Source organism: Lepidochelys kempii, chromosome 9 (genome assembly GCF_965140285.1).
Source record: "Lepidochelys kempii isolate rLepKem1 chromosome 9, rLepKem1.hap1, whole genome shotgun sequence".
In the NCBI taxonomy this organism is placed as follows: Eukaryota; Metazoa; Chordata; order Testudines; family Cheloniidae; genus Lepidochelys; species Lepidochelys kempii.
The window spans coordinates 48,826,360-49,880,289 of NC_136388.1; the positions used below are offsets into that span (position 1 = coordinate 48,826,360).

At 44.5% G+C, this 1,053,930-nt stretch overlaps 12 protein-coding genes across 61 annotated transcripts; 7 read left to right on the top strand and 5 right to left on the bottom strand.

The window, feature by feature from the left end:
• Positions 1-390: 390 nt before the first annotated feature.
• PPP2R3A (protein phosphatase 2 regulatory subunit B''alpha) lies at positions 391-148,551 on the bottom strand. Of its 4 annotated transcripts, none has more exons than XM_073360239.1 (14): positions 148,417-148,551; positions 107,296-109,905; positions 79,120-79,380; positions 74,646-74,749; positions 65,761-65,863; positions 63,425-63,499; positions 45,779-45,865; positions 32,781-32,937; positions 28,948-28,996; positions 28,196-28,285; positions 25,594-25,769; positions 17,721-17,839; positions 13,563-13,669; positions 391-822 (listed from the first exon to the last, which is right to left on the bottom strand). In XM_073360239.1, exons 2-14 carry the CDS (start codon positions 109,306-109,308, stop codon positions 726-728), a joined length of 3,438 nt encoding a protein of 1,145 aa, XP_073216340.1. In that variant the 5' UTR covers positions 109,309-109,905; positions 148,417-148,551; the 3' UTR covers positions 391-725. The 4 variants fall into 4 exon arrangements, with proteins under 4 accessions (XP_073216340.1, XP_073216338.1, XP_073216339.1 ...); XM_073360237.1 differs by lacking the exon at positions 148,417-148,551 and adding an exon at positions 148,116-148,397; XM_073360238.1 differs by lacking the exon at positions 148,417-148,551 and adding an exon at positions 147,825-147,954.
• A 24,653-nt stretch (positions 148,552-173,204) lies between these two features.
• Positions 173,205-202,464, top strand: DBR1 (debranching RNA lariats 1). Its single transcript, XM_073360241.2, has 8 exons — positions 173,205-173,488; positions 174,288-174,412; positions 180,940-181,020; positions 181,554-181,639; positions 183,653-183,877; positions 189,998-190,078; positions 192,874-193,019; positions 199,374-202,464. Exons 1-8 carry the CDS (start codon positions 173,292-173,294, stop codon positions 200,041-200,043), a joined length of 1,611 nt encoding a protein of 536 aa, XP_073216342.1. The 5' UTR covers positions 173,205-173,291; the 3' UTR covers positions 200,044-202,464.
• A 2,111-nt stretch (positions 202,465-204,575) lies between these two features.
• On the top strand, positions 204,576-386,414 carry ARMC8 (armadillo repeat containing 8). Of its 13 annotated transcripts, XM_073360245.2 has the most exons (24): positions 204,874-204,998; positions 208,832-208,908; positions 215,838-215,909; positions 248,823-248,891; positions 270,849-270,991; positions 271,093-271,190; positions 285,748-285,840; positions 289,575-289,634; positions 291,646-291,726; positions 322,706-322,781; positions 322,876-322,966; positions 333,565-333,625; positions 338,765-338,965; positions 341,100-341,195; positions 349,776-349,858; positions 350,116-350,197; positions 357,134-357,220; positions 360,959-361,051; positions 369,488-369,637; positions 372,105-372,200; positions 372,876-372,971; positions 379,625-379,697; positions 382,066-382,159; positions 383,340-386,413. In XM_073360245.2, exons 1-24 carry the CDS (start codon positions 204,891-204,893, stop codon positions 383,371-383,373), a joined length of 2,214 nt encoding a protein of 737 aa, XP_073216346.1. In that variant the 5' UTR covers positions 204,874-204,890; the 3' UTR covers positions 383,374-386,413. The 13 variants fall into 13 exon arrangements, with proteins under 13 accessions (XP_073216348.1, XP_073216351.1, XP_073216353.1 ...); XM_073360252.2 differs by lacking the exons at positions 204,874-204,998; positions 248,823-248,891 and adding an exon at positions 204,579-204,824; XM_073360256.1 differs by lacking the exons at positions 204,874-204,998; positions 208,832-208,908; positions 379,625-379,697; positions 382,066-382,159; positions 383,340-386,413 and adding exons at positions 247,372-248,082; positions 248,206-248,409; positions 375,009-375,243; positions 375,528-376,745 and having other exon boundaries at positions 215,835-215,909.
• Positions 386,415-388,825: 2,411 nt separating this feature from the next.
• On the top strand, positions 388,826-426,788 carry NME9 (NME/NM23 family member 9). The gene is made up of 7 exons (XM_078854336.1): positions 388,826-388,963; positions 412,354-412,411; positions 415,743-415,846; positions 417,309-417,380; positions 421,055-421,171; positions 422,966-423,038; positions 424,754-426,788. The coding sequence occupies exons 1-6, from the start codon at positions 388,826-388,828 to the stop codon at positions 423,023-423,025; spliced, it is 549 nt and encodes a 182-aa protein (XP_078710462.1). The 3' UTR covers positions 423,026-423,038; positions 424,754-426,788.
• A 1,617-nt stretch (positions 426,789-428,405) lies between these two features.
• Positions 428,406-653,401, top strand: VPS8 (VPS8 subunit of CORVET complex). 6 transcript variants are annotated; one of them, XM_073360260.2, is made up of 45 exons: positions 428,406-428,893; positions 433,185-433,253; positions 434,682-434,812; positions 437,010-437,103; positions 444,453-444,485; positions 445,629-445,683; positions 468,397-468,521; positions 471,457-471,543; positions 474,948-475,015; positions 475,999-476,152; positions 476,263-476,322; positions 477,149-477,256; positions 485,054-485,134; positions 492,082-492,252; positions 495,430-495,504; positions 496,220-496,255; positions 496,972-497,062; positions 498,797-498,843; positions 502,488-502,577; positions 504,357-504,403; positions 506,697-506,919; positions 513,185-513,274; positions 527,699-527,750; positions 528,174-528,216; positions 530,148-530,220; positions 534,224-534,343; positions 535,295-535,366; positions 547,183-547,302; positions 548,544-548,600; positions 549,749-549,831; positions 552,621-552,705; positions 555,032-555,130; positions 556,920-557,009; positions 566,480-566,526; positions 569,555-569,696; positions 571,178-571,267; positions 572,941-572,983; positions 574,560-574,663; positions 586,130-586,211; positions 589,825-589,946; positions 621,837-621,917; positions 629,061-629,230; positions 631,545-631,713; positions 649,657-649,737; positions 652,449-653,401. In XM_073360260.2, exons 1-45 carry the CDS (start codon positions 428,759-428,761, stop codon positions 652,596-652,598), a joined length of 4,245 nt encoding a protein of 1,414 aa, XP_073216361.2. In that variant the 5' UTR covers positions 428,406-428,758; the 3' UTR covers positions 652,599-653,401. The 6 variants fall into 6 exon arrangements, with proteins under 6 accessions (XP_073216361.2, XP_073216362.2, XP_073216363.2 ...); XM_073360261.2 differs by having other exon boundaries at positions 589,825-589,934; XM_073360262.2 differs by having other exon boundaries at positions 589,825-589,907.
• Positions 514,914-517,718, top strand: LOC140917429 (uncharacterized). Its single transcript, XM_073360267.2, has 2 exons — positions 514,914-515,118; positions 515,403-517,718. The coding sequence occupies exons 1-2, from the start codon at positions 514,974-514,976 to the stop codon at positions 516,020-516,022; spliced, it is 765 nt and encodes a 254-aa protein (XP_073216368.1). The 5' UTR covers positions 514,914-514,973; the 3' UTR covers positions 516,023-517,718.
• C9H3orf70 (chromosome 9 C3orf70 homolog) lies at positions 649,075-710,266 on the bottom strand. Of its 2 annotated transcripts, none has more exons than XM_078854192.1 (2): positions 709,981-710,062; positions 649,075-651,480 (listed from the first exon to the last, which is right to left on the bottom strand). In XM_078854192.1, exon 2 carries the CDS (start codon positions 651,370-651,372, stop codon positions 650,338-650,340), a length of 1,035 nt encoding a protein of 344 aa, XP_078710318.1. In that variant the 5' UTR covers positions 651,373-651,480; positions 709,981-710,062; the 3' UTR covers positions 649,075-650,337. The 2 variants fall into 2 exon arrangements, with proteins under 2 accessions (XP_078710318.1, XP_073216369.2); XM_073360268.2 differs by lacking the exon at positions 649,075-651,480 and adding an exon at positions 675,715-679,292 and having other exon boundaries at positions 709,981-710,266.
• A 7,657-nt stretch (positions 710,267-717,923) lies between these two features.
• On the bottom strand, positions 717,924-786,039 carry EHHADH (enoyl-CoA hydratase and 3-hydroxyacyl CoA dehydrogenase). 2 transcript variants are annotated; one of them, XM_073360289.2, is made up of 8 exons: positions 775,564-776,504; positions 767,664-769,028; positions 757,215-757,318; positions 755,547-755,722; positions 750,166-750,277; positions 744,788-744,892; positions 735,281-735,622; positions 717,924-721,363 (listed from the first exon to the last, which is right to left on the bottom strand). In XM_073360289.2, exons 2-8 carry the CDS (start codon positions 767,738-767,740, stop codon positions 720,093-720,095), a joined length of 2,187 nt encoding a protein of 728 aa, XP_073216390.1. In that variant the 5' UTR covers positions 767,741-769,028; positions 775,564-776,504; the 3' UTR covers positions 717,924-720,092. The 2 variants fall into 2 exon arrangements, with proteins under 2 accessions (XP_073216390.1, XP_073216391.1); XM_073360290.2 differs by lacking the exons at positions 767,664-769,028; positions 775,564-776,504 and adding an exon at positions 785,560-786,039.
• A 93-nt stretch (positions 786,040-786,132) lies between these two features.
• Positions 786,133-927,292, top strand: MAP3K13 (mitogen-activated protein kinase kinase kinase 13). Of its 20 annotated transcripts, none has more exons than XM_078854194.1 (19): positions 786,144-786,280; positions 794,787-794,916; positions 813,648-813,738; positions 828,973-829,127; positions 862,013-862,331; positions 863,190-863,318; positions 874,113-874,684; positions 884,525-884,708; positions 887,754-887,945; positions 889,547-889,705; positions 892,018-892,176; positions 895,090-895,198; positions 897,922-898,031; positions 898,450-898,566; positions 899,569-899,706; positions 901,696-902,449; positions 907,793-907,863; positions 912,949-913,246; positions 915,899-918,093. In XM_078854194.1, the coding sequence occupies exons 7-19, from the start codon at positions 874,186-874,188 to the stop codon at positions 915,998-916,000; spliced, it is 2,892 nt and encodes a 963-aa protein (XP_078710320.1). In that variant the 5' UTR covers positions 786,144-786,280; positions 794,787-794,916; positions 813,648-813,738; positions 828,973-829,127; positions 862,013-862,331; positions 863,190-863,318; positions 874,113-874,185; the 3' UTR covers positions 916,001-918,093. The 20 variants fall into 20 exon arrangements, with proteins under 20 accessions (XP_078710323.1, XP_078710320.1, XP_078710328.1 ...); XM_078854201.1 differs by lacking the exons at positions 786,144-786,280; positions 794,787-794,916; positions 813,648-813,738 and adding exons at positions 813,748-816,181; positions 816,859-817,110; positions 822,726-822,865; XM_078854197.1 differs by lacking the exon at positions 813,648-813,738 and having other exon boundaries at positions 786,133-786,215.
• Positions 927,293-933,543: 6,251 nt separating this feature from the next.
• TMEM41A (transmembrane protein 41A) lies at positions 933,544-947,305 on the bottom strand. 6 transcript variants are annotated; one of them, XM_073360293.1, is made up of 6 exons: positions 946,691-946,778; positions 942,047-942,131; positions 940,318-940,471; positions 938,615-938,776; positions 936,412-936,550; positions 933,544-935,518 (listed from the first exon to the last, which is right to left on the bottom strand). In XM_073360293.1, the coding sequence occupies exons 2-6, from the start codon at positions 942,106-942,108 to the stop codon at positions 935,295-935,297; spliced, it is 741 nt and encodes a 246-aa protein (XP_073216394.1). In that variant the 5' UTR covers positions 942,109-942,131; positions 946,691-946,778; the 3' UTR covers positions 933,544-935,294. The 6 variants fall into 6 exon arrangements, with proteins under 6 accessions (XP_073216394.1, XP_073216395.1, XP_073216392.2 ...); XM_073360294.1 differs by lacking the exon at positions 946,691-946,778 and adding an exon at positions 943,598-944,022; XM_073360291.2 differs by lacking the exon at positions 942,047-942,131 and having other exon boundaries at positions 946,691-947,285.
• Positions 947,306-952,200: 4,895 nt separating this feature from the next.
• Positions 952,201-980,230, bottom strand: LIPH (lipase H). Its single transcript, XM_073358905.2, has 10 exons — positions 980,197-980,230; positions 970,612-970,979; positions 968,965-969,073; positions 968,275-968,376; positions 966,519-966,608; positions 964,285-964,452; positions 963,186-963,281; positions 956,600-956,711; positions 953,440-953,613; positions 952,201-952,288 (listed from the first exon to the last, which is right to left on the bottom strand). The coding sequence occupies exons 1-10, from the start codon at positions 980,213-980,215 to the stop codon at positions 952,201-952,203; spliced, it is 1,326 nt and encodes a 441-aa protein (XP_073215006.2). The 5' UTR covers positions 980,216-980,230.
• Positions 980,231-996,793: 16,563 nt separating this feature from the next.
• On the top strand, positions 996,794-1,047,676 carry SENP2 (SUMO specific peptidase 2). 4 transcript variants are annotated; one of them, XM_073360299.2, is made up of 17 exons: positions 996,794-996,975; positions 1,013,798-1,013,853; positions 1,015,763-1,015,896; positions 1,018,200-1,018,275; positions 1,018,900-1,018,981; positions 1,021,293-1,021,449; positions 1,022,955-1,023,058; positions 1,025,291-1,025,385; positions 1,027,855-1,027,912; positions 1,038,016-1,038,079; positions 1,040,700-1,040,855; positions 1,042,244-1,042,375; positions 1,042,839-1,043,042; positions 1,043,167-1,043,246; positions 1,044,212-1,044,296; positions 1,046,223-1,046,318; positions 1,046,949-1,047,676. In XM_073360299.2, the coding sequence occupies exons 1-17, from the start codon at positions 996,875-996,877 to the stop codon at positions 1,047,009-1,047,011; spliced, it is 1,743 nt and encodes a 580-aa protein (XP_073216400.1). In that variant the 5' UTR covers positions 996,794-996,874; the 3' UTR covers positions 1,047,012-1,047,676. The 4 variants fall into 4 exon arrangements, with proteins under 4 accessions (XP_073216400.1, XP_073216401.1, XP_073216402.1 ...); XM_073360300.2 differs by lacking the exon at positions 996,794-996,975 and adding an exon at positions 1,006,713-1,006,787; XM_073360298.2 differs by lacking the exon at positions 996,794-996,975 and adding an exon at positions 1,009,489-1,011,453.
• Positions 1,047,677-1,053,930: the final 6,254 nt, after the last annotated feature.

Here is a 1,053,930-nt window from a genome sequence, read left to right on the forward strand (position 1 = left end):
TTTCAAGGAGGACAGTAAGGTAGCATTGTCGGTTTTTGCAGGGAGTTCCTCCTATCCATGAGAGAAAGTGCAAAGGTAGGTGCTAAACCTGAATTCTGTCTTAATGTGGGTTTTTTTGGTCTGAGGACATTGCCCTGTACAGTGAGTAAAATATGCTTAACAAAGAGGGCACCTTAATTTGTGTGTTGTGTTTGGGGATATTTTCTGTTTCCAGAATGAACAGGACATTTGGACGCTTTAAAAAAGAGAGAACTTAGTAGATGAGGCTTGATGGAACTCTTTAGATGTTCGTTTCAACTGAGTTAATTTGTCAGCTTGGTAAAGTTAAGGGGTACAGAATAACTAACACAGAAATGACTGCCTTGAATTAATTTGGTAATGACTACTGTGCAAGTTGCATGCAGTTTTATTACGTTTAAGCATTAGATGTTGGAGCATTATTGCAAATGGAGACTTCACAGAATTTGTATGGCAAGGCAAGAAGGAAACAAAGTGCAGTCACCATATTTAATGACCATGCACAATAACAATTTGCAAAAAGCCTTTTTATAGAAATCACCTTCTTGCAGTTACACATATGAAGAAAAAAAGGATCTTGAATTACAGTGTATAAAATAAAGCACTTTGCTTCAAGGAAGGACTTTTAAAAAAATCCCTAAGTGTGTAAGAACCGAACACTCGCCACTTAAATATTGACAGATACTAGTTACATGTCTTCCATTTTTCTATGATGAAAGGTCTGAGATAACCAGTTTGTCCAACTTGTCTCCAGTTTCAGGGGGAGTTAAAAGTTCGTCTGTTTCATAGTCCTCTTCAAATGATCTGCAATGAGAGAACAATGATACTGTCAAAAAATGTTTCTACATGTTTACTTTGGTTGTAAAAATCTAATGTTTTCAGATACAAAAGTATCTGAACTTTTATGCTGCATTTTAATTGCTATCTGCAGTTCTATTACTTAAACTTTTACAGTTGATACTGTTGATTTTTGCAATCCCACCCACCAAGAGATCAAAATTTTAAAATAAAGATGCAATAGCACAGAGGGATGTTTGGGGAAGATTTAAATATGAACCCATTTTTCTTGTTAAAATCAAGTGATGTCCTTTAAATTGCAGCACAGGAAAATTGTGACTATGGTTCTCCTGTGTGTGTCTCTACACAGAGCACTGCTGTCAGTTATGTGCCTGTGGTCAGAGAATCTTATTTTTTAGTGGTAATAGTTGGGGACATGTGCCTGACATTCCACTCCTTTTCACCCTAGAGCCAAGTTTAGGGATAATCTCACCCTCTCTAGCAGTCCCCAGCTCCTCTCTCTGCTGAAGCAGTGAGGAACCCCTCCTCCGTGTGAAGATTTCTATTTTGTGAAATAGTTTAGTTTTAGGATTTTTATTCAATTAAAAACACTTCTGTTCTAATGTAGTTACTTTTTCAGTGCTCCCATTCTGGTTTCAACAGGTGTGTTCCTCTTGGCGCTGATGGTGATAGGGTTCACCTGCCTTCAGGATATAGGGAAATTTATCTGGCCATGTAAGACTATCTGGCCAGGCTGCGGACCCTTCTTATGGAGGAGGTCTTGGCTTTGACTTGCTCAGAAACTCCCCCGAGCCTCAGGAGAGTCTTGGCTTAAGTGATGCTTTGAGGCCCACTAAAATGCTGAGATCTGAGACAATTCTCTCAACCAATCACACCATCATGTCCCATTCTCAAACAGTTGGAAGCCTCAGCATCCAGCTCCTAGTATTAGAGCTCAGTGGCTCTGAAAAGTCCCTTAGTTCTAAAAGGAGGCACTATGGTAGACCTGCTTTATGGTCCAGCTGGTCAATATCACGGTTAGCAGGGGGAGCGCCATCAGACCTTCCTAGTCCTACCCATAAGGAGACTCCTTTGGGTCCTTGGAGGTTCTGCCTGAAGTTTCTGCATCCTCTTTAAAACAGCCCAGGATGCCATGCAGTGTAAATTCTCCCCATGATCGTGGATCTCTTCAGTGACAGAAGCAATCCCTGACACCGAGGAAATTTTAGAACAGAGATCTTTTGGCAGCAACCACATGGCTGCCTGCGTGTTGTTCCACACTGTGTATAGCAGCACCAGATAGTGCCTTCGTGTCAAGCTTGATGGCATGGAACTAAGAGGATGGCATTCAGCACTTCCTATGCTGATCACTCCATTAGTAACTCAGCCAGCACAGGAACCCCATGGGAGTCACATGCGCCTGTCAGCCTCTCACAGCTACCAACCCTGCCCCGTGTGCCTTCACTGGGGTTACTGGTCCTATTTCACACTTGGCTGAATTGTCTGCAAAGGATAGGAAAAAGAGTAAGATCTCCAAAGGGAACATCCAAATCTTCTAAAACACAACAAGGGAAAGCGCCTGCTAAGTACTTTGGCCTTCCTTTCTGGATTCCCCAATTTCCCCTGCACTTGCTGGGAGAGGGATGAAGGGGATGGAAAACTTCAGTCCCTGCCCTTCTCCGAGCTGACAAAAGCCTAGCCTCTTTTCCTTCCCTTGCATGTTTTGGGAGATAATCATCAGGAGGGCGACATACTAGGCTGCCCTCCCAAAAATGTCTCATAAGCTGTGCTGTCTGAGAAATTCAAAAGATCAGAGCTGTCCTTCCAGTATGTGAGGGCTCACTGGAGCCTGTCTTGGTTGTGTCTTTCCCCCAGGAGCCAGATGCTTTGTATCAGGGACCTAGGGAGGGACTCAATCTCTTCTGCCAGCTCCCCTTCTGAGTTCCAAGGTAGGTAGCGTCCACTTCCTCTTCATCTGCCTGGCAGAATCAAGAAACCTTGATGCCATAGGGCTATCTGCTCTGGATGAAAGTCCTATCATTCACAGTTAATTTCAGAAGCTAAAATGTTTAAGGAAGGGCTAGCAACACTCACTCAAGGCATTCTTTGAAATCTGGCACGCTGAGGTGAGAGCTCTCGCCTCTGCTGCTTCCCTGGGTGGACTGGGCTGGCTATGCCATTCTGGAATTTCTGCTGAAGCCCAGGCCAAGGCTGTGGCTGGCCCCTGTAAGGGGTCTGACCTTTTTAATTCACAAGCAGATGAGGTATTCGAGGAGCTGATTGTGGCACACACAAAAGCTTAGGCTGCTTGCTCTAGGCCCATCATCTACTTAGAAACAGCCCCACTTCATGTTGGCCCTCAGCCATCTTCTGAGTGAGATGTGGATTGAGACAGGAAGTCGAGGTCATCCGGGAAATAACGTAGATCTCAGCAGAGTTCTTCCTCCAGTTTAGCTGCTTTGATCTCTGGAGGAAAGCCTCAAAGAGCAACACTGGAAGCTACGCTGTCTCAAACTGTGTGTGCCGCCGTTTCCAAGCATGGCAGGTTCTCTTCTTGGTCCAGTGGATTATAGTGATTTCCAAACTGTTCTATGCTCTGCAGTTCGGGGCCAAGACAAAACCCAATCTCCCTTGTACCTCCCCTTTTTCAGGGATCTTTCTTAGGGAGATTGGTGAAAGGGGAGGTTTTGACTTTACCAGAACTACCTGTGCAGCTGTCTAAACCCCAAGAAAAAGGCTGGCCCACACCCCGCTCTGGATCTCTACAAATGAAACATAATCACAAAAGTGTAAAATTGTGCATGGAGTCCCTAAGGGATGTATTTTTCACTCTAAACCATTGGGCCTGGTTCACAGCACTTACCCTGTGAGATACACACTGCCACATCTTGACCAGGCAGAAGCACAGGAAGTACCTCAAGTTCATACTGGACAGCAACCATCCCTGTATAAGATGCTGTCTCCAGGGGTTCAAGTTATTATTATTATTTAGCATTTAGGAGCCCCAGTCATGGACCAGGAGCCCCAGTGTGCGAGGCTCTGTAAAAACACAGAGCACAAAGACAGTCCCTGCCCTAAAGAGCTTACAAGCTAACAACGTGGCAGTGGTTATAGCTCACTTGCTATATCCCTGCCTACACATCTCACTGCTCCTCATCTTCAGAGGAGGCAATGCACACCCTCAAGCAGACATCTGACCTCTTCCAAACTCTGGTTGAGGATCAGCAAAGAGAAATCTACTCTCTAGTCTATAAGAAAAGGAGTACTTGTGGCACCTTAGAGACTAACCAATTTATTAGAGCATAAGCTTTCGTGAGCTACAGCTCACTTCCTCAGATGCATATCGTGGAAACTGCAGCAGGCTTTATATATACACAGAGAATATGAAACAATACCTCCTCCCACCCCACTGTCCTGCTGGTAATAGCTTATCTAAAGTGATCATCAGGTGGGCCATTTCCAGCACAAATCCAGGTTTTCTCACCCTCCACCCCCCCCCCACAAATTCACTCTCCTGCTGGTGATAGCCCATCCAAAGTGACAACTCTTTACACAATGTGCATGACAATGAAGTTGGGCTATTTCCTGCACAAATCCAGGTTTTCTCACATCCCCCCACCCCCATACACACACAAACTCACTCTCCTGCTGGTAATAGCTCATCCAAACTGACCACTCTTCAAGTTTAAATCCAAGTTAAACCAGAACATCTGGGGGGGGTAGGGAAAAACAAGAGGAAACAGGCTACCTTGCATAATGACTTAGCCACTCCCAGTCTCTATTTAAGCCTAAATTAATAGTATCCAATTTGCAAATGAATTCCAATTCAGCAGTTTCTCGCTGGAGTCTGGATTTGAAGTTTTTTTGTTTTAAGATAGCGACCTTCATGTCTGTGATTGCGTGACCAGAGAGATTGAAGTGTTCTCCGACTGGTTTATGAATGTTATAATTCTTGACATCTGATTGGTGTCCATTTATTCTTTTACGTAGAGACTGTCCAGTTTGACCAATGTACATGGCAGAGGGGCATTGCTGGCACATGATGGCATATATCACATTGGTGGATGTGCAGGTGAACGAGCCTCTGATAGTGTGGCTGATGTTATTAGGCCCTGTGATGGTGTCCCCTGAATAGATATGTGGGCACAATTGGCAACGGGCTTTGTTGCAAGGATAAGTTCCTGGGTTAGTGGTTCTGTTGTGTGGTATGTGGTTGTTGGTGAGTATTTGCTTCAGGTTGCAGGGCTGTCTGTAGGCAAGGACTGGCCTGTCTCCCAAGATTTGTGAGAGTGTTGGGTCATCCTTTAGGATAGGTTGTAGATCCTTAATAATGCGTTGGAGGGGTTTTAGTTGGGGGCTGAAGGTGACGGCTAGTGGCGTTCTGTTATTTTCTTTGTTAGGCCTGTCCTGTAGTAGGTAACTTCTGGGAACTCTTCTGGCTCTATCAATCTGTTTCTTTACTTCTGCAGGTGGGTATTGTAGTTGTAAGAAAGCTTGACAGAGATCTTGTAGGTGTTTGTCTCTGTCTGAGGGGTTGGAGCAAATGCGGTTGTATCGCAGAGCTTGGCTGTAGACGATGGATCGTGTGGTGTGGTCAGGGTGAAAGCTGGAGGCATGCAGGTAGGAATAGCTGTCAGTAGGTTTCCGGTATAGGGTGGTGTTTATGTGACCATTGTTTATTAGCACTGTAGTGTCCAGGAAGTGGATCTCTTGTGTGGACTGGACCAGGCTGAGGTTGGTGGTGGGATGGAAATTGTTGAAATCATGGTGGAATTCCTCAAGGGGTTCTTTTCCATGGGTCCAGATGATGAAGATGTCATCAATATAGCGCAAGTAGAGTAGGGGCTTTAGGGGACGAGAGCTGAGGAAGCGTTGTTCTAAATCAGCCATAAAAATGTTGGCATACTGTGGGGCCATGCGGGTACCCATAGCAGTGCCGCTGATCTGAAGGTATACATTGTCCCCAAATGTGAAGTAGTTATGGGTAAGGACAAAGTCACAAAGTTCAGCTACCAGGTTAGCCGTGACATTATCGGGGATAGTGTTCTTGACGGCTTGTAGTCCATCTTTGTGTGGAATGTTGGCGTAGAGGGCTTCTACATCCATAGTGGCCAGGATGGTGTTATCAGGAAGATCACCGATGGATTGAAGTTTCCTCAGGAAGTCAGTGGTGTCTCGAAGGTAGCTGGGAGTGCTGGTAGCGTAGGGCCTGAGGAGGGAGTCTACATAGCCAGACAATCCTGCTGTCAGGGTGCCAATGCCTGAGATGATGGGGCGCCCAGGATACCTACCTACCTAGCTACCTTCGAGACACCACTGACTTCCTGAGGAAACTTCAATCCATCGGTGATCTTCCTGATAACACCATCCTGGCCACTATGGATGTAGAAGCCCTCTACGCCAACATTCCACACAAAGATGGACTACAAGCCGTCAAGAACACTATCCCCGATAATGTCACGGCTAACCTGGTAGCTGAACTTTGTGACTTTGTCCTTACCCATAACTACCTCACATTTGGGGACAATGTATACCTTCAGATCAGCGGCACTGCTATGGGTACCCGCATGGCCCCACAGTATGCCAACATTTTTATGGCTGATTTAGAACAACGCTTCCTCAGCTCTCGTCCCCTAAAGCCCCTACTCTACTTGCGCTATATTGATGACATCTTCATCATCTGGACCCATGGAAAAGAACCCCTTGAGGAATTCCACCATGATTTCAACAATTTCCATCCCACCACCAACCTCAGCCTGGTCCAGTCCACACAAGAGATCCACTTCCTGGACACTACAGTGCTAATAAACAATGGTCACATAAACACCACCCTATACCGGAAACCTACTGACCGCTATTCCTACCTGCATGCCTCCAGCTTTCACCCTGACCACACCACACGATCCATCGTCTACAGCCAAGCTCTGCGATACAACCGCATTTGCTCCAACCCCTCAGACAGAGACAAACACCTACAAGATCTCTGTCAAGCTTTCTTACAACTACAATACCCACCTGCAGAAGTAAAGAAACAGATTGATAGAGCCAGAAGAGTTCCCAGAAGTTACCTACTACAGGACAGGCCTAACAAAGAAAATAACAGAACGCCACTAGCCGTCACCTTCAGCCCCCAACTAAAACCCCTCCAACGCATTATTAAGGATCTACAACCTATCCTAAAGGATGACCCAACACTCTCACAAATCTTGGGAGACAGGCCAGTCCTTGCCTACAGACAGCCCTGCAACCTGAAGCAAATACTCACCAACAACCACATACCACACAACAGAACCACTAACCCAGGAACTTATCCTTGCAACAAAGCCCGTTGCCAATTGTGCCCACATATCTATTCAGGGGACACCATCACAGGGCCTAATAACATCAGCCACACTATCAGAGGCTCGTTCACCTGCACATCCACCAATGTGATATATGCCATCATGTGCCAGCAATGCCCCTCTGCCATGTACATTGGTCAAACTGGACAGTCTCTACGTAAAAGAATAAATGGACACCAATCAGATGTCAAGAATTATAACATTCATAAACCAGTCGGAGAACACTTCAATCTCTCTGGTCACGCAATCACAGACATGAAGGTCGCTATCTTAAAACAAAAAAACTTCAAATCCAGACTCCAGCGAGAAACTGCTGAATTGGAATTCATTTGCAAATTGGATACTATTAATTTAGGCTTAAATAGAGACTGGGAGTGGCTAAGTCATTATGCAAGGTAGCCTGTTTCCTCTTGTTTTTCCCTACCCCCCCCAGATGTTCTGGTTTAACTTGGATTTAAACTTGAAGAGTGGTCAGTTTGGATGAGCTATTACCAGCAGGAGAGTGAGTTTGTGTGTGTATGGGGGTGGGGGGATGTGAGAAAACCTGGATTTGTGCAGGAAATAGCCCAACTTCATTGTCATGCACATTGTGTAAAGAGTTGTCACTTTGGATGGGCTATCACCAGCAGGAGAGTGAATTTGTGTGGGGGGGTGGAGGGTGAGAAAACCTGGATTTGTGCTGGAAATGGCCCACCTGATGATCACTTTAGATAAGCTATTACCAGCAGGACAGTGGGGTGGGAGGAGGTATTGTTTCATATTCTCTGTGTATATATAAAGACTGCTGCAGTTTCCACGATATGCATCTGAGGAAGTGAGCTGTAGCTCACGAAAGCTTATGCTCTAATAAATTGGTTAGTCTCTAAGGTGCCGCAAGTACTCCTTTTCTTTTTGCGAATACAGACTAACACGGCTGTTACTCTGAAACCTCTCTAGTCTATGTATGTCTTAACCCTGATAGAATGGCTGGCACCTTTTGGGAGCTGGTTTCTGTCTCTCAAAAGACAGGAGGATAGTCCTTAGTCCAGGGATGGGCAAACTACGGCTTGCAGGCCACATCTGGCCCACACAGCCGTTTTAATCCGGCCCTCAAGCTCCAGCTGGGGAGCGGGGTCTGGGGCTTGCCCTGCTCTGGCGCTCCAGCCAGGGAGCTGGGTTGGGGGCTACTCTGTGCGGCTTCCAGAAGCAGTAGCATGGTCCCCCCCTCTGGCTCCACTCTGCATGCTGCCCCCGCCCCAAGTACTGCCCTTGCAGCTCCCATTGGCCAGGACCGTGGCCAATGGGAGCTGAAGGGGCAGCACCTGTGGCCAGGGCAGTGTGCAGAGATGCCTGGCCGCACCTCTGCGTAGGAGCTGGAGCAGGGACATGCTGCTGCTTCCAGGAGCTGCTTGAGGTAAGCACTGCCCAGAGCCTGCACCCCAAACCTTTCATCCCCAGCCCCCTCCTGCACCCTGAACTCCTCATTTGTGGCCCCACCTGGAGCCTGCACCCCGTGCCAGATCCCTCTCCCACACCCCAACCCCAATTTCGTGAGCATTCATGGTCTGCCATACAATTTCTATACCCAGATGTGGCCCTCAGGCCAAAAAGTTTGCCCACCCCTGCCTTAGTCATGCTATGTAGAAGGAACTGGCCAAGGAATGCCCTTTCTCAGGGGTCTGGGGTTAATAGCAACATGTTCCTTTGTCACACCTTAAACAAAGCTCAGGAGGAGACCCTGTCAGAGTTAATGGGATCATGTGTATAACCAGTCTGAGATTCTCTGGGCATGCTAGTATGACCTCCACTAGACATCTGTGGAGTGTGACTTTACTTGAGGTCTGCAGGGCAACTACATGGAGCTAGGTCCCTACTTTTAGTCACTACTTTCTAGAGCAGTAGTTCCCAAACTAGGGATGCTGCTTGTTCAGGGAAAGCCCCTGGCGGGCCAGGCTGGTTTGTTTACCTGCCGTGTCTACAGGTTCAGCTGATAGCAGCTCCCCCTGGCTGTGGTTCGCTGCCCTCAGCCAATGGGAGCAGCACGGGACATGCTGGCCGCCGCTTCCCACAGCCCTGGAGTGGTGAACTGAAGCCACTGGGAGCTGCGATTGGCCAAACCTACAGATGCAGCAGGTAAACAAACTGGCCCGGCCCGCCAGGGGCTTTCCCTGAACAAGTGGTGCCCCTAGTTTGGGAACCACTGTTCTAGAGTGAACTGAGTTTGGGCAATTTGATGTTCTAAACATTTATATAACACAGTTCCTCACCCATCCTGCTTTTGGGAAGCATTACCAGCTAGTCTGCTACAGTGGGGCTCCATGGAGGCATTCTCATGAAGGAGAAAAAGGGGGCAGGTTACTTTTTACCACTTCTGTTCTCCAAATGTTGGGCAGCTATATCTTCTATCTACAGCAGAGGTGGGTAAACTACGGCCCGCGGGCCACATCCAGCCTGGCCCAGGAGGTCGGCCCCAGGCCCCTCCCCCTCAGCGCACTGCGCTGCCAGTGCAATGCTCCGGGCAGCCGGGCAGCGCAGCTGTAGCGCCGAGGTAAGGGGGCGGGGGGGGGTTGGATAGAGGGCAAGGGAGTTTGAGGGTGGGGGCGGGAGTGCGAATAGGGGTCAGGGCAGTCAGAGGGCAGGAGGGTTGGATGGGGCAGGGGTCCCAGGGGGCAGTCAGGGGACAGGGAGAAGGGGTGGTTGGATGGGGCAGTCAGGAATGAGGGGGGGGGTTGGCTGGGACAGCAGGGGCCAGTCAGGCATGGGGGGTCTGGGGGTGGTCAGGGACAGGGAGCAGGGGATGGTGGATGGGGCAGGAGTCCTGGGGGAGCCATCAGAGGGCGAGAAGCGGGGGTTGTATGGGGGCTGGACTATGCCTGGCTGTTTGCGGGGAGACAGCCTCCCCTAATCGGCACTCCATACAATTTTGGAAACCCGATATGGCCCTCTGACCAAGAAGTTTGTCTGCCCCTGATCTACAGCATTGATTTGAGCTGAGATCACATTAGTAAGGATGACCTTTCAGAGCCTAGAAATAATGGAGTAGGTGATATATGGTAGTGTGCTTCACCCTGCCAATGACTACATGAGTTGGTCTGTGTCCTGATGATGCAGTGACAGATAGCAATATTTCACCTCAAGGGTACTAGTTCCAGTTGCAGGAGCTGTTAAGACAGACGGCTGGATCTAGGAGTAACCCCTCTGCTAGAGAATTCAGTCTTAGACATCTATGAGTCTAAGCAGAATTTCCCTCCAGTTGACGAACTTGACCTGGCTTGACTCTGGAATCAATCCCTTTGTTCTGGTATTGAGGGGATGAGAAAGCAGCCATAAAACAAACAAAAAATCACCTCACAACCACCTTACACACACAACAAATGAAAAGCTGATAGCGGTGAATGTAAATCAGAAAGTAGGAATTGTAGAAAATTGATAAGGGAAGCAAAAGGACACTATGGAGAGCAGAGTTCAGGACAAAAAGTATTTCAAGTATATAAGGAACAAAACTGGTCCATTACTAGATGAAAATGGTAGAATTGTCACTGATAATGTAGAAAAGACTGAAGTGTTCAATAAATATTTCTGTTCTATATTTGGGAAAAAACTGATGATGAAATACTTACCAAGTCCAAAAGTAACTCAATGGGATGTTAAACAGCGGTTATTAAAGATAGCTATTTTTAAATTAGCAGGTCCATATAACTTGCATAAAGAGTTTTAAAGAGCTGTCCAATCCACACTCAGCACTATTATATTGCTTTTCAATACATCCTGGAACACTGGAGAAGTTCCAGAGGACTGGAAGAAAGCTAATGTTCCATAATTTAAAAAGGGTAGATGGGATGATCCAGATAATGATAGGCCTGTCAGCATGATCTGTACCTGGGCAAGATGCTGACTTGGTATCACGTGACAATTTGATTAAAAAATTAGATGGATATAAAATGAATAGGGCACACATTAAATGGATTAAAAACTGGCTAACTGACAGGTCTCAAAATGTAATCGTAAAAGAGGAATCATCATCGAGCCTGTGTGTTTCTAGTGGAGTCCCACAGGGATTGGTTCTTGGCCCTATACTATTTAATATTTTTTATCAATGACCTGGAAGAAAACACAATCATCACTGATAAAGTCGGCAAATGAGAGACGGATGGTGGCAGTGGTAAATAATGAAAAGGACAGGTCACTGATACAGAACGAGCTGGATTATTTGGAAAACTTCTGGTCTATAAGGTTCCATTGTTGAAGGTGATCACAGTATCCAGGAAGTTGATGCTAGTGTGGGAGTGCTCCAGAGAGTTTAACGGATGGCTGGTGGTTGCTGAAGTTGTGGTAGAAATCTGAGGGAGTTTAAGTCATGTGTCAAGAGGATGAAAATATCGACGTATCACAGGTATATCATTGATTTTGTGGTGCATTTGTCCAGAAATTCTTCCTCAAGGTGGCCAAGGAAGAGTTAGGCATAATTGGGAAGCCATCCTAGTACCCATGGCTATTCCCATGGTTTGGACAAAGTATTTGTTGTTGAGTGTTAAATTGTTATGGGTGAGGATGAAATGGATGAGTATACAATGTACTTGAGATGGATATCTGAGTGCTGTCCATTGTCTTGTCGATATTTGAGGCAAGCAGCTATGCCATCGTGGTGAAGGATGTTGGTGTACAGGGAAGTGACATCCATGGTGGGAAGGATAATGATCTGAAAGAGTTATTAATGTTGCAGAGTTTCTGGATAAAGTCCGTTGTCCTAGAGGAAGCTGGCCCTGTGTGTGGTGAGTGATTTGAGGATGATTTCTCTAAGACCTGATATTCTTTCAGTAAGTGTGCCATGGCCAGATATAAGTCTGCCTAGGTTTCCTTGTTTGTATATCTTGGGAAGCATGTAGCAGGTCCCTGGGGTGGGTTCTTTGGGGATGGGGTTGTAGTGTTTCCCTTGAAGTTGTTTGCGGAAGGATTTGATGATATCCTTACATTTCTGGGTGTGAGGTCTTCTTTGAATTCTTTACAGTAAGCGGTGTCGGCGAGTTTTCAGTTGGCCTCGGTAATGTAGTTGTCACAGCTAAGCACTATGATGGCACCCACTTTGTTTGTTTGATCACTATCTGGTGGTTAGGTATCAGGAACTGTATAGCTGTCCTCTCGGCAGTGGAGCGCTTGTGGTGGGTGTGGTGATTAAGGATTTCACAGTCAATATTTTCCCCCAAAGCAATCAATGCAATGATCAAGTGTGTGATTTCATCCACTGTGGGGTCTCCAGTCATATGGTTCTTTTTTCTTATGACAGACAGTGATAGTTGTGGGGGGGTGATGTTATTATTGTGAAAGAATTCTTTGTTCTCGTCCTTAAAGGAAAACTGCACAACACCTTCAAAAGATGAGCCTGGGAGCTTAAATTCATAACTTTGCTAGACACTAAAAATCATGGTCTTAATAAAGACACTGGATGTATGGTTTATTATAACAGTCTGTAACCCACTAACGCCCCTTTTTGTCCTATGACTACAGAGGTGTTAATTGGCTACTTCACCTTGAATGGGTCTCTTACAACAGTGGTTCTCAACCAGCGGCATATGGAGGTCTTCTGTGGGGGTGGGTACATCAACTAATCCAGATATTTGCCTAGTTTTACAACAGGCTACATAAAAAGTGAAGTCAGTACAAACTAAAATTTCATACAGTGACTTGTTTATATACTATATGCTGAAATGTAGTACACTATTTATATTCCAATTGATCTTTTTTATAATTATATATTAAAAGGAGAGAGTAAGCAATTTTTCAGTAAGTGTGCTGTGACACTTTCGTATTCTTATGTCTGATTTTGCAAGCAAGTAGTTTGTAGGTGAGCTAAAACTTGGGGGTACACAAGACAAATCAGACTCCTGAAAGAGATACAGTAGCCTGGAAAGGTTGAGAGCCCATGTCTTATAATATATGTTAGCTATGTATGCTAAACAATCTGTTCCACCTTGTATTTAGCTGTGACACTTGAGAGTACATTTCCCAGGCCTGAAGAAGAGCTCTTTGGAAGCTCAAACGCTTGTTTCTTTCACCTACAGAAGTTGGTCCAATAAAATATATTCCCTCACCCACCCTGTCACTCATCTAGACTGACATTCCACTTTTGACAATCATCCTGCTGGTTTTGATTATGCCCTTTAGATCACAACTGCCATCTTCTAGTAATACTCCAAGGTCCCATTTTCTATCTGCCTTGCATTTCTATACTAGCACTGTAATACATATATAAACTTATTCTAAAACAAACAATGAAGATTATCTACATTTTTTTACCTTCTAGCATTTGCTGTAAGTATCTGCCTGTTGATCTGAAGTAGGCAAATGCTCCCCTTCTCTCCCTCTGTGGCCTAGTTTAAGGCAGTTTTTTATATACAAAATGTGTGGGATTACTGCATGTAAGATAGCTGCACCAATGTCAACACCTACCCTTCTTGTAACTGCTCATTTCCAGATTCTTCAGCAACAAGAAGCTCGTACTCCTCTGCAGCGTATCTGTCCCAGTCAGAGGGCTCCGGTCCATCATTTTCAACATCCTAAACATATCAGAAAAGCAAATTAAAGAGAGAATGTCCTTACTGATCTACAAACTTGTTTTGCAAAAGCTTCTCACCTATCTACAACCATGTGCATTTCTGCAACACTTACTGTTGGGGTTTGAAAATGCCTTAAGGAAAACAACTCAATCCAAGATTAGTCTCTTAAAGAAAAAACGTTTAAATTACAGACTGGTCAAGTTCTTTAAACAAAGGCCCGAGTAAACAAATATGTTTTCCATTAGGCTTTAAAACTCGGACACAGGTGGAATACTTTGCCAACCATCTTGAATAATGACATTCCAAAAATGTCAAGCAAGAATAACTGCAAATCTGAACTGCTCTGGCAGGACATACTGTAAGAACAAGGGAACTCTGCCTAGTGACTGGTTCTCAGATAATTGCAGGACACCCCTTTGAATTGCACCCACAACCAAGCATGCAGGTTTTGCAGAGCTTGGAGCACAGGGGCAATATGCTCAGAGAACTCCTTTCCATGTATGAGTTGGGCCATGCCTTTCATCCCAGCTGAGCTTTTCAAGAAACATACAATGCTAGCCCCAAGTAGCAATGCAGCAGTGGGCCCTGGAAATAACAAAGTCCTGGGTCACTATGGCACAATTCCTCTCCCTCCTGAGTATGCACTGCCTTCAGATGTTGTGCGAGCTGCTGTGCAAACACACAATAAGAGACAATACAGATGGGAAAGAATTCAGACAGTCTTATGGGTAAGGACGTGCCCAAAACAGACACTTGCATTAGATAGAGGAAGGATCAGCTCTATCATAGTTAAGGTTAGAAAGCCCTTTCTGTTTATAGGACAACTCTAAGTGACCTAAACTCTGTACAGCTACTTGGCTTGCCTTGACAGTTGGAGTGCACCTAGGGTGTATGTGATGGGGTTATTACTAAGACTGTCAAACAATTAAAAAAAAATTGCAATTAATTGGAAGATTAAAAAAATTAGTTGCAAATAATCACAGTTTTTTAATCGCACTGTTACACAATATTAGAATACCAATTTAAATGTATTTATAAATATTTTGGATGTTTTGTTTTGATTATAACAATACAATGTGTACAGTGCTCACTTTATATTTTTATTACAAATATTTGCATTGTAAAAGAGTAAACAAAAGAAATAGTATTTTTCAGTTCACCACATACAAGTACTGTAGTGCAATCTCTTTATGGTGAAAGTGCAACTTACAAATGTAGAATTAATATTTTTGTTACATAACTACACAAAAAGAAAACAAAGTAAAACTTTAGAGCCTACAAGTCCGCTCAGTCCTATTTTTTGTTCAGTCAATCGCTAAGACAAACAAGTTTGTTTATATTTATGGGAGGGAATCCTGCCTGCTTCTTATTTACAATGTCACCTGAAAGTGAGAGGAGGTGTTCACATGGCACTGTTGTACTAAGTGTACAGGACTCACTTTATAGTATTCTGTTGTTGTAATTGAAATCAATATATTTGAAAAAGTAGAAAAACAACCAAAAACATTTATAATTTAAAGTGCTATTCTATTATTATTTAAGACTGATTAATCATGCCTATTTTTAAAATCTAGTTCATTAGTTTTCCGTTAATCGCTTGAGTTAATGGCGATTAATTGACAAACCTAGTTTTTATGGATCCAAATTTAGGGTTATTTGACCAATGGGTTACTGAGATACAAGACTCCCTCCTATCTCCCCTCCAAAAACATTTTTTCTTAAGGTTGACAATTTCTACCAATGATCTACACCAAGACAGTGTAAATCGAAACCCAACCTGGGGCAGAAATCTGAAAATGAACTGTGTAGGCATGTTGCTACAATCTGCCTGTCAAAGGGTTGGGTTTTTTTTAGTTTGGGGAAATGTAAGCTGAGTATAGCAGAATTCAGAAGGTGCTGATATGAGCATTCTTAAAAGACAAGTGGACAGCGGAGACAATGAATGCAGGGAGGGGCAGGGCTACCTGCTCCCCTGTCAGCCCAGCAAACCAATTCTCTCCCAGCAATGGGCAGGTCAAAAGCTTGGAACCTGGCCCTTATACCCAAACCCTGTACATCAGTGGTCTCCAAACTTTTTATGCCCAAGATCACTTTTTGAATTTAAGGGCAACCCAGGATCTACCCTGCCCTTTGAGGCCCTGCCCCACTCACTCCATTCTCCCCTCTCTCTCTTGCTCACTCCCCCCAACCCTCAGTCACTTTCACCACGCTTGGGCAGGGGGTTGGGAGGTGGTAAGGGATGCAAGCTCTGGGAGGGTGTTTGGGTGCAGGAGGGGGCTTGGCTGCAGCACAAGAGGGGGTCCTGGCTCTGGGAACAGGGGCAGGGTGTTGGGGTGCAGGGAGGGAGCTTGGCTAGAGTGCATCAGGGGGTATGGAGTGCTGGTTCTGGGGGGACAGGGGGTTGTGGTGCAGGGTGCTGACTCTGGGAGGGAAGGTCAGGGCTGGGGCAGGGGCTTGGGGTGCTGGCTCTGGAAGGGTGCTCAGGGCTAAGGGTGTGGCCTCTGGCTGGGCAGTACTTACCTCAGGCAGCGCAGTGAGGTTAAGGCAGGAACTTAACCTTACATGCTGCTCCCTGCCTGCCTTGGCCCCATGCTGCTCCTGGAAGAGGCCAGTGCACCTCTGCAGCCCCTGAAAGAGGGGCATGTGGCTCTGCGTACTACCCCTTTCTCAGGCATCACCCACAATGTTCCCATTAGCCACCGTTCTCCACCAATGGGCGCTGTGGGGGGCAGTACTTGCAGGCAGGAGCAGCATGCGGAGACCCCTGCCCCTCCCTCCCCCCGGGGGCATGCTGGCTGCTTTCAGGAGCAGCGTGGGGCCGCAGCAGGGAGCCTGCCTTAGCAGCAGCCCCGCTACACCACCGGTGATTGCAATTGACTGGGAGAGGCCAAGGATCAACCAGCTGATCGCGATTGACAGTTGGTGACCACTGCTGTAAATGAATGAGCTACATTTTGTCTCTGTTGCCAGAGAATGGGTGTGGTGGATGAAGCTGCATCGAACAGGTCTGTCTTCAAGGCCCTAGAGCAGCAGTTCCCAGCCTACTGCTGAGGTCAGGGGTGGGCAAACTTTTTGGGCCTAGGGCCACATCGGGTACAGAAATTGTATGGAGGGCCAGGTAGGGAAGGCTGGGGGAGGCTATGCCTCCCCAAACAGCAAGGCGTGGCCTGGCCCCTGCCCCCATCCAGCCCGCTGGACCCCCCCACCATCCAACAACCCCCCCCACTCTCTGTCCCCTGACCATCCCCCCAGGTCGCCTGTCCCTGATCCAATGCCCCCTACCCTCCACCCCCTGACCACCCTGAGGACCCCTGCCCCTATCCAATCTCCCCTGCTCCCCACCCCCTTGGGCCCCCCCGCCCTGCTCTCCCTGCCCCACATTACCTGTGGGGTGGGGGAAAGTGGGGGCTCAGTCCTTTCTCCATGTGTTTCTCCAGCTCGTTTGGCTGCTCTCCCTGGCAGTCGGGTAGGGCTCACTCCCTGTCAGGGCTTGGCTGCTGGGGCCAGGGGCCAAGCATGCTGGGGGTAGAGGGGGGCCTTGACTTGCTCTGCCTCGACCCCTCCTGCCTGCCCGGAACCGCCCCTGACTGCACCGCCATGGAGCACCAGGTCTGGCAGCGCTATCACCGTGCCACCCAGCCAGAGCTGCAACCACGCTGCCCAGGCACTGGGGGAACTGGGACTGGGAGGGAGGGGAGGGGCCAGGGGCTAGCCTCCGCCCCGCTCACTACGCTGCAGGGCTGGCTCCTCTGCAAGCCTGTCCTGACTCCGCTCCCTGGCAGGAGCTCGGGGGCCAGAAGGAAGGGTCCTGCGGGCTGAATGTGGTCCGTAGTTTGCCCTCCTCTGGCTTAGGGGATACACTGCCAGATGGGAATGTGAATTGGGCCTGTGAGCCAGACCCAGCCCATGGCTGGATGCTATTGTGCTTATTCATGCCCACACAGCACTTTTTTCAGTTCTCCACCCCACTGCTTTTCTCTACAACAAGCCAAAGTTCACTGTCCCTAAAAATAGTTTTGGGGCAGCAACATTTGGAGACCCTGCTTTATACCTTCTGAATTGCAAAGGGATCCCGTTGTTCATTGTCCAGGTACTTTTCTAAGTTAAAGAAGGTGTTGTAGAATACGTGAGCCATTCTGCATCTCTTCAAGTCTCGCAGCGTCACCCTTCCTGCAGAAAGAGCACGCGTTATTTTAGTAGCGCATTCTTAATTAGTGAGTGGTAGGACCCATTTAGCACAGGTCTTTTCTAATTTAGGATAATACCACTAGGGTGTGTGTTTTTTCATGCTGCCAATGCCCATTTATTAGCCAAGCAAATAGATCTGTGTCTAGCTTGGACCAAGGATGAGGAGGCATCTCATCTGGCTTCTGTGGTTGTTTTGCATTCTGCTTCCTATATGCAGATTTCACACAGCATTCATGCCTGTCTAAAAGAGCACATCTTGGACTGTGTTCATACGTTACTCAATAGCCAGACAGGTGCTATGTAATAAACGGTTAGTACTACAGTCCTCATACCGCATGACACACTGGCTAGTGTAGAGCATGCCAGCATGTGCAGCAACTTAATTTCATTGGTCCTAATATGGTTTTATGATTAGAGGTAGCTGGGTTCTTCCAGTAGAATTATTGCCTCAGGCAGTTGTAAGATTGGGCTATTTTTGTGTTTCCTATGGGCGCTTATCAGATAGTGTTAGTAATGGGTAGTACTTGAATCATATTTATTGGCAAGCTATTGCTGTAAACAGCTCCTTACCAGGCCTATATTTTCCATTTACTGACTTTTGCAATTCCAGGATAATTTGCTGAAGTTCAGAGGGTGCTTTGTAGTCTGGCTTTTGTGCTATGGCTTCCTACAGGTTCTACCTTCACCAATTTTTGCTCATACAGATACTCATGAAACTCATCCCAACCAAAAACAATGGCCAGCATTGCTTTTTCAATCTAAGCACAGTTCTGCTGTGTTTCAGTCAGTGCTTTAGAAACATGTGTTGCTGGGCAATCATCTTGCAGAAGGACATTATCCAGTCCCCTTAATGTATGTGGCTTCTGCACTGCTGTTTGGTGTAAGGTTCTTTTCTTTGGCATGGTCCAAAATGTTACACATTGTTCCTCTCATTGTGTTGATTAAAATCAGGAGATCATCATGGTTACCTCATCCAGATCCCTCCATTGCAGGACAAGCTGCTGCGGGAAACCTGAACAGAAGCTACTTCAACTGTAAAGGTGATTTGAAGGTGTAGTTTTGCAGTGAACCTCCCAATACAGGCTATACTTTGATCTCCATCTTAACCTACAACAGAGCTTTTTAATTCACCCTCCATCCCGCCGTTAAGCAAGACTGAATCTAAATAATATTTGAAATATATATTACAACCACCAGATAATCCATTATTTAATTGGATGTGGGGGGAGAGGGGAAGGAATTCTCCATTACTTGAAATCTTTAAATGAAGATTAAATGCCTCTTTCTAAAAGAGAGAACATCCAGCTGAGCTAGAGTCCAGGAGCCTGGTGACATGCCATGGCCCATGCAATGCAGGAAGTCAGATTTGATGATCATAATGTTCCCTTCAGGCCATAAAACCTATGAACTCAAGAATTTACACCAGGTCTTGGATTGTAGTGCTGTACCTAAACTTTCTCTTGGGGTGTGTTTTTGCTCATCACCCAGGCCTACAGTAGCACAAGTCATCCATGAGGTCAGCAAGTTAACCCATTTGCTAATGGGTTAATGGAGATTGGTAGGGAGCTAGTGAAGGCCAGTTCACCACCTACAGCGCTTAGCAAATGGGTTAAACTGCTTCTGTTGAACTCATGGCTGACTTTTCCGTGCCTCCCAGGAGAGAGGTTTTGCACACAGGCAAATTGTGAGACTTTTTAGCTAGGCTAAGGAAAAGGACAGATTACTCACCTCATACAGTAACTGGAATTGTTTGAGATGTTTTGTCTCTATGGGTGCTCCATGTTTGGTGGCTGCAGACCAGTTTGCCTTTTATTGGAAACTTTTCTTCAGCTGTGTCTGCAGGTCTAGACCAAGGGTCTAAAGCGGGGGGCAGACCTGCTGCCGGTCAAGTTCCTTCTCAACAATGATGTACAAAGTACTCTGAGGTGGAGGGGAAAAAAGGCGGGTAGTGGAGCACACAGAGAAGGATGTATCTTGAAGAACTCCAGTTACTGTACAAAGTTAGTTACCTCCCCTTCTTTGTGTTTTTGCCCCTATGGGTGCTCCACGTTAGGTGACTCCGAAGCACTATCTTGATTACGGAGAAGAGTGCTGAGGAGATGAGTTCAGAGAACAGCCTCACCTAAGACTGTATTTGAGCTGGAGATATGAATGACATGGAAAAGTGTGCACAGAAGACCAAGTGGCAGCTTTACAAATGTCTGTAATGGGTATGTTTTTTAAGCAGTACTACTGAAATGGATTTAGCTCTGGTGGTATGGGCCAGTGCCCAAGGATGAGGGTGCATACCAGAAGCCTTGTAACATGCTAGGATGCATCCTGAGACCCATTTTAGATAGTGTGTATGGAGAGAGAAAATCCCTTCATTCTTTTGTCTGTCTCTCAGAGATGGGGGCTTGAAATTGGTCCTTCTGGTCCTGTGACAGATGGTCAATAAATTATGCAAATTTGGTGTAATAGTACTTTGTCAACAAAGCGCAATAGTGGGTGACACTGAACTGTACTGCAGCCAAGAAGTAGCTCTTGCTGCCAAGAAGATCAACGCACTTGAGCTCTTTATCATGAGAAGCTGATCTTGCCTGGTGGTGTCCGCTCCTTTCATTGACCAGACGTCAACCACAAGAAATGGGTGGTGGGGTAAGAAGAAAGGATATTCAGAGCCATTGGCCGGAACATAGTATTTTTTGTGAGCCCTGTTGCACCTGGGTGGGATAGTGACAGGTGTCACCAGGCCATAACATCTGGCAGACAAGAGGGTGTCATGAATAGACAGCATTAGTTTGCCTCGAAATGTGGTGTGGAGAGTATCCACCAGAGAGTGTTAGAGCTCTTGTATCTCTTCCAGGGTAATCTATAGTCTTGGCCACCCGCTTCATCACGTCCTGGAACAATCTAAAATAATCCACATAGGATGGTGGAGGGGGCATAACTGCTTCATACAGAAATGATGAGGATTATTTGTTGGAAGGAGGTACTTCCTCCTCTGCTCTTAACTCCTGGTCCTCCTCGAAGTCTCTCTGAGGATGTTTGGGATGCTTCATAGCGAAGGGGCTCCCTAGGTACTGAAGGCTGCTCCTGCTCATGGGTTCTTGTATCTTAGGGCATGCTGTCGAACTGGAGAAGGCCCTAGGATTCCAGAAAGCCCATTGTGGTTGGGGTATGGAAAGGGAGTGGGACTCCAAGCATGCTCCTGCAAAGGCTGGCGGGGCTAGTTTCCAGAACATCATCACCAGGGTATACTGCCAGGTAGGGAGGCTGGAAAGAGAAGGTGGCTGAATCTTGGATGGAGATGTCCTATTCTGAAGATGTACCAACCCCCCCCCGTCCAATAGACAGGCTAGGGATGTCGGTACCGGCATCTGAGTAGGTGCTGGTATCCGAGTCAGTACCAGTGGCCAAGCTTTTGTGGGAGGATGCACCGATACTAACTGGTAGGTTGTACAGGCGGATAGATTAATACTGACAGAGACATCCTCCCCATACCTCTTAGCCCTGGTCTACACTATGAGTTTAGGTCGAATTTAGCAGCGTTAGATCGATTTAACCGTGCACCTGTCCACACAACGAAGCCATTTTTGTTGACTTAAAGAGCTCTTAAAATCTATTTCCGTGCTCCTCCCCGAGGGGACTGGCACTGAAATCAACATAGTTGGGTCGAATTTGGGGTAGTGTGGACGCAATTCGACGGTATTGGCCTCCGGGAACTATCCCAGAGTGCTCCATTGTGACTGCTCTGGACAGCACTTTGAACTCAGATGCACTAGCCAGGTACACAGGAAAAGCATCAGGAACTTTTTAATTTCATTTCCTGTTTGGCCAGCATGGCGAACACAGCAGCACAGGTGACCATGCAGTCCCCCCAGAATCATAGAGCGTAGAATGTTTCTACGCTCCCCCTATCATCTCTGTCCCTGAGGTTATCACAGATTAGAAGGTGAAAAAACGCACTCGCGATGACATGTTTTCTGAGCTCATGCAGTCTTCCTGCACTGATAGGGCACAGCTTAATGCATGGAGGCATTCAGTGGCAGAGGCCAGGAAAGAATTGCTGTGTTTGCTTAACAGCAAAAGTATCATAGATTCATAGTTACTAAGGTCAGAAGGGACCATTATGATCATCTAGTCTGACCTCCTGCACAACGCAGGCCACAGAATCTCACCTACCCACTCCTGCGAAAAACCTCTCACCTATGTCTGAGCTATTGAAGTCCTCAAATCATGGTTTAAAGACTTCAAGGAGCAGAGAATCCTCCAGCAAGTGACCTGTGCCCCATGCTACAGAGGAAGGCGAAAAACCTCCAGGGCCTCTTCCAATCTGCCCTGGAGGAAAATTCCTTCCCGATCCCAAATATGGCGATCAGCTAAACCCTGAGCATATGGGCAAGATTCACCAGCTAGATATCCAGGAAAGAATTTTCTATAGTAACTCAGATCCTACCCCATCTAACATCCCATCACAGGCCATTTGGCCTATTTACCATGAATATTTAAAGATCAATTAATTACCAAAATCACGTTATCCCATCATACCATCTCCTCCATAAATTTATCGAGTTTAATCTTAAAGCCAGATAGGTCTTTTGCCCCCACTGCTTCCCTTGGAAGGCTATTCCAAAACTGATGGTTAGAAACCTTCGTCTCATTTCATGCCTTGCTAGTGATCCTGCCTGAGCCAGGTCACTGTGTCACATGCACTCCACGCTGTGGCAGCCTTGGGCGGGGGCATGATTACCTTGTGAACAGGAAGGCCGTAGTGTAGTGGTTGTCACATTCACCTAACACGCGAAAGGTCCCTGGTTCGAAACAGGTCACTGTTCCTTTTTCTGACTCCCCTCTTGCATTTTTAGTCTTAGAACAGACCACACTGTGAAATTTTACTTTGAATTATATCAATTATGAGTTAAATAATATGGAAGCTCTCTCTAAGTTATAGTCCCGGGTTCCTTACTCTTTCAGCTGCTCTGATAAATTCACATTTTTGTTAGGGGCGGGAGAAAATTTTCATGAAGCCTTTTATAGGGACTAAATGCTATCTAGGACTCTGAAATAATCTTAACGTGGCCCATAGAGTGCAATTCTTCGTTCTGGATTTGTCATTCCACAAGTTGAACGGCTCCTTACTATTGCCCAGGCTTCAAGAGCCATGGGAGCAAGGGGTAGGCTGGGGTAGGTGCAATCGCGTGGTGCTGCCACCTGGGAGAGCAGCCTGAGGCAGAAGCCTCCAGCTCGCATGATATTCCAGGCAGGACTGAATCTCCATGAGATGAAACTTAAAGAAGAGAATGACCTGGAGTCACTCCCATTCGGTGCTCTAAGAGGAGAATAGCCATGTCTGCCCAGGCACCCCGATCAACCTCACCAAGGTCTGCCAGGAGCACCCAGAGACGTTCAACAGCTATCAGTCCTACTGCACTGTCTGCTGCGAAAGCAAGGAGCTGCTGCTGTGTAGCAATGCAGTACCGCATCTGCCAGCAGCACCCAGGAGACGTATGGTGACAGTGAGCTGAGCGGCCTCCATGCTTGCTGTGGTATGGCAAGCATGGCAGCGGGCTGAGCGGGGCCAGCGGCCAGGACCCCGGCTGGCAGGAGCCGGCAGCTGGAGCCCCAGACCGGCAGTGGCCTGAGCTGCTCAGCCCGCTGCTGGTCTGGGGCTCCGTCTGCCAGCCCCACTCAGTCCGCTGCCTGTCTGGGGTTCTGATCATCCAGGCAGGCAGCGGGCTGAGCGGGGCTGGAGGACAGGACCCCGGAAAAAAGGCGCGAAATGATTGTCTGCCGTTGCTTTCACGGAAGGAGGGAGGGGGGCCTGACGACACGTACCCAAAACCACCCGCAACAAAGTTTTTGCCCTAACAGGCATTGGGAGCTTAACCCAGAATTCCAATGGGCAGCGGAGACTGCAGGAACTGTGGGATAGCTACCCACAGAGCACCGCTCTGTATGTCAACGCTAGCCATGGTAGTGAGGACGCACTCCTCACCTTGGTACCACTTGACTCACCAGGGTACTCCGCTGACTTAATGCGCTTAGTGTGGACATACACAATCAACTGTATAAAATCAAATTCTAGAAATCGACATCTATAAAATCAACCTAATTTCATAGAGTAGATATACCCAATTAGTAGAGGGGATTCATGCCCCTCTGTCACACAGAGGTCTTTGTGAGACGAAAGAGGATAGAACCGGTGATCCAGGGCAGTAGTCCTTGAGTCAAGTGGTACCAGAGACCACATGGATGTCTGGTCCACATGCTCCTTATGGCTATTTCCCACAGAGGATGCCAAAGTTGGGGCCGGTGCTTTGAGGAGTCCCTGTGTTCGGAGGGCTCTAAAGCTACAGAGGCCAGTGCTGAGTGGGGTTGCTTGCCAAGAGACTTCTCGGTATGTGAGGTGCTTGGTAGACCTTTCTGATGGAGCCAGAAGAAGCAGAAGTCTCAGCAGTACCCAGAGGGGGATGTGAGATCTTCTTAGTACTTGGTCTCTGGGGTGAATTTCCCTGGGCTTAGACTGGTTATCAGGAGACTGAGATCTCTTCTGCTTAGAAAGTCTGGAGAATTCAGAAGTTGTCCCTTGGTCTTTGATCGCTGGAACTGAAGTTGTCACCGGAGCACTGAGAGGCTGAGGCCTATGTATGTGGGGAATCAGACCCCATGGTCTTAGGGAACACTCCATAAGGAACAGTTTAAGTCTGTCCTCCTTCAGCTTCTTTGATCTGCTCTTTAATCTGAAGCAAACCTTACAGTTTGACGGGACATGGAACTCGCCGAGGCAGTAGGAATGCCCTTTACTGAGGGGGAAAGACCTGTGAAAGGTCTGGAAGGGTTTGAAGCCCAGGGTTTTGGGCACAACCTGCAGAAGGGAGGCTATGGGCAAAAAGGCCGAGGGTAGCATAGGCCCTACCATTGCCAATGAAGAAAAGGAAGGGGTGGAGCCCAAGGCAGTTCCAGGCAGTGCCATGTCTGAGTGGTGACAGAGTGAGACTGTGCAGGCAGTGTGCACCACATGCAGAGCTCATAGTTCAGCTCTGCACAGGCCCTTTGTGTGGGTGAGGATAGTGCCAGAAGAGCCTGTGGGTGGGGGATGGCACTCGTGCTGCATAGTAGCCCAGAATGGCTCCACAGGTGCCCTCCAGCCTGGCTGGGGCGATCCCCTCTCTGTAGTGCCAGGTGCACAGGTCCTGCCCAGAACCTGGCCTTTGGCAGGAGCTGTAGACACTCAACCACCAGGCCTGACTCATTTAGTAAAAAGCTTATGAAATGTCAGCATTGCCCTTCTACCTCTCCTACCTAATGGACTATTTCATTGCAGGGTTAATGGGCTGCCATACTACTCTCAGCAGTGTCAGAGGAGAATTTCTGTTGGGCGAAGTGGTTTTTTTGCTCTCTCTATTATGTGTTTGCCCTAATCTATGATACATGGAATGGTATGACATGAGCAGGCTGTAGCCTATCTCCTCCTTGTTATAAATCAGAAATTAAAATAGTGGCGGCATTAATCTAGCAAGAATTAGCCACCATAAACCCCTTACTCCTTGGGGCTTGATTGTTACTACTTGTGCAGGGATGTGCAAGCAACCTCCTCCTCCCCCACGTCCAACCACTTAGCACGGACATGGGCCACGTAGGCGTAGTGGAGAGAGAACCCAAATGAGCTCTTAAAATAAAAACAGAGTGAGCATAGGTGGGAACTTGGCCTCACTAAACACCTCCAACAGGCTGGGGTTTACAGCAGCTCTTACCATCCCCATCTGGCTTCACCAGGTCGAGCATTTGGCACAGTAAGTCATGGAATGGCAATGGCTCAATGCCCATCGCTTCCATCCTCTCACACTGTTCCTCGTAAAAATACTCCAGTTCATACATAGACAGCACACCATCTCCATCAGAATCCAGGCAGCGGAACCAGTATTCGATACTAAGGAAGAAGAAGAGAATTAGTATTTTCATGTTGGCAGCAGTGCAGAAACCAGGAATATTATCTTATCCACCAGAGATCGGAGCAGTGCAAGGTCCTCTGGTCCTGTACCACATCCACCATGACTGACAGCTAGAATTGCAGAGTAAAAGCAGAGTCTGACAATACCCTCAATTACTCAAGGGTAGGAATTTCCCTATTCTACAACTGGCCTTCAGTGTTGATGATGGGAGGGGACTGGAGCAGCTTCTAGGGGTTTGGGCAGCACTAACCAAGCACCAGTTAAAGTAACCTCTCTGTATAAGTCAGCTAGAGGCAGATCCTGCTGCTTCTGCCCTGAGCACTACAGGGGTCAGTTTACTCAGTAGCTTTGCTGTCTGCACAATGGAGGGGAAGCACAGTAACTGATATTAATGAATGTACTTGGGCCTATGTTTCCCAGCAAAGGCCCAGTATTCTGTGTTTGCTGTGTCCTGGGGTATGGGAACTGCGCCCTCGTCAAAGGTGGGGTTGCCCAAACAGGCTAATTGCCTGCAGTTATCCCTATACTTAGGTTATTGAGTATCTCTGGGAAACCCCTGGCAGGAGCTAATGCAGGCCTGGGATGTCCAAAATAGTTCCCTGTGCTCTTTTATGCAAAAGGCAAAGGTCTCAAATAACTGCTGTGGCTTTAGCTACGGCCAGGCCAGGGGCAGGACTGATGGGACTCCAGTTTTCATTCTCCCTCGCCAGTCACTGTCCTAAACAACTCAAGTGATTCTATGTGAGTGGCAGGCCACTGGAGAGGGGAATGCAAGGAGAGGCTGTGTAGTATTCTCCCACACCCACTAGTTCACACATCTGCTAAGTAAATGGAATCAATGGACCACTGGATTGCAATTTTTGTCATGCTCCCCCCAGCCATTCACCATAGTACGTAATCCCAGTTCTGAAAGGCATGTCCCATACCCTCATTGATTCTATAACTGAGTCAGTACTAGGCAAGTATCTGGCAGGAGAGCAGTGGAGTGACAGCAGTCAGGGGAACTGTTCTGTTCTAGCAGCATCCTACTGAGTCTCCCTCTTTGTTACCACCTCCTTCCCAGTCACCCAAGTCACTGATCTATACTAACAGTGCACAGATCACTGCAGGAAACACCTCTCTGATAAGCAGCATCCCTAAAAAATCAACATACTTCAGAACCCCAAAAGTCAGGGTCCTCTGCTCAGGGGAAAATCACTGAGACAGCAACAATGTTCCTTAGATTAGAGCAGGTCTTTAACTCCACGTTGACAATGTTCGCATAACAATCTGGGATGGAGCTATGCCCCATTCTCAGCCTGTGCTTTCCTGCCACCACCTCTTCCCTGTGGCAAGAACAGGAGCAGCACTCAATCCCGCGAAAGAGGCAGATGCATTATTGGACGAGGGTGTCCGGAACACACTGGTTGCCAAAGCCCTCAAGCTCATTCACTTCACAGCCAGAGGGATGGATTGTGGTTGGCAGCCCCCTGGGAGGGCAAAGTGGCCTCCTGCCAGGCACTGCTGCCACCAGCTGGATGCTGACCTGGCAGCAGAAGGCTGGCATCCAGAGCAAGCTGTGATCCTTATACGACATCAGGAGGGGGCTCTAGTGAGAGGGGCTTTCCTGGGGTGATACAGGCATGTAGGGGCTTGACAGTCATGTGGGGGAGCAAAATGGTTTGCTGGTGCCCAGGTCCTGCGCAGCGGCCTCCATGCCAGAGAGAGCTCTACCTGCCTCCCGGCAACTTGGGGGCTCCCTGATGGCTGGAGGCCCCATGCCTGCTGGCAGCGTTTGCACATAGTCCTCCATGCAAGCAAGGTGAGGAAGGGCCCTGGTGACGAAGGTGAAACAGGAGGCACTGAATGGGGCAGCTGGGGGTGAAACCCATAGCCACTTGGGCCTAAACCTTGCCAGGGGTGGGGCGGGCCCTTTGATAGGCAGTTGGGAGCATCCACTGCTGTTATGGCTCAGGTAGTGGCCTTCCCTTACCCTTGGAGGGGTGCTAGGACATAAGTCATGCTGAGGCCAGCAGCAGGGCCTGCCTGCTCGTGGTGGTGATGGCATGGAGCAAACAAATGAAAGCTTCTCCCACCTCCTCAGCTCTGCTCCCTGCATGTATCCTTAGGCAAACATGGGACAAGGGACAGAGTGGGGTGTGATGGGAAGTTTCGTGACCACCGATAAAATCCAGGGTCTAGAGAAAAGGTTACTTTAAAAGCAAAGTTTGTTTTTTATCTGGTTTTCCACTGGCAAAGGCAAGTTATCTGTGCAGGGTGATCCAGTAAGTCAATGCCTCACCTCCCACTGCAAGCCAGGCTCATCCTGGTTCACAGGCCTTTGCACTAACTAGCAGGTCCCAGTCTCCTGTAATCCCATGAGCTTTCTGCATGTGTCTCTCCACACCCTTCCTAGAAGTCCTACCTTGTAGGGCTCCTTTTGTCTTCCTCAGCAATGAGGAGCCACACGAAATCTGCATAGCTCAGCCGTCCCTCCTTCTGTGCTTCGTTGCCCCTGAAAGACCCAAAGCACCTTCTAAATTATAACATGAACACACAGCCAAAAGCACACTCAAAACACCTTCTGGGGAGCGAGTTGGGAATTTTCATACACCTAGAAAACACTCATGCTTGTTCTTTTAGGCCAGAAGGAGTCTGTTAGTATTGGTCGGCCCCTCCCATACTGAACTTGCTCAGGGAGGAGAAGTGCTCCTGAAAGCAGATACCGCATTCGCAGCCCTACTGTCACTGCAAAGATGAAGTTGCTTTTGAAGTACTCCCCACCCCTACAAACAGTTAGGAGCTTTTATTTTAAAGGAGCTTTTGTGATTGTGCCCTCCAGCTGCCTGACACTGTCACTGCTGTAGGACTAGGACACACATACATACATGAAGTGTAAGCACCTGTCCCCTCTCCTGTGGCCCACAGCGATGCGTTTGGGAACTGTGCTAATTTGACAGGGTTTTATTTATTTTTAAAATCACCCACCGGTCCCTCTCTTCCTTTTCAGACTGGCCCTAGCCTGTGACGGAAACGCTAGCACCTTGCCCTCTCAGTGGGATGGGGAATGTATGAGAATACCTTGCATTTCTACTTAAGGCTGATAGGATTCCTGTTCTAGTTTTTGCTTCCTTCCAGTTCTCCATTTAATTCTCCAGCCAGGGTGCTATACCTTACCTCACCACTGCTCCACTGAATATCCTCTCAATAATCCTGGTTGATAAAGCTGGAAATGAAGAAAATGAAGCATCAATACATAGGCACAGTTAGCCTCATGGTCTATCAGAGCTGTGTGTGTGCGTGGTCAATCTGTATGAAGTCATTATCCCACAGCTAAAAGGACAGGCAACGAACACGGCCTGCATGGCCATTTTAGTACAGCCCAAACTTTAATAGCTTTGCAAACAGTAGCAATTAACCTTCCAAGTCTCTCTCACTCTCTGTCACTTCCTGTGCCTAGCCTGGCAACAAAACTATTGTCCCCCTAGAATGTGGCAGCTCCAGATTATCCAGCTATAAGACCTTGGAAACTAATAGCGCCACTGGGACTTGTCCCATGATCAAGGGCTGCCAGAGTGGGGTGAGCACTTGTGGCATGAGGGCACGAAGGATAGCTCAGCATGTTTAGCTCAACAAAAGAAACTCAGCGTCTTTACCACTATGGTGGAACATTGAAACCCTGCACTCCCATAACGAGAGCTGGGTGAATACTGGTGTTTTTGGTTTGCTGGCAATGCTGAATAACTGGAAAAATATTTCACTTTGGGTGGAAATTTTCAGTGAATCGAAAAGTCTGAGCTGGGTCAAAACACACTATGCAGTTGAGCCATTTCTAAAACATGTCAATTTTTGTCAGTTCAATGAAACACTTCAGTGAACTCGACATAAATTTGCAAATAGGGTTGGGTCACCTGAAACTACATTCTTCCCCCAGCAAATTCATTATTTGCTGAAAAAAAGATCACCGAGCTCCAGGCACATCCATGCCAGGGACTGGCTGTCTCTCCCCACTGTCCTGCCACAATTTAACAGTAGCGGCTGTCAGGATTTACCAGGTTACTGTGATTATTTTTACACTTACTGAGGAACACTTTCTAGCACATAGTGAAGTACTTGCCTAAATAACTGGCCCTCACCTACAGCTCTCACAGTATGCCAGCACAGTCCATTAGGGGCAGTAGTATCCTATATTCACGTGGGGTGGCTTCAGCCCATGCAGAAGACTGCTGAAGGTCTAGCACCACTTAGATAGCCCAACTGTCTCTTGGCTACTGCCATAAGGTGGCAGGGCCTGAAAAGCAGGCTGGTTGCAGAGAGGAGTGCAGGCTGCAGCCTATGGGTAGCTGGTATAAGCGCTTTGGGGAGGCTAAGAAATGTTGGAGTTGGCAAACCTCCCTTTGGAGGCATGCTGGCCCACTGTCAGAAGCTCCCGAGAAGTGTGTGTGGGACTTAGATTTTCAGAAAACCTTTGACAAGGTCCCTCACTAAAGGCTCTTAAGCAAAGTATGCTATCATGGGCTAAGAGGGAAGTTCCTTTCATGGATCAGTAACTGGTTAAAAGATAGGAAACAAAGGGTAGAAATAAATGGTCAGTTTTCAGAATGGAGAGAGGTAAATAGTGGTGTCCCCCAGAGGTCTGTACTGGGACAATTCCTATTCAACATATTCATATATGATCTCGAAAAAGGGATAAACAGTGAGGTGGCAAATTTTTCAGATGATACAAAACTACTCAAGATAGTTAACTCCCAAGCAGACTGTGAAGACCTACAAAAGAATCTCACAAAACTGGATGACTGGGCAACAGAATGGCAGATGAAATTCAATGTTGATAAATTCAAAATAATGCCCACTGGAAAACATAATCCCAATTATACATATAAAAATGATGAGGTCTAAATCAGCTGTTACCACTCAAGAAAGAGATCTTGGAATCATAGTGGATAGTTCTCTGAAAACATCCACTCAACATGCAGCTAGAGTCAAAAAAGCAAACAGAATGCTGGGAATGATTAAGAAAGGGATAGATAATGAACAGAAAATATCATATTGCCTCTATATAACTCCATCTTGCATACTGCATGCAGATGTGGTCGCCCCAGCTCAAAAAAGATATATTGGAATTGGAAAGGGTTCTGAAAAGGGCAACAAAAATGATTAGGTAGGACTGGGACTTTTCAGCTTGGAAAAGAGATGACTAAGGTGAGATATGATAGAGGTCAATAAAATAATGACTGGTGTGGAGAAAGTAAATAAGGAAGAACTAGGGGCCACCAAATGAAATTAATAGGCAGCAGGTTTAAAACAAACAAAAGGAAGTATTTTTTCACACAACGCACAGTCAACTTGTGGAACTCTTGCCAGAGGATGTTGTGAAGGCCAAGACCATAACAGAGTTAAAAAAAGAACTAGATAAGTTCATGGAGGATAAGGCCAACAATGGCTATTAGCCAGGATGGGCAGGGATGGTGTGCCTAGCCACTTGATGATTACTGTTCATTCCCTCTGGGGAACCTGGCATTGGCCATTGTTGGAAGACAGGATATTAGGCAAGATGGATATCTGGTCTGACCCAGTATGGCCGTTCTTATGTTCTTAGTGAGTCGGGGAGGCAGGGAGTGCTCCCACCAGTCCTGGTTAAATTACAGGCTTCACAGCCTTACACACTGAGAAGCTGTAGTAGTGGAGAAGGGGAAGTGCAGGCCGGACAAGGCCCCTCGGTCACAAAACCAGATGGGATTCCTCCTCTGGAGCCACAAGGCCCATAACAGTCTTTCCCCTCTTCCAGCCAAGAGAGAACGTGCCTCAGTGCACCTTCCCTGAATAGGCCTGGACCCCAGGCAGGCACCTGGGCTAGCATTGGAGACAGCTCAGAGAAAGGAGCCAAGAAGTGAGGCTAGAGGTCACTGGCTGAATGAATAAGGGAGGTGGGCGACTAGTGCACTACTGGAAGGGGCAAAAGCTGAGGATTAAATGCATTTAAAATGTGAATGTGCAGCAAGGTAAAGAAAGGGTTGGGCAGGATTTGGAGGGGATGGGTTATGTACACAGATATTTAAACTGGCTCCTTCTGCTGGGGCCATAGGCTACACAGCCTCCCATTGGGAGATGCCTTAGGCATGGGAACTAAGGCCCACTCCTGGCTCCACATGGCTGGGGGAGAAGGCTCCTCCCACCCCTAGACTGAGTGCTTGGCTCCTGAATCTTGTGTTCAGCCTGAGCTTTCTTACGGGCGCCTTTCCTTTGGGTCTACTTGTAAGCCGCTGTTGTTTCCACAAGCGGAGAGGCAAGACGGGACACCTGTTGCTTTGTCCAGAACACTGCCCCCACACTTTAGTGCTCCCACTGGGTATATGGAAGATGCGTGGGTTGCAGCTGGTGCTGTTGTTGGGTTTAGGGAGGACCACCAAGGAGACTGGGATCCTGAGCTTGCATAAGAAAATGTAGCAGCTCCCACACCAACTGCCCCCACCCCTGCAGCTGGGACATGGCTGAGTTGCCCTCACCCTAGGGACCTCCATAAGCTCTTAGGAACCTTTTTCCAGGTACAAAGCTTCTTCAGGGCCTTTTCCAACTCCCCACTCTCAACCATCACTTGAGTCTCTCACCTCACATTCCACAGCAAAGTACAGAACCAGCTTCTTGTCCCCCTTGCTATTTTCTAAGCTGTACCTCCTCTGCTGAACTGCATTGTCCACCTGTGGCCAGAGGGCAGCTGAGCTGGAGGCAGCCAGTCGATGACTGCAAGGGGATTTAGCATCATTACAGACCCCACTGTGTAGAAGCCCTTATCGTCTATTGCAGCTCCCCTTCTCCCCGCCCTAAAAATGGCTCTGTCAATTAGCACTAAGTGAAGTCCAGCACTGCCCCCAGTTACATTGCTGTGGCACCAAATTTTCCATTTAAAATATAACTTCCCAGCAAGGCAAGGCCTACCTTTTCCCGCAACTTTTACAGGTTTCTGTTACCACCATCCTCAGCACATGTCCCAGCCTGGGGGATCAACTCACCTTGATCATTGTATCTAGCCAGATCCTTCTGGCTGATGTAGAGGTCATGGTCAGTGTCCAGCTCCCAGAATTTACAGTAGATGACATAGAAGTGCTCATAGGAGAAGTAGTCTGTGATTTGGTTTATGTCATCCTCTTCCTCCAAGAGGGCAAGAGTCTGAAATGGCACAAGTTGGAAGGAAAGTTAATTCTAGACTAGATAGGGAGATGCTTCAGCAATTGTCTGGGTACCAAGGCTCTGGCACGGAGGCAAATTACACATTGTGAACTAATCCGCCTCTGAAATGTAACCCTTTTCCATTTGCCAGCTGTCATATGCAAATACATTCATCATTTATCAAGGGAATGAGCAAGGAGGCACAGCGAATGACAGATACCCTTGTTCAGAAATGGATCTCCTGGCATGTGAGTACGGATGTCTGCATAAACAATGCTTATCCCCAGAGCGTCCTATAAACACCACCACTTTCATGTGAGAATTCAGGAATAATGAACAGAAGCAAGGCGGGGCAGAGGGGACACCAAACAGCCATCTAGAATTGGCCCCAATGTCTGCATAGGCTGCCTTCGATCAGCCTGTGACACTCAGTGACATTCACCACCATAAGGCCTCAAATCTCAGTAGGAAATGGGGCACATCCCGTGTCAAAAAACAATGCACTCTGGAGCAACGTCATCCTGGTACAGTACACTTTTGTACCCCATCCCTTTCCTGTCTCTCTTCCTTCCCTTCTCACCAATCACCTTTCTCGCTCTCCTCTCAAGGCGTTGTGGTCTCAGCACCTCCCAACATTTGCATGTTGGGATCATAGGATCATAGAATATCAGGGTTGGAAGGGACCTCAGGAGGTCATCTAGTCCAACCCCCTGCTCAAAAGCAGGACCCATACCCAATTAAATCATCCCAGCCAGGGCTTTGTCAAGCCTGACCTTAAAAACTTCTAAGGAAGGAGATTCCACCACCTCCCTAGGCAACGCATTCCAGTGTTTCACCACCCTCCTAGTGAAAAAGTTTTTCCTAATATCCAACCTGAACCTCCCCCACTGCAACTTGAGACCATTACTCCTTGTCCTGTCCTCTTCCACCATTGAGAATAGTCTAGAACCATCCTCTCTAGAACTACCTCTCAGGTAGTTGAAAGCAGCTATCAAATCCCCCATCATTCTTCTCTTCTGCAGACTAAACAATCCCAGTTCCCTCAGCCTCTCCTCATAAGTCATGTGTTCCAGACCCCTAATCATTTTTGTTGCCCTTCGCTGGACTCTCTCCAATTTATCCACATCCTTCTTGTAGTGTGGGGCCCAAAACTGGACACAGTACTCCAGATGAGGCCTCACCAATGTCGAATAGAGGGGAACGATCACGTCCCTCGATCTGCTCGCTATGCCCCTACTTATACATCCCAAAATGCCATTGGCCTTCTTGGCAACAAGGGCACACTGCTGGCTCATATCCAGCCTCTCGTCCACTGTCACCCCTAGGTCCTTTTCCGCAGAACTGCTGCCTAGCCATTCGGTCCCTAGTCTGTAGCTGTGCATTGGGTTCTTCCGTCCTAAGTGCAGGACCCTGCACTTATCCTTATTGAACCTCATCAGATTTCTTTTGGCCCAATCCTCCAATTTGTCTAGGTCCCTCTGTATCCTATCCCTGCCCTCCAGCGTATCTACCACTCCTCCCAGTTTAGTGTCATCCGCAAATTTGCTGAGAGTGCAATCCACACCATCCTCCAGATCATTTATGAAGATATTGAACAAAACCGGCCCCAGGACCGACTCCTGGGGCACTCCACTTGACACCAGCTGCCAACTAGACATGGAGCCATTGATCACTACCCGTTGAGCCCGACAATCTAGCCAACTTTCTACCCACCTTATAGTGCATTCATCCAGCCCATATTTCCTTAACTTGCTGACAAGAATACTGTGGGAGACCGTGTCAAAAGCTTTGCTAAAGTCAAGATACAATACATCTACTGCTTTCCCTTCATCCACAGAACCAGTAATCTCATCATAGAAGGCGATTAGATTAGTCAGGCATGACCTTCCCTTGGTGAATCCATGCTGACTGTTCCTGATCACTTTCCTCTCATGTAAGTGCTTCAGGATTGATTCTTTGAGGACCTGCTCCATGATTTTTCCGGGGACTGAGGTGAGGCTTACTGGCCTGTAGTTCCCAGGATCCTCCTTCTTCCCTTTTTTAAAGATTGGCACTACATTAGCCTTTTTCCAGTCATCCGGGACTTCCCCCGTTCGCCACGAGTTTTCGAAGATAATGGCCAATGGCTCTGCAATCACAGCTGCCAGTTCCTTTAGCACTCTCGGATGCAACTCATCCGGCCCCTTGGACTTGTGCACGTCCAGTTTTTCTAAATAGTCCCTAACCACCTCTTTCTCCACAGAGGGCTGGCCATCTATTCCCCATGTTGTGATGCCCAGCACAGCAGTCTGGGAGCTGACCTTGTTCGTGAAGACAGAGGCAAAAAAAGCATTGAGTACATTAGCTTTTTCCACATCCTCCGTCACTAGGTTGCCTCCCTCATTCATTAAGGGGCCCACACTTTCCTTGGCTTTCTTCTTGTTGCCAACATACCTGAAGAAACCCTTCTTGTTACTCTTAACACCTCTCGCTAGCTGCAGCTCCAGGTGCGATTTGGCCCTCCTAATTTCATTCCTACATGCCCGAGCAATATTTTTATACTCTTCCCTGGTCATATGTCCAACCTTCCACTTCTTGTAAGCTTCTTTTTTATGCTTAAGATCTGCTAGGATTTCACCGTTAAGCCAAGCTGGTCGCCTGCCATACTTATTATTCTTTCGACACATCGGGATGGTTTGTCCCTGTAACCTCAACAGGGATTCCTTGAAATACAGCCAGCTCTCCTGGACTCCTTTCCCCTTCATGTTAGTCCCCCAGGGGATCCTACCCATCCGTTCCCTGAGGGAGTCGAAGTCTGCTTTCCTGAAGTCCAGGGTCCGTATCCTGCTGCTTACCTTTCTTCCCTGTGTCAGGATCCTGAACTCAAGAAACTCATGGTCACTGCCTCCCAGATTCCCATCCACTTTTGCTTCCCCTACTAGTTCTTCCCGGTTTGTGAGCAGCAGGTCAAGAAAAGCTCCCCCCCTAGTTGGCTCCTCTAGCACTTGCACCAGGAAATTGTCCTCTACGCTTTCCAAAAACTTCCTGGATTGTCTATGCACCACTGTACTGCTCTCCCAGCAGATATCAGGAAAATTAAAGTCACCCATGAGAACCAGGGCATGCGATCTAGTAGCTTCCGCGAGCTGCCGGAAGAAAGCCTCATCCACCTCATCCCCCTAGTCCGGTGGTCTACAGCAGACTCCCACCACTACATCGCTCCTGTTGCTCACACTTCTAAACTTAATCCAGAGACACTCAGGTTTTTCTGCAGTATCGTACCGGAGCTCTGAGCAGTCATACTGCTCCCTTACATACAGTGCTACTCCCCCACCTTTTCTGCCCTGCCTGTCCTTCCTGAACAGTTTATAACCATCCATGACAGTACTCCAGTCATGTGAGTTATCCCACCAAGTCTCTGTTATTCCAATCACGTCATAATTCCTTGACGTCACCAGGACCTCCAGTTCTCCCTGCTTGTTTCCAAGGCTTTGTGTATTCGTATATAAGCACTTGAGATAACCTGCTTATCGCCCCTCATTCTCAGTATGAGGCAGGAGCCCTCCCCTCACAGACATTCCTGCCTGTGCTTCCTCCCGGTATCCCGCTTTCCCACTTACCTCAGGGCTTTGGTCTCCTTCCCCCGGTGAACCTAGTTCACCGGGGCTTTATCACACCAGGGCTTTATCAATTTAGCTTCCTAGCTTCCCATCCCTGGTTTCAGTGCCAGTAAGAGGCAAGATGGCCACTTCAGTCTGATAAAGTATGGCCTTAAAGAAAATGAAAAGGCCAGGGGATCTAGGGACTGCTTTTCTCTTTCTTTCTTGCCACCCCTATACCCCTTGGAGCTTAAGAGTTTTAGATTTTCTAAAATGGAGTCTGAGAATCTGGGGGAGTCAGGGGTTTGTGTTTCTAGACAGTTTCTTGACACAGTAGACAGGTTGGCCTGGGAGGCCTCCTCAGCTTCAGAGTCAAATGCAAGTTACTCCCAAGCTCAGCACACAGGCCATTTCAGAAATCCAGAGTTATTCCCTTTATTCAGAGGAACCCAACTGAGTTGCACGTTACTTAGACAAAGAACTCTAAAAGCTGGGAGCAGTCTCTCTCCTGCCACGGCCTCCCTAGTCCGTGCATTTCCACCATCCCTCTCCCTCAGTCATTCGATGCCTCCCAGACTTCTGAGGAGTCTTTTGAACAGTTAAACTTTTGATTGTGCCCCACCTAAGAGTAATTCATCCTGCCCCTTCCCTGCTGCCCAGGACCATGGACACCATGTGCATGGAAGGAAAAGTTACTTACCTTGTACAGGTTTCAGAGTGTTAGTCTGTATCAGCAAAAAGAACAAGGAGTACTTGTTTGTTAGTCTCTAAGTGTCACAAGTACTCCTCGTTCTTTTTACCTTGTACAGTCACTGGAGCTCCTCAGGATGTTTCTCCCTATGGGGCTCCACTTCAGGTGCACATGTGCCCCATGTCTCTTCAACCAGACGTTTGGAAGCAGTGCCTGTTTAGTTCACACATGTGTCCTAGCAAACCTGGTGCCTAAAACTGACGGTACATAGGCCATGTCAGACAAACCGCCTTCAGTTCCTTCTCTGCCACAAAGGCAAAGGCTCCAAGGCAGAGAAGAAGGAGGGTGGTTAATGGAGGAACTATACCATTATATACCCCTATACCCTGTACTGTATAGGGAAAGTAACCTCTCCTTCCTCTTCGAGTAGTGATCCTCTGGGTGCACCATTTCAGGTGACTTCCTGCTACAGGAAGTGGGTACTTCGGACCCCGGTCTCAGACTGTAGGAAGAATAGCAGTACCAAAAGCAGTGTTTGCTCTATCGGTGTTCGCTAGTGTGCAATGTTTCAGAAAGGTGTGAACTGAAACACACAAAGCAACTTTGAAGATTTTTGCATTGGGAACTTTCTTCAACAGAGCTATATTCGTAGATTGGGCTATAACACAAGGAGGAGGCTGAATATTAGCGGCCTCAAGGAAGAGGGCATGCAACCAGAAAGCCACTTGGTGAGTCTTTGGGTTGGGACAGGGGCCCCTTTAACTTTGTGTGCAAAAGAGACAAACAATTTGGGGGAGGCCCTAGGGGGTTTAGTTCTGTCCAAGTAGAAAACCAACACTCCCCTGACAACCAAGGTGAGAGGGGAGGCTTCTTCTCAAGTCTGGTGAGGTTTAGAGTAAAAAAATGGAAATTGAATGTCCTGATTGATTTGAAAGTCTGAGGTTACCTTGGGCAAAAACCAAAGGTGTGATCAGAGAGATACTTTCTTCCTCTAAAAATGGTATGGGGGGTTCAGCTATTAGAACCCCTAATTTGCCAATCCCTCTAGCTGAGGTGACAGCAACTAAAATGCAGTCTGCATGGACAAGAGAAGCAGGAAACATTTAGCCAGTAGCTCAAAGGGAGATGGCTTCATCAGCAAATTGAGGATGAGATTCAGGTCCCATCCTGGGGCAGATTGCCTGATATGTGGGAAGAGATTCAATAAACGTTTAATGAATCAATATGTGGTGGGGTGAGCAAACACCGAAAACCCCTCAACAGGGAAATGGATGCTGTGATAGCTGCTAAATTGACTTTAACAGAACTCAGAGGCAGTTCTTCAGGACTAAAAGGTAAACCAGAATGTGAGCTGGGGAAAATCAATATGGGACAGACCCTGTTGGGTACACCACTGGTAGAATCTCTCCCATTTCTGTTGACATGTTTTCCTCATGGATGCTTTTCTACATGCAGTAACACCTCTTGCACCTCTTTCAAACAGTCCATCTGGGGAGACAGCTAGCAGTCAAGCCTTGAGATGCAGTTCTCCAAGGTTGGGGTGAAGAACCTTCCTTGAGTCCTGGATCAGTAGGTCTGGTACACAGCACCTGGTAACCATAGAGCAGGACAAGAGGAGGGGCGAATCAAGTATGAGAATCATATTTGTCATGGCCAAGCCTGTGCAATTAGAATGACTCTGGCTTTGGCCTGATTGATTTTGTTCAGGCCTCTGAGAAGCAATAGCATCAGGGGATAGACATAGAGGATGGATTTCTTCTCCAACAAAAAATGAGGAAGGCATGTTCCAGAGAATGACAATCCAGACCTCCTCTTAAGCAGAATGTCCAGCATTTTCTGTTGGTGACAGTAGCAAAGACATCTACTTCCAGAGCCCTCCAGGGAAGGAAAATCTCCTTGAGAATCGCTGAGCTCCCACTCAAGATCCTGGCAGAAGTGCCTGCTAAGGTTGCCGGCTAAGGTGTTCTAGGGACCTGGTAAGTATGTGGCTGAGATGAAGATCTGATGGAACAGGCAACAGTTCCACAGCTTCAGTGCTTCTGCACAAAGGGAGGGAGACCTCACTCCTCCCTGGTTACATATATAGAACATGCTGGCCTGGCTGTACATCCTGACTCTGATGGATTGGTCTTTGATCATAGTCATTCGGACCACTCTGAGCTCCAGCAGGCTGGTATGGAGAATCGATTCTTGAGCAGCCCATTTGCCTCAAATGGTTTGACTTTGAAGATAAGCTCCCCACCCTACTAGAGATATGTCTGTTTCTATTGTTGCAGAGTGAAGGGGATTCCTGTACACATTTGTCAAGGTCTTTCCACCAATTGAGTTAGTTCAGAACCTCTCAAGAAGCTGACACTAACTTGTCCAAACTGTGTTTGTTGGGAGTGTAAATGGTTTTTAAGCTAACTTGGTAGCAGCAAAGATATGACCTGGCATGTAATGTCAGAAAGGTGCAGGCAGCCATAACCCAAGCCTTGTAAACAAATCCTGGTAATTGTCTCTGGGTTCATTTGAGCCTGAGAAATTAGGCTTGTCAGTGTGATAAATCTGTCTACAGGTAGGTAATCTCTGGACATTATGGTGTCCAATGTGGCTCCTATATTTGCTGTTCAATGAATTGGTGTCAAAGTGGACATTTCTCTGTTGAGCTGAAGTCCCAGCACATCAAATGGGCTTATGGTCTTTGTGACTGCAGAGTGAACTTGACTGTAAGAGTGGCCCTTGAGGAGCCACCTGCTGAGCTGGGGGAAGACGACCATTATGACTGTGCTGCCCCCACTGTCTGAACCTTCATAAAGACCCCGGGGGCAGCAGAGAGTCCGAAGGGGAGCACTCAGTATTGAAAGTGATGCTGACCGATCATGAATGGCAGGAATTGCTTGTGAGCCAGGCGTATCACAATAAGAAAGTACACATCCTAGAAGTTGAGGGCTGCAAATCAGTCCTCCAGATCTATAGATGGTTTTATTGCTGCGAGTGTCACCATCCTGAGTTTCTGTCCCCAGATGAAGTTCTTCAACACTCTTGAGACCAAAGATTGGTCTCTACCTGCCCTTCTTTTTGGGAACTAGAGAGTACTTGAAGTAGAACTCCTTTCCTCTGCTGGCTCGAATGGCTCCTATGTGAAGAAGGGATTGAACTTCTTGTCTCAGAAGACATTTATGAGATGGGTCCCTGAAAAGGGATGGGGAAAGGGAGAAGGAATGGAGATGAAATTGATGGGAGTAGCCCGAGGTTACAAACTCCAACACCATCTGTTCCCAAGATCTTTGAAAATGGAAGACACGATTCCCAAAGGGTTGGGCAGGGGGAGGTTAGAACATTACAGCCATAGATCTGAGGGATAGGGTGGTTCCCAACCCATGACCAAGGCATTGAAATGGATGCTTGCCTGCTAAGCAGGGCTATGGTGTTATCACAGCAGAGGTTAAGCTCTTCTCTTTTGAAACCTAGTTTTTTTCTCAGGTGGTTCTGATGGTCAACGGTACACCAGGAACTGAACGGGATGAGATCTCTGTACTCAGATTCATAGACTTTAAGATCAGAAAGAACCATCATGATCATCTGGTCTGACTTCCTGCAAATTGCAGGCCACAGAACCTCACCCCCACTCCTGTGATAGACCCCCGAATCTCTGAGTGAGTTATTGAAGTTCTCAAATCATGATTTAAAGACTTCAAGTTACAGAGAATCCACCATTTACACTAGTTTAAACCTGCAAGTGGCCCATTCCCCATGCTGCAGAGGGAGGTGAACCCTCCTCCAACCCCCGATCTCTGCCAATCTGACCCAGGGGAAAATTCCTTCCTGATCCCAAATATTGCAATCAGTTAGACCCTGAGCATGTGGGCAAGACCCACCAGCCAGACACCTGGGAAAGAATTCACACTAGTAACTCAGAGTCCTCCCCATCTAGTGTCCGATCTTTGGCCACTGGTGATATTTGCTGCTAGCAATTGCAGATCAGCTACATGCCATTATAGGCAGTCTTATCATACCATTCCCTGCATAAACTTATCAAGTTCAGTTTTGAAGCCAGTTAGATTTTTTCCCCCCACTGCTCCCCTTGGAAGGCTGTTCCAGAACTTCACTCCTTTGATGGTTAGAAACGTTTACCTAATTTCAAGCCTAAATTGTTGATGGTCAGTTTATATCCATTTGTTCTTCTGTCCACATTAATGCTTAACCTAAATAACTCCTCTCCCTCCCTGATATTTATCCCTCTGCTGTATCATATCTCCCCTCCGCCTTCTTTTGGTTAGACTCCACTGGTAAGGTAAGTTTTTCATTCCTCGGATCATCCTAGTAACCCTTCTCTGCACCTGTTCCAGTTTGAATTCATCTTTCTTGAGCATGGGAGACCAGAACTGCACACAACAGCATTACAGATAAGGTCTCACCAGTGCCTTGCATAATGGTACTAACATTTCCCTGCCTCTACTAGAAATACCTCACCTTATGTATCCTAGGACTGCATTGGCTTTTTTCACAGGTAGATCATATTGGTGGCTCATAGTCATCATGTGATCAATCAATACACTCAGGTCTTTCTCCTCCTCTGTCACTTCCAACTGATACGTCCCCAGATTATAGCAAAAATTCTTGTTGTTAGTCCCTAAATGTATGACCTTGCACTTTGCACTATTAAATTTCATCCCATTTCTATTACTCCAATTTACAAGGTTGTCCAGATCTTCTTGTATGATATTCCAGTCCTGCTCCGTCTTGGTAATACTTCCCAACTTTGTGTCATCCACAAATTTTATTAGCACACTCCCATTTTTTGTGCCAAGATCAGTTAAAAAAAAAAAAGTTAAATAAGATTGGTCCCAAGACCAATCTCTGAGGAACTCAACTAGTAACCTCCCTCCAACCTGACAGTTCACCTTTCAGTATGACCCATTGTAGTCTCCCCTTTAACCAGTTCCTTATCCCCTTTCAGATCTCATATTAATCCCCATCTTCTCCAATTTAACTAACAATTTCCCATGTAGAACTGTATCAAATGCCTTACTGAAAGCCAGGTAGATTAGATCTAGTGCATTTCCTTTGTCTAAAAAATCTCAAAGAAGGAGATTAGTTGGTCTGGCACGATCTACCTTTTGTAAAACCATGTTGTATTTTATCCCAATTATCATTAACCTTTATGTCCTTAACTACTTTCTCTTTCAAAATTTGTTCTAAGACCTTGCATACAACTGAGGTCAAACTAACAGGCCTGTAGTTTCTTGGTTCACTTTTTTTCCTTTTCTTAAAAATAGGAACTTTATTAGCAATTCTCCTGTCATAGGATACGACCCCCAAGTTTACAGATTCATTAAAAATCCTTGCTATTGGACTTGCAATTTCATGTGCCAGTTCCTTTAATATTCTTGGATGGAAATTATCTGGGCCCACTTATTTCGTCCCATTAGGCTGTTTGAGTTTGACTTCCACCTCAGATGTGGTAATTTCTACCTCCATATCCTCATTCCCATTAACCACCCTGCCAGTACCCCTAAGCTCTTCATTAGCCTTATTATTAAGAATTTAGGCAAAGTATTTGTTTAGGTGTTGGGCCATGCCTAGATTATCTTTAATTTCCACTCTTCAGTGATTAGCGGTCCCACTTCTTTCCTTGTTTTCTTTTTATTTATATGGCTATAGAACCTTTTACTATTGGTCTTAATTCCCTTTGCAAGGTCCAATTCTGCATGGCTTTTGGAAGTTCTCACTTTATCCTTATACTTTCTGACCTCCAAGAGGTAATTTTATTTGCTGATCCCTCTCATCTTCCATTCTTTGTAGGCTTTCTGCTTTCTCTTAATCACCTGAGATATTTGCTCATCCATCTTGGTCTGCAACCCCACCCTATGATTTATCCCCTTGCTTGGGATGCAGGCTTCAGATTGTTTCTGCAACTTTAACTTAAAGTAATTCCAAGCCTCCTCCACATTCACAGCCTTAAGTTCTTCAGTCCAGTCCACTTCCCTAACTAATTCCCTTCATTTTTTTAAGTTAGCCCTTTTGAAATCAAGGACCCTTTTTGCAGATCTAGTTTTGTTTAGCCTGCCATTTAGTTTAAACTGAATTAGCTCACGATCACTTGAACCATGGTTGTCCCTTACAATCAGTTCTTCTATGAGGTCCTCAGTACTCACCAATACCAAATCTAAAATGACATCACTACTTGTTGGTTCAGTGACTATTTGATGAAGTACTCTGTTACCTACCACATGCAGGAAAATGTAGGCTCTACTATTATTTAGCAGCACTTGTCCTCCAATCTATATCTGGGAAGTTAAAGTCTTCTGTAATCACACAATCTCCAGTAGTATTTATTTCATTAAAAACATTAAAGAGGTTTCTATCCATATCCAAATCGGATCCTGAGGGTCTGTAGCACACCCCAAGCACTAGCTTTCTTCCCTAAAGTGATTTTGGCCCAAACAGACTCTGTCTCATCCATTCCATAACTTCTAATTTCTTTACAGTCTACCTCATCATTAAAGCTGTGACCTGCTGAATTTTTTTTTATTTGCATGATGTATATACTGACAGAGCAGAGGGTAGCTCTTGAATCCTTCAAAGAATGTAAGGACTTGTCAGCTGACTTGGTGAACAGGTTCAAATGATATAATGGGAGATCCTCAGTGGTGCTCTGGACCTCTCTCAGGATCCCTGATGATTACAATCAAAATGCATGGTGCATAACAATCGCTGTAGATATAGAGTGAGCCATCGTGTCAGCTGCACCAGGAAGGCTTGCAATGATGTCCTAGCTAGCAATTGTACCTCTGTGATTGCTCTCACTGTTCTTAAGGTAGCTGGTCAACGAAGGCATTTCTCCTCCCAAAATTGGTGTAATTGTGTTTCATGAATTGGTAACTCTAAATTGTAACAAATAGATGTAGATAAATAACTTTTGCCGCTGAACAAGTGTAATTGTCATTGATCATTGTCATGTGAAGTGGATCTAAAGTGGTGTTGCCTGTTCCCCTTGTTCACAGCACCACTAGTGAGTTCAGGGCTGGGAGCATGAACATGAACTCAGAACCCTTAGCAGGAACATAATACTTCTTATCTGCCCTGGTGGGGATATAGTAGCAAATTGTTTTAGGCAATGGAGGAGGCAGCATGGAGAATGTCTCTTAGTGTCCGTTAGGTCTCATGGATCTCTTCCAAAGGGATTTAGAAGGAATATCAGCAATTCTTTTAATGAGTTCCTGGAATTGCTTGAAGTCATCCGCATACACAGAGAAAGAGGCATGACAGCCTCCTCAGGTGAGGAGAAAGAGCTGTTGATCTGAGACCTAAGCTTCTTAATCAACCTTCTTCTCCTCAGAGGATTCTTCCTGAGGAGAGGACTGCAGTGGAGGGTCTGAAGGAATGGAAAGTTTTCTTCTCTGATTCTCCTTGAGAGCGTAACTGGAGGCCCTAGAGAACTGCTCCCTAGTGGCTGCTTACAGATCAACACCATCACTGAGGAGGGGACTCAGTGTTCCTCTTTTTCAAAGGTTTAGAGGTACCTTGTGAGAAGACCTTCTGGACGAGCGAATGGCAGTGGCTGAAGTCGACGGCACACTCTGCATATCAGAGCACCAGTGCACAGGGGGATGTCATAGCCTGGCTCTGATGAAGCCTGCAAGGAGCACTCCATAAGGAGTAGTCGGAGTTCAATCTCCCTGTTCTTTCTTGACCTACTCTCAAAGTCAATGCAGACTGTATACCTGGAAAGGATGTGGGTGTCCTGAAGGCAGCAAAGGCAGCTAGGATGCCATCACTAATGGGGATAGCACTGGCAAGTTAGGCAGGGATTAAACCCAAGAGATCTTGGCATATCCTGAGAAAATAAACAAACAGAACTTCTACAGAGAGAAGTCCCCTCAGAATCGGGGTGGGGAATGAGGCAGTCTCACAATAAAGAACTGCCAACTATGTATCAGTTACAAAATACTATAACTAACTGCTAAACTAACTATTAAACTGTAACAACACTAAATATTTATAGAAGACCTAAAATTAAACTAAGGCATTGCAAGTCATGCTCGGTCTCAGGCCAAGGGCAGTTCAGAAGGAACTGAAAGCAGTTCATCCGACACTGCCTTATACACCCTTGGTAAAGGACAGGAGTTTAACTGGGACATACATGTGAACTGAACAGGCACTGCTCCCAAAGGTGCATGGAGGCTCAAAGGGACCTTACTCAACAAATGAATAAATGGGTTCCCAGGAACAATTTATAATCCCTAAATATAGCCTCCCTCACTGAAGAAGGTGAAGGCAGAGTGGGGTTAGCATGGTTGTGTTGGTGATAGGTGCACCTGAGCAGCCTTAACTAGTTTTCAACCTAGTACTTTGCTGTGTTGAATATAGAAGGAAGTAGGCTTATCCTTTCAGAAAGAAGCAAGATCTAAATCTTTGTCCTCAATACAGTACTAGTGAAGATGTGTTACAGGGATCCTACCCTGGGCTAGGCCCTCACTAACCTCCTGCAGTCTCTCTCCAGAACTGGAGTCTCTGGAGGGGCTATAGGCACACATCTATTTTAGAATATATACTCTTTTTATATAAAGCCAAGAAAATGACATACTTGCAAAAAGTTGCTTTTTCTCATCTCCATTAGGGTGATTTTCCCAGACCAGGATCTATTGACCATGTAGAATATTCTCTGTATAACCTACAAAAAGCAAACAAATGAATAATTATCTTAAAGACATGCACTGCCTAAATTATACCAGTTTGTAAATCTGAAGTGAACTTATTCATTTGGTTTAGTCAATGATTAAAAGAAAATTTTAATTTACAATTTTGATTTACAAGACAATGGACAACCCTCAGATATCCACCCCAAATGCATCGCCAAACTCATCCACTTCATCCTCACCCATAACAACAACAACAAAAACTTTGTCCAAACCATGGGAACAGCCTTGGATACTAGGATGGCTCCCCAAAATGCCATCTTCTTCATGGGCCACCTTGAAAAAAGAATTTTTGGACAAATGCACCAAAAAAGACAATGATATACCTGAGATACATTGATGATATTTTCGTCTTCTGGACAGACAACTTAAACTTCCTCATAGATCTCCACCACAACTTCGACATTCTACTCTCTCTGGAACACTCTGACACTAGCATCGATTTTATGGACACCACAATCAGCTTCAACAATGAAACCCTACAGATCATTACACCTACCTTCATAGATCTAGTAACCACCTCAAATAGACCAAGAAATCTGTTATCTACAGCCAGGCACTCAGATACTACAGAATATGCTCCAAGGAGAAAGTCCAGGATGTACACCTTAATACACTCAAAGCAACCTTCAAACAAGGACACTTACTCAGAGAACCTGCTTTAATACAGAAATAAGCCCCCCTCTGACCATGCACCCCTATTTGTCACCTTTCACCCCACACCAGAACTCATAGGGGGTTATCACCAAACAACTACAACTCATACTGGATGGGGACCACATAGTGAAATAATTTTTTCCTGAATCCCCTCTTCTGGCCTTCTAACAACCACCCAACCTCTCCAAGTTCATCAACAGAAGCAAGCTCCCGACAGACCTTTTGATAATAAACTGCTGATTCACAGCAAGCAGGGGTGCCCAAGTGAAAAGCATTATTCTGGGTACACCATATCATATGTTAACAATGGACATAACAGAGACAGATTATCTGGCTGGATTTGGCATAGGCCATTGGTCATCTGTATATGTCATTCAGTCCCCACTCTGACCTCTGGTAATCTGGACGATGAATGACATGGAGGAGGACAGAAATACCTGTTAAGTGAGTGCAAACAAGAGGTAGTACTTAGATAGTATGGTGCTGAGGTCATGTAAACACCCATCCTGTTCTCACTCCCTTCAGCATGAAATAGCCATTTTACTAAAACTTCACAGGGTGATGAGCATTATTGCCAAAATGTGATTAACGGGACACAAGGCCAAGCTTAATAACAGTAGAAACAAGAGCAGAGAGAGACAATTAATAAGTCTGTTCCTAGAAGTTATAGTAGATTACTATTGTGTACAAACCTATTGAACAGGGTGGATGAGCTGTTCCAAATATTCTCTGGTCCTACCAAGACAAACAGCTCAAACCAATAGTAGACTGGGGGCTCTCTAACCCAGCCAAACACTGGGTCTTTACAGAACAAGAAAATAACGGCAGTGTCAATGGTGCTGGCGTAATAAAAAATCATGCCCTCCAGAAACATATACACATCCTTCAGCAAAGGCTACTGTATGGGTTTGGGATAGAACCAGAAATAAAATAAAATGTTTTACTTTGCAAATAATCCAGATTTTAACCCAAATCACAAACCGAAGAGATTTAAAGATTGGGGGAGCCATGGAATACATATGGTTGGCCAGCTCCTCAGTAAAAAAACTTTTTTTAACTTATTTGGAAATAAAAAACTAGTTTTAGTTGGACCACTCTCCTATGTACCAATACCTTCAAGTTAGGTACTATGTTTCTTAACTTTTTGGAAAAGCTGTTTTAAGCTAACTTTAGGAGGAGTGATGGAGTCTGGGCAATCAGGAAACAAACAAAAAAAGTTAATTTATATCAATCTTTGCAGACAACTTTCCTAAAAAGAAAAAAAAAAAAGGTCCATATATGACACACTGGGAAAGGAGTTGCATACACAAATGGTTTTAGAGAAATGGGATTTAATCTGGAAAAGAGGACCAGCAACCTCAATCTGTAGCATGATAAAAAAAAGTTTATTTAAGATATTGCTTCAATGGTATTTCACACCAGTGAGGTTGAGAGAGAGAAAGAGAGATTAAATAGGGAGAAAGATGGAGAAATTGTAGTGAAAGAGGAGTGTGATGGGGTAAAACCCCATTCTGGGCAGGAAAGGGCTAAAGTCCACATAGGCACATTCACTCCACCTAAATGGTAATTATATAATTACTTGTCAGCTAGAGAGGGTGAGACTAAAGAAGGATTAGGTGATAATACAGCAGACATTTGACCTTATAAATAGGCTGAGAGAGAAGTCATTCTGGGGCAAGAAGCTATAAGGACCAGACAGGCCCTATATCCTGTCTTCTGAGAGTAGCCAGTGCCAGATGCTTCTGAGGGAATGAACAAAATAGGGTAATTTTGAGTGATCCATCACCTGCCATCCAGTTCCCTCTTCTGGCAGTTGAAGGTTTAGGGACTCCCTGGCGCATTCAGTTGCAAACCTGAACATCTAATTGCCGTTGATGGACCTATCCTTCAAGAACTTATCTAATTATTTTTTGAACCCATTTGTACTTTTGGCCTTCATATTATCCCCCAGCAATGAGTTCCATAGGTTGACTGCACTGTGTGAAGAAATACTTCCTTATATTTATTTTAAACCTGCTGCCTTCTAATTTCAGCAGGTGACCCCTAGTATTTGTGTTACATAAATGATTAACACCACTTCCTCATTCACATTCTCCACACCATTCATGATTTTATAGACCTCTATCATATTGCCCCTTAGTTGTCTCTTTTCTAAGCAGAATGGTCCCACTCATTTACATTTTTCCTTGTTTGGATGCTGTTCCATATCCCTAAACATTTTTGTTGCCTGTCGCTGTAGCTTTTCCTATTCTAATATATCTTTTTTGAGATGGGGCAACCAGAACTGCACACAGTATTCAGGGTAGGGTGTTCCATGGATCTATATAGTGGTATTATGGTATTTTCTCTCTTATTATCTATCCCTTTCCTAATGGTTCCTAACATTCTGCTAGCTTTTTTGACAGCTGCTGCACATTGAACAGATGTTTTCAGAGTCATTCACAATGACTTCAAGGTCTGTTTCTTGAGTGGTAACAGATCATTTAGATCTCATCATTTTTGTGTGTGGTTGGAATTATTTTTTCCAATGTGCATTACTTTGCACTTATTTCATTGAACTTTATCTGCCACTTTGTTGCCAAATCACCCTGTCTGGTGAGATTCCTTTCTATCTGTTAACAGTCAGCTTTGGCCTTTGCTATTTTGGGTAATTTTGTATCATTTGCAATTTTTCTGTTAAAACTGTTGGTGAAGCATGATTTATTTCTCTTTACAAAAGCATTGTTGACTCTTCCCCAACATGCTGGGTTTATCTGTGTGGCCGTGCCTATGCATCTATGTATTTATCTATGTTATCCAGATCCTGTGCTCCACTTAGGACTAAATCAAGACTTGGCTCTCCCTTTGTAGGTTCCAGGACTAGCTGCTCCAAGCCACAGTCACGTATGATGTCTAGAAATTTTCTCTCTTCATCCCTCCCTGAGGGGACGTATTCCCAGTCAATATGAAGTCAGTAGAAATCCCTCACTATTATTGTGTTTTGCGCCTTAATCTCTCTGTGTGTTTCACAATCACCATCTTGGTCAGGAGGTTGGTAATATATTCCTACTGCTATACTTTATTATTCAAGCATGGAATTTCTATCCATAGAGATCTAGTGTACACCTTGATTCATTTAAGATTTTGACTTCATTTGACTCTGTGCTTTTTTTCAGATAGAGTGCCACCCCTATCAGCCTGACCTACTCTGTCATTCCTTTAAGTTTTGTATCCTGTGGAACGGAATATACCCCTGTATTCACACCCTACAAACTACTGTAAAAATCTTTGTCCAAAGTACACCTTGTAAGATATCATTTGGAAACTGATAATTTACTTGTCAATATTGTCCCAATAAAATGTGTGGCAACATTGTAAGTAAAGTTATAAGATTGCCCTGTATCATGTTATTAACACATGTTGCAAACCTCACAGCCCTGCCTAGGCAGAAGTCTGCAAACAGGTCTGTTGTAAACAAAGGAATGTGTGCTTGCCTTAATTTGCATTTAAGCATAAATAGAGTCATCAGCCAGGAAGGGAAAACAAAGGAAGCTCAAACAGGTGAAAAAACCCCAGCAGAGAACATCCTTCTACATAGACACTTTGTCTCTCCGCTGGAAATATTTTTCAAGGAGGGGCGGAGGAAAAGACTGAAACTATAAAAAGGATGGACAAACACCCCACAGCACACACAACCCTCTCTCTCCCTGCCCATTGCATTCACTGCACCTGAAAAAACAAAGGAAACAGCCATTGGACTCTGGGAGAGGGGTCCTGACCTGAAGAGTCTGGTCAATAATCTTGCTAGAAGCACGTGTTAAGAAACTTTGCTTGAATCTAATATAGTCTAAGTTAAGCACTAGAAAGCATTTTATCTTTTATCTTTTTTTATCTTTATTTTTCTTGTAACCATTTGTGACTTTTATACCTCATTACTTGTTCTTACTTAAAGTCTCTCTCTCTTTGTAGTTAATAAACTTATTTTATTCTTTTATCTAATCCAGTGTTTTCAAGCTGAAGTATCTGGGTAACTCCATTTAAGGTAATAAAATGGTATATTATTCCCTTAAAGGAATAACGGATTTAATATTTTTGGACTGTCCAGGGGAAGGCTGGGAAGTACAAGACATACATTTCTGGGGGGAAATCTGGGACTGGGAATTCATTGGGGTCACCATGCAGTGTAACCAAGGCTGGTTACAGCCAGGGTGTGATTAGCAGGCTGCAGTTACACAAACACGCCTGGGAATGACCTGCATACTGGTGGCTAGTTGTGAGCAGTCCAGGTTGGAGGCTACAGCAGCAAGGCATTGCAAGGTACCCCAGGTAACAGGGCAGGGGTGATACAGCCTCCGGCTGGTCTGGATTGTATGGTCGGTATGTCACAGCCTGCTATTACCATGTCCCATTGATTATCCTCATTCCACTAAGTTTCTGCAATGCCTATCATATCAATATCCTCATTTATTGCCAGGCACTCTAGTTCACCCATCTTAGTATTTAGACTTCTAATATTTATATATAAGCACTTGTACATTTTGTTAATATTCAGTTTCTTGCCTTCATGAGTTATATTAATTGGGGCTCTTTTACATTTGACTGTTTCTCACTAGTGCAGAGCTGTACTTTACCAACTTCTTTCCTTTCCTCTTTACTAGGATATAGAGTTCCCCCTTTAATAAATTAATCCCTAAGGAATGTGTCCACCCAAACCATGTGCTCCGCCACACCTGTCGGCTTTCTCCTAGCCCTTAATTTAAGGCATTCTCTACCTTTCTAATTTTCACATGCCAGCAATCTGATTTCGTTTTGGTTTAGATGGAGCCCATCCTTCTTGTATAGGCTTTTCCTTTTCCAAAATTTTCCCCAGTTCCTAATAAACCTAAACCCCTCCTCCCTATGCTATCATCTCATCCACGCACTTAGCCCCTGCAGGTCTGCCTGTCCTTCTGGCCCTGGGCTTTCTACTCCTGGCTCTGCTACATGTCTGCTGGATGACTTTGGGCACGAGGTACTAGGCCAAAGAGCGTGGGAATGACTCTGTGGTCCAGTGGTTAGGGCAGCATATGGGAGACCGAGAGTCCAGGTCCCTTGCTCCAGTCACTCTAAGTATGTACATAAAGTGGAACAGCTTCAACTGGACAGACTGAGACAGGCACCTGCCCCCACATTAGAATATCACATAGCTCAGTGGTTAGAGGACTTCACTGAGAGGTGAGAGACCCCTGATCAAATCCTTTCACCCCTGTGACAGAGACAGGGAAACTAAACCCATCTGACTGCTCTAACTGCTGGGCTAAAAGTTCACCCCATCCACTCTTGCTGTGTAGAGTGACGCACAGTACAATCAGTGGCTGGAAGTTAAAGCTAGACAAATTCAAAATGGAAATAACGTGCACATTTTAAAGACTGATGGTGATCAGCCATTGGCCCAGCACAGTAAGAGATGCAATGGACTCTCCATCACTTGAAATATTTAAATCAAGAAGGGATGTCTTTGTAAAGTTACGTTTTAGCTCAGATACAAGATGCTGTGTTTGATGCAGGAATTATTGGGTGCTCCTGACAGACAGTGTCATCCTGGTCTACATTTTCGCTAGTAATAGTGACATTGACCCTCGCTTCCAGTTTGCAAAGCACCTCTAAACTTAAGGTTTTATTTACTACCAAAGGGTTTCCCAGTCTGTCTCGCATGCTTGGATTGAACTAGTTCACCTTACAGAAAGGGCCATTATCAAACTTGCCAACTCTACAGGGTTTCAGACTATAGGTCTCAGTCCCTCCAGCAATCTACAGGAAAAAAACCTTTTGACTGGCTGCCTTCTCCATTCCCTGATCTCCTGGGCAGCCAATCAAAGCCACTGAAACATGTCACCAATCAGCATATGTAGCAGCCAGCACTGCATTCCTCCCCGTCCCCACCCCTGCTAAAGAGGAACATCTTCTCCATGCTCCCTCTCTTCCCCTGCTGTAAAACTGAGGGATATGGAAGGAAAGCATGAAAGGCTGGGATTTCTCTCCATTTCCATTCTCTCTCCCTCCCTCAGTCACTCTAGATCTATTCAAATTTATGCGACTCTGCAGTTTACCCAATTCTGCTTTGAAGGATAGTTGCCCAGGTGCTTTACCCTGCAAACTTCCTCTCCTTCCTTTGTTCCAGGTTATAAAACCAATCAGAAGCAGGGGGTGCACGAGTGGTGCCTGAGCTGTAGTGCAGCTCAAAGCATTTGGGCCCTGGCCCCACTCCCCGTTCTTACTGTGCAGTCACTCCCAGTAGCATCCCTGCCATCACGTCCCTCAGAGAGGGCTTCAGTAGCAAAACTGCACTTGCACTTCAGTTTAGGAATGCTGTGAACTGTTGCCAGGACTAATCGTGCTGTAAACACCTCTAAGGAGCTTTTGGTTTCTGTCTCTTGCTGATCCTGATAGCCACACCTCTTCCTATTGTCTCCTTGGCTCAGTTTTCTGCAGCACTGTGGATTATCAGCTGTGAACTTTGTATGCAAATTCTGTAATGAGAGGCCACTGCTGGGGTCCCTTCCCATGCCTCATGCCTCTCTATAAGGCCCAGCTCTAGCTCTAGGACACTGGCAGGGCAGTTCCAGGCCCTCTCCCCACCCTTTCCTTGGAACAACTCACACAACTTCACTTCTGGAAAAACAAAGTTTTATTAAGGCAATTGGGCTTCCCTCCCTGCATTCTCCCCTTCACATCACAGAACTGCTCAGTTTTTTCCATCCACACCTGGCAGCACCTCATAACCCAACGTACTTTTCAACAGACAGTATATTTTGCCAGCAGGGTCTTTTACTGGTGCTTCCTTGGCTTAGATTTTTGCTATCACTGCAGAGCACTAGCTCTGGGAGGATAAGCCACACTGTGGAATGGTTTTACTGGTAAGTGATTCCCCATGTGATGTGCTACACCATCATTTCTGGACATAGGGCTGGGGACCTGTTGAAAGAAATATAAAGAGTTTAGTATACCAACATCATACAATGGGTCAGAGATACTGATAGGTCAAATGCAGTCTACAGAGTCCTATTGTATCTCTAAGGGAGACAGAGGGAGACAGGGGGCATTAAAAATGTGCATACACAGCTTAGTTATCCTAGACCATTAACTTACTCTATGGACATCTTCTCCCCACTGGTACCACATTCAGCAATGAACACAGCAGCTGCTGTCAACTTAGAGTCAACATCTGCAATGCAAAAATAATATGTGGGTTCATGCACATGCAGTATGTACAGCACATTGTGGTTTTGAAGTGTATGTAGGACACTCTACCTTGGAGGGATTGATGGGATCCAGGTTCTCAACAGCCAAGGACGGACATGGCCATCTCCTTTGTTATTATCTCCTGATGGAAATAACGTGCTTCGTAATACTAAAGGAAAAAAACCCAACTCAACAGCACATAAAAGGAGATGTAAAAACTACATCAGTCCATGCAAAGTTAAAACCAGCCTTACGCTACTGAGTGAGGAAACCAGAATGTCCACTGCCTGCCTGCAATTGCAAGGCGATCACAGCCCCTGAGCTGACCCTCCACACAGCTGGCCCTGCACAAGAGTCATCTGCACTGCTGGAATCACTGATTAATGGGAGTCTTGGCTCTGTCCCACCCAGCACTCCAGCCATGCCAACCAGTCCTGAGAGTGGGGAGCAACACAGCCTGCTGCAGGCTCAGCCGGCAATCAGAAGTGCACTGCCCCACAAAGCTCTGCAGGGCTGGGGCAGCTGCAGAATCAACCTCCACAACCTGCCTTATGCAACATGAGGAGGATGGGGAAGATAGAGCTGACTAGGAGTCTCAGCTTCACCCCATTCAGCTTAGCCACCAATAAAACCAGTGACCGGCCTTCTGGGGCAGCAGCAGCCTAAAGTGGACTCTACTTCCTGCAGAACTGTGAGCAAAGTGAGGCAAGTGGCTCGAGATGAAGTACAATAGAAGACAGAGGGGATATAGTGAAGGGGAGCAAAGAGCAGCATCCAGCACACATTAACTCAGTGTCCTCACTAGCTAGAATCACAGACAGTGAGTTGCAAAAGGAAAAGGGCCCCCTCTTTGCAGTAACATCTAGAAGAACTGAAGTTACCCTTTCTCCTCCTTTGAGTGACTGTCCCTATGTGCAGTGCACTTCAGATGATTCACAAGCCATGCTTATTTAAAGGAGGTGGGTGCCTGGAGTCCTATGACACAAAGAGACTGCAGAGCTGCCCTGCCTAGACAGGTATCAGAAGCAGCTGTTTGCACCAGTGCTTTTGTGTCTAATGCAGGTGTGAATGGAACTCCAAGTTGCTGCCTTGCAGGTGTCAGTAACAGGGATGTGACTCAGGGAAGTTATTGAAGTGGCTTCAGCTCTAGTTGACTGTACTCTCATGCTGCCTTCAAGAGAGACGTTCATCTTGTAGCAAAGTAGGACGTACCAAAAGATCCACTTTGGCAGTCTCTGGGAGGAGATGGCCTCTCCTTTCATAAGTTTTGTGAATGGTACAAAAAGTCTAGGAGACCTTCAAAACGGTTTTGCCTCTGCAGGTAAAAGACAAGAACCCAACACACATCCAGTGAGTGCCACAACACCTCTGCCCTGCTAGAGTGAGGGTTAGGGTAAAACACAGGTAATGTGAAAATCTGACACCACCTTAGGAATGAAATCTTTGTCCTTATGGAAAACTGGGGGTGGGAGGCGGCTCAGCCATAAGAGCCCCGAGCTTCCTGACTCTTCTGGATGACATAATAGCAACCAAAAATGCTACCTTCACAGAGAGATGTAGTAGAGAGCAGGATGCCAGGGGCCTGAACAATAACTTACTAAGGGTTGATAAAACAAGGTCTGAATCCCAGGATGATACAGATTTTGCCATTGGATGGAAGACTTAAATCACACTCCTCATGAAACGATTCACTCTAATACATTGATGTGAAGCAGAGACTCTTGAGAGGACCATCTTCCTTGAGCAACCTGTCCCTTCATGTATGCTCCCCAACCTAAAAGAGATTAATGTATTGTTATAGTCTTTGTTGGAAGTGGAGAGTTGAACGGCATCCCCACACATATCTTTCCTCTGTCTCCACATCAAGTAACAGAGACTAAGACCCTTTGAGGAACCATGACTAGCATGTTGAGACTGTGCTTGCCCAGTATGTACACAGTCTACAACCAGACTTGTAGACACTGGAGATGAAGCCTTGGGAATGGAGTCATATAAAGTACTTGTGGATGAGTGGAAAAAGGCTAATGTAGTGCCCATCTTTAAAAAAAGGGAAGAAAGAGGATCTGGGTAACTACAGGCCAGTCAGCCTCACTTCAGTCCCTAGAAAAATCATGGAGCAGGTCCTCAAGGAATCAATTCTGAAGCACTGAGAGGATAGGAAAGTGATCAGGAACAGTCAGCATGGATTCACCAAGGGCAAGTCATGCCTGAATAAGCTAACTGCCTTCTATGACAAGATAACTGGCTCTGTGGATGAAGGGAAAGCAGTAGACGTGTTATTCCTCAACTTTAGCAAAGCTTTTGATATGGTCTCCCACAGTATTCTTGCCAGAAAATTAAAGAAGTATGGGCTGGATGAATTGACTATAAGGTGGAGAGAAAGCTGGCTAGAATATTGGGCTCAACAGGTAGTGATCAATGGCTCCATGTCTAGCTGGCAGCCGGTATCAAGCGGAGTGCCCCAAGGGTTGGTCCTGAGGCCGGTTTTGTTCAATATCTTCATTAATGATCTGAAGGATGGCGTGGATTACACCCTCAGCAAGTTTGCAGATGACACTAAACTGGGAGGAGTGGTAGATACGTTGGAGGGTAGGGATAGGATACAGAGGGACCTAGACAAATTAGAGGATTGAGTCAAAAGAAATCTGATGAGGCTCAACAAGGACAAGTGCAGAGTCCTGCACTTAGGACAGAAGAATCCCATGCACGGCTACAGACTAGGGACCGAGTGGCTAAGCAGCAGTTCTGCACAAAAGGACCTACGGGTTACAGTGGACGAGAAGCTGGATATGAGTCAACAGTGTGCCCTTGTTGCCAAGAAGGCTAACGACATTTTGGGCTGTATAAGTAGGAGCTTTGCCAGCAGATCGAGGGACGTGATCCTTCCCCTCTATTCGACATTGGTGAGGCCTCATCTGGAGTTCTGTGTCCAGTTTTGGGCCCCATGCTACAAGAAGGATGTGGAAAAATTGGAAAGAGTCCAGCAGAGGGCAACAAAAATGATTAGGGGACTGGAGCACATGATTTATGAGGAGAGGCTGAGGGAACTGGGATTATTTAGTCTGCAGAAGAGAAGAATGAGGGGGGATTTGACAGCTGCTTTCAACTACCTGAAAGGGGGTTCCAAAGAGGATGGATCTAGACTGTTCTCACTGGTAGGAGATGACAGAACAAGGAGTAATGGTCTCAAGTTGCAGTGGGAGAGGTTTAGGTTGGATATTAGGAAAAACTTTTTCCTAGGAGGGTGGTAAAGCACTGGAATGGGTTACCTAGGGAGGTGGTGGAATCTCCATCCTTAGAGGTTTTTAAGGTCAGGCTTGACAAAGCCCTGGCTGGGATGATTTAGTTGGGGATTGGTCCTGCTTTGAGCAGGGGGTTGGACTAGATGACCTCCTGAGGTCCCTTCCAACCCTGAGATTCTGTGATACCTGCTCATCACCATGGGCCACCACAGCACTGCCACCAGCCTGGCCCTGGGCTGGATGAGATCAACTCACGAAGGACAACAGCTGGCTGAAGCTGAACCCGAGCAAGGCAGAGTGAATGCCGCTGGGCAGAGGAAAGTACTTGGAGGACTTTGCAACTGTAGGGCAGTTTCCTTTGGCTGAAGGGTCACACCCACAACTGGTCAATACAGTCCATGATCTAGGAGTGCTCCTGGTTCCCTTGCTGATGCTGAGCTCTCACATGGCAGCACGCATGAGTAACGCTTTCTACTAGCTCCGGTTGGCTAGGAGATTCCATCCCATCCTGGCGGACAAAGAGCTGGCCTCAGTTACTCATGCCTTCATCACTTCCCGTCTGGCATATGGCAATGGGATATACCTGGGCATGAGGCCTTCAGCACTTAGGAAATTCCAACTAGTATGGCCCGTTACAGTGTGTCTCCTCAACAACACAGGCTACTAAGAGCACATCAAACCTGTTCTCTGCTCCCCACAACGGCTTCCCAAAGAATAGAGTCAATTTCCAGGTCTCAGTCCTTATCTTCAAGGGACTCCATAGCTTGGGCCCAGGGTACCTAAAAGTGTCTAGTGATCTGGGATGTAAACTAATCAACAACTCCACTCCTTACCCTTTTGTGTCATATGGGTAGAGCTCATCTCTGCCAAAGACAGACTTTCCCAGGGGCCAGTCCCATACTGTGGGATGAACTCTCCCACGGGAGTAAGGACCATCCCAAACTTCCCCACTTGCCCCTCCAAGGGCAAGGAGCACTCCTTTGTCCTGCCTTCTCTAATACAAACCCAGCAGCATGGACATAACAAAAAACAAACAAACACCCTACCAAACCAAAACCCTCCTCTGCACAACAGATCTCCCTGAGGGGAGGGTGAGAGAGAGAAAACAAACTACACATGACAGATGTTAAGACACTTTGCTTAATGCTCATATACTATGGTGAGGAGTGTGGTATAAGAACCCATATAGAACAGGCCCCCAGCCTCCCTTCAGCACTAGTGCCCCCCTACCTTCCAGCACTCACGCCTCTGCCTACCCCAGACACCCTAGTACCCCCCTCAACACCCAGACATCTACACACCATAGACACCTACCAGCACCCCGACACTCATGCACCCTAGCAGTTCCCCAGACTCTCTCCCACCTAACCCCAGTCACAGCTACCATGTTTCATGCAGTTCCACATCCTGCTGCCCATGGTATAGTGTGTTGCCCACAAGCTGGAGTTTATGGTCACATGCAAATGATTTGCAAATATGCAAATTCATTTGCATATAATATCAACTGTGGAACTTAAAACTTGGCAGCTACGTAACTTGGGAACTTAACTTAGGCAGAAGCCCACAGCAGCCTGGAAAAATTTCTGTTCAACCTAGACAAAGATTTCTCCTGACAATGGGAGTTGCATTGTTAAGAAGTTGCAGTAACTTACATTTATTTCATTTTACAAGGCTTAAAAGAATGTCTCTTTTCCCTATATTTTTAATGCTCCTGAGTTGTTTCTGTCTCATTCCCCTTACAGTACCCGAGTCTATGACCCAAAGTTCACAAGTGTTGGCTAAGTGTGTGACAACATCCCACCATGAGCATAATACAGCAGTGCTGTGTTCTCTGCACCAGCTCCCAAGTTGGCTTGTGAATGGAGTTGAAGGTGTTGGTTTTGAGCTAAGAAGCCCTAAATGATGTGAGGCCAACCTACCTGGGTCACTCTGCTCTCCTCATGCCACACTGCCACAGCTGCAGTCAGCAGAAATGCCTGAACTGGAGCCCCTATGTAGAGTCTCCAAGGAGAGAGGATGCAGCTGGCAAGGGCATTCTCTGTGAAGGCTCCTAGACTTTGGTTTTTGCTCCCCTAACCTTGGTCTGAAATTACCCAAACTGACTGCAAAGCTCATCTACTTTCCCTGAATTTTGGGGGAAGAGCAGAGAGGGTGGTGTGGTTTAATGTTAGTCTTTTTTTCTCTTGCTTGTGGGAGTTGTTAATTATAATAACTGAATATTTAAAAGTTGTCAAGGGCATTCTTTCACATATTGTTATGATTTTGTAGTGAGATATTAAGGTTGTATCGCAAGTTTCTGTTTTACAGGGTCTGTACCTTAGTGTCTCACCTTTCTTCTGAACCCTTTTTGGCAAACATGCCATGGGAAATTGGAACCAAATTTCAGCTACTAATTAATGTGTGTGTGGAATGATCTCCAATGTGTATTTTGCATTTATATGTTTGGGGTTTTTTTTTGGAAAGTTGGGTAACCGGAACAGCGGAAGAGTTTGAATTTTCCACACAACATGCATTTGCTGCTCCTGGCTGCTGCCTGAGCAGTAACACTATGTTATCAGAGATAATCAGACACTCAGCACACATGCCCTCTAGTTCATTAGCATATGTGTGGCAGTGACTAGTGCCTTGGTTGTCATGGCAACAGATGCCTTTGATAATTCATTGACCTCAGACAACCGTAACTTTATTCCAGAGCAGGGTCCCAGGAGGAACGGCAAAGACAGCAGACTGGGTTTGGACAAGTTCCTGCAGTAGTCCTTTGGGTTTCAGGTAAGTTACACTGTTTCTTTTCACAGGGGAATTGTTTGTTCTTTCCTGAGAAAGGGTTACATGAAAATAAGACACAAAATTACTGTAACGATGTCGGAATTAGAACACGGGTCAGCAGAGCCTGGGGCAGCTGACATTCCCACGGTGACACCAGCAACATGCCGGAGAATAGGTGCCACAGGAAGTACCACTCAAGAGATCCAGAATGACAGTACCCTGCATCCCTCTGACTGGCAAGCCACCCTATTTAACCCTGGACGGCACCCCAGGAAGTTGTCTGGGCAGCCACACAGACTTCAGGTGTGCTGCAATTCTGGACCTTGATCTCCGGTCCCCAATCCCAGCCCGAGTTTGACCCTGACTCTTGTCCTCCTGCCTTCAGCCTGGTCATACCTCTGATCTCTGGCCTCTGACCCCAACTCTTGCTTATTGAACCTGGCTGTAGCACAGGGGTCTCAAGTCCTGGCCTGTGGGCCATCTGCGACCTGAGAACCTCCCCACTGCGGCCCGCGAAGGAGAGACGCATGCAGCCACGCTGCCGGCAATGTCTGCTGCAGGCGCCACCCCCAGCAGTTCCCATTGGCTGGAGGAGAGGGACAGAGATATCATCACTAGTCTCCAGGCAGAGTCAGCCACAGAGGCAGCATCATTAGCTGCCGGGCAGAGTCAGCCATGGAGGCAGCATCACTTTTTTCCACAATGAATATAAACAAGTCAAAATACCAAACACAACTATCTGATGCACACCTTGCTACAATACTGAAGGTTTCAACTGCTCAGTCACTGAGGCCAAACATCAACAAACTGACAGAACTGAAGCATTGCCAGGTGTCTGGCAAACACTAAACCACCTTGATTGCACTTGCCTCATTAGCACTACAAAAGTGATTTTTCCCTCCCTTGGTATTCACCCCTTCTTGTCAACTGTTGAGAATACGCCACTTCCACCTTAACTGAATTGGCTCATTAGCACTGACCCCCACTTGGTAAGGCAACTCCCATCTTTTCATGTGCTGTGTATTTAGACCTGTATTTTCCACTCCATGCATCTGATGAAGTGGGTTTTAGCCCACAAAAGCTTATGCCCAAATAAATGTGTTAGTCTCTAAGGTGCCACAAGGACTCCTTGTTGTTTTTGCTGATACAGACTAACACACCTACCGCTCTGAAATTAAAAACTCTCTGGCAGGCAAAGAATTGTATAAAGTTGTATGACAGTTTTATTATTTCTAAGAAATTCGAAATAAAAAATACAATATAAATGTTTTCTTTTCTGAACACCAGCTTCAGTGACATTATTGGCCCGCTGGGAGGATTTGAGGACTGGCACTGGCCCTAAGGTAAACTGAGTTTGAGACCCTTGCTTTAGCGATTCCTTCAATCCATGCTCACAAATATCAATCCTGATGTGTGGACCCCAGCTCCGCTGTAACCAGCAGGCCAGAATGCCTATGCACCTGTCCCTTATAATTACAGATCCTCTCCTGTAGATTCTCTGCTTCTTACAAATTGGAGGCTAGGAGTTCAAAAGGCAAATATTCACAAAGAAAGTGGGAAATTATAAATGTGTGAGTCCCAGGTCAGTTTTCTGTTACACAATTTTAAAAATATGTCATGTAGAATCATAAGTTGAAGTAAAATTGAAGTTACATTAAAATAGAAACATGTTTTGTTTGCCTACAGTTTAATTACTTTCAGTATATCGGTCAACATGGCACTGAGTGGTGAAATATGGAGCTTCACAAAGATAACAATGGCCATAAACTATACATTGAACACAACAAATGCTTTATGTATTAAGCATGTTATTATTTAAATAGAAAATCATTAAAAACTAAGGAAATTCGCACACACAAAAACCTTTTGTTTAATGTTAGTTAAGATTGCTTACATCAGTAAACTAAACCACAAAAAAATAGGAAATGCAAAGCTAAGGATTAAAAAGTAGCAATATTCAAACACTCTCAAATTAGGACATTCCAGAATGAACGTTGCCTATTCAGCACCTCTTCCGCCTATGCATTATGATATAGTCTTTAAGTAGATGCAGAAGTGACCGCCTGCAAAAAATTTGGAGTAAGTGCTTGTGCAGCATCACATAGGGACCTTGGATTCTATCCCTGCCTCAGCCACCGAGTTTTTAAGCGATGCTGGCCAAGTCATTTACACCAAACTTTTCAGAGGCAGTTACTTGTGCGTGCAATTAAAGACTGTATCATAACGCATATCCACCAGAGGAGTGAAAAGAGACTGTATGGCTATTCTGGCATTTCTTAACTTGAGAGCGCTTGACTTTGCTACCTTTTAAGCCTTAATTTTGTATTTCCTGTTTGTTATGGTTAAGTTTATTGATGAGAGCAATCTTAACTCATGTTAAATGATATTTTTTTGTTTGTGAATATAAATCAATAGTACAGCCGCCGCACAGGTTTGGAAGCCACACAATGCAATGGGCTGGAACGGGTATGGAATGCGGACATGCTGAACAGGGTTATATTAACAAGGACGGATATGATGTCAGATATTATAGGCATTTGTCTGTGTTATTCATTTACCACTGAAATAGTGCAGCCTCTAGCTCATGAGCCTTAAGACCAGGGGTGGGCAAACTTTTTGGCCTGAGGGCCACATCGGGGTTGCGAAACTCTATGGAGGGTCGGGAAGGGAAGGCTGTGCCTCCCCATACAGCCTGGCCCCCCGCCCCATCCGCCCCCTCACTGCCCCTCTCAGAACTCCCGACCCATCCAACCCCCACTGCTCCTTGTCCCCTGACCGCCCCCTCCCGGGAGCCCCGCCCCAATTGCCCCCCCAGGGGACCCCACCACCATCCAATCCCCCCTGCTCCTTGTCCCCTGACCGCCCCGTCCTGGGATTCCCCGCCCCTAATCACCACCCTGGTGCCCCATCCCCTATCCCACCCCCTTGTAGTCCCTCCCCTATCCAACCCTCCCTGCTCCCTGTCCCCTGACTGCCCCGACCTATCCACACCCCCACCCCCTGACAGGTCCCCAGGACTCTCATGCGTATCCAACGTCCTGTTCCACATCCCCTGACCACCCTCCCCCCAGAACCTCTGCCCCGTCCAATTGCTCCCTGCTCCCTGTCCCCTAACTGCCCCCTGGACCCCCCTCCTGCCCCTTATCCAACCTCCCTACCCCACTTACCATGCCACTCAAGAGTGGCAGGACTGGAAGCCACGCTGCCTGGTCGGAGCCAGCTGCACTGCCGGTGTGGCCGCAGGGGCAGGGGGACAGCAGGGGAGGGGCCGGGGGCTAGCCTCCCCAGCTGAGAACTCAAGGGCTGGACAGGATGGGCCCGCGGGCCACAGTTTGCCCACATCTGCTTAAGAGAGATCAACAGGAGTCTTTCCCAAGATCATCCCTGCTGTATGTCAGCTGCCCATCTGTATTATGGGAAATCTAGTGGCTATGGGAAATCCACGGCTACCATGATGCCTATTGTCAGGAGAGACGCCAAAAAAATCCAACTTGCAGCACAATTAAATGTCAAAATGGTACAATAAAATAGCTCACCATTATTAGCCTGGGTAAAACACACACTTTTCCAAATAACTCAAAACACTTGCTCACGTGAATAGTGACAAATTGTGTAACAAGAGGGACTTAGAATGTCAGGATTATGTGGAGACTCCTGGAGTCAGCCTACCGTAGTAATGTAGCGGGAATGGAATTCTGGAGCATCCTTCAAGAATGTCAGGCCAGGATGCGTTTCAACCACATCCTGAAAGACAAAACCAAGTGAAACTGGAACAAGAGTTTTTTTCCCTTTCAATTAGAGTTTAAAAATGACTGAGTTTACAAAGTGATGCTCTGTGGCACTTTCCAAACTGCAAATGCAGCATTTAAAAAGCTAAATTACAATATTTTAAAATGAACCTTGTAAAAAGAACAGGCATTTTCTGGGCAATACGCACCTGCTGGGCCATTTTGATTTACTTAAAGACAGAAAAACAAAGGAAGAATTAGTGAGCAGATGAAAACTCATTTTTACTGATAGAGAAATAAATGTTAGCTACGTGGACCATATGACTCTTTTCTCCCCAAATCCCCTTTTAATTCCTTGCAGATATTAATATTTGTCATACTGATACATCAGAAATAAGTGTTCTTCTGAAAGACTTTAAAAACAGCCCTTTGTGTCTTTCCAGAGCAATATACAACAACAGGAGAAAAGCTGCTTTTTTAAAATCTTCTTTCACAAAGATACACATAGCTGCAGTCCATACCTTTTCCATACTAACTTGACTATTTTGGAATTTCTCTTTCTCTCAGAATAGTTATTTTTTAGTGCCAAATCCTGGCCTAGTGGTATGGAATTCAGCCAGAGCTGCATGGCTGTGACATGTTCCCGGCTGTGGAAGACCTGCTCATATTGTGAATGTAAGAAGCCTCCATCAGGATGGCTGCATAAGCACTACATGCCTGCACTACAAGCATCTCCAGTGGCAAGGGGGAAGCATCATGGCTGTGCTCCATCTATAAGAAGATTCTGGGGAGGCCCTGAGCATATACATGGTCTCCTTGAGGGCCAGTGGTGGTGAATAGCCACTGACTGACGGACAGGCAGCCAAGGAAACATTAAAATGTTTAATTATTTTGGGGATATTCTCTAGCCTATGCTACACAGGAGGTCAAACTAGATGATCACAGGGGTCCAATTCTGGCCTTGGAATCTGTGAATCCACAAAAAAGATTATACAGCTCTTAGATTGCACTAGCAGCTGCAAAATGGAGCTGTTGTCAATCAGGAGAGGCAACATGCCCTGGGGGGGAAATATGAAAAGTGCCACCAAGGAGTGTGAGAAAAATCCATCCCAAAACTCTTATCCACAACCCCATAATGGTACCAGGTTTTTTTGTGGGAAGGCAACCACCACCACCGAGATCCAATCTTGACCCTCAAGGCATCTCCATGGTTGTGTACAGTGGGCACCACAATATCAGAAATGTATTAACACTGGAAGGAGCTCAGAGAAGGGCAGGAGCCAATGATCAGAAGAGCTGGAGGGACTAATTTATGAAAGGAAGATTAAAAGAGCTATGTACATATAGAGCTTAGCAAGCAAAGACTAAGGAGGGACATGAATAAATTGCTTAGGGAGGTTGTGGAATCTCCATCATTGGAGATTTTTAAGAGCAGGTTAGACAAACTCCTGCCAGTGATGGTCTAGATAATACTTAGTCCTGCCATGAGAGCAGGGGACTGGACTAGATGACCTCTCAAGGTCCCTTCCAGGCCTATGATTCTATGATACGCGGCCACAAATATCTGAAGGAACTAGACACCAAGAATGGAGAGGGATGTTTGTTTTTTATAGTGCATAAGGGTAAAAGAAAAAGCAAAGGGATGAAATTAAAACAAGGATAACTTAGGCTGAATACAAAGAAAAACTTTTTGTAGAGTGGAATATAAATATGTAATAGGCGAGGTGACATATACAATGCTTTAGTTTAATAATTCTTTGCAAATATTTCAATGGTAGATTGCATTTGAGTCTGGAAGAAGTGTTATTAGGTAAATTAAATAATTGTTAACTGCACTCTTAACGCGCAAACGTTTTATACGTTAGTCTAATATCTATCTAGCGATCTCACAGTGCTTTGTATGTTCTCCTGTCCTGAGGTTTGAGATTTGCAGATACAACCACATGGAGAAGCTGGGAGGATTCAGTTTAGTTACCTGTTAATTCCAAATGGTTACCCCAACTGGAGACTGTGGGTCAAGTTAAAGTTTTGCAATAAATGGGCACAATTTTCAATTACTTCAGCAGGAGCTGCCGCTGCTCAACTCCTTCAAAAATAAGCACCTCCCTTACATTATTCTTTAAATTTAAGTCTAAAAAGCTCCACCCCAACTAGAGCTCATTCAAAGCTCTGTATGCCCTTTACATACACTGAAGAAGTTACAAACAAATATCCCAAATTAGCAACACCCTTCCCCCTGCTCACCCAACCAGGTACTGCTGAGCAAGGTTTATGTACCTGAAGTAGTGGGATGAAATCCTCCTGCTCTAGGTAGTTGCAGTTGGGTTTTGCTAGAAGGTAAAGAAATTTGGCTGCATCATCATGGCAGCTCTGTAGTAATCTATGAGAGAGAGAAATAAGGTTATAAATTACTCAAACTAATTCATACTCTCAGAGGACACAGCAATCAGAAGCCACAGTTTGACTGTTAGGCTCCTTATTTAAAGTGCCAAATTTCAGCCAGAAGTTATGCAAAGTTATGCAATTTATGCAAAGTTGTGACCATGTAAGTTATGCACACCTGACATCAGAAGGGTAACACCTTATTCTCTTCCTTGATACCTTGAAACAACGGCCAAGTGTTTCTTGGAGGAGGTGAATATTGCTTCTCCCTAATATTACTGTGAGAAATACGGGTGTGCTCTTTGGTGACAGCTAATATGGTGTCTGGATCTATCAACACCAAGGTGTCACTGTCTCATAAAAGGGGATGGATATTTTACCCTAAGGGTCTGTCTGGGTAGCCGCGCCAGCTTGCCCACCTAGGGAAAGAGAGAGTAGGTGACCTTTCCAATAGTCACCTATCAACATAAATGGGAGTCACTAAGAGACATTCCAAGAGCCAGTAAACTTAATAGGACTAGCCCATGCTCTGGGGAAGTGTCCAAGCCAGTTTGAATAGGTTGGGTCAGAGAGAGTCACATAGATACATAGCAGGATCTGGGCTGGCTAGCAGAACGTATGTTGGCTGTGTTCTGTGTCTGCAGCTGAAGAGGAAAGTGCATCTAACTGGGCTTGTAGGGCAGCGTAACATTAGATAAGACAACGTAAGTAGGCTGTTATTTTTTAAATCCTTTTTTTGTTTTATGGTTTGTTCCAACTGCTAAATAAAACACCTTTGTTTGAAGGAGGCTGTTGGTCAAAATCACAGGACCCCAAAGGGAGAAAACGAAGGCGTCTGAACCCAGTCGGCCCTGCAGGGTTACAAGTAATTGGTACATGAGGCCGTGTGCTCAGGGTCTGGCCAAAGAGTGGAAGAATCACAAGATTCCACCTTGAGACAGCTAAGGGGAAAGAGGTCACGCGCCTGAGGGGGGCACTGGCATAGCTAGCTCCATAACTGTGACAACTGTCAAATAGCAACGACTGCCTTGAAGAAGAAGAAAAAGCCCTCTGAAGGCAATGGTTATGGTACTTCTTATCACTGTGTTCTGCTGTTCATGGTAGGGAATCATCATTACAGTTACTTGCCGACCTACGCAGTGCAGTGTGTCAAATGTTTACATCAAATGTTTATTTAAATTCTGAGACTTGAAGAAAATAATCTCTGTGCTTATTTGCTAAAAATGTAGAGTTTTGTTCTCTTTACTCTTCCCACACGAAGGTATCTTAGACCAGCGTTCCCATTTTATTGAGCCACAGGTGTTAAGGCCAGATGGTATCATTAGGATCATAGCATCTGACCTCTTGCGTAACAGACCAGAGAATTTCACCCAGCGATTCCTGCATCAAGCCTAGAACTTCTGGTTGAGCTAGAGCAGATTTCCTAGAAAGGGACATCCAGGCTTGCCTTAAAACACTTAAAGAGGTGGAAAACTATAGGTCAGTTGTTCCAGTGGTTAATTAATTATTATTATTTCTAATTTGAATTTGCCTGGCTTCAGCTACCAGCCACTGGATCTTATTATGCTTTTGTCTGCTAGGTTAGAGAACTCTATACTATCAGGAATCTTTTCTCTGTGTAGGTACTTACAGACCATGATCAAGTCAATTCTTAATCTTCTCTAGGATAAACTAATCTAGAATTGAGTTTCCCTCATCTCTTTCTATACAAGGCATGTTTTCCAGACTGCATACCATTCTTGCAGCTCTTTCCTAAACCTTCCAGTTTTTTGAAGTGTTGATATCAGACCTGGTCACAGTATTCAGTAATAGCCTCACTAATGCCATTTACAGTGGTAATATCACCTCTTTACTGCCACTTGATAATCTCCTGCTTGGCTAATGCTTTTAAAACTCTTGGTTGCAAGTTATTTGGTCCTGCAGTTTTAAAAAAAATGTTTGGCTTTAGCAGTTTTCTGTTTAACATTCTGCCTAGTTACTGCTGGAACAGAAAGTATTTAATTAACTGTGTAAGACAAAACTAAGTCATCCAGCTGCTTTTCAAATGCAGAACAGAAATATTTATTGAAGAACCTTCTCTGCACCATGATTGATAATTTTGCTATACCCATCTAATACTGGACCTATACCATTGTTAGGATGATTGCATTTGTTTCTGATTTAATTTTAAAAATTCATTCTTATTGTCCTTAACTCCACTGGCCACAAATTTTTTTCATTGATACTTTTAGCTTTCCTTATCAATTGGAAAGATTCAGGTCTTCTCATTTTCTGAAAACTACATTTTTAGTACATGACTCTGCCTCTCTTACTCTGAATGGGTGAAATGCACCTTTCTGCAAAGAAAAAGCGCAAGGCCTATATATCACCTGAATCCCATTTAGGCCCTACCTTGAGGGTTTAAGGAAGTACGTGGCACAATAGGATTTTTGCTAGTTGTCTGCAAAAGGGAGAATTTCACCCTGTGTGTGTAAGAGGGGCAGAACTGGCCCTTAGAAATCAATATTCATAGAATCGTTGAAAGGTAGGGCTGGAAGGGACCTCGAGAAGTCACCAAATTCAGTCCCCTGCGCTGAGTAAAGTAAACCTAAACCACCCCTGTTTTTAAAAACCTCCAATGATGGGGATTTCACAACCTCCCTTGGAAGCCTATTCCAGAGCTTAACTACCCTTATGATTAGTATCATGTGCAAATTTTAGAAGCATACTCTCCACTCCATTATCTAAGTCATTAATGAAAATATTGAATGGCATCAGACCCAGGACTGACCCCTGCGGGACCCCATTAGATACACCTCTCACTTTGACAGTGAACAGTTGATAACTACTCTGAGAGTATGGTCTTTCAACCAGCTGTGAACTCACCTTATAGTAATTTCATCTAGACCACATTTCCCTGCTTATGAGAATGTCATGTGGGACTGTCAAAAGTCTTACTAAAATTAAGTCATATATTGCTAATATCCATTTCTTATGTAGTTCTGATCTAACTTTTAACATAGAAAAAAAATTTAACATTTAGCATCTATTAAAGATGGATCCAGTGAGATGCCATAATAGAATTTCTCCCCGATAGTTTAATCTTTTTCCAAGACTGACGTATTTGAAGATGCTGCCAAACTCTACTGACAAAATTCCCTAGCATACAAATCACCCCAAAGAGGCAAACAATGGCTTCTTTTGTCAAGTGTGTGTGTGGGAAGTGGAGAAGGTTGGGGAGGGAGGCTGTAGAGGGGAATCTGCTTCAACTATAAAAATTGCTAGCAGGGTGTGGTACTTTACTGAATGGAAATATCCTCTATAGGATGATATCTTCTGTCTGTGACCCAGAAGAGTGAGTACTTCGGAAGAGTGGAACGTTATTCCAATCTTCGCTATTTCCTACTGCATAATTTTGTCAGTCAAGATTAACACATTTATCCAAATAACTGGTGTCTATTGAACTGAAACACACACACAAAAATGAGGCCTTCCCAGGCTTTCACCAAGCCCTTACTGAAAAATAATCGTAACGGACTGAGAAACAATGTAGAAAGTATCAGGCTCCAGAGCTTTCACCAGTTATTGTGATGGAAACAGTAAGTTACTCAAAGAAAAATTACTCAGTAATTTTCAAGAACTGCAAAAATTAAAACACATTATTTATTTGTTATTTACTAGTGATTACTCATCATGAATAAGAATTAGTTATTAGACACTTGCACTCAGTCTTATGGGCATTTTCACCTGTGAGTAGCTTCATGCATGTGCATAGTCTCATTCAACTCACTGGGACTCCCCACATGTTATGGACACGTTTAAGTACTTGCTGGACTGAGGCATTAGAGGCTTGAAAACATGAAATTGTAGGAAATGGTTAGATAAACAAATGCACAGCATTTAGCCATAATGCTGCACTGGGAGTTCACGTTCAGTGGGTTTCCAGAAGGTCCCACTCCTCAGCCAGTTCTGCTATAAGTCTGGGGTGCACCTAATCTGGTCTGATTTAGATGTTTAACTTTAGTAGATGCTGGAATATAAAGCATTTCCTCACGAATACATCACCCATTACCAAATACAGAATATGCAACATACTTAAAGTGCCATGTCTGAAAATAGGGGTTAATATAATGGCCCCCCTAGAGGAATGTGTTAGCACTGGCTATGTAAAGTTTACTAGCAGAGAGTTCTTAGGGTGTCTCTGAAGCGAGAGCAGTGGGCCCGGCATGCAAGCCCCGTGGACAAGGCACCGGAGGCCCAGCCCGCTAAGGGACAGGTTACAAAGTATGCTCAGGCACCATATTTTTCCTCCATCAGCTTAACGGACAGAGCATCATGCCCAGTTTTTAACAACTCTCTACATTTTTGGTTATTTCTGCCCTTTAAGTTGCCTTTTCCATAGACCAGTGTGAAAATCTAATGTGAAGATCATTTTTAGGAGTAGTAACGAAACACTGAAGCAAAAGTTCGGGCAAACTTTCAATAACCTTAAAACAGAGTGGGTTTTAATCACTGTTTGCAGAAACATGCTGCTGCGCTGCAGAGTAAATCTGACAATTTTCGGGCTAAACCAACTTTCGAACCCAAAGCTACAGGGAAACTAACATAGGGCTTTGCCATGAGAGTTGCAAGTTTAACACTGGAGAGGCTGTTGTGACAGTGAACGGCAAATTAGACATGAATGAGCAGTTTGATTGCTGCAGAAAGAGAGGGAGGCTTTGGGCTGCATATGCAAACGCATCTGTCACCAAAAAGAGAGGCACTGGAGAGTGAGTTTTTGTGTGTGTGTTTTTTTGAAAAAAGGGGGTGGGTGGGGGGAGAAAACCTGTATTTGTGCTGGAAATGGCCCACCTTGATTTTCATACACATTGTGAGGAGAGTGGTCACTTTGGATAAGCTATTACCAGCAGGAGAGTGAGTTTGTGTGTGTGGTTTTTGGAGGGAGGTGGGGGGGGTGAGAAAACCTGGATTTGTGCTGGAAATGGCCCACCTTGATTATCATACACATTTTAAAGAAAGTGGTCACTTTGGATGGGCTATTACCAGCAGGAGAAAAGGAGTACTTGTGGCACCTTAGAGACTAACCAATTTATTTGAGCATGAGCTTTCGTGAGCTACAGCTCACTTCATCGGATGCATGCCGTGGAAACTGCAGCAGACTTTATTTATACACAGAGAATATGAAAAAATACCTCCTCCCACCCCACTGTCCTGCTGGTAATAGCTTATCTAAAGTGATCATCAGGTGGGCCATTTCCAGCACAAATCCAGGTTTTCTCACCCTCCACCCCCCCACACAAATTCACTCTCCTGCTGGTGATAGCCCATCCAAAGTGACAACTCTTTACACAATGTGCATGATAATAAAGTTGGGCCATTTCCTGCACAAATCCAGGTTCTCTCACCCCCCTCCCAAAAACCACACACACAAACTCACTATCCTGCTGGTAATAGCTCATCCAAAGTGACCATTCTCCCTACAATGTGCATAATTAAGGTGGGCCATTTCCAGCACAAATCCAGGTTTTCTCACATCCCCCCCACCCCCATACACACACAAACTCACTCTCCTGCTGGTAATAGCTCATCCAAACTGACTACTCTCCAAGTTTAAATCCAAGTTAAACCAGAACATCTGGGGGGGGGGGGTAGGAAAAAACAAGAGGAAATAGGCTACCTTGCATAATGACTTAGCCACTCCCAGTCTCTATTGAAGCCTAAATTAACAGTATCCAATTTGCAAATGAATTCCAATTCAGCAGTTTCTCGCTGGAGTCTGGATTTGAAGTTTTTTTGTTTTAAGATAGCGACCTTCATGTCTGTGATTGCGTGACCAGAGAGATTGAAGTGTTCTCCGACTGGTTTATGAATGTTATAATTCTTGACATCTGATTTGTGTCCATTTATTCTTTTACGTAGAGACTGTCCAGTTTGACCAATGTACATGGCAGAGGGGCATTGCTGGCACATGATGGCATATATCACATTGGTGGATGTGCAGGTATACGAGCCTCTGATAGTGTGGCTGATGTTATTAGGCCCTGTGATGGTGTCCCCTGAATAGATATGTGGGCACAATTGGCAACGGGCTTAACGGGAGAGTGGGGTGGGAGGAGGTATTGTTTCATGGTCTCTGTGTATATAATGTCTTCTGCAGTTTCCACAGTATGCATCCAATGAAGTGAGCTGTAGCTCACGAAAGCTCATGCTCAAATAAATTGGTTAGTCTCTAAGGTGCCACAAGTACTCCTTTTCTTTTTGCGAATACAGACTAACACGGCTGTTACTCTGAAACTAGACTCTGGCTGAGCTATTTTAAAATGGGAGCCAAAAGTTGGGCTCCCAAGACCATATTAAAATAAGTGGACTGATTTTCAAAACTTCTACAAATGAAGTAGCTCCCCCTGACCTCAAATGAGATTTGTGGGTGCTTAGCGCTTTTGAAAAATAAGGCCACTTATTTAGGTGCTAAAATGGACTTGGGTGTTTAAAGTTAGGCATCCATGTTTTAAAATTAAGGCCTGTTTCCATATGGCTATGGTTAAGGGGTGACTCGATGACAGTCTGTAAGTACCTAATATTTGGGGAAACAAATATTTAATAATGGCCTCTTAGCAGAGAAAGATCTAACATGATCCAATAACTGGAAGTTGAAGCTAGACAAATCCAGACTGGAAATAAGGTGTACATTTTTAATGGTGAGAGTAATTAACCATTAGAACAATTTACCAAGGATCACGGTGAATTCTCCACCACTGACAATGTTTAAATCAAGATTGGGTGTTTTTCTACAAGATCTGCTCTAGGAATTATTGTGGGGAAGTTCTAGGAGATTCTGGGTTCTACAGGGGGTCAGACTCGAGAATCACAATGGTCCCTTCTGGCCTTGGAATCTATGAAAACTGAAAGGTCTTCATAGAAGAACAATAAAAATTATCAGAGGCCTGGAGAAACTGACCCGAGGAAAGATTAAAACAGCAAAAAATAGTTTGGCAAGGAAAAGACCAAGTAGGGGCATGATACCAGTCAACAGATATTTGAAGGCTGTGACAATGAAGAAGGGATAAGAACTATTTCGTTTGATGCAAGAGAGATTGATTAGGACTAAGTGGAGGAACCTATGATACAACGTATATATCAACAAAAACAATCTGACTGTGACTATCCTTATACATTTTACAGTTTTACTTTGGTAACTAGATGCTGTTATTCCAACAGTTTTTATATTTAGCTCAGGAAATACCTAGGGAGCACAGCTCCAAAGGCAGTTTGAAGGATTTGAAGGGTGCCCACTGAACTGGGCTATGGAAGAGATGGAAATAACTCTGCTTGGGACTTTAAAAATTAAACTAAGTGATATTGCAGACATGTCCTATGGGCACAAAGAATGGGTAAGATAACAGGGCTGTTTCATCTCACACCATCTGTGATTCCAAGCCTCCTAGCCAGAGCTCTCAATAGCCACAGGAGAGAATTCAGAAAGGAGCCTTGACAATGGCATGCTCCAGAGACAGTGAAACTCCTCTTACAGAGCCAAGTCCTTACTCAGGCATTTGGTAACAAATAAAAAACAAGTAAAGCCCTCAGGATCTGACCCACTGTGTCACGTCACCCCGCACCCATATCTCAGCAACCTCCAGTTTACCTTCTACTTTACCCCACACTTCCACGATGACAGCAGAGCCCCAGTCCTGCTTCTCTCACAACAACATAACACCCTCTTTGCCCCCTGCACTTGGGATGCCCATCTACTTCTCCTCCATCACGCCCTTCAATCTCCTCATTTAAATACTTCCTTCGACTACTCTCCTGACTGAGCTTCCATTCTGCGAGCGGGACTAATCCCAGCAACAAAGTGACTGGTCACTGTAAGCCTCCTCCTCTCTTTCCCCATTTCCCTACTGCTTGTCACACACACACACAGAGGCTGCATCATCACTCGTGAGAGACTGTCAGCTCTCCAGAGACCATGTCTTTCTACTTGTGAGGTACGTGTGAGGTATAGAGCTAACCTCAGGGGATGTAAAATAATGAGCAGTAATAAATACTCATGGCTGACAGGGCCATGATTCAGGAAAGCATATAATCATGAAGTCAGCAGGACTTAAGCACTTTCCTGAATCAGTGCCAGGGAGAAGAATGGTTCACTGGAGTGAGGGAACAGGATGCAGAGAGCCAGAGCCAAGGGTGCACTTCCACTGCATGCTGCAGAGCTGTGCTCCACTTTGGCAGGGAGGGGTCTTTGGAGACAGGCCAGGGAGGTGCAAGGGTAGGTACACTTAAAGTGCCCAAGCATGAAGTGTGCCAAAGAGAGGATCTGCAGCTGGAAGAAGGCTGCATGGCGCTCCCTCCCTCCACTCCTCCCAAATGGGCCAGATTCAAAAGCAATCCTGTGGAATTGTGCCTCCAACAGGGGTTGTCAAACAATCTACAGTATTAAAAGACTCTACTCTCCATCCCAGAGTAGGACCACTGTTCTAGGGAACAATATTATCTTCTGACTGACACAGTGTCCATGTCACTGTACCTCATACATACATTTGCAGATATGGGCTATTCCTAGTCAATGGATGCAGACCCTATTAAAGCAGTGGGGGAAACAAACATTCAGTAAATTATGGGGAAGATAACTGAAACCAGTGTCAATTTTAAAATACGGATTTATTTGGACAGAAGGAGGAGGGGTTTGAAGAATCTGGTGGGCAAGTAGGAAAGAAGGACTGAAGAAGTGTTAGGGCTGCCGGTTGGGTGACTGGCCTTTTCCTTTTCCGAGGAAGAATGTTCTTATATGCTGTACTCACTGTCTCCACATAGCTACGAACGAATGTACAGATACAAATCCCGTCCTTTCTCCCCCTGCTGCATTGAACATGGGGGCTTTCCAGTACAGAGGGCAGCCACATACCTGCAAATGAAACACACAGATACATGGTAGATGAGAAGGCTGGGATGTTAATACAGTCACAGAAAGGGCTTATTCATTTATGAACTCTATATTCTGTCAACAAACAACTTAATTAGGCTCTCACATCACAATACAAAACCCGTTGGGCCTTACACCTCATCAGGCCAACACAAGAAGTCAACAGGGTCAAGCAGCCTCCACCAAGAATACCCTGCTCCCTGGTCCTCCCTATGTTGTTACATATAGGCAAGAGCATCCCATTTGTCCTGATGGTGCATATAGAGAGAGGCAGTCTCCACCACCTAGGACTCATATCCCATATGAAATTTAGATCAGCATCTGCATTGGCTTTTACTTCTGGATGCAATTCCAAGTGCTGGCCTAGGAAAACCGGTGCATTATGATCTCCATGGTGCTTCAGAGAAGCAAACCTGCCAAATTCCTTGAAAAATGCAGCAGTCAATCCAATCATCAAGAAGCCAATGCTTGACCCTGCAGCTCTCCCCAGCCACCATCGTGACTCCAACCTCCTACTCCTGGACAATTTAACTGAGGAAGCAGTCACATACTGGAGCCTGCTGGTTACATCAGCCAACCTCCTAGACACCTTGCAATCTGTGTACAGACCAGAGTACAGCACAGAGACTGCCCTACTGGAACTAAAAAGATGAGCTCCTCATGGCCATAGATACAGAAAAGATCCCCCTGCTCCAGTGTTTAATTTGTAATGAAAGAGGTGCTGGAGCTCAAGCAATTTTTTCACATTAATAACTGATGCAGCAAGCCCAGAGGTGCCGGAGCTGTGACCTGCCAGACCTAGAGGTGCAGGGGCTGTGACCTGCCAGGCCCATGACCTGCCAGGCCCAGAGGTGCTGGGGCTCTGAACTGCCAAGCCCAGAGGTGCCAGGGTTCTGACTAGGGTTGCCAACCCTCACAGATTGGGCAGGAGTCTACCAGAATCGGATTCAATCTCCTGGTGGCTATTGAAAGCAATCCTGGAGATTTTAATAGGCTGCTAAAAGTCCAGTCGGCAGTGCATTGGGGCGAAGGCAGGCTCCCTACCTGTCCTGGCTCTGCATGGCTCCCAGAAGCCAGCATGTCCATCTCCTAGGCGCAGGGGCAGGTAGTGGGTCTCCGTATGCTGCCCCCATGCCTGAGCACCAACTCCACAGCTCCCATCGGCCAGAAACCGTGGCCAATGGGAGCAGTGAGGGCAGTGCCTTCAGGCAGGAGCAGCGCACAGAGCTGCATGGCTGCCCCTGAGCCTAGGAGCTGGACATGCCGGCTGCTTTCAGGAGCCGCCAGGGCAAGCATCGCCTGGTTGGAGCCCACACCCCAAAGCTGCTCCCACACCCCAATGCCTGAGCCCCCTCCTCCACCCAAACTCCCTCTCAGGGGCCGCACCCCAAATCTCGTCCCGCATCCCATCCCCGCCCCAGCCCTGAGCCCCCTCCCGCATCCTGAATCCCTCTGCGTCAGCCCAGAGCCCCCTCCTGAACCCCAAACTCCTTACCCCCAGCCGGAGTCCTCACTCCGTTCCACACCCTAGCCCCTGCCCCAGTCCGGAGCCCCCTCCTGTACCCCAAACCCCTCAGCCCCAGCCGGAGCCCTCACCATCTCTTGCACCCCAACCCTCTGCCCCAGCCCGGTGAAAGTGAGTGAGGGTGGGGGAGAACGAGCGACGGAGAGAAGGGGGATGGAGTGAGTGGGGGCAGGGCCCCAGAGAAGGGGCGGGGCAAGGATGTTCAGGTTTGTGCGATTAGCAAGTTGGCAACCCTGCTCTGACCTGCCAGGCCCAGAGGTGCCGGGGCTCTGACCTGCCAGGCCCAGAGGTGCCGGGGGCTCTGACCTGGCACAAATTAAGCATTACCCTACTCATAGTTCTGGCCCTCCCTGCAGCCTTTGACAAGTGCACCACAAGGCCCTGTGACATAGCAGGAGCAGATAGCCCAGCTCTGTTGTAGCTCCAGCCCCTATCATTCCTGTCCAGAGAGTGAGATGGGTAACTGCTCCTCCTCTCTGAAGGCCCTTGTGGAGTCACACTATCCCCGCTTCTCCTCAAAATCTCCATGAGACCACTGGGGGACCACAGGCTCCGCTGGCAACAGCATGCCAATAACACTCAACTCTCTCTCTCATTCTCAATTGATGCAACCACCACCAAGAGGTCAGAATACCTACAAGAGATCGGCTCTTGGATTAAGGAGCAGCTGGCTCAAGCTGAATCCAGGCACGACCAAAGTGATTCTGGTTGGAAAGGGGAAACGCTAGGAAACACTAATTGAGATACAAGCCCCACCTTCCACTGAAAGCCTCTCTCACAGCCTCTCTTTTTTTATGTTGAACAAAGTTCTCTCCTTGGCACCCTCCCCTAACTTCTTCCTGTGGTTGTCCCTCTTCCTACCAGAACACCAGCCAGCTGAATAACTACTTTTGGATCTGACCATCCTGATTTCAGTCCACTGTACATGAGCCAGGACTAGGTATGCAGTGAGAAAGGACGGAGACTCATGTTGTGCTGTTTTATTTATAAAGGCGGCAGGTTCTATTGCACTTGCTTCAGAACTCTGAATCTAGAGTCGAATCAGTTCTACTGTATTGCAGCAGTGGACCTTGACACAGCTTGATGTCATCAGATAATGTGCTGACCCAGCAATGTCTCAGCGTATCAGTGATTGAAGCACTTGTCTCCTCTGCACAGCCGTGCTGCTTTTTCTGCTTTGAGTCTGGCAAGGGCCCAGACAGACACCTTTGCTGCCCTTGCATGACACATAATATGAGTCATTGAACTTTTTTGTCCCACACTTGATGGTTTCCTGGGCATCTCCTCAGAGGGTGTGTTCTGACAGCTGCTGTCATATTTATTACAAAGCCAGTCTCTACCTTCACAAAATTTTTGCTCATGAAACTAGAATGCCCCTCCTGGATGGAGCGTCACTGTTCCAGCATCAATGAACAATATACTCTGAATAAATGAGAATTTATGTTATGGTTGCTAGTGCATTAACAGCCTGAGGAGAGTACATGCTTGAAACATGGAAAAATAGGGTAACGTGGCAAATTGTTCCTGAACCAGGGGTTCTGTTCCCCAGATCTAGGCTCTCATTTGCAGAGCGTTAGGACTCTAAAGCTGCTGAACTCCTATGTCTGCATTATACAAACTGAGCATCCAAGGATCAGTGCAACATGGGGTTTAGCTGGTCACATCCTTCTTCTGCTAATCATGCGCTAAAAGAGACTGGTTTCAGTGTAGCAGCCGTGTTAGTCTGTATTCGCAAAAAGAAAAGGAGGACTTGTGGCACCTTAGAGACTAAGCTTTCGTGAGCTACAGCTGTTGTGCTAGAGGTGGTGTTACCAGTGTCCCCTACTACAAACCTGCCTGTACCCCTTGGGTATGTACTTGGCATGACGAGCCTATGCCGCTGCTCACCATTGTCCATGCTACCCTGGGTACACTACTATTTTTAGCATACCAGCTCGATGACAGCTGGTGAAAGTACCTCTACACACGCTGGGAATCACAGCCCTAGCATCAAGTGTAATCATAGCCATAGACTAGGCCTGCTTTGTGCCATCTCAGGATCACAGTGGAAGAGAACTGATCTCAAATAAGGCAACTGGTAACATCTGCAGTTGAAGTACACCAGCACTCCTGCCTAGTGGCACAGACTAGCACCAATGCATCTGCGGACCTGGGTCTGTGATAGGTTTCCAATCAAAACTAACCAACAGCATGAATTCCTAGTTTCAGATCCTGAATGCTCATAATGAAGCACTCATTAAAAATATAAAGGCTAAAAATTATAGAAGTTTGGTGAATAATTTCAAATTACAAATAAAGTTGAGAAAATCTGAACCTGTTTATGGACAATTAGTGAACAGAAAAACAGGCAAAGGATCAGTTCCTGATCTCACACCAGTCTAATCCTGGTATAAACCCATTTATTCCAACAGTTAGTCCGGATTTGCACCAGCATGTGAGGTCAGAATTTAGCTCTATATGCCCTGGACAAATTATTTGCAACCGTGCTGTATGTAACAGTTGTGACTGTGTTCTCTGTTAAACTCCTTTGCATTTCTAAGGGGTCTGCCTGTTGGCCAGGGAAGCTGCCATTTTGTGAGTCAGATTTGACTCAGCGTATATCAGAGGTGACACACTTCGTCCTTCTTCCATGGAGACTTTAATTGTGTTCATTCTTGTTTTGTTGTTTCCTTAATCTAACAAAAGTGATTCAAACTGTAAGTACATTTGCTCATTGTGAACAGAAAAATATAAAACTGCAACTAGAATTGAGCAAATAGTTGAGAAATTTAATTAATGTTTCACTGTTTCCCAAACTGTGAGTGACCCAGTGAATGGTTACATTTACCTTGGCAATTTTCCCCATTTCATAAATGTTTGCTTTCTCATCTTCAAACTCTGTAAAGGATGCTTCGATCCTGGCAATGGTCTCCTCATGATTGTTGCAGACACTTGGAAGCCCTTTGGGGAAGTAGAAACGTGGAATGTTTATGGAGACAGGGGCATTGATAATGACTTTATTCACAGTCACAAGAGGTCGTGGGCTGATTGCTGATTTCAAAGGGGTTGGGGATGGAGTCCCAGGCTTCTTCTCTTGTTTATTTTGAACCTGAAAAGATAATGCAAGGAATAAATACTTTTCCTACCATATAAATTTTTTTAAAAAAAAGAGGGGGTGTGTGGACCCTCCTGTTCCAAATGCACAAGACATTGACGAGCATCAAAAATACTTAGTAATTCAGGTGTGTGTATTACATGATACAAAAGTCCCATGTTAAAATTATTATTAAGGTTGCAAAGTCAAACATCCAAAAGCTAGGAAATGCAAGATTAAAGCTGTCTGTACAACCTTAGCTCCGTCCATCAGTATATGTGCATTATGATACAAATTTCAATCACATATTACTTTTTCCACAGGACCTCTGCCTCATTCAGTGCACACGATGGTTGGTGTTCAGGGAGTGAAGCCCCCTGTTCAATATTTCTTTTCATCCTCATCATTCAGTGTGTGGCCTCCATGCCTTGTTAACTGCACAGCAGCCAACTCTTGCACTGAACGAGTTGTTGCACTTTTTTTTTAATTTCTTCATGGAAATAGAAGCTTATTTCTATGGGGTTCATCACTACAGTTCCTGAGGGCCTGAATTCACCCTCACAACAGCCACAACAGCAAGGCAGTATTATTATCCCCTTTTCCAGATAGAAGAACTGAGGCCCAAAGAGATTAAAGCCAAGATTTGCAAGAGTGTCTCAAAATTCTGGGAGCCTTAGTGACTGGGTGCCTAAAACTGAGATGCCCAAGACCTGATTTTTCAGAGATGATGAGCACTGGCAGCTGCCATGGACTTCAATTGGAATTGTGAGCCGTTAGCACTTTCGAAAATTGTTCTCAAGGAGAGCACCCAGGAGAGAAGGAGCACAAAATTAGTAGTCACATCTGAAAAGTCTGGCTTAAGGTCCCAGTTCAGAAAAGTATTTCTTTGTAGGAAAGGCATTTAAGCAGATAGCTAAGGACAAGACTTGAGCAGGTGCTTAAGTGCTTTCCTGAATCTGGGCCTAGGTTATTTGCGTAACACCAAACAGGAAATCTGTGGCAGAACCAGAGATAGAAGCTGGTAGTCCTGTGTCCCAGTCCACAAGAGCATCCTTTCTCCCCCTGTAGACCCCTGCCTCATTCACTATGCAATCTCATTCCATTCACCATTCTGCCTATAATGGATGTACAGTTGCTAGGGAGGCACACTAGGCCATCCCTTTAATGAACCTCTGTAGTCTTTTAGTTCTGTTCACTTTAATATTTTTTGGAGAAAAGTAATGAAAATTATAAGCCTGAGCATATTCTAATTTTAAGTACTTTTGAAATAACTAAATTATGAGGTTGTAAATTTAGAATTTTTTTAAAAACTTTTTTTTTAAAAGACATTACATGGGGATCTTTGTTCTGGGGCTTTTTTGAACACTTTAAATGTGAAATAGAAAATAGTCATCAAAACTACACACTGATAAATAATACCTTATTTTTGTTGGAAAAAAACAAAGTTATTAACAATTAACTAGCTTACTCAACTAGTTTACAGTAACACAGCAGAAAAAGAGGGCTGATGAGCCCACCTGTGATGTCAACATTCCCCTGGCACCGAACACTTTCTTGTCCAGTCTCCTAACTACAGAACCAAAGGGTGGCCATTTTTCCTGGGAGACACCTGGCTTCAGTTCCATTGTGAACAATGGAAAATAGCAAGACAACTTTATTAGGGACAGTGTCATTGCCACATGCAACATCAGAGAAAGTTTCATGGAGGCTAATTGGATAACCATATGTTATTTTTTAAAAATAAACTTTAAGCTTCCTGTCTATGTTTTTTCAATGTCTTTATTTGAAACATTTGTAAAAGACAAGGAACTTCAAACAAAAAACACTTTGTGTAAATCAGTTAAGGTTGCCAAGAGACAACAATGCCAAAGTCAAAACCACAAAACCCAAGAAATATAGAATAAAGCTGTGTGCACACATCCATTACCTTCTTCCACATTCCCACCCAAAAATATGCTCATAGTCAAATCCTCTAGCAAATCAGCCCTACTGAACAATAGTCACCAAGCTGACACCAAAACAACCTTAACTTTGCCCTCTGAGGAATGCATAAAAAACACAGTGCAAGTCTGTCTCATGGGTAGGATACATAGTAGCCCACAAATCAAAGATCACACATCCATACTGCTAAAAATATGTAGCCAAAAGAACCCATGTCATAACCATAGGGGTAGCCTAAATTCCTCCTTACCTGTAAGGGGTTAAGAAGCTCAAGTAACCTGGTTGGCACCTGACCAAAGGAACCAATGGGGACAGAAGATACTTTCAAATCTTGTAGGGGGAGGTTTTGTTTTGGGTTCTTTGTTTCTGTGGTCATTCGCTCTTGGGACTAAGAGGGACCGGACATCAATTCATGTTCTCCAAATATTCCTGAACAAGTCTCTCATATTTCAAACTTGTAAGTAACAGGCAGGCAAGGCATAGTAGTTTACCTTTGTTTTCTCAACTTGTGAATTTTCCCTTTGCTAGAGGGAGGTTTGTCCCTGTTTTGTTGCAACTTTGAAACTAAGGCTAGAGGGGGTTCCTCTGTGCTCTTTGAATTTTCTGCTACTCTGTAAGGTTAACTACCAGCCTAAATTTACAGAGGTGATTCTTTTACCTTTTTCTCTTTGAATAAAATCCTGATTTTTCCATTGTTCCAAGACCCAGGGGTTTGGGTCTTTGATCATTTTGTAACCAATTGGTTAGGATATTATTCTCAAGCCTCCCTAGGAAAGGGGGTGTATAGGCTTGGGGGAATATTTTGGGGGAATAGGACTCCAAGTGGCCCTTTCCCTGATTGTTTGTTAAATCACTTGGTGATGGTAGCGATCCCAAGGCAAGAAGGGAGTCTGTGCCTTGGGGAAGTTTTAACCTAACCTTGTAAGAATAAGCTTAGGGGGTCTTTCATGCGGGTCCCCACATCTGTACCCCAGAGTTCAGAGTGGGGAAGGAACCCTGACAACCCATGATGGGAAAAAAATACTAGCATCATTATACTATTGTTCACAATTCTAGTATTACACAGACATTTGTTGTAAGAGGTGTCAATGTTCCTAAGAAGAAACACCACCAGGCTCAGCTCTCCTTGACATAGGGCCTGTGGGCTCAATCCTTTCCCGACAGCAGGGTTCTAGAATAGGGCAGGTGGCCCTGGGAAGATCGAACTCAATGAGAGGAGGAAGCAGAAGGCCTTTTTTGTATGGCGGAGGGAGATGAAGACAATACCCTTCCAGGCAGGAACCTTCTGTGCTAATATACCTCCTTGCCCTCCGGCAACTACTGCTGCCCAAGGGCAGTCACCTCACTTAGAGTTTGGGAACCTCTTCCTTCTGGAAGCCATCCCAGTACCCTGAAGTGATGTACGCAGGCTCTCTTCCTGTCCTGTCCATCTGCTGCCCTTCTATGGCTCTTCCTCCTCCTCTGCACCCAGGTATCAGGAGGTATGATGGGAGTAAGTCATATTTATTTACTCTTCCGTGGTTTCACTTAAGGTATTTTTTTTAAAGGAGCTGGTAAGTAAATGTTCAAATAGTTTTGGTTACTGTTTGCTAAAATTATTCCAAATATTTAAAAAAAAATTTTATGAAGAAGGAACCTTGTTTAATCTAATTAAATAGAAGCAGAATTTATGGGTGGCTAATGAGGTAGTCATTCGTCTTTGCTGCTTTTGGTATTTTCTAGGAACATGGAGCCTTTTTCCTAACACATTTTAAACACTTTAACTTGCCAGGAAATTATTTTTAAAAAGTGAAAGCAATGCAATTGCTGGAGCCTCTCTGATTGCAATTTTCCATTCAGTTTGCTGGCACACTGTTCTGTCTGTCCCACAGGGTCCTGTAAAGCTAGCCTCTCAGAGATGGTAGGGGGCAGGGGAGGATTTCTTATCTGCTAACTCTCTCTTCACTTTTCCCCCTGTAAGCAGAGAGGACTTCTTCCCTCCACAGGATTCCCTCTCATCACAGAGTGGGAATGTGTGCGTACATGTATGCTTGCTAACCACAGCATAGTAACACACAAGCTCTATATGGGACTGGATTAGACCCAAGAGCTCAAAGGCCAGGTTCCTGAGCCTCTCCAATTCTCTTCTCCGCCCTCACAACACAGACGCAGCAGGAGACCTGCGCCAGCTTTCAGTAACTTCCAATTCACTCAGTACCAGTTTTCAAAGGTGAGGCAGCATGGTTAGTGAATCAGGCCTTAGATCTGGACCCAGGACACCTGGAAAGGGGTTCTGGAACAATTTGTACAGTGGGGGTGCTGAGAGCCGTTTAAACAAACTGTAAACCCTGTATATAATGGAAACCACTTCAAGCCAGGGGGTGTGGCAGCAGCCCTACTTCTAGTACTCATCCACCTGGATTCTACTCCCAGCTCTGCACTGACCTGCTGGGTGACCTCAGGCAAGCCATTCCCCTCCCTGAGTCTCTGGTTCCCCTGATCTGTCTTTCCTATCTGGGGAGAGTTTTTCTGGAAGCACCAGTCTCCTCCTATATGTCGGTACAGTGCTCAGTGCAATGGGAAATCTCAGCAGGGGCCTCTAACATGCTACATTAGTGCAAATAATCATAACTGAAACAGAGGCTATGACAATCCCAACATTGCCAACTCTTGTGATTTTATTGTGAGCCTCGCAATAACTGATATTTTACGTAAAACATTTAAGTAAGTAGGAAAATAAGTAGGTATTTTACTTATTTATTTTAACATGACTCCAGCTCCTGGAGTCATGTTACTATATGCAAATTTCAGCTTCCACTGAAAAAAAGAAGTGACATTTCTAGCCCTCATGGCTGTGGAGAAATATAGAAAAACACGATCCATGTGCCCACAATGGCCCAGAAACCAGAAAGGTAAGAAAAAGAACCCAAAGCAAATTACTTGTTTTAAAGGGGTCTGACTCTTCTTTTTAACATTTGGGGTTTGTGATACTGCTTTCTATCCAGCCCCAGCCCCCATAACCACAGGACCAAAGATATCACTTCCATCAGGAACAAGATTTCTCTAGGGAGCCGAAACATTCCTGACTCAACCCAGAACGCTCTGGTCCTGGACCATCACAACACAGGGTTGCCCCCTTCTCTTCTCTCCCCTACTCTCCATTATAGGCATAGACTCACATCATCCACAAAATTCCTTTACACAGCATGGTGGCACAAGACTTCATCAACTCTGCCCTCCCACACAAACAGCCCTGGCCTCTGGGCAATCTACTCACTCCCCAGCTATCTGGTGCATCACAACCTCACTGGCACAGAGAGCAAGGCCTTCTACAACCTCCATATTGCCAGCTCCAAGTATTCAAAAGTGGTGAATAAGAAAATTGGCTTAAAAGTAGGGCTGTCAATTAATCAGAGTTAACTCATGTGATTAACTCAAAAAATTAATCATGATTAAAAAATTATTCACAATTAAATACAAAGTGATATTTATTAAATATTTTGGATGTTCAACATTTTCAAATATATTAATTTCAATTACAACACAGAATACACAGTAGAGTGCTCACTTTATAGCATTTTCATTACAAATATTTGCACTGTAAAAATGGCAAACAAGAAATATTATTTTTCAATTCACCTCATACAAGAACTGTACGCAATCTCTTTATCATGAAAGTGCAACTTACAAATGTAGATTTTTTGTTAAATAACTGCACTCAAAAATAAAACAATGTTAAACTTTAGAGCCTACAAGTCCACTCAGTCCTACTTCTTGTTCAGCCAGTCACTAAGACTAACATGTTTGTTTACATTTATGGGAGATAATGCTGCCTGCTTCTTATTTACAACGTCACCAGAAAATGAGAACAGGCATTCGCATGGCACTTTTGTAGCCGGCATTGCAAGGTATTTACATGCCAGACATGCTAAACATTAGTACGCCCCTTCACATTTCGGCCACCATTCCAGAGGACATGCTTCCATGCTGATGATGCTCTTTAAAAAAATAATGCATTAATTAAATTTGTGGCTGAACTCTGTGGGGGAGAACTATATATCTCCTGCTCTGTTTTACCCACATTCTGCCATATATTTCATGTTACAGCAGTCTTGGATGATGACCCAACGCGTGTTGTTCATTTTAAGAACGCTTTCACTGCAGATTTGACAAAACACAAAGAAGGTACCAATGTGAGATTTCTAAAGATAGCTACATCACTCGACCCCAGGTTTAAGAATCTGAAGTTCCTTCCAAAATCTCAGGGGGATGCGGTGTGGAGCATGCTTTCAGAAGTCTTAAAAGAGCAACACTCAGATGCGGAAACTACAGAACCTGAACCATCAAAAAAGAAAATCAACCTGCAGGTGGCATCTCACTCAGATGATGAAAATGAACATGTGTCGGTCCGCACTGCTTTGAATCGTTATCGAGCAGAAGCTGTTATCATCCTTTGGAATGATGGCTGAAGCGTGAAGGGACATATGAATCTTAAGTGCATCTGGCACATAAATATCTTGCAATGCCAGCTACAACAATGCCATGCGAATGCCTGTTCTCACTTTCAGGTGATATTGTAAACAAGAAGTGGGTAGCATTATCTCCTGCAAATGTAAACAAACTTGTTTATCTGAGTGATTAGCTGGACAAGAAGTAGGACTGAGTGGACTTGTAGACTAACGTTTTACATTGTTTTATTTTTTAATTCAGTAAATTTTTGTACTTCTATATTTGTAAGTTCAACTTTCATGATAAAGAGATTGCACTACAGTACTTGTATTAGATTAACTGAAAAATACTATTTCTTTTGTTTTTTATGGTGCAAAGATTTGTAATAAATAAATATAAAGTGAGCACTGTACACTTTGTATTCTGTGTTGTAACTGAAATCAATATATTTGAAAATATAGAAAATTTCAAAAACTATTTAAATAAATGGTATTCTATTATTGTTTCACAGCAATAAATTTTTTAATTGCTTGACAGCCTACTTAGAAGTAATGAGATTTAAAAATTATACATGTTGGGTTCTCTTCTTTGCCTTCTGTCTTCTCAGCTTTCGTACACAATCACTTCACCTTTTCAAGCTTCTTCCAAAACCATGAGGGCTAGAAACTGAACCTTTTTTTTAAAATGAAAGCTGAGATTTTCGTGTAATCTATTGTAGTGAGCAGCTGAGACATGTCTCTCGGTGGTGCCTTAGAAATGGCTGAGAGACTCTGGACTTTGGAGTTTGATCAGTCCTGCAGTTTGAAGTCTCAGAGTGGTTAATGGTTCCCTGGTAGTGAGGGGTGGGGCTGAGCTGATCTAAGCAGGGAGACTTGATGTAAAAAGTCACTTGCCAGGCAAGCTTGAGAGCCATGAACAGAGGCAGCTAACAGGGAAGTTTCAGAGGGGGTCTGGAGCGGGAGCAAGAGAGGCTTTCCTTTCAGGTTCAGGTCTATGTGCAATTTCAAGGTGACCAGCAACGGAACAGTGGGGGTGACCTGTGATGGATGCGCCATGTTTTCTTTTCTGCCTGAAGCCAGAAGGGACTTCTGTGCATAAAGTACAAGTTTAGTGGCTGTGCTGGAGGGAAAGATTCTTGGATTGGAGAGTCAAGAAGAGACGCTCCTGAGAATCAGAGACACTGAGGTGTTCCTAGACAGCCAGGCTCAGGAAATATTGGCCCCCACAGGTTTAAGAAAGAATGGAGCTGACCACCAAAATGTCACAGAGAGAAGAAGTCAGAGAGGAGACCTGGCAGTTTATAACCAGGGGAAAGAGGTCATGGCAACATTCTACAAAGCTGGAAACAGAGGAGGATGGACAGGGTGTGGCTGTCAGAGAGAAGTAGTCCAGGAGGAATTTCACACAGCTAGAATTTTCCAATCGATACCAAGTCTTCAACATGGAAATTGTGGAAGACACCTCTCAAGATCCAGCTGGTCCAAGGGAACAGAGAGATGTATGGGACATATATGTAGATCGCAGCTCGGCCCAACCTATATGAAAAACAGGCTTGCCCGTACAGAATTCTCCAACAGTCTAAGGAAGACAAACAATCCTTGTTTGGGATTCAGGACTCAGAAGAATCTAAAACATTCTGCAAAGGACAAGCGGACAACAGGACAGTGTGCTGCCATCCCAATGCCAAGACAAAAGCCGTCACTCCAAGATTGGATAGGCTTTGGAAATTAAGAGGTAAGGATCAACTGGTGATGGTTCATATTGGCACTAATGACACTGCCTTTCAGGCTATCTCACAGAGAATAGGGAATTTAGAAGCGTGCTAAAGAAGAATGTCCAACGAATCTTCTCTAGGATTCTTCCTGTTATGCAAGCAAAGGAAGACAGAAGGCAGAAGATTCTGGAAGTGAACCTCTGGCTAGGTAACTGGTTTAGGGTGGAAGGTTTTGGTTTTGTGGAACATTGCTCCACCTTCTAAGCAGTACAGTTTTGATGCTTTCCATGTGAGCAGAATCTCCTTGGGAACTAGCTAGCTAGGGTAGTCAGAAGGGCATTAAACCAATAACAAAGGGGGAAGAATAAAGACAGAATATGTGAGCACTAATTTAGCCCAGAATAAAGATTCTGAAAGCAAAAATTAATCAAGGAACCAAAGGACATGAGGAGAAGAAATTCTTTAATTGCCTGTATACCAATGTTAGGTTCCTGGGTAACAAACAAGGAATTGGAATTGCTCATTCATGAGCATAAATTTGACTTCACTGGTATTATTGAAACCTGGTGGGATGATTTGCACAATTGGAATGTTAAAATCTATTGTCATAATCTAGGAAAGATCAAGAAGGCAAAGAGGGAGCGGCTCTCTACATCAAAACTGACATTACCTGTTTCCAAGTGTCTGATAACTCAGAAGAAAATGACCCTGAATGCTTATGGATCAATGTCCTAACAGATAAAGCATAACATGGGGCATTAGTTGGTGTCTGCTACATACCACCGAACCACACTATGAAACAGGATGAGAGGTTCCTACACACCTATCTACAATGTGTAGGGGAAAAAAGCTGTTTGATCTTACAGGACTTCAATCTGAGTGACACGTGCTGAAGGTCTCCTGCTGCTAGTACTAAAACATCCTTGGAATTTCAAAAATTATAGATAATAATTTCCTAACTCAAAACCAGGGGGGATTCCAATATTAGACCTAGTCTTAACAGATAAAGAGGAACTGATCATAGAACTAAAAATGATTGGTAGCTTCGGTAAAAGTGATCATGACTTGATTACATTTATAATGTGCAAACAGAACTAAGTCCAGATCAGTAATACACACACACACACTTGTAGTCTGGGAGCCACCTCCTGAGCACGCCCTTGGGGCCGGAGGTCACTCTGCACTGGCCTACCTCGGTTTCCCTCTCTGTGAGGTAACAATGAGTTCACTTTAAAAGCCCACAAAGAGAAGCCAAACACTCTATTCTACATCAATATCTCCCTCTCTAGTGGAGACTTCTAGAAAAGTGTTTGAACAACAGTTTACATGCTCTTACTTCAGAGCCCAGGCAAAACTTTAAAAGTCCCAAAACAAAAAGTCTCCAGCAGCAGCTCCTTCTGTAAGGCCTCAGGCTTGCTCAGTCTCTCCCAGATGGAGAGCTTTGTAATTCCTTCTTTCTATTTCTTCAAAGTCTCTCTTAGACCTTCCTGCCTAGAAAGCTCTGTAGTCCCCTCTTTCTCCAGTTGGAACTCCCAGCTGCTCTTTAATAGGGGAATCACCTGATCCCTCTCAGGTGTGTCTACTTAGTAACCAGGGTTAGCTGACTCCAGACCTCTAGGCCATAAAGGTGGAAGCCACATGGTCACGGTGCTTTGAAAAGGGCCAGTTTCAAAAAGCTGAAAACAACTATGAGCCAAATCAGCTAGCAGGAAGTATATAATCAGAAAAATATGAATGATAATTGGGAATTGTTTAAGAATACCTTACACTAAATACCCAAAAAGCCACAATCCCACAATGGAGGAAGAAAGCCAAACCGGCAGCTATAAAAAAAATTAAAAATTAAATATAAAAAATGGAAGAAAGGGCAAGTTGATAGCAATGAATATAATTCAGAAGCTAGGAATTGTAGAAAATTGATAAGGGAAGCCAAGGGACACAAGGAGAACTCTATGGCGAGCAGAGTTAAGGTCAATAAGGAGTTATTTAAGGATATTAGAAACAAAATGAATCCTGACAACGATACTGGTCCAATAAATGGTAGAATTATTAATAACAATGCAGGAAAGGCAGAAGTGTTCAATAAATATTTCTGTTCTATAGTGTGTGTGTACGGAGGAGAATGATATAGTTATATCATATAATAACAAGCTTTCCATTCCACTAGTATCTTAAGAGGTTGTTAAACTGCAGTTACTAAAGTTAGATATTTTTTAAGTTAGCAAGTCTGGATAATTTGCATCCAAGAGTTTTAAAAGAGCTGGCTAAGGAGCTTTCTGGACTATTAATGTTGTTTTTTAATAGATCTTGGAACTCTGGGAAAGTTCCAGAAGACTGCAAGAAAGCTAGTGTTGTGCCAATATTTGAAAAGCGTAAATGGGATGACATACATAGTTACAGACCTGTCAGTATTGCACAGTCCCCTGGCAAGATAATGGAGAAACTGATACGGAACTCTATTAATACAGAATTAAAGAAGGGTAATATAATTAATATCAATCAGCACGGGTTTATGGAAAATATATCCTGTCAAGCTAACTTGATTTCTTTTTTTGATGAGATTTCAAGTTTGGTTGATAAAAGTAACAGTGTAGATGTAATATACTTAAGTCTTCTGTAAGGCATTTGAATTGGTACTGCACAACATTTTGATTAAAAAACCAAAGCAATATTAAATTAACACGGCACATATTAAAAGCTGTCTAACTGATAGGTTTTAAAAGGTAATTGTAAATGAGGAATCATTATCAAGTGGATATGTTTCTAGTGTGATCCCTCATGGATTTGTTCTTGGCACTACACTACACTACTTACCATTTTTATCTATGACCTGGAAGAAAACAAAATCATCACTGAGAACGACACAACAATGGGGGAGCGGTAAATAATGAAAAGGATAGGTCATTTACACAGAGCGATCTGGATCACTTGGTAAGCTGAGCACAAGCAAACAATACGCATTTTAATACAGCTAAATGTGTACATCTAAGAACAAGGAATATAGGCCATACTTACATGATGGAGAACTTTATCCTGGAAAGCAGTAATGCTGAGAGAGATTTGGAGGTCATAGTGGATAATCAGCTGAACATAAACTCCCCGATCAATGTTGTACCCAAAAGGGTTAATGCGATCCTTGGATGTATAAACAGGGGAATCTCGAGTAGCAGTAGAGGGGATAATTTTACGTCTGCATTTGGAACTGATGCGACCACTGCTGTAATAGTGTGTCCACAATTTAAGAAGGAGGATAAAAATTGGAGAGGGTTCAGAAAAGAGTCAAGAGAATGACTAAAAGATTAGAAAACATGCCTTTTGGTGATAGACTCAAGGAGCTCAATCTATTTATCTTAACAAAGAGATGGGGTTCAGTCTATATAAGATTACAGTCTACAAGTACATACATGGGGAACAAATATTTGATAATCGGCTCTTCAATCTAGCAGAGAAAGGAATAACATGATCCAATGGCTGGAGGTTGAAGCTAGACATATTCACACTGGAAATAAGATGTAAACTTTAAATAGTGAAAGTAATTAACCATTAGAACAATTTACAAAGGACAATTTTTAAATCAAGATTGAATGTTTTTCTAAAAGATATGCCATAGGAATTATTTCAGGGAAGTTCTCTGTCCTGTGTTATACAGGAGATCAGAATAGATGATCACAGTGGTCCCTTCTGGCCTTGGGATATATGAGTCTCAATCTTCCTTTATCCCACTGCTGCTGTGGTAGCACAGCATCCTGACTCACTGGTGAAGCCATAGACCAATTCCCCAGGCCACAGCCCTAGTAACCAGATAACTCATGAAACAAGAGACACCAAGCTAGGTTACTTCACCTCTCACAGGTATCACGACACATAAAAATGCCACATTTTGCATTTGCAACACAAAATTAAATGTGTAATTTGCTAATCAGCCCTCCAAAAATCATTCTTTTTCCTGAAGTCAGAAAGGATCTTAGGACAGAAACGAATTACATATAGATCCTTAGATTTTGAGGCCAGAAGGGGTCTCCTGCATAGCACAGGCCACACAACTTCACTGAGGTTTCTCTGCATCAAACCCATACATTCCAGTTGAGCAAGAGCATGGTCCTTAGAAAGAGACATATAATCTCAATTTAAATATTTCCCGTGACAGAGAATCCACCACATCCTAGGAAAGTTATTCCCAGTGGTCAATTACCCTATTAAAAATATCAACCTTATTTCGAGGCTGAATTTGTCTAGCTTCAGCTTCCAGCCTTTGGAATCTTGGATTTTGTTCTGGCCTTGTCTGCAAAATTAAAGAGCTTTCTGCTATCAGAATTCTTCTTCCATGTAGGGACTTGTAGACCATGACCTAGTTGCCTCTTAGCCATCTCTTGAATAAACTAAGTAGATTGAGTGTCTTTAGTCTCTCACTGTCAGGCTGGTTTTCCAGACCTTGAATCATTTGTAGCTCTTCTCCAAACCCTCTACAATTTTTCAACATCTTTGAAGTGAGGACACCTCAACATCTTTTTTGAAGTGAGGACACCTGGAGTGGACACAGTACCCCAGGAATGATCTCACTAAGGCCATATGCAATGGTAAACACCTCCCTGCTTCAACTTGATATTCTCCTGCTCATACATCCAAGGATTGCATTTACTCACTTAACCACCACATTAGACTGGGAGCTGATGTCCAGTTAGTTACCCACCATGACTGCTAAGTCCATTTCAGAGTCATTGTTTTCCAAAATCCAATCTCACTCTATATAAGCATGACCTAAATTCTGGGTTTCTAGATCTATAACCCTGCATTTAGCTGTTTGAAAATGAATGTCATTCAAGGCTTACCATGCAATCTGGATTGCTCTGTAGAACTGACTTGTCCTTATCATTTACCACTCCACCAATTTGGGTATCATCTGAAAACTTTACCAGCAATGATTTGGTATTCTTACAGATCACTGATAAAGATATTGAATAGCACTGGGCCTAGAGCAGACCCCTGTGCAGGCCCCCCCACCAAAAAACATCCCCATTAGAGGATGATTCCCCAGTTACATATCAGGCTACGCCCACACTGCTCAGTAATTGACAGAAGGAGCACTACCATTTATAACAAATTATAAATGCAAATTCAAGTGTCATACACACTTGTCACAGCTTAGTGACAAATGGATCTACAAACATGCCAAATGTGAGGAAGATTTTGACACAAAGTGATAACGAAATAAATCTATAATTTGTTACATATAGCTGGAGTGGTCACTTGATGCACCTTTTAGCTAAAGACAGATACTCCAGGAATAAAGGAAAATATAGTTGAAACTGTAAAATACTTCCATAATAACCACTTTTCGTAAGCTGTGCTTAAAATAGCAAACCAGATCATAGCTTATTCTACCTCAAGATGCCTAATGGCATTCAGAAGCTAATTGTTTTGAGTAGTTTGTTAAGAACTAGCATAACTGGATGATAATTTGTGCAGATAACTGTGACAAAACAGATGGTGTTGTCACTGCCTATGTAGTAAACATAGGGATGAAGAGAAATTTAGAAGAACAGACTGAATATTTCCATTGGCTTGGACAAAGTGCAAATGGATGGCTGTAACATTATTAATGCTGTCGAGACATTTGGAAGGTACTTCAGGAAACACCACAGAGAAATATTTAAGGACAAACTTACATTACAGGCAGTAAAGAAACAGATGAAGCAAGCACTTGCTCCACTTCATTTTATTATCTATGTTCTCAACCCAAAGCTCCAGGGTAGATGTCTAAGTACAAATAAGGTGCATGCTGCTATGACATGGTCATTGGTTAATCAACCAACAAAACAGATTTCAGGGACGAAGAAGAATCAGTCCAAACACGTTTGCTGCTGACCCTACCAATAAAGTTGAATCACTGAAGTCCCTGGTGATCCATATAGATGTAGAGTTTATAAAAGTCACAAGACAGCTTTGGAGGTGGCGCAGAGGAGCACCCTCTGCTGGTGTGATCCTCCCAAGACCAGCTATGCAGGCTTCAGGGCAGATTTGTGTCAACAGAGCAGCACAAAGCCTCCACAACAGAGCAGTGGTTTGGATCACTGAGCATGGCATGTAAAGCAAAATACTAACCATCCAGGCACTCAGAGCAGCCCGATGGGACACCCACCCACCAATGGTGCTTCTCTTAAAAACAGTGCAACAAAGTTTTCATCCTCTTTATCTATTTCTCCCTATACCTTGTGGTCCTCATCCTCATCCCCTTGTTTACGAATAAGACATTTTAACTCTAAGCCTGGATGGTCTATTTATAAACCTGTTAGTATCTGGCTGCAAATAACTTTCTGCAAATAGAGAAGCCTAGAGGGAACGCAGTCGCATTCCCTGATCCAATAAAAAGACACAAAGTAATACAAAAATAAAAAGAAACCCAAGACTTCAAACCTGGGCCTGTTGGAATGACTTCTGCCTCTTTTTGATCCGAGATGGAAGAACAAAATCACAGCCCCTTGCAAGGAAAGCAAGCTCTCCTCTTAAGTCTGGGTCTCTTCGCAGAGAGGTTTCCTTGATCATCATCTTGCTAAGTTCCTGAGCAATCTTTTTGCTTTCCAGCTGTGGTACAGAGTCTTTGTAGGAGATCACGTCAGCCCCAATGGATCACTTTCTTATTTTTGCTTTTCACAGGCAAGGAGTTGCAACTGATTTCATGTAGAAACATACTAACTCTTCTCTTTCCTCACAGGGAAAGTGTCCTAGCATAGTATCTGAATCCTGAAGCCAAAGCCCCCTGGCACACACTTTTTTTTTCTGACATTTAAACTATCCCTCAGCACTACCAGTATCTCCTGATGCCTTCTTGCAATACTTTATCGAGAAACATGATCTACAACAGAATCTATTCCCCTGCTGGCTACATGACAGAAAATCTGTCCTTGGCTTGTAATAGGCCAGGGGTATTGTGGGAAAGGAGGTACCCACCACCACTACCAAGAGTGCTAAAGTTAGACACACTGCAAAAGTAGCTAAATATATCACCTTCCCCAATAGTTCTTATTTTAAGAGCTTCAAAGCTGAAATGTGATGTGTAAACCTGCATCAGTCAGCCCCTGCTGGGCTAAAAACATATGCTCTAAGCACAGGCCAATGTGGAAATGGTGTTAAGAGGTTTATGATGCCTCTGCCTTGTGAGCTGATGAAGCAGTGGAGCAAGACTAATTCTAATTCAAATTGTGGACTATTATTTTTAGAAAAGCTTAACTTTTATTCCTTATTTGGAAAAAGTAAATCACCTTGTTTCTCGCCATCTAAAAGAAGTATGGTAGGGTGACCTTAGGTAATAAACTCAGGCATTTTGGAGCAGCTATTACAAAAATGGTTTTATAAAGAGACCTTAATGAGTCATCCTTTTTATTTACTTTTTCCACAGCTCTCACTTTGTTGTCTCTGGCGTGAGGAGCAGCCAGTGTCTAACTATGTTACTTTGAAGAGACTCACACAGATGATTCTGGTTTATGACATCGGGGTGCTGGCTTGATTCTCTGAACAGTATAATTTATAATAGTACTGATCATGTGCCTGGCAATGGGGACCTACGTCCAATTCCTGCTCCACAGGATGAGCAAACATCAGTTCTCTGGTTTTTCTTTCCTAGCTAATCCACTTCCACAGTCTACCATCCCCATTGGGTTTAGATGGTCCCAGCTAGTTTGCCAGGAGCTTACTTTCTGTGTTTGGTAACACACAACAGCTGATACATCTATTTTTATTATAATCCTGCTTTTGAGAATAATTTTACAAATATCCCTACAATGTCCAGTCATCCACCAAATTAAGGACATATTGGACCACATTCTCTGTATTGGTCCCTTGCTCTCACTGGGACCCCTGTAGGGGCTCCAGAAGCTCACAGGCTTTTATCCCGTACAATAATTTAAAAGGAAAATTCTGTAGATGGTTGTGGGATCTCTTGGACTGCAAACAACAAATCTGGGAGTAACTTGTCCCACTTACAGGCTTTGGTGGTCACGAATTTGTACAGCATTCTCTTAAGAGTCTTATTCAAACAAATGGCTTAAATGAGCATTCGAGGATGACAGACTTATGTTGTATCAGATCCTTGGCTGGTGCACATTGGTGTTACTTCAATGATTTTACCGTAGCCTATGGAAATATGGGAACATACCCCAGCTGAGGATCTGGACCTTAAAATTCTGGAGGGAGCACATTGCTTGTTGCTGTTGGGACATAAAGCTAGTGCCATTATCTGTTAACATTATCTTGGGTATCCACTTAATAGAACAACTGGTGACAAATTGTGCTGCAAAGGAGTACAAAGAAATGGCCTCTGCATATTATGTGGCAGAGTCAACTCTGACCAACATATAACCACGCCTGTTGGTGCTCCAGATACATCTACACTGCAATTAAAAACCTACAGCTGACCCATGCCAGCTAACTCAGGATCGTGGGGCTCAGATTAAAGGGCTGTTTAACTGCAATGTAGACATTCGGGCTCAGGCTGGAACCTGGGCTCCGGGACCTTGCGTGGCGGGAGGGTCCCAGAGCTCAGGCTGCAGCCCAAGCCCGAACGTCAACACTGCAATTAAACAGCCCCATAGCTCAACCCCCGTGAGCCCAAGTCAGCTAGCATAGGTGCGTGTCTAATTGCAGTATATTTCTAAAGGTCCTATCACATCAAGCCCAATCCAACTGAATTGAATATCCACTGAATGAAGAGGGAGAAGAGTATGTTTGGGAGCCACCAGCTGGCATACATGGCAGAAACTACAGTATTCTTTGATTTCTTTACAGATCTGTGGCCAGAAAATCCAAGACAATTTTCTCTCCTGGGTCTCCTATACTCCCAAGCAGTCAGATCAGGGTAGAGCATGGGCTATGTGTCATATTTCTCTACAAAAGGACTTTAGAATGAGAAAGTTGTATAAGTCCAATCCTTTAGTGTTCATTTAAACTCCTTTACTTCTGCTTATAATTGTAAGGATACGTGCATTGTTTCTGTAAGTCCGTAGCAGAAATGGGGCTGGGGAAAGTTCTAGGAAGGCACTCTCCAGAGAAGCACAAAGACAGACAAGAATTTAGGAAGAATTCTAATTTCTTTATTTTAATGAATTATAAATATTGTGGTAGCACCTAGATGCCCAGCCAGGACTCAGGCTCCACATTGCTGTGATTCGTTACCACAGTCACATGGCAGGGTACCAGATGTTGATTTATTTTGAACCAGCAGTGACAGGGTGTATGTTCCTCATCTTTCACTGAAATGTACTGAATGTCCAGAAAGATACCAAAAGACCTCTTGTACCCACAGGTTTAGCAATAGTCTTTAAAAGAAATTCCCCAGACCTGTGTGAAAAACGGGACATAGCTATCCGGAAGCCACTGACTATTTTTTAGAATGGCAGACATTTACTTTTCATGCCCAGGTGAACAGGTCACAAAAGATCTAAGACGTTTCTTTTCTTGCTTTGACGTTCCAGAAAAATGTAGTTGACAATGGGACCCAGTTTGACAAATCTGAATTCCCAGCTTTGGAGGTATAGTAGATGTCAAGCACATTACTTCCAGTACCCAGAAAGGAACTAATAGAACTATGCAGCAGAGAGACCCCTTATTAGCTCTGCTGAGCTACAGGACAAAGCCCACATCAGTCACCAGAATAAACCCTGCTCATCAAATTTTCTGAGTGAACAGATCAGAATACATTTCCATCCTTTGAGACAACTCTTCACTGTAAGTGGTCCTGCTTAAAGGATGAGTTGAGAGATGCCAAATGTAACAGATCTCTTATTTACCCATCAGAATGCAGACAAACTTTCACTCACACCTAAACCTGGAGGCCCAATCCTGATGGAGGTAGATGAATGAAGCTGTTGTCACTGGATACAGCTGCAACCCAATTCCTACGTGGAAAGCATTCCATACAGATGAAATGGGCAGCAGCTTAGTTACGCTGGTTCCAAACTCAAGTGAACTGCCACAACACCTTAACAGCACTGGTATTCCCATTAGCAGTCGCAGCCTTAGAGGTTTCAGGTGCCAGGTGTTTCGTCCCATTGAGTGTGAGTGTTGTGGGCTATTTCTCTACAATGTATTACATTCTAATTTTCTGAAACTAATTGCATTTTATTTTTTTTCCCCATCACCTATGGATTGCTGGGGAGATTTATATATTATTGTAATTACTTGACAAGAGGCTGTTAAAGAGTGGGAGGGTGTCACCCTGGGAGTGGTGACCGAGGTCTCCCCTTTAGCAGTATGTCATGCATTCGCTGATCATCTTTGAAGTGAACAGGTCTCTGATCGGGGTCCCTCATTGGGTGAAGATGTCATGTACTACCAAATTGTGAAATTCCCATTCATGGTCTATCGCAAAATGTCTGCTGAGCGAGTCCATGATGACATTATGTGTCCTGGGACGATAGGCTGCAGACAAGAGGATCTAGTGATTGATGCACCAATTCCAGAGATTAACCACCTCTGCGCACAGCGCGGCCCATTTTGTTCCTCCCATTTGTTGACATAGAAGACATGTTCGCCAGATGGAGGACCCCGACCAGAGACCTATTTGCTTCACAGGTGTCTGACTTGATGAGAACATGAGGGGACCGTGCAAAGAGAAGAAAGGATTGGCAAACCTCTCTCACAACTCAGAGTTCCAGGGTGTTTATGTGCATCCTGAATTCTCAGGGAGTCCATATTCCTTGAGTCATGAGGTTATTCAGGTGGGCTCCCCAGCCCACCAGGGATGCATCAGTGATGATTGTCTTGTCTGGGAGGAGGGAAGAAAGGGAACCCACACACATACACAATGTGGGTCTGTCCAGCACTGGAGGGATGACAGTACTTTGGTGGAGACTGTCAGCATGAAGTCTGTGAAGTGGCAGTTTGGCAAGTAAATGGACCGGAGCCACGTCGGGAGGCAGCAAAGGCATGGGGTCACGTAGGTACATGAAGCTATGTGGCCAAGGCGGGACAGGCAAGTTGTTCACTATTATGTTATGATGCCGCTCATTGTGTGGAATCTGTCTATGGGCAAGTAAGCTCATGCTGTCACCAAACTGGTTGAAGCCCTGCAGAAGTCCTGAGACTGTGTGGGGTCAAGGATTGATTATCTGACATTGACACTGATTCTGAGAGAGAAAAGGAGGTTGAGTAACATTGAGGTTGACGTGGGGGCTTCTTGTCTGGATCCCATGGCTAGGAGCCAATCGTTGAGATATGGAAATACAAGGATGCTGTAACTCCTGACACAGGCTGCTACGACAGAAAATACTTTGGTGAAGACTCTGGGAGCAGCAGCTAACCCAAAAGGGAGGACTCTATCGGAAACGTTGGGAACCCACTGTAAATCTCAGGAAATGTCTGTGGGCAGAATGAATATCGGTGTGAAAGTAAGTGCCCTTCATACTGAGAGGCATAAACTACATGCCTTTCTCTAAGGATGGAATTATGGCTGCCAGCGTGACCGTAAAAAACTTGAGTTTGTGGATAAATGATTGAGGTGCCAGAGATTGAGCACTGATATCCACCAACCTTTCTTCTTGGGATGAGGGTGTTGGTTGAGTAGAATCCTGTTCCCTGATATTCCAGAGGAACACGTTCTATTGCTCCCTGTTATAACAAGAAGTTCACCTCTTGGGTGAGAATACTGTCATGAGAGTGGTCCCTGAAGGGGGGCATGGAGGGGGTTTTGGAGGGGGTACTGTCACAAATTTGATCGTATAGTTATGGTGAATGATGTTTGACACCCATCTGTCCATTGTTATTGCACTCAAAGTGTAGGAAAAGAGTGCTAAATGACCCCCAAAGGGAGTAGGAATCGTGAGGTGGTAGGCATAGTAGTTGGCAACTCTCGGGCTTGCATCAGGAATACCTCATGGCTGGAGGCTGTATCTGTGATGTTGAAGCCTGCAAGGGGGGCACCGGAAAGCGAGACCTCTGTGCCTTTTGACATTTCCTTGGATGCTCAAAAGGTCTCTGTGAATATACTTGATAAGACCTGTAGTGTCAGGGGGATGACCGGAACTGGAATGTTCATTACAGGGCAGGAGTGTAGATGCCCAATGAGCGAAGAGTAGCCCTGGAATCCTTTAGCATATGCAGTGATTCATCTGTCCTCTGGTTAAAAAGATGGAATTTGTCGAAAGGGAGGTCTTCAATAGTGTTCTGTATCTTCCTAGGAAAACCAGAAGAATGGTGCCAAGACTCCCTGTGCATGACTATGGCTGTAGCCCTGACTATGGCCCTGAAGGAGGTATCGCTGCATCTACTGCAGATTGGAGGGCCGTTCTGACCACAAACTTCCCTTCTTCAATAAGTGCCTGAAAATGAAAATGAAAACCAGCAGGACAGTGGGGTGGGAGGAGGTATTGTTTCATATTCTCTGTGTATATATAAAGTCTGCTGCAGTTTCCACGGTATGCATCCAATGAAGTGAGCTGTAGCTCACGAAAGCTTATGCTCAAATAAATTGGTTAGTCTCTAAGGTGCCACAAGTACTCCTTTTCTTTTTGCCTGAAAATGAGCACTATTGTGTTGTGGATGGCTATCCGTAAATTCCTCTAATTTACTGTAATTCAGGAAGTCATATTTGTCTGAAATGCCGGATAATTCACAATCATGAATTGCAGGCTAGATGATGAAAATACTTTACGTGGTAGAAGGTGACTCCAGACCTTCCCCACTTTATCAAACAGTGTAGATTGGGGGTGTTGCTGTTTGACCCATTCTGTCACAGCCTGGACGATTAGGGAATTTGGAGGTGGATGAAAAAAAGAAACTCAAAACCTTTGGCAGGAACATTTCTGCTCCCTTGGGGATAGCTATGTATGTAGCAGGGTGTGCCACAGTATCCTGGCAGGCTCCAGAATGGCTTTATTAATTAGTAACACAATTCTCGCTGACCCCAAAGTGTGGAGGAATATCCAGCAGCTTATGCTAGCAGTCTTGGATTTCTTCTGAAGAAATTTGGGGTTTCCCACAAAACTTACCATAACAGCTCCTGAAATTGTCTGAAATCATCCCGTGTGGGAGGGGATGCTGTAGTCACCTCCTCAACTGGAGATGAGGAAGGGAATATTGCCAGTTCTAGTGGAACTGCTGGGACCAGGCTAAAAAGTTCTTCCTCCACCACTGGATCTGCTTGCCTACCGGTGGGTACCCTCAAGGGGGAGGCAGGTGATGGTTCCCTCATGGCCCGGGTAGATTCCAAGGGATAATATTGTGTCCAGGGTCCCAAATATGGCCAATAAGCTGGATCCGATGGAGGTTGTGGGAGTCCCCACAGAATGGGGTACCAATGGATCTGTGGTGACTGAGGGGTAGATGTCACCAGGGATGTGATGGTCTCCGTGATGGTGCATACGAATGGTATGATAAAGGTGGCTCTTCCAGTTCCAATTCATTGGAAGAGGAGAAGGTGAATTCTGGTTCCAATGGCGGTACCGTCGGAGCTGGTGGAAGAGTGTAGCTTATCCGTGTATGGGGTGAGGGATCCCATATCAGAGGCCTTGGAGATATGATCTCTCTAGAAGTGGAGGGACCCTATGGAGGGGGTGACTCTGGATCTGGAAGGCAAATACATCCTGAGGCTCAGTCACTGTTCTGGATCACCCTGGTGTGAGAGGCACTCTCTCTTTCCCAGGTACTGGTACCAGCGCTGGGGTCTTTCCTAATATGGGAGGGTCGCATGTTTTGTGGGCTCCAACAGATGGTGGTACCAATGTATCAGTGCCTGGAATCACTGGATCCCATTGCTTATGGGTCTTTTTCTCGTGCCTATCAGACTTAGAGCATACGCCGTCCCCTTGGGCCAAGCAGGTGGAAGGAGCATCCATCTTCTTTGATTTGGAGGAAGGCTTAGTCCTGGTGCTTAATTTGTGCCAGGGTTGAGCCTGGCACCTCTAGGCTTGGCAGTTCATAGCCCTGGCACCTCTGGGCCTGCCAACGCAGTTATGAAAGTAAAAAAAATTGCTTGAGCCCTGGCACCTAATTGCTTGACCTCTGGCATCTCTTTCATTACAAATTAAACACTGCTTAGTCCCTGCTTATGGGTGTGCTTCCTTACCTCTTGACTAGGCCCCACCATGGGGTCTGTGGGGATGGTATTGCTGGCACCGGAGTCAGATGTGGTAGTGGGAGGTGCGCTCTTCACTGAATCAGGACGATGTATGGGGGAGTTCCCCGGCCTGGGTCCAAGTGAGGTCTCATGGCGAGCTCCAAAAGATGCTTCCAGAGGTGAAGTGCCCGGTCTTCTAGGGTGCGGTGGTGGAAGGACTGGCAAATACTAGACATGGCCACAATGTGGGCTTCCCCCAGGCAGCAGAGGCAGTATTATTGGTTGTTGCTAACCAAGAAGAATCGCAAGCAAAAGGCTCAGACTTTGAAGCCTGGAGTCCTTCGCATAGTCCAGTACCCGCAAGTAGGTATGGGGGAGGAGGAGTGAAAACCCTAAAGTCTATCTAAAAACAAGCACTAAAACTATTAACTATCAGAACTAAAATAATAATAAAACTGGTAAATCTACTATAAAACTCATAAGACTATGTACAACTAATTTTTTTAGAAGTGCATCAGAAATGAGGACATTGAAAGTTCTGACCCGGACCATGTGGAGGTGAGGAGAAACTGGAGACGCAGTCAGTCCGCTCTGTCCTTTCTCACCTCAGACATGAACATGAGATGAGGCAGGGCACAACAGACACTACTGTGTGGGCCAACAGACACTACTTTCAAATTCTCCAACTCTGGGAGCATGGTGCAAATGCATAACCCTCACTGAAATACAATAGTGACCATCATTTGAAGAAAAAGCTGGTATAACCTAATTGTGAGTGCTTGACTTTGCAACCTTAATGATCTTTTAACATTCTGCAATTGTGTAGGTTTTAAAAAAAGCAAACTGAAAAAACAGAAATTCCATCATGTGACATCATATTAACACCCACGTGGGACATCAGCAGAGTTGCAACCATTAGATTCCCCCCCGCCACCCCGAACTAATGGAGTAACTGGTAGCAGTAGTAGGTTGTTACCTTCTATGTGGACCAGCATTAGAGAGGCCAAGGACACTTTGCCAATGGGCTTCACAGATATTTGTAACAGCAGACTCAGGAACCTTGGGTTCCATTTCATGCTCTGGAGGGGAGCATTCTCTAGTGGGCAGACACTCTTCTGCCCTATCATCTACAACCTCTTCCTCTCCCTGTCCCAGTCCTGTCTCTTCCCCACTTCTAGCTCCTCATCCCAGTCCTATTCTCCTCACCAAGCCAGTTCCACTCTCTACTTCTTGAGTTTCTCATCCCAGTCCCAGTTTCCTTGCCCAGCCATTCCCACCACACCACAATCTCTATCTCCTGCCCCATTCTCCAGTCAACCCCTGCCTCGACATTCCTCATTTCCACTGGCTCCCAGTTTCAATCTCCCTCTCCAGGCTTCTTATCCAATCTCAGTGCACCCCACATCTGCCATTGGCACTCTGTCCCAGTCTCTTTACCCAGACAATCCCAGTTCTCGTCCCCAACTCCAGCTCCTTGTCTGATATCTCCTTTCCCCCTCCCCACCTCCTTACCCTCACTTCACTGGTTCTGTCATCTTGCCTAGCTAGCTAGACCTGTCTCCCTCACAGCTCCTCATCCAATTTCAGTATTCCCCACATCCACACCTGATTTCCCTCCCTGGCTCCCTGTTCCAGTCTCCTTGCCTATCCAGTTCCAGGATCCCCATGAATTTCTAGTCCCAGTGTCCCTCTCTCCCCCTCCACCAGCCTTCAATCTCAGTGATCCCCACCCAGGCTCCTTGTCCCAATCTATTTCATGCACCCTTCCATTCAGCCCCCCTAGGTCTGGTTCCTGGCCTCTCTCCATTCAATTCAGGCAGCTGCTCCTCCACACTACCTGAGCCCAGCAGGGATGTCACTGAGAGCACAGGAGAAACAGCCTCCCTGCTCTAAGACCCAGTTCTGGTGTTGGACCCATCCTGGCCTGGAGCAGCAATTACAGGGAAAGTCCTACTTTGCCCCTGTAGCCTGGGGTTGGAGCATATTCTGTGGCAATGGCACATGCACACTCTGGTCACACGTAGAAGCTGTGCTCCGTGAGGATGGAATTTTCAGAGATTTAACTCTTAAAATCAAACAAGTCTCTGCTGAGCGTGTGCAAACTGATATTTTTCAAAGTTGTATAACTTATCCTAGTGAAAATTCACCAAAATGTGGCTAGCAAAAGGCACATCCCTAACTCAAAGGCCATCCCTTGCCAACTTTCAGGGGCCTACTCCGGAGCATAGGGGCAGGGCCAGCTCTAGGATTTTTAGCCGCCCCCACTTTTTTTCATGCCCCCCCTTGCCCCCGGCTCTGCCCCAACTCTGCCCCTTCCCAACCCCTTCCCCAAATCCCCGGCCCCGCCTCCTCCCCCAGGCATGCCGCATTTCTCCCCCGCATTGCTTCCTGCAGCTCCCCCACCGCAATCCCCTGCCCTAGCTCACCTCCGCTCCGCCTGCTCCCCTGAACACGCCGCTGCTCAGGCGAGGGAGAGGCAGCACGTTCAGGGGAGGAGGCGGCGGAGTGGAGGGGAGCGCAGGAAGTAACGGGGGAGGGGGGTAGAGGAACCGCTTCCCGCCCCAGCTCACCTCCGCTCCACCACTGCCACCTCCCCCCAGCGTGCTGTTGCTCAGCGTCTCCTCCCTCCCAGGCTTGCCGCGCGAAAAAGCCTGGGAGGGAGGGAGGGGGGAGAAGCGGAGCGGTGGCGGTGCACTCAGGGGAGCAGGTGGAGGCGGAGCGGAGGCGAGCTGGGGGCACATTTCTGGTGCGGCATGGTCAGTGCCAGAATGCTGCCCCTAGAAATGTGCCGCCCTAAGCACCTGCTTGTTTTGCTGGTGCCTAGAGCCGGCCCTGCATAGGGGCACAAGAACTTTGCAAAGAAAATGTCAGAACTTTTTTAACATTGTAAAATATGTATTTGTCCCTAACCTCATTCTCTGAAACAGATGAACCATTTGAGCTGAAATTTTCCTTAAACATTCAAGCTAAGGCAGACATCCCGCACAGAACATTTCAGCCAAAACAGTTAACATTTGGCAAAATTATAAGTCAAATTGAAAACAGGATTTTATAATGGGAAGTGTTGTGCAGACTTAATAAGACTGAGTGATACCAGCCCTGCCTATAATAAGTATAATGTGCGTTTGTTACATACGCAGAGTAAGACTGATGAAGCCCTTAACTGTTCATTTCCTTGTTTTTAAATACTGTAACCTTAACTGTTTTCTTAAACAAGTGGCCAGCTCTTCAGCTGGCATTAACCAACATAGAATTCAATGAAGCTACACTAGTTCATGCCAGCAGAGGGTCTGGTACAAAGTGATTGGAGTTTTTGGAATTTCTCAGCACTTGAGGGGTTTTGTTCATTGTTTACATCTTTCAGTTCTGAATTTGTGTAAGTAAGTGAAGGCAGTTTTTAAAGTCTTACAGAAGTGGGGTAGATTGGTTTCCAGACTATTCAGTAAAAGGAGGGAGTAGTGCTAAGCAAGTGAATAAGGGTTCCTATGGAGTCCAAGCTTTGTTCAATGGATATCTGAAAAGATACATATGTTCTGGAGATACTGTTACTAAACTGGCCAGCTGCAAGTGGGCACACCCTGTTTTAACTCAGATTATGGGTAAAAAGCGCTTGGCTCCATAGCCACAACCTAATAAGGTGCTTGGCTCCATAGCCACAACCTAATAAAGTGCTTGGCTCCATAGCCACAGTGCCTCCCAGCCAATTCACTAAACCTTGCGGTGCCAGTCACCCCATCGGAAAGATGTGGTGCTTAGCTTTGCAGTTACCTAGCGCTTTTTCATCTGAAGATCTCAAAGCACTTTAGAGAAGTGAGTAAACATGGTTATCCACATTTTACAGTTGCCTCACTTAGTACAACAAGGGCTTCCCTGAAACAGTCTCCTTTGTCTTCAGATGAAACCTGGCAATTGTCAGCTAAACAAAATGTTCCAAACCAAAGTCATGCGGGGGAGGGGCTAAAATAGAGCTCTATTACGGAAACTGGGGTTGCAACATTTACTGCCTCCCCATAGTTAGTTAAAATATCACCATGTATGACAGGACAACTCCAAAGCAACAACCACAAAATTGTGTTGTTTACTGCTCTCGTCATGATGTAGAAACACAGCATCCATGTTTTAGCACTGCGCTTTCTGTTTCTGCAATACCAAGTCCTGACATCCTTTTTTTTCCTGGAGGACTTCAGAAGTCTTTGGAAAATAGGCAGGTGACATCCTTGAAGGGTGAAACTAATTCTTCAGCTCTCCCAGGCTCAAATGAGGAGGTGGCATGTTCACCCTGACTGGGAGCGGAGAGAGCAGTGGCTCAGGTTTTAGACTCTGGCAACAGCCGCGTTCCAGCTTTCCAAAGACTGCCACAGTCCCCCATGAAAAGAGGGAAGTCCAGGACACACATTCCTCAGGCTGGAAAAAACAAAACAAAACACACCAGAAAATTTTCCTTCAAACAAACAAACAAAAAAGTTGTTGCCATCTCTGTACACATCAGCAAGGAGCAATAAAGATTTTGTTTGAAATTCATAATTGAAGAGCAACTAGACTCTTTCCACTGCCCTTGCATTGTAAATAAACAAACAAGGGTAAGACCAACATTTATTTCAGAGAGTTTGGGCCCTGACTGATTCTTCTCTCTCTTGCAGGAAGGAGTCTCTCTCCCTTGCTAGTGATACCAGACAAGGTTCTGCTTGTAGCCCGCTATTAGCGGAGCTGCCTGAAAAAATATTAAAAAAAAAAAAAAAAAAAAAAAACTGACGGCGGGTCTGAGGTCTAAAAAAGATTTCAGCACTCACAGCCAGAGCCAGAAGAGCTCCCTGCCCCTGTCAGCACACCCGCAGATAGCTACATGCTATAAAAAAAAAAAAAAAAAGGTGCAGAGCTTTTCTTTAAAAAAAAAAAGCTGTTCATAAGCTCCCATTGGCACTACTGGGCACTGCTGGAAACCTGGCCCTTACTTGGGTGCCTAAATGGGAGCCGGACTCTGGAAAGTCTGGCCCTGCCTGTGTATCCTGGGCGCTTTTGAAAATTCAACCCTAATGCAAAGGTAAGGCCACAAAGCTTGTTCAAGCAACTGAGGCCCCTCCTCTCCCAACAGGTTCCAAGCCATCACCATCTCCTGGGCAGATCCACACTTGGCTTCACAGCACAGCACAGCACAGCGAAACTGGCTACCAGTGTGTTGGATTCCCTGCTCCCGAACCCCCACTGCAAAAAATGCCAGACTCCACGCTGGCTCCTCGTGCTTGGAAGAGAGAGTAAAAGAAACTGCCTCTCGCCAGCTTCTGCCCCCTTTTCCAGGGGTGGTGGTGGTGCTGGCTCTCCTGCTCCGGGGGAATGGAGAAAAGCAGGGTAAGGCAGGCCTGTGGGCTTTGAATTGAGGCAAGGGACACACCAGCACTCAGAACTAGTAAGGGAGGCTACTCTGGCTCATCCAGGCCCAGGGCAAGGTTTTGTAGGTGCTCATTTCTTGTTTCCATGGGTAACCTGTTGAGCAATGAAGTTTCCTTTCCTTAGCCCCCGGGTATAAAGGGCCCACTTACAGGACACTGCAAGCAGAACCAACCCCAGAACAACCATCAAGGAGAAAGGCTCTTCCTGCAGCAAGGAAGAGATGATCTCAGATTAAAACTGCGATACATTTATTTTTTTTAAAAGCCACTGTTCAATCCATGTCCACATCGTATTCAGTAAATCAGATCTGTCCTTTCACGTTAGTACACACATTCATTCAACACTCACATGTTGTTCATAATTTCCAGTGTCCCTTTCACTCATTATTCAACCATAGGCTTTGATGTCTTACCTTGATCACCTCTGGGGCCTGCTGAATCAATGTGGGGACAGTGTCTTTGGTAGTAGCACCCATACTTCTCTGTACAGCTGGGAAGGACTGTGACGGAGTGGTTAAGGTTTCCTGAAGAATTTGCATCATTTCCTTCTCTTTGGATAAACTTCCTTTGCCCATGTGGCATTCCACCAGTTCCTGGGCAAAATCCTCGATACTTTCCAGGATACGTAGTAGAAGGGCTTTGTCGTCTTCCTCCATTTTGTGGCCATTGGTTTCCACGGTCTTTGACAAAGGGGAAGTAGAGTTTTTGTCAGGAAATAAACAGACTTTATTTTTGGTTTCAAGAGCTAGTGGTAGGACCTTCCCACCCTCTTGGCCAAAGTCCTTCAGGCATCCAGGGTCGTTCTCCTTCACGGTGGGCTCCTTCAGCGCGCTCTCCATTTTCTGTGAAAAGTGCTCCAAGTCCAACAGCAGCTTATCTATCTCATCCTGGTTGTTTTCCCTTGATTCTCTTTGTTCTCCTGAAGAAGTGCTAGCCCTGGAATCACTCATAAGAGAATCTGAGACTGGTTCTATAAAGGTGATTTTCTCAGAGGTCTGGGCAACAGCTTCAGCATGAACTCTGGCAGGTGCCTCTTTAAGGACTACAGTAAGATCTGGGCTTCCAGTTTTCTGTTGACTGCTCTCTAAACTCTCCCAGCTACCTTTATGTTCTGCCCTCTTTTCCTTGCCTAGTACTATCTCCCCATCTGACTCCTCTTCAATGTATAGCATTTCTATGGAAGACACACAATTGGAAGGGCTTACAGTTAGTAACTGAGGTACAGTAGAAGCATTTTTTACAGTTCTTGAGTTGTTCTGCTGGGTGCCACTGTGCAAGGAGTCTGAGGTAAAGCCCCCACTGTTAGTTTGGATAGGTTTTGGCGGGCTAGTTGTGCCAATCTCATGCTGGCCATCTTGCAGTTCTACAGTAAGAGAGGGTCTTTTTATGGCGGATGGCAAATGCACAATATCCTCATACCTAGGAGGTTGCTCATTGCCAAATATTGGGGAAAAGGGAGCCTGCTGCAACCCATGCAAACTAGTAACCAGTTCTGCCAAGTCACTGAGTTCCACGTGACTGGGCTGCTTTAGTTCAATGGGGAGCTTTTTCAGGTAGGAAGAAAACCTAGTCATCAAATTCCTATAGATCATCTCAGAACTGGCCAGGGCGTCATTATCATTTCCCCCACTGATATCACCTGAAGATTTCTTTTTGATGCAGTGCTTGATGATATCTGTACATTTTTTCAGGTCCTCAGAGCATTTGAGCAGAATGTCCAAACACACTTTAATATCTCCACCAGAAGAGCTGTCCAGCTTGTGCTTTTCCAAAATCTGGGTGATAAAGCTCTCTTCAGAGAAGGCCTGGGTGGAGAGGGAAGTGGCAGTATTCACATTTCCCTCTGAAGCATTGCAGCTCTCCTGCCATTTCTCCCCAGCTGAGGGAGTCTGCAACAAGCCAAAGGGAGGGCAGTTCTCATCATTGCTGAAGTGTCCATAAATCAAATCAAAATCAAGTGACCGTCTGCTGAATGATTCTGACCTCACTTTCCTTCCTTTTCTGTAGGTCACATGGCTGGAAGAGTTTTTGAGCCTTTCAAAGGAGAATTCCTTTATTTTACCACTGGCAAGATTTATAGCTTCCCCAGTGATATCTTTTAGACTGCAGGTGGCTTGCACTGAAGATCCCTTTTTGAGCCTTGGATTACTTGGGAGGATCTGCTGATAGTCTTCATTCCCAGCCAAAGTTAGCCCATTTTCAGGAGTTGGAAGTCTCTGGTCTAGATCTGCACCTCTGACATTAGATGCAGGGACTCGAAGTAGCTCTGCACAAATACTGTGGTGGGCCACTATGCACGCAACTCCTTGCTTGAACACCTGACAGGTTCCAGTGCAGTAATGCACAGTGTGCTGAAAGTGACAGTCTATCACGACACTGCTGTAACAGTTCACAGTAGTGACTACAAGCTGATAGGTTGCTGCCATAGCATGAATTCCCCTTAGCAGCGAGGCTCTGAAATTCACCACAAACTCAGAAGGTCCAACCGCCTCTTCAAACCCAGGCTGGGTTTAATGAAAACATTCCTATTTCAGTCTCATCCCATTAATTAAGAAAATAATTTTTAACTACAGAGAAAACTCTGAACTGTAAAGTCTATAATCCTGGCGAGGTCTGGGGCAGTATCTGCAGTAAAGGTGCAACTGCCACTGCAGCACATATAAGGTTTGACTTATATGTTTGATTAGCAGCACATACAAGGTTTGATTATATAACATTGCTTAAAATTGTACTCCAAGCAGAGATTACTTTGTTGACCACAAAAACAGCATCCATTGCTTCCCTTCTCATAGTCCAGGGCAGGTTCAGTAAGAGACATTATAGAACACATACTAACTCCCAGACTAAAGAAATGACAAAACAACTGTTCTTTCCCTTATATTTGTTCTCCTTCTTCAGGCTTGGGGTGTTAGAGAGGGATGCTCTGTGCTGAAAAAGGCAGATACTAATCAGCTGCAACATAACAATGAGGAATCCACAGCAAGCTGGAATAATCTGTTTCTGCCAACTGGTAAGAGAGACACCTGCAATAAAAACAAATACAAGAGTCAATATCATTACTAGAGAGATTATGTAACCTTAACTAATACTGTACCAAACGTAAGACACCAGATCTAATTCCCAGTACATGACCTTGTATTGGGCAATGGCACCATGAGAATCAGTGGGCCAAACATGGTAATGCAGTTGAAATGCCTGCCTATGTTTAAAATAAGGCTGCCCATGCATTTCCATTCTAGAGACTCTTTCTCAGCTCCTTGTAACATTCCAAAATTACTTCCTCTGGGCTGCTCAAGGAGATTGTTTTTTCTTAAAATTTAGCATAACTGTTTTGACCATTTCTGAGAATGAGGATGGGTGTTAGGGTGGGAGAGGAAGACCAACACTGCACGCTGCCTAGATTGCACACTGTGATCACATAAGTAAAGTCAAATATATTCTGAAGACCAGCAGGGGGCTGCAGTAACATGGCTGCCTGAGCTCTGAGGCAAAGTAATCTGCCTCCATTGACCCCTAAACATACTAAACTCCCCCCAGCCCCCAAAATCAGAGCTGCAAAGAATGGATTCTTAAAAAAAAAAAAGAGAGTTACTTCTTACTAAGAAGAGTGTTTGTGGTTCACAATCTGGAGACCCCTTTCAGACTCTAACTGGGGTGCTGGGTCGGGGGCTGCACCACGCAGTTTGGCCCCGCTCCAGCTCCTAAGCGCTCCAGTGGGAGCTGCAGGGGTGGTGCCTGTGGGTGGGGCAGTGTGCAGAGCCGCCTGGACACACCTCCGCGTAGGAGCTGGAGAAGGGACATTCCACTGCTTCCGGGAGCCACTTGAGGTAAGTGCCACTCGGAGCCAGCACCTCCAACCCCCTGCCCCAGCCCTGATCCCCCTCCCACTCTCCAAACCCCTTGATCCCAACCCGGAGCACCCTCCTGTACTCCAAACCTCTCATCCCCAGCCCCACCCCAGAGCCCACACCCCTAACCGGAAGCTGCACCCCTTTCCACACCCCTGCCCCAGACCTGATCTCCCTCCCACCGTCCGAAGCCCCCAGTCCCAGCCCAAAGCACTCTCCTACACCTCAAACTCCTGATCCCCAACCCCACCCCAGAGCCCACACCCCCAGCCAGAGACCTCACTTCCTCCTGCACCGCAACCCCAATTTTGTGAGCATTCATGGCCTGCCATACAATTTCTATTCCCTGATGTAGCCCTCAGGCCAAAAAGTTTGCCCACCCCTGGACTAGAGAGTGAGAGATGAAGCTTAAATTGGATGAAAAAAAAAAACAGAGCAAGACAGAACAATCTCAGAATTAATGTGCTGCCTGAAAGTGCTGAAGGAGGAAAAACTTTAGTTGTGGAGTTGTTAAATCTGAGCTCTCTGGGAGAGGTAAATGTAGAGAGAGCACACAGGGCAGTGTTCCTCCGCCTGGGCATTGAGATGGACCCAGAGATCTCATTCTGAAATTCCATGATTATCAGCAGAAAAATATCACTATGAAAAAAAACCATAGAACATTCAGAGCTCACACTCAAAGGCCACTAACTGCAATTTTTCCACGAACTCTCTGCCCTAACCTTAATAAAGAGAAGAGAGTTGTGAGAAATTACAGCAGCCCTCAGGGGGGGGCAGATATCTGCTCCAGATGGGGATTGCCATTTAAACTCTAATTCAGCTTCCAAAATCAGTATTATGTAGTAAGAGACTTAAACTGAGGAAAAAATACACTCTTGTCAGAAATCCAAAGCTCAGCCATACCAGAGGATATTACTCCAGAGGTAGTAACCAAAAATAAGCTTCTGAAAAAGTCTTGGCAGACAGTGAAGGAAAAGAAAAAACAAATGACACTAGAGACCGCACTAGCAATGACAGAATTGAAGCTGAAAAAGAGAACTCTGATACCTGAGGAATAACCTAAAGATTAACCAGAAGGGACTTCTTGCAGGTCACCAAGAATTAACAGCTGAATAGTAGCTATGTTATATAGGATGGGGAGGAGCCATTAGGGATTGTGTGTAAATCCTCCCCATGTAACTCAAGTGATCAGACGATAATCTGTCCCGAAGGATGAGGGTTAAAATCCCATAGGCAGACAATGCACCACCTCTGGATTGCAAGAGAAGCCATGAAAGTGTTCACAGGAAGAGTATGGGGGGTTGGGATTCAGCAAATCATATTAATCGTTTTTGGACCAAAGGCTCTTAAGGAAACTAAGCAGTCATGTACTAACACCGAAGGTCCTCTCATGGATCAGTAACTGGTTAAAAGATAGGAAACAAAGGGTAGGAATAAATGGTCAATTTGCCCAATGGTGAAAAGTAAACAAAGTATGCAGATGATGCAAAATTACTCAAGATAGTCAAGTCCAAAGGTGACTGCAAAGAGTTACAGGGGGACCTCAAGAAACTACATGACTGGATGACAAAATGGCAGATGAAATTCAACACTGAGGAGCGCAAAGTGATGCACATTGGAAAAAATAGTCCCAACTACACATATCTAATGATGGGTTCTAAATTAACTGTTACCACACAAGAACAATCTTGGAGTCATTGTGGATAATTCTCTGAAAACTTCAACTCAATGCACAGCAGAGGTCAAAAAAGCTAACAAAATGTTACATAAGCGTAGCCATGCTGAAACAGACCAATAGCCTGTTATCCTGTCTTCCAACAGTGGCCAGTGCCAGCTTTTTCAGAAGAAATTAATAGAACAGGGCAATTAATGAGTGATCCATCCCCTGTCATACAGGCCCAGCTTCAGGCAGGCTGACTGCGTTGTGTGAAGAAGTACTTCCTTATGTTCATTTACAATCTGCTGCTTATTAATTTCATTGGGTGACCCCTGGTTCTTATATAATTGGAAAGGGTAAAAACACTTCCTTATTCACTTTCTCCACACCATTCTTGATTTTATAGATCTCTATCATATCCCTCCTTAGTCATCTCTTTTATAAATTGAAAAGTCCCACTCTTTTTACTCTCTCCTCATATGAAAGCTGTCCATATTCCTAATAATTTTTGTTGCCTTTCTCTGTACCTTTTCCAATTCTAATGTACCTTTTCAGAGCTGGCATGACCAGAACTATACGCAGTATTCAAGGTGTGGGTGTACCATGGATTTATATTGTGGCATTATGATATTCTCTGTCATTAGCTATCCCTTTCCTATTAGTTCCCTAACATTGTTTGTTTTTTGACTGGTGCTGTAGGTTGAGTGGATGTTTTCAGAGAACTATCCACAATGACTCCAAGATCTCTTTCTTGAGTGGAAAAAGCTAATTTCATAGAATCATAGAATATCAGGGTTAGAAGGGACCTCAGGAGGTCATCTAGTCCAACCCCCTGCTCAAAGCAGGACCAATCACCAATTTTTAGGCCAGATCCCTAAATGGCCCCCTCAAGGATTGAGCTCACAACCCTAGGTTTAGCAGGATAATGCTCAAACCACTGAGCTATCCTTCCCCTGCCTAATTATACTTTTACACTTGACTTGCCAGAGTTTATGCTCCTTTCTATTTTTCCCTGCAGGATTTGACTACCATTTTTTAAACGATGCCTTTTTGCTGCTAGCCTCCTCTTTTATTCTGATGTTTAGCCATGGTGGCACTTTTTTGGTGCTCTTAATGTTTGTTTCTTTTAATTTGTGGTATACGTTTAGTTTGAGCCTCTATTATGGTGGATTTTTAATAATTTCCATGCAGCTTACAGACTTTTCACCCTTGTAACTGTTCTTTTTAATTTCCATTTAACCAGCTTCTTCATTTTTGTCTAGTTTTTCTTTTTGAAGTTAAATGCTACTGGGGTGGGTTTCTTTGAACATCCTTGAGAAGGGAAAATGCCAATTTAATTACATTAGGGTTGCTGTTACCAAGCGGTTCAGCTATATTCACCATTTATAACACATCCGGTGCGCCACTTAGGACTAAATCAAGAATTGCCTCTCCCTTTGTGGGTTCCAGGACTGGCTGCTCCAAGAAACAGTCATTAATGGTGTCTAGAAATTTCATCTCTGCCTCCTGTCCTGAGATGACCCAGTCAATAAGGGGATAGTTGAAATCCCCATTATTACTGCATTTTCTCTTTTTGTAACCTCTCTAATCTCCCTGAGCATTTCACAGTTACTGTCACCATCCTAGTCAGGTAGAGGCATTATATGCCTGCAACTATACTCTTATTATTGAAGCATGGAATTTCTATCCATAGAGATTCTATGGTACAGTCTGATTCATTTAAGATTTTTACTACATTTCACTCTATGCTTTCTTTCACATACAGTGCCACTCCCTCACCAGTGCAATCTACTTTGTCATTCCTATTGCAGACAGGATACTGAGTTAGATGGACCATTGCTCTGACCCACTATGGCAATTCTTATACTGTTATAACTGGTTTATATGCTATGTTGGTGTTTTAGTTTTTTTATTTAAACTAAGGGGAGTTCAGGGGAAGGGAGGGAACAGGGTAGGCAAAGGAGGAATTATTACAAGAAATAGGTAGGGAAGTTCACAAATGGAAACCAAGCCATATTCAGGCACACAACTGTGAATATAACACAATTAGAAACAAGAGAGACATTGGCCACACAAGAGTTCATGCCATCAAACAGCTAAAGAATCACAATAATTTCAAGTTTTTCAATAAGCTAAATAGTTATTCTGAATGGTTTTTCCTTTTAAAGTAATATATTTGAACATCAAAGGACTAAATAATGTCATTATAAGGAACAAAGCTGTGACAGAACTTTAAAACCCTCACTCTCAGATTATTTATTTCAAGAAACTCATTTTCAGGAGAGGCAAATTATGGACATGAAAGGTAATTGGTTTCAGCAGACATTTTTTGCTTCAGCCAAAGAAAAGAAAAGAGGAGTGGTCATAATATTTGCTTAACACATACCTTTTCAGATTAAAGATCAATTTAAGGATAAGGAGGAATGGTTTATTTTACTGAAGGGCACAATTGCTGGGTTATAACAACAATGGACTCAATGTATCATCCAACCAAAAGCAAAAAACTTTAAGGGCTTCTTTAAAATACAGCAACGCTTTGAGGAAAGGACAATTATACTCGGAGAAGACTTTAGTTGTATACCAAGTCCTTACTGGGACAGATCAGAATTAAAAACCCAAGGTGGACAGGGAAGCAGGTACAGTATTGACTTCTCTGTGACAACAATTCACTTTCTCAGATTGCTGGACAGAAATGCACCCAGGGGAATCGGATTACACATTTTATTCACACCCCCCCCCCATCAGTTAACACTACAATAGATCTAATATTTGGTAGTAATATTTGATAGCTGAGATGGGTCCAAAAGATCACTTGTTTGGAAAATGAACTGGCTGCTTGTTCAAGACAAAGCAATTAAAGAGGACATTGTGAAACACTGGAATGCGTTACCTAGGGAGGTGGTGGAATCTCCTTCCTTAGAAGTTTTTAAGGTCAGGCTTGACAAAGCCCTAGCTGGGATGATTTAATTGGGGATTGGTCCTGCTTTGAGCAGGGGGTTGGACTAGATGACCTCCTGAGGTCCCTTCCAACCCTGATATTCTATGATTCTATGATTCAGTACTTTCAAATAAATTATACAGACAATAAACAAAGAGGCAGGTAAAGTGGTATTGAGGGGCCAGCTGATAAGTAGAGGCTCTCAGAAAAAAGAGAGTGCTAAAGAAGACAAAACAGAACTAGAACAGGAGATAAAAAGATTACAAGACATTCATAAAAACTCAGGTTCAAAAGAAGTATATAAACAATTAACTAATATTAGGGGAAAACTGAATATATTGATGACATATCCCAGTGGTTCTCAACCTTTCCAGACTACTGTACTCCATTCAGGAGTCTGATTTATCTTGCGTACCCCAAGTTTCACCTCACTTAAAAACTACTTGCTTACAAAATCAGACATAAAAACACAAAAGTATCAAGCACACTGTTACTGAAAAACTGCTTACTTTCTCATTTTGTCTGTATAAAATTTTAGTTTCATAATTTGACTTCACTAGTGCTTTTTATGTAGCCTGTTGTAAAACTACACAAATATCTAGATGACTTGATATACCCCCGGAAGACCTCTGTGTATCCTTGGTTGAGTATCACTGACATATGCCCTAGAAAAGGCCCTTAGGTATTCAAAGCAGATATTTTATGAAAAAGGAAATCAGTGTGATAAGATGGTGGCTGAAAAGTTCAAGGAGATTCAAGAGCAATGTATTATTCCACCAATTAAAAACAATCAGGAAAGGACAGTTATATACTTTTGCTCCTTTGTCCTTATTATAAAAACCTCTATACCTCAGCTACTCCAAGCTCTGAAATTATTCAAAAATATCTGGCAGTAACAGGCTTGTCAAATATAAGCAAAACTGAAAAAGAAACTTTAGATAAAGAAACAAGAGAAGAAGAAATCCTAGGGGCAATAGCAAACATGAAAAGTAGTAGAACTCCAGGACCCCGATGGCTTTCCAGCTACTGTGGCTGTTCTCCCTAAAACTGGAAAAGATCTTACCATACGCAGCTCTTATAGACCCATATCACTGCAGACTCGTGACAAAGATTTTAACAAAAATACTAGTATGGATTGCAGTCCATATATTCAGTTTATATAAACTCAGATCAAACTGCATTCCTTAAGACTAGACAAATGTCAGCCAATATTTGGAGAGTACTTGAAATCATCCATAATTCCATATTAAAAAAAAAAAGATCAATTTTTTTTATCACTTGATGCAGAGAAAGCTTTTGATAGAATAGAGTGGAACTTTTTGTTTCAAGTCCTGTTCCATACAGACATTGACCCCAAGTTCCTTAAATGGACAACTGATCTCTATACCAGTCCAAAAGCAGCTGTGTCACTGAATGGGGTTACATCTCCTCTGTTTGAATTACACAGCGGGACTAGGCAGGGATGTCCATTGGCTCCTTTACTGTTTGCACTGGCCCTGGAGCTTTTTGCACAGAGGATGAGGAACAATTAATCCAAAACAGGAATAAGACTTGCAGGAATACATCAGAAAATAGCTTTATATGCAGGTAATGTAACACTCTTTTTATCTAAACCAAATATTTCCCTAAAATTAGTATCTGAAAATATCCATGGCTTTGGGAAAGCATCTGGATTTAAAGTAAATTAAGCCAAATTCAAATGCTAGCTATAAATTTGCCAGCCTTTGAGAAGTCATTCCTTCAGAAAACATTTGGGTACAAATGGGTAACAAATCCTACAGCATACCTAGGAATTCCAAACTCAAACAACATAGAAAAGCTGTGTTATTTAAATGCCAAACCATTATTTCAGAAACATCAAGAGATCTAGAGCGCCAGGGGAAGTATGCAATTTCTTGGTTGGGAAGAATAGCCACAGTCATAATGAACATTTTGCCAAGGATATCTTTCTTGTTTCAAAATCTTCCTGTAATTTTCCCAGATAAAGCCCTAGCAGGAATACAGAGGACGATGTTAGAATTTACGATATATGGAATAAGAGAAGACCCAAGAGTGAGTGCACATACTTTGTTAAGACCCACTAAACAGGGTGGACTAGCTGTTCCAAATATTTTATGGTTCTATCAAGCTGGCCAGCTCAAAGCCGTAGTGGATTGGGAGTGCTCTAACCCAGCCCAACACTGGGTCTTTACCAGAGAGGTAGCCGTGTTAGTCTGGATCTGTGAAAGTGGCAAAGTGTCAAGAAGTGGATATTCACCCACAAAAGCTTATGCTCCAATACATCTGTTAGTCTATAAGGTGCCACAAGATTCTGCCGCTTTCACTGGGTCTTTAGTGAACCGAAAATTGTGGCAGTGTAAACACTGCTAGGCTACCATGGATTAATAAAAAACAATTACACCCTCCAGAAATTTATATATATTCTTTAGCAAAGGCTACTCTATGTCTTTGGGATAGTACTAAAAATAAAATAAGTTACTTTCCCCACCAATGACAACTTTTGCAAACAATCCAGACCTCAACCTAAATCATGAACCAGAGAGTTTAAAGAGTGGAAAGCCATGGAATGCACATGGCTAGCCAGCTATTCATCAAAGAAACTTTTCTAACTTATTTAGAGATCAAAACTGACTTTAACTGGCCTACTCTTCCTGGTACCAATACTTTCAAATCAGAGATTATGTTTTTCAACTGTCTAGAAAAGCTAACTTTAACAGAAGCAACGGTGTCTGGTTAATTAAGAAACAAAAAAATAACTAGATTTATATCAATCTTTTCAGACAACTTTCCTTGGGAAAAAAAGGGCCTATTTGACACTCGAAAAAAGAACCTGGATAGACAAGTTACCCCAACACAGGGTTTGATCTGGACCAAGACCAGCAATTTCAGTCTGTGTACAATAATATAAAGTTTCTTTACACTACACCTTCAGTGGTACCTCACACCAGTCAGGTTAAAGTATATATCTATATTGAATGGTGATTAATGTTGGAGAAATTGCGGTGAAAGAGCAAATTTTATGCATATATGAACATATCCAGTCATTAAAGAATACTGGGGTGCAATTTGTAGCCAAATATCACAAAATATTGGAATAATTATTACCAAATGATCCTTTGGTAATAGTCCTAGGGCTTCCTAGTGGAAAAGGTCACTCAATAGGAAATGTATCATTAATCTCTTGTCTGCTAGTAGCTGCAAGACTCCCAATAGCCTCTCACTAGAAAAAGTAAAATAGTCCAGCTCTAGAAGGATGGTTCAAAAATATGGAAAGTGGTTGTTATGGAAAAATGAAAGCCCCAATCAGCCAAACAGAGGACAAATTGATATTTAGATATTGTTACCATTTATTCAATACTTAGACAAAGTACATTCACCTACCCCCAAAAAACACCCCAACCCAGCATATCTATCCAATTATTTTGAATATTAATATTTGATAGGCATGCCCGGGTTGTTAAATATGTGCAATCAGCAAATTCACACCATTTAATAAAATTACTAGAAACAACATTGTTGTTTCATAGAATCATAGAATATCAGGGTTGGAAGGGACCTCAGGAGGTCATCTAGTCCAACCCCCTGCTCAAAGCAGGACCAATCCCCAATTTTTGCCCCAGATCCCAAATGGCCCCCTCAAGGATTGAACTCACAATCCTGGGTTTAGCAGGCCAATGCTCAAACCACTGAGCTATCCGTTCCCCCCGCACCCACCCCATGGAAGTTTGCCATGGAAGTTTTCAAGGACAGTTCAGACAAACAGCTGTCAGGGATGGTCTATGTATATTCTGTCCTGTTCAGTGTAGGGGGGTGAACCAGATGACCTCTTCAGGTCCCTTCCAGCCCTACACTTCTATGAATGTGTGGTTGGGACACTGTTGATATTCATTCTCAGGACTGTGTAAAACATCACAATGATTACACACTTGAAATCCACATCTCCAAACCACCCACCTTGTAATGTCAGTGTCTGTAACATGTAGGCACCTGTCTGCTGAACATTCCATCCTGTACCTACTAACTGCCAGGCACAGCTGGGCAGGGCTGCAAAGGAGTCAGATGCAGCTCCCCTGTTCTGGTGCCAATTCTATACCCGTCCTCGGCTGCTATAATCTATGCCATCTGGCAATGGCCCCCAAGTACCCAGGGGCTTGGGAGGGGCACTTAGGGGGATGCTCACAGGTATGGGGTGTATCATCAGTCACAGCAATGATTTAGGATGCCCTGGGATAAAGATTAGTCATTTTTGAAACCTCAGGGTGCTTTCCACACCAACAGAAACACTCCAAATTACACAGAATGCAATTCCCCAATTCAGCAAAGCTCTGAATGTTAAGCATGGGACTCAGTGCCATTGATGCATATGTTTCAGTGCTTTGCTGAAGCTGGGCCACAGTGAGCAAAGTCTCCAAAGTCATCTTTTTAAGAATTACGACTTTTTTTCCAAAGGAAAACACATACTTGTATGTCTCCACCAGGTCTAAGTATCTCTGGTCCTTGGGGTTGCATGTCGTCTCCAGCACTGACAGAGGTGGGACTGGCTATGCTATATAGGGCCCAAAACTCTTTCCGTTCCCAGCACGTGCTGCAAAAAGGAAGTTAGTAGCCAGTTCTCCTCTCCCTCTGTCTCTCTGTGGGACAGACATGTTCCACGCCTGGGATTCTCTCTTGAATAGGGCATTGCAACACCTAACTTTTAGGCAGCTAGAAAATTCCAGGAACAACACTATGATCCACAAAGCCGGGGTTAGGTCCCTGGGCTCCCTATGCAATGAAAGGGGAAACATAGGAGCCTTAGAATGCAATCCACATTCAAAAAGCCAGCACAATAGGCAGAGAGTCACCTAAGCTAATGAGGTAGGCTCCTAAGTCTGGGCCCTGGAGGGAGGTGCTTCTCTCTGCTTGCAACTCACAACCGGGAACCCTCTCCTGGAGTCGGCTGACTTGGACGCCCAACACGTTTCTTGAAGGAACGAGTTAGGTGCCTGCCTCACATCATGCAAAACTGCTAGCGGAGGAGGAAGTGGCAGCACCCACTTCATACCTTTTAGCCCTGTGGTTAGCACACCGGCCTGGGACATGGGGGACTCAGGTTCAATTCCTCAGGCAGAAGCGAGGGGAGAATTTTAACAGGGGTCTCCTGCACCTCTCGGAAGAGTGCTCTAACCACACAGCTATGGGATAGCTTGATTTGGGGGAGGGGGGGCTCCCTTAGTCTTTCCTGCTGCTTTTGTTCCACTGTGAATAATACTTAGCTATTGGGCCAGAACAGAGCGAGAGAGAATGGCTCGGCAGTCCAGTGTTTAGGGGACACACCTGGGATGTGGGAGACCCTGGGTCCAGTCCCCTTCCCAAGCAATTATTTAATTATTTCTCCACAGCAGAACAGCTTCAACAGGAGAAACTGAGGGAGCCCCACCTAAGAATATCCCATAGCTCAGTGGTTAGAGCCTTGTCTGAGAGGTGGGAAACTCCTGTTCAAATCCTTCCTACCCCTCAGACAAGGAGGGGGGATTGAACCAGGGTCTCCCACATCCCAGGCGAGTACTCTAATCACTGGCTAAATGTTATAAGGTTGGCACGGGCACCACCACCAGCTCCTCTAGCCGCTAGATTCTGAAGGGGATCCGAGCCAGTAGGTGGCTTCTGGGCTCCCAACCAGCTTGGTCCCCACCCACGAGTTAGGCAGACGAATGCCTATCTCCCCCAGCTTTGTGAATCGCCCTGGGGCTTAGGCAGAGACAGACACCTAGAGAAACACGTGCATGCCCCAAAGCAAAAACAAAGGCACCGAGGGAACTGCTACCCTGACAATCCCGGTGCTGAGTCAGTTCCGGTGCCTATATGGTTTGGGGGAATTCTGTGGATTGCAGGGGAGCCAAAACTAGCACTTAGGAGCACATCCTAGGATAGTGACTATTCTTCTTTTTTGATCTGGCTTCTGAGAGTTAACTCTCCTCGTGTGTGTTCCCCCACTGGTAACACATTCGGTCCCCTTCCAATCTAATTTTAAATGTCCCAAGCAATGGAGCTTCCACCACTGCCCTAGAAATACTAGTCCACATTCTAAGGCAGCTTAGTGTCAACACATTTTTCCTAATATTCAGCCTAAATTTTATCTTTTCAATTTTACCCCTCTTGTCCCAAATTATGGCCTGGTACCAACCTAAATAGCTGTTCCGCATCCTCACTGTTTACAGCCATCCAATTTAAAAAATTTATTAAAGCTAATGTTAAAATTATATAATACACAGGTTGAGAAAAGAATGTCTGTACATCTGGGTATAGTGCTTGGATTATCATCAAATACAAAGTTTGTTTTTAAAAGTCATATGGTACATAATCAGCAATAACCCAAATTTAGGTGAATAAATTTAAGAATATAGTTTAGATATTAGCATCCAAGTATTTGGGTACTTCACTCATGAAAAGTTGTACAGAGTGTTGGTTGTGGAAAGCAAAATAGATCAATGATTGAAGACTCAGTAATTGAGAATTAGGGTAGGTTGTCCATTTAGAAAATACAATCCATCAGGGAAGTATTTCAGTTACTTTCCTTACTCTAATAAATTGGTTAGTCTCTAAGGTGCCACAAGTACTCCTTTTCTTTTTCCTTACTGCGCTTCTCATCAGTACTAAAGGATGATTACGTCCATCCTGAGGGCTTGTCTACATTTACAACTCTGCAGCAAAGACACTACCTATGCCCACGGGAGAGCTTCTCCCATCAGAGTAGATACTCCACCGCCCCGAGAGGAATTTTCCACACCCCTGCGCGACGTACTTATTCCAACGCTCTTTTTGTTTCAATATAAGCCAGTTCCCCCTAGCCCTGTTTGTTGCTTTTCTCTGAACTCTTTCCAAATTGTCAATATCTTTCTGGTACTAACATGTTCAGGAATCAACACAGTCCAGATACAGATTCATTAGAGCTGATAAGAGGAAGATTATTGCCTCCTGATTCCATGATAGGACGTCTCTGCTCAGGAAGCCCAAAAGCACATTGCCTCCTTTGCCGCCATATCAAAGAATTCCTGACATCTTTTTAATTGTACTAACATGCTGCACCTTGCCAGTTACTAATTCTTACTATTTACTTATTTTACTGCATCTGAAAATGTGCTAGACTCTTCAAGAATTGTCAAGTAAAGGAGTACTTGGGGCTTGCCACCAATGACAAAAATAAGTAACTTTTAAAGTTACTGCAGAAAGTCCTTTCCTCACTGCTGCCACTGCCCACCTCCCCATGCCCCTTGGCTTTAACTTGGCTACTTAGTATATGCTACACCAGTGGCTCTCAACTTCTCCAGACTACTGTACCTCTTTCAGGAGTCTGATTTGTCTTGTGTACCCCCAAGTTTCACCTCACTTAAAAACTACTTGCTTACAAAAATCAGACATAAAAGTGCAAAAGTGTCACAGCACACTGTTACTGAAAAATTGCTTACTTTCTCATTTTTACTATGTAATTATAAAATACATCAATTGGAATAGAAATATTGTACTTACATTTCAGTGTATAATTTATACTGCTCTATATACATGTCATTGTTCGTATGAAACTTTAGTTTGTACTGACTTTGCTAGTGCTTTTTCTGTAGCCTGTTGTAAAACTAGACAAATATCTAGATGAGTTGATGTACCCCATGGAAGACCTCTGCGTACCCCCAGGGGTATGTGTCCCCCTAGTTGAGAACCACTGTGCTACACTACAGCTTGCCTTGTCATGACTACAGTTTTAGAATGTGTTAGACTCAGCTAGCGAACATGATCGAACATCACACTTTAAATCCTAATCAATATGAGGCCTAAAAGGGGAGTCTTTCTATTATCAGATCTGGGAATCTGGTCTCCAACTTAGCTTGAACAGGCTCTTCTTGTGATTAGAGGCTGGTGACTAACACCCACTATATATGAATATTAACACTGGAAAGATTGAGCACTCCCAGAAGAAACATATTTATTTCACTCTTTCAAGCCTGAAGTTTTGTTCTAATTGTGCCCCTATCACAACCCACAGTTCAGACATACTAAGACAGACTTTGGATAATGGCTGCCATGAAATCAACTCCGACCCAGAAGATAAAGGGTTAGTTTCGCAGCATAAAATGTGAATGAATAGGGCTTCTTGTGTGATTACAGAATAAAGCTTTATATCTTTTCTATCTGCAACAAGGCATGAATCACTTTTGAAGGGAAAAAATAGTTGTGGATATTAACGATATAAAAGGTTATTCTATAAAACACACTGGCAGCTCTATTCACATAAAGATTATCCTGGAGGGAAATAACTGAACAATAGCAATCTGTTAGTGTAATGGCTGTCAGTTGAATATTCAATTTACTTGCATCCTGTGCTCCTAAGAAGTGTAGGACAGAAGTCTCCTCTAAGGACTTGTCTACACTAAAAAAAATTCTGCTCATACTTCCAGCAAAGAGGCAACTGCACCAATGCTAGCCGTGGTGTATTTGCTACAAAGGCAAAGGGAACTTTAAATCACTTGTGTCACACAGTGGTAAAAACACCTGAGCCCTGACTATGCTACAGTATTTTACACATTTCTATTGTAGCTGTGACTTACAAAACAGCACTAAGTGTTAGGCGAGTATCAGATTTTGAAATACTAATAGCTGTATAAAACAATAGGTTTTACAGCAGCCTTGAGCTATCTACAAGGCAGCTGTCTGCAAGGCAATTCCTTCTAAACAAACTGCAGTCAAGAGAGGAGAGAATAATACATTTTTACGTGAGCATTCTTGCCTGAACGTGTCTGTCTTCAAGACTGAGGAAACGGAGTTTAATGGATGTCAGGGAAGTTCAGAGTTTCTGTAATGTACATACAGAGGGTTGTCCATGTTGATGCTGGGAATAGCTCTAGGGAAGAGCAAAGAATATGAGAGAGCCTGATGGGTGAGTGGTGACATCTTCAGCAATTTGTGATTCTCTCAGGATATGTCGCAGGATAGAGTCATTCTCCCAGCCCTAGTAAACAGATTCACACGAGCGGGTCTTCAGCTGGCACACTAGAAATAGCAATATGGATGCTCCAGCTCATGTTTTCAAGCCCACCTGACCTCCTAGGCTACAGAGGTCAAGCTCCAGCCCAAGCCTGAATGACCATGCTGCTATTTTTCGAACAGTAGTTCAAGCTCCACAAACGTGAACATGTCTTCACAGGCTGGGAGGCTTGCTCCCAACTACAGTGTAGAAATACTCTAGGCTTTGGCACCCGGAACCTGGTTGGCTCACAGGATAATCTGTTCGAAATTTCATTTTGAATTAGTCTTTGAGTGAGCTATATAGTATGTTTTTTCATGGTGACATCTTTGCAGTAATGTGCCAAACTCTTCATTCCACTTAGACAAGGAAGGACAGAGGGGAGAGTCATATCTAGCATCCAGCTATTTGTAACACTGACCAACAAAGTTCCGCCTTTCAGAAGAAATAGACTGAATGGAGAAGAGGAGCCCAACCTTCAGCATCTCCTGGGTAATTATATAAAGAACTATTCCAATATTGATTTTTTTTTTTGGAAGTGGAGGGGGGAAGGGGAGTTTCTGTGTATAATGCTGGCATGCTGATACGAGACTGTACTTAACTGAGTACTCTACTATATCACATGACATGGGGCCAAGGTTACAGGGTGCCACTACATTACAGAATTGTTTCCATTAATTCCAGGCCCTTTCTTTTTGGAAAATGACTACATATAAAACATATCAATTAACAGTCAGGACACCATGTACCCTCCAGCAAGCCTGATCCACATCTGCAGCAGGACCCACTGTTTTGGTGTGTTCTGGTGCAGCACATAAGAAACTCTACACCCGAATCCAGTTCATTAAACCCTAGTATTTTTTAATGAAGAACATATGAAAATATATAACACAGTAAGCTACTATATTCCTTCTGCTATTAATTTTGATAGTAAATGCATTGTATTTATATCACCCCTACATTTTCACAGTGATACAGAATTTTGTACTCAGAAATGCATAGTGTAGAAGTTGTCAGAAAGAAGTTGAAGATTTTGGCATCTGACTAGGGAACAGCTGAGGTTTATGGCACCAGGAAAGTCATGAGAGGTATTTGAAATGTAGAATAGGCTCATTAGTTTGATATTTCTGCAAAAATAATCAGCAATGAAATCATGTTGACTGTCACCACGAGGTTTCAGAGTTAATGAACAGAGGGCAATTCACATCTCAGAGCTATTACTTAAAGTTGGCTGCAGACTCAGGAAAACAATACAGCCTCTTTTTACACTCTCTCCTTCTTTGGAAATACTTGATTTTATGGCGAGGGTGGATTCAGAAACAAATTCTATGGTCACAGAATATACAGGGTCCTATCAACAGTGTCCATCTATAAATGATAACACACAAAACTGTTTCCTACATAAAAAAAGATCTAGCCACTCTAAAACACAAAACTGCTCTCACACTTTCTAACATTACCCCAAATTCTAGAAGGGCCCACGTTGGTTAACAATAACATCTCATGTTTCAGCAGAATAGGAGATTCTTAGAATGGAAAAGCTCATGTATGGTCTTAAGGAGAGAGGGTTTCTTATAGATCTCACTACATTTTCTAGAATATAAAAAAAGACAAGACCTAGGAAAATGTTGTCCTGTAAAACTTTCACCGTCTTCAATCTCTGGTGTAATAATTTGTGGAATTAATGAAAATGATGGATATTCATCTTCTACTTTTATATCAGCTGTAGCTCCAAAAATCACCACAGTGCTGTACTACAGTTTGAAATGTAAGAAGGACTTTCCCTTTTATCTAGCTGAAGCCTGCAAAATATGAAGAAACAAACAGGTAACGAAACCATGCACAACTGGAGACACTGAGGATGGAACTCAGGGTACGCTACCTGAGCCACCCAGTGAGATGAGAGGATTGTTAGCATCTTCTAGAATAGATGCCAATAACCACTCTCCGTGTACCACCTCAAGGGGTTTCCAATCACATGGCCACTTCTTCTCAAAGCAGTCACTTCCTTAGGGGCCTGTTTAGTCAATTAGTAGGTAAGTCACCTGGTACCTGTGTTTTCTGCTCTGGGTGCTTTTTGCCATCAGTTACTGGTGGGTGGGTTACTTTTATTCAAACAAGAGCACTGACAGGAGCAATCTGAATATCCTCAAACACACAGCCTCTGGAATGTCCTCCTTGGTTTTGCTTAGATGTCCTCTATTCCTCCTGTAGCACTGATCTTTGGCGTGGTTACACTGTATGGCATTTTGTGATGGTTATAGCTGTTACCTTGGCAGTTTGCCAACCATTATTTGGACTCTAACATTTGCTCCAACTTGCAAAGGTAGTAACTGTTAACGTTTATCTTCTGTTCTGAGTTAGAAATGTTTTGTGGCTACTTCACGATTGTCTTTACCACAAGAAGCTTTTCAGCTGTGGGCAGAAAAGTTTTTCTCTTCTGCTCAAAAAATCTCTGAACAGGTGATCTTAATAAAGCCGTGTGAAGTGTATTCCTATATTTTAAGAATGCAGAATATAACTCCCTTAAATCCTACAGCGCTCCTTCCCAGTGCTTTGCTATCTGTGCTGAATTTCATGCTAGCCCCTTTGACTGTGCATAATAGTGAGAACGTGACATGGTGTGCTTGGCCTTCTGCAGATAGAAAACTACATCACACAACTAATCTCAGTCAGTGCTTTAAAAGCCTTTCTGCTAAGCATTTGTTCCTCTTCAGTCCCATTCAAAGCACATATTTCTCTGTACTTTAGCCTCTGCATCAGCCATTGCCACCATTAGAGGCTCTGCAAGACAATGTATGAAGTCCAACCGAGTCACACCGTTTGCAGTAGTATAATCAGTATTTGTTTCCGTTGCTTTTACCTTTTTAATGCAATACATTACATGAATTCTTGTTGTAGCACTCTATGTACTATTCAACATTGTATGCATGGGCATCTCTTGGGTCAATGCACTCACTTTATTTTCCATGCAACAGTCTCACTAACAGTGACTGATTCCTACAGTTTCTCACCTGTCTCACATGTGGAAACTGTGCTTAATGGATACCTTCAGGCTTACCTCAAAAGAAGTGTGTGCTCTCGAAATACATGCCATGGTCCTAGCATAATGTGAATCTCAACCACTGTTGGCACTTGTCCCAGCATCTTTTTTTCATGGTGCTCAATGTACTTCCTCTCCCTCTGCCAAATTCAATTTATGGGTACACTTCTGATAGCATGTAAGGTGCCACCAAATGTTGTGTTTAACCAGGTCCTCTGCAGTGGTATTCTCCAAAGATTCAGCTACTAGTTCAGGTATGGGCAAACTACGGCCAGGGGCCGCAAGTGGCCCTCCAGACGTTTTAATCCAGCCTTCAAGCTCTCGCCGGGGAGTGGGGTCAGGGGTTTGCCCTGCTCCGGTGCTCCAGCCAGGGAACGGGGTCAGGGGCTTGCCCCACTCCACGTGACTCCCAGAAGCAGTGGCATGTCCCCCCTCCAGCTCCTACACGTAGGGGCAGCCAGGGGGCTCAGCATACTGCCTCTTCCCCAAGTGCTACCCCCGCTACTCCCAGTTGCCAGGAACCGTGGCCAATGGGAGCTACGGGGCAATGCCTGCAGACAGGGCAGCGCACAGAGTCGCCTGGCCACGCCTCCGCATAGGAGCCAGAGTGGGAACATGCCACTGCTTCTGGGAGCTGCTTGAGATAAGCGCTGCACAGAGCCTGCACCCCTGACTCCCCACTGCACCCCAACCTCCTGCCCCAGCCCTGATTCCCTTCCCACCCTCCAAACCCCTCAGTCCCAGCCTGAAGCACCCTCCTGCACCCCCAACCCCTCATCCCCAGCCCCCACCCCAGAGCTCGCAGCCAGAGCCCTCACCCCCCGGTTGGCACCCCAATCCCCTGCCCCAATCCAGAGCCCCCTCCTGCACCCTGAACTCCTCATTTCTGGCCCCACCCTAGAGCCTTCACCTCCAGCCAGAGCCCCCACTTCCTCCCGCACCCCAAGTCTCAATTTTTTGAGCATTCATGGCCCATCATACAATTTCCATACCCAGATGTAGCCCTCAGGCCAAAAAGTTTTCCCAACCTCTGTACTAGTTGGTACTTTTTGTCTCCACACTGATGCCTAAAAATGATCAAAACCAACGTAAAAAAAAAAAGATTTTGTAATAAATTACTTCGGGATTGTAATTAATTATATTATGTAACGAATGTTGTATAACAATGTGTATAATATTTGCAGATCAATTCCAGTAATTTCTGTCTGGATGCGGATGTCTTAGCAAGTGCCTCATTACAACTTTTTTGGCATAATAAACAAAGCTGATAATCAATACCACTGAACTGCTTCTTTTTCTGCCACTGGCAGATCAGCTTGAAACACTCCTTACATTTACAGGTTTCAGAGTAACAGCCGTGTTAGTCTGTATTCGCAAAAAGAAAAGGAGGACTTGTGGCACCTTAGACTTAGTCTCTAAGGTGCCACAAGTCCTCCTTTTCTTCTTACATTTACAGTAATCTGTAACACTAAAAAAAAAAAAAAAGTATCATGTAGATACTTACAGACTGTGATCAAGTCACCACTTAACCTTCTCTTTGATAAGCTAAATAGATTGAGCTCTTTGAGTCTACCCTATAAGGCAGGTTTGCTAAATCTTTAATCATTCTTGTGGCTGAACCCTCTTCCATTTATCAACATCCTTCTTGAATCAGAAGCACCACAACTGGACACACTATTCCAACAGTGCCAAATACAGAGGTAAAATAACCTCTCTATTCCTCCTTGAGATTCTCCTGTTTATGCATCCCAGTATTGCATTAGTGATGGGGTGTCCTTGCCACACTTGCCCTGAAGAGGTTAAGGTAGGGCAGAGGGGCCAATTAACCTACTAGGCAGCAAACTGGGGGGAATCAAGGCTGAGAAAAGAGCCTTAATTAGAAGAAGCTCACCTGTGAAGGAACAGGCAGGGCTTCCATAAAGCCAGGGAGCAGACAGCAGAAGGAGGCTGCAGGGAAGTAGGTTGCAGTCCCTTCCTCAGGGAAGGGTGGTGTGTTGGGGCTACAGAGGCAAGTGGCATACAGTTACTCCCTGGGAGGAGGGAGTTTTGAGGATGGCAAACCGAGAGGAGGAGGGGAGAGCCAGAAGTTTAGGAAAGGGTTCAGGGATACACAGCAAGGTCTGGAATGGAACAGACCTTGATTGCTGACTTGGGTCCCTGAGCCAGAACCTAGAATAGAGGGCGGGCCTGGGTTTCCCAACCATAACACTGCAAAAGGGCATTGGCGGGACCGTGAATAGGAACTGCCTGAGCCTTTTGAAGGGAAGCGACTTTCCAACCCCAGAAAGGGAAACCACCCACTCGGTGACCTGGCCAGCGGGCCAAGTCATGAAGAGGACACTGAGGTTTCTGGAGTGAGAGAGGGGCTGCAGGCTGAGAGTGGTGGAGGGTAACCACTGGAAGTGGCATCGGCCTGGCAGAGCTAATCCCCCGAATGGGCAGGAGGAAGTGCCAACCTGCATGGAGTAGAGGCCCCTGTCACAGCATCACACTGGGCGCTCACATTCAGCCGATTCACCACCATTACCCCCACATCTTTTTTCAGTGTCACTGTTTTCCAAGATTGAGTCCCCCATCTTGTAATTATGGCCTGCGTTCTTTATTCTTGTGTATATGTTTTCATTTAGCCATATTAAAAACACATATTGTTTGCCTGTGCTCTGTTTTCCAAGTGGTCCAGATCCCTCTGAGTCAGTGACCTGACCTCTTCATAATTTACCACTCCCTCAATTATTGTGTCATCTGCAAACTTCATCAGTGATTATTTTATCTTTTCTTCTAGGTCACTGATAAAAATGTCATATAGTGTAGGAAGAACCACCAATCACTGCAGAACCCCACTGTAAATAGACTCGCTTGATGATTACTCCCCATTTACAATTACATTTTGATACCTCTGTTAGCTAGTTTTTAATCCATTTAACATGTGCCACATTAATGTTGTATCATTCTCATTTTTTAATCAAAATGTCATGCAGTACCAAGTCAAATGCCTTACAGAAGTCTAAGTACATTATGTTAACACTATTACCTTTATCAATCAAACTTGTAATCTCATCAAAAACAGAGATCAAGTTACTTTGACAGGATCAACTTTCAATAAACCCATGTTGATTTGCATTACTTATATTATGCTCCTTTAATTCTTTATTTATCAAGTCCTGTATCAATTGCTCCATCATCTTGCCATTAGGACTGATGTCAGGCTGACAGGCTTATAATTTACCCTTTTTAAAAAAACTGACACAACAGTAGCTTTCTTACAGTCTTCTATAACGTGCCCTGTGCTCTAAGACTTATTCAGAATCAAAGGTCATGGCCCAGCTAGCTACGCAGCCAGGTCTTTTAAAACAAACTCTTGGATGCAAGTTATCTGGACCTGCTGATTTTAAAATGTATAACTTTAGTAGCTTCTGTTAAACATCCTCCAGAAACTATATCATGTTTTTTCCCCAAATACAGAACAGAATGCTGCATTGATGTTGATAATTCTATCATTTCCGTCTAGTAATGGACCACAGCCCTCCTCCTCATTGTCCTGAACTCTGTTGGACATAGATGTGTCCTTGTGGCCCTTTGCTTCCCTTATCACTTTTCAATAATTCTTAACTTCTGAATTCTATTCATTATTATTAACTTCTTCTTTCTTCCATTTGTTTTATATATATTATTTTTATAGCTGCTTTCACTTCCCTGCTAAACCATGTCAGTTTTTTAACCAGTCTGGCCTTCTTCCTCAATTGTGACTTTTTGGCCAGCTAGTAAAGTGTTCTTGAATGATTCCCAATTATCATTCACATGTATTTGATTAAATTTTTTCTCCCAGCTGATCCTAGCTTTGTGAAACTGGCCCTATCAAAGCTCTGTCAAGAATTCTCCCGGGGTTGGCTGCATCACCTTTTAGTTAGGAAAATATTGTCTATAATATTTAAAAATTCCAAGGATGCTTTTAGTACTGGCAGCAGGAGACCTCCAGACCTTCACTCAGATTGAAATCCCACATGATCATGCAGCTTTTTCCTATACATTATGGATTGGTGTATAAGGAGGCAGTCATTCTGTTCCCTAGTGATTGGGTAGTTTGTAGTGGACACTAACTAACACTTGTTCTTGTGTTTTATCTGATAGAACATTGATCCATAAACATTCAAGATAATTTTCTTTGTGTTATCAATGACCTGGAAACAAATAATACCATTTTTGACATAGAGAGCCACCCCTTCCATTTTTGCCTACTCAATCCTTTCTAAATAGGTCAGAACCATTGATTTTAACATTTCAATTGTGTGAATCAACCCAGCAAGTTTCAGTAATACCAAATAGATCAAAATTATGCTCATAAATGAGTAATTCCAATTCCTCTTGTTTGTGACCCAGGCTCCTAGCATGGGTGTACAGGCAATTAAAGAATTTATCTTCATGTCCTTTGGTTCTTTTGTTCTCAATGTCTCAATTTTGTGCTGAGTGCTCATAACTTCCAAGCTATACAGCCCCAGTCCCTATAGAAAATGGACCAATGTTCCACAAAACCAACGCCCTCTACCCTGCACCACTTACCTATCCAGTGGCTCACTTCCAGAATCTTCTGCCTTTCTTTGCTCATAGGACAGGAAGGATCTCAGAGAAGATCACTTGTATTGAGTTCAACTTGCCAAAACATTTGGCTTGCATCAAAGATGGGAAATATTCTTTCTACAGCTGGTCAAAGCCTACAAATGGGTTTTTCACTCCATGGAAAAATTCAACTTTTTGGCAAAAAAATCTAAAACCAATTTTTTTTTTTGCTAAAACGCAAAAGTTTCTATTGGAAATGCTGGTACATTGCCTTATGAAAGTTCTGGTTCAGGCACCTCATGCTCCATTCTCCTCTAAAGACTGGGATCCCTGGCTGAACTACATCTCCCAGGTGGCACCAGAGTTTCCTCAGTTCCTGAGCTCTTGCTGTGCATAATTGGAGACATTGTCAGGCTGGGGAGTCCAGCCAATGGAGCAGATTGGGGGCACAAGGCACCTGAACTGCAACTCCCACGAGGTAGTGTGATGGCACTTCCAAAATCAAAATTTTCAAATTTCATCCAAAAGACTTTCAGTAGTTAGACAAAAATGTTCAGTTTTTGTGTATGTGTGTGGGGTGTCTTTGTTCTCTTATTTCACAAAATGTTGACATTTTCCATAGAAAGCAGTCTTTTTTCATGAAAAATTAATATTTGTCTAAACCAGTCTTCCATAAAAAATAGTTAATAGAAAATCTCCAGTGTCCTCATTCTTTCATTTCAAAGTCTAGATATGACCTCCTCAACTGTTTTCAGTGACTAGTGCTTGCATTTGATTATCTTCTTCAAATCTTTTGGACCTATGTAAATCCTTAATTTACTAGTTTTATTACAGTGACCCAAGTGGTTGGTGTCTGTATTTGCTTACTACAACTATTTCACTCTAAAGCCAAGTGCAACTTTGACATCTTTTCTTAGTGCAAACAAGACCGTGTGGGGAATGTACATTTGGTGGCACACTGAGATCAATATAATGTGATTTTATTATGCATCCCACTCCATTAAACTCTCAACATTTTTAAATCTTGTGTATCTTGTTCTGTAGACAAATTACGTACCCATTTGCTCCTCTGCACTTGCAGAATGCTCTACAGGGCTCATTTCTCCTGGCAGTCCATCCCAGCCCCTCTGGCTGTTGTACTCACTGTGGGGTGCTGTGGCTCCAACCAATGAGTTCCACAGGTTAACTATACATGGTATGAAGAAGTACTTCCTGTTATTCGTTTTAAACCTGCTGCCTATTAATTGCTTTAGGTGACCCCAGTTTGTGTGTTATGTGAAGGAATAAACAACACTTCTCCCTTCACTTTTTCCACCCCATTCATGACTTTATAGACCTCTATCATATTCCCCCTCAGTCAACTCTTTTCCAAACAGAAAAATCCCAGTCTTCTTAATCTCTCCTCCTACAGAAGCTGTTCCATAGCCCTAATCATTTTTGTTGCCCTTCTCTGTACCTTTTCCAATTCTAATATATCTTTTTATAGATGGGGTGACCAGAACTGCATGCACTATTCACGATATGGGCATACCATGGATTTATATAATGGCATGATATTTTCTGCCTCATTATCTATCCCTTTCCTAATGGTTCCTAACATTCTGTTTGCTTTTTTGACTGCTGGTGCATGCTAATCAGATGTTTCCAGAGAACTATCCACACTCCAAGATCTCTTTCTTGAGTGTTAAGAGCTAATTTAGATCCCATTATTTTGTATGTATAGTTGGGATTATGTTTTCCAGTGTGCATTACTTTGTATTTATCAACATTGAATTTCACCTGCCATTTTGTTGCCCAGCCACCCAGTTTTGTGAGATCATTTGTAACTCTTCAGAGTCTCCTTTAGACTTAACTATCTTGAGTAATTTTGTATTGTCTGCAAATTTTCCCACCTGTTTACCCCTGTTTCCAGATCATTTATGAATAAGGCTAAGATTTTGTCACACATCTTTTTAGTAAAAATCACAGACAAGTCATGGGCAATAAAGAAAAATTCATGAAAGCCCACAACTTTTACTAAATATATGCATGACAAAATGGGGAGCTGCAGGGTCCCCACACCACGTCTGGTGGCCTGCCTGGGAGCTGCAGGGCACCTCCACAGGGTCTGGGAGCTCTGGGGCACCCCGGCTGCCCGCGGTGGCTCAAAGCTCCCAGGGGCCCCACTGCCTGTTGCAGCCAGGGATTGCGGGGCCCCACAGCGGCTCGAAGCTCCCAGGGGGGCCCTGGCCAGGAGCTCCTGGGGCCCTCCCTTCCCCACCCGCAGCGGGTAGGAGCTCAGAGCCCCGCAGCTCCCAGCCATCACAGGCGATAGCGGGACCCTGCAGTTCCCGCACATGGTGAGCTCAAGTCACAGAGGTCTCTGGATTCCGTAACTTCCGTGACCTCTGTGACAAAATTTTAGCCCTATTTATGAATATGTTGAATAACACTGGTCACAGAACAGGACACCACTACTTACCTCTCTCCACTGTGAAAGCTGACCATTCATTCTTACCCTTTGTTTCCTGTCTTTTAACCAGTTACTCAGCTAAGGACCCTCCCTCTTATCCCATGACTGCTTACTTTACTTAAGAGCCTTTGGAAAGGCACCTTGTCAAAGGCTTTTTGAAAGTCCAAGTACACTATACACCAAGTACACTTTTCTTGACCTGCTGCTCACAAACCGGGTAGAATTAGTGGGGGAAGCAAAAGTGGATGGGAATCTGGGAGGCAGTGACCATGAGTTGGTTGAGTTCAGGATCCTGACGCAGGGAAGAAAGGTAAGCAGCAGGATACGGACCCTGGACTTCAGGAAAGCAGACTTCGACTCCCTCAGGGAACGGATGGCCAGGATCCCCTGAGGGACTAACTTGAAGGGGAAAGGAGTCCAGGAGAGCTGGTTGTATTTCAAGGAATCCCTGTTGAGGTTACAGGGACAAACCATCCCAATGAGTCGAAAGAATAGTAAATATGGCAGGCGACCAGCTTGGCTTAATGGTGAAATCCTAGCGGATCTTAAACATAAAAAAGAAGCTTACAAGAAGTGGAAGGTTGGACATATGACCAGGGAAGAGTATAAAAATATTGCTCGGGCATGTAGGAATGATATCAGGAGGACCAAATCGCACCTGGAGCTGCAGCTAGTGAGAGATGTTAAGAGTAACAAGAAGGGTTTCTTCAGGTATGTTGGCAACAAGAAGAAAGCCAAGGAAAGTGTGGGCCCCTTACTGAATGAGGGAGGCAACCTAGTGACGGAGGATGTGGAAAAAGCTAATGTGCTCAATGCTTTTTTTGCCTCTGTTTTCACTAACAAGGTCAGCTCCCAGACTGCTGCGCTGGGCATCACAAAATGGGGAAGAGATGGCCAGCCCTCTGTGGAGATAGAGGTGGTTAGGGACTATTTAGAAAAGCTGGATGTGCACAAGTCCATGGGGCCGGACGAGTTGCATCCGAGAGTGCTGAAGGAATTGGCGGCTGTGATTGCAGAGCCATTGGCCATTATCTTCGAAAACTTGTGGCGAACCGGGGAAGTCCCGGATGACTGGAAAAAGGCTAATGTAGTGCCAATCTTTAAAAAAGGGAAGGAGGAGGATCCTGGGAACTACAGGCCAGTCAGCCTCACCTCAGTCCCTGGAAAAATCATGGAGCAGGTCCTCAAAGAATCAATCCTGAAGCACTTGCATGAGAGGAAAGTGAACAGGAACAGCCAGCATGGATTCACCAAGGGAAGGTCATGCCTGACCAATCTAATTGCCTTTTCTGATGAGATTACTGGTTCTGTGGATGAAGGGAAAGCAGTGGATGTATTGTTTCTTGACTTTAGCAAAGCTTTTGACACAGTCTCCCACAGTATTCTTGTCAGCAAGTTAAGGAAGTATGGGCTGGATGAATGCACTATAAGGTGGGTAGAAAGCTGGCTAGATTGTCGGGCTCAACGGGTAGTGATCAATGGCTCCATGTCTAGTTGGCAGCCGGTATCAAGTGGAGTGCCCCAAGGGTCGGTCCTGGGGCCGGTTTTGTTCAATATCTTCATAAATGATCTGGAGGATGGTGTGGATTGCACTCTCAGCAAATTTGCGGATGATACTAAACTGGGAGGAGTGGTAGATACGCTGGAGGGGAGGGATAGGATACAGAAGGACCTAGACAAATTGGAGGATTGGGCCAAAAGAAATCTGATGAGGTTCAATAAGGATAAGTGCAGGGTCCTGCACTTAGGACGGAAGAACCCAATGCACAGCTACAGACTAGGGACCGAATGGCTAGGCAGCAGTTCTGCGGAAAAGGACCTAGGGGTGACAGTGGACGAGAAGCTGGATATGAGTCAGCAGTGTGCCCTTGTTGCCAAGAAGGCCAATGGCATTTTGGGATGTATAAGTAGGGGCATAGCGAGCAGATCGAGGGACGTGATCGTTCCCCTCTATTCGACATTGGTGAGGCCTCATCTGGAGTACTGTGTCCAGTTTTGGGCCCCACACTACAAGAAGGATGTGGATAAATTGGAGAGAGTCCAGCGAAGGGCAAGAAAAATGATTAGGGGTCTGGAACACATGACTTATGAGGAGAGGCTGAGGGAGCTGGGATTGTTTACCCTGCAGAAGAGAAGAATGAGGGGGGATTTGATAGCTGCTTTCAACTACCTGAAAGGGGGTTCCAAAGAGGATGGCTCTAGACTGTTCTCAATGGTAGCAGATGACAGAACGAGGAGTAATGGTCTCAAGTTGCAGTGGGGGAGGTTTAGATTGGATATTAGGAAAAACTTTTTCACTAAGAGGGTCGTGAAACACTGGAATGCCTTACCTAGGGAGGTGGTAGAATCTCCTTCCTTAGAGGTTTTTAAGGTCAGGCTTGACAAAGCCCTGGCTGGGATGATTTAACTGGGAATTGGTCCTGATTCGAGCAGGGAGTTGGACTAGATGACCTTCTGGGGTCCCTTCCAACCCTGATATTCTATGATTCTATAGCCACCGGACCACCCTTCTCCATGTTTGTTGACCCCCCTCAAAGGATTCTAATAGATTGGTGAGGAATGATTACCCTTTACAAAAACCATGTTGACGCTTCTCCAACAAATCACGTTCATCTGTGTCTGATAATTCTGTTCTTTACTATAGTTTCAACCAATTTGCCTGGTACTGAAGTTAGGCTTAGCTGCCTGTGATTGCCGGGATCACCTCTGGAGCCTTTTTTAAAAATTGGTGTCACATTAGCTATCCTGTCTGCCCCTGCTCTCCAACTCCCAGATGCTCTGAATCTTAATTCCTGCTCCCAACCCCTATTTTGCCTCCCTCCTGACTTTAAATCTGCAGAATATGCTAAATAACTCAGTGCCTGCGGTAGGCTGCTGGTTAATGCTGACCACGTGGACTTCAGAATGTCTGCTAGGAGGCAAAGGAGAAGGGTGGAGCCTGGGCAAATAAAAAAGAGCTGGCATGCAGAGATTAGGTAGGTAGGAACTATGCTGAGTTTGTAAGCTCCAGAAAGTTCCCTGCTCCCTACAACCCAGTGTGATCTAGAACTCCCTGTTCCCTAGCTTCCCCAGCCCTTGAGAGTTTAAGACTGCCATAGGGTATCTCTCACTCTGTCTCCCAACACATACCAAAGATTTCAATTACATTAAAAAAAAAACTAATGAAATTACCAAGCAAAAATAAACTTTTTTATCCTGAGTTAAGGCTGCACGCATAGAACAGTAGGAGGTGAAAAAATGTACAAGAACTTTTTAAACAGAGAAACCATCATTAGAAACTCAGGAATTTCAGTAATAAGATAAGAATTGTTTTAAAATGTTAATAGTTTAATACATTTTGTTTGTGAATATGTTTATTATAAGATATTTAAAATAGTTTCTTTAAATCTTAAGTTAAGTTGATTTGTGCAACTGGGAACTTTACCTTCATCTTTTCCTGGGAATATATAAAATCATTAAGATTAGTCATTTACAATTGCACAAAAGCAACAAATTTAGAGTACCCGGGGTGCCTTATAAAAACATGCAACAAACAAAGCTACAAACAACTGAAAAGTGGACTGCTCCAAGTAAAATACACCTTCACTGGATACTCCTTTTCCTTTATTTAGTGTTAACTTAAACAAAACATAAAGCTCAATCTCAAGCAAAGAAAAGCTTTTTTGGGGTTTTTTTTTTTAGCTTGTTCCTAGATCCCCCTACCTCAGAGAGAGGCTCCAATGCCCTTATTTCTTCAGCTAAATCCAACAAAATAATAGCTCTTATGCAGGGTTATGGCACCTGGCAATAGAGTGACTCAGAAGAAAATAACCCACCACCCTATTGCAAAGGGTTATAATGATACGGCTTCGGTGATCTCAGCTACAGCTATCTCAACAAGTATAATAAAACTAAACACTCATTCTTAGAGATGATGATTTGAGGCACATTGGAAAGCTTGTATTGCCACTAGGTCTGCTCTATCTGTTGTATGGCTAAATAGAAGGGGACAAATTCATTGTTGCACTATGCCCCCGTGTGCTAATGAGGCTGACACAAAGGAGTCATAGGCCCAGAGTAAACTCTCCCTCAGGGAATATCCCCAAGCACAAAGGGTCCTTGCATAGCCTCTGCAAGACCCGAAGTGCTCACAGTGACCCATAGGAGGCCATTGTAGCAGAAGCACAAGTTAGCGCAGGTCTCAGGTTAGGCATAACCTGGAGGAGTCATGTTAAACAACATGGTGTTAAAACATGACTTTACAGCCAGTGTAGATTGGGACAAGTACTGTTTAATAGCATGTCAGCTGATCATGGGTAAACCTTGGTTATAGTAGGTTTACCCACAATTAGCTGACACAATGTTAAACACAACCAGTCTATGTCTACACTTACTGCAAAGACACATTTAGCACCATATCAGTTAATACAGCTCCTCAAGGTCATGTCCTAACACTTCCTAATTTTCTATTGAAGGCAAGCACCATGTGAACTCCAATACATAAGGTCTGTTAGTACCAGAATACCTGAAATGTGCTCTGTAGAGCCAGCCTTTGAGCCTCACTGATGTGGGACACTTAGCATGATAAAGGAGAATCTTAACCTTATGGGTCTTTTTAAAAGTAGGTTTCTAGCTGATTGCCTTGTGGCACTAGCCTTGAAAATATAAACCAATTAAAAGTAACTGTAGGAATGTATGGAAGAAGCAGCTGGACTCCACTTCTGCAGTAGGAGGCTGAAGAGAACCCAAAAAATCACACAAACTTTTTATGGAAAATGAAGATGTTAAGTTTAGAGAGTATCCCAAAGAACTTTCTCACTAACCCTCCCCCAGTAGTTTTGCTCTTCCATATGCATAGTGACAGGACAGTAGTGGAAATATTAAGTGAAGGCAGGTAGGAAACGATCTGTAGGTCCACCCAAAGCTAGATGTGATGCTCCATACTTGAGGAGTCATCTTCTCTGATACATAATTAACAAGTGACATGAGGATGAGAATTCATTCTTACTAGTCATGCCTTCCATGAGTTCATTCATCTTTTTTGCTAGTTGTATCTTGTCCTCTGCAGAGTTGCAGCTGTTGAAATGTAATAAATTATTCCAAAAGGTGCAGCATGTTCTAGTGCTCAGAAAAGTCTGGCATTTTTACAACTTGTGATTTTGGCTGTACCACACTGGAATCTCACTGGGCAAATATGATCCATGCAAAAGATTTTTCCAGTTCTCCTTTAAAAAGCCCCATGTATTTATCTTAAGCTTTTTTTCTACTGAACATACTTACTTGATCATAAACTACTGAGAACTAGAAATGATGAGGACCTGAGAGAGAAAAAATGGACCTGAAAAACTGAGGTGATCCTAACGTTTCATTGAACAGTGCTCACTGAATTAGCAGCTATTCAATATTTTGTTTTAGCCTCATTGTTAAAACTGGCTCCAGGCCTTACTTCCATTATTCAAACCCTGCCCTGAAGACATAATTAATAATTTCCTCATGGGCCTTTCTACTGCACTCATCACTTGAGTATCTGAGAGCTTCACAAACATTAATGAATTTGTTTTCACAACACTGCTGTGAGGTGAGAAGGTATTATTATCACCATTGAGCAGATGGGGAACTGAGCCACAGAGAGATTAAGGTCAAAAGTATCCACTGATTTTGGTTGCCCAATCTGAGACACCTAGGACTTGATTTTTCAGAGTACTCGACATTGTGTAGTACTTTATATGTCCAGAGCACAGCTCCCATTGACTTCAGTTGCAGTGTGAGTGCTCAGCACTTCTGCAAATCAGACCTCAAGGCCTGTGAATCTGTGTAGCTCGAAAGCATGTCTCCCTCCCACACAGAGGTTGGTCTAATAAAAGATTTTACCTCACCCACCTTCTGTCTTTAAGCAGCTGAGGAACACACAGTTAGTGACCGCCTATGAAAAGTCTGGTTAAAGTGACTTGACTAGCATCTCATAGGAACTCTGTGGCAGAGGCAGGGATAGAATCTAGTTCTACAGAGCAGCATTCAACTGTTTTAACAGTGAGACCACCCCTTCTCTTCTGGCAATTCCCTGCCTCCACACCTTCCAACTTCTACAACAAATGAGATGTGGAGCATACAGACAAAAGCCTCATTCATTACACAACCACAATTCATCCCCAGAGCAAGTCCATCCTGTGCACTAAATCAGGGGTTCTGTAGAAAAAGTAGTATATGATCATGTAATTAAATACTGTATCATAATCCATACACACAAGAGGGCTGAATTAAAGGTTCCACAAATAATCTTAATTCTGGCATTTCCTAACGTTGAGTGCTTGATTTGTAACCTTAATGTTCTTTTAATGCAGTTTTGTGTGTAATTTCCTAGGTATTTTTTAAAGCAAGTTAAATAAACGAAAATTTCACCGTGTGAAACCATACTGACATCCACTTTATTCATCAGCAAGGTTGGAACATTTAGATCCACCACATAGACTTCTGCCGCTGGAGCTAACAGAGTAACTGAAAGCAGTAGTAAAGTTGTCCTCTAGGTCAGGGGTTCTCAACCTTTTTCTTTCTGAGGACTCCCCACTGTCCCCAACGTGCTATAAAAACTCCACAGCCCAGCTGTGACAACAACTGTTTTTCTGCATATAAAAGCAAGCACCAGCTTTAGGGGGTAGCAAGGAGGGCAATTGCCTGGAGCCCCACACCACAGGGGGCACCACGAAGCTAAGTTGCTCAGGCTTCGGCTTCAACCCCAGGTAGTGGGGCTCAGGGCCCCAGGCTGCAGTCCCATGCGGCAGGACTTTGGCTTTCTGCCTGGGGCCTAGCAAGTCTAATGCCAGCCATGCTTGGTGGACCCCCCACTCCCCGATACCTGCTTGTGGCCCTCAAAACAGCCCCAGACTCCTGGTTGAGAACCACTGCTCTAAATGGACAAAAAGAAAAAGGAGATGAGACACCCACTTTGCAAATCGGTTTCATAGGTATTTGCCAACAGCAGAGAAATGTTGAAACTCAAGAATCTTGGATTCCAGTTAGGCTCTGGAGGGGAGTGTTCTCCAGTGGGCAGACTCTTCTGCCTCAGTTTTCTTCAGCTTCTCCCAGTCCTGTCTCTTACTACCACTTCCTGTGTTCCTCATCCCAGTCATCTCTCCAACCTAATGGCTCTTTGTCTCTGTCTCAGGGCATTTCTACTCTGCACATTTACTTATAGCAGCATCATACATACATAAGAACATCAGAATGGCCATACTGGGTCAAACCAATTATCTATCTAGCCCAGTATCTTGTCTTGCAACAGTGGCCAGTGCCAGGTGCTTCAAAGGGAATGAACAGAACAGGGCAATTATTGAGTGATCCATCCAGTCATCTAGTTCCAGCTTCGGGAAGTCAAAAGTTTAGGGACACCAAGAGCACGGACTAGCATCCTTGACCACCTTGGTTAATAGCCATTGATGGACCTATCCTCCATTAACTTATCTAGTTCTTTTTTGAACTGAGTTATACTTTTGGCCTTCACAACATCCCCTGGCAAAAAGTTCCACAGGTTGACTATGCGTCACGTGAAAAAATACTTCCTTATGTTTGTTTAAAACCATTAATTTCATCAGGTGACCCCTAGTTCTTGTGTTATGTGAAGGTGTAAATAATACTTCCCTACTCACTTTCTTCACATCATTCATGATTTTATAGACCTCCATCTTGTCATCTCTTCTCTAAACTGAACAGACACCGTCTTTTTACTCTCTCCTCATATGGAAGCTGTTCCATATGCCTAATCATTTTTGTTGTCCTTTGCTCTTCCTTTTTCCAACTCTAATATATATATTTTGTGATGGGGTGGGGTGGCCAGAACTGCATACACTGTTCAACGTATGGGTGTACCATGGATTAATATAGTGGCATTATGATCTTTTCTGTCTTATATATCCCATTCCTAACATTGTTAGCTTTTTTTCAAAGCTGCTGTACATTGAACAGATGTTTTCAAAGAACTATCCACAATTATTCCAAGATCTCTTTCTTGAATGGTAACAGCTAACTTAGACCCCATTCGTTTTTATGTATAGTTGGGATGTTTTCCCGTGTGCATTACACTGCACTTATCAACATTGAGTTTCATCTGCCATTTTGTTGCCATGCATCCAATTTAGTGAGATCTCTTTGTAACTCTTCGCAGACAGCTTTGGACTTACCTACCTTGAGTAATTTTGTATCATCTGCAAATTTTGCTACCTCATTGTTTACCCCTTTTTCCAGATCATTTATGAACAACACAGGTCTCAGTACAGGTCCGGGGGGGGGTGTGTGTGGGGGGGAGTTGAGCTCTCTATTTACCTCTCTCCATTTTGAAAACTGACTATTTATTCCTACCCTTTGTTTCCTATTTTTTAATCAGTCACTGATCCATGAGAGGACCTTCCCTCTTATCCCAGGACTGCTTATTTTACTTAAGAGCCTTTGGTGGGGTCTAGGTGAAAGGCTTTCTGAAAGCCCACATCCACTGGATCACCCTTGTCCACATGTTTGTTGACTCCCTCAAAGAATTCTAATAGATTGGTGAGGCATGATTTCGCTTTACAAAAAACATGTTGACTCTTCCTCAAGATATCATGTTTATCTGTGTCTGATAATTCTGTTGTTTACTATTGTTTCAACCAATTTGCCTGGTACTAAAGTTAGGCTTACCAACCTGTAATTGCAGGATCACCTCTAGAGCCTTTTTCTTTTTAAAATCAGTATTACATTAGCTACCCTCCAGTCATCTGGTATAGAGGCTGATATAACTGATAGGTTACATTACTAACCACCACAGTTAGTAATTCCGCAATTTCATATTTGAGTTCTTTTAGAACTCGAGTGAATATTATCTGGTCCTGGTGACTTACTGCTGTTATGTTCACAATTTGTTCCCAAACCTTTTCTGCTGATGCCTCAGTTCCTCAGATTTGTCACCTAAAAGGAATGGCTTATGTGTAGGGATCTCCCTCACATCCTCTGCAGTGAAGACCGATGCAAAGAATTCATGCTTCTCTGCAATGGCCTTGTCTTCCTCAAGTGGTCCTTTAGCACCTTGATGGTCCACTGGCCCCACTGACTGTTTAACACAGGGGTGGGCAAACTTTTTGGCCATGGGCCACATCTGGGTATGGAAATTGTATGGTGAGCCATGAATGCTCAGAAAATTGAGGTTGGGGAGCAGGAGGGGGGTGAGGGCTCTGGCTGAGGATGCAGGCGCCAGGGTGGGGCCAGAAATGAGGAGTTCAGGGTGCGGGAGGGGGCTGGGGTGGGGGAGTGGGGGGGTGAGGGCTCCAACTTGGGATGTGGGCTCTGGGGTGGGGCTGGGGGTGAGGAGTTTGGGGTGTAGGAGGGTGCTCCAGGCTGGAATCAAGGGGTTCAGAGGGCAGGAGGGGGGATCAGAGCTGGGGCAGGGGGCTGGGGTGTGAACAGTGGAGTAGCCAGGTGGAAAAAACGGGGAGTGGAGATAAAGAAAGGCGCCACCCACTAGTACTCACCTGGTGGCGCTCCAGGTCTTCAGCAACACTCCGGCGTCGGGTCCTTCACTCACTCCGGTCTTCAGCACTGAAGGAGCACCCCGCACCCCGCAATGCCGCCGAAGACTGGAGCAAGTGAAGGACCCGACACTGAAGTGCTGCTGAAGGCCCGGAGCACCACCTGACCCACCGCCGAAGACCTGGAGCGCCGCCAGGTGAGTAAACATTTAAAAGGCGCCAAAAAATTAAAAAGGCGCCACTTCTGCTTGGTGGGGGAGCAGCCGCTGCCCCACTCCCCCCCAGCCACGCTACTGAGTGTGAAGAGAAGCTCAGGTGTGCAGACTCCGGGAGGCACTTACCTCAAGCAGCTCCCAGAAGCAGCGGCATGTCCCTTCTCAGGCTCCTATGTGGAGGCAGGGCCAGGGGGTCTGCACGCTGCCCTGTCCGCAGGAACTGCCTCTGCAGCTCCCATTGGAGTGCTGGAGGGGGGCCAGGCCACAGCTTCCAGGAGCCATGTGGAGCAGCCCTCAACCTTGCTCCCTGGCTCTAGCGCTGGAGGGGGGCATGCCACAGCTTCCAGGAGCCATGTGGAGCAGACCCCAACCCTGCGTCCTGATTGGAGCGCTGGAGCAGGGCCACGTGGCTGCTTCTGGGAGGTGCGTGGAGCGGTCCCCGACCCTGCTCCCCGGCTGGAGTGGGGCAAGCCCCAGACCGTGTTCCCCAGTGGGACCTTGAGGGCCAGCTTAAAACGACTTGCAGGCCAGATCCGTCCTTTAGTTTGCCCACCCTTGGTTTAATAGGTTTCCTACTTCTGATGTACTTAAAGGCTTTTTTCTGTTAAGTTTTGAGTCTTTAAAGAGCTGCTCATCGAAGTCTTTTGTGGCTCATTGTATTATATTTTACACTTGACTTTATGCTCCTTTCTATTTTCCTCACTAGGATTTTACTTCCCATTTTTAAAGGATGTCTTTTTGCTTCTAACTGCCTCATTTACTCTGCTGGTTTAGCCATGATGGCATTATTTTTGTTCCTCTTACTGTCTATAATTCTTTTCTTCTTCTTCTTCGGGATATTCATTTAGTTTGAGCCTCTGTTATGGTGTTTTCAAATAATCTCCATGCAGCTTGCAAGCATTTCACTCTTGTCACTGTTCCTTTTAATTTTCCGGTAATTAGCTTCCTCATTTTTGTGTAGATCCCCCTTTTTTAAGTTAAATACTACTGTGGTGGGTTTCCTTGGTATTTTCCCTCCTATAATTATATTAAATTTAATTACATTGTAGTATCTATTATTGAGCAGTTCACTATATTCACCTCTTGGACCAGATCCTGTGCTCCACTTATGACTAAAACAAGAATTGCCTCTCCCTTTGTGGGTTCTAGGACTACCTGCTCCAAGAGGCTGTCATTCATGGTGTCTAGAAATTTCATCTCTGCATCCCTTCCTGATGTGACAGGTACCCAGTCAATATGGGGATAGTTGAAATCCCCCATTATTATTGCATTTTTCACCTTTGTAGCCTCTCCAATTTCTCTGAACAATTCACAATCAACATGACCATCCTGTTTAGGTGGTCAATAGTATATTCCTGGTGCTATACTCCTATTTTTCAAGGATGAAGTTTCTCTCCAAAGAGATTCTAGGGTGCACTTTGATTCATTTAAGATTTTCTCTTTATTTGACTGTGCTTTCTTTTACATATAGTGCCACTCCCCGCCCCACACACAACCTACTCTGTAATCCTGTACATTTTGTATCCTGGTAATACTGTGTCTCATTGATTACCCTCATTCCACCATATTTCTGCGATGCCTTTTATATGAATATCCTCATTTAATGCCATGCACTCTAGTTCACCCATCTTACTATTTAGACTTCTAGCATTTAAAAAAAATACACAAGACAAAACCAAACTAAAATGACCTGGAAAATTTAGAGTAGGCAACAGAGGAGATTCTGTAACACATGTAGAATCCCACAGGCACAGAAAGCAAATAAAGAGCACAGATTTAAAAACAAAAACAAAACAAGAGTACAGAAACAAACAGCTGCACCTATTGCATTAAGCCATTTTTTTCCTTTGTATGTCTTATAGTTGCAATAGAGAAGCTGTGGAACACGGAGCGGGAGGCTGGAAGAGGAGATGCCCATAAACAGGGTTTGAGCTAAAGCATTAGCCTATAACATGGCCTCAGCTACACTTCCAAAATTTAGAAAAATATTCTCACCAGTTCAGCTGGATCAGTGGTAGCACTGGGGGAGGCCATAGATAGATAAGACTCTTGTGATTGACCTGTTTTAACCAACGTTTTGAGTAAACTTGCTTCCAGATAGAGCTCCCGCTCATGCGACCATTGATTCAGCTGAAAGACACAATTCCTCGGGACAGAGACTATCATTGGCAGGAGTCTGGACAGTCATTCTTAGAGACATGAGGCAATATATGTATAAGTGTCCACATAAGTTATATCAGGATATTCAATTGGGCGGGGACAAAACACAACTTAGAAATATTGTGTATTGACCAAGCATGTTTCGAGACACAAAACAACTTGGAGAAGAATACTGACAGTGTCAGGAATGAGTAAAAGCAATTAGAAAGAACCAAGCTCACCAAAATGCTGATCTACCTTGGTACAAGATAGCTGTAGATGTTTATATTTGTTCCTAGAAGATTATTTATCAGTGTATCCAAAAGTCCTATGTATGCCAGAGGCATATGGTTACTGCACTGATTTCCAAACTAAGAACTGTGTTTGCAAGATACAGGATCCCTAAAGAACTAGCAAACGACAATATTCCATTTGTAAGACAAATGTGCAACTGCAGCATTGTAGGAACTGCAATTCATTCCAGTCTGACATCTACAATCTAACAAAATGGATGAAAGAACCAATCACACAACCAAGTAACTTTCACAAAATTTCTGCCTCCGTCAAAATCCCACCTCTAACTTTGCCGGACCAGCCCAGTGTAGCCTGCAGCCCAGGAATGGGCATGGTGGCCAGAACAGTTCTAATCCATGGCGATGCCACAACCCAGCAAACAGTAATACCCACAGCTGAGAGGGACACAAGCAACAGAAGACACCTCTTACCTGTTCATCTAGTGACCTAACGCAGACACACCAGCCAGCTGTCAAGAATAGGTGACACTATCAGAAGATATACTGTTATCAGAATCAGAACTTGTCAATTTTGAAACACCGGTGAAATCCTAGTCTTACTGAAATAGGAATTTTGCTCCCCAAGGGCATGTTAGGCACATCATATCCCACACTGGGCAAATTTTTAGCTGGGCACGTTTTAACATCAGACATGCATGCCATTCAAAGCAGAGAATCCTTTGAAAACTAAACACTAAATCAGTAGTACATGCTGATCTCTAATTAAGTCAGTGCTAGGAACCTGTGACTCATAAGAACATAATGCAGAAAGCAGTCATCACCACTCATAAGAGATTTTCATGTTTTAAGTCTGGTGAAAAGACATCATTTGCTATTATGTTAATTGCATGTGGGATCTTAAAGTGCAGAAAGGTGAAATCTATTGTAAACTGACACTTTAACATGCAAATGTGACCAGCACAGGAGCACTTCCCCCTCCTTCCACACTCCAGTTGCAGAGCCTGCACACAAAGAGCTATGTTCCAGTTGAGCTGCAGAGCAGATGTATTGCTCCAGCTCTAGCCAATAAAGTGTTTACAGTTTAATTTTCTCATCTGGGTGCTCAGGACACGAGTGCAGGGCAGGAGAGGCCCATGGCCAGGTTCTCCTTACAACTGCTGAGCAAGAGCAAAGCTGACCACTTGCAAAATGTTGTCATTAACTCAATACCCCCACACACTGGGTATTCATGTGGGCAGGCAGATTCAGCTACAGAGGTGCACTAGGTGGGCATTTACTTCTATTTTAAAAGACATAAATGTGCACCCTGGGTTTAGCCCTCAGACTCCTGGGAACGGTGCCTTCAGTCAGCAAGGCTGGAAACCAATGACTTACTCAAACCCCAGCGCCTGGGCGGGCTCCAGGGAGCCTGTAGCGAGGCTGTCTCCAGCCAAAGCAAGCAGCGCCCGGCCGGGCCGTGTCACATCGCGCGGTTCGGGGTCAGGCAACCCTGCGCCCTCCGTTCAGCCCGCCCGCAGCCGCGGGGCTGCACACACCGGCCAGGAGTGGGGCCCCATGCCCAGCCGGGCAGTGGCTCCCTCCTCCCCCGCCAGCAGCCCGAGCCGCGTTCCGCCCCGGGTGAGAGGAAGCGCCGCTGGGCCCGGGGCGGCGCAGTGCGACACCTACCCGCCGGGCAGCGCCCTGCCCAGTGCAGCGCTAGGGTGCAGCGCCGCGGCTCCTGCTCGGCCCCTTCCCCGTCTCTTCCGTACGGCCGGGGGGCGCCGCCCGCAGCCTGCGAGCCGAGTCCGGCAGAGGCGCGGCTCTGGGGAGCGGGCAGCGCCTGCGGGCCGTGGCGCCAGGCGAAGCGGAGCAGCGGGAGGCCAGGGGGCCGCACGCCAAGGCAGAGCCGGGGGGCCAACGCGGCTGCCGCGAGCGGCCGGGACAGGCACAGCCCTGCGCTGGCCGCCCCTCCCCGCGTGTCACTTACCTCCGTGCGCCGCAGGGGTCCGCCTCTGCCCCAGCCCTACCCCCGGCCGCGGCCCCCCAGCGGGGGGAGGAGGAGTCCGATGCTGCAGCTGGGCCTGACGTCGGCCCAGACAGCTCAGCCGCGCTGCTGGCCGTGTCGGGTCCCCTCGCCTCCCTCCGCCGTTTCCCCTCTCCTTCGCCCCGTCCGGCTCGCGCCTCCCAGAACCGCTTGGGTTGCACCGGCCTCCCCGCCTTCTCCGCCGGGCACTCCCGCTGGCGCACACGCCTTGCCAGCTGTAGGGATTTGTCCCCCAGCCGCAGAGAGTCTCCTCCGAACGTGTAAGAAGCGCCTAGCGGCCCCAAGGCTGCCGCTCTCCCAGAGCCCTCGGGGGACACCTCAAGCGGGTGGGCGATAGCCTTGCCACAAGCTCTGCACTTGCCCCCAGCCCCCGGGGCCAGAAGGGAGTGAGGACGGAGGCAGGCTCAGCCCTTCTGGCCTTCAGGAGACCAAACGCTTTGGGGCAACACCTGACTGGCCGCCAGGCAGGAAAGGATTTGGGAGAAAGGGAGCCCATAGGAGGAAAGGGGGGAGTGAGAGAGGCGAAGGGCGGGGGGGCCTCCAAGCCCTGGGAAGGGCCTGTGGAGGTTGGGGAGCAGGGCAAGGCTGAGGGCTGCCCCGGCATTTCACCGAGATTTTCCACTGTACAAATATTTTAAAACTCCCAAAGGCAGGACAAAGTGTTACAACAAGGAAGGGGTTAGCATGAAAAGGAACAGCTACAGAAGGGGCAGTGAGTGATGCTACACAAAACTCTAGTTCTCACCAAATCGCCCATCTTCTGGAATTGAAGCACTGGTCCCTGACTCCCCCACAACCTCTGTTTCCCCTCTGTGCTTCGAGACTCCCACCCAACTCCCCCACCCACTCTGCTCCCCTGTGTCTCGACACCCCCACCCCTCCTACCTTGCTCCCTGACTCCCCCACCACCTCTGCTCCCCCCTATGTCTTGAGACTCCCACCCAACTCCCTCACCCCTGCCCACTCTACTCCCCTGTGCCTCAACACCCCCACCTCTCCTACTTTGCTCCCTGACTCCCCCACCTCCCCTGCACCTTGACACCCCCACCCCCTTTGCTCCCTGACTCCCCACCCCCTCTGCTGCCCTGTGCCTTGACATCCCCGCACCCTGCTCCTCCACTCCCGCACCCCTCAATGAGATGGGGTGTACAAGCCCCACACTGGTGAGGTGAGGGTTAAGGAGCAGCTCTGGGCCCAGAAGGCACTGCCCAGCCACCTGTGCTGGGCATGCTCCTAGTGGAGGCTGAGCACAAAAGGGAGCAGCTCAGCTCAGTCTGGGTGGATGGAGCAGAAGAGCAGTTGTGTGGTGCAGGCTCCTGCTGGGAAAGTGCCAAGGCCCTACACTGTTGGGCTCAGGACCTGCTCCTAAAACACCACAGGCCCATAACCTGTGGATGATGGCTTCATTGAGCTATGACAGTGAGAGGAAAATCCTCCGGAACGCAGCCTAGGAAGACCCCAGGACTTGGAAGCAAACCAGTGGCACCAACGGACGAACTGAAGCTGGGGTAGTGAGTAGTCCAGGGAGCAGGTGTAGGGGCCACCCACCCCGTAGGCTGCACATTTTGAACTACTACTTATTGGGCTCTGGGTCAGGGGCTTGGTAGAGCAGGGAGGGTCTGACTTCCCCTACCCCTGGCCAGGGGCTCTCACTGCTGGGCAATGCAGCTAACCACAGACACCAAACCCCCCAAGCCATAATGGAGAATCTGGGCAATGCCCATGTCCTGTTAAGAAGATCACTGGCATATTGGTTGAACTGACCCAAAAGAGGCTATAGAAATTGAAAAGCTGCTGAAATGGATGCTGGGTAACCTGCAACTACAGGTAGCCCAGCACCAACAGATAGGGCTGGCCTTAGGGGAAATGGAACCCTGAGTGAACTTGTATTTTGGCCTCCCACTCACCCCCACATGATCCCCGGGCCCCTTTGGGCTCCCCCCAGTGCTTAATTTGTATTGAAAGAGCCTGGTACCAGACCTTAGCCCCAGCACATATTAAGTACTGTCAGGGTGGCCGCAGCTCTGAAGGTAACACCACCGTCAGCAGCAGAACAGAAGTAAGCATGGTATATGGTGTATTGGCACCCTCACTTCTGCGCTGCTGCTGCGGCTCGTGGTACCTAGTGCTTGGCCTGCAGCTCAAGACAGGCTTCATGCTGTCACCCAGGAGCTGCATTTTCCTAGAGTTCACTGCCCTCCTGTAGCCCTTTGGCCATTGCTCGTTCACCACGGGCGCCATTTCAGATTTTGGGGTGAGGGAGAACTTTAACTATGATTCCAAGGGCTACTGAAAACTCTAGGGTTTTTTTTGCAGCTAATAACTTGGAATTAGCTGATGCAGTGTTCCTATCGAATTCCTATATAAAGGAAAATTATAATTATATATATATCCATCCACACCCCCACCAATTAAAGCCATATTTTAAGGTTATATGTAAATTTAGAACAATCAGGAGATAATACAGCAAGATAATCCCAAACATTTAGGTTTCAGTTCTGGAGCTTTAATACAGATATCAGAAACACAAGTTTGATACTTTGTACACTATCTTTAGTAGATAAAAATAAATGAAATTTGTTTACTTTCTATAACAGACACTCTATGTTAATGCCATTATCTACTCTAGTGAACTGTTTTTTCACTCCACTAAAAATGTATTTACTTCATTTAAAAAATGGTTACTCACCTTCTCAAAAGTGTTGTTCTTTGAGATGTGTTGCTCATATCCATTCTAATTAGGTGTGCATGTGCCATGTGCATAGTCGTCGGAAAGTTTTTCCACTAACAGCATCCGTCGGGTCGGTTGTAGAGCCCCCTGAAGTGGTGCCTTCATGGTGCTCAATATATGACCCTGCTGACCAGACACCGCCTCGGTTCCTTCTTGCCAATTACCCTGACAGAGGGGAAGGTGGGCGGGTTTGGAATTGATATGAGCAACACATCTCAAAGAGCAACAGTTATGAGAAGATGAGTAACTTTTTTTCTTCTTTGAGTGATTGCTCATATCGATTCCAATTAGATGACTCCCAAGCCTTACCTAAGCAGTGGGGTCGAAGTTACAGAATCGCTGATTGGAGCACCGCTCTGCTGAAAGCCGCATCATCTCTGGCATGCCGGATGATGGTGTAGTGAGAGGTGAACGTATGTACTGAGGACCAAGTTGCTGCCCTGCAGATTTTCTGTATTGGGACCTGGGCCAGGAATGCTGCTGACAAGGCCTGGGCCCTTGTGGAGTGTGCCGTAAGAGCCGGGGCTGGTATTTTGGCCAGCTCATAGCACGTGCAGATGCAGGACGTGATCCAGGAGGATATTCTCTGAGATGAGACCGGGAGTCCTTTCATCTCATCTGCCACCGCTCTGAACAACTGGTTTCACTTTTTGTATGGCTTATTGCTTTCAGTGTAGAAGGCTAGTGCTCGCCAAACATCAAGGGAGTGCAGCCTCTGCTCACGGCTACTGGCATGATGCTTAGGGTAAAAAACCGTCAGGAAAATTTCCTGACTAGTGTGGAAGTGTGACACCGCCTTGGGGAAAAAAGGCCAGGTGAGGCCTGAGTTGCACCTTATCCCTGTGGAAAACTGTATTAGGTGGGTCGGAGGTAAGGGCTTTTAACTCAGATACCCTCCTTGCAGATGTAATGGTGACCAGAAAGGCTACCTTCCACAACAGGTATAGAAGGGAGCAAGTCACCAGCAGTTCAAATGGGGGCCCCATTAACCTGGAGAGGACCAGATTAAGGTCCCCCATGGGGACAGGCTGTCTGATCTGTGGATGTAGGCAGTCCAGACCCTTGAGGAAGTGACCAACCATAGGGTTGGTGAAAATGGAGTGACCAGACGTTCTTGGGAGGAAGGCCGAGATAGCAGTGAGGTGTTCCCTTATGGAGGACGCTGCCAGGCCTTGCTGCTTCAGGTGCAGAAGGTACTCTAGGGTGAGAGGTACAGGTGCCCGGAGAGGGGTATACAACGTTGGTCACACCAACAGGTAAATCTCTTCCACTTCGCCAGATATGTGGCTCTAGTGGAGGGCTTCCTGCTGCCGAGGAGGACCTCCCTTACTTGTTCTGAGCACAGAAGCTCCATGGGGTTCAGCCATGAAGCTTCCAAGCCATGAGGTTGGGGGACTGCAAGTCGGGGTGATGAAGGAAACCATGGTCCTGAGTGATCAAGTCGGGGAGGAGAGGCAATGTGACAGGGGCGTCCACTGACAGTTCCAGGAGCGTGATGTACCAATGTTGTCAAGGCCACGCTGGAGCCATCAGAATTATCTCCGCCCCATCCTTGCAGGCCTTGAGTATGACCTGGTGCATGAGAGGAAATGGGGGGAGGGGGGAAAAGTGTAGAGCAGGTGACCTCTACAGGGTAGCAAGAATACATCCGTGATTGATCCTGGGCTGTGTCCCTGGAAGGACCAGAACATTGGGCACTTCCTGTTGCTGTGTGTGGCAAAAAGGTCGACCTGGGGAAACCCCCACCTTTGGAAGATGAGGTGTATAACATCCGGCCGGATGGACCACTTGTGTGTGCGGAAGGACCTGCAGAGGCAGTCTGCCAGCACATTCTGAACTCCTGGTAGAAAGGATGCTTCCAGGTGAATGGAGCAGGCTATGTAGAACTCCCACAGCTGGAGGGCTTCCTGATATAGGGGAGATGACCAGGCTCCACCCTGCTTGTTGATATAAAACATGGCCGTGGTGTTGTCCGTTACAACTGCCACGCACTGGCCTTGTAGTTGGGCCTGAAAGGTGTGGCATGCTAGGCACACCACCCTCAGCTCCTTGATGTTGATATGGAGAGAGAGCTCATCCTGTGATCAAAGGCCCTGTGTTTGGAGGTCTTCCAAATGCACACCGCACCCCAGAGCTGACACGTTCGTTACCAGCGACAAGGAAGGCTGATGGCTGTTGAAGGGGACTCCTTCACACACTGCCCAAGGGTTGAGCCACCATTGAAGGGACTTGAGCACCTGCCTCAGCACTGTGACCACTGAATTAAAGCTGTTGCATCCCAGGCAGTAGGCTGAAGTAAGCCATGCATATAGAGTCCTGAGCCTCAGTCTGGTGTGCCGGGTCACGTAAGGCCGAGGAAACTCAAGCACCCCCTTGCTGTAGTAGTCAGGTATTGCCAGAGGCCTTGAATGATGCCTGTGATGGCTTGGAATCGGGTCTCTGGCAAAAGTGCTCTTGCCTTGAAATGAGTCTAGTTCTATTCTTTGGGTCGGCTCCAAGTGAAGTGATATGAGAGTCCTGGTGCAATATTGTGACCCTTCTTTTATTATGTAATCGTGAAAGTGTACTTGTTTTCTAAGATTTGGAGTGTAAACAGCAACTAATAAAGGACATATTTAATGAGATGCCAGAGATATCTATCAATCCCCTATCTATGCAACAATATAAAATAAATACTGCTACTTCTTTTGTCATGCTTAACATATAATATAAAATGAGCAGCTATAACTGCAATAAAAAATAAGGTATTCAAAAGTTTAACAAATTGTGGGGAGGGGGATGTGCAGAGGCGCCAAAGACAGTTCTCCCTGGGATGCCATTTGGTCTAGGGTCAGCCTTGCCAAAGACCAAAGAGTAATCCAGTCTCACCGTTGTAAACTTAAAAATGCAGTAGAGTATGGTCACAATTCTTAATATTGAAAGAGAAACTTTTATGTAATATTTGCAACTACAGTGGAATAAAGTGCTCAGCTCAGTGATTATAGGGTGAGTAGTAACAAATTCGGTTTAACAATGTTGTTGCAGTTTTCCCCAACTCAAAAAACCCACCACAGTTATATAATAAAAAAGTGGAAAGAGCTCAAAAGGTTTTATGAAGTGACATGCAAACCACATTCTGTGCAATCCACTTCATAAGCATAGTTACTCTATGCACATTGTCCAAAATTGAAGCTTGACATTAAATAAAACACACAGAGAATAAATGAGCTCCCATCCAGTGTAAAAACAGTCAAACATGCTGTGGAGTTTTGAGTACAGCAACCTTGGCCTGCTTAGTCCCATGCAACAAGCATTAGATTTTTTTTTAACCTTTTTGAAGATACAGAAAAAGAATTAAAAACAAAGCATCTGAAATATAAAGTATAGGTTGGTCTTTCATTTTAATATTCTTTATTCCCTTTAGCTGTAAAGTGTTTTCTACAGGGAAAGCCCCCATCTGACAGTCTTTTAGATGGTATTAAAAATGGTAATAGTTGTCCATTTTTAGGGGGGGAAAAAGTTAGTGGACTGTGTGACGCTCTGTACCTCGGGGGAACACCCTGCACCCCCATGTTCATCCTTATAATATGATTGGGTGGTTTCCAATGCAAAGTTGGACAGGAGTCTTTGGAAGGCTCATGATGCACTGAGCATTGCTATAGTACTGTTATAGGTTTCATCTATATATTTATGAGGCTGAAAATGTGTCCTCATGGCTTAAAACAAGCCCAGGCAAAACACTCAAGGAGTAGAGGGGCAATTTATACCTCATCAGGGCATGTATGGGACAAGCCCAGCCCAGCCTCACAGGAACAAGACACTGGCCTAGGCAGCAACAGAGGATCTGTTGGACTCTTGAGTGAGTCACCTTCATTCCCAGAGTCAGTTTTGGACTATGATGAGGCAATACTCATGTCATAAAAATAAAGGGAAGGGTAAAGCCCTTTAAAAATCCCTCCTGGCCAGAGGAAAAATCCTCTCACCTGTAAAGGGTTAAGAAGCTAAAGGTAATCTTGCTGGCACCTGACCAAAATGACCAATGAGGAGACAAGATACTTTCAAAAGCTGGGAGGAGGGAGAGAAACAAAGGGTCTGTGTCTGTCAGTACGCTGCTTTTGCCGGGGATAGAACAGGAATGGAGTCTTAGAACTTTTAGTAAGTAATCTAGCTAGGTATGTGTTAGATTATGATTTCTTTAAATGGCTGAGAAAAGAACTGTGCTGAATAGAATGACTATCCCTGTCTGTGTGTCTTTTTTGTAACTTAAGGTTTTGCCTAGAGGGATTCTCTATGTTTTGAATCTAATTACCCTGTAAGGTATCTACCATCCTGATTTTACAGAGGTGATTCCTTTACTTCTATTTACTTCTATTTCTATTAAAAGTCTTCTTGTAAGAAAACTGAATGCTTTTTCATTGTTCTCAGATCCAAGGGTTTGGGTCTGTGGTCACCTATGCAAATTGGTGAGGATTTTTACCAAACCTTTCCCAGGAAGTGGGGTGCAAGGGTTGGGAGGATTTTGGGGGGAAAGACCTGTCCAAACTACGTTTCCCAGTAAACCCAGTTAGAGTTTGGTGGTGGCAGTGGATATTCAAAGGATAAAATTAATTTGTACCTTGGGGAGGTTTTAACCTAAGCTGGTAAAAGTAAGCTTAGGAGGTTTTCATGCAGGTCCCCACATCTGTACCCTAGAGTTCAGAGTGGGGGAGGAACCTTGACAGCTCACCTGACTCTGAAAGGGTGGGGGCAAAGCCAAGAAGGAAGAAAGAACATGATAAAAGGGAGAGACGTTTGCCAGGCGCTCTCTCTTCCACTTCCATCTACAGACACCACCACCAAGCAACTGAAGCGCTGATCAAAGGGGAGAGCCTGGCTGAAGGGCAACCAGCCAGTCTATAGTGAGAAGCGTCTAAGTTTGTAAGGGCACTGAAAATGTTAAGATCAGCTTAGAATGCATTTTGCTTTTATTTCATTTGAACAAATCTGACTTGTTGTGTTTTGACTTATAAACACTTCAAATCTCTATCTTTTGCAGTTAATAAATTTGTTTGCTCTACCTGAAGCAGAGTGTTTGGTTTGAAGCATGTCAGAGACTCCCCTTGGGATAACAAGCCTGGTACATATCAATTTCTTTGTTAAATTGACGAACTCATATAAGCTTGCAGCGTCCAGCGGGCATAATTGGACACTGCAAGATGGAGGTTCCTAGGGTTGTGTCTGGGATCGGAGATATTGGCTAGTGTCCTACTTCCTTGGTAAATAATTATGATGACAGGTCACTACTACAGAGTGATCTCGATAACTTGGTAAGCTAGGCACGAGCAACCAATATGCATTTTAATATGGGTAAATATATACATCTAGGAACAAAGAATGCAGACCACACTTACAAGATGAACTCTGTTCTGGGAAGCAGTGACTGAAAAAAAATCTGGAGGTCATGGCAGATAATCTACTAAACATGAGCTCCCTTTGTGATGCTGTGACCAAAAAAGTCTAGTGCAATCCTTGAATACATAAACAAGGGAATCTGAAGTAGGAGTAGGGAGGTTATTTTACCTGTATTCTTGGCACTGGTATGACCGCTGCTAGAATACTGCGTCCTGTTGTGATGTCAACAATTCAAGAAGTAGAGGGTCCAGAGAAGAGCCACAGGAATGACTGAAACATTAGAAAACCTGCTTTATTGTGATAGACTAAAAAAGCTGAATCTAGGTAGGCTAATAAAGAGATAATTAAGGTGTGATGAAGTGGGAATTTGAGGCACATATAGGCTTCATACAAATATTACAGCAGTTTCCCTCATGCTACATTGTTACCTAGTGGATGCAAAGGTACAGTTTGCTATCAGAGCAGGCTAAAACACAGGTGTGAATGGTGCCTAGCTGTCTGGGGCCTTAGGTCCCGTATCAGTGGAGCTCTTGAGAATATAATGGCAGATCCAATTGTCTGGACATGGACACCTAGCAACCAATGAGATATGAGAGATATGAACTTCCCTGCCTCTTGGCATGTGGGGGGCAGAGTTGTATCTCCCCAGCTCAGGGAACAAAGGACTGGGGGAAGTTGACTGGGCAGCAGGAATTGGTCAGGGGCACATGTGGGAGTTTGACAAAGGAGATCAGATGATCAGGGAGACAGAGACTGACCAACGGATTCACTACAGCTTGGTTGGGGACTGGCCACCTGGAATGGACTATGCTTTAACCTTCATTTCTCAGTGTTAACCAATGATCTCCTATGCTATGTTCCAGTCAACTAATAAACCCTACTGTTTGACCACACTGGCAGAGTGTCACTGCAGATGCTTGTGGAGGAGCGTTTCTCCTTAAAATCGTACAAGTCTCCCTCAGGGGTCTGTCTCAGTGGGATTAACTGACCAGAGCTCATGGTGTGAAGCAGGGGTGCTGAAAGCCCAGAGGTCCAGTCTAAGGAGGGGGTAAAGCTGTGTGGCTTACCCTGAAGGAAGAGAGCGACCCTTTGAGGGGTCTGGCACACTGAAAGGATTCCTCCTGGAGACTGGTCCAAAGCTGGGGTCACAGCACAGGTCCTGTACATCCATGACATAAGGGTTGACTTGATGACAGTCTGTAAGTACCTACTTGAAGAACAAATATTTAATAATGGGCTCTTCTGTCTAGCAGAGAAACATCTAACATGATCCAATGGCTGGAAATTGAAGCTAGACAAATTCAGACAGGAACTAAGGCATTAATTTGTAATGGTGAGAGCATAGGCACCAACTTCCCCACTTTCCCCGGGGTTCTTGACCTGCCGCCTCTGCCCCCGGCCCTGCCCCCACTCCAGCTCTTCCATGCGGTCCCACCCCTGCCCCGCCTCTTCCTACCCCCTCTCTGCCACTATTCCCACCCCTTCCCCAAATCCCCAGCCCTGCCTCTTCCCCGCTTCCTCCCCTGGGAGCACCACGTTCCCGCTCCTCCCCCTCCTTCCCAACACACCGCCAAACAGCTGCTTGGCAGCAGCCGGGGGGAAGCACTGGGAGGCAGGTGGAGGAGCGGGAATGCAGCACGCTCGGGTATGGGGGAGGAGGAGGTGGGACAGGGGATGAGGGGAGCTTGGCTGCCAGTGGGTGCAGAGCACCCACTAATTTTTCCCTGTGGGTGCTCCAGTCCCGGAGCACCCACAGAGTCAGTGCCTATGGGTGAGAGTGCTTAACCATTGGAACAATTTGCCAAGGTAGGTGGTGGATTCTCCATCACTGACCATTTTTATATCAAGATTGGATGTTTTTCCGAAAATACATGCTCTAGGAATTATTTTGGTGAAGTTCTATGGCCTGTGCTACACGGGGATTAGACTAGATGATCACAATGGTCCTTTCTGGCCTTGGAATCTAGCACTATGAAATTCAGAAGAATCGTGCATCCTGTATTTGCAATACTCATGAGAATTGTGCTGACCTTTGTAAGCTTCATGCTTCTATCAGAGAGATGACAGAGACTGGAAAGTGTCACATGAGACTATGGGAACTTTAAACAATGGCGCAAAAATGATGGGAAGTGGAACATAGGAGACAGAGAAAGTGGCATGTTGGGAACTTAACCCCTATCTCTCAGAAGTACATAGATGAATTGTTACTATCCCACACAGCACTGCAAAAATGTCCGAAAAGGCAGTGTGTTGTATGGCATCATAGAGCCTACTGGGGATACTTATCTGTAGTGTACTGCACTTCATGTCAACACAAGCATTCCTGGTGAGTACACACAGCACCAACACAAGCAGCCAAGTGTGCATGTACCTCAGCAATATACAACCTTTGGTGCCTGTAGGCTAACGTAACTTGTGCAGACATGGCCAAAATCTGGGCTTAGTGTATGGGGAAGGGGCTCTGCATGCCAATCAGCAGTATAGAAGGTTCACAGAGGTGTGAAGTAACCCTTTTATCTCAGTAGGATGCTCTCAACTGAAGGAGAATATCCCATGGCAATGAAGCCTGAAACAATAGCTCAGAGATGTGAACTGCTCTACTCATCTCACTGGATGTTCTTTTCCCTCTTCCTGCAGCTTCAGCACTATTTATCTGTACCATGCATCAAGCATGCCTGTTCTCAAATCCCCCCCATCTCGGTACTGTGTATTTACTGCATGCACCAAGCACAGTTTGTTCCTAGTTCCTGGCCTAGAAATGGTCTATCCTGCTCAGTAGGAGTTCAGCAAGCCTCTCCTGGCTAGGAATCTTGCACGGGCCTCTCTAGTGGAATTTTCAACATGGCAACTAGTGCAGTAACTTGAAATATTTCTAAACTGGTCCTTTGCACAGTTCCTTAGCTGAATTTAGGGGCAGTTCACAGATAAAGATCTTGAGGTTCAGAGATTTATATTTTTCCCTAGCTCTCCATCAAATCAATTTGAAAGTTTTCACAGGCTTACCACCATTCGTTTTGGGGTGGGGGTGGGGCTGTACTTCAGGACACCTCCATTTGCATCATAAACTGTATGCCTGGTGCAGCATGCCAGTTTTTAAGAACTTCTTCCTATGCATGTAGATGTTAGAGCACTTAGAAAATTAAAAGCAGCTCATCTTTGGGGGGCTGAACACCAGGAACCCCTTGACCAATTGACAAAATCTGCATCTCTAGTTCTACCCTCACCCCTGTTTTGGCAGTATTTTTTGAATCTCTCCCTATGCACATGGGTTTTACAGCCCTTTAAACATTAAAATCAGCTACTTATTAGGGGAACTGTATCCGAGGAAACCAATGATCAAGGGACCGAAAACTCACATCACTAACTCTACCCTTGGGCCTGATGAGGCACAGCAATTTTCAAAACTATCTGAGTCTGTGTGTGGATTTGGAGCAATCTGAAATTACCAGCTTTTAGCAGGGTCCAGACCCAGATCCACCTTTGCGATGAGGTGTGGCACTACAGTCACTCTGCTTCAGTTTCCCCACACCTGCAATAGTTCTCTCAGCCTTTTGGTTGCTGTGGTAACTCATCCCTCCAGCTAAGTCACAAAAGTCCTCACTTTCACAGCAACCAAAGTCTAAAGTCTAATGACAGAACGAGGAGTAATGGTCTCAAGTTGCAGTGGGGGAGGTTTAGATTGGATATTAGGAAAAACTTTTTCACTAAGAGGGTGGTGAAACACTGGAATGCGTTACCTAGGGAGGTGGTAGAATCTCCTTCCTTAGAGGTTTTTAAGGTCAGGCTTGACAGGGCCCTGGCTGGGATGATTTAACTGGGAATTGGTCCTGCTTCGAGCAGGGGGTTGGACTAGATGACCTTCAGGGGTCCCTTCCAACCCTGATATTCTATGAAAGGAAAACACCACCAACAATCTTCTGCCCCAGACCTGTGCCAAGCACAGTCCTTCCTCCAAAGAGCTGTTCTGTTTCACACAACAGCTTTCAGCCCTTCATTTCCTGGGCTCAAGTTCCTGCCCTCCAGTCAGTCCCTTTCCCTTCCCTTTAGTAGCAGAGGTTGCCTCCCTCAGAGGTTGGCCACATAGGGGCTTCCCATGCCCACTTTTGTACAATAGATTCCCTCAGACCCATAAACTACTGGTCCGTTTGCTCCATAACTCAAACTCATTCTATCCCCACCTTCCAAGGTCTGGCCTCGCTAGAGACTCTGAGCCCGAAGTGGGCTACAAAGATCTGAGAGCAAACACTTCTTTCCCCTTGGGACAGGATCTCCATCTCCCTCCTCCCATGGGGCTATCCTGTAATTCTTGCAGGCTTCCCCAGACCAACAGGATTGAGGTTCAACCCCAGGGAGCCTCCCTGCAGGTCTCTTCTGATTCTAGGCTCCCTTGACTGACCCAGAGCAGGCCTTTCTAAGGTTCAGGAGGTAGTCACCTTCCCTCATTCCCAACCTACTCCTCTGATCTTTCCTGGAATGCCTATTTTTAAAAGGGGCCCTCCCATGGAACAAGGTTGTCTGATCCTAGGCCCACTACCCTTAAAGGGAACAAACCACCCCATTTCATACGGAAACAGTCAGCAATTCTATCTGCCATAGCTCCAGTTCTCTTTCCAGCTGGAGAACCTCTGAGAGCAGCTAATCTGTTTCCCAGAGCGTTCCCTACATGCTCTGTACCGTTAGGCAAAATCCCTCTGTCAGTGTCTCTCTAGAATTCTAATCCTCTATTTTCCTCAGCTAGTTCATTCCTTTCTCTCAGGGTCTGCTGCCTAGCTTCTTGCAGAAATTCTTGCCAATTTCTCCTGGTACTTCTTAGCCAAGAAGACAAGGGATTTTATGCAGGTTTGGCAATTTCCCAGGAAAAGCTAGTTTCTTTTTAGGACAGGACTCTGGTAAATACAGATTTAAACTGGGAGAAATAAAATTATTATTAGAATTTACTAATTAAAATGGCTGAGAAATACTTAACAATTGGATAATACTTTTGCCATAATATGGACTGTTTAATTTTAATTAAAGGAAATAAAATAAAACAAAAAAGACCCTCAATCTGAAGCTGTACCTCCTGAATACTTTACCTAGGGACAATCTGGCAAGGTGTTTCATCTCATGAAAAAAGGATCAGAGCCGTACTTGGCTGAAAAACATTGAAAGGACTTTGGTGTGAGCTTTGCTCTACAAGACAGGAGAGTATATAGTCAAGTCTAGATTCTAGAATGTGTGTGATAATTTTATATGTAACCATTTGTTTCCAATATGTCTGCTTGCTATCATTTGAATCTTGTATCTTTGTTAAGCAAACTTTTGCATGTTTTCTCCATAAATATATCTAAATAAGTGTGTTAAATTGAGTGGCGATCTGAGGTGTAACTGGTAAGCTGCACTGCATTGCTTCTTTGGGAGCAGTGAATCTGTGAATACTGTGAGTGTCCAGTGGAACAGGAGCTGGACACTCCGGGGAGATGCTCGGGGATTGGAATGTGCCTAACGCTAACCTGCAGAGGGACGGCGCGGAGCCTGCATAAACTGGGAAAGGAGTGCTTGTGTTGGCTGTGGCCAGTGGAGTCATAGAGATGACCACAAAGCTTCATCATAGGAAGGTGCTATCGAGGTGTCTCATGGCCCTGGTTACTCCCAAGAAGCATCATACTGGGCTATCTCCCGTTACTCTAACTCAAGCTCACTTTCTCTTCCCTCTCCCCTTTCAGGGCCTCTTCCTACGTACCAGCCTGGCCTCTTTGGAGAGTCTTGCCCTCAGGTCTTTCTAGCCCCAATCCTGGGCTCTAACTTTTTCCCCTTACACAGAGCTCTTCTTCAGATCTGTGTAATATCAACAGCTGGTCTCTCTCACTAACAGAAGTTGGTCCAATAAAAGATATTGCTTCACCCATCTTGTGTCTCTAATATCCTGGGACTGACACAGATACTGCACTGCATACGATAGGCAAATATGCCTTTATCACGTTTACCTCCTTCTCCATCCACTAAGCCCCCTCACAGTTTTGGGGTAGCACTCAGGCTGGTGTCAGAGCACTGAGATGCACATAAACAGACCTCTTTACAGACCCCTGGGGGCAGCTGACTGATCACATGCACTGAGGCTCCACCATCTAACCCAGCTATACTGATTTCAGCCTTGTTTAGTGGCTGAGTAGTAAAGGCCTTACCAGAGTTCATTCAGCTCTGCTGCTTACTTCTGCAGCTTCAGTGAAGAACACTCTCAGTATTCCACTCTCTGGAGGCACAAAGTACTCCCTGTCACAAAGCAGGAACACTTGTCTCCTCTCTCAGTTCAGTTCCATTACCCGACCAATTCTGAGTTTGTATACAGTTAAAGTATATTACCACAGGAAGTCTTGGTAGAAAGCTCATACAATTCCCCCTGTTTACTAACAAATGGGAAAAGAGCACTCCTTATCTTCAAGAGTGCCAGGCCATAAGGCTTACAAGTACAATGGTCTGAGTTCCATGTGTGTGGAACTTTGCCCCTTTTGTTATTATTTGTGCTCTGCCATCTCATGGTAGCCATCAATTTGCTTTTGCAAGTGATTTAACTCCTGGACAGACAAGGACATAACTCGGGGAGCCTGCCAGGGCGGATCTCTGCAAAGCCTTAGCAAAGAGGGAATACATTGTGTACAGCAGCAGCAAAATATAAGCCCAACAATTACAAACACAGCATAACCGAAAAGTTGTCGCAGCCACCCTAGAGAGGGCAGCCATCCTGTAAGCCAATTCCAAAAGCCCTCAAACCCCAGATCTTGGTGTATGTGTGCTGTAAGATTGGCCAATTCGGCCAGTCTAGTTTCTATGGAGCGACTATTATCAGTTAAATTAAAGCAACACATATGCTGAAACGTGGAGCAGCCTAAATGGTGTTTCAGGAGCAGAAAATCAATGGCTGCTCTGTTATCCAAAATTGCATCCCTTAATTCATGTTGCTCTGTGTTAAGTAGGGCAATTGCCTGGGATGTTGTATTAATTGCCTTTGCTGCAAAGCATGCCAGGTTATTTAAAGTTCTGGCTGTATAAGTGGCAAGCCTGGGAACTCCAACAATAGAGGCCGCTAAAGCGGTATACTCAGCGTGGCTAAGAAGATCAACATCTGCAACATAGTCTTCTGAAAGGGGTACACCTCTTTTACTGCGCTTTTGGCCAGCAAAAGGCAGAATGAGTGTCATTCTGCTGAGGCAGCAAAGGGTGCCATCGCTTAAATTTGCGGGAATATAGCTAAAGGTGCGTGAGCCGCAGGTAAAAAACCACCCTGATGGTAGGATGATATGGCCATAATTGTACGAAACATTCACGGCGTGGGAACAATTTAAAAAGGGTTGAGAAATTTGCCGACAGCCCAAGGGTACCTTTGTACTAGTGCAGTTAACCACACACGCACAGGTGACATTGTTGGCCCCGGCTGGGTACGGTGTGTGGAGGGATATGGCCGTGTGAGGCAAAGTATAATTGGCCGGGCCCCAATTAGCCATGCCAGAGTACTGGGAAGAGAGATTCGCGTAAGCAGCGAGCATCGTCTCATTCCCTATTTCCTCAGGGTGATGACATACTGGGATAAGGCATGTACCTAACAATTCTCCGGCTGCTACAGAATTAGATAAACAAAAGTGGGTAACATTTGCTATTGAAGCCAATCTTTCCCATAGGTTATATGTCATTCGGGCTCGTAACGGAGAAAGCGCTCCCAAGCCAACCCCTACAGGAAATAGCAGGCACAAAAGGCATACAATCAATACAGAATTAGCAGTAATTTGGGCAAGAATTGCCACAGACAAAGTCTCAGGAGTCTCTTGCTGTTGGTTTGCTGCCAGCCGTCGTTGAGCCGCAGCGACCAATGCTTTTACTGCTCCCCATGTCACGGGCTGGCTTGGGACACTACGCCTCTTCCGTTTCCATCCCTTCGTTGTTGACCCGGGAGGCACCGCGCTCTCCTCCAGGGTCAGCTGAAACTCCGGTATGGGGTTCGATAGTCCCTGGTGCCACGCCATGCTGTTTCAGTGCCGGTCGCACACACTGGGCCGGAACCCACAACGGTCCTGCAGGGAGAGACACAGCAGCATATCCCCGACCCCAAGTGATTAGAGGTACTGGGCCCAGCCATTGTGGATCAGGCAGCTGGCGGTAATAGACACTTGGTCTTTCCAGCACCTCGGATTTATGAAAATGCCGATCCGCGGGGGTCTGCTGATCTGCATTCAGTGTTAAATTATTTAGAGTAAACAAAAGGATATACAATTGTTGCTGAATGTCTCCTAAGGTTCGGAGACGCAGCTCCCCTTGTTTTAATTGTTTGTCAAGCAAGGTTTTTAGCGTGCGATTTGCACGTTCAACAATGGCTTGGCCCGTGGAGTTATAAGGGATCCCGTGTGTGAGACGGATGTCCCATTGGACACAAAAGGCGGAAAGGGCTGTGGAGCAGTAGGCTGGGGCATAACAGCAAAACAGGCTAGAAAATGGTGAATAACTTTAGGAGTGGCTTCCCCACGCTGTGGGGTTGCCCAGAGGAATCCCGAATAGGTATCAAAGGAAAAATGTAAAAACGAATAGGGGCGGAATTGTGGCACGTGAGTGACATCCATTTGCCACAGCTGATTCGCTGCAGTACCTCTGGGGTTAACGGCATAAGAAAAGGTAGGGGCAGCAGCGGCACAGTGGGGACAGGAATGAACAATAGAACGTGCATGATCAGCAGGAATGTGAAACTGGCGGGCCAAAACAGAGGCAGACTGATGAAAAAAGGCATGGCTTTCAATGGGGTCAGAAAAAAGGGAATTTACCTCACCACGTAACGCGCGGTCGGCGTGCGCATTGCCCTCAGTAAGTAGCCCAGGCAGAGGGGTATGACTGCGAATATGAGCAACAAAATAAGGGAAATTACGAGTGGTGATGAGATACTGTAAAGACAAAAACAGGCGAAGGAGGTCTACATCGACCTGAGGGGTAATGAGGGCAAGGGGTAAATGATCAATTACTTGATAAACATAATGGGTGTCCACAATCAAATTAAAGGGACAATCAACAAAAAGTTGAAAGGCCAAAACAACAGCAGCCAAGTCTGAGCGCTGCGCAGAACGCTGAGGCAGCGTAAAACGAGAATGTCAATGAGGGGGGTCACCTAATTGATAGGTGACAACACCTCGACATGGAGAGCCATCAGTAAAAAGAGTGACGGCTGAAACAATGGGTTGAGAGCGGCTAAGACAATGGACAACTAGGGGCACCTGTTGGGTAATTACCAATCGGGGATCTTTTGGGGGATTATAAGAGATCTCTCCCACATAATCACAAAGAGCAACCTGCCAGGCCAAGGAGGTATGGTACAAGGAATCAAAGTCACTGCGGGACAAGGGGAATACAATGGCAACTACATCAGTACCCGTGAGTTGCACTGCACGGTGGCGGGCTTTACGAACAAGATCGGACAAGGCATCTAAATAAGGCTAAATGTTTCGAGGAGGAGTGGATGACAAATATATCCACTCTATGATAGAGACGGCTGTGTCCGTACGAGGGACAAACAGAGCCGCAGTAGGCTTATGAGGGGTGGCAAGGAGAACCAACCGTAGGGGACGGATCTCAGTGAGTCTATCCACAAACTGCTGACTCAACACTGCATTGATCTGCCGAATGCAGGCAAGGTGCTCTTCAGTGACGGCAATAACTGCGCCTGGTGCCCGAGCTCCACGTAGGAGCTTGAACAATGGCTGCAGCATTGATGTGGGGAGACGGAAGTAGGGTCGAATCCAATTTAAACGACCCCAAACCTGTTGTAATTTAACAAGGGTTAGGGGTTGAGATAGAACCAATTCGGGGCGAACAGGGGCGGCATAGGTTTGTAAAACCTTATGCCCGAGGTAGTGGTAGGGATAAGAGCATTGGATTTTTTCTGGTGCCACTAATAGGCCATTTTGGCCAAGAATCTGGGACAGAGATTCAAGCTGTTCTGCCGTAACCTGGGGACCACTAAGCAAAATGTCATCCATATAATGGTAGACCTTTAGTGTGGGGTATCGGGCACGAAAAGGGGCAAGGGCCCGATCCACAAAAAGCTGACACAAGGTCAGACTATTTTGCATTCCCTGGGGCAAGACCTTCCACTGGTACCTATGAGAGGGTTGCTGATTATTATATTGTGGCACCGTAAACGCGAATTTTTCGCGGTCTTGTGGGCAAAGGGGAATGGTGAAAAAACAATCCTTTAAATCTAACACACAAAGCTGATCGGTTTGAGGAATTAAATTCGGGTTTGGTAAGCCAAATTGTAAGGGGCCCATGGGTTGGATGCGTTTATTTATTTCCCTTGGATCATGTAACAGCCGCCATGCACCAGATTTTTTCTTAATAACGAGCACCGGGGTGTTCCAGGGACTAGTGGAGCGTTCCAAGCGCTGTGCATGCAAATGTTGCTGCACCAGCGACTGAAGTGCTCTTAGCTTCTCTAGAGGGAGGGGCCACGGGTCAATCCACACGGGCTCTAAGGATTGCCACACCAAGGGTAATGCTGAAGGCATGGCGGGTGCGGGAGGGTTTTGGGCCATTAGATATTAATATCGAGGGTGGTGTCCAGCTTTGTAAGCAAGTCACAGCCCCAAATATTAAGGTGGACAGGGAGCACAAAAGGACGGATTGTAGCAAGGACACGGCCTCCCGGTTTAGAGACCGTGACCCAAGACAAACTTTGGCGCCCGGGCTTACTACCCCCAATCCCCCACAACTCTTTAGAAGGAACTGTTGGCCAACTGACCGGCCACTCCGGATCACGAATCACCGTAACGTCAGCTCCAGTGTCCACCAGCCCTGTAAAAGGAACATTGTTTCAGAGAAGTGTTAACTGAGGTTTCGAGGGGTGGACCGACATTGTTAGAGCAACAAGTGGAGAGGACGTGTTGTGAGATGGCGACTGAGCCAGCGTCAATCCAAAGCCGCCTCCGTCCCAGGCTCGATCCTCCGCAGCTGGCACCTGATAGGGGACTAAAATCAATTGCGCAATTGACCGTCCACGCGGGAGCGACTGTGGAAGATGGGTCCATACCTGAACCTTAATAATGCCGGTGTAGTCGGCATCAATGACCCCTGGAATGACAAAAAAACCCTGTTTCCCAGTGTGTGAGCGAGGGAGAACCAGACCCACAAATCCGGCAGGGAGAGGTCCCGTCACCTGGGTAGGTATGGCGCAAACCTCCCCCGGCAACCGAAAGTCAGCATCCTCCTGCATAATCAAATCAAGCCCTGCACTTCCAGCAGTCGCCGCCTTCATGGAGTCTATGGGTTTTGAAGCAGAGGAACAGTTGTCTGAGTGGGAAACACCCCCGTTTGGCCCTGGGTTCGGGGGGGTCCCGTTGTGCGGTTTCCCGACCCGCTACGACACTGATTAGCCCAGTGATAGCCCTTCCTACACTTGGGGCACTTCTTTGAGGGGCGAGCGGGCGCCGCCGAGGAGCGGCACTCCCGCTGAAAGTGACCCTACTTACCGCAGCGGTAACAACGCTTCCCCTCCTTCCTGCTTTTCCGCAGGGCGGCAGCCAGAACTCCAGCCTTATGGGCTTGGGTGCTGATGTTTTGGCACGCCCGCAGCATGTCTGACAGCTCTAGAATCCCAAAGGCTTGTGCCGCCTGGAGAGCATGGCGGCAATCCTCGTTCGCATTTTCAACTGCCATTTTTAACAGGATCTCCTGAGCTGCTGCAGGGCTATCCACCTGCCGGAGGATAGCCTCCTGCAATCTGTTGGTAAAATCCATAAAGGACTCTGATGCACCCTGACGGCTACTGGCAAAGCTTTTGGTAGGCTTGCCTGAATCTGGGACCTTCCGGAAAGCATGCTGGGCGCAGGTGGAAGTAATGGGGAAGACGGCCTGAGGGAGTTGAGACTGCAGCTGGACAGTAGCAAACTGGCCCTCCCCTGCCAAGTGCTCATACATGATACCTTGTTCTCTATACACCTGGGCCTGGCGTTCCGCCATCTGCCGAAATTCACTAAGCCAAATAACATACTGACTAGGTGTCAGCATCATGCGCAACAGCGCCTTCCAGTCCTCAGGGACCAGGGAATACCCAGAACCTAGCCCTTCAATGAGACCACGCACACACGTGCTAGTCAGGCCGAACTCGCGAATCGCTTTCTTTACCTCTCTGATCACCGAGTAAGGCAAACTGACCCAGTTTGCAACCAGGTTGCCCTGGCCATCATCCTGCCAGGTCACCGGACAGACTGAGACCAGCTCAGCCAGCTCCTCTGCTGTAAGATCTGAGCGAGTCTTCGCTGCATGGACCATTTGTTACACCAGCGAAAGCCCCTGAGCAGACGCGGATGACCCTCCGGGCCCCATGGTGGGGGGGTGATCACACACCGGCTCCGGTGGGGAAGGCCAGGGAGGCGGTGGTAATAGAGGCCCTGGGGGCGAAGCAGGGGGAGGGATGGTTGCAGGAGCGGACGGGGGTGGCGAGATCGGCAGCCCCTCTATTGGTGCGGGGAGAGGGGGGGCTGTCCGAAGCGACACGCTGTATCGTGTCGCGGCAGAGGTGCCAGGTGTGTAAAGCCTGCACGGGCGCCCAAGGCTCCTTGTGCAATGTCTGGCCCAACCGCTCCCAGTCCGCTAGCTTAAGGGTTCCAGCTTCAGGGTACCACGGGCTCTGGGCACTCACCTCCTGTAGCAGGAGAGTGAGCTCTCGAGTGGGACAGTCATGCTGAGCCTTACGCAGCAAATACTGTAGCTCACACCGGTGTTGCACTTGCAAAGCAGAGAGGGAGCTTCCCATACTTACCACAATGAAAAATACTCACCGGGATCCACGAAGCGGATGAGTGACGCGTCTGAAACCCTTGCTGGGCGAGGTGAGTGCTGAGGGCCCCACGTTTGGGCGCCAGTTGTGGCGGTTCAATACAAGACAGGACACGGCTTTAGGCAAGCAAGCAGGCTGGTCTGCTGACGGGATTGCCCCTGTCAGCTTTTCCACCTCTCTTTTATTTCTCTCCCCGCTGCGCATTACATACCCCAACCGACCGCAAAAGGCATCAACAAAGGAAATAATATGACTTTGATTAATATTCCTATTTACTAGCCTCTATCAACTACAATCTTTGTTCTCAGGCCTTGAGCTTAGGCCGAGGAAGCTTCGCACGGTTGATGTCCTTATTTTGACTTCCCAGATGGTCCATGTTTCCATGGTCCATGTCCTTGGACAGAGCAGAGCAATGTGTGCATTGCTCCTACACATCAGTCAGGGTGTGCCCTGACTGTTTCCAGGTGCATGAACGCTACATGAACCCTTCACATGTGTGCATCATAAAAAGTTATAAGAACTGGAAAAAAATTCTCTCTGGTTCTTTTTTTTCAAGGCACTTTATTGTGGGAAACCCTTGTTCAAATAACTCCAAAATTGCACCATTATATCTAGCTCAGATGCTCAGGAGACCCACCAATATTCAATGCAATCTGAGTATATTGTAGATTTTAGAGCACTTATAAAGGTTGACTGTTATACAGTAAGCTCATCCCAATGTTAATTATAATGGTGCTACCACTACTCCTGGGGGAATTCTGCGCCACTGCACAATCCATAATTTGCATAGAATTAATATTCTGTGCAGAATTTCCTTTTTTCTCTGCAAAATTGGCACTGCCAGGGGAAGTGGGAGGAGAACCTGGAGGATTCTCAGCAGCTGCAGTTCCTGGCATGCCCTGAGGGGAGAAGGCAGAGTACAGGAAACTCCATACAAGCCCAGGACCCAAGTGAGCATTAGGCTGTTTCTCCCTCTGAATCCCTGGGCTCTGGGGTGGATGAGGTATGGGGGCCTGGCCTCGAGGGGATGGGGCAGAGAAACAGGAACTGGGTTGCTGTAGGGGTTTCTTTAACTCTACTCCTGTGGAAATTTTTGTTGTTTTCTGTATTGTTACAGATATAGTTGCTGACAGGGTATTTTGAAATAAATTACCAAAATAATTGAAACTGGCATGATTATATAGTGTTATGTTGACAAATAAAATATGCAGAATTTTAACATATTGTGTGCAGAATATTTTAATTTTTTGGCACAGAATTTTTATTTTTTGGCGCAGAATTCCCAGGAGTATACTACCCTGGATAACAAAGCAAGTTACGCTTTGAAATACTGAGAAATATTTAAGCTATGTCTATGCTGCACTTTTGTCATTAAAACTTTTGTTGGTCAAGGGTGTGAAAAAACCACACCCCTGGCTGACAAAAGTTGTAATGACAAAAAATGCAGGTGTGGACAGCGCTTTGTCAATGGGAGACACTCTCCTGCCGACAAAGCTACCGCACCTTATTGGGGGTAATTTTATTTTGCTGGCAGGAGAGCTCTCTTCTGCCAGCAAAGAGTGGCTACGCTGTGTACCTTACAGCAGCATGGCTGTAGTGGCACAGCTGTGCCACTGTAAGATACACAGTGTAAACATAGCCCCAGATGGCACATCACTGACTTCTCTTCTAACAGGAAGATGACCTGCAATGCCCCAGAATTTTGCTATTGCTCAGCAAATGGGCAACACTGGTGTCAGAAGAAGGGACAATAGTATCAATATTTTGGGCAGCTTTGACAATACAGGGTGTCACAGTTCAGGGCAATTGCACCTGTATTTCCCCCTCATGGTCCAGCAAGGACTCCCAGCTCCTCAGCCCTCACCTCTCTTGGCTGGAAATCTGACTGGAGTTTTTCCAGGCTGCACAGTTCCCTGCCTGCACTGTGATATCTCCAGTAGGCCAGATTTCCAAAACAGTCCAGCATCTGCATTTTGATTTCTCCTCAGAGGCTATGAACAGTTGTACTTGCCCACAGTTATAAGTTACTTATAAGTTGCCTTTTCTAAGCAAGCACATTTATTATTAAGGTAAAAGCATTACACAGAAAACATATTAAAAACAATAAAGAATGTACAGTCATGCTAATAAGCTTATCAGAGATCACCACCAACTCCAGCAAGGCTCTAGTAGGAGTCAGTTCTTCAAACCACAAAGGGGTTTTTCTGTGCTTATAAGTTCATAGCTGCCTGGGCTTAGAACAAACACACCCTTGAATCTGTGAGTCTTTCCCTTTGATAGCTTGGTCCTTTGATCTTGGTACTCCAGGAACAGATAATCAGCAGACAATTGTCCTCTTCTCAGGGTGTAGATTCAAAAGGTTGGGGTTTTGCATAGCCAGAGGTGGGATGGGGAAAAGAAATGTATTCACCTCCCGCTAAATATTTCTCAGGAAATCCACTTCACACATATTGCCCCCAAAAGTCCATTCTGTCTGGCATATTGTTCACTATAGACCTTTGATCATCCAGGCCCACAATAATACATAAATCATTCATTTAATACAAAGGACCCCAAAGATATGTAAACTTATTCAATAAGGTCTCTCTTGCCCTTTCCTGTGTCCAGCTGGTACATGCACAGCTCACAGCCCCACCACCTTCCTACTTTCCCATGACCCCCCTAAATTTACCACTCCAGGGACACAGAGTGGCAAGGAGGAGGAAGGAGTGGGCACAGAGGGGAAGGCACAGAGCAGAGTATTTGTGTGCATGAGCTCAGAACAGCAGGAGATACACTTGTGGTCAGAGCAATGGGTGTGATGGAGGGAATGTTGGAAGAGCTGGAGTGGTATCGGAGCAGTGTGTGAGGTCTACGAGCAGCTGGAAGGAATATGCAGGTTGGAGCAGCGAGGGGAAGTGCGGGGGGGTGTTAGAAGAGTGGAGAGGAAAGGAGGGGATCAGAGCTCTGCAGTGAGGTATGTGTAGGGACTTCATCTCTGTCCCAACCCCTCCTACATATTCATGTTCTCTCACTTCCATTGGGATAGCATGTCCCTTAACTTTGCGTTTCTTGGTTTTCAAAGGTTTAAATTGAGCTTGTCCAGTGCGCCATAGCAGCAGCCAGCCACATTCTGGAAGGGCACAAGGTGTCAGCCACAGGACAACTTTAACTCTGTGTTAATAAAACGTTCTGAGCATTTAATAGAGGATAAGTTACTTCTGCTAACAGCTTGCGGAGTTTCTCTTTTAGCTCAACTGATGGAGGTCTCTGCAGGAGAACCTTAATCTGGTATTTCCTGAATTTAGAGTGTTTGACCTTGCAACCATAACAGTCTTTTAATGTAATATTTTATATGGAATATATTGTTTGCAAACGACATGGAAAATGTAATGGATGAAAGATGCTATGTACATGTCGCTCTTCTGGAAAAAGGAGATATTGCTAATGGTTTTTCAGAACTCGCTGAGTCCTCTGCTAACTTGAAGAAAAAGGCTGACTGTTCGGTGAACTGCCCACATGGAGCTGGACGGATACTGGTAGCTGCTGCCGACAGCTCCCACAGAGCGGGCAGCTACTGTAAGACTCACAGCATAACGCCCTTGTGGGGCGCCATTACGCACATGTTCACGCAACGGATACATAGTGGCCACTCAAGTGAACGCACACTCCCAAACCCAAGAGCATGCAACTCGCGCGCACAGCATGCACGTGACCAGGCACGCACACAGCCCGGATTTTGCGCCAAGCCCACGGCGGCAAGTGCGCGCACAGACGCGCGTGCACGCTCCGATTGTGGCCCGGGAGCGCGCGGGCCGGGCGCTAGCGCGGGCCGCAGCCCGCCCACAGCCGGGCGTGGGGGAGAGAGCTGATGCGCAGGCGCACTCGGACGGGATCTGGCGAGCGCTCGGGGGATGGTGACGCATTAAGCAGGCGCCGTGCGGCGGGATGAAGGTGGCGGTGGCCGGCTGCTGCCATGGCGAGCTGGACAAGCTCTACGAGACGTTGGAGCTGCTGCAGCGGCGGCACAACGTGCGTATCGACCTGCTGCTGTGCTGCGGCGACTTCCAGGCCGTGCGCAACGAGGCGGATCTACGCTGCATGGCCGTGTCGGCCAAGTACCGCCACATGCAGACCTTCTACCGGTGAGCGTCGGGCCTGGCCGCTCGCCCTGCAGACCCCCAGCGCCCGCTTTGGGCGCCTCCGTTGCCGTGGGGAGCAGAGCGCTGACAGATGCGGCACCGGGAACTTCTCCTCCCCGTCCGCCGTCGCGTCAGATCCCTGCGCCGCCGTGTGTGACAGCGGGGGGAGGCTGCGCCCTCTCCCCAGACTCGCTGGGTACCTGGAGCTCGAATCGCCCCACCCCCCACGAACGCGAACGGCCGCTGCCTCCAGGCCCGGGCCTCCCCTTTCTCCTCAGGGTCTCGACCCCCTCCTCGTCCCTACGGGATTCTGCAGCGATCTGGAGAAGGCGGGGTCCCCCTGAACTGAAACGCAGCCCGAAACTGAGCACTGTCGTTTTTATATACAAATACTACCAGTAGCTTTGTTTTCAGTTTTCAGAGTAACAGCCGTGTTAGTCTGTATCGCAAAAAGAAAAGGAGGACTTGTGGCACCTTAGAGACTAACCAATTTATTTGAGCATAAGCTTTTGTGAGCTACAGCTCACTTCATCGGATGTTTTCAGTGTTTCTGTGGACACCTGGTGGCCTGTTAAACAGAATAAATTGGGCCTATCTTTGAACAAAATAGGTTGTGTGTCTGATACTAGCATTGTCTGCTAGTTTGGGGCTGTAAAAATCTATCCTTTCAAAAACTTAAAAGTCCCAACATTTTTGCATGTAGATTTGTATAGGCCCAATCTTTTCTGCTGCTTATGCATGTAAACATCTTGAAATATCACTTGTGTATTGTTAAGATGTTGTTTTTCTGTTTCTGGAATAGGTATTATTCAGGAGAGAAGAAGGCTCCTGTTCTCACGATCTTTATCGGGGGTAATCATGAAGCCTCAAATCACTTGCAGGAATTGCCATATGGAGGATGGGTGGCACCAAACATATATTACCTTGGTATGGAATGTCATTTAATTCTTTGATTTTTACAGATTTAATTATAAATATGGGCTTGAACTTCCAGGGGTTAAATATTGAGGTAATTTCTATAAACTCTTAGATTTCTGACTAGGTTGAGATGCATATTACTGTTTTGGATTTTGGTTTTGGAGTACTGGCTATATAGCATTGGGAAAAGCTCAGGAGGATTCAGTTTTGCTTCAGATGCTCAGTTGAAGATTAGCAGAATATAGTAAAATGACTTTGGCTGGGTGATCTCGTGAGCCTGAGTCTTTGCTTTTAGTGACTTCAGTACTTCTGGGTTCTGTTTTTGGTTTCTTTCTGTATTCTCCAAGGGCCAATGTTTTAAATTATGCTGAGGATTTGCCAGTTTTTCTCTTTACCCTCCATCTCACCCTTTCTATCCAATCTTTGATTTCAAATTGGCTCTGAAATTTCCTGTTGCATGACCTGCAAATGGATGGATTGCATCAAAGAAGATGGTAAGCAGGTGGACTTCAGTGCTGTCTTGTACAATTGAAGATGGCTATGCTTGCATGATGATCTAACAAATTGATGGGATAAGGGGTAGATGACCAGCCATCATAACAAACTCTCTCTGCAACTGAATTTAATCTTTCTTCTTAATCTCTTTACTCATGCTACATTCTTTTATCTCTGCTTATCTTTTCTATTTCCCAGGACCACAACCTGAGTATTATCTCTGATCTTTTTTCTTATTTTGTTTCTTGTTGGTGGTTTCTCTCTAATATTGCCCAAACTAGCTTCTTTATTATCCCTACTACTCCTAACACCCTTCCCTGTGCCTTGGTAACTTTTTACAATTAATGGAACCCACTGCTGGTCCCCTTACTGCTGTCCTGTTTTTGTTCCAGTCCATTTCCATTCCAGTCAATTGGACATGCCACTGCTAATGACCTTTCTCTCCTGCTCCTGTCACTAAATTGGCCTTACTGTTTTCTGGATTAAGTTTAGGTTCTTTGCTTTTATCTACAAGACCTTATTTTGCATTAAAAAAGAGAGATGGCTAAGGGAGATGATTTGATAAAGGTCTATAAAATCATGAATGGTGTGGCAAAAGTATATAAGGAAGTATTATTTACACCTTTGCGTAACAGAAGACTCAGTGGTCACCCAATGAAATTAATAGGAAGCAGACTTAAAACAAACATAAGGTAGTACTTCTTCACACAATGCAGAGTCAACCTGGGGCAGCCCTCACTGGAAATGCTAAGGTCAGGGCAGGCTGCAAAAGGAAGAGCAGATACTCCCAAGTCTAGCGTGTAACACTAAAGTTAAACTCTCCAACCAGTCACAAACTGCTGCTGATCCACCACACTAGTTATCAAGGAGCAAAAAAGAAATCACACAGCCCCCTTTATTGCATTCCAGTCCTTGGGTTCCCAGTCAGCACATAGGTCCAGTACAGTGAGAAGTTATTTAAAAAACTGCTCAGTATACTAAATATTCTTCTGACCCCAAAGGGTCAGCTACGTCACCAGATCAGTATAGGTTTGGATCTTACCCAAAATACCACTCTGCCAGCCAACCCTTTAGTGTCTAAAGGTTTATTATAAAGAAAAAGAGACCAAGAAGAGAGATGTTAAATGGTAAAGCAGTCACATACACACAAAGACTTCAAAGTCCATCAGATTCCTAGCAGTATTGGTGAGTTTGCTGGTTTGAAAGTCCCTCTGGAATACATCCACAGCTTGGATGGGTCATTCAGTCCTTTGTTCAGAGCTTTAGTTTGTAGCAAAGTTCCTCCAGAGGTAAGAAGCAGGATTGAAGGTAAAATGGAGAAGATGCAGCCGCCTTTTATAGTCTTTTGCCATTCGGCTTGTGCTTCCTCTGTTTCAAACACAAGCTGCCTAGCATATGGCTTGGAAGCCTTTTCTGTCCCTAAGCATGCCCCTAATGCCTTATGATGAGTCATAAGGTGTATCCCTTGCCTTCTCTCAATGGGTCAGTTGTATGGTCCTTAATGGGCCATCAAACAGACTAGGCTGTGCTGATGCCAAACTGTCTGGGGGTGTCACGCAGAAGCATAGCACAAGTTTTCTAAGACACACACACATACATATCTATAACCCATAATACAAAGGTGATATTAGGCAAATTGTAACATTTTTGCAGAGATCTTACCTGGCATATCTGGCACAACTCATTTCAATTTTGCAATATTAATATTTATAATATCTTCAAGTGTCCCCCAGATTCCATACAGAGTCACACCCCCCCATGCAAAATTGATGCAGAAAGGGGTGTCCCTAGACACTGCTGAATGCATCATAAGAGTTTTTCATTCTTGGTTATATGTCACTACAGCTTCTAACCCAATCTCAGAAGTATCACTGTATAACAGAAATAGTTTATCAAAATTAGGTTTGATTAGATCAGGCTTTTTTGCTATAAAGCTTCTTTCATTCTCTGAAAGACTTTCTCATCTGATAATACTCTAATATAGACCTTACTGCTTTCAAGGGTGTAATCACCTTGCTGTCATGGCTAAATACCAATGTGGTGGCGTGCCTCAGTTTCCCTTTCTATACAGCAGACTAAATTTGTAAAGATTTCAGAGTAATAGCCATGTTAGTCTGTATTCGCAAAAAGAAAAGGAGTACTTCTGGCACCTTAGAGACTAACCAATTTATTTGAGCATAAGCTTTCGTGAGCTACAGCTCACTTAATCGGATGCATCGTATGCATCTGATGAAGTGAGCTGTAGCTCACGAAAGCTTATGCTCAAATAAATTGGTTAGTCTCTAAGGTGCCAGAAGTACTCCTTTTCTTTTTGTAAATTTGTAAAGGTTTCTCTGCTGTGCCAAGTTTCACAATTGCTTACAAGTATCCCTTGTAATTAAACAAAGACTGTGAATGGCTAGCCAACTACAAAAGCAGGTTCTCCTCCCTTGGTGTTCACACCTCAACTGCTAGAAGAGGGCCTCATCCTCCCTGATTGAACTAACCTCGTTATCTCTAGCCTGATTCTTGCTTGCATATTTATACCTGCCTCTGAAAATTTCCTTGATATGCATCCGACGAAATGGGTATTCAGCCATGAAAGCTTATGCTCCAATATGTCTGTTAGTCTATAAGGTGCCACAGGACTCTTTGCTACTTTCTCTATGCAGTGATTCACCCTGAGGTAACTCAATCAAATCACTTCCACACCCATCAGTTGCAGCAAATAGCTTGCAAAAACTACCATGAAGATTTTTCTCTTCAGGAATCTTTTTTTTTTTCTTTTTCCCCCTTTTTCTCCACAAAAGCATTGCTCTGTGGAGCCACAACAAACTCCCTTTGAGTTTCACTTATTCCAGAGGTGATTCTGGGTGTATTAAGAGGACTTTCACATAACCTCCTTTTAGGCAAGCTGCTAAACTCCATGGTTAAAGGCACTTTTTCCCTAAGCAGCTTTCCTCACTGGCAAAATGCAGTTTACCACACACAAGCTTAGGAACACTTCCTTCTTGGGTTTTAGTCAAGTCCCGAATCACTCTGGGTTAAATGAAATATCCTCAACCATCATAGGCTGACGGGCACCTTCTGTCTGCTCCACAGTTCTCCTTTGTTAGGCACACTGCTATTTGCAACAGACAAACAGTTGGAAACAGTTTTTCCTTCAACAGATAAACTGTTGCTTTCTACAAACAGTGGTTCATCATACTGAGCTACTCTAAGCAAATCATTTTTACTTTGTTCAGTCTCACTTTTACAAACTTCAGTTGCCAGTAATCCATCACCCACCAGAAATCTACCCTTTCCTCCCTCAGTTAGGGCTTCAAACTGACATCAACTCTAACTTTCTCTAAAGAAATATTTTCCTGAGCTTCTTTCTGTGCTTCATTTAACTCTAGATTCACTTCTGAGATATTACACATTCAGAAATTTCTTCACCGGATAAACTGCTTTTCTGTCTAGACAAACAGCTGTTTTCCAGTCCCAAGGCTAGAGAGACTCTCTTCCTTGCTACAGCATACCTTGTTAAACACATGCAACTGCTTCGAGTCAAACCCCTCCTTACAAATCTCCCTGTTACAGACAACATACAGAGAATTCACATTCATACTTTATCTGGGACTATGTTAATCAGGGTAATGTCATAACCCAGTTCCACATCATTATTAAACAACATATCAACATTCTTATAAACTGAACAGACTCTATCTCCATCATTGCTGTAGAGAGGAGCTGAGCTTCCAGGATAACACAGTACCTGCTGTTCTTCATTATTTTGATTTGGAGTTTAAGTCTGGCAACATTGGTATCAGCTTGCAGCAGATCCATTTGCCTCCTGTGAGATTTTTCTCTCTCTCTCCAGCTTGCTTGGTTCTTTCCTCAGCTCACCTGGCTCGTTTCTCAGCTTCTTTTTCCAGCTGGGCCAAGGCTTGCTTCTCTTGCATTTGAAGTTCTGCCATTTCTCTCTCATGCTGAAGACAGTGGCTCTCTCTCAGGGCTTGCAGTTTTGACTGTGAATCGCTCATTGTGACTAACTTTAACCTTTGGCACGCTCAGTTTTAAATTTCAAACTTGAAATAGCTTGGGGTTCTGATCCAAAACCCAAATGATCTGGTTCATAGAATATCAGGGTTGGAAGGGACCTTAGGAGGTCATCTAGTCTAACCCCCTGCTCAAAGAAGGACCAATCCCCAATTTTTGCCCCAGATCCCTAAATGGCCCCCTCAAGGATTGAACTCTCAACCCTGGGTTTAGCAGGCCAATGTGCAAACCACTGAGCTATACCTCCTCCATTGTTTAACTACAACAATGTGATCTGTGGTGCCTGGGGCAACCCTCACTGGAAATGCTAAGGTCAGGGCAGGCTGCAAAAGCGAGAGCAGATACTCCCAGACTGGTGGGTAACACTGAAGTTAAAACAACGAGGAGTACTTGTGGCACCTTAGACACAAACAAATTTATTTTGGCATAAGCTTTCGTAGGCTAAAACTCACTTCATCAGATGCATGGAGTGGAAAATATCGTTGGCAGGTATATATACACTGCACATGAAAAGATGGGAGTTGCCTTACCAAGTGCGGGGGTCAGTGCTAATGAGACAATTCAGTTAAAGTGTAAGTGGGCTATTCTCAACAGTAGAATTCGAAGGGAGGAAAAAATCACTTTTTTAGTGGTAATGAGGCCAATGTAATCAGGGTGGCTCATTTCAAACAATGGACAAGAAGGTGTGCGTAACAGTAGGGGGAAATTAATATGGGGAAATTAGTTTTTTGTAGTGACCCATCCACTCCCAGTCTTTATTCAAGCCTAATTTGATGGTGTCCATTTTGCAAATTAATTCCAGTTCGGCAGTTTCTCGTTGGAGTCTGTTTGAATTTTTGTTGTTGAAGAATTGCCACTTTTAAGTCTGTTATTGAGAGTCCAGGGAGAGCAAAGTGTTCTCCGATTTGTTTTTGGATGTTATAGTTCTTGATGTCTGATTTGTGTCCATTTATTTGTTAAACTGTGCTTCTGATTTCCTCCACTGGTTATCAAGAAGCAAAAAAGAAATCACGCTGCCCCCTTTATTGCATTTCTATTTTCTGGCTCCCAGTCAGCACTTAGGTCCAGTACTCTGAAAAGTTATTTAGGGGAAAAAAAAATAAATCAAAACTGCTCACATGTACAAAATGTTTTTCTGACCCCAAAGGGTCAGCCACATTACCAGATCAGTATAGGTGTGGATCTTACCCAAAATACTATGCTGCCAGTCAATCCTTTATTATAAGCCTTTAGTTTTAGGCACTAAAGGGGGGGGGGGGAGAACACTTGTTGCCAGGGGATGTTGTGAAGCCAAAACTATAATGGGGTTCAAAAGAGAATTAGATAACACCATGGAGGATAGGTCCACCAATGGCTATTAGCCAAGATGGTCATGGAAAGCAACCCCACTGTTGGAAGACAGGATGCTGGGCTTGATGGTCTAAGTATGGCCGTTCTTATAATTCTCCCCCTCCTAAATCTCATCTCACTTCTGAAATATTTCTCTTTACTGCTCCCTTCTTTTCATCTTATTTTTTTGGTCATCTTTCATGACTGAAAGTCTCCATGTTTGCTTCTGCCAAATACTTCTTATCCTTCGAATTTCTCTTTAAAATTCACATCTTCAATCAATCCTTGCTTTTCATTTTCAGTTATCCCCAGATGACTGACTTTTCTTGTGCTTTTATTCTTGTCAGTCTTAAATTGTAAGACTTAGTTTTATTTTATTTGTAAAGAATCATGAAAATGTGTGGTGCTGCAATGTGAATGACTTCATTTGTTTTGGGCAGGTTAGAAATACAAAAATTGCTTTCTACAATAATAGGTTTTGTCCGGGATTGGAAGTAGTGCAGAGGCAAGTGAACATTTTCTAAAATGCAACTAATTTGAACTATAGTTCTGGATGAGTTATTTTATCTGAATCAATTCTTTTGTACCTAATGCACATTATGTTAAAGTTGAACAGACTAGATTACAATTCCTAAAAGCTCCCTGTTTTGCTGATATGCAGAGAATTTTATTTTAATCTCTTGTCATTCTAGGTTATGCAGGAGTAGTAAAATATCGTGGTGTAAGAATTGGTGGAATTTCTGGCATTTTCAAATCTCATGATTATAAAAAAGGTAATATTTTTTGTAACTTTGACTTTTTATTAACATATACATTCAGAAACATCTTGCAATTAAGATTCCATACTCTTTTTTTATTAGGTGTTTTATTTATAGTGTGTGTGTTGGAGAATTTACAGGTTCTCCAAAGTTGCCTGTGAACAGATTTCAACTGTTGAGTCCATATGTCTATGCGCAGACATGGCACCAACTCTTCAAGCTGAAAACAGTCATTGACACCAGAAAAAGAGCTCCCCGTGGATGTACAAGTCTTTGTAGCAATCATCCTAACGTTTCTTTGGCAGCATTCTTTAGTTAATAGTGTCAGTCTGTTTCTTTTACCTATAAAATTGATTATGTAAGTTGGCATTTATATAGAAATATCAAAAGACTCAACTTGAATTTCAGAGCTGCAAAGTCTCAAGGCTTTATTCCCCCACTTATGCTCTGAACACCACAAGCGAGGCTCACCTCTTGCAATTTGATTCCCCTTTCTCCCTCTAAGAACCCAGTCTCTTGTGTGACCTGTTTTTCTTGGTATGTTTCAGGTCATTTTGAGTGTCCTCCATACAATCAGCAGACCGTAAGAAGTGCGTACCATGTGAGGAATATTGAAGTCTTCAAACTCAAACAGGTGGGGAGTAAAGCTTTTTTTTGAAGAGGGTAGATAATTTTGCATGAGATTAGACTAATCTAGAGATGAGCATGTTGATCTGAATTTACATTATCTGTTTCTATTGACACAATCAAAGTTTGCTTCTGCTATTCACAATAGAAGGTAATTCTACAGGCCTTGTCACTAATCTTTGCATTGTCGCAAGACTGCCTTCTTCAGTTGATAAAGAAACACGTCACGCAGGTGTCCCTCACAGGGTGATGCAAATCCTTAATTACATTCTCTGCAATATCAGCAAATATTCAAGGGGACTTATGTGCATGGGTTAAGAGTGCAGTGTGTTGTGTATTGGGAAAGCTGGAGGCTGTAGCTAACGTTTTGTTTTAGTGTCTGAGAGAGACCAGTGGGTTTCAGTTGGAAGCCGAGGAAGTGCTATATCTGTAGTGGTGCAGAGCCTGGCACTGTTAGCAGAGATGTACTGTGTTGGGATTGAGTAAGGTACTCAATTGAGTAAGGTACTGTCGTTCTCAATTCCTACTGCCATCCCTTCAGAGACAGTTAAGGTGGTCTGGGAAATGTCACTATAACTTTGCATTTCATGATTTTCCAGCAGTGGGAGAGGTCCCCGTCACTCCCCAAAAGACCTATCTCTGACTCCTGGAAGATAAAAGGAATACTTTTCCTTTGTTCCCATTCAGAGACTGCTGGTGGCTCTGATGGGTGAGAATGGTCCCGCCTAACCTAGGAATCTGGTAGCACCTTAAAGACTAACAGAATTATTTGGGCATAAGTTTTGTGGGTAAAAAACCCCACTTCTTCAGATGCATGCCTTCATGCATCTGAAGAAGTGGGGTTTTTTACCCATGAAACTTATGCCCAAATAATTCTGTTAGTCTTTAAGGTGCCACTGGACTCCTCCTTGTTTTTGTGGGTACAGACTAACACGGCTTCCCCTCTGATACTTGGCCTTCTAACCTAATCCTCCTAGAGCCACTCAAAGGCCTGGTCTACATTTAAAACTTACACCAGCATGGCTATGTTGATCAGAGCTGTTTTTTAAAAAAAAGCAAAATGAAAACACAACCTTAGCTATATAGCTATGCTGACAAAAGCTCCAGTGTAGACAGTTATGCAGACAGAAGAGGGCTTCTGTTGGCATAGTTAATGTCCTAGGAGGTCATGTTACTATACTGACAGAACTCTTCCTTTCAGCACTAGGGGACTATACCAACGTAGTTGTGCCAACATAGGGTCTGTAGCGTAGATGTAGCCAGAGTGAATGAGTGACTGCTTCTGCTGCAGCTCAGAACTTTCCCAAGTTGCAGAAGAATGAAACTGACCTACTTCAGTTTCACTGTTGCACTATGAAAATCTCTGAACATGGTGCTAGAAAAATCACAAGCTTGGAGATGGAAAAATTATTATGTAGTTTTAAAAGAGCTATTGAAGTGCCTGTAGGTAGGGGGTGCCTGTAGGCAGGGGATAGCTAAAATACTTCAAGAAAATAGCGCAAATGGTGATTGAGAGTAACACAGGGAATCTCACCCATGCTTAAGTAGCTTGCCAGCTCAGAGAAGATAATGTATGCCAATAGAATACAACTAACTTATAGTTGTAATAACTATAATTCAAGCATAGTGATACTTTCTTCCAACGTTTTCTATTGTGTGAATTTGCTTTGTAAATAGCACTTATTATATGGCTATAATTTTAGAAATTCTTATGTCCATATAACTGCTTGACATTTGCCTCTGAGGGGAGATATCAAAACGATACTGTGCACTAAATGCTGGCTTACCTGTCCCAAGGAAAGCAAGAAAGTGGCACACAAACCATAGAGTTTAGAGAATGCAAGATCAAACTCAGTGGCACTCTGGAAGATTGCATCCAGTGGTATAACCTCAGTGTTTAGAAAGTCAGACTGTCAGTCAAAATCTGCTCTGGTCAGACAAAAAGAATCAAGTATGCTCCCCCTTCATTAGTATTCATTTAAGTGCTGTTCTTTTCCTATGTTTACTTTTTGCTTTATAGCTAAAGCATCCTATGGATATATTTATGTCACATGATTGGCCAAGAAGTATATATCACTATGGAAACAAGAAACAGCTTCTTAAAATGAAATCTTTCTTCCGCCAAGAAGTGGAAAACAATACATTGGGAAGCCCTGCTGCTTCAGAGCTTCTGCAGCACTTTCAACCCACATATTGGTTCTCAGCACATCTTCATGTAAAATTTGCAGCTTTAATGCAACACCAGGTAACAAATAAATAAAAGCATGTTGTGTCTATCTCAGGTTTCTAATGCCAGTAGCCAGATCCACACAAGCATTTTTCTCTTGTAAAAACTTATTTGCTTTTCCTTTTATAAATGTATTTTCATATAGTTCATGGAAAGTACTCCTACCTATATTAAGTAACTATTAATTCACCCTAATAATCAAAGGCATAGCCTAAGCTAAAGAGTCTTAACTCATGAAGACAGTGAATGTTATAACTTATTCTGTTTATAAGGGTATGTCTACACTATGGAATAAGGTTGAATTTATAGAAGTCGTTTTTTTAGAAATCGGTTTTATATATTCGAGTGTGTGTCTGTCCCCACAGAAAATGCTCTAAGTGCATTAAGTGCATTAACTCGGCAGAGTGCTTCCACAGTACCGAGGCTAGAGTCAACTTCTGGAGCGTTGCACTGTGGATAGCTATCCCACAGTTCCCGCAGTCTCCGCTGCCTATTGGAATTCTGGGTTGAGATCCCAATGCCTGATGGGGCTAAAACATTGTCGTGGGTGGTTCTGGGTACGTATCGTCAGGCCCCCCTTTCCTCCCTCCCTCCGTGAAAGCAAGGGCAGACAATCGTTTCGCGCCTTTTTTCCTGAGTTACCTGTGCAGACGCCATACCACGGCAAGCATGGAGCCCGCTCAGGTAACCGTCACCGTATGTCTCCTGGGCGCTGGCAGATGCGGTACGGCATTGCTACACAGTAGCAGCAACCCATTGCCTTCTGGCAGCAGACGGTGCAGTACGACTGGTAGCCGTCCTCGTCGTGTCTGAGGTGCTCCTGGCCACGTCGGCTGGGAGCGCCTGGGCAGACATGGGCGCAGGGACTAAATTTGGAGTGACTTGACCAGGTCATTCTCTTTAGTCCTGCAGTCAGTCCTATTGAACCATCTTATGGTGAGCAGGCAGGCGATACGGATTGCTAGCAGTCGTACTGTACAGTCTTCTGCCAGGCTGGCAAGAGATGAGGATGGCTAGCAGTCGTACTGTATCATCTTCTGCCAAGCAGCCATGAGATGTGGATGGCATGCAGTCCTTCTGCACCGTCTGCTGCCAGCCAAAGATGTAAAAGATAGATGGAGTGGATCAAAACAAGAAATAGACCAGATTTGTTTTGTACTCATTTGCTTCCCCCCCACCCGTCTAGGGGACTCATTCCTCTAGGTCACGCTGCAGTCACTCACAGAGAAGGTGCAGCGAGGTAAATCTAGCCATGTATCAATCAGAGGCCAGGCTAACCTCCTTATTCCAATAAGAACAATAACTTAGGTGCACCATTTCTTATTGGAACCCTCCGTGAAGTCCTGCCTGAAATACTCCTTGATGTAAAGCCACCCCCTTTGTTGATTTTTAGCTCCCTGAAGCCAACCCTGTAAGCCATGTCATCAGTCGCCCCTCCCTCTGTCAGAGCAACGGCAGACAATCGTTCCGCGCCTTTTTTCTGTGCGGACGCCATACCAAGGCAAGCATGGAGGCCGCTCAGCTCACTTTGGCAATTAGGAGCACATTAAACACCACACGCATTATCCAGCAGTATATGCAGCACCAGAACCGGCAAAGCGATACTGGGCGAGGAGGTGACGTCAGCGCGGTCACGTGAGTGATCAGGACATGGACACAGATTTCTCTGAAAGCATGGGCCCTGCCAATGCATGCATCATGGTGCTAATGGGGCAGGTTCATGCTGTGGAACGCTGATTCTGGGCTCGGGAAACAAGCACGGACTGGTGGGACCGCATAGTGTTGCAGGTCTGGGACGATTCCCAGTGGCTGCGAAACTTTCGCATGCGTAAGGGCACTTTCATGGAACTTTGTGACTTGCTTTCCCCTGCCCTGAGGCGCATGAATATCAAGATGAGAGCAGCCCTCACAGTTGAGAAGCGAGTGGCAATAGCCCTGTGGAAGCTTGCAACGCCAGATAGCTACCGGTCAGTTGGGAATCAATTAGAAGTGGGCAAATCTACTGTGGGGGCTGCTGTGATGCAAGTAGCCCACGCGATCAAAGATCTGCTGATATCAAGGGTAGTGACCCTGGGAAATGTGCAGGTCATAGTGGATGGCTTTGCTGCAATGGGATTCCCTAACTGTGGTGGGGCCATAGACGGAACCCATATCCCTATCTTGGCACTGGAGCACCAAGCCGCCGAGTACATAAACCGCAAGGGGTACTTTTCAATAGTGCTGCAAGCTCTGGTGGATCACAAGGGACGTTTCACCAACATCAACGTGGGATGGTCGGGAAACGTACATGACGCTCGCATCTTCAGGAACTCCGGTCTGTTTCAAAAGCTGCAGGAAGGGACTTTATTCCCAAACCAGAAAATAACTGTTGGGGATGTTGAAATGCCTATATGTATCCTTGGGGACCCAGCCTACCCCTTAATGCCATGGCTCATGAAGCCGTACACCGGCAGCCTGGACAGTAATCAGGAGCTGTTGAACTACAGGCTGAGCAAGTGCAGAATGGTGGTAGAATGTGCATTTGGACGTTTAAAGGCACGCTGGCGCAGTTTACTGACTCGCTTAGACCTCAGCGAAACCAATATTCCCACTGTTATTACTGCTTGCTGTGTGCTCCACAATATCTGTGAGAGTAAGGGGGAGACGTTTATGGCGGGATGGGAGGTTGAGGCAAATCGCCTGGCTGCTGGTTACGCGCAGCCAGACACCAGGGCGGTTAGAAGAGCACAGGAGGGCGCGGTACACATCAGAGAAGCTTTGAAAACCAGTTTCATGACTGGCCAGGCTACGGTGTGAAAGTTCTCTTCGTTTCTCCTTGATGAAACCCCCCGCCCCTTGGTTCACTCTACTTCCCTGTAAGCTAACCACCCTCCCCTCCTCCCTTCGATCACCACTTGCAGAGGCAATAAAGTCATTGTTGCTTCACATTCATGCATTCTTTATTCATTCATCACACAAATAGGGGGATGACTACCAAGGTAGCCTAGGAGGGGTGGTGGAGGAGGGAAGGAAAATGCCACACAGCACTTTAAAAGTTTACAACTTTAAAATTTATTGAATGCCAGCCTTCTTTTTTTTTGGGCAGTCCTCTGTGGTGGAGTGGCTGGTTGGCCGGAAGCCCCCCCACCGCGTTCTTGGGCGTCTGGGTGTGGAGGCTATGGAACTTGGGGAGGAGGGTGGTTGGTTACACAGGGGCTGTAGTGGCAGTCTGTGCTCCCGCTGCCTTTGCTGCAGCTCTACCATACACTGGAGCATACTGGTTTGGTCCTCCAGCAGCCTCAGCATTGAATCCTGCCTCCTCTCATCACGCTGCCACCACATTTGAGCTTCAGCCCGCCACTTACTCTCTTCAGCCCGCTACCTCTCCTCCCGGTCATTTTGTGCTTTCCTGCACTCTGACATTATTTGCCTCCACGCATTTGTCTGTGCTCTGTCAGTGTGGGAGGACAGCATGAGCTCTGAGAACATTTCATCTCGAATGCGTTTTTTTTTCTTTCTAAGCTTCACTAGCCTCTGGGAAGGAGAAGATCCTGTGATCATTGAAACACATGCAGCTGGTGGAGGAAAAAAAAGGGACAGCGGTATTTAAAAAGACACATTTTATAAAACAGTGGCTACACTCTTTCAGGGTAAACCTTGCTGTTAACATTACATACATAGCACATGTGCTTTCGTTACAAGGTCGCATTTTGCCTCCCCCCACTGCATGGCTACCCCCTCAACCCTCCCTGTGGCTAACAGCGGGGAACATTTCTGTTTAGCCACAGGCAAACAGCCCAGCAGGAATGGGCTCCTCTGAGTGTCCCCTGAAGAAAAGCACTCTATTTCAACCAGGTGACCATGAATTATATCTCACTCTCCTGAGGATAACACAGAGAGATAAAGAACGGATGTTGTTTGAACGCCAGCAAACATACACTGCAATGCTTTGTTGTACAATGATTCCCGAGTATGTGTTACTGGCCTGAAGTGGTAAAGTGTTCTACCATGAAGGATGCAATAAGGCTGCCCTCCCCAGAAACCTTTTGCAAAGGCTTTGGGAGTACATCCAGGAGAGCTGCGAATGCCAGGGCAAAGTAATCCTTTCACATGCTTGCTTTTAAACCATGTATAGTGTATTAAAAGGTACACTCACCGGAGGTCCCTTCTCCGCCTGCTGGGTCCAGGAGGCAGCCTTGGGTGAGTTCGGGGGGTACTGGCTCCAGGTCCAGGGTGAGAAACAGTTCCTGGCTGTCGGGAAAAGCGGTTTCTCCGCTTGCTTGCTGTGAGCTATCTACAACCTCATCATCATCTTCTTCGTCCCCAAAACCTGCTTCCGTATTGCCTCCATCTCCATTGAAGCAGTCAAACATGGCTGGGGTAGTGGTGGCTGAACCCCCTAAAATGGCATGCAGCTCATCACAGAAGCGGCATGTTTGGGGCTCTGACCCAGAGCGGCCGTTCGCCTCTCTGGTTTTCTGGTAGACTTGCCTCAGCTCCTTCAGTTTCACGTGGCACTGCTTTGGGTCCCTGTTATGGCCTCTGTCCTTCATGCCCTGGGAGATTTTGACAAAGGTTTTGGCATTTCAAAAACTGGAACGGAGTTCTGATAGCATGGATTCCTCTCCCCGTACAGCGATCAGATCCCGTACCTCCCGTTTGGTCCATGCTGGAGCTCTTTTGCGATTCTGGGACTCCATCATGGTCACATCTGCTGATGAGCTCTGCATGGTCACCTGCAGCTTGCCACGCTGGCCAAACAGGAAATGAGATTCAAAAGTTTGCGGTTCTTTTCCTGTCTACCTGGCCAGTGCATCTGAGTTGAGAGTGCTGTCCAGAGCGGTCACAATGGAGCACTCTGGGATAGCTCCCGGAGGCCAATACCGTCCAATTGTGTCCACAGTACCCCAAATTTGAGCCGGCAAGGTCGATTTAAGCGCTAATCCACTTGTCAGGGTGGAGTAAGGAAATCGATTGTAAGAGCCCTTTAAGTCGAAATAAAGGGCTTCATCGTGTGGATGGGTGCAGGTTTACATCGATTTAATGCTGCTAAATTCGACCTAAAGTCCTCGTGTAGACCAGGGCTAAGATACTTTTGAAGCTATTTGTAGAACTATTACTTTGTTTTGTAGTTTTAAGCCAATCTTTTTCAAATTACTCTGCCCTGATGGTCACTAAACAAGTTAAGTAGCTGAGGTTGCCGAACTAGAAAATTTATATTTCATGTTAAAAATAGCTGGGTTTTTCACTTTGTGAAGGAGGAGAGAAGAGCAATTCAGGGAAGATACCCATCTCAAACAACCAGGTATCCTTTTGGGTGCCTGAGGTATGGCAAGGGTCAGAGCAGACAGGGAGAGTTCATGAGTAGCCCAGACAAAGCCAGAAAATCTGCAATGTTTAAACCTGTTGGTTTATTTGCTAGTTTCTTGTCAACCAGAATAATGCAAACTAGGAAAGTAATTGGCTTCATTCTCTTTGTGCTCCTTAACAGTTGGTAAACTCCAAACAGTATAAAAATCAGATAGCTCTTGTGTCTCTAGAGCTTCCTGTCTTGGCAAATCTTTCTCTCCCTTATGAGAATAGCCCCTTCTGAGGTTCTGAGTCTGTGGCCTAGTCTACACTAGCAATATAAGTCAATCTAAGTTACATAACTAAGTTGACATAATTTACGTTGACTTAACGCTATGTTGACAGGAGATGCTTTCCTGTTGACATAGCTTCTGTCTCTGATTAAAGTGGATTAATTAAGTGGACAGGAGACTGCTCTCCTGTCGACTTATTGCGTCTTCACTAGATCTGTTAAATTGATGACTGCTGCTGCGATGGTTGCAGCGGGTAGTTTAGTCCGTAGTGTAGACAAGGCATGTGTGCTTGATTACACCAGACTGCTTCAGCTGAACAAGACCCGTGTGTGTCGTGTCTTTCCCCCCTGTGTTGCCGCTGTTATCTACTCCAGTTTCCTCTGACTTCAGCTCAAGCTCGCTCTCTTTGTACCGCAGTCCTCCCTTTTTATCTCTAGGAACTTTAGAATATTCTGTTTAATAGAAACTGTTAAAACTTTAAATTCTGCCCTGGAGTCTCCATGCATAATTTGGTTATTAGGTCATATTTCAGGGAATCTTTAGCATTGCCAGTAATAGTTTCATTCCTGTTTCCTAGACAAACATTGAAGGACAGCTGCCAAAAGCAACAAAATTTTTGGCTCTGGATAAATGTCTGCCACACAGAGACTTCTTGCAGGTAAGACCACTGTAAGTGGTCATCTACTACCATTTAGTACTTTATATATCTGGGCTAGGGAGTGCACAGTTCAGCAGGAGGCTGAAGAATGATTCTTCCATCCCCGGAGAATTAAATCTCTCAGTTGCTGCTCATGTATGGGATGAGGACTTAATGGGTGATGGAAAATTACGAGGATCCTTTCTTGGGCTGCACAGAGGTATAGGGGGTCATAAGAATCCCTCCATATGCCCCTATACAAACTGCCAGGACTTCGTAGCAGGATACAGGAATGAGGGGCACTTTGTATTTGCTTATTACTACTATAGAGCATGAGGGTGGGGAATATGTGGAGCTTTTGCTCTGCCCCCTCAACGTGCTGACCGGTGGAGCGTGTGTAGTGGTAACTTGCTGCTGGTATAGATCAGAATTAAATTACTTCTCTCTCCCCACCCCTCTTTTTGAAGCACGTGCGGGTTGTGGAGGGAATTGTGATGTGTTAAGTCACGATACCTCTTTCCTTGGAAGGTGCAACAATGCACCACACCTCACTATGGGCTGTGTCCTGGTGCCACTGTCTAGCCACATGTATTCTTCTGTCTTTGGAGGCTGTAACTAAGTAACTGAAGGCCCCTGTGAAATGCCTGAAACGTAAGCCTAAGGAAAATAAAAACAAAAAAAGATAAGATCCTCTCCCCCCCCCCCCCATTTGAGGAAAGAGAACTTACTGAGTCTGTCCTGGTGAGGAAGACCCCCTAGACTGGCTTTTTTTCTTCCTTATTTCATGATACTGTGATCAAGAGATTGTGGGATGAGAATCTGACCAGGGTGGGGTGGAAAAGTAGCTGGTGATCCAATGCACAACCCCTTAAGGACAATTATTTGGTATGAAACTCCAGAGAAATCCTAAAAGACAATCCAATCCAGACAGCTTGTTGAATTCAATATCTCACAGTACCCAAAAGAGGACTTTTTCCTAATATGTACAGTAGACTTTTTTAGAATTTATATTGCTCTAGGGCCTAAAGGCCCTACCTGGCATTGGGGCTTCATTGCGCTGGGCACTGTATACACGGAAAAGAAAATGGTTCCTGCCCCAAAATACAAGACAAACTAATACAGACAATCAACAAAATTAAGCTCGCCAGAAGTACAGTACAATTTCTTCCCAGTTTCTCTTTCACATAAGAACCGCCTCTTCACTGCCAGTCAAACTTCCTCAGTCCCTGCTCAGCCAGAGTATTCTCCTCCATCTCATGCTGCCCCATTGGAAAACTTAGCCCCATTCTGGGAAAGACACACAAACTAAAAACCGACCCAAGCTGCCAAATTTCTGAAAGTGGTGGATCTCAGCCACTTCCTGAACTTACAGTGGGGGCTGAATCCCATGCTTGTTTTTAGCGGCGGTGGAAAGTGGCTTACCTGACCCAGGCCTGCTGCACCCACGGCCCTGAATCTGCCACTGGTTCTTGGACTTGTCCCCTTCCTTCAGCGGGGTGAGATGCTTTAATCAAGAGGATACAGTTATTCCATCTTTGGCAGAAGCTTCAGCAGTTGCTATGCAAACGCTGTTACATCAACCTGTTTTACTGGGTAATAGCAGCAAGAACTGGGCTAATGATTGAGGTATGTCAGGGACAGGAGAATTAAGTTGGTACTGAAGGAAGTGTTCCCTGGTAGATGCATCACCAGACACTCTGCATTAGAAGTAATAGATTAATTCTTTTCACCGGACTGACCACTTAAAGACTTGGCTTCGTACAAACAGGGCCAAGTGGGTTTTCAGCTGTCTGCAAGAGTGGCTTTTTGTAGTTTGGAGTTTTGGACTTGACTAAAACCAGAGACATAGTCTGGTTCAGAGATGGGAGGTAGAACACTGGGGTTCCTGGCTATTAGTCCACTAGATCATTCCGTCTCTCCAGCTAGTGAGCTTTACCTTTTGTGGCAAGAGGCCATACAGAGACTGCTCAGTACAGTAGCTGACTCAAATCAGGCCACGTACTAGGAGGAAACTTATGGTGGCCTTATTCCCATCAATGTCAATTAGGGTGGCACTGCTTTACAACCAAAAATCAAGACCATTGCCCACAGTCAATCCTATAGGTAACTGTAAGGAAGACTATTAATGACTAGTACTAGTATAGAGAAAAATCAGTGACTAATACAACACTAGTGATCAGTTCTGTGTTTTCAAGGCTATCTTCAAAAGACCCAGGATCTCTTTCAGAATCCTATAAAACAGGGGATGTTCCTTACCCTAAGATCCTCTTCTTGGGCTGAAAGAGAAAAGCAGGTCTGATCATATTTTGCCAAACATTATAGGTTGGATGGTTCTATAAATGCAGTTCTTGGGAAATGCAGCAGCTGTTCCTTCCTTGCTGCCTTCCTTTTTTTGAGGGAAGGGTTAAACAAACCAGTTTGGGATTGGTGGAAATGAATGGACCAAAAAGTAACTTCTGCTTGTTAGTCTGTATCTCAGATGCACCCACCTGGGCAGATTCTTGAATATTTTGCCCACAAACTGTTTTCAGCTTTTAACTTTAAAAATAAAGTCAAGCACTCAAAAGCTAGGAAATGCTAGAATTCATGTTGCCTATGCAGCCTTAATTCAGCCTCCTTGTGCATATGCATTATGATAGTCTCTAATTACATGATCACATACTACTTTTTTCACAGAACCCCTGCCTTATTCAGTGGGCAGGTATACTGAACTTTTAATTAAGAACTGATTGCTTGAAGATAATGCTTAAATATAGAATGATGTCCTCCTGTCAGGTTGAATGAAATGCCTCATTTGTCAATATTGTTTTTCTAAGGTAATAGATATAGACCATGACCCCAACGCATCTGATTCTCTGGAATATGACATTGAATGGCTTGCTGTTCTCAAGGCTACCAACAATCTTATTAATGTGACTTCAAACGCATGGAACATGCCTGAAAACAATGGCCTCCATGCAAAGTAAGTAAAATTAGTATTGGGTTTAAACTTTCTTTGTGTTGAAAGTATGAGTATACTTTTGAAAAGAGAGATTTGTGATATTAGAGATAGGATGGGTGAGGTAATATCTTTTAACTGGGGGGGCTGGTCAGGGTGTACAGCTGCAGTGCATACCCATAGTGTAGCATTCTCATCCTGCAGCCAGGCCCCCATCTCTTGTACCATCTAGTTATCTGTGGCATGCTAAGCCAGATGGGCCCACAGAGCCACATTTTCATCATGGAGCTGGGTCGATTGCATGTGCAGAACTTGGTTCTCTGTTGCGAGCTATGATGCTTGGGCTCGAAGCATGGGGTAGTTTTCCTGGGAATGGTCAACCCATTCAGCCATCTCAAATACCCTCTAGGGCATGCCAGGCAGGGACTGGCCCGCTGCCTTCATGTTCCCCTAGGGTAGGCCTCCACCATGGGGGAGGGTGGTCCAGACAGACTGTCAAGATCCCAACAAGGGCAGTTGGGACCATAGGTCCAAGAAGAGGCAAACCTGAGGTTGGGGATCATGGAGGAGTTGATAGGTTCCAGGCCAGGGTCAATACCAAGGGTCAGGTCCTGAGTTAGGAGGCAAAGTCCAAATCAAGCCAAAGATGAAGCCTGGATTTCAGGAGCAGAAATGATCATGGCAGCTACAAGAGATCTATGCTGTTGTACCTGGATAACTGGCTGTGTCTGAGGAGGTCTGTGTGTGCTTGTAGAGGCGTAGGTTGGTGATTAAACAAGAGACGTTGATCCTAAAGAGCAAATGTACTTGGAAAGTGGAGTTGATTACATCAGATGTTCAGTAATCCTGCAAGATGTCTAAGTCTCACTGAGAGCAAAATCTTTTCTTGACATTTTCTTAGCTGGATTTATTCTGGACTTGCCAGCATGGGAGGCTTTGACAATGGATGCTGGCATATACATAATCCTTCAGTTACATATCTGGCACATTTAGCAGGTTTATGCTACCTCCCCACTGAGCCAATTTTAGAAGAGCCTACAAATGAAAAATAGCTGTACCTTGTACTCAAACAAAGCCAGCTTACTTGTACTCAAGCTTTCAGAAAAAATCTGGTCTTGGGCAAAGACCAAGCATGGATAATTTCAGCCCCAAAAAGTAGAAGTTGGATCAGTTTTAAGCAACTGAAAAGAGACCTTAAGGTTGCAGAAGCATATCCATTCTAAATGTCATGTCATTATGTATTCAATTTTGTCTACAACATTTTGATATGAATACAGGTTTAATAAGATACATTAAATTGCTTTATAAAGTTACGAAATGTGCATTGCCTAATGAATATAGTTTATGCAGATACAGACTTCAAGGACGAAACCATGTTTGCAACCCGTGGAAGACCCTTTTAAATTACTATAAAAGAGAAGATGGCTAATGCACTCTGGGTCAAGTTCATCCCTATACCGAGAGGCCCAGCACAAAGTTATTCCATCTAAACCCTACTTAAGTTTTAAATGATTCTTGCCTTGTGCTGACTTTATTCCCAAGAGTAAGTTTCATCCAGAGCTTTAGCTCCTTGTTCCTATATGTTACAGTAGATGAGTAAATCAGAATCATACCCATCTGAACTGCTCAACTGTAGGAAATATTTCATATTCCCTCTGGGGAAGGTGTTGTTGAAGTGTGTTTTCTGCTTGTCATTTGTTTTGCTGTTCTGATAGCAAGATTTGAGTGATTGAGGAACTTCTGCAATCAAGCAACTTCATACAGTAGAACCTCTCTATAACATGCTTCACAATAGCAAACCTTGGGCTATAGCAGTGTATCTCAAACTGGGGTCCATGAGGGAACACCAGGGGGTCTGTGGGTCCTGCTGATCGACTCCTTCCCCTCCCTCCCGGTGCCTTCTGCACGCTGTTTGTGCAGGAGGTGCTGGGAGGGAGGGGAAGGAGCAGGGATGGGGCACTCTTGAGGGAGGGAGTGGAAAGAGGTGGGGCCTTGGGGGAGGGAGTGGAATGGGGCCTGGGGCTGAGTGGGGGGCTTGGGGTCTGAGGCAAAAATTTAAATCAAAATGGGGGTTCTCGGATTACTAAAGTTTGAGAACCGCTGGGCTATAGTGAACATGGTCTCTGAATCCTTCCCCTGGCCCCTGGGCCACAAAGGAGGAGGGCTGAATGTGTTCCCCCGATCCCGGAGCTGGAGGAGCTATTCCCCTTTCCTGATATAAAGAACCCCTGGCTACACCTAACAAATGGCTTGGATCCCCAGATGTTCATTATAGCGAGGGTGTACTGTATATGCAAGTATGGTCTCATTTCATGAAAATAGATGACATCTTTTATATATTTAGTCCTTTCTCCCCTCTTTCAGACACCTCTTTAAAACCCACCTCTTCAACCACTTCTTACCCTCTTACTGGACATCTTAGTCCTTCCTTTCTTGATCTGTTTAAATATCTTTGTATGTGTCTTGTTTTAGATTGTAAGCTTCCTGTAGCTGGAAATGTGTTTAATCAGTTTGCAAAGCACCATGTAAATTTTGATATGGAGAAATTTTGCTTACTTGTAATCGCCTCGTCTTTCTTCACCAGGTCAGATGTTTGGGTTATAATTCCCCCCAAGGAGCAGATTGAGCCAGAACATTAAGGCTTTGGATTTCATATCACAGAAGGCACTAGGTGTTTCTTAGTTTTCAGTTGAATACAGTTAAAGCAGTACCAAGCAAAGACCGTCAACTGACAGTATTCAACAGCTGTTACCTGATACATTTAGCAGTAGCAATTTGAACATACTGCAAAAAGCTTCAACTGAGTTGCTGGTGCAATGTGCATCCAAATCTTCAGGGAGCCTTAAAATGAAAAATGTTAAAAAATTGAAACTTTCTTTACTAAGTCCAGATGTTGAGACCACCCAAAGCAGTTATTTAGTATGGGAGGGATCATCACTTGACTACTGCCTCCACCACCCTTCTCTAGAGCCTGCAAACCCTGAACCTGTTCTATAATCTTTTGCAAAAGTGCAAGCAGAAGACAGCCATTCAAATATCCATTAAAAAGGATTCACTACCCTGCCTGCCTGCCACACACGCGTGTCCCTCCCTCCCTCCCCCCACTGTAGAGGGAGAGTAAACGTGAACTTTCCTGCTGCAATAGTAAGTCTCTGATCAGTGTCCTAATCCAGCTATAGACTGTAGCTCTGGAGGCCACTTTATCTTTAAACCTTCCTAAACAATAGATCTTATTGTACTGTGGACATCTAGGTGATGTAACCTTCCCTCTTTAGGAATTTTGGGGTCAAATGAGGCAAGGGTGATTTTCCTGGTGGAAGATGGATTTGTTGGGCCTATATTCTGGCAAGAGATCCAAGCATGACCTTTACCTTGCAATGTCATACATTAGCTTGAAACTTTCCTACTCTTACACAGCACGCTACTATTAGAAACTGGACTCAAAAATAGAAGTTGCAGGATCACAAATTGAGTAAGTCAGTAATGCAATGCAGGTGCAAAAAAGGCAAAGATCACCCTGGGATATAGTAACAGGAGTTTCATGTGTAAGACTTGGGAAGTAATTGTTCTGCTCTCCTCTGCACTGCTGAGCCCTCAGCTGGAGTACTGTGTCCAGCTTTGGGCACCACACTTTAGGAAAAATGTGGACAAATTGGAGAGAGTCCAGAGGAGAGAAACAAAAATGATAAGTTTTAGAAAATATGATCTAAGGAAAGGTTTTTTAAAAAAATCGGGACATATTTAGTCTTGAAAGAACACTATTGATAGGGGAACCTGGTAAGTCATGAAATGTGTTAAGTGCTGCTATAAAGAGCATGATGAACCGTTCTCCATGTTTGCTGAAGGTAGAAGAAGTAATTGGCTAATGCTGGATCAAGAGAGATTTAGGTTAGGTATTGGGAAAAACTTTGAGGATAGTTAAGCCCTGAAATAGGGAGGTTGTGGAATCCCCATTCTTGGAGGTTTTTAAGAATAGGTCGGACAAACACCTGTCAGGGAGGGTCAGGATCAAATATACTCAATCTCAGTATGGGTGGCTGAACTAGATGATCTCTCAAGGTCCCTTCTGTGACGGGATCCCTGGGGTGCAGCCTGGGACTGTGGAACCGCTGTGCCCCCTTAACTCTGTCCAGCCTGGGCTGTCTTTCACAATGCCTTGCTAATGACAAGCAGCAAGCCTTTCCAGGCGTTATCATCACTCGGCACTACATCATGTGGAGCTCCACACCCAGCTAGATTGCATGAATGCTCCCAGAGACGCTCATGAATCATACAGAGAAAGGCACTAGCCAAATCCTCCCAGCCTTGTACCTCAGGAATATACTGTCTTGCACTGCTCAAGATGAACACTGCAAATTTATTAATTGGTTTACCACTTCATCAATGGAAAGTTGATATACACCAGCCTGAGCAAACACCCTTACCAAATGCTTCTGGCAAACTCACTGGTAAAGATAAAAAGTTAAATTTATTGACTACAAAACATAGATTTTAAGTGATAGGCAAAAAGTCAGTTAGTTACCAAAATAAAATATAAGCACGCAGTCTAAATTCTCAACCCTATTAGACTGGGCAACATCTAGATTAAGCAGTTTTTCTCACCCCATTGGATATTGCAGTCCTTAATATACAGGGTTGTCCCTTATACCTGGGCCAGTCCCCTCTGTTGGCGTCTTTGGTCTTCTGAGTGTTGTTTGTAGCAGAGGTGGGGGAAAGGCCCAGCATGTGGCCACTGTGTTCTGTTTTATACCCTCAGTCCATGTGCTTGGAGAACACAAGTCCAGGCATGTCTGGTGGACATTGCTGAGTCTCCAGGCAACGTTGAGCAATTCCTCTGGCATGGCCTTGTGCAAGTGAGTCATTGAATTGTAATGCCTCTGCTGGACAATGGCTGGTGATGGGAACCACCCACCAGGCATTGGTTACCTCCCTTGTCATTGTCTCTGGGGAGCTAGTATCTGAGTGCTTCCCAAACCCACAGCATATTTAAGTGACAACCATACAACATATTCTCATAACTTCATATGCATTAATGATGTACACATTTAGATAGAAAAATGACTTTCTGCAGGTCATAACCTTTCCTGTGATACCTCACATGGCCTTCTTTATATGAAAGATCACAATTGTATATAAATGAGGGATGGAGGGTTACAGGGTGCTCCACCAAGGTATAGAATGTCGCACCTTCCAGCCGTACGTTTGTGATTCTGTAAGATCTTTCCTAGAAATTTCCTAATAGGTCATAAAACCATTCCCAGTACCAGGTTCAAGTCCCATGTAAGAAGATGAGACTGAATCTCAGATTGTCTACGGCTTTCAAGAACCAGGCTGCATATTAGGATTCTACCTAATGAGCTGCTAAACACTACAGTATTGCTGCCTGAACTCCCATGAGACTGGTATTCAGGCCCAAGATTTGATCAGCTTGCAGGAGCTCTAGGATGACTGCCACTGTGGTTTGATTAATCTGTTTTCATTTGCTAGAGTGAGGAGTTAAGAACCATATTCTTAATGAGTGTGCCCTGTTTTGTCATAAAACTGTTCACTGATGTGCCCACATTTCACTGGCACTGCATGTGTGTATACATATGTTGAGTGGAAACTTCCATTCCTTGGACAGACCATCAGTATTTGTGTTCATTTTGCATATGCCTGCATAAGAAAGCTGAGCTTTTGGTTTAAAGAATAAATCCTCCATTCAGAATAACTGAAGAACGGGAGTCCTGTTTAAAACATCCTATTTGGGTTAGTTTACCATAAATTAATCGATCCACAGTAGTAATTATATTTTAGTCAGCCATAATATTTGGATGGGCATTCTGGCTTTTCCAGTATAAAGCAATTGTGCCTCATTGTTAACAGGTTAGAAATAATTTATCTTCCTATAATGGCATCTCATATCAACTGGGGCTTGCAGTTAAAAAGACAGCAGGGTTTCAGGGAAGCTGAATCTGTAGTCCTTATGTGGCTATTTCTAGCCTAAAATGTAGATAATAGTTCAGTCAAATGTAAAAGTTCCAATATTCACATCAGTTTGAATGACCGTTCCAAATATTTTAGGTAATCTTAAATTCTTATGCACATCAAGGAAGACTTTGCTTCTGTATATGGTATTTGTGAGATCAGTACTGGACTCCATAATCTTAAAAGGATGATGATGATGAAGAATTAGAGAGGATGCAGAGAAGAGACACAAAAATAGTTTGAGGGATGGAGAAAATGCCTTACAGTGATACTCAAAGAGCTCAATCTGTTCAGTTTATCAAAAAGAAGATATAATGTCTATAAAGAGAACCTCTTCAAATAGGAACAGGAAGAGAGATATCTTGGCTAATTGAGCTCAATAGAATCTGACCTTGTTTTTTATTCCTGTAGGTGGGATTACAGTGCAACAGAAGGAGCCCTCAAAGAGATATTGGAAGAGCTGAGCCATAACCTCAAAATTCCTTGCAACTTCAGTGTGACAGCTGCTTGCTATGACCCCAACAAACCGCAGAAAAATATGGAACCAGTTCATATAATCAGTCCGCAGACCACTGAGTTTTGTGCCCAGTTTGGTCTCACCGATATTAATGACAGGATTCAGCAAGTGAAAGAAGAGCGCTCAGTTCGGGGAGAATATGAGGAGGAGGAGGAAATGGACAGTACTGAGTCAGCGGAGGAGCCCAGTGAATATTATACAGATAATTCTGGGCTGTCTTTTTCTATTAACCCAGATGAAATAATGCTGGATGAAGAGGGTGGTGATGAAGATCAAAGTACTTGTTCTGTGGATCCTTCACCTGATCATCCTCCTGACTTTTCAGCAAGTTTTTCTGACACCAGGATCATGCCAGATTCCATGATGGTATCCTCTGATGATGCTATGGACTCCACCAATGAAGACGTGGAGAAATCTGGTGTGAGTGAGCAGACTGAAGAGAAGAGCTTAAATGAAAGAGCTTTAAAGCGGATTGGTAAAAATGAGAACGGAAACAGTGCCATGAAGAAAATTAAAAGACGGAATCAGGCTATCTATGCCACAGAGGATGAAGATAAAGTATAATGAAAATGCATTAATATCCCAGAGGTTTTATTAACTGCTGTAACTAGCTACCTTTTTTGGTGTGTTGGGGCAATGGTGAGAGCTTTTAAAATTCAGCATTTGAAGTGATAAGTACCACTTTATGCTACATACTACAGTATGCAACAAAACTTCTAATGGAGCAGAATACCTGTTTAGTAGTAGTCTTCTTGCTCAGTCCTTTTCAACTAAGTGTGTTGTAGAAAGATTTCAAGTTTGTGTATAATCAGTTGGATTTGCTTCAGCTTTTGATAATTCATTTTATTTACATTCTGCTTTGCCTCCATACAATATCTGTAATTCTTAGTTAACCAAAGGAGAATTTCTTTAAATTGTAGTTAGTTTTGGAGGGAGAGGATCTTTGCATTGCCTTTAATGCTTTCTTGCAGCTAAAGATAAAACTTAGTACAGAATAGTTAATGCAATAATTCTATGCAGTGTGGTTAAAAGCAGTACTCCCAAGATAAAAAGAGCAGTAAGAGAAGATGATCATGATTTTTATTTCTCTGGAGTTAACTGTTTCTGCAGTGGAAAATCTTGGCAGTTGGTGTCTTTAAAAATATGAATATGTATTATATGCATTGTCTAATACTGGTTTTTAAATTTTTAGTTCTGATATATACAGAAAAATCTCACATTGTAAACATAAATTATGACTGAGGTGGTTACACTAAACTGTTGAAGGCGAGTGCATTTGTTTTCAATATCAATTATCATGAACTCCCAAAAGTTCAGAACAGTATTTCAAAATTAAAATACTAATGGAAGCTAAAATTATCTAGCAATAACCTCATAGATGTTTGTATCTGAATTACTTCCTCAAATAACTCTGAATTTGAATCTCCTGACTTTGTGGGTAAGCTGTTGTGTTTGGTGCTTTCAGGGGAGAGGGCTGAAAGTTTATACACTTACAATAGGTAGTGATGCATGTAGTAAATGTTACCTAACATGTTCCATTAAGATCCTGTTTGCAGTTGCTTATAACTTTGTCAAACTCTAACTATTTGGGCTAAAATTTTTCATGCCAGCTCTCTTACTTGGAAACTTTAAGCAAAAAAACTATTTCCTAATCTCAGAATGAGATAGATGAAAGAACTAGCATGTTTCTTCTAGAGAAGAGAAGGCTGAGGGACACAGTCTTCAGATACGTAAGAGGTTGTCGAAGAGGATAGTGATCTTTTGTTCTCTCATGTCTACTCAGGGTGGGACAAGAAATAATTGGCTTAGTTTGCAACAAGGGAGTTTCAGGTTAGTTAGAACTTCTTTTTCTAATATCTAAGGATAGTTAAGTACAGGAACAGGTTACTTAAGGAGGCTGTGGAATTGCTGTCACCGGAGGCTTTTAAGAACAGTTCAGACAAACACCTGTCAGGGATGACCTACGTTTTACTTGGTCATGCCTCAGTGCAAAGGGGTGGGCTAGATGTCTCAATATCTCTTCTAGCCCTATATTTGTGGGTGTTTTTTTGCACATTAAATTTAATTGTTTTGTTGAAGCTCTCGTGCCTCCATCATTCGGTGCTAAAATTTGAGGGGGTTACCTTTACTGTTAGTGATATGCCTTTCACTGAAAATTTGTCAGAGTTATGAACCTGTCAAAACTGTTGCTTGCACATACTCAAACTTCTTAGTTTGGCAGCTAAGCTCTCCAAGGATTCAGTTTACACTGAGCTCCATCCCAGTGCAGCAGGGGTGAGAAGGACTTCCCCTGCCACTGCTGTCACTGCAGGGGTTGCTCCGCTGCCAGGTAGTAGATCTGAGAGCAGGGAGAATGTCTCTTTTGTGTGCAGTGCTCTGCCTTCTAGGGCCCAGACTCTATTGGAGGAGAAGTAGTCTGGTTAGAATGCAGACAGATGAGGAAGTGGGCCTGAGCAGAGTAGTAAGCAGGGAGACTGGGATGTGGAGCCAGGGGAGGGCGTAGGACTGGGATGTGGTGTGGAGGAGACTAGGAGTAGGACAAAGAGAGGTTCACGGGACATCCTGTAAAAGAGTCTTAATTACTGTACACGCCTGCTTCAGAATCTGAATGTTAAGGTTGCAAAATCAAGGATTCTCAAAAGCTGGACCTGAAACCTAAGCTAGGCCCCTTTGTTCATATGCATTATCATAATCTTGCATGTTGGTTTTTTTTCCATAAGACCCATCCCTCTTTCAGGGCACAGAATGGATGATGCTTTGTGAGCAGACATATACACACTCATCATTCAATGTGTGTGGCCCTATTGCCTTATTTACTGCACACCATTCAACCTTTACTCTCAGTACAGTATTTCTTATGAGCACTCATTGCTGTAGCATACAAGTGCTTCACAAGTGAAGGTAGTCTGTCTCATGGATCTGCATCTGATGAAGTGAGCTGTAGCTCACGAAAGCTTATGCTCTAATAAATTGGTTAGTCTCTAAGGTGCCACAAGTACTCCTTTTCTTTTTGTCTCATGGATGGTGGTGCAATCTCTGCAAAGCAGTAAAATGACTAGGTAGTAGTCAGTTTCAAGGTTGCTGTGCTGATTTTATAGGATCAAATTCACTATCAATTTTGTGTGCATGGCTCCAATGTGACTTTACTGGTGCACAGTACCCACAGGTACAAGTGTGCATCATCCACCTAAAACATGGTCAGGTCAAGCAAAAACTCCAGATATCATGGAATGGTCCAAGCCTTGAGCACTAGGTACATCCAGTGTACCTTTGGGTCACATAGACCAACTGTTGATATTCAGAGAACACCTCAAGAAGCTGAAAAAGGAAGTGAAGTCCTGGAATTCTGACCAAAAAATGGCCAACATACAATGGGGAGCTGACCCCAAAACACTGAGCAACCAGTATTGCTCTGTGCTAATCAACTGTGGAGTATAATGTTATGTCTTAGAGTGTTTCTCCTTTTAATATATGCTCTGTGGACTCTAGTGTTTCTACATAGTTTTTCTGGAACTCTGTATCAGAGGTTTGCTAAAGTTCTTAGCTTATGTCCAACACAAGGAATGTTTAAACCAATAAGCCACTACCCTTTTAAGTCCTTTGTCATGTGCTAATATTACCTCCATTCCTAAGTGCTAGCATGCATATCTAATATAAAGGGGTTGTGAATTGCAGGTAGGTTGAGAGTAAATGGGTCACAAGTGTCATTTACCCTGAAAGCCAAATCACTACAAAAGGTCGGCCCTTCCCCCAGCTCTCCTGCTGGTAATAGCTCACCTTAAGTGATCACTCTCGTTACAGTGTGTATGAGTAACACCAATTGTTCCATGTTCTCTATGTATATAAATCTCCCCACTGTATTTTCCACTGAATGCATCCGATGAAGTGAGCTGTAGCTCACAAAAGCTTATGCTCAAATAAATTTGTTAGTCTCTAAGGTGCCACAAGTACTCCTTCACTATGGTGATGGTTTCACTTTTCACCTAAGCTATGCAATGGTTTTAAGTTCTATTGCCAAACCCATTAATGAACCTGTACTATGAGCAGAGCCTTACCAAACTCTGCACACCTGCAAGTGTCTGGGGCATCAGACTAATTTTCTTATTGTCCGTGGAAATGCCCGATGTGTTCCCCAAGACAGGCTGCTATTTTTTGAATCTGCTTGTATTTCTTTGGTTTCAGTTTCAGATTGGCACACAAACTTATCACAGACCATTTGTAACTGCATCATTTCCTGCTCAAAAGTGTTAGAACTCACCAAGATATCTTCTGGCTATTACAGATAGGCTGAGAGTGCCGTTCCATGGAATGCTCTTTACATAAGACTCCCAAAGCTAGTAAGGGAATTACACAAGCCAAAAGCCATTAATTTGCCACAGCCGTTATCCTGCAGTAAAAGTGGTCTTTTCCCTGTCATTTGAATCTCTTTCTCTTGCCAAGATCCAGTGTAGAAAACCAGAATGAACGTGTTCTAGTGTCAAGGATATTTTCTAATTGTGTTAATGGATAAGAATCCTTTAAATTAACTTAATGTAGTTTTCTATAGTACACAGCATCTAATACTATATTTTTATTTTTTGCTCAAACTATGCATCTATCCCCCCACTCACCTCCTTGTGCTCCCTCTCCTTCCATCCCCACCCCACCTCCCTGCCCTCCATCCTTACCCAACTGTGCTCACTCACCTCCCTGCACTCCCTTTCCTTCCAGTCCACCCCATCTCCCTGTACCCCTTCCCTCCTCCCACTCCTCTCCCTGCGCTCCCTCCCCCTCCATCCTCACCACACTGCTCACTCCCCTCTGTAGGTTCCCTTTCTCCTCCTACTCACCTCCCTGCGCTCCCTCCTCCCCACCGAGCTCCCCTCCCAACACACCTGCGCTCCCTCCTCCCTAGTGCTCCCATTTCCCCTCCCTGCGCTCCCCCGCCCTGCCAGATATCCGAGGGGTAGTCCTGTTAGTCTGTATCCACAAAAACAAGGAGTCGGGTGGTACCTCAAAGACCTCTGCGGTGCTGCCGGCACATGCACACTGTAACCCCCCCCACCCCCCGCAGGAGGAAATATTCCGGCCGGCCCCCCCGCGGGCGGCCTCAGTGGGCGCATGCGCACCCGTTTGGGCCACAGGCGGAGAGTTTGGATTTGGCCGATCTGTTAGAGCGGCTCCTGTGGCCGGGCCAGGCGCTAGCGCCGCCCCCGCCCCCTCCCCCTCCCCCTCCCCCGGCGATGGGCCGGGCTCGGCGGCGGTAGCGCTGGCCGCCTCGCGCGGGGTTGGGTGCCGTCGTTGCCGCGCGCGCCCCCAAGATGGCGTGTGTGCTGGAGACGCCGCTCCGCATGAGCGTCCTCTCGGTGAGTGCCCGGCCCTTCCCCAGCGGGGCCCTGGAGCCCGCTCGGCGGCTTGTCCTGTGCGGTGTTATGCAGGAGGGGGAAACCCGACGGAGCCCTGGCGCGGGCGGCCGGGGGCTCTGGCTCCCCCCTGCCCTTCCTCTCCGGGCGGCCGGGGGCCCTGGCTTCTTTACCGAGGTCAGCGTGGATCTGTCCCAGGCGAGCAGCGTTAGGTGCTGTCAGTTGGGGACGCTCCCCCAGGCGTGCCCTGTTGGGCCCGCGGGCAGGGGCCTGGCTGTGCCAGCCATCATGGCCTGGGCCTGTCAGTGCAGAGATAGGAAGCTGCCCACTGGTGTGAGTGTGACCCCCCAGTGCCCGGCGCCTGTGCATCCCGGCGGCGGGGGAGAGAGACTCAGGAGAAACCACAGGGCCCAGGGGGGGGAGAGCGAGCCGCCTCAGTTCGCCTTCTCGTCCCTCCTCGCTCTGCCTCTACTACCGAGGAGGGCGGGCCCCAGGCAAGATAAGGCACCCCCTTGTGGAGCTGGGGAGGATCCAGGAGGGACGCACTGAAGGGAAAAGAGATGGGGAAGCACATATGAGACATGCGGAAGAGGTGAGAAAGGATAGAGGAAATAGATAAACTAGACAAATTGGAAAATAGCATGAAAAAGGGAGAGAATGTGTCTGTTGGGGAAAAAAGGAATAAAGAAATGAAAATGGTGCCTAAATGAAGACAGAAAATTATAGCTTAGTGTATGTATGCCTTTTGCGTATGTGTCTGTATTTTATTAGGTTTCAGAGCAGCAGCCGTGTTAGTCTGTATTCGCAAAAAGAAAAGGAGTACTTGTGGCACCTTAGAGACTAACCAGTTTATTTGAGCATAAGCTTTCGTGAACTTACAGCTCACTTCATCAGATACATAAAGTGGAAAATGCAGTGAGGATGTTTTATACACACAGACCATGAAAAAATGGGTGTTTATCACTTCAAAAGGTTTTCTCTCCCCCCACACCCCACTCTCCTGCTGATAATAGCTTATCTAAAGTGATCACTCTCCTTACAATGTGCATGATAATCAAGGTGGGCCATTTCCAGCACAAATCCAGGGTTTAACAAAACCTTTTGAAGTGATAAACACCCATTTTTTCATGGTCTGTGTGTATAAATCATCCTCACTGCATTTTCCACTTTATGCATCCTATGAAGTGAGCTGTAGCTCACGAAAGCTTATGCTCAAATAAATTGGTTAGTCGCTAAGGTGCTACAAGTACTCCTTTTCTTTTTGTATTTTATTATGTAGCTAATAGATGCCTTATAGCTAGATGTGGGGAAAGATGTAAGAGCCAAAACAGTATTGTGTACTAACACTTTTTGTGTTGGATACTCTAATTTAAAAAAAATCAGTGTTTTGGATGTTAAATATTCAGGATTCTCTGGTTCTTTTTGTTGCAATATATATAATTTTCAGTGTTGTTGTCCACCCCACCCCACCCCCGATGCAGATATGGTACTTTTTTCAGAAAGTATTCATTTTACCTTCCTCTACCCGTATTGGTGTTGAATCTACACAGTTTCACTATAAACTTTGCACCATATATAGGGATGCAGGTTCCTTTCTTATGAAAACTGCTGTCAGTTCAGGGCTTTTGAAGCTCCCTTGCCCACTCATCACTGGCAAATAATAATTTTGTCTTGGTCACTGAAGACTGCTCTTTGTAGCACTTTTGAGTGCTCTTCTGATGGCCATGTTGCTGCTGTCTTGTGAAGAGGCTCATCCGCTGCTGCTATGCTGACATGTTGGTGTAGATGTCCTTCCTCTACAGCACTGGAGTTTTAGAATGGAAAAACCCAGGAGTCGTAGCATGAAAGCATTTCCTTTTCCTGTTGGTCTGAAGGGAGGAGGTAACAGACAGAATACCCATGGTGGTTGCACTCTAGTGCACCCACCATTGCGCTGAGAAAAAGTGGAAGGTTGTGATTAGAGAAAAAGGAAAGACTGTTGTGGCGTTTCTTTGATTTTTTGTTATAATTGGCAGTGGTTTTTATTTAAATGGCAAAATAAAGGAATACATTGCCCCTTCACCTCTGGGTAACAGTGTTTATTACTAAATGCAACTGTCCCACATCTTAAAATGAAAACACTGTGAACCAAAATCCTACTTGCCAGTCTGAAATGGGTACCTTAAAAGCTGAAGTATCTGTGTCTTTAATTTTGATTTTTAAGCAGTGTGAAGGCAAGTGTTACTTGTGTTTGAATAGAATAGTGCCAAGGTTATATTATACCCCAGTTGCTATTTGTTTTTTATATTACCGTTTCTGTTCGCTACTCCTTACAAGACTGAAGGATATATATTTTGAAACTATGAGCAAATAAAATCTGGTAACAATAGATATGAAAAATCTGGGGAGGTTTGAGAGACTCATTCTTATGGATATTGGTGATGAGATGTTCCTCCCAGCAGTGAGTGAACAAGTTAACCTTTGTGTGGCAAGGTTAGTACTAGTCAATAAGCTAAAGGACCGTCTAGATTAGAATCAGCACTTATTGGGAGGTCTTCATTTTGCATTTATACACAGGGTTTGCTCTGGATATATTTCTGGTGGTGGTGGAAGTCTACTACTGAGCCCGTTCTACTCTCAAAAGCTTCATCCTTGGGACAGATAGGCAAGCATTCCTGTAGAATGTAGGTGGCATAATGAAGCAGGGGGCCTTTAGGTTCTTTTCGCTTCTCCCAGATAGTCATGAGATGGTAGGGAGGAAGATAATGGACATCCTTGAAATTCAGCTGGATAAAGAGGAGTAAATTAAATCCAAGGGCACATATTTCCCCACTCAAAAAGCATGACTGAACTTAGTTCCCTTTCATTCCTCAAGAAAGTCATTGGGGAGGAATATGAGAAGCCTAATAAAGGGAAAAGGCTCAGCTGGCAAACAATACCACTTTTCCAGGTTGGCATCCATTCTTCCAAACTGGATGCCTGTAGTTAACTCTACATGTTAGTTTAGGAAAGCCTAAATAAGTCATCAGACTTTCAGGAGTGCTGAGTACCAGCAAATTCCATTAAAGTCAATGGAATCTCTGCGTGCTCTCCACCTTTGAAAATTAGGCCACCTTTTATTGTGGCCTGATGAATTTTCTGGGAAGTTGAGAACAGTTTGCTGAGATGAAAGAAAAACACTTTGTTGTATGTATGTCATCGTGAACTTGGAGTGGAAGCTTTCCCTCCCTTCTTCCCTTCTAGGAAGGGAAGATTTGGGATGCTAGTCACTTGAATGCACTTCCAACCTTGGACATCTTAAGGGAAAATAAATGGTGCATAAATATTTAGCGGATACATATGTAGTTTCTGGGATCAGAGTTTTAAATTAGTCTTGTGAGGAATGCAGTATGTATTGTTACTGTATGCGTTGGAGTGTGTTGGACTTATTTATAGAAAGGCAGACTCTGTCAATGAAACTGGCGAATGTGATGTGTGAGGGTAAGGTGTGTTGAAGAAGGATACCTTAACTGAGCACTCCCTTGTTTTTAGGGTTTATGTAGGTGGGTATTCCTCTTGAGCAACCTTAACTGTTTTATGAACTTTTTTCCTGTGTGGGGTTATAATACATCTCCACAAAAAAAAGTTAACGAACTGGTAATGTTCCGCAAGTATTGCCTTTCCGTTCAACCACAAAAAAGTGGTTAAATTACAAATTAAGGCAACCCTGACATCTAGACCAAACATGACTCATTTGTCTCAAACACAAACATTAGAATGCCCACACAATGCCTATACAATTCCTTTCATTCCCAATGTATGAATACCAAAATAAGCACATCCCATTCAAAATTGCACTCTCACACACAGTGTTAACGCCTAACTTAAAAGTTGTTTGGTTGTAAATATTATGCATTTGAATGTGATCGTGCAGTTCTATCACTATCTTGTCTGGTAGGTTTTGTAGTTTTGTGTGTCATTGGGCATTGCTGTTAATTTGGAATTTGCCACTGCATGAATTGACAAAGTATAAATTCTCCTTTTCTCCGTAGGAAGTAACTGCTAGCAGTCGCCATTATGTTGACAGATTATTTGATCCTGATCCCCAGAAAGTCCTGCAAGGTGTCATGTAAGTAATATGAACTTGAGTTTGAAGTTCTATCATTAGTAGTCTAGGTTTGCTTGAAACCCGGCAGCTTTGCACTTGAAGGGAAAGAAAGGGATACTCTGCAAATTTCTACATGAATTTATTTTGGAAAGTATTACATGGATCAGATACAAAAACACAATCATATTTTAGTATATTATCGCTTTGTAGTGCATACTGTTGGTAGCGCAGCCTCACAATCACCAGAAGAGCAGCAGGTGCCCTTCTTTCAGGTCTGATTGGAATTCTGTCCTTATTCCATCACCACAGCAGATGTGTCCACCCCCTGCTTCAACAGTCTTCCCTTGCTAGTATGTATAGAACATTGTATTGACCTTCTGACTCAGCCTCAGCACAGGGAAGCCTCTCTCAACTTGCTCAGGCAGAATCTATTTTTTCTCTTCCTCTAGCCTAGCATCAGTAGTAGTAGGGAGAAGGTGTTGATAGAAAGATTTTGAAGGAAAACTTTCAGGGTTTGTTGACTGATGCTATAAGGTTGTTTCCTGTCTCCACTTGGGTCCACAAATTCTTCATCCCTCCACCTTTACACAGCAACACTGCAAAAAAGGCCTTGAGCTGCCCAGGACTGACTTCCTGGGACAGGCTGTCTCCTTGCCTTTCAACTCTCTCTCATGTGTCCCAGAATGTGTCTTGGCACTAATGCCTGGCCCCTCTGTTGATTACTACCTTGAAAGTCCACAAACACACTACAACACTGCCTCTTGGGTCAGTCTGCTCTTATAGAACTGGAAACACCTCAGGCTCCCATCTGGCTCTTAAGCCTCAAGTTGTTCTCTGTTTAAACAGCAACTCTGACTTGGATCAAGACACACTTCCCTACCCCAAATCATGCAGTGTAAATGTTACAGATTCTTTGTCTTCACTCAGTGTAGAAGAATCAGACTCCATCTGCACTCTCCTTTCCCCCACGCTTGCTTTTTGAGAAGACCAAGGTCCAGTCTCACTTATGGTTCCTTCCCAAGCCCATCTCATTCTCTAGCCAAGTTTTGCCATAAGTCTCTAAGGAAAAAATTGTCAAAAAAGAAGCAAAAATTGCAGTCAACCTCTTCGGATAACTCAACTAATCATCGAAAGCATTTCCCTAGATCAGAGGCATCAGACTCATTCTGTGGTGAGGACTTGATTACCTTTTCACTCAGGCTGTGGGCTAGGAGTAAAATTCACGGGCAAGAAGTGAATCTTGCAATCTAGTCTGACTACAGAATGTGCTTTTCAGTTAGTGAAGTTAAATATTGCATTAAAGACAATTTAAATAAATGCATTTTGTTTCCTTCCTTTTTGTCAAATTAGATCTTTGTTCCCACTGTAGGCAGTCCTCCCCACACCCCCACCCCTTTTATAAACTTTTCTTGTCTCAATCCTGTATTCTGGACACTGCATCCTGCCTCTTTGTCACCACACTCTTCCCCATGGTACTTATATGCACTCCTTTCTCACCCACCCATCCCCTTTGGGGATCTGGGATCTCACCTCTTGCTTTCCCCACCTTTTGGGCACTAGTGCTGTGGGGGGCAGCAGGGGACACTTCTCCCCTGAACTTGTTGCTCCAAACAGCCAGTTCTTCTGAGCCTGTTGCTGTGAGCCTTGGCAGCAACGTGTGAGGGAAAAGCTTCAAGGAAGAGACTGCCTTGAAATTAGAGCAGTAGCCTCCACATGGTGGAGGCAGCCAATACTTTTAAAATTTTTAAATCAGTAGGTCCAAGTAACTTGTATCCAAGAGGTTTTTAAAAAAGAGATGGGTGAAGATCTTGCTTGAGCATTGGTGTCCATTTTCAAAAGGTCTTGGAACCCTCGAAAAGTTCCAGAAGACTGGAAGAAAGCTAATATGCCAATTTTTTAAGAGTAATTGGGATGACCTGTGTAATTATAGGCCTGTCAGTCTGAGATCAACACCAAATAAGATAATGGAGCAGTTGACGTGGGACTCGATGAATATAGACTTAAAGGAGGGTAATATAGTTAATGCCAATCAACATGGGTTTTTGGACAATAGATCTTGTTAAACTAACTTGATATCTCCTTTTGATGAGATTATAAGTTTGACTGAGAAGGGTAACATGTTGATGTAATATACTTAGGGCTGGTCTACGCTCCAGAGGTAAGTTGATGTAAGACAGCTTATGTTGACCTAACTCTGTAGGTGTCTACACTACAGTGGTGCTCCCGCTGATGAGAGTCGCCCACTACAGCGACCTAATAACTCCACCTCCATGAGAGGTGTAATGCTTTGTTCCATGTAGTTAGGGTGTAATTACATTGCCTGTTGGATGTCAGCCTGACCCCCCGCATCTCTCACCAGGAGGCTGTCGGTCTTGGGTTCTTCTCTGCCCCTCTCCCCCAGTCCCTCACTGGGAGGCTGTGGGGCTGTCCTTCCCCTCCCTCCCTCAAATCCCTCACTGGGAGGCGACAGCAGGGATCCAGACTGGCAGCCCCAGAAGCGGGTCTGGTGCTCTGGGCTGTGAGCACCACATGGGGCTGTCAGTGCTCTACAATGCCTCACTTCAGTTGGTGGAAGAGCTCCTGGTGAGGACCTGCACTGCCAACAGAAGGGGCCACTATGGACATGAAAGGCTGCTGTAATTACTGTGGGGGCTATATGTTGACTTGACTTAATTTTGTAGTGTAGACAAGGCCTTAGACTTTCGTGAGGCATTTGACTTAGTACCGCACAATATGTTAATTAAAAAAAAGTAGAACGATATCGAATTAACATGGCGCATGTTAAATTAATTAAAAACTGGCTAACTGATATGTCTCTAAATATAATTGTAAACAGGGAATCCTCGTGGAGTGGGTGTGTTTTTACTGGGTTCCCACAGGAATTGGTTTTTGACCCTATACTATTTAACATTTTTATTAATGACCTGGAAGAAAACATAAAATTATCACTGTTAGTTTGCAGGTGACACAACAAATGGGGGAGTGGTTAATAATAAAGAGGATAGGTCATTGATACAGGTGATCTGGATTGCTTGGTAAGCAGGTGCAAGCAAACAATATGCTTTTTAATATGGTTAAATGTAAACATATACATCTAGGAACAAAGAATGTAGTCTACACTTACAGAATGGAGGACTCTATCCTGGGAAACAGACTCTGAAAAGGATTGAGGATATTGATGGATAATCAAGCTGAACATGAGGAGCTCCCAGTAGCACACGGTGCCAAATGAGCCAATGCAATCCTTGGATGCATAAATGTGGGAATCTCGAGTAGGAGTAGAGAGGTTATATTACCTCTGTATTTGGCACTGGTGTGACCGCTGCTGCAATACTGTGTCCATTTCTGGTTTCCACAGTTCTGGAAGGATGCTGATAAATCAGAGAGGTTCAGAGAAGAGCCTCAAAAATGATGAAAGGATTAGAAAACATGCCTTTTAGTGACAGACTGAAGGAGCTCAATCTATTTAGCTGAACAAAGAGCATAAGGGGTGACTTGATTAGTCTATAATTGTCTAGATGGGTAACAAATATTTGATAATAGGCTCTTCAGTATAGCAGAGAAATGTATAATATGACCCAATGGCTGAAAGTTGAAGCTAGACAAATTCAGGCTTGAAATAAGATGTAAAATAACAGTGAGTAGTTAATCAGTGGAGCAGTTTATCAAGGGTTATGGTGGATTCTCCATAACTGGTAATTCTTAAATCAAGATCGGATGTTTTTCTAAAATATATGCTCTAAGAATTATTTTGGGGAAGTTCTATGGTCTGTGTTACACAGAAGATCAGACTACATGATCACAGTGGTCCCTTTTTGGCTTCATAATTTATGAAGAAGATATGCTGAGCACTTGCAGCAGCCACAGACTTCAGTGAAACTTGTTTGTCCACTAGGGACATAGGAACTGTGTGTGGGTGCGGCATAGGAGCTGTGTGTGGGTGCGGCATAGGGTGAACAGATTTTATAGGGACAGTCTCAATATTTGGGGCTTTGTCTTATATAAAGTGCCTATTATCTCTCTCCTCCCCTCCCCCAAGACCTTGTCCCAGTTTTTCAGACTTGCTGTCTGGTCACCCTAGTGGAGCATGCTCATTGCAGGCAGATTTTTTGGAGAACAGAGCTGCCAGTCTCTAACGAAGCACTGCGCATCTGCATATAACTTGGTCAAATTTGGGTGGATTTTTCATAGGGAAAGGAAAAGCCAGGCACATCTGACACTAATGCAAACCCCACCAAATTTGAAGTCCATGTTCCAAAGCCTGTAGGTGCTAATGCTTCTAAACACACACACATACGTATGTATGTACGTTATGGAAAGTTTTTACCTGAACAGCTTGGCAAAGTTATAAACAATTGAAAAACCGGTTTTTGTAATGGAAAAGTGTTAGACAACAGTAGCTACCAGTTCTGCCTAGAATTTCCTTCTTTTTCCCTGGCTTTTAGGGGGAAAAAATCAGGAAGAGACGAAAACGCTTAATCTTTCTGTTGACCTTGCTTAAATAGTGGTACAGAGAAAAGCAAACACAAACTGACAAGCAAATCCAATTAAAATTGTGTCTGTAAATGTAAAATTCCATGGATTGCACTGCAACTGTAAGATTGGTGGAAATTTTTTAGTGCACCTGGTGCAAATATTGTTTTCTTAACACCTAACTCCTCCTTAGTTGGCATGGTGACTAGCCTTCAGTTAGGAACACACACACGCAAACTTAGTCTTCTAAAGTTTATTTTAATGTGTTTTTTTTTTTAAAAAAAGGCATTTCAGTTGTTTTGCCCTTATCTCAGAGATGGGCAAACTACAGCCCGCGGGCCACATCCGTCCCGTGGGACTGTCTTGCCCGGCTCCTGAGCTTTTGTCCGGGGAGGCCAGCCCCTGGCCCCTCCCCTGCTGTCCCCCCTCCCCCGCAGCATCGCTGCTCTGCCAGCGCTCTGGCCCGCCGCTCCTGCTGGGCAGCGTGGCTGCGAGCTCCTGCCGCTCTGAGCGGCATGGTAAGGGAGCGGGGGTAGGGGGGTCGCATAAAGGGCGGGCAGTCAGGGGACAGGGAGTAGGGGGTGGAGGTTCTGGGGGGGGCAGTCAGAGGACAGGAAACGGGGCGGGGGGGGTTGAAAAGGTGTGGGAGTCCTGAGGGGCCTGTCAGGGATGGGGGTGTGGATGGGGTCGGGACAGGGAGCAGGGGGTGTTGGATAGGGGTCAGGGAAGACAGGGAACGGGGGGAGTTGGATAGGCATGGGAGTCCCAGGGGCCTGTCATGGCACGGGGGGGTCCCGGGCAGGGGCAGTCAGGGGACAAGGAGCGGGGAGGGTTGGATGTGTTGAGGGCTCTAAGGGGGGCAGTCAAGGGGTGGAAAGTGGGAGGGGGCAGATAGGGGGCAGGGGCCAGGCTGTTTGTGGAGGCACAGCCTTCCCTACCCAGCCCTCCATACAGTTTTGCAACCCCAATGTGGCCCTCGGACCAAAAAGTTTGCCAACCCCTGCCTTATCTAAATCCCCCAAAAGGTCCAACATGGAAACACTTTGGCTGTAAAGTGAGACTTTGTTGAAAAAACTGTGAGTGAAAATAGAGGGCCTTAATGGCAGTCTGAACATTGCTTTGGATAGAGAACTTTCTAATAGCGAACACTGAAGATGAGAAACCATTTGAAAAAAATTGGGGTACAGTTTTACTTAATCCGACTCTGAAAGCTTAGAGTTGTGAAATGCATGAACTGAACTTAGAAGTCTTGTGTATCTTGCCTTTCTGCTAGTTCGGAGGGTTTTGAATAGTCAAAAATGAATTTTTTTATGCTTTCTGCATTTGCAAAGTCTAAGATCAATTACATCTTGATACAGTTTGAGAGAAGTTAAGAAATTTGTTCTATTGAGTTGTCTGGAAGCTGGTAATGTAACAGACTGCTGGTCTTCCCTGAAACTCATTGAGAATCATGTGTATAATAAAAGCAACTAATGTAAAAAATCCAAGTGAGTGCTTTGTGGTTTTTAGTATACAACAGTAACTTTCTGCACCATATTAGATTGCAAACTAAGCATTTCAACAGGAGCTTGCCTGGGATGTAGAACTGTTATATTAGACAGCTGCCTCTTGTTTGGAGTAGTCCTGCCTTCTTATCCTAGGTACTATCTAACCTCCACTACCATACGATCTGAACACCTTACAGTCCCTTAATGTATTTATTCTCATAATATTCCTGTGAGGTAGGAAAGTGCTGTTATTTCCACTCTACAGCTGGGGAACCAGAGGCATAGAGGCTGTTGTTTGCAGTGTTGTTGTAGCCGTGTTGATCTCGGGATATGAGAGACACAAGGTGGGTGAGATAATATCTTTTATTGGATCACCTTCTGATGCTGGAAAACCTGGGGTCTTCAAGCTTATCTTTTCCACCAACAGAAGGTGGTCTCACATACAGGTTGTAACCTTCACTAAGGTTAAACGGGAAGCCTGTGGTGGAGCAGGGAGTTAAACCCTTGTCTCCAGCGTCCCAGGCTTGCACCCTAATCACTGGACTATCCTTCCTTCCTCTCCCCTTTGGTAAGAAGTGACTTTTCCCTGCTCCCATCAGAACCGTGCTTCTGATTTCACATTACCAAGGTTTAATGTTTTCCCCACAGCTGACTTATTTTAGATGCTGGATGAAGTAGGTGGGCATGATCAAGTGGTCCATCTGACTTCATCAGTAATGACTTGCTTCCACGTGTGATTCTAACGTAAAGTGGCATGGGTTTTTGCTCATTTGAATGAGCTGGGGCAGAGTGGAAACCTGGAGATCTGGGTTTTGTGGCCAAAGATGTTGGAAAGGTACTGTGTCCTGAAGCAGTGTTCAGCTCTGTAGGTGCAGAATGGAGATCTGAAAGAGTTTGATAGAATCTGTGGAAACAGGGCTCAATTTTATAAAATTTACTTAGTACCTCAGCGTAATTTACCAGGGTTTGTTTTTCTTTCTGGATTTACAGAGATATGAAAAATGCTGTAATTGGAAACAACAAACAAAAAGCGAACTTGATTGTTTTGGGAGCAGTTCCAAGGTATGTCCTCTGCTACTCTTTTTTTCACTAATTCACAATAGGTTGGGAATAAATATCTCTCCATCACAGGCACTGCTTTTGACCTGATTTTGAAAGCTGTAGTTGGCTGATTACTTTCCCTAATGTAATTTTTAGAGACTTGGAATATTTAAGTTCATGTATTACAGAACAGGTGATTGAGTAAATATGCTTATCATTGGAATGTTAAGGAATTAATTAAAGCAACCTTGGCATATTGGTATGAAAACCTACCGGCCTAAGTACAAAATCTAATTTCCAACTTTTATAACATTGATGATAGATAAGTGATTATATTTTACTCCCATGCTGTAGTAAATCAATCTGTGAGAGGGCTAGCAGAATTTTGCAATTTTACATTAAAGGTACCATTCTAAAGCAATAACGTAATAAACACAAAGATAACCTTAGTTTCTGTCCCTTACCCAGTTCACAGAATAACAAAAATAAAGAAATAATTTCCCAGTATCACCAACTTATTGCTTCAGCAAGTGTTAATACTTCCTGGTTCCACTGGTGCAAATTAATGGGATGCTTCTTTTGTGCTTCTCTGGTACCCAATGAGAAATTGTCATTTTGTGACTCTTCCCTTCCCCTCCACAAGGCTTGGCTGTCATTCAGCCTTTAGCTGCAGCAAGGTGACAGGAGGGGGAATATGTGGAAGAACAGAGTGCACCAATTGTGCTTCATTGTGCAGCCCACTCTTGGTCCCAACTCGGGTCCCGGTCCCGCCTCGTGAGGCAGGTTCTGGTGGCTCATGAAAGAGTGGCTTGCGTTAACAGGTCCTATCTGCTCTTCCCTGGCAGGACAGTAAGCTTGCAGGGTGATGCTAGTCTTCCAGATTCCCCAGGAGTTTACACTGATGAAAAGGCTCTCCAAAATCTGGTGAACTTTCCCTCTTCCTTCCCTCCTTACCAAATGCAAATAGCTTAAAGGAAGACGCTAGCTTCAGGGTTGGTAAAAACCAGGTATTTGCTAGAGTACAGGCATAGTTCAGGGCAGATTCCACCCCCCAAAAAGATGCCCCTGGGGTTCTCTCTGTGGCAGAGCACTCTTCCTCTTGAACCTTCTAACAGGTGTGTATATTCTCCAGTTCTTGAATCTGGCTTTCCTTCAAATTGAGCAGACCTTCCAAGCCTTTGTGTGCCTCTTATCGTCCCATCCTCTGCTGTTGCTGTGCATACAGAGGGTGGGGAGATTCCCCCTTCTTTTGAGCCTGATACTGAAATTCCAGAGTCTGTATCCCAAATTCCAGAGTCTGCCAAGATCTTCAATGTCATGAAAATATGTTGTGAGGATCCTAAAGAGTCAGCCTGTAACTAGAAAAAGATTCTCCATTTATCCTGATAAAACCTATAGGGAAAAGACCTTGCCTGTCTTCATTTTGTACTCCTGGGGGCATTTTGCGCTAAAAAATTAAAAATTCTGCACACTATATTTTAAAATTCTGCAAATTTTATTTGTCAAAATAACACTACATAATCATGCCAGTTCCAAGTATTTGGTAATTTATTTCAAAATACCTGTCAGCAAGTATGTCTGTAACAATACACACACACACACTCTCGCTCCCCGCCCCCCCCGGAGTACAGAGTTAAAGAAACCCCTATGACAACCTAGTTCCTCTTTCTCTGTCCCTTTCCACGCCACCAGAGCCCAATCGGGGGGCCAGACACCCACAGCTACTCCCCCTAAGAGCCCAGCCACGGAGCTCCTCACCCAGACAATACACCCAACCCACCTCCCCTACAGAGCCCAGTCGTGGGGGCCCCCCCTTTGCCCAGACACCTGCCCCCTCTCCTCCCCAGAGCCCAGCCGTGGCCCCCCAAGCCCAGACACCTACCCCCATGCACCCCAGAGCTCAGGGATCCAGAGGGAGAAACAGCCTGATGCTTGGTCCCTGGCTTGCATGGAGTTTCCTGCGTGTCTCTATCTCCTTCCCTCAGGGGAAGCTGGGAACTGCAGCTGCCAGGAACCCTCTAGTTCCCTCCCCCGCTCCCCAGGAGTGTCTTCTATGTGTGAGCTGGGCTCTGCCGGGTCCAGAGCCCCTAGTGGCAGCCAGCAGCACTGCAGCCAATTTCTGTGGGGGAAACCAAATTCTGCATGCACAACATTCATTTCTGCGAAATTTTGCATTGCGCTGTGGTGCAGAATTCCTCAAGAGTAATTTTGGTAAAGATCATGCTGGGAAGTATCCTATATTAAGGATTTTAGGACCATGTTTATTAATAAATATAAGTTGGACTGGAAGACCCAGGAAGATTTTTCTCCCTGGCTGGATTGTTCAATGACAGCGTCTCCCAAATAATCCTCTGTCCCTTTAGAGGCTGATATAATCACCCCAGGGCCTCTTTGACAGAGATAAATCAGATCACAGAATAGTACTTGAAAGACTCCTTTTGCTTCCTATAATGTGGTAGTGAAATTTAAGTTTAAAAAAAAAAAAGGAATGAATGAATTCCAAATCAAAGTCCCCAGTGAACCTTTACAGTCCAGTTCCTTTTGGAAATCCAGCAAGCACGCCAGACCTTCCCAGACTAGGGTTCAGAATAAGCATCCCCTTGATGTCAGTTCACTCTGTTCAGTAGGATAAATTAAGGAGTTGATTTCAACACCACCTCTTTCCCGCCCCCCCCCCAAAAAAAAAGAAAGAAAAGAAAAATTGGACTGCATTTACTCAGGGTAAATTGATTCTCTCCATAGTGACATGGGGGGTATATTACAGAATTCTTCTCTCCCTCCCCAAGTGGATAGCCAGATCGAAGAATTCTGTAACGCCCCCGCCATGTCACTAAGGAGAGAATCAGTTTGCCCTGAGTATATATAAATAAAATCTCCCCAGCCTCTTCTTTCCTCAATGTAATTATTTTCTGTCCCTTTCTCTGTGCTTCCCTCAGCATTCTTTTGGCAAGTTTTCATTTTGTCTTCTTGACAAAGGAGCCACTTACTAATTTTCCCATCCTGATTATTTCTTAGGAGCATCCTTAACTTTTTTCCATTTCTCAAAAAACAAGGGGGACACTCATCTAAAACTACAAAACTAGTTAGTTCATTAGTCCGTTGTCAAAAATTAAAATGGAATCCCATGTCCTCCCTGTCAGCCCTCAGACCAAGGGTTTTTCTGGTGAATATAGATGTGCAAAGTACTTTTCTTCACATCTGTATACCATCAAAAGTTCCAGCATTTTTCAATAGGATGACCTAATTTCCAATAAGTTTTTACCTTTCAGCTTTGCAGCCATCACAAAAACTTTCATAAAAATGATGTGGTTGCACTTTTCTCAAGAGAGGGAATCTTAATGTAATCCCATATTTCAGCTACCTAGTAACAGATCCTTTCTAAGAAACACTATGGGAGGTGACCAGATACAAACAACTTTTTAAAAAGGAGTACTTGTGGCACCTTAGAGACTAACAGATTTATTTGAGCATAAGCTTTCGTGAGCTACAGCTCACTTCATCGGATGCTCATCCGATGAAGTGAGCTGTAGCTCACGAAAGCTTATGCTCAAATAAATTTGTTAGTCTCTAAGGTGCTACAAGTACTCCTTTTCTTTTTGCGAATACAGACTAACAGGGCTGTTACTCTGGAACAACTTTTAGTCTCTGGGTTTGATCAATGCAACAAAGATTTTTGATGCCTCAACATCTGTCTTGCTTTGAAGCACTTGCAGAAATTTTAAAAACTGTTACTCCCATTGCTTGACAGGGTGGAGTAGCTGGAATAGCTCAGTAATTTTGTGCATGTCTAGGAAATGGTCAAGGTGAGATCACTTGCCTCTCTACTGGGCCTTGTTATATCTTGTCAAGGTTCCCCCACTCCTCTCCTTCCCCAGTCCAGTTACACCTCAAATCCTTAGAGCAGTTTTTACTCTGTGTTTACTATGTGTTTTGGGATACAGTTGGAGATGCTGGTGCATTCGTAGTCTCAGTGAGGAGATGCTCCAAACAGTGGGTTGGCCAGATATGAATGGGATGCCCCTACAAAATCTTCTTGGGATGTATCTGACCATAGATGATAGTTTTATATGATGTGGGGAAAGGGCTTAGTTTGAAAACTACACAAGGTGTCTGGTACCTAATGAAAAGAAATTTATATGTTACTATTGTGGAACAGACCCATGTTGGCTTTCAGAAACAAATCTTAGTTACCATCTTCTGCTACTGCTGTGCGGTCTGTTTTCAGCCTGTGTGAACTGCCCTTGCCTAAACAAAGCAGAAAAACCATGCTTCTTGGTGGAAAGAAACCTTAAAGTTCAAGTGGTTGCTCATGTGCATTCTAATAGGTGTGTGCGCAGGCCGTGTGCATGATCGTTGGAAGGTTTTTCCCCTAGCGGTACCCGTTAGGTCGCCTGTGGAGACCGCTGGAGTGGCACCTTTATGGCAGTGTATATAGATCCCTGCCGACCTGCTGGCTGCTCAGTTCCTTCTTGCTGCCAGTGACGGTCTTTGGAACAGCTCACTCTCTTGCATTCGCAAGTGCCTACCTAGTGGTTCCCTTTTCTTCGTTGTACATAGTTGTTAGTTCGTTATATAGTAGTTTGTAGTTAGTTGGACTTACTTTGGGGGGCTTCTCCCTACCCTAGTTTCCCCAGGCACTGGGGCATACCTCGGTCACAGGGGTTTAAGGTGTGTGAGAGGCATGTGAAACCTATGCCCACAGGCGATCCGCACACTGCCTGTCTCAAGTGTATAGGAGAGGGCCATCAGACAGATAAGTGCCCAATTTGCAGGCGCTTTAGACCCAGGACTAAGAGAGAATGGGACTATTGTTTGAAGCTATTCCTGATGGAGTCAGCCCTCCACCCACAGCTGGCACCGGAAGCAGCACCGGCATCATTGGTGCACAGCACCCCGGCCTCAGTGTGGGATGTCCCGGCACCAAAGAAGGACTCTTCTAAGGAGCACCAGCTCCGCTCCCCAACTCGTAAGGCCAGTGCTACCAGGCGGCACCGATCAGAGTCCCCAGTGTCACATAAGAAAAAGAAGGCAGACGGGTCGTTCCCCTGTCAAGAAGGTGCAAGGGGACTCCAGCGGGGTGCGTCCTCTGGTGGGACACCCACGGTCTGGGCCTCAAGACCCTGCACCATTGATTCCGGCCCCAACTTCAGGCCTGTCAAGTCTGGTACTGGTGAACTTCTCGACTCGGGAGGATTTGGAGGAAGAACTCGACCTTCCCTCCATGCCGGATACCTACGAGGCAGCACGGGACCTCATTGCCACAGCAGTGGAGTCCCCAGCACTGCAAGTCCAGGCATCAGCGGCGGTGGCGGCATCAGCTGCAGCGTCTATCCAGGCTGGCATTGGTGGCATCTGCAGCCTGCACCCTCCCCTCCCCCCCAGCAATGTCGCTGGCTCGCCGGACCCCGCATGTGACAGGTCATGGGAGGCTCCGAGGTACCTGACCCAGCCTCCAGAGAGCCAGAAAAACAGGAAGACCCTATGCCACGGGCTGCTGCTCTTCCTAGCCAGATGAGGTGGTGGAGGGCATCACCACCACCCTACCAGCGAGGAACACCAGGACCTTCTTAGGAGGGTGGCCCTAAACCTCAGCCTCCAGGCAGAGGAGGTCATGGAGGAGTCTGACATGATGCTGGATATCCTTGCCCTGGAGGGTCCTTCTAGGGTGGCTTTGCTCCTAATAAGAACAATCCAAAACACCACTAAGGTGCTCCGGCAGACTCTGGCCTCTATACCACCCACTGCTAAAGAGGTGGAAAGACGCTATTTTGTGCTGCAGAAAGGATACACACACCTTTTCACAAAGAGAAGCAAGGACAGCCAGGTCCCGCGCCTAAGTCCTGGGATGCTAAGAAGCTGGACCTTTTTGGCCGAAAGATCTTCTCGACTGGGGGCTCCAGCTTTGAGTGGCCAAACAGCAAGCAGTACTCAGCCACTATGCTTTCAACTCCTGGAGCTCATTGGCAAAGTTCCAGGAGTTGCTTCCGGCTGACTTGTGCAAGGAGTTTAGCACGCTCCTTGAGGAGGGCAGGGTGGTCTCCAGAACCTCCCTCCAGGCCGTGTTAGTTGCGGCGGACTTGGCGGCTCGGACCATGGCCACCACTATTACAATGAGACGCAGTGTGTGGCTCCAGGTGTCGGAGATACCACCTGAGGTCCAGAACACAATTCAGGACTTTCCCTTTGACTGTGCAGGCCTGTTTGCCCAAAATACGGACTCTTGCGTGCACAGCCTTAAGGACTTGTGGGATCTTGAAGTCTTTCGGGATCCACACCCCTGCACCTCAAAGAAAGCCTTTTAAGCTTCAGCCCCCATTCCACTTCTGCTCTGGGCTTCCTAGGCAAGACTCGTCAAGGAGACGGGGCAGAAATAATAGGAGGTGCCTGCCACAGTCCTCCTCAGGCCAAGGCCAGGGTTTGGCCAAACAGCCCCTTGGCCCGAAGCCAAACTTTTGAAGATGCGCCCGAGGACGGAGCATCAGTTTCAGTCTTGGATCCTTAGCGCCCCCCCCCTTGTGAATCGACTCTCTGACTTCTACTGGGCTTGGTCCCAGATCATGTCAGATCGCTGGGTCCTCAGCCTGATAGGGGTGGGATATTCTATCCAATTCTGTTCCCTCCCACTCCCCTTCCCCATCCCTCTTCAGGGACTCTTCTCACAAACAACTCCTCTTGCAGGAGGTGCAATCGCTCCTCGCTCTGGGGCAATAGAGGAGGTTCCTCAGGAGTTCTGGGGCAAGGGGTTCTTCTACTGCTATTTCCTCATCCCCAAGGCCAAGGGTGGGCTCCAGCCTATCCTGGATCTGCGAGACCTCAACACATTAATAAGGAAAGTGAAGTTTTGCACGATCTCTCTGGCCGCCATCATTCCTTCCCTGGATCCAGGGGAATGGTAAGCCAACCTCAATTTGAAAGATGCATACTTCCATATATCCCTCATCCCAGCCAACAGAGAATTCCTGAGATTCGTGGTCAGTGGCCAGCACTACCCATTCAGGGTGTTCCTGTTTGGGCTCTCAGCAGCCTTCCGAGTATTCACCAAGTGTATGGTGGTTGTGGCAGCCTTCCTCCCCAAACGTCAGGTGCAAGTGTTCCCATACCTGGGTGACTGGCTCATCAAGGTCGAGTCGCAAGTATGGGCCGGAGAGCATGTGTCTCTGGCCTGGGCCACGTTCCGCAGGCTGGGCCTCGTACTGAATGTGCCCAAATCTACACTGGCTCCGACAAGGAGAATAGAATTCATAGGAGCTCTGTTGGACTCCATGCAGGCCAGGGTGTTCCTGCCCAAGCTGCCGCTTCCAAGCACTCTTGGTCATTATCACTGATTTTCCAGAACCACGGCCAGAAATTGCATGAAACTATTGGAGCATATGGCAGCCTGCACATACGTGGTTCAGCATGCCAGGTTATGCCTTCAGCCCCTCCAGGTGTGGTTGGCATGGGTGCACAGGCCGGGCAGGGACTGACTGGATGTGATAGTTACCCTCCCCCGTTGCATCCTCGAGTCTCTTCTCTGGTGGCTGCAACCACAAGTTGTCTGTGCGGGAGTACCCTTTACCAAACCCCAACCTACCCTATCCCTAGTTACAAACGCCTCGGCACTCTGTTGGGGAGTGCACCTGGGCAATATCAGAACCCAAGGCCTATGGTCCCACACGGAACTATCGCTGCATATCAACGTAAGGGAGCTGAGGGTGGTTTGTCTGGCATGCCAAGCGTTCCAGGCCCACCTGCAGGGCACAGGTAGGTCGGTGCAGACGGACGACACCACAGCGATGTTCTATATAAACAAACAAGGTGGTGCTTGCTCCTCTCCCCTGTGCCAGGAAGCCCTCGGGCTGTGGGATTTTTGAATTGCCCACTTGATACACCTTCCGGGAACGCAAAACGAGCTAGCCAATCGCCTTGGCTGCTCATTTCATGGTCACGAAGGGTCCCTCAGGCCAGACATTGTACATTCGATTTTCCAGAGGTGGGGCTCTCCCGACATAGATCTGTTTGCGCAGCAACAGGAAGTGCCAGCGGTTCTGCTCTTTCCTGAACCACAGTCCAGGATTCATCGCGGATGCCTTTCATCTTTCATGGACGAGTCACCTGCTGTACGTGTTTCCGCCCTTCCCTCTCATGTACAAAAGCCTCTTCAAGACTCACCGGGATGGGGCTTCCTTGATCCTCATAGCGTCAGCATGGCCCGGCAGCACTGGTTCACAGTGTTGTTGAACCTCTCAGTGGACAGACCACTAGCCCTTCCCGTGTGCCTGACCCTTATCACACAGGACCATGGCCATCTGCAACACCTCAGTCTGGAGTCCCTCCACCTCATGGCATGGATACTCCATGGCTGAACCCTCTTGAGCTTCAGTGTTTGGACCCAGTGAGAGAGGTCCTGCTGGGAAGTAGGGAACCCTCCACTCATGCCACGTACCTGAAAAATGCTTCCACTTTGCCCATCTGGTCTCTGCAGAGGGGAACCAAACCACGGCTAGCCCCAATTGCCCTTATTTTGGACTACCTGTTATACCTCAAGCAGCAGGGGTTGGCATATCATCTCTCAGGGTACACCTGGCTGCCATTTCGGCCATTCACCTGGGGGCAGCAGGTAGGTCAGTTTTTGGTAATCCCATGGTGGGCCGGTTTCTCAAGGGCTTGGGCAGACTTTATCCCTAGGTACAATGGCCCGTTCCCCAGTGGGACCTCAACCTGGTCCTGTCTGCACTCATGGGGCCCCCTTTCGAGCCCATGGCAACCTGCCCTCTGTCCTACCTTTCCTAGAAGGTAGCCTTTCTGGTGGCCATAACCTCGGCCAGAAGGGTATCTGAGCTCAGAGTGCTGACTTCTGAGCCCCCCATATGGTCTTTTTCAAGACAAGGTGAAGCTATGCCCTCACCCTGCATTTCTGCCAAAGGTAGTCTCACAGTTTCATGTGAAAAAATACATATTTTTACCTGTGTTCTTCCCTAAGCCCCATGCCAGTATCAGAGAATGCATGTTCCATTCCCTGGACGTTAGGCGTGCCCTAGCATTCTGCATTGAGCGCACAAAGCCATTTCGTAAGTCGCTACAGCTCCTTATTGCAATCGCAGAAAGGATGAGGGCTCCAGATCTCGTCCCAGCGCATTTCATCATGGATCAAGTCCTGCATCATGACTTGCTACAACCTGGCTAAAATTCCAGCCCCTCCGCTTATGGCACACTCCACAAGAGCGCAGGCATCGTCCATAGCATTCCTGGCACAGGTCCCTGTCCAGGACATATGGAAGGCAGCAACATGGTCTTCCATCCACACCTTCACGTCACACTACGTTATTACCCACAGGCAAGGGATGATGCAGCCTTTGGCAGGGCAGTCCTGCACTCAGCAACCAGGTGATCTCCGACCCCTCCCCCAGGGAAACTGCTTGGAAGTCACCTATTGGAATGCACAAGAGCAATCACTCGAAGAAGAAAAAACGATTACCTACCTCTCATAACTGTTCTTCGAGATGCGTTGCTCATGTCCATTCCAAATCCCGCCTGCCTCCCCTCTGTTGGAGTATTCCAGCAAGAAGGAACTGAGCAGGCGGTGAGTCGGCAGGGACCTATATACACCGCCATAAAGGCGCCACTCCAGGGGTCTCCACAGCTGACCTGACGGGTACTGCTAGGGGAAAAACCTTCCAACGATCGTACATGTGGTGCACACACACCGCTATTGGATTGAACATGAGCAACACATTTAGAAGAACAACAGTTATGAGAAGGTAGGTAACCGTTTTTCCCTCCAGCTCCCCTTGTAGTAATAAAGGAAAACACTGAGGAAACTAGCTGAGATAAATCCATCTAGGTGAATGGGCTCTTAAGAGGAACACCTTTCAGCTGTTCACCACAAGAAACAACAGAAAGATGGATAAGTTTAATAACGTATATGGAGACCATGAAATGATCATGGAAGGTGCTGGCTTGATTCCTGGAAGTTAGGTTGCCATTTGTGTTCACTTCTTGACATTTAATCTGTGGAGAATGCTAAGAAAAATAAGATCAGTCATCTTAGTAGTAATTGGAAAACCTTATCCATGAGCTGGGCCCCATTGCACTAAGCACTGTACAATCACTGTGCCCCAAGACGTACAAGAGGAGAAAAAATCCTACAGGTGTGTGGATTTTGCCCACCACAAAACCAGGGGGTCACGATTTCCTTTCCTCTGCTGAAGGATATGTTGACCTAAGCCCCTTCCCCATATACTGAGAAGGCTTCTTTTTCTATTGGACCTGATTTGTGAGAGAAACATGTTGAGACTTGATTTAGGAAAGTTATTAAAACGTTCTTGTTGCCTAGAAAGAGGGGTACTTCAATAATATGAACAGGGTTTGGATCATTTTCTCCCAATGGCATGCTTATAGAAAAGCTTTGCCTAAAGGAGTTGTACTTTCCTACTGTCATTAGGTTTTCCTTTTTAAAATTTCTTTTTGCACCCAGATTAAATGTCTAAAGAGATTAAGGAAGGATATAGAGAGTTCTGGTGTGCTCTTGCACCTAGTGTTCCATCTTTGAGGAAATATGTGTACCTCTAGGTTCCATGTACCTCCCTGGAGCCTTATTGTAGTACTTATAGTTCTTTGTCACTCTCCTCTCTTCCCACTCACCCTACTTTCTTGGAAGATAGCATTTTTGTGGTTGAGACCTTGGCCAAGAAGTAGAGGCAGCTGACCATGCATTCTTGTGTATCTTCTCGTGATTTTTTATTTGGTTAAAGTAGTGATGACCATATGCTACAACTTCCTTTCCAAAGTCTTCTCTCCCTTTCACCATAGTTGTAATCAGAACCATCTGCCCTATGAGGTACATTAGAGTGAAATCATGTGGCAGAGTCCACAGATTGAGGTGATGCTGCCTCTGAACCCACCACTATTTTAAACCACTTTAAGATTGGCAGGCTATGAAGGGACCAAAGAGTCCCTTAAGAAGTGAGCCAGAGGGATTGAGGGTAGCAGGATGATCATGGCTGTCGGAGTTCTTGGGTCATTCAGTTTCATTGCCCACCTCTGTTCTGACCCTTTAACCGAACTTACAATTAAGATGTGAAGGAGCATATTATTTCTCATTGGTCCCTCCATATCCCCTAGTCTGCTGCCCTGCAAGCTACCTACCAGCCACATGTCATGCCCCCAAATTTGTTGCCTCAGAACAGGAGACCCATATTGGAAGCACTTTGAATGCAGTGGCAAGCTGGGTGTGAGTTCTTTGGCAAGGACCCTAAGTTCTGTGGTACATTGATAACTGCATTGTAGAAGTTTTTGCGAGAGTGTGTAGGGGGAAGCTTTTTTGACAGCTGGGTAGTGGACAAGTGGTACTCTTGGTACCCAGGAAAATGTGGGAGTTGGACTTGTTTTTTGGAATCCAGGAGGCAGATGAGGCTTTCAGTGCTAGTGATGCATATCTCTTTACCTTCTTCTGTTGGGCAGGGATGGAGGGGACATTACATTATGGGGTCCAGGTTATCTGAATGCATTTTCCCCATTCCAGCAGTTTAGCAGCATCTAAATGCCCTTCCCTATGCCACTATCTCCAAGAATAGGTAAGCACAATAACTTGATTCTGCTAGTGTAATCAGCAGGGAAAGTTGTTTTTTAAAATAAATAAATAAATATATAAAATATTTAAAAAGTCACCAACCTTCCGAGCTAATGCCTCATTGAATAGTTCACACTCTAATCTGAGCTACTGCACACTCAGACAACTATCACTACATCATCCCAAACCTAAGACAGAGAAGTTAGTTACAATCTCAAATTTATTCAGCCAGAAGCTTTAACCAAACACTAAATATCAATTTTTATTCATTTGATGGCCTTTTAGCCTTCAGCTGATTGATTTTTAGGTGTTAGATGGATTTGCTCTTATAGAGAAACTCATATCATGGTGATGTGTGGAGTAAAGGGAAATCCTACAAAATGCAGATGTAGCCCAGTCAAAAGTCACTAGAAAATAATATTGAGAGTCTAATGTCTTTTTTTAAACTTGGCTATCAACGCAATTTTCAGACTTCATGGAAGATACTCTGCTGCTCATGTGAGATGCGTGACAGTGGAAAATGTCTATGTCCATAAAGAATTCCTATTGCTAGATTGCTCTGTAAAATGCAACGTGAGGAGATACAAAACTTTGCTCCTTTATCTAACAAGGAATGCTGATATTAAAGATGACTTGTTTTGAATTACTTCTCAGCTTGCAGGTAACTGACCTGAATCTTGGCTGAAGTTATATTAACATCCCTGGAGTGAAATACTTCAGAGAGGCAATTGGAACATCTCTTTGGGAAATATCTTAGAAATACATAAAGAGAGCTAGTTTTATTACTCACCTGCTGGCAGAGCTATAGTTGATCAAGAGCTTCTGTATATCAGACCTTGATCATGGGAGCCCTTGTATTCTTTGACCGATAGACTTGAAATCTGGGATAGCTGATGACATCAGGCAGGAAATAAAGACTGCTTTCGAAGTTTTGGGAACCAAGACAGCTCAAATAAGTGAGGAACCTCAGTTTAGTGATCAGCAGTGAATATAGGCTGCTCAAATGGCATGCAAGCTATTCTGGATCTCAGATGATCCTGCTCTCTAGTATTTGTAGACATTTTCAAATTTTACTGTTTAAGTCCCAAAAGTTGATGGCAACATCAAGCTCTTGCCGATGACTTTGTGGCAATTTTGAACTATTTTTAGAGGTGTATAGATATCTTGTATGCTGGATTGCTAGTGAGACCAAAGCACTTAAGACAATTACATTTGCCTGTCACTCATTTAAAGTATATTGCAGTATACCTTCAGGATGGCCACTTTGAAGAAGTAAATGTTTCTGGATCTTCAGAGACAAAGCTACAGGAAAAGCAGAACTAATTTTTGAAGCTGACATAGTCACTATTATAATATTCACTAAGGTTCACTAACCAACATTCATTTAATTTCAATGCCTTTTACTCCACACAGTCACCTAGTAACTTTTGTTTAATGCACATTTTGGAAGTGTACAAGTTGTCAATTAGTTAGACATCTTTGCATAGGTACTGAATGAGGAGGAAAAATTGTGTACCCTGCACCATTCATTGCCTCTGAAATTACAAAATCCACAACAGATGCCAAGGTACAAGTATGCTCAACATAGCTTTTAACCATCAGGCCACCTACTTTTCAGGATATATAGCTCATGGTAGAAAGCTATTCTCATTCCTTTATAGGCCTGTAGTGGTAGAATGTGTATTTCACAACGAACTTAATAAAAAAAACCCCTTGTGTAGCAAATCATACTTCGGCTTGATGAAGAAACAAGTAATTGGTTCAAGTGTAGCTTCTTTCCAACCCCATTGGGCTGTTTTCTGTTGGCTTGCAATGAAACCAGGAACAAAAATTTTTTTTGTGAATGTAATCAAAGTGAACACTCAACAATTGGAAGTGCTTAGTGGATGGCTAGATTAGTGATATAAAAATATCAAGTGGAAAAGTTGATAACAATATATATAAATAGAAGTTAAATTCAGACAAATAAGGGAATCTGAAAGTAACCATGAAAAATCCCTGGCCAGTAGAATTAAGGACAATAAAAAGGAATTTTTTAAATTTATCAGGAATCCAAACAGTGACTTAGATCAGTTGTTAGGTGAATATGGTAAAATTGTCATCAATAATGTAGCCAAGGCAGAAATGTTGAACTGATACCTCTGTTTTGTATGTGGAAAGAAGCTAGATGATGTTTTAGTGTATAATGATGGTGAAGTACTTTAAATTTAAACAGTGACTGAGGAGGAAGTAAAACTGCATCTGCTAAACTTAAACATTTTTAAAATAAGCAGGTATGGATGACTTGCACCCAAGAGTTTTTAAAAGAACTGGTCAAATAGCTCTGTGACCCACTGATAACTTTTAATAAATCTTGAAACACTAGGGAAGTTGTGCTAATATTTTTAAAAAGGGTAATTGGGATGACCTGGGTAATTAGATCTGTTTGCAAGACATTGTTCCTGGGCCATATAACTGAATGGCTGGTATAGGACTGAATAAAGAATAGTACAATAATAATGACAATCAACTTGAAGTTATGGAAAATAGGTCTTGTCAAAAGAACTTGATATTGTTTTAGATTATAAGTTTGACTGATAATGAAAACTGACTTGGACTTCTGAAGTGCATTTGACTTAGTGCTGCATGGTACTCAGCTTAAAAATTAGCACTGTATAAAATCAGTGTGAACATTAAATGGATTAAAAGTGCACTGATTTAAAAATATAGTTAATATAGAAGTACCATATAATTGAGATGTTTTTCTAGTGGGGTGTCCACAGGTATTGGTTCTTGGCACACTGTTATTGACTTTTATCCATGATTTGGAAGAAAAATATAATTGCTGATTGTCTGTAGAAGAATGAGATTGCTAGGGTGGTATCAGTGAGGACAGGTCATTGATACCAAGTGATGGAAATCACTTTAAACGGGGCACAGTCAAACATGCATGTTAATACCACCAAATGTAAGGTCATGCATCTAGGAAAAAAGTTACTCCTGGGGGAATTCTGCGCTAGTGCACAATGTAGAATTTTTCAGAAATTAGTGTGTGCAGAATTTACTTCCCCAACAGAAATGGGCTGCAGTGCTGCTAGCCACTACTTGGGGCCATTGGACTTGGCAGAGCCCAGCTTTCACAGAGAAGACACTACTTGGAGAAGGAAGAGGGAGCTAGAGGGTTCCTGGCAGCTGGAGATCCCAGCATGCCCTGAGGGAAGGAGAGGATGGCATGCAGGAAACTCCATGTAAGCATGGGACCGAGCATCAGACTGTTTCTCCCTCTGGGTCCCTGGGCTCGGGGTGGGGGAGGGGGATGGGTGTCTGGGCAAAGGGGGGCCCATAGCTGGCCTGGGAGGTGGGTATCTGGGCTGGAGGGGGCATGGTTGGGCTCTGGGGAGGAGGGAGTTCGGGTGTATTGGCTGGGGGGAGCAACTGAAGGGGGGCTTTGGCGGGGGGAAAGCGTTGTGGGTGTCTGGCCCCCTGCCTGGGCTCTGTGGGGAGGGGAAGTGGGCAGAAAAACAAAAACTGGGTTGTCATAGGGGTTTGTTTAATCCCTATTCCCTGGGGAATTTTTTGTGTGTGTATTGTTACAGGCATACTTGCTGACAGATATTTTGAAATAAATTACCAAAATAATTGAAACTGGCTTGATTATGTAGAATTATGTAGATTTGCAGAATTTTAAAATATTGTGTGCAAAACTTTTAATTTTTTGGTGCAGAATTCCCCCAGGAGTAAAAAGTTTAGTTCATACTTTCAGTATCCTGAACATGATCTTCCAGTATGATGCTATGGCTAAAAAGGCTGATATGGTACTTGAGTATATAAGCAGAAGAAGATCAAATTAGAGTAGGAAGGTGATATTCCCTTTGTAATATGGCTTTGATGAGAGCATTAGAGGAATACTGTGTTCCATTGTAGCGGTCATATTTCAGAAAGAATGAAGGAAAATTGGAGCAGGTTCAGAGAAGAACTGTAAGAATAACTTTACATCTGGAAAAGATTCTATAATCAAATTAAGGGAGCTCAATTCATTTAGTTTATTAAAGAGATAAGAGGTGACTTGAACAGAGACCATATTTTGCTGTCACAGAAGATATTTTAATTGTTTACTAGCTGCTAATTGAATAACAAGGGCTAATGATTGGAGGTTAAAATCAGCTAAAATCAAACTGGAAATAAGATACACTTCTAAAAGTGATGGTAATTAACCACTGAACAGCTTACTGAGGAATGTGGTGAATTCTCCATCAACGGAAGTCCTTAAATCAAGACTGGATGTGTTTCTAAAGATATGCTTTATGCCCAACTAGCTTCCTATTGGCTACAGTATGCAGTTCAGGATGCTGATTATGATCTGTGTTGTCTGGGTCCTGGCTGCCAAAGGGACTATCTTTTTCCCTGTTTACTATCCTGATGACTAACATCAGCTAAGGTGCTTCATTTATCATCTAGATTTGAATTAAAATAGTCAGGATGTTCTCAGTCGAATCTTAGATGCTGGAATTTGCCAGAGCTGAGCTTGCGGAAGGAGTTGCTTGGGGACGATATGTTAAAGGATGGTTTGGAATGTTAGTATTTGTCCTTATTGGTGAATTATTGCTTATTTTAGACTTGGTTGTGGAATTTGTGTTGATGTAAATGTTTGAGATATAGACATGTGTTTTTCCTAATGAAATGGAATTTAGCTTTGGGATAAATGCTACAAATTATATATGCTGATACTTGGTTTTTGCTACAGACGTAACTGATAAATCTAATTTCTCCTGACAAAAATATTTTAGATGCCCTGTGCAATGTAGATCTTAAATGTGGCAGCAGAATTAATGCAACATTTTAGAATATTCAGAAATTAAAGGGATAAACTAAACAAAGCTTCTGTATACCAATAATATTAGGTCTTTTGTTAACTATTTCTTCAGAGAAGTGGGCATATTCTCTGATCCTTTTTGCATTAGTTGATTTCTAGATAATTGATCGTAATATGGTATGTTTATGTACTGTGTAAAAGGTTCAAGAAATTCTGATTTTGTTACATATTTGATAATCTAAAACGTTTTATAAAGAGAGGCCATATTGTAAGGCATCTGCATAGGGATGCAGTGTTGAGATTAGGTGTGCAACCTTCATGTTTCTAGACTTTGAATGCTTGATTTCTCAACTGATTAGCATTAGTATTGTATGAAATTCCATTTTTTGGAAAAAATGAGCTGTACACTTTTCTGAAACTTTATGCCAACTTTGATCTCATTTTTCAACTTGAGGGCACTGATTCTCCCTGCAACTGTTTCTAACTCCAAGCCATCTTGCATCTTCCCAAATGCAGCTAACAACCTTCCACTTCAAGGTGCTTTTGAATTTAAATATCCATAACCTAAACCTTATTGACTATTTTCTTTGGAGTTTTTAGAGCTGGTAAGACATGCAGACAATGGTAGAACCACCATTTATATTTAAATTTGGCGAATGTGTCCTAAACTGGGGGAGGACCTTGAGAAGGACCAAGGCCTCTTGGGCTTTGCAGTAACCTGGTCCTAAATGTTGCTGTAAGGTTTCTGGATTCTGTGGCATCTTCATTTAAACAAAATACCAAAATAAATAAATAAAAATGCAGCTAGTTATGTAAAAATAAATATAATAATCTTCCTGTACCTTTGTTATATTAATTTCAGTTTATTTTACGCTCTCCTTATTTGTTTAACTTGGTTTGTCAAAGATGTTTCTACTGGCAAGGTGGACGTCTTGGCAGCTGAACAGAGAAGAGCAATTGGGGGTTTTAGTCCCTAGGAAGAAGTGGGAAATTGTTTGCTTGCTATGATAAGCATCGGTGAATCTTATAATAATATAATATTACTTAATAAACCTCTAGGAGAGTACAGAGAATATCTGTTTCTCACTAGCCCCTGCTCTAAACTTCCAGCTCTAAGGGGAGTAGGTGGGGGAGAACACAATGTCTTTACTATTCCAAATTGTGGCTGGGGATAGGAGGCTGCAGAAAGGGGAGTGGATGAGAATGTTATAAGGATTGGGCAGCAATACTCAATAGACTTCCTCCTGTAACTGTGCTATTGTTGATCAGTTGTGTCACTGACTGGTGCTATAGGAAGCCACAGCTGGAACCTCCTGTCTCTAGAGGCTGTGCTGTCCTCTTCTCAGGCAAGAGGCTGCAGTTATGGTGTTTGCCCTCCAGCTGGCTCAGTTCCATCCCTGTCAGGCCCCTTCAACCTGCCTGGACAGCTCTGAGAGTTTGCAGAATTGGAGAAACATGGGCCAGAGTAGTAGACTCTTTCCCTTTCCCCCACTTAGAGGAGAGGTACTGGAGGGAGGAATGGGAGGAACAGTTGAGGGTGGGTGAGATAGGATGGAGGGGGTTAGCAGTGTGTGTATGTGTTAAATGCAGTTAGTTGGGATCCCTTTAGCTGGGTACTGAGCAAACTGCACATTTTAAAGGGACACCATGAACTTGAAATCTTATCAGTTTCAAAATGCATTTAAAAGTAGCTTCAGATACTGCGCCTGCTCTTGAGCTTCCCACCAGTTCTTGTAGTTTTGTTTTTAATGAAAACAATAAATTGTAAATCTGTTACTGTGTGAAAGACTTCTGGAAACTGACCATATAAGGGAAATATTGAATTTCACTATATATGAAGGGCAGTTGTCATAAACGACTCCGTATTATTAAACGTGGAAAGAATTCAGCAAGAGACACAAGGATAGCTGTACAGTGTCCCTTCACTCCAGAAAGAGAGTATTCTGAAATTGGCTGGCAAGTCTCCACTGGTAATATCTACTGGGACCAATGATATGGTATCATGCAACTACACAGATTACTGAAAACTTCAAAAATCTGAGGAGGAAGCTGAAGAAGAGGCAAATCCAAATGATATTCTCAGAGATTCTTCTTGTCCCATGAGTGAGAAAAGGCAGAAAATCTTGTAGGTGTATCATTGGCTATGCAGTTGATCTGACAAATAGGGGCATAATCTTGGTGAGAGACTAGTTGGAGCAGCCAGGTGGATGTTAAACGATCACAAGGGGAAGGTGCTGCGGGCAGATGTGATACACATACATACAAACATATAAATAAAGACATTGTGAACATATAGAACGAAAGTGGCAAACAAGGTGGAAAGAATTTTTAATTGTTTACCAATGCAAGTATTCTGGGTAATAAAAAAGAGGTATTGGAAAATCTCATTGATGCAACATGCATTTTCCAAATATAAGACTCATTTTTGACCATACCTTCTTGAATATAAATACACAGCAACATGTATATTAACACAAAAACACTCCTTCCCTTTAAAACCTACCAAAGCAAGACACTCTACTGTACACACTTCTGTCCCTGGTGGGGAATGAGAGAACAAAGAACACATGACAGATGTTAGTCATGTTGCTTAATGCTTTACTGATAAACACACTGATAAGTGCGGTAAAAGAACCTATGGGGAACAGAATGAGAAGAAACTTGGTATAAATGGCATTACTGAAAGCTGGGGGTTTGATTTGCCTAATTAGAATGTTAGAGTAGCTGTTTAGGAAGGATAGAGTGGATAAAAGAGAGTGGTGCTCTACATTAAAGATATCATTGTGTGTTTTAGCATTATCGATAACTCAGAACAGCAGAAACTAGGAGAGTATACTTGGAGGACCAGGGGTGTTACTGACCACTGAATGACATTACAGAACAGGATGAGTTGCTCCTTGAGTGTCTATCTGTAATATGTGGAAAGAAAAGCTATCATTGGGCACTTCAGTCTAGGGGAGACCTGTTGGAGGTACCTCATGCAGCCAGTAGTAAAACATCATTATCTTCTAAAAATTTATGATTTTCTCATACAAAAGGTCAACACAAGATAGAATTGATTACTGGACTGGAAGCTGGTGATTGCCTAGGGACCGGTGATCATGACCTGATTAAATTCACTGTGGGCAAACTGGACAGTCTCAACCAGTGTTTAAAAAAAAAAAGGGGGGGGGGAAGTGATCCTAATTGCCCCTTTATGCCAACTGCAAAAGGCACGCTCCGCACAATCACAATATTTAGTGAATCACTGTCTTGTAAGGTATCCCGTAAAAGCTGGTGCTGTCTGGTCACCCTATTCATGACCAGCATGACAAGTGTGAAAAATTGGGATGGGGATGGTGTGTAATAGGCGCCTATATAAGGCAAAACAAGGCAAATAGGGACTGGCAAGGTTAAGACCGACAGGGTCTTGTGGAGTTTGCTGGTGAGGCGGACAGACTGCTGTGGCAGGGAGCTGACACACCGTTTAAGCTCCAGCAACACTCTCCCTTGTTGAGGCAGAGCGATATCATGGTGGCTTATGGTTCCGTGTGCCCTGTGGAGAGCATCACATACACACACACCACACAAAGCTGAGGAAAATAGAGTGAAATTTATTGGGAGTTAATTTAGACAGAAAAATGTAGATGAAAAGTGGAAGTTGTTTAAGAAGAATTTATTGGATTGTGGCTTTTTGACAATCGTTAAAGACGACTCCTTTGGTTAAAAGTCAGTCATGCTTAAGAGAAGTGAAGAGAGCAATTAGAAAATTATATAAAAACAAAAGTTTAAAAAAAGGGGGGAGGTAGATAGGAATAAGTAGAAATTAGAAGTTATGAAGTACAGAAAATTGACCAGGGAAGCTGCTGAAGACACAGGGGGAAAATCCATGGCTGGTATGGTTAAGGACAAGGATTTTAAGTATATCTGGAAAAGAAATCCTGGCGATAATATAGGCTGGGGTGGGCAAACTACAGCCCAGGGGCCGTGTCCAGCCCTCCAGATGTTTTAGTCCGGCCCTCGAGCTCTCTCTGGGGCTTGCCCTGCTCTAGCCAGGGAGCAGGGTCAGGGGCTTGCCCAACTCCGCGTGGCTCCCGGAAGCAGCAGCATGTTCCCCCTCTGGCTCCTACGCGTAGGAGCAGCCAGGGGGCTCCACACACTGTCCCTGCCCCAAGCGCTGCCCCCGCAGCTCCCATTGGCCAGGAACCACGGCCAATGGGAGCTGCGGGGAAGCGCCTGCAGATAGGGCAGCGCACAGAGTCGCTTGGCTGCGCCTCTGCTTAGGAGCCGGAGCAGGGACATACTGTTGCTTCTGGGAGCTGCTTGAGGTAAGCGCTGCCTGGAGCCTGCACCCCTGACACCCCTCCCACATCCCAACCCCCTGCCCCAGCCCTGATCCCCCTCCCGCCCTCCAAACCCTTCAGTCCCAGCCTGGAGCACCCTCCTGAACCCCCAACCTCTCATCCCTAGCCCCACCCCAGAGCCTGCAGCTGGACCCTTCCCCCCCATCACCCCAACCCCTGCCCCAGTCCGGAGCCCCCTCTCGCACCCTGAACTCCTTATTTCTGGCCCCACCCTAGAGCCCGCACCCCCAGCCGGAGCCCTCACCCCCTCCTATACCCCAACCCCCAGTTTTGTGAGCATTCATGGCCCACCATACAATTTCCATACCCAGATGTGGCCTTCAGGCCAAAAAGTTTGCCAACCCCTGATAGAGGCCCATTACTAAGTGGAGATAGTAAAATTGTTGTTTGTTGATGCAGAAAAGGTAAGTTCAAGAGAAGTTTTTTGTTGTTGTTCTAATTTTGGAAAGTAGTAGTATGATAAACTCCTGTCACGTGAGGTTATCAAGTGCTTTCCAGGCCATCAGTAATTGAGGATGTTAAACTGTGTTGACTGGCATGAACTTATTTAATCAGCAGATCTGGATAGCTTGTACCCCAGAGTCCTGAGAGTTAATTTTTGATAAATATTGGAATACTGGGGAAATTCCAGAAGAGTGCTAATGTTGTGCCAGTATTCAAAAAGGACAATTGGGATGACCTGAATAATTATAATACAGTTAGCCTAACATCAATCCCTTGCAAAATAATGGAAAAATGAATCCCAGATCAGTAAAGAATTGAAAAATGGGAATATAATTAATGCTAATCTGCATAGTTTTATGGAAAATGGGTTTTATGAGGAAAAAAGTCATGTTTTTGTTTGACATTTAAAAATTTGGTTGATAAAGATAACTGCATAGATAGAATATGCTTAAACTTTTGTAATACATTTGACATTCTGATATAAATAAAGACATTACGTGGATTAAGGAATGGCTAAATGACCTCTCAAAAAGTAGTTATCATTAAAGAATCATCATAATCATCAAATGGAGGTCTCTGCACGGGTTTGGTTCTAGGCTATTCAACATTCTAATCAATGATCTCATCAGATTTGCAAATGACACAACTTTGGCAGAGTGGTAAAGAAAGATGAAGACAGCTGTCGTACAGAACTATTTAGATCACTGAGTAAGGTGGGCCCATTTAAATAAAATAGAGCCAAATGCAAGATAAGGAATGTAGGCCATTCCTACACAATGGGGGACTATTCTAGAAAGCAGTGACTCAAAAGGATATAGGGGTCATAGTGGTCAATGTGAGCTCTCAGTGGGATGGTGTGGCAAAAAGGAATAATGCTATCCTTGGATGTACAAAGAATGGAGTGGAGAATAGTAGAAAGGTGATTTTTACCTCTGTACATGGCACTGAGACCAGTACTAGAATACTAAGTCTAGTTCTGATGTCCACATTTCAAAAAGGGTATTGATAAATTGGAGAGAGTTCAGAAAAGAGCTACAAACTTAGTTGAGTGTTGGAAAAAAATGTGTTTTAGTGAAAGCCTTAGAGATCTTTTATTTGTTTAGTTTATTGAAAAGAAGATTGAGAAGTGGCTTGATTACAGTTTGTAATTATATTCACAGCGAGAAAATACCAGGTAATAAAGGGCATTTTAACCTAGTGGAGAAAGGCATAACAAGAACAAATAGCTGGATGTTAAAACTAGACGTTCAAATGAGAAATGAAGCACACATTTTTAAGTGAGGGTGATTTATCCATCAGAACAAACTCCCTAGGGAAGTGGTGAATTCTCCATCCCTGGAGATATCCAGATCAAGACTGGATGCCTTTCAGGAAAATACGTTTTACTCAAACACAAGTTATTTGACTTCCTACAGGAGTAACTGGGTATTCTTCTTTGAGTGGCTCTGCATATTCCCACTTCTGGGTACTGCGACACGTTGTGGTGGCTTACGTCAGAATCTTCTTCTAACAGTGTAAACTAGAGCATTCGTGCTCTCCCGTCCCCACCCCCGTCCTTCCCCCTAGTGACCCTAACTTTGTGAGGGAGAGGCTATGTAGGGGGCAGAGCACTCTCACTACCTCAGTTCTTTCCAGCTGTATGCCTGTGCAGATGTAGTTTGCTCTGGTGTCTTCAGAGTCAGTTTTTTTTTCTTTCTTAGAAATAGTCACTGTTAGCTCTTTCAATATACTTAGTGTTTTCCTGGTACTGGGTTATGTAGGAACTGAAGAAACGGAGGAAGCTACGCTTCAAGAAGTGTACTTCCTGCCCAGCTGTCGTCCTGGCATCTAGTGACTATGTGCAGTGCATCAAGAGGGGGAAGTGCCTACTGGATGTTCAGTTTGCTGGACTTTTACTCCCAGAGTCCACAAGGGTAGGATGTCTATTTTTCAGCTCTTCCTTCTGAAGGAAACTCTCGAGGCTATACCCTCTGGATCCAGTCAGGCCTTGCATTTTAGGTCTAAGAGGCAAGTCTCTGCCCCGTAGCTACCAGCACCATGTTACTGAAGGATTTCAAGAAGCTGAAAGGTCAGAGTCTGTTCCTGAGGCTCCCTCAGTCAAGCAACTGAAGCTATAGGTGTCTGAACTGAGGGCCAGGTGGCTGGATCTGACTGCCCTGAAGCCAGAAGAGAGGTTCAGAGTCAGTTTGGCCACGCACACCGGTGCTGTATCTACGAGCTGCAGGACCAGATTCAGGAAGATGGAATTGATCAGTGTGTCAGAATCTGGGCCCTCAGCACCTTAAGTTCCATCTGTTGCAGCTCTAAAGAAAGAGGCAAAGATAGAGACAAAACAGCTGCTGTTAGTGCTGCTGGTTCCCATGCATCAGAACTATTGGATACATCTGATTCTGACAAGGCTGGTACGTTTCTGAAGTGGAGATCCTTTCCACCCCTATCTCCAGTAACAAGAAATGATTCGTGTATAACATTGGATCCAATGTTGTCTACCTCTTTGGAGCTGTTGGTGGTCCTGGCAACATCCTGCGTTCCTGAAAGCTCTGTCACTGTGGCTGCCCAAGTTCTCCTTGCAGCTCCGGTTCATTCATCAGATCCAGGTGTGAACCACAGGGTTTCAAGGAGGCATATTTCCACGGTTCCAAGACCATCTTTTTCATCCTGTTTAGAAGAGGCCAGAAGCCTCTGTTTTTTCACAGGACTACCCCATCCATCCTTCCTTCTAGGACCCCTACAGGCTCCCCTCAAAGAGCTGGATCTCCGTACTTACCTCTGGATCCACTATTATTCCTGGTGACAGGTTTCAGAAGGGTAGCCGTGTTTGTCTGTATCAGTAAAATAAATGGACACAGATCAGACATCAAGAATTGTAACATTCAAAAACCAGTAAGAGAACACTTCAATCTCCCTGGACACTCAATAACAGGCTTCAGAGTAACAGCCGTGTTAGTCTGTATTCGCTCACGAAAGCTTATGCTCAAATAAATTGGTTAGTCTCTAAGGTGCCACAAGTACTCCTTTTCTTTTTGCGAATAACAGGCTTAAAAGTCGCCATTCTTCAACAAAAGCAGACTTCAACGAGAAACTGTAGAACTGGAATTAATTTACAAACTTGACACCATCAGATTAGGCTTGAATAAAGACTGGGAGTGGCTGGGTCACTACAAAAACTAATTTTCCCTCTGATACTCGCACCTTCTTGTCAACTGTTGGGAATGGACCACATCTACCCTAATTGAACTGGCCTCGTTAGCACTGACCCCCGACTTGGTAAGGCAACTCCTGTCTTTTCATGTGCTGTATTTTTATACCTGCTACTGTATTTACCTCTCCATGTATCTGATGAAGTGGGTTATGTCCCATGAAAGCTTATGCCCAAATAAATTTGTTAGTCTTTAAGGTGCCACAAGGACTCATTGTTGTTATTATTCCTGGTGCATTCTGTCTCATCCAGACCCAGATTCTTACTAGGAGAAAGATAGAGGAAGAATGCAGAGACCTGTTGCTCTGTTCGTACCAGCCTATGCTCTGCATCCTGTAGGCATGTTCTTAAACTACAGTTACTGGGGAGACTGGCAATCCCCTGGAGCCTGTGGCCTTACTGGAGGCCACCTTAGGAATTTTTCAGTTATCCTCTGTGTGGCTGGAGAGGTAATGTCAGATCCTTTATACAGGAAACAATCCAGCGATCCCACAGACACAACTCCTATGGATCTGTCAGCAATACAGATAACTGTGCCTGAAATGCTGTCTGAGGAAGAAGTTATCTCCTGCTCAAAAAGAGGAGCTGTTTGGAAATAGACTATGAATCCGATTTATCAGTGGATGAATAAGTGGGGCTGTCTCCAGCCTCCTCTCCTTCTGTGGACGCTACTAAGTTCCACTGTTTGGTGGATCATATTGTTGATATATTGTATAGTCAATTACTTGACCACACTTTGGTTTAATATAGTCAAGGGACCAAAAAATCCATGTCAGTCAGATTTATTGCTATAATCCAATAATAATACTGGAAAAAGGTTCTGTATGATACCAGTCTCTGGGAAGCCATCTCGTGCAGCATTGTTACATTACCTTACACAGAAGTTGTGCTCCCAAAATTACATCCCTAATACCATCTTTTATCCCCTATCTGTTTACCACTAAACGGTGGTATGTATATCATCTGAAACTAGATTTAACCAATCAGCTTTCTACCTTGTTTTTCAGGTACCATGATGCATGTGCTCAAAACAAAGAGAGACATTCCAGGTACCAAAGGGCATGACAGCATCTCTGAGGTCTGTACTAGGGTCGAACAATCGTGTCATGGCCTCTTTCTTTGGGACACTTCAGTACTGGCCTCAGAGAGTAACTCCCTTCCTGTTATGATAAAGCACTCATCTGTCTTGCTGGTCTTGACTTAAGCCAAAACTTTCTTCAGTGAATGTAAGGGGATACTTAGCATAAGTGGGCAGGGTTATATAAAAAGCATAGGCCAATTTAAGCTATATTACTGCTATTATGTTACTATTATGTGCTTAATCCATACTGACGTGTGGTGTGGATAATATGTTTATCTAATGTAATATATATCTATATCTAAATATGCTAGCCTAGTGTATATTAGTCAACAGTATGGTGTCCACTTTTAATCTTCTTTCAGTGCCTGTGAAAGATACTTTTCACATGGTGTTTGATATCCTTGGTGCTACTTACAGTAGAATATCCTAACTACTTTTCGATAATTTTGCTACAGACAGCTGAATTTGTGTGAGTGATGTCTGCCTCTTCTGAGAAAGACGACAAGTTGCATCAGATGCCCTCTGAGGGTTTTCCTTCTTTCATATCCACCCTATTCCTAATTCAATTGTGGAGGCTACTGCCAGTAACAGGGAAATATCTGAACAATCATACTCCATCCTAACTGATAAAAATGAAAAGAGGCCTGATTCGTTGGAGAGGAAGGTGTTCTCTTCATTGTCCCTCAGTGTTGTATGGCAAATTATCAGGCAGTTATGGCCTGCTACCAATTCCATTTATGGGAAAAGATGACATTATTTTTACAGGATTTACTTGACCAAAGGAGATTGGTGAATCCCATATTAATGGAAGGCCAAAATGTAGCCTAGTGTTCCCTTAGGGCCTTTTTTGAGACTTCGGACTCTGCTGTCAGAATGTTGGTATCTGCTCTGAGCATCAGGAGGCATGCCTGGTTTGTTCTTCCTCCCTAGCTCTAGACACAAAAATTAAGTTAAAGGACCTTCCCTTTGAAGGGGAGGGTCTTTTCAGTGTGAAGACAGACAAGTTACTGGAAATATTAAAGGAAGTGAAATGGATAGCCACTGTTTGGGTTTGATTTCCTCTGCTAGGAGACCCTCTATTTTTCTGGTATCAGAGACAGCCCTACCTCCCAGTCTTGGTCTTACTTTTAATCAGGTTAGAGACTTCAACAATACCAGCAGCCTACATCCTTCTAGAGTCGTCATAGTAAGAGGCTTTTCAGACTGAGATCTAAGTCTAAAGAACCTGCATCCTTAGCAGCATCTTAGCCATGGAAAACAAGCCTCAGTTTTGATAAGGTAATTGGCTCATTCCCAGCTCTCAATGAGCTCCAGCCTGCCCTTCTTTGCAGAGGGGCTAGCTCACTTTATCAACACATGAAGATTAATTATGTCACATCAGTGGGTTCTAAAGATTGTAGAAAGGGGCTATGCCATACAATTTGAAAGATTATCTCCCACACAATCTCCTCTATCCTTCTCTCTCCAGCAGTCCCTCTCATGATGGTATTCTTCTTGCAGAAGTAGAAAAATTGCTTCTAATAGGAGTGGTTGTGAGGATCCTCGAATACCCAAGAATCATAGCTTTTATTCTCATTGCTTTCTGGTGCAGGAGGAGGACAGGGGACTTTGTCTGATTCTAGACTTATCGGAATTGAACAAGTACATTTGGAAGTTCCATTTCCACATGTTGACTTTGACCTCCATAATCCCTTAGTTGTTGCTCATGGATTAGTTCGTGACTCTCTATTTAAGTGATGCATTTTTCATGTATTGATTCATCACATCCATCACAAGTACCTCTGTTTTTAGTGGCCAGATGGCATTTCCGGTACAAGATGCTTCCATTTGGTCTCTCCATTGTGCCCAGAGTTTTCACAAAATGCCTCTTTGTGGAAGCCTCTCATTTGAGAAATCAGAGTATTTTTGTTTACCTTTATTTGGATGATTGGTTACTAATGCCTGCTGTCTTTGAGGAATTGTTAAGCCATATTGTTTTTACAGCCAGATCTCTGGCACCTTCTGAACTGCCCAAAGTCAATTCTCTGTCCTACTCAGAGGATTTCCTTTATAGGCTCCATACTGTACTCTGTGAAAGGGAGAACTTTTCTATCAGAGGACTAATTTCTCAAAATGAGCTAGTTTCTATTTAAAATTCAACATTGTTGCTGCTCAGAGTAAAACCCTTTTTGGGTCTTATGGCAGCCACTACTTAACATGACTCCATTTGCTCGACTAAGAATGAGAAATATGCAGCACTGGATATGTCGGGTCTATGCACCAAGTCAGGACAGCCTCCATACGTTGATCACCATACCTCAGATCATCGTAGCCTCCCTAAAACGGTGGTCAGTCAGAACGAATTTGTTTAGAGGTATGTGCAGTTCAGTCCCCCAGACCTATCACCAATGGTGATGTCAGATGCATCAAGCAAGGGCTGGGGAGCCCTTCTGAATCAGTTGACAGTTCAAAGGCAGTAGTCTTAGCAGGAGACAGCCCTGCATATCAGTGTGTTGGAATGAGAGCAGTTTGGTTAGCACTCGAATCATTTCTTCCTCTCCTACAAGGGAGAGTGGTGCAAGTGGTGACACACTACCAATATATTGTCTATTACATCAACAAGCAGGGTAGAGGGTGATTACTCCACTTTCCTGTGTGCACAGGCTATCAGTCTATGGGATTGGTGTATCCTTCATGATGATTATCCTGTGGCCCTGCATCTGACAGGGAAAACAATGTAGTTGGAGGCTGTCTCAGCAGAGACTGCTCTCAGATGCACGAATGGTCCCTAAAGGATTAATTGATTCAGACCATAGCCTCCAGCTGGGTTGACCAGAGGTGGACATGTTTGCAGCAAGGTCCAACAAAAATTGTTCTCTTCTGTTCCAGTGTTGGGAGGGACTGTCTGTCTCTATCAGATACTTTCCTTCTACACTGGGGAAAGGGCTGGATGTATGCCTTTTCTCCCTTTCCATTCATCCAGGAGCTACACCAGGACAAGATGATTCTCGTTGTCCCGGATTGGCCATGTCAACAGCAGTTTACCGGTCTTCTGCAACTATCTGGCAGAATCTTTATGCATCTTCCTCTGTCTCCAGACTTCTTGTCTCAGCAGGAGGGCAAAATCTGGACCCAAGGTCTCTTCACTTGATGGAGTGGGTGATAGGACGTTAGGTTTGTCTGGTCTTGAGTAGTCATGTTCTTCCCCTGTGCGGGGTGTACTAGTTATCTCCAGAAAACAGTCCACTAGAAGCTGTTACCATTTAAAGTGGACCAGATTTCAATCAATGGATGAAGGGAAAACCTGATTCTCCTATATCTGCTTCCATTCCTTGTGCTCTGGGATACTTAACTCTTGAGACTTTAAGTATATTTTCCAACTCATCATTAAAAGTTCATTTGGCAGCTCTCTCAGTATATTATACTTTAACTGATGGAAGATCGCTGTTTTGTTCATTGTTCAGTCAAATGTTTATCAAATGTATATTCCCCTTTTAGAGATCCTGTCCCTTCCTGGATCTCAATTTGGTGTTGGCCAGGTGGGTAAAATTGCTTGTTGAACTGGCTGAGTGTTTTACCGTTCATCAAGATGGATTTCATTTTCAGCATTATGTCAATCAGGAGAGTGAATGAATGGAATGTTTTTGTGGTTGATTTGTCTTTCACTTCTTTTTGTAAAGACAAGGTAGTTCTCAGGTTCTGATCCCAGGTTCTTACCTATGGCGGTGACTGATTTTCACATGGAGCAGACAGTGAATTTGCCAGTTTTCTTCCCTCACTTTAATAAGGGGGAATCTGGTCTGGATGGCAGAAGGACACCCGTTTACTATTTAGATAGAACTTGGGAACTTTTGTAAATTGTCGACACTGTTTGTGTGTCTCACTAAAAATTGAGTGGATTATATGGTTTCTTCCCAGACTGCAATTTGATGGATTAAACAATATATTGCTGAATGTTACATGCTAGCAAAAGTTCCTGTACCTGCTTTGGTTCAACCATATTCCAGTTGAGCTTGTGGCTACTTCCTTTGATTGTCTTAGGCATGTACCAATTGCTGAAATTTGCAGAGCTGCAACTTGGACTTCAGTGCACATTTTCACTAAAGCACAGTGGTTTGGACCTGGCCTCTCAGACAGATGATGGTTTTGGTAAAGTGGTGCTGCATCCCCTATTCAATTAGGACTCTGTTCCTGCCTTCAGGTCAGTTTTCAGCACTGCTTAGCAGGCTATCCTGTAAGTGGAACTATGCAGAGCCATTCGAAGAAGTGAAGGTATCTTTCTTGTAACTAACAAATTTATTTGAGCATAAGCTTTCGTGAGCTACAGCTCACTACAGTGCCACAAGTACTCCTTTTCTTTTTGAGAATACAGACTAACACAGCTGCTACTCTGAAACCTTTCTTGTAACTGCGTTTCTTCAAGATGGCTCTGCATACATACACTTTCCACCTGCCTTCCTCTGTCCGGGTCTTTTTTCGGTGTATCTGGCTTTGCAGTGGAAGGAACTGAGGTGGGAAGGGTCCTCTCTATAGTCTTAGTGAAATTTAGGGGAGGGGTGGGGGATGCGAGAGTGAGTTAGCTAACATTGCTATAAGACTGTTCTGCAGCAAGGCACCACAAAGTGGCTCATTAGCCAGAGGTGTGACTAAGAGCCAACTTGAAGAACTTCAATTTAAACCTCATAAATTCTTTGGCCTATGTTGGGAGGTCAGTCTAGGTGATTTAATGGTCCCTTCTGGCCTTAAATATTTTTTTAACTTGACAATTTGCAGAATTATAGCCTCCCCTACTATACAGTTATGGGACTGCAGTGATGGGAAGCTCTGCTAGATAACATGGAATTTGCTATTGAATTAGTCACGTTATGTGCAGCTTTTCTTCTGTGTAACAGATTTTGAATTTATATTTATTGCTTTAACAACTAGAAGACAAAACCAGAAAAAAGTCTAATCTACCTCACTGTTGAGAAAAGCAAGAGGGAAATTTAACAAACCCGTATATAAATGGGAGAAAGCTATGATTTAGGAAATTTCTTTTTACTCTTAATATAAGAGGTGGATTTTTAGGGTCCCCAGAACCCAGGAAATTAGTGTCAGTACCTATAAAGAAGATTAGCATATGTCTGGCTATGTTCTGTTGGCTGCTCCCGGCCTTTCAACCATCGTGGGAACTTTCTGAAGATGATCTGTGTATTGCATGTCCTTGCAGGAAGGGTTTTTCTCTAAAAATACTTGATCACACTAGAAATCCCTTTTTCTTCACAGGCTTTTCTTTTGTGTGTCAAAGATTCAGTTGGTGTCCCTCAATTAATTCCCTGTGATTCAGTGAATTCTCTGACTTCGTTATGCTTTTGGGTAATTGTCTGCAAAAACCCAGTAGAACATGTAATTGGATTTGTTTGTATAACTCTTATGCAGAAATATTGCTCCATGACCTTTTACGATTGAGAGAGAGAATATTTTTCCTCACCTTGGAAAAATCTGTGACTGCTGAAAGTTTTTTATGTCACCCTACATTCCTTATTTTGCTGTTTTAAAAAGTAGTGCTGATTAGTGATACCTAAATATAGTAGAGGATGAGTTAAGTGCACAGGTTCCAACTCTTAACAGGGCTTATATGGCATCAAGAAGTTCATATAATACTTTCAAAACTAACTGCTTGGCCTTTCTCGCTCTTAAAATTGCATCCAGATGTGGCTCTCTAAACATGGCAGTGGCTTCACATGCTGATGTCTGAGGAGTGAAGAGGATGTGTTAAATCAGATGATGGTAGTGATTTTGGCTGTTGTCCCATCCGTGAAGATCATGTCGTTGAACTTCATGTTGCTTTCAAGCCATTGTAGGGCTTTGTTTGTTGCAACTGTTAGTACTTACTGACCACCTGAAACAAAGCGCAATGCGTATTAAAAGAATATTCATTCTGTTACAGTTTTTACATTATTATATTGTACATCATACTTTTTCATACATTTAATTTTAGTACGTGTGCTTTATTTTATTACATTCAACGTCACTGTGTCTTTCTGTAGCGCCAGTTCACATTTCTGGGGGTTATGCCCACCTCAAACTTCCTCTGTATGTTCATTGATCTTAGGTGAAGCTCACAATCCTCTTTGAAATCACTTCTCTTTTTGAATATCACTTCAAGATAAAGAAAAAGGACAAAACTAGATGCAAACTGCCTTGATATAATACCATTTCTCTGTATTCACCATATGCATTTCCTTGGAGATCTCCTCTTATCCGTTGCACGAAGGTCCAGTGACAAATATCTCAAAGGACTGGAACAAGAAATTTGGATGCCTATCCCAGCAAGTAGTGTGTTCCTCTGTGTAGCATCTCCTAGAGAATAATGCTAAACTTTCAACTAATCTTGACCAAGTTACAACTGATAAAATTCCTCATCTTTCCATGAAATTTGGTATACAGCTCTATTTAAGTAATCTTTTAAACAGCTTGTGAGCCAAGAGCCACCAATTAGTGGTCAAGCCTTGCTACTCCCAATCGTTCCAACAGTGTTATAAGGCTGCTTGACTCACAGGTGGGGGACAAAGTCAGTTTCTTGGCAGTACCAGCTGGTATTCCATCGTGAACTAACTGCAGCATGTCAAGATGGAGCAGTGACAGATCATCCGATGAGACATGAAGGCTCTTCAGTTCCTTAGCAAAGACAGCATAATCATGAAATTTATGGAAACAAGACATCGGAAGGGTGATGTTGAGGAAGGTGCCAAAGTAATACTTCACCAGAAATGTCCCAGAGATGACAGGCAGTGATTTGAAGTAAAAGTTCTCAAGATAGGAGGTACTGTAATTTGAACCACTATTCTCTGTGTTGTGTTCCGCATGCTTGCTTCTGGAGCATGATGGAATACTACAAATGTTCCACCATTTATTAACAACTAAGTTTCACCATTTCTCTTCCTAGATTTCCTCTTCTTTCAAGAGCATTGGAGATGTTGTGATGACTTTGAGATGGGACAAAAAAGTCAAAAGAAAGCAAAGTAAAATGAAAATATAGCTGAGAGAATAGAACAAAATCAGGGCCATTGTTGGAAACCCAGTCCAGGAAATCTTGGAGTGCTGGAAGAGGAGAAAATGTATCATGAACACAGGGGATGGAAGTCTGAGGGTAAGACCTGGATATTGGCCTTAGTACAGTTACAATGTATATTTCCTCATGTAGTCTCATTGCTTTAGCTAATTTCTTGATGTTGATCTATTTTGAGACCAGAACATTGTTGCAGTTTTAGTTGTATACAGATTAAAATTGCCTCATTCAAGTCTGTGTTTGTTGGGTGGGTTTAATCAGGTCCAAGAACGCTCCTCACAAGTTGTAAAAGTGAAGGAAAATGTGAGCTATTCGTCTGCCTTGCTGAGTTGCCCTGTCCATCAACTAACCTGTACTTTGTACAGCAATTGTGTTGTCTTGTATTTTTGTGTCCTCATTCTGTAGCATACTGCAGAATTCTCCTTGCTGAATCTCTGTCAGCTCTCTAGAAACTACTGTGTGTCAATAATTGTCCTTATTCACATGTTTTTCAGGCATGGAAGTTCCTGGAATACATCAAGAACGCCATCCTCGACCTTGAAAGGCTTAAGCTACCATCCTATGTAGGTGTGTTTGATTTCCTGAACACCATCACTGGTGCTCATCAGTATACTGCCCATGGAGGTGCAGAGATAAACCTGAGAAAATCAGATTCTACCTGCCCATTTGGGGAAAGAGCTCAAGAAACTAAGTAGGAAATTGAAACAATTGAGTTCAAAGCGCAGGCATGGACTCAGGAATGGTAGCCAGGGGAGATTACATTGCAAGAATTTACTGTTAGGCTTCCTGCCTTTCTTATTTTGCAGTGATGGACTTGCCAGGGATATTGCAGACTGAAGATTGAGTGAACAAGGACATCAGCATCTTCAGTGGATTCTCCTAGATGTCTGCTCTATTAGTGCCTGCGCACAGCATTCTTCTTCTGTGGCTGCTGAAACTTTTCTGCCCTACATGTATTCTCATCCCCAGTTTTTGATGATTAGCTGGAGTTCACTAGTGTAGGGCTGAATGTTATTGTTTTGGAAGTCACAAAAAAACACACAAGATCTTCAGAAACAGCACTGCTGAAGCCTACTGCAAATGGCCAAGGAAAGCCAGCGTGCAATCGGTCAATGGAAAATCTCTACTATTTGAGAACTTTGTGGGTTGAAGTGGAGCAGAAGGAAAATTATTTTCAGGCTTAAACAATTACTAGTATTTTTAGTTACAGTTAAAATCAGTGAGGGTGGAACATTTTCAGCATTCCATCATCAAATCTTAAAAAATACCCCAAAAACCAAAAAAGCCCACTGCAGCACATAGTAATTGCTTTCCTTTTGAATTGAAAAAAAGTTATTTTTGTTGATTGTGTTACTTTAATAGAACTTTAAGATCTTATAATCTTTAAAGGGGTCTTTGCAAAGACAGGTTGGAGATAAACTTGAGTTTTAACTCTTTGATTCCACCTCAACTGGTTACTTTTCAGTGAGATGGTAGAATGTTTGTTTAGTATCCTGTTGGTTCTTAAGGGAAAGGTGGAAGTTCTTGGAATAGAGAGAAGGAAAGGTGCTATATGATCTCAAAAGCATGAGATTCTGAAGCTGTTCACTGAGAGGAAGTGCTCAGCACCTGATAATTTTTTAGAGGAGATATGGAAAAGCTTGCCATCCTCTTGCTGCCACCCACAGTTCTAGTGATCATAGTGCTACTTGGGTCAACTATTGTTCGTGAACCCTTGTGATGTCAGTCAGACCTTGGCACAGATAAGATTGTATTCTTGAAATCCCTCTAAAGTTAAAGAAATACATAGCTACGTAAGTGAATGAATCAAATGCTTTTACTGAATGTAACCTTTTCTAGCAGTATTGTAACAGGTAAACTCCAATAGCTACAATCCGCTTCTGAGGAGAGTGGAGTTTCACATTGTTTGAATTGGATCTCTTTATTGCCTTCATTCATTTCTGTAAACCTGTTCCCCAAAACCATGTTCACCTTTGCTCTAACATTCTTAGACAGTCCCATGTTTATGTCTCTTGACCCATCACAGTTCACTTTGCTAACCCAAGATTTGTACCGTTGGTCTCCACTAAAACAAATTCTGCTAGTCTTATGGAGAAACTGAGGGAGAGTTTGACAATTTCATTCTCTTTACTGGTCTGATAGATAAGAGCATTAAGACTATCTGTGGCCCATCAGCAGTAGGTCTCCTGCATACAAGGCCTACCCTCTGAATATTAATATTCCTGTGGTCTGATCCTTCTCCACCTGTGTGTATTAATTGTTCTTCTCTGAAAAATGATTATTTAAAAATGGCATTATAGGATACTATATTCATTATTTTTTTTTCATTTATTCCTTCTCTACCATCTCGAAAAATCTAAATCTTACCTGAACAGCAAACCCACCCTGGACTTCTGCATTACAACTGAAGACTAATGGGATTGTACTAGTGTAAATGAGGGCATAATCTAGCCACTGAAATATTTATTACTGATGATACATGAGAGAGAGAGCGAACCCAGCTCCTCTTTCAGATGCCAGGTTGAATTTGCTGTGTTAGCTGTTTGAGAAGGAGAGGGGGAATCTCTTATTTGTAAGCTGAGCAAACTTGGAATGGAAATCATTGAGAAATGTGGAACCCCACATTAACCCTTTAAGTCACTTTTTGAGTGGAACTGCAGTTTAAACCTTTCAGAACACTAGGTAATTTTTTGTATGATATAAGGGAGAGTATATTCCATCTGTCCACTGGAAGAGTAGAAACAAATATATCTCTTCGAATATCAGGTCTTCTCAGTGCATTAGTGTGTGTTACTCCTGAGGGAATTCTGCTGACCCCTAGCCTTTCTCATTGTCAGGCACATCTTCCCCTGTCCCCATATGTTCCTGCACCCCCATGTGTCCTTGCACCCCTGGTCCACATGTCCCTCTCAGACACCCACTCCCCTCCTCTCTATGTGGCCCTGCACCCCCTTCCCTTGTCCCTGTGTGGATCTGTACCTGCTCGCCACCCTATGTCCCTGTACCCCCTCCCCTTTTCCCCACGTGTCTGTGCCCCCACTCAGACAACCTCGGTCCCTATGTAGCTCTGCACCCCCTCCCCCATCACCAAGTGGCCCTGCCCCTCCACTCCCATTCAGCCCTTGGCCCAGTCTGTCCTCCCACACTAGCCCTTATGAGCCCCTGTCTGATCCCCCAGCACCCCATGCTGGCTGTCTCCCTATAGCCTCTCTCTCCTGAACTGGCTTGACAGGCACTTCCCTAGCTGGCTGGGAGCTGTTGCTTTGTTCTATTGCCACAGTGCCCTCTGGTGGGCAAACAGCGGAACTGCACCAACATTTCAGCAGAAGCTTTTTTTTGCGCAAAAAAATTAAAAATACGTATGGCTCATTAATTATGCACGCACACAGTAGTGCAGAATTCCCACAGGAGTAGATTTTACTACTGAAAGGGAGAAATAGATAAAACTAGAGTCACAGGGTATTCAGTGGAATAATATTGTTGTTAGTATTTGGCATTGTGATTCCCGTCTTCCCCAACTTCTTCTGAGAATTAAAAATGCTGCATAGCATTTCTGATTAGTGAGACATATGTCAAATGATACAGTAGGTGACTTTGGGAAATGTATGTGAAGTGTAGGGAAATTTGCTATAGAACACAGCACCCAGCCTCACTAGATAATTGAACTATAAGAATGTCTTGAGCTTAGAATTTAGTTTTAATCTTCGTGCCAGTGAGTGAGCTGCCTGGGATGATAGCATATGTACGTATGTGTTCGTTCTAAATTCAGAACATCTCAGTGTCTAAAACAAGGAAGTTGGGGCATCTTGAGGACCATGTGGTGGAATCTGCAGAGATTTTAACTGTCCCCACTTTACAGCAGAGTATTAAATAATTAACCAATAAAGAAGATAACTACTTGGACCAAACTTTAAGTAAACTAATTGAATAGTTGTCATGCCTTGGAGGTTTATTAGATAGAGGAGGTATGTGCCTTATTTTTGTGTGATATGGTGTTTTAAGAGTTCCCATCTCTATTCAGACTGGAAGAAAGGCCCAAATTCTCAAGGAATTGGGCTATGAGTGGTTGGGAATCATATTTTAAAAAATGTTTCAGTTTATAGGCAGTCTAGGACCCTGCTCCTGCAGATGTGCACTGTACTTTAAGCACATGCATAGTCCCATTGAAGTCACGAGACAATACAGTAGTCAATGGTTAAATGTATTGTTCTATATAGTAAAGAGGGGCTTAAAAATGGAAAGAAAATAATAGATATCTAGAAAATTGAGTTAAACTGAAAATAAGAAGTAGGCAGATGTAAAATTGACAAAGCAGGGGAACAATAACAGCCTCTTTAGAAGAGATCTCTGTGGGTAGTTGTCTGATTGCACGTCTTCCTGAATATCTGAAGTGTGGGGTGCTGCAGGGTGCCATTTGGTTACTCTTTTGTTCAATTTGTATATGGGGCTGTTGGGAGGACTAGTAAAGAGCCATGAGGTGTGCTGTTTTCAACATCCTGATCATACCCAACTTAGTTGATACAGTTCAGCTCCTCAGCCAATGTCTAGCTGAGATTAGGACATGCATGAGAGTGAACTGGCAGAGGCTCAACCCAAATAAGAGGGGAGCAGTGGGGGAAGTAGCTGTGGGAGATGGTAGAAGTAATATCAGTCCCTTTGACTGAGGGAGTGCATCTGCCATTAGTCACTACGGTTTTGGAATTTAGGAGTGATTTTTAGACCCCCTACTACTTTCTGACCATCATATTACAGCAGAAGCCCAGTCAGCTTCGTACCAGCTGCATCCAGAGAGGAGGCAGTGACCTTTCTTTTTGTATGTGGGCATTGCCACTATTATCCATATCTTTGTCACCTCAAGATTAGACTGTTGCAATGTGCTGTACATGGAGCTATTCTTTAAAACCATTCAGAAACTGAAGCTGGTGCAGATAGAGGTGGCTCACTTACTGAATGGGGCTTCTCATAGGGAACGTATGACCCCAGCACCCTGGGTTTGACACTGGCTGCCAGTTGATCTCTGAGTAGAGTTTAAGATGTTCACTAAGATCTGTAAAGTTCTAACTGGCCTGGGATCACCTCTCTCCCTGTGCCAAGCTGCCACAGCTGTGGTCAGCAGAGGCGCTTGAGCTGAATCTCCCTTGTTATAAAAGAGAAGGGGCAGCTGGTAGGCTGTTCTCTGTGAGGGATCTGAGATATTGGAATTTGTTTGCTGCCTTGTTCAAAAATAGCCTGAATTTGGTGACCTGGCATGCTGAAAGAGACATCTGTTCGAAAGGGTTTTGGGTAAAGGCTCAGAGTATGCTTTCCACAATGATAAAGTGATGGAAAGGAGTTACTGTAGGTGGCTGGCTGAACGGATCATTTGATGCTGCTGAGATGTAACTGAAGATTAATGGTGTGTTAGTGCAGGGGTTCTCACAACACATTTTTTGGTGGCCTCAGAGTGCAGCCACCAACTTTTGATGGTGGCTGTGCTGACAATTTTTCCTAAAATACTTAATTAACTTTAGGAGAAACAAATATGCACATATACATGTCCAAATCATTGTAATTTATTTATGTAGGGGTTTTTTTAGACTCAGTAATAAAAGTAATGTACAGTATGTCTATTCTTTACTGGACCTAAACAGAATAGAAACACAAATAAGGTGCTTTGTATGTTCTTCTGTTTTTTGTTGTTTGTTTTGCTTTTTTGATTTTTTTTTTAAATTGCTAGCTAGTAAGTCTGCTGCTGTGAAAAGTGATATTTGTGTGTTTAATATCACTTTTCACAGAAGACTTACTCAGCCTCAGCAAGCCCTGGGGCAAATTAAGCCCTGGATAGGGAGGTGGACAGGGAGGCCGCAGGGCTCAGGGATAATGGCATGAATGGTGAGCCTGGACCCAGAGCCCAAAGACCTGTGGCTGAAGCGCGCCCCCCCCACCTTCCCCTCCCAAAGAAAGGTGGGGAATTCACTAGCTGTCTGTACCTCCAGTGTTTGTGTCTCCACAGGGGGACAGGGCCCAACCCCTGCTGGTGGCCCTGGGGGAGGGGCCACTGCTCCCCCCCTCACCCCCCCAATCACAGCCCAGGAGGCTGTGGCTGCAAGAAAAGCCCCTGCTGACAGCATTTGAGAAACACTGTGTTAGCGTGCCTAGAGCCCTGGATAGGTATCTTTTTAGTTATTATGTAAATGAAAATAAATAAGAAGATCTTGCTTGGTGCAGTGGTGTGGCCAAATAAAAGAAAATGACTAGGACTACCTTGTGACCTGGTGGTGATCCCAGGCTGCTGTTGGCAGTATATGCAAATTAGAGCAGCCTAATGGCTGCTGTAACTCAAGCTAGAAGACTGGAATGGCACAGAGTGGCTCCAAGGCTTTTTCAGAGATTTGGGTGTGAGTCTGTCAGTATTTCAGAGTAGTATTTCAATTGGATCTCATAATGCACGGGGGGAAATCCCTCGTTGAAAACTGAGGTGTGCCAGTTGTATACACACAATGCTAAAATTGTTTATTTTCCATCTTATATTGAAGATTTGTGCAGTCTTGAGAGTTTGATATTTTGTTGGTGTTTTATATCTAAGCTCAAATTCCTGGAAGCTAAAGTGTCATCATTATTTATTATGTATTATCTCATATGGGGAAAACCCAGGAGAAGTGGTGAATGGGGAGAGTGGTTTTCATTTTTAACATAGATTTTAAGAGGTTATTTGCCTTTTTTGTATTCTTTTCTGTAGCCATCAATGGACGTTTATAAAGTAAGCCCATTAAAATTTTAGATTTTGAATGATATAAAAAAGCAGATGCCAAATGGGAAGCTGTGGAAAAAGTTTGGTGTATTGTATTTTTGTAGCTCACCAATACAGTTTAAATTCTAAGAGAATGTGCCATCCTCTGTGTAATGAGGGAACCAGAATTTCTCCCCTTTTTTTCTTCTATTGACTGTGCTGCTATAGAAATGAAGTACTAATTTCGTCTTTTTAAAGGAAAAAAGGCATGAATTGAACATGGGGCCATCTGAATAGGAACGGGAATTAGAATAACATGTTAATCTTAAGGTATGTCTACATTTGGAGCCAGAGGTGTGATTCCCAATTTAAATAGACATATTTGCACTAGAGATCATTGAGCTAGTGGGCTAAAAATAGTAGTGCAGTGTGGTAGCATGGGCTAGCTACCTCAAATATATACCTGCCCAGACTCTGTGGGCATGTGCTTGGGATGGCTAGCCAGTGCCACTGCTTGCCACTGTCTATGCTACACTGGGTATACTAGCACTTTTAGCGCATTAACTCGAAAGCAAGCATGGGTATGTCTGCAGGAGCTAGGAATCACACCCCCAGCTCCAAGCATAGACATAGACTTATGGAATGGCTGGTGAACTAGAGCACCTCCCAGGCTGATCTAATTTATGTAGAAAAGCATACTGGCACCGAGATGGCTCCATCTTTGGGTACTCTAAACTACCTTTGCATAAACTGCACCCTACACAAGTTTCATTGAGCTTTGTCCAAAGTCATGTTCTGATTGGCTAGTTCTGTCTGTTGACTATACTTTAGCTGTGCACAGCAGTGGCATGATCACTGAAACAAACACTCAGTCCCTGCCCTTGTATTACATAGGTGGGATGAAATATTAATGGGAGGCAAAATTAATAAGCAGTCTGTATGTGATGGTGGGGGGAGGAGTTAAGAGTAATTATGGGGAGAATAGAGGAGCTGAAGGAGTTAAGTGTCAGTTATTTACTGTCCACTCTCTGGAAAGTGACAGACTCCTCTTTCATCAGCAGTTGGCAGCTATACTATAATACTACATTTGGACTATTTATTTACATTGAGGCAACACCTAGAGACCTCATTTGAGGATCAGGAGTCCATTGTGCTAAGCACTGCACATAACAAAAGAACAGTCCATGCCCGAAAGAGCTTGGGGTCAGAGTACAACATAAAATCATAGAACTGGAAGGAACCTCGAGAGGTCATCTAGTCCAGTCCCCTGCACTCAAGGCATGACTAAATATTCTCTTCTAGACCATCCTTGACAGGTGTTTGTCCAACCTGCTTTTAAAAATCCCCAATGATGGAGATTCCACAACCTCCCTAGGCAATTTATTCCAGTGCTTAACCACTCTGATAGTTAGGAAGTTTTTCCTAATGTCCAACCTAAACCATTCTTGCTGCAATTTAAGCCCATTGCTTCTTGTCCTATCCTCAGAAGTTAACAACAATTTTTCTCCCTTCTCCTTGTAACAATCTTTTATGTAGTTGAAAACTGTTATCATGTCCCGTCTGTCGTCTCTTCTCCAGACTAAACAACCCCATTTTTTCAATCTTCCCTCACAGGTCATGTTTTCTAGACCTTTAATCTTTTTTTTTGCTCTTCTCTGACCTTTCTCCAATTTGTCCATATCTTTCCTGAAATGTGACGCCCAGAAATGGACACTATACTCCATTTGAGGCCTCATCAGTGTGGAGTAGAGCAGAAGAATTACTTTTCATGTCTTGCTTACAATGTTCCTGCTAATACATCCCAGAACGATATTTGCTTTTTTTGCAACAGTGTTATACTGTTGACTCTCATTTAGCTTGTGATCCACTGTGACCCCCAGATCCCTTTCCGCAGTACTCCTTCCTAGGCAGTCATTTCCCATTTTGTATGCGTGCAACTGATTGTTCCTTTCTAAGTGGAGTACTTTGCATTTGTCTTTATTGAATTTCAGCCTATTTACTTCAGACCATTTCTCTAGTTTGTCCAGATCATTTTGAATTGTAATCCTCTCCTCCAAAGCACTTGCAATCCCTCCCAGCTTGGTATCATCTGCAAACTTTATAAGTGTACTCTATATGCCATTATCTAAATCACTGATGAAGATATTGAACAGAACTGGATCCAGAACCGATCCCTGCGGGACCCCACTCGTTATGCTCTTCCAGCCCAGCATGACTGTGAAGCTGTAGTTGCATATCTGGTGTTCTTTATATATATATGAGTCCAAATAGTATGCAGCTGAAAGTGCAGTTTGCTTTCTGGGGGCAATGAGAAGAGTCCAAATACATCTGGGAATTGTTTGTTTGTTTTTTTTAAAGTGGGGTTGAAAATAAACACTTTTTTCTTCAATGTTATGAATATATTTCTTAACTTTCCTCCTCCTCTTTTCTCTACTGTATACCCTTTTAACTGGAACTACTTTTTATACCGGAAGGATACATTGCATAAATGGCCACAAACTCATAAAATGTATAATGAGTTACACTGACAGCAATAAGCCAAGGAAGGGTATGCATTAAATGCTATAGGTGTACTTCCCTGGGGTGAAAACGTTTGGCCTTTGACTCTGCTACAATAGATTGCTAATGCACTCACTAATGCCTTATTGGCATTCTGTGAAAAGTTGGAGACTGCTCATCTCATTAAGTTTCTTTTTGTGTGAAGATATAAAGAACGCTGATAAAACTGGGATCAGTCAATTTTAAGTTTTACTTCTAAATAATGAATTGATATTAATGAAACTTAGGGGAAAATAGTGTGAAGAGGGTGTGATGGAATTCACTAGGTGCAGCCTGGATTGTGGGACCGCTGACGCCTCTGTCCCACCAACTGGTGTTCCCTCTCACACCGTGTTGCTGTTGGCACGCTACAAACCTCTGGCAGGTAGTGCACTTACACAGATATCCACAGGCAGGGACACAAGCAACTGAATTACATGAATGCTTCTCCCAGCCACTCATGAACCACCAGTATAGAAGCTTCAGCCAATTGCCCCCAGCCTTGCACCCCAGAACTGTATCAGGTTGCCCTGGTCAGAAGCCTGAACAGTCTAAGTTCATTACCCAGTCCGTGCCCCCTCAATGTGGAAAGGACACAAACTAGGCTTCATAAACTGATCTGAGATTTCCCAAACACTTCAACCAAAACACACTGTTTTAAGTAAATTATAAAGCAGATTTATTAACTACAGAAAGATTTTTAAGTGATTATAATTAGTAAGCAGAGAAATCAGAGTTGTTTAACTACGAAAAGTAAATTCACAGTCTGAGTTTTATAAACTAAACAGGATTTGAATCAAGCAATGTCTCACTCTGATAGATGGAACAAACAGGTCACAGATCTTTAGTACACAGGATGGGACTCTTTTCCAGCCAGGGACCACCCTCTCTATTTCAGTCTTTGTTCTGTAGCAGGGCTGCTTCTCTGCCTCAGTGGGTCCTGTGCTTCCTTCTAGTGGTGGGTCAGGATAGCGTCTCATCTCTCAGAATTCCCCCCCTCTGTTTATAGTGAGTGGGGAAATTCTGTCCCCAAGTGGTCTTCCCGTTTCTGGACCTACTAGGCCCTCACTGCTTCACTGGGGCTTCTGGCCTCCTAGGTGGACGTCCAGTGAGAGGAAAAAGGGGTGTGGGGGGCCCAGTCCAACCCTCTACTCCGGGCCCCAACCCAGGGACCCTACAAGTAGCAGCCTCACAGTGCCAGTTCCCAGGAAAACTGCTAGCTTCCCTGGGTTACTTCCCCACGCCACTTGGCTTATTGTCCCCACTTTGCTTGGGCGGGGTTCCTCTTGACCCTCCTGCCAGGGGAGGGAGAGCCCCTACTCTCTGGTAGCCCTTTTGGGCATGGCAGCACCACATGAAACGCATGGCTTAGTCTCTCTCCTCTGGTGGGGTCCTTTCTTCAGGTCTTTAGAGGTAGGGTTTCTCCCCAATCTCTATACCTGTGGGGTTCTCCCCTTGTCCTTGTCAGCTTCCACACCGCTCAGCTCTCCAACACCTCGCCTTCACTCTCACAATGCCTATCACACCCCTGACTGGGGACAAGACTTTTAACCCATTCTGGCAGGTTCTTAATTGGCTCCAGGTTTCCTAATTAACCTGGAGTAACCCCTGCTCAGTTACCAGGGAAAGGGGACCTGCTTATCCTGAGGCTAATACCTTCCTTCCTGCACTCTCCTGTAGCAGTCTGGCCTGACGCTGTCACAGTCCTCTATATGTTTCTTCTAGGTGTTGAGTTGGAGTGAGATCAAGTCATGATGTCACTTACCCTCTTTTATAGTTTCTTCCAGCTTGCTGGAAAGATCTATACTTGTGATATGGGCGTACACCCCCATTGGTCAGGTATTCTCCACTGTCTACGTGCTGTCTCTGAGATGGTCGTTGGGGAGAGTGGATTCCATTCAAAGGGCCATCAGCCTATCTGGCTACTCTATTGTTGTACCTGAAAAGCTGGCTGTGGGTGTTCCCAACCTCACAACATATTTCAGTAACGCACATATAACAAAACTTCATAACCTCACATACAATGTTAACACATACACTCCAACAGGATATTAATGTTCAACAGACCAAGACGTTTAAAATGATACCTCACAAGGCATACTTTGTATGAAACATATAATAATTATATGACGTTGAATAGAGGGGTTCCAGGATGCTGCTTTGAGGTACAGTGTGTCACAGACTATTATTTTGGTCTGTGAGATCAGATCTTTGAGAATTGAAGGATTACTATCAAGTTAAATCGTAATATAGGTTTTTTATAATGTCCTTGCCTGTGTTGAAATAATAAGTGCAGAATTAAAATAAGTTTGGATGTTTTTCTAAAAACCATGCTGTAGGAATTAGTGCGGGGAAGTTCTCTGGCTTGTGCTATATGGGAGGTCAGTCTAGATTATCACAACGGTTTCTTTTGGTGTTAGAATTGATGAATCTGTGGAAATTTAAAATTGCATTCTAGGATTTTTCATGTGTATATATGGGCTTCCCCTGGATAGGATACAGGGGCCAAGAAAAATTAGCTTTTTGTGTTAACAAAATACAGATGGAGAAAGGGACAGAACTCCTTCCTCCACCCCTCCAAAAAATCTTGGTTATGTTCATAGAAGATTAGGGTTGGACGAGATCTCCGGAGGTCATCTAGTCCAACCCTCTGCTCAAAGCAGGACCAACACCAACTAAATCATCCCAGCCAGGGCTTTGTCAGGCTGGGCCTTAAAAACCTCTAACGATGGAGATTCCATCACCTCCCTAGGTAACCCATTCCAGTGCTTCACCACCCTCCTAATGAAATAGTTTTTCCTAATATCCAACCTAGACCTTCCCCACAGCATCTTGAGACCATTGGTCCTTGTTCTGTCATCTGCCACCACTGGGAACAGCCGAGCTCCATCCTCTTTGGAACCCCCCTTCAGGTAGTTGAAGGCTGCTATCAAATCCCCCCTCACTCTTCTCTTCTGCAGACTAAACAAGCCCAGTTCCTTCAGCCTCTCCTCGTAAGTCATGTGCCCCAGCCCCCTGGTCATTTTTGTTGCCCTCTGCTGAACTCTCTCCAATTTGTCCGCATCCTTTCTGTAGTGGGTGGCCCAAAACTGGATGCAATACGCCACATGTGGCCTCACCAGTTCTGAATAGAGGGGAATAATCACTTCCCTCAATCTGCTGGCAATGCTCCTACTAATGCAGCCCAATATGCCGTCAGCCTTCTTGGCAACAAGGGCTCACTGCTGACTCATATCCAGCTTCTCATCCACTGTAATCCCCAGGTCCTTTTCTGCAGAACTGCTGCTTTGCCAGTCGGTCCCCAGCCTGTAGCGGTGCATGGGATTCTTCCATCCTAAGTGAAGGACTCTGCACTTGTCCTTGTTGAACCTCATCAGATTTCTTTTGGCTCAATTCTCCAATTTGTGTAGGTCACTTTGGACCCTATTCCTACCCTCCAGTATATCTACCTCTCCCCTCAGCTTAGTGTCATCTGTGAACTAGCTGAGGGTGCAATCCACCCCATCATCCAGATCATTAATGAAGATGTTGAACAAAACCGGCCCTAGGACCAAACCCTGGGGCACTCTGCTTGATATCGGCTGCCAACTAGACATTGAGCCGTTGATCACTACCCATTGAGCCCGACAATCTAGCCAGCTTTCTGCCCACCTTATAGTCTGTTCATGCAACCCATACTTTTTTAACTTGTTGGCAAGAATACTGTGGGAGACCATATCAAAAACTTTGCTAAAGTCAAGATATATCATGTCCACTGCTTTCCCCATATCCACAGAGCCAGGTATCTCACATAGAAGGCAATCAGATTGGTCAGGCATGACTTGCTCTTGGTGAATCCATGTTGACTGTTCCTGATCACCTTCCTCTCCTCCAAATGCTTCAAAATGGTTTCCTTGAGGATCTATCTGTTCCATGATTTTTCCAGGGACTGAAGTGAGGCTGACCGATCTGTAGTTCCCTGGGTTCTCCTTCTTCCCTTTTTTAAAGATGGGCACTATATTTGCCTTTTTCCAATCGTCTGGGACCTCTACCGATTGCCACGAGTTTTCAAAGATAATGGCCAGTGGCTCTGCAGTCACATCTGCCAATTCCCTCAGCACCCTCGGATGCATTAGATCTGGACTCATGGACTTGTGCAAGTCCAGCTTTCCTAAATAGTCCTTAACCTGTTCTTTCACCATTGAGGTCTGCTCACCTCCTCCCCATACTGTGTTGCCCAGGACAGCAGTGTGGGAGCTGACCTTGTCTGTGAAGACCTAGGCAAAAAAAGCATTGAGTACTTCAGCTTTTTCCACATCATCTGTCACTAGGTTGTATTGCTTCACGAAACAAAATTGTAATGCTTCATGAAATAAAACAATAAAACATAAGTTAGCAGAACTTACAGCATAGAGCATGACTGGTTTTTCGAGTTATGTCCCTGTAGGTTCACCACTTCAGGTGTACCTGCGTCTCTGATCGGAGATTTCTGGTATCAGTGCCCACTTGACCCACACATGTACCCTACTCATCCTCATGGCCTGCAGCAAGGCTATGGGGGGTTGCTCAGGCATTCTTTTGTGGATATTCTTCATGTCACCCCTCAAAGTAAAATTGTGCTGCCTATTAATGAAGCACTTTTGTCTCCAGCCCATAATTTGTGGCAGACCCCTGCCACTCTTGTGCCTACTTGTAAACGGACAGACAGAATATATGTATCAGCCTAAAGGTTGGAATATTTCGTCTTACCCCACCTCCAGCTCTCTTGTAGTGGTTGCAGTCAACAAGAGAAGCAGTGAGACATGCTCAAGATCCATGCTTTTGGATGGGGAGGCAAAACACTTAGACCTCCTTGGCAGGAAGAGCTATTCCTATGCTGTTCTTCAGTTTCAAGCAACAAATTATTATGCCCTGATGACAAAACATGATTTCAATAACTGCAAAATTTACTCATATTGTTGATGATTTTCCACAGTACCAATCCCTCTTTTCTGAAGGCTAACTAATCACCAGAGCTTCCTTACAGGCTGTCCTCAATGGTGCTGTGGCTGTGCAATGAGCATCTTGGCTCCAGTCTTTTGGCCTCATTAGTGAAGTACAAACAACAGTAGAAGACCTCCCCTACGAAAGGCTTTATCTGTTCATTGGTGACGCTGACAGCTCATTGTTCACCCAGAAGGACAACCCTTAGGTTGCTCAGGATTTATGGACCTGGAACAAAGTAGTTTCTTAGTAAATTCCAGACAGCACAAAGATCCTGGCCATTCCAATACCATCTGGATCATACCTATTCCAGCCCTGCAGAACCTCCCAAAAAGAGATCCAGGTCTCAAAAGATAGGTCATGCCCAACGGAGACCCCCAGTTGGGCTCCAAACAACCATTTTGACAGCCTACTTGAGGGCCTCAGAAAATTCCCTCTCATGAGTCTGCTGCAAGTACCCCTCTTTCTGGGATCGCCTATCTTGATTTCTACCTGTTCGTTAGCTTATTGCCACAGACAAGTAGATTTTAGAGGTGGTCACTACTGGATACTCTGTACACTTTCAATCTATCACTCATCCCCCCTTCCCTCCTCAGGGATCCCTTTCACAGGGATCTCTTAAAGTAAATGGTTCAATCCCTTCTGCGGATGATAGAGCCAGTTCCCTCAGAATTTGCAGAAAGAGGGTTTGATTTCATATATTTTTTTGGTTCCCAAAAGAAACAGTGGTTGGCAGCTGATTCTAAACCTCTGGAACCTGAACACCATTCACAGCACTTGAGGATGGTGACACTGGCTACCATAATCCCATCCCTAAATGGGGGAATTGGTTCAGCCTCTCAGATGCGTATTTTCATATCACCATACTTCCTTCCTACAAATAATTTCTGCTCTTTGTCGTCTGCTCAGAACACAGACAATACTGTATCCTCCCCTTTGGGCTTTCCACAGCCCCATGAGTTTTTACGAAGGTCCTCTCAGTAGTTGCAGCTTACTTGCATGGAGACAGTATTGCAGTCTTCCCGACTGAATGACTAGCTTCTCAAGGGACGTTCTATAACAGTGGTCCAATCGGCAACCATCCAGGCCCTAACCTTGTTCCAATCTTTGGGCCTTCATATGAACCTGAAAAAGTCCACTTTAACACCCATTCAGAGGATTGATTTCACTGAAGTTATGCTGGACTCCTGGACTGCCAGATCCTACCTACCAGAGCACAGGTTTTCTGCCATATCTAGGCTTATTACCGCCCTACAGCTGAATCCTCTGACATCAGTAATAACTTGCTTCCAAATTGTAGGTCATTTGTCAGCTTTGGCATTTGTGACACCACACGTGAGAGTATGTCTCCAATGTCTTCTGGCTTGGCTCAAAATCCTATGTACACTGAACAAACATAGTCTGGCCTAATGAGTTTCCATATCTCCATGGGTACTGGAGTACCTCAGGTGGTGGGAGGGCCCTTGAAGGTCTGTGTGGGAGCACCATTCTCATGCCTCCCACCAGTATGAGTCATTACAATGGATGCCTCCCACTTAGGCTGGGAAGCTCACTTACAAAGTTCCACAGCACATAGCAAATGGTCTCCACAGGAAACGGTGCTTCATGTCAACATTTTAAATCTAAGAGCAGTTTATGCATGCCATTATTTTTTTCCATGACATTCATGGCCATCATGTCAGAATTAATGATAGAAGGGTAGCAATGTACTATATAAATCGACAAGGGGAAGCAAGATCCTAGTCCTTATCTATAGAATTGCTAAAACTATAGAATTGGTGCTTGGCCCACCACATAGATTTCTGCGATTTACCTATCAGGCTTCCAGAACATGACGACAGATGTTCTGAGCAGAAACTTACAGCAGGATTATGAGTGGGAGCGCAATAACCTGATCTTCCACAGGATCCTGAAAGCATGGGGCGTCCCCTTAATGGACCTCTCTGCAACCCTGACCAATAACAAATCTCCTACTCCAAAGGGGGATGTGGCCACAACTTTTTATAAGATAGCCTTCTAGTTTCCTGGCCCTATATTCTTTTCTGTGCCTATCCACCAACTCCTATAATCCTCAGGACATTAATCAGACAGAAGCAGGAGTAAGCAAGGGTCATCTTAATAGACCCATCTTGGCACAGACAAATGTGGTACTCGGATCTATCCCACTTTTCTGTATTGATACCTTGACACCTCCTGCTCAGATCAGACCCCCTGACACACAACTCGAGCACCATGAGCCGCCCCAACCATATGTCTGGACCTCATGGCAGCCTGGCTCCTCAATTCCCTAATTTAGAATCACACAGCTCTGTTGAGATCCAGTCCATACTTTTGAATAGTCGGACGCCTTTCACACGTAAGACTTACCTGCAGAAGTGGAAACACTTCCTTTTCTGGTGTTCTCATCATTCCTTATTCACTTCTGAAACTCCTCTCTCAACGATCCTTTATTACCTGTCGGAATTAAAAATATAGCGTCTGTCTATGAGTTCTTTCAAGGTGCACCTGGCAGCTATCATGGCTTTCCATTTGCCTGTCAAGGGTTTCTCAATTTTTGCTCACCCTATCATGACTAGATTCTTTAAGGGTCTATCTAACTTGTTTCCTCATGTCTGGAATCCCACAATCCATTGGGACCTTGACTTAGTCCTGAATGCCTTAAAAAACTTTCCTTTCAAACCTATGGCCCCTTGCTCGTTCCTTTATTCCTCCCTCAAGATCTCATTCCTGATAGCCATCACCGTGGCCAGAAGGGTAGAAAAATTGGACTGCGCATGGCTGACCCACCTTACACTACCTTCTGCAGTGACAAGGTCACATTACATACCCATCCTCTCTTCCTGCCAAAGGTCTTGGTAGATTGTCATATCCATCAGAATGTCCACCTATTGTAATAAGCCATAAATCCAGTGTCTGTATTAGGACCATGATTTTTAGTGTCTAGCAATTTAAGCTCCCAGGCTCATCTGTTGAAAGGGTTTTGCATGAACCCACCCCAAGGACCTTCTACAGGCTTCCCAAGATACACAAACAAGGGAACCCAGGCAGATCCATCATATCTGGCCATGGCACTCTTACTGAACCACTCACCACACAAAGGGCTGGCTTCCTCCAGGACACAACTAACTTCCTCCACAAACTCCACAATATTAACAACCTCCCTCTAAACATCATCCTCGCCATCATGGATGTCACTTCCCTATATACCACAATGACTGCATAGCTGCCCGCCTCAAATATATTTACAAGACAATGGACAACCCTCAGATATCAACCCCAAACACATTGCCAAACTCATCCACTTCATCCTCACCCATAACAGTTTTACATCCAATGACAAACACTTTGTCCAAACCATGGGACCAGCCATGGTTAGTAATGTGGCTTACCAATATGCCAACAACTTCTTCGGCCACCTGGAAGAAGAATTTCTGGACAAATGCACCACAAAATAAATGAAATGCCTGAGATATATCAAGGATATTTTAATCCTCTGGATATATGGCTTAAACTTCCTTGTAGATTTCAACAGCCACCACCTGTCCATTAAACTCTCTCTGGAACACTCCCACATGAGCATCAACTTCCTGGATACCACACTCAGCTTCAGCAATGTAACCCTACAGACAATCATATACAAGAAACCCATGGACCTCCACCTCTACCTTCATAGATTTTAGTAACCATGAAATCTGTTATCTACATCCAGGCACTCAAATACGACAGAATATGCTCTGAAGAAAAGTCCAGGATATACACCATAACTCATTTAAAACCACCTTCACCAAACAAGGACACACCACCAGAGAAGGAGATCATATCATGGAACAGGCAACCCAGATACCTTAAGAGAACCTCCTTCAATACTGAAATAAAACCCATGCTGACTGCACACCCTTAGTTGTCACTTACCAGCCCACGCTAGTTCCCATACAGGGTATCCTCAAACTACAACCCAAACTCAATGGGGGCCCCATCATGAAAGAAATCTTTCCTGAACACCTCCTGTTCTGACCTTCAAACAACTCCCACAACCTCTCTAAACTCATCAGTAAACAAGCTCCCCACAGACCAGGATGCACCATCTTAAAGTGGCACCAGACCCTGCCAGAACAGATGCAAAATCTGCAGACATATCTTCAGTGATAGAATAATCAACACCTCCCACAACACACCTTTCAAGAGCTGTGGATCCTGCACATGCTTATTACATGTGGTATACCTCATCCAGTGCACTAAATACACCAATAACTATGTGGTGAAAGCAGACAATCTCGCGAATGAACTCTCATAGGCAAATGATAAAAGATAAAAACACTGTACCAGCTATGCATAAACACATTTCACAAAGTGATCACTCTGTATCTGACCTATCATTCCTCATCCTCAAAGGAAACCTGCATAACACTTTGAAAAGATGAGCCTCGGAGTCTAAATTCATTACGTTGCTAGGCACCAAAAATCGTGGACTGAAACAGAGACACTGTATTTATGGCTTACTACAACAATCTGTAAACCACTAACCCCCCTTTCCTTTTTTTTGTCCTATGACTGCAGAGCTGTTAATGAGCCACTCTACTTTGTATAGTTCCTTACAACATGTGTGAACTATTTTTTAAACAATCTTTTCCACCTTGCATTTTGCTGTGATGCTGGGAGTTCCTTTCCCAGACCTGAAGAAGAGCTCTCTGTAAGCTTGAAAGCTTGTCTCTGTCACCAACAAATTGGTCCACCCACATGGTCTCTCAAGACAAAAAAACAAAAAGTTAAGCTAGAGTTAAGGTTGAGAGTACATATTCGAGCTCTAGCAGTAAAATTATTAAGGAATGGTGTAATTATCCCCAAAATAAGCATTACAAATCCAGGAATTTAGAGTTTAACCTTAACTTAGAAATCCAAACACACTGAGGTATCCAAACACACAGATAAGGCACCCAAACACTGCTAACTGTGCCCTGTAGTGACCACATGCATAAACAAATGTGTATTAAGGCCTTTATTAGAGTATATTAATCATCTGAAAGGTTTAAAAGTGCTCTTTGAGAGCCTCCCTCCAAAACCTATTGGCTCTGATCTTAATTTACATTGGTATAAATCAAGAGTAACTCCATTGGTTTCTGCATGAAGTTCTGTGCAGTGAAGATGAGAATGTGTTACTACATTCTTGTACACTGGAACAAATTAAAGGGTTAGGTGCCCCACAGGAACTCATGGAGGCAGTTCATTGGTTAGAAGTTTTGGGATCTCACTGCTCCCCTTATATAAGCTGTGAGTTGTGTCACAAGCCCAATGTGCTGTCTCTGGGGGAGCAGGCTGTGCTCTCAGTCTGTTTCAGCAGGCTTGACAGCTAGTCTTTTCCACTGTACTCTCTCCTCCCAGATTCCTCACCGAGTAGACTCTTGACCCCCAACTCATTAGCTGAGGCGTTGACTCAGAGCAGGAAATGCAGCTCGTTCTTTGTAATAGTGCCTACTCCCCTGACTGCAAGGGATTGGGCTTCCCCCTGCCTTGGACAAGCCTGGACCCTGGGTCTATACGGACTCCTCGTAAAGGGTGACAGTGGGCACTGCTATAGGCTGGAGATGAGGCCTGAGCTGCCCTCTGTCTGAAGCATAATCCCTGCAGGATTCAGGATGTCCGAACACTGTTGTGTGGGGTTGGGTTTAGGGATGTTCTCTGTATTTGTGAGTTTTCTGAGGGAAGACCATTGCTAGTCGCTAAAATACTTGCTATTTACCCTCCCAGCCTCCATAGTCTGATGTAGCACAGTAAATGATTTGGAAGGAGGAAGCTAGGCCTGGTCAGTGTGCGATCTCGTAAAAAGGCTCAAGTCCTGACCCACCTGGCAGTTGATACCTTCAGATATCATTCCTCCCATTTCTCTTTCCCTCTTCCTGCCTCAGGTCCCCACACCAGGAAAAGAGATTAAGCTAAAAGTCAGAATCCTCCAAGAAGGGTGTTTGTTATACTGGAGGAGAAGGAAAGTGTTGTTCTTTTTAGACTCCTCACAACAATTTACATCTGATTCATGACGCGTATGTTACTGAATAGAGCACGTCATCTTAATCCAAGAGATCTAGAAAAAGGACTACAGTAGAATCTCAAAGATACAAACACCAGAGTTATGGACTGACCAGTCAACCGGACACCAAGTGAAACTGGAAGTAACCAATCAGGCAGCAGCAGAGAACCCCCCGCCCCCCCCAAGGGGGGGGGGAAGCAAATATTGTACTGTGCCTGTATTGCATCTTGGAGATGGACACATCTGGGCTGCCTGTCCCTACCCCTGCACACGGGGTAGCCACTTACAGCAAGACCCTGGAGCTGCTAGCTCAAGGCAGCAGGAGCCAACAGAGCAGGAGCAGCGCTGGGGTCTGCACTGCTTTCACCTCTCCCCTCCCACCATGGGAGGGGGACGGGCTGTTAGCACCCCTGCCCCACCCCATAAGGGGGACATGCTGTTTATACACACACACCCCCGTAAGGACGGGGACAAACTTGCAAACTCATACCGGTGCTGAGTAGGGAGCTCAGCTACTGTTGAAACCTGGCCTGGAGAGTCAGTTGCTGGATCTGGAGCCCAAATTGCACTTTGTTCAGAGTTACAAATATCTGAGAGTTATGGACAAACTCCATTCCCAATGTGTCCGTAATGCTGAGGTTCTACTGTATGTATGCTCCATAGACCTCAGAGAGCCATTTTTCTGTGTCCCCAGTTCATCCTTCCTACTTTAGACACTTGAGGTTTGTAGTGAGGGAGGCTTAAGTTCAGTAAGTGAACCTTCTCCTTCAATCCCATGAGATGTCTCCAAAATATTAGCAGGTGCTGATTTTTCTTCTGCTGAGGAGAGAGTATCCACATATTTCTCCAGGCAGTGGGTCTCTTCATTTGATAGCAGTGCAGATAAAAGGGGGTTCAGGTCTCTCTCTCTCTCTCTGGTCCATCAGCATAGATTTGTGATTATCTGGAAAAACAGCTGCTTATTTCCATCACAAGAATCCATCTCGACAAAGTTATCCTGCTCGTGGACTACAGAGAAACAAAGGTTTGGTATAGACCCAGTACTTCATCTAGCAAGCCCTTCTTTTCTCAGGCTTGATAGTATCCTGGTGAGTTGCAATCTTGAGGCCTTTCCTCTCAGATCTTTTCTTTTATAGTGTGGGTTCTCCTCCCGGTATCTCTGCTCAATTAGGTCACTCCCACCATTGCAAATTTGTCTCTGAGATGGTGGAACGTTCCAGAAACCTGGTCTAGGGAAACCTCTCCTCAAGATCCCAATTCATCTGGATCACAGCAGACACCTGTCTGACCAGCTAGGGATGTGTGCATGGATTATTTTTTTGACTCAGTTCCTATGCTTATATGAGAGGAGCAGTTGGGCCCCAAACGTCTCACTATTGACCTGCTTTAATGAGAGCTGATGGGGGTGGGTTACTCAATATTCTATTCCAGATTGATAGATTGTCTCTTAACAGGGAATCTATTTACAGGCATGGTCAAGATTGTCTGTTTGTCAGTGATCGTGTCTGTTCATGTAAAGATGGGGCATCAGGACACTGATTTAAACTAAATAAAATTTTCAAAATTCTCTCTCTCTCAAATTTTGGATTGTACCAGTATCTAGTAGGAAGTTTTCTAGGATGTCAATCATTACTGTGCTCTTATCTTTCTAGAAGGTTCAGAATATGGTATCTTTCTGTAATAATGAGAAGTCTAACATATACAGTAATACTTATTGTAAAAATACCTGTGTGACTGTTGTAGGATGTTTGTTGTATCCTCTTTCAATTCCGTCATTCCCTCCAGTAGGAACAGTATCCTTTTTACATGGCAGGCTGCACTTGAACTCGATGCTGTGATGCTATGGTTTTCTTCAGTCTGAATATTTCTCTGTAAATACAGTACACTTTCTTATTTATTCAGATGGCCTGGGGACATCTAGAAGTTTCAGATAACTAGGCATTTGGATGAACAGAGTGCTGTTTTGAGCTGCAGTCTCACTAATATAGAAATATGGGGAATGAAGGGAGTAATGTTGATATTTGCTTAATATTTTGCACTTTAAGTTTATTAAAACACCCAAATTGTATTAAAACCACTGTGTACATAATTCTGAATTTTTCTGAGCTGCTATACAAATACTAAGCCATTAATTAGTGCCAGCAGGCACTAACAGGTTGACTGAGAATTTATTAGCAGGTGATTGGTTAACATAGGGCTACATATGGGGCACACTGGGATTTGGATAACTAGGATTTTTGGGTAAAGGGCATTTGGATAACTGGAATTATTCTGTAATTCCATTTACAGGTTGCTGTATTTGCTTCAGCAAGAAACCTCCAGCACGGAACTGAGAACTGAATGTGCAGTAGTGCTAGGAAGCCTTGCGATGGGTACAGAAAACAATGTCAAATCTCTACTAGACTGCCATATTATCCCAGCCTTATTGCAAGGTATCTTGGCTTTCATTTAATGCAATATACTTTGGTAACTATTTCTACAACACTTGTGTTTTAAATAAGCAAAAAGAATGAAACTATATGTATATTCACAGGATTGCTGTCACCAGAACTGAAGTTTATTGAAGCTTGCCTCCGATGTCTTCGTACTATTTTCACCAGCCCAGTAACTCCAGAGGAACTATTGTACACAGTAAGTTTTAGGCAATGTATCTTTGCTCTTGTATATAATTTCTGTTCCTGCAATGCAGCCGTATTATGTGTGTGTGCTGATGATGTCATCTGTTTGTGATAATATTTAGGTATGGTGCTACTAACACTATTAATATTTCACTCATTGGCATCAGGAGTCCAGATATCCTGACCCTGCGAACATTAATTTTTTGGCAATGGGAGATCCTGACTACTGATGCCACTTGTACACCAAATAACTGAAAATTCTAGCGCTGTGGCCTATTGTATATAGAAGATGTGAGAATACAGATGGTTTGGTTTAATTCAAGTATCATTTAAGAGGGGAAAAAAATCCCATGGTATCACAGAATTATAATAGTTAGAACTGGAAAAGACCTACTAAGGTCTAATAAATCATGCAGGCAATACAGCATTTTCTTCTAACCTAAATTTTTAGTGCATTATTCAGTTTTAAATATTTCAGGTAGCTTCCATCATTTAGCTTGGAAGATCCTCACTGTCAAGATATTTTCATCTTATAGTTAACCTGTATTGTCACTTCCTTAGTTTGTTAAAAAGGGCAAAATTTGTCTGGCATAATCTTTCTTTCTGGCTCATGCATCATCACCAGCAATAATCTATCTTGAGTCTCATGTGCCAGGCTAAATTAGCAGGGCTTTCAGTTAAAGAGGGAAAAAAACCCTCTTGTTTGTACACTGAGTGAATTCAATATGGCATTTGAGAGAAAATGAACATGGACCCCGTACAGTGTCATTTTTACAGACACTTTTCAGTGCTGACCCACACCGTAAGCTCACGGTATACATGCAACACTCTGCATCTAAGCAGTCAGGAACCAGACTTGGACTAAAAAGCATTCAGGCCAAAATTTTTAAATGCTTGCACTGCTAACATTGCAGGATGGGTGGCTAAAATATGGTGTTTAGATACCCTGAGATCCATTGCATTGTCATTGTGTGCTGGGCTTCTGCAAGAGTGCTTGGAGTCTTCAGGTGGGAGCTGGGAATAAAAGGGTGATGAAAGGCATGGTCCTTAATTGAATTTTCAGAAGCACTGAGACCGCCTCCTATACATCCAAACAAGTATTGCTGCTCTATCTTGCCAGAAGCATTGAGATGCATCCATATGGAAGTGCTGTTTGGTTTAACATCAATGACGATGAGACTTAGGGCATGTCTACACTTACCTCCAGAGCGATCGGTCCAGCAGGGTCTAGTGAAGACGTGATAAATAGACTGCCGAGCGCTCTCCCGTCTACTCCAGTACTCCACTGGAGCGAGAGGCGCAGCCAGAGTCGACGGGGGAGTGTCAGCAGTCGACTTACTGAAGTGAAGACACCGCGATGAGTAGATCTAAGTACGTCGACTTCAGCTACGTTATTCAGGTAGCTGAAGTTGCGTAACTTAGATTGATTACACCCCCCCCCCCCCCCCCCCCCAGTGTAGACCAGGCCGTACAGATTTTCTCAGTTCATGCAGCACATTTTTATTTTTATTGCAGGCACATTCCAAACATTGTAGGAAATCATCACCGGATAGTTTTCTTGTTCCTTAAGTGTGATGGGTTTTCTATACAGTGTACATACATTTCATGATGGTTTCGATAAATTTTACTCCCCATATGTGATGCCATGAAACACCTCCTGAAAGTAACAGCCAGGCATAGCCAGTTACTGACATCGGTGAAATCCTCGTCCCATCATTTAGAGGCCCAGTCCATCTCTCATTAAGGTCAGTAGCAAGACTCCAATGGGAGGTGGATAGGTACTAGGTACACCACACAAAAGCATCCATCACTGCTTTTCATTGCAAATTTATCTTTAGCAGGCCAACACCTTGTCAATTCAATCAGCAACTGACTAAAAATGTTGCCTACAGCGGCAGAACACTCTGCCCACTGTAGAGCCTTATGGCCCTGCAAAGAGTGCTGGAGATTCCACATGTGTGGATATCAGGCTTCTTAGTGGCAGTAATTTGGTATCTTTTATTAATGAGATTAGAAGTTTGGCTGATGAAGGTAATAGTGTTGATGTAATAGACTTCTGTAAGGCCTTTCAGTTGGTACAGCATGATATTGTGAGTAAAAAACTAGGGCTGTCAAACGATTAAAACAATTAATTGTGATTAATCATGAGATAAAAGAAGTGATCAATTGCCATTTTAATTTCACTGTTAAGCAATAATAGAATACCATTTATTTAAATATTTTTGAATGTTTTTTACATTTTCAAATATATTGATTTCAATTACAACACAGAATACAAAGTGTACAGTGCTCACTTTATATTTTTTTACAAATATTTTTACTGTAAAAAAGATAAACAAAAGAAATAGTATTTTTCAGTTCACCTTATACAAGTTCTGTAGTGCAGTCTCTTTACCATGAAAGCGCAATTTTCAAATGTAGAATTATTTGTTTTAGATAACTGCATTCAAAAACAAAACAATGTAAAACTTTAGCACCTACAAGTCCACTCAGTCCTCCTTCTTGTTCAGCCAATTGCTAAGATAAACAAATTTGTTTATATTTACGGGAGATAATGCTGCCTCCTTCTTTACGTCACCTGAAAGTGATGATAGGCATTCGATGGCACTGTTGTAGCTGGTATTGCAAGATATTTATATGCCAAATATGCTAAACGCCATCAGTAAAAACCAGTCACAACACGGGCTTGCCTACTGAGGGACAGGTTCCAGGCAATTAGAGAAAGCATAACTCACATCATCAACAATCCTTATGTATTGGTGAGGACTTACCTATCCCTCCTTGGCCACATGGTTTTGCATACATATGTGACCACTTTCACTTTCGACTCCATCTTTGCTGCCTCCAGATGTGACTCCAAACAGTTTACTCGCCCAAACATCACGCCATAGACCTCATGCTGAGAGTCCCTGCTCTCATCCCTTCAGATAGACCCACATCACGTATTCATAGGGATTCCCTTCCTCTCCTCCCCGGAAAAGGCGATCATCGTCGACACATGTCAGACAATATGACCACTGTTTTCTACAGCAACAAACTGGGATAGGGGGGTCACAAGATCGACCGCTCTATACACAGAAACAGTCAGTCTCTGGAATTGATGCATCACTCATCAGACCCTCTTGTGCTTGCGGACTTGCTCTATTTTATGATCGACCATGAGTGGGAACTTCATGGTTTGGTAGTGATATCTTCACCCAATGTGGGATTCCAATCAGAGACCTCTTTGCCTCGCATATAAATAGGAAATGCACCATGTACTGCTCCAAGGGAGGTCTCGGCCATCACTTTCAGGGCAATGATCTCCTATTCTCCTGGTCAGACCAAATCAGCTATGCTTTCCCTCCTTTACTGTTCTTCGGGTACTGCACAAGATCCAATGAGATGGAGCAACGGTCATTCTGATCGCCCCCAGCTGGTCCAGACAGTTCTGGTTTCCAATCTCCATTTCATGTAAACCTGTCCACCAATTCCTATCCACACATTCCCTGATTTGCTGACACAGTGCAACAGCGAGATCAGGCATCCCAATCCACAGGCGCTGCTGCACCTGAGAGCATGGTATTTGAATGGGTATCTGCATTAGAACGGATCTGTTCTTCAACTGTGCAAGACATCCTCTCCAGCAGCAGGGAGGAATCCACCAGGTGCTGTTACTGGAGCAAGTGGAAGCGCTTTGCCTCCTTGACCCAACAAAATCGGAGTTTCACCGGAATCAGCAGGGATCCCCCTCTTCCTAGACTGTGTGCTATTCCTGAAGGCATCGGGTCTCTCCATCAACTCTCTGAAAGTCCATTTGGCGGTAATTAGCACATTCCCGTGGGGTCACTCTGTCTTTACACACCTGCTAACTGCTAGCTTTTGGAAGGGTCTCATCAGAACCTTCCCACCCCAGCCCATCACACCCCAATGGGACCTGAAACTAGTTCTAGCTATGCTAATGAAAAAAAATAACCATTTGAACTGTTAACATTGTGCTCTATGTCCCTTCTTTCTATGAAAGTCTCCTTCCTTGTTGGTATTACTTTCGTGAGAAGGGTTGGCAAACTTGGAGCTATGATAGCAGATCTGCCTTTCACAATTTTCCACAAAAGATAGTCTCACTGAGCCTGCATCCCAAATTCTTACCAAAGGTAATCTCCCAGTTTCACATCAATCAATCCATTCACTTAACTGTTTTCTTCCTGAAGCCCCACACACCTACAGAGGAACACAAATTCCATTCTCCGCATGACCATTTCATCCTCATCCTCACACCCTTTTCCAGCTTAGGTACTGCTTGTTAATCATCCTCAGTGGAATACAGTAGGGCCCATTACTTGAAGAAGAAGAAGAGGTTGTTCCCCATTATGTAGCTGTGCATTTGATTTTTTTTTTCCCTTCCTTAATGTAGTACTTTCCACCTGTCTATTGAATTTCATCTTGCTGATTTCTGACCAATTCTCTAGTTTATTAAGGTAATTTTAAATTCTAATTCTATCTTCCAAAATGTTTGCAACCCCTCCCAGCATGATGTAATCTGCATATTTTATAAGCATACTCTCAGTTCCATTCTCTGTCATTACTTAAAATATTGAACAGTATCGGACCAGAGACAAATCCCTCCAGGACTCCAGTTGATACGTCTTCCCACTTTGACAGCGAGCCATCGATAACTACCCTTTAAGTATAGTTTTTCAACAAGCTGTGCCCTTATCTTATAACAATTCCATCTAGACCACATTTCCCTAGTTTCATTTTGACAGTTTCATGTGGAACTGGATCAAAAGCTATATTAAAATCAACATACATCATGTCTACTGCTTCCCCTTGTCTACCAAGCCACTAACCTTGTCAAAGAAGGAAATTAGATTGGCTGGCATGATTTTTTCTTCACAAATCAATGTTGGCTATTACCTATCAACCTGATAATCCTCTAGGTGCTTACAAGTTGATTGTTTAATCATTTGTTCCGGTATCTTTCCACGTATCAAAGTGAGGTTGACTAGTCTACAATTCTTCAGGTCCTGTTTGTTCCCCCTTTTAAAGATAGGTACTATGTTTCCCTTCTCCAGACCTTTGGGACCTCACCCATCCTGCAGAAGCTTTCAAAGATAATCGCTAATGGTTCTGAAATTGCTTTCAGGTAGCCCTTTTAGTACCATAGGGTAAACCTTGTTAGGACCCGCTGACTTGAATTCATCAAACTTACTTAAATATTCTTTAACCTGTGTTTTTCCCTATTTTGTCCTGCATTCCTCTCCCCTGTTAATATTAATTGTGTTAAGCATCTGGTTGCCATTAACTTTTGTAGTGAAGACTGAAGCAAAATAGGCACTAGCTACATCAGCCAATATCCTTCATGCCTCATAATCAGGGTTGGGACCAGGGAGGAGCACAGAGATTGTACTAGAAGACAAGCTCCCTTTGGTCGTGGATACAGGCAGAATCTGCACACTCACGCTTCTGGACCTCTTTGCAGCCTTGTGACACAGTGCACCACAAAGTATTGGTATTGCTAACACATTACATAGCAGGAGTAGATGGCCCCGCACTACAATCATTCCTCTCCAGCATAACTCAAGTGATGATGAGTAACTGCTCCTCCTCTCTGAAGGCCCTCACTTGCAGGGATCCATACCATCCCTGCTTCTCTACAATATTTGCATGAGACCAGTGTCAGAGATAGTGAGATACTGTGATTTTGGCTGCAAACGGGATGCCAATGGCAGTCAGTTCTATATCTCATTCTCAACTGGTACAGCCACCGCTACTGCTAATGAATCTGAATACCTACAGGACATCAGCTCTTGGATGAAGACCAGTTGGCTCAGCTGAACCCAGGCAAGATCTAAGTGGTACTGGTTGCGAAGGGGGAACTCTGAAGAACTGGCCAAGACATTGTCCCTGCCTTCCATCGAATGCATACATCCTAAATTCAAGGTGGTATGATGCCTCAGTGCCCTTTCTGACTCCTTGCTAAGCTTGGATGACCAAGTAGCATTAGTCTCCAAAAATGCCTTCTTTCACCCCAACTGGTAAGGGAAACTCCTTTGCTTCTTCTTCGAGGAGTACCCGCTCATAATGATCCATGCATTTGTCATCTCTAGGTGGGGTTGCTGTAACTTGTTGTATCTAAAGCTAAATGTGAAGATGATGCACCAGCTCCAGCTGGTATAGAATTCAACTGCCCACTTTCTCAATGGCTCAGGCTGTTACAAGCACATCAGGTTTCTGTTTGTGTCCCTCCACTGGTTCCCAGTCATATTTGATCCTAATTTTCAAAGCAGTTAATGGATCAGTTCCCAGCTACATCAAAGACTGAATTTTGATCTATGAAACACTGCGACATCTTGTGTCTTGTGGCACAACTCAGGAAAGAGATCTTGGAGTCATTGTGGATAGTTCTCTGAAAATATCCACTCAATGTGCAGCGGCAGTCAAAAAAGCGAACAGAAAGCTGGGAATAATTCAGAAAGGGATAGATAATAGGACAGAAAATACCATGTTGCCTCTATATATAAATCCATGGTACGCCCACATCTTGAATACTGTGTGAAGATGTGGTCACCTCATCTCAGAAAAGATGTATTGGAATTGGAAAAGGTTCAGAAAAGGGCAACAAAAATGATTAGGGGTATAGAACAGCTTCCTTATGAGGAGAGATTAATAAGACTTGGATTTTTCAGCTTGGAAAAGAGACGGCTAAGGGGAGATATGATTGAGGTCTATAAAATCATGACTGGTGTAGAGAAAGTAGATAAGGAAGCGTTTACTACTTCTCGTAACACAAGAACTAGGGGTCACCAAATGAAATTAATAGGCAGCAGGTTTAAAACAAGCAAAAGAAAGTATTTCTTCACACAACGCAGTCAACCTGTGGAACTCCTTGCCAGAGGATGCTGTGAAGGCCAAGACCATACCAAGGTTAAAAAAAGAACTAGATAAATTCATGGAGCATAGGTCCATCAATGGCTATTAGCCAGGATAGGCAGGAATGGTGTCCCTAGCCTCTGTTTGCCAGAAGCTGGGAATGAGCGACAGGGGATGGATCACTTGATGATTACCTGTTGTGTTCATTCCCTCTGGGGCACCTGGCACTGTCCACTGTCGGAAGACAGGATACTGGGCTAGATGGACCATTGGTCTGATTCAGTATGGCCATTCTTATGTTCTTATCCTGGGACGAACGCAGCTACAACAATACTGTATACATATAATGAACAGAAACAATCAGTTCAAGTCCCAGACTACAGATATCTCCTTTTGTTTAATTAAATCAGTTTTAAATGCAAAAACATTTTGATAAACTTATTTCTTTTCTTGTGTATCCAGCACATTTAAGATATTCTTATTTAACTATTTTTTAAATGCTCTTTTTGTGCATTTTTAATTGAATTCCAATTTCCATCCAGATACAACTTGACACAAATATGAGTTAAAAATTAATCATCTAGTAAATAGGAAATACATCATTCATCATTTTCTAGAACAATAAAAATGTAAATTAAACACTGTAATTGCTTAAATGTGTTTATAGATAACAGTGTATCCTCCTGGCTAGCAAAAAAAAAAAGTAGCAGACTTAATGTAAAGGCTGTATTTAGTTGCAGATCAACCAATGAAAATCAGTATTCTGTTGGGAGAATAACTAAAAAGTACATATACAAAACAAGTTTGAAATCAGTGATTGAAATCAAAGTTTCCTGCTTGCAGATTGATTAAAATCTGATTTTAAATCAGAGCACTCTATTGTACTGTAGCATATAGCTACAAGAACCTGTATATTACTGACATAGTGGAATAGTATATATATTATTTGATTTTTTTTTTAAAATTTAATTTAATAGGAAATTGTATTTTTTAAAAGAAATTAACAAAATTAACCAATTTGATTTGTGATGCTGAATTTCATAGCAAAAGTTTTTAGTCTTGGTTGATTTTAGTATGTGGCCCATTTTTGGCAGGGCTATATTAGTATCCTATCATTGAATCCTATACATTCAGTGGTACTCAACCTGTTTACCATTGTGGGGCGCATATGCAGCTCCCTGTGTTATGTGGGTCTCATCCACACAATATATATATATTACCTGTATGGCCCTGAGGATGTCACATGGGCTGCAGCTGTGTGCTGATTGGGCCATAGGTTGAGAACTGCTGAACTACCTGTTCCCACAAGGTGGGTGAGGTAATATCTTTTATTGGAACAACTTCAGTTGGTGAGAGAGACAAGCTTTTGAGCTTACGCACAATTTTTCAGATCTGGGAAACTTACTGAGAGCTAGTTTACACTAGAAGCTCTACAGTGGCACGGTTGCACCGATGCAGCTGCACCACTGTAGCACATCTGGTGAAGATGCCTTATGCCGACCGAAGAGAGTTCTCCTGTCAGCATAATAAAACTACTTCTGCGGGAGGCGGTAACTATATCAGCAGGAGAAGCTTATTCACACCCCTGAGCGACATAAATTATACTGACCTAAGTAGTAGTGTGTACAAGTCCTCAGTGTCACAGCTAAATACAAGATGGAACAGATTGTTTAGCATAAGTAGTTAACACATATTTCAAGGGACCGTTCAAGGTGAAGTGGCCCATTAACATCCCTCCAGTCATAGGGAGGAAAGAAAGAGTAGAGGGAAGCAGCTGATGGGGATTGTTAGTGGGTTACAGATTGTTGTAATAAACCATAAATCCAGTCTCTCTGTTCAGTCCATTATTTTTAAGTGTCTAGCAAAGTTATGAATTTAAGCTCCCAGGCTCAACTTTTGAAAGTGTTTCTTTTGGGGATGAGGAATGATAGGTCAGATATTGATCGCTTTGTGAGAAGTGTTCACCCACAGGTGATGTGTTATTTTTGTATTTTATCATTTTCCTGTGTGAGTTAATTTGAGAGCTCAGAGATTGTCTGGTTTCACCCATACAATTGCTTTTGGGGCATTCAGTGCACTGAATGAGGTACACCACATGTTGTGATAGGCATGTGTAGGGCCCAGGAATCTTGCAAGGTGTTGGGGGGTGTTTAACTTTGCAGTAGTAGAGCTATGTCTGCAGGTTTTGTGTCTGTTGTCTGACAGGGTCTGGTGCCACTTGGAGTTAGTGACTGGTCTGTGGAGAGTTTGCTTCTGATGATGAGATTGGAAAGGTTGGGGGTTGTTTGAAGGTTAGAAGGGAGGATTCAGGAAAGATTTATTTCACCTTGAATAGTCTCTGGGAATATGTGTTAACTACTTATGCTAGACAATCTGTTTAATTTTGTATTTAGCTGTGACACTCTGAGTAAGGCCATATCTACCTACGTAGATTATGTCGATCTAACTTACATCATCGTACAGCCACTGAAATTATTAAATAGCTTGTGTGTGTGCATGCTTGGCTCTTTATGTCGGCGGTGCATATCCTCATCAGGAGCACCTGTGTCGACTGTATTGTAAGTGTGGGACATTGTGGGACACCTCCTGAAAGCGAGTAACAGTCAATGTAAGCAGTGCAGTGTATATAGACGCTGCATCGAACTAATTACATCGACAGTGACTCTATGCTACTTGGGGAGGTGGTGCTCAGTCACCGTAGAGAGGCACTTACATTGTTGGGAGCCAAATTTAAGTGAAGACACTTCCACGGCTAGGTCGACGCAAGGCAGCTTATGTCCACCTTATCGTGCAGTGTAGACCAGGGCTAAGTTTTGCAGACCTGAAGGAAGCTCTGCATAAACTCAGGTTTCAGAGTAACAGCCGTGTTAGTCTGTATTCGCAAAAAGAAAAGGAGTACTTGTGGCACCTTAGAGACTAACCAATTTATTAGAGCATAAGCTTTCGTGAGCTACAGCTCACTTCATCGGATGCATCTGAGGAAGTGAGCTGTAGCTCACGAAAGCTTATGCTCTAATAAATTGGTTAGTCTCTAAGGTGCCACAAGTACTCCTTTTCTTTCTGCATAAACTCGAAATCTCTCTCTCTCTCTCCATCAGAAGTTTGTCTAATAAAAGATATTTCCTCACCCACCTTGTTTCCATAATATCCTAGGACCAACACAGTTACAACAATTCTGCATACAAATTCCCAAAACTCATTTCAGCACTTATGGGTTTATAATATGAGGATTTGTTTTTCCCTTTGAGAACCCTGCCAAGGTAGCTGTCTATATTTATTGGTATTTTTTCCTGCGGTGGGTCTATCAAGACAGTGGGTATTGATATCCCACTTTTCAGCTGATGGAGTGAGAACATCAAAAAAAATTGAAGATATAAGGGCTGGTTCTGGCTGAGCAACCCAGTTTACTTCCTGTCTCCCGCAGAAACATCAGCCTTTTCTAGTTAGGCTTTTAACTTAATTTGTTTTTCACTTCTGTCACTTTTTAAAATGAGCCAGTTGCATCCCTACATGGGATGTCAAGGGTTTGAGTTAATTTCTTCTTGTCTCCGCTTTGGAGCTCTGTGTGAAGAACATCCAACCCATGATGAATCTTCTGTTGCTCCTTCTTATAGCTTAATAGATTCCAAGGCCATAAGGGACCATTGTGATGATCTAGTCTGATCTCCTGAATAACACAGGTCATAGAACTTCCCCAAAATAATTCCTGGAGCAGATCTTTTAGAAAAACATCCAGTCTTGATCTAAAATTTGCCAGTGATTGAGAATCCACCACAATCCTTGGTAAATTCTTCCAGTAATTAATTGCTCTCACTGTTAAAAATGCACGCCTTATTTCCAATTTTTGTAGCTTCAGGTTCCAGGCATTGGATTGTATTATTCCTGCCTCTGCTAGATGGAAGAGCCCATTATTAAATATTTGTTCCCCATATAGGGAGGTGTAGATTGTACTCAAGTCACTCCTTAACCTTCACTTGGATAAACTAAATAGAGTGAGATCCTTCAGTCTGTCCTATAAGTCATGTTTTCTAATCCTTTTGTCATTCTCTTGAGTCCTCTCCAATTTATCAACAGCCTTCTTGAATTGTGGGCACCAGAACTGGACACAGTATTCCAGCAAATGTTGCACCAGTGCCAAATGCAGAGGTGAAATAACTTATCTATTCCAGCTCAAGACTCCCCTGTTTATGCATACAAAGATCACGTTAGCCCTTTTGGCCACAGCATCTTAGGGGAGCTCATGTTCAGCTGATTATCCATCACAACCCCCAAACCTTTTTCAGTCGTTGCTTCCAATGATAGAGCCCCTATCCTCTAAATACAGCTTACATTCTTTGTTGCTAAACATATACATTTACATTTAGCTATATTAAAACATATACTGTTTGCTTGCACCCAGCTTACCAAGTGATCCAAGATTGCTCTGTGTGAGTGACCTGTCCTCTTCATTATTTACCACTCCACCAATGTTTGTGTTATCTACAAACTTTTATCAGTGATTTTATTTTCTTCCAGGTCATTGATAAAAATGTTAAAAGGCATAGGGCCAAAAACCAATCCCTGTGGGACCCCACTAGAAACACACCCACTTGCATTTTGAGAGCTCTCAATTAGACAGCTCTTAACCCATTGAATGTGTGCCATATTAATTTTATATCTTTCTAGTTTTTTAGCCAAAAAGTCACGAGTTACTTTTACAGAAGTCTATTACCTTTTTCCTGACACAACTGCAAGAACCTCAGCTGATGGTGGTTTCGTAGGGTACCAGAAAAGTCAATTAATATGTGGTTCTGTTGTGTTGAGCCTTAATGTGGCTTGAAATCTTAAATTGCCAAAGGTGGGTGAAAGGTGGCAGGATATGATTTTAACCGATATACATGTTATGTAAAGCTGTTGAAAGAAAACACAGTGACGACTAAGGAATGATGTAAATTGAGTTTTTTGAACAAAAAGTCTTTCAGGCCTCATGGTGAATTTGCAGAATTGTAGCCACAGGCAAAAGTGTTCTTAAGATAAGAGCAAGAATGTAGGTATGGACCATACGGCACTTGTTTCGGTTGCTACTCCTTTTGGATGTTGCTTTTCTGGACAGCACTTGTCGGTTTGCTTATGCATGACAGCAAGCTAATGTCTGGTAGGGAGAACTGTACTGCATCTCACTCTTGGCTGAGACTTTCAGCACTGTTGCAAACCTGCTGGGACTGAGGGATTTATAGTCATACAGTTGGGCCTTTTTTTTCCTGGTGCTGAAAGATGTTCTGACTAAACAAGATGTTCCTGGGGAAACAGGCAATAGTACCATCTACACAGTTGTGTTCTGAGCAACTTCTGAGAAGGGAAACTAAAGTTCCTACTATTACTCCTGTCATAGTTAAATGGTGAACTGTACTTCAGACCCCTCCTGGTCTCTTCGAGGGCACCCCTCTCAGGCCTCTAGCTGTTGCCTTTCTTTGGGTAGAATTACAGGATTCTCCCACTCTCAGACAAGGCTCTGGGTTGCAGTCCCCTGTGATGAATTGTGAGTACCTCAGCAGGCCTGACTTACCTTCAGTGCCAGTAGCTTTGCTCCCTCTGGGAGCAGTGGTAGTGGTGAGCAGTGACCAAACAGCCTTTGCTTAAATACTTTTTCTTAAAGCAAAGCATTTACTTAGAACCAAAGCATTTAAGAGAAAACCTGTGTCTCCTATGGCTTACATTGTCTGGGTCTGGGGGAAGGCTCAACTTCTTCAGATTCCCTCTGCAGTTTTACTCTGTCAACCTGTCACTCTGGACAGCTCCTGATTGACTCTCCTTTCCTTTCATGAGCGGGGCATTTAACTATTTATAGCCCTTTGATTTGTTAGTTCTTAGCATTGGCAGAAGAGTTTTCACTTCGGCTTTGAGCCTGGAAGTATGCCATTGGCCTGTAGTTGCCCCCCAATGTTTGCTGGGGGGTTGCTTATCTATAGCTATTGTGTTGTTTTCCACAGCCCCCTATTAAGTTATATCAATGGATTAATACAGAAAAGTTTTATAACTTAGTAAACAATAACTTCACCTCACTGACCAAGTCACATGGGGCACATCTACACTGCAGTCAAAAATACATTTCTGGCCTGTGCCAGCTGACTCGGGCTCGCAGGGCTGAGGCTAAGGGGCTGCTTAATTGCTGTGTAAATGCTCTATCTGGAGCCTGAGCTTTGGGATCCTCCCTTCTTGCAGGGACCCAGAGCCTGGGCTCCAGCCCAAGCCTGAACATCCACACTGCATTTAAACCGCCCCTTAGCTCAAGCCCCACAAGTCTGAGTCAGCTGGCATGGGCCAGCCATGGGTGTTTAATTGCAATATAGACATATCTATAAGGTACATCTAAGCTACAAGAAACAAAACAAAACTTCCGCAGCAGCGAGTCGCAGAGCCTGGATCAACTGACTTGGTCTCATGCTGCAGGGCTAAAAATAGCAGTGTAGAAGTTCCTGCTCTGGCTGGAGCCCAGGATCCAAAATCTGGCAAAGGGGGTGGGTCTCAGATCCTGGGCTCCAGTCTGAGCAGGAGCATCTACACTGCTGTTTTTAGCCTAGCAGCACGAGCCTCAGTCAATTGACTAGACAATGAGACTTGCTGCTGCAGGAAGATTTTTGCATTGTAGGCAGACCTGTCTGATCATCACAACAATTCTTACTGACTCCAGCTCTCCCCAGGTGAAGGGCTCAGTTTATCTGTCATAGTCAACATAGAAGCAACCTCTTAAAGGGGATTTCTGATATTTAGTCTCCTCTGCTTAAACAACCAAACCCTTTGTTTCAGAGATGATTCAGTTGAGGCTGGCTTCCGGAGTTCACAAAAACTGCTAATCTTCTACTGCTTCTCCTGGCATCCCCACTTGTAGCTGGCTTCTGCTAAAATATATCTGTTAGATATCTTAAATCTTTCATTGATTTATAACAATATTTAGGTATTTCTCACTTACTATAGTGATCTTAAGAAACAGGATTGGATTCATAACAGAACCAAACAATGAGAAACAGGTAGCGAGATGATCTCCCTTCTCTCTCTGATTTCTCTTCTGATTACTCTTTGTTTAGTTTTTCCCACTATGAGTGTGCATGCTTGTGCTATGTCAGTACTAAAGAAAACTCTTGAATTGGATTGTCAGATGGAAGGCCAATATCACTAAATTCTTTTGATGTCTTGTCTCCAACTGCTGGTGGGAGGATGAAAAAATCCATTGTCTATACTTGCACCTCACTTCCTACACTCCCTCCGTTCCCACCCTCTCAGAATTAAGAGATAACCAAATAAAAGGTAAGTAAATTACTGTTCTGGGAGAAGAATGCCACTGGGGAATTTTTGTCTCAAAAATACACAGAGCTTTTTATTCAGTGATTGTTGTCAGTGACAGTTTGTAGTGAGCGGAATTCCTCTTTTCCTTTGTCCGAAGACTTCTTACTAAGTAGGTTACTTAATGGAGAGATTTTTCAGTGACACATAGCTGGGAGTTAGGAACATTGGATTTTGATGGGAATTGAGCACCAAGCTGTTATTTTCTTTGAAAATCACCCCCATAGTACTTTTATGGCCTAGGCTTTGTTCCTTGTGTGTCTCAGCACCTCCCCCATTTTAGGCTTGGGTACTGACTATTGAAAAGCTTAGGATGCAGCTTGTTAGTTACAGATTGCTGACTAATGGTGCTGAAATTTCTAGTTTTAATACTGTTTTCTTTTCTGACTTGTTTCTAGGATGCTACAGTTATCCCCCACCTCATGGCATTGCTTAGTAGGTCTCGATATACTCAAGAATACATATGTCAGATCTTCTCACATTGCTGCAAAGTAAGGAAAGAGAATAAATATTCTCCATGAGGGTTCTTGTGTTTCTGCCATTTAGAAACTGTATAAGATAATATTGACTTCTATGGCTGGAACAGTAGCACAATAAAGACTGAATCCCCCCTCCCCGGACCCCCCCAATTTGCTGATAGTGTTTCTGGGATTATAGGTGGATACTGCTCTTGGATAAAGTAAAGTTTGCAGATAATAAGAACTTTGGGTTTATTGGGAATTAGAGTGTATTAACTAAAAAAATAAAAACAAAAATTGAATGAAACATAAAACTTCATTGTCAGCATGATTATATTTGAGGATTTCAGTTTTTCTTTTTGCTCTGCTTTGGGAATTTATTGAATAAACCTTAGCTCAGACTGCCTCTGTCCTCTCAAGGCAGCCATTTTGTACCCGTGATAGTTTGTATTTTGAGAGATTATAGACCAATGAAAAGTGTTCTTGTATTAAAATTGTACTCTTCCTCATTAGTTCTTATGCAGTGAGTATGCATGTGTATCTACTCATAGAATTGCAATTTTGTATTAAACTGAGAACTGAAACTAAAGTGACTGATCTAATTCAAATCTTAGATCTTAAAAGAGGCTTTCTTTTAGCAAAAGTATCAGATATGTAGAGGAAAACTGTTACAACACAGAGAACACTAGAGCGAAATATACAAATTAATCTAAAGTTTGTGATTAACATGGTGAAAGAAAGACACTCCAGTTCCTATTATTTCTGCCCATTTATCTTTTATGTGGAATTTTATTCCAACATTACCTTAAATCCTGATAATCTTGCATTAGTTTGATGAAATCAAGGATTATCCAGTTTAGTCAGTTACTCTGGGGTCACTTATAAGATGAAAATTAGAACCTTTAAAATATTAAATAGATTGCTCAAATATGTGTTTTTTAACAAGAAAAAAATTCCAATTGAAAACTGAGTAAGAAGATATAGTTTGGAAACGTTTGCTTTAGAATGAACGCTGTGTTACAACAATTGTTAGCACATTATTGTAGAAGTGTTAGCACAGGATTGATTGTATAAAACACAAGCTTGCATATAAACGAAAGTAGTAGCTCAGCAGCACTACACAACCAAATCAGGTATATGAAAACTGGATCTCTTACCCTTGAGTATCCAGCTCTACTGTGAAAAGGATGAATTCTGCCTTGCTCTCCCTGACAAAATGAACACCTTGCCCTGTTTTGTAAAACTTGCCAACTTTTCTGTATCATAAATATTTAATTAACTAAACCAAACCCCATTCACTAATTAAGAAAAAAATAAAAAAAGTCTTCTATAGCCAGTATGCTATTTTCACTGAACTGAAAAAATTGGGACATTTAGTTTACCATGAATATTTTGAAAATGTCACATTTTACAGCAAAAACTATGAGCATGTAGGGCACACTGAATACATGAGTGTGAATGATTGAAAATGTAAATGAGTAATGGCAAATGAAATAGTTGACATAAAATAAATCCCAGAATCGTAACAAGAAAACACTACTGTTTTAGAATCGGTAAGAGGATCAGATAATACAAAGAGAAAGAGAGACGCACATTTTTGATGCTTTGAGGTCTTCTGAAGCTGTTTCTTAAATTGGACAAGAACTTGATCTTTGTTTTTCTAGGTAAATAGAATCTTTCAAGGGAAACTTGAAAATACCTTTTTTTTCTTTTTAGCTGCTTTATTCCATGGGTACAAGATCTAGCGACCAAAACAAATGCCCTACTACTGTGCCTTCAGATATAATACCAGCCAGCTGATATGTCAGAGTCTAACATACTTGCAAGGGTTAAAGAAACCTGTTTTTCTGTCTTGTACAGATAGGCAAGATATCAAACACCCATGAAAGTTTCAATATGCCTGTGGCCGTAGATAGTTCTGAGCTTGTTTAATGAAAGCTACTATCTTCCCTTGAACAGATTGTGTGCTGGAGAGAATCTTTCTGATTGATTTCTCTGGGGAAAACACTTCACTATGAATACTGGTTTTAGGTAAGCTTCAACATGTATTTTAAAGGGTTATTTGTGCTTCAATGTATTTTTTTTCTTTTGTTTACTTTCTAGGCAGGTGGTCTAGCATTTGTGAAGATAACTGACACCACACTCCTCTTAAGAACCAGTGTTCCTGTGAAGGGTTCCCCACTGCCTCCCTCTTCCTGGGCAGAAGGTCAGCTCAGGTCGCGGGAGGCTTCTTTGCCTATCAGCTTTTTTCTCTTTTCCACCTCAAATTTCACTGACGACAGCAGACATTTTCCTTAGATAGAAAATCCTTACTCAATGTTGTTAGTATGGTTGCATACTTCCTTTTGTTTGCGGCATATCTTTTACTATTTACACTGAGAGTTTTGAGCTAAAAAAAAAAAATTGAGTGGCAATGACTGACAGAATGACGACTCTGGAGAGATTTTGGATGGACATGAAGGGGAATGCTGGTTCTTGGGACAAGTGGGTGGCCTGTTCTTTACATACAAATCTTGGACACCATCTGCCTATAAAATAAACAAAATCAATTTAATTGAAAACTAAGCTACAATAATGCACAAAGCATTGTAAAATGCATGTTGAAACTTACGTTGGAAGGGCATTCGGGGTTCAGGTTCTCTCTGTCACAGTTAATCTGTTTTCAGGGAAGGTGGCATAAATGAAGAAGCTTTATTACTACTTTTAATTGTCAAAGTGAGCTTTTTATTTTTAAAAGGCCTATTTTTTTGATGCATGATTGTATGGTACCAAAATTTTGAAAATTAGCACTGGAAATTTCATTTGAATGTAATTGCTATTACTGTTTAAATAACACCTTGATCAGCTATGCAGGATAAATGAAATTCACCCCCTGCAGCAGTACAGCACAACGCTTATGAACTAGCTAAATCCCTCTTAAGCCTCATTCTAAGGATGTAAGTGGGCTGTAGCTAGTTTGTAGGCCTTGTGTTGAACTTCTGCATAAGAGTCTGTAGCATCCAAAGATATTTTCGAGTCTTTTTGATGTTTGTCATCATAAATTGTTTGTTACATGGTTCTTTTGAACATCATCTGTAATAGGCCATGCTATTTTGTTGAAAGTCAACTTTTTATGATGATCTGTAAGTAGTGAATGATGTGTAATCAAGAACTGTTGTTTCTGTTCCCCAAATGCTACATCCAAGGAAGATTTAAAACTGAAATACCTTGAATCTTTGGAGGACAGGCACAGTATCATTAAAATAGGTCCTAGAACTCCACCATTGTACTCAGAGTAACAAAAGCAATTATCCCTCATTATTGACACAGTTTCTGAGATATCTGAAATTAAAAATGAGTTATATAGTGTATAATCAAGTCTTCACATGTCTAGATTTAAAACAACTTACTATTTATTGTTGAATAAGCCTGACAGTAGAGTTCTTAAATTTGGGCTATTAATACAAAGTCAGATTTTCAAAGATATGTATACATATATTAAGCATACCTGATTTGTTCAAGGAAACACTTTAAGTGCATGTCCAAACTGAATATTTTTTGCATGCATGTCTAGTTGTGCAGCTAACTAGCCATGAGTGCACACAAATAACTCATTTGTGTATTCATGGTGGTATTTACACACAACAAATTAGATGATTCTCTTTGAAAATCTGGCACATGGGAACTAGATAAGTGATATATTTATCAGGTTACAAAAACAAGTTAAAGCAATTCTTGATTTCAATTTCATTCATTTCTCCCCCCGTCTTTTAATATCTCTTCTTCAGCTTCGACACTGGCATAGCTGCGGCTTTAAATCATCGCCTCAGCCACTTCTGTGTGCCAATGTAAGTGTTTTTCTACAGCAAAAAAAGGTATTTTAATTGCATTTTTTGATAGGAAGTTGTCAGTGGTAGCAGCTGAAGCATCTTAAAGCATCAGATATGTTATACGTAAAAATAATTTTCATGGTTTTTCTGGAAAGGGATAATTATAAATGAAGTACTAAAAATATTTTTCATAATACCTTTTAAAAAAAACAAACTGTTTTTAATGACTCTTCAGAAGCTTGGAAGTGAAATGTCTCTACCATTGTCAGATGCACAGAGGTCTGTAGTTCATGTGTGCCAAGTTGGTATAAGTATGAAACAGAATACTGAAATCTTCATTCTGGCAGGAAGACCATTAGCATTTAGGTTGCAAATCAATCAAGAAAATCAGGCAGTGTTTTGCAGGTCAAATTTGGTGTTTCCCACCTTTCTCTCTTTCAGCCAATCAGATGGCTACAGAGGCTGTGCACAGAGTAGACATCATACCAATGTGGGAGCGCCAGAGCAGATACTGGAGATACATATTTTATTCTAGGGTGTTTATACTGAAGTTTATTGTTAGGAATTATGTAGTTTGTGGTGACACATGCTGTCACGGCTGTTGACTCTATTTAGAAATTTAACTCTATGAGCCAAAACCTGACTCTTACACATTTGTAAAGACAGTACTAGTCCCTTTACTCCCCCATATAGGGATTGTACACTGGCCTGACCAGTATAGAGGATGATCAGATTGGTGTGCAAGGGGCCATAGAGTTGTTCCACAGGAATGGATACAAGGAGCTATTAAAAGCGGCGGTGTGTGGTGACTGGGGGTCCTGCCCTTCTCTTCCCATGCAAAAGCTAAGCAGAGACCACTATAGCCTTGAGGGCATAGCAGCTCCTGTCAAGCAGCCATGGGGTATAGTGTAAACCAGGAATGGGGAACAAAGGTATCCCCTGGAATGGGAGCAGGGAGGAGTCTGTCAGGGTTGTGCCTTTTTCCTCCAGACATCCTCTGTCTTGATGAGGCCCATCATCCCCATCTGATGTCTCTGTTTTGAAGTTGCCAGCCAGTTCTGCAGGTTGGGGCAGTCCTGCCCTCAAAGGTGGGTTGTCATGGGAAGAGGCAGTGGGAGTAGAGTCATGCACTCAACTTCCAGGGGAGGAAGAGCTCACTGATCACCTAGGATTCACTGAGACTGCTGAGGGTGGGATGTCCCCTGAGAGTTCCATTCCTCCTCTGCCTCCATACAGCCTGGCCAGACCACAGAGATCTTGAGACTTTTGTACTGTAGAGGAGACATGGGATCAGTATTTGGACTTGAATTGATTTCAAACTGAGTTTTTGAAAACTGAAAAATGTTTAACACCTCAGACGCTTATTTTTACTTGCTCTTTAAGTACTTAAGGTTGGTGAGCTGTCTTTACAGTTGATGTATTTGAAATAGTATTATAAAAAACTTTTTAAATCTAGATTACATGTGTAGGAGTTACTAGTGTAGGAGTGAGACACTACTCTCGCCACACTGTCAGTTGATGCACATTCTGATATATGGGAACAGTTTTAGAATTGGTTACTTGCTATCTTTTCTGGGGTTGTTATTGCTGAAAATGCATGGGATTAGCAATGGAAGAGGTGTTGTAGATTATTGAGAATCTTATATAATATTGCAAAGATTGAAACAGTATATTGCTAGCAGCCCTATATCAGCTATGAAAAATAAAATCCCCATTGTCAATTATTGTAGAACTCATCCTTCATTAATTAAAATGTTATAACTTCACTCACTCTACTCCTAATCTCTCTAGTTTTGGTATTTCCTTTCAAGAATGAGAATGAAAATGGCTATAAATAAGTAGGTCAAGCTCAACAGATGTAACAGAAAGTTAGCTTCTGACGGTAAAGAAACTAGCACATTTCCAATGTACAAAGCAAAGAATGGCAGGAAAACCTGCATTTTAGTACTTACTGAAGTTACAGTTAACAGGAAGCCTCTTCCACATTTGTTTTTTAAAAGAATAAATACTCCTTTTTTTCCCTTTATAGGGTCCAGATCATCAGACAATCTTGTTTAACCATGGAGCAGTTCAGAATATTGCTCACCTATTAAGTTCCACGTCCTACAAAGTAAGGCATTAAAACTGCTTGAGATTTTGATTTCACATCAGTTATAAAAGCAATCAGTATTAATTTTATTATAGAAATTATATGTATTCATATATAGATAGATACACACACACACACACACACACAAAAGTATGCAATACACGTTTTTTGGGTGCCTATTGTTGTTTTTGTGTGGTATATAGAGATATATAGAAAACTGCCACAACATATCTGGGTGCTCTATAAAGTTAAAATCCAGTAATTGAAATAGAGCTTGACTTAGAGGCAAGCAGCCATTTTGCCAAACAAAAGAAAATGAAGACATCTTAAAAGAAAGAGCTGGTGAAAAGGGGAGCATAGATGAGCTGACCTGGATAGAAGTAAGTCAAGTATGTGCTGAAAACTTGATTATGTAGCTGAAAGGGCCTGTGAGTGGTTTTTATTCCACCGAATCCTTTGGAGTCTGGGCTCTACCATATGCTTTTGTTTTTGAAATCCATCCTGGATGGGTCAAGTACCAATGAAGAATGGTGATTTGATTGCACAATGTTGTCGTGAAGTGGTATTTCTGGGACAACATCATACTGTATGAATTTGGATTTGGTGGCAGTGGTACCTCTAATGGCTATTTGCTGGCAGTCTGAAACTAAATTTTCAAAGCCTGATTCAAAGAGAGAGGCTGAGCAAAATTCCACAGTTTTACTCAAAACTGCATGTCTGAGTGCACACACAGATGCATACATGTTCTGTCTAAGGCTTTGAGAATTTGGTCCCTCGGGGCTAACATGTAAGTAAATACATAGTTTAAACTATATCTGTTGGTATATGCTTGTGGAAAACATGACTGTGGATTAAAGTCAGTGCTGTGACCTTGTGGAGGCTAAGCCATTATGAAAGGTTTTTAGACAAGGAGCATCTTACACAAATAATTAACTTTGAACAATGTCACCCTATATAAACTTTCAGAATGAAATCTTTGAAAGTAAATAGTTACCTCCCTGATTTTTTCAGGTACTACATTTAAATATATCTAAGGCTATATTTGTTATCTTTTAAGACTGTATCTTACAGTTCACAGATCCATAGGTATAAAGGCCAGAAGAGATCTTTGTAATCATCCAGTTTGATCTGTATAACGGGCCATACAGCTTCACCCAGTGACTTCCTGCATCTATCACAATAATTTGTGGCTGATCTAGCCTCTTAGAGAGAGATCCAGTCTTGATTTAAAGATTTCTAGTAATGTAGAATTTGCCACATCTCTTGGTAATCTGTTCCAATGATTAGTTACCTGAGTGTTTAAAAATTAACATCTTATTTCCAGTCTTCAGTTTCCAGCCACTGGATCTTTTTATACCTTTACTTTTAGCAGTCAGAGACCTCTATCAAGTATCTTCTTCCTGCGTAGGCAATTATGGACCATAGTCAAGTAGCCTCTTAATCTTCAATAAGCTAAGTAGTTGAGCTACTTTCATTTTTTATTGTAAGGCAGGCTTTCTAGATCATGAATCATTCTTTAGTTTTACTCTGAGCCCTTTAAAATTTTTCAACATCCTTTTTGAAGTGTGGACACCAGAACTGGACAAAGTATTCCAGTGGTGGTCTCACCAGTACTGTGTACTCTAAGTAATATCACCTATCTCTACGTATTCAGTATTCTCCCCTATTTGTACGTGCAAGAATCACATCAGCCCTTTTGCCCACAGCATTGAGAAGCTCACATTCAGTTGGTAGTCAGCAATAATCCCTGACTCCTTTTCATTGTCACTGAGGCCTCCATCCCTTTGTAATAGTAATGGGAGATTTGATGATTAGGTAATAGTAATGGGGGATTCGATCATTAGAAATATAAATAACCGGGTTTGTGATGACTGAAAGAATGGCATGGTGAATTTCCTGCCGGGCGAAGGTTGCAGATGTCTTTAGACATCTAGACAGGCTTATGTATAGTGCTCGGGAGGAACCAGTGGTTGTAATACATATAGGTACCAATGACATAGGGTAAGTAGGGGAGAGGTCCTGGAGGCCAAATTTAGGCTGCTAGGTAAGAGATTGAAATCCAGGATTTCCATGATAGCGTTCTCTGAAATGCTTCCATTTCCACACACAGGTCCAGTTAGATGGGCAGAACTACAGGGTCTAAATGCATGGATGAGATAATGGTGAAGGGAGGAGGGATTTAGATTTTATTAGGAACTGGGGAACCTTTTGGAAAAGGAGGAGCATATGTAGGAAGCATGGCTCCACATAAACCAAAACAGAAGCAGATTGCTGGCATGTAAAATTAAAAAGGTGATAAAGTTTTTAAACTTAGGGCTGGGGGAAAGCCGACAGTTGTGAAGGAGTACATGGTTCAGACAGAGATGTTCCTTAGGGGAGAAACAGTCAAATGAAAGAGTCCCATTCGTTTACATCACATAATGGCAGACAGCTGAAAAAGTGACAAATTTTATAAGTCTGTAAACTAAAATTGATGAATTTGAGTGCCTTGTATTAAATGATGATATTGATATAATAGGCATCACAGAAACTTGGTGAAATGATAATCAATGGGACACAGTAATACCCCGGTAGACTATATATAGGAATGACAGAATAGGTCATGCTGGTGGGGGAGTAGCACTATATATGTGAAAGAAAGCAGAGAATCAAATATAGTAAAGATCTTAAATGAACCAAACAGTCCAATAGAATCTCTCTGGATAGAAATTCCATGCTTGAATAATAAGATTATAGCACTAGGGACATACTACCAACCACCTGACCAGAATGGTGAGGATGACTGTGGAATGCTCAGGGAGATTGGCGAGGCTATAAAAAACTCAGTAATAATGGGGGATTTCAACTATCCCCATATTGAGTGGGTGGGATGCAGAGATAAAGTTTCTTGATACCTTAAATGACTGCTTCTTGGAGCAACTAGTCCTGGAACCCATAAAGGGAGAGGTAATTCTTGATTTAGTCCTAAGTGGAGTACAGGTTCTGGTCCAAGAGGTGACTATAGCTGAAATGCTTGGTAATAGTGATGATGATGTAATTAAAGTTAACATCCCTGTGGGGCATAAAACACCAAAGAAGCCCACCACAGTAGCATTTAATTTCAGACAGGGGTATTACACAAAAATGAGGAAACTGGTTCAGCAGAAATTAAAAGGTACAGTCCCCAAAGTGAAATATCTGAAAGCTGCACGGAAACTTTTTAAAAACACCATAATGGAGGTTCTCATTAATCGTATACAAATTGATTGTGACTGGGTAAGAAAATGGAAGATGAAATTCAGTGTTGATAAATGCAAAGTAATGCACATTGGAAAACATAATCCCAGCTATACATACATAATGATGGGGTTTAAATTAGCTGTTGTCACTCAGAGATCTTGGAATAATTGTGGATAGTTCTCTGAAAACATTCACTCAATCTACAGCGACAGTCAAAAAAGCTAACCAAATGTTAGGAACCATTAGGAAAGGGATAGATAATAAGACAGAAAATATCATAATCCCTCTGTATTAATCCATGGTATGCCTACATCTTGAATACTGCTTGCAGTTCTGGTCGCCCCCTCTCAAAAAGATGTTTTGGAATTGGAAAAGATACACAGAAGGGCAACAAAAATTATTAGGGTTATGGAACAGCTTCTTCATGAGGAGAGATTAATAAGACTGGGACTTTTCAACTTGGTGAAGAGATGACTAAGGGGGAATCTGATAGAGGTCTGTAAAATCATGACTGGTATGGAGAAAGTAAATGAGGAAGTGTTATTCGCTCCTTCTCATAACACAAGAACTAGGGGTCACCAAATGAAATTAATAGGCAGCAGATTTAAAACAAAAGGAAATACTTCTTCACACAACACATAGTCAACGTGTGGAACTCGTTGCTAGGGAATGTTGTGAAGGCCAAAACTATAACAGGGTTCAAAAAAGAACTAGATAAGTTCATGGATAAGTCCATCAATGGCTATTAGCCAGGAGCGGCAGGGATACAACAGCATGCTCCAAGTGTCCTTAGTCTCTGTTTGCCAGAAGCTCGGAGTGGATGATGGGATGGATCACTTGATTGCCTGTTCTATTCATTCCCTCTGAAGCACCTGGTATTGGCTACTGTCGGAAGACAGAATACTGGGCTAGATGGACCATTGGTCTGATCCATTATAGAGTCATAGAATTGTGGGACTGCAGTAGACCTAGAGACGTCTTCTAATGCAGTCCCCTGCAGTCATGACAGAACTAAGTATTCTTCTTTGAGTGTTGGTCATGTTCATTCTATATTAGGTGTGTGTGCTCGCCACATACACCGGTGCCGGAAATTTTTCCCTTAGCAGTATCCGTAGGGGACTGTCCCTGGTGCCCTCTGGAGTGACACCAGCATGGCGCGGTATAAGGGGCACTGCCAGCTCCCCCCACCCTCAGTTCCTTCTTGCCACCAGTGATGGTGCTGGAACTGCTGCTGCTTCATCTAGCTTTCGCTTAGTTCAGTGTGTCTCACGAAGGTTTCTTTGTAAAGTAGTTGTATATAATTTAGTATTTACCCTTAGTATTAGTTCTCGTTACAGTAACTCCTCACTTAACGTCGTCCCAGTTAATGTCGTTTCGTTGTTATATTGCTGGTCAATTAGAGAACATGCTCTCTTAAAGTTGCGCAATGCTCCATTTTAACATTGTTTGGCAGCCGCCTGCTTTGCTCACTGCTTGCAGAAAGAGCAGCCCATTGGAGCTAGTGGTGGGGGCTTGGAACCAAGGTGGACTGGCAGCCCCCCATCAGCTCCCCGCTCCCTAAGTTCCCCATGCAGCAACTGCATAGCAGGCTATCAGTTGCCAGCAGTTCAGCTGTCCCTTCCCTCACTGCCATGTGCTGCTCCTGCTCTCTGCTTGGAGCTGCTCCCGGGAGCCTCCTGCTTGCTGTGCGCGGGGGGGAGGGCAGGAAGAGGGGTGCTAATGTCAGGGTGTCCCCCTTCCCCTGCTCCTGCCCCCCACCTACACAGAGCGGAGTGGATGGGACATGACAGGGCTCAGGACAGAGGGAGCTTGCTGGCAGCAGCTGCTTTCTCAACTTGCTGATCTACTTAAAAAGGCAATGTATTCTGAGTGGGTTCAGCATACAAAGGGGCAATGCGCATCTGTCTCTCTCACTCACACACACACGGTATACGTTTTAAACAATTTAATACTGTACACAACAGTGATGATTGTGAAGCTTGGCTGAGGTGGTGGAGTCAGAGGGTGGGATATTTCCCAGGGCATGCCTTACTGCTAAATGATGAACTAGCACTCGGCCGAGCCCTCAAGGGTTAACACATAGTTGTTAATGTAGCCTCACACTCTACAAGGCAGCATGAATATATATATACACACATACAATAGTCTTTTTTCTGGCAAAAAAAAAAAAAATTCCCTTGAACCTCATCCCCCCATTTACATTAATTCTTATGGGGAAATTGGATTCTCTTAACATCGTCTCACTTAAAGTAGCATTTTTCAGGAACATAACTACAACGTTAAGCGAGGAGTTACTGTTGTTGGTCCAGGACGGGACTCAGTCTAGGGATGGCATGCCCCCATCCCCAGGCTTTAAACCATGCCATCGTTGTAAGCGGCCCGTGTCCATCAGAGACCTGCACATTAGCTGTTTAAGATGTCTATAAAAAGGACACATAAGCAACAAGTGTCGCATCTGTAAGTCATTCAACCCAGAACGAAAAAGGAGAGAGACAGCCGTCTCAGGGCACTCCTGATGGAATCGACGTGGACCCCGGCACTGGAGCAGAGATCCAACTCAGCCCCAAGCACCACAGCGTCAGTACGGAGCGCCCCACTGGTGCTGTCTACTAGCTGGCACCAATCTCCCTCCCCAGCCAAGAAGCCCAAGATGTCCGCGAAGGGGAGATCTCCCAATTCCAAGAAGGAATTCCGGGTGATCCTTGAAGAGGGCACAGCTGTAGCAAAAGCGGCCCTCCAAGCAGCCTTGGACACAGCAGACTCCGTAGCTCGCACCATGGCCTCAGCCATCTTCATGCAAAGGGCATCCTGGGTGCTCCTCTCGGGTCTGTCAGTGGAGGCTCAGCAATCATTGTAGGACTGCCCCTTTGACGGCCAGGTCCTGTTTGCCGAATAGACAGACAGTAAACTGCATGGTCTTAAGGACTCCTGCACTACCCTGAAAACTCAGGCTATATGTTCCAGGTCCAGCCTGTAAGTGGTTCAAACGGGAGCAATCTCAGGGCCAAGCGAGTCAACCCCTCTGGGAGCCCCCCCTCCCTGTCCCCCATAAGAAGAGTAGGGTCTACAAGTGCTGCCTGGGCCACCAACCTCCTCCTTCTGCCCAGTCAGGCTCAACCCGCAATAAGCAGGAGGGCAAGCGAGCATTTTGAGGGTGCGCTCGAGGGCGACCTACCATACTTTACCCCAGATCCGTCTATCCCACTGTTCTCCAATCACCTTTCTTTTTCCTCCCTGCATAGACAGCTATAACTTCAGACTGCTGGGTCCTCAATACTGTGGTGGAGGGTTATACCCTACAGTTTACTTCTACCACCCCAGCTTCCCCATCCCTCTTTAGGGGCCCTTCTCATGAGAGTCTCCTCACACAGGAGGTAAAGAGGTTGCTGCAATTGGGTGCAGTGGAAGAGGTTCCTCTTGAGTACAGGAACAAGGAGTTCTGTTCCCAGTACTTCTTAATCCCAAAGGCCAAGGGGAGTCTGCGGCCTATCATGGACCTGAGGGACCTCAACAAGTGTCTAAAGAAGCTAAGGTTCCTCGTCATCTCCTTGGCTTCTGTCATCCCTACCCTGGATTCGTGAGACTGGTATGCTGCCCTCGACTTGAAGGACGCATACTTTCACATAGCGATCTTTCATGGTCACAGACGCTTCCTCCAGTTTATGATGGGCCCCCACCACTACTAGTTTGCGGTCCTCCAGTTTGGCCTGGTGACAGCACCCAGAGTGTATACCAAGTGCTTGGTGGTGGTGGTTGCTTACCTCAGGTGTCGGGGTATCCAGTTCTACTTGTACCTTGATGACTGGCTAGTCAAGGGCAACTCCAGGTCTCAGATCCAAAAGGATCATAGAATCATAGAATATCAGGGTTGGAAGGGACCTCAGGAGGTCATCTAGTCCAACGCCCTGCTCAAAGCAGGACCAATCCCCAACTAAATCATCCCAGCCAGGGCTTTGTCAAGCCGGACCTTAAAAACTTCCAAGGAAGGAGATTCCATCACCTCCCTAGGTAATGCATTCCAGTGCTTCACCACCCTCCTAGTGAAAAAGTTTTTCCTAATATCCAACCTAAACCTGTCCCACTGCAACTTGAGACCATTACTCCTTGTTCTGTCATCTTCTACCACTGAGAACAGTCTAGATCCATCCTCTTTGGAACCCCCTTTCAGGTAGTTGAAAGCAGCTATCAAATCCCCCCTCATTCTTCTCTTCCGCAGACTAAACAATCCCAGTTCCCTCAGCCTCTCCTCATAAGTCATGTGTTCCAGTCCCCTAATCATTTTTGTTGCCCTCCGTTGGACTCTTTCCAATTTTTCCACATCCTTCTTGTAGTGTGGGGCCCAAAACTGGACACAGTACTCCAGAGGAGGCCTCACCAATGTGGAATAGAGGGGAACAATCACGTCCCTCGATCTGCTGGCAGTGCCCCTACATATACATCCCAAAATGCCATTGGCCTTCTTGGCAACAAGGGCACACTGTTGACTCATATCCAGCTTCTCGTCCACTGTAACCCTTAGGTCCTTGTCTGCCGAACTGCTGCCGAGCCATTCGGTCAGTAGTCTGTAGCGGTGCATGGGATTCTTCCATCCTAAGTGCAGGACTCTGCACTTGTCCTTGTTGAACCTCATCAGATTTCTTTTGGCCCAATCCTCTAATTTGTCTAGGTCCCTCTGTATCCTATCCCTGCCCTCCAGCATATCTACCTCTCTTCCCAGTTTAGTGTCATCTGCAAACTTGCTGAGGGTGCAATCCACATCCTCCTCCAGATCATTTATGAAGATATTGAACAAAACCGGCCTGAGGACCGACCCTTGGGACACTCCAGTTGATACCAGCTGCCAACTAGACATGGAGCCATTGATCACTATCCGTTAAGCCCGACAATCTAGCCAACTTTCTATCCACCTTATAGTCCATTCATCCAGCCCATACTACTTTAACTTGCTGGCAAGAATACTGTAGGAGACCGTGTCAAGAGCTTTGCTAAAGTCAAGGAACAACACGTCCACCGCTTTCCCCTCATCCACAGAGCCAGTTATCTCATCATAGAAGGCAATTCAATTAGTCAGGCATGACTTGCCCTTGGTGAATCCGTGCTGACTGTTCCTGATCACTTTCCTCTCCTCTCAGTGCTTCAGAATTGATTCCTTAAGGACCTACCTGCTCCATGATTTTTCCAGGGACTGAGGTGAGGCTGACTGGCCTGTAGTTCCCAGGATCCTCCTCCTTTCCTTTTTTAAAGATGGGCACTACATTAGCCTTTTTCCAGTTGTCCGGGACTTCCCCCGATCGCCATGAGTTTTCAAAGATAATGGCCAATGGCTCTGCAATCACATCCGCCAACTCCTTTAGCACTCTCGGATGCAGCGCATCCAGCCCCATGGACTTGTGATTGTCCAGCTTTTCTAAATAGTCCCGAACCACTTTTTTCTTCACAGAGGGCTGGTCACCTCCTCCGCGTGCTGTGCTGCCTAGTGCAGTAGGATGTTGCGGTGCTGCAAGCCATGTGCCACTCCCTGGACCTACTGGTGAATGACAAAAAGTCTACGTTAGTTTCGGTTCAAAGGATAGAGTTCATCGGAGTGGTGCGCGACTCGACCTGTGCCAGAGCATTCCTGCCACTCGAAATGTTCCAGACGTTGACGGACCTAATTGTGGAGGTCTCAGTGTTCCCCCCCGATTACAGCCAGGGTTTGCCTGTGCCTGCTGGGTTACATGGCAGCGTGCACATACATTGTCCGCCATGCCAGGCTCCGGATGCAGCCCCTGCAGCAATGGCTGGCGATGGTCTGTGCCCACTCCAGAGATCACCTGGACAAGGTCGTTACCATTCTCCCGACAGTGCTCACCTCACTGCGATGGTGGACCGATCGCATGACCGCCCTAGAGGGGGTTCCATTTGACACCCCCCATCACTCCATCAAGTTTGTATCAGACGCTTCGGACTTCGGTTGGGTCATGCACCTCAGCGACCTCCAGACTCAGGGTATGTGGTCCCCGGAGGAGATGATGTTACACATAAACGTCAAAGAACTCAGGGCAGTGCCCTTGGTATGTGGAGTCTTCCTACTTCACCTCTCGGGCAAGGTGGTGAGAGTCCTGACAGACAACACAGCCTCCGTGTTCTCATCAACAGGCAAGGGGCACTCTGTCTATGGGACTTCTGCATCAGCCACGAAATCCATCTGGAAGCTTGTCACCTCCCTGGCATCAAGAATACGTTAACGGATCACCTTAGCAGGGACCTCTCCTCTCACCACGAGTGGTTGCTCCACCCAGAGGTAGCCTACATGATCTTCCAGAGGTGGGGAACTCCTCAAGTGGACCTGTTCACCACCAGGCTAAACAGGAAATGCCACCTGTTTTGTTCGTGGCAAGGCCTGGGCAAGGACTCCTTCCCCAGTGCTTTCCTCCTGTTGTGGTCAGGGAACCTGATGTACATGTTCCCTCCAATTCCTCTCTTCCGCAGGGTCCTGGCAAAGATCAAGAGTGACAGGCACAGGTTATCTTTTTCATCCCTCCCTGGCACTTGCCCAACTGACCGGATCTGATGTCACAGGACCAAGATTGGCTCCTGCACCCCAACCTCATGTCCTTCCACCTCTTGGCATGGATGCTGCATGCTGAACCCAGAGGAGCCGACCTGTTCGGAAGGAGTCCAACAGGTCCTTCTGCGAAGCAGGAAGCCCTCAACCAGACTGTCTTAGCTGGCCAAGTGGACAAGGTTTTCCCGCTTGTCTCCTCACACTCTTCTGTACAGTCTGTCTTAGACTACCTGCTTCATCTGAGGAACCAGGACCTGGCACACTCTTCCATTAGAGTGCATCTCGTGGCCATCTCCTCTTTTCACCCACTGATCCAGGGCCTGGCAGTGTTTTCTCATGACATGGCAGTCAGATTCTTCGAGAGGCCTCGAGAGACTCTTCCCGCAGGTGCGGATCCCTGTCCCACAGTGGGATCTTGACTTGGTCCTCTCCAGGCTCACGATCCCGCCCTTCGAGCTGCTAGGTTCTGCTCCCTTTCCCACCGGTCATGGAAGGTCACATTCCTGGTGGCGTTGACGTTGGGAAGGTGGTCTCTAAAATTAAAGCCTTGACCTCAGGACCTCCGTACGCAGTCTTCTACAAAGATACGGTTCTGTTGTGGCCCCACCCGGCCTTCCTGCCAAAGGTGGTCTCCACCTTCCATATGAACTGGGACATTTTCCTTCCAGTGTTCTGTCCCAAATGGCACAAGACCAGTGCCCTGGACGTCCAGAGCGCCTTGACTTTCTACGTAGAATGTACCAAGCTTTTCTGAAAATAGATTCAACTCTCCATCACTACAGCGGATAGGATGAAGGGTCACCTGGTGTCCTCGCAGAGGATTTCCAATTGAATTATCTCATGCATATGGATCTGTTACTACCTGGCGGGGGTTCTGCCACCGCTGATTGTCAGAGTCCACTCAACGAGAGTGCAGGGGTCTTTGGTGGCCTTCCTGGTGCACATCCCTATCCAGGACATCTGTAGAGCTGCAATATGGTCCTCTGTTTGCACGTTAACCTCTCATTAAGCCATCACTCAGCAGGCCAGAGGCGATGCTGGGTTCGGCAGAGCTGTGTTGCAATCTACACATCCGTGAACTCCTACCCACCTCCAGAGGTACTGCTTTGGAGTCACCTAATATGGAATGGACATGAGCAAGCACTTGAAGAAGAAAAGACAGTTACCTTTTCCATAACTGGTGTTCTTCGAGATGTGTTGCTCATGTCCATTCCACAACCCACCCTCCTTCCCCACTGTTGGAGTTTCCAGCAAGAAGGAACTGAGGGTGGGAGGAGTCAGCAGCGCCCCTTATACCATGCCATGCTGGTGTCACTCCAGAGGACACCAGAGCCAGTTCCCCTACGGATACTGCTAAGGGAAAAAACTTCTGGCAATGGTGCATGTGGCGAGCACACACGCCTAATATGGAATGGACATGAGCAACACATCTCAAAGTACACCAGTTACGGAAAAGGTAACTGTCTTTTATCTAGACCATTCCTGACAGGTATTTGTCTAACCTGCTCTTAAAAACCACCAATGATTGAGATGCCATAACCTATGTAGGGAATTTATTCCAGTGCTTAACCACCCTGACAGAAAGGAAGTTTCTCCTATTGTCCAACCTAAACCTCCTTTGCTACAATTTAAGCCCATTGCTTCTCGTCCTATCCTCAGAGGTTAATGAGAACAATTTTTCTTTCTTCTCCTTCTAACAATGTTTCATGTACTTGAAAACTATTATGTTCCCCATCAGACTTCTCTTTTCTAGAGTAAACAAACCCAATTTTTAAAATCTTCCCTCGTAGTTCATGTTTTCTAGATCTTTAATGATTTTTGTTACTCTCCTTTGGATTTTCTCCAGTTTCTCCACATCTTTCCTGAAATGTGGTACCCAGAACTAGACACAATACTCCAGCTGAGGCCTTATTAGCACGGAGTAGAGCAGAAGAATTACTTGTGTCTTGCTTACAGCACTCCTGCTAAAACATTCCAGAATTATGTTTGCGCTTTTTTTTTTTTTTTTGCAACAGTTCATGACAAGTCAAGGCCATGTGACTTCTCTGGAAGTTCAAGTTTAGAGCTTTATTTGTGGTGGGACATTTCATACCCCTTGTACGTTTTGAATGCTCTTCAAGACTTGCAAGGGCCTCCATTCAGTACCCTACGGGCCAGTCTCCTGGGATCCTGTTGCTTTGATTAACTGATAGGCGCACTAGCTATGATCATATAGCCATCAGCAGGGCTGGATTAACCTTTTGTGAGCCTGGCACCAAACATATTTGTGGGCCCCCATTGAGGCAATGGAGCATGGTACAGGGATGTCAGTCCCCAGACCGAGGGGCCAGGCAGGGGCATGGCGTGGCAGGGACGGCCCCGCTCTGCCCAGCCCAGTGCGAGGGCACTATTTACAAACTGCCAGTTGCCAGACGCACAGTGGCCCTGTGATGCCAGCATGCCCCTTCCCCTCGGGGGCAGGCGTATGCCATGCCACACAGCCTTCCATCTAACACCCCCCCAACTCCCTATGACCAGAGCCCCCCAAGAACCACTATGCCCAGCACCCCCCCCAAAATGCACAATGCCCTGCACAACACCACCCCTGCCCAGCACTCCACTGCCCAGCACCCCCCACAGAACCCCCACTCCCTATTGCCCCAACACACACATCTTCCTTGCCCCCTCACAGCCCTGAACCCCCCCCCCCCCCCCCCGGCCCCGATTCCCCAGAGACCCACTCCCCCATGCCCTGCCTCCTGGCTGCACTCACCGGCCCTGCAGGGAGCTGACTGTGTCTGCTGAGCTGAGCCGGCAGCGCAGCCAGGGCTGGTCCCGGAGCCAGGAATTGCTCCGTCCCCTCAGGAGTGGTGTGAGAAGCCAGACCAAGGCCTGCCCCGACTGGGCTCCCTCAAGACGCACTTGCCTTGAGGGGCTCAGCCAACCCCCCACACTGTTCGTCCCCCGAGGCTCAGACTGGCCAGGCTTCTGCACCAGTCCCAAGCGGCTCAGCTCTGAGGAGACAGGCAGGGCCACACAGGCCTGGAGCCAGAGGTGCACTGGGGTCCTGCCAGGGGGCAGAGAGGAGCAGGGGGGTGGGGCCAGGGGGCGTAGAGGGGGCCTTGACCGGCTGGCAGGCAGGCCGAGAGGAGCAAGTGGTGGGTGTGGGGAGGAGCGGGGTCTCGGGGTGCAGAGCAAGTGGAGTAGGCCGGGACCCCTTCTGAGCATGGGCCCAGTTCCATGGAGCCACTGGCGCCATTGTAAACCTGGCACTGGCCATCAGGCACTGTTTCCAAGAGCCGTGTTGATTTCCAGGTGCTGAACCTGCTTGCAGCTCTGGGTGCCATGAATGTGTCAATACCATTGATGTTTGTGCCTTAAACAGTGGTGGTCATGATGCATTTGATGCTGGTGAATGCACCAATGAAGTCGGCATTCTTTGTGCTAGTTCTCCCAACTCAGTCTCAGTCAAGGCAGGCTCCTTGTGTGTCAAGGCATTCCTCTCGCATCCTTTCCCAAAGGTATGATTTGGGCTGCATTTTTAAGAGAACTGTGAGGATGACTTGCCAGATTCTCTTCTTGACTGACAGACATAAAGGAAGATTTCCATAGTTTCTACTCAACTCATCAAAGGAAGGTTTAGAGAAATACCCTCCTCTGAAGAATAAGGCATCCTTTTGTGAAGAGGATGTCTGTGGTTGTCCTCTTTACTCTAGAAATGACAAGTGACTCCAGGGCTTTTTAGGCCCTTTTAGATTTGGGAGCTGTTCCCTCCACCCTGACCTGGAATGGGTGGTGAAATAGCTATGGAAACATCTTATTTTGTCCTGGTTACTTCCTGTATGGTGGGCCGATGTGTTTAATGCAACTAAGTTCTGCTGCTCACTATTCCTCCCAGCCTGCCTTATAGATCGTCTGTAGTAGTGGAAGCTGCTGTGGTCAAGGATAATTTTGTTGCTCCAAGATGCTTACTTTAGGCATTGAGACCTGACTGGCATTGCAAACAATTCAGCAGAATATGATTTGCACTGTGGAAGAAGAATAAGATTTTCATTCTCCCTTCCTCAGAACAATTTCAAGTCCCTTGATGATTACGGGCTGGAGCTAGTATCAGGGAAGGGTGGCCTTTAGTGCCTGTGAAGTGACCATGAGTGAGTGGCTATTTCACTGTGGGTCTTGTGGGCGCACTTAGTGGAATTTCTCAGGATTTCACTGTAAGTGGGAAATCTCAGACCTGAGTTATCAAAGTGGTAACTTTCTTGGGAGAATGTGGTAGGCATTTTATTTTAGTACTGCCATCCAGGCTTCTTCTTCATCAGCAAAATTAATGAGAGGAAGGGGAAAAACAACATGTAGAAAACTGACCACTTCTTTTCTCTACTTCCAACAGCCAGCTGTTAGACCTCTCAGAATTAGAGGTATCTGGGTCTTAGGTCCCCAACAGTAAGTACAAAAAAACTCATAGTGAGTTTTTTATTTGTTTCTGGTTCCAGTACAAACAGCCAATCTGCCTGTATCCACTCTAGGGGCTCACACGGAATCTGTGATTAGCCTAAATCCTTTCGAAGGTGGTGGTGAGATTATCCTTAACTAGTTAATTGATTTGCCAATATTTTCCCCATATCCTATGTAGCAGTAAGTATTTCAGCGTACAAGGTGACAGTCTTCCTCACTGTTGCTACAGTGCCTAGTATAGTTGGGGCGGTGGGCTCCAGAAATTACTGCAATACTCTACAAATCATCATCATCATGTTATGTGGGTGCATTTACACCAGCGGTCCCCAAACTTTTAAGGGTCTTGCCCCCCCTCCCCTTTTCCCCTGTTTGTGCCCAGAGCTGGGGCCGGGAGTGGGGCCACAGCTCGGTGTAGGGGACGGATGTGGAGAGACGTAAGGGGGCTGAGGCTGGGGGCAGGAGCGGAGCCACAGCTGGTTTAGGGGTGGGGGCTGACAGCCAGGCCCGCAGCCTGGTGTGGCTCTGCTCCAGGCTTTGCCCCCAGCCTTGGCCCTGGGCCAGGAACAGAGCCACAGCTGGGGATGGGGCCAGGGCCAGGCGCGGGGACGTAGCTGGGGCGGGACTGGAAGCCAGGGATGCGGCTGTGGGCGGGACTGGAGCAGAGCTGGGGTGGGGCTGGGTGGCACTCCCTTCCCGCCCCACACTTTGGGGACCTCTGATTTATACAGACATGTTTTTCCAAAAATAGGGAGTTCTTTGAGTGGTATCCCCATTGTTGCTTCATTCTAGGTGTACTAGCACCCCCTGCGCCTTTGATGAGAGATTTCTCATAGCAGTGTCCGTTCAGCCCCTGCATGCATGTCAGTCAGTGCCCCGTGCCATTGTTATATAACACTGTACAACCGTGAACCACCCTCAGTTGCTTCTCAATTGCCTCAGCCTGAGATGGAGCTCTGGCAGTTGTCCCATTGAGATTTCCTCAGCTTTCTGCTTCTTTCATTAATAGTCACTAATAGTATTAGTGTTAGTTTCTGTAGTTAGTAGTAATATAGCTTATCTTTTCTTTAAAAAATATTTTCTTTATATTTAGGTAGATATTAGCTGGTTGGTAATTTTTCTTTTACTGGGAGGTTATGCCCGGTTGTCGCAGCTTCAACTGTTGTCTGTCATGTTGGGAGGTGATCCCGATCAGCTACGGGCACTCCTGCTGCATCCGTTGCCTTGGGGAATCGCATGTTGCCCAGAAGTGCAACTTTTTCTCTGGCACTGAAATCAAGAGCCAGAAAAAACAGATAAAGCTTCGTCTCCTCATGATGGAGAGCTCTCTACGCCTGGCTTGCTACACCTCCAGGTCATCTAAGAGGAAGACACAGGACTCCTCCCATAAGCCCTCATGGGAACATGCCCCTGGCTCAACAGTTAAAGAAACTACCTCTAAAAAGATGAGATCATTGGTACTGTCAGCTACCCTGGCACCCCCTGGCTCACCAATCAGGTACCCATGAGGCTGCTAGCTCCTCAAGTGCTCAGGGCACAGCTAGATTGAAAGTTGGTAAGGCTTCGGGCCTGGAGAGGCCATCAGTACTGTTAACAGACCGAGGCAGCCAGAAAGCCTCTTCCTCCTTCCTATACTTCCTGGGTACCGAAGAAGCCCACTCAGGTTCCGACCGCACTTGGTTTTGAGCGCTCAAGACCTTCAGTAACATCAGTGACCATGCTTTGCACTGAGTGTCCAAGACCTACAGTACTGTCACCACCCTTAGCTATGATCACCTCGGCGCAGTCTACAGGTTCGGTATCCATAACACTCTTGGTACCGCATGAGTTCTGTTTCCTCTGAGATACCCATTCTCTGCTGCTTGGCTCTGATGTGCTGTTCAGAGTGAGAACATCTGAGAGATCGCCTGAACTTGGGGGAGATCGCCTGAACTTCCCCCAATACTGACCTTTTCAGCTCCGATCTCTCCAGGCACTCCACCATTCGAGAGTGAGCTTGGGAAGAGGATTCTGATGAAGACCTTTCCTCGGTGTCTCAAGTGTCAATCCAAGGTTCTACCCCTCACTCCTATAGCAGCCCCTTTCCAGAAGTCTTCGCTGCAGCTGTAACTACTCGTGGCCCACAATTACCACCAATACCTTGCTGGTGTGAGCACCCTTGGGGTGCCTCCTCCTATGCCTTATGCACCACCTCCTTGGCCATATTGCGACCTTTGGGTGGCTTATTGCCAACAATTTTCCAGATCATCCAGTACCATAGAGAGGGGCAGACTGCATCACCTGATCCCTGCAGGAGACCTGACCCTCAAGAGGAATCTTTCCAGGAGCAGGAAGCTAGAGCTGTTGAAGAGGTTTCTCCTATGGCCAACATCTCCTCTTCCTCTCCTGATGAAACAATCATGCCTCCTCCTCCTTCATTCCTGGCTGATTTTAAACATTTCCAGCATCTGATCAAGAGAGTTGCAGTCTCTTTGCAGGTTCCTCTCAAGGAGGTGAAAGAGCCTCATCCATAAACTGCTCTATATCCTCCATTCACCCTCATTGGCTCACATAGCTTTGCCTGTTAATGCTCTTCTGGACCCAGTGAAGATCATCTAGTACAGTCCAACTTCTATTCCCCCTAGATGCATTAGAGTACGTCCCAGCAAAGGACTCAGAGTTTTTATTTTGCTGTCCCTCACCTAACTCCTTGGTAGTTGATGCAGTTAATGAACATGGAAGGCAGCACCACACTAAAACCACGCCTCATGAAAAAGACCCTAAGTGTCTAGAGTTACTGGGGGGGAAGTCTCTATTCCTTGGCCTCCTTACAATTTAGAATCAGCAATTATTAGGTGTTAATGGCAAAGTACAACCACTTCAGTTACATCAAACGGAACTCTTTCATGGACCACCTACTGACAGAGCACAGGGAGCAGTTCCAGGCAATTATTGCAGAGGGCCAAGTACTTGCCTAGACAGCCCTGCAAGCCTCCCTTGATGCTGCTGATACTGTCTCGCTTTCAATCGCTACAGAGGTAGAGATGAGAAGAGCTTCCTGGCTGCAGCTTTCTGGATTCCCAAAAGTAATCCACAATCCAGTAGAGGACCTTCCTTTTGATGGGTTGAAATTCACAGATAGCATGGATGAGTATGTGCGAACATTAAAGGACTCTAGAGCTACTTACATTCTGTTGGCATTTACACACCCACCTACAAGAGGAAGCTCAGCAAGGCCCAGACAGCCCAGAGATCCCACCCTTCTCAATTCCTTACTTCTCAGAAATAGTATGAAACTCACCAAAAGAGACAGAGGTTCTATAGAAAGAAGCTGTCCACATCCAAGCAGCAATTTTGACGGGTTGGTCATGGGCTCGAATTGCCATCCTCGTCCTCTTCAGCTGCACCGATTTACCACCCTTATTTCCTTCACCACTTCAGGTGCTCCTGGGATTTGATCACTATGGAGAAGTAGGTTTTGGATGTCATCTCCAAAGGATACACCATCTGTTTTACTACACTTCCACCAACAAACCCCCCCTTCCCCATCCCTCTTCAGGGTCCTCCTCATGAGAGCTTGCTTTGTCAAGAAATAGACACTCTCTTACATTTGGGAGCCATAGAACCAGTCCTCATGCAGCACAAAGGGAAGGGATTTTATTCAAGGTACCTTCTGGTACCAAAAAAGAGTGGCAGTTAGAGACCATACTCAGTACCTATGTGAAGACGCTGAAATTGAAAATGGTGACACTTGGAGAAATAACTCTGTTAATAGAGCAAGGGGATTGGTTATCAGTCCTCAGCCTTCAAGATGCGTGTTTCCATATTGCTGTCTACCCATACCACAAATGATTCCTATGTTCCATTGTCTGCCACGATCACTTTCAATACTGAGTGCTCCCCTTTAGTCTGCTCCACAGGAAAGGTATCTTAGTATTCCCTTACATGTTTGATTGTCTGCTGAAGGGCCACTTCCTGGAACTGACATCTTGAGCAACCTCCACCGCCATAGGTCCCTTCCTTGAATTGGACCTGCAATTGGACATTCAAAAATCCACTTTGTCCTCTGTCTAAGGCTTAGAATTCATGGGGGCAAACCTTGATTCAGGAATAGCAAGAGCCTACCTTCTGCAAAGGTTAGTGGCCCTTTCCAACATAACCAGCACAATTCAGCTCCACCCCCAAACTATGGTCAAGAACTGTCTTTAGTTGCTGGGGCACATGGCAGCCACCACTTTTGTTACAGAATATGCCAGGTTTCGAATGTGCTGCCTTCAGGAGTGGCTCAGAACGGTTTAGTCACCAAGCAGACACAGTTTAAATATGCTGCTTTCCATTCTTACCTCCGTACAACAATACCTCAACTGGTGGAAAGATTACCTTAGCTGTGCACAGGAGTTCCATTTGTGTGTCCCTCCCCAACGGTCGTCATAATGATAGATGCCTCTCTGCTAGGGCGGGGAGTACATCTAGACAATAAACAGGACTCTGTGTTTTGTTACCAATTGATGTTTAATTGCTTTCTTCCAAATTTTGAAGAGTATTATAGGTCCTTTAAAAACAAATAAATAAGTAGCTTTTTCAGGAACTATTAATATTCACCCACAGATTTCTTAGCCCCAATAAACCAGATGTTCAGATCAGACTTAGCAGTTTGTTTTTATTTTTATTTTGTTAATCATGTTTATTATGGTAGTGTCTAAGGGCCAGCAAAGAGTGGGCCCCGTTGTACTGGTGCTGTATAATTGAGCCCTTTTCCAAAGAGCTGACAATCTAAATAGACCTGACAGACACAGGATGGGTGATGAAGTAGAACATACAAACAGAGTGAGCAAATGTCATGTTAGTTCCATGGTTTTTGGTGGGTTTACTTAGGAGTGGAATCAGCTAAAAAGAAGTGAAGGGTTGAGGGCAAGGGGGAATAAGGCTGGGGAGAAGAGTATAAGAGAGGCAGGTGTGGAGTGAAATTGAGAGGAAGAGAGTGCTCCAACCTTCTTTCTCCCTCCCTCGCAAACAGCCAATCAGGCCACGGCAGAGAAAGTCCAGTCAAAACTGTAGAAAGTTCTCTGAACATCCACATGTCTGTGCTTTATCACTTAGCTCAGAGTAGGCATATGTTTTCTTTTAAAAAAATATATATTTAGCTACATTTTTATATAGAGAGAGTGAGGGAGTTTTTATAATTGTACAGGGACATTTTTTTATTGTTTCATCATGTCTGGACAACTTCAGAGTATATTTCCAAAACTCCCAGAAATAGTATCAAGTCTGCAGCATTTATCTGAGTTAATGGGTTTTTGCCTTCAACTGTTTTAATTACATCATCACATACTAGGACTCCTTGCACACTGACTGCTGAGCTTTTTGGAAAATCTGACCCAAACCATGGGTGTTGAGCCATTCTGAAAATTCTGGCCTTAGGGCTTGGTTTTCAGAAGAGCCAAGCACTCACTACTCCATTTGAAGTTAATGGGAGCTGTGAGTGCTCAGCATACTTGAAATATGAGACTTTAAGACTCACTATGAGTCTCTAGTTGGGCCTCCAAACACTGAAACATTACAATTAGTTGATTCTTCTGCAAATTTTGGCTCTAATTACTCCTGTTCAGTTCCCATCTGTACAATGTGGCTAAAGTTTATCTAATTCACAGGGTTATTATAAAGATAAATTAATGTTTGAGGTGCAAATGCTATAATCATGAGTGCCATAGGAAAGCCCATGAAGATATTTATAATTATGTACTCGGTGTGCAGTAAATGAGGTATGGAGGCCCTATTCTGAATATTGAGGAATAAAAAAATACTGAACTGTTGCTTCGTTTCATCATCCATGCTGTGCACTGAATGAAGAAGGGGTCCTGTGGAAAAATAACATATGATCATGTAATGAGACTCTATGATGATATATACCCACAATAGGCAAAATTAAGTTTCCTTGTGCAACCCTGATTTTAGCATTCCCTAAATTGAGTGTTTTGTTCTATTTTTAACGTCCTTTTAATATAGGTTAGTATTTTCCTTATCTTTAACCAGGTACTGATACGAAGTTTATCCTTTTGTTCTTTCTTAGTTCACTCAATACCTGGATCATTTTTATTTTCTTGCAATAAAGTTTTCATGGTGGTTCAGTTAATTATTATACATTTTGCCTGGGTTTAGTTTTTGGGTGTTCACTTCACATTGACTCTCCATTTTATAAATTAAATATTTCATCTTGGTTTTTCATTAGGGCTGTCAAGCGATTAAAAAAATTAGTCGCCTTTAATCGCATGATTAAAAAGATTAATTGTGTGATCAGGCTGTTAAACAATAATAGAATACTATTTATATAAATATTTTTGGGTGTTTTCCACATTTTCAAATATATTGATTTCAGTTACAACACGGAATGTAAAGTGTACAGTGTTCACTTTATATTTATTTTGATTTCAAATACTTGCACTGTAAAAAAACAAAAGAAATAGTATTTTTCAGTTCACCTAATACAATACTGTAGTGCAATCACTTTATCATGAAAGTTGAACTTACAAATGTAGAATTATGTACAAAAAAACCTGCATTCAAAAATAAAACAGTGTAAAACTTCAGACCCTACAAGTCTACTCAGTCCTCCTCCTTGTTCAGCCAATTGCTCAGGCAAACAAGTTTGTTTACATTTGCAGGAGATAATGCTGCCCGCTTCTTGTTTACAGAGTCACCTGAAAGTGAGAACAAGCATTCACATGGCACTGTTGTAGCCGGCGTTGCAAGATATTTACATGCCAGATGCGCTAAAGATTCATATGTCCCTTCATGCTTCAAACACCATTCCAGAGGCCATGCATCCATGCTGATGATGGGTTCTGCTCGATAACAATCCAAAGTAGTACAGGCCAACGCATGTTCATTTTCATCATCTGAGTCAGATGCTACCAGCAGAAGGTTGATTATCTTTTTTGATGGTTCGTTTTCTGTAGTTTCTGCATCAGAGTGTTGCTCTTTTAAGACTTGTGAAAGCATGCTCCACACCCTGTGCTGATCAGATTTTGGAAGGCACTTTAGATTCTTAAATCTTGGGTTGAGTACATACGAATGTTTAGTATATCCGGCTCATAAATGCCTTGCAGTGCCAGCTACAAAAGTGCCATGCGAACGTCTGTTCTTACTTTCAGCATTATCTCCTGTAAATGTAAACAAACTTGTTTGTCTTAGCGATTGGTTGAACAAGAAGTAGGACTGACTGGACTTTAGGCTCTAAAGTTTTACATTGTTTTATTTTTGAATGCAGTTATGTAACCAAAAAAAATCTACATTTGTAAATTACATTTTCACCATAAAGAGATTGCACTGCAGTACTTGTATCAGGTTAATTGAAAAATACTGTTTCTTTTATCATTTTTACAGTGCAAATATTTTCAATAAAAATAATATAAAGCAAGTACTGTACACTTTGTATTCTGTGTTGTAATTGAAATCAATATATTTGAAAATGTAGAAAAACATCCAAAATATTTAATAAATTTCAATTGGTATTCTATTGTTTAACAGTGCGATTAAAACTGCAATTAATCGTGATTAATTTTTTTGTTAATCGTGTGAGTTAACTGTGATTAATCGACAGCCCTATTTTTATATAAATGTTGTCGTGCTCAGCATTAATGAAAACTGAAGAAGTGATTTAATCAATATTTATTTCAGAATAAATAGCATGTCCCTTTTATTGTGTTTGTGCAAATATTTAACTCTGTAGATGGTCCTGTGATTATGGTTACTTAGCAACAGAACTTTCCCTTTAAGTTCTGAGACTTTCACACAGAAGTTGTTCAGTGTCCATAACACATTAAAATCGCCTCTGGTTTTAAATCGACCTAGATCGATCTACATGGTACAATTACACTTTTCTTAGTACTAATAATATGAAGCAGTTATTTAAAACCACTAGTGTATTTATATTTAATAAAATAACTTTAACAGAAATATGGAATAACTTCTCAACCAGGATAAAAAGAGCAAGTTTGCTGGTAACCTGAGATTTGGCAATTAATTTCTCAGCTTGGAATCTCCTCTTTCCGTAAAACATAGAAATAGCTTGTGTTTCTTGTGTCTAGGGTCAATAATGACCATTGATATATAATGACAATTGATATAGAATATTTCTGTTAATAAAATCCATGCTTTATGGATGTTGTTTCACATATTACAAATTCTACGTGCACGAGATATCTGAAAGAGTTGTTTCATCTACACACACATAAGTAATTCTAGGGACTTGATCAGAAAGAGTTCCATCAAGCCAGCAGAGGAAAAACATTGTAGCAGAAGGTTGTAGTGAGTTGAGTGCTTCATCTTCACTGGCACACTTTGCCAGAAAGCATTTTCATGGGGCTGTCAGGAACCACGAACCGTTCCTCATAGATACTTTACCCTTTCCTTTTCCCCTATAGTAACTGACTAGCTCCTTTTTACTTGGTGTTATTAAGGGGAATTACTTCAAACAGATGGGTCCTACAAGTCATCCAGAAAGGATATCCTACTCCAAGCTGCTTCCCCTAAACTCCTTACCCATCCCTTTTCAGGAAGCCTTCTCGTGAGAAAATGCAGAGAGCCTTCCTCCTTTATTTGGAAACATAATTTCTTCAGCAGCTTCTGGATAAGGGGCTCTCCTTTTTTCTTGGCAATAAGGATATAATGGGAAGAGATTTTTGCCCTATCCTGGATTTAAGAAGGTAGAATAATTATATCCAACAATTCAGATCCCATATGGTGGGTGTAAGTCAGCAGGATTTGTTTGGGGCTCAACCTCAAAGGCAGTTAATTTCATGTTTCACTCAGACTGTCTATGTATGCAGTGTAGTTGTAGCCATGTCAGTCCCAGGATATTAGAGACACAAGGTGGGTGATGTAATATCTTTTATTGGACCAAAGGAGTTAGTCCAATAAAAGCTATTACCTCACCCACCTTGGCTGTCTAACTATGCTGCAGTCCCCATTACTTGTACTTGGTTCTACTCTTTGGTCTTTTAGCAACCCCAAGACTCAAGGGTTTCATTGTAATGAAAATTTAGCAGCCCTGACACAAAAACCTATTTACTTATTTTTACCTTACCCTGATAAGGAAAATACAAATGATTCTTCTGTGTTTAATTTTTTTAAAAAAAAACCTATCCCTGTTCATGTGTGATTTTTGCAAGGCTGGCTTATCTATGTGATTAGCCAAAAGAGCTCTTTCCACAAGGAGTGAAGTATAATTTGGACAATGCGTATAAATGTTTTCAGTTCCTTGGGCTTAGGATCAACCACAAGAAAATGAACATTCATTGTCACTCAACCCCTTGAGTTCACAAGGAGCCATTGTGGGCTCCACTATGCAACAACTGGCAGACTGATTCCTACAAGGTTTGAAAGTCAGTTGTCCTATGTGAGAAGGGCAAAAATAATTTGACTGGCATGGCGCACTTTCCTTCCTTGTTTTGAGGACAAGTCTGTGCGCTTCTTGACAAACACACTGCCAGCATCTACTCACTATTCACTCCATGAGTAAGGAGGAACTTGATTCATCCACCAAAGTCAGGAAGTGTCCAACTTCTGGAAAAAGAAAAGGAGTACTTGTGGCACCTTAGAGACTAAGGCGGCAAATCGGCAGCAGCTTCTTCCTTTTCCCATCGGCGACAGCAGTTTTTTTCACTGCTTGGAATGGCAAAAACTGTAGAGCCGGCCCTGCTCTTCTTGTCCTCCTTGGTTTTGATACTCTCTGTCCAGTCCTGGCTCTCTACTGACCCCTCTAATTGTATTTTCAGTGGTCTGTTTGATTCACCACCCCTAACTTCAACTCTTCCAAAAGCCTCTGTCTTTTCTTTCTCTGTTCTCTAGCATCAGGTAATCTGATGAATGGCTCAGAAATTTCTCCCAACTCCAGACCCAGCTCCCTCTGTCTAAACCCACATCTTAGACTCCTCATGATCTCCTATTTAAATTCACCATAGCCAAAATGGAGTTCTTGATCTTCCCCTCTCCACCCTACCAATATCTTCTCCCCCAGGTTGGGAGGCCAAGGTTGACTGAATAGCAATAATCAATTTTATTTTGCTATATTGAAAAGACTGTCTTATATCATATGGTATGTTTATAGGTAGAGTAGCAAAAGCAAATACCAAAAGCAACATGAAAACCCACCCAGTATACACTTACACAATATTATTTTTAATGTCATTGTATAATAGCAATGGTGGTAGTGCAGATAACAGTAATGATATATAATCTAGGGCTGTCAAGCAATTAAAAAAATTAATTGCGATTAATCATGCTGTTAATAATACAATACCATTTATTTAACTATTTTTGAATTTTTTCTACATTTTCAAATATATTGATTTCATTTATGATACAGAATACAAAGTGTACAGTGCTCACTTTATATTTATTTAGATTCCAAATATTTGCACTGTAAAAAACAAAAGAAATAGTATTTTTCAGTTCATCTAATACCAGTACTGTAGTGCAATCACTTTATCACGAAAGTTGAACTTACAAATGTAGAACTAACTGCATTCAGAAATAAAACAATGTAAAACTTTAAAGCCTAAAGTCCACTCAGTCCTACTTCTTATTCAGCCAATAAGCTTTGCGAACAGGGAACGCTAACAGGAATTTTCGAGAGGGAGTTCTCCAGGTGAAGGAGGAGCAAATACGGGACCCTTGGGGTAAGTCGCTGTCTGTAGTGTGTGTTTGTGTTTGGGGGTTATGTGCTGTGTGCTGAGCTTGTGTGTGTGTGTTTGTTTGAAGGACCGTGTGCTGTGGCTGGCAGTTGGAAGCTGTGAGCTTCTAAACAAGGTTTGAAATCATAGAATCATAGAATATCAGGGTTGGAAGGGACCTCAGGAGGTCATCTAGTCCAACCTCCTGCTCAAAGCAGGACCAGTCCCCAACTAAATCTTGAAGCCTCTGTTCATTGGCTGAGCCTTAGGCAGGGGGCGGGGCTATCAAGGAGGCCAGGGCTTTATAAAGCAGTGAGCAAGCAACCAGGGAGTTTCGAGAGGGAGTTTGGAACCATATGGTGACTTGCCTGCCTGGTGTGAAGGTTGTGGATCTCTCGAGGCATCTAGATAGACTTAGGTGTAGGGCTGGGGAGGAGCCGGTGGTCATGGTACATGTAGGTACCAATGACATAGGGAAGGGTAGAAGAGACGTCCTGGAGGTCAAATTTAGGCTGGTAGGAAAGAGACTGAAATCCAGGATCTCTATGATGGCATTCTCAGAAATGCTACTGGTTCCATGGGCAGGGCCACTTAGGCAGGTAGAGCTGCAGCATTTCAATGCGTGGATGAGACAATGGCGTAGAGAGGAGGGGGTTAGATTTATTAGGAACTGGGGAAACCTTTGGGATAGGGGGAGCCTATACAGGAAGGATGGGCTCCACCTAAACCAAAGTGGATCCGGACTGCTGGCATTTAACATTAAAAAGGTTGCAAAGCAGTTTTTAAACTAAGAGATGGGGGAAAGCCGATTGCTGCAGAGGCGCATGCAGATCGGAGAGAGACTTCTCTTAGAGGAGAATTTACTGGTAGAGATTCTCTAGGGTTTAGACAGGAGGAGGGGATGAAAGAGGACAAAGTATGGGCCAGATCAGACGAGAAATATTCACCTAAAGAATCTGACACATCAGAAAAGGGCAGACAAATAAACAGTGACAAGTTTTTAAAGTGCTTGTACACAAATGCTAGAAGTCTAAATAATAAGATGGGTGAACTAGAGTGCCTAGTGTTAAAGGAGGATATTGATATAATAGGCATCCCAGAAACCTGGTGGAGTGAGGACAATCAATGGGACACAATCATTCCAGGGTACAAAATATATCGGAAGGACAGAAAAGGTCATGCCGGGGGGGAGGAGTGGCACTATATGTGAAAGAAAATGTAGAATCAAATGAAATAAAAATCTTAAATGAATCCACATGTTCCATAGAATCTCTATGGATAGTAATTCCATACTCTAATAAGAATATAACAGTAGGGATCTATTATCGACCACCTGACCAGGACAGTGATAGTGACAATGAAATGCTAAGGAAGATTAGAGAGGCTATCAAAATAAAAAGCTCAATAATAGTGGGGGATTTCAATTATCCCCATATTGACTGGGTACATGTCACCTCAGGACGAAATGCAGAGATGAAAATTTTACAATAGTTTAAATGACTGCTTCGTGGAGCAGCTGGTACAGGAACCCACAAGGGGAGAGGCAACTCTCGATCTAGTCCTGAGTGGAGCGCAGAATCTAGTCCAAGAGGTAACTATAACAGGACCGCTTGGAAATAGTGACCATAATGTAATAACATTTAACATTCCTGTGGTGGGAAGAACACCTCAACAGCCCAACACTGTGGCATTTAATTTCAGAAAGGAGAACTATGCAAAAATGAGGAGGTTAGTTAAACAAATTAAAAGGTACAGTGACTAGCGTGAAATCCCTGCAAGCTGCATGGACACTTTTCAAAGACACCATAATAGAGGCTCAACTTAAACGTATACACCAAATTAAAAAACACAGTATAAGAACTAAAAAAGAGCCACAGTAGCTTAACAACCATGTTAAAGAAGCAGTGAGAGATAAAAAGGCATCTTTTAAAAAGTGGAAGTCAAATCCTAGTGAGGTAAATAGAAAGGAGCATAAACACTGCCAAATTAAATGTAAAAATGTAATAAGAAAAGCCAAAAAGGAGTTTGAAGAACAGCTAGCCAAAAACTCAAAAGGTAATAACAAAATGTTTTTTAAGTACATCAGAAGCAGGAAGTCTGCTAAACAACCAGTGGGGCCCCTGGACGATCGAGATACAAAAGTAGCACTTAAAGACGAGAAAGTCATTGCAGAGAAACTAAATGAATTCTTTGCTTCAGTCTTCACGGCTGAGGATGTTAGGGAGATTCCCAAACCTGAGCCGTCTTCTGTAGGTGACAAATCTGAGGAATTGTCACAGATTGAAGTGACACTAGAGGAGGTTTTGGAATTAATTGAGAAACTTAACAGTAACAAGTCATTGAGATGAGATGGCATTTACCCAAGAGTTCTGAAATAACTCAAATGTGAAATTGCGGAACTATTAACTATGGTTTGTAACCTGTCCTTTAAATCAGCTACTGTACCCAATGACTGGAAGATAGTTAATGTAACGCCAATATTTAAGAAGGGCTCTAGAGGTGATCCTGGCAATTATAGACTGGTAAGTCTAATGTCAGTACCAGGCAAATTAGTTGAAAGAATAAAATTGTCAGACGCACAGAAGAACATAAATTGTTGCGCAAAAGTCAACATGTTTCAGAGTAACAGCCGTGTTAGTCTGTATTCGCAAAAAGAAAAGGAGGACAAATACAGACTAACACGGCTGTTACTCTGAAACCTGGATTTGTGTTGGAAATGGCCCACCTTGATTATCATACACATTGTAAGGAGAGTGATCACTTTAGATAAGCTATTACCAGCAGGAAAGTGGGGTGGGAGGAGGTATTTTTTTCATGCTTTGTGTGTATATAATAAGATCTTCTAAACTTTCCACAGTATGCATCCGATGAAGTGAGCTGTAGCTCACGAAAGCTTATGTTCAAATAAATTGGTTAGTCTCTAAGGTGCCACAAGTACTCCTTTTCTTTTTGAAAAGTCAACATGGTTTCTGTAAAGGGAGATTATGTCTTACTAATCTATTGGAGTTCTTTGAGAGTCAACAAACATGTGGACAAGGGGGATCCAGTGGACATAGTGTGCTTAGATTTCCAGAAGGCCTTTGACAAGATCCCTCACCAAAGGCTCTTACATAAATTAAGTTGTCATGGGATAAGAGGGAAGATCCTTTCATGGACTGAAAACTGGTTAAAAGACAGGGAACAAAGGGTAGGAATAAATGGTAAATTTTCAGAATGGAGAGGGGTAACTACTGGTGTTCCCCAACGGTCAGTCCTAGGACCAATCCTATTCAACCTATTCATAAATGATCTGGAGAAAGGGGTAAACAGTGAGGTGGCCAAGTTTGCAGATGACACTAAACTGCTCAAGATGGTTGAGACCAAAGCAGACTGTGAAGAACTTCAAAAGGATTTCACAAAACTAAGTGACTGGGCAACAAAATGGCAAATTAAATTTAATGTGGATAAATGTAAAGTAATGCACATTGGAAAAAATAACCCCAACTATACATACAGTAGGATGGGGGCTAATTTAGCTACAACTAGTCAGGAGAAAGATCTTGGAGTCATCGTGGATAGTTCTGTGAAGACGTCCACGCAGTGTGCAGTGGCAGTCAAAAAAGCAAATGGGATGTTTCGGAATCATTAAAAAAGGGATAGAGGATAAGACGGAGAATATCTTATTGCCCTTATATAAATCCATGGTACGCCCACATTTTGAATACTGCATACAGATGTGGTCCCCTCATCTCAAAAAAGATATACTGGCATTAGAAAAGGCTCAGAAAAGGGTAACTAAAATGATGAGGGGTTTGGAACGGGTCCCATATGAGGAGAGATTAAAGAGTCTAGGACTCTTCAGCTTGGAAAAGAGGAGACTAAGGGGGAATATGATAGAGATATATAAAATTATGAGTGGTGTGGAGAAAGTGAATAAGGAAAAGTTATTTACTTGGTCCCATAATATAAGAACTAGGGGCCACCAAATGAAATTAATGGGTAGCAGGTTTAAAACAAATAAAAGGAAGTTCTTCTTCATTCAGCGCACAGTCAACCTGTGGAACTCCTTACCTGAGGAGGTTGTGAAGGCTAGGACCATAACAGCGTTTAAAAGAGAACTGGATAAATTCATGGAGGTTAAGTCCATTAATGGCTATTAGCCAGGATGGGTAAGGAATGGTGTCCCTAGCCTCTGTTTGTCAGAAGGTGGAGATGGATGGCAGGAGAGAGATCACTAGATCATTACCTTTTAGGTTCACTCCCTCTGGGGCACCTGGCATTTGCCACTGTCGGTAGACAGGATACTGGGCTGGATGAACCTTTGGTCTGACCCAGTATGACCGTTCTTATGTTCCATTGCTCAGAAATACAAGTTTAGTTACAATTTGCAGGAGATAATGCTTCCCTCTTCTTTTTTACAATGTCACCTGAAAGTGAGAACAGGCGTTTGCGTGGCACTGTTGTAGCCAGTGTTGCAAGATATTTATGTGCCAGATGTGCTAAAGATTCATATGTGCCTTCATGCTTCAACCACCATTTTAGAGGACATGCATCAATGCTGATGATGGGTTCTGCTCGATAATGATCCAAAGCAGAGTGGACCGACAAGTTCATTTTCATCATCTGAGTCCGATGCTACCAGCAGAAGGTTGATTTTCTTTTTTGGTGGTTCGGGTTCTGTAGTTTCCGCATTGGATTGTTGCTCTTTTAAGACTTCTGAAAGCATGCTCCATATCCTGTGCTGATCAGATTTTGGAAGGCACTTCAGATTCTTAAATCTTGGGTCGAGTGCTGTAGCTATATCTAGAAATCTCATATTGGTACCTTCTTTGCGTTTTGTCAAATGTGCAGTGAATGTGTTCTTAAAACGAACATGTGCTGGGTCATCATCTGAGACTGCTATAATATGAAATATATGGCAGAATGTGGATAAAACAGAACAGGAGATGTACAGTTCTCCCCCAAGCGGTTCAGTCACAAATTTAATTAACGCATTATATTTTTCACGAGCATCATCAGCATGAAAGCATGTCCTCTGCAATGGTGGCCAAAGCATGAAGGGGCATACGAATGTTTAGCATATCAGGCACGTATATACCTTGTAATGGCTGCTAAAAAAGTGCCATGTGAGTGCTTGTTCTCACTTTCAGGTGACATAGTAAACAAGAAGCGGGCAGCATTATCTCCTGTAAGTTATAACCAAACTTGTTTGTCTGAGTGATTGGCTGAATAAGAAGTAGGACTGAGTGGACTTTAGGCTCTTAAGTTTTACATTGTTTTATTTTTGAATGCAGTTATATAACAAAAACAAATCTACATTTGTAAGTTACTCTTTCACAATAAAGAGATTGCACTGCAGTACTTGTATGGGGTGAATTGAAAAATACTGTTTCTTTTGTTTATCATTTTTATAGTGCAAATATTTTAATAAAAAATATAATGTGAGCACTGTACAATTTGTATTCTGTGTTCTAATAGAAATCAATATATTTGAAAATGTAGAAAAACATCCAAAATATTTTAATAAATTTCAGTTGGTATTCTATTGTTTAACAGTACGATTAATTGTGATTAATTTTTTTAATCAATACTTTTTTGAGTTAATCGCGTGAGTTACCTGAGATTAATCGACAGCCCTAATATAATTACAGCAGATTAGATAGCTTTAGTTGATTTTAATAGTGTAGATAAATTCAATTTATCTATGCACTGCTCTCAAAAATCCAGAAGGGATTTACGAGTACACGTCCTATTAACTTTTAGTCAGATTTATGCTCCTAACTCCTTTGGATGCTTCTGAAGCTCCCCCTCAAAGTATGCAGACATTATCATTGACTCTGTCATCCATGCCATTGGCAATAAGTCTTGCCAATGTTTGCGCAGTGTTGGCAGATGGCCTCTGCTCCTCATGTTCCCACCCATCAGTAATCACTTCCCCCTGGATCTCACAAATGTGCAAAATACAACATACAGAGATAATATCCGATTTATCACAGAAGTGTTGAGCCATGTCCCCAGACACTTCCACCGGCCTCTTAGACACATCTAAATTTCATCATCAGCCAGTATTTCCAAAAGCCTAGTTAGCTTAAAATAGTGTAACACCGTGTGACTTATTTTGGGTTAATATTTGTGAAACATAAAGAAATGTAAATCCTATGTTTTTGTACAGGTTCGAATGCAAGCATTGAAATGCTTCTCAGTTCTAGCCTTTGAAAACCCCCAGGTATCAATGACTCTTGTAAATGGTAAGCTGAAAGCTTCAGTGGCTAATATGTTGTTCATTTTACAAATTAACTGAATTTGAATTATTTCCTGAATCCTCTTTTTCATTGTTTGCAGTTTTGGTTGATGGAGAATTATTACCACAGATTTTTGTGAAGATGTTACAAAGGGACAAGCCTATTGAAATGCAGCTCACCTCAGCCAAATGGTAATCCTCAACAGGAGCTACAGGGAGAGGGGCTGCAATGTAACCTAATGCTTAAAATTGCAACTCGTACGAATCTTCTTGTCATAAAATCCTAAGTGATAGAATTGGGTGAAATGTTAGTCTGTAGTCCATCTCCTTGCACTTATGCAAGATGAACTCTTGTACTCCTTTTAAAGTGTTGTTATTAAATAATAATTAGTATTTATATTATACTAGTACCCAAAGGTTCCCATTCAGGGTTAGGGGCTTCATTGTGTTGGACATGGTACAGATCTAGATAAGAGCTAATCCCTGCCCTGAAGGGTTTGCAGTCTAAAGTAATATTTACTTCTGAAGGCTTCTGGTGTTGCTGGAGACTCCTTGGAAATTATGCCATTGCTATTTAATATTACTGGTTAATATAAGATGTTCATCTTTTTAGTTTCAGCCTCTTCCATCTTCCCTTACTGCCATTCCCATGATCGTGGCCCTGTGCACTCTGCAGCTCAATGGAACCAATTTTCATAGCAGTAATTGCTAAATTCTTTATCAATATTAATTTATTCTGCTTCCATAGCCTGTCCTTCCCATCCCTCCTCCCTTCACGTCCCACACAACTACGATTCATAGTTGGAAAATGTGTCTGATTATGTTTAACAGTGATTATTTTGGTGGGTGGGTTTTTTCACGGTGCTCTTCAGGCATCCAGGATCCGCTCCCTGGAACTGTCCTCCTGGGAGAACCTTCTTCCCTTTGTTGTGTTAATTTCTATGGAATAAATGTGCCCAGAGACTCAGAAGTGTTAATGTGTCCATGTTGCTGTACAACACTAGACAGTTTGGGGTTCTGAGTACAGAGACCTCACCCTGTTTAGTTCTGTGGCAAACACATTAGAAAATGTGTGCCAAAATTTGGGAATGTATTGAGTAGGATAAACAAGAGAAGAAGAATCAAAACAAGATATAAAGCATTTTGATATTGAAATTGAACGGGTATGTAAAACAAATGTAATCAAAAACATATCAAATCCCCATTTTCAGAGAGGATGTTGGTTGGAGTCTTATTTTGTCAAGCAATCCTTCTCTTGGTGGGAAAGGAAAGGATTAGTTCTGCTGAATTTTAAGTTGTGAATGATAGGCACTCTTCCTGCCTTTGACAGAGCAAACAGATGCAAATAGGATAAGAGATAGGATAGTAAAGGTGGGGAAATATGTATTATTGTTGACTTTCTCAGGATACAGAGTGGCTGGGAAGTCACAGACAGATGCTCTGGGCTGGCAGTCAGGCCATAATAGCTGTTGCTCTGGACCCTATCTCACATTTCTGACAGTAGAACATCATTTAGCTGGTCATCTCAGTCTCCTTCACCAATCCTCCTCAGGCCAACCAGAGCTCGATGGGACAGCTCATCTCATTGTGCTGGTGCAGTTGGTCTCAAGATCAGGTGAAAAGCTGAGAGAGAGAGATAGTGGGAGATGAAAAGGAAGGGGAAGACAGAGCAGAATCTCACATGTATCAGGTCTCTACTGGTGTGCCAAAGTCTGGGTGTCACAGTCATCCTTGAAACTCACAAATGAAGGAAAATCTCTGGAGTGAAGCGGAGACCTGTTGGGCTCCTCCAGGAGTTTTTCCCATTTGATTCCCCACCCTTCCCCTCCCACCCCTGGCCAAAGTTTCTCTTTTTTGAGGACCCCAAAAGGAGTGGTGGGCAGGACAGTACATTCCCTCATTACTTGTCTGCCAATGAAGCCTAGTTTCTGACATCAGTTTTGGTCCATTAACTTCTAATTCCGTTTGCTTTTTGTTTACTAGGCACGATCTCAACGTATTCCTTGGGTTGCTTTAGTAGACCTTTTTGTATGGACTAGTCCAGGCTTTTTGTCTTCCCTTTGTGCATCAACATATATTGTTATAGGTGATGGTAACATTTTACAAACTTTTACCCACTTTCCAATAATTCAGCCCACAATTAGGATAGGCCTGTTAGGCCTCAAGTATTACAGCACATCGTGTGTCCCAGTGGGTAGCCAGCTTCAGCAATTCATCTCCTTGGTTCCCCTATCCCCTGCTTCTGCACTGATCTTCAGGTGTCTCAGCTTGTCATCCTACGTGGTGGAAGCTAGACTCCAGGTCTGGCTTCCTGAGCCACAGCTGCCTGGTCCCATGGAACAGTGCAGGGATCATGGACTGGAATCCAATTAACTTCCCCTTGTGAGAAAAGCTGAAAAGCAAAGGGAGTGGCAGGCTGGTCCTGGCTGGGCAGGGGAGCAGAAAGCAAAACTCCAGGCACCTGGACACAGCAAATTCTATGACAAGAGTTCTGAATTCTGTGGTATCTTGGAAAAATGCCAGATTCCAGAGTTGTGGAATTGTGGACTCAATGGGGTCTTTATTGAGATGCCACTATACTTCTCAAAATTACTGTTTGAGGCTGTATGTGTTCAAGTTAATCTCCATATACACAAGGACTATAAACATATTTCCTTTTTTTTTAAAGCTCAGTTTTTGGAGTATAATTCCATGGCAAGAACTGAATTTTGTTGTTTTTGAATGGTGTAATATATGGGGCCTTGCCTGTAACATAGAATAGAATATCAGGGTTGGAAGGGACCTCAGGAGGTCATCTAGTCCAACCTCCTGCTCAAAGCAGGACCAATCCCCAATTTTTGCCCCAGATCTCTAAATGGCCCCCTCAAGGATTTGACCCACAACCCTGGGTTTAGCAGGCGAATACTCAAACCACTGAGCTATCCCTCCCCCCAAACCATTTTAAGTAATTTGTTTCTTCCTGTTATGTTGTCATATTACTTTTTCTGGTACTGTATTTCTTCTGGAGGTGCCCAATCTAATCTCCAGTAGTGAGGTTGAACAGCTATCAGGAATTACAAATATTTGTTCAGAATTGTAGCAGTTTTGCCCACTTATTTCAGTATTTTGCCTTCACTAAAGGCATTTGAGAGAGGGAAATGGATGTACTTCAGATCAGTTAAAGCAGGCACCTCTGGAAAGGGGAGGAGCTCTGTCAAGTGTATCATACAAGTGCCTTGGGAGATGGGAGAGATCTGAGCACAGGGTGTGTACATCTTTAGGCTGTGATATCTGTAGAGAGTAATGCTTGTGTTAAATGAACAGGCTGCTCTGTCTCCTGCTTGTTGTCTCTGTCCTCCCCTATGTTAATCAGCAAGGTTCTCCATCCCATGAGTGGTTCCCCCGAGACCTGCCCTCTCCAGGTGGTTTTATTTTTTGCCTTGTTTCCTACTCCATCCTCTTCTTATCTGAGGTCTCTCTGTGATTGTCAGAACTCTGCAGTTTGTACTACACTCCGGGATCATTCACCCTTAGAGAGAGCACATTTACAGCATCTAGTTGAGTTATGTAGAAAACACCATGGAATGTGGGCACATTCTTGAAAAAAAGTTTTTTTTAATGATGTAATTAACCTCAAGACCTGTTCTATATCAGTAATTCTTAGTGAGAAATTATATTTTGAGATAATTTCAGGGGAAACCTTACCTCCCCTGCAGCCTTTCATGGACATCTGTGGAGTAAGCAAGAATCTGAAAACCACTGTCATCTCATAAAGACAGATCAAATACTTCAAAGACCATTGTCATGGACTGACTGAATGCTTTTAAAAGCAGCCAGCAGTCTCCTGCAAACCCGATAGCAATAAACGTTAACTTCTGCTGCTGTTCTCAGGTGCCGCCAGTTTCCCGTGGAAGGTTATATTTTCCTAAATTTAAACACCAGAGACACCATTTGAATTTTCCAAGGAACAAGTGTACATAAAAAATACAGTATTCGTAGAAAGTTTCAGAGTAGCAGCTGTGTTAGTTTTTATTCGCAAAAAGAAAGAGTACTTGTGGCACCTTAGAGACTAACAAATTTATTTGAACGTAAGCTTTCGTGAGCTGTAGCTCACAAAAGCTTATGCTCAAATAAATTTGTTAATCTCTAAGGTGCCACAAGTACTCTTTTCCTCTTGTAGCAAGAAATTCAAACTTTTACAAACAATTGTCTTGTATATTCTATTAATATACATAAAATATGTATTAAATTCTACTAAAATTCCTATATTTCAATAAAACACTAAATTGTTCAGGCCTGTCTCCAGAAGTTGGTCCAATAAAAGATGTTACCACATCCACCTTATCTCTCCGAAGCTTGAGTAACTGAGTATCGACTAGATGTTTTTCAGTATTGTAACAGCATGAGAGATGAATTATTTAAAGATTGATTAAAAGAATTTTTCTTGAATAAATGTAACTTTTAGTACAAGTATAAAACCAATTTTAGAAGATGCTGCTTTGTTTATTTGATTATATATATTGGGACTACGCGGTGCTGTTCAGTATAAAATATATGATTGTATAAGCAGAAGGACTCTTAGTTCTATGGAAACAACTATGCCAATATGGCATATTTCTACGATATCTTTGACTTTCACCAGCTCTGGAGATAAAATGTTCTATAGTAACATAGCAATTGCCATATTGGATTAAACCTCTGGTTGATCTAATCTCTTATTTGCTCTTTGACATTGGTCAATACTACAAGCTTTAAAAGAAGGTGCAAAGTACTGATATGCCCATGTGGGAAGATACTTCATGATCTCAAAGCAGTTAGTGGTTGGCTTGTGTTCTGAAACATGAATTTGTACCCCTTATAAATGTTTCCTGTTCATAATGTGGCTACTCTTATTATTCACGTCTAATCTTTTTATCTTAAAATCTTAGATATCTTCCTCCATTGCTAAAACATCTTCAGCCTCACAAGGAGCCTTGAAAACCTCCAATCGGCAGTTTTTACTGCAGACACTATTAGTTTACATAATTCTTTAGATAGATAGATAATTCTTTAGATTCCTTTCTAGGTTACAATGAGGTCCTGCCACTTTTCATCCACTTTGAGCAATTTAAAATTTCAGCCCACAGCTAGTTTGACAACATTGCCACATCTGTGATCAACTGTTACCACCACTGTTCTATTCCAGCACCCAGCTGATACAATCTTCTTTCTTCTCCTTGGCATCCTGTTGTCGTCGGCTGTTTCAACACACAGCTCTTGACTATGTAGCATGGGCTAAATATCATTCTGGTGCCTCTAATGCCATCTAACTCATTATGACTGAGCAGATGGTTCATCCTGTGCTGGATTTCCCAGCTATCATCTTGTGTTCAATGATACTGGACTTTTCTTGCCTTGATTTTCTTACCGCATAGGATTCTCAGATTTGGTGAATCTCAACTCTCTGCTGATACACCTACTGATTTAGTTTAGATGAGCTGAGATTAACCAGGTGCTTTTAATCTAGATCACTAGCAAGGTCTTTCAGTTTAGCATTAAGACTAGGTGTGCACTTGAACATTCTTGATTTTGGGGTAGGTAGCTGGTAAAAGAGGTCAGCAATCCAACAGACTGGGGATAGTGGATTGTTTTGGTATAGCTAGCAACCTTAAGTATTGGTCATTTTGATCTGATCCACAACTTCCTAGTTATGTAGTAAGCATTGCTGGTGTATAGAGAATAGAGTGCTGAGAATACTTAGTGCTTTCTGTAGCAGATGGTGCAATGCACCTTGGGATGTTCTCCAGGTGAACCTGGAAAGTAATAGGATTGGTTTGTGTGGTAACACTATCAGGGAATTTCTATGTATGCAGCAAAGGAAGAGTGACAATTTAGTTGCAGTCTGTCATGGTATAGGGGCCATGTTTAAACCATATTATGTGTAACCAGGAGCAAACTCTGCAATGGAACCTGGATTCATATTCAGTAAACAATCTGTAGTGTAGACAGGCCCATAAAGACAAAAGCTTTCTATAAGGAAACCAGTTCAGCCTAAAATATATATTTGTTCTAGTTACAAAAGCTCTTGAGGAAGGTGTGGGGGACACAAGCAGCCAAGAAGGCACTGATATGTGACACCAGAAGGCTCTTAGCAGCAGCATATAGCTTGCTCAATTTTATGGTAAAACCCTCTCCCATGTGCTGGATCCAGCTCAGATAATGTACTTGTGGCCTATGTGGTATATTCAAGTTCTAAGCACTTTTTTAAAGTTTGTAGTCCTTATGTTCTCAGTTTTACAGACATTTTTCCCAGTGTGAACTGAATGAAAACCATTCTACACAGGTATTATCTATACTAAGTAAATATTGCAAATGTATTGCATCACCGTTTAACACCAGTTCAGTAGTGTTGTTAACAGTGATAGCCTAAGTGTTAACCGGACACTTGCTGATGCCAATGTTGCTTAAACTGGCTCTGAGCAGATTAGATGACAAAGTGCTTAAAACATCAATGACATCCAGAAGCTGGTTTGTGCTGAGGCTCCCAGCGTTGCTAATAGTGGTGGATGTGAACCAGTGATGATAATGGCGGGAAACTTCTGCAAAACTTCACTAGTATAGACAGTGCTACAGGCACCTCCAGTATCCCTGCTGCTGTTCCTTCTACTGTAGAGGTAAAAAGCAACAATATATGGGCACTTAAAATGACTACGGGCAGTTTCACTGTTGCTATTCAACAGCTTTTGTGCCACTGACGGTTGGATGTTGCTGCAATGTGGGAAAGATAGGAGCAACAGCAGTGGTGGTCCTGATGATGTTTGTGGGAAGAGGAATTAAAACCATGCAGGGTTAATAGAGGGGAGTAATCCTACTGCCAACTATCCTTGGAGGAGTCTAGGGGGTATGGGGCTAGGGTAGAGTAGCTGGCACAGCCCACTCAGCAGTCAGTGGGATCTAGGGGGAGGGGTAGAGTAGCAAATATCCTCTGCCCTTACAGCAGCCAGAAGGCTCAGGAAGGGAGAGAGGAGCCAGCAAGTGACTTCTTCTTTCTCATAGCTAAGGGATATGGAGCTTCATATTTTTCAAACACTCACTAGCTGTTCTCCACAAACAGGACCCAGGCACAGCACCCCATAAGAAATTCCTGTACCACCTCCCACTTGCCAGCAGAGGGGGCTGGGCTTATCACCAAATGCTATCTCTGGACCTTGCTGATGGGGACCCCCAACCCTTCTGAGCTTGTGCGTTTAATCCTGGAGCTCGTAGTGTTTGGTGGATTTTTCGATCCAAGATAGTCTGTCTGATTCTTTGGATTGAGTGTCAGAGCAAGAGTGGACAGGCTTTCCATCCTCCCGGATGGAGTTCCACATAGTTTTGCAAGTGGGAGTTCTCAGTGCACTGGGTGAAATGTGTTTAACTGTCTGGAAGAGGGACCTGTGGTCTCACAACTGGTGAAAATCTGTGTGGAGCATCTGCATCCATTACTGGTTACTGTTAATGGTTGTTAGCTGTCAATCCTTATATATGCTGTCATTTGGCTTTAAAAGTTAACAACTTCACAAATTACGTTGTCTGTAACCTCCCATATTGGGGGAAAACCATTGAGAAGATAGTGTTGATTCATCTCCCATAGCATTTGGAGTCCTCCACTTCCTGGGTCCCTACCCGACCATTTTATGCCTGTGCAAGGCAAAAAAGCCTGTGCAAATCTCATTGGTTGACCTCCTTTAGGCAAGGGTCAGAGACCAAGGGTTCATGCTGATGTTGTTAAATTTATCAGCTGCCCCCAGTATGGTTGGTTGGTTGAGAGTGCAATGGGCAATTTCTCTTAGGCTACCTCTTGGCTTGGAGCTGGGGGAGAGATTCCCAGTTCATGTAGACATGCCCACACTAGTTCTCCATGGAACTAGCAGGCTAAAAATAGTGGGGTAGCATGGGCAGTGGCAAGTAGCAGCATGGGGAAGCTTCCCTGAACATGTACCCATGTGGGTTTGTACTTGGGGCGGCTAGCTTGTGCTGTCACTTGTCACTGCCTGTGCTATCCTGGTGACGCTGCTATGTATAGCACGCCAGCTTGAAGAGAGCTAGCATGAGTGTGTCTGCGCATTCTGGGAATCATACCCCTGGTTCCAATAGTAGATGTAGCCTTTAGAAGGATCTTGCATGGAGAATCACACAGGAGTCCTTTCTATCTTCCCCATCTTTCATTGCTTTTATGAGATAAGAGGAGATAGTGAGCTGTTATGGCTTGCAATTTTCTCCATGTAAAAATGAGATATCTGCATCTTTTTCATCAAATCTGGATTGGCCCTTTTCTTGCTTTCCAAATACCTGGCCATGATCAGGACCTGGACAAAAGTGGGCTGGTTGCTTTAGGCTCTTGCTTGGCCGGTCAGAGTTATGCTACCAGGCTCAAGGAAGCATCTTAAGAAAATGTCAGGAGCTTTGTCTGTATTCTCAGCTTAACATGTACAACTGCCTGTTGTCATAGTGGTTTTCAGTATACTTCTACAAGTCCAGCACAATGGGGGCCTGACTGGAACTTCTGGGCTCTGCTGTAATACAAATGATACCAGGGTTTTTCTGGATCTAAAATGGTTACTGGTTTCCCAGATAGCAGCACTGACTGACTGACTACCCCATTAGCAGTCTGCAATTTTTATAATACGTAGTCCTCCCATGAGTGCAGGGGACTGCACTAAATGACCTCTCGAGGTCCCTTCTAATCCTACAATTCTATGATAATGTAACTTCCATAGGTTTACCCTTCGAAAAATCTTTCTGTAGCTTTGGTTACTCAGACAGACTGCCTTTCTTGCACTAAAGCATAGTGAGGCTAGTTTAAAGTGAAATACTGTTAAGTATGTCTGTACGGTATTGAACTTGTTTAACTAGATGTTTTAAAAATCACACTAAGTTAAACTGTTGCAGCTGTCCATGCAGACAAGTCCTAAATGGATTAGGAATTGCTTTAAGCTAAACTGAAATAAGCCTCTCTTAAACCAAAATAAATATGTCCATACAGAAGTTTACATTAATTTAACTAAAACTGATTTAAGTTAAAACAGTGCAACTTCCTTGTGTAGACGAGTCCTAGCTGGGCCGAAGACGCAGCTATTTGAGAGACAGGCTATCTCCTTCTAACCAATCACAGAAATTACAAATGCGTGCAAACAACAAAAAACAAATCCTGTTGGTTTTGTGAGGTTGGTAATGTCAATCTCAGTGAAATATCCCTGCTGTGGGCCTCACCTCTGCTGATTGCAAGATCCCATCTGCTCGCTTTTAAGGGAGAGTTGTAATGTGACCTCTTTAACTTAGCCTTTTCTTTATTGCAGGTTTTTAGCTGAGTGTATCATTTGTTGATGGGTGGCTTAGGGCAAGATCAAATCTATTACCTTTGTAGAAGTACTTGTTTTTAATTATGTACATGTAAGTGGTGCCAGATACCATGACAGTAAGTACTTGGATATCTATGACTTCCTAACCGCCATCACTACTTACTCCGGAGCAGTTAACACAGACCTCAATAGACTGAGGGTTTTCTCCCTTTTTAACTTTAATTTTGACATGTAAATAATTTATTTTTGTTCTAATTTTGGCAAACTTCTTAAACTTGTACATGATTTTTTAAATTTAAATGGATAGCTGGACCAAGCAGGAACCTGACATTTCCTGAGAGACCCCTCCAGCATCATTAGAAATGTAGAAGACATAATAGCTCCCATTGCACCTTTCTTTTGAGACACCAGGGGATCCTCCAAGAAGCCTGAGATGACCTCCATCCCACCTAGGAAAATATCTTGGAGTGTCTTTCAGATCCCACTTTCCCTGCAATACTATACACCCTGAGAAATTACCTATTGCCTTTAAGTACCTCTGATTCTTCTCCAACAAGCCTGTAATAACCTCACCCAATTTTCCTCAACCCACAATTCCATGATACCTTTCTTGTCACCCTCCATCTAGCCAGTGTGTCCTTAACCCGGCTACCAGTCTTTCCTGTACCCCTTTCCCAATGCCACAGTCTCAGGGAGTACTTTTCAAAGAACATAGGGTGTTTAGTAACCACCCTGGTATCTGGAAGGAGGGCACGCTTTCTTCAGGTACCATGATGCTCAGTTGATTGTGAGAACACAAACAAGTTAATTTGCGTGCAGCTTTTTTTATTTTAAAGAAGATTAACTACAAAATGCTGCTTCACTACAGTGTTAGGGCTGAACGTTTAAATTCAAAAGTTAGGAAATCCAAAATGTAAGGCTCCATAACAACATGTACTCTGCCATTTTATGCACATGTAACTCAAGTCAGGAAAGCATGTAGCACATGCTTACATGCTATCATGAATAGGAATGGATTTAAGTCCTGTTTACTTCAATGGGATTTAAGCACATGCTTCAGTCGTGGCCTAATAGGGATACTTTCCTGAATCAGGGCAATAACCTGGTTCTCTGGTGCATTTTATACTTTGTGTCTTTTAAACGTAGGTCCCAATTCTGTTCTCACTGATTTTGATAAAATTATTCCAAACTTATGGTGGTGTTAGCAAGAGCAAAACCTAACCGATCTTACCATTGCTAGTCACTTCAGGGTTTGACAGCTAAGTCTTTAAAGCTGCATGTAGAAAAATAAAATGTATTATTCAAGTATTTAACTGTCTGAAATGGTGTAAGGAATGGTGTCTGAGCCCAGTAAAACTTCATGTGTTGGAATGGGTGTTATAACAAAGTCAAGTAGTTATTCCGTTAGCACAGCCATTCTTTTTACAATAACTTTTTAATGTTTATAAAAGCTGGAAGTAAGTGAGTTTATATTCTGCTGTCTTGTTACAGCCTTACTTACATGTGCAGGGCAGGAGCAATCCAGACAGATGATAACTGCATTGTTTTAAAGGTAAGCTGGTTACATAATTTGTTTGACATTTAAGCAGCAGTTAAACCAGAGTTTTATCACACTATGTGTTTGTCACTATTTTATTTGTGTACATCTGTAATAAAGTGTTACAAAAGCACTGTTGATTCTATGGGGGAGAGTTTCAAAGGCAAAGTGCAGTTAGTTGTCCAGGTCTCTTTAAAAATTAGATGCTTAGCTCCCATTTATGCTTTTGAAAATCTCCTTATGTATCAATACATTCATTATAAATATTTAATAGTGATGACATTTTAATTCTGTTTATTAAGCTAGTTACAGTAAGTCCGAATCCAGGAAAAAAAAGTTTGGTACAAAATCCATTTTATATTTGTCAAGTTGCAGAAACTTTAAAAGTTGCACTGCAGTATTGGACAATCATTTGGAAAGAACATGCAAAACTACTTATCAGGCTCCCGTTTGAATGCAAGTGAAAATCTATCATTCGTGATTGATTGTTTTAAGAAACAGTATTCAACAGATGGTACTCTGTGCTTCCTTCAGTTTAAATTTTTTAATCTGAAAAAGCATCTCTGCTAATTATAGTTTCATAAAATATTTTTCTTAAGGATCTGTCTGGATATTTTTGTGTTCATCATTCCGTATATGGTGGCGGGCAAGTGAAATCTTTGATACTGTTATCGTGGTGTGTTGGGTATGATTTGTATATCCAGCCTTCTGTCAGGAAATTGCCATTTTAGAGCACCCCTATAGGAATTACACAACTTTGTGGTTAGTTATAGAACCATGGCTAGCACTGACAACTAGAATGTTCATGTATCAACTAGAGATCTGAACATTCTAGAGCTGAGGGATACAAAGAATGTGCCCTCTTAAGTATTTCTCACTTCCTCATTGTATGCTAGACAATGCAGTCAAAGAACCTGTGCATTCCCTTGTTCAGTCTGTTAATTGTTTGAATAGTAGTAGAATTTGGTAGGTTTAAGAGCTGTCGGTCCAGTGAGACTTCTGTATCCATCATCCCAGATGATGGGAAACAGTTCAGGTTTAAGAAATACACAATCTAGATGTAAAAAGAAAAGGAGTACTTGTGGCACCTTAGAGACTAACAAATGTATATGAGCATAAGCTTTCGTGAGCTACAGCTCACTTCATCAGATGTGTGGTCGAGCAGCGTTCACAGTATCTCTTTGACATGTATGATCTTCTTGCCCTTACCTGGGAGTGGGAGGAAACTCCTGCTGTGGATAAGGCTTAGCAGCCAAAGAGTGGAACCAACTCTCATCAGAGTTGTCAGCAGCAAAACATTATCCTCTCCCAAACACTTCAGGTCTCAGATTTGAAGTCTTTTCATAGAAGAGGTGGTTGTCCTTGGCCCTGAGGGGCTTGTATGTGTGATCCTAGGTTCCATCCCCTCCCATGAGGGGACAACTGATTGTTCTCCACAAGCCTCAGAGTACCAGGAATCCACGATACAACTGACAGCTGTACTTACAGCACTGTGAGGACTAAAGCAAAGAAGTACTTGTCTTCTCTGTCTCACTTAATTGTGCTCCAGTGCTGATGTCTCCTCAAAGCATCAATCTGTGCCAGAGGGGCTTTCAGCAATCTCTTTGTTCAGATCTGTCCTTGAGGCCTATGAAATCCTAAGAGCAAGAGTTGTTCAGGAAATGGAAAGGCATATGGTGCCTGAGTTAGTCCCTCGCCTAAGTGCTGTGAGCCGGAGGAGGGGGCGGGGAACAGCATTGTAGATCCCTGTCCTCTTCACACATTTGTTCAAATTAATCTTCTCATCTCTTCCTCCTTTTCTCCAGGAGTTGGTAACCTGCATGACTCAGGCTTGTAGTATCCCTTTTATCTCAGTTCAGGGTAAATTCCAACCACAAACTATTCGACCTTCTTTGAGCTAAGGTGCTTTGCGAATCTGCTGGAGGGGTTTGGTCCATCCCAGTTACAGTTTCAGTAACAAGAAGTCCAGACTCTTATCAGGTTTCCTGTATGGTTGAATTCTTCTTAATTGCCCAGTTTCTGGATTATTGGTAGTGGCAGCAGATTTTTAAATGGCAAAATTCAGCAGTGTTTTCCATCTACCTGCTTTAATAGTAAGGAAGATGCCTCTGCCTAGGAGGAAATTGTATTTCTCTGCTACCTTAGCCATGAGAGTGAGTAATAATCCACTGCTCCTGGGACATTACAATGATTCCAGATGGAGTAAGGTTTCCTTCTTTATAAATCTGGTTCTGAAGATCAGTGACAGATTTTGTTCAAAAAAAGAAAAGGAGTACTTGTGGCACCTTAGAGACTAACCAATTTATTTGAGCATAAGCTTTCGTGAGCTACAGCTCACTTCATCAGATGCATACTGTGGAAAGTGTAGATCTTTTTAGCTAACCAAAAAGATCATCTAAACTTTCCACAGTATGCATCCGATGAAGTGAGCTGTAGCTCACGAAAGCTTATGCTCAAATAAATTGGTTAGTCTCTAAGGTGCCACAAGTACTCCTTTTCTTTTTGCGAATACAGACTAACACGGCTGTTACTCTGAAACCTGTCAGATTTTGTTCACTGACCAGAAGAGGCAGGATGGTGCTTGGAGATTATTTTGTAGCTCTGATAAGGTGTCTCAGTTCTTAGTCCTGTCTCATGAAGATTACCTCAGGAAGTACAGCTGTAAAATCGTCATGTCTTTGTGAGTCCTGATTTTGTCGATTTAGCAAAACAGATTGAACTTTTCCACTTTCCAAGGTATCAGGTTCATGACCAGGTCTACTGGGTTTTCAGAGCCATAGGAAATATTAGGCCTTTGAATTCCAAAGCAGGTCTGAGTTCCAACAGCCTGCTTTCTCATCCTGTTTTTAGTCTCACCAGAAAGGGAGATCCAATTGGTCTGTGCAAATCTTTCCCTAATAATCAGAGGTCACCTCCCTCTACTTCAAACGTATCTGTAACTGCTGTGACTCAGTGGCAGTTTGAAGGTTTACACGGGACCTCTATAACTAGTCCTCAATTCTACTCCTACCCTTTTTCACTTCCTTGGGACTGTCCAATTTCAAGGAATAAAAACCGATCACTTCAGTTCTATAGAAAACTGAAAAAAGCTGTATCCTCCAGTTTTGAATTCATGCCAGAATCCAACCTCTTCCCCATCCCATTTCATGTAAATTAAAATGAATGGAACATGTGGCTAAATCCTTTTATCAAAGTACAAAATGCTATTACTAACCCCATTTTACCGCAGGACAGCTAAGGACTTGGAGAGGGGGGTTACTGAGCTAATATTCTCTAGACCCAAGGTTCCCTTTTTCCAGGATCAGAGCACACCAAAGTCTGAAATCACTTGTTTAAAAAACAGTCCTTAAAAATGAAGGTCTCAGTTTCCTTCTGTTCTTCAGAAAAGAGAAACCATAAATCCAGAAAAACCCTCTTCCCAGGGCAGAAACAGACCTCAGTCTCTGGTCTCTTCCTTCCTCAAGAAAGTGAGGTAGAAAATCCCATGTAAGCTTTAAGCAAACACTCTTTCTTCAGGATTGAGATATGGAAAAGCCCGTAAAGAAACTTTAAACAAACTCACCTGTCTTAGAAATCTCACTTCTCTGGGAGCTGATTTCCCTCATTGTGGCTGGATCCATGCCCCCAGCAACGACCTACCTCTTCCTTTTAAGTACTCCTGGATAATTTCCAGAGAGGCTAAAACAGGGGTGGGCAAACTACAGCCCAGAGGCCACATCCGGCCCTCGAGCTCCCGCCGGGGAGCAAGGTCCAGGGCTTGCCCTGCTCTGGTGCTCCAGCCAGGGAGCGGGGTCCGAGGCTTGCCCTGCTCTGGTGCTCCAGCCGGGGAGCGGGGTCCGAGGCTTGCCCTGCTCCATGTGGCTCCTGGTAGCAGCGGCATGTCCCCTCTCCAGATCCTCTGTGTAGGGGCAGCCAGGGGGCTCCGCATGCTGCCCCCACAGCTCCCATTGGCCAGGAACTGAGGCCAATGGGAGCTGCAATGGCAGCTCCTGAAGAGGGGGCAGCACGCAGAGCTGTCTGGCCAGCCTAGGAGCGGGACATGCCGCTGCTTCTGGGAGCTGCTTGAGGTAAGCACCGCCTGGAGCATGCACCCTGACCCCTCCCAACCCCCTACCCGAGCCCTGATCCCCCTCCTGCCCTCAGTCCCAGCCCAGAGCACTCTCCTACACCCCCAACCCACAATCCCTCTACTGTGGCAGATTGCTGCATGTCTGATCCCCAATAACTCTTTGGTGGCAATGTCATTAGTGGAAAACTAGATTACTTACTAGTAATTGGAGTCCTAATAATATATGGTCTCCACAGACCTATACTCCCTCACACTCCTTTCCTGTTGCATCAGGTCCTCTGTTTTTCCAGTCCAGGGGACATTAAATGAATAAGGAGAGGCCACATGCCTCTTTTTAATCTTCGTCTCACTGCTCATCTCCATGAGGGATAGCCCATGGACCTCTCTTGGGGCTTTCTGCTTTCAGCCATTCTCAGGTCTCACAGCTTGATATGCAGATTCCAAGAGTTGGACTACATGAAGGCAATATTTTTTTAGCACTCCTGTTACTGCTAAGGAACTCAGCTTTTTTTATTTACACCATGAGTATGAGACATAAATCATTGCAACATGTTCTTGTTAGTTTTTTTTGTTTCGGAATCAGTCTATTTCTACTGCCAGAAGCTGCTTCTTGTGGCAATACTGAATTGGGAATGTTTAGAATCAAAATGGGATACTTGATGTGCTCATTTTTACCTTGGTACCTAGAAGCCTCTTGCATAGCAGTGCGGGTGAGTTCTGGGGACAAATCATAGGGTTCTTTTCTACAGCACAGCTTTGCAAGTAAAGATTATTAAGTAGACATATGAACTTCCATACAGAACATTTTGGTTGTGGGTCCTTTCTGGACATGACGTTTGCAAGGAGTATTATGACCAAAAAAGATGGCAGGAGAGAACCCTATAGTGCAGTGATGACTGCTAAGAAGAGCCTATAATTAAATAAGTTGAACTTAATTTGTGTGTATATTCCCACAACCATTTGAACCGTTTTTCTTTAAGAGACTTTGGTGAGGAAAATTGCTCTCGACATCAAACTGAAATGGAATCTATAAAGACTTACGGGTTATCTTCTCTGAAAATAAAGTTGAATTCTGTACCCTCCAGACACTGCCAAGTTTGGTTCGGATGTGTAGTAAGGAGAGATTGCTGGAGGAACGAGTAGAAGGAGCCGAAACACTTGCCTATCTAATTGAAACAGATGTTGAGCTCCAGAGAATTGCCAGTATTACAGACCATCTTATTGCAATGCTTTCTGACTACTTCAAGTATCCCAGCTCAGTCAGTGCAATCACCGATATCAAAAGGGTATGTGTTTTTTCTCTGTCAGTTCAGAACTTCTCAGAGTACATGAAAGAGATTTTGAAACTGCAAATGTGTGTCTTGAGTACTCAGAACTTTAATTAAAATGGTCTTTCAATTGTTGCACTGCTGTATTAATGCCTGATCCTACACCTCTTGAAATCAGTGGGAGTTGGATCAGGCCCTCAATGTTTTTGGCTCTTTAGGCACAAGACCTTTCTTTTGTTGTATGACTCTCCCTCCTCCCACACTGAGGAGGAACATTCCAGGCAGATAACACTGTAGGAGCAGTGAGCAGGCAAAGGCCTGTTAACCAAGCACTCTGCAAAGCACCTACTACACCACCTTCTAGACCGTTCTTTAGCCTCCTTTGCAATGGGAGCATGGAGTTGCAGACTCAGTCTCCCTGTCTTGCTTACTCTCTCTAACTCCCCCCCTCACTGGGGAAGGGAGAATATAAGAAAGGAATGTTGATCCCAGGAATGGAAAGTATTCTTGGCCTTCCCCCGCCCCTTCTTCCACTGATTTGGAATGTACTCCAGAAAGACAAAGGCCCTGTAATCCTATTTGGTTCTGGAATAGCCCGGGAAAGCACAGTTGGCAGATTTAGTTCCCAAACTCCTATAATATGGGGCTGCTCCTGCATACCCATGTTTACAAAATGCTCTGAGAGCCACACAGGAAAAAATACCACATAAGTACAAAGAATTGTTAGCCAAATTTTAAATGGAATAAACAAGACAAAAAAAGAGGTTCAGTAATTGGCTGGGAAGCATTAGACATTGGCTAGAGAATCAAAAAACCAACATTCCAGACCTGAGTCTGACACTGTGTTTTTAACACTTTTTATGAATGTCCACAGCAAAGATCAGCGGCATTGCACATGTATGCCTAACTCAGCCATGTGGTGAGTGTATTTTGTGAAATGGATAATATCTTGTAAATTGTAGATGGAATGAGGCAGGGCTCTGCAGGATAAATTGATTGTCCTATTTAAAAATTGTATATAATCATGAAGTAATATACTGTACTGTAATGTGGATGCACTGGGGCAGAGTTAAGCTTATTCAGACAACCTTGCCTTTGGCATTTCCTGACTTTTGAGTGCTTTACCCTGCAACCTCAACATTCCCTTGACAATGTTTTTCATGTTGAATTAAATAGATACCATTGCTTCATCTGTTGGAGCCTTTCGGCCAAAGTTCTAAGAGCCGTTCTGGTCCTTTTATGCCATTCATTTTTATGGGACTGCAATCTGGATCCTGTGGCACCTTAAAGACTAACAGATTTATTTGGGCATAAGCTTTTGTGGGTAAAAAAAAAAAACACTTCTTCAGATGCATGGAGTGAAAATTACAGAAATAGGCATAAATATGTATTGGCACATGAAGAAAAGGGAGTGAGTTACCTTACAAGTGGAGAGCCAATGTTGAAGGCCAATTCAATCAGGGTGGATGTGGTCCACTCCCAATAATTGATGAGGAAGTGACTGTAAGGTAAGGTAACTCCCTTCTCTTCATGTGCCAATATATATTTATGCCTGTTTCTGTAATTTTCACTCCATGCATCTGAAGAAGTGGGTTTTTTACCCATGAAATCTTATGCCCGAATAAATCTGTTAGTCTTTAAGGTGCCACTGGACTCCTCATTGTTTTTGTAGATACTAACTAACACGACTACCCCTCTGATATCTAGATCCTAGTAAATCTAGTTGTTTTCCCCCAATCTGACCATGTAACTCTTTCTGTGGGGTGGACATGGCGAAAGGAGGACATTTTGGTCTGACTTGTAGAGGAGGAAGAGAGTGGGACTCATTTTGTCTTGGAAAATGTAACTAATCTCATCCTGTATTTTGAGAGGTTGCATACATATGTTTCTTGGTTATTACTGTTTATCTGTATAGGCTACAATTCAGCAAAGCACTCACATGTGTGCTTAACTTTAATTATTGACTTCAATGGGACATAAACACATACTCAAAGTTAATCTACAGTTTCAGTGGTGATCCTGCCTCTTTGGTGTGTAATGCGATCAAAACTCAAGTAAACAGGCACTAACCTATAACGCTTAAGAAAATACCATGTGCAAGTATAAATGATCTCTCATAAAGTATCTGACTTTGATTTACTTTTTTCAATAGCTTGACCATGATTTAAAGCATGCTCACGAACTGCGCCAGGCTGCATTCAAGCTGTATGCTTCACTTGGAGCAAATGATGAAGACATTCGGAAGAAGGTGAGTCTGAGAGAGGGTCATCCTTTGGTATTGGCAGCCGTCATGCAGGGAGTGACATCAACCTGGAAGTCATGGTGGAGTGCATTATCACTGATTGAGACAAAGCAGAGAGAATAAAAGCATAAGTGAAGAATGACTAGAATGCAACTTTGGTTTTTGTTCTCGTGTGAACATGTTGGATTTACAAATAATGTGTTATGTTAACCTTATGGTGCAGTTCTTCTGCATGAGTTCCAGAGAAATTTGATTTCACGCTGTGATGCAACAAACGCTATGACAAAATATAATACTATAAATGCTTATTTATGGAAACACCTCCTTTCTAATGCCATAAAGAAATTCACATCTCTCGTATATTGTCCTTCAATATATGGCCTAGTTTTATTCTTAATTTTTGCTAGTATGCAAATATTGTGCATATAAAGCTTTAAGTGATGTGTTTATGGTAAGTGGTCAGCGGAAATTAAAAATCTCTAAAAATGGTTTTGATATTGTAGCATATCCCTTTATTCTTCTTCTAGCAGTGTCCTTATGGGTGCTCCACTGAGGTGTATCGGTGCCCCTGCACCTCTAATCGGAGAAATTTGGTAGGAGTGTTCACGTGCAATCTCCCTCCCTTGTGGTCTGCCTCTAGCCTATCTAGCACTGCATGGGCAAACTGCCTTCAGTTCCTTCTCGAACACCTTTGGCCTCGAATGGAATGAGCAGTAGTGTCTTCCTTCTTTACATTGATAGTGTTTAATATAAATGGTAGCTATTCTTAGAGTTTCCATTTCTTTTTAGTAGTCTAGAGGTTCCATTTTTCAGTTTAAAAAAAATGATGGAGTGCATTATCTCCCCCCCCACACACACACACACAGACCCACTCTCCTGTTGGTAATAGCTTATCTAAAGTGATCACTCTCCTTACAATGTGTATGATAATCAAGGTGGGCCATTTCCAGCACAAATCCAGGGTTTAACAAGAACGTCTGGGGGGGGGGGGAAACAAGGGGAAATAGGTTACCTTGCATAATGACTTAGCCACTCCCAGTCTCTAGTCAAGCCTAAGTTAATTGTATCCAATTTGCAAATGAATTCCAATTCAACAGTCTCTCGCTGGAGTCTGGTTTTGAAGTTTTTTTGTTGTAATATCGCAACTTTCATATCTGTAATCGCGTGACCAGAGAGATTGAAGTGTTCTCCGACTGGTTTATGAATGTTATAATTCTTGACATCCGATTTGTGTCCATTGATTCTTTTACATAGAGACTGTCCAGTTTGACCAATGTACATGGCAGAGGGGCATTACTGGCACATGATGGCATATATCACATTGGTGGATGTGCAGGTGAACGAGCCTCTGACAGTGTGGCTGATGTTATTAGGCCCTGTGATGGTGTCCCCTGAATAGATATGTGGGCACAGTTGGCAACGGGCTTTGTTGCAAGGATAGGTTCCTGGGTTAGTGTTTCTGTTGTGTGGTATGTGGTTGCTGGTGAGTATTTGCTTCAGGTTGGGGAGCTGTCTGTAGGCAAGGACTGGCCTGTCTCCCAAGATTTGTGAGAGTGTTGGGTCATCCTTCAGGATAGGTTGTAGATCCTTAATAATGCATTGGAGGGGTTTTAGTTGGGGGCTGAAGGTGACGGCTAGTGGCGTTCTGTTATTTTCTTTGTTAGGCCTGTCCTATCGTAGGTGACTTCTGGGAACTCTTCTGGCTCTATCAATCTGTTTCTTCACTTCCGCAGGTGGGTATTGTAGTTGTAAGAATGCTTGATAGAGCTCTTGTAGGTGTTTGTCTCTGTCTGAGGGGTTGGAGCAAATGCGGTTGTATCGCAGAGCTTGGCTGTAGACAGTGGATCGTGTGGTGTGGTCAGGGTGAAAGCTGGAGGCATGTAGGTAGGAATAGTGGTCAGTAGGTTTCCGGTATAGGGTGGTGTTTATGTGACCATCATTTATTAGCACAGTAGTGTCCAGGAAGTGGATCTGTTGTGTGGACTGGACCAGGCTGAGGTTGATGGTGGGATGGAAATTGTTGAAATCATGGTGGAATTCCTCAAGGACTTTAAGAAGAACTTAAGAACTCCGGAGCTCAAGTTGAAACTTCTCCTCATGGAGGGTGCACTTAAGCTGCCAACTGACCTTGGTCCTGAAGCCTCATCAGGATGCAGATTGTCCCCAGAGCCTTCAACCCCCAGAGGGGTGAGATCATGGAAAAAGTCGGCTGACTCCCCCCGCAAAGCCTCTAGAAAAAAGGTTCCAAGCCCTCAAACCTAGTCCTTGACCAGCCAGAGAGGATCCCCGGCATCCTCAGTTATCTCGGTACCGACGGCTCTGAAGTGCGGTACCCAGAAACATCAGGAACCCTCCGCTGAGCTTTGCCATGGCACCTAAAGATCTTTATGTGCATAGGCTTGGAAGCAACTGCACTGTCTGCCAGGGATGAGGACAGAGACTGTACCACCTCTAAGAGATCAGCATTGACAGGTCCACCCTCGGCACTGAGTGCATCAAAGCAACCCTCATCAGAGCATTCCTCCATAAATAGCCATGAGTACTGACAAGTCAGCACCGGCACTCCTTGACAGCACTGAGCAAATCAATTGTACTTCAGGAGTTATGTTTCTTGAGGGATCTTATTGTCACGGAGTAACCAGAGTCCCTGCTACCGGAGCCCCAGTACCAAGCACATCTAGATCACTGGAATCAACAGTGCCACTGGGCCATTTACCCACAGCATCCCAGTCAGCTCCACCCTTCTCCAGCAGGGAGTCATACAGTGACCAGGATGACCATCTCTCCCTGGCCTCACACCATGGATCACCATTGCAACATCAGGGACCTTGAATATTCTGCACACTCCTCCTCTTCCAGAATTGCCTTCCCAATTAACAAGGCACTTCTGGACCCTGCCAAGATGATCTGGTAGATACCGGCGTCCACTGCACCAATGTGCAAAAGAGCCGACAAGAAGTATTACATTCCTCCTAAGGAGGCAGACTTCCTCTTTACGCACCGTCAACGTAACTCTATAGTAGCAGATGCGGTTAATGCACGAGGAAAGCAACATCATGCCAAATCAATCCCATATGATAGAGATTGGAAGAGGACCTTTTGTAGGGGGGATTGTTGGGGGGGGATTGCCCAGTTCCCCTGGCTTCAAAACGTGCCTTTCCTGCAAGGAGGCAATCACAATAATGGACAGACACTCTCATTACATCTGGTTCCTTGGAGAGAGATACATTAGCTAGACCTCTTTGGGAGGAAGGCATACTCTTTGGCGACATTATGATTCAGGGTCACAAACTACCAAGCCATAATGGCTAAATATGACTACATAAAATAAGGGAAACTCAACATGTTTATTGACCACTTCTCAGAGGCACAAAAGGGACAATTTCAGGCCATCGTCAAAGAGGGCCAGTTAGCAGCCAGAACAGTGCTGCAATCCACACTGGACACCACAGACACAGTGGCCCACTCAGTCTCGACTGCAGTGGTAATGAGGTGGGCATCCTGGTTACACCTCTCAGGATTGCCCAAGGAAGTGCAGATGACACTCAAGGATCTCCTGTTCAAAGGGCCCAAACTTTTCACCGGTAAGACTGATGCATCTTTCCACACCTTAACTTAAAGGACTCCAGGGCCACACTACGCTCCCTGGGAATCTCACATAAGGACCGACGAGGAAATACGGTTCACAACCACCTCACAGATCCCGACCACCCCAGTTCCTCTAATCACAACAGTGTTATGGCTCACAGCATAAGAGACCCAGGATGCAAAAGTGAAAGCTGTCATCCTCCCATTCCTCAATCTCTCAACCCTCATTCTCTAAGCATCAGTTTAGTATCATACCTTATGCAGCTGGCAGTATTTTCTCCAATTCCTCACCTTTGGCCCATTCCTCACCTCACCAAAACAACAGCGGACCCTTCACCCCAACTTAAGGATCCTCCAACTCCAGGCTTGTCGTCTTCTTGGTTCCAACACTTAGAGAGCAAATACTCTGAGGAGATGAAAAAGGTGTTACTACATAGCATGAAATCTACCACTTGTCGTACTTACCTGCGAAAACGGAAATGATTCCAAATTTGGTGCGATTCCAAACAAGTGGACCCAACATTTTCCTCCATCCCTTCAATTCTGAGTTGCATTGTAGACCTCAAAAGGTCTGGACTCTCTCTTCTTAGTTCACTTAAAGTATATTTAGTGGCCTTCCACCATCCAGTGGACAGGTGTTCAGTATTTGCCCACCAAATGACATGTAGATTCCTTACGGGCATGGGAAACTTCTTCCCACGTGTCAGACCGTCCACCCCAACCTAGGACCTCAGTCTAGTTCTGAGAACATTGACTAAACCGCCCTTCAAGCCTATGGCTTCTTGCTCTGTTATACCTGTCCATGAAGACAGCATTTTTAGTGGCCATTACCTCAGCATGAAGGATAGGGGAAATAGTGGGGTTGATGGCACATCTGCTGTTCATGGTTTTCTTTGAAGACTGTCACCTTGAGGCTACACCCCAAGTTCCTCTCCACCCCAGTAGCCTACTCCTTTCATGTGAATCAGCTAATCCACCTTCCTGTTTTTTTTTGTTTTTTTTTTTTTCAAAAACTACATTGTGATAACAGGGAGGCGATACTACATATGCTGGATGTTAGGAGACCCCTAGCATTTTGCTTGGACAGGACTAAGGACTTTAGGAAGTCTCCTAAACTCTTTCTTTCATTTGCAGAAAGATCCAAGGGTTCTACAATATCAACTCAAAGATTCTTCAAATGGGTCTCTGGTTGCATTAGCCATTGTTACCATGCGTATAACCTGCAGCACTCCACAAGATCTGTTTATACATTGGCGGAGTTTTTTAAAGATGTCCCTATCTCAGAAATCTGCAGGGCAGCGACCTGGGCCTCTGGCCATGCTTTCATGGAATATTATACCATTACTCAAGACTCAATCTCTGATGCCATCTTCGGCTCTGAAGAACTATCATCAATAACAGAAGCCCCAGCACTCCATGGGGAATACTGCTGTGAAATCACCTACAATGGAGTACCCATAGGGACGCTACTCAAAGAAGAAGAGGAAGTTACTCAACTTGTGCAGTAACAATGGTTCTTTAAGATGTGTTGCTCTATGGATGCTCCACAACCGGCCTTCTCCCCTTTACTTCTGTGTCCTTGAGGAGGGGCTCTGCCCTTTGAGTAGAGAAGGAATTGAGGGTGGTTTGCCTGCGCAGTGCTATGTAACCTTGAGATGGGCTGACCAGACACTGCTACCAAAATTCTCCAATTAGGGGAGCAAATACACCTAGAATGAAGCACCCATAGGGTGACACATCTCAAAGTACCATCTTTTCTGCACAAGGTGAGTAACTTCCTCTTGTTTTGCAGTGTAGCATAATGCAAGCTTTTTCTCAGAAGTAAACATAAGGAAGCAGTAATGTTTAAAAGTAGATTCATGGCTAGCTCCTATCAGGCAAACCACACTGGAGATGGCAGTGCAAATAAAATGATGAGTGGCAATTGTAAAATCAGTGTGATCACCAGTGATAATGACCAGAGTATTCTCTCCTACTTGGTTTGTCCTCATCTGTGCATATGAGGCACTTAACTACACTTGGAGCTTGTTAGTTCTGATAGACCTTGACAGATGTTTGTGGTAATCTAAGAGTGAAATATGGCGATAGAATTGCTATGAAAATAAATATTGGATTTTTATTATGAATAAAATAGGATAAAAAAGCAAGAATGACCTATCACAACACACAATACTGCATGATCCAGGTCAGAACTATTAGGCCATGTCTTACAGAACTATTAGACCATGTCTTAAGCTTACAGTGGCACACCTGTACTAATACAGCTGTCCCACTATAAGAGCGCTCGTGTAGCTGTGTTATGCCGACAGGAGAGAGCTCTCCGGTCAACGTAATAAAAACAGCTCAACAAGCGGTGGTAGCTGTATTGGCAGGAGAGCATCTCCCGCCAACAGCATAATGCACCCAAGCGCTTATGCTGACAAAACTTATGTCGTTCAGAGGTGTGTGTTCTTTCACACCTCTGAGTGACAAAAGTTTTTCTGACATAAGTGCTAGTGTAGACTTGTCCTGTGTGTCCTCTTCGTATGACACACTTAAAAAATCTACAGTTGTACATAGTTAGTTTTACAGTTTTTACCATTTTTATTGTTTTTGTTGTAGTTTTTAATAGTTTGATAGTTTTAGAAGTAGGATTGGGGTTCCTATTTGGGGAGTTTTGTTCCCCATGAACACCCCTCCTCCCTGGACCCACATGTTGGTACTGGACCATGCCATAATCCCCAGGCTTTACAATCTGTGCCTCCTGCCCCGCGTTCCTTCTCGAGTCAACGACGAACATCAACTCTGCCTCTTACTGCTTGGGAGAAGCCAACATTGCATCCAGGTGCAGTATCTGCTAGTCCTTCCCTAGCCATACCTGAGAAGGCCGGGCTCTCCGCTTCCAAAAGCACCTCCTGGAAGTCCTCATGAGGCCTCATTTGGACCCTGGCCGCGGAGACACCCCCATCTCCCCTCCGTACATCGGGCTGAGGCTGCCAGGAGTGCACCACCAACTATGGAGGCAGAGGCCAGCACTGGTGGTACCACCACTATGGACCCTGCACCGGGGACTAGTCAGGAGGTAAGAAAGCATGTACATAAGCATGGCGATAAGTTTTCCTCTAAGCCTAAGAAGGGAACGAACTCTAGTCATGGGGACAGAGCGTGCCCTAACACGCACAAACATTAAAAAAAGCTGTATAAATCGACAGATCTGCCAGTATTGAGTGCAGACCACACACAGTTAACATCAGCATCCCTGAGAGCCAGAGAGCCATCCAATCCAGGGAAAACCATTCTCCCATTCCAGTTCCAGGGACTGAAAAAGTGCCCTTGACTCCAGGGAGGTCGTGAAAAGTGCCACAGCCCCAGGAAGTGTTTGTCCTGGGAAAACCAAGGTCCTCACCCCTTCTGGGGCCCTGTACTTTCAGGGGGATCTCCGGCACCAGATATGAAGTATCTGAGGCACTCCTCACCTCTCGCTCCAACAGCGTACACATTTCCACCGGCTCTGACAGTGCAGCCGATGGTACTGAGTTTTCATTTTTGGAGGACTCGGATGAGAGTCAAGGACCATCCATCCCATCCCACCACTATGAGGAGGCCTTCCACATCATGGCAGCATCCTCAACTCCAGCAGCCTCAGAGCCACTGGTTTCCCCTGCCATGGGGCCCTCCTCAGCACCTTCCGGAACCATTATGTTGGCCCTATGGGGATCCTGGCCCCAATACCCACCATTAGAACCTGCCTGTTCAATTAGGGAGGCTTCACCTATTTCACCGTCATGGGCGCCTTTGAGCTTGGAACCAGTAATGGGAGATGAGCCACTCAGTCCAGCTCAGACAGTATTGCTGGAACAGTTGAGATTCCTGTTGTCCTCTCCTGATGCAGCAGTGGCTTCAACAACCCCCAATCTTCTGATGACTACTACCAATTCCAGGATCTCTTGCATTAGAATGGCGAGTGAGCTTCAGATTCCTCTGGAGGAAATCCAAGACACTGAGCATAAGCTGCTGGATATACTTCACTCATCAGAGCCAAATAGAGTTGCTCTTCCAATCAACAATGCCATTCTTGAGCCAGCTCACACAGTTTGACATACAGTGGCCATATGTACATTTACCCCAAAGGAGGCAGAAAAAAAGATACTATGTACTAGCCAAGGGGTCTGAATTTCTGTTCTCACACCCAATTCACTTGTGGTCCAGGCAGCGATGGAACGGGCTAGGCAGCAGCATCCATGCTGCACCCATCTGACAGGGAGGGCAAGAGACTGGACCTTTTAGGCTACAAAGTCTTTTCTTGAGCCAGCCTTCAATTCAGGATTTCGAATTATCAGGCATTATTTGCCAAATATGATTTCCTGAATTACAGCAAATTGGAGGACTGTGTCAAGAAACTGCCACAACAGGACCAGGCCTGCTTTCAGGCAATAATTGAAATGGGGATGGTGATAGCAAAGACCTCATTCCAATCAGCAGCAGGTGCGGCAGATACTTCATTATGCGCAGTTGCCACTGGCATCATCATGAGGAGGGAGTCGTGACTCCATTCCTCTGGTTTTCCCAGGGAGGTGCAAAACATTACTGAAGACTTCCCTTTCAGTGCATCCCATCTTTTCAACCAGAAAATGGACAATTCCCTCCACACTCTCAAGGATTCAAGAGCTACACTCTGTTCCTTGGATATTGCACACCAGCGCCAAAACTAAGTTCTACTGCCACAGTCTGCACAGTGTTACAGAACCTTTCAGATTTTCCATCAACGGCCTTATGAATCACCAAGAAAGCATCAGAAGAAAACCACCGTCAGGCAAAGGGAGTAGATACTATTGTCTAATTGATGAGTTCAGTGGTTCCATAAGGGGAAATAAGGGTGGTTGTTTCTAAGGTAAATTCTCTTTTCATATGCAAAATTTAGAATGTTATCGATAAACCACAGCAAAACAGTAGCATTTACAAGTAATACAAAAGTTGTCCACCTTATGTTGTTTATGCACCATTAACTTTTTTCTCCAGATCATTGAGACTGAAAATATGATGGACCGAATTGTGAATGGTTTGTCTGAGTCTAGTATCAAGGTGCGGCTATCTGCAGTCAGGTATGAGCTTTCCTTATCTAATTAAAATAATTTTCAGAGTGTTTAACTCTGCTTTTTTTTTTTTGGTCCTTGATTTGCTGTCCATCAAACACTAAAACTAACGTAAAGTAGTTTCTAGTCTCTGAAAATTCATTAGAGATGATAGTAAAATATTTCTTGGTGTTTGTTGTATTAATTATCATCAAATTCCTAGCTATATCTGTATGGAGAGAAACAGTGAAAGTATTTCACAGACCTCATTTCATTTTTCTTTGTAGATGTTTGCACAGTTTGTCCCGGTCTGTGCAGCAGCTACGGACGAGTTTCCAGGATCACGCCGTATGGAAACCCTTAATGAAGGTGAGATGAAAAATAGCAAGAATCACACACTTGGAAGTGGATGTGACCTGTTCATCAGTTACAGTGTCTTTTTGTAGAATCTTAATAGTTATCACCTTGACATCTGATATGTGTGATCTGTTCTGGAGGCTCACAAATCAGCAAAAGCCCAGTAACAACAAACAGTGTCGTTACCTGCACTTTCTCTTTTGAAATGTAACACAATCTATTACAAAATAAGACAGGCACTGAGAGCCATATTGCCCCTAGCCCTTACTCAGCAACATAGGAAAGGGCTCCCCTCTGCTCCCCTGCTTAGCCTATAACTGGCAACTGAGGTTGAGGCTGCAGCTGTTTTGTGGAGGGGATATTGATCCTACATTCCACCTGCAATACTTTCCCAGGGAGTGGGATGCTGGAAGAGGCAGGGCCATGATGTGGGTAGAGCATTCCTCTTCAGCCTAATGCAAAATCTCTCATATTGCATTGTCACATGCACTGCAGTTTATTGAACGACTGAGTGGTTGTAAAGAATGGGTTGTACTGAATTAGTGAAAAAGGACAGAGGAAGACTAATTGCACTGCACATACTACTCTATCTATGGGAAAATGGCAGCTTCTGGAGGAGAGAATGGGCAAACCAACCAGAAACAGTGTGCAAGGCTAAGAGATTTTGTTCCTGTGATTTGCCTAGTTAAGCATAGAACAAAAGAGCAGATGTGCTGGAACAGGAGAGAGAGAGAGAATGAGGAAGCTGTGAGGCACTCTGTGCAGAGTGTTTCCTGTTTCTGCAGTTCCCCATTTGCCCTCAAGTATGCAGGGTGGCTAAGCTTATTGCATAGAAGCCAATGTTGTTATACTGAATAGCTGACACCTCCATGAAAACCTGTTCAGTCACAGCTTTGATCAAAAAAGCAAATAAGATGATATGTTACCTGAAGAAACAGAATACAGCGTTTCTGTAATACTACTAATAGATAATAATGAAAATATTATAATGTTGTTTTGTAAATCAGCAGTATAACCATACCTAGACAGTGTGTTCAGTTCTGGGCACTTGACCTCAAAAATCATATAGCAAAAATAGGAAAGGTACAGAGAAGGGCAACAAAAATGAGTAGACAAATAGAAAGATTAGGGCCATATAACTTAGAGAGTTGATGAATTAGTGATGACATGGTGGAGGTATATAAAATAATGAATAATGTAAAAAGGTCAGCCAAAAATTCCCGTTTACGATGTTTCATATTACTAGAACAAGGAGACATTCAATGAAATTAAAAGGCAGCAAATTTTAAACTGAAAAAGGGAAATTATCCTGTGGAACTCATTGCAAATCCTGAGTTTAACAGGATCCACAGCTAAATTAGACTGGATAAAAATGTGTAAAGGATATAAACTCCCCTGTTTCATGATATAAGCCAGGCAGGCGTGTCAGCAACCTTAGCTTCAACACATCTTCAGAGATTGAAGTGGTACAGAATCAAGAAGAGCCAGGAACTCTGACAACAAGGTACATAAGGGCTTGGAGAATGCAGGCCTCTGTAAAAGGCAGCAAGAGTACTGCCATTCTGAGAACTACCCCGGCTTTCGTTCACAAGTGAAACAGCACAAGTGTGTCAGATCCGAAGGGGTTTCTGGACTAAGAGATGACTCTCAACCAGTCTGTTTGATGCTTCAGCAGTGAGTGCTGGTTCTTAGAATCCTTTCTCTTGCTGCTGACTGTGCCACCAAATTAGGGTGTGTTGGTTTAATTGTGGATGACATTTGACCCTGACTTGGGATGGGTGACTTCTGTGGAGCAAAGTTGGACTTCTTTGCCCATTACCCCCTCAAGTTTCAGTAGTCCTGGGTGCCTGGACAGTCTTGGGTCTTAGTTTTTGGGTTTGCCATCAGTGGAGTTTGCAAGGAGTCTCAGGGAGTCTCAGATTCAAGACTATTCCTTTGTAGGTCCTTATCGTCCAAGCCTATAGTTGGGGTCTCTCTTGTACTCCATTAAGGTTACCTGCAGACCGGATTTATCTGCCTTGGGCATCTCTAGAACCTGGATACCTCATAGGACAACCACCTTTTCTTTATGAATTCTGAACTTCTTGGCCATATTGACCTCTAGTTTCCACAATTTTATGAGTCAGCCTTCTAACCTTCTACCCTGTCACTGGAGAAGGATCTGTTCTGGGTCTGGTGTTGTTTAACATCTTTATTAATTACCTGGATGTAGGAATAGAGAGCATAGTGATCAAATTTGCAGATGACACAAAGCTAGGGGGACTTGCCAACACTTTGGAGGATAGAGCTAAAATTCAAAGGAATCTTGATGAATTGGAGAACTGGGCTATCGACAACAAAATGAAATTCAACAAAGACAAATGTAAGGTGCTACATTTAGGGAACAAAAACCAAATGTGCAAATACCGAATGGGGGATAACTAGCTTTGCAGCAGCACTGAGAAGGATCTGGGAGTTGTGGTGGATCACAACCTCAACATGAGTCAACAATGCAATGCTGTTGCAAAAAAAAAAAAAGTGCAATTGTGGGTTACATAAACAGAGGCATACCATGCAAGTCATGGGAGATGATAATACCACTCTACTCAGCGCTGATTAGGCCTCAGCTGGAGTACTGTGTCCAATTTTGGTCACGGCTATATGAAAAGGATGTAGAGAAACTGGAAAGGATCCAGAGGCGAGAGACAAAAATTATCAAAGGTTTGGAATGTATGTCGTATGAGCAAAGGCTGGAGGAATTGGGTATGTTTAGTTTGGAAAAGAGGAGATTCAGGAGGGACATGATAGTGGTCTTCAAATACTTGAAAGGCTGCCATAAAATAGATGGAGAAAAATTGTTCTCTTGCCACAAAGGGCAGGAAAAGAGGCAATGGGTTCAAACTACAGCTTAGCAGATTTAGATTAAATCTCTGGAAATACTTCATACTGTAACTGTAAGAACAGTAGGACAATGGAACAAACTGTCTAGGGAAGTCATGGAATCTCCTTCACTTGAGATTTTCAAAAAGAGGCCAGATAGCCATCTGTCTTGGATGGTTTAGACACAACAAATCCTGCATCTTGGCTGGTGGTTAGACTAGATGACCCTTGTGGTCCCTTCAAACCCTATGGTTCTATGCCCTGGTCTACACTAATGGGGGGTGGGGTTGACCTAAGATATGCGAATAGCGTAGCTGAAGTCAGCGTATCTTAGGTTAACTTACCTGGCTATGAGGACGGCGGTGAGTCGACCGCTGCCGCTCCCCCGTCGACTCCGCTTCCGCCTCTCAACAAGATGTGATAAATCGATCCCCAATAGATCGATCGCTACCCACCCTATGATTCTGTGACTATCAACTCTTTTCCTCTTTTTAGGTGAAGACAGCAGTTTGATATTTCTGAACAATGGCAGGAGAACGTGGCCATCCATTCCAAAAAAGCCTTCTTGAGCCAGTCTATGATCTCTGGCTCAGCCTTGTACCCATCCCTGTTCAAAAGGGAATATAAAATGTATCCATATCTTCAAAATGGATCTGACTTCTTTTACGAGCATTCTGCTCTTGGTTGCTTATTGTATTTGTGACCACAGAAAGAGCCAGACCAGAGAGAGCTGCCCAGTCCATTGATCAGCAGAAAAATCTTAGGGATGGATTTGCTTGGTAGGAAGGAATGTCAGCAATATTGTAATTAGGAAGTTCATGTTTTCAAGCATTTCTCCATTACCAAGCATTGGCTGTCCTTTAGGAACTGTGTCAAGGCAAATTCATTTCAGTAGCTTTAGTGGTATATTGTCTTAAACTTACTTTTGGTTGACTTTCCTGTAACAATTCTGCCTTTCTGTCCTCTCATTATATAAATTATACCCACTTACATCAGTAAGTTACACCACATTTTACATCACCTCTGACTTTGATCCTTGCCTTTCAGTTAGTGGCTCACTAGTTCCCCCAGAAAAGAGAAGCTGCTTACTTTTAAACAATTGAGTATAGTTATTCAGTCAGCTTGAAAAGCATGATTTATAAGGAAAATATTTCTGGCTAGTGCTAAATAAATGTACAGTCCTTCTGTCAAACATAAGAGGTACTTCTCTCTCTGTGGGCATGCTCTCACAACGACATGTGAGGAACTGAGGCCCACAGAAGGATGCCATTGGATTTATATCTGTCCTTTTGGCCTTATTCTCTACTGCCCTATACTTTACTTACAATGTGTGTATAAATGACTATCCAAGGTGCCAGGCAGTGGAGAATCGGGCGCTTTTTTAACATTTTGTTGGCAGCTAATAGGGAAAACTTACTAGATCTTTTATCCTACATCTCCTTTCCACAATGCAAAGTGTGGAACTATCCCCCAGTATATAACTGTTGTAATGTAGGGAAAAAGAATTTAAATCTCAAAATAGTTATAAAAATGAAAAAAGACTTGAACAAGTCTTCCTTAAGATGACTGGCTGAAGGTATTACAGCTGTATAGGGGGGAGAAGAGGGGTCTACAAAGGGAACTTAGTTTAAAGTTGTGTATAAAAAGGGATCACAAGTTCATTGGTGACAGCAGCAACAGGAGAGAAAACCAACTACTGTAACAATAGTAATAATAAAGGTCAGGTTTAAAAAATGGAATAATTTTTTTGTTGGAGGCAAACGGTTAGAAATTTCGTGGCGGAATCTAATTTAGTGGGATACAAGAACAAAAGATAGAGAACAGATGTCGGCAGTATCTTTGGAAATGGGATTTGAGGCTCATACTAGTTTTTGCTCATGCATAGGACTACACCACACACACAATTAGGGCTTAGGAAGGAATTATTATCCACAAGGTAAAAAGTATAAAAAAAGGATTTTTTTGTTTTTGTTTTCCGTTCTCTTATGCATTGAACAGGGATCTTTCAATAGCAAGTGGAGTCTATTCCCTGCCACAGCAGAAGGGTGGGCATTGGACTGTACTGTCATCTTCATCTTCTTCTTCTTCTTAAATAAAGTATCCTGTACTGCCATATCTGTAAGCAGTAACAGATCACGAACAGAGAGCTTGGTGCATCTTGATCTCTCCTCTTCCCTGCCTGTGGCACACAATAGTTTAGTTTCCCGTAATATTTTGGTCTAATTCTGGTGGTTGGCTTGTTTTGGGCATGGATAGGCGGTGTTTAGTGGCTTGTGATATACAAGAGGTCAGAATAGATAACCTGGTGGTTCCTTCTAGCCTTAAACTCTGACTCAGTAAATCCCAATTAAAACCACTTTATTCTCCTTTGAGTATATATCAGGGGTGGCCAACCTGTAGCTCCAGAGCCACATGCGGCTCTTCAGAAGTTAATATGTGGCTCCTTGTATAGGCACCAACTCCGGGGCTGGAGCTACAGGCGCCAACTTTCCAATATGCCAGGGGGTGCTCACTGCTCAACCCCTGGCTCTGCCACAGGCCCTGGCTCCATTCCACCCCTTCCCACCCTCTCCTCTGAGCCTGCCACGCTCTTGCTCCTCCCCTCCCCCTCCACTCCCCAAGCCTCCTGCACACCACAAAACAGCTGATCGGGAGGTGTGGGGAGTAAGGGGGAGGTGTGGGGAGTGGGGAGCTGATGCGGGAGCTGCTGATGTATTACTGTGGCTCTTTGGCAATATAGATTGGTAAATTCTGGCTCCTTCTCAGGCTCAGGTTGGCCACCTCTGGTATATATCCTTATAGGAGCTCCACTATAGGATGTGTGTGCATCTGTGTGCTCTTGACTGGAGATTGTAATCCCAGCTACTTGGGAGGCTAAGGTTGATGGATCACTTGAGCTTAGGGGTTCTGGGCTGCAGTGTGCTATCCAGTTGGGTGTCTGGTGCCACTGACAGCCTGGCCAGCGGGTGGCTGAAGGAATGGCTAGACCAACAAGAAAGACATGTGGTGATTGGCACTTTTCCTGTGAGGGCTGATGGACCGATCAGACAAGGTGACGGTTACTTGAGTTTTTTGAGATGTTTTGTCCCTGTGGGTGCTCTATCCCCTACCCTTCTTTCCCTCTGCTGTGGAGTCTTTGGCTTTGTAGTCTCTGGCTTCCCGGGTGAGAAGGAAATGAGTGCAGCAAAGTTCACACCTACTTATATGCCCTCGTATCTAAGCACAAGATGCTTAGCTGTAATACATCAGACACTGTTTTCACAGTCTCCAGTCAAGAATGCTCAAGTGCATCCTCATCCTATGGTGGAGCACCCATAGGGACAAAACCTCTTGAAGAACTCAAGGTATTGTATGGGTAAGTAACTTCTTATCCCACATCCAAGAATGAAAAAGTGGTTTTGGGCATTCTTACTTTTATAACAGTTAAATGTAAAAGCACAATGATTTAAGGAAACACACTTAAGGATTGTTCAAGCAAGCTGATTCTGTAGCACTCTGTAATCACAGTTAATTATATAGGGGTAGATAGTTGCAGTTTGCACAAAGCCCTTTGTAGGAGGCTGTTCAGAGTTGCCATTACCCCAAGGGAGAACATGTATCTCCAATGACTCATTCCCTCCTGGGCTGCTCAGTGCATTGAAGAGATGCATTTTGTGCACCATTCATAGTGTAAGATAGTGTAGATTGCTCCCCTTGGTGTGCCAGCTCTGTAGTCCACTGAAAAGGAAGAAGTGAGACTCTTTCAAAATAATTTGCTCCACAGAGGAACAGCTGTTATGGCCCATGTAAGATCAGAACATGTAAGTGGTGGGGAAGACTATCAACTGCTCCACCTCACCTTCACATAGGCGTCAGTACCATGCATATCACAATGCCTGAAGGTCTTTTTGTTCAAAAACTGCTCTACTTCAACAGGATGACTGTGGAAGTGGATTCCCAAATCCCAGCATAACCCTTCATTGCAGTACAAGGGCACTGAGGCTCATCTGGTGGCTCTTGCTAAGCAAAACCGTAACGTTGTTTAAAAGTGATCTTAGTCTTGTTCATAACAATTAATGGAGCTCCCCACTCTACTCCTTATGCCCTTAGGTTTTACAGAATGCTCCAGATGAAGTCCTGGTGGTAGCATCTTCCACATTATGCAACCTTCTCCTTGAATTCTCCCCAAGCAAAGAGGTTGGTATTCACCTATCATTTCCTCTTATTGCTTGTTTAGTAGAACTGTGTGTTACAACAATGACTTTTGAGTAAACAAAGAAGTTTTTTAATCACTATCAGGTGATTATACGGTAGTTGTAATGTTTGGATGATGGAATTTTATCACTGATATTCTGTCAATTAAAAAAAAAAACTTAATTATTCAGTGATATGACAGAATAGGTGGTCCCATCTAATGTAGTTAGACATGAGTATGCTGTATGAGCCCTAACTTTACTGATAGACTCTTCCTTTAATAAGATTTTAAAACACTTTTCATTTATAATTCTGCCTTGTTGCCTGTGCTGTATCTGCTCTAGAGATAAATCAGATAACTTCAATCTACAGGGCTGTCAAACCAACAACTTTCACAAGCTCTAGAATCTCTCTTGTTTTTTTTTTTAAACCATTATCTAGTTAATTGCTGATAATTTTAGCAGGTAAAATGCAGATGCGGGTGACGAGTGGGGAAGTGGGAGTACCAGCAAGGAAGGAAATGCAGAGGGATGAACCTAGAAGGCATACAAAAAAGGGAGAAAAAGAGAAGGTTGGGGAAGAAATAGAAACAAAGGGCAGGAATAATGGTGCAGATATCCGAACTGAGTGATGCTGGGTATGACAATGAGGGACTGAATAAATAGTAAGTTATAATCATAACTAAAATCTGTTACTACATAAAGGCCAGAGGCTCTCCTTGATCTGTGTGCAAATCTGTCTCCCACATCTGTGGTGTGAAGGGAGTACATAATTCTAGATTTATCTCTCTGCCCATGGGCCACAATTACAAATGGACTTCAGTCTTCTCCAGGAGATAAGTTTGACAGCTGAGAGGTAAGCCATGTATTTTACCTTCAGCACTTTGAGTTCACAGACTTGAAACCCAATTATGCCTTCATTAAATACAATGGCAAAACACTTGTTGGCATCACTGTGAGCAGAAATGGGCCATAACTGCAGGAATGTGATTTCACCAGGCTGAGCAAAAGTGAATGCTCAAGAAAGTTCTTTTTCATTAATTGCATTGTATAGTGCATTGGCTTATATGAAGTACACTATGCATTTCACCATGCAGTGTATGTGCTTCATGAGTATCAGTATATGTTGCACACAGCGTACAAATATTCATATTGCCACCTAAGAAGTGTAGCATATGGTCAGTATATTCTTTAGGCATTTCATTCTATAATGTATTCATTTTACTGTGATGTATGCATTTCTGTATTATAGTGGACAAAACATTCATCTCTTGGGCTATAATTTTCAGTATTTGATCTAAGCCCATAGGTGACTTTTTTTAAGTTTGAGGAAAATCCCTTCATCTGCTCTGTGATGAGAAGTGGAAAAAACGCTTCTCATGTTATAAAGTAATTTTATCCACACATTTTTAAACATGGCTACCAAAAAAGCAACTGATTAGCCACTTGAAACTTGGCATGGCCATAGATAGTCCTTATTGAGAGCTAGTGCCCTTGTTTGATTAGGCTGGAAAATGGTTAAAAATAAAGATGTTATAAGCAATTGGAAAAAATGCTCATCAGTATGCTCAGTAGTGATATGCCATAACTTTATCAGAGCTTAGTCATCTTTGTGACCTCATTGTACATTTCTTGCCTCTATCATGGCTAGGGGATCAGACAGAGTGTGTTGCACTCTGGCTGCTAATGGGCCCATTTATATGGGCTTCTCTTCCCCAAGAGATCTCATCGTGTTTAGACTTCTTCATGAGGAGCAGAATTAGCTAAAAAAAGCTGACCACAACTAACTGGTCAGTATAGACAATGACAAATAGTGCTCAGCGTCATGTCAACGGGCTGTGCTTATAGCCTTGCCTACAGTGACCAGTCAGCCAGGAGTACTGTGGTGTCAGCTAACTCCACTTCTCATAACATCTAAATGTGATCAGATCTCCTGGTGAAGACAAGCCCTTTGATGGAGACTCTCTCTCGATAAAAAAATGTACACGCTGTTTATGCAAATGTGTCTTTACTTAGACATGATTTGCCAGAATAAAAGGAGAGACTGTTTTGAAATTCCTTCATATAGCTATGAAATATATTATTTTATTTAACATACTCTGTATTTTCTTTTTTATTTGCAGCACTTTAAGATTTGTACATTAAATACCAACTACAGTAGCAAAAATAATTTTGTCCGTGTATTTAGTTGAGCTGAGCTGGAGCAGGATTTTTTGATGCATGAAAAATTCAGAGATTTTGAGGTTTTTTTGTTCTGTCTCAGGACAAAAAAAATCCTGGAATTTTCTATGGAATATCTTCCCAGCTGGCAGCCTGCCCACCCTTTCTCCAGGGCAGAGGGCAGCCCAGGGAGACAGCCAGGTTGGGAACCAACTGCCAGGCTCCCCAGGAGCCCCAGCTCCACAGCAGCCATCCTGCCAGTGACCCTGGGAGTCCCAGCTCCAGCTCCTGCCTGACTTCCATCAGCATTTTGCCAAATTTAACAGATTGGCTGCTCTAGTGTTTAGCATCTTAATTCAAATCCTTATTTCAGTTGCCAAGGAGTATCAGCATATTTTTCACACTCAATTATAATAGTACTTTTTCAATATTGAGACAAATATTAATACCATTGTGGCGATGGTGTTTGTTAGAAAAAAGCTAATGGTATACATTTAATCTCAATCAGGTGATAAAATTTACAGTTAAGTTTTTGCAAGAATATATGACATTTTATTACTGTTTATTCTACATAGTTTCAGAATAAACTATGTCACCCAAGATGTTTCATCTTTAAACTTGTAATGGTTAATTCATATTTGTAAATTAACATTTGCCAAATCATTCCACAGCGGTGTTCTGCCAACCTGTAACAAAAGACCTTAGTATAAAGCACGTGTGCAAGCAAACAGAATTAAGGGCCAAATTCTGCATTCACATATACTGATGTAAATTTGGTGAAATTCACCCCTGTGTAAGGGGCCCTAACCTATTTTGGGGCCTTATGTGAATCATAAATGGTGCAGAGCGCTTTTGCAGACCTTGTGCACAGAGTGAATATCCCCCAGTCTGGAGTAATTCCACTGACTTTGGAGATGTTATTCTAGATTTACATAACTGAGGGTAGAATTTGGCCTGTTGTTCCCATGGCAACCTGAACCCTGAGTTTCCTGACTATTGTGGATTCACGGTCTCAAGCTTTTATCATTCTGTGACTGTAGTTTCTGTTTCATTTAATAATCTGGGGCTTTCTAAATCCATCTGTTTGTATTTGTCCTGTAACCTCATTGTCTGATAATATCACAAGCGGTTTGAGTTTTTCTCAGGTTGTCACCAGAATTCTTAAGAGTTAGCCTTATTACACTTGGTGGTTGTTCTATTGTTTATATACGTGTTGAACTCATTACATCTCAATGTGTCTTCATTAGTGAATGTGAAGAGCAAGTTTAAATGCAATTAAAGACAGTGAAACCTGTCTTGTGTGTCTGCTCAAGGGATCAAAAATCAGTTGCTTAATTAAGATAGTCTTTTATTAAAGGTGCTTCACTGCTAGCAGTCTATTGAGACAGAAGGTTGTCTGAAAAGGGTGTGTGTGCATACACATTTCATTATAGTTATGTCTACAGTTCCTCAGTAAATAACCAAGATCCACCTCGAGATAAACACAGTATGCAATACCACATTTGATAGATCATTGATGTACATGTAAGTTCAGTAAATTCATGGTGTTCTAAAGCTGTATGTTTTTTCCTGTTCATTACAGCCTATTTTAGAATCAGGAGCCATAGAACTTCTTTGTAGTTTAACCCAGAGTGAAAATCTTGCTTTGCGAGTGAATGGCATTTGGGCTTTAATGGTAAGTGCTCACTCCAATGAAACATTGTTTATGCAAACACCACACACAACCAGTCAACCACCAAAACACACTGCAAGGAAGGGAGACGCAGAGCTTTACTTTTGGCCATGAAGATCATATCAGTTACTAAAAACAACATTGCAGATGTTCAGCCTGCCTATATGTGTGACTATACAAGAAAATAGTGATCTGTCCCTGAAAGTATATTAAGAACATAAGAACAGCCATACTGGGTCAGACCAATGGTCCATCTAGACCAGTCTCCTGTCTTCTGACTGTAGCCAGTGCCAGATGCTTCAGAGGGAATGGACAGAACAGGGCAATTTGGAGTGATCCATCCCCTATCATCCAGTTCTAGCATCTGGCAGTTGGGTGAACTATTCATGATGACTTCAAGATCTCTTTCTTGGTAACAGCTAATTTAGATCACATCATTTTGTATGTACAGTTGGGATTATTTATTTCAATATGAATTACTTGCACTTATGGACATTGCATTTCATGTGCCATTTTGTTGCCAGTCACCCAGTTTGGTGAAATCCTTTTGTAACTCTTTGCAGTCAGCTTTCCACTTTTTATAAGCCAATAAACAAAAAATGATCTTGCTGATATGTCTTTATTGACAGTATAATTATATCCATAACAAACTATTCATGTATTCTTGACAGTATAATTCTTGACAGTATAATTATATCCATAACAAACTATTCATGTAAGCTTCACAGTGCAGTAATTTCCAACAAATAATAAATGAAGTGTAAATCCATGGAATTATACAAAGAGTGTAAAATCAGGAGATCAAAGCAAGAATAAAATTCAAACCTTATATCTATTTCACTTGTGCATGTCAGTCATGAGCTAATTGAGCAGCAGCATAACTGATTAGTTCAAAGATAAGGCTATGGTTCGGTACAGGTAAGAAGGAAGATTTAAAACAAGGGTAAATGGGTGAGCCTTTGGCATTTTGTCAGGGATGTGGAGATCCAAAAATGTCCTTCAGAAGCTGTAGTTCTTTGAGTGCTTGTTCCTATGTGTGGTGTACTTCAGCAATTGCACATGCTTTCCATGGCCCAGAATTAGAGAATTTTTCCTGAGTGTCTGTCTGGTCCACACATGCACCCCCACTGTCCTCATGCTCTGCATCTTAGTTCCTTCTAACCTCTCATCGTCTGGCATGGAGCTTCAATGTACGTGTTGACTTCTTCAGCTTCTGTCTGTAAATAAATTGTCATTAGGATAAATATTTGGGGATCAGTCATTAAGACTTGGGACAACTCCCCATACCTCTTGGGTGAGGAGTGGTTCCTGTACATCACTACCTCTCTCCCTTTCCCCCCAGTCTTCCAGTAGTGGCAGGAGAAGTATGACAAAAATCCCCATAAGCCCTGCTATATGTATGTAACTATCACGATACCTGTCTGTACTGCCTGTGGGAAACATGTCCTGCTCAGGTGCAGTATCTGCTGGTTATTCCCAAGTAAGACAAAACAGTCAGGGGACTTCAGTTTCGAAGCATTCCTCATGGAGAGGTCCATGAGATGGGGTACAGCCTCTAACCAGGGAGACTCTCTTGTACATCAGTCTGAAGAAGGTAGGAGCAGCCTCTTGAGTTCGGCTCAGGCCAGTTCCAGGGCCTCTGCCCCCTTTCTCCCATCAGCTTCGAGACAGGGCAGAAGGGAGATACAAACAATCCCATAAAGACGAGAGGGAAAGTTCCACATCCAAGCCCTCTAAGAGGAGACAGAAGTCCCCATCCTGTACCAAGTCAGGAGATACCTTGTGCTCTGGACCCGGGTGTCTGCTTCTGAGAAGGACCAGCCCAGGACTTCATCAAAGGGCAAGACAGCACCACTCTCCCGTACCAAAAGTGGTACTTCAGTGCCAGCACCTGTTCTGCATTGGCGCTGCTAGATCCAGCACCTTCAGCACCAGTGATCCAGGTTACAGAAACTACTCCAGCCTGCTTCTCGGCATCAGGTGGTCTAATTGTACTTATGGAACCAGAGTCACTGATACTCTGGACTCCGACACCCACTTCCACGACATTGACCAGTACTAATATCGCTGTGGTGATCCTCACCATCCCCATCTGACTCTGAACAAGATTTGGTGGATAATCAGCTGAACATGAGCTCCCAGTGCAACTCTGGGGCCAAATGGGCTAATGTAATCCTTGGATGTATAAACAGCAGAATCTTGAATAGGAATAGAGAGGTTATTTTACCACCTGTATTTGGCACTGGTGCAACTGCTGGTAGAAAACTGCATCCAGTTCTGGTGACCGCAATTTGAAAAAAATGTTGATAAATCAGGGAGGGTTGAGAGAAATGCCATGAGAATGATTAAAGAATTAGAAAACATGCCTTATAGTGACAGACTCAAGGAGCTCAATCTATTTGGCTTAACAAAGAGAAGATTAAGGAGTGGCTTGATCAGTCTCTAAGTACCTACATAGGGAACAAATATTTGAAAATGAGCTTTTAAATCTAGCAGAGAACAGTATAACACAATCCAATGGCTGGAAGCTGAAGCTAGACAAATTCAGACTGGAAGTAAAGTGTAATTTTTTAACAGTGAAAGTAATTAACAGTTGGAAAAAGTTACCAAGTGCCATCACTGGCAATGTTTTAAATCAAGATTGGATATTTTCTAAAAGACATGCTCTAGGAATTATTTTGGGTAAGTTCTGTGATGTGTGTTATATCGGAGGTCAGACTAGATGATCACAATGGTCCCTTCTGGCTTTGGAGTCTATGACTCTTCAAGCCTGGTTTGAGCAAGAGCAGTGGTTTTCAATCTTTTTTCATTTGCAGACTCCTAAAAAATTTCAAATGGAGGTGCCAGACCCCTTTGGAAATCTTAGATATAGTCTGCGGAACCCAGGTTGAAAACCACTGTTCTATGGTAACAATAACCTTTTGTGGACCCTTTAGACATAGTCTGCAGATCCCCAGGGGTCCACAGACCACAGGTGGAAAACCACTGAGCTAGATTATCATGGCCACCGTTGATGAATAAAGACAGGTCATCATGGAATCCTCTGGTACCAAGAGCTCTCCTGTTGGATATGGGGTTGGAGTTGGAAGAAGAATGAGGGACACTATCCCTGGACTACTCGCTGAGGGTTCAGCTCAGACAGAGCATCAGGGGTCTCCAGGGTATCTCAGTACTTCCATATGAGGGAGTGCCCTCCCTTTTTACATATTGATACCCATCAGCCTGGAGCCCTGGACAGTGTCCATATTGGAGCCCAGAAAACACACACTATTATTGCCCAATTTATTTACTATGTGACACAGGACCCACAGGGGTGTAAGGCTCCCAGGGAAGAAGACCTCTCTCAGCCTCCCCAGGAGGCACAACCTTTTGGAGAAGAACAGGAACAGGAACAGGAGAACACCATGCCAGTGACTCTGTCCTCCTCTTCTCCCAACCAGGCTGTGGTTCCAGCTTCTCCACCATACACTTCCAGGACTTGCTGAAAAGGCAGAGATGCTACAGATTTCCCTTGATGAGGTCCAGGAAGTCCCATGCAGGCTGCTGAACAGCCTGAAACCTCAGGACCAAGTAGAGGAGTTTTTCAAATCACTGAAGCCCTCCTCGAATCCACCAAAAAACTTTGGTAGACACCTGCCACCAGTATCCAATCAGGTCAGAGTACCTCTTCTCTCACCCAACTCACTAGTGGTGTCAGCATCCAGTGAGCATAGAGCATAGTGGGCAGAGACAAGCCAGGTCCCTCCAGTTTTGAGTTTCAAACTGTCAAGCACTGATGGCCAAATATGGTTTTAGATTTTAGAATGAGCTGACAGACTCAGTCAAGAAAATGCATAAGGATACTAGGGAGCAGTTCCAGGCCCTCATTAATAAAGGAAAGCTGGTGGCCTTAGATACAGTGGACAAGGAGGTAGGTCCATGGTGATAGTAAAGAGATGCTTGTCGTGGCTCTCTTCTTCAGGGGTCCCGATGAAAGTACAAAAGACTTTCCATTCAAGTGTGACGCTGTTCAGTACAAAGACGGATCAGTCCCTTTGCTCATTAAGACTGTGAAGTCATGCTCCAATCGCTTGGCATATATACAGCTATGATTAAGCAGAAATCCAGCAAACCACAGTTTCAATAGAGACAGTCCCATCAGGGTTTTACCATCAGTGGCTTTTCTGAGCTGCCCTGTAAGCATCAGAGAACTCAGAGGAAGGGTGCCCAAAGACACCCGTCTTTTGCCTCCCAAACAGCATGAACTCTGAAACTGGCATTTCATCAGAACCTTTGAGAGTGTGCACCAATAACCCGTCCATCTAAACAATTCCCGTGGTTTCCCCCCCCTCCCCTTTTCGAAGGCAACTATCCAATATCTATTTGCCTGGAGAAAGATCACGATCGACTGATTGATTGGTAATAGAGTTTGTCTCTTCAGGATGCACCATCCAGTTTTCTTCCCTCTGAAACCCCACCTCTGCCTCGCCACCTTAATTCTGGGATCCCTTTCAGGAGAGGGTGATAGAACCAGTACCTCCAGCAGCAAAGGGAAAGGGGTTCTACTTCATCGTCCCCCAAAAGTCAGGGGCATGGAGACCCATTTTGTACCTCAGGGAACTGACAAGTTTGTCCACTGACTGAGGGTCAGAAGGGTGATTTTTTGTCTTTAATTATCTCTCACTAGGTTTAGAAAATTTGTTCATGGCCCTTAATCTCAAAGATGTGTATTTTTCAAGTGAACATCCACCCAGCACACATGAGATTCCTGAGGTCCTTAGCTAATCAGCAACACTACCAATTCTTCCCTTTACAGTCTCAGCAGTGCCTGGGGTTTTCACCCTGTCATGGTGCCAGCTCCCTTTCATCATTGGGGGTGGCAGCGTACACCTGCTTGGATGACTGGCTCCTAAAGGGTTGATCTTACCAGGAAATGCAAGAAGCAACCAACATGTTCCTGGACCTGTTTGAAAGGCTGGGTCTGACGGTGAACCCAGAGAAGTCTTCTCTGGAACTGACACAAATGACAGAATTCATCAGAGCAAGGCTGGACATGGTGTTGGCCAGAGCATGCATACCAGATGACTGTTTCCTCACCATCGATGGACTCATACAGCAGATTTGGATGATCTGTTGGGTCATATGGCTGCAAGTACTTATGTGATCCCATTTGCAAGGCTTCATCTCAGATGCCTGCAAGCATGGCTACGGACTCCATACACCCCAGGCAAACAGTCTCCATTTGCTGGTCACAGTTCCACAAAGGACCTTAACATTCCTGGGCAGGTGGGAAGACAGAGGAAAGGGGTGTGTGTGGCGGTCTGTTCAGTTCCCTGCTCCCAAGAATTACTGTGACTGTGGACACTTCCCTTATAGTTTGAGGAGCCCTCTTGGAAGGGCAGGTAGTGCAAGGGAAGTGATCTTCTCAGGAGTCTTTGTTGCACATCACCGTGTTGGCATTGAGAGCTGTCAGGCTGGCCTGCGAATAATTCCTACCTCACATTTGCAGCCATTCAGTCCAGATTTTATCAGACAACACGGAAACAGTCTATTACATCAACAAGCAGGAAGGAGCAAGCTCCTCACAGCACTGTGTGGAGGCCATCACCCTCTGGAATTGCAGATTACCCTGACGGCCGTTCATTTGCCACAAGTCCAAAGCACCACTGCAGATTCTGAGCAGACACTTCTCCACAGAGCATGAGTTAGAGCTGCATGACCTATCTCTCTGGGAGGTGTTTTGGATGTGGGGTCTCCCAGTCACAGATCTGTTTGTGTCAAATATAAACAAAAAATTGGACTATAAGGTGGATCGAAAGCTGGCTAGATCATCAGGCTCAACGGGTAGTGATCAATGGCTTCATGTTTAGTTGGTGCAAGCGGAGTGCCCCAATCCTCTAATTTGTCTAGGTCCCTCTGTATCCTATCCCTACTGTCCCATATATCTACCTCTCCTCCCAGTTTAGTGTCATCTGCAAATTTGCTGAGGGTGCAATCCACGCCAGCCGGTTTTGTTCAATATCTTCATTAATGATCTGGAGGATGGCATGGATTGCACCCTCAGCAAGTTTGCAGAGGACACTAAACTGGGAAGAGAGGTAGATACGCTGGAGGGTAGGGATAGGATACAGAGGGACCTGGACAAATTAGAGGATTGGGTCAAAAGAAATCTGATGAGGTTCAACAAGGACAAGTGCAGAGTCCTGCACTTAGGACAGAAGAATCCCATGCACCGCTACAGACTAGGGACCGAATGGCTAGGCAGCAATTCTGCAGAGAAGGACCTAGGGGTGACAGTGGATGAGAAGCTGGATATGAGTCAACAGTGTGCCCTTGTTGCCAAGAAGGCCAATGGCATTTTGGACTGTGTAAGTAGGGGCATTGCCAGCAGATAGAGGGACGTGATCGTTTCCTCTATTCGACATTGGTGGGGCCTCATCTGGAATACTGTGTCCAGTTTTGGGCCCCATGCTACAAGAAGGATGTGGAAAAATTGGAAAGAGTCCAGCGGAGGGCAACAAAAATGATTAGGGGACTGGAATACATGACTTATGAGGGGAGGCTGAGGGAACTGGGATTGTATAGTCTGCAGAAGAGAAGAATGGGGGGGGGGGATTTGATAGCTGCTTTCAACTACCTGAGAGGGGGTTCCAAAGAGGATGGATCTAGACTGTTCTCAGTGGTAGGAGATGACAGAACAAGGAGTAATGGTCTCAAGTTGCAGTGGGACAGGTTTAGGTTGGATATTAGGAAAAACTTTTTCACTAGGAGGGTGGTGAAGCACTGGAATGCATTACCTAGGGAGGTGGTGGAATCTCCTTCCTTGGAAGTTTTTAAGGTCAGGCTTGACAAAGCCCTGGCTGGGATAATTTAGTTGAGGATTGGTCCTGCTTTGAGGAGGGGGTTGGACTAGATGACCTCCTGAGGTCCCTTCCAAACCTGATATTCTATGATTCTATCCAGGGTATTGAGGAAAGTCAGACAGCACAAGGTGCGGTTATTGTCATAGTGCTGAGCTGGACCCATCAGTTTTAGTACCATATTGTTATTGCAACTGTCAAGCCAGCCTTCTCTCCACCTCGCGCTGAGGCAAAATCTTTTGAGTCAAGACAAGGGGAGGACTTACCACTCTAACTCAACCAGCACTTGAGGGCATTTTGTAGGGATGGACATCAGACCTAGGAAAGGCCTGGTTGGCAGATATCCAGGTCGTATTGAGCAGTAATAGGAAGGACTGTACTGGGAAATGCTACACAGCAAAGTGGAAAAGATTTATATTCTGGTGTGATCAGTGAGGAATTTCCCTTTCATGGTCCGGAATCCCAGATGTACTAGGCTAGCCAGTTATCCTTAAAATACATGGGACGCTGATGGCCATTAGTGAATTTCACCCACCTGTACACACCTACTTTGTGTTTGCTCATCCAGTCCCGTTTCTGTTCCTGAAAGGCTTGGTTAGAGTCTTCCCTCCAGTGTCAAAGCTGGTACCATCCTGGGACTTGAACCTGGTTTTTCAACTCTGACTAAGGTGCTGTTTGAGCCTTTGGGATCTCTACTGCATCTTTCCATGAAGGTAGCATTTATCGTCTCAATCACATCTACCAGAAGAGGTTGGAAGCTAGGGGCACTCATGGCAGATCTCCTCATCGCGGTACAGTTTTCCACAAGGCTAAGGCACCTATGAGACTCCACCATAAGTTCCTCCCTAAGATGGTATCAGACTTTCACATCAGCCAAATTATCCATCTGCCTGTGTTCTGCGCTAAACCACACACCAGGCGGAAAGAGGTGATGTGTCTCTCCTTGGATATGCATAGGCACCTTGCAGTCTGCCTACAGAGAATTAAATTTTGGAAATTTCCTAGACTTTGTGTCATTTATGGAATGGATGAAAGGAGAGGCTGTTTCCACACAGAGGCTGTCAAAAGGGATCCCGGGATGCATCATACTCTGCTATGAGATGAACAATGTCCCTCTTATGGGCAGTGTGAGAGCACATTCTGTGAGAGCCTAAGCAGCCTCAGTAGCCTGCCTTGAAGATGTCCCTCTCATTGACATCTGCTGAGCAATGACTTGGGGCGCTGTATACACCTTTGCGAGACATTCAACACTGGTGCAGGTGGCTACCTCAGATGTTTCCCTGGGCAGGGTGGTTCTGCAGTCTGTTGTGGCATTGGACTCTGGGTACCTGCCTCCTTGAAAAGACGCTGCCTGTGAATCACCTAAAGTGCATTACACGTAGGGACAATGCATTTCAAAGAACTCCAGGTACTACAAGGTGAGTAACCTTTCCTTGCATTTGCTTGCAGGGTTATTTTATCAAGAACGTATGCACAGCAGAGATGGTAGTAATTCTTCTGTAGACAGAATGGAAAGCACACTCTGAGACAAAATTAAGTGAAGGAGAAATGCTAATATGAGGTGTACGGCTCAGTTTTTCTGTATGTATCTGTTCTTCAGAACATGGCATTTCAAGCAGAACAAAAGATCAAAGCAGACATCTTACAAGGTTTGAGTACAGAACAATTATTCCAGTTACTCTCTGATTCAGATGTAAACGTGCTAATGAAAACTTTGGGACTGCTCAGAAATCTTCTGTCTACTCGCCCAGTAAGTAAAACCACAAACAAATCCTCCAGAAAAGTTGCCTTCCTAACTCTAAGCCAGCATTCATAGATGATACTTTGTAAATCCATAATACTCTTTCCAGTGATCTAGTAGATCTGAAAAGCAAATTACTCTTCTCTTTAAGTTCATTTAAAAATATTATTGTTGAAACTGTGAGGCCTCCATTGCGCATTATTGAAGTATCTGAACCCAAAAACACTAATGGTCATAAAAAGACCACAATGAAATGAAAATCCTTAATAAAGAGAGAATTCTGCATATCTAGCTGGAGCTTTATCTCTAGTTATGTCCGCAGATACAGACCAATACTTTTTTGTTGGGTGTTGGATTCTGTTTGTGTTTAGAAAGGCTTTTGACAGACAGACAACACATTTTTGTAAACACTGTTAAAAGTCTAGTTAACAGAGGGAGTGGTTTGTGTTTTGAAATGCCTGTGGGATGCAGATATCTTAAGGATACCCATATTTCTCTTTACTTATGGCTTGTCTACACAGTGCCGGTAGTGCGCACTAGAGGTGTGTGATTTGGAGAGCACTCCAATATGCTGCGCTCTAACTGCCCCATGTAGACCTTGCTGGCACAAACTAAAAGATACCTTGGTACTAAGGTGAACTGGGTATCTTGCACCAGCATAGTCTATAGAGGGCAGATAGAGCACTCTGTGGTGCGCACAGCCAGTGCCGTGTAGACAAGCCCCAAGTGTCTGAGCTATTTCATTTGTCTCTTATCTATCATTTTAAAACACTTCTTCAGTCTTTGATTTTGATCTATTGGATTGTGCATTCACACAGTTCATATATCCTTTTTATAGAATAGAATAAGATGATACAAGATTTAAGCACGTGAACTGTTTTATGGCAAGAAGTAAAATGCTTGAGATACGAATGGAGGACGAGCAAGAGGCCCATCTAGTGAAGAATAGAGGAAAAAGTGCAATAAATATTTGGCAAGGTGGACATCTATGTAGAAACATAGCCACCTGTAAAGTGTGCTTCTATCATGAAAAGTGATGCTGTAAAAAGTGCACCTTTGGGTTCCATAATAATTGATTTTCAATTTTCATATCAAATTAGCTCAATCTACAAGTAAAAATATTTGTTTTCAAATTGCCCTGTAAACTCACCCTGAGCTCTAACAGTCAAACTAGTGTCTGAACCATAGTTAAAGTGGTTTTGCAGCCCAAATTATGGCCCCAGCTATTTCTGAGTAACTCTATATTCTTTCATAGTTGTTTTTTTTTTTTTTAAGGCAAGAAAGTACCATTATAATTCTTTACTCTGAGCTTCTGCCATATCACATTCCACAGAATTTCACCCTCAAACCTAATAACTTGTCACTGAACTGCAGTATTTTTGTGTTTGGGGGAACAAAAAAATCTAAACTTGACTTTGACTGCAAGTGATGTAGAATTTACCATATCTTTGGTAATCTGTTCCCCTGCTTAATTATCCTCACTTAAAAATTTGCATTTTACAGCGATTTGAACTTTACCGACTTCAATTTCCAGCCACTGAATGTTGTAATGCCTTTTTCTGCTAGATGAGTTCTCCTGTGTATCTCATCTCCTCTAAGCATGGGTGGCTATAGACAATGATAAAGTCACCTCTAAAACTTCGCTTCATCAAGCAAAATATATTGAGCTGCTTAAATCTCTCACTGTGAGACAGATTTTCAGGCCACAAATAATTTTTTGTGGCTTTTCTCTGAACCCTCTCAGAATTTCAGTTTTGAAGTGTAGACCCCAGAACTTGACACAGTATTCCAGTACTGGTCTCACCAGTACTGTATACAGAACACAAGAACGGCCATACTGGCCCAGACCAAAGGTCCTTCTAGCCCAGTATCCTGTCTTCCAACAGTGGCCAATGCCAGGTGCCCCAGAGGGAATGAACAGAACAGGTAATCATCAAGTGATCTATCCCCTGTTGCTCAGCTTCTGGCAAACAGAGGCTAGGGACACCATCCCTGCCCATCCTGGCTAATAGCAAAATGATATCATTACACCTACCTGGTGTCCCCCCTCTTAAATATGGAAAGATCATGTTGACCCATTTAGCCACAGCATCACACTGAGTTCTCATGTTCATCTTGTTATCAATTTATGACTCAGATCCTTCAGTCTTCAGATTATGGCCTCAGTGACAACTGTGTTGCTCTGGGGTAGTCAGTATTTAAATGTTCAACAGGCTTCAGTGGAAGTAGGATCAAACATATAGTTCCTTATTCTACTCCCTGTGACAAGGGTTGGCTAAAGTAATGAAAAGGAAAGTAACTCCTGTTTTCTGCTGCAATGGGTTCTCGCATTTGTGATACCTTGCATAAAGGTACTGGCACCTAGAAATACTGATGATAATTCCACTCACTTTCACAATAAAAATGTCCTTGTTTTTGTCCTTTTCTCTAGAAAATGTGTACTAATTGTGTATCTGTAATTGCTTTGCTTTTACAGCATATAGACCAGATAATGAGCACCCATGGAAAGCAAATCATGCAAGCAGTGACTCTGATTTTGGAGGGGGAGCACAATATCGAGGTCAAGGAGCAGGTATCCTTTACTGTTTTGTGTGTTCTCTTAGCCGGGTAAAAGTGTCAAGAAAGTTTTAAGATGTTGGCATTCATCACTGGTATATTACTAACAGGTCTTCCCTTTTGGGGATTATAAATAACTTGCCTTGAATATTTTACCATGATATCTGTCAAATTAAGTCCTATGAAAGTTACAGTGGTGCTAACAACCAGACTGTCCATTTTTCTTCACTGCTGGAAGCTTAAGCTTAGTAAGGCTCTGAGTGTTATGGTGGGTATTGGAAGTGAGTTCAGAATAGTTTTAAACTGTGGGATCCTGAATTATATACATTTGGCAAAGATCAGGACTGTGTGCAGTAGAGCAGCAGGGATGTAAGAAATGGGGGGAATCAGCACTTCCCACCATGTAGGGCCAGGAGAGAGGGAAGAAGGTATCAGTAGGGGGAGGGGGAAAAGCCCCTGCAGTCTCTGGGAAAAGGTGACATCACTCCCTCTGCTTCCAGTGCCACCTGCGAGCCCCAGCCCCACCTGAGCTTGGGGTGGGGGGGGCAAATTTTCTGCTTGGGGCCGCAAAAAACCTAGAGCTGGCCCGGCTCCAGATTCTGATAAAGAAGTGTTCACCATGAAAGGTTGGAACTCAGGAAAGATATGGTTCATAGATGTACTGCAAATGACAACTTTCTCTCTCTTTCAGACATTATGTATACTTGCCAACATAGCAGATGGAACGACAGCAAAAGAACTCATTATGACCAATGATGACATCTTGCAGAAAATTAAGTATTACATGGTATGGGGAATTTCTTTGAAGGGTCTGCCCTCTCCTCTTTGCAGGAGTTGAAAGTGGATATTCTAACATGGCTTAAAAGTTAAACAAATTTCTAGTATTCAGTATCCAACACTTCATTCGTGTGTATCCATCTGTACAGAGAGCATGTGTGTCAGTTCAGTTCAAACACTACATGAATGCAGTGTTAAGGCTGGCGAGTCAGTCACAAGGGAAATCCAAAAATTAAGGCTCCCACAGCAGCCTTATAATGTATTAAGGTACACATGTAGCACCAGACAGGGAATGGAAGGGAAGGTGTTTCTGCCTTAATTAGGTGCATCTGATAGAGGTTTTGATAAATGCTCCCCTTGGGGTGCGGGAGCTTGGGGGCAGAGACTCCAATTCTCCAGATCTCAGGCAGCTGCAGGAAAAGGAAGCTGCATCCTAGTAGCAGGCTAACCCATGCATAGTGCTGTTTGGCTTCCCCCTTTCCCTAGGCAGCAAGATTCATTTGGCTCCCAGGCCTTTCCAGCCTATTTAATGTAAATGTTTAATTGTACGAAACAAGAAGCCCCATCTTTGCATCTTGAGGACTTCTGACATTTACATAAACAGGGTAAATTTAAAAAAAAATTGGCAAACCCAAAACACAATAATACAAAATAACCAGCAACACAAAGCAGTAACCCAAATACTCCATTTCCCCACGCAGAGTGGATAAAAATCAATTATTTTTTTAAAAAAAAAATTGATTTTTTTATTTAAATCGGATTTTTTGATAGTTTTTTTCCCAAAAAGCATTTTGTCTAAAGATAGTTTTAATTAAGATACATTATAGCTCAAAGATTTGTGTCTCCAGAGATAACATGTTTGTTAACAGCAAAAATGTTTTTAAATAAACAATATATAGAGGTGAGAAATAACAGACATCAACCTTATTGTCCCTCTGCAAATTTGTGTACACAGAGTCAATCCCTTACCTCTCTCTAAAAGTGCAAAGTTTCAAAAAGTTCAATGAATAGGAGATTGTTGGGGGCGGAATAGATCTGGACAAGGAGAAGAAGTCTGGAGATAAATGTGAGAGACTGAGTTTCTTTCTCTCGGCACCCCATTCTGTGCGGTGTCTTTTTGTCTGTTGGGTGTACCTAGTGTTTTAACGCCATCTAATGTGAATGTACCTGTGTGTGGTGGTGGTCAGAACTACAACAGGAGCAGCCTCTGCATAGTGGCAGGTTTTTAATTCTAGTATTGGGGCACAGACTACCAATGCCAGGCATGTCTCCTGTGGTAGGATCCAGTAGAGTGATATGACTGAAGGCTGCATGGCAGGGTGGATAAAAATCAATGATTTTTTTTAATCCGATTCTTTTATTTCAATTGGATTTTTTTTATAGGTTTTTTTCCCAAAAAACATATATATAAAGATAGTTTTAAGATATACTTTATAGCTCAAAGATCTCTCATCATGGAATAGGGATTATAAATTCTAATTCTATAGTATGAGACAATATATTCATGTAGTGTTTAAGAAAAGTTTTGTAAATGAGTTCCAATAGTTCATGGATTAGGGACTCGATTTTATGGGGTTCCAGAGGCTTCTGTGTAGATTATTTAGATTAATCTTTCTATCTACACAATGGGACTCAGTGCTGAGTCTAAAAGATACCATCAGAGATACCTAGTTTTGCAGTTCTCAAACTGTGGATTTATGTCTCCAGAGATAACATGCTTGTGAACAGCAAAAATGTTTTAAAATAAATAAATACTATATGGAGGTGAGAAATAACAGACATCAACCCTATTGTCCCTCGGCAAATTTGTGTACACAGAGTCAATCCCTTACCTCTCTAAAAGTGCAAAGTTTCAAATGAATAGAAGATTGTTGGGGGCGGAATAGATCTGGACAAGGAGAAGAAGTCTGGAGATAAATGTGGGAGGGGAGGGACAGGCAGTAGAAACAAAAGTGAAACTGTTTGAGCAGCATATTCCAGAAGCCTTGAGGTCTTTCTCAGTGTAGCCTTCATTGATTTGAGATCTACCATACCATTCTCTCACTAGAAGGGAAAACCTATAATGGCAGCAAACCATAAAAGAGACCCAGTTTGGGAATATTTTAATGAAGTTCCTTTACCTGTGGGTAAGACGGGCATGCGTGCAAAATGCAAACAGTGCAACAAAGAAATGCAAGGCTTGGTTACCCAAATGAAACAACAGCATGAGAAGTGTTCCTTCTCAGGAGGAAGCTGCGTTGAAGATGATGAAAGGAACATGTCTGAACATGCAGGACCTTTAGGTTGGTAAACTTTTTTATTTCATACGTCTTTTTTCAGGACTGCCTGTCTTCCTTCTGGACTATTCTTGAATTTTCATGTTTGAGCAAAAAATATAGTTGTTACTCTATGGTACTACCATTTTAGATGTAGTTGTGTTTAAAAAATAAATAGCTGAAATAGGCAGATCTTCCTTTTACAATTTCACCTTTAAAGTAGTACTGAGTGTCAGTTAATGCAATGAGTAATACTAAATGAGCAGTATGGTAATAATAATTAAATAACTGCATTGACTTATTTTGTTTAGGAGAATCCATCCTCAAAATACAGGATTCTGAAAACTATCCACCTTCAAGATCATCATCATTTTTCTATAGTTTCAGAGTTATCTGCCAATGATAGTGTTTCATGTATGTCACATAGCCACAGTATATATCACCTGTAGCAAAAAGGAAAAAAAACCTCCATCATCCAGAAACAACCACAGATAAGTTTGTGATGAGAACCAGCAGATTACAAAATGGGGTAATTGATGAAAAAATTGTCCAGTTTGTTTATGCAACAAACTCTCCTTTCCGTATGACTGAGAACCCACAGTTCATTAACATTGTTCAGTCATTAAGACCAGGATACAGTCCGCCCTACAGAGCAGATGTTGCAGGCAAATTGCTGGATAAAGTGTATGAAAGAGAAATTGAGCAGTTTGCAAAAGGTCTGGAGAGTGAAATTATTAACCTGAGTCTTGATGGGTGGAGCAATGTCCACAATGATCCCGTTGTACGTGCTTATGTGACAACAGAAGAAGGGAATGTCTTCCTTACAGAAACAATTGATACATCTGGAAATGTACACACAACAGAATACTTACAAGAAGTAGCAGTAAAAGCTATAACAAACTGTGGAAAAAAATTCAAATGTCTAGTATGCAGCATTGTCTGTGACCAAGCTGCAAAAGTATCCAAGATGAGAAGAAACTTAGAAGAGCGTGAAGAGAGTCTCAAGCTAATAAAATACGGTTACAGTGCTCATTTGATGCACCTCCTAGCCAAAGACTTCAGTGTTCCACAAATAAAGGCTAATGTTGTTGAAATCGCAAAATACTTCCGTATCAACCACTTTGCAGCAGCTGCTCTGAAAAAAGTGGGAGGAACCAGGCTAACTCTCCCACAAGACGTGCGATGGAACTCAGTAGTGGACTGTTTTGAGCACTGTATCAAGAACTGGCCTAATCTGATGACAGTTTGTGAACAAAATTGTGGAAAAAAAAATGGCACTATCACAGCCCAAGTTCTCAACATTGGGCTTAAGAGAAATGTTGAACACATGCCGAGTACCCTGAAGCCTATTTCTGTAGCCTTGAACAAAATGCAGGGAAATACCTGTTTTATTGCTGATGCTGTTGAAATTTGGAAGGAACTAAGTGAGATCTTAAAAAGAGAAATATGCAACAACAGAGTTAAATTACAAGCATTAAAAAAAACAAATGGGACAAGCACTATCCCCAGCTCATTTTCTTGCAAATAGTCTCAATACTCGGCACCAAGGTCAAACCTTAACTGCTGAAGAAGAGGAGTTGGTTATGACATGGACATCCAGCAGTCATCTCTCCATAATGCCAACTATAGTAAACTTCAGAGCTAAGGGTGAGCCATTCAAGAAATATGTGTTTGATGATGATATTTTAAAGAAAGTCACATCAGTGAACTGATGGAAGTCACTTAAGCACTTGGATTCAGAGACTGTTGAAGTGATGATCTCGCTTTTAACAGCAGTAGCTTCTTCTGGTGTAGAAAGAATATTTTCTTCCTTTGGACTAATTCATTCCAAATTGAGAAATTGTTTGGGACCTGAAAAAGCAGGAAAGCTTGTTTTTCTTTTCCGGATTATGAACAAACAGGAAAATGAAGGTGAAGATGACTGAGTTAGCTGCAGAAGCCAATATTTTAAGTTTCTCATGTTGACCTGGCTGACGTAGTCAATTTAATTTTTGTTGGGTTTTTTTTCAATATTTCATTTAACTATTTTAGTTTAAAACAATTTTAAGCAAAACAAACCTGCTTTTAAAAAACATGAATGTTTAAATTAAAAAATTCATATGCTTGTTTTGTTAAAATATTATATGTTTGCTGTTGAAGAAAAACATCCAGAATACATAACGTTGTTGTTGTGGTTTTAGTTGAATAAAACAATTTAAATGTCTGTCTGGTGATGTTCTCCTCCTAATACAGTATGGCAAGAAAATCCTCCAAATATTAACGATTAACCTGTTGAATTGGAGATAGTTCATCTCCCAATGACTTCATAAATATCTGCTTCAATTACCTTCGGTAAATGAAATAACCAAACAATCATTCATTTTCTGACATAGCTGTAAAACTAATCTGAAAAGTTTTCAAAGTAAATCACTTTAAAAATATATAGTGTGTACCTTCTAAAAGACAGGTTTCAGAGTAGAAGCCGTGTTAGTCTGTATCTGCAAAAAGAACAGGAGTACTTGTGGCGCCTTAGAGACTAACAAATTTATTAGAGCATAAGCTTTTGTGGGCTACAGCCCACTTCATCAGATGCATAGAATGGAACATATAGTAAGATATATATACATACCACTTCATTGGATGCATAGAATGGAACATATAGGTGTGTGTATATATATATCTTACTATATGTTCCATTCTATGCATCCAATGAAGTGGGCTGTAGCCCACGAAAGCTTGTGCTCTAATAAATTTGTTAGTCTCTAAGGTGCCACAAGTATTCTTGTTCTTTTTACCTTCTAAAAATGAAACCTACATCTATCTCTGAATTGTGAAGAATATGTCTTGAGGTTATAACAACCAACAAGAATGCATATTTATGTAGAAATCCATGCTTAAATCCATGATAAAATAGTCTTCCAGACTAGTGATTTAAATCAAATCCACCCTTTTCCCACGTCACCCCTAGCAAGACTAGCCTTCAACAGCCCTGAAAAGAAGTTCCTTGCAGTATGGTATCTGAAAAACAACAGATTCAGGTTTGTTCAGCCCCTCAAGTATTTGCTTCGTTGCATGTCCTTTAGCTGGGGTGAGCATGGACTCCAGTGTTTGTTTGTTAACCTGCCTGTGTGGCATTAACACTGATCTGTACGCTTCTAGTTAGCATCTCATTGGAATAGATAGAGATGAGCTCATACTTTTGCTGCTTCTCTGGGGTAGGTCAATGGTTTTCAGACTTTTTGGCTTATTTTAATAGTCTGCCGCGTACAGGTAAGCAGAGGTGACATGTGAGGGGACATGCACGGTCATGTTCCTCCCCCCAGTTTTCTGCCTTCCGGCAACAGCTTCTAGAGGTTTTCAAACTGTGGGATGTGAAAAATGTTCAGCAGGGCGGGGAGGGGGAGTAGCAACGCCAGGTGGCTCAGGCCAGTCCCACACAGCAGGGCTCAGGGACGGAGCACCACCTGCACCCCTGACTCACCTTAGTGGGCTTCCAAACCTGTTTGAGTTTGGGGGGGTGCAACAAAAAATTGTAACTCAAATGGGGAGCTCAGCTCAAAAAGTTTGGTTTCTCCACCCCCCTCAAGCCTGCTTGGTTTCGCACATGGAAGGGCCCTCTCAACCTGCAGTCACATGACCCCTGTCACGTGCTCCATGAACTCATTATTAAAGGGGCAACTGAGCCTTGGAACAGAGTGAAGGGATATGTGTCTGAGCACCAGGACCAACGCTTTGTTACACAACCAGTTCAGCAGAGAAATCTAAACAGAAATGTTCCCTCAATACCTATTAAAGACCAGGCTAGTTGCTGTAGGAATCAGGGCACACAGTCTGTGCATAGTTGTTCTTCTGTTTGGTGCCTCTAGAACAACAGGCCAAGGCAGAATCAAATCAAATATTTTATAACTGTGTTGAAAAGAACTTGCTGGTATCTCAAGATATAACAGAAACACAGCAGTTCTGAGGAAACCCCAGCTTTTAACAGGCTCATCCCAGCTGCCTGAGAGTGAGAGTTCCGAAATAGAAAGCAAGTCTGAGGAGAATACAGTTATGCTCAGGAGCAGTGTTGCTGGTACAATCTTCCTGATGATCTATAGGCTGGACTGGACTGGACTGAACCTGATGCCAGATGGGAGAGTGGCAGCAGCAAGAGCCTCTTGGCTCCATGGTTAGTGTAGTGAGTGTAACAATGGCTGCAATATGGTGAAGGTAGAATCTATTTTGAAATCAAGGACAAAATAACTCTCCATTCAAAGAACACTGTACCTGACTGCTCTAAATAGCAGTCATGTCTTTGGTGCAGATCGTGGATGAGGAATTGCCCACGATTTTTTACCTCAGTCCTTAAGTGAATGTTAGAAAATGTACATCTAAAAAGTTTTGTGATATTTAGCTTCTGAAACTCCAAAAATTCTGTTTCTATATTCAGAGTCATTCGAATGCTAAACTTCAGCTTGCCGCCATGTTTTGCATATCTAATCTCATATGGAATGAAGAAGAAGGTAAGAGACTCTCATACTTTTATGTATTGTCTTGGACAGAAAGTATTGTCAGAACAAAATCCTTTCAACGGAGAGAATGGCAAATGTTAGGTAGTAGTACAATGAGCTTAAGGTCTAGATGCAAATGCAGCAAGTGATTGATAGACAATAGGGAGGCTGGGGGAGGGAGGGCAATGAGACGAAGATCCCCAGCTGGTCGCTGTGACACAGCTTAATGGTTCCTGAATGACAACGCACATCGGGGATGTTTTGTGCACTCACATTATGGACTTGCATGACCCAATGGAAGACGGAGAATATGCGTTTATGAATGTGATTGTTGTACAAGGTTGGCAGTAAATGAGGTATTCCAGTTATCACTTAATGAAATGGGGTAGGGGGGACAATTGATTGTGAATGACATAGCTGCTTATACAGTGGAGGGTGGGGACCAAGAACCTGTTAATTTATAGTATTGCTTGAGTAGATGAATGTATTGAGAAAGAGTGTTTGGATACAATTTACAGGTTGCCCCTTCTGTGTTTACCTTTATTATTTGAAATATATATTATATGATATGGTGCAGTAATGGTAATAAAATCTACCATTAGTGGATACATGCTTCTTCCTGAAGTTTGTAATAAAGTTTGCATTGGGTCACAACCTGGAAATCACTCCCTTCCCTATATTAACAACAACAAACATGGAGCCAGAAACTAACCAGGCTGAGGGGCTACTGCCTCTTGTTTCTGCTGCCAGTTGTGTGGCAGGCTGCTCCGCCAGGAGGGCATCAAATAGCTCCTCTGAGCAGGGACCTAGAATGTGCTGCAAAGCTTCCTCGGGGACTGTCCCAGTTTGTTCACTTCAGCAGCTTCATCTGGTACATGGTACAGTCCTATACTGGGTTTGGGGGTGAGAAGGTCACCATCCAAGCTTACCAGGCTGTCGTGAAGTGTTTGTGGCTCAGTGCTTGGCACAGTTGCAGCACCCACTCAAGCCCTTTGTAAAAGGGGCAGGATGACAGCGAGTTTCCAGAGGTGCAGTTCTCATACCTGGCTTACAGTGGTCATTTTGAGCTGCTTAATACACTCCCTGCACTGGTTAACCAGTCAAGCGAATCCCCAGTGCTGCCAGCTTCTTTGTTATTTCCTGGTACTTGTGGTCATTCCTGGAATTCTTGGTGAAGTCAAACAGTTTGCTCTCCTCTCACCAGTGATTAACCAAAATCAGACTCTGCTCCCATGACCATGTAGCAGCACACTTGGCAAAGGACTTCTTCGTGTCAGTGGCCATTACAAACTCAGGAGAAGGTTCGCTCTGCTTGCAGCTCAACAGTCGGAATAAAATGGAAGAGTTAAATGCTGAGCAGCTGTACTTGACCCAGAGGGGTGGCTTCCATTTCCTGGGACTTGATTGGCCAGTCTTGGGATAAAAAGCATAGAGGCCACCATCTCGTGGGAGTGTGGAATAGCATTGGTGGACTCTCACGTCCTGAGTCTGGGAGGCCCGGGCCTGAGCTATTTCCACATTGCAAAATGATGGCATTTGAACCCAAGACATTGCAGGGCCTGGGCTCAAACCCTTCACCTTTGTGGGGTCCTGAGCTTGGGCCCGGGCCCAGATCAGACAGAATTATGTGTTAGACAGGAAGGGGGTTTGGGCTTGAGCCTGAGTCTAAGCTTGGACTTACACTGCAGTACAGACATACCCTATGAATCAGGAGTTGGAAGCAATGGAGTTGCAGAGCAGGAGATGGGAGCAGTGCTAGGGAGGGGGTGGTGTGAGTGGAGATGGGGTTGGGGGAGGATGACTCTTAGATTGGTGGTTACATCCTCTAAATCTGCTGTGGTGTTCCTCAACAAGGAGACTTATTTTTGTAGTTTGATCTCCCACTCTACTGCTGAGTAATTTGAGAATGTGGAGCATCAGGAACAAATCTCACTTCAGCATGTAAAACTTCACGCTGTATTTCCAGCATTCTGATTTCCTGTATTAGCTTGTGTTGTCCACTGAGTGCTAGAAGTTTAACTCTGTAACAAGTTTTCAGCTAAATACACCCTATATCAGAGACAGTTGGAAAGGAAGAAGCCAATCAGAGTTAAACTCCTTACTTTATAATAAAATCTCTTCAGGTTCTAGCCTGTTTAATTTTCTCTCATTTATTCATGTGAAAAAATTGAAGGGAAAAAAATTTAGTAGCTTCTTCCAAAAGGGAAAAGACAGAGCAGCCATAGGTTAAGTCAGCTTAAAGGGCTTCTTAGCACAGCATTTTATTTGCATCCACACATTCTATCCCCTCATAGCACATACCTGTCTCCAATTCTTTTTTATCATTTTTAATAAATCACTTATTTGATGTTATCCCCTATAATGTGATTTATTTTTTTAGGTTCACAAGAACGCCAAGATAAACTACGAGATATCGGAATAGTAGATATCCTACACAAACTGAGTCAGTCATCAGATCCAAATCTTTGTGACAAGTAAGTATAAAAGAACCCCCAAAATAGAGATCAGAGGGAAATCTGTGCTTTTTTAAAAAAAATGCATCTTGTTTTGAAAGCATTTGGATTACAGAAAAATCCACGAGACAGTGCCTTTTTGTACATTTGTGTCTGACTTTCTCTTTACATTGATGAGTCCTGCCACATAGGAATAAAATATTATATTCATCTTATGTGAAGAATGGTTGCTAAGTAGGATTTATGACAAGTTCTAAGGCAGGACAGACACCAAGATGGTTATCAACTCATACGTTATCTCCCTCCTCAAAAACAGCAGTACACACTGACACAACATTAGCACTTTTTCAGTATGCCATGTTTTACTAAAAATTAAGGCAGTTTCAGTATCCTCAGCTAATTTTTTTTAATCTTGAATATAATTTATCCAGTCTTGCAGATTTAATGTGTAACTTTAGTAGTATGCAGTGTAGTTGTAGCCATGTCAGTCCCAGGATATTAGAGCGACAAGGTGGGTGAGGTAATATCTTTTATTGGACCAACTTCGGTTGGGTGAGAGAGACAAGCTTTTAACCTTACACAGAGCTCTTCTTTAGATCTGAGAAACGTACTCAGAGTGTTCCAGCTAAACACAAGGTGGAACATATTGTTTAGCATAAGTAGTTACATATTTCAAGGGATCATTTAAATACAGCCAATTCAAAGTTATACATCTAGGAACAAGGAATGCAGCCCATACCTACAGAATGGGGCATTGTATCCTGGAAAGCAGTGACCCTGAAAAGGCTCTGTGAGTTAGAGTGGACAGACAACTCAGTATGAGCTACTAGTGCAATCCTGGGGCAAAGAGGCCATCCACGTTGTCACATTCTGGGGTGCAATCCGGACCAGTGGGTTAGATCTGGTTTAATGAGTGTTTGGCGCTACTCATTGCTCATGTAGCACAAAAGAGTTTTCCTCCTAGCTGAAGAAAATAGCACAAATGGCATTGGGCTGTACTTTTGCTGAGAAACCTCAGGCTTTGCCATCTTAACGTGTTAATAGTTTAGCCTTTTATTGCCACACTAACATTGTTCCTCCCTCACATGCTAGCCTTGTGCACAGAATGTCCTATTGGATAAATGTTAACCATAAATCTCCAGCGGGTGTTTATTTTTTTGAAGTCCAGATCCAATGGTTAATGGAATATTTGTGATTTCAGGGCGAAGACGGCACTCCAGCAGTATCTTGCGTGATCAAGGACTAAGCGAATCTTTGGACACCCCTCGTGTGTTTAAGGACTAACAGGAAATAGCCTCAACTGATTCCTTATATTTGCACAAGTCACCTTGGGCTGCATTTCTCTCAGGTGCAGGGAGCTGCTTTGCAGAAACAGTTTAGGTGATCAGGTCTCCAATGCACTTGAACTTTCTTGAGGTAGTTCTTTACTCAGAGGACTATTGTGGGGGGGTTTGTTTTTGTTTTTTCCTGAGCTACCTGGACTCTCTAATAGAACAATCAATCATCATTTTCTTTTGGGCCTACAATTTTCTGCTTTTGCTGCAGCCTGCGTGTGTGTTTGGGTGTATGTGTGAGTGTGATACCTCAGAATTTTGTTTTCCTTTTTTGTGTGAAAATCTTTTTCTACACATTTTCAAGGGTTAACCATTGTTTGCTGTATGAATACTTTAATGAATTATATACAGTTTGAATGAAATGTTATTTAAAAAAACACACTGTATCCCATAAAGTTTATTTTGAATTTTGAACAGATGAATGTTTTTAAGTAAAACATATGCATTTCTGAACCTAAGCTTAACTTATATTATACTTCCTTTTTGAAGAGAGAAATTGAGGAATACAGTAGACTCAAATAACAGCCAGCACATTTTGTGCTATGAAAAAAATCTAAGAGATAGCATTTTACTGCCACACAGTCAACAGATACTGATGTCATTTTCAGCTCAGTAGAATGGGACAAAAGGATTGTTTGGGGTTTCTTTACATTTTTAGAAGACAAGGGTGGACTCTCACTCTCACCAATTCTATAACTGTTGTGTTGATCTTCTGCCAAAAAGAAATAGGTGGATGTAATATCATCACTGGCTTGGAGGAGTGAGCCTATTGCTGTGAAATCCAAGATCTTGCTGAGATTATTGCTGAAAGATTGGCTTGTCTCAGTGATAAGGAACACCAGCTGACTGTGACACCAAGATACATCAAACAGGTAGCACACTGCAAGACTTGTACTTTCAAGATACCAAGAGGACCTGGCAAGTTATGGCTTAAGGGACTTGTTTGGTCATACCTGTATCTCCAGATTCAGTTCACTGCTTTATAAAATACTTCTCCATAATATTAGCTGAATAGGTTAGATTGCAGGAGAATGGACACATTATTAGAAAATTATCTCCATTGACATTGCTATAGTAATACCAATATATATATATATACACACACACACTGACATATCCAGGAATTCATATACATGGATAATAGCCCAGATTTTACTGCATTTAAAGGATCAGATTATTAAAACCTGGCCTTTGTCTGTGTGCCTACAATTTGTGGGCACTTAAAATTGTGGCTTCAGTTATTTGTAGAAACAGCATTTACCTTCCTCATTGCAGTCAGATACTTGGACAACTAAATGGCTGAAATTATGCCTGTAATTAAATTGTGAAATACTGTGTCTGCAAGAATTCACATCCACTCAATTGTGGGCACAGAAAGGGAAAACCATTTAAGATTATGCTGAAAATCAGACCCTACATTATTACTGAATTCAGCTTCAGGAGTTAAATGTGCATAGAAAGAAGTGAGTGCAGCAAGAAGCTGTTCCAGACTGCAATTCAGGGTTATTCCTTTCCTCCTGCAGTACATTTACCAACTGCTTCCTGGTTTTCAGTTTAGGAAATAGCGTTAATAGAGTCAAAATCACCTCACGCTATGTCTACTTAGCACTAAAGGGCAAACTAAAGAATTCAACTCTACCTTAAAAAACTCCTTTTGCAGTTTGAGCTTCAGGTCAAGAGGACAGGACTGTAACTCCACTAACCAATTGTCAAAAATGTAATCTCAAACCTTTATCCTTTATTTCTAGGCAGTGTCAGATTATAATTGCCTTACTTTTCTGAGTAGTCCTATTAATTTAAAGGAAACTACTTGTGTGAGCAAAAGGCGATCACACTTTGGCCCAGAGTTTGAATGTTATGTATTGGAGAACTGTTTCCATTTGGTTGCAAAGGAAAATATAATTTTATATAAGTTTAATGTAATTGTTTTCCCACTCTGAAAATCATATAAAAGTGAGCACCTAACACTTTTTTCCAATGTGGACATGGCAATAAGTTAGTGGCCATTTCTTATTATTGCTACAAGTCTCTTGGTAAAGGGTCTGCACAGAGAGGCAAGTATGAATATGTGAGAACCTGATAATTGTCTAGTATCTCAGAAATAAAAGCCTTATTTAAAAAGTAAAGTGAACCATAGTTTTGGTAGCACTGAGAAAACACTTCCTTGGTTAAACTTTATATACACATGGGGCTAAATTTTCAAAATAGCCTGAGCTTGAACTCTAAATTTACACTCCTGATATTTTGTGCGCTCATTTTCATGTGCTCAAGTTTTTGCATGCCCCCCTACTCATATCTGCAAATCTGAGTTTGTGTTCAAAAGATTGGGTGACTAAAATTGTACACAAAAGTGTGCAAATTTAGGTGTGCATGTTTAGAGACTTTTTTAAAAAATGTGGCCCTAAATGTACCAGAAAACTTAAAAATGATGCTCAGACAATCTGGATACTGCATGGGGGGAAAAAGTCAACATTTTCCATAATATCAAGCTGATAGGTCAAATGTCCAATGAAATAACATTTTTACACTTAGTTAAGCTTTTGTGAATAATTTTTGATGTTGCTGTAGGTATGTAAAGAAAACATAAATACTGTAAATAAATAAAAAGTACTTTACTTTGCTTCTACTGAACTTTATGAAGAAAATATGTATTTAAAATCTTGACTCAATGTTTTCTGCTCTACAAACTTTAAGATTTTAGTTGGAGATTTATACAACACAGAGAGGACAACAGAATATAATCCTGTGTACAAGTTAGCCAAACCCTACTGGTTTTACTCGAGTAAGGCGCCCCCATAAGACAAGGGATTCCTTGCAAGAGTAAGACAAGCAGGATTTGTTCCATTATGGGTTTTCTTCTGCCTTTAATACTGCATCACACTTTTTTTTCTGGGTCTCCCCTTCATATTTGTCCCTGATTCCAATCATGTATTTATATGATGATAATGAATTAAGCCAGGTGAGCAACTCAGTAAATCATGGAAATTGTTTTATTTGATTTGTGGCCCTTTTCTGTTTTCCACAAATATTTTATGTCCTGATCTTTCAGCTCCATCCACCTGGCTGGTCATTGCACCTGTGTGAAGTGCCACTGAAGTTAGTGTGGCTGTGGGTGGAACAGATATCAAGACACATGGGTGGGGGTGGAGGTGGAGGAGTGGGGTCCTTGCAAACACATTCACGAGCAGGATTGTTTGTAAATCACCATGAATTTTAAGCATATATTAGAGAATATTTGCAGAAATCAAATTTTGAACTTTTAAGTTGGGTGTTTGTATCCAAATCTGATTGTTACACTTTACCTGTCAGGGAACAGAAACAATGTAGTGTGACACATCTGTCCAATCAAAGCTAACCAATATGCCTTACATCATAAATACAGTATCCAGTGTTGTAGCCATGTCAGTCCCATGATATTAGAGAGACATGGTGGGTGAGCTACATTCCCTCTAAGGTGCATGGCTGTGCAGAAGGCCACAAAGGGCCACACACTGCACTCAGGGGCATGGGGTAAGGTGAGGGGTGTTGATGGGGGAGCTTGGGGTGTGCAGGGCTGCAGCAACTCTCCCAGCCCTGGGGCTGTATCACAGTGGGGCCACACACACACACAAACACACCCGCAGGGCCCGCCTCTCCCCAGCCCTGGAGCTGTTGGGGGGAGTCCTCTCTCCCTGTCGCAGCCCTGGGCAGCCTGAATCCCAAACCTCTCAGCCCCACCCCAGAGCCCGCAGCCCAGCCAGAGTGCACACCAACCCTAGCCCTGAGTCCCGTCCCAAACCCCTCATCCCCAGACACACCCCAAAGCCCACACTCCAACCGGAGCCCTCACACACACACCCCCGCACCCCGACCTCTGCCCCAGCCCTGAGCCCCATCTCACATTCCAAACCTCTTGGCCTCACCCTCCCACATCACCTCCATATTGGTACACATAACAAAATTAATTCCGCACATGAATGGGAAAAATTAGAGGGAACATTGTGGGTGAGGTAATATCTTTTATTGGACCAAGTTCCGTTGCTGAGCTAAATAAGCTTTCAAGCTACACAGAGCTCTTCAGGTCTGTGAAAGGTACTCAGAGTGTCACTGTTAAATACAAAATCAAACAGATAGTTTAGCATAAGTAGTTAGCACATATTCTAAGGGGCTATATAAGGTTAAGTGGCCCACTAATACCCCTAGTCATAGGATAAAAACAGGGGTTAGGGGGTTACAGATTGTTGTAATAAGCTATAAATCCAGTGTCTAGCAAAGACATTGTAAATACTGAATAATCACAGTGAGTTGCTCCTGAACTACCAATTTGCAGAATATCCAGTTTCAATAACAAATTCAGAGAAAACATGGGCACATATGACTTGCCAGACTACATCAGACCTGGGACCTCTGTAGTCCAGCACCCTTTTAACAGTGCAGGACTAACTCCTTCAGAGGAAAGTGCAAGAAATCATGAACTGGGCAATTATGTATAATCTGTTCATAGGGGAAGTTCCTTCCTATTCCTCTACAGATGGAGGTGGTGGTTTAGCCCTTTTCCAAAACTCGTACCTGTTTTTCAATGCTTACAATTCTAAATCTAGATAGTCTCCATCCATGTAAATTTGAAATCCTTTTTTATCCTACTAAACTCTTGGTCTCAGTGACACCTTGTGGCAATGAATTCCATTGCCATTCCATCATAAACTGCCTGTGGTCAATTTGCAAACATGCTGACTTCACTGAATAAATAACTCTGTGTCTGATTCACTCTAGAAATGAGTTTGGGTATCTCAGTTCAAATCACAGTGGACAAGTGACACCATCACCCTAGTCTCATGGACTGCTGACACTGTAGGTGTTGGTGCCAACATAGAACCCAAGGACATGACTATAACAGACTTCCTCTTTCTTTCTCTCTCTCTTATTTAGATTGCTTGTGATGTTGGGAGTAGATGGGTTTCTTGTTGTTCTCCCCCCTCCCCTTTTTAAAAATGGTCACACTCCTCCCACAAGCATTAAAACCAGGCTGCTTTAGACAGCTTGGACTGGCTTACATAATTACAGGAAATTTTCCTGGCCTTTTTAGGCCCCAAAGACTCCTCCACGCACCAAGGTAGAGGCCCAGTGCCCAACAGAACTTAGATTCCAAAGCCAAAAGGGACCCTGTGATTACATCTGGCAGGCCCCAGCTGGACACGGTGGTGTATGGGGGGGGAGATTGAAGAGGGGGGCATGTATGGGACATTGGGGTGTGTGGGGCAGGAGGCATGTGGGGTTGGGGGTATGTAGGGGAAGGCGGGGGTATGTGGTGTGGGACGAATAAGTGTATGTAGGAGAAATTGGGGGGGGTACGGGCTGTCACGGAGTGCGGGCTATGGAGAAGTTGGTGGGGGCGGGACGGGCTGTGGGAAGGGGCGGGTCTCCCGAGTCACTTGTGCATTGGTTCAATCACCAGGGAGACCGTTGCCGGGAAACGCGGTGTCCGAGGCCCCGCGAGTTTGTGCTGCTGCAGGTACCGGCGGGGAGGGGGCGGGAGCTGGGTCCCTTGTTCGGCTCCATGGACCTGGGATAGGGCTGCCCCTAGAGCTGCCCTCGAGTATCCCGGCTCGGCCCCCGGGCCCCCTCTCCCTAGAGCCCCCGGTAGCCCCCCTCCCCGGTAGCCCCGGCTTGGCCCCCCCACCCCCTACAGTCCCCTGGTAACCGGGTCCCCCGTCCTCTAGAACCCCCCCACCCCAGGTACCCCCGGTCCTCCCCCCGGTAGAGCCTCCCTCCCCGGTATCCCCGGCTCAGCCCCCTGCCCCCTAGAGCTCCCAACCCTAGGTATAGTACCCCCTGCCCCCTAGAAGTTAGAAACCCCTGGTCATCTGCCCTCCCCCACCCCCTAGAGCCCTCCTCCCGTCCCCTAGAGGCCCCCTTCCCCGGTATCACTGGCTCAGCCCCCTAGAGTCCCCTGGTAACCTAGTCCCTCTGCCCCCCACAGCCCCCACCACCACCCTAGGTACCCCTAGTAACCCACCCCCACCCCGTAAAGTCCCCCTCCCTGATATTCCTGGCTCGGCCCCCTGTCCCCTAGTGACCTAGTTCCCTCTGCCCCCTATAGTCCCCTAGTAACCCAGTCCCCCGTCCCCTAGAGCCCCCCCACCCCAGGTACCCCCGGCCCCCCGCTCCCTAGAGCCCTATGGTAACCTGGTCCTCCCACCCCTAGAGCCTCCCTCTCTGGTATCCCCGGCTTGGTCCCCTGCCCCCTAGAGCTCCCTGGTAACCTGGCCCTCCCACCTCCCCAGAGCCCTCCTTCCCAGTATTCCTGGCTTGACCCCTCGCTCCCTAGTGACCTAGCCCCCCCTGCCCTCTAGAGCCCCCCACCCCAGGTCCCCTGCTCCCTAGTAGCCTACCCCCCACCTCCTAGAGCCCCCCCAGACCTGGTACCCCACCCCCTAAGGCATGGTCACATACACCCCGGCCGCGCTGTGTTAGCTAGGATGTGGGAGGCCCTGTGCCCTTGCTCCCCGCCACTGCATTAGATAGGATGCGGAGGCCTGTACCCTCGCCGTCCCGCATTAGGATGTGGGGCCCTGTGCTCTTGCCACCCCCTGCCTCACTTTGTTAAGAACTAACTGATTTGTTGAGTAGCAAAACTTGGGAGCAAGAAAGTGAGAAGCGAGGAGCCTTTCCTTCTCTCCCACCCAGACACAGTCACACCTTCGGCCACTGCACACCCCTGCTGATTGCATTCTGAGCCAACACCAGCTCAAGTCAGTTCAATGAGACCTTAGGGGCTGGGTGAGTGGGACAAGTGCTGCCCCAATGTAAAAAAAGTCATTCGGGGCTCCATCACAGGTAGGGCAATCCCTCGGGATGAGGTCACACACTGCCTGTGGGGTCTGAGCTGCGTCCTTTTGTCAGTGCTATCCGGTCTTGATCTGGGAGCAGGGTGCTCCATCACTTGGTGCCATCTCTCTCCTTTCTCCCAGGGCCAGGCACAGATTTTCCTCTTCACTCGCTGATGTGGCAGCCTAGGTGATTCCTGATGGTCTGAGGAAATATTTTTCATGCACTTGGTGGTGTTTGGGACATTGGAGTAGAACATGTTTCTCTGTCTCAATCTCTGCTCTGTCCCCTTGGCTGCAAAGTTGCTGGTCTCTGCTTTGGACTTCCCAGGCTCACCTCCAGCATGTGGTCACTGATTCTGTACCTAAGTGCGAGAGTTGGCTGTCATTTTGCACAAGGTCACTCCAGCGAGGTCTCTGCTGGTGAGAGTTCTGTACAGGGAGCTGTCCCAGTCGTCTTTGTTGCTGATTTGATCTGTTCTTTCCAGTGCCTCATGGATTGGTGCTGCAGGGGCTGGGCTGACATCTTGAGCTCCTCTGCTGGTTGGAGGCGGGAACTGTTGAACAGGGAGCAATGATGTGTAGGGATGGATATTTTCATTTGGATTTAGTTTTTGACTCTCTTTTACTTTGTGCAGAATGGAGCATTTGCTAGTGTGACTGAGGTGGCACCAGAAGTTGAATGTGCTTAGTCTTTATGTTGATGAGCAGGGGGAACCAGCCCAGTGGTGCTCAGTAGCCACAGAGGACTTGCAGAGCTGGGGTTTTATTCCAGTAACCATAGGGCAGGGGTCCTCAAACTTCATTGTACTGTGACTCCCTTCTGACAACAAAAATTACTTCACAACCCCAAGAGAGGGGACCAAAGTCTGAGCCTGCCCAAGCCCCACTTCCCTGGGTAGGGGGCCAAAGTCCAAGTCCCACCACTCCGGGCAGGAGGGCCAAACCTGAAACTCAAGGGCTTCAGCCCTAGGCAGGGGGCCTGAAACTTGAGTCCTGCCACCCATGGCTGAAGCCCTCGGGGTTTGGCTTTGGCCCTGGGTAGGATGGTGGGGCTTGGGCTTCAGCCCTGGGCCCCAGCAAGTCTAAGCCAGCCCTGGTGACCCCATTCAAAGGGGTCAGGACCCACAGTTTGAGAACCGCTGCCATAGGGTGTTGTTGAAGTCAGGCCCTAGATTTCACTCCTGTGTAGTAGACTGGGTTGGATTCTGATGCCAGATATGTAATAAAATTTTACTTTGTTCTGGTTGCTTCTGGGCTTTTCCTGAAATGTCCTGATGTTTGTACCAAGCTGCGCTGCAGGTCCACATTAAGCAGCAGGTTTCTAGAAAGTGTCAGTTTCTCCACAGACCAGCGTAGGTGACAGTGTGGTCAGTCATCAGCACACAGAGGCACTTTATCTCTGAGTTATTTTGTAGGAGACTCAGATTCTGGGGACGGTTCCAGTGGGGCTGGTGAGCCAGATTGAAGAAGGCCATGCTGTTACATTCCTTTCTTATTCCCCATTCTTGCTTAAAGGTGTCTTTTCCTGTTTATTTTTATTCTGTATTTGATGGATTGGTAATGAGGCCAAATGTTTTCCCTCCAATTTCATGTTGCAGCAATTTAAATTTCAGTCCTGGGTGCCAGATTGTCACACTGTTTTGAAATCTATGAATCAGGCAAATATTGCTCTGCTTTTTGTTGTTCACATATTTGTAAATGAGAACCTGTTTGGTAAAGATGTGGTTGGCAGTTCATTTCTCAGGGAGGAAAACAATTTGACTTTCACAGATTATGTTATGGCTACTAGGTACAAACACACCCAGTTTCTCAAACTCTCCTTCTGACACACAGCCTTATTGCCAAGCACATAGTGTGCACAAGGCCCCTCGTTTCCCACAGCTGTGCACGTATCTCAGCTGGTCATACGTGGTAGTGCTGCTCACCAGAGATTCATTCATTCTAAAGCCATGTCTACACTTACAAGCTTACAGCAGCACAACTGTACCAATACGGCTGGGCTGCTGTAAGATCGCTCAGGTAGCTGCGTTAAGCCGATGGGAAAGAGCTCTCCCGTTGACATAATAAAACCAGCTCAACGAACGGTAGTAGCTGTGTCACTGGGAGAGCGTCTCTTGCCAACATAGTGCTGTGTAGACAAGTGCTTATGCCAGCAAAATTTATGTCACCAAGGGGGTGTTTTTTCACACACCTGAGCAACAAAAGTTTTGCAGACGTAAGTGCTAGTGTAGACATGGCCTAAGGTCAGAAGGGACCATTGTGATCATCTAGATTGACCTCAAGTACAGCACAGACCAAAGAGCTTTCCTACACTAATTCCTAGAGCAGATCTTTTAGAAAAACACCCAATCTTGATTTAAACATTGCCAGTGATGGAGAATCCACCATCCTTGGTAAGTTGTTCCAATGGTTAATTGCTCCCATTCTTAAAAATTTACACCTATTTTCAGTCTCTCTGCTAGACTGAAGAGCCCATTATCAAATATTTGTTCTGATGTAGATACTTATAAACTGTGATCAAGTCATCCATTAACCATCTCTTTGTTAAGTTAAATAAACTGAGCTTCCTCAGTCTGTCAGGCTTGTTCTACACTACAATTTATGTTGGTATAACTGCATTGCTCAGGGGTGTGGAAAATCCACATTCCTGAGCAACTTAGCTATACCAACCTAACCCCCAGTGTAGACAATGCTATATCAATGGGAGGACTCCCATCGACATAGGTAGTATCTTCATGAAGTGCTTCAACGGCACATCTGCACTGGTATAGCTGCCTTGCTGCAGTGCTCTAAGGATGTTTTCTAATCCTTTAATCATTCTCTGAACCCTCTTCAATTTATCAACATCTTCCATGAATTGTGGGCACTAGAATTGGACACAGTATTCCAGAAGTGGTCACACAAGTGCCAAATATAAAGGTAAAGTAACTTCCCTACTCCTACTCCAGATTCCCCTGTTTATGTATCCCAGAATTTCATTAGCCTTTTGGGCCTTAGTGTTGTACTGGAAGCTCATGTTCAGCTGATTATCCTCTATGACCCTCAAATCTTTTCCAGAGTCACAGCTTCCCAGGATAGAATCCCCCATCCTGTAAGTATGGCCTGCATTCTTTGTTCCTCGATGTACACATTTGCATTTACATTTAGCTATATTAAAATGTATACCATTACCAAGTGATCCAAATCATTCTGTATCAGTGACCTGTCCTCTTTGTAATTTACCACTTCCCCAGTGTTTGTATCATCTGCAAACTTTATCAGTGATGACTTTGTTTTCTTTCAAGTCGTTGATAAAAATATTAAATACCATAGGGCCAAGAACTGGTCTGTGGGACTCCACTAGAAACATTCCCATTTGATGCTGATTATCCCTTTACAATTACATTTTGAGAACTATCAGTTAGTCAGTTTTTAATCTATTTAATAGGTCATGTTAATTTTATATAGTTCTAGATTTTTAATCAAAATGTCGTGAAGTATCCAGTCAAACACCTTACAGATATCTAAGTATATTACATCAACACTATTATTTTTATCAACCAGACTTGTAATCTCATCAAAAAAAAGATAGCTAGTTAGTTTGACAGGATCTATTTTCTATAAACTCATGTTGATTTGCATTAATTATATTACTGTCTATGATAGGGCTCTCAGTAGCCAGGGAGCCTAGTAGCTAGATCTTTGGTTAGGGGGGCTGTAAGGGGACTTGACCCCCTCCTTCTCCCTCAGGTCTTGGCCCAGCGTCCTGTGTCGCTCAACCCCTAAACAGGGGAGATGGATCTTTCTCCCAGCCGTGAGGGGGTGTGCAGGGCTTGTTTTCCTGGTCTTACTTGCTCCTTATGCAAGTCCTTTTAGTTTGGGGTGTGGCCCTGCTACTCCAGTTGCCCCACAGTTGGGGCTTATCTGTAGGTTCCCCTTGGCAGGGGGTGATTTACTTGCCTCTAGTGGCTGCCTTGGTAGGCAGGTTGCTGGTCTGTGCCTTCAGGCAGGCATACAGAGAGCTCCTGCCTCTTCACCAGTCAGCCCCTGGCTGAGCCAGGCTCCCTTCTTTTCTCCCCCCTCCAGGCCTGGCATTGGCTGCAGGTATAACGGGGCAGGGCTACCTGAACCCACAGGTGTTCCTTAACCCCTGCTGTGCCTGGCTGCAGTATCTCTGCTCCTTCACGCATCTCCCACCTCATGACCCCCTTTGGGTTCTTCCCCCCCTCCAACTGCTCTCCACCATCCCGTGAAAAGAAGTTTGCATTCAGATGGGCTTTCCCGGCCTGGTGCTGGATGCAGAAGGAGAAGAGCTAGTGGGAAAGGTACCACCTCATGACTCGAGGATTTGTGTCCGTCATGGCATGGAGCCAGCGAAGGGGGGGCATGGTCAGTAATGAGGGTGAAGTGCGTGTCCAGAAGATAATAACAGAGTGAATCCATGGCCCAGTTTACCACCAGGGCTTCTTTCTCAATTACAGAATAGGTCTTCTCTCGCGGGAATAGCTTCCAGTTAATATATAAGATGGGGTGTTCATCACCCCCAACTACCTGCGATAAAACAGCTCCTAGGCCCATGTCTGAGGTGTCTGTTTGTAACAAAAACTCCTTGGCGAAGTCAGGGCTGTACAAGATGGGTTCCTGAGAGAGCCGGGCCTTCAGAGTTTGAAACATCTCCTCACAGGCTCTGGTCCTTTTAAGACTCTCTTTCTTGAGGAGATTGGACAGGGGGGCCACAATGGAGGAGAACCCTGGGATAAAGTGGTGGTAATACCCGGCTAGTCCCAGGACTCGACGTACATACTTCTCTGAGGACAGCGTGGGGCACAGCTGGAGGACCTGAACTTTGCTAACCAAGAGTCAGATCAAGCCCTTTTCCAATGTGTACCCGGGGTAGGTGGTCTCATTCTTCCCAAAGTGACATTTGACGGGGTTTGCTGCCAGGCCGGCCTCCTGGAGGGACTGCAGGACTGAAGTCATATGTTTCAAATGGTGTTGCCAGTCGCAACTATCAATTACCATGTTGTTGAGGTATGCAGCTGCATACCTGCTATGGGGGCCGAGAATTCGGTCCATTAGCTGCTGAAATGTGGCCGGAGCCCCACGCAAACCGAAGGGCATGGTCTGGAACTGAAAAAGTCCACAAGGGGTGGAGAAAGCGTTTTTTCCCCTGGAGTCGGGTGTAAGAGGGATCTGCCAATAGCCCTTCATTAAGTCTAAAGTGGTGATGTATTCTGCCTTTCCCAGCCAGTCAAGCAGTTCATCAACCCGTGGCATCGAACTTGGATACTGCATTGAGCTTACGGAAGTCGATGCAAAAGCGGGGGCTTCCTTCGGGCTTAGGGACCAGTACCACAGGATTCTTCCAGTCACTAGACGACTCCTCGGTCACCCCCCAATGCTAACATCGAGCGGAGTTCTTCTTTCATGGTGTCTCTAAGTTTCTGGGGAGGTGCCAGGGGTTTTCTCTGACTTTAATGCCTGGGTCCGTCTGAATATGATGAGTTATCAGGTGAGTCTGCCCTGGTCAGGTTGAGAAAACGGAAGAGAAGGTGGTGATCAGTTTTTGCACCTGACCTCTCTGCTCTGGGGTAAGATTGTCCTCAATCTTGACCACCCCTGAAGTTGAGGCCTTCATGGCCTGTGGGCCCAGTTCAGGCTCTGGTGAGTAAGGCACTATTAGTAAGCCTTCCTGGGCTTTCCACAGTTTTAACAGGTTCACGTGGTAGATTTGTTGTACCTTACATTTATCTGGTTGCTTGATTTCATAGTTCACCTGCCCTACACATCGGATCACCTCAGTCCTTGCGGGCCAGGAGCTTTGCTTCCCAACTGGGCAACAATAGCAGCACCCAGTCACCAGGCTGAAACTCCTGGAGACACGCCTGTTTATTGTAGGCCACCTCTTGGGTATCCTGGGTATGTAGGAGGTTCTCCCTGGCAAACGAGCCCAGGACCTCAAGCCTCTCCCTCAGGTATAAAACATACTGTACCATGTTGTTAGCTCGGGACGGTTGCTCTTCCCACATTTCTCGCACAAGGTCTAAAATCCCCCGGGTTTCCCTCACATATAAAAGTTCAGACGGTGAGAAGCCAGTGGAAGACTGGGGTACTTCCCAGACTGCGAACAAGAGAGGCAGGAGCAGCTGGTCCCAATGCCAGACATCCATCAGGATGAACCTTTGGAGCATTGTTTTCAGGGTTTAGTTAAAGCGCTCTACCAGACCGTCCGTTTGGGTTTAGTATACAGATGTTCTTAAGGTCTTGATTTTGAATAACTGGCAGAGCTGCTTGATCGTCTAGGACATAAAGTTTGTCTCTTGATCTGTCAAGATTTCCCGCGGCACCCCGACTCGGGCGAAGATGTTCATAAGTTCTGTAGCCACCCCCTTGGCAGTCACGGAGTTTGAAGAGACAAAGAATTTGCTGATATTTGTCCCACTCTTGGCCTGTTTGCTTTTCTTATATCCAGTTGATTGCTGCATGCTGTCTAATGTCAGTTGTGCCATCATGACCAACAGTGAATCCATGCTGGCACAAAGTACAAAAGACTTTACCAGAATCACCATTGACAGGTTTTACCCAGTTGTATATTTCTTCCCATTGACATTTGTATCTATAGTCTTTTCATTTTTTTCTGTTTAGGTCCAGACCGTCTCAAGTTCCCACTGTGTATAACTAGGCAGACAGGCTGCTGCATCTGGACCCAATGGAGCTTTCTCCAGGCGGGTGGCTCCATCCCGAGATACAGAGTTGCAGAAACTGAGCTTGGAGATGAGTTGGGGTATTCACCCACTCTCCTGGTGAAATTCCAGTGTATAGAATTACATTTGGTCCCCCCTCAATCCACCTCCCTCCCTGCAGTTCCTATTGGATAACAATATTCCTGTTCACATCCTGTCCTAAGTTGTGTGGCATTGCTACTGAACAATTGTTATGTCCCACAGAGTTGGCTGCATTTTGGAGGCAAGCAAAGTACTTCCTGGGACAAGCCTCACTGTGGCCAATGAGAGTTTTGGCTGAGTGAGGGATGCAGAAATCAGGCTGGAGTTTGGAAGGAAGCTTGGCCTCCTATGGAATAGGAGGCACTGGGCATAAGTGGGATTTAGGAAAGGAAAAGGATGGGCAGAGACACTGATGTGTGTGGTGAAGAAGCAGGGCTCGTCTGTAGTGAATATAAAGAGGATTCTGTATTGGGGCTGCTGGACACAGACAGAGCCTGTGGTTCCATCTGGCTCTCTAGCTCCCAGCCATGTCACTGCACTGGGGCTCCCTGGCCTGGTCAGTCATGGAAGGAACTGCACTGGGCATGTGTGAGAGCCACCCACAGTGTGCCTGGGTGCTGTATTTCACTGTAGTGAGGGGAAGGAGCACTTGTGGCACCTTAGAGACTAACAAATTTATTTGAGCATAAGCTTTCGTGAGCTACAGCTCACTTCATCGGAGGCATGCAGTGGAAAATACAGTGGGGAGATTTATATACACAGAGAACATGAAACAATGGGTTTTACCATACACACTGTAACAAGAGTGATAAGGTAAGGTGAGCTATTACCAGCAGGAGAGCAGGGTGGGGTTGGGGTGGGAAAAACCTTTTGTAGTGATAATCAAGGTGGGCCATTTCCAGCAGTTGACCGTCTGAGGAACAGCGGGTGGTGGGGGAGGATTAAACATGGGCAAATAGTTTTACTTTGTGTAATGACCCATCCACTCCCAGTCTCTATTCAAGCCTAAGTTAATTGTATCCAGTTTGCAAATTAATTCCAATTCAGCAGTCTCTCGTTGGAGTCTGTTTTTGAAGTTTTTTTGTTGAAGAATTGCCACTTTTAGGTCTGTAATCGAGTGACCAAAGAGATTGAAGTGTTCTCCGACTGGTTTTTGAATGTTATAATCCTTGACGTCTGATTTGTGTCCATTTATTCTTTTACGTAGAGACTGTCCAGTTTGGCCAATGTACATGGCAGAGGGGCATTGCTGGCACATGATGGCATATATCACATTGGTAGATGTGCAGGTGAACGAGCCTCTGATAGTGTGGCTGATGTGATTAGACCCTATGATGGTGTCCCCTGAATAGATATGTGGACACAGTTTGCAACGGGCTTCTGTACATCTCCTACTCATAGGTTCAGTCCCTGGCCCCTTTTGCCCTCCTCAAGAAGCAGCCAGGCTCCCCTGGAGGTGAGCAGCAGGAGGAGAGTCACGGGTCATTCGCTTTCAGGACCAGCTGCCTTCTCCTTGGGATGGAGCAGGATCTTCCAGCCTCACAGGGGTTGGAGAACAAGAAGTTTACTGTGAGGAGCAGGTTTTCTCACCCCATTTTAAAATGACTCTGCCACTTTAGCCTTTTCTGTGTTCACCAGGACTGAAATACTGTCTGCAGAGAGGCAAGAGCAGGCAGAGAGGAGCGAGCAGAGGATATGGACTTCGGGGGAAAGAGGCAGCGCAGAAGTGGGGTCTTGGGGGAAGAGCGGAGCGAGGGTGGGGGCTCAGGGAAGAGGGGTGGCGTGAGGGCAGGGCCTCAGTACTCAGGGGAATCCCGCTTCCCATGGATGTCTGACCCTGCATGCCCTCCAGCAGACCCCTCGGCCTGGTCTGGCCCCTTACCCATCTCTAAGAGTGACACTGTTGGCTCAGAGTCTCAAGCAGTGCAACCTGAGCCCAGTGCTGAGCCACTCCCAATGGAACCTGCAGCCTCAGGGCTTGTCTATACTACCTGCCAGATTGGTGGGCAGTGATTGATCAAGTGGGGGTTGATTTATCGCGTCTAGTCTAGACGCGATAAATCGACCGCCGAGTGCTCTCCCATCGACTCCGGTACTCCACTGGAGCGAGAGGCGCAGGCGGAGTTGACGGGGGAGTGTCTGCAGTCGACTCACCGTGGTGAAGACACCGTGGTGAGTAGATCTAAGTACATCAACTTCCAGCTACGTTATTCACGTAGCTGAAGTTGCATGATTTAGATCAATCCCCCCCACAGTGTAGACCAGGCCTAAGCCAGGCAACCATTGAGGCATCACACAGGACCTGGTCCAGCGTTCATCAGAGCAGCCCCCAACCCAGCCAAACAGGACACAGACTCCCAGCCCCTGCAGAGAGGCCCCCATTTCCCCACATGCCCCCCACCTCTCCCCCACATCCTGATACCTACCATCACGGAGGAAGAGCTGCTCGTCTCACTCAGATTTCTATAGATGGGCAGGGAGTGCAAACTTGAGTGGTGATGTAACCTAACACATGGGGTTGCAATGCCACTCAAATTTGGCCTGGCTACCCCCTGAAAAAATTTGGCCTAGCTGCCCGTCTGGCAAATTTGAGTGGCATTGCACATTTTGAACCATGGGGTTGCAACTTGCAACCACATGGTTGAAGTTCAGGATAAAAGGCATTCTGTACTGATATAGTATGGGAGAGTAATTTCTTTTTAAACTAAGGAATGTCCCTTATAATGGCCTGTTGATAACCCTACCCAGAAGGTTCCGTGTCACTGGCTCTGTTGTGAGTGTGGCTATAGTCTGCATATGGAATGATGGGATTTCATGTTTGTTGGCTTATCCATTGAACTCACTCAGTTCACAAGTGTGTGATAGGGAGCTCTGGCTTTAAGGCAGGATTCAGGCCCAGCGTCCGCCTGTTTCTGGTGCTGCCCAGGACCAAGGCTGGGATTTGTAGTCCAAAGGGACTATGGGAACTGTAGGCCTCTCAGCAAGAACTCCTGGGAACGGAGGTGTGATGTTTGGGGATCCCCAGACCAGTAACGGGTACTGTCCAGTAATGAAGGATGCCTTTGTGCTGTGTAGCTTTGATTCAGAGCCCTGAACCAGTAGCCCCAGCCCACAAGCACAAGGTCTCAAACCTGGCTTCTGTCAGCCTAGTTGCCCTTTGCAGGCTTGTGTTATGGGGCTAAAAATTGCAGCATAGACATGGAGCCCAGGCTCTAAAACCTGGCAAGGGGGGAGTTCTCAGAGCCTGACCTCCAGCCTAAGCCTGAATGTCTACACTGCTATTTTTAGCCCATTATGCAAACCTCAGTCAGTTGACCCAGGTTCTAAGATGCTGCTGCGAGGATTTTTTTGCAGTGTAGATGTGTGTCCTTTATCACCATGTGAAGGCACATGAATTGGGACTGAGGAATTCCAGGGGATGGGGACTGTATTAGGGTATGGGATAGGAAAGTACAAGGAGTCAGAGGAAGGTGGGGTGCAGGCAGTAGATTGGGGAACTGCAGGGAAAGGCACGGGGGACAGGAGACAGATGGGGGGTGCAGGGAATGATGAGGCCAGGAGGCAGTTTGGGGGGGGGCAGGGAAAGGTGGGGTCAGGAGGCAGATGGGAGTGCAGGGGAAAGCAGGTGTATGTATGTATGTAAGTAGTTACAGTTGGATTTTAACCCTGAGATGAGGGCACACAAATTGAGGGCAAGCGACTTCCCCCACATGGTAAAAAAAATAAATCAGTAGACAGGCGACAAGCAAGGCAATTGGGTGATATTCAGTCTCATGGGTTTTTGTGCTAGTCTCATGATTTCTGGGGTCTAACTCTTGATTTTTGAAGATTTGGGCTGATGATCCTGGGCTGGGAAAGGAGAATGCCCAGCAGGCCAGTTAGTTTATTTGAGGGGATTCTTGTGGGTCCTTTGTGAGTGAAGGCTGTCAGGCTGTCTGGAGAAAGAAAAGGAGGACTTGTGGCACCTTAGAGACTAACACATTTATTTGAGCATAAGCTTTCGTGAGCTACAGCTCACTGCATAAATTTGTTAGTCTCTAAGGTGCCACAAGTCCTCCTTTTCTTTTTGCGGATACAGACTAACACGGCTGCTACTCTAAAGGCTGTCTGGAGTGGCTCATGAACTTGAGTGCCAATCTCAGGGCAGACTGCTACAGGGCACAAACCCCAAACTAGTTGTGAGTGCTATACTTAGATTTCACCAATTAAGTATCAAGTGTGAACTCCTCAAGCACTATAACAGCCTTAACAATAGAGTCACAGATAGTCCCATTGGGCACTCTGGTCTATCTGGCCACCCACGCAAACTTGTCTTTGTGATAGATGGCCCCTTACCCCCAAAATCACCAGAATATTCAGCTTACTCCCAGTCCCAAAGCACCAATCACTTACCCCAGGTCAATTGTACCTCAGCACCTAAGACAATGCTTGTAGCCAATCCTATAATAAACTAGCTAAAGATCTAAGAAAAATAAATGATCATTATTTACAAGGTTAAAGCAGGTAAACATACACACACCAATGAGTTACCATCTTAGCTTCCAAAAAGTAGTGGAAGCTGCTAATGTGCAATCTTTCTATGTCCTTTAGGGCTAACCCAGGCTAAACAGCTGGGGATCCCTTGCTTATGCTTAGAAGTCTTGCCCTCTCCCTGAAATCCAAGCAGCATAGGGATAACAATTTCTTCTTGACAGGGATTTTTATTCCCATCCCCCAGAGCTGAAACTGATGGGATGAGTGTTTGTGCACGTCTCATCTTCAGGGGCGGGGAGGAGGGGGAGGGGGAGAAAGCAATCAACAAAGTCTTTTGTCCCTGATGTTCTACAATGGCTTGTCTGGCACCTATGGGCCTTCTTTTGTTGGAGAGGAGATGACACCTTTTGTAGTAAACTAGTATTTCACACTTGGTAATGTGTCTCTCCTGACTGTGGGGGTTTACAGTTTCAGAGAAACAGTTTTTATAGTTACAGAACAAATATTACCTTATAACATGGAGTACAGACATTATAAGAAAGATTAATACATACAGCATCCTACAAGCATTTAATTAAAACTAAAGACATTCTTATAAATCTAATACCTGTTTTAACAATGTTAACCCACAGGTGAGCCAAAATGGTTTCCAGCTATGCATCTCTCAATGTACAGTGAGACCTAGGGTCCTTGGCATGAGCTGACACTTGGTCTGCTAGCATCACAAAGGCATTGAAGCATGGCTAGTGGGAGTCGTGTGTGTGTGTGTCTTTCCATCCCACACCCCTCCCTTTGCTGGAGAAGTATTTTGGTCTACACCATTTCCAGCACCTGGTGAGGCAGACAGGGTAGGAGGGAGCAGGCACAAGGGGTCTCTGGAGAGAACAAATCCAGACAGCCCAGGGTGGGGAACCATGCATGAAGAGCTACATCCTTTAGATGATGTATAGGCTCAGAGGCGAGAGTCACAGCACTGTTGCTTTCTGATGGCATGTCCTGGTGAGCTCCCTAGAGAAGGCGACTTACTGGTGTCTGGGCACCCTCCCCCTCCGCTGGCTGGTTGGCTGGGATGCAGCAGAACCTGGAGGATGGAGAGCAGGAGCGGTGGAAGCTCCCTAAAAGTGTGTGTGTGGGGGGGCCACTGGTGCCCAAACTGTGGCCCTGCTCCCTGTGCTGCCCTTTCCCTCCAAAGCCCTGCTCTTGCGCCACCCCTTCTCCCTGAGCCCTTGCCCTCATGCCACCTCCTCCTGCAAGGCCCCGTTCCTGCACCAACTCTTCCCCCCCAAGACCATGCCCTCTTCTCGCTCCTCTCTGCCTGCTCGCTCCTCTACGCCCCCTCCCCTTGTCACTCAACCTCCCACTTTTAAAAGTGATGGGGCCATGGTCCCCTGGCTTACCCCTGTTCCAGCACCTCTGATGGAGAGCCACCCCCTCTGTACAGATTGGAGGCCGACAGCAACTAAGATGGATGGCCCAGAGTAGGGCAGGCAGTGTGCCTGCCTGCTAACATGGTGCAGCTGTGCACAGATGGGGAGGCGAGTCCCACTCTACGCATGTGTGGCTACACCTGGCCCCCTTGCTCATACTCCGCCAGCCAGTGCAGTGCTGGGCTGTCCCCATGGATACTCCCTTGCCTGATCGTAGTCCAAGCTAGTTTAATTGGTGCCTAGGCCTTTGATAAGCTGGCCCATGAAGCACATTCCAATGTGCCATTCACTTGGGCTTTGCCTTATTTCTGAACTGACTTCAAGCTCTTGTGCTGGCATTCAACACCCCTGCTGTGTTCATCTGAGCTGAAGCTGGGGTTCCAAGTGATGCAAGCATCTCCTATCACTCTGGCAGTCATACCCCACAGGGAGGGGCCAAGGAGCAAGGAGGTGTCCTTTGCACAGAACACTCCTCTGACCAGCACTGCACTAAAACATTTCTGCAGTCAGCAGGCTGTTTGGCCTTGCACCTGCATAGGGCCATGGTGTATATGGGAGGCACCGTGTGGGTTTTTTGCCAGAGGACTGGATTTGCTCCTTTAGTGCGTTCTTGAATATGACATAGCACATGTCTTGAAATATTGAAACTCCTGGAGAGTAGCAGCGTGTCAGTGCTTTGTGTGTGCCTCCATGTGGCACAGACTCCACCATTCTGTCTGAGATGGCCTGAGATGTCTTTTTTTATGAGATTACAGGTTTGGTTAGTGAAGGTGATGTAATCTACTTAGACTTCTGTACAGCAATTCACTTGGTACCACACAACTTTTTGATTGAAAAATGAGAGTGATATAAAATTAACATGGCACACATCTAATGGATTAAAAACTTGCTAACTGATAGGTCCTAAAATGCGATTATGAACAGGGAATCATGGAATGAGTGTGTTTCTAACGGAGTCCACTGGGATTGGTTCTTGGCCCTATGCTATTTAACATTTTTATTGATGTCCTGAAAAAAAACATAAAATCATCATTGATAAGGTTTTCAGACAACACAAAGATTGGAGGGGTGGTAAATAATTAAGAGGACAGATCACTGACACAGAGCAATCTATAACACGATCCAGTGGCTGGAAGTTTAGGATAGACAAATTCAGACTGGAAATAAGGCATAAATTTTCAACAGTGGGAGTAATTAACCAGTGGAACGATTTGGTGGATCTGCTTTAGGGATTATTTTGGGGAAGCTTTCTGACCTTTATTCTACAGGAGGCCAGACTAGATGATCACAATGATCCCTTCTGGCCTTGGAATCTATGAATCTATGGATTGCTTCTTAACCTGGGTAAAGCCAAACAATATGCATTTTAACATGGCTAAATGTAAATGTACATGTCTAGGAACAAAGAATGTAGGCCAAAATGACAGGATGGTGGTTCTCCTGAGAAGCAGTGACTCTGAAAAAGATTTGGGGGTCATGGTGGCTAATCAGGTGAACATGAGCCCCCAGTGTGACGCTGTGGCCAAAACAGCTAATGCAATCCTTGGATGCATAAACAGGGGAATCTAAAATAGGAATTGTGCAAGGTTATTTTCCCTCTGTATTTGGCACAGTTCTGGTGTCCACAGTTCAAGAAGGATGTTGATAAATTGGAGAGGGTTCCGAGTTGAGCTATTAGAATAATTAAAGGATTAGTAAACACGTGTGATCACAGTGGTCCCTTCTGGCCATACGAATCCTTCCAGAGGAGCCCGCCAACACTAGTACCTAGTGACGGGGAAGGGGCACTGCTGAACAATATAAAACCCCACTGGCTGAGCATGGCGTGGAAAAGCCTTTCTCTACAACAGCAGGCTGGCCAGCACGTGAATTTCAGTTGTAGAAAGAAGACTCCTTTCTTTGTACTAGATCATTTGATTATGCTATGAGGTGGCTCTGAACTGCAAACAGCAATTGCTCTGTACTGATGTTCCAGTGACTTCTATTCTTCTTGCAGAATAATGACCAGTAAGAAGAAGGAGATAATACTGCAGGTCAGTAATAGAGGTCCATGCTACAAATACATTTCAGAACTGATGATATGGTACCTTTTATACTTGCTGTCAGTACTGTGGGGTAGATTTGGCCTGAGTTACTCCAGCTTCTGCTTGGAAAGTGATGGTGCAGGGTCCCAGCTGAGGCAAGTCTTCCTTGAGGGAGCAAAGGGTGGGAGAGGTGGGGAGGCTGCAGCAAATCAGAACAGGCCCCGAAGTAGGTGTTTTTAAAGGATGTAGCAGGGTCATTTACAATAAGGGATTGTGGTAATTCAGCCGCTACCACCGGGACCTCTATGGAAGTCTGAACACCATTCACAGCTGCTCTTTCAAGAAGGTGCTTTCAAGTCCTATTCTATGTTACATTTTGATTTCCTCAGGGTCGTCACCATGTAAAAAGAATTGTGCAGGGAATCTGTCTAGAAAATCTTCCTGTACTGAGAGCCAAAGCAGTAGGAGAACTCTGAAGAAGAGCCACTCCTGTAAAGGGTGCAGAAAGGAGTAGGTGGGGTTCATTCCAGTGATGACACTCAGCTGGAGTTTGGCTTCCCTAAGAAAACTGAGAAACTTCTACCCCTTCTAGCTTAGTCTTTCAAAGAATATTGAGTAGGTGTAGGGAGGTGGTATTACCTCTGCACATAGCATATATGAGACTATTGCTGGAATATTGCATATAGTTTTGGTGTCCACACTTTAGAAAAGATGTTGGAGAATTTGAGAAGGTTGAAAGAAGAGCTACAAGAAAGATTCTAGGTTTGGAAAATCTGCCTGATACTGAGAGACTGAAGGAGCTCAGTTTACTGAACTGATGGAAGAAAACGTTAAGAGGTGAATTGCTCATAATCAATGAATACATATGTGAGGAGGAGATTTCTGATACCAGACAGGTCTTGACTCACACAGACAAAAGCATAAGAAGATCCAATAGGTGGAAGTTGAAGGTAGGAAAACTCAAATTGGAAATAAGGTGCAATTTTTTAACTGTGGATACCTACTCACTGGAACATATTACCAAGGACGAGGTGGATTGTCCATCACCTGGAGACTTTTAATTGTGGTCATCTGTTTTTCTAACTCTTCTGTAGTACAACCACAAGTACTGGGCTTGATGCAGGAATTGCTGGGTGAAATTCTGGCCTGTATCATGCAGGGGTTTAGAGTAAATGGTCCCCTCTGGCCTCAAAATCTAAGTTAATAACTATAAGGAGGTTATTTTAGTGCCACAAGATCTGTCTCTGTTCTACACTCTGGTCTGAAACCAGACTGTGTGTGATCCAGGCTATCAGCAGTCAGCATGTGGTCTTAGAGGACAGTTGCCAGTACTTTTTCCACTATTTTGACTTAAGGAGAGGGTTAGAGACAAGAACAGTAGTTTGACAGATTGGCTGTGTTATGTGTTGGCTTCTTAAGTTAAGTCCCAGACAGACTGCGAAGAGCTACAAAAGGATCTCACAAATCTGGGTGACTGGGCAACAAAATGGCAGATGAAATTTAATGTTGATAAATGCAAAGTAATGCACATTGGAAAACATAATCCTAAATATACATATACAATGATGGGGTCTAACTTAGCTGTTACCACTCAAGAAAGAGATCTTGGAGTTATTGTGGATAGTTCTCCGAAATCATCCACTCAATATGCAGCGGCAGTCAAGAAAGTGAACAGAATGTTGGGAATCATCAAGAAAGGGATAGATAATAAGACAGAAAATATCATATTGCCTCTGTGTAAATCCATGGTACGCCCACACCTTGAATACTGCGTGCAGAAGTGGTTGCTCCATCTCAAAAAAGATATATTGGAATTGGAAAAGGTTCAGAAAAGGACAACAAAAATGATTAGGGGTATAAAACAGCATCCATATGAGAAGAGATTAATAAGACTGGGACTTTTCAGCTTGGAAAAGAGGCAACTAAGGGGGGATATAATAGAGGTCTATAAAATCATGAATGGTATACAGAAAGTAAATAAGGATGTGTTATTTACTCCTCCTCATAATACAAGAACAAAGGGCTACCAAATGAAATTAATAGGTAGCAGGTTTAAAACAAATACAAGAAAGTATTTTTTCATGCAACGCACTGTCAACCTGTGGAACTCCTCGCCAGAGGGTGTTGTGAAGGCCAATACTATAATGAGGTTCAAAAGGGAGCTAGATAGATTCATGGAAGATAGGTCCCTCAATGGCTATTAGCCAGGATGGGCAGGAATGGTGTCCCTAGCCTCTGTTTTCCAGAAGCTGGGATTGGGTGACAGGGCATGGATCACTTGATGATAATCTGTCTGTTCATTGCCTTTGGGGCACCTGCCATTGGCCACTGTCAGAGGATAGGATACTGGGCTTGATGGACCTTTGGTCTGACCCAGTATGGCCATTCTTATGTTCTACTATGTACTATTATTAATTATTATTAATTATTATTCTCTCCTGCTGGTAATAGCTCACCTTACCTCATCACTCTCGTTACAGTGTGTATAGTAACACTCATTGTTTCATGATCTCTGTGTATATAAATCTCCCCACTGTATTTTCCACTGCATGCATCCGATGAAGTGATGTAACTCACGAAAGCTTATGCTCAAATAAATTTGTTAGTTTCTAAGGTGTCACAAGTACTTCTTTTCTTTTTGTGGATACAGACTAACACGGCTGCTGCTCTGAAACATCCCATCTTTGTTTCCACAGTGCCAAATGGACTTGAAAAAAATGGAGTTGATCTGATACCAATGTGTATTCATCTGCATATGGCTCACTAGCCACAGTGAAGGCAGGCACTTCATTGAGCATCTCAAAAAACACAATGTTAAGAACTGAATTTAAAATTCAACCCATAACGGCATAATCTTTACTGATGCAGGAAGGGTGACCCTAATATAAATCCTGCCGTCCAGTGGCCAAAGTGAACAGTCAAATATTAAGTTCTAGTGGTATTACTGAGGCACTGATGGTGGGTCTAGGGTAAAAGTGGAATAGGGCATTTGCTTTGGTAGGACCTTGATGTTTCTGAAATGAAACAATTACTTGTTTTAAACAACTAAAAGTGGAAAGTACTCTTAGAAAAGTATGTGAATTTTTAAAATCACACGCATAAATCTTGCATGGTACATCACAAAACTTTGTACCCCTTTTGCATGAAAACTATAATACCCACCAAGTTCAAAATTCATACACAACATATGCAGGATCCCTGGGGTCCCACAGAGATCAGTTCTTGGCCCTACGCTATTTAACATTATTATGAATGACCTGAAAGAAAAATGTAAAATTATCACTGATGAAGTTTGCAGACACAAAAATTGTGGGAATGGTAAATAGTGATGAGGACAGGTCAGTGATACAGAGTGATCTGGATCAGGTAGTAAACTGGGCGCAAGCAAGCAATACACATTTTAATATAGCTACATGTAAATGTATACCTCTATGAATAAAGAAGGTAAGCCATACTTACAGGATGGGGGACACTATGCTGGGAAGCAGTGACTCTGAAAAAGATCTGGGGTTGATGGTGGATAACCAGCTGAATATGAGCTGCCAGTGTGATGTTGTGGCCAAAAGAGCTAATGGGATCCTGGGATACATAAACAGGGGAAACTTGAGAGTAGGAGTAGAGAGGTTATTTTATCTCTGTATTTGGGATTGGTGCAACTGCTGCTGGAATCCTGTGTCCAGTTCTGGTGTCCACAATTCAAGAAAGATATTGATAAACTGAAGTGGGTGCAGAGAAGAGCCACAAGAATGATGAAAGGATTAGAAAACATGCCTTATGGTGATAGACTCAAGGAGCTTAATCTGTTCAGTTTAACAAAAAGAAGGTTGAATGGGTGACTTGATTATAGTCTATAAGCACCTACATGGGGAACAAATATTTAATATCACGCTCTTCAATCCTGCAGAAAAAGGTCTAACATGATCCAATGGCTGGAAGTTGAAGCTAGACAAATTCAAACTGGAAATAAGGCATCGATTTTTAATGGTGAGAGTAATTAACCACTGGAACAATTTACCAAGGGTCACGGTAGATTCTGCATCACTGGCAATTTTTTGATCAAGACTGGATGTTGTTCTGAATATATGCTCTAGGAATGATTGTGGGGAAGTTCTATGTCCTGTATTGTCCAGGAGGTCAGACTAGACGATCACAGTGATCCCTTCTGGCCTGAGAATCTATGAATATCCCGTCTTTGAAGTTCACACCCTGTTTTTCTCCTCAAGTCTTCTAGCTCTACTTTTCAAAAATGGATATTTTCTACTTAACTTACAAGAAAACCACCCAAATAAAACGGATAAATTTAATCAGTGGTGATGTTTGGTTGGCTGGGAAGATGCCTGACTGTGGAAATAGTCCCCTCTATTCGACATTGGTGAGGCCTCATCTGGAGTACTGTGTCCAGTTTTGGGCCCCACACTACAAGAAGGATATGGATAAATTGGAGAGAGTCCAGCGAAGGGCAACAAAAATGATTAGGGGTCTGGAACACATGACTTATGAGGAGAGGCTGAGGGAACTGGGATTGTTTAGTCTGCAGAAGAGAAGAATGAGGGGGGATTTGATAGCTGCTTTCAACTACCTGAGAGGTAGTTCCAGAGAGGATGGTTCTAGACTATTCTCAGTGGTGGAAGAGGACAGGACAAGGAGTAATGGTCTCAAGTTGCAGTGGGGGAGGTTTAGGTTGGATATTAGGAAAAACTTTTTCACTAGGAGGGTGGTGAAACATTGGAATGCGTTGCCTAGGGAGGTGGTGGAATCTCCTTCCTTAGAAGTTTTTAAGGTCAGGCTTGACAAAGCCTTGGCTGGGATGATTTAATTGGGGATGGGTCCTGCTTTTGAGCAGGGGGTTGGACTAGATGACCTCCTGAGGTCCGTTCCAACCCTGATATTCTATGATTCTATGATTCTAAATAGCAGCCCCAGTCCAGGAACAAGCAGCTTTCAGGGGCTTGGTAAAATAGGGTTTGCTTGGTTGTCAGCAGGGTTTGAAACTGGGACCTTCTGCTGCACAGCTCTGACTTCTACCACTCATACTGAAGAAGTAACGTGCTACTTAATAACAGTATATTAGGCTTTTATTCTCTTACTTGAATCAGTCACGAAAGGAATGGTGAGATTCAAGAATTTTAGTTCCATTCCAAATTCTGGAAGGTAGTGTGCACTGGAGGTCACAGTCCTTCTTCTTCTATTCCACTTCTACCCCACCCCTCCAGCTTTTCCCTGTCTTGTCTCTTCCTCCACAACTCCCCCTACCCACCCCACTTCTTCAACCCAGTCCTAATCTTCTTGCCCATCTTGCCTCAGTTTATTCCTTTGGACTTCTTATCCAAGTCCCAATTTCACCCCACTGCACCCCAGGTTCTTGTCCCACTCTCTGTCCCCAGCCAGTCCCAGTTTCTCTCCATCCTCCAGCTCGTAATCCAGTCGATCTCTCCCCATCCCACATCTCTGTCCCCTCCCACTGGCTCCCAGTCCTAGTCTTCCTCCTCCCAGTCCCAGTTTTACCCCACTCCAGGCTTCTTGTCCTAATCTGCTCATTTTGCTACTGCCCCGGGTCCGGTCCTTGTCCCACCTGCATTCAAATCAGGCAGCATCCTCTTCCACAGGCCAGCAGGAGGAGCACTGAAAGCACTGGAGAGAATCTTCATGCTTTCAAAAAGAAAAGGAGGACTTGTGGCACCTTAGAGACTAACCAATTTATTAGAGCATAAGCTTTCGTGAGCTACAGCTCACTTCTTCAGATGCCTGCTGCAGTTTCCACGATATGCATCTGAAGAAGTGAGCTGTAGCTCACGAAAGCTTATGCTCTAATAAATTGGTTAGTCTCTAAGGTGCCACAAAAGTCCTCCTTTTCTTTTTGCGAATACAGACTAACACGGCTGTTACTCTGAAACCTTTCATGCTTTCAGTTTCTGTGCTTGGTGCCACACTGGCCTGTAGCAATTGCAAGCAAAGGCCTGTTCAGCCCCTGCAGCCTTAGGCTGGAGCATGCTCTCTACAGTTGGAATCTTCAGAGCATTCAGTTGTCACACTAACAAGTCTTCAGTGAGCGTGTGCAAACTGAGATTTTGCAAACTGGCCAAATTTGGGCGTTTTTGTTTTTTAAACCAAGAAAGCAAAAGGTACATCCCTGATAAATTTCAAGCCCTTGCTGCAAAGCATGGATGCACTAGATCATCTCAACAAAACAACTATACAAATTTTATAACAGGGACAAAATGTATTTTTTCCTAATCTCATTTGTGGAAACTTGATAAATAAATAAATAAGAGTGTGAGGCAGACCTACCTGGCATAGAAAATTTCCAGCTCCACCTATAATTTCTGTGTAAAGGAAAGGCCTGTGTCATTTCTACTGAATGTAGCTTCAAAAAACCAAGAAAATTCTCACAAACCAAGAACTTCCTATCAAAGAAACAAACAAGCAACACCCAGTGAGGGTTGCCTAAAAGGAACATCCACCCAAACCCATAAAAGCCAAGAAGTGTCTAGGTAGAGTATCCTCCTTCAACATATGTTACCACCACACATTACGTTCACCATTTTCACTGACAGACGCTGCCTTTCTATAAGTCCCATACCGCATGTACAGTAACATAATACACATTACATTCCTCGCAATTACACTATAATACAGATCCTTAATGCTGACTTCATACTTCTCCATGGGGAAATTTTCACTGGTGCCTACCAGACACATGCCCAGGTGCTCTTTTCTAGCTCTGGGGTTCTTGAATTGTGTTCCACGTGGTCTGCAGAGAGCTGGATGATCACATGGTGCTGGTTTGGCCATATTTTCAGCTGCTACTATGTTAAAGGACAATTGTAAGCACGTAACTTTCCACATAATTATCATTGCGGCAGGGTGTTGTGTGATCAAGAATGGGAAGAGGGGGCTGGACAGGTCTGAATGAGAGGGTGGATTGTCCACTAGCTCTGCCTTAAAATCTGGCATGGCAGAACCCTGCCCAATGACCTTTCCTTTTGAAGAGACAGTGGCTGGGGTTCTGTTCCCCTCTCAGAGAGACAAGGGCCAGATTCCCTTAGGAGCAGTAGAAGTACCCACTTCCCCTGTCAGAAAGGCAGTAGTGGCAAGAGTACCCCCATCCTGGTACGTCTGCCAGCACCCACATATATCTACTTGAAGGGAGGAGATGAGACAGCTGTGCTCTTTCCCTCCTACCACACACCCAGAGTCCTGCTGGGGGGTTCGGGTACTCCAGAACAGTGTGTCTTGGTATTAACATCCCATTGGGTATTGTAAGAGACCCTTTGATACTGAGTATTATAGTCAGAACCTTTCTTCCAGCTGTTCCTGTGTCATGGTTTGCTGTGACTTGTTTAAATATAAAAGTGAAACTGTTTTGTGGTAAAATAAACAGTTATCGCATATTGCTATCTATTACTCTTCACACTTACCATGTATATTTTTTAATTTACCCCAGGTTACTGTCAATAACCAGGAGCTTTGGGAGGAAATGCTGGGTTTCAAAGGACTGATAGGTAAGGACTGAGCAAACATTTCAGATCACTTGCATTTAATTTCAAAACAAACACTCAGGACCAGCAAAGTATTGAAATGAAGGTGTGCCACTTTCCTTGTAAGGCAGGGGAGTAGGAAACAAACAGAGTGATATAAAATGAACATGGTTGAGATGTCTTTAGGTCATCCTGGTCCCCTTGCCCATGCAGCATTGGTAGCTGCTGTAGATACTCAGTTGCTGTGTCTTGCCTGAAATGACTTTACCACTTTGCTTGAGATTTTGCTCCACAATCTGCTAGACATCATTTTTGAGGATCCTTCATGATACTTCACCTGAAATTGCTCTTACTCAGGATAATCTAACAACTCTATCTATACCCCTTTCAGTCTGTCAGGGAGAAACCTGCCCCAGGAATTGACTCTAGTTAGAGCAATGAGTCTAGGCAGAGGTTACACACTCCTGCTGTTTGCAACAGCTTCCCCAAAACTAGCAGCAATACAAACATTTCTGCAAAGTTTCTTGTCATAACACAGTAATCAACTTAAGCTTGCAATGACTGAGACTGTCCGTGCTTCAGCTTTCAACCAGTATCACTTGTAGATGCCTAACCTCCTCAGAGTTAGCCTGAGTAGCGGCTAGCCCAAAGGATGCATATTTAGGAGAGTTCATTCCTTATCTGAGACTGTAACTTGAGAAAGTGGCACCAGTTAACTTAACTTAAATCATTAAATAAAATAACTTAAATAATTTTTTAAACCAATTTTAGTGAAATTGGTGCAAAAGGCTGGATAGACACTCTTATTTTGTTTAAGAGGCTTGCTCAGATTAATTTAAATCTGTTTCTAATTGGCATAAGATGGTGGTCCTACCTTTTCAGTCCTGTGGGCTGGATAGTAGTTTGGGGGCACCTCTGTGGCCACATACAGAATTAAATGCTCTACAAAATGGAGTCCTCCATTTGGCATGACCTCACGCATACATTGTATGTGAGGTCATGGTGCATGGAGGATGCGTTTTGCTCTACAAAGTGGCATCCTCCATGAAGAGTGACCTTGCACATAGGATGCTATTTTGTAGAGCAGGTCTGCTGGGGGACAGACACATCTGCGGTCCAGATGGTATTGTTCTGCAGGCTGGATCCAGTCCATGGGTCATCACTTGGACCACCCTCAGTGTGTGCATATGTAATCCACACACCTCTTGGGTGTGGTGTTGTCCCATCTAGTGGCACTGAGACCACTTAGAAAGAGAGAGAGAAGAATGAGTGTGCTCTACAGTCTTAGCTTACAGCTAGTTGGCTTTTAGCTCATGTGGTAGAGGCTGATGCACTGAGGTCCCAAGTTCGATCCTACCCGCTGATGACCGGGGTCTGTTGGCGTTACACATACATACCTTTTGCACTGGCTTAACTAAATTAATTTAAAATCGTACCTTTCGTTAAACCAATGCAACTTTTTTTTCTAGAGCAGGCCTTAGTTTTACCAGCCTAGCTGATGTCATTCCAGCATGGGAATTGCACCCCTTCAGCTGGAACGCAGTGCTGCAGCAGGACAGCAGAGTCTGAATGTCAAAGGGGAGAAAACACTCAGCTGCCTCTACTGAGGTTCAATGAGAAGGTGTATATATTTGAGAGTGTAACAGGAACCTATCCAGTCTGGCTCCAGGCCCATCTGATGCCTCAGGTTCCCCTCACCTGCAGCATGGATTGATTGCTGAGATGATTTAGCTCCCGGGCCATACCCCCAAAAGTCTGCCCTTTTCAGAGTACCAAAGTCCAGGCAAACACAACACTGAAGAGTCTTCCACCCCAGTCATCAGCTGGTCCCATCCCTTCCTTCTTGAGGGTCTGTTTTCTCTTCCACCTCTGCCCTGCCCCTGGGCTCTCCTCAGCCTCTCAATCTTCCCCTGGCTGGTAGGGGTTACTGCAGCACCTCATTAGATGGCAGTATAAACAGCCGCTCAGTCCTCCCCTTACTAGCAAGTTGCTGCACCCCTTTATAGGGGGAATCCATACCCGCTTTCTACTATAGGTTACCACCCTGGGAACCCTAAACAACTGGGCTTTCTGCCCCTTTGTAGTCTCAACCACCCCGTTGCTCCTTCCCAACCCCTCTTCCTGTACTCCCAGCCCTTCCATATATCATCCTACTATTCTATAGAGCTCTGACTCCCACAGCTGTTCTTCTTGGAGTCCCTCTCTGACTGAACCACAAGTGCTCTCTTTTTCCCATCAGGGCTGCTCTTAACCACATGTTCACTTTGTTATATGACTTCGCCCATTTCCTTGACCTGGGGGATAGCTATGCTTATAACAGGTGCAGCTTAGCCCCAGCCCCCTTAAAGGGTCAGCACACCCTGTAACAGTGAGTAATGTCCAGAGCAGGTGCTGCCCTCTATTATCAGAAGTGCTAATTATAGGGAAGGACACTGGTTTTCTTATTTAAATGGACAAATTATTTCTAGTAATGTTTTAACCTTCTTGGTCCCAGGATATTAGAGAGATAAGACGGGTGAGGTAATTTCTTTTATTGAACCAGAAATTGGTCCAATACAAACTATTACCTCACCCACCTTGTCTCACTAAATTATTTCTATTGATTTCAGCCAGACCCTATTGTAAAAGATAAAAACAAGTCGGGAGAGTTAAGGTTGATTTCCTGAATTTCTGAGGGCTTGCTGTTTCAACTTTAATGTTGTCCAAGAGCTATTTTTCCTTACAGAATCTGTATGTGTTGAGTCAACATGTGCATGTGTGTGTGAAAATTAATAATGTTCTGAAAGTGCTGCTGTCATACACAAGATTTTTCAGAGGCCAAATTGCACAGCATTAATAGAGCAAACAAACAGAGCTCTTTGGTATACACATCCCTTTTGCATAACCTTTTTTAAGGAACAGGCACAAACCAAATAATTAAAGTTTGCCTGTCAGCTCAACTTTCATCAGTTTACCAACTCATGGCCGTAATCTGACTTGTCAGTGTCTTTTTAGGTACTGTGCTTGTTCTTCCCATGCCACTACTCTTCCCTGCTTTCCTGTGTTGCTTTTTATGTCTTATGAACAAACAATATTTGAGCCTACAACAAGCAGTCTTTTCTAATAATTTATCTGGGTGTGGAACACCTGACCCACACTTCTAGAATTGTGTGATTTTGCTTCCTGGCCATCTGCATTTGGAAATTTCCCCCTTTCACTGCCCAAGTGACCCTGCATAATCTGAAATTAGTACAATCAAAATGGAGTGAAAAGCTGGACTGACCAAGTTCTTTGTATGTGCTTGTCCTCAATATTTCTGAACTGTCCCCATCCTGTCATTGCATAACCCTACTGACACAGCTTCTCCTTTGTGTAGTTGTTGATGTGTATCAAGGCTGGTGTGGTCCATGCAGAACAGTCGTGAACCTTTTCAGAAAAATAAGGAATGAGCTTGGTGATGACCTCCTGCATTTTGCCGTGGTAAGATGTAATTCAGAATAGTGTCTGCTTCAAAAGTACCAAATCACCTACGGAATCAACAGACAAGGAAATGCTGCAGCCACTTGTCCTTGCAATAGGCAGGAAATGTGTGCATAAGGAAACTTACATGGATACAAATTGCAGGGCCAGGTCTATTACTGTTCTATTCAGTTCTTATTCCTTCTCCAAATGGAAAGATATTTTTTTAAAACACACATTTTCTTTATAAATGTATTAGAATTGCATTATACAATACTGAACATCTCAAATCTGAGCCTAAAGTGCGAAGCAACAATATCACCAGTGAGGTAAACATGTATCCCATTTTGAACAATGGGAGAGACTACATTTTAATATAAATTAAGAAACAGTACTCAATAATATAACATTGTTACCCTGTCTTCCCTCTCACAGACATACAGCTATGCTGTAGGAACACTACATTTGCAAAGTGAAGCACTCATAAGTTGAGAAATGCTGAAGTTAAGGATGTGTGTGCAACCTTAACTCAGCCCCTTGTGGGTATGCATTCCAATGGACTCTCTAATTACATTCCAAATATAAAATCTTCCTTTTAGAAGTTAGTTAAGGTACATGCCTATCATATCACTTACAAACTCAGGCACTGAAAAGCAAGGACATGAATAGGTCAGAACCTCAAACCTTACACTGTGCACAAACACTTTTTTCTTATTATGCATAAAGAAATGGATAATTTGTCTCAACACATCTTTAATTCTGACTAATGGGCTTTTGGTTTTATGTATTTTATCATATTTGGAAGTATAAGCAATGCTAATCAACATGGTCTTATTCACGCCTAATCAATCACATTTGGTATTGTTCTTTGATGACAAGTTTGACTCACCAAGGTAACTGTGGTGATATAATATACTTAGATTTCTGTAAACATTTGACTTAGTACCGCACAACATTCTGATTAACAACCTAGCACTATAGAGAATCAATATGGTGCATATTAAATAGCTCAGCTGGCTGAATAGTGCTCAAAATATGATTGCTAATAGGGACAATGAGTGGGGGTATTTCCAGTGGGGTCCCATAGGGAGTGGGATTAAAAATCAGATATGCCAATCATCCCTTATATGCCCATGTGTGGCTGTGCCTTCCTTTCAGTCATTAAAACATTTAAAAGTTATTTAAAAATGGAAGTAAGCTAATTCGGAGGCTGGATGTACATCTTATAGGGGATAATTTTAAAAATGGTGCTTAGCACCTTTATTAAAGAACGATGGTGTTTGCACAGTGAACAAATTGGTAGTGACATTTAAAATAAGAGCTTAATATAAGCAATGTATATATCTAAAAGCATATTTTAGAACCTTTTCCAAACCCTCACGCTAATAGGGCAAAAATATTTCTCAACACTTTTTAAAATGGTTACTTTTCTACAATGTAAAATTTTGATACAGCCAAATTATTTGTTTTACGTTTTATTTAGGCTGAAGTAGATTCCATTGATGCTCTAGAGAACTACAGAGGAAAATGTGAACCTACCTTTCTGTTTTATGCAGTAAGTTAAAATATTTTAAAATTGGACACAATAATAAACCTTACCAGTTGAAACAATCACTTTCTTCCAAAGATGCCTTGTTTGCATTTTTGATCTCCAGCTCCTGGATATATATTCCATCTCTTTCATTCACTTTGCTAATCAGTTTGGTGCCAAAATCCTATCCTGAATGCAACCTGATTTATCTATCCCAAATGCTGCCATGCATGATAGTCGTTTTATTTTCTGTGTGTCTGTCTAGGTATTTATAATGTACCCACCATCTGGACATAATATCATCATATCCAATCAGTTATTATCTTTTGAACACTCTGTCCTAAGTTGCTTTCCAGAGCAGCTGTAAATAATCCAATTACAATATTATTTTATTAATAAATAACTGAACAAGAGAGATATTAAGATATACTGTATAGGTGAGGGGAAATAAATGTGTAATTGAATTTTGAAATGGGATGAAGAACTGATGATTCAGAGAGATATAGGAGGGCTGTTCCCCAGGACTATAGAATTTGCCATATTCATATTGGATCAGGACCAAGATCCAGTTAAGCTGGTGTCATTTCTCCACCATTGTCCAGGATGAGCTGCATCAGAGGGAGGTGTTAGAATGCTCCTAATGGCAGTTATAGAATAACCTGCCCATAGGGCAAGTTTCTTCCTATCCCTCATCAGTCAGGGTTGACTCTTGCCCTGAAGCATGAAGGTGTGTATCCCTTCTTTAAAAGGACAAAATCACCCTCCTTAATGTAAGAGTGGATGGTCTCATTCTCCATCTGAATGTTCTTTCTGAATCCTGGCCTCCATGATATCCTGTGCAATGAGCCCCACAGGCCACTTATTAAAACCCCACATAGTTGAGAATCAGGGCCTTGTCTTTAAATCTCCTGAAGTGTCCCCTTGTCTGTGCCTAGTGAGAGAGTAACTTGGAGCACCTGTTTCACCTTGTCTTGTTACTCATGGCCTTCCATCCATTACTATGTGAAATGGTTCAAGCTGCTCCCAGAGAACATCTGCTTCCCTCCTCTTTAGTTCATTCACAAATGGCAAGAACCCTACCATAGAGCATCTCACTGACTTGTACCTACAGCCATGCTGAGGGCCCAGGGCAGCACTATTTGTGCTCAGGCCATAACTGAAGATGGACAATGGGGGTGAAGAACCAGGGTTGCAGGAGTCTTTTGTCATCTGCCAATAGGCAATACATGTCTCAATTATATCATGAGAATGTGTGCTCACTGGCTATTGACGTGTATCTAAAAGGTGTCACTTGAGCAGTGTTAGCATCTCTCTTCTATCTCCCTAGTGCTGGACAGTCTGAGTAGCTGAGGTCAGATGAGTGGAGACAGGCACTTGGAAAGCTTGTGCAGATGATGGTAAACTGGAGTATGGTGTTGTATACACAGCATGTTAACAGAACAGAACTTTTCCCTATTCCCACAGGCTGAATGGCTCACCCTGAGGGAATAGAGATGCTGCCCTCATTTCCTGGCACCGTAGGAAAGAGGGCTCTCTGGCAGAACACCTTCCTGGCCTGGAGCTGAGTAAGGGGGTGGTATTCAGGACCTCCCAATCATCCCCAACAGGAAGGGTGCTGACTGTGATCTGCCACAACATGGATTGATTTAAAGCAAAACAATTTAAATCACTTATTTAAATAATTATTTGAATCCACAAGCAGGAAACTGATTTAAATAATCGATTTCAATTGTGGTTTACATTTGTAGTTTTTAGTTATTTTCCTAGGGAAAGGTTGATTCTCTTTGGCTGGTGACAATTCAAACATGTTGATTTGCAACGAAATATAGTCTTTATACTAAGTTTGCAAAAAGAAAAGGAGTACTTGTGGCACCTTAGAGACTAACCAAGTACTCCTTTTCTTTTTGCAAATACAGACTAACACAGCTGTTACTCTGAATACTAAGTTTGGTACTTCTTTTTGCTAGCCAGGATGATACAAGTATCTATACACATTATTTAAACAATTATATAACTTAATTTACATTTATTCACCCTCTTAACTTCCCCATTTTTATTATCTTAGAAAATTGTGAATGATGCATTTCTTATTTATTAGACGATGATTAATTTTTTACTTGTGATTTGTGTTAAGCTCTATTTGGATGGAAATTCAGATTCAGTTACAAATGGACTCAGACAGCATTAAAAGTTTTGTTATTAAATAAAGTTACCTTAAAACTGCTGAATACATAGGAAAAAGTTTATCAAAACACGTTTGTCCTGTAAAACTGAATTATTAAAGAAAGTATTATCTGTACTTAACTGAACTGATTGTTTCTGGTCATCATGTCCTATTCAAGATTTTAGAAATAGTAGATCTCATCCTCTCACCCTAGTTTATATTTATAGATGTGGGGGGCAGGGAACGGGGAAACAAGCTTGCATGCTTTTCCAATTCCTGTTTGGTTTCTTAACTTTGAACTGAACTAGATGCATAAACTGAAATGAAGAAAGCATTTTCTCTTCACCTACAGAAGAGGCTACTGTCGTTAAAAGCTGGTTTGGCACTTCATCAAACTCTGGTTCCAGGTGCCTAGTCAGTGTCTTCCAGTTTTGTGTTTTGATTTTCTTTAAAATTTGGCAGCAAACATGTACTGCTTACTATTATGTTTTGTATTTAATTTAACTGATTTTACTAGCATATAAGAAATTTAGGCCTTAGCATTAGTTGTCATTTCAATTTTAATTTTAAATAGGTTTATTTAAAAAAAAAACTATCTGCATTTAATTTAATGGAAAATCCAATTTTAATGGATTTTTATCCACCCAGGTATGCTAGCAGTGTGCCCCATGGTCTTTTGGAAGAACCCAGGACCAGAAAGCCCAGGGGAAATATTGTTTTGCTCTTTACTCAACAAACCTAACATGATGGAACCTGCTGGGCATGTTGTAGTCCAAATCAGCATGTTTACTGACTACATACATGTTGCTCGAGCAGGTTTCTAAACATAGAACACACAGCACCACTAGAGGACTCACAAGCTATTTAAAAGGATACTATCAAATTCCTGTACACTGTAGCAAGACTCGTTCATGCCACCACTCAGCTCCTGGCACAGATGTGTAATGGCTTAATGGTTGAGTCTGACCACTGGGTTACCTGTGCTGTTGTAAGTTCAAGGAAAATCTTGCAGGGCCCTTATACTTATTAGGGGTGTTACATCATTTCTTCTTGTTCTGGCCAGGGCCAGCTTGCACACCCTTCCCCCTCATCTGCCTCAGCAAATAGAAAGGGATCAGGTTGGAAGCAATGTATCCTCCACCTAGACAAGAAAACCTGACCGTATCCCTCCCCTTAGAGTAATACCCAGCACCACTCCATGCAGCTGATGAGTTCTAGGTAGCTCCTCCATGGATGTCAGTGCATCAAGTAATGAGTGGCTTTTTCCTGATTCAGCCTTTCTCCTCTAATAAAATAAATCAATGCTCATGCTTCTAAATAACTAACTGCTTTCACCTACCACTTCCCGTTCAGTTTTGGTGGAGGTATTTTTTTCAAGTAACTAAATTAAACCTGGATTTTGCCATAATTAATACTGTCCTCAAAATAAAAATTGATTTTAGCATTTCAACTGCTTTAGTGGGAGTAATAAAAATAAACAACATTGTCACCAGTAAGCATATCATCTGATTGATTGCCTTGTAATACCTTTCAGGGAGGAGAATTTGTAGCTGTTGTAAGAGGAGCCAATGCACCACTGTTACAGAAAACGATCCTGGACCAGCTGGAGGCAGAAAGGAAGGTTTTAGAACAAGGAGCAGAACGTGTAGTGGTAATCAGGGCTCTCAATATATTGGCATGTTGTCACAAGAAAGGTTCCCTTCCTCCTCATAAAGCTGTCCCTGGTAGAGAGCACACGAGGATTATCTACCTTGGCCAAGGGTATAATAAGCACACCCACTGCAACATCCACCAGTTCTGTCATCCTCCAGAAGCTGTTTCTGGAGTTGGGCTCCAGCTCACAGAATGAAGCTGACATTTCAGACATGGTCATGATGGGCTTTTTTTAACCTATTTGCACATCTGTGGTGGTGTGTATAAACCCCACTCAGGCCAAGAAGGGGTTAACTAGCTCTGTTAGCCCCAGCTGATTACATCTGGAGAGTCTGTCAGGCCCAGGGAAGAGTTTAAAGGAAGGAGTTTAGAGGTTTGGGGAACAAGAGACTCAGGAGTGGTCTGGAGGTAAAGCTCTGTGGGCAGGGCCTGGCAGAGGGAGAACTGTGCAAAAGCTACAGGAGTAGTGTTAACTCCTGTGGTGAACCTTGAAAAAGAAGCATGACTCCAGGGGGAAGCTTGGGGAGATGCTGCTTTGGAAGCAGGGTGAGACTGAAGATGTGTTGAGTACCAGTATTGTGTTGGACACTACTTGTTTGGGACATAGTTCCCCCCCTTTCGGGCTATCAATCATGGGACCTGGCCATAGGGCCAAGTCACCACCATACCAGACCACTGAAGTCCTAAGGACCCAAGTAGAGTTTCCTAAATGCTGGGTCACGCCACAAGTGGGTGCTCTGGGATGGTGACTGCAGAGATGGGAAGAGGGTTTGCTGAGAGACTGTGAGCTTTAGAAAAAGTTGTACAAATCAGCAAAATTGCAGGAAGAGAGCCAAGAAACCATATATGCAGATGTCACATAATGGAGGATTAAGGATATACAGGAGAGGAAAACGAGATAAAATCAATCAGTGTAAGAAAGGGCACCAAAACCTTGCCCCAAATAGACAGCCCAGACAACTGTGTGGGAGGTGTGGACATGACTGTAAAAACAGATAATACCCAGCAGGTTGGGAAAAGTGCAGAGTCTGCCGGAAGTACAAACAGTGCAGGCAGAAGAACATGGTAAATACAGTGAAGGAATCTAGTGTTGAGACCTTGTACATTGCTCCCATACAGGAGTGGTCATAGGAGAGCCTCAAAGGAGAGGCCTGAGCCAATCCCCTTTGAGGAATTGTGCTGGTGTCACTGTAGACCTAGCTAGCTCCAGCACTAGCCCAGCTGCTCCAGCACTTGCTTATTAGTATTCTCTCTATTTTGGCACATCCCCTGAGCTGTTTATTTCCCGAGAGCGAGACTCTGGAATGGACGGTATTGTTAATGAATGAGAAATAACTCCGTCTGCAACTCTGCTACTCAAAAGACAGCCTCACATGAGACATGCAGAGCGGGAGGTGTGTTTCTCAGGGAACTACATTTCTTGGGTTTATTGTACCTCTTGCCTGGGAAGTTGGGCTTGTGTGACCAGATTTTGCTCCTTGTCTCCTACTGGTTTTTATTGGCGGCGCTTCCTTCTCTCATGATTGAGGAACAAACAGGGAGGTTTGGGCAGCTAGTTCCTTAGTTGCACGCTTTGCACCTATGGAGAACCCTGCTGCACAGCCCACTGACTAAGGCTGGTCATTGCAGAACAGTCTTACCTTGAAAACAGCAAGAAGCAAATGGATCCAGTCCAGCTTTCTGCTGTGGCATAGTGGGGCGTTTATGATTGGCACATGTATGGAGTGTGATAGGTCACTAAGTGTGGTGTGAATCCTGCAGTCACTGCTCATTCATGTGTTCTCACTGCTAGATTAAGGATGAAGCCCTCTCCAAGGAAGGAGAAGATGCCACCATCATTCAGGAAGAATAGGAAGATTAGTTGGGTAAGTAAACCTGCCACAATGAGGGAGCACAGTGCTTCCAGCCCCACTCCACCCCCCAGCCCTGCCCCACCCCATTCAGCCCTGGTCCACCTTCAGGCCAGATCTTCGCCCAACCCCACACCACCCTATGCTCCTCTGTGCCCCCAGACCAGCTACGCCCTCATTCCCTCTCTGCCCCCAGCTCCTCCCCCATCCCCAGTTCCGCCCCCAGCTCCAGCTTCAGCCCAGGCTCCTCTGCTGAGGAAGCCTTGGCTGCACAGTAATGGAGGGGCGCAACTGGAAAAGTTTGCATACCACTGCCCTTGTGGACAGTTATGGGCTAGCCTTCTTCTAGAGGAAATGTCTTCCTAACACACGGCCAGGTAGCATGTACCCAGTGGCATGGCAGTTTAAGATCCCACTTTACCTTTTAATAAATCATATCAAATGTAACTGTAGCTGTTCCTATTAGCCCTATAAATCCTCTTTTGAATCCTACCCAGTTCCAGGCCACTAGAACATGCAGCATCAATGAGCTCCACGTGCTTACTATGCACCACGTAAAGCCATATTTCCTTTTATCACTATTAAAATTTGCTCTGTCAGTTTCATGGACTATCCCCCTGTTCTTCTCTAACAAGAGAGGATGAACAAAGCCACCTTCTCTACTTTCTTCATCCTATTCATTACTCTGTAAGCCTCTATCATAGCCCCTCCTATTTGTCTCCTTTTTTAACCAGTCTTTCCATTTTGCCCCCTGTTCCCGCTACATCCTTCTTCAAATGGGTGACCACAATAGCACACAGCATCCCAGTGAGGGTGTACCAGTGAGCTATATCATGACACTAAAATATTCTCTGTATTATCTTCCATTTCTTGAGCATTTAACATGTTTTGACTGCTGCTTGGCATTAAGCAGAGGTCTTCATCAACCTGTTGTGGCAAGATGGCCAATTTTAGGCTGGTGGGTTCTACACTTTTCTTGGCGGGGAGCTAAGATGCCCCCCTTCGCCCCTGCTCTTGGGTGCCAAGGACCCTACTACTAGCCCAGGAACGTGGTAGAGGAGAGAAGCGGGGGAGGGGGCTGGGTTTGCTCCTCACTCTGAGTCCCAGCCCCTCTGAACCCCTGTTGGTTTCTTACCCTCACCCCCCTTAAGTGGGGTTACCCTCAGTCCTTAGATGCTGGAGGGAAGGGAGTCTCCCTATCCTGCTGGGCAGGGTCTCCCTTACTTCAATTCTCAGGTCTTCCAAATTTTACACCACACCTCCAAGCTCCAATTCTTTCTCCTTCCTCCCCTGTCTGCCTGATGCAAAGGGGGTGGTGGTGGGGGATTAGGTTCCTAACAGGGCCTTAATTGACTGCAGGTGCTCCAATTAACCTGCAGCCACCTTCCCTAGTCTATAGGGAACCACACCTTAATTAGCCTTGAGCTTCTATATTTCCCCTCTAGCACTCTCCCATTGTATCACACTGTTCAGAGTGATGCCCAAGTATTGCCCATAAGTAGGAACAGGTCATTTACTCTCTAGCGTGCATTACTTTGCATTTGTCAGGATTGAATTTCATCTGCACAGAGCAGTGAGAGTATAAGACACTTTCCTTCTACTACACCTTGTTAATTGATGCAAAGACCAAAATTAATCTTGCACTGTTTGGTTGTACAGATCTGTTTGAAGTTGCTATAAGTTGTTTAAATGTTTTTTTTGCACATTATTAATTTTTTTCTCCTTGGTAGATTAATGTGCCCCTAACCTTCTTGGACTGCTCTTTCAATTATCCTACTGAGGCGGAGGAGGAATTTTAGAGATGTCTTTTTGCCTTTTATACATGCTGCTTCTACATACTGTGCTGCTTTTGATCCTCCCTCTGAAGATATTTGCACGCAACTAATGTGTTTATGAACTGGCATTAATGAAGAAATTCAATGTCTGATATTTCTTGCTCTGTTTTTTCTTTGGCACACTACATGTTGGGTCAGATCCTACAGCCTATGCAAGAGCTCTGGAAGACCTCTGAGGCAGTGGAGATAGCATGATTCCCTCTTGCCAGGGAAGCCCAGTGCAGAGAGACTATGCAGGTCTCTAAAGTTCCTCAGAGGTTTTTCTAGTCTTGACTTCCTCTAAGCAGCATAGTGTTGCCCACCACAGCTCTCCCCCCACACAATTGCACTGTGTGGTTGGGTGGAGTCAACAGCTCTGTGACAAAGTGCACTCCCTGTTCAAAACACCAGTGGAGGTCCAGGCAAAGGTGAAAGTAAGCTGGTACGGTCTGGTATGGCATACCAGCAAGAGCCGGTACACAGCTGACTGTACTGGGAGAGCGCAGCTTCTGCAGGCCGGTGATTTAAAGGGCCCTGGGGATTTAAAGGCCCTGCCCCCTGCTCAGGACTCCAGCGTACCAGTAAGTCCTATAAGTTACTTTCAGCCCTGGGTCCAGGAGATGTCACTTCTCTTACCTCCAACAGAAACGCTATGCAAAGGATTGTTATGCAGCTCAGGATCTGGCCCTTTGTCTTTACTAACCTGTGACATGGCAACCCAAAGGGCCTCACCTAGAGAATTCTTTAAAAAACAAAACCAAAGCTTTGCACTCCAAGTGGCTTCCCTGCTTTGCCCGGGGCTGAGTCCAAGCATAAACCACTTGGGTTTATGATGATGCTATCTGTATTGCAATAGCACCAGATGTCCCAGTCATGGACCAGGACCCCCGGTGCAAACACACATCTGTGGATTGTCTATACTAACATTTGCAATCCTGTTTGTTAATTCAGGTTAATTAGCAATCCAGCTCCAGTCTAGACAAACCCTAAGGTCTCTCTACACTCATTTGCATCAAAATAACTTATTGGGTTTTAATTCACACCTTCAGTTATTTCTGTGCAAGTCTGTGTGTGGATGCTTTTATTATGGCACAAAAGCACTGGGAACAAAAATCAAAATCAGGGCACCCTATCTGCTGCTATTTGTGTCCTGGGCAAATGCAGCTCTGTGCTCTCTCATGGACTTTACTTCAGTTCTTGGTTTCCCTTCATCTAACAAATCTCTGGTTATTCTTTGTGAATGGAAACACCTAGCATACACCATCAGTAAGCGGCACCATCCCTGGGGCCTTGCACAGGGAAGCAAATGAAGAGCTACAGCAACATGTGGGACAAGGAGGATGAGGATGTGATCTCTCTCTCTCTCCTAGATGTTTGCATCAAAGAAACTTTCTGACATTACTTTGAATGGAGACAGGCACCACTTCAGCGGCACCCAATGAAGCCCTGTCCCCTTTCTGACTTGGAGCCAGGTTTTCAAGAGAGACCAGAACACGGGTTTCCCAAGGGGAGCAGAGGCCTTTTGAAAGTTAGGGACAATGAAAGTACACATCTAAAATAAACAAACTGATCAAACCAACAGAAAGAGCTAATTCACAAGAGGATAAGGACAGCATGGCACCTGCACACCAGCAGGGGAGAACAACTCAGTCTGGGGTATAAACTTCAAAGAATATATTTCAAAGGTTCACTGCTCCTTAAAAAGAAGGGGAGAGAACCCCTTCGTTCATCATGTAGGGGACTTAGGGAACTCGGAGTCTGTGAATGTTAAGTCTCATGGCCAGAAGGGCTAGAGATACTGGTAGCTTTATGTAAGTGAGAAAAGGGATTGCAACTTGCTAGGATAAAGTTGTAGTCGCTAGAAAGTGGGTTTGGTTTGGAACCAGATGTGTCCCAGATCTCAGATGTATCACTTTAATTGGTGTTCTTTGTTAATAAAATTATTCTTAGTTTTACAATAAATAATTGTAGTGCTATTTTGTTAAAGTGATATGTGCGTCCAGGATGGTGTGTGCTCTGTCTTTCTGGAGGCAGCGAACTTAATTTCTGTAACTGTCCATTGAGAGGGACTGGACACTGAGATATCTCTGCGGAACTGGGGTTCACTACTACCTGCAAGGCAAGATTTAACTGGCAGAGTCTCAAGGGGTTTTCTGGTGAGGTGGACAGACTTGTGTGCTGGAGAGCCGACACATAATCTAGTCTCCAGCAAAGCTAACACTTGCTAAATCAGATGGATAACACAGTGGCTTACAGTTCTGGGTGTCCTGAGCAGAATGACAAAATTTGTGTGTCTGACCAATCCCTGTTCCAAGGTGTGGGCACTGCCTGTTCCCAGTGTGCCATGTGTCTGACTAGCCCAGGCTGCAGGGTGTGGGCACTGCCTGTTCTGAGTGCACTGTGTGGCTGACCAAACACTGGCCTGGGGTGTGGGCACCTTCCATTCCCAGCACACTGCGTCTGATCATCCACTATCCTGGGTTGTGGGTACTACCCATTCCCAGAGCAACATATGTCTGGCTGTTAAACTTGTCAGGCAGGGGACTCTTTGGTTTGTGGAAAGATGAGCCAAAGATGCCATGGCCTGTCCTGCAGCGCATTTTGTGCTTGCAATGCAGCCAGCTACATTGGCAGGGTCTGTAAGGTATCCACTATCTCCAGCAGGGGAATATAGGCCCGGGACAGATCCAAACTAGCTGTCAGTCTGGACCCTGTGTCAGATTTTGTTTTCCTTTGTTTGGTCTGCTCAAACTGCCAGGAGACTGGATCATGGGTGGTCTGACTTAGTGGGCAAAGCAGCAGCCAGGCCTAGTGGGTGGAGAAAGGGTCAGAACCCGAGTTAGAGTCTGCATGTCAGAGCCAAGGCAGCATCTGAATCAGGAATTGAAGCCAGGTCTCAGAACTAAAGTAGGGGTCCAACTACCAGATCCAAGGGCAAGACAGTCAGGAATTGGAAGCTCAGAACTGGGTTATCAGATTCTGAGGCTGCGACAGACAGGCCTGGAACAAGAGCAGGGCAGGGTCTAGGCTGCAGCAGGCCAGAGGAGCATAGGGAGGTATGTATTCTTAGGCAGCCGGCACCCTCGTGCTGGGTTTAAGAACAGACCTGCTGGCTTCCTCAGCCAATCAGGTGGGACAGTCTGTCAAGTGGCCTAGCTGGTGCAGCCCAGCTGTGCTCCTTAGGCCCGCAGGAGAGCAAGGCACAGATGTGCAGCGTCCTGAGCGCTTCACAATTTCTTACCACTCCAAGGCTGTGCAGTATCCTGCCCTGCCTCGGCGCTGCGTGGTGCTTTCCCCCGCGCTGCTTTCTGCGCGGAGGGCTCCCCCACTAGGGCTGGGCACTTTCCTATCCCCCACCCGGCCCTGCACTGCGCAGTGGGGACCCCTCCGCCACCGGGGGAAGGGCAGGAGAGGCGCGTGACTCGGGTCCCGCAGGGTGGCTAGGTCGCAGGAGACCAGCGAGCCGCAGCTATAGGCGGCGGGCCCTGGCGGTGGGGCGTGACTGTAAGGGGCGGGGAGAGGCGCATGAGCGCTGCTGCTGCAGCAGCTGCTCTCTGCCCACAGAGGAGGCGGGCGCGCGCGCGCATGCGCACTGTGTGTCCACTCCGCGGGATTGGTGCCGGTCGCGGGGTTTCTGGAGCCCGGCCGTCACAGCGGCGCGGCGCCTCTCCTCCCCCCGGGCCCCTCGTGCTGCTGCCTGGGCCGCAGGCACAGCAACCCACCCGGCTCAGACGTTGGCCGGGCCGCGGGCTCTGCTCACCGCCGCGCCGTCTGCGGGCGCGCGTTAGCCAACGTCCCAGCGCGCCCCCTTCGGACGCGGGCTCCGGCGGCCGCCCGGGGAGAGCCTGAGGGAGGCGGCGAGCGCGGTTCGTAGCGGCCGGTCCTTGGCTGGGCGAGGCGCAGGTGCCGGACGAGCTGGAGATGGAGCCCGAGAGCCTCGGCGCGGAGCAGGGCGCCTCTCTCCCGGGGCCCGCCGACGAGCTGGGGACGCTGCTGGGCCAAGATGCCGCGCTGCCGAAGCTGAGCGGCGGGGAGCTGGAGTCCAAAAGTGACCTGGTGAGGCTGGGTTTGTGACTCCCCTGGGGTAACGCTCTGCGTGAGGCGAAGCCTGGGCTCTGGCTGCTGGGGGCACCTGACTGGGTGGGGCCCGTGTAGACGAAGGGAGAGGCAGGAGTCTCCGCTCGGGCTGTGTGTTTACTTCCACTTACATCTGCGGCTTTCGTGTCCCGTAAAAGGTTTGGGTTTGGTCTAAGCCACACGAGTCTTCACAGCTGTTTTATTGACGTGTGTGCGCTTCTAGGGTACTAGCCTGTGCTTTGGGGTTGGCAATGCCAATGTTGTGTTATCCACAGTGGATCCAGGATACTTGAGAGAGGTGGTGAGTGAGGTGATATCTTTGACTGGACCATCTTCTGTTGGGGAACAACTTAAGCTTTCACACCCCACAGAGTGCTTCTTCAGGTCTGGGAAAGGAACTCGGGGTGTCACAACCGCTCGGTACAAAGTGGAACAACAACAGGAGTACTTGTGGCACCTTAGAGACTAACAAATTTATTAGCGCATAAGCTTTCGTGGGCTACAGCTCACTTCATCAGATGTATAGAATGGAACACACACACACACACGTTGGAAGTTACCATACAGACTGTGAGAGGCTAATTAGTTGAAGATGAGCTATTATCAGCAGGAGAAAAAAACTTTTGTAGTGATAATCAAGATGGCCCATTTAGACAGTTGACAAGAAGGTGTGAGGATACTTAACTTAAGGAAATAGATTCAATATGTGTAATGACCCAGCCACTCCCAGTTTCTATTCAAACCCAAGTTAATGGTATCTAGTTCGCATATTAATTCAAGTGCAGCAGTTTCTCTTTGGAGTCTGTTTTTGTAGCTTTTCTTTTGCAAAATTGCCACCCTTAAATGTTTTACTGAGTGACCAGGGAGGATGAAGTGTTCTCATACCAGTTTTTGAATGTTATGATTCCTGATGTCAGATTTGTGTCCATTTATTCTTTTGCGTAGAGACTGTCTGGTTTGGCCAATGTACATGGCAGAGTGGCATTGCTGGCACATATCACATTGGTAGATGTGCAGGTGAACGAGCCCCTGATGCATTAGCTGCAATAATCGCAATAATAATCGCGATTAGGTCCTATGATGGTGTCACTTGAATAAATATGTGGACAGAGTTGGCATCAGGCTTTGTTGCAAGGATAGGTTCCCGAGTTAGTGTTTTTGTTGTGAGTGGCTGGGTCATATTGAATCTATTTCCTTAAGCATCCTCACTCCTTCTTGTCAACTCCCCCCTCCCCCCCCGAAGTAAGCGCTGCCCTGCACCCTGTCAAGGTTCCTTCCCCACTCTGAACTCTAGGGTAGAGATGTGGGGACCTGCATGAAAGACCCCATAAGCTAATTCTTATCAGCTTAGGTTAAAAACTTCCAAGGTACAAACTTTGCCTTGTCCTTGAACCCTATGCTGCCACCACCAATCGTTTTAAACAAAGAACAGGGAAAGAGCCCACTTGGAGATGTCTTCCCCCAAAATATCCCCCCAAGTCCTACACCCCCTTTTCTGGGGAAGGCTTGATAGGAATCCTCACCAATTGGTACAGGTGAACACAGACCCAAACCCTTGGATCTTAAGAACAATGAAAAATCCATCAGGTTCTTAAAAGAAGAATTTTAATTAAAGAAAAGTTAAAAGAATCACCTCTGTAAAATCAGGATGGTAAATACCTTACAGGGTAATCAGATTCAAAACATAGAGAATCCCTCTAGGTAAAACCTTAAGTTACAAAAAGACACAAAAACAGAAATATACATTCCATCCAGCACAGCTTATTTTATCAGCCATTAAACAAAAGGAAATCTCTAGCATGTTCTAGCTAGATTACTTACTAACTTAACAGGAGTTGTAAGGCTGCATTCCTGATCTGTTCCCGGCAAAAGCATCACACAGACAGACAAACACTTTCAAATCTGGAGGTGGGGGAACAAAGGATCTTGTCCCCTCATTGGTCATTTTGGGTCAGGTGCCAGCGAGGTTATCTTAGCTTCTTAACCCTTTACAGGTGAAAGGGTTTTGCGTCTGGCCAGGAGGGATTTTATAGCACTGTATACAGAAAGGTGGTTACCCTTCCCTTTATTTTTGACACACCCCAACCATCTGCCTAAACCCTGAACTCCCTCCCACACCTGAACTGCTGCTATTGCTTGCCCAAGGGCTGCCTGGCTCAGACAGCCCCGAGCCAGCCCCACTGGCTGCTGAAGAAGTCACGGAAGTAACGGAATCTCTGTTACAGACACGCAGCCTTAATTATGACTTTAGTATGATGAAGTTTAATAATTTTTTTCATTTTATCTTTTAAAATATATTGTTAGTGCTTATATGTAGATGGCAATAGGGAGTGCCAAAGCTGCCGTTTGTACTGGATTGCCAAACTGTTCTTAAAAAATAAATGTAAGAAATGTTACAAATGATTCCATTTCAGTGTACAAACCAATTATCTACAGAGCATAAGTTCAGTTTACTTTCGTTTAATTGTGTTAAGAATTGTTAACATTATATGACCAAGGGGACAGTGTCAACTTGGAAATAACATTTGTCTTAAAACACCATAATTATAAGGAACACTTACAGTAATTAAAGTTTTGAGAGAAATCTCTCTTCAATGTATTGTATTTTGTGCATTTGATAAAGTAGGTATACTCACATTCACTGTTCTGGTGGTGGGCAAAGGGAAAAATGACTAGCTGAAAAGCTCTTTTTAAACATCACCAAGGAAGCAGAAAAAAGTTAAGGATTTAAAATAAATATTAGGCCATACTACTCAAAGTTACTGTCAGAAACTGGAATTTCTTGATGAAAAATTGCTGAGGGTAAAAGTTGATTCAAGAGTGTCTGCCATATTCCCTCTCCTAGGATGTGCCCCAGATGCTGCTGGGCTTTAGATCCCTTCTAGAATAGCTGTGCCCAATGTGTAAAATCAGAATAAGTCTTCCACCTAGTCTGTCTTGTCTATTTAGATTTAAGCTCTTTGGAGTAGGAACTGTCTCTTAGGGCTTGTCTACATGGTGAAATTTTCTGGCATAACTGTACCATTATAATTGTATTGCTGTAGCTATGTCAGTATAACTCCCTATGTGGACATTAATTCTGGAGTGAGCATTCACATGAAGAGTTGTCAGTACAACTATAGCGATAGAAATATACTGGTATAACTATAGGGCAGAGGTTCCCAAACTTTCTTATTGTGTACCCCCTTCCAGATCTGCCATCATACCCCTGCCCTTCTCATCATTGATGCTTTGTTCTTCTTAACACTACCTGTCTTTAGCCATCTGTCCATATTCCACTGTTATGTACAGGTAGTTATAGCCCGACATATACAACTGAAAAAAACCACCCTGAATAAGTTCTGAGCTCAGGCTGGACATTTGCTGGGCAACTGAATCCATGCTGTACGGTGATTGGAGGTGAGGACTCTGTACTTCAGCGTCTCTGTGTTCTTATTGGTACATCTTGAAGTAAATTAACTACGGTATTTAATACAACAAATTCCCACAGAGTTTTAAAGCTTCGTCTGAGTAGCCTATTATGAAAATACAATAAATAAAATCCACCGTTACACAATTTCTTCCATGTACTCCCCAGAGATGTCTCGCATACCCCCAGAGGTATGCATATCACAGTTTGGGAACACCTGCTTTAGTGTGTGAGCAATACCTAACACAACAGGGGCATGATCTAAGTTGGAGCCTCGAGATACAGTAGAATCCCTAGTTTACAAACTAAGTAGTTTTTGAGGAGTTAATGAAATAGAAAAGCTGCTAATTGAACCTCTTAAATATAGTAGGTATGGCACACTGGATTGCTTTCTTGTCCTTCAGACCACTGCAAAGCAATTTTGAGTGCATTGAAGGCATCTGAATGTGAAGGTAGAGTAGAACTTCAAAGTTATGAACACCTTGGGAATGGAGGTTCGTAATTCTGAACAAAACGTTTTGGTGGTTCTTTCAAAAGTTTACAACTGAACATTGACTTACTATAGCTTTAAAACTTTGCAGAAGAGAAAATGCTGCCTTCTGTTTATTTTTTTGTTTAGTAGTTTAACACAGTACTGTATTTGGTTTTTTTTGGGTCTCTGCTGCTGCCTGATTGTATGCTTCTGGTTCCAACTGAAGTGTGTGATTGACTGGTCAGTTTGTAACCTGAAATTCTACTGTACATCATGCTCCAGTCTGTCTTCAGAAAGTTGTGAAGTACATTCTGGGTCTGTGTAAAAATGTGTTTGGAAGGTGGAATAAAGAGGCTAAACTCAATCTGTTGTTTTTCTTTTTTATTTAGATAGATGACAAAGAGTTTGATATTCCCCAGGTTGATACCCCTCCAACACTGGAAAGCATATTAAATGAGGTGAGTACCTTTTTAAGAGTTAAGAAACCCAGTCATATACTGTAGTGTTCCAAAATATTGAAACAAACAGAATTGTTCATATTAATAAATTCTCTCTAAATTACAATGAAATTGAATATTTTGTCTTTCTGTGGTTGTCAAAATACACAAACTGTGTAGTAATTACTCTGAACCCAGTGTGATGCACTTAGATTTTGTGTTTTCTACTCAGATGATGCCATCTTATATTTCTAAGATACTTGTATTTTTAGAAAATATTTACAGGTAGGTAGAAACACAATTGGGCATACTTGTGAATAGATACGTAGTCACAGAACACTAGGTATGTAGGTAAATGTTATAAATGGATAAATACAGTTTGATGCAATATTGTGTTGTCATTTGATACAGAGACTACTCTTGTAGTATTGTTATATCTAGGCACCAAAATATTGTTTGTGTGCTCTCTGTGTATATGCATAGTGTGTATATATGGTGGCATGTATTATACATCAGTGCATGTTGCAGCAGTTAATTGGGTGAGTAGGGCAGGTTCATTTATATCCGTGAATTTTTGTGTGTTGTTTTTCAGTATATAGATTCCCACACAAATAACTTTGGGAATGGTAAGGTTGTTACAATCTTTCTTCCTCTCCCTTACAAGAGCAAGAGTCTTTATATATAAAAACAATCCCCCCCCCACCTTCAAATATTAAAAAATGGAGCAACATCATGTTTCCTGAAGGTCTAGAGCCAAGGCATACGCTGAGACTTACTTTTAGGTAATTTTGTTTTTACTGTGGATCTCTGTAGTGCCTCTGGCCTTACTTTGACACACAGCTCCCTAGATTTATCCTCAAGATCTGTGGCTCAGTTTGGTTTAGTGTTTTGTTTTTATGTACTTAAATTAGTAGGTTTTATGGCCAGAAGGGAGCATTATGATGATCTAATCTAATCTGCTATATGATATAAGCCAGAGAATTTCACCCAGTGATCCATGCATGAAACCCTATAGCTTTTGGTTGAACTAGTGCAAGTCTTCTAGAAAACTGCCCATTCTTGATATTAAGACTACAAGTGGTTGAGAATTTACCGTGCCCCTTAATAATCTGTTCCAGTCTTAATTATTTACCTTTAAGAATTGGCTTCTTATTTCCACTTTGAACATTGACTGCACGTTCTAGACTCTGGCCCCTACATCTTCTGAGAGTCAGTCCCTGTCAGACTCCAGCAGTGGGGATCTCCACTAGTAACACAAGTACTCCAAGAAAAACTGGTTACCCCTTGTAACTGGCATCTTTCTGGATGGTTGTTTATAAAGCACTGTGGCTCCCTATATGTTCTAAGTGCAAGGAAGCGTGACCTTGGCATCAACAGCCTGAGAACTCCATTAGAGGTGACTCATCTGTTTTGTCTGTCATGTTTACCAAATTGTTGCTTTTCTTTCAGACTGATGATGAAGAGGAGTCTTTCGTTCTTGAGGATCCCTCTCTTTTAAACATTGATAATATTGACACTCACTCCTATGACACATCTTCCTTGGCAAGCTCGGACAGTGGGGACAGGACGCACTCGAAAAGGTAACTGATAAGTTGGGCAGTTCTAAATCTCAAAGATGGTGTCAGAAAGATGTGTGTCATGAGTATTGGAACTGATTTATCATATTTCACTGAGCACCACACAACTATATTTTCTGACCTACACTCAAGTCTATTCAATCCATGGGATTAGTATGAGATCCAATGGGACAAGCTAGCAGGTATTGAATTGTAAACTAGAAATGTGGTCTACTATTCAAAAGACATTTAGAACAATACCAAGCAAAGAACCACCCAAACTTCTGTGTTGAAATATTTTTCATATAAAAGAACCAGTTTTCTCAATAAAAACCTAATCTTTTTGTTATCTTATTGGGGGGAAAAACCCACCATTAAGAGGAAAATCCCTCAATATACTTTTTGTAAACTCTGATAGGATCAAACCCCAGTGCAGGTGTTAAAAATGGATGATGTGGACAAAGAAAAGTAATTCTGCCACGGGCTACTTCTTCCTAAAGGATCCACTAGACAGAAAGATAGACATTTTGCACCATGGCTCTTTATATGCTGCAGTGGGCTGTGAAAACTTGCAGAACTGTGTACCAGAATCTAGACTTTCATGGCTTATTTTAAATTTAAAAAATTATCTATTGTGATTGTAAAGAAAACCTTCCAAATGTGAACAGTGTAATTGATGAATTTGTGTGTAGACATCCAGAAACAGTGTTTTTTGAGAGTATGTGAACTGTTCCCTCTCTTTAGTGGAGTGTTAACTTAATCACGGTTTAGAGGGCAACATTGTATTGTTGATTATTTAACCAATTTAACGGCTGATTATTTGTACCAGATGTTCTAGCCCCACAATCCCAAACCACTCCTGGTTCCTTCTCTGGGGCCAAAAGTTCCAGCTGCCCCCTGAAAATTTGCACAGTGCAGTGGTTATTAATATAAGATTAGATGAAAAATGATTGGGGCAAAATAAAATGATTTGAATGTAAAGTCAAATAAGATACAATGACATACTGGCTATTTTCATAGGTTAAAAACAAGTTTTTATCAAATTCAGTTTGCCTGAAGTGTTGAAGTAGTATTTCCAGTTTGCTGTACAGAAGTACTGCAGAAACCACAAGGCCTTGCTGCAGGCTTTAGGCCAAGCTAACTTCAGGGTACGTGGTCTTTGACAATAGCCATAAGCCATACTAAAAAAACATAGGCACCTATTTTTTGAAAATCTTAACAAAGTCCACATGTGAGGTCCTAAATGTGTGTCCTCACTCAGAAGTGCTGAGCACCCAGGAGTTCTCAAAGGCCATTTTTGAAAATCTGTGTATATGTAGGAATTTACAGTTAATTTATAGCATCACAATGAGGCCCTGTGTCAGTGGGGCTTTATTAGTACATTATATTGTATATACAGTAACACTTTAATAAAATATGCTTGAATTCGTTTATGGGGAAAAATAAGTTTCCAGTTTTACTGTTCTTGGCTGATTTAAAAACATTGTTAACTTTCAAATCAAATGAAACTGTTCAACCTAAGAGTTCAATTAAATTTTAAAATCTGTGTTAATGCATAACACCTATAGTTAAGATTGCCTGGCTGTCCCTATTCTAATGGGCCATGTTCAGCTCCTTGTAATTTCTCAAACTTTCACTTTTCAGGCTGAAACTTTCCATATCTAATCTCTGCCCAAGGGTGGTGGTGATTAAATAAAAATGAGCAGGAACATTTCAGCCATTTTCAAATATGAAGTGTGAAAATAATCATTTGCAACCTTTTATTAATAGTTCTGATGTTTCAGTGTTTGGCGAGGAAATCATTTGAATTGGAGAGAATTCTTAAAAGCCTGAAAATGATCTTTTTGGAGGGCTGTTAATATTTGGTCAAATTGAAGGGTTAACAAAAAGACAAAGCAGACACACTAACTTTTTAACAAGGCAGGTTTTGTATTAAAAATCTCTTTCCCTTTGGTTTTGTGCCTGTGTGCATCAGAAAGTTGAATGGATTTCTCACTTGACATACAAGTGCTTGTGGAATCTGTCTGACAAAGTGGGTACAATTCAAGGCAGGGGCCCAAACCTCACTCCATATCATTTGTGAAAATATGTTCCTGCCTCTCTCATTGCATGGTTTGGATAGTGTGTGGTGAATGAGGTGATTGCAACTGTTAGTAACTTTTTCCTATAAACTCAGATGGTAGGATTTATTCTGGACTAACAACGTTTTTACTCTTCTTAGAAAGAAAAAACTCCCTGATTCTTTCTCTCTTCATGGATCGGTTGTCCGTCTTTCTCTTCTGAAAGGAATTTCTGCCCAAATAGTATCTGCTGCAGTAAGTGTCTTATTCATTACAATGAACAGGAATGAGAATATAAATTGGTAAATAAAAACAGTAGCTACTCTGGTAAGAAGTGTGTAGAGTTCTACTTCATCAGTTTCACACTGACAGGTTTCAGAGTAACAGCCGTGTTAGTCTGTATTCGCAAAAAGAAAAGGAGTACTTGTGGCACCTTAGAGACTAACCGATTTATCTGAGCATAAGCTTTCGTGAGCTACAGCTCACTTCATCGGATGCATCATCCGACGAAGTGAGCTGTAGCTCACGAAAGCTTATGCTCAAATAAATCGGTTAGTCTCTAAGGTGCCACAAGTACTCCTTTTCTAGTTTCACACTGTGCGCTCTTAGCTTCAAGTAATATTCTGTACCTCTGAGCTTAATGAAGAGGCAAAGGAGTGGTGCATTGAGTCAGGAAAGCTGGTTTCTCGCAGTGCTCATCCACAGCCTCTGGAAGGAAAGTGAGTCCCAAAGGAAATGGCTGTTAAAGAATTCATCTCAAAGAAAAAGTTCAATGAAATATAAACCTGTGTGTTCCAGTCCAGTCTAATCACTACATCTAGTTATAAAGAAAAGTAAATGGCTAAAGTATTCTTAAATAAAGACAGATCAGAGGGAACTCCCCCATGACAATAGTAATGATATGAAGACTGAAAATATCACCTTTTCATTAGGAAAAAAGTTTATGAACCACTGAAGGGGAAGGGGTAACTTTTCTTGAAATCTCTGATTAACTAAATAGTAGGAAAGCAAGCTGTTGTGCTAACCAAATAGACTTGCCTTGCTGTTCTGAAACGTACTTAGAATGTTTTCTGCCAAAAAAAAAAAAGATTCTTTCAGCACTATTTTGCTTCATTAAATGGATGATGATACTGAATCAGCTTATGGTCTGACTGATCCCTGCCCTTATAAGCCTCATTGGCTATAATGCATGCATCCACTTTTTTACAGTCTTAGTCAGATGGACTATATTAACTCTGACCTCAGTCTTGCCACATAAAACACAGTATGACTGTACTGCTACACTGACCCAGAGGAAGTGTCTGTCTGAGATCAGAGTTAAAGCTGCTTGTTTTTGTGGGTTTGAATGTATGCCAAGTGGGATGCTATATATTGGAAATAAAAGGGAGTTTTGTTTTGGTCATGACTGTCATGCTGTCTGGAATGGCTCATAACTGTGAGTGCCTGCCTCAGGGCAGACTGTAAAAAGCAAGGCAGACACCCCAGACTGGTAGTATCTGTAATTAGATCTCACCAATCAAGTACCAAATGTGAACTCCCAAAGTACTTCAGCAGTTTTATAAGGGAATCGCAGACAGTCCTGTTAGACGCTCCAGTCTATCGTGCCACCAAGGCAAGTAGTGCTATGTGATAAATGGTCACTTACCTGGAATATTTGTGATTTTTGGTGTTACTCTCAAGAGACCAGTCACCCAGGTAGATTTACATCCCAGGTCTCACACCAAAAGCAATGCTGGCAGCCAGTTCTATAGTATGCTAACTAAAGGTTTATTAGCTAAGAAAAAGGAATGAGAGTTACTGAGAGGTTAAAGCAGGTAAAAATATGTACAGATGAGTTGCAGTCTAATTCCAAATGACAGTAAAGATGTAGTAATCTGCAGAGAGAAAGGAGCATGTTTTGCATTTTTGATCATCACACACTGACTGATTGCCTTCAATGCACAAGAATTAGCACATTCCTGTTAGTTCTTAATTTGGATTACACAAGGCTTCTTTCTTATTTGATGGGTTATTTAGTTACAAGAATATATACAATATAAATGTTTGCTATTACATTATAACAGGATTCAGATAAGTGAAAACAATGCATGTAATATCCAATTAGTTTTTTTGAAGTTTAAACACCAAATGCATTCTTATGCATTTAACTATCACTTCTGTATTAGTATAAATACAAGTGAATTGGCTAGCTTCCAGCTGTGAGTTTGACAGTTCTCAGCTGATGCCTAGGCTTTCGCATGATCTGGCACCTGGTTTGCCAGTGTTAGTGATGAGCTAGAGTGCATTGAGGTAGCAAGATTTAATTTTGTGGTAAAATATGTTAGTAATTATCCACACAGATTCTACTCCTGGTGCATGTACACCCCATGTGCATGAAATCAGTTTAAAAAAAAAAAGGAATGTCGGCTGTGGCTGCTCCCTTGTGCCCTCCCGGCCACTGAAGCCGAGGACATAAGTGGTAAGGCAGCTGTAATTGTCACTCAGTTCCATCGTGCCATGGGTGGTAAGAAGAAACACTAGTACTGTCTGTGTCTTCGAGCAACAGTTTCTCCTGTCTCACTTGTGAACTCGTTTAGCTTTCTTAAACTTTGGTTTTTATTTATTTTTGTTCATCTTGGTGACTTTCAAGTCTCCCATCTTTAATACCTGCCCCTCATGCAACTCCACTGTGCCCACTAATGATGTGCACTGCAGATGTCTCACCTGCCTGGGAGAGGGACACAACATAGCATTGCTTGATATGCTAAAAAGATCCTCAAGAACAGAGAGACAAGGCTGCGTTATTCTTGATGGAGATGTCCATGCAACCCCAGTCTATTGTCCCCAAGAAGCCTGGGAAAGCTCAACTGCTCCTGTTCTCAGCGCTGGCTAGCTGTGGTACCACCTCTACGTCTCCTGCATTCTCCTCCCACAGATGGCATTCAGGCACCAGGGAGAGGAGAAAAGAAGCACCACTGCAGTCAGGACGTCAGATGCAAATTTGCCGTCCTTCATTGAGTATGAGACTCAGATCTTCTCAAGCTCCCTCTGCTAGGAAGTGCAGCCTCGAGCCCTGTCCTGGTGCGTTGGCATCAACGACGACTCCATTCCAAAAGGACTGCGGTGCTTCTGGCATGGCGTCTGCACTATGTGCTCTAGCACCAAGACCCTTGGTGACTACCACCTACCACATCACTGAGCACTTCCTTGGCACTGCTGTCCACTTGGTACCAAACATCCTGGTATTGGTGGAACTTTTCATCAGTCTGGTACCAGTCTCCTCTCTTGGACCATTTTGAGAGACGTCTTGAATCAGCTGTCTACTTTGGCTTTGTTCCATCTGGTACCGTGCAGACCTGATAGCCTGGACAGGACTGCCTCTCTCTGGAGGAGACCTATGTCTGCTTGTCCTCACTTGAATGCACTGGAGGCTCCTCTACCTCCAGATCCCGATCTCCTCCCTGGGTGAGACAGTGGGCATTTAGTGGACAGCCCAGAGAGTACTATAAAGATGAACATAGTAGATTCCAAAGAGCATCTTCGTCACAATATCCTCTACAGTTTAACAACTCTGGCCATTATTGGCCTCCCTTGGGCATGAACTCCTACTCTGGAAGAGACCCACTTCTTTTGTTTCTCAACCAATACCCCCTTCTCTGAGGAAACAATTTTAGCCTCCTCTAACTGCTCCACTTTCCCAAACACAGCGGAGGAGTACTTCAGTTGGAAAGACCAACTTTCTCCTGTCCAGGAACCACCAACCTCCTCAACAAGCTTCCTTGGCTCTGGGTGAAGCTGTTAACGTATCTTCTTCAGTCTCACAAGATGAGTTTAAAATTTTCCAGGATCTCCTCAAAGTTCTCAGCAATCCTTTTGGACATTCTATCTGAGATAATTCAGGAAGAAAAAAGGTAAATTTTTGGATGTTATCCACATTGCAAGGTGGGCTGAATAGCAATGCTCAAAAATGAGGGTGATCTTTTGCTGGTGAAGGAGATCTGGCATACTCCCACCTTCATTCCACCTACCTCAAAGCAGATAGGAAATGCTAGCCCCCCTGTGAGGGGATTTGAGGGTTTCTTCCAACACCTGACACCTGACTACTGGTGGTCCAGGAGAAATCTAAACAAGAGGGAGCTCCGCCCCCAAAAGTGTACCTGTTTGGCCACAATGTCTATTCTTGTCAGCCTCCAGTTGAGGGTGGCTAATTATCAAGTTTTGCTTTCAAAGCTTGATTTTTTAAAATTTTCTTTTCCTCCTTTGGGAGCGATTCTCAAACCTCCTGAACAATTTGCCACAGGAGAACACTAGGAGGAGTGAAGACCTTGATGGTAGAGGTGTAGCTGGCCACCAGGACCTGCTTGGATATGGTGGCAGAGACCATGGCATCTGGCATTGCCATGAGACCTGCTTCCTGGGTCCAGACACCTGAAATCCAATGGGAAGTCAAAACCACAAGAGGACCTCCTGTTTTGAGGTTACCGATCTTCTCCATCCCCCCCAACCCTACAGACAACACATCAGTCTTAAGTGCACTAAGGCAACTCTTCAACCATTGGGCCTTTGTGTTCCCACATTGTGTTTTTACATCACAGAGAAATCAGCAAATCCAAGTCAGTCCTACACATAACAGTTTTCTGAGCCTCCATGCAAGAGACAGAGGTTCCACAGACATTGCTCAATCCTCCTCCATCCCACGTGCTGCACCTCCTTAAAGAACTGGTTTTGATGTGAGTGTTGAGAGCCTGGCAGAACGTTTTATGGTTCGTCCTTTCCCCATCCACCCCTTTTGAGAACCTTCTTCCTGAGGAACTAGATGAGAATAACCTCAGACCTGTGGGTCCTCAAGGTAGTTAGTCAAGGGTATTCCATTCAGTTTCTGCCTACCCCCTTCCCCATCTCCTTTCAGGGAATGCTCTCACGAGTGTCCTTTTTTTGGAACAGAAAGTGAACTCCTTAATATGACTTGGAGCTGTGGAGGAAGTACTTTTGGAATTAAAAAGAAGAGGCTTCTTTGGAATGAAAAAGTAGTGGGAATAGAAGAAGAGGGGTTGAATTTCCATCCTCTGCCTTGGACATCTCCATGTCTCCGTCCGACATTTCAGATTCCATATGGTTACTTTAGCTGCTGTATTCCCCTCCCTGGATCCATTGGACTGGTTTGTGGCTCTCTATCTTTCACATCTCCATTCACCAAGCTCAGATTTTTGGTTGGGACCTGTCAGTGCCAGTACAAGGAGTTACTGCCTTTTGGCCTCTCAACATTTGCCTCTGTCCATCGCCGCCCTCCCCCAGTCCCGTCTTCACAAAGGAGTAGCTGCCCCTCTGTGCAGACTGGGAGTACAAATGTAAGTATGTCCTTACCTGTAAAATTGGCTTGTTCAGGGATTCAAAAAGTCAAAAACTTCATTTATGCAGTCCTTTGTTTCTTCAGCTCCCTGAGTCTCAGGGTCAACAGGGACAAGCCTTCTGTGACCCTGACCTAATCTATACAGTTTATCTGGGCTCCAGTGGACTGCAAGTCTGCAAGAGCTTATCAAATGAATAGTGCTTTCCAACCATGGCAGATTCTATCAACCAGCTCTGCAAGTACCCTAGAACACCAGCGAAGTCGTGTCTTAAACTCATGGGATGTATGGAAGTGTGTATTTATGTTGCACAGCATCTTCACCTCTAGCTGCTAGAAAGCTGGTTGAAATCCATATATATCCACCCAGAAAATGCGGCATGGACCAGCTTATCACTGTCCCTGTAGAAGTCCCCATCTTTTTAAAACTGGTGTACAGATCCGTTCCAGTCTCTCTCTGTTGCCACCAAGATAGTAATAACAGGTGCTTCCATTTTGTAGCGGGGAGCTATTTTGGCCATTTAAAAGCCCAAGGAAAAGTATGACTGTTTGAGAGCTTGCCGCATATGAACGTATGGAGTTCAGGGCAATGTGACTCACCTGCAAGGCTTTCTTTCCTCTTCTCTAATGTCTCCCTGTCCATGTAGTCACTGATGACACCACTGTGAATTACTACACCAACATGCAGGGAGGGGCAAAGTTATCTCCACTCTGCCAGGAAGTGTTGCATCTGTTGGAATGGTGCTTAGTCCACCAAATCACATGAGTCTATTCCCCTTCCTGGACTGTGAAACACCTTTGCAGATTGTCTCAACAGGACTTCTGAAAGAGTTACTAACGGTTCCTCAGCAATTCTGTTATACACAGCATCTTTCTGAAGTTGGGATAGCTGTTGATGGGTCTATTTATGATGTATAAGAACAGCAAGTGTTGGGCATTCTGCTCTTGGGGGTACGGAGTAGGCCCAGGTTTGCAGATGGGTGCATTTCTCCTCCCATGGCTCCTCTGTACTTTAGTGCATGTTCACACAATCCTCAGAGTTCTCAAGAAACTCGGGCAGGACTTGGACTGTGTCATCTTGATAGTCCCAGCAAGACCCAGACAGTTTTGGTTCTCAGGTGAACTTTTGTGGACCCACCCATAACCCTACCTTTCCTTCCCAACATACTTTCTCAAAATAAGGGCCGGTTACTGTACCTGAACCTGGCTTCACTGCATCTGACTGTGTGGATGCTGGCTGGATTAACCCCCCCTAGAGAGAGACCGTTCATCTGAGGTCTAGGAGGTCTTCCTACAGAGCAGGAAGCCCTCTACCAGACTCACTTGTGCTGCAAAGTGGAAAAGATTTTCCATCTGGGCTTGATTAGGGTACACGTGGTGGCCATCTTTGCAGATTACTCATAGGTGCAGGGTTACGTTATGTATGTTCACCCTATGGTATCAAAATTTCTCAAGGGTCTCCCACATTTTCACCCCAGTCTAGGAGACTCCCCCTTTCTGGGATTGTGACTTGGTTCTAACTGGTCTGTTGGGGTACCCTCTTTGAACCGATGGCAGCCTGCTCTCTGTACCTTATGTCCACACAGATGCCATGATCTGCTCTACATCCCTGCTAATCAGGGTCCCGCTTTCTGGGATTCTTATTGGCAAAGGAACTGAGTTGTGATTGAGGCTGCCCTGCCTTTTAAGGATATTGTTATTAAAAAAAGAAAAATACAATCTCGCATGCATGGGGCAGATGTGCACCACGAGTAGAATCGGTATGGACAATCCATCTCAAAGAACCATAGGGTAAGTAACGGTTCTTTTCATTTAGTTTTGTTTGAATCTTAATGCTGGTGCAGCTGGTGATTTCTCGACTTCTATTAAATTGCATTAATAAGAAATGCAGTTGAGCAATCTTAACTGAAAGTGAATATTTTTCATGTGGCAGGCTAAAGCTAATTGTGTATCTCGATCTTTTTTCTTTGGAGTGGGTGCAAATAACCCTCTTCACTTTGGGGGGTTTAAATTTCCCATAGAATCATGGGGTTCTGTACCTATTCCCACAGCTTCGCTCCTGCCTTCTGTGGGACAGTTCCACAGGCAGGACCACACAATGCTGCTGGCGTAGTCTCCTCATTGTCGTGTTGGTGCTGCTATTGGAGCACTGTGTGTATGAGACGCAGCACAGAGCGATTCTCCAAAAGTGCAGCTGTACTGACTGAACAGAAATGTACACAGGGAAGGAGCCCTGCCTCCTTTTACTTTATTAATAATGACTTTTCTGTCACTGTAGGACAAAGTGGATGCTGGTTTACCTACTGCAATAGTAAGTACTGAAAGAACTGTAAAGTACAGTATAGTAAAACGTCCTGTTACATCTGTGGTCCATCCCTCATACTCCATAGTGCAGTATTGAAACTTTGACGTTTTCATCCTATGCCTTCTCCCAGAAGGTGGCATTGATTCACACTCAGAATCTTAAGCATGCAGGGCAGAAGGAGTAGCCTGAGACACCTCACTTATTGCAGTGGAGTTCTACCCTCTTCCCTCACCCCCACTATTGTCACGTTGAGGGCAATGTCATTTGGGAAGCTTCTGTTGATCACCTGTCCCACAACTTTCTACCTTTTTTCAGACCATGACCAAGGCTCATTAGGCTATGGCTACACTACCGAGCTTACAGTGGCGCTGCTGCTTGTGCAGACGCTCTAAGCTGATTGGAGAGAGCTCTCTCGCCAACATAGCGCTGTCCACACCGGTGCTTAGGTCTGCGTAACTTACGTTGCTCAGGGGGGTGGTTTATACGGCTTAAGCTGTAGTGTATACGTGAACTTAGGCACTAATATTTTCCCATTGTATGTGAGGTAAAAGATTGGCAAATGTCAATGCCAAGTTTCCCTTGATATATCCTCCTTACCAGTCGTCATTTAGACAGAAATAAATAATTAGGGCTACGATTTTGTCTTGGATATTTTTAGTAAAAATCAGGGACAGGTCATGGACAATAAATCAATCAGTCACGAAGGTTGTGACCTGTCCTTGACGTTTACTAAAACATCCCTGACAAAATGAGGAGAGAGGAGGGTCCAGCACCCTGTCGCACTCCCCCGCCCCCGCTGTAGTGACTGGGAGCTCCAGGGACCCTGTTGCCCAGTGGCTGGGAGCTGGGAGAGGGGTCCCCCTCCAGGGTTGGAGCTGGGCGGGATCATCGCAGTTAGGGAGCTGTAAAATTGTATTTTAATAGCAGTCTTGTGATGGGTGGTTGATACAGATATTTTGAATTGTATGTATTTGTTACTTGTCTGTGGGAAGCTTGCTGTAATGTACACTGCTGTCTAGCTTTCTAAAATGGTTTTCCCTTTGCTTATTAACTTTGGTCAGCAGCAATAAAGATGCTGACTGGGTTTAAATCATGGACTTGTGGCAGTTCAATATTTCAAAATTTAACTTTTCTCCATGTTCTGTTCAGGCAGCGTCAAGTCTGATAGCAGTGGGGACTTCCCATGGTTTGGCATTAATTTTTGGTAAGTTAAAAATATCCTTTTGGTGCCTCTTTAGCATTCAGATCCCATTCTGAATGTCATATTTTAATATTTAATTTATATATTAAACATTAATTCATTTTAGTAAAGAACTGTACAAAATACAGGGTCATAAACGTGACAAAACACTCAAATTGCTTTAAAAAATGGCAAGTGTCCATTCTGTCATTTGTCTATTTTTTCCTATAACTTTATAACAAGTTGTGTCAGGTTGACTAGAGTTCACACAACAGAAATCTCATAGGCCTTCTGGAATGTTTCCTATCTTCTAAGCAATTGTTATTATAGAAGTCTCTTATACTTAAGGAAAATTCCTCATTTTGGTTTAACAGAATGTTAAGGCAATATAAACAAGATCAGCATAAATTTGTGTCACAATGTTTATCATCTTTTTGCTAGGATTTGTCCTAATTTTTCAAATAATAGATTCCTTGTTATCAGATTACATCCTGACTTAAATGTTGGCAGGACATGTTAAGTCTAACAATGTAATACATTTCTTAGCTATTACAATTGCTGATTTATAATCTTATTGGACTGATTCTCAAGGTGAGAGAAGTCTGCTATTAAATATTTTGGGCTGAGGATAAAATCAAACTTGAACAAGAATTGGTCCTACTTGTTATATTCTCAATTAAATGTAAACTGTAATCTAAAAGCCAAATTTGCATGATTTACTTTGAGTGTGAGATACTTTTGAAGCTAGCAGAAGTAACAGTACTCTATCTTCTCAACCATATCCAACCACACCAGTGGAAATTTGCATGTGGTGTTCTGAGGTACTAGCAGACTAGTGGTAACTAGCGCACAGGACTGGGAGCCAGGAATGGCTGAGTTCTCATCCTGGCTGACCTTAGGAAAAACTGTGCGTTCCCCATATTATAGCTGGGAGATGCTGCTAAGCATAATTCCCTGCCTTACAGGGATATTGTAAAGATCAGTTTACATCAGTCGGATACAGTGCTTTGAACCTGTAAAGCACTATATATGTGCAAACTACTTTGTTCCTCCTTTCTCTGTAAAGAAGAAAAGAGACAATCAGTACAGAGAATGTTTCCATACACCCCCATCCAAAGCACAAAGGAAAAGACAGAAGCAATATCTATAAAATCTTGGAACAATATATATGTAATACTGCTTCAAAAACATCCAATCATTTACAAACTCTTTAAGGCACATCAGAAACCTTGCTGTAGTAAAGTGAGATAAAGTTGTCTGTCAAACTACAGTATCAACTTTTAAAATGTAGAATTTGGACATTTAATGTTACATTAGGGGTTCTTCAAAGGTTTCTCCTCTGTTTACCATAACTTCAGCATGACTGGCATTTCTTCTCCCACGATTCAAAATCCACATAATCGTGGACTTGTAAATCATGTGCAAACACTTTAAGACATGTTCAAAACTCTAACAATAAATACATTAGAAAGTTGACAGTCTAAGCATTATTAAAACAGATGTTATCTGGTTTGCTGTTCAATGTCACAGTGGAACGTGAAGATGAATTATGTTCTTGGGTGCCTTGAGGCAGGCTCCAGAACATGAGGTGGCATGAAAGTGTTAATTATTCATTGATTCTTAGGCCAGAAGATGTGTTTGAGCTACATTATGTGTCATAACCATAAGGGTAGCCTAAAATTCCTCCTTACCTGTAAACGGTTAAGAAGCTCAAATAACTTGGTTGGCACCTGACCAAAGGAACCAATTGGGACAAAAGGTACTTTCAAATCTGGTGGGGGGGTGGGGGTGGGGAGAGAGGGTTTGTTTGGGGTTCTTTGTTTCTGTGGCCGTTCTCTCTTGGGACTGAGAGGGGCCAGACAGAAATCCATCTTCTACAACCCATCCTAATCCAAGTCTCCAATATTGCAGCCAGTATAGGTAAACTAATCTGCCTTGCCTGGCTTATCTTTTGTTTTGCTTGTGAATTTTCCCTGTGCTAAGAGAGAGGTTTATTCCTGTTTTCTGTAACTTTAAGGTTTTGCCCAGAGGGGAATCCTCTGTGTTTTGAATCTGAATACCCTGTAAAGTATTTTCCATCCTGATTTTTACAGAGATGATTTTTACTTTTTTTTTTTAAATAAAATCTTTCTTTTAAGAACCTGATTGATTTTTTTCCCCATTGTTCCAAGACCCAGGGATTTGGGTCTTTGATCATTTTGTAACCAACTGATCAGGATATTATTCTCAAGCCTCCCCAGGAAAGGGGGTGTAAGGGCTTAGGAGGATTGCTGGGGGAAGAGGAACTCCAAGAGGTCCTTTTTCCTGGTTCTTTGTTAAATCACTTGGTGGTGGCAGCATACCTCAGTCCAAGAACAAATAGAGATTTGTGCCTTGGGGAAATTTTTAACCTAAGCTGGTAGAAATAAGCTTAGGGGGTCTTTCATGCAGGTCCCCACATCTGTACCCTAGAGTTCAGAGTGGGGAGGGAACCCTGACAGTATGTCTTTTAGAAATCAAGTTGGATGTGTTTAGCCTCCAAATGATGAACAGTTTACCACATTTCTTGATAATGTGTTCTAGTGACTAATAATCCCCATGGTTAAATGTGCTGCTTATTTCCAGTGTGAAGTTTGCTGACTTCAGCTTCCTGCCATTTTTCTTGTTATGCCTTTGTCTGCTAATTTAAAGGAGCCCTTTAGCATCAGAAATCTTCTCCCTATGTAGGTGACGTAGACTGATCAAGTTGCCACTTAATCTTCACTTTGATAAGCTAAGTGGACTGAACTTCCTAAATCTTTTAGTGTTATGCAGGTTTTCCAGGCCTTGACTCATTCTTGTAGCTCCTCTCTGAACCCTTTCCAATTTTTCAGCATTCTTTTAGAGTGTGGACTCCAGAACTGGATACAGTATTGCAGTAATGATGTTGCTAATACTGAATACAGAATATCTCCCTCTTACTTTCTATTCCCTAGTTTATATATGTGACATTCCTCAGGGTACAATCTAGACAGGTGGACAACTGTGTCCCCTCAATTCTCCAATCTGGGGTACCTTTTACACTGCTTCACTGTGAGAACAACCACTCCTGGTCTGTCCACACATAGCCTCCAGCATGTAAATATCATCATCATCTTTTGTATGGTTTGGGTAGGTAGCAACAACTACAAATTTATATCTAAGTTTTTGATAGCCAGCACATTGCTGCAGCGGTGAGCTGGTGCATGTCCTTCAGGCTCCCGGCAAAAGAATGAGAGACATTCAGTTCTTCTTTGAGAGGTGTCCCTGTGGGTGCTCCACTGTAGGTGTCGGTGTGCCCCTGTGCTGCCGTTTGGAGATTTTTACAGCAGTACCCTTATCGGCCGCACATGCACGGAGCCTGCCTCACATACTAGTCTTGTCTTAATAGTGCGCATGTGTGGCCGAACTCCTCAGTTCCTTCTCTACTGTCCCCGGCTGGAGTCGGACCTACAGCAGACTCGTTAAAACTTTTTCTCTTACCCATTCTACATCCTTTTTTCCCCTTACTTTAGCACTGTAGTTACTAGATAAGTTCATCCCTTTTAAAAAAACAAAAATTGTTCCCGCTTGTTCCTCTTAGTCTCCAGCCAACGCTAATATGCCTGGTTCCCCAGGATTTAAGTGGTGCACTGCATGCAGGGACGCCATCCCTATGTCGGATGGTCACTCCCAGTGTATAAAATACCTGGGGGGGGGGTCCCTTATTCCTCAAGTGTGCCCACTGTTCCAAATTAAAATCCAGGGCCCATAAAGATAGAGAACTCCGTCTGAAAATGATTCTTGGGCAGAAGTCACTCGGACCTGCTTCTGATCCAGGTATGGGCTCCTCAGTGAACTGCAGCCCTCCTACCTCCAAAAAGGACCAAAAAAAACCAAAACAAAAAAACGCCTGCCTCCCTCACCCAGAAGGGAAACATTGCGAGAAAAAAGGTTGCTGAGCAGGTCTATTTCTTCTATGCAGACCTTTTCTCGGCTCAGCACCTTTGATGTGCTGGTTCCCCCAGCATCGCGCTAATTCCGCCTCTGGCTGTGGTGACAGCCCAAGTTCCCGGTGCCGAGGCTTCAGGCTTCAAGTTGCCTGCCTCTCTCCTGGCACCGTCTGGCACCGCAGTGGGCACAGTGCTAGCACAGAGGACCTTACCAGAACAGACCCGGGCTGCGCTTACCTTCCCGGCACCGCTGACCTCAGCGCATGCATTGAGCGCTATGGTGTAGAGAAATTCGGTGCCGAACGACCCTCCAGTGCTGCTGGCGCTCCTAACAGAGGGTTTCTCTCATGCAGACTCTCCGGCACAGCAGTTCATTCATTCACCCGACCTACAGGTGTCACCTAACCTACAGTTACCTCTACTTGACACCTATTTTTCTCCAGACATTTGCATGCGGTCCAGACGCCTGTCTCCAGCTGTATCTCACTTTTCTAGTGAGGAGGAAGCCATAGCGCAGGGAGACTTTTCACCATACCAGTTCTCCCAGTCACAGAGCCAAATCAGCACTGGTCACAGAAAATCTAGGTCTTTGTTCATCAAAGACCTCCCTCCCTGGTATACAAACCCATGGATGGCACCACCTATGCCTTTCCCCGGTCAGTGGCAATATGGGGTCCATGAGCACCATATAAGTGATTCTACTATGATTGCCAAGATGCCAAAAATAGGAGCAATGCCACCTCGCTACCACCAGTGCACATGGCTATGAATGAGACCCAACAAGCAGCTGTTACTCCACTCTTTGATAAACACGCTACACATGCTTCCCCAACCCTTGTGGAGCCCATATCCACACAAGATGAAGCTGTACTGCCTTCCCACCAACACTGTCAGATGATTTTTAAAAAATTTCAAGACCTCTTCAAAAGAGTCACCAATGAGTTGAGGATTAATCTGGAGGAAGTTTTCTGAAAAGCAGTATGAGTTGACTGACATCCTGCAACCTTCCTCCACATCCAAGATTGTCTTACCTATAAATCCAGCCATTATGAATCCTGCCAAAACCATATGGCAGACACCAGCTACTAGCAGATCTACCTGTAAGTGAGCTAACTGGAAATATTTTATTCCTTCCAAAGGGTCTGAGTTCCTTTTTACTCACCCAGCGCCAAGTTCATTGGTAGTAGAGGTAGCTAACCAAAAGAACAAACACCAGTTCCCAGGTCTACCCCAACTGGTAAAGACAGTAAAAGGCTGGACCTTCTTGGTTGTAAAGTGTATGCTTCATCCACATTACAATTCTGGATATCTAATTATGCGGCTGTTCTGGCAAAATATGACCACAGAAATTATGAGAAACTCATGGACTTTATTGATGACATTCCGGGGGGTTAGGGAACCATCAGTTTAAAGCCATAGTCTGATGGACAAATCATCTCCCATACCGCACTACAAGCTGCGCTTGATGTTGCCAACACAGCTGCGAGGTCCACTGCTACAGCAATCATGATGCATTGAGCTTCACGGCTTTCATAGTCGTCGTCGTCTTTTCCTTGCGAGGTTCAGAATACTACAGAAGATCTCCCTTTTGATTGTGAAAAACTATTTGCCAGTAACACCAACGATGTGCTTCACTCCATGAAGGACTCGAGAGCAACATTATAGTCTCTCGGTATCCAAACCCCTGCAAAAGGAAGAGACAATATGAATACCAACCTTATCAACATCCATGCTACCCAGTGTATACTCAACGAAGTCATAGACCATCTGAACAACAACATCTGTGACCAAGATATCAATGTCGCCGCACCAATTCATCACTCCATGTCAACTCACTCCCACTAGTAAGCGAATTTTGAAAATGTGGCCGATAGTATGGAAAATATCATCCATACTTCAGTGCCCATTTTCTTCCCCCCCGCATCCCTTTTCAGGGACCGCTCTCACGAACAACTGCTCCACCAAGAGGTTCATCACCTCCTCCAATTAGGAGTAGTATAGCCAGCGCCTGACCAACACAGAGGAAAAGGGTTCTACTCCCATTACTTTTTAACACAAAAGAAAACTGGGGGATGGCGACCCATTCTTCACCTCAGATGCCTCAATAAATTCGATAAATAAAATTACAAAAAAATAATGGTGACTCTTGCAACCGTAATTCCAGCACTGGAGCAGGGAAATTGGATTTTCAGCCCTCGACCTGCAGGATGCTTATGTTCCTGTGACCATACATCCTGCTCACAGACGTTTTATTCGCTTCGTTCTGGGCTCACAACACTACCAGTACAGGGTCCTACCTTTCGGCCTCTTGACTGCGCCTTGTGTCTTTTCCAAACTCCTCACAGTCATAACAGCTCATCTCAGAAGGCAGAGAATCATAATTTTTACTTATCTCGACAACTGCCTTTTCAAAGCCAGGACCCTCCAAGAAGCCATTCAGTCCACACAATGGACAGTCCAATATTTCCATGCTCTTGGCCTGTGAATGAACTAAGTAAATCTTCATTCACTCCCACCCAACAACTGGAATTCATAGCAGCACATTTTAACTCATGCAAAAGAATAGCATCTCTCCCACTCCACGTTTTTAACACTATCAACCTTTTCATTCCCAAGCTGTGCAACAGTCCACAAGTGGCTGCACGAGCTTGCCTACAATTCCAAGGTCACATGGCCTCTTGCAGTTTTGTAGTCAGGAATGCTTGCCTCTTCATGAGAGGTTTCCAAAGCTGGATTCCACTGTCTACAGACCGAATATCCATGGTCTGAACAAACTTTTATACATACCTCCCAGAGTCTAGGACTCTCTCTCCACTGGTGGACATTGCCTCACAACCTTTGCTACAGGTCCCCTTTCTACAGGACGTCCCATCGGTTGTTTTCACTACAGATGCATCCCTTATGGTATAGGGAGTACACACGCCCCAATACACTACCCAGGGTCTTTGGTCTCCTGCCGAGACATCCCTTCACATCCAATGTCTAGAACGGTGAACAATATGCAATGACTGCCTCCAATTTCTCCTTTCATACAAAACCAACATGTCAGGATAATTACCAACAACATTGCCTACATCTTCTATAAAAAGAAAAGGAGTACTTGTGGCACCTTAGAGACTAACCAATTTATTTGAGCATGAGCTTTCGTGAGCTACAGCTCACTTCATCAGATGTTTACCGTGGAAACTGCAGCAGACTTTATATACACACAGAAATCATGAAACAATACCTCCTCCCACCCCACTGTCCTGCTGGTAATAGCTTATCTAAAGTGATCAACAGGTGGGCCATTTCCAGCACAAATCCAGGTTTTCTCACCCTCCACCCCCCCACACAAATTCACTCTCCTGCTGGTGCTAGCCCATCCAAAGTGACAACTCTTTACATAATCAAGTCGGGCTATTTCCTGCATAGATCAAGGTTTTCTCACATCCCCCCCACCCCCATACACACACAAACTCACTCTCCTGCTGGTAATAGCTCATCTAAACTGACCATTCTCCAGGTTTAAATCCAAGTTAAACCAGAACATCTGGGGGGGGGGGGGTAGGAAAAAACAAGAGGAAACAGGCTACCTTGCATAATGACTTAGCCACTCCCAGTCTCTATTTAAGCCTAAATTAATAGTATCCAATTTGCAAATGAATTCCAATTCAGCAGTTTCTCGCTGGAGTCTGGATTTGAAGTTTTGTTGTTTTAAGATAGCGACCTTCATGTCTGTGATTGCGTGACCAGAGAGATTGAAGTGTTCTCCGACTGGTTTATGAATGTTATAATTCTTGACATCTGATTTGTGTCCATTTATTCTTTTACGTAGAGACTGTCCAGTTTGACCAATGTACATGACAGAGGGGCATTGCTGGCACATGATGGCATAGATCACATTGGTGGATGTGCAGGTGAATGTGCACCTGCACATCCACCAATGTGATCTATGCCATCATGTGCCAGCAATGCCCCTCTGCCATGTACATTGGTCAAACTGGACAGTCTCTACGTAAAAGAATAAATGGACACAAATCAGATGTCAAGAATTATAACATTCATAAACCAGTCGGAGAACACTTCAATCTCTCTGGTCACGCAATCACAGACATGAAGGTCGCTATCTTAAAACAACAAAACTTCAAATCCAGACTCCAGCGAGAAACTGCTGAATTGGAATTCATTTGCAAATTGGATACTATTAATTTAGGCTTAAATAGAGACTGGGAGTGGCTAAGTCATTGTGCAAGGTAGCCTGTTTCCTCTTGTTTTTTCCTACCCCCCCCCCCAGATGTTCTGGTTTAACTTGGATTTAAACCTGGAGAATGGTCAGTTTAGATGAGCTATTACCAGCAGGAGAGTGAGTTTGTGTGTGTATGGGGGTGGGGGGGATGTGAGAAAACCTTGATCTATGCAGGAAATAGCCCGACTTGATTATGTAAAGAGTTGTCACTTTGGATGGGCTAGCACCAGCAGGAGAGTGAATTTGTGTGGGGGGGTGGAGGGTGAGAAAACCTGGATTTGTGCTGGAAATGGCCCACCTGTTGATCACTTTAGATAAGCTATTACCAGCAGGACAGTGGGGTGGGAGGAGGTATTGTTTCATGATTTCTGTGTGTATATAAAGTCTGCTGCAGTTTCCACGGTAAACATCTGATGAAGTGAGCTGTAGCTCACGAAAGCTCATGCTCAAATAAATTGGTTAGTCTCTAAGGTGCCACAAGTACTCCTTTTCTTTTTGCGAATACAGACTAACACGGCTGTTCCTCTGATACATCTTCTATGTAAACAGGCAAGGGGGGGGGCATGATCCCGCTCCCTTTGTACAGAAGCAATGAAACGATGGAATTAGTGTCTCAGACACAATGTCTGAATATCAGCTGCATACTTACCTGGCTCTCTCTCTACCACCACGATGACTACAGCAGAAGATTTCCCATAGACCACGAATGGGAACTAAATGAGGATATAGTACTAGACATATTCCACACATGGGGATACCCAACCACAGACCTTTCTGCAACTGCAGCAAACAAGAAATGCCCAAGATTTTGTTCCAGAGCGGGACTAGGCAAATGCTCCTCGAGGGATGAGTTCATGTTCCCATGGAACACAGACTTAATGTATGCATTTCCCTGATACCACTCATACACAAATTATTGATTAAAAATACGAACACACCAAGCCAGAGTCATAATGATAGCCCCACATGGCCCAGACAGGCATGATACCCTTTCCTTACCAAGATGTCACTTTCCACACCCATCCCACTACCCTCTGCCCAAATCTCTTGTCCCAACAGGGTCTACTACTCCACCCCAATTTAACCATGTTACACCTCAAGGTTTGGCTCCTTCATGGTTCTCTCATGCCGAGTGAACTTGTTTGGAGCAGGTTCAAAATGTACTTCTTCATAACACAACAAATTCTACATGCACCACCTGCCTTTATAACTGGACAAGATTTACACACTGGTGGGCTGTCACAAACACTGCTCCTTTTTTCCATGCCTCTCCCACTAATCCTCAACTATCTATTAGGGAGAGTCCAGATAATTTAATCTCTGAGTCCCATCAAACTCCACTTGGCCGCAATTACAGTGTTCTATGATGCCATTGACGATAGGACTGTCTTTACTCATCCCATTACTAAGTGATTCCTTAAGGGACCCCAAGTCCCTTAAGGAATCACTTAGTAATGGGATGCTACTAGATCGCATGCCCTGGTTCTCATGGGTGACTTTAATTTTCCTGATATCTGCTGGGAGAGCAGTACAGCGGTGTATAGACAATCCAGGAAGTTTTTGGAAAGCGTAGGGGACAATTTCCTGGTGCAAGTGCTAGAGGAGCCAACTGGGGGGAGAGCTTTTCTTGACCTGCTGCTCACAAACCGGGAAGAATTAGTAGGGGAAGCAAAAGTGGATGGGAATCTGGCAGTAACCATGAGTTGGTTGAGTTCAGGATCCTGACACAGGGAAGAAAGGTAAGCAGCAGGATACGGACCCTGGACTTCAGGAAAGCAGACTTCGACTCCCTGAGGGAACTGATGGGTAGGATCCCCTGGGGAACTAACTTGAAGGGGAAAGGAGTCCAGGAGAGCTGGCTGTATTTCAAGGAATCCCTGTTGAGGTTACAGGGACAAACCATCCCCGATGTGTCGAAAGAATAGTAAATATGGCAGGCGACCAGCTTGGCTTAACGGTGAAATCCTAGCAGATCTTAAGCATAAAAAAGAAGCTTACAAGAAGTGGAAGGTTGGACATATGACCAGGGAAGAGTATAAAAATATTGCTCGGGCATGTAGGAATGAAATTAGGAGGGCCAAATCGCACCTGGAGCTGCAGCTAGCGAGAGATGTTAAGAGTAACAAGAAGGGTTTCTTCAGGTATGTTGGCAACAAGAAGAAAGCCAAGGAAAGTGTGGGCCCCTTAATGAATGAGGGAGGCAACCTAGTGACGGAGGATATGGAAAAAGCTAATGTACTCAATGCTTTTTTTGCCTCTGTCTTCACGAACAAGGTCAGCTCCCAGACTGCTGTGCTGGGCATCACAACATGGGGAATAGATGGCCAGCCCTCTGTGGAGAAAGAGGTGGTTAGGGACTATTTAGAAAAACTGGACGTGCACAAGTCCATGGGGCCGGATGAGTTGCATCCGAGAGTGCTAAAGGAACTGGCGGCTGTGATTGCAGAGCCATTGGCCATTATCTTTGAAAACTCGTGGCGAACGGGGGAAGTCCCGGATGACTGGAAAAAGGCTAATGTAGTGCCAATGTTTAAAAAAGGGAAGAAGGAGGATCCTGGGAACTACAGGCCAGTAAGCCTCACTTCAGTCCCTGGAAAAATCATGGAGCAGGTCCTCAAAGAATCAATCCTGAAGCACTTACATGAGAGGAAAGTGATCAGGAACAGTCAGCATGGATTCACCAAGGGAAGGTCATGCCTGACTAATCTAATCGCTTTCTATGATGAGATTACTGGTTCTGTGGATGAAGGGAAAGCAGTGGATGTATTGTATCTTGACTTAAGCAAAGCTTTTGACACGGTCTCCCACAGTATTCTTGTCAGCAAGTTAAGGAAGTATGGGTTGGATGAATGCACTATAAGGTGGGTAGAAAGTTGGCTAGATTGTCGGGCTCAATGGGTAGTGATCAATGGCTCCATGTCTAGTTGGCAGCCAGTGTCAAGTGGAGTGCCCCAGGGATCGGTCCTGGGGCCGGTTTTGTTCAATATCTTCATAAATGATCTGGAGGATGGTGTGGATTGCACTCTCAGCAGATTTGCAGATGATACTAAACTGGGAGGAGTGGTAGATACGCTGGAGGGCAGGGATAGGATACAGAGGGACCTAGACAAATTGGAGGATTGGGCCAAAAGAAATCTGATGAGGTTCAATAAGGATAAGTGCAGGGTCCTGCACTTAGGACGGAAGAACCCAATGCACAGCTACAGACTAGGGACCGAATGGCTCGGCAGCAGTTCTGCGGAAAAGGACCTAGGGGTGACAGTGGACGAGAAGCTGGATATGAGCCAGCAGTGTGCCCTTGTTGCCAAGAAGGCCAATGGCATTTTGGGATGTATAAGTAGGGGCACAGCGAGCAGATCGAGGGACGTGATTGTCCCCTTCTATTTGACATTGGTGAGGCCTCATCTGGAGTACTGTGTCCAGTTTTGGGCCCCACACTACAAGAAGGATGTGGATAAATTGGAGAGAGTCCAGCGAAGGGCAAGAAAAATGATTAGGGGTCTGGAACACATGACTTATGAGGAGAGGCTGAGGGAACTGGGATTGTTTAGTCTGCAGAAGAGAAGAATGAGGGGGGATTTGATAGCTGCTTTCAGCTACCTGAGAGGTAGTTCCAGAGAGGATGGTTCTAGACTATTCTCAGTGGTGGAAGAGGACAGGACAAGGAGTAATGGTCTCAAGTTGCAGTGGGGGAGGTTTAGGTTGGATATTAGGAAAAACTTTTTCACTAGGAGGGTGGTGAAACACTGGAATGCATTGCCTAGGGAGGTGGTGGAATCTCCTTCCTTAGAAGTTTTTAAGGTCAGGCTTGACAAATCCCTGGCTGGGATGATTTAATTGGGTATGGGTCCTGCTTTTGAGCAGGGGGTTGGACTAGATGACCTCCTGAGGTCCCTTCCAACCCTGATATTCTATGATTCCTATACCCACACATCAAACTGCCTAATCGATGTTGGGACCTCCCCCTAGTCTTAACATGCCTAACCCAAAACTATATGAACCATTAGCCACATGTTCCCTCCTACATCTATGAAAACTGCGTTTCTGGTAGCGATTGCCTGTGTGAGACACACAGGCGAAATTGCAGCACTCATGGCAGATCCGTCATGCACCATATTTTTAAGGACAAAGTCACCCTACGCTTACTTCCCGAAATTCCCCAAAGGTGCACGCATTTTTCCATGTCAATGAGCCTATCCATCTCCCTACCTTTTCCAAAACCACATGCAAATTCCTTTGAATCTTAGATGCACACTTTGGACATGCACAGAGATTTGTCCTTCTACTTTGACTGGACTAAAACCTTTAGGCGTTCCAACAGGCTATTCGTCCCCACTGCGGAACGCTCTAAGGGCTCATTTATCTCTAACCACTGACTTTCCAACTGGACCTCGAGTTGCATTTGTCTCTGTTATCAACTACAGAACGTGACTCCTACCTTTATCAGGATTAACTCCACCAGATCCATGGTGGCCTCAGTGGCCTTTCTGCATGATGTCCCCCTTTAAGGACATTTCCAGAGCTGCCATTTGGGCTTTTGAAAATACGTTTGCAAAACATTATGCTGTTACACAGGGACCCATTACCAATATGCTTATGGGCAGAGCTGTTCTATCCACTGCATTCCTTCTAGATCCAAAGTCCCTACCTCCTTGGGAGATACTGCTTTTCAGTCACCTACAGTGGAGCACCTACAGGGACACCCCTAGAAGAAGAAGAGGAGGTTACTCACCTGTGCAGTAACTGACGTTCTTCGAGATGAGTGTCTCTGTGGGTGCTCCGCTCCCCTCCCGCCTCCCCTCTACTTCAGAGCTGGGCGGCCTCCATTGTAGAGAAGGAACTGAGGAGTTCGGCCGTGCATGCGCACTATTAAGACAAGACTGCTATCTGAGGCAGGCTCCCCACACGTGCAGCCAATACGGGTACTGCTGTACAAACCTCCAAACGACGACGTAGGGGTGCACCGACACCTACAGTGGAGCACCCACAGGGCACTCCTTTCGAAGAACATCATCAGTTACTGCACAGTGAGTAACCTCCTCATATGATGTGCTCTATCGTTTGAGCCTGGAGATCCCAGTCATGTACAGGTGTTTGCCTCATTTTCCATTTGAAGAGGGTTTGTCCACATCTCGCATGAGATGTCCTGATGCGATTCAATCTGCACCAGTCTTTCTGATATAAATTTCGGAAAGCATGTAAATCACTCCCAGCTATACTGTGAGTGCTATAGCCATGAATTACACTGTGGGGAACACAAGTAAACTCCCAGTCCTAGACTGTCCAAAGAAATGTGCATCTTTTACTGCCCAGTATTCTCCTGGACAATATGAGCTCATATAAAGTCTGTCATTTCATTAATAGAAAATTATATGCACAAACCTTGTTATCTAAAATCTATGCAAGCACTGGTTTAGATAAAACAATACAACAAGTTTTTTAACTACAGAAAGATAGATTTTTTTTTAAAGTGATTTCACATAAGGCATAAAAGTCAGAATTGGTTACAAAGTAAATAAAAGGTAAAACACATCTAATTAACTTAACAAGCTAAGTTAATTCAAAGCAAAGGTTTCTCTCTCCATATAGACAGGTTTCAGAGTAACAGCCGTGTTAGTCTGTATTCGCAAAAAGAAAAGGAGTACTTGTGGCACCTTAGAGACTAACCAATTTATTAGAGCATAAGCTTTCGTGAGCTACAGCTCACTTCCTCAGATGCATCTGAGGAAGTGAGCTGTAGCTCACGAAAGCTTATGCTCTAATAAATTGGTTAGTCTCTAAGGTGCCACAAGTACTCCTTTTCTCTCCATATACTTTAGCAGTCTTACTTGCTGAAATCCTTTGTCAGGATCTCTCCCCCAGTTCAGTGTTAATTTCCTTGTCCTTCAGGTAGTGGTAATGCTGTGAGTAGTGATGAAGGGAGAGAGATTTTGGGGCCTCTGCTTTCCTGTCTGATAGCTCTCTTTTCCTTTGAAAATTATCTCCAGCTGAGGATCAGGAGACAGCCAGTCTATGGAGAGGGAACCTCCAGCTGTTCACTGGCAAGATGTAAATTTCTCTCACCCTTTTTCCTGTCAAAGAATGACCACTTAGCCAGGTAATAGTCTATTTGATTTCATTGACACCTGGATGAGGCATCAGTTTGTCTTTTGTTTCTGAGGAACTGGTTTCTGACTGTGTCCCCAGCTTTTGAATATGTCTTAGTAACATCCTACAGTAGAATCTTACAATTTTAGATACAATGTTGCCACACACATTTTGCCAGGACAATAATGATCAGCAAATTGAGTTTTCTAATGATACCTCACAAAGCATACTTTATACAAAATCCATTATAGTTTTGTAAAAAGGGTGAGCATAGGGGTACAGACTGTCGCAGTGTATCCACTTATGTTGGCCCTCTTGGCCACATGACCACACTGGGAGCTCATGTGCAGTTGTTAATGACCCCAAGTTCTTTTCAGTGTCACTACTTTCTAGGGTGCAATCCCCCTTGCTGTAAGTCTCATCAACATTCTCTTACTTGTATGACTTTGCATTTAGCTGTATTGAGAAGTATGTTTAACTGTGCCCACCTTATCAAGTGCTCTGCATCAGTGATTGTTCCTGTATCATGTATCAGCCTTTCCAGTATTTTGCCCATGATCAGGGTCTGGCTTACTGGCCTATAATTACAGGGCTTATCCTGTTTATCCTTTATACATATTGGCACAACCTTGACTTCTCCTAAGTTAATAAAAATTAACCTTACTGGTCTGGAGCACTCCTCAACCAACTCACTTAAAATTCTTGAGTACAGATCATTCATACTTACTGACTTTTAAAAATGTTTAGTAGATTCTATTTTCTAGTGGAAACTAAAGAGCATATTAAAGAGGACATTTCATCATATATATGAATATGTAATCAGCTTTGTTCTGAATACAGAACAGAAATACGTACTATACACTTCTCTTTTCTGCTAAGTAGTTTTGAAAGCTCTTATCTAAAACAATAGTTCTTACCCCCAGTCTGTCAAATCAGTAGGAGAAACTGAAGGAGACTGCTAAGGAGGGATTTTCAAGTACACCTTTACAGAGGTATGGGGATTGCCTTGCATGATCCAGACCAGTTGTCTGTGTGTAGTCAGGTGTCCAGTTTCCAACTGTATTCAGAAGCCAGTACAAGAAATGTCACAGTAGAAAAATCTGTCCATGGGAGGAAGTTTCTTCCTGACTTCTGTCAGTGGCTGAGTTACACCCTGAGGCATGAGGTTTTTTTTATAGCCTTTATAAACATTCATCCTTTGTAATGTAACTGTTCTAATTATTATATATCCAATCTCTTTTGAAAGGTGCAAAGCTCTTGTCCTCTGTGTTGTAGAAGTAAGTTCCACAGGGTAATTTTGCATTGTGTTTAAAAGTAAAAATATTTTTTGTTTTTAAATATGCCCTTAATGTCATTGAGTGACTCCTTGTTCCATTGTGTATCAGTAAATAAAGGCCTGTGTCTCTTTTCTCTATACTCTCTATAGAGTATTTTTCTTAATACTGTCAGTTACCTTTTATTTGTTTCCTCTGAACCGTTCACATCTTCGTTTCTTCTCATATGACTGATATTTTTGTGTGCCTCTGATTGTTGCTTTTCTTTAAACTCTTCTATTTCTGTAACATCTCTTGAAAACTGAACGTATTCAAACAATAGATTTATATGAATATTAGACTGCATGTCTGAGGCTGAAGGGAGTTAATTTGTCTAAGCAGTATGGTGAGTGGATTAGGCATTAGCAGACAGGAGATCGGGACCTAATGTCAGCTCTGCCATAGGCTTCTTGTGTGTGATCTTAGTCTAGTTACTTACCTGTTATGTTTCATACGCCATCTGTAGATGGGTCATTGATATACCTATGTCAGAGAGGTGGTGAGAGGCCTAACTTAAATGTTTGTGAAGTTGTAAGATTAGTCGGAGAGAGTTCAGAATAGAATTTGTGAATCCTGACTCCTAGCCGTGTGCTCGTTCCCTGTACTATGTTTGTGCAGTGCCTAGCACAATGAGCCCCTATTCTGGCCTGGCCTGTAGGCATTTCCATAATAAATGTGATTTGAGAAATAAATAATCCAAGGGGCTGCTTCTGTAAATAAGAGGAAACTTCCTACCAGACTTACTGAAGTCTTTGAGTAGCTTGGTTTAAAAAACAAAACACCACGCCCCCCAATAGATCAGCTAGTCTGGATTTAAAGCAGCACCAAATTTGGGTGAGAAGGTTTTGTGTGTAGCATGGAGGGGGTTTAGGATGTCCCAAGTAAGAGCCCCAGTTAGCTCTGCAGTGGACACATAACCATACAGAAAATACTGTGGGTATGTAGGGGGTTGAATATTATGAGCTCACTAGCAAAATTCATTGACAGAATTATCTGTGTATTTTTATTCTTGCTTCTGTGTGGCTCCTTACTATGGGGGAAGGGAAAGGTCTTTTTTCATAATTGCCTAAAAGACTTAGGAGCACAAGTCCCAGTGAAAGTCAATGGTGCTGATGCTCCTAAATCATGTGGGAAAATCCTACCTGGGGACTTGAAACAAACTTTCAAAAATTTGTGGATTTAAAAAATCCCTCCTGTCATTTACTATGTTGCATAATACATGGTCATAAGATGAAAATCACAAATGTTCTCTTAAATTATTGCTTTTCCATTATACTTCCTCTTTGATTGCTCTGTTCATACTGACTTCATGATTAAGTCTGGCATAGACACTTCTGTAGTAATTCTATATATTTAATTTTTTTCTGCTGTAATATGATTACCAACCACCCTTCTCTCTTTCTCTCATTTATTAAAATTCCCATTCTCCCATTTATTAAATAAACAAAACATTGAGAGTTAACAAAACAAGCTCTACCAGCAGAATTTGGAGGCTCTAGACCCTTCTTTACATTATTTGATAGTATGTCTGTTACTGCTATCTTCACTTTCTTCTGTTGTATTGATTTCTCTCTGACTTTTCTCTTTCTTGACCCTATCCCGATGGACTGAAAAGGAAAAGGTATAGTAATATTGCATTGTGCATGTACGTCGCATGAATGGCTTGTGTCTCCTGCTTTACAGTGTTGTTTTGAATGCTGAAAGGCCAGGTTATCGTATATTGCAGTTGAGGGTGTATGAGCTGGGCAGTGAAGGAGGCAGGGTTCTCTCTTGCTGGCTGTTGCAGCTTACTGTATTAGCAATCTTATTTTTGAGGGTCTGACTCTTTCTTTCTTTTTTGTTTTTATTTGTTCTTTTCGTGGATCTGGCCTCCAAGAACAGTAAAAGAGGAGACAAGCATATGTGCTGTTTGTGGCTCTCCACTGCAGGCCACCTTTGGCTACTTTTCCAGGAGCCAGGCAAAACAGAGTACTTCTACAAGGCCTAGGTCTGACTCCCCCTGCAAGCAGATAGCGATGGCATTTTATTGGCGAAGTCTGGTTCCTCCTTCTGTCATGGGATAGGAGCTCCATAAGCCCTTCACAGGGGAAGAAAACCTAGAACCCCCCCACAAGCGAACAGTTCTTCAAGTGCTTGCTCATGTCTGTTCTATTCTAGGTGTGTGTGCACTCACAGGATCAGACCATTGGAGATTTTTGCCCTAGCAGTATCAGTAGGGTCAGCTGTGGCGCCCTCTTAAGTGCCACGCTCATGCGTCAGTATATTAGGTGCCGCTGGCCCTATTTCCTCTCAGTTCCTTTTTGCTGACCATGGTGGCTAGTTGGAGTGTCTTTCCCTTATTTCACAAGGGCTAATGGTTGTTCTACATCGGTCTTTGAACCTTAAGGCCTTGTGAATAGTTTGTTTACAGTAGTTAGTTAGTAAGACACAATCTAGACCGGTAGTTAGGGTGCTGGTTCACATCCGACCATTCCTGGATTGATGGTTGAGCCCTGAATCAGTGTTGGAGGGAGTTCCTTTTGTGGCTCAATCCCTGTCGTTGACTCTGGTTTCTGATGCCTTGGTCGGGGAGCCCACCTGGATGAGCTCTGCATGCAAGGCTGCTGGTTGCAGGACAATCTGTCCCTCCACATGAATGTCAGGGAGCTCAAAGCGGTTTGCCTGGCCTGCCAGGCTTTCCTGCCCCAAGTGAAGAGCAAGGTGGTGCAGGACCTGACAGACAATACCACAGCAATGTATTGCATCAACAGGCAGGGCAGTCAGGTCATCGGCCCTTTGCCAAGAAGCACTCCACCTTTGGGACTTCTGTGTGCAGCATGCCATCCATCTGGTAGCCGCGCATCTACCTGGGGCCAGGAACATATTATCAGATTGCCTCACCAGGACCTTCTGAACTCACCACGAGTAGTTGTTCCACCCAGAGGCGGTCCGTATGTTCTTCCAGAGGTGGGGGGACTCCACAGGTGGGACCTCTTCGCATCCTGTCAGAACAGGAAATGCCATGTGTTCTGCTCATTCCGGGGATTGGACAGGGGCTCCCTGTTGGGCGCCTTTCTGCTGCCATGGTCGGGGGCTCTGATGTACGCCTTCCCACTGGTGCCGCTAATCCACAAGATCCTTATGGAGATCAAACAGGACAAGGTGAAGGTGATTCTGATAGCCCCTGTGTGGCTTCGGCAGCACTGGTTTGGCACACTGATGGACCTTTCGGTAGCTGCTCCGCTGCAGTTGCCTCTCTGGCCAGACCTGCTGTCCCAGAACCATGGCAGTCTTCTGCATCCGAACCTGGTGGCACCGCACTTGACAGCATGGCTTCTGCATGGCTAAATGTGTAAGAACAGGAATGCTCAGCCTAGGTCAACAGGTCTTGTTGGGTAGCAGAAAGCCCTCCACCACAGCAACCTACTTAGTCAAGTGGAAGAGGTTCACATGCTGAGCCTGAGTCCGGGGTATCCGGGCTGAGCAGGCCTCGCTGTGGGCCATCCTGGACCATCTTCTGAATCTCAAGCTCCAAGGGTTATCCTTGTCATCGATCAAAGTCCACTTGGCCACTATTTCGGTCTTCACCCTCCGCTCCAGGGCAGGTCGGTCTTCGCTCATCACGTGGGCCTCACCAAAGGCTCTTAAGCAAAATAAGTAGTCATGGATAAGAGGAAAGGGTCTGTCATGGATTGGTAACTGGTTAAAAGATATGAAACAAAGGGTAGGAATAAATGGTCAGCTCTCAGAATGGAGAGAGTAAATAGTGGTGTCCCCCCGGGATCTGTACTGGGCCCAGTCTTATTTAACATATTCATAAACGATCTGGAAAAAGGGGTAAACAGTGAGGTGGCAAAATTTGCAGATGATACAAAACTACTCAAGTTAGTTAAGTCCCAGAAAAGCTACAAAAAGATCTCACAAATCTGGGTGACTGGGCAACAAAATGGCAGATGAAATTTAATGTTGATAAATGCAAAGTAATGCACATTGGAAAACATAATCCTAACTATATATATATATATAATGATGGGGTCTAAATTCGCTGTTACCACTCAAGAAGTACCACTTGGAGTCATTGTGGATAGTTCTCTGAAACCATCCACTCCAATGTGCAGCGGCAGTCAAGAAAGTGAACAGAATGTTGGGAATCATCAAGAAAGGGATAGATAAGAGGCAATGTGATATTTTCTTTCTATATAAATCCATGGTATGCCCACGCCTCGAATACTGTGTGCAGATGTGGTCGCACCATCTCCAAAAAGATATATTGGAATTCGAAAAGGTTCAGAAAAGGGCAACAAAAATGATTAGGGGTATGGAACGGCCTTCGTATGAGGAGAGATTAATAAGACTGGGACTTTTCAGCTTGGAAAAGAGGCAACTAAGGGGGGGTATGATAGAAATCTATAAAATCATGAGTGGCATAGAGAAAGTAAATAAGGAAGTGGTGTTTATTCCTTCTCATAATACAAGAACAAGGGGCCACTAAATTAAATTAATAGGTAGCAGGTTTAAAACAAACACAAGAAAGTATTTTTTCATGCAACACACTGTCAACCTGTAGAACTCGTTGCCAGAGGGTATTGCGAAGGCCAATACTATAATGGGGTTCAAAAGGGAGCTAGATAGGTCCATCAATGGCTATCTTCCAAGAATCTATTAGCCAGGATGGGCAGGAATGGTGTTCCTAGCCTCTGTTTGCCATAAACTGGGATTGGGTGACAGGGCATGGATCACTTGATGATAATCTGTCTGTTCATTGTCTTTGGGGCACCTGCCATTGGCCACTGTCAGAAGACAGGATACTGGGCTTGATGGACCTTTGGTCTGACCAAGTATGGCCGTTCTTATGATGGTCCAGTTTTTGAAAGGTCTGGAACATCTATACTCACACATTAGAGATCCCGTCCCTCCATGGGACCTGAATCTCGTACTGTTGCGGCTCATGTGTCCTCCCTTTGAGCCTCTCGGTTCCTGCTCCCTTCTCCTTCTCTCCTGGAAAGTCTTTCCTGGTTTCAATATCGTCCACTCGTAGGGTCTCCGAGATCAGGTTGCTTACTTCAGAGCCGCCCTATACGTTATTCTACAAGGACACTGTCCAGCTGTGGCTGCATCTAGAATTCCTGTCCAAGGTAGTTTCACAGTTTCATACCAACCAAGACACATACTTACTGGTCTGCTTTTCAAAACCTTGTAAATTGGAAGAGGAGTTCAGATTGCGCGCTCTGGATGCCAGGCGGGCACTTGCACTGTGGGGCTAAAAATAATATTCAGATGTAACTCAGCATAGTTCTTCTAAATTAATGGTGTAAAGCTAGCTAATAAGACACATTTTATAGCTAGATTGGTAAAGAGCTACTTGTGGAAGACTTCAGTTGGTGATGCATTGTTGAATGTTATTGTTGAAAATACCATGCTAATATTACTTACAAAAGTGAATTGTTAAAGGGGCAATCCAGTGTGTGTGTAAATTCAGAATGAACAGGATTGGTAATAAAAATAGGTTGCTCTTTTATAGACTCATAGACTTTAATGTCAGAGAGACCATTATGATCATCTAGTCTGACCTGCTGCATTGGTTTCTCTTGTTAGCAGGAAAACTGCAGCCTCCATATAGTAAAGGGTTTTTTTGTTAACTTTTTGGGAAGCTATAATATTAACGTCAAAAAAGACATGAGACAACTTACAAAACAAGTTTTAAAAAAAAATTATAGAGGTTGCAATTTTCCTTCTAACTGGCAGGTTGTAAGTAAAATTTAAAGTAGGAAGGAACTGATTGTGTTTTGAGCTGATAGGAAGAAAACAACACCTTTCGTATTTCAGACTTCAACTTCAGGAGGAATTGCGCTTATTTGAACATGTGGCAAATGTTTTCAGACAAATGTATTGTTTCAGGTTGGGCTTTATTAACTTCCTTGTTAAATGGTGTCCAGAAATTTCCGGTAAAGAAAGCTGTCTTACCTCCTCACTAGAATCCTCCTTTTTGGTAAGAGAGCAGTCTGTACTGGGAAGGATGCCATTGCTCAAGGAGGCAGGACACAAGTTCCTTTATTTTCACTTCTTCCCCCACCTGTTAGTAAAAAGTAAAAGCAGTTTATTAAAAAAATCAGCTCCAACAGCAACCACGAAAGAATAATTGAAAGGACATTAAATATTTGCCTGTATTTCCAAAAATCATCAGAATTGTTTTTCTTCTGATGTAGTTTTCAAAAACCCCCACCAAATACTGTGTTCTTATTAAAATAGTCCACTAAGTCAAGCAAATACAAAGTGTTTTTCCTTCTCTTTTCTGGTTAAGGGCTTGGCTACACTTGTGAGTTACAATAAAGGAATCGCGGGCACACTAGCTCGCTATCTGTCCACACTGGCAAGGCACGTAGAGTGCTCAGACTCCATGGCTACAGCGCTGCTGGTACTCCACCTCGGCGAGTGGAATAAAGTTTGTTGTGCCCTCGCTGAGGTGCCGCGGCGCCAATGTGAGCGAGGTGTTGCTTTACTGCACTCTGATCAGCCTCCAGAAACGTCCCATAATCCCCTTAAATCAAGTGGCTACTCTTGTCATTGTTTGGAATCGGCTGTAGGAATGCAGAAATGCCCTTTGAAAGCTCCGTTTCTGACAGCCGGCTGCTTATCTGCTCCAAGACAAAGCAACCATTAGTGTGGAATGCTGTGAGAGAGAGAGAGAGAGAGAGAGGTGGGGGAGGTAAGAGGGGTCTGCTGCTGTCTGAACTTACAAGACAGCATGCTGATATGCTCTCAGCCCCCCACATACCCACTCTCTCTCCCCCCACATACACACAACACACTCCGTCACACTCCACCCCATCCCCCCATTTGAAAAGCACATTGCAGCCACTTGCATGCTGGGATAGCTGCTCATAATGCACCGCTGCAAGTGCCGCACATGTGGCCACGCCAGTGCGCTTGAAGCTGTCAGTGTGGACTGACTGCAGTGCTTTCCCTACTGTGCTCTACGAGGGCTGGTTTAACTCAAAGTGCTCTACATCTGCAAGTGTAGCCATGCCCTTTAGACCCTGCTCTTAAATTCTTGTACTTGTACTTAACTTTAAGCATGTGAGCAGTACTCATACTCCAAGTGAAGCATGTGCATAAGTATTTGTAGGACTGAGGCCTTAATTTTAATAGTTATACCTTGTATTTTATCACTGTTTTCTTACTAATATTACTTCTTGTTTAGATCCAAACCAGGCTCTTCGGCTTTGTCTGGGCAGCACTGCTGTTGGGGCCCAGTACGGGGCTATCTCAGCTCTGAGTATCAACAATGACTGTTCAAGACTACTGTGTGGCTTTGCAAAAGGACAGGTAATTGACATTTAATAGGAGTAGGAATGTTGGGGAATAAGAAGGTTAGGGAATGATTGTTTGAAGGATAACAGTTTCTCTTGGTGCAGCGTGCTTGTCTACCAACATCTACCAACATCTCTTCCTAGGGAGCTAGTTGATTTGGGTTTAAGCCTTTCCTGTTTGATCTGAGTGTTATCTAGGAACTATATGCTCCACTTAATCCTGAATTATTTTGAGAGCTCGGATTAATTTGAGTAACTCACATATGAATCTTTCCCCAAAGTTTGGGGCTGCTCAGTGTTATGGTTTTATGTATTATAATGAAGCAGTAGGTCCAAAGTTTGACATGCTTTGGGGAAAGAGGGCTCTGATTTAGTGTTGCAGTTTGCACCTATCTCTGGTCCTAAAGAAAGACAAATATTATGCATAGTTATAAAGTCAAAATTCCAAGGAGATAAAGTGTTGTATGTAATGTTGTAGCCATGTTGTTCCCAGGATATATGAGAGAGAGAAGGTGGGTTAAGTAATATATTTTATTAGACCAACTTCTGTTGGTGAGAGAGATGAGAAAGCTCATCTCTCGCCAACAGAAGTTGGTCCAATAAAGATATTACGTCACCCACCTTGTCTCTCAAGGAGATAAATTTCATATCAGAATAATATTTTAAGATTAAGAGTCTCTGCAACCTTTTCCATAACCTCAACGTGCGTGTCCTTTCTTCATTTATCTTCATCTCCTTTTGTGCCTTTTTTCCACCAGATACCTTTCTCTCTTCTTTCATAACAAGGAAAAATATCTGCCTCCTGTAATAGTATCCCTACTCTGTTGTCTTATTTTCTTCATTTCATTTCATCATTATTCTCTCCTTGGGTTGTGATGGGGAGTGGAAGGGAGGAAGCAGGGTGATGGGTATTAACTTGGGATGTTGTAAAGTAAATACAAATACATTTGTTTCTGTATACACTTTGATTAGCAGTGGCTGAGATGCCTGCTTTTCAAGCCAATTTCAGTAAGTAAAAATTGGAGACCAGAGTTTCTTACACGCTAGGAAGATGCTTGAACATGTTTTTTCCCCCACGAAGTCATGTTCTAGTGAGTTTTTATATAATACCCTGAAGTGGGGAAACTTGAACATTGCCTCTGTGTGCCCCTCTCATCTTTCTGATCTATATAAGGCTTGCGCAAAACTGAGGGTAACAATATGGAACTAAATCTTTTGTTTTGTTGGTCTCAGCACACATCACCCACACTTTTAATATTTTTTAAACTCTTACTTGCAAATAAAAGTTGTTCTATAAAAATAAAGCATAAAAGTATATAAAAGTTGTGTTAAGAATTTTAGCTTTCTAGATGTGTTAGAACTCTTAGATGTAGTAATGGTGAAGTTCTGTAGCAGCATTATAGCTAGAGTAACAGGGAAATCTAGTTAGTTGCCTGAGCATTTCCTGTTTCAGACCATGATTTCAGTTGCTCAAGCTCCATAACATTCTGATCTTTCATGCTGAAATTTTCTCTGATCACTACTGGAAGGTTAGTGGTGTGTGTGTGTGTGTGTGTGTGTGTTTGGGTTTTTAAATTTAAAGTTTGAGTAAAAACTATTCAATTAGAGAACGAGAGAAAAATAATTTCTCAATTTTTTTTAAAAAACACCATTTAAAAATATTTCCTTTGTCACAATAGCTAAAGACAGAAAATTGAAATGTAGCAAGGAGGTGGTTAGTAAAGGGATGCAATACCTTTTGATAGTTTGGTGGAAACTGGTTTTAATTAGGCTGTTATGAATCTATGAAAATAGCACTTTGCATCTGGGTGTTCAGTTTTGAATTTTTTTAAACATTTTTTTTATGTACAGTCAGAGGAGGTAAGCTTATGGGACATGCACACTGGAGCATTGCTGCATCCTTGTGATATTCTAGGATATGCATAGGATTCCATAGGGTGCCATTTTGTTTGTGCTGCTGAAAACTTTGTGCACCCAATGCATAAAGGTTTCAATGAGTCAGTGAGACAAGTCTGAGGAGAACTCTCACTTTAAGTGTGGAAAAGCCAATGCCCTGTTGATCCTCTAGCCAAACAGTTCCAGGTCATGGAATCTCTAAAATAATAACAATAAAATTTTACATTAAGACCATATGGTAAAGCACTCAGAAGCTGGGATACATGGAAGTTTTATTGAAGTACACTCAGCCTTAATTCTTCCCTCTTGTGTGCATGCTTTTACAAAGCAGTCTTTAATTACTGGTGGCAAGCCCAAGACTGTGGAACATGATTCCAAAGAATCTAAACCTCACCACACTTCTTTGACTTTACCTTCCAAATAAAATACATACAGTGCAGCATGCAGATATAAAATAAAATTTAACATGCAGTTTTCCTTGAGTGGACAGAGATGAGATTAGAAATTTTTTTTTTGTCAGATGCTAACATGTCACATGCAATGCTGTAGAGTGATCAAATATCCTGGTGATAGGCATGGTATAAGAATCTGAAGAGAATGGAATGATTTATGGTCAACAGGTCTGACCTATCCAGAGCAGTGATCAGTAGTAGATGTTACACATAGATCTCTAATGTTATAGGAGAAATTGTATGAACTGTTGCACTATTTTAAAAATGGTATATTGTAGATAATTAGAGTGTATTATAATTATCCATTCAATTTGATATCATATAAGGTGACAAGAGGTAGGTTTTGCTGGAAATTGAGAGCTTCTGTGGATTTTTTTTTTCCAGGCTGTGCATGGACAAGCAAGATAAAGTGTGCATCAAATCAAATTTAGAAATAAGTTATCAGATCCCCTTCATAAAATGAAAATCTAAGATTGGAAATTTCTTGGGAACTGAGAAACTTGTTAATTTATTGATGCTCAGGGAGGCATGGAGAACATCTTGTTTTAGTTTGCACTCTTGATAACAAAAGCCTGTATTGAAGAAAATTAACTTTGTTTGCAGATTACCATGTGGGATCTGGCTAGTGGGAAACTTTTAAGATCAATAACAGATGCTCATCCCCCAGGAACAGCAATTTTACACATCAAGGTAATAAGCATTCAGTATTCTTATTATATAGTTCCCTAATAATCCCAGTAGTAATAGACTATATGTCTTGATGCAGGTAGATCTCAAAGTGGCTTTACAAAGGAGATGATCTCAAAATGCTTTAAAAGGTATACTGATGAAAAGCATTATATAAGAGCCAATACCATTTTATCTAGAGCTTTGTAAAATGGATGCAGATTTTCTTTTTATTTTCTTTTAATTATCTTAGAGTTTTTTCAAGATGAAAAGCAGTAATTAGAAAGTGACATCTACTCCATTGTTAAGATTGCAGCTGAGTTTCTCTTAAAACTTTGCTCCTGTTCCCTCCAAAATCTGCAGATAAGGGTCTAGTAGCCTCAAAATTGATAGGTTAGATCTGGGACTGAGGTAGAATTTCCTCCCAAATTTGAAGTGATGCATCCTAATGAGAGTCCAAAAGTTCTTTGGTTTGTTTTTGCAATCTTGGGCGGGGAGTGGGACTGACAGAGAGAGAAACTTTGGTTTATCAGATTCATCTTGCAAGAACAGCAGATTAGCTGACTAAATCTAACTTAGAAGTTAAAGCTTTAATTAGCAAAGCAAGGTAGGTATGTTACTGACATGCCCTCACTACTTCTGCCTCCTTCTCCTTGGTGGTGCACATAAAGAGCAAGAACCAAAGCACAAGAAGTGCATGCAAGAAGCTAAAGGAGTCTCTTTGGAAGACAGTGCTGATGGGGCTCTGTCCTAATTGTTCCTTGCTGACAAACGAAATGGTCCTAAGTTTAGCAAACAGCCTGGAGACTCTGTTTTCCCAGATGAGCCACCACCCTACCCCTCAGGTGCTTAAAAGTAGGAAACTAAGAATAGGGTGCAAGCCAGGAGGAAGCATCTTCAATGAGATCTTCATGGATAAGACCAGTATTCCCTTCAGTCCCAGACTCGATAAAACCCGGAAGTCCCGTTCTCTGCCTTTGGGAAAAGATCAGGTATTCTTCTTTAAGTAATAGCCCTATGGGTGCTCCATTTCAGGTATTGATGCTCCCACATGCTTTTGCTGGAGATTTTTGGCAGCAGTTCCTATTTTGTTCTGTACGTGCACTGTATCTCTACTTGTGCCCCAACTTGGGATATATAGAGGTTGCAATGAACAAACTACCCTCAGTTTCTTCTCCACTACCTATGTCCTGAGATGGAAAATTTCAGTTGTGCCAAGTAATATAGCTAGTTACCTGTTTCTTCTTAGTTTCTTAATCTTTAGTTAAACTAGTCTGTTAGGACTAGGTAATCAGTTTTTATTTAAATAGTTCTAGTTTAGTTTTATTTTGAGCTGATTTTAGGTGCTTTTTAGGGTCCCTCCCCTTCCCTGAAGGAGCTTTTTTCCCCTTTGGGGTATGCCTAAATCCCTAGGATTTACGAGTTGCCTCACTTGCCAGGAGTCCATCTGAGTTATTGATGGCCACTTGCACCATATTTGCTGCTTGGTGAATACTTGTGTAGCAGCCAAGTGCAAGATTTGCTCAAGATTCAAAAGTTATTCCAGGAAAAACAGAGCTAAAGCTTCATCTCCTTACGATGGAACTTTCCCTCCAACCTGCACCAGGCCTGATAACTGTCTTCAAGTGACCACAGCTCCCTGTCAGCATCCAAGTGAGAATCTAGCAGTATTATTTGTTCCCACGTGAAGGACAATCAGTGGATTCTTTCTGCTCCCATTAGGATCTTCTTCAGCCTAAGATCCACATACTGTATCTTAGCTCCTGGCAGACAGCACACTCTTCTGTTCTCTGGATCAGCTCTAGTAACAGGCCTGTCTGCCCTTCTTAGTAGGGAGTCACCAGTCACATAGACCTACCTCTTCCTGGTGTTGGTGTGATTGGCCTTCCTCCTGTTCTTTCTGGCTGCAAGTCCCCTTGTCTTTTGTTCTCCCTTGCAATCTTCTGCAAGTCATTCTGTATCCTCTTGGGGCTCTGAACTCTGGCTATCTCCATTGTCTCTTCCCCTCTTCTTGTAGGACTAGCCACTCTTCTCTTCTTCCTTGTCCTCCTCCTATCTGTTACTGCCTGCTGTGCCCCTTCATTTTCCAACTCGGCAAACATGTTCCTGAACTCTTTCTTCTTCACTCTGATCTTTTTCCTCTGCCTGGTTCTCATAGTCACATGCTTCCACTGGCCACTTTCCTCACCCAGCAGTCTACCCTCACAGTTGTCTAGTCCAGCTTGCATCTCTGAGTCTTGCCTTCCCTCCATCATTTGCTTGAATCCCCTTTGAAATGCAACCATAGTTTTCACCTGCTTCTCCAAACCTTGGATCGTACCTTCCATCAGCTCTACCAGACGGCACTTCATACAAACTAAGTTTTTGTCAGGTACCCATTCCAGGATAATGTACATCCTGCAGCTTCCACATCTGGTCATCTTCATTGTCTCTTCCATCCCTTGTGTCACTACCGCTGCTGCTTTTGTATCTGTCATAGCCTAAGCTTCTGACGAGGACAAAACAAAATAACCAAACCTCTCCTCCCCCAAACTCCACTCAGAAACTCCCCCTAACATCCCCTGTTTTCGTCTGTATGCCACTGGCTGGCTCCTTCACTGCCTTTATATGCCCCCAATCAGGGAAGTCCTGCCCTCTAATCAGGTCTCCACTTCTCTCACAGCACTGCCCCCTATCAGCCTCTGCAAATTGAAAAAAGAAAAAACACACACACACTCACTCATTGCCCATAAGGAACAGGGGCTTGCCTCCTTGCTTCTCCTCTAACAGAACTCCCACTCAAACTCCCCTGTCCCAAGATCCTCAACTTTATCTCTGTGACAGAGCGTTTTCCTTCCATTCCTTAGTCACATTAAAATGACTAGTAATATATTTGATTAGTAATCTTACCATGCTCACGATCAGAGACAACAGAATCTAGCTGGTCTGCAACATTCAGACCTCTCCCCAGTGACTGGTAACATAGGACTTAAAAAAACAAAAACAAAACAAAAAAAACCTACTAAGGATGTTTCCTCTATCTGGAACCTAGACATACTGAAACTTTAGTGTTTTCTCCCTCAGTGTTTCTCTTGGAAGAAAGGAATCAAAGGGTAGGTGCTTAATAAACTTCCGATACCCGTATTGGGGGTTTTCAGTCATCCTGGACTGGAATCAGTTTTAGGTGGTGGGAAGAAGCACTGTCAGTTTCCCAAAACACCGCTTCCATTACCAGAATGGGATACCTTTGGGGAGTCCTTCACCTCCCCTGCAGGTTGAAATTTAGGTAGATAATGAATCATTTTACAGATACCAGGTTGGGGCAGAAGCACTATCAACTCCCCCCACATCTTTGGCACTGCAATAGAAGGCCAATGTGCTGTCATCGGGTTTGACTTTTTTAAATTTAAAATTGAGACAGAAAAGGTATAATCTAATTCTCTGTTCAGTTTACAGATGACCCAACGCTTGCAATTTGCAATGACAGTGGAGGCTCCGTGTTTGAGCTGTCATTTAAGTAAGAGAATAACTATGTTTTGTGGGAAAGTGACAGTAGAGAGGAGTATTAATTCTGAATCAAAGTTTTTAGAGCTAAAAAAGGATTTGAACTAATAGGGTATCTTCCAAATGGTGAGAAACTCATAGATCAGGACCTTAATAAAATAAAATCAAATAAAGGTACAAAGTTTTATTTCAAAGCCTACAGCAGAAGTAGCATAGAATCTTTCTCTGCCTAAATCATTAAGCAATGTATAAGATCTCCACACCCACAGCACAGGTGTATGTAGAAGACCACATTTGGGGATCACAAGGAGAGAGTATTCATCCTAATGTAGCACAGTTCAACAGATTCCTCCCTACCTTGGACCATATGTTGGAACTAAGATTTGGCCTTACAACTGCAGTAAAATATGCAATTTGATCAAATTTGGATATATTTAGATGGGCGTGAAAAAGGAACTAGAGCAGATTGGTGACTGCAGCTGTGGGGAAAATTACCATTCCCTTAGAAGCTCCTAATCCCATACTCCTGCAGCTGCCCCAAAGTTGCTCCCTCTCTCTCAGCCTGCAGTGCAGCTTTTAATCTTCAGGCCCAGTTCTCCCAACTCTTTCATTGGCAATAGCTGCAAGGTAGTTCTCGGCAGCTTTCTTCCTTTGTGTATAACTTGTGTTATATGCAGCTGTGGGCAGAGACAGGAGTATGGGATTAGGGCCTGACAAATTACAATGGGTGGGGTAGTGCTAACTCTTGGTAATGGGCCAGGAGCTGCTAAAATGCTCTTAAAACAGAATCCCAGTCACTCATCCTGTCCGTGTCTGTGATATGCCTTGAAATGCCATAAAAGCAGTATCCCTAACTCTTACCAGGCATTGTGAAAAGATCTTTTTTTTTGAGTAGTTATCTGAGATCATGTTTTGAATTTTTTTTTTTTAAAGTGTTGGGCAGGCCCATTCTTGGCACTGGACAGGTATTCATCAAGTTGATTGCTTTGTTTTCAGGAGAGTTATGGGTGTGAGAACATGTGAGTCTCGATGTCTGTTCAGTGGTTCCAAGGGAGAAGTTTGCTGTATTGAGCCCTTACATGCAAAGACTGAATTGAGAGATCATCCTATCACCCAGTACTCACTACTGGCAATGGCTTCCCTAACTAAGGTATTCTGCCTCTCTCATAATCTATCTGTGCTAAATTAAAATGAAAGATATTGAAAAATATAGACAAATTATTTTTGTAACTTTTATTTTATTTTATTTTTTGGCTAAAGATTCTAGTCATTGGCTTGAAACCATCTTTGAAGGTGTGGATGACTTTTCCCTATGGTCGTGTGAGTAAGAACAAGTAGCTTCTTTTTGGATTAAGGTCACAGACAACTCTTATGGTGAAGTTCACTCTTAGATCTTTGTATGAGGGAGTTATGGCAGAGGAGACTATGGACCTGATTTATACCAGGACCGGGACTGAGATGGGAGGCAGTGTTTCTGAAGGCTGCATCAGATGCAGTAACTTCTATGGGCGGCTCCTGCAAGCAGGGATAGCGGAGGTATAGGAATGCCTCGGCCATGCCTCCCTGAGGTAGTGGCTCCCATGGCATGGGGCATAAAGATGATTATGACCTGTAGTTGACACCATAAGGGGGAAGAACTCAGTCTTTTTTAAAATCAGTTTAATGAGACCACAGGCAATCAAATATCTTAACCATAATCCTATCGTTATTACAAGGTGTCCCTACAGGGCAGAGTTAGTGCCCTAACTGTACATTTTCATACCTTAACACGTTTGGAGCTCAATCATAGAATTCTTAGTTTTGGAATAAATACAACTTGCCTGTAACATACTTTACTATAAATTACTATGTCCTCTCAGTCTTAACTCCTTTTTAACATAATTTTTTACTGGTAATTTGTACACAGTGCATGAGAATGCCGTGTTTCTCTGTGGACAATGTTGCAGAGAAAATACGATCTTTTTGGTGTCAAAAGTTTGCTTTTCCTGACTTTCTAAATGGATTCTCAAGTGCTGGAGCAGACAGAGACCACTGGCATCAAGAGTTCCATCTGACCTGTTCGTATATCGCACTGAAATCAGAGTGAGTGTTAGCCTAATTCTGTGTACACAGTATTATAAAGAGGCTGTTCTGTCTCTCTTTTTAGATGGATCCCTCTAGTGTGCCACTGCTGGCGTGGCATTTTGTTGCTGCACAGAACTCTGTGAACCCCATGCTTGCCTTCTGTCGAGGAGATGTTGTTCATTTTCTTTTGGTAAGTCTGAATTGCTTGTTGCCTACTGTCTTCTAGATAATTACCTCTAAAACACTGGGACAGAAATTAATTTACTCTGGATCGATGTCGTCCTGTGATGTGAATCACTGCAGTTCACTTTTGAATTGGGAAAGACGTGGTGTCTTTTTTTTTAATTGGCTTGGCAATGCTGTGAGACAGTGCCATTGTATAAATATACCCCAAGTCTAAGATGGCTAGATCAAGTGTGTTTGTAGTTTTAATATAACGAAGTTGAAAAATGTTTTCTCTGGATCCATGCTGAACCTTCTTCCTCCGCTTAACAATTTTTATTGAGTTGTCCTGATTTGGGGCCCAGTCCAATCTCAGTGAAGTTAGTGGGAGCTGGAATGGTTCTTAAGGTATGTCTACATTGCACTGTAAACCTGGACTCAGACTCATGTTTGAGCCCCAATCCTCCTACCATCCACACACAAATATTTCTGACTTGGGTGACTAACTCCTCAGGATCTGAATTGTAGGTCCTGCCGGGGTGGTGGGACTTGGACCAAGTCCTGTCTTTTCGCTGTGTGGACACAGCTCGAACCTGGGTTCCCAGACTCGTGTCTGGAGAGTCTGCCAGTGCTGTCCCACAATGTCCTGGGCCAGTGTTTATTGGTCCTCTATCAAGTACCCACTGGATACCCAGAAACTGGAAGCACCCCTTCGTTCCAGTGCTGACTGTTGAACTTGGAACACAGTTAACCAGTTCCTGTGTTAGCTATGGCCAACAACAAGAAGTAGTTCAGCATTAAGCCCTACACCAGATGTGCTGCTAACTGACCATGGGAATGCAGCCAGATTCTGGTTAATCTCTGGTGCAAGGAAAATAAGACATTTGACATCAGCAAGAGTACCAGAAATGATCACGTCTTACCAGGAAATTGCATTGTTTGTGATGTTGGTGGTTCACCGGACAGCTGATCAGTGCAGTGTGTGAATCAAGCAACTCAAGTCCGATTACCGCCAAGTCAGGGATGACCACCACATCTCTGGGAACTCCCTGTCTACCTGCCTCTTCTGTCAGGAATTCAGCCAGGTGCTGGGAAATATGCCAACCACTAAGCACACAGTGGTACGTTATACTCTAAGTGGAGATGGTCATCCCTGATCCACAGGTGCCACAAGATCAAGCTTAGGAAGTGACTTTTTTTGCACATGCCTGTCCCCGAGGAACCTTTGCGGCTGGAGCAGCTACCACATTTCCTGGGTCCACACTCTGAGGAAATGTTTGAGGATGCCCTGGGGGAGCAGTAGGCAGTGGAACGAGAAGCAGAAGTGGCACTGGAACTTGGTAAGTTTCTGCTTCCAGGTTTGTTCGTATGTGGATGGGGTGGATTTCTGTCTTATGACCCAATGAAATGATTATTACAAGCCAGGTGTTGCAGCATGTATCTGCTAATGAGACAATGCACGCCAATGGCACGGCCAGACCCACAGCCACCCCCACAACATGGAATTCAAAATAGCTACTGGGAAGTGAAAACAAAAGCTAAACAAGCAGTTATGATGAAATTTTTACTCTATACTCATAGGTTACAAAGTTGTGTTGGGGCATTAAAATTAAGGGCCTTATACTGCCTTCCCTGAAAGTATGCCCCACTGTACAATTTGGCCACATCAGACCATCCCAAACTGCCTGTTCAGTTAGTCTAAACTGTAATAGGTATGTGTGTGTATGTAGTCCGTGGTACCATATTAAACATCCAAAATGCAGAAGGGGATGGTATTCAGGTGATGGATGCTCTGAGTCCAGGCTATTCTTGGGATAGGTATTTAATTCTTGGATGGTGTATCATGAGTCCAAATTGTCCAGGATGTGTGTTTGTAGTCCATGGCAAGCTGCGGTATTGTAAGCCCAAGCTGCACTGTGTTCACTGCATGAACGCAGGGAGCTTTCAGGGAGGCTGCAATACATCTGCTGACTAGAGTACTATCCTGTTAATCCCACCATGAATTTTCACCAAATCCTGTTCGCTGCTGATTGCCAGCTCTTCCTGGAGCAGGAACTACAGATGAACAGTCACATTTCAGAGCAGGATATTATTAGGGCCTCCTCTATAGGCCACTAGCCCCCTCCATTTATAGATTTGCGTGTGATACACATAAAAAGCTTTTTAGCAGACACGTCTGGCTTGGTCCTGGTAGCCTGGAACAGAAGATCCCTTTGCTATGTCTTCCAGAAAGTGGACTGCCTAAACAGATTCTAAAGCCATAGGTAGCAAACCACACCAAGTGTCCCTCTGTCTGCAACCATAAGGGGCCAGTGGTATGGAAATTTTATAAATTGATTTTGTAAACTGGACTTTATGATAATGTCCGATGGCTTTCTGCTCTGCACAGCTCTCAAGTATCTAAAGGGCATCTGAGAACTTTGGTTTTGTTATATTCTGAAAAAAAATGATTAAAAAATATAATTTGAGATTGTTTGAGATTCCACAACCACTTTTGCTACAAAGGAAGTCAAATTTTTTGGACATACTCAGATAATAATGTATCGTTTCATTTGTCTTGGCAGACCCTTCCACCTCTGCAGGGCACCCACAGTCAATCAGGCGTCTTGCATTGTGTACACTCGTACAGCGTCAAGGAGGAGGCTGATATTAATTAATGACGACTGCAGAACCAATGGGAGAAGGAGGCAGGCCAGGTTGAAGGACAGAGAGAGACTGCAGAGCATGAGGAGAGATTGGCAGCATAGCTGGACCATGAGCTGGGCTTGAGTGCAGCACTGAGAGCTGTTTGAGGAGGAGCTTGTGCTCAAGACAGTAGGAGTGCAGGCTCCAGTTCCATCTGCACCTCCCACTCCAGCTCTTTGCCCTGAGTCCTCACCACACTATGTCCTGCAGCCCACTTCGGACAGTTCTGTTGTTGGGTGGTCTGTGTCGCAAGGAGTGAACGCTTGCTGGAATGGGCAAATGTTCCCTGTTCATTCCTCCACTTCAGTGCAGCAGTGGTAAGTGTGTGCAAAACACATCAACAGGATCAAAGAGAACAAATTCTGCCTTTGATGGTGGCTGGCCTGGCTGTCAAGTTTTATTAAATGGATGTGCAAAAACAGACTCTTGCACACAGGTGTGGTGTCATGAGGATTGTTTATTACCTTAACTAAAACTGAACTACATAAATAGCAATCCATAAGTGGTGGGTTGAAGCACATGCCCATTTTACAAAATAAAGATAAACGCTTATAAAACATAATATAGTCTATCATACCCATGAGCTTAAATTCTTCATAAAAACCATCACCATTGGTAGAAAGTGTGAAGGGGACCCAGCCAGTCCCTCAGGTAGTATTCAATCACTGTTCCTATTATTGATATAGGGACTCATTCATTCATCTATTGGGGCCATGCAAACCATAGTATGGGCACACAAAGCATCCCTGATTTCCATTGCATATGTGGAACTCGCTCCAGTTATGACTGTGTACTGGTTCTTTCTGGCTGTGTACTGGTTCAACAATACAGTAGTGCCATGAGTCCACTCCTGACAAAATGGCCCACCTTTTTCCTCAGAGCACAGCAGGCCATTTATAACAATGACGCCATTTATAACAATGTCATTTGGTAGGATTAGTGTCACCACTTGTCCATGAAGGTAATGTTTTTATCTGCAGGAAATGCTGGCATGATGCACTTAACCAGTACAATCCATGCTATTGTCTGTGAATCTATGTCTGTGGTCAACCAGGGACTGCAGGATGATGGAGTAGTACCGTTTGCAGTTTATACATTCATGTGCTTCTTGACGAAAACAAACTATGGACACATGAGTCCCATTAATGACCTGGGATCAGTTTGGAAAGCCCATTCTCTCAAAACAGGCAGTTATTTCAGAAAGATTGTGATGTGGTGGACATAAACAAACCTCTTCCCCCACAGTTGACTTGCCAGCACCAAACTGGTTAGCCATGGACCTGTAGGATTCGTGGTAATCATCTTCCTGACGACTGTTGCAACCCACTTCTGAAGTGGCTTATCTTCTGTGTTTGTCCTGAAGCTGGAAGGTCTAGCAAGCTGATCACAAACCTCCAGGAATGCCCACTTCTCCATGTGAAAGCTCTGGTTATCCCAGGTCCGTATGATGACGAGATCCCACCAGTCAGTACTTGTGACCCTGCTGTAGAAGCACCTGTCTACATATGGGCAATCTGGGAGTTATAGCAAGAGTTATGAACGTCATCAGCAGGTTAGAGTCTGCCATGTCCATCTCCTCCTTTTGAGAGGTGCTTTCAATGGGTCAGAAAACGCTGCTGAAATGTCCACCAGTGTCTCAGGAATGTTTTGCCTGTTTCCTGAAATAGGAGTGAAAGCACAAGCTGGACAAATTCTTCCAATGGCAGTTCATCCATGTTGCTGACTCCAGTTGCTGGGAGCATGAATATGGCTCAGCTGCACGTGTGGGCAAGCTGAGAATTTCCAGTCAAGTTGCTGCAGGATGGGCAGACAAGTTTTCATGGTGTACTGTGGGAACCCCAAAGCATAGAGCGACTATAACTGGGGAGCATAGTAGGAAGCCTGGGATATGCCTCCAGAATCAGAAGGTTTGACTCAGGTCTGTGTAATGCAGCCTGGGTGCGTCAGCACAGTTGTGTGACTTGGGTCTAGAAATTGTAAACCTGGGTTCATTGTGCAGTGTAGGCACAAAAGTGTGGGCTTGGAAACACTGAGTCTGGAGATTTGTGTTCCACAGGCCTGGGTTTACAATGCAGTTTAGACATGCCCTTAGAGAGCAACTGAATTGTGGGGAGAGGATTTTTCCAGACTGCTGGATCTGAGGGATGTGTCTAGACTGAGTGGCTGAGAGTGGCTAACTACTTGGGAAAGGCCCATTGGCTTGTGTCAGGGCATGAAGTTTCTACAGTAGCAATATGATCAGAGAGCGAGTTGCTTGTAAACAACTTACGGTGTATTTTCAAGAGGAAGGATGGTCTTATGATTATGGGTAATATACTGGACTGTGACTTGGAAGATGAGATTCAGTGTCCATCTCTGCAAAGATTTCCTGTAAGACCTAGAGCAAGTCACTGAGCTCTTTGGGCTTTAGTTTTCCACGGGTATATAACTAAGGTAATTCATTCTCTCTCTCTCTTTTGTTTTTATTTAGATTGTAACCTCTGAAGGCTAGGGACTGTTTCTTACTATGTGCTACTGCAACACCTAGAACATTGGGGTTCCTGTTTGAAGTCTGTACGTGCTATCATAATGCAAATACTGTTTCAAACAATATACTGTATAGTCAATTATTTTTGAGGCAAATAGTTGATACATTTACACCTTGTATAATGTTCAATTTGCAGTAGTGGCCATTTAAATTAGCTACAATGTAAAAAGTTCTTTAATTTTATGCCACTGTCCTTATACTTTATCTTGCTGAAAAATAGCTTCTGAGGGCAGAAATTTTTCACTGATATTTATTTAAGCCCTGAGGTGACTGCTTATTATTTAAAGACAGATTGTTAAATTCTTCACAGCTATATTTTGAACTCTCCACATGCAAAGAAGCCTTATTTCAGTCTTTGTTGCTGCAAACCCTATGTTTTGTGCTTGGATAAATCAAAATCCATTATTAATTAATCCAAAATTAATATTGAAACTCTAGACGTCGACTTACGTTGATAATACTAGAGAGCTACTCAACCCCTCAGCAAGAGCCCTCCCACAAGGGGTTAGCCCCCTTCTTTTCATTGTGAAATATTATACTGTGAGAGGCATGGTGAGAAATGATGGGCTCGATGGGTAACTGGCTCTTCACATACATTGTTCTTACCCTCTCTCTAAGGTGGTCTGTAGAGGTGTCAAGTGTATACACCATCTTCTAAAAACCAGACTGTTTTTTAAATTAATACAACAAAAACTTCCTTGTGAAGGAGTTGGGGTTGTTACACAAACACACAACCACAACAACAAGGGAATAAAGATAAGCTAATTTAGAATACAGTATATTCCGTCTATTCCTTCACTTCTAGGCGCACACTTTATTGTATGCCAAAGGTTCTCAAACTGCAGAATGTATTCGGGGGTGGGGGGACGGGACGGGACGTAAGCTTTAGGGGAAAAAAAATTCTGCTCACATTTTACCCACAGCAATGAATAACTAGCAAAGCTGATTCTCCCTGACATATCAGGTCCTCATATGACACTGTGCATTTTGACAGATTTCTGTTAAGCTTGCATAGCATTATACAAAGTCGTTGCCATCTGTATGTTAATCTGTTTGCTATGAAATGGTGTGCACTTTTAATTGTAAGCATGGATCACAATCAGTTTTGCTTTTGCTCTTATTACAATGGATTGTTGGCTCTTTTTGAATCAATGTTTTATTGTTTTTAATATTGAGTTGCATGTTTTGTTTTTATTGGCATATACACTTGTGGGGTGGGGTGGTATAAAATATTAGACACAAAAAAGGGGTGCATGGTCAAATAACTTCGAGAATCACGGCTGTATTCCACAAGCCATGCACTTCAGCCATAACTCTGTTCACCCACCTATTCCTTTTTGTACTACCCTCTCCCAGCACTAATATTGCAGATATGTAGTGTACTAGTTTGGAAACCTGGGATTCCTATGAGGGCAGAGTTAAGGTTGTGGTGTGAATAAAATCTGACCAGAAAGTATAGCTCCTGTTGGAAAAGGCTTATGTTCTCACAATGCATGAACTTTCTCCGTTGGCAGCTGTTGGCATTCAAACTTTCACTTATGACAGGCCTTGACAGGCTTAGATTTTTATCAGTAATTATTAGTAGATGTCTATTTCACTGTGCATACACAAACGTATGAAGAAATATTTCCTTTAATGATCATTGAAACTTACAGATATGCAAAGTAAGAAAAATGGTGCTTGAGAACTTATTAGAGTTTGATTTAAGGATATTTTCTTTGTATATTGGATGTGATGTTGTCTATGTGTGTGTTCTTTGTTAAAGCTTTAACTCTTGGAATCTCAAGGTCTACTGTCATTAAATAGTTGACTGACACCCCTCCCCCTCCAGTTGTCTGACCCCCATAATTTCCCACAAGTGTAAAAATGTAAATCGATAGAAAAATGGTTAAAACACATAATTTTGTGCAACTGTGGACATTTTAAGTTGATTAAAAATAAAAAAGCTTAAATAAACATCAACCTTGTCTGGAAAAAAATAAAATAAAACCACCCAAAAAGCTCTGCCAATCCTAATTATTTGCAGTGTTGTAGCTTAGTTGGTTCCAGGATATTAGAGACACAAGGTGGGTGAGGTAATATGTATTGTTGGACCAGTTTCTAGTTATGATAGATGATAGCTAAAAAGACCCTAAATCAAAACAAACCCATTGCACCCTGGATCTACCAAACATCAACATCTACCAATATTTGTATAGATAATTTTTTTTTAAAATAGATCAGTCAGCCAACAAAGGAATGTTGGATTGCCATGGCCAAATTTTGGCCAGAGCCCAGATTTGGATACTTCCTATTAAAATATATGAAAAGTAATTAAACAAAATACATTAGAAATACAAAGGACATAAACTAACACTTTGTGATGTTAGACTCTGAAAAATCAGTGACTTCTAGTGAGAAAAGGAATTTATGCCCCATTTTAAGGCCATTTTAGGAAGCCGCCTCAGTGATGGTGCTGTTAACAGACACATCTAGAACACTGATACTGGAGAAAATCTGAAGACCCTGGAACTGGGCTTCCTTCCTCAGTGGAAGAAAATTTGTTCTCTCATGGCAGGTTTTGGGTTCAAGAAAGCACTAAGTTTGTGTGTTTGTCTTGTCTAATTCCATCAGGTGAAGAGAGATGACTCAGGTGCAATACATGTTACTAAGCAAAAGCAACTTCATCTGCACTATGACCTGATCAATTTTACTGTAAGTATTGATCCAGTAACGTTTTTTCCTTTGTGTTCAGATGGAGATAATAGCCTGCTGTGTTTTTAAATGCATGTCAACATCCCTCAGCTTCAGGGTGCTGTAATTTCACTCTACAAACTTATTCTAACAAACATAGCCCTCTCTTTGTGCATGCAAATTGGCTATTTGGATCTGGAATTTATGAACTGAAATTAATTTATTTGTTGTAGCTTTTTAATAGAATCCCATGTTTAAAAAATGGTTAAGTAGTGGCTATGGGGTGAAGAAACTAGGCTGTCCAAAGCTGTACAGTGTGCAAGCTAAAGAATGCATGTCCCTGGTGAACAAAGTGTATGAATGAAGGCTTTTTAAGCATGGGGCCAAATTTTACTGGTCAGATTCTAAGTCCTTATAAAAAAAAAAAAAATTACTAAGTAATGGCTCCAAAGGTGCCGGGAAGCTCTAACATTGGTTTCCGTTGTGCATATATTTTGTTAAACATCAAACAGGAAGACAAGATGTTAACACACAAATTTACATGCAAACCCTAAAAACGCATTTTAAAGAGCACTAAGGATATAACGATCTAAAGAAATGCCACAGTGAACCAGTTATGTTTGTTGGCACTTTTAAATCTCTAATTTAGCAAGTGAAATTTCTTGAAAAATAGATGCACTCTGAAAGCAAACAGAAAAGCCTTTTCCGTTTGGGAGTATGGCCTAATGTATAAATTTTAATAGGAAATGGGATGAAGGACTCTTGAATTCAATTCCTAGCTTTGGTGGGGTTTATTGTGTTCCTTTTACTAATGCTAATAAGACTTTTGGTCCCTTATCTTACTCAGGGGATTGAGAATAATTTTGTATTCTTCAAGTGCTTGCTTATATCAGTTCCAATTAGGTGTGTGCATGCCGTGTGCACAGTGGACAGAAAGTTTTTCCCCTAGCAGCACCTGTTGAGTCGGCTGTGGAGCTCCCTAGAGCGGCACCGCCATGGTGCTCAATATATGACTCTGCTGACCTGGCACCTCCTCAGTTCCTTCTTACCGCTAGTGATGGTCATTGGAACTGTGGTGACTTGCTTAGCAAGCTCTCCCTGTTTTTCCCTAGCTTTTCAGTTTAGTATAGTTTTAGAGTTCTCTAGCCTAGTTGAGTTTAGTTTAAGTAGTTACAACAGATAGCTGTTGGGAGTGGGCATTTCGCCTCCAACCTGACCGCGTTCTCCCCTTGGGGACTTGGGTATGCCTAAGTCCCAGAGGTTCAAACCCTGCAAGACCTGCAACGAGCCCATGCCAACGGGTGACCCCCATGACACTTGTTTAAAGTGTTTGCGGGAAGCGCACTATGCGGACAAGTGAAGGATTTTTAAAGGGTTTCACCCCAGAACACAAAAGGAGCAGGACTTTTGCCTCAAGCACTTCCTTATGGAGGCAGTGCTCAGTCCACAAATTGCATTGTGCCACAAGACCCTGCACACAGCTCATCGGTGCACAGTGCCCCTGTGGCAGTGGCAGAAGCAGCACTGCAGAAGGACTCTGGAAGAGACCCATGGCACCGCTGCTCCCCGGCGCTGAAACCAGTGGGAATGGCCCAGCACCAATCCCATTCCCCAGTGCAGGAGTGGCACCGGAAGCAGGGGAGGAGCGGATCTCCGACTCCGGGACCCATCCCTTTGGAGCCAGCAAATGGGGCATGTCCTGGGGAGGAGCACCCATTGCCAAAAACTTTGGAGCCGGCACCGTTGATTTCGGCCCTGTAAGGAGGATGGTAGCGTCTGGTGCTGTTGGACTCCTCCATGAGCCGGGTGATTGAGGAGGTGGAATTGCTAGACACCTTTGAGGCTGCGAGGGACTTGATTGCCATGACGGCACCATGGTCTTTGTCCTTCGAGTCAAGCCTGCGGTGCCACAACGTGTGGCAACGTCTCGAGGCAAACCGGTGATGCTTAGTCCTTCAGCACTGTTGGCGGAGGCAAAATACCGCTCTGGGTCCCGGTGCCGATCCTGCTCCTGGCACTGGTCGTCTCGACACCAGTCCATGTCCCCAAGCAGACCCCGGTCGCTGCACTGTTCCCCAGCCCAGCCACTCTCGGCACTGCCATCCTGGTCCCCGTCTTCGGACTTGGAGGCGAGGTCTAGATACTCTGAGCAGGACCGGCACAGGTCAGCGTGTGGAAGGCCTGGTGTGGGTGCAGGGCTATAGCCTGCGCAGTGGCAGGGACCAGCGCAATGGCCATTTTGGACCCCATGGGCGTACCACCAGGCCCAGGGCACCCAATCCAAGGGTTCTAGTTTGGTGGTGTCTGAACCAAGGGTGCCGGAGGCATTGGCCAGTCGCCCCACCCCCGGGGTGCTGAGGAGGTACCGGCTGCACTACTGCCCCTGGAACTGATCCCCGTTCCTGAGCCAGATCCAGGGGTGGTTGGCCCTGAAATAGAGGCGGGGCCAGAGGCCCCTGGGGACCAAGAGGGTCAGGAGGACTGTGTTCCCCCATTAGCCTTCTCATCCTCCCCCGGACAAGGCAGTTGTGGGCACTCACCTTGGGGCTGTCACCCCATTGACAGCTGTGCCCACCAGGACCGCCTACACAGGGTGGCATGGATTGTGTTTGCAGGCCAAGGAGGTGGTAGAGTCAGAGGACCCTAAGGTTGAAATCTTGGCCACGGAAGGCCCCATCAAGAGTGGCTCTACCCCTTATCAAAACTATCTAGGCCAACACAAAGATTATTTGGCAGACCCCGGCTTCCATCCCTCCAACCGTGAAGGGTGTGGAGAGAAAGTATTTAGTCCCTTCTAAGGGGTATGAATACCTCTTCACACACCCACAGTCCTGCTCATTTGCAGTAAACGAGGAGGAGAGGCAGGTACATCAAGCCTCAGCGCCCAAGTCAAAGGGCGCCAAGCGCCTGGATTTATTCGGGCGCAATTTGTACTCCATGGGGAGCTTGCAACTCAGGATTGCCAACCAGCAGGCAATCCTGAGTAGATGCAGCTTTAACTCCTGGAACTTGATGCTGAAATTTAAGGAACCGGTGCCAGCAGAGTCGTGGGAGGAGTTTGAAGCTATCTTTGAGGAGGACAAGGCAGTGGCACAGATCTCCTTTACAGGCATCACTGGACACTGCGGACTCGGCAGCGTGTACCTTGTCCTCTAGAATCTCCATGAGGTGTAGCTCATGGCTGCAGTCCTTGGGGCTTCCACCCAAGATTCAACAGATTCTGCTGGACCTGCCTTTTGATGGGGCAGACCTGTTTGCGGAGCAGATAGGCTACATAGCCTAAAAGACTCCCAGTCTACTCTGAAATCCTTGTGTGCGCAACCCAGCATAAACATTTTAAGTGACAGCAACAGCAGCAACACTCCTATCCTTCTAGGCCAAGGCAGGACTTCTATAGGAGAAGGGGCAGGAATGGCAGGCACAAGCCTTCCCACCCCATGCCTGGGCAGGGCCAGAGCCCGACCAAACCATCGTCGGGCTCCAAGCAGGCCCTTTGAAGGTATGCTCGAGGATGGCGCACCAGCCACGATTCCAGATCCTTCCCATTCTTTCTTGAATTGTCTGTCCCACTTCTACTGTGCTTGGTCCCAAATAACTTCGGACAACTGGTTCCTCCGTATGGTGGAAGTGGGATATTCTCTCCTGTTCTGCTCCTGCCCGCCCTCCCTCCCACCCCCCCTTCCCTGTCCCTTTCATGAGCAAATCCTTATCTAGGAGGTGCGGGCACTCCTCGCCATAGAAGCAGAGGAGGAGGTTCCTTAGGAACTCAGGGGCAAGGGATTCTATTCCCAATACTTCCTAATTCCCCAAGGTCAAGGCGGGGTCTCATACCCATTCTAGATCTGCGGGTTCATGGCGAAGTTGAAGTTCCGCATGGTCTCCCTGAGTACAATTTATCCCTTCTGTATCTGGGAGACTGGTGCCACCCTTGACATGACAGACGCGTACTTTCACATAGCTATTCGGCCTGCAGACAGATGATTCCTACAGTTTGTGGTCGACCACAAACATTATCAGTTCATGGTGCTCCCCTTCGGCCTGTCAAGAGACCCCCCAGGTGTTCACCAAGTGCATGTCGGTCATAGCAGCCTTCCTCCGAAGGACACAGTGCAGGTATACCCCTACCTTGAAAACTGGCTGCTCAGGGGGCGCACCAAGGAGCAGGTGGAGTCTCAATTCCAATTAGTCAGCTCCACTTTTGAGAGACTGGGTCTCCGCCTCAACGTGAGCAAGTCAACCTTGTCACTAGTCCAAAGAATAGAGTTCATTGGGGCAGTGTTGGACTCGTAGGCAAAAGCACTTTTGCCAGAGTCCCGATTCCAATCCATGACAGACATTATTTAAGGCCTCAGGCAGTACCTGACCACTACAGCAAGGAGATGTCTGACTCTCCTCGGCCACATGGCAGCCTGCACTTACGTGATCTGGCATGCCAGACTGAGGCTCAGGCCACTCCAGGCATGGCTTGCTTTGGTGCATCACCCGGGGCGTGACAGCCTGATCTCAGTGATCACGGTGCCAGAGCAAGTACTAGAAGTCCCTCCTATGGTGGCTCAACCTCAGAGAGTGGATGAAGGAGTCCCCTTCAACAGCTCCCAACTGTCCTGGTAACGGCTGCGTCAGCTCTGGGATGGGGGGCACATTTGGGAGACCTCCAAACACAGGGCCTATGGTCGCAGCACAAGCTCGCTCTCTCCATATCAATATCAAGGAACTGAGGGTGGTGCGACTAGCATAGTGCATGACAGTTCTAATGGACAACACTACTGCCATATTTTACATCAACAAGCAGGGTGGAGCCCATTCCTCTCCGCTATGTTGGGAAGCCCTCCGGCTATGGGAGTTTTGCATAACCCACTCCATTCACCTAGAAGCATCCTATCTACCCGGAGTTCAGAATGCACTGGTGGACCACCTCAGCAGATCCTTCCCCAATCATGAGTCGTCCATCCAGCTGGATGTCATAAACTCCATCTTCCAAAGGTAGGGGTTTCCCCAGGTCGATCCATTCGCTACCTGGAACAAAAGAAAGTTCCCAGTTTTCTGCTCCTTCCAGAAACACAGCCCCAGGCTCAATCATGGATACATTGCTGCTGTCCTGTGGAAGCCGCCTGCTCTACGCCTTTCCCCGATCCCTCTTGCACAAGGTCCTATTCAAGGTCCGCAGGGACGGTGCGGAGATAATTCTGGTGGCATCAGCGTGGCCTCGACAACACTGGTACACCACGCTCCTGGAGCTGTTGGTGGATGCCCCGATCATGTTGCCACTCCTCCCCAACCTGATCACCCAGGACCCCGGTCGTCTTAGTCACCCCAACCTCCAGTCCCTCCACCTCACGGCCTGGAAGCTTCATGGCTGAACCTCGGGGGCTTCTGTGCTCGGAACAGGTAAGGGAGGGTCTTACTCAGCAGCAGGAAGAACCCCACTAGGGCCACATATCTGGCAAAGTGGAAAAGGTTTACTTGCTGGTGTGACCAGTGTCATACACCCCCACTTCAGGTGTGTATACCTCTCATCCTAGAGTACTTTCTGAACCTGAAACAGCAAGGTCTGGCTACGTCATCCATAAAAGTACACCTCGCTGCTATCTTGGCTTTCCACCCGGGAGCGTCTGAATGTTCCGTCTCTCCCAGCCCCATGGTTGGCTGGTTCCTCAAAGGTCTGAACTGATGGATGCCTCTAGGGCAGGGGTGGGCAAACTTTTTGACCCTAGAGCCACAGCGGGTACAGAAATTGTATGGTGGGCCGGGTAGGGAAGACTGGGGGAGGCTATGCCTCCCAAAACAGCGAGGAGTGACCTGGCCCCTGCCCCCACCCAACCCCCCCTGCTCCCCACCCCTGACTGCCCCCTGGGACTCCTGCAACCTATCCAAACACCCCTGCTCTGTCCCCTGACCGCCCCCGTGGGGCCCCTCATCCCCTATCCAACCCTCCCTGCTCTCCCCACCCCACATTACCTGTTGGCTGGGGGAAAGGGGTGCTCAGTCCTTTCCCTGTGCATTTCCCCTCCTCGTTTGGCTGCTCTCCCTGGCAGTCGGGCAGGGCTCACTCCCTGTCTGGGCTTGGCTGCTGGGGACGGGGGTCAAGCATGCTGGAGATGGAGGGGGGCCCTGGCTTGCTCTACCCCTGTCCCTGGCAGCAGGACTCAGGCCCCTTGACCGTCACCATCCCCCTCCGCAACTCCCCCTGCTCCTCGCCTCCCCACCCCGACCTCCCTCTGTTGTGCCCCCTGGAGCACCAGGTCTGGCAGTGCTATAGCTGTGCCACCCGGCCGGAGCTGCAGCCACACTGCCCAGGTGCTGGGGGAACTGTGACCGCAAGAAAGGCGGGGAGGGAGGAGAGCAGAAGGGGAGGGGACAGGGGCTAGCTTCCGCCCCACTCACCACGCTGCAGGGGAATTGGGCTGGCTCCTCTGCAAGCCTGTCCTGATCCTGCTCCCTGGCAGAAGCTTGTGGGCCAGAGGGAAGGGTCCTGCGGGCCGTAGTTTGCCCACTTCTGCTCTAGGGGAAAAACTTTATTGACTTTGCACGTGACACACACACACCTAATTGGAATGGATACGAGCAGCACATCTTGAAGAACAACAATAACAAGAATGTGAGTAAGGATTTCAGGGAGGAAGGCAATATAGATGTGCCAGGTATATATTAAGCTTTAAGAGCAAAAATTGTTCCTTTGACTAAAGACCTACAGTACAAGAAATTAAACTCTGTGAGGAAGTTTCTCATAACTGGGTGCTCCAGAGAAAATTTTCTGGTTGTCACCTTCCTTGTAGTTACACTTTTGTCCTGTAAAATAGTTAGATTCTAAACTTCAGCCTTACCCCAAACACCCAGAATAATAACTTCTGTATGCTGCCGGCTACCAATAGCTTAAGATATTAGTGCTCTAGGGTGTTTTTGTAGTATATTGTCCTGATAGTTATGCATGAAATGTTGCTGAAGTTTGACATATGCCTTCTTTCCAGTGGATAAACTCACGCACAGTAGTGCTTCTGGACAGTGTGGAGAAGCTGCATATGATAGATCGCCAGACGCAGGAGGAGCTGGAGACTATAGAGATTTCGGAGGTGCAGCTAGTATATAACAGTAGTCACTTCAAATCACTGGCCACAGGAGGCAATGTCAGCCAAGCATTGGTAAAGATCTATGAACTTTGTAGCCTGCTAGTGTTTTACTTGTTGATTGATAACACTCTTTGAAATTTGCTTTTTTTAAACAGGGAAGTTTAGGATTGCCTAAAACCTTTTTAAAGAGCCTTTTTAAAAAGCTTGGTTTCAGAGTAGCAGCAGTGTTAGTCTGTATCCGCAAAAAGAAAAGGAGGACTTGTGGCACCTTAGAGACTAACAAATTTATTTGAGCATAAGCTTTCGTGAGCTACAGCTCTGATGAAGTGAGCTGTAGCTCACAAAAGCTTATGCTCAAATAAATTTGTTAGTCTCTAAGGTGCCACAAGTACTCCTTTTTTAAAAAGCTTGTTTATTGTTGATTTAGTGAGAATTCTTGAAGTGTTGCCTCTTCACATTCACGCTTATAGGATGCACCATCGTCCCACTGAGCCTCAGAACCCTCTTCAAAGATAAATATAATGGTGACTGTAGCAGCTGGTTCTTCAAGATTGGGCAGGTAGAGTGACTATTGCAAAGGCCACATTTTTCCCCTTTTTCTCAGCGTTCCTCTTCTAAAATTCTGAGTGGAAGAAACTGAAGTTATTGGGGTCTCCTGGCCTGTTATAATGGCAGGTCCCAATACAGAGTGCTGTAAGAGGGTTCTTGTATGGTCTCATTGGATGGTGTTTTTCAGAAAGCTGCTGAAGCTCAATGGTGCTGGGGTGGGTCGCATCCCAGAAGGGGGAATACAGACTCAAAAATGTAGGGTTGGAAGAGACCTTGAGAAGGCATTAAATTCAGCCCTCTGTGTTGAGGAAGGACCAGTTAAACCTAGACCATCCTTGACAAGTGTGTGTTTGTCTGACCTGTTTTGAAAACCTTCAATGATGGGGATTCTGCAATCTCCCTTGGAAGCCTGTTCCAGAGCTTAACTAACCTTATAGTTAAATTTTTTTTCTCCGAATATCTAACCTAAATCTCTTTCTGCTTATTAAGCCCATTACTTCTTGTCCTACATTCAGTGTACATTGATCAGTCTTCTTTGTAATGGCCCATATTTGAAGACTATTATCAGGTCCTCCCTCAGTCGTCTTTTCTGAAGACTAAATGTGCCCAGTTTTTTACCTTTCTGCATAGATCATATTTTCTAAACCTTTCATCATTTTTGTTGCTCTCCTTTGGACTCTCTCCAATTTATTCAAATCTTTCCTGAAGTGTGGCAGCCAGAATTGGACACAGTGCTCCAATTGAGACCTCACCAATGCCAAGTAGAGCAGAACAATTATCTCCCATGTCTTATATACAACAGTCCTGTTAATACACCCCTGAATATTAGCCTTTTTTGCAACTGCATCACATTGTTGACTCATACTCAATTTGTGATCCACTAAAAACCTCAGATCCTTTTCAGCATTGTGATCACCTAACCAGTTAGTTCCCATTTTGTAGTTGGGCATTTGATTTTTTTTCCTTCCTAAGTGAAGTATTTTGCACTTATCTTTATCGAATTTGATCTTGTTGAATTCAGACCAATTCTCTAGTTTAAGGTCCTTTTGAATTCTGGTTCTGTCCTACAAATTGCTTGCAACCTCTCCCAGCTTGGTTTTATCTGCAAACTTCTATAAGCATATTTTCCATTCCATTATCCAAGTCATTAATGAAAATACTGAATAGGACTGAGCCCTGCAGGACCTCACTAGATAAGGCTCCCCAGTTTGAAAGCAAACGATTGATAACTACTTTTGGAGTACTGTCTTTCAACCATTTGTGCACTCACCTTATAGTAATTTCATCTAGACCAGTGCTTCTCAAGCTATCTGATGTGAGGGACCGGCAATTTTTTTCCAATGTGTGCGCAGACCGGCAGCCGATGGCTCGCAGACTGGCACCAGTCCACAGACCACCACTTTGAGTAGCACTGATCTAGACCACATTTCACTAGCTTGCTTATGAGACTGTCATGTGGGATTGATGTGAAATATCTTGATCTCTCACACTACTGCTTCTTCCCTCTCCACTAGGCCAGTGGGAGAAGGAAGGAAATTAGGTTGGTTTGTCTTGATTTGTTCTTGACAAATCTATGCTGGCTATTCTTTATCTCTAGGTGCTTACAAATTGATTGATTGTTTTAATAATTTGTTCAAATATCTTTCTAGTTATCAAAGTTAGGCTGGCTAGTCCTTAATTCTCCAGGTCCTCTTTGTTCTCCTTTTTAAAGAAAGGTACTGTGTTTGCCCTTCTCTAGTCTTCTGGGACCTCGCCCGTCCTCCATGAGTTCTCAAAGATAATTGCTAACAGTTCCAAGGTTGCTTCAAATAGTTACTTAAGTACCCTAGGATGAATTTCATCAAACTCTGCTGACTTGAATACATCTAACTAAACTAAATATTCTTTAACCTGTTTTCCCGATTTTGCCTTGCATTCCTTCCCCCTTGTTGTTAATGTTGTTTGTGTTGAGACTCTAATCACCATTAACCTTTGTAGAGGCAACACTCAACCAGTTTTGCTATGGTAAATTACCAGGTTTTTTTTTCCAGCTGCTGTTATGCAGAGACTGCAGTCATATCATCTTTGGTTATAATCTCACTAGGTCTCATATGCTAAGCAGGGTTGTGCCAGATTTGGATATGTCTAGACAAACCCAGGTGATGGAGGAAGTGAGGATGGTGATTTGGTAGGGGATATTCTTCCCTTGTAGTCCATATTTAACCAACATCCTGGCTGATGCTCAGGGCACTCTCCTATTGAAGATTTCATCCTTCTGTGTTTTATTATCTTCTCTTTTTCCCCCCCTCTTTCTCTCTGGCCTTAACCAGATAACCTGAGCAGAAATGCTTTTTGTTGTGAAATAAGACTGGAATTACTCTGAATTGCCATTTCTCATGAGATTTTTCTTTCTGGTGGTGTCTTGTGAATACAGTAATTGTCATCACTGACATGAGTGTGAGACAGTGTTCCCTGCACTGAGTGACTTTTCCAGTGACGTATGAGTGAGCATCTGTGAAAGGGATTGGGTTGCTAGGTCTCCAGCTCCACTTCGAGTGAATAGCATGACTGGACAAACTGCTGTGTCCTCCCCAACTCTTGTTTTATTTCTTCATTGCTAAATGTCCTCAGGGTTTAGTTACAGCCATATATGTCATGTATGTTTACTGAAAATAAAAATAAAAGCAGCTTGTGCTGGAGTAAATCTTATGTTTTTCCCAGGCCCTGGTTGGGGAGAGAGCCTGTTACCAGTCCATCAGCAGCTGTGGTGGTCAAATCTTCTATCTTGGCACAAAGGTAAATGCGGACAGCTCTCAGGAAATGTATGCACTTTCAAGAGTAAGGTGGCTTTAGTGATTCTAGTGAAAGAAGTGTTCTGCAAGGGAGATTCCTGAAAGATTTCAGTGGAGCTGTGAGGTCCAGTGCTGCAGTCTTATCTCTGATGAAGCTTTAGGACATGGGGCTGTAAAATGGGGAGGTTTTGTAGGCAGTAACTCCAGTGTTGTTTATTTTAAGTTTCCTGAATCCAGTCTGGTTTTAGCCCAGGCATGTGCTGAAGTAGCACCCAGGATTACAGTCCCTGTTGAGTGCTACTTCAGAGTAAATGTATAGTGGGTAAAATGTCAAATGAAATATGCAGAAATTAACAAGTCCCTATCTACAAGAAGAACTAGAGTGAATAGAACAGGTGAAAAATAAGAGAGGCTGAATCCCAACATATGGAACAATAAGGTACATCCTTGTGCTTGGTGTCCTCCATTCTTTCAAAATGTAGGTCAGGCTTAAGCAGAGTCTTGTAGGGACTTTTTGGAAACTATGAACTTGCTATATAATAGCTGGTAGGAAATTCTCCTGTTTGGAGCGACATCTCCAGTCTCTGAAGAGTAGTTGCAGCCTCTGTGTATCACTGGAAGACTACAATGTATGTGTGGGAATCCATAGATTGTTACTCATGAACAACTGCCCATAAAGGAATATCTCCCTTTCTGACCTTTTTGTTTCTCTTTTTCAGTCTGTTCATGTGATGATGATAAGGAGCTGGAGAGAGGTAAGTCAGGAGAAGAGGCATGTATGTTTTTTAATAAACTGTGTGAATTGTTTAAAAGTAGCTTGATGGCGGAAAGGAACTTCAGGACTAATAGAAATTTTAAAGTATAAGTATTTATGTAGCCTATTATACAACTAGGCAAATATCTAGCTAAGTTGATGTACCGTCTGGAAGACCTCTGCGTAACCCATGGGGTACACATACCACTGGTTTAAATGATAGTGGGTAAAATCTTGGTCCTGTTGAAGTCCAGGGCAAAACTTTTTTATTGACTGACTTAATAGGGCCAGGATTTCATCCCAATTGTTTAAAATTCAAAATCTCTGAAATTATTTCCGTTAAAATGCTTGGCCTTGTATGTCTATATCTGTGTTTCTCAACCTTTTCCAGGTTGGCGACCCCTTATTTGAAATACATTTTTTACTCTTGTAGTAAATGTAAGAAGGTTGGGAAAAAAAATGTACCCATCATAATAAGCCTTTGTAATGCATTTGTAGTTTTGAGAGGTTGACAGAATACTTGACCTAGAAAGGTAAGTGGGGGAGCAAGATTTTCTTTGCTTGAGATTATAATAGTTTTCAATGCCCTGAGACCCACATAGTTGTCTTTCATCACTTGCCTGGGGGTCATGACCCACCGGTTGGGAAATACTGGCTTAAAGGATTGCTGTTCTGGAATTCTGAGGAGTCCCATATTGCTTGTACATCTAATTTTAGAGAGTGGATCACCTTCTGAAACAAGACTGTCTTACTGAGGCCCTGGCTCTAGCATGGTCTTTTCATGAGGGTAAAGCAAAGGCTGTAGTAGGTAAGTTATTTTTAAAGCAATGGGGTAGCTTTTATACACATGCACACAGAAGCAAGCATTAGTCAAAAGAAATTAAAGTGAGAATTGTATCCGTGAAGAATAAAAAAGCTCTTGTAGTTTGAATGTGATCAGGATGATGCAAATGTGTTGACTATGGGCTGACTGGCTTTTGTAGAGTTGTGCAGTTTCCTAGTAAAAACTTCTCTCCTTCTAGTAATTAGCTGTTTTAAGGCGGCAAAGCACCTCCCCTACCCCTACTGGGTTATGGGGTAATTACTTCCATCTGCTTTCACTTTCCTGGAAAAGTACAACTGTAAAGGATGTGACTCTTGGAAAATGAGGCTTGTAATAAGGGATTACTGCAAAGCAGTGTTTCATACCTTACTAGAAGGTTCCCAGGGCTTCAAGAAGGTGTTGATATGAATTTAAAAAAAGTCAGAGGCCCCTAGTGATTGAAAATGCACAAGAGGAGCAAGGTGGCACATCTTCACTTATGCGCAGGCATGACTAAGAAGCCAGCATAGCTTCTATGCAGGGGATTGCTAGGGCAGCTGGAAAGCACACCACTTCAGTGCTTCCCTGCAGTTGTACTAGTTGGAGTTTTTTTGTGGCCCTATTGGGTACTAAAGTAACACCCTCTCCTCTAGGTGTCCTTAGCTGATGAAGTATGTTACATATGCCTGTGCCTGCTTTGCTGAATTTCACAATGAACTATAATTTATATGGTTCACCCTACGTTTTCTATAAATTTTCTGATGGATTTTGACAGGTTGCTCTTCTTTAAGTTCCAGGACATAGAGACAAATATCCTTGTGTATTTTATGTGTCTTTGTAATACAGTAGAACCTCAGAGTTTCAAACACCTTGAGACTGGAGGTTGTTTGTAACTCTGAACAAAACTTTATGATGGTTCTTTCAAAAGTTTACAACTGAATATTGACTTAACACAGTTTTGAAACTTTACTATGCAAAAAAAAGTGCTGCTTTGAACCATCTTAATTTAAATTAACCAAACATCAAAACTTTTTCTTTATTTTTTTTAGTAGTTTATGTTTAACACAGTTCTATACTATACATTATTTTCTTTTTTCATCTCTGCTGCTACCTGATTGCATATTTTTGGTTCCAAATGAGGTGTCTGGTTGACCGGTCAGTTAATAACTCTGTTCATAACTCTGAGATTCTATGGTACTTGAATAAATGAAAATCATAAATTTTAGTTTACACATCACAATTTTCAATATACAAAGGAATTGCATATTTTTTATTGGGATAGATGTATTTTGCACTTGTAGTGCAGTAAATTAGCTCCTTTCATGCAAAGATCTCAAAGCATCTTATGAATACAGTAATAATTATGCCTCACAAAACTAATCTAAGGGACTATAAAAATGCAGGTAAAGACTTAGTTACCTAAAACTCAAATCCTCCTGACTGAATGGGGCAGAATCAGAACAGGGCCCTTTCAAAATCTTTTTTCTAAAACCATCAATAAACAGATTAAGTTAATCGTCACATGAAGTGTAGGTTTCGTTTGTTAATGCAAAGGGCCTGTCTGTATGAGGTGTGTCTAAGTATGTTCAGGATATCTGGACACCTGCAGCTAAAGGGTTTCAGCAGTTAAGTCTTCTATTATTTCTGAGTTTTGGGAGCTGAAATGAGTCCTCACTTCCATTTACATATTGATTATGAAAAGGAACCTTTGTTTTTTTTTCTCTTTGTATTCCTTTACAGGGTTGTCTGGGGATGCCAATAAGCGAAAGTCTGTCCTTGCAGACCGAGTGAGTTCCAAATCCCAATTTCATATGTATTGATACCACTCTTAATTTACCCCTCAACTATTTTTGAAAGAATTGGCTTCTGTCCTCCAAAAATCTCCGTAGGTGTGCGTATGTAGGTTGTGATTTTTTTTTTTTAAATGAGCTTTATTTGAAAGAGAACTGATTAGAAACTAGCGATTGGGCATACTGACAAAGCATGTACTTCAGGTAAAAGCTACTTGCAGGATGTGGTATCTAGCATGTGCCAAATTTAACTCATTCTTCTGCCTCTTGGCACTTCACAGGTACCAGAGTCCCAATCCCAGCCAGTATGTACCCTTCAAGAACTAGACTTCACTACTTCAATATTGGCAGCTATCCTGCATGTACCTAGCCTGACTTCCAGTGGGTGTCTTAAATGTGCCTGTACCTGCAAAATAATCCCTTCCAGTTGACATTGCCCACTTGCCTCTGAGTCTTGTTTTTGTGGGCAGTGCACAATGAAATGTTTAGTTGCAGCGAAGACCAATTCAGAAGTAACTAAATATTCAACCTGCCCTCAGACTCCTGAACATCCTTTTGTTCACAGGCACCGAGGCATTCCAAAACCAACTATCCCTGGTATGTTTTTAAACAGTGAAAATCTATGGCAATAGTTTGATGTAAATAGTGGGTCTTTTATAGTGGAGAAATGACTTTCATTTATGCTGAGCAAAGCTCAGGAAGCTGCTACATTTGGAACATATGCATCTTATTAGTTGTGAAGAGTCTGTTGCTTCAGCTGCCAGGTCTTAGATTGTCACCCATTTCCCATTCCTACTTTTTGTACCAACAATCAAGAAAAACCAAACGGCGGGACATGCAGAATAGACATTCTGGCAGCCTCTATTTATTGTATAGAAAGCTTTTATACACTCAGATGTTCTTGGTAGAACAAACCAGGAATTTTTTGATAGGATGAGCGTCCCTCAGCTGTCTGACCATCAAAAAGCTCAATTCAAAGCTGAAATCTCAGTGGAAAAAACAGAATGCTATTGGCCCCAACTGCCATTAGAAGCATTTTCAGATAAATTCTTGCTCAGGTCCTGCAGCCTTAGGCTGTGTTAGAAGGCTTTCCCTTCACCTCCTCCCCTGGTTCTTGTCACACAGACAGAAAGCAGAAGACCAGAAGTTTGAAGTGCAGGCAGTGCGATGTTTATTGGGGTTAGTTCCAAGCAAGCATATCCATAGCTCTGCATGCCAGCAGAGTCTGTTCCCCAGTGACCCCATTTACCCTGTATCCCCCTTCCCAGCTCTGACACTGCAGAGCCTTGCCTGTGTCCCCATTCCCCCCTTTTTATCAGGCCCAAATATACCTGCAGTGCATGTCCCTAATGGCACCCTTTACAGCTTATGGTCATGTTCCGTTTTGGAGGCTCATGAGCCTGGGGTTTTCATCCCATCTCTTTTGTATCCCGTGGGAGGGGTAAAAAGTGAGGTTGTGCTCTGGCCAAGGCCAGACTTTACTTTGGCTTTGTGTTTCTTATTGCCCTCCCCCTGTGACGGGGTTGGGACTCACCACCGCAGCGCCTCCTGCTGTTCTCTCCGGGAATTAGCTCAGTTCGTGCAGAGCGCCCTCTGCCTGTTCTGTCCCATCCATCTCTCACCCTAGATTGGCATCTCAACCAATGTTGCTCCCAGCTCATGGTGTCCTCTTCAGGACACTGCCCTCTGGCAGTGCCCACTGCTCCGGTCTCACCCCCTTCCAGGGGTTTGGTGTTATCAGCAGTCCTTCTCTTCGCCCCAGCCACAATGGCCAACCACACCCCAAAGTCTAACCCCTTTTGGCAGGGGTCTGGTGCAGCCTGTGATGGCCACTCCCAATGGCCAGGTGGAAGTGCAAGGCGGGGAACCAGGCCTGGCCCCTATTCTGGGTCCTGACCCAGGGACCCTTTGGCAACAGCCTTCCTGCCTGCCCTCCTTCTCTTCCTTCGTCCATCTCTCAACCTGGGCCGTTTCCCCTTTGGCCCCTTTGCACCGGCTAGGCCCTTTTTCTCAGTGCCTGCAGCCCTGCAGGTACTGGGTGGGAGTTCCCTTCTGCTCCCCTTATTTGCCTAGCCCTGCGCTGTCCCTGGTGCTAGTCTCCATATGCAGGAGAAAGACCTTCACCCTCTAAAGGCCTGGGAGAGACTACCTGCTCCCTTCCTAAGCAGCCTTTATATAGGGCCTAGCCTAGCCCTGATTGGCTGGCTGTAATACTGGCCCTGATTGGCTCTCTAACAGGCCCTCCCTGATTGGCTGCTGCTTTGTGCAGCTGCTCTGGCCTGTTGTAGCCCAATCTGGAATGGGGGTGGGGCACCACTCCACCACACCCCTCCTTCCCCTTTACCTCTCCTAACTGGTTGCTTGACCTTGGCTTGAGAGAAGAGCCAGGCAGCCTTCCAGTGTATGCTCGTATGTTATACTCCCACCATACGCTGTAACATTTTAGCTGTGCTCTGTTTCTTATCTCTTTCTCATTGTACTAATAAACCCATCTGGCTGGGCAGAAGCAAGGTCTTTATCCTCTGTTCACACGCATTAGTATAAGATATGTGAATATATAGATTATAAGAGTATAAAAACCAAACAGGCAGACAATACCCAAAATTCTATCTCAGGCAAAGATGCAGGCATGAATTCTACATTGTTACTAACACTCGTAACAGGCTGGAGCATGCTCAGTGCAGATAGAATCTCTAGCTATTCTCTACTGACTATTCTCTACTGAGCATATGTAAACTGTCGTTTTTCAAAAAGCTTGTAACTGCAAAATTTGGGCAGATTTTCTTAGGAATGGAAAAAAGCACTTCACTGAAACAAAGGCCACCCTATGCCAAATTTCAAGTCCCTGCTCCAAAGCATGAGGGCACTAGAGCAGAGGTGGGCAAACTTTTTGACCCAAGGACCGCATCTGGGTATGGAAATAGTATGGCGGGCCATGAATGCTCACAAAATTGGGGGTTGGGGCATGGGAGGGGGTCAGCGGTGCAGGCTCTGGGGGGCACTTACCTCAAGCAGCTCCCAGAAGCAGCAGTATGTCCCCTCTCCGGCTCCTACACAGAGGCTCAGCCAGGTGGCTCTGTGCACTACTCTGTCCGTAGGCGCCACCCCTTCAGCTCCCACTAGTTGTGGTTCCCAGCCAATGGGAGTTGCAAGGGTGGCGCTTGGGCCGGGAACAGCGTGCGGAACCCCCTGACTGCCCCTACGAGTAGGAGCCGGAGAGGGGACATGCCGCTGCTTCCAGGATCCGCGCAGAGCGGGGCAAGCCCCTGCTCCCCAGTGGGAACTTGAGGCCCGGATATGGCCTCCAGGTCATAGTTTGCCCACTCCTGCACTAGAGCTTTTCAAAGGACATGTTAGAGTTTTTTCAAAATGGCAAAATCTATTTTTCCCTAACCTCATTATTGGAAATGGCTGAACCATTTTGGGTGAAATTTTGAGGGGGAAAAAAAAAAAATTCAGTCTGAGGAACATACATGGCGTGCAGAATTTCAGGTGGAACAATTAATTTGGCAAAGTTTTATAACCAACTGAAAACAAGTTTTTATAATGGGAAATGTTGGGCAACATTAATACAGTGGTACTACCAACCCTGCTGATAGTAGTATGTGAAGAAAATTTCCCACTGTTATCTTTTCATCTAGATGGTTGAAATCCTCTTCCATTATGCGGATCGAACTTTGAAAAAATGTCCTGACCAGGGTAAAATCCAAGTTATGGAGCAACACTTTCAGGTACAGAACCTCAGATGCTCTCTTGATCAACGCTGCAGTTTACAATAAAATTGTAGCTTTTCTCTGAAAGTCATTGACTTTTTTATATAATAGGTTTTAAATGTTGTTGAAACATTCATGAAATGTGTGATTTCTTTGAGAAATTAGGTATTAGCTACTCCTAGGTATTCTTAATTCAAGTATGACTGTTCTCATTTTCGATGTCTTCTAATCTACACCAGTAGAAATAGACTGAATCCCCTGTGTGCTCTGTTAGGGTATGTAGCAATCCTCTACAGCCAGCACCATAATCTGCTTGAGAGTTCTAGAGTATTCCAAAATCAGTCCTACAAACAGGAGTTTGTATACAGAATATTTCAGAACTGAAATGCTGTGGTGTTAAACGGCTCTTCCAGAAGACAGTGAGCTCTTGGGACATAATGACCAGAAAATAACTCAACTTCCTTAAAAAAAAAAAAAAAAAAAAGGACTTGTGGCACTTTAGAGACTAACAAATTTGGTGCCACAAGTCCTCCTTTTCTTTTTGCGCATACAGACTAACACTGCTGCTACTCTGAAACCTGTCAACTTTCTAATTCTATGGATGAAGAACAAGGTGCTACACTCTGCATCTGGAGCACTGATGTGGCCTTCGGGAGGCTTCATTCTAATCTGCTTTCAAAGTTGTTACATTTTGTTATCCATTCTTTAAAAGTTGAGCCTCTTTGAACAATGGCATAATTACACCTTAATTTGACCCTGGCTAGACAGGTGAAGATTGAGTATGTCAAGCTGAGCAGTGTCCAGAGATGAATTTGTGGAATTCTGGATACCCATGGCAGAGACCTGAGGGGTTCACAATGGAATGTGATCCCTTTGGGAAGAGTAAAAGCTATGCCGAACAAGGTACCAGAGAGAGAGCTCTGCCACTGGACTTGGGTTTTCTCAGGTGTCCAGAGAAGGCTGTCCAGGCTAACAGGTACGGGTTTAGGGGTTCCTAGAACTCTCAGTAGAGGGGTAGCCTCACCCACTGAATCAGAAGAAAATGAGATCTATTTTAATATTCCAAAATGTTTAATCATTCTGCCCATTCCTCCTTCAGAAGATTTATGGAGAGGAAGATTAGCTGCCTTCTGTCTTCAACCACCTCTAATCCCCTCAGATGCCCCGGTTCTCAGTACTATTAAATGGGGCGCCAGAATAACCTGGAACATACCTCAAAACTTTCCTCAAGAATTAATTCTTGTCCAGCTCTGTCCAGAAACCTTTTCTGAGAATCCATTGCCAAGTGAATCCAAATCAAACTCTCTGGCCGTTGTCTCCTTATTTTCCCTTTGTCCAGCTGAGCCCAAATCCCTTGTCATCCACTCATCAAGTATGGAAGATTTTTAAAAGGTCTTGAAACCTGCAAATTGAGAGATGTGTGTTGCTGTCATGTTTTGTCCTTGTACTTCTCTTCTGCAATTGTTACATCTTTGTCAATTTTGTCTATGTTGTGTCTGCAGCAGCTCGCCTAATGGGGCCCAGATATGATTTGCAGTCTCTGCGGGCTGATGTACTAAAATAAATTTTTTGTTACTGCTGGAATTTGGAAAGGCCTGTGATGTGGGTGTAGCTTTGGAGGAGTTACAGCTGTATAATTGTATCTTTTGTCCAGGAAAATCAGTGTAATTGGGCAACTGCCTAAATGTGTGAGCTACGGTCATTGATTCTTCACAGTATTGATCATACTGATAATGTATACTGTTTGACATTACCTGTGATTGAGTTACTCACTCTTTCTTCATGGTCTTTCTACAGGATATGGTGCCTGTCATAGTCGACTACTGCCTTTTACTTCAGCGAACGTAAGACAGTTTGCATGCTTGTCTGTCAGATTAATGAAACCATAGGAACTGCAATCACAGATCAGGCCAGTGGCCCATCTAGTCCTATATGCTCTGTCTCATGGTGACCCGAACAGGTGTTAAAAACCTGATAGCTGACAATTATGGAATAATAGGCCAAAAGGGGAAGTTTGTTTTTAACCTTCCTCCCTATTGCCAAGCCAGTTATGCAATAAAGCAGGGAGAGTTTATCACTTCTAATTTTTCTAACTCTACCTAATGTAATTGACTTTTCTGTATCCATGTAAATGTCAAAGACTTTTTGGATTCCATCAGTACACTTATATTTGATCTGTCTATCCAATCTTTATAGATTTTATGACGGAACTGGTCACTTTACTGTCTCAGCACCTTTGTTCTAGATTTTTTTTTTCTTGCTACAACTACTGTGAAATTGACTTGACAGATTTTCCTTTTATGAATTTTCTACATTCCCCCACAGAGTAATTTCTCGTACTTCGACAAATGACCCCCAGGTTATGAATATTCATCCCAGTTCAAAAGTAATGTTTTTGATTCATTCATGTTAAACCCTTTTGGTAAAATTATTAAACCACAGTGTCAGTCTATGTAAAAGCAGGAAAATTTCACACCAGGAAAATGAAAAGCTGACACTGTTTTAATTTTGTATTAAAAAAATTTCTCATTTCCACTTAATCACTTTATTTTTTTTTTTAAAGTGTTCTGTTTAGTTTACGTGCACATTGCTTTCCCACACTTCTCTTTATCTCCTCTAGTAAATCATCTACCTTTCCAACTCCAAGAATTAGATGAGATAGAATTGGAAAAGATTTTCTGAGTCTACTAGTTCTTGTTCCTATCTTACTTCAGGACTTTTCCTGCATGTTAAATGCTTATTCGAGCTTGTCTACAAATTAGTTATACCACCTAACTATGCCAGTCTAGTAAAAGCAATACAACTCCCCAGTGTGGGCACAGCTGAATTGATGTAAAAGTGCTTATACTGATCTATTTTATTTCATAGGGAAGGGAAATATGGTCTTTATATTGGTATAATTGCATGCACCCCAGGAGTTGGGCTGGTCATAACTATTTGGTTAAAAATCACGCTAACCAAAATAGTTGTGTACAGAAACTGTGTGTGGACCCAGCACCTCTCTGACTTTATTTGGAGGCACTTTGTTGTCTAGTTTTCACTGTTCTTTGAAAAAACTATTTCACCAGCTTCTAGTGGTGGATGTAGCCTCCGTGTTCAATGACTGCATTATACCATTGATTCTCAGCCAGGGGTCCAGGGCCACCTGGGAGGCTGCATGCAGGTTTCAGGGGGTTCGTCAAGCATGGCTGGTGTTAAGACTTGCTAGGGCCCAGGGCAGAAAACCAAAGCCCTGCTGTGCAGGACTGCAGCTTGGGACCCCAAACCCCACCACCTGTTGCTACCCCTCAACGCCAGCCCTGGCTTTTATATGCAGAAAAACAGTTGTTGTGGCACAGCTGGGCCATGGAGTTTCTATAGCCTGTTGGGGGGAGAGGGGCTCAGAAAGAAGGTTGAGAACCCTTGCACTATACTAAACTGTAGTGTAATCACAGTATGAAACAAAACAAAAAAATAAATAAAAAGAGAGCATGATATAATGAATGCTAGGGCAGGGATATGGTCCAGTGAGGGTCCAGGGCCCACTCTCAGTGCTGGTCACCCCAGCACCTGCTCGGTGTATGGTAGGGGAGGCATCTTTGCTCAGCATCTGGATCTTGCTGTGCAGAGTGGGGAGAGGCCCCACAATGAGCCCTGTGTCCTGCTGCCTGGAGCCTGGGACACATGGGGGAACCCTCATGCCCCCCCCATACCCAGACACCCTCTGGCAGACTTTGCCCTTTGGGCCTCCCTGGCAGCACGTGACTCTGACATCATTGCACAGAGATATGGCTGGGAGCAGTAGCACCATGATGCAGGTGCTGGGCTATAGAGCTGCATATAATTTCTTGTGCAAAGGAGTGAATACCGCTCCCCACCTGTCCCCCAAGGGTGTTTTGGTGGGTGCAATTGAACTCATGAACCACTCTGCTAAAGCTTCCTCTACCAGCTTCCCTCCTAGGCTACAATATGATTGATACATTTGTAAAAGTGTTAAACTGTGTCTACATTGGTGTTAAGTGGGGTTTCCAATTGTTAAGCTAAGAAATGCAGAATGCTGTAGTTACCTCGTTTTGTATAGAAAGCAGGTCATTATAACATTTAATAGAGTTTAATTAATCTTCGTTTTAATAAGTAATTGTCACTTTTTTCTCTTAGTGATCTTCTGTTCAGCCAGATGTATGACAAATTGAGTGAGAATTCAGTGGCAAAGGGTGTTTTTCTGGAGTGCCTGGAGCCTTACATTTTAAGTGATAAGTTGATGGGAATGACAGCTCAAGTGATGAAAGACTTGCTGCTTCACTACCAAGATAAGAACCTAATGGAGGACATGGAGGCCTGCATTGTGCATATGGATATCACCAGCCTAGACATACAGCAGGTGAACTGCCATGTTAATATAGCCTATGTTATACAGGAGGTCAGATGATCACAATCTTTCTTTGAGATTGCGTATGTCCATTCCATTTCAGATGTGTGTGCACCCAGTGCACCAGAGTCAAACTTTTTTCCCTTGGCAGTATCTTTCGGGGCAGCGCATGCAATCTCCGCTGCCTCATGCTTCTGCACTTTGGTATAAAGGGCAGATTGACCCTGATCGCTCTCAGTTCATTCTTGCCTCCCGTGATTGGTAGTTGGAGCAGGTTAGCTTGTTCCTGCTTTCTCTCTCAGGGATTTATTTTTCTCTCTGGTATATAATTATTAGTACTCATTGCATAGTTAATGAGTGCTTTAGTGTAAGTTTCATTAGTCATTTTTCTTAGTTTTCTTAGCATGTCAGTTCCTGTTTGTTCTGGATGCTGATGCCAAGTACCAGAGCATGCCTCAGTTTCTGGGCTTTCAGCCTTGCACTATCAGCAAGAAATCTGCCAGTCAGTGACCCTCATTCCAGGTGCCTTAAGTACCGTGGTGAGGGTCACATCCGGGACCACTGTCAAATCTGCAGAGACTTCAAGACCTGGACCAAAATGGGCTGGGAGGTGAGATTGCGTCACCTTCTCATGGAGGCCGTCCTGTGTCCATCTTCCTGCTTGACGTGGTCACTGAGTGTCAGGATCCGAACAAAGGCTGTCGGGGTCAAGGGTCAGAGCAGGGACAAAACTGATGCTGGAAGTAGCAGAGATGTTCGTAGTTGGGTTCCAGGCCAGGGTCGATACCAAAGGTCAGCGTCTGAGTCAGGAGGCAAAGTCCTAATCAAGCTGAGGTAAAAGCCAGGAATTCAGGAGCAAGAAGCAGGAATGGTTGTGGTAGCTACAGGAGATCCACATCGTTGCAAGGATATTTCCTGGAACACCCCTGGGGGTTTATATAAGGCAGGAAGCCAATCAGGAGCCATGAGTCTGCTATCTGTCAAACGCTTCAGGCGGAACTTCCCATGGTCTGTGTCCATAGTGGGTCATGGGAAGTGGAGTTGCAAGCTGATTACGGCTAGGGTGACCAGATGTCCCCATAAAATCAGGACTGTCCTGATATTTAGTTGTTTGTCCCGCGTCCTGACGGATGTACGGTTGGGATGCCATTTGTCCTGATATTTTGCTTCAGCGGCACTCTTTTTTTTTTTTTCCCCCCCCAGCAAAAAACCTAGAGCCAGCCCTGGTGGAGGGGGGTGTGAGCCTGTGGCTGCCCCCTCATGTATCCTGATATTTTGTTCTTGTCATCTGGTCACCCTAGTTACAGCTGCCACTGGGTTACAGTAGCCTGGAGATATCAGCCGCTTAGTTGCTCTGCAGTCCTGGGTTCTAGGCCTTTGGGGCCTTACCTGGAGTATTTCTTCCTCTGTTTCGGTGCAGAGTCTGAGGCGCACTTCTATCCCATTCCATGGAGCTGAGGAAGAAACACAGACAGCATGCCTTTAAGGGCCAGACTCCTCCAAAATATTGAGGTCCTCAGTACTGTCTGCCAGCAAACAAGCTGGATGACAGGATGATGTGTTCTCTGGGAAGATACATTTTGGGCACAGACTTCATCTTGCCCGGAGCCGTTGACTGTGGCACTGGTGTTTGTGCTGTTGAGGTGGACCCCCACTGCAGTGCCATCCCCTTCAATGCAGCAGCAGGGAAATCTCTTAGTACCAGCAATGCTGGAAACTTATGCTGTGGCACAGGACTACCATCTCTTGGTGCTGGATTCTCCAGCAGTGCAGGAGACAAATCAACCTTTACCCACTGATCCCTCAGGCGGAGTTTTCAGACTTGCCTCCAAGACTCTCAGTATTGTGAGGGACTTCAGATTGTCTGGCACTTCCTTGCACAGTGCAGTCCAAGGGCAAACTCTGCATGCTGTCTCTGGTACTGACATCTCTGGAGGTGTTCCACTGGACTTCAGCACTGCATGGTACAGCATGTCCATGGTGAGGTGACTCAGGATCTTTCCTCTGAGACTGAGGTAGGCTTCTGTGTCCCTTGCTCCTCTCTTGCCTTCCTCATGATGATTCCGTTCCTGGTGCCTAGCAGATATCCTAAGGTGATCCAGGGATCTGAATCCTTGGGCTGGTAGGGCTTGGGTCCTATATGCTACCAATGGCCGTATGGGAACCCATAGGATTTTTCCACCACCAGCAGATCCTACCAGGTTCCTCTTCCTTCTAGATCACCAAGCGGATGACAGATCAGTTTCCATGAGGAGGCTCAGGATGTTACTCCCAGTACCCAGCTGGAACTGCCTCGTGTGCCAGAACTTCCATCAATTTCCGTACAGGAGGCTCCATCTCTACTTCCTTTGTGCTGCTCCTCATCATCACCTGATGAGACTGTGGTGTCAGGCATGTCCTCGCCTTTTCAAGGTGTCTACAGGCCCTACCAGAAGTTGATAGAGGGTTGCTTCCTCTCTTGATGTTCTAGTCAAGGTTGTGCAAGAGAGTTCTATGGGCTGGCAGAACTACTGACATCAATAGGACCTTTCCAAATGCTCTGCCTATAAATGAAGCCATTCTGGAGCCCACAAGATTGTTGTGGCAAATGTCATCATCTCTGCTGCTGACAGCCAAGAGAACTGAGCAAAGGTACTTTGTCCGTTCTTAGGGCTATCAACATTTCTACCTCCATCCCTCAGGTTCCTTGTGCTCTTTTGTTTACTGCCAAGACAAGCATCAGGGATGGTCTCCTTGTCCCCCAAAGGATAAAGAAGCAAAGGGACCAAGCATTTTCCATAGAAAGCTTTATTCCGCTGCTGGCCTGCAGTTTTGTGTCTCTAACTAGCATGCCTTTTTGGCTAGATACAATTTTTCCCTCTGGGGCCATGTACTGAAGTTTGCAAACAAATTGCCAGAGAATGCCAGGCAGGAGTTCCAGGCCACCTTGGAAATGGGCAAACTGGTAGCTAGGACCTTTCTCCAAGTTGCATTAGATGGGGTGGATTTGGCAGCCCGAGTGATGGCATCAGCAGAAACAATGCACAGATATTCATCACGGTTTCAGTCATTGGGTGTTCTGCAGGAGTTCCAACAGACTATCCAGAATCTCTCCTTTGAGGGATCCTACCCTCTTCTCTTAGCAGACTGGTGAGAAGCTTCAGAGCTCAAAGACTTGAGGGCCGCTCTGAAATCACTGGGCATGTACACTCCTTTCCCTAAAATGAAACAGTTCTGTCTTCAGTCATACCAACGGTACCTGCTTGTCACTCCTAGACAGCCTGACTACTACAGAAAAAATCACAGGGGGAGACGTACACCTCCTCAGTTTTCTTTTGTGGTAGGGTCTTGTAGACAGCCAGGAATTTGTAAGCAGCCTGTTTGAGGAACAGAATACTGGTTAGTTTTGGACCAATTTTTCCCACCTCTGTATTTCCCAACAGGTTATCCTATTTGCTGTGGAATTAGGCCAAAATTACCATGGATTTACAATTACGTTTTGAGACCTCTCTTACCACATTTTTAATCTACTTGATGTGTGCCATGTCATTTTTATATCATTATAGTTTTTTAATCAGAATTTTGTATGGTACCAAGTCAAATGTCTTAGAGAAGTCTATTATCTTTATCAACCAAACTTGTAGTCTTGATTTTAAAAAAAAATCGTTAGTTTGACAGGATCTATTGTCTATAAACCCATTTTGATTTCCATTAATTACATTACCCTCCTTTAATTTTTTACTAATCGAATTCCAATTGAAGAGCTCCATTATCTTGCCACGGATGGATATCAGGCAGAGAGGCCTATAATTAGCTGGGTCACCCTTTTTAAAAAATGGCACACTAACTTTCTTCCAGTCTTCTGGAACTTTGCTTGGCTAGAACTAGGTTGTTTAAGTCATCCTCCCAGCTATTCGTGTCAGTTGCAGACGGGATAAAAGGCCTTCCAGTCTCAACCTAGAGAATCTTGTCCTGGATTTGCTCCTACTTTCATCTGCTATGACATTGCTAATGTAAACCTTCAAGACCGGGTAGCACATTCTTCAAGGTCTCGAGCCACTTCTGCAGCTTGACTGGTTGTGGTAGCTATAACAGACAATTGTATCACTGCAACTTTGGTTGTTGGTGTACACCTTTACAACTCATTACGCTGTATCTCAGCATTCTAGAGATGAGGCCAAGTTTGGTCAAGTAGTCCTTCAGTTATTGTTCAGGTACTGAAACTCATCTCCAGGTTGAACTGCTTGTGAGTCACCTGAAGTGAAATGGACATATGCAGTCACTCAAAGAAGAAAAAACGGTTACTAACCAATTATATAGCTGTTGCTCTCTGAGATGTTGCACGTGTCCATTTCTTGACCCACTCTCCTTCACCTCTGTATAAGAATCTTTCTGGTAAGAAGGAACAGAAGGTCAGAAGTGGCTCTGCTCTTTATACCATCGTGCAGCAGAATGAGGCACTGGAGATTGCATGAACTGCCCCGATGAATATCATTAAGGGAAAAAATCTCTAATTTCTGGCACACTGAGTATGCACACACCTGAATTGGAATGGCATGTGGAACTCTTCTTGAAGAACAGGTTAGTAACTGCTTTTTTTGTTGTTGTTGTCGTTGTCCCCCCGCTGCCCCCCTTCTGGCCTTGGAATCTATGAAACTATCATGGACTTCATCCGCACGAGCGGCAGCTCTGCTGTACAAGGCAGCATTCTACATATCCCAGGATACTCCTTGTAAACTTCTCTCTTTTTGTAACTGCTGGCCCAGCAAACTCCACCTGGATTTGGGAAGTTAAGCTGTGTTCTTTCCTCTTTCTCCAGCGTCACCAGTGATAAAAATTATGTAGGCCAAACTCAGACCTTATTATACTTAAACAACCTCATTGTCTTCAGTCAGTAACTGAAGATAAAATTTAACCCAGAGAACAGCAGCATTTTAGCGAAACTACACCCGACATCCTTTTAACCACACTAATTTAATTACATTACTTTAATATGTGTATTGTTTAGGGCATTTGTGGCCTTGGGGACCACACAGTTGCCTTCATGGGTGACTGAGTTAAGAAGAAAATATTCTCAAGGCACTGTAGCCTCTATTTTTGTTTTCAGCCAAAGCATCTGAAGTGGGCCATGACTTCAAGGAGATGGTAGGGACCATGGTCACCCATGTGCCTCCCCTCTAGCCCCAGGAGCAGCTGGGATGTGAGCTGGAAGCACTAATGGCTACTGTCTCCTCTGCATTTGCTCATCAGCTTGGCAGGGAGAAGGGTAGCTCTGGTTTCCCCATTGTCTGCTTCACGGCTAGGCTGTGGAAGCCCCAGGGGGAGCAATGAAGGAGCTCAGCAGGCTCGGCCTTGACCTAGGGGAGCACATAACAAAGGATGGTTCCCTTCGTCCACTCAGTCCCCAGGGCAGCCCAGCAGAGGGGAAAAGCTGAGAAGCAGCCATCAATCACTACCCCATCATTCTCTGCCTTGGCACAAGTTAGAGCAACCTGGACATTGCTCTAACTTGGAATGGTTCAGTATGTGCCTGTGGCATGCTGTAAAGCAGCTGGGATTAGCCAGAATGCAGCATGCTTTAGCTGCATCCACTCCTGATATGCCCCCTGCACCAGGATATTGGAGTAAAATATATTGACTCACGGCTGCTGGGTGTTCCAAGCAAGGGGCGGCTCCCTTTTTGACACCTGAGTTAGTGCAAAGGGAGTGTGCCAGGGCAGAGAATCCTCAGGTATGAACTGTGGCCCCTTGACTTTTTTGAAATATATTTAACCTGTAGGCTGGTGGGCACCCCTGGTTTGGGGCTGGCTGATGGCATGATGACAGGACAACTTACTAACTCAACAAAAGCCATGACATTTGGAGAGCTGTTCTCTTGGCTCCCTTGCTCCAGAGGTCAAGGCTGTAAGGAATTAAGACGACCTGGATTTCTCATTCTAGTACCTCAGACAGGCCATGGATTACAGATGTACAGTGTAGAGCCATAAATCAGATCTGTCTCCCCCACCCTGGTGGCTTGGCAGAGTTCTGCATATTGCAAATTCTCACTTGTGTAACTTTGTACACCACCCCCACCCCCTCAACAAACACCCCTTCCCCCCCACCTCCCCAATAAAAACAAAACAAAAAAAACAACCACCCATGGCGCTGTTTTCCTGCAGCTGGCTAGGATAAGTGCTATGGTCAGAGCTGTCTTTGAGTGAATACAGGAAGGGAATTAATGGGCTAATGGAAGGTGTTAGGCTGTTCTGTACAAGGATTCTCTACAGCTGAGGAAATCTGCTTTGTTTCCATACAGGTAGTTCTTCTGTGCTGGGAAAATCATCTGTATGATGCCATGATCTATGTGTACAACAGTGGAATGAATGACTTCATTAGTCCGATGGAGGTAGGAAGACTAGTCATGACCTATGCTTGTGGTACCTAATGCCGCTCTTTAATCCATCCATCTCCTTTTTGTTTCTCCCTGCACCTTTCATAGGACATTGGGAGGGATTGTTTCCATCTACATGTTTTAATTTTTCAAACTGCAGTGAGATATTGGTCTGTGCCATTTAGCACTCTTTATCTGAGGATCAGTTTGTAATGCTCGTATGTGCTGCATGTTCTTCCCTATGATTCTGAGCATGGGAGTTCTGCTGATAGCTAGTGTTCAGTGTATACAAATTCAATTCTTGCTCCTCTCTCCTGCTGTACCTAATGTGCATTTTTCATATTTCTCTGGGAATATTCTGTGAAACTTGTTCAAATGCCTTTCTTAAATCTAAGTATACCATAAAATGTCTGAGGTATCAGTGCTCTGCTGAGTGTCAGGCCACAAACACTGGCAGATCTAATGTCTGTAAAAAATATAAAACAAAACAAGTACACAAAAACCAGATGCAACACAATAAGTAACGGTAATGTATGTTACAATCTGGGCTGCTTTGTCTACATGTTGCTCATGGCCATTCTGACAATAGGATGTAATGCATGATGATAGCATCCCATATTCTGTCCAATTGGAAGTCAGCAAGTGAGAAAATGAGTTTCTTTCTCTCGGCACCCCATTCTGTGCTGTGTCTTTTTGTCTGTTGGGTGTACCTAGTGTTTTAACGCCATCTAATGTGAATGTACCTGTGTGTGGTGGTGGTCAGAACTACAAGAGGAGCAGCCTCTGCATAGTGGCAGGTTTTTAATTCTAGTATTGGGGCACAGACTACCAATGCCAGGCATGTCTCCTGTGGTAGGATCCAGTAGAGTGATATGACTGAAGGCTGCATGGCAGGGTGGATAAAAATCAATGATTTTTTTTAATCCGATTCTTTTATTTCAATTGGATTTTTTTGATAGGTTTTTTTCCCAAAAAACATTTATATAAAGATAGTTTTAAGATATACTTTATAGCTCAAAGATCTCTCATCATGGAATAGGGATTATAAATTCTAATTCTATAGTATGAGACAATATATTCATGTAGTGTTTAAGAAAAGTTTTGTAAATGAGTTCCAATAGTTCATGGATTAGGGACTCGATTTTATGGGGTTCCAGAGGCTTCTGTGTAGATTATTTAGATTAATCTTTCTATCTACACAATGGGACTCAGTGCTGAGTCTAAAAGATACCATCAGAGATACTTAGTTTTGCAGTTCTCAAACTGTGGATTTATGTCTCCAGAGATAACATGCTTGTGAACAGCAAAAATGTTTTAAAATAAATAAATACTATATGGAGGTGAGAAATAACAGACATCAACCCTATTGTCCCTCTGCAAATTTGTGTACACAGAGTCAATCCCTTACCTCTCTAAAAGTGCAAAGTTTCAAACGAATAGAAGATTGTTGGGGGCGGAATAGATCTGGACAAGGAGAAGAAGTCTGGAGCTAAATGTGGGAGGGGATGGACAGGCAGTAGAAACAAAAGTGAAACTGTTTGAGCAGCATATTCCAGAAGCCTTGAGGTCTTTCTCAGTGTAGCCTTTATTGATTTGAGATCTACCATACCATTCTCTCACTAGAAGGGAAAAACCTATAATGGCAGCAGACCGTAAAAGAGACCCAGTTTGGGAATATTTTAATGAAGTTCCTCTACCTGTGGGTAAGACGGGCATGCGTGCAAAATGCAAACAGTGCAACAAAGAAATGCAAGGCTTGGTTACCCAAATGAAACAACAGCATGAGAAGTGTTGCTTCTCAGGAGGAAGCTGCGTTGAAGATGATGAAAGGAACATGTCTGAACATGCAGGACCTTTAGGTTGGTAAACTTTTTTATTTCATACGTCTTTTTTCAGGACTGCCTGTCTTCCTTCTGGACTATTCTTGAATTCTCATGTTTGAGCAAAAAATATAGTTGTTACTCTATGGTACTACCATTTCAGATGCAGTTGTGTTTAAAAAATAAATAGCTGAAATAGGCAGATCTTCCTTTTACAATTTCACCTTTAAAGTAGTACTGAGTGTCAGTTAATGCAATGAGTAATACTAAATGAGCAGTATGGTAATAATAATTAAATAACTGCATTGACTTATTTTGTTTAGGAGAATCCATCCTCAACATACAGGATTCTGAAGACTATCCACCTTCAAGATCATCATCATTTTCTATAGTTTCAGGGTTACCTGCCAATGATAGTGTTTCAGTCACATCATGTATGTCACACAGCCACAGTATATCACCTGTTGCAAAAAGAAAGAAATATCTACAACATCCAGGAACAACCATAGATAAGTTTGTGATAAGAACCAGCAGATTACAAAATGGGGTAATTGATGAAAAAATTGCCTGGTTTCTTTATGCAACAAACTCTCCTTTCCGTATGATTGAGAGCCCATGCTTCATTAACATGATTCAGTCATTAAGACCAGGATACAGTCCACCCAACAGAGCAGATGTTGCAGGCAAATTGCTGGATAAAGTGTATGAAAGAGAAATTGAGCAGTTTGCAAAAGGTCTAGAGGGTGAAATTGTTAACCTGAGTCTTGATGGGTGGAGCAATGTCCACAATGATCCTGTTGTACCTGCTTGTGTGACAACAGAAGAAGGGAATGTCTTCCTTACAGAAACAATTGATACAGCAGGAAATGTACACAGAGCAGAATACTTACAAGAAGTAGCAGTAAAAGCTATAACAAACTGTGGAAAAAATTCAAATGTCTAGTATGCAGCTTGGTCACAGACAATGCTGCAAATGTATCCAAGATGAGAAGAAATTATTTAGAAGAGAGTTGCAAGCTAATATCATACGGTTGCTGTGCTCATTTGATGCACCTCCTAGCCAAAGACTTCAGTGTTCCACAAATAAAAGCTAATGTTGTTGAAATTGCAAAATACTTCCGTATCAACCACTTTGCAGTAGCTGCTTTGAAAAAAGTGGGAGGAACCAAGCTAACGCTCCCACAAGACGTGCGATGGAACTCAGTAGTGGACTGTTTTGAGCACTATATCAAGAACTGGCCTAACCTGCTGACAGTTTGTGAACAAAGTAGTGGGGGAAAAAATGGCACTATCACAGCCCAAGTTCTCAACATTGGGCTTAAGAGAGATGTTGAACACATGCCGAGTACCCTGAAGCCTATTTCTGTAGCCTTGAACAAAATGCAGGGAAATACCTGTTTTATTGCTGACGCTGTTGAAATTTGGAAGGAACCGAGTGAGAACTTAAAAAGAGAAATATGCAATGACAGAGTTAAATTACAAGCATTAAAAAAAAAAGAATGGGACAAGCACTACCTCCAGCTCATTTTCTTGTAAATAATCTCAATACTCGGCACCAAGGTCAAACCTTAACTGCTGAAGAAAAGGAGTTGGCTATGACATGGACATCCAGCAATCATCTCTCCATAATGCCAACTATAATAAACTTCAGAGCTAAGAGTGAACCATTCAAGAAATGTATGTTTGATGATGTTTTAAAGAAAGTTACATCAGTGAACTGGTGGAAGTCACTTAAGCACTTGGATTCAGAGACTGCTGAAGTGATGATCTCGCTTTTAACAGCAGTAGCTTCTTCTGGTGTAGAAAGAATATTTTCTTCCTTTGGACTAATTCATTCCAAATTGAGAAATTGTTTGGGATCTGAAAAAGCAGGAAAGCTTATTTTTCTCTTCCAGATTATGAACAAACAGGAAAATGAAGGTGAAGATGACTGAGTTAGCTTCAGAAGCCAATATTTTAAGTTTCTCATGTTGACCTGGCTGACATAGTCAATTTAATTTTTGTTGGGTTTTTTCAATATTTCATTTAACTATTTTAGTTTAAAACAATTTTAACCAAAACAAACCTGATTTTAAAAAACTTGACTTTTTAAATTAAATTCATATGCTTGTTTTGTTAAAATATTATATGTTTGCTGTTGAAGAAAAACATCCAGAATACATAACGTTGTTGTTGTGGTTTTAGTTGAATAAAACAATTTAAATGTCTGTCTGATGATGTTCTCCTCCTAATGCAGCATGGCAAGAAAATCCTCCAAATATTAATGATTAACCTGTTGAACTGGAGATAGTTTACCTCCCAGTGACTTCATAAATATCCATTTCAATTACCTTTGGTAAATGAAATAACCAAACATTCATTCATTTTCTGATATAGCTGTAAAACTAATCTGAAAAGTTTTCAAAATAAATCGCTTAAAAATGTATAGTGTGTACCTTCTAAAAATAAAACCTACATCTATCTCTGAGTTGTGAAGAATGTCTTAAGGTTATAACAACTAACAAGAATGCACTTTTATGTAGAAATCCATGATTAAATCGAGTTGCCCTGACTAGTGATTTAAATCAAATCCACCCTGCTGCATGGTGGATTCCACTTTTCTTCAAGTGCTGCTCCCTATGTGTATTTCACTGTGGGTATGCATATAAGACTGGAAAATCTTTCAACTTTTGTCCATTGGTCTGTGCCTGGACCCTGGATCTCTTCGTGTTCAGCACCAAGGGCATAAGGGGAAGTGTGGATTGATCACGTCTTCAGTTGCTTCTTACAGCCTCATGACCTGAGTCAGAATCCTCTGTGTCCAGAGCTATTCTCTCATTGTCTTACACTGTTATTTTCACAGAGACTATCATTTGTTAGTGTTTATATAGTATTTTTATAGCTTAGTTTTCCCCACCGTGGGACATATTCCTTCTCCCTTTGGGACTGGAGCTGTGCCCAGAAACCCGGGCTTAAAAACCGCATCTCCTATCCTTGATCCTCCTTGGTCAATGAGGACCACCAGCACTGCCTTGGGTAGGCACTTATTTCCACCAAGTGCAGTGTCTGTCACTCCTTCCCACCCAGGACACAAGAGGGAAGAGAGTGCTGACTGAGGAAGTTCCTCATAAAGAAAGCCCTGAGGCTCCAGTCAGATCCAGGCTGGAGAGACCCTCCTGCACATTGGCCACAGTCCTCAAGCAGCATGCTTCTGAGCATGAGCTGTGGAGCAGAGGCTGGATCAGATGAATCTAAAGACCTGTTGCTTCGGGCTTCTCATGAGGGTAAGGAGCATTCTCACAGACACAAAAATAGATTTCCCCCTCTGTCTGCTTCCAGTAGAAGAGGTCTCTCTGACTCCTTGCACGTGAAAATTCACCCAACTTGGAAGTCCCTTGGAGTTCTATCTGCCTAAGTCTCTCAGCCTCAAAGGGAAAGCATGCAGGAAGAGGGTCTAACAGCACCAGGCCTGGTGTCGATACTGGTGCTGTCCCTCTAGCAAGTCAAATAACTGATATCCACCAGTATTGACCAAGAGTTCCAGAATGGACTGGTTTGATCCTGTAAGGATCCTCCAATCACAAAGTCTGTCGCAGCACCAGATCCGGCAGAACTAGTAACCTAGAACCTCGTACTCCAGGACAGACTGGGACATTTACTACCCTGGAACTCCTCTACTTTTGGGCCTGGTTCTTCTGAGGGGTATCTTAACCCCATAAAATTATACAACCTTAATGTTCTGTTTTAACATTGACATTAACAATTAACATTTTACATTAACAATGTACAATTAACAATTAACATTCTGTTTTAACAAATAACATTAACAATGTTCTGGTTTAACTTGGATTTAAACTTGAAGAGTGGTCAGTTTGGATGAGCTATTACCAGCAGGAGAGTGAGTTTGTGTGTGTATGGGGGTGGGAGGGATGTGAGAAAACCTGGATTTGTGCAGGAAATAGCCCAACATGATTGTCATGCACATTGTGTAAAGAGTTGTCACTTTGGATGGGCTATCACCAGCAGGAGAGTGAATTTGTGTGGGGGGGTGGAGGGTGAGAAAACCTGGATTTGTGCTGGAAATGGCCCACCTGATGATCACTTTAGATAAGCTATTACCAGCAGGACAGTGGGGTGGGAGTAGGTATTGTTTCATATTCTCTGTGTATGTATAAAGCCTGCTGCAGTTTCCACGATATGCATCTGAGGAAGTGAGCTGTAGCTCACGAAAGCTTATGCTCTAATAAATTGGTTAGTCTCTAAGGTGCCACAAGTACTCCTTTTCTTTTTACAACCTTAAGAAGGAGTTATTCCCATACTCCATCCATGAGCTGGAGCTTCCTTCTACCACTTCTGATGGTACCAGTGGTGGAGACTGATTTGGCTTTCTGGATCCGATGTCCAGGATGAATCATCACCTCCCAGACAGGTTAGTCCGAACAGGGCTTTGAGAGTTATCTGGACCTGTCTTCTGCACAAGCATGATTACCCTCAAAGGGATTGCTGGTACCAATGCCTTGGGGCCCCCAAACCAGTCTTCAACTCCTCAAACTAGTCCTGTTGGGGTCCATGGGATCATTTTGTACGACACACTGGATCTGTGTGCTCTGCTAGAGTCCCATCATCCCTCTTCTCTTAGGCAACAGCATCCTGCTCTTCAGGGGTACGTGGAAGCAGACAACGACAAGCTTGTACCGACAGGCTTATCTTCATCTTCTTAACCCAATGAGGCTATTCCCCCATCTTCACCTAACTCAGGGGTATAGGCAATGTCAAGAATAGTTGCCGACGATGCTGGCAGAACTTCAGATCCCATTAGAAGTTCAAGATATGCAGCATGAGCTCTTGGATATCCTGCAGCCAATGGCACCCAGTTGGATAGTTATCCCAGTGAAGAGGCCATTACTAAACCACTACAGCGATATGGCATATGCTGGCAATGTGTACCGCTACCCCTGCAAGGGCTGAGAAAAAGTCCTTTGTAACTGCAAAAGGGGCAGAGTTCTTGTTTACCCATCCTGCCCCCAACTCCCCAGTAGTACAAGGAGCCGTGGAAAGATCCAGGCAACACCCTAAAACCACCTCTGCGGACAAGGGAGCGAGATACCTGGACCTTTTGGTATTTCTGTCCACCAGCCTCTAGTTCAGAATCTCTAACTACCAGGCCCTGTTATCGATATATGAACTACTTGAAGTTTATGGAGGTCAGAGACAAACTCCCCCAAGTGGACAAGGCCCAATTTTAAACCCTTGTTAAGGAAGGTAGACTCATGGCTAAAACCTGATAGCAAGCTTCAGTGGATGCAGTCAATATCACATCAAGATCTATAGAGACCATAATGATGTAGTGAGAGTAGTGGCTTCAATTGTTGCGGTTCTCCAGAGAGGTTCCATTAATACCATTAAGAACTTGCCTTTTGATTAAACCAATCTCTTCAATGAGAAAACAGATGAGTCTTTGCACTCACTAAAAGAGTTCAGGACAACCCTCCACTCCTTGGATCTTTATACCCCTGCCCCAAAGAGGAAGCATCATAAACAGATGTACAAGTGAAAACCTCTTCCACAGCCTCTTTACCAATGACCATACAAACCACCATGCAAGCGTCAGAGTGCAGAGGCCAAGTAATACAGCTCCATCCACCTTATCAGCCACCAAATCTGATCCACTGGCTAAAGGTTACTTTTGATGGGATGCTTGAGAGTTGTGACCAATGTTTCCTCTAATTTTTTCCATCGATGTGTGGAATGTATTTTATGATGTGCACCATATCAAGGTAATATGCAGATGTGCACCACCAATAGAATCAAAAAGCCTAGATATGATATATCGATATTTTAAAGTTACCATAGAGATAATTACTCCAGCCAGGTCAGGCTTGGCATTTTAGAACTCACTACTCAAAGAATGAAATTTAAGCGTAAGAGAGAGAAAAATTATGAAATGCATAGCCCAGTCAAAAAACTAAAACATGCTTTGAAAGAAGTATCAAGTAACAACAATAATAATACAAGTATATGTTGGGAGGTGAGGGTGAAAGACCTGAGTGTGTGTGAGAGAGAGACTGTGTGAGAGAGAGAGAGACCCGCACTGCCCTTTTAAGTAGATCAGCACTCAGCAGTCTGAAGCATGCTTGTTCAGACACAGCAACAGCTGCCAACAAGTTCCCTCCGTCCTGAGTCCTGTCAAATTCCACCCCTGCTCTGTGGAGAATGGGGTACAGTGCGGGGGTAGGAGGACACCCTGACATCAGTGCTTCCCTGCCACCACTTCTCCCACTCTGCACAGCAAGCAGGAGGCTTCCGGGAGCAGCTGGCCAGGGTCTCCCAGGCAGAAGACAGGAGCAGGACGGCAGTGTGGGGAGGGACACCTGAAGTGCACGGCACTTGATAGCCTGCTGGGTGGCCACCTGGCCACGCAGCTTAGAGGGAACTTAAGTTGTGACCTTACAATGATGCCATCCTCACTTGTTTCCAAAGTCTGTTATTGTACTTTGCCCACAGCTGGGGAGATATAACAGACAGGTGGATACTAGATGTCATCCACTTTGGCAACACTGTTGAATTTCATTTCCCAGATCCTCCAAAAACCCTTTCCTGCTTTTGGTCAGGGGGCCACTGTCACAAGGAGATCCTCTGATCCTCCAGCAGGAGGTGAGACTTTCTTCTCAAGCAAGGAGCTATAGAGTGAGTGCTACCTCAGCATATAAGGAAGAGGTTTGACTCCCAGTATTAAATCGTGGTTGGGAAGAAAAAAGGGAAGAGGACGCCCATTCTCGACCTACATCAGCAAAATATTTTTATTCCCAAATTCATGGTTAGGCTGGGATCAGTAATTCCCTCCTTGGAGGAAGAAACCTGGTTCTTAGCTCTCAATATGCAAGATGCTTACTTTCTTGTGGACATTCAGCTATCCCACAGAAGGTTCCTCAGGTTCTGGTAGGATGGGAACAATTGCCAGTTCAGAGTACTCCAGTAGGGTCTGGCAACAGCACCCAGGAAGGTTGTCTTAGTAGTGGCAGCACAGCTGAGAGAAAGCAGCTACAACGCCATCTTCCTATACTTGGATGACTGGCTTCTAACAGGCAGCTCTTTGAGTGATGGTCCCTATGAGTGTTCCACACGTGTGCTCTCAGTTTGAAGCACAAGGAGAACTGTGCATGTACAAACCAATGGACACTGCTTACTAAAAATTTCCAAATTCAGGTGCATGGTGCACATGCATATCTGTGTGTGGTATACAGATAAGGACCACACATCTTGAAGAACTCCAGTTACAGGTAAGTAACCTCTATTTCCTATCTGGAAGTTCAGTCAGCAATCATGTTCTTGTACCATCTCCTGACATAGAATCATAGAATCATAGAATATGAGGGTTGGAAGGGACCCCAGAAGGTCATCTAGTCCAACCCCCTGCTCGAAGCAGGACCAATTCCCAGTTAAATCATCCCAGCCAGGGCTTTGTCAAGCCTGACCTTAAAAACCTCTAAGGAAGGAGATTCTACCACCTCCCTAGGTAATGCATTCCAGTGTTTCACCACCCTCTTAGTGAAAAAGTTTTTCCTAATATCCAATCTAAACCTCCCCCACTGCAACTTGAGACCATTGCTCCTCGTTCTGTCATCTGCTACCATTGAGAACAGTCTAGAGCCATCCTCTTTGGAACCCCCTTTCAGGTAGTTGAAAGCAGCTATCAAATCCCCCCTCATTCTTCTCTTCTGCAGGCTAAACAATCCCAGCTCCCTCAGCCTCTCCTCATAAGTCATGTGTTCCAGTCCCCTAATCATTTTTGTTGCCCTTCGCTGGACTCTCTCCAATTTATCCACATCCTTCTTGAAGTGTGGGGCCCAAAACTGGACACAGTACTCCAGATGAGGCCTCACCAACGTCGAATAGAGGGGAACGATCACGTCCCTCGATCTGCTCGCTATGCCCCTACTTATACATCCCAAAATGCCATTGGCCTTCTTGGCAACAAGGGCACACTGCTGACTCATATCCAGCTTCTCGTCCACTGTCACCCCTAGGTCCTTTTCCGCAGAACTGCTGCCTAGCCATTCGGTCCCTAGTCTGTAGCTGTGCATTGGGTTCTTCCGTCCTAAGTGCAGGACCCTGCACTTATCCTTGTTGAACCTCATCAGATTTCTTTTGGCCCAATCCTCCAATTTGTCTAGGTCCTTCTGTATCCTATCCCTCCCCTCCAGCGTATCTACCACTCCTCCCAGTTTAGTATCATCCGCAAATTTGCTGAGAGTGCAATCCACACCATCCTCCAGATCATTTATGAAGATATTGAACAAAACCGGCCCCAGGACCGACCCTTGGGGTACTCCACTTGATACCGGCTGCCAACTAGACATGGAGCCATTGATCACTACCCGTTGAGCCCGACAATCTAGCCAGCTTTCTACCCACCTTATAGTGCATTCATCCAGCCCATACTTCCTTAACTTGCTGACAAGAATACTGTGGGAGACCGTGTCAAAAGCTTTGCTAAAGTCAAGAAACAATACATCCACTGCTTTCCCTTCATCCACAGAACCAGTAATCTCATCATAAAAGGCGATTAGATTAGTCAGGCATGACCTTCCCTTGGTGAATCCATGCTGGCTGTTCCTGATCACTTTCCTCTCATGCAAGTGCTTCAGGATTGATTCTTTGAGGACCTGCTCCATGATTTTTCCAGGGACTGAGGTGAGGCTGACTGGTCTGTAGTTCCCAGGATCCTCCTTCTTCCCTTTTTTAAACATTGGCACTACATTAGCCTTTTTCCAGTCATCCGGGACTTCCCCGGTTCGCCACGAGTTTTCAAAGGTAATGGCCAATGGCTCTGCAATCACAGCCGCCAATTCCTTCAGCACTCTCGGATGCAACTCGTCCGGCCCCATGGACTTGTGCATGTCCAGCTTTTCTAAATAGTCCCTAACCACCTCTTTCTCCACAGAGGGCTGGCCATCTCTTCCCCATTTTGTGATGCCCAGCGCAGCAGTCTGGGAGCTGACCTTGTTAGTGAAAACAGAGGCAAAAAAAGCATGGAGTACATTAGCTTTTTCCACATCCTCTGTCACTAGGTTGCCTCCCTCATTCAGTAAGGGGCCCACACATTCCTTGGCTTTCTTCTTGTTGCCAACATACCTGAAGAAACCCTTCTTGTTACTCTTGACATCTCTGGCTAGCTGCAGCTCCAGGTGCGATTTGGCCCTCCTGATATCATTCCTACATGCCCGAGCAATATTTTTATACTCTTCCCTGGTCATATGTCCAACCTTCCACTTCTTGTAAGCTTCTTTTTTATGTTTAAGATCCGCTAGGATTTCACCATTAAGCCAAGCTGGTCGCCTGCCATATTTACTATTCTTTCAACTCATTGGGATGGTTTGTCCCTGTAACCTCAACAGGGATTCCTTGAAATACAGCCAGCTCTCCTGGACTCCTTTCCCCTTCAAGTTAGTCCCCCAGGGGATCCTGGCCATCTGTTCCCTGAGGGAGTCGAAGTCTGCTTTCCTGAAGTCCAGGGTCCGTATCCTGCTGCTTACCTTTCTTCCTTCCCTGCGTTTCCATCTTTGGAAATCTGCATAAACATGGAAAAGTCTGCTCTAAGTCCCATGTAACTCATACATTTTATAGGGGAAACCATGGACTCAGCCACAGGAAGGGCCCACCTCCCTGCAGACAGATTTTATGTTGTGAGGAGTCTGATTTAAAAAAAAAAAAGAGTCCCTCTCAAACACTGAACAATACTCCAGATCCATCTTTCTTTGTAAGGTCACATGGCCTCCTGTGCTTGTGATGCCATTCAACAAATCTATTGTCTTGCATCATGATCGCTGTAGCCACAATCTCCGTCAATGTCAGGGCTTCACTCATCTGGTAGATGAACCCAAAACACATGCGTTGGAGTTTCTTTCCTACCTCCCACACCCAGGATGTTGGTAATCATTCACTCATTCCTCTTAGATTGTGGAGCCCACATAGGCAATCAGATGACACAAGGTAGGCCAGGATGCATAGCAATCTCTTGGAATTTAAGGGCAGTCAGACAGATATAGTGCACCCCAAGTACTCCTACCTATCCTGACATGCCCAGATAATGTCAGACAACATGACTGTCTTCTGTATAAATAAACAAGGAGGGCAAGATACCTTCCACTGTGCATGGAGGCAGTCAACTTATGGAACTGGTGTACCTGGAATCACATCACAGTTTTGGAGTCATATTTACCTGGCGCTCAGAGTGTACTGGCAGGCAGCCTTAGCAGGCACTTCTTCACTGAACGTGAATGGGAGTTACACAGTTCAACCTCAGTAGCATCTCTTTGATGTGCCTATTGTGGACATTTGTAAGGCGGCAGTCTGGAGTTCTAGCCACACTTTCATAAGCATTACGCTTTGGTCCAAGCCTCTTCTGCTGACGCAGACTTTGGAATTGAAGTGTTACAGATATCTGTACTTCCATCCTTGCACCCCCTTCCTACTTGGCTGCTGCTTGCCGGTTACCCACCTGTGGAATACACACAAGGATCAGCACTCAAAGAAGAAGTAGAGGTTACTTACCTCTAACTGGAGGCTTTTTGAAATGTGTGGCCCCATCTCTATTCCACTACCTGCCTGCCTTCCCCTCTGCTTCGGACCATGACCATGTTTGTGGTAGAGAAGACACTGAAGAAGTGGTCAGTCTATATCTCTTCTTACCGCTCGGTACTGAGCAGGAGGAGACAGATCTAGGATGAGGGTGTGGCCCAGTGGATGCTACTTGAAAGATATTCCAGTCTCTGGCCCAGGGAGCTGATGCGTACCACATGTAAAGTACAGATGAAGATCACACGTCTTCAGTTACAGGCAAGTAACCTCCATTGTACACCCCTTGAATATAGTCCTGATGGCAAATGCTCTTGAGAGAATTCTGTAAATGTAAGAGTGCTTATTATGAAGGCATCACTAATGACTACATAGCTGTGTTGCAATGTGCAGGTACAGTGAGACAAATCTTTTTATGTATGAAAAATCTGTTGTCCAATTTACAATATTTACAGTTAATTTTCTGAGATTGCAAGTGAATCTTCAGTAGTTTAAGATAGTGATTTTCAACATGTGATCAGTGGATCTCTGGGGGTCCACAGACTAAGATTTCCAAAGGGGTTTGCACCTCCATTCAAACATTTTTAGGCGTCCTTAAATGAAACAAGGTTGAAAACTAGTGGTTTAGGAGATAGCTATTTTTAAAACTGACTCCTTGAAATGTAAACATGCAGTCTAAAGTGTCCTTTGTATCTGTTTAGCCAACTGGCTTGTTTGTAACAGCTCAAGGATTAGATCCATGTAGCTATAAATAACTCCTCAGGCATAGCACGGTTTAATACTAACAGCGGTTCAGATTTTGAAAGCAGTGCAGGAAGTTATCCATTAATTTAGTGGAAGGCGTGGATGGCTAAATTCCCAGTACTGCCTTGAAAATCTCAACTTATATTTGAGTATTATTCATTGTTTCTGTCTAAACTGTTGGGTAATGGCTATTCTGTACAACAAATGCAACTTGCATCCTAGGCAGTGAAATGCTGAAGCATAGCACCTGACTTCCTGTCCTGACTGCTCACTCTGCCTCCACTGCCCATCTTCATACCCACAGCTCAATTTATGCTCCCCTGGGGAGTCTCTGTCTGATGAATGTAGGGCTTCTTTCTGTCAAAGAACGGCTGATTTGTCAGCCAAAGTTAAGTCCCTCACTAGTGGAACTACAAACACCACTCCCAGGGCAAGGAGTTTTCTTCCCTCTGTCCTGGTATCAAGCCATGAAGTGGACAGGTTCTTGGGGAGACTTGCAGAAAATGTTTCCTGGGAAGGTGGAGCCTGTTGCTGTCCTAGGAAAACAATTCTGGTGGCTGAACATGCTGTGGCTCTCTAGAGAGCAGCCTGGCTCTAACATAGCTCACTAGGTCCTTGAGTTTGAGGCTCCCTCAGGTGAACCTTAACAGATGGTTTGGAAGCTTGTAGTGGTATGGGCTGGCTGGGGAGGGTTAGGCAGCAGGGCTGGGGAGCCATGGAGGCAGGAATCTGAGGCTGGGGGAGCAGGACTGATCAGCAGTGCTCTCTGACTGCTCCCTGGTACTATTGCTTATCTTGCCTCTGTGGCTCCCCGAGCTCATTGCATGCTAGAGTTTGCCAGCTAGCCTCTCTTTTTTTAATATGCACTCTAGATTCCTGGAAAGCAGCTAAGTACCACTAGAGGGAAGCTTTGATCTAACGGATCTAGGAAAGTTTATTTGACAAAGGCCGTTCTCTTGTAGATCATCGCAGGATTAGCAGATGGAGAAGTGCTTCCCTAGCACAAGTGCATTTAGGGAACCTTTCTTTCTGTGCCTTCTTTTTTTGTAAAACTTGGTGAGCTTGTCCTTTCTCAGGGAGGTACCTTCTTAAACAATTCAGGTTATTAAACCAGGCATTGCTTTTGTCTTGTCATGGTCTAATTCATATTCTCTGACACTCTTTAGCTTTGTGTTCCTTTTTAGGCTCTAAGCTCTTTGGGGGCAGGGACTGACTCGACTTATTTGCGTATTGCTGACCGACTTGTTGGCACTTAAATGATGTGATGTATAACAATTAAACAATAGTGAAACTTTTCTCTTTTTCACTGTTGTTGCAGAAATTGTTCAAAGTCATTGCTCCTCCCCTTAATGCTGGGAAGTCTCTCACAGGTACAGCATGCTTGGCTTTAAGATTTTACAGCTTTGATACTGTTTGATATTTCTAGTGTCTTTGATCACAAGTTTAACTGATCTCTGATCACTTCTAATTTAGGGAGGTGGGGAGGAGATGATGTTACTGTTTAGGACTCCAGACTTCACACAGCCTATAAATACATCTTAAATACTTTCTTCTTTAAACTGTCTTCATAGTTCTCAAGCTACTATCCTTTCTCAGACAAACATGCTGCAAATATGTAAAGTTATGGAGAATGGAAAAATTCCATAAGACTGTACTGACACCACTTTTGTTATGAGTAACAATGAACACTCAAGTAAATGAGATTTTCCTTTCAGTAAATAAAGATTAGATCCCTATTCCGTTGTCTAGTTATTTGGATGAAAGGTGACAAAAGACTTTTTCTGTGTTCTTAGATGAGAAAGTGGTTATGGGGAACAAGCTCCTTGTGTACATAAGGTAAGATACTGCCATAATGTTTATAGATAGCACTTAGAATGCATTTACATGTTGAAATTGCTGTACAGACACTAATCCTCCCAATACCCCTGTGATGCATGGTAGGTGGAATTCTGTGTCATGCAGGGAGTCAGAATTTATTATCATAAAATCTGTGAAAGGTAGTAATATCTATGTTTTACAAAGCATTTAATGGAAGCAGAGAAATGAAGTGACCCTTGGCCACACACCAAGTAGCACAGGTGGGATTAGAACTTGGGTGCTCCTGACTCAGGCTTTGGGATACTGTCTTTGACTTCATATATAGAGATTTGGTGATAATGCCTCTTTCCACGCCAACTGCAGCAGAGTGCTCCCCTACGCCAGGGCTTCATAGCCCAGAAATCCATCTTTAACCTTTCGTGTTGGCAACCTTTGTGGATTCTGTAGGTGGTTCTGCTTGTGGTAATAAATAGTTTCCTCTGTTGACCATCCTATAATGATACAAAGTTGAGAGGCATCATCAATACAGAGGAGGACTGGAATATTGTACAGGAGGATGTGTATGACCTTGAAGATCGAAGTAACATAAATGGGATGAAATTCAGTTCAATAGTACAAATGCAAAGTTGTGCACTTAGGGTCTAATAATAAGAATAGTCTAGTGTCCTGTGGCCTGTAATACTTCAGTCTAATTTCAGTTATTGGTACAGGTGCTGGATGGTGATGGTGGCCTGTGGTATACAGGAGGTCAGATTATATGATCTGGTGTTCCCTTCTGGCCTAAACTCTATGCCCCTATGACCAATGCTGTTCTGAGATTATTGGCCAATAGTGGTGCCACAGGGTGCACTCGCCACTAGTGATGCTGTCTCCTGGCTATCCTGGGGATTAGCTCTGCAAGGTGTTATGCACAGCCATCACTACCACCCTGGCAAAGTTTTTCCATTATCCTCTTGTCCTCCAGAACCCTCTCGTTCCAGGATCCGCAGCCACCTCCTTCATGACTCAGCCGTCCCCTTCCTGGGTATCAAAGTCCCTCTTGACAAATGGTCTCAGGCAGTCTTTCTGCTCACTGACCTGCCAGTGCCACTCCATCAGCAGTGAGTGGGAGGACCTGGGCTTGCCCTCTACTCTGGATCCTGGCTTGGGGGCCCTCTTGTTGGCAGTGAAGTTTGACCTACCCCACACTTCGCTGCTTTTCCCCTGAGCCTTGCCTACTTCTCTGGCTTTTCCCCCTTCTCTAGGCTTGCCAAGGCACACTTCCTTCTCCAAGAGAGTAAGTGTAGGTTACTTGCCCATAGCTCCCTTCACGTGTCCTTTCTCCCAGGGAGTGACTGCAGACTCCTTCCCTGCTGCCTCTTCTGTTGCTGGCTTCCTGGCTTATATAGGCCCCTCCAGCTGAGTGTGCTTCTAGTCAATTCCCTGCTTCCTGGCTTCTCCAGGTGCAGCCTGTGGAGTTAATTGGCCCACCTGGCCATTTTAACCCTTCTGGGCCTTGTGTGGGTGAACACCCCATTACAGGTGGTTAATATCCAGTCTCTACTTCTTGAATCTGAGCAAGCCACATCCAAGATTCTAATGAATCTGAAAAGAGGAGACTTGGTGGTGTTCCAAATGCTGTCCAAAATATACATATATGAAAAATAGTATGTTTCCTCTCTGAAAGTCCCAGTGCCACCTCCTGTTCCCTGTGCCACAGTTCAACACTGATTGGTTATGTTTATGCAGAAAACTGGGATTCCCTTGTGGTAATAGCACTGTTAAGGATACATGTTTATCCAGTTTTGTGCTTTGATATGAAGAACTGATTTTTTTAAAATGCATATTGAAGAGTAGGCAGCTCCAAAATGGGCAGGGGGTGGGGGAGACAGCACTGTTCCAATCTGTTTAGGATTGGGAGGTACTAGGTCAATGCTTTGTAGTAACTGGTTTCTTTCCTTGTCCCACAGCTGCTGCTTAGCAGGTCGTGCTTATCCATTGGGTGATATTCCTGAAGATCTGGTACCCTTGGTTAAAAACCAGGTGAGTATTAATTTGGATGGACACTGTTCATCATAGGGAATGAAGCAGGTATTGCAGGACTGTTGATAAGAGATGAAGGATCACCTTGTCTTAAGTAATTTTTATCTACTGGGTAGGTGTATGACAGAAAACTACTGCAACTTGGGCATCTGCAGCTCTGTGAGTTTATAACCCACCATGGATTACCACACAGGTGTTTATAAAAAGGCTGACATCAAGCTTAATATTTCTCTTGCTTCCTTGAGAAATGGGAAAACATGCAGTCCTCAGTCTAGTCTCTAGACAGACTTTGTGACATTAGGCAGCATAGGACTACGGAAATTAAAGATGGAAAAGTTCTAGGTTTTGAGCTTTCATTATAGCTGACCTCTTAGGACACTTGAAGTGACGTGCAATGTGTGGGTAGCCATGCATTCAGAAGTAGTGAATGATTGTAGTGCTCCTGAATAGTACTTTATTGACAACAGTAGGGACGAAGTCATTCAGGACTTATCTACATGGGGGATTTAGTGCACAGTAAACTAGGGTGTGGATATAAAGCATGCTAGCTGCTCCACACTAACTTTCTGTGTGGAGGCTCTTACTGCGCATTTAGGGCAGTTTATCTTAGTACACTTCCAAAGTGTATAAAGCTAATGTAGACAGAGGCACTCCTAGTGCTCAGTGAGATTGTCTGCAGGGGAAGTTAGCTGCTCAGCACTTCTGTGGGCTTTTCATCCAAGTAAACAAACTCTCGGCTACAGAAATAGGTACATTTAAAGGCCTTGGCAGTACAACCTTCAGCATCCCTTCCTCGGTATCTCTGTGGCTAAAACTTTGGCTCATATCCAAGGCCTCTTTTGCCTTAACCGTTGCAGCTACCTCTTCCTGGTTCCCCCAATGCTCATATTTGCCTTTTAAACTCTGCTGTTTAGTAATCCCGCTGCTGCACCTTTCTCCTTCAGTACCTCCACTGGTTTTCCCTTCACCTTTAGCATCCCCTCCAAATGCTGTATCTGCCTCTTCAAGACCTTGCCCAGCCTAGTGTATCTTTCTCCTTTGTCACCCAGCAATTTGTACACTGTGTTACTCCTCTCTCCATAGCACTTAGAGGCAGGCCAGTCCTTTGCTGAGCTGAGGGACTTTTTTCTGCGTTTCTGGTCAGTTTTACTTCCCTAACTAACTTTGCAATTTGGTCTTTTCAGATTTTATCATTTTGGATCTAGAGTATGTGAACACAAGGTATTTTCTAAGGGACTGTGCTTGCTGCTTCCCTTGTCGTGCCTACTTGTCAAAGCAGAAAACATGGAGCAGGTGTTAGGAGCAAGCCAAATTGCTACAAAAATGAGCCAAACTGCTCTGGTGTGTTAAGGCAGGCTAGATCACTGACAGTGTTTCAGGATGCCAGGACCAACCTCCCAACGGATGTGCAAGCCAGGTGTGCCCCAGTTGCTGTGGCAGGCATCAAGCTACATAAGAACGACCATACTGGGTCAGACCAATGGTCCATCTAGCCCAGTGTCCTGTCTTCTGACAGTGGCTGATGCCAAATGCTTCAGGAGGAATGAACGGAACAGGGTGTTTTTGAGTGATCTATCTCCTGTTGTCCAGTCCCAGCTTCTGGCAGTCAAAGGCTTAGGAACACCCAGAGCATGGGGTTGACTGTGACCATCTTGGCTAATAGCCACTGATGGACTATCCTCCATGAATTTACATAAAATCCTTTTTTAACTCAGTTATACTCTTGGCCTTTACAACATCCCCTGGCAATGAGTTCCACAGGCTGACTGTGCATAATGTGGAGAAGTATTTCCTTTTGTTTGTTTTAAACCTGCTGCCTATTACTTTCATTGGGTGACCCCTAGTTCTTGTGTTATGTGAAGGGGTAAATAACACTTTTTCTCTCTACCATTCATGACAGACTCAGGCACTCTTCCCCAGCAATCCTCAGGAGTTCCATGTCCTAGCTCAACATCTAAATTAGCACAGCAGCAACATGGTCCAGCATAGCCAGTACCTCAGTCTCCAGAAAAGCAGCAATGAGGGTCAGTGTCCCCTAGCTGTGCTCTCTTCCAGAGTTGTTCTGATAGCTCTTGATTGGCCTCAATGACTGTGGTTCTTGAAACTTGATACATTGTGGATACTTCTAGTACAAGAGGGCTTTCTATTTCAGGGTCTGATATTTCACCCCAATCTGGGCCTTCATTTAGCAGCCTGGGATCTGAGAAACACCGATCATTACTCTAGGCTACTCAGCCAAGGTTGTGGACACCACCTTGGATCTAAGAAAGGGTCCACCTACTGGGTATACAGTAGAACCTCAGAGTTGTGAACATCAGAATTATGAACTGACCAGTCAACCACACACCTCATTTGGAACCGGAAGTAAACAATCAGGCAGCAGCAAAGAACGCCCCCTCCCGCCCCCCAAAAAAGCAAATACAGTACAGTACTGTGTTAAACGTAAACTACTGAAAAACGGGAAAGCAGCATTTTTCTTATGCAAAGTAAGGTTTCAAAACTGTATTAAGTCAATGTTCAGTTGTAAATTTTTGAAAGAACAACCATAATGTTTTGTTCAGAGTTATGAATAATCTCCATTCCCAAGGTGTTCGAAACAGAGGTTCTCCTGTATAACTGACTGGCTGAAGTTGTACCACTGTTGGATTGACAAGAAAATGTATACAAAAAGCAGGAAAAATAAGGCATTGCCTTTTCTTCAGAGTGGGATTTCTTTGGGTTTAGAAGCTCATCCCAAGACATGTTACCGCAATTCATAGTGCAGTCTTGCATGAGGCCCAGCTGAGTTTCCCCAGTATTTGGACTGTTGGATGTGAATGGGAGAGTCGATTCTCAGGTACTTCTCCATTCTTGGCTCCTTCATGTCCAACAGTCTTACGCCTTGGCAGTGTCTAAGTTTTTTTTTCTTAGACATTTGTTCTGGTTGAAAGATTCTGCTGCAAATCTGAATAGTTTTGTCCTCTTAAAGATCTGACTTGCCTCCAACTGCTATGAAGGGATCCAGAAAAGAAATTCCCAAGTCAGATATTTTCTAATACTAAAATGCAGTTTGCTGAGATTACTGTGCTCATTGGCCGGGTCTAGAGGCACACGACTGAAAGTCTCTCAGATTTTTCTGCAGATTTGTTGTGTGAACTAGGCCAGGTCATTTCACTTGTCTGTTACCCAGACTTCATATCTATAAAGTGGGAATAATACCAATTTACCTACTGACAGGAGATCATGAAGGTTAGTGTTTGTACATCTCTCTGAAGATGTAAATTGCTATGTAAGTGGGACTTCTTTGTCCTATAAGGTTCATGGTGTGTTTCAGCTTGTAACTTATAGCTTCATGTCTGGCCTATGACCTCATCAGCGTTCACCATTGATTTTAGGCAAAATTGCGTTGTATATGGTGGTACTTTGAAGTTAAAAATGTTTCAGAAAAAAAATTCATATATAGGTGCCCTAAGTGAGGCATCTGAATAAGTGGCCTGAACTTTGAGGTGCTGAGCACCTTCAGCTCACATAGACTTCAGTGGGGATCTGCACCATGCCACTTATTTAGATGTCTAAATATGGGTCCAAGTGCCTAAAGTTCGATACCCAGGTCTTAAAAAGTTGGCTGTAATCATTTTTGCTCCTGGCCTGAATTCATCAGTAGGGGAGCATACAGAGAGGATCTCTGCTTATGCAACTGAGCTGCAGTAAAATAATGCAGTTGTGTAAGAGCTTTTAAGAAATCATGTGATATTTTAAACCAAACTGCTTTATGTATAGTGATACTACTTGCTTGTTGAGTTTATGCAACAAGGTAAACTTTCACAATGGTGTATGGAGCTCAATACCAGAATACTGTGCTGTACGTTCATCCTACACTATTTAAGACACTCAAGTAGAAATGGTTCTATTAACTTGTATTTTTGTGCTTAAAGAGTTTAGAACTCTTTCTTCACGTATTCAACCAGTGACAATGGGAGTAATAGTGGGAAATTATCAACATTTGTGTAAATATTCGTTGCAGGTGTTTGAATTTCTTATCCGTCTCCACTCAGCTGAGGCATCTGCAGATGAAGAAGTCTACCCGTATGTTCGTACGCTGCTGCACTTTGATACCAGAGAGTTCCTTAACGTTCTTGCACTGGTAAGAGGCAATTCAAGTTCAGCGAAGGGTGGGGGGGAGCTAGCTCCTCTATTCATCTATCGTTGCACAATCTCAAGTTATGTCTTTCTAAAAGACATACACTAGCTAAAGCAGAGGTTATTGGCTTGATGCAGGAACCATTTGGGGTACATCTACACTGGAATAAAAGACCCGCGGCACAGCCGGGGTTAGGCTGGGTCAGCTGACTTGGGCTGTGAGGCTAAAAATTGCTGTGTAGATGTTTAGGCTTGCGCTGGAGCCTGGGTTCTGAGACCCTTCCCACTCCCGGGGTCCCAGAGCTCAGGCTCCAGACTGAGCCCAGACATTCTACACAGCAGTTTTACAGCCCTGCAACTTGAACCCAACAAGCCTGAGTCAGCTGACCCAGGGCAGCTGCAGGTGTTTAACTTCTGAGTAGATGTACCATTGGTGACATTCTCTGGCCTGTATTGTAAAGGAGGTTGGAATAGATGACCGTAATGGTTCCTTTTGGCTTTAAAATCTGACTCTGTTGTGTGCACTGGGCTAGCCATTTTCTTATCAAGCCACTGCTAAAATTGCAGGTGGGATAAAAATAACAAACTCTCAGGCTTGTGCTTCAACAGGAGAATGTTTTAATATTAACATTTTCTTTATTCATATTTTCTCTTGCGTTCACTTCTTTCCCTTCCCACTATACTTGTCTTATCTAATCAGTCTGTCTGTTCTATCACCAAAGTATCAAGTGCCTTAGAATCAGTTAAACAGGCCAACAAAAGAAAACAAGGGGACATTTGGCTCCTGAAAGATAGTGATAAAGTAACATGCTTACAAGGAGTGTGAAAGTACCTTTGTCACCCTTTTAACAAACCCTCTTGCTCATACTTGCTTTTGTTTATGGGAATAACATTGAAAAGCTTCTTCCCAAGTTGCCAAAGAATACTGCGGAACAAATTCTCTTCTCTAATGCAGACTTTTGAAGACTTTAAGAATGACAAGCAAGCAGTGGAGTATCAACAAAGAATTGTGGACATCCTGCTAAAGGTGAATGCGTGTAAAAAATTAACCCTTTGAGTTTCATTTAGACGGTATTATTTACAAAGTCACTTCAAAAGGCAGTGTACTGTAGAGTTAGGGTTAGAACAGAGGACTGATTAACAGGTCTTATGAGTTCCCTTTCCATTTCTGTCAGTGCCTTATTGTGTAACTTTCAGGAGATCACTCGACCCATCTGATGCACAGCTTGCCCATCAATAAAGTGTGTATAGTTCCTGCTGTGGTACCTGCTTGTCATGAGTGTTTGTTTGCATCTGAGACCTTGGAGGAGAAGCACTGTTTTATATATCATGGCAGAGATTTTGGTTTTTTGACTGAAAAATCTTGTTTCCTGGGATTTTGTTCCTTCTCAAAACCCTGCACCCAGCTAGCTTTCTCCCAACACTGTGTATAATAGGGCCTCTTGCCCAAAGATCTCATTGTTATAGATAAATCAGATTCCTTAAATCCTACTATCTGGAATCTAAAATAAATAAATTGGGGCTATTATGAATAAATATATAATCATGTGTACAATTTACAATATGTAGATTTTATTCTAAAATTTGCAAGCCATACAAATAAAACAAAAAAGGCAGTTCAATGCGAAGTTTTATGTTTTAATATTTTGAAGCAGAAGTAAACTCCCATCCAGTCAGAACATAGTTTAGGCTCAGTTCAGCTCAGGAGTCTGAGTTACAGGGTAAAGCACAAATATAGTATTTATTTTTTCACTTTTAAAAAATATTTGTTGCCAGAGCTCTAGGCTTAGGTACTGTTCAGTTTTCAAAATACCTACGTAGTTGTAGTAAATGCCTAAAATAGCACACAGCAAGGGCAGTTTTGGGGGGAGTATCATGGTTGGGGAGGAAAGCATCTGTCAGTCGGGGAAGGAGGTAGACCGGGCTGTGAGCAGGAGCTACTCTAGGTGTGTTTTTTGTCAGGGCTGCTTTGTACATCTAGTCGCAGACATCTTCTGTATTTCCAACCTCACTGCAAGAAGGCTATGTTCCACGCTCCCCAATAATAGCAAAATGTGAGTATCCTTTCAGCCCCCAAGCTGGCTCCTTAAAAGAGAAGCAAAGAAAGGACCCTTTTCATTTCCCTACTGAACCCCAAACTAGCAAATTGGACTCTAGGTGCCCATCTTCCTTTGCTTAGTTCCACAGTTCATCATAGCAGATATCAGCAGTACATCCATTTCCCCAAGCCCTTGCTCTCTAACTCAGTTTCACAAGCAGGGTCCTTAGTTTGGGATTCCTGTTGTTTCTTGATGCAGACATTGTCCTGAGGCCTGTCTCTTAAACAAGAAGTAAGGGCTGGGCCACCACAAATTTGACCTAATTTTCCCCCAGTTGGGTCTTGAAGACCCAGTGTTTCTTCAATACTGTTGGGATCAAAATAGGAGAGCAGCCCTTTTAAGAATGGCTTAGAAATCTGCCTCTGACTACAAGATGAGGAGGCACAGAAGTGTCAGCATGAAAACTTCTAGAAATTTCAAAAGAGACTATTTCCAAGGTGAAACATTAAGGTCCTTTTTGTCCTGCATCAGGATTAAAAAACCCTTTGCCGGGGTGGATTCAAGAGTGAGCAAAGTTGGCAAAGGATGAGTGGATCCTTCCCAGCCCCTCAGCTGATAAGTTACTGAGGGATTATTAATTGGAGGTCCTTCCCATTGGAGGCCATAGCAAAGCACTTCCTAATTTTTCCTTTATCCTCCAACTTGCATCTGTTCATGGCAGTTTTCATTAGGGAAACAGAATTATCCCAGTATCCTTGACCAAAAATGGCCATTGCTCACCTCCACGCCAGCAGTATCTATTTCATTGCTGTACTGCATGTATGTAATTCGGGAAGAAAGGCACTGCACAAAGTATGTAAACTCGTTTAACTAGAGATTGACTAGAGAGTCTCGTGTCCTGCACTGGAGTCCAATGTAAGTATTTAATGATAACTGAAAAATTGAAACTACAGCTGCTTGTTAGCAAGGCACCTTGGTAGATAGACATTAAGGCATCTCTGAGAGCATCACCTGGGAATTCAAGCTTTTCTTCGAGTGATGCTCCTTGTTGTATTCCACTGTGGGTTATGCATCATGCATCCGGAGCTGGAGAATTTGAAAGTAGTTGTTGAAATGGATCTTTAATGGCCCACAGCTGGGCAGATTGTTACTGGTGTCAGTGAAAATTTGGATTCAATTTGCTCAGTGCACAGCAGTTTATTTGAGAGAGCATCACACAAGCAGTAAAAGGTTATATAATAAGTCTCTCCATAAGCAGTCTCAATTTCCCAAGTCTAAACCCTCCGTAACTACGATGGCCTTACACGGTATCCTGAATGGCAAACAAAGCAGGTATAGCTACCAGTCCAGGATCTGTTGGCACTGATGAAGTCAGATTACTGTCAGCTCCCAGATACTGCTGTCCTGGCTGGCTTTGGTGGCTCGAACAAATAGAATCCTTATCACACCAAGGAGATCTGAATCTGTTGCTGCCCCACAGGACATTTTCACTCTCCTGGATGCAGAATCCTCTCCTCCATTGGGCCCCTCCATCTCTAAGGAGATAGTATCACTTCTGAGGGAATCAAACTCCTTCTAGCATTCATCACCCATCCCATACTCAGAATACATCTCCCCTCCAATGGCACCAAAGGTACTGCTACCGGAACTGGGATCAGCCTTCTCATTGGGAGATTCCAAACCACCCAATGAAACTTTCTTTCCTTACCCTACGTGTCTTCCACCGCCCAAAAGACCTGCGCTGGTTTGGGACCAGCCTCCACCCCATCTAAGTCTGAGCTGCTAGTCTATTGGCCTATTAAACCCTCTTACTGGCTATATTGGGGCACGGGGACCAGAAACCCCCCTTGAGGAGTTGATCCGATATTCGAGGGAGTCACCCCTTGCCTCCCCTCTAAGGGGAAGCTCAGATCTTGGGGAGAAGGAGGAACGTGCTCCAGATCTGGTGGTTTGGCTGAAACCAGTAAGACTGCCATCTTCATCCCCAAATGAAGCGGTGAGTTCTATATCTCCTTCTCTTCTCTCCCCCACCCCCGCAATTACTTCTGAGAGTTCCAAGACCATCTTTGCAGAGTTTCTGGAGAGCTTCAGATTCCTCTTGAAGAGATCCACAACTCCCATCAGAAACTCTTAGATATCCTCCATGCATCTGGACCCAACAGAATAGCTCTTCATTAATGAAGGCATGAACCATATCATAGTTCACATCACAAACAACTCTTGAGTACTGATTGAGTCATGTCTGTCTCTCTTAGGTCATATGACCTCATGCACCTACATCACCCTGTTTGCAAAACTCCACCTTTGTTGCCTTCAAATGTGGCTGCAGTCAGTATACTCTCCAAACAGCCATTCCATGAATCTCATGGTAACAGTTTTGGCCAGCATAGTGTCTTCCCTGCTATGGTGGACAAATCCTCGTCTGGTATGCGTGCTCATCCACTCTCTCTTTCCTCTCTGGACAGGACCATCATTAGATGCATCCATATTCAGGTGGGGAGCCCACATGAACAGCTGTGCAGCACAATGTACCTCAACATCTCGAGAGTCCAGTATGCACATCAATATCCTGGGGCTGTAAGAAGTCCAGAAGGCATGCAAGTCCTGTCTTCCATTCATCCACACTCACCACATCCTTATAACGTCAGACAACATTACAACTGTCTCCTACATCAACAAACAGGGAAGTGTGAGATCCGCCTTCCTGTGGGCAGACACAGTCAGTTTGTGGAACTAGGGTGATTTGATTGCCGCTACACTATCAGCAGTCTAGCTACTGGGGAAACAAAAAATGTGCTTGCAGACTCCCTCAGCAGGCATTGCATAGTCAACAATGAGCAGGAGCTGCATGACTTGATACTGTGCAATATTTTCACTCTATGGGGGACCCCAACTAGGGATCTCCTCACCTCTCAAACAAACGGCAAATGCACCCCACATTGCTCCAGCGAAGCCATAGGTTGCCACGCCCAAAATGGTGCTCTGCTTATTCTTGGTCAGACCAGCTCAATTATGCCTTCCCTCTGCTACCCCTCCTGCCTCGAGTTCTATCCAAAATCTGGCATGATGGAGCACGGGTCATCTTGTTCACCCCCTACTGGCCCAGACAGTTCTGGTTTCCCAACTTTCTATGTATGTCACCCTTACCACCAATCATCTTCCCAGTGTTTTCCAAGCTCCTGACCCAGTGGAATGGCAAGATCGGGCACCCGATCTGTGTCCGTACCACCTCAGTGCTTGGTATTTGGATGGGCGTCATCCTTAGAACATGCATGTTCCACAGCTATACGAGACATCTTCTCTGATAGTAGAAAGGGCTCTACTAGAAAATATTAACTAGCTAAATGGAAGCAATTTTCTTGGACACATCAGAAGCAGTTTCCCAGAAACTATAGCTATTCCTCTCGTCTTGGCTTATATCCTATCTTTGAAGACCTCAGGTTTGCCCAACTGCTTCTTGTGAGTCCACTTGGTGGCAATCAGTGCATACCATCCACCTTACCAGGGCCACTTGGTCTTTGCACATCCACTGACCAATAGATTCTGGAAAGGCCTGAGTAAGAACATTCCCATCTATTCAGATGCTTATTCCCCAGTGGGACCACTACCTAGTTTTTTTCAGTATTCACAAGACTCCCCTTTTACCCTTCAGCATCTTGCTCCTTGTGTATCCTTTACGTGAAGGTCACTTTCCTTGTAGCCATCACCTCAGCTAGAAGGGTTGGCCAACTTGGAGCGATGATGGCAGGTTCTCTGTACGCTATATTCCATAAGGATATAATTTGCATCTACACACCAAATTCACCCTTAAAGTAGTTTCTGAATTTCACTTTAACCAATTGATTCACTTACTTATGTTCTTCCCTAAACCCCACACTTTTGCAGAGGAACGAAGACTCCAATCCCTTGATGTATGGCGGGCCTTGGCCTTTTACCTGCACAGAACAAAACCAATCAGGCATAAACCAAACCAATCTCCGTTCACACGATTGGAAAAACCAATCTCCGCTCACACGTTTGCAAGATATTTTGCCCTGATACAGGGCTTTTCTGCTGATGCTGCCTTTGGGATCGCAGTACTCTGCTCAGCACTATCATCTACCTCCACGCACTCTCCTACTTAGGTACTGCTTGTCAGTCACTCATAGTGGAATACAATAGGGACCATCACCCAAAGAAGAAGCGGAGGTTACTTACCTATAATTGGAAGTTCTTAGAGATGTGTGATCCCTATCTGTATTCCCCTTTCCACCCTCCATCATCTCTGCTTTGGATCTTAACTGATTCTTAACGGTAGAGAAGGAACTGGACAGGCAGACGGTCTGATCTGCCCTCCCTTTAAACCCTTGGATGGAGGCACAAGGTGAGACGGCACAAGCGTGGACCAACGGACACTATTTTCAAATTTTCTGGCTCTGGACACATGGATAATACGGATAGGGACCACACATCTCTAAGAACCTCCAGTTACAAGTGTGTAAACTCCTTTTTCGATGGTTCCTTAACTGAGGCATCATTTGACTGAGGTACTCTGGGTATATCTGCTGTTGTAAACATTCACGTTATTAACATGTTTTGGACGGAAATCTTTCTTGCTAGTGGACAGAACATCAGCCTAAGTGTTTTCAGTAGTGTAGGGGATGAGCTATTTCATATAAATCATGTAAATAATTTTTATGAGAGCTAGAGCCATGTCCGTCTTTGGGGAGGAGAGGAACAGTGGTTGGGAGGGACTGGAACTGGAGCAAAAGAGAATGCAGTGAAGCAGGAACAGTGGCACGAAGAGACCCCTGTGAGGCAAGTGGCTAGGCAGCATGTTATCTATTGCTGTGCCAGTCACTCAGGATGGGAGCTGGTTTTGTGCTGTTGGCAGGTATGGAGAGAAGGTAAATAGCTGCTCATCCAGGGAGAGAAGGAAAGGCAAATTAGGAGAATAGTGGCAGAGCCGGCCAGGAGGGCTAGTTTATGTATATCCAAAGGTTCCAGTGTTCCCACAGCTTTTAAATCCTTTGATCTTAAATTTAGTTCTTTCACTAATTAAATGGTTCATTGAAATGAAAGGATTAGAACTGTTGACTCTCAAGCCTGAATCCATCCACCAATCTTCACTAAAAGGGTTTGCCATGTGTCATGAGACAATTGGAGGTAAAGTTTTGAAGGTCAGTCATAGTGACAGTGCCTCAGTCCTGCCTCCAGGGTCAAGTTGGATTTCTCTGCCTCCAAAGGACTGTACAGGTTAAGCCCCTCATGCTTGCTGGAGAATAGAAGCTTTAGGAGATTCTCTCAGAATACTTCATATAACAGATCTCCTTTCCTGTAACTTGATTGAATTTGAGAGAAAACATGCAGGAGGAGAATCCCTGCCTCGCACCTCCCTTGCCTGGCAGAACAGGAATAGTCAGAGCCCCTCAACAGGCAACTGTAAGAATTGCAAGTTAAACTTATTCTGTTCCATCTCTGTGACCCTGGCATTCTGTCATTCTTCCATTCAAAAAACAACTTAATCCAGCATTGAGTATATAGAACTCACAGCACACACGGGTGTCTGGGGCCTCCCGCAGTGTGAGGGAATTGCCTATTGCCCTAACTCAGACACAAAGATTCAATCAAGAATCAACTGACTTCCTCATGAATCTTTGGGCAATAAGTCACAAATTTTTTCACAGGTTTTAACTGTCTGAAGAATTGCCAAATTTCATTAGAGAATTGAAAATGTTCCCCTAACTACAGATAATGGGAAGAAGGTCTTTGTTACCACAAAAAGAAAAGGAGTACTTGTGGTTTTTGCGAATACAGACTAACATGGCTGCTACTCTGAAATTTGTTATCACAGCTACTTCCAGAAGACATACCCTTTTAGCAAGCAGGACCAGCGTTCCAAGTACCTCTTTCCCCTCCTCTCCTCCCCTCTGTGGGGAGCAGTTTCATTAGTACTCCCCTACTGGCTTCCAATAAATAAACAAATCTGATGCATCATTTATATGGTTCCCTCAAAAAAATCTTCCTAATGCAATCACATGTCAGCAAAAGAAAAAGTCAAGAGAGCACATGTGGTGGCCATTCCTTCTCCAGCTCTTTCTTCCCACATCCACTCATGCCACAGGAGTGTGAGCTCTCTAAACAAGAGTCTGTTATCAGTGCGGGTTGTAAGTGCTGGCTGTTTGAGATTGCTCAGGGGGTTGGAATGCAGACGAGAACCTCTGAAGATGGATGAGTGGGTAGACGATGAGGCCATAGGTATGTGATAAATGTTTTTAGCACATGGATATCACCTCCACATATTTTGTATGTATTCTAGTGACAGCAAAAAGGCTCATCTGTTTGAGAATGAAATGTGAATTTCTGCCCAAGCTTCTTTGAAAAGATATGGGGAGAGGGCTTGGAGTAAAAACCTTCTTTAAATCCTCCCCTCCTACTAACTACAGTAGGCGGCTTCTGTGCTTTAGTGGGTACAGGCCAATGTTTGCACTGCCTTGCAAGCTGTTGCTACTGTGCTGCACTGGTGAGTTCAGAACAATGTTGCTGCCAGCTGTGGACAGGCAGACAATAGCAAATGTGTTTTTTGTTGTTTGAATTTTTATTGACCTTTTTCTTTTGAATGTATCTGCTGCCAGTGCATTAGTGATAACAATTTTAGAGACCATGATCACATCCAGTGTGTAGGTGGCAGAATTGGAGTGAAAAATCTGTTGCGGAGGTGATACTGATAAGTATTTATTAATACTAGACTCAGTATTTATTAATACTAACTCAGGTTCAGCAAACAAAAGCTTTTTTTATGTTTTACATAACATGAGTCCTCAGCTTGAGAAACAACTAGCACAGATTCCTTGTGAATTTGTGAAAGAGGAAAGGTCCCTTTTAGTGATCTAGTTTATTTGACTAGAGGAATATTTTAGTTATTTTATTTCATACAGGAACCTCCACAAATCCTTTTATAGATAATGAAACATAAGGAAAAGCAGATGATATGGGTTTACCTTTGAAACATAACATGGTGCTGTTCCATGATTAACATCATTACTGGTCCCTATCTACCTTACAGTGGTTAAGATGACCTTTATGGACTGATCCTTTATCCTGGGTTCTTCACTCACTTTAGCATTAAGATAGTCTGTCCTGCTTCATCCAGTGTTTTCTCCCAGGCACCAAAGCTTGAGCACAGTTGAGTCCAGACACCCAAGCATAGGCATAGTCACCCCCCCATTATTCATCTGTGCATTCCTACCCAAGCAGGGGCAAGAATCCCCATTCAGGAGCGTCAGGGTGGCTCTCTGTTGTCTTTTGGGGCCAGAGAGAGATGTGAGTAGGCATAGGCTCCTTCTGTCATTCAGAGCTTCCCCAAACAATCGAACATGCCCAGGCAACCTTTCTTTTAATATAGGGCAGTGGTGTTCAGCCTGAAAGCAAAATACATTTCATCAAGGTCAAGGGGCTCCCACAGTGTGAGGGAGTTGCCTGTTGCCCTAACTCAGACACAAAGATTCAATCAAGAATCAACTGACTTCCTCATAAATCTTTGACACATGTTCTCTTCCGTGTTCTGCTCCATTTGTGTTGCTCAGGTGACACACAGGGAACAAGTTTCCTTATCCCCAGTAAGCATGGAGCAGGTATAGCTCACATGCCTTCCTCCTGTGCAGAGGTATGGAGGGGCAGGGGGTGCTGCATGCTGCCCTCTGGCTGTCCTTGGCTGGCATATGGTCCCTGGAGGACCATTGCCAACTGGCATACGTTAGCCCTAAGACTTGTTGTTTCTCAGCTTCTCCTCTTAGACAATCATAGAATATCAGGGTTGGAAGGGACCTCAGGAGGTCATCTAGTCCAACCCCCTGCTCAAAGCAGGACCAATCCCCAACTAAATCATCCCAGCCAGGGCTTTGTCAAGCCTGACCTTAAAAACTTCCAAGGAAGGAGCTTCCACCACCTCCCTAGGTAATGCATTCCAGTGCTTCACCACCCTCCTAGTGAAAAAATTTTTCCTAATATCCAACCTAAACCTTCCCCACTGCAACTTGAGACCATAACTCCTCGTTCTGTCATCTGCTACCACTGAGAACAGTCTAGATCCATCCTCTTTGGAACTCCCTTTCAGGTAGTTGAAAGCAGCTATCAAATCCCCCCTCATTCTTCTCTTCCTCAGACTAAATAATCCCAGTTCCCTCAACCTCTCCTCATAAATCCATGAGTTCCAGCCCCCTAATCAAGAATACTTTGGGAGACCATGTCAAAAGCTTTGCTAAAGTCAAGGAATAACACGTCCACTGCTTTCCCCTCATCCACAGAGCCAGTTATCTCATAATAGAAGGCATTTAGATTAGTCAGGCATGACTTGCCCTTGGTGAATCCATGCTGACTGTTCCTGATCACTTTCCTCTCCTCTAAGTGCTTCAGAATTGATTCCTTGAGGACCTGCTCCATGATTTTTCCAGGGACTGAGGTGAGGCTGACTGGCCTGTAGTTCCCCGGATCCTCCTCCTCCTTTTTTTAAAGATGGGCACTACATTAGCCTTTTTCCAGTTGTCTGGGACCTTCCCCGATCGCCATGAGTTTTCAAAGATAATGGCCAATGGCTCTGCAATCACATCCGCCAACTCCTGTAGCACTCTCGGATGCAGCGCATCCAGCCCCATGGACTTGTGCACGTCCAGCTTTTCTAAATAGTCTCGAACCACTTCTTTCTCCACGGAGGGCTGATCTCTCCTCCCCATACTGTGCTGCCCAGTGCAGTAGTCTGGGAGCTGACCTTGTTCATGAAGACAGACGCCCCTTTTGCTGGGCTGCCCTTGGTGGCTGCGTAGGGTGGGGAGCCATCCTTTGCTAAGTGCTCTCTTTGGGACTCCCAAAACTCAGCACAGAAGTTGGCAATGGAGCAATCAGTGTTGGTTCCCCCCCTTCTCTGATTCAGCAAACAGCCAGTGTGGGAGCTGTTGAGCAGCTGCAACAAGAAAGGCAAAACAGCTGTGCAGAATGCTCCTGGCTCACCAGAGCTGCTTGGGGGCTGCTAGGAAGAAGTGGAAGGCAGTTGGGGGGGCAACACCTCCTTCCTCCTGTATTGGTGAGGCTGATTCAAACACCTCCGTTTAACAATCATATAGTACAGCTCGGGAAACTCTGACACTAAGCACCCCTATATTCACACCTACGCACTATTGTAATAGTTTCTTTCTTGCACAAAGATTATGTTGAGCAAAGCCTGTATTTTGCTAGATTAAGTTCTAAACTTTTAGATTCAGGTTGCATTTTTACTTCCTTATAACACTGTCTAACTTTCTCCCTTTTACTTAGCAATAGGACATAGGTTAAGTGATGCTAACAAATTTGTTTTATTTTAATATAAACTAACTCAGTGCTATGCTTAAAGAGAAGAGTGTATTTACCCCCGTTAAATTAATAAGCTGTGATGTGGGTTTTTTCTGTTTACAGGAGCAAAGGACCCGTCCAGGAGAGGGCTGGGCACTTGAGGGACATTTGGGGGAAATTCAGGACTGGAGTGTGTTGGGGTCATCTCTCTGGTTGTAACCGAGGCTGGTGGAAGTCAGTGTGTGACTGATGTGTTATTGGCAGGCTGCTGGGATCACAGCTGCTGGACCAGGTTCTGCAGCCGTGCATGCACAGACACTCAGGTGTGACCTGCATGCTGGTAGGCAGGTTGTGAGCAGCCCAGGTTGGGAGCTACAACAGCAAAGCGTTGGGAAGCACCCAGGATTACAGGGCAGTTAGTGAGACAACCCCTCACTGGTTTGGATTGCACCCCAGAATCGGTCTCTCAATTCATAATCAAATGATTTTTTTTTTCTCCTTGAGTCTCCCTGAAGGGCTGCAATTTATAGGCTCTAAGTACTCAAGTTGGAAACTTTTGGCCTGGGGGCTCCTTAGATACTGAGCATGGCTAAAAACTTGGTCCTCTTAATTCAGCTGCTTCACAGGCATTCATGCTTGGGAACAGCACCCCATTGTACACATGCACAGGCAATGAGACCCTCCTGTTCATTCAGTAACTTATTTCCCAGAACATAGCCACAGATTTTCCTGTAGGAGTCCCCTCCCCAGACAGTGAAGTCTAGGCACAAATATCCCCTTTTTATTCCAGGGCTCCAGACAGCTAAGCTTGTTCAGACTTCCCTTTATTGAGAGTCCTTAAAGTATCAGAGCATGTGTGCAAATTCACACCCTTGGAAGCACAAGCACAACCCTGTCTACATTCAGTCAGGTGCCTCTACCATAGTAGTGGGTGTAGGCAGTCATGCACTTCATCTCTTCAGGTAACCATGTCTGAGTATGCCTTCCTTGTTAATTCAGGAATCCTCTTACCCAGCCATAGAGAGATACATATAGTTGCTTGGGTATCTAAGTGCAGCCCCACCTGGCTTCCCCTGTACTCACTCTGTTCCAGGCACTTGTGCCTTTTTTCCAGCTTTCTCTTATGCTGCTAGTCATGCACTTGCTTTCTTACTGGGACATCTGAGCTAATCTGAAATGGGAGCCAAAGCTACTTTTTAAAACCATGCAGGAATGAATACCCCACAGGGTGACTGTTAGTTTCATTCACAGTCTTCACGACAGAAGTACATTATGTTGAATGGGCACGTAAGGAAGTAGCAGGCTTGATCACTAGGCAGAGTTGTGATGCCACAACTTGGAAAACCTGTAAGATGTTGTGCTGCTCTCTAAACACCTCAGAGTTCACTCTGGTACAGCTAGTGTAACTTCTAGTGTGTCATGCTGTGGCGTCTTGTTTTGTGTGTTTCAAAGGTGATTGAATAATGGATAAATCATGTTTGTTTTTTCTCTCGTTCACAAGGTTATGGTGGAAAATTCTGATTTCACCCCATCACAAGTTGGCTGTCTTTTTACCTTTCTTGCCCGGCAGCTCGCTAAACCCAACAATACGCTGTTTGTAAACAGGACGCTTTTTGACCAGGTAAATGTTCCATTGTCACTGAGGAAACCTCAGCTGTATATGGAGGTCTCTGACATGCAGGTTCCACAAATAAATTGAAAATTGCACTGTAGGCTCAGGTGTACTAAAGATCGGTTACCTGCCACATAGTAGGTGGGATACTGGGTGGGGGCTCAGTGGTTGTGATTTCAGAAACTACACGGAGAAGGCAGCACAAAAGTGCCAATGTTTTAAATACTTGTTCTTATTTCAGCCTGCTGTGATTTATGTAATTATGTGAGATATGGGAGAAACCTCTGCTTCTGACCCCTCCACATATCTCCTGAGGTGAAGACAGTGTGCAGTAACAATGTTATAGTGTCTCTTTACCTTTTATTTTTCCTCAGACCCTGGAGTCTTTCCTTGCCATGGAAAGGCAGGCTTCCATCTGTTTCCTATAGATTTTGTGTGTTTGGGGAGAGTGCGGGTGTTGGGAAGGAGAGAACCAAAATGTTAATCTTTTGACACTGGCTGCAACCCTCTCCCTGAGAACAGTATAGTCATGCCACTAACTGTGGGGTGCCAGAATAAAGGGCTCAACAGATTACCTGATTTAAGCCTGTATCAATTAAGTATAATGTATATGGATTTGTATAAGGAATGGTTTAATACACAGCATGTTTCTGTACAGTCTGAAACTAGGGTATGCTGTACCTTACTAGGGGTTTGCACCAATTGGTGTACCAGTGCATACAAACCCTAAAGCAGGCAAGTCTATAAGGGTTATACTAATGGATAATAGCATATTTAATGAAAGGCGTCAGAGCCTTAGAGTAAGGCTCCACAAACATCTGAAAGTGAATGGGTGACTATAAAAAGTAATTTTCCCTCTGCTGATACTCTCACCTTCTCATCAACTGTTGGAAACGACCAACGTCCATCTTCATTGGATTGGCCTCCTTAGCACTACAAAAGTAATTTTCCCTCTCTTGATATTCACCCCTTCTTGTCAACTGTTGAGAATAGGCTACTTCCACCTTAATTGAATTGGCCTTGTTAGCACTGCCCCCCCCCCCAAACTTGGTAAGACAACTCCCATCTTTTCATGTGCTGTGTGTGTGTGTATACTGCTTTCTGTATTTTTCACTCCATGCATCTGATGAAGTGGGTTTTAGCCCATGAAAGCTTATGCCTAATACATTCGTTAGTCTCTAAGGTGCTACAAGGACTCCTCACTGTTTTTTTAATATATAATGAAAATAGTCATCTTTCTCCTTGACCAGGTCCTTGAATTTCTATGCAGCCCTGATGACGATTCCCGACACTCAGAGAGACAGCAGGTAGCAATCTTTAGAGGTGTATTTCACTATGTGTAAGAGACAAACTGGTCAAAAAAAGAAGTGCTAGGAATTACCAATCTCTAGAGGAGGGTTAACCTGGTCAGAAGACAGAGAATGAGTGACCACAGGCTGTATTGGAGCTAATGTACCAAAATGGAAGCTTTCATTGGGAGATGGGGGGTGGGAAAGGAGGGCAGAGCAGGGCACAGCCAGGAGCAGTGGCATAACAGGGCCTGGAGATGGGTACTATAGATCCCAACTACTGGGGTCTGAAACAGCCCCTTAAAGAGAGAGAACCTTTCTCCTGTCCCCAAATGAACCAGGGCCATCAGGAATCTTTTAATCTAGACTCCTGCAGAAAGTATGACACACATGGAGTTAACATGGCATTTGTCTAGGTTTAGCTGGGACAATGCATTCCCCCCACGCTGCTACCACTGCGATATCTGGGCTCAAGTGTTTTACTTCAATTCCTGTTTATGCTTCAGTCTCACTAGGTCTTACATGTACCTAAATGTTGTCTTTTTCCTGATATGTATAGCCTGCCTATCTCTGTGGAAGAATAACTGATGCTATGGGAGAGCTGGAGTTGGAGTAGAAAATGAAAATGTTCCCACTTAAAACCAGGACAAAATATGCAAATATTTAAAAGCCAGTTGAAGTAAAATCAATGCAGCTGTCTCACTTAGACAAGGCCTAAGTTTAGTTGCTTTTGTTTAATAATTAGTTTTCCATTTTGTAGCCTCTTAATTATTTTCCTTTATCATCCTTGCAGCAAGTTCTCCCTCTCCCTGGTGGGTCGTGTCTTATCACCTTCTCTGACATTAAGTTAATTAATTGGGAAGATCCAGGCTACTTGATTTTCTCTGTCATTGAATTTCCTTCGTAACTCCTGCTCCCTGTTGCTAGGGTATCACTGGCAGAGAGGGTCACCCATTTTCCTGTACTTGTCTTGTGTTTGATAGCACCATCAGGAAAATCCTTGGGAAATGTGACCTTCAGATTGATGGAGAACCAAAAGTAAACTAAAACCCAACAGTAATATTTGGTTTTAGGTTGCAAGCTCTTTCAGACAGGTACAATCTTTGTTTGATCTGAGGCTGTAGTACTACCACAAAACAAATAATAATTATTGAATATCTCTTCAGGTCCTTTTAGAACTACTGCAAGCTGGAGGGATAGTACAATTTGAAGAGAATCGTCTCATCCCTATGGCAGAAAAAGCTGAATTGTAAGCTTTTTTGGTTTTACAGTGTATATTACCTGGTTTTTAAAAGTCCTCCTGTAGCCCTCTCAGCCATTCTAATCATCACTGAAGATATGTAGTCATTCCAAGTATCTCACTGCTGTTCTGCAGCTGTGCTTGGATTTCTTTCCCCCAAACATATTCACTTTTATTTCCTTATTATCAGTTTGTATCTAATCTCTCTCAGTCCATTTGTATTTAATGTCATCCTGATTGTTTTCAGTTCTTCTTAGCAGTACTTTCTGCAGAGCTGTGTGAACCTTCCAGAGTGGAACCCCAAATCATGTGAAACTTGACTAGCTTTGAATTTGATTCCATCATGGAAAGTAAAATAGTCAGGTTTCACGTGGTCTATGTAGGGCATATTGTAATGACTGTAATGTAATGATGGGTGACTATGGAGGATGGGGGGGGGGTCCACATCCTAAAGGAATTTACAAGTACAGTACAGACCCATTTACGCACAGATGTTGGGAGTCAAGCCGTCACGACCGTGTGTTAATGGATCGTGGGTTAGGAGGGCCATGCTGAAAGAAGTGTCTTATGATTCACTTAGAAAAAAAGCTGTTATTTTCTGCTCTTTCTGGCTCGCATTTTTTTCCATCACAATTATAAAGTTGTTCTTCATGTTCTTCGTGGTAGTCTTCATTTGTAAAATAGATTTTAACTTGGTGGGAAACGCATTTGTGGCCGATACGTTGGCTGATCGGCTTTCTCCAGAAATCGATACCTGCGCTGTGCCATGACGCTTTTAAAAACGACTTATAAACCCCTTGCTGGCTTGGAATGATTCATCCCCCATTAAATTTCCAAATTTTGTTGCTTGGGCTTGAAGAATTGGTCCACTTAGCAGCATTCCTTTCAGCCTTTCGTGAGCAAACCACGTGCACATGGCAAAATGGAGGAGTCTCCCAGGGGCCTAAATAGACTTTCTCTTGTGGGTGGAGACACCCCCCCCTCCCTTTTTCCTATCCAGAATCCAGCTCCAAGTTTTGGAGTCACATGGGCAAGTCACATGTCCATGAATGACTGAGTTCCTTACCAGCCAGGCCACATTCCTGGGAAAGCTCAGGTGTGGATTGGCATCTCCAAGTTCATTGTTAGCTTAAGTGTTTCTTGATTGGGCACTTACTGAGAATAGTCTTTTCTCAGGAAGCTGACCAACTGCTTCACTGAGGCTACTTAAAATTAAACAAGTACATAGCTAATATTCATAACTTCAAATACAAAAATGATACATGCATACAAATAGGATGAATATATCCAGTAGATCATAACCTTTGCAGAGATATGTTACGTGGCATATCTAGCATAAAACATATTCCAGTTATGTCACATTTACTTTCATAAGCCTATTTCCATAAAGCATTACGGGGTGCAGCATCACAGGCTCCACTGATTCTTGGGATCCTACTTTGTTGTTAATAAAGTTGGTTCCCAAAAATTGCATTTTCTGCTCTGTAAACAGGTGTCTCATTGTTTGGGAGCACTTTTGCTGAAAACTTGTTTTGAAGCTACACAAATTCACCTAGAAATACAATGCAAATCTCAGAACCCTATGACATTTTGTTGTTTTTTATAGTTTTTCATTTTATTTTTCAGGAATTTTGTGTTTAATTTTATCCATTTTGTCCACATGGGGGTGCTGGGTCCTGTCCCCAGGCAGGAGTTTGCTGAGTGAGCCTGCCCAGTATTCACTCTGCAGAGGTAGGCCTGGCTTCCCACAGCTGACATTGCGACCTGATGCACAGGGTTGCAGTGCCGCTCAGGTTTGGACTGGCTGCCCTTCTGTCATGATGATGGAGAGGCCGCCAGGCCAAACATGAGTAATATTGTGACCCTGTGCAGCAGGTTGCAACGCCTGTAGTGGGAAGCTGAGGCCCAGCCCACAGGGTAGGAGTCATTGCTGTGATGAGAGTTTTTCATTGTATTTTGTTTTATCTTGTGTTTTTGTTTTTGTGGTGGTCTTATTTGCGAAAAACCTGGGGCTCTCAACAGTGTTAGTACTTAACCGTGGGAACAACTTACCCAGGAATGATGAGGTGGATTCTCCATTATTTACAGTTTTTAATCAAGATTGGACTTCTCTTCCTAAAAGATCTGCACTTGCTCAGCTAGAAGGTTCTGTACTTGATGCAGGAATTACTGAGTGAGAGTCTCTGACTAGGAAGGAGGTCAGACTAAATGTTCATAATAGTCTCTTCTGGACTTAAAATCTATGAATCTGTGAAAAATGGCAGAAGACAGTCCTGAAAGAATTCTTTATTCTCTGACCAATAAGACACTTTTTGAAGGGGAAAACTCAGATTGTTACCAAGTAATTGGTTTACTTGAGGGGTGCCAAACCTGTCTGAAGTAGCAGTGCAGAAACAAAATGCAGCTGATCATCCCTGTAATACAGCTGTTTTCCCTGCATCCTCAGTTTTCTGTCTTGGTTTCTAACCAACAGCCCAGGATAACCATTCAGTTCCATCACAAATGATTGGAGATAATGAGCAGGTTTCTAGGGGCAGCATCTCTTCCACTCACAAAGGCAGCAGGGAAATATTCCTCCAGGATTTAGAGAGGACACTTCATTAATAATTAGAATTATACTTCTAATGCCCATATTATATTATTATTTATAAGTTACATATTTATCCCCTCATGTCTGGGCTGTGTAATTGTTTTCTGCTGCCTCAGAGCTGAGAGTGAGATGGACATTCTATACTCCATTTCTTATCTGGTGTCAAAGAGCGGAGTCTTTCTAACATGGAAAACTTTCTTTATTTCAGCTATCAAATTTGTGAGTTTATGTATGAACGGGAGCATCTCTATGACAAAATCATTGATTGTTACTTACGCGATCCAGTGAGAAAGGTAGGTAAATATGTGATGCTCTGAACGTTTCCTCAGCCAAGAAGAGAGTAGCTCCTCTTCCCCCCTGTCATCGACCTTGTAAGGTTAGAACCCCCTCCTTTTCTGCCAACCCTGGGCACATGCTGAGTCTTGGTCTACGCTAGAGAGTTCAACTGGTTGTATGTAGCAGTTAATTGTTTTATGCTGATTTTCAATGTGTCTACAGTACCCATCCTGAATGACTGTAAGGTTTGCTTTTGCATCCATACTAGGGCTCTTTTATGCTAGTCCAAGTGAGTTGGCTGTCATTAGCTTTCTAACACAAGTGGGTCAAATTGTGTCTCAGCCAACTCTTTTCAAACTCTTGAGTGCAAATTATCCAGTCCTGCTGACCCTACATTTTTTATCTTTAGTAGACGCTGTTTAACATCCTTCTTATGGTTATGGTTGGAATAGAAAGTATTTAATCATCCTAGTATATGAATACATCATCCAGCTTATTTCGAAATGGAGAACAGAAATATTTATTGAATGCTTCTGCCTTGTCTTTATCATTATTGATAATTTACCCTCTTCATTTAGTTATGAACCTAAACCGTTATTACAATTCCTTTTGTTCCTAATATATTTTTTTTAAATCTTTTTATTATCCTTAACTTAGCTGGCCATAGATTTTTCTTTTGATACTTTCATAGAGTCTGTGGCCAGAAAAGGTCATTATGATCATCTAAACCAACTTTCTGTAATGTCTGTTTAATTCTGATTTATATTCATTGTTATCAACTTCCTGTTTTTTCCACATGTTATAGATTATCTTTGTATTTTTTATTGTTGCTTTCACTTCATCGAACCAGGATTTTTTTAAACTGATGCAGCATTCTTAAATGCTTACGGGATTTGTATTTAGTAAAATGTCCTTAAAAATTCTCAATTCTCATCTAGATTTGAATTTTTTTTCCCCCTCCCAGTCAGTTTTACAATTGATCTCTCTAGAGTAGTTGAGGCTTAGGTTAGTGTCCAAAAGTCACCTTCTTCTTGGGGTTTGTCTTGGTTAACTTAAACCACAACACAACATACATCTGAGGTTAGGCTTGCTCCTAAGTTTGGCATGCTCCCAGTGTTTCTCCCAGCAGTTCCCTTCTGTCCCTGCCCAGGATTCCCTCTCCTGAGAGAGACTTCAAACCCCTCTTATTTTCTGGCTGCAATTAAGTGCTCTTTCATTAGGTCAATGAAAATTACTCTGCATTTTTCTGCCCAATTTTCACACCTGACAGCAGCATGACTCAGTAGAAGAGCCTTGCAGCTTCTCTTTTTGGAATATTAGATCTGATATTGCGAACTTCTTATAGACTTGCAGGCTGAAATCTATATGGGAGAAGGAGAAAAGTAGAAGTGAAAAGAAAAGTGGATAATAGAGACAGGGAGAAGAAACAGAGGACTAGAGAGAGTGATAGGTGGAAGTGGGGAGGATAAAGGAGAATTGGTGAGCTGCTGAGGACGACACAGGAGAATCTTGAAGAGAATGTGAGCAATAGCAAGCAATACAGTGGGAAGGTGGGAGCAATGACCTTCACTCTGAAGGAATACTCTCTTCCCTCCTTTCATCTGTTCTCTTTGTCAAGGGGTCACATTCCATCCTCCCCAGAAGGGAAAAAGATGACTGCTCTAATAACTGAGGAGATCCAAGTAAAGCTACTCTTTGTCAACAATCTCAGCCACTTCTTTTCACATACAGTTCTACTCCTCCTCATACTTTGCCTTTGTTCCTTTAGGAACTACTTTAGGTCAAACCCTAACTATTACCAGTAGCTGAGGTTGTCCAACAGTTTAGTCATTGGAAGTGGTGCTTCCCAAGGTGGGCTAGCCCTAGTACTGCTTCTGAAGTGCGCTCCTTCTGTGACTGTCTGTCTTAATTCTGTGAGCAGAGCTATGATGTTAAAACCTCCCTATCCGTTCATCTTCACCTCTAACAACCAAAGGTTTCAGAGCAGCAGCCGTGTTAGTCTGTATTCGCAAAAAGAAAAGAGGTACTTGTGGCACCTTAGAGACTAACCAGTTTATTTGAGCATAAGCTTTCGTGAGCTATAGCTCACTTCATCGGATGCAACCAATGAAGTGAGCTACAGCTCACGAAAGCTTATGCTCAGATAAATTGGTTAGTCGCTAAGGTGCCACAAGTACTCCTTTTCTTCTAACAACCAAAGAAATCCTTAAATAATCAATTGTCCACGTTGCAAATACAGTTTAGTGGGTAGTCTGAAAATCACTGTCCAAATAAGTGAGTTTGCAAGCTGTCATTGATGCACTTCCCAGAACATACTATACCTTCTTAGTTCATGCCTTTCAGGAAGAAGTGTTCAACTACATCCACAATATCCTATCCATTCCTGGGTACAGTGCCGAGGAGAAGCAGTCAGTGTGGCAGAAGGCTATGAAACACATTGAGGTACAGCATAGACTGAATTGCTTGTTTTTCTGAATTTAAACCAGTTTCTCCCTTATCCACCTTGTGCTTCTTTGTAGGCAGGAGAGTATTGTCTTTGAGAATGGCATAGCTGGTTTTGGTAGGGTTTATAGAAGAGGAGTTTCCTGAAGCACTGCAAAGGAGGAATTGATAGCTGCTATACGTTTTGTCTTGTGGTGTGTGGGTGTGTATTTTCAGTAGTCACATAGTGCATGTTTACTGTGCATTCCATCAAAGCATTCGACAATGCACGCTGAGTTGGTGTCTTGTAAAGAAGACAATATCCTTATTTTACAGAGGCAAACTGAGTCAAAGAGAGGTTAAGTTAAAATCACACCGCATGTGAGTGGCAAAGTCAGGAATACCACACACACAAATCCTGTTTCCCAGTCCCCTGCTCTAACCAATAAACAACTCTCCTTCCCCTTTTTCAAAGTTCAGTACAAACACAATTTTAAAAAGCTTGAGACAAAAATTGTCAGCTATTCGTATAACACCGAAGTGGTGGATATTATTTTATTCATTTGGAGGCCAAGTTTCTGGTAAATTACTGGTTTTCAAGTTAACTTTCGTCATCAAAACTATATTTCAATGACAGTGTAATTATAGGGCTGAAAAGCTGTTCTTTCTTGGTACATTATTTTTCACGATTGTTATCTTGCAGGATGAAAAATCTCTCTCCAAAGTAGGCTAAACAATTATCCTCCATGAGGATTAATGATGTACCGAATTTCATTTGAAAATGATCATTTTCAGTTATTTAAACTTAAACTCAAAGCTTCTAATTGTTTAACTTTGGGTAACTGTAAATTATGATTCATTTTATGTGAAACTTGGCAAAAGAAATCACTCTGACCTAATCAAATTGTCCATTCCTCGTCTGAAAAGAATATTTTTGCCAAAGTTCTGAGTAGTTGTAAGGTAGGCTTTGCTAGAAACACCTTTTATATTGCTTTAGTAGTGGCCCACTATAATGTATCTATTGTGCTAGTCCCTGAATAGTGCTGTATCACATTCTTTCAGTGCTTTTCAGGCTCCTTGGTGCCATATTTATATGTGAATAACTTACTCTTACCAACATAAATGCGTGAGTGGAAAATTAATCTATGTATGACCTGTGAGGACAGTATGGAATTGAGGAAAAAGTGCTTCTAATCAGAACAGAATGAATTAGATAAATTCACAAAGGAAATTCTTTTTCCCTTCACCTGCCATCCTGTCTGGTTTTGTTGTAGTGATACTGCCCTGGTGAAGAACAATTCCGTTGTAGGTTTCCTAACGATGTCAGATACGATATAGAGCCTTTTTGTCCCTGGTTTCAGTCCAGCTGAGGCCTGTATTGATCGGAAGTTATCACTGTTGGAATGCCAACGAATGGCCTGTGAAATTAGTTGATGGTTTTAGTCCACTTCCTGCACAACAGGAGCCACATCACCAAAACACCTGCACAACTGGCACTAACTGGAAGTCTTGTCAGAGCAACAGGGGTGGAACGCAGGGAAGAAGAGCTGGTGAGGTGACAACTGCAGCTCAGGATTGAGGCCCATGCGTCACCAGTATGAGGATTTTTGTGCTCTGTCTCTGCCTGTTCTGTACCTCTTAATCTTTTTTAATTGTTGCTTCAAAAGCATTCCTCATCCACTGTTACTACACTTCTAGTTATGGTCATGTAGATTTGTAGGTATAGTACAGTATGAGTGGGATCAGCATTAATGCATGATCCTGTAGTTTGTAAGACTAAAGGTAGTGTATTTTCTCCCTCTGTCTCCAGGAGCTGCTGTTACTGAGCCCGAATAAAGCGGCAGACCTGATAGCCACTCACTTCAATGACCAGATTGAGGGAATCATTAAAAATCTTCAGGTAAAAACTTGCAAACGCACTTTGGATTGAACTATGTTTTTATAATTGAATCAGGTGTTTCTCAGCATTGGCTTTGGCCATGTTCACAGGGATTTTCAGACCAGCTCAAGCTGGAGGTCCATCTAGTCCAGTCTCTGACAGTGGCCAGAACCAGCTGCAACAGAGGAAAGTGTAGAAGCCCCTGAACTGCGCATTTATGAAATAACTTGTTGCTGGGAGAGTTTCCATCCAACCCCCTGCCTGAGGTCAGTTGTGCAGCCTGAAACCGAAAGGTGCATTTCTTCTTCGAGTAGTGTCTCTATGGGTGCTCCATAGGTGTATGTGTGCCTCTGCACCTCTAATTGAAGATTTTTGGTAGCAGTGTCCCATTGAGTCCTCGCATTTGCCATCCTTCCCTCCTGGTCTGCCTTGAGGCTATTTAGCACAGCTTGGGTGGAAACCACCCCTCCCCCTTCCTTCTCTACTGGCCTCAGAAGGAATGAGCAGTTGTCCCTTCCTTATCTGTGTCATTAGCATAAGTAGTGTTTGTTTTGTTACCTTTGTTCTTCTTAAAAGTAGTTAGGCTAGTGTTTCTTTGTTTTATTTTATTCCTTTGGGTTTAAAAAAAAAAGAGAGAGAGAAAGGAAAAGAACTTCAGTTTCCTGCCCTGTCTGGGGGCATTCTCCCCCCCCCCCCCAGTCCCCACTAGTAGACTCATAATTTTTTATTTTTAGTTTAAAAAAAAAAAGGTAAAGACAACGTTCTTCTGCATTCCTCCCTGCTAGAGGATGACAGCCCCCTGCCCAGGGGCATGCCTGGGTGTGTCTGCTCCAAGCCCTGCCTCTCCTACCAGGAGTCAATTCCTTGTAATGGCCAGACACTCTTTGTGCCTGGGAGAGCCTCACAGAAATGCTTTACCTGCCACAGCTAAAATGGCAGCCTCACAGGAGCTGGGAGCTGAAGTTAAAACGCCTCCCTATGGAGAAAACACTTCAGCCTGCAGGGGATTCCGGAAACCCCCCCCCCCCCCCCATCATCCCTGGAGCCTTTGGGGTCGAGTCATGAAGAGGAGAAGGAGGGGGGAAGAGGGAGAGAGAGAGCGCCACCAGCAGACTACCCCTGGAAAGGCTCATAAAAAGAGCTCCTCGAAGCAACTGGCCAGCCAGAGGGGCTCCCCAGCACAGCCACCTTGGTAGGGTGACACCAGCAGCTCTGAAGCATGGCACCTATAAGGGGCCCCCTGCTGTGAGCTCTGCTCTGCAGCACCATCCCGAAGGCACTGGTCCCAGAGATGGAGAGGCTTCCACACTCATGCTCTCATAGTACCAATCCCCAAGGAGAGGGGACAATTACCGTACCATCTCTAAAAGAGCGGCACAGAGAAACCCTTTGGTATATCAAGGATCTACAACCTATCCTGAAGGACGACCCAACACTCTCACAAATCTTGGGAGACAGGCCAGTCCTTGCCTACAGACAGCCCCCCAACCTGAAGCGAATACTCACCAGCAACCACATACCACACAGCAGAACCACTAACCCAGGAACCTATCCTTGCAACAAAGCCCGTTGCCAACTGTGCCCACATATCTATTCAGGGGACACCATCACAGGGCCTAATAACATCAGCCACACTATCAAAGGCTCGTTCACCTGCACATCTGCCAATGTGATATATGCCATCATGTGCCAGCAATGCCTCTTTGCCATGTATATTGGTCAAACTGGACAGTCTCTACGTAAAAGAATAAATGGGCACAAATCGGATGTGAAGAATTATAACAAAAAGAAAAGGAGTACTTGTGGCACCTTAGAGACTAACCAATTTATTTGAGCATGAGCTTTCGTGAGCTACAGCTCACTTCATCGGATGCATACAGACTAACATGGCTGTTACTCTGAAACCTGTCAAAAGAATTATAACGTTCATAAACCAGTCGGAGAACACTTCAATCTCTCTGGTCACGCGATTACAGACATGAAAGTTGCGATATTACAACAGAAAAACTTCAGAAACAGACTCCAAAGAGAGGTTGCTGAATTGGAATTAATTTGCAAGTTGGATACAATTAATTTAGGCTTGAATAGAGACTGGGAATGGTTGATTCATTATAAAAAGTAACCTATTTCCCCTTGTTTATTCCTTCCCCCCCACACTGTTCCTCAGACATTCTTGTTAAACCCTGGATTTGTGCTGGAAATGGACCACCTTGATTATCATACACATTGTAAGGAGAGGTTTCAGAGTAACAGCCGTGTTAGTCTGTATTCGCAAAAAGAAAAGGAGTACTTGTGGCACCTTAGAGACTAACCAATTTATTAGAGCATAAGCTTTCGTGAGCTATAGCTCACTTCATCAGATGCAACTGATGCATCTGATGAAGTGAGCTGTAGCTCACGAAAGCTTATGCTCTAATAAATTGGTTAGTCTCTAAGGTGCCACAAGTACTCCTTTTCTTATTGTAAGGAGAGTGATCATTTTAGATAAGCTATTACCAGCAGGAGACTGGGGTGGGGGGAGAGAAAACCTTTTGTAGTGATAAACACCCATTTTTTCATGGTCTGTGTGTATAAAAACATCTTCTGTATTTTCCATGGTATGCATCCGATGAAGTGAGCTGTAGCTCACGAAAGCTTATGCTCAAATAAATTGGTTAGTCTCTAAGGTGCCACAAGTACTCCTTTTCTTTTTGCGAATACAGACTAACACGGCTGTTACTCTGAAACCTTTGGTACCAGGTGCACTTTCCCAACCATAGATACTGACAGCATACTACAGATACTCCTCTGTGGTACCACGTGAGCCCATGGTAACACACCTGCTCTGGTACTCTGGAGACCTGTGGCCAGGGGCGGCGAGTTATATACACATGTGGTGCCCAGGCTCCAGCAATATTCAGGGCCCGGGGGCCCAGCTACACCAGTGTTTGGGGCCGGGTCTTTCCCCTGGTCCCCACTTGCTGCTCCCGCTCACCTCTCACCTCCCCCAGCCCCCTGACTCTGCTTTGCTGGCTCCCCGCATCAACTGCTGCCACAGAGTCCTACTGCCCACCATTCACTAATGGCAGGGCAGGCTGCCCTTCCGCCCTAGCCCTGAGCCTCTCCAACACCCCAAACCCCTCAACCCCAGCCCCAGACAGAGCCCTCATCCCCCCATACCCTAATTCTCTGTCCCAGCCCTGAGCCCCCTCCCACACCCCAAACCTCTCATCCTCAGACCCACTGCCCTCACCCCTGCACCCCCTCCTATTCCCAAACTCCCTCCCAGAGCCTGCATCCCTCACCCCCTTCTACACCCCCAGCCCAGAGCCTGAACCCAGCACCCAAACTCCATCCCAGAGCCTGCACCCCAGACCCCCTCCCCCATCCAAACTCCCTCCCAGAGCCTGCACTCCTCCTGCACCCTAATCCCCAGCCCAGGGCCTGCACCCCAGAGCTCCTCCCCCCACCCAAACTCCCTCCCAGAGCCTTAGGTAGGTGGGGGGCAGGTTCTGGGCACCACCAAAATTTCTACAAACCTGCCACCCCTGCCTGTGGCCTCAGTACCCATAGAGAGACAATTACCATACCATCTCTAAAACAGTGGCACCAACAAACTTTCTGTACTGGGCACAACAAAACTCTCATTGAGGGAGTGCTCTGCCCAACTATCAGTACTGACAGCGTACCACGGAGTTTCCTCTGTGGTACCAAATGAACGCATGGCACTGCATGAGCTCTGGTACCCTGGAGACCTGATGATTGGGGAAGAACCACAATCCCCATTACTTGGTACCAGGACCCCAGTATCAAGCACATCCCGGCACCCAGAATCGCTCTTGGCACTGGGCTATATACTGCCAATACCCCAGTCAGCACCACCCTTACGCAGTGAAGAATCTGACACTGGCCAGGAGGAGATCATTTTCCTGGCCCTCATTGTGGCCCACTGTCACACTACAAGGGTACCCCCCAATTCCATCAAGCTAACTTACAATCGCAGTACGGGCCCCCTGAGGTAAGCCCACCGCCCATGCCCACCTTTCTCCCTCACTCCCCCCGAAGGCCATATTGTAATTCTTGGGCGACGTACACACATATGTCGCGACCATCCCCTATGTCTCTCAGGGAGAGTCCACCAGATGGTTTGCTACAGCCTGGCTGTCCAGACACCTGAGTAAGGGCAGGAGGAAGCTTTTTCAGAACAGGAAAAAGAACCTGAAGAGGAATCTACCCCTCCAGCACGCTTCTCCTCATGTCTCCCAGATGAGGCTGTGCTGCCCACCCCTCATCACTAGGTGAAGATTTTAGGAACTTTCTGGATCTTACCAAGAGGATGGCAGATTCCCCTACAGGAGGTGGCAGATACACATCACAAGTTGGTGGAAATTCTGCACACCACCGCCTCATCTAGAATTGTCCTCCCAATTAATGAGACGATTCTAGATCCTACCAAAGTAATCTGGCAGACACCAGCCTCCATTGCACCATCCAGCAACAGAGTGTAAACAAACAAACCAAAAAAACCCCGTACATCTCTACTCAAAGAGGCAGACTTTGTTTTCAACATCCGCAACATGATGTCAAGTCAACTCCATATGATCAGGCTTGGCAAGATGGTGTATTCATCGACAACATTACTGTTTAGAGTCATAAATTACCAAACTGTCATGGCCAAATACAATTTTATTAATTATGGGAAACCCAATATGTTTCTGGAACATTACTGGAAACACAAAAAGAACAGATTCAGACCATTCTTAGAGAAGGTCAGTTAATAGCCAGACTGGTCCTAGAGACAGCACCGGATGTAGCTGTTACAGCTGCCTGCCCAAGTCTCCATGACAGTGGAACTGAGGTGGGTTGTGTTGTGGTTTTTTTGTTTGTTTGTTTGGTTTTTTTTGACTTTTTTGGCTACACCTCTCTAGATTGCCCAAAGAGCTACAGACTTCCAATTTGAAGGGCCAAACTCTTTACGGAAAAGACAGATTTTTCTCTCCACATCCTGAAGGATTCTCAGACCACATTATACTCCTTAGGAATCTACACTGTGTTACAGAAGAGAAGATATACCTCTCAACTGCACCACAGGTCACAATCTTCTCAATACCCACCATCTCAGTGCTGTTATGAGCCACAGTGTAAGAGGACCAGGGCTCAAAGTGGGAACAGTCTGCACCCCAGTCCATGACTTCTCAAACTGTCTCTTATAAGCACTTTTGATGAGCTGGTCGAGGGCCTGAACAATGATACCTTACAGAATCAGCTACCATCTATACACCTGTCATGCCATTCAGAAGTCACCTTGCCCTACTTCACAGCAGTTAGGACCAGCTCTAAAGGAAGGAGATTGATTTCTAGCCCTGAACCTACAGGGTGCCTACTTCCATATCTCAATACAACCTTCATACAGGAGATTTCCTATTGCTTACCTTTGGGGCAGGATCATTTTCAGTACAGACTGCTCCACACAGGGTATTCTCCAAGTTTCTCTTCATTGTAGCGACATACTAACCACGGTACAGTGACTAGACTTTATCAGCACCAACCCTGATGCAGTACAAGCGAGAGCATTCCTCTTGCTACTCGCATTCACCACCCTGGGACACAACTGCCTAATACTCTGGGGAGATCACCTACACAACCACAAGGTTCAAGACAAATAGCCTTCCACAGAAATGACCTTCCATAAAGCTCTTTTGGGGCGAAGGGCTGTCAGGAGTGCCTGTGCACACTTTCTGCCTTTCTTCAAAAACAACACACAAAGGTCATGATGGACTTAATGTGACCTGTATGTTTTGTGTAAACCGCCAAGGAGCTGCCAGATCTCCTTCCCTCTACAGGACAGCACTCAAACTTTGGAATTGATGCACTCATCACAATGTGCTCATCTCAGCTATCTGTCTACCAAGGATACAGCCGACAATCTCTGTTGCAATTTTCTCACGACAATGAGTGGGTACTGAATTCAGAGGTGCTTCAAGATATATCCACCCTTTGAAGAACCATGACTATGGATTTCTTTGTTATTTAACGGAACAAGAAAGGTCCTTGTTACTGCTCCAGGGCTGGCCTGGGGAAACATTCACTGGTAATTGCCCTCATCTTCCCACAAGACAGGGCCCACTTGTATGTCTTTTTTCCCAGTTTCCTACTCTATCCAAGATTCTGTTGAAAATTCAGCAAGACAAAGCGAGAGTTATTCTGATTGCCCCTCTTGACCATGACAAGTCTGGCTCCCTTACCTGACACAGATGGCAATATGCCCTCCTGTTTCTCTTCAGCCCATCCCTCACCCGCTCTCTCAAAACAATGGGCTGACCCTTCACCCCAACCCGCGGGTCCTCCACCTCCAGGCTTGGCTTCTTCTTAGTTCTAAGTCTTAAAGGCAGAATGCTCTGACAAGCTGAAAGATGTGTTGCAACACAACCAAAAGTTGACCACTCAACATACTTATCTACAAAATGGAAATGACTCCAAGTTTGTCTCATTCCAAACACACAGACCCAACCTCATCTTTCCTCCCTCTGATTTTGCACTACATTTTAAACTCTCACTCAGCTCCCTTAAGGTTCATCTCGCAACGAAATTGGCTTCCCACTTGGTGTTTGCTCACCCACTAATGAGTAGATTCTTTAAGGGCATTGGGAATCTCTTCCCACGTGTGACACCACCTGCTCCAGCCTGGGACTTTAACCTAGTTCTCAGGGCTTTGAATAGACCTTCCTCCGAGTCCAGGGCAACTTGTTCTCTCTCTCACCTGTCCATGAAGACAGCATTTCTAATTTCCATCACCTCAGCTAGGCACATAGGAGAAATAGCGGCCCTGATGGCACATGCATCAGTCACAGCCTTTTTTTAAAAAAAGACAAAGTAACTCTAAGGCCATATCCCAAGTTTCTCCCTACTTTCTCTGCACTTTCCATATGAATCAACAGATCCATCTCCCTGTTTTTTCCCAAAAACCACATTGTAACACCTGGGAGATAATTGTGCATATGCTAGATATTAGAAGGACATCAGCATTCTACTTGGACAGGACTAAAGACTTCAGGGAATCCCCTAAACTCTTCCTTTTGTCCACAGAAAGATCCAAATGCTCTGTGATATCAGCTCAAAGACTATCCAAATGGGTCTCTAGTTGCATTAGTCACTTATCAAGGGCACAACTTGCTTCCATCCAGAGTCCATACACACTCCATGAGGTCATTTTCTACCTCAGTCACATTCTGTAGGGATACCTCTATCTCAGCAATCTATAGAGCAACGACTTGGGCCTCTGCCCATACTTTCACAGAATATTATGCAATCGCTGAAGATTTGGCCGCTGACACCATCTTTGACTCCACAGTACTCTCTGTAGTAAAAGACTCCACTCCGAAGTCCCGGCCTCCAGTGGTGGGTACTGTTCAGGAGTCACCTACAGTGAAGCATCCATAGGGACACTACTCGAAGGAGAAGGAGGAGTTACTAACCTTGTGAAGTAACAATAGTTCTTTGAGATGTGTGTCCCTGTGGGTGCTCCCCAACCCACCCTCCTCCCCTCTACTGCAAAGTTCTCGATAGGGCTGTGCGGTAGAGAAGGAAGTGAGGGGGGTTCGTCTGTGCAGTGCTAAATAGCCTCAAGGCAGACCATGAGGGAGGGAGGGCACATGCACCGGCTCTATGGGACACTGCTACCAAAAATCTCCGATTAGAGGTGCAGGGGCACACATACGCCTACAGTGGAGCACCCATAGGGGGACATATCTCGAAGAACCATCATTACTGCACAAGGTGAGTAACTTCCTCATCACTTCCAAACACGTCTAAATCCTTACAAATGGAACCCTTGGTGCTCTCCTCTGTACAAATATACAGCAAGGAGTCAGACTATTCCCTTTAGTAAGAAGCTGCTACGCCCTTCTGTGCTTGGCATCAATACATTCCATTCGGGGGAGGGATAGCTCAGTGGTTTGAGCATTGGCCTGCTAAACCCAGGGTTGTGAGTTCAATCCTTGAGGGGGCCATTGAGGGATCTGGGGCAAAAATTGGGGATTGGTCCTGCTTTGAGCAGGGGGTTGGACTAGATCACCTCCTGAGGTCCCTTCCAACCCTGATATTCTATGATTCTCACTCTTGAGTCCCTAAACAAGGTGTAAAAGAGCTGTTTTCCTAGCTGCCCCAAACATAGTGCCTGCCAGGATCCATTCAAACATGTTTGTCCATCAAGCCAATTTTATATAGACAGTCTGTTCTTATCTGTCTTGCTGCTGGGGAGGTACAGAACCAACCTCCATTTTTGTTGTGATAGTTATAATAAATAGTTCTGCTCTTGGTTAGATTGTCTTGGTTTTTGATAAGTTTATTAGATAGTTTCAACAGCTTTTCGTTGTTTGATACCACAAGCTTTGCCAATTCTGGTAGATCCAGCAAATAACCTGCACTTAAGAGGTGCGTCCCATTTCTGATTTCTATGATAAATGTTGAAGGAAGCACGCTGTCAGGGACTGTGTTGTCTATAAGACTTCCTGAAAGGGCTCAAAGGATTGACACTCCATGCAGCATTTGCTTCTGCATAAGGCTCTTAAAACTTGTGGGTTACAGGCCTGTGTTTTAGAGCTGCTTGTTCGGTCTAAAGATCCTCTCAGAGTCAAGATCTGTTGTCACAGTGGTGTGGCAGCAAAGTTTATCCACTCTTTGGTAAGACCACTGCTGGAATACTGTGTTCAGAGCTGGTGTCTTGGTTTCTAAAAAGATGTTAAAAATTGAGAGCTACAAGAGTGATTTAAAGTCTGGAAAAGAGTCTTATGGTGAAAAACTTAAGGAGTCCAGTTGATTTCTCTTATCTAAGAGAAGGTTCAGAGTTGATGGTCTGTAATTACCTATCCAGGAAAAAGGTATCTAACAATGGAGAGCTCTTTAATCTAGCAGACAAAGACATAGTGCAATCCAAAGAGGAGGAAGTTGAAGCTAGACAAATTCAAACTGAAATAAGAGAGAGTTCTTTTACAGTAAAGGTAGTTAACCATTGGAATAGATTGCCAAGCGATGTCGTAAATTCTCCATCACGAGTTCTTAACTAAAGATGAATGACTTTCCAAAGATGCTCTAGTTCAGCCACAAGTTACGGTTTTAGATGTGGGAATCACTGGGTAAAATTCTATAGCCTGTGAAGGTCAGACTACTAGATCATAATCTCTTTTGGCCTTAAAATGTATCTATCTGTGAAGCTCAGGTTGCTTCACTTGACAGCACAGCTGCAGGGTTTCTAAGACCGGATGGCTAGCACTTGTTCATAACGATCATGTAGTCCTTTTACAATCCAAAAAACCACCGCTAGGCTAGGAGGAATTATACCAAGTGAAACTGGTTTAGGAGATTTGCTCAAGGCAGCGGCTCTGGCCAGACTCTTCATGAGCATCAGTCCCATAAGAGTGAATAATATTTCTTTCAATGGGTATAACTTCAGACAACTCAACACCAGATTATTATATTAAAATATTAATTCTTTTTTTTTTCCCACTATTCAGGACCAATTCTTGCTTTTCCAATTTTTGAGAAGTCTCCTTGACCCAAGGTATGTAAGTAAATTGGATAGTTTATAACTTTCTGCTCAAAATCATAACTCTTTAGTTAAAGAGTAAACACAAATATAAATGCTGTAAACACATTTATAAATGCATAAATACACACATGATCATAAAACATTGTAGGGTACAATTCTGCCTTGACACGGGAATGATCCAGATGCGCTAACAAGGCTTTTCCATCCCAGGTCTTTAAGATTTTGTGATTTTTCACATTACACAAACATTTGCAGACACTTGCATCATGAAGGCAGAGAAGGAGCTAATACAGATCCAAAGAGAGGCAAGAAATTGATTAGCTGAGCTCCACTGTAGCTGCTGCTATAAAAGGCTGTCTCTTCTGAGGACAAAGTTATTCTCCTTGAGATAGGAGCTAAAGTCTCTGCAAACCACAGGAGACTAGTCTGCAAGTGACAGGGCCAGTCAAGATAGATACACTTCATACATAAAAGGTACTTCTGCTCTCTGTGACTGGGTTTTTACATTGGGATTGCTATATGCTAACCTCATGCTGGTGAGCCTAGCCCAGAAAGGCCTGAGTGTGGCTTCTTAAAGGGGTAGGGCCAGTTGGGGAGTGATTATCAGTTGAGATGTCCATGGTAGGAGTCTCTCCCTGCATTAAACTGTATTGTGCAGTTACAAAAGTGGTTCCATAGGAAAAGGGGTGAAATTAGCATAAGGACAAAATTCCGTTTCTGAAAACTTGCTTTGCCTGTTTTTCTCTTCTGATTACCAGCAGTCTAAGCTTCTGCTATTGTTCTCTAAGAATCCACAAATTTGTCAGTAACTTTATTGAGATGCCCAGAACTGAACACACAATCCTGTACAGTGATAATTCTCAGTTCATAAATTTTCAGTATGACTGTCTGTGTGCTCCAGATGTTTGGCTTGCATATTGATGAACAGGTGTTACTGCCATCTGGATTTTGAATTTGCCTGTGTTTGTGCTACAGTATCACCATCAGATTATTGTGATAAATGAGCCCCAAAGAAAGGAGAAATTGCACTGGACTTCAATATTTTTCTTGTCAACAGCAATAGGTTTCATAAATCTCCAGGTAATAAACTCATCCAATTTAGCCCTGAAATAGTTAGGAAGTGGCCACTTCCCTCTTAGTCTGATCATAAGCACATACATCACACTGTGTGTTCAAACCATCAACAGGAAGTCATTTAAAAGCATAATATCAGCTTTTGAATTTGATTGTACAAAATATCTCTACTTCCTGTATAGGACTGACATTCAACAAACCACAGTCAGGCCACAGACCCTGCCTCTTTGCACTACCTGAATTCCTGCACTGTTCACATTTGTACAACATGGCTGTAATATGAATAAAGTCCATTTAATTCTCTCAGGGCTTCAGCAGTATTGCTGGAGGTCCAAAATAATAGAATTAAATGGGCATAATGGATTGATGGCACATGCCAAAATGACCAATAAGGAAAACATAAGTGGGATTCTAGGTGCAGAAGAATGATCCTTAATAGAGTTTAAATGAGTCCAGTGAACTTAGTTTTGCAACTATCACTACAGAGCGAAGGAGTTGGAAGCCCAAGAATTAAGTTTCTTTATTGACAATATTCCCCTGACCTGTCCTCTTCTTAAGAAATTCTCTCTGAAGAGACCTTAGATTATTGGAGTAGTTTATTATTCATAACACACAAGCTTCTACTGATTATGTTGTGTTGCCAGTGCTGTGGATTTGTGTGTGTGTGTGTAATGGGGATATACTTCAAAATGAGCTTTAGCAATATAATTTGTTTGCACTTTATGAAATATTAAAACTTTTTTTCACAGTAGTTTGTAAATTGATTTGGTTTATTTACTTCAAAAGGCCTGATCTGCAAGGTTATAACTTAATTTCATGGCTGCTGAACAGTCAAAGAATATCTACATCATATTCATCAACATCTACATGTTATTAAAAAACATTTTTTTTAAATGTCCAATCTTTGTAGCATGTCAGACGGAAGAACCATGATTCAAGCCCCTTCAAAAACATCTGTCTTTCTCCAATCCGTATGAATTATGTTTATATCCTCTTTCAGGCAGAGGTTTTATTAAAACAGAGATTCCTAGAGGAACAAATGAGTTTAATGTCTCAAATACAAATGTTTTTATGGCAGCACATGAGACTAGATTCATCCCCCTAATGTAACTACACTGAAGTTACGGGAAATACGTCAGAGATTAATCTGGCCCATTTAATTTAGCGAGAGTTTTATTTTAAATTAGGGGCGTGGGGGTTAATAGAAATTGCCGTGGGAAATTTAAAATCCAGTGCCCTTGTGTCCATGACTGATAAGCAGTGATGGTAAATAGAGAGAAGTGTATATTTCTACAGTTCTCTTATCAAAGCTTTCATTACATTTTCATTTCCATTTCCTGGTCACTTCCCAGGAAAGACAGTGTTTCCATTGCAAACAAGTGCAATGAAATCCATTCATTTGTGGTGTGTGTTTGGGTGATGTACCTGCTGTGCCTGTTGTTTTTACCAGAACAAAGAGCTGAGAAGCATGAACAAATTTATATCTAAATTTAGGACACAATTATAAAATCATAGACATGTAAGGCTGGAAGAGACCTTGAGATGTCACCTAGTCCACCCCTCACCCCATGCTGAGGCAGAGGGGCTGGACTATATTTACATGCTGTGTTAATAGTGGTTTGGCAGTCTTAACAGATTAATCAGCTAATCATGGCTTGGTGTGTGCAGCTAGCCTCTGGCCCAGAGATCTTTGGGAAGGTTGCTGGAGATACCCGTTCCCTTTAAAGCTTCAGGTGACCTTTTAGGTATCCTGGGCTCAAACCACAGAACTTCTTGGGAAGGACCGAGCTCTTGAATTTGACATTGTTCTGTAAGGAAGCCATTATAGAGGGCAGGCGTTCTTCAGGTTTAGTTCTGGGTTTGTAACCTGTGTTTTGTCTGCTGCATGCAGCCTTTTACTTTCATCTAACATGTCTACTGCTTGAATGAGATACAATAGCAATTAAAATTCCTGTCTGTGTTCCAGGGAAGGTATCAATCAGGACATGCTACAGATATCTCCCTGTGTCACTGAACAGTTCATTGAGTTGTTGTGTCACTACAATCCTGACCATGTTTTAGAGACACTGCAGGTTCTGGAGTTCTACAGACTGGAAGAGACCATTCAGGTAAGGCTGGTACACAGTGAGTGCTCATCCACATTCAGTCAGATTTTAGTAAAGGTGTTTAAACTTAGTTAAATGCAGTTCCTATCAAATGAGTTTCTGTCATGGTTTAGGCAGTCAGCATAGACAGGACAATCAGAGCTATGCTCCAGTCTAGGTCACAATTATATTAGCCCAGTTCTTAATTGTTATTCTCACATGGTTAAGAAATAAAGAAGAATTGGGAAATGCTGTAAAATCTGATTCTAACATGCTTTGATCCTATTCATAATGATGCCTGTGTGGTGCCAGAGAGCAGTTTAGCTGCTGCTCTTTTTAAAACGTAACTTACTAATTTCCAGATTCAGTTCTCAGCTCATTGAGGAGAGGATCTAAGTCTTCAGAATGGAATCTTTTCTTCTGTCATTTGGTTAGATCAGGGGTGGGCAAACGTTTTGGCCCGAGGGCCACATTGGGGAATAGAAATTGTATGGCGGGCCATGCATGCTCACAAAATTGGGGTTGGGGTGCGGGCTCTGGGGTGGAGCTGGGGAGGAGGAGTTTGGGGTGTAGGAGTGTGCTCTGGGCTGGGACCAAGGGGCTTGGAGGGCGGGAGGGGGATCAGCCCTGGGGCAGGGGTGCAGGAAGGGGTGCAGACTCTGGGGTGGGGTTCCGGATGAGAGGTTTGGGGTGCAGGAAGTTGCTCTTGGCTGGGATCAAGGGGTTTGGAGAGTGGGAAGGGAATCAGGGCTGGGGCAGAGGGTTGGGGTGTGGGGAGAGGCTCAGTGGGTGCAGGCTCCGAGCGATGCTTACCTCAAGCAGCTCCCGGAAGCAGTGGCATGTCCCTTCTCCGGCTCCTATGTGGAGGCGCAACCAGGCAGCGTCTGCACCCTACCCCATCCGCAGGCACCGGAGCATGGCTGAGCCGCCTGGTGCAAGCCGTAGTTTGCCCACCCCTGGGTTAGATCCTGTGTAAAGTGTTTGTTTTAGGGAATGTCTTTCAAGCCAATTCAATCAGATTACAGTCTGTTTCATATGTAAACATACAAACATTCACATTCTAATGGCAGTATGTGGTGTTTTTCTTTTACATGTAACTAGGGAATAGAGCTCTCTATTGTTGTGGCCGGTAAAAGTGTTGGAAGGTGCTTGAAACCATAAGAGACTGGTACTTCTGTAGGCAGCACTTCCAGTACTTTACAGCTTATAGAGATTCTTATTCTCCTGTATTTGATTATTATGGCTCATAATCTTTCCTTGATTTTGATTTTTGTTCGTTTCTATTTAAGCTTGGAATTCCCTTTTTAATAGTTATAGTGTGAGATTAGGAATGAAGACACTCCATCCCACGTGAAAATGTCTGTGTGCCTCAGATGGGGAATATCCAGGATCATGAGCACATGGATGCACAGGAAATGTGAAGTCCACTCTGACCAATGCAATCACTCCATTCCATCTAACAACAGAAACAGCAGATTCTTTAAAATAGACTATTTTTTGCCCAGATTACCCAGAAACACCTGCTCCATGAAGCTTCCTCCTACCTGCTGGAGAAGAAAGGAGACATTCATGGTGCCTTCCTAGTAATGCTTGAGGTATGGTAAACTGATGTCCTGTATTCCAAAGCTGAACGCTTCTGCTGAAATGATCAGCAGCGAAATAGGTTGTGTTGACACTAAAAGGTCATTATTAGTTTTCAGTGTTGTTCTGCTGAGATGAATGAGGGCAGTATTGTATTAATTTAGATGGCATAAAGTGCCCAAAGAGTCAGAGGTGGTAACGGGACCCTGAAACTGTCCAACATTAAACAGTTGTAAACAAGGTTCAGTGTTTGATATTCAGAGATCTCAGCCTGCTTAATATCATGGCAAACACATTAAGTGTCCTTTTTAACCTTTTATTAAAGATACAGAAAAGAGAGAGAAACAATTTAAGCATTTGAAATGTAAAGAGTTAAGTGAGGCTTTCATTTTAACAACTTCCCTTTCCCTTTAGAGAGCCTCTTGAAGGAAAAAACTCCTTATTTGACAGTCTTTTAGGTGGTAACTCTCCTTTCTGGGGAAAAGAGAAAAAGTTAGTTGATGGGCTGGAGCTGTTTGTTTGTTTGGTTTGGTTTGGTTTGTTAAAGTCCAGTCCTGTTTTCTAGAAGATGAAACAAGAGAAAACACACAAGAAGGGCGAAAAAAAGAACAGCAAAGTTAACAAATGCAGCGTCTATCTCTGGTGTCAGCTCTAACTTGCAGCCTCACTGTTGGAGAAATACAGGCACAGCATATGATTTGAACAACCACTCTGAGACCTGGCAAACTTGGACTGTTTAGGACATTTCACTTAGCTGTCTTTTTCTGGTCACAGGATGCAAAATATACAGAAAAAGGAGAGAGGTGTAAGAATAGAAATAAATAGGGTAGGGAAGGAAAATGACAGATTGGGGAAGGGGGGAAGGCAGAATCTCACATTTCCAGGCAGTGCTTGGGATTTAGCAGGATCGGGTAGAGGTGGAGATGGTGATGTCACCCGAGTCCCTCTCTGTGGCCCAGTCTGGTTAGGACATCTCTCAGAATTAGGATGAAGAAGGTCCAGGATCCCAGGAGACACTGTGGGTGGCACCCAGGATGGTGAAGCTCACACCTTCTCCTGCTCTCATCTTTCAGTCAGCCAGTGGTCTCTTTTTAGGACCCAAAAGGGATTGATAGCTGGAATAGCTCATCCCCTTATTATTTTGTTCACCAGTTAGGCCTAATTCTGACACGCCCGTTTGTGTTCATTGGTTTCAGGCCCCACACTTCTCTTATTTACCAGGCATGATCTGAAAACAATTCCTGAATTACAGCAGAAGGCCTTTTTGTTCGAACTAACATAGTCTTTTTGTCTCCCTTTTGCCCTTTTACCCATCAACATTTATTATTATAGATTATTGTGACGTTTTATGAGCTTTCACTCACTTTTGACAGTTGAATTCACAATTATGGTAAATTGGTAGGTCTAGTTATTACAACAGCAGTTAGCTTTTGTCAGAGCTATGTTCCAGGCTGTCTGCAGACTCAGCAGACATCTCTGCATTGGTTTAAATTTGCTTTACATTTTGAATGTTGTCTTTGTAACAGATTGAGACTTGATTTTGATTATCTTAGTCAAAGTTTAACTTGCAGATTGTTCCCCACATATGAGGGTCTATGCACTGCAGTAGTCGTGCTGAGGTAACAAAGTGCCCTTTGTATAAACCCTGTGACTTTAATGGTCTAAGATATATTTTGATTTGTTTTAGCAATTACGAAGCAAGTTGCTGATGCTTACATGTGAAATTGAAGGTAAGCTGTTGGTTTTGATTTTAATTAAAAACTATTTTACCTTCAGTTTTCCCATGAGATGTATGTTCTCTGAAATAGAAGTGCTAGAATTTAAAATGCTAACTTAGCTATCATAGCAATTCAAGTGAACTTTCATCATCCAGCGATTCTCAGATTTTTAACTCACAAGAGCCTCAATGGATTGTCACAGTTCAGTTGCTGCTCTGTGATCCCTTGTGGTCATGATTGGCACTGTGGTGATCTGCCAGAAATTTATCTCATGATTCTAATTTCACAACAGGAAGATCTAACAGCTAATGACTTTTGTCCTTGAAAATGAGAGACATCTGGCAGTAACTGATCCCATTTCAGGATTCCAGGGACAGAGAAATCTTCCACATAGTGATCCTTTCATCTTACAGATTGAGAGTCTTCTTGGTTGAAGAAACAATGAGAAAAAGACTACATTATATATCTTGGAGTTATGGACTGCCAAAAAGTCCCTCAATCCCTAATAAAGCGGTCGTGAGGAGCTAAATGCGTTCCTCTCTAGAGAGAATATGGCTGATGCTGGAATCCAAAGTAAAACTTTTATGAGAAACTACAGTCATGTCACAACTTAGTGGTTTGATGCATTTGCACTTAGCAGTGTGCATGGTGAAGAAGCTAGCAAATACATTCAGCATTTTGCACATACTGGTTTCCTTTTAAATTTAGTCTTTTTACACAAAGCAGAATTAGCCTGTACAGTTCATTGCCACACGATATAGTTCAGGCCAAGAGCTTACTAAGAGTAAAAAGCCATCAGACATGTATATGGATGACATCATCTGTAGTTATATTAGATAGGACAAATATGATATTACCTCTCTCCTGTTTCAGGAATAAGCCAACCATTAACTTGTCAGGGTATAGAAAGAAGCTTCCCTTTTGAACAGGTTGTGTAATGATTGTCCAGGGTGAGGTTTTTAACATTTTTTTTCCCTGAAGTAATTGGTATTGGCCACTCTTGGAAGTAGGCCACAACTAGACTGGGTTGATCAGTGGTCTGATGTAGCAGTTTCTGTTTTTTGAAACCTGCTACTCTGTGTACCTCACTGTGGGCATGCTCTTTGTCAGGAAACATACAGTAATGAAATGAAGAAATTTACCAGTTGCTTCTGCAGCAAACAAATATTACAGCCTTACAGCACTTTGTATTAGTTTTTACCATTACCGAAAACTAGGCAAATAACCCAAAGGAAGCAACTCTGCTACATTGGCAGGAAACATAGTGTGGTTCCTACTACGCTCTCTGTTCATGAGCTCCAGGACTCAATAACATCAAATAAAAATGTGATGTTTTTAATCAGTGTCAAGGCATATCTAAGCCAAAACTCAGATGTGGTTGCATAAAGCATTTTGCAAAGCACAGTTTATTCTGCTATAGATCTGAATCCAAAAAAAGGGTCAGAGCCTGTCTTCATAACAGTTGTTTGTGATACAGGGAAGAGATTATTAGGTGAGCAGCATGGTTTTATTTTTTGGAATGATTTAGCAGTAATGGCATGGTAAACTATCTGAACCATGTTGTAATCTTTGTTTTTCATTAACCTAGAATCAACAGAACTCCACTTATTAAAGGATATTGAAGATACCTTAGTGAAAACAATTGCACTTTGCCAGAGGAATTCACATAGTTTAAACCAGCAGCAGCGAGAGGTAAGGGGATAAAAGGCACTATTACTAGGGCATGTAGTACTGTGCAAATGTGGAAGGAAGAGTTCCATTTTCAGTATCCATTAAGTTGGTCTTTTGTTCAGTTGGACCTGTGATTTGGTAGATTCCTATAATTATGCAGATTTGCTTCACATCCATGCACCTACTTTTGTATGTTCCTGATTTGTCCATGCTCAGTGCCCAGGGCATACCTGCAAGTCACGATTTGGGCATGTTTTGTGGCACCTATATGCACAAATCTCAACTTACATGTAGGTGGAACCATGGTTCTGCAAAGCTGGGCCATTGTGTGTACTGCAAGTTATCCAGAAACTGGAATTCAAAAGGCCTTTGGCTTACCTCCTACAAGGAAGTGGGGCTGTTGCTCTTGTGATTCTGTGATCAGAGAGTGGTATTCATGAGAAATCTTCAGAGCCATATCCCTGGAGCCTGATGATTTTCCATGTATATAGGAGAGTGTCTGTGGTGAAATGGGATGTAATATTCTGCTGAGAACACACCCTTTGAGAAAGTAGAAAAGGCTAGGTCCTGACACATAGTCATCTTTGCTGTAGAGCATATCTCAGGGTAACTATTGGAGTAATGGTAAGGCCTGATATGTAAAGGGAGGTGGAGTACCTAAGAAGCCCCCTTTATAACAGAGGAATTAAAAGAGGTCTGTGCTTTAAAAGTCTTGCTGTGATAATCAACAAATAATGTTTAAGTGATGATTTGGCTTCTAAACCGGGAATCTAGACTGTATATATCACTATAGCACTTCCTACCTTTCTCCAGCCCAATGTCTCCCACAGTCCTGGAGATATGGGCTGCTCTCCTCTCTCTGCAGCTCACAGCTGCAGATCAGTGTTTTGGCACCACATAGTCTGACCACTCCTGCTTGCTGCCAGACAGTGGAGGCTTTTTTCTCCTGCCCTTCCTCTTCCTATTTTAACTTTTCGGCCCAGTTTTTTGGGCACAGGGAGCAGTGTTCTCCCTCCTCAGTATTCCTCCTCCTGGGATTGGTTAACCCTTCGGGGTTTTAACCCTTCCTGAGCCTCCACTGCAGCATGTCCCTGCCGGCTCCACTCCCCCATACGGGCATGGTAGAACAGCCAAGAAAGTATCAGGTCAAATACAAGCGGTGCTCTGTATTTGAGACTGCTTTCCTAGACTTGGAAGGTGCTGAGTTGTGCCCAGCCTTCATCCAGTCTTCTGTCCCTAGCTCTGTTAGGTCCCAGGGCTATGAGTCTGACCAGCAGGAGGAGTCCATTACCTACCAGAGCTGCTGTGACTCCGACGACGGGGGAAACCTGGACTGAGAACTCCAGTGTAGAGCAGGGAGAGGCTCCAAAAGGGTGAAGGACCCTGACCACTCAACTGAGGGGTAAAGTCCTAGGGGACCGCTGCAGAACAGGCTTGTGTGGCCACAAGTCGTCCCCCTCCAAGTTTTAAAGTGGGTCCTGCGCACCCTGGGAAGAGAGACAGGGCTTCTCACCAGCCCCCCCGCCCCCCCAAGCCAACCAGGAGGGCTCTGACCATGAGTTTCCCCCCTTCCCCTTGAATGGGACCCAGTGGGGAGCATTCTGAGAGACTTGTCGAAACAACTGCAGATCCAAAGCAAGGCTAGTCACAAGAGGGCTTACCAAAGCTGCATCAAGGCTCCTAAAGGGCACAAAACAAGTTAAAAACTAAAAAAGGCTAAAAGGGGAAAGAAAAAGTACCAAAAAATACAGGAGATAAAACTCCTCAGACCCCTCTTCCTCCTCCTCCTCCACTGAGGAAGGTGAGCTGTCTGGCTCTGAAACCTGAATTAAGCCTCAGTAAATTTTTTCCGCTCAGGCAGCAATTCCCCTTTGCTTCTCCTCTGAGGAAGTGATTAGGGGTGAATGGAACAAGCCTAAAAAGGGAAAATATATTAACGAGGGACCTCAGGTTCTGTAATATTCAAGAACCAAAGGGCTCTATTGCTCAGAATCCGCTGCCGCAGGAAGGAAGTGTTGCCTTATATATTAAAAATGTATACACTTGGACTGAGGATGAGATAGAAATAAGAGACAGACTTGATGAAAGTCTCTGGGTAAGGATAAAAGGGATAAAAAACAAGGGTGATGTCATGGTAGGGGGTCTACTAAAGACCACCAAACCCGGAAGAAGAGGTTGATGAGGCTTTTTTAAACAACTGACAAAATCATCCAAAGCACAGGACTCGGTGGTGATGGACGACTTCAGCTACTCAGACATCTGTTGGGAAAATAACAGAGCAGGGCACAGATTATCCAATAAGTTCTTGGAATGTATTGGAGACAGTTTTTTATTTCAGAAGGTGGAAAAAGTTACTAGGGGAGGAGGCTGTTCTAGATTTGATTTTGTCAGATAGGGAGGAACTGGTTGAGAATTTGAAAGTGGAAGGCAATTTGGGTGAAAGCGATCATGAAATGGTAGCATTCATGATTCTAACGCAGGGGCGGGCAAACTTTTTGGCGTGAGGGCCGCTTAAAGTTTCTGAAATTGTATGGAAGGCCAGTTAAGGGAGGCGGTGCCTCCCCAAACATCTAGGCATGGCCCGGCCCCCACCCCCTATCTGACTCCTCCCTGCTTCTCACCCCCTGACGGCCCCCCCCAGAACTCCTGCCCTATCCACCCCCCCGCTCTCTGTCCCCTGACCACTCCCGGACCCCCTACTCCATACAACCTCCCCTCTCCTTCCTGACTGCCCCCCCCCGGGACCCTTGCCCCATCCAACCATCCCTTCTCCCTGACCGCCCCCGAACCTACCACCCTTAACTGCCCTCCACCGCCCCATCCAACCCCTCCTCTCCTTCCTGACTTCTGCCCCCCCGGTACCCTTGCTCCCATTCAACACCCTGTTCCCCGCCCTCTGACTGCCCCGACCCCTATCCACACCCCTGACCACCCCCTGAACTCCCCCGCTCCCTGCCCCCTCACCACGCTGCCTGGAGCACCGGTGGCTGGCGGCGCAGCTGCACCAGGACAGGCAACCGCGCCGTGCAGAGCACTGGGCCAGGTCACGGCTCTGCAGCTGCGCTGCCCCAGGAGCTTGCAGCCCTGCCGCCCAGAGCACTGTGCCAGCGGCACAGTGAGCTGAGGCTGCAGGGGAGGGGGAACATCAGGGGAGGGGCGGGGGCGAGCCTCCCGGACCAGGAGTTCAGGGACTGGGCAGGATGGTCCCACGAGCTGTAGTTTGCCCACCTCTGTTCTAAGAAATGGTAGGAGGGAGAACAGCACAATGAAGACAATGGATTTCAAGAAGGCGGACTTTAGCAAACTCAGGGAGTTGGTCGGTAAAATCCCATGGGAAGCAAGTCTAAGGGGGTTAAAACAATTGAAGACAGTTGGCAGTTTTTCAAAGAGACATTATTAAAGGCACAAGAGCAAACTATCCCACTGCATAGGAAAGATAGGAAGTAAGCCAAGAGACCACCCTGGCTTAACCAGAAGATCTTCAATGATCTAAAACTCAAAAAAGAGTCCTACAAAAAGTGGAAAGTTGCTCAAATTACAGAGGATGAATATAAACAAATAACACAAATATGTAGGGACAAAATTAGAAAAGCCAAGGCACAAAACAAGATCAAACTCCCTTGGGACCTAAAAGGAAGCAAGAAAACATTCTACAAATACATTAGAAGCAAGAGGAAGACCAAGGACAGAGTAGGCCCCATTACTCAATGAGGGGGGAAAGACAATAACAGAAAATATGGAAATGACAGAGGTGCTTAATGACTTCTTTCTTTCGGTTTTCACCAAGAAGGTGGGTGGCGATTGGACGTCTAACATAGTGAATGCCAGTGAAAATAAAGCAGGATCAGAGTCTAAAATAGGGAAAGAACAAGTCAAAAATTACTGAGAAAAGTTAGCTGCCTTCAAATCACCAGGGCCTGATGAAATGCATCTTAGAATACTTAAGGAGCTGACTGAGGAGATATCTGAGCCATTAGCAATTATCTCTGAAAAGTCATTGAAGACGGGAGACGTTCCAAAAGACTGGAAAAGGGCAAATATAGTGCCCATCTATAAAAAGGGAAATAAGGACAATCCGGGGAATTACAGACCAGTCAGCTTAACTTCTGTACCCGGAATGATGATTGAGCAAATAATTAAGCAATCAATTTGCAAACACATAGAAAAAATAAGGTGATAAATAACCTTCAACATGGATTTGTCAAGAACAGATCATGTCAAACGAACCCGATAGCTTTCTTTGACAGGGTAACAAGCCTTGTGGATGGGGGGGAAGCAGTAGATGTGGTATATCTTGACTTTAGTAAGGCTTTTGATACTGTCTCTCATGACCTTCTCATGAACAAACTAGGGAAATACAACCTAGATGGAGCTACTATAAAGTGGGTGCATAACTGGTTGGAAAATCATTCCCAGAGAGTAGTTATCAGTGCTTCACACTCATTCTGGAAGGGCATAATGAGTGGGGTCCCGCAAGGATTGGTTCTGGGTACAGTTCTGTTCAATATCTTCATCAGTGATTTAGATAATGGCATAGAGAGTACACTTTTAAAATTTGCGGACAATACCAAGCTGGGAGAGGTTGCAAGTGCTTTGGAGGATAGGATTAAAATTCAAAATGATATGAACAAATTGGAGAAATGGTCTCTGAAGTAAATAGGATGAAATTCAATAACGACAAATACAAAGTAGGAAGGAACAATCAGTTCCACACATACAAAATAGGAAGTGACTGCCTAGGAAGGAGTACTGTGGAAAGGGATCTGAGGGTCATATGCTAAATATGAGTCAACAGTGTAACGCTATGGGGGGGAGGAAGCCAACATCATTCTGGGATGCATTAACAGGAGTATTGTAGGCAAGACACGTAGAGTAATTCTTCCGCTCCACTCTGCACTGATTGGGCCTCAGCTGGAGTAGTATGTCTAGTTCTGGGTGCCACATTTCAGGAAAGATGTGGACAAATTGGAGAAAGTCCAGAGAAGAACAACAAAAATGATTAAACGTTTAGAAAACATGACCTATGAGGGATGATTGAAAAAATTGAGTTTGTTTAGTCTTGAGAAGACTGAGAGGGGACATAAGTTTTCAAGTACATAAAAGGTTGTTACAAGGAGGAAGGAGAAAAATTGTTTTTCTTAACCTCTGAGGATGGGACAAGAAGCAATGGGTTTAAATTGCAGCAAGAGAGGTTTAGGTTGGACATTAGGAAAAACTTCCTAACTGTCAGAGTGGTTAAACACTAGAATAAATTGCCTAGGGAGGTTGTGGAATATCCATCATTGGGGATTTTTAAGAGCAGCTTGGATAAACGCCTGTCAAGGATGGTATAGACAATACTTAGTCCTGCCTTGAATGCAGGGGACTGGACTAGATGATCTCTTGAGGAACCTTCCAGTTCTGTGATTCTATCTCTTACCAGGGATATGGCTGTTCCCTTGGGGGCAGCAGGGGAGCTCTGTCCTAAGGAACCCACAGATAGAAGGATGGAAGCCACTCCCCAAAAAAGCTTTGTAGCCGCCTCTGCCACCCTCCAAGTGTCCCTGGCAGCCACCTGCTTTGCAGGAGCATCTCTCTCCTGTCTGGAAGATCTCAAAGCCATTAATTACAGAGTTCACCCTGACTTTAGCTGTGCTTTAAGAAATGGTGTCTCAACGGATACAATGATTTTCTCAGGCTGAGCCATAGCTTCCAGCTCAGTGGCCAGGTGCCACCTATGACTCTGACTCTGAAGGCGGATACTCACTCTAAGCAGGTCCTATGCTTGGCTGAGTTTACAGGCTTCTTCATTTTTGGAGAAAAGCTGCAAAAGGTGGTAGGTGACAATGCAGCAAAATCCAAACAGTCTCTCCATTCTCCTCTGTGCCCTCAGGAGAGAATACAGATCGGCCTTCAGACAGAGACTGTCCTTTCTCTCTTCATCCTCACAAATGTCCCCCCAACAAAGGGACAACAGATTCTGGGATAGGAGCATCTGATCGTTTGTAGGCCTCTGTGATACAGAGTCTAATCCACCTAGTGACGCGGGGCTTGGAATCTGAGTTCCTGGCATCTCAGATGAAAGGACACTAATAAGAAGCCCAATCTTCTTGTGAATTCTGTACGCTTGAGATAGTTTCTTGTTGCTTTTTGACACAACTTATCAGTTGGATGTTGTGGTTTTGGACTGAACAAAGGAAGCACATCACCTCTTTGGAAGTGTGGAAGGAGGGATTTACTTTAGGAAAAGAGGATTCTGGTGCCCTGAGCACCACCTTGTCTTTGTGGAACATGCAGTAAGGTTCCTCTATGAAAAAGGCTGTCAACTCAAATGCTTGCTTGGTGGTCATGACAGCTACTAAGAAAAAAGTCTCAATAGATAAAAGGTTGATATTGAAGTTGGTGGCTTGAAGGGATGGCTTATTAGGGCTCTCAAAACTAGCGGTAGGTCCCATAATGGCATCGCTGATCAAGCTGGATTGGACCTTCTTGTTGGGGGAATCAGATATACTGGAGAAACCATCATTGTCTCCACCAAGGGAGATAAATCCAGACAGAAGATGAAGAGCTTCCTGGAACCAGCCTGCCTTATCCAAACCAGGACACCCCCCTCATGACCAGGGTACCCCAGGCCTTGGCGACCTCCACAACCCACCTTCAACCCTTCCCACTGGCTCTGTTGGAGCCAGGGACCATATGCACAATACCCAAGGTCTGTGCAATCTAGCAGGGAGTCATACCATGTTTCTTCTATTCAAGAGTGCAACTACAACTTCCTCCTGATCCTATAGAAGGGGAAGACTATGAGATGGTTCCACCAGTACCAAGGGTATCTTCATCTCCTGAAGTATCAGTCACTCCAATTTCTCATTCCCTTCTGAATGACCACAAGCGATTCCAGTAGTTGCTACAAAGGGTGGAGGTCAGTGCTTAATTTGTGCAGGGGCTTGCCAGGGCTGAGCACCTACACCTCTAGGCTTGGCAGTTCATAGAGCCCGCACCCCTGGGCTTGCTGTGACAGTTATGAAAGTAAAAAATTTGCTTGAGCCCAGCACCTCCTTCATTACAAATTTAAGCACTGATGTTGGTAGAGCTCCAAATCTCCTTAGAGAAGGTCCAGGACTCACAGTGTAAGCTGCAACCCACAGAATCTAGCTGGAGTGCACGTTGGCAACATGCACAGTACCCCCAAGAGGGCAGAGAAGCAATGCTTTGCCCTGGCTAAGGAAGTGGAGTTTTGATTTACTTCTTGTTCAGGTTGCCACAGAGAGATCTAGACCGCAACACCCACCTATAAGCAGGCCAAATGCCCGGACCTTTTGGGGAGGAAGGTCTTTACATTTGCTAGCTTCCAGTTTAGAATATCTATCAGATTTGCCAACTAAAATTTTCTGAATTATTCAGAGTTCCTGGATTTTAAGGACAAGTTGTTCTAGCAGGATAGCGCTTACTTTTAGGCCCTTGTTGATGCAGGCAAGCTGGTGACCAGAACTTCATTGCAATCTGAAATTGATGCCGCTGATGCCGCATCAAAATCAATGGCAACTGCCATTGTGATGCACCAGGAATCGTGGCTACACTTTTTTCAGGTTTTCCCAGAGAGCTCAAGAACACTGTAGAGTACTTGCATTTCAAGATCAACCTTTTTCAATGAAAAGACAGATGAGTCTTTGCACTCACTAAAGGATTCCAGGGCTCCCCTCTGCTCTCTTGGTGTATATATACACCAGGTATGAAGAGGAAATACCTTAAGTGACCATACAAATTGAGGCCTATGCCTCAACCATTTTACCATCAGCGCAGGAATCACCTTACAAAAGACAGAGCAGAGGGTGCAAAAGCCACCATACCGAGCTCCTTCCACATCGACCCAATCTCACCTCCCAGCCGAAAGATAGGTTTGGGGTTGAAAACCACTGTTGAGGCCACCCCTACCCAATCCCCAGATCTCCTTTGGCAGCCAGCTAGCACTCTTTTCCCCACAACAACAGACAAATGGGGGCTGGATATCATCCATTCGGGCTATAACATTAAGTTTCTCTTCCCTGTCACTTTCCAGGGACCACTCTCTTGAAGAGATCCTTCTCCAGGAGGAAAAATTTCTCATTCAGTGGGGAGCAACAGAGTGGGTACCTCTTCAACATCAGGGAAAAGATTTCTATTGAAAATATTTCCTAGTTCCCAAAAAGTAAGGAGGATGAAGACCCATTTTCAACCCGCAACCACTCAACTTTTTTATTTACAAACTAAAATTCTGTATGGTTACATTGGCATCAACAATACCATCCCTGGAAAAGGACACATGGTTCTTCAAGATGTATGTGCCCATTGGTGCTCTATTACCCACCCTCCTTGCCTTCTGCTTCAGAGCTCTCTGCTACAGGGTTTCATGAGAGAGAAGGAACTGAGGGCGGTTCGTCCGTGCAATGCTGTATAACAATGGCACAGTGCATGAGACTGAGTAACACCCATGCACGGGCCAGATGCTGCTATGAGAAATCTCCGATCAAAGGCACAGGGGGTGCAGGCCCATCTAGAGTGAAGCACCCATGGGGGAACACATCTCGAAGAACCATAGTTACTGCACGGGGTGAGTAACCATTTCTTCTTCAACATGTGTGGTCCTTATCTGTATTCCACTACCTGCCTTCCTTTCCCTCTGCTTTGGATTTTGGCCAAGATTTGCAGTAGAGAAGGAACTGAACAGGCAGGCAGTCTGCCCTGCCCCTTATGCCTTCTCTGCAGAGCACAAGGAGAATAGGGACACAGGCACAGACCAGTGGACACTGCTTGCAAAAATTCTCCACTCTCGGGCTTATGGAGCACGCGCATCCCACAGTGGAGTCCCACACTTAGGGACCACACATCTCAAAGAACACCAGTTACAAGGTAAATAACTTTTTGTGTCTAAACTCAAAAACTCCGGTTCTGCAGAGGCAGAGTGGTTCAGTGGATAATGCATTGGGGTGGGAATCAAGAGCCCTGTGATCTTTTCCCAACTGTGCCACTAACTTACTCTGTGACTTTTGACTTTTAGCAAATCCCTTAATCTCCCTGAGCCTCCGTTTCCCCATCTGTAATATTGGGATGATACTTGTTTGCCATTGACATCTGTGGATGAAAAAATGTTCTCTAAGAGCTTGACTGTTATCCCTCTTCCTTGGTAGACACACAAGCCTAGCTTTTTTTTTTAAAGTAGGAAACTGAGTAAGGGGCTCCCAAAAAATTCTTGTGTCTATAGTGGGGGCAGCAAGGAATTCTGCAGGGAGCTCATTGAAGACTGGTGCTTTTCTGGCAGTTCAGGAAAGTTCCAACAGAACTATATATTTTATGTGACCTGGACAAATTCCACTTAGAAAGCATGTAATTACTTTCTGCCTACATAAATTCCCCCAGTAGTGTTAATTTGATATAGTATTTTCTTTCTTTCTTGTCTTAGTGTTATGGTGGTGCTCTGGGTGCTAAACAGCTATCATGTGTCACCTCAGAGGAGACTGCACTTCAGTGCAGGGGTGAACTGGCCATTCTGTCTACAGTAGAGTCCATTTAAGAGTCAGCATTTGCCCACTGCCACTATTCAGTCACTACATATCTCTCTGAAGTCTGGAGAAAGACTGTGGTAACTGCTGGCAAATGCTGCCTTTAGTAGTCACCACTGTATGCATTAGTCATCCTGCCAAATAGCTGAAACTTCCACTTGTTTGCTCAAGTGGCAATTTCTTGGGCATTGCACAAAATTACTAAAGCTTCCAGGCATATTGTGTCAAATGAATAAGAGTGAGGATTAGTTAATTAAATGCCTAAAGTTGTACTCTGTAATAAACATCCGAGAAAAGATACATGTTGTGTATTATTGTACACTGCCATGTGTTAGAGAACATCTATCATGTAGTAACTGCAGATGCAATGCTTGTGTTGCTATATGCCTAACATTTGGAGCAAGTGAGAGTTGAGCAATACTGGCTCTTACATTCTCTTACTCAGTGGTTCTCAAACTTTTGTACTGGTGATCTCTTTCACATAGCAAGCCTCTGAGTGCGACCCCTCCCCCCCCAGTATAAATTAAAAACACCATTTTATATACCGTTTATACCTTTTTTCTTTATCGTGAAAATGTAACTTACAAATGCAGATTTATTTATTTATTTTGGTTTCATAACTGGACTCAAAAACACAACAGTGTAAAACTTTAGAGCCTACAAGTCCACTCAGTCCTACTTTTTATTCTGCCAATTGCTAAGACAAGCAAGTTTGTTTACATTGACGGGAGATGCTGCCGCCTGCTTCTTATTTACAATGTCACCTAAAAGTGAGAAGAGGCATTCGCATGGCACTTTTGTAACTGGTGTTGCAAGGCATTTACATGCCAGATATGCTAAATGTTCGTATGCCCCTTCCATGCTTTGGCCACCATTCCAGAGGACATGCTTCCCTGCTGCTGATGCTTGTTTAAAAAAAAATGCGTCAATTAAATTTGTGACTATACTCCTTGTGGGGAGAATTGTATGTCTCCTGCTCTATTTTATCTACATTCTGCATATATTTCATGTTATAGCAGTCTCAGATAATGACCTAGCACATGTTCGTTTTAAGAACTCTTCCACAGCAGATTTGACAAAATGTAAAGAAGGTATCAATGTGAGATTTCTAAAAATAGCTACAGCAGTTGACCCAAGGTTTAAGAATCTGAAGTTCCATCCAAAATCTGAGAAGGACGAGATATGGAGCATGCTTTTAGACGTCTTAAAAGAGCAACACTCTGATGTGGAAACTATGGAACCCAAACCACCAAAAAAGAAAATGAATCTTCTGCTGGCGGCATCGGATTCAGGTGATGAAAATGAACATGCATCTGTCCGCACTGCTTTGGATCTTTATCAAGCAGAACCCATCATCAGCATGGAAGCATGTCCTCTGGAATGATGGTTGAAGCATGAAGGGACATATGAATTTTTAGCTCACCTGGCACATAAATATCTTGCAATGCCGGCTACAAAAGTGCCATGCGAACACTTGTTCTCAGTTTCAGGTGACATTGTAAACAAGAAGTGGGCAGCATTATCTCCTGCAAATTGTAACCAGCCTTGTTTGTCTGAGTGATTGGCTGACCAAGAAGTAGGACTGAGTGGACTTACAGGCTCTAAAGATTTACATTTTTTTTTTGAATGCAGTTTTTTGTATATAATTCTATATTTGTAAGTTCAACTTTCATGATAAAGAGATTGCACTACAGTACTTATATGAGGTGAATTGAAAAATACAATTTTTTTTTACAGTGCAAATTTGTAATCAGAAATATAAAGTGAGCACTGTACACTTTGTATTCTGTGTTGTAATTGAAATTAATATATTTGAAAATATAGTAAACATCCACAAATATTTAAAATAAACGGTATTCTGTTTAACAATGCCATTAATCGTGATTACTTTCTTTAATTGCTTGATAGCCCCAGTAATCACTTATTTTTGCCAGAATTGTAGGATTTATTGTGCACTTAATTATTCTAGGCACTCTGGTTTCCCCTCCTGGAGGCTATGATGTCACCACAGAAGCTATCCAGTTCAACAGTGTTGTGTCAGTATTCTGAACGTAAGTTTGTTGGCACCTTATGGTGCCAGATACCACTGAAAATGTGACCTCGGTCTTTTTTCTCCTTTTCTCCTGACCAAACGTGAGGAACTAAGCATTGTGACTGAACTAGTGTACAATTCCAAAACAAAGCTAGGGTGTACGCCTGTGTGAAAAATGCAGTTACTCTATTCCAGCTGTGAAGTAACACTTTTTACCAGGAGCACATTACACCTGTGTTACTGTCTGCCCTGGTCCCTAATTGCCTTTCAAGTACAATGTAAGTTATTTATTTGACCTGTAAAGTCCTAAATCATCTGGTCCTGGCTACTTAGACTACTTGCCTCCTCATTGACTCAGTGGAAGTTGCAATTAGCTGAGGCATCTGAGTTAAGAACCTATTGCTTTAAATGACTCTGCAACTATTTTCTTTGGACCAATATAGGTCAGTTTTGCTTCAGGTCCTGTACGTTTCTTAGGCTTTCCATTGGGGGTAGATTTGGGGTCTTTCCAATTCATTCTCTGGATACTGATCCACCATAGTTATTCTGTGTGCATGCAAGTGATGCGCATTAACTAGGAGTTCCTGTAGGTACTTTCAGATATATTGAAGTGAATTTATACAGAAAACTTGGTTGTGCAACAGTTAGATGCCACACACAGCAAATCTGACACAAAAACACAAGCAAGGAAGAGCATGCCCATTATTTGTAACTGGGTGTTTGTCATTTGTGTGTTAACAGTTGATACCGTAGGTATTTCTTCTGCCCAATGCCAGAAGAAGAAGAATAAATCAAATTAAACATTTCCATTTGTTGCCTTAAAAATTAACCCTATTCTGTCTGCCTCCATCCCCTTTCCGTAGATAGATAATACACTATTGCCTTCGCACACTTAAGAATTTTCTCATGCTATTGTCTTATTTCTATGATGCTAGCATCGTGATGCTCCTTTGTGCTGGGTGTTGTATAAACAATCACTGCCCTGAAAAGCTGACAGTCTAAATAGATAAACAGACAAAGATGGGAGGGGAACAGAGCCACAGAGAGGGGAAGTGATTTGTCCAGAGTCAGATTAGGTTAGCGGCTAAACTAAGACTAGAATCTAGGTCTCCTTCTGCTAGAGTCCAGTCCTCACCTGCTAGACCATACTGCCTCCCTCCTATCTGCCTCATACACATTCAGTCCACTAGTCTGGAACAAACCGCTGGGCTGACTCCAACCATCCATGACTATAAAGGGAGCGCATGAGTCAAAATTCTTATTACCTGCACAGCTTCCGTGGTTAGGTTTGGTAACTGCATCACAGCTCCGGTTTCTTGACTCTGTGCATGCAATAGCAGCTCCCTGTGTTAACTCTGTACTGAGGCTTTTGGGAAAGTCATGGACCTCTGGGATCATCTGATAGTTCTTCCTTGCCTCCATTTTCTCCTTCCTTTTCCCCATCAGTCTTCACAACCCATTGGTGCAGTAAATACTGCAGTCCTAGTGCAATCCAATGACTGTTTCCTCTAACAGCAGGTCACTATCTCTTTGTGCAATGAGTGGATAGGGTTTTGCTGGTTCATCAGTGGAGGGTGACCGTGCATTGACTGAGACTAAGAACCTGTGGTTTTTAATCCACAGTGATCTCTGGAGAGCAAGGATCATCTGTCATCAGAGCCATGGCCAAAGATAGGGCGTGCCATCGCATTCTGGCAAAGAGGAGCTATTGAGTCTAACATCCATTTAAACAAGCTCATTATTAAAATTAAAAATTCTGGAAATTGAAGGTGGTTCTCAGGGTTAATGCGCCTAAAAAGGAAGGAAACACTCAACCCTTTTAGAGGAAAAAGTGTAAAGGAACTATTGCCCTCCCTTTTCACACTTGCATCCTGAATTATAACCAGTTTTAGTCCATTCTTAAAGTGGGTTGCTATTTAATTTTTATATTGCCATACTGCCTAGTTGTCCCATCAGGAAGCTAGGACCCATTCTGCTGAGAACTGTATACACATGATAAAAAGGCCATCCCAGGACTAAAGAGTTGTATAGCTATTGCCCCTGAGAATCCAGTGAACAGGGGCCTGGAACATATGCTGAAATGGATTATGACAGGCACAACTTTTACAGGAGGGGTGTCCAGCCCATGGCACAGAAAACACTGTGGTCCTCATGGCTTTGAATTATTAAAGGCAACTCTTCATTGTGAATTAAAGATATTTCTTGAATGTCACCCAATGATTTTTAAACAGAAGTGTTTGAATCTGGCCATTACTGCGAGGGTGGTGGGGGAGTTGACACCACCTGCCCAGTTGCTCCATATGGTTCCCCCTACAGCCATAGGACCTGCTTCGATATGACATGAATGTTCTGAGCAGCGGCAGCAGCCTCTTCTCTGTTTCAGCAGCTCCCCCACTGGCCACCTGCTGAATTCCAGTTGAGGGAGAAGAGAGTAGTTCTTCAAGTAGCGTTCCTGCGGGCGCTCCACATCAGGGTGTGCACGTGTCTGTACCCTCTTAATCAGATATTTTCATCAGCAAGATCTGTGGGTCTGCGCCTGCTCCCTAGATATACTCAAGCTGATTCTGCCTGCCCTACACCTAGATGAAAGTCTAGTACAGGATGGCTCCCTTCCCACACCCAGCTCCCAGGGCAGTGCAGGAGAGTGGAAAGAGAAGAAGGTGAGGAAACAATCAGGTCCTTGATTCTGTGCCCCAGCACTGGTGCAGGTTACAGCAGCCTGGGGGCTGCTCTAGCACGAGTTGGCTGGCATTGACCCCCATAGGACCATACACCAGCCACTGCCCCACCAGTCCCCATGTGAGCCCTGGGGCAGAGAGCTGCTGGAGACTCTTCCATGCCATGGCAATTACAGGTGGCATCTCCTTCCTTTGTGCTGACAGAAAGAGGGAACAGGCCTGAAGCATTGTGAGCACCTGAGTTTTTTGTCATATGTTTGACCCTTAGGCGTCACTGCTATGCAGCTATAAGGGTATCCATGTCCTGTCACACTGCCTCCAGAGCTTCCTTATTCTTGGTCAGGGCCCTTCATAATGTGAAGGGAAACCAAACTGAGCATGGTTTATTTGAGAATAAGTTATAAAATCATCACATAGGAGGCACTTTGTGTGATAACCAGAGTCATCTAAGGCCTGTATTTTGTTCAGAGATGCTGAGCTCCTGCAGATCCTGACTTTTTCATCCTGGGCACACAGATAACAGAATTGTTGGCCACCAGTGGAAAATGTTGAAGTCAGTAAGACTATTCATGTGAATGAGTTTTGCAGGTTTATACTTGATGGCAATAGGGAAATTTGAACTGCAGTAAATAACCAGATTAGAAAAATAAATAAATTCAGGAAGGTCCCAGACTATGTGGCAATTTGTGTGTGTATGTTGGGGGGAGAATCATAGTAGTGTGAGAGTCCCAAAAACATACCTGAAAATTACATTTATTTTTAAATATAAAGAATTATAATTTTTTTGTGTAATTCTCTGGTCATTATAACTATTTTTATTGTAAATGTTAATCATGGTTTTGAAAACAAAGGAGTATAAGAATTCACAAGGATGTTTAGTCTAACATGTTGTTGTTTTTATAAACCTCCAGTTCTGACTAGCTGTGCATGATTTTTACATATTTATTATTTCAGCTCTGAAGAGTTTGACAATGCAAGTGCTAAACAACATGGCTGCATTTATTGCCCTTCCCTCAATCTTGCAGAGAATTCTCCAGGTGAGCAGCAGGGGAAGAGAAAACATAGTGAGCATACAGGTGTTTACTAAATTGTTGTCTTTCATAAGGCCCTGGTTATACCACATTCAGAATGTAGAGCCAAATCCATCCCTGATGTAAAATTGTTGACTTCGGAGTAGTTACAGAAATTAATCTGGTTAATTATTCGTTAAGGCTACAAAGATGAAAAATGCTCAGGGGACTGGTGTGGTGGGACACTAACTGAAATGATAATGTTTAGCCTTGAGAGAAGATGTAGTAATGTAAAGATTGTATGTTGTAAACCAAACAGTTTTTTACCTATTAGATCTTAATTAACTTGGTCCAAAATTTAAATATTTTTAAAACATAGGGCTGAGATTCCTAAGAAATGGGAGCCTAAGTTAGCCTACTAAATCCTTACTTAGGCCTTGTCTACACTACAAAGTTAGGTCAATGTAAGTCATCTTTGTGACGTTACCCAGGGTACAATCTGGACTGATAGACAGCTGTGTCCCCTCAATTTCCCAACCTGGGGTGCCTTTTACATGCTTCTCTGTGAGAGCAACCCTCCTGGTGTGCTCTCACACAGCCTCCAGCATGTAAATCACTCCCAGCTATAGTGTGAGTGCTATAGCCAGCCACTCATGAATTACACTGCGGGCAACACCAAGAAACTCCCAACCTCAGACTTTCCCCCGGAAATGTGCATCTTGTACTGCCCAGCACCCTCCTGCACAACACAAGCTCATATGAAGTCTGTCATTTATTAATAGAAAATGATATGCACCAATCTTGTTATCCCAAATGGAGTTTTCCAAACACTTCAGTACAAACACACTGGTTTAAATAAAACAACAAAACAAATTTACTAACTACAGAAAGATAGATTTTAAGTGACTACAAGTAACGAGCCATATAAATCAGAATTGGTTACAAGGAAATAAAAGGTAAAACACAACTAACACCTAACTTAACAATCTAAATGAATACAAAGCAAAGGTCTCTCTCACCACATGTTCCAGCAATCTTACTGGCTGATCCTCTTTCGGTCAGGATTTTCCCCCAAGTCCAATGCCGCTCCCTTTATTCTTCAGGGATTGATGGTGCTATGGGCAGAGAGCAAGGGAGAGGTGATTTGGGGCATCTGGCCTCTCCTCTTATAACCCTTTCTCGTGTACAAGACTCATCTCCAGCTGATGTTCAGGAGACACAGTCTGTGTGGCCAGGAACCTTAAGATGCTTCTTTGTCAAAATGTAGATTTTTTTTTTTTTTTTTTTTGCCCACACCCTCTCTCCCACTGAAGAATGGCCACTTAATTAGGTGATGGTCCAATTGATCTCATTGACACCTGGCTGAGGCATTGGCTAGCCTTTTGTCTCTGGGGAACTTTTTGTGACTGCCCTTCAGAACATGTTGTTGCATGTCTTAGTAATAGTATACAGTAGAATCTTATCTTTACATACAGTGTTGCCACCCATTTTACCAGGACAGTAATGATGAGCAAATCATGAGTGTTCAAATGATACCTTATACAGTATGCTTTGTACAATATTTAACATAGTCTTATAAAAGGGGTGAACATAGGGCTGTGGACTGTCAGTCTTGTGTCAACCAATTCGTGCATGTCTGCTTTCAAATTTGTCTGCCGCCATAAGCATCCTGTTAGTGCGATGCAGAAAAACCACCTCCCAGAAGTTGTGGAAACATGGTCAACCTACTGACCTGTGAACTCTGGATACCCTAACAGTCCTCCGGCAGCTGTTCCACAATGCCCCTGGCAGAGCCATGGACCAGCTGAGAAATGTGGACATCTACAAATGGATTACATGGGAGATACAGGCAAAAGGATATGACTGGAATCAGCAGCAGTGCTGTGTGAAAGTGAAGGAATTTTGCCAGGGCTATCACAAGGCTGAGGAGGCCAACAATTGATCTGGTGCTGAGCCACAAACCTGGCACTTTTGCAATAAGCTGTATGCCATATGTGGCGGAGACCTCACCAGCACCTCACAGACCACCATGGAGACCTCAGAGGAGCCTGAGACAGAGACCTCTGCCATGAACAGCAAGAAGGGGGGGGGCAAAGTGGGGGACACAGTGGGGGGCTCCAGCCATGCCATTTGAGACTCCCCCACAGTCTAGCCAGTCCCACCAGGAGAGCACTGGATGAGCTTGATGAAGGAGAAAGGTACCTTGGGTAAGCTTGCGTACACTTTTCTTTACAATATTTAAATTTAAAGATTGTTGCCTGGCCCGTTCCCAAGTTAAACACCGATATTACCTCTTCATTCTTTTACTTGTCTGAGAACAAACAGAGGTAGAGTTGGCATCTGCTTGTCATCCCTTGGTTGGAGTAGGTGGGAGGACACTTTCAGTGAAGTCCTGTGAACCAGTGCTGCATCGGATCAGGAACAAGGAGCGTGGAGAGCCAATATGACCCTCTGCATGAATAAGGAAAAAGAAGACAGGAAAAAGGCCTAAGGAGAGGGAAATGCACCAGGACATAATGGGTCTTCTCAGGCAGCACCCCCAAATGCTGCAGACACTGGTTGACCAACAGATCCACAAATCCCAGACTACATGGCATCAGAGACTGCATCCATACCCCTACTTCTCCATCCTGGGGAACAGCAAGAAAAATCACAGCTTCACAAACGCTGACCTGTGAGAATCATGGTTGGTGTATGCATAACCACAGCGGACTATGTTTGTGCGCTGAAATGCACATAAATGTTTGCAGCCTTTCCAATTTTAAAGTTCCACGCTGTTAATTTGTTAAAAAAAGTATTACATTGTTTTTGTATACTGTTTTCCCCACTTAATAAAGTTCTATTTTTAACTTTATCTTTGTTTTGATACAAAATATAAACACACAAGGAAACAAAACATATAAATAGATTCACAAGATGGAAAAAGTATATAAATAACAGAATTCAACATTCATTATTTGCAAAACATGGAAAAAACGAAACAATTATAAACCAAACAAAATAATCTCGCAAACCTGAACTCATAGAGGTCATGCAGGGCATCGATAATGAAAGTGACTAAATAGATAAATAAGAGTTATTCTGAGAAAATGGAAACCTGCAATTCCTTCGATTCACAGACTGGCTTAGTGAGCTCTACTACTGCATTAATTAAAAAAATGACTTTTTTCTAATAAAAATGCTTGAAAAAAAATATGAGGCTGTCTGGTCACTCATGAAACTATTGCATATTTTTGCAATAAAGTTCTATTTTTGGTGAATAAAATTAACTTTATAAGCTCACAGCACATTGCAGAATACATACTGGTACTCAAAGCACACTGTATTTGTAAATCTACAGCAAGCTCTAGTAGCCAGGCAAGGTACTAACAAACTTCAACAGGACTTTATTTTTTAATGTAGAAACCTCTTTTCCAAGCTGCTGTTGCACCTTCACTAGCTCTCCCTCAGCCTCTTCAACTCCTTCCCCCTCCTTCCTGTTTCCTGTCCTTTCAGACTCCGAACAGCCAGTGCTCCCAATTCTAATAATTACAAGCAACATGAAATTGTTCTCTTGTAACTGCAGTAAGAGTGCTTGTAGTAAGCGCAACTACTACATCCTCATCCTCCGGTGGGCCATCTGGTGAAGGCAATCAGCTACGACATTTTGGTTTCCAGGCTTATATTCCAGTTCATAATTGAAAGAGAGTAGTCTTGCAGACCATCTAGCAATACGATATCCTGCTCTTCCCAGTCCTTCCGTGGTGAGCAATGTCGTCAAAGGGCTATGGTCTGTGCGCAACTTGAACGTGTGGCCCCACAGGTAAGTTATCCATTTTTCAGTAGCCCAGACACAAGCAAGTGCTTCTTTTTCAACTGTAGAATATTTTCTCTCAGCATTACTTAGTGTCCTTGAAGCAAATGCAACAGTCTTCTTTCTGTTGTCCTCATGAAGTTATTTGAGGACAGCCCCAAGTCCATAATTAGAAGCATCAGTAGTTACAATTGTGGGCAATGCAGGAGTGAATAGTGCAAGTACTGGACTATGTACAATCAAGTCTTTCACCATTTCAAAACTAGCTTGTGCATCCGTTGTCCACGCTAAGGTTGAACTTCCCTGTAGTAATTCTCGTAATGGTTCAATGTCAGAAGCATAACTGGGAATGAATTTTGCATACCAGGAGGTAAGACCCAAGAAGGAACGTAAGGTTTGCAAATTTGTTGGAGGAGGAGCATTTGAAATTGCCAGGATATGAGCCGGATCAGGTTTTAGTCCAGCCTGTGAAATAGTATGCCCAGAAAGGAGAGTTCAGTTTGTCTGAGTTTGCATTTGGACCTATTGAGCTTGAGGCCTGCTTTCCTGATGCAGTTTAGTACAGCCTGCAGGTTATTGTCATGCTCCTCTGAAGTATTTCCAAACACGATAATATCATCCAAAAGCACTGAACTCCATGTTGATTCTTCAAAATCAATTACATTATTTTTTGGAAGGCACTTGGGGTGATGCGAGACCCGTATGGAACACGTTTAAAACGGAATAGTCCCTCATGTAATAAATGCTGTGAGGTCTCTGCTATCTTCGTGCAACATAACCTGGTGGTATGCGCTCTGCAAATCAAGAGTAGAAAACATCTTTGCTCCACGGAGTTCTGCAAATCTTCTTTGTGAGGAAGAGGATGGCTGTCGATCACAATAGCTTTATTTGGCTCCCTTAAGGTGAATGCCTACACCCTTCTTCTGTGTCACTACTATAGGTGAAACCCATTCCAAGGAGTTAATCTCTTCAATAATGTCCTCTTGAACAAGTTTTCTAAGTTCTTCTGAAACAGCTTCTCTGACTGAAAATGGTAATTACTGTCATACAGGCATCACATTATTCCGCATTTTAACTTTATGCAGAAACCCGTAAGCACAGCAGAGTTTCTCCTCAACCTGGTTTTGGATCCCAGCTGAAACTGGTGTGTATACCGCAAGAGTGCTTTGTTGGGGAAGATCAATTTGTCCATTAACTACCCTGAGATTTAAAGCAGCCAATAAATCTCTGCCAAGGACAGGAGTGCCTTTGTGGACAATGTAGAACTCTGCAGTTACACAGCAATTACCAAAAGTAACTATTGCTAGCAGGCAATCACGTACTGGAACATGGTTTTTCAAATAGCACACCAAGTGAAGCTTGAGTTCAGTAAGAGGCACATCTTTAAAGTAATGCAAATAGATGGAATCAGGTAGTATAGATACTGCTGAGCCAGTGTCCAACATTAGCTGAATAGAGTGTGATTTGCCTGAGGCTATGGCGGAAATGTTTACCGTGCACTTTATTTATTCTGGAATATGTGCAGTAATGATTTTGTCCACGCTCAGCACAGTAACATCTGGTATTGTAACGGCATGCACCTGTTGATTGAACTGGCTGCTGCGACATACTTTATCAAAATGCCCAATCTTTTTGCAGTGATTGCACTGAGCCACTTTTGCCGGACATCCTGTGTAGCTTGCCAGGTGTTGTGGGGATCCACAGCAAAAGCATTCTTTTACTGTATTTTGAATTTGCTGATTTGGTGGTTTTTCATTAGTTTTCCTCTTGTAATTGTTTGTCTGCAGCAATGGTGAACTTTTCTGCAAAGGAGTCACAGCCTGGACTGTGCTCATTATTTTGGCTTCAGCTGTAGCTGACTCAATCTGGGTAGCAATGGTTATTGCTTTTTCTAGTGTAAGTTGTGGTACTAGAAGTAAATGTTCTCTTACAAGAAGCATGATTGTTTTCTCAATGAGCTGGTCTCTGATCATCTCATCTGCCATATTCCCAAAGTCACAAGTTACAATCAGACCCCTCAGGGAAGCAATATACTGCATTATAGTCTCCCTTGGTTTCTGCTCACCCTGGCAAAATCTGTAGCGATTAGCTACTACATTCACTTTTGGTACAAAAAGTTCTTTAATGCAGTGAGTGCAGTCTCATATTTATCGTCTGCAAGGGGAAAAGTGTAAAATATACGCTGCCCTTCTGCTCCAAGGCAGTGGATTAGCAGAGCATGCTTTCTTACTTCAGAAATCTCTGTAGCACTGATTGCAAGCAGATAAGTCTCAGACATATGGGTCCAGGCAGTAAAAGCAATTGGAGGCTCACCTGGGCTTTCTAGAAAAGGTGCAGGTGGGTTCAGAGGCAGAAGATCCATCTTCGTTGCCAAAATGCTGTAGTAGCCGGGTAAGGTATTAACAAACTTCAACAGGACTTTATTTTTTAAAGTGGAAACCTCTTTTCCAAGCTGCTGTTGCACCCTCACTAGCTCTCCCTCAGCCTCTTCAACTCCTCCCCCCTCCTTCCTGTTTCCTGTCCTTTCAGACGCTGAACAGCCAGTGCGCCCAATTCTAATAATTACAAGCAACATCTAAACACTACACAAGCCCTGTGTAATTCATAGCATCAGTAAAACATAGTCATATTTATAAATGTACAGCAAGTGCTACATAATTCTTAGCAGCATTCAAAGCTATAGGTCCAAAGAACACTCCAGCACAGAACACAGCTATGGCTCTTTCAAAGCACCCCTCAACCAAAGGGGGAAAAGCTGCCACCAGGGTGGAGGTGGAGCAGCTGTTTGCTGACTTTGAACAGCCAGACACAAGGACCATTACAAGAGCTCAGTGTGGAGCTATTTGGGTGCTTTGAAAGAGCAATTGTAGCTTTATTGGACCAACCGCTGTTTGTGAGAGAGACCAGCTTTTGAGCTTACACAGAGCTCTTCTGCAAGTCTGGGACATGTACTCATGGGAACCTAGAGCCTGGGCTCCAGCCAGAGCCTAAACGTCTACACAGCCCCATTGCCAGAGTCTGCTGACACAGGACAGCCACAGAGGTTTAATTGCAATGTACATATAACCTATGAGACTGAGTCTATGCTGTGGGTGAAGATCTGTGGACTGGAAGTAATACAGTTGCAAGGGATTTACTAATCTTTGTAAGGGGATACCAAATTCAGTAAACTGAGCTAGATATCTTCCTCTTCTGTTGAGAGAAAAGGGTTACAATATTCTAAGTTTAAGCAGTTAAATCTAAAGGGGGGGGAAATGGTCCACATAAATCTAACTTTATGGAAATGTTAATTTCTGTACTTCAGTGCTAAATGCTGTGGTAAGGGGCATCTTCTGAATTCCAGGAACAGATTCCACGGCTGTTGCTGCAAACACTCGATCCTGGGTTCTGATTTTACACTGTCTTGACTAAACCTTACATAATTAAGATTGTGTCAAATAATGATTAACATTAGATTGTGCTTTTATCTATTCTTAACCTATGATTTTTGTAAAGTTAGTTATTAGAAAGGAAATCCTAAAAGAAGTGCATTAGGAGAGATCTTAGAGAAATCTCCTGGGGCATTAAGAGAAGTTTTATCTGAAGTGGGTGAACACTGTCTGGAGAGATATGGAAGGTTGAGGGTTAATTCTATTACAAATCCATAATGCTTCATTAATGTTCTGAAAGCAGATATATTCAGATTCCCGTTGAGGTATGGGGAGCTGGAGAAACCAGAAATGTAAATTGCACAATTTTTTTTAAAAAAGTTTTGTCAAAACAGGGGAGGGGGAAGGACAGAGCTGTGTTTGAGACCATCCCAATGCTGTGGTACTTCCTTCCACAGAACTCTGACGGACACACTTCTGTCACGTTTTCAGGGTAGGTGGGGGGTGACTAAGCAGAAAGGAAGCTGAGGTCCTTTCTACATTAGTCTGAATTTCCCCCATTCTCTACTGAAGGACCTGGCAGCTCCAACAGCCTTGAGAGAACAGGGGTCACTTCATCACTTATTAGGTGTTCCTGTTCATGGCCGAGGGGGTGGAACTTTGATCACAGGCAATTAATTCTGTGTGGCTCAGACAGAAGTTGGTCCAATAAAATATTACCTCACCCACCTTGTTTCTCTAATATCTTGGGAGCAACAGAGCTACAACAGCACTGCCTACTGCATTTGTAGAAAGCTTCTCACCATTTAGTTGCTGATGTGTAGTCTCAGCTTTAACTTTGCCTGAAAGTTCTTTGTCTCAGAATTTGTGTCATTTTAAAAACAGTCCTATCTTTGGACTGGGGAGTGACAGGGGCCTTTCCTCTTCTCTCCCCAAGGCCCGTGGAAGGGCTGAATCTTCTTCATTCACTTCCTAAGAATTGCATTGGGGAGTCCACCTAGGAGGCTCTTTGGGGCTTCCTTCAATCTCCTATGGATGTTAAGAAGCTCAAAGAATTTTAAACAACCTGTGAAGAGGCTCACAGTTCCACTCCCTGGGAGTCTTACAATGCCCTTCCTACCAAATGGAGTTGGCCCAAGGCCCAGTTGGGGGCAAACTCCGGATTCCAGGTGCCGGAAGACTACACAGCAGGTGCTTGAAGCCCTGCTGCCACTGGAGGGCCCCAGGAGACTAGGTGCCTCATGTAACTGCTTTCAGCTGTGCTTGGTCACAGATGAAGAAACAATTGCATATTACATAAATGGAGAAAACCATCTGATATGAAAGAACTGCTTCCTAAGCTTCTAAAGTTTTATAAGCAATTTACTGTAGGTTTAAAAAAAAGACAGAAAGGAATTGAACTTTGACTGTGTCCTCTTGCAGTATTGTATCTGTGACACATAAGAAAAAGTGTATAAAGGAATAGACTGCAGGCTCAGGAATTGTGTTTTAAGTCATTTTATCTGAGTTTTCACCTGGTAATACAGATTTATTTCCTTTAATTGTGTAACTGATTTTGCCAAAAAAGGCAGAAGGAAATACTAGAGGGGTTAGAAACAATTTAGAGAGGAGAAAACAATGAGCACTTAGGAGAAGGTTCAACAGAAATTAGGGAAGTGGAGAGAGGAGGAAGAATGTAAAAACAGGGATGTGCTGGAGGGAGCTCCCAGGAGCCAATGTTAATACATAGGCACCAGATTGGAGGGAGCTCTGGGATGACATCCTGCCTTTAGCGGTGTTGGCCCTGTCTCTGGAGCTGATTGATTAACCCTTGCCTGAAGTGACTTATCCCCCAGAACTAGGATAAATGATTTGCATGGAACATCTCTCTACGTACAGCTTCGTGGAAGACTGATTTACCATCTGTAAAGTAGCTGTATTCATTCAGTCTGCTTTTTGGCTGTTTTTTGGCTTTCCTCAGCCACGTATTTAATAGAATGCTCCAGGAACGAGTGAGTGGCTTTCTGACAGATATAAAAATAACTTGCTGTATGTCATGGATCACGTACATGGTGTGCTGGAAGACCTGAGCTCCCCATTGCTCTCTATAATTTATATAGTATCTCAGTATGATGTACTTTCCATGCTGTTACTTTTAAATTATGCATGTTAAAATAAAATGTACTTATAATACAGTATGACCTAAAATGACACCGGTCACTTTGTGCAATTGTTACCTCTGGAAGCTGTCTATCACTTCAGTATATTCCAGGCATACAGCTGGTTTTTGACTGAGAATTGGATGAATTTCCAAATCTTGTTTGATTCAGATGTGAATATTGGCAGACTGTTGGCATTAGTGCTTATTGAGTAGGAAGAACTCTATGCAGAGGCTGCTGCTCTAAGTGTTCTGGATCATTTTAGCCATTTTGTGGAGCAATTTCCCAAGTATCATGCAATCAAGTTTGCATTCCACTCCCATTTCCTGCTAATTTGCTTCCTCTAGCCACCTCTTCTCCCTTCCCACTACCTCTGGGCAAGCTGTCCCTTGGTGCCTTAACCCCACTACTACTCCCTCTTACTCCTTCCTTTTCCCTTTCCTGGAGTCCATCTCTTAAGCTTCCTCTACTGACTGCCTCCTTCTCACCAATACAAATCTCCAGCCAATCAAATCTTGATAGCTTGTCTTTCTCTCCAACAGAAGTTGGTCCAGTAAGATATTATCTCACCCGCCTTGTCTCTCTAATATCCTGGGACCCACACGGCTACAACTACACTGCACACCGGCTTCTCACCACCTCATCCGTTAGGTATCCATCACCTTCCTAGTCTCTGCCACTTGCTAGCTTCCTCCCTTCACCCTTTCTCCAATGCCTGTGTGTCCAGCCTGTTGGCTACCACCAACACTGTATCCTAGTGTCCTGGATAGCTTCCTACTCACTTTTTTTCCCCTCTGTCCCCTTCTCTAAGGCCATACCTGGCCCTCCAAGTAAAGTGATCACCTGCTACATTTCAAGGATCTGGTCCAAAGCATAGAGGTTCTAGAGCTTCTCAGTAAAATAGCTGTAAGGACTTTTCAACATGGGAAAAACTTATTTTTCACTAACATGGTTTTCTGAAATGCCTGAATAGTTTTTGCTGAAATTTTCAAAAAACAAATTCAGCTCAGGGCGGACACTTGGCATGGGAAATGTCAGCCCAAGCAGTCTGACAAAGTTGTTTAAAAACAAACACACACACAAACCCTGTAAACAAAAATTGCAAAAGAGGTTACAAAATAATTTGTGGGAGCTGCTGCCATCTCTGCCTAGAATATGGAGAAATATGTATACACTTAAGAGTACACAAATGGATACAATTCACATCATTTACAAGTGCATGCTTTGTATATACTGGTAAAGTTTTTAAAGTGTGTAGAAGTACATATCGGTAAAATATGCCTGGATGTGTGGGATGCAAGTGGGGCCGGTCAAGAAAGACTGAAATAAGGAAAGTCACGTGTAGGGGGTGGGACTAGTCGAGGAGGCAAGAAGTTATCTGAAAAATAATGAGGTCCATTTCTGTCCATCTTGCAAGGCCACTGAAGTTCCTGTACAATCCACAGGAATTACCATCACTGAACAATGCATAAATATTTTTGTAATCCAAGGACATAAAACATTCAAAATAGGGCTGTCAAGTGATTAAAAAAAGAATCTCGATTAACAAAAGTTAATCATGAGTAATGGCAGTATTAATGTCCCTGTTAATAGAATACCTAAATATTTTTGGATGTTTTCTACATTTTCAAATATATTGATTTCATTTACAACACAGAATACAAAGTATACAGTGCTCACTTTATATTATCTTTATTACAAATATTTGCACTGTAAAAAAGAGAAGGAATGGTACTTTTCAATTCACCTAATACAAGTACTGTAGTGCAGGCTCTTAATTGTGAAAATGCAACTTGCAAATGAAGAATTTTTATTTTTGAGTGTAGTTACTTAAAAAAATAATGTAAAACTTTAGAGTCTACAAGTCCACTCTGACCTACAACTTGGTCAGCCAATCAGATTCCGTCACTGGTAAGGGATGGTGGGGCGTGACTGGAAAAGTTTACACATGACTGTCTTACCAACTACTTTGCCCTACAGTATCATTGCAAAAGTTGATCAACTGGAAGTTGTGAATGTTTGTAAATGTCTTGATAAAACCTGGAACACTCCACTTTTACCAGCACTTCAACATCCATCTGTCCTATGCTGGGGACTTAAATAGCCACCACACCTCATGGGGCTGCAGAGAATCTGACAAAAATGGACTGCATCACATAGACTGGACTTCTCTAAATGACCCATATCTCTCTTACATAACCCTAAGCAGTCAGCCACCTTTTTCTCTACACAGTGGAAGCAGGGCTGCTTTCCTGACTGCAGTTGGGTTGCCTCAGCAGGGCTAACTGTTATCAGCCTCCCACGCAGCCAGTACCATCCTCTTCTTGCTCAGATAGAAATGACAATCCCCATAGTAACCACTATCCCTTGATTGCAGTGGATCTGTAGAAGAGCAGAATGGAAAAAAATACTCGGAGCTGACCAATGAGTATGTAGTGTGCATACCATATAATGCCTCTGTAGAAAATGCTTACACTTGCTTCTTCAAAGCAATCTTTAAAGCAGTCATTAAATCCATTCCACATGCCTACCAAGAGACTTATATACCCTACTTAAATGAAGAATAAGCAGAATTTCTGAAGCAGTGTGGGAAATCTGGTGACTCAGAGAAGCAAACCATCTTATTGACAGCCTTAAAATCTTGTCACAAGGAACGTTGGTAAGAAGTTACGGGAAATATGTACACACGGTCTAGCAGGAAATATGGTTACTTAAAGGAATCTTGGTGCAGCACAGAAACCACCATCCACATGTCAGGAAAGGGTCTCCAAATAGCATCACCACATGCCTAACTAATCTAGCAAAAGCCAACAGAAACAAGCCCTTTGAGGAATCAGTAAAGAGGAAATGGAGCTGATACTCAAGGGTGGAACCATTTTGTGAGGAAGACATTGTCCAGCCTTCCTCCACCAAAGAAGTGGAGAAAGCACTGAGCCTCAGGAAAGCAGGAAAAGCAGGTGGCCTTGACAAGACTGTACAAGAAATGCTGCTACATCTTGGTAAGAGGAGCACAAAATGGCTATGTCCTCCAAAAGAACAAGATGCCTAAGATATGGCAGAAAGAAACCAGAAAAGGACCATTCCTTTCCATCTAGCTGCTGTCCAGTATCACTTCTGAGATGTGCTTACAAAATTCTAGAGTGACTATCTTGGCAACAACTCATGCCCATGGTAGGACAGGCTCTGAGTGATGATCAGGCAGGCCACAGACCTAATAGGAGCACTTGTGACCAAGTTCATGCTCTTTACCACTTACATAGAAAGTGGTTTCCAACAGAAGAAGAAGACAGGAGTGGTGTTTCATGACTTGATAGCAGCGTATAATACTATCTGGCACATTGGTCTGCTGGTCAAGATGTCAAAATCTCTGTGGGTTGTAATGGCTATGGAAATGATGCTTCAAAACAGACAAAGTCCAAGTGGTGCTAAGGCAATAAACTGAGCACATGGAGGACCCAGAAGAATGAACTCCCTCAGGGATCTGTTTTTGCCCCAACTTTTTTCAACATATTTACTAATGATCTGCCTCCAACAATCTCAAGGCCATTGAAGTATGTAAATAACATCTGCCTAGCTTCAAGAGACTTCAGAAAGATTGAGGACAACCTGAACTAAGACATGGCAGCCATCGGTGCCTATTGCAAGAAGTGGAGACTTAAGTCTAGAGTGTTAAAGGTAGTGTCGTCATGCTTTCATCTCAATCACACTAATGCTGCCAGAACTCAACATCTTTTTGAATGGAGAGCAACTGGTATGTGACCCAAAGCCAGTATATCTAGGAGTAACTGGAGCTCGCACACTGACCTACAAGGACCACTTCACAAAGGTAGCTCAGAAGATTAAGAGCAGAAATGGCTTTCTAAATAAGCTTGGAAGCTCAACATAGGGAGCTAATGTGCAAGTACTACGCAGCTTGGTACTAGTTCTCCACTACTCAGTGAGAGAATACTGTACACCTGTATTAAACTCTTCCTGAAAGCTAGTTGATGTACAACTGAATCAAACAATAATAGTAATAACAGGCTATGGGTATGTCTACTCTACAAAATTAGATCAATTTTATAGAAGTCGATTTTTAGAAACTGATTTTATACAGTCCGTTGTGTATGTCCACACTAAGCACATTAAGTCGGCGGAGTGCGTCCTCACTACCGTGCCTAGCATCAACTTACAGGGTGGTGCATTGTGGGTAGCTATCCCTCAGTTCCCGCAGTCTCCACTGCCTTTGGAATTCTGGGTTAAGCTCCTAATGTCTGATGGCGCAAACACATTGTCATGGGTGGTTTTAGGTACATGTCATCAGGCCCCCCTCCTTCCATGAAAGCAACGACAGACAATCATTTTGTGCCTTTTTTCCTGGGTTACCTGTGCAGACGCCATATCATGGTAAGCATGGAGCCCACTCAGCTCACCATTACAGTACGTCTCCTCGGTGCTGCTGGCAGACGCGGCACTGCATTGCTACACAGCAGCAGTTCCTTGCCTTTGCGGCAGACGGTGCAGTAAGACTAATAGCCATCGTACGTCTCCTGGGTGCTTCTGGCAGACCTTGGTGAGGTCGATCAGAGCGCCTGGACAGACATGGCTATTCTCCTCTTAGAGCACTGAATGGGAGCCAGAGACTCCAGGTCATTTTCTTCTTTAAGTTTTGTCTCATGGAGATTCAGTCCTGCCTGGAATATCATGCAAGCTGGAGGCTTCTGCCTCAGGCTGCTCTCCCAGCTGGCAGGACTGCCCGGTCACGCCTACACCTTGCTCCCATGGCTCATGAAGCCTGGACAGTATTAAGGAGCAGTTCTACTATAGGCTGAGCAAGTGCATAATGGTGGTAAAATGTGCCTTTGGACGTTTAAAAGCTTGCTGGTACTGTTTGCTGACTAGATCAGACCTCAGCGCAACCAACATTCCCATTGTCATTGCTGCTTGCTGTGTGCTCTGTAATATCTGTGAGAGTAAGGGGGAGACATTTATGTCAGGGTGGGAGGTTAAGGCAAATTGCCTGGCATTCGATTTTGAGCAGCCAGACACCAGGGTGATTAGAAGAGCACAGCAAGGTGCGCTGCGCATCAGAGAGGCTTTGAAAACCAGTTTCATGACTGGCCAGGCTTCGGTGTGACAGTTGTTTGTTTCTCCTTAATGCAAATCCGCCCCCTTTGTTGATTTTAATTCCCTGTAAGCCAGCCACCCTCTCCCCTTCGAAATAAAGTAACTATTGTTTTGAAACCATGCATTCTTTCTTTATTAAATAAAAAAGAGAGAGAGATATCGGACAAGGTAGCCAAGGTGGGGTGGGGGAGGAGGGAAGGACAAGGCCACATTGCTTATTTTAGCCACACTAAAAATCAAACTGTTCGAATGACAGCTTTCTGTTGCTTGGGCCATCCTCTGGAGTGGAGTGCCTGGAGCCTCCCCCTCCACATTGTTGGGCGTCTGGATGAGGAGGCTATGGAACATAGGGAGGAGGGTAGGCGGTTATTCAGTGGATGCAGCTGGGGGGGTCTGTGCTCTTGGCTTTCCTGCAGCCCCAACAGTTGCTTCATCATGTCCGTTTGCTCCCCCATTAGCCTCAGCATCAAGTCCTGGCTCCGCTCTTCGCACTCACTTAATTCTTTCCTGGCCTCTGCCACTGAATGCCTCCATGCATTAAGTTGTGCCCTATCAGTGCGGGAGGATTGCATGAGCTCGGAAAACATGTCATCACAAGTGTGTTTTTTTCCGCCTTCTAATCTGCGATAACCTCAGGGACGGAGGTGATGGGGGGAGCGTAGAAACATTCTACACTCTACTATTCTGGGGGGACTGCATGGTCACCTGTGCTGCTTAGCTCGCCAGGCTGACCAAACAGGGAATGAAATTCAAAAGTTCCCGGGACTTTTCCTGTGTACGTGGCTAGTGCATCAGAGTTCGAAGTGCTGTCCAGAGTGGTCACAATGGAGCACTCTGGGATAGCTCCTGGAGGGCAATACTGTTGATTTGCGTCCGCACTACCCCAAATTCGACCAAGCAAGGTCGATTTTAGCACTACGACCCTCGTCAGGGAGGAGTACAGAAGTCGATTTGAAGAGCCCTTTAGGTCAACAGAATGGGGTTGGTTGTGTGGACGCAGTCATTTTTAAATCGACCTAACATGGCTAAATTCAACCTAACCCCGTAGTGTAGACCAGGCCTATGAGACTAACAAACACCGAATGGCTACCAGTCCTCTCTAATATCTCACCTCCTAACATCAGGTTTTATATTGCTGCAAAGAACCTCCTTCACAAAATCCAAGAGATACCAAAATTGTCACTTTTCATAGATATATGGGTGGGTGGTTGCCTGGCCACTGACTCTTCATCAGATGACCTCTGTGGACTCCTGGTTCATACTGAGAAAGTAGGGCAATCGGCTAGTTATCTTAGGTGCCTGTACATGAATACAAGAAGCCTGGGAAACAAGCAGGAAGAATTGGAAGTCCTGGCACAGTCAAGGAATTATGTATGATGTGTTTGGAATAACAGAGACTTGGTGGGATAATTTGCATGACTGGAGCACTGTCATGGATGGGTATAAACTGTTCAGGAAGGACAGGCGAGGGAGAAAAGATGGAGGAGTTACACTGTATGAAAGAGAGAAGTATGATTGCTCAGAGCTCCAGTATGAAATATTAGTGCCCATCTGGAGAAAAGCCTGTTGAGAGTCTTTGGGTTAAGTTTAGAGGCGAGAGCAGCAAGGGTGATGTCATGGTGGGCATCTGGTATAGACCGCCAGACTGGGAGGATGAGGTAAATGAGACTTTCTTCAGACAACTAACAGAAGTTTTCAGATCACAGGCCCTGGTTCTCATGGGGGACTTCAGTCACCCTGACATCTGCTGGGAGAGCAATACAGCTGTGCACAGACAATCCAGGAAGTTTTTGGAGAATCTTGGAGACAAGTGCTGGACGAGCCAACTAGATGCCATGCTTCTCTTGACCTGCTGCTCACAAACAGGGAAGAATTGGTAGGGAAAGTAGAAGTGGGTGGCAACCTGGGCAGCAGTGACCATGAGATGGTCGAGTTCAGGAACCTGACAAAAGGAAGAAAGGAGAGGAGCACAATATGGACTTCAGAAAAGCAGACTTTGACTCCTTAAGGGAACTGATGGGCAGGATCCCCTGGGAGGCTAATATGAGGGGGAAAGAAGTCCAGGAGAGCTGGCTGTATTTTAAAGAAGCCTTATTGAGGGCGCAGGAACAAACCTCCCGGTGTGCAGAAAGAATAGTAAATATGGCAGGCGACCAGCTTGGCTTAACAGAGAATCGTCGAGGGGCTTAAACGCAGAAAGGAAGCTTACAAGAAGTGGAAACTTGGACAGATGACTAGGGAGGAGTATAAAAGCTGGACATGCACAAGTCCATGGGTCCGGATTTAATGCATCCGAGGGTGCTGAGGGAGTCTGCTGGTGTGATTGCAGAGCCATTGGCCATTATCTTTGAAAACTCATGGAGATCGGGGGATGTCCCGGACAATTGCAAAAAGGCTAATATAGTGCCCATCTTTAAAAAAGGGAAAAAGGAGAATCCAGGAACTACAGACTGGTCAGCCTCACCTCAGTCCCTGGAAAAAGTATGGAGCAGGTCCTCAAGGAATCCATTTTGAAGCACTTGGAGGAGAGGAAGATGATCAGGAACAGTCAACATGGATTCACCAAGGGCAAGTCATGTCTGACCAATTAGATTGCCTTCTATGATGAGATAATTGGCTCTGTGGATATGGGGAAAGCGGTGGACATGATATACCTTGACTTTAGCCAAGCTTTTGATACGGTCTCCCACAGTATTCTTGCCAGCAAGTTAAAGTATGGATTGGATGAGTAGACTATAAGGTGGACAGAAAGCTGACCAGATCGTCCGGCTCAACGGGTAGTGATCAATGGCTTGATGTCTAGTTGGCAGCCAGTATCAAGTGGAGTGCCCCAGGGGTCAGTCCTGGGGCCAGTTTTGTTCAATATCTTCATTAATGATCTGGATGATGGGATGGATTGCACCCTCAGCAAGTTCGCAGATGACTAAGCTGGGGGGAGAGGTAGATACACTGGAGGGTAGGGATAGGGTCCAGAGTGACCTAGACAAATTAAAGTATTGCGCCAAAAGAAATCTGATGAGGTTCAACAAGGACAAGTGCAGAGTCCTGTACTGAAGATGGAAGAATCCCATGCACTGCTACAGGCTGGGAGACCAACTAGCTAAGCAGCAGTTCCCCAGAAAAGGACCTGGGGATTACAGTGGACAAGAAGCTGGATATGAGTCAGCAGGTCTGCCCTTGTTGCTAAGACGGCTAACAGCATATTGGGCTGCATTAGTAGGAGCATTGCCAGCAGATCGAGGGAAGTGATTATTCCCCTCTATTCGGCACTGGTGAGGCCACATCTGGAGTACTGCGTGCGTACAAATTTGGGCCCCCCACTACAGAAAGAATGTGGACAAATTGGAGAGAGTCCTGTGGAGGGCCACAAAAATGATCAGGGGACTGGGGCACATGACTTACGAGGAGAGGCTGAGGGAACTGGGCTTGTTAGTCTGCAGAAGAGAAGAGTGAGGGGGGATTTGATAGCCGCCTTCAACTACTTGAAAGGGGTTTCCAAAGAGGATGGAGCTCGGCTATTCTCGGTGGCAAATGATAGAACAAGAAGCAATGGTCTCAAGTTGCAGTGGAGGTCTAGGTTGGATATTAGGAAACACTATTTCATTAGGAGGGTGGTGAAGCACTGGAATGGGTTACCTAGGGAGGTGGTGGAATCTCCATCCTTAGAGGTTTTTAAGGCCTGACTTGACAAAGCCCTGGCTGGGATGATTTAGTTGGGGTTGTTCCTGCTTTGAGCAAGGGGTTGGACTAGATGACCTCCTGAGGTCTCTTCCAACCCTATTCTTCTATGATGCTATTATTCTATGACTGTTCCAGACCATTTCTATGGTGGACACTGCTACATAGTGATGAGGAGAAAGGGAATGAGCCTCCTCACACAGCCTGATGGGAGGCTGTCTCTGATGCAAGCTCAACTATTTCAGATGAGGGATGGTGAGGTGTGCAGCAAGTGACCACACGTGGGGACTCAGGGACAGGCCTCTGTGTAGTTGGAGTGCAGCTGAGGATGCTGCACACATACTGAATAGTTGCTTGTCCCGTGTTGGCCTGTCAGAAGGACTTTCCAGCTGACCCCAAGGCTATTTAATGGCTAAAACCATGGGATACCTACCTATGGCCTTTTGACTTTTGGCTTGTTTTCTACTTGTACATCTCTTATCTCCCTACTTTGTGTTTTGAAATTTTGACCATATTGTACCACTTATACATTTGCTTAAAAAGAGAGCACTGATATCGCAAATCCAGGGAGCAGATTCAGTATTAGCTACATACTATCTTCATTTCATGTGCATACCTGATGACCTTCAGAGGGGAATGCAAACACAGTATCATAGAACTGGAAGGGACCTTGAGAGGTCTTCTAGTTCAGTCCCCTGCATTCAAGTTAGGACTAAGTATTCTGTAGACCAGTGGTTCTCAAACGTGTTTTTTTCTGCTGACCACTTGAAAATTGGTGAGGGTCTCAGTGGGCCACTTAATGGTCTTTCCGAATGTTGTTTGTACCGTTAGCCAACTATTGTAAAGCGCTTTGGATAAAAGCGCTATATTAATTTTAAAAAAAAAATTTTTGTTCTACAAGTAGAAATACCCAACTCATATTTTAATATCAGTAGTCTTACCTTTCTAATGCGATGTATGTGCCCTCTCTCCCCTGCCGCAGCAGCCCCCAAGCTAGGGCTGGGAAGGAGGGGGAGTCTGTCCCCTGCCACAGCAACCACAGAGTTGAGGCTGGGAAGGAGGGCTGTCTCTCCCTGGCAACCACAGCCCTGGAGCTGGAGAAAGTGGTGTCTTTCTCTGGCCGCTGCAGCCCTGCATGTCCAAAATTCCCCCCACTCCCTGTTCTCACCCCACTGCCCCCTACCCACTATTTCCCCCCAAGGCCACCACCTCACCTTACATGTGTGTCTTCTCCAGGGTCCAGGCACCTAATCAATGGAGTCACGCCTGCACGGCTCCACTAATTAGGTAGGTGGCCCTTCATTCTCTTGTGTGTGGCAACCCAGGCGTGCAGCTTAGAGGGAACTATCCTCGGACCACCTGAATGGAGCTCGCAGACCACTGGTGGGCCACAGACCACAGTTTGAGAACCTCTGATGTAGACCATCCCATACAGATGCTTGTCTAACCTGCTCTTAAAAACCTCCAATGATGGAGATGCCACAATCTCCCTAGGCAATTTATTCCAGTGTACCAACTACCCTGACAGTTAGGAAGTTTTTCTGCGGTCCAACCTAAACCTCCTTTGCTGCAATTTAAGTCCATTGCTTCTTGTCCTGTCCTCAGAGGTTAACAAGAACAGTTTTCTCCCTCCTTTCCTCTTTGTAACAACCTTTTATGTACTTAAAAGCTGTTATGTCCCCCTTCAGTCTTCTCTTCTCCAGTTTTTTCATGGGGAAATACACAAAGCCCAAAAGAGCAACATATGTTCTGTTTCTGCAGCTACAATTGAACTGAAAGTGTTAATTGCATGTAATTCTGTTCGTGGATTGGCATCCTCGTGTACTGATCTCAGGTAACTGGTGCTTTGTGACAACTTCTTGCATCTTGCATGTCTTGAAAGATTCATCTCAGTGCACATCACAGACAGTATCCGTAATCTGATAGAATGATGTATCTGGTGATACTAAAACTGTGAAGCTGTTAACTATAGTGCAAAGTTGTTTTGCGTCAGAGATTTTGCTTATAGCAATCTGACCATTTTTCTGACCATCAGAAGGCATGGCAAATCTGTCCTGGAGAACTGTGACTGATAATGATAGTCTAATGTTGATTTTATGCTAGTTTGGATGGTGCCATTCATTTAAAATGTGCATCAGTTCACATTAACTTCCAGAATGATGCTTGCTTTTGAGCCACTGGAGGTATCTTCCAAAAGACCTTTTTAGCCTGGAGTAATAACGGAAAAAGATTCTTACATGATCCTTAAAGGTCTAGCCCCAGTTATGGAAGCATCATCCTGAGACACATGCGGCTTGCTTGATATTTACAAAATTCTTCATCACAAGGAGCTCGCTGAAAAAGCAGTGCCCCTCAGATGTTGCCTGAAACAGGAAAGTCCTTGGCCTATTGTTGACGTCTAAATATGGTGAGTGTTTTTTTTTTCCTTACTCTGCATTAGCAGAAGGAAATCAGGGCTTGAAGTGCAGGAAAATAACCTCATAGAAGTGCAGCAGAGGCATGAGCAAAGAGTTCCCAGGAGATCTAATCAACTGCAGTCACAGCAAATGCTCTCAGAACCAGAGAGAAAAGAGTTTAAGCTGATTAGAGCCCTTCTGGCAAGCCTGCAACCTGATCCCATTAGTAGGAGACTGCCAGGAAACATCAGCAACTGATACCAGGGCCATAGTTATAGGAAAAATGCCTTAAACATTTATTTCCTTTCAAGGGAAAACTTACAGGCCCTGGAAATCCAAGTAGCCTGTTTGAAGTGAAAGGCTTCTGCTCACTTGTCCAGTGGATCCTTGGGGGCAGTTGCATGCACAGCATGGGAGAAGGGGAGGTCATTTCAACCAAGGAGCACTTGCAGTTCACCCTGGGGAGAAGAGCCATATTTTTCCAGCATTTCTTTAGGAATTGTATATGGGTTAGCAGAGACCATGGAAGTGATTCTTCTCTATCCCTAGCCAATCTCCGTTACGACCTTGAAAAAGTGGAGTACTGAAAGGAAATATTTGTCCTGCTCTTCAATTCATTAGGGGTAGAGAGGACCTTATCGGGGAGCCAGGGCCCTGAGTTTTCGCCTCTTCACCCTGATTCATTTTAAGGATAAGCTTATTGATATCCCTGTGTCAAAAGTTCTGCATCCAGAGTCAGTCCTCTGGAGAGAAGGAGGAGGACACCTTAGCAAATCGGACCTTTATGAAGCTGGTAGCCTTTTTTTTGGGGCGGGGGGGGAGATGGAATCCAATAGGAGCAGAGACAAATTTGAGGGGACCATGCTCTGAGGCTTGTCTCCAGGACTCACTGCACTGACTGCAGGAGGATGATCAAGAAGCAGAGCTAGGGCATCAGGATCTTGCTAAGCATAATCCCCATAATTATAAGGAGCAATCCAAGGACTGCAGTGTGACCATGCAAGCTCATTCAAGAACGTGAGAGTCTCTGGCTTTAGTCTGGCACAAGGAATCCTTGTCCCAAGGGTGCTTCCCTCCATGCAGCTGCAAACAGTGCATTCCTTGGGTGATCCCTCAGGAGAGCGGTAAATCCCTATGGTTCAAGTGCAAGCTCTTGCCCATAGAGCGAGGGTCGGCAACCTTTCAGAAGTGGTGTGCCGAGTCTTCATTTCTTCACTCTAATTTAAGGTTTTGCATGCCAGTAATACATTTTAACATTTTTAGAAGGTCTCTTTCTGTAAGTCTAGAATATATAACTAAACTATTGTATGTAAAGTAAATAAGGTTTTTTAAATGTTTAAGAAGCTTCACTTAAAATTAAATTAAAATGCAGATCTTATCAATTTAGTGTGATCCTTGCCCTTGCTTTTCCTTGCTGAGTTTTCCAGTGTCTGGCATGTATTTGGATACTTTAAGCTGCACACAGGCTTCTGAGTGATCAGTTGTTAACCGGCTCTGAGAGAGACAGGGGACAGATTTCATGTGTGAAAATACCTGTTTGCATTTTCAAATGCTGAAAGCATTGCAAATGCAGTTTTCTTCAAACAGTTAAATTTCACTGGTAGGGATGTCCAGCAGGTCAGAACAGAGGCTCCATGATCTCTCTCGGTAGCTTCAAGTGCACTCCGCAGATCTCCAAACTTTGATGCCCACAATTCTGAGCTTTTTAACTGAATGAGCTGCATTTTGAAATCTTCAACACCCATCAACTGAAGTACAGACAAATTCAAGTCGCTTTTGCTGAACTTTTCAGGTTTAATTAGAAAAGAAAGCATTGGGCCAAATCACCGGAAATCTTAAAATCTGTCAGAAAATTCTGATTCCAGTTCTTGCATGTACATTCTAATCTCAACGTCACATGCAGCGCACTGTTCCACATGGTGTGATAGTGATGTAAGCAGCAAATCAGGACTTAAAATTATCCCAGTACAGTGGCGCTGGAACAATTTTTAAGGTGGGGGTGCTGAGTTGCACACCCTCTTGCCCCTGTCTGCACCCCTCACTGCCCCAGGCTGAGGCTAGTGGGCCACAGCTGGGGGCAGCTGCAGAGCCCCGGGCCAGCGGCCGGGACTCCAGGCCGGCAGCAGAGCCCCCTGGACCGGTTGCAGGGCCCCGGGGCCAACAGCGGGCTGAACAGGGCCGGCGGCCGGAACCCCAACTGGCAACAGAGCCCCTGGGACCAGTGGCCAGGCCCCAGGCAGTGTGAGTGCCACTGAAAATCAGCTTGCATGCCGCAGGTTTCCTGCCCCTGCCATAGAGAGTCACCAACAGCAGAGATGGCATGACTGAGGAGAACAGGATAAGCCAGATGAAAGGAAACAGTCTGCCCCGAGGCTTTTTTGATATTAGCACAGTCCCTGAGGTTTTTTGGCTGATTTCTGACCTACTGAAGCAAAGAATCAGGCATCCTTAGACTCACAGATTATAAATACTGAAGGGACCACTATGATCATCTAGTCAGACTTCTTGGTTAATACAAGCCATAGAACTTGCGTGAATTAAATCCTGTTTGAACTATAGCGTAACTTCTAGTAAAACTTCCAATCTTGATTTCTATATTGCCAGTACTGGAGAATCCAATACAACCTTTGGTAAGTTTTTTCCAATGGTTAATTAGTCACTGCCAAATATTTGTACCTTTTCTTTCGTCTGAAGTTGTCTATCCTCCACTTCCAGCCATCGGATATTGTTATATCTTCATAGGCTAGCTTGAATTGCTCATTCTCAAATGTTTGTTCCCCAGGGAGGTATTTATAGAGTGTAATCAGGTCACTCCTTAGCTTTGTTAAACTAAATAGCTTGAGCTCCTTCAATAGCTCACTCTAAGATATGTTTTCCATTCCTTCAGTCATTCTCATGCCTCTTCTCTGAACCCTCTCTGGTTTTTTGAGGTGTTTCTTGAATTGTGGACACCAGAACTGAACACAGTATTCTAGTAGCAGTCGCACCAGTGCCAAATACAGAGGTAAAATAACCTCTCTATTCCTTATCGATGTTCCCCTGCTTATGCATCCCAGGATAGCATTACATTAGCTCTTTTGGCTACACTGGGATCCTCGTGTTCACCATAACTCCCAAATCCTTTTCAGAGTCACTGCTTCCCAGATTAGTCCCCCATCCTGTAAGTATGGCCTACGTGCTTTGTTCTAAGATGTTTGATCTTACATTTGGCCATACTGAAACACACAGTGTTTGCGCCCAGCTTACCAAGTGATCCAGTTCGCTGTCAGTGATCTATCCCCTTCATTATTTACTATTCCCTCAATTTTTGTCATCTGCAAACTTTCAGTGATTGTTTTCTTCCAGATCATTGATAAAAATGTCAAGTAGTATAGGGCCAAGAACTGATCTCTACAGGACACCTCTAGAAATACACCTGCTCAATTATTATGTTGGGATTTGTCAGTTAGCCACTTTTTAATCCATGTGCTGTATGCCGTATTGATTTTATATTTTTCTAGTGTCTTAATCAAAGTGTTGTGCAGTACCAAGTCAAATGTCTTACAGAAGTTTTAATAGATTATATCAACTAGGGCTGTCAAGCTATTAAAAAAATCATGATTAATCATGCAATTAAAAAAATTAATAGTGTGATTAATTGCACTGTTAAACAATAATACTGTTTATTTAAATATTTTTGGATGTTTTCTACATTATCAAATACATTGATTTCAGTTACAATACAGAATACAAAGTATACAGTGCTCACTTTATATTTATTTTTTATTACAAATCTTGGCATTGTAAAAAACACAAAAGAAATAGTATTTTTCAATTCCCCCATTAGAAATACTGTAATGCAATCTATTTATAATGAAAGTTGAACTTACAAATGTAGAATTATGTACAAAAAACCTGCATTCAAAAACAAAACAATGTAAAACTTTAGAGCCTACAAATCAACTCAGTCCTACTTCTTCAGCTAATTGCTCAGACAAACAAGTTTGTTTACATTTAGGGGAGGTAATGCTGCCAGCTTCTTGTTTACAATGTCACCTGAAAGTGAGAACAGACATTCACGTGGCACTGATGTAGCTGGCCTCACAAGATATTTATGTGCCAAATGCACTAAAGATTCATATGTCCTTTCATGCTTCAACCTCCGTTTCAGAGGACATGCTTCCATGCTGATGATGGGTTCTGCTTGATAATGATTCAAAGCAGTGTAGACCAACACGTTAATTTTCATCATCTGAGTCAGATGCCACCAGCAGAAGGTTGATTTTCTTTTTTGGTGGTTCGGGTTCTGTAGTTTCTGCATCAAACTGTTGCTCTTTTAAGACTTCTGAAAGCATGGTCTACACCTCGTCCCTCTCAGATTTTGGACGGCACTTCAGATTCTTAAAACTTGGGTTGAATGCTGAAGCTATTTTTAGAAATCCCACATTGGTATCTTCTTTGCATTTTGTCAAATCTGCAGTGAAAGTATTCTTAAAATGAACATGTGCTGGGTCATCATCCAAGACTGCTATAACATGAAATATATGGCAGACTGTGGGTAAAACAGAGCAGGAGACGTACTATTCTCCCCCAAGGAGTTCAGTCACAAATTTAATTGATGCATTATTTTTTTAACAAGCATCATCAGCATGAAAGCATGGCCTCTGGAATGGTGACCAAAGCATGAAGGGGCATATGAATGTTTAGTATATCTGGCACGTAAATATCTTGCAATTCCGGCTACAAAAGTGCCATGTGAACGCCTGTTCTCACTTTCAGGTGATATTGTAAATAAGAAGTGGGCAGCGTTATCTCCCGTCAATGTAAACAAACTTGACTGTCTTAGCGATTGGCAGAACAAAAAGTAGAACTGAGTGGACTTGTAGGCTCTAAAGTTTTACACTGTTTTGTTTTTGAGTGGAGTTATGTAACAAAAAAAGTCTACATTGTAAATTGCACTTTCATGATAGAGATTGCACTACAATACTTGTATGAGGTAAATTGAAAAATACTATTTATAATTTTTATAGTGCAAATATTTGTAATAGAAAATAATATAAAGTGAGCACTGTACACTTTTTTCTGTTGTATCTGAAATCAATATATTTGAAAATGTAGAAAAAAATCAAAAAATTTAATACATTTCAATTGGTATTCTATTGTTAACAGTGCAATTAAAACTGCAATTAATCGAGATGAATTTTTTTAATTGCAATTAATTTTTTGAGTCAATCACATGAGTTAACTGTGATTAATCAAAAGCCCTAATATCAACACTATTATCTTTATCAACCAAGCTGTGATCTCATTTTTTTTTAAATCTAGTTTGTTTGACAGGATCTATTTTCATCAATCCATGTTGATTGGCATTAATTATATTATCCTCCTTTAATTTTTTATTAATCTGTCTCAGATCAGCTGTTTCATTATTTTTCCTGTGATCGAGATCAGGCTGACAAGCCTAAAATTAGCCAGGTCATCCAGTTTATCCTTTTAAAATATTGGCATAACATTTGCTTTCTTCCAGTCTTCTGGAATGTCCCGTGTTCCAAGATTTATTGAAAATCAACTTTCACTGTTCAGTGAGCTACTCAATCAGCTCTTTGATAACTCTTGTATGTAAGTTATCTGAACTTGTTGATTTAAAAATGTCATACTGTAATAGCTACTGTTTAACATCCTCATGAGATACTATTGAAATGGAAAGTATTTCATCATAATATGATATGATTGTGATGCTGGCAGACCAGGTGCCAACTCTTGCCAAGGCTTTAGGCATCAGCTGAGCACTCATAAATTCATATCTGGAAACCAGACCAGCTCACCTGTATGTTAGTATTGTTCAAGGGAGGTGTTAGACTCTGTGGAATGCTTGTAAATTAATATATGCAGCAACTTAACTTGTAATATCTGTATCCCTTTGTGACAAAGTGAGAATGTTCTTAATGTTTTCTCTGAATCCTGTGTGGGTACCTCAGTTTCCCCTATGCATTTCTTAAGTATCTAGGTGATGGGATAAGGGTGTGTGATTGTTGCAGAGCCCTGGAGTGCAGGGTTCTGCTCAGAGAATGGCCGACACCCTGTCTCCTGGCAATTGATGGCCCGGGCCCCTCCCCTGCAAGGTGCCAACTGAAGGTGTTGGAGAACAAAGAGATCAGGTGGCCTCCTTGTCCGGGAAAGAGACAAAGGCCGGAAGAGAGGCTGGAGGGAGTTTCAGTTTGGAGCTGGCTGGGGAAACGGAGGGAGGCCCAGAACCAGAGTCTGGGCTCCCTACCCCCCAAGATGGACCTGCTCTTGATGTGTCCTGTTTTCTGTACCTACAAGCTCTGTTATGTCCTTTCTCAGTTGTGCCATTTGGGTCATCTAGTAAACTTTTCTTAAATAATTCCCAATTATCATTCACATTTTTTTATTAAAATCTCTGGGGGTGGGGAGTTTATAGTTTTGTTTTGTTTTTTCATAATTTTTTTTCAGCTTTCTGAAATTGGTCCTTTAAGTAGCAACTACTTTGGTTTGGACTTCATTCTGTTTGCACGTTATAAATTTGTCTCTCAGCTGCAACTGATTTTTAGTTCTGTGATCAATTCCTCTTTATCTGTCAAGATGATGTCTAATACAGAATTTCCTTTAGCTGGCAGGATCACTTTGAGTTAGGAAATTGTCATCTATAATATTTAGAAATTCTGAGGGTGTTGTTATAGTACTGGCTACATGAGACCTCCTGTATATGTTACTCATATTGAAGGCCCCCTATGATCTCTCAGCTTTTTTTCCCTCCTGTGACGAAGTGGGTGTTTTTGACACCTCCACATTATAGATGTGTTTAAGGAGCTGGTCATCCTTGTCCCATTGTAGAACCTTGCCCCCCTCTTTGCAGCTAAGAGCCTGTCTTCCTGATCAGGATGATTAAGGGTCAGTGTACGTGACTGCTTAAGTTGATCTAACTTACATTGCCCAGGGGTGGAAAAAGCCTCACACACACACCCCCCACACCGCCACCAAGCAATGCAAGTTTTGCTCTGTTCACACTGGTACTATGTTGGTGGGAAACCTTCTCCCACCAACATAGCTTCCACTTCTCAGAAGGTGGAGTAATTATGCCAACAGGAGAGCGCTCTCCTGTCGTCATAGTGCATCTTCACCAGATGCACTACAACGGTGCAGCTGTGCCGATGTAGCTCTGTAGTGTAGACTTGCCCTAAGCTACAGGGAGCTATGGCCACTCTGCTTCTGAATGAGAGCATCCACCGGGCTTAATGTGCTTTAATTTATGTACATAGATTTCACCCCTTTAGCTGATTCACCTTAATTTTCCTGAGTGTTCCCATGTAGACATGGCCTTAGTGAAGAAATGAGAAATCCCTGGCCATGATTTGTCAGGAAATCAAAAGATATTTCATGAAAGTGTGAGTTGCAGTCTATATAATTTTATGAAAATATGCTAATGAGTGTGAATATAATGTAACTGGAATATGCTTCATGCAAAAGGCCTCTTGTAAGGTATCATTACAAAGCTTATAATCTACTGAGTGTGGTCATCCTATTTGTATAAATGTATCACTTGTATCTGAAACTAGAAATATGAAATATAACTGTGAGGTCCTATTGTAATTATGCAACGTGTGGGCCATTAATGGTGGTTTGGAATCTTGATGGCTCCCATCAACCAGGACAATTGACTGTGGATGGCTCTCTTTGCTTGCAGGCCTTCCTGTGAGTCATGAAGGCTTGGGGTCTCACAGGACATGTGACCATGTCACCTGGTACTGAAATCCATCCTAAACATGGTGCTTTTCCATTTAAAAGCGGGGGGACACACACACCAAGAGACAAAAGATTCCTGCCTTGTGCCAAAGCTATATAAGGCGGTGGAACAGAACAAAGGAGGCTGCAATCATGAGAAATCCCCTAGCTACCACCTGAGCTGGAACAAGGGCTGTACTGGGGAAAGAATTGTGCCCAAACTAGGAAGGCGTCCAATCTGTGATAGAAGCTTATTGACACATCTCTGAGGGTGAGATTTTATCTGAATTCAGGTTACTTACTGTATTAGGCATAGACTTGTGTGTTTTGTTTTATTTTGTTTGGTAATTTGTTCTGTCTATTACTACTTGGAACCACTTAAATCCTACTTTTTGTATTTAATAAAATCACTTTTTACTTATTAATTAACCCAGAGTGTGTATTAATACTTGGGGGCGGGGGGGAAACAGCTGTGCGTATCTCTCTATCAGTGTTATAGAGGACAAACAATTTATGAGTTTACCCTGTATAAGCTTTATAAAACGGTAAAATGGATTTATTTGGGGTTTGGACCCCATTGGGAGTTGGGCATCTGAGTGTTGGAAACAGGAACACTTCTTAAGCTGTTTTCAGTTAAGCCTGTAGTTTGTGGGATGTGGTTCAGACTTGGGTCTGAGTTTGTAGCCGGCAACCGTGTCTGGCACAACCAGGCAGGGTTCTGGAGTCCCAAACTGCCAGGGGAAACGGCTTAAAGGTAGTCTCAACACATCAGTTGGCAGTTCCCAAGGGGTTTTCTGTGATCCACCCCATCACAGCATCGATGAGCAGAGAGAAGAAAAAAAGTGTTTCCTATTCTCCCTAGACTCTGGTTACTTGTCTGCCTGCCCTTAAGTTATGAGCAGTTTGTCCCAGTTGTCTCTCTGGAAAGTGCTGAGTGCATTATGGGTACTGCATTATTATTAACTAAATGCCAGGAGAACAATCAATATTCACTACATCACGGTGTGTCTCCACTGTAACTCTTAACCTGTCCTGTCTCATCTCACCTGTATTTTATCTTATGTATTAATCACCGCCTCCTGTAACTCATTTTAGTACGTAATTTGTACGGTCAACAATTCTGCTTTAATAAAAAGTGAATAAACTCCCTGTGACAGCATTTTGGGACACACCAATATTTTATGCCTGGGGGAATTCCATGCCAAAAAATTAAAAATTCTGTACACAATATTTTAAATTCTACATATTTTGACAAAATAACACAATATAATCACTCCAGTTTCAGTTATTTTGGTAATTTATTGCAAAATACCTGTCAACAATATAGACAACAGCAAAAAAGATTCCCCCAGGAGAAGAGAGTTAAAGAAATCCCTACAACAACCCAGCTCCAGTTTGGAGGGATGCTGGAGGGGGCCGTGTGGAGCCCCCAGAGCCCAGACTCCTGCACTCCCATCCCCCCAGAGCGTAGCTGCAGGGAACCCCAGACACCAGAACCCCCAGGGCCTTTACTCCCCCCAGCTTCTTTACTGTCCTACCAGGGTGTTACCTGGGGTTCTTTCAACTCAAAGCTCTTGGTAACTTACTCTGTGCGAGGTGGTATCAGGAAATAAATCAGGGGAGACATGGCCGCCCGACCTATAGATGGCTGGCACAAACAGGACAACACAAGAGTGCTTTCACTTAACGCTAAACTTTACTTAGTCTCAAGCACTTATACACACGTCTGTAACAGGTTAGTAAAACGCCCCCAACCCTGGATAATTACCAAAGCAGAGTGTGGCTCTCGAGTGGCACAGCGGCAGCCAATCTGCCGCTGGGGAACACAAGATGCATCCAGAGGGAGAGTCCAGTCCTGAAGAGTCCCACCACCTCAAACTTCCCCCCTTTATTTATACATTAGTAATAGAATGACATGTCCCCTAAAGAAAACTTGTCAAGCAAGCTGTTTCAATGGTCAAGCAAGAGGCTTTCTTCTGATTATTGATTAACCAGGTGTGGATTTTTCCAGAGTTTTCAGCCTTGAGGCCCCAATAGACATTCCTGGGGCACATCCTGCTCTTCTAAGATGCATGTATCAGCAACTTCAACACAATTCTTATCAGGAAGGACATGGGGTCAAGCTGCCCTCTCTGTGGCACCCAAAGACCCCCCTCCCCTCCTGCCTTCGTTAAACTGAGACTGCTGAATGGCCAATTTACAGCCTGCTGACTTGGCTGCTTTTAGCAATAAGCCATAGTGATTTCAGGCACTTTACTGGTTTGCCAAAGTCTTCCTGTACAAGGGGACATGTTGTGGTGCAGCCCTGCCCTTCCTCGCCTTTTGCCAGAGCTGGGTCTTCCAGGCCCTCTCCCATCCCTGAGAGAATGAGGATCAAGCAGAGCATGCAGCCTCCAGCCCAGCCAGGCTGGACATTCCGCTCACTGTGAGCTGGGCTCTGCAGAGTCCTAGTGGCCCCTAGAGGCAGCCAGCGGCTTTGCAGCCCTAATTCTGCAGAGGACATAGGGAATTCTGCAAAATTCTGCGTTGCGCAGTTGTGCAGAATTCCCCCAGGAGTAAATATTTGTACAGGCTGCCAAACTAATCTTATGTTGTTCCTGTAGTCTGTGTAATTGGGTGACTCTAGTATTGACTAACTAGTGCAAAATTAGCAAATCTACCATTATAAATAAATTATTTTGACTTCATCTAACAATCTTACTTCTGCTGTGCAACTAATGCACTCTTGAGTCCTTTTTCTAAAGTTTTTTTTTTTATTAGAATAGATTTTGGACTAGCCAGCAAATGTTTTGGAAGCTTGTCTAACTACTTCCTGTTAGTCTGCTAGGCAAAGTATTTGGAACTTGCCTTTTATACAGACCATTACATGTGATGAGTTGTATCCTGAAATTACCAACAAATCATTTCAGTATTCTTCTTTATATTTAACCTTTCAGCATGAATATTATGGGTTTTCTCTTATTACTTCTATTTTGATTTTATCTATGTAATGTGTTTATGATCTAATTTTATCACAAAATGTAAAGTAAGTTTTTTATCTTAAACATCCATCCTTAACACTCAGCTATACTTTTTCATTCTTTCAAAGAAAAACGGTAGCAACAGTTCTAACCTACCAGCATGCATAAGAGAGCTTCGATGCATTCTAGTGGGATGCAGAGGTGATTGTTTGGTATTTCTGTGCAGAGTTTATCTCCTCTCTCATGAGAACTTTTGTCCTAACTGTAACATTTTTTGCCATTTCCAGACAGCTGTGTGCACCATAGGCTGAACTTCTCCAACATTATATTAAGGCCAGTGGGCCCAATCCTGAGCTAGGCTTTGTTCTGGCTAGACTATCTTCAATAGGAGTTTGCTTGAATATTGGCCACGCTTGTTCTCATCTTAGGCTTTATTTGGGAGACACTGTGATACAAGTTAGTGAGAAGACAAACTGAGTTTATGCTGTTGAGCAAATTTTTAATCTGTAGCTACAGGCAAAGTGGTCCTGCAAAATGAAGGAGTGAAGATTATGTGAGCCAAAGGGTGGGGTTTGACCCTAGCATGATGGTTGCCAGTAAGAAGTCAGGCTTTGATTTTTTTTTACCAGTTTTCCCAAATACATATGGTATTTCTGATTATCTTGTGTCGGAAATATTTCTAAACCCTGACTCCTTTGTCTTTCTTACAAAATGGGAGTAAACAGAGAGCAATAAAATGTAAAAATGTTATGATCTGTATTTTTGTTAATCACAGCTTTTAATTTTTTAACACAGGATCCAGTTTATGGTAGAGGGAAACTTGGAGAAATTCAGGGACTTGTACTGGGGATGCTGGACACATTTAACTATGAGCAAGTAAGTTGTGTGTGCCTCTTCATTCTGCCCATTGCTAAATAAAGGGCCTAACTAGTGTTGCCTAGAAGAGGGGTTTTTCTTTCTTTTCAGTTCATTAATTGTCAGGAACTAACACAGTACTTTTAAAAAAAAAATCAGGTAAATGGAAACCCAGCTTTTGTCACCCTCAAAAGATGTGTGCATTCCTATAGCTCTATGAGGCACTGAAAAACAAAGCACTACAGGGAAATATTTTTTTAAATAGATTGCCAACTACACAGTTAAACATCAAGGAGTCCTTGTAGCATCTTAGAGACTAACAAATTTATTTGGGCATAAGCTTTCGTGGGCTAAAACCCAGTTCATCAGATGCATGGAGTGGAAAATACAGTAGGCAGGTGTAAATACACAGCACATGAAAAGATAGGAGTTGCCTGACTTTTCATGTGCTGTGTATTTAGACCTGCCTACTGTATTTTCCACTCCATGCATCTGATGAAGTGGGTTTTAGTCCATGAAAGCTTATGCCCAAATAAATTTTAGTCTCTAAGATGCCACAAGGACTCCTTGTTGTTTTTGCTGATACAGACTAACACAGCTACCACTCTGAAACAGTTAAACATGTGTCAGGGCTGATTCCCCACTCTGGCACTTCAAGTGCAGAAGGTGGGGGCTTGCAAGGATTTTAAAAATTAGTACTGGCCACTCCAAGCTGGTATTAAACTCCCAAAGTCACAGCTTTTCTCTGACCTTAAATGGGTAGATGCTGCCACCACCAAAGTGCAAACAAAAACACAACCCTTTGAGAACCCAGGAAGGAACACTTGGGAATTCTTTCTTGTGGGGTTACCCTCGAGCCCTTTCTCTCTCTCTCTCACACACACACAATAGCTGAGAAAAAAAACAAAGGAAATCAGCTGTTGCCACCAGCTAATTAAACAACATATGCAAAAACCTCTTAGGGACACAAAAATCCAATCCTGTTTTTAAAAAACGTAAAATTTATTAAAAACAAAAAGAAAGGAAATACATTTGGAACTTAGGCTTTTTGCTAGATCTTGTAATTGTTTCTTTTAAAAATTAAGCATCAAGATAGCTCTCTTGAGGTTCAGGTTACAAGCAAAACTAAAGCATCTGGGGTTAGCACAGAGGAGTCCACAAGCCAAGAAATAAACCTAATCATGTCTTTTGAAACATTCCTAATCTATTTATACATTTGGGAGTTCCAAATAAGTAATTCTAGGTATGATCTGATTATTTTTGCTCATATCAGGCTTAAAGCTTCTTATAGCATAACTGCTCCTTGTTCCCCTCTTTCCCAGAGAACGCAACAGAGAGACAAAGGGAAGTTTTTTCCCCATTTCAAAAAGTTCTAGCCCTCCCATTGGCTCTTTTGGTCAGGTGCCCACTCCCTTCCTTTTACCTATGGGCTTGTTAACCCTTTACAGGTAAAGCAAGTAGAGGACAGCTACTAAGAGGAATTTTATAGCTAACTGGCTGGTTGGGTGCCCATAAAAGGGAGCTACCCCCCTCCCCTTCATTTATCACAACATGTCTTAACCACACTTTAGCATATTATTGTGGAAGCAGCCATAGTTCAGATTGTGCTCTAAAATTTACTTAAAAAGAGTGTTGAATTTCAGTGTTCATTTTTATGCCCTTTGAATTTCTATGTAGCTTTAGTATGATTTCTTTTAATACTTTTTAATACATGTTTTGAAATTGGCTCATGTTGAAATTTGTTCATGGGAGTCTGACTCTTCTTTGTCAACTGATACCTTTACATTTCTATTCCATACCTTCTGCCGTCCAGACAAAAAATCTCATCCTGTCTTTGACGACATCTTGTGGATATTCCAGCTGTCAACTGAAATTTAGCATACCCAAATGGAGCTTCTGATCTTCTCCCAAAGCCTGTCCTTCTCCCCCTTTCATTAGTATGTTGGCCTGTACCACCACTCTACAGATCTTTCAAGCCTCTAACCTTGGATTCATTTTAAGAAAATAGAGAAATTACTTTTTGTTTAAAGATGGTTAAAAAGTCTTGCTTCCATGAAAGCCATTGCTGCAGTTGCCTGCAGTGCATTCTCACACTCGGAGAATCCTGTAGCCTTTAGCCATATCACCAAAGGCCACATGAATAGCTAATAGGGCAAAAAGTTTTCCAGTATGTTCCAGTGTGTTCCAGTATCTTCCTGTATTGCCAAACCAAAGGGTTAAAAAATCGATTGAGTCAAGCCCCTAAAACTCATGAGATTGGCTTAATTTTAACAGAGGTAAACTGAGTTCTCTCTTTGCCTTTTGAATTCACTTGGGTCATATTTTCACAATCTGAAACTGAGGCCCTTTTTACTTTCATTTATACACACACACCCCCAAAAAAATCTCACATAATCACTTGACTCTGGGAGCTGGGGTTTAAGAAGAACACCGAATATTGAAAGTCTGGCAGTAAATTCAATAGTTGGCAACCCCAGTCTTGCTGCTTCTGTGCCACAGCAAACAGCTCTTCATAGCAGCTCTGCTTTGAGCTCAAAGATTTAGGCCCCGGACCCCTGGGGTTGGTTGGCAATCTTGCTCCATTGCACTCCTCCCATCCATACCAGCTTTCTATACATGGACCCCAGGGTTAGTGGTGCAACTGGAACCCTGCAACTTGGTGGAAACAAGGTCCACTACCCCAAAATGGTGGCATACTGCCTCTTCCCCCACTCTTCATCAAAGGTCACTGCAGGTGCCTTGTTACCTGAGGTGCGTAATGAGTCAGATGTCTGCAGAGAATGGAATGGTGTGCAGCATGGATGTGATAAGGACTGTGGGGTATGTGGCCAGAGGAGATCTACCATGCACCTGTGAACAGCTGGTTCCTCAAACTCATCCCCCATACCAGTTACTCAGATTCACTACACTTATCTTAGTGCCAGTAACCCCCGCTCCAGAAACTGTCCCCTTGGGTGCTCATCTGCCTGGAGATACTCGGGTTCCTCACTGAGATGCTGATCTTATTACAGTCCACAGGCCTCTCCTGACTTTCTGCGAAGATTATGTCTGGGAAGAGCCTTCACAGATGGCTCAAATTCCCTTCTTGCTTCCTCCCTCCTGCTGTGATTCCACTGGCTCTGGGGAAAAGCAGTGGACTCAAGTGATACTTCTGCACCCATCATCTGGCCTCTCCTCCCAGAGGAAAAAAGGGCTTCCAAAAGAGCCAGGACTGCCTTGAAGGGCACTTCCTCCTCCGGGGAAGGAAAGCCCCAGTTTCCTTTTGTGCACCTCTGTAGGCAATTCAGACAATGGAGCCAAGTGTGTTTGCTACAGACAGGCATAGCTAGTGATCAGTGACTTCATCAGGTGCTGATAATCAAGCAGGTTTACTGTTTTGTAGGAATATTGAATACTGATAACTGGGGAGATTTACTGCACTATGCAGACCTGTCCAGGAAGGATCCTTTTTAAAAGAGAAGAATCTTCTCTTTCTTTCCCTTCCCTTTTCATGTTTCCTAGGAAACAGAGCTGATCCTCAGTGGCAGATGCCTTCTGACATCACTTAGCAACATCTGCCACAGGCCGTACATAGTGTCTAAAACAGACTGTCCCCTTTGTTTCAGCAACTTCTGCTGCTTTTTATGAGCTGCCCTGTGCCTCTCCCAGTGTATCCTTTCAGGAGCGAATGTCCTTGAATAATCCTGAAGAGGGAAATAAGGAATGATAAGATCGTGCAGAGGTGATATAAATTTGCACAAAGCACTCTCCTTTCTTAGTAGGGTGCTTATCTTTCATACTTGTCAAGCTGTTGCCAGATGAAGGAAGAGTGACCAACTGATGGTCCAGTTCTATCATTCAGGTGCTATCAGTTTGGGAAGTAAATTCCTACATCCATTTTAGGCTTTTTTGCCCAGTTTCAGGGAGGGAGACTCCTGTTTAGGTCTCCTTTCAAAATCAACTCTGGCAAATGGAGGAAAGACCTCACTTGTAATGTTTAGTTTTGATAAGTCCAATTAGGGAAGATGACGCATACATGTTACCTGGAATGCCTTCACCTTTCTATAACAGTTGAGTTCCTCTTTCAACTGCTCACACATCCTTTTCACTCTGCAAGATCTCCTCATGGTGTTTGGGCTGGTCTTGGATAGAGCACATTATAGAGTGAATGTACTACGATGTCTCAGCCTTTTCCTGAGTCCATTCTGTTTTGACTTGGCAGAAATATGTTTGTCTTTGATCCCTTCTGGGTGTGTGACAAACATTCCATGGCTCACAGGGCAGTCTGTGACAGCACAGATACTGGGTGTTTCCTCCTCACTCACTGATGGGCAGGACAACCATCAGTCATAATCCAGGATTTTCCCTCTTTGATTCCTGGAAGTGACTTCTGCAGCTGTATCTGGCTGCCATTTTGTGTCTCAGTCAGAGAATGTGAAAGCAAAAAAGACAAGTTCCTCAAATGTTCCTCTTCCTGTAATGCCTCCCCACTATCTCACTGGAGCAAGGCTGGGGCTGACAAAGGAGAGAATATCGCCTGACCTATTGAAGAGTCAAGCTAAGACAGCAGCTGAGTCAGTCTCTGGGGCTGTGAAAGACAAGCAGATTACCTAGCTCCCTCTAAGGGGGCAAAAGCTCACCTGCGGAGGGGAGAGGTTCTTCCCAGAGAAGATTTACAGGAAAGGATGCTTCTGGACAAACACTGAAAAGACATTAATGGGCCAGGTCTCAAACTTCAGTCATTTTGATGTTGCCTCATCAAACCTAGGTTTACGGTAACTTTTCAGTTCCTTTTAACTTAGGGATCAATATCAACAATCAGCCACAGGAAATGACAGGAAAGACTATTTTCATAGTCTTTTTTTTTTTCTTATTTGGAGGAACTGCCTCACTGAGGCAAGCAGCATGTGACCTACCATGCATATGCTGGCCTTGGAAATGTTTCATTCCTGCAGCATACTCTGAGGCTAGGCTGAGCCTTTCCCTTTAAGGACCGTTCATTCTGTTTGCTCACCCATTGCATTTTGAATTATGCTAATCAGATATTTGGCAGACTGTATTACTGTGCAAGTCTTCCTTGTGCATTTAAGTATGCATTTATCTATCCAGTATTTAGCTATCCAGTCCTTGAGAGCCATAACAGCATGTGCAAACATGACTGGCCTCAAGGGAGAATGGTCACAGCACTCCAAGGGTTGCATAGGTCTTGTTCCATTTTCAAAGTGTTCGGTGTATGTCACCATGCCTCACAGTGTGTCACAGCTGAGGATGCCAAATTTAGGACACACTGCTGAGAAATAGGGCAGACTCATCCAAACTGGTGGTTATTCTATCATTAGGTTATACCAAGACAGTAACCAAAGAAAACTTCTGTCTCATCATACTGGTTAACAAGAAGCCAAAAATGCAGTCTCCGTAGGCAATCCAGCCCTTGTCTCACCACCCAGACTCTGGACTCTATGATGAGTGGTTACTGAAAACCAATTAAATCAATTATAGGGTCTTTCTAATCCCAAGAGATCAGCCACTTAGCCACGTAAATATGTAACTCAGATCTTACCTAATAATCACGCTGATGCCAATCCTTTAATAACTAAAAACTAAATGTTTAATAATGAAAAGAATAAGAGAGTTAATAGTGGTTAATAGATCATATACATACAAATAATTGCAAGGTCCTTATATCAGGTTTGTAGCAGTGATGGAATAGACTGCTGTCTTGTAAAGTGTCTCTGGTAACTTCCAAAAGATGGGAAGGTCTTCTGTCCATAGTTCAAAATGCTCCTTTTAATTGTAAATCCACCGCCCAGAGAATCAGGGCAGGAAAGAGACAAAATGGAGGTATCTCAGGGGCCTTTTTTATATCCTTTGCTATGTGCCTGGAAATTTACTGTCTCGAACAAAGCTCACAGCCTCTGTTTGTGCAGTGTTACTGGCCCAAGAGGGAATCCAGGGTCACATGAGCATATCACATGTCCTTATATGGCTTGATGACTCTCAGGGGCAGTCCTTGCCCATATTCTTGCTGTGCATATTCTTGTGGTGTCCACAGGAAAGCTTACTGGGTGGGAGGAGTTTCCTCCATGGCCCATTGTTAGAGTTAAGTGTCCTTAATGGGCCATCAATACACAACTGTCTAGCCTTGATGTAAGTCTTATCTGATGGGTATTACTCAGGAATACAACCCATGTATAAGATACAAGTCCATGGCCAATATTCATAACTTTAGGTACAAAGATGATACATGGATTCAACCAGGATATTCATATTTAGCAAAACTTAACTTTTCCATTGACACCTTACATGACCTACTTGTACCAGATTTGTTGCAATTGTATAAGAGTGGTAATATCAATTATATAAATGGTCAGATTCAATCATGCGGGATTACAGTGTAATAATAAAACTCCCCTAGGGATAATGAACATGATAAAGCTCCTATGCCAGTGATGGGTGCTTTGAACTTGTATTAGAGAAAAATACTATTGATTTCCTCCTTACAATGCTGTGGATCTAAAAAACTAAACAGAATGTTTATAGGTGTTTAGGCCTTTAACAGTTTCATTTCTTTTTTAGTGGGCTTCTGTGTATATTCTATGAACACAAACAGGAGAGCAAAGTGTGCAACAGCCTAGGAAACAAATTCCTAACAGTGAAATGCCTCTGATTTTTAATTCCATTTTAAAAGTGTACAAATCAAAAAGACAGAATTGTCAGTTTTATGGCAGACTGGAATTCTCTGCACTTTTTACTCTTAAAGTGTATAGCGTATTTCAGTTTACTGCTCCCACTTCACCCTTATATTCCCTATAATTCTCATAAAATGGTGGATGTTAGGAATTCCCTCTGAAAAAATGTACTGCATAAAGATGGAGAACAAGAAAGGAAACCTGGAGTATGCAAAATCACAGAATGTGTCAGTTCCATTGGGACTTGAACAAAACCACTGAAAGACAGATTGTAAATGAATGACTTGAATAGATAAAAGCAAAAAGTTATGGTCTCTGTTAACATATGTGGGGAGATAAAGGGGTACTGTATTTTCTGGGTAGCAGGTATAGAATGTATAAGGAGAGGCTACCGTTTTACTTTTAGTAATTTCATAAATTTCTTGCTATGATAAATTACTACATATAGAATTTCTGCAGAGTAGTGACAAAATGACAAAATTGTCTTCCTGCACAGACCCTTCTAGAGACAACTACTAACCTCTTGAACCACGATCTGCACTGGTCCTTGTGTAACTTGAGAGCCTCCATCACTAGAGGGCTTAACCCAAAGCAGGATTACTGCTGTATCTGTCTGCAGCAATACAAGAGAAGGCAAGAGATGGCTGATGAAATCATTGTCTTCAGGTAAAGCTAGACATATGTGCATGTTCATGTTTTATACATAGGGATGGAAACACTACCTTGGTGAAATAGGAACTGCCATAAGCCTTTATCCAACTTTCAAACCAAACCTTTGTTTTAGAAGTTCAAAAGATTCAGGTAACTGTACAGATACCCTGAGTATTACTATTTGTTTGAGTGTTGAGGCTTGCTACAAAGGCACCCATGCTACGTCTTCCTTCTTGCTGTAGTGGAGCTGTTGCCATCACTGTATCTTTTTGCTTTAAGTATGTAAGGAGATCATAGGGTGCTTTATTATTATTTGGCTAGCAACGTGCGTTTTGGCATTTTTTGCGGCACATCCCTGATTGATAAGCGTAGACCTTTCTATGAAAGGAATTGATAAAGGAAAAAAACCTAGTCATTTCCCATAACTGGAGTTCACATCTTTATTTTATTTAGATTTTACATTGCACTTGTCACCAATTCCTCTTGATGCATACAAAATCCCAAAATAAGTGAAACCTGTCTAAAGGGTCATTTAAGAAGTTTCCTGTGTGGGCCAGCAGACTGAGAGAGAGGTGGAGGTGCCAGAAAAGGGTCTCCACAGTGGGCTATGGAGAGAGGCTTAGCAGAACTGGGGAGCACTTACCCCAGGAGGGACCATAGGGAAGAGCCAGGTTACTGTGACTGGGGACTAAGGGCTTGACTACGCAAACATTTAGTTCACAGCAAACTGGGCTGCAGTCTGCCCCATACTAGCCTGCTGTGGTCTAAGGTCTACACCACAGGCGCTGTAACCATGCCATAGTGCAGACACGTCTTACACTGACGGGGGGGTTTTCCATTGATGTAGATAATCCAGCTCTGCAAGCAGTAGTAGCTAGATCAACAAAGAATTTTTTTGTTGATCTAACCACATCTGGAACTGGTTGTTAGGTCAGCTTAATTGCAGTGATCAGGAATCTGAATTTGTCACACCCTGGAGTGATCTAAATTTTAAGTGTAGAACAGGGCTAACCTCTCTGGACCCCACAGTCACAGTTTGTTATCATTAGTGAGGCCATAGAATAATACCTAGCTCTTATGTATTGTGCTTTTCATCAGTAGATCTCAAAGTGCTTCACAAAGGAGGTCAGTATCATTATCCCCATTGTACAGATGGGTAAACTGAGGCACAGATGAAGTGACTTACCCAAGGTCCCCCGCAGGCCAGTGGCAAAGCTGGGAATTGAACCTAGGTCTCCTGAGTTTCAGTCCAGTGCCTGGCCACCAAGCCACACTGCCTCTGTGAGCAGTTCTGTCCACTAAGGGGTTCTTCCAGCTTCCTCTGAAGCAGCTGGTTCTTTCTGCTGTCAGACAGGATACTTATGTTAGTGGACACTTGCTTCAGTCTGGGATGTCTGTTCCTGTGGAATGTGTCCCAAGTGCATGAGGGAAGGAAAACCCACTTTAAGGACTATTGTAGAGTAATTGTCAAAGAAAAGAATTACGAGGTAAGTAAATCTATCCAATTCTTCCCTGGATTGAGTCTCAGCCAGCTAGCCCTCTTCTACATCCCAGTCTTCACTGGGGAGTTGTTCTACTGCACCAGCAGGGTTGGAAGAGATGCAGATGTAGACCTGGATGTCTTCCTGCTGAGAACACTGTGAACTATAATGCCTCACTCCTGCTCCCAGCTGCAGATGAAACAAAATGGGTAACGACCTTAGAGGATAGCATTGGGCTGTTGCACGTTTCTGCCCCAAGACCTCTCTCACAGAAAGGAACTGAGCTATTTGAGTGACATTATCAGCCCCTGCTTGGTTCCTCCCTGAGGTCAACAATGGCTCAGGATCAGGGTCTGAGGGTAGCTGAACTTCAACAGACACGAGGAGGTAATTGTTCAGCATCTGAAGGCTATTTACCTGTAACTGTTCTCATAATATATTGCCACCACAATTTCACACTCACTATCTCCCATCTTTGAAATTCTTGCTTCTGAACAGGCCATCATGAAATGAAGGGGCCTGGTCTGTATGTGCAAAGCATTATGGATGTGATCTCTGTCAGAAGATGTGATTCTTTTGTGGCTCTCTCTGCTTTTAGTGACTCTGGGTTTGTACAACCCTTGATCCAAGGGTGTGAAAATGTGGAGGCATTTATATACTGGGAACTATTGTTGTAGGTAAGCAGCTGTTTTTCTTAATTGAAAATCAACAGGAAAATCTCCCCTTTCAGTAGCATGACATTATTGTACTTAGCCTTAATAAGACTTTTTAGTTTTAGTATTATTTAGTATATTAGTATTATCACATTTTAGAAGTTTATAGTGAAGTTTCTTCTCTTGTTTTTACAGTTGTGGCCATTTGTACCACTCACTCTGTCTGCTGAGTAAAGAGTGTGGCATTGAAACCAAGGGACAGATGAGATGGACTTGCTATAAATGCAACTCAAGTAACAAAGGGGGAAAACTAAGTGAGAATTTCTCAGAGCTCAAAAAAGGGAATGGTGCATCTCTGGCACAGGTAAGATTCATGGGAGGGTTCGTCCCTGAGTGCTAACATGTTGAACTGTCCTTGCTGTCTCTAGATTATTAGTGAATTTCATCTCATTTTTGTAGCCTAGCTTCATTTACAGAGATGAACCCTATAAGAAAGGAGGCTGAGCTCCCACAGAGTGACATCCTGGTGGATGCATTTACCGTTTCATCTGCTATGTGGGGGCCTGGAACAGGCCTTTGGGGGCAGTTTTTTAGATTAATGTTAACTGTGTTTTGTATAGACTCACTAGCAGACCTGCTATAGGTCTGATAGATATTGGAGAGTCTTTGATCCACCTTCCCAGGAGACAGGATCTGCTGTCCACCTCCTGCACCCTACTCCAAACTGAGCCTGACCATTTCTCTGTGGTGGGAAATTTTAAGAAAGTCTAGATAATGGTAATGGCACCAAACTCATAATAGTAAGAAATTACTGATGATTGGCTATAATACATCACCACTGTCAGTTTGCATCGAGCCAATAAGAAAATCTACATCTGGTGCAAGTCTTTTTCAACCTAATGCAGCCAGAAATAAATTGTGAACATGCAAACTCCTACTTTCTCCTGGGGTTGATACCACAAAGTGCAAGTAAAAATAAATAATGGATGGCTTGCCAAGATGTCTCCTCTGAATTATGTATCTCAGGGAGCAGAGTTCTGCTTTTGAATGTTACAGAGAAGGTGGAGATATGGACTTTTCCCTAAATACATCTAGATATTTTCTGCATTTTCTTTGAAAATAAAACATCCTACCACATACACAAACCATTAGTGCATATTCTCTTCTGAAAGCAAAGTAAATCAGTGACTGAGTACATTGTGATGGTGTTTTGCTCAAATTCTTTTCTAGCAGATTACTTCACCGTCTGCCAAATCAATTCTGATCAAGGGATAGCTAACAGCATTAGTCCTCTTCCGTCAGCTTTTGTGGGGAGGGCGGGGTGAGGCTTCTTGCTAGAAGGCAAACTTTTAAGAGGGAATCTCTGAGGAATACATACAGCACAGTGCAGCTTCAGCGGTCATACTGTATTAGCCCTTTAAATGGGAACAGAAAATCTTCCCTAGCCTTGAGAGTAGATTAATTTTGTGGCCCAAAACATCATCTTTACAAATTTTATCAAATGAAAAGTGTGCAGCTTCTATGTAGTATGTATTGTGGAATAGCAGTAGAGAATCCATAATTAAGGCTGTCTCGGCTTCTATTGCAAGCCATATGTTATAGCTCTCTAATTTTTGATTGAAGCCAAGGTATTAATTTGAAATTTTGAGTGGTTAAGAGAGGCTATATTACTATTTTCTGTTATTTTCAAAATTAGAAGATTAAAAATGTGCTTAAATTAATTGCTATAACTCAAGTTACTGAGGTTACATTTTATATCAATATCTCATGAATTTTTGACTACCAATTTCTCAGAAAATGATTAGTTTAACAAAAAGCTCAGTGTCACCCATCTATACTGGTCTGTAGGCACTCAAGCAAAGGCTACTCTTTTGTGGGGTGTGTGTGGAGAAACTGCTATTTAATATCTTCATCGTTATGCAATGGGTCTGTTAGTGGAAAAAGAAACAAATCCCAAGAGAGCAGTTGGCTGAGAGATGGGACAGGGCTGAGCTGGGAAAAGGGAAAAAGCTCAGTGAGTCAGGTGGAGGGTGTGAAGAGCTGTTTGGCACTGCAGAAGCAGCAGGTAGGAAAGTGCTTCACATTTCCCTGCTTTCTTGAGCCCGTGGTCTTCGAGGAAGTGCCCTTTAGCTCTTCTCTCCTCCTACAAGAGCTAGCTCTGGCTTATCAGAGCCCCGAGAGCCCCTCTTGTTCTCACCCCCTGACTGCTCTTCATGTCCCCAGCCTCTTCACTCAAGTTTATAATGTTTATAATTTAAATGCATAACAAACGTTTAAGTTGTGGCACTTCAGTATTTTAACCATGTACAATTTTAATATTTTTATTTACAAAATATATTAAAACTGCATTTACATCTAAACAATAAAATTGCCAATACAAATGCTCTAGGTGCCCTAAACAAACTTAGAATCATAACGATGACCACTCAGCAGCAGTAAATTATGTAACAAATTAACTCAGCTGGCCATCAGTCAAAGCAACAGAAAAGCCCCTTTCACCCACCTTTAAAACATTGGTAAACTTCAATGGGGCATGGGAGGGGTGGCTTGAAGAGTGTCCAGGGGATGGGAGAAGGGAGGTGTTTGCAGCACAGGTTACCTAGAACACAGAGCCTGCATTGCCAAAGGGGCACGGGGGGAGGAGGTCTGCTGTCCCTGCATGTGCTGGGTTGCAGCATACTGGAAACCTAGCAGCAGCTTCAGGTAAACTTTAAAAATATAGGTTCTTCTTTAAGTAGTGTCCCTATGGTTGCTGCACCCTAGATACGCTTGCGCCAGCTGCGTCTTCGATCAGAGATTTCTCATAGCAGTGTCTGTTCGGCCCGCACATGCGTGTTCCTCAGTCTCATGCCCCATGCCATTGCTATACAGCACTGCATGGGCTAATGGTCCTCAGTTCCTTCTCAGCCACCCTGGCTTGAAATAGCTTTAGCTCGTTGTCCGAGTTGAGTTTTGCCTCAGCTGTTCTTTTTGTAGTTAGTGTATTATAGTAGTTAGTTGCATTAGGTTTTTTGTTTTTTTTCAATATATATATAAAAGCTAGCCCCCCCCAACCCCCGCAGAGGTTTTGCCCTCTCTGTGGGTTTGCCCTGTTCTCCCAGATTCAAGTATTCCCTGTTGTGCCAGGAGGCAATCCCAGTGAGCAATAGACACTCACGCTGCATCCATTGCCTTGGGGAATCTCATAAATCCCCAAAGTGCAACTTCTTTCTGACGTTAAAATCTAGAGCCAGAAAAAACAGCGAGATAAAACTTGACTCCTTATGCTGGATAGCTCACTGCCAGGCCAGGCCCTCCCCCTGTATGCCAGAAGAGGCAGCTGATTTACTCAGAGACTATCTCTGAGCCACATTCCTCGAGGGCATCTAAGAGGAAGACCCAAGATTCCTCTAATAAGTATTCCAAAGACCATGCTCCAAGTTCTCCAGGTAGGGAATCTACCTCAAAGAAGTCAAAGGCATCAGCTTCCCTGGTTCCCATCAGTCTTAGACATGATGCCCACAAAGCTGCTGGTTCCTCAGGTATTGAGAGCTCGTCTAATCAAAGAGACCCTAAAATATCAGCCTCCAAAAGACCACTGGTACCAACAGGAGACCATGGCGGCAAGAGCTCTACTGCAGTACCAAAAAAGACCACTCAGGCTCTGTCCCAGTTCCCCCAGATCATTCGAAACTAGTGTAGCGTTGACTCCTTCGGCTACTGTTACTTCAGCTCAAGCCCTGGACATGGTACCAAAAACGCTCTCTGAACCACAAGAATTCAGGTTTCCCCAAGACCATGCAATGTCTGAGACCCACTGATTCACCATTGCTTGGCTCAGATCTCTCCTCAGTACCAAGGGCCTCCAGATCTCCGGACACCTGTTTGATACCGATGGCGGTACCTCAAGCTCCTTCTGCTGGCCCAGCATTACCGAGTGACTTAGAGGAGGAGGATTCTGATGAAGATTTTGCCTCAGCCTCCTAATTATCAGTGCAAGGCTCTCCACTTCGCCCCTTGAACGTTTGTTTCTGGAAATCCCTGAGGAGCCTGAGCTCACTAGTGACAGATGTCCACAGGTTCCATCCTGCTGGGGTGCCACCCATGATATATGCGCCACCCCCCTGGCTGTACTGGGACCCCTGGATAGCATATTGCCATTGATTCTCTAGGACTTCAAGCTCTCCCCTTCATAGAGATAGTCAACCCTCCCCAGCCTCCCTTTCCAGAAGACCGGAGCCTCAGGAAGAGATGTTTGAGGAACAGGATGTTCGATGTTTGAGGGCTGACAAGGTGGTCTCTCCAACTGTGAACATCTTTTTCATCCCCGGATGAAGCTGTCATGCAACTTCCACCATCCCTGGCTAACAATTTTATACAGTTTCAGGATCTCCTCAAGAAAGGTCATGGATTCTTTACAGATTTCTCTCGAGGAAATTGAAGAACCGCATGATAAGCTGCCCGACATCCTCCATACAGCCTCCTCTGCACATATTGCCCTGCCAGTCAACAAGGAACTCCTGGATCCTGCAAATGTCATCTGGCATACTCCTGCCTCAGCTCCTGCCACTATATGCCTTAAAGGAGTCAGAATTTTTATTTTCTCACCCATCTCCTAGCTCCTTGGTGGGCAAGTTGGTTAATGAATATGGAAGGCAAAGGCAGATCCATGCTAAATCTATACCCTATGATAAAAATCATAAGCATCTCGACCTCCTTGATAGAAAATCTTATTCTTCAGCTTCTTTACAGTATAGAATCACCAACTACCAGGTCTTAATGCCGAAGTACAACCACACAAATTACACCAAGCTGAACTCCTTTATTGAACATCTACTGACAGAACACAGAGAGCAGTTCCAAGCAATTATTGCAAAAGGCCAACTGCTCGCCAAGACATCTCTGCAGGCTTCTTCTCCCAATGCTGATGCTGATGCTGCTTATTTGATTTTTACAGCAGTAGGTATTATAGCAGCAGGAGGGCCTCTTGGCTTTAACTCTCAGGATTCCCAAAGGGGATCCAGAATACAATAGAAGACCTCCATTTTGACTGCACTAAGTTGTTTGCTGAAAACACAGATGAATCTTTGCATATGTTAAAAGATTCCAAGGCCACTTTACAATCTCTGGGATTGCAGCTCAGGCCCCTGCAGGCGTGGCTTGCGTCCATGTATCACTGAGGCAGCGACAGTCTGGACATGGTGCTGGCCGTTCTGGGACATACCCTCGATTCCCTACAATAGTGGCTGGACCCCCGGATGGAAAGCGCTGGGGTACCGTTCCATCCCCCCAGCCCACTCTGACTTTTGTAATGGATGCGTCGGCGCTCGGCTGGGGAGAGCATCTCGGGAGCATGACGACTCAGGGCCTATGGCAAGTAGAGGAACTGGCTCTGCATATCAACATCAAATTGCTCAGGGCAATCCGCCTCGTTTGCCAGGCATTCCTGTCCCGTTTGCAGGGCCACTGTGTAGCAGTACTGACGGACAATACCATGGCCATGTTTTACATAAGCAAGGCAGAGCCTGGTCGTCTCCTTTCTGCCAGGAAGCTCTCCTCCTATGGGAATTTTGTTTAGCCCACTCCATCCTTCTCCAAGCCTCATACCTGCCAGGTGTTCAGAACGTACTAGTGGACAGCTTGAGCCAGCAGTTCCTCACACATGAATGGTCTATTCGGCCGGACGTCATCCACTCCATCTTCCGCAGCTAGGGGTTTCCCCGAATCGACCTGTTCGCCACGTTGGCCAACAGGAAGTGCCCAGCCTTTTGCTCTTTCCTGGGCTCACAGCCTGGGCTCGATTGCGGATCCCATGGTCCGGTCAACTACTATATGCCTTTCCGCCATTTCCTCTCATCCACAAGGTGCTTCTCAAGGTCTGCAGGGACAAGGCAGACGTCATCCTGGTGGCCCTAGCTTGGCCTTGCGAGTGCTGGTACCCCACCCTCATGAACCTATTGATCTGGTCACCAATTCATCTACCTCTCACTTCCGACCTCATCTTGCAGAATTATGGTCGCCTCTTCCACCCAGACCTTCAGTCACTTCACCTCATGGCCTGGAGGATCCGTGGTTGAACCAAGCAGAGCTCGCCTCTTCGGACCCGGTGAGGCAGGTGCTCCTGGAAAGCCGCAAGCCTTCTACCAGAACCACTTACAAAGCTAAGTGGAAAAGGTTTTCTATCTGGTGTGCCCAATGGCAGGTATTCCCACTCCAGACTTCAATCCCGTGCATCCTGGACTATTTGGTGCACCTGAAAGATCAGCGCCTGGCATTCGGTTCTCATAAGGTTCACCTCGTGGCTATTTCGGCATTTCAACCGGGCGTTTCCGGGCGCTCAGTGTTTGCACACCATATCATGGGACATTTCCTAAAAGGACTAGAAAAGATCCATCCCCCAATGAAGCGCACTGTCCCTGCCTGGGACCTCAGTTTAGTCCTATCTCGTCTCATGGGTCCTCCCTTTGAGCCACTAGCTTCATGCTTGCTCCTCTGCCTCTCCTGGAAGGTTACCTTCGTAGTGGCCATCACTTCAGCACGACGCATTTCTGAACTACGAGCCCTCATATGTGAGCCCCCGTATACCATCTTTCATATGGACAAGGTGCAGCTTAGGCCTCACCCGGCCTTCCTACCAAAAGTTGTGTCCCGTTTCCATGTCAGCCAGGATATTTTCCTGCCGGTTTTCTATCCAAAGCCGCACGCCAACCTCCATGAGCAGCAGCTACATTTGCTGGACGTTAGAAGGGCACTCATCTTCTACATAGACCAAACGAAGCCGTTCCGCAAAAGAACCCAATTGTTTGTCACTCTAGCAGAGCAGATGAAAGGTTTGCCAGTCTCTTCCCAGCGTATTTCCTCCTGGATCACGGTTGTATTCGTACTTGTTATGACTTAGCGAAGGTCTCTCCACCTGTTGTCACAGCTCACTCCCCGAGGGCTCTGGCCTCGTCAGCAGCCTTCCTGGCACACATACCCCTCAAGGAAATCTGCAGGGCTGCCACATGGGCTTCGGTGCACACCTTCATGTCGTGCTACGCCATCGTCCACCAATCACGTGACAATACGGCCTTCGGCAGGGCAGTTCTCCAGTCTGCAATTCCTTGACTCCAACCTCACCTCCGAGGTAAGGCTTGGGAGTCACCTAACTGGAATTGATACGAGCAAGCATTCAATGAAGAAGAAACGGTTACTTACCTTTCTGTAACTGTTGTTCTTCGAGATGTGTTGCTTATATCTATTCTATTCCCCCCTCCCGCCCCCCACTGTCCCCTCTGTCGGAATAGCTGGCAAGAAGGAACTGAAGGGGGGTCGGGCCGGCAGGGTCACATATAGAGCACCATATCGGTGCCACTCCAAGGGGTTCCACAGCCAGCCCAATGGGTAGCTGCTAGGGAAAAGTTTCCAACATCCGTGCATGCGACGCGCACGCACACACCTAACTGGAATAGAGATGAGCAACACCTCTCAAAGAACAACAGTTACAAAAACGTGAGTAACTGTTCCTTTTCAAATGTCTAACTTTGCAAGATGCTGTTTAACAGGCTCCTTAGCCGCTGTTGGAAGATAAAGTATTTCAGCATCAATACATAACATTGTTAAATGAGCCAGCTTGGTTCCAGATGCAGAACAGAAATATGTATTGAATTAATGCCTTTTCTACTTCATTGACAATTTTGCCATCATCAGGTAATAATTTTATTTATGCCTCTGCTATGATTCCTTTCATTCCTGATGCATTTAAAAATGTTATCTAATTGTCTTTGTTGAAATTTATTATTATTATTAACAACATTTTATTTTGTTATTTATTGCCTTATTAATACAGGGTAGCACCACACATTAATTTCACCATAAATTCTTTTTTTAAATCCAGTAGATCAATGGTATCTATACCATTGTTCTAAACATGTGCAAAAGCCTACTGATAAGTAATTACTGAACCCAAACAGTAAGAAAACATTCATAAATATTTGATTAAGGTATTTTAAAAAGGGCTAAAATCAGGGGTGCTTCGACCTATGTTGGTCAGCTCCAGTTTGGTCAGGCAGGAGGTATTAGCAATGAACCTTTTAGGACAGGTTTCAAAGTAGCAGCCGTGTTAGTCTGTATTCACAAAAAGAAAAGGAGTACTTGTGGCACCTTAAATTGGTTAGTCTCTAAGGTGCCACTAGTGCTCCTAACCTTTTAAGAGTTCACCCTTTTATAGCCTTAACAAACAAATGATGTCATCACCTGTTGCTAACTTAGCTAAAAAATGGTTTTTGGCTGGTTTTGAGGTCACTATGAGTTCAGCACACACACTTCCTTATTATTAACAATCTCTGATAATTGGAGCACTATCCTTTATCTTTAACCCTTTATCTTAAACTTAAACTGCAAAACACAGATTTTTCTACATTCCTACAGTCCTTACCCCTATTTGCTATGGATATTTTGTTTTAATGTTCAGTGCTTTACCACTACTATCTCATTAATCCTGCAGAGCCCAGACAGTCTTATCTTTTGACACAGCAAAAGATGTAAACTGGTATATCCTGACCGTATCTGAGAGAGCATTTGGCTAACTGCCAAAGACACCAGCGTTTTCTGGCTTTCTGATAATTGAAGCATTTTAGATGTTTAAGATGTAGTCATTTTTTCTTATGGCCTTCACAATTTCCGACAGTATCTGCAGTAACAATAGGTAGGTTTGAGATTACAGAGCAGAAATAACAAATCTTTGTTTCTGTTGTCTAAATGGCAGGTTTCTATGTGAAAAGTAGTGTGGCTAAAAATGTGGTCACTTTCTCTGCCTCTGCCTTGGTGTCCTCTAAGACTTCTAAAAGGACAAAAGAAAAGAATGAAGGACACAATCAAGCGGAGCTCTGAGTTTTTAGTTCCAGGAAGTGGAGCAGTTCTACACACAAGTTTTTTCTGTCTTTGCAAATACCAAGGAAAGACCCTAACTTGTACAAACCCAGATAAGTTTACTACTTCTCTGTTCACTTACAAACACCAACACTCTTCTACTCACTTTACCTTGCTGGGAAAAAAGAGCAGAGTCACAGTTTGTCATGGGATACAAGTTGTCAGCAGTAATATATTTAAAATAGGCTTGCTTCTGGGGGTCCCATGAGATCAAGAGGGTTACCTCATAGGTCTTCATTAGGCTGAGGATAAAGGTCTCGTCACTCCGTATCTCACTGTGACCATAGGGCTTGTCATGTTGTGGTGTGCTTGAGGCATGCATGTGTATTGTGACATCCTAACATCTTTTTGTTGTGTTGTGACACCTATAATTCAGTGCATGTTACACATTCCCCGCTAGTGGCTGATCCACAGAACTTTGAGTCTCCAGCTTAGTGCGTCTTCTGAATTTCCAGCTAGAATCCTTAGCCTTTTGATCAAGTGGTGGTGGCTCATGCTTTTATCACTGAAAGCCCCAGATTAAAAACCCAAGTGGCAGCCCAAGTCGCATTGGCTACAGTCAGACCCAGTATGTGAATGTGTCTCACTAAGCCTCCACACCCGGTCTTCTGTTGTTGCAGCTGGAGGATGTGTCTATCCCATGACAATCACACACAAATGGGGCACTTCTAAACATTAAGTTCTGGAGGTTTCATGGGCACATTAGCATCTCTTACTGAAAAGATGCTTTCCATGCCATCCTAGTGATCATGGGCAAACCAGTAGCCTACCCTGTGCAGCTTTGGGCTTTCAGTTTGTTCCTCATCTCCTGGGAGCACTATGGAAGCAGCATGCCCAGCTTCTGGAGGAGAGTTCATTGACTTAATTTCTATCACCAACATTCTCATCCCTTCCTTTAATCCTCTCCTTAACCTCTCATTCTTCTGGCTCTGCCCCTCACAATACAAGCATGCTTTAGACCAGCATTTCTCAAATGCGGCCACCAGGGCTTTTCTTGCAGCCACAGCCTCCTGAACAGTGATGGGGGAAGGGGGTAAAGCAGTGGCCTCTCCCCAAGGTTGCCAGCAGGAGTTGCGTCCTACCCCCTTCTGGAGAGAAACGTGCTGGAGGAGCAGGTTGCCAGTGAGTTCCACACCTTCCTTTACGTTCCTTCCATCCCTCCCTCCCCCAGCCCTCACTGCCTCCCCTGCTCCCATATCCATTCTCCCCATGGCCTCTGACCCCCACTGCCTCCCTACCCACCTCTCCATCCAGGGCTTAATTTGTCCCTGGGCTTGTCAGGGCTGAATAAGTCTGCTGCTGTGAAAAGTGGTATTTTTATGTTTGTTAATACCACTTTTCACACCAGCAGACGTACTAGCTAGCAAGTCTTAAAAAAAGCAACCATAAACAACAATAAAAAAGACAAGACAAGCACCTTATTTATGTTTCTGTTCCGTTTAGGTCCAGTAAAGAATAGAGACAAGTGTACATTATTTTTATTAAAAGCGGCAAAGAGTCCTGTGGCACCTTATAGACTAACAGACTTATTGGAGCATAAGCTTTTGTGGGTGAATACCCACTTCGTCGGATGCATATAGCAGAAATTTCCAGAGGCAGGTATAAATATGCATGCAAGCAAGAATCAGGCTAGGGATAACAAGGTATTTTTATTGTTGTCTGCAAAAAATCCCAGCATAAATAAATTGGAATGATTTTGACATGTATATGTGCATATTTATTTCTTTGTCTTTCCTAAACTTAATTACAATTTTAACTAAAATTCCTAACAGCAGCCACCAGCAGGGGTTGGTGCCTGCACTCTGAGGTCACCAAAAAATTTGTCATGAGAATCCCTGCTTTAGACTCCCATCTCAAAAAAAACCAAACCACCAACCCCCACCCTTGCCCCTATTTGCCTCTCCAACTATCGCCTCCCTCCCTTTTCTCTTTCATCTCTAGGCTCATTGAACATGCTGTTCACAATCACTGTCTGGAGTTCCTCTCTTGCAATTCCATCCTAGACTCTCTTTACTTCAACTTCTGCCTCTTGCACTCCACTGAAATTGCTCTTGTCAATGTCTTGACCTCTTCTTAGCCAAAGCGCAGACTCAGTACTCCATCCTCATCGACCTGTCAGCTGCCTCTGATACCATTAATCATGCTTTTCTTGAAGTCTTGTCCTTCCTTGGCTTCACCCTCTGCCTTCACCTAGTTATCCTCCTACCTCTCTAATTACCCCTTCAGCATGTCCCTCAGAGGCTCCTTCTTATCCACTGATCAGCTTTCTGTGGGGTTTGCAGAGGGCTCTGGCCTGGGTCCCCTCTCTTTTTCCTATGCACCTTATCTCTGGTTAATCTCATCCACAAACATACATTCAGCTACCATCTCTTTGCTGATTATTCACAGATCTATCTCTCTACTCCACACCTGTTTCCTTCTCTCCAAACTAAACTAAAATCTCAGCTTCTCATGTCTCTGACATCTGGTGAATGTCTTGCCATCAGTGCAAGGTCACTGGCTAAAACAGAGCTCCTAATCTCTTTCCCCAAGTCCTCAGTGCTACCTCCTTTTTCTATGACTGCGGACAACACCACCATCCTTCCTGTCACTCAAGCCTGTAACTTGGGTGTTATCTTTGACTCACACCGCTCTCTACATCCTCACATCCAGTCTGTATAATCTTTTCTAATTTCTGCATAACGTGTCTAAGATACGGCCTTTTCTATCCATCCACACTGCTAAAACGCTCATCCAACTCTCATCATCTCACATCTATATTACTGCAACATCCTTCTTTATGCCCTTGACAAATGCCATCTTGTCCTGCACATATCCTGAAGAAGAGGTCTATGTAGCTCGAAAGTTTGGTTGAGCAGAAGTTGTACCCATAAAAGATATTACCTCACCCACCTTGTCTCTCTCATATCCTGGGACCAACACGGCTACAGCAACACTGCAAACTGCTCAGATCCATGCAGAATGTTGCTGTAAAGATAATTTTCCTAAGTTGTCACTGTGATCATGTCACCGTTTTTGCATCCCTCCACTGGCGCTCCCCCTTCTCTCTACTGCATCAAATACTGCTTGTATTCACTTTCAAGGTCCTTCCTGTTCAACCCCACCCTAACTACCATTTCTTATTTACTATCAAGATATTGACACTTACCTCCAACTGGCCAATGAAGTCAGCCTCCACTGCCCGCTTGTTAATTTTCAAACAAGTACCTGTGTGCTTTCTCCCATGCTGCCCCTCACGCTTGGGAGAAGCTCCACGTAAACATCCACTAAGCTAGCTTGTTATCCTTCTTCAAATCTCTCCTCAGAACTCAAGTCCTTTACTGCAGAGCCCACAGAAAACTTGTCAATGGTTAAGCCACTGATGTGCAGAAACCAATGCCAATCATGCTGACTCCTTGTGCTCCTTATCTGTATTTTGCCCAGTAGGTCTCTCTTGTCTGCAGTTTCTAGGTTGAAGAGGCTGTAACAATGTATTTGTCTTTGGAGTCACCAAGCCTCTCTAATAGTTTGAAGGGGATGGAAAGAGGCCAGATCTCTCCAGCTGGGTATTTCCTCACAACAGGTGGGCAGAGAGCGCTTCATCTCTGGCTCCATGCTGCCCACATTTTGCAGCCCCGGGCATAGAAGTGCACTGCACTCCAGCAACTCTTAGCTGGGGCATGGTCCCTTGGGGGCCATCATCAGCCAACTGCTGTAATCTATATCAAGGCTATTGTAGCCTCAGCTCCAGAATCAGGGATTCTCAACCAGCTCCATTACAGCCTCCTGCCTCCCACCCCAGCAGAGGCAGGATACAGACCTGAAAGTGTAAGGATTCCAGGCTTGGGTGTGGTGGGGTTGTAGACCAAGGACTTAATCAGTCCTTGCCTCACCACCTGCTTCCAATTATCATACACTCTGCTGTTCCTGAATGGACGGACTGACTGCCTCTGCAAGTGGCACTTTGGGAATAGCATGATACCCTTTGAAACACTGGTTAGTTGATATGGTGACAATCTTTGTGGAAGGTACGGCTCCTGGAAGAAGTACTTCTGTAGGTTAATAATCATGCCACAAGATCCAAGTACCCATACTTATAACTACTGTATGTTGCTGCTCTACTCTGGCTCTAGCTGGTGATGGGTTGTGCAGCTGTGGAATCAAGGATAATTGCAGGTTTAGCATAGCGGTGCTATGACTACTAGAGAAAAAACATACTACAGAAAATATCCTCGCCTTGATGGTGACCTGGGCACCATGATCAGAGTAGGAAATGGGGAGCCTGGAATTGAAAATGTGGCACAGAGAATTTGTTTTTCCTCCTTTTTGCAAAATCAACCAGACCTTTTAAACCCACCACTGACTCAACTAGCACTCTGTTCTGGATTGTTTCTAGGCTGCAAAACCCTTTCTGAATAAGAAAGTCTATGTTGTTGAGTTCTCATGGAGTTGCAAAGCGGGCAGTAATTGGCTGCCCAGCCAGCCTGAGGCATTTGAGGCAGAAACTACATTTCAGTGTGAAACTAGATGTTTAACCTCTGTGCACCAACACAGGTGTCAGACTTGCTAAGAGAGACTCCCTATCACAAGGAAAAACATTCCTTTAGTTATATGGTTAAAAAAGGAAAAGGACCCACATCGCTTGTTTCCAAGACAACAGGAAAAGTTGCTTGCAATATTTCAACTCCTCAATCCTGAGAACAATCTGATAGTTACATACAGACAAGTGGAGAAATGGCAAACTCGATGCAGTTATGTTACATTTTCTTGTCTTTGAATGACTGAGAAGAGTAGATGATCAGCTTTCCTTGTTATCCTTTCTTTTCCTCTACAAGTGGCATAGGTAATTAGTAGGCTTGGCAGAATTCATTTTTTTTATAATTTTGAAGGATATTATTAGTTTTAAGCATTTTTTCAGTTCTTATCAAATAAAATTTTCACACTTGTGCAAAATTATGGGTTTTAAATATTTTTTCTACTTTTATTTATTTAAATTTTCACAGTCCTGGGAAATTATGGGGGAGCGGTCAGATAATGGGAGGAGGTCAGACAATAATTATTTATTGACAGTAGATGTTGAAATGCAAAAAGCTAAAGCTTTATAACTGCTAATCAGAAGTTACCAACATCCCATCAAAATATACAAAGTAAATATCCTTAAATCAAACTCTCCTAAGTTCTCAAGCAGTATTTTTTTTTGTAAATTTCAGTTAAGAATGGAAATTGTGGTGAAATTGACATTTACTAATTAAAAATCTAATCCTTCCAAGCCTAGCCATTACTGACCAGAAACACCACTACATAACAGGTCTATCTAGAGTAGATGCGTAAACCCTACTTTTTTAGGATCTCTTTATTTCTAAATTTACCTTCTTCAAAAAATATTCTGTAATGTGTGCAGCAAATTAAATCTATTGGTTCCTTGACCAACAGGTACTGACAGTAACATTTTACCGTGTAAATAGTTACATTTCAAACATGAAGGAAAAAGGAAATGAGTCAGGAATATTATATCATCAATTTCAGTTTGTCACCAAATTATAAAACGGCACTTTGGCATGAGTGATCTATTATAGGTCTTAATCTGCAGTGTTAGAATTCATCAAGGAACTGAATCAGCCTCTTGAAGGCAGGTTTGTTCAAAATTCAAACCTCTTCACTAGCTTAATGTGCTTCTTCAGACAGCAATACTATACATACAGGATTTCACATCTCTTTCAACCAGCAATTGCATTGTGCCTCTAGGCGGCAATTCATCCCCAGCCGTTCATCACAGAGCAAGTTGAAATGAATAAACTGTCTGAGTGCGATAGTGACAGCTCTTATGTGCATACAGACATCCTGCCCTGTCCACTGCTTTGCTCAGAGCAGGTGTGGAGCAAAGTAAATATAAAAGCACACAATAACGAAACATAGTGGGACACAGGAAAACAGATGAAAGAGAAAAGGAAAATAAATCTTACAAAGGGCTCAAGAAAACCAGTAAGAAGAGAAGATAGGAAAAGATTGTAAAAGAGACAGAAGGACACAGGGTAAAAGAAATGTAGACGTTTATGATTATGATGGAGGCAGGTATTATGTAGTGTTCAGGATGCTGCCATGTTGGCACAAGTTATACAGTGGGTAATAGAATACTGTCAACAGTAGAGGGCATTATACTAACATAATACAACATTGCATTTCATCTCCTTGAAATGCCACAGCAGCTAGAGGCATCAGTCTGCATTCCCTATTAGCATAAGGAATAGCTCTCCAGTGTTGGGTGCTGTGTGCATGAGTGGGACCTGCCCTCCAGCTGCTCCTCAGTAGTTAGTGCCCCAGCGTCTGACCAAATGGAATTCTTTCTTCCCAAGGTAGTTTATGGGCCTTTTCCAGGCTTAACTGACTTTGCAAGAGGGTGCTGGGGCCTTCTCTCCTCCCTTCATTGGGTAGTAGTTCAAAACCAAGTTAGAGGCTGAGGAGACATGTCCTCAGGCAAAGTGGCAACTCTGTCCTGCAGCACACTTTCTCCAGCAGGCGCCTGGCCTTCATGCTCTTTGGCAGAAAGGGAAGGGTTGGCCTCCAAGAGGATGTTACAGGAGTAACTAGGTGTATCTGGGCAGGTGAGGTTCCTACTCTTTACGGTGATGAGAGTTCAGGGGTCTTCCCTCTATTGCTGCCCTTGGCAAGCCTAGGCATCCAACAACTGCTAGCCTGAGCCAAGCCTAACCTGTTCTAATACAATAAAAACTAATACGCTATTCATTAAAACCAGATTGTGTGCCCCAGTTGCTGTTCAGCTTTTCATGAATATTGGCTTTAATACAGTAAAAAGAAAAGGAGTACTTTTGGCACCTTAAAGACTAACAAATTTATTTGAGCATGAGCTTTCATGAGCTACAGCTCACTTCATCGGATGCATGCAGTGGAAAATACAGTGGGGAGATTTATATACACAGAGAACATGAAACAATGAGTGTTACCATACACACTGTAACAAGAGTGATCAGGTAAGGTAAGCTATTACCAGCAGGAGGGAAAAAACCTTTTGTAGTGATAATCAAGATGGGCCATTTCCAGCAGTTGACAAGAATGTGTGAGGAACAGTAGGGGGGGAAATAAACATGGGGAAATAGTTTTACTTTGTGTAATGACCCATCCACCCCTGTCTTTATTCAAGCCTAAATTAATTGTATCCAGTTTGCAAATTAATTCCAATTCAGCAGTCTCTCATTGGAGTCTGTTTTTGAAGATTTTTGTCGAAGAATTGCCACTTTTAGGTCTGTAATCGAGTGACCAAAGAGATTGAAGTGTTCTCCGACTGGTTTTTGAATGTTATAATTCTTGACATCTGATTTGTGTCCATTTATTCTTTTATGTAGAGACTGTCCGGTTTGGCCAATGTACATGGCAGAGGGGTATTGCTGGCACATGATGGCATATATCACATTGGTATATGTGCAGGTGAACGAGCCTCTGATTGGTAGATATCACATCAGCCACACTATAAGAGGCTCATTCACCTGCGCAGCTACCAATGTGATATGTGCCAGCAATGCCTCTCTGCCATGTACATTGGCCAAACCAGACAGTCTCTACGTAAAAGAATAAATGGACACAAATCAGACTTCAAGAATTACAACATTCAAAAACCAGTCGGAGAACACTTCAATCTCTTTGGTCACTCGATTACAGACCTAAAAGTGGCAATGCTTCGACAAAAAAACTTCAAAAACAGACTCTGAGAGAATGCTGAATTGGAATTAGTTTGCAAACTGGATACAATTAACTTAGGCTTGAATAGAGACTGGAAGTGGATGGGTCATTACAGAAAGTAAAACTATTTCCCCATGTTTATTTCCCCCCCTACTGTTCCTCAGACGTTCTTGTCAACTGCTGGAAATGGCCCATCTTGATTATCACTACAAAAGGTTTTTTCCCTCCTGCTGGTAATAGCTCACCTTACCTGATCACTCTTGTTACAGCGTGTATAGTAACACCCGTTGTTTCATGTTCTCTGTGTATATAAATCTCCCCACTGTATTTTCCACTGCATGCATCTGATGAAGTGAGCTGTAGCTCATGAAAGCTCATGCTCAAATAAATTGGTTAGTCCCTAAGGTGCCACAAGTACTCCTTTTCTTTTTGCGGCTACAGACTAACACAGCTGCTACTCTGAAACCTTTAATACAGTAGTTACTGACTTGCTGCTTTAACGTAAGGAATTGCTTAAGTATTTTCATTTGGGAACGATTGTAGTCCTGCGGTTAGAACAGGAGACTGGGAGCCCCCAGGTTCTTTTCTCAGCACAGCCACTGAACTGCTGTATGACTCTGGGAAGGTTACAACCTCTATGCCCTGGGTTACATGCATATGAAGTGTCAGTGTGTTCCATGCTTACTCTCAGCGGTGTTTTGAAACTTAAGGTTTGCAAAACATTTGAAGGTGCTGTCGAAGCACAAAATAACTTTGGTAATAAATACAGAATAAGTTAACATACTGTGATGTTGAGTGCGTAAGGCTCTGATTCAGGAAGACGCACTCACTACTTCTCCAATATACCTTTGTATAACCGTCACTAAAAATGCACAACCACAGAGTCAAGTGTCAGTGCTTGGTATTGTCAGGATAATACACGAGGGCTGAAATCCTGGCTCCATTGAAATCAATGGCAAAACTTCCATCAACTTCATTCTTTAAGAGGTAATATTAGTTCTCTTTTTGTAATTTGTCTTGAGCCACTACTGTGACTCCTGCTTTCCTACCCAAAGAGATTCAAGGTAAGTTCATATTAAGGTGACTCAGTAAATAAACATTAGTTGTATTGTTATAAAGACTCTGTATAAACAAAATCCTGCATACAAATATTTTTTGCACGTTTGAGAACATAGTGAAAATATTTTAGCATGAATATTTTATATATTGTTTTGTAAAAGTAAATTTCAGAAACTAGCAGCTAACGGGAATCCTCATTAATGCTGATCTGGCATCATTAGCTCTCAATAGATCATATTGTTAATCTTATTGTTTTGGAATACAAAATAGAAACATTTTAATATTCTAACCAAGCAAGGGTACAATAATTCTGGACAGGCTATCCCCCCCCACCTCTTCCCAGATTATTAATTTAATTAATATCTATAAAGCACTTTAGAAATAAGAATTAAGCACAGTGTAGTGCTAAGTACCTATTACAATGGTTTATGATGTCACCATAACCCCTTAGTATATTTAGAGCTTTGTGTTGTGTGGTTCAGTCTTTATTACTCTTTTTGCATAGAAAAGTGACATAAAGCAAAACAAGCATGTTCCCTTTTTTAACAAGGTACAAAACTGTAGCATAGGTGCTCAGATCTAATGATAGTGAGCCAGTGTAAATACCTAGCTATACAGATTTAAATTTTGGTTATTTGATTTTTATGTCTCTAATTTTTTGTAACCTTGTAACTTTGTTTCTTAGACAAGTTCAGAGTCCCTGTTGGATTCCCAGCAAATCCAGGCTTTTGACCAACTCTGTCGACTCTATCGAGGAACCTCCAGGGTAAAGTGTCTTCATCTCTTCTTTTTAATTGGTGAATCAAATTGTACCCGACTCTGTGCCATCCATTGGAGCCGGCAGTCTGGGTGCCAACTCTTCCCAAGAGCTTAGAATCATAGAATATCAGGGTTGGAAGGGATCTCAGGAGGTCATCTAGTCCAACCCCCTGCTCAAAGCAGGACCAATCCCCAATTAAATCATCCCAGCCAGGGCTTTGTCAAGCCTGACCTTAAAAACTTCCAAGGAAGGAGATTCCACCACCTCCCTAGGTAACACATTCCAGTGTTTCCCCACCCTCCTAGTGAAAAAGTTTTTCCTAATATCCAACCTAAATCTCCCCCACTGCAACTTGAGACCATTACTCCTTGTTCTGTCATCTGCTACCCTGAGAACAGTCTAGAGCCATCCTCTTTGGAACCCCCTTTCAGGTAGTTGAAAGCAGTTATCAAATCCCCCCTCATTCTTCTCTTCCGTAGACTAAACATCCCCAGTTCCCTCAGCCTCTCCTCATAACTCGTGTTCCAGTCTCCTAATCATTTTTGTTGCCCTCCGCTGGACTCTTTCCAATTTTTCCACATCCTTCTTGTAGTGTGGGGCCCAAAACTAGACACAGTACTCCAGATGAGGCCTCACCAGTGTCAAATAGAGGGGAATGATCACATCCCTCGATCTGCTGGCAATGCCCCTACTTATACATCCCAAAATGTCATTGGCCTTCTTGGCAACAAGGGCACACTGTTGACTCATATCCAGCTTCTCATCCACTGTCACCCCTAGGTCCTTTTCTGCAGAACTGCTGCCGAGCCATTCGGTCCCTAGTCTGTAGCGGTGCATTGGATCCTTCCGTCCTAAGTGCAGGACTCTGCACTTGTCCTTGTTGAACCTCATCAGATTTCTTTTGGCCCAATCCTCTAATTTGTCTAGGTCCCTCTGTATCTTATCCCTACCCTCCAGCATATCTACCTCTCCTCCCAGTTTAGTGTCATCTGCAAACTTGCTGAGGGTGCAATCCACACCATCCTCCAGATCATTTATGAAGATATTGAACAAAACCGGCCTGAGGACCGACCCTTGGGGCACTCCACTTGATACCGGCTGCCAACTAGACATGGAGCCATTGATCACTACCTGTTGAGCCTGACAATCTAGCCAGCTTTCTATCCACCTTACAGTGCATTCATCCAGCCCATACTTCTTTAACTTGCTGGCAAGAATACTGTGGGAGACACTGTCAAAAGCTTTGCTAAAGTCAAGGAACAACACATCCACTGCTTTCCCTTCATCCACAGAACCAGTTATCTCGTCATAGAAGGCAATTACATTAGTCAGGCATGACTTGCCCTTGGTGAATCCATGCTGACTGTTCCTGATCACTTTCCTCTCCTCTAAGTGCTTCAGAATTGATTCCTTGAAGACCTGCTCTATGATTTTTCCAGGGACTGAGGTGAGGCTGACTGGCCTGTAGTTCCCAGGATCCTCCTTCTTCATTTTTTTAAAGATGGGCACTACATTAGCCTTTTTCCAGTCGTTCGGGACTTCCCCTGATCGCCATGAGTTTTCAAAGATAATGGCCAATGGCTCTACAATCACATCCGCCAACTCCTTTAGCACTCTCGGATGCAACGCATCCAGCCCCATGGACTTGAGCACGTCCAGCTTTTCTAAATAGTCCCGAACCACTTCTTTCTCCACAGAGGGCTGGTCACCTCCTCCTCATGCTGTGCTGTCCAGCTTCTTTCAATGCTGCTGCAATATGGAAAGATAAGGTTTATTAAATCAAATTCTGATCTTTTTGGAGCTTACAAAGGCAGGATTTTCCACTCTCAATACACAGGCAAAATTTCGCACAGACTGCTATCACCTTCAACTCCATTCTGCATTTAAGTGCCCTCACCCTGTTTTCAAAGGACCATATCCCACTTACCAAAATTCAAATATACAAATTACCAAGTTAAAAAATATTAACATCCAAACTCATTTCAAAACAGTGTTTTGCCATATAAAAGCCTTCTGACAATTGCAATTATTCCATGGTCCTTGCACTAATATAGACACAGCTCACCCCAATAGATTGCTTTCTGTCTTTCACATACATCTTGGGTGGAGGGGCTATCCATCTAAAATGCGGTACGTTGCAGAGAGGGTGAAGGTGAGAACCTCCTTGCTTGGTCAGTGCTTAGGAACATAAGATTGCCATACAGAAATAGTCCTGTTCTGGATCCTGTTCTGGACAGTGGCCAATGTCACATGCCTCAGAGGAAAGGTATAAAAATCTTCAAAATAAGTGTCAGTGAGCAATATTACCCCACAAAAGACTCCTTTCTGCCTCCAGCTAGTGATCACCTCATACTGTGAATCAGAGGGTGAAAATCCCTTGTAACTTTGTCCTGCTGTCATAGCTGTCATTGCTGTTCTCATTGTGGCATTGTGAGCACTTTCTCCATAGTTAAGGGTTCAACCAGGGTTTCATACTAATCTGTTTGCCTCTGTAATATCCTGCTGCAATGAGTTTCACAGCTAACTATACAGTGGGTGCGAATGTATCCCCTTTGTCTTAATTGTATCATTGTTACTTGAATATCTTGTGAAAGGAAGGGGACAGGTGGAGGGATCCCATACTGTCCGTGCGCTCACACACCCTTTAAAATAAATGCTTCCCTAAAGATTGCTCAGGCCTCTGTGTATTTAGTGGTGTATTTCTTTTTGTCTTGCAGTTAGCTCTCCTGACAGAATTGTCTCGAACTCATGGTGGTGAAAAACATGGGCTCCTCAATGTCTCTCAGGGTGACCCTGCACTGAACAGTGTCTTCCAGAATGAGAATTTCCAGCTGCATCTCACTCCCCCTCCACTGACAGAAGAGTAGCCCTCCCCTTGCCAGATCATGGGTGCAGTCCTTCCATGGTTACATAAGAACATTCTGAGAAGGCTCCTACCATCGATCCCGGAGCGTGAGTTTATTGGCTATGGGGCCTGCCCTACTAGGCTGGATTTGCTGCCCATTGCCATCATATTCTTCCCAAAATCCTTTGTGACATGTCACTTTGTGTCAGATGGCTTTACTGGGTTTGTAACCATGTGGAATCTGTAGTAGTTTCTCTGCTGGCTTATTTTCCTCTGTTTCTTCTGACAAAACAGAAGGAACATCACAGAGATCACTGTTAGAGTTCTTGTCCAGTGGGATGCACTGAAAGCTATAAACTGTGCTGTCAATTCCATGTACTTCACTCGAGCCAAACACAGGAAGTTGAAGCATCTGTACTAACCCCAAGGTGACTGTGTCTGCAGCCAAAGCTTATCCAAATAATTGGAACCTATAATATGTTCATTTTTATTCCTTAGACAGATTGACCAAGGGAATACAGAACATGTCACATATCCAAACTCAGCATTTCTCAAAATGCCTCATCAACATTATAAGGGAAATAACTAATTTATTTGAGTTTAAATTTAGTATTAGTAAAAATAATCTTTTTGACAAATCACTAACCCCCTCAGGATCTCCTGGATTATAAGCAAAGTGGGTGGTATGACTGCATGAAACACACTCAGCACTTGAAAGGAGCTGAAACTGCAAAAGAGCATATATTTGTAAGTAAACAAACTTGTGTGCAATGCTCCTGTGAAACTACATTCTCTAATAAAAATGCCCTGCCTTTAAACCCTTCAGTCCTGGTAAATGTCTGTATTTAAACTGTGCTCTAGGAGCTGGTGGAGGGGTTACTGTGATAGATGCAGCTCTGTGAGAGAGTTCCTCTTCTCCTAAGTGCCATTAATCAGGAATTCTAGGAGCAAGAGAAATGTAGCAATTTACCATTCAGCAAACTTGGCAGCCACAAACCACTAAGTCAAGCTTATGCATATGAGCTAGTCGCTGTTCTAGTGGGTTCCACAAACATTTTTCTGTTTCCAATTGGGTGGAAGGAAATATAAAGTAAATGTATATGGCCATTGTGACGGAATCCCTGGGGTGCAGCCTGGGACTGTGGGACCCCTGTGCCCCCATAACTCTCCAGCCTGGTCTGTCTCTCACAATGATTTGCTAGTGAGAAGCATTAAGCCCCTCTAGGCACTGTTATCACTCAGCACTACAGCATGTGAAGCTCCTCACCCAGCTAGATTGCATGAATGCTCCCAGAGCTACTCATGAATCACACAGCAAAAGGCACCAGCCGAATCCCTCCAGCTCCCAGCCTTGTACCTCAGGAATATACTGCCCTGCACTGCTCAAGATGAACAGTGCAAATTTATTAATTGGTTCAGCACTTCATCGATGGAAAGTGGATATATACCAGCCTTTGTAAACCTGAGCAAAACCCTTACCAAACGCTTCTGGCAAACTCACTGGTAAAGATAAACAGTTAAACAAATTTATTGACTACAAAAGATAGATTTTAAGTGAATATAAGTCATAGGCAAAAAGTCAGTGGTTACCAAAAGAAAATATAAGCATGCAGTCTAAACTCTCAACCCTATTAGACCAGGCAACATCTAGATTAAGCAGTTTTTCTCACCCCACTGGATATTGCAGTTCATAGAACACTGGTTTCACCCTTGAAACCTGGGCCAGTCTCCTCTGTTGGAGTCTTCAGTCTTCTGAGTGTCCTTTTGCTTGCAGCGTAGGTGTGGGAAGGAGAAAGACCAAGCATGGGGCATTGTGTTTTGTTTTATACCCTTAGTCCATGTGCTTGGAGAACACAAGTCCAGGAATGTCTGGTGGCATTGCTGAGTCCCCAGGCAAGGTTGAGCAATTCCTCTGGTGTGGCCTTATGCAGGTGAGTCATTGAATTGTAACTCCCTTGCTGGACAATGGTTGTTTCACACCCCACCTGGGCGTTGGTTACTTTCCTTGCTGTTGTCTCTGGGAGCTAATATCTGGCTGATTCCCTAATTTACAGTATGTGTTACTGACCAACATAAAACACAATCTCGTCACTTCATATGTACTAATGATATGCATATTTAGACAGAACAGTGACTTTCAGCAGATCATAACCTTTCCCCGATACCTTACATGGCCTGCTTTATATGCAAGATCACAATTGTATATAAATGAGGAATATGGGGGTTACAGGGCGCTCCTCTGAGGTATAGAGTGTCACAGCCATTATGGTGGTTGCTCCTAAGGCAATGGTCTACATGTTTATTCCCCTCCCCCTTTTTACTCAGAGTGGTCTGGACATGAGTTAGTCCAAAAAAGGATGGAATTTGAGTTTTCAATATTTTCTTCCTTTCCCACATAAGGATCTAGAACAGCCCCTCCTCCCAAGTTCTCTGGGAAAGAGGGTTGTAGTGCAGATGAGTTGATGACTTGACAGTGTTGAGGATTGACCTCCTATGTATCCACAAGAAAAGTAATTCTCAGGCGGTAACACTGCAGGCACCTGACCATCACCCCTGTGGCACTGGATTCTTCTCCTGGAGGGTGTGCACTAGAAGCAAGTGGTCAGTTCATGCTCCAGGCAGATCTCTCTGCTAAGGCTGTCCATTTCCACGGGTAGCAAGAGTGGATTTTGTTTTTGTGAACCCCTGTCATAATTTGTAATGCCTCCCCTGGTTTTGTTAAACTTTACAGTATTTTTAGTATCCCAGCAAATGTTTGATTCGACATGGAACTCCCAGCCGTTAAACAAACCCTCCGACCGTGTTCTACAGCATGGGCCCCAACCCTGCACTTGGAACAGGGTGGGTGGCGTGAATTATTGTGGAGGTCCCCAGATGAATGGCTGGAGTTTTTACACAAATCAGACTAACTGCTGCACTGACTGGGCCAGCACTGAAAGATACTGCAGGATATAAAGCCCCAGCTCAGTGTACATAGGACATTGACCAGCCCAGGGGGCTGGACCTGAACTGGTAGTTTGGTAGAATTGTATTTATAAAGTGCTTCCCTTCCCCAGCTGAGGGACACAGGGTATTACACCATGACCATATAAACGCTGCCACTTAGACAATACCAGCCTTAGTAAAATCCATGGACCACCCACACATTGCCTCTACCTCCATACTATTACTGAAAGAGGCCTTTACCCAAACCATCACTTTGTGCTGGCTGCCTGTAGTTGTGCCAGGTGGGTGCACGGTGATCAGGCTGCATTTAGGGCATATGCTGCTGGATTCTGCACATGTTGCATGTGGCGGTGAAGCCCTGTGGAAAGGGAGTTCTTCTTCGAGTGTCAAGTAGCAGAGGGGTAGCCGTGTTAGTCTGGATCTGTAAAAGTGGCAAAGAGTCCTGTGGCATCTTATAGACTAACAGATGTATTGGAGCGTAAGCTTTCGTGAGTGAATACCCACTTCGTCAGATGCATGTCTTCGAGTGATTGCTCATATCGATTCCAAGTAGGTGTGCATGCGTTGCGTGCATGGCTGCTGGAAAGTTTTCCCCTAGCAGCATCCATCGGGTCTGTGTGGAGCCCCCTGGAGTGGCGCCTTTGCTCCATATATGACCCTGCTGACCCAGCACCTCCTCAGTTCCTTCTTACCATCTGCGACGGTCGTTGGAACTGTGGCGTCTTGCTTAGCAAGTTCTCCACGTTTCCCTAGCTTGTTTTATAGTCGTTCTTAGAGTAGTTCTTATTTTTTCTTTAATTATTTTAGTTTATTTTTGTTGTAGTTAGTAGCAGTTGGGCTGGGGGTTTACCCTCCGTCCCAACCGCTTTTCCTTGAGAGGCTTTCATGCCCAAGTCTCCAGGATTCAAGCCCTGCAAAGTCCTGCTTCAAGCCCATGCCAATGGGCGACCCCCACAACTCTTGTCTGAAGTGTCTGGGAAAGGCTCACCAAGCCGATAGGTGGAAGATTTGCAAGGGGTTTTGTCCTAAGACCAAAAAGGAGCATGACTTTTGCCTTAAGCACCTCCTTATGGAGGCGGCACTTAAATCCCAGCCTCCTTCGGCGTGGCAGGACCCAGCACGGAGTTCTTCAATGCACAGTCCCCCCACTATGGCCAAGACCTGTGGCACCGCTGCTCCCTTGCACCGAAACCAGCAGCATCGACCCAGCACCGCTCCCACTCCCCAGCGCCAAAGCAGCACCGGAAGCAAGAGAAGAGTGGCTCTCCGTCCCAGAGACCCCCCCCACCCAGAGCCAGCCAATGTGGTGCGTCCCAAAAAGGAGCGCCCAGAGCCAGGCCTGTGGACGCAGCACCATCGATTTCAGCTCCACAAGGGGAGCCATCAAGTCCGATGCTATTGGACTCCCCGACCCACAGCATTGAGGAAGTTCAGCTGCCGTCCACCCCGGACACCTTTGCAGCCCCGAGGGACCTCATCACCATGACAGCACTGAGGTCTCCTCTGATCCATGCCAAGCCTCCGGTACCGTAGCATATGGCACTGTCTCAAGGCAAGCCTGCGAAGATCCAGCAGACAGCACAGTTGGTCGAGTCCTGGCACTGCTCCCCGTCACTGCACCAGTCGTATTTGCAGCACCGATCAAACTCGCGGCACCACTCCAGATTGCTCCTGTGCTCCCGATCGCAGCGCTGATCTGCACGCCGGTCACCTTAAAGGAGAAGGTCCCAGACCCAGCACCGGTCCCGGCGCCACTCGACATCCTGGCATAGCTCCAGGTCATGTCACCGCTCCCCAGCTATGCAGCACCGCTCTCCAGCTTCTCAGCACCGCTCCCTGGCTCAGCTCTGCTCGGCGCCGCCCTGGCCCTCGTGGTCCCGATCCCGTTCCTTGGGGTCGGAGACGGTGTCTAGGTACTCGGAGTGGGACCGGCACCAGTCAGGCCATGGCCAGTGCACTGTCAGGGGCCAAGTCTGTGGCCATTCTGGATTCCATGGGCATACCACCTGACCCAGGGTGTGCAGTCTAAAGGTTCCCGGTCGGCCACCTCTGAACCGAGGGTGCTGGAGGCCTCCACAGTCGGCCCACCCCTAGGGATGCGGAGGAGGCACCGTGCCCCCACTTCCCCCTCGCCCTCCCCCCACCCCACCCTATCCCCCCCGGAACTGATTCCAACTCAAGTTCCTGAGACGGAAGTGGTCAGTCTCCCCCGCTTGCCCTCTTCATCTTCCTCTCCTGACGAGGCCATCGCAGGCACCTCCAAATCTGGGCCACACCCCACAGACAACCGCGCCCACCAGGACCTTCTGCATAGGGCTGCGTGCAACATGGGCCTGTGGGCTGAGTACGTGGTGGAATCAGAGGACCTGGTGGTAGACATTTTGTCCCCAGAAGGTCAGTCGTGGGTTGCCCTGCTCCTCATCAAAACTATTCAGGCCAGTGCCAAGACCATCTGGCAGACACCAGCCTCCATTCCCCCTACAGTCAAGGGTGTAGAGTGCAAGTACTTCCTGCCCTCTAAGGGGTACAAATATCTCTTCACGCATCCGCAGCCCTGCTCTCTGGTGGCTGCGGCCGTGAATGAGAAACAGAGGCAGGGGCAGCAGGCCCTTGCACCCAAATCCAAAGAGGCCAAGCGACTGGACTTGTTTGGCCTCAAGGTGTACTCCATGGGGGGGCTCCAGCTCAGGATTGCCAATCAGCCGATATAACTTCAACTCCTGGAACTTGATGCTCAAGTTCAAGGAGCTTGTGCCATGTGAGTCCAGGGAGGAGTTTGGGGCCATTGTAAAAGAGGGCAAGGCAGTGGCATGGACCTTTTTACAGGCCTCACTGGACACTGCAGTCTTGGCGGAACGCACCTTGTCCTCAGGAGTCGCCATGAGGCGCACCCCCCGGCTACAAACCTCGGGCCTACTGCCAGAGGTTTAACAGATTATGCAGAACCTGCTCTTTGATGGGGTGGGCTTGTTTGCAGAACAGACTGACTCTAGGCTACATAGAGGACTCGACGGCAACCATGAAGTCCTTGGGTATGCACTCCCCAGCAACCCAGCGGAAGCACTTAAAGTCCCAGCAGCCACAACAGTGCTCCTACCCTCCTCGACCAAGGCAGGACTTTTACAGGTGGAGGGGACGGAGCAACAGAAGGAAGCCTTCCAACCCCCGTCAGGACAAGGCCAGGTCCCTGACCAAACCATCATCAGGTTCCAAGCAGGCCTTTTGAAGGGACATTTGAGGATGGCGTACCAGACTTATCCCTGGATCCTTCCCCGCCCTTTTTGAATCGTTTATCCCACTTCCACCATGCATGGTCCTAAATAACCTTGGACGGCTGGGTCCTTCGCACAGTGGAAGCAGGATACTCTCTCCAATGCTGTTCCAGGCCACCCTCCCACCCCCTGTCCCCGTCCCTCTCACAAGCAACTCCTCATCCAGGAGGTGGAGGGGGTTCCGCAGGAGCTAAGGGGCAAGGGATTCTACTCCCGATACTTCCTAATCCCTAAGGCTAACGGGGTCTCGACACTGTTCCCTCTAAGCTTTGCACATGTGCGCACGCACACAGATCCTAAGCCCCGCACACACGGTGAAACACCGCATGCACAAAAATTTGCACAGAAGCACAACAGTTTGCACAGAAGAAATTTTTTGTGCACACGGCGTGTCAGAAATTAGAGGGAACATTGGTCTCAGACCCATCCTAGACCTGTGTGGGCTCAACAAGTTCATGGTAAAGTTGAAGTTCTGCATGGTCTCCCTAGACACTATTATCCCCTCCCTGGATCCGGGAGACTGGTACTCCGCCCTCGACATGAAGGACGCGTACTTCCACATAGCGATTCATCTGGCACACAGGTGTTTCCTGCGCTTTGTGGTCAACCATGAACATTACCAGTTCACGGCCCTTCCATTCGGCCTCTAAGCAGCCCCCCGAGTGTTCACCAAGTGCATGTCGGTCATGGCTGCCTTCCTCCATCGACGGCAGGTGCAAGAATACCCCACTTAGACGATTGGCTGCTCAGGAGCCGCACCAGGGCGCAGGTGCAGTCCCAACTCCACCTGGTCAGGTGTATGTTCAAATGGCTGGGTCTCCTCCTCAACATGGAGAAGTCGACCCTAGAATAGACCCAGAGGACAGAATTAATTGGGACAGCGCTAGACTCCATTCAGGCTTGGGCCCTCCTACTGGAGTTCCTTTTCCAAGCTATCACAGATATCATTCAAGGACTTCAGCAATTCCCAACTCCAAGAGCAAGAGGGTGCTTGAATCTCCTCAGCCTCATGGCATCCTGCACATTCGTGACCTGGCACGCCAGACTCTAGGTCAGGCCATTGCAGGCATGGCTCACCTCAGTCTACCGCCTGCGGCGTGCCAACTTGAATTCGGTGGTCACATTGCCGGGACAGGTCCTCTCCTCCCTTCGCTGGTGGCTCAACCCCCGAGCAGAGTGCGGAGGAGTCCCCTTCCACAGCCTTCCTTGTCCCTGGTTATGGACGCATCAGCTATGAGGTGGGGGGCACATCTGGGGAACCTTCAGACACTGGGCCTGTGCTCACAGAACGATGTCAGGGAGCTAATGGTGGTGCGCCTTGCTTGCCAAGCCTTCCAGGCCCAACTGCAAGGTCGCTGCATAGCAGTTCTAACAGAGAACACTTCAGCCATGTTTTACATCAACAAGCAAGAGGGAGCCTGTTCCTCCCCCCCATACCAGGAGGCCCTCCAGCTATGGGAGTTCTGCGTAGCCCACTCCATTCACCTGGAAGCGTCCTTTCTCCCAGGAATTCGGAACAAGCTGGTGGACTGTCTCAGCAGGTCCTTCCACACACATGAGTGGTCTCTCTGACCGGATGTCAAACACCCAGTGTTCCAAAGGTGAAGGTTTCCCCAGGTCGACCTGTTCACCACCTGATGCAACAGGAAGTGCCCAACGTGCTGCTCCTTCCAGGGTTGCAGCCTGGGCTCCCTCACGGACGCATGCCTGGTACCCTGGAACGGTTGCCTGATCTACACCTCTCCGTTCCCTCTCGTGCACAAAGTCCTGCTCAAAATCCACAGGGTGTGCTCTCCCCGGCAACCCAGCGGTGATTCTGATAGCTCCAGCAAGGCCTTGCCAGCACCGGCACACCACGCTGCTGGCAGGGGTGAAAGTAAGTCTAGGGACGGGCTGGGGCGGGGCCTTGGGTGGAAGGGGTGGGGCTGGGAGAGGTCAGAGCCAGCCCCGGCCCCCCCTGTACCGGCAAGTGTCTCCTTCCCCCTCCCGGGGGTAACAGGCAGCCAGGGGCTCTGGCAGCGGTTTAAAGGGCCCTGGGCAATAGCGGCGGCCGAGCCCCGGGCCCTTTAAACCGTCCCCGGAGCCCCGCTGCCCCTTCCCCAGGGCTCCAGCCGCCACTACAACCCCGGGTCCTTTAAACCGTCCCCGGAGCCTGCCGGAGCCCTGGGGAAGCAGCGGCGGGGCTCCAGAAACTATTTAAAGGGCTCAGGGCTTGGCCGCTGGTACTGCCCCAGGCCCTTTAAATCAACGCTCCAGCCCCACCGCCGCTATCCCAGGGCTCCGGCAGCGGGGCTTTGGAAGCAATTTAAAGGGATGGGGGCTCCAGCTGCTGCTGAGAGCCGCAGGCCCTTTAAATTGCACCTGGGGAAGCCAATCCACCACGGTACAGCACACCAGCTCTTGCTTTCACCTCTGGCTGCTGGAGATATCTGTGGATGTATCGGTCACGTTGTCTCTCCTCCCTGACCTACTCAGGACCATGGTCGCCTCTGTCATTCCGACCTACAGTCCCTCCATCTCAAGGTTTGGAAGCGTCATGGCTGAACCCCATGGAGCTTCTGCGCTTGGACCAAGTCAGGCAGGTCCTGCTGGGCAGCAGGAAGCCCTCCACTAGAGCCACATATCTGGCAAAGTGGAAAAGATTTTCGTGTTGGTGTGACCAGCACCACACACACCCCCTCCAGGCACCAGTACTGCTCATCTTAAAGTACCTCCTACACCTGAAACAGCAAGGTCTGGCAGCATCCTCCATATGGGTTCACCTTGCTGCCATCTCTGCCTTCCGGGCGCGTCTGGCAGCTTGGTCTTCGCCAACCCTATGGTTGGTCACTTTCTCAAAGGCTTGGACTGTTTATATCCTCAGATCTGTCAGTCTGTCCCTGCATGGGATCTTAACCTGGTCCTTTCGAGGCTCATGGGGCCCCCGTTTGAACTGTTGGCCATGTGCTCCCTCTTGTATCTCTCCCATAGGCAGCAGCAACGGGGGAAAATTGGTGAGTGCTCTGCACCCACCGGCAGCTCCCCGATCTGCCCCAGCTCACCTCCACCACCTCCCCTGTACACGCCGCCGCATTCTGCTTCTCCCCCCTCCCTCCCAGCGCTTGTGCTGCGAAACCGCTGTTACGCACGGCAAGCGCTAGGGGGAGGAGGAGGAACATGGTGCGCTGGGGGAAGAGGCGGGGCTGGGGCACGGATTTGGGGAGGGTTCCAATAGGGGCAGGGTGGGGGTGGGGTGAGGGTGTGATCTCTCCTGGAAGACAGCTTTCTGGTCACCATTATGTCGGTGAGATGCGTCTCTGAGCTAAAGGCCCTCACCTCGGAACACCTTTACGTGGTTTAAACAAGGATAAGGTCCAACTCAGACCGCACGTGGCCTTCCACACCAGCCAGGACATTTTCCTACCCACCTTTTACCCAAAACCTCATGCTAGTCCCCGGGAGCAGCGGTTACATTCCCTCGATGTCCGAAGAGCACTAGCTTTCTATATCAAGCGCACTAAGCCATTCAGAAAATTGACCCAGCTATTCGTAGCGGTGGTGGACCGGATGAAAGGCCTCCTGATCTCCTCTCAAAGAATATCCTCCTGGAACACGTCCTGCATCCGCACTCACTGTGAGCTGGCCAGGGTGCCAACCCCAGTTCTTGCCGCACACTCCACTAGTGCCCAGGGCTCATCAGCAGCGTTCCTTGCCCAGGTTCCAATCCAAGAAATCTGCAGGGCAGCGATTTGGTTCTCGGTACATACCTTCACCTCACACTACACCATTGTCCGGCACGCCAGGGATGACAAGGCTTTCGGCAGAGCAGTGCTACAATCAGCATTCCTTAACCCTGACCCTGCTGCCTACTTGGAATCGATATGAGCAATCACTCAAAGAAGAAAAAAATGGTTACTCACCTCTCATAACTGTTCTTCAAGATGTGTTGCTCATGTCCATGCCAAACCCGCCTGCCTTCCCCTCTGTCGGAGTAGCCGGCAAGAAGGAACTGAGGGGGCGCTGGGTTGGCAGGCTCATATATTGAGCACCATGAAGGTACCACTCCAGGAGGCTTCACAGCCGACTTCACAGATGCTGCTAGGGGAAAACTTTCCGGCAGCCATGCACACAACCTGCGCACACCTACTTGGAGTCGACATGAGCAACACATCTCGAAGAACAACAGTTACAAGAGGTGAGTAACCATTTTTTCCAATCCTGCTGCTGGGTTATATAGGTATGTTACTGGCTTGAGGACAGCCCCTGTTCTGGGGAATATCCCCCTGCCCCACAGCCTAGTGTCTTGGGGCTTAGCAGCAGCGAGAGCCAGAAACCCAGCCCTGGGGCATGGAAAGCAGCCCCTGTTGTAGCAGTGGCTGCTCCAAGAACTGCTGATGAGGAGCAGGAGTGGTGCAGAGGTCTAGGGCCAATCTGGCAGTAGCACACTGAGCCCTGCGCATTCCAGCTTTGGCCGTGTGAGCTGCCAGTCAGGCATCTGCCAGCCAGAGCCTATGAAATGTGCAGGGTCAGCTGTGGCCAGAGGTGTGAGAGTCCTGGGGTCCAGATCCAGCCTGCCCACTGTGTGTTTGACACCCCATCCCTGGGCTAGAGAGTGAGAGATGTGGGAAATGGAGGGAGAGAGAGTGAGGAACAGTGCATTACAGACAAGGGAGCGATTGGAAACACAATCCCAAGAGCTACAGTGAACGGGAAAGAGAGAAACACTGATGCCTTGATTATTTCACAACAAATCAAAAATGCTACTAACTGGTTTGTGAGTGATCTATAAGGGAGGTGGCAGTGACCCCCCCTTAGTCCAGCTGTGGCTGTCTGTGTTTTCTACAGACACTGACATCACCAACTTCCATGTTTGTTGGCTACAATCTGATTGGTGAAGTCAGGGATCTCTTATGCCCTTAATTCCCTCAAAATGGGGCCCTCCTACCCACCTGTTCTTTGTTAGCTCCCTAAGGGGACCCTGGTCTCTGATAGAAATGTCTCTTTGCCTGTAATCAGCAGTTCCCAATGAGTGGTCAGATTTCAGCCGGCTGCCAAGGACACCTGAGTAGCTGGGAGCCTGTGACTGAGGATGCACTTGCGGGGTTATGGGAGGAACTTTCCACTGTGGGATTCTTCCTCTATGCAAATGGACATGTATGATTTCTAGCTGAATGGGAAGATGGACACAAACTGTCACCCTGTTCCAGGCATCTGAACTATAGGAAGGCTGTCTTCTCAACAGAAGACATTTGATGTGTATGTTGTATAGTGCTTTAGCACACGTGTTAAGTGCTGTATCTGAGTGTAACTGCAGGTAGCCCGGTTGTGACATTTGGGCACTGGATGGGCACGAGTAGCCCAAAGTGTCATCCAAAGGAAAGTATTGCAAGCCATGTGGAAAAGTCTCTGAGTTCACAAGACTGCCCCAGCAGCAATTAGAAAAAAGCAAAACCACTCCCCAACCTGGTACTTCTCAGAGCTGTGCGTACTGATGGGAGAAGAGCCACCGCTGGGGGGGACACTCTTGGGCCAGTGCTCCCAGCCCAAAGGGGAGATAAGAATGGTGACCTTTCCCTCTGCTCAAAGGCTGACATTTGGTACAAAGAAACAATAAGTGGAAAATGACTTGTGGTTTTTTTCAGCTGCAATAAATTACAGAGGAAAGGGGGAAGGCAGCGCTGATAAAATTTTAATGAAGGCTGTATTTTTCCCCCGCATTAAGCTGAATAATAAGTCTCCTGCTAATTGTCAGGCAGGGTGGGGAAAGCGCCCAGCCCTTTCATGTTCAGGGAGCAGAGTGTTGTATGCTAATGTGCTGCAGAGATGCCCGGAAATCAAAGAGCAGAAAAAAGAGTTCCCGCTACTTCTAGATTAAAGGACTTGCAGGCTGCCCTTTTAGGCCCCATGTCCCTGTGTTAAAGGGCCAGCTCGTCCAATCACATAGATTTCAGTGGAGGCATTTCAAAGATGTTTCTATTCAAATCCTTTAAATGTCTCCAGACCATAATGCCTTTGTCATTGTGCGGCTGCTCCCTGTGGGGGGAGGGGCCTTTGGTAACATGCATTCCTTCTCTTCTAGCTTCCCCGACACCCACCGTGAACTCTTTTCTGACTAACAAGTGCTGGGGCCTCTTGGCAGACAATGACCTTTTGTTGATGGCAGTTTCCTCAGGAAGGCTGTGACACCTAGGATCAACCACAGGTTTGGGGGGCAGGAGAGCTGGGTTCTGTTCCCAGCTCTGTCACTGACCTGTTAAGTGCCAAGTCACGTCCCTTCCTCCTGCCTCACTTTCCCCTTTGTCTTGTCTGTTCAAACTCTGAGCTTCTTGGGCCAGAGACTCTCACTCTGTCTCTGTGCAGCCTTGAGCAGGGCTACCATGATACCAGTTTGGTGAGGTTTGCCAAGGGGCTGTTCTAGGAGGACCTCTGACCTAGCATATGTCTACGGTCTGCCCCCTGCCAGGCGGCTGGGCCAGGCCTGACATGCCCCAGTAGGAAGTCAGAGCAGTGGCAGAGGTTAATGAATGGGAGTAGTGCCAAACTCATCTTACCCTTCCTCCTGCTGGAAGGAGCAGGGGTCACTCATTTATTTAACAGCGGTGCAGTGCTGACTGCCCAACATTTCAAGGAGAAAGGACCCCTAGCATAAACCTTCTAGATCAAAGTGCTGTCAAGCTGGCGCTGCAATGGTTCCAGTCCAGCCTAGAGGGAAACCACGTCCTGATTCGGACAGACAACACTGACTGACATGGTTGTATTTGTGAATAACCGAGGGGAAACAAGGCGCAAAAGCAAATAGTCATACGATGAGTGGAACGCTTTCTCTTATACCTCAGAGTGCTTCTTATAAAAGGAGACATGAACTAAAAGGTCAACTCCTTCAAGTGGGTCCTGAATCAGGAGGTCTTCGGGTGAATTGTCCAAACATTCAGCCTTCTTTCAGAGTGATAGTCACAGGATCTGCCGTTTCCTTGGCAGAGAACCAACACGTAGCCAGATTTTTAGATCAGTCTAATTAGCCATGCTGGCAGTCAGGCTGCTTGTTCCACAGTGAGCCTTACTGCTCAGGTTGAGAGCCCTGACAAACTATCTATTCGATCCCTTCATGTCAGTGTCAGCATTCTTTGTCCATCAACACTTGCTTTGTGATAGCCCCCTCTGTGACCTTCTATGGGGCTCCCCTTTAGGGCTCAGACCTCCAGAACCTGTTGTCCTCTCCCTCCATACTGCAAGTTTAGGGGTGCAGGCCCCCTGCAATTCACTGTGATTATCCCAGCAGGTCTGACCTTAGTCCTGCACCTGTAGGTCACTCTCAGGGACAGTGACAGGGTCAGCAATAACAAGCTGGCTTTCACAGAACCAGGGCATTTATTTTAGAACAAAAGCATTTCAGAAATAAACATAACATGGCATCTGTGTAGACTAGTTAACAGGTGTCACCCAGTGTCCAGGTGGAGCCCTGACGGGTTCTAGGTCTCCACACCCTTCCAACAGGGTTAAACCCTCTTAGATACAGTCTCATGTCAATTTTGGATCTCTGACTCAGTTCAGGCTTCCCCCTTTGTACAAACTCTTGCTTTGGCTCCTGGGTTTCTTGAACCTGGTCTGAATTAGCATATACAATTCACTCAGGGCCTCTGGCATTGGTTTCCTGGCCTGGGATCTGCAGTAATTCCCCACCATGCTTTTAGTTGCTTGGGGAAGCTCAGTGTCCCTCCCCTGTGGAACTAGAATCCAATATCTTGCTCACAAAGACACATAACATTGAAAGTTACCAAAGTTTATGACTAAACCTGGTCCCTAAAGTGTCTGGCATAGTCACGTTTTGGAAGTTTCCACACTTCCAGAGTCTCACCTCTGTCAATGTCCCGCCCCCTCTCCCCCAAGAAGTGGCCATAGCAATAGTACCTGACTAGCAGCCTAGGGGAGCCCACTGAGTCAGATGGTGCCTCTGCCCTTCTCTTGTAATTTCCATCTCTTATAACCCTGACATCTAACAAGCTGGCATATGCTAGTCCAGCTCTTCTTGGCTGGATCAGTAGCAGGCACTGTCAGGCTCCTGGTTACCCTATAAGCCTAAACCTAATATCTGGTGCTCTTATGGTGTCAGATTACCCTGGTGGTGGTTGCAGGTTTCTGCCACTGCGGGTTTTGCATAAGCCTCACTTTAGACCGAATGGGCCAGCATGGAGGGCTGGCTCTCCAGGAAGGGGCTGTCAGTACACAATGCTGCCAAGGGAGAAACTTCAGTCTGCCCTCAGAGCCAAATGCCTTTCGCCCAGGGCCAGGCACCTCTCGCTAGAACTGTCTTCTGAGGGTTCCATGCGTCCAAGGGCTCACCTCTGTCACCGTGCCCGTGATGCTCAGTTACAGGGAAACTTGGGTTTCCCCTACAGCTACTAGTGGGACAAGGGGGCTTGAGGCAGTTTGGAAAACACCAAGGAGCACAGGGCTGTGATTTTTTTTCCTTCATAGGCTCGCCCTCAGCGCCTTTCCCAAGCCCAAGGTGGAAGGGGCACATTCTAGTGTGTGGACCAGTTTTTTCCCATCCCGGTTAGTCAGCTGGGGGCACAGGACTACTGTGCCTGGCCATGGTGTGGCTGGCTGACAAGTTGCAGGGCCCGCTGCCCTTGGAGCATGTTTAAGGGAAGGTTTTCTTCCTAGCCCAATGGCACCCAGGGCCATGTCAGTTACGTATACACCGTAAACCCAAACTATGACTTCCTGCCTGGCTGTGCCCACAGGACCATGCCATCTGGCACCAGAAAACATATAGAGGATACCATTGTTGTAGGTACCTGGTGTACAAAAAAAATGGCATCTTCTTCACAGCATGACCTTGCATGCAACACAGACACAAGGCCACGCTTTGCATGCAAGCATAGCACTGTCTCTGTTCAGGTGGCTTTTTTAATCTATCCCTACAGTTTGCTGCTGCCTTCTGGGAGGCCCATTTTGGGAAGCTTGCTAACAGATAACACCATGCTGTGATACTGCAGTTCCCCCTGACAAATGCAGCCTACTTATTTTAAAATGGGTTTAACCCAACTGCAGGTCTAATTGGTTTAATCCTAAAGTCGATCATGTCGCAAGAGTCTCTGAAAGGAATGACGACATGCTCATCTCATTCCAGTGCCCAAACTGCCTTGTGCAATGCAATACTGATCCTAGTTATTTGCCCTGCGGAGGACAGACAGGTAGGGCCTGTGATCTTGGCAGACCACGTGCCAGCTCATGCCACAGGCCACCTAGCTTAATTGAACACTGGTAACGCCAAAGCTGGAATCAACTGAGTGTTAGTATTGATAAAAGAGGTATTAGCATTATAAGAATGGGTTTAGACTGCAGGGAATACTTGTAAATTGCTGTATGCATTAATCTCACTTATGACTGCTGTAGCCCTTAATGTAAGTTAATATTTGAGCTATTGTACTGTGAATTTCTGTGACCAGACACTAGAGACCCATTAATAGATGTGAAATGCTGATCAACAGAAGTTGGTATGTCCAGCCCACCATGAATGGTCCATTGACCCACACAGGCACTATTGGGGGCCATGAATGAGGGCAAAAGACATTGTTTGGCTTCCTCCCATCAGTTGACTAGAGGGCAGGAGGGGGAATTAAAAATCACAAACAAAAGGAACACATCACTTCCATGCTGCTTGGAGGCCAAAGGTCAAAGGTTTTTTTTTTTTTTAGGCATAATCAAGAGATCCCCCAGTGTTAACTAGATTAGGCCAAAAGGACTTGATTTAGAGTATGTCTCTACTCCCATTAAAACACCCAGGGCTGGCCCATATAATCTGACTCAGGCTCGGCCTATACTAAACCTGCAGCTCTAGGCGCATGTGCATTACCTCCCATGGAATACAATGGGGACCATCCCTCTCCCTGATCAGCTAGCCTCAACCAAAAGGCACTGCTGAGTGGTGAATGGGAAAAGTGCTCACTGTGACAAAGTTCCAAGCCTAGAGTGGTGGGTCTCATGCTTCTGAGCGGATTCAGGGGCCTCAAAAACTCACTAAGGGCCCAATGTGACCTTCCTTTCACAGTGTAGTGGCAAGAGTCACAACCTATTGAGTTACTTTCATCACAGGCCAGTATGGGAGATACTGTCAAGGGGCTCTCTGTAGAATGTGGGGGAGGTGGGAACCTGGGCCCACCCTCTACTCTGGGTTCTGGCCCAGGGACCCTAATGATAACCGCTGGTGGCAGCTTTCCCTTCACCACTGATGCTGCTTTGATTCCCTAGGCCACTTCCCTGTAGTCCCCTTTTCCCAGCGTCACCCTTACCTCAGGATTTCAGCAATGCTGCTCCTCCTCCAGTTCCTTTCAGCTGGGCTCTTTGGAGAGAACTGGAAAGGAGAGCTTTTAAGCAGAATGAGTGGGACCTTAATTGGTTCTAGCTGAAGAGCGAGACACACTCTATTTGTGGAGCCACGGCTATCCTCCAAGAAACAGCGCATCTCATTCCTCTGCGGAGTGGGGATTGGGGTCGTGGACCCTGGAGCGTCTCCCGATTGGACCCCGCTGCCAGCCCCGTGGCCTATGGAGACGGGCAAGCATGGATCAGATCTTCTCTCCAGCACCTGTCCCACTGGCACCACACCACCCAACTCAGCACTAGGGACAATGGCCACGGGAGAACTGCAGCCCCCCTAATGGGCCAAGAGAGGGAAAAACAAAAACGGCCTCGCAGGGTCCCTCATAAAAAGAAAATGAGGCAAACCCGGGGGTGGCAGCAACAGGAGGAGGGAAGGAATAAAGGTTAAGGATAGGAGCAGGGGCTGGAATGGGGTCGGGGCAGGACACAAACCTAGGCCATTGAGAAAAATAAGTGTCCCCATCCCCTCCCCTGACCTGACCCTGTTCCCATCCTAGGTTATCTTTCACAGGCCCACTCCTCCAGCGTTTGGCCGGACCCGTTCTCGGACCACCATTTGGTGGCCGTGACGGCCTCTCTTTCTTCGGAGAGGCCAGGGCTGGCCTATTGGCATTTCAATAAAGCCCACAATAAAGCCAGGGAAGGTGCACGCCTGGCTCTTCTGCTGTAGCCACACCCGGGGCGCCAGCAGGCAGAGGGATGTGTTGATAGAGCAATTGGAACGGGAGGTTTTAGCGCTAGAGAGGCATCTGGCCACCAGCCCCGTGAATCCACCCCTCTGTGGAGCATATTGGCAGAAGTGAGAGGAACTCCAGGCCCTTGACTATCTTCGGGCCTGGGGTGCCTTTGTTCGATCCCACATCCGTCTCCTGCAGGAGATGCATCGCGGCTCCCACTTCTTCTATGCCCTGGAGAAGAAGATGGGAGCTAAAAAGCAGATCATCTGCCTCTTGGCAGCTGATGGTACACCCCTCACGGATCCGGTGGAGATGTGCAAGAGGGCTCGGGTCTTCTACGCTAACCTTTTCTCCCCAGATCCAACCGATGCCAATGCCTGCGGAGTGCTTTGGGATGAACTCCTGACGGTCAGCACGGGCTACTGGGACCGGCTGGAGCTGCCTGTCACTCTGGCAGAGTTCTCGGAAGCCCTCCGTCTCATGTCCACCAATAAATCTCTGGGCATGGACAGGCTGACCGTGGAGTTCTACCACGTGCTCTGGGACATCCTCAACCTGGACCTTGTCTTTGTCTGGGCTGAGTCCTTAGAGAGCAGGGTCCTCCCACTGTCATACAGGCGAGCAGTGCTCGCCTTACTGCCAAAGAAGGAGGACCTCAGCTATCTCCAAAATTGGCATCCCATCTCACTCCTCAGCACGGACTTCAAGGTCGTGGTGAAGGCCATCTCGCTGCAGCTGTGGTCTGTGCTGGTGGACGTGGTCTATCCTGACCAGACCTACACCGTCCCGGACCATACCATCTTTGATCATCTTTATCTGGTCCAGGATCTCTTGGAGCTTGGATTTAGGGATGGTCTGTCATTTGCCCTCCTGTCTTTGGATCAGGAGAAGGCGTTTGACCATGAGCATCTCCTGGGCACTCTGCAGGCATTCAGCTTCGGGCCCTGGTTTGTGAGGTTTCTCCAGGTGCTGTACGCTTCCGCAGAGTGTCTGGTCAGGCTCAACGGGACACTGACTGCACCTGTCAGCTTCAGGCGAAGAGTGCATCAAGGTTGTCTGCTGTCAGGTCAGCTGTATACTCTGGCCATTGAGCCCTTCCTCCATCTCCTTCATAAGAGGCTGACAGGGTTGGTGCCACATGAGCCAGAGGTGCGGCTGTTCCTGGCAGTGTATGCCAACGACGTGGTCCTGGACCCAGAAGACCTGGTGCGGGTGGAGGCTTGCCAAGCTATTTATTCAGCAGCCTCCTCCACCCAGGTCAACTGGGTCAAGAGCTCGGGCCGGGTGGCGGGTGAGCTCCCTCCCACCCGCGCTTCAGCCCATCTGGTGGAGTGCGGGTCCGCTGCTTTATCTTGGCATTTACTTTTCTGCCACACATCCGTCTCTACTGGAGAACTGGCCCGGTTTAGAGAGCAGGGTAACTGGGCTGTTGCAGGGCTGGACAGGACTGCTCCGGTACCTCTCCCTTTGGGGGAGAGTGCTGGTCCTGTCCATGCTCTGGCACTGGCTCAACACCCTGTACTCACCCCCCATGTTCCTGGCCAACCTCCAGAGGTTGGTTCTGGAGGTTTTTTGGCCGGGACTGCACTGGGTCTCTGCAGGGGTTCTCCATCTCCCCCTGGAGGAGGGAGGACAGGGCCTGACGTGTTTGCACACACAGGTCCATGTCTTCCACCTCCAGACCCTGCAGAGACTCCTTTATAGTGCAGGTGGCTTGTCGTGGAGCATATTGGCGCATGCCTTCCTCCGCCATCTGCAGGGCTCCGATATGACCGGCAGCTCTTTTTTCTCCATCTGAGTTTTCTTCTGCGAGACCTCTCCGAACTGCTGGTCTTCTACCAGGACCTCCTCCAGGTCTGGAGGCAGCAACCAGGTCCTTTGTGGCCACCGAGGGGTTAGATCTCCTCGCGGAGCCCCTGCTACACAATCCTCATCTTTGTGTGCAGGTGGCGGAGTCCCCCTTGGTGCGCCAGAGGTTGGTTCTGGCAGGAGTCACCAAGATCAGAGACCTCCTGGACTACGCCCTTGGGGGGTTGGGTGGATCCCCTGCTGCTCGGTCGGCACAAGGGGCTCTCCACCCTTAAAACCCCCTGGTGCATTCTCCAGGAGGCAGCCCTGTCCCCTGCAGCTCGGGATTTCCTTGAGTGGGTCCTGCAAGAGGGTGCACCCCGCCTGCCCCTCACTCCAGGCCCTCCGGATCTTTCCATTGGTCCCCTGCCCCATGAGCCTTCCCGGCCTCCCCCTCCTCATACCCTGAGCTGGCTGCGTGTCTTGCAGCCAGTCTGTTTTCGAACCACATCAAGAGACCATCTATACGTGCTCGTGCTGCATACGCTTCATTTCCCCACCCTCATGTCCCACCCAGATATCAAGGAGCGGGACCTTTTACCAGCAGTAGAGGGTGAGGAACCCCAGTGAGCCAGTTTATATTCCATCTTAGTCCTGCAGCCTGCCGGGGATAGCAGCTGGCGGCTCCTCCATGAAGCCGTGAGCACGGGCATGTACTTGGCATGGTTCACTTCTGTCCCTGAAGCCTGTCCCTTTTGTGGCGTGAGGGAGACCCTGCTGCACGCGTATCTTCAGTGCACCAGGCTGCAGCCCCTCGAGTACCTCTTATTGAGGTTCTGGCTGCACTTCTCCCCCCCCCCCCACTTGTTTATTTATGCACACCCGATTTGAGGCCCCACGAAGTCACAGGACCACCTTGTCAAACTCCTCCTGGCCATGGCTAAGGTGGCCATTCATAACACCAGGGAGAGGAGGTTGTGGGTGGGGGGGCTGTGACTGTGGGGCTGTTTTTCGTTCCTTTATCTGTTCACGAATCCAGGGAGAGTTCCCCTGGGCAGCATCTGCCGGCTCTCCCAATACCTTTGAGGAGCAGTGGGCGCTGTCCAGGGTTCTCTGGTTGGTGTCTCCTTCTGGTTCCCTAGTTTTGGCCCTCTGACCCCCACACCTGTTCCCGTTATTGCCTTTGCTGTCCCCTGAACTCAGTTGGGTTCTAGGTTTAGTAGCCCCTCCCTAGACTGGGGGAGGGGATTTTAGCAGTGAGAGAGCTAGTATTCTCTTAGATCCTTCTGGACTGAGTCTGTCACATCACCCACTGCTTCTGCTGACATTTCATTCACAACAGTGGGGGCAGGACAGGCCCCTCCCCCTCCTGAGATAGACAACAATACTCACTGTGCTCCATTGCATCTGTCTTCAGATATAGGTGGAGAGGGTCAGTAATAAGTCAGTTTTGAGAAGAGGGAGGCAAAAGTCATGGGATAAGATTTAAAATGACCCTGATTAGTCAACATTATTCCCCACACTTTGCAGAAACACTTTTCTTTGTCCTCAGGCACCAGCCAAGAGGGGTGGATTTGCGGATGGGAGGCTCAGTCAGAAAACAGTTACACAGCAGCAGTTAGTACACAGCCGCACAGCACAAGGGGGCGATGTGTTAAGACCTAAAATAGAAGTGGCTGAAATGTGGCAAAAATTAACTATTAACCCACTAGCTTGACCCAAATGGGGTACAGCTGAGTTGTTCCAGTCATGAGAGAAATCTTCACACCGTCTTAAAGCAGAGGTGACAACAACCCCAAGGGCAGGGAGGAACAGTATGGGGCTAATAGAGCCCCAATGCCATGCTGGAGAGCAGTGGCTCCCCCCTCCCCCCCCCCGCAATGCTGGGTGCACCTTACTCACCCCCAAGCAGAGCGCAGAAACAGATGGTTCACAAATGAGTGAGAATGATTAGAAGCTAGGCGCCGAGTCCATATGACAAGTGATGGGACGGCTCTACCAGCTGAGGCCTGATTGCCGATGGCTGTGACCCCTTTGTGTTGCCAGAGGGCCACAGGAAGCCACTGGGGCCAATCTCCAGCCCCAAACTCCAAGTTTCTGACATGTTTTTTTAAAGATTATTTTAACTACAACTCTGGTCATGCAATATTTATGCTGAAGCTGCACTGCACATCTGTCCTCTGCTGTGTCTGCAAGTCTAGGTAAGAAGCACCCAAGAACATCATAACTAGGAGAGGAAATAATTTTTAGCAAGTCATTTGATGTTATGTCATTATAAACTTTTCTTCTGGGTTAAAAGCAAGGTGGATGGAGTAATATTTACTCTTTGGTACTAATGTACCTTTTAAGCTTCATGCCTCTGAACCCCATTTCTAAAAGTAATCTTCCTTTTGATCGCCCTCACTGGCTGATGGCTGTACTTTGCATCTTTCCTGCCAGTCCTACATAGCTGACTGGCAAAACCAGTGGCTGAAATAGAAAGCAATCTGCAGGTCACAAATTCCTCGCCACTCATTTACTGCATTCAGAGTTTTTAAGGCCAGAAGGGGCCATGTGAGAGTCTAGTCCAGGAGTTCTCAAGACATATTTGGGTGGCCTTAGCGTGCAGCCACCAACTCTTGCTGGGGGCTGCTCTGGCAATTTTTCGTAAAATGCTTAATTAACTTTAGGCCAAACAAATAAGTATGCACATAAATTACAATGATTTGGACATGTGTATTTATGTAGGGGTTTTTTGCAGACTCAATAATAAAAAATAATGTACAGTTGTCTATTCTTTACTGGGCCTAAACAGAATAGAAACAACATAAGGTGCTTTGCACATTCTTGTGTTTTTGTTGGGGTTTTTTGGCTGCCTTTAAAAAAAAAATTGCTAGCTAGTAAGGCTGCTGCTGTGAAAATTATTATTTGTATGTATCACTTTTCACAGCAGACTTACTAACTAGCTGGGAGACAGTGAAACGTGATAAACAAACATACAAATATCGCTTTTCACAGCAGACTTATGCAGCCCTGGCAAGCCAGAATTAAGCCATGGATGGAGAGGTGGGTAGGGAGGCAGTGGGGGCCAGGATGATGGGGAGGGTGAGCCCAGGGCTGGCGCCCAAAGCCCCCCAGCTGGGGGATGTAGCCTGAAGCCCTGTGGCCAGGGGCTGGTGCCTGCCATCCCAGGGCTGAAACCAGAAGCCCAAGCCCCACCACCCCGGGAAGGTGGGGAACTCACACCAGCTGCCTGTTCCTCTGGCATTGTGGCTTCAGAGGAAGGCTGGGCCCAACTCCTGCTGGCAGCCCTGGGTGAGGAGCCACTATCCAGGAGGCTGTGGCTGCAAAAAATGCCTCTGGGGGCTGCAGGTGGCCACATTTGAGAAACACTAGTATAGTCTGACCACTTGCACAAAACAGGTCATAGAATGCCACCCAGTTATTCCTGTTTCAAGCCTATAATTTATTTGACTACTTGTGCATAATTTAAAGAGGCATCCAGTCTCAATTTAAAAACCATGATGGAGAATCCACCACATCACTACATAAATTGTTCCAATAGTTAATTACATCACTGCTAAGAAGGTGTACCTGCCTTTTGTCTGAGTCTGTCTCGCTTCAGCTTCCAAATATGGGACCTTGTTATGCCATGTTCTGCTAGATTAAAAAGATCTCTACTATTAGAAATCCCTTCCCCATGTAGGAACTTGTAGACCGTGATCAAGTTACTGCAACCTTTCTCTTAGATAAACTAAATCAACTGAGCTTCTTTACTCTCTCACTATATGACCTGATTTCCAGACCTCAGATCATCTTGTAGCTCTTTTCTGAATCCTTTCCAATTTGTTAACATCCTTTTGGAAGCATGGACACCAGTATCTCACTTATTTAAATTCAAGTCAGAACTTGTGTTGTTTAAACTTTCACACAATGTTTGTGATCAAGGCTCCAAGATACTGAAGCACGTGACTTCAACACAGCTACTTCTGCCCAGAAAGTTAGACGTCTTGCTGAATTGGGGCCAGAGTGATTGTTTCTTTACCGAACAGAACTGTGAAACCCGTCACTCTAATATGTGGAATACAGAGTTACTTAAGACAAGCTGTGCTGCAGTGGTTTAGTATTTTATTAAAGAGGAAATACATACACCTGAAAGAGGACACTCCTCAGTCACTCAAATTAGAACGTGTAACTTTGATATCAGAAAGGTATTCTTTAAAAGAAATCTACCTAAGCCTGTGCTTGTGCAAAAGAAAACAAATCACATTTATTTAAGAAAGTAGTATTTTTCTGAAGTAGTACACACAGAGTGATCTGTTCAGAGTCTGGTTCAAGAACTGAACATAAATTTGAGAAATGCATTATAGAATTAGCTGTTAAAACATTTCCCCAAATCTTGCCCTTCCCTATCCCCAAGCACTCCACTAAAATCCATGGGGTGTAATACAAGTTAGGATTTAGCCCATTGTGCTTAAGACTTTTAAACAGATCATGGTAAAGAGACACACACAGTAATTACTAACAGTTTGGAAAGAAATGTATCCTGACACAATGATATGGAATCTGTGTCACCAGAGGAAATTAAGTTAATCTTAGTCATGACCACCCAACTATTTTTCACTAGACACTACTATAGCCCTGCTGACAGCAGACGTGCTCGCGTAAATTCAAAGGAAGAAGGGGAGGTCTCCCCCTTCAGATTACTGAGCACTCAGGTTACCCTTTTCAATATTCTATTCCCTCACCAAAATATAATTTGTAATTATTTCCACTGTTCTCTCCAACAGGGCCCCTCTGACAATGTTAGATCCCTGAAAATACACTTAGACATCAACAGGAAGAACCCCTCCAGGGGGCTAAGTCAGCCAGGCAGGCCACAAGATGACAGATTTTCAGATTCCTCAGAGTCTCAAATTACATTTGAAGGATTATAATACAAATTCAATAGCATTAATTAAATTAATGCTTAAGACAGACCGCCACCAAGTAAAAACCCTGGTTACCCAAGAAAGACTAATCCCATATTAAAAAAACAAACCCCATTTAAATAGCTTTTTCTACAATCTTCCTTTAAATGTCAACCAAACAGCATGTTTCTTTAAGTGCTTGGTAAGACTGTATCTGCTCATGCACAAGGGCCGAATTCCTCATCTGTTTAACAAGCATTGCACTGTTTATATACTTCATCAAAACTATAAAACCTATTATTTCTCCTCTCAAAGTGTTATTTTAGTCAAAAAGTACAATATTACTTTATATAACAATTCATGTTAAATTCCTACCACACACACTGTTGTCTAAATATTTTCTAAAGGTGTTGATTACAAAGTGTATAAAAATTAGCAATAAGTCAGGATAGAGTGGTAAAGATTTTTCCATTCTACAACATAGAATAAGAGATTCTAGTATTGATAACTAAACCTGTACGTTTATATATCCTTATTCTCTCCAATAATTTTGAAAGGTAAATAGCAAACAAAAGAATTACAAGAAGGCTATGTTTACAGTCAGAAGCAGAACTGTTATTATGACTATACCTAACTGGTTCAGTCGTACAGAACTTTTCAAAGAACAATACATTTAGAGGTTGTCAAGGGACTGACGCATAAGGTCAGAAAAATGTTTATTTTCCCATCTTGCTTAAGTTTCATTTAGAATCCATCCATGTCTAACTGTTGAACTGGCTAGAGAGTACCTCTTTAGGATTCTCCAGCTAAAATACACACATACAAACGAAGGTGTCACAGACGTGTATTTCTTAATAGCACGACTATTGGTAACTGTAACCCAGTATGGTTTAACAACGCTACAACGATACATGTACATTGGGTCTTTAAAGCTTAGTTAAGGTAGATAATCCTTGTTTATCAAGATTTTCATCTAATCAGTGCCAATAAATTAAAATTCGGAGGAAATGGCATAAATACATTTAAGAGGTCAAATTAGAAAGAAGGGCTTGAGGAAAAGTGTTAGACCAATTAGCCATTTTCTGTCCTGCAACTCTTCACCCCAATCTGTTGTCTTTAGAGCTTGCCTTAAAGACAGTCAGACACGTTCAGACCTGGTCTTAGCAATGGCAGTAGTTTGGACCAATTAAACTAAACCCTAATCAAAACAAAGATAATGCAAATATTCAGACAAAGGGCAGAACCGAACTATTCGTTCATCTATCCCACCCCCCTTTCAATGCAGGATGGTTCTTCACAGAACATTCATGTTATTTTAGAACAATTTCTGATTGAGCTCTCTCCTTTAGCTGTCACTTCACAGCTAAATCCAGAGTAGCCTGTTTTACAACCGAAATCTTCACCTAAAATAAAAACAAAAACTAGCGCCGTTCTTTTTTGTTTAAGTCAGAAGAAAGAATGGCTGGCTCTGGCTAAATGATGTATTGGCAGCAAAACAATTCACTCATCAGTGGAGTTTAGCTCAATCCCGGCTTTTGAGTTATCAGGAGTTCAGCTATTGTGGACACATTACACATAGCCTGGAAGAGGGTAGGAGGCACTTTGCACTGCTCTCTCACAAGCTGGAAGAGGAGGAACTGAGAGGGTTTGAAAGGAATCACATCTGGACTGGAGAAAGGGGTGTGCTATCGGGGGAGCCTTTGGGAGGAGGACAGAGGAAGTACTTCGGATCTCCAACTGGGCGTAGATGTATGCGTTTGTGTGACAGAAGGAGAGAATAAAGACTTCTCGGCCATCAGGCCAACTGCATAACCTTCCCCATGCTGCTTTGTAATATCCCCTGTGCTGTGAAAGTACATCATAAATGTCCCGATAGAGGAAAACAGCAGGAGGGTGCGAGTCCTGTTACAATTAACTGCAAAGGAAGTGACCCAGACTAAGATAAGGCCCACTTTGTCATAAAAGCCATATAATTTTTTAACATTGCTTAAATGTAGAAGTGGGAGATCCGATTAGTGAAGGAGTGCATTAAAATTAATTGGTAGAATTAGTTATTCAAATAACTAACTCACTGATGTGTAAGTCTTGGTACTGCTCTTCTGTGAGGAGGTTGAAAAGTCTCAAGTGCAATGGGAAAAAGGACTTGTCAGAAAGAAAGCAAATATAAATGCTATAAAAGCAATATTGGTTAGTGTACGCAGGACTGATTCTAACATGGCATGTCACACTGTGGTTTCTATAGTCTCGATCACTTCCAGTTCACATGGTGAGGGCAACAGAAGGGGGCATTCGTCTGGCTCCCAACTGCTGTCTGGATTATAATCTTCTTCAGAACTTAGCTCGGCCCCCTCTTCAGTGTCCTCATCACATGACTCCATAAAGGGAACCCCAACAGCATTGATCCCAGAGTCCTCGGAGCTGGAAGGGGAAGAGCAGGGATCTATTTTTGGTTTATTGGTCTCTCTTGAAATTAAGGCATTGCGAACAGCAAGCTCCTCAGGCTTTATTTTATGGGGCGCAGCGGGAGGCTGCCGCTGGACATAGCACATCTTCCCATTGATGCATTTCACACGATAATTGTCGATAAAAAGGTCGGAAATTGTGCAGTATCGTGGGGAGTCGGGGGGTAATGGCAGTTGGAAGACAGGTGCAAACTTCAAGAAGCGTTCAGTGAGCGAGACCGAGATCTGAATGGTGTTTGTGGATTCCCTAGGTCGGATAGGTATTTCAGTGCTGGGAAGCTGTCCCACAGGAGTCATTGGCTGATAGACGTATTTACCTGCATAAAGAGAGTTAAAAACCATAATTGCTACAAACAGATTATATCATCTTATTATTATTAGTTCATCAATACAGAACAAAAATACATGGTGTTTCACCAAACTGGTTTAAAAAAAAAACAAAAGAAAGCAGTCAGAAAACTCCTGTGAAAAATATTTCACATTAATCTTGTCTTTTAAACAGGGATCAGTTCTGACAGATATTTCCTTTGGTGAACTGAATCATTTTAACATTAATTAGTCTGTTCTTTGTCAAAGTGAGTTTATTTTATTCGTGTATTTGCATTTCCCTTTCTCTAGTCTCAAAACGGCCTCTATGTAGTTAGCAGATGGAATTTTAAGGCAGAAAATAAGGGAACTCCAAAGCTCTTCGAGTGCCTATGGCATTTTGATTCTCTGGCTATGTAATAAGAAAATAGGGTTCTGTTGGTTGTATAGTGGACTCCAACACTGTAGAGCTACGCTAAAGAAAGAAATAAGGAGATAGAGCTGAAAACCAGTACTTTGTTATGAAAGACAGAAATCTGAGACTACTTCAAAGGACCATAAAATGCAGCAATTAGTTTACATAATTACCTTTTAAAAGGTTTAAGTCTTACTATGATTTTCACAAACTATAAAGCTCAATTACAGAACAGTTACAAGCACAGGGGGGGGGGTTATCTAAGAAGAAAAAATTAAGCTATAAAATTATTAAAATTTCTAATGCCAGAGCTGTAAGTAGGTAAGCAGGAGGAAAGCAAACAAAGTAGCCATTATGTGCTTAACAACAGCTCAGGCAGTGTAGACATCCACCATAGGTGGAGAAGGAACACTGTTTATCCTACATCTTTTTTTCCCTACAAGTACCCTGGACTCTAAACTAACACATCTGAGCTGTACGGACATCCACATAACTTCTGTTCGGAAGGGGTGCACACCCTACCATGAGTAATGGACTGCCTGTGCTCAGCCAAGCCTGGGTGTGCAGTATGAAGTTACCATCTTTTGGTCCAGAGGCAAAGTACCATACAGGCACACATAGTCATATACCAGAGCAAATGTTTAAGTGTGTAAGCAAGAAATTGAATATCAAAGACATAGATTTTTGTTGCAATTCCCCCTCATTAGCATCTTGGTCTTTTTGACTCTCTAGAAGTCTGCCATTCCCAGTCCTGTGGCTTAACCATCCATAGTCAAAAACACATTTCACGACGTATTTCATTTGAATCTCAAAAAAATCTCCCACTTACAGGGGGCACTGGGGCCTCTCTAACTGGATTGTTTCTAGCTGTATTTAGTTTGATTTCTATATTTGCTTTGGGAATTCTTTTAAACATGGGACTGTATGACCTTTCTTGCAGAGCAATTTGTCTTTTTATGTAAGTACAGGGCCTACCATAAGCCATTCTTTAGCAGATTACGGGTGCTTGCCTTTTGAGGCTGCTAACCACAAGGGGTTTTTGAGCAAGGGGACTGTTTCAAGGTGAATGGAAGGCATTTCCTCTCATTCTTATTATGAAGATGTAGCTTAAAAGGAAATACAGTTATTAGCTTGCTGATGACGAGGTGCAGCACTGCCTAACACGGTTCAAAACACAGATTTTGTCTTTAAAGCACAGGATTCTTTATTATTTCCATCAGTGCAAACATACAGCACAGACATGCAGAACAGAGACTCAGGACTCTGTGAGAACAGCGTCAGACCACAGCAACCCCAACCGGCCAGGGCAGGGCATGTCTAAATATTACAACCTCTAGGAGACACAGAGCTGGACCTAATGACACATCCATGGTTTAGGAGTAGCAGCTGTTAATTTAGTCTGTATTCGCAAAAAGAAAAGGAGTACTAACCAATTGGTTAGTCTCTAAGGTGCCACAAGTACTCCTTTTCTTTATCCATGGTTTAGTAGGTCTTGCAAATAGTCTCCTACCTCTGTACAAGCTGGGAGTCATGAAGATTTAGGTGCATTTTTAAACTCTCAACTTGGCCTATGTCCTGATCATCCTTTTCAAAAGCCCTAATGTGTTACAAGGGTGTGAATTATCACTACGAACAGTATCACACCAAACTCTCTTCACTTCAACCCTATCCTGGTTCAGCGCTAGGCCTGGTACCAGCAGCGGAATTGATGACTGGATCATTTGTAGCCATCCCAGTACTGAGTGCTGTGGAGCGTAATATCAGATTCCAAGGCCAGAAGGGACCATCATCTGTGATCATCTAGTCTGATCTCCTGTGTAACACAGGCCAGAGAACTTCCCCAGAATCATTCCTTGAGCAGAACCTTTAGAAAAACAGCCAAACTTGTTTTTAAAATTGTCAGTGATGGAGAATCCACCAAAACTCTTGGTAAATTGTTCCAATGGTTAATTACTCTCACTGTTAAAAATGTAATGTTTTATTTTTAGTCTGAATTTGTCTAGCTTCAACTTCCAGCCATGAGATTGTGTTAGACCTTTCTCTGCTAGATTAAAGAGCCCACTATTAAATATTTGTCCCCCATGTAGATCAAATCACTCCTTAACCTTCTCTTTATTAAGCTAAATAGATCGAGCTTTTTGAATCTATAATTACAAGGCAGGTTTTCTAATCTTTTAATCATTCTCATGGCTCTTCTTTGAACCCTCTCCAATTTATTAACATCCTTCTTGAATTCTGGGCACCAGAACTGGGACAGGACTCCAGAAGCTGTCAAACCAGTGAACTAACAGACATTGGACATGGGCATGGGCATAGAGACAAAAGAGACTGTGTGACAGCTCCCTCTAGCAGCCCAGATTTGCTTCTCTTTGATCCTTCTCACAGGAAGGATATGTCCCACTCATAGATTTCACATACTTGTGTGGAGAGTTGTACCCTCAATGGAAATCCTCACATATGATCAGATATATGAGGTCCCCGAGCAGTGGTATGATATCCTGGATGAAACAAGGTTTTCCTGCTCACTGATTCTGGGGGCTTGTGGGCATTCCAGTGCAGCTACCCATTGCTCTCTTGCTGCTCCCTGCTGCTTTTTTTGGAGAGGGGAAGAGGAGGACTTCCCTTTCTCTCTGCTCTCAAGAAAGATGGTTTCTTCCCACCCCACAAACCCTGAGTCCAGAGCACTCAACATTCCTGCCACCAGTTTAGGATCAGCCAGACAGAAATTGTGGCAAAACAAGCACTTCTGCAATTGCCCCTGAGCCCACTGCCATGGGTGACAAGTGAAAATGCAATGGGCTTTTCAGAAGAGATCATGAGAGCCAGCCTGCAAGTGAAAAACTAGTGTTGCAAAAAAAATTCTACATGGTTTTTGTTTAGAAGAGGTCGTAACAGACCCAACTGGGGGTTTCAAAAGTGTTTACATGAATCTGCCCAATGTTTGCCATTCAAAATGACCATCACACTTTAAGTTTACCTAAAACCAGATTTTTGGTGAACAAAAATTTTCAATTGTGTGTTTAATAGGGGTTTTTTTTTTTAATTGTGAAAGGCACAAAAATTTTCAAAAACATTGATTTTTTGGTGAAAAAATTCATTAAAAAAGGACTTTTTTTTTTTTTTGGTTAATTAAAGAAAAAACTTTTCATTTGAAAAATTTTGGCTGGCTCTAGTTTACACACAGTAGGTTGTTGTTTGTTTTCTAAAACCAACCACACTAGAAAACCAGGAACAAAGGACACATTTTAAGGTTATTATACCAAAGAAAATCCAGATTAAAAAAAAATACACTTCTACCCAATAGTCTACCACCACTCACTGCAGAGTGTGTAATTCTGACAGACAAGTCCATTGTGCCATCAGTGTCTTCCAAAATAAAAACTTAGCGATGAAGTTTCTTAACACACATACAAACAAAATCAAACTGCTTTGTATTGGTTATTTTTAGTTTTTTTCCTCACAGAACAAGGACAGTGACTGCCCTTCGCTAAGTTTTCACTGCACACTTGGCTGGACACTTTACCATTCAGCAAGTTGAACTGATGGGAGTACTGACTTTACACGATGACCCCTGGAGAATTTGGAGTAGGGTCTCCCTATGCTCTAACCCTTCCGGCCACTGACCCTGACTCCCTGGTTCAGCTATGACTGTTAGACTAGCAGAAAGGCAATTTATGAGCCCAACATTTCAAGTGTATTATGTCCCCTTTTTTAACTGAGCCCACATTTCCCTACTTCTACCATACCAAGGTCCCTGGACTTTATTGCCTTCAGAAAGAGTACCAACACATTCATTGTTTTCTGCTGAACATGGGGAAGAGCTGCTGACAGATGACCACGGTGGGTTGGCCATTCCTGACACTGCTGTTTAACAACCTGATCAATGACACTGTACACAACAGGACTCTCCATCTCCTGAGTCAGGAGCAGTATGGGGTCTGCCACTGAAAATGTGTTTCAACCCACCTGTCACAGGCAGTGGGGGTGCCAGTAGCAGCTGCGAGGCTCAGGCTTTGATCTCTCTCAAGCAACCCAGGAGCTCCCTTTCTGGTACATTAGGAAGGGTCTCCTTCACCCATGTGCATGGCACTATGCACACCTGTGCACCAGTGTCCCATTATGCCGCTGCTTTAACCCCATTCAAAGGGCATCAAATAGGGTTGCCAACTTTCTACTCACATAAAACCGAACACCCTTGCCCTGCCACTCCTCTGAGACCCCGCCCCCCACTCACTCCATCCCCCCTTTCTTCTGTCGCTCGTTCTCCCCACCCTCACTCACTCATTTTCACCGGGCTGGCTCAGGGGGTTGGGCTACAGGAGAGGGTGAGGGCTCTGGGGTGGAACCAGAAGTGAGGGGTTCAGGGTGCAGGAGGGGGCTCTGGGCTAGAGCTGAGAGGTTCAGAGTGTGGGTCTCTGGGCTGGGGGGGGGGGTGAGGGCTCCAGCTGGGGGTGCAGACTCTGGGGTGGGGCTGAGGGATAAGGGGTTTGGGGTGAAGGAGGGTGCTCTGGGTTGAGACCAAGGGGTTCAGCGGGCGGGAGGGAGATCAGGGCTGGGGCAGGAGATTCGGGTGCAGGAGGGGTGAGGGCTCTGGGATGGAGCCGGGGATGATGGGTTTGGGGTGATCTTGACAAACTGGAGAAATAGTCTGAAATAAATAGGATGAAATTCAGTAAGGAACAATCAATTGCACAAATACAAAATGGGAAATGATTGGCTAGGAAGGAGTAGCGAAGAAAAAGTATCTGGGGGTTATAGTGGATCACAAACTAAATTGGAGTCAACAATGAAAAACAGTTGCCAAAAAAAGCAAACATCATTCTGGGATGTATTAAGCAGGACCTGAGAGGTTGTGAGCATGTTGTAAGCACGACCTGAGAGGTAATTCTTCCACTCTACTCAGCACTGATAAGGCCTCAATTAGAGCAGTGTGTCCAGTTCTGGGCACCACACTTCGTGAAAGACGTGGAAATTGGAGAAAGTTCAGCGGACAGCAACAAAAAAAGATTAAAGGTCTAGAAAAAACAGAGGTGAAAGTATGCCAGTACGGGCTGGTACAGCATACCGGTAAGAAAGTGGCCGAAGCGTTCAGTACAAATGGGTGAAACAGGCTAGGTTTAACTGTACTAATCACAGCCGACAGCACTTTAACATGACTGTGTAGTTGTGGCTCCGGATCTCCCCGCACTGTAATAACACCACCTCCAAAAGGGGAATAGCTACCAGCGCTGTAGCACTGTCTACACTGCTACTTTACAGCGCTGCAACTTCCATCGCTCAGGGGGTGGGGTGGAGTGTGTTTTTTCACACCCCTGAGGGAGGAAAGTTGCAGGGCTGTAAGTGGCAGCGCAGAAAGCACAGGGAGCTGCTCCCCTCACAGAGGTGGTTTTACTACAGTGCCTGGAGAGCTCTCTCCCGGTGCTGGAGCCACGACTACACAGTCACATCAAAGGGCCACCACGGCAGTGCTTTAACGTCGTCCGTGTAGACGTACCCTTAAAGCTACTGCCAGTACTCTAGAATAAAACTAGCAGACAGCTACTGTATCAAAGTCATGCAAAGGGATCCATGAAGTTAAGTGTGTAGGAGTGGAGGTGAGAAGGGAGGTTGCGATATGACCATTCTGTTAAGAATTTTAAGTTACTTTCACCCCTGAGAAAACATGATCTACCACAAAAGACTGGAAAAACTGGGTTTGTTTAGTCTGGAGAAGAGAAGAGTGGGGAACAGGATAACAGTCTGCAAGTAAGTAGAAGGTTGTTATAAAGGAGGAGGATAATAAATTGGTCTCCTTAATCACTCAGGACAGGACAAAAAGCAATGGGTTTAAATTGTACCAAGGGAAGCTTAGGGAAATCTTCTTAAATATCAGGGTAGTTAAGCACTGGAACAAATTACCTAGGGAGGTTGTGGAATCTCCGACATTGGAGATTTTTAAGAACAGGATAGAAGACCACCTGTCAGGAATGCTCTAGATAATACGTAGTCCTGCCTCAGTGCAGAGGACTGAACTAGGTGATTTATAGAGGCCCCTTCCAGTCTGACATGTCTATGGTTCTATGTCTAGTTGTACTAGTCCCACGGGTTTCTCAATTTCTTATTTATGGCGACTGTCTCTCTGTGGGACCTTTGGGGCTGGTTGGTCCCTCGAGGTCCCATTGGAGCAACTGGGTGTAGTTTCCCTTCCAGTCCATCCCAAGGGGTGTCTTTATGATATCCATACTAGTAGCGCTCTTCATTCCTACACCGCACAGAGTGGTTGCATGTATTATCTTTGCCCTCCATCTAGCAGTTGGGATGGCCTCACCTCCAAAGAGCTCTATGTGGGGTGGATTGGAGTGGTCTCCTTCTGTCATGATGGGGTGCCTTCAGAACCAGCTTGATAACGGCGATCTCCATTTGTAGCTCTTATTTCTTCTAGGCCTCTCTTCAATTCTCCAATCCCATCCATTAAGTTGGTGACATATACAGTGTTTTGTTTTTTTAATTGGTGCTGCTATCTCATCAGTCTCTGGCTCACTAACAACAAAGGCCTGTTGTACTACAGAGGGTCTGCAGCTTTTCCTCGTGCCCCTCTTGCTACTGTGTGTTTTTCTCTTTTCCTGCCAGTTACAGTATTTAGTTTCTCCAAAAGAGCTTTACCTGTGACAGCTATCTCGGAGATAGCTCAGTCACAGATGAAGAGATTGTAAAGTCTGAATGTTGTTATTCTGCAGCCCACTGGAAACTGAAAGAAGGAACATATTTTGCACAAGGAGTGGATTGTACTTCAGAGTGGAATCAGCTTCCTGTGACGCAAGCAGTACTTTGTCACAAATCCAAGGCACGTACCAGGAAATCCTGAGGTGTATCTTCAGGACCCTGGGCAGCACTGGAAAGATTCCAATACAGTTCAGTTGCATCCATCTCTTCACAGTAGGATCTTAAAATTCTCAGCTTTGGTAACGTCATGGTACTATTTCCTTCCATCTAACTCCAAGGACTTGTTCCGGGGTAATTGCTTTAACCACTGCTTCCATTACTTCAAGGTTCTGCATAACCCCTTCATGGTCTTGTTCCTGTATGCACTAGAAAAAACTCCATCCAACCTTCTGATTCGAACATCCAATCTGTCCTGTTACTTTGAAATCCATTTGTAGCAGGGGTGCACACTGCAGAGCTCGTACTGCTGTTTCTCTCTTGCTGGGATTAAATTCTCTCTTGTTTTCTTCCTTAGTGGCCGATTGGTTAGGTCCAGTGACAGAGACTTGATTAATATATCTAATTAGAGCTAACCAGGTCTTTCCTATAACTCTGCTTCAATTCTCTCCTGAAACATTTAAGAAATCACAAATAATGAGATCTTCACTCTATAGCTGGCAAAACTGCCCCTCTAGCTGTTTGCGTATATTTTCCAGCTCAGCACTAGCCATCTTTGTTTCCTGTGCTCAGTATATCCCCTGCACTACGCCTACCCCTGCAGGTGCTAGATGTATATAGCTCTTTAGGTTCTGTTCTCTGGAGGGGTTGTTTTCCAGCTTCAGGGACCAGAAGCTCACAACTCCTCCTGGCTGGCTTGCCAAAGTGTAACATATTTCAAAATGCGGATCCTGTCCTTTGAAAACACAGAATACTTTATTATTTTAGTCAATACAAACGTACAGCATGTGCCTGTAACAGGGCTCCAAAATCATGGTGTTTGTTCCATGCCACAGCAAGGGGACAAGGAGTGTCTAAAAATTACCATCTCTGAGGACACATTCGGGGGGTTTTCCAAAAAGTTCCACCACTGTGCACTCCCTTTGGTGTGTGCCTTACAATTCCAGGAGTAGGGAATGCAGGGTACTATTGGAATGTGCATACTACACACGGAGTGTGAATGTGGTTCCCCCTTGTGTCGGCCAACACACCTTTTGTGTTTTCTTTTGGTGTCCTTGAATGATGCCCACATCTAAGCTAACCCCTTTGTCAGGATCCTGCTCCATTCAGAGGACTTTCTGAACTATATGTGATTATTTTCATTTTGTTTGAGGAAAAGGATAGCATAGTCCTAAATAAGTATAGCCAAATAATGTCATATGATAAAAACCACGGAGGATGCAGTACAGCTTAATACGCTTAGAGCGGGGACTGGAACATCAGGAAACATACATTCTAATCCCGATTCAGTTTGACATTGGGCAAGTCAGTCAACATCTGAGAGCTAAAACCCACAGAGATAATACTCACCTTTATGTAAAGTATTTTGAGAGCATTACATCTCAAATATTATTGTTGGTGCCATTTTATTGTGAATTACTGTGGCTGATATGAATGAATGTGGTAAGCATGAATTTGGTATGACTTGGTACGTCTGAATTTGCTAGAGGATTCTGGGAGCAGGATTCTCTTTGCATCAGGCAGTTGGTGTGGAAATTTACTGAAAGTGCTGAAATTGCACTTGAGGCTCTATCTGTGTGTATGTTTCAACATCAATCTTTGGAATATATCAGCCGACAACCAGTTCACCAGGTAAAGGAAACATAAAAACATGCTATCAGTGAGGTTGGCACAGACTGACCTGGGTCAAAATGACCCATCTGAATGGCATCATGCTCAAGGCTAAAGTGAAGGATTGATGAGAGGGTAAACATCACTTGATCTTTGGTCTGTCTCCATTTTGCAGCCCCCTTCTAAAATATGAATTAGAGGAAAACAAGTAATGAAACGCCCACAGGGCATACTTCTGGGACACGTGACTCCTTTGAGAATGGAAGGCATAAATGCTAAGCAGAGTAAATTAGTTAGTTCCCCAATTAACGTCTGAAGAGGTCCATGACGCTGTAAAACAGAAGGCCTTGGGGTAATCAAGACCTGATTGGAGGGACTTTTGTAGGACTTTTGAACCAGAAGGCCTCAGGGTACCCAAGACCCTGCTTTGGGGGACATTTGACAGACCAAGTACCTGAGAGGGGAGAAGAAGAGAAATCTCCATCTAGGACTGGTAGCTATACCTGCTTTTTTTGCCAATCAGGATACTGTGTAAGGCCAGCATTGTTACTGAGATTTTATGCTTGGGGAATGAAGGCTTATTAGAGAGATGTGTATTCTATAACCTTCACTGCTTGTGTGATTCTTTCTCAAATAAATTACTCAAATACTCAAATAAATAAAGCATACTGTTTCCAAATTTTCACTGGTACCAGTAACAATCCACCCAGCTGTGGGCCATTAAAGATCCATTTCAACAATTATTATATATACAACATGTGATTACTATGAGGGTAGTTGCAGTATAATAATGAGTTGCCTGACTGATCTATGGTGCTGAAGATTCTGGGCAATCACCATGTATAAAGAGGTTTGGTTTGCACTGTCTGAGTTTCCTCTTCTAGCACTGTCATTTTCCAAACAGAAGGGCCCAATCCTAAAGGGAATTCTTGGTCAAAAATGTTAAGGCTCCATTTTTGTTTGTAGATAACCAAACAAGCTCCTTAGTCATGCATTTTTCCCTCATATTTTTTACTTTCAAAAAAATTAAATTACAGTACAAATTTCCACCCTTCCATTATAATCTCCCCATCACTAAGCAGAGGCTTCACAGCAGGATATTGTAAGGCTGACGCATCTTAGTAAGATTTCTACAAAATACAGTGGTTATGATATGAAAACAACAAAGGAAGAATATTTTAGATGCCCCCATCTTTCTCTATACAGGATTTAAAAGCCACCGCAGGCTTCTCAATGCATTAACAAAGTGAGTTGTATTGTGATGAAGGGACATGTTAGCCATTACTGATTTATGCTGTGAAGTTGTAGCAATGACCAGGATATTAGAGACACAAAGTGGGTGGGGTAATATTGTTTATCGGACCAGCTTCTGTTGGTGAGAGAAACAAGCTTTCAAGCTTATTTCATACATGAAGAAGAGCTCTGTGTAAGTTTGTCTCTCTGACCAACAGAAGCTGGTCCAATAAAAGATATTACCTCACCCACCTTGTCTCTCTGATAGATTTATGTCAATCATGAAAGAAGAACTTCCAGGGTTTCTCTGTTGCCAAATGAGTTTTTCTGGGATCCGGAGGCAAGAGATTAATAGAAAAGGTTGGAAAATGCCTTAAATTATGCAACAACTGGAAAAAAAGTTGCCCTATGTTTCAAAAGAAGGCTCTGTCTTCAGTCACATTCCTTCACTTACTTTGGTTTCGAAAACTAATTTTTCAACTCTGTTATTCTAATTTTCCTTTTTCTTGAAATTGGACTTGGTTTACAGACTTTATAAAGCTTGTTTCAGAGTAACAGCCGTGTTAGTCTGTATTCGCAAAAAGAAAAGGAGTACTTGTGGCACCTTAGAGACTAACCAATTTATTTGAGCATAAGCTTTCGTGAGCTACATAAAATTTCCATAAATTTTTTTCTTTTTTTTTTGGGGTAAAAAGAATTTTAATTTTTTTACACTATTAAAATTACAGTACTTTTATCTTTTATCCTTCATTCCTATTGTAGTGCTGAATTCTCTCCTACGATGCTTCCCCCCATTTTCCTTCTTATTCCTTATTTCCTTTTTCTCCCAGTGTATTGTGCACCCTTTCAATAATTTCATATTACCCCTTAATTTTGTGTTTCTTCTCTGCCTTCAGTTCTTCCTTCACTTGCTGTGTGTCTCACTCCTCCTCCTTTCACATAAATTCCTTCTATCCCTTATGTCTGGATCACTCCTTTTCTTTTTATAAAGCTTGTGTATCCCTCCAGCTTAGGGAGGCTGAGAATATGGGAAAATATTGATCAATGCCTTGGCCAAGTAACCTGGGGTGCGGATGAATGGATAGACCCTCTCCTTTCTAGTGTCAGAGCATATGGTGGGCATTTATACTTGGACACCAACAAGCCAGGGGCCAATGCAAAAGCTGGAACTCTCAAGCTGAGTCCAAGGAAAACACTGTGAGGAATCCCAGAACTGGAAGCAGTGGGCTAGCTTGACAGCAGGCTGATGCTCCTTCCCAGCGGAGGGGACAGCCCCATCTTTTGTATCTGACTTTGGCTAGTAGGCTTCATTCTCTGTTTATTAGATGTTTGTTAGATTTTCCAAGCCTTAGCTATGGGTGTTGGGGTGGGCAGGAGAAAGAGGGAGAAACTGATGGAATAAGCAACAAAAAATGTGTGTATGCAGGGAAATATATAATGCAGGGAAAGGGAGAGAACAAGAGAAGACTTACAGCATGCTGGAATATTTAGTTTGTAGGGGAAATTACTGCCACTTGAACTAATAAGTTCACTTTAGATGGAAAATAATGTCCTCAGCTTCAGGAGTTCTCTCTGACCATTGCTAACAAAGTAGTAAACATCCACGGATTAGTGTTTTCCATTGTGAACCTGAAGCAGTTTGATACATACATGGTCAGCTGATCAAAACTGCTGAAGTCACATGTTACTGTTTACATTTGGAGTCTTTTCTTTGCACTCAAATATAAAAAAAAATACACTCTATGGTACAAGATATACATAGAAAAAGCCTTGAATTTCCATCTATATGTTCAAAGTAATAAAGTTTATAACTTTGTCAGAGTAAATGGTGGATTCTCTGTAACTTGGAAGTCATTAAATCATGATTTGAGGACTTCAGTAACTCAGCCAGAGGTTGTGGGTCTATTGCAGTAGTGGGTGAGTGAGGTTCTGTGCCCTAGAATGTACAGGTGGTCAGTCTAGAGGATCTGGCCTTAAAGTCTGAGTCAACAGCCTTGTTTTCCCATATATGGGGGGGGGGAGGCAAAGGGAGGCAGCAGTCTAAATTACTCTTCTGAAAGAAAAGCTGACAAATCAAAATAAAGGTGGGGAACAGATCAGGTATAATCTGAGATGTTTGCTGTTTGTTACTGCATGCTGCTAGCAATGGCATAATTCACAATATGTCTCTGAAATCTGCCACGCTGGCACTAATTTCAGGGTAGAGGGAAACAGTGGCTATTCTATAAACAGAGGATTACCAGCTAAGTTGTTTGACCTTGTAGTAGCTGAAAATATGTCAAACATATCCCAAGGACAAGCCATGAAGAGCAGCATAATGGAGAGTTGGAATCGCCTTAGGCAAAAAACTCTACAGACCTGTATACAAACACACACCCAGATGAGCTCTGCACGTTATGAAAAATAAATCTTCTACATAAACTGATTTCTGCTGCTGTTACTGGCACCTGGAGCATATCTTTAAAAAGCATTGAACATATTTTATTTTTTAAAAGACAGCTAGTTTTAAGCCCAAATTGATTTTTTTTTAAACATACAGACAAATGAAATGTTTGTTTTATGGGATCAGTTCTCTCCGAGGAAGCCATGCCCACCGAGCTCTGCAGCTTGGAAGAGTCAGCCAGGAGATGATGAGAAGGAATACTCCCTGAAGGAATCACATAAAAAATCTGTGACAAAGTAATTTTAGCCTCCTTACTCTAACGTAATGACTGTAAATGTAACCAACTAACAGTGCTATATGCCTATTGAAAAAAACTATGGGAATTTCAAAGAGAATAACCTTCAACTTATTAAAAATATCACCTCACACAAAGCTGGAATGGTTGGATTGGAGGGCATCTCCTTTCTATGGAAAAGAAAATCAACCAAAGCCTAATTTACCTCTTTCTATCTTAAAGGCCAGGACCATCAGTTCTTACACCAAGGACAGAGGGCCTAACCCAACTCCCACTGAAACATATAGAATCTTTCCACTGATGTTAATAAGAGTTGGATCAAACCATTAGTGAAACGTTTTCCGCCGCCCATCTTTAACAATTTATACATGTTTTAATCTGCCATTTAATGTATATTTTTAACTCAGAATTACACAATAAGCTGAAGGATTCTGCTACAGAAGACCACTTCCACTGATGAATGCTTTCTGTAACTTACAGTGCTTTGTCAAGGTACAGGTATTGAACCAGGTAAATGCACAGGAAATAGTTTGTTGGAACTCTTGCCATTTCTGCTTATGTGGAAGATATAGCTCTCCTAAAAAAAACCTGGGACACATCTAAGATGTGCTGTTTTCTCCTTTGGCTTCTGGTCCAAAAGATGGAAAATAATACTTTCCTGTATTCAATGAAAAGCAGAGTTCACTGTGTATATAAGCTCCAGGAAGAAATTAAGTACTGCTGTATCTTTGTTATAGTAGAGACTGGTAGTGGCTACATAGTTCCTGTTGTGTTTATAAAAGGGTTTATAATGGGATAAAAATCTTGGGGGTCTCTCATAAATGTTTAAACAAGAAGTGTCTGAAACTGAGCTCTGCCTGATATTTGTCCATGACACTTTTTACTTTGTCAGCAGATGTCTTCACAAAAGTTAGTGGAGAGGTGAACGCTGAATAGATGTGGTGCAACGGGTCGTGTTTTTAAAATATGGATTTAGGATCATTTTTAGCCATTGTTTGTCATAAGGAAACATTAATCACCCTGTGCAGTAACTGTACTTCTTTTAGATGTGTCCCCTTATGGATGTTTCACTTCAGATGTTCATGTGCTATAAGGTCTGAGGCCTTTTTTTCCCCTGCAGCCATATTAGGAGAGCAGCAGCCATAAGCCAAGATGCAGGAAGTCACATCCTCACATTCCTTCTAAATTATATCAAAACAATGTAATATTGGGCTGTTAAGAAGGTACCCTTCCTAATAGTACCCACCATCACCAGATAAGCAAGGAATCTCTTAAGATGTTTAAAGAAAATTTCGCTTGATGGCATTCTGTCTGACAAGGAGTCACTTAACAGCTGTGATTGTAAAATCTATACTTCTATTGTTTTGCCTTTATGGTCCCTACTTCTTTGTTATTTATCTGTATGGTTTTTTGATGGTTTCTGTCTGTTGCATAACTAATTTTGTAAGATTTAAGTCAACTAAGGTGGTGAGGTATGATTGGTTAAAGATTTATTTCACAATAGGTTAGGATTGGTCAAAGAATTAAGTTGTAATATTTTAGTAAAATGATTGGTTAAGATATAGCTAAGGAGGACTCAAATTTCACTATATAAACTGGGGTCCACGAAGGAGACCAGCTGAAGAAAAAGAAGAAGAAGAACTCACCTCTAAGACACAGCCTAAGATCAGAGCTGCTAAGAATCCTCCGCACAACCGTGACATACAACAAAGTTATAGACAAGACTGATCTTGCCTGGTCAACAGGGAAAGTCCACCTGCATGATCAGGATTGGTGAGCATCCATAAGGGGACACATCTAAAATACAGCTTAGCATGTGTATTCTGCTTGGTAATTGTTAATAAATATAAGATAATGATATTACTGTATAAGCCTCTTTCACTGCTCTAGGATCCTGCAAACCGCAGAAGAGTACGCCCTTAGACCTAGGAACTGGGTAAGGGTGGATATTTAAATTGACCAGGTTTTGCCCTGAGCCCAAGATGGGAAAGGGTGAGGTATCTAAATCAACCAGGGTAGGCCTTGAGCTCACAGAAGGGTAAAGGTGGGGTGTCCTACAGCGTGCGGGTAACAGTGCCGCTCAAGTCCTTGATTGGTGATTACTAGCTAACAGTACCTGTTCAACCCACGCATGTACCTTATGCCTCCTTGTGGCAGACACTTAGGCTATATAAGGGTATGCGGGTGAACCACCCGCAGTTCCTTCTCTACTCAGTCATCCCCTACGGAACAACTGAAGCAGAGGGGAAGAAGGGTGGGTAGTGGAGCAGCCATAGGGACACATCTCAAAGAGCTACAGCTACTGCACAGGGTTAGTACATTTCCTTCTTGAGTAGTGCCCCTCTGAGTGCTCCACTTCAGGTGACTTCCAAGCAGTGTCCCTAGGAGAAGGGAGCTTTGGAACAGGATCCAGAACTGAATATAGTACTGCAGAACCATGTGCCGCATCTGATCTAAAAACACACTTGGGGCCAAGATAGGCCGAAAGGAAGCACTTGGTACTGAAAATGATCTTGGCCTATGGAGAACTGTACGTACTTCCTGTGCAATGGGTGTATAGTTATATGGAAGGAGACATCTCACAGATAGAGGGATGAAAATGAATCTACTTCCTCTAGAGAAGGACTTATATTTGCTAAAGTCAACATCATGAACTTCTGAGGCTTCACAAACTTGTTTAGTTGTCTTAGAATTAAGATCAGCCTCCAGCCTCTGTACTTCTTTGGTACTAGGAAATATTTTGAGGAGAACCCCCAGTCTCTGTAAGGGGAATTAAAAAGCACCATACCACACTATTGGAGTTAACTACAACAGCTACTTGTACCTGATGGACTATGACTTGGGCCCATCACACCCCTGAAGGTGCTGTAAGGAAGGCACCAGCCCTGAGGTAAGGATTGATGGACATGGCTTTCACAGAAGAATTTTACAACATTTGAAGAAATATTATCCTGACTGTCCATATTTAAATGAACACCGTTTATTTAATCATGCTGCTGAAATGCTGTGAACTAAGACTGCATTAGTGCATATAAAACAGAATTTGAACATGACCATTGTGTGTTCATTGGCCCAATTAAGGAAAAGTAACCACGCAGCATAAATGTTGAAAAGATTTGTTCCTTTTTTTTTTTGGAAATTTCACTGTTAATAATTGAAGATGTTTAGCAGAAGTCATTAAAAAAAATGTGCTAGCATTTTCCAAACCCCCCTTACAGGTTACCCAAATTATTCTAGCACCAACAGTCCTTTATGCCCAATGAACAAACAATACAAGTGCCTGTAACAACAAAACAGCAAGACTATTTATGGCATGGTGTATAATAAAAGTGTATATAACAACCAAATAGTAAGATTATTGGTTGCCCGGTTAAAAAAAAACAAAAAAATCCCCCCACATCTAGTTTATAAGGTCTTTTATATTCACAGAGTACTTTTCAAATATTAAAGAAACAGTCTTGAAAATTATGTAGTGATGTTATTAAGCAACATGAACTACAAGAGTGACAGACATATCCAAGACAAAAGACCTGGTAGTAATGGGGGAACTTTAACTACCCAGATATCTGTTGGAAATGTTCTTAGAATGAATTGGGGACAACTTTTTGTTTCAGAAAGTGGAGAAAGCAATCAAGAGGGCAGCCATTTTAGACTTGATTCTGACCAACAGGGAGGAACTGGTTGTGAATCTGAAAGTGGAAGACAATTTGGGTGAAAGTGATCATGAAAATACAAACGCACGGTAACCGTACCTGAAAAGGAATCCTGTAAGAAGTGGAAACATGGATGAATTGCTAAGGAGAACAAGAGAATAGCACAAGCACATGGGGACAAAACCAGAAAGGCTAAGGCACAAAATGAGTTACACCTAGCAAAGGACAGAGAAGGTAATAAGAAGAGGTTATTTAAATACCTTAGGATTGGGGTAGTTAATAGGCGGACTGCAGGACAAATCCAGACTGCCAGACAGTTTTGAATGGACCCCAAAATCTTTTTATTTACTTATCATCATCATTATTGGGTTTTTAGTGTTATTTTCTCTGGAGATCGAACCTTGACTATACCTTGACCAAGAAATTTGGATCTTGACAAAAAATAATTGACTACCCCTGCTTTAGGAGCAAGAGAAAGACAAAGAAAAGTGTCAGTCTTTTACTGAGTGGGGAAGGAGAGCTAACAACATCAAGAAGGCTGAGGTGTTTAATGCCTATTTTGCTTCAGTCCTTGCTAAAAAGGTTAATGGCGATCAGATATTCAACACAATTAATATTAACAAGAAGGTAGAAGGAATGAAAGCCAAATCAGGAAAAGAACAGAATATTTAGGTAAGTCCAATGTATTCAAGTTGGCAGGGCCTGATGAAATTCAACCTAGGATACTTAAGGAACTAGCTGAAGCAATCTTAACCATTAACTATTATCTTTCAGATTCATGGAGGAAGGGAGAGGTCCCAGAAGACTGGAAAAGGGCAAACATAGCACCTATCTTTAAAAAGGAGAACAAAGGGAACCTGGGGAATTATAGACCAGTCAGCCTAACTTCGATATCTAGAAAGATACTAGAACAAATGATTTAACAACCAATTTGTAAGCAACTAGAGGATAACAGGGGAAATTACTAGTTAAACTGGAGAAGATGCGACTAAAATTAGGATTGAAAGGTGGATAAGGAACTAGTTAAAGGGGCGACTACAACTGGTCATACTGAAAGGTGACCTGTCAGGCTAGAGGGAGGTTACTAGTGGAGTTCCTTAGGGATCAGTCTTGAGACCAATCTTATTTTTATTAATGACCTTGGCACAAAAAGTGGGAGTGTGCTAATAAAATTTGCAGATGACACAAATTTGAGAGGTATTGCCAAAATGGAGGAGGACCGGAATATCATACAAAAAGATCTGTATCACTTTCCTCTGCAGCGTGGGGCATGAGTCACTTGAAGGTTTAAATCAGTGTATATGGCAGATTCTCTGTAACTTGAAATCTTTAAAACATAATTTGAGGACTTCAGTAACTCAAGCAGAGGTTATGAGTCTATTACAGGAATGGATGGGTAAGGTTCTGTGAACTAGATGATCATAATGGTCCCTTCTGACCTTAAAGTCTATGAGAGAAGCTAAAATACTCTATCAAAGACTATCTGGTCTTTATACCACACATACTATCCCATGCCAGGTCTTTAAGTATACATGTAGCAAAGATATACTGGCACCTGAAGTCCCATTCTGTTAAGATTTTAAAACTACAACTCTTTGGCTCCAGACTCTTCCTTTCTTAATATTTGTTTTTGCCTCTCAAACCCTTTCCAATAAGAGACTTTTATATAATGTCCTTCAAATTAAGTAGTCTAGGTTAATCCTATTAGCATATCATAGCATAATCCTATCAGATAAAAAGGTGTCAATTTAAATGGAATTCAATGAGGCAAGTCAAGCTCAGTATAAAGGACAGTGTCAATAACATACACAAGTCCATTTAAAAAGCATATACCTTTTAGGCATGAATACAAGAATAGTGTAAACAAAACAAAACCATTCCTCAAACTTTAAATCATAGAGCAACAGATATTCAAAGTCTTTGTTAAATGTGAATCTGAAAAGAGTTCACAGAAACACCGCCAGGATCAGAGTTCTTATTCAGCCAGTATCAGAAAAGCCAAGAAAGGCTACAAACAGCATCAGCTCATTATACAAGTTAAAACAAAACAAACAAAAAAACAGTGATCGACCTACTTCTTTATGGATTGCTCAGTTCCAAGAGCCTCTATTTACTCTATAGAGTTTGAAACAGATTGATTAAAACTTCATTCCTAGTAACAGCAGGGACTTTTCCAATGCCTTTAAGAGACAAAAACCTCAGAGACCCAATTTCCTAACAATTGTACTCAACTTGTAATTCTGGAGTACTTCCAGCTGGTCTGCAGAGCTACTTCCATCACAGTGGGGAAGCATGCATTACTGAAACAATCCTACCTTCTTAGAAAGTTTTGATTGCACATGTAACCTCTTGCAAGCAGGCTCCCTTATATACCTGAGCCTGTTTGTATTGCTGAACAAGAACTGAAGCCTACACAAGAGTCTGTGTGCGTGGCTGGTGTATGCAAATTCAACTATGACCAAGTATGTTGACAAATAAATCAGAGCGGTAGCACACACAAAGGAGGACAGTACAAATGTTTAAAGAAAATTCGGGACTAAAGCTCTGAGAACCACTGAGGACTTTCTGGCAGAGTCTGCAGAGTAAGGTCGTAATGGGCAAGGGAGTGACATTGCCAAGATGATAAAGTGGAATTTCAATACTGAGCCTTTAGAAATTATCATGGCTTCACTTTAGCCTTGAAAAAAAAAATTAGTCTAGTGGGGGTGGGGGTCTGCTTTATATCTATCACTGCATCAGGGCAAGGTTTTTACTCCTTCGAAGACTTAAAGAAGAGCTATATCTAGACCAGGGGGCACATTTTCAAAAGAGCTCAGCACCCAAAACCTCCCATTCTGACTCTTATGGCCAGATTTTCAGAAGAGCTCAGCACAGTGGATACAGAGCTCTTTTGAAAATCTGGCTACTTATATTTTGGTGCCTGAATGGGAGGTGAGTCCTTTGAAATCTGCACACCTCCCTTGCATATTGGAATAACAGATGAAAAACTATACATACCCAAGGACCAAGGAGCTATATTCTCCAACTATTTTTTCAAAGATTGAGCTAACCAAACAATCTGCCAAGAACTACACTTGCTCCACATTACACTGGAGATTAGTCAGTGATCAGATAAAGCAACAGCCTCTTTGAGGAGGCTAGAACATTAGGAGGAAGATTTTGTGTTGATTTGTGTGCTGTGGTAAGGGGCTATGTACATCTGGCATTACTGGGTGGGTGTTTTTGAAGAACCGTTGCAGTTTGGTCAAGTAATCCACCATCCATCTAGTCTCCCTCAAACAATGAATGAAACTGTTGCATGCAAATTAACTGTACAGTAAGGGTGGTGATTGGTTTAGTTACCTCTGATCTCTCAATGGTCAAGGCATTGGCATAGATATATGGCACAAACACATGCTTTACTGTAGCTGTATAGTGTACACCAGACAGATATAATTCATAAAGTCAAAATGGCTGAGAACTTAAAAACGGGATGGTGACAGACAGCCAATCCCAGTGACGATTGAACCTGAATATGCTGAACGGAAAGAGCTGTCAGCCATGCTTGTAGCGGTTACCATCGCTTCACAATGAATCAGACATTTTAGGTTTCAGAGTGACAGATGACACTCTGGAATCTTATATAAATCACGCATATATAACACCTTCTAAATTGCCTCAAATAAATAACAGATACACTAAAAACAAGCCCTAGCTGCCACGCTCAAACAGGCTTTTGGGGGGGGGAAGGGGCGGGGAAGAGAGATATACTTAATATGTGAGTACACTAAAACTGGAATATTGGCAAAACTTCATGAAGAGACATCTGGTACATAGTCCAAATTTACTTAGTTATCAGTTATATAACGCTCATTGTTTCACATTATTATTAGCTAGATGAAAACTTTAAATTAATTTGGTGAGAAAACTAATTCTGTAACCCATGGATAAAAGATTTCATGAAGCCAACACCAATGGAAGAAAAAAAAACATAAAAAAGGTTTAAAATGCATAAATACTACAACATGGCGGGGGGGATATTGTGTAGACTACCTGAAATCAGATACATTAGCAGCAATTTTCTAGATTTATATAAATCCACAATATGTAGTAGAAACAACTATGGGGCCTGAAATCCACACCTTCCGAATTACACAGTTGAAGTTTGTTTTATTTTTCATCTCTAAGAAAAAACAAAATACTGGTCCATCTTACCAAGTCATTTGTATACTTCTGCTAAATCATAAGATTGTACTGATACAAAGGCCTGCAAGTCAGCATATGTAAATTAGTTGGAAATGAAATATAAATGTTTTAAGAAATTGTCCCTCATGGACAAACCCAACTCTGTTTGGTGGTGGCTTGGGGCGAACAATGACAGAATGAGTTCTGGGATCAGCTACTGCCATGGGTGTTCAGGTTCTGTGGGGAGCTCCTGAAAGCTGTCCCCAGTGCATCCAGTAAGTTTAACACAGTGCCAGCTTTGAAAGCTGTGAGGGCAAAAGCCTTCACGATGCTAGCCTCAAAACTCCCATCTGAGCCTGTCAGTGCAGATCACTCTGGCACAGGCCTACCATTATATGTCCTAGAGGTGCAGTTTAACAGTCTCAAAACATCCAGCTGAGCTTCAGGATCAATGTTCCCTCTAATTTTTTACATCCATGTGCAGAATGAATTTTGTTATGTGCACCAACATGAAGGTGATGTGTGGCGGGGGTGGGGCCAAAAGGGCTTGGAGTGGCGGAGGGGGCTCAGGGCTGGGGCAGAGTTTTGCGGTGCAGGTGGGTGAGGGCTCTGGCTGCGGGTGTGGGCTCTGGGGTCCAAGCTGGGCCAGGGCCCAGGGAGAGGCTCCTCTCCCAGGCCGCACCAGCTCCGGGGCTGGGGGAGAGGGGCCACTCCCCATCTGCACAGCCCTTGATTGCTTGCTGCGCAGCTTAGAGGGAACTTCGTTCAGGATGCACTGAAATCACACACTCTTGGGTTTATACCCCCCAAGTGAGCCTGATGGGGGAACCCTTGAATAGCTCGAAGGTACCAAATCTGTATGTTCCAGAAGGGGGAGTCCTGCACCCCATCTGTACTGCAAGCACAACAATGCCCAGCACCGCCTATCACTCATTCCCCTACAAGAGTGGTGGCCCAATGTCGCTTGCTGGAATCAAGGGTTAGAATTTTGAGCTCTGACTAGAAGCATGGACTCAAGAGTGAGTATCTTCTTTAATTAATACTCCTAGAATTCCCTGGAGAATTAAAGTTTGTTCCAGAATATGGAAAACTGAGATCCACTGAGGGGAACAATCTTACTGTATTTTTCCTTTGGCAGTACAAGTTCCCACCTGAAATATCCATAGCTCCATATATTGTCCAACAAGAAACCTATGTCAAGTCTTGATCTGGACCCACAAAAACAGTCATTTAGCCCTTTGATCACAGTTATATGTGAGATGAATAATTTTTCCAGGACTCTTAAAGACTATCAGGCCTCTAACTTTAGGGCAAAGGGACACTCTCTGTGAGCCTGAGCTCCTCAAAGGCAGGAGAGAGCAGGTGATGCAGTTTCACCTTCATGTAGAGTAACTAATTGTTTTCATCTGGTGGGAAATTTTTTGGTGTATAAGTCACCCTTTCTTAGGAACTTTGGAAAAAAGTGAGTAACAATTTCTATTCAATACTGTAGCTGACAGAAGAGTTAACCCTGCAAAAGGTATCTGACTTTGCAGTGGGTTACTTGAATTTAAAGCCTGCTTTTTACCTATTCCTACAAAGCAATATTAGGATTTTTGTAAACATATTTACAATTTTCTAAACATTACCCAAATTCAAAGTTAAGATATCAAAATTCAACGCAGACAGTTCTTTTAAACCTATCAATGTTTCTCCACAATCTGATAAATTCTGCATATTTGGGTCATCTTGCAGCTATACAGATTTAATATTTTGTTCATATTATGATTTTGAGACTAAACTTTCAAAGCAACTAACAGATGTAGTCTAGATCTAAAATGGTATACCAATATCAAAAGTAGTACAGAAGAAACAGTAGACATTTAGTAGTAGCCCTTAGAGTCATATACGAGAATAGAAATAAGATGTCATTCTATTTAGTTTTTATTTCCTTTCGTAAAATTAAGTTACAATGCTATAACTATTCAAAATGAGATGAAAGGCCATTAATATGGGGAGAGAAACAACCTTTACGCTACTCTAGGCATCAAGTTGTCTTTATGGACATTTCTATGATATCAACTGGTAAAACACCTCTCTTCTATCTCTTACAGGCTTTATATAGCATTCATCACCCTAGCATCTAAGTGTTTCTGCACCATTACTTCTAGATACACCATCTTAAACTGGATTTGAAAATTAATCCAGTTTATCATGTGAATTCTTCTTTGCACAAAGTACATGATCATGGTGAATAAAGTATCTGTATGGAAAGATTTCTGATAGTAGAGGACTCTTTAATCTGGCAGACAAAGACCTAACCCAGTGGTTCTCAAACTTTTGTACTGGTGACCCCTTTCACATAGCAAGCCTCTGAGTGCAACCCCCCAAAATAAATTAAAAATAGTTTATATATTTAACACCATTATAAACGCTGGAGGCAAAGTGGGGTTTTGGATGGAGGCTGACAGCTAGCGACCCCCTATGTAATAACATTGGAACCCCTTGAGGGGTTCCAACCCCCTGTTTGAGAACCCCTGACCTAACCAAATCCAATGGCTTTAAACTGAATCTAGACAAATTCAGACTAGAAATAAAATAAAATGGTCAGAAGAGCTCTATGTAAGCATGTCTCTTTCACCAACAGAAGCTGGTCCCATAAAAGATATTACCTCACCCACCTTGTGCATGTCAGAAATAAAATGTACAATTTTAACAGGGAGGGTAATTAGCTACTGAAACAATTCATCTACGGATGTGGTGGATTCTCCCACCATTTGAAGTCTAAAAGAGATGCTGTAGTTCAACTACACATTATTAGCTTTATGCAAGAATTCACCGGATAAAATTCTATAGTCTGCATTATGCAGATGGTCAGACTAGAAGAAGCAGCAAAAATGTCTGCATAATATTAGATTATAAATTATGACACAAATTATGTAAAAAATGTTTGATTTCTCTCAAGATCTTTATCCCGAGCAACTAAAGGGGGAACAAAGTGGAAAATGTCTCCCTTGCAGCTGGCACACCTTTGGCAACAAGTTCAAGTTACAGTTATCTAACACTTGCCATTATATATCCCTGCTTTCAGTTGTTTATAACTTTTCCAAACTTTACCATACTAGGTTGCCTCTGATCTATTTATTTTACATTTCAGCAAAAATGGTTCAGCTGTTTCTGAGAACAACGTAAGAGGGCAATGTTTTCCCCATATTAAAACACTCTTACAACTGTTTCATGGAGAAATTCTAGCACTTTCATGCTTTGAAGCTGTGCCTTTTGCCATCTGTGTGAAAATCCATCTGAATTTTGCCAATTATAAACCTCAAAAAAAACCCACAACCAAAACCAGTTTGCACATGTTCAGTAGAGGTTTGTTAAAGACTGACAGCTAAATTCCCAGAAGATTCCATCTGCACTGAGTATGTTCCATCCTCACACAGCTCCTGTGTGCTGACTGGATTGAACACATATGATCTCCACAGAGTGACTGCATGCACCATTCCAGAGCTGAAGCGGCTGAGCAGAACATTTCCTGCAACTGCTCCTCCTGGCTGTCAGGGACCACTGTGGCACCAGATAGAAACAGAGCAAGGAGAACATCTCTCCTGTGCTTTCAATGCCCACTCTGCTGGTACCCAGGCATGCTAAGGGATGGAGATGTGTTTGGGGGAAGGTATGGATTGGTGCAAGGAAGACAGGACAGGATCAGGACCCAGTGGGGAGGGGCAGTGTTGCAGGAGAGCAGGGCAGAGGCAAAAAGGCTACAACCACTAGAGCACACTTTCTTCCAGAATCTAGAATTTAACCCACTATCCCCAAGTCTCACTATTCCTCTGCTGTCAGCACATAGCTGTGAAACCCTGTGGCAAAAACATACCTTCATCCTCCAATGGGTGAGCCACCTAGAGGATAACAGATTACTACTGCTATCAGTTAACCCATTAACTAAAGTGGTAGAGATGTGTGCTACAGCTCTAAAGGTCGCAACCCTGCTGATGACCCATATAGGAACCAATATGGTTCCACATGATGGAATTTGTAAGTTCCTAACTTTTTACAATTGCAAACTGAAAAGACAAGACAAAAATTACTATGTTAAGCTTGGTTTCAGAGTAGCAGCCATGTTAGTCTGTATTCGCAAAAAGAAAAGGAGTACTTATGGCACCTTAGAGACTAACCAATTTATTTGAGCATAAGCTTTCGTGAGCTATATGCATCTGATGAAGTGAGCTATAGCTCACGAAAGCTTATGCTCAAATAAACTGGTTAGTCTCTAAGGTGCCACAAGTACTCCTTTTCTTTTTATGTTAAGGTTGCAAAGTCAAGCTCTCAAAGTGAGGAAATACCAGAATTAAGGTTGCCTGTGCAACCTCAGTTTGCCCCCCGTGTGCGTACGCATTGTGATACACTCTGTAATTGGATGATTACATACTTCTATGCTTCAGCCAATAGCTTGGCCAACTGAAATAAGACATCCTGAAATAAACAAAAACTTCTTAGGGGGTGCAAGAGTTTGCCCTTCCTTGTCTCCAAAACAGGCTCTGGATCAGAGAGAGTTTAAAATGGGATTCACTCCTGCAGAGCAAAGCCAGGCAATAATGCTTTGTAAAGAGAGAACCATGTTATTGCCAAGCTGCGACATGACTGGCTACACCTAAGTCCCTTTACAACAACAGAGAATGGATCACTTGATGATTACCTGCATAGGCGCCAACTTCCCCGCTTTTCCCTGGGTGCTCGACGCCCCCACTCTGTCTCTGGCCCCACTCCGTCTCTGCCCCCACTCCACCCCTTCCATGCGGCCCACCCCATACACCGCCTCTTCCCACCCCACCCCCTTTCCAACACCTTCCCCAAAGTCCCCACCCCCTCCCTGCCCCTAATCCAACTCCTTCCCCAAACCTCCGCCCTGGCCCCACCTCTTCCCCGCCTCCTCACCTGAGCACACCACATTCCCGCTCCTCCCCCTCCCTCCCAGCATGCCTCCAAACAGGTTTGGCGGCAGCTGGGGGAAGCGCTGGGAGGTAGGCAGAGGAGCCGGGATGCGGTGTGCTTGGGGGGAGGAAGGGGAGAGGAGGTAGGGGAAGGGGAGCTTAGCTGCCACTGGGTGCAGAGTACCACTAATTTTTCCCTGTGGGTGCTCCAGCCCTGGAACACCAACAGAGTCGGCGCCTATGATTACCTGTTCTGTTCATTCCCTCTGGGGCACCTGGCATTGGCCACTTCAGAAGACAGGATACTGGGCTAGATGGACCTTTGGTCTGACCCAGTATGGCTGTTCTTATATTCCCAACCCAAAAGTGCTCAACACTCTATTTTCACATAGCAGTGTTAAAATACCACTAAATATAAAAAGTATTCCTACTCCAGAGGAAAAAAAGAAAGCTAATGAGCAGAATTACAGACAGGAAAAGGTGAAGCATTCAAAGCAAGTGAAAATATGAACTAGACTGGAAAAGACTTGAAGAAATCATGAAGGGGGAAGGTAGGCTAGAAGAGGATGATAATTACAGCTGCACAAATAATTAATATGTTTTGGTTTGATGGCCAACCACCCTCACACACCCCAAAAAAAACCAAGACTTGGTTTGTTTAGAACCAAAACTCATTTTCTTCTGTTTTTCTTGCCAAAATGAAAAATCAAAAAAATTTTGTTAAGGTTTTCAAAACAAAATGTTGAAATGGTTTGTTTTGAAGATGTACAACCTTCTTTTGACGTTTTTGAAAAAAAAATCCTCGTTTTCTCTTTAGCTGAAATGCTTTACCAAATCTGCAAATAAGCTTCGGTCACCCTGAAACTGCATTTTCCGGCAAATTTACTATTCACCAAAAAAAATTCACCCAGCTCTACTGAGGAACACTTGACACATTTAGCAAAAGGTCAATTCCACTAGCCTAGATCTGTAATAGGAATATTGTGACAGCAAACACACCTGCACAAACTAGTCAAAAAATAATTCCTTGGGGCTATAGTCAAGGGGACCTATACACAGACTTCTTCCAGCATCATGTTTGGTTATACTTAATATGAAGGATGATACTGAGTTTCCAAAATCAAGAGCAGGTCAGAAGGGAGACTGAAAAAACTCAAAACCTTGGCTCTGTCCCTCACCCAACGTCAATACCATTGATACAATATAAAACGGGATAGGCCCACTTGAGACCAGGAGGAAGAGATTAACTGTATAGTAATCATTGAACATGTATAACTATACAGTCAGAAAAAAAAATATTGTTTGTCAAAAGTGATACATCTGGATTTCCAAAACCAAGTTTTAAATTTAAATTTTGTTTATAGAAAGACTTCCACTTTCTTGAGCCATCATATATACTTTTCAGGATTGTCACTTTTTGCTCCTCCCTTTACACAAAACCTGCAGCTTGAACAGTGCGAGAGATAAAACGCTAAGTGTTTTATGCAGCAATTTATCAACCCTCACGGGCACAACCACTGTAAGAAAAAACAATCTTTCATGCTGACAGCCTGAAACCCAGCTATGTTTTTCTGATAAGACAGAGTCTCATAAAGAGAAACAGTTTTACTGTGATCAATAGACTGATCCCATTAGTATTTTAGGAGGAAGGAGAAGCTTTAAAAATGCATTTGCACAAAAATACAAAGAAAAAAAAAAGTCGTAAGATAAAGGAAAACAACTACGGTGAATCTTCCTGTAATACACAAAAGTTTTCTTTAATAGCATAAGCTGGGATATGAACATATTGTATTCCCTGTAGATGGAAAACAATCTATTTGCAAGGCTGGTTGAGAGTATAAAAGAACAGAACTGGGAAAGCAACTTTTCTGGCTCAAGATAAATAAATGGTAACCAGGACCATCTGGAGTTGGGCAAAAGGGGCAGTTTGCTCCTGCCCCCCAAAATGCCAAAGCGGTCTCTAGGCCAAATTTGAGCCAGAGGCATTGTGACCTGACACTCACGTTTAGCCCAGATCCCACCATTGCAACCACTGGCTGCCTTGGGACCTGGTGCAATAAAATCTGCCAGGCCAAGAGCCCGGATACAGAAGTAGAGTTGGGGATACCGCTCCCACCAGCAGTGGGGCTGGAGCTCAGGGAAAAACAGGACCAAGAGCAGCCTCTGGCCACACACAAGGCAAAGACCCACAATCCCAGCAGGGTGGGCAGCATCCCCACAGGCTTGGGTCCTCTCTGACCCCACCCACCCACCCTGGTCCCCCATCCCAGCAGGGAGAGAAGAGACTCCACAGGCCTGGGCCTACTCTGTGCCCCTCAGACTCCTCCCCTCTTCTTAAACTCTTTCATCTACATGGTAATTTTTTTTTTTAAGGGTGAGGGGCCCTCAGTTTCAGATTTTGTCCCAGGTTCCCAAAACCTCTGTGTGGCCCTGATGGTGACTCCAGTTAAGATCCATCATATTTTTGCTTCTAGCAAGATGCTTGATTGGAGGCTGGGGGGAAATGTGCTTGCATATGTGATGGTTATGTCCAGGAATTAAATGTTTTGAGGAGGAAAACCTGAAATTATTAGAGAGATTCATCTTATGACAAAATGCCTATTTCCTAGAGATCCCCTGACTTGCTTACTTAATGAGCCAATAAAAAAAATCTGCATTTTAAAGATAACATTTTATTAATTGCATAATGACAGGTTTCAGAGTAGCAGCCGTGTTAGTCTGTATTCGCAAAAAGAAAAGGAGTACTGGTGGCACCTTAGAGACTAACCAATTTATTTGAGCATAAGCTTTCGTGAGCTACAGTACTCCTTTTCATTTTATTACTTATTATTATTATTATTACCAGCTAAACTCTATTGCACATTACTGAACATGTGTGACCTGCCCCTCCTCCTAACATACTGTGGTACAGTAAAATATGGACTGTCCTTGTAATAGAAAAGTTTTCACACCACTTATGTACACAAGAGATGCACCAAAGAGAGCACAGATATTGACAAATTTGGTCTCCCTTTCTATCATACTCAGAGGAGGAGGGCTCCCCAGTCAGCAAGCCAAAATCATTAGCCAGGTTCTTGGAACATTAACCTGAGACTTCATAAGTAATGTTAACTTTTTATTGTAACTTTGCCCTAATAAAAAGTTAAAAAAATAAACAAATGGTCACAGCATACTGATGAAATTTACTTTTTGACCAGCCTCAGACAGATGCAAATTTTACTGAAAAACTCACTAACTATACCAGTCAAAAAGAAAAGGAGTACTTGTGGCACCTTAGAGACTAACCAATTTATTTGAGCATGAGCTTTCGTGAGCTACAGTTCACTTCATCGGATGCATGCCGTGGAAACTTCATGCCGGCATGCATCCGATGTTTCCACGGCATGCATCCGATGAAGTGAACTGTAGCTCACGAAAGCTCATGCTCAAATAAATTGGTTAGTCTCTAAGGTGCCACAAGTACTCCTTTTCTTTTTGCGAATACAGACTAACACGGCTGTTACTCTTATACCAGTCAAAGTGTGAGGGAAGTGAAAAAAAGTAATATGACACAAATGTTATCCATTTTCTTCTATACAGTCGGTGTTACTGACAGAATGTCTCGTCATTACCATACCTAAAAATGCAATTCCCCCAAAAATGTATCCTTGGAATACCAAAAACTTTACAATTAAAGGAAGCATGAATAAGCTCAAACCAAGATGTTCATTTTTTGGAAACCTAACTATGGAAAGCATTTATCTCGTCTTAATTCCCATTTTATATCAAGTTAAGGTGGAGATCCTTAAATAGCACAAAGACTCAATAGTGATGTACATAAACTCTAAGCCTCACTGATCGATGCTTTCACTATATAAGTATTTGTACATTTAATGAATTTTAAGACCAGAAGTCCAACCTCCACTAGCCACAGAATTTTACCCCACAATTTCTGCATCGATTCTAGACCAACAACCCACTTTTGAACTACAGCATGTCTTTTAGAAAGACACCCAGCCTTGATTTAAGAACTCCAAATGATGGAGAATTTACACGCCTATAAGAAATCTGTTCTACTCGTTAATTACACTCACCATTTAAAAAAATCTTATTTCCAGTTTCAACTGCTGAATTCAAACAGTGAATTGAGAAAGGCAGTTGTTGAAGCAAATTGAAGCAGGCGGAGCGCATGATACAAAGAAGAGGGACAGCTATAGGGGTATGCTGCTTGCTCCCCAAGCTTTTAGCAGAGGGGTGGCTACCCCAATTCCACACACACACACACACCCCACACTAGCTAACTCGCACAGCTCAGTCCCAGTCTGCACCAGGCTCCGTTTTAAAATCTAGGCTTGATTCTCTGATCAGGGTCTTCAGTGGCTGGGCCAAAGTCCTTGCCCAGAACACGCAGGCACCACCCCGGGCATCACGTGCACAGCACCATGGTGTCAAGAGGACAAGGACCACAGACCAGCAACTGCCTTTTCACTCATGTCCACCACCAGAGCCGAGCGGGCTCAGCCAGATCAGGGAAGGGCACAAAGCCCATGCTGCAGTAGGGCACAGCCAATACCTACCTCCACAGCCTCCCCTGCCTGGCTCAGCAGCAGGGTCAAGGCCAGCCCCAACCCGTGCCTGCTCTGATCCTGCACCGGCCAACCCCCATCCCACGCCAGCCCGGACCCCCCTCCCCCAGCCAAACCCCACCCCGGCCCCACTCTGAGCCCAGCCCAGCCCAATCCCACCCCAGCCCTACTCCAGTCCCAGCCCCCTTCCCCAGTCAACCTTCTCCTCCACCCCATGCCATCCCCGCTCTGGCCATGGCCCCCTCCCTGGCCAACCTTCGCATGACAGCCCTGCTCCAACCCAGGCAGCCCCTTCCCACAAGCCAGCACCACTCTGGCTTCCTCCCTGGCCAACCCCCCACCCCGTAATAGCCCCCTCCCTGGACAACCCCCTCACCAGCCCCACGCCAGCCACGCTCGCACCCCGCCACTGGCGCTGGACTAATGTGTACAGCAAGGGATGCTGAGAGCCACTGGACTAAACTGTAAACCCTGCATCTGACAGAAACCCTGCACCCCCACGCCCTTAGTCCCAGCTCCGACCCGGCCCCGCGCCCGGCCAGCTCCGACCCCGCGCCCCCTCCCCTGCCAACGCCCCCAGCTCCGACCCCGGCCGCCCGCACTCACAGTGGCACCAGCCCAGGTGGCAGCACCAGTGCAGGCGGAAGCAGCGGCCGTGGCTGTGGGTGGCGCAGAGCGGGCGCCCGGCGCAGGGCTGGAAGTCGGGTCTCCCCGCGCAGCTGCGGGCCAGCGCCTGAGCCTCGTCCCGCTTCTCGCTCTTCCCGGCCGCCGCCCCGCTCATGGCGCCGCCGAGCCGGGCTGAGCCGAGCCGCCAGCGGGGAGCGTCCCCCGCGCCACAGGGCAGCGAGCGCCGCGGGCAGGGCCCGGCCAGCCCGCCCGGCTCCGCCCAGCGCCCGCCCCGCTGCGCGGGGGCCCGACCAGCAGGCACCTCCCCCGGCCGGCCGGCCGGCCAGTGCGGGGCGGGGCTGCGGCGCTCTGGAGCCCGCGCAGGGGCCGTAGGCTGCAGGTCTCCGGCCCTATCCCGGGGGCTCCAGCGCCCCCCGACCCTGGTCAAGGCTGGGCAGCCTCTGATCCCGCGCCAAAGCAACCCTGCTCCCACTCCCAACACAGCAGTTCCCCCACAGCTGGGTTGCCTGGTCAGCCCCCCTCCCCACAGCTTGCCCAGACTCTGCCTCCGCCTCCCCCCGCATCCCTGTCGTCCCCCCCCACACACACAGCTGCCACTCTGCCACTCCCCGCCACAGCGGCTTTCCCCCCATATACACAGCTGGGAGCCACTGCCCCCCATCCCCTATCAAGTCACTAATGTGTGTTAAGCTGAGAGCCGGGCGGCCAGGATGTGCCCTGTGCGGGGCTCGGATGATCCGCATCCCTTTGTCCCTCTGGCAAGGATACTCCATTGCTGAGTCAGGGGCGGTTTGCTATGTAACCAGCTGCTGAGTGGCCTATCCCTGGCCCCACGCACCCCCTACCCCCCACACCTCCTTGTACAACTGAACAGCATCCCTCCCTCCCCCCACGCACACACCTCTGTGCACCTCCCCACTGCAGAGACACTGCTCCTGCTCCCTAGCAGCCCCCTTTCCTCCAACAAATTCATAATCAGAATGATCTGCTGGGATGACAAGACAGCAGTGCTGGCAATGTGTACAAAAACCCAGGCAACTGAGGTCTCTCGCAGAGGTAATTCAGCATCTGCCCAGAGTAGGTCATCACAGCAATGTTTGGGGGTTTAGTCCCTTGTAGACATTTGCCATTAATATGTCTGATTTGGTGGCAAATTATATGACACTATTTCTCCTCTCACCTTATTTTTCCCTAGAATGAGAGCTTTTTTCATTCACTTCAGAGCCAAGTGTTATTTATTATTTTTATGTATTTGTTTCTGGTAACTTGAGAAAATATCACTGGCACACTACTTCATCTTGTGGACACTGGAGTAGAAAATGTCTTTCCATTTCAGTTTCTTCTCTTATGGTGGTTACACAGTCATTCCTCTTTGGGTTTGCATTGTGCTTTGTGGTTCTCAGTTTGTGATCACTGATTCTGTATTTGGGAACAGTCCACCTTGTTTTCCTGATCTCACTGCAGTGAGTTGCTTGAGAGTTGTATGTAGGGATCTATTAAAAGTCTGCCTTTTTTCTCATCTGTTCTTCCCTTCCACGATTTGTATAGAGGTTTTGGGTTTTGTCTGATGTTTTCAGTATTCAGTTTGGGGCAAGCTTGTTTCCCTAGACCCCACTTCTCAGTGCTGTAGTGATGTTGATGCCTAGAAACAGCATATCTTCCCTTAGTTGTCATTTTTGGTTGTGAAGCACTTTATTTATTAAAAACCCACAACGGGCCCATGTCAGCTGACTGTCTCATGGGAACCCTCCTTTTCCCACCCCCACCATCCCAGAGCTCAGGCTCCAGTCCAAGGGCAAACATCTACACTGCAATTAAACAGGCCCTTAGCCCAGCAGTTCTCAACAAGGGGTCTGCAGCCCCCTGGGGGTCCATGAGCCCTTTCAAGGGGGCCATGGAGCCCCACAGCTGAAACCCAGTGCCCCGAGCCTCAGCGCTGTAGCCAAGAACAGCGTAGGGTAAAGCTGGTGGCCCTCCCACTCCAGCTGGAATTGGTGCAGGGTTGAAGCCGGCAGCCCTTCCCCCCCACAGTTGGGAGCAGCGTGGGGCTGAAGCTGGCAGGCCTCCCACCAGCTGGGAGCGGCGCAGGCTGAAGCTGGCAGTGCCCCCCCAGCCAGGAGCGACGTGGGGCTGAAGCTGGCAAACCTCCCCCCCAAGCCAGGGGCAGCGGGGGGCTGAAGCTGGGAGCCTGAAGTTGGGAGCCCCAGCGTTCCCCCCGCTGAAGCTGGGAGCCCCCCCCCCATACACAGCCCCTAAATACCTGCTTCCTGCACCCTGAGCTACTCCCCTGCCCACACACAACCCCTAGCTATCCCCTCTTGCACCCTGAGTGGTTTTCAAACTTGAACTGAGTCCCCGCTTTGAGTTATATTTTTTGGTTGCATCCCCCCACAGCCTAGACAGGCTGAGTGGCCTACTGAGTGAGTCAGAGGGTGGAGGTGGTGTTCTCTCCCTGGAACCTGTGTGCGGAGCTGGCTCAAGCCCCACCAGCCCTTGCGCCCCCACAAAGAGAAGTAAATCTATGCCTATGCCCTAGGGTCTGCCACCTCTGGCCCGGAGCCCTGCACTTTCCCCTCTCCCACCAGGCCCTGGCATTTTTATAGCATGTTGAGGAGGAGTCTCAGCAAGAAAAGGTTGAGAACCCCTGCCTTAGCCCAAGCCCCATGAGCCCGGGCCAGCTCAGACGGGCCAGCTGAGGGTATATATTGCAGTGTAGATGTGTTATGGAAAGAGTATATTATGCTTTAGTTCATATAGTAGTGGAAATTTAATATGTGGTGGTGTTAATTAGTTCTAGTTCTGCTCTTACAGCCATTGCTGGGTGAGTTCTGGTCTGTAAACACATTTGTTTGCAGAATGGTAGGGTTAGGGTCGTCAGTGCTGATTTCTTCTGATAAGTGCAATTAACTGTTAAGATTTGGCCCCAGACTTTGCACCTAAGTGGCAGAATTATACTAGTGAATAGTTTTGTAGTAGAGTAATTGGATTTTATTTATCCAGATTTTATTTTCAAATAGTTTAAGACGTCCTTGCCTTTCCTCTTCTAATGTTTTCATAGCTAGCTTGAAATTTTTTGTGATATTTATTATCAGGGCTAGGTATATAACACTTCAGTATCTCTGCTTCCAAAATAACATTTTAATTTGGGCTGGGGTTTTCTTGTTTTGTTTAATTATGATTTCATTCTTTCGTAGGATGACCTCTAGAGCCTATGTCTTGTAGTGTGCTTCTGGTGGGAATAAACTCCTTTATAGACAGTTTTGCATTGACAAGAGTATAATCAAGTCATCAGCATATTTTTGAGTTGTTAGTCAGAATCCTGGGTCTGAGGACTGCTCCAGTAAAATGGACTATTGATAGAGCTGATCAAACAGTTTATTTGGTCAATTTAGCCTTTTATTCTGTTCATGAATTGTCTGCAAACATAATTTTTATTAGATGTTCAGAATCATTTGATGAATAGCTTTCACTAATATATTTGAGTTTATAGATTGTTCAAATTGTCCCCAGCAAATATTCAGTTGATTATTAAACACCCAGACAAAAACTATTTTAACTCTGTCTTAAGGCGAGACTATATATCAATAACTTAAGGGCAAAAATGTTACTGGGATACAGCAGTTATCGCAAAATGAAGCATTATAAACCCAGGAAACATAGAATTATGGTTACACTTAAAAGAAATGCAAACATGTTAAGGTCTGGAAGTTGCACAGTTTTGTGGCTCTTTCCTGCACCCTCTTCAATTTTTCAACATACTTTTTAACATATGGACCCCAGACCTGGATGCAGTATTCCCATATCAGTCTCACCAATGCCGTACACAGAGGTAAAATCACCTCCCTAGTCCTACTCACTACTGTTCTCTTTCTACATCCATGGACTGCATTAGCACTTTTTGTCACAGCATGGCACTAGAAACTCAAATCGTTTGACCACTGTAATCCATAGATCCTTTTTGAAGTCTCTGCTTTCCAGGGTGCAGTCCCCCATTCTGTAGGCATGGCCAGAATTCCGTGTTCCTGTGTGTATAACTCTGTATTGGGCAATTAACATGCATTTTGTTTGAATGGGCCCAGGTTACCAAGCGATCCAAATCGCTCTGTAAGACTTCCCTGTCCTTTTTGTTATTTACCAGTATATCTGTATCAATCTAGATATTATATAAATTTTGTATTTTCTTTTCTCTCTAGAATATATGTTTAATATTTCTGCCAATACCCATGTACAGCTCTATTTATTTAGCAGGATGTTTTTCCCTTTGGAGAGACACCCTTGAAACAGTGATATATACACTGTAGTGTCTTGCAAGCAGTGGCTCAGAAAAATAAGGGACAGAATTGTATTAACTGCATATTTTTATTTCTTGTTTAACTCTGTTTTATGCAGAAACACTATTTTCTCATATGTATTTTTCATGTGATACATCCGTAGACTGTCAAAACAAGTTAAAATATGACTTTCTCAGAGTATTGCTTGTAGTTCTAAGCTCTTTAAGTTTGCAAAGGAATTTTGTACAGAATATTTGCTTGTTCATTAATGACCTGAAAGTTCTTAATATTCCAACCACAAATTTTCTTTAAGGTGAAGTTAAAGTTTGCTTCTCCCTTGAAAAGTGATGGTAAAAATGGCATTGTCTGGTTCCATATTCATGTGTTGAACTGGTTTCCCTATTAAATTTGCTGAATTTGCAAGTACATTTTTTTTAAGGCTCCTCTGCTGAGCGGTGGCAGGCTGCAAGTTGGCTTGCCATTGGAGGAGAAATCACTGCCACAGTCTGTGTATTTTCTTAGTAAAAAGAAAAGGAGTACTTGTGGCACCTTAGAGACTAACCAATTTATTTGAGCATAAGCTTTCGTGCATACTGTGGAGTATGCATCCAATGAAGTGAGCTGTAGCTCACGAAAGCTTATGCTCAAATAAATTGGTTAGTCTCTAAGGTGCCACAAGTACTCCTTTTCTTTTTGCGAATACAGACTAACACGGCTGTTACTCTGAAACCTGTCATTATTTTCTTAGTGTAACTTGTTTTTGCACTATATACCCCAGTCCTTGAACGGAGTTGGTCAAACAACACCCAGACAAATCCCTCTTTCTGAAATCTCAGCCAAAACACCAATGCCCAGTTCCCAGGGAGCAACAATGCCCCAAAACTCTGTACAAATCAAAGAGATTAAGGCAAAGAGCAACCTAGCACACTACTTTCAACAGTTCCCCAAAAAGAAACTACCCGACAAAACTAACAACAATGCAGCCTGTCTTCAAAGACTGAACAGGGCTCCCATTCTAAGAGAAAAACTTGTAACCATCTGGTGACTAAAACTCAGTGGCGGATGCAGCCTCCCATTTCAATGGGTGCATTCCTGCTCTGCGGGCATCACCTCTTGCTCATCGCCACTAAATGCCCGCAACAGCACCTTCTGCCCGCACACTGCAACCCTAATCCTGACCTGGTGAGGATGGGAGGCCCTGTGGGGGAGGCTGGAGAGTGATCCTGCCCTGCACTCTCCCCGCAGCAGCAGCTTCAACCCCTGCACCAGGTTGCATCACCCAGAGTGGGGAACTGGGCCCCAACCCTGTGAGACAGGAGCCCCTGTTGCAGGGTTTCTGTGGATGAAGCTGCCCTTGCTCCCACCATAACATATTAACTGACATCCCCATAAACTCACCCTATCTGGTCAGATTTCTGTCAATATCTGGAAGAAAATATAAAATCATTGCAGATAGTTTTCAAGTGACACAAAGATTGGTAGCAAGTGACAAATAACAATCAAGACAGGTCAGAGTGATCTGGATTGCTTGGTAGTCTGCGCTCAACTAAACAGCTTGCATTTTAAAAGGCAGGTTAGAACGTTGTGCATACTTACAGGATGGGGAATTGTATCCTAGAAAGCAGAGACTTTGTGGAAGAGTCTTAGGGGTTATTGTGGATTACTAACCAAACAAACAAACTACCAAGAGATGTGGTGGATTCTCCATGACTGGTGTATTTAAATCAAGATTGGATGTTTCTCTAAAAGATACACTCAGCAAGTACACGGCTCTATTTGGTGGGCTCAGTGTAAGAACTTTTCATGGCCTTGTTATGTAGAAGGTAAGACTAGAGGGTAAGAATGGTCCTTTTGGGTCTGCATTGACTCGCATGCACGTGTACACACACGCTGAAATTGAGGGTGTGTGCATGAGAAGAAGGGGAGGGAAAGTGCAGAACCAGTAATGTACGTGACACCTCTGTTCCTCAGGCACAATGGAGCTCTCCATAGCAAGGCTAGAAATTTTCGGGAGAGGATTGCAGGGTATCTCCATGATGTTCCATTGAGATCTCTCAGGAGGAGTCAAGGGACATCTCTGCTACACAACACACTGCTCCGCATGGCCCCCTCTGCATAACTCCAGAGGGGAATGAGGAGCAGATAGCAATTCTACCTCTCTTGGTTGTACCACTCTATCTTCTAAATAAATGAAAAGTTGAAAGCTGTGTCCTGCTAATTTGGGGGTGCCATCCCTGTAATGGAAAATTTATTTAGAGATTTATCTGAGGATCCTTCCTCTGCATCAGGCTCACCCGTGCTTGACTACCAGCACTGACTGGACTATGCTGGAGTCAAAAACAGGTCCTGGCTAACTGCGCAGCTGGATCCCCTGGTCACCTGTCCCCCATACTCCTCCTCCTCACTGTTCAGAGCAGGGGCCTGTGACTTGGGCTCCTTGGAGATATCCACAGCGGCGTGCGGGCTGCTGGTGGTGTCTCCTCCAAGTCTGGCATGCAGTCTTTGTAAAAGAGGCAGGTCTGTGGCTCTGCACCAGATTGACTGTCGGTCTCCCTGGCCTTCTGGTATGCCTGCTACAATTTCTTGGCTTTCACACAGCACTGCTGCAGGTCCTTGGTGTAACCCTTCCACTGCATCCTCCAAGCAATCCGCTCGTAGATGTTGATATTTTTACGGCTGGTTCGAAGCTGTTCCTGCACAGCCTCTTCTCCCCACCGGCTCAGGATACCCAGTTTCTCCCGTCTACTCCAAGCAGGAGTGTGTCTGGAACATGTAGCCAGCACGGTCAGCTATGCACAACAATGGAGAGCAGATAGAGGTTTTACTCACCAAGCTGGACAACCAGGAAAAGGCCTTTCAAAAATTTGTGGAGGTTTTAAAGGTGGGGGGAGGTGGGCTTTGGTCTACATAACTTCTGGGCAGCAGAGCTCACAGTTGTGACCAGAGCAGTCAGTATCAGGTACTGAGGGACAGCTGCTGGAGGACTGTTAGTGCAGAGATACGTAATGCAATGTCTACACTTGCGCTGCGTCAACCTCTGTACGTCAACCATGGCTCAATGCCACATGAGGAGGTGGTGTTACTATGACCATGTAATGGGGCACTTACATCAATGGGAGATAAATTTAAGTGTAGACACATGCACAATTAGGTCAATACAAGGCGGCTTACATTGACCTAATTTTGTAATACAGACCAATCCTAAGAAACTCCACAAACCTCAGCACCTTCCACTTCAGGTGCAGGACACTCATCTTCAGCCTGCCTTTTGCTAGTTCACAGGGCACACAAAATAAAATGTAATTAAATTTAAAAAATCCTTACAGTCTCTTCCATGTGAGGACAGGAAGAAAGAACCACACAGATGGCAGATGCTAGTTATATCTCTCAACGTATTGCTGGTAGTGTTCAGACCATGGTGATGGGTGTGGCACAGGAATCCAAATAAAATAAAATTGGAGCTGCGGAATGCTCAGGACTTTTGAAAATGTCCAAGGAGTCTATCTTTACATGTTTCAGAGTAGCAGCCGTGTTAGTCTGTATTCGCAAAAAGAAAAGGAGGACTTGTGGCACCTTAGAGACTAACCAAAAGTGAGCTGTAGCTCACGAAAGCTTATGCTCAAATAAATTGGTTAGTCTCTAAGGTGCCACAAGTCCTCCTTTTCTTTTTATCTTTACATGCTGATTTTGAAAATCTTGGCTGTAGTTTCTTGACCAGGACCAATGTTTAGGCTCTTCAGAAAAGGTTTGTACAGTCGTTCTATTGTGCTTGATTAGCCAGTACTAGAAGGTTGCACATTTGGTAGCTTGTGTAGGCTGGGTGCGTTGCACGCACCAGGCACTTATTGCGTCTTTCTATTCCCCCCACAAACTCCCTGTGTGCCAGTCCCTGCTATTTCAGGAACTCCCTGCAGCCTACTCCCTCATGCCAGTGGCTCTGTCACCCATTCCCACCTCCACCATGTGCTAGAGGTGCTGTGTTTCCTTTCCCCCTCAGGACTTTCCAGTCTCCCTCTCCTGCCAGGAGCTCTGTATGTCCCCTATTTCTCTCTCAATTATTATTTCTTTTCTTTCTTTGTAGGAGATAAGTCATTCAGGATGTCAATGTTTTAAAACTCTCTGCCTTCCCTCCCAATAGCTGACATGGGGTGCATTGTTATGCTGGAAGGTGTTGATGGCTACCATCAACTGGTTCTTTTACCTAGACAATCACAGGTGGCTGAAGCTATTTGGTCTGCTAACCTGATGCCACGGTCTCTGTGGGTCTCTACCACCAGGAAACTGACCTGCAAGACCTTGATATCTACTACCACTGGGCAAAAAAGTGACCAGTGTACATGTGGGAGAACAATGCAGCAAAACCTGATGATACAACGTAGGCTATGAGAGAAAATGAAAATCAGCTTTATTAAAAATTAATGAAACAAAGCAGAGTCTGTTTTCAGATACGGCTTTTCCTAAGAAGAGAATGTGTGTGTTCTGGAGCCTCCAGGATCACCTGCCAGTAACTGGGAGCTGTGCTCTTTGCACAAAAGCAAGAGGAGTCCTTACCCTGCAGGACCAAGTTCAGAAAAGCAAATATTTCTCTTCCTGTTCTTTTATCTGCTGGAGGCTTCTCTCCCTCCCTGTAGCATAACTCCTATCTGCACAGCTCTTGAGCCCATTTACTTTCCATGGTACCCTTTGTACACCTGAAACACTGAAGTGCCACACAAGGCTTTTCTCCTGTCACTTGTAGTGCACAAAGCCCTCCATGCCTTCTACGCTGAGCAGCTGCCAGCAGGCAGGCTAGAAAAGCAGGTGAGGAGTTCTGGGAAAACACACACACACACACACCCTCCCTCTTGGAGAGGAGGCACTTTTGTCTGGAGGAAGAGGTTGGAGGGCAGGGGCAATGCTAAGGAAGGAGGGGGAAAGGGTGTGATCTTTCAGCCACTACCTAATGAGCAGGTCATAGTCTTCTGTGATTGTGCTGTGTTTATGAGTGTTATTTTGGGGGCTGGAGGTAGGTGCTGAGTGCCATCCCTTGATACTAGCTCTGGATGCTCTCTTTACTGCATCACAATTTACTTCCAAAATGCACGGTTCCATTCTGCACCATTGTCCACTCCCTCCAGTCAATCCAAAACCCCACAAACCTGCACTCCGTGAAGAGACCATTATCTGGGGCAGTCTAATCTGTTCCCTTTGGGAGGGGAAGGTCCATCCTGTAAATGAATCCTTAGTAAACTGGATGGTTCGGGGGTGGCTCTCCCGTGGGGACTAGTTCCTATGGTTTGCCTTTGGTCACTAGAGGGTGCTGTGGCAGGAACAAGAGGAGATCTGTAGCTGCTGGCAGATACAGCTAGGTGAGGATACCAGTCTGCAGTGAATCTTCACTGGCTTTGTCTCCCCTGAGCCAGGACTCCCGGCCTACCCTCCCACTTTCAACTGCCTCATGAGCTGCCAGGTGTTGCTCCCTCCCTCACCAGAGGAATGGCAAGAGGCAGGCAGTTAAGAACAGCAGCTTTAGGATCCAGCGGTCGGGTGAGTGCAGCTTGTCAGGAAACAGCCAGCCAGAAGGGGTCTCCTACTGGCAGCTTGAGGGGTTGTGTGGTGAACTAACGAGGTGGGAGGGAGGGGTGTATTGTGAGTAGGGAAAGGGAAGCGACAGCAACTACCATTTGAGGGAGTAGTTACTCCGCTCAGCTAAGCCAGACATTAATCTTCAACCTGCTGTGCTTTGGATTTGATTGGAACAGACATCACTGATTATGGCAGTGAGAGATACCTGTCACCACTAGACAAGTGGCTGAATGCGTAGAGAAGGCTGCAGGGACATCACAGCTTACTGCTCTGGTGTCCTGCATGGGACATCCACTCCTTCAGGGGAGGGTTTCCCATGGACACTAGTTTCTTCAGAAAAGCACTGGGTTGCATTCTGGGAATGTCAGGATGGGCCTCAGAATATTTTTGCAATTTAGCCAGAATGCGAGGTAGCCCAATGGTGGAAGCGTGAAACATGGGGCCACCTCTGTGCTTTGGCCATCCGTAGCCATGAATGTAGATTACATCAATATCTTCTGGGGCAGAAGCTATTCCATCATCTAAGATCTGGAAGCCCTCATTGATGAGGGTATACAGACAACGCTCCAGGATTTCCTCCTCGTCTATGAAGCGTGCCTTAATATGATGGGCATCTCTATACCCAATCAGGAAATTGTGAAGCCATGGATCTGGATTAGCTATTCTAGCCCCAGGTTTCTCATATTGGTACCAGCCCATGCCAGCCTTCTGGCCATACCTTCCATTCTCACATAGAAGATCAGGCAGCGGGCTGTATCTCCTCCTGCCACGCAGGCGAGCAGGAGTTCCTGGAGCCAGTTCGGGTCCAGTCAGGCCCTGCCCTTTCCGAGATCTCCAGCCCACATCAAGCCCAGCAAGATCTGACATTCGGAAGGGCCCCATATTGAAACCAAATCCCTCTAGAGCTTGATCTACTTCTTCTGGTTTACATCCTTCTTCTAGCAGGAAAACTGCCTGTTCAGCATAAGGAGCCATCATTCTGTTCCCAACAAATCCAAAGCAATTCCCTACGACAACCCCTATTTTGCCTATAGTTTTAGCTAAACCCATGGCGGTGGCAATGGTGATGGGTGATGTGTGACGACCACGGATTATTTCTAACAGCTTCATTACATGGGCAGGTGAGAAGAAGTGAGTACCAATGACCTGGTGAGGGCGACTGGTGGCTGAAGCAATCTCATCAATATCCAAGGCGGAGGTGTTAGTGCACAAGAAGGACCCTGGCTTGCAGATTGCTGACAACTTATGGAAGATCTCCTTCTTCAGTGCCATGTCCTCGAACACAGCCTCAATAACTAGATCTACATCCTGTAACATACCAAAGTCCAGAGTGAACTGGAGAAGGGCGGGATCACAGGCATCCGGGCGTTGGCCACTCCACTGCATTTTTGAAGCCTCATGTTCTAGAAGGGATGTCACAGCTCTTCCTCCTACCTCCAGCTGCTTCTGATCCTGTTCTACAGCTACTACGGACATCCTGGCCTTCACCAGAGAAGTCACAATGCCTCGGCCCATTGTTCCCAGCCCTAGTGATAAAAGCAAGAGAGAAACAGAGACTGTAAGTACTAGGAATTGTTAAGTACACCTCTGCAAATGGGCTCCTTTGGTACTTCCAGCACGTAAAGCAGGTCTCTGTGCAAATTAAACAGGGGCATGTAGATGGGAAAAAAGTAAATGGAAAATTGGGAGAAAGCAACATTTTAATTTGGTCTTTGAGTGCACTTAGAGGGCTAACTGGAGCATCTGTCTGAAAAGTGAAGATGTAACGGCAAGCTAATGTCTGTTCAAGGATGTGGAGCCATGCTGGGGTAGTATGCAGAGCACATGTACCCCTGTGTAATTTAAGTCGGTTCTCCAATTCATATATTATCATATGGGAGGTAGCTGGAGTAGGGCAGTAGAAATCAGGAAACCTGGATTCTATTTGCAGCTCTGCTACTGACTTCCAATGTGACCCTTTGCAAGGCACTTTTGAGTACCTACGATCCCCAGCTATAAATTAGGGCTGTTGAACCTTTATCTATTTTTGGAACATGCATTCAGAAAACTGTCATACGTAAGCAAGAGGAAACAAATAAGAGTTTAACTCTAGTGAAGTACAGAACTTGATCTTCCAGACCCTGTACTTCGCGGAACTTCAAACTCTGGAAATGGAATTTGGCATTTGATTTAAAATTAGAGTATCAGCCAGGCAAATCATTAATTGTTACTGATACTGTTTCTAGAGTTTATGATGTAACCAATATAATTGAAGAGGAAGATGTGGTACAAGTAGAGGTATTTAAAAATTGTTTCCTGTATCAGAAAGAGTATGGGAAGAAATTGTACAAGCAACTAGACAGAATGAGAATTTACAAAAGATTATTACAGCTATTGAAAAAGGATATAATAAAGTGATATTGAAGCCATATAATCAACTTATTAAAGACTTTTCAGTAATTGAAGGAATTCTGTTTAAAGGCAATAGGGTAGTAATTCCTGTAGTGTTAACAGCAGAGATGTTGAAACACATACATGAGGAACATTTAGCCATAGAAAAATGTAAAGGTAGAGAAAGAGAGGTTCTGTACTGACCACAAATGAACCAAAACATAGAGGTTTACATAAAAGAAAGTGGCATACGTCACAAATCATAGAAATGCTCAGTCTAAACAGCCTATGACATTTATTCAAGAAAACAAGACTTTGGTATAAAGTAGGTTTCAATCTATTTGAATATAAAGGACATGCATATGTTATAGTTCTTGATTATTTTTTGTATTTTCCTGAAATATCTATATTAGAAAACACTTGTGCCAAACAATTCATTAATAAAATGAATGGGGGACTTAGGTACTCAAAAGTTTTTATATGGCATACTCCATGCAGTAATGATTGATAATGGACTTCAATTTCACAGTCAAGAGTTTAAGTTTTGCCATAGCATATGATTTCAAACATATTACATCAAGTCCAGGTTACCAACAATCTAGTGGGCTAATTGAAAATGCTGTTAAAACAGTACAAATATTATAACAAAAGTTAAATTTGGAGAATGAGAAGGATCCTCCAAAGGACAAGCTGAAGGAGCAACTGGACAGGTAGGAGGAGAACCAGGTGAAGACAGAGTCCTGAGAGCTAAGGAAGGACAACATTTCAAGAAGAGCATGGTCAGTTATGCTGAAGGAGTCTGACAGGTCAAGGAGAAGGATGGGGTACTGTTTCTGAGCTTTGGCTAGGAAGAAGTCATTACAGACTTTGGTGAGAGCAGTTTCAATGGAGTGCAAGGGGTGGAAGCCAGATTGGAGAGGTTCTAGGACACAACTCCAGGAGAGGAAGTCCAGACAGTGACTGTGAACAGCACATTCCATGAGCCTAGAAATGAAAAGGAGACAAGGGGAAATAGGAGGGAAAAAACAAACAGTGCCACAAACATGCTTTAGTCTCTCCTGTCTTAAAAATCCTACCCTAGATCCCACTTGCCTCTCCAACTACTGCCCCATTCCCCAACTCCTTCAGCTTGTCCTTTGGAGGATCCACCTCATCCCCACTCCAACTTTCTGGGGGGGTTCCATAGAGCTCTGTCTGGGGACCTCTCCTCTTCTCTCTCTGTACTTTATCTCATCCACAAACATAAATTCAACTGTGCAGATGATTGGCAGGTCTACCTCTCCACTCCTGTCCAAACTAAAATCTTGGCCTGTCTCTCTGACATCTCATTATGGATGTCTAGCCATTAGCTCAAACTCTACACAGCTAAAACAGAGTTCTTAGTCTCCCACCCAACCCTCTTTCTCAACCACTGTGGACAATACCACCATCCTGCCTGTCCCTCAGGCCTGTAATCTGGCTGTCATCTTCAACTCACGCTGTTCTCTATATCCTCACACTCAGGCTATATTTAAATCTTGCAGACTCTTTCTATATAACATTGTTCAGATACAACCTTTCCTATCCATCCTCACTGCTAAAACTCGGGTTCAGGCTCTTATCTTACACCTTGATAACTGCAACATCCTTTTCCCTGTTCTTGACAAATGCCATCTTGGCCCTACTCACATCCATTCAGAACACTGCTGGAAAGATCATTTCCCTAGCTCATTTATTTGACCATGTAGCCTCTCTTTTTGCATCCCTCCACTGGCTCCTCCTTCTTTAGCATATCAGACATACTCTACATGTCTTCATTTTCGAGGCTGTTTATGGCCTATCCCCACCCTACCATTCTCTTGTTTGCTATTGAAACGTTAATTCCTGCCTCCGACTGGTCCATGATGCCAGCCTCCCTTGCTCATTTGTCAAATTTTCAAACAAACACCTTTGTGCTTTTTCCCACACTGCCCCTCATGCTTGAGAGGAGCTCCCTGTAAACATCTACAAAACTAACTCAATATCCTCCTTCAAATACTCCCTTAAAACTATTCTTTGCTGCGATGCCTGCAAAAAACTTGACAATGGTTGGGCTGCTGGCCCATTGCCTATCACTCTCCTGCTGGTAATAGCTCACCTTACCTGATCACTCTTGTTACAGTCTGTATGGTAACACCCATTGTTTCATGTTCTCTGTGTATATAAAATCTCCCCACTGTATTTTCCACTGCATGCATCCAATGAAGGTGAGCTGTAGCTCACGAAAGCTTATGCTCAAATAAATTTGTTAGTCTCTAAGGTGCCACAAGTCGTCCTTTTCTGTTTGCGGATACAGACTAACACGGCTGCTGCTCTGAAACCTGTCATATTGTCTCATTGTACTCCCCTGTCTTTCTCCATGTGTTGTCTCTTATACTTAGATTGTAAGCTCCTTAGGGACTAGACAGTCTTGTTCTGAGTTTGTGCAGCACCTAGCACAATGACTAGGGCTCCTGCCTGCTACAGTAATATAAGTAAATAAAAAATAGAGAACCACATAAAAAGTAAAATGCCAGTGGAGTTCAAAAGTTTTTTCATGTGCCAAGCACTCCTATAAAAGAGGCACTCTGAATGTGAGCATTGTTAATATCCAGAATAAAGCCACAACTTTACAAGGTCTGCAGTAATTCTATCAAAATGATTTTTTAAAATCCAAAATCCAGCTGACCAGGTTTTCGAATGAAAATTTATCAGCCAAACAAAGAAACACAAACCAAGGGGATTAAGAAATTAATCTAAAGCTGCTTTATGAAGAATGGCTGAAATTATGTCATCAGTAAAACAAGCTCAAGTCTCCATAAAGCAGGTCAAACAAGGTGGAGTATTTTTTCCACAAGCAGCCTGTCATCACTGATGTAGCTCTGACCACGTGTTATACACACAAACACATGCTATGCAAAACATTTCCTATCTTGACAACAAGAACAAAGATTTTGAAAATGTGTTTTCAAAGACAGCTATTTTACTTCTGATGGGAAATATCACCAGAACTCTTATTTATGCCTGTCTTGGGTCCAATGATGGAAAAATAAGATCTGTTACATCATAATCAAAGTTAACATACCACTAAAATTTCATTTATGTAACCAACAAAGGTAAAGTAATTTAAAATGATTGTACATGTCCTTCTGTCCATTCCCATATATTGAATGCAGACAAAATACAGATGTTAACACTAAAAACATGCTGCCAGCCTGCTGCCCCTCCTCCCACCTCTGCCAGATCTTTCATCAGCAACTAGGGTTTTGATGGTGGATTCGGCACCAGGACCTCAGATCTTCCACTGGTGAGCCACGAAGACTATTTTTTGTCTTAGGCAGTCCGACATCCTTGGTGGTACTTCATTCTCTGGGACACAGACCTGAGCCCATGGACAAGACCTGAGCTTGCCAAGTTCAGTTTTGGCCCAGGATAGTTGGTTACCAAGTTACCACCTGACTCTTCAACGGCCTGTATGTAAGGAGGTTTTCAGTAGCATGGTGGTAAGAGCAGTGGAAGCACCTGGAGCCTTGTTACACTAGAACACCCAGCAGGGATAACACTTGTGGGTTTTTTTCTAAAATTGGGTGGTCGAGACAAGGGGAGACTTGAACATTCAGCAGGTTAAGAGGCATGTCTGCCGATGACCTCATTAGATCCTCTTTGCTTGTAAGGCTGGTGATCTTGAGGAAGAGTGTATATGTGATGGGGTGTACTCTCCACACTTGCCCTGAGAGGGTAAATTAGGCCAATTAACCTATAGGCAGCACCTGGAGGAAAGCCAGGGAGTGCTAGGGCCTAATTGGTTGATGAAGTCCAGCTGGGGGAGGAGCTGGGCTGGGTTTATAAAACCAGGAAGCTGGCAACAGACAGGGCTTCAGGGAAGTAGGCTGCAGTCACTCCTTGGGAGAAGGTAAGTGTGTTAGTGGCTAGAGAGTTATCCATAGTTACTCCCTAGGAGAATGGAATTGGAAGGTTGGTGAACCCAGAGAATGTGGACATGGCACACACCAGGTAGAGGACAGTGGACTGCCTGGGACAGTTTGTCCTGGAAAGACTTGGTTACATACACACACACAGGGAAGGGGAAACCACCTAATGACAGCCCTCCAGAGGAGGAGGCTGCAATTCCTGGAGCAAGAGGGGTCTGCAGGGTGAGAGGATGACAGCAGAGACACCATCAGAGGAGGGTGCAATGTCTGGCTGGAGCTAATCCCCAGAATGACCAGCAGGAAGTGCCACCAGCAGCGAATGCACCCCTCCCATGACAGTATAACAGAACAGAAAAATGGTAGAGAATCGTCAGGACTCTCTGTGATGTGGAGGGACCTGGGGGAAAGAAGAAAAAGTAACTTCTGCTCAGATGGTCCAAAATGACTGAATCCCACCTCAAACCATGCAGTCTCCAGCATCAGAAACCCAGGGATGTGACCAGGAAACACTCCACAGGTTGTATGGATTGGGGTGCTTCCTGAGAACTGTTGTGCTCAGGGATTCAGGGCTGTCTTCTCTCATTTCCTCTTAGCCATCTCAATAGTAATAAACCAAGCTCTTATCAGAACTGTCTTAGCATATTTCACACCCATTGCAATGCCAACAGCAGCAGGCTCCTGGCTTCCTCACAGATAGAACCACCACAACAGATCTTCTCCCTTTCAGTTCTTTGCCACACAGCTAAAAACTACTTTTCTACCCATTTCATTATACAATACATATGTACATTATAAATCCACTTGTTGGGCAGATTGAGCAAATCATGGTTTTCAGTTATTGATCAGTCATATAAGATACAACTAATATATAGTGACTCCATTTATTACAGAAATATGTACTAAATTCAAACTATATTAAATTGTAATCTGACTTTAAATGGACAATTACATTAAAAATGCTGTGTCAGGGAAATGCTATGTGGCATGTTCAGAATATACAAGTATTGTTCCAGCATTATGTTTAAAATCATGCAGAACAAATGCTGGCAGACTGATGTAAATTGTGGCTGCTCTATTTCAATGATTATTTGGGGTTAATATTTCTCATTGAAATTATTAATGTGACAGCAGGTGAACAGGAGGGGCAAACAGGGGACTTCTGTATGGAGTTCACAGGAAGGTGCATGAGAGGTTCTCTTTCTAGGTACAGTTCTATGCTCAAGAGTGTGATGGCCAGCAACAGATCAGTGATCGCAACCTGCAACGGATGGGGAATGTTTTTTTTCCTGCCTGAAGCCAGAAGGGACTTCCTATGTACAAAGTGCGAGTTGGTGATTGTGCTGGAAGGAAAGATTTGTGGTTTGGAATTACAAGGACTGACACTGCAGAGCATCAGAGAGGATGTAGAGTACTGGAACAACCAGATTCAGGAAGCATCGCCACCCCAGAGTCAAGGAAGAAATGAACTGGTGGCCAAAGAATGAGAGAATGTGGAAATCAGAGAGTTTGTAACCACCAGAGGCATGAGGTCAAGCTGGCATTCTACTCTGTTGGAGGCAGATGAGGATAGGCAGGCTGTAACTACCAGAGAGGACCGGGAAGAATTCCACACAGCTAGAAGTATCCAATCAGCTTCTCAGCACGGAAACTGCAGAAAATGTCTCTGAAGAGCCAGCTAGTTGAATGGAACAGGTGCATTGGACATTCCTGAGAATGGCTGCTCAGCCCAAGCAGCAAGACTATCAAGCGTACCTGTGAAGAGATCGCCAGCCATCCACAGAAGACAGATAATACCTAGATGAGGATGCTGTGCAAAGGAGAATGGAAAGAACATTCTGCAAAGGACAGGCAGATAGCAGGATGGTGTGCTGCCTTATTGGAGCCAAGACATAAGACATCACTCTAAGATTGGCTAGGCTTCTGAACTCAGCAGGCAACGATCCATTGGCCTTCGTGACACTGCTTCACAGGATACCTTGCAGATTATAGACAACTTCACAGAACTCAGCATGGGGCTGAAGGAGAATATTCTCTGATCTCTGAGATCCTTCCTGTCTCATGAGCAAAGCAAAGAAGTCAGACATTCCAGAGGTGAACTGCTGCCAGGGCAGTAGTGTAAGATAGAGAGTTTTGGTTTTGTGGAACATTGGTCTACCTTCTATGAGGAGAGAGAGCTGTATAGTCACCTCAGTTGAAGGGGAACCAATCTCCTCAGGGACAGGCTGGCTAGAGTAATCAGAAGGGCATTAAACTAACATAGAAGGTGAAAAGGGGCACTCATTTAGTACAAAATCAAGATATCAAAGCACCAAGGGACATGAAAAGAATAAATTGTTTAGTTGCCTATACACCAAAGCTAGGAACCCAAGTAATGAACAAGAAGAATTGGAATTGTTCATTTATTAGCATAAATTTGATGTAGACAGTATTATTGAACCAGGTGGGAAGATCTGCATGATTGGAATTTTAAAATCCGTGGTTACAAGTGGTTTAGGAAGGGTCTAGTGGGCAAAAGGGGAGAGGCAGAGTCACTCTGTCAAAAATGGCATTGCCTGTTTCCAAGTCTCTGACATCTAGGAAGTAAATTATCTTGAATGCTTGTTAGAATATGGATCTATAGATAAAGCACAAGAGGGGTGTCTGCTACAGACACCAAATCACACTTGGGAACAGTATAATCAAATAATAAGACCGATTGCCTACTGGGTCAGATCAATGGTCCATCTAGCCCAGTGACTTATCTTCCGACAGTGGCCAGTGCCAGATGCTTCAGAGGGAATGAACAGAACAGGGCAATTTATCAAGTGACAATCCTTGAGCACTAATCTATAATGTGCAGGGGGAAAAACTGGGTTGTAATGGGGGTCTTCAATCTAATTGACACATGCTGGAGGTTTCTTGATGCGAATACTAAAAATATCACTGGAATTTCTATAAATTACAGATGACAATTTTCTAACTCAAACAGTATTGCATCCACTCCAGGGGGATTCTATCTTAGACTTCTCCTTGACAGATCATGAGGAATTGATCACAGAACTAAAAATTAGTGGTTGCTTACATGCAAGTAATCAATATACTTGGTGGTTTAGAAAGGCCACTTTCACAAAGCTGGAAACAATTATGAGCCGAATCAGCTGGGAGAAAGAAGAGATATATATAAAATGGAAAAAGGAGAAATTGTTAGCAATGAATATAAACTAGAAGCTAGAAACTGTAGAAAATGGATAAGGGATGCAAAAAGACACTGTAACAGGGTGCACTCACCACTGTAGTTCCTCCTTGTGGGTGGCAATCAGCTCTCGTCTGGCCTACCACGCCCTTCCATTAGTCACTCAGTTGCTTGCCTGCCCCAGCTGGGCTTCATCATCAATTAGCCTTATCAATCAAGCCTAACTCTCCTGCTGGTGTTAAGGTTAACTGGCCCTTTCTGAGCCACCTTAACCCCTTCAGGGTTGGTGTAAGGTGCATACCCCATCACAATCAAAAAGAGAACTCCTACAGCTAAAAGAGTTAAGGACAATAAGAAGAGTATTTTTTAAAAAGTTTATCAGGAACAAAAGGAACACTAACAATGTTATTGAAGATGGAAATGGTAGAACTGTCAATAATAACAATACAGAAAAGGCAGAAGTGTTCAATAAATATTTCTGTTCTGTATTTGGGAAAAAGCCAGATGATGTATTCATATCATATGATGATGATGACTGTCTTTCCATCCCACTAATATTTCGGGAGGATGTTAAGCAGCAGCTACTAAAATCAGACATTTTTAAATCAGCAGGTCCAGAAAACTTACATGCAAGAATTTTAAGAGCGCTAGCCATGGAGCTCTTGGGACCATTAACATTAGTTTTAATAAGTCTTGGAACACCAGGGAACTTCTAAATGGATGGGAAGTAAGCTAATGTTATGCCAATCTTTAAAAAGGTAAAAGGGATGACCTGAGTAATTATAGGTCTGTCAGTATGACATCGAACCTGGGCAAAATTATGCAATGATATGATGATGATGATACAGAACTCAGTTAATAATGAATTAAAAAACAGTAACAGAATGAATGACAATGAACAGAGACTTATGGAAAACAGATCTCGTCAGACCACCTTGATATCATTATTTGATGCGATAACAAGTTTGTTGATAAAGGTAACAGTGTTCATGTTGTCACAGTTCAGGATGACTGCACCTGTATTCCTCCTTTGTGATGCCTTGAGGGCATCCACTTTTCGGCTCCCGACTCCTCAGCCATGATCTCTCTTGAGCAGAGACCTATGCTTCACTCCCTCCCTGACCAGGCATTTTCCAGGCTGTACGGTTCCCTCCCTGCATTGTAATATTCCCAGCAAGCCAGAGTGCCTAAACATGTCAATGTCTGTGCTTTGCTTTCTATCCGAAAGGTATGAAAAGTTGTAATTGCCAGTAGTTACAATTTACCACACAACTCTTTCTAAGCACACACATTTATTCCTAAAGCATTACAGTGAAAACAGAGGTCACCCCAACTCCAACCTTAAGCTCTGGTAGGTGTCAGTTCTTCCAATCCTTCCACAGAGGTTGTCCCCTCCCCTTTGAACAGAAGATTCTGTCCATTTGCTAGATCAGAAAGAAGGACCTGAGTCAGATTAAATTCAGGCTATTTATCCAAAATTCCTTTCTTTGCTGGTCTCTGGAGAATCCAGTTTGAACTAGTATATGCGAGCCTCTCCAGGTGGTGGTACTTCTCTGGAGATGTTGCAATCTGAATGAATTTGCCTAATGACCCCCATTTGTTCTTAGTTCCTGGAGGAGCTGTGGTTACTCTCCCTCATGGAATTACATATAATCCCTCCTCCACAAAGATACATAAACTGAATTCAGTAAGATCTCCCAAAGATATTGTAGGAAATTGCCATTTCTGTCACAGTTGTAATATATTTAGACTCCTGTAAGGCATTTGATTTGGTACCTTACACATTTAGATTAAGAAACTAGAATGATAGAAAATCAACATGGCACATTTCAAATGGATTAGACTGGCTAACTGGCAGGTCTCAAAGTGTAATTGTAAATGGGGAAAGATCATCGAGCAGGTGAGTTTCTAGTGAGGTCCTGCAGGTATCTGGTTTTGGCCCTATACTGTGTAACATTTTTATCAATGACCTGGAAGAAAACATAAAATCATCACTGAGAAAGTTTGAAGATGAAGCATAGATTTGGGGAGTGATAAATAATGAAGAGGATAAATCACTGATTCAAATTGATCGGGATTGCTTGGTAAACTGAGCGCAAGCAAACAGTATGTATTTCAATGCAGCCAAATGTGAGGACAAACATCTAGGACAGTGGTTCTCAAACTGTGGATTGGGACCCCAAAGTGGGTCATGATTCCATTTTAATGGGGTTGCCAGGGCTGCCATTAGACTTGCTGGGGCCCAGGGCTGAAGAAGCTGAAGCCCCAGCCCCACCACCTATGGCCAAACCCCAAGCCCAGGCCCGAAGCCTGGGCTTCAGGCCTGGGTGGCGGGACTCAGGCTACAGCTCCCCGCAATCTGGGTCTGAAGCCCTTGGGCTCCCCCCTCCTCCCCACGCCTGGTGCAGTGGGACTCAGGCTTTGGCTCCCAGCTTGGGGCAGTGAGACTTGGATGGGCTCAGGCTTCAGTCCTCCCTCCTGGGGTTGTGTAGTAATTTTTGTTGTCAGAAGGGGGTCGCGATGCAATGAAGTTTGAGAACCCCTGATCTAAGAATTAAGAATGTAGGCCATCCTTCAGGATGGAAGACTCTGTCTTGGGAAGCAGTGACTCCAAAAAAGATTTTGGGATCATGGTGGATAATCACCTGAGCATGAGCTCCCAGCGTGACACTGTGGCCAAAAGGCCTAATATGATCCTTGGATGCATAAACCAGAATCACGAGCAGGAGTACAGAGGTTATTTTACCTCTGAATTTGGCACTGGGGTGACTGCTGCTGGAATAGTGCATCCAGTGCTGGTGTCCACAATTTAAGAAGGATGTTGATAAATTAGAGAGGGGTCATGAGAATGATTAAAGGATTAGAAAACATGGCTTATAGTGAGACTCAAGGAGCCCAATCTGTTTAATTTAACAAAGACAAAGTTAAGCAGTGACCTGATCACAGTCTGTAAGTACCTACATGAGGAACAGAAATTTGATAATGGGCTCTTCAATCTTGCAGAAAAAGATCTAACATGATCCAGTGATAGCAACTTGAAGCTCAACAAGTTCTGACTAGAACTAAGGTGCAATTTTTTAAGTGAGGATAATTAGCCATTGAACAGTTTACCAAGGGCTGTAGCAGATTCTCTATCACTGGAACTTTTAAATAGAAATTGGATGATTTTCTAGTAGATATGCTCTAGGTCAACCACAGCAGTTAGACTTGAAGCAGGAGTCACAGTTCAGGGCAACTGCACCAATATTTCCCCTCAGGATTCCAGCACAGGCACCCAATCTCAGGCTTCCAGCTCCTCAGCTGCCTTTTCTGGGTGGAGACAGGTGTCCCACTCCTTTCTGACTGGGGTATTCCCAGGATGTACAGTTGCCAGCCTTCACTGTATTATCCCCAGCACAGTCTGCCCAAACAGACCTGCTTGGTTTCTCTTCAGAGACAGTTAATAGGTGTAGTTGCTACAGTTGTAAGATACCACATGCCACTTCCCATGCAAGCCTGCTATATTCGTAAGGTAACAAGCCTTACAGAGAAAATATATTAAAAAACAATAAAAAAATACATGCATGCTAAAAAGCTTATCAGAGTTAACCTCACTCCTAAAATGCGCTCTGGCAAGAGCAGTCCTTCAATACCCAACCCAAGGGGGATTCCTTGTGGTTACAAGTTAATCACAGCTTCAGCTCAGAACAAGCATCCAGCCCTTCCAACCCTACCCTAAGGATGGGGGCTCTGCATGGTCCTGAAATCCTGTCCATTTGCTGGATCAGGGAGAAGGCCCTGAGCCACTTAAAAACCAGACTATGTATCCAACCCTTTCTTTCTCAATTGGTCTCTGGAGAAACCAGTTTGAACTAGTAGATGTATATCTCTACAGAGGGTAGCTTCAAATGGTTGCTAATGGACGAAGTACATTAGCATCCCCCTTCCCTACTGGAGAAGGTACATACAATGCCACAATAACACATACACTATTATATTTTTGATACAATGTACCCCAAAGGTGTTAACCTTCATTCAATAAGGTTTAATTTAACTCAGTAAATTTATCTTAATTCCTGAAGGTTTGTTCAGGATATTTCAGGATACTGTCAGTCTGTCACAGCAGGAATAAACTCAGAGAAGTCCAATGGCCTGTGCTATGCAGGACGTCAGACTCCATAGATCACAGTGACCCCTTCTGGCCTTAAAAATCTATGAACCCATGAATTTCCATGAAGGAGTGTAGTTTTTCAAATGACTCATTTATCTAAGTGGGATTTATCCCCCAAACAGCAGAGAATCTCAAGTCTAAGCTCTGCTTCCTGTCACCTATTCCTTCTTACAAAAATGCAAAATGGAGCCCTCCCATGTGTGATAGGACAGATAATATTTACATGAATTCAATCATTTTGCTCAGCAATGAATCACAAGACAGACCCAATAGTGCTCCATGCTGCTTGCATAAATGCCATCTCACCAGGGAAGGACCTCGTGACAATTTAATACTAGCCTGTTGGGAGATTAATGTTTGCCAGATTTAAGTACAGTACTTAAAGTCCAAAGATTCATAAATGACCATTCAATATATGACATTAATTAACTCGGCAAAACAAACGAGAAAAAGGGACAGTTCAAGAAACACCATCTGTGGCTTCTTCTGGCAGAGATGAGCTTGAAGAGGGCTCAGAGTTCATTGCAGGAAATGAAGATCCTGTATATGATAACCAGACAGTGAAAAGCAGTGGCAACCTGACTGGATATCTCTAAAATTGAAATGGACACTTTCCCAGTTCTTTATTCTTGTCGAGCCATTTTACACAAAGTGTAGCGATCAACATGCAGAGCAGGAAGGTTGGTGTTTTTTTTTTTGTTTTAGTTTTTAGATCTGTGCAGTGCATCAAAGGGTTTTATTTAAATTGCACTTATAAAAATTTAATGAAAGCATTATCTTCCAGGGGGTGCAAAACGGCAAGGGTGGATCATGATGAGATGAAAGCTTCTTAAAATGCAGCTGTCAACAAAACATTTTTGTATTTATATATCCCTGACACACACTCACTCACTCTCACTCTCTGCACACACAGTCACAGATGACAAAACTGGATTAGAAGAAGAAGTTCATACAGATCTCTGTTTATAATATGGAATTAACTATGCTCTCAGGACAACACTATTTTAAAATGAAATTACCTATATATGGATATTAGGAAAAACTTTTTCACTAGGAGGGTGGTGAAACACTGGAATGCATTACCTAGGTAGGTGGTGGAATCGCTATCCTTAGAAGTTTTTAAGGTCAGGCTTGACAAAGCCCTTGCTAGGATGATTTAATTGGGGATCGGTCCTGCTTTGAGCAGGGGGTTGGACTAGATGACCTCCTGAGGTCCCTTCCAACCCTGATATTCTATGATTCTATGAACTGAGGATGAAGCTGTAGTTGAAGTGATATCAGGGTAGCTGGAGGTAGGAGCATACAGAAATGATCTGACACTATGGGATTAAGCCATTTAACCTCATCTCAGTCCTCACTAGCAGAGATTTACTGTTACAACCAGTTAGTACTAAAAGGTTTCCTTCCTAGAATATACCAATCTTGTGTATTCTGTTTTAACTTGGGAGGCTGGAGAAGCTCTGCCTTCATGAGAGCGTGTACCCCTGGAGGGTACATGCAGAGGCACTGATGCCTCCAGAGGACTCTTCTTCAGCCCTTCCATAAAAGGTAAGGTCTTATTGCAATAAGGCTTTTGGAAGGAGTGGGGAGTAAACTAAGGGGGAAGTTGTGCAGCTTCAGGACTCCAAAGCAGCTCCCAAAGCCCCATTGTAGGAAGTCATTCAAGACTTTCTGGTTTCCTGGGGCTGCCGTGGTCCCACAAGGTACCCAACATTATTCTATTGTTTCCTTTCCCAGCACTCTTGGGAAAAGCCATACCACTCCAGTTCATTTAGACTGGCATTTGCCATGCTAGCAAACATAATGGATCTCACCAACTTACCTATCACAGCTACTTTCCGGATGGGCTGAGCTGAAGCAGTTTTCCAGGAAGCTCCAGAGGGTGTTATCCACTTCTGTGCTGCTCTCTGTGCGAAGAATGCATACTGCAGTGCTTTGGCCTGGCCTGAGGTCAGCAGGAGGTTAAACAGCTCTCTCTCCTTCAGAATTCCCTCTGTGAAGGGTAGCTGCACAGAGGCCTTGACTGCTTGGACACACATCTCTGGAGACAGACATCCCCGGGCCTGCTTTTTCACTTTCACAAGAACCTCACTGAGAATGGCATCCATGTTGGGCAGACTCTGAACTTGCTTCAGACTGAGTCTGCGAGGATTTAATGGCTGACCTGTGTGGGAGAGTTGAGAAATACAGTTACTGAACTGCCAACCCTACCATTTTTCTGGTAGACTACAGATTTTTGCCCCTTTCTACATGGAAAGTCAATGCCTCCTGCTGGTTCGGCTGCTGCTTGGTATGTAAAGATTTCACATGACACCGGAGAGTGATTTGTAAAACGTTTAAAACTCTTCTTCCATTTCCTGGCTTCTCTCACAATTGCGATTCTCCAAATGCACACTCCCCAGACGTTCCAGCAAGGCAAAATTCCAAGCAAGCGCTTCTCCTCAATTGCTGATGCTTGCCTATTCAGGAGCATAAACCACCAAGCATGCTGTATTCTCTGTCTCCACCTCTCCATTTCTCATATCCCTTTGCTATCATCCATTTCCAGTGCTGTATTAGTAATTGGTTTAGGATGTGTCTGAGTAGCAAAGTAAATTGTAGTCAGTGGTCTGGGTCCACAGGGTGTTCATGTGAAAGATTTGGGAATGTCATTTGTTTCTGTATTAATTCTGACCTAACAGCATGAATTTCCCATGACACTTTTGGGAACATCCAACAGGATTACACCCTATCAGAGGTCAGTAAATGAATAGCCAAGGACAGTTTGTATCTACACACCAGCAAGGGGCTAATCAAAGAGTCCCACCAGTGCATGAGTTATTACAAGACACACTAGTTGCTATAGTGATGGCACAAAGGAATTTTAATTGACCAAAATAAGTTACATTTCAGGCACCCCCTCCAAAACTACAAACCCTGGAGCCACTGTTCAGGTCTTTATTCCATTTTTACTCACACAAACTCCTTGTGTTCTCAGGGGAAGTTTGCCTGATTAAGGATGGAGAGAAAAATAGAATAAGAACTTCAGGATCCATCCCATTCATGCTACTAAGGATTTACATGGTGCTTTACAGCATCACAGCACTGTACAGAACATTAAGTAATTAGCCCTTCCAGCACCCTGAGGGGTAATTCTGGACATTGCCACACTGAACACAACAGAGCAGTTCACGGTGGGCTACCACTCATGATATCAGCTCAAAGACAGGAGCAGTTATAGACTCACACCTGGCAGTGACCTCCTTGCCTGGTGCCCTGAGAAGCATATTAGTTCTGTGGTCTTCCACTGGAGTTTCTTGGCCCCTGCAGCATCAGCCCAACCACAGGAGAGCATTTGCTTCAGCGATTACTAGAATCTGCCCACCCAGCTCTTCCACTCTCATAGCATCATCTTAGCTATGACAGAGCTTGTGCAGCTGCCTTTCTGGCCTGTCAGCCTGAAGAGAAGGAAAAGCAGCAGAGTAGTGCCCACTCCATATTAGCTGCTGAAATGCAGAAACACTAGTGGAGCCATAATGGTAGCTCCCTAACTAGCCCATCCCAGCTCCAGTTCTTCTTTCAAGCCAATAGAGCATTTGAGAGAAATACTAGGCACATGATAGATTAATTTCCTGGGTATGAGGTAAGTTAGACAGCCAGGAAACAAAGAGCTTTTTTTTTTTGGAAGTTCAAATTTGTTTATTGAAAACTTGTGAAGAATCCAAAAAGAGAAGGAAAAATACCTCCTGTGCAAGCTGCTCAGATTTTCTTCAGAGTATATCTGGAGAAAGATTTCTGACTGAGATTGAACAGATTTTGGTTCAACCTTCCAAAACTGGATGGTTTCATTCTTCTCCAGCTTTACTCTTATTTATTCTCCTTTCCTGAATCTACAATTTTTACCTTCAAATCTGCAGTCCTCAATATCAGGCCATATACACAGTGGGTTTTCATCTGCTGATCAAAACTGTACTTTGAGATTTGTGGGTGGATCTGATAACTGAAAACAACTGACACTGATGAACCATACTATGAGATTTTACATAAGATTTCTGTTGATTTGAGAAGGCCCTGGAAAGAGATGCTACCATATGCTATGGGAGACATTCAGCATAGCCCTCAGGTAGTGTCTATCACTTGTAGTTAGGAATATTGAGACTAAAGACCAGATGAATAAAGTTCCTTGCACTGGTGACAAAACATGAGTATTTAACACCCTGATAGGGGTGCTGGAACATTTTGTATAGTGGGGGTGCTGAAAGCCATTGAACCAAACTGCAAACCCTGTATATAATGGAAACCGCTTCAAGCCGGGGTGCAGCAGCATCCCCAGCACCTTAGTTCCAGCACGTATGTACCCTGATCAGATTATTATAACTCCCTACTTAGATTGTGAAATCTTTGGTATAGGGACCATTTTTTGTTCCATGTCTGTACAGAACCTAGCCTTGACTAGTCCTTGAGTGGGGCTCCTAGTTACTATCACAATAAAAATAATTGAAAACAATCAGCACCAGATTACTAACACAATGAGAAATAACCCAAATCCAAACCTGTGACAGAGAGACCAGCCCAGACCACCTCTGGCCTGGTAAGGAAAATAAGGGAAATGGGGACAAGGGCAGCATTGTTAGCCACAGCTACCCAGAGGGCACAAGAACCCTCAGTCAATGGAAGCTAAGAAAGATACACATTACCAGGAGCTATATTCTAGGTGGCACCAATTAGAAGCCAAGGACGTAAAATGTTCCAATCTGTAGAATATGCAACAATAATAACTATCATGCCATTGAAGTAAGAGAAATATATGCAGCCTAATTAGGTGCCTAAATTCTTGAAAAATTATTGGGCTCCATGTGCGAGACCCAACCCCACAGTCTGGTTCCAGCACAATGAACTTCCAGACAAGGAACTGAAGACTGCTGCTAAGATTTGTCCCTACTCCCCAGGCCAGCAGAGACAGGAAGCACATAAAAGGAAGGCAGTGCACCTAATCCATCAGAAGGACAAATACCACCCCTTGCTCTCAATTGCCCACCTCTGATCAAGCCAGGAGCAACACTGGTTGGCTCAAGAGCGCAGTATGTCAATCCCTCTTTGTCTAGAGCAGTAGGCAGCCACAATAGTGAGCCTCGGAGAGGGACTGAAGAGAGGCAAGGCTATTGGGAATGTCCCCCAAGGATGGTTGAGAGATACAGTTGGTTGGTGCCTGCCTCCAGTGGTCACCATTGAAGAGTCAGGATCTGCCCAGTTACCCAGCAATCGTATCAGTGATGCCCATCGGCAACCTGCTACTCAGACAGGAAACACACATCACCACACTGGCAAATCGGCACTCAGGCTTTCCTCATCCTCTTTCCCACCTACAGCCTGATGCCAGGAGGTGCTGCTTTGACCCAAATCTGCCTCAGGTTCTGCTTGGCTCCCAGTGCGGTTGGTCTTTGTAGAATATGTGCTTTCATGCACTGAGAGCAAGTGAATAGCCAAGTGACAGTTGAATGACTGAGATTGACAGAGCCAGAAGAGTACCCAGAAGTCACCTACTACAGGACAGGCCCAACAAAGAAAATAACAGAACGCCACTAGCCATCACCTTCAGCCCCCAACTAAAACCTCTCTAACGCATCATCAAGGATCTACAACCTATCCTGAAGGATGACCCATCACTCTCACAGATCTTGGGAGACAGGCCAGTCCTTGCTTACAGACAGCCCCCCAACCTGAAGCAAATACTCACCAGCAACCACACACCACACAACAGAACCACTAACCCAGGAACCTATCCTTGCAACAAAGCCTGTTGCCAACTGTGTCCACATATCTATTCAGGGGACACCATCATAGGGCCTAATCACATCAGCCACAATATCAGAGGCTCGTTCACCTGCACATCTACCAATGTGAGATATGCCATCATGTGCCAGCAATGCCCCTCTGCCATGTACATTGGTCAAACTGGACAGTCTCTACATAAAAGAATAAATGGACACAAATCAGACGTCAAGAATTATCACATTCAAAAACCAGTCAGAGAATACTTCAATCTCTCTGGTCACTCGATTACAGATCTAAAAGTGGCAATACTTCAACAAAAAAACTTCAGAAACAGACTCCAATGAGAGACTGCTGAATTGGAATTAATTTGCAAACTAGATACAATTAATTTAGGCTTGAATAGAGACTGGGAGTGGATGGGTCATTACACAAAGTAAAACTATTTCCCCATGTTTAATCCTCCCCCACCCCCCACTGTTCCTCAGACGTTCTTGTCAACTGCTGGAAATGGCCCACCTTGATTATCACTACAAAAGGTCGTCCTCGCCCTCCCTCCCCACTCCCCTCCACCCCGGCACTCTCCAGCTGGTAATAGCTCACCTTAAGTGATCACTCTGGTTATAGTCTGTATGGTAACACCCATTGTTTCATGTTCTCTGTGTATATAAAATCTCCCCACTGTATTTTCCACTGCATGCATCCGATGAAGTGAGCTGTAGCTCACGAAAGCTTATGCTCACATAAATTTGTTAGTCTCTAAGGTGCCACAAGTACTCCTTTTCTTTTTGCGAATACAGACTAACACGGCTGCTACTCTGAAACCAGTTGAATGTCAATTTGCTGGTGCCATCCAGTGGACACATTGTGCAATGCTGCTCTAAATTGGCAGCCGGGACCTTTATTTAAAAAAAAGAAAAAAAACAAACCCCAACCTCATGAAAGAACATTCCTCTTATAAATTACAGCTTGCAGCTCTTCAAGAAATTAATCTCTGTCTGTAGTTTTCAGTGTAGTCTCTGTTCCTTTCTTATCAGGGATATTTTCAGAAGTGAGGACATTTATTTTGGCTGCAAAAGCTAAGGCTTGAAGACTATGTTAATTTACCTGACCTGCCACACATCAGTCTTGATTTTCACTGAATAAGTAAACGTGGAGCATCACTTCTGTAGATGGTGTCTGTGTATTCTTATCCTTAAATACACAAAACTGTACCTGAGTGTCCTTCGCTAGGAACATTCCATAACCATTTGTGGATGAAGGATGTTCTTCTAACAGGTGGAGACTGTATAGACAATTCTGTTAAGCACATATTATATTAAACCAAGGAAGCCTTGCACAGTACCAGCCTATCACTATGAAATATGAAAGACTGAGCTTTAGCCACAAAATCTACAGCACTAGCAGACAGCAAAGCTCTGAAAGAAAATAATCTCCAAGTTGACTTTTTGAAACTGATCTTCCATTTACTTGGCTAAGTATCTGACCAAGTGTAGAAATTCTAGCAGTGCCACCACAAGTTATTTTACATAAGCAATTATCCAGCTTACATATGAAAAAAGGTTCTTCACCAGTCCTATCAGACAGCGAGCCTAGTGCTATATGCAAGGATAATGGACTCAAATCTTGGTATTTCCCATGCATCTTGGTTGTTGGTTCCCATAAAATACACGAGCCAATTTGGAAGCACTCACTGAAATTTGAGCTCATGAGTGCAGCCCAAGTAGCTGAGACAGCTGCATCTTTTTTTAAGGTGTTTGACACTGATGCTGCTGTTCTATCATAGTATGACGGAGAAGTAAACAAAGAACAATGTCATAAATCTATCCTATGCTTTCTCTGTCAGCTCATTCTTTCATCTTGATCAGGGATCATGCCGTTAAATAGTGAATTGACACGTTTTCAGATTTCAGTGTTCTTCAACAAGGCTTGGTGGCAAATCCTCAGAGTAGGTGGGAAATCAGGGCTAACTTTGAAAATGCTGTCTGGGAAAAATGGACAGCTGAAACAGGTATCATGAAAGCTGTAAGGAAAGAGTACATAGCAGTTTAAAAAGCCCTGAGCTTCTTGCTATGATTCTTGTTTGTTACAGTACTCATGCAGTTAATTCTGTTAGTCACTGAGGATGAAATTAAAGTACAGAAATGATCTGGTAATGATAGTAGATATGTAAATCCCAAAAGCAAATGGCATCAAGGAACAGAATGTTGGATGATTCATCCAGTCCTGAGGTTCTCCTCTGAGGTCATGCTGGCGCTCATCATTCTCAGTCACTGCACGATGCATAACTAACTTGTCACAGAGAAGAAAATAAGCATTCAAATGTCTGGGGGTTTTATCTGATTTCAAATAATATTAAGCTGAAAACCAGAGCATTTGCCAACTCCAGTAATGTATCTACCGAAGTTACATATCTCTGCTATAAATACTGGTATGGACCCTACACAGGGTCATCAACCTGGAGCATACTTCAGAGTGAATCCATTGCTTCTTGGAAAGACATTGCTGAGAAGGGTGATAACTTCTCCGAAAGATAGAGGAGGGACAAACATGGAACTTTCATCTAAAACAGGCAGGTGAGGTTGATGAGCAGAAGTTTCTTTGCCTTGCTTAGAACCAACAGCAAAGTATATTAACACATATCTCTAAGAGCTTTATATTTCCATAGAACTTGGTTGTCTGAACAAAAAAAGAGAGATGAAGGAGGACTGCTTATGGAAATGATTGATTGTTGCTAAAGACAGAAATAAAAAATCTTAAAAATAACCTGAACACTGTGAGAGGGGAAAGTATCTATTGCAGGAGACCACTTCTGCCAGAGAGCTCTTGGACAAAATGTAGGTGAGAATGCTGCAACATATTGATCTTGAGCAAGAACGCATAAATTAAATAGTGTTAAAAATGGTACATACAGGCATCTAGAATTCTAGATTCACCCTTTGGACTATGCCAGCTTTTGTTGGCATAGCTCTTGGCACAAGGCCCGAAGGTCCACTAGGAAAGAGGCTGCAGCAGGGAAAACTGCCTGCAACCTTTTCTGTGCTGGGAAGAGGTGAAAGTGGACAAACACCATTCCAGAAGAAGGTGGGGTGTTGGCAGAAAAAGGCATGTGGCCAGGACAGCCAAGGAGTGTGTGGACTCAGTGCTTCCCAGCTTGGCTCTCATGTGCAGAGCTCCGGCAGAGTTCACAGAATCATAGGACTGAAAGGGACCGCGAGAGGTCACCTAGTCCAGTCCCCTGCACTCATGGCAGGACTAAGTATTATCTAAAACCATTCCTGACAGGTGTTTGTCTAACCTGCTCTTAAAAATCTCCAATGATGGCGATTCCACAACATCCCTAGGCAATTTATTCTAGTGCTTAACAACCCTGACAGTTAGGCAATTTTTCCTAATGTCCAACCTAAACCACCCTTGCTGCAATTTAAGCCCATTGCTTCTTGTCCTATCCTGAGAGGTTAAGAAAAAACATTTTCTCCCTCCTCCTTGTAACAACCTTTTACATACTTGAAAACTGTTATCATGTCCCTTCTCAGTCTTCTCTTTTCCAAACTAAACAAACCCAATTTTTTCAATCTTCCCTCACAGGTCATGTTTTCTAGACCTTTAATCATTTTTGTCATTCTTCTTTGGACTTTCTCCAATTTGTCCACATCCTTCCTGAAATGTGGTGCCCAGAACTGGACAATACTCCAGTTGAGGCCTAATCAGCGTGGAGTAGAGCGGAAGAATTACTTCTCTTGTCTTGCTTAGAAAGCTCCTGCTAATACATCCCAGAATGATATTCGCTTTTTTTTGCAACAGCGTTACACTGTTGACTCATATTTAGCTTGTGATCCACTATGATCCCCAGATCCCTTTCTGCAGGACTTCTTCCTATGCAGTCATTTCCCACTTTGTACGTGTGCAACTGATCGTTCCTTCCTAAATGGAGTACTTTGCATTTATCCTTATTGAATTTCATCCTATTTACTTCAGACCATTTCTCCAGTTCGTCCAGATCATTTTGAATTTTAATCCTATCCTCCAAAGCACTTGCAACCCCTCCCAGCTTGGTGTCATCCACAAATGTTATAAGTGTACTTTCTATGTCATTATCTAAATCATTGATGAAGATATTGAACAGAACCAGACCCCGAACCGATCCCTGTGAGACCCCATTCGTTATGGCCTTCCAGCATGACTGTGAACCACTGTTAACTACTCTCTGGGAATGGTTTTCCAACCAGTTTTGCATCCATCTTATAGTAGCTCCATCTAGGTTGCATTTCCCTAGTTTGTTTATGAGAAGGTCATGCAAGACAGTATCAAAAGCTTTACTAAAGTCAAGATATACCACGTCTATTGCTTCCTCTCTATCCACAAGGCTTGTTACCCCGTTAAAGAAAGCTATCAGATTGGTTTGACACAATTTGTTCTTGACAAATCCATGCTGTTACTTAACACCTTATTATCTTCTAGATGTTTGCAAACTGATTGCTTAATTATTTGCTCCATTATCTTCCTGGGTACAGAAGTTAAGCTGATTCGTCTGTAATTCCCTAGGTTGTCCTTATTTCCCTTTTTATAGATTGGCACTATATTTTTCCTTTTCCAATCTTCTGGAATCTCTCTCATCTTCCATGATTTTTCAAAGATAATTGCTAATGGCTCAGATATCTCCTCAGTCAGCTCCTTAAGGATGCATTTCATCAGGCCCTGGTGACTTGAAGACATCTAATTTGTCTAAGTAATTTTTAATTTGTTCTTTCCCATTTTATCCTCTTCTGATCCTATCTCATTTTCACTTGGATGCTCTTCCCAGAATATGCACCAAAGCAGGACAGTGGTGAAAACATTTCCTGTGTCAGTAAATTTGGCCTAGTGACCTTTAAGTTCTAAATGACCTCTTCATAGGATTGCCATTTCCGGTGTATCTCCCCTCTTCACAACTCAGCCTCTTCTTAGACAATGGCAAAGTAAGAACAGCTGATGGCTAAAGAAATGGAGAAATGGGCATTTAGAGACAGATGTACTGGGTCATTATGCCTGGCTGAGGATTTGCCATTACCGAAAGTTCTTTTAGTGCAGCCAGTATTGATTGTGCAGCCGAGCTGTGCACAGCACCAACAAGCCTGGCTGTCCAAGAATGTACTGTATTTGGAAAGTGTGCTCAGTCCTCTTATAAACCCAGAAAACCACCTGGGGTGGAAGCAGTGCTGTTCCTCGGGGGTGTGGAAGGGTGTATGTTTAGCATGCATGAGCCATAGGGAATCTTTGTTGCTTTAACTGTATTTGTCCCCATCTCTCTGCCTCATCTGAATTTGTTGAGAGCCTTGAGGCTCACCAGTATTTTTGAGTTTTTCAGTCATACTTCAGAAAAATAATTGCTCTCTATTTAAAGCTTGTTTTCTGTGGAATTCAAAACCCAGCAAAGAGGCAGGAGATCGAAACAGTGTTTGGAAAAGAGCAAGGGTGCTCTTTTCACAGCAGGCCTTCTGGTTAGCCTCAGCTGTTCTCCTTCTGGCCCGCTAACCTGACTAGGCTGAGCTGCTCCTCACCAATGGGCTCCTTGTCATTATTACACTTCCTCCCTTACCTGACACTTTGTTTGCCAAGTGGATTGCTGCATTAATTGTGTTTTCTTCCACGATTTCATCAATGATGCCCAGCTTCAGCGCTTCAACAGCCAGCACACGTTTCCCTATAATGAAGAAATAAGGTGGCTTCAGCTTCCTGCTGTCAGAGATTTCATTAAATTCCATTTGATAAAACTTCTGTATTTGACTGGCCTGAGATATGTTCCCAGTTGGGATGCATTAGTCACACCAGACAGGAACATGCACTGCTAACTAAATCATTAATTGGCTTTGCTCTGGAATGGCAAAAGCAGGTGTGCTGAGATAACACAGAATGGGAAAAAACAAAGGGAAGCTAGCAGTAAAAACTGAAGGCCGGGTACATCCTGTTCTGTCAGTTTTCTCCTATTCTAATTAACTTTGAAGTGTGGTTATACACCTTGTATTTCCCCAGTTGTGCTCTCTCAGCACAGCAGGGTACTGAGGAGCAAAACCCCTTTTCATTTAAAATGTCCCACTGTTGTCACAGCTGTTACTCTGAAACCTAAAGGTTTCCGTAATCTAATGTGTACAGACAAAATGGCAACTCCGTCTTACAAGAAAGAAAATGGTAATAAATATCTAGATAGAGATTACAAAGCCATTCCTTTTGTCCCCCAGTTAGACCACAGCTAATTCCATTCTGCAAGAGATGCATAGGTATGAATGCATGCACACATGAATGTACCATCTAGGGTATGTCTACACTACAAAATTAGGTCGATATTATAGAAGTCAATTTTATACAGTCGATTGCGTATGTCCACACTAAGCGTATTAAGTCGGCGGAGTGCGTCCTCATTACCGCGGCTAGCGTTGACTTACAGAGCGGTGCACTGTGGGTAGCTATCCCACAGTTCCCACAGTCTCCGCCGCCCATTGGAATTCTGGGTTAAGCTCCCAATGCCTGATGGGGCAAAAACATTGTCGTGGGTGGTTTTGGGTATCTGTCGTCAATCGCCCCTCCCTTCGTGAAAGCAACAGCAGGTGACAGTTTCGCACCTTTTTTCCGTGCGGACGCCATATTGTTTTCAGCAGACGGTGCAGTAGGACTGCTAACCATCGTCATCCACTGCTTCCGCTGCAACTCTGCTCTGCTGCTATTGGAAAAATTCGCTATTGAGACATGTTGTCTGTCATGGGCTCCCGGGTACGTGTGCTCTTCCTCGGGAAATGTGCGCGGTGCTAACAGTCGTTATCCACCGCTTCCGCTGCAACTCTGCTCTCCTGCTCTCATGAATCCACCTCGCAGGTCCTCTCATCGCTCTCTATAAATATCTATTCTCATGGCATCCGTCGTCAGCCACCGCTTCTGCTGCAACTCTGCTCTCTTGCAGACACCATATCACAGCAAGCCTGGAGCCCGCTCAGATCACCGCAGCAGTTATGGGCATTGTAAACACCTCGTGCATTATCCTGCAGTATGTTCAGAACCAGAACCTGCAAAGGCAGGTGACGGAAGTGCGATGACAAGAGTGATGGGGACATGGACACAGATTTCTCTCAAAAGTACAGGCCCCGGCAATTTGGACATCCTGGTGGCAATGGGGCAGCCTCATGCCATGGAATGCCGATTCTGGGTCTGGGAAACAAGCACAGTCTGATGGGACTGCAGAGTGTTGCAGGTCTGGGATGATTCCCAGTGGCTGCGAAACTCTCACATGCGTAAGGGCACTTTCATGGAACTTTGTGACTTGCTTTCCCCTGCCCTGAAGTGCAAGAATACCAAGATGAGAGCAGCCCTCACAGTTCACAAGCGAGTGGCGATAACCCTCTGGAAGTTTGCAATGCCAGACAGCTACTGGTCAGTTGGGAATCAATTTGGAGTGGACAAATCTACTGTGGGGGCTGCTGAAATCCAAGTAGCCAACGGAATCACTGAGCTGCTGCTATCAAGGGTAGTGACTCTGGGAAATGTGCAGGTCATAATGGATGGCTTTGCTGCAATAGGATTCCCTAACTGTGGTGGGGCGATAGACGGAACGCATATCTCTATCTTGGGACCGGACCACGTTGGCAGCCAGTACGTAAACTGCAAGGGGTACTTTTCAATGGTGCTGCAAGTACTGGTGGATCACAAGGGACGTTTCACCGACATCAATGTGGGTCGGCTGGGAAAGGTATATGATGCTTGCATCTTCAGGAACTCTGGTCTATCTGAACAGCTGCAGCAAGAGACTTACTTTCCAGACCAGAAAATAACTGTTGAGGATGTTGAAATGCCTATAGTTATCCTTGGGGACCCAGCCTACCCCTTAATGCCATGGCTCATGAAGCCATACACAGGCACCCTGGACAGTAGTCAGGAGCTGTTCAACTATAGGCTGAGCAAATGCAGAATGGTGGTAGAATGTGCATTTTGACGTTTAAAAGCACGCTGGTGCAGTTTACTGACTCGGTTAGACCTCAGCGAAACCAATATTCCCATTGTTATTGCTGCTTGCTGTGTGCTTCATGATCTCTGTGAGAGTAAGGGGGAGACGTTTATGGTGGGGTGGGAGGTTGAGACAAGTCGCCTGGCCGCTGATTACGTGCAGCCAGACACCAGGGCGATTAGCACAGCAGGGCGCGCTGCACATCAGAGAAGCTTTGAAAACCAGTTTCATGACTGGCCAGGCTATGGTGTGACAGTTCTGTTTGTTTCTTCTTGATGAAAATCCGCCCCCTTGGTTCACTCTACTTCCCAGTAAGCCAACCGCCCTCCCCCCTCGATCACCGCTTGCAGAGGCAAGAAAATCGTTGTTGTTTCAAAATCATGCATTCTTTATTAATTCATCACACAAATAGGGGGATAACTGCCAAGGTAGCCTGGGATGGGTGCGGGAGGAGGGAAGCACCGGGTGAGGTGGTGGATGAGGGGAGGAGGGAAGGACAAGGCCACACTGCACTTCAAAACTTATTGAATGCCAGCCTTCTGTTGCTTGGGCAGTCCTCTGGGGTGGAGTGGTTGGGTGCCCGGAGCTCCTCCCCCCCGCGTTCTTGGGCATCTGGGTGAGGAGGCTATGAAACTTGGGGTGGAGGGTGGGAGGTTACACAGGGGCTGCAGTGGCAGTCTGTGCTCCTGCTGCCTTTCCTGCTGTTCCATCAGATGCCTGAGCATATCAGTTTGATCCCCCAGTAGCCTCAGCATTGCATCCTTCCTCCTCTCATCATGCTGCCACCACCTCTTCTCTTGCTCACGCAACCTCTCATCTTGCTCATCCCTCCTGTCCTCACGTTCATTTTCTGCTTTCCTGGACTCTGCCATTGTTTGCCTCCAAGCATTCTGCTGAGCTTTTTTAGTGCAGGAGGACTGCATGAGCTCAGAGAACATTTCATCGCGAGTGCATTTTTTTCGCCGCCTTATTTGCACTAGCTTCTGAGACGAAGATGATAGGTGGAGCCTTGAAACATTTGCAGCTGCGGGAGGAAAAAAAGGGAGAGTAGTATTTAAAGAGACACGTTTTAGAGAACAATGCGTAGACTCTTTCACGGTGAACCAAGCTGTTAACATTACATACTACAGGTGCTTTCGGTACAAGGTCGCATTTTACCTCTTATATTGGGGGCCTGCCGGTTTGGTGTGAGAGATCACACACGCGGGGCCGGGCAACAGAATTCGGCTTGCAGGCAGCCATGGTAAGCCACAGTCTTTCAGCTTCTTCAACCTTCATAACATATAGGAATGGTTTCAAACAGCAGCGCCCTCCTTTCCCGTACCAAGCACCCATTGGGTTGGCAGTTTAAAAGAAGGGGCTGCAGTTTTTGGGTTAACGTGCAGCACAAAACCAAATCCCCCCCCCGCTCCTCCCACTACCCATTTCTCTGGGATGATCGCTTCATCCCTCCTCCCACCATATGACTAGTAGCAGGCAAGGTCCCTGCCAGCCAAACGCGAACAGCTCAGCATGAACGGCGCCCCCCCGTGCCATCCGCGGGGATGATTTCTTTTCAGCCACAGGCAAACAGCCCAGCAAGAACAGCCACCTCTGAATGTCCTCTTAATAATGTCCTTGGAGGATTTCCACTCCATCCCCAGAGAGGTTAACAGACTTTTCCAGTAGCTGTACTGGCCGCGAATGCATCCCAAGTCTTCAGGGCAAATTAATCATTAAACACGCTTGCTTTTAAACCATGTATTATATTTACAAAGGTACACTCACCAGAGGTGCCTTCTCCAGCTTCATGGTCCGGGAGCCCACCTTAGGAGGGTTGGGAGGGTATTGGCTCCAGGGTGATAAACAGTTCCTGGCTGTCAGGGAGAACGGTTTCTCCGCTTGCCTGTTGTGCGCTATCCTCCTCCTCCTCGTCTCCAAAATCCTCATGACTGTTGCGTGAGACTCCCCCCTTGCAGGTGTCCACGGACAGTTGTGGGGTAATGGTAGCGGCACCCCTTAGAATTGCATGCAGCTCATCATAGAAATGGCATGTCTGGGGCTGTGACCCAGAACGGCAGTTTGCCTCTTTGGTTTTTTGGTAGGTTTGCCTGAGCTCCTTAATTTTCACGCGGCACTGCTGCGTGTCCCTGTTATAGCCTCTGTCCATCATGCCCTTGGAAATTTTTTCAAATATTTTGGCATTTCGTCTTTTGGAACGGAGTTCTGATAGCATGGATTCTTCTCCCCATACAGCGATCAGATCCAGTACCTCCCGTTCGGTCCATGCTGGAGCTCTTTTGCGATTCTGGGACTGCATGGTCACCTGTGCTGATGAGCTTGCCATGCTGGCCAAACAGGAAATGAAATTCAAAAGTTCCCGGTGCTTTTTCTGTGTACCTGGCTAGTGCATCTGAGTTGAAAGTGCTGTCCAGAGTGGTCACAATGAAGTACTCTGGGATAGCTCCTGGAGGCCAATACTGTCGAATTGCGTCCACACTACCCCAAATTTGAGCCGGTGATGTCAATTTCAGCTCTAATCTCGTCAGGGAGAAGTACAGAAATCGATTTTAAGAGCCCTTTAAGTCGATAAAAATGGCTTCATCGTGTGGACGGGTGCAGGGTTAAATCGATCTAATGCCGCTAAATTCAACCTAAACTCATAGTGTAGACCAGGGCCTAATGTCACACATAAATATGCCTTGGGAGTGTCTGCACACGTCGTGTCTGAGCATTCACACATATATACAGAGTTTATTCTAACATTCTGGCTTTGTCTAAACCAGGATTTAAAGGTTAATCTGTTAGCTAGCTCAGTCTAACATCTTCAAAAACTTAAGTTAAGACAAGGCAAATTGTTTTGACTCAACCAGATTATCATGTGTTAAAATACAATTTGCATTGTCTGACTAGAGTTTTTGAAGATGTTCAGTAGATTGAGCTAGCTAAAATGATCCCGTGTCACATCTTTCCATCCTATTCTAAACAAAGCCACAGAAATTTACCTGTGGTGATTAGGTCAAGTGCAGCTGGGACCCCAATCAGTCTGGGGAGTCTCTGGGTTCCTCCAGCACCTGGAAGTATCCCAAGGGTGACCTCTGGAAGACCTACCCAGGCCTAGAGCCGAATGAAGGTAAACAGAAGGTCTAATTAAAGAAAGCAATAATTATATACTACATACAGAAGATGCAAGTACAGCAGAATCACAGTCGCACCCCATTCCTTCTAACAAACTGCTCTGCGGAGTCCCAGAAAGGTGCAAATTGTGTTTTTCAGCAATTTATAACTGTGCTAGATCTGGATACATTTTAATGGGAAAAGCAAAAGATACCCCCCCCCGACACCACCAACATCACCTGCTAAGTTTCAGGTTTCTACTTCAAAAGTAGGGATACACTAGAGCTCTTTCAAAGAAATCACTGAAAAAAAGTTCAACATTGGCAAAACTGCCTATATCCCCCCAACCTAATTCTTGAGAACAGTTTGTTGAAACGTAAAAGAAATCAAACCACTTTTCACATGGTTAAAGTTTAGCAAATTATAAGCAACTAAAAGTAGGTGATTATAATGGACAGTATTTAGCAATATTAACTAGAGATGTGGCCACCTACTCTGCCTATATTTGTAAACTTTCAAAACAACTCTAATGCCACAACAGAGTGGTAGAAACTTGAAATTTGGTCAGGATATAAACTTAGGTCACAAATCTGCCTTCAGTAACTTGGTGAACACCTGTGATGGTTTGATGACTTATGCAGGTTTAAAAGTGCTGTTTTTTGCTGGGCGCTATTGGCACTCATACATTCATCAGCTGAATGTAAATTCAGGCTTTCAATATTCCATTAGTTTTCTACATGTGTGCATGAAAAATCTGAGTGGCCTTTTGTTTTCAATGTGTAGGTACATGTAGAATATGATCTGTGAGATTGTGTATGGGATGAAGCATGGCTCCATCATAGGTAGGTATCCCAGTGTGCCACATGCCATCCTCCAGTGCAGCGCCTTCTGGGAACTTTTTGCAATGTGTTGTGGGATAGAAATGACTCACCTAGGGATCTCTGGGAACTAGGAGTCAAGTTCCCAGCACGCACCTTTCTCCATCCCATAATGCCATCCATATGCTAAAATGATTGTGTTTTTTTTATTTCCATAAACCCACGTGGCTCTTTTCGCTGTCCATCATCTCTGACAGAAGCCTGGAGCTTGCAGACCTCTGTGCTATTCTCACGAACGCTGGAAATACAGGACACACGATTCTCGTGTATTTGCAAATCCATAGGAAGTACTGCAACAATGGGGGACATGACAATTTCTTGGAGGATAGGTTTCAGAGTAACAGCCGTGTTAGTCTGTATTCGCAAAAAGAAAAGGAGTACTTGTGGCACCTTAGAGACTAACCAATTTATTTGAGCATGAGCTTTCGTGAGCTACAGCTCACTTCATCGGAGAAGTGAGCTGTAGCTCACGAAAGCTCATGCTCAAATAAATTGGTTAGTCTCTAAGGTGCCACAAGTACTCCTTTTCTTCTTGGAGGATAGTTTGCTGAGGGACATAGTGAAAAACAATTCAAGGCTTTTGGTGGCATTCACAGAGCAGCTGCAGGTGGTGGAGTGCTGCTTCTCGGCCTGAGAAACAAGCACTGGCTGGTGAGATTGCATCATAATGCAGGTTTGGGATGATAAGCAGTGGCTGCAGAACTTTTGATTGTGAAAGGCCAAGTTTCTGGATTCGTGTGCTGAGCTCACTGCAGCCCTCCAGTGTATGGACACCACAATGTGAGCTGCATTGACAGTTGAGAAACAAGTGGCTATCACACTATGGAAGCTTACAATGCTGGATTACTACTGGACAGTGGGAAATCATTTTAGAGTTGGAAAATTCATAGCGGGGGCCATTGTCATGCAAGTGTGTAGGGTCATTAACCATCTCCTGATATGCAGAACTGTGATTCTGGGCAACGTGCGCAGGACATCATGGATGGATTTGCAGGTTTGGGATTCCTGAACTGAAATGGTATGATAGATTGAACACACATCGCTATTTTGGCACCAGCCCTCCTTAATACAGAATATATCAACAGAAAGGGCTACTTTTCTATAGTTATGGAAGCATTTATGGATCATTGGGGATGCTTCACTGATATCAATGTGGGCTGGTCAGAGAAGATGCATGATACTCGCATCGTTAAGCACACAGGATGGTTCGGAAAGCTGCAAGCAGGGACATTCTTTCCTGACCAGCGAATTACTATTAGTGATGTTGAAATACCAATAGTGATTCTTGGAGACCCAGCCTACTCCTTGCTTCTCTAGCTCTTGAACCCAGACACCTGCTACCTCAACAGCACCAAGGAAAGATTCAACTACCAGCTCAGCAGGTGCAGAACAACAGTTGCATGTGCTTTTGGTAGACTGAAGGGATGCTGACAGTGTTGATTCACATAGTGGCCTCTGGTGTCCTGCATAATATCTGTGAGCCAAAAGGGGAAAAGCTGCTGCCAGGGTGGAGGTGGAGCAGCTGTGAGCAGACTTTGAACAGTCAGACACAATGGCCATTACAAGAGTTCAGTGTGGAGCTATATGGTTGAGGAAGGCTTTGAAAGAGCACTTTAATGGTCACTCACAGTAGTGTTCTGTGCTGGAGTGATCTCTGGGCCTGCAGCTTTGGATGCTACTAAGAAATGTCTAGTGCTTGCTGTACATTTATAACTATTACTGTGTGTTTTACTGAAATCAGGAGTTCTGTGGTGCTGTACATTTACAAGTACTGTATGCTTTGAGTACCATTTCACATTCTGCAATATGTGTTGTGAACAGATAAAGATAGTTTTGTTTAAAAAAATATAGATATTTATTGAGTAGAAAAAACAGTGCAGAAAGACAATGAGCAAAACACAACAGGCAATGCAATACAAACTTTTAACACAGACTAACAGCATGGAACTTTAAAATTGGAAAAGCAGCAAACATACCTGTCCATTTCAGTGCACAAATGTAGTCCCTTGTGGCTACACATATACCAACTGTGGTTCTCACAGGCCAGTGGATGTAAAGCTGTGGTTTTCCTTGCTGTCCCTAGACAAGAAATGGTAGGGGCAGGGATGCAGTCTGTGATGCCACATGGTATGTTGGGGGGTGTAGGGAGCTGCTAGCATCGAGTTCTCTAAGGACTGCAAAGGGTGGGGAGTCCGTGACTTTTGGATCTGTAGGTCAACTAGCGTCTGCAGCATTTGGGACCGGTAACATGTCCTGCCTAGTCCTCTTCCGTCTCCCCCTCATCAAAGTCAGGCGTTCTCAGGGTGTGGAGGGGGCAAAGGTTGCAAAGGCAGAAGCTGCTGATAAAAACAAGACAGATGTGTCATTGGATTTATGGTCACAACAAAAAGTGGAAGATAAGGACAGGGGGTGGCGTGGGGGGGTTGAAACTAATTCCCATAAAAACTTTTAAAAAGACATGCTTATTGACATGTCAGCTTTGGGACACCTGTGCACAGTACCGCTCTCCAGCCCCAGCCATAGTGGGTATGGCCCACCAGTGGTGAGGGGAGAGGGGTGGAAGGAATTTTGGTTTCATGAAACAATAAAATGTCGGTGCCTATTTCAGTGGGTACAAGCACAGGGCAATGATACTGAGTATTAGGAGAATTTTTTTTACCGGTCATGATGGTTTTAGCTGATATCTCTCTCCTGAGGGTCACAAAGGCACAGAAAGCACAGCTGCTACTTGTGTCTCACAGCTGCCCAGGTCTGTATGCCACTAGCCTGTTTACTGCAGTGGTGCCAGCCAAACTCATCACAGAGTGGCATGGGAAAGTGTCCCACCATTGAGGAAGAAATAGGGCAGCCATCCCTAGAAACCTTCGGGAGAGGATCACAGAGTATCTCCATGAAAGTTTCATCAAGATTTCCTAGGAGGATGCAGCGTACATAAACAAACTGCTTCGCATGATGCCTCCTGCCTAATCCAACAGGGGAATGAAAGCAAATACCAACTCAACCTCTGTTTGTTGTACCTCTACCTGTTCTTGTACACGTAAAATTGAAAAGTTGATACTTGTGTCTTGTGAACTTGGGTATGGGTTGGGTGCCATCTTTAGATTTAAACACCATAAGAAATGATGCATGCACAAACTTACCAGGGGTTCCTTCCCCTTCATTGGGCTTGTCCATGCTCAGCTGGTGGGACTGGCTAGACTGTGGTGGAGTCATGAACAGGTCCTGGCTCATGGCATGGTTGGATCCTTCCACTGTATCTCCACCCGCCCCACCTCAACTGCTCTTCCTCCACCATGGCGGTCTGCGGAGTGCTGATGGGATCTCTATGAAGTATGGCATGCAGCCAGTTGTCAGAGTGGCAGGTTTGCAGCACAGCACGAGATCGATAGTTGGTCTCCTTGGCTCTGAGGTACGTCTGGTGCAATTCCTTCGCTTTGGCACTGCTGCTGATCCCTGTTGTACCCCTTTGCCTGATTCCCCAGTGCAAATATTTTTGCAGATGTTCACATTTCTACAGCTGCTCCATAGCTGTGCTTGCACAGTCTCTTCTCCCCACAGTCCCAGGAGATCCAGTATCTCCTGTCTGCTCCAGACAGGAGCAGGTCTAGCGTGTGCAGCCAGCATGGTTGGTTGGGCAGTTGCACGCAACAAGAGAGAGTTCTTAGGTGTGCTCATGAGGTGGGCAATCAGGAAAAGGCATTTCAGATATATGTGGGTAGCTTTATAAGGGCTGGGGTGGCTTCTGGTCCCTGTGACCCCTGGGCAGTGGAGTTTGCAACTGTGACCAGAGCAGACACTGTTGCAAGGAATGGGGCATAATGGGACAGCTGCTGGAGGATTGTTAGGATGGACCCATGTCATGCAGTGCATCCACCTCAGTAGGTTGACTGTGGCTCTATGCCATTCAGGGAGGTGGTTTTACTATGTCATTGTAACAGAGTGCTTACGTTGGCTGGAGACAAATTTGCTTGTAATCAGATACACAAATCGGTTGACACAAGGTGACTTAAGTTGACTTAACTTTGTAGTGCAGAGCAGGCCTAGGTCTCACTCTTCCTGTGCACCTGCTTCCCTATTGCCAAGGGCAGTGTAGAGAATGGGAGAAGCTGGGGGTGAAGCTCTTAAGTGGGATCCTCAGCATGCAAATGAGGCATTTGGTTATGAGCTCTTTCCTCTAGCCTTTCTTCTGCTCCCAGGAAAGCCATGCAATAGCACTCTTATTAATTCAGCCTCGGGTTCCCCTGGGCTCCCTGTCCAGATCCTTCCATTTCCCCTTGCATTTAGAGCAGCTCTAAGCACTTTACACTGTGTAGGACCTTGTGTAGGAGGACATACCCTTCTAATACATTTGTTGCCCTTTGTTGGACTCTCGATAGTTAACAGCATGTTACCTGTGCATGTGCAATCCTGTAGTGACAGCCCAATGCCACCTCCAGTCCTCCACCCAATGCCATGCCTTCAATGGCAGCCACCACAGGCTTTTCACTTCTCTCTATTAGATCAATTACTGATGTCAGACTGGGCCTGTCTCCTGCCTGAACGGAGGAAAACCCTCGAATGTCAGCACCTGAGGAAACACAGAGGAGCTTAACAAGACCATGAAACATCTGCAGGGCAGGAAGTGCTTGTCATTGCTTAGCATGCCCTTCCTTCCAGACAATTAAGCATTAATGCTGACAGACTATGGACTCCTATTCAATCCTGAACTTGAAGGAAAGCAGCCACAATGCACAGATGTGTGAAATAGGTTGGATGTGGTGAAGAAAGCAGTAAAGATAATAAAACCCACTCATTAGCACAGAGGACACCTTGGGGAGAACCCTGATCTCAATCCTCTCTCTGGGCCTAGTCATAAAACCTTAGGGATAGATAAGGCACAACTAACTCCACCATCATTGTGGAGTTAGCACTGAAATTCCCAAAAATGTTTAGTTAAAGAGGAGGTCAGGCTGACAGTATGCAGTCCAGCTCACAGCTGAAGAGCAATATTACCCTCTCTACGAACATCCCACAGGTTACACCCTCTGGAAGTGAACATGTAAGGGAGCCAGCCACCTACTTCCCCACTGGGTTCTGGCTCCCCACAGGCCCCCAGTGTGTGGGGTCTGCTCCTTCCCCACCTCTTGGGGAGACTCAGTGGTGGCTCATCTGGGGAGAGACCCCTACTACAGCAGCTGCCACCACTAGACACTTCTACCACAGCCTGAGAGTTTCGGGGATAGCTTCAGGTCTGTACACAGACATAAAGCCACATGGCATAAAATAACATGGCAGCCATGCATCAGGGAGAAGGTGGGGCTGTCCTGCCACACCCCACCTTCAGCATACAGCAGCTCTCAGTTCTGGCCCTGGATCTGTCCTCAGCCCAACTCCTGGAACCATCAGGGGCTCTCAATGCCAATCAATGTCAGAACTTGAACAGTCTCGATTTGCAGCTCTGTAAAACAGCCCTTTCCATTTCAGGGCAGGTGGCAACACTACGATATGATGAGTTAATAGTTTCTCTTTGCAGGTCATCTTGATGGGGCTACACCTAATTAGCCCTCTGCAGGGAGTGCTTCCCTGAGTTGATCTCATATCATGATGAGAGTTACCCCTGCAATCACAGGCCACTGTCTGCCTAATTTGGTCTATCTATGAAAAACACTATATTAAAGACACATCTGGTCATTGTTGACTGTTACTGCTAGAACAGTAGTTCTCAAACTTTTGTACTGGTGACCCCTTTCACATAGCAAGCCTCTGAGTGCAACCCCCCTTATAAATTAAAACCATTATAAATGCTGGATGCAAAGCGGGGTTTAAGGTGGAGGCTGACAGCTCGCAACCCCCCCATGTAATAACCTCGCGACCCCCTGAGGGATCCCGACCCTCAGTTTGAGAACCCCTGTGCTAGAATAACACAAGTATAGTGAGACTACAGATCATGCAGCTACTCTGAAGGACCACAGAATCGTGCACCATGATCCTTGTAATTACTGTGGAAAAATTCTCATAGGAGGTTGGAATAATTATTGACTCAATATGTGTGTGTATACTAAATAAAGAGAGAATCTTACCTGCACTGAATGTCCCATTTGTCCCACAAATCACAACAGCTTTCACAGCAGGATCTGCATCTGCTTTCTTCACTCCTTGCTCTAAAGCCTGAACAACTGCAGAGCTAAAATAAATCAACAACAATGCTGCCATTGAGCCTGTCAATCAGGACTGCAACCTGGGGGCCCTCTGGAGGCACATGCGATATCTAACCCTGCTACCACCTGGGCTTGGGTAAAGAAACCAAAGGGAGAAAAAAGAAAAGGAGTACTAGTGGCACCTTAGAGACTAACCAATTTATTTGAGCATAAGCTTTCGTGAGCTACAGCTCACTTCATCGTAGCATCACTTCATTGTAGCTCACGAAAGCTTATGCTCAAATAAATTGGTTAGTCTCTAAGGTGCCTCAAGTACTCCTTTTCTTTTTGCGAATACAGACTAATGCGCCTGCTACTGTGAAGGGAGAAGACAGCCCGAGACTGAAGCCAGCAAGACCAGCTTAAGCAGGGGCCTGTGGATGCTGGTAATGACATCAATATTTTGGACAGTTTTGATGGGGCTTTCTCTCTGTCCTGCTTGGCTGTTTGCGGCAAACCCTCCTTCACAGTCTCCTCATCTCAACCCCACTGCACACATGCCCCCTGACCTTCAATGTCTCCTCCCCTTCCTTGGTCTTTCCATTCAGACAATCTCTTCCCATCAAAACCCCACTCCCAAAAAATAAAAAAATTGTGTAACTCTCATGACACCTGTAGCTATCACATTGTACATTCTGCCTTGAGTGTCTCTTTGGGGTGTTAGTGCTCTGGGGCAGGAAGTGTCTGCTACTATCTGTACAGTGCCTAGCATAAGTGGGCCCTGTTCTCAGTGTGTCCCTATGCAATACTGTGATAAACAAGATTATTAATAATCTCAACTCCACCCCGTCTCTCGCCCATGTAGCCAGGCTCCAAACTGAAGGGACATATAAATGGGAAGTAGCCCAGGGCAGTGGATTTAGACTTGCTGCTGGGAAAAACCTGCTGGTGTTAAGTATTAGAAGGGTAGCCGTATTAGTCTGTATCCACAAAAACAACAAGGAGTCCGGTGGCACCTTAAAGACTAACAGATTTATTTGGTCATAAGCTTTCGTGGGTAAAAAACTCCACTTCTTCAGGTGCATGGAGTGAAAATTACAGATACAGGCATAAATATACTGGCACATGAAGAGAAGGGAGTTACCTTGGAGAACCAGTGCTGACAAGGCCAATTCAGTCAGGGTGGATGTGGTCCACCCCCAATAACTGATGTTGGTATTGCTTCCCACAGGGACATGGAGTGGGAGGGCCTGGGTCCTCCTATCATATCCCCTTAAGGGACAAGGCCCAAGCTGAGGTGGAGAACTGAAAATTCCTGGCTTAGTGTCAGGAACAGCCACCTCTACTACCCTGACAGAGAACAAGGGGCTGGAAGTCAGGTGTTCTCCACCACCTGGCCCTCCAAGCATCCATCACACCATCTATGATACCATACTTGTAGCAGGGTGGTCACCCCGCTCCTGCACTGAAGGGGTTAAAACAGCCCTGGGAGAGGGCTTCCCTGGAGAGCCAATAGTAAAAGCAGCTCTGGAGAGGGCTGTGGCTGGGAAAAGCTAGGCTGACTGGGGGAAGCAGCCACAGCTGGCCCTATAAGAGGGCTGAGGGCCAGGAGCTGTAGGAATCTCACTCTAGTCCTGGAGTGGGAAGGGCTAGCTGCCTGGGAGCAAGGTACCTGAGGTGGAGCAGTGCTGGGGAAGGGCAGAGGGAGCTGGGGAGCTCCAGCCTTGTAAAACCCCAGGCTGCAGGCCTTGTTTAAGGCCAAAAGGTACTGGGGCTGCAGAGGGGCAGCCCAGAGATAGGCAAGGGCAGCAGGTCCTAACCCCTTGTCAATGATGAGTGGCCATTACACTGCAGTCTGCCCCAGTGAGCAGAGGCTAGATGATGACTGGCAGTAGTCACTGAAGCAAGGTTGGTTTAGAGGGTTGGGGGTTCCCCTAGGAGGGGAGACCGAGAGTAGGGGTACTGCAGAGGGCAGAAACCCAGGATAAGGGGCACTGGGGTTTGGGAGGAACACGGGGCCAATGGCAGGCAAGACACAGGCCTGCAGAGGGTGTGCCAAAGGCTAGAAAAAGCTAATTCCCAAGACGACCAGCAAGAGGCGCTGCACCAGTGAGTCTTGACATCGCTACAGTACTATATGTATGATCATCAGTAATTAACAAAGGACTACATTGCTGATGGCTCTGAATGCTGAAATCAGATAAGATAATAAAACCAATTTTGCCATGATGCAGGGAAACAGACTAGATGACTCACTAAAGGTTCTTTTCAAAGCATATGTATCTGGATATCAAACCTTTCTAATTCAGCCATTTCATCTTCTATGGGATGAATACACATTAAAAAGTTTTTTGGATATGATCAGCAGTTATAACATGCTGAGTGTGCTCAGAAGTGTGGTAAACCAGGAGTTAATTTGCACTGGGGAGAGATTTGTGGGGTTTTATGGAAAAAAGTGTGTGTCACAGGTTACTCCTTCTGTCAAGCCTAAGGAAATCAGTCACTTGAGGCTGATACCAAGGGGCAATTCTACCCTCCATTCCCTGTCTTTCCTATCACAGCCTAACACAGAACTGATTTTTCCCAGGGAATAACTGACACTCTGCTAGTACATAAAATTTCCTTTCCCCTCACTCAGCTTGTAGCTTTCATAAATGGGATCATGTTTTTTTGTTTTTTAAGAATTCTAGCAAGAAAAACAATTTTTACTGAAAGCAGGACAAAGGCCAAGAGGAGCACCTAACTACACTAGCCTCTCACTCTTGTCAGGTCCAGACAATTCACTTGCTCCCATGACAGATGCTGCAGGCCCAATGTATACAAAGTTAGTAACATGCATCCTTATTAGAATGCACTTCCAAAAAACATAACTTACCATGAAGATTCCTATAAGAAGTAATAATAATAATAATACACAAGAGTTGAAAAATATCAGAGTTGAAAAATGAGCATAAAAGGAATAGAAGTGGCCAGTTATATTTACACATGTATTTCATTACCATGACAGTATATCCATTCAGTTAACAATGGTGTGAAAATTCACTGTACACATTCCTACAACTTTAACCCTTTCAAGATATGCCTAGCTAAGATATGCATGTATTTGTGCAAAGTTTATATAATGAGAAATTTCAGAGTAACAGCCGTGTTAGTCTGTATTCACAAAAAGAAAAGGAGTACTTGTGGCACCTTAGAGACTAACCAATTTATTAGAGCATAAGCTTTCGTGAGCTGATGAAGTGAGCTGTAGCTCACGAAAGCTTATGCTCTAATAAATTGGTTAGTCTCTAAGGTGCCACAAGTACTCCTTTTCTTATAATGAGAAAGACATTCAGAGAGTTCATAAGGGTGCATGCGGTTGACTTACTGTAGACATATTGGAACGTATATGGTGAATTTTCACTTCACTACTGTTAACTAAATGTATGCCCTGTAAGGTAAGAAAATACTTATGAAGATGACCTTAACATGCGATTCCTACTCCTTTTATACATAGGGTTTTCTTAATTGTAATGATCTTGTCCTGTATTTTATATTATTTCGAGTAGCAATTTCAACTAAGTTAGTTAAGCTTTTTTTTAAAAAAGAACATAAGAAGCCCTGAAGGTTAACTAGGCTTCCTCTTAAAAAAACAAACAAAAAAAGTGCCAAGAACAAAATTTTTCTCTGTCAAACAGGACCGGCTCTAGGCACCAGCAAAGCAATCACGTGCTTGGGGAGGCACAATGCCAGGGACGGCGTTCCGGCCACCCTTTTTTTTTTTTGCTTGGGCAGTTGCACTCTTGGAGCTTGGGGCAGCAAATTTTTTGCTTGAGGCGGCAAAAAACCTAGAGCCGACTCTGCTGTCAAACACTTAGCGTTCACAAGATAGGCACTCCTCTGCTCAGACTTTAGGAGGTTCATAGAAGAAGGGTTTCCCTTCTGCAAACTACTTAACATACACAGAAAGGGAAGAATGGAAGGTGTGCAAAAGTTTAGCTGTCCTCCAGTGAATCTACTAAGATGTGCAACAACTTTGCTGCATATCTTGCACGACTGTGTATCTAAGGAGGTGCACTGGTGGATTCACAGATGCATAATTTAAGACCACAAAGGACTATTAGATGACATAAGCTCCTATGCACTATGGTAATACAAATAAGAATAATCTAGCTTAGCTCCTGTATATCACATTTCATGCTGGTATCCAACCAAGCCCAATGACTTGTGCTTTGCTCATGCATATCTTCCCCAAAGACAACCAGTCTTGATTTGAAGATATCAAGAGGTGGAGAATCCACCACTTCCTGGGGTAGTTTGTTCCAGTGGTTAATCATCCTCACTATTAAAAAAGGGTGCCTTATTTCCAGTTTGAATTTGTCAAGCTTCAGCTTCCAGCCATTGGTTCTTGTTCTGTCTTTCTCTACGAGATTAAAGAGCCCTTTAGTACCTCGTATTTTCTCCCTGAGAAGGTATCTATGATGTTGTACTCTATATATTTTAGGGAAATATGCTTATGAGTATAAATATGATGTAACTGGAACATGCTTTATGCAAAAAGTCTCTTGTAAGGTATCATTACAAGGGTTATACCTACTGAATATATTCCTCCTATTTGTATGCATGTAACATTCTTGTATCTGAAGCTAGAAATATAAAGTATAACTCTGAGATCCTATTGTAATTATGCAAGTGTGGGCCATTAATGGTGGTTTAGAATCATGATGGCTCCCATTGACTAGGACAGGGGTGGGCAAACTAGGCCCATCAGGGCTTTGGATTCAGTCCGTGGGACTGCCACCCCCGTGGCGTTGCGGGCCCTGCAGCGCTCCAGGAAGCAGCTGGCACCACGTCCCTGCGGCCCCTGAAGGGGGGGAGGGGGCTCCATGCGATGCCCTCGCCTGCAGGCACTGCCCCTGCCCCCACCCCACAGCTCCCACTGGCCAGGAACTGCAGCCAATGGGAGCTGTGGGGGAGGGGCGGCAGTACCTGCAGCCGAGGGCAGCGTGCGGAACCCTCTGCACCCGCACCCCCACCCCAGGGGCCGCAGGGATGTGGTGCCGGCCGCTTCTGGGAGCAGCATGGGGCCAGGGCAGGCAGGGAGCCCGCCTTAGCCCTGCTGCGTGCTGCTGACACCCTGGAGCAGCTCCAGGTAAGTGGTGCCAGGCCAGAGCCCGCACTGTGAACCCCTCCTGCACCCTGCACCCCAAACCCCTGAGTCCCCTGAAGCACTGAGCACACTTCTGTGCCCCAATCCCCTGCCCGAGCCCCCTCCCACACCATTCCTGCACCCCAACCCCCTTCCTGCACCCCAACCCCCTGCCCTGAGCCCCTTCCTGCACACTCCACTCCTTCCTGCACCCCAACCCCTGCCCCAGCCCTACATTCATGGCCCTGCATGCAATTTCCCCACCCAGATGTGGCCCTTGGGCCAAAAAGTTTGCCCACCTCTGGACTAGGACAATTGATTGTAGATGGTTTATTTACCTGCAAACCTTCTTGGGTACGTGAGGGCCAGCCCTAAAAGAATGGTGGCTGGGGTCTCACAGGACATGTGAACAGGTCACCTGATACTGGAATCCATCTTAAACCTGGTACTTTTCCATTTAGAAGGAGGGGTGGAGACCCAGAGACACACAAGATTCCTGCCTTGGGCCAAAGCTATAAAAAGGGGTGGAGCATGACAGAGGAGGCTGCCAGTCATGAGAAGACCTTTAGTTTCCACCTACGATGTCTGCTGGAACTAACAAGAACTGTACCGGGGAAAAGGATTGGTCCCAGACTAGGAAGAAGTCTAGTCTGTGAAAAAAGCTTATTGGAACATCTCTGAGGGTGAGATATTACCTGTAATCAGTTTTTTTATGTATTAGGCTTAGACTTGCGTGTTTTTGCTTTATTTTGCTTGGTGACTTACTTTGTTCTGTCTGTTATTCCTTAAATCCTACTTTTTATACTTAATAAAATCACTTTTATTTATTAATGAACCCAGAGTAAGTGATTAATACCTTATGGAGCAAACAGCTGTGCATATCTCTCTATCAGTGTTATAGAGGGTGGACAATTTATGAGTTTACCCTGTATAAGCTTTATACAGAGTAAAACTGATTTATTTGGGGTTTGGATCCCATTGAGAACTGGGTATCTGGGTGTTGGAGATAGGTGACCTGCTAAGCAGTTTTTGGTTAAAGTCTGCGGCTTTGGGGGTGTGGACCAGACCTGAGTCTGTGTTGCAGCAGGCTAGCGTGTCTGGTTCAACAAGGCAGGGTTCCGGAGTCCTAAGCTGGCAGGAAACAGGCTCAGAGGTAATTCCAGCATGTCAGGTGACAGTCCCAAGGGGGTCTCTGTAACCGAACCCATCACAGTACCTACAGACGGTTATCAAGTCACTGCTCAATCTTCTTTCTGATAAACAGATTGAGCTCTTTCAGTGTCACTGTAAGGCATTTTCTCCAGTGCTCAGATAATTTCTGTAGCTCTTTTCTGCACTGTCTCCATTTTATCAACATCCCTTTTCAAATGTGAACACTGTCTACGGTATCCCAGTATCAGTTGGAGAGCTATTCTCTTGTGGATAAGAAGAGTTGGCTCCAATTTTTGCCAGGATGATTTTCTGACAAAGAAATACCCCTTTTTTGCAAAATGGAATTTTTTTTCCATGGGGGGTCAATTAAAATGACAGCTCTCTGCTGCAGGCAGAAAATGAAATTGACAGACACCTGCCGAGGCTCTGGGGCCAAAAAGGCACAGAGCCAGGACACTAAGCCTCCTTGCCTAGCTCTACGGAGTTGGACAGGCACAGAGCTGGGGTACTCAGCTCCTGTGGCTTCAGGGTTGGAAGGAAGGCGAGAGGCTGAGCATGCCAGCTCTCTGGCTCTCAGGCAGCCAGGCAGGAAGGCTCTTGTCAATTAAGTAAAATGGACAAGAGCCTGCCAGGCGGGCAGCTGGGAAAATCCGTTTTGGTTCTCCCAAAACGAAATTTTCCATTAATTTGTTTCCAGCAAAATAATTTGCTTTTTTCGTGTCTCATCCTAATTCAGGACAAATCCCACCCCCCCAAAAAAAACAACCTGTAAAGTATTTTGCAGGAATTTCTTTTTTCTGACCAGCTCTTCTCTTAAATCTCAGCAAAGAGAAAAAGTCCCCTTTGCTGAAAAGTTCCTGAGCTGCACAGACAAGGGGAGTCTAGGATTCCTGAGCTGAAAGAGAAAGTTGCACTCAGACATCTGATATTTAAAAAGACACTGTGGAAAAGTCATCTGTCCTTCTCCGTTCTGCTGCAGGGTGGAGTCTCTGTTCTCCTGCAAAGTTCCTGAGCTCTGCATAAGGGAAGAGCCTCTGATATTTCGGAAGAAAACAGTTACAGAGCCCTCTCTCCAGCAAAGCCCAGGTGCCTCTCCCACAATGCCTTTTACATTTTAAGAGGCTACGAACACTTCCCCTGAACTCATAGGAAAGCAGCAGCAGCTACAGAACCAGACCAGTGAGGGGAAGTGCTGCATCTGAGCAACTTCTACTGACTTCTGCGGGAGTTTGTTGGTATGCGGGAGCTGCAAAATTGGGCCTTGGGGAGCCCTGCTTCTGCCGAATGCACTGCCTTCCAAGCCTCTGACTAGTTACATTTCTTTCTCGTACTCACCTCTAAAACTGATTTATTTATTTGAGAGAGAATGTTTCCTCTGTAGACTTCTCTGACAATCTTGGAATCTTATTATATATATATTCCAAATATTTATCTGTCACTCTGAAGCCTAGAAAACCTGAGTCAATATGAGGCAAAGGAAACAGCTACAAGCATGGTTAAGGGTTCTTCTTGTTTAGAATATCATCTGGTTGAATCATCATAAGGATTCACAGTCTGTTACCACCCAATTAAGTTCTCATCCATTTTCAGCTTTACAAATTGTACCCTTACGACAACCTGCACTTTTACCCAGTACAGAAAAGCTCTAGGCCCCTTTGACATAAAATATAGATCAATAATTCCCTTAATTTTTTACTAAATTGCACCAATTCCATCCCATATAATCGCTCCAACCAACAAACCCACAGTCAAAAGTTGAAACAATCATCCTTTTCCAATCATTTAACACTGATGACTCAACAACCTTTACAGGCACTCAGGAAAAGAGATGGGCTTTATAGTGTGCCCCACAGGCCATCAAGTTTGGGCTGTTTTGAACCAAGGAAGGGGAACAAGTTCCAAAGCCACAGGCACCACAAAGAGTGCCCTCCCAACAGCACTCATTAATATGGTAACCATAGTAATAATTTTATTTTAAACTAATATATGCACAAGATCAGTTTAGATCTACATTAACCAACAGATTTGTGTTTCAACAAAAATATTTGCAGATTAAAGGAATCAAAAAAAAAAGTTGGACATCAAAATTAGAATCTGAAAAAGTAGACCTTCTTAAATTCCTTCAAAGTCCTAAACATGTTTAATTTCCAGAATATTATCCATTTTAAAAGTGGGTGGTGGTATTGTGGATATGAAACACATTTATTTTCATCCCTAACAAAGAAAACTGAAACTTCCCTTTGAAAATCTCAGAGAAAAACTTAGTTGATGGTGATGCTCAAGTTCCTGTGCTTCTTTAAGCCAGGTTGGGCTCCCTCCTGCTTTACAGAGACTCCAAAAAGTATGTGTGCCATGGGTGCTGGAACTAGGGGTGCTGCAGCACCTCCTGACTTGAAGTGGTTTCCATCATATACAGGGTTTACAGTTTGTTTCAATGGTTCTCAGCACCCCCACTATAAAAATTTGTTCCAGCACCCCTGATGTGTGCTCCTGTTTCTTTTTATCAAAATGGTGAAGGACTGTACACATTTGAGTTAATTTCATGGAGGATTACAGTACCTGTGGTTAGATTTTTTGGTGGTGTGTGTGTGTGTGTTCTGCCTGCATGCTGCCCCAGCTCTGTGCAGACAGCCAGCATGGTAGACCTCAAGCGAACTGCCCAATGATCACAAGATCCATTAAGGTACGAAGGCACCAGGCCTGGTTTATTGTCAACAAAGCACGGTAATAGCACCTGTCAGACTCTATGAGGATACTAAGACATCAAGGGAGGCAGGTATCATAGGCTGGAGGAGGCTGAGCCTACCCAAACAGCCACGTGTGGCCTCGCCCCCACTTCCCCTCCTGCTTCCCGTTCTGCAGGCAACTCTTCCTGTGTGCCATGGCCACAGATGGGGCTGGCACCAGGGCTGCGCTGCCCGGCCTCCCAGGGCTGGGAGGGCTAGGGCTGGGGCTGAGCTGCCTGGCCTCCTGGCACTCCGGGGCTGGGGCTATGCTGCCCGGCCTCTCGGCACTGTGGCAGGGGTGCAGCCAGTAGCTGCAGTGGTAGGGGGACCTCTGGGCTCTGTTGACTGGCACAGAAGGAGTGGAGGCTTGGGCAGAAGGAGCAGGGAGGGGTCTAGCCTCCCCGAGCCAGCGGTTCACCCGCCGCCCACATAAGACATATATGCCCATGACAATGGAGGCAGCTCAGTGAATGGTGAGACTTACCATTCCCCCCCTCCCCCCCAGACAAAGATATTCCCTCCAAGATACATCTTTATAACCTGATACAAACAAGTTACGTACTGCCTCTGACATAGTTACTGCCCCGACATGGCTAGTTATCACCCATCACCTTGTACATGTTGGTTCAACTAAAACATCTTTATTGCGTACAGTACTGTTATCCTGACCTTTTCTTTTAAGAGAGCTCAGTGTGTTCCTGTTATCCTTGGGGAATGTTTTTGTACCATCCTTGATATGGGGATGTGTTTGTGTGAGTACTCTATGCTTAGTACTTTTTAGGAATGTGTATTTCTGCAATATCAGCACTGTTTTGCCAGATTCTGTGAGCAGGGCCTGCCTAATACCAGGCCTCTGATACACGGGCGTATATCTCAGGCTCTCTTCCCACTACAGTGCCCACACAAGGAACTTTTGTCTTTTTAAGTAAATGCAGTAAAAGTCAATTGATTATAAAGTAAGCAGGTTAATGTTTAGACAAACCACCAGCTAATTCTGCAACACTGCCAAATTCCCTTCCAGTGCCAGGGTTCTGTTAAGCCAGGGCCAGAGTACAGGGTCAGGGTCAGGGTCAGGGCCAGGGTATCTCTGCAGGCCCATGAACGCACCGGCTGTGCGTGTCCGACCGGGGCACACCCGGCACACCGCGCTACCGGGGCTCGGCCGCCGAACCCCGGCCTGTCCCTGCTGCGGAGGGAGGTGCTGGAGCCCAGCCCAGCCCCAGGCGAGGTGCACGGGCGAGCGGAGATACTGGCTCTGCCCACCACCGCACAGGCTCAGCACGAAACAAGGGGTGCCCCGCTGCCCGTCCCGGCGCTGCAGCGCGCCCCTCACCCCGGGAGCTGCTGCCAGGCTCCCCCAGTGTGACGGGGAGCCCCGGCCGTTACCTCAGCGCGTTGAGCGGGGGGTTGTTCAGGCGGATCATCGCCACGGCCGCCGCCCCACGCTCGCACTGCTGCGCCATCCTCACCGCCGGCGGCCTGGACTGTGCCCGGGGCGGGGCCCGCCGGCGGCGGGGCGGTCCCGTGTTCCCGAGCGGCTGCGGCAAAGCCCTGGGGAGCGCCCCACCCCCCGCCGCAAGGCACAGCCCCGCCCGCACACAGCGGTACAGGGTGCGCGCTCCCACCGCAGCGCATGCTGCCACCGCTACAACATTGAGACACAGTCACCCCCCCCAGAGCACACCTCCATTGCATGCCCCCCCGCCCTCAACAGCTGCCCATTAGGTACAGTGCTCCCGCAGAGCACATCATTGCCCCATCCCAAGGCACACCAGACCACCCCCAGACGGGACAAACCACCCTCCCCAGCACACCGCCATGGGCTACGTCCGCCTGCGCGTCCGGAGCCCATGGCCAGCGGGGACAACCCCTCCCCCACCCAGGAGAGACACGCACCACTCCATCACACCGTGTATTCCTTGTGTCCCTGTACTGGGGGAGTAGGTGGCCAGCTCCTGCGGGGCAAAGGATTTTCTATGTAGAGTTTCAAAAGTGATACATGAAACACCAGCTGAATCTTCAGAGAGCAGGGTAGCGGTAGTTCAAAGGTGACTGCATTAACCTGCTGCAGGATCTTGAAAGGACCAAGGCATCGAAAGTCCAGCTTGCAAGCAGGTCTGTCGGTGCAGAGATGCCCTGTAGAGAACCATACCTTTTGTCCCACTGCGTAGGTGGGGCCTTGTTGTGGGGTGCTGGTCTGCATTCCATTTATAGTCTGCTCTTGCTTTTTCCAGGTATCCCATTACTTCTTCCCAGTCCCAGTGCATCTGCTGTATCAGGTCTGAGGAGGCCAGGTTGGGAGAGGAAGGGAGTAATTGGGTGTGGTACACATAGTTAGTAAAATAGGGGCTTTGACCCATAGTCATATGTGCTGAGTTGTTGTAGGCAAATTTTGCATAATGGAGAAGCAAAGACCAATCATACTGGTGGTGACTGATGTAGTAGCACAGCTGCTGCTCAAGAATTATGTTGGCCCTTTCTGTTTGGCCTTTAGACTGTGGCTGGTATGCAGAGGAAAGACAAGTGCAGACTCCCAGCAGGCACAGGGCCTTGCACCAGAACCGTGTCATGAATTGTGATCTCCGCTCGGACGTGATGTGTTCCAGAAGGCCAGAGGCAGAATACATGGCTAATCCATAGCTGGGCTGTCTCTTCAGCAGAGGGGAGGCCTGCACATCCACCAATGTGATATATTCCATCGTGTGCCAGCAATGCCCCTCTGCCATGTACATTGGCCAAACCGGACGATCTCTACGCAAAAGAATAAATGGACACAAATCAGACATCAAGAATTATAACATTCAAAAATCAGTTGGAGAACACTTCAGTCTCTTTGGTCGCTCAATTTCAGACCTAAAAGTCGCAATTCTCCAACAAAAAAAACTTCAGAAACAGACTCCAATGAGAAACTGCAGAATTGGAATTAATTTGCACACTGGACACGATTAAATTAGGCTTGAATAAAGACTGGGAGTGGATGGGTCATTACACAAAGTAAAAACTATTTCCCCATGCTAATTTTCCCCTACTGTTACTCACACCTTCTTGTCAACTGTTTGAAATGGGCCATCCTGATTATCACTACAAAAGTTTTTTTTTCCTCCTGCTGATAATAGCCCACCTTAATTGAGTAGTCTCTTTACAGTTGGTCTGGCAACACCCATTTTTTCATGTTCTCTGTGTGTATATATCTTCCTACTATATTTTCCACTGCATGCATCGGATGAAGTGGGCTATAGCCCACAAAAGCTTATGCCCAAATAAATTTAAGATTCACTAGTGATTTTCATTTGTGTACACTTTCCTTTAAACATGCAAACTGATAACATGTGATTTTGTATGCAGTGTAGTTGTAGCCATGTCGGTTCCAGGATATTAAGGAGACAAGGTGGGTGAGAAAATGTCTTTTATTGGACCAACTTCTGTTGGTGAGAGAGACAAGCTTTTGAGCCACACACAGCTCTTCTTCAGGTTTGGGAAAGGTACCCACAGCTAAAGGCAAGGTGTTTAACAGTGGTGTTAACAGACCACTCTACTTTGAATGGTCCCTTAGAACATGTGCTAACTACTTATACTAAACAATCTGTTCCACCTTGAATCAAACTGTACCAAAGAATCTCTATGGCTAGAAATTCCATGATTGGATAAAAAGAGTACAGTAGTAGGAATATACTACCAGCCACCTGATCAGGATGGTGACTGTGAACTGCCCTGGGAGAGTAGAGGGGCTATAAATATAGAAAACAATAATAGAGGATTCCAATTATCCCCATATTGACTGGTTACATGTCATCTTAGGACAGGATGCAGAGATAAAACTTCTAGACATCATGAATGACTGCTTCTTGGAGCAGCTAGTCCTGGAACCCACAGGGAGAAAGGCAATTCTTGATTTAATCCTAAGTGAAGAATAGGATCTGGTCCAAGAGATGAATGTAGCTGAACCTTAGTAATAGCAATCTTAATGTGATTAACTTTAAAATTCTTGTGGGGTGGAAATACCAAAGAAGCCCACCACAGTAGCATTTAACTTCAAGAAGGGGAACGATACAAAAATGAGGAACCTAGATAAGTGGAAATTAAAGTAAAGTAATGAGAGTAAAATGCCTGCAAGCTGCATGGAAAATTTAAAAAACCACCATATTAGAGACTCAAATTAAATGTATTCCCCAAATTAAAAAAAAAAAAGCCACCATGACTAAACAACAAAGAGGCAGTTAGAGGCAGAAAGGAATCCTTTAAAAATTGGAAGTAAAATCCTAGTGAGGAAATCAGAAAGGCGCATAAACGCTGACAAGTCAAGTATAAACATAAATAAGGCAAGCCAAAAAAGAATTTGAAGAGCTATTACCAGAAGACACAAAACTAAGAGCAAAAAGTCCATCAGAAGCAGGAAACGTGCCAAACGATCAGTGGGACCACTGGACCAACTGAGGTACTAAAGGAGCACTCAATGAAAATAAGGCCATTGTAGACAAGGTAAATTAATTCTTCGCATCAGTCTTCACTGAAGAGGATGTGAGGGAGATTCCCACCTGAGCCATTCTTTTTAAGTGACAAATCTGAGGAACTGTCCCAGATTGAGGTGTCAGTAGGAGGTTTTGGAACAAACGGATAAATTAAACAGTAATAAGTCACCAGGACCAGATGGTATTCACCCCAAAGTTCGGAAGGAACAGAAATATGAAATTACAGAACTACTAACTGTTGTGTGTAACTTATCACTTAAATCAGCTTCTTTACCAAATGACTGGAGGTTAGTTAATGTAATGCCAATTTTTTTAAAAGACTCCAGAGGCTATCCTTGCGATTACAGGATAGTAAGCCTAAATTCAGTATTAGGCAAATTGGTTGAAACTATAGTGAAGACTAAAAATATCAGACACATAGATGAACATGATTTGCTGGGGAAGAATTAACATGACTTTTGTAAAGGGAAATTATGCCTCACCAATCTATTAAAATTCTTGGAGTAGTGTGATGCCGCGAGACCAGGTGACAGCTTAGGCCAAGGTTCCTAGGCCTCAACTGAACACTATCAAATGCATAGTTGGAAAACAATCTGACTCACCTGTGTGTTAGTACTGCTAAAATAGGTATTAGACTAGACTTGTAACAGTGTGTTTAGACTTCGTCATGCTTGTAAATTGCTGCATACATTAATCTCACTTGTAATATCTGTAACCCATGCTGTAAGATAATACTTCAGTATTTGTTCTGTAACTGTAAAAATGTTTGCTCTCAAACTGCAAATCCAGTGAGGAATCATCACCAAGTGTTAAATACTAGTTTGCACCTATGATCTGTTACTCACAAGTGGTAACATCATCAGGATGATCCCATCACATTTGTCTCCAGCACTGGACAACACAGTGTCAATCTCCCTTTGTTATATAAACCTATTTATAACTTTTTCTTACACATATGTATTAGTCTCTCATTTCCATGTTAAATCTCCTCATTGTCAGTTCAAACTTTCTAGCTTTTTAATTACTTTATCTTTTCTTTTTCTCACAAACATGATTACTCTGCAATCTTATACATGCACAACACTAAACATGATTACTGTGCAGTTTCTTACACATATGCAGTTCAGCTTATCCTTACGCTGTTAAATGTTATCAGAATATAAGAACAGCCATACTGGGTCAGACCAATGATCCATTTAGTCTAGTAGAATGTCTTCTGACAGTGGCCAGTGCCTGATGCTTCAGAGGCAATGAACAGAACAGCAATTATCACATGATCCATCCAGTCGTCCAGTCCCAGCATCTGGCAGTCAGAGGCTTAGGGACACCAAGAGCATACGGTTGCGTCCCTGACCATCTTGGCCAATAACCATTGATGGACCTATCCTCCATTAACTTAATTTTTTTGGAACCCAATTGTACTTTATGCCTTCACAACATCCCCTGGCAATGAGTTCCATGGGTTGACTCTGCATTATGTGAAGTAGTACTTCCTTTTGTGTGTTTTAAACCTAATGCCTATTAATTTAATTGGGTGACCCCTGGTTCTTGTGTTATGTGAAGGGGGAAATAACATGGCCCTCTTCACTTTCTCCACACCATTCATGATTTTATAAACCTGTCTCATATCCCCCTTTAGCTGTCTCTTTTCAAAGCTGCATAGTCCCAGTTTCTTTAATCTCTCCTCATATGGAAGCTGTTGCACCCCCCGCCCAATCATTTTTGTTGCCCTTCTCTATACCTTTTCCATTTCTAATATATCTTTTTTGAGAGACAGTGACCAGAACTGCATGCAGTATTCTATGTGTGGGTGTACCAGGCATTTGTATGGAGGCATTATGATATTTACTATCTTATCTATCACTTTCCTAATGGTTCTTATCATTCTGTTAGCTTATTTGACTGCCACCACTGCATATTGAGCAGATGTTTTCAGAAAATTATCCACAATGACTCGAAGTTCTCTTTCTTGAGTGCTAATAGCTACTTTAGACCCCATCATTTGTATGTATAGCTGGGATTATGTTTTCCAATGTGCATTACTTTGCATTTATCAACATTGAATTTCATCTTCCATTTTCTTGCCCAGTCACCCAGTTTTGTGAGATCCCTCAGTTAAATCCTTACCAGACTGTGAAGAATTACAATCTTGAGTAATTTTATATCATCTGCTAACTTTGCCACTTCACTGTTTATCCCTTCTTCCAGATTATTTATGGGTATGTTGAACAGCACTGGTCCAAGTACAGATGCCTAAAGGACCCCACTATTTAACTCTCTCTGACCATTTGCACCTACCTTTTGTTTCCTGTGTTTTAACCAGTTACTGATCCATGAGAGGACCTTCCCTTTTATCCCATGACTGCTTATTTTGCTGAAGAGCCTTTGGTGAGGGACCTTGTCAAAAGCTTTCTGAAAGTCCAAGTACACTATATCCACTCACCCTTGTCCACGTTTGTTGACCCCCTTGTCACACTGTTTGGCGTGGCTCATAAGCAAGAATCCTAACCTCAGGCAGACTGTTAAGAAGCAGGGCACAAACCCCAAACTGGTTGTGAGTTCTATACTTAGATCTCAGCAACCACGTAACAAGTGTAAACTCAGGCATCATAAAGCCTTAACATGGAGTCACAGATGGTCTCCTTGGGCATTCTAATGTCTCTTGCCTCCCCAGGCAAGCTTGACTCTGTCGCTGATGGTCATTTTACACTTGATATCACAAAATATTCAGGTTACTCCCAGTCCCAAAGGGTCACTTACACGAGGTCAGTTTGCACTTTAGATCTCACACCAAACAGTTGTAGCCAATCCTGTAGTAAACTAAGGATTAACTAAGAAGTAGTAACCGTTATTTACAAGGTTAAAACAGGTAAACAGACACACACAAATGAGTTGCAGTCTTACGTTTCAGATAGTGATAGAGCTGCTGAAATATGCCAGCTCTATAAGTCTTTTAGGGCTAAGCCAAGTTAATCCTGGGGGATCTCTTGCTTATGTTTAGGAATTTTTGTCCCTTAGAGTCCAAACAACATAAAAAGACCCTAATTTCTTCTTGTCAAGGATTTTTATCCACATCTCCCTAGAGTTCAAGCTGATGGGACAAGTGCTTCTGCACCCCACTCTTCAAAGGTGTGCCAGGAGCAATCAACAAAGTCCTTGTTCTTTGATGGCTTACAGTGGTCCATTTGGATTTAATAGGCTTTCCTGATGGGCTGGAAATAACCATTCCTCACCACCTGCTAAGTGTTTTGCCTTAATAAAGATTTGTTAGACCCAGCTGCTAAGTAAATTATTTTCAAACCAAAATTTTGAGGAGCCAGGCAGTTTGCTGATTGGGCTAACACCTAATATCCCAGAGACTGTAACCTAAGGATATTGAGGGGTTTAAGGCATATTTAAGGGACAATGGAGTCACTGGGGAGATAAGTATCCTCATGGTGAGGGTCCCCTTAAGGAGATGAACATCTTCACAAGACCAAATCAGCTTGAAGCAGTGGTTAAACATCTGGAAGGCAACTTTTTTAGCAAAAAAGATTGCTATAAGAAAAGGGTAAAAACTGCAGTTGTTTGGGATTTGATAGTGACAGCCAGAGCTTTTATGAAACAATATGGAAACTGGAATGTTGAAAATATAAAAATGAAGTTAAATGCAGGCAGGTGAGATTCAAGAATTGACACACAAGGTCACTGAGCAATGGGCACACTATGTTATAAGGTCTGAGGCTTTGACTGAGAAAGCTCAAGAATGTGAGTCTCATAAGGAGCAGAAGGTGCTCTGCAAGCAGTGCAATTGGAGAATACAGAACCGACAGTGAAACTTTAGGAAGGAGAAAGCATTGATGTGGACAGTATAGTCTGAGGAGGCTCCACCTCCTTATATTCCACTTTTTCCTTCCTTGAGCAATCTGGACTCTAAAGCTGCCCCTAAAATGCCTGTCCCTTTGAAGCCTGTAATCACATCCACAGTTCAAAATAATCAGGGTGAAGGTACACGTACAGAGGTGAAGGTTAAACACCTTTCACTAGTGGAGGTATCAGCCATAATGAAAGAAATAGGTCCTTGCCCCAGAAGCAGGGGCACAGAAGAAGTGGATTAGGAAAACTAGGGAGCAGGTTGAATTTTGTGACCTGACTAGAGGAGATTGGGGGAGAATTTTGCAGAAGGGAGTCAGTTCTGAGGTTTGGTTGCATATTCCACAGGGTGTTAGAGGTCTGGGACAGTGCCAGTTCCTGTGTTCAGAAATTATCTGAGTTTTATTTGGATCTGCTGCAGCAACCACATTGCCAGTGTTTGTTAAGCCAAAACCTGACAAGCCCCCTGCAGAATAGGAGTAATTTATGTGTGCTTATTCTCTGGTTATGAATAATCCAGCTCATGATAATCCAGGCTACCCACAACTTGTTATCGATTGGCTACTTCCAGATGTTAAAGAAGTAGTTAAAATGGTGTTTGATAGGGAGTTGTATGAACGTTCAGACTTTGGTTGAAAAAGCAGAACGTGCTTTTTGCTACGTGATGTAGGGTAAGAATAAGGACCCAGTGGATGAGGCTAAAGCACACAGGGTTGAAAGTGGCCAGGAATCCAAGCTAAGGGTAGTACAGGATATTGTAGAAGGTGTGGCCAAGAGAAAGGAAGCAGCCATGCGTGCCCATGGATTCCCTCTTATGAGGTACAGAGGCGTAATGAGGTACTGGAGGAGGTGCAGAGGCTTCAGGAGTGGACCTCAGGGATGGGGAGCGGTCTATCAGCTAGAACCACTTCCTCGATTCCCCGATAGGGATACCAAGCCTCCTCCCACTCATCCAAGATTCTTACCTGCATTACCTTGTAGGAGCGGGGATGCCGCCAGGTGCTAACAGTTATAGGAGGCATTTGTAACAAGCTTTGCTTGATCCTGGGGTGTCTGTCTCTTTGACATCTTGAATTCAGGTGGGGATGTCACATAACCGTGCATTACCATGCCCAGAGTGACAGGACAAGGAGCCACTCACTGGCTTATATGACAAAGTTCTATCCTTGCCTCCGTGGTCCTGCGTTTCCTGGCAGATTTTGCTAGCCTCAGAGGCTCACTGTGACCCTCCATGTAACCCTTCTCTCTCTAGAGAGAAGAGTCACAGTCTACTGAGCCATTTTCATCATAAGCCAGCGAGTGAGGTGAGGAGAAATTATCCTTCCTTGCATGGTCTCTGTTGTCTCCCAGTCTCAGTGATTAATCAGGGGGCAAAGGGGGAGAGGGGGAAGAGCCCGGGCCCACCCTCTACTCCAGGCTCCAGCCCAGGGACCCTAAATAGCATCAGCTATGGTAGCTGACCTTTTAGAAACATGACATGTACAATTCTCTGGGCTACTTTCCCCACAGCAGCCCTCACTTCCTCAAGCTCCACTTCACCCTTACCTCAGGGCCTCCTTCCTTGTGCCTGATATGGTGTGTACTATTCAGTCTCTCCAACAGCGCAACTTCCTCCCACAGCTCCTGACATGCACACCCACCTGACTAACTGGGAGGCTTTTAACTAGTTTCAGCCAGCCCCTGATTGGCTTCAGGTGTCCCAATCAACCTAGCATTCTCCCTGCCTTCTGCTTAATTGACCTGGCGCAGCTGCCATTTCACTTATTCTGGTACCAGGGATTTGTTTAGCCTGGAGCTAATATATCTATCTCCCACTACTTTTCTATAGCCATCTGGCCTTGCCCTGTCACACTTACTAAACCCTTAGATGTCACTGTAGGCAAGTTTTCTGTTACTCATGTTTGTGTGGTCCGTGACTCTCAGGAGATTGCAGACCCAGTTGCAAAATGCAATAGCTTAAAAAGATCAGCTTTAAGATGCTAAATACATTGACTGAAAACTGTCACTCTGGCCAAAAAGGTAAAATGTTTACAATCTCAGAATTTTGTAGCTAGTGAAGCCTTTGGAAATGTCCTATTTCACAAACTGAAACTGAATGATTTAAGGGAAATAAATGTTAAGTTAAAAGGAGTTTTGCACAGACTCTAAGGACACTGCAGAGCTCGAAAGGGACTAGACAGTCAAGGGTAGTACAAGGTTTAAAGAGCATAAGTGTTAAAGAGAACAATTTAAAAAAAAGGGAGGGGGGAATACCTACGAAGCTGAAGAGGAAAAAATGAGTAACAGCAGCTAACACTGCCTTTCAGAAGAACAGTTTAAGTGTAGCAGCAGAAAGAAAGAAAGAAAGCAAAGCATCAGTCAAACAGAACGTTGCTAAAACACAGCAGATAACAGACCTCAGGCCAAAATAAATAAAATAAAATAAAAGCTCTTGCATGTGAACACTGTATTCAAAACTGAAATATGAAAATAAAATGTGAGCTGCTTAATTTAAGGGAAGCCCAGTGAAAAATGAAAAGATTTTTTAGGGCTGTCGATTAATCGCAGTTAACTCACGTGATTAACTCAAATTAACTGTGATTAAAAAAATTAATAGCGATTAATCGCAGTTTTAATCGCATTACTAAACAATAGAATAGCAATTGAAATGTATTAAATATTTTGGAAGTTTTTCTACATTTTCATATATATTGCCTTCTGTGTTGTAACTGAAATCAAAGTGTATATTTTTTATTACAAATATTTGCACTGTAAAAATTATAAACAAAAGAAATAGTATTTTTCAATTCACCTCATACAAGTACTGTAGTGCAAACTCTTTGTTGTGAAAGTGCAATTTACAAATGTAGAATTTTTTTTTTACATAACTGCACTCAAAAACAAAACAATGTAAAACTTCAGAGCCTACAAGTCCACTCAGTCCTACATCTTGTCCAGCCAATCACTAAGACAAACAAGTTTGTTTACATTTACAAGAGCTAATGCTGCCCTCTTCTTATTTACAGTGTCACCAGAAAGCGAGAACAGGCATTTGCTTGTCACTTTTGTAGCTGGCATTGCAAGTTATTTACGTGCCAGATATGCTAAACATTTGTATGCCCCTTCATGCTTCGACCACCATTCCAGAGGGCATGCTTCCATGCTGATGATGCTTGTTAAAAAAAGAATGTGTTAACTAAATTTGTGACTGATTCTCTTTGGGGGAGAATTGTATGTCTCCTGCTCTGTTTTACGTGCATTCTGCTATATATTTCATTTTATAGCAGTCTTGGATGATGACCCAGCTCATGTTCATTTTAAAAACACTTTCACTGCAAATTTCAGAAAATGCAAAGAAGGTACAAATTTGAGATTTCTAAAGATAGCTACAGAACTTAACCCAAGGTTTAAGAATCTGAAGTGCTTTCCAAAATCTGAGAGGGATGAGGTGTGGAGCATGCTTTCTGAAGTCTTAAAAAAGCAACATTCTGATACAGAAACTATAGAACCTGAACCACCAAAAAAAGAAAATCAACCTTCTGCTGGTGGCATCTGACTCACGATAATGAAAATGAACATGCGTCGATCCACACTGCTTTGGATTATTATCAAGTAGAACCTGTCATCTGCATGGATGCATGTTCCCTGGAATGGTGGTCGAAGCATGAAGGGACATATGAATGTTTCGAATATCCAGCACATAAATAACTTGCAATGCCACCTACAACAGTGCCATGAGAATGCCTGTTCTTACTTTCAGGTGATATTATAAACAAGAAGCGGGCAGTATTATCTCCTGCAAACATAAACAAACTTGTTTGTCTGAGCGATTGGCTGAACAAGAAGTAGGACTGAGTGGACTTGCAGGCGCTAAAATTTTACGTTGTTTTGTTTTTGAATGCAGTTTTTTGGGTACATAATTCTACATTTGTAAGTTCAACTTTCATGATAAAGAGATTGCACTATAGTACTTGTGTATTAGGTGAATTGAAAAATACAATTTCTTTTGTTTTTTTACAGTGCAATTACTTGTAATCAAAAATATAAAGTGTGCACTGTATACTTTGTATTTTGTGTTGTAATTGAAATCAATATTTGAAAATGTAGAAAACATCCAAAATAATTAAATAAATGGTATTATATTATTAACGGTGTGCTTAATCATAATTAATTTTTTAATCACGTGATTAATTTTTTTAATAGCTTGACAGCCTAGTACCAACTAATATCTGTAGTATTGAATTTAACCAATTTTAAATTACCAAAGCAGCTTCCTGCTACAGGTAGGACTAAAGGAAATTCAAGGAAAATTCAGTCATACCACCATTGCATTCAGGGCTGGCCCTAGACCAAATGGCACCCCAAGTAAGGAGCGTCTTCAGCACCCCCACCTCCCATTTGTTAAACTTTTGAATACCTTATTTTTTTATTGCATTTGTCATCCATTTCACACTTGGATGCACAATTTGCATGCATGATTTATCCCTCTCATATAAGATGATAAATTTGCAAGCTACGGTCTGTACATTTGTATTTATTCAAGCCATATATAAGCAAATAAAAAAATTACTTTGTCTAAGCTTACAGAAAGTTTTTAATTTTAAGAATAACTGAAACATACCAACACCAAGAAATTGAACTGTGCATCAAGATTGGGTGGACTAGTATTAAATAGTGTTACAGTAGGTGACAGCTATAGAATGTTACTCCTTGTCCTTTAGTTCAAAAGGTTGCTTTTCTTGCTTTTGCCCTCGTGAACTGAAGCACAACATCACAGAGATCCAAAAATTGGCCAATGGCATTCTGAAGGGATAAAATAGCAAGCAATGTCAGTCTCATCAGCCATCGTTGATCAAAAATATGCTTTAAGGAGCCTGATCTTCAAAAAGCTGCTCTTACCACTTGCTATCGTGACCATCAGTATGAGCAGAATCCTCAAAGCTATCCACACTTTAGGAAAAAAAGTGTCCTTTAGCTCTGCATCATGAATGAATTGGAGAACTTGGGAGTGGAAAGTGCTTCCTGTGTTGCAAAATGTGATGCATGTTGTCCAATTTGACATAGGTCTTTATCATTGACTTCTGAACATTCCCCATATGTCAGCGTCTGGTGAAGGTCCGTACAATTGTTCAAGAGTGTTTTCCTGTCTGCTGGTCATACAAAAACCAGGTCTTTTTGTGGTGCTTCATTTGTCCAGACTTTTCTTCGATGGTGTAGTGAGGTGGACTGGCCCACCCCAGACACGGAGGAATAGGGTGGCACCACCCCCTCGTGGGTGGAGCCCTACTCCTAGCTCTGCCCCCGGAAGCCAAGGGGTGGGGCTGGACGTATAAAGGCAGAACCCAGAAGCTGACTAGGGCCCTGGCCACTAGAAGGGACAGATGCATCCCCTGAGCACTCGCCCTGGGAGGTGGCAGCAGGCCTGCAGAGTGCAGACGACTGGACTGGACCACGTGGATCCTGGACTGACCTGACCTAGGGGGAAGCAGACAACTGGCCTGGACCACCTGGACTCCTGGATGACCCGGCCCCACAGGGAGCAGACGACTGGCCTGGACCACCTGGCCGACCCAATCCCGCAGGAGGCAGATGACTATCCTGGACTGCCGGCTGGCCCAACCCTGGCAGAGCTTCTACTGGCAACTGAGGTCCCTGCTGACCACCTTACCTCACAGTACCAGCAGGTACCCTTGGAGAGGGCGTGTGGAAGTGGCCCAGGGGTAGTAGACCCCTGTCTAGCTGCAACGCTGGCAGAGGGTGAATTAGCATGTTGCAGCTTGGATCCCTGCTGACGTGGTGGCAGACCCCTGCACCACCCTTAGGGCCCGGGACTGGGATGCAGTGGAGTGGGAGGGCCTGCATCCCCCCCCACCACCCAAGCGGTGGGTGGCAGTCTCCCCCTCCCTCAGGCTAGCTGAAGGAAAGCCTGAGTTAACTGACTTTGTTTCATAGGCGCCGACTCCATGGGTGCTGCAGGGCTGGAGTACCCATGGGGAAAAGTTAGTGCTCCCCCACCACACACCTCCTCCTCTTCCCCCGAGCTCGTCGCGTCCCTGCTCCTCCCCTTCCCTCTCAGCACTTCCTGCCCGCTGCCTAATAGCTGTTTAGCGGCAATTAAGACTTTCTAGGAGGGAGAGGAATGAGTGGGGACGCAGCACGCTCAGGGGAGAAGAGACAGGGCAGGGGCGGGGACTTGGGGGAAGAGGGTGGAATGGGGGTGATGTGAGGGCGGTGCAGCAGGTGAGCACCCACTGGGTCGCGAGGAAGCCAGCACTTATGCTTTGTCTGCAGCCCCACCCAAGTGCAGGTTGGAGCTGAGTGACTTTGTTTACTGTCCCGCTCTGAACCAGAGCCTAGGCTGATAGGCTGGGCAGCAAACAGGCAGAGTACAGGCCTGACCATGAGACTCTTTGCTGCCTTGCCCTGACGTAGGGCTGGGGCTCTGTAATTGTGTTTATTGTTCGGCACTGACCACAGGCCCGAGCTCATGTCTCCCATCGCCCCACGGATTCCCCATGTCAGGTGACCCCCGGAGATGTAGTGGGGTGGATTGGCCACCCACAGACCCAGAGGAGGAGGAGCCACCTCTGGGGAAAAATGACTACAGGTGGACTTGAGTAGTGTCAACGAGTGAGCAAAAACCCTCCCTCTTGAATTTTTCTTCTGAGCTTCCCTATCACCTCATTTCTATCCTCATAATCAAACTGTCTTCTTCCAATGAGCCTGTCTACAAGGAAACTCATATTCGACTCCTAAATTTTCCACCATTTCTTTGGCAGCAATGATGGCATATTCAAATCTGTTCTCTCTGTAGACCACAATGAAATCAAGGCAGCTTCTCATCAAAGTTGTGGCAGCCACAATGTCCATCAACTGATTTTGTAATGCCTTCCTTACATTACTTGGAACAGAATATTGTGCCAAACCACAATTGAGACCAGAAATTTGAAGTCCAGGATCTGGTTTACCAGGCTTTGCGTCTTGTGTAAGATTCGGCTTCAGCTTTACTCGACTGTGCCAGTTCCAAGAAGGCATCATAAACCTTAGTCATTTGGTACGCCCGTGGCCTTACGGCTGTCAATGCAGCTCTACCAGTGAGTTTCACTTAGCGGCTTCATGGTCAGATTTGTAAGATTGTCAGTGAAGATCTTCCATGTGATTGTCCTGTTTTCAGCATCAACTTATACCCTTTGCAGTACTCCAAAGAGAGATACTGAATCTAAGGGCTGGTCTACACTACACAGTTAGGTCAACCTAAGGCAGCTTACATCAACCTAATTAGATCAGTGTCTACACTTCAGCTTTGCTCCTGCCAATGTAAGTGCCCTACTACACTGACATAATAACTCCATGAGAAGAACAAGCCTCATGTCGGTGTAATTAGGGTGAGATGAGTGTCTGTGTAGACACTGCGTTTTTACATGGGCTTGTGACTGGTTGGATCAAAGAAACCCCTCTGGGGCTGCCAACTGATGTGCCAAGACTACTTCTGCCCTTGCTTTCCCTATCAGCTTGGGACTCCAGAACCCCGCCAGGTGGTGCCAGACATGCTTACCAGCCACAAACACAGACCCACATCTAAACCACGTCCCACAAACTGCGAGCTTAACTGAAAGCAGCTTAAGAAGTGTTCTGTCACTCAGATGCCCAACTCCCAATAGGGTCCAAACCCCAAATAAATCCACTTCACCCGCTTTATAAGTGTAAAGCTTATACAGGGTAAACACACAAATTGTTCGCCCTCTATAACACTGATAGAGAGATGCACAGCTGTTTGCCCACCCCCACCAGGTATTAATATATACTCTGGGTTAAATAATAAGTAAAAAGTGATTTTGTTAAATACAGAACGTAGGATTTAAGTAGTTCCAAGTAGTAACAGACAGAACAAAGTGAATTACCAAGCAAAATAAAATAAAACATGCAAGTCTATGCCTAATACAGTAAGAAAATTGAATACAGATAAAACCTCACCCTCAGAGGTGTTCCAGTAAGCTTCCTTTTACAAACTAGTTTCCTTCTAGTCTGGGTCCAGCAATCACTCACACCCACACATCCGATGAAGTGAGCTGTAGCTCACGAAAGCTCATGCTCAAATAAATTGGTTAGTCTCTAAGGTGCCACAAGTACTCAGTTTCTCTCAGGTATCCTTGGTGGCGGAGAGGCTCTCTCTTGAGCCAGCTGAAGACAAAATGGAGGGGTCTCCCAAGGCTTTATATAGTTTCTCCTTGTGGGTCTAAACCCCTTCCTCCACCTGTGCAGAATTACAGGTACAAAATGGAGTTTGAGTCATGCATGGACATGCGACTCCAAAACTGTACAGGCCAAGCCACATAGCCAGGAAAGCTCAGATGTAGATTGGTGTCTATTAAGGTCTATTGTCAGCTTAAGTGTTTCTTGACTGGGCACTTAACTTGCACATTCCTTTCTAAAGAAGCTGACCAAATGCCTTACGAAGGCTATTTAAAAATCAAACAAGTACACAGCCAATATTCATAACTTCGAATACAAAAATGATACATGCATACAGATAGGATGAATATATTCAGTAGATCATAACCTTTATAGAGATGTGTTAACTGGAATATGTTTTATGCCACATTTGCCATGTATGTCATATATACATTCATGAGCATATTCCCATAAAGCATTATGGGGTGCATCACAGGGCCCTTAGCTGTTTTGTCAATTTCATGGCAGGAGCCATGAAATTGATAAGAAAGCTGGGTAGCTAGAGCCCAGCTATCCCCTGCTTCCTGCCAAGGTGAGAAGCCCCAGGCGGCTCTCCCCTGCATATACACACACCCCAGCTCCCGATGGGGAATGGGGAGATCAGCTTGCTGGGAGTCTGTGGGGTAGTTGGGCTCCCACCAGGGAGTCGCCAGCGGAGTGGAGAGATCGGGCTCTCAGCTCCTCCCACTGCCCCTCTTAGGATGGTGGAAGCGCACTTGGTGAGGAAGGATGTGCACCACCGATCCAAGGAGGGTAGTGTGGACATTCAGGCACCACAATAATTACTCCGATGGTGCAAGTCAACCTAATGTAGGTTGAGTTATGTTTCTAGTGTAGATATACTCTAAAGAAGATGACGCTGCATCTGACTCAACCAGGTTGAGGAGATGGCAGCCACAAAGCAAGCTCTTGGATTCAGCATAAAGATCCTTGCCTGGATGCCACTGTTTCTTCCTTTCATGTTCACGCAGTTGTCAGAGCCTTGGCTGCAGCAGTCCTGAAGCTTTATTTTATTCTCATTCAAAATGTTCATAAACAGTTCTGTTAGGCCTTTTCCAATAGAGTTGTCCAGAAACCAGAAACAGATAAAGTGTTCCTTTACGGGGATACAGCCATCCTCGTCATCAACAAATCTTACTGTAAAAAGAAAAGGAGTACTTGTGGCACCTTAGAGACTAACCAATTTATTTGAGCATGAGCTTTCGTGAGCTACAGCTCACTTCATTGCTCAAATAAATTGGTTAGTCTCTAAGGTGCCACAAGTACTCCTTTTCTTTTTGTGAATACAGACTAACACGGCTGTTACTCTAAAACCTGTCATTATGCAAGGCAAATCTTACTGTGAATGTCATCTTTTCACTGTGACTAATGTTGGGAGTGCAATCCATTATTATGGCATAGTACTTCACTTTGGCGAAGCCGCATCAATAGGTTATCAAGCACCTTCCTTGTCATAAGGTCAATAAATTTGTTTTGAATTATTTCACTGCAGTTATGGTCCACAGCATCTTTACAAACTACTCAACATAGATGCTCATGCATGACATCAACGTATTTCCCAAGGAGCTCTACCAAACAGAGGAAATTACCACTATGTTCAGTGAACTTATCTGACAAGCCTCAGAAAGGCAAATTATTCTTTGCAAGGAAGAGGGTAATTGAGATCAGATGCTTGAGCACATTCCTCCAATGCTGAGTTTCTACATGAATGCTGCGCTGGTTTTCTACGTCTATACATTTATTCAGCTTGAGCCTGGACTTGACCTCCATCCATTTGTAGTAGGCCATAAAAGGTTCTACAAAGGTCCAGAACATTCTAGAAGGTTAGTGAAAAATGAATCCACATAGGAAATACCCCGAGACATTTTACTTTAAACATTCTATTTTCCCTTTTGTTGCTAACAACAAAAACAGCACTGAGAGCTTAGTGTGCCCTCCCCCCACCAGCAAGCCAAACACCCCAGGCTGTCGCCTGCTCTTAAGTGTGGCCCTGGGCAGAGCAGGAGGCAGGGTGGAGCCATGGCTGGGCTAGGAGCAGAGTGGGGCTGGGGCCAAAGATGGGCTCAGTGAAGCTCCCTCTCCACCTCCCCAAACATTCCTCCACACTCCCTGGGACGAACAGCCCACAGTTTGGGGAACACTGATGTAGACAAATTGCAGAGTCCAGAGAAGAGCAACAAACATGATAAAAGGTTTATAAAACCTGACCTGTAGGGAAAGAGGGAAAGAAATGGGCATGTTTAGACAGCTGAGTGGGACACACCAAATCTTCAAGTCCATTAAGGGCTGTTAGGAAGAGGACGGTGATTGTCTGTTCTCCTAGAGTTGCGAGCTTTCTAATCTCACAAAACTGAACACCCTTGCCCAGTCTCAGCCGACTCCATCCCCGACCCTCACTCGCTTTCACCAGGCTGGGGCAAACGGTTGGGGTGTGGGCGGGAGTGAGGGCTCTGGCTAGGGGAGCAGACGCTGGGGTGGGGCAGGGAATGAGGGGTTTGGGGTTCAGAAGGGGGATCCGGGCTGGGGCTGAGAGGTTGGAGCACGGCAGAGGGCTTCGGGCTAGGGGTGTGGTGCGGGAGGGGGTGTGGCTGGGGGGATAAAGGGTTTGGGGTGCAGGAGGTGGGTCAGAGTTGTGGCAGGGGGTTGGGGTGTGGGCTCCAGGAGGGAGTTTGGTTGCAGGAAGGGGTTCTGACTGGGGCAGGAGGGTAGGGTGTGGGATGGGGTTCAGGCTCTGCCTTGGCAGCACTTACCTCAGGCGGCTCCCAGTTGGCAGTGCAGTGGGGCTAAGGAAGGCTCCCTGTCTGTCCTGGCTTCGCACAGCTCCTGGAAGCAGCCAGCATGTCCGGCTCCTAGGCGGAGGATCCAGGCACCTCTGTGTGCTGCCTACAGGCACCGCCACTGCAACGCCTATTGGCCACCGTTCCCGGCCAAAGGGAGCTGGGTACGGGTCAGTGAATGGAACCCGTGCGGCCACCCCTGTGCCTAGGAGAGGGATATGCCAGCTACTTCCGGGAGCCACCTGGAGCCAGGCTGCCCCCCAGGCCGAGGTGCCCCCTCTGGCAGGGGCAGGGCGGGGTACCCTGTGGGGGAAGAGCGCTCCCCCCCTCAGCGTTATAAGTAGCCGACCCGGCCCTTTGGGGGAGCGCGGCGCGCGCCAGGAGCGGGTCCATGGCCAGTGCAGGGCTGGGATTGGAGGGGGAGCGAGCGGGAGATCAACAGACCGGCACAGCTCCTAGCCCGCCCCGCTCGCCTCCTGATTCCCGAACCCCTAGTGCGCACGCGTGTGGCTCAGCTGCTTCCCCAGTTATCTTGGAGCCGGCAGTGACGTCACCAGCGTCGGATGGCTTTGGCTGGGGGCAGTGCCTTGCTTTGCATGGAGGAAATGACGCGTTTGTTGACGCAGCAGGTAACGTAGCAGGTGGTAGCGGCGGGGCTGCAGTGGCAGTCTGAGGCGGTGGCTGGGCGCTCCCGGTGAGTGCGCGTAGCCCTCGGCTAGGTAATGTGGGGCGCCTCTTTTAACGCCGGGAGCGGGCGCAGGGAGAGGAGGCGGAGCCGAGCGGGCGTGGGGGGGGGGGGGCGCGGGGAGAGGAGGCGGAGCCGAGCGGGCGTGGGGGGGGGGGGCGCGGGGAGAGGAGGCGGAGCCGAGCGGGCGTGGGGGGGGGGGGCGCGGGGAGAGGAGGCGGAGCCGAGCGGGCGTGGGGGGGGGGGCGCGGGGAGAGGAGGCGGAGCCGAGCGGGCGTGGGGGGGGGGGGCGCGGGGAGAGGAGGCGGAGCCGAGCGGGCGTGGGGGGGGGGGGCGCGGGGAGAGGAGGCGGAGCCGAGCGGGCGTGGGGGCGGGGGCGCGGGGAGAGGAGGCGGAGCCGAGCGGGCGTGGGGGCGGGGGCGCGGGGAGAGGAGGCGGAGCCGAGCGGGCGTGGGGGGGGGGGCCGCGGGGAGAGGAGGCGGAGCCGAGCGGGCGTGGGGGCGGGGCCGCGGGGAGAGGAGGCGGAGCCGAGCGGGCGTGGGGGGGGGGGCCGCGGGGAGAGGAGGCGGAGCCGAGCGGGCGTGGGGGGGGGGGCCGCGGGGAGAGGAGGCGGAGCCGAGCGGGCGTGGGGGGGGGGGCCGCGGGGAGAGGAGGCGGAGCCGAGCGGGCGTGGGGGGGGGGGGCCGCGGGGAGAGGAGGCGGAGCCGAGCGGGCGTGGGGGGGGGGGGCCGCGGGGAGAGGAGGCGGAGCCGAGCGGGCGTGGGGGGGGGGGGCCGCGGGGAGAGGAGGCGGAGCCGAGCGGGCGTGGGGGGGGGGGGCCGCGGGGAGAGGAGGCGGAGCCGAGCGGGCGTGGGGGGGGGGGGCCGCGGGGAGAGGAGGCGGAGCCGAGCGGGCGTGGGGGGGGGGGCCGCGGGGAGAGGAGGCGGAGCCGAGCGGGCGTGGGGGGGGGGGCCGCGGGGAGAGGAGGCGGAGCCGAGCGGGCGTGGGGGGGGGGGCCGCGGGGAGAGGAGGCGGAGCCGAGCGGGCGTGGGGGGGGGGGCCGCGGGGAGAGGAGGCGGAGCCGAGCGGGCGGCGGGGGGGGCGCGGGGAGAGGAGGCGGAGCCGAGCGGGCGTGGGGGGGGGGCCGCGGGGAGAGGAGGCGGAGCCGAGCGGGCGGGGGGAGGAGGCGGAGCCGAGCGGGCGTGGGGGGGGGCGCGGGGAGAGGGCAGGCGGGCAGGCTGTTGGGGGGCCATGTGGACTCGGGGTGCCAGGGCAGCGAGTGGGAGAATGGATTGGTGAGGGGTGTGTACGGGTGTCATCGGGACCACCGGGGGCAATGCCAGGAGAGAGAGAGGTGGGAGACTGGGAGGGGCAGTGGAAAGGAGGCTGTAGCCGCTGTGAAGTGAGCTGTAGCTCACGAAAGCTCATGCTCAAATAAATTGGTTAGTCTCTAAGGTGCCACAAGTACTCCTTTTCTTTTTGAGATTGTTACAGTGGCTGCATTGTTCCTAGCACTTCAGAGCCATATGCTCCAACGCTGCCTTTTATTTCTAGCCCCACCTGTTTTTCCAGCCACCCATCAATCCTACACCCTCTGCATTTCTCCCCAAATGCCAGCTGTGGGAGGGCCCCTGTGCTGAGAAAAAGGAAGCTGGCAGGCAGTTGGAAGAAACGCTGAGTAGCTTTCTAATTCAGTGTCGTGCTGAAGTTTGTCAGTAGTTCTGGAAGGGACAATCATAGGCTACTAAGGGCACGGCTTCACTAGCAACATTAAAGTGCTTTAATGTAGCTGTGTAGTCATGGCACCAAAAAAACCACCTCCATGGGAATAGCTACCAGTGAGTGCACTGTTTACACTGCTACTTTACAGAGCTAAAACTTGCAGCACTCAGGGGGTGTTTTTTCACACCCCTGAGTGAAAAAGTTGCAGTGCTGTAAAGTGGCAGTGTAGACAAGGCCTTAGTTACATCCTATATTAGTTACTGTATATAATAGACATAAGTTTTGAATTTTATATGTTGTCAAAGAGAGAATGTATTCTCCTGGGGACCCAATAGACCTTTATCCAGAGTGTCTCAGTTCAGAAATTAAGCCAAATAATTCAAAGTCCTGAAACTTCAAAGCTCTTGGTAATATGAGGATATATACAAATATTTTAAAAAGGAGATTATAGGCCCCCTTTTCTCCTATCCTAATTAACGCAGGTTAGTGTTTGTGGTCCCAGATTAGATTAAACTGATTTTTAGAGACACTTGATTTGTTTCATTTTTCCCCCTTTCATTGCATTACTACAGTGGAATTTTAAAGTTTTTGGGTGCCTTAAATGTTCATTTCTTACATTAACATGTTTGGGTTTCTTTTATGTCTAATCTTAACTCGTTTTAGGATAATTACAGCATCCCTGTAATGTTCTTTAATTTAAGTTACTGATATGTACTGTCAACCTTAACTACATCTTCATGTAGTTGTTTTTGGCTGGGAATTTCCTTCATTATTTGAAATTATGAAAATTTCATACATGACTCCTAAACAAAAAACCAAAGAGAATGCTGTCATGCAATGTTTCTAATGATTTGGAGATATAAAATACCAGTCTTAAATTATTTAACTTTTAATGGGAAAGCCACTGGTGGCACAAAACAGGGAGAGTGCACTGGCCAATGTAGCTGGCTTACGGCTGTTTTAAATTACTGGAGCTGGTCAAGGCAACCAAAGTGAGTCTGGTCCTTACTTTTCAATTGGTTTAGTGATCTATGTTAGTGAGACTGGTGCTGTGTGAAGTTGGGGCAGGGAGAGCCCCGTCTCTGAGTCACAGTGTGTCTCTGGTTTAAGGTATCTCCCTGTGCCCCAGAATCAATTCTCCCAGCAGTGCTGCTTTAATATGCTGTGGAACTGAGGCAGCAGTACCATGATGATAGTATTGTTGCCTAAACTAGCATGCAGCCATGGAATCTTTAATGAGACATCACAGTTGCGCCAGTTCATCTACCAGTGGAAACTTTTGACATCTGTATTCAGTCTCGATCATACCACTGCTCATTATGACCAATAGAACTGTCATTAATAACTTAGTGTAATTGAAACTTACCTGTGAGATTTCAACTAGTTCTAATTATATGGAAACTTTGAAGTGTCTCTGTTTTAATATATTTGGGACAAAGAAAATCCTGATGCAGTATGCTAAATTTGTCAAGGAGCCCATCTTTTAATTAATAATTCATAAACTAAGATTTCCTTGTCAACTCTTGGAACATTTATTTGTACTAGGTCTATTGATTAATGGTAGTTAGTTCACGTGATTAACTCAAAAATTAATTGCACTGTTAAACATTAGAATATCAACTGAAATTTATTAAATATTTTGGATGTTTTTCTATATTTTCAAATATATCTATTTAAATTACAACACAGAATACAAAATGTACAGTGCTCATATTATTTTGATTACAAATATTTGCACTGTAAAAATGATAAATATAAGAAATAGTTTGTTACATAACTGCAGTCAAAAACAAAACAATGTAAAACTTTAGAGCTTACAAGTCCACTCAGTCCTACTTCTTGTTCAGCCTATAACTAAGAGAAATAAGTTTGTTTATATTTACGGGAGATAATGCTGCCCACTTCTTAATTACAATGTCACCTGAAAGTGAGAACAGGCATTTGCATGGCACTGTTGTAGCTGGCGTCACAAGATATTTATGTGCCAGATCTGCTAAAGATTCATATGTCTCTTCATGCTTCAGCCATCGTTCCAGAGGATATGCTTGTATGCCTTCTGTTCTGTTTTACCCGCGTTCTGCCATATATTTCATAGAATCTCGGGGTTGGAAGGGACCTCAGGAGGTCATCTAGTCCAACCCCCTGCTCAAAGCAGGACCAATCCCCAACTAAACCATCCCAGCCAGGGCTTTGTCAAGCCTGACCTTAAAAACCTCTAAGGAAGGAGATTCCACCACATCCCTAGGTAACCCATTCCAGTACTTCACCACCCTCCTAGTGAAAAAGTTTTTCCTAATATCCAACCTACACCTCCTCCACTGCAACTTGAGATCATTACTCCTCGTTCTGTCATCTGCTACCACTGAGAACAGTCTAGATCTGTCCTCTTTGGAACCCCCTTTCAGGTAGTTGAAAGCAGCTATCAAATCCCCCCTCATTCTTCTCTTCTGCAGACTAAATAATCCCAGTTCCCTCAACCTCTCCTCATAAATCATGTGCTCCAGCCCGCTAATCTTTTTTTTTTTTTTTTTTTTTTTTGCCCTCCGCTGGACTCTTTCCAATTTTTCCACATCCTTCTTGTAGTGTGGTGCCCAAAACTGGACACAGTAAGCCAGATGAGGCCTCACCAATGCCAAATATAGCGGAATGATGACGTGCCTCGATCTGCTGGCAGTGCTCCTACTTATACAGCCCAAAATGCCATTAGCCTTCTTGGCAACAAGGGCACACTGTTGAGTCTCATCCAGCTTCTTGTCCACTATAAGCCGTAGATACTTTTCTGCAGAACTGCTGCCTAGCTGCTCGGTCCCTATTCTGTAGCAGTGCATAGAATTCTTCCATCCCACAGTGCGTTTCATGTTCTAGCCATCTCAGATGATGACCCAGCACATGTTGTTCATTTTAAGAACACTTTCACTGCAAATTTGATAAAATGCAAATAAGGTGCCAGTGTGAAATTTCTAAAGAAAGCTGCAGTACTCAACCCAAGATTTAAGAATCTGAAGTGCCTTCCAAAAGCTGAGAGGGATGAGGTATGGAGCATGCTTTCAGAAGTCTTAAAAGAACAACACTCTGATGTGGAAACTATGAAACCCAAACCACCAAAAAAGAAAATCAACCTTCTGCTGGTGGCAGCTGAATCATGATGATGAAAATGAACATGTCGGTCTACACTGTTTTAGATGGTTATCAAGCAGAACCCATCATCAGCATGGACACATGTCCCCTGGAATGATAGCTGAAGCATGAAGGGACATATGAATCTGGCATGTAAATATCTTGCGACCCTAGCTACAACAGTGCCATGCAAATGCCTGTTCTCACTTTTGGGTGACGTAAACAAGAAGCAGGCAGCATTATCTTCTGCAAATGTAAACAAACTTTTTTGTCTGAGTGATTGGCTGAACAAGACGTAGGACTGGTTGGACTTGTAGGTGCTAAAGTTTTATATTTTATTTTTGAATGCAGGATTTTTTGAACATAATTCTATGTTTGTAAGTTCAACTTTTATGATAGAGATTGAACTTCAATACTTGTATTAGGTGAGTTGAAAAATACTATTTCTTTTGTTTTTTACAATGAAAATATTTGTAATCAAAATAAAGTGAGCACTGAACACTTTGTGTTCTGTGTTGTAATTGAAATGAATATATTTGAAAATGTAGAAAGTGTCCAAAAATGTTTAAAAAAATTGATTGCAATTAATCGTGCCGTTAAACAATAATAGAATACCATTTATTTAATTGCTTGACAGCCCTAATTTAAATATTTTTGATGTTTTCTACATTTTCAAATATATTCATTTCAATTACAACACAGAATATGAAGTGTACTGTGCTCACTTTATATTTATTTATGCTGACAAAAAGGTGGACATCCTGATTAAGGTCCAGTGGCAGTACCCTAGTGCCTAGTTTGGAGGAACTGAGAGAAACGATATTTTATGACAGATTGCATTGATATTTATTTTGTGTCCTTTACATCCAGGCAAAAAAAATTAATCAAGCTCTGGCTCACTCAGAAGTGTTTTACAGCTGGGTTTCCTCTTTTGAGTCTCATGTATTTATAATTAGAAGGTGGTTCTGGGTACAATGGGTCACCCTCATCTGTTACAAATTGATGCGTCCAGTTTATGGCAGATGGGTGGTCTTGTTTTAAGCATAAGACTGTGCGTTGTGAGGTCTGGATTTTATTCAGTCACTTCCACGAACTTCCTGGGATCTTGAAACCATTTTAATCTCTATTTCTCAGTTTTTTCCATCTGTAAAATGGAGATAAATGACCTAAAGAGGCTTAATTCATTAATGTTTAGAAAATGCTTTGTTGCTGTGTAGAAGGGCTGTGTGGTGGTGGTGGGTTACGTTTTTTGTTTTCCAGTCCACTTCACCACCCTTCCCATTTATTAGCGGTCTGATTTATGAGCTCAGTACCGTAATGTGGTACTCATTTCCATATATCTTTATGGCAGAATTCTGCTCTCAGATATGCAGGCACAGCTCTAGTTGAAATTTGTGAGTTTTGTTTAGGTGTCTGAGATCCGGATTTAGCACTTGGATTGTGACTTCTTCTTAGAGTTCAGGGGCTTAATCTGAGAGTTTTTCTTGGCTTCTTTGTGTAATGCTGATGGCCTGCTGTTGAAGGCCCATTTAAACTATAAAGCTACCAAGTTTAAAAGTAACCTGCAAAAACATGTGAGAACTGACGTGTGCACTTTCTCAGCCCTTAATTGAATAAGTACAGGGACTGAAACCGTCCAGAGAATTTCCTGAACTGTTGGTCAGGGATTTGAATTAAAAACATATAAATACCTGTATTTTAAGACCATTTTCCAATTATCTAGTCCTGTGGTTCTCAAAGTTCTTGTATTGGCGACACCTTTCATATAGCAAGCTTCTGAATGCAGCCCCCCTTTAAAATTAAACCCCCCCTGTTTTTAGTTTATACTTAATTTAACAGGGACTCAGGCTCCCAGCCCCACTCCTGGCAGGATTGACACTTTGTGACTCCCAGGTAATAACCTTGTGACCCCCTGGGGGGTTGCAATCCCCAGTTTGGGAACCCGAGCTAGACTGATCACCTCCATATCACAGAATAAAAACAATTTTAAACGGTCTGACTAAAAATCCCTTCCCTTCTCAGTCACACTTATAAGGTTATATGCACTTTTGGTACTTGTGATGTGATAATGCTAGTTTTTCTGTTACCTTTAGAGTCCTCCAGGAAAGTCAGGGTAGCATGAGCTGAATTTCTAGTGTAAAAATACAAACAAAAGGGAGGAAAAATGGTCTGTGGTAGTGTGGGGGAAGGGTGTGGAAATAGCCTCTTAGTCTCCTTTATGCATAATAAACAAGGAAACACAATTGCTTCCTTTGTAGATCACCTTTAATCAGGGCCCTGTGTATTCCATGATTCTGCCATTGCTGCAGAATTATGCTCTAGAATTTCCACTTTAAATGTTTCAGAAATATTCTTTACAACAGGCGTCAACTGCCCTTTTCATTTAATGGGTTGTTATCTCTGAAACCTAAAAATGACAGCTGCATGTTGAAAACTGAAATTGTGGGGACAGTATAAAATGAATGTAATATCCAACTGTATATCACAGAGGTTGCTGCACTGACTAGATTAATTTTTTTTATATTTAATGCATTAAGATTCTCCATTAAATATGTATCTGAATCTTCCTCAGAACTCCCAGCAGCAGCAACTGCAGAATGTAGGGACCTTACTTTAGAGTGTAGATCCGTTTACTGTGAAGTGAATGAGGTCTTGCATTGAGTAGCTGTGACTGGCTAGGCTATAGCAGGGTTTGGTTCAGTTTGTGCAGATAGGGACAAATGTTATTACCATATTAAAACATATTTTTTTAAGGTCAGGCTTGACAAAGCCCTGGCTGGGATGATTTAGTCGGGGATCGGCCCTGCTTTGAGCAGGGGGTTGAACTAGATGACCTCCTGAGGTCCCTTCCAACTCTGATATTCTATGATTCTATGAATGCAGTAGCCCTGGTGAAGACCTAGTCTGAATCATGGTGTATAGCTTTTTAAACAATTGTCTGTTTCACAGTTTGGCCGCCTCCACACACATGCCATGCTATAACTTGGTTTGGGCACAGCCAAATTAAATTACTGTCAAACTAGGTTATTCTGCCTGCAAAATGGGCCTACAGTGACATTCAGTACTCTTAGTGTGAGTGGAGGTTGTTTTGCTATTGAGAGCCTTGTCATAGCTTCTTAGCGCTATATATGCTATAACTTTGTTGTCCCATTCATGCTACAAACAAAAGGCAATCACCGTGTAGCATGGATGGAATTAGCATGGTCTAGGTTTAAGTGCTGGCATGGTTAGAATAGTCTCCGAGACCCTGGGAAAATCAAATACCACAGAACTACACTACAGTTTTTCAGCCACATATGAAATCGCAGTGTCCAAAATTAAAAACTGAAAGCCATGTAAATGAATAAAGTGTGAACAGCATAGGCTAGGAGTCTTGAGACTAATGTTCTGTTCATGGCTTTGCCACTAAACTGCTGTGTGACCTTGGGGAAGTGCCTTCACCGGTCTTTTACTAATAGTTCGTACAGCACCTAATGCAATGGGTCCCTGAGCTCGGTTGCTGTTACAGTATCATGATGTTAACAGACAACCTCTCCTTGCCCAAGCAGAACTGTGGTTCTGAGCAGAATAATTGTCCACTTTGATTGGATTTGAGATGAACTTTTATGGAGACATCAGAAAACAGGAAAAGTGCAGTATGTATGTAACAGTGTGCGCTTTATTGGAGATATATACATTAAATTGGCATTCTTTTCAGATCTCCAGAATACCAATTTCTGTGAAGAGCACCAAACGGATCAAATTAACAGAAACACATGGACCACTAAGTCTTTCAAAAATGAGCAAATTCATACTTTTCTACTGGAACCCACAGTGTCTTGAAAAAGGTAAGGGGTTATTTTTGGTTGCTCTCTATGGCAGGTGAGCTCTTCAACATCTTAGGGTCCTGATTATGCAGAGTGATTAGGGTAGGTAGACCTTTACATCAGTTCAGAATGCCTTTGGCTTTCTGAAGAAGTGCAGGCTGAAGACAAATATGGATTTAGGATCCCATATTTTGAAAATCTTAGCCAGCATTCTTCACTTCCTGTCCTAAACTCTTCTAAATGTTTGCATGCTATTTAAACAGTGGCAACATCTTGCCTAACAACTAGCTGTGTGTTAGTGATGATTCGGCATTGTAGAGGCCCCATCTGAAGTACTGTGTCCAGTTTTGGGCCCCACACTACAAGAAGGATGTGGAAAAATTGGAGAGAGTCCAGCGGAGGGCAACAAAAATTATTAGGGGGCTGGAGCACATGATTTATGAGGAGAGGCTGAGGGAACTGGGATTATTTGGTCTGCAGAAGAGAAGAATGAGGTGTGATTTGAGCGCTGCTTTCAACTACCTGAAAGGGGCTTTCAAAGGGGATGGATCTAGACTGTTCTCAGTGGTACCAGATGACAGAACAAGGAGTAGTGGTCTCAAGTTGCAGTGAGGGAGGTTTAGGTTGGATATTAGGAAAAACTTTTTCACTAGGAGGGTGGTAAAGCACTGGAATGGGTTACCTAGGGATGTGGTGGAATCTCCTTCCTTAGAGGTTTTTAAGGTCAGGCTTGACAAAGCCCTGGCTGGGATGATTTAGTTGGGGATTGGTCCTGCTTTGAGCAGGGGGTTGGACTAGATGACCTCCTGAGGTCCCTTCCAACCCTGATATTTTATGATTCTATGATAAAGACTTACAGCTCACTGGGATCTGTGGCAGGTCGCTGCTGGGGGAGCCTCAATCAGCTCCCACCACTCCAGCCCCAATCAGGGGAAATGGATTGCTAGGTTTGGATAATCACTGACTGTACCTGCCAGCCTCTTAAGGAAGAAGCTATAAGGCTGGGAGGAAGTGAGGCTCAGGGAGAGGTAGGAGCCTGCTACTCTGTTGCTGACCAGGCCTGGGTTAGGCCAAGCCATTGTAAATAGTCTGTATATAGTAGGAAACTGGTGGTGGGAAATGGACACAAATAAAGAGCATGGATGTTGCACCAGCTTGGAGCCTCCCTGAGTTTGGGAGGAGCAGGGTCAAGGGTCTGAATACTCAGGGGCGCAACGGGCTCCCCATTACAGGATCTTTCAGACTGAATGCTGTAATAAATGTAGTATTATTATTATATATTGCTATTATATTGTTATAGACATGGCATAGAACAATTTTCTAATATTAGGGCTTTTTTAAGTAGTTTTCACCCTAAAGGAAATTAGGCAATTGTAGCAGCAAAACTAGTAATTCATGGACTTCTGAAGTAAATGTGGATGATTGGTAAAACATAGATTTGAAAGCGTTGTTAAATGTTTGTCTGGGGATTCAGTATGATCTCTCAGCACCCTGGATAGTTAATACAGAGCAGGTTAGCAGCTAGGACAGAAAGATCTCAGAATAATTTTCTTTGTCCCAGTTAAGTCAAGAACTATTATAACAGTAGTAATAAGATCACAAGAAGGTAGACAAAAGGGTAAGGGAAGTGTCAGTCTGATGAGAGGGAAAGGAGGGGCAGTCTGCATAAGTGCACCAGTAAGGCAGAGTTTGGCATTGGAGAAGTAAATTGTGAGAGGCTTCAAATACCAGTGGGGATACAGAAATGCTATAAAAGCATCTCGAGAGATCAGAAATGTGAGCAGCATAACTCTCCCACCCCCCCAAAATGAGATTCAACTTGGAAAAATCCTTCTGGGGAAACAGTAAATAATGATAAATACTGAAGTTAAATGAGAAGGAAAAATCTTTAAAATGGTAATGTTGAAAGAGATGTAGGGGGGCTAATGGAGAGCAAATTATATATGAGTTTGTGGCAATCTATGGTAGTCAAAAGGCAGATTCAATTTTTGGGCTGCCATGCATGAGGGCATCACATCACAGAGCAAGACAAATTAGTCCTTCCTGGCTCCAGTGCGAACACATTGGTAATACTGCTTTGTACACTGCAAGAAATAGACTTATAAACTAGAGAGAGTTTTCAAACAGCAACAGAAGTGATCAGGGGGCTGAAGAGATTGATTTATGAGGAGAGGTTAAAAGATGATTACAGGTGGGTTGAAGAGTACATATATGTTTGAAAGGTGTAAACAAAAGAGAAGGAAATAGTACAAGGGTTCTCAAACTGGTCAGCGAGGCTCAGGCTTCGGCTTCAGCCCTAGGTGGTGGGCTCAGGCTACAGACTCCCTGTCCAGGGCTGAAGCCCTTGGGCTTTGGCCCCGGGACAGCAGGGCTTCAGTCCCCCATCCTGTAGTCGTGTAGTATTATGAAGGGCTTTAAGCTCTGCTGATGAAAAATACTATATAAGTGCTAAGCATGTCCATATATTATTTAATTCTTGTCTCTGTTGAGGCTATTTTCATTGTCTGAGGATGGGACCAGGAACAGTGCTAGCTTCTTTGCTTCCTTGCCCCTGATGTACTTGTCCTTTCAGGTCACATTGAGCCATGGCCACATCCTCATTCTCCCCCATGTAGTGTAAGGGAAAGCAAGGCTAGGAACATCACTCCCCATTCTGGGAGTCATAGGAGTTGGACCTTCATTGCCACATAAATCAGAGGGAGTTGATTGGGGCTTGCTGCTTCTCTCTCTGCCCTACCTTCTGCAGAGGCCGGGGTGGTGGTGTTTTTCCCTGCAGAGTCCTTGTGAGTGATGGATGTTTCAAATGTCACTGGGTCTCAGTTGAGGGGGGAGGGAGCCATCTCACTAGTGCCCTGTAGCTCTGTCTGGTCTGAGAGGCCTTTGGATGTATTTAGACCCAATGCTAAGTTCACAGCTCAGCATTTCCTGGCCCGATAGAGCGAGCTGAGTGCCAGTGCTCCATTCCATTGCCCAGCCTGGAATTCCTGATCTTTTTTTCACCTCATGGTATTGAAGTTCCTCAAGGGGTTTTACACACTTGCCCACCAGTCAGAGAACCTGCTCCTGCTGGGGACTTGGTCCTCCTGAAGCTCTTGGAGCCTCTGTTTGAGGCTCTTTCAGATGTTCCTTTCCCCATCTCACTCTGAAGTTGGTCTTCCTGGTGGCTGACACTTCAGCCACAAGAGTGAGTGAACTTCTGGTGCTTATGGCCCAATCCTCCATATGACAGGACAAGGTCACTACTAAGGTGGTCTTGTAATTTCATTTGAGCCAGTCAGTCCACCTGTCTTGTTACTGAAACCACACTAGATGCTGGGGGGAAGAGAAGCTATAGCTCTTGGTGTTACCAGGACTTTGCTTTATTATATTGACAGGACCAAACCGGTTAGAACGTTGTCCCTTCTGTTTATTGCCACAGCTAGATGTTCTAAAGGTCCATCCATCTCTCCATAGAGAACATGGAAATGGGTAACGCAGCATATCTCGCTATGTGCCTGGCATGCTGCTTCCACTGAACATCGCTCCACCAGAGCTCAAGCAACATCCTCTTCCTGTTTCAGGAATGTGCCAATATCAGAAATCTGTAATGTGGAGAAACCCACTGACATTTGTCAAACACCATGCCTTAGACTTGGCTACTAGCTCAGATGCCACGTTCATGAGAGCCGTACTTCGGTTACTGTTTGATGTAGCTGGAACTCTTCGTTTCCTGCCATCCTGAGAGGATGCTGCCTGCCAGTCACTTACAGTGGGATCCAGTGACTCATGCTGAAAGAGGAAAAAAATGTTGACTTACCCTCTGCAATAACTGTGGTTCTTAGAGATATTGTAGTCAGTGTAGATCCCATGACCCAGCTCTATCCCTATTGAGTCCTCGGCTACCATGGGCTTTAAATTGCGAGGGAAGTGAGGGAGGGTCACAGGTGCCCTGCCGTTACATGCACCTGTAGTGGGAACCACACTGGTGACAGCATCTCAAAGAAGCACAGTTTTACTGTAGTATAAGTAGGGCTCTGTGTCTGTCATGGAGGTCATGGATTCCGTGACTTCTGCAGCGGCCAGTGTGGCTGAACCCAAGGCTGGCCAAGCGGCTCTGCAGCCAGCCACACAGGCTGCTGCTCTGGTGGCCCCGGGCAGCTGGCCACAGGGACCACCCAAGCAGCTGCCAATGGGGTTGGCCCCAGGACAACCCCCCTTCCCGCATGGATGTGGCTCCCACCCCCGGGGCACTCTCCTCCACGCAGTGGTGGTTGGAGCACTGGCAGCCCACCATGGGGCTCCCCCTTTGGCAGGGCCGGAGCAGCAATGGGCCCCCATGGGGTCCCTTCCCCGCAGCGGGGCCCCGGCTTTCCCCCTGCAGCATGCCTCAACGGCGTAAAAGTCCATGGACAGGTCATGGGGCCCTGGATTTTTTTTGGTTTTTGCCTGTGACCTAGCCATGACTTTTTTTACTAAAAATACTCATGATTAAATTGTAGCCTTAAGTATAAGTAACCTTTTTGGTCCCCTCCGCTCCCCCCCACCCACCATGGTATGTTGTATTACCATAGAAACAGAAGCAAAGCAGTGTATACTTAAGTGCAGTATTGTTACCCTTGAGCTTTGCCTCTGCTGGAATTCCCCTGTTATTTCAGAAATATCTATTTGTGGAGTTTCGATAGAACCTGGTTTCATGTGACATAATCATTGAGGCATATCAGCCACTATGTATCTGTGTACCTTGACCTTTGGGTTTGTGCCAGGGGGATGCACAAATACAGTAACTCACAGCATGAAAAAAGCAAGTATTTAAAAAATGAGATTGAATCATGTTTACAGAAAAGTCTTTGTATGGATATATTTTTGTAGGGAGAGCTTGTGGTGAAGAACTGGAAATAAAACTGTATCTATTGCTGACTATAGTGTTTTTGAGTTCTCTGAATGAAAAAATGGCCAACTACTTCTTGTATTGTCTCCACTCCTGTAAAGAGTGTGTTCAGATAAATAAGAGGTATTTTAGTTCTCAGAGTTGTGGGGAAACAAAACATAAAATGCATTGTTCCCAACACAGCAATGCCAGTAGTTAAAGTTGCATAAGTGTTCCCATTTTAAAAGTGTCTTTCATTTGTGTGTAACTTTCAAAAGTTTTATCATTTGTGTTTAAAATTGGCCATGTTTGCTCTCAGCCTGTGTGGAGCACCACTGCTTACCTGATGGGTTTGGACTAGCCACTGCCTCAGTTTCCCCTTCTTGGACTCCTGATAACTTCAGCATTGTCTTTAATGTGTTGAGTGACACCCTTTTGTGGGGGCTGGGTTTATTAACAAAGTTCAAAAGAAAACACAAGAACTCCCCCCAGCCTTCCTAGCGGGCTCACAACCCTTGGTGCAAGGTTCTTAGTCCTATCGCTGCTGAGGCTTTCCACTAAGCAGACTCACTCTCTATCAAGTAGCAGTTCCTAACAGGGCTTTCTTCCTGGAGTCTCCCTTCTCTTAGCTCTGGCTCTCCACAGGCTTCTGTCTTATTTTCACCTCAAAAGGCCTGATTTAGCCACATGAAATTCTTGTAACATGACTTAGCTTATTCTCTCTGCCTGTAATTGTGTTACAGGTAGGGCTGGACTCTTCTCCCCTGAAAGAGGCCAGCCTCCCTGTGCACTGTGCCTTTTGGTTTTGGGTGACAATCTATTTTGATTTGGCTGAACTTTGTAAGGATTTAGAAGACATCCACAGTGCACATGCCATGATTTCTATTCATAACAGGTATCTATTTAATTCTTTTAATTGTGCATGACCATGGGTATGGAGTATGAGCTGTGAGGGTGTTCATGGAACTGGACAGGATGCTGATTGAGAGCACTGAAGGGAGGTTATAATGGAAGCATTTAGGCCTCTTTATAACTGCCATTACACACTCCAGCTAGAAGTTCATATCTGTGTATTTTTATTAAAATTCTTTGCTAGAAGAACAGTTAAGTTGCCGAGTAAGTGTGCACTGTTTTGGAAATGTCAATCTTAATGGCATAGGCATAACTGACCCACTGTGCATATGAATTATTATACAGTCTCTAAAGACATGATTCCATACCATTTTTCCCCACAGGATGCCGGCCTCTTTGAGCTGCTTGGACAGTGAATGAAACTGGCTTATGTATCTCATAAATCCTGTCTTCATTCAGCAGAGTTGATTGGCATGCTGTGAGTGATGCAAGGACCACATATTGGTCAGTGATGATAAAATATTGAACAGGCACTACATTCACTGAGTCTCCTATCCTAATCCTACCTATGCAATGAATAAGACATGGTTCCTGTGGGGAAAATGGCATGTGCTCATGTATTTTGAGACTCTGTTGTAATGCATATGTGTACAGGGCAGAGGTGAACATTAATATCCCGATTAACTTGGTATTTCCTGTCTATTGGGTAGCATGATTTGTCAGCTGCTCCTCTCTAGACACCTGCTTTCCTCATCTGCCATCTTTCTCTGTAGGGCTGTGATTATCAACAGATTGTATAAAGAAAGTTACCACGTGACACCAAGAGTGCTAGGAAATCAAAACACTATATTTTTTGACCCTGTTGGAAAAGTCAGAGCTGCTTCACAGAAGACTAGCATCCAGCTGCATTGGCGGTGATAGGTACATGGGCTCTGCAAATGGTTCTCGTCACCAACCATCAGTGCTGAAAAGAAATCTAAACCAAAGCTTCTAGATAGGCGTGTTTAATGGCCAAATTAACCATTTAATTGCCTTTTTGAGGATTGATTGAGGTTGTGTTATCACATTTGCGCAATCTCCATATAGTGTTCTGAGGGGAGATCAGTATTACCATTACTTCTTATACTTGATGGCATATAGTCAGTGCACTCCCTGCTTCTTAGCAAGCACATCACAATGTACTTGTATGTACTTCACAATCTGCCAGGTTGTTCTTTACGTGAGTTAAAAGCTAAGCCCCTTAATGAGTTAAAGCTGTTATGTGGGGGGTTTCTAGTAGGCTGGACAGGTTTAAATAGTCTCAGTAGTTTGTAGCCAGTCACTTTGAAAATTGCTAAGACATTCCTCTTTATTAGGCTCTTGCATTGTGAGCTAACCTATGCTTTCCCAGTTTGTTCTGACACTTGCTTGTCAGTTCAATAGTTGTAGCACTGAGTGAACTAGAAGCCAGTATCCTAATAGATTAATACAACTATAGCTATAGCAAGAATAGGTGAGTTAGAGCTGCTTGAGATTTATTTAAAGTCAAGAGGGAGGGAGAGAGTGTAACCCTTCCCTTTAATCAGCTGATTGGCAAGTATTACTTAAACAGGAAGTGACATGGGGAGGAGAAAGGCTAGGGGCTTTTAAATGCAGAGTTGTCCCCCTTCTAGTGGCAGAGCAAGAGGGAGTGCAAGAGGGAGAGCTGCTCCAAGTGGGCTTCTGCTCTGTCTTCAGGTACATTTGTTTTAGATCGGGGCAATGTGTTAGTTTCTGGGCACATAAATTGTCTTTGTTTTCCTGTTTAAAGCCCCTTTAAGACTGCTGTTAATGCACAATCGCTTGTGTGGACCCCAAAAATGTTGTCTGTGGAACTGATTTCTGATAAATGTCACAGGACTCCCTGACTCTGCAAGCTTCAGCATCTCACTCTGCCCCTTCCATTAAAGGGAAAGCATCTGGGAGGCCTTGCAGGAGTTAGTTCAAAAACCCTTGTTACATATTAAACCCTGGGGTTCACATAGAGTGTGACAGAAGTCTATAAAATCATGACAGGTGTGAAGAAAGTAAATAAGGAAGTGTTATTTAATCCTTGTAACACAAGAACTAGGGGTCACCAAATGAAATTAATAGGCAGCAGGTTTAAAACAAACAAAAGGAAGTATTTCTTCATGCAATGCACAGTCAACCTGTGGAACTCTTTGCCAGAGGATGTTGTGAAGGCCAAAACTATAACAGGGTTAAAAAAAGAACTAGATAAGCTCATGGAGGATAGGACCATCAATGACTACTAGCCATGATGGGCAGGGATGCAAAACCATGCTCTGAATTGTCCCTAGCTGTTGTGTGCTAGAAGCTGGGAATGGATGACTGGGGATGGATCATTTGATGATTACTTGTTCTGTTCATTCCCTCTGAAGCACCTGGCATTGGCCACTGTCGGAAGACAGGATACTGGGCTAGATGGATCTTTGGTCTGACCCAGAATGGCCATTCTTATGTTCACTGGCTCACTCCTGTTGGAGCAACACAAAGGGCAAACTGTCAAAGTATCTGAAATGTAAAACTTTCTTATAAGAATTTCCCTTATTCTCTGTAAGCGTATAGTCTTTTAGAGGGAAATTCCCTCCTATACAGTTCCTGAGATGGTATTAATCAAGGTGTTAACTTTCCTTATTGTGTGGGGAGTAGCAGGGGGAAGAATGTTTAGACTGTCATTTTTGGGTGACTCTTGATACAGTTGAATCCTGTTCCTTGTGAGTTTATTTTTTAAGATAAGGCAAAACAGGAGGAGAGGAAAGAAAGTGCAACAGATGTCTGTTTCTAGTTCAGCTGCTGGGAAACAACAAGCACAGCATATGATCTTATTAGCCCTTCAGCACTTGGTAAAACTTTTACCAGTATCAGGCTGCTTAAGGCATTATTCAGAGCTTTCTTTTTCATTACAGCAGTGTTACAAGGATGGGTTTATCTTAAGACCGACTTTTACTAGATAGAAAGCAAAAAAGAAACAGAAGTAGTACAATAGGGAAGTAAAAATCACCGTAGGGAAGGGGTGGCAGCAGTTTCCCATGCCAGCTGGTGGTCAGGATTCATGCAAACCTAATAGATGGGGTGATTATCATCTGGCTCCTTCTCCTCCTCTATTCAGGACATCTTTCAGGATCACGCCCAGTGGTGTGATGGTACATTCCTTGGTCACAGCAGTCGGTGTTGATAGCTGTGATGATGAAGTTCACTTCCTCTCCTTCAGTTTAGCTCCTTTAAACTATCCAGTCCACAATCAAGTTGCTAAGTAATGCTCCTCCCTCCCCCCCCCCCCCAATTCAGGAAAAGCCATGTCTAGAAAGGGGTGGCAACATCACCTATCAAAATTAATATTTATTATTTGTATTGTCATAGTCCCCAGGAGCCCTAGACATGGACCAAGACCCCATTGTGCAAACACAGAACAAAAAGAATTTGCCAAAGAATGCAAAAGAATTTACATTCTAAGTATAAGGCAAGAGACAACAGATGGATACAGACAGACGGGGAGTAGAAAACAGTGACAAGACTATTTGTTAGCATGACAGGCTGTCTCTCAGCACATCAGCAGCCTAACCATTCTCAAGTTTTTTGGAGGCAACTGAAGAAAAATACTGAGGTGGATTTGCAGATGTTTACAGGGAGCTTCTTTCAAGCCTGCATGATGATAATAAGCTGGCATCGTTGGCTGATTTGATGGGGAAGTCAACATCTTGATAGTGAGTGATAAGTAAGGTGTGGTTTGACCATGAAAAGCCTTGCTAGTGAGGACAAATAGCTTGTGTTTGATGCAGTAGAGAAGAGGGAGCCAGTGCAGGGATGCAAGGACGGGGTGACATGGCCAAAGTGATGGGCTAGGAAAATGATCCTTGCACAAACATTCTGAATGGATATGAGCAGGCAAGATTGCATTTGTCAAGGCCAGAGAGAATATTGCTGTACTAACTGAGCTGTGAGATGATGAGAGCCTGGACGAGTTTTAGCTGTGTGGCGGGATAAGGAAGGCTGCATCTTAGAGATGTTATTCAGAAAGAATCTGCAAACATTAGATTTACCCTGGATGTGAGGACCTAGAGAGACTTCCAAGTGAAAGATGATGCCCAGGTTATATGGGCCTGCATGATAGGCAGGAGAGTGGTGTTGTCCACAGTAATCAAGAAAGGAGGTAGCAGGGAGGACTTAGGGGGAAGATTGATCTTGATCTGATAGCTAATTATCCATGAGGAGATGTCAGAGAAACAGGCTGAGATTTTAGTTTTTTATGGGAGACAAGTCAGGAGTAGAGAGGTAGATCTGATGGTAGTTGAATCTGTGTTTTGTGAATGACATTATCCAGAGATAAGGTATAGAGGGAGAAGAGAAGGTGACCAAGGACAGAACCCTGTGGAACCCCCTCAGAAAGTGAGAAGGCAAGAGGAGAACATGGAGAGGACAGGTTAATGGAAGCCAAGTGGAAGACAAAATTTCAAGAGGAGGAGCATAGTCAGTGGTATTGAAGGTGGCTGTCAGGTCACAGAAAATGAGAATGGAGTACTGGGTCTGAGCTTTGTCTATGAAGAGGTAATTAGAAATTTTGGCGAGAGCAGTTTCAGTGGAGTGCAAGGGATGTGTGACGGATTGTACAAACAGAACTCCAAACAGAGATGTAGACAACGTATTCAATGAGCCTAGAGATGGAAGGGAGATACGGTGATAGCTGGAGAGGCAAATGGGGTCCAGGGTGGTTATTTTTTAAGATAGGAGACACTAAAGCATGCTTGCATTATGAGGGGAAAGAGCAAGAGGAGAGTGAGCAGTTAAGGAGAGGAGTAAGTGAGGGTATGAGACTGGGTGTAAGGGAGATTAGAAGATGGATGGGGTCACTGCCGCAAAGAGAGGAATTAGAAGAAGACAGCAGATGAGAAATTTCTGCATGTGTGACAAGGAAGTAAGACGAGGAGGGGGAATGGTAGCTGTGCCAAGGGAGAAAGATCATGTGATATTTAGTCACTTTTCTCTTGGAAGAAATTGGTTAGAGCCTATGCAAAGAAAAATGTGGAGGCAGGAGAGAAGGAGGATTTGAGGAGTGAATCAAAGATGGCCAAAAGGTGGCTGGGATTGAAGACATGGGATTCAATTAAGGTGGAGAAGAAGAGTTTTTAGCTAGGAAGATGGTAGAAGTGAAAGAGGAGTGAACAAAATTATAATGGAGTAAGTCAGCCTGGAGGTGGGATTTCCGCCAGAGATGCTCCAACAGTGCACCACCTTCTCCTGTCATTTTACTGCCATTTTGATTTGTTGCCATAAGCAATTTTGTGACCTTACCAGAATCCCTGCAAACCCCTAATCTGTTATTTTAGTTTAAACATGTTTTGTTTGTACTAATTTCTTTGGCTCCATCTTTCACTTACTTTATCAATGGTTTTATATAAAAGGTCAACTGAACTTTCATCTGTTTTTAACAACTCAGTGTGACGGGCTGGACCCCTTGGGAAGCCACCCGATGTGCTGAGATACCACTGAGTCTACCTGTTCTGCCAGCATGGGCCCCCTTTAACCTGTCTTGCTGAGCCAAGCTCTTAAAATCTCCTCTAACACATACAGGCAGGACCACACCCAGCTGCAGATCAGCTCTGGGAAGACTCAGTTGAAGGAACTTGCTCCAGCCCTCAGATGTACACCTCCCTTGGAGTGCAGACTCAAAAATATATTATGAAATTCACCCACTCCCTCAATGTGGAGAGAAGTGTGCATGCTTATTGCCCCCACAGTTAGAAATGACAGAAACTGGGTTTAATAATAAACAAAACAAGTTTTATTAACTATGAAAGGCAGATTTTACGTGGTAAAAGGGGTAACAAACAGAACAAAGCAGATTACTAAACAAATGAAATCAAGCACGCAAACTAAACTAGTTTCACTAAAGAAATTGGTTACAAATAGTATTTCTCACCCTAGATATTGCAGCCAGGTTGCAAAGTTTCTGTGGTTCAGAGTTACAGTTATATTGCTTTTCAGACTAGACCCCTGTTTCAGTCTGGATTCCCCGTTTGCCTTTCCTTCAGGTGGCTTTTGCAATCTTTCTTCTTGGGCAGACAGCCATGGAGAGGAGGAGTCCTGCTTGCCTTCCTCTTCATCCTTAAATAGGATTTACATAAGGTGGGATTCCTTTGTTTCCCAAACTTGACCCCCTTATAGTGGAAAGTTACAAGAAGTCCCAAGTAATGTTTTAGTGTCAGGTGACAAGACTACCTGACTCTGTAGTATCACATCATCCCATGAGTCGGTGGCAGTATGGAGCGTCCACAGGAAGGCCAAGTCCATTTCATAGTCTATTGTCCTTGATGATGGACCATCCGATGTGTCTGGGTTTTCCATTGTTCTACCAGAAGTGTTGGCAGTGGACGTCGCCCAAAGTAGTGTAGTTGAAATACAGATACATTGTCAATATTCCTAACTTTGATACAGGCATACAAATTGGATAATCACATTCAGTAAATCATCACCTTTCCAATGATATCTCACATGAGCCATCTTGCATAAAGCACATCTCAGTTATGTCATATTCATGTCATAAGCATATTTTCATAAAGAATATGGAATGACACATCACACTCGGGTCACAGGCCCTTGCACACCAGCAGCCTTTGAATGCTGTTTTATTTCCCATCTCATTTCTATATACATTCTTCTCCTATGGTTCTCCATGGGCATTGCCCTTCCTTGTATGTGCCTGCCATGCTGCTCTTGATCAGCAAGTGGCTGGCAGCACTCACTCTTCTCCTTACTCATCCTCCAGTTCCTCCACTCGCCTCCTCTTCTCTTTCCAGTCCTAGGATGATCTTATTCTTCAGTGTTTTTCTAAGCTGGTTGAGCCTGTATTTGAGGCACCATCTTTTGAACTCTGTTTGCGGGTATACAGCCTTCATCCTGCTATGTTGTCTAGTGTGCTATAGCAGCCTCTTAAAAGGAAATGAACAGTTAACAGGTATATTAAAAGTTAATATACTTTCTTCTTGTGTCTTAAATCTGTCATTTAAGATGATAAGGATGCCTTATGCAACAGTGTGTTTTCCTAAGTTCTTTTAGTTTTGCCCGTGTTCTTTCACATCATTTCATCCCATCAGCTGAAGAGCTTCAAGGCGGGAACACACAGTGTAATGATAAATATATTTATCCTGCTATGGATCTTCTGTGTTGAACAATTTTAACTCATGGGGACAGACCTTCCTTATTGGGTATATTTGAACCAGTAGCTTCTTTTCCAGTCTTTCTGCCTCCTCAGAATAGAGCAGATGTTTCCTCCTCTGTACTTTGACAGAACTCCTGCAAGGAATCCTTTCTTAGTTAAATGAATTTCCCCTTGATTTTTTTTTATGGCAATTTTACTCTCTCTCCTGGAGTGATTATGAAGAAACTGAACTGAGTGGCCTGGTGAGGGGCTTTTATGATCCTTATCTGCAAGTAATGTTTTCTATCAGATAGGAAACTCTGTCCCATCCTCGTTGATGGTTACCTGATCTCAGATATTCATGCCTTTGTCACCTTTGACTACAGCAGTGTGATATACCCAAGCATGAAGACTTCAGCATTTAGGAAACTCCAACTAGTACAGAATGCTGCAACACATCTCTTCAGCTACATGGGTTACTCTGAGCACATCAAATCCATCCCTCCCTCTGTGTACTGGCTCCCCATAGAATATAGAGTCAAGTTTAAGGCCTTGGTCCTTATTTTCAAGACACTCAGGATATTTAAAAGGGGAGCCAGGATATTTAAAAGGGCCTAAAGCTCTGGGATAAAGACTGTGGTTGATATTTCTGCTCCTCAGGCGCAATGGCACGTTGTGCTCCTCTGTGCAGCAGAAAGCTTTTTAAGGGTCTGGTTCCAGACTGTGGGACACATTCTTTCAGAAAGTAAGAACCATCTCAAACCTCCCCACTTTTCACTCCAAGTGCAAGGTGCACTTCCTTGACCTGCCTTCCATAATATAAACACAGAGAAGTGTTGACCTTTTTAAAACCCCCCAATAAACAAAAAAGTGTGGGGGAGGGGAGGGACCATGGCAGACTATGGATTGGGAAGAACATTTGTGCCCTTGGATGAAGTTATATCTGCCCTTCTAAAAACTGCTAACATACAAACCTAGAAAATTCTTCCTCTATGCTCCCAGCCTGCAAATCAGCTCTTGTCAGTACCTGTTAAAAAAACAAACCCCCCCACCCCCACCCCAGCGTACCTGGTGGAGAGAGTCCCTCCTCCTCCTGAGGAACCAGCATGAGCACCATCTGTGCTGCCACATCTTGGTATTAGGGCTCCATAAACAGATCCTGAGGCTCCAGCAAGGCCTTATGAATCTCTACACAAAACAATGACACTAGCTAAGTGATAGGTCTCAAAATATAGTTGTAAGTGGGGAAACATCATTGAGTGAGTGTGTTTCTAGTGGGGTCCTGCAGGAATCTGTCCTTGGTCTAATGCTAATTAAAATTTTATTAATGAACTGGAAGAAAACATAAAAATCATCACTGATAAAGTTTGCAGATGACACACAAATTGGGGGAGAGGTAAATAAAGAAAAGGATAGGTCACTGATACAGAGCAATTGGATTGCTTGGTAAACTGGGTGCAAGCGAACAATATATGTTTCAATATGGCTAACTATAACAATATACATCTAGGAACAAAAGAATGTAGGCCATTCTTCCAGGATGGGTAACTCTATCCTGGGAATCAATGACTCTGAAAAAGATTTAGGGTCACGGTGAACAGGAGCTCCTCATTCAGTGCTGTGGCCAAAAGTGCTAATGCAATCCTGGGATGCATAAACAAAGAAATCTTGAGTAGGAGTAGAGCGGTTAATTTGCCTCTGTATTTGGCACTGGGGTGACTGTTGCTGGAATCCTGTGTCCAGTTCTGGTGTCCACAAGTCAAGAAGGATATTGATAAATTGTAGAGGGTTTAGAGAAGAATCACAAGAATGAAGAAAGGATTAGAAAACATTCCTGAGAGTGAACCAGGGATCACCCAATGAAATTAATAGGCAGCAGGTTTAAAACAAACAAAAGGAAGTACTTTTTCACACACTGCAGAGTCAACCTATGGGACTTGTTGCCAGGGGATGTTGTGAAGGATAAAAGTATAACTGGGTTTAAAAAATAATTTAGGTAAGTTAATGGAGGATATGGCCATCAGCTAAGATGGTCAGGGATGCAACTGCTTGCTCTGGGTGTTCCAAAGCCTCTGACTGCCAGATGCTGGAACTGGACGGCAGTGGATGGATCTCTTGATAATTGCCCTGTTTGTTCATTCCCTCTGAAGTATTTTGTCTTGGTCACTGTCAGAAGACAGGATAGTGGGCTAGATGGACCATTGGTCTGGCCAGTCGTATATTCTTATGTTCTTAAAATCGGAAATGACGGACCAGGAAGAAGTACTGCAGAAAAGGATCTGGGGGTTATAGTGGATCACAAACTAAATATGAGTCCATGATATAGTACTGTTGCAAAAAAATGAACATCATTTTTTGGAGTCTGAGCCATACACGAGACATAACTCTTCCACTCTACTCATCACTGATAAGGCCTCAACTGGAGTACTGTGTCCCATTCTGTGCATCACACTTCAAGAAAGATGTGGTCAAATTGGAGAAAGTCCAGAGGACAGCAACAAAAATGATTTAAAGGTCTAGAAAACATTACTTATGAGGAAAGATTAAAAAAATCGGGTTTGTTTAGTCTGGAGAAGACTGAGGGGGGATGTAAGTCTTCAAGACATAAAAGGTTGTTGTAAAGAGGAGGTTAATAAATTGTTCTTCTTATCCATTGAGTACAGGACAAGAAGTAGTGGGCTTTAATTACAGGAAGGGAGATTTAGGTTAGACCTTAGGAAAAGCTTCCTAACTGTAAGGGTAGTTAAGCACTGGAACAAATTATCTAGGGAGGTTGTGGAAACTCCATCATTTTAGATTTTAAAGAACAGGTTAGACAAACACCTGTCAGGGATGAGCTAGAAAATACTTGGTCCTACCCCAATGCAGAGGACTGGGCTAGATGACCTATCCAAGTTGATTGCTGATAAAACATTGTGCAAAGGAGCTCCAATGTATGCAATGATGTTTGTACATATAACTGGCTTCCAGCAAACATGACCCCTGGTCAGTGGAGTAGAGAAGGTAGACCAGATAGGCCATGTAAGCTGTAACAGGTGAGGTGGTAATGGGGGAAATACTTGCACTGTTGGGGCTTTTATGCCCGTGATCCTCATCTACACTAGTACTGTGCTGCACCAGTGGAAACTGGCACAGTGCAGGTCCACGTAACAGTTAGCCTTGAGCCAGTCTAATCAAAAAGATACCGTGGTTGCTTGTGCGCTGTTGGGAGCATTGTTGTACGTTGCAGGCATGATGCTGGAGGGGGAATGTGTTGGCACATTAGATTTCCTTAAGTAAAGCCTTTGAGGAGGAGGGATGGAAGGTATTGTTTTCCTTGTGGTGGTGTGGCTTGTGCTGTAATTATTCTCTAAAACAGGACTAATCTATTGTCAGCAGAGGCAAAATAAGCAACGTTTGTCTTTGACTTCTACAGAATAAAATAATTTATTTTCTTCCATTGGATGTTTTTCAGGCTTTATATACAAAGTGTTCCCTCTATCCAAGAGGGCTGCAATCATGGAAGTTTGTGCACACACATGCGTTCTCACTCTCTTCACAGTCATACCTAGACCTATAATTAAGTCACTGCCTTGTTGGCCTGTGAATTACAGTGGGTTGTCAGACCTCTGTCCTTGGGCTTCAGCTTTCTCCAGACATGTAATAAGTTTTGTTTTTCTGTGTCAGGCTAGTAAAGCTTATTCTGTGCTCCTGAGTCCTTTGACAACTCAGGGCTTAAACTAAACTTTCTTAATTCATGTTGATAGTTAAACGGTGCCAGAACATTTTGGAAATGTGTCAGTAGATAGGGCTGTAGGTACTAAATACCATTAAGTGACAATAATGCCTAACATTTGTCAATTGAGAGACCCAGCAGTTGTTGGTGAGCAGCTGCACCCAGGATGAATTAGTAATAAGTCTGTAGTTCTCTCTCTGGTTTAAAGTTGCCACCAGCCTTTTGAAGCTCAGCAGTTACCTGGGATTAAGACTGCAGATATTTTCCAAGCCATGTGGGATGATGAAATGCTGCTTCCTACCTGTGACAGGTAGAAAGACATGATGGTTTGATTAAGGTTGGCTTGCTAGATGTGTTATGAATCCCAAGGAGTTGGTAAATTAACCTATTTTTTTATTTATTTAAATTATAAACAGACCTTAGTAGTTTTTTTTACTTTTAAAAATAAAGTACAAGAATGTCAATTTAAACCAGGTTTGTTGCAATATTTTTCTAATGATAGTCCTTTAATAAAATTAAAATAATTTGAAAAATCCTTTTGTTCTTGTAAGAGTGACATGAATAGATCCAGCAAACCTCATTAAAGTCCACCTGAGAGAGGCAAGATGTAGCACCCTTCAAGGGTTTAGCCACCAGTTAGGTCAAATAAGAGATCTTTGCAGATTACTTATGAAAGGGATTCATATGTATACAGCATTATTTTGTGATGCAGACAAGTTGCAAAACAAACTTTTGATGACCGTGAACTGATTATCAGTTTGATAATTTACAAAAAAAATTTTTGGTGTGAAGCTTGTGGTGCAAAAATATTCATCTGCAACAAAACTGGCTTTGAAGCACCACTCCACAGTTCATATAGGTGTCCCAAGCAGGAATTGATTCATTAGGAAATGAATTCTCATGAGTTTAGCCTGTTTTCTGACAGATACACCAGCATGAAATGAATTCTGATGGTGTCAGTCCATTTCGGGTGGGTATCTTGTGTAGTAATGCGTTCATCTGTTAATATGCTGAAAATCATCCAAGGCTGCTTTGATATGGGGTCTTGAGCAGGACTCAAACCCAGCTACTAAGAATTAGATCACAAGAACAGGAGGTGGAGGAGAAAGAGGGCAAAGGGGGTTATCTGTGGCCTTTTTTTTTTTTTCCCCCTCCTCTTGGCTTGTTTAATCATTTGTGCACCCATTGCTGTGGCATCTGGGCATACAATGAAAATTTAAATTCAACTGGATGTGACATCTACTATAGTTTAATATTAAAAGCAATTTAAATACCTCTCTATAGTCTTCAACCAGCTGATGGTCTAAAATCAACAGAATGCTTCACCAAGAGGATGTGTCTTGGTCCACACCCTAAAGGTCAACAAAGTCAAAGTTGGGTGGACTGCTGGAGACAGTAGGTTCTGCAGATGCTATCCCTGAGAACCCAAGTGTTCCTATCCAGGCAATTTCAGCAGAACCTTTCTATTCATCAATTGTATATGGCTAAAAAATACCTTTACATCAGTTAGGCACCCTAAAATGTAGTGGATAATGAACTCTGCTTAAGGACCTAGTTCAGCATGCACTGACATCAGTGGAAGAACTCCCATTAATTTCAGTGAGAGCTGTATTAGGCATTAAATGCATCATTTAAAATAAAACAAAAAAAAACGGGGCTGGCATGGAACTCTGGTTGTAAGACTGGTGGTGGTGACACAGTTACATTGCCATGCTGAGTCAGAGTTCAGGATTTCATTTTAGTACCTGGATTGGCAGAAGCTGGGAATGCAGCAAACACAACAAGCTCCTCCTTCGGAAGGAAGCATTTCATGTTGCTTCCTCCTAATGGCAGTTAAAGCCATCTTCAAGGGTGGGGCTCGTTGCCTTTGAAGAGAGCTGCATATTGCCTTTCTCAGAAGGACTGTGACTGCAGAATAAGTTCTTGGAGTGTGGGGAAAAGCGGGGGATCCTGGAGACTCATAAGGCCCCACCCTAAGGGGAAGAAAGAATTCTGGGATTCACAGGCTTACTCGGTATTTTCTTTGCATCTCTCGCTCTTCAAATGTGTTGAACTCGACCTTTGAGAAGTTACTGATAAGCTGTTATCAGCCACGAGTTAAAATAACAAACCCTCCCACCTTACTCAATTAGATAGAAACTCCCCAGGCCAAATTAATGTGTACAAATGTTATACCAATCCAGGCACGACAGCCTGGCTGAGGACAAAGTTTACTGTGTGAAGAAATCAACCGCAACTGGTAGTTTCACTGTTTATGCAGCCTGTCCCTGTATTGTAAGTATTTCTTTTTACATAGAATATTTTGTTTGGAACTGGGTGTGGTATTGTGAATATGAAATTATGTTCGTAGTCTTGTTAGAAAGATAGAATTATTAAGGGATCTAAAACTGGACATGGGAGAAATCATGCCCTGGTAGAAGTCATTGGCAGCAGTAGGGCCAGGATTTCACCAAAGATTATTTGTCTCTGTGACTCTCTTGATTTCCCATTCCTTTAAGTCATGTTTTCAGGGGACAGTATTTTAACCCAGACAGTAATAACAGTTCTGAAGATTTTATTAGGGCAAGAAATGCTAGAGTGAAAGAATTTCTCTTAATTCCAAAAGGGAATTAAAAAAATGCAGTCAGTCAGCAAGCATTTTGCATTGGCCTCTATAGAATGTGTTTTAGGTTTTTTTGGTTCCAGTCTGTAGAGCTTGGAATTAACCCAAATGTTAGTTCATAATATTGGTTACTATATATGCACATTGTAAACAATTTTGTTTATTAAATATCTTAATAAAGTGTATGCATTTGTGCTTAACTGAATCCTATGAGTTGTTGAGTGCCCTTAACTCCCACTAGCTTGAATGGGCATTGGAGATTCTCAGCTCCTTGCTGGAATGAGGTCTAAAAGAGGCAGGTATAGAATAAAGGGTAAACCATAAAACAGAAGCATTGGTAGACTAGGGTGCAGGTTTAACTGACATACTGGTACAAGTGATAAAGACCCTGATATCTTCTCTGTTGTAGGGTGCCTGTGGTTCTTAACTAAGAATCAGGCCAGTTCTGGACTGACTGTTTAAAATCTGTTCTAGAAAAGCATTGGTGTTTATGTAAAAAAATTCTAATGGCATGTTGCCACTTTCCAGCATTTATATCCTCCAGTGTTTTTAAGAATCTCTTTACAGTCTACTGCTCTTAATTTTCTATGTGCCTGGGCCATCTTTTAACTGTATTTAGAACTATATTGAAACTATCCATCATATGTTCCTTATTATTATAATGCTTTTATTTAATTTAACATTAATCTTGTCTTTGTATTTTTGTTTAATCTCTGAGGGTTTACGTTTTGTGGAACAGGAAAATAAAGCTTGATCTTTATACTCCATTTTCCCTCTTGAGACACTTAAGGGTGTGGTGTACTGTAATCACCTGTTCTTTCCCTTGATTAACAACTTTTCTTTTTCATTGGGCTATTCAGATTCTTGACATTTTTAGATAAAAACCTATGTTGATATTTATATTTAAAATAATTTGTTACAGACCTTTCTCAAGTTCCATCTAATCCAAATGAGCCCGTTAAAATATAGTAGTATACATTCTGAGTATTTTATTCTGATTCTAATTTCATTTTCAAGAAACTCCATTTGCCATCTCCTTGTTGCAGTTAATGCAGTAACCCAAATTATAGTGATACCATCTCATAACTTTTTATAATTCTTAAGTAAAATTCCTTCCAGCTAGAGTAGGTACACTACTGTAGGAAGTATAATCAGGTTTATCTCAGGCCCTGTCTACACTGTCAAGTTTGTGCACAGTAAAGCAGCTTTGAGCACTGTAACTCCCAAGATGTAGACGCTGCCAAGCCACTTAGTGCGCAGAAACTGCGCAGAGCAGCGTTCTTAAAAAACAAAACAAAACACTTGGAGAGGCTTGGAGCTTTCTGCACCGGGGCTACAGCGCTGCGGTGCCAGTGTAGACACCGTGGTGATTCCAGCGCTGCGATTGGCCTCCGGGAGGTGTCCCACAATGCCTCTTCTCACCTCTCTGGCCATTGGTTTGAGCTCTACTGCCCTGCCCTCAGGTTGACCAACTGTCGGCCTCACCCCATACATTCCTTTGCAAATTTGAAAGTCCCCTTCCTGTTTGCTCTGTGATGCATGCAGTGGTCTCAGCACATCTTTCTAGGTGGCCATGCCTGCTCCATGCACCAGGTGATCCCCCGCTTGGAGCAATGCTGAGTGCTGGACCTCATCAGTATTTGGGGAGAGGAGGCTGCGCAGTCCTAGCTGCGCTTCAGCCGTCAGAATTATGATACCTACGGACAGATTTCTAGATGTATGACAGAAAGGAGCCATGACCGGGACACACTGCAGTGCAGGGTCAAAGTGAAGGAGCTGCGGAACACCTACCACAAGGCGCGGGAGGCAAACCGCCGCTCCAGTGCTGTGCCCATGAGCTGCTGGCTCTACAAGGAGCTGGATGCGATACTCGGTGGTGACCCCACCTCCACTGTGGAGGACCCTGTGGATACTTCATTGGCTTGCGTGCCAGTCGAGAGTGGACCGAGCCAGGAGGGGGCAATCTTGGACAAAGAGGGGGAGAGGGACCCAGAGGCAGAGGATGACTCGGAGGCCAGAGATACATGCAGTCAGGTTTTCTTTTCTACCCTGGAGGAGCCTAGGAGTCACAGCAGTCAGAGCTTGGTGAAGTGCAAAGAGGAGAGAAGGCCCCTGGTAAGTGGATCTGATTTTGGGAATTGCTGAAGCGAGTTGTTGGGGGCAGGAGCTTTGCAGAAAGCAGGCTTGTCTCCCACCTCATGCCTAGCCTGAGTGGTGGAACAGGCTGTTGATACACTCCCTCACTTCATGGGAATCTCCTTCAGAGATCTCCAGGAAAATCTCGTGGAGATACTGGGCAATCCGCTGCCGCAGGTTCCTCGGCAGAGCTGCTTTGTTTCATGCCCCATTAACAGTAACTTTCCCGTGCCACTTTGCCTTGACAGGTGGGGGGATTATTGCTTCACACAGGCTAGGCGCTAGGGTGGAAGCCGCAGGCTTGGAGAAGACCCTCCCTTGATTCCCTGCTCACCCTCAGCAGCGAGATATTGTTCATAATTATTCCTGTCACCACACTTTCCACAGGAGGGGATCATAATCAGGCCCACCCTACAGTGCTGACTCTCTCCAGGTTCCCAAGAGCCCATTGTATAGCAGGGTCTGGGAACAGTGATTTACCCTGCCCCTGTGGCTACTCACCATTTTGGGGGTCTTGTGGCTCATGTGTGCTTGCCTGAGGTCAGCCAGTTAATGACAGGTATGCGAGTACTGGCTGCATTTTAAAGCACTGAAACAGTGTTTTCTGTGTTGGAAACAATACTGCTTCTGTAAAATGTTGCATTTAAACTTCACAGAGTTGACCTTGGGAGCACAGCCTCTCTCTATATTATCGGCGGCAGAACAACTGTGCAGAATTAGAAAGCGTCCAAGAAGAACTAAAGAGGACTTTCTGCGTGAGGTTATGATGCAGTCTGCCGCCAAGAAAAAAGAATTGAAGGAGTGGCGGGACAGCGAGAAGAGGGGACCTAAAGGAGAATGCGGCACACCAGAAAGAAGCCACGGAGCGGCTCTTAACAGTTATGGAGTGCCAAGCAGACACACTCCAGGTGATACTAGCTCTTCAAACCAAGCAGCTCCGTGCCCACCCTCCCCTGCAGCCTCTGTTGCAAAACTCTTTCCCATGTGCCCCCACACACATCTCCAACACACTGTTATCAACCTCCTGGCTCCACTCTCTACCCACAGCATTCCACTGCTCCCTCCTCACAGTCCAGCACTGTGGACTCCCACTGCACTCAACACCCATCCCTCTGCAGTTTGGCCCTGCTGAAGTACAGCACGCGCTACATCGTACTCCAAAGGAGAAGGTTGGGTATGATCCCTGGACATACACAAATCTGTAGCCATCCCGGGACCCCTCCTCCTCTTGAGACCTCCCTTCCTCCATCCCCCTCCCTGCTGCTGATTTTTTTTTTGTTTGAGACTCTCTGGTTGTTTTTCAATAAAAGAACTGTGTTGGTTTGAAAGCAATCTTTATTCTATTAAGTGAAAGCAAAAAGAGCACTGCAAAGCAACATACAATTATGTTAAGGTCCCTTCTTGCATCATGTACACCAATCACCTCCAAGCATTACAAGCACTGCAGTCCCGAGCATAGCAACAAATATTAGTGGCTTTCAGCTTCAAATTGCTGCCTCAAAGCATCCCTGAACCTTATGGCCCCACGCTGTGCCCCTCTAATAGCCCTGGTCTGTGGCTGTTCAAACTCAGCTTCCAGGCACTGAGCCTCTGCGGTCCAGCCCTGAATGAAGCTTTCACCCCTCCCTTCACAAATATTATGGAGTGTACAGCAGGCGGCTATAAGCATAGGAATATATTGTCATCGGCCATGTCCAGCTTCCCATACAGGCATCGCTAGTGGGCTTTTAAATGGCCAAATGCACACTCCATAGTCATTCTGCACTTGCTCAGCCTGTTGAACTGCTCCTTGCTGCTGTCAAGTTGCTCTGTGTATAGCTTCATAAGCCACGGCATTAAGGGATAGGCGGGGTCTCCCAAGGCCACAATGGGCATTTTGACTTCCCCTATGGTGATCTTCTGGTCAGGGAAGAAAGTCCCTGCTTGCAGCTTCTTGAACAGGTTTGTGCTCCAAAACATGAGTGCATCATGCACCTTTCCGGACCAGCCTGCGTTAATTACTGTGAAACGCCCACGGTGATGCACAAGTTCCTGGAGAACCATTGAGAAATACCCCTTGCGATTAATGTACTCTGTGGCTAGGTGGTGTGGTGCCAGAATTGGAATGTGCATGTCGTTGGTTGCTCCTCTGCAGTTCAAGAAGCCCATTTGTGCAAAGCCATCCACAATTCACGCACATTGCCCAGAGTCACTGTCTTTTGGAGCAGGATGCAATTAATGGCCCTGCACACTTCCATCAACACGACTCCAACGGTCGACTTTCCCACTCCAAACTGGTTAGTGACCGATTGGTAGCAGTCCTGAGTAGCCAGCTTTCACAGTGCAATTGCCATGTGCATCTCCAACGGCAGGACAGCTTTCATTCTCGTGTCCTTGCACTCCAGGGCTGGGGCAAACTCATCACACGGTCCCATGAATGTGGCTTCCTCATGCGAAAGTTCTGCAGCCACTCCTCGTCATCCCAGACATGCATCACGATGTGATCCCACCACTCGGTGCTTGTTTCCCGAGCCTAAAAGCAGCATTCCACTGTGGTCAGCACCTCTGTGAATGCTACAAGCAATCTCATGCTAGTATGCATGTTGAGATCGATGTTGCACTCCTCTTGCCTTTGTAGTTTAAGGAGTAATTCCACGGCCACTAGTGACGTGTTGACCAGTAAGTTGCTTGCACTGACCAACAGGTCGGGATCCATTCCTGCAGCCCGAAAGGGGCAGGGCGCGCAGTACAGAAACCATTAAAAGATGGCACCAAATGCAGACGGAATCAGAGGGTTTTCTGGGATCTGAAGCAATGCATCACGGGGCATTGGGACAGGACCCAGGATGCCCCATGACCCCTTCCGCCTTCCCACAAGTCTTAACGGCAAAAGAGAAAGAGGTGCTCTGTGGGATAGCTGCCCAGAGTGCACTGCTCCGAATAGTGCCACAAGTGTGAACATGCTATTGCACAGGCAGCTGTCAGTGGGAACACACAACAGCAGTTTTCCTTTGGCGCTCTCTGAGTGGTGCTGTAACTGCCGGCGCTGTAACTTTGCAAGTGTAGACATGCCCTCAGTAATGCCTCTTCTGTCTTTCTACGAGTGTTTTTTTTTTTTTTTAACCATTAGTATGAGTCAAAGATCATAATGACCTCTTTGGTTGATAATCTCCTTTGAGTGGCAAATTGTCCACATTTTCAAGGAGCTCACATACTATTGTCTCATTAACTTGTGCTTCCCTCATCTGCTTGTTTTACCCACTCTTTGTCACTCATTTTATACTTGTGTGAATTAAAACGGATATAGTTATTTTGGTGCAAGTCTGTGTGTGATCACTCAATTTAAGTCAGTTTATTGCTGACTGCAGCCAATTTTATTCCAAAATAGGAGTATCCATACACAGACTTGCACCAAAATAATTACATTTTAATCGTACCTTTTGTTATGTCAGGCCATGTGTGGGACCATGAATCTTGAAAGGTGTGTTGTGAAGGTGTGGCTCATCGCAGCAGTGGAATTTTTTGCATCTGTTCTGGCAGGGTCTGGTGCCACTTTGAATTGGTGTATCCTTGTCTGTGGTGAGTTTGCTTCTGATAATGAGGTTGGAGTGGGGGTTGTTTGAAAGCCAGAAGAGGAGATTTAGGAAAGATTTCTTTCAGGATGTGGTCCCTATCGAATATGGGTGTAATTGTTGGATGCTACCCCGTATGGGGTCTAGCGTGAGGTGGTAGGTGACAAGTAGAGGCGTGTGGTTGGAGGGGGTTTATTTCTGTGTTGAATCAAGTTCTCTTGCGATATTTCGGTGGCTTATTCCATGATGCAATCTACTTCTCTGGTTGAGAGTAGCAGCCGTGTTAGTCTGTATCCGCAAAAAGAAAAGGAGTACTTGTGGCACCTTAAAGACTAACAAATTTATTATGCTCAAATAAATTTGTTAGTCTCTAAGGTGCCACAAGTACTCCTTTTCTTTCTCTGGTTGAGTGTCCTTATTTAATGGAGGTGGTTTTAAGTTTATTAAGGTATTTATCCTGGACTTTCTCCTTGGATTATGTTCTGTAGTATCTGAGTACCTGGCTGTAGTGAACAGATTTCTTGGTGTGTTAGGGGTGGATACTGGACCCATGAGGGTAGGTCTGGTGATCGTTGGATTTCTTTTATATAGTTGTCTGTAGGGCTCCATTGTTGAAGCTGATCATGGTGTCCAGGAAGTTAATGCTAGTGTGGGAGTGTTCTAAAAAGGGTTTAGTGGATGGCTGGGGTTGTTTAAATCCTGTGTCCAGAGGATGAAAATATCCTTGATATATCTAAGGCATATCATTGATTTATGGTGCATTTGTCCAGAAATTCTTCAAGGTGGCCCATGAAGAAGTTGGCATATTGGGGAGCCATCCTTGTACCCATGGCTGTTCCCATGGTTTGGAAAAAGTGTTCGTCACTGAATGTAAAATGATAAAGGATGCAATGGATGAGTTTGACGATCTTTGGGTTGGATTCCTGAGTGTTGTCCATTATCTTGTAAATACTGTATTTGAGACTCCACTGCTATGATGATCAATACACCTTTCAAGATCTATGGGTCCTTGTAGCGGGGCAGTCACCCCCTCCGGTTTGGAAGAGGTTAAAAACGGCCCTGGGAAAGGGCTGCCCCAGGGAGCCAATCACGAATGGGCTTGAAGCAGCCAATTAGGGCCCAGCAGGGCCAGTATAGGAAGGGCTCCTGGGGAAAAGGAAGTGAGTCTTGCTCAAGCAGTGGAGCAAGAAGGGCCGAGCTGCCTGGCAGAGACAGGGGTACCTTGGACAGAGCAGTACTGGGAAAGGGCAGGCTGAGTTGGGGAGCTCTGGCCTGGTGACCTCCCAGGCTGAGGCCTTGCAGTAAAGGCCTCAGGAGGTCCTAGGGCTGCAGGGAGGCAGCCAGGCCGAGAAAAGGCAGCAGGTCAAACCCCCTCGCCAGTGATGAGTGGCCATTTCAGACTGCAGTTTGCCCTTGAGAGAAGGGGCTAGATGACAACTGGCAGTAGCCACTGAGGCAAGGTGGTTATAGGGGGGTTGGGGTTCCCCTGGGAGGGGAGACCCAGAGTGTGGGGCACTGCTGTGGGGCAGCACCCCAAGGTAAGGGGCACCAGGGTCGGGGAAGGACACGGGGCCGGAGATGGTGGAGACAACAGGGCATGTAAGCAAGGGCGAGAAATCAGCCAGAGGAGGGCGCTCCTGAGCTGGATGAGCTAATTCTCGGACTGACCAGCAGGAGGCACCACGCCAGTGAGTCGGCAGTCTGCTACAGTTCTACATATCCCTATCACAAGTGGTATACCTCATCCAGTGCATTGAATGACCCTATAACAAATATGTGTGGGTGAAACTAGACAATCACTATGCTCTTGAATGAACTCACACAGAAAAATGATAAACAACAAAAACACCTCATCACCTGTGGTTGAATGCTTTTCACAAAGCGATCATGCTAAATCTGACCTCTGTCCTTAAGCTGAAAGGAAACCTGCACCAAATATTAAAAAGACAAGCCTGGAAGCTTAAATTCATAACATTGCTAGATACTAAAAATCATGGACTGAGCAGAGACTCTTTGTATTTGTGGTTTATTACAACAATCTATAACCCACTTATCTTCACCCCACCATGTCTGGAGAGGTCTTGAATGGTCACCTTGAATGGTCCCTTGAAATATGTGCTAACTACTTATGCTAAATAAGCTGTTCCACCTTTGTTTAGCTGTGACACTCTGAATACATTTCCCAGACCTAAAGAAGAAGCTCTTTGTAGCTCAAAAGCTTGTCTCTTTCACCAACAGAAGTTGGTCCATTAAAAGATATTACTCACGTGCCTTGTGTCTCTAATATCCTGGGGACCAACATGACTACAACTATGCTTTATACAATAGATGTAGAGAGACATTTTGTGCTGTTCTGTCATGAATGCAATGAAGGTAGAATCAGTTAGTTCTTGGATGAGTGTGTTGAGGGTAGTATTGTTTGAAAAATATTTGTCAGGGTTTCCTCCCCACTCTGAACTCTGGGGTGCAGATGTGGGGACCGCATGAAAGCCCCCTAAGCTTATTTCTACTAGCTTAGGTTAAAAACTTCCCTAAATCCTTTTGTCCTTGGACAGTATGCTGCCACCACCAAGTGATTTAGACAAAGAATCAGGGAAAGGACCACTTGGAATTCCTATTCCCCCAAAATATCCCCCCAAGCCCTACACCCCCTTTTTGGGAAGGCTTGAGAATAATATACCAACCAAATAGGTAAACCAGATTCTTAAAAAACAGAACTTTATTAGAAAGAAAAAAAAAAGTAAAAGAAGCACCTCTGTAAAATCAGGATGGAAGGTAACTTTACAGGGTAATCAGATTCAAAACACAGGATTCCCCTCTAGGCAAAACTTTAAAGTTACAAAAAACAGGGATAAACCTCCCTCTTAGCACAGGAAAAAGTCACAAGCTAAAACAAAACCTAATCTAACGTGCCTTGTCTTATTTACTTACACTTTTTGCAATATTGAGACTCATTTTAGGATGGTTTATAGGAGGAGTTTTCTGACCTGATGCTTCTCTGCTTACCAAGAGAACACACAACCCCGCCTTGGATTTGAAAGTATCTTCTTTCCCCATTGGTCCTTTTGGTCAGGTGCCAACCAAGTTATTTGAGCTTCTTAACCCCTTACAGGTAAGGAGGAATTCTAGGCTACCCTTAGCTGTATGGTTATGACAGTATTAGAGAAAGTATTATTGTACATTAGTGCAATGCTGGCATAGGACATGAAAATTGAGTGCCAGTTGAGGTCTTGAGGTGATGTAAATTTGGGGACATTAGGTCAAGCTGTTCCTGAGATAAAGTACTCTCCAAAGTGACCTGGTTTTGTTTTGTTTTTAAATCGCTTTCTTATGTTGCTTTTTTCTGTGTCAGATATGAAGTTTCTCTTTAATTTATGGTTTCCTGGCTTCTTACTGTTTGCTGTGTCCTGAGGGGAGAGATTTAAACAACTTTAAGTTGACAAGGGAATTAAGAAATTGCTTTTCTTATTATATTTTTAATTTTCCATTTTCATAATTAGTGAAGATCAAAAAAATTGTAATGAATACATTTATTTCAATTGTCTGCAGGTGAATGGAGACATTCATAGTTCACAATTATATGGTGAACTATTTCTTCAAATAAAACTTGATCTGTAGCTTGTTTATGAACAGTTCATTGTGAGTATTCAGTATTTATTATTTGAACTGGTTTCAGAGTGATAGCCGTGTTAGTCTGTATCAGAAAAAAAACGAGTACTTGTGGCACCTTAGAGACTAACAAATTTATTTGGGCATAAGCTTTCTTGGGCTAAAACCCACTTCATCGGATGCATGCAGTGGAAAATACAGTAGGAATATATATATACATAGAGAACATGGAAAAAATGGGTGTTGCCATACCAACTCTAATGAGACCAATTAATTAAGGTGGGCTATTATCAGCAGGAGAAGAAAAACTTTTTGTAGTGATAATCAGGATGGCCCATTTCAAACAGTTGACAAGAAGGTGTGAGTAACAGTAGGGGGGAAAATTAGCATGGTGAAATACATTGTACTTTGTGTAATGACTCTTCCAATTCTGCAGTTTCTCATTGGAGTCTGTTTTTTGAAGTTTTTTATGTTGGAGAATTGCGACTTGTTACAGTTGGTATGGCAACACCCATTTTTTCATGGTGTGTGTGTGTGTGTGTGTGTGTGTGTGTGTGTATGTATCTTCCTACTGTATTTTCCACTGCGTGCATCCGATGAAGTGGGTTTTAGCCCACGAAAGCTTATGCCCAAATAAATTTGTTAGTCTCTAAGATCCCACAAGTACTCCTCGTTTGTTTTTTTTGTAATTTGAACTGTTTTACATAAACACAGCTCATGTTGTGTGTTTCTGTTCTCAGTCTTAGCGGAATGTAACACTTAGAACCAGGATTCTAGTGTGAATGTTCACAATTACAAATTCACAGTTCACATTCTGTGAATATTTTGCAATATTCATTTTAAAGCTGCCTGTTTCAGAAAACATTCCTGTCAGTGTATTAACTTTGTAGAATAGTCACAGAAAGCTAACACACGAAGGGGTGCGGGAATGGAAATTGTTCTGCAAGTAAAGTTTTTGCTTCTGACTGAACAGATTTCAGTCTCTCCCAAGTCATAATTAAAGGTGTTTGTTCCGGTTTTATATTTTCTCTTAAAATAATAATGTTGTTACAAACCTCCAAATACCTTATGATTTGTTATATAAAGTCTGTTTGTTAGAAAGATTTAAAGTCCTATAAAGTCAATTTCAGTGTAAATCCAAGTATTCAGACTTGAAGTAGGTTTAGTACGATATAATATTTTCAGTTTCAAAATATGTAAACATACCTGTGATCTGATTCTCCAATGACTTGACATACTGTGGGAGTAGTTTGATTTCAATGGGGATATGCACAATGCATAAAGTTAAGCAGATCCCCATGTCTTTGCAGGATAAGGGCCATAGGCACTTGTCTTTTAGAAATAAAGTCTCTGACCATAGCAACAAAATTGTGCTAGAGTCACTGAATCCCATCTTCTATATCTATACCCAGTGCAGAGATTTTGGTAATTAAAGCTGTTCTGAAAGAAGGCTTTTTTTCCTTTTATAACATAGTTTTATTTTTACACAAACAAAAAAATCATTTCCCCACACATCTGAGTGTGCGTGCGGGGGAGCAACTAAGGGTTGGAGGACCTTAATTATTAGTACTAGGTCTACTGTGAAGAGGTCTTTGTCTGATGTGTGTTTGTAGCAGTAAGAACAGTCCATTTTTGAGATGATTGTATCCAAAATTTATTATGTTCTGAAACTGTCATGCCTTAACTGCATCAGCCAGATGAGCCATTGGCTTGGAGGAACTTTGACTTTTTTCTAGGAACTAGTGCCATCTGTAGATAATGGGAACATGATAGTTTTCTACAAGTGTTTGAAAGGTGTAAACACAAAGGAAGGAGACTAATAGTTTAGGGTTGTACACTGGGATATAACCAGGTGCGATAGAATATAATTAAGAAAGAGAAAATTTAGTAATGAATGAATGGAAAAAATGTAATTTCTAAAATCTATTTGATGTGGCATATTCTTTCAAGGAAAGTGCTGTAAGCTCCATTACCTAGGACACGTATTCATATATTCCAAGGCCAGAAGGGATCATTGTGACTCTGAGCTCTGGTATAACCCAGGCCATAGGATTCCCCCCAACACCCCCCCCCCAAAAAAAAAATTCCTCCAGCATATCTTTTGGAAAAACATCCAATCTTGATTTAAAAATTGTTAGTGGTGGAGAATCTACCATGACCATTGGTAAATTGTGCCAGTGGTTAATTACTTTTACCATCAACAATTGATCTTATTTCCAGCCTGAACTTGTCTAGCTTCAATTTCCAGCCATTAGATCATGTTGTTCCTTTGTCCGCTAGATTGAAGAGCCCATTAGTAAATATTTGTTCCCTGTGTAGGTACTTACAGACTATAATCAAGTCACTCCTAAACCTTTGCTTTGTTAAGCTATTAGTGCCATTGTACAAGGCACTGGTAAGACCTTGTTTGGTAACTAGAATTGTATATAGTATTCCAATGTTCTAGAAAGATTAATTTAAACTGGAACAGGTGCAGAGGAGAGCGAGTAGGATGATGGGAACGAAGGGCTCATTTTATGGGAAGAGGCTGGACGAGCTTGTTTAATCTAGCCAAAAGAAGGCTGAGAAAAGATATAATTGCTCTCTGTAAATATATCAGGGAGTAAATACCAGGGATGGTGAGGAGCTATTTAAGCTAAAAGACAATGTTGGCACAAGAAAAAATGGATATAAACTGGCAATGAATAAATTCAGACTGGAAACCAGAAAAAGCTGTCTAACCATCAAATTTGTTCGGTTCTGGGTCAGCCTCCCAAAAGGAGTTATGTGGGCAAACAACTTAATTAGTTTTCAGAGAGCTAGACAAATTTGAGTGGGATTGTATGATGGGATTGCTTGTGATGGCAGGGGGCAGGGTTCAGAAGCAGTGTTCCCTTTAATTTTTCTCACATGTGTGAAATGAATTTTATGTGCACCAATATAAAGGTTATGTGTGCCACATCACCTCCATATTGATGCACATAACAAAATTAATGTAAAGGGATGGGGCCAAGGGGTTCGGAGTATGGGAAGAGGCTCAGCGCTGGGGCAGAGGGTTGTGGTGCGTGGGGTGAGGGCTCTGGCTGGTGGTGGGGCCAGGAATGAGGGGTTTGTGGTGCAGGCTGCCCTGGGGCTATGGTGGTGCCACGGCAGGTCTAGGCTGGGGCTGGGTTGGGGCCAGGGGAGGGGCGCCTCTCCCCTGGCCGCGGCAGGTCCAGGTTGGGCTCGGGCTGGTGGAGGGACACCTATTTTCTGCCCACAGCAGCTCCAGGGCTGGGCTGGGGCCAGCAGGGAGAGGCGCCTCTCCCCCGGCTGCAGCAGGTCCGGGGATGAGGGAGACACGCCTTTCCCCCCCCGCAACCTGAGTGCCTGTGCCATGCTTAATAGGCTACTGTGCACATGGCCACGCAGCTTAGGGGGAACTGAGCTGAGCTCCACAGCCATGTGGTTCACTTCCTGTTTGTCTTGTGTTCCTAAAAGCTCATACTTCAGGGTTTTAGCTGGCTTCTTGCAGGGGTCAGGAAGGAATTCCCCCTTCCCCTGCCCCATTCTGTTTTTTTTTTTTTAATCTCCTTCCTCAGAAGCATCACGGATGGCCACGGCTGTATATGGGACATTGCATGGAGTAGGATAGACTGCTGAGGTGGTACAGAGAATTCTCTCTCAGGTCCTTGCCTGGCTGGTTCTTGCTCACATGCTCAGGGTCTAACTCAGGGGGGGTGGCAAACTTTTTGGCCTGAGGGCCACATCGGGGTTCCAAAACTGTATGGAGGGCCGGGTAGGGAAGGCTGTGCCTCCCCAAACAGCCTGACCCCCGCCCCCATCTTCCCCCTCCCACTTCCCGCCCCCTGACTGCCCCCCACAGAACACCTGACCCATCTGTGGCTAGTAATACTTGGCTCTAATTTAAGTTGTTGGGCTTAATGTGTGGGTGCTAGTGGCCTGTGTTATACCAAGTAGATGATCTAGTGGTCCCTTCTGGCCTTAAACTTATTGACTGTAAGGTAGATATAATGAGCTCCTTGACTATCATTATAAGGATCAGAAAACATCTTTAATCATTCTTGTTGATGTTCTCTGAACCCTCTCCAATTTATCCGTACCCTTACTGAATTTTGGGTACCAAAACTGGATGCAGTATTCTAGCACAGAAGTTTTCAAACTTTTTTTTCTGGCGACCTAGTTGAAGAAAATTGTTGACGCCTGCGACGCAATGGAGCTGGGGATGAGGGTTTTGGGGTGTGGAAGGGGCTATGGGCTGTGGCAGAGGATTTGAGGTGCAGGGGTGAGGGCTGCGGCTGGGAATGAGAGGTTCAGGGTTGGGGGGGGGCTCTGGGTTGAGGCAGGGGGTTGGGGTGTGGGAGGGGGTCAGGGCTCTGGGCTGGGGGTGCAGGCTCTGGGGTGGTGCTGGGGATGAGGGGTTTAGGGTGCAGGAAGGGGCTCCAGGTTTGGGGGGGCTGCAGGGGATTGGGGCACTGGCTTACCTCCAGCGGCTCCCAGTCAGTGGTGCAGTGGGGCCGCCAAGGAAGCAGAAGCAGCCAGCAGCAGGTCTGGCTCCTAAGCGGAGGCGTGCAAGAGGCTCTGCGCGGCTCTTGCCTGCAGGCACCACCCACCCCCAGCTCCCATTGACTGGTTCCTGGCCAATGGGAGTGCGGAGCCAGTGGTCAGGATGGGGGCAGCGCACGGAGCACCATGGCCCTCCCACCTAGGAGCCAGACCTGCTGCTGGCCGCTTCCAGGGCGCAGCGTGGTTTCAGAACTGGTAGGGACTAGCCTGCCTTCGATGGGCAGCATTGGCGACAGGACTTTTAATGGCCCGGTTGGTGGTGCTGACCAGAGCTGCCGCCACCCAGTGCCTTACATTCCATGACCCAGTACTGGGTCACGACCCGCATTTTGAAAACCACTGTTCTAGCAGCAGTCACAACGGTTCTGAATACAAAGGTATAAACTCTCTTCTCAACTTGAGGTTTCCCTGTTTATGCATTCTGGGATAGCATTAGCTCTTTTGGCAACAACATTGCACTGGGACTTCCTGTGCAGCTGATCATTCACCATGACCCCCAAATCTTTTTCAGAGTCACTGCTTCACAGGATAGAGTGCCCCATCATGTAATTCTGGCCTACATTCTTTCTTCCTAAATGTATACATTTATATTTTAGCCATTTTGAAACACAGATTGGTGAATTGGGCTCAAGCAAACAATCACTCTGTATTAGTGACCTGTCCTCTTCATTATTTACCACCTCCCCAATTTTTGTGTCCTGTCCAACCTTACCAGTGATTATTTATATTGGACTGGAAAATGTAGAACAAAATATATTGTGGAGAACAATTCTGTGCTATCAGGTATTGGACTAGATGATCTAATAGATCTTTTCTACCTTGGACTTGTATGCTTCTACTTAAGAGTGAAAGAAGAATAGCTAATATTGGATATGCTCGCCTGTATGTAGGTAGAGTTGTAGAGCATAATTGTAGAGGCCATGTCTTCATCCTACAAGAATGAAGTTTTCCTCTTGGCATTACTGATACACTGTTTTATTTTGGACAGCTCTTAGAGACAGTTTATTCAGGTCCATTCTTGTTTAAACACAACACTGAGTTTTCTTTTATTTCTATTGGTTTTAGAGAGAAGAATCCAATATTGGACCATCTTAGACACGCTCAGTGCAGCTTCAGAGAGCAGTCTGGTTTATCTAACCTGAAGAGGAAGCATATGGACAACAAGCCAAGAGGACATGGGCTTGCAGTGCACTTGGAAAAATGATCAGGCATCAGAACTGGTTTGTATCTAACTTGTGGTAAGAATGTGAATAACTTCAACAGATATAAATTCAAAGAGCGTAATTTTCTGCAAGTGCAGTCTTTAATTACCAGGTATATCATCTTCTCCTTCTTAAATAATGGCCACCTCCCATTCCTCCTGTACATAGACATGTCTAATATGTAAATTGCATACTTGTGTTACTATGAGCTATAGTGCACCTTGCTGGGGCTCAGTTCTGATGGGACTCATTTGGTGTGGATAGGGAGGGACAAGAATTTAAAGGGTGCCCAAAGCCTATGGGTACACTTTCAACTGAAGGTTTTTGTCTGGTCTTTTCAAATATAACTTGAACTTTCTGGGCCATTTTGATCCATCACTGATCATGGATTCTCATGGGACAGCTTTGGGATGTCGTTCATTTTTCGTTTTCACTTTTCCTGGAAGCTGACTACTTTTCTCTAACCATTCTTTGTCACAGTAAGGGTATGTCTACACTACGGAATTAGGTCGAATTTATAGAAGTCGACTTTTTTAGGAAGCAGTTTTATACAGTCGATTGTGTGTGTCCCCATTAAGTTGGCGGAGTGCATCCATAGTACGGTGGCTAGCGTCAACTTTCGGAGCATTGCACTGTAGGTAGCTATCCTATAGTTCCCGCAGTCTCCGCTGCCCATTGGAATTCTGGGTTAAGCTCCCAATGCCTGATGGGACCAAAACTTTGTCGCGGGTGGTTTTGGGTACATGTCGTCAGTCGCCCCTCCCTCCGTGAAAGCAACAGCAGACAATCATTTCGTGCCTTTTTTTCATGCGGATGCCATACTGCTTTCAGCAGACGGTGCAGTAGGACTGCTAACTGTCATTGAACCACCGCATCTGCTGCAACTCTGCTCTCCTGGTCCCATGAATCCACCTCGCAGGTCCTCTATATGACCGTCGTCATCCACCGCTTCTGCTGCAACTCTGCTCTCCTGCTCTTGTCTTGATAGCAAATTTCTCCATATTGGATGTCATGGGCTCCCGCTTCTGCTGCAACTCTGCTCTCCTGAATCCACCTCGCAGGTCCTCTCATCGTTCTCTATAAATATCTACTCTCGTGGCATCCGTCGTCAGCCACTACTTCCGCTGCAACTCTGCTCTCCTGCAGACACCATCTCGTGGCAAGCATGGAGCCCGCTCAGATCATCGCGGCAATTATGAGCATTGTAAACACCTCGTGCATTATCCTGCAGTATGTTCAGAACCAGAACCTGCAAAGGCAGGCGAGGAGGCGACAGCAGCGCGGTGACAAGAGCGATGAGGACATGGACATAGACTTCTCTCAAAGTACGGGCCCTGGCAATTTGGACATCGTGGTGGCAATGGGGCAGGCTCATGCCGTGGAATGCCGATTTGGGGCCCGGAAAACAAGCACAGACTGGTGGGACCGCATAGTGTTGCAGGTCTGGGATGATTCCCAGTGGCTGCAAAACTTTCGCATGCGTAAGGGCACTTTCATGGAACTTTGTGACTCGCTTTCCTCTGCCCTGAAGCGCAAGAATACCAAGATGAAAGCCGCCCTCACAGTTCACAAGCGAGTGGCGATAGCCCTCTGGAAGCTTGCAACGCCCGACAGCTACCGGTCAGTTGGGAATCAATTTGGAGTGGACAAATCTACTGTGGGGGCTGCTGAGATCCAAGTAGCCAGCAGAATCACTGAGCTGCTGCTATCAAGGGTAGTAACTCTGGGAAATGTGCAGGTCATAGTGAATGGTTTTGCTGTAATGGGATTCCCTAACTGTGGTAGGGCAATAGACAGAACGCATATCCCTATCTTGGGACCGGACCACCTTGGCAGCCAGAACGTAAACCGCAAGGGGTACTTTTCAATGGTGCTGCAAGCACTGGTGGATCACAAGGGACGTTTCACCAACATCAACGTGGGATGGCCAGGAAAGGTACATGACGCTTGCATCTTCAGGAACTCTGGTCTGTCTGAACAGCTGCAACAAGGGACTTACTTACCAGACCAGAAAATAACCGTTGGGGATGTTGAAATTCCTATAGTTATCCTTGGGGACCCAGCCTACCCCTTAATGCCATGGCTCATGAAGCCATACACAGGCACCCTAGAGAGTAGTCAGAAGCTGTTCAGCTATAGGCTGAGCAAGTGCAGAATGGTGGTAGAATGTACATTTGGAAGTTTAAAAGTGCGCTGGTGCAGTTTATTGACTCGGTTAGACATCAGCGAAACCAATATTCCCATTGTTATTGCTGCTTGCTGTGTGCTTCATGATCTCTGTGAGAGTAAGGGGGAGACGTTTATGGTGGGGTGGGAGGTTGAGGCAAGTCGCCTGGCCGCTGATTACGCGCAGCCATACACCACGGTGATTAGAAGAGCACAGCAGGGTACACTGCGAATCAGAGAAACTTTTGAAAACCAGTTTCATGACTGGCCAGGCTATGGTGTGACAGTTCTGTTTGTTTCTCCTTGATGAAAACCCGCCCCCTTGGTTCATTCTACTTCCTTGTAAGCCAACTGCCTTCCCCCCTCGATCACCGCTTGCAGAGGCAATAAAATCATTGTTGTTTCAAATTCATGCATTCTCTATTAATTCATCACACCAATAGGGGGATAACTGCCAAGGTAGCCTGGGAGGGGTGGGGGAGGAAGGAACCGGGTGGGGTAGTGGAGGAGGGAAGGACAAGGCCACACTGCACTTCAAAACTTATTGAATGCCAGCCTTCTGTTGCTTGGGCAGTCTTCTGGGGTGGAGTGGTTGGGTGCCCAGAGGGCCCCCGCCACATTCTTGGGCATCTGGGTGAGGAGGGCGGGCGGTTACACAGGGGCTGCAGTGGCAGTCTATGCTCCTGGTGCCTTTTCTGCAGCTCAACCATACGCCGGAGCATATCAGTTTGATTCTCCAGTGGCCAAACAGGAAATGAAATTCTAAAGTCCCCGGGGCTTTCCTGTCTACCTGGTTAGAGCATCTGAGTTGAGAGTGCTGTCCAGAGTGGTCCCAATGAAGCACTCTGGGATAGCTCCCAGAGGCCAATACCGTCGAATTGCATTCATACTACCCCAAATTCGACCCGGCGATGTTGATTTCAGCGCTAATCCCCTCATCAGGGAGGAGTACAGAAATCGATTTTAAGAGCCCTTTAAGTCAACAAAAATGGCTTCATCATGTGGACGGGTGCAGGGTTAAATTGATCTAACGCTGCTAAATTCAACCTAAGCTTGTAGCGTAGATCAGGGCTAAGTCATAAGAACAAATAGTCATGCCTTTTTAACTTCAGAAATATGGTTACTGGTGAAGAGGACTCTGAATCTTCAGCTAGTGTAGAATATAGTGGCTCATTTCTTGAGATGAGCAAATAACACCAGTGCTCTGTGATTTACATTGGCTATTTGTTTCTGGAGCAGCTCAAGGTGTTTGTTTATAATCTGTAAAGTCCTAAATGGCCTCATATGCAATTACTGGAGAGAGCTGTTCTGCCACAGGTATTGAGATCTTCTGGGTCATTCTGGCTGTCTGTTTCAGAGTTGAAGCATGCCACAGCCAGTGGAAATGCATTGTCCTAGTCACATGGAAAGAGAAAATGCAACGGATGTGGATTTATTAGGCTGCAGCTTTATTTCTTAACTCATCTGGGAACTAAATGGCAATAGTTTGTACAGTGATTCCTTCCTTAATCATTTCTACCTGGTGGAGAGCTGCCGTCAGCCCCCCATTCCTCCACAGCTAGTCCTAGCCTGGTGCTGATACCCCAGCACCTTCCTCTCATATAAGGGTTAAGGGGCTGAGGAAATGGGGTTATCTCCTCACTGTGCCAGACATTAGGAACCCCAATCCCGTTCCCCAGCTTCTTTAGGAGATGCATTCCTCCTAAGTTCCTTTCCAATTCATCAAGGAACTGGACTATCTACGGAACGTGAACTTCCACTGGATGCCTGTCACCTGGTAAATTGCAACAACTTGAACCTTACATCCTGACCTACCCCACCGAGTCCCTGAGCTGCTGTGGGGAAGGCGAAACCAAAAATAAACAAACCCACCCTGTGCTGGCCAGACTGGTGGTGAGGGAAAAATTTCTTCCCAGTCCCCAAAGAGGCGATTAATGCAATAGCTCAGCGGTTCTCCAACTGTGGGTCAGGACCCCAAAGTGGGTCATGACCTGTTTTAATGGGGTTGCTGGGGTGGCATTAGACTTGCTGGGATGGAAGTCGAAGCTTGAGCCCCATTGCCCAGGGCCAAAGCCCAAGCCTGAGGGCTTTAGCCCTGAGTGGTGGGGCACAGGTTACAGGCCCTCTGCCTGGGGCTGAAGCCCTTGGGCTTTGGATTTGTTCCCCCATATCTGAGGTGGTGGGGCTCTGGCTTTGGCGGGACTCAGGCGGGCTCAGGCTTCGGTCCCCCATCCTGGGGTTGTCTAGTAATTTTTGTTTTTAGAAGGGGGTGGTGTGCAATTAAGTTTGAGATCTCCTGCAATCCTTGCAACATACCAGAAAACCTGGTCCTATTGCTAATCCCAGGAACAGGACGGCGGGAGACACTAATGGGGTTTGAGAGCAGGCTCAGTCTGGAGGGACAGAGTTTTTATATATCCTTCCATATATGTGCAGGGCCAATGGGTTACTTGATTCCCACTGGCCTGTCCATTAGCTCAGGTGATGCCTTCCCTTCCCTTCCTCCCTCCCTCCCCCCAGTCACTCTCTTCACCATCTGAGGGAAAAGAGACCCTTAAAGGAATCACTTCCCTTTTTTCCCCACCAGTCCAGACAAAGCTCCCCACCTTGAGTTTCTGCAGGTTGAATGGTCTGTGGAGGGCCTGCGGTGTATCTGGAACTTCCTGCCTCCAGCATTCCCGTTTGGTAAACTTCAGGTGTGATGTGAGGCCTATTTGTTTGGCTACGCTAGTGGCTCATTTCTTTATGGGTGGGGGTATTTATTAGCAAGCAGATTTACAATTGTTTTTCTGGATGTAAGAGGCCACGATGATGTGGTTGTGGGCATCAGTGAGTGCCTGAATATGCTATATCTGAACATTCGTTTGAATGCTCTTGTACTATTGGTTGACTGCAAATTAAATTTGCAAGGTGATGGCTAAACGTGGGAATCCCTTTTGCGCGCAACAACAAATGGATCAATTATTACTTAATCTGTAAAACTTCTTTACAGTGACAATATTGTGATCATTTCATGTCTGACACACTGGAACAGATTACCAACTGATGGGATAAATACTCCATCACTTATAACTTTTAAATCAAGACTGACCGTCTTTTATAAAGACGTCACATAGTGCAATCACAAATTGTGCTCAATGCAGGAATCACTGGGTGAAATTCTCTGGCCTGTGGTTAGCAGGAGGTCAGACTAGATGATGTTAATGGCTTCTTCTGACCTTAAAATCTGTTAATTGGCTTTTGTCTTGTTGGTCTGCAGATTGAATCTGTGTAGTCTGCTTTTGGTTTTGGCATTTGGAATAAGTAGTTTTGCTCTCTGTCTCTTTTCCCAAAGGAAAGAAGAATTCTATAGTCTAAAATTTTTCAGATGTGCCTGCATGTGCCTCTGGTATTTCGGAATACATATGTGGTCTTCAGCATCTCTGCAATACTATATGTAGATTAGGTAATGATATTGTATAAGTGTATCTAGCTGTTGCTAGATCATAGCAGTAGTCTTTACTGTTTAGCTTTGTCTATTTTATATTCTGAAAACTAAATAAAATAATTGTTTAAAATAAATGAAAATAAATAGCAACTTTACCTAAGCATTTGTGTAGCAATACATCTTTATCTGGTGACATCTGATTCTATTGTCAGTTCCCAATTTTTAAAGTAGGAGATACTTGATATATATAGCAATAGAATAACACCGGTTTGATTATTATACAAAATATTTGAGTTTTAATTGCTTTAGGTAACAGACTTGTTTTATTCAACCAAATGGAGAACAGGTTAACTTCAAAAGTACAGATTTTTGAAAGAGTACTTCATGATTACCCAATTTCTGTCTGCTTGAAGTTCCATTATAAATCATTCAATTTTATTAAAGGGAGGTTAGCCATCTAGCAATTTGAATTGCAGGCACAGGTTCCTTGCAGATGTTGTAGAAAGGAAATGTGTATACTTTAGGAATGAAGAACAGGGGAATGCTTTCATGAGAGCCAGGCATCACCGTTTTCTGTACATATGTTCATTGAAATGTCTCCTGTCCTTGTCTTTTAATTGTGAGTTATTATCTAAACAGTTTTACTGTTTTGGTTAGTGCTCAGGAATCAGCATAATATGGAAAACTTCCATTTCTTCTGGGAATCGGTCTGCAAAATGGTTTTACTAATAAATATTCTCATTTAAATTTCAACATGAAATTCTTGAGGAAATGTTACTTCATGAAGAGAATACTATTCCTTTCATTTAGCATTCTGTAATTAATTAAGGTTTGTGGTTAAGGTGGAATCTTTTCACAGGGGAATTAGAATTGCTTTTTGAGTTGAAACTGACTTTATCCTGGTGAAAGCAATCAGGTATTCAAATGAGAGGCCCAGACCTACACAAAACTGGTCTTCGTTTGTTCATCTGTCCAATGTTACTTTCATTCATCCACGATGGTTTCATGTCTTAATATTTTCAGTTAGTAGAGCATGTGCTTCTTGAGTACCTAGAGGAAGAAATTGAACTGGATCCACCAGTGCTGATGGTTCCAGTGGGCACATCCTCTTCCTCAGCTGATGAAGCAATTGCTCCATTATTTCCATCACTGCTTGACAACTACAGGCAATGCCAGGAGCATTTGCAGAGGGTGGTGACTGAACTCCAGATCCCTCTTGAAGAGGCACGTGACATGCAAAATAGACTTCTGGACACCCAGTGAACGAGGCCATTTTGGAACTTGCCAGGACAATGTGGCATACCCCTGTCTCCTGTGCCCCCACCCCAAAAGGGCTGAACAATGTTACTTCATACTAACTAAATGGGCAGAGTTCCTTTTTATCCCTGTTGCATTTTGGGGTTCAACCCAGACCAGTGAGGGGTTGTGTCACTGCCTGCCTAGCAACTCTCGGTGCCTTAAATGCTATGTTGCTGTGTCTCACAGTCCAGACATCAACAGCCAGGCTACAAACATGCAGATCACACTTGGCTTCCACCACCCAGTTACTGTTCGCAGAGTGACACCAACACCCACCCCCCAGCCCCAAAATTCCCCAATACCATCTCCCTGCAATGTCCAGCCCACTCCTGGAACACTCTCATAGAAGTTATTAAGTTTCCGGCTCCTTTAAAGAGATGGAAACAGCAGCTTGTTATCTTGACTGGAGTTAACAATCACTTCAGTTCAATCAAAGCACTTAGTTGGTTTAGATAAAAAGTAAAACAAGGTTATTTAAGCAAAAAGAGAGAGGCTTTAAGTGAGTTCAAGTATATGGGATAAAGATCAGAAGGTTTATAAACAACCCAAAGTAAAAATATTCTTTATAATGGCTAAGGCCTAACTTATCAAGCTGTTGGCTTTGTTCAAGGTAGTTTCCTCACCAGTCTTCCTTTTCCAGCAGTGGCTGACTAGCTCTTAGGGTCCTCACAGAGTCCAAGTCGCTGGTTTTGCTTGTCTCCTTGGGTGAAGGATAACTTTGGGGTTCTCTGCCCTCTCTTTATAGTCCAGTAAACCTTTGAAAAGTATCACTCTCAAAGTTCATTGACCCTGCTTCAAGTGACAGGAAGTCTTCCTGGGGGTGCAGTGTCCATCCCTCATTGAGATTAAGTGATCACATTTTTTCTGCTTGTTCTCCTGATGACTTTGTTTGCCTGTCATGCAAATGTACTTTTCTTTGTCTTTGGTCACACCTTGCTCAATTTACATGGGGGACACATTCAAACAGGCAGAACCTCATTCCTTTATCTGGAAAAAACTTGTTTATAATTTTCCCTTGACATGCCTGGTTTAACACATTTTAGTCATAATTCCAGCATAACTGTATCATCCTTTGTGGGCTGACCATACATACATCATGCAAGAATATCAGTGATCAAGGACTTACCAGTTTTCCAGCAGCACATTACATGACACCTTTTAGATGCAGATTATAACAGTAGTGAGTTGGGGTACATTGATCTGGTTGGACTAGGTGGAACTCACTGCTAGATACCTTGGGAGAGCCCTTTGCCTTCTGGCATAGGGATGTTCTTAAGGTCATACCCACCCAGCATTCAACTCCTTAGTAGTGCAGGGACCCATGGAGAGATCCAGGCTACAACACCCTAAATCAGCTTCAGCTGAAAAAGACACTAAATGCCTTGACCTTTTGGGAAGAAGGTATTTTCATCAACCAGCCTCCTATTCAAAATTGTTAACTACCAAGCCCTGTAAGCAAAATACTATTTCACAAATTATTCTAAATAGGTAGAATTCAAAGACAAACTTCCCTAGGCAGACAGGGCTCAATTTCAAGCCCTCATCAATGAGAGCAGACTGGTGGCTAAAAATTAGCTCCAAGCAGCCGTGGATGCAGCTGGCGCACTGCATCTAGAATTATTGCCAGAGTTGTCCTCATGAGGTGAGAATCCTGGCTTCACTCTTTGGCGTTCTCTAGGGAGGTCCAAAATATCATCTATGACTTGCCCTTTGGTCTAATTGCTTGATTGAGACGACTGATCACTCACTACTCTTGCTTAAAGACTCCAGGACAGCCCTCCACACCCTGGGCATCTACAGCCTGGCCCCGAAGAGAGAACCTCACAAACAAGCTTATAAATCCAGGCCCTCTCCCTCAACCATTTTACCATCGGTGCCCTTACAAACCACCAGACAAATATCAAAGGGTGCAAAGACTCAGATATGTGGCTTCCTCACTTCAGCTGTCACCACTCAACAGGGCACTCAAGAACTGCATACCTGAATTAGATGCCCTTCTATACTGTCCCCCTAACTTTTGATGGCTGCCTCACCTACTTTGCCCACAAGTGAAGGGCAGTAACAGACATGTGGGTGCTAGAGATCATCCACTCTGGCTAGCTGATTGAGTTTTGCACATCCCCGTCACAAGCCCCCTTCCCCACCTCTCTTCAGGGACCACTCTCATACGGAGATTCTATATCAGGAAGTGGGCTCTTGTCTTCAGGAAGGGGCTATAGAAGTGCCACCTCAACACCAAGGAGAAGAGTTCTACTCTCCATAGCTTTTAGTACCACAGAAGGATGGAGACTTATTCTTGATCTACAGCAGCTGAATGTCTTTATTTGAAAATCAAAATTCTGCATGATCACATTGGCATTGATAATCCCCTCCCTGGGGGAAGGCAAATGGTTCATGGAACTCAACATTAAAGATGCTTGCTTTCATGTGGACATTCACCCATCTCCCAGAAACCTCCTCAGATTCCTGAGAGGAGCACTACCAGTTCAGAGTGCTCCCTCTTGGACTGACAAGAGCACCCAGTGGTGGCGGCCCAGATGAAATGAAATGGCTACACCATCTTACTGTATCTGGATGAGTGGTTCCTGATGGGTGGATCTAGCAAGGAGGTCCAGTCGTTGACATGATTCTTGCTTTGTCTTCTGGCATCCTTAAGTGTCTGTGTAAACAATGAAATGTCCACTTTGGCTCCTGTGAAAACCATAAACTTTATTGGAGCAACCCTGGACTCAACCTCAGTGAAGGCCCACCATCCTATGAACAGATTTCAGACCACGGACAGACTGATAAGACCGTTCACTATCAGACCCTGCACCACAGTCAGGGACTGTCTTTACCTACTAGGCCACAAGGCTGGATGTACCTGTGTAACACTATTTGCTGGGCTTCACCGCTGTTACTTGCAGCCCTGGCTCTAATCTGTTTACTCACCGGACAGAGACAGCATGAATACCAAAGTGACAGTCCCTCTCAAGGTCACAGCTTCTCTTGTATGACTGACGAACTCGGGAGATGTGCGTGCAGGAGTGCCTTTCCTTCCACCTACACCTGATGCGACCATAATCACAGATGCATTCCTGAAAAGATGGGGAGCCCACATGGACCGTCGCACTGCGCAAGGCACATGGTCTCCTTGGGAGGCCAGAATGCATATCAGTTTCCTGAAGCTGAGCGTAGTCTGCCTAGGATGCATTGCATTCCTTCCACTGTTTTGTCATATCCAGAGAATGTCAGATAATGTGATGAAAGTATTCTACGTAAACAAGGCGGCGCAAAATCTCTTCCTCTCTGTACAGAGTCACGGAGTTTATGGAACTGGTGCATAAGCAACCGCATCATGCGCTCAGCAACATACCTGTCAGGTGCACAGAATTCTCTGGCCAACAATCTCAGCAGGCATTTCTCCACAGACCCCGAATTGGAGATACATAGCTCTCTTCTGAACGATATCTTCACCCAGTGGGGAATGGTGTCTTGGGATCTGTTCGCCTCACAGACGAAAAAGAAATGTTGTCTATGCTGTTCTAGAGCAGGACTTCCGGGGTGATGCCCTTCTGTTATGCCGTACAGACCATCTGATACATAGTTTTTCTCTCCTCCCTCCTGTTTCCCCCCTGCTTCCTCAGGTTCTTGAAAAATTCTTCATAACAGAGCCCAGGTCATTTTGATTGCACCCAGGTGGCCCAGACTATTCTGGTTTCTAGATCTCCTCCAGACATCAGCCCATCCTCCTATCAGTATCTGACCCTTTCTAGATCTGTTAACTCAGGAGACCTGCAGGATCGGACATCCCAATCCAGACCCTCCTCATCTCACAGTATTTGGATGGGTGTCAGACCTAGAGCTTTCATGTGCAGAACCCATTTGAACTGTTCTCAATCACAACAGAAAACGCTCCACCATATAATGCTATCTAGCTACATGGAGGTGTCATAAACATAGAGATAAGGATAATATAAAATCCCTTCTGGGAAGCTGTTCTAAATCACTTTACCTGTAAGGGGTTAAGAAGCTCAAATAACCTAGTTAGCACCTGACCAGACAGGCCAATGAGGAAAGAAGATACTTTCAAATCGGGGCGGGGGGAGGGTTTTTGTGTGCTCTCTTTGTTTCTCTCTCTCTCTCTCTGTCCAGAGAGGGAGACCAGGCAGGTGAAACATCTCCTGAAAACATAATTGAAACGATCCATCTAAGGTTACAAAAATTGTAAGTAAGGGCAAGGAAATGCGTTAGATTATCTTTTTGGTCTAGCTTGTGAATTTTCCCTATGCTAAGAGGTAGTTTCATTCCTGTTTTGTAACTGGGAAGCAGAGTCAGAGGGGAATCCTCTGTGTTTTAAATCTTTTTATTTACCCTGTAAAGTTACCTTCCATCCTGATTTTGCAGGTGTGATTCTCTTCCTTAATTTTATAAATAAAATTCTTCTTTTAAGAATCTGGTTGATTTTCAGTGTCTTAAAAACCAAAGGGTTTGGTCTGTGTTCACATTGTAACCAATTGGTTAGTGTATTATTCTCAAGCCTCTCCAGGAAAGGGGGTGAAGGGGCTTGGGGGGATATTTTGGGGTAATAGGAACTCCAAGTGACCCTTTCCTGAATTTTTGTGTGAATCACTTGGTGGTGGCAGCAATACCATCCAAGGACAAGGAAAGGAATTTGTGCCTTGGGGAAGTTTTTAACCTAAGCTGGTAAAATATAAGTTTAGGGGGTGTGACGTTATTGACTTGAACTGGGACCATATAGATCATTGTTGCAACCAAGGTCCTGTAGTGGCACCAAATCTTATATAAAGGGGGTCAAATGAGGTGTCCAAGACAAGGTTATGGTTTGCTGGTTATGATTATGCTATCTGTATATGTGTATCATTTTTATAGTTGAAGTTATGAATATTGGCTCTATAATGTCTGTATTTCAAACTTATGCTATGCTTCTGGGTGACACCCCAGACAAGTTGGTGTCAGCTCTGCCTTGCCTGCTTGATGGCCCATTAAGGACCATCAGCCATACAACTGACCCATTGAGAGAAGGCAGACATGCCTTGGGACTCAGCAAGGTATGCAGGAACATGCCTATGGACAGAACTCTGAGGTTTTTCCAGGCCATGTGATGGACAGCTTGTCTTTGGACAGACCACATGGCAAGAGAATATAAAAAACTGCTGCAGCTCCTCCATCTTGTCTTCAATCCTGCTTCATACTTCTGGAGGAACTTTGCTACACTGAAGCTTTGAACCAAGGACTGAAAGACCCATCCCAGCTGTGGATGTTCTCCAGAGACTTGATTTGAACCTGCAGTTTATTCTATCACTGCTGCAAGCCTGAACCAAGAACTTTGCCATTGCTGTATGTCACTGATTCCATTTCACCAATTCTAACTCTCTTCTATATTTCTTTCCTTTTATGAATAAACCTTTAGATTTTAGATTCTAAAGGATTGGCAACAGTGTGATTTGTGGATAAGTTCTGATTTGTATATTGACCTGGGTGTGGGGCTTGGTCCTTTGGGATCGAGAGAACCTTTTTTCTTTTACCGGGGTATTTGGTTTTCATAATCATTTGTCCCCATAACGAGTGGCACTGGTGGTGATACTGGGAAACTGGAGTGTCTAAGGGAATTGCTTGTGTGACTTGTGGTTAGCCAGTGGGGTAAAACCAAAGTCTTCTCTGTTTGGCTGGTTTGGTTTGCCTTGGTGTGCATAGAAACCCCAGCCTTGGGCTGTAACTGCCCTGCTTGAAGCAATTTGTCCTGAATTGGCACTCTCAGTTGGGTCCCCCCAGAACCAGCCTTGTTACAGGGGGTCTTTCATGCGGGTCCCCACATCTCTACCCCAGAGTTCAGAGTGGGGAGGGAACCCTGACAAGGTGTTTCTGTAGAGCCAGTTATCCTTAGAATCAACAGGCATCCCTGCTATTTTAGACCATCTCCCATCCCTCAAAATGTCAAGACTTTCCATCAACTTGCTGCAGGTCCACCTAGCAGAAATCAGTGCCTTCCTTCTCCAATAGAAGGCCACTCTCTCTCTTTATTCACCCTACCATAGTTCAGTTCCTGAAAGGTCTTGTTAGGACCTTTCCACCAGTGGTGAAACCCACACCACAATGGGACCTCAACCTGGAACTCTCAGTACTTACTGGAATATGTTTCAACTGATAGGACATGGACCATGTAACCATCTATTCATGAAGGTCCACTTTTTAGTCACCTTCAGATTGGGTAGTGGGTGAGTGAACTGGGAGCACTCATGGTTGACCTGCTATGCAGTATATTTCATAAGGAGAAGGTTCCCTTTGTCTTCTCCCAAAATTCACCCCCAAGGTAATTTGAGTTTCATGTGAACCAACCTATTCAGTTACTAGTATTCTTTCCAAAACTTCATGCTACCAATGAGGAGAGGAGACTGCACTCTCTCTCAACATCAGAATGCTAAATCAGATCTGTCTGCAAAGAATGAAACCCATTAGGAAAACAGCAAGATTATTTGTTGCTATGCCAAGCAATCAAGAGGACAAGCACTTTCTGCTCAGAGATTCTTTAACTGGCTGCATCATTCTCTGTTATCAACAGGCAAATACTCTTCCCACAGACAGGATGAGGGCACAAGCAACTTCAACAGCATCTCTTCGAGAAGTATCTATACTGAACTTTTGTAAGGTAGCTACCTGGAGTTCCATCCACGCCTTTATGAAAAGTTATGCCTCTTCTGCAGATACAACTGTTGGGACAGCATTATTACAGGCATCTATATACCATCTGCATCCTCACGCCCTTTTCCTGTTTGAATATTGCTTACCAGTCACCCACATGTGAAATACACATAGGGACCAGCATTCAAAGAAGAAATGGAGGTTATTTCAAGATATATGGTCCCTATCTGTATTCCACTACCCACCCTCCTTCCCCTGTGCTTTGGCTTTAGTCTGATTTCACATGAAGAGGAACTGAAGAGATGTTGGTCCGCATTGCCCCTTATGCTCTTTGCTCAGAGCATAGGGAAGCAACTTCACGGTGTGGATCGACGACTGCTCCTTGCTACAAATCTCTGGTCTCAGGCACCTGGAATGCATGCGTAACCATGTGTGGAATACAGATAAGATCACACATCTTGAAGAAGCTCCAGCTACAGGACAATAACCTCTACTTGAATATAACACCATGTTAGTTAATATTTTCTAACACAGCTCATTTTTCCAAAACCCCAGGTGTGATATAAAACTGGTGCTCCCTGGAGCTAGTCAGACCTAGCAGTCCCCTAGTAGTGGCCAGCTGCTCTCTATCCCTGCAGTGAATGCCTGGTAGTATCTGGCAGTAGACATTAGAGTGAGCCTGCATGGCTTCTTCAAAAAGTAGGCATTTAAAATGCCATGCAGCATTCTCTGAGGCATTCTGCCTGTGTATGCCTTGCACAGAATGCTTCAGAGTGCTTCTGCTTGGTTTCCATGCTGTCGCAGACCCCTAATGCATTTGGTACAGAGTTGGATGTTTTGAATCCAAAAAGCATTTGAACAAATGTTGCACTGCTTTAAACAAAAAATAAATAAATAAATAAAATTTAACATTCACTTGAATAATTCTGAGGCGGCGATAGCTTGGTATATTTTTTTGAACAGCATGATCCATTGAGTAGGAAATTGGACTGAAATCAGGAGTGCTGGGTTCTATTCCCAGCTCTGCCATTGCCCTGCTGTTATCTTAGGCAAGTCATTTAATTTCTTTCTGCCTCTGTTTCCCTATCAATAAAATGGGGATAATTTCATTTACCTTCATGTGTAAAGCAAGTAGAAGCATTGACCAGTAAAGATAAAACAATTGATACCTGGATGATAGGTATCTACAACTACCCTAAACATTGTTGAAAGGTTGACTTGTTGCTTAGACTGAAGATTTAACCTAGCTGGACATCAAACTTCAGAAGGTCAAATTCACTGTTTGTTGCCTCCCTGCCTTGCTGTTAAGTCTGAAAAGTTTCAGATGCCTCATTTATGTATTGGCAGATCAGGGCCATTATTGGAGAAGTATGCAAAAGCCCTTCCCTTTCTGAGGTCATTAACACTCTTTCAGGATACGTAACCTCATTCTCTGCTAGAAAGGCACAGGTACCCACAGAAGAAATGCTGTGCTGCTAGATGGCTGAACATTTACAGCTTTACCAGGTGTCATGAATTTGAGATCATTCCTCCCTTAGAAACAGCATTAGGCAGTTGAGTCTCACGTGCTGTGGTGGGGGCTGCTGTGCTAGGAGTTTTGGTTTAAAGATTTGGAGTTTACAATTTAACTTTTGCCCATCCCTTCATATTCTACTCACTCTGCCTATTCCCTTCTAGCAGTGGTTGATGGGCAGGCTTTCTTACCTGAGAAAGGGAAAGAGGATGTGTATATCTGCTAATTTCCCATCGCAGGAAGCACAGCCAACAGTACAAATATCCTCTTGTGTTTAAAACAGTGAGAGGGCTTCTCTGTTCTTTCTGCTGAATCTTTAATGTAGAACCTTTTCTCCCCCACCCTCACTGTTAAAATTCATAGAATCATAGAATATCAGGGTTGGAAGGGACCTCAGGAGGTCATCTAGTCCAACCCCTTGCTCAAAGCAGGACCAATCCCCAATTAAATCATCCCAGCCAGGGCTTTGTCAAGCCTGATCTTAAAAACTTCTAAGGAAGGAGATTCTGCCACCTCCCTAGGTAACGCATTCCAGTGTTTCACCACCCTCCTAGTGAAAAAGTTTTTCCTAATATCCAACCTAAACCTCCCCCACTGCAACTTGAGACCATTACTCCTTGTCCTGTCCTCTTCTACCACTGAGAATAGTCTAGAACCATCCTCTCTGGAACCACCTCTCAGGTAGTTGAAAGCAGCTATCAAATCCCCCCTCATTCTTCTCTTCTGCAGACTAAACAATCCCAGTTCCCTCAACCTCTCCTCATAAGTCATGTGTTCCAGACCCCTAATCATTTTTGTTGCCCTTCGCTGGACTCTCTCCAATTTATCCACATCCTTCTTGTAGTGTGGGGCCCAAAACTGGACACAGTACTCCAGATGCGGCCTCACCAATGTCGAATAGAGGGGAACGATCACGTCCCTCGATCTGCTCGCTATGCCCCTACTTATACATGCCAAAATGCCATTGGCATTTTGTAATTAGTATTAATTACAGCTGTGGAAGACGATATTCTGGAGAGATCCCTTGGGTTTGGGATTTATAGCTATATTTCCCCTGACAAATAGCTCTGCTTCTGCCTCTGGACCCACAAGGGCAGAGAGAACCCTCCTATGGAGAATTGCTGGAGGGGATCTCTATGAAGAGAAACTAGTGAATTAAGAGACATTTCTTTTCTTTTCTCTCCCCCTGCCATCCTCCAAACAACTTGTGTGTTTTCTGCTCTGACTAGAGGGATTTCTTCAGTTCCCTCACACAGACTTTCTCTGTGCTTTGTTCATACTGTAGGTTCCCTCCTTCCCTTTGTTTATGGACTCAACTTTCTCCAGATCTGTCTTTAAAACAAAGCTCAAACTTTTTTCTCCCCTCCCCTTCCTTCCAGTTCATTTTTCTCACTGTGCTGCCACTTGGTTGTTTATCTCTCCTGCACTTGTTCTAACCGGGAGCTTTCCCTCTGCTTGTGTAGCACGCAGGCAGGACAAAACTGAGTCATGGAAACTAGATTGGCTCCCATCTACCTGAAGAAAATCCTCCATTCTCTTTGCCTCTCAGGAAGCCTCCCAACTTGCTGTGCTACCTGCCCTGCAGAGCCCAGGAAAATTCTCTGAAATTGGGGAAGAACTGTTTTTTCCTTGGCATTGACCTTCCTCTTCCTTTGGGTTAAATGTTGGGAAAGACCGTGTGTCTGCAGGGACTTTCTGCTCCATGGGTCTCCTCAATAGTTCCCCTCAATGTGCTATACCAGCTGGCCAAGAAGATTATGAAATCCATGAAGTGCCTCTGTTCACTCCTGCTGATGCTGGTTTGAGGGGCTCCTCTGCATCTCCTGTCAACAGGAGAGACCTCCCCTTCTTTTCTTCAGATCACTGTCTTACGAGGAGTAAGTACAGTAACAGCAGTGAAAGACTCGGCTCAAACCTGCTACCCCAATATCTGTTTCAGTAATGTTGGCATCCTCTTTTCAGCAATGAGGGGACAAAAGCACAGGTCCCCATGGAACCGATACTCTTAGCAGGAATCTAAAGACTCCTCTTGAGAAAACACTAGTGATTCAGACCATATCAGACTGCTCTTCCAGCTAGGTTCTAGTATTGACCCTTAGGCAAAATATGGCCTCATAGAAATAAATCCCTTTCTGGACAATGTTCTCTCTTGGGGTCGCTCAGAACAAGCCCTTCAGAACACCAGTATAGCAGGTGCTCTTACCTAGAGATTGGAATGTCTTGGCGTATTTTTAGTGCTTTCCCTTATGGTAGAGGAGTTTGGCTTCCACCCAAACAATAAAATCCTCCCTTTCCAGGGCATACAAAAGTAGCTGAGTAGGCATTCACTTTTCCCTCAGACTCACTGATGCAGTGTTCTTTATATCTGTAGTAGTTGCCCTTCCACCAGGACTAAGCATGTTAATGCAGTACTTGAAGGATGGAGCTTCCTCTGACCTTCACTGGAAAACCTAGGGGTCCCTAAATAAGCACAAGTGCAAACTCAAAGCATCAAACCCAAAAAGCTCTCTTCCTTCTACTTACTCCTTCATCTGCCTCTTCCTACTCCCGGCAGTTCTTTTCTGTTCTGAGCCTCAAACCGGTCTTTGTGTAGTCCTTCTGTTCTTTCCAACATGCCTTACAGCAGACTACAAATGTCAGGGTACCGATGGTGACTACATCTCCCAGAATTCCTTTGCTTCAGAGGCCAAGTCCCAGCAACAAGTGAGCTGATGACCCCTGTTGTTAAAGTGACCCAGGGACACTTGCTTCTTCACTGTCACCATTTTTTAGTAAATTTCCAGATGAGCCAGCTAAATCTTTCTCAGGAGATTAAACATCTTTAAATTATAATCAACAAGGAAATAATCCACTGTCAAAGAATACTCCATGGATTTGGAACACTTTTTCTATACCTGGTGCAAGACTGAAAAGCTGAATCCAAAATTTCAGATTCTAGAACTTCAGCAGAATGGTTTATTTATGTGGCTTGTAGTGACCAAACTTTCTGTAAGACAAAATCGGAGATATATGTTCGATCCTAGGAACAAGTAAACTGTGGGAGAAAGCTCTATTTACTCACCCTTATATTAGGTTTCAGAGTAGCAGCCGTGTTAGTCTGTATTTGCAAAAAGAAAAGGAGTACTTGTGGCACCTTAGAGACTAACCAATTTATTTGAGCATAAGCTGTAGCTCACGAAAGCTTATGCTCAAATAAATGTTAGTCTCTAAGGTGCCACAAGTACTCCTTATATTAGATTATTTCTCAAAGCTGCATCCCTTCTGAATTTCCAAGAAATACATAAAATGGTTTCATGGAAACTACTGGTAGTTTCAGATGCTGTTATGAAATCACCCTTCAAGGTACTTCCATCTGTATCTCTCTCTTCTTTGTCTCCATTAAATGTACTTCATGATCTCTAACATGCCTGCAGGTTGGATTTCAGAGCTGGAAGCCTTGTCTGTGAGGTATTTTTCCCCACAGGTAAAGTTGTAGGCTAGTTAGAGCTAGCTTTTATTGCTGAAGTCAATTTAAATTCTGTGTCTTACAACTCCCAGGAAATTTTGCTTCTTTTTTTTTTTTTTTTTTTAAATCCAAACCCCAAGAATTTAAAAGGAAGGATTGGCACCTCCTTAATGTCTGAGCTATCAAAATATGTGATAAGGACAGAATCATTCAGAAAACCAAAAACATATATTTGTCCCCTACCGTCCTACAATTACAGGATAGAAAGCATCTAAAACCTCAGTTGCTGAAACTTTGTGCAAGAGCAACGTACCAGGTTAAAGGTATGAATCCTTTGGGATTCCTTAGAGCTATCCGATGAGAGGCATTTTCATTTTTTGTGGACAGAAAAGTCCTTTGAATCTGATAAAAATTGCAAGGCTACTACATGGTAATCTAGGCATATTTTCTCCTGGCATTACAAACTCCCTATAAAAGCAGCGGTGGATGCAGCCTTTGGCAGAATGCCGCAAGCAGTTACTCCCTCACAAATCACTTGTTATATAATGTTGTGTGCAGCTATTCTGAAGCTCTTTCTCGGGGTTTAATTGTTGTTGAAAATCCTATTGTTGGAATGGTGAGCTGAAATACATGGGGGAGAGAAGGAATTTTCCTTCACCTGAGATTTTTTTTTTTTCTCCTAGAAGCCAGGTTTGTCATCTCCCTCCAATATGGGGGGGGGGCCCCCACAGGCCTTAATTTACTATAGCCTTCCACAGACTTTCCTTTTGCTAAGTAGAAAGTTTATGGTGGGAACTGTTGGAGTTATTATACCACAGTACATTTGTAGATATAAATTCTGATTTCAGCTTATGGAATCCATCTCACTAAGGCAGGCGTTCCCAACCTGAGGGTTGGGAACAGATATCAGGGGATCAAGACCACCCTGTTTTGTTAAAAAGAAGGGAGGCCCTGGCTACATCCCAGTTACCTGGGAAGGAGGTTCCACTGTGTTAGGGGCTTCCCTCAAGTAGATAGAGCCAAGCCAGTTCTAGTAATTGACAGCTCTGTCACAAATTCCTGCAGTTTAAGGGAAGGGACCATTAGATCATCTAGTCTGACCTCTGTAATACGAGCCTCACATTTTACCCAGTTATCTCACTTTTGAGCCCAATAAATTGTGTTTGGCTAAAGCATCTTCCAGAAACTCTAGGTTTGATTTGAAGACATCAAGAAAATCCTCTACTTCCCCTAGTAGTAGTTTGAATGGTTAATCATTGTCAAAAATGTGTGCAGTATTAACATTTCTAGTTTGAATTGGTCCGGCTTTAGTTTCAAGCCTTTGGTTCTTGTTCTGCTTTTCTCTAAAGAGCCCTTTAGTTCTCAGTATTTTCTCCATGTCAAGGTACCTATACACTGTAATAGTCACCTCTTGATCTTCTATTTGATAGGGTAAACAGACTGCAAGACATTTTCTGTAGCCCTCAAGTCATTTTTGGTGCTCTTTTCTGTACCTTCTCCAATTTTTCAACTTCTTTTTAAATTTTGGCACCAGACTGGATGCAGTATTCAGTGTACTGAGGAAAAATCACCTCCCTGCTCCTGATCACCACTCTCTTCTTTCTACATCCATGGACTGCATGTAGCCTTTCTTGCCACAGCTTAGCACTGGAAGCTCATGTTGATTTTTTTTTTTTTTGGTCCATGTGACGAAGTGGAACTGTTCTTAATGTTTCCTCTGAATACTGTAGGGGTACAGTTTCCCCTATGCATTTCTAGGTGGTGAGATAAGGGGGTGTAATTGTTGCAGAGCAAAGGGCCAGTGTACATAAATGGTTGGCACTCTGTCTCCTGGCAACTGATGGCCTGGGCCCTTCCCCACTGCAAGGTGATAGCTAAAGGGGCTGGAGAACAAAGGAATTGAGTGACCTCCTGGCCTGGGAAAGGGACAAAGCCCAGAGGAGGAGGGGGTGGAGAGTGAGTCAGTTTGGGCTGGCTGGGGACCTGGAGTGAAGAGCAGAGGTGGTTGTCTGGCTCACTCCCCCCATAATGGACCCGGCTGAGGGGTCCTGTTCTCTGTACCTATAAGCTCTGTTTTAGACCGTGTTCCTGTCATCTAATAAACCTCTGTTTTACTGGCTGGCTAAGAGTCACGGGGTGCAGGACCCTCTGGCTTCCCCAGGACCCTGCCTGGGCAGACTCACTGTGGGAAGCGCACGGAAGGGCAGAGGATGCTGAATGCTCTGAGGTCAGACCCAGGAAGGTGGAAGCTGTGTGAACTTTTTGCCCTGAAGACAGTCTGCTCACAGAGTCCTGACTGGCTTCGTAGGGAGCAGTTCCAGAGCATTGCCCGAGGACTCCATGACAGTCCATTACGACCCTTTGATCCTTTTTGGAGTCACTGCTTTCAAGGATACAGTTCCCCATTCTTTTGTCATGGCCAGCATTTCTTGTTCCTAGATGTATAACTCTGCATTTGGTATGTTAACATGCATTTTGTTTGAATTGGTACAGGTTTCCAAACAATGCAGATGGCTCTGTATGACTGCCCTGCCTCATTATTCTTTACCACTCCACCAGTCTTTGTCATCCACAAATTTTCTCGGCAGTGATTTTATATTTAGTTCTAGATCATTGATGGCAATGTTGAATAGCATCAGGCCCAGTGTTCCCTCTAATTTTTCCCACCCATGTGCAGAATGAATTTTGTTATCTGCACCAATATGGAGGTGATGTATGACACGTCACCTTCATATCTGTGCACATAACAAAATTCATGTGGTGGGGGTGGGGCCGATGGGTTTGGAGTATGGGAGAAGGCTCAGGGCTGGGGCAGAGGGTTGGGGTGCCAGGGGTGTGAGGGCTCCGGCTGGGGGGATGTGGGCTCTGGGGTCAGGACAGGGATGAGGGGTTTGGGGTGTAGGAGGGTGCTCAGATGCTACGGCGTGGAGAGAGGAATCCCGTCCCCCTCCCCCCCCCCCCCAGCTCTCTCTTCCCGCAGCAGCACCTGTGCTGTGGGGGAGAGGTGTCTCTTCCCACTGTGGCAGCTCTGGAGTTGGGGCTCCAGGATAGGTGCCCCAGCAGGTCTGTGCCTGGGGCCGCGCCAGGCTGGGCCGCAGCAGAGTTGGAGCTGGGGGAAGGATGTCCCTCCCCTGGCTGCGGCAGGTCCCAGGGCAGGTTCCTTGAGTGCCTGTGTGGTGCTAAATAGGCTGCTCTGCAGCTACACAGATTACAGGGGACTTAAATCAGGCCTGTCTATCCATCCCTGTGGAATTCTCTTGGACACCCCACCGTGATTCCTGATTGACAACTACTTTTTGAGGTCGGTTAACTAGCAAGTTCTTAATCCATTTCTGTGCTTTATTGATATTGTATAATGTTAAATTTGTAATTAGAATGTCATGTTGTAATAAGTCAAAAATGCCTTAAAAAATCCTAAATCTATCCGTGCAGTTACCTTTATCAACCAAACGTGTAATCTCATCCAGGAATGAAATCAGGTTTATTTGACCAGACCCATTTTCCATAAAGCCATGTTTACTGGCATTAATTATATTCCTGTCTTTTAATTCTTTTTATCAATGGAATTTCATATCAGCTTTTCTATTGTTTTGTCTGGGATTGATGTAAGGCTAAGCAGCCTATATTTACCTCATCCTGCTTGCCCTTTTTTAGCATGACATTAGTACTCTTCTGGAATTTCCATGGTATTCTAAGATTTATTAACACAAGTGAGTCGGACATCTCCTCAGCCAACTCTTTTAGGACTGTTGGGTGCAAGTTATCCGGGTCTGCTGACTTTAAAATGTTTATGCCTAATGGATGTTGTTTAACATCCTCATTGGTTAGTAAATGACTGGAAAGTATTTAATGTACCTGTATCACACGAGGGATGATGATCCTGCTCCTTTCCAAATACAGAAAAGAAGTATTCATTGTACCCTGTGTTTACTGAGTCATCATTAACAATTTTATCATATTCATCTAGTAATGGAGCATACCATTGCTAGGATTCCATTTGTTCCTAATATACTTAAAAAAACTCTCCTCCTTATTGTGCTAACCCTGCCAGCCATGAATTGTTCCCTGATGTCTTTAGCTTCCCTTATCAATTTTCCATACTTCATAACTTATTTATATTAATTGCTATCTCTTTCCTCTTTTTTCCTTGTGTTTTGTATATTGCATTTTAAATTTCTAGTTGTTGCCTTCACTTTGCCACTGAACCAGGATTCTTTTAACCAAAGTTATCCTCTTTCTTCACTGTGGAATTGCGGCTTTTGGGCCATCTAATAAAATCTGCTTAAAGAACTCTAAACTTTTGTTCCCATTTTCTATCTAAAAATTTCTTCACATTTCTAGTTTACTCTTCACAACTTGTGCTGTATTGTGTGTCTGTCTGCCTGTATGCCTTAACTCCAGATCAGGGTGGTTTTTGTTTGGTATTTTTTGCCAGTAGTGTGAATTCAAGATGGAAATTATTCTCTCTGTAAAATTAATGTAAACAGCAACTGCTGTGGCTATCTAATTGGGAGTCCAGGATGGAGGGGATTTTGCCCTGGTGTTCAGAAATGGGTGTGCCTTTGGCACAGGTGCTTGGCTCATTTGTTGTGATGTGTAGATGGAGTGTCCATTGTGCCTGGAGTTCAGGATGTGGCTGCAAATTTAGAATCCTGCTCACTTAGATTTTCAGTCTCTGAATTTCTTGATATTACAGATTTCAGTCAATCCTTTTTGTATTGCTCTAATATTGATTTGTGGGGATGGTTTTCTTTTTGTTGTATTAGTGCTTTTGCATTATTGATCTGACATAAAACCCCACTGTATTCTGCTTGCAGCTGCCTTCCAATATATGCTTATATTTTGATTTATTATTAACTTATAATACCCAGGAACTGTAATTCTAAAAGAAAATGCACAGATAGCAAGTCCTTTTTCTGCTTACCAAATACATTTTGTTCATGTAACAGATGGGGGTTATTTGGATATGCTTTTATCATACAGGGCATATGGCTGGACAGAAACTCATAAGAGAAGTCACTAAATGGAATTATAGCTTCTGTTCCTTTCAGCAGAATGGCAGCAGTGATGTATTTTTATCAAAATTCCTCTGTGCACCTCCGTCATTAACAATGACATTTTCATTCTCTCTCACACACACACTCACACACTCACACCTCTCTCTCTGCGTCCCTCCCAGCTGCTAGGCTCTGTGTCATAATCCTGAGAGGCTCTGTTACAGAGGTCTGATTGGTGGGTTCTGTTTATTCTGTGACCAGATTCTTCTAAAAGAAGGCAGGCCATAGCTGTCTGATGCTGATTGGCTGTCCCCCTCTGACTTCTCCCATTTCCCTTTCAGAGCACACGCCACAGAAAGCTCTGTGCTGAATCCTAACACAGCCCAATTTACATCCATTCATGAATCCGTGACGTCAGCAAGCTTCTGTGCTCCTTTTGCAGCAGGCTGCAGGATTGTGTGGGTGGAATTTCCTTTTATTTTTCTAAGCTTTTTTTTTTTTTAACCTTCTATCTTTTTAAACCAAGAAAATGGACAATCATGTGTAGGAATTCTCCATCCTTGTGAGTATTTCACCAAATGCTTGTAGAGGGGTGTGTGTAATGCAAGTGTTACTGTCTCATCATTTATTTGAGAGGGGCAGATGGATGGTGCATTTGTGATGTGGAGAGACTGAAAAAATGATGCTGAGGGAGGGGCAGAGAGAGAAATCTGAAACCATAATTTAGCCAAGAGTGTGTCTGAAGTCGACAGCTGGTTTTCCTTTTGCTTGTCTGCATGGTAGATACGGACATTTTTCATTTACAATCTTGTACGTTATCCCTTAGTGCTTCCTGTGCCTGCCTTTTAAAGGGGGAGGGAATGAATGTCAGCGTGGGGTGGCCGTATGAAATGACAGATATCAGGGTATTCAAGGAACAACAACAGAAGAATTACTGGAGGCAGAATAGGAAAAGCAAAGCTGGCTTTTTACCTGCTGGGCAAGTGTAATCTTTCCTCTCAGCTGGCTATTCAGCAGTTTTGCTTTCTTGTTGTTGTTATAGAAATGGATCATTTAAGGTACTTTTTCAGAGGATAAGGCAAACTGTATAACATGGTGAATATTTTGTCTATAATTTTGTCCTTTTAAATAGAAGCTTTTAACTGTTTTTCTTGTTCTGGACATACTTATGGTCAGATTCTTTCATTCTTAAATTGCATAGAACCTCATTTGGGAGTAGTCCCATTGCAGTCAGTGGTGGGAATCACTGAGGGCTAGACTGTGATACTCTTGCTCACGTTGAATAGTGCTTCGTATTATGAATAATCCCACTGAAGTCAATGGGACTTCATTTGTGGTAAGGAACTACTCACTGTGAGTAAGGAAATCAACAGTCTGGCTTGTAATTTTTTAAATCAGTGGGTAAGGTGAATACCTGAATTTTTAATTTGAAGAAGGCAGTGTCAGAGCCATACCTTTTGGACAAGCTAACATTAGCTGTGATTGGTCCTTATGGTGTCGGGGAAAGCTGAAGGAAAGTGTTTTATTATTTTCCTGAAATGACAGATCAAAATGAGAACATCTGACTGTGGTGAACATAAAATGAGTAAAATAGGTAAGAGCATTGTCAGCTACGTTTTGCAAACACATTCTGTCCATACACACTACAGTCACTCCGCCTGGGATGTCCTACACTGTTGACAGGTTACAGTTGTTGAAAAGTTAGGGAATTAAGCTAATCTTTGTTTTGATGGTAGCTTTGTTCATAATCTAGGAAACTTTCAAAGAGAGCCAGGAAATCCTCTTGGATCTGTATGCATCTGTCTTTTCAAAATATCAGTGGACAATACATCCCAATTTGAGAGTTGGTAGGCTTTTTTAGTTCTTGACTGTTTGGACTTAATTGGGGGGGGGGTTGTTCATCTCACTTCTGATGGTTCATTTTATATTCCACGTTGGACTTCATAGGTTAGATCAGATAAAAGGCCTGATCTGGGATAATCTTTGGTTTAGATTTTCCTTTGTCTCATACTGGCCTAGTATACTTCAACTTGTCACTGTTCTGATTAATTTTCAATTTAATGACTAGAATTATTAAATTATTATTTATAGCATCAAATGGGTGTGAGACACTCTTAAAATTTAGGCAACCACACCTACAGCTGAAAATTGTTTTCAGAATTTGCGTTTTTCTGTCTTTTCTCTCAAATTCATGTGTCTTACTTTTCTATTTTTGCTCTCTATTTAAATGAGTTGGCAAGTCCTATGGTCCTATGTTTGTCTCCAGTGGCCTGGAAAATTTAGGAATTATTTATTGGTAAACACTATATAGCTAAAGTATATTTCATTGGTTAAACCATACAGTTTAAAGTGTGGTTCTATTCTAGAGAGGAACAATGTGAAAATGGATTGTGGCATTCCATGTTTGCATCTCAGTGATTTCCATAGCAAATGTGCTAAGTTCACAGTGATCAGAGCTCAAGGGTTTGTTCAGTTTGGTGAGAGTTCTGGGGGTTCTCACAAGTTCTGGGGGTATTCTCTTCTTAGGCATATGGAATGCTTTGAAATGGTGGACTCTTACAATGTAAAAGAAACTCTTGAAGTACAAACACTGTATAAGTGAAAAGATGGGTTTATTGTCAGCCATACAAACTCCTCTTGGGAGTGTAAAGTCAAGCTGGGTTCTTTCCATTTCTCACATCATTTCTGGTAATAAAGCTCTTGCAGAACATGTTAAATGCTTGTGTCTACACTGCAGCTGGGAGCATGCATCCCAGTGTAGGTAGACAAACACATGCTAGCTCTGCTCAGGCTACTGTGCTAAAAATAGTAGTGTGGCCTAGGCAGCGGCTCAGGCTAGCTATCAGAGTACAAACTCGCCCAAACCCTGGGGCATGCACCTCCAGTGGCTAGCTCAACCTGCTGCCTGTACAGCTGAGGCCACACCGCTATTTTTAGCATGCTAGCTTAAGCAGAGCTAGCGCGTCTGTCTACCCAGGCTGAGAGGCACACACCCAGGCACTGCAGACAAAGCCTTAGTGACATTCATGCTCTTCATTGCTGTCAGTGGGTTTTCACAGTTGTAGCTAACTGGAACTTTATAAAGAATTCTCTACATGGCTATGCAGAGCGGAACAGGAGTAGATATTTTTTCGTCGTCATAATAAGGAGATGTGACACACTGAGCAGGTCTGCTGTGGAAAAAGGTGCCACTCCTATCCTCTTCAGAGTGGAATTTCACTTTAAATCAAAATACCAAATTTGGGAACGGCTATTTGTAAAAATGTAGTGGCTTAAAAGTGAGCTCTTCAATTTGAATGGTCAAGACATGTCTCTACTATATTTTGATATCACCATCTCCAGTAAAACTGTAATTTGTTTGAATTGTCGAATCTGATCCTTCTACTCTCTTGTCAACAGCTGCCAGCTTGGTGTTGGAAGGTAAGCATAAGGTGAGCTTAGATGGGGGAGGGGGAAGGAGCAGGAGCTTGCATAGCCGATTGGAGTGAGAATTCTTTCCTTATGTATGGAACGCGGTGCAATCACAGTAATAATAATGCTTAGCTCTTACATAGCCCTTTCCATCACAGCATGGGTTGGCAGCAACAGCCAAAATGTAAATATTAGGGATGGGCCAAGGAGGAACTAATATTCTTAGAGGTTCTCGTCCAGGATGTTGTATGGTCTGGCTAATGCAGGAGATCAGGCTGGATGATTTAGAAGGTCTCATTTCTGGCCTTACAATCTCTGAAACTCTCTCTTTCTCTGCTTTGCGTTGACTTGCACCCTATATGGTGACAGCATGTCCTAGTGGATTAAGCATAGGACTGAAAACCAGCGTGTCCCAAATTTTAATCCCATGTTTGATACTGTCTCGGTATAGGGTACTAAAGAAGTCACTGTGTCCATGTTCACATCAGGAAATTATTCTGTCCTTCCTTGCAGGTCTGTTGTGGTGATTAAAATGTAAAATGCTAGTAAGCGCTGAGTATTATTATGGTAAATTACATCCAGATGGAGTCCTTAAGTGTTCCCTTCTATTGGATGCTGCTGTTTTCTCTGTGTACCCATATACCCTCTCCTGTAACCAGATCCCATGGGATTACACACAATCCAGTAATAGCCATTTGCATTTGTATAGCTGTTTAATAGTTGTAATACTTAGCAATTATATAGCTTTTAAATGCCCAGTGCATCATTACTTAATGTCTGCCCCAGAACTGAGGTTAGGCATGTGAATGAATTCATCTGAGAATAGTCCCAGTTCAAAGGCTAGCAAGAGCCACTGAGACGATGATCTTTACCCCATCCCACCTTGTGCTGAAGCCCAAGCCCTTCATTTACAGAATTCCAGCATAGGCTGTCCAGCACATTACGCCACTGACATGCAGAGATCTGCTGGATAGCAGGCTAATTAGGAGAAACACAGGGTATAGACTGGATACTGAATGAGCAATAATTTGGCGCACAGCTTGTCTTCCTCATTAATGCTCATTTTCTGTGGTGTGGCAGAGGGTGATTTTTGTTGCATTAGGCCATATCTACACTACCACTTATGTCAGCAAAACATATTTCTCTTAAGGGTGTGAAAAAAACACACCCCTGAGTGACCTAAGTTTTGCTGGCATAAGTGGAAGTGTGTATGGTGCTATGTCGACAGGAGAGCTTCTCCTGCCGACATAGCTACCGCTGCTCTTTGGGGGTGGTTTAATTATGTCAACAGGAGAGCTCTTTCCCATTGGCATACAGCAGCTACATGAGAGATGTTACAGCGGTGCAGCTGCATTGGTACAGCGACGCCACTGTAAGGTCTGTAGTGTAGACACAGCCTAAGTTATGAGAGGAAGACATTGTGTTAATGTGAGACACCATCACCCAAGCTCCAAGAGGCTCTTCTGTTTCTACTCCAGAACCCTTTATAGCTTTACTACTGTGTCAAAGTGAGGGCTATCACAAGGGAATACAAATTCAAAGCAGCTCTTTGTGATATCAGCTCTGAGTTATTTCAGCAGGTCATGGGGAACCTCACTGACAGGGCAGTTTCTGTGTTGGCTTTCACAGCAACACTGTCTGTACCCAAGGTGTAAGCTTAGCCCCTAGACCCGCTCAGCGGTGATGTCAGCTCCAGGAATTACCAAACAGAAACAGGTTTCAGAGTAACAGCCGTGTTAGTCTGTATTCGCAAAAAGAAAAGGAGGACTTGTGGCTCTCAACTGAGTCTAATCAGCTCTCTCTTTAAATGCTGGAGAGGGGCAGGTCAAATGGTGTTTGGGACTCTTTAAGGAGAGTCCACATCATCACATAGGTATATCTGTCACCAAGCACTCTCATCTTCACTGGCATTTGGCATCCCTACCTCCTGCTTAGCAAATGAGGTCCAGCTTCGGGTGACCCCCTCAGTCAGAGCATGCTAAGCACAGTTCTGCTGCCCTTTACTCGTAAAATGGGATAACAATGTTTAGTTACCCCTTTGCTTTCAATGCTAGTGATTTGTAACCCCAAACCAGCCAAACTTGATCATTTGGGCAAAGCAGCTCCATCTGCTGTGCACCTAACCAGAGTGGGTGTGTTTTATGCAAACAGTCTGCTCCTGAAGTCTTCTCGTCTCCCCTCTCCTCCCCCTGGCTCATCACTAGATGTCAGAGGAGAGCGCATTTGGACCCTGCTTACACATAGATTGACTTAATATTCCACAAGAGAAAATATATACTTAATGCATGAGCTGTGAGAAAATAGAGATGAGTTTCTCGCCCTTTCTGGTTCTCTGGATGTTTATTTATAATAAATGCACCTCTTATAGGGCTCTTTATTGACAGATCTAAAAGCAAGTTACATATGAGAGAAGTGTATTTATCCTCATTTCATTGCCATAGAGAAACTGTAGTGAAATGACTTGATCAAGGTCTCACAGCAGTTCAGTGGCTGAACCAGGAGTTTAAAAACCAGGTCTCCTGATTCCCAGTGCAGGCCTCTGACAGGAACCTGAAAAAGATGTTTTGTTTTAAGTCCCTGCTGTCATTAACTTATGCCTCTTAATGAATCAATGATGGATTATTGCAAGATCAGTAAAACACCCTGGCCAGATTTTCAAGAGAGACTCTACACTGGGGTCTACAGTTTTGAGTGTCACTAATTTGCACCTCTAAAAACCCACATTTGCATACACCCAAAAAGTAGACATGTAAATACTCAAATTTTCATGCGCAGCTGCCATGTATACCTGTGGCCTGATCTTTCTGGAGATTCACCTGTGCAGCTCCCACTAAACTCAGTGAAAGTTACGTGCACACCAGGACGATTGGGTCCCTGTGAACTGGGGCTTTTCCCCTGAACTAATAGTTGGAGGCCTGTTTAAAAGTTTGGTTCTTATTAGACAGCATTTCAATTAAATGTCTCATCTCTCTTTTTCCCCAGTGAAACTATAGAGTAAATATATACTCCCAAAGAGTAGCTCTTGTATCATGTAGGTATTAAAGTTCAAAAGCAAGAAAGGGTGTGTTGGGGAGGAGGGAATCCATGCATCGTTCTGTCTTTCAAAGCATGTAGAAAATAACTATGCACCCAAAGGGACGTGGCAGGCTTGTGACTGCCTAGACTTCTCTTCCATGGAAATTAAAATATAAAATTATATCAAATGGGTCAAAAGAGATCAAACTGAATTCAGATTCCTTGATTCATTCATTGGGGTTCCTGAAAATAATAGCATTTTATAGTGCTGTCCATCTTCAAAGCCCTGACAGACATGAATTAATCCTTACAATTCCCCTGTGAGGAAGATATAGTGTTCATCACAGTTATTACAGGCAGGGAAACTGCTAAAAAGTATATCCCATTGGCTAGTGCTGGAGTCTCATTACATGATCACACGTCTTAATGCAACAGCACCACCCTGGGACAGTTAATGTTGATGTAGTAGCGACTGTGAATGTTTTCTGGCTTTTGTGGTTGTAAACTATTTCCATTTAAACGATGCAATAACTTTTTTTTGCATTCAGTACTCTTGGTCTTAAATCAGGTTTTAAGGGGAAAAGGGCAAATTTCTGTAGGGTGGGAGAGAAAGGGGGAAAGTAGTAGAGCCAGCAGCATATCCAAGTCCATGCTAGGGAATTAAAGGGTTTTTCATAATACGGAGACAGCTGAGAAAAGATGAGTAGACAAGGGAGAGAAAGAGACTAATGGTCAGTCCTAAATTTTGGTCCAACCCAGCTTCCAAAAGCAGGAAGTGGTATGAAACAGGAACAAACATTCTTCTGTCATCAGAGATGACCCCTTCTCCCAAAGAGATATTTTAGAAGATGATGTTTCTGTTGGTTGTATTTTAGGACCATAGTAAGTGTAAAAATCATTATGCAACATCATTTGTTTTCTATAGCATTGTGTTATGCGGTTGTAGGACAATGGGAATGCAAAGTCCTGGTGGGGGGAAAAAAAGTACAATTTTAACAGATTCAAAAATACCTAGAAAGTGTCAGGGGGGGCATATATATGTGTAGTGTAGTGTGGTGTGGTTCTACTTTGTATTTCATAAACTGCTCCCTGTAAAAGATGCTTGCATTAGTAGGTGATTTAGGACCCAATCTAACTCCCATTAAAGTGAATGGAAAGAGTCTCATTAAGTACAGTGGGAGCTGTATCAGGCCCACTCAGTTCCCAGGAACTGGAAGCAAACCTTCTGGTTCAAATACCACTGCTTGGCATTTAACCCTTCACTTCCACTTGGACTGCTCAACTGGAAACACAGTTGGCTCGCACACATAAGGGTTAAGGTCATCCCAGCACTAACAAGAAGTCCTTGATCAAGTGTGCTGCTAGCTAGTCAGAGGAACAGCCGGATTCTGGTTAACCTCTGGTTTGAGGCAAGCAAGAGGTTCAACTTTAGCAAGAGCACAAGAAATGATTATGTCTGCAAAGCTACATTTGAGTGGCTCATGGCTTTGGGAATCGATTCAACCAGCTATCAATGGAGAGAGCGAATCAATCAGCTCAAGACGGACTGCCACAAAGTCAAGGATGCTAACAGCACCTCTGGAAACTCCCCATCTTCCTGCCATTTTTACAAGGAATTCAACTGCCTCCTGGGAACTTCTGCAAGCACAGGGCCCACTCTGTGCACAACAGTCTGCTGAGCAGGGATGTGACTCTTATAACCCCCCAGTCACAGGCACTGAGGGATGATGGGCAAGAAGTGGCCCAGGTGCTGAGGTGAGTGCAGCGCACCCTGGGTCTGTATTCAGAGGAGCAGAGTGGTTCTGGGGGACAGCCTGCAGTGGAACCTGCAGAAGAGGCTGGTAAGTTTCTGATGCCATTTTTGTTGTTAACATATGGATGAGAGGGATTTCTGGCTTATAGCCATATTGAGTTATTAGTACAAGCCGGGTTTATAGTGTGCTTCTGTTCAGGGTGGAATCCACATCATTTCTGTAGTGCCCTCCTCCCTCCCCAGCCACCACATGGGATTCAGAATGGACACTGGGAGCTGAGAAAACACAGCTAAGGTGTTACGATATTTTTACTAGTTATTCACTAATTGATCGAAATATGGCTTAGGGCACTACAATGAGGAGCCTCACATACACCTGCCTGCTAATACTGCGGCACCTTATAAATCAGCTGTACCTGCACTCTTTCAGATCGCCGGTTAACTGAGTAAAAAAAAAAGTTGGCTATAATGAGACCAAATGAAACCAGAGTCTGTGTTTGGTCCATAGCTAGCTAAATCCAAATTACAGTGCAGGGTGGGTGCATATCTGTGTTAGGAGTCCCCATGGCTGGCAGTCAGTCAGGTCTGTCCATGAATGCAGGGTGCTTACAAGGAGGCTGTACTACACCTTTATGCTACATCAGCATCTTGTCGATTTTTAGCATGGATTTTCACCCATTGCTGCTTGTTGAAGAAAGCAAATCTCTCATGGAGTTAGGAACTCTGGGCCATTGCTTACCTTCTGGAGCAGGGCATACTTATTAGGGCCACCTCTGTAGTTCATAAGTCCCCTCCATTTGGATGCCTGCTAGTCAGTCACCAGATGCTTTAAAATCTCCTTAGCCCACGAATGGCTGTCCTCCACTGGCCTGGAACAGAAGTTCATACTTCCACCTAGGGACCTCTAGAATATCAATGTCCTCCAGAGCTTGCCCTGCCTGAAAGGATTGTAAAATCCATAGCTAGTGACAACCTCCTCTTCCCCTGGGAAAAGTAGTGAGGATTTATAAATCACTGTAACTGAATTTTTGTATGTGTATCTTACCCTTATGTGTGATGGCTTTTGATGCTGCTCCATCTGGAGTAGCCGCTATTTTGTGTGAATAAAATAAAGCCCATTGATTAAAATGTGTAGTCTTTTGACCTTGAAGTAAAGCAGCTCCCTTGAAAGAGTAGAAATGTAATTTTTTTTATCATGGTCAGATGATAATGTGTTCTTCCATTTTCCTTTCAAGGCCATTTCACCTCTGTAGGGCAAGTGCACGGACCCAGGAGCCTGGGGGAGTAGATGCCTCCAACTACATGCAGGGAGAAAGAGTTCAAGATGTGTTGATGGGATTCTCGATAAAACCGGTCAGCAGACTTTAACAGAAGGACCAGATTGAGTACCAGAAAGATAAGGATGCAAGAAAGGTGGAAAGAGAGAGAGGATGCATAGCATGAGGAGCGATTGGTGGCACTGTTCTTGGAGCATTACCTCAGGTTGAGGAAGGAAAGGAGACCGCAGCAGAAGGAGCTGTTTGAATATTTGCTTATGCTTGTGGCCACCAGAGTGTAGGTTGCAGCATCCGCTCCACTCCCACATTCACTTCCTGCTCCATCCCTATGTCCTGAGTCCCCTCCACGTTATCATGTCTTGCAGACTATACAGACTTAGGACAGTTCAGGGGTTGGCTGGACCATCTCATAGCCAATGAATACTATTAAAGGGAATGTTTAAATGTACCCTGTGTTTTCCTCCTTTCCAGTCCAGTTGCAGCCTGCATGTGCAAAATACACTGGAAAGGTCAAGGAGAACAGAGGAACAGGAGACACCCAGAAACAGCTGTCAGTCTTATTTGGAAACATGCACTGTTCACTGTTTTTTGCACCGTTTGGATATTGTGTTGTATGTTTGGATGGCAGCTGGTCTGCATGTCTGGGTTTTACACTTTTCTTTCATGTTTAAAATAAATATTAAATTTGCACACATAGCTTCTTTAGCAAATTTTATTATATGTAATGAAGTAGAACTTCATCACAGTACCCCATAAGTTGTGGGTTCAAGTACATGGCTGGCCTCACTAAAGATTTTTTTTTAAAATGCAATGTCATAGTAATCCATAAGCATAAAACATTTCCATACATTTCAGCACAGTGAGCAATACACTATGTGTAGTGGTACATTAAAGTGTTTACAAACCGAATTAAAATTCTTCCAGAGCTGCTCCACACCCAAAACCAGAATAATTACAAATAGCATTTCAGGCCCCCCGCCTCTCCCAGTGCATAGGACCATGTAAACCTATCATGTGGGTGCGTGAAGCATCCCTGATTTCCACTGTGCATGTGAATCCAGCCCTGGTAACAGATGCACTTTCTGGCTGTGTGTGAGTCCACTCTTAGTAAAAAGATTTTTCCTTGTCCCCACAGACACTGTGCACAGCACAACAGGCCACAACATTGCAGACTGGCATCCAAAAGGTTGTGAAGGCAGCGCCAATGATATTTCAATCTTCCAAATGCATATTCAACCACCATTGTACAGCTGCTGAGTGTATAGTATGAACCTTCTTTTACCAGGGCTTCTGTGAACAGGATAGGGTTTCAAAAGTCATGGAAAAATGGGGTATGCAAGGTCCCCTAGAACAACAGTAGGGAGAGGGATTCCATTTATAACTGTTATTTGGTGGAAATAGTGTCCCAGCTTGTCCACAAAGGTAAAATCCTGATCTCTGGAAAACCCTGGCATCATGCCCCTTGCCAGTGATCCCACATTAGTGTCCATGCATCTGCCATTGTGGTTGACAAGGGCCTGCATAACAATGGAGTAGTACCATTTGTGGTTTATATTCTCATGTGCTCCTTGTGGAGAGCAAACTAGGCATATGAGTCCCATCAGTGGCCGCTGAGCAGTCTGGAAAGCCCATTCTCTCAAAGTCAGCAGTAATTTCAGGAACACTTATGCCTACTACCTTTGGCTTTATCAGGAGACAGGGAGTTGGGGGGTGGTGGATAGGGATGGGGGTCCTGGGAGGGGGCAGTCAGGAGACAAGGAGTGGGGTGGGGGTTGGATGGGGCAGGGGGGCCTGTCAGGGGGGTGGGGGTGTGGATAGGGGTTGGGGCAGTCAGGGGACAGGGAGCAGGTGGGGTTGGATGGGGGTGGAAGTTAGAGATGGGGTCCTGGGAGGGGGTGGTCAGGGGACAAGGAGCAGGGAGGGTTGGATGGGTTGGGGGTTCTGAGGGGAGGCAGTCGGGGCAGGAAGTGGGTGGGGGTGGATAGTGGGTGGGGGGCCAGGCTGTTTGCGGAGTCACAGCCTTCCCTACCCAGCCCTCCATACCATTTTGCAACCCGGATGTGGCCCTCGGGCCAAAAAGTTTGCCCACTCCTGAGTTAGACCCTGAGCATGTAAGCAAGAACCAGTCAGCCAAGCACCTGAGAGAGACAGTGTGTTCCATGCCAACTTTGGAATCTGGCCTACCCTATCCAATGTCCCATCTCCAGCCAGGGCCATTCCTGATGGTTCAGAGGAAGAAGACCCCCCCCCCAAAAAAAACCCCAAAACACTGTGTGGGAAGAATCCCTTCCTACCTCTTGCAGATGGCTAGCTGAATCCCTGAAACCTGAGCTTTTAGGAACATAAGACATTAACAGGAAGAGCATCCCAAGCAATGCTGTCATAGTGTCCCACTAATAAATTTGTCCAGCTCTTTCTGAAAATTAAGTTGTGTGCCCCTACAACTCCTGTAGGGAGGCTGTTCCAGAGCCTTACTCCTTTGGTGGTTGGAAACCTTCTGATTTCCAGCCAGAATTTGTTCATAGCCAGTTTATATCCATTTGTTCTTGTGCCAACATTGTCCTTTAGCTTAAATGGCTCTTCACCCTCCCTGATATTCCCTATCCCTCTCCCCTCCATTTATAGAAAGCAATCATATCCCTTCTCTGCCTTCTTTTTGCAAGACTAAAGAAGCCAAGCTCTTCTAGTCTCTTCTCATAAGATAAGCCCTCCATTCCCCTTATCATCATAATAGCTCTTCTCTGCACCTCTTCCAGTTTGAATGATTCTTTCTTGAACATGGGTGACTAGGACACATTATTTCAAATGAGTATTACCAGTGCCTTGTACAAAGGCGTTAATACTTCCCTTTCTCTCCTGGAAATGCCTTGCCTGATACATCCTAGGATCGCATTTATCTTTTTCACAGTCACATCACATTGGTGGCTCACAGTCACCCCGTGATTGATCCCCACAACCAGGTCTCTCTCCTCCTCTGTTGCTTGCAACTGATGACCCTTAGCTTGTAGCAGAAATTCTTATTTTTAGACCCAAAGTTGTTACAAGATCCTGTTGGTATCATTTTTATTAGTGTAAGAGAGACAAGGCAAATTGCCACGTTTATTGTAAATACAACAAAATATTCCTATATGCAATTTCTATATAGATCCATTCACACACAGGTTCTACATAAAGGTTGTTATAGTTACCAGCCTAGATGTTGCTCGTGCCAAGTCACTGGCCAGCTGACCTGGACACGAGAGTGGAGCCAAGTTGTTGTCAGATGCGCATCCGATGCTCCTGGAGGGTGGTCGTAGAACCAGACTCAAAGAACACAGTCCCTGGACCCTATTTTTATAGGTCTCTGGTTCAATACAAGTCTATGGAAGTTGCTTCATCATGCTGAATTTACAACTGAGATGACCATCAATCAGCTCAATCAGCAGGTGGTACATCCATGATGGCTAGGTGTTATCTTCTTGTTCTTCGTTTTGGGTGGAATCCAGTTCACCCCTCTGGGGTCATCCAGTTATCTCTATTTTGCATATTCTTCGGCCCATCGATATCAAGGTTGAAATTCTTAGGATTAGGCTGGCACCATTTACTAACCAATTATTTCCCTGATTTAGGCTCTCAGTTCCATGCACTCATCATTCTTTTACTTAACAACACAATCTATGACTCTTGATTCATTTAACAAGTTTTATCCCACTATCTATTTTTCCCTCTTTGGATACCAAGATTTACATAGGCATGACAAGGGGCCCCCAAGGGGGAAGAGCATCAGGGTGGTGTTTTAAAGAACAGCATTGTTTCCTCAAAGTTCTTATCACTTTCCAACACAGACTCTTTGTCCTGTATCAGCCCAAAATAATTAGCACTTTGGTCTTGCATTTGTTACAGAGTGAAATTCAACAGCATGGAACTGATGTTCATACCTTTTTACAATACCTATATACTCTTTTGTCTATCTTTATTTCTACTACTGCATAATTAGAATTCTATCATACTTATATAACTTTGAGGGCGACCCAACAAAGTGCATGACCTTGCAAGTTGTACTATTTTATCCCATTTCTATCACTCCAGTCTTATAGCTCTTCCTGTATAACATTCGGATCCTCCTCTGTATTGATGAAGATTAGTCCCAAGACCCCGATCTTTGAGGAGCTCCACTAGTAACCTCTCTCCAGTCTGATAGTTCAGCTTTCAGCACAACCTGTTGCCTTCTCCCCTTTAGCCAGTTTATCCACTTTCCAATTTGTGTACTGATCCCCATCTTCTCTATCTGATAATTTCCCATGTGGTTCCGTTCCAAATGCTTTACTGAAGTCCAAGAATATTAGAGATACTACACTTCACTTATCTAAAAGATCAGTTATTTTCCCTAAGAAAGAAATCAGGTTAGTCTGGCATGATCTACTTTTGATAAATCCATGTTGCATTCCAGCTCCTTTAGCTCTGTGAATTTAGTTATTTTTGTTCCAAAACCTTGCATACTACTGAGGTCAGACTAACCGGTCTGTAATTGCCCAGATCACTTTTCCCCCCCTCTTATATATAGGTAGGACATTAGCTATTCTCCAGTTACATGTTACTAACCCCAAATAGATAGATGTATTAAAAATCCTTGCTACTAACGAGACTAGCAATCTCATGTGCCAGTTCTTTCAGTATTCTGTAATGGAAGTTTAGTCCTCCCAGTGAGTACGCATTAAGCTCTGTGTTCCTTAGTCCTCCCAGTGAGTACGCATTAAGCTCTGTGTTCCTTATTATTATCCTTATTGAAAATTGAGGCAAAGTATCATTTAGTTTTTTGGCCTTTCATCTCCTTCCTATCCATACTGCATAGCAGCCAAATTTCATCCATCCTTATTCTCTTTTTATCTATATAACGAAAAATCCTTTTTATTTATTTTAATGTCTTTGGCAAGTGCTGATTCAGCTTGACTTTTAGCAGTTCTCACTTTATTCCTGCATTTTCTAACCTCCATGATGTAGCTTTCTTTGCTGATCAACAACTTTTTCCATTCTGAATAGGCTCTCTGCTTACTCCTAATAAGCTTTTTGAGGTGGTTGTTCACCCATCTGGGTCTGGAGCATTTCTCCACAAGTTTTTTCTCTTTTACTTGGTATTCCTGTTTTGGATTGTTTTGGATAGTTGATTTGAAGAAATTCCAAACCTTTTCCCCATTTAAATCCTTAAGCTTTTCAGTCCAATTGACTTTAACTAATTCCCTTTATTTCCCAAAGTCTGCCCTTTTGAACTCAAAACCCATAGTTGATTACCCGGTTTTGATTATCCTTCCATTTAATTTAAACTGAATCAACTTGTGATCGCTCAATCCAAAGTTATTCCTACAACCAACCCTTCTATGATGGCCTTACCAAAGCCAAGTCTAAAATTGCATCAACTGAAAAATCTCTGCCAAAAGGTTTGCCAGTGTCTCACAGATGCTCTGCCTGATTCCTGAAATAGGACTGACCCAGTGAGCTGGAGAAGTTCTTCCACCAGGTCGGAATCTATGTTGATGACTCTTGCTGCTGGGAGCATGCATATCTGAAAATGGCTCAGCTGGATGTATCAGTGGGCTCATGGAGTATGGACACACAAGGTGTCCTACAGTCCACTATGAACCAAGCCCTAGAGTGGCAATAGCTGGTATGGGTTCTAGGATGGAACCATGGGATAAGCTGGGGTATGCATAATGGTCTCAAGTTGCAGTGGGGGAGGTTTAGATTGGATATTAGGAAAAACTTTTTCACTAAGAGGGTGGTGAAACACTGGAATGCGTTACCTAGGGAGGTGGTAGAATCTCCTTCCTTAGAGGTTTTTAAGGTCAGGCTTGACAAAGCCCTGGCTGGGATGATTTAACTGGGAATTGGTCCTGCTTCGAGCAGGGGGTTGGACTAGATGACCTTCAGGGGTCCCTTCCAACCCTGATATTCTATGATTCTATGCCACCAGAAACAGAAGGTCTGACTTGAGTCTGCATCATGCAGTATGGAGATGTCAGCAGTGTTGGGTGGCCCATGCTTACAGTGCAATGTGGATGTTTAAGTACGGGCTTAAAAACACCAAATCTGGAAGCCTGGGTCCCACAGACACAAGCTTACTATGCAGTGTAGCCATCGCCACAAAGGCAGAGCATTCGTTACGGTCACAGACGGCATTTACCTGACTGAGTTGTCCATTCAGAACAGATCATTACTTTTGAGTGCTGTTGTCATGCCAAACCCTCAGATGTTTGGCTTCAGTAGGCTGTGTGCGTGTGTGTGGCTGCTGTTAATGTGTCTCTCTGTATATGTGTGAGAAGCTCATTTATGAGATGGAAGCCACCAAGAGCAGAGAAGGAATTTGGCTATTTAGCTAGGGGGAATTTCCTCTGAATTTCCTGGGTTTTTCCCAAATGTGAGTTATGAGACTGATTCAACTGCTCTTTTATTCCCTTCTTGATGAACTGCCTTTTCTAATGCTTTTAAACTGCAGCTAAAGGCTGTCTAATGTGCTGAGATATCAGGGATGTCAGGTCTGGCTCTTCCATAAACAAAGATGCACTTCCTGTTTCCTTCATTCAGGGAGCTAAATTGTAATGGTGTGGATGGAAGACTGTTTTCCATGTGACTGAGAATAATTTACAGCAGCTTGTGATCATACAAAAATTATACTTTGCTTCAGAAGTTCCATTGTAGATTTAAAATACCTTTTTTCTTAGCTGCAAGAATAAGCATGAGCTGATCAAAACAGCTTAGCTCAAATCCGAGGTTTTGCCTTGCAACATGCTGCTGCAGTAGCATTCAGTGAAGTCTGCATAGCTTAAATACATGCATAATCCTTTGTGCATACACATACATCTAAGAACTTTTGACTTGAAGACTGTTTCTGCAGAGGCATTATTAAGCTTGAAAAACAGAACACCCCCTGAGCAGGTTGCCTATTAGAATTTTTCAGAATACCTTAACCAATGATGGTATGATTGGCTGTAAAATCAGGTTCTAAGTGTTTGCAGAGACTGTTATATTGTTTTTAGCAGTGTAGCCCAGTATGTTGTACATTTTCTTTACCCTCCTCTACCTAAACACGAAGTCTTCAGATCTTAACCCTGGCTAAATCAAAGTAGTATTTGTTCTACCTTATATCTTAATGTCAGTGACTCTAAAGATGTGAATGTGGTTCCTTGCTAAAGAAGTCCTTTAACAGAATGCCGTCTTTTTTAATCATTCTGGGCCAAATCCTCTGTTTCTCCTCCTGACACACAGATTATTACTGGATTGCTCAACAGCATTAGTATACTTCTGGTGTAGGAATAAGGTATACATTTTAATACCTTTAATTTACCTATTATGAAAGCGCCATTGCAGTTTCACAGTTAAGATTGAGTTGAATTTTAGTCATACAGCAGGGATTCAGCTACTTTGTTACATAGGAAGAATATAGTGTATTCTCCCCAAAATTATAGCACTTGCTCTTTAAGGACAGGTTTGATTTTCTGGGCATTTACAATAAATCCATTAAGATCTTAATATTTAAAATTAAAAATAGGTCTACAATGAAGCAGAGAAACTGCCAGCTAGCCCTGCCCCATTATACCTGCAGCCAATTCCAGGCCTGTAGAGTGGAGAAAAGGAGAGAGCCTGGCTCATTTTGGGGCTGACTGGTGGAGCTATGACAGGAGCTAGCCACCTCTCTATGTGAGGGGAAGGATCACTAACCTGCCCGCCAAGGCAGCCACCTGGAAGGAAGCACTGTCACCCCAGCCATGGGAGACTGTGGAGGAGACCTAGGAGCCTTCAGCTATGGAGGCTGCTGAATGGGCAAAGCCCAGGGATGTTGTAGGGCTCAGCATGACCAACTTGCAGCTGCCCAGTCCAAAGGAGACTGAGTCTGTGACAAGGTGCTGCTCACGACCCGTGAGAGGACCCTATGGGAAGCAGGCCACCCAACTAATTGGACTAGAGTTGCCACGCCCCAAAATGAACAGACACTGGTAGGAAGTAGCCCAGGGCAGCAAATTTGGACTCCCTACAACAGAGGTGGGTAAACTACGGCCCACAGGCCACATCCAGCCTACGGGACTGTCCTGCCTGGTCTTTGAGCTCCCGGCCCGGGAGGCTAGCCCCCAGCCCCTCCCCTGTTGACAATCCTGATTCAAACCAAGTTTTTGGATTCAAGGATAAAGTGTTCTCCCAGAACTGGATGAGGTGTTCTGGATAAGCAGAGTGGAAAAGGTCTCAGAGGGAATCCCAGCAACTGATAGGTCTCAAAGTGTAATTGTAATCTGGGAATCATCATAGAATTGGTGTGTTTCTAGTAGGGGCACACAGAGATTGGTTGTTGGCCCTGCACTATTTAACCTTTTTATTAACAACCTGGAAGAAAGCATAAATTCATCATTGATAAAATTTTGCAGATGACACAAAAATTGGGGGAGTAACAAACAATGAAGAGGACAGGCCACTGATTCAAAGCAAACTGGATTGTTTGGTAAACTGGGTGCAAGAAAACAATGTGTTTTTCTATGGGGGAAGGATAGCTCAGTGGTTTGAGCATTGGCCCGTTAAACTCGGGGTTGTGAGTTCAATCCCTGAGGGGGCCATTTAGGGGTCTGGGGCAAAAATTGGGGATTGATCCTGCTTTGAGCAGGGGGTTGGACTAGATGACCTCCTGAGGTCCCTTCCAACCCTGATATTCTATGATTCTATGAAATATAAATATATACATCTAGGAACAAAGAACACAGGCTATACTTACAGGATGAAGGATTCTATTCTGGGAAGCAGTGACTGAAAAAGATTTGGGGGTCATGGTGGATAATCAGCTGAATGTGAGCTCCCAAGGTTATGCTGTGGCCAAAACGGCTAATACAATCCTTGGATGCATAAACAGGGGAATCTCAAATAGGAGCAGAGAGGTTATTTTACCTCTGTATTTGCCATGCTGGAATTCAGCAATCAGTTCTGATGGCCACAATTCAAGAAGGACGTTGATAAATTGGAGAGGATTGAGAGAAGAGAGTGATAGACTCAAGGAGCTCAATCTGTTTAGTTTAACAAAGCAGAGGTTAGGGGGAGACTTGATTAGAGCCTGTAAATGTCTACATGGGGAACAAATATTTAATAATGGGCTCTTCAACCTAGCAGACAAAGGTATACCAAGATCCAATGGCTAGAAGTGGAAACTGGACAAATTCAGGTTGGAAATAAGGTGTAATTTTTTAATGGTGAGGATAATTAACCATTGGAACAATTTACCAAGGGTTGTGGTAGATTTTCCATCACTGACTACTTTTAAATTAAGATTGGATGTTTTTCTAAAAATATCTACTCTAGGAATGATTTTGGGGAAGTTCTATGTCCTGTGTTATAGAGGACTTCGATCCTTCTCATTACATTTGATTTAAAGCCAAAAGTCAGTGTAACACTACTGAGTTTTAATGACCATTTTTATTAACCAGTTTATTACTCTAATTATGTAGCAATAATATAATTTTGGCATCATGTATGTCTCATTTAATCTTTTATGCAATCTCCTTTAGCTGTTTGAGTAAACTTTTGAGCCACTTTTGTTGAGAGCCTGCTTTTCTTTAATCCCTTGTCTGATCTTTTAGATCAGGCCTCATTATTGGGGAAGCAAGCCCTAAGTTGAGGTTATTTTCCAGTATAAAAGATTCTGGAGATTTGTATTTTATTTTTAGAAGCTCTAATATCTCCATTGTTTGCAGCAAGCTTTTGGAATTTGGTCAGGAGAAAGCCTTGGAGCCAGAGGAAGTGCCCTTAGTTTGTCTCATAAACTTCTGTTCAGGCTTGAATGAAAGATGACCTATTGAAAATTTTAATTTTCCTTTCTCTTGCTTGCATTGTCAATAAAATGTTGAGAGTCTGCCAAAATTCTAACTAAATATGAGCTCATCTAAGATCATGACCATGCTCCTGCAACCATCGCCCAGCGCACTGTGTTGGAAAGCTTGGGAGCAGCCCCTCTGGGAGGGAGAGTCTGGGAGGGACTCTTCCTGTCCATCTCCCCAACCCCCAAACAAGCCCCAATGGCCAATCCCCCCCCACCCCCGGATGATAACCTGCTGTGAGTGAATGTAGTTAGTCCTATAGCGCAGGCTGTGCTGTCCAGAGTTCAAACCCTGATGATGCATGATGGGGTTGTTAGAGGTGCAACAAATATAATTTACATACTTTTTTCCTTTAAAAGACCCTAGGAAATGACATACACTTTTTAAAAGAATGTTATTTAGGTTGCAAAGTCAAGCACTCAAAAGTTAGGAAATCCCAGAATTCAGGTTGCCTGTGCAATCTTAATTCGGCCTCCTGTGCTCATGCATTGATAGTCTTTAGTTACATGATTACATACTATTTTTGTTACTTTCAAGTACTTGACTTTATAACCTTAATAGCATCATTTTAGTGTGTGCTTTATATATAAAACTGTATGTGTATTCAGAGAAAGAGATGAATGATACCAAAAAAACCTCAGGCTTTTGGACTTCCCCCGGTGGTGGTCTTATTATTTTATCTATGCAATGTACTGCTCCCTCAAAGAGGGGTAGAACACAAGCTCGGGGTGACGATTTTCAAACATCCTCCTGATGTTAGCTGTCTAATACCATATTTAGTCACCTGAATTAAGTAGTCTAATTTTCAAAAGTACGGAACACCCAGCACCTTCCATTGAGGTTCTGTGGTCTCCAACCTCCTCCATTTCTTCCTTTTGGTGGCTGTTTTCAGACTTCAGGACCTTTGTTCTTTGCCTAGGGAAACTTTTCTGGCTTTTTAATCAAAAATCTCCTGTTGACATATTGAAGTCAAGGGGAGTCTTTCCATTAATTTCAATGAGATTTGGCTTGTGCCCTCAGAGCAGTGGGAGTGGAATAAGCATTTTGTCTCTGACTAGTGTGTGATGGTGGGATATGTCTGTATAAAAGGGGGAACTCCATTTTGTATTATGTGCTGAACTCATGTCTAGCCCAGCCAAGGTTAATGAATTGCATTCCCAGTAACTTCCCTCTTCAGGAAAGGTGCTTGACACCAGCACTGAGAAGCCATCACAGAGCAATGGGGGCCTATAATTCTGGAATGGCTCTTTATTACTACCCCACCTCCATGGAACAATCAGTGTTTGCTCCCCTTCCTACTGACCCCTAGGCTGGAGCACTCCAGGGGAGCACATGGCAAGGAGAGGGAGACTCTTTAAAAGAGGGTGTGCTGCTCTGAGCAGAGGGCTGACTGTCACCACATTAGCAGGAGAGAGAACACAGAAGGGACTGTACTCAGCCTGAAATACTGACAAACCTTGGACTCACAGAAGGGACATAGATCAGACTAAGGGAGGCTGTGTCTCTGGACTTTTGTTGTGTTTGAAGAGATCTTTAACTCTTGATGCTGTCAAGAGTAAAGTGACTGTGGTCAAGAAATTTGTTTGCTACCCCTGTGTTCTTTAATGTCCTGTCCCATTGTCCCTGAAGGGGCCAAACTAGAAGCCAGAGTGACCACATCAAGGTGGAACTCTGAAGGAATGCATGTAAGCGACTGGGGGGCTCAGGAGGTCTGAGACACTGGTTTTGAGGTCTGGGGTGGCTGGATCATCCCAAGGGAAGGGCTCAGACAAAGGGTCTGTCCTGCGTAGCCAGAATCTTTACCCAGACAGAGTTGATGTGGAAACACGTGAGACCTTGCAGTTGGGTCCACTTAGAACAGACTGGTGTCTGTGCAGAGGGGTACTGGCCCTGGTGGTAACATAGTGCACACAGGCCTTTCCTGTAAGAAGACTCTCATGGGTCAGCCATTGCCAGTTATCTGAGTTTTCCAAAAAAGAGTCATGGTGGGTAACCCAGAGGAGAAATAACAAGGACCATCCCATTGATGATGTGCACTGAGTTAAATGTCAAAGGGAACAAATGTTGTCATTTGTAAATTTCAATAATCATTTACCAAATATCATTGGGCCTCCAGTTTTCTAGTTAAACTCATTATCAGATCTTCTCCAGAAAAGAGCACAAAACAGAAATACCATATAGTAGTGATTAAGAAAAGAAAAAAATATTTCTTATCCCATTTTCTCTCATTCCAGGTGCTGGGGCCATTTGTTGCATCTGAATTGTGTATCATTAGTTCTCTAAGCACCGTATCGGACTACCTGCTTCATGCACATGCACGGCACCATGGCCAGTCCTCAGGAGCACCTGAGCTGGCCTTCCTCTACAAACTTGATCACCAAGACTTTCAATGAAGACAAAGACTTCAGTGGGATACATGGTGATCATGCACCCACTGGAAACCATCCTTCACCTGAGATCATAGAGGATGTGCGAGAGAAGGGCTTACTTCAGGCAGATCTAATAGAAAATGTGGGCAGTCCAGTCACCACAGCAGTGTTGACCAGCATCAGCGAGGACTCTAGGGACCAATTTGAGAACAGTGTGCTGCAGTTGAGAGAACAGGATGAAGCAGAAACAGCTGTGCCTCAGGGCAACAGTAACACGATGGATGGAGAGAACAGTGGGACAGATGACATTAAAATTCAGTTCAGCAGATCCGGGAGTGGGAGCAGTGGGTTTCTTGAGGGACTTTTTGGCTGTTTGAGGCCTGTATGGAACATCATAGGGAAAGCATACTCCACTGACTACAAACTGCAGCAACAAGGTAAGCCTGTGCCACAGAAATGCTCCCAGTGCATTTCTTCTTCCCTTCATTTCTTTTAAAGTGAAGTGTGTGAGGATGCTAAAACAAATGAAATCCCTTTCCCAGCTTTCCACATGACCATTTGTCTGACATTCTCTCATACCTAACATACAGAGTTGCACAGAAAACATTCACTCCATAGTGAACCGCAAGCGCAGAATTGTATAAGCTAGAGCTGGAAAAGACTACTTTTACATGATCTACTCCATCCCCTGAACTGGGAAGTGGCGGACTTCGAAGTTGAGACAATTATTTAAATTAGTCGGGGTGTGGTGGGGTGGTGCCCCGCTCCCAGGCCAGACTGGGCTACAGCAAGCCAGAGCGGCTGCGTGGTCAGCCAGCCAATCAGGGCCAGGCTAGGCTCTATATAAAGGCTGCCCAGGCGAGAGGCGGGGAGTCTCTCCCAGACCTTCAAGGGAGAAGGTCTGTCTCCTGAGCAAAGGAGACCAGCACCCAGGACAGCGCAGTGCTGGGCAGGCTTGCGGGAGCTGAGGAAAGCTCCAGCCCCATACCTGGCAGGCTGCAGGCCCTAATAGAAGGGCCCACAAGGTGCAAGGGGGCCGAAGGGGAAGCAGCCCAGGGAGGAGAGGCGGACAAGGGGAGTGAAGGAGGGCAGGGAGGCTGCTGCCAGAGGGTCACTGGGCTGGGACCCAGAGTAGAGGGCGGGCCTGAGTCCCCCTTTCCCCCTTGTCCTACACCTGGCCGTTAGAAGTGGCCATAATGGACTGCACGCTACCCCTGATAGAAGGGGTTAGACTTTGGGGATTGGTTGGCCACTGCAGCTGGGGTGAAGCGAAAAGACTGCTGTTAAACCTCCCCCCTTCCCTGGAAGGGGGTGAGCATGGACTAGGGGGCAATGTCCTGAAGAGAATGCTACAAGAAGGGAGCAACATGGGTTCAGACACCAACGGAGGGTGAGAGACGGACGGGACACCACCAGTGGAGGGTGCTCCACGTGGACTGAGCTAATTCCCAGAGGTACCAACGGGAGGCGCTGCAGTGGTGAGACCCAACCCCGTCACACAGGACTAGAGAAATCTATGGGGAACCTAAGGAACGTAATCAAGTTAGGTGATTGGGCAGCACATGGCTGATTAAAAATAATGTTGACAAATGCAAGGTAAGGTACAGTGGAGGAATAGTTGGAACTCCTCACACACCTTCCACCATACAATCTTAATGCAGGATTTTCCCGTGCTGAATGTATTAGCTAGTGTTGTGTCCAGTCTGGTACTAAATATATGAAACATTGGGGCTTCCATCACTTCCCTGTGAGAATATTCCACTGCCTCATACATCTTGTTGTCAGGAAGACTTTCAACATTTAACTTTTCGCTCCCTTTTACCTCCCCTCCCTACCACGCTGAACAATTTTTCTGTGATCTTGGTGTTTACACTTTTCATATATTTGTGGACAGTTGTTATACCCTGCATCCTTTAATTCTGATACAAAAGAGCAGGACAGAAAGAGGTGGCATGAGAACAAATGGATTGCCAAAAATTATGGATATTAATGAAAATTGTTAATGTGTTAATGAGGTTATGAGCGTAAGGCCTACATATAGTATATCTTTAAAAGTATAACCTGTCCCCAGCTTTGGGAAAGGAAAAAGACAGATTAGAACAAGTTGTCATTTGAAATAGGGAGGTGTGACGGGGTGAACACACCTCGCACTGGACTGGGAAAGGTTAACTCCTCACTGTGGGCAGAGGAAGCCACGCCCCCACATCCCTACTGGGCATGCTCTAGGTGTAGCACCAGTATAAGAGGGAGCAGCCCAGCTCAGTCTGGGCTGACTGCTGGAGAGGAAGGATGCTCCTTGCTGGCTCCTGACCAGGAGCCACTGACGCCCTGGCCCGCGGAAGCCAGAGGCGCCAAGACCCAAGCAGATGCCCAGCTACCTGTGGATGCCCCAGGGAGGTCTGAGCTACAGGGAGTTGCACTGGCCAAGGAACCCAGAGACCCCAAAGATGTGCAGACTGCCACCGGAAGTAACATGGTAGGTAGGAAGTAGCCCAAAGGAGGACTAACCATTGTCCTGATGATGGTCAACATGTTGCAGACAGATCCCCGCTGACCCAGTGGCAGACACTCACCACTGACAGGGCCCTGATCTGGGATCCGGTGGAGCAGGGAGGACCCAGTCCCCCTACCGTGGCCCACACACCCCAATGGACCGCAAGGCCATACAGCCCCGCCTGGAGGGCAATTCTATTGTAAGGAATGTGGGTGAAGCCAAGCAGCTACAATTAAGATTTTTGTACACCAATGCAATGAGCCTGGATAACAAAATGGAGGAACTCGAACTACTGGTGCTGGAAGTGAAACCAGATATTATACGGATAACAGAAATATGGTGGAATAGTAGTCATGACTGGAGTACAGGTATTGAAGGATGTGTGCTGTGCAGGAAAGACGGAAATAAAGGCAAAGGTGGTGGCGTAGCATTGTATATTAATGATGAGGTAGACTGTAAAGAAATTAGAAGTGATTGAATGGGTAAGACAGAGCCTGTTTGGGCCAAAATCACTTTGGGAAAGAGAGCTACTAGAGGTTCCCTAGGGATAGTATTTGACGTATTCTGCAGACCCCCAGGATCTGATTTGGATATGGATAGAGACCTCATTAATGTTTTTAATGAAATAAATACTACTGGGAATTGTGTGATTATGGGAGACTTTAACTTCCCAGATATAGCTTGGAGGACAAGTGCTGCTAATAATAGTAGGGCACCGATTTTACTGGATGTGATAGCTGACAGATTTCTTCACCAAATAGTCACTGACTCAACAAGGGTCAAGCATGCCCTTTTAGATTTGGTATTGGTGAGTAGTGAGGACCTCATGGAAGAAATGGTTGTAGGGGACAACTTTGGTTCAAGTGATCATGAGCTAATTCACTTTGAACTAAATGGAGGGCTAAACAAAAATAGATCTACAACTAGGGTCCTTGATTTCAAAAGGGTTAACGTAAAAAAATTAAGGGAACTGGTTAGGGAAGTGGACTGGACCGAAGAACTCAAGGATCTGAATGTGTAGGAGTCTTGGAATTATTTTATCAAAGTTGCAGAAACTACCTGAAGCCTGCATCCCAAGCAAGGGGGAAAAATTCATGGGGAAGTGTTGCAAACCCATCTGGATGAGCAAACATCTCAAACAGGTGATTGAGAGAGCCTACAAGGAATGGAAGATGGGATGGATGAGCAAGGAAAGACCTCTTGGAGGTCAGAAAGTGTAGGGATAAAGTGAGGATAGCTAAAAGCCAAGCAGAGTGGGACTTTGCAAAAGGGAATCAAAACCAATAGTAAAAGGTTCTACAGCCATATAAATAAAAAGAAAACAAGGAAAGAAGAAGTGGGACCACTAAGCACTGAGCGTGGGGTGGAGATTAAAGATAATCTAGGCATGACCCAACACCTAAACAAATACTTTGCCTCAGTTTTTAATAAGGCTAATGAAGAGCTTAGGGTAGTGGCAGGGTGGCTAATGGGAACTAGGATTTTGAGGTAGAAATTAGTACATCTGAGGTGGAAGTCAAACTCAAACAGCCTAATGGGACGAAATCGGGGGTGGGGGGTGGGTTTGGATCATTTTCATCCAAGAATATTAAAGGAAATATTAAATGAAATTGCAAGCCCAATAGCAAGGATTTTTAATGAATCTGTAAACTCTGGGATTGAACCCTGTGAATGGTGAATTGCTAATATAGTTCCTATTTTTAAGAAGGGGAAAAAAGGTGATCTGAGAAACTACAGACCCCTTAGTTTGACCTCAGTTGGTATGCAAGGCCTTGGAACAAATTTTGAAAGAGAAAGTAGTTAAGGTGAACGGTAACTGGGATAAAATACAATGTGGTTTTACAAAAGGTAGACCGTGCCAGACCAACCTGATCTCCTTCTTTGAGACGATAACTGGTTTTTTAGACAAAGGAAATGCAGTAGATCTAATCTACCTGGATTTCAGTAAGGTATTTGGCACAGTTTCACGTGGGAAATGATTAGTTAAATAGGAGAAGATGGGGATTAATATGAGAATTGAAAGGCAGATAAGAAACTGGCTGAAAGGGAGACTACAATAGGTCATACTGAAAGGTGAACTGTCAGGCTGGAGGGAGGTTACTAATGGAGTTCCTCAGGGATCAGTCTTGGGATCAATCTTCTTTAACATTGTTATTAAAGACCTCAACACAAAAAGCGGAATTGTGCTAATAAAATTTGTGGATGACACAAAGTTGGGACGTATTACTAATACGGAGGAGGACCAGAATATCATACAAGAAGATCTGGATGACCTTGTAAACTGGAGTAATAGAAATGGGATGCAATTTAATAGTGTGAAGTCCAAGGTCATGCATTTAGAGACTAATAACAAGAATTTTTGCTATAGGCTGAGGACATATCAGTTGGAAGTGATGAGGAGGAGAAAGACCTGGGTGTATTAGTTGATCACAGGATGACTATGAGCCGCCAGTGTGATGTGGCCGTGAAAAAGGCTAATGCAGTCTTAGGGTGCGTCAGGTGAGATATTTCCAGTAGATACAGGGCAGCGTTAGTACCATTATACAAGGCACTGATGAGATCTCATCTAGAATTCTGTGCACAATTCTGGTCTCCCATGTTTAAAAAAGATGAATTCAAACCGGAACAGATCCGAGGAAAGGAAACCCTATTTTATGAGAGGAGACTCAAAGAGCTTGGCTTGTTTAGCCTAAGCTAAAGAAGTCTGAGGGGAGATATGGTTGTTCTCTATAAATACATCAAAGGGATAAATACCAGGGAGAGAGAGAGAAGTTATTTAAGTTAAGTGCCACTGTGGACACCAGAACAAATGGACATAAACTGGCCCTCAAAAGTTTAGGCTTGAAATTAGACAAAGGCTTCTAATGATCAGAGGAGTGAAGCTGTGGAACAGCCTTTCAAGGGGAATAGTGGGGACAAAAAATCCTAACTAATTTAAAGACTGAGTTTGATAAGTTTATGGAGGGGATGGGTATAATGAGACTCCCTACAATGACATGTAGCCGATCTGTGACTGCTAGCAGAAATTATCTCCAATGCTTGGTGATGGGACACTAGATGGGGAGGACTCTTGAGTTACTACAGAGAATTCTTTCGCAGGTGTCTGGCTGGTGGGTCTTGCCCACGTGTTCTAGGGTCTAACTAATTGCCGTATTTGGGGTCAGGAAGAAACTTTACCCCTGGTCTGATTGGCAGAGACCCTGAAGGTTTTTCACCTTCCTCTGCAGCATGGGGCACTGGTCACTTGCAGGTTTAAACAAGTGTAAATGTCAGTCTCTCTGTAACTTGAAGTCTTTAAATCATGATTTGAGGACTTCAGTAACTCAGCCAGAGGTTAGGGGTCTATTACAGGAGTGGGTGGGTGAGGTTCTGTCACCTGCATTGGGCTGAACACCAGCTAGATCAGGGGTTCTCAAACTTTTTTTTGCTGAGCCCCTCTTTGAAAATGTTTCACGCTGTGATGACACACACACTCCAAAAGTGAGAGCAAATTACTATGCATACTCATAGGAGCACCAAGTTAAGTATGTAATCATTATCCCTGCAGTCAAAGGCACTGAAGCCTTTCAACAAATGTAAAGTAGGCTTACCATATTTCAAGTTTCCAAGTAGAGGACACTGCCGGGGGGAAAGGGAAGCTGGGGATGGGTGGGTACAGCAATACTGTACCAGGCCACCCTTACTTCTGCACTGCTGCTGGCAGCAGTGCTGCCTTCAGAGCTGGGCAGCAGCCCTCGCTCTCTGCCCCCCCAGCTCTGAAGGAGCACTGCTGCCAGCAACATTACAGAAATAAGAGTGGCAATACCATACCGTCTCACAATGCCCTATAATAGCCTTGTGACCCTCTTCTGTGTCGAGACTGCCAGTTTGAAAAGCGCTGGACTAAATGATCACGATGGTCCCATTTGTCCTTAAAGTCTACGAGTCTGTGTGTGTGAATAAATATGATGGCTACAAATGTTCCTTGGAAATTTGTAACTGTTTGTTGAATAACAGAAAACCAAATTTTTAGAGGAAACTGTCCAGACTGTATCTTCCATAAAGTGCCATAGTCCCCCTGTGTTGATGATGCATCCTTGGACATAGTGTGTCATGGAAAATGTAGTCTGGCTAGGGAACCTGGCCCATACAGGAGACTGTGGTCAGAAGACCCTGTTGCAGTGCTGCGGAAGAATATCTGAATCAAACTTTTTGGTATTTCGATGTTTGGGTTTTGGCAAAAAACTTTCCACCGAAATCAGACACAGCCCATTCTATGATGCAATCTGCTTCTCTGGTGGAGCATACGTGTTTGGTGAAGGCAGTTTTAAAACCACCAGAGAAGTAGATCTCATAATGTAACAGGCCATCCAGATACCCAGGAGAACCTGCTTCAATACAGGGGGAAAAAATCCCATTAGTCACACTCTGCTAGTTGTCACTTGTCACCCCACACTAGACCCCATATGGGGTATCAAACAGTTACAACCCATATTTGATGGAGACCACTTCTTGATAAAAATCTTTCCGAAACCCCATCTTCTGGCTTTCAAACAACCCCCCCATCCCTAACCTCATGAGGCTTATCAGAAACAAGCTCCCCATAGACCAGGACTCACCAATTCAAAGTGGTACCAGATTCTGCCAGAACAGATGCAAAACTTGTAGACATCTTTCCACTGCTACAATGATCAATACCCTTTCAAGATCCATGCCTGTTACAAGATGTACCTCATCAAATGCCCAAACAACAACAACTATGTGGGTGAAATGAGACAATCACTATGCTTTCAAATGAACTCACACAGAAAAATGATAAAAGACAAAAACACCTGTGACAAAGCTCTGTCCTTGCCTCCGTGGGTCCCACGTTTCCTGGTGGATTTCGCTAGCCTCAGAGGTTCACTGTGACCCTCCATGTAACCCTTCTCTCTCTAGAGACAAGGGTCACAGTCTACTGAGCCATGTTCATCATAAGCCAGTGAGGGAGGTGAGGAGAAGTTATCCTTCCTTGCACAGTCTCTGTTGTCTCCCAGTCTCAGTGATTAATCAGACGGGAAAGGGGGAGGGGAGCCCAGGCCCACCCTCTACTCCAGGCTCCAGCCTAGGGACCCTAATAGTATCAGCTATGGTAACTGACCTTTTAGAAACATGACATGTATAATTCCGTGGGCTACTTCCCCCACAGCAGCCCTCACTTCCTCAAGCTCCACTTCACCCTTACCTCAGGGCCTCCTTCCTTGTGCCTGATACGGTGTGTACTACTCAGTCTCTCCAACAGCACAGTTTCCTCCCACAGCTCCTGACATACCCACCCACCTGACTAACTGGGAGGCTTTTAACTAGTTTCAGCCAGCCCCTGATTGGCTTCAGGTGTCCGAATCAACCTAGCATTCTCCCTGCCTTCTGGAAAGTTCTTAATTGGCACCAGGTGTCTTAATTGACCTGAAGCAGCTGCCATTTCACTTATCCTGGTACCAGGGATTTGTTTAGCCTGGAGCTAATCTATCTATCTCCCACTACTTTTCTATAGCCATCTGGCCTTGCCCCGTCACACACCATACCTTTCATGGGCAAATACTTTTCATAAAGCAATCATTTAATATCTGACCTCTCAGTCCTCATCCTTAAAGGAAATTTGCACAGCATCTTCAAAAGAGCCTGGGAACTTAAATTCATAACTCTGCTGGACACCAAAAACCATAGACTTAACAGAGACACTGGTTTTGGGGCCACTTACAGCAACTTGTAACATACGCTGCTTCCTACTAACCCACCATTCTCCTACTTGACTCCAGAGGTGTTAATTGTGCTTTTCATTTTAAGTGGTCTCTTACAACATGTGAACCATTTATGCTTAACAATCTATCCCACTTGTATTTATCTTTGACACTGTAGTTTCCTTCTCTAGACCTGAAGAAGAGTTCTGTGAAGCTTGAAAGCTTGTCCTTTCCATCAACAGAAGTTGGTCCAATAAAAGATATTGCTTTGTCTCTCATATCCTGGGACCAACATGACTACAACACTTCAAACAAATACATTAACTGACATTTTCCATTTAACTTCTATGCCTTTAAAAATTAGAGATTCATAGATTCCAAGGCCAGAAGGGACCATTGTGATCATCTAGTCTGAACTCCTGCATTACACAGGCCAGAGAACTTCACCAAAGTAATTCCTAGAGCAACACGTCTTTTAGAAAAAACATCCAATCTTAATTTAAAAATGGTCAGTGACAGAGAATCCACAACACTTGGTAAATTGTTCCAATGCTTGCTTACTTTCACTGTTAAAAATGTATACTTTATATTGAAATCAAGATGATAAAATTAGTAGATATCAAAGTGCAATCTGGGGGGCAAAGTTCAAGTTGTGATGTGAGGAAACATGCATTTCTTTGTAGTTCTGAAGAAAAATGTGTGTGTTTTATTATGTAGTCAGTGTAACTCTTATGATGTACTTAACATATCTTGCTTTAAGTGCTTGGGTTTTCTAAATGATGTGTTAGGTAACTTAGTTGTTGTCACTGAGCAACCTTAGCTGTCTTTTTAAACAGTTTTTAGTTTTTATACCAGTGGTGGGCAACCTGCAGCCTACGGGCCACATGTGGCCCATCAGGGTAATCTGATCGCGGGCCGCAAGACATTTTGCTGACATTGACCGTCCTCAGACGCAGCCCTCTGCAGCTCCCAATGGCTGCAGTTCACTGTTCCCAGCCAATGGGAGTTATGGGAAGCGGCAGACTGCACATCGCTGTGGCCCACCGCTTCCCGCAGCTCCCATTGGCTGGGAACGGCGAACTGCGGCCACTGGGAGCTGCAGCGGGCCGTGCCTGCGGATAGTCAATGGTCAGCAAAATGTCTTGCAGCCCACAATCAGATTACCATGATGGGCTGCAGGTTGACCACCACTGTTTTATACTCGGCCCACTGTTGGCTCCATATTTATTGCCTTCCCTTCTGTGCTCTGTTTTACCCCATTTAAACAAAAATGATTAAAGGTCTAGAAAACATGATGTATGAAGAAAGATTGAAAAAATTGGGTTTGTTTAGTCCGGAGAAGAGAAAACTGGGGAAGGCAGGAGGTAACATGTCAAGAGTTTTCAAGTACATTAAAGGTTGTTACAAGGAGGAGTGTGAAAAATTGTTGTACTTAACCTCTGAGGGTAGGACAAGAAGCAATAGCTTAAATTGCAGCAAGGGAGGTTTAGGTTGGACATCAGGAAAAACTTCCTAACTGTCAGAGTGGTTAAACACTGGAACAAATTGCCTAGGGAGGTTATAGAATCTCTATCATTAGAGGTTTTTAAGAGCAGGTTAGACAAACACCTGTCAGGAATGGTCTAGTTATTGCTTAGCCCTGCCTTGAGTGGAGGGGACTGGACTAGAGGACTAATGAGGTCCGTTCCAGTCCTACACTTCTATGATTCTGTGGTTTTCCTGTAGAAAAACCCTTCAATTTGTTTTGGCCATTGTGGATTTTAAACGTTTCCTTTTATCGGAATGTTTGGATTGTCTATAGTTATATGTTTAATGTTGTACAGCCCCGCTCCCTCCCTCCTTGAACTTCACCGAAGAAGGGACACTCTCCAAATTCTCAGATGTGAAAGTCTCAAGTATATTAACTTATTGTATCACATTAGCAGCTCACAAAGATTTTGAATGTGTTACTGAGCTACTTGGTGAAAAGGTCATAAGAGATGACAAAGGAGTTGACAGTCACTGTCTCCGGTATGACCTTGCAACAGAGCACTGCATGAACTTGGAGATCTTCTAAGCTATGTGCCTTGCTTGTGTATTACCAGATACATGGGAAGTTCCTTTTGAGGAGATCTCAGAGCTGCAGTGGTTGGGCAGTGGAGCGCAAGGCGCTGTCTTCTTAGGCAAATTCCGAGCGGAGGAGGTGGCAATCAAGAAAGTGAGAGAACAGAATGAAACTGACATCAAGCACTTGCGGAAGCTGAAGCATCCTAACATCATCGCCTTCAAGTAGGTCATGACTTCTGTTATCTAGATAATTACTAGAAAAGTAATAACTTGTTTTTTTCCAGAAGAAGGCATTGTTAGCCATCATGTCCTGGCCAAATGGTGAGCTCCGAGTACACGACTTGCCTTCTGGTTTATCCAATCTTCCATAGTTAAAACTGGAAACATATTCTGCCCCTCCTCTCACGCACAGGTATGTAGTGTTGTGGGCACTGTTATGGTGTGCAACATTCCAACTTAGAGGGGTTATATAGACACTCATACACACAAAAACACAGTCCTGTGAACTTCGCACATCTACAGGTAAAGGAAAGACCAAGGAAACTATTGCCAGAGAGATTTCCCCATGCACAAAGCCCATGGGAAACTTGTCCTGTCCTGTCCATCGGGGAGAGCCTCACTACTGGGGAGAAGGAGAACAATGCGTAGAGCTGTAGTCAGGCAGAGTGAACAGAGCTGATCAGAAGAGCAACTCCTCTCCCCCTTGAGTGAGAATGAGTTGCTCCTTAGACTGTGCTCTGCGGGCTCCAGCTATGCTTAGTGAAGCTCTTTAAAGATGATGGTGAGACCCAAGAACATTCAGACAGGAGAACAGGAACAGCTTCAGGTTTATGGTGGGCAGCCTGTATAAAATGCTCCCTTTCCAACTGGCAGCACTCCGTGGGTGATCACTGAGTAACTGGCTGGGGTGGTGCCTAATCCATGTCACTGGGGCATGCAGGTCTATCCTTATCTAGATGACTGGCACAAGAGCACAGTCTTGCAATTGGTGTAGTTCACACCCTGTGGAAGGTGCATTCTCTCGTCATAACTGTCTGAGAGAGAACAAAGAAAGATCTACTGTAGTCCTTATTCAGGTTTTAAAATTCCCAGGGACTACCAAGTCCTCTTGGCCTGTAGCTTGCCTGCATCAGGACAGGTTCATGGTCTCATCCTAGGAGCAGATCCAGGCAGGACAAATTTTCAAGGCTCTGTGAAATGTGATTTGAGAGGGCTACATGATGGTGTGCTCCTCAGGTTGAGGACTCTCTGAGATGGTCTATACACCAGAGAATGTCTTAAAGGACATGGCCTTTTTTCCAACCTGCTCCTTAGTTAAACCCCGACTCTTCAAGGTACTTAAGCACAAGCCTGACTCTGTGTTATGTGAGGATCCCATGAAAGTCTGAACACCCAGGGCAACTTGCGCTCTATGTTGCACAGGTGTGTTTAAATCAGAAGAGCTTTGAGGGTGCTGCTTCTTCTTTCTCACAGCAAGTGGGGAGGATTTCCTCATCAGTGTCTATTGAGTGCTAGGTCAGGGCATGGCTGATGGACTGACAGGGTGTGTGCTGTACTGGTGTGGGCCCATCCACCTGTACGTATTGTAGTCAGTAGCATACGTGGGGATTGGAAATGCTGCTTTTTAGGGGACAGAATGAGGTATTCTGCCCACTGCATTCAGCCTGGGCTGGCAGGATGGCATATGGACCCTTCCTAAAGCCAACACCTTATTGCTTCCCTCCAACAATGTTCTTGCTGCAAGGGCAGAATTTTGCCATTGACCCAATCTGAATTCATGTTATTGCAAAACATAAAAAGGCAAGAGCTCTCGCAGAGCTATCAGTCTCTACAGCCCTCATCCTCTTAAAGGACTGAACTGAATTGTACTTGAACTTGCAACAGATCTTCTTGGAGTAGGCATAACACTAGAGTGTGCATAAAGCAAAACCAGATCTTGCAGCTCTGTGGTGTAAGTAGGTAATTTATTACTGGAGTTACTTACTGGGCATGGTTGATATGCTCAGTGCTGTACAAAACATGGACACAGTCCATGCCCTAAGGAGACAGACCATATAGAACAGACAAATAATCTAAGTCGATTTTACTCCTAACCCCATTTGTTATCCAAGTGATGCCTGCAGATACTTCCCAACCTAATTTAACTTTTGCTGCAAGAGGATTTTTGAATAGTACTAAAATATATGGTGAGTGTTAACAAGAATTTAGCTCCAAATGGAGTGGAGATGAACCCTTATTCTGTTAACCTGGCTGAATACTAATACAAGGTCCAGGTTAGAGCTACTTTAATGTGGAATTTCTGCTAATTCAGTGGGAGCTCTTCACGTGACGCAGCTGTAAAACTGAGCCCAGAGTGACTTAGTAGAAGGCAAGCCAATCAAACGAATTATGTGACAAGTTAGAAGGTGACTGCAGTGGTTCAATGAACACAAGCCGTGTTTCTCCAAAGCATGTCTGACAAGATATGGAATAAATATAAAACCTACTATTTGGACCTAACTTTGACATAGGAACACCACACAAACAAATACAAACAAACCCGAAGTAAAAAATAAAGTCTAAGTCCTGCTGACTGGAGATGGATCTGTTTTCTGTAATCTTAGTGGGAAGGGAGGAGGAGAAAATGTAGAAGAAATAGTAATAGAAATATTACTTTTAATCTAATAGTGTCACATTATTAGCTGGTTAATCAAAATGCTGGGGGACTAATGGGGTCTCTCAGAATGGAAGTTTTCTCATGGAAGGTTAGCTCTCTTCAGGCATTTTGGCATTGAACTACACTAAAGTTTGTATTTGCTATGTGTCTGGTGTTCCAGAGCTCTTCCTGATTGAGCATTTACTAAGGCATGGTTTTTGTTTTCCTGTGAAGCATCGAAAGCCCCTGTCATTGCTTGACCTGGGGGCTCTGTAGTCTGATCTGGACCTGTATGGCAATGTCTGTGTTCCTGTGCCTGTATCCCTGGAGAATGAAGGTCAATACTAGAAAGTAAAAGCCAAAGACATAAACCTACAGAGCAGCTTCTGCTTCTATAGACAAACTTAATTTCTCCACGTATGAGTCAGGTGCACAGTTGACACGTTCCAGATAAAGAACAACGGTCTAATTTTCAAAAATGCTGAGCCCCTACAGCTCCCTGCCAGGAAAGTCAATGAGCTCTGGGCATTCAGATCACAATGGTATATTTTTGAGTTCAGAGAATCCCTTTGATACTGAGTGTTGGGTTTGATTTGCAGTAATGTGTATAGTGTTTGTGTGTTCTCTGACAGGGGAGTTTGCACTCAAGCTCCATGTTACTGTATTATCATGGAGTACTGCGCACATGGACAGCTCTATGAAGTGCTACGAGCGGGTCGGAAAGTCACGCCTCGGCTGCTTGTGGACTGGTCCACAGGGATTGCAAGTGGAATGAATTACTTACACCTTCATAAAATCATCCACCGAGACCTCAAGTCACCAAAGTAAGTCCTTGGGTGCTTAAAACTCTGAAAAAGTAGATTTTTGAGTGAATTCCTCCAGCAAATGGATATCGAGCTAGATATGGGGCCCTTAAACTTTCTCATGGTCTGGCCCATAACTTGAGAGAGATTTGTCTTGTGGCTCCTCTGACCTGTTTGTAACTGCATGGACCATCTCTGCTCCCATTTATACTAGTATAACATCTCTGTTATGCACCAGTTGCTTATGTGGGAAAGTAATAGTAGGGAAACATGTATGCTAATGAGATGTCTGTTTTGCCCTTTTGAAAAAGTGAATCACTCTGTCTCCTTCTTCTCTATTTTGTCTGTCTGTCTTGTCTGTTTTGTTCTGGTCTCATCCCCTGCTCTCCTGAATGTGTATCTTCCTCTTCTCCTGCACCTGTTCCCCTGCTGATACTGCCCAGCTGTCTTATCTCGTTCACCCTGGACATTGCTTCAGCCTCACCCTTCCTTCACTGTTTACAGCACGCGGTGTGACTGTGGTTCTGTTATTGTATCTGTATTTGGCTGTAAATGTTTTAAATGGTATGTTACATTGTTTGGGCAGTGAGGTTATTATTGTTACATCACTTATTATTTATATTATTGCTAGTTTGAATATCAAGATAAATTTTCCAACAAATAGTTCTACATTTTTCTGTAATTGTTACCTCTAATTATACTGTATACAGTATATACCTGCATATGGCTAATTGCATTTTTCCATCTTAGTAGTCATTTTGTGTTAAAACATGTATTTAAAAGAAGTTTGAAAGTCCCCCAAATATAGTCAACCTTGATGTTCCCCGTTATGACTCTGTTACAGTCGGTTTACACCAGAATGGACTTTGGCCTCTAGAATTTAGAATCCGAGTTTGGAAAAAAATCAAAAGAATTTTGTGGTAATTCATCTGTGAAGCTGCAGTATTATTAACCCTGTACTCTGACCCTGTCAAACAGCCTCACCAATACGTAATACTGATTTGAAACAGAGCCATTTGCTAACAATAGCTACTGCACTAAGATCTTGAGTGACTGTGGTTAAAATTGAGGCTTTAGATAGGAAGTGTTTGAGCTAGATTCCAAGAGGGAGGAGCTTTGTTTCCAGAACAGTGTAGTTTATGGGGCCGTGGGTTTGAGCAATGATAGAAACCAGGAGCCCTTGATCCAGGAGCCCTTGGAGACAGACAAGCAAAAATGTTAGTGTAGATTGCTCTACTGATTTTATTTCAGCACTACCTTATTAATGATGCAAAGCAAGGAAGAGGTCATTATGACTCCCTCCCATGTTGGCGGAACAACTGGATCTGGTGGAGTTACATAAGAAAAACTTGTTCTGAACAGAGGGAGAGAATTTACCGAAACTAGCAAATTAATTCCATTTACTGATCAAATTGTTTTAAAGCTTTAGTTCCTGGCTGCTAGGTCCAGATAAACCACTAATTCTTACACCCTCACTTTGCCCATTGATAAAATAGTTATAGTTTATACCTGACAGTGTTAGTGGGTGACAAAAAACTTTAAGATCCACTTCTGAAAGTTGCAAGGGAAGTGCAAAGCGTTTTCTCATTGCTGATACCTTGTGTTTTTCCCTCTCTCTCCAGTGTATTAGTCACTCATACAGATGCAGTAAAAATTTCAGATTTTGGTACTTCTAAAGAACTCAGTGATAAAAGTACAAAAATGTCCTTCGCGGGCACTGTGGCTTGGATGGCCCCAGAGGTGATACGGAATGAGCCCGTCTCTGAAAAAGTGGATATCTGGTGAGCAGTACTATCATGTTAATTACACATCTTCACCTTCCTTTCAACCAGTCAGATCTTCCCATTATATAGCATTTCCAGCACTCTATACTCACCAGAAGGTCTGTCTCATTGCTCTCTACTGGACTTTCCATTCTCAGAGATGCTGCTAAATATTATATGTAGGGCCCTACCAAATTCATGGTCCATTTTGGTCAATTTCATGGTCATTGGATTTTAAAAATAATAAATTTCATGATTTCAGATATTTAAATCTGAAATTTCATTGTAATTGTTGTAACTGTAGGGGTTCTGACCCAAAAAGGGTGGGGAGGGGCACAAGGTTATTGTGGGGGGGGGGGGTCACAGTATTGACACCCTTAGTTCTCTGTTGCTGGCAGCGGCGCTGCCTTCAGAGCTGGGTGGCCAGAGAGCAGTGGCTGCTAGCCAGGAGCTCAGGTTTGAAGGCAGTGCCACGGCCAGCAGTAGCACAGAAAAAAGGATGGCATGAGATGGTATTGCCACCCTTACTTCTGTACTGCCTTCAGAGTCGGTTGCCTGGCCAGCAGCTTCTGCTCTTCAACCACCCGGCTTTGAAGGCAGCGCAGAAGTAAGGGTGGCAATACCACACCCCCTCCAGTAATCTTGCAACCTTTTGGATCTGGACCCCCAGTTTGAAAAACGCTGATCTCCCTTGTGAAATCTGTATATTATAGGGCAAAGGTACACAAAAGACCAGATTTCATGGGGGAGGTCAGATTTCACGGTCCATGACGCATATTTCCTGGCCGTGAATTTGGTAGGGTCCTAATTATAAGCTCTACAATGAGGAGTGGGGCTATGAAAGAAATAAAATTTCAGTGTATTTAGATGTTTGATGATGATGAGACATGAAGGTCCTCAGCACCTCACAAAAGTGGGCCCCAAAAACCTGCCCCTTTAAGAATTAAAACAGTGAACAAACACAGGATCATGTTTTTCTGTTCCATGCGATGTTGTTATAGCCAGGTTGGTCCCAGGACAGGAGAAAGACAAGGTGGGTGAGATAATATATTTTATTGGACCAGCTTCTGTTGGTGAAAGAGACAAGTTTTTGAGCTTACACAGAGCTTTTCTTCAAGTCTGGGAAATGTAGTCAGCGTGCAAGGATATATAGAGAAAGAGAGAGAAAGATGCTGTTCCTTCTGGGATATAGTAAATTTGGACTTTGAAACTCACTAAATAGTCTTTACCACATCTCTGCATCTCAGGCTAATTTTAGCTTCTGGAACAGTTATTCAGTGAGTGCTTTTCTTTGGCTTTTGGTCACCTCTCTTTTGCCTTTGTACTAACCATTTTGGCATCAGTTTACTATTTTATGATGCCCTCTGTGTGGTTGGTGATGGCAGTCATTCCTTGCTACCTTTTGTGAATTATGACTTCTCTCTGGAGCCTTGGATTCATTACAGGAGAAAGGCAGATTTAGTTTTCTTACCTGTAATTTTCATTTCTTGTAGTGTGGGTTGCCTGCTCTCGACAGACCCTCCTTATACTGTTCTAGCCATGACTGGTTTTAACACAATTCTTATTCATTTTTCTTCAAGTTAGGACAAGAGGGAATCTCCAATGGAGTCTGAAATGTCCAAATAGTGGCACCTACACAGTGGCTGTGTTTGTTTCCTCACTTCCACATTGTAATCATTGCTGTTGTTTTGTGTTTCATTAGCTTTGGAAGCATTTTTCTGCAGAGGGCACGGCTAGTGCAGCAAACATGCCAGCAGGGGGAGTGTTTGGTTTTTTTTTGTTTTTTTTTTTTTTAAAAGCAATCGAAATCTGTTAGCTGGTTTATCATGAATACACACAAATTCTCACTTTGTCCCAAAGCAAAGGAGCTATGATCAGCAATGATTACAGTTTGGAAAAAATAACTTTGCATTTTAGTTACTGGAATTGGCAAGACCATGACCTTCCATTGTAGATTTTACCCATATTCCATTGTATTTTGCTCATAACTTCATATATTTTTGAGATTAAAAACCCAAAAAGGAGGAGGATTTGATTTAGCTTTTCAGTATAAAGTGAAAGGTAAAACCGATGCAACTGTGGATAAAAGGCTAGGGTCTAGAACAGTGGCACAGAGAGACTGCACAAAGTGTAACATAACCCTGGATAACACCCTTATCTAGTTAAATATATGAACATTACCATTCTTGAATCCATTTTCAAAATCCAAAATCAGATGTAACCTGCTGCCCATTTTGATAACTGAACAGAAAGTCTCTTAGTCTGTTACCGAATTTTTTCACAACCCGTGTAACTCACTGTGGAGGTTTGTCCTTATGTTTCTGCAACAGGTCATTTGGGGTAGTTTTGTGGGAGCTGCTTACAGGAGAGATTCCATACAAGGATGTAGACTCCTCAGCTATCATCTGGGGAGTGGGCAGTAACAGCCTGCACCTTCCTGTCCCTTCCACCTGTCCAGATGGGTTCAAAATCCTCATGAAGCAAACATGGTAAGAGCCACATCCCCTGCACAGACTTGGGGCTTGATCCTGCAGTTCTGGCTCTGCGGAAGTGGCGCCTGAGTAAGGACTGGAGGGTGGGGTCCAGAGCAAAGTTCTCTTTTTAAAAAACACCATTGCCGCTGAGAGAGAGACTATGTGCTGGTGGCATACTATGCTGGGTGTGACATTCCATGTCCCGCTGCCATGAAGCAAAATGACTTGTCACCAGCAAGGCATTGGAGTTCCTACAGACAGCATGCAGTTACTTATGCCATTGATGTTGATGCTGAAAGAGACCAGGGTGGTCAGAGAACGGAACTCAGTGATAGAGAAATTAGACATGGCAGGGCTTGGGGACGACCAGGGCAAGTGAGAGAGATGCTGGAGAGCTGCAGATCGAATGAGGAGGTAAGGACGATGAGGCAGGTGGCCAAAGGCTCATCCTGACCGTGGCTAAATACGGGAGAACCAGGAGTCACTCAGAGAGGACTATGGATCTGGAGCTAGGTGGGTGGTACGTAACAACGACTCGGAGGGTGGGAAGAGAGGAGAGCTGAGTGGAGTGCTGTTCAGAAGAGGAGGAGGAAGAGGGAAGAATTGGAAGCAACAGGAACAGGGATCCAGTTCCCAGCCTTGGCACGGTTCTAGGTGGTGAAAGAAGGGGAGGCTGTGATCTGCAGCAGAGGCAGTGTCAGCCAGAGGGATCCGGTCTCTGTTTCCGCTGGGAGCTGGAGAGATGCCACCGTCTCTGTGCTGTAGCTAATTCTCTATGTCAATTTGAGGATGCTGCTGCCTCTTGGCTCCCTGGTCCATATTATTCCCAGACTCAGGACACCTTCTCAAGCCCCTCCCTGCAAATTCTGCTGTCTGAGGATGAAAATATCCAAATTAGCAAGAATGTTTAAGAGCTCAGAAGCCCCATCAATCTTGTTTGACTCTGTCCCGTCTGTGTTAGCAGTCATGTCTGCCCTCCTTCTGGGCCTTTATATAGGGAATCATCATTGAGTAGATGTGTTTCCAGTGGGATCGCACAAGGCTCAGTTCTTGGACCTACACTGTTTAACATTTTTATTAATGACCCAGAAGAAAAACAAAATAATCACTGATAAAGTTTCCAGACACAGAAATTGGGGGAGTGATAAATGATACGCAGATACAGAGTGATCTAGATCACTTGGTAAACTGGGCGCAAGCGAACAATGTGCGTGTTGATATGGCTAAATATAAATGTATATATCTAGGAACAAAGAATGTAGGCCATGCTTGCAGGATGTGGGACTCTATCCTGGAAAGCTGTGACTCTGAAAAAGATTTGGGTCATGGGATAATCAGGTGAATAGGAGCTCCCAGTGCGATGCTGTGGCACAAAGGGCTAATGCGATCCTGGGATGCATAAACGGGAATCTCGAGTAGGAGCTGAGAGGTTATAATACCTCTGTATTTGTCACTGCTGCTGGAATCCTGCATCCAGTTCTTGTGTTGTAAATTGGAGAGGGTTCAGAGAAGATCCATGAGAATGATTAAAGGATTAGAAAACCTGTCTTATGGTGATAGACTCAAGGAGCTCAATCTATTTAGCTTAACAAAAACAGGTTAAGAGTGACTTTATCAGGGTGTATAAGGACCTAACTGGGAAACAAATATTTGATAATGGGCTCTTCAATCTAGCAGACAAAGGTATAAAATGATCCAATAGCTGGAAGTTGAAGCTAGCCAAATTCAGACTGGAAATAAGCTGTACATTTTTAACAGTGAGAATAATTAACCATTGGAACAATTTATCAAGGATTGTGGTGGATTCTCTATCACCAGCAATTTTAAAATCAAGATTGGATGTTTTTCTAAAAGAAATGCTTTAGGAATTATTTTGGGGAAGGTCTATGTCCTGTGTTATACAGGAGGTCCGACTAGATGATCACAATGGTCCCTGGAATCTGTGAATCCATTAATACAATCCTGGAAAATTATTTTTAATCTGTTGGCTCTATAGCTCTTGGACCAGTACAGTCTGAGTTCGTTAGCTAAGAATTGCATACCTCCTCATATGCACAGAAACCTCTCTATATGAGATGCAGACAAATCCACCTATTTTTCAACCTGCGTCTCATACCTGCAAGTTTGACATCAAATTTTCCCAAGGAAATATGTTTCTATTGGGGGCCTAGATGCTTCTGTCAAAATGGCTGGTCATGAGCTAGTTATAGAGGAAATCCAGCTGTGTGCTGGTCTGGGGACTTTACCCTTGTGGTTGTGGGTAATGTTCTCCATACATTCCTCTTGCCAGGTTACAGAGCTCAAGGTCTTATTCTTAGGAAGGGCATTAATGCTGAGTCTTCATTCTTCAGGCTCACTAATGGCAGGGAATCCCTAAGGGGTATGGAATATTAAAGAATACCTTGATTCTCCTACATTAGCCAAGATGGGCCACCATTCGTTCTGGCTAATATACTAGGAGAATGAGGAAGAAAAATGCTGTGATGCTGACTATTCTTCACTGACCTGTAATTCTTAGGAGCGTGCTCTAAATATGTCAGTTACAGATTCAGAAACTCAAGGGACACCAGGCTGAAATCTAGTCAGTTTCACCAAATGAGTTAGAGAAGATTCAGTTTCTACCTGCCTTGAGGCCTCTGCTGACTTTTGTGATTTCACAGTTACAGTTTCCTGTTTTACAAATGTTCTCTCTGCCCTGGTGTTGTAGAAGGGAAAACTGACTACAGCGCAACAGTGAAAGGGCTTACACACAGCAAGCTGCCAAGTGCACCAAAGAAATACACTGAGTGGGAAAGAGAATTCTTGTGTTCTGCTCTTTTCCAGCTACAGCAATTATAGGTTGATTGTACCAGTAGTGGGTAAAACACTTTCAGTCTGATTTTAACTCTATAGCATGTCCCCTTAACTTGACTTTGTTGTTCTGTTCAGGCAGAGCAAGCCCCGGAACCGTCCCTCTTTCCGACAGACGCTGATGCACCTAGACATTGCATCTGCTGACGTTCTTGCCACCCCTCAGGAGACTTATTTCAAATCCCAGGTAAATACAGACTGGTCATAGCTGCTAGGAGGGCTACGGGGGTCTCACAGCTATTGCTGACTCATGCTGGAAGCCAGACCAAGTGGGACTCCAGCCCAGGATGTAATGGATTGGTTTGTGTCTGAGCGGGAAAGAGAGGACTAGGGCAAGGACAGGAGGGTCTTGCAAGGGAAAATGTAATAATAAGCCAACCTCAGAAAAATCTTAGGCTGAGGCTTATGCTTTACTATTTATGTTAACAATAAAGGCTTGTGCTAGGAAGGGATTATGCTTTGGACACAAACCGTGTGTGTATGCACCTGCTGTGTTCAGAAAACAGGGTGGGGACGTTTGTACCAGAAGTGGTGTTTCCAGACGCCCTTTACCCAAAAGACAGAAGTGGAAGAAGAAATGGATAGCACAACAACAGCTGCAGCAGTTACAAGTTAGGCCTGCAGCCCAATAGGCCTTGATGCAATTTATAAACGGCCAGCAAGCCTGGTCTGCAGTCCGGCATTTATAGCAGTTTACAGCATTTGCAGACCAGACAGACCCAACAGTATCAGCAAGCTCAGGCTTCAGCCCAGCCACAGCTGTCTTAGAGAAGCTTCTTTGGAGACACGTGTAACTGTGTGCACCATCCAGGCCTCCAATAAATTCCAGCCCTCTTCTGTGCAAGCCCAGTCAAAGATCACCTAGAGGGTCAGCTGGTCACTTCCGAGCAGTAGCTATCCCAGCGTAGTGGGAGGAGCCCTGGGAACTGTTTGGCCCCTTTCTCTTTTTGACAGAGGAGACACAAGCAACGTACTAAGCCCAGGACAGGGATGGCTGGGCAAAGAGGCAGGCACAGATGAAAAGGAAGTGAGGGCTGCTAGTCTAGACTTGTCTGGAGCCTGGAAACATGTCTCAGCAGGAGGTAGAGTTGAGCCCTGCATCCACACACATTTCCCCGTTCCTTCACATGCTGGGGGGTCTCACTGGCTCCAGGCTAAGCCCCAGACAGCAGGAGACAAATGGACCTGCTGCCAATGGAGCAGTACTTGGAGTCTGGCTGCAGGGTGCAAACAGAGGGCCGCCTGGAGGCTGAGCTGCCAGAGGAACCACCACAGCTATGGTGGAGCAGGGAAGGGCAGCGAGCTGAACAGATGAAAGAGCCATTCCAGAACAGTGAAGGGACCTAGGACTGCAAGGGAGTAATCAAAAGGGACAAAGACAGCTGTGCAGGATCCCCAGGGTCCCAGCTCCCTGGCCCTATCAGCTGCTCCCAGGGTGAAAGATGGGGATGATCCCCTCTGTCCTGTATGGTGAGTGAGCACACAAGGTGTGATTCTACACATTAGGGCCACAAGGGCTAGGGACTTCTTTAGAGGGTTAATACTGTGCCAGTAGACACACTACCAGGCCTCATAAACTTGGAAAGTGACCAAACACTCATTAAGATAGAACTACAATGGGCAGCAAAGTTTATGTCCATGGGGTTCCTGGGACTCTTAGCAGCAACTTGAGACTTGGCTCTGGGTGGGCTGCACAGCACGAAGTGAATGCAGGCATGCCCTGGCTTTGATTTGTGGGGAACTGATGTGACAGGATGGGAGGGCTTAGTGAGAAACAGGACTATTCTGCTGATCTTATGCAGCTTCTGCTGGAAGCAGACCAGGTAGGGTTCATTACACAACCCGCTTGACTGTATGTGAGGGAGCAGGGGCAGAATACAGGAGTGCTGTGGGAACCACTTTCAGTCACTGATATCATAGTTCCCGAGAGAACTGCATGACTTCTTCGTGACCTCCTTGAGGGCAGGCACCATGCTTAGGTCTCTAGCTTATCGTCTTTCTTGGGGCGAGGTTCTGTGACTTTCTCCCAGTAGAGCAGGGAGTTAGGCTGCAATTCACTATGATCATTTTAGTAACCCTGGTTTAAGTTCAGCACCTGCCATCCTGTTCTTTTGGGAGCAATAACAGGGTTAACCAGTGACCAGCCAGCCTTCGTAGGCTTCATAAGTATTATTTATTCAGAACAAAGACATTACAGAGAAAACATATTTTAAGATTACTAAACAGCTCATATGTAAGTCTTAGCTTACCAGGCAGTCACCCGGTGTTGATGGCCCTAGTGCCTGCAATAGCCACTTAGAGCTGGGATCTCACAGTACGCACTCACTGAGCGGCCGTGAACGTTGCGGTTTTAATCGCACAGTTCAGATCTAACTCAGGGGCCATGTGAAATGACTTTGAGAAGCCTAATGCCAGGTGGACATTTACTTCCATATGATGTGCTTTGTAGTCTTCTGTGGGGGAGCTGGAATCTGAAGGGCACTTCCATACTTGCAGGGTAGGTGACGTTTAAGAGCCTCGGTAGATTGAACAGAGATAACAGGGAATTTTGCAGGTCAGGACTGAGTGCGTTACAGAGCTGTGTGTGGAAACTTGCATGATGCCTGCTTGCACTATACCTGAGTCTAGGCGGTACTACTAGTCATTGGTGAGGGCAGCCCAAATGCTGGAATAGCAACAGGGAGCTGCAGGCCAGGACTGGGATGGATGGGCTGTAGGGTGGCTCCATACTGCAGGGGTGTGACAGATCAGGACAGAAGCTCTTTGGTGGACAGGTGATGACACGCATAAATGATAGCCTGAATATGGGAATGACCCAGTAATAGAAGAATGAACTCCTCTGCTGCAGAGTTGCCTTTGCCATGAATCATGAGGCCTGTGTAACCATGAATATAAAATGCCATCCCATAGGCTGAATGGAGAGAAGAAGTAAAGAAGCACTTTGAGAAAATTAAGAGTGAAGGAACTTGCATACACCGGCTAGACGAAGAGCTGATTCGTCGCCGAAGAGAAGAGCTCAGGTCTGTTGAGGATCTCACCCCGCTCCTCTGCTACTCCACCCCCTTGGGGCTATTGGCCGCAGTGAGATGTAATGACCCCCCTGCCTCTCTGAGTTAATCAGATCCCTTTGTTTCTGAACATTAACCTCTAACTTGTCTCCTGATTTGCAAATGCACACTCCCTTCTGAAGGCTTCTGCAGAAATGCACTTCAAGAGCAACCCCACGAGGAAAACAGATGTGTTTTTAACCACATTAGCTGAAGTGGTAGTTTTCACATGTGTTGGCCTGTCAAGGTAAACCCTAGTGATAACTAGGCCATAGAACATTGCTGGTTTACCCCTCCCCCATTCTCAAATAAGAAGTGTTTGTTCTGCCCTTCTTGGGTCAGGATCCCCAGGTTGTCCAGTTGAGCCTTGGTTTTCCTTTCTTGTTAACAGGCACGCATTAGACATCCGTGAACATTATGAGAGGAAGCTAGAGCGAGCCAATAACTTGTACATGGAGCTTAGCGCCATCATGCTGCAGCTGGAGGTCCGCGAGAAGGAGCTAATTAAGTATGTATATCTGGGAAGAGGGGAGCATACATACACACATGCTCATATACAGGAGGTGGTTCTGAACTGGGAATAAATAGGTGTCCTTTCTAAACTACGCCACATGCCTTCAGATTGAGCCTCTAGCAGCAAGCTTCCAGACCTGGATAAAGGACCAGGCGGCTGAGTCTCTGCTTGATCTCTCTAAGTCATTGTCCAGATTGAAGGGTATTCTTTTTAAGGATGGTGAATGACAGACTCCTTATTGTAAACATCCTCCTCTTTATCCTGCAGCTGATGACTGAGAGAGAAGAGAGCTTTCATACTTTGCTACCAGCTGTGTTAAATGGCCCCTGCCATCAGCCTCTCTGTAAAGAGAGGAGACAGCGTTCCCTAAACTATGTACCAGGGCCACAGATAAGACACCTGCTCCCTGCAAAGAGAGTAGAAAATAACTAGGCTCTTTCTAAGTGCAAAACATACCACATACCTTGTCAGTCCATGAAACAAGCACACAGTGTGCATCACCACTTAGGTCACAGCTGCTTTTCCATCCAGCCAGAGGTGGATTACAATTTTGTGGAGTCCTGGGCCAGAGCAGTTCCCCCCCCCCCCCTTCACCCTAGCGCTCCTTCTGAGAAGCAGGATCAGGGTGCAGGAGCTTGCCCCGCTTCGTCAGCCTGCCCTGCTTTCCTGCTGAGGAGTGGGGTCGGGGCGTAGGGGGTTGCCCTGCTTCCTCCACCTGGCGCTCCTGCTGGAGAGTAGGATTGGGGTGCAGAGGCTTGTCCTGCTCCGCCTGTCCAGCGCTCCTGCTGGGGAGTGGGGTTGGGGTGCTGGGGCTTGTCCTGCTCTGCCACCAGAGGGGCGAGCAGAGCAGGGCAAACCCCCATGTCTCAGTCCAATTGGCCGGGGCCCCTGGGCACGGGCTCCATTGGGCCAGTGGCTAATCCGCCACTGCATCCAACAGTAACTTCCATTTTACAGAGAGGAGGCTAGGGATTTATTCTTTGTTCCGTATTCCAGACGGGAACAAGCGGTGGAAAAGAAATATCCTGGGACTTACAAGCGTCATCCAGTCAGACCGATAATCCACCCCATTGCGGTAGAGAAGCTGATGAAAAGGAAAGGGGTCACTCATAAGCCAGGGAGCCAGACCAAACGGTAAGAAACCTCTACACAAAACAAAATCCTAGCCAGGGAAGCAAGTCCTACACAAGAGTGACAAGTGTGGTTTGTCTTGCAAATGTGACTGGATGAAAATGGCTGCTTCTTGCACAACAGATCTGCTTCCTCTGCGTGTTCTGTAATGTGCCTGCTTTCTTCAGTGCCAAGCAGGGTTCTGTCCTTTGAGTCCTGCTAGCAAAGCAGAACCAGCGCAGCTAGGATTAAGTAAACTGGACTCTAGTCTGACTGCAACACCATCAACACAGTTGTTAATTAAGTTCATGTTGTAGGGACAAATTCTGCCCTCAGTTACACGTGGGCAACCCTGGTGAAACATTGGGTCCACAGAATATTTTTATTGGTGGTGATACAGGAGCCAGAAAGAACCCAGCTTGACACTCAGAACCCCATGGAATTTGCAGGGCTGGCAGGGAGAAACTAATATCTCCTAGTCTGAGCAAATTTAGTGCCCGCTCATCAGTGGCCCTGATGCTAATGCAGTAGGGAACGTGGAGAGTGGCCAGAAACAGGATCCAAGTCATCTGGAAGGATGGCCTTGTTGCTGAGGCACCTAGCTCAGCCCCACAGTCCCTGTGTAACCTCAGGCAAGTTTCATGCAGACAGATTTTCAGCCATTTTCCCTAGGTTGTTGGGATTCTACTCACTGATTAACAATCAATGAATAATGATTATTCCTGTGTAGCTGAAATGAACTGGCCACTGTTATTGTTTGTCTTGTGCCACCTGGAGACCTCTTTGTATTGGGCCCTGCTCAGATACGTAAAAGATACAGTCCCTGCCCCGAGGCTTACAAGCTAAATAGAAAAGACAAAGTGTGTGGGAAGGGGATAAAACATACAAGCAGATGTGTTAGTGTCATGATTTATTGGTGGGAAGTTAGTGGGTTTTTTAATTTAGGAGGGGATTAACTAAATGGAAAGACAGGCTGTAGAGGGGACAAAGAGGGATGGGGAGGAGAGAAAGGTAGGAGGGGAATGTCACCGTTTCTGGGTAACTGCTCCTGTGCTCCCTCAAGGGCACCTGCTTAAGGTTTCCAGCTCCTAGCTGTCACCTCTCTTGGGTGTAGACCTGAGTGTCTCTTCCTCCTGACTGAGCATTTTACGGCAGCACAGCTCCTGGCCTTACACAGTGATATTGCCAGCAAGCCAGTCTGCCTGAAGTCCAGTGCCTGTGCATTGCTTTCTCTCCAAGAGCCAGTGTATTGCCAGCAATTACAAATTACCGCACAACTCTTCCTAAGCAAGCACATTTATTCTTAAGGGAAAGGTATTACAGAGAAAACATTAAAACAATAAACGTTCCAGTAGCTAAACATACCAGGAATCCCCCAACAATCATAGTAGGACAAAACATTTCCAATCCTTCCACAAGGATTGGGGACCTTGGACATAAGGTCCTGCTGGATCAGAAAGAGGGTCTTGAGTCAGTTTAAACACAATTTTTTTTATGCCCAAAGCCCTTTTTTGGTCTGTAGAACTCTGGAAAACGCAGCTTGAACCAGTATATGGAAGCCTCCCAATGGGTGGTACCTCTCTGCAGAGGTTTACAGTTGTGAGTGATTCCCCTTAATCTTCCCACGCTGTTTCAAGTTCCTGGAGGTGCTGTGGTAACGCTCCTGCATCAATAGAACACAATCATACGAACCATCGCTGGCCCACAGTGATACGCAAACTTAACACAGTATGTTCTGCCAAAGATACAGCCCATGGTTGCAATATCGGTCACAGGGACCAGGGAGGGTCATAGGAGAGAAGCAGATGTGAAGGACCATGAGTGGGGATAGAGGGAAGGGAGTTGGACCCAACAGCCAATCAACAGAAGGGAAAGAATGTCCATAGACCGTAGTAAGCAGAGTCTGGTGCAGCTGCTTGTGCTTACTCCTGCTGACTGAGTCACTGGTCCCAGACTGATGCCATGGGTTCGTTCTGCCTTCAAAGTTAAATCCAGTTTTCACCTGTCTCCCAGGCCAGACCTGCTGAAGTCAGAGGGCATATCCAGTACAGAGGTGGCACCCAATGGCTCACCAGTCTCAGGAAGTCCCAAAATGTCAACACTCAGTAATAAAGGCCGATACCGCTGCAAACCACGTCACCGACGAGGGAACAGCAAAGGCAGCTATAATGAATTTGCAGGGATCTTGAAAAACCAACCAGCACAGGACAACTCACCCCAACCACCTCATCATCATCCTCATTCTCATCATTCCAGCCTACAGCAGCACCAGCAGCATAGCCACCCCCATTACCATGGCCATCACCCCAGGCTAAACATCATGGGGCAAGACATCGCGAACTGTGCGAACAACCTGAGGTACTTTGGCCCTGCAGCAGCCCTGCGGAGCCCCCTCAGTAACCATGCCCAAAGGCGCGTGTCCGGCTCCAGCCCCGATCTCATCTCTACTGCTATGGAAGCAGATTGTCGGAGGAATTTGGAGAATGAGGAACATAAGGTTGATCATTGGCAGTGTTGTAAAGCAGACCCACACAACCCCTGCTCTCAGTGCAGGCAGGCAAACAGTGGTCAGAAACAGATGCCATCCATTGAACCAGGGATGAACCACCCTGAATCGACAACGTGTGGTCCCTTGTCTGAAAAGGCCCAGCTTCCTGAAAAGATGGAGGAGGAAGACTTCAACAGCTGCAAGTCAGTGTCATTGCTAGGCACCCCTCAACACCAGGCTACCCCAGTGCTACCTTGCAAACCCAGACCTATTCAAAAGGTAAAGACAGGAAAGTAGTCTTTAAAATAACAATTGTCTAATGTTTAAAATTGTCTGGAAAAAATTGTACAATGTGGTATAGTATTGTTTGAGAGTTAGTATCTATGTAAAAAAACTTTGTATAGCAATCCATACACAAAGGGGCAGAGTTAAGGTTGTGCATGCAACTTTAATTTTAATTTGTGTGCTTTGTTTTGCAACCTTGACATCCTTTTAAAAGTAGTTTTTATTGGGAAGGTTATAGGTGGAGGTAGTAGTACTACATGTGGTTAAGGTGGCCTAACACTTCCCATTATAAGGCTCCTTTAAGTTACCTGTAACTTTGCCAAACATTAACTGTCTGGACGGAAACTTACCAGGCCAAGTGTCTGTCTCTGACTAAAGGTTTTTTGTTTGTTTTTTTAAACTAGAAAAAATGGTCCAGCCATTTCTCAGAACAGAGTCAGGGAAAATTATATTGTTTTGCCCATGTTAGAAAAAATTCTTACAACCATTTCTTTGAGAAGCTTTAGTTCCTCTATGCTTTGGAGCAAGAGCTCCAAATTTGCCATAGGTTTCAGAGTAGCAGCCGTGTTAGTCTGTATTCGCAAAAAGAAAAGGAGGACTTGTGGCACCTTAGAGACTAACCAATTTATTTGAGCATGAGCTTTCGTGAGCTACAGCTCACTTCATCGGATGCATGATGCATCCAATGAAGTGAGCTGTAGCTCACGAACACTTATGCTCAAATAAACTGGTTAGTCTCTAAATTTGCCACAGGTGTTGCCCTAGTGTTAGCAAAATGCCTTTTGGAATTCCTGTGAGATATAAGATTCCAAAAGTTGCAATTTGTTCATGCTCAGCAGAGGCTTTGGCAGCTAAATACCCCAAAGATTCTGTCTGCACTGAGCATGCTCCAGCCAGGAACTGAAGGACTTTCCCTGCAATTGCTCTTCTTTGCAGCCTGGGAGTGCTTTGGTGCCAGGAACAGGACCTGAGAGAAGGGATATAGTCTTTTGTGCTCTCAATACTTCCCCTGTTGGTACTCAACAAGGAGATGTGGGAACCAGCCTGGCTGGAATGCAGAGAACAGAGGAGCTGGCCAGAGGAGAGACTGGGACTGGGGACTGGAACAAAGGGGATTGAAATGGGACTGGGTTGTGAAGGTGAAGTGAGATGGGATGGAGACTGGAACTGGGACAAACACAGGTTGTTGGGGCCAGGCACAGAATATGTCAGACTTTGGGGGAATAGGACCTGAAGGGTCTCAACACTGAAGTGCATTCCTTTCATAACCTGGAATAGAATGGAGGATTCCCGAGTCACAACATTTCCTGTACTGGCAACAAATAGCTATGAAACCCACTGACAAAATGTGTGCCTCATTTCCCTCTTGTGGCTGGGCCACACAGAGGATGACAATCTACTACTGCTATCAGTTACTCTGTTAGCTAAAGTGGAAGAGGTTAGTGCAGTGGATCTAAAGCTTCCAACCTTACTGATGGCCCATGTGGTTGGCGGTATGGTTCCACACGATGGATTTTTTTTTCCAGTTTGCTTTTTAAAAAAGCCCTAGAAAATTACACACACAAAACTACATTAAAATAACATTATTAAGGTTGCAAAGTCAAGCATTCCACAGTTTGGAAATGCCAGAATTCAGATTGCCTGTGCAACCTTAAATCAACCCTCCTGTGTGTATGCGTTATGAGGCAGTCTTTAATTACATGATCACATGCTATTTTTTTCCACAGGACCCCTGCCTCCATCAGTACACAGGATGGAGCTGCTCTGGGGATGAATCATTGCTTTTTTCTATAGGGCCCTGTCTCATTTGTTGTGGAACTTGGAAGGTGTTTAGTGAACAAGGCAGGGGATTGCAGGAAGAGAAAGGATGGTGTCAGGGTTAAGGCAGTTACATAATTAAAGAATGTATCATAATGCATATACACAAGGGAGACAAATAAACGTTATGCAGGCAGCCTGGCATTTCCTAATTTTTCAGTGCTTGACTTTGCAACCTTAATAATGTTCTTTTAATGTCGTTTTTTGTGTATAAGATAATAAACAAAATAATCAATTTTTCAAGAGATAGAAAAGAAGATATAAGAAGGGAGGGTGAACATGGAAAAAGACAAGCTACATTGGAGGAGAAATACAAATGATCTGCCAGAAGTCTGCCAGGAGGACATTAGATTTTGAGAAAAATACCAGAGAAAGCAGTTAAATCTCATTTGTAGTCAAATCTTAATACAAAAGCCATGCATGATCATTTCTTGGTTGGATTATTGAGCTCAGCATACTGTCAAAGCTAGCTTGCTCCCAGCTTCCAGTGATGCTGTCATGACTACAGGGCTAGCTGCATCTCTGTGCCATCTCTGGTTTCTCTTAGTGCAGCCCAGGTCTCAGGCCTTGTGACTTTATTAGGTGCCACTCTTACACAAGGCCCTGGGTTGCCATGCCCTCTGGATCAACACCACTTACCCCAACAGATCTGACTGGTTTTGACGCCTGTGATTCTTCCCTTTAGGAGTCTGTGATTGGTGGTGTATATAGTGACCAGCCAGCCTTCTTATATCAGGGTGGTGTTTGTTTCAACAGTAGGGACAAAGCATTTAGGATATGTCTACATAGCAATAAACCCTGTGGCCATGATTCTCAAAGCCTGGGTCTGCAAGCTCAGGCTTGTGGGTCTCGTGCTATGGCACTGAAAATAGCCATGTAGACATTCGGGCTTGGGCTCTGAAGCCTGGGGAGAGGGGTGATGGTAACATAGGCAGGCCCAGCTTCTTCCAACACCTCCAACGGGTACCTGCCTCTTTGGCCATGTCTACAATAGTGAGCTTACAGTAGCACAGCTGAGGTCGATGGGAGAGAGGTCTCCCGTTGACAAAATAAAACCACCTCAAGTGGCAGTGACTGTCAGTGGGAGAAGCTCTCCCACCAACATAGCGCTGAGCACACCGGCGCTTCTGTGGGTGCAACTTATGTCGCTCAGGGGGTGTTTTCTTCACACCCGTGTGACATAAGTTTTGCCGACATAAGCGGTAATGTAGTCATGGCCTTAGTTTGGTTCCCCTGAACAACTCCTTGTGAGAGAGTGTTCTTTTTTAAGCTGCTATAGTCCTTTTGATCTTCCAGTTCTCAGGCTTTTTCCTCTCCTGGTAGTGTCTTTTAACCCTCAAATGTTTGCAGAGGAGTGGCTATTCTTTTCCTTCCTGCTTGTTTTCCCAATAGCCCCGTATTAAACTAAAACTGTACAGTAAACCTCCCCATAACCAGGTCAACATCCAGCATTCATGATGACTAATGAACAGTTCCAATTCTGTCACAGTTGCCTTTTTGCTTCCTTCAGACTCTGGTGTCCTCTCACTTTAATTTTCTCAGATATCTCCCCTGCTTTTATGTATTATTGACTAGAGACAGCTAGCTTGTTCGGAGAGTTATGAGGACTATGTGACTGTATCCTTATTACTCTAATTCTACTTGTTTTAGTTCTTCTGGTTATACTCTACTGCTTCTAATATCATGATAAACCTTTGGGATGTCCCCAGAATCCAGTGCTGTTTCATATTCTACCTCATTTCTATCAGTTTTCTTTCAGTATTTTTGTCATGTTATATTATCACTCCAAAGTACTGTACATCTCTCCGTAATGATATAATTTTGGAAACAGAGAATTGGAATAATTTTCTTTCAGGTGTGACCTTGTGGCTGTCAAAGAATATTTCAAAACTAAGTACTAATAATTCCACAATAAAGCACATTATTTAGTCCCTGCTGAATTCTGTGTCTTTGGTCATCTTGTCACTTAAAGGACTGTATGGCTTGCCTATGCAGGGAAATTGGCAAAACTCTAGTGGCAGAATTCACTGCTGTAGTTAGGTTGGTATAATTCCCCATGTGGACACTATTCTGGAAAAAAAAGTGACTTTATTCCGGAAAAATTACCCCACTGCAAAACACAAAACAGAGTAATTATGCAAGGACCAAGTCACTTGTCTTCTGGAATAGAGTATCTATATGGGAGTAATACCAACATAGCTATAGCAGTACAATTATACTGCTAGTCAGTGTCCCTGTGAAGACAAGATCTAAACTCTATGTTAAATGTCCCCATTTCAGGAATATTGCTGGGATATTCCAGTATCTCAGAAGTTGCCCTGGGTATTTTAACTCAGACCTTCGTAATTTTCAGGCATGATGACTCTAAGACCCGATTGGTTGTATCTCCTGTTAAATTGATCAGCAGTCAAATGTCTGTGTCCGTCCAGTGTGAAACATTTGCCACATCTCAGAGTTTCCTGCACCATTCCACTTTTCATAGCTTTTAGCTTGCAGAAGTTTTTGACTCCTTATTTGTTTGGAGTGCTGTAGTCACTCCCTTCCTTCATGGGCCATGGAGAGTACAGATTCTCTGAACTGCCCTCAGCATGCTCAGAACACTTGCAGGTCTGCATTATGGCAATTAATATAATTTAATCTCAGGCCTCATGGCTTCAGCTGTCCTCCCTGAGCACTAAAGGTGAACTTTTTCCCTTGATGCGTAATTAGCTGGATGTATTTTGAAATTTAGGGTTTTTTTGCCTTCCTTTGAAGCAGTAGGGATTGGCCCTGGCTGGAGATGGGACACCAGATGGGGTGGACAAAATGATCTGATGTGGTACAGAGAATCCTGTATTTTAGATGCCTGGTTGGTGTGGCTCTGTTCATGTGCTCTGGATCTAAGTGATCACCAGATTAGAGGTCAGGGTGGAATTTTTCCCCAGGTTAGATTGGCTGGGACCTTTGGAGGTTTTCACCTTCCTCTGCAGCATGGGGGATTGGTTCATCTGCTGGGATCATCTTAGCATATGTCATCTATCTGTTCCCTGCCATTGCTGGGGCCTCAGGCATTGGTGGCACCTCGGTCCCCCTGTTCTCTGCCTGTGGCACACAGCAGCTTAGTCTCTTGAGGACTGAAATGTTTTAGAGTAACAGCCGTGTTAGTCTGTATTCGCAAAAAGAAAAGGAGTACTTGTGGCACCTTAGAGACTAACCAATTTATTTGAGCATAAGCTTTCGTGAAAAGCTTATGCTCAAATAAATTGGTTAGTCTCTAAGGTGCCACAAGTACTCCTTTTCTTTTTTTGAAATGTTTTAGTTTACCCAGGATACTGGGCTCCATATGGTGGTAACTGGGTGTGAATTAATGGTCTGCGATATTCAGGAGATCAAAGTAGATGATCTAAGGGTCCTTCTGGCTTTAAACACTATGAAACCTTTTGATGCAGTGGCTTTGTACCAGAGAACCAAGTGGCAGCTAGATAGCTATATGATTGTTTTAAATCAGTCCAATAACATTGTTCTCTTTCCCCCTGCCAGAGTGGTGATGACTCTTCAGAACAGGAAGAAGGAGAAGTGGACAGTGAAGTGGAGTTCCCACGGAGACAGAGGTAAATAGCTAAACCCCTCCAATCCTTCCTTGAGTGGTAGGCAGAAATCTATTTTTTTTTTAACCTGGTTCACTTAACATCATGGCATTGTGCTGGGAATTCTGAGCCTTCTGCCTCGGCATGATAGGTCCCTGCAGAATCATTGCCCAAGTTCCAGCATGAAATGTATCCAACCCTGTAGTGATACTGTCAAGGGCCTGGCCAGTCCTGTGGTGACCATCAGCACTGTAAACTATGGCAAGAGCTCCGGTCCAACTAGCTACAAGATCAATCACATGAGTGTACCCTCTATGATGTCTCATGCTGTGCTGAGCTGTTTTCAGCCCCCTGGAAGTTGCAGGCATCTCCAGCATAGCTCCTCTCCATTATGGGCTTGTTTACGCCGGAACCTCACTATGTGTGACCAGTGCAAGAGGCTACTGCTACCCAGTCTGGTATCTCCAATATCTGTACCATTAAGCTTGAAACTGCCAGGGTCTGGCACCCTTGATAGCATCTTTCAAAAGTTCTTTATCAGATTTGTTGCTGCAGAGGGCAAGGGAATGACTCCAGCATCTGGGCTAGAATAGTGCAGCCTTGATTACATGGACGTCACTTGATCAAAAGCCTGGTTTTCTGAAACAGGGTCACGTCGTCCCCATAAGGCAGGGATCATGACCCCCTTTGAAAAAGTGGGGCTTGGGTAATTGAAGGCAGGGATCCTGGAGAGAAGCCCAGGGACTGAGGAGAGAAGTCGAGTGAAACATTTGAAAGAGCATTAGCTACATCCAACTACAGCCCTTTAGTTTGGGTCTCAGCTACAGTAATTTGGCTCTCACAATTTATACTGAATTTCTCTACTCAGCCTCTTGATTCCTCCCCAGGACCTGTCATCCAGATTCCACTCCACCTCCAAGATCTCCATTCTGCTCCCCACTTTCCTCCTATTGGAGGAATTGGTCTGTTGGCTTTGGCTGCTCTAGGCAGGGGCTCCTTCATTCTCCAAACATTTTAGTCAAAGATTATGGGTGTTCCCCATGACTTTCATTGTGTTAGAAATTGCTGAATCTTGTCTTGAAAGGATTTTCACATGCGTAAAAGTGGAAAAGGAGCATGTCAATACAAAAAGCACCCTCCTCTGCCTGTGTGTCAGCTGTGCTATGGGTGTCCTGTGATTGCTGCAGAGATTTGTGTGTGAATTAGAGCGTGCTCCCCACAACACATCTTCTCCATAAGGAAAAGAGAGCTAGGAATGAATGTTCCAGAGTGGGGTCACAAAGGTGCACCTATGTCTACCAAAATATTGCAACGATTAGGATGGAAAGGGGATTTGAAGGATTCACATTTGTGGACAATGTAGTAAAATCTGGATCGAGTGGCTCAGAGAGTATAGAATCTGGGCCTGTATCATCTTCTGAAGCTGTTAGCCACTGCCAGGTGTGAAGTATTAAAAGCTCTTCTCCTGGGACAGACCCCATATTCCTTCTGATTAATCCTGCAATAAAAGGTGTGGGCAAGTTTTATAAAACCACCATCAATTGTCATGGGAAATTCAGCATCATTTCTTCCCAGCTGTCTGGAGCACATGGAGAATGGGAACCTTTGTGTAAATGAGGTGACTCAAATGGCTAGTGGCATTTCTCAGCATGTGGAATGAAAATGCTGCGCAGTGCATTCACTCAGCCCCAGGGGACATCGCCTGCTTTCCTAATTAATCATAAACCATTGCCACCTGGACAGTACCCTTTTCTAGTGTGGAGGGGCATCAGAGAGGACATTTATATGGAGTCAGTGCCCACCTAGTGCCCACTCATTGCCCAGGGGGTTTTCAGAAGTGCTGTACACTTGACTCAGCATGCAGGGGCATCAGCCAGGTAGTGCTGCTTAGACTGCCTGGAGGAGCACCTGCTGGGCTAGTGCAGTGATACAGTCCCAGTGCAGGAGGTAAGCTGAGCGGTGCACTGTGCTGCCCCTAGGCGTGCTGTGTTGAGGAGAGGGGCAGTGGAACATATGATCGAAGAGGCTCTGAAGAGGGGATCTGCAAGAGCGAGTAGCTGTGATATCACAGTGCAGGAGCGCGCTGAAAACTACACGTTGTTAGTGCAGAAGCAGGGAGGTGGGAAAGGGGCGAGGACATGTTCAGTCATTGTGCTGTAGTGCTTGAGCAGTTGTACAGCTTCAAAAGGGATCTATGGAAAGTATTCCAGTGCTTTGGATTTATTATAATATTTATTGTAGTACAGTATCTGCTCACTTAAAGTCATCCCAGTTAACGTTGTTTCGTTGTTACATTGCTGATCAATTAGGGAACGTGCTCGTTTAAAGTTGCGCAATGCTCCCTTATAACATTGTTTGGCAGCTGCCTGCTTTGTCCACTGCTTGCAGGAAGAGCAGCCCCTTGGAACTAGCTGGTGGGGGCTTGGAACCAGGGTGGACCGGAAGCCACCCCCCCGCATCAGCTCCCCGCTCCCCTAAGTTCCCTGTGCAGCAGCCGCCCAGCAGGCTACCAATTGTCAGCAGTTCAGCTGTCCCTCCCCCACACTGCCATGTGCTGCTCCTGCCCTCTGCCTTGGAGCTGCTCCCAGGAACCTCCTACTTGCTGTGCAGGGGTGGGGGGGGGAAGAAGGGGGTTAATGTCAGGGTGTCCCCCTCCCCCCACTCCTGCCCCCCGCTTACCCCTTCTCCATATAGAGCAGGGTGGGGACACGACAGGGCTCAGGACAGAGGGAGCTTGCTGGCCACAGCTGCTATCTCAACTTGCTGATCTACTTAAAAAGGCAATGTACTTAGAGTGGTGTCAGCATACTTAAAGGGGCAATGTGCATCTCTCTCACACAGTGTGTGTGTCTCTATCTGCCATGCTGTCTCCCCTCCCTCCATTCGTGCTGCCTTGTAGAGTGTGAGGCTACATTAACAACGTGTTAACCCTTGAGGACTCAGCCGAATGCTAGTTCATCATTTAGCAGTATGGCATTCCCTGGGAAATATCCCACCCTCTGACTTCACCACCTCAACCAAGCTTCACAATCATCATTGCTGTGTACAGTATTAAATTGTCTGTTTAAAACTTATCGTGTGTGTGTGTGTGTATGTGTATATATATATATATATATATATATATATATATATATAATATATAAAAATACAGTTTTTTGTCTAGTGAAAAAATTTCTCTGGAACCTAACCCCCCTTATTTACATTAATTCTTATGGGGAAATTGGATTCACATAGCATCGTTTCGCTTAAAGTTGCATTTTTCAGGAACATAACTACAATGTTAAGCGAAGAGATACTGTAGTACCTAGGAGTCCCATTCAAGGATCAGGGCCCCACTGTGCCATAATTAAAGTTAAAGGTAGCTTCATTTTATAAACCTCTCATGGGATACAATCACTGCTAGGGTGCCTCCTTCTGGCTGCTTTGGGCATTAGCTCCTTCCAGGTCCAACATCCCCTTCTTTTGTTCATGTGCCAGGCATCCTCCCTCTCTACGACTCAAGGTGCTCTCTCTTTGTGGCTTGGTCCTCTGGCCAGGTCACTATAGTCCTTCCTTTCCAGGGTAGCAAAATCCCACTGGACAACTGCCCCAGGCATTCTTCTGCTCCACTACCCAGTCTAGGCCACTTCCCCATGGCTCATAGGGGAACTGGGCCCACCCTGTACTCTGGGTTCCAGTCAAGGAACCCTGTGTCTAGCACCTGTGGTCTGCTTGCTCCCAGACCCTGCTGCTGTTTCCCTGGACTCCTTCCTGCATCTTCTCGCACCCTTCCCCCCACCCACTTTTAGCAACCCAAACTCCCTTCTTCCAGAGAGTGACTGCAGACTACTTCCCCTGCAGCCCTCTTCTGCTGCCAACTTCCTGGCTTTATACCAGCCCTGCTTGTTCCTTCTCAGATGGGCTCCATCGTCAATCAGCCTTTCAAGCCCTGGCTCTCCCTCAGGTGCAGCCAATCAGGTTAATTAACCTAATCTAACTTGCTCTGCCTTGAGTGGGGTAGACACCCCATCACAGAGCCCTTCATGCCCCCTCCCTCTCCAAAAGACACCTTTTCCTTCTCAAGTTCTCTGTAGAGACCACTCCCTGTGAAATTTAGCATGTCACTTCTCAGTCCCAGCAAGAGTTCTTCTGGGAATTTTGTAAAAATCAGAAAACAAACCTCAAGTTCAGGTTTTGAAAATTCAGATCATGTCATTCACTTTTAAACATTTTCCTAATACTTTTTGTCTCAAAGCATGTCTCTGTGCCTGCAATCTTAGCAACTTGTTTTGCTTTGTTTTGAATAATAACAACAATACTTGGGGCCAGCAACATATGGTTAGCCTGTTACCGATGCATAGAGCAGATTGAAAAAAGTGGGGAGCTCTATCATTTTGTACAGAAATGAAGGTGACATCACATCTGGCAGCCCCTCCACTCCCCATCAATTCTGCCTCCTCCAGATCCCCATCTGTTCTCCTCCCCCAACCTTACCTCTGCTTTTTCTGCAGCTTCTGGGGTTCCTCACCTCTCTCCAAGGCCTGGGGCAGGGCTGCGGCAGGATCCCCACTGTCACTTCCAGGTTGGGTGCTGTATAGAGGAGGTAGAGAGGAGCTGTCCCATTGTTCCCAGGGAGTAGGGGGCCACCCTGGGCTCTTTCTGCTCCCTCTTCCCCTCCCCTTTTGTGAGAATGATTTCAGCTTCTGAGGGGTGGGGAGAGCAGCTCTGATTGGCTGCTTACACCTCTGGAGGTGGGGAAAGGAGCCAGTCAGAAGGGTTTTTCCCCAGGCAGGGCTGAAAAATGTACCATCAGTGACATGGCTCCAGCTGGAGAAGTGTTCTTTGCTGGCCCCCTTGCCCTGCCTAGTGAACTTTACAAAAGTGGAGGATGGGACTGGAACTACCAAAAAGGTGGCAACTGAGGGGCAATTGGAGACCATCCTAACGCAGGCTCCCACAGAGTGTTCGGTGGATGTGGGTTAGCTTGTCAGGGCCAATCTCCTTTGGGAGTGAAGTGGAGCAGCTCGGCCAATAATGTGGAGTGGGGGAAGTGATTTACCAGTATAAACAGAAACACTGCAATGAATGGAATGGGCAAAGTGAAGCTAAGCTGTTTTCCTGGGCTTGCAGGCCTCACCGCTGCATTAGTAGCTGCCAGTCCTACTCAACCTTCAGCTCTGAGAACTTCTCCGTGTCCGATGGAGAGGAGGGAAACACCAGCGACCACTCAAACAGCCCAGATGAGCTGGCCAACAGGCTGGAAGACCAGCTGACTGAGAAGCTGGAGGACATGCTGTCCCAGACTCCGGAAATCCCCATCGAGATCTCCACTCAGTCTGATGGTCTTTCGGACAAAGAGTGCGCCGTGCGCAGGGTAAAGACACAGATGTCGTTGGGCAAGCTCTGTGCAGATGAACACAGCTGTGAGGTGAGTGGGGCCTTCAGTACTCCCCTTCCTCTTCTGTCGGGTGGTGAAAATAACTAGAAGCCAGACAATAAATCCATATGACTAGAGAGGCAAAAGCCTGGGACTGCACAGAAAGGGGCCATGAGAGGGGTACTGCAGAGAGAGGGTAGACTGGGCACTTCTCTTCACCCTGGAACATTCCAAGAAATTGAAAGGCAGAAAATGTATAACTGATAAAAGTTACACAAGACACAATTAGCCTGTGGAACTCATTGCCACTAGATATTGTTGAGGCCAGGAGCTTAACAGGCATCAGAAGAAGAGAGACCATTTATATGACTAATGAGGCATCCACAGTTATATTAGATAGGATGAAAAATTGGAATTTAAATAATAAAATGGAAGGGATATAAACTAGGGCTGTCAAGCAATTAAAAAAGTTAATCGAACGATTAATTGCACAATTAATCTCACTGTTAATAATATAATACCATTTATTTAAACATTTTTGGATGTTTTCTACATTTTCAAATATATTGGTTTCAATTACAACACAGGATACAAAGTGTACAGTGCTCACTTTATATTTATTTTTGATTACAAGTATTTGCACTGTAAAAAAACAAATAGTATTTTTCAATTCACCTAATACAAGTACTGTTGTGCTATCTCTTTATCGTGAAAGTGCAACTTACAAATGTAGAATTATGTACAAAAAAAACTGCATTCAAAAATAAAACAAGGTAAAATTTTAGAACCTGCAAGTCCACTCAGTCCTACTTCTTGTTCAGCCAATTGCTCAGAGAAACAAGTTTGTTTTATTTGCAGGAGATATTGCTGCCCGCCTCTTGTTTACAATGTAACCTGAAAGTGAGAACAGACATTCTCGTGGCACTGTTGTATCCAGCGTCACAAGATGTTTATATGCCAGATGCGCTAAAGATCCATATGTCCCTTCATGCTTTGGTTACCATTCCAGGGGACATGTGTCCATGCTGATGATGGGTTCTGCTTGATAACAATCCAAAGCAGTGCGGATTGATGCCTGTTCATTTTCATTATTTGAGTCAGATGCCACCAGCAGAAGGTTGATTTTCTTTTTTGGTGGTTCGGGTTCTGTTATTTCCACATCGGAGTGTTGCTCTTTTAAGACTTCTGAAAGGGTGCTCCACACCTCATCCCTCTCAGATTTTTGAAGGCACTTCAGACTCTTAAACCTTGGTTTGAGTGCTCTAGCTATCTTTAGAAATCTCACATTGGTACCTTCTTTGCGTTTTGTCAGATTTGCAGTGAAAGTGTTCTTAAAATGAACAGCATGTGCTAGGTCATCACCTGGGACTGCTATAACATGAAATATATGGCAGACTGTGGGTAAAACAGAGCAGGAAACATACAGTTCTCCCCCAAGGAGTTCAGTCACAAATTTAATTAATGCATTATTTTTTTAATAAGCGTCATCAGCATGGAAGCATGTCCTCTGGAATGGTGGCCGAAGCATGAAGGGGCATACGAATGTTTAGCATATCTGGCACGTAAATACCTTGCAGTGCCGGCTACAAAAGTGCCATGCAAATGCCTGTTCTTACTTTCTGGTGACATTGTAAATAAAAAGAGGGCAGCATTATCTCCCGTAAATGTAAACAAACTTGTTTTTCTTAGCGATTGGCTGAACAAGAAGTAGGACTGAGTGGACTTGTAGGCTCTGAAGTTTTACATTGTTTTGTTTTTGAGTGCAGTTATGTAAAAAAAAAAATCTACATTTGTAAGTTTCACTTTGACGACAAAGAGATTGTACTACAGTACTTGTATGAGGTGGACTGAAAAATACTATTTCTTTTGTTTATAATTTTTACAGTGCAAATATTTGTAATAAAAAATATACACTTTGATTTCAATTACAACACAGAATACAATATATATGAAAATGTAGAAAAACATCCAAAATATTTAATACATTTCAATTGGTATCCTATTGTTTAACAGTGTGATTAAAACTGCAATTAATCATGATTAATTTTTTTAATTGTGATTAATTTTTTTGAGTTAATCATATGAGTTAACTGCGATTAATCAACAGCCCTAATATAAACCATCCTATTTTGGTCATACACCAGCCTAAGGGGTTAGAATAATTTCCTCTAGGGCAAGTTATTCCTCATTCTCCACTAGGGAGTTTCTTGTACCTTCCTGTAAAGCAACTGGTTGTGTTCACTGTTGGAGACAGGAGATTGGTCTGACTAGATATGGCATTCCCTGTGGCATTCCCTGTGTTCTCTCATCTTTCTTGCTCTGCCTTCCCTCTTCCCCTAACTTCTGTGGTTTTAGGAATTTTGCATTAGATTGGCCTATGTGCTGTTCTCCTTCCAGTTTTATGGAAGTAGGACAGTGGGCATGTGTGTGGGGGAAGGTCCTTGCTTTCCCTTTCCCTATTCCACCAGTTACACTCTCTAGCCAGCAGGTCTCTGTGGCTATGTGTTGGGGATCAGAAGTGACGTTCTGTGGAGCCGCAATGCCCCCTGCTGGCTGCCAGAAGACAAGAAGTGATAAGCTCACTGATTGGGACCTTTCCCTGTCTCCTGCTCCTCTACCAATCAGCTGCTGATCCTGCCAGTGCAGTCACTCTGCAGTGCAGGGAAATGACTAAAAGAGTTTCCCTGTCCTTTTGCCTTACAGAACCAGGCACAGTTTGGAGAATCGGATTGTGACTCTTCCGAGGGGGAGTGTTCTGATGCAACCGTCCGGACCAATAAGCCCTGCAGTTCTGCTACTTGGTAATGACAAATTCCCCACCAAAGCCCTTCTGATACTGGCATTTGGATTCCCCAAGACTCCCTTCATTTCCCCCACCCCCTCATACTTCGACAGGAAGAGAAGCTGATTCTCCTTCCCATCCCAGAAATGATCTGCAATAACTTGAATCTCTGGAAAAATGTCCAAATGAAATTAATTCTCACTGAGTATTTCAATCAAGAATGGCAGGGATGTACTTTATTGAATAATCTAGCTACTGTAACATTGATATTTATTTTATTTTTTTTATATTTTAACACTTTTTACTGTAAAGAGTGGACTATATATTGAGAGAGACATTAATTTGTTGCAAAAAAAGTTAAGAAAGCAAGCAAATGAAAGAGACTCATCCTTGTGAGTCTTACATAAATAGCATGATGGACACATCAGGATCTACTGCTGCTCTCCCAGGGGACGAAGCCTCATGGCCCTAAAGGTTGGAGAATAGATAAAGAGAAACAAACCAATCAGTCTTATCAAATGAAGAAGCATAAGAGAAACCTTGCTAAAGGTAACCTATGAACAAATGGCATTCAGTATAACCACTGGGTCACTTTTAATCAGAAAGTGGACATGTTCCTGGAGAAATTTGGTACCAAGGTGCTTACATCCAGGGTCTTCTGAATCAATACATTCCCCCAGGAATGTGATAATGGGGGTTAATTGATGGGGTTTTGGTTTATTTTTTAATCAGCATTTTGTTGTGAGATCCTGCAGATGTATTCTAACCTCATTCTCTCTCAAGACTTGGTATAACAGCACTTTTTACCATCACCAATCAGCTTCACTATGGCAGACAAAACCGTGTGAATTTCCATCTGAACAGAGAAAGATCTTTCAGCTGCAGAGTGCCATTTTCCCACAGTTTACTTCCTCTCCTCACTTCCCATTCTCCCATTTGTTTTCTTCAATTAAAAAAAATTCAATCAAATCAGTGCTGGAAACACAAGAAGCATGGAAAGCACATTCTGCGAAGCCTGAGAACTAGACTGGGGAGGAAACCAGAGACACCTGTACTGAACCTTCAGAGGCAACCTCCCACCTATCACATCACCACACAACTGGCCAGCGCCAAGGGAGAGAGCTGTGTATTGGGAGCAAACCAGGGAATACGTTGGCCTGGACAACAGTATCAACCCTCCCTTTGTTCTGTTTATTAATGATTTGGTTTTGGAAGCATTAACAGCTGCCTGCCCTTCATGTTAGGCTTGGTGTAAAACAGAAAGCAAAATTTGGACTCAGTTACATAAGGAAGGGGGGGGGAGGGGAGAGGAGAGAGCGCTTGATTTTGGTTGTGGATGTATTTTATGTAGGGGACCTCAAAGAGCGTATCCCACTCCTGTAAATTCCAGCCTGGAGGAGAAACTGACGCATTGTGGGGGTATCTGAAAGGCAGAGGCACTGACATTTGAGTGACCAGCCTAGTATTCCCAGGGGCCTCACTGGGCCTTCCGTTCAGAAACAAATGGCTCCTTTTAACTGACACACAGAACAAAGATTTTAGTCCGCTTCTCAGTTATTTTCCCCCTGGAACAATTTCAGCTCTGCCTCAAGAGCCCTGGGAAAGGCAGCTGCTCTTCCTCATGGTCTGGCTAGCATGGCTAGAGCAGTGTGTCCTGGGGAAATCAGCCATCTTGTAGAAACCATGCATGAGCCTCAGATGACCGGCAGGAATGGACAGTAGGCAGGTTCTTCTGTTGCTTTGTTTGTTTACATTTTATGTTAAAATGTTGATTTGAAGGTAGCCTTGGTAATTTATAGCCTAGTGGCAAGAATGAAGGAAAATGTTTTGCTTATACAAAGAGCAGTATTGTATGAGTTAAATTATTCCATATTTTTAAATTTTTGTAGCTGGACTACATGTAGGTCTTAAGTTATTACATTATTTTATTTATTAACTTTTCTGTAGATCAGAAGGTTGGCTTTACTGCTAGCACAATTGTTCTCTCTTCATGTGATGTTATTTCCTCCTTGTGCATCATAGAAGGATGGGAACAGAGCTGGTTTCAGGGGCTGTCAGGATTTGCTCCCCTGCTGGTGTCGTGCAGAGTACAGTCATTCTGGAGGCTGTGTCAGTCCGGGCTGGCCTGCAAGGCGAAGGAGGAGGTACTCAGTTTCATGGGCTTTAGAGATCTTCCACACGGGTGAAACTGTACAGTTTGGGTTTGCTCCTGATTAACGAAGGGGCAACAGGGTGTGAGTGTTGGGGGGAGGGGGAGGGCAGATGGAGTGAGGGGAAAGGGTTGGACAGGAGGGAGTACTTTATAGTGAGAAATAAGCAGAAAGTTTTGACCGAGCCTCTCCAGAGAGGCTTTCTCGGCTGCTAGTACAGAGCAGGGCCTCAATTCTAGTGGTGGTGCTACTCAGGAGGTCACAAATGCTCGCATAAAACAGCTAGGTAAAGGAGGAGAGAGGACCAGGACCCTAGAAATTGAAGGCAGGGGCCAGATTGACCACCACAAATGCAAGGGGGACCAAATTCAGTGTGCCAGTGATGGGGAGGTTCACCCCAGAATGGAGTGCCGATGCCTGGCCCTGCTGAGAGCTTTAAGCTCCAGCAGAAGCTGTGCTGCTAAGGGTGATCTGGTTACTGGACTGTGATGTGCAGAGAGGGCACCCATGTGCCAAGCCAGCCCTGCTCACCTGAGATGTCAAGTGTTTTCTTAAGAGCGTGCTCATTTCCCAAGGCAGCCGTAGAGCATAAGCAAGAGGGGACCATCCGACCTCATGCTGTAGACTGCCAGAGCCCTGAGTCAGGTATTTGGACTCCATATCAATCAGACCCTGCTTGAGAAGGCATAAAGGATTCCCTGGTGCCCACAGGAGTTGTTTTGCCAGCATGCAGAGATAGTGGTAGCCCCTGGTGAGTTACATGAGGGAGTTCTCTGAAAGTTCTTAGACTTTTATAGTAGCACCTGCTAACATATACTGAGAAGCATGTGAGTTTGTGGCCCTACCTGTACTGTACACCTCTTTAGGCTTCTTCCTGGCCTTGCCTTCAACCACATTGCTCATCTCCACTGTCTGTCACAATCATGCCTCACTCTCATGGAGAGGCAGTACAAAATCATCCCCTTTGGTGTGGGCACTTTCCACCCTAGCATTGGTCTGCTGCCCCTCTTCATCCTGAGAGGCACTTCCCCCATTACCTGCTGGCAGGTATCCGAAATCCTGCCAACAGCTAGTGCCTCCCTCAGGAGTCCTGCTAGCGTTATTGCTCCTTATGCACTGGTAGCATGTGGACAGCAGCTATGCTGTATGAGGTGCCGGGCTCTCTTGGGTCATGAATGGACCTTGGTGTGCACTGTGCAATAGCTCAGGCAGCCTGAGTGCACCTGTGCTTAACTCCATCCCAGAAGGTTCAACATGGTCTAGTTTTGCATGTGCACTTTTCCTAGCGTAGAGTGTGCCATGCATGTGAGGATGTCCTGGCACTGAAGCCCCTGGCCTACGTTCCACACACACTCCTGGCAGCTTCCTTCTAACATTCTAAACCTCTACACACCCTGAAACAACAGGTAGTTAAAAAGGAAAAACCTACCAGAGCCCATCACCCCCAATTTTACTGGGCCAAGGATCAAAGCAGGCAGCGGTCAGGTGTAGGTCAGAAGCAATTTTAAGGTTCAAGATCTTGTCATCAGGGCTAAAAGCAGAAGCCATGAAGCCCTGGGATCTGGATACTTCAGTTCTCGCTTCTATCCCGAGATATCCAGTCTCAAACATGCCACATTATAGCACCTAGAACAACTATTACTTGTGGAAGTTTCCAACCTATTATTTAGTCCCCATCAGACTAGATGACCTTATGGCCCTATCCAGCCTTGAACTATGATCGTTTCTGGGTTCCCCTTGCTCAGGGTGCTACACACTCGGATTTACATCACTCAGGCAGGCTGCCTTTCCAGGCCAAGGGATGGAGCAACAGCCTGAGCTGTTTTTAAAAACTCCTTGAAACATCAGTGAAATAGTTTGCTCCGTAAACCATGTCTCATCCAGCATAGGATGCTGCAGGGCATTCAGGGGTTTGTTTTGGGGTCCTGGCTTTGCCACTCACAAAAAGTACCGCTATAACTGGTAGTACATGCCATCGCCACTCTCCCTCCACAGGGGCAGAGCCTCACCCATCGCTGTATGTCTGATTCCGCAGCACCAGGAGCTTTTGTAAATAGCATGCAGAGGGTGAAAACCAAACCAAGGTAAAAGTCCTAGGGCTGCAGGTGCTGGCGCTCCTGAGGGGTGCTAGGTACCATATTTCTGAACAAGGGGGTTGAGTTTATGAAGGTACTTGGGGAACAGTGGAGTAAGGATCATAACCTGACCCATGACATGAATAAAATCCATGCAGCTGAGCCAGTGTTGGTGCAGTCTGATGTGCCAAGGTGGGAAGGAGCAGGCCAAGTTTTGTATTTCCGGGCAATAGCTCTGTAACGTCTGCAAAGGAATGTGTCCATTTGTACTGCAAAGTCTAGACTTCATTCGCTGCTTAGGCTGTAGCTCTTAGGAAGGTGAGAACTAGAGGCCAAGGTCTGCTCTCAGCTACATTCCTGTAAGCCCAATGTAACCTCACCAAAGCATGTTGACGTACTGTGGATTTATATGCGTGGAGCTGAGTGCAGAAGGTGCCGCTGTCTGGCTTGAGTGCAGAGTTTGCACTAGGGCATTACAAAGGGTGAGCTGCAGGCAGAAGTTCCAGTAACAATGCCGTTCAGCCTGGGCAAGGGCAGGCTCGAAATGCCCAGAGAAAGCCCCAGGGGTAGACAGGCTACTTCATTTTCTTTTCTTCCCTATAAACTCGCCTTCCCAGGAGAAGGGTGAGTTGTGGGCTCCCTGCCCACTCCCCACCCAGCACGGCTTCTGACAGCTCCTCAACATCAGCCTTGCTTCTGGCGTTTATGTTTAATGTTGTTTTTCCCGCTGTGTGTTAAAAGTGACCATTTCATCTCAGCCCTTCCCAGTTTCTCTCATCTCCCTTTCTCTCCTCCCTGCGCTGTGGCTTCCTGATACAAACTTGATTTCTGTACTGAACTGTGTACAGTGATGGGAACAAGAATGAGTGTCAAAGCAAACAAATGCATGGAATAAAAAGCCAGTGTACTTCAGTACGTCCCAGGCTTGGCATGGTGTCTGGGTGGTGTGTCGTGTCTGAAGAATTTATACTGGAAGTTGTTGAACTGACAGAAAATCGCTGATCAGTTAAAGTGTCTTTGAAGTTAGCTGTGTTTCTGACTCCAGCTGTGCTGGTTCTGACCAGAGTCCCTGACTCTCCAGCCTGGACTGGAGGGGCTTGTCCCCAGGCGTGGGAGCATGGCCCTGAGCCCTGTATTTTTATAGAAGTGCTGGTTTTCATCAGCTGACTCAGATCCAGGCTCCATCACCACATGCACCTCACGCACCATTCCTCCCCACACACGGAGTCTTGGCTCTGCCTCCCCATGAGCCCTCCCACTGGGCTTACCCACTACCCTCCCTCCAGTCAAGTCAGGGGTGGGGGGCACCCTCTTTCTGGCCAGAGCAGGGTTCCCCCCACCAAAACCCTCCCCTGCCAACTGTTCTGCTTTGTACTCTGAAAAATCTTCCCCTCCCCCAGTTGCCATGCAGAAAGCAGAACCTGTCCAGTCATGAAAGCAAACAGCCATGCAATCAGAAAGGAGAGCTGGACTCCAGCCCCTTAGGGTCCCATGCATCCTTTTGTCAGAGGGCCCAGCCGTTATCCCCATGTATTACATTCACAAGCCATGGATGATGACCTAGCAAACATGTCAGGGCCCGTTTATGGCACAGTCCACACCATGGCAGCCAGAGAGCACAGACAGACATGCACATCGCAGAGTCAAACCTGCTTGGTAGGTGGGAGTCCTGGCTCCTAGGTGAGTGATGGAACAAGGATCCTGTGCTCAGGTGGCTGCAGGAGCAAATACTCGGCTTTGCACCCGTTATTTATGCTGCAGGGACAAACAACCCTGGGGCAAAGGAGGCCCCGAGTCAGCCCTTGTGGAAATCTACCCACACTGCGTGGGTAAGCAGCCCCTCCAGGCCAGCTGTGCATCAGTTCCGCTGGTGCTGACGCAGGCCATTACGCTGGGTTCATGCAGATGTAACTGAGCAGAATTGGGCTCAAGGACTTGAACAAATGAAGGCTGCTCCCTGTGAGGTGGGTACGTCTCCACCTTGGAGGGTGGTGGGCAGAGCTTTCCGGCAGAGAGGTAACTTAACTGAAGCCCTACAGCGACTCAGTGTAACAAGAAGAGCTTGGGCCCTTCTCCCTACTCATCCCTTTCTTAGCTGCTGCTCTCCAAGCAGGAAGCCCCTGTTCTCAAATGCAAGCCCTGGATCCCTGCTAACACTGTCTGATTTAGCCTAATGTAACCAAGCTGCCTTCCAAACACCCTCCGGCTCAGTTTCCCTTCCCTGCGGGTGGCACTGGCAGCTCTCCGCAATTGTAGGCAGGGGAGACAGTGCACTGAAGCCACAGGGATGCTCCCTGCCCCCAGGAATCTCCCAGGGAGAGCAGCAGAGCACCCATTTCTTACAGTGCTCTCCCCTTGCAAGGTGCTAGCAGACCAAGCTCCAAGGCTTTCACTACCCTCCTCTTGGGATGAGCTCAGTGCTGCGGTGAAACAAATTCAAGCTGCACCCTCTTCCCTTGTCTCAGGTTAGTCTTGCTACATCCTAACAGCTCATGCACCAAGAGAAAGCACAATTGCCTCTGTGAAGACTGCTTGACATCACATGACAGGAAACTAAAATAACTAGATAAGCTACCAAATACAGATTTGGAAAGGATACTGTGTGAAAGCTCAGAACCTAGGAGCAAGGGTGCATGTCTGAAAGCAGCCACAACCTGGTGCCACACATACTTTTTAAAGCAAGTGCGGCTTGGTGCTGCATGTGTGCTAGACAGCAGCCGTGGTGTGGGGCAGGGTGCCTGACCAGCTCCCCCACCTCTCATGAGGAAAAGAGAAATCAGAAAGAACTGCATTTGTAAAAGGAGATAGACAAGGCCAGGCCCAAGGCTCACCCTCCTGCCTTATTAGCCAGTGTCTTATCTAACCCTAGCTGGGATGGTACAGTGCTAAAGGAGCTATTCATTAGAGCCAGGGTTCAGGAAATGCTTCAGAGTCTATCCACCCTTCCCAAGCAAGAAGCCTCGTCATCATCTGGCGAACAAGCACATAAGATCCATCTGATGAAGTGAACTGTAGCTCACGAAAGCTTATGCTCAAATAAATTGGTTAGTCTCTAAGGTGCCACAAGTCCTCCCGTTCTTTTTTGCGAATACAGACTAACACGGCTGCTACTCTGAAACATAAGATACAGGAGAACTCTGTAATTTAGTCTGTTTCCTATAAAGAGGTGCCTGGCCCTAGGGTACATGGGCATCCTGGCATTACATTATTAACTCACCTTAATGCACCTGATGATATGCTGTCACAACTGCTGTCCACAGGGGCTATTTAACTTTATGGGATCACTGACATCATGTAGGGTGCCCAATGGCAGCACGCTGTGACTGTTGCTAGATTCCTTAAGTTGACAGGGCCTCAAGGAGTTTCACGTACAGTGCCTTCACCCTCTCACAGGCCTGTAGTAACAGTTCCCCTAGCATCTGTGAGACACCAGCTCCACTTCTATATAACTTGGAAGGGGGTCTGATAAGGCCTGAGGTGGGAGCTTTACATCACATTACCTTAAGCCTGGTTTCTGGTAAGGTTCTAGAGGGCCTTAAAATGGTGGCGCATGAGGCAGCATGAAGTGTGGGGCTGTAGGACCATTTCCCCCAGCACTTTCCAACAACACTAAATTCACTCAAGCAAGAGGAAAGGCTGGTGTGATGTGGTATTTACCCCACACCAGCCTCTGAAAGGGTTATGGTGGCTAGGTGAGCCAATTAAGCACTGCGGCTGCACCTGGAGGAGCCAGGAAACAATGAGGACTAATTAAATGATGAAGCTCACTTGGACAGGGAGCTGAGGGCAGAAAGGGGCTGCAGGGAGGAGATCTGCAGTCACTGTCTGAGGCTATGGAGGGCAGGGCATGCCCAGAGAAAGGTGGAGAAGGAGCCTGCTAGAGGCAGTGTAGGAGACAGTCCAGGACAAGAGTAGCAAGGCGTGGGACAGTGCAGACCTTATCCACTGGTTGTAAAGTCCCTGGGCTGGAACCAGGAGTAAAAGGTGGGCTCAGGTTCCCTTATCAGCCACTGAGGAAGTGGCACTATTGATGGGCTGTGAATTGGAAGATGGCCTGGTACAGAGACCTTGGTACACAAACCCCCCTGGAAGGGGAACACTACAGTGACCTGTCCAGAGGGCCAAGCCACGAAGAAGGAACTAGAGGGTCCCAAGAGAGACAGAGTGAGCACCCGCAGGAAGGGCATCAGACTGGCAGAGCTAATCCCCAGCCATCACCACATGGAGGTGTGCCAGTGGGACATAGAGAACACCCTGTGCTAGATCCACAAAGGGGACTTAGTTTCAGCATCGCAACGCCTAACCTGCAGGTGCCCTGCTGCCTTGTGGAATCTGCAGCCCTGAGTTAGATGCCCAGGCTCCTTGTACAAGGCATGGAGAGAAACAGGTGCCTAAGAATGGGACTCTCAGAAGGCAGCACACTGAGCTACCCATGAGGTAATGCCAAGGTGAAGCGTGTGGTCTAAGCCCTGCCCTCAAAGGGGACTGGGCTTTGCCAGGGGGAGGTGCCTATCTCCACTCCGGATTCTCAGCCATGAACACTCCTGGAGTCAGGGACCTGAGCCGGGGCCAGTCCTTCCTTGCCAAAAAAAAATAAAAAGTGCTAGTGTCCCCATTGCCTCTTCTACCACTAGCGGTGGGGGTCTAGCAGTCACCCAGGACACGGGAGACCAAGATTCCCATTCCCCCTTGACCTGAAAGCAGATGGCATTTGAACCCATCTCCCACGTCACCGGTGTGCGTTTGGTGGTGGGGCTCAGGCTCTCCTGTTGCAGTTGTTCCCCTCTATATACATACTGTAGTCAGCGGAACACGGCCTTGAACTCGCTCTCCCACATCCCAGGTGATGCCCTGACCACTAGCTTTAGTGATTTTCTCTCGCTTAGGCCTAGTGAATCGTTCAGCCTGTTATGCAAAATGGAACTGCTTCAAGAGGTGAGAGATGTGCCCCAGAACACCCCAGAGCCCAATGGTTAGCGCACTCAGCTGGGTTCACGTCCCTGCTCCTCTCAGGGAGAGGAGGGAACTGAACGTGGATCTGCCCCAGCCCAGGCATGTGACCTACAACCTTCTGAGTACGCACTGTGTGTGCTGGGGGGAGGGGTGCACTGGTACCACCAGTGGCTCTTTTCTGCAGGGCCCAGTTGGGTAGGCATGTGCTAAGGCAGCGTTTCCCAAACTTTTTTGGCCACGGAACACTTTTTAGCCTATTACGGAACACTTATATTATTTTGTAGTCATTGGGTGTTCAAATAAACAATTGCGTTATTTATGCTCAAATATATTTTATTTTCTAAAACAAAGCAAAAATACAAATTTAAAATAACTTGAACAATTTCTAACTGGAAAGCGTGTATAATGTAGTACGAAAATCAAGTGCAAGAGTCAAAATTAAATTCTAGATTCTTTCGTGGAACACCTATTCACCTCGGGCGGAACAGCAGTGTTCCGCGGAACACAGGTTGGGAACCGCTGCTCTAAGGTAACCTCTGAGCCTGCTTCCTGTATGACTGCTTCAGGGAGCAGATAGTCCTGGAACCCACCAGGGCTGAGGCAATGCTTGATTTAGTTCTAAGTGGAGCACAGGATCTGGTTCAAGAGGTGAATGAATATAGCTGAACTGCTTGGTAATAGCAACCAGAATGTAACTACATTTAACCTTCTTGTAGGGGGAAATACCGAAGTATCCCACCATAGCAGCATTTAACTTCAAAAAGGGGAGCTACACAAAAAGACTCTAGGCCAGGCCTACACTACAAAATCATGTCCACTGATGTTACATGAGCCACCACAGTTATTACATCGCTTGTGTGTGAGCACACTACTCGCCATGTGTCAGCGAGGGCTCTGTCCTCACTGGGTGGGCTTGTAGCGATAGAGTGCAGTGCACCATGGGTAGGTATCCTGTGCAACTCGCCACCACCCAGTGTAGAGTGTTTTGAGAAGTATTTGCAATGCCTCATGGAGCCAAAATGAGATGCACAGGGGTGACATGGAGCATAGGTTCAACTGCCTGTAATGCAATGTTCTCCAGCCAATCATTTCATCTGCTTCCCGTAATAGTTCACACTTCTTCAAAATCCCCACATCCCTCCTTGCTGGCTGTCCCCTCTGACAGAAGCACAGAACCTGCACAGCTCAGCACTATTGTCATGAGCATAGGGAGGACACCTAATACTGCAGTATTTGCAGAGATGCAAGAGGACCCATGGGGAACATGATTCCTCGGAGGCTAGACTGCTGTGGGATATAAAAAGAAACAATTCAAGGTTGTTGGTGTTCTCAGAGCAGCTGGAGATGGTGGAGCACTAGTTCTGGGCCCAAGAAACAAGCACTGACTGGTGGGATCGCCTTGTAATGCAGGTTTGGGACACTGAGCAGTGGCCACAGAACTTTCAGCTGTGCAAGGCCACATTCCTGGATCTCTGTGCTGAACTTGCCCCAGCCCTCCCATGCAGGGACATCAAAAGGAGATCTGCACTGACAGCTAAGAAGCAAGTGGTGACTGCACTGTAGAAACTTCCTATGCTAGATTGCTACTGGTCAGCTGGGAATCAATTTGGAGTCAGAAATCTACCACAGGGGCAGTGCTCATATAAGGGCGCAGGGCTATTAATCACCTCCTGCTATGCAGGACTGTGACTCTGGGTAATACGAACAGCCAGATAAAAGGGCTAGAAGAAGAGCTCAAAGTGGAGCTGTACAGCTCAGGGAGGCTGTTAAAGACCATTTTAATAGTGAGCCAGAGTAGTGTGGGTTGCTGGAGTATGCTCTACCTGGACTTTCTCTTTTCCAGCCCAGAATGAATCTTGTAGTAATTGCTCTGTGTGTGTGTGTGTGTGTGTGTGTGTAGGAAATAGAGCATTGTCAATGCACCTATTAATGTTGTCTGTGAACGTTGTTATAGGTTCTGTGACAAAATGAAGTAACATGAAATTGGTGGATGTCAGACCTGCTCAGCACCAGCCAGCGTATGTTGTGAACTAATAAAAATGAATTATGTTCCAGAAAGTGAAATTTTATTCTGTGACAGAACCAGACAAATAATAAAACATTTAGAACTTAATAAATTAAGGAAACAGAACGTATGAAGGGGAAACAACAGTCATTTCCATTTCACATGCACCAACCGTGCCTTTCACAAGTCCGTGCATGGGCAGCTCTGATTGTCTTCATGTCCCCTGGGGTGGAGTGGTAGCACAGCAATTGCTCATGGCACATGGAATGTGGAGGGGGCGGGGCCTGCAGAGGGAGGTGAGCCTGGGATTCTTGGACCTGCAGGTCTACCAGAGTCTGCAGCATCTCTGTTTGCGGCCTGAGAAGCCCCACTATGTCCTTGTGCATCCCCCTCTCTTTCTCCATGCTGGCTGCAAGGGTGATCCTCCAGGCTCTGGTCTCATTCTCTGTTGCAGCACAGGCTTGCAGGATCTCCTGGAACAGGTCATCCTGAGCCCGCTTCTTTCTCCCACTCATCTCATCTGGCTAAGATTTTTGGCGGGTGTGGAGGGGGAGAGCCTCAAGGCCACAATAGCAGCAACTGCAGGTATAACACACACAGGAAGCGTTGTCAGTGTGTTCACAACAAAAATCAAAACTTAGGCTACTGAACTCACTCCCCTTGATCCGCAGAAGTTGTAAGCACTGCCTTCTCACTTCTCCTTGGGATTGATACAGCATGGCATCAGTCAGAGCACCAGCCCTGGTGAGTATGGCTCTTGGGGTGGGGCCAGAATGAGGGGGATACACCCCAGGCATGAATATATTTATATAGGGCAATGAAACTCAATACTGGCACCAATTCCCACAGGCAGAAGTGATTGTAGCCACTCTGCCTCTGTCACCCTCAGGAGTGAGAGAGCACAGCTACTGCTGGCATCCTGATGCCACCTAGACCCATATGCTGTTAGCCCATGTGCTGCAATGATGCCTGCTGAATTAACTGCTAAGTGGCATGGGAAAGTGTCCTACCGTGGCAGAAGTAGTAAGGCAAGCCTCCCCAGAAACCTTTGGCAGAGGATTGCAGAGTACCTGCATAAAAGTGTCAGCGAGATCTCTATAGAGGATTCACAGGACGTCCTGGTGCATGTAAACAAACTGCTCCGCCTGGCCCCCTCTGCATAACTCCAGAGAGGAATGAGGAGCAGACAGCAACTCTACCTCTCTTGGTTCTACCACTGCCTTGTCTAGCAGAAGTGATAGAGAGTAATTCAACAGATGTGTCCTGCTACTTTGGGGGCTCTACCCTTGTAACTTCAAAGCAAACTGCACATTTACCAGAGGTTCCTTCCCCTGCATCAGGCTCACCTGTTGGGACTGGCTGGACTGCACTGGAGTCAAACACAGGTCCTGGCTCACTGCACAGCTGGATCCCCCAGTTGCCTGTCCACCAGCCTCCTCCGCCTCTTCCTTGTCCACCCTCCCCTCTCGCTGATCATGGTGAGGGCTCATGGTCCTCCAAAGTTATCCATAGGGCTCTTGGGGACGGTGGTGGGGTCTTCTCCAAGGTTGACATGCAGCTCTTTGTAAAAGAGGCAGGTCTGCAGCTCAGCACCAGATGGATTGTTGGCCTCCTTAGCCTTCTGGTACCCCCGCTGCAGCTCCTTGGCTTTCACACAGCACTGCTGCTGGTCCCGCTTGTAGCCCTTCTCCTGCATGCCCTGAGCCACCCGCTCACAGAGGTCAACAGCTCTGTGGCTGGATTGGAAGTGTGCCTGCACAGCCTCGTCTCCCCACAGCCCCAGGAGATCCAACACCACCTATGTACTCCAGGCAGGAGCGTATCTGGAGCACGTAGCTGGCATAGTCAGCTGGGCAGTAGCACACAAGAGTGGAGAGCTGCCCCACTAGGTGTTCTCACCAAGCCAGGCAATCAGGAAAAGGAATTTAAAGAAGTTGCGAGGCTTTAAAGGGGAGGGGCAGCTTCCTGTCCACCTGGCCCCTGGGCAGCAGAGTACACACTGGTGACCAGAGCTGTCAATGTGGGGCATTGTGGGACATCACCTGGAGGCCAGTAACAGTCAAAGTAAGTAACAGTGTCAACGCTGACCCTCTGTCGACCTAACTACATCGACCTTAATTCTATGCCACTCAGGGAAATGGTGTTATTAAATCGGTGTAGTGGAGCAGTTTTGCCAGCAAGAGTGAAATTTAAAAGCATAGACATTTCCACAGCCAGGTTGATGCAAGATGCCTTGCATCGACCTAACCGTGTAGTGTAGACCAGACTCAAGTTAAACAGAAATTAAAAGGAACACAGTTACATGGGTGAAATGCTGCAAGCTGTATGGATACTTTTAAAAACCATGATAACAGAGGCTCAAACTAAATGTATTCCCCAAATAAAAACCGTGAGGGGACCAAAAAAAAAGTCACCACAGTTAAACAGAGTAAAACAGATGGTCAGAGACAAAAAGATGTCTTTTAAAAATTGGAAGTCAAATTCTACTGAGGAAAATAAAAAGGAGCATAAACTCTGGAAAGTCAAGTGTAAACATAAATAAGGCAGGCCAAAAAAGAATTTGAAGATCAACTAGCAAAAGACACAAAAACTAACAGCAAAAAAAATTGTAAGTACATTAGAAATAGGAAGCCTGCTAAACAACCAGTGGGGCCACTGGATGGTCAAGGTGTTAAAGGAGCACTCATGGAAGATCAGGCCATTGTGGAGAAGCTAAATGAATTCTTTGAAGTCTTCACTGCAGAGAATGTGAGGGAGATTCCCACACCTGAGCCATTCTTTTCAGGTGACAAAGTTGAGGAACTGTCCCAGATTGAAGTGTCAGTAGAGGAGGTTTTGGAAGAAAGTGATAAACAGTAATAACTCACTAGGACCAGACGGAATTCACCCCAAGGGTCTGTGGAAACTTGTATGAAACTGCAGAACTACTAACTGTTGTATGTAATCTATTGCTTAACTCAGGTTCTGTACCAGTTGCCTGGCAGATAACTAATGTAACTCCTATGTTTTTATAAAGGCTCCAGAGGCAATCCTGGGACTTACAGGTCGGTAGGCCTAACTTCAATACTACGCAAACTGATTGAAACTATAGTAAAGAACAGAATTATCGGACACATAGATGAATGCTATATGTTGAGGAAGAGTCAACATGGCTTTTGTAAAAGGAAATCATGCCTCACCGATCTATTAGAATTCTTTGAGGGTATCAACATGCACATGGACAAGGGTGTTCCAGTAGACACAGTGTACTTGGACTTTCAGAAAGACTTGGACAAGATTCCTCACCAAAACCTTTTAAGCAAAGTAAATAGTCATTGGATAAGAGGTAAGGTCCTCTCATGGATCAGTAAGTGGTTAAAAGATAGGAAACAAAAGGTAGGAATAAATAGTCCGTTTTCACAGGGATCTTTTAGACCAGTGCTGTTCAGCATTCGTAAATGATCTGGGAAAAGGGGTAAACAGTGAGGTGGTAAAGTTTCCAGATGATACAAAAATTATTCAGTATAGTTATGTCCAAAGCAGACTGCAAAGAGATACCATGAGATCTCAAACTGGATGACTTGGCATCAAAATATATGAAAATCAATGTTGATAAATGCAAAGAAATGCACACTGGAAAATACAATTCCAACTATTATACACACATATACATATATACATACACACACACACACAAAATGATGGGGTCTAAATTACCTGTTATCACTCAAGAAATATCTTGGAGTCATTGAGGATAGTTCTCTGAAAACTTCTGCTCAACATGCAGTGGCGGCAGTAAAAAAAGCTAACAATGTTAGTAACCATTAGTAAAGGGATAGAAAGAAAGACAGTAAACATCATGCCACTATATAAATCCATGGTACATCAACACCTTGAATACTGCGTGCAGTTCTGGTCGCCCCATCTCAAAAAAAGATAGATTAGAATTCGAAAAGGTACCAAGAAGGGCAACAAAAATGACTGGGAGTATGGAACAGCTTCCGTGCAAGGAGAGATTGGGACCGTTCAGCTTAGAAAAAAGATGACTATGGGGAGAAATATGATAGAGGTCTATAAAAAAAAAATCAATCACAAATGGTGTGAAGAAAGTTATTTACCCCTTCATATAAACACAAGAACCTGAGGTCATCTGATGAAATTAACAGCAGGTTTAAAAACAAACATAAGGAAGTACTTCTTCACACAGTGTAGCCAGACAGCCAGCCCCCCCGCTTCTCAGACCAGCATTGCTGGAAACACAGGAGGAAGCCGGAACAGGGCACTTAACATATATTCCAGCACAGCCTTTGAAGCTGTGAAAAGCACAGGTGTGCTGCTACAATGTGCCTCTGGGAGCAGATACAAGGATTAAGCTCACAGCAGGCAGAGGCCCTGTGACAGACATGGCTCTTAGCCCCTACTAAATAGGGTGATGCACACACACCAACATCCTAGGTGGGAAAATATTTACCCTGATAAAAGAAATGTCCAGTAGTCGAAACTTATTGTTTCTCTCCCTTGCAAATGTAAACTACTCTTGCAAAAGCTGGCGTCACCCCGACAGACCAGCCTCAATTTGGCATAAGAAAGGAGAAAGAGAATAAAGGAGTACAGAGGTATAAGTAGGGGACCTACAGCACCATGATTTTTGAGTGCTTTTCACTATCTATCTGCTGGTCAGATAAGTGACAGCCTCCCAAGGCTTCTGCAGCTAAGAGGGTCCCTACGCCTTGTCCCTTATTCGTCTTTCCGCGGAATTGAGTGACCGATCCTGGCTTGGCACCGCTGGAATCGAGAGATGCAAGGAGGGTAAGAAGCACCCACACCTGATCTCCTATCTTTAGTGTACACATATTTTGAAATAGAGCTCTATACTTTGTTTTCTTTCTTTGGGATTGTGGCTTCAGTTTTGTAACTTGTTTGTGTGTGTAACATCTCTACATTTAAATAAGTAGGCACTAGCAATTTTGTAACCACATGATTAGAATCTAGCTTAATAAATTTTGGTAACCATTTATGCATAAGCCTGACTTGTTTTCTCTGGTTTACTGTAAAGCAGCCAACACAATTAAAGAACCTCAGCCGTTTTGGCTCTAAAGCCTGGCCATTAGGTGAGAGTACTAAGAGCCTAGCGTTGAGTTGTGCCGCCTCCACGGGGCAAACTCTTGGGGCACCTGTCAGTCAATCCTGGCTGCCCGCTGCGAAGGAGCTCTGAGCTCTAGCAGTTAAAGTCACGGGTGTGGAGAGGCTCTTAGTGCTGCCATTGGGGCACCTGTCAGTCAGTATTGACTGCCCGCTGCGAAGGAGCTCTGAGCTCTAGCAGTTAAAGTCACGGGTGGTTAGGACCTTGGGGCATCCGTCAGCCTAGCCCGGGCTGCCCGCCGCGAAGGGACAGTGCGTCCTAGCGGTTAAAGTCACGGATGGTATAAACGGGCATAGCTGGCACCTCACCAAACATCCTTGGCCGTCGGCTAACACACAGTGCTGTGGAACTCATTGCCAGGGGATGCTGTGAAGGCCAAAAGCATAACTGGGTTGAAAAAAAGCATTAGATAAGTTCACGGAGGACAGGCCCATCAATGGGTATTAGCCAAGAGGGTCAGGGATGCAACTCTATGCTCTGCGTGTCGCTAGCTTCTTACTGCGATATTGGGACTGGGTGACGGGATGGATCACTCAATAACTGCCCTATTCTGTTAATTTCCTCTGGGGCACCTGGCGCTGGTCACTACCGGAAGACAGGATGCTGGGCTAGGTGGGACTGTTGGTCTGACCCAGTCTGGCCGTTCTTATGAGAAAAGCAGGAGAACACTTCATTTAAGAATCCAGCTGGGATTAGGTGTGTGTTAGCTCCCAGACTTTGAGAAACCAGCCCCATGGCAGTGAACTCAGAATCCAACAGGCCCTAGCCTCAAGGGAATTTCAGCATGCTTAGCTCTTCCAGAAAACATTTTAAACTGGGAAAGACACTGCAAGGTAGGATGGCAGCACATCCCGCATCAGGGAATACTGACACGCCACTGCAGGGCATCTGAGTGCAGCAGGAATGCTAAGCAAAGGCCACAAACAAGTGAACTTTATGCTCTAGATGTTTCCTTGACCATACGGATCTCCTCTCATTGCCAGTTGCCATTACAAGCAAGTTTCCAGCCAATGGCAGTGAAGACTGGTTAGCAGCAACTTCCGGCTCACTGGGCAAAGTGAACTTATTCTCAGGCCAGTGCCTTACAGACAGCCACTTTGCTAAACCTCTTGCCTGAGGCTTCCTGGAATGGGCTTGGACACTGAGCTACCCTCCCCAGGTGTGAGAGCGATCCCTTAGCTCTGAGGGGAAGTATAGGGGCTGCTTGCTGCCAGCCACCTTTGCAAGCACGACATTCGCTTCATTTAACAAACTTGCTCGGTAAAGTTTCACCACCATTTATTTGAGACGCAGTAATTTACATGTAAACACAGACACCTGGGTGGTAAGGCACTTGGTGAGACCAGGCAAGGAGACAAATAACTACTCAGATGGGCTTCAGCAGCCAGGGATTTCTGGGCTGCGTTTCCTTCAGTCTTCTTGTCTAAGGAGCAGCTGATTCACAATGCACCCCAGATGGTACCTGCCACAGGCACAGACGCAACCTCGCTGCAGAGAAGTCCATTCCTCAGTATGAAACCTTGTCAGCAGGACACAGATCCTGAACAGCTAAATACAGACAGAAAGAGTTGCTATTTCCCCAAACACTTGGATGGCACAAGTGATGCTGAGACTGATTCCCTGGAGATACTGTTCCTGGGGTTTCCTCTGTTCAGAAATAGGCATGTAAAAAGCTCAGGGCTTGGCTGTGAAGTAACCAGGTTTAGTGCTGGTTTCCTGCATTAAGAAACTATACTCCAATAAACCCAGGAGCACTGACTCTGGACCAGACAGGCTGGATAACCAAGCGAAGCTACTTCTGGAGCTGTGTATCCATTTTCTCAAGCAGGCAGTCTCTTTCCATGCACAGAATTGCACACATGGCCAGGGGCATTATGGAAGCAGCAGGAGATTTTGTATCTTCTGCTGAAATACTGGGGATTTATTGGCCACTGCTGGAGGCAGGCTACAAGGGATGAGGATGCAATGGGCTTCTCTGGGACAGGAAGTACAGCTATTCTGATTCCTTCGGAAGCATTAAAAGAATGACATTGAAGAATACAGCAACCGGTGGGGGGGGGGGGGGATTCTACGGTGGGAAACATGCAGCCACTGAAGTGAGCTGTAGAACAACAAGCAATCACAGGAAAGGATCTGGGTGGGGTGGGGCTGAGGTGTGCCTAGAAGTACCCTATGCCAGAAGGAAAGGAGCAGGCCAGCTGTGGATGCAGCAAGGGCACCTGTGCTCTCCTGAATCCAAAACAACAGGAACCACGATCCTTGTGAACCAAGCAAGGGGAAGTCTGGTCTGGGCTCCAGCATGGTAAGTACCCCAGGCACAAGCTCCCCAGTACCCCCAGGCACAATCACCCTGGCAGGGGGCCTGTTAACCCTCGAGCCTGTAGCATTAGCTCAGCTCCAGTGAAAGCCCCACTGCACAGCTCACGGAGACTGGGGAGGAAGGAGGCAGTGACACACTGCAGCCTTGCAGGAGGCCTTGTCTGAACACACCTGAACTCCGTGTGCCAGGGCAAGCAGAGCTGCTTTCGCTGTGCAGGTGGGCACACAAGTGGCTCATTTATCACAGCCAGCCCAGTCCTCACTAAGCTCTACCTCCACCACAGCCATCTTAAACCAACCGCCATGAGAATGCCAGTCACCAGCACTTCGGAGAGCCCCAGGGCACCGGACACACTTGGCAAACCTCTGTGGAGGCCAGGAGCTCCACTATGGCACTAAATGTGGCAGCACTTCACCAGGGTCAGAAAATGGCCCTGTAGATTTTTCCAAAGCCCACTGGCAGCTCCCCAGCAAGCCAGACATTCACATTTATACAAGCACCATTTAAAACGAGACCATCACGTCTCCTCCTAGATTTAAAAAGATTTAAGAACTGCAGTTGTCCTCTGCCTTGGCCTGTGCAGAGAAGAGGCAGTGCAGGCAGCAAGTTAAAACACCATCTGGTTGCTGAGGATTGCACCATCCCCATAAATGCACAATCAGGTATTCTGAGCAGCTGCTGCGCCCGGTCCATCATGAGCTCTTTCTGCCGTTGAGCAGGCGAACGCTCTGGTCCTTTTCATCCAATTTCAGGTGTGTCCAGCTGAATTTCTTAATCAGGGTGCCTGGTATCAACGCCACCATGGCTATGGCCAGTAGCTTAAACAACGTGCCCCAGGAGAAAATGGCATCCAGGGAGGTGATCTGTGAGAGGATGGCACCCGTCTGCACACAGATGAAGTTATAGGGGATCAGACCTGGAAGAGAAGAGGGAGAAGCCTGTTACTAGACAACCATCCCTAGTGCCCTGGTGTTGTCTTCAGGATTGCTCTGGCTAGACACCACAGATCTGTATTGCTCGGAGATGGCATGCAGGGTACAGTGTAAGACACTGGTCAAAGGTCACATCTTCTCTGCATCCAGGTGTGCTGACAAAGTGAGAGCTGCACATGGGGGAGTACAGCTCAGTGCCCCTGGAAGGGTCACTTTCCTTTGCTAGCACTAAGGGGGACTAACCATTGTGAAGCAGGAGACAGGGACAAGCAATGCCCCCTCTCTGCCCCTCCATCCTGGGGAAGGATTTCTGGACAGGCTGCGCCCAGCCTCATCTAACACAGCTGGGGTCCTGTCACTGGGAATACTCCACTCCCAGCCCCTGACACAGCCAAGTGGCCAACCTGGCTGCAGCAGCGCAGTGGGCAATCTGCATCAAATATGCTGTACAGCACCTGGAGAGAGGGCAGCACACATGAGGCTCAGGCCAGGGGCAAGCTTCTGCAGGGCCATTGTATGGGTTTGTGCGAACAGGGGAGATTAGAAATCACTCGTGTTGAACAGCGGAGCTGCAATGCCATTTCCCAGCACTCATTAAAAACCAGTGGGCATCGGGACACCCGACGACAGCTAAGTTCTCTAAAGGAACAGCCATTTCACCCTGGGAAGAGGTGACAGTGTAAGGGCACAGACAGCAGCGAATCAGGAAACTAACACAGCCAGGTGACTGTTGCTGTGGGATCCTTAACGATGGAATTCCTCAAGTGTAGCATGGTACGTTCTCAAGCTTGCTGGGTTCTAGTAACAGCATAGAGTAGGTTGGGTTTGATCCCCTCCTGAACACAGAGCCTGCGCGCCCCCAGCCCCAGCCCCTTACCGATAAGGACGGAGAAGAAGAACTGAGAAACCGGGATGTTCAGAATCGGAGACGCCAGGTTCAGAAACCAGTTTGGGGTCATGGGGAAAAGTCTCAGAAACAACAAGAAGAAAAATAAGCAGCTCCTGTTCTCCTCCACCTGCCATTGGACAAGAGAAACCAGGTCAGTGCTGCCACTGCCTGTTACTGGCCAACTACTGCAGAGCCGAGACATCCAGTCTGACACGAGCAGAAGGTCAGGACTTCATTTCAATAAGCCACAATGTAACATCAGCCCAGAAATAAAAGCAAACCAGAATAGCTTAGTACCACCGTACCCACATGCACCAGGATCAGCTTCGTCTGTGCAGCAGCTGCACCCAGTGAACATACGCGCAAACCTGGGGCATGAAAGACCAGTGGAAAAGGGGGCAATCACTAACGGACAGACATGATCGAAAAAAACACTTACACAAAGGGCAGCTGCATTCCCTGCAACTTACCCTGCTTTCCGGCAGCGCCATTCTGCTAGTGAAAATTGGTTCTCAAGGTCACTATAATGGGTAGTCCTTAAAATTAAAAAGGCAGCCGAATGACAGTGTGGAAGGGAAGGGTGAACATGCAACCTTAGCCCTGTCCCTTGAGCATCTCCTTAACAGCGTAAGTGCACCTTTTGCTGTGTCCAGGCAGCAGCACTGGGAGAAAGCATTAGGATGTGATCAGCCAGACGTTCTCCACACCTGCAGGGCTTGCTCCTGCCAACGCTTACCTGACTGACTCCACTCCCACTAGGAAACGCTCTGCCTGACAGCAGTGTTTTCAGGCTCGGGCCCTCAGTAACACAGCTGTTGGGAGTGTTCCCAGTGCTGTACACGGGCACCGATCAATTCTAACAGCACAATACTGCCTAAGGGAGGCTTTGCACTTAGTGGCCAGACTTTGGAGGGGTTAAAAAGGACAAAGAAGGACACAGCAAGCCCCTCCCTCCTGTCCCATGGAGCCCATCAACCTCCTTAGCACAATAGGCACCTGTCAGCTTGGCCAGCCACTATCCCATGCTCTGCTGACTCTTGGGGCTGCAGGCTAAGGAGGCACTGCCGTTCCTATGCAGACCCCTCAGGGCACAGTTCAAGGCAGCATCAGTCTCTCTCACACACACACACCCCCGGCCAGCACTCAGCCTCCAAGCTGCATTCTCCACAATATTATTCTGCAGTTAAAACCACTCTAAAGCTCTTGTGCAGCAAAAGTCTTCAGCCAACCTACAGCCTTTGCTCTGTTTAACAGACACAAGACTAAGAGGGCTGGCTTAAAGCAGCTTCCAGCCCTTGTAATGCCTTAGATCATTTTAAGGATTTGTACCAATTTACATTGCAAAACAAGAGCAGCCTTCCCATATGCTCCCGGACAGTCCTAGCAGGGGACGGCAGGTGGACTGGACAGCAGGCACGAACAGGTGGGGCACCAAGTCAGGCGGTCTCTGTGCCAGAGCTGATTTTTAAATGTGAATACAGGAACTGAATCTACGCCAAGTTTCTGTTTGCAGAATTCAGCCATTATTGCTTGAGAGCTCAAAGTATCCCACCCTTCCTAAGTGTCCACTGCATTTTATTCTTGTCAGCTGTACTGGTCAAGCAGGGTTATGGCAGAACGAGCTAGTATCTTCCTGGGCATCAAAGTTACTTACCAAGTTCCAGCTAGTTACACCTGCCTTCAAAGAGGTTGCTAAGGAATCTCTGAAGGCCCAACTTGGCCTGCTGGCGACAATGCATGAGAAAGCAGAGCCCAGCTCAACTCTCAGAATCCAGGGTGCATTTACCTTTGAGAGGAGCAGAGAGAGACTGACACACAAACATGGAACCCCCTGGAGCCACTCATCCAATTCCTTTTCAAAGCAAACTGGGCTGACGCTAGAGGGCACTACCATGTCCCTGCTCTCAGAGCAGGAGTACCTACTCCATTATCCAAGGGATAGCTAATATGGTTAGTTCTCCCTCTGAAAAGCTCATGTTGCTTACATTTTGGGTCCACTGGACTGATTCCAAAGCCAGAAGGACAATAACTGCCATGGTGGTAGGACACAGGGGACTGAGGAACCACAAATGCAAGCCCTGAGCTAAGACGGGGCTGTAGAATCACAGCTCAGCTCTGCTCCAGTCAGCCCATCACCGGGGGTTTGTCCCCATGCCCTGAGCAGAGGGACTAGCAGCAAGGATCTCTTTACCTTTCTTTGCAGCATGGCCACTTTATCAGGAAACCAGTAGACTACAAACTGTTTTCCAAAGGCCCCGGAGAGCAGGTAACAGCAGGTGGCACCCACGGAAGTCAAAGCAGAGCACAGCAAGAGCCCCATCCATGGTCCAAACAGAGCCCCAGCCAGGATGTTCTGGTAGAACAAAAGCAGGGAGTGAGACTTTATGAATAAGAGACTGGACAAAAGCATTCAGCAATGCGTACACAATCACAGCCAGCCCAACCCTCCTCTGGCCACATGGGTAGCTTGATGGGGAGCCAGCCATCCCCTTTGCTCCCACAGGGGCACAGCTTCACTGCCTGTTGTGGACTTTCTGTATTAAAGCTCCAGAGAGGATCCCCCATCCAGAGAAGGCAGAGAGTTTGGGGACAGCATCAACCGTTCCAAAGAGAGGAGCTCTGTCACCTTCGCATAAGATGCCAGCCACATCTGGGGCAGGGAAGCACCTAGCTCAGTTGTGGCCTCCGAGTGCCACCATAACACAAATGGTTAAAACTCATGGCTCATTCTAGAAACTTCACCAGTGCAGGAGAGCAGTGTCTGAACTGACCACTGCAGTCTCAGTCCTTGAGTCAGGCAGCTCAGCTGCCTTATGGAGGAGACTCACTTGGTTCTTCCCTCAGTCCCTTAGTTTCAGGGCTTGAAAGGTACCTGGCTCAGGTGACCTAAAGCATTTCCACAGTGCAGCCAGCATCTTAGCAGAGGTTGTCTCATGGGCGCCTCCCCCTTCCCATTTGTGATCAGACAATAGGCCCAGGCCAACTACAACCTCTGCTGACATGGAATGGTAAGAGCAGAGGAATATTCAGAACTTATTTAAAGCTATTCAAGGTGGCAGGAACCAGGGTGAACCAAAAACATGGACATGAGTAAAGTGCTTGAGCACCGCACAACAGTCTGATTGAAAACCAGCTCTATCCAAACTCAACCAGGTGCATAGTAAGTGGATTACTAACAGATCGCCACGTGTAATCATTGGGTGGAATCCTGCAGAGATTGGACCTCAGCCCAAGGCTGTTCAATATTAATATTTTTATCAACAATTTAGAGATAAACAGAGTCACTGTAGATATTGTATATGGAAAAACTGGTTGTTTCCTAAATAATGAGGAAGGCGGGGGTGGGGTGTCATACAGAGACAACAGAATCACTTGGTAAATTGGGCATGATCCAAAACTACACATTTTAATATGGCCAAACATAAGGTCACATCTATAAACAGAGAATGTTAGTCACATGGCATATGGAACCCTAGCCTGAAAGCAGTGACTCTGGATAGGACTTAGAAGTCATTAAACTGAGCATGAGCTTCCAGTGCGCGGCTTTGACCCTTGGAGGTATAACCGGGGGAATATAAAGGAGCAGGGATGAGCTTCACCCCATAGCGTTGTCACTAAACCTTGATGGTGCAGCCCACGTAGTATTTTTTATCCGCCTCTGGCTAGTAGGTCTAGTCCCCAGGCAAGGGGTGTGCAATGCATTTCTCAAACTCCCAGAGAGAAGTCCTGTTCACCTGGAAGCAAGATGACAGGCCAGGACAGTGGGGGTTAAATAGTGACCCCAATAAACGAGAGAGCCCAGTGAGTGGGCTAAGACCCTACGGCAAATCCCAGCTTCGGAAAGTCTGGTGAGGGAAAAGGAACAGAGTGCTAGAGAGCTGAGCAGGTGCGTACCAGAAAGCTGGAGCCGGGGATGGCAAAGGATTGCTTGTAGAGGTAGGCAGCACAGAACAGCAGCAGCACATAGCTCTGGTGCTCTTGCTTATAATACTGTAGAAACTCTGCAAGCTCTCGCAGCTCCTCCAGGTCTGATGGGAACTTGAGTGACCTGAGAAGGAAGAGGGAGATCCAGCTAAAAATGATAAACCCTTTACACTCCAAGCATCTCTCAGACATTCTGCACACATTAACAAATGGACAGCCAAGGTCAAATATCTTCACCTGATTTTACAAATGGGGAAACTGAGGCAGGTTAAGTTACTTCGGGTCAGAGGAAGTCTGTGGCAAACTGTCTAGTGACTTAAGTTCTCTCTAAGCTGCGTGGCCATGCAGCAGGCTATAAAGATCCATGTAGGCCCGCAGCCTGGAGAGGTGAGAGGTAGGGGGTGGGTGGGGAGGGGAGCAAGTTGGGGCACGCAGGGCTGCCGGCAGGGAGAGGCGCCTCTCCCCCCAGCCCCAGCCCCAGGGCTGTTGTGGTGAGAGAGGGCTGGGGGAGTCCTCTCTCCCCGGGGCAGCCTGCACCCCAAACCCCTCATCCCTGGCCCCACCCCAGAGCCCACACCCCCTTCCAGAGCCCCCAGCCCTGAGCCCCCCCCACACCCAGAACCCCTCTTCCCCAGCTCCAACCCAGAGCCCTCACCCCTGCACTCACCATCTGCCCCAGCCCTGAGCCCCCTCCTGCATCCCAAACCCATCATTGCCAGCCCCACCCTAGAGCCTGCATCCCCAGCACCCCATGCCCAACCCTCTGCCCTAGCTGAACCCGCTCCCACACCCAAACCCTTCATCTCTGTCCCCACCCCAGAGCCCGCACCCCAACCCTCTGCCCCAGCCCCAAGCCCTCTCCGAACCCTTTGGTCCCACCCCCACCACACATCACCTCGATATTCGGTTCACATAACAAAATTAATTCTGCACCTGGATATAAAAAATGAGAGGGAACATTGCTAGTGACTCAAGGACATTCTCATTTGAACAACAGAGTTCCTAGGAAATCCACCAGCAGGCTTTACACCAACCTAGGCCTTTTCTAAGTGTGAACAGCAGTGCTATATTGCAGAGCAAGCTCCTGCTTTATCTACGCAGTGCACCCATTCAGCTTGACAAACGTTCCCATGACCGACCTTTGGTATTGCTCAGCGGACCCATCCAGCCTGCACAGAACAAGCTGAAACTGCCAGAAAAAAAAGAGAGAGAGTTTTCCCTACCTGGTCTTCAGCAAACTGAAAATTAACAGTACTGTTTGCATCCAGCCTGGAGCATTCATCTCCTACCCTGAAGCAGGACTGAAAACAGCATCCAGGACATCATTAGATGGGACTGGAGCCAGTGCACAGATCACCATGCTGCGTGCAAGCAGCCGACATTCCTCACAGAGGAGGTGTTGGAGACACCAGTGCCAGGATCTCTTGGCCACCATGGCACTGACTATCCCAGGTTGCTGCTGGCCCGACTCATACCACTGGCTGCCCTCTGGATCTGGTGTTTGGGCTGAGTATGGAGGTGTGACAACTGGAGATTTTACCCATGGCAGGGACTGACTGTTGCCTCCTGCAATTTGAGGTTGGGGCTAGGCACTTTGATGGCCCTTCCTCAGAGATTAATTGGACCTGGTCATTTCTTGAAGAAGAATATTGTTCACACCCTTCTGCTGGTTGAACAGGACTGTATGAAGATCTTTTACCTTCCACTACTGGTTATGTGCTGTGCATCTTCCTTATTGGTTTCCACCTCACAGGTCATCATGGGTTACATCTCTCCTCTGGCAACTGATGGAAAAAGCTCAAGTGGCAGAAATCTCACACTGAATTGGACAAATTGCTTCATAACATATCTTGAAATCTCATGCTGTGGGTGTGCAAAAGTTTCTTTGCTTCCACCACTGTACCCACTAAGTCTCACTCAGATGATTTATGCTGATGAATGAATAGGAAACAGCTGTTACTCTGTACGCAACAAAACTCCAATACACCAAGCAGATTCCGACACAACCACCTGCTTCTGTGGCTGCAGAGTGATTTCTGGAGAGTTCAAACACTGAATTGTCTCTGGTTGGACAAGGGCTGTTGGTATCACTGTGTTCCACAATCTACTCTTTGGACTAGCATCCGACCTGACTGGGGAAGACCAGCAGGGGACACTTGTCCATTGTTGTCTGAAACACCCATAAAATGCAACGCAGTTAAAGAGAGAGTGCATCTACTATCACCATCAAAGTGCGTATCGTAAACAATTGTCAACCATACAAAATCTGCACAGCTATCAGGATTTGTTCAAGCTTGGGGAAACTGTTACAGAGAAAGATAAAATGAGCTTAACAGACAGATACCCATTCTTAGATATCATGGCCTGAATCCTGTCGCAGAGTCAATGAGTTAATTCACTCAGAGAGAGAAAAATCAAGGGGACCCATTCAAGTCTCCTGCCTTTTGTCCTACCTCTAAGCATGTTAGCCCTCTTCTCTCTGAAAAAGTAAAAGAATGCCCAGCCCTCTGCTGGCCTATACAGTTCATTTAAAGAACACCACATCCTTTCTACAGAGCCAGATAGCAGTCTGGAATATGTCAGTCTGTGCGAGGGGCCACACACTGGCATTCCAGTTTGAGAGGGGAGTCTACATCTCTACACATATCTCATCATTAAAGGAGTTTTCACTGTGTGCACACATGTGTTTTTCACTTGCCTTGCTCCACAACAGCGTTCTACCCTTGACTGTCAGAGACCTTTTTGCACCTTATTGGCAAAATAACATTAAGCTAGAAAGAGTTACTGGTCAGTAAAAGTCACCTGGTTTCACCCCAGGCAGTAAGGCATGAGCAGGTCTTCAGCAGGGTCAGATCCTCAGCTGATATTAATTGTCCTTGTGCCATTGACCTCAGTGGAGCTATGACAATTTGCACCAGCTGAGGTTCTGCCCCAAAGAGCACAGGGGCCTAGAGAACAAACTCAGGTAACACATAGCAAATGGTATATTAGAATCCACAGTTAAGTGATGCAATGAGAGCTAGTACCTGTGGGTAGGGTGGGCTATTGCTTGCTCTGACTTGTTTTCTGGGTGGTAATTCCTGGTTTTGGGGCAACAAAGGGCTCAAAGCTGGCCAAACCTTTGTTAGGCAGAGCTAAAAATCGAAAGGAATCCCAACTAGAGATAGACCGCACGTGTCTAGGCTTTTATGTGCTTTCTGTAAAAAAAAAAAAAAAAAAAAAAAAAAAAAGTAGTTTAACTAAGAGTTACCTGGCCTTGCACCTGCCTACTTGAGCAGTCACTCTCTCAGGACCATAGCGTCACAGTGCAGAGAAGCAGAAGGCCCTTTGGTTCTGAGCAGCCAGAAGCAGGGTATTCTCTATGAGGGTCCTCCACGTCAGAATTCACTCTTCCTAGGTGTCATATGGCCCAAATGTGTTGCCGTTCAGAGCACATAACACAGCCTCTCCTTTTACAGGGGCTTTTGGGATGGGGGACACTACCTGAGGGCTGCTATTTCAGAAGCAGGGTATTTTCTTTATACAGTGCTGCTGTAAGGGTTAGGCCTGGTCCACATAGAATCATAGAATCATAGAATATCAGGGTTGGAAGGGACCCCAGAAGGTCATCTAGTCCAACCCCCTGCTCAAAGCAGGACCAATTCCCAGTTAAATCATCCCAGCCAGGGCTTTGTCAAGCCTGACCTTAAAAACCTCTAAGGAAGGAGATTCTACCACCTCCCTAGGTAACGCATTCCAGTGTTTCACCACCCTCTTAGTGAAAAAGTTTTTCCTAATATCCAATCTAAACCTCCCCCACTGCAACTTGAGACCATTACTCCTCGTTCTGTCATCTGCTACCATTGAGAACAGTCTAGAGCCATCCTCTTTGGAACCCCCTTTCAGGTAGTTGAAAGCAGCTATCAAATCCCCCCTCATTCTTCTCTTCTGCAGGCTAAACAATCCCAGCTCCCTCAGCCTCTCCTCATAACTCATGTGTTCCAGACCCCTAATCATTTTTGTTGCCCTTCGCTGGACTCTCTCCAATTTATCCACATCCTTCTTGAAGTGTGGGGCCCAAAACTGCACACAGTACTCCAGATGAGGCCTCACCAATGTCGAATAGAGGGGAACGATCACGTCCCTCGATCTGCTCGCTATGCCCCTACTTATACATCCCAAAATGCCATTGGCCTTCTTGGCAACAAGGGCACACTGCTGACTCATATCCAGCTTCTCGTCCACTGTCACCCCTAGGTCCTTTTCTGCAGAACTGCTGCCTAGCCATTCGGTCCCTAGTCTGTAGCTGTGCATTGGGTTCTTCCGTCCTAAGTGCAGGACCCTGCACTTATCCTTATTGAACCTCATCAGATTCCTTTTGGCCCAATCTTCCAATTGGTCTAGGTCCTTCTGTATCCTATCCCTCCCCTCCAGCGTATCTACCACTCCTCCCAGTTTAGTATCATCCGCAAATTTGCTGAGAGTGCAATCCACACCATCCTCCAGATCATTTATGAAGATATTGAATAAAACCGGCCCCAGGACCGACCCTTGGGGCACTCCACTTGATACCGGCTGCCAACTAGACATGGAGCCATTGATCACTACCCGTTGAGCCCGACAATTTAGCCAGCTTTCTACCCACCTTATAGTGCATTCATCCAGCCCATACTTCCTTAACTTGCTGACAAGAATACTATGGGAGACCGTGTCAAAAGCTTTGCTAAAGTCAAGAAACAATACATCCACTGCTTTCCCTTCATCCACAGAACCAGTAATCTCATCATAAAAGGCGATTAGATTAGTCAGGCATGACCTTCCCTTGGTGAATCCATGCTGGCTGTTCCTGATCACTTTCCTCTCATGCAAGTGCTTCAGGATTGATTCTTTGAGGACCTGCTCCATTTAAAAGGTTGACATAGCTAAGTGGACAACAGGTGTGAAAAAAAAAATCAAACCCTTGAATGCCATACTTATACCACCCTAGCCCCAGTGCAAACACATCTATGTTAATGTAAGAATACTATCATCATCAGGGATGTGGCACTCTTACACTGACAGAAAAACCTCTTCTGCAGGTGTAGGTTGCATCTGTGCTATGGGGTTATGTCTAGTTGGGACATTGTCGGCATAACCCCATAGCATAGACATACCATCAGTCAGCTATTGCTGGTGTATAATGGAATTTGCTGGAGCACTTGCCTTTTTTCTATTTGTTGTTTTAAAGAAGTATCAAGGACACCTACAGCTTTGGAGAGGGACCTTTCTTGCTACAATATAAATCAAAGCAATAAAACACAAAACATCTGCCAAATCCTAGCAGTCAGGATAGATGAAGGATCCTAGAAGGGTATATCAAGCCAAAGATGACCGGCACTAACATTGTTAGTTTCAAAGCTTCTCAAAGATCTGATTTCACACTGATTTGCTATTGCTAAACATAGCTCAGAACATGCAACACCATATTTCTATGGATTTCACACCCTGCAAAGATCATCACATGGTGGGGATATATTTTTAGGCTGCCACCCTATACTAACAGGTCAACAAAAATCCAGTATTTCACCCATTCATCCTGAACATTACCCTCAGTCAAAATCAGAGAGAGAAAACCCTCCTACCTCTTGAATCATTTAAAATCTTTTCACATGGGGAAATAGTGCATGCACCTGAAAGTTGCCATTTTCCATCGCAAAATGTGCACATGCATTAGATCACAACAAGAAAAGGAGTACTTGTGGCACCTTAGAGACTGACCAATTTATTAGAGCATAAGCTTTCGTGAGCTACAGCTGTAAAGGTGCCACCAGTACTCCTTTTCTTTTTGCGAATACAGACTAACACGGCTGTTACTCTGAAATAGATCACAACAGTCATTCTCCTCTGGGCTTTCCTCCAGGACACCCAAGGCATCACAGCAGTCCCTCAGCAAAACACATTGCCCACAGCGCCGCCACCCTGCAAATTCTGTCGGCGGGGTGACAGACGGACGAAGCGAGGGTCGAAGGGTTTTCTCGAAAGCGGCTCCGGGATGCTGGGACGGTGGGCTGCAGCTGCAGTAAAGCCCTAGATGGCCCGGCCTGTTGGTCCCACCATGGCCCACATGCTCCCGGACCCCAGCACCCCGCCTGCAGGCCCGGCCCCGTGCCCCACACCACGAGCCTGGGGAGCCCGGCAGCCCACGGGCGCTCGCGCCCAGCTCTGGTGACCCAGGGGTCCCGGGCCCACAGCGAGAGCGGCGCCGTCAGGCACGGGCGCGAGATGCGGGCGGCTCCCGCTGCAGGGAGGAGCCGCTTCCCCGGGCCAGAGAGGGCAGGACCGGAGCCGAGCTGGGGGGAGGGGGCTGGGCCCGGCCGTCACCCACCTGCCGGCCCCGAGCGGGCCCCCCGGGCGCAGCCGCGCCGACAGCAGGTAGAGGCCGCAGGAAGCGGCCCCGAGCAGCGCCAGGAAACCGCAGAGCGGCCGCATCCCGGCGCGGGAGCTGCAGCGCCAAGAGCGCCGGGTACCGGCGGTTCGCGGCGGCCGATCACGTGACCGACCGGCGGCTCGCCCCACGGAGCCACGTGACCGGAGCCACGTGACACGGGCCGCGCTCCTGCAGCCCACCCTGTTGCGGCCTCGCCCGCCCGCGTGAGAGCGATCGGCTCCCGTGCGGCCTGAGGCCCCGCCCCGGGCGTCAGCGGGGGCTGGGCCCCGGGCCTCGGGCGCGCTCGCTCGCCACGGGTAGAACTGGGGCTGCGGCTGCCTCCGGCCTTGGCTCATCGGGAGTTTGTGCCCTGGCGCCCCCGAGCCTGCTGGGCAGCAGCGCCCCGGCGTGGTTTGCGCGGGAGTCTTCCCTCTGCGCGTCCCGCCCTGCCCTGGGCTGCCCTGCACCTCCGCCTTGCCGCGTTCAGACGGAGCCTGCTCGGGTTGGCGCGGTGACCGGGGGCCGGGCCTGCCCTCCGCAGTGCTCGCCGCTCGCCTCAGTCGCGTGTTTCCACCTCCCTTACCCGGGTTACTAATGACCGTGTTGGATAGCACCCGCCCGAGGCTGAGCCTGTGGGGCCGCGGGAGATGTGGCCTCCCGGTTTGACAACGGACTCCTGGTTACTACTCTGGGGGCACAGCCTTTCCCAGCGTGCACCCACCCACCGTTTAGCAAATCCATCTCAACCCCATTGCCCCGGTTTGTTTAAGAGAATGTCAGGTGGGGCTGTGTCAAAAGCCTTATTAAAATCAAGATAGCTCACGTCTGCTGCTTCCCTGCAATCCCCTAGTCCAGGAACTCTGTCAAAGGAGGAAATGAGGTTGGTTTCTTTGTGATGAATCCATGCTGGCTATTCCCTATAACTAGTGATGAGATGCCAAAATCTTAACAACGAGTTCCCTCCTCAACCCGCGAGGGGGTGGTTGCCAACTCTTGCCCCATCCAGCTCCCCCTCCCCGCATTCCTTGACGCCCACTCCCCCCCCAGGACCCCTGTCCCATCCACCCCTGTCCCCTGACTGCCTCCAGAACCGGGCAGGAGGGTTTCATGGGCCACCGTAGTGGGTGCCCACCCCAGCCCTAAGAGCCAGAGGCACCTGCTGCGGGGCGAGGTGGGAAGTCCCGGCGGTGCTTACCTAGGGCAGCTCCCAGGAAGCATCCGGCAGGTCCCTCTGGCTCCTAGGGGTGGGGGAGCGTAGCTAGGGGGGGAACAGGGGGAGTGGTCGCTCCCCCCACCGATCACATCAAAAGTGGCGCCTTAGGCGCCGACTCCCTGGGTGCTCCGGGGCTGGAGCACCCACAGGGAAAATTGGTGGGTGCAGAGCACCCCCCGGCAGCTCCCCACCCCGCGCCCGGCCCCAGCTCGCCTCCGCTTCCTTTCCTGAATGCACCTCCCCACTCTGCCTCTCGCCCCCTGCCCCGGCTTCCCGCGAATCAGTTGTTCGGCGGGAAGCCTGGGAGGACTGAGAAGCAGGCCGCGGCTTCCCGCTCAGGCCAAGGGTGGCGGAGGTGAGCTGGGGCGGGGAGTGGTTCCCCTGCGCGACCCCACCCTGGGTTACCTGCTGCGGCGCAGGCAGCCCTCGCACCCCGCCCCCCCCCCCCCCACCCGAGCTCACCTCCGCTCTGCCTCCCTGGGCCTGAGCCTGAGCCGGAAGCCATTGCTTGCTTCTCAGCCCACCCCGGCTTCCCAGGCGAACAGCTGATTTGCGGGAAGCCGGGGGTGGGGGGCGGAGAAGCACAGCGGGGCAGCGCGTTCAGGGGAGGAGGCGGAGCGGAGGTGAGCTGGGGGTGGGGAGCTGCTGGTGGGTGCTCTGCACCCACCAAATTTTCCCCTTGGGTGCTCCAGGGCTGGAGCACCCGTGGAGTCGGCACCTAAGGCGCCACTTTTGGCCGGTTAAATTTAGATGCCCTTTGAGAACCGGTTGTCCCTTGCGGAACAACTGGTTCTAAAAGGGCTTCTAAATTTAACAACCGGTTCTAGCGAACTGGTGTGAACCAGCTCCAGCTCACCACTGCCTATAACCCTATTATTCTCCAGGTGCTGACAAATTGTTTAATAATTAGTTCCAGAATCTTTCAAGGTATCAAAGTTAGGCTAATTGACCTATAATTCCCTGGACCCTCTTTGTTCCCCTGTTTTAAAGACAGGTACTATGTTTACCCTTCTCCAGTCTTCTGGGCCCTCACCCATCCTCCTGGAGTTCTCAAAGGTAATTGCTAATGGTTCCAAGATTACTTCATCTAGTGTTTTAAGTACCATAGGATTAATTTAATCAGGCCCTGCCAACTTGACTACATCTAATTTATCTAAATAGTCTTTAACCTGTTCTTTTGCTATTTTGGCTTTCATTCCTTCCCCCTTGTTAATATTAATTGTGTGGAGTGCAGGGACTGTCTCCTACTCTGTGTCTGTGCTTGGGCCTGATTTCAGTTGGACGTTTCTAGGGGCCACCATAATACAAATAGTAGTATAAAAAAGTACTGAGCACCCACAACTGAAATTGAAGTCAGTAGCAAAGATGAGTTCTCAGTACTTTTTGTATTATTATTTGTATTATGGTAGACCCTAGAGCGCGCCAACTGAGATGAGGCCCCAGCACAGAGTAGGAGACAGTCACTGCACCAGAGAGTGTTGTACCTAACTAGGTCAGACAGACAAAGGGTGAGAGAAAGGAAAGATTCTTATTCTCATTTTATGTTGGCCATAATAATTTGTTGTAAGCATGTGCCCGTGCTGCCATTGTACCCCCCAACACTGCTACCCCATGAAGCTGCCAGAGAAACATTTCCTTTTTCCCCCTGACATATGTAGAATTTTTGCCCTGGGGATAAACAATATTCAGTCCTGTACTTACTATAGATTTAAGGCTGAACAACTTTTTGGGGCTGGTAGAGAGAGCTTTAGTCCCAGTTTCCCAGTGGTGCACACACTTGCATCACTCCCTAAAAGATCCTGGAATAGTGGCCATTAAAATTACATTTCTATACATGGAAAAGCTATTTTATGTCATTTTAGATGTCTACAACTGTATCAGTTATGATTTTTCTCTACCGTGGAAGCCTTTAGAATTAGATTCACACTGCTAAGGAAGCCTGGCTTTACAGGCAGCAATATATAAAAAATAATTCTCAGAAAGTATTTAAAATAGTTTTATTGTACAGCAGGTGTCTTGCACAAAGTACATGATGATGTGGTGCTGTATGAAGGTTTTCTTGGCATGACTCATGCAGCGCTCCCACCCAAATGCCAATAAAACCAGTATATAAAGGATAGAGAGAGAGAGGTGTGTGTGTAGCACTATATTATAGGAGACATTGGCGATGACCTTTATATCAGGGTTGTCCAGCACTTTCCATTATAGCGCCCTATTATCAATTGCTTATAATTATTAAACAGAGGCTGAAATTTTCCATGATGGGGTGTTCATCCCACACTAGCCCTGGCAGGGTTAACAAGGCAAGAGAGGCTAATTAGCCATTTGATGCACCTGGAGGGAAAAAATGATCCAATGGGTATGTCTACACAGGAAAGAAAACCCTGTGGCTGGGCTGTGCGTTCTGTTTCATTGCTGTGTAGACTTTGGGGCTCCCACTGCACAGGATCCTAGAGCCCCGGCTTCAGCCTGAGCCTAGAGGTCTACACAGCAACGAAATAGCCCCGCAGTCTGATCCCCGCAAGCTTGAGTCTGCTGGCGCAGCTGTAGGTTTTCTTTCCTATGCAGACATACCCAGTGAGGCTTAGCTGGGAATGAAGCTCAACTGGGCAGAAACAAGTGGGGCTTCTATAAAGCCAGAGAGCTGGCAAAAGAAGAAGGGCCTGCAGTGAGAGAGTCTGCAGTCACAGTCCCTGATACAAGGGGGAAGAGTAGGAGCCTGTGATAGGCAGTGTAGGAAGCCATTTAGGGAAGGAGCAATAAGGGTTGGGAGACTAAAGACCTGAGCTGCTGGGTTGAGGGTCCCTTGACTGGAACCCAGTGTAGATGGTGGGCCTGAGTTCCCCCACAAGTCACTGCAGAAAGGGCATGCTAGGGGCAAACTATCTGGAGACTGCCAGGGACAGTTTGGAAGGAGACTTTGATAATACTGTGGAAGAGAGGGAATTTCAATGTGACTTAGCCAGAGAGCTGAGCCTCTAAGAGGAAAGTGCTGCAACTCTGGGAGCAAGGGGGAGGCTGTGGAGTAAATGAATAGGATGATGGGATGAGCAATTGCAGGAAGGGGTGTCAGACCATGTGGCAAGCTAATCTCCAGATGGGCCAGTAGGAGGCACCAGAGCCCTAAAAGCATTCCTCACTACAGCTGGGTATTGGCCTCAGGCTGAATTTTTATGCAAAGCTTTAGTAAAAATTAAATTTATTAAAGTTTTCTGAGAACGAGGCAAGTGAAAAACAGGTATATTTGCTAATATAAAATTTCCCAACTGTTTTTTTTTAAGAGTCTCTCAGGGTTCGAGCTAGGGTTTGAAATTTGACAGGGTCTTGTGGTCAGAGATTTGACTAAGTTATGAGCCACAGAATTTGGTTCTGGCCTCTCTCTAAACATTGCTCACCATATGTGTTTATAGTAAGGTTGTCCTTCTGCATGAGGGTGTTTCAACTTGTGATTCTAAGGTTTCTTGCCTGATATCACTGTTTTAAAGAAACTTTTTCTTTACACAAACTGGTTTAAAGTCCTAACTACCAAAACCACAAGCTTGAAAACTAGCTTTATGTAAAAAGGAATGTTTCACTTCTAAGTTGTTACGATCAGAGTGAAAGTGTCGATTACTACATATAACACCAGTTATTTAGTTTTAACTTTTATTAGGTATGCGTATGCACATGTAGCAAATCATTGCTTTCAGTGGAAAGAAAAGTCCTATTCTGATGGTAGCTTCATCATAAAATAACCATACCTATTGTAAGAAGTTAATAAGCCAAAAGTACTGTCTGAAAATGATACCTCCACTACACTCAATTGGCTTGTGGCAAAGCTTTATTTACCATCAAAAGACATCTTTTAAAAAAATAAATAATTTCTAATAATTGTTTTATAACCAATCATTTCCTAATGATTTTCAAAATGAAGATGGCTAGTTTATAAGCCGAGAACGGTAGTCTCCTGCAATATCCTTGCTGTTCCTCAATAGCTTATGTTTGGGAAGCACTCTGAGCTCCTTGGATGGAAGGCCTTGTGAATCTAAAACATTTTTTTTTTAATACCACCACCATAAATGATTTGAGAGTCACTGCATGGGCAGCAGGACACCTGGAGAGCATGAGGAATTGCACTATAGTTTGACATCCACAGATGACAAGATGTGAAGACACTTGAAAATTAGTCCTTTTTTCCCCCCTGCCATTTCCCCACAGTATGTGAAATGTGTGCTGTTGTCAGTATAACATGGCATACAGCTGAGTCTTTCTTGGCTCAAGTTTGCATGTTTTCACATGGAATAGGTTTGAAGATTATTTCAGTGTTTTCCAGCAGTACAAGGTCATATCTGCACAGATGTGGCCTGCATAAAGAGAATAAATAAACAAAAGAAGCCATTGATATAAAAACAAGCTACCCTCTTTTCTTTGTTCACATGTCCTCTTATAGCACTTTAGGGATTTGTATAGAATGAGTTATCTGTAGTATGCTTAGGCGGAAAAGAGGGGCTGGTAGGTGAGGTGGGGTTGCTTCCTGCCTATGCTGTGGATCACAGGAATATTTAAACCAGATTTTTTGTGACATTCTGCACTGGAAAAGTCTCTTGCCTCTCTTAATGATAAAAGAAAGTGATAGCCACTTTCTCCTTAGAAAAGACTTTTCCAGAGGATGAAGTCAATGCAGACGGGGGTCAGTCTGCTGCTATCTCCTAGGTGACAGCTTGGGTGAGAGGCTCATGAAAACCAGATATATCAAAGGACTGGATATGGACCTGGAACTTGAAAAGCAGGGAGTGAGGAGATCTGAGACACAGAAATGAAGAGGTGTCGCAAGAGAGGGTTGGAGAGAAGAGACCTGGCTTACTAGGAACAGAATAAATTTTCCTTTTATTATTCTGTAGCGAAGCCCAAAGTGCCTGATCTAGCAGAATTTATGAGAAATCTAAATATGCAGTTCATTCCTTTTATTTTGCTACCATTTTCTCTCTATTGTTAATAAACCTTATTTTTAACACAAGTAGATGATCCATGGCCTGTTGCTCAAGAAATTTCACACAGACTGTCCCAAAGACAAGAAAACTCGTCAGCCTCTATATGCTGAACGTTTGTATTTACTTGCATCACATTTATTTTCAGTATAGTATTGAGCCGTAGGCAACATCCTTGTAACTGCATAAAGGGCCTATACTTCTTTCCAAGGCCCTTATTTAAATCTCCTTTTAATCAATGCAAATTTTGCCTGAATAAAACTGTACATTGAGATCCCAGATTACACATTTTAGAGACAATAAACCAAATTCTGTCTTCAAGCATAGATACAAAATTCTCAGTGACTACAATGGGAATTGTATGTATAAATTTGAGGGCAGAATTTGACCCCAAAATATATGTACGGTAATTAGACTATGTGGTCTAAATGTAATTCTTCTGGCCTCAATCAGCCCAGTAATCCACATGAAACATTTAAAACCATCTAATTTGCCAGTATGGAGATTGTTAGTAATCATCCACTTACCTTTCTGGATTTGTAATTGACCTTAACCTCATTTGAAGAATCCTGAGTTTGTGCTTTGGGCCTATTACAGACCCTGTGGAAAATGCCAAGGAAATTCTTGCAATTTTTTCAAAATCCTGGTCAAATCCAGCTAGCACACTAGTTTGGTTGTATTGTTGAAAAGTTGCAACTTCACTAAACAGAAAGCAGACAATTTAGAATATACTCACTAAGAAGCAAATCACATTTTGACTAGATTCCGTGTAATATTCACAATGGAGGTTATGGAGAAGTGCCAGGCTCTTGAATTCCTGCTGATTTTTCTGAGAGTGGGCTATCAATTCAGATTCTCAGATCCAAACCTGTTCTTATGATTTTGGTACCCAGTCCCCACCAAACCCCCAAGGCATCTACTTTTATGGTCTTGTTCAGAGGTGGGAAAAATCTCATGAGAAGGGTATGATTTTTATCATTCAAGAGGGTGGATATCTTGGGAAATCATTTGATTTCTGACACCGTAGACTGAAATCTAGTTAGAACAGCTCACAAGATTTTGGTGTTGTTGAATCTGACCCCAAAATAGAATCTGAGCTCTGATTCTGCCTTCAACCTGAACTCAAAGTCATAGATTAAATCCAATCATGGTTCAAACACTGCCTTTTATATGGACCTATATGTTCATTTAGGCAGCCATGTATACTGTATAACATATGCTAAATACAAAATTCTATGTTAAAAGTAAAGGAGTACTTGTGGCATCTTAGAGACTAACAAATTTATTTGAGCATAAGCTTTCGTGAGCTACAGCTCACTTCATCAGATGCATTCAGAGGAAAATACAGTGGGGAGATTTATATACACAGAGAACATGAAACAATGAGTGTTACCATACACACTGTAACCAGAGTAACAGCCGTGTTAGTCTGTATTCGCAAAAAGAAAAGGAGTACTTGTGGCACCTGAGAGACTAACCAATTTATTTGAGCATGAGCTTTCGTGAGCTACAGCTCACTTCAAAGTGAGCTGTAGCTCACGAAAGCTCATGCTCAAATAAATTGGTTAGTCTCTAAGGTGCCACAAGTACTCCTTTTCTTTTTACTGTAACCAGAGTGATCACTTAAGGTGAGCTATTACCAGCAGGAGAGCAGGGGGCAGGGGGAAAACCTTTTGTAGTGATAATCAAGGTGGGCCATTTCCAGCAGTTGACAAGAACGTCTGAGGAACAGTGGGGGATGGGGGAGGATTAAACATGGGGAAATAGTTTTACTTTGTGTAATTACCCATCCACTCCCAGTTTCTATTCAAGTCTAAGTTAATTGTATCCAGTTTGCAAATTAATTCCAATTCAGCAGTCTCTCGTTGGAGTCTGTTTTTGAAGTTTTTTTGTTGAAGAATTGCCACTTTTAGGTCTGTAATTGAGTGACCAAAGAGATTGAAGTGTTCTCCAGCTGGTTTTTGAATGTTATAATTCTTGATGTCTGATTTGTGTCCATTTATTCTTTTACGTAGAGACTGTCCAGTTTGACCAATATACATGGCAGAGAGGCATTGCTGGCACATGATGGCATATATCACATTGGTAGATGTGCAGGTGAACAAGCCTCTGATAGTGTGGCTGATGTGATTAGGCCCTATGATGGTGTCCCCTGAATAGATATGTGGACACAGTTGGTAACGGGCTTTGTTGCAAGGATAGGTTCCTGGGTTAGTGGTTCTGTTGTGTGGTGTGTGGTTGCTGGTGAGTATTTGCTTCAGGTTGGGGGGCTGTCTGTAAGCAAGAACTGGCCTGTCTCCCAAGATCTGTGAGAGTGATGGGTCGTCCTTCAGGATAGGTTGTAGATCCTTGATGATGTGTTGAAGAGGTTTTAGTTGGGGGCTGAAGGTGATGGCTAGTGGCGTTCTGTTATTTTCTTTGTTGGGCCTGTCCTGTAGTAGGTGACTTCTGGGTACTCTTCTGGCTCTGTCAGTCTGTTTCTTCACTTCAGCAGGTGGGTACTGTAGTTGTAAGAATGCTTGATAGAGATCTTGTAGGTGTTTGTCTCTGTCTGAGGGGTTGGAGCAAATGTGGTTGTATCGTAGAGCGTGGCTGTAGAAGTTACCTACTACAGGACAGGCCCAACAAAGAAAATAACAGAACGCCACTAGCCATCACCTTCAGCCCCCAACTAAAACCTCTTCAACACATCATCAAGGATCTACAACCTATCCTGAAGGACGACCCATCACTCTCACAGATCTTGAGAGACAGGCCAGTCCTTGCTTACAGACAGCCCCCCAACCTGAAGCAAATACCAGCAACCTTTCAGTGCAACAGTAATAAACATGCACATGTGACCGTACTTCATGAAGGTCTCTCTATATATGGATGGATATTTAAAGATACGGATCCTGAATAAGTAATGTATAATGTAGTATTTTAACTAACTTTGCCATAATCAAAAGTCTTTTAAAAATGTAGATGCTGCTTTGTTATTCCACCACTAGTGGATTATGGTGGCAAATTCCATTACAAATGTAAACATGGAGATGTAATTGGAAGTGTGCAACATTTTCAGAGTCTAGCATTCAATTTGATGTGCTTTATTAGCATATTTAGGAGCTATGAGAAGGTCAGCAAGATGAAACCCAGTGTTTATGTGAAAAGTATTTACAATTTCACCTGAATATGTCTTTGTTCCTTCATGCATGGTGCCTGGCGGGTTATTAAATGCTTAGAAATGCATGGAGTACATACCATGAAACACTAGAGAGTTTTAGATATGCAAGTAAATCCAGCATAAGCCGCATATGACTCAAAGCTGAAGGAATATGCAGCTAGAACTTCCTTGACAAGTCATTGAAGAGTCACTGAAAAACTGGTCATGCAGGAAATGTCTGGCTGTAGCAAGATTAGATTAGTCTCACAAATTTGCATAATCACATGAATCACCATTTCACCCTTGAGAATAATGCAGTATTTCTGGAGATTATACTCTCAAGGCCAGATGCTCAACTGGTGTAAACTGGAAAAGTTCCACTGGAGTCACATAGTTTGATTAATTTACACCTGCTTACATGGGATTTATTCCATGAGGTGCAAGCAACCCCCAAATCCTGTGTGCTTGCTTCCTGCCAGCACCAGGGGTTGATTGGCCTAAATTAATTGCCAAGAGTTTTGGATCTTGAACCCAGTAGGACTTACTGATTGATTGTGGATTCTGCTGTGTTCCCAGCTTGATCTGTTAGTTTAATTATGAGGGAGCCTCTTCTAACAGTTTTGTTCCAGATAATAATATCCACCAAGTAATGATGAACTGCAAGGCAGAGGGAGAGCACGGTTAGATTCAACTTCTTTCCTTTTCTGACAAAGTGCTTTGGGCTGGAAGCTGAGCTGCAGATGGAGCACATTTTCCTCTCATTTATCTGACATTTGTGTCTTGCTTCTGTTGCTTCCTTTCACTCTCAACTTTCAGTCTCCCTCTTGCTTGTCATCTCCTAGCCCCTTCTCATTTGCTTCATTTCTTTGCCCCTTCACATGATCACTCTTCTCCATTTCTCACTGTGCATTTCCTTGCAGTGGACCTTTTCCTTTCTGTTGCCACTCTACTCTGTTTACTGTCTCCTAGCAGGCTCTCACTTGACCCTTCCACATGGCTCTTTTCATATGGGATTCTTTCCCCTCTGCATGATGTAGATTTCCTTAGTTCTCCAGAACTTCCTTTACTGCTCTTGAACTGCCCACCTTGTCTACTTGGACTCTCTCAACTAGCCACTTTCTTCCTTCTAGCCCATCTCCTCTGCTGTTGCACTGCCTAGCCAAGCATGCTGTCTCTAGCTGTTCTACACTTTGCTCTAGGAATCATTTTGAGGCAGTTCTGTATATAGCCTGTGCTATACAGGAGGTCAGACTAAATGAGCACAAGGGTCCCTTTCAGGATTGGAATTTATGAAATTTTCCACAGATCTGTTGTCTGCTCTCATATCTTTTTTTCTCCCTTTTCTTTTTGATTCACTTCAGGATTTTTCCCCACCTTCTAGGGTGGGTACATTCATAGCACAAGAGTATGTATACTGAATCCAACTACTTGGGACAACCTGGTCAGTTGTCCTTGAAGCCAAAATGGCCAAGAGTTTCTCTGCTGCTGAGACAAAAAAGACCAATGAAACCTTGCAAAAGGGCCATCTTGTCATTCTGTGTGTTGATGGCAAATGTAAAACTGGAGCATGGAACACCTGAACATTGTTTGAAACAGCTAACATCCTCCTTTTCATCCAGCAGTTAAAAACCCTGAATTGAGATCTGTGCTTTATGTGAAGTGCCCTGGCCAGGAAGCTGTGAAAAGAAAGCTGAGAACTTGATGGGTTGCGCCAGCAAAGTGTGGCTATTGTACTTTTACCTAATGCCTGATAGGCATTGTAGGATTGGCAGGAGATTAATTGAGCGATTTATCAGCATGTGATTCCATACCAACTGTGGGCATCTTCCCATCAGCATAGTCTATGGTTCTACCAACACCTATGATGTGGCTGCAGATTTTTTTTACAAGCAACCGCAGATAGTCTTAAATGAAACCCCAGGAAGAGATGATCCTGGGCACCTTTAATGTCCTGGTAGAAGAGGATAATGACTCCTGGGCAAATTCACTTGGGAAGTTGGGTATTCAGTATTTGTACAGCACCAAGCACAATGACATCCTTGTCCATGATTGGGGATCCTAAGTGCTATAGTAATCCAAATAATAAATAATAGGAATGAGCAGCAATGGCTGGAATTTGCAGCTGCCAGCGACATGATCACTGACTCATTTTTCCATCACCACAAGATTCACAAGCAGACATGGTACAGCCCAGATGGTTTCTCTAGGACTCTTATTGATTGTGACTTTGTTAACAACCATTGGCAGTCATAGATGTAGGAGTTTGCAGAGGCATCGGACTTGACACTGGATCATCAGCTTTAGCTGGCAAAAGTGCACCTCTGACTTTGATGTCAGCCAGTTAATGGGCCAAAATTAGTCCAATTCAATTAAAACCTCTTATTACAACTAAGCTATCAAAAAAGAACTAGATAAATTCTTGGAGGATAGGTCCATCAGTGGCTATTAACCAGGATGGGCAGGGATGGTGTACCTAGCCTCTGTTTGCCAGAAGCTGGGAATGGACAACAGGATGGATCACTTGATGATTACCTGTTCTATTCATTCCCTCTAAAACACCTGGCACTGGCCACTGTCAGGAAACAGGATATTGGGCTAGATGGACCTTTGGTCTGATCCGGTATGGCTGTTCTTATGTTCTGTCATCTATTCTGAACTGCATAAGGCCATTGAAGCATTAGAGACTTAAGTCTCACTTCCTGTCACCTGATGAGGAATGGTATTGTTTCAAGTTGTCAGTGCAAACTGCTGCCAGCTCAGTGCTGGGGCTCGTCACTTCAGATGTCATCCAAGAATCAGTGAGGACATGCTCACTCACTTCATTCGCAACTAAGAAAAAAGTGAGACTACAATTCGAGTCTTTAAAGATGTTTGTCAAGAGCGAAAGCAAAAGCTGAATGGGTTCAGCTTTGGAACATCATCAAGTCACTTTGTAAGAACAATAAGGAATCATGGTGATCGACTCAGGCAGCGAGTGTAGAACAGGCTGCCATCAGGCATGATCTCCACACCGTCTTTTCACCTTTGCAGTGTTTGTGGGGGAAGGTGGCACCAGCTTGTCCAGTAAAGAATCAAGATGGCAGCATTAGCCACTATGCAAGATCTGTTGCATCGATGGGTAGATCATTTCAATATGTTCCTCAATTGACTGCTGCCTGCATTCCCTTTTCCATTTGAAGAGGGCCAGGAAGATCCAGTTAAGAACCTTTCTTCAACCAAAATGAGATCTGAATCAGTCATAAGAACGGCCATACTGGGTCAGTACAATGGTCCATCTAGCCCAGTATCCTATCTTCCGACAGTGGCCAATGCCAGATGCATCAGAGGGAATGACCAGAATAGGCAATCATCAAGTGATCCATCCCCTGTCATCCACTCCCATTTTATGGCAATTAGAGGCTTAGAGACACCCAGAGCATGGGATTGCATCCCTGACTAACTTGGCTAACAGGAATTGATGGACCTGTCATCAATGAACTTACCTCATTCTTTTTTGAATCCCGTTACAGTTTTGGCCCTCATACCATCCCCTGGCAACAAGTCCCACAGGTTGACTGTCTATTGTCCAAAAGCTGTAGTCTGGAAAGGCACCAGGGTTTGTAACATCACCCATGAGGTGTTGAAGACAGGTCAGAGTATTATTGTACCATGCTGCATAGACTCCTCCAGACCCTCTGGCACGCTAATATCATCCCTGATGATTTGAAGAAGGTGGTTATTTTGCCTCTGTTCAAAAAGGGCAATAAGGCAGAATGTAGCAACTACAGAGGTATTATGCTGTCCCCCAGAGGGAGTCTTCAATTCCATGTTAATGTCTTGAATCACTAACGCACTTTGTGGCAAAGGCTGGGATACTCAGTGTTGCTCTAGACCTGCTCATTCCACTGTCAACCAGATCTTTACCTTAAGGCAGCTTTTGGAGGAGATGGCTGAATTTAATAAGCTGTGTGCAGCAGTTTTTATAGACTTCCGTCATGCCTCTGATTCAGTGCATCAGGTAAGCTTATGGGATCTGATGACGTGACTCAGCATCCCTGGGAAGATAGTGTCATTGAAAGAAAAACTCTATAATGGAATGGAAAGCTGCGTTCAAGTCCATGGCAGATACATGGTATGGTTCCTATCTCCATGGGAGTTCAACAAAGCTGCATCCTGTCACCATTGTTGTTCAGTATTGGTACTGATTGATGGATAAACGTGAGGATGTGCCTTTTGGTGTTGCGCTGAACACCATTCTGCTTTGAGATCTCGAATATGCCAATGACATTGCTGGCTCAGTGTGGTGAATCACTGCAGCTGATGGCTGATCTGGTTGGGCAAGAAGCAGCGAGCATTGGTCTGGCTATTTATCTGGATTAAACCAACTTGCTGACCATCATGCAGCGTCCAACTCCAGATTACACCCAGCTCAATATTAACCTGCTCGGACGGGACTTCAAGCAGGTGGTGACTGTCAAATACTTGGGAAGCATCACAGACTGTGCGAGAGAGCCATGTTTCGGGCCGTTCAACAGCCTCAGTGAAGACATTGGGACATCAATCTTGCTAGGAAGCTGCAGATCTATAGGACCATGGTTTTACCCACTCTATTGTATGGCAGTGAAACATGGGTGCTGAGGAAGGCTGACAAATGGTGGTTACATTTTCATTTATTGTCATCTTCGTCAGCTGCTCCATATTAAATGGGAGGAATAGATCAGCAGTGAGGATATTCATAGCTGAACCCAGCAAATGCCTCTATCAGTGCTGTTTTGGTTTATTGCTTTCTTGGTATGGACATATTATTAGGATGGAAGACCAATGAATTACAAAGCATGTTTACCAATGAATGCTGCTTACATGGCTGGGGATCATGTGGTCACCAAACATTTCAGTGGCGCAGTGAGATTGGCTGGATGTTCAGTCTATGTCTATTGCTGTCAGAATGCCTTCAGGACCTCGTCAGAGAGTGATCCAGTTGATGCTCAGTCTGCAAGGAGGTTACATCCTGTTGGGATTTGCCATGAGGATGATGACAGATCTTTCACCTTCCTGCTTAAATTATTCCCTTCCTTTTCTTTCCTACGATTTCCAGGTTTTTCACCCTTCTGCTCAGTCCTTTTCTCTCTGCTCCTTGATTTCTTCTTATCCACTCACTCTTTCTTTGTTTCCAGAACACCCTTTCCTCAGTCCTATCACTCCTGCCCAGTGAAGCCTCTCTCCTTTGTGCCAGCTTCTTCTCAACTAATTTATCCTTGCTCCTGCTTGCTCCAGTCTCTCTCCGCCCGCTATCCCTTCTGTCCAGCCCTGTGCGTGTGCTTCCTCCTGCCCAGATCAGTCCCCTTTGTATCTCTACATGGTGTCTTTTCCCAGTTCCTGCCTGTGTACCCCACAGTTTCTCTCTCTTGTTTTTGAGGTTGCCAGGTGTTTTTTCCTTGTTCTTTATGGAAACAAACTTGAATTTTTTGTATCTGTTTAAAGCCTGATTCTGCTCTGAAATGTGTCTCCCTATAAAGGCACCTTTTCACTCTGCAGACTTTCCCTTGTGCATGTTTGCTGTCCGACTTGCTTGTTTTAGGGGCTAAAATAGGTTTTTGCTACTTTTTAATCCCATTAAAACTAAGAGTCCCCCTAGCTCTAGGACAGTGAGCATGATTCTCTTCCAGCTCACAGATCACATCTGTTAGCTAAGCAGCGGCATCAGGACCACCTCCTGCCCCCAGTCACAGCAGAGCAACTCTGAAGACAATGAGAATTGTGCAGATTTAGCTGAGCTCAGAGTCTGGCTGGCAGAGCCTTTCCCAGTGATGAGGCAAGAGAATGAAAGACTCTCCAATCCCTAGCAGGACTGGCAGTTGGACAAAACATCTTGGTATTCTTACACTGAGCATATTTGCTCCAGAAGTCACTGAGGGTTATATTGACCCTTTAAGAGCTGCACTGCCCCAGGGGAACACACCCTGCCTCTTTGAGCTTCTTGGCAGAGTGAGGGAGGGTGCCTACTACATCCTTATGGGATGGAGCCTGCTCCTCTGCAGCCCACTTCCTTCCCATGGTTTGAGGCAGGAGCAGGGGAGAGAACACCAATTGCACTTGGCCTTTGTTTGGGTTGTGTCAGCTCTGGGTGGAAGCTCCTTTTGTCCTCTTCCCACATGCTCCACATTCACATAATTTGACTTGCCAATAAACATGGGGCACCACCGTGTCATTGTACAGAGTCACTGTCAGAGCAAAACTGCGTTTTACAGAGAGCCTTCAAGGGTGACCTGCAAAGGAGTTTTGGAAAGTTGGGCTTGTGCTCATTTGTATTTGTGTATGATGGATTAAGAAGACCTGAAAGGGATTTACCTTAGAAATGTCTAGTGTGGTCTCCCTGGCTTTGCTGGAGATCTCCCCGATGTTTATTGTGAACTCTAGCACTCTGAAGAGCTGGGAGTGCTGAATCCTCTGTTAGCCACAGTGGCAATCAACAATTGAGTTACACGAGTGTTAAAGCAAACAGAGTTTGAAATGGTTTAATTGAAAACCCCTTCCTTTCTCCAGTTTGCTCCAGTTCTACTTCCTGGATTCTTGTGATGTCACCATTTCCCTACTCTCCAGTCATCCTGGAACCTTCCAGCCTACACAGAACCTGAATTTCTCGTGGGGAAAAAAACCCAAGCAGATAAAGTTAAAAAAACAGAAAACCCAAACACTTGTCACTGCTTCATCATCCATCATAAAGCTGATAAATATCTATTGTTTTTTCTTTGCAGGTCACCTTTAAGGGTTAACAGTTCAATCTCACACAGTTAAACTCACTGAGAGGTATGCCATTGACTTCAATGGTAGTAAGATTAGACCCCAAGACAGTTACTGTTTTTTCCTAGGCTTTATTCACATATCACCAAATTTACTAGTTCTAAAAGAGAAACTGGTCTGTTCCTGTGTGTCTCTACGGAGCTGATAGGGAAAGATTGTTTTGTCACTGTGCCAAGTGTATCTGCCCTTTTGGGGCAGAGTGCTATCATTGCAAATTGAAATGCATTTTATCCATCAGCTACAAGCTGTGAAATGCAATGACAGCTAACTGACTGTTCTGAATTCGATGTAAGTGCTGTTGCTGACAGAGAGAGTCCTCAATGCAAAGTTGAAGGAATGTTAATCACTCACGGCAGAATGGTTCTTCGTCTGATGTATCAAAAAACACTTTAGTCACAGGAGGATTCTTTAGTATTAAATAGCTTTTCCACTTGTCAGCATAATAACCTGTAGACCACAGTGTGAAAATTCAGCATTAGGTGACTGTACAAGACCAAATGACTGAAAAGAAATCAAGTTAGTGCTTGATTTATACCAAATTGCTTTTCAGCCACAAGGTGAATATTGCAAATAGTTACTGATAAAACACAGCATAGACAAAATCCCTAATACTCTGTATACTCATGTGAGTAAGCTAAGCCCATGTGTTAGTGCTCACAGGAATGAGGCCTAAATATGGCTGTTTTCTGTCCATCCCATATTTTAAGAGCCATCCTTTTTTAATATCTGCTGTCTCTTGTCAAGACAAAGTGTTGCTCAATAGAACAATAATCTCCCTTACTTTGGAAGTTTATTTCCAGGAGCTCAAGTATATTTTCTAGAGCCAGGGTTTCCAAACATGAGAGCCTAAAGTTACACTCCTAAATGTATATTTGGACAAGTAAAACAAGTGATCTGATTTTCAAAAGTGGAGAGGATTCAGCAGCTCCTGTTGAAGTCAGTAAGGGTTTAAGATACTGAACACCTCTTGGAAGCACTCAGCACTTAGCAGGAGCATGTGCTTATCCCCATTCAGCTCCCCAAAAGTATGTGAATTCTGCTCTGCCCCCCAGAAAAATCTACAAGTTCTTGATTTGGCTGTTCGGTCTCCTGTGAGTGCTGATCTGTGCAGTAACTGTGATGTGAATGTACAAAGGCTAAATGAAGCATCCAAATCCATTTTCACTTGTAACGTAAGCTAGGATTTATACCTACCTTTCCAGATGTGAAATGGTGTCATCTCACCCACCCACCCACCCGCAGAAGGAAGCAAAGGCTGTATGTGTTAAGGGACTCTGCAAACAGCTCTGTCCCATGAGTCCTTTGGCAACATGTACCAGAATGTTTGTTACAGGTTACATGGCATAACATAGGGTACAGTGTGACAGGCAGCAGTATGAGTCCCTTGGATTGTTAAAAACCATCTCCAATACACAGCTTTTATCCACATTGGACACTGCATCATCCTTACCCAGGACGGGGCATGGCATGGGCTGGAAAGCCTCACAGCTGGCACACTTGCTGTTCCTGTAATCTCTGTATGTATTACAGGGGTATGCAGTGATGTTGCAGCTCTCTTTCAAGGATGACAGGAACAGGAAAACAGACCTCTGATGGTCACATTTAAAATACTGTGATCCTTGTTGACACAAAGAAAAGGGATATTTCATTAGAAATCTGTGTAAGGCAGGCAAAATGTTAGTGCAACAGCAAAACAGCAAGCACCCTGTTGTTGTGACAGTATCACTGTCCATTCTTAACACAAGAGATGTTCACAGGGTCACGTTAAATCATGTCCAGCAACTTGATGTAGAGCTGCACATCCTGTAAAGCAAGAAACTCTGAGCCAGCGCAGCTTGTGCAACTCGCACTATAAATCAGATGGAAGGAGACCCTAAGCGCTCCACACTGCTTCTGGGCTGGACACAGATTATCCCCCACTGCTTCTGGGCCAGAGACACTGATTGTGCCCACTGCTTCTGGGCTGTCAACCGGGACATACCTGTTCCTACCAATGAACAGGGGCTTAGAATCTAAACAGTGCCTCAAGTAATCTAACCACAATGGACTTTCATGAGACCAGGCCCAAAAGTATGGGTATGTTTAAAAACACTGTAAAATGGCACCTTCATACTCACCATACACTGTCTGCTTCATATGTACCTTCAAGTCATACCTGTCTCCAGACTAAAAGAAGACTAGCCTATGGTTAGCACTGCAGAGCCACTGCTGGTATGCACAACTATGGATTCTACTCCACCTCATGAATTAGCCACCCGGTTCTTAGCTGGGGTTGTCACTTAGGTGGTGCATTCCTTTTGCATAAGCTCTTGTCATTCCTGATAAAAGCTCTTACAGAAGCAACTGATTCCATGGTCTGTGCTGAAACACACAGCAGTGTACTAAAACCTGCCTCAAAATGCCCACCTCTCCAATTTGGCATGCTGGTGACCTCACAGGAACTGTAAGGAAGTTCTGTTAAAGACCTACAAACAGCAGGAGAGGGACTCAGGATGTGTGAGAATAGCCAGGGCAAAGCTAAATTCCTGTGTGTGCTACCCTTGAAAAATGCCACAGAGCATTACAGAAAAGGGCAATGATGGCTACACTAAGCAACATAAGAGATCTGCACCTCTGAAGCAAAACAAGCTTCAGCCCACCATAAAAGTCCTTTGAAAAATGTTTCCATGGACCATGACTCCTTAGTAAGGTTGTTGCCCGATGTATAATAGTGCAGGGCTTGGCATCTTTCCCCAGCACACATGCTGCATTTTTTCCCTCTCTTCAATGGGTGACTCTAGATGTCCTCACTGCCAGGAGCTAAAGCCTCAAATTGCTGTCTCACAGTTTAGACACATGGTTTTATGGACATGATATCAATGCCTAACCAGGGCAAGTGGAAATTTACACTGCAAAAACATTGCTATTGGTCTCAAATGTATGGGTTTGCTGCAAATTTCAGTGTTTTCTGTAGAATTTAAATTTTTGTTTAAAATACACAAGTTTTATATTTTTTTAGTGCCTGACTAAACACAGCAAGAGCCAGTACCTCTCTGAAGAGTTTATACAATAGAAGAGACTAGACAAAGGGCGGGAAGGGAACCAGAGGCACACAAAGGGAAAGCGACTTGCTCACGGTCACATACTAGCTCAGTGGCAGGAACAGATCACAGGTCTCCTGAGTGCCAAAATGTCTGTCATTGCCAAGACATGCATCATTGCCTCAGTGTTGTCTTCTCCATTTACACTGTTCTCTGCACTGGTTCTGGGGACTCATTACTGGTAACACTTGTGCTTTCACACTGAATTTGCTTTTTTTTTTTTTTAAATAAAAAATCCCACATCTTCTAAACATTTCTACAAGTTCTTGGGGGTAAACTTGCTCACTGAATTTATGCATGCAAATTTGCTCCACAGCAAAATTTGATCTCATTCGCTCACTTGGAAGAGAGCAGAAAATCCAGGATGAAACAGCAAAAGGTTATGGGTCAGATCCTCCTCTGGTGCAAATCAGCGTGGCTCCCTGGACTTCAGTGTAGCGACCCCCCAATATACAGCAGCTGGGGATCTGACTTTTGGGTTGTTTTTCAAAAAGTTGGTTGTGGATTTTTTTTACTGTCAGTGAGTGTTTCCCCCACACTTCTTTGGGTGATTTGTTGAAAATATTTTGTCCTAGTTTTCCCAATGCAAAGTGCATTTCATTACCAGAAAATATTGTTTGTGGACAGCCGGGCTGGTCGGTTCCTCCATTGGCATAGAAGTCTATATGTCCTAAAGCTTCTCTGTAGCCTAGTCCTAATCAAAGAAAATATCATTTTTAGAAAGAATCTTAAAGTGCCGGGAAAAGAAATTTCAGATGAAGAATTAGGAACAAATAACCTGGATTCTTTTAGCATTGGCAGTCTCAGCTGTGCAAGAGATTTAGCTTCCTTAATCTATTTATGCATCATTGAACTAAAAGACAATGACCCCATTGCCATATTTTAGATAATGACATTAAATGCTCACAACAAGACAATGTGTGTGACATGTGCATGATGTGTATCTGGGCCCATCACCTGCAGAGAAACCATGGGAGGGAAAAAAGGTAAGTTAAATCTCTGTGGTTTTGTGGCCTTCTTAGGGAAGGAGTTTGCCAGGCCTTCAAGAAGGCAAATTGATGGTCCAGACAGTGGTGACCCTGGCCTGTCTTCTTGCCTTATCCAAGGGTAGATCTTGGACTCACAGAGCACCTTCTAGAAACTGCTGACATCCCTCCTCCATGCAGGAGGAGAAAATCCATGAGTGGATGGTCCCCTCCGTGCACAGATATGGGCCAGGGCTTGATCTCATGCAAGGAGGTGGATTCTGAACAGGATCCTGAAATGAATACAGAGCTAGTGGAGCTGTGTGAGAACAGGGTGATGCTGCTTTGTTAAGGGGAGCCACAGCCATTAGCATATGCTGCTGGAGTCTGGCAGGTGGGTCTTGAGTGCCATGGAGGAGAGCGATACAGTAGTCTAGGTCAGAGAAGTCAAACATATGGGTGTGGGTTTCAGCAGAGGAGGAACTGCGGGGGGGCAATTACCAAATGGTGATGGGGTGATTGGGAAACAGTGTGGGAAGAAAGGTTCAGAATCCAGGATGATGCCAAGGATACAGATTCACCTGATGAAAGTATTCTTGGCCCAAGGAGAATAATAAAGGCAGGCAGCGTTATGCAAAGCTGTGTAATGCCTCCCAGCTGAGGACCACAGGGCAGGTTACAAGCAGCCATGGAGTTTTATGTTATTAACACTATGTCCAAGGGAATGAAACGGTTCAGCTTTTCAAGTTGGTGTGATTAGCTTTTGCTATTTTAATTCCTGGCTCCAGTTCCTTAGTGATCTGTGACCACTGCGAGCAGCAGCGCTCCCACAGCCAGGCAGAGCTGGCTCTGAGGTGCTATGCACATGGGGGTGCTCTCCCTTTGCCAGCTCACAGCTGAAATCCTTGCACTTAGTGGAACACAAGGACTGCTCTGCCCTCCCTCTCCAGGGGCCATAATGCCTCTCCCCCGGCCAGCAAAGCAAGCTGTATCCCATGCAGGTCTATAGCAGCACACGTGCACCTTGTGCAGACCTAGGAACGGCCAGTGTTCCCTTGGGGGCTGTGAAGCTCGGCACCACCCATGTCACTGAGTCCTCTGGGTTTGGCTGTTGAGATACGTCCTGTTAAACCAGTAACGCAGCAGAAATAGCTCTGGGGTGAATAGTGACCCATTTTCTGACCTGTGCAGAATGGGACCCACCCTGCCACCCCCACGCAGCCTGGGCATAACCCTGTGATCTGAGTTAGATCACTGCCCCCTGCAGGCACAGTGTTCCAGCCAATGAGAGAGGAGCCCAGGCATTGCCTCACAGTAGCCTTCTCACTCCTGCACCAGTTTAGTTCCTGGGTTTCCATCTAATGAAACACAGAGAAGGAAGAAATGAAATATTACCATCAATATCAGAATGAATGACATCAACAAATTGGGCATCTGTAGGATCTAACCTTTCCTCAGGGGGTTTCCCATTAAATAAGGGGCCTGCTGGGTCAAGACCTGAAATGCAAAATGATTATTATGGCATGACTGTAATGTGGTGCTATTTAAATGATTCTCTATATCCCTGTGAATGGGCAGTCCCCACTCCACCCCGGATACAGCACACTCACACACTGGGTTAGCATCTGAGAACACACAAACTGTTACAGGGTTTTCCCTCCCTCCTGGTGAAGTACAAAATATAAGCCTCAGTCTGAGCCTCTTCCTTAGCATAGGTTCCTAGGGCTCCCCCTCAAGACCCTGCTGTCCCTACTCGGAGTTCCTTCTTCCTCAGAGAGGCCCCAAGGCAGCTTATGTTCCTGGCATGTGGCTGACAGGGCTCACCATGTCTGTTCGGAGGGTTAGTTAGCAGAAATAACTACATCTCCATGTAGGGTTTTTGCACCTGACACTGTTGCATAAGGCCTATCAGTGATGTAGTGCTCCATGTGTTCAGAACACAGGACTGGCACTCACTAACTAACTAATCTATGCAGTTCTCCTGGAGCTCAGGACAGAAAGTATTATTCAGTGTTTGGGTAAATGGAGGCAGAGAGCTGAAGTGATTTGCCCAAGGCAGGAGCAGGGATTGAGAAAGAGGCTTACCTGTTATTCTCCCAAGTTTGCCATTATACAGCTGTCCCACAAACCCAGAGATATGCGCTCCAAGACTAATTCCTATCATATAAACAGAGTCAAGTGATGCTCCGTCGGCCTGTGATTTAAAAATGTCCATGATCATAGGTTACAGAAATGTTAAGCACATAAGAAACATCAAGAGCAGGAAAAGGCCATCCAGCTGGTTCCAGGGATAACGTAAATAGCCCGTCCTAATTTTACCTGCCAGTTCTTCTCTTTTCCCCAAATGGAGGTGTCTTTTGAGACATAATGCCCAAGGCAAATTCCACTGAAATGAGCCTCCTTTTGTCCACTGAGGTATCTCATGCTCAACACCCTTTGGTGATGTGAATCTGATAGCTAAACATTTCCGGGCCGTCACTGTGTTTTCCTGGGACAGCAATTATGCACGGAACAGTGTCTAGTGTGTGTGGCTGCTGTGGCAATACCAATAATTAATAATAAACCCCAAATTGCCAGCATGTGGTTTCAGAAATGTATTTGCTAATTAAAATATCCTAATGCAAGTTGCTGCAGCCCATGGCCTCCCTGAAGCTGTTAACTAATCTGTGCAATATGTCACAAGTGCTCACGTTAGTCTGGTCCTCCATAAAAATGTCCTGCCCTGTACACTTTTGACACATGTTCTTCAATCACACCAGTGTTCCCAGTCACCAGTTAACAGCCAAGTGAAATCAATAAGACTTGAACAATCGTATAATATTTGGTCAAAATAAGAATGTAAAATAACATTTAACACCTTAAACAAAATAAAACCATATTTTCATTCACTTTTTTTCACTTTATCTGTTGGAACCCTGATGTTTCATCAGAAAAAGATTGCTCCGAGGTCAGAAGGTGATAATCATTATGTGGGTAATGAGAGGACACGGAGCCTGTTGGGTGTGCATAAGCTTGAATGAGTCATCAGTGTCATCGTTACCTGTATGAGGCTATCTCCTATTTGCAGGGGGAGTGTAGCTCAGTGGAACACCTTTACATCCTGATCTGCACAGACCATTCAGCACCCCTCTTTACAGGGAGAGACCACTTAAGTGCATGTAATTCAGTGTTATACAGTCCTTACAATAATCTCATTCATATTTCCTCTGCCATTCAAGTTGGTAGCTTCACATTTAAAACCATTAATCCCTGGATGTGAATTGAACTCAAGTATACTCTCAGTGACACATTTTTGAAGTGGCTGCGACCAAATCTGTACTTTTAATTGTCCAACTTTAGGCACCTAACTTTTGGGAATTCGAGTTTAGAGAACAGTGTGGAGGTGCCCCCAAACTCCAACTGGTGCATGCCAGTCTCCTGTTAGACATCCAGCTGCCTAGTTTGTGTGTTCAAATGTGCACCTGCAAATCTGATTTCTGGGGCACTTGAAATGTATGTACCTCAGATTAGAGGCTTTTAAAAAAAATTGGTACTCCAAGTTTAAACTGAACAAAGCTGTAAAATGCTAACATGCAAAGCCAAAGTAAAGATTTTGGCACTGCGTATATTTGAGTTTACAGTAATTAATGCATCTCTTTAAAGAACAATTTGCTATCCCTAAGATCCTGCTGTATTACAATACTTCCTTTACTCCGTTAACACCATCACAATTATTATGAACATCTAACTTACCAACATTTGGTCTATAAGTGTCTTCAAGAATTCAGCAACTTTCTTAGTGTTGCTAGAAGCCCTGTGATAGAGCAGAGTCGTAGCCCCGCGGTTCCAATCTACAATGATTATGTTCATGTCTTCCACAGAGAGCAAGAGATGTACTGCTTGTTGTATCCAGACTGGGGGAGAACCTGTGGGTCTGTACCCATGCACAATGAGGGTAGTTTTCTTGGTCACATTCAGATACCTGGAGCCAGCTGAACTGAGAGTTTCAGCACAGTTCTGGTTTTGTCTTGTGTACAGCATTAGCTTCACTTTCAAGTTTGTGCCAGTCAAAGCACTGCTTATACTGAGACCTGTAAATGCAGGACATTGTTCTTCTGTACCTGAAAACAGGGGATGGCAGGTCGTTATTAATCAGATTAGAGACAATAAACTTCTCTGCCTTTTTCCCCATCAGCAAGACCCCATCACCAGTTCCATCCAGTTCCATCCCTTCGGGTCACTCATTTCCCTCCTTTTCCCTTCATCATCTGTACTGCTGGGGCCATCATGGGAACCCAGCTTTAGTTGCAGCACCAGGATGAGAGCCTCGGCCTGGAGCCAACATCACAGTACTCTCAAACTTCTGGCCATCATCTTTCCACTTCCTCTAGCTCTATGTATATAGCTGTTCTGTTCATACCCTCTGAAGCCCCTGGCATTGGCCACTGTCAGAAGACAGGATACTGGGCCATATGGACCATTGGTCAACCCTTTATGGCCATTCTTATGTTCTTATATATTCTGTACACTGTGCCCATCACCATTGTGGCACCTGAGCGCCTCCCCATCTAGGATGGACATATCAGAGCCCTCATAAATCATGCTCTCTATATATCAGTACAAGGTCATGCCACACAGTGAGCATACTTCAGCACTTCTGTCCGACAGCAATATTAATTGCTTCCTTTGTCATGCCTGGATCTGCTGATGAAGAGATTGTGAGCCAAATTCAATTGAGGTGCGAGTGGGCACAACCCTAGTTACTGAATGATGACCCTTGAAGCATTTGTAACAACCTTTGGGAGGGTAGCCCAAGCCACTCAGTGGCCCCTTGAGCACTGGACTTTGATGTTGGTGTCATGTTTGAGGGGGCAGGCACAGTCAGCCTATTGGACCAAGAGCAGACCAAGGACAACAAGCAAGTGAGAGTTGTTATTCTAGACTATTTACTATTAATGAAGAGATGCATCACCAGCGATGTAGGTCAGAAATGTATCCCAAAGCACTAGACCTTGTGTAGTAGCCCAATGCCTGAAGGAACATTGTGGACAGTGGGTTCGCTCTGAACAGTGGTCTAGGGCCCAGGTTGCCAAGTTTATTCTAACTCAACAATTTATATGGCTACTACCAGCGAAAAGTCGAGAATGGATGATGCAGCCTTGGGTCTCTGTCAGACACTGTGTGACAGATGGAAAATTTCTTAGTGGTCAAAGGGTCCCTAGATGCAGAATTTCCCAGACCCTGAACAGCCCATAGGACTGACCAAAGGGAGGCACGGGACACAGACACTAAGCCTCTAACTGCAGCTCACAAGAGGCCACATAAATCACACCAATTAGGTCCAGGAAGGCCGGGCCACCTTCTCATCATGGAGAGGCCCAGGAGCACAATGAGGTGGGGTTAGGGTGGGGCCTCACCTGAATGTGCGTCTTATACCCCAGTTGACTGAAACAGGATCCTAAGATAGAGGCTCTCTCACCATCCCAGAACCAAATCAACCTCTGACAGATGCCTCTGAAGCCAGCCCAGTGACCTGCGACTCATGTGGGCAGCAGGGACATCTAAGGGAAGAATGTCCCCTGTGGAGTGTGAATGCGCCCAGGACTGGACCATGGAGATGCGCACCCATAAGAAAACTCCCCACAGATTGATAATGCTGGTCTGGGTATAAGGGAAGAGAGTGTAAGGACTCCTAAGCTTTGGGTGCAGCCAGACAGTAGTTCCTGCGTCCCTGGCTGGGGAAGATGGCACCCCAAGAGAGACAATCTGCATAGAGTCCATGCATGGTGATGGAAAAGCCTACCTCAGCCACCGGTTACAATTGACTGTGGGCACTCACTCAGAAACCATACCTGCGGCTCTGGCTGGAGAAGAGGCCTACTCAATAATAGTGGGATGAGACTGGCCTTTTTTTCAGCAAATCATGGATGAGCTCACCAGCCAGAGGATTATGGACTGGGACCGATCCCATTGCATGTAAGATGCAGGACTTGGGGGCCCAGCAGACCTGGGAGAGGATACCTCGAGAGCAACGCAACCAAGGCCGGAGGTGGAGAAGGGGAAGATATCCACCCTGGACCTAGGGCCCCTACTGCAGGCAGGAAACTTTGTTCAGGCACGGAGGGATGACCCCACATACAGCTGCTCCCACAAGCAACTGACCTCTGTAAATGGAGAACTGACGGAATCTCAGTGCCTGGAGCACTACCCCCATTTTGTGCTCAAGAAGGAGTACCTATATGGCATTAAGCAAGACCAACAGTCTGGGGAGATGAGGACACAACTACCAGTGCCACACAAATACTGCCAACCAGTGATGCAGCTTGCACATGACATCCCTTGTGCTGGGCATTAGGGGTGGCAGAAGACACTGTCGTGGATAATGGCCAACTTCTATCCTGGCCTCCATCAGGAAGTGAGGAAATACTGCTCCTCCTGCCAGCCTGCCAATTGTCCATCGGCAGCAGTACTCCAAAGGCTCCCCTAGTTCTTTTGCCACTGATGGAGACACCCTTTGAGAGAATAGGGATGGACATAGTCAGGTTCCTAGAGAAGAGTGCCTCCAGGTACCAGTACATCTTGGTAGTTGTTGACTATGTGACCTGGTATCTGGAGGCTCTTCCCCTTCACACAGCAAAGGCAACCGCGATTGCACCAGAACTTATGAAACTTTTTTCATTTGTGGAGTGCCCTCATGAGATATTAACCAACCCAGGGACCAGCTATACTTCGCAGGCTGTGCAAGAGCTGTGCTCTCTTTTGAAGAGCAAATCTTTGAGAACTTCTCTATGCCATTCACAGACAGGTGGTCTCACAGAGAGATTTAACAAAAGTCTAAAAGAAATGCTAAAGTGCTTAACCAAATCTGGCTCAAGCATTGGGACCAATTGCTTCCACTACTCTTAGTCCTGCAAGAGAGGTCCCACAGGCCTCTATGGGATTCTCCTCCTTTGAACTATTGTATGGCCATGCACCTCAAGGAATCTTAAGATTTTCTACATGAGGCTGGGAGGAACAGGACACAATGCTGTCAATGTGACTCAGTATATTATTCGCCTAAGGGAATATCTTAAGCAGCTGGGTTTATTTGCTAGTGAAAATCTACAGAAGGCACAACAAAGAGAAGAACAAGGTTATAACTGAGGGGCATGGCTGAGTACTTCCCAGCTGGGAGACTGAGTCCTATTATTGTTACTGTCAGCTAAGTCTAAATTAATGGCCTGTTGGCAGGATCCTTTTGAGGTAGCTAGACAAGCAAGACTGGTCAATTATGAAATCTGGTTACCAGGTAGAAGAAAAGAGATCAGAATCTACCACGTGAGTCTTATCAAGCCCTGGAAAACTTGGGAAGCTTTGCTGATGACTCCTTTCCCTGTGAGACCTGAATTAGGCCCTCAGGTTCATATCTGCCAGGGGTTGATACCTGTGGTAGAAGGTGTGGGACTCCCTCCTGATCAGAGAGCACAACTCTCCCAAGAAACTGAGAACTTCACTCATGTGTTCTCCTCAATATCTGGAAAAACCCAGCTAGTGAAACACTACCTGGAAACCACATCTGGAGAACAAGCTAGGGAGAACCCTAACCTACTGCAGAAAATGTGGGACATAGTCTGGGAAGAACTACAGGCAATCTTAAAAATGGGGACATGACGCTGGCATTTGACTCATGCCAAAGCTGCAGGCATTTGCTAAGAACAGACAACCTTGTGGCTGGAGACCAGACCAGGTCACCTGTATGTTAGTTTTGCTTAAAATAAGTATTAGTCTTATAAGAATATAGTTTGTGTGTAGACTCTATGAAAGGCTTGTAAATTGCTGCATGCATTAATCTCACTTGTAATACCTACATCCCTTGTTATAAAATAATATTTAAGTGTTTGCTCTGTTACTGTAAACTGCCAGTCAGGAGAGAAGCATTCCCAAGTGTGAAATACTAGTTTGCCAAAGGAGGTTTGATCTTCTGCCCAACAAAAGAAGAGCCATAGACACCAGACAAACCACTGTGGCACATCAGAGTGCAAAAGACTTTGTTGATTCTGCCGCCCCCCCATTAAACCCTGAGGGAAGGGAATAAAAATCCCTGACAAGAAGAAACTGTGTCTTTTGGGCTATTTAAACTCCGAAGGGCTAGAAATGCTAAACTGAAGCCAGAGATTCCCCAGGGGCTGCCTCTTGAGTCTGCCCTGAAAGACACTTTGAATTGACGGGTCACTACAGCTCTGTCACTCCTAGGATTTAGATGTCAAGTATCAGGGGTAGCCATGTTAGTCTGTATCCACAAAAACAACAAGGAGTCCTGTGGCACCTTAAAGACTAACAGATTTATTTGGGCATAAGCTTTCGTGGGTAAAAAACCACTTCTTTAGATGCATGGCAGAAGTGTTTTTTTACCCATGAAAGCTTATGCCCAAATAAATCTGTTAGTCTTTAAGGTGCAACCAGACTCCTTAGGATTTAGATGGTAACTCATTGGTGTGTGTGTTTGTTTGCTTTAACCTGTAAATAACTCACTTACTTCTTTTTCCTAGTTAATAAACCTTTAGATAGTTTATTACTGGATTAGCTACAGGTGTTCTCTTTGGTGTAGGATTGTACCAACTGATTTGGAATAAGTAACTGGTCTCTTGAATGGTCTCAACCTGAATGTGGTGATTTTTGATGTAAGTGACCGTTTATCACTAAGTCCAGTTTGTCTGGGTCACAAGATAGCCTGGACAGGCTAAGGCGACTGTCTGTGACTCCATGGAGAGATTGTTACAGTGATCCAGGAGTTCACATTTGTTACAGGCTTGGTGAAATTTAATGATACAACACACCACCAGTTTGTTGTTTTTTTTGTTTTTTGTTTCTTTTTTTGTCAGTCTGCCCTGTGGTTGTCACTCACAGTCATGAGCCACCTTAGACAGTGTGACAGGGGGTAGTTGAATAGTCCAAAAGTGAGTGGAGGAGCCCCATAATTCTGGTCCCCCAACCTGACAGTTTGATTAGTTTTTGCATTGTTTCCTATAAAGTTAACTGCATTTTGAAATTCCATGCTATTCTAATGTCATGAGAGATAAGCCACTGGAGTAGTTGGGACCTCTGGGATAACTTAGTACAATCAAGCTCATGAAGGGATATTGACAAATTCCCTTATCCCCCTTATCGCCTTTTCAACCCCCTCTGGACACTGTAATTTCAAGACCATGCCATTTGAACTGCATAGGCCTGTGGCAAACGTTCAGCAGCTTATGAATAAAGTTCTCAGCCCACTAGCATTATGCCACAGCCTACATGGATTATATCATTTTCTATAGCTCCATGGGGGAAGAGCCCCTACTACGTATGAAGGCAGTATTAGGATTGTAGGGTTAGGCTGTGAGACCAGCTTCCTATAGTGAAGTATATTAACAATTATGGAGGGGACCTTTCTAGGTTACGACATAGGGGATGGACTCATGAAGCCAGTAATCGATAAAAACATGCCCAGTCCCCAAAACTAAAAGGCACTTGAGGCACTTCCTGGGCCTTGCCAGATATTAGCAGAAATTTACCCTTAACTTCACTCTTATTGTGGCTCCCCTAACAGACCTTATAGAGGGAGCTAACCCCCGGATGATCTGATGGGATACAGACTGCGAGAAGGTTTTTAATACCTTGAAGACATGCCTTTGTCAGGCACCCATCCTTTTTAAACCCAACTTTTCCTGAGAATTTATATTCCATGTGGAGGCTCGGATGGAGCTTGGATGCTGTGCTTTCAAGGACTGTGCAGGCAAGGAGCACCCAGTTCTGGATTTAAGTAGAAAATTGTTCCCCAGGAAGAGGACCTATTCGGTTATTGAGAAAGAGGCACTGGCAATTAAGTGAGCCATAGAGTCTTTCAGGTTCTACCAGCTGGGGAGTTCCTTCTCATTGGTCACTGATCATGCCCCTTTAAGTTGGTTGAATACCTGAAGGACTGGAACCCTCGTATAATGCAGTGGTAGCTCACACTCCAGCCGTACAGGATCAGAGTGCAACAGCATGCAGGGAAAGACCACACCAATGGTGATTTTTTTTTAAGAGGGAACCTGGAGAGGTGGACATTCTGAACCAGAAGCCCTTTTCCATCTTGAGGGGTGGGGTGTGTGATGGAGCATGCCTCCATCCCAATCAGGAGAAGGCTAACGCACTCCTCTGGGCTCAACCAGTACCAAACGGGCACACCTGCAAAGCTTGGGGAGGAGGCTTCAAAAGAGAGCTTGCCACAGGAAGGGGTGGCAACCAGGAAGAAAGCCGCTGCGCCTCAGAAGCAGCTGACTCTTGCAGAGTGGCTAAGAAGAAACAGCTGACAAGTCTCCCCCACCCACAAGGACTTTTCAGACCCAAGACAAGCTGATCACTGCAGCCTAGGGTGCCAGACTATCATGTATAAACCAGACTTTTATAAGGAAACTCAGTGACTGAACATCCCCTTCAGTGGGAGACCCCCACAGCTATGAACTCAGAAAGGCTGGAGTAAAGTTCCCAAGCAGGGAGAGGACTTTGAAAGTGAAAGAGACTCTGGAACAGCCTGGGTGTGACCCCAGAGAAAAGCTCAGTCTATCACAGGCCCTGGTCTAACACCTATTGAAGTCATTGCCCTCAGTGGGCTTTGGCTCAGGCTGCTAAGGAGAATGCTGCAATGCCGCTACCAAGTTGTGTCTGCCTATAGTTGGAGTACGGCCTAGAGGGGAATTCATAGCTAAGTGCCTCATTACCAGGATGAGTATTGGCCTTAACCCATCTCCTCTCCATCTTGTCTTTTTCACCCAGTTTAATTAAATAATAATAATTAATTAATAGCTTTTCTAAGGTGCGTTTCTTCTATAGATCTCAGAATAGTCTACCAAGGAAGATACGCATTACGTACTCAGATGCTGAGTGTACAAAGACTTGCGCCTGTGTTAAAGGAAGTATGTGTGCGCAACTTTGCAGATCTGGTGCCTTAGGGTATGTCTGCCCAGCCGCGGCATCGAGCCTCCCAGCCCAGGTTGGCAGACTTGGGTTGCAGGGGATCACGCTAGTGCTCTAAAAATGCTGTGTAGAGAGTGGTTTGAAGGTGTAGCTCAGGCGGTGGGTCAGGCTTTGAAGGCCACCTCTTCCCTAGGCCTCAGAGCCCGAGCTCCAGCCCAAGGTGTAACTTCAGAGCGCTGTCTACACCGCCATTGTTAAGAGCACTAGCGTGAACCCTGCTAGCCCCAGGCTGTCGACACGGGCTGTCATGGGCAATGCAGACTGTAAGCTCTTTGGGGGAAAGGCATACTTTTCAGTGCAGTGCCTAACACAAGAGGGTGCCAGTCGTCCCTGGGGTATCTAGCTGCTACCCCAAAACAAATACATACGATTGTATGTCTTCTTATAAACATCATCATCACAGTTGTATGGGAGCAGGCAGGAACTGGGCCTGAGAGTTCCTATCATTCAGTGCAGAGCACTACCACTTATTGCTTAACTTTATTCGTGCCTACGTGTCCTGTAGCCAGCGCTCAGACTTGCTCAGGCAAGCACTTTGCTGTGTGCCACCACAGTCACCAGACCGAGATCTAAGACTCATCAGATTCCGTGGCAGAGGATATCTGTTTAAGATCACATCCATGTTTGCTAATAAGTAGCACCGAAAATATTTGAAAAGCCTTGTAGTAGCTACACTGAGACTACTGGAATTGTGCAAACATGATTAATACAGTCAGATTAATGCTACAGGCTGGTGAGACTCTCAGGACCTTCTTTGGTAGGTTGCTCTACACCTGAGACTTCATTATGTGAGGAATGTCGACATGTGAGAGCTAGTCAGTGTCAATTATTTGGCTCTAAATGCTGACAAGCACAGCGAACCCTTAACCTGCTTGCTTTGGACATGGCTCTGAAACTTGTCAACACCATTTCTCCAATGTAGTTCATAGTGCATCAGGATTTAAATTTTATTAAATACAATGAGAAAAAACAAAGATAAGGCGCGCTCTCACCTGCATACTGAACATGCCCACACCCACATTTTTGAGGAAGGGTAATTAAGTTTTTTAAACCTCCCCAGGTGTCTCTTTTCACGTGTACAGCCAAGAGGTGCAATAGTTTTGTTTTAATACTGCTGGCGCACAAAGAAACGTCTGCATTTCTAAAGGGAATTTCTGATGTGCCTTTATCTTTCCTTAAGGGCTTATGTGCACAAACATTTAGTTCACGGCAAGCTGGCGTGTGTATCTACCCCACACTAGCCTGCCACGGACTTACTGTCCCCGTGGATGGTACCTTCCAACACACATTAACAGTTTGTTATTGTACATTGATCTAGCTTTCTTTAAAATGGAAGTAGATCAAAGCACATTAACAAATGGTTAATGCCTGTCAGCAGGGTCCACATGGACAGTTAGTCTGCAGCAGGCTAGTGGTGGGCAGATTCACACCCCAGCTTGCCGTAAACAAATTAATTGTGTAGACAAACCCTAAAGTCATAATATTGTGTTAGTGTTGGTATTTTTATATTATACAGTACTGGGCTAATGAGAGGCAGTTTAGCCTAGTGGGTTGGGCACTAGACTAGGACTCAGGAGACCTAGGTTCAATTACCAGCTCTTCTGCTGATCTTGAACAGCTCATTGCCCTCCCTGCCCCTCAGTTTCCCCTTCTGTAAAAACAGGGATAAAGTAAAGTTCTTTGAGAGATCTAGTGATGAAAGGTGCTGTATAAGTATGTATTTATCAAACCCAACATGTGAAAGACATCAAGATCTCTGGGAAACCTTGAGATTGCTGAGATATCCATTGATATTAATAAGAATATTTAGATTTTTTTGAAAACACAAAATGCAGGTGTTTTTCCTCCCAGAGCTTAGAGGTGCAATATTACAGACCAATAACAACCCTCGGCTGTTTGTTTACGAGAGGCCCTGGGAGCAGTTGGCTTATGATTATAAAGGCTTGTTCTTAAGCTGGATGAGAGGACTGTCAAATGAAATTGACTGGTTTGTAATAGTAAATGCCAAATCATACACTTATAAAATTCATAGATTTTGAAAACCTTCTTATTTATCATATGTGTTATTGCTGCAAAAAGATAATCACAATTAACAACTGTAATTGCTAATGTATAGTCCTTACACAAGAAGTTTATACAAAGTGGCACTAAGATACAATTACTCATTTTGTTTTTACATGTTGAACTCTATACTCACTTGAAAATAATCTTGTGCATCTAACCAATATATTTTACTCCAAAACCAAAACAATTAAATATCAGCGTTTCTAATCTAAAGGCTAAATATGTTCATGTTACTATGACATCTGAAAAGTATGTTTTATTTGCTGAGAAAATCAAAACAAAGGTTACATTTCTTACCTGCCCTCACCCTGCACATCAAATAGATGAAGAAGAAATACAGCTTCGGCATGTGGAATAGGTAAGTCAATTGCCACGTAACATCCTCATTCAAACAGAGAGACGAGTCCAGCAATTCAGGGCTTCCACAATTTCTTTACCATGTGTTTGCTTGCTTTCATATAACCATTAAACTGCCTACTCAGGTGGTGTCAGTAGGTGTGGTGACAAGTAGGAAGTTAATATACAAGGAATAGTCTTTAAACTCTCAAATCCAGGCCTGTACTTTAAAGGGTGAGGCAGTTTCTAATCTTACAGGGTTATTTCTTTTCATTTATTCTGATCTGGGGAATGACTAAGCCAAGCCATGGGCGGTTGTGTAATGCCTATTGAATAGCAGTTTGCTTTGCCTTTGCCCCGGTTCCCCATTCCCAGCCAATGGGAGCTTCAGGGGAGGTACCTGCAGGCGAGGGCAGAGCGCGGAGCCCTCTGCTCCCCCTCTCCCAGAGGCTGCAGGGACGTGGTGCCGGCCGCTTCCAGGAGCGGCGCGGGGCCAGGGCAGGCAGCAAGCCTGCCTTAGCCCTACTGCGCCATGGGGCTGGCAATCCCGCGGGCCAGAATCATAGAATATTAGGGTTGGAAGAGACCTCAGAAGATCATCTAGTCCAATCCCCTGCTCAAAGCAGGACCAACATCAACACCAACTAATGACAGGTTTCAGAGTAGCAGCCGTGTTAGTCTGTATTTGCAAAAAGAAAAGGAGTACTAGTTGCACCTTAGAGACTAACCAATTTATTTGAGCATAAGCTTTCGTGAGCTACAGCTCACTTCATCGGATGCATTCAGTGGAAAATACAGACCAATTTATTTGAGCATAAGCTTTCGTGAGCTACAGCTCACTTCATCGGATGCATTCAGTGGAAAATACAGAGGAGATTTTGTATTTTCCACTCAATGCATCCAATGAAGTGAGCTGTAGCTCACGAAAGCTTATGCTCAAATAAATTGGTTAGTCTCTAAGGTGCCACTAGTACTCCTTTTCTTTTTGCGAACACCAACTAAGTCATCCCAGCCAGGACTTTGTCAAGCTGGGCCTTAAAAACCTTTAAGGATGGAGATTCCACCACCTCCCTAGGTAACCCTTTCCAGTGCTTCACCATCCTCCTAGTGAAAGAGTGTTTCCTAATATCCAACCTAGACCTGCCTCACTGCAACTCAGGACCACTGCTTCTTGTTCTGTCATCTACCACCACTGAGAACAGCCGAGCTCCATCCTCTTTGGAACCCCCCTTCAGGTAGTTGAAGGCTGCTATCAAATCCCCCCTCACTCTTTTCTTCCGCAGACTAAATAACCCCAGTTCCTCATAAGTCATGTGCCCCAGCCCCCTAATCATTTTTGTTGCCCTCCACTGGACTCTCTCCAATTTGTCCACATCCCTTCTGTAGTGGGGGGACCAAAACTGGACACAATACTCCAGGTGTGGCCTCACCAGTGCGGAATATAGGGGAATAGTCATTTCCCTCGATCTGCTGGCAATGCTCCTACTAATACAGTCCAATATGCCGTTGGCCTTTTGGTAGCAAGGGCATGCTGCTGACTCATATCCAGCTTCTCATCCACTGTAATCCCCAGGTCCTTTTTCTGCAGAACTTCTGCTTAGCCAGTCGGTCCCCAGCCTGTAGCAGTGCATGGGATTCTTCCTTCCTAAGTGCAGAATTCTGCACTTGTCCTTGTTGAATTCAGATTTCTTTTGGCCCAATCCTCCAATTTGTCTAGGTCACTCTGGACCTTATCCCTACCCTCCAGTGTATCTACCTCTCCCCCCAGCTTAGTGTCATCTGTGAACTTGCTGAAGGTGCAATTCATCCCATTATCCAGATCATTAATAAAGACGTTGAACAAAACCGGCCCCAGGACCGAACCCTGGGGCACTCCGCTTGATACTGGCTGCCAACTAGACATTGAGCCATTGATCACTACCCGTTGAGCCCAACAATCTAGCCAGATTTCTATCCACCTTATAGTCCATTCATCCAAGCCATACTTCTTTAACTTAATGGCAAGAATACTGTGGAAGACCGTATCAAAAGCTTTGCTAAAGTCAAGATATATCACATCCACTGCTTTCCCCATATCCACAGAGCCCGTTATCTCATCATAGAAGGCAATCATGTTGGTCAGGCATGACATGCCCTTGGTGATTCCATGTTGACTGTTCTTGATCACCTTCCTCTCCTCCAAGTGCTTCAAAATGGATTCCTTGAGGACCTGCTCCATGATTTTGCTAGGGACTGAAGTGAGGCTGACCGGTCTGTAGTTCCCCAGGTTCTCTTTCTTCTCTTTTTAAAATATGGGCACTATATTTGCCTTATTCCAATCATCTGGGACCTCCCCTGATTGCCACAAATTTTCAAAGATAATGGCCAATGGCTCTGCAATCACATCAGCCAACTCCCTCAGCATCCTTGCATGCAAAAGATCTGGACCCATGGACTTGTGCATGTCCAGCTTTTCTAAATAGTCCTTAACCTGTTCTTTCACCACTGAGGGCTGCTCACCTCCTCCCCATACTGTGTTGCCCAGTTGCCCAAAGCCCTGACAGGCCAGATCCATCCTGCGGGCTGTAGTTTGCCCACCCCTGCCCTATAGCATGCTTATCCCCACCCCAATCTCTTAGCAGCCTGAGACCAGCCTCCCCTGCTGTGAGGCTGTGTCCCTTCTAGTGGGCTGACCCTCCTGTGCACACACTTTGCAGCCAGGAGAGAGACCCAAAGCACAGAATTCTGAGCAAGGGAGGACACTTACAGAATTCAGTCTGTGTTGCAGCCTGCAGCAGGCAACACTCATGGATCTGGCAGCCCTGTCTGCAGGGGTCAGTCTTGGGTTTGGTACTAGTCAATATTTTCATTAATGACTTTGATAACGGAGTGGAAAACATGCTTATAAAATTTGCAGAGGATACCAAGCTGGGAGGGGCTGCCCGCACTTTGGAGGATAGAATTTGAATTCAAAACAATGACAAATGGAAGAGTGGATCTGAATTCAGCATAGATGGTCCCTTCCAGCTCTACAGTCCTATGATTCCTGCAGCCCAGCTCTGATAAATGAAAGAGAGGGTAGCTCCCTTTTATGGACACTGAGCCAGCCAGTTAGTTATAAAATCCCTGTTGGTAGCTGTTCTCTACTTCCTTTACCTGTAAAGGGTTAAAAAAGCCCATAGGCAAAAAGGAAGGGAGTGGGCACCTGACCAAAAGAGCCAATGGGAGGGCTAGAACTTTTTAAAATTGGGAAAAAACTTTCCCTTTTTCTGTAGTTGTTCTCCGGAGAGAGGGGACAGAGCAGAGACAGGGCTGGGACTATGCTGTAAGAGCTTTGAGCCAGGTATGGAAAACTATCAGATCATACCTAGAACTACTAATTTGAACCCCAGATATGTAAGTAGATCAGGAAATGTCTAGGAAGATATGATTAGGTTTATCTCTTTTATTTCTTTATGGCTTGTGGAGTCCTCTGTGCTAACCCCAGGTGCTTTTGTTTTGCTTGTAACCTTTAAGCTGGACCTCAAGAAAACCATTCTTGATGCTTAATTATTATATTTGCTGTTTTTAAATCTAACACTAGCCTAAGTTCCAGATGTATTTTCTTTCTTTTTGTTTTTAATAAAATTTACCTTTTTTAAGAACAGGATTGGGTTTTTGGATCCTAAGAGGTTTGTGCATATGCTGTTTAATTAGCTGGTGGCAACAGCTGATTTCCTTTGTTTTCTTTCTCAGCTCTTCCCTGGAGAGGGGGTGAAAGGACTTGAGGGTACCTCACAGGAAGGAATTCCCAAGTGCTCCTTCCTGGTTTCTCAAAAGGGAGGGGGGATTGCACTTGGGTGGTGGCAGCTGTGACAGGTTCAGTCACAGAGACCACCTTGGGACTGTCATCTGATAGCACTGAGACTACCTCTGAGCCCATTTTCCCTGCCAGCTTGGGACTTCAGAACCCTGCTTTGCTGAGCCAGACACACTAGCCTGCTGCAAACACAGAGTCAGGTCTGAACCAAATCCCCAAAGCTGCAGACTTAACTGAAAACAGATTAAGAAGTGCTCCTGTCTCCAGCACCCAGATACCCAGTTCCTAGTGGTATCCAAACCCCAAATAAATCCGTTTTACTCTGTATAAAGCTTATACAGGGTAAACTCATAAATTGTGCACCCTCTATAACACTAATAGAGATATGCACAGCTGTTTGCTTCCCCAGGTAGTAATTACTCACTCTGGGTTAATTAATAAGCAAGAGTGATTTTATTAAGTATAAAAGGTCAGATTTAAGTGGTTTCAAGTAATAACAGACAGAACAAAGTAAGTTACCAAGCAAAATAAAACAAAACATGCAAGTCTATGCCTAATACATTAAGAAACTGATTACAGATGAAATCTCACCCTCAGAGATGTTCCAATAAGCTTCTTTCACAGACTAGACTCCTTCCTAGTCTGGCCCAATCCTTTCCCCTGGTACAGTCCTTGTTCCAGCTCAGGTGGTAGCTAGGGGATTTCTCATAACTGGAACCCCCTTTGTTCTGTTCCACCCCTTTTATAGCTTTGGCACAAGGTGGGAATTTTTTGTCTCTCTGAGTCACTACCCCATCTTCTAAATGGAAAAGCACCAGGTTTAAGATGGATTTCAGTACCAGGTGACATGGTCACATGTCCTGTGAGACCCCAAGCCTTCATTCTTCCTGGCCTAACTCACAGGAAGGCTTGCAAGTTAATAGAGCCATCTACAGTCAATTGTCCTGGTTAATTTGGGCCATCAAGGTTCCAAACCACCATTAATGGCCCACACTTTGCATAATTACCATTATGAGTTATAGTTCATATTTCTAGTTTCAGATACAAGAATGATACATTTATTCAAATAGGATGAACACACTCAGTAGATTATAAGATTTGTAATGATACCTTACAAGAGACCTTCTGCATGAAGCATATTCCAGTTACATTATATTCACAATCCTTAGCATATTTTCATAAAATCATATGGAGTGCAACATCACAGCAGCATCTACCCATCCAAGGTCACAGAAAAGCTGTAACCTTGGGAGTTTATTACCAGCCTGGAGTGGCCAGTATTAATTTCTAGAATCCTTGCAGGCCCCCACCTTTTGCACTCGAAGTGCCAGCGTGGGGAATGAGCCTTGACATCGTGGCAGTGTGGTGGGATCATTTTGAACCAGAAGCACAGACCTCAGGATTTTAAAAGGACACATTTTTCCTTTTGGCAGTCTGCAAAGGCAAGAAGGTTTCTCTCTTTTTTGCCTGCCTGCCTGCCTGATGGAAAACAGGCACGCAAAGGGTTCAAACTGCCAAGCCAGGAAGTCCAACAAGCAGTTTATTTTTTTTCTAGCTTTGTGGCAACAAAATAGCTAGGCTAGAGTAGGGCAACCCTGTGCATGAGGTTGTGGCCGGGCACCGAAACCCTCGAGAAATCAGTCTTCCCAAAGCGGCACACCACAGAGAAGACAGGTTTCAGAGTAGCAGCCATGTTAGTCTGTATCCGCAAAAAGAACAGGAGTACTTGTGGCACAAAGTACTTAGAGACAAATTTATTTGAGCATAAGCTTTTGTGAGCTACAGCTCACTTCATCAGATGCATTCAGTGGAAAATACAGTGGGGAAATTTTATATACACAGAGAACATGAAACAATGGGTGTTACCATACACACTGTAACAAGACTGATCACTTAAGGTGAGCTATTACCAGCAGGAGAGTGGGGGGGACGACACCTTTTGTAGTTATAATCAAGGTGGGCCATTTCCAGCAGTTTACAAGAACAGTAGGAGAAAACAGACACAGATCAAGCCCAGACATCCAGCTCCATGACAGAAATGCAGGGAGGGGATGGGGGAATGGGGACTTCCCAGGAGGGAAGGGTCATCCCTCCTCCAACTGAGATCCCGGTGCCAGGATGGAGGGATCTCCTTAACCCAGGACGAGTTCTCAGTGCGGGAGAAAGGAATTTTTTCCTCGAGATGAAGCGCTTGGAGGCAGAAGCGCAGGAGAAGCGCTTGGACACGAAGCACTTGGAACTTGAGCTGAAGCGCTTAGAGCTGGAAAAGGCTACGCTGGATCAATCAGGTAGCCCTAACAGTCCTTCTCTAGGTATCGCTCTCCATTCAAAAAAATTCCCCACCTACAAGGTTGGCGATGATACAGAGGTCTTCTTAGAAAATTTTGAAAGGGCCTGCCTTGGGTACAACATCCCTAGAGACCAATATATATATATATATATAGTGGAGCTGAAGCCACAGCTCAGTGGACCCTTACCAGAGGTGGCAGCTGAAGTGCCTAAAGAACACATGAACGAGTACAAACTTTTTAAACACAAGGCCAGAATTAGGATGGGGCTAACACCCGAGCATGCCTGTCGGCGGTTCACAGCCCTAAGGTGGAAACCAGAAGTGGCATTTTCCTGACATGCCTACCACACTGTAAAAAATTGAGATGCCTGGATATCAGGAGCAAAGGTTAAGTCTCTGGAAGATATGTCTCTCCTCATACAAATGGAGCAGTTCTTAGTGGTGTTCCTGAGGAAATAGAAAAGTATATCCTAGATGGGAAGCCCAAAAGTGTAATCGAGGTGAGGGAGATTGGAGCCAAATGGGTGGAGGTGGTGGGGAAGAAGAAAGCTAGTAGCAGTTGGTGGGGATACTAGAAGGGGCAATCTGAGATGACACCCCACCATCGGAGTCAGCCCAAAGCCCCACCTCACAAGGAGGAGCCCTCCACAGAGCCAGGGAACCCCAGATGCCCTCTCGTTCCACCACCCAACTCTCCAACCACCAATCTCGCTCCAACCCACAGTCAGCTGGGCAATGCTTCAAGTGTAATAAGCTGAGGCATGTGAAGGCCAACTGCCCCAAGAGCACCAGCTGACTGCAGCTCATCACCCCGAAGTCCCACCGAGAACCTTCAGGCCCAGGTGCCTCTCAAATACCCCCAAAGCAAAAGGAAACTGTGAGTGTGGGCGGAAGGAAGATTACTGCGTGGAGAGACACTGAAGCACAGGTGTCAGCTATCCACCAATCCCTGGTGGACCCCAAATTCATCGACCCAGAGGCCTAATTGACGGTGAAACCCTTTAACGCCAACTCTTTTAACTTGCCTACAGCCAAGTTGCCTGTCCAGTTCAGGAATATGGACTTTTGCAGTCTATGACAATTATCCCATTCCTATGCTGATGGGAGAAGACTTAGCCAACCATGTAAGGCTAACAGGGTGGGGATGGTCACCTGCAGCCAGGCTTAAGAGGCCTCCACACATAACCCCATTCCTGAGCCTCCTACAGGGACCCAGTCAGAGGTGGTGAAACCAAACCCCAGACCAAAGTCTATGGCTGCAGTTGTAGATCCAGTTCCTGGAACCCAGCCAGAATCTTCCCAAGGATTGGAACTGGTGGAGCAGTCAGCACCAGAGCTCGTGCTTGCAACCCCACCAGAGTCAGGGGAGTCAGCACCAAAGGGTGCCACTGACCCTGCATCTGCAGCAGCAGCAAAACTGATGCAAGAAGCTCAACCGGAGCCTGAAATACCCCCCAGTGCACCAGCGGAGAGCAGTTCACAATCAACTGAGACAACTCCATCACCTGCATCGCTTCCAGTGGGACCAAGACCAAGTCCACAACCCAGCGAGGAACTAACATCTCCAGCATCAAGGGAGCAGTTCCAGGCTGAGCAGGAAGTGGACAAAAGCCTCAAAGGAGCTTGGACGGCGGCATGGAGCGACCTACCGCCTCTTACCTCTTCCAATAGATCCAGGTTTGTTGTAGAAGGAGGACTTTTATATAAGAAAGCCCTTTCTGGTGGGCACAAAGAGGACTGGCATCCTCAGAGATGGTTGCTAGTTCCAACTAAGTATAGGAAAAAGCTCTTGAGCTTAGCCCGCAATCACCCTAGTTGCCATGCTGGGGTGAACAGGAACAAAGGCCGTTTGGGGAAGTCATTTCACTGGGAGGGAATGGGTAAGGACATTTCTACCTATGTCTGGTCTTGTAAGGTGTGCCAGAGGGTGGGAAGGCCCCAAGACCAGGTCAAGGCCCCTCTCCAGCCAATCCCCATAACTGAGGTTCCATTTCAGTGTGTAGTTGTGGATATTCTGGGTCCTTTTCCTAAGAAACCCAGAAAAAAGCTGTACAGACTGACTTTCATGGATTTTGCCACCCAGTGGCCAAAAGCAGTAGCTCTAAGCAACACCAGGGCTAAAAGTGTGAGCCAGGCATTGGCAGACATCAGGGTAGGTCGGCCCTCCAACATCCTTAGGGATTCGGGAACTAACTTCCTGGTAGGGACCATAAAACATTTTTGGGAAGCTCATGGGATAAACCACTCGGTTGCTACTCCTTACCACCATCAAACAAATGGCCTAGTAGAGAAGTTTAATGGGACTTTGGGGGCCATAATATGTACATTCGTGGTAGAGTGCTACCCTGGAGCCGCTCCAGGTAAGCAGCGCCAGGCTGGAGCCCGCACTCCGAATCCCTCCTGCACCCCGCACCCCAACCACCGATGCACCCCTCCTGCGCCCCGTACCCTCTGCCCTGAGCCCCCTGCCTTACCCCGGATCCCTCCTGCACCCCCTGCCCTGAGGCCCCTCCCACACTCCTCCCTGCACCCCTTTTGCACCTCTTTTACATGAATGCGGTCAATCCCTTTCCATGTGCCTATGCCAGGGCAGCAGCACTCCAGATGAAGAAAGCAATCCAATCTCATTGCAAGAATTCCAGTTAGCCAATACAGCCTGTCATGACAGTGACACAAAGTGAACTGTGCTGCCACAGGAACAGTACTGTCATGGATAAGGGATTTTCTGCTTTGCAGATGTTCTGGTTTAACTTGGATTTAAACTTGGAGAGTGGTCAGTTTGGATGAGCTATTACCAGCAGGAGAGTGAGTTTGTGTGTGTATGGGGGTGGGGGGGATGTGAGAAAACCTGGATTTGTGCAGGAAATAGCCCAACTTGATTATCATGCACATTGTGTAAAGAGTTGTCACTTTGGATGGGCTATCACCAGCAGGAGAGTGAATTTGTGTGTGGGGGTGGAGGGCGAGAAAACCTGGATTTGTGCTGGAAATGGCCCAACCTGATGATCACTTTAGATAAGCTATTACCAGCAGGACAGTGGGGTGGGAGGAGGTATTGTTTCATATTCTCTGTGTGTATATAAAGTCTGCTGCAGCTTCCACGGTATGCATCTGATGAAGTGAGCTGTAGCTCACGAAAGCTCATGCTCAAATAAATTGGTTAGTCTCTAAGGTGCCACAAGTCCTCCTTTTCTTTTTACCTACAGAAGTGTCGCTCTTTAGTCACATAATGGGCAACAGTCATTCTAATACACAAGCTATGAAATGTTTGCATTTTTCTGTGCCAAATCCAGTATTTAGGAAGAAGCAGAAAGCCATTACCTCTTTTCCTATATTCTCAAATTTTGGAATAACTTGTCTCACAAAATTCTCCTACTATAAGAATACTTATTCTTTATAACAAAGCTATGCTAAATGGATTTGTGGACATCATCACCATATAATGAATATGAATATGGTCAGCCTAAACTCCCATCTTTCAACAAACCTACATCCTAATCCCATAAAGGCATTGTGACAGTCTGTACCCCTACATTTACCCTTTGCACACTGTTGTAATAATCTTTGTACAAGGTTTTCCTTGGGAGGTATCATTTGAAAACTCATAATTTGATTATGATTATTGTCCTGGTAAAATATGTGTGGCACCGTTGTATGTAAAGTTATGAGATTCCACTGCATGGTGTTACTAAAACATGTTCCAAGTCCTGGGGGTGGCCAAACCACTTCCTCAGAGACAAGGGTAAGCTGACAACTCAGACAGGTTAAACAAGTTCAAATGGGCCATCACCTGCTAAGTGGCTATTCATTGGCAGGAAAAGGGACATATTAGAAAAATCTACATATTAGCAAGGAAACAGCATGGAGTTCCCATCTACACAGTCTCCCTGTCACCATGGTCCCAGCTGGAGATGCTTCTCAAAGGAGGGATTTAGAGTAGCAGCCATGTTAGTCTGTATCCGCAAAAAGAAAAGGAGGACTTGTGGCACCTTAGAGACTAACAAATTTATTTGAGCATAAGCTTTTGTGAACTACAGCTCACTTCATCGGATGCATTCAGTGGAAAATACAGTGGGGAGATTTTATATACACAAAGAACATGAAACAATGGGTGTTACCATACACACTGTAACAAGACTGATCACTTAAGGTGAGCTATTACCAGCAGGAGAGCAGGGGACACCTTTTGTAGTGATAATCAAGGTGGGCCATTTCCAGCAGTTGACAAGAATGTCTGAGGAACAGCGGGGTGGGAATAAACATGGGGAAATAGATTTACTTTGTGTAATGACCCATCTACTCCCAGTCTTTATTCAAGCTTAAGTTAATTGTATCCAGTTTGCAAACTAATTCCAATTCAGCAGTCTCTCGTTGGAGTCTGTTTTTGAAGTTTTTTTGTTGAAGCATTGCCACTTTTAGGTCTGTAATCGAGTGACCAGAGAGACTGAAGTGTTCTCGGATTGGTTTTTGAATGTTATAATTCTTGATGTCTGATTTGTGTCCATTTATTCTTTTACATAGAGACTGTCCAGTTTGGCCAATGTACATGGCAGAGGGGCATTGCTGGCACATGATGGCATATATCACATTGGTGGATGTGCAGGTGAACGAGCCTCTGATAGTGTGGCTGATGTGATTAGGCCCTATGATGGTGTCCCCTGAATAGATATGTGGACTATAAAAAGGAGAGGTAGATCCCAAAAAGATCCCATCCCACCTCTGTCCTGATTTTTCACACTTGCTATCTGGTCATCCTAGATGAAGAACATGGAGCTGCAGCAGGTGCAGATGTGGGCTGGGGGGCAGGACTCAGAATTAATGAGTTAGAATGTTGGGGTTTGGGGAGAAGCTGGAAGTGCTGCCCCACGGAGCAGCAGTGAGAGCCTCTGCAGGGGGCAGAGTCCCCAACTCTGTGTGTTGGGGAGAGCAGGCATCATGGTAACTATCACACACTCTCTCTCTCTGGGGGAGGGCAGGAGGGGTTCAAAAATGAAAAGACAGACCCAAGACCACACATCCATCTTTTTAAATCCATCTCCTGCTTTGGGGGCCAATCTTGTGGTTAGTGGGGGATCTGACTCCTGGCGTTTGAACTTCTGGGGCTGGCTGTGGAGAGGATAGGAGCGAAGTGGAGAAAATCCAGAGCGGAGTCCTGCATGAGGGAAAGAATCTTTGTGCCCAGAGATGCTGAGCAATGTCTGTTCCTGAGTTTTTACCTTGTGTTCATTACAGTTGTCCGTATTTTTTCTGGATGATTTTGGCCTCTTATTTCAGTCCTTCAGTTGCTGAATTTTCAGTTGGCTTGGTCAGAGTCAAAGGTCAATGCACACTTCTCAAGGGCTTAACCTGACCAAGGCAACTGAAAAGGCAATAAAGACACTGAGAAAATGAGATCAAAAGCCTGTCAGAGTTTGTCAGTGTTGCTTGACATCGCCCTCTTCCCCATAAGCAGGGGCTAGTTGGAAGCTGCCTAAGAAGGGGTTAATTGAATTAAAGCTGCCTTGCTGCTGGATCATTAACACAGCTGACTTAAAGGAAGTGAAGGCTGCTCTTTCCTGGGAGGGAGAGAGGGGAGGCTTTATAATAGGTTCAGCTGTTTCGGAGGAGCCTTGGCTGCAGGCATCCTGTAGACGTGAGTTGGAGGCATGTACTGTGAGTAACTGCAGAGGTGGGAAATAATGTGGTTGAGGCAGAGCAGAATCAAGGTGTGGTGACTCAGTGGCCAAACTTTGAGCCTCTCCTGAGGTGTGATGCTCCATGAAAAGTATTTAATGAACTGATTTGTTTGTGTATAAGCAAAAACTTCTCCTTTAAAAAGTGTGGTGCTAGCGGTGATGAAAGGATGTGTTGCCTTGACAGGCCTGGTAGATGAAGTCCCCTGTCTGTAGGGCAAGCTTCCAACACCTGTGACCCCTGCCAGTGTGCCTTGTCCCGCTACCCCTGGGTAGGGTATAGGAGAGGACTTACCCTATGGGTAACTGGAGTCCTGTCATCTTCATGGCTCATGAAGTGCTTGGCCTCTCTGCTAATGGGAGAGTGGTGGTGAGTCTATGCGACAGGAACTTGCCTGGCCCTAACACACGCACTTCATCTAAGGCCACTGAACAGTCAGTTGAGGAGAACACTTTGTAATTCCTACTGAACTGGGCTAGATTCAAACTGGCATTCGACAGGTGAAAAGTGCTATAGATCATTAGCAGCATTAGGTGAGCATTTCCTAACTTGAGTGATTGACTTTACAACCTTAATGTTCTTTTAATGCAGCTTTTCAATTTAACTTCTTGGCTTTTCTTACAGTGAAAAAGTTAAAAAAAAATATATATTCCACTATGTGCAACACTAACTCCCTCCACACCCATCATGCTGGTTTGGAGCTCCACCTGTCAGTACAGATGTCTGTCCTTTGGACTACCAGGGTAACTATGCTGGCTGGGAGAAGGAGGATGTTCTTATGTGAAACCATCCACTAGAGGAGGATGCATAAATTTACTGTTTCAGTGTGTTATGTAAGCATGAGTAGCCCATTTTACTGACTCTGTAGCTAAGAAGAAAGACATGGGCTGTCCTTTCTGAGAGGCACTGTAGCTCACTGGGGGAAATTTGGGTTTTCTGTATTCAAAGACCTGGGTTCTGTTCCCTGCTTGGTTAATGCTCAGTGGTATATGAGCTGTAACAGTTGGAAAGGATACTTGCTTACCACCAATCAGTAAACATAAGATTACTGCTCTTGCCTCTGTGTGCTGCATGTTCCCCAAGGCTGTTTAAAAGCTATTTTAATGAGGAAGCAGCAGGATCATCGGTCCTTTTGTCTGTGTCCCATCTGGAATGTGAGCTCTGTGTGGCATACGTACAGAATGACCGACAAAGTTGAGGGGTTTTAGTATTGTGGCAGAAAACTGTTGTGTCAACTGTGGATGGGAAGTTATGATCTTCAACAGTGTAGAAGTGTTCCAAATCTAAATGGATGTTCATGGGGACCGAAAAATGCATCTCTCCCTGTCAGACCTCTCAGTGCTGCTGCAAAACAGTTCTTGTCCACTTTCATACAAAGTGTCAGGCACCCTTAAGACAGGGGTTGCTACTGCTCCCCCATAATCACTTTTTCCCATGGAGGCACTAGCAGGGGTTGAACTTACGCCTTCCAGCTCTGATGCATAGACTTTCTTCCACTTCAGCTACAACATTGGTGGAAACAGTTTGTTTGCAGTGTGAACCAGCCTGTAGGGGGACATACTTTACCAGTGGGATTCTCAGTTTTTTGAGATAGCACTGGAATGTTGCGCACCAGGAGTACTGGGTTCTTTTCCTGCAAAGGTGGTGTGCTGTAGTGTCTGGAGAAGCACCACCAAACAGTTTGGTACAACTGCACTGAAAGGGAGTGTGGCAGAATGTTGGAGATCTGCAACGGTCACTGTGGAACATGTATTTCTGTTCCTGAACTGACCTTGTGCAAGTTCTTACACTCATTACTATTTAATGAGTTTCACTTAAGGCTGAGGGAGCAAGACCTTGCTTAAGAAGCACTGGAGTGCACAAATGCTAAGAGCAGTCAGTAGAAGAACTAGAACTCAGAGCCCTCTGCCTTCTACAGGCTGTGTGTGCTGGAAAGTAACCCTCTAAGATGCAGGGCGTCCCTAGCCATTTGGGTATCCTACCGGGGGGGGCGGGGGCTGTGTGGGGCCCCAGGCTTCCCCCTCCCCCACACAGGGTCTGGGAGGCAGGAACTGGGGGGGCACTTCTGCGGGCCCCCTAGGCCCAGAGTGGCCCGGGTGATTAGCGGGGGGCCGGGAGCAGCCGCTCCGCTTCCCTGGCCCCAGCCGTGTCCCTAGGCGGAGAGGGCTTGGGGGGAGGGATTTCTTCCCCCCCGACCCTGCACTCACCGGCAGTAGCGGGAAGCGGAGCAGCCCGGCCCCAGCCCTCTCTACTCCGCCAGCCCCGGCGCTCCGCTTCCCGCCGCCGGTGAGAGCCGGGGGAACTCCTTTCCCCAACCGAAGCGACATGGCTGCGACCGGGGCAAGGGAAGCGGAGCGGGCTGGGGCTGGGGCTGGAAGTATGACACCCTTTATTATATAAGTGTTATGACCTCATCTAAAATATTACAATAAGTTCTGGCCAGCTCTTAGCAAGAATGTAGCAGAATAGAGAAGGTCAGTTCAAATGATTAGAGGCTGTACAGGCCACCTCTCTGTAATGCACCCAATACAGGTTGCCAGTGGGAGACCTTGATCACCAAAAGTCGCACGCACTTATGAGATTAAGCTGAAGGATCACCTCTTTTAGTTTAGTATGTTCCATGGCTCAACCATGAGCAGGAGACATAACTGTACACATCACTGGTATGCGCTACTCAGTAGTGGAGTACCACTAGATTAGAGGCATTACATTTTGCAAAGTAGACATATGATGCACATGGGCTCCACAGAACCTCTTGCTGCAGCTCTTGTTCATCACACCAGTTGTGCAATAGAAAAGCCCTATTACTTGAGCACCTCTCTAAGTTACAGGGAAAAAATGACAAAAGCAACAGTTGCTCCAAAGGTAAGATTGCAACCAGATGTTCAGAAAAGGCTATTTTATGTTTACCTTTGACCCTCATCACAGAAGTATAATGAAAAGAACTCACGCTTTGAGATTTATAGGGTTATTCCTAACTGAATAGTAGAAATTTATCTGAAAATTGTCAAATTTTAAGTAGCTTTTGAGATTGACTTTAAAAGGCTCATTTTTGAAGCGATGAGGTGGGTGAGGTAACATGTTTTATTGGACCAATGTCTGTTGGGGCAAGAGACCTGCTTAAGAGCTTACACAGAGCTCTTCTACAGGTCATTTTTGAAGTATTTAACTCTTTCACCCTTCTTAAGACCCCATTAAATCAGTCACAAAATTGAAGACTTTACTGACTCCCCTTTGGTATGCTACTTGTTTAATGCTCAGGTGTGGAACCACCCTGATGAGAGCTTTGTAAATAACAATAGATACACTAGAAGGACTCTTGAAACTAACCCAAGCAACAGGCAATGTTCAAGGATCAAAAAGTAAAATGTTTAAGCTGACCGGTATCTGAAACTAGGTATGAATCTTTGCCATTAAAATTGATGGAGCAAAGAGAGCTGGTGGAGAAGACAGGTGTGTGCATGATGGGGGGAGGGTGTGCATGTGGGGGAAGTGAGGGTGGGGTGTGCTACACCCAATAATCACAATGGGGTGGAGAAGCAGAAAAGTTTATTTGCAGCTGCAAAAAGGTACAGGGAGAATAGAATCTCAAATCCTGCACACAGAGCAGGAAGTTACACAGGCTTTTATACATCCTTTTCCCCAGCATACTTATCCAATAGCAAGCTGCCCTAAGTATCCATATAGCCAGCCAATCCAGTTCCCAGCTAGTGCCCTTGTGCTCTGTATCATTTCTTAAACCATACATAAAGCTGCTTTATTCAGCATTGTTCTTCCATATCTGCCCTGTTTGGCCTTGCTTAGTTTCAGGCAGTCCGACTCTGCAACATATTGTTGCAGATCCTCAGCATAACTGCTGTGAGTGCCTCCAGGCGGGGGGGGGGCAGGGACGCTTGGGCCTAGTACGCAGAGCTGCTGCGAGTGCCTCCAGGCGGGGGGGGGGGGGGGGCAAGGACACCTGGGCCTAGTGCGAGGGGGCTTCATCAACACTTGTGGTCTTCCATCCCCTCGAGTTACCTAGTGGCCATGCCCCAGTGTCCCCAACACCTTCTTCAGCTGCTGGACACTGGATTCTTAGGCTCGCACCTCCCTGATCATTCAGTTATCCACACCAAGCATCCATCCACATAGATCCTCTATCTCTATTTTAATCACAATTCTTAACAAAGCAAGATGAATACAACAAAAGGGCGGGGAGTCGCTGGGTGCTGTTTCTGTTGTTAGAGTATTGCTTTGAGTCTCTCTCTCTCTGAGTCGTAGTTGTTACAAAGAATTGCTTTGAGAACAGACTGTCTTAGAATGTACTAACACAATTAGCAGCTTGCAAGTTTCACACACAGAGGGAGCGAAACAGTAGGGAAAACCAAGAGACCTCTTAATTAGTAATACCCTGGAATTTAAACCATGGGGAATCAAACTCAAACTCACTTGTGATTTTAATACAGAACTTCTTTAATCTGATCCAACAGCTGTTCAGTGGGGAGGGGGTTGTGCAGAGGAAGGAGCGTGTTTGTGGTGGACGGAGGGTGCCAGGGTTGAGAGCGGCGGCAAGAAGGAGAGGTGATCTGACTCGGCCAGTGGCTGGACGCCGGGGTCGGTGACGTACTGGGCGCTGAGCACGGCTCGCCAGGGCCCCTGGCCTTGGCCTGAGGCGCGCACTCCCACAGCAGAGGTGACGCAGAGGCTGGCGACGCTCTGTCCCCGCCTCTCCCTTGTCTCCCCCAATCACAGCCGACCAGGCCAATGCGGAGTGCGTTGTTGGGCGGGGCGACCTCGCGCTGGTAGAGGAGATTCAGACAGCAGGCTAGGAGCGCGCGCCTGCTGGGGGCCGGGCTCCGTCCGTGACGTCACGCAGTCGCGTGGATTAGACGCAATTCCGCCTCCATTGGCTGAGGCCTATGTACAAATGGCTGGTGGAAGCGCTGCGCTCCCTGGGCTTCCCCAGCGCCCCCCGCCGGGACACGCTACCCCCCACCCCGCGGAAGAGACGGTACCACAGGTCAGTGAGTCCCGCTGCTTGGCGGGCGGTTCTGCAGCCTCCCCTGCCCCGTCCCCCCAGCGGCCGGGGCCCCGCGCGCCCGGCGCCGTGTACTGGACTCTGGCGCGGGCTTGGTCCGTCTGGGGCCTGTTCCGTGCTCGAGCCCTAGCCTGAGCCGTCGGCATGGGAACGGACGCGGAGGCTGCTGTTGTACCGAGAGTCGGACGCCAGCCTCTTCTGCTGCAGTACCCTGGAGCTGCCGCCTGCGCCCGGCCGGGTCTGCTCCCCATCGCCACGGGACAGTGCTGGAGCGGGTGTGTTGCGCCTGGCGCGCCGCGCTGCAGCCTCGCATCCCCGCGTCTGGAGCCTATGCGCCTTCGGCCTCAAACCCAGACCCTGCATAATCGAAATAGCAAAGGCACTTGCTTCTGCCGGGCTCGGGGTGCACTTACTCCAGCTTTTCTAGGGCTGTAACATAAGGGTGGCCCTGCCCAGACATCCCACAGCCGCTTCCCATCGACTTCACCACAAGCAGCAAACCGCCCAACTTTTTGTGGTTGCATGTAATTTGCTTCCCACCAGCACTGATTCATGGAATGTATTTGAAAATGTTGTCTAACAGGCATTTGAACGACCTCATGTTGAGCTAATATAGGTGACCTAATGATGATGTAAATAAGGTCCTGAATAGTTGATTTTACGGAGTGTCATTGGTATGGGGAGAAGTGTCCGATCGTCTTTCATGAAGGCAACCATCCATGGCTTTTGAATTTTGGGGCAGTAGGTATATGCCGAGCATATTGAGTATGTCAGACTGTCTAATTGCTCTGTAGGTGAAAGCTATTATTTTGTAAATTCCTAGAGTTGGAGAATACATTGTAAAGAGTATGTTTTAAGAGATCAAAGCCATCAGAGATTTACTGAAATTTTGTTCTGACTTCTGCTCACTTCAAGCATCAGAATCTTTGATTTAGCTAGGTCAGCTAATTTTGGGTGCTATTTCCTGTAGAAAACTAGCCTAATGGACCAATAGGTGACTCTGAGTAGAAGTGGTAGACCAGATATGCTCTGTAAGGTTTGATTCATGTTTGTTTCAAAAACTTTATGGCACAAGGTTATTTTGGAATGTTTAGCAATTAAAGCAATTAACTGGATATTCAACTTGAAATCTAAATAGTCTTAAACTGAGTACAGTGTTCCTACATTTAAGAACTTGAACAGGAGTTCCCTGTTGCCTCTTATGGTTTTATTCTTATTTTGAAAAATGTTTTCAATCCCTTATTGCTGTGTGTGAGACCCAACAAATAAAAGTAGGAACTGACTGTATAGAGGAAACAATGATACTGACTGGACGCACTGTTGTACCAATAAAATAAAAACCAGCAGGATCTTATTAAAGGGGAAAAGGCAAAATGCCACATTTATTGTAAATACAGAAAGAATCATAGTAAGCAGTTATAGCTATAACATTCCATTCAATTTCATATTTACACACACACCTTCTGCAAGGTTGTTATCATAGTTAGTAGCCTTAGAGTTGTTCATGCCAAGCCACTGGCCAGGTGGCCTGGACATGAGGAGGGATCAGGGCCTTGTCAGGTCAGATGCTCATCTGATGCTCCTGGAAGTTGGTTTTCAGAATCAGACCCCAAAGTTCTCACTTTCTAGAGTCCATTTTTATAGGAATTTCTTCCTATGCCAGTCTATAGGAATTGCTTCATCATGCTGTTGCTGAATCAATCAGCAGATCGCACATTCCTGACGGCTCCCTGCTGCCAGATGTTATCTTGTTCTTTGGTTCTCCCGTTCTTGAGGCTGTTGGGTGGATTCCAGTCTGCCTTCCGGGGGTCCTCTGGTTATTTCCACTTTATACCTTCTTCGGCCACTGGATTCTTAGGCTGGCACCACCCTGATCATTCAGTTATTATCCACACCAAACATCCATCCACATAGATCCTCTATCTCTATTTTAATCACAATTGTTAACAAAGCAAAATGAATACAACAAAAGGGCGGGGAGTCTTTGGGTGCTGTTTCTGTTGTTACAGAGTATTGCTTTGAGTCTCTCTGTGTGAGTAGTTGTTGCAAAGAATTGTTTTGAGAACAGACTCTGTCTTAGAATGTACTAACACAATTAGCAGCTTGCAAGTTTCACACACAGAGGGAGCGAAACAGTACCGAAAACTAAGAGACCTCTTAATTAGTAATACCCTGGAATTTAAACTACGGGGAATCAAACTCATTTGTGATTTTAATACAGAACTTCTTTAATATGATCCAACAACATTACTGTCAAAAACACAAGTGATACAACTGTGAAAGAGTTTTCTGGGTTTTTTGTACTTCAGTTACAGTAATCTTGGATGTTAGGTGGTAAATCATCTGAAAGTTGTGACTTTGAAATTGATGGTGTCTCTTTAACTAGAAGTGTTAGACTGCTATCTTCAAAGTGTTTACTGAGAACTACATAATTTTTTTTTTCCCCCCCCGTGGAGAATTTTTGGTTGTTTATCTTTACCTGTCAAAATCATAGTTGTTTAAACTAACAGTCTTGTTTGCTCTACTCCCACTCCTGCAGTGAACCATGAAGAAAGCCTTATGTGCATAGTGTCTAGGTTCCTGCACAGGATAACTCTGTAAAAAGTGACTGATGGGCAATATGAGAAATTGAACCATTGAAGCAAAAAACTGTGGTCCGTAGGATACTATCTAGTGCTTTATTCTGTTTTTTTTAAATATCTCCAAAGGGGCGGTGTGGGGTTTGAAATATCACTGTCACAAAGCTTTTTTTCCTGATATTCAGCCTGAACTTGATTTTTAATTTCATCCTATTAATTGCAGTTCTGTCCCCTTGTACTGCTCATTCTCCTCCCTTTGTGTTAAGTTTCCCTGTGTCTGAAAGGTTTGATCATATCTGTCTACTTGGGAGTCCTTTGCAACATTACTTCTTTAGGAGGAAAGATTAAAAATGTTTTTCTCTCTATGCATGCCCCCCTCTATCCTCAATGACTCTTACTGCTTTTCTCAGAATTTCCTTCAGTTTGTCCTTTTGGTGTTTACCTCAGTATCGGAATGCGGTATTCTGTCACTTTCAGTTTTGCTCTGGGGAAGTAACAAGATTGGTGTGTGTAATAGGAGAAGGATATCCTGCATATCCACAACCCAGTGCTGGATTTTAAACTTCTGACTTTTGAGTTCACAAGGCTGTCCAGGCTCAAGGTTACAGCACCTCCAATTTTGAACTAAGCTTCTATACTTCACCTATCACTGTGGGTTCTGAATCACGTTCCTTCTTCCAAAAGTAGTAGTAGTATGTAGGAAGCATCTGATTTCTGTTAGAAACAGTAGCTATGGAGAAGGTTCTTAAGGAAAGTAACTCCAAGAACCTAACTTTCCTATTTACTTTGAAATAAGTGATATTAACACTGTACTTGACTTCAGAGAACCAACTGGTGTATGAACTGGAATACTGGTTTCAATGTTCACTGTTTATACTCACTCAGGAACTTGGCTTTCATAGGCTCTGCAGGTGCCTGTTTCATAGCCTGATTAGGAAGACTCAAGTTTTCTCAGATTGTACTATGGTAATTCGTATTCAGGTCCATTGTGAGTAGGGCATTTCCCAGAATATTCAGACATTTGGTAGTGCTAGTTGTAGCTCTGATTTAGTATGCTGATTAAGAAAAAGGATCCACATGCATTCTTGAGTCCAGCATTTTCTAGTGTCCTCAGCAGCTTATCAAGTAAGCAACAGGACTTGTGCAGAGACGTGGCTTTTGACAAGTTCCGAATTTGAACTCTTACGCTCTACAGGCTTAACACATTTGGAAGTACTGCTTGATATGGTCAAAGGATCCTGCTTTCAAAAAGTATTAAAGCCTGAAGATGTGATTGTTAGAGCCCAGCAAATTTGTGGATATCTGCTTTATATCCGTGGATGTGGATATCCACGGACCATTTTTGTGGATTGGATATGGATACAAATTTTGTATCCACACAGGGCTCCAGTGATATTGATTGACATATCCTAGATAAACTAGCAATCTGATGGTTATCAATGGTGGTCATGGAGTCAAGATGAAAATAACCTGAGGCCTCTTCCAAAGTTTGTCCCATGATTGGTCATATTAGAAAACATGCTTTCAGTATTAGTAGTTGAGATGCCCTTTATCTCCGGCAGGATGTGCAAATCACCTTAAAGAGCTCACCATTTTATGTCTGTCTGTTCCAGAGTGTGTTTAACAAGAAAAGAGCCTAGCCAGCTGGGGCATGAGCTTATCAGACATCAATATAGGGCTGATGGTTAGAATTGTTTGCTTATCAGCTGTCTAAAGGGCAAGCACCTAGTAGTGCTTCCAGACTTCACTAGTTTCTAGTATTCAGTGCTGCAGCAGAATAGATTGGCCATGAAGGTATTACAGGGATCAGTGGCTTTTCTGTCAGGATGTGGTGTTATCCTGACCTAGACTGAGCAGAGAATCCTCTTGCTGGAGAGGGCATTGCATATCAAAGGAAAATCAGTGTGGAGATTGTACATCAGTGAGAGGGAGCTTGAACAGACAGCTGAACGCCTATACAGTGAGGCCTAGTCTATGGGAGAAAATTGCACTGGTTTAACGTAATGTAAACTTAAACCAGTGCAAAAGGCTGAGGGGGCAATCCATTATTCAAACCAATCTTATTTTGATATATCTTTAGGTTAAATTGAAATAAAGCCACTTTAATCCAAATGAAGCATCCCCATACAGAGGTCTGCACTAGTCTAACCAAATCAGGTTAAAGATCACAGTTTAAATTGTAGCTTTTTCATGTAGTTAAGGCCCTGAAGTTTTTGGAGTAAGCTTCAACTTTTCCTCCTTACATGAGGGAAGAACCTCCATCCCTGTGGGTAATGAAGAGCAGGTGCATGAACTCCCATAGAGATGGCCTAAGCAGCTTCTGTATATTTTTCCAGTTTGCTTAACCAGAAGATTCTACAAAAGTTTAGGAAGTTAGTGGATGAAGTCCTAATCCCAAATGTAGAAATGTGACAAATTCCAAAGTTTTATTAAATTGCCAGTAAGAAGGCAATTTGCTTGCTGTTTTATAAATGCTTCTCAATACCTTGACTATTAATCTCACTGTATGGTTACTGAGAGGCAAAAAATAAAGTCCTTCATGACAAATTTAGAATGTCATTGCTCTATTAGCATCCAAAAACAGAATAATTGCTAAAGCATGTCGTAGAGCAGGGAATTCACTTCTGGTGCCAGAGACTGCAAACAGAAATATTCTCATCAAAATACCGTTTGGCTTAGGGGACCAATTGCACTGAAACTTAAACTTGCTCCCCCCACTAAAACGTATTAAGAGTTACAAAAGTTTCATATGTGGAGCAAGCATGGCGTCACAGGTTACGCGCTCTGGGAATATAATCCAGAACTCTACTGTGGAAGATCCAACTCTAGGCTACTTAGCCCCTCTGTCAAAGTCATTGAGTTCAAGGCTACAAGGGACCATCAGATCATCTAGTTTGACCTCCTGTATATCAGACCATCAGCACCTATTCACCAAACGCAACAACCAGAATTAGACCAAAGTATTATGGTTCTCGGGAGACTAAACTGTTGTGTTCCAGGAAGAGAATAGGATGGACTGATGCACACCAACACCTGAGGCACTTGGAATGGCAGGGAAATGATTGAGAGAGAGAAACTGATAATCCTGGCAAATGACCTGCATCCATACACTGCAGAGGAAGACTAAAAATCCCCATGGTCACTGCCAATCTAGCCTGGGGGAAAATTCCTTCCCAACACCAGATATGGAGATCAGTTGGACCCTGAGCATGGGAGCACGAAAGAGCCATCCAAGCATCTCAGATAACATGGTCAGTGCCCCATCCAATGTCTCATGTTTAGTTGTGGCTATCCCTGATCCTTCCTTCAGAGGAAGGAGGCCAAACACTCTGTGTGTTGGGGGGAGGAGGAGGAGGTGGTGTCAGGGGGGAATCCTTCTGGACGCCCACAGTGGCTGGCTGAAGCCCTGAATCGTGAGCCTTTAGGAACATGTAACCAGAAGTGAGCACCAGGGCTGCTGAGCTCTGCCCCCTACTATTAGAAGCAACTCTGTTATACAATCACACTCCTAAATTTGTCCAGTTCTCTTAAAACTAAGTAAGTTGGTTTGCCCCTACAACTTGTACAGGGAGGCTGTTCTAGAGCCTCACTCTTCTGTTGGTTAGAAACGTTCTAATTTCCAGGCTGAATTAGTTCATGGCCAGTTTCTGCTGATTTTTCTTCTTGTGCCAAAGTCTTTGCCCTCTTGGATGTTTACCCCTCTGTATTTTTTGAGAGCAATCCAGTCCATTCAGCCTTCTTGTTAGGTTAAACAAGCCAGGATTTTCAAGTCTCCTCTCATAAGGTGAGCCCTTTGCAGAAGCTCTTCTCTGCATCTTCTTCAGTTTGAATTCATTGTTCCTGAATGTGGGTGACTGGAATTGTACACTGTATTCCAAATGAGGTTTTATCCACTGCCTCATACAATTGCATTAATACTTCCCTATCTCTACTGGAAATGCCTTACCTGATACATCCTAGGATTGTATTTGCCTTTTTCACAGCCACATGATACTTGGTGGCTCATAGTCATCCTGTAATCAACCCACACACCTAGGTCTTTCTCTTCTGTTTCCAACTGATGAGCCCCCAGCTTGTAGTAGAAATTTTTTATTAGATCCTAAATGCATGATCTTGCACTGTGGACTATTGAATTTCATCCCATTTCTGTCACTTTAGCCTTCAAGGTTATCCAGATCTTCCTATACAGTATTCCAATCCTCCTCTGTTTTGACGATGCCTCCTGACTTTGTTTCATCAGCAAACTTAATTTGCACACTACTGCCCAAAAAAGATCAGGTTAGTCTGGAATCATCTACCTTTGGTAAACCTATGTTGTATTCCAACTCCTTTACTGTTTACTGCCATGAATTGAATTATTTTTTTCTTTCAGTTAGTCTCACCTCAGTAGAATGCAAGGAACAAACAGGTCTAATTGCTTGGGTAATTTCCTCCCCTTTCTTAAACATAGATAAGACGTTAGTACCATATAACTGAATAGCTATCCCCGAATAGATTTAAGGGGTAAAAAAAAAAAATCTTTGCTACTGGACTAGCAATCTCATGTGCCAGCTCTTTCAGAGTTCTAGGATGGAAATTGTCTGTCTGGTTCTCCTCCCCTCTCTTCTCTCCCCCCCCCCCCCCCCCCCCCCCCCGTTTGAGTGCATTACGCTCTTTAAGTTTTTCTTCCACCTCAGATGTGGTCATTTCAATTTCTGTGCATTCACTTCCATCAGCTGTCCTGCCTTGAGCCCATGTTCCAGATTATCCTTATGGAAAACAGAGGCAAAATATTCATTTAATTTTTGGGCCATAGCTAGATCCTATTTAATCTCCTTGCCATCTACACTGTATAACAGTCCAACTTAATCCATCCTCCTTCTCTTTATTTATGCAATTAAAAAAATCTTATTTTAATTTCCTTGCCAAGAGCTAATTCACCTTGACTTTTAGCAATTCTCACTTTATTCCTACCTTTTCTAATCTCCAGATTGTAGCTTCCTTCGCAACCCTTTTTTTTGCATTCCAAGTAGGCTCTCTTCTGAGAATGGAGTCCCCAGTCACACACAGCTGTCTCTTCCTGGTGTTAGTATGAATCTGTCCTATGTTTTCTCCCAGTCCAGTGTACATCATCCTCATTTGCCCTTAAGAGGGACCAGCGCACCTCTCCATCATTTTGTTCTCTCCTGCAGGGACTAGCTTCCCTTTTCTTCTTTGCCACTCTGTCGTTCCCCCAGTGCAACAAAGGTGTTACCCAACTCAATTTCGCTACCACTAGCTGGTTTCTTCCTCTGCCTTGTCCTAGTGGTCATGGTCTTCCATGGATCACCATCCTCTTCTGGCAGCTTGCCCTCCAGGTCTCTTTGTTCAGCAGGTGTCTGCAGCTCTTGAGTTGTTTTGTGCCACTTCCTCTCTCTCCTCTCCTGTATTATGCCTTGAAATCTGTCTGAATTCTATCGTCATCTCAGCTGCATTTCTAATCCTTAGATCTTCTCTCCAATGAGCTGTATCAGGTGATGTTTCATACATAAGTAGCTTCTATCAGATAACTACTCAAGGATGATGTACATACTTCAGCTTCTACATCTGGCCACCTTTTTAGTCTCGTCGTCTCCTCCTTGGGTCACTTCTAATGCTGCCTCAGTAGCCATTGTTGTCTTCTAGTCCTAGACTGTGTTTCTAGAACAGTGGTTCCCAAACTGGGGTTCTTAAAAGGTTACAGGGGGTTCTCAGGAAAAAATTCCCTAATGGTGGAAAGAGCTGTCCCTAGGGATAGCATGGGGCCAGCAGCCCGGAGCCCCTGGACTTCATGAGCTAAGCAGATCAAAGCAAGCATATCTATCACACTGAGGAGATTTAAACTTCAAGACTCCTTGTAAGAAATGGAAAGGGAGGTGAATATATTTTGCTGTTATTAAAATTAAATAGGCAGCTAGTATTTTTAAAAATTATGAAGAACAAGTTTAAGCTTTGTTGTAATGTGCGTTGTTTGCCTGGACTGCTCAAGACCTGAATACTTGTGTAGGAGGAACTCTTTGAGTTGGCTTCTTAAATACCTTCATGCTGTTTCACGTCTGATAGTCCTTGATGAAACATAGGAGCCTTGTCTTCTAAAAGGCTAATTCAAAGTGATACAAGCTATGAAAGTGAGATTTTGGAAGAGTGTTGCTGTTTTCATAATGTAATCAAAATACTGTAATGATTGATAAATAGTGTGTAATAAGCATGTCATAAAAACAAATTTTATATTTCCAAGATCAGTGCTTTTATAACTTATACTCAGGTAAAGGAGAAAATCCCTGGAAATATTCATTTTTTAGGAGGGGGTTCACAAGACTTGACATTTTAGTGAAAGGGGTTCACAGGTTGTTAATGTTTGGGAGCCACTGTTTTTCTTATCCTCCCACAAACTCCACTGTAAGCTGCTAGCTGTCTGTGTGACAAATATTTGTTGTGGGCTATATTTGTAAGATAGTTCTAGTTGTGCATATGTAATGCTGAAACAAGGACTGCTCATGCATATGTAATGTCAAAGGACTTGGTTGTGTCTTTGTCTAGTGGGGCAGTCCACAGAAAAGTGTGTGTTTGTTTTTGTTTTTTTTTCTTCTGCTGCCAGCTAATGTAGTTAGTCCTCTGGCTTAAGTGGCAGAAATCTGTGCTGATGGGTTTAAACTCCGAGGTTTGAAAGAGGAAGTAAGGAAGGGATTAGCTGCACATAATTTGTTTTTCTATGTTGCTTTTTTAAAAAGTCTCTCTTTTGGTAAACTGTGACAAGAAATCTGTTTAGGTTGCAAAGTCAAGCATTCATAAATCAGGAAATGTCAGATTGCTGGAGTGGAGGGTGCTTTACCAAAAGTCTCTTTCTTTTTCCTCTGGAGAGAAACCCTGCATGGAGCCCCTTAGTTCTATAGCTGGTTTTTGTTCTTGATCAGTGCTTCACTTCCTGTTACATGTGCACATCAGGAGCAGACTGTAGTATTCATAGCATAGGCAGTGCAGTTACAATGGAAGAAGGGTGAAAAACTATGGATTGGGGTTGGGCAAGGGTGATTAAATGAGGGAGGGAGAAACACTTCACCATTATTGTACTGTACATCTGGAGTGCAGTATTAATCTCTTTGCAATTAACAAATGAAAATTTGACTTTTTTTACAGCCTTAAGTTGTATGTCCCAACCAACTGCCCTCCACACTGGTTTGGAAAAAAGGGTATGAAAAGGACAGGGCCTGATCTTACGTACGTATATGTAAGGGTTGTTCCATGAATATAAAGCCTGGCTCTTTTGTGCAGTTATTAAAGAAAGTAAAATACATGTTACAGTGATGAACATTGATGGGCTCTATCCTGTCAAAGCAGGAGGGACACTAACATTTGGCTTACTGGGAGTGCTGGCTCCTACATCTGGTTCATCTAAGTTTAAAATCCTGATACAGTTTTTTAGCTTGCGTTTCAAAGGCTACCTGACATGTGGCCCTTACTCTTCCCTCCACCAAGCCAGTGATTAAAGGTTAAATTGTGACAGTGAAAGATAGGTGATATCTAGGTGTCTTTTTTGGGGGGTATGGAGGGGGAAGTAAACTCAGGGTTCCTGCTGGTCTTTGCTCACTGGCTACTGTTACTCCTCTGATGGTTAGAGGAGTGAAGTTCTGAAACAGCCTTCCAAGGGGAGGCAGTGGGGACACAAAACCTAACTGGTTTCAAAACTGGAGGGAATGGTATGATTGCCATATATGGGGTCAGGAAGGACTTTTTGCCCAGCTCTGATTGATAATCAGACCCTGAGATATAGGAGACCCACCAGCCAGACACCTGGAAAAGAATTCTCTGTAGTAACTCAGAGACCTACCTATCTAATATCCTATCTCTGGCTGTTGAAGTTATTTGCCAAGAGCAGGCAGAGATGGCTGGGCCATCTGTCACTTTAGGCAGAGACCCCGGGTTTCTTTAACCTTCCTCTGCAGCATGGGGCACGAGTCACTTGCTGGCTTGAACTAGAGCAGGGGTTCTCAAAATTCATTGCACCGCGACCCCCTTCTGACAACACAAATTACTATATGACCCCAGGAGGGAGGACTGAAGCCTGAGCCTACCTGAGTCCCCACTGCCCCAGGCAGGAGGGCCAAAGCCCAAGCCCCACTGCCCTGGGTTTGGAAAGCCAAAGCCAAAACCCAAGGGCTTCTGTAACGTGAGCCCCACCACCCAGGGCTGAAACCCTTGGGCTTCAACCTTGGGTGGTGTGGGGCTCGAGCTTTGGCTTCGGTTCTGGCCTCGGGCTTCACTTTGGGGTCCCAACCCACAGTTTGAGAACCGCTGAACTTGAGTAAATGGTGGATTCTCTAACTTAAACTCTTTAAATCAAGATTTGAGGACTTCGGTAATAGACCCATAATCTCTGGCTGAGTTACTAGAGTGGGTGGGTGAGGTTCTGCAGCCTATGATGTGCAGGAAGTCAGACTAGACTCATGATGGTCTGTTCTGGCCTTAAAGTCGGAGTCTATGCTTGAGAATTTCTGACTTTCTTCAGGCCTGGTCTATGCTACAAAGTTAGGTTGACTTAACTACATTGGTTGAGGCTGTGAAAAATGTGATTAAGCCCAGGTACTTGGAAGGAAATCTGTTACTGTGTTTTTAAGGGCATAGGGCTTGGGAGCCTTGCAGAGAGGACAAGTCAAGGCTCCCGTCTCACCCAGCCAGTTGGGGATGAGCTGGGAGAAGAGGACCAGGAATAAATGCCTCTTCCTTCATAGCAGGGCAGACATCAGCAGGAGAAGACTGGCCCACAGAACCCACTGAGCCTGAGGACTAATTGGGGAGGTGGAAGGGTTCAGCTGAAGGAGAAGCTGGCTAAGGCCCTACAGCTGACTAACTTCCACCCCAGCTCAAAGGAGGAGAGCTGGGGCTCCTAGCTTAAAGAGAAGAAATAGTAACTGCCTGAACTACTCCGCTCCAGGAGGAGGGCTGGGGCTCCTTTTTAAGGAAACAGAGGTGAAAGGTAACCCAGAAGGTATGAGGAAGAGGGACCAGAAGGCAGGTTTCAGAGAGAACCTGAATGCCAGAACCACCTTCTGTTTGGGGCTTTTTGTCAGGATTTGTTAGCCTAAAAAGATAACAAGGATAAAAAGGATTGAACTCTGTGAACCACTTGGAGGCTGAGCCACTTGAACCCTGGGAGAGCCAGAAAACACTGGGGAGGTGCCACACTCGGACAGCAGGGCGTGCTACAGAGCCGTCATACCCGGTCACAGGTCCTTAGAAATAACTAGGAAAAATAGGTTTCAGAGTAACAGCCATGTTAGTCTGTATTCACAAAAAGAACTGGAGTACTTGTGGCACCTTAGAGACTAACCAATTTATTTGAGCATAAGCTTTCATGAGCTACAGCCAATGAAGTGAGCTGTAGCTCACGAAAGCTTATGCTCAAATAAATTGGTTAGTCTCTAAGGTGACACAAGTACTCCTTTTCTTTTTAGGAAAAATAGGTAGTGGAGGTGTGTTAGTGTCCCTAGTGGGAGCTTGGGAGACGTGAAGAGGGGACAGCAATGTATTAAGTGTGTTTTTGTTTGTTTTTTTTTTTTTTCCCCCAGTTGATTCCTTTGCCTACTTCTGATTTGATCCCCTTACTTGACAGGTTAATTTCAGAAGTTTAGGTCAAGTATGATGGCAGCATTTATGATAAAGGATAAAAAATTATAAGGACAAACAACCTGATCAAGTTCAAAGTATGGCTTCAGCTTATCTTCCCCTTTTCTTGTGGCTTTGGAACTCTAACATACATACTTCAAGCGGGGGAGGTGTCTGATTTTCAGAAAGCATTGAGTGCCCACCCTCTGAGAATCAGACTCCTTCAGAGTGTCTCAAGTAGGGTGTCAAAAAATTGCAGCACCCAGGATTACTAATCACTCTTGAAAATCTTGGCCGTTGTATTCTGAAGTTTTCACTTTAATATGCTGAGGCTAATTCTAAGACTTTATGCAAACAGTGATTTAAAACCTCAGTTGAAAGCTAAAGAAACCAGTTCACACAGGAATGTAAAGACACCATCAAATCCTTCCCCAAGCAACTCCAAGAAAAACTCTACATCATTCCCTGCAAACCCACTCCCCAGAACCTTCTACATTCCTCCTTAGGGAACCCTGGCAGACCCATCATATTTGGCCACGGCACTCCTACTGAAGGAATATCAGGATTTACAGAAACCACTCACTATCTCAGATCGCTTACCTCAGCTTCCTCCAAAATAGTACCATCTCCTTCCAGAAACTCTGCAAAATTAGCAGCCTCCCACAGATTACTATTTGTCACCTCCCTGTACACCACCATCCTTCCCCATAATGGCATTGCTATCTGTCTCTTATACCTACAGGATAATGTACAACACTTGGAAATCTACCCTAAACTTCTCACTAGACTCATCCATTTCATTCTCTCACAACAACTTCGCATTTAACAATGAATACTTAGTACCCATGGCTTTTCCTAAGGTTTGGACTAAGATGGCTCCCCCAGTATCCCAACCTCTTCATGGGCCACCTCAAAGAACTTCTGGAAAAATGCACCATGAAACCAATGATATACGCTGAGATACATCAATGATATTTTCATTCTCTGAACAGGTGATCTAAACTCACTCATAGATTTCGTCTATAACTTCAACCACCACCCATCCATCAAACTCTCCAGAACAGTCCCACACCAGCATCAACTTCCTGGACACTATGGTGAGCTTCAACAATGGAACTCTACAAAGACTAGTTACAAGAAACCCATGGATCGCTACCATTACCTTCACAGATCCAGCAACCCCCCAGCACACCAACAAATCCGTTATCTACAGCCAGGCACTACGGAATTCTTCTCTGAAGAGAGGTGTATATCCCAGATGTCTTTAAAACTGCTTTCACTGAACGAGGATGCTCCAACAGAGAAGTAGATCGCATCATGGAAAAGGGACACCCAAATGCCCTGAGAACATGCTTTAATACAGAAAAAGAAAAAGAAACCCACTGACCGCACACCCTTGTCACCAATCACCCCACACTTGAAACCTGTACAAGGTATCAGACAATTGCAATCCATACCTCATCCAGGCATCAAATGCCCCAACAACAATGTGGGTGAAACCAGACAATTCCTGTGCTCTCGAATTAACACTCTCAGAAAAATAATAAAAGGCAAAAAACACTATATCACCTAGGGGTGAACACTTCTCAGAAACTGACTCCTCTATATCTGACATCTCAGTCCTCATCCTCAAAGGAAACCTGCACAACACCTTCAAAAGACAAGTCTGGGAACTTAAATTTGTGTATGTTGGACACTAAAAACCATGGAATTAACAGAGAAACTGGTTTTATGGCTCATTACAAGAAGTTGTAACACACTTCGCTGCATGTTAACCCTTATTGCCCACTTTAAGTGGTCTTCTACAGCATGTATGAACCCTATATGCTTAATAATCTGTCCCAACTTGTATTGGGTTTAGACACCTTGGTTTACCTTCTCCAGACCTGAAAAGCAAGTCCGTGAAGCTCAAAGGCTTGTCTCTTCCACCAACAGAAGTTGGTCCAATAAGATATTACCTCACCTATCTGGTCTCATATCCTGGGACCAACATGGCTACAACACTGCAAAGAAACCAAATGCAAATATTATGTTTGCAAATGTTGAGTTGTCATAAATATAAAGGGAAGGGTAAACATCTTTAAAATCCCTCCTGGCCAGAGGAAAAACCCTTTCACCTGTAAAGGGTTAAGAAACTAGGATAACCTCACTGGCACCTGACCAAAATGACCAATGAGGAGACAAGATACTTTCAAAGCTGGAGGGGGGGAGAAACAAAGGGTCTATCTGTCTGTGTGATGCTTTTGCCGGGAACAGAAAAGGAATGGAGTCTTAGAACTTAGTAAGTAATCTAGCTAGATATGAGTTAGATTCTGTTTTGTTTAAATGGCTGAGAAAATAAGCTGTCCTGAATGGAATGTAGATTCCTGTTTTTGTGTCTTTTTGTAACTTAAGGTTTTGCCTAGAGGGATTCTCTGTTTTTGAATCTGATTACCCTGTAAGGTATTTACCATCCTGATTTTAGAGGTGATTCTTTTACTTTTTCTGCTATTAATATTCTTCTTTTAAGAACCTGATTGCTTTTTCATTGTTCTTAAGATCCAAGGGTTTGGGTCTGTGTTCACCTATGCAAATGGGTAAGGATTTTTATCAAGCCTTCCCCAGGAAAGGGCGTGTAGGGTTTTGGAGGATTTTGGGGGGAAGAATGTTTCCAAGTGGGCTCTTTCCCTGTTATATATTTGTTAGACGCTTGGTGGTGGTGGCAGCAATAAAGTCCAAGGGCAAAAGGTAAAATAGATTGTACCTTGGAGAAGTTTTAACCTAAGCTGGTAAAAATAAGCTTAGGGGGTTTTCATGCAGGTCCTCATATCTCTACCCTAGAGTTCAGAGTGGGGAAGGAACCTTGACATGAGTCTTTCAACCCTGTGTTGGTATTTGCATCAGTAGCCCTATTGAAGACTAAAACAGGAGGAACAGTAGAACAATGAGAATTAAAAAGTGAAAAAAGTAAGCATTATTAAAGATATTATCAAACTTTCTAAATAAGGGCTTGGAAATAGTTTATTAAACTCTCTCCCAAACAATGGATTGATTAAAGATGGCAATTGAATGATGTGGTTTAATCATTGCTTCTTGTTGCATCCTTGACTGCGTGTTTATTGACTGTTAACTCCTGGCTCACTGTATTATCTTTGAACTTATCTGTAAAGCACATAGCAAATTAGCACTGCATAAGAAAGGAATAGGAAACAGACCAGAGATGTTTTACCCAGAATGGAACTAATGAGACAAGAAGTGATATCAGGACCTCACACTATGACATAAGCTAGATCAGCAATAGTACAGCTTTGCACAAGACTTTTGCAACCATAGCTATGTTGGTCACAAATCACACCTTATCACATCCGTGACAGACACAGCCAGCTGGCAAAAATTGTAGTATAGACCAGTGGTTCTCAACCAGGGGTCTGGGGCCTCCTGCAGGGCCACAAGCAGGTTTCAGGCGGTCCGCCAAGCAGGACCAGTGTTAGGCTCACTGGGGCCCAGAGGAGAAAGCCTAAGCCCTGCCGTGCAGGGCTGAAGACTGGGGCCCTGAGCCCCGCTGCCTGGGACTGAAGCAGAAGCCTGAGCAACTTAGCTTCACTGGGGGCCCCAGGCAATTTCCCTGCTTGTTACCCCTTAATGCTGGCTCTGGTTTTAAATGCAGAAAACAGTTGTGGCACAGGTGGGCCATGGAGGTTTTTATAGCATGTTGGGGGGGGCCTCAAAGAAAAAGGCTGAGAACCCCTGGCATAGACTTGACCTGAGGTGGACTAAAACCATTTGAAATAAATCACTCACTTCCCAGAAAAGGGGAAATATGAAGTCCAGCTTCCCTAAAACCAGGTAGGGAGCTATTCGACAAACTTTAAGATCTAACTTTGCATTCTTGAAGTCTTGCAAAAGGTTACACTCTTAATGAACCAGTTTTGTCATTTTGAAACCGAGCATCTTATATATCTGAGACTGACTTTAGGAAACTGGTGCAAGGGAACAGTCACTTCACTGGCATAGCAGCAAGTGTAACTTAAATGTTTATGAATTTGAGTGTAGTGGCTTTTTCCTATCTCTCTTCTTGTATTCCAGTCAAGATTCTATTTGTAACTCATTTTAATATAGATTATGTAATGATTTTTAGGGTCTTAATCCTGTGTATAGTCATCTCTATTGAACCCTAATTGTATTAAGGCTGACACAACTATTTCCTTTTTTTGAGGGAGGAGACAAACTTTACCCACATGTGCATTGTGCTCTGCAACTAGTAACAAACTTAAATGAACTCTATACAATTACATTACCTAAATGTGAGCATCTGCCTGCTTTTGCCTTTGTGTTACTGGATGCATATGGGGCACATGACTTAAGGTGCCTAGATGAAGTCATGTCTGTGTTCATGGGGCACTCCTTGGGACCCTTCCTAGTATGTGCACAGATTGTGTTGGTCAGTTCTGCAGTGGCTATAGCGTTATGGGACTTCAATAGATTCCTGTATGGAAATCTATGCAGTCTTGAGGGCTGGCTGTAAAGAGATGCCCTGGGGGCAGGTAAACTAATTTGGGTTGTATTTGGAGACTCTAAGGGAGGGAACTTATTTAGAACACTAGTCTGTTGCTACAAAATAACTCTTTGGTCTGTTCTTTCCTCAGCATTCAGTCATCTGTGGAGGACCCTAACCAGAGGCAAGCAAAAAGACAAAGATTAGGTATTGTATTAGCGCTTCTCACTACTTGTGTAACGTGCGGTGGTTGGTTGTTTTTTTTTTTTTTAAAGACTTAGATCTTTCTCATGTACCCAAGAGACCAGAGCTTTTATTTATATATTTATGAACATGGAAATAACCTGCGTGGTTCTCCAAACCCTGCTCCTTCTGGAAAGGCACTCTAGTTGTATAGATATCCCCATTAGTTCCTGATGATCCCCTCTTGTGGCCAAGTCCCACCCATGTTACATATGGAAGTGGCTGATTTACTGCGGGGTGCTGTACTGCACGCTGCCACTGTGGAGGGGAGAGAAGTCTGTGGTGCTGCAGTACACAAAGTGCCACTGGACTTATGGCCTGAGCACACAAACTTCAGGAAGTGCAGGGAGGAGGCATAGAGGCTAGAGCAGGGCATAACACTTCTTTGGAGCATTTCAGATCCCAATCATATGCTCCTTGCTGCCTCTGTTCTTCACTTCCTGATTCTGACACAAATAGCATTTGTTTTTAACTGGGTGGAAAAGAATTCTGAGCTGCATGTGGTGAGGGGTGTCTGAGCCTAAGCGGGATTTGGGAAGGGATTCTGAGCTTTTGAGAGCCTAAGCAAGGAGAAGCAGGGTTTTCTTTCTAGGGGATAGTTGCTTGGGTGTTCTGGAGCTGGTTGCAAGGAGCTGATGGAGTTGGGAAGGTTCTGAGTTGGGAACTGGAAAGGCTAGGTTGAGTTATACATTATATATGAGTTGGAGAGGAGGAGGAAAAGGTAGAGTAGAGCTAGATTACAAGGGGAGAGACTGGGACTAGGAGGGTGTAGCAAAGCTGTCATGGATGGATACACTCTGTCCTTGACAATGAAGTGTTCCATTCCTTCCTGAAAAGAGGAAGGAATAGGGAGAAAGAAGAGGGCACTCCTATTTTTGCCTTGCACTTTCCCATTAACCTCCATTAGCTCTCACCAAAATACTTCTGTGTGGTGCCTTAATACTGACCCATTTTTCACTTAGTCTGCACCCCCAGCCCCCATGCAATCTGCAGCTCCACCACTTTTTAGGCACCAGCTGCCTCTAGATAGTTAAAACAGAGCAGATGTTGTTGCTATCTGAAATGACTTGAGATTGCTGACTAGTTTGGTCCATCTCTTGACTGAAAAGATGGAGATGTGGACACTGAAGTCCTTTCTGCTTAAGGTCTACTTCACAGCACAAGTACTGAAGGAAAAGTAAGATCTGTCTTTAGTTATTTTGCTTGACAAAGGACATTGCTGTTCTCCCTGAGAATACTGGCTGTCACTTAGTGGTATCATCATAATTTAATGCATTTTTGAGGGTTAGAGAAAGCTCCAGGGGAAACCAAAATTATAAAAAAAAAAGATGTTTTGTTCCACCACTACTACCCCTCACTTTGAACAGTGGACAAGTCTCTGAAAACAGAGCGAATTGGTATCTAACAATTTTAACTAATATTTTTGAACAATACATCGCATGAAACTTTTACGCTTAAATATCATACTCCTATTTTCAGAAAAATGCTGACCTCCAGAAATAACTTAATTTCTGACTTTAAAAAAACCACCCTGTTCCGGTAGAGGATGCAGAGCCAAAAATAACTGCTAACCTTGAGGACTACCATCAGGCTGACTGTTGCTTTTGTATTTTCAATATTAAAAATAGTCTTTGAAAAGCTGGTCTTCTATAGTTTAAGGGTTTACTGTTTTCCCAACCAGTCAAGGATACTTGTAAATAAAGCCTGAAAAGATAAAGATATTGATAATGTTGTGAATAACCTGAAGTGTGAACTATTGCATGCAATGATACTCTAGCTGAGAGTGCTTACATTTAAACAGGGAAAAAATCCTTATGTAGACCAAATGTTTTATGGCTTTCCTGTTTTTTTATTGTGGGTTTTTTTTTTAAAGATTATGTTATCTCTAAATTGACGAAGACTGTACAAGGAGTTGCCAATCTAATTAAATTGCCATCCCAGCTGACAAGTAGGTACCTGAAGACATCAGTTTGTAATGGAGCTCAAACTGCAGAATCTATGGATGAGGTTAGTGGAGATTCTGGGCATAAGATTGTTTCTAGCTGTAATGTTTGAATACATGCAACACAAAATAAATGAATGGGACCAGTCTCCTTGGTGACTGCATAGAGTTGGGTTTGGTCAAAGGTCATAAGGGCTGGTGGTATGTTACTTTTAAGATCATAGGTATTGCCTGGTTCAAGTTTGAATCCTCCATTAGAGCACTTGTTGTTGAGACTGAACTTATGCTGTTTTACTCCTGGACATCTTTACAGTATTTTAAATGTACATATTATACTATCTGGTACATTTTCCTATGAATTGTGTTGTGATTTTGCTCTCAATCTTGTTGTATTTGAAGAGCCCACATGCCTCCTGTCCTGGTAACTATATGAATAAGTATTTCCTGAATAAATGGCTCTACTAGATACACTTGCATGCCTGTATCTAGTGTACTCAACTGGTATTTAGGTGCAAAGTGTACAAAAGCTCCCCTCTACTTAACTTGCATGTCTGTGAGCCAGACTCTTCAATTTGCTAGGTTGGATAATCTGGTTTATTGTCTTCTGCCTTATCAGAGCCAGTAGGGCAATCCAAAGAGATTTAGGATGTTCTAGTCTGGATTCTAAATAGCATGTAAATTGCTAGTTTATACAAACAGTTTTGTTTTCAGGGAACAAGCTGCTGGTTTTAGGAAGACATTGTCTTGGAGATGATTGAGAGGAATTCAAGGATAGAACTCAGTTCTTTAATTTATGTGAAGTCTGCTCTAAAGATTGTTCACCTGCTGTAATTCTAAAAAAGTCTTTCAAGGATCAGAAAACCTTATTCAAGATTATTTATTATGTGGTTGTGACGGGTTGGATTACAGAAACTCCCTTGGGAACTGCCAACTGATGTGCCAAGACTACTTCTGCCCGTGCTTTCCCTGCCCTCCCAGCCAACCTGCCTGGTTTGAGCCAGACCTGCTAGCCTGCTGCAAACCCAGACCCAGGTCTGAACCTGAAAAGCTGTAGGTTTAAACTGAAAGCAGCTTAAGAAGTGTTCCTGTCTTTAGCGCTCAGATGCCCAACTCCCAATGGGGTCCAAACCCCAAATAAATCCATTTTACCCTGTATAAAGCTTATAAATTGTTCGCCCTCTCTAACACTAATAGAGAGAGATGCACAGCTGTTTGCCCCCCCCCCCCCCCCCGGTATTAATACATACTCTGGGTTAATTAATAAGTAAAAAGTGATTTTATTAAATACAGAAAATAGGATTTAAGTGGTTCCAAGTAGTAACAGACAGAACAAAGTGAATTACCAAGCAAAATAAAATAGAACATGCAAGTCTCTGTCTAAAAAAACTGAATACAGATAAAACCTCACCCTCGGAGGAATTCCAGTCAGCTTCCTTTTACAGACTAGTCTCCTTCTAGTCTGGGTCCAGCAATCACTCACTGCCCCCCGTACTCCCATAGTTACTGTCCTTTGTTCCAGTTTCTTTCAGGTATCCTTGGGGTGGAGAGGCTCTCTTGAGCCAGCTGAAGACAAAATGGAGGGGTCTCCCATGGGCTTAAATACACTTTCTGTTGTGGACACCCCTCCCTCCCCCTGTGTAGAATCTAGCTACAAAATGGAGTTTTGGAGTCACATGGGCAAGTCACGTGTCCATGCATGACTGTTTTTACAGGCAGCAGCCATCGCCCATATGCTATCTTGAATGTCTCCAGGAAGACTTCTTATGTGGATTGGAGCCTTCCAAGATGCATTGTGCGTTAAGTGCTTCTTGACTGGGCACTTAGCTTGCAAATTCCTTTCTAAAGAAGCTGACCAAATGCCTTACTAAGGTTATTGAAAATCAAACAAGTATACAGCCAATATTCATAACTTTGAATACAACAATGACACATGTATACAAATAGGATGAATAAATTCAGTAGATCATAACCTTTACAGAGATATGTTACATGGCATATGTAGCATAAAATATATTCCAGTAATGTCAGATATACATTCATAAGCATATTTCCATAAAGCCTTATGGGGTGCACCGTCACAGTGGTAGCTCCTCAGGGGATGAGTGTAAAGTCAATGGGGTTTGTGCTCAGAATTCATTTAAGTGGGGTTTTTAAAAGGTGCACATGTGGACTTTCTAGGATCTAAAGTGTTTTTTGTTTTCTTAAATAAAAAAAAGACACGTTGTAGAAACTGCAGAGGCCTATGTTCTGCCAGTCTGGGTCACTGGATGAATAGCATGGTTTAACTCTCTAATTTGAGTGAGTAGGGTGTGAGGTTGCTTTGATCCACATCCAAATTACATTTAAATGGTTCCTTGTTCTTTTTAAGACTTTTTCAAATGCTTCTGATTCTTCGACTGACAGACTGATAGACTCTGCACCTGGAATAGAAATGCTACAACTGGGTAAGACTGACATGAAGCCACCACTTTTTCTTCCTTCCTCTTTTCCCCTATATACTCAAATACCCAGCAGGTGGTATACAGCAGCATTAATACTTTCCATTTGTATAATGCCTCTTGTGTAAGACTTTTAAAGTGCTTTATAATTCTGAATTTGGTAAGAGGAATACCTCTATAAAATCTAGAACACCACAGGATGAACTCTTGCTTTCGTTCCTGCTTCCTTCCATTGCTACTGCCAGATATTTTTGTTGCAGGCATTTCAGCATTAAGTGTTACAGCCTTCTCTTATGATGTGCATCATTCCTGATGGCTGTGCCATTAGTGTAAAGTGTTCCTGGAAATCTTCCTAAACGGTATTATGTAATATATGATGGACTTGAAATAGAAAAGCAATAGTCTTATGGAGCAGTTTCTATTCAGACAAGTCACTTCCTTTGTTGAAGTGGCAGCTGAAAAAGACAGACAATGCTCTAGTGTAATACCTAAAATCTTTTAAGTAAGTTTACATGTTGGCTTAACGTATCTAAACTAAAATGCATTCATTTTTTGTGAGGGTTTTATAAATATGAACTTCTGAGACTCACTCCCCTCTCGCAACTACTAATGGCTGGTATTTTTTCATAGATAAGAAAATATCTTGTGGCGCTAGAGTTGGTCCCAGTAAAGAGACAGTACCTACTACTTGCAGGACTGTGCCTTGCCTGAGGTAAAATTCTTGTGGTTGTCTTATATCCTCCCCTCACCACCACCTCTCCCCCCCCCCCACCCCCAAATCAGCATCCTGTACACTCCTCCAGAATGTAGGTGTCTGCCCACATTTGTTGCCTAATATCTTCTTCTTTTTTTAAAATATCCATTTATATATAGTAGTGCTTGGCTCTTTCCAAATGCAAAGTATTACCAGGCACTCCGCTGAACTGCAGTACTGTTTCTTATCAGTGTATTAAACTCTCTTAAATTTGTACAGCTCAATGCTAAGTAGTAATGAAACTAGTCCAAAAGGAAAGATTTGGGTAATAAGTATGTAAAGAAATCTGTGAAGCTGGCTTGCACATTTTTCCTCCTAAAGATGAACTCACTGCTGGCATCAAAAACTTCAGGTGGGAGGGAAATTGCACACACAAAATAGACCTAGGGAGGGTGAGACAGAGCCTGGGGAAGAGCTGGGGAGGCGGAGCAAAGATGTATGGGGGAACCTTGCGAAGGCCAGAGGATGTGTTTGGGATGATTGGGTGGAGAAGTGGGATCTGGTAGTGTGAAGAGAGAGGGAAAGTTATGATTTGTGTCCATTCTTGAGCTTGTGGGGACAAAGGAATCGGGAATTTTAAAGGGGCAAATAAAAGGGGGATGTCTGGGGACAAAAGATTGGAGGCTTTCAAGGAACAAAAATGTAGGAGTTTTGGGAGAAGAGTATGGAATTTGCAGGGATGGCGATAGGAAGAATTTGCAGGGGTGTGGAATAGTATCTTGTTTGAGAGAGGTTTTAATTACAAAAAACTTGTTTCGGAGTAGCAGCTGTGTTGGTCTGTATCGGCAAAAAGAGAAGGAGTACTTGTGGCACCTTAGAGACTAACCAATTTATTTGAGCATAAGCTTTTGTGAGCTACAGCTGACTTCCTTGATGTAAATTATCCAAGATATAATAAAGGATGGGGGTCCCCTGGTTTTGCATGAGGTGTTCTGTTTAGATGACACTACTGGAACAGTCTTGATGCAGTTTTCTCCAAGGTGTTAGAGACGGCAATAATTGGAAGGAAATGGGCCAGGATACTGTGTAATACTGCTGTTTGCCTCCTACCCCAAAACCAGATTGGATAGTGTCCTCGCTGTATTCCTATATAAGATGATGCTCGTTCTATGGTATTGATCCCCCTGTTACACTATAGTGTCCCTGTGAGTTGTTCTTACTGTGGGAGTAGGCCCCAAGCCAGTACCGAAGCCAATGACATCTATGCTCAAATGGATTGAGAGTTTTCTGAATTGGCTCAGGATTTTTATTACAATGGGCTTCTCTCAGCTAGTGGTGCTCAACTCTTTCAGCTGCATGACCTGTATCCTGGTCATGGTATTTAGTGCTAAAGAGGGAATTGTGCTGCTTTTAAGATGGTTTACAATAGGAAGTTTAGCCCTTCCCACTCCAGGGCTAGAGTGAGACTCCTACAGCTCCTGGCCCTCAGCCCTCTTATCGGGCCAGCTGTGGCCTGCTTGGGGCGTGGCCACAGCTGTGGCTGCTTCCCCCAATCAGCCTAACTTTTCCCAGCCGCAACCCTCTCCAGGGCTGCTTTTACTATTGGCTCCTCCAGGCAGCCTTCTCCCAGGGCTGTTTTAACCCCTTCAGGGCTGAACCGGGGTGACCACCCCGCTACAATCGGCATGAAAACCTTTAATGGTAAAGAGGAAAATTCCTAAGGCGGCTATTGTGAATGTGGGGTGCGGGTGGAGACTCCACCAATTATGTGAAAAGAGCTCTCTTCTGTGAGGTGTCAGCTGTATGGCATACTTGTAACTATATCCCCCAAAATACCTCAGTGGCATATTGGAACATTGCTTTGGGTAGTTGACGTTCAGCTACACTATAATAGGGTTTAATGAAAGAAGCATATGAGAAAATTAAAGGTACAGGGCTATCTGAAGAAGTAGGAAACACTATTTTGGGGGGGGAGGCATGGCAAAGGAGAAAACATGATCTGACAGAGCTCACAGTTCCTGGAGCATCTGGTTTAGCCTGCAGCGTGTGCATGTAATTGAGCTTAAAATGGTATGTTGTAAATGGTCTATTTAGTCAGTGTGCATGTCTTAGTCATCATAAGAGAGAGTTCTTGGATCTCTCTATCAAGTAGTGGTTTGACCTGATTTTTCCACCTGACTGAAAGGCATTCAGAACATCCATATATCCTTATGAAGCTTAAGTCTCTGCCGTCAACAGTGCATGTATTTACAAAAATGTTCTGAGATGTAATTTGACTCAAGAAGGTTTAGGTTTTAGTGGTTAATAGTGTAATAGCTCCTTTTAACAGAAACCTCTGCAACACAAGGATGAGTAGCAAACAGCATACCAAATCCATTCCAGAAGGCTCTTTGCCACGGAGATTGCCTGGTCAGGAGAACATGTCAGGAGCCACCACTTCAGATGCTGGCAAGCTGGTGAGGAGGCCTCACTGTACTGTGGAAGAGGTGAGTCCAGATACAGTCAGCTTTTGAAATAGGGTCCACTCATTTTTGTTGTCACTTCTGAGTTTATATAATGGGGAGACCTCTGAGTATTGAGATGGCAAGATGTGAAATTGGATACAGTGAAAATTGGTTTTTTGAAGCAGCATGATAGTCTTGAGCTGAGAAAGTGCCTTGCAGTGAGACTTAAAGCTCAATCTATTTGGATGATCAAAAAACATGATAGAGAGGTGATTTCAGAGTAGAAGTATCTTTATGGGGGAAAACGCTAACTACTAAAAGGTTCTTCAGTGGAGAAAAGCATAACAGGAACCAATGGCTGGAAAACGAAGCCAAAGTCAAATTAGAACTAATTCAGAAATATTTTAAGTCAAGGTGATTAACTATGGGAACAAACTACCATGGAAAGTTGAGGATTCTCTATCTCTTAAAGTCTTCAGATCCAGTCTGGATGCCTTTTTGGAAGATGCTTTTGCCAAACAAGTTATTGGGCTTAATGCAGGGGTAACTGGGTAAAACTTAATGGGCTGTGATGTATGGGAGGTCAGACTAGATCTGATGGTCCCTTCTGGCATTAGACACTATGAAAAGTGTTGAGGGACGTGATCGTTCCCCTCTATTCGACATTGGTGAGGTCTCATCTGGAGTACTGTGTCCAGTTTTGGGCCCCACACTACAAGAAGGATGTGGAAAAATTGTAGAGAGTCCAGCGAAGGGCAACAAAAATGATTAGGGGTCTGGAACACATGAGTTATGAGGAGAGGCTGAGGGAACTGGGATTGTTTAGTCTGCAGAAGAGAAGAATGAGGGGGGATTTGATAGCTGCTTTCAACTACCTGAGAGGTGGTTCCAGAGAGGATGGTTCTAGACTCTTCTCAGTGGTAGAAGAGGACAGGACAAGGAGTAATGGTCTCAAGTTGCAGTGGGGGAGGTTTAGGTTGGATATTAGGAAAAACTTTTTCACTAGGAGGGTGGTGAAACACTGGAATGCGTTACCTAGGGAGGTGGTAGAATCTCCTTCCTTAGAAGTTTTTAAGGTCAGGCTTGACAAAGCCCTGGCTGGGATGATTTAATTGGGGATTGGTCCTGCTTTGAGCAGGGGGTTGGACTAGATGACCTCCTGAGGTCCCTTCCAACCCTGATATTCTATGGAAAGTGGTGTTTTTGGTGGGGTGGGAGCTCACCAATAGTGGATTCCACTTTCTCTCAACTCTAGTGAACGTGGCAGTTCCACAACTGGAAATGGTAATAAGGGGGTAGATATTTGTTTATCATTGACTTACCTTCATCTGAATGTGATAGACAGTAGAAAGCTGCTGAAAACTGGGATAAGGATGAAAATTATACTCCATGCTATAATGAGCATGAGCCAGTTTTCAACTTAGCAGCTTTGGTCATGTGAGTCCTGCGTAAATAGGACTAAAGATAAACTTCACACACTGTAACAACTGTGTAGTATGCATTAAATTTAATTACAAACTTCACTTTTTCTTGATTTTCCCTCTTAGGGTGTACAAAGAGAAGAGAGAGAAAAGTACAAACTACTATTGGAACTAGTAAAGGAAAAATATCCTAGAAACTGCTCCACTCCCAAAGCTGTAAACCATTGCAAGTAATTTCACGTTGTATTCCAGCCTTTTTACTAGTAACAGTGACTTCTCTTGAGAGGCAAGGAGGGACATCAAGTCACTCTTTTAATGGGCACTCTGGTGGTGGTTGTTGGCAACATTGGATCAATTTGTTGCAATCCACAGAACTCTGTTGATATGATCCAGGACAGATGCTTTGGAACAGACCTTTAAACCTTTTGAAATGCATGCAGTTGTGTATACTAAAGTTATCTGTGGCCTTTTATTTAACCCCCCCCCCCCCCCGAATATTTAGCAGAAGTGTACAAAAGATGAAGAATCACAAGTTGTTGTGGGTCTTTCTTCTCCTCCTACCTCTTTTCTGCTTCCTATGTTGTTTCTGCACTAGGAAACTTCCTGCCCCTTTCTGAGCACAAGTGCCTCCAGGGATGTAATTTCTACAACGAAATCCTATATTAAGTGCTATATGACAGTGTAGTTGGATTTGGGGACTTATTTTCCCTTCCACTGAATGCTTTTTATGACTCTTATGCTGCTGATGTGGAATAGACATATGCTGTGAAGGAGCTAATGTTTTGTCTTAACACAGCCTGTTCTGAGGCCTAACTATAGTTTAATGAGTACGTGATCTCTTCCGACTTCATAAGAAATTGTCAGTTTATAGTTTTACAATTTTTCAATCTGTGGTAAGGCCAAAAGACCATGGCAATCATGCATACATACAGAGCTGAAATTCTTGAAGGTGACCTGCAAAGGAAGGAAAACTTGTTTGTGCCTCTGTGTTGTATGAAGACCTTGAGAGGTTTATAAAGAGAGGTTCCTTTTCTCAACAGAAACTCAGGTTTTGTCTGCCTGCTTTTCTGGAATGCTGAGGCTGTCTGGGAGCTAAGGATTTGTCTAAACACAAGCTGTACCATTTAACTGTACTAGTATAGTTAAGTGGTACAGCTTAAGTGGCACATTTCCTAGTGTGGACACGTTTTATAAAGGTATAAATGAGCTTAGACAAGTACAGCTGCTTTCCCTTATGAGAGGGGAAATAAGCTATACCAGTCTAAGTACACTTTATACCCTCAAACTGCATCCACCCTAGGACATGATACAATTTTAACTGGATTAGTAAAAAAATCAAGGAGTACCTTAATGCTCTAGAACTCAGACAACTCTAAGATCACAACAACAAGTCCAAACTTCCTTCTTTCGCTGCCCGGAGAAATGAATATGTATATTGTACAGACAACTGCAGATTAAAAGAAAATAATTGTTTGATTACTTCTGATGTATTTAAATGATACTCCACTATATCATTTGAAATACTGTTTTCGGTACTTAATTCTTGTTCTCTGGACCTCTTTTAACTTCACCAAATGACCAGGCCATTGAAGATGGTCAGAAGTCGTCGTCTTCTTCTTTTTTTCAAATGAGACCATTAGCTTAGGGTATGTCTACACTTAAACCACTACAACGGCACATCTGCAGTGCTTGCAGCATAGATACTATCTACACTGATGGGAGAAGTCCTCCCATCAGTGTAAGCAAGTCACCTCCCTGTTGACCTACCACTGTCTACACTGGGGTTAGGTCAGCATAGCAATCTCTCTCGGGGTGGGGGTGGATTTTTTTTCACACCCCGAGAGATGTGTTTGTGCTGATTTAAGTTCCCAATGTCGATCAGCCCTTAGAAAGAAGAGTTAAAGGACCCAGTCAAGGTTTATGCAGGGCATAACGAAAACATCTTGTCATACAAAATGAAACAGAATGGCTACTCAATAAAATTAATACTAAGCCTGTTTAAAAGAGATACTATTTCATATACTATGTAAATAGCCTGTAGAATTTGCTGTCTAACAAAATCAAATTCTGTGCACACACGCCCCCCCACACAAAAAAATTAAAAAGTAGACATTCATTTTGGCGTAGTGAAAGGTAATTATGCATCAGGATGTAAACGTTGCACAATTAACTAGTTGCTTTTCTACTGTGTGTGTGTGTGTGTGTGTGTGTGTGTGTGTGTGTAAGCATTGCTGGAGCAGGAATATTTCCATTAATGCATCAATAGGCCAATTCTAGGTTACCAAATTCTGTTGCTTTAACAGTGATCGCTTCTAGCATTCGGTACCACATGGTTGTGTAGGAGCTAAATCCATTACTTTAGTGGATTTGCATACGGTGGTGATAGATAGGATATGTATGGGCTCCTTTGAAAGAAATTCTGACACTTTTCTACTTTTTTTCTAAATCTTGCTGTACCAAAGTTCTCAAGGTTGCCTCAAGGAGCCAATGAAGACTGGTGGCCACGTGGAAGAAAGATATGGAGTGAGAGTGCCTCCATTTGTGACACCAAGGAATGGTAAGTGCGGATAGACATCAAGTCGGGCTTATTCTACTCAGCGAGTCTTTTAAATGAATGAGAGTTAAGTTTGTAATAGTGAAGTTGCAAAGGTTGAGACTGGTACCTTAATTGTGCCTTTCTGCATGTATTAAGTCTAATTACACCAGACTTGTATATATGCAATGCATTAGCCTTTAATAGTCCCATCATGTCATATATAAATGCATGTAAAAATATGGAAGCATCCATGTTAGAAAGTTGTTACAATTCTGTTTGCTATTACTATAAAAGCTGTTACTTCTGTTTATCTGTCTTCCTGTACAGAACAGCTTGTCTAACAAGTTGAAAGACATAATACTTAACTTTAAGGCCATTGTACTATGCGGGGGTTGGCCAATTAAAATTGTCGCCTTAGGAGGGGTCGGTGGGATGTTGCCCAGGCTGTACTCAGTAAGGGTGGTGAAATGCTGACCTCCAGTGAGGAGATCGTCGAGAGATGGAAGGAGCACTTTGAGAAACTCCTCAACCTGATGGAACAAGATTAGTACTGGCAGTTGGGTCCTGAAGATTATCCATCAGGGATACTCCATACAGTTTCTTTCCTCCTTTTCTCACAAACCCTGTTTCCAGTCGTCGTCCTGGGACCACTCACTAATTGATTTTTCATCAGGAGGTGACAGTGCATCCCACCTCAGTACTAAGAGCGGGGTTCTACTCCCCATATTTCCTAATTCTCCAAAAAGATGGTGGGTGGAGACCCATCCTGGACTTTCAACAACTCAACATCTTTATCAGCTGAAATTCAGGATGATTATTTCGCAAGGGATGTGGTTCGCGTCTCTCGTCATGAAGGACATATATTTACATGTGGATGTTCACCCATCCCACAAGAAGTTCCTGTGTTTCATGGTGGGAGAGGAACACTACCAGTTTTGGATCCTCCCCATTGGACTCACTACAGCACCCAGAGTATTCAGAAAAGTTTTCTTTGAGGTGGCAGCCCAGGTGAGGCACCAGGGCTACATGGTGTTCCCATACCTGGTAGGCCGATCTTGTCAGGAAGTCATGTCAGTGGCTGGATCTCTTCAGTAACTTCTTGCTATCGTAGGCATTTTGTATAAATGAAGAAAAGTCCGTTTTGTCACCCACAAGGACAACGAGATTTATAGGAGTACAGCTGAACTTAGTCTCTGCAAGAGCATTTCTCCCTGCAGATGGATTTCGTGTGATGAGCAACCTGATTTCCCACATCATCCATGAAGTATGGGGCACCAATGTGTCTCACTGTCAGGCCACGTGGGTGCATGTACCTATGTGATGCCATTCACCAGACTCTGCTTGTGTCTGCAAACTTGTCTCCACTAGATTAGCAGCCAAACTGGGACTGCATCGACTCCAAATGACTGTTCCTGCCAGAGTTCTCACCTCCCTCTCCTGGTGAGGACTTTTTCAGCCCTCCCATATCAGGATTGTTTCTGAGTTCCACATAAATCAGACAATATGCTTGCTTGTATTTTTCCTGAAACCCCTCGCTTATTCTGAAGACAAGAGACTTCACTCCCTTGATATCAGGTGTGCTCTGGCATTCTACCTGCAAAGAACCAAACCCATTAGAAAATCTGACTCTTTATTGCCATAGCAGAGCGATCGTGTGGGTAAGCCATATCCTCCCAGAGGATTTCTAAAGTGGGTTTTGAGATGCATCTTAGAATGCTACAAAATATGGGGGAAAAAAAAAATTCCTGTTCGGGGGGCATTACAGCTCCCTCCACACGAGCACAAGCTGCCTCCACAGCATCCCTATCAGATGTTCCTCTGCAGGTCCCTTGCAGGGCACCAACTTAGAGTTCTGTCCACATGTTCATGACATGCTACTCTCTAGTCCAAGCAGTAACTGCAGATGCAGCTGTAGGAATGGCAGTTCTACAGGCATCTCTGCTGCCACCTTCCTTGCACCCTTTTCTAGTCTGAACACTGTTTACCAGTCGCCCATGTGTGGAATATACATGGGGACCAGCACTCTAAGAAGAAATGGCGGTTACTTACTGTAACTGGAGGCTCTTTAAGATGTGTGGTCTCTATCCGTATTCTACCACCTACCCTCCATCCTCTCAGCTATGGATCTGGTTCGATTTCGGTAAGAAGAGAAACTGGAGAGGTGTTGACCCACACTGCCTTTTATGCCCTCGATCGGGAGCATGAGGGGAGCTACAGACACCAGTTTGAAGAATTTCTGGACTCTGGTGCATGCATACTCACATGTGGTCCCTATCTGCATTCCACACCTCAAAAAACCTTCAGTTACAGTGAGTAACCTCCATTTCTCTGGGTATGATCTTCAACAAGCTTATCTGTTAGCTCTGCAACTTTATGTTGGTGATTGGCTAATCAGAAAGTCATTTACAGTATAACTGGCAAATCTAGTTTTGAACCTAATTAGTTGATTTTTGTTTTCAATTCATACTTTCTCCTCCTCCTTCCATACAGGTATCAGAGGTGCTGAAACTTGGGGCCCACTCTGGTCTCGGAGAAGTGATGTGAGCAGGTACAAAATCTCTCCTAATTACGTTCATCCATGTTCAGCTTCCTGTGTTTGGCTTCCAACTTCCTGGTATTTTTATGTTAATATCTGTGAGTGGGGGGGAATAAAAGTTCATGTGCATCACCTGCAGATACTGAGGAGAAACCTCTTTGGAGGGACTTAGTAAATTATGGAACACAGCCAAGTAATGGGCATCTTGTGCAGGATGGGCCACACTATCATACTGACGACACACAACTGCATCATAGTCTTGGAGGGAGGGGAATTAAAGTGGGACATTTGGATAGCAGGGTAAGGGACAGTTGTAGCTCTAGAAAGTGAGGAAAGCAGTGCCCAGCTAGCAGTCAAGGCTTTTAGTACTAGGGAAGGAATGTCTCTCTTGTATGAGTAGGGTTAGAGACGTATGTAAATAGCTGTTTGGGAGGAGGAAGCATAAACTCTCACTGGTTCCCACTCTGATCTACAGAAATCCTATTGCATGGTATTAGATATTACCTCACCCACCTTGTCTGTCTTTTATTGGACCAACTTCTGCTAGTGAGAGACACAAGCATTCGAGACGCACGGAGTTCTGGGAAAGGTGGTACTTGCATTACAGCTAAATGCAAGATGGAACAGATTGCTTAGCATAAGGTAGAGTGGCCTGTTAACACCTCTGCAGTCATTGGACAAAGGGTCGGGGCTAGCAGGTAACAGGTTGTTGTCGTAATAAGCCATAAATCCAGTGTTCGGGCCATGATTTTTAGTGTCTAGCAGAATTATGAATTTAAGCTCCCAGGCTCGTTTTTTGAAAGTGTTGTGCGCGGGCTTCCTTTGAGGATGAGGACTGCTAGGTCAGATATAGAGTGATCACTTTATGAAAAGTGTTCACCCACAGGTGATCGGTGGTTATTGTCTTTTTTTATAATTTTCATGTGTGACTTCCGCCACAACTTCAACATCCACCACCTGCTCTTTAAACTCTTTCTGGAGTGCTTCCATACTAATAGCAACTTCTTGGACACCACAATCAGCTTCAACAATGGAACCTTACAGACCACGATACGCAAGAAATACATGGATCGCCACCTCTACCTTCGTAGATCCAGTAACCACCCCAAACACACCCAGAAATCTGTTACCTACAGCCAGGCACTCAGGTACCACAGAATATGCTCTGAGGAGAAAGTCTGGAATATACACCTTAACTCAATCAAAACCGCCTTCACCAAACAAGGACACTCCAGCAGAGAAGTAGATTGCATCATGGAACTGGACACCAGTTTATTCTGAGAGAACCTGCTTCAACACAGATATAAAACCTCCTCTGACCGCAGATCCCTAGTTGTCACCTACTGTCCCCCATTGGAACGAGTATGCAATATCCTCAGAATACAACCTAGACTCAATGGGAACCTCATCCTGAAAGATCTTTTCTGAATCTCCACTTCTGGCCTTCAAACAACCCCTGAGCTTCTCCAAGCTCATAATCGGAAGCAAGCTCCCCACAGACCAACACACCCCAACCCACCAGGGCAACACCAGACCTTGACAGAAACAGACGCAAAACCTACGGACATCTCCACTGCTACAATGATGAACACCTCCCACAGCACACCTTGGATCCTACACAGGCCTATCATAATGTGGCATACCTAATCTAATGCATTAAATGCCCCAATAACAATGTGGATGAAAGCAGACAAATCACTATGCTCTTGAATGAACTCACGCAGGAAATTTTATAAAGGACAAAAACATCCTATTACCTGTGGCTGAAGATAACCGCCATACTGGATCAAACCAGTGGTCCATCTAGCCCAGTATCCTGTCTTCTGAAGCATGTGGCATTGGCCACTGTCAGAAGGAATGAATAGAACAGCCAATCATTTGAGTGATCCATCCTCTGTCGCATCCACTCCCAGCTCCTGGCAGAGAAAGGCTGGGAACATTCAGAGCATGCTGTTGCATCCCTGACAATCCTGGCTAATAGTTGTTGATGGACCTATCCTCCAGGAACTTTATCTAGTTCTTTTTTAACCCTGTTACAGTTTTGGCCTTCACAACATCCCCTGGCAACAAGTTCCACAGGTTGACTGTGCGTTGTGTAAAGAAGTACTTCCGTTTGTTTTAAACCTGCTGCCTATTAATTTCACTGGGTGACCCCCTAGTTCTTGTTATGTAAAGGGGTAAATAACATTTCCTTATTCACTTTCTTCATACCAGTTGAGATTTTATAGACCTCCATCATATTCCCTCTTAGTGATCACCTTTCCAAGTTTAAAAAACTGGGACTTCTCATCTTTCCTCATATGGAAGGTGTTCCATATCCCTAATCATTTTTGTAGCCCTTTTCGGAATCTTTTCCAGTTCTAATATAGATCTTTTTTTTTCTCTCTCTCTCTGAGATGGGGCAGCCAGATCTGCATGCAGTATTCAAGATGTGAGCGTACCATGGATTTTTATAAAGGCATTATGATATTTTCTGTTTTATCTATCCTTTTTTCTAATGGTTCCTAACATTGTTAGCTTTTTTGATTGCTACTGCACATTGAACAGATGTTTTTAGAGAACTATCCACAATGACTCCAAGAGCCTTTTTGAGTGGTAACAGCTAATTTAGACCATTTTGTACATATAGTTGGGATTTTCCATTGTGTATTGGCATTTATTGACATTTGAATGTCACCTGCCATTTTGTTTCCAACTCACCCAGTTTTGTGCGATCCTTTTGTAATACTTCGCAGTCTGCTTTTGAGTAATATTGTATAAATTCCAGATAGTTGTCTACAATTTTTGCCACTTTGCTGTTTACCCCCTTTTCGAGATCACTTATAAATACGTTGAACAGCGCTGGTCCCAGTACAGATCACTGGGGGGACACCACTATTCACTTTCCATTCTGAAAAATTGACCATTTATTCCTGCCCTTTATTTTCTGTCTTTTATCCAGTTAATGATCTAAGGGTATGTCTACACTACAAAATTAGGTCAAATTTATAGAAGTCAGTTTTTTTAGAAATAGGTTTTATATATTCGAGTGTGTGTCCTCCCACAGAAAATGCTCTAAGTGCATTAAGTGAATTAACTCGGCGGAGCGCTTCCACAGTACCGAGGCAAGCGTCGACTTCCAGAGTGGTGCTCTGTGGGTAGCTATCCCACAGTTCCCGCAGTCTCCGCTGCCCATTGGAATTCTGGGTTGAGATCCCAATGCCTGATGGGGCTAAAACATTGCTGCCGGTGGTTCTGGGTACATATCGTCAGGCCCCCATTCCCTCGCTCCATGAAAGCAAGGGCAGACAATCGTTTCGTGCCTTTTTTCCTGAGTTACCTGTGCAGACGCCATACCATGGCAAGCATGGAGTCCGCTCAGGTAACCGTCACCGTATGTCTCCTGGGTGCTGGCAGATGCGGTACTGCATTGCTACACAGTAGCAGCAACCCCTTGCCTTGTGGCAGCAGATGGTACAATATGACTGGTAGCAGTCATCGTCATGTCCGAGGTGCTCCTGGCCACGTTGGCCAGGAGCGCCTGGGCAGACATGGGCGCAGGGTCTAAATTTGGAGTGACTTGACCAGGTCATTCTCTTTAATCCTGCAGTCAGTCCTATTGAACCATCTTATGGTGAGCAGGCAGGCGATACAGATTGCTAGCAGTCCTATTGCATCATCTTCTGCCAGGCAGCCATGAGATGTGGATGGCATGCTGTCCTTCTGCACCGTCTGCTGCCAGCCAAAGATGTAAAAGATAGATGGAGTGTATCAAAACAAGAAATAGACCAGATTTGTTTTGTACTCATTTGCTTCCCCCCCTCCCCTGTCTAGGGGACTCATTCCTCTGGGTCACACTGCAGTCACTCACAGGGAAGGTGCAGCGAAGTAAATCTAGCCATGTATCAATCAGAGGCCAGACTAACCACCTTGTTCCAATAAGAACAATAACTTAGGTGCACCATTTCTTATTGGAACCCTCCGTGAAGTCCTGCCTGAAATACTCCTTTGATTTTAACTCCCTGAAGCCAACCCTGTAAGCCGTGTCGTCAGTCACCCCTCCCTCCGTCAGAGCAACGGCAGACAATCGTTCCGTGCCTTTTTTCTGAGCGGACGCCATACAAAGGCAAGCATGGAGGCCGCTCAGCTCACTTTGGCAATTAGGAGCACATTAAATACCACACGCATTATCCAGTAGTATATGCAGCACCAGAACCTGGCAGAGCGATACTGGGCGAGTAGGTGACGTCAGCGCGGTCACGTGAGTGATCAGGACATGGACACAGATTTCTCTGAAAGCATGGCCCTGCCAATGCATGCATCATGGTGCTAATGGGGCAGGTTCATGCTGTGGAACGCCGATTCTGGGCTCGGGAAACAAGCACAGACTGGTGGGACTGCATAGTGTTGCAGGTCTGGGACGATTCCCAGTGGCTGCGAAACTTTCGCATGCATAAGGGCACTTTCATGGAACTTTGTGACTTGTTTTCCCCTGCCCTGAAGCGCATGAATACCAAGATGAGAGTAGCCCTCACAGTTGAGAAGCGAGTGGCGATAGCCCTGTGGAAGCTTGCAACGCCAGACAGCTACCGGTCAGTTGGGAATCAATTAGAAGTGGGCAAATCTACTGTGGGGGCTGCTGTGATGCAAGTAGCCCACGCAATCAAAGATCTGCTGATATCAAGGGTAGTGACCCTGGGAAATGTGCAGGTCATAGTGGATGGCTTTGCTGCAATGGGATTCCCTAACTGTGGTGGGGCCATAGACGGAACCCATATCCCTATCTTGGCACCGGAGCACCAAGCCGGCGAGTACATAAACCGCAAGGGGTACTTTTCGATAGTGCTGCAAGCTCTGGTGGATCACAAGGGACGTTTCACCAACATCACCGTGGGATGGCCAGGAAAGGTACATGACGCTCGCATCTTCAGGAACTCTGGACTGTTTCAAAAGCTGCAGGAAGGGACTTTATTCCCAGACCAGAAAATAACTGTTGGGGATGTTGAAATGCCTATAGTTATCCTTGGGGACCCAGCCTACCCCTTAATGCCATGGCTCATGAAGCCATACACAGGCAGCCTGGACGGTAGTCAGGAGCTGTTCAACTACAGGCTGAGCAAGTGCAGAATGGTGGTAGAATGTGCATTTGGACGTTTAAAGGTGCGCTGGCGCAGTTTACTGACTCGCTTAGACCTCAGCGAAACCAATATTGCCACTTATTACTGCTTGCTGTGTGCTCCACAATATCTGTGAGAGTAAGGGGGAGACATTTATGGCAGGGTGGGAGGTTGAGGCAAATCGCCTGGCTGCTGGTTACGCGCAGCCAGACACCAGGGCGGTTAGAAGAGCACAGGAGGGCGTGGTACGCATCAGAGAAGCTTTGAAAACCAGTTTCATGACTGGCCAGGCTACGGTGTGAAAGTTCTTTGTTTCTCCTTGATGAAACCCCCCACTCCTTGGTTCACTCTGCTTCCCTGTAAGCTAACCACCCTCCCCCCTCCCTTCGATCACCGCTTGCAGAGGCAATAAAGTCATTGTTGCTTCACATTCATGCATTCTTTATTCATTCATCACACAAATAGGGGGATGACTACCAAGGTAGCCCAGGAGGGGTAGTGGAGGAGGGAGGGAAAATGTCACACAGCACTTTAAAAGTTTACAACTTTAAAATTTATTGAATGCCAGCCTTCTGTTTTTTGGGCAGTCCTCTGTGGCGGAGTGGCTGGTTGGCCGGAGGCCCCCCACCACATTCTTGGGTGTCTGGGTGTGGAGGCTATGGAACTTGGGGAGGAGGGCGGTCGGTTACAGAGGGCTGTAGTGGCAGTCTGTGCTCCAGCTGCCTTTGCTGCAGCTCAACCATACACTGGAGCATACTGGTTTGATCCTCCAGCAGCCTCAGCATTGAATCCTGCCTCCTCTCATCACGCTGCCGCCACATTTCAGCTTCAGCCCTGTCTTCAGCACCCACTTACTCTCTTCAGCCACCTCACCTCCCGGTCATTTTGTGCTTTCCTGCACTCTGACATTTGCCTCCACGCATTCGTCTGTGCTCTGTCAGTGTGAGAGGACAGCATGAGCTCAGAGAACATTTCATCACGAGTGCGTTTTTTTTTTTTTCTTTCTAATCTTCACTAGCCTCTGGGAAGGAGAAGATCCTGTGATCATTGAAACACATGCAGCTGGTGGAGGAAAAAAAAAGGGACAGCGGTATTTAAAAAGACACATTTTATAAAACAGTGGCTACACTCTTTCAGGGTAAACCTTGCTGTTAACATTACATACATAGCACATGTGCTTTCGTTACAAGGTCGCATTTTGCCTCCCCCCACCGCGTGGCTACCCCCTCAACCCTCCCCCCTCCCCGTGGCTAACAGCGGGGAACATTTCTGTTCAGCCGCAGGCAAACAGCCCAGCAGGAATGCACCCTATTTCAACCAGGTGACCATGAATAATATCTCACTCTCCTGAGGATAACACAGAGAGATAAAGAACGATGTTGTTTGAACGCAAGCAAACATGTACAACAAAGCATTGCACTGTAATGATTCCTGAGTACATGTTACTGGCCTGGAGTGGTAAAGTGTCCTACCATGAAGGACGCAATAAGGCTGCCCTCCACAGAAACCTTTGCAAAGGCTTTGGGAGTACATCCAGGAGAGCCGCGAATGCCAGGGCAAAGTAATCCTTTCACATGCTTGCTTTTAAACCATGTATAGTATTTTAAAAGGTACACTCACCGGAGGTCCCTTCTCCGCCTGCCGGGTCCAGGAGGCGGCCTTGGGTGGGTTTGGGGGGTACGGGCTCCAGGTCCAGGGTGAGAAACAGTTCCTGGCTGTCGGGGAAAACCGGTTTCTCCGCTTGCTTGCTGTGAGCTATCTACATCATCATCTTCTTCATCCCCAAAACCTGCTTCCGTGTTGCCTCCATCTCCATTGAAGGAGTCAAACAACACAGCTGGGGTAGCGGTGGCTGAACCCCCCTAAAATGGCATGCAGCTCATCATAGAAGTGGCATGTTTGGGGCTCTGACCCGGAGCGGCCGTTCGCCCCTCCGGTTTTCTGGTAGGCTTGCCTCAGCTCCTTAAGTTTCACGCGGCACTGCTTCGGATCCTGTTATGGCCTCTGTCCTTCATGCCCTGGGAGATTTTGACAAAGGTTTTAGCATTTCGAAAACTGGAACGGAGTTCTGATAGCACGGATTTCTCTCCCCATACAGCGATCAGATCCCGTACCTCCCTTCAGTCCATGCTGGAGCTCTTTTGCCATTCTGAGACTCCATCATGGTCACCTCTGCTGATGAGCTCTGCATGGTCACTTGCAGCTTGCCACGCTGGCTAAACAGGAAATGAGATTCAAAAGTTCGCAGTTCTTTTCCTGTCTACCTGGCCAGTGCATCTGAGTTGAGAGTGCTGTCCAGAGCAGTCACAATGGAGCACTCTGGGATAGCTCCCGGAGGCCAATACCGTCTGATTGTGTCCACAGTACCCCAAATTCGACCCAGCAAGGCTGATTTAAGTGCTAATCCACTTGTCAGGGTGGAGTACAGAAATCGATTTTAAGAGCCCTTTAAGTCGAAATAAAGGGCTTCATCGTGTGGACGGGTGCAGGTTTACATCGATTTAACGCTGCTAAATTCGACCTAAAGTCCTAGTGTAGACCAGGGCTATGAGAGGATCTTCCCCCTTTTCCTATGACTGCTTACTTTGCTTAAGAGCTTTGGTGAGGGACCTTGTCAAAGGCCTTCTGAAAGTCCAATTCACTGTATACACTGGATCACTCTCTTTTCCATATGTTTGACCCCCTCAAAGAATTCTAGTAGATTGGTGAGGCATGATTTCCCTTTACAAAGCCATATTGACTCTTCCCCAACGCATTGTGTTCATCTATGTGTCTGATAATTCTGTTTTACTATAGTTTCAACCAATTTGCCTGGTACAGAAGTTAGGCTTACGAGCTGGTAATTGCCAGGGATCGCCTCTGGAACTGTTTTAAAAAAATTGGCATCATAATAGGTAGACTCCAGTCATTTGGTGCAGAATGAGATTTAAGTGACTGATTACATATCACAGTTTAGTAGTTCTGCAATTTTACAAAGTAAGGTATTTCCAGCAGAGAGAGGGGGAAGTATTATTACCATTATACAAGACACTGATGAGACCTCATCTGGAATACTTTGTGCAACTTTGGTCTCCCTTGTTTAAAAAAAGATTAATTCAAACTGGAACAGGTGCAGAGAAGGTCTACGAGGATCAGAAGAATGCAGAACTTACCTTATTAGAGGAGACATAAGGAGCTTGGCTTGTTTAATCTAATCAAAAGAAAACTGAGTAGAGATATGATTGCTCTCTAAAAATACATCCGAGGGATAAATACCAGGGAAGGAGAGGAGTTATTTAAGTTAAGGGCCAATGTCGGTACAAGAACAAATGGATATAAACTGGCTATCCAAAAAAGGTTATGCTTGAAATGAGACCAGTTTCTGACCATCAGAGGAGTGAAGTTCTGGAACAGCCTTCAAAGGAGAGCAGTCGGGGGGGGAAAAATCCCAACTGGTTTCAAGACTGAGCTTGATAAGTTTATGCAGGGAATGGTATGATGGGACTGCCTACAATGGCATGTGGACCATCTGCGACTGCTAGTAGTACATATCTTCAATGAGACACTAGATGGGAATGGCTCTGAATTACTATAGAGAATTCTTGCCCAGCTGTCTGACTGGTGGGTCTCACCCACATGCTTGGGGTCTAACTGATTGCCGTATCTGAGGTCAGAAAGGAATTTTTCCCCAGGTCAGATTGGCAGAAACCTTGGGGAGGGGGGAGGTGCCTTCTTCTAGAGTGAGGGTTGACCTGCTGGTTTGAACTTGAGTAAATGGTGGATTCTCTGTAACTTGCAGTCTTTAAATCATGATTTGAGGACTTCAGTAATTCGGCGAGAGGCTATGAGCATATTTCAGGAGTAGATGGGTGAGGTTCTGCGGCCTGCAATATGCAGGAGGTCAGACTAGATCAAGATGGTCCCTTCTGGCCTTAGTCTATGAATCTGAGTGGCTGTTTAAATAGAAGTCTTCTGTTTGTACACCTTGTGCTATAAAAGTACAAAGCTGTACTTTCTATAAAACATCTGGGGTACCTAACCTGGATATTTACTGTCTTATCACACTAGATTGAATTTGTCTTCTAATGTACAGTGGGTTTAGGATCCAATACAAGTCTTATTATCTATGGTTCCCTTTTTTTAAAAAAAGAGAGACTTGGATCAAAAAGAAACACGAGAACTTTTTCGTTTTGGAGCATTTATATTGATAGAAGTAAAACCTGTCCGTCTATAATTCCTTGCACAGTAACATGCTGCACTTCGGATGCTGTATGGTTTTCAAGGGTAAGCGTCTTCTGGTAAGGATAGCAGCTCCCCTTGCAATCGTATAAGAGTCAAGTGAACTTACTCTATCCACCCACCTTAAGACCATGTCTGCACTACAGTGGCACAAGTCTGATGCTGTGGCTGTGCTGCGTTAGCACTGTACTGTTAGATGCTTCCTACTTTGACAGAAAAACCTCTTCTGTCAATGTAGGTAATCCACCTCTCCAAGAGACAGTGCTAGGTCAACAGAAGCATTCTTCCATCAACCCAGTTGGATCTATAGTGAGGTTAAGATTGACCTAACTCTCATACAGGGAGTGAAATTTTTTTCAGACTTGTAACTAGGTTGGCCTAACTATCTGGATGCATACCCGTCAGGTAAACTAGTGCTTTCTTTTCATGAGGAATTTTTCATTTATATTATAAAAGACTTTACAATTCATGATTGTCGTGCATTGTATCTTAACTTTTTAAGCTGCATCTTGTATCCTTATTTTAGCCATGCTTTGGTACTAGCCTCAGTCCCCTACTTTTGATGGGTATTTCCAGATTTCCTTCCCTTCGTCTTTCCCTTCTTCCTCACCTGCATCCCCTCAAAGTATTGATGCTAGAGAATGGGTCAAGTTAAACTCTTGTTCTTTTTGCACATTAGCCAGATTCCAACCCCCCAGAGAGCATTTCCCAACCCTCCCCACACAGCCCTGACTCCTTACCCCAAAGGTAACTTACTAAGTAAATATAAGTTGTGAAACTCTGCCTGTTTTTGTCTCTAAGATCTCAGATTTCAGCGGAAAACTCACAAGAGCCTGAAATGACACTTGAGCAGAAAAATGAAAGGGTAAGTTTGGAAGCTCCAGCTTTTTTCCTCTTTTGACACATGTGATATCCTATAACTAAACTGTGCATTCAACTCTAACTGTGCACTTCCGTACTTGAGCATATCATTGAACAATGTGCTTAATCTAGTGGCATATGGCTTTTGTGGTAGTGTGGTCTTTCTGTGACTTACAGAAGATAGTGATGGTGGAAGACCCCTTGTGATTCTGGGCTGTGGTCAGTATGCTGCATCTGCTCAGTTTCTCTTCTGTCCATCTTGGAAGCTGATGGGCAAACCCTCAAACATGCAGCATTTATTGGAGTTTATCCACATCACTATAGGGTACACTATTGCATCATCAGTCCTTTCTAAATAGATTTTGCTTTGCTTGCCTGGGTTCTCCCTCCCTCTCCTCCCCTCCCCCCCCCCCCCCCGACTCTTGTCTCTGAGATTTGCCTTGGTGCCACAGTTCAATATCCAGTTTGTAAACCAGGTAAACTTTTTTCTAACTACTAAGATTCTTTCAGGGTTGTTGCATTTTTAACTACATTTTAATTTTCATTTTTCTAAACTAGAAATACAACATCCACTCTGCTTTATATACAGTTGTCTGTGTTCACCTGTATTTCACTTGCTGCACAGGTGGGAAGATGGGTGTGTCTAAAATCTATTTTTTAAATAGGCTAAGATGGGATATCAGAAAAACTTACACTGTCTAAAACTTAGAGAAGTACCAAGCTTGGATACAAAACTGTCTTTATTGTCCAATATCCAGCCTATGTGGGATACTCAGACTTTAAAAAAAAACAAACAAAAAAACCCACACAAAAACCAAATCACCTTTGTAGCCCTTTACAGTGGCAAAGAACCTCCCAAACATAAACTGATGCTATAGATCTCCACCCTAGTAGACTTTTGATAATCTCATAAACAAACTAGAGAAATATAGCCTAGATGAATCTTCTAAAGGTGGGTGTGCAACTGGTTGGAAAACTGTACTCAGAGTAGTTACCAATGGCTCACAGTCAAGCTGGAAGGACATATTGATTGGGGTCTTGCAGGGATGTATCCTGCTTCCAGTTCTGTTAAATATCTTCATAGATGATCTGGATAATGGCAGAGAGAGAACACTTCTATACAATTTGCAGACAATACCAAGTTGGGAGGGGTTGGAAGTGCTTTGAAGGACAGGATTATAATTCAGAATGATCTTGGCAAACTAGAGAAATGGTCTGAAATAGGATGAAATTGAATTAGGACAAATGCACAGTACTGTGCTTAGGAAGGAATAATCAATTGCACAAATACAAAATGGAAAATGACTTCCTAGGAGGAAGTCCTGCAGAAAAGGCTTTGAGGGTTATGGGGGATCACAAACTAAGAGTCCACTACATAATACTTTTGCAGAAAAAAAACTGCTAATATCTCAGAATAACTGGGTGGAGTGTTGTAAGCAAAACATAAGTAATTCTGCTGTACTCAGCACTGATAAGGCCTCAGTTGGAGTACTGTGTCCAATTCTGGCACCACACTTTGAGAAATGTGGAAACTCCAGAGGAGAGCAACAAAAATGATTAAAGGTCTAGAAAACATGACCTACAAGGAAAGATTGGAAAAATTTGATATGTTTAGTCTGCAGAAAAGCATATTCTACATATTCTTCAAGTATGTAGAAGGTTGTTACAAAGAGGAGGGTGATAAATGATCCTCCGTATCCACTGAGGACAGGACAAGAAGTAATGGTCTTAAATTGCAGCAAGAGAGATTTGTTAGACATTAGGAAAAACTTCCAAAATTTAAGGTAATGGTAGTTAAGCACCAGAACAAATGTACCTATGGAGGATATGTAATATCCATCATTGGGGGTTTTAAAGAACAGGTTAGACAAACACCTGTCAGATGGATACTTAATCCTGCCTCAGAGGAGGGGACTGGGCTAGAATGACCTATTGAGGTCCCTTCCACTCATACATTTCTGTGATTGTCTTCCTGAGTCTGAAAATGGCCTGAAACACTTTCCTCTCACCCACTTAACTGCAGTGGGCTATTAGCGCTAAATCCTAACAACTTCAGTCTAAAGCAGCAGTTCTCAAACTGTGCATCAGGACCCCAGAGTGGGTTGCAACCCTGTTTTAATGTGGTAGCCAGGGCTGGCTTAGACTTGCTGGTGCCTGGGGCCAAAGCCCGAGCCCCACGGTCTGGGGCTTCAGCCTTGGGCAGTGGGGCTGAGATTGCAGGCCCCCTGTCTGGGGTTGAAGCCCTTGGGCTTTGGCTTCTCCCCCTGCCCCAAAGTGGCAGGGATCAAGCAGGCACAGGCATCAATCCCCAGTCTTCCCCCTCCTGGGGTTGTATAGTACTTTCTTGTCAGAAGGAGATGGTGGTGCAATGAAGTTTGAGAACCCCTGGTCTAAAGCATTTGAAAATTGGCACATTTAATGGAAGTGTGCTCAGTCCTAGCAATACCTCACCTGACTCCTAATGAGAGCTAGACTGAGTGTTTAATTCTATTAGTGTGGTGTCTGATGGTCGTGAGTATTTGCTGAGTGCTTTCACTTGATATTTGAACAAGACTGTCACATTATGCCCTGCAACAAATCATAACTTCCTGGTTACATGCTATTGAGCTTCCTTTTGTGCACAGAGATGGCTGGAGGCTGACCTGTCAAAGGAGGTGTCAGTTCGGTTATGCCTGGGCAGTAGGAGCTCTGCTGTAGCCAGAAGGCCAGCTGCAGTTCTGAAAGAACAGAAGTGCCCAGGCCCAGAGAAGAGCACAGAGCATCTTCCTGAGCTCACAGAGGTACCGTGCCTTTTTTGGCTTTCTGGTTTGGAGAGGTGAACTAATGGAGGGAATCATTTGGGCACAAAAAACCTACAAAAAAAGCCCATCTGACATTAGCTAATGTACTAACCATGTTCAAAAGGGATCAGGGATTCTAGGTGCCCCTTCTTAAGTGAATTTTGTCTGCTAGTTGTACCTTCTAAACACTTGGAATCAGGCCATTCTTGCCAATCCGCTAACATCTGATTTGCAGGGAGCTAGCAAAACAAATGGCTGCTTTTCTCATTCCTTTATAAACTACCTGATTACTTACTTTCTGTGCATACCTTGGTAGATCCTACAATAGAGGAGACAAGGGCATTTTCCTTACTTGTTAGCTCAGCTCAATCAAAAATAGAATTAATTTATTTTTTGGTCCACAGATCAAAATCCCTTTTCTACCAGCAGTGAAACTAAACATTACTTAGACTTCTCTCTGCATCCATGACCATTCTAACAGTGTGTAAGATCAGATACAGACTTCCTAACTGTCAACATGGCCTCCAGTACAGCCACTATAATGTTCCCTTTCATTCCCACTCAGATATGTCTGGGGGAATTAGGTTAGTCTTGTGTTGGGCTCCAAAGGTCACCAAATCTAGACTCTTGTAAACTAAAGGTGAGAAATGAGTTTGAGCTGAGAATGTCCTGCTATCAGCCCCAATCCAATTAAACCAAGTGGTGGTTGGCTGACTTCTGGTGATCACAAGGGCTACAATATTGCAAGGGGGACAGGTGGTTTTCTCTTTGAAACTATCTTTTTATTGTCCTTTCTTCCGCTGTGCTCTGTTGTCTGCTGATGTGCATGTTCTGCGTTTTTCTATTTCTGCATGCTACCTATTTCTTATTCTGACTTAACTGCATTGATTGACTGTGAAACACTTGCAGTACTGGTTTTAGTGTTTATTGAATTATCTCAAGCCTCTTAAACTCCCATTATCCCTTTTAATCCTTAAGAAAATGATTGAACTTCCAAACCAGAGCCAGTGTAAACATACCCATGGTTCTGAGCTGGGGTAATCTGATAAATCAAAATGACTTAAGCTATTTTAAATGGTGCTTCAAAATGTAACCATCCAAGTAAATATCATGAAGTGCAGGCATCTGTGTGTAGAACCTTAATGTACAAACTTAACAGGAAAAGCTACTAAAGCTAACAATCCTCCGCTCTAAAACTAACACTGGTATTCTTGCCCCCCCCGGTGGCACTGTAGGGTCAAGCTCTTCCTCCTTTAGCAGGCTTAATCCTCTACTGGATTTCACTTAAATACTTTTTTCAACTTAGTATGATGCACCAGTTGGCCTGCTCAGCATACACCCTAGTTCAGGACTTTCTCGCTAGTCACATTGTGAATTGCTCATTTCAGGACATGGAAAGAGAAATCACTAATGCATTAGGCCATGGCCAGGAGGGTGAGATCTTGAGCAGCGCCTTTAAATTAAAGGTCACCCGTGGGGATATCCAGACGTTGAGGAACCATCACTGGCTCAACGATGAGGTAAAATTAATCCAGTAGGAATGTTTGTTTGTTTTGTGTTCTGCATGCATATGTATTAAAATGTGCCCCCAACTTTCTGACATTTTAGCTGCTGACAGGCCTAATTTTCTGATCCACGCCTCAGTTCCTACAGGAATATCCATAGGGTTCTGAAAGCTGGGCCTTTAAGAGGGAACAATACTCCTGAAAATATCTCTATCCCTATATTATGCTGCTTTCAAGAGTTAGCAGTAACTTAAGATCAGATTTGACTTTGGGGAGTGGGTGAAATAACAAGTGTTTTTTAACACAGGACTCGAAGGAAGGAAGTTAGTACAGGAGTCTTAGAACTTGAGTTGAAGTCAGTGTGGTCTTTTAGACTGAAAATTCTGAAGAGTCCAGCAGATAAAATCTGTTTAACTTTAACAGACAAATATGAGTGTGTCTCCTTCACTCTCTGAACTCTACTCTCTCTATTATATAGGTAATTAATTTCTACATGAATCTTCTGGTGGAGAGAAATAAGCAGCAGGGATTTCCAGTGCTTCATGCTTTCAGTACTTTCTTCTACCCCAAACTAATTTCTGGGAGTTACCAGGCAGTAAAAAGATGGACCAAAGGTGTGGATCTCTTCAAGCAAGACCTCATCTTTGTGCCCATTCACCTGAGGGTACACTGGGGATTAGTGGTGAGTCAAATTGGCCCATCTTTGGAGTTGGAAGGGAAAGGAAAAACCTAGAAAAGGCTTGCTCTGTAGGCAGCAGGGAGTCTTTGCTATGGCTGTTGCACCAATGCCTGTCTTTCAATAACAGGTAATAGATGTCAGAAGAAAGACCATCAAATACTTTGACTCGATGGGACAAAGAGGCCACAGTATCTGTGAGATTTTGCTGTAAGTAGATGCTTAGTGAATATATTACTGCATTTCACACACAGTGGAAGGATTTTCCACAATCACTCACTGGAAAATGTGATTTACATAGCAAAGACTTACCCCGTAATGGACAAGAATCTCTTCCCAAACTAGTCACTGCCAGTAATGTGCAAATTGTAACATCATCCAGCTGTTAATTATATTCTGTCCTTCCAGAGACATTTGAGTATGTCTTATGAATGAACCATCATTGAGTGACCCGTTAAAGCTCTCATGCAAATAGAAAGACAAAGTCCATTCCTCTTTAAGAACATTAACCTCAACACACTTCATAGGACCTGAACTCCTTCCTAGGGGATATTGACATCCTCTATTACCAGTGACAGATCCCTTACTTTCTAGCTCTTCTACCTTTTTTTTGCAGCTCTTAAGTAACCCACCAAATTACATTGCACACATAATCCTCTTGTATGCTCTATTGGAGATATTTGAGTTAATTTTTATGTAAATAATAATCCTCCTTTCAGTATGTTGAGTGAATGCTGTAGTTCGTTTGGCACTGACTCTTCTATTACACCAATACTCATGTTTCATGTTACATAAAATCACCCTGTACTTCCCCTTCTTCCCTTCCCCACCTCTGTTGGAGATTAACTTCTGAGGTAAGGGTCTATGTGAATCGCTACCAGTCTCTCATGGGCCTCACTTTTTCTGGCAATGCCATGGCTGCAGCATTACCTGTAAAGTCTCTAACTTCTGATCTAAAATCTCTTAAGTAATGTGAATAGTTCTTAAACAAATGTGGGTTTACCTTCAGCATGGTATGATTATATCCTATAATCCTCCTTCCTGGTACTTCGGGTCATTGGTGCATAATTAGTGAAGACCTTGTCAGGCAACTTTACAGACTATTGGCCTAAAATATGAAGACATTTGTTTAGAAAAGTCTGATACCTCTTTTTTGTTTTGTTTTTGTTGAACAGCCAATATCTTCAGGAAGAAAGCAAAACCAAGAGGAACCTAGATATTGATCCTTCAGAGTGGACACTTTACAGCATGAAATCACATGTATGTGAACAGAGTGTTTTGAGTCTGATCCATGTACTGTAGCCCAAAACCATAAAAGCCTTCAAGAGAAACAATTCTAAGTTTTGAATGACTGTTTGTGGGCTTTCTCTAGTGCCCATAATACAGCAGCCCAAACTGGATACCGAAACAATGTTGTGATGGTCTCTTTAGCAGTGTCTTCTTTACTTGACTGGCCTTGTCTCTGCTTCTTTCCTGACTCCGTTTAGATGTGAAAAAAATGCTAGCAATCTGGAGTGGACTGGAGTCCTTGGAACATCCATCCAGCTTTCTTCCTTTGGTCCAACAAGCTGGTGCTATGTCCAAGAAAAATATCTAATGTGTCTCTCAAACTCCATTATTCCTTACTAGGACAAAGGCCATGTCGAGACTAGCACTTATGTCAGCAAAACTTTTATTGCTCAATGGTGTGTGGGTTGCGGGGGGGAGAACCCTTCCTATAGTGACATTAGTTTTGCTGGCATAAGTACTGGTGTGCACAGCGCTGTCAGTGGGAGATGCTCTCCTGCTGACATAGCTCCCGCCTCTCGTTGAGCTGGTTTTATGTCGTCGCCGGGAGAGCTCTCTTCCTTTGGCATTAAGCGGCTACACGAGCACTCTGACTGCAGCACAGCTGTATCAGTAGAGCAGTGCCAGTGTAAGCTTGTAAGTGTAGACATGGCCTTTACCTTCATTCTTTTAAGGCATAGGCTGATGCGTGAAAGATGTCAACGATTCCTGTACAGGAACTATGTACAGTAGTTGATCTTTTGTACATGGACTAACTGTATTTCTTGGACTGCAGCTGTGAATCTGGCTTTGAACTTTTGGTGATTTATTAGGGTTAGGATAGTGGTGCAAATTAAAAAAAAAAAATGATGGTAGGTAGCTTTTTATGTGCTGTTTGAGAGACTCCTCTTTCCTCCTACAAAGAGTGTTTCAAATTACTGCTCTTGTCCACGCTCAACCTAGAGTCTTCTCAAAGTCTCTGTTCTGTCATGGTCTCCAAATAGCTTTGTCTGTAGAGTTCCTCCACCCCTCACTGTGTCACCATCTAGATTGGGTTCAGAAGAAGAAACAAAAAATTGAAGGTGTTGAGGGGGGAGGAGGCCACAGCCTCACATAGAACATGCCCTGCCTGTTGTGAGCGGGAATTGCTCTTCCCCAGTTCTCAGAGCTTTGCAGGGGCTTTGTCACATTCAGTTAAGAGGAACTCTTCGGATGCCTGTGGAGCTGTGAACTCCAGCTGCAGGTGAATAGCTCCTGTTGCTTTGTGCTCAGGCAGTAGTAATTCATGTAATAGATCCCACGTGTTAGTCCTTCCCTGGGTAGTTGGAGTTGTCTTGCCCTGGGTCACTGGAGAACAAGCTGACATTGACCGTTCTGATTTGTAGTCAGTACCTTGTGGGGAGGGAATTAAAGGTCAGAGCTAAATTCTCTTGCATGCAACTTCCACTAGGATCAATGAGAGCTGTTCATGTATTGTCAAAGGCAAAACTTGTCCTTTTAGTAGCTCTCATTGTACAGAATGGGAATTCCCTCCTCCCCTCCATCACTTGCAGGAAGCACTAACTCAGGCGTGAGGGAATCTATATTCTTTCTAGTAAGCAGTGTTAAAAGCCCCACTGGGGCCCATTGTACACACGTAGGTAAAGGCATCCTGGGCCTGGAAAGTGTGCATTCTGAAGATTTGACAGGTGAAGGACAGGGATGCTCTCTACCAGCAAATGGAACATGGTGCAGCTGTAGTTGTGTGGTTTGGGAGGAGGTGTTAAAGCTTATTTCCTGGAGTGGAGGACACAAGTGGCTCATTAAAATGCTGATACACAGTACTGAAGATAATGCATTGCATATCTCATAAGAAGAAAGGCATCTTTAAAGCAAGGTGAAGGGACTAACATGCAACCTTCTCCCACTGCTCACTTGTAGGAAATTCCACAGCAGCTGAATGGAAGTGACTGCGGGATGTTTACCTGTAAATATGCAGACTATATCTCCAGAGACAAACCAATCACTTTCACTCAGGTGAGCAAAGCTCTCAAAACTGACCTGTGGCGCATCCAGGCTTTGTGCATGTTTTCCCTGTAATCTGACTCCTCTAGTTAAATTGTAAGCTCATCCCTCACTAGTTACGCAACACCTACCCCCATGGGCCCTGATCTTGGCTAGTGCCTCCAAGTGCTACTGTCTGTACTGACAAGTGAGCCCTCCCAGCCCTGTGAGCTGCATTCCCTGCCTTTGCTTATGTCCATTTGCCAAACATCATGTCTCAGTCCTCCGGTGCAGGGGGCTGGAGCTGTTTGTGATAGTAGGCTTGACCTTCGTGATGGTATCTTCAAGGCTCCTTTCCAAATAGCTTTTTCACAGGTTAAAATATTGGCTGTTTTCAGCTGCATTGGGCTTTTCTTAAAGGACGTGCAGATTCTGTCATGACATTCACATTTTTCATTAAAGTCAGCATTTGCCAGAGCATTTCATTTTCTGTGCCTTAGTGTAGGGCAAAGTTGTGGTATCAAATAACCATTGCATGGGAACTGTGGCAAATGTTGAACACTGACTGTTCTGGTCAGTGCCTACAGAATGTGGGCAAATATGCTTATTCTGACACCCTTTACTCTGGTTTAGTGTTTAATAGAGGGTTGTTTTTTCTTTTAGCACCACATGCCTCATTTCCGCAAAAAGATGGTATGGGAGATACTTCATCAACAGCTGCTGTGACCCCAGACTGAGAGATACTCGGTGATACTATGATCTACCACGTAGTAACAATTAGTTCTGAGCTTAACTAATTTGTTTGAATGCCTTATTTCAAAAGGTACCTGGGCTAACAGCTTCCTCTCATAGGAGTAGGCTGTAAAGCTGTGGTTTTGTCCACTCCAGAGAATTACATTTGTTTGGAATATGCTAACGCATCCTAACCGCAAAGCAAAGAGATCTCTGCAGCCTCTGAGCTGTGACTCCTAAGGGACTGGAGTGGAGGGTTAAGAGCAGATCCCAAACAAACTGCATCAGTTCATGTTGCTGAAGACTGGCAACTTCTAGTGCTTCACTGCAACCATTGGAACTGTGGCGCAAACTCTGGCTGGTGCACGGAAGTATCCTATGCAACTGTAGAACAGTCACTGTCTGAAATCACCTTCACAGGGACGACGTGTTTAGCTACTGGTTCCAGGAGAGGTTTGCTCTGCTTCTGGACTATAGAAGACTCCACTTGATTCCTAAAACTGGATTTGTAAAGACCCTAGGAGCAAGGCATTTATGTTTTGATTTGTAACAAATCCATAGTGAAGCCCCTGTAGTGGGGTTCAGTATTTGTTTCAGGAGATTGTCCCATGTGAAAATGAATATTTATTTTTCTTTATTAAAATGAAAGTGTGCTGTAACTTATGGAAGGGTTCTTTTCTGAACTAAAACCTGCAGGAAGAGAACCAGAGTAAATTTTTCAGTTTCTTTTTAAAAATATTTTCGCATAGGAAAGAAAGTGAGCTGGAAACTAAAACATGAATGTGATGTTCCGTTAGGAGGTCTGGAAGAGTTTAAGATGAAGAATATAAGAATTGAGGTGGCTGAATACCCTGTGTCAGCAGTGGTCTTTAAATTATTCAGCAGGGGTTGAATGTTAAAAGCAGGGAGGAAGAGATGAGGGATGAGAGGAAGAATGGCCCAGTGGTTAAGGTATTAACCTGAGACTTGAGAGGCTGGGTTCAGTTCCTCACTTGCCACAGCCTCCTTCAAACAGGACTACATCAGTGTGCAATAAAGAACATTTGAATGCATGCCAGCAGGGCCCACCTGGAGAAGTCGGAGCACAACACACTGGTGCATTCCACACATCACACCCCACATAGTCCAGATGGGGCAGTGTAGACAAGCCATTAATTGCTTTATTCAACTTCATGATTTCTGTGATCTCTGATAAAATCCTATCCCCAGCTGAGCCCTGGGTGCAAGTTTGGGGTCATGTGGTCCAATGATTCCTCAGATAAAGCTCCCCTCAGTGTTAATATTCAAAGGGCTCTAAAACCCATAGGTGCTGTGAGATTTTCTTGAAAATTGCTATTCCCTAACAGAGATGGGCTAGAGTTGACTTACTTACGGCACTTTACAGCTCCAACTCGTGTGGACACTCCTGGCTCAGAGAGTGGGATAAGCTACATTGGACAAAAGAATTCTGGCCCAGGGGATGTTCTAGCTGTGTAACTGTACCAGTAAATTTCTCCCTGTACCCATGAGCTTTGTGAGAAGAACATCCAGTGAGATGAATAGGTCGGTTCCCACCTCTGCGCTGTTGTATGGCTGTATTCATCTCCAGCCTGCAGCTATTTGTGAGGGGCCGCTGCAGTGAGTTGATGCCTCTCAGAGCCTTATGCTGCAGAGGTCTGTGAAAAGCCTGTTCCTACTTGCTGTCTCTAGCTTGTAATTGTTCTCTGAGACCTCCTCCCCATGAATCTTAGATGCTGCCATTTCCTTCCCTTTCTGAACAATATAATCCTAATCCTTTTAATCAGCCCAGACACTGGTTTCGTCGCAGCCTCATGCACATGGTGAAGACTGACATAGGGAAGCTATGCTGTTATCTCATTCAATGTCCGGAAAACTGCTCAGTGCTGTTGCCACCTGAAATGTCAGCCTTGATTCAAACCAGGCCAGGAAAGGCCAAGGATCTCCAGAGGCAGAGGTGGCTGATATGTGGGAGCAGGAGAGCGCCCTGCTGCTGTTGGAAGAGTTTGACTTTGCCATGAGTTGTTCTTCTCTATGTTGGAGCCTGGGGTGCTGGTTTATTTTTGTCTCTTCTCTGTTCTTTTCTGAGCCCCCTTTCTGCTCAGCTACAGAAAAAATGAAGGGAAGAGCAGTACATTATCTGAACTTCCAGGTGTCAAGGGCAGAGAGTGATGGGAAAGAAGTGAACCAGTTCCCATTTATAACACGAGTCACAGGGAGGACACCTGTATATGTATTGCCCCTCAGTGGTTCAGCAAGGGCATCCACTCAGGTTTCTGGCTCTCAACTCTCCTGCGTGGAGATACACCTCTCTTCCCCCTTCTGACTGGGGTACTTCCAGGCTGTACAGTTCCCTGGTCAGCAGCTGCCAGGCCTCGGCCTGTTCATAACAGGTATTTTTTAGTAAGTCATGACCAGGGCCTGGGCTTCTGTGGCGTTTTGTTTGTTGCCCATGATGTGTGCGTGACTTTTACTAAAAGTACCCATGACAGAAATCTTACTCTTACTGCTCGTCGTTATCATGTGGGCTTGAGGGCAGGTCACAGCTCAAGCTGCTTGGGCACCGCCTCCCCACTAACTGCTGGGGGTTAGCACAGGCGCAGAGGATGCAGGTTGGTGGCAGACACAGCTGTCCAGGAGTTGCTTATGTCTTGAAGCCACCAGGCTCTGTGAGTGAGTCTTGGCCACCCTGGTTTTGGTCGGACACACACCTCAATGCTCTGGCTGGCTCAACCACTGTATGTTTTGAATACTGCAGCAGCTCACTTCCAAACGGGCTGGGAATGGGTGCAGCTTCAGGGACCAGAACACCAGCAGGTGCCTGAAAGAAGAGAATGGGCTTGGGGGGGGGGGGGGCAAGAGGGGGTTGAGACAAACAAAGCGGCAGAGGGGAGACAGGGGACCCTGGTATGGGGGGGTAAGGGAGAGGGACAGAAGGGCACACAGAGCCCACTTGCATGGTGGGGATAGGGTTTAGACTGAGATGGGCGTAGGTAGAGAATGGGGGACCCTGGTGTGGGGGAAATGGAAGTGGGGTGCACAGAACTAAGCCTTGTCAGAGACCAATGTCTACAGGTAAGTGATTGCCACCTGTCCCTCAAGCAGTACTGGGCCTGCAGAGAGCGGTGCTGTGACAGTGGGTGGTCCTGTATCGTTGGGCACCGGTGCCTAAGAGACCGCCTGGGTGATGGGGATCTGTGCTAAGGTGATCTTAGGTGGGAGGCTGGCTGGTAGCGGGAGTGTGGGGTCCGCTGCCTTGATTCCAGCAATCCATGCCTGGCGGAAGGAGAGCGCAGTGCCAGGGACCTGGGCCTTCTAGCCAGTGACTTAAGTTTGCAGAACCGGTGTCCTAGGCTGTGGGGAGGGGGAAGAACGCCTGTTCTCTGGAGACCAAGGGTATTCCCTTGCCCTGTGGGGAGGTCCTCTGACTGACTTGCCCTTGGACCCTGTGGTGCTGGCAGGCCTACCAGGTTTTTGGTCACGTGGACTGGCTTGGGCGATGAAGGTCCCCATAGGAGCTGGAATCCTCCACCACCCCCAGGAGCCAGAGGAAGATCCCTGGCTGGAGTAGGGGGTCTATTTGTAGCAGTATTCCCCTGTATCTCTGGGGCAGGCAGGTGGCCTGAACTAGGTCCTTTGCTTAGCACCCCCTTCTCCTCCTTGGATGGTACCAGGAAATCCTTTTCTTCAGTTGATTCTTGGGCACTGGTTAGGGCACTCCGCACTGATGCCGAGGCACTAGGAGCAGAGGGCTTCGATACTGGGCACAGCGCAGCCTCCATCAGGAGGGCTCTCAGGCACAAGTCCCTCTTCTTTTGGGTTCTTGGATGAAAGTTTTTGCAAAGCTGCACTTGTCCTTTATATGGGATTATCTCAAGCTCTTCAAACAGCTGCTGTGGAGGTCACTGATAGGCATTGGCCTGTTGCATAAGGAACACAGCTTGAAGCGCTGCTCCAGGGCAAAGTCCCAGCCAGGACTCTAACCCCTAAACTAACGCTTAGCCCTGGTCTATGCTACAGGGTTAGGTCGATATAAACATGACTACGTCTATACAACCAACCCTGTTCCGTTGACCTAAAGGGCTCTTAAAATCCCTGACAAGAGGAGTAGTGCTAAAATCAACCTTGCTGGGTCAAATTGGGGGTAGTGGGGATGTAAATCAACACTATTGGCCTCTGGGAGCTATGCTAGAGTGCCATTGTGACCACTCTAGACAGCACTTTGAACTCTGATGCACTAGCCAGGTACACAGGAAAAGTCCTGGGAACTTTTGAATTTCATTCTCTGTTTAGTCAGCCTGGCGAGCTCAGCAGCACAGGTGCCCCTGCAGTCACCCCAGAATTGTAGTGTAGAATGTTTCTATGCTCCTCCATCACCTCCGTCCCTGGGGTTGTCGCAGATTAGAAGGTGAAAAAAACGCACTTGTGATATGTTTTCTGAGCTCATGCAGTCCTCGTGCACTGATAGGCCACAGCTTAATACATGGAGGCATTCAGTGGCAGAGGCCAGGAAAGAATTAAGTAAGCGTGACGAGCAGAGGCAGGACGCAATGCTGAGGTTAATGGGGGAGCAAACGGACATGAAAAACAGTCTGCTGGAGCTGCAGGAAATCCAACAAGAGCACAGACCCCCGCAGCATCCATTGTATAACCATCTGCCCTCCTCGCCATGTTCCAGATCCTCCTCATCCAGACGCCCAAGAATGTGGGGTGAGGGGGGGAGGCTCTGGGCACGCAGCCACTCCACTGCAGCAGATGCAACCAAGCAACAGAAGGCTGTCATTCAAACAGTTTACTTATTGTAGCCACACTAAAAATTAATGTGGCCTTATCCTTCCCTCCTCCTGCACCCTACACGGGCTACCTTGTCCATTATATCTCTCTCTCTCTCTCTTTTTTTTTAATTAATAGAGAAAGAATGCAGGGTTTCAAAACACTAGTTACCTTATTTCAAAGGGGGAGGGTGGCTGGCTTACAGGGAATTAAAATCAACAAAGGGGGCGGTTTTGCATCAAGGAGAAACACACACAGTTGTCACACCGAAGCCTTGCCAGTCATGAAACTGGTTTTCAAAGCCTCTCTGATGTGCAGCGTATCTTACTGTGCTCTTCTAATCGCCCTGGTGTCTGGCTGCTCAAAATCGGACACCAGGCGATTTGCCTTGACCTCCCACCCTGCCATAAATATCTCCCCCTTACTCTCACAGATATTATGGAGCACACAGCAAGCAGCAATAACAATGGGAATGTTGGTTGCACAGAGGTCTGACCTAGTCAGCAAACAGCACCAGCAAGCTTTTAAACGTCCAAAGGCACATTCTACCACCTTTCTGCACTTGCTCAGCCTATAGTTGAACTGCTCCTTACCACTGTCCAGGCTTCATGAGCCATGGGAGCAAGGGGTAGGCTGGGGTAGGTGTGATTGTGTGGTGCTGCGAGCTGAGAGAGCAGCCTGAGGCAGAAGCTTCTAGTTCACATGATAGTCCAGGAAGGACTGAATCTCCATGAGATGAAACTGAAAAGAGAATGACCTGGAGTCACTCCCATTCAGTGCTCTAAGAGGAGAATAGCCATGTCTGTCCAGGCGTCCCTGATGGATCTCACCGAGGTCTACCAGGAGACATACAACGGCTATCAGTCCTACCGCACCGTCTGTCACAAAGGCAAGGAGCTGCTGCTGTGTAGCACTGCAGTACTGCGTCTGCCAGCAGCACCCAGGAGACGTACGGTGACAGTGAGCTGAGCAGGTTCCATGCTTGCTGTAGTATGGCTTCTGCATGGGTAACCCAGGAAAAAAGGTGTCAAACGATTGTTTGCCGTTGCTTTCACGGAGGGAGGGGGGGCCTGACGATATGTACCCAAAACCACCCCCAACAATGTGTTTGCCCCATCAGGCATTGGGAGCTTAAACCCAGAATTCCAATGGGCAGCAGAGAAACTGTGGGATAGCTACCCACAGTGTACCGCTCTGTAAGTCGATGCTAGCCACAGTAGTGAGGACACACTCCACCGACTTAATGCGCTTAGTGGGACCCACAGAATCGACTGTATAAAATTGATTTCTAAAAATCGACTTCTATAAAATCAACCTAATTTCATAGTGTAGACATGCCCTTAATTAAATTGGCTCACTAAGTACCTAAGAACTATATACAAACGGCATAATGATGGACTGTTAAGAGCTGCTAACACTTTTGGGATGCAAGACACAGTGCTCTGACCAACTGTCATGGTGGTAAGAAGGAAGAGAGAAGGTGCAGCGCCTAATGGACCACCGCATGAGTGCACCACTGCAGAGGGCACCACAGCTGATTCTGCTAGGCAAAAATCTCTGAGTGGACGGGGGCGTGCACACACCTAGAATGGAAGTGACATGAGCAAGCACTTGAAGAAAAATGAGGGGTTCAAGGTGCAGAGGGGGCTCTGGGCTGGGCAGGGAGTTGGGGTGGGGCCAGGGATGAGAGGTTTGAGGTGCAGGAGGGTGCTCAGGGCAGGAGCAGGGGGGTTGGGAGTAGGGGTTTGGGGTATAGGAGGGGACTCAGGGCTGGGGCCAACGGGTTCAGAATGCAGGAGGGGATTAAGAGCTGGAGCAGGGGGTTGGGGCGTGGGCTCTGGGGCCAGGGATGAAGGGTTGGGGGTGCAGGAAGCAGCTCAGGGCTGGAGCCAAGCAGTTCGGCATGTGGGAGGGGGCTCAGGGCTAGGGGTGCGGGAGGGGATGGGGGTGCAGGCTCTGGTGTGGGGATGAGGGTTTTGGGGTGCAGGCGAGGGGCTCAGGGCTGAGATGGGGGGGTTCAGAGTGCAGGGTTTGGGAGGGAGTTTGGGTGCCAGAGGGGGCTGGGGCAGGGAGTTGGGTAGCAGGCGAGGGTGCGGGCTCCAGCTGGGCAGCGCTTACCATCGTCAGCTCCCGGAAGCGGCCA

Bases quoted from the DNA above. Each gene is read 5' to 3' on its own strand.
- MAP3K13 (XM_078854197.1), top strand. From the start codon at position 874,186: ATGCACATGCACGGCACCATGGCCAGTCCTCAGGAGCACCTGAGCTGG. The intron at 899,707-901,695 runs GTAAGAAACCTC...CCTGTCTCCCAG, and splicing joins CCAGGGAGCCAGACCAAACG to GCCAGACCTGCTGAAGTCAG. The intron at 902,450-907,792 runs GTAAAGACAGGA...TCCCCCTGCCAG, and splicing joins AACCCAGACCTATTCAAAAG to AGTGGTGATGACTCTTCAGA.
- ARMC8 (XM_073360244.1), top strand. From the start codon at position 204,891: ATGCAGGAGGGGGAAACCCGACGGAGCCCTGGCGCGGGCGGCCGGGGG. The intron at 357,221-360,958 runs GTTGGTATTCAC...TGTTCATTACAG, and splicing joins AATTCTCCCCAAGCAAAGAG to CCTATTTTAGAATCAGGAGC. The intron at 369,638-372,104 runs GTAAGTAAAACC...TTGCTTTTACAG, and splicing joins ATCTTCTGTCTACTCGCCCA to CATATAGACCAGATAATGAG.
- LIPH (XM_073358905.2), bottom strand. The intron at 964,453-966,518 runs GTAATGAAATGC...TGTGTCAACAAG, and splicing joins TCCACAAACAATATTTTCTG to GATCACAGTATTTTAAATGT. The intron at 963,282-964,284 runs GTAAGGATGATG...TGTGGTCTACAG, and splicing joins CATGCCATGCCCCGTCCTGG to GTTATTATGCTGACAAGTGG.
- C9H3orf70 (XM_078854192.1), bottom strand. From the start codon at position 651,372: ATGGGGCTGGATGCGTTGCATCCGAGAGTGCTAAAGGAGTTGGCGGAT.
- PPP2R3A (XM_073360239.1), bottom strand. From the start codon at position 109,308: ATGGCAGCAACCTATCAGCTTGTAGTCACTACTGTGAACTGTTACAGC. The intron at 79,381-107,295 runs GTAAGACATCAA...TTATCTTTTCAG, and splicing joins AGGCCCCAGAGGTGATCAAG to GTTCAAAATAAACAAGAGAA. The intron at 17,840-25,593 runs GTAAGAGCTGCT...CTCTTTCTGCAG, and splicing joins GGTGAAGCCAGATGGGGATG to GAAGGGTGACGCTGCGAGAC.
- EHHADH (XM_073360289.2), bottom strand. From the start codon at position 767,740: ATGGCGCAGCAGTGCGAGCGTGGGGCGGCGGCCGTGGCGATGATCCGC. The intron at 757,319-767,663 runs GTAACGGCCGGG...GATTTATTTTAG, and splicing joins CCCCCGCTCAACGCGCTGAG to CTCTGCAGTTGTTCAGGCTT. The intron at 750,278-755,546 runs GTAACATGCTGT...ATTCGGCTCTAG, and splicing joins ACAGGATTGCACATGCACAG to GCCTGGGTAGGTCTTCCAGA.
- TMEM41A (XM_073360291.2), bottom strand. From the start codon at position 947,088: ATGAGCCAAGGCCGGAGGCAGCCGCAGCCCCAGTTCTACCCGTGGCGA. The intron at 938,777-940,317 runs GTACGCACCTGC...TTGTTCTACCAG, and splicing joins TCCCCGGCTCCAGCTTTCTG to AACATCCTGGCTGGGGCTCT. The intron at 935,519-936,411 runs GTAAGGGGCTGG...CTTCTCTTCCAG, and splicing joins CTTCTTCTCCGTCCTTATCG to GTCTGATCCCCTATAACTTC.
- SENP2 (XM_073360298.2), top strand. From the start codon at position 1,011,338: ATGACCAATGAGGAGACAAGATACTTTCAAAGCTGGAGGGGGGGAGAA. The intron at 1,038,080-1,040,699 runs GTAAGTTTGGAA...TTTTGTGCACAG, and splicing joins TTGAGCAGAAAAATGAAAGG to AGATGGCTGGAGGCTGACCT. The intron at 1,042,376-1,042,838 runs GTAAAATTAATC...TCTATTATATAG, and splicing joins ATCACTGGCTCAACGATGAG to GTAATTAATTTCTACATGAA.
- NME9 (XM_078854336.1), top strand. From the start codon at position 388,826: ATGGAGAAGTTGGTGGGGGCGGGACGGGCTGTGGGAAGGGGCGGGTCT. The intron at 388,964-412,353 runs GTACCGGCGGGG...AATTTACCCCAG, and splicing joins GCGAGTTTGTGCTGCTGCAG to GTTACTGTCAATAACCAGGA. The intron at 421,172-422,965 runs GTAATCAGGGCT...TCTCACTGCTAG, and splicing joins AAGGAGCAGAACGTGTAGTG to ATTAAGGATGAAGCCCTCTC.
- DBR1 (XM_073360241.2), top strand. From the start codon at position 173,292: ATGAAGGTGGCGGTGGCCGGCTGCTGCCATGGCGAGCTGGACAAGCTC. The intron at 181,021-181,553 runs GTAATATTTTTT...GGTATGTTTCAG, and splicing joins ATCTCATGATTATAAAAAAG to GTCATTTTGAGTGTCCTCCA. The intron at 190,079-192,873 runs GTAAGACCACTG...TGTTTTTCTAAG, and splicing joins CACACAGAGACTTCTTGCAG to GTAATAGATATAGACCATGA.
- LOC140917429 (XM_073360267.2), top strand. From the start codon at position 514,974: ATGCGTGCAAAATGCAAACAGTGCAACAAAGAAATGCAAGGCTTGGTT. The intron at 515,119-515,402 runs GTTGGTAAACTT...TATTTTGTTTAG, and splicing joins TGAACATGCAGGACCTTTAG to GAGAATCCATCCTCAACATA.
- VPS8 (XM_073360260.2), top strand. From the start codon at position 428,759: ATGGAGCCCGAGAGCCTCGGCGCGGAGCAGGGCGCCTCTCTCCCGGGG. The intron at 468,522-471,456 runs GTAATTGACATT...CTTTGTTTGCAG, and splicing joins GTGGCTTTGCAAAAGGACAG to ATTACCATGTGGGATCTGGC. The intron at 629,231-631,544 runs GTAAAGCTAGAC...TTGTTTTTACAG, and splicing joins GATGAAATCATTGTCTTCAG to TTGTGGCCATTTGTACCACT.